We start from the raw sequence: 1,153,433 nt of genomic DNA, 5'->3' as shown, positions 1-1,153,433 counted from the left end.
AAACTCCAAGGGAATGAAATATCAATGAATAGTCCCTAGGAAATAGTTCTATTTATTAGATAGTAAAGCTATTCAAATATAAGCTGTACTAATGAAGCCAAGAAACATGAAAGCTTTGGACATTTGCCATTTATTTTATTAACATTAATGTTAAAATCTAAATCTATGTGAGACAATGTGTAAAGCACTCAACAAATGCTTATTCACTAAGTCCTTAGAACAGTTCTGTAAAACAGCTGATGTTATGTCCTGTTTTATAGGTGAGGTTATTGAGGTTCAGACAGAGTTCAAGTAATTTGCCTAAGTCACACATCTGGGGAGTGGGGACAAGGTTGAGATTCCTTCTCAATATATATTTAATTCTTAGGTGTATGTTTTTGACCACTAGTCAAAAGAAAGAAAATAGATTGCTGTGGTTTATGTCAAAGAGTATTCTGCCTATGTTTTCCTCTAGGACTTTTATGGTTCCAGTCTAACATTTAGGTCTTTAATCTATTTTGAGTTTATTTTCATATATGGTGCTAGAAAATGTTCTAATTTAATTCTTTTAGATGTAGTTGTCCAGTTTCCCAAGTACCACTTAATGAAGAAACAGTCTTTTCTCCATTGTACTTTCTTACCACTTTTGTTATAGATTAATTGACCGTAAGTGTGTGGGTTTATTTATGTCTCTTTTTTTGGTGCCAGCACCATACTGTTTTGATTCCTGTAGCTTTGTAGTACAGTCTGAAATCAGTGTGATTCCTCTTTCAGCTCTGTTCTTCTTTCCTAAGTTTGTTTTGGCTATTTCTGGGTGTTTTAGGGTTCCATACAAATTAAAAAAGTTTTTTTTCTAGTTCTGTGAAAAATACCATTTGTATTTTAATAGGGATTGTTTTGGATCTGTAGATTGCCTTGGGGTATATGATCATTTTAGCAATATTGATTCCTCCAGTCTAAGAACATAGTGTATTTTTCCATCTGTTTGTTTTTGATTTCTTGCACTATAAGTGTCTTATAGTTTTCAGAGTACATGTGTTTTGCCTCTTTAGGTAGGTTTATTCCTAGGTATTTCATTCTTTTTGATGCAATGAAAATGGGATTGTTTCTTTAATTTCTCTTTCTAATAGTCAGTTTTTAGTGTATATAAATGAAACACATTTCTGCATATTAAATTTGTATCCTGCACCTTTAACAACTTTATTGATGAGTCCTGGTAGTTTTATGGTGGCATCTTTAGGATTTTATATGTATAGTATCATGTGACAGTTTTACTTCTTTCTTTCCTGTTTGGATTTCTTTTATTTCTTTTTCTTCTCTCATTGCTATCATTAGGACTTCCAAAAATATGTTAAATTAAAGTGCTGAGTGTGGGCATCCTTGTCTTGTTGCTGATTTTAGAGGGAATGCTTTCAGCTTTTCACCCTTGAATATGATATTACCTTTGGGTTTGTCATATATGGCCTTTATTTTGTTGAGGTATGTTCCCCCTTTGCCCACTTTTTGGAGAGTTTTTATCATAAATGGATATTGAATTTTATCAAAAGCTTTTTCTGTATCTATTGAGATGATCATATAATTTTTATTCTTCAATTTATTAATGTGATGTATCACAATGATTGATTTGCAGATATGGCAAATCCTTACATCCCTGGGATAAGTCCCACTTCATCATGATGTGAGATCCTTTTTTTTTTTTTTTTTTTTTTTTTTTGTCTTTTGTCTTTTTGTTGTTGTTGTTGTTGTTGTTGCTATTTCTTTTTTTGTCTTTTGTCTTTTTTTGTTGTTGTTGTTGCTATTTCTTGGGCCGCACCCGCGGCATATGGAGGTTCCCAGGCTAGGGGTTGAATCGGAGCTGTAGCCACCGGCCTACGCCAGAGCCACAGCAACGCGGGATCCGAGCCGCGTCTGCAACCTACACCACAGCTCACGGCAACGCCGGATCGTTAACCCACTGAGCAAGGGCAGGGACCGAACCCGCAACCTCATGGTTCCTAGTCGGATTCGTTAACCACTGCGCCACGACGGGAACTCCTGAGATCCTTTTAATGTATTGTTGGAGTGACTTTGCTAGTATTGCGTTAAGGGCTTTTGCAACTGTGTTCAACAGTGGTATGAGCTGGTAATTTTCTTTTTTTGTGATAACTTTGTCTGGTTTTGGTATCAGGGTGACTGATGGTTGTCTCATAGAATGAGTTTGGGTCTGTTCCTTAAGATCATTACTTTGACCTCTTTCTTCAGTAAATTGCCTGTCTCTGCTTCACTAGTTCTTCTTCTGAGGTTTTATCCAGTTCCTTTATCTGGAATATATTTCTGTGCCACCTCATTTTGTCTAAGTTGCTGTTTGTATTTTTATATCTGTGTGTTAGGTTGGCTTCTAGACTTTGGCGAGGTGGCTTTCAGTAGGAGATCTCCTATGCATCCTAGCAGTGCATTATCTTCTTGTCACCCAAGCTGTGTCCCCTAAGAAGGCTGTGTGGGTCCTTCTATTGTGTTGGACTCACTCTGGAGGTAGGGGGTGGTCTGGTAGGCTTGGCTGGCCTAGCCCTTTGTAGATGCTACTGGCTACTATTTAGCCTGGTCACGAGGTGGCTTGTTGTGGATCCCTAGAGTGGCCCATGGTCATGAGTGGGCAGATTCAGGGACCCAAAGACTCTGTGGCTGTTGTCCACCAACTTGGAGGTGAAACCAGGTCATGGGGTTAGTGCAGATTATTAGCCCACAGAGGCAGGGTCTGGGGTCTGGCTGCATGGCCAAGGCATCCCAAAACTCATTTCAGATCATTGACAGGAGAGAGCTGGTTCTTATCGTAGCTGAGTATGGGGTGCAGTATGTCCCAAATGTTGCATTGGCCTGCTCTTGGCATATATTATGGGATTATAGTTTGTAGTTTTTTTTTTTTTATTCTGGTGTCTGGCCCCTGGTGGGTGAGTCTGGTCTGAAAGATGTGCATGCTTCTTGGTGGGAGGGGCTGGTACCTGCCCACTGATGGGTGGATCTGGATCTTGGCCCCCTGGTGGGCAGGGCCATGTCATGTCTAGAGGTCACCAAGAGGTCAGGAAGTCTTTATGCAGCCTGTCTGCTGATAAATGGGGCTGTATCCCCACCCAGTCATTTGACCTGAGGCACCTAGAGGCTGTGGGGTGGGGCCAGCTATTAGTACTAAGGATCCAAAAATGTCAGCTGTCAGCAGTGTTCACTCAGTTGAATATTCCCCAGTATGTCTTCCACCAGTGTCTGTGTCGCCCAGGTGAGCCTCAGCCACCTCCTCACCTCTCCAAGAGACTGTCCAATACCAACAATGGTCTAGCCCAGCACCTATCAAGTTACTGCTTTTGTCCTGGGTTGTGCTGTGTGTGATATCTTGTGTGCATCCTGTAGGAATGAAGTCTCTATTTCTTTACTTCAGGTGCTGTGGAGCTCCTGCCATAAAACTGTTCCGGCCTTCAAAGAAAATGCTCTGTGGGCTTGTCTTCCAGGTCCTGGACCCCAGGCTGGGGAGCCTGATGTGGGGCTCAGAGCTCTCACTCCTGAAGGAGAACCTCTGCAGTATAATTATTCTCCAATGTGTGGGTGGCCTACCACAGGGTATGGGATTTGAGTATACCATGGGTCCGACCCTCCTACCCATCTCATTGTGGTTCCTTCTCTATGTCTTTAGTTATAGATCTTTTCTGGTAGGTTTCAGTCTTTTTCATTGATGGCTATTCTACAGATTGTTGTGACTTTTTTTTTTTTTAATCTTTTTTTTTTTTTAGGGCCACACCTGTAGCATATGGAAGTTCCCAGGCTAGGGGTCAAATCATAGCTGCAGCTGCCCGCCTACACCACAGCCACAGCAACGCCAGATCCGAGCTGTGTCGGCAACCTACACCACAGCTCAGCTCACGGCAACGCCAGATCCTTAACCCACTGAGCAAGGCCAGGGATCAAACCTGCGTCCTCACGGATGCTAGTCAGATTCATTTCCACTGAGCCATAATGGGAACCCTGATTGTTGTGATTGTGTTGTGCTTGTGAGAGGAGGTGAGGTCAGGGTCTTCCTACTCCATCATCTTGGCTCCTCTCCCTTTGACTCTGGCTTGATTTTTCTTTAGAAAAGGTGTGTGCATAGTTTCTTTATTTGAAGCTTTAAGGGTGGAACTCTTTCCTATAAGAATCGAAGCGTTGGTGACTAAAGAGAAATTGCAAAGCTTGGAGGCTCAGTATAATAGGCAATTATCAATACTATCCTAAAGGGTATTATGGAATACTTTTTATTTTTTCCATCGCCAGTTGCTGAGAATGTGGGAAGAATAATTCATAAGAGTGACGTAAACTTTGACAATTTGATGTTTATTTTCCAATAAACTTCACTGCAGAATTACCTAATGAAGTTATGGGAAATTAAGTAGTGAGAGGACTACTTAACTAGAAATCAATAGGCAGGGTGAGATGAAAGCTAAATGCTGTAGAAAGGTGATGGACTGGGAAAATGAAAAGTGAAGGAAAATTAATTGAAATGACTATGTGACATTCATATTTTCCATGGGCATTGAGAATTGACCTCAGGCCCTATCATTTCAATCTACCACTTTCTTAATGAGGATGTCAGTATTTAACTTGCTAACTTTTCAGTAATAAATTCCAGGATTTCCTTTTACAACAAATAGGTTCTTCAGAATTCCATGTAAATAGAATAATTGCTTAGTATTGAAAATGTCACAGCAGTATTCTAAGTTGTGACATGAGCTCATAAAGTCAATATTTTCTACTTTGCTAATTAGCTGCTCTCTCAGTGTGTGTGTGTGTGTGTATATATATATATATATATATATATATAAAACAAGTGACACATTAGTTTCAAGAATGATCTTAAATGTTAGCTCAGTGAACCAGATATGATTTTAATTATCAAAACTGGCTAAAACCAACATATTTCTCAGCCTTAGCATAGCAGTGGTTTTAGAATCATTTCAAGAAGTTTGTTTCTCACTGCCTGCAGATCCTTATTATTAGATCATGTCAATAGGTATAACTGTGGGCATTCTTACAAACCTTTTTAAAAAAATCTAAATGAACTCCTGTAAAGAGAGTATCATATTATTTGTGGCTTTCTAGGTAATTGAGAGCTCAGTTATTCCTCTTTAATGTCTTCAGTAGATTTTTCATGTTTCCCAGTTATAAAGCAAAGAATATAACAGAGAGAGAGAGAGAGAGAAGAGCTAGTAGAGCAAGTGAGTGAGACTAAGCAGTACCTGAGAACTGTACCAGAATAATAAATTTATTTGCTAAGCGCAACTAAATCACCTACTATTTTGGACATAGCTTATATTCTGACTTATCTTGATATCTCAACTTTCAAATTCTTTGTGGAAGCAGAAATGTTAAGAAAGTTGATGGCAATTGATTTTTATGCCAGTGGTTTCATTCAAGGGCCTTTTATAGGCGTTGGGAAAAGGAGGCATAATCGGTATTAAATTATTCATGAATGTTTCTCTTAATTGATAATTCAAGTTTGTGAATTTAAAATATATTTGGAGTGAAGCTTGAAATACACTAACTAAAAGATGATTGATTTTAACACAAGCTCTTTCTCATAATTTAAATTAAGTGGCTTCAATTTCTTTGTTTCACTTAAATCACTTTGTCATTTGAATGTCATTTATATGACTTCTTGGTTCCTCATGGACTATGACAGCAAGTGTAGTGGCAGCCCCCATGCTTTCATTCTGTTTCTGACACTAGCTCTGTGACCTTTGACAATCCTACCACTTCCATGGGCATGAGTTCCTATGGCAGGTTGAATCCTTGGTCTAGTTGACCTGGGATGTCACTTGGAATTTGACACTAGGTTTCAAATACTAGAATTCAATGATACCAGAATCAGGACCTTGAAATAAAATATAAACATGATGTGACTCAAAGACACCATGTGAGCGTCTGTGCCCTTTTGAAAACTTAGGCTCTACTGCCAGTGTCTGAGTTTTTAGAGGAATATTAAGGTCAGTTTAGAATAATGCCAACCACTTCCTCCTTCAAAGTCCTCATTCCACTTAATATTCTCCCAAAGGGATGTCAAGTTCTGCTGTTGCTGTTCTAGTTTCTCCTCTCAATAGGGATCTATAGCCAGCTTTCTTCATCCTGAAAATGAACATGCTTGATATTAATAGAGACCTGTACCTTTCCTGCAATTTACTTTTATAATGTGTTCTTTCCCTCCCACCATATCTCTGTGGCAAATTATAGGGCTTATAGTGAGAGGGCACATGGGTTCGTCCTTGTGTTAATGGAGATGCTACTAAGTGTTGGCTGCCTGAAGTAGTACCTGAAAGGACTTTAGGGAGCACACACCTGGGCTTTGTGGGAAAGAGTGCCATAGTTGACTTTTGAAATAAAGTAAAGAATACTGTGTGGCATCTAAATTGTTACTTGTTTACCTTTGACTTACTGACCAGTTACTGAAGCTTGTCTACTCAGCTCTCCAGAGTATTTGTCCCTTCCCTTTATATTCCTGCTGCCACCATTCTTGTTCAGGAAGTTGTCATTTTCCCTTAGACTATGAAAATAGTCACCGCATTATTCTCTTGGACCCCAAAATTTGTCTTTGGTCTCTTCTTCATATGTTAGCTTCCCCAAATCATACGATTTTTCCTTTTGCAGAAATTTCAGTGTTTCCCCTTGGCTCACTCAATGGGATCCAAACACCTTAAGATGGTGTTCAGGATCTTTCCTCATCCTGGCCCCATACCCCCTTCCAGTCGTGTCTCACACATGGACTCTAGCCCAGGAAGAATACTTGCTATTTGCCAAATCTCTCATGTGTACTCTCACTTCCCACTATTGTTGGTACTTTTGGGCTGAAATGACCCCCCTTCCTGCCAGTTTCTGTGCCTGTCCTTGGTTGTCAAGGTATAATCACAGCAATCTGTGATGAAGCTGGAAATCATTTTTTATTCCTTTGAGTTCCCACTCCACATTTCTTAGACTTTTATTTTATTCTGACTTATGATTATTTACATTTTTGCATGTCTGTCTCTCCTACCAACTTTGAGTACATATTTATCATTGATTTTCACAAAACCTAACTTTGTTCTTTGCATATAGAAGGTTTTCAATAAATGTTCAATGCCTGATAGACAGATTGGAAGAATGAATTTAGACACCCAAAAGTTTTGTATATTTACACTTTTATAGTTTAGAAGTTGCCCTGGTGGCTTAGCAGGTTAAGGATCCAGCATTTTTAATGATGTAGCTCAGGTTCTTGCTGTAGCATGAATTTGACCCCTGGCCCAGGAACTTCCATATCCCATGGGTGAGGCCAGAAAAAAAAGAGTTTATGTATACAGTAAGAGCATTAAAATGATGCATTTTATCAGTAAAATTTAGGAAAAGCATAGTTAATTAATCTTAGTTTACAGGGAATATCCCATAAAGGTTTAAAGAAATGAGAAACAATTTCAAATGAACTTTGTCTCCAAGCAGAGGAGAGCTAGTTTTTGAAGTGGACACTTAGTACTTTCTGAATATGGACAGACGATTTGCTTATTTAAATCGGGATAAGGTATGCAAAAAAGGGGGAAATAGTAGAATTCATGTTTATGATATTCTGTATAACATATCTAAATAGGAAAACAAATGAGCATATCTTCGACGGAAGAAGATTTTGTCCTGAGGAAAGGTGCTTCTAATAAATTATTTGGTGAGCTGATAAAGTGCAATAGGACATGATGGTTTCACTTGGGTATAATTCAGGATAAGAATAGCTGTTTGGCTGCCTGGCCTCTTCAAGAAGCAATACATTTCCACCAGTTGCCACAAAGTGGTAAAACAAAATTTTAGAAAAGTCTAAATTCAGTTTTAAAAAGTGTCGAGAAGGACTTCCAGATTAAAATGGCGGAATAGAAGGACTGGAGCTCAAATTCTCTCCTAAAAACAACAGAATTCACAACTAAAGTCTGAGCAATCTTCACCCAAATGGACCGGAAACGGTGATACCCTACTCCAGAAGAAAAAGAGGAGGACACATCAAGAGGTAGGAGGGGTGATTTCGTGATATAAACAACCCCACACCTCCTGGGTGGGAAGCTCCACAAACTGGAAACTAACTGGTTCACAGAGACTCACCTACAGGAGTGAGAGTTCTGAGCCACACACCAAACTCTCACATGCGGGGATCCGGCCCTGAGAGAAAGAGCCCCTGGAGCATCTGGCACTGAAGGCCAGTGAGGCTTGTGTGCAGGAGCTGCATGGGACTGGGAGAAACAGAGACCCCATTCTTAAAAGGCACACACGGACTTTCACGTGCACTGGGTCCCAGGGCAGAGCGAGGTCTCCATAGGAATCTGGGTCAAACCTGACTGCAGTTCTTGGAGGCCATCCTGGGAAAACAGGGGTGAACGTGGCTTATCGTGAGGGAGGGACATTGAAGGCAAAGCTCTCGGGAATATTTAGCAGCTGTGCCTTTCTCTGGAGGTGGCCATTCTGGGAAAATCTGGCCCCACCTGTCAGTCAGTGCTGAGAAGCCCCAGGGCAGACAACAATCCAGGTGGGATCACAGCCCCCCCCCCCCAAACAGGCTATCTAAAGATCCCTCAGGCAGAGAGCTGCTCTAATCCCATCTAGAGACTAAGCCCCACCCACCAGAGGGATTAGAATCAGCTCCACCTACCAGGGGGCAGGCACCAGCCCCTCCCATCAGGAAGCCTACAGCAAGCCCCCATACTGACTTCAGCCACAAGGGGGGCAGATGCCAGAAGTAAGAGAGGCTACAACTCTATTTTCTGTAAAAAGATCACCACACCAAAAACCTATACAAATGAAAAGACAGAGAACTATAACTCAGATGAGGGAGAGAGGAAAAACCCCAGAAAATCAGCTAAGCAATGAGGAGATTCTTAGCCTCCAGGAGAAAGACTTTAGATTGTTGATGCTGAAGATGATGCAAGACATTGGAAATAAACTGGAGGCAAAGGTGGATAACTTACAAGAAACACTGAGCAAAGAGATACAAGATATAAAACTTGAGATGCAAAATACAATAACAAAAATAAAAAATTCACTAGAAGCAGCTAACAGCAGAATATAGGAGGCAGAAGAACGAATAAGCAAGGTGGAGGACAGATTAGTGGAAATTACGGTTGCAGAAGAGAAAAGAGAAAAAAGATTGAAAACAAATGAAGAGGGTCTCAGAGAACTCTGGGACAACGTTAAACGTACCAACATCCGTCTTATAGGGGTGCCAGAAGGAAAAGAGAGAAGAGACAGAAAAAATACTCCAAGAGATAATAGCCAAAAACTTCCCTATCATGGGAAAGGAACCACTCATTCAAATCCAGCAAACACAATGATTACCTTATAAAATAAACCCATGGAGGAATACACCGAGACACATATTCATCAAACTGACCAAAATTAAAGACAAAGAGAAAATCTTGAAAGCAGCTAGGGAAAAGAAACAAATAACATACAAGGGAACCCCAGTAAGGCTACTGGCAGATTTTTCTGCAGAGACTCTTCAGGCCAGGAGGGAGTGGCATGATATACTTAACAGTGATGAAAGGAAAAAACCTCCAACCAAGATTACTTCACCCAGCAAGGCTCTCATTCAGATTTGAAGGAGAAATCAAAACCTTCACAGATAAGCAAAAGCTGAGAGAATTCAGCAACACTAAACCAGACTTACAAAAAATACTAAAGGAGCTTCTCTAGGTAGAAAAGAAAAGGCCGCAATCAGAAACAAAAATACCACAGATGACAAGGCTCACCAGTAAAGGTATATATACAGTAAAGACACGAAATCATCCATGCACAATTATACCACCAAAATCAGAAATCATGAGAAGAGGTGGGTACAAATGCAGGACACTGGAGATGAACTTGCAATTAAGAGAACAACTTAAAACAATCTCATATACATATAGACTCTTATATCAAAACTTCAGAATAACTGCACACCAAAAATCTATAATTGATACACAAACAAGGAATTGCTGGAGAAGAAAAATATCTCATAGTAACTAAGTGCATAATCCACCATGAAGGGGGTCATTTGACATCATTCTTGGAATGCTGAAGTCTCCTTAGGTCTGATTCTGATTTCCTCTCCATCAAAGAATTTATGATAATTATAATTAAATAATGCAACTGTACAATTAAATAATACAGTTCTATAATTGTATTATTAATAACCATTTCTCTCCATGGTACAATGTAAGGTCTATAATGTCTTGTTTATCACCTCACCTAGAATGGTGTAATGCCTATGTTGAAGAATCAATAAGATATAACAAATTGTGAGGACATATTTATATAGTTACACTGTTTTTTAACCAATTTATACATTTTATATTTTACTTATTTTCAGAGGGTGTATTATTTTTGTTATTCTTACCAGTTAAGTTATTCTTTTTATTATGCTATATAAAATATTTAATGGTATATAAGGCTTTCTTTATAAATTTTAGTTGCATAATATAACAAATTTAATATAATGCTAATATTTAAAGAAAAATTGAAATGTAATAGATAATACTAAATAGTAAAGATGAAAGCCATACAAAATGGGATAAAGTATAGAATAAATTTCCTATTTGTCTCAGCATATTTTCCATTCCACTTCCCCAGAGGGAGTCACTTAATCTGTTTCTTAAGATCCATGATATTAATCTGTGTGAATGTAATTTTGTTTAAATATATGTATTTTATTATGTAAAAAACATAAAAATAAAGTTAAAAAAAAAGTGTTGAGAATAGGAAGAGGAAACAATCTTTTCCATGGAAAAAGGAAAAAGAAACAAAGCCAGAACTTGTTTTCATGTGCACAAGTAAAAAATGAGCATGTTTACTTAAGTCACTATCTTTCTTTTTTTTATTTTTTATTTTTTGGTCTTTTTTTTTTTTTTTTTTTTGAGGGCCCCACTCATGGCATATGGAGGTTCCCAGGCTAGGGGTCTGATTGGAGGTGTAGCCACTGGCCTACGCCACAGCCACAGCAACCCCGGATCCACACTGAGTCTGTGACCTACACCACAACTCATGGCAATGCTGGATCCCTAACCCACTGAGCAAGGCCAGGGATCGAACCTGTGTCCTCATGGATACTAGTTAGATTCGTTTCCGCTGAGCCACGCAGGAACTCCATTAAGTTGCTATCTTTCAATTGCACCTTATCTTACGCTTGCCTGGTTATAAAGTTTAATTGGATTTTCTAAGTGCTTGAACATAGCTGAAGTATCCAAGTGATCAGTTGGTTATATTTAACCTAAAATGTTAGCTTTTGCCTAATTACATCAAATCTTTCCAGAGACACTGACCTCAATAGTAGTTATATCTGTAAATTAAGAAAAAAAGCAAAATTATAAAGCCACTTTGATTCCATGAGGGCAATAAATGGGTGAAATAGTTTAACACATGGTGGTGAGGACGAGGATGAGGATGAGGATTAATAAGCATTTTCAGTCCACGTGTAAAATGCTGTGATTTAAAAAGTAAAATTAGGGAGATCCTGTTCCAGCAGAAATGAATCTGACTGGTACCCATGAGGATTTAGGTTCGATCCCTGGCTTCACTCAGTGGGTCAGGGGTCCGGTGTTGCTGTGAGCTGCCCTGTGGGTCGCAGATGCTGCTTGGATTCCGTGTTGCTGCGGCCAGCAGCTGCAGCTCAGATTCGACCCCTACCCTGGGAACTTCCACATGCCATGAGTGAGGCCCTAAAAATCAAAAGGAAAAAAAATTTAGTGGGAGTTCCCTGGTGGTCTGGTGGTTAGGATTTGGTGCTCTGACCACTGCAGGCAAGGTTCAGGCCCTGGTCTGGGGACTGAGATCTCACATCAAGCTGCTGTGCATCCTGTGGCCAAAAAATAAATAAATGGAAGTATCATGTGGTTGTATCAGTTTCATTTTGGGGACATGGTCTAAACCAGCTATTCTAAGCAAGGGTTCTAATCATCAGAATTGCTTTAGAGATTTTTCAAATTACATATGGGCACTCCTAAGTATTCCAGTTTCCTTGCCTACAAGGGAATGGTTCTCTAGGCCTCTCTGAGTCCTGCAGAGACCGGGGCACAAGTTCCTTGACTCGTTCTAATTCACATCTTGCTTTGGCCAACCTCCCGCTCCCTGCCATGCCTCCTGCACATCAGGCTGCCAGAGGCCTGTTCAAAATGGGCAAATACCATCAGACTCTTACTTGCTTAAAACCCTTTAACTGCCTGCGTAATAAGTCCATCTGGATCTTCCAAACACTGACCTGAGATTTCAGCCTCATTTCTTTCTCTCCATGTCCTACCACCCTCTTTCTCCTGACCGTCCTCCCTAGATTCTCTCCTTGATTCTAAGCCATTTCAGGTCACTTGCATTTCCTGGTGCTCATTGACCTCTTGGTCCATTTGGGAACAGTTCTGCCTTGCTTTACTGTTTCATTCTACAGGCTCTACCAATAGTCAAAGTGCCACTCTCACTGTGAAGATGTTTCCCGATTTTTCAGATCGAATCGACCGTTCCTTTTTTTCTGTGATCTGTAATGAATGTATTATACATGTCCCACATTTTACTGCGCATATTTGTTTACAAATCTGTCACCATAATGGAATATAAATAATGAGGGCCAGGAGCCCATGTAGTCTTATCACAGTCTCCAACCCTCAATTCTTTTTCTGTCACTTGGTATCTTAGTACTTGTTGAATAAACATTTGAGAGGACTGGATAGTTATTTAATTAGAAATTCCTGTAGGACAGAAACTGTGTCTTTTTCACCTTTCCCGTAGTATCTGATAGGACAATGTTTTGTTTACAGAAAGTGCTTGATAACTATTTATTCAACATCAAGTTGAAGAAAGGAGAGTATCTCAGATGAATGGGAACCATGATGAGAAGGCATAAATGCAGGAAAGAGCGTAACAGTGTTTGATTTAAAAAATCAATTATGTAATTATATAAAGCCTAGATGAAGGGAACATGGCTGAATTATTACCTGTGCTTGTTTTGCCCAGTTATTTTTAGGAATGGTAGAACTATATGTGGCATGGATCTGTATTTGCTCCTGAGCGTTAGTTTTCCTTCTTTCTCTCCCTCTCTCTCTCTTTCTTTCTTTCTTTCTTTCTTTCTTTCTTTCTTTCTTTCTTTCTTTCTTTCTTTCCCTCTCTCTCCCTCTCTCTCTCTCTCTCTCTCTCTCTCTCTCTGTCTCTTTCTTTCTTGGACCTAGATGAGTATTTTTGAGCCAAGGCAAATTCCCAATCTAATCATCTGTGCTAAGGATAATAAATGCATATTAGAAAATGACTTTTCTTCTCCTTATCTCTGCTGGCCATTTAAGTTTACAAATAAGTTTCCCTTCCAGATTAATTCCTGCTTCTGTTTAAAAATTCTGTTGTTGATTCCACAAAGCTCAGATTGTTCTTAAGGATATTTGATTTGTGCAGTGATCAGTGATCCGAAGAAATCAGAAACTACTACTTAAATTCCGGAGGACAGAACTAAATTCTTTTTCTTTTTTGCTTTTTTGTTATTACTTAATGAATTTTATTACATTTATAATTGTACAACAATCATCACAACCAAATTTTACAGCATTTCCATCCCAAACCCTCAGTGCATCCCCCCACCCCCCAAACTGTCTCCTCCGGAGACCGTAAGTTTTTCAATGTCTGTGAGTCAGCATCTGTTTTGCAAAGAAGTTCATTGTGTCCTTTTTTTCAGATTCCACATGTCAGTGATAGCATTTGATGTTGGTGTCTCATTGTCTGACTGGCTTCACTTAGCATGATAATTTCTAGGTCCATCCATGTTGCTAAAAATGCTGTTATTTCGTTCCTTTTAATGGCTGAGTAATATTCCATTGTGTATATGTACCACATCTTCTTGATCCACTCCACTGTAGATGGGCATTTAGGTTGTGTCCATGTCTTGGCTATTGCATATAGTGCTGCAATGAACATTGGAGTACATGTATCTTTTCGAGTCGTGGTTTTCTCTGGATAGATGCCCAGGAGTGGGATTGCTAGATCATGTGGTAGTTCTATCTTTAGTTTTCTGAGGAATCTCCAGACTGTTTTCCACAGTGGTTGCACCAATTTACAATCCCACCAACAGTGTACTAGGGTTCCTTTTTCTCTACACCCTCTCCAGCACTTATTGTGTGTAGACTTTTGGATGATGGCCATTCTGGCTGGTGTAAGGTGGTACCTCATCGTGGTTTTGATTTGCATTTCTCTAATAATGAGTGATGTTGAACCTCTTTTCCTGTGTTTTTTGGCCATCTGTATGTCTTCTTTGGAGAAGCGCCTGTTTAGATCCTCTGCCCATTTTTGGATGGGGTTGTTTGTTTTTTTGGTATGGAGCTGCAGAAGTTGTTTATACATTTTGGAGATTAATCCCTTGTCAGTCGATTCATTTGCAAAGATGTTCTCCCATTCTGTAGGTTGTCTTTTGTTTTGTTTAGGGTTTCCTTTGCTGTGGAGAAACTTTGAAGTTTGATTAGGTCCCATTTGTTTATTTTTGTTTTTATTGTCATTACTCTAAGAGGTGGATCTGAGAAGATGTTGCTGTGGTTTCTGTCAGAGAGTGTTTGGCCTCTGTTTTCCTCTGAGAGTTTGATAGTGTCTGGTGTTCTATCTAGGTCTTTCATCCATTTGGAGTTTCTTTTTGTGTGTGGTGTTAGGGAGTGTTCTAATTTCATTCTTTTCCATGTGGCTGTTCGGTTTTCCCAGCACCACTTCTTGAACAAGCTGTCCTTTCTCCATTGTATAGTCTTGTCTCCTTTGTCATAGATTAGTTGACTGTAGGTGTGTGTGTTTAATTCTGGGCTTTCTATGCTGTTCCACTGACCTATATTTCTGTCTTTGTCTTCTATTTATGTTTACAAATAAATTTCCTTTCCAGATTAATTCCTGCTTCTGTTTAAATTCTGTTGTTGATTCCACAAAGCTCAGATTGCTCTTAGGGACATTTGATTTGTTCAGTGATCAGTGATCCGAAGAAATCAGAAACTATTACTTAAAATCCGGAGAATAGAACTAAATTCTGCCAACCTAGTCTAACTTTTATAGGGAAGTTATTTTTCACATTGGAATTAGCCTATGTATTGATTACCTCTTAAAAAGAGCTGACTAAAGACAACTTTGCATATAGATAAAGATTTTTTTTTGAAATGTCGAGGCTGAAGACGCATTACTTTTCCCCCCCATGCAGAAACAATATATTGCTTAACAGCTAATAGACAACAAAGAATTAGAAAACTTAGTCATGCAATCAACATATTTCGGGAGTTGTGCTTGGAAGGCAGCAATGTCTGAGCCGATACTGGGAAGAGTAATGTTAGTCTTCAGCTTCCATGTCTTGTGCTTTGGGTCCTATTACAGTTATCAGTCTTCCTTTTTGCACAAGTGATTATCGCCTGCAAAAAACAAGCTTCATGCATTGACTCTGGGAACAGTAATAAACCTCGAAAAAACTGCTAATCCAGCTAATTGTTTAAAATATGTGCAAACTCACTGCCCACCTAGCTGTTGGCAGGTGAGCTGAAAGTGGTTACAGTTTTCAGAGTAGGCAGGGGGAAGGATCAAGGAAAATGGCGATACGCAATCTCAAGTGTTGTAACATAGTTAGAGAAAGGGTGAAATGGATTGAGTAGAGCACAGATTTAGAGATTGAAAGATCTGGATTTAATCTCTGCTCCATTTATTACCAACCATGGGAGTTCAAATGAATTAGTTAATTGCCGCATCCAGCGCTGCAGGGCAATGGGGAATCTTGGAAGAGGGATGGCGCAGAATAACAAAACACACAAGACCTTACATTTGGAAAGTGGGGGACCAGGAGGCACTCTGTTGTGCTGAATAAAGGCATCTAGGCTATAGCCCACATGACTTTTATTAAGGAAGGTGATGAGATTATTATTAGTGGGATTAAGGAAGGTGACAAGATTAGTGGACAAGAACAGGCATGGGCAATATTGAGGAGGAGGTTATTGTCTTAGTGATATCAAAGGGGGTACCCTTGGACATAGTGCAGCTGTTTATAGAATAACGTTGTTAATGCATAAGTCCATTATCTTGTCTTTGAAGGAGACTCTGTACCTTAGAACTCTGCCTCCATAGATATTTGCCTTCTGCAGAGTTCAGAGTTCAGCTGTTCTGTGGTCTCCAACAGTTAATCTCTCTGTGCTTTGGTTTATAAATGAGGATGCACCTTCCTCATCGCTTAGCAAGAACTCTCAATTTTATAATTGCATTCAATAGATGTAGTTAGATAACGGTGGAGTACATCATGAAGATAGTAAGACTCGAAAAATCTTATAATTTATAGGAAGTGCTCATGCTCATTGTATAAATACACAAAACTGAATAGCATTTAAAAGAATAGAGAAAATATAAAATCACCCCAAATTTCACCCAATGATAGATCATACCAACCAGATATCTCCCTGTGCATACACCCACATAGTACATATACATACGTACATATATATATGACATGTATTCATTAATATCCATATTATGATCATTTAGACAAGCTGGAAGTCCAGCATTTTTCCTGTGATTTTCCACTCATAATATTAATTCCTGCATGTCACTTTCTCTCTGTAAGCCTGGTCCCCCTGCCTGGAGAGCAGGAACTCAAGTGTACCTCTCCAAGGGAATAACCTCAGCTGCCATCCCAGTAAATCTTTCTTACTTTCTCTGTTGCCTTCACAAAGCCCTCACTGCTATTTACAAGCCCCCTGGGGAAGTTACAGTAATATCCTCTTTTAAAAAAATTGAAGTATAGTTGATTCATGATATTGTGTTAGTTTCAGGTATATGACGTAGTGACCTTTTCTGCAGTTTTAAAAATATGTACATATTTATATTTGCAGATTTTTTATATTACATTATAGATTATTATAAGATATTAGGTAAAGTTCCCTGTGTTGTACAATAAATCCTTGGTCAGCTCTTCCTTTTTGGACAAGTGATTATCACCTACAAAAAAACATGCTTCATGGGTTAACTCTGGGAAGAGTAATAAACCCCCCGAAAAACTGCTAATCTAGCTAGTTGTTTAAAGTATGTACAAACTCATTGCCGACCTAGCTGTTGGCAAGTGAGCTGTTTTATATACAAAACAGCTTTTATGTGTTTATGTATAATACTTTGCATCTGTTAATCCAGTACTCCTAATTTGTCCCTCCCCAACTCGGTGTCCTTTTTGGTAACCATAAATTTGTTTTCTGTGTCTCTGAGTTTCTATTTTGTATAGAGATTCATTTGTGTTATTTTTTAGATTCCACATAGAAATGATATCACATAGTATTTGTCTGTCTTTGTCTGACTTATTTCACCAAACATAATATTCTTGAGGTCCGTATGTGTTGCTATATATGGAATATTTCATTCTTTTCTATGGTTGATATTCTATTAAACCAGCGGTCTTAAACCAATTGTCAGTTGCTTGCCTGTCTTGGTTATCATAAATTGTGCTCTGTGAACATTGGGGAGCATGTATCTTCAAATTAAAGGTTTTTTTGTTGTTGTTGTTTTTTCCTGGAAATATATCCAGGAGTGAAAATGCAGAATCATATGGTAAGTCTACTGTTAGTTTTTTAAGGAGTCACAGTTTTCCATAATTGCTGCAAAAGTTTACATTCCCACCCAACAGTGTATGAGAGTTCCTTTTCTCTACATCCTTTTCAGCATGTATTATTTGTAGAGTTTTTTTATGATATCCATTCTGACAGGTGAGATGATACCTCAGTGTGGTTTTGATTTGCAATTCTCTAATAATTAGCGATATTAAACATCTTTTCCTATGCCTGTTAGCCAGGTGTATGCCTTCTTTGAAAAAATGTCTTATTTAGATCTGCCTTTTTTTTTTTTTTTTTTTTTTTAAATTGGTTGCACCCATAGCATATGGAGGTTCTTGGGACAGGGGTTGAATCCAAGACACATGGTGACCTATATCACAGCTGTGGTAATCCCAGATCCACTGTGCCAGGTTGGGATCGAACCTGCACCCCCACAGTGATCCAGGCCGCTGCAGCGGGAGTCTTGATCACTGTCCCCACAGCAGGAACTCCCTGCCTATTTTTTGATTGAGTTGTTTGGGTTTTTTTTTTCCTTGATGTTGAGTTGTGCGAGCTTTCTGTATATTTTGAATATAAATCCCTTGTCAGTAGCATAGTTTGCAGATATTTTAACACATTGTATATTGGCTATCTTTTGTTTTGTTGATGGTTTCCTTTGTTTTACTAAAGCTTTAAGTTTGATTAGGTCTTATTTTATCTTTGCTTTTATTTCTTTTGCTTTAGGAGACAGATATAAGAACATATTGCTATGATATGTTTCAAAGAATGTTTTTCCTATGTTCTCTCCTAGGAATTACATGGTGTCATGTCTTAAATTTAGATTATTAAACCACTTTGAGTTTATTTTTGTATATGGTGTAAGGGGATGTTTTAATTTCATCACTTTACATGTAGCCCTCCAGCTTTCCCAGCACCACTTTTTGAAGAGACCGTCTTTTCACCATTGTATATTCTTGCTTCTCTTGTCCTAAGTTAACTGAGCACAGGTGTGTGGGTTTATTTCTGGGATCTCTATTCTGTTTCCTTGACTAAGTGTCTTTTTTTTGTGTGTGTGTGTGCCAATACCATGCATACTCTTTTGCTCTTTTGAGTACTATAGCTTTGTAGCAAAATATGAAGTCTGGAAGGGTTATGCCTTCAGCTTTTTTTTTTTTTTTGCTTTTTAGAGCCATTACCCACAGCACATGGAGGTTCCCAGGCCAGGGGTCAAATTGGAGTTGTAATTGCAGGCCTACACCAAAGCCACAGCAACTGCCAGATCTGAGGAGCCACATCTGTAACCCACACCACAGCTCACAGCAATGCTGGATCCCCAGCCCACTGATTAAGGCCAGGGATAGAACTGGCATCCTCATGTATGCCAGTCAGATTTGTTACCACTGAGCCACAATGGGAACTTCCTTTTTTTTTTTTTTTTTTTTTAAGGATTGCTCTTGCAATTCAAGGTCTTTTGTAGTTCCATACAAATATTAGGATTATTTGTTCTAGTTTTGTAGAAATGTCATGGATATTTTGATGGGGATTGCATTAAATCTGTAGGTTGCTTTGGATAATATGGCTATTTTAACAGTATTAATTCTTTCAGTTTGAGGGCATGGGATATATTTTCGTTTATTTGAATCATCCTCAGTTTCCTTCATTGATGTTTTATAGTGTTCAGTATTAAATCTTTTAGTTCCTCAGTTAAGTTTATTCCTAAGTATTTTTTTATGCAATTTTAAATGGGATTTTTTTACTTTTTCTTTTTGATATTTCTGCATATTAATCTCATGTCATGCTACTTTACTGAATTAATTTATTCTAATATTTTGGTGTGGAGACTTTAGGGTTTTTTACATAGAGTTTCATATCATCTGTAGTGATAGCTTTACCTTTTCCCTTCCAGTTTTGATACCTTTTATTTCTTTTTCCTGTCTGATTCATATGGCTGGGACTTTCAATACTATTGTAAGTGGAAGTGTTAGAATGGGTATCCTCATTTTGTTGCTGAATTTAGCAGGAAGGCTTTTAGCTTTTCACTGTTGAATAAGGTGTTGGCTGTGGTTTTGTTGTAAATTGCCTTTATTATGTTGAGATATCTTCTTTCTATACCCATTTTGATGAGAGTATTTATTGAGGTTCAATGTTGAATTTGTCAAATGCTTTTTCTGCATCAGTTGAGATAATTGTGTGGTTTTTGTCTTTACTTTAGTTAATGTGATATACACATTGATTGCTTTACAAATGTCGAACTATCCTTATGTTTCTGGAATGAATCCAACTTGATCCTGGTGTATGATCCTTTTTTTTCTTTCAGTTGTTATCATTCCTTTTTTTTTTAATTACTCAATGAACTTATCACATCTGTAGTTGTATAATGATCATCACAATCCAATTTCATAGGATTTCCATCCCACAACCTAAGCACATCCCCCCACTCCCCAAGTATGATCCTTTTTTATCTATTGTATTTGATTTACTAAATTTTTTGAGGATGTTAGCATCTATATTCATCAAAGATACTGGCTTGTAAGTTTCTTTTTTCTTTTCTTTTTTCTTTGTTGTAGTGTCTTTGTCTGGCTTTGTTGTCAGGATAAGGGTGACTTCAAAGAATGAATTTGAGAGCATTCCCTCCACTTCAACTTTTGGAATAGTTTGAGAAGGATAGGTAAAATTCTTTATATGTTTGGGGGAGATCCTGTCATGGCTCAGTGGTTAACAAATCCAACTAGGAATCATGAGGTTGCAGATTTGATCCCTGGCCTTGCTCAGTGGGTTAAGGATCTGGCATTGTCCATGAGCTGTGGTGTAGTTTGCAGATGTGGCTCAGATCCTGCATTGCTGTGGCTCTGGGATTGGCTGGCAGCTGCAGCTCTGATTGGACCCCTAGCCTGGGAACCTCCATATTCCTCAGGAGCAGCCCAAAAGATGGGAAAAAGACAAAAAAAAAAAAAAAATTCTTTATATGTTTGGTAGAATTCCCCAGTGAAGCCATCTGGTCCTGGACTTCTGTTTGCAGGGAGGTTTGGTTTGGTTTTGTTTTAATTTCAGATTCTTCTTCTTATCTATTGATCAGTCTCTGTTTCTTCTTGACTCAGTCTTGGCAGGCTGTTTATGTCTTGAGAAATTTGTCCATTTCCTCTAAGTTGTCCCATTGACATATAACTTTTCATAGTGTTCTTTGTGTGTGTGTGTGTGTGTGTGTGTTTCTTTGGTGTTGGCTATTATTTTTTCTCTTTCTTTCTTTCTTTTTTTTAAATGTGAGTCCTCTCTTTTTCTTTCTTAGAGATCTTGTCTAAAGATTTGTGAGTTTTTTAAAAATATGTTTACAAAACCAGCTTTTGTTTTTATTGACTTTTCTATGTTTTGTTTGTTTGTTTTTTTGTCTGTCTTTTTAGGGCCACATCTGTGGCACATGGAAGGTCCTGGGCCAGGGGTCAAATTGGAACTGTAGCTGCCGCCTGTACCACAGTCACAGCAATGCCAGATCTGATCGATATCTGCAATCTACACTGCATCTTGTGGTAATGCCAGATCCTTAATCCACTGAGCAAGGCCAGGGATACAACCCACATCCTCATGGACACCCACTGACCCACAGCAGGAACTCCTATTGCTCCTTTTTTAATCTCTGTTTTATTTATTTCTTTTCTGATCATCATTATTATTATTTTTTTGTCTTTTGTCTTTTTAGGGCCGCACTTGCGGCACATGGAGGTTCCCAGGCTAGGGGTCTAATTGGAGCTACAGCTGCCAGCCTATGCCAGAGCCACAGCAATGCCAGATCCGAGCTGTGTCTGCAACCTACACCACAGCTCATGGAGACCCTTAACCCACTGAGCGAGGCCAGGGATCGAACACATAACCTAGTTGGATTTATTTCTGCTGCGCCATAATGGGAACTCCTCTGATCATTATTATTTCCATCCTTCTGCTAACTTTGTGTCTTGTTCTTTTTCTAATTTTTCAGGTGGTAGGTTAGGTTATTTGAGATATTTCTTGTTTCTTGAAGAAGACCCACATTGCTATGAACCTCCCTCCTAGAACTGCTTTTGGTATATTCCATAGATTTTGTAAAGTTGTAGTGTTTTAATTTTGTTTGTCTAGAGGTATTTTGTGATTTCTTTGATTTCATCATTGACTTTTTTTTTTTTTTTTTTTTTTTTTTTTAGTAGCATGTTGTTTGGTCTTCACATGTTTGTTCTTTTCCTATTTTTCTTTCTGCAGTTATATTCTAGTTCAATGCTGTTGTGGTCAGAAAAAGTGCATGATATAATTTCTAGCCTCTTATATGTGGTTAGACTTGTTTTGTGACCTCGTATGTGATCTATCTTTGAGAACATTCCATGCATGCTTAACAATAGTATGTATTCTATTTTGGGTTTTTTTTTTAGGGGGGGGCGTGTAGTGTCCTATAGCTGTCATAAAGTCCAACTGGTCTGTTGTGTCATATAGGACCTCTGTTGCCTTATTGCTTTTCTGTTTGGGTGATCTGTCCCCTGGAGTCAGTGTGGTGTTAAAGTCTCCTACCCTTAATATATTATTGTTGACTTCTCCCTTTATGTCTGTTAGTATGTGGTTTGTATATTGAGGTGTTTCCGTATTGGGTGTATATATGTTAATGAGTGTCACTTTCTTCTATCTCTTTGTCATTATATAATGTCCTTCTTTTTCTTTATTTTTGTCTTTAATTTGAAGTCTATTTTCTTTGCTATGAATATTGCTACCCTTGCTTTCCTGTTCTTTCCATTTCCATGAAATATCTTTTTCCATCCCCTCACTTTCATTCTATGTGTCTTTTGCTCTGAAGTGAATTACTTGTTGGGAGCATGTTGCAGGTTCTATTTATAAGTTCAAACGTATTCTAAAAGATCTACATTTTTATTCTTTCTCCACATTTTGTGTTTTTGATGTGAAATTTTACATCTTCATGCTTATCCCTTTACTGTTTATTGTAGCTATGGTTGCAATACTTCCATTTTGTTTTCTAATCTATATACTGGCTTATTTAAGTGTTCTTTAATCCTTACTATATGTTTGCCTTTCCTATTGGAATTTCCCCCTTTTAATAGATTCTTGGTTCTTTTCCACTCAAAGAAGATCCTTCAGCATTTAGTAGGGTAGGTTTAGTATTGCTTATTTTTTTGTTTTGTTTTGTTTTTGCTTGTCTGAGAAATTCTTTATCTCTTCTTCTATTCTAAATAATAATCTCATTGGGTAGAGTATCCTATGTTGCAGGTTTTTTCATTTCGGGACTTTGAGTATATTTATGTCACTCCCATCTGGCCTGCAAAGTTTCTGCAGAAAAATCAGCTTAGAGCCTTATGGAGGCTCCCTTGTGTATGACTGTTTTTCTTTTGCTGCCTTTAGAATTCTCTAACTTTTGCTATTTTAATTATGATGTATATCAATGTAGGTATGTTTGGGACCCTTTATGCTTCCTGGACCTGGATATCTATTTTTTTTTTCTTTCTTTCTTTTTTATCGGATTTTCAGCCATAAGTTCTTTGAATACATTTTTGATCCCCTTCTCTCTCTTCTCCTCCTGGAACCTTTATTATGTGAAGTTTGGTACATTTTGTTACCCCATAGATCTCATATGTTGTTTTTGTTTTCCTTCGTTTATCCTTCTATTTGGTGTTCTAATTGAGTCATTTCCTTTAGTCTATCTTCCAGATCATTTATGCATTTTCTTCTGTCATTTAGTTGGCTATTCATTATTTCTAGATTGCTTTTTATCTCAGAAATTGAGTTCTCTATTTTTCATTGGGTCTTTACAGTTTACAGTTCCTTGTTAACATGATTTTTGTTTATATTGGTGATCATTCTTAATTGAGTTAGGATTTTTATTACCAACTTTTTGAATTCATTTTTTGGTAGGCTATATCTGTTTCATTAATTATTGTTTTCAGGGGTTTTCTTTCACTGTTTCACTTGAAAGTAGTTTCTCTGACTTTTCATTATACTTAATTTTCTCTGTGTCTATGAATTTTGGAGAAACAACTGTGGGTCTTGAAAGGATGTTTTTATGTGACATCTATATGTAGACTCTGTTTGTCTAATGTCTTTAGGGTAATGGCTGGTTTTGATGTGGATGCCAGCTATATCTTTCCTCAAGATGTGCTGGTCACTGTTACCTCTGTAGGGGGTGTAGTTGTTTAAGGATTTAGAGCCTGTGTAGAGTGTGAGACAGGACTTCTCTGCTTCCTGGTTGTCACTGCCCTGTCAGGGATGGGGCCTGCTCTATAGCTATTGGAGTAGAAGCCCTGAGGGTCAAGCTAATTAGGCTTCATTACCCTTGTTTGCCTGTACTGCACCAAAGGAGGGAATTACTGAAGCAAATGAGGTCTGTGTGCTCATTGATATCTGATGTGCTGCCTTTGTAGGTATCTGCAGCTCCATTCAGATGCAGCCCAAGGTTGTGTCTCTTACACTGTTGTGTTCATCTTTGATCTATTACAGGTCTGTGGCATGAGTGGGTAGGTCTAGATTGGTTGCTAGGCTGGGATTTGGAATCAGGGCATTGTGGATGCAGAAATTGAGGTGGCTACTACAGCAATCTAGGCTGCCTCTGTGGCAGTCTTTTCCCAGGACTTGTTTGCCACAGATCCAGCATGAAGCTGTGGCATGGAAAAACATGCTCTCTTGCTTGGAAGAAGGACCACACTATGAGGGTCTTGGTGTCTTAGCAAAGAGGCTGGACCCCAGGACTAGGACAGCTGATTTGTGACTCAACCATCTTGCTCCCCAGGGTGAGGGTACATTGTGTGGACCTTCTCTTCCTTTCAAATTTCTCTCAGAGTCAGATGTTCTGACTTTATGCTTTCTTTCCCTTCTACCTGGTTACCTGGCACCTTTGGTTGTATGGGAGTTCTTCTGCTAGTTTCCAGCTAGTTTTCCATGTGAATTTTTCCACATGTAGATTTATTTTTGATGTGTTTATTGGGGAGATGAGCTCCATGTCCTCCTACTCTGTCATCTTGATCCAACCAGTAATGTCCTTTTACTGTAGAACTTGTCATGTGATCTTGCTATCTGTTGTCTCTATAGTATTTCTCATTGCCTTGTGGTGCTTGTCTCTGCTGATTTACCATGTCTCTGAGGTTCTGTCCTTTTTTTTAGTTCTTAACTCAGGGTCCCATAACATCTCCATGTTTTCATTATAAATTTCTCTCTTTTGTGTCACAACTAAATGTGAATAGGCATTTTATAAAAGAAGACATGCAGTTAGTCTCTGAACATATTAAATGAATTTCATCCTCAATATTAAGCAATGGTGCAAGTAAAATGAATGAGTGTTCTCCTGTGACATGGATAAATACTAGCTGCATATACTAGGGCTCATTTACTTTTGTTCTCAATAATATGGATAGTCAATATAAAAAATACAAAGGTCAAAATCAAAGTTATGTCAATCAAAAAGTTCAAAAAATTCATCTTAAGCACTTAGTATTCTTGTGACTTTGTCCACTTTATTTAACCTCTCTGAATTTTTTACTATCTCACCTGGAAAATAGATTCTGATAATAATTGCTATTTATTAGGACTATGGTGAGGGTTAAATGAAATGATTTATTTACAGTGCTCATCACAGTGTCTGGCCTCCAGTTCAGTAGATAAATAGTGAGAAATTTGTGATAGAGGTTTGTGTTGGTTATGATGGAGCACATGGAAGGAATAATCAGTTCTACTTTCCTAGAGAACAGTGCACAATGACAAAACACTAAAAGAGGAATTAACATTTTCCAGCAGAAATGACGTGGGTGAGGAAATTTCAGGGACATGGTAAAACAATTGTACAGAAGTATGAGACAATATTACTTAAGGGATTGCAAAATATCTGAAATGTCTGGAGCAGAGTCCATGAGATGGAATATGGATAGGAGTGGACTGGAGATAAAGCCAAGGTCAGAATGTGGCAGGTATTTAGTGCTATGTTAAGGAGTTTGGAGTTTCTGTAGATAATGAGTTTTATGCAAGGGAGCCCTTTAGCCAGGTTTTATTGTAGAGAACTTTCTCTAGGAGGCATCTTGGTGAATGAACTAGGAGACAGGAGGCAGGAAGACCAGTTAAGAGCTCTAAGGTCTGGGAAGTAGTTGGGAGTTGGAAGCAAAGGCCCAGGTGGGTAAGCATTAGTGGAGAGGAAGGATGCTTGGGGTCTTGTTTGGAAAAGAGATGGGTTGATGCCGAGAGCAGCTCAGCAGGTTAGGGCTGAAGAATGGGTGCCGTGAATCTTAAGGAAAAAGTTAACATAAAACAAGACACAGAGACATTTATCTTAAAGGTGGGAACCGAGGGACTCAAGGTCTCATGGACCAAGAGCACTGCCTCAAGAAACCACACTGCTTTTATTGTGTTCTTTAGGATTATGTCAAGTGAGGAGGGGGCTATAGGTGCAGAATGTAGGTTTTTTAAAATTATTTTATAAGTTCTTTTATTATTTTAAAAGTCGCATAGCTGGTAGATGGTTAAGCTTTTGCTCTGACCTTTAGGCATTTAACAATCATTAGCATTTCAGGAAGCTTGGCATTAGCTATCTATGCATAGCATTCCAGAGAATCATCATTGTGCTTCCCCAAAGGCATGCCTATCTGTGGCAACCTGGCATGCCTAGGTTTGCACCTTGGTTCTCTTTGCTAATGCATATCCTACTAACGACAGCTCATAAACCACTTGGGACCATGAGGTTCCTCTTTCTCTTATTCTTAAGAGGACATGCCAATCTGCAAAGGTCCGGTGTGCCTAGACCAACGCATTATGTCCTCATTCAGCTGACCACATGAATAACTTATGCCTTTAGGTCTTTGTTCTTAAGCTTAAGTCATTTACCAGCACTGCGACTGTTTTTCAAGCAGGAATATAGGGTAAAGTAAGGCAGGACAAAATGGAGTTTTCAGCAAAGAGTAAGAAAATATTGTAGAAACATGTCTCGTGACAGGTTGAACCCCTGTTGTTGTATTAGTTTCCTGGGGCTATTGTAGTAAACCACCACAAATTTGTTGGCTTAAAAACAACAAAAATTATTCTCACAGTTCTGGCAGCTAGAAGTGTAAAAGCGGTGTCACTTGGCTGGAATCAAGATGTTGGCAGGGCTGCTCTCCTTCAGGGGCTCTAGTGGGAGAAGTCATTCCCTGCCCTTTCCCAGCTTCTCATGGCTGCTGGCACGCCTTGGCTTGTGGATGCATCACATGGGTCTTCAAGGCCAAAGTATACACATCAGTCTCTGTTCTGTTCACACCACTCAGTATCAGATCTCCCTCTGCCTTCTTATGTGGCTATATGATTGCATTTAGGGCCCACTCAGATAACCTAGGATAAACTCATTTCGGGATCCATATTTTAATCATATCTGCAAAGACCTTTTTTCCCCCACGTAAAGTCACTTTAATAGGATCTAAGGATTAGGACCTGGTATGTTTGTGGGCATAGTGTGGTGATTATTCTACCTTCCATGGTTGCCCCTTACTGAGGTAGGAAATGAAGGGGCTTCAAGATTGGAAGATAAATTGAATTTAGTTTTGTGCATGCGTTTTAGATTTTTAAGAAGATACATATTCTGTTCTCAGTCTCTTTTATCCTCTCTCTCTCTCTTTTTTTTTTTTTTTTCCTTTTTAAGGGCCTCTCCTGTGGCATATGGAGGTTCCCAGGCTTGGGGTCTAATTGGAGCTATAGCTGCCAGCCTATGCCAGAGCCCCAGCAACACCAGATCCGAGCCTCGTTTGCAACCTACACCACAGCCCATGGCAACGCTGGATCCTCAACCCACTAAGCGAGGCCAGGGATTGAACCCGCAACCTCATGGTTCCTAGTCAGATTAGTTTCCACTGAGCCACAAGGAGAACTCCTATGTTTCTCTTCTTTACCTGAAATCAGATATTGGGTTTTGTAATACCCAATCTTTTCTTCTTCTTCTTCTTTTTCTTTTTAGGGCTGCACCTGTGGCACATGGGAGTTCCCAGGCTAGCGGTCGAATCAGAGCTGCAGCTGCCTGCCTACACCACAGCCACAGCAACGCGGGATCTGAGCTGTGTCTGTGACCCACACCACAGCTCAAGGCAACGCCGATCCTTAAGCCACTGAGCAAGGCCAGGGATTGAACCCTCATCCTCATGGATACTAGTCGGGTTCATTAACTGCTGATCCACGACTCCCATTCTTTTTTTCTTGAAACTTGTATCACCCTGAGTTTACTCTACGTTACTTCAGACCAATGGGCTCGTCTATTTAATCTTAGCTCAGGCAAACAGAGCTCTGACATGTCAGACTGTAAAAAGACGTGGGTTTCCTTTTAAGTAAGTTTCAAGAATATCAATTGTAAGTGAATGCCTTAAAAGAAACATGAAAGTTTTCACCATTATCTTCCCCTCAAATTTCTTTTGGTACCCAAACCAGAATCAACCCATGCAAAGGTTGAAACTGTATTTTTATCACTGAACTTTTCCACTCAACAATATGAATAAATACATACTTGAAAACAACTAATTTCAACACAAACTGAAAAATAATTTAAAGTTTATTTTATGCCCAGTTTTCATGGAGTAATATTTATCAGATATGATAAAGTTCTGCTTGTATGCTCAGCCTATGAGAGACCGCTGTTGCGCTGAAAGTTTAGTCTGTACAGTGTCAGGTCTGAAAGTCTGTTCCTATTTTCTTGAAAGCTGATAATCTTGTTAAGTACTTTCCAGTGATCCTGTCCTTTAGAATTACTTGGTGTCTTAGGTTATAGCTAACTTTGGATTTGTAGTAAGCTTCAGTTTCAGAATACTTGGTTTTTTCATTTCTAAAATTTTGGCTTTTCTGTGCACAATGTTTCTGCTTTGACATAGATATTGTAAATTTAGGCAAAATATTTTTTTCCTTAACTTTGCATGCTGAATTTCCAGCTATAATATTTGTTCAGTGAATAAAAATAATGAAAAAAATGAGTCAGAGAGAATTAAATATTGTATTCAAGTCACTTCATAAGACTGAATAAATTTCCTAATCTGTTGTGCAAAGTTTTGATTTCCTTGTCTTTATAAGAAAAACTCTTGAAAATCGTTTTTTGTGTTATATGCATTATATATGTATTATGCCAAGATATATATGCCAACAACTTCCTAATTCCAGTCCTTAAGATAATATGATGCCCAAGGTAAGGGGTGAGATGGGGCGTGTTTACAATTCCAGTAAAGCAGTCTCTCTCAGGTTTTTTCAGGTAATGGGTTACTTATTAGGGCAAAGGTCTAACATGCCACCTTCCTCTTTTACTCTTTTTTCCATAATAAAACACGTCATCACACCTAAGGTAAAAAGCTCATGCTTTAAAAAAAATTTTTTTTTTTTGGCCTCACCTGTGTCATGTGTAAGTTCCCAAGCCAGGAATTGAACCCGCCCCACAGCTTTAAACAGAGCCACAGCAGTGGAACCCCACATCCTTAACCCACTGAGCCATGAGGGAACTACAAAAAGCTAATGCTTTTGATTGGGTTTACTAAAACCATCCATTCATGCAGGGGGTGCCTGGGAACCTTTGTTTATGTGCAAGCTAGGTTCTCTAGCTGCCTAAGTAATATTTAGTAAAGACCTTGCAGGCAGGCAGTGATCCTGAGACTACAGTGAATCACAGGTAAATAAATAAAGCCTCTAATAATTTCCTGAATTTTAATTGAAACTAGCATCCTTTTATTTATAGATACAGGACAATTTTCAGGGGAGGTTGTATTTATACAGAGATGTGGTTCTCTGTCCACATGTGGAAAATTTATGCTGGGCTTTGTTTGCAAAATGATAAAGCATTGTTTAGCCCTGTTTATAGGCTATATTTATGTTCCTACGGAAAACTAAATAGAACAGTTTTTTTTCATTTGGCTCTATCTATAAGCTATATTTTTGTTCTTATTTAAAACTAAATAGAACAATGCCACTTAGGCAAGCAGTGGAGCCATTTTACATGTTAAAAAGTTCTGCTGGCCACAGTGGCATACATCTTGAAACTTACCTTCAGTTTGAAGATATATTACCTAGAACATGTGCGTGCGTGTGTGTGTGTGTGTGTATACACGTATATATATACTTAGCACTTTAAAAAGTCAAAGAGTAAAATCGTCTTTACTTAGAAACCATTGATTTTAAAATTCATAATATACAACAGGTAGATTTTCTTTTCCAAACTACATCTGTTAAGATAGTGATATTTGCTTCCCTTTTAAAGGATTTTAAAAATTCAATATTTACTACCCTGTGGAATAATATTTATTAAATGATTTTGTTTACTGAGTAGGAATAAGTTAGCAACAGGCCTGTAATTTCTAGGTTAACTCACATATCACCTTTACCTTAATAGATCATGTTATTATGCTCATTTTATATATGAAGAATTAGAAGTTTTAATTGCCACTCATAAAATCTCATTGTATAAAAGTAACAGAAAAGGATAGTTAAGATTTGTTTTTAAAATAGGTAGTTATTTCAAGATATCTATTTGTTTAGACTATTTCACTTATATAGGCATACTGATAATTATTTTTGCTAGTATATATATATATATATTTTTTTTTTTTTGGTCTTTTGTTGTTGTTGTTGTTGCTATTTCTTGGGCCGCTCCCGCGGCATATGGAGGTTCCCAGGCTAGGGGTCTAATCGGAGCTGTAGCTGCCAGCCTACGCCAGAGCCACAGCAACGCGGGATCCGAGCCGCGTCTGCAACCTACACCACAGCTCATGGCCACGCCAGATCGTTAACCCGCTGAGCAAGGGCAGGGACCGAACCCGCAACCTCATGGTTCCTAGTCGGATTCGTTAACCACTGCGCCACGACGGGAATTCCTGCTAGTATATTTTTTAAAATAATTCAGTTAAGAGCTAATACCTATTGTACCTGTCTTTTTTTAGTTGTAGCTGAATTAATTTAACCCTATTTTTAGATTACTGTTCCTTTTCCCCATAATAAACTGTTATTTTATATACCGTCCAATATTGCTCTTTAGTTATTTCTATGAGTTTGTCTTCTTAGCCTTTTCAGGCTTCTTGAAATTAGGGAACAAGTTTAAATGGAATTGCTATTTTCCAGTTAGAGAAGCCTGAGATTTTAGGAAGCTAACTGGTTGTTCGGTATCGATCTTGGAATGCTAATAGAGAATAAAAACTGTGAATAAAAACTGTAATCGTCAAGAAAACTAATATTCATCTTGGCTAGTCAGAACAATTCTGTGCTAATAACTCTATGAGAAGTTGTCTTAAGATTGGCATGTAACTTGTTGAGCATAAAATCAGAGTAAGCAGAATTGTCAGATGAGATAATTAACTATTGTCATAAGGGAAGGTAGCTTGAGTCATTGGTCTGCTTCAAAGGACTAATTATCATTGAGGATTGAATAATAAAGGGGGAAGTCAGGGCAGCTTTCCTCCTCCATGGTTCTGAAAGGGTGTTACTAATTTCTTGCTTATCAACTTCTGTTTTAGGCTTCATGCAAAATACGCCTCTTTCCTTAAACCTGGTATTTCTTGGTGCCAGTTAAGAGTTTGAATGGGCTTCAGCTTTAGTTAAGGCTATTGCAGTCATACTCCTAAGTCCAGACATTTTAAATGGAATTTGAGATGAGTGGTTACTCATCTCATGCAATTCACAGATGCAATTCACAGATTAAATTTTGATCAGGTTATTTCTTCAGATAAGTTTTCTAACTCATACACTGTATTTTTCCATAATTTCTTTTCATTTGTCTGCTTTCTTCTTTGTTTCAGCTACATCAAGATTTACAGAATAGAAAGACACCTTCAGAATTTTTTTTTTTTCTCTGTCTTTTGTTGTTGTTGTTGTTGCTATTTCTTGGGCCGCTCCCGCGGCATATGGAGGTTCCCAGGCTAGGGGTCGAATCGGAGCTGTAGCCACCGGCCTACGCCAGAGCCACAGCAACGCGGGATCCGAGCCGCGTCTGCAACCTACACCACAGCTCACGGCAACGCCGGATCGTTAACCCACTGAGCAAGGGCAGGGATCGAACCCGCAACCTCATGGTTCCCAGTCGGATTCGTTAACCACTGCGCCACCACGGGAACTCCTTTTTTTTTTTTTTTTTTTTTTTTTTCAGAATTTTTAACCTAGTGTTCAAATTCAACATCGTATTGTAAAATTGTAGGCACAATGTCATAGGCATCCTAACTCAAGTAAATGATCATCTCATGGAGAGAAGGGTAGCCTTCCCATATAAAAGCTGATGAGAAGTGGGGTGTGTGTGTGTGTGTGTGTGTGTGTGTGTGTGTGTGTGTGTGCGAGCGCGCTATGTTTTTTAGGTGCCTCACATAGAAAACAAAGGTATTTTTCTATGACTAAGTGCAGTTACGTTTGGCCTCCTCTCCTTGTTCTCTTTGTTCATTGTATAGGCAGCATCTCTCTTCATATTCGTCTGTGAACAGGGATGTATTTTATGTTATTCTTTGGTGGCTCAATCAATAGGTATAATGAGAGACTTTCCACATTTCCAACAGTTATGGGAAAACAAGTTGTTTCTTCTGGATTTCTCCAGACAGTGAAGCTTTTGAAAAGAATAGGGAAATCAGATTCAGAAAGCTGACTTCTTTGGATATTCTGTACTGGGCTTTGTGCTCTTACTCATTTACTCAATTTCTCTGGGTCTCAGCTTAGTTTCTTTCTTTCTTTTTAAAAATTTCTTCTCATTTTTTTTTGCCACACCCATGGAATGTGGAAGTTCCTGGGCCAGGAATTGAATCAATCGTTGCTGCCGCAATGCCAGATCCTTTAACCCACTGCACCGAGTTGGGTTTGAAGCGACACCACTACAGCCACTCGAGCCACTCCAGTCGGCTTCTTAACCTACTGTGCCTTGGTGGGGACTTCTAGTTTGTTTGTTTGTTTGTTTGTTCGTTTTTAAATAAAATAAACTTTGCAAAAAATCTTGCATTCCTATCATCAACCCAGACTTTAGGATGCTTTTTTTTTTCTTGTTTTTATTTCCTTTTTAGGGCCACACGTGGCAGATGTAAGTTCTCAGGCTAGGGATTGAATCGGAGGTGCAGAAGCCAGCCTCCACTACAGCCACAGCAACGCCAGATCCTTAACTCACTGAGCCAGGCCAGGGATCAAACTCGCCTCCACATGGGTCCTAGTTGGGTGCATTACCAGCCACCACAGGAACTCCTATGATGCATTTTGATAATCACTAGTCTTTTGCAGTGTATATATCATTTAAGAATATTTTCCTTTTCCAAACTTTTAAAGTCATATATTTTTGAGTAAAGTAGTCTTTTGGGAATTAAATCTAGTCAGAGATAGTCTATTCTGTTTTATTCATATAATCAGAGTATAGCTGAAATTTATTGTTGAAACAGCAGCAGGAAAGCTACGTTGCAAAGGTTGGGGACTAAATTATGTAGAGTTTATGGAGTTTTTCCTTTCTCAACTTATAAAATATCTAAGATTTTTTTTTCTTTCTTTGCTTTTGACTTTACCACTGTGTGTTATGGATCATAATGGCTAGAAGAAATAATGCGGCCAGTAAAGTCTGTGATTAAGAATACCTACCTTTATTGTTGATAGAAATCTATAATTTTTATATGTGTGATTAAAGACTGTAGGTTTTTTTTTTAAAGACAAATAAGGCACTGAAATCAAATCATTTTCTTTCAAATGTATATAGCATAGTTTTTGAGTCCCAAGCACACTGCAATATTTGCACTGTCATTTCCCCTTGATTTTTTGAATTTTGAAAGAGATGAATTACATTTTTTTAGGAAACTTAATGAGCAAAATTAGACACATAGGAAGGGCTTGGGAATTTCCACTTACATGAAGAGCTACCTTTATAAATACATACCACAGTAACTTCTCAAATGGAAATATTTTAATTTACTGTTTGCCAGTCATTGCTGGAGTCATAATATCTGCTTAGGGGATGGACAGATTATTTTAATTTGATTTCTGACTAGTGGTCTTTGAAGCTGACTTAATTCCAAGTGTAAACATGTCTGATATTTTCTTTCTAGGAATATTTGAAGACATAGTCTCATTTTTTTTTCTGTGATCTTCTTTTGACTATGTTTTTTATTTTCTCAGTGTATAGCGATTCCATGGAAGCAGTAACTTTTATGAACCTGAAATACAAAACAATATCAGGTTCACATGAAAAAAAGGCTTTTTAAATACTAAGCACACTGCAGATAAATGAACACGAGTGGTTGGTCTTGGTGGAAGACTAGGACAAATCAGCCATGAAATTTTTATTAGAAATGTTAAACATACAATGTAATTTAACTATTATCAATTATTACCAATTAGTGGAGGATTAATATGAAGCACAATCTAACTTTTAGAACTTTCAGGTCATCATTTATGCATATATATGTTTATATACTTTCATAAATATTTTGGTATTATATTCATCTAACACCTTTTTTTTGTTCAACAGAAATCTTCTTGATAGAGACACATTTTCTAAATCTGATCCAAGTAAGTATCTATGACTTGCTTTGCGAAAGTCTGCTTATTTAACTTACTTGATTTTGCCAAAAATTATATGAAAATCATAGCTCTTATTTAAATATTTGTTTTAAAGCCTAGAAAGCAAGAAGGGTTATGGTCTCAGGCCCCACATTCTCATCTACCTGGGCAGTACTCTGGCTCAAGAGAGGGAATTGCTGAACATTTTCAGAATAAGATAGAAATGCAGACAACTTCCGAGTAGGACAGTTCTCTTTGAAATTAAAACTTCATTGTATAACCATATAGCGGAAATTAAATTTGAAAGACAACTGTAATGGGCCATAATTTTAAGTGATCAAGACACAGAGTAATAATTTCCCTCTTTTTTTGTGTGTGAACAAATGCAGTATATAAAGGCATGCACAACTAAAGGAAACATAATATCTTAAGTGAACTGAATTTTTTGATTTGTAATTATTTATACTGAAAATTCAAGATAACTTGTAAAATGACAGTTCAAATTAGAAAACCATAGAAATGACATACAAATCAAGTAGTGATTATAGATCTGGTGATATGTAGAAATTGATATCCATCAGCTCTCCATCTCTCCAAAGTGTGAATCTATGTCTATGTGGTTTAACTACAGGAGGAAGGTTTTGTCACGTGATAGAATTCTTGAGGTAATCATTGGAGAAAAAGCATTATAATTTGTGGGTATTAAAATTTCCTGAGGCTCATTTGATGAATGGGTTTTTTTTTTTTTTTTTTAATCTTTACTTCAAATTGTTAACCTCCTTTATTTTTTGTGATGTCCTTTCAGAATGACAGGATTTCTTACTTGTTTACAAATATTGAGATTCAGAGTTGCAAATATTAAATGTAGGGTATGATTTGCTTCAGGTTCCTTCCTGTGATGACTTTGAACATTATGAGTATCCCAGGAAGAGTCATGACTAGTAACATACTGAAATATTTCAACAATAGTTAAACTATAGTTAAAAAATTTATCTACATGACATGTTTGAAGAGATTAGCAAGTATTTTTTCTCTGCCAAGCTCTGCACATGCTAAGTTCTAAGGACTTGATATAGTTTTTTGCTTCTTTATAAAAATTTTTAGTCATGTGATGATTTATAGCAATTTTCTTGCCAGAGTAAGGCTAGGAATTAGGAATTAATTTTAATGTAGCTTTTAGATAGCTGAAAAGTAAATTGAGTATTTATATGTGATGCTTATAAAAAGTTGATATGTATATTTTTTCATCTTTTGTAGTTTGTGTCTTATATGTACAAGGAGTTGGAAATAAAGAATGGAGAGAGGTAAGAATTGACATTTTAAAAAATATCACTGTGCTGAAAGATGTGGTAGAAGTTACACTGTGATCAAGATGATACTTTCCTGTTTTTAGTTATTTTAAATCTTCAACCCAAAGATTAAATTTTTTTCATTTTATTTCATGTTTTTTCTTTTTCTTTTATTTCAACCTATTCACTGTCTTTTCATTTTACTAGTGGTTTCCTTTGCTGTGCAAAAGCTTTTAAACTTAATTAGGTCCCATTTGTTCATTTTTGCTTTTATTTCCTTTGCCTTAGGGATGAAAAATATTGCTATGAATTATGTCAAAGAGTGTTCTGCCTATGTTTTCCTCTAGGACTTTTATGGTTTCCAGTCTCACATTTAGATCTTTAGTCCATTTTGAGTTTACTTTTGTATATGGTGCTTAAAAACATTCTGGTTTCATTCTTTTTGATGTAGTTGTCCGGTTTCCTGAGTACCACTTAATGAAGGGATTGTCTTTTCTCCATTGTGCTTTCTTGTCTCCTTTGTCACAGAGTGCAGGGGTTTATTTCTGGGTTCTCTATACTGTTCCACTGATCTATACGTCTGTTTTTTGTGCCAGCACATACTGTTTTGATTACTGGAACTTTGTAGTATAGTCTGAAGTTAGAAAATGTAATCCTACAGCTCTGTTATTCTTTCTAAGGTTGTTTTGGCTATTCAGGGTCTTTCAGGTTTCCATACAGACTTTTAGATTTTTTTGTTGTAGTTCTGTGAAAAATGACATTGGCAATTTGATGGAGATTGCATCGAATCTGTAGATTGGACAGCATGATCATTTTAACAATACTGATTCTTCCAATCCAAGAACATAGTATATCTTTCCATCTGCATCATCTTCAATTTATTTTGTCAGCATCATCTAGTTTTCAGGGTACAGGTCTTTTACCTCCTTAGAAAGCTTTATTCCTAGGTATTTTATTCTCTTTTGGTGTGATAGAAAATTGAATTATTTCCTTAATCTCTCTTCCTGATAGTTCATTGATAGTATATAGAAATTAACAGATTTCTGTATATTAATTTTGGTGTACTGAACCTTTACTTAATTCATTGATGAGCTCTTATAGTTTTAGTGGGGTCTTTAGAAATTTATGTTTATATGATAGTATCATGTCAACTGCAAACAGTGACAGTTTTGCTTCTTCTTTACCAATATGGATTCCCTTTATTAATTTATTAATTTTTTCTTATGTAATTGCTATGCCTGGGACTTGCAATACTATGTTGAATAAAACTGGTGAAAGTGGGCATCCTTGTCTTATTCCTGACCTTAGAGGAGATGCTTCCAACTTTACACCATTTAGTATGACATAAGCTATTGGTTTATCATATTTTATTATGTAGAGGTATACTTGTATGTGCACATTCTAGACAGTTTTTATAATAAATGGATGTTGAATTTTGTCAGAAGCTTTTTCTGCATTTATTGAGATGATCCTATGGTTTTTATGCTAGTTTGTTAATGTGGTGTAACACATTGATTGATTTACAGATTTTGAAAACTCCTCGCCATCCTGAGGATAAATCCCCCTTGATCTTTCTGTGTGATTTTTTTAATGTATCATTGGATTCAGCTTGCTAATATTTTGTTGAAGATTTTTGCATCTATGTTCATCAGTGATCTTCTTTTCTGTGATATCTTTGTCTGCTGTTGTTATCAGGGTGATGCCGGCCTTATAGAATGAGTTTGGAAATTTTACTTATTCCGAAATTTTTTGAAATAGTTTGAGAATGATACATGTTAACTCCTTTCAAAATGTTTGGTGGAATTCACCTGTGAAGTCATCTTGTCATGAACTTTTGTTTGTTGGGAGTATTTTAATTACTGATTCAGTTTCAGTATTGGTTGTTGGTCTGTTCATATTTTCTATTTCTTCCTGGTTCAGTCTTGAGAGATTGTAAGTTTGTAAGAATTTGTCCTTTTTTCTGGGTTTTCATTTTATTGGCATGTAGTTGTTTGTAGTAGTGTCTTCTGATCATTTTTATTTCTGTGTTGTTGGTTGTAACTTCTCCATTTCTGATTTTATTCATTTGGACTTTATCCCTTTTTTCTTCTTGAGTCAGACTAAAGATTTATCAATTTTACTCATCTTTTCAAAGAACCAGCTTTTAGTTTCACTTTTTTTTCTATTGTATTTTTAGACTCTATTTCATTTATTTTTGCCTTGATCTTTATGATTTCTTTGTTTCTACTAACTTGACTATTTTGTGGTTTGCCCCTCCTACCCATCTCATTGTGGTTCCTTCTTATGTCTTTAGTTACAGAAGATCTTTTCTGATAGGTTGCAGTCTTTTCATTGATAGTTGTTCTGCGAATTGTGATTTTTAGCATGCTTGTGAGAGGAGTAGAGCTCAGGGCCTTTCTACTTCACCATCTTGGCCAGTCATCTCTAGAATTATTACTTAGTTAGCTAATAGCATATCAATGCATTTAAATGGAGTGGAAGGGAGCATATTAAAAGAAAAGGCATTTACACCTTCTTGTCATTGCTGGTTATCCCAGGAAGTTAGTGCCTTGTTTTAACGAGGTTATAGTTTCTGGCAAGTTTTCCCAAGTGAGATTTGTGCTATTTGTTGCCACAGATTGCTTTGCAGCCAACCATTTACCCAGGTGTTTCAACTGTGAGAATGAAGGTGAGAATAAGATCATTATAATTTATTCTCAAACCTGAGAGAATAAACCAATTAAAAAATTGTGTCGGGAGTTCCCATCATGGCTCAGTGATAACGAACCTGACTAGTATCCATGAGGATGCAGGTTTGATTCCTGGTCTTGCTCAGTGGGTTCAGGATCCAGTGTTGCCATGAGCTGTGGTGTAGATCGCAGATGTGGCTCAGATTCCGCATTGCTATGGCTGTGACATAGCCTGGCAGCTGTAGCTCTGATTTGACCCCTAGCCTGGGAACTTCCATATGCTGCCATTCTAGCCCTAAAAAAGACAAAAATTAAAAAAAAAATTTTTTTTAATTGTCTCTACTGATAATTGGTAAGTGGGATCCTGACCACCAGTTTCTCATGTCTGCTTCTGTATACTTCCATATTTATTCAATATTTATCTCAAAGTCTACATATTCAGGTATAAATTCATCATCTTTGCCCCATGCCTGCTTCTTCTTTGCTTCACATATAGTTAATAATATCACAAGTCAATATATCAAACTATAATTTTTGCAGCTGTCCTTGACTTGTTCTTCCAGTTTTCTTATTTAGTTATCCAGTGCGGTGAATTTTTGTTCATGAAGTAAACTCAGATGAGCCACCTCCTTTATTCAGACAAGTTATCTTTTGTCTTCCTTGTTATAGCATTCTACTGTTTGAGCCCATGCTATTCACTCTCATGTTACTCTATCCAGTTATTCCTTTGATTATTTTCCTAAGGGACATGATGACTCTTGCCATTCACTTTAGATTACCTTTCTCAAAGTCCTGGGACAATCTAGTGGAACTGTTGACTGACCATAGATGTCAGGCCAGATGGAATGAACATTTACCAGAAGTGTTCAGAAAATAACATTATTTGAGGGACTAAGGGAGGACATGAGATAAATATCCATAGGGACGAGGCATCTCAGCCAAAGCAAATCCTTAGTGATGAGGCTCTCATATTGCCTAAGCAATGAAATATAAATTTCTTATTTAAGTTAGTCTTTCATAATTATAAGGACTACTGTTCTAAGCCCTTTAGAATACTTGCTAATTTAGTTAGCAAAACAACCTTAAGAGGTAGATGCCGTTATAATCCTTATTTTACACATGAGAAACTAAAGCACAGAAAGCTTAAGTGCCTTGACCAAAGTTAGCCAGTTGTAAATAATGAAATGGGGATTTGAGCCCAGGCTATCTGGCTCCACAGTCCCTGATTTGCCAAATCCTTATCCCAAGCTTCACATTCTGGTTTTATTGATGGAAAGAAATTCTATAAATTGATCTTTGGGGCTTTATTCATATTTTCTTTAGCTTGACTTTGAATGAAAAGCGAATAGGAGAAGAGACCTACTGTTTAGGGAAAATAGCGTAATATTAAAATAAATCACAAAATGGAATATTTTACTTATTTTTTCTCTTTGAAGGAGAGGAATGTATAACTAAGGGGTAATAATATGCAAAATTGCTATAAAAATAGAAATTGAGAATGTGATGAGAAATAGGACCCATAATTATATAGAGTGAGCAGAGAAAAGGTGGACAAAGATGGGGAAATACCAGATAAGGGGCAATTTCAATAGACAGCATTTTCAAAAGAATTGAAAGAGTTAAGAACTAGAAAATGGTCTGGAAGAATAGAAGGGAGGTGCCAGATGTAAGAGACAGCATTTTGTAAGAAAAAAACCCATTGTATTTAGAATCTAACTGAACTAGCTGGATAAAGGAAAGGAGTGAAAAAAATGAAATACACTGTATATATTTTTAAATCCTCACCAAACCATTTGAGCAAGACAGTTTCCTCATATCGTGAGCCAGTATGATATAGTGGTTAAGGGAGGACACTTGACCTCTTAGTGACTGTTTCCACATCTGAAATGTGGGGAATTATGCTCTTGATTCTAGCTCACACAGTTGTGAGGATTAAATTTTAACCACTGGTACCATGACTGGCACATAATAAGCACTATGGTCAAGGCTACACTGGTACTCTAAGGGATCAAAATATGTTTCTAAGGATAACAAAACTGGTAAGTGGCAGGTAAATAAATTTCTGCATTGTAATATTTTGTAAATTCATCGCACAAGCCCAGCAGTTGATGGGAAAATGACGTATAGGATTTACTTGACCTCCAACTTAATATGATGCTGTGGTATTACAAACATAGCTGCTAAAAAGCTAATGCAATCTAGGGATGGATTGATAGATGTACAGTGCTTATATAAAGGAGGATGATGCTATTATGTTGAGCTATATGAAATTGTCACTTTTGTAGGTCAAAAATGGTTCATGTGATTCAATCAAATACTCTTGTAGTTTGCTCCAGTGGGAGCAAGTCTAGAGTCTTACTTTTCATAAAAAGTAATATTTGAGATCATTGAAATGCCACGTATATATTTGAGGAGGGCTACCATCTTGAAGAAAGGAATGGGCACTGTGCCATAGGAATGAAGGAATGTTTGACCTGAAAAATGCGAACTCTCAATAGTCATAATAATTGTCTTCAAATTCCTAAAAGTATTTTGATTTAGAAATGAGAGTACAGTTTTTTAATGTTGAAACAAAAGAGAAAGAAAAAATTTGGCTCAAAGAGACCAAGAGGGATTATGTCGTTCACTGTGAAGAAGACCTTTGTATCCCAGAACTAGAGCTATAGTGGGTGTCCTATATTCAAACAGGGGTTGGGATGATTCATCAGGAAAAAAGTTGGACCTGATTAGCTCTAATTACTTGCTCTAATTATGATGTTATCGTGTTCATAAAGTGTTTTGCCCTCATTTTACCAGTTCTTCCCCTTATCTTTTAAGTGTTGAATATTATTTTACAAAAGAATATCAAGAGCCACTCTGATAATTACGCTCAGGATATTTGGGATTAGACAAGTAAAACAATATTGTAGATACTTTATTAATAATTTAAAATAAATTCATCTATCTGTCAATCTGACCTATATTTATTGGGTTCCTATCATGTAGCTTCAGTGGTGGAAAATTTTTTAAAAATAGACAATATTTTTACCTCAAGGAGCATACAGTATAGTTGAAAAGTTTTATTAGCAACTTTATTGTGTCCAGACAATCCATCTTTGGATTTAGGTGTCAATACTATGTCAGTAATAGAGTGGTTGTGTTTGTATTTGAATTTAGATGCATTCTGGAAAAGGATATACTAACTGGCCACTTGGTTTTATGTTCTGGAATGAATTGCTTTTAGATAGTAAGCAGAAATTAAAAAAAAAAAAAAAGCTTAAAAATGTTGAAACAGGAGTTCCCGTTGTGGCTCAGTGGTTAACGAATTTGACTAGGAACCATGAGGTTGCAGGTTCGGTCCCTGGCCTTGCTCAGTGGGCTAAGGATCCGGCATTGCCGTGAGCTGTGGTGTAGGTTGCAGACGCGGCTCAGATCCCAAGTGGCTGTGGCTCTGGCGTAGGCCGGTGGCTACAGCTCCGATTAGACCCCTAGCCTGGGAATCTCCATATGCCGTGGGGGCGGCCCTAGAAATGGCAAAAAGACAAAAAAAGAAAAAAAAAAGTTGACACAAATGCTCCAAATAAAGTGATAGAAAAGTTATTTAAAATTAGTCTCTAGTTGAAATCTACAATTTAAAAATTATACCTGACTCTATTAGAGTTACCTGCATATCTCCAATGTAGTCTGTCTAAAGATTGTGAATTATCAAAGTAATTGATCTTTTAAAACTAAAATGATATTTCAGTGCATAATAATTTTGGGGTTAGAAATATAAGGTCCATGAGTTATGAAAATGTGAAAACTTCTTAGTTGCAGATAAAAATAGCAAAGTAACATCTCTAAGGATGAACACATACTTGAGAGGTTCAGAAAACGTTACAATTCTTTGAATTAAGTTTTAGTTACTTGTAGGTCATCTATTTTGTGAATTACATTTAAAATTATAGAGTTGGTTCCAGATTCCGTATGTTAGTATGTGGTGAAAGGAAGCAAGCCGAAGTTGATTATAACCAACAGTGATGGTACTTGAGAGGCAAATCTATTGCCAAATGCTGATTACTATAGTTTTATATTGTCTGTTCTGCACCATTCCATTGACGTCAAGCTATTTTAATATTTATTCATGTCAGTACTGAATAATATATGTGTAATATATAAACACGCATATATTCAGGAAGGATGGGAAGATTTTTCTTAGCTCAACTTAAATGTTACTTTACCTAGTGAGTCTGACATTCACAGCTAGAACTTCCTCCTTTCACCTTTGAAATCCCATAACATTTATCTTTCTTATGTCCTTGTCAACTTCTACTTTATATCATTCAACACACATCAAAGAATTTTTTGTGAAGTTATTTTCTTCCATGTCTTCCTTTCTTAGTTCATACAGGTCAAGCTTCTGCACCATAGCATTTAGGATACCACTTTTGTTCTTCGAAGGTGCTCAGTTAATATTTGTTAAAAGGATGATTTGAGGATTCCCTTCAATATGGGCACATACTTATTAAGATCATGGTTCCAGAATTTATGAATTGCAAGAATCCTTTTAGATAATTTAGAACAAAGGTCACATTTTTCATGTGAGAATATTTATGTGACATGCTAACTACTTGGGAGAGCCGAGTTCTGCTGCTTTTCATTGTAACTTTAACTACATATTTTGAAATTTGAATTATAACATCTGTCGAACACATGGTTAAAACCTCTTAAAGTTTAGGATATACTCATTTCATTCTCTTTTGTTCTATAGAAATATTAAAGTGAAACATCTTAAGTGATTGATACAGGAAAGAGCTACAGTCTTTAGGCAATCACTGTTGATAAACCATTGAGGGTCCTGCATGCCTATTTTCTTTTAATTAGAGTATAGTTGATTTACAGTGTTGTGTCAGTTTCTCCAGTACAGCATAGTGACCCAGTCATACATATGTATGCATCCTTTTTCTCACACTCTCTTCCATCAGGTTCTACCCCAGGCTCTTCACTATTGGATTCATACTGACGAACAACTGAACACTTGTTTGGCTTGATTTTCTTTTCTTTTCTTTTGTTTCAGGGGGGAGAGGGGAGGTTGGGGGAGAGATGCACACCTATGACATATGGAATTTCCAGGCTAGGGATTGAATCAGAGTTGCAGCCACAGGCCTACCCCACAGCCACAGCAAGGTGGGATCCAAGCTGCATCTGTGATCTATGCCACACCTCATGGCAACACCAGATCCTTAACCCACTGAGTGAGGCCAGGGATTGAACCTGCATCCTCATGGATACTAGTTTGGTTCGTTACCATTGAGCCACAATGGGAACTCCTATTTTCTCTTTTATAAAAGAGCTTTTAATTACAATATGCTGCTGAGCTTTAAAACTTTAGAGATCGCATTCTTCTAGTAGACATTGGAAGGACTGTTACTGTATCTATCATGACTTCTCTACTGTGATTGGTTGAGCAGATAGTAACAGAAGACAGTTGATGAGAAGTTGTGTTGCATGTGGCTGGAACAACTTCCTGAAACCACTATTTTCGATGGAAGATATAGTCAGTCTTAACACATTTCTGTTTTAGCAAAAATATGTTGTATGTCCCTGAGGAAAATACTATATTACACTCATTTGGATTAGCCATAGCAGTTTTGGAAACAGAACTGCAGATTGCCCTGGAAATTTTTCTGTTTAGAAAAGGACATAAAATAGTTTTATAACTATTTCTGGTCATAGATAACTAGAAGCTTTGGCTTAATGTGATTTGCTCATGTTTATAAGGCTAAATTGAAATCTATTAGCTCTATCAATATTTTATGACTGACTGAACAGGAATCATACTTTCAACAGAATTTTTCTGATTGTTAGCTGAAAAACAAATCCAGAATAATTTTGTTCTCTTGAACTATTTCTCTTGTTGCTTTTTTTTTTTTTTTCTTTTTACTGTTGTACCTGCAGCATATGAAAGTTCTCAGGCTAGGGGTCAAATCAGAGCTGCAGTTGCCAGCCTAAGTCACATTCACGGCAACGCCAGATCTGAGCCACATCTGTAACTTACACTGCAGCTTGAGGTAATGCTGGATCCTTAACCCACTGAGCAAGGCCAGGGATTGAACCTGCATCCTCAAGGACACTATGTTGAGTTCTTAACCTGCTGAGCCACAGTGGGAACTCCCTAATTTTCCTGTTCTGTTTTTGTTTATTTTTATTTTTCCAGCTTTATTGAGATGCAGTTGATGTAGAACATTGTGTAAGTTTAAGATGTACAACATAAGGATTTAATATGAGTGTGTTTATATTCTTTTTTTAAGTGATGAGAACTTTTAAAATCCACTCTCTTAGCAACTTTCAGATATACAATATTGTATTGTTAACTCTAGTCGCTATGCTCTGCATTACATTCCCGAACTTATTTATTTTGATCATATGACTGAAAGTTTTTGCCCTTTGATCAATTTCACCCATTTCTCCTGCATCCCACCCCTGGAACTACCAATCTATTCTGTTTCTATGACTTTCGTTTTTGTGAGTCATGGTGATATCATACTGTATTTGTCTTTCTTTGTCTGACTTATTTAACTAGCATAATGCCCTCAAGATCTATCCATGTTGTTGCAAATGGTATAATTTCCTACTTTTTGTGACAATATACCTCCCTGTTCTATTTTTAGCATACCTTTTATTGAAACAAAACACACCCAAAGAGTGCAAATCATATAGCAGAATGAATTTGTCAGATGCAAATACATCCATATAACCGCCCCACATCAAGAAATTGAATATTACTAGCATCCGGGAATTCTTTTTTTTTTTCTTTTTAGGCCCACACCTGTGGCATATGGAGGTTCCCAGGCTAGGGGTCAAATCGGAGCTGTAGCTTGCTGGCCTACACCACAGCTCACGGCAACGCCAGATCCTTAACCCACTAAGCAAGGCCAGGGATGGAACCTGCGTCCTCATGGATGCTAGTCAGATTCTTTTCCGCTGAGCCATGATGGGAACTCCAGCATCCAGGAATTCTGATTGTGCCCTTCCTTCCTCCCAGATTAAACCTGCATTCTGACCTCTAGCACTATAGAATAATTTTGCCTCATATAAATAGAATCACATAGTATGTATTTATTTGTGTCTAGTTTATTTCAGTCAGAATTATGTGTGTGGGATCTACACATGCAGGTAACAATAGTTTGTTTATATTTGTTGCCGTATGTTTTTCTGTTTTGTAATTATACCCACACATTTTTTGATTTAATTCACTATTTTGTTAGTACTTTCTTGAGATAGATATATAAATACTTATTTTTAGTCATTCTTTACTAATATATGCATTTTAGGCTATAAATTTCCCTTTAGAGAAGCTTTAACTGTATCCAACAAGAATTGATATGTTGGAGTTCCCATCATGGCTCAGAGGTTAACAAACCCAACTAGAATCCATGAGGATGTGGGTTCGATCCCTGGCCTCAATCAGTGGGTTAAGGATCTGACATTGCCATGAGCTGTGGTGTAGGTCACAGACACTGCTCGGATCCTGCGTTGCTGTGGCTGTGATGTAGGCTGGCAGTTATAGCTCCGATTTGACCCCTAGCCTGGGAACCTCCATATTCTGTGGGTGCGGCCCTAAAAAAAAGCAAAAAAAAAAATTTGATATGTTATACTCTTATTTACTTTCAGATTCAAAATATTTACGAAAATTTTTTGTTAAATTTTTTTATTAGGGTATGGTTGATTTATAGTGTTGAATCAATTTCTGCTGTATAGCATAGTGACACAGTCATATGTATGTATTCTTTTTGTCAAACTATCTTCCATCATGGTCTATCCCAAGAGACTGAATCTAGTTCCCTGTGCTATACAGTAGGACCTCATTGCTTTTCCATTCTAATGTAATAGTTTGTATCTACTAACCCCAAACTCCCATCCATCCCACTTTTACCCTCCTCCTCCTCCTTCTTAGCAGCCACAGATCTTTCCCTATGTCCATGAATCTGTTTCTCTAAAAATTTTTAAAAACGATCTCAAATTTACAGAAAAATTGTGAATATAGTACAAATAATTTTTTTCCTTTGACGCATTTGACAATAAGTTGCCAACATGATACCCCAAGGCACTTGAGTATTCTGTTGTATAAAGGACATTCTCCTGCACAGTCATAATATAATAAAATCAGAATGAGGTCTATTAATAATCTTAAGGCCTCATTCAAATTTCATTAATTGTTCCCATAATATCTTTTAGCAAATGGATCCAATCAGAGTTACCTCTTGCATTTAGCTGTTTTTTCCTTTACATTTTTTTAAAAATTTTTCTGTTGTCTCTTTGATCTTGAATAGTTTCCCAGTCTTTTCCTAACTTGCAAACTTTGACATTTTTATAGATGGAATGCCACCCAATTTGTAGAATTTCTCTTATTTTGACTTCATACATTTTTTTTTCCCCCTCATGGTACGGTTTTGGGTGCAATATCACTGAAGCGATATTGTGCTCTTCTTATTGTATGTTATCTGGTGGCACAGGATTTTTGATTTGTCCCATTTCTGATTAGGTTAATTTTAATCAGTTGATAAAAGTGGTGTCTGTTTTGATCAGTTGATAAAAGTGTGTATTTATGGTTTCCTGTTTTATTCAATGAATTTATGTATGTGTTACTATCATTTGTTTTGGTGCTCAAGTTGTCCCAAATTTGCCCGATGGGAACACCTTCAAGCTAGCTTCTCTGACTGTTAAAAGTTGCCCCTGTCTTTCTTTTAGCATGTGCTTATTTCCTCCGACAAGATGTTCCAGGTGTTTATCCCTTTCTCTGGAAATGGTTCTTGCCTTAAATTCTACTTTGTTTGATATGTGAACAAACTATCTTACATTTGTTTAATGTTTGCATGGTTTATCTTATCTCATGGATTTACTTTCAACTTTCCTGTGTTTGTATATGTCAAGTGTATCTCTTATAAGCAGGAGATAGTTGAGCTTAAAAATAAGCCTACAGTCATAATCATTGTCTCTTATTTGGGAGTTTTTTTAAGTTGTAGTTGATTTACAATGTTTCTTCAATTTCTGTTGTACAGCAAAGTGACCCAATCACACACAGTTCCCTGTGCTCTACATACAGTAGGGCCCCATTGCTCATCCATTCCAAATATAATAGTTTGCATCCCAAAACCCCCAAAGCCCATTCATCCCCCTCCCTCCCCCATCCCCTCCCCTTTAGAAACCATAAATCTGCTCTCCTTGGCTGTGGTGATAACATAGGATATTTGCCTTTTTTTTTCTGGCTTACTTCACTTAGTATGAGAATCTCTGGTTCCATCCATGTTGCTGCAAATGGTATTAGTTTGTCTTTTTTATGGCTGAGTAGTATTCCATTGCATATATGTACCACATCTTCTTAATCTATTCTTCTGTCAGTGGACATTTAGGTTGTTTCCATGCCCTGGTTATTGTGGATAGTCCTGTGATGAACATAGTGGTGCATGTTTCTTTTTGAATGAATGAATGTTTTGTCTGGAGATATATCCAGGAGTGAGAATGCTAAATCATATGGTAGTTCTATATGTAGTTTTCTGAGGTACTTCCATACTGTTTTCTATAGTAGTTGTACCAATTTATATTCTCACCAAGTGACAGTGGGTACTCTTTTCTCCACACCCTCTCCAGCATTTGTTATTTGTTGACCTGTTAATGATGGCCATCCTGACTGGTGTGAGGTGGTACTTCATTGTAGTTTTGATTTGCATTTCTCTAATAATTAGTGATGTTGAGCATTTTTTCATGTGCTGGCTAGCCATCTGTATGTCTTCTTTGGGGAAATGTCTATTTAGGTCTTCTGCACATTTTTCAATTGGGTTGTTTGTTTTTTATTGTTGTTGAGTTGCATGAGTTATTTGTATATTTTGGAGATTAGACCCTTGTTGGTTGCATCGTTTGCAAAGATTTTCTCCAATTGTGTGGTTTGTCTTTTTGTTTTTTTTAATGGTTTCCTTTGCTTGCAAAAGCTTTTGAGTTTAATTAGTCCCACTGGTTTGTGTCTTTATTGTCACTATTCTAGGCGGGGGATCGAACAAGATGTTGCTGTGATTTATGTCAAAGAGCATCCTGCCTCTGTTTTCCTCTAGTAGTTTTATAGTGTCTGGCCTTATATTTAAGTGTTTAATCCATTTTGAGTTTATTTTTGTGAATGGTGTTAGATAATGTTCTAATTTCATTCTTTTACATGTAGCTTTCTAGTTTTCCCAGCACCACTTATTAAAGAGAATAGCTTTCTTCCACTGTATTTTCTTGCCTCCTTTGTCATAGATTAGTTGACCATAGGTGCTTGAGTTTATTTCTAGGTTTATTTCTTTCAGGTTCCATCGGTCTATGTGTGTGTGTGTGTGTGTGTGTGTGTGCCAGTGCCAGTATCATATTGTTTTGATGATTGTAGCTTTGTAGTATTGTTTGAAGTCAGGAAGCCTGATTCCTCCATTTCTGGTTTTCTTTTTCAATATTGCTTTGGCTATTTGAGGTCTTTTGTATTTCCATACAAATTTTAAAATATTCTGTTCTAGTTCTGTGAGGAATGTTCTTGGTAATTTGATAGGGATTGCACTGAATCTGTAGATTGCCTTGGGTAGTATAGTCATTTTGACAATATTGATTCTTCCAGTCCAAGAGCATGATATATCTTTCCATCTGTCTTTGATTCTTTCATCAGGATCTTTTAGAGTATAGGTCTTTCAGAGTATGGGTCTTTTGTCTCTTTAGGTAGGGTTATTCCTAGTACTTTATTCTCTTTGATGCAGTGATAAATAGGATGGTTTCTCTGATTTCTCTTTCTGGTCTTTCATTGTTAGTTTATAGAAATACTATCAATTTCTGTGTATTAATTTTGTATCCTACAACTTTGCCAAATTCATTCATGATCTCTAACAGTTTTCTGGTACTCTCTTTAGGGTTTTCTAGGTATCATGTCATCTGCAAACAGTGATAGTTTTATTTCTTTCCCAATTTGGATTCCTTTTATTTCTTTTTCTTCTCTGATTGCTGTGGCTAGGACTTCCAAAACTATGCTGAATAATAGTTGTTCCTCTTTTGGCTTCTCTTTTTCCTAGGTTTTTGGTTCTACAACTTATAAATTTTTGTTAGCTCTCTGGTGCCTCCAAAAAGATTGTTTTAATATTTTGTTCAACTTTTCTAGTTGTTCTTAGGGGAAGAGTTGGTCTGAAACAACTTAATTTACCATAGCAGAAGTAAAAGTTTTTTCTGACTACTCTTGAATGAAAATAATTCATAGAGTTAGCTTTGCAATGCTTCTTTTTTTTCCCCTGTAAATTTCTCAACAAAAATTAAAGCAAATAAAACTCACCAAAAAAAAAAAGCACTGAGAATTTAAGAATCTCAGTGCAGAAACTATCTTAAAGGTCTGTCTTATATTGAGTAATGTCAGGAAGAGGAGAAAATGTGCTACATCATGAAAAAAGCAGTAAGAGTATTTACTAATTCTAAAAAAAAAATCTAGGAATTGTTGATTTGGAAGATTTTTAAGATAATTGATTAAAAATTAGTTTTAAGTATATGAAATTCATTATTGCCTACTTTTAAATGACTGTTAGTCAACAGCATTTATTTCACATTTGTGTGTAAGATTGCCTTTAAATATTCAAAAACTTTGGGGTTGGTATGAATACGTTGTTCAAGTTTATTTCTATTGAATTTAGGTAATCATCTAAATAAAATAATCTAATTTAAAAATAATTGTTTGGATTAAAATAGTAATCTGCCCAATTCATTTAAAAAATATTTGTCTCACATAAAAGAAAATCTCACTGATGTATGACAGATTTAACCCATATTCTCCATTAAGGGCCTCTGGGATAAATTAAGTCAATTTTTTTTTCTCTTCACATGATAAGACATGTCACTAAATCACAGAATTAATCATTAAAAATGACATGGTAGGGGTTCCCATCATGGCTCAGTGGAAACGAATCCAACTAGGAACCACGAGGTTGCGGGTTCAATCCCTGGCCTCGCTCAGTGGGTTAAGGATCCAGCATTGCCATGAGCTGTGCTGTGTGTCTCAGATCTGGCATTGCTGTGGCTGTGGCTGTGGCCGGTGGCTACAGCTCCGAATAGACCCCTAGCCTGGGAACTTCCATATACTGTAGGTGTGGCCCTCAAAAGACAAAAAAGACCAAAAAAAAAGACATAGTAAAAGTAGTTCATTAAAATATTGTTGTGTTTTAGAGTATGAGTTAAATGTTTTAACTTAGGTTCTAAAATACTATAATCCAATTTTTAAAATTGATGGCATTTAGTCTTATCTATATTTTATGCATGATAGCTACAGAGATGTAAGCACAGTGTTTTTTTTTTTTGATGGTAATTGATTTATGTTCATTCCTAAAAATAAAAGATCCAAAAAAAGAATGAAGTTTCCTTATATGAAATACTCTATCTTAAGCAGGAGTATTAGAAGAAAGTCAATTTACTTTTGGGTGTGTGTGAGCACGTGTATGTGTATCTATAACTATATCTCACTCATCCGTTATAATGTAAGATCTAGACAAAACCTTCAGATTTCGTACTTATCTTATAATTAAGTGAATTGATTTTTTTTTTTTTTTAAAGTCTTAGATAAAGAGTTACATGACAGAACTCTTATCTTTTTCCCTCAGAGAAAAAGATCCACGGACTCTCTGGTAATCCCAGTGTTTAACTCCCAAGTAGTGTTTAAGAATGTAAATCTTTATGTGTGTGTATGCGTATGTGAGTGTGTGTGCATGTGCACATATGCACGCTTATGCTTTGGATCCTTTATGATGTCTATAGTCTTAAACTGAGGGTTTTTTTTTTTTTTTTTTTAAGTTTGTCTTAATCTGTCTGCACTACTCAGTTTATCTAGTCTTCTTGTCTAATATCTGGTCCTCTGTGTATCACCAGTATTAAGATTTAATTCCAATTTAATAAGAAAATAAAGATATGCACTAGTCCATATGACCTTTTTCCTTCATCATTTTCATTTTAGTTGACAAATGAATATGAGATTGGATGGTTGTTCTGCGCCTTCACAGTATATTAAACCTTTCTGAACATTTTTATTGTAACAGAGTTCATCTGCTTGGTGCCATAAATAGATGAATGTTCTTTCCAGTACTGCTCCTCTGAAGCAGTTTAACAATTAGTTGATTTAAAAATCAAGAGTATTTCCATTCTGTTATTTTCTGCAAGATTTGTTCCCAAATTGGAAAAGTAGGTATTTATCTGATTAGCTCAAGCATAAAACAAAGGAAAACTTTCAATGACTTGGCTATGAATTGTTTATTTTTTGCCTAAAGTTTTAAGTGAAACAGTATTTTATGTTCTAACAAAATTAACAGTTTACATGCTTTTTCAAATGACTTAAAACTTCCACACTTGAGTAGAAAAAAGCATTTTCCTAATAATTTTCTATTTATGAGATGAGGAAACTTAATACCTTATAATTATATAAAAGTGTTTGACTGTTGACATATTTAGATATGTTCATTGCACCAGAGATTATTGTGATCAGATTTGTTGGTACTTCTCATACTCCAGTATTGTGGATATTAAAAAAAAAAAAACTTTTTAGGATACAAGTTACAATTCTTTCCAAAAAATAGCTGTTTCTAGATTATACGATTAACAAATATGATTAACAATTATCTTTCCTCAAAATTTTATTTATTTATTTATTTTTTTTGTCTTTTTGCTATTTCTTTGGGGCCGCTCCCACGGCATATGGAGGTTCCCAGGCTAGGGGTCCAATCGGAACTGTAGCCACCGGCCTACGCCAGAGCCACAGCAATGCGGGATCTGAGCCGCGTCTGCGACCTACACAACAGCTCACGGCAACACTGGATCGTTAACCCACTGAGCAAGGGCAGGGACCGAACCTGCAACCTCATGGTTCCTAGTCGGATTCGTTAACCACTGCGCCACGACGGGAACTCCTCTTTCCTCAAAATTTTAATCCCCTCTGACCTGCATATAGTTATATGCAGCTGTATGTTTTCTAAGGAATTAGAAAAATTTTATTTAGTGATATAAGGCATTAGCTAAGACTTAAATTTTATTTCAAGTCTAAAAGACTAATCACTTGGTTGATAGCTAATATATTCCAGCCTCTGGGAAAGAACCAATGTATTTCCCATGAGCTGAACTAGTCATAATTTATCTGTGGATTTCTTACTATTGCCAGTTTTCACTTTTCGTAATAGAATGAATTAAAAAATTGGAACACTGCTTAAAAGTTTTATATTTCCTATTTTAAAAGTAAAATATCGAGTTCCCATTGTGGCGCAGCAGAAACGAATCTGACTAGGAACCACGAGGTTGTAGGTTCGATCTCTGGCCTCGCTCAGTGGGTTAAGGATCCGGCATTGCCATGAGCTGTGGTGTAGGTTGCAGACATGGCTCGGATCTGGCATGGCATTGCTGTGGCTTTGGCGTAGGCCAGCAGCTGTAGCTCGGATTAGACCCCTAGCCCGGGAACTTCCATCTGCCACTGGTGCAGCCCTGAAAAGACAAAAAAAAAAAAAAAAAAAGAGATTGGTATAAAAAATAAAAATAAAACATTAAAGTAAAACATACTTACTGCAAGAAATTAGGAAAACCCACAAATACTTAATGAACAACAGCAATTAGAAGTTAATTGATACATTCCGTTGTACTTTATTTTTCTATATATATAAACTTATATTTTAATCAAAATTTATATTGTACTATGCATTTTCAGAGAAGAACATAGAATTTTTTTTTCTTTTTTTTGTCTTTTTGCCATTTCTTGGGCTGCTCCTGCGGCTTATGGAGGTTCCCAGGCTAGGAGTCAAATCGGAGCTGTAGCCACTGGTCTACACCACAGCCATAGCAACGTGGGATCTGAGCCGTGTCTGTGACCTACACCACAGCTCGCGGCAAGGCTGGATCCTTAACCAACTGAGCGAGGCCAGGGATCGAACCTGCAACCTCATGGTTCCTAGTCGAATTCATTAACCACTGAGCCACGACGGGAACTCCTGTACTATACATTTTCTATGATTTTTTTTTCCTGAACACTGTGTTGATAATCTCTTTAGTTAACCATTTGTTAATTTTGTACTTAGGTAAACCGAACATATATATATGTCCTGTGGTTTCATTGAGCTTATTGTCTATCAGGGGAAATCTAAAACACAAATAAAGGTATAATTCTGAAATATAAGTTTCATGAAGGAAAAAATAGGCGCTATGAAGGATAAAATTGTAGGGTTGGGGACCTACTTTAGTTAGGGTACTTAGAGGTAGAGGCTTAAAGGATAAAAAAAGCCATGCAAGAGTGATGTTAAGACCATTCCGGGAAGAAAAAATAGGTACAAAAGCCATCAGATGGGAAGGGTCTCTTGTGTCAGATGATGTGAAAGAAGTCCAGTTGGCTGGGACAAAGAAAACAAGGGGATGCTGGCCCGTGATGAAGTTAAGAGGTCTTATAGACCAGGGGCCAGGTCTTATAGACCAAAGAAAAGAAGTTTCATTTGAAGTACTATGGGAAGCCATTAAATATTTTTAGGGTGCTGAAATTTCATGACTCTACATTTCTCAAAAGATAACTCGTGGATGTTGTATGGAGGATGAATTGGAGAGGGAACAAGAGTAAGTAAGCAGATATGAAGTAGGAGGCTCTTGAGGTCCATGAGAAACATGAAAAGCTTGAATTAAGCTGATAACAGGAGATAGGGAGAGAAGTGGACAGCTGTGAGGTACATTTTGGTGTTGAAATCGATAGTTTATGAGGTGGTAATCAATAGAGTTGGTGGGTTAAAAAAAAGTTGGAAAGGATGACTCTCATTTATGGCCTAAGTAATCAACTAGATGTGTTACCATTTATCGGCAAACAGTAGACTTGGTACAGACCATGACAGAGGTGGTGGTTGTAGTGTAAAATAAGTATTTGAAGTTTAGTTGACAATTCTGAGTGTCCCGTAAGACAACCACACGTATAAGTCAACAAGAGAGTTTTAAGCATAAGTCTGTACTCACCCACGAATCGGGGCTGATGATACACATTTGGAAGTTATCATCATGTAGACGGGATTTAAGCCAATTAATAGATTAAATAACCTAATAGAAGAGTGAAGATAGACAGGTGAAGATGGTGTGGGATTATGCAGAGACAATGAGAGATTGTGTGCCTGAAAATTTAAGAAGTTAAAAACAGGAGTGTGGTGTCACAAAAAAACAGGAAAGACATTTAGAAAGTAAGAAATGGACAGCTATGTCAGATGCTGCTAAACAGTCTGGTGTGATGAACGCCAAAAAGTGATCCCTTGATCACTAAATTAATGATAGGAAGGTCCCTGGTGAAATTGTCAAAAGCAATTTCAGGGCTGTGTGTCAGAAGGCATATTATAATACATGTTCATAATTTATAGATGATTAGCTGAAGTTTTAATGGCTACATAGTAATCTTCACTTGAGATAGCAGGATATATTCAGCCACCCATATTGCTGACAAGCCATTGTTCTCTAAGAAACAAGCTTGTGTATGTTTCAGTGGCACAGAGACCCTGGGGAATTGTTGACTTGCAACTCAGTGGACCTTTCCCTGGGGAATTTTGCTCTGTCTGCTTCCCTCCGAATGTGGGTTTGGTTAATCCTCAAGAGGGATTGGGGTGCTGGGGGATATGGGTGCTGGCTGAGCCTCTTTGAGATTGTTGCACATTTGCTCATTTGATATTCTCTGCTCTGCTCTGGGAACCGTTTTGCCTCCCGGCAGTAGAAAAGCTGGGAGAGTCCAGGCTCTCTCAGGTTCACTTTTGTACTCCTTGACCTCTGCACTGTCTTTTTTGGAGTGCCGGGGTACTTCTAGCCTGTGTTATTTGGTACATGCTCTTATTCTCATTCCCTTAAAATTAGAAAAAATTGATTAGCTCATTGTTGAATCTTCCCAGGGCTGAAAGAGGAGAGTCCTAGAAAGAGTGAATGTAGATTTTGTAGCCAGAGTGTGTTGAGACCCTCTACCTCAATGTTCTCATATTAAAGTAGGACTAATAATATGCACCTTGTGGAATTACGGTTTAGATTTTAAGTAAGATGTGAAAAATGCTTAGAACAAAGTAGAGTGCTCAGTAAATGGTGACAGTAATTATTATTATGGTTCAAAGTAAATGTTCAATATCTTTGAAATGTTGAATTAGTTACCCAGCTTATGATTTGTTTGTATGATAATGGTCCAAGATATAAAAAATTGCCCAATGCATAAGTCTCTGCAAACTAGTTCTTTTTTGGATGATTAGTCGTAACCATAGTAGATCTTTTGTCATCCATATTTTGTATCATAGTTTTGTTATCACGATTTATGTAAGCACATGACCTTCACTTTTTGGTGGATTAGTAGTTAGTTCTCTTATTCCTAGTAAAAATATAATCGTCTCTTTAACTTTAATAAAAAGTTGGTTCTCTGATAAGATAGCATGAATTGTGCTGTTCAGAATGAAAGGTTGAAATTCCCTCTTTAGAATTTCATGTCAGGAGGGTAAAAATGTAAGCAAAATACAAAAAGGTGTTGTAAAGTTTATATTTCTGTTCTATAGCTTTGGAAGCAGTGCCTGATGGCTTTCCTTCATATCGAAAGGAAGAATACTAGATATGGAGTTTCGTTTCTTGGTTTTCACTTCTCCTGTGATGGAGAAACATATTTTTTTTTCTAAGTGAAAGTAAATAAAGTAGCTTAAAAATATGCAAGAGTCATAGGTTCATTTTGGCTGTCTAAATACTGTGAGAATTAAAACAGAACAAAACAAGAACAAATTGTTGAAGGATCTAATAGCTTATTAGAAAGTTCTTCTCAAAACATGGCTAATAAACTATTTTGTGTGGAGGATTGCTGGATTACAAACTGAATATCACCTCTTCTTACAACTGAGCCCTCCAGTTGTAAGAATATGTGTCACTTAGGCCTAGTTATACACTAGGTTAGGAAGAATATTTGTGATAAATTTAAGGTAGAAATAACTTCTTTTCATTGGAAAGGATTTGGCTTTCAAGAGGGGAGAAAAGTGGAGGAAGTGTTATATAAATTTTCAGAAGCTACTTTTCTAGTAAATGTGAATGAACTCAGGGCTCATTTTCTGAATTCCCTTGAGTAAATAAGAGGGATGATTTGATCTCTAAAAAGTGTCTGAAAAGCTTTATTTTATCAAGTCATTTGAATATTTCATGCTTATGTTTTCAAGGAGCTATATTAATATGTATTGTATAGCAATACATGCAAGGCTTGATTTTAACGTTTCTCTCTTTTTCTCAACAGTTTGGAAGGACTGAAGTCATTGATAATACTTTAAATCCTGATTTTGTAAGAAAATTTATTCTGGACTACTTTTTTGAAGAAAGAGAGAATCTTCGTTTTGACTTGTAAGTTCCAGTAAAACTTGCTTTTAAAAATGATGAAAATGAAAAAGCATAATCTTGGAGTTCCCATCGTGGCGCAGCAGAAATGAATCTGACGAGGAACCTTGAGGTTGCAGGTTCGATCCCTGGCCTCGCTCAGTGGGTTAAGGATCCAGTGTTGCCCTGAGCTGTGGTATAGGTGGCAGACACAGCTCGGATCTGGCATTGCTGTGGCTGTGGTGTAGATTCTACCCCTAGCCTGGGAACCTCCATATGTCATGGATGTTGGCTCTAAAAAGGACAAGAGACAAAAAAATAAATAAATAAAAAATAAAATAAGTAAATAAAAAAGCATAATCTTCTATCAACCCCTTTCCTTCAAGAGTTGTAGAAGTTCTAAGTATTGTTGTACTTATCAAATAAATTGACTATGCCCTATTTGGTTATTTCCCTTTTGAAACCCCCTTTTAAATAGTAAAAATGAGGTTCCTGAGGAAAAAAACTGAAAGTAAAATGTCATGATGCCCTGACCACGTTTACCATGGAGATTGTACACAGGGTTATTATTTAAAAAACAGACATATAAGTCACGGGGAACGTGATTTCATTCTCCCATTGTTCAGGGTCTTCCCAGTAGTCATATTTAAGAATTCTCCTTCTCTCTCACACAAGTGTGGTATTCCCTTAATTTCTTCCAGTTAGTTTCAGACCTAACTTCATCCTAAAACCAGCCATGATTTCAAGATTCTTTGTTCTCCTTCTTTATTTCCCTTTCTCTCTTACTCCTTTTCTAAGTTTTCTGTATTCTCTCATTTAAAAGTAATAAAGTGATAAATATTTATTATAAACTTTAAGTATTAAGGCATTTAAAAAGTGAAATGTCGCTGTTACTCTAGCACCAAACACACACACAGCACAACCAACCAAAACTGGAAATGACTCAACGTATATGCTTGTAGATTTTTTTTCTTTAAAGCTACACCTGCATATGGAATCTCAATATTTTGAAAATCTCAGGTATTTTCCAATTACTTGTATTTTTCAGATATATATCTTTCTATGCCACTAACTGTATAGACATGCTGGAGTTCCCGTTGTGGCTCAGCAGGTTAAAAACCCGACATAGTATCCATGGCCTCACTTAGTGAGTTAAGGATCTGGTGTTGCCAGAAGCTCTGGTGCAGGTCACAGATGTGGCTCAGATCCAGTGTTGCTGTGGCTGTGGTGTAAGCTGCAGCTCCAATTCAACCCCTAGCCTGGGAACTTCCATATGCTGCAGGTGCGGCCCTAGAAAGAAAAAAAAAAAATGTATATATAAAGATATGCATTCATTCATTTTAATGGCCACATAATTTATGATTCAAAAAACCCACAATTTACTTAGCCAGACATTTACTGATGAATATTCTGGTTGGTTCTATTTTCACTATTATGTGTAATCCTTCAGTGGGTATTTTTGTATGTAAACTTTCTGAATTTCATTTTTTGCATTTTCAGAATATAAATTAGTCAAGCTATAGTATGAAACAATATAAACCAGACTACTCACTACCTGCATCTAACCTTTGGGACCAACTTAGTGATCCTGTGTGCTTTGTTGGCCCTCTGAACTCCTTGCCTAGATTTTAACTCTGATTTTTAGAACCATTTCTGTTTTCTTTTGGCTGCTACTGTCTGCTGCCAGACCCCTGTCATCATTATGAGCAGCTGCTGCCAGGTGACTACATGCACCCACTTTCCCACACTCAGGTCTTATTTTTGGCTCTGCTTGTATTGGTTTATGTCACTTGATATTGGAAACAGTGGCTATTACAGAATCGCACAAATAGAATGAAAAGAAGGAAAATGGTACTCTCAAAAGGATGATTCCAATCAAATATTAGTCAGTAGACCATTGAGCAGAAGTTAAGAGCTGGGCAGGTCGTTCTGGAGAGAAGTAGGGAAAGAATGACTAACCTGTGCACACCCCGGGACCAGTATAAACACAGCGTATGATGGTATACAAATCCCTTGCCAGCACATGAAACGAAACTGGAATCTGTACATATAAGCATTGTGTATGTATTCATGCACAATAATCATTAAATTACATGTGTATTTGTGGAATGCTAATTTAAATGATTAAATTATAAACATTGTGCATTTATCAAATGGGTGGAAAGATGAAACTTTTGAGCATTATGATACTGTTGAATGTGTAGCTCGAGGTACCCTGCACTTTTCTTACAAGGCTGCTGAATTACATGTTTCTGCCTAATATATTTGCTACTGGTAATAAAGACAGATAATATCACTTCTAGAGACCTATTTTTGTATAATAGTAGAAGTTTTGAATTTTATGGAGTATTTTGTCAAGTACTGAAATAAAAATGACTTCACTATTTTAACTACAAAAAAAAAAAAAAAAAAAAGGAGAGAAGAAGAAGAACGATTTACCTGTGTACAGAGGTGTGGTGAACATGTGCTCATCTCCACTGAGAATGAGACTGGAAGTTTATGGGTTTTAAGGAGTGTCCAGCTAAGGAAATGTAATTCTACTGAACTCATTCTTTGTTAGTTATTTAAATATTATGTCAGTTTTACCAAATACTGTTTCAAAAGTTACTTTGACCAACTAATGACTCAAATGAGAATATGTTAGGTTAGGGAGGTACCTGATACTTACACGATGTTCGGCAACCTTACTAGGTATGCTTAGAATGAACAAGGGAGACCTAAAGCTCCGAAGTTAGGGCATTGATAGAACTTAACATACTTCTCTAGTATTTGATGATAAATCAATAATATTGTTTAATTTCACTGTAGATGATTCAAGGAATTGAAAAAAAAAGAAAGCAAAACTTTAGTATACTTACGGGTAGAAATCTGGAATGATTAGATGGTTTAATGTGTTTGTTGGTATTATCTTCCATTTACTTATAAACTAAGGAAATAATTATAGAAGCTCGGTAGTTTGAAAGTTAGTATGTAAGTTTTTAAGTACAGATAAAAAGATGTGGTTTGTGATAATAATACTAAACTTATTATTCACAGTAATATGTTAATCATTCTATTACAAACTGAATAATAGTAGTATATATACACAGATTTAACCAATCCAATAAATTTCTGAGGTAGAGTTGCCTCATTTTTATAAATGAGAAAACTTAGGCCTGGATAGTTGAAGGGATCCGTGCTTTCCAATACGGAATCAAATTTTGCATGAAATAGTTTATAATTTAATGGTATAAAACCTGAATTTCTAAAATGTTATGAAGACTAAAAATAATGCCTGAACTGGGGAGTTTTTATTTTTATTTTGGTTGTATAATGCTGAGGGAAATATGTGTTTGAAGTATTCTACTGCAAATTGAATATAATAATGGGATTTTTTGAATCTAAGTAAGCAAAAGTAAGAATACATAGGAAATTAGTATGTTTGATTAGTATGGATGTTATTTTTATCATAGTGTAACAAGAAGAAATAAAGTAACAAATTAGTGTAGGTAAAATGATATATTTTAGGAGTTCCCATTGTATCTCAGTGGTAATGAACCCCATTAGTATCCGTGAGGACTAGGTTTGATCCCTGCCTCTGCTCGGTGGGTTAAGGATCAAGCATTGCCGTGAGCTGTGACGGAGGTTGCCGATGTGGCTCAGATCTGGTGTTGCTATGGCTGTGGCATAGGCTGGTGGCTACAGCTCTGCTTCAACCCCTAGCCTAAGGAACTTCCATATGCTGCAGGTATGGCCCTAAATAGAAAACAAAAACAAACAGAAAAATGATGTATTTTAACTTAGCTTTCTCTTTTCTAAAAATTATAGTTTCTCAGAAAATATGTAATGTTCAAAATGTGAAAGCATACTGCAAAACTGAATTAAAGAGATATTTCAACTTTCAAATGTATTTAGTTAACTTCAGAAATTTGAGTCAAATAATATTATTTTGATGTTATATGATCTCTAACAATTTAAGACAGGACCAGAGCAAGGGATACCTGAGGAAGATTATCTAGAAAAGAAACAAGTATATTCTTTCAGCTTTTGTAGTATTTTTTATACCATTTTAATCCCTGCTTAATTTCCCGTTTATATGAGTATCTTGAATAACCTGTGAGAGCAGGATTTTTTTAACATTGTGATTTTTTCCACCATATCTATGTAAATTTCTAAGTGTGGAAAACAGTGAATTGTTCTCTAGTTGTAAGTGTCTGTTTATCCAGATTAGTTCTTAAATTTTGTCTTTGCAATGCGTTATTCCTAAAAAATCTTCATTGCAGAAAATTTGGAAATGAGAAAAAGATAAAGTAGTCAATAAAATCCACCCCAACCCACGTCACCCAGAGAACTACAGCACATACTTTATACAGCATGTTTACAGTGAATGTCCCTTTAAGGGAACAGCAATGCTGAATAACACAGTAGTTTAAATTGGCCAACAGGTAGATGTCATTAGATTTCAGAATTTTTTTTTTAATTTAGTTAATTTGTGTATTGATTTTACAAAATTCCAAAGAAACAATGCAGAGTTCCTGTTGTGGCTCCGCAGGTTAAGAACCCGACATATTGTCTGTAAGGATGCAAGTTCGATCCCAAGCCTTGCTTAGTGGGTTAAGGATCCCATGTTGTTACAAGCTGCAGCATAGGTCGCAGCTGTGGCTCGGACCCAGTGTTGCTGTGGCCGTGATGTAGACTAGCAGCTGCAGTTCTTTTTTTTTTTTTTTTTTTTTTCTGTCTTTTTGCCATTTCTTGGGCCACTCCTGCGGTATATGGAGGTTCCCAGGCTAGGGGCTGAATCGGAGCTGTAGATGCCAGCCTACACCAGAGCCACAGCAACGCAGGATCCGAGCCACGTTTGCAACCTACACCACAGCTCACGGCAACGCCAGATCGTTAACCCACTGAGCAAGGGCAGGGACCGAACCCGCAACCTCATGGTTCCTAGTCGGATTCGTTAACCACTGCGCCACGACGGGAACTCCCTGCAGTTCTGATCCCTAGCCTGAGAGAGCTTCCATGTGCCGCAGATGTGGCTGTAAAAAGAAAATTAAAAACAAATAAAAAGAAGCTTTGAAAGTGCAATATCTAAACAATTACATATTACAGAAGGTTTGAGAAATGGCTTTCAGGAGGCTTTTATTTAAATTTCCATGTGGATGGAAGATTGTAATCAGAGAGAGAAAGAGAGAATGAATGAATATGTATTCCTGATTGCTGGCAGCACTGGCCCAAACTCCTGTAAATTCTGATTAATCCAAAATTATTGTTATGGTGATATGACTGAGATATTTTTAAGATTAGCTTATCAGCTATGAGTTTTAAAATCTCCTGCCTTTTTGATTTGACATATACTTATTCAAGAGACATGGTTTCTGTCATGCTCCCTATATATTGCAGATAAAGTTGTAAACTTTTGCATTTATTTTGTTAGAACTATCGCACCTATAATCATATAGCTACTTCAAAAATCACTTTGTTGTCAGATTGGAAAAATTTATTATTGGCAGAACAGCTGTACAGAAATGTCTTTGAGCAAGAAGTGTGGGCAGCTGTTTTACCATGTTGTATGTGCTGGAGACTAGGAGATCCTAGAGATAATGCTCTTGTTTTTCCATTTAGAATAGACTACCAACAAGGGAGTTACAAGTCTAGAATTGATTTACCTAGCAGGTTATTTTCCTCCTTGATAAATCAAATGGTGATACTTATGGAATGTATAAGGTTATTAGGATCTATTTTTGAAGGCTCTCAACACCTTGGGGGAGAATATGTTGTTTTATTTCTTCCAACAGTTGTCCACACCGTCAATTTCAACTGTTCCCATTGGTCGTGGGCTCCCTTAGCAACGCCAAGATCTAACTTCATGAATTTTCCCCTTTCCTTTTAAAGTTCTGTTGAAGGAGAGTTGATCCACAACGTTGTGATCCTTTCTGCTGTACCGCAGAGTGACTCAGTTGTACGTGAACACACATGCCAATCCCAGACGCCTAGTCCCTCCCCTCCCCTGTCCCCTTGGGGAGCCATAGTTTGTTTTCAAAGTCTGTGAGTCTGTTTCTGTACTGCAACTAATTTCATTTGTATCCTTTGTTAAGATTTGACACATAAGCGGTGTCACAGGATGTTTGTCTTTAACGTCATTTAGTATGATAATCTCAAGGTCCATCCATGTTGCTGGAAATGACCGTATTTCTAATTTCTTTTCTTTTTCTTTCTTTTTTTTTTTTTTGTCTTTTTGTCTTTTCTAGGGCCGCTTCCCCGGCATATGGAGGTTCCCAGGCTAGGGGTCGAATCGGAGCTGTAGCCACCAGCCTACACCACAGCCACAGCAACGCTGGACCCTTAACCCACTGAGCAAGGCCAGGGATCGAACCCGCACCCTCATGGTTCCTAGTCGGATTCATTAGCCACTGAGCCACAACGGGAACTCCCGTATTTCTAATTTCATGAATTTTCAGTCGCTTGTTTATTAGAACCATCTCCTTTTGTTAATAGTTACATACTATTCACTTTAAAACTTTTTCATCTCAAACTTAATCCCAGACTCTTCACTTTCTCTCCCCTCAGAGCTACTGTCATAACTGCCTGCAGGAGAGATGGGGGTGGGGTGGGGGTGGAAGAGCAGAAAGGTGGGGAAGTTGGGAAGCAGGTATGTGAGTCTCCTACCTTCTGAAAAACCTAGACCTTAGAGAGCACCAGCCTGAGGGGACATGTACCAGGCACTCTGCTTGTCTTCCTCACTGAGGAGGGGGCACTAAAGGGCCCGTGGTCCTTGTTCCTCGGCTCTCACAAGGCACCTCATAGCCCTGTCAGCTGATATTGTCTTCCACTGGCAGCCCCAGGATGGACCTACAGGTAGGTTCTGTAGCTGAGGGGGGAACCAGAGGCTGTCCTCCCCTCTCCCAAGCACCCCAGATTTGGGAGCTCTCCTTCTCCTTTGGGGAGTGGACAGAACCTCCTCTTGAAATAGCTTATTTTATGTGTAAGCTTTTTGGAGAAGGATCTGGCCCTGATGAGAGTGACTCACGAGCAGCTGTGAGCTAAGCATGAGGAGAAACTTAGCATCTTTTGTTTTCAACTTTGGCCTTAATTGGAATTTCAGAAATACAGGAAAAATTGCCGTCAAAATCTGTTGCGTCCCATTGGAAAACATACTCAGGAGGAGCCACCCACATCAGTTACTGCCAATTCAGTACTCGGCCCATAAGGTTTTAACAGTAGGATGAAGTGGTTTACAAAATTGCTGTTAATAAATTAAGGCCCAAAGGAACTGTCCCAGGGGTAAACTACTGACCGGTTTCCAGGGCTGATACTTGAGAAGGAGCCGGCAGAGTTACGTTGTACCTTTGATATCGCCATAGTTGCCAATTGTAATCTCACCCTTAAAAGAATGTCGTAAATAAAAAATATTGTACTAATATTTGTAGGTCTTCAGTAGATGTTGGCAATTTGCTGATTCACAATTTTAGTTAACATCTGTTGAGAGTGGTCAGAATGCCTTGATTTGAAAGAGAATAATTTGTAATGCTTCTGAGGCAGGTATTTGCATCACGCAATTTTAAAGCTGGTTTGTGGTAAACATTCTTTGCTAGGGAATCAGTGCACCTCTGCCCAAGCATCCCTATACTCAGTGAAATTTGCTTTGCCTTTTTTGATCGAAGTGTTTCGTTTCTCTGTGAAAACATGCCTGTTATGAGAAAGGAAAGACTTTAATTAACCTTAAAAGGGGGTTAATTATTCATAGGAAGCTATGCACGAGGAATGTGAAAGGAATATGATTTGGAAGACTGGAACCAGTACAAATATTTTCCTATTCAGGAACTCAGCCAATTGAGATTGTTTTGACTATTAGCAATCTATTTCTAAAAAAATATTTGAAACAAGGGGCTAAAATAATAGGGAGTGATGATTTACCAGGGTCTCTCCAAAAAATCACTTGTTTCTTTTTTAAAAAAAATTGTATTGGGAGTTCACGTCATGGGTCAGTGGTTAACGAATCTGATTAGGAACCATGAGGTTGTGGGTTTGATCCCTGGCCTCGCTCAGTGGGTTAAGGATCCGGCTTTGCTGTGAGCTGTGGTGTAGGTGGCAGACGAGGCTCAGATCTGGCGTTGCTTTGGCTCTGGCGTAGGCCGGCAGCTACAGCTCTGATTAGACCCCTAGCCTGCGAACCTCCATATGCCGCAGGTACGGCCCTAAAAAAAAAAAATTGTATTAAAGTATAGTTGATTTACAATGATCCTTCAGGTTCTGCTCTACAGAAGTGACCCAGTCATATCATATATACATTACATATGAATATGAAGACACATACATACATTTTTTTTATACTGTCTTCCATCATGTTCTAACCCAAGAGACTGGACCTAGTTCCATTCTAAATGTGATAGTTTGCATCTACCAGCACCAAGCTCTCCATGCTTCCCACTCCCTCCCTGCTCCCCCCACGCCCTGGCAAACACAAGTCTGCTGTCCATGTCCATGATCTGTTTCTGTTTTATTTTTATTTTTTGTCTTTTTAGGGCTGCACCTGTGGCATATGGATGTTCCTGGTCTAGGGGTCGAATCGGAGCTGTAGCTGTTGGCCTATGCCACAGCCACAGCAGCGCCAGATCTGAGCTGCGCCTGCAACCTACACCACAGCTCATTGCAAGGCTGGATCCTTAACCCTCTGAGCGAGGCCAAGGATTAAACCTGCATCCTCATGTATGCTACTCAGATTCGTTTCCACTGAGCCACAATGGGAACTCCTGTTTCTGTTTTATAGATAGGATCATTTGTGTCATGTTCTAGGTTCCACAAATAAGTGATATCATATAGTATTTGTCTTTCTCTTTCTGATTTATTTCACTTGGTATGAGAATCTCTAGTTCCATCCATGTTGCTGCAAATGGCATTAGCTTGTCTGTTTTTTATATCTGAGTAATGTTCTATTCCATATATGTAACACATCTTCTTAATCCATTCATCTGTTGATAGACATTTGGGTTGTTTCCACATCTTGGCTATTGTGAGTACTGCTGCAGTAAACATACCGGTGCATGTATCTTTTTGAGGGAACATTTTGTCCAGATATATGGACAGGAGTGTAATTGTTGGATCACATGGTAGTTTTATATTTAGTTTTCTGAGGAACCTCCTTACTGTTTTCCATAGTGGTTGTACCAATTTATATTCCCAACACTGAAAGAGGGTTCCTTTTTCTTCACACTTTCTCCAGCATTTGTTATTTGTAGGCTTATTAATGATGGCCATACTGACCAGTGTGAGGTGGTGACCTCCTTGTAGTTTTGATTTGTATTTCTCTTACAATTAGTGATGTTGAGCATTTCTTTCATGTGTCTGCTAGCTATGTGTATGTCTTCTTTGGAGAAATGTCTGTTTAGGTCTTCTGCCCATTTTATGATTGGATTGTTTTTTGTTGTTGGTTGTATGAGTTGTTTGTATATTTTGGAGATTAGGCTCTTGTCAGTTGGATCATTCTCAAAGATTTTCTCTGATTCTGTGGGTTGTCTTTTTGTTTTGTTTTGTTTTACGGTTTCCTTTGCTGTGCAAAAGCTCTTGAGTTTAATTAGGTCCTGTTGGTTTATTCATGTCTTTATTATTCTAGGAGGTGGATCAAACAAGATGTTTCTGTGATTTATGTCAAAGAACATTCTATGTTTTCCTCTAGGAGTTTTATAATATCTGGCCTTACATTTAGGGCTTTAATCCATTTCGAGTTTCCTTTTTTATGTGGTATTAGAGAATGTTCTAATTTCATTCTTTTACATGTAGCTTTCCAATTTTCCCAGCACCACTTATTGAAGAAACTATCTTTCTTCCACTGTATTTTCTTGTCTTCTTTGTCATAGATTAGTTAACCATAGTTTGATTAGGTTTATTTCTGGGCTTTCTAACCTACTCCACTGACCTATATTTCTGTTTTTGTGCCAGTACCATCATGTTTTGATGACTCAAGCTTTATAGTATAGTCTGAAATTAGGGAGCCTGATTCCTTCAGCTCCATTTTTCTTTCTCAAGATTACTTTCACTATTTGGGGTCTTTTGTGTTTCCATACAAATTTTAAAGTATTTTGTTCTATTTCTGTAAAGAATGGCTTTGGTAATTTAATAGCAATTGCACTGAATCTGTGGATTGCCTTGAGTGGTATGGTCATTTTGATAATGTTGATTCTTCCAATCCAAAAGCATAGTATATCTTTCCATCTGTTTGTGTCATCTTTGATTTCTTTCATCATCATCTTATAGTTTTCAAAGTACAGGTCTTTTGTCTCTTTAGGTAGGTTTATTCCTAAGTATTTTATTCTTTTTTTTTTTTTTTGTCTTTTTTTTGTTGTTGTTGTTGTTATTGTTGTTGTTGTTACTATTTCTTGGGCCACTCCCGCGGCATATGGAGGTTCCCAGGCTAGGGGTCAAATCGGAGCTGTAGCCACTGGCCTACACCAGGGCCACAGCAATGCGGGATCCGAGCCGCGTCTGCAACCTACACCACAGTTCACGGCAACGCCGGATGGTGAACCCACTGAGCAAGGGCAGGGACCGAACCCACAACCTCATGGTTCCTAGTCGGATTCGTTAACCACTGCGCCAGGACGGGAACTCCTATTCTTTTTGATATTATGGTAAATGGTAATTTCTCTTTCTGATCTTTCATTGTTAGTACATAGAAATGCAGTCAATTTCTATGTATTAACTTTGTATCCTGCAACTTTGCTAAGTTCATTGATGAGCTCTAACAGTTTTATGGTATTGTCTTTAAGATTTTCTACATATAATATCATGTCATCTGCAAACAGTAGTAGTTTTACTTCTTTTCCAACTTGGATACTTTTATTTATTTTTATTCTCTAATTGCCATGGCTAGGACTTCCAAAAGTATGTTGAATAGCAGTGGTAAAAGTGGACACCCTTGTCTTGTTTCTGATCTTGGTGAAAATGCTTGTAGTTTTTCACCACTGAGAATGATGTTAGCTGTGGGTTTGTCATATATGGCTTTTATTATGTTGAGATGGGTCTCCTCTATGCCCACTCTCTGGAGAGTTTTTATCAGAAACAGGTGTTGAATTTTGTCAAAAGCTATTTCTGCATCTTTTGAGATAATCATATGGTTTTTATTTTTCATTGTGTTGATGTGGTGTATCACTGACTGATTTGTGGATATTGAAGAATCTTGCATCCCTGGGATAAATCACACTTGATCATGGTGTATGATCCTTTTAATATATAGTTGGATTTGGTTTGCTTATATTTTTTTGAGTATTTTTTGCATCTATGTTCATCAGTGATATTGGTCTGTAATTTTCTTTTTTTGGTGGTATCTTTGTCTGGTTTAGGTATCAGAGTAATGTTGGCCTCATAGAATAAACTTAGGAGTCCTTCCTTTGATATTTTTTGGAAGAGTTTCAGAAGAATAGGTGTTATCTCTTCTCTGAAAGTTTGGTAGAATTCACCTGTGAAGGCATCAGGTCCTGTGCTTTTGTGTTTTGGAAGTTTTTAAATCACATTTTCATTTTCAGTACTTGAGAAATCACTTATTTCTAATACCAACTGGTCAAATATAGGACGTAAAATACTCCTATATAAATATATTTTTTTCTGTAAATTACATGTTTTCCCCAAGTCCTATGATTGGGGAAAATAATGTCTCATTACTGTAGTCAAATTTCAAATTAATAAGAGCATTTATTATATTAAATGGGAATTATAATATACACAAATGGCAGCTTGTTTTCAGCACCTGTTTATCTTTTAATAGTATTTAAATAAGAGGAATTTCTGTTTTTAGGGAGCAGTATTAGGAGTTTATCGATTCACAGAAAAGGGAAATTTTAAACTTGTCTTATCAGGCAGAAGAATCAATGACTGCGAAAATATTAGGACTACTACTTAGGTTGTAGAAATAAAAGGACTCAGGGATTGTGACTTCTACCATTGTCATATAAGCCATAGATTATGAGAAATTTCTAGATTTTTAATATTTTTCTCCCCATTCATATAGTTTTGATTTTTTTAAATATATATTTATGTTTTGGGGAAAATACTGACATTTTTCTCTAGCTTTATTTATGGAAATAATTTGAATTTTATATTTTAATCTTTTAGGTATGATGTTGATTCAAAGAGTCCGAACTTGTCCAAACATGTAAGTTTGTATATTTTTTATGATGATTGCATAATTTAAATTACAATATGATTTGATTGATATTTATGTTGATTTATTAATATTAAAGTTATATCTTTACAACATGTGTTATAATTGTCATAGAAAATAAATAGCATTTTTACCGAACCCTAGAATAACATATTTGGAGGGGCTAATTAATAAAAAGATACCTTCAGTATGTGAACTAGATTAATTTTATTTATTTACTGCAGCTAGAAACAGGCATGGTGAATTCAGCTGTTTCTCTCTCTCTCTTTCTCTCAATAAGACCACATATTTTTTGTTCTATGGCTTTTCTCTATGCTTCTGTTTCCTCTCTGAAGACCAAGTTTCTTTGGTTGTTCATGCTGTGTACATAGGGTAAATGACCTTCTAACCTGACTGGACATAGGCTTTCAGGTACCTGCTCTCTCTGAATATAATTTCTGTGTTTCTCAATTTAAGCTAGTCTTCAGATGGCATAATAACTGGAAAGTTAAAAGACATTTTCATGGGGTTGAAGGATTTTTTGAGGGTGAGTATGAAGATGGTAACTTGTTCTTACCATTGTGGTTGCCTTGAGTTCAGGGCAGAGTACATGGGATGTGAGATAGAAAGTTACTTCAAACCTGATTTACTATGTCTTCCTTCAACAATCACTAATGACTAAATATTTTTCTGTAGGATATATGTCTTAGAAAAGCCATAGTAAATGTAATATCTCTTCAGATATTTTTCTTTTGTAGAAGACCTTTTTTTCCCATAGGTCAAGTTTATGTATTGCTCATGGTAAAAATTCTTACCCTGACTCTGATTTAACCTTATGATATCTCTTTTCCTATGTTCTTATCACCATACTTCTTTACAGAACATCCTTGATTTCTATCATAACTTGCTTTTCATTCTCCCTTTAATTTCTTTACTGTATTCTGATTTTCATTTCTGTTTAAACTGTCGTGACATAGGTTAGATCAAAATGTCAAATGATGTAACATAGGTTACATCAAAATGCCCCTTGGAGTTCCCTTGCGGCTAAGCATGTTAAGGATTCAGCGTTTTCACTGCAGCAGCTAGGACAGCTGCTTAGCGTGGGTTTGATACCAGGCCCTGAAACTTCTACATGCCATGGGTGCAGACCAAAAAAAAAATGTAGTGACCTGTCTTCATTCATTACCTTGCTTGACCTCTCCATTATTTTGGACATGGTTAACTACTTCATTCTTGAAATACCTCCCTTGACTTGGAAGAAACATGGAAGTTTCTTCCTTGCTTCTTTTCCTACCCCTCTGTGTACTCATTACCTGTTATATTTTAGTTTCTCTTTCTCCTTCTATCCCTTAATAATAGTATTTCTTATGGCTTTATTTTCAATTTTTGTCTCATCTCACTGTGTAAGCTCTCTTTAGGAGAGTTCCAGCATCTTTATGTCTTTCCCTGATGATTCATGTACCCTCCGTACACCTCAGCAAATTTAAGCTTCCAACTGCTTGTTAAATATTACCTGGTAGATATTCTATGGAAGCCTAAAATTTAAATATATTGAAAATGTATGAGTTTTACCATTCTGATTTTGCTCCTCTGCCTATATTATCTTCTTGAGAATTGTTATCAAAACACAGCATGCTTACTTAGAAAACTTTCATACAGTTCTCCTGGTCCTTGGTATGATGAAAACATTTCAAATTTCTGAAATAATTCCTTAAAAAAAAGTGATACACTTAGTTCTTGAACAACAGAATAAAAGTAAATAATCAACAACACACATGATATTAGCTCATTTAACATCATAGCACAGTAGTTCAGAGAGTCTTCATAAAGGAACTGAGAATCAAATTGTGTTTAACTTTAAACATGGTAAATCCATTTCCATCAAAGGCAGGGACTCGGAGGTAGTCCATAGGGCATATTCCACTGAAAGCTGGACTGATGCCTACAGAGAACCACGATAACCCTTGCACAGGGGAGGTCTTGGAAAGCTGACAGCCCTGAGTCAGTCACGGAAAGTCACCCCTTTGGAATTCATGTTTCTTGTTCAGTTTTCACTTCTTTACAAATCTTACCCCATTTCCTTGCCTGAGTGGAAATTGAGCACTGTCTCTCAAGTGGAATTGCTTAACATCTCCTTCCTCTTGTATTGCAGGGTCAGTCTCTGTCAACCTCTTTCCATCTCGCAGTCTACCTAGTGCGTCACCAATCCTGTTCGTTCTAAAAGCAAATTGTTTCTTTTCCGTCTTCCCCCTTTTATTACTGTTACTGCCTTAGTTCAGATTCTCATCGCTTTTCTCCTGAAGTATTGTATAGCTTCCTATAGTTCCTATAGTTTATATTATCCCACATTTTAATGTATACTCACATTACTCTCTGTGTTATATTTCTTAAATATATTTAGTAAGCAACACAAATTAGTTAATAAGAGCCCGAGCTTATAAGTAGATAAACCGTGCTACAAGCAGGAGGAAATATATTTTTGAATTGTTACGAGTTTTAAGAGATAACTGCCTTGAATTTCTGTTAGAAATTAGCAAGAACAAAAGCCCTTCCTTATTTGAAAGCATCCCAGTACAGATTTTAGGTAAAAGAATATATAACTCATTTAACCCAAAAGGAGTTCAGGGGGCATTTGAAAGATCAGAGAACCCAACAAACAAACTAGGTCTATTCCCTGACAATGTAGTTCTTTAAAAGTGTGGTTGTCTACCTGCCAATTTTCCAAAGTGAAATAAAAACTGGAATCTTTGAGCAAGTACTGCTAAGTGCCTGGGCTTGCATGTGGAGTACAGGCACTTACCTTTTATAAAAGGGATTTGATAGCAAGAGAGACTCCTTGAGTTAACGTAGTAATTTTTCTTCCATTCTCATTTCTGATAATTTTAAAAGGACCCCCTTTGCGGATGATTTTATTTGATTTCTAGTGCTTAAGGATCTTGGGTCAAATTCTTAAATTTTTGATACTATTAAGGAAAATGCAGATATAGTATAGAACTGCACCTTAGATTTCTAATATTGCAGATGAACACAAGGTGAGTGGATAGAGGATAAGTCTAACTTTAATTGATTTTATTGGTGGGACAAGTTTTTAGCAGTGAAATATTATGTTCATGGGTGACTTATGGAATTCAGGGATGAAATCCTATAGATGATTTATCCATTTTATGATTCTCTAAGGAAATTGTGTTACATACTTCCATTTGCATAATTTAATTGTGTCAGCCAAGCCATTAATGAAAAGATTATTAACAGGCTCATAATTGGTATATCTAGGATTCTGTTTGGTGTTCTGGAACAGATGACATCAAAACTGGACTTCAAGTACTAAGTTTTCATACCACCAGGCAATCTAAAATGCATTTTTTTCCATTTGGTTTGTCTTAGAAGGTGCCCACTACAATTTTTATTTTATTATGTTAATTGCTCACTGGATTATTTTGGCTACAAAATACCAGTCTTCAGTGAAGATACGTATGTTCTTTAATATATTTTCTAAATATAGATATATTTTCTAAATATAATATATTTTCACATATAGATCAGTTCTATTTGAAATCTTTTTTTTTTTTTTTTTTTTTTGTCATTTGTCTTTTTTGTTGTTGTTGTTGTTGCTATTTCTTGGGCCGCTCCCGCGGCATATGGAGGTTCCCAGGCTAGGGGTCGAATTGGAGCTGTAGCCACCGGCCTACGCCAGAGCCACAGCAACGCGGGATCCGAGTCACGTCTGCAACCTACACCACAGCTCACGGCAACGCCGGATCGTTAACCCACTGAGCAAGGGCAGGGACCGAACCCGCAACCTCATGGTTCCTAGCCGGATTAGTTAACCACTGCGCCACGACGGGAACTCCTATTTGAAATCTTTGTTTGAAAGTTAATAAATGTAACTAATAAATGTTAATAAATTTTTTGAACCATGAAATGTGTTTTTTCATAGGAATAGATTCATAAGCAGGGAAAGATTTTTTTTCATTAGAATATGTCATTTTAACCCATATATAACTGTTTCATATGTTGGTGTGTCTGAAAGATAGCTATCGTACATAGAGTATTATGAATGATGAGGAGAGAGGGATGGAATAGTTTGGAAAGGTAGATAGGATTCAGATGATGTGGAGATATGTAGGCCGTGGTTAAAAATTTGGATTTTTTTTTTTTAATGAATTTCACTGGAGGATGATAAGATCTGATTTATACAAGTAAATAACAACTGGCAGCTAATGTGGCTAATGGGGTTGGGAAGCAAATCTGGAGTTAAGGAGACTGTTGGAGAAAGGCATTGAGAGGAAATAGCCACTGGGTGACCTGTAAGCTGGATCTGGCAATCAGAGACTCCTTACCCCCTTTGCCATCCTTGAAATGTGTGTCCTGTCCACCATATCCACTGATGTGGCTGCTTCAAGGACACAGACTTTCCAGAGTAAGGTGGTGGTGCTGAGGTCATCTGGATTGATTATATGACTCAACTCTGCTAATGCCTCTAATTAAACTTTTAAGATTCTGAGAGGCGGGGCTGAAATCTCATCTTGTGGCCACCCAAGACAAGCCTTGTAAGTAAGTTACCTTGTTGCTTATTAAAACTGTAAATCTGGAGTGGTCTACCTTTTTCTTCAGTCTCTTTTGGTCCTCTCTGTACAGGGGGCCAATTTCAAGTTTCACCTAAGGAACTCCTGCTGTTGTGAACCAACAAAGATCCGATATAAGGGTGCTGTAAGTTAGCTAGATAAAGAAATTTGGTGAGTATAGCCCATGAAATGGTAAGAAGTGGTCAGATCTGGAATATATTTGGGTGATATAGTTCCCAATGTAGTAGGTGTCAAGTATGAAGATAAGAGATGAAGTTAGAATGATTCCTAGGTTATTGGTGACAGCCACTGGATAAATACTGATATAGTTTATTGCAGTGGGGTACATTGGAGAGGAAGAGATTGACGTGGCGGGGTGTAGATAGAAAAATCAAGTCAGGGCAAGTTTATGTTGTTTGAGACCCCAGTTGAAGCACCCAACTGGAGATGTTGACTAGGCTATGTCTGGAGACTTGGAACTCAATAAAATTATATATTAAAAAAAAAGTGTAAGTAGCGAAGACAGTATGCTAGAACCTTGGGGGATCTTCAGCATTTACAAATTTGGTGGGAAAAGCTTAGCCAGAATTACCATGTTCAAAGACTGATTGAGACATATCACTTCCAGTTCAAATTAATTCTCCAGTGGCTTCCCTCTATACTTAGAGAGAATTCAAAATCCATCATGGGCCCTTGGCTCCCTCATCTCCTTCCATTCTTTTCCTTGCACAATCTACTCTTGTCCCACTGGCCTTCTCGCTTTTCCATAAACATCCCAAGTATCTTCTTGTCTTGGGAACTTTGTTCTTGCTTTTTTTGGAATACTTTTCTTCCAAATATTCACATGGTTCTGTCTCTCATATTACTGAAATTTCTACTTGTCATCCATGGAGTGGGCCTGCCCAACTGCCCTGTGAAAAAGAGTTCTTTGTGTTATCCTCTGATCCTTTTCAATAACAACTTTCTTATTCTGTGTAGCATCTTTATCAGATGATGAAAGGTAGCCTTATAAGCATATTTAAATTAAAGAATTTATGACTGATGCTTAATAAGTGGACTATGTTTCTATTTGCATTTTCAGTATAGTCTTGCAGAATCTGTCTTAGACTTTAGGAAACATGCTTGAGGTAGGTGTGATGACAGTATCTTTGGCACTCATTAAGTTATATTAGGTGAGATTGTTTGCATGTAAAATGGCCCTTAAGGCTCAATATTTTAATAAAATGATATTGTGTAATAGTATTTTTATTACTTAATATTTCTGTAATATATATTAATTGATAGTAATATTAGTAAGTTTTCTAGTTATGTGGCTTGTCGACTGTCTCTTCATGTTTAGCAGCAGTGAGAATATTTACTTAAGTTTTTGTTAGCATATTACATTCCTCACATCTTTACTGATGAGAACTAGTGCCACAAAAAGTAATGGGCCCCTAGAAGATAAATATTTTCCATAAATTTGTTATAGTATTTGTGAATAGTATAGCTTTATTTTTAATCTAAATACAGTGTGGTTCATAATTAGTAAATATGTATGTTGTGGGTAATTTTTAAAAATGGATTAGTTAGATCAATACCACTCAGTCATTGTTGAAAACTTAATTTTCTTTTCTTTGGTCTTTTTGCCTTTTCTAGGGCCGCTCCCAGAGCATATGGAGGTTCCCAGGATAGGAGTCTAATCGGAGCTGTAGCTGCCGGCCTACGCCAGAGCCACAGCAACGCGGGATCTGAGCTGCGTCTGCCTGCAACCTACACCACAGCTCATGGCCACGCCAGATTCTTAACCCACTGAGCAAGGCCAGGGATCGAACCCGCAACGTCATGGTTCTTAGTCGGATTCGTTAACACTGAGCCATGATGGGAACTCCGAAAACTTAATTTTCATTCAGAGTCTTATTTAACCACCTTCATTTGAACTCTTATCAAGCAAAAAATATTTTGAAAATCAACAGCTGTACTGACAGAAAATAAATAAATTCAGCTTTATAGTGTAATTTTTAAATTGTCTTCGTAATTTAACTACTAACATCTAAGTTCAGAACTTTGCGTTAATCTCTTGGAGGTAGGATTACCAAATTTGCTTTGTAGATGAATCCATCCATTATAAAGGCAAATTCGTGCTTGAAAAAAAAGGGTGTATTGTTATAATGTTAAAATGTGACAAATTGTTCTTATTAAAATATTAAATCCAGTTGTTTCATGTTGAGTTTGCTTTATGCCCTAAATAGCATAAGATCTGCTAACAACCATTAAGAAAGTAGGGGTGATTACTGAATGAAGAAGAACCATTCTTTTTCTTTTTTTTTTTTTTTTTTTGGTCTTTTGTCTTTTGAGGGCTGCACCCATGGCATATGGATGTTCCCAGGCTAGGGGTCAAATCAGAGCTGTAGCCACTGGCCTACACCACAGCCATAGCAACACCAGATCTGAGCCATGTCTGTGACCTACACCATAGCTCATGGCAACACTGGATCCTTAACCCACTGAGCAAGGCCAGGGATCAAACCCACAACCTCACGGTTCCTAGTCGGATTCATTTCCGCTGCGCCATGATGGGAACTCCAAAGAACCATTCTTGATTACCATAAATGATTGTGTATGGTGCATAATATAACTAAGTCACACTTCAGTCTCTAAAGTTGGTGATTAGTATGAATTAATAAATATAGAGGAAGTCAGCAATATTAGCAGGGTACCAGCAATAAAGTATCAGTAAAAAATGCCAACAATAAAATTTCACAAGTTATGCAAATTTCCTCATCAGTTTTTTTCCACAATGGTTAAAATTTTGTAAAAGCAAGAAATGTTGTTTCATTTATTTTCTCTTGCTCTAACTGGCTTAGCATGCATGTGCTTAAGACAAGTTAAATGATCACAAAATGGGTAGGAGGAATAAGAGAAGGCAAATCATTACTCTTTCTTATTAAGAATGAATGATTAGGAAGGTCCTTCTGCGGCACAGTGGGTTAAGAATCCAACTGCAGCCGCTTGGGTCACTGTGGAGGCATGAGTTCCATTCAGTTCCTGGCTGGGAACTTCTATATGCTATGGGTGCAACTGTTTAAAAAAAAAAAAGGAATGAATGATTAATTCCAGAACAGTTGCCTGTACCCAATTACTGTGCAGTATTAACACTTAGCTATCAATAAGCTCATTTGTCTTTTAATTTAAGTTATTAATTAGAAATACTATATTTTCGATGTTCATTGGACATTTTATAAAACTGGAAAGTCAATTAAAGACTATCTTTGTAAAGATTATGTTTGTAGGAAGAAGATGCTGCAGCACTGAATATTTATAAAATTGTTTATTGTGATGCTAATGATAATCTACATGCATTGGTTAGCTTTGTTATAGTATAGAAATCAGATATTTTGTTTACCATTTCAGTGATCCTTGCATCCTGGTTCATTATATCATGTATAAAAAATGTCATTCTACATATACATGTTTTATATGTATACTAGTTAACATGTAAGATAACACATTTGGATTTTCTTTTCTTCTTTTTTTTTTTTTTTTTTTTTTTTTGTCTTTTTGTCTTTTTGCCATTTCTAGGGCCACTCCTGCAGCATATGGAGGTTCCCAGGCTAGGGGTCCAATCGGAGCTGTAGCCGCCGGCCTATGCCACAGCCACAGCAACACGGGATCTGAGCCGCGTCTGTGACCTACACCACAGCTCACTGCAATGCCGGATTTTTAACTCAGCGAGCAAGGCCAGGGATCGAACCTGCAACCTCATGGTTCCTAGTCGGATTTGTTAATCACTGAGCCACGACGGGAACTCCAACACATTTGGATGTTCTAATGAGCATGTGTATTTTAGAAAACAAAATACGTTATTTTAAATGTAAAGTGATTTTAGAAAACAAAATACATTATTTTATTCAGATAATCATAGTATCTCCAGTACTGGAATCTAATGGCAAGTGGAAAGTTTTGAGTATGTAGTAATATTATTTTAACTCCAGGAAAGTAGGGAGAAGGGAGGCATATGATTATTAGACATTTAACCATGTTCCAAACATTTGTTCTAAGTGTTTTGCATTTATTATCTTACTTAGATCTCCTAACAATTTAGTTTGTAATTATTATTTATTAAGTTCATTTTATATATTATGATACTGAGGCATAGGCATTAATAAATATTTTAGCCAGAATATAAACACAGGCAGTCTAAACTTGTACATCTCACTCTTTTGTTGTTGTTGTTGTTATCATTTTTTTAATAGTTATTTCCCCCAATATGATTTTTTTCTACTGTACAACATGGTGGCCCAGTTACACTTACATGTCCACATTCTATTTTCGCACATTATCATGCTCCATCATAAGTGACTAGACATAGTTCCCAGTGAATTCTCACTCTTAAGGAGTATGTCATTCTCCTTTCCTAAATAAGGAAGTGAATAAATGTATGTATGTAAGTATGTATATAAAAAAATCTTTTGCCAAGAATATATAGGAATCATTAATACTGGTACCTAGCAATCAAGCATACAAACCAATGCACAAAACCAGTTAATTTACTGCAAAATAAATTACCTTTTTATATGTGTGGAATTATTAAAGCATGTAGCTTTGATGTAATTTTCATGAATATATATAAGCAGCTAGCTACAATATAACATAAATTGTAGATGGATAGAACTGATCAGTAAAATTGGTATGGGAGAGATAATAATTCTGAAGAAATTGGAATATATATATATATATGTATACAATTAAAGTAGACATTCCTCTGGATATTAACAAGAAAGAGAAGAGAAACACAAGTGTGCTGTAATCAGCTGGAATCTGATAGTATAACAGTGCTCCCTTGCATTTGGAGCTGTGTTATGCTAGTAATAAAACTAGATTTATATTGTTGTGGGAATATTCCAAACACTTCCTCTGATTTGCTGATACCTTTTTTTAAACTACTTGTGCAATGTGAAGCATATTACTTTTATAATGCTTTGTATTGCTATGCTCTCTTTTTTTCCCTTGTGTTCTCCCCTGCTCAGTGTTAATAAGCCTTTATTACCAGCATACTGGATTTAGGGTAGTGTCGGATACTTTTAGAGTGGTAGAATGCGTTTTATAGCCCAACAGTATGGCTCCATACATTTGAAGAGATTTCAAAACTAAGTTCTACCTGTGTATTATTTAGATTATAAAATAATAAACACATTTAACGAATGTTCATTTATCCTATGGTCAGTTTTTTGAAAGCCTACTAGTTAATATGATTGAATAAACTGAAGCATTTCTCACCTGTCAGCCACTCGAAACTGGATTTGGTTTATGTGTGTTTTGAAGTTGTAGAAGGTACTTGGGTTTATTACTGAAAATTCTATTATGACCTAGTTGTAATGCCTCATCAACTGGAATAAAATGCTATAATAAACAACAAAACAATTTCTATCATAGCTTGTTTTTATATCTATTTTTATCTAACTACAGAACAAATACCTAAAAATACCCATTAAAGGGCACTAATTATATTACCAGTATTGTGTAAAATGCATAGGAAATGTGGACCCTTGAGAGGACTAAAAAAATGGATTCAGTAGAGTTTCCAACACAAAAAGTAGTTGACAAATATTAAATATTATGTGCTAATTTTTTGCATTGTGAATAGTAAATGTATTGCTTGATCAGGAATACATAAACACAGGCAGATGTAAAACAATTACACAAATGCCACAAATACTTAGGGGCAAAGAGTGCAATAACTGTAAAGATAATGTGTATAGATGCACACCATATCTTTTTTGGTGCACATTTTATTGTTTTTATTATTTTGATACCTGAAAGGAAATCAAATGTTGTTTCTTTTTGTGATGACATATATGTATTTTCTGTTTGCTAATATGTATCTAATATGGAACGCTCAGTATATCTGTTTTGCTTTCTTGAGTCATTATAGCAATGAACACCTTTTACTGTGACTTGTTACTCCATTGGCCAAATCCATTTAATATGCAGTATGAGCTGCTGCCTATTGATACTAGTATCCTCAGAAAGGAGTTCTAGAATCCTCATGATTTTTTTGCTACTGACTCAGAGGAACAATGATGTATTCCAAATCTAAGCTCTTGGTGCCGTGAGACTTAGAAAAACTTATGTTTGTTTTTTAAAAAATCATAAACACATTTGTAAAGTCTGTTATAAAATTGGGAAAGATATGTTCTTTTTAAGGATATTTAATTTAAATATGTTAAGACTTTACCTTAAGTCCTTTTGACTTACTTGAAAGCAAACCTTAAAATGATTTGCAGTTTTATGAAGGTATTGCCATTCTGTCAGCCAAGTCCCAAATCCTGATTTATTTTATGTTTTTCTCTCCCTCTCTCTACTGCCTCATCCCTACCTTGTACAAGTATAGCTCATACCAAATCCTGTTACTTATCCATGCACTAGTCCCAACCACATGCTACAAGTTTTGCTTAGGCCTTAACTCTTTGCTTATTAACTACTGTAGCCTTTGATTGATCTGGCTTCCAGATTTGTCTTCACTCTTCAGCTTCAGTCCATTCTACAAATTAGTAGCTGGGTAATCTGAGTGCACTGTTCTAAGTGTGTCCAGGCATAGCTGAAAGCTTTCCAGTTGCTTCTGAATTTCTTAAGGCACCATTTTTTCTTCTTCTTCTTCTTTTTTTTTTTTTTGCTTGGCCAAGAAGGGCCCTCCACAGACTTGGTTCTTCCTCTCTTTTTGCCCTTTATTTGAGATTTTTGCCTTTTTTTTTTTTTTTCAAACATTCTTGCCTGTAACTCTGATCTCTTCTCTAAGACTCGAATTTTCCAGCTGTCTTCCCTTCGTCATCTGATTCCTACCTGGCTCTCCAAGCTTGGGAAAATAATCGATTCTCCTAGTCTACAGCAGTCTTTTTCTCTCATGAAACCAAGAGCAACTTTCCCTAAATAACATAGTTTTTTAGGCATTTAAATATTCTGTTCAGTAAAACTTAAAACAACATTTTCTTCGCTGTTGTTCCTCTCCCCATCCTTTTTAGGGCTTCTCCTGGGCCAGCTCACAGTACAGTTTAAGGGCTGTGAGCCCCCTTTCTCCTTTAGGACAGCTTGGAATTACACATAGCTATGCTATGGAATGTGCCTCTCGGAGTTCCCGTCGTGGCCCAGTGGTTAACAAATCCTACTAGGAACCATGAGGTTGCGGGTTCAATCCCTGGCCTTGCTCAGTGGGTTAAAGATCTGGCGTTGCCATGAGCTGTGGTGTGGGTTGCAGACGCGGCTCGGATCCCGCGTTGCTGTGGCTCTGGTGTAGGCCGGTGGCTACAGCTCCGATTCGACCCCTAGCCTGGGAACCTCCATATGCTCTGGGAGCGGCCCAAGAAATGGCAAAAAGACACACACAAAAAAAGAATGTTCCTCTCCCTGAACCACTGCTGTATTTTCTTGACCCACATATCCAGATGGTGTTGGAACCCTTATTTTATTGACATGTGAAGTTGCACTGAATTTATGATATTTAAATTCTTAGGCAGTATTTCAGTCTTAACTCAGAATATCTGGGTTAGACTTGATTCAGCTATTTACTGACACTTAAAACATGAAAGAAATAATCTCCTAGATGATTGGTTTCTTTATATGTGAAATTTGGCATTAGTAACAGACCTCTCATTTTGCAGGGTTATTCTGAATCCTAAAAATAATATCCATCTGCTGGCACATTAATAACTTTATATTGCATTATACTTAACCCATTTTTAGACACTTAATATGTCTAATATTATCTCATGCAATAACTCATTGAACGCTCAGAATAACTCTATGTGGGGGCTACTGCATGTGAGACTGAAGAGCTTAATAATTACCCCGGTCACAAGCGGTTAATGGTGATACTGGAGTAGACATATGGCAGTGTGGCTATGGATCCTAGTTGTAGCTATGCCATCCCACTGGTTCTCTGTAAGTAGCACTGGACATGTTAGCCACCACTGCTCTGTGCTTTTCATGTTATGCTTTCTCAGCCAAAAGTTTAGTAGTTTCAGAGACATATCAAGTCAAGCCATTTGTGGATTCAAATCCTAGAACTTTTTCCCATTTTCATTTTAATTTAAAAAGGAAGAATTCAGGAGTTCCTGTCATGGCTCAGTGGTTAACGAACCTGACTAGCATCCATGAGGACATGGGTTCGATCTCTGGCCTTGCTCAGTGGGTTAAGGATCTGGTGTTGCCATGAGCTGTGGTGTAGGTCACAGACTCAGCTCAGATCCTGCGTTGCTGTGGCTGTGGCTGTGGCCAGCAGCTATGGCTGCAATTTGACCCCTAGCCTGGGAACCTCCATATGCTGCCAGTGTGGCTCTAAAAGACAAAAAAAAAAAAAAAAGAGTTTGGAGTTCCTGTTGTGGCGCAGTGGAAACGAATCCAACTAGGAACCATGAGGTTGATGGTTCAATCCCTGGCCTCACTCAGTGGGTTAAGGATCTGGTGTTGCCATGAGCTGTGGTATAGGCTGCAGACATGGCTCAGATCCTGCGTTGCTGTGGCTGTGGTGTAGGCCGGCAGCTGTAGCTCTGATTCGTCCCCTAGCCTGGGAACCTCCATATGCCGCGAGTGCAGCCCCAAAAAGAAGAAGAAAAAAAAGACTTCCACTGTGGTACATTGGGTTAAGAATCTGACTGCAGTGAGTGGCTCAGGTCATTGCAGAGGCACAGGTTCACTCCCTGACCCAGTGCAGTGGGTTGTGTTGCCACAGCTGTGCCATAGATCACGGCTGCAGCTTGAACTCAGTCCCTGCCCTGGGAACTTCCATATGCTGCGGGTGCAGCCATAAAATTTTTTAAAAGGAAAAGAAAATAAATACAATGTCTAAACACTCACAATAACAAGCCCACTTAATGATTAAAAGGACCAAATGCTGTGCAAATTTAGGGGGCAATCACATGCTACAATTAGTGCATTTTGACTTGATTTATTATTGGAAGTTAGAGAATTCAGTATTTCAGCAATGGAAGCAGTGCAAATATGGTGTACAAAATACTCAGTGTAAAGATAGTTTGGGAACTTACAAGCTTTAATCCTTTTATCTATTTTAGGACTTTCTGGGACAAGTGTTTTGTACATTGGGGGAGATTGTTGGTTCACAGGGAAGTCGCCTGGAAAAGCCAATAGTGTAAGTATTATTTTAATTTAGACAATGACATTTTAACTCTTCCCTTTTCTATTTTGGCAGTTTTGAATTGATAAATACATGGTTGTAGACCAAAAGTGTGTTTTAAAATCTTGAGTTTTCTCTTCCAACGAATCATTTTGATATGTCTGTAAAGGATAATTTATATTTCAACCGTCATATGCCACACTACAAGATGTTCACAAAATCAAATGAGTACATTTAAACAAGAAAATATGTTGTTTTCCTTTTGGTTGTGTTACCAAACCCAAGTTTGTGTGCCCATCGCACAGTGAGGCCAATCAACACTGAGTTTGGAGCAGAGAAAGGTTAATTGCAGGGCCTTGAAAGGAGATGGGTGGCTTGTGCTCCCAAAGCCCGAAACTCCTCGAAGACTTTCAGCAAAGCCCTTACAAAGGCAAGGTGAGGGAGAGTGTGGTTAGTTGTTGCCAACTTCTTGGGGTGGGATCCTTTGCTCTTGTAGCTGACCACGTGGATCAGGTCGTGGTCAGGTCACGATGTTCTTGTTATTCTCTGTTCAGGTCTGGTCATGGTCAGACTATCCTGTGTATTTCAAACTATAGGCAACATTCTGTTACAGAAGGTGTGGAGCATGACTAAGCATAGGCAACAAAGCACAAAGGTTAAAATGAGGTTAAAATAAAAGGAACAGATCTAGTATGGCGTCAGATTTGTTCTTCCCTATTGCAGTGGTACTGTTAATTCAGAGATTAAGTACTCTTTGAAAAAGAGATTTTACTCCTTTGGGCCAGGGACTAATTGTAGCAACACCTTTTATGTTTAATAAATGCATTTTTGGTGACTGATATTTTAATAATTTTTACTACAAAATTCATCTGAAGAGAAAGCAATGTAAGTGTTAAGGAAAGGTGGCCACTAAGAATTACATTTTCCATATTCATATTCAGTTATGGGGCTCATGTTTAGTTTTCAGATCATTTGCCTGGGATGATCAATTTTCTTAGTTTCATATAAGGCAGAAAAACCTAGATATTTTTCTTAATCCTTTCCTTGTCCTCCATCTTCCTCCCTAATTCTGAATTTTTTGGATTCACTTAACTTTTTAAAAATCAAAAGATCTAGGAAGAATACCAAGGCCATTGCAGGGTGAACCACAATGTCTAAAAGTTTAGGGAGTTTTGAAGTTTATATTCACCAATATTTTAAGAATTTCAAACTCACAAAATAAATATGGCAAAACTCCACAACTCTATTCACTGTTGACATCAAACACTTAAAATGGCTATAGCATTATTCTCATATTCCCTGTCTAAAATGGAACTTTATATTTAGTGTGTTCTTCTTAGGCTAACAAGTAGTCTATGAATTCTAAATTCTTTTAGCTTAATTTTTTAGAAGATTATTACTGAATGTCAATTTGAAAACTTTTGCATTCCAACTACTTTTAAACAGTCTTTTCATGTGTAATTTTTTTTTTAACATCATTGTAGAGTTTGGAGGTCTGTTTCAAATGTATTTATGCTCACTTTAATAAATCAATAAATAGTCTATAAAGCAAATATAAATGTTTTATTAATTATATATAATTCTTATTGCATTGTCTAGTAGTCTAGTGACTTAAGCTCACAAGCATTCTAGATTACTAAAGCAGCATTTTTTTGTTGTTGAAAAAATAATTAATATTATCTATACAGAAAACTCTTAAATTATGTAGAATTTTTCCCAGGAGAAAATCAGCCTTATATTCTTGAAACATATTAAAAAGTTGATATGATGATGGCTGGGGTATGTGGTGAATTGAATGTAGTGTAAGATATGGTCTTTGTCCAGCTAATCCAGCGATTCCTACTGGGCAAGACTAACAGAAACAAATTCATGCTACAGGGGGAAGGGTCCTAGAGTAATGAATTGCAGAATATGCCAGTGTAGTGGGTGTTTGCTGGCAGTAGAGTCATAATCATTTTACATAATCAGAAAGTATGAAATGCTCTTCAGAATTTTCTAAGCTCCTTCTGAGGCTAGGGTAGCACAAAAGAGGCAAAGGCTTGGAGACCTTTTCGGAAAACTTGGAGCTACTGTAACTATATGTTTTGCTTCATATATACGGTATTTGCAATTTAGGCAACTTTCTTTTGTATTTCTTATAACTAATTATAATCTATATAATACATTAAATATAATTTATTATAATATATTGATATATTATAAATAACTAAATTAATGTAATATATTAAGTATAATCTATTACAGTTCTTGTAACTAATCTTTTACTCAGCCTTTGACATTGGGTAATCTTATCAGGCAAATAAACATTAACGGAGTTCCTGTCGTGGTGCAGCAGAAATGAATACAAATCCAACTAGGAACCATGAGGTTTCGGGTTCCATCCCTGGCCTCGCTCAGTGGGTTAAGGATCTGGCATTGCCCTGAGCTGTGGTGTAGGTCGCAGACGCAGCTTGGATCCTGCATTGCTGTGGCTATGGCGTATGCCGGCAGCTGTAACTCCTGTTGGACCCCTAGCCTGGGAACCTCTATATAATGTGGGTGCAGCCCTAAAAAGCAAAAAAAACAAATAAACATTAAGAAAAGGGCTTAAAGGTAGCTTACTGTTGTAGCAATGGGAGATTTAAAAAAAAATTAGTAGATTTAATTAGGCAAGTCTTAGTACTAAATGGGTAATGAAATGTAGAACTTGAGTAAAGCAGAGATAGGCTACAAAAAAAAGACCTAACAAACTATAAGAATTGCAGAATGGTGGGCCTATTACATGAGAAAATTAGATATTTGAGATAAAGAGAACAGAGGAAAGAGATGAGAGGGTTCTCAGGAGATTAACAGCAATAGGACAGTAAAATTGAATGCATTTAGCTTGCTAGTGGAAGGATATTTTGGATTTATTAATCGAAGCATCAGGTAATATAATCATGTGCTCTCACCTGAGCAGTTACTCCAACCCAGGTGGTCACTAGATTGGAAACAAACAAAAAAATGTTTTGTAGTCACCCACCCTCTTGCTTGAGAGAATATTGTCTTGTATTAACAATTAGGGCTATGAGAGAGGCATGTGTCTAGAGAAAGGGGGGACATGTGGATTGAAGAACTAGGTCCATTGAACTAAGCATTCTCTAGGGCTCTTGAAGTTCAAGTGCTTTGAGAGAAGATGCAGCTTCTATTCAAATGGCATTTTACCTCCTTACCTCAACTTGAAATGGAAGGCAGTCTAAACCATTCATATTTTTTTGTTTGCAAAAGCATGGTTGGGTTGAGGAAGAGTGAAATGTTGCTTGCATGGAAGCTGTATCTGCCTGTAATGTAGAAGCAGCCCTTCATAGCAGCTGGTCCACTCAGTGGATGCTTTCAGATTCCACACGTGCTCTTGCTAACTCCTGATCAGTGGCATCTATTCACATGTACTCAATTTCTGAACCTATCTATCGGACAGATAGATGGTGGGGAGAGATGGGAAGGTTGAAAGATAGAGTATTTCAGTGGAGGAGGGCCTGGCTTTGGAAGAAAGGATGAAGCCAGGTTCATGCTGGAGCTGTTGCAGGGTCAGGGACGTGTTTTCTTCTCTGAAATTTGATGACAAACACAACTTCTAAAGATTTCTTGTTTTATCCCATAACATATAAACATCGTGGGATATATGAAAGCCTGACAGAAATGAAGTTGTTCATATTGGGCAAATAATATGTATTTAACATAAAGCTCTTACATCTGTTTCTCATAGTTTCTTTTGCTTTCTCCCACCCGACTCCTCCCTTGTGAACCTGCCCTGGCCAGAGCTTAGCTCCCTAGGGCAAAGGTCACCTTGCAGGATGATCACTAAACGTGGTTTTTTTTGTTGTTGTTGTTGTTGTTTTTTGTCTTTTTGCTATTTCTTGGGCCGCTCCCACGGCATATGGAGGTTCCCAGGCTAGGGGTTGAATCGGAGCTGTAGCTGCCGGCCTACACCAGAGCTACAACAACTCGGAATCCGAGCCGAGTCTGCAACCTACACCACAGCTCACGGCAACGCCGGATCGTTAACCCACTGAGCAAGTGCAGGGATCGAACCCGCAACCTCATGGTTCCTAGTAGGATTTGTTAACCATTGTGCCACGACGGGAACTCCTAAACGTGTTTTTCATGGTCTGATCATCATGGTTGGAGGTAGACATAGAATGCGTATACTCTCCTGCAGCCCTTACCTTTGGCAATCTTGTTAAAGAGTTAGGGAATTTTGTTCTATCTGACTAGGTATAGGCTTTGGAATGGTAGCAGAGCACACCTCCTGAGGCAGATCATCCACCTGCAATTAACAAAAGTGACTCATCGTGAATTTTAAAAGTCGTCCTGTGTTCCAAATGTTATTTATCTTCAATACCTTTATCCAAATGATTTAGTGCTTGCTTACTAATTTGTTTTAGGTTAGAAATTTGTTCTCCAATTAGTGTGCCATTTATATTCTAAGTTATTCAAAATATTCCCTCATTTCCTGCTTTTTAAATGGCCCAGTTTAAATTATTTTTGGTTAAGGTTTTCCAAAGAATATCTGCTAGCTTCTTAATCTAATTGTGTTATAATATCTCCTCAGAGGTGGTCGTTTAGAAATGATTTTAACTATAAAATTTGGAAGTTTAGAGATATACTGGAGCTTTAAATTATTTGTTATTAATCAAGCCTTTGAAAACTAAGTTGTGTTTATTACAAAGGAAAAATGGTCTCTTGTAAATAGTTTCATATCCTATTAAATAAACAGAATTTGAATTTAATCTCATCTTATTTCCTATGCTTCGGTTATTGCTGTCACTTTTAAAAATAGGTTTTCTCATTTTCATGAGAATAAAATCATTTTTTAAGATTTTTTAGGAACTTATGTGAAATTTTTTGAAATTGATGTTCAAGAATTTTTAATTTACTTTTTTTTTTAATCACTGCACCTGTAGCATATGGAAGTTCCTGGGCCAGGGATTGAATCCTACCCTGCAGTTGCAGCAACATGGGGTCCTTTAACCCACTGTGCCGGGCCAGGGATTGAACCCACACCTCCTCAGTGACCCCGAGTGGCTGCAGTTGGATTCTTAACCCACTGTGCCACAGTGGGAACTCCCTCCTGTCCAACCCCCGCACGTGCCTTTTGCCTTTTTTAGAGCTAAATATGGAAATTCCTAGGCCTGGGGTTGAATCAGAGCTACAGCTGCTGGCCTACACCACAGCCACAGCAACATGGGACCCAAGCCACACCTGTAGCCTATACCACAGCTGATGGCAACTCCAGATCACCAACCCACTGAGAGGCCATTGTACTCGCATTCTAATCAGGTTCATTTCCGCTGAGACATAACAGGAACCCCTCCCTCCCTGCCCATCTTTTGAATTGAATTGTTTTCTTTTTCTTGACATTGAGTTGTATGAGCTTTTTCTAAACCCACGGTGCCACTGTGGGAACTCTTTTAATTTTCTTTTTAATAGCAGCTCAAGATTTTCATAATTTCAAACAGTCTTTTCTGTTGGAGTCAAGTTTTGAACAAACACATTTCTCATATTTTAATTCCATCCTCCACTTTGGTCTCTTCCCTGAGCCCTTCTAAAATGAGTCTTGTGCTACTTAATTTGTCACCAACATTTACTGTGTCTTCCTATGACTCATCAACTCCTCTCTTTAGGTCGTTCCATTATTTAGAATTATACCCACTCAGCAGTGTGTTTTCTCATGCTGTGAGATTATATCCAATTTTCTTCATGACGCTGTCAAAGAGTCGTCTTCTATCTTTAGAGATCTCTGTGATGGATTCAGCAAAGCCTTCCAAAATGCAAGAATCAGCACCAGTTTAAGAAAGATTGCCATTCTCTTTTTTGGGAGTAAAGCATTTATTATGTTCATCATGTAATAAACTGTGTTCCTGTTACTCTTAGACAGGCTGGGACTGGTTTCAAAAAAAAGGATGGGACGAGGATGTAGGGACTGGTTGTGATTAGAAAGAAGATTCTTAACTCTGGGAAGAGTGGGAATGCCAGGGGTAATTGAACCAGCAGCTGTTTTGACTGCCGGAAAAGGTTACGTTCTTTGTAGGCTGACTATAGCAGCTTGTGATCTAGGCAATAAGAAAGGGATAGAGGATAAAAGGAGAAATCCAAGAGGAATTAGTGAGTATCCTAACAGGTGTGAAGAGAACAGGGACAGGACTTTGGAGGCAGGTGATAACTGGAAAACCAGCTTATAGTTGTGTGATGGATACCAGCATCCCAGCTCTAACATAGGACTCAAGGGTAGAGCCCAATGGGTGCAGAAGTTCAACAAGAGAAATGTGGGGAGAGAAATAGAGCAGAAAGAAAGCTTGGGAATAAGGCAGAAGATTCAAATAGAAGGAAATATTTGAGGGAGACTTGAGGCAGAACCTTAAAAGGGTGGTTTAAAAATCGGACTCAAGGGGAGTTCCCATTGTGGTGCAGCAGATTAGTATCCATGAAGATGTGGGTTCGATCCCTGGCCTCGATCAGTGGGTTGCCATGAGCTGTGGTGTAAGTCACAGATCTGGCTTGGATTCCCCCATTGCTGCAGCTCTGATTTGACCACTAGCCTGGGAACTTCCAAGTGCTGCTGGCCTGGCCCTAAAAAGCAAAAAAAAAAAAAAGAAAATTCCGACTCACAATGGCCTTATTCTGAAAGCTATGCTGTGGCTCTGAGAACATGTAAAGATCCAGGGTCAGCATGAAAATGAAGAGGAGGAGAGAGAGGGCTAGGTGAATGCTTAGTCTTAAATTTATAATAAATCAGTACGTGTCTTTATTGTGCAACTTCTGCATGTAAAAATATAGTCAACTTTGGGGGAAATTTTGAATCTCAAAGTGTTCTTGTTTTATTAAATTCTCTGAAAATTAGGTTGATACTGTTATTCTCTCTGGTTTATTTTGTTAGAAAGAAAGAATATTGCTCTGGGAATTAGAAGATGTTTTAAGTCCCATCTCTGCTACTGACTTGCTATGTAATATTACAAAATTTGCACATCTATGTTTTTAATCTGTGTATCACATTTTTAATGCGAAGAATTTAGCCACAGATAAGTAATTAGCCACTGTAGCGGACTTGATAGCACATGGACTTTGGAGGCAGTCAGACCTGGGTTTCATAATTTATTAGGTATATAATTTGAGGAAATTACTTTAAATTCCTGAACTCCGGTTTCCTCATCCAAAACATATGATTAATAAACTTTCAAGAAGATTGTTGTAAGAAATAGCAACACTAAATATAACGCATTTGTCCTGGAATTTAATAAACACTCAATGATTATTATTGATATTTATGTTGTTATTAAATATGGTAAATATCTTTTAGGAAAGCCTCTTTTACTTTTCTAAAACAATATTTTTTTTCTATTGTACAGCATGGTGACCCAGTTACACATACATGTATACATTCTTTTTTCAAGGGATGGAGAGAGGGAGGGGATTATTGGGTGATTCAGACCTGGATAGGTCTTTTCCTATGCAGAAAGACCTCTTAAACTGAATCACTCAATAATCCCTTCCCTCTCTCCCTCCCTCATTGAGTTTACCATCTATCCATTAAATGAATAATCGCACAAATAAATAAAAATACATATTGATATGTTCCATGAAAATTAGAATACAGACTAGAAAATAGGCCATTTTTAGTATTTTGAATTTTATCAGGCACAGTGGGAAAATTCATGATTTTTGTTCAGAGAGGTTCATTCATTTCCATGCAGAAAATGGTTGTAGGTGGTTAACAGAATTACTAGTAATTTAGTTATTGATGGAATAATCTAATTTGGAGAAGACAAGTAGTAAAGAGTTTGGACTAAGAAAATGAGGACTTGAGAACGATGTCTAGATACTCATGTTGCAACAGAAGAAAGGTTGGGGGAAAAACTGTAATTGTAATGTATACATGTAAGGATAACCTGACCTCCTTGCTGTACAGTGGGAAAATAAAAAAATTAAAAAAAGAAGATGAGGACAAGTGGGCAGATTAAAAATACATTCTGGGAGTTCCTGTCGTGGCGCAGTGGTTAGCGAATCCGACTAGGAACCATGAGGTTGCGGGTTAGGTCCCTGTGCTTGCTCAGTGGCTTGACGATCCGGTGTTGCCGTGAGCTGTGGTGTAGGTTGTAGACTTTCAGATTTCTTGGTCCATGTAACTGGGAGAATGAATGTACTATATTCTGACAAGGAAAATGTCATCCATTTCTGGGCCGATGACTGATCAGTAAGCTCTAGGAGTAGATGGGTCCTTCTGTCCTTGCGTGCTAGATGCTGGGTGTTTACCAGCATCTAGCATCTGCAAAACTTCTGCAAAACTTCATTTATATTTGCCTAACCTCAGCAAGTTGGATTGAAAAAATGGTGGAACATCCTAACTGAAGGAAAGAAATGATAAGATATCAGCTGTCTTGGAGTTCCCGTCGTGGCGCAGTGCTTAATGAATCCGACTAGGAACCGTGAAGTTGCAGGTTTGATCCCTGGCCTCACTCAGTGGGTTAAGGATCCGGCGTTGCCGTGAGCTGTGGTGTAGGTTGCAGACGTGGCTCGGATCCTGCGTTGCTGTGGCTCTGGTGTAGGCCGGTGGCTACAGCTCTGATTCGACCCCTAGCCTGGGAACCTCCATATGCCATGGGAGAGGGCCTAGAAAAGACCAAAAAAAAAAAAAAAAGATAAGAGCTGTCTTATTTTGGAAGATGGGTTCTAAATTATATAGTACCTGCCTTTATTGAATACACATTCTTGGTTTCACTTAATTTTAATCTAAGTCTCTAAAGGGTTACTGTTTGTATAGACAATGTTTAGAAATCACATTGGAATAAAGTCTTTCAGAGAAACTAAAATTTTCTCTGTGTTGAAATTCATTGCTCTTTTCTTCCTTTCCCTGTCTTATGTACGGCCTAATTTGCTGATTCTGGGATTCAAAATGTTGGCTAGGGATATTAGTTCTGTAATTCAGCAAACTAGGAGGTGAGGAAAGACTTTGGAATGAGTATCTCAGTCTGGCCTCTAACCTACGATGGCATGAATGTTTGGCGCAAATGTTTGGGGATTGTTTCAGCTTCTGTACTTAGACTCAACTGGTTCTTTGTCATCAAAGCAAGTGAAAAGGAGTGGTGCATTGTTTTTTTTTTAATAATGCTAAAGGGTAGCTTTGCTAAACTTCTTGTTAGTTACTCAGTATTCTGCCTGGTTTTACAGATAGTATTTTCTGTAACCCTCAAGCACCATTAAGAGGTATGTAGGTATCATGAGGTATTATTACCCCCCACCCATCAGAGGAAGAAGTGATGTAAAGACTCTGGAGAAACCAAGATTCACAAAAGGTTGTTTGGTTTCTAAGCCTGTATAGGCTTAACCACAGCACTGTAGTACCTTCAATGAATGAATATATTTATATACAGCTTTGAAAGGAATTTAAATTTTTATTTAGGAGTTCCTGCTGTGGCACAGTGAGTTAATGATTTGGCTTGTCTGTGGAGGCACCGGTTTGATACCCAGCCCAGCGCAGTAGGTTAAGGATCCAGCATTGCTACCGCTACGGCATAGGTTCTCAGCTCCAGTTCAGATTCAGTCCCTGGCCCAGGAACTTCCATTTGCTAAGGGTGTGGCCAGAAAAGAAAAAAAATTATTTGGTTTCATTTTTGTAATACAAAAGTATTTACTGAAAAGTCAAGAATGTCTCTGAATGGTGATAAGAAAAGCCGAAAGTTCCCACCCATTTTGACGGTAGGTCATTTCAAGGACTATAGGCTCCTTCTCATTATCTCTTATACACACAGCTCTTTCCAGGCATAGACCAGTGTCTCACTTTTCCCAGAGGTAAACAGTATTCATCCCTCTAAAAATGTCTGCTTCTTGCATCCGTCTTGGGTCATGAAGACTCAGTTTCTGTTGGTTACTCCAGGCTTCCATATGATGTGATCACTGAGAAGACAGCAGTAATTCCAGCAGTGAAGTCTGGCTTCCTGGCGTCCCCAGTCTCTGTTCTGGGGGGTGTGGGGGAGGCAGCGGCCACTCTTTCTCTAGTCAACTAAGATCAAAGTACTCTTCTCTAGAGGTAGCATTACATTTTCTCAGAGCCAGAACAGTATAGATGGGAAGAATCCTGGACAGACTCTAAAATAAATACATACATATTTTTAGAAAGAAGCAAATAAGTATATCAAATTTTTTTCCCCAGATCTCCTGGAGCATCATCATTTTGAAATCACAATATGCGGATGAGTAGACTGCATGATATCCTTATCATTTCTGGTCATTTCTTCATTTGGTCACACAGGATAACTTGCCTCCATTTCTAAAAGGACGGCTTTCTTTTGTTTCTTTTCTTTTTTCTTTTTTTGTCTTTTGAGGGCATATGGAGGTTCCCAGGCTAGGAGTCAAATCGGAGCTGTAGCTGCTGGCCTACATCACAGCCACAGCAACATAAGATCCGAGCCGCGTTTGTGACCTACACCACAGCTGTGACAACGCCGGATCCTTAACCCACTGAGCAAGGCTGGGGATGGAATCTGCATCCTCATAGATGCTAGTCAGATTTGCTAACGGCTGAGTCACGACGGGAACTCCTGCTTTCTTCCATTTCAAAGTTCTCGAAGGAGAGAGATTATTAAACACTCGGTTAGTGTTTTCCTCCCTCTCTTCCTCCTTCTTTCCCTCACTCCCCCCCCCCTGTTTATTCCTTCTTTCTTTCCTAATTTCCTTTTTTCTTTCTATTTTTCAAAAAAAGCTTTTGTGAATATTTAGCTTTGATTAGGCTATAGTGTTGTTTAAGGTACATGTTGATTCTCATGGTGCCGTAGGTTGCTCTGAGAATAAAATTCTAGTAAGTAAAAAATCTCAATAATTTTTGCTGCTCCCTGTCTGCTTTGTTACTAGTATTGATTAGATCCTCCCAGTAATTGTAGAGATCGTGCAATTGAATCTCAACATTTTCTTAATTCGAGTTAACTCTAATGCAAGACTAGAGAAGACAGTTTAGCCAGCTGACATTTACAAATACATCTAGATTCCAACATATATTTTCAGTCATCTGTATGAATGTATTCATTTATTTTTTTTTTACTTTTTTTTATTACTCAAATGAATTTATCACATCTGTAGTTGTATAATGATCATAACAATCTGACTTCACAGGATTTCCATCCCACAGCCCAAGCACATTCCCCCACCCCCCAAACTGTCTCCTCTGGAGACCATATGTTTTTCAATGTCTGTGAGTCAGCATCTGTTCTGCAAAGAAGTTCCGTCTTCCTTTTTTCAGAATCCACATGTCAGTGAAAGCATTGGATGTTGGTGTCTCATTGTATGGCTGACTTCACTTAGCATGATAGTTTCTAGGTCCATCCATGTTGCGAAAAATGCTCGTATTTCGTTCTTTTTGATGGCTGAGTAATATTCCATTGTGCATATGTACCACACCTTCTGGATCGACTCCTCTGTCGATGGACATTTAGGTTGTTTCCATGTCTCAGCTATTGTAAATAGTGCTACAATGAACATTGGATTACATGTGTCTTTGCGAGTTGTGGTTTTCTCTGGATAGATGCCCAGGAGTGGGATTGCTGGATCAAATGGTAGTTCTATGTTTAGTTTTCTGAGGAATCTCCATATTGTTTTCCACAGTGGTTGCACCAACTTATAATCCCACCAACAGTGTATGAGGGTTCCTTTTTCTCCACACCCTCTCCAGTGCTTATTGTTTGTAGACTTTTTGATGATGGCCATTCTGGCTGGTGTAAGGTGGTACCTCAGAGTGGTTTTGATTTGCATTTCTCTAATAATGAGTGATGTTGAACCTCTTTTCATGTGTTTTTTGGCCATCCATATGTCTTCTTTGGAGAACTGTCTGTTTGGATCTTCTGCCCATTTTTGGATGGGGTTGTTTGTTTTTTTGGTATGGAGCTGCAGAAGTTGTTTGTAAATTTTGGAGATCAATCCTTCATCAGTTGATTCACTTGCAAAGATGTTCTCCCATTCTGTGGGTTGTCTTTTCGTTTTGTTTAGGGTTTCCTTTGCTGTGCAGAAACTTTGAAGTTTGATTAGGTCTCATTTGTTTATTTTTGTTTTTGTTGTCAATACTCTAAGAGGTGGATCTGAGAAGATGTAGCTGTGGTTTCTGTCAGAGAGTGTTTGGCCTGTGTTTTCCTCTAAGACTTTTATAGTGTCTGGTCTTCTGTCTAGGTCTTTCATCCATTTGGAGTTTCTTTTTGTGTGTGGTGTTAGGGAGTGTTCTAATTTCATTCTTTTCCATGTGGCTGTCCAGTTTTCCCAGCACCACTTACTGAACAAGCTGTCCTTTCTCCATTGTATATCCTTGCCTCCTTTGTCATAGATTAGTTGACTGTAGGTGCGTGGGTTTAATTCTGGGCTTTCTATGCTTGCTGTTCCACTGATTTGTATTTCTGTCTTTGTGCCGAATGTATTCATTTAAAAAAATATGCATCCACCATTTCTAGCTAACTGAATGGTTAGTTTCTCCCTTTACAAATTCTTTCCCCCTTCCTTTCATACTATTTTTTTCCTTGTGATGAGAACTCTTAAGATTTATTCTCTTAACCACTTTCATATCTGACATACAGCAGTGTTGTCATAACTGGAAGTTTGTACCTTTTGACCACCTTCATCAAATTTCCCTTTCCCCCAACCCCTAATCAAATCTGATCTCTTTTTCTGAGTTTGTTTGCTTTCAAGTTACAAAGGCAGGGTTCTCTAAGGCACAGGATCCAGGTATGGGCTCGACTTGCCTGGTTCTAACAGCAGTGCTGAATGGAGCAATCCAACATCGTCCCCATATAGCTGATACTGTTCAAAATGCCTGTACTATAGCACAAAATGACTGTGTGTGTTAAAGTTATAAAAGCTTTTGCAGTAGACTCTTTATGACATACACAATGGAATGAAGTATGTGCTCTATTCTGGTTTGGGAGAATAAAAAATGATTTCCAGGGATTTCTTACTGTGGCACAACAGGATCAGTGGCATCTCTGCAGTGCCAGGATGCAGGTTTGATCCCTGGCCAGGCACAGTGGGTCAAAGGACCCCTGTTGCCACAGCTGCAATATAGGACATAGCTGTGGCTCAGATCTGATCCCTGGCCTGGGAACTCCACACACCAAAAAAAAAAAAAAAAAAAAAAAAAAGATTTCTAGGAGTTCCCTTGTGGCCTGGCAGTTAAGGATTTGGAGTGTTCACTGCTGAGGCTCAGGTTGGATCCCGCACCCATCAGCTTCCACATGCTATGGGTGCAGCAAAAAAAAAAAAAAAAAAAATTACCAGTTCGTTTTTGAGAACTGAAGTTAAGCCAATTTCCTTACAGCAGGATTTCTCAGAGCCTTGAATTCACTAATGTGAATTGCAGTTGTCCAAAAGAGAAATTAAAGCATGCAGCATTTTTAAAAATTATTTGACCACCAAAATATTTTCCATGAAGTTTTATTAATCTCACAGTACATTTTCAGAGCTCCTAAACTACCCTAGATTGTCTTAAGTAAGAAAGAGTAGAAACCAAAAGGTAGAGCTGTGCAGCAGCTGGAGAATCTGCTGACTCCCAAGATAACAGAGAGAGTCTACCTCATCATGATGGCCCCTCTCTGTACTTGATATGGTCTTGCATGGTTGGCAACTAATCTCAGGGCCCTGGAATTTAGTGGCTTGGCCTTACACTGTTTTTGTTTTTGTTTTGTTTTTTATAATTCTTTTTTTGTGTGTGTGTGTCTTTTTGCCTTTTTCCTGAGCCGCTCCCTCGGCACATGGAGGTTCCCAGGCTAGGGGTCTAATCGGAGCTGTAGCCACCAGCCTACGCCAGAGCCACAGCAACGCGGGATCTGAGCCGCATCTGCAACCTACACCACAGCTCCCTGCAACGCCGGATCCTTAACCCACTGACCAAGGCCAGGGATTGAACCTGCAACCTCATGGTTCCTAGTCGGATTTGTTAACCACTGCGCCACGACGGGAACTCCGGCCTTACACTGTTTATCATGGCACCTCTGCAGAGGGTCCAGCTCAATCCCAGACATTTGAGAATGTGTCCCTCCTTTTTTTTTTTTTTTTTTTTTTTCTCTTTTTATGGTCGCACCTGAGGCATATGGAATTTCAGGGTCAAATCAGACTTGCAGCTGCCAGCTTGCGCCCACAGCCATGGCAACAGTGGATCCAAGCTGTATCTGTGACCTATGCTGCAGCTTGTTCAGCTGGATTCTCAACCCACTATTTTTGTTTGTTTTAAATTTTCCATTATCCTTTCTTAAGCAGGTCCACTGAAAAAAATAATCAAAGCAATATACAGTACATGTTTCTGCTCTGTTCTTGTAAGCCTTCTGGGAACCACAGCACATGTGGGTTCTGCAGCATGCAAAGCACCTGAACAGCCTTCTAAAATTCAATCAAGAGGCTGAATACTTTCCCCCATCCCTTTCTTCATATAACAATTGTGAAAAGACTTAAAAGTATTATAGAGACTTGTTTTTGTACCTTGTAAATAGCAGAATTTAATACATGTTTATTGGGTTGAATATTCCAGAACCTATCACATTATTATGGGGTTTTTTTTGTTAAGTACAATAAAGGTCTGTTTTGCACCTTATAATTTTGTGTTTCAACTTCCTAGAAATTGGAATTTTTAGATCATATTGTTACTAAATATGGTGTTTTACAATGTTGCAAATGCAAAGTATACTTGTAGCAATATTAGCAATCTAATATTTCTGTAGATGAAGGATGGATAGATCTAGTTTACCACAAGCAATGTCTTAAAATTTTTTACACATGTGGTATTTGAGAGCTAAGATCACTCCATTCTTGTTAATAATTACTTTTTAGAGAATATCTCAATCTTCAGAGATTATGAACAGTTTGTTTTTACTACTGAAAACCTGTGTACCAAATCATTGATTATACTCATTATTTGTACCATAATAATAACCATCCTGACTTCCTTTTAATGTCAGTGTCTACATTCTTTTTCCTGGAGGCTGAGAATCTCCTGATCACTTAGCTGATTTTCTGGGGGTTTTTCTTTTTCTTTTTCTTTTTTTTTTTTTTGTCTTTTTGACTTTTCTAGGGCCGCTCCCGCTGCATATGGAGGTTCCCAGGCTAGGGGTCTAATCGGAGCTGTAGTCGCCGGCCTATGCCAGAGCCACAGCAACGCCAAAGCCTTAACCCAGTCGGATTTGTTTCCCACTGAGCCATGACGGGAACTCCCTCTGGGGTTTTTTCTTTCTCCTTTATCTGAGTTACAGTTCTCTGTCTTTTAATTTTTATAGGTTTTTGGTGTGGTGACCTTTTTACAGACCTTTTTACAGAGTTGCAGCCTCTCTTACTTCTGGCGTCTGCCCCCCTTGTGGCTAAAGTTGGTATTGGGGGGGGCTTGCTGTAGGCTTCCTGCTGATTCCTATCCCTCTGGTGGGTGGAGCTTTGTCTCTGGATGGGATTTGAGGCAGCTGGGTGCCTGGGGGGTCTTTAGGCAGCCTGTTTACTGCAGGGCAGGGCTGTGATCCCACCTGGATTGCTGTTTGCCCTGGGGCTTCTCAGCGCTGATGGGTGGGGCCAGATTTTCCCAAAATGGCCCCCTCCAGGGACCCACAGCTGATGAAGATTCCTGAGAGCTTTGCTTCCAATGTCCTTCCCCCACAACAAGCCACATTCACTCCTGCTTTCCCAGGAGGTCCTCCAAGAACTGCAGGCACGTCGAACCCAGATTCCCACCGAGACCCTGCTTTGCCCTGGGACCCAGTGCAGGGGAAAGCCTGTGTGCGCCTTCCAAGAATGGGGTCTCCGCTTCCCCAGTCCCGTGGAGCTCCTGCACACAAGCCCCACAGGCCTTCAATGCCAGATGCTCCGGGGGCTCTTTCTCCCAGTGCCAGATCCCCACGTGTAGGGGTTTGATGAGGGGCTCAGAACTCTCACTCCTGTAGGTGAGTCTCTGTAAACCAGTTAGTTTCCAGTCTGTGGAGCTTCCCACCCAGGAGGTATGGGGTTGTTTATGCCGTGAAATCGCCCCTCCTACCTCTTGATGTGGCCTCCTCTTTGTCTTCCAGAGTAGGATGTCTTTTTGAAAGTTTCTGGTCCATTTGGTTGAAAATTGCTCAGCATTTGGTTATAAGTTTTGTTGTTTTTAGGGGAGAAGTTGAGCTCCAGTCCTTCTATTCTGCCATCTTAACCACACTCAATGTCTACATTCTGATTGTAAGACAAGGTCATGTTTAATTATAATGTTAGAAATCACAGGGTAACAGATGAGTTTCTTGAAGACAGTGTTTCAAATTTTAACAAAAGTTGCAATTTTCTAGCATATGACATTTTTATAGTGTATACAGTGTGTTTCCTTTTGTGATAACTGATTTAATAAAGTCTTAGGAATGACATTTTATTAGTAGTTTAGAGAAACCATATTGCATAGGAAGATAAATTCATCAGATTTAAAATAGGTGAGTCGTTAGTTTTGCAAAATTACTTTCAAGGACCTTTTATTTTTGTGTTTCGCAGTGATATGATTTCCTCATATAATTAGACTTAAAAGAAAACTAATATACTAAAAATAAGTATCTCTCTACTTGAATGTTAGAGTTTTCAATATTGAACTCTTCATGTAGCTTTGATTTTTCTTTGTTGAACAAGAAACATTTGATATCAATATCATCAACCTCAACTATTTCCCTTCTCTGCATCTACACAAATGTGGTCTGAGCATCACAGAGTCATAGTAAAGAACCAAATGGTCTGGTGATACCTCTGACTCCCGGTCTCCGGACCCAGCTCCATCTTCGATGCTCTGTGACCCTTGTGGGCACATTTTCCATTTCTCCTCAGCAGCTGTTCCAAAAGGTTATGAATAACCTTTAAGCCTCTATCACACACTCTTTCCTCTAAAGTAAAAGCTTTTACTCTCATAGACATTTTACTCTCATCATAAATATTAGTCGCTGTTTTTGAGATTGTTTAGCACTCATAAGATTGCACAAGAGCTTTAACCTATTATAGCATTTAATCTTTCCTCAACCTAGCATCATAGAGATGACTGGTTATATTTTGCAGATGAGCAAAGTGAGGCTTCCATAAATTAAATACCTTGCCCAAAATCAAGAGAGGAAGGAAGACGGAAGCAGAACTCCTTATTGAATGTGAGGTCTGCCCCCTTAATTGTTCTTCATTTTTTTGTCCACTACAGGTGATAACTGTTTTACCTCCTCCCCTCCTGGCTTAACTGAGCACACAGTTTTTTTCTTCACCTGAATAATTGCCTCCATGTGAGCCGTGGAGTAGGCTCTACACAGACATCTCTAGGTCCCTTACCTGTATCTTCAACTTTTCCCCTGCTTTCACCCCCAAACATGCAAATGGCCTGCTACTTTATGCTTTCACTCTCCCTCCATTCTTCCTATCCTGATAGATAATACTCAAAGATTCTTGTATAGCCTCTCTATTACTATCCCCTCTTCACCCTACTCTTTATGATTCGACTCAATGACTGACTTGCGACCAGGTACCTCCTCTGTGCCATATCTACCAGGTGCTTGCAATATTCAACTTATTTGGCCTCTCTGTGGCTTTTGGTGCTATCAACCACTTCTCCCTTAAAACTCATGTCCCTTTTGTTTCATGACACCATCTCCCCTCATTTTCCTCCTTACTCCCTCGAGAGTCCTCTTACTCTCCTTCATAGAACCTAGGATGACCTGAAGTAGTGTGCAAAATGCTGGGTGGCATTTTCCTCCTGAAAATGTCTCTAGTTTTTATTGGAATCTTAAATGTGTTTGTGACTCAGCCCAGTTTAAGACCTACAGCCTACAGGGTATGTTACTCTGGATGGTCTTTCAGATGCCCCTGATTTCAGCTGTTACCTATATGCCATTGGTGCCCTCACATCTTATATCCTGTTTCTCTCCTTGGCTCTAGATGTGTATGTACAATAGTTTACTGAACATAAATGTCTCAAATCTCAAACTGAATATGCTCCAAAAGTGAATTTATTATTTGTAACATCACAATTCTTCCTTCTCTGTCCTTTCTCTATGATTGCATGTCTGAGCAGTCTTCTAAGCAAGATGGCTGGGTGTCATATGATACTGTCTCCCATTCTCCTTCCTTCCCCAATCAGTAACAGACGTTTTCCAAGCTTGTCCATCTCCACCACACTTGCACAGCAAGCCTTCTTACTTAGATAATTACACAGCTCTCTCGCCTGGCCTTGATGTCTGCGATTTCAGTCGGCATCAGTCCTATCTGCCTGCCTCAGCTCCTACTGATCTTTCTGGAGTCTAAGTCAGTTCTTTCCCATGTTTGAAATCTTCCAATTCTTCCCCATAAAATTTGGGGGGAAAAAAACTTAGCTCTTTGCAATAAGCTCTTGAAACCTAGCAGTGTTTTCTAATATTCCCAAGCACACATTAAATTCTGAATAACTTGCTTTGCCTTCGGTGGGCCATAATCTCATATCACCGTCTGATCCCTGTGTCTGGAGGGTGTTTTGGCACTTTGTTCCACTTGCCAGCTTGTACTCCCTTTGTTAGATTCAGTTCCTGTCACCTGTGTGAAATGTCCCTTGTCTCTGCCAGACTAGGATTAGTGCCCCATTTTTGGTGTTCCAGCATTTACTTCTGTTATAACATTCATCATCTTTTATTGTTGCTGCATCAGTATCTGTACCAGTTAGTACATCTTTATTGTGTGCTTGTTTTTCTTCCTTCTAAGCTCCTTTGGACTAGGGTTATATCTTTTTCAATTTTATCTGTCTTTACTACCTAGCCCAAAACCAATAAAAGCATGAGGATTCTGCATCTTTTTAAAATGACTGCTGTAGAACTCTAGAGAGTGCTAGTTGCCACACCCTGTATGTAAATATACAATCAACAAATATTTGTTACATAAATAAGCAAATCAGTATTCTGTTTGTATTGTAATTCTTTTCAGCTATGTGATCCTTTTATATTTGTTTTACTATTTTGATCTATAAATAATATGAAATATTTTATTTTTATTAATATTTCACAGATGAGGTCAATTTGACTATCTTTACATATTAGTACAATAAGATCAATAAATAATATTATATAAGGAATTCATTTGGAGATTAAAGAACTAACTATTCATAACACTAACAAAAAGCTGCAAAGATTCATGTTAGGTCTACTTTTTAGATTAAAATAATTAATTTTGAGACTACTAAATGAATTTTAATGTGGTTATTTCTGTATCACATTTTGCTGCAGCATCAAGTTTCAGTCAATTATTTGTATGATTTGTGTCCCCTCTGAGCTCTAGTCATTTCCCCTCAAAATTCAAGTATAAGCAGGAGTTGCCGTCGTGGCGCAGTGGTTAATGAATCTGACTAGGAACCATGAGGTTGCAGGTTCGGTCCCTGGCCTTGCTCAGTGGGTTAACGATCCGGCGATGCCGTGAGCTATGGTGTAGTTTGCAGACGCAGCTTGGACCCCGCATTGCTGTGGCTCTGGCATAGGCCGGTGGCTACAGCTCCGATTAGACCCCTAGCCTGGGAACCTCCATATGCCTCAGGAACGGCCCAAGAAATAGCAAAAAAAAAAAAAAATTCAAGTATAAACAGAACTCTCATATATTAATTATTTAGGTGTTACCAAATTTTAGTGCGATATGATGTAAATATTTCAATGTGCTACTAACTTTGAGAATTATAGTAAATTATTTTAAATTTAATTTTTTTAATTATTGTTTTAAACATTTTTGGTCTTATGGAACTAATATATGAAAATGGTCATCAAATTGACTTCTTGAGTGAAATATTAGTGAAAATAAAACATATTTCATATTATTTTTAATTGTTTAATTTTTAAAAAGAGTTAATTCAAGCAGTTTTCTGTGAGCTATCTTTCCCCACTAGAGTAGATTGCTTTAACATGGAAAAGATATTAATTTATCTTTTACCCTGTTAGGAACTACCCCCACCCCTTCCAATTTGGAAATCGGTTAACTTCAGTTAAGACTGGTCCAAACCATATGTCAAGTTGGTTGGTTTTGTTTTGAACAGTATATCTTAATTCTATTACCTTTACAAATAAAACACTTAGAATCCTCATTCTGCCTCTGTGGCTGCCTAACATCAGTATCATGGACTACTTTATTATTTTATTACTTCCCGCCCTCTCCCTGCCCTTAATAAATGCACTGCTTATCAGGGAGTTAGTGTAGTAGAAGAGTCAGTGAGGTTATATAGAAAAGCATACTACTGATTTAATTTGTCACTCTTGTAGTATATCCATACTGAGTTGTGTTAGATAGCTGGGGGCTTCTGAAATCACATGCTTAAATAAAATGCAATTCAACTCAAGAAATACTTAGAACATCTAACAAGTGTCAGATGTCTTCAGGTGTAGGAGTACAGGGATGGCAATGTGTAACCCCTCCCCACTTGGAACTCACTGCTCTCTTGACAGATATACATAAACACATAATCATGACTACAGTTTGCTGAATACTTGCTCTATGCTATTATTGACCTGTGAGATTTAAAACTTCATTCATTATCTTGATTTCTCAGATAAGGACACTGAGTTGTCTTTTGTTGTTGCTGTTATTTGTTTTTTCTTTTTAGGGCCACACCCCTGGCATTTGGGAGTTCCTAGGCTAGGGGAGGAATCGGAGCTGCAGCTGCCAGCCTATGCCACAGCCACAGCAACTTGATTTTTTTTTTTTTTTCTTTTGTCTTTTTGCCATTTCTTGGGCCACTCCCGCAGCATATGGAGATTCCCAGATTAGGGGTCAAATTGGAGCTGTAGCCACCGGCCTACGCCAGAGCCACAGCCACATGGGATCTGAGCTGCGTCTGCAACCTACACCACAGCTCACGGCAACGCCGGATCCTTAGCCCACTGAGCAAGGGCAGGGACCGAACCCGCAACTTCATGGTTCCTAGTCGAATTCTTTAACCACTGAGCCACAACGGGAACTCAGCAACTTGATTCTTTGCTCAAAATTGTGAGAACCATTCATGTAATGTGTGATGTAGTCATTTACTTCATTGCTATATTAATTTTGTGATTTACAAACAGATTTATCTAATATCAAGTTAATGGACTTTTTTGTGGTCTTGTTATAGTTTATTCATTTTTCATTGCTGCTACGAATTGATCCATTTTATGAATTATAAACATATTTACCTAATTTACCTAGTTGTGGACTTTTTGTAGTTTCTAATTTTTTTTTCTGTTAAAGTGCTACAGTAAAACTATTATATGTCTCCTTTTTATATGCTTAGAAATGAAATGCTGGGTTTATAGGGTGTGCTCAGTATATAAGGAGAATTTTGGCCCTCATGATCTTTGTTGTCTGGTGTCACACCCACGGTTATATTACTTACATAGCAAGAGAAGCTTTGCAGATGTAATTAAAAATTCTAATTGGCTGACCTTAAGAAAGGGAGATTATAATGAATTATTTAGGAGAGTTCAGTGTAATTACATGAGCCCTTAAAAACAGAAGAAAAAAGGCAGAGTAGAAAATAAGATGCAACAGATAGGGAAGGCAGAGTTTTAAAGCATGAGAAGGACCTGACTTGCCTCTACTGGCTTGAAGATGTAGAGCACCACATGAAAATCATGAAAGGAAATTCATTCTGCCAACAACCTGAAGGAGCTTTGAAGTTAATTCTCTCACAGATCACCTAGATAGTAGGACCAAGGCCATTTGGCACTTTGATGTCAGCCTTGTGAAGTACTAAGCAGAGTACCCCGCTGAGTCTGCTGCAGTTTTGACCTATAGGATTATTAGAGTTTATGGTAATTTGTTGTGGAAGAAATAGGAGACTAATACAGTTGACCCTGAGACAATGCAGGGATAAGTGGCACCAGTCCTCTGAGGAGTCGAAAATCTGCATATAACTTTACAGTTGGCACTTTGTATCCAGGCTTCTGCATCCTTAGATTCAACCAACCGTGGATTAGGTGCTATAGTTTGTGTATTTATTGAAACAGCTGTCAAATAAGTGGACCTGCACAACTCAAAACTGTGTTGTTCAAGGGTCAGCTGTATATTTTGGTAGCTAGAAGTGGGGTGCTGTTATAATAAACACCTAAAAGTGTAGAGTAGCTTTAAAAATCATGGAATGGGTAGAGATAGGAGAATTTTGAAGAACAGGTAGGAAAAACTTAGATGGCTTTATACAGATGCAATGAATTGAGAAACCATCAACTTACCCAAATGTCGGAAGACTCAAATGAAGAAGGTCAATGTCAGGAAAGTGTACTCTAGAGAAAAGGTTGAGTATGTGACTCTACAACTTGTGCTAAAACTTCAGGGCAACCTTAAAATCAGAATATTCGGTTAGAGAAAAGGTTCTTTGAAGATTTTAAGTTTGTGGTCTATACATCCCTTAGTTATCTTAGCAGAAGCTAGAAATAGAAGTAGGGTTATCTAAGAACAATCTGTGGAGGAGCTTCTGACAAGAAGTGAGTGAGTCCCCATGATACCCACACAAGACCCACAAAGCTCTTGAGAATTTTATGCCACCAGAAACACTGCTATTTATACTGAAAGAAAGAGAGTATGAATGAGCTGAAAGAAGGGTGTTGGATGTTCCTCTGCCCCAATTCAATTGGCAGGAAATAGGCTGATAAAACTGCTCAGCTAGAGTCTCTTGCTACATTTTCATAAAAGGGGGGAAATGACTGAGATTAGAGCTATAAACCATGGAAAAAACTAATAAAGTTTGCTCAGCTGGATTTCAGAATTGCTTTGGACGAGTGACTTCATTTTACCTTATATTTTTTCCCCACTTGATCCAGAACGTCTATAACTATTATTTTATGCCTGACCCATCATTGTGTGCTAGGGCAGATAGTCTGTTTCCAGTGGGAAGGATTGTGCTCCATGATAGATTATACCCAGAACCTTAACCACACCTGATTTAAGTGATGAGATTTAGAACTTTGGAGCTGATAATATTTTGGTGAGATTTTGAATTGAGTTGATTATGTGATGCTCTGAGCCCTTCTGGGACCTGTGGAGGGGGAGAATGTGTTTTTATACTGAGCATCATGACCATGAAGGCTGAAGGGTAGACTCTAGTAGACAAGATTTGACTCTCATGACCCTCACACTCTGATGTCATGCCTGTGGTTTTGTTACGTATGTTACATGATGTTATGTTAAAAGAACTTTGTTACTTAAAAGAACTTTGTTACTTATCAGATTTCCTTAAAAAAGAAATATTGCTTTAGATTATGTAGGTAGACCCAGTGTAATTATGTGAGGCCATAAAGGCAAAAGAGAATGTCAGAAAGATTCAGTGGATGAGGAAGTCAGAGAGGCTTGTCAAGTGAGAAGGACTCAACTCATTTGTTGCTGGCTTGAAGATATGAGGCCAATAAGAAGGAATTAAGTTCTACCTCCTGACAATCTGAATGATTCTGGAAGCAGATTTTCTCCCAGAGCATCAAGTTAACTCAGAATGGCTGGTAGCTTGATATTGGCCAGATCCCAGGTAGACTTCTTAGAGCAGCCTGCTGGACTTTTGACCTTAATTGTGAAATAGTGAATGGGTGCTTTTTTAGCTGCTAAGTGTGTGACAGTTTATTATGGCAGTTATAAGAGATAAAGATGAGCATTTTTATATTTATTAGTAGTTACCAAATTGTTTTTTAAAATGGTCCTATGCAATTTGCATTTTATGCAGTATAAAAGAATTCTGCTTGCTTTCATTTCAAGTCAAAACATTTTTTAGAATTTTTCACTTTTGTTGGTTTGGTATACTGGCTGGTTACCAATGTGGTTGAACAGCTTTCCATATATTTATTACCTGTTCTTTTCATCTTCTGTAAAATATCTGTAATGATTTTTGCTCAATTTTTCTTTTGGACAATTTATTGATTTTTAAAGTTTTTTTAATGTATTCTTAGTACAAATGTTTTGTTATTTGTCTTTTTAAAAAGTCTTCTAGGTATAATTTTTTTCCATTTCATTTTCTATGTGGTGTTTTTTGATGTTAAGTTTGAAATAATTTTTTCATTTGCACTTTATACCTTCTTTTTTTTTTTTTTTTCAAAGCTGCACCCACAGCATATGGAAGTTCCCAGGCTAGAGGTCAAATCAGAGCTGTACCTACACCACAACTCATAGCAGCACCAGATCCTTAACCCACTGAGAAAAGCTAGGGTTCGAACCCATGTCCTCATGGATACTAGTTGGGTTTGTTACCACTGAGCCACAACAGGAACTCCACTTACTACATTTCTAGAAGAAATTCTTCATTATCCTGAAGTCACATTTTCTTCTAAAAATTGTGTGCTTTTGCCTCCTGCTTTTAAGTTCTAGATGTTAAAAGTAATAGAATCTTACATTCTCAGAATAATCTCAATTGCTCATTATTGTATTATTGTTTGATTGATTTATTTTTATTCACTATCTTCAACTTTGTAAGTGTACATACAGTGTAGTTCTAAGTATATTCACATTGATGAAAAAGATCTCCAGAAATTTTTCACCTTGTAAAACCAAAACTCCATACCTGTTAAATAACAACTTCTCTTTTTCTCTTCCTCCCAGCCTGGTAACCACCATTTCTACATTTTGTTTCTATGAATTTGATTACTTCGGATACCTCATAAGTGAAATTACATAGTTTTGGGGGGGTTTTGTGATTGGTATTTCACTTAGCATGATGTCCTCAAGGATCATTCATGTTGTAGCCTTTGACAAGATTTCCTGCCTTTTTAATAATGAATAATAGTCAGTTGTGTGTATATATCACATTTTTGTGTATCCATTCACCAATTGATAGACATTTGAATTGCTTCCACCTCTGGGCTATTGATAAAGTGCTACTGTGACTATGGATGTACAAATATCTCTTTGAAACTGTGCTTTCAATATTTTGGATATATAGTCATAAGAGGTATTACTGGATTATGTAGTAGTTCTACTTTTGGTATTTTGATGAACCTCCATACTCTTCCATAGTGGTTGCACCATTTTACAATCCTGCACAAAGGTTCAATTTTCTCTGCATTCTTAGCAGCAATTGTTTTTTTCTGTTTTGTTTTGTTTTGTTTTGTTTGATAGAAGCAATCTTGATATGTTTGGGAAGGTGTCTCATTGAGGTTTTGATTTGCATTTCTCTGATGATTAGAGATGCTGAGTATCTTTTCAAGTACTTGTTGGCTGTTTGTATAATGTCCTTGGAGAGGAAAAAAAAAAATCTATTCCGTCTTTTGCTTGCTTTTTAGGCTTATATTTATTGACGTGTAGTTGGCATAATATATGCTGTTAGTTCAGGTATACTGTATAATGATAGGATATTTGCATTAATTAGGAAATTAACAGCAGGATAAGACTAGTAACCATCTGTTCCCACTACAAAATTATTACAGTATTATTGACCACATTCCTTACACTATATATTACATCTTCCTGACTTACTTATTATATAACTGGTTTGCATCTCTTAATTCTCTTCACCTAGTTTGCCCACCCCTTAACCACCTCCCCTTCTGGTAACTATCCTTTATTCTCTGTATCTGTGGATCTGTTTTTGTTTTGTTTGCTTTGGTTTTTAGATTTCATACAAAAGACAAGTGCTATTTGTCTTTGTCTGAATCATTTCATTTAGTATAATACTTTCTATGCTAGATCTATCCAGACTGCCATTTGTGCCATTGTCAGAAATGGCAATATCTCATCTCATTTTTTTTTTGTGCTTGTGTGTGTGTATGTGTGTCTGAAAATATTCCATATTGTACATACACCACATCTTCTTTATTCATGTCTATCATTGGGACATTGCTTCCATATCTTGACTATTATAAATAATTCTACAGTGAACATTGGTGTGCATTTATCTTTTCAAATTAGTGATTTTGTATCCTTTGAATAATACCCACAGTGAAATTACTGGATCATTTGGTAGTTGCATTTTTCATTTTTGAGGTACCTCCAAACAGTTTACATAGTAGCTTCACCAATTTACAGTTCTACCACAGTGTACAGTTCTTTTTTCCTCACATCCTCATTAACAATCATTATTTGTTGTCTTTTTAATAATAGCCATTCTGACAGGTGTGAGGTGGTATCTCATTGAGGTTTAGATTTGGATTTCTCTCATGATTAATGATGTTGAACATCTTTTTATATGCCTAAATTTTTTTTTGCTAAGATGGCTATCAAAGAGTATACTGCCTGTATTTTCTTCTATATGGTTTATAGTTTCAGGTCTCAAATCTCAGTGTCTATTTCATTTGAGCATATTTTTATAAATGATATCAGTGATCTAGATCTTTTGGATCTAGCTGTTAAGTTTTCCCAACAGCATTTATTGAAGAATCTGTCTGTTCCTATTGCATATTCTTGGCCTCCTTTGTCATAGATTAGTTAAGCATATAAATGTGAGTTTATTTCTGGGTTTACTCTTCTGTTCCATTGACTTGTTTTTGTGCCAGTACTACTGTTTTATTTACTGTAACTTTGTAGTATATTTGAAATCGGGAAGCATGATTCCTCTGGTTTTGTTCTTTCTCCTCAAGGTTGTTTTGACTATTTGGAGTCTTTGGTTTTTCCATACAAATTTCTTTTTTTTTTCCTGGTCTTTTGAAACATGCCATTGATATTTTGATAAGGATTACATTTAATCTGCAGATTATCTTGGGTGGTATGGTCACTTTCGCAATATATATTCTTCCACGTCATTTGCACAATATATCTTCAGTGTATCTTTCCATTTGTTTACATCACCTTCAGTTTCATTCCTCAATGTCTTAGTTTTCAGAGTATAAATCTTTTAAGATTCATTTCTAGGTTTTTTGTTTTTTGTTTTTTGTTTTTTTTTGATGTAATTGTTAGTGGGATTGTTTTCTTCCTGTCTCTTTCTGATAGTTTGTTGTGAACATATAGAAATGCAATACATTTCTCTGTATTGATTTTGTATCTTGCAATTCTACTGAATTCATTTATTGCTGTTCTAATAGATTTCTGATGGCATCTTTAGGATTTTCTATAATACACCATCTACAACCAGTGACAGTTTTACTTCTTCCTTTCCAATTTTTACTCTTTTGTTTGTTTTCTTGTCTGACTTCTGTGGCTGAGGACTTCTAACATTGTGTTGAATAAAAGTGGTGACATTGGTCATCCTCATCTTGTTCCTAATACTGGAGAAATTGCTTTCAGCTTTTCTTCATTAAGTATGATACTGGTTGTGTGGTTTTCATATATGATCTTCACTATGTTGAATTATATTGCCTCTGTACCCACTTTGTTGAGAGTTTTTTAAAATTGTAAATGGATAGTTTTCTTTATTCGGGTGCTTTTCTGCATCTATTGAGATCATGTGATTTTTATTCTTCAATTTGTTAACATGGTACATTGAACCATCCTTGCAACCTTGGGATAAATCCTCATCATGGTGTATGATCCGTTTATGTACTTTTGAAATCAGTTTGCTAATATTGTGTTGAGGATTTTTGCTTCTCTGTTCATCAGTAATATGGGCCTTTAATTTTCTTTTTTTGTGTATGTGATATCTTTGTCTGGTTTTGGTATCAGAGTGATGGTGTCCTCATAAAATGAGTTTAGAAGTGGTCCTTCCTCTGAAATTTTTGGTATCAGGTGGTACTGGCCTCATAGATGTATTTGGAAGCATATTTTCTTCTTCTGTTTTTGGAATAGATTGAGAAGTATAGGTGTTAACTTATCTAAATGTTTGGTAGGATTCACCTGTGAAGCTCTCATCTTAGACCTTTGTTTGCTGGACCTTTGATTACTGATTTAATTTCATTACTGGTATTCAGTCTGTTCATCTTTGCTACTTTTTTTTCCCCCTGATTCAGTCTTGGGAGATTGTACATTTCTAGGGATTTATCCATATTTTCTAGGTCAGGCATGTTTTGGTGTACATTTGTTTGTTTATAGTCCCTTATGATCCTTTGTATATCTGTGCTGTTGGTTGTAACTTGTCTTCTTTCATTTCTCATTTTATTTGAGCTTCCCCCTCCCCTTTTTTTGATGAATGTGGTTGATTGAAGGTTTATCAATTTTACATTTTCAAAGATCCAGCTTTTAGTTTCATTGACCTTTTCTATTATTTACTTAGTCACTATTTCATTTATTTTTCTCCTGATCTTCATTATTATTTTTCCTTCTGTTAACTCTGGGTTTTGTTTGCTCTTCTTTTTAGAGTTGCTTTACATGCAAGGTTAGATTGGTTTTTTTGACATTTCTCTTATTTTATGAGGCAGCCTTGTATCATTCTAAACCTCTCTCTTACTGTGTTCCATAAATTTTGGAATGTTGTGTTCCAATTTTTGTCTCCAAATATTTTTAATTTACTCTTTGATTTCTTCAGGGTCCATTGGTTGTTTAGTAGCATGGTATTTAGATTCCACATGTTTGTGGTTTTTTTCCAGGTTTTTTAAAAATTATTTTGAGTTTCATTTCTTTAACTACTGAATGGAGAAGGTGGTTGAAATAATTTCAGTCTTTTTAAAGTTATTGAAACTTGTACTGTGGCCTGGCATGTGTTCCATCCTGGATAATGTGCACCTGGAAAGAATGCATATTCCGTCGCTTTTGATGTAATCATCTATATAGCTCTATTAAGTCAATTGGGCCAAAGTGTCATTTAAGGATAATATTTCCTTTATTTCCTTATTGATTTTCTATCTGGATTATCTGTCCTTTGTTGTAAGTAGGGTGTTAAAGTCCCTTAATATTATTGTGTTACCGTCAGTTTTTCTCTTTATGTCTATTAATATTTGCTTCTTGTATGTAGGTGCTCCTATTTTGAGTACATATATATATGTACAATTATTTTATCCTCTTGATTTATTTCTCTGTCATTATGTAATATCTTTCTTTGTTTCTTGTTACTCTTTTTATTTTAAATTATATTTTTGTCCAAAATAAGTATTTAACTCTGTTTCTTTTTTTCCATATCCATTTTCATGGAATACCTTCTGACATCTCCTCACTTTTAGTCACTGTCTTTTTAGATTTGAAGTAAGTCTCTTGTAGGCAGCATATGTATGCGTTTGAAAAATCTGTTCAGCCACTTGGTTTCTTTTGATAGGAGCATTCAATTCATTTCAACTTAAAGTAATTATTTTTTTCTTCCAGTTTTATTGAGATATAATTGACATACAGCACTGTATAAGTTTAAAGTGTACAGCATAATGATTTATGTACATCATGAAATGATTATCATAATAATTTTAGTGAACATCATCACACACATACATATAAAAATAAAGAAATAGAAAAGATAATGTTTTTCTTGTGATAAGAACTCATGGGATTTTCTCTCTTAACTTTTGTATGTAGCATAGAGTAGTGTTAATTATATTTACCATGTTGTACATTACATCTCTAGTCATTATTTTTCCTATAACTGGAAATTTTTACCTTTTGATTGCTTTCATCCAAGTCCCCATCTTCTCATTCCCCCCACTTCTGGTAACCATAATTCTGATATTTGTTCTATGAGTTTATTTTTTGTTTGTTTGACTTACAACATTTTTATTTTTATTTTTTTATTTATTTATTTTTTGTCTTTTGTCTTTTTGTTGTTGTTGTTGTTGTTGCTATTTATTGGGCCGCTCCCACGGCATATGGAGGTTCCCAGGCTAGGGGTTGAATCGGAGCTGTAGCCACCGGCCTACGCCAGAGCCACAGCAACGCGGGATCCGAGCCGTGTCTGCAACCTACACCACAGCTCACGGCAACGCCGGATCGTTAACCCACTGAGGAAGGGCAGGGATCGAACCCGCAACCTCATGGTTCCTAGTCGGATTCGTTAACCACTGCGCCACGACGGGAACTTCTGACTTACAACATTATGTTAGTTCCTCTTATACAACATAGTGATTTGGTATTTATATACATTTCAAAATGATCATGAAAAATCTAGTTATGATATGTCACTGTACAAAAATCCTACATAGTTATTTAGTATATCCACTACATTGTACGTAACAATTTATACATTTAAGGGATAATTTTAAGTTGCTGATCTCTTAAGTTCAAACACATTTTAACAATGTTGCATTTTTACTCTGGGCTGTAAGTTTACTGTTTTTGACATCATAGTTTACATCTTTTGTTTATTTTTTAACCACTTAACTGTGGTTACAAGTGATTTTACAACTTTTGTCTTTTAACCTTCCTGCTAGCTTTGTACATGGTTGATTTACAACCTTTACTGTATGTTTGCCTTTGCCAATGAGATTTTTCCTTTCATAATTTTCATGTTTCTAGTTGTGGCTTTTTCTTTTTCATTTATGTAAGTACCTTAGGATTTCTTGTAAATCTGGTTTGGTAGTGCTGAAATCTTCTGGCTTTTGCTTGTCTGTAAGATTTTTGCTACCCATCAAATCTGAATTAAAGTCTTGCCATGTAGAGTATTTTTGGTTATAAATTTTTCCCCTTCATCACTTCAATGTATTGTGCCACTATCTTCTGGCCTGCAGTTTCTATAGAAAAGTTAGTTGATACCCTTATGGGAGTTCCCTTGTAAGTAAGCTGTTGCTTTTCTCTTGCTTATTTTAAGATTTATTTATTTATTGCTTTTTTGGACTGCACCCATGGCATATGGAAGTCCCCAGGTTTATGCCTCAGCCACAGCAATACGGCTCCAAGACTCATCTGCAACCTACACCACAGCTCACAGCAATGCCAGATCCCCAAGCACTGAGCAAGGCCAGGGGTCGAACCCATATCCTCATGGATATGAGTCAGATTTGTTTCCACTGTTCTACAATAGGAACTCCTAAGATTCTCTCTTTATCTTTAATTTTTGCCATTTTAATTACAGTGTGTCTTGGTGTGTTTCTTTTTGTGTCAATCTTGTTTGAGAGTCCCTGTGCTTCCTGGACCTGGATAACTGTTTCCTTTTCCAAGTTGATGCAGTTTTCAGCTATTATGCCTTTAAATATGTTCTCTGCCCCTTTCTTTCTCTCTTTTCCTGTGGGAGCACCTATATTGTTAATGTTAGTATGCTGAATATTATCTTAAACTATCCTCATTTTTTAAATTATTTTTTTCTTTTTTTCTGTGATTCCTACTACTCTGTCTTCCAGTTTGTTGATCCATTCCTCTGAATCAGGTAGTCTACTGTTGATTCTTTCTAGTGTACTTTTTATTTCAGTTACTGCTTTCTTTATCTCTGTTTGATTCTTTATATTTTCTCTTTGGGTAAAACTGCTAAATTCTCACTCTTTTCATCCAATCTTATGCCTGGTTCTTTGAATGTCTTTACAATTATTATCTTGCATACTCTCTATGGTAGATTACCTATCTCCACTTAGCTTAGTTCTTCAAGTTTTTATCTTGTTCCTTCATTTGGAAGATACTCCTCTATCGCTTCATTTCATCTAATTTGACGTTCTTATTTCTTTATAGCTAGTAAGTTGGTTACATTTCCTCATCTTGGAGAAGTGGGCTTTTATAGAAAGCATCCTGTGTTTCCCTGTAGCACTCTCTCCCCTCTGGTCCCCAGACCTCTATGCTCTAGGAATGCCTATTATTTGGTCTGTATGGGTCCTTCTGGTGTGGAGGGTTTACTTCTGTGGGTGGTCTTGTAGGTGCCCTGTTCTGGTTGATGCCAGGCCAGTGGTTGGTGTGCTTGGTCACAGGCTGCAGGCTGCTGGGCCCCAGAGGGTCCCTGGGCTAGTGCTGGCCAACTAGTGGGTAGGACGGGTTTTTGATATGGCTGTCTGTGGGGCCAAGGGTCCCTCAGAGCTAATGGAATTCTGCTGGTGAGTGGGGCTTGATCCTGGGATGGTTCACTCAGGGGTTTCAGGTATTTCAGAGGTGATTTCAGCCTGCTGGTGGATGGATCCAGGTCCAAGGGGCCCCCACGCTAGTTCTAGCTCACTGGTATGTGAGGCTGGATTCTCAGTTCTCTGATGGCAGGGCACTGAGGGGTCCCAGAACTGATGTTGACCTACTGATGGGAAGTGCTGGGGACAGGGGGTCCTGGGGCTCGTGCTTGTCTGCTGGTGTGCAGGCTGCACCGTGGTGCTAGAGACTACATGACTTTGGTAGTTCTAGGGCTGTTTTCTGGCTGCTGCTGGGTGAGTCTAAGGGCTGGTACCTGCCCACTGGTGAGTAAGGGACCATCATACAACTACTGTACCTCCAGTGATGGACAGAACTAGGTCACAGGGTCTTGGGCTGCAAGGCTCTGGTGGGAGGGGGTCCTGTTCTAGGATCGTTGTTTTGGCCCACTAGTTACCAGGGCTGGGCAAGGGTATTCTGAGTCTGGAGTCTCCCCGCTGATGGATGACTCTAGTCCTAGCACTAGTGCCAGCCTACTGTGGGAAGATTTTGGTTTTCGTGGCTCTGGCTACAGGGTTCCCAGGGTTAGTGCTGGTGAACTGATATTTGGAGCTGAGTCTTGGACGCTCTTGGACTCCTCAAGAGTGGAGTCTTTCACCGCCAGCTCTCCTGAAAGCAAACCCTGCTGGTCTTCAAAGCCAAATATTTGGGGGGACTCATCTTCCCAGTACTGAACCCTAGGCTGTAGAGCTTGATGTGGGATTTAGACCAGTAGCTCTTCAGGGAGAACCTCTGCAATTAGAATTATTCTCTGTTTTGTCGTTTACCCACCCAGGGGTATGGATCATGACATCACATCTTCCCCCTCCCACCCATTTCCCTATGGTTCCCTCCCTACATCCTTAATTGTAGACTGTCTCCTCTGCCAGTCTTCTGGCCATTCTATCAATAGCCACAATGCAAATCGTTGCAACCTTAGTGTCCCCATGGGAGGATTTAAGCTCAGAGGCTTTCTACTTAGCCATCTCGAATATTCCTATATTTAAAGTAATTATCGATAGGTGAAACTGTTGCCATTTGGTTCATTGCCTTCTGATTGTTTTGTGCTTTTATTCCTTCCTCCCTTCTTTTGCTCTTTTCCCTTCTGATTTGATTACTACCTTTAGTGTTGTGTTTGTATTCATTTCTCTTTTTGCCATATGTATTTATTATAAGCTGTTGGTTTGTGATTGATTACCATGAAGTTCATATATAACAACATAACATGTACATGTGTAAATATGTGTGTAATAACCTGTATACACACACACAGACACACACACACATACATGTGGTATTTTAAGTTGATGATCTCCTAAGTTTGAACATGTTCTAAAAACCCTGAATATTTCCTCCTCCACCCCCACCGGGTTTAACATTTTTGGTGTCATATTTTACATCTCTTTGTTTTGTGTATCACTTTACTTGTTGCAGATATAGATGATTATACTACTTTTATCTTTTAAGCCTCCTACTAACTTTATAAGTGCTCAATCTATGTTTATGATATGTTTGCTGTTACCAACAAGCTATTTTCCTGTCATGATTTTTGTATTTTTAGTTGTGGTTTTTCTGCTTAGAGGACTCTCTTTAGCATTTCTTGTAAAAATGGTTTAGTGGTGCTAAACTCTGTTTAGCAGCTTTGCTTTCTTTCTCTCTCCTTCAAATCTGAATAACAGCCTTGCCAGATAGAGTATTCTTTGTTGTAATTTTCTTTCTTTCATCACTTTATGTATATCATTCCACTCCCTTCTGGCCTGCCAAGTTTCTGCTAAAAAGTCAGTTTATAGTCTTAGGGAATTCCCTTGTGTATGACTTGTGTTTTCTCATTCTGCTTTTAAGGTTCTCTCCTTATCTTTAATTTTTGCCATTTTAATTATACCATGTCTCGGTGTGGACTTTTTTGGGTCCATCCTGTTAGGGACCCTGTGCTTCTTGGACCTGGATGTCTGTTTCCCTTTCCAGAGTAGGGAATTTTTCAGCTATTATTTCTTCAGTAAGTTCTCTGCCCCTTTCTCTGTCTTCTCCTGGCCCCCTCTAGTGCAAATGTTAGTACACTTGATGTTGTCCTAGAAGCTTTTTTTTTTTTTTTTTTGTCTTTTTGTCTTTTTTTTGTTGTTGTTGTAGTTGTTGTTGCTATTTCTTGGGCCGCTCCCGAGGCATATGGAGGTTCCCAGGCTAGGGGTCTAATCGGAGCTGTAGCCACCGGCCTACGCCAGAGCCACAGCAACGCAGGATCCGAGCCGCGTCTGCAACCTACACCACAGCTCACGGCAACGCCGGATCGTTAACCCACTGAGCAAGGACCCGGATCGTTAACCCACTGAGCAAGGACAGGGACCGAACCCGCAACCTCATGGTTCCTAGTCGGATTCGTTAACCACTGCGCCACGACGGGAACTCCTGTCCTAGAAGCTTTTTAAACTGTCTTCATTTCATATTTTTTTTCTTTTTCCTGTTCAGCTTGTGTGATTTCCACTGCGCTGTTTTCCAGTTTGGCTATTTATTCCTCTGTATCTTAACTAAGCTATTGCTGATCCCTTTTCATTGTAGTTATTTTATACTTAAGTGCTATTTGGTTCTTCGTATCTTTTCTTTTTTTTTTTTTTCTTTTTCTTTTTTTTTTTTTTTTTTTTTTTTTTTTGTCTTTTGTCTTTTTGTTGTTGTTGTTGTTGTTATTGTTGCTATTTCTTGGGCCGCTCCCGCGGCATATGGAGGTTCCCAGGCTAGGGGTTGAATCGGAGCTGTAGCCACCGGCCTACGCCAGAGCCATAGCAACTCGGGACCCGAGCCGTGTCTGCAACCTACACCACAGCTCATGGCAATGCCGGATCGTTAACCCACTGAGCAAGGGCAGGGACCGAACCCGCAACCTCATGGTTCCTAGTCGGATTCGTTGACCACTGCGCCACGACGGGAACTCCGTATCTTTTCTTTGTTAAATTTCTCATCGTGTTTACCCTTCCTTCTCTTGAGTTGGTTGCGCATCTTCGTGATCATTACTTTGACGTCTTTATCAGGGAGACTGCTTTTCTCCACTTTCTTCTTTTTCTAGGGTTCTATTTTGTTCCTTCATATGGAATATATTACTTTGTATTTTGTCTAATTCTCTGCATTTATTTCTCTGTTTCCCGATCTTGAAGAGATGACCTTCTGTGGAAATTAGGAGACATTCTGTGACACCTAGCAGTACACTTCTCTCTGGACAAAAAGCGTGTATACTCTAGGGGTGTCCCCTGTATTGGCAGCATAAGCTTTGTGTTGTGGAGGACCACTTCTATTGCTGCAGTGGTAGGCGAGGCTGTCCCAAGCATGACTGGCTAACAGGCCATGCCTTTTGTAGTGGCTGGTGACCTGCTAGCGACCATGGTTGGATCTCAGCATGGCTGGCTTTGTGGTTCAAGGTGTCTTGGGGCTAGTGCTAACTCAGTGGTGGGTGGCTGTCTGGCTTGGGTGTTCCCCTGGGCTGGGCCACTTGGCATGTCAGTGGAGCTGAGTCATGGCTCAGCTGGCTACCTTGCCTGGGTGAGCTGAAGCTGGTGCCAGCTTCCTGATGGGATACCTCATCTCAGGCTGGCTAGTTACAAGGGCTGGAGGGGATAGGGGGTGATGCTAGTCAGCTGGAGGGAGAGGCCAGGGAGAGTGGATGCATAGCTCAGGGGGATTTGAGGACTTATGCAGGCCTTTTGGTGGGTGGGTAATTCCCTGACACTAATAGGTTAGAGGGAGGGCTCCACAATAGTGCAGGCCAACACCAATGTCCTTGTAGTAGAATGAGTTCCCCAAAATGGCTGCTACCAGTTTCTGTCCCCAGGGCAACTCAGTGCTGCTTGTTGCTTCATTGGGAGACTCTGGAATCAACAAGTGTGTTTGACCTAGGTTCCTTTCAGATTACTGCCTCTTCACTGGGACTTGGGCCTTGTGAGGTTTTGGACATGACCTTTAAGTGTCTCTGTTTCCTACAGCCCTCTAACTCTCCCATATTCTATTCCTGTTGGCCTTCGAAGCCAGAAGTTCTAGAAGCTTTCCTTCCCTATGCAGGATGCCTGGGCTGGGAGCCTTATTTAGGGGTTAGAACACTCACTCCTTGGGAAGAACTTCTGCAGTTGTGATTATCCTCTCATTTGTGAGTTGTCTGTCTCGTTGTATGTGTCTTGACTATGCTGTGTCTTTGCCCTTCCTATCCATCTCATTGTAATTCCTTCTTTATATCGAGTTGTGCAAAATCTTTTTTTGGCAGTGTTTGGTCATTCTCATAGATAGTTGCTCTATAAATAGCTATAATTTTGGTGTGATATGATTTTTTACATTGAGTTGTAGAATTGTTTATGTATATTAACCTTTATCCGATATCCTGGATATTAACCCTTTATTAGATATATGATTTGCAAATACATGATTCCATTCCATAGATTGCTTTTCACTTTATCATGTTCTTTTAGATACAAAAGTTTTAAAATTTTATGTAATCCCATTTGTCTATTTGGTGTCACAATCAAGAAATCAGTCAAGACCAATGTCATGAAGCTTTTTCCCTATGTTTTTCTAGATGTTTGTAATTTCAGGCATTATGTTTAAGTCTTTAACCAACTATGAGTTGCTTTTTTATTTATGTATAAAATAAGGATCCAACTTTATCCTTTTCTACAAGGATGTGGTTTTCCCTACACTGTTTAATGAAGAAAGTGTACTTTTCTCATTGAATGGTGTTGGTTGATGTACTCGTTGGAGATCATTAGACCATGTGTTCTCAGATTTCTATTGTTTTTCATATGTGTATTTATCTGTCTTTATGTCAGCACCACACTGTTTTGATTACTGTATTTGTAATATGTTTGGAAATCAGGACATGTGAGTCCTACAACTTTGTTTTCAAAATTGTTTTGGTTATATGGGTTCTCTTGAAATATCATATGAATTTTTAGGTGAGTTTTAAAATTTATTTCTGTAAAAAACATTCCAGTGGGATATTGATAGGGATTATGTTGAATTTCTAGATTGATATTGGTTGTATGAACATCTCAACAATATGTTTCTTACAAGAAATGAACAGGAGTTCCCGTCGTGGCGAAGTGGTTAACAAATCCGACTAGAAACCATGAGGTTGCAGGTTCGGTCCCTGCCCTTGCTCAGTGGGTTAACGATCCGGCGTTGCCGTGAGCTGTGGTGTAGGTTGCAGACGCGGCTCGGATCCCGCGTTGCTGTGGCTCTGGCGTAGGCCGGTGGCTACAGCTCCGATTCAACCCCTAGCCTGGGAACCTCCATATGCTGTGGGAGTGGCCCAAAGAAATAGCAAAAAGACAAAAAAAAAAAAAAAAAAAAAAAAAAGAAATGAATAAAGAGTAGCTTTCTGTTTACTTGTGTCTAATTTCTTTCAACAACATGTTTACTTGTGTCTAATTTCTTTCAACAACATGTTGTAGTTTTAAGTATAAAAGTTTTTCACTTCCTTGGTAGTTTTATTCTTAATTTTTAAATTTTTTATTTTTTTAGAGCCGCACCTGTGGTATATGAAAGTTCCCAGGCTAAGGGTTGAACCAGAGCTATAGCTGCTGGCCGGTGCCACAGCCATGGTAACACAGGATCCAAGCTGCATCTGCGACTTACACCACAGCTCATTGCAATGCCAGATTCATAACCCACTGAGCGAGGCCAAGTATCAAACCCACATCCTCATGGATACTAACTGGGTTCGTTACCACTGAGCCATGATGGGAACTCCAATTTTTTAATTATTTTTAATTGTTTTCTTTATTTTTTTAGTTTTCATTATTAGTATATGTAACCGTCACTTACTTTTTATGTTAATTTTTTTATCCTGAAACTTTGCTGAATTTATTAGTTCTGTCTGTTTTGTTTTTGTTTTTTTAATGTATAATCTTTAGGGCTTTCTACATAGAAGATTATGTCACCTACAAACAAATAATTTTACTTCTTCATTTTCATTTAGATGCCTTTTATTTCTTTTTCTTCCCTGTGCACTAGCTAAAACTTCCAGTATGTTGTTGAATAGAAGTGGCCAGGGTGAGCATCCTTCCTTTTCATGAACTTAGAGGAAAAGTTTTCATTCTTTTACCATTGAGTATTAAGTTACTTTTATAAATTTATATTATTATGTTGCGATAGTTACCTTCTAGTTTGCTGAGTGTTTATGAATGGATATTGAATCTCAAATGCTTTTTCTGTATCACTTGAGATAATCACATGTGTTTTTGAGCTTTATTCCGTTAATGTGGTATATTAAAGTCATTTCAATGCCTTAAGCCATCCTAGCATTCCAGGAGTAAGTCCCACTTTGTCCTGGTGTATAATCCTATTAATGTGCCATTGAATTCAGTTTGCTAGTATCCAGTTTAGGATTTTTGCACCAATATTCATCAGGGATATTGGCCTATAGCTTTCTTATGTTATTTTTGCCTGGTTTTGTATTAGGATAACTATGGCTTTATAAAGTTGAAAGTGTTCACTCAATTTTCAATTTATTGGAGGAGTTTTAGGAAAATTAATATTAATGCTTCTTTAAATGTCTGAGAGTATTCTCCAGTTAAGCCATTTAGTCCTAGGCCTTTTTTGCTGACAGATATTTGTTTACTGATTTAGATTTCTTACTAGTTATTGGTCTGTTTAGATTTTGATTCATGATTCATTCTTGGTAGATTGTGTGTTTCTAGGAATTTACGTAGGAATATATTCTAAGTTATCCAATTTTTTGGCCTAAAATTATTCACAGGATTCTCTTACATTCTTTTTTTATATCGATGGCATTATTTGTAATGCCCCTTCTTTTGCTTCTGTTTATTTATTTGAGTTTTATCTTTTTTTTCTTAGTCTAGGGATTTTGCAGTTTTGTTGATCTTTTCCCCCCCAAATTATTTGTTTTGATATTGTTTTTATATTCCCTGTTTCCTTTATTTCTGCTTTAATCTTCATTATTTCCTTCTTTATGCTAGCTTTGAATTTAATTTGTTCATGTGTCTGTGTCTGTGTGTGTGTGTGTGTGTGCGCGCGCGTGTGTGTGCGTGTGTGTGTTTTAGTTCTTTGAGATATAAAAATTAGTTGTTGGTTTTCATTTACAGCTCTAAACTTTCCTCTTGGCACTGCTTTTGCTGCATCTCATATGTTTTGGTGTTGTTTTTTGTTTGTTTGTTTTTTTGTTTGTTTTTTTTTTCGTTTTCATTTGCTTCAACGTATTTTCTAATTTCCCTTGTGGCTTTTCCTTTGACTCATTTGTTGTTTAAGAGTGTGTTGTTTAATTTCTAAGTATTTGTATATTTTCCAGTTTTCCTTCCACTAATGATTTCTAAGTTTTTACCACTGTGATTAGAAGACATACTTTATAGAATTTTAATCTTCTTAAATTTGTTTATATATTTTTTCCAAATATAGGCTAATATTTTTATTTTTATTATTTTTTTTAAAATTTTTTGTCTTTTTGCCATTTCTTGGGCCACTCCTGCAGCATATGGAGGTTCCCAGGCTAGGGGGTCGAATCGGAGCTGTAGCTTCCAGCCTATGCCAGAGCCACAGCAATGCAGGATCCAAGCCATGTCTGCAACATATACCATAGCTCACTGCAATGCCAGATCGTTAACCCACTGAGCAAGGGCAGGGACCGAACCTGCAACCTCATGGTTCCTAGTCAGATTCGTTAACCACTACACCATGACGGGAATTCCTGTTTACATTTTTTTGTGTGTGTGTGGCTTAACATGTGAGCTCTTCTGGAGAATGCCTTATATACTTGGAAAGAATGTATATTCTGTGGTTGAGTGGGGTGTATTGTATATGTCTGTTAGGTGCAGTTGGTCTACAGTGTTCTTCAAGTCCCCCTATTTCTTTATTGATCTTTCGTCCAGTTCTAACTATTGTTGAAAGTAGTGTATTGAAGTTTCCTACTATTATTGTGTTGCTGTATTGCCGAGACCAGCTCAGCAGGATGGGGCTGAAGAACGGGTGCTATGGAGCTTAAGGAAAAAAAGTTAACACAAAACAAGACACAGAGACATTTATCTTAAGTAAAGGTGGGAATAGGGGACTCAAGGTCTCAGGGACCAAGAGCCCTGCCTGGAGAAACCACACTGCTTTTATTGTGCTCTTTAGGATTACATCAAGCAAAAAGGGGATTGTAGGTGCAGGATATAGGTTTTTTTTTTATTTTAAAAGTCACTTAGCTGGTAAATGGTTAAACTTTTTACTCTAAACTTTAGGCATTTAAGAATCATTAGCATTTGAGTTAGCTATCTATGCATAGCATTTCAGAGAATCCTCACTGTGCTTCTGCAAAGGGCATGCCCATTTGTGGCAACCCTGTGTGCCTAGGTTTGCACCTTGGTTCTCTTTTCTAATGCATATTCTGTTAACGACCACTCATAAACCACTTGGTCATGAGGTTCCTCTTTCTCTTATTCTTTAGAGGACATATCATGCTTGTGCAAATGGCGTGCCAATCTGCACAGGTCCAGTGCACCTAGACCATTGTATTATGTCCTCATTCAGCTGACCCCACAAATAACCCATGCCCGTAGGTCTTTGTTCTTAAGCTTAAGTCATTTACCATCACCATGACTGTTTCTCAAGCAGGAAGACGGGACAAAGTAAGGAAGGACAAGATGGGGTTTTCAGCAAAGAGGCTAAGAAAATATTATAAAAACATGTCTCGCAACACTGTATTATGTTTTTAAATACATACCGGAATTGTTATTTAAAACCATTTTGTTTTTTTTTTTTTTTGCACATAAAATACTAAACTAATAGTATCCCACAGTTATCTTTATTATTATGATATTCTAAATATCCTTTCATTACTGTTATTCCTTCTTTTAGAAATGAGTTTTCAGAAGTGTTTTAAAAATTCCCTTTTGTCATTAATCTCTAGCTCAAATGTTTTGTCAATAAATATTATGCATTTTACTCAATATTCTATAACATAGTAGGTGGTCAATTTTAAGTAAATGTTCCATCGGTTAAAAAAGAAGTTTTAATAATGAGTAAAAAAAAATTACTGAGATGAAAAACATTCCTCGAGTTGTTGGTAGAGTGAGTTTTCCAGATGAAGTCAGGGAGAGAAATAAGACATCTATTATGGATTCAGGATCTAAAAGGTTGGCTGTATTACAAAGTGGCAGGAAAGATGAAATTAGAGATGTTAAGAGTAGCTGAATTTTATGAAGATTATGATGTTGTAAGTAGTAAGTTTGAAATTATTGGAGGATCTCTTGAGAGCCACTGAAAAATGGAAGGCTTCATCATTACAATTCATAATCAGATTAATCTGACTTTAAAGGAGAGGATAAGTTAAGGAAATAACAGCTTGAGATCAGTTAGGAACAAGAAAGCTGCAGTAACCCAAGCAAAAATAGGAAGGTATGCACTTACTAGAGGCAATGGAGAAGTGGTAATGGAGAAGTAGTAAGAGATATGGAAAAATACTACATTTAGGAAAAACCCCAACTGTAACAATCAACAAAAGACAAAAATGAACCAAAGCAAACAAAAACAAACCACCCATTCTCTCAGAAGACCATTTGTTCATGTGCTCAGTTTGGGGAAGGATTACTCATTTCTAATAATACTCAAAAAATACTTTTGTTTGGGGGGTGAGTTGTATTCTTTCTATGTGCCACTAAATAGAGTATAGGAAACTATTTTCAAAATCGATTCTAGGCGTAACTTTACATTTTTATTTAATTTCAACTGTATGTAAAATTTACTAGCATATTATCAGAAACTCCTGTATGCCCTTTACCTATAATGTTTATTTTCAACAGATGCTAACTTCGTTGTATGTGCTGTATCATTTTCTTCCTTATACTCTCTCTCTCATATTCTAGTTTTTATGTTTTTTTTTTTTTTCCTCTGGAACCATCTGAGAGTAAGTTGCAGACCTTATCAGAGACATTGTGCCCCTTTTCCTCTAAATACATGACTGTATGTTTCTTAATGAGGATGTTCTCTTACAGTATCACAATATCATGATTAAAATCAGGGAACTTTACAATGAAACAGTGAAGTTATCTAATCCACATTCCACATAAAAATTTCGACAGTTGTCCTAGTAATTTCTTTATGGCTATTTTCCCCTAGTCTCAAATTTAATGAAAAATCATACATTGAATTTAGTTGCCCTAATTTGTAGTCTCTTTTAACCTAGAATAGTTTACTCAGCCTGTCTTTGTCCTTTTTGTCTCACCTTTTTTTTTTTTTTTTTATTTTGTCTTTTTGCCTTTTCTAGGGCTGCTCCCGCGGCATATGGAGGTTCCCAGGCTGGGGGTCTAATCGGAGCTGTAGCCACCAGCCTACACCACAGCCACAGCCACATGGGATCCGAGCAGCGTCTGTGACCTACACTACAGTTCATGGCAACACCAGATCCTTAACCCACTGAGCAAGGCCAGGAATCAAAGCTGCGTTCTCATGGATGCTAGTCACATTCGTTTCTGCTGAGCCATGACAGGAACTCTGACTTTGGCTATTTTAATCAGATATTTTGTAGAACATTCTTCAATTTGGGATTATCTGATTTTTTGCATGATTAGAGTGTAGGTTTGGAGAGGAATACTACAATGTGAAATACCCTTCTTATTACAACATTTGGGGGGATGTGATATCAACGTGACTTATATTGGTGATTGTTAACATTGATCACTGGCCAATGTGGTGCTTACCAGGTTGAAATTGCTCAACGTAATGATGTATTTGTGCTTTTGTAGCGTGGAGCACTTCATTATATGTATCGGAGCTATAATGTTAGACGGGTACAGTATTGAGATTATATATTCCTTATTAATTGAACTTTTTTATTACACAGCAACATTTTCTAGCAATCCTCTTAAATTTAAAACCTACGTGTTTTCCATTAAAATAAATATATTGGTTTTCATTAGGGTTAGATTTTTTCCCCCTTTAGTATATCTTTCCATTCTTTTGGATATTTTAAATTCTTAAATCTTAATGTCTATTGTGAATAGCTATGTATGAATTTTGTTTTTTTTTGTATAGAATGACAATCTTTGTTTTTAATCTGTAACATTTGGTTCATTACCGTGCACTTTTGTAACTGTTCTCTGGATTTGTTTCCATCACTTATTTAGTGCTTTTCATCTATAACCACCCTTTTTTAAAATTTAGTTTCTTTTGAATGGGTTATATTTTAAAAACCCCATTTCACATTTCTCCTTTCCTAACCTTTAGATAATAAAGTCCTTAAAGGATTTCCCATTGTGGCTCAGCAGTAACGAACCCAACTAGTATTCAGGAGGATGCGGGTTCAACCTCTGGCCTTGCTCAGGAGGTTAAGGATCTGGCATTGCTGTGGCTGTGGTTTAGGCTGGCAGCTGCAGCTCCCATTTGATCCCTAGCGTGGGAACTTCCATATGCCGTACGTGTGGCCTTAAAAAAAAATGTAGTTTTGCTAGGAATTTTTAAACATACTTATTTAATTTATCAAATTTTATTTACTTTAAAGCATCTTTTGCTTTCTTCCCAAATAATAAAAAGAACAATCAGAAGACTTGAAGTTAAATTCTTACCCTCCTGATCAGTGCTGTTATCATTTGTATTTGATATTTTAGCTGTTTGATATTTTGTTTGTTTATCTGTCTGTTTATGGCTGTACCTGTGGCATGTGGAAGTTCACAGGTCAGAGATTTAACCCATGCCACAGCAGTGACCCAAGCCACAGCAGTGACAATGCTAGATCCTTAACCCACTGAGCCACCAGGGAAATCCAGTTTTGTGATATTTTAAAATGAATTAATATATCTTTTTAACTTTTAATGTGAGAATATTTGGAGATGTAGTTTGAAGGAAAACTCTTGCAGAGAGATTTTGCATTTACCAAATAACTGTGATCACTTGAATTAAACTGAATTCTCAGTTTGAAGTTTGTAACTACATAGTTAGAGAAAATTAAAGTAGCAAGCCTGGTTGAAGTTTTTCTCTTTCATTGGTCAACACATTTATAGGCATGGATTTATTTTTTCGGGCCTCTCCAAAGTGAATGTTTATATCTAACCCATGCTACGTTCAGGCAATATAGTCATTATGATCCAAACTTTATGCTGTGAGTTATTTATTAAATTCTCCATCTTGTGAATTCTCCATCTTCTCACTATTTTTGTCTCTCATTGTTATGCCCTTAGGAGCCATAAAAAAAACAAGCCCAAGATTAAATTCTCAGGGGTTTACCCGTGCTTGTTTTTCTGGTTTCCCATCTTCAGTTTCTGATTGATCCTTACTTTCTTAGGTTATCAGAGCATTTATAAAAACTTTTTGCAAATTTTATTCAAATTTGAAAACATTTTCAGGTAAATGTTCAATCAGGGTGCTTTAGTTTGCCATAATGATGAGAGTATAAATCTTGTGATTCACAAATAGAAAAGAGGAAAAAAATTTACAGTGGGATTAGAAAAATTAACTGATTAATGATGACTGGAGGGATGCTAGAAATGATATATATACTATTCCATACTACAACGTGCAAGAATAAATTAGTTGATCTCTTAGCCATGAAGACCTGGAAAGAATGTTACATACAAGCTGGCATAGGTTATTGGAATGAATCACATTCTTGAGGACAAAAACAGTTTATTTGGCTCTAATTCCACAACTTGTAGTTCCCAGGAAAAACAGATGAGTCTGAACTATGATTTGTGATAGGACGAAAGAAGCATGAAGTATATACTTTTGGAGCATTAGGATTACTCTTTGGAAGATTCTCGTGGACTTGTCTCTATATTCCCTCCTGTAGAACAGGGAGCCATGCACCCACCTTGCACTTTGCTAGTGCATTTTACTCATGGTGTCAGCTAGAGGCTAGATGAGCATAAGTATTCCATAGACAGGTAGAAAGAAAATTGGGTGGGAGTTTTGCTTTGCCTAATTTTGCTTATATGTAATATATTTTTCCTTATATACTGAGTGCCTGTTATGTACAGGTATTTAATATGTTGGATTTCAAGAGGTTTATATCATGAATTTTTCTCTTATACAGTTTATAATCAACTTGGGAAAAGAAGGGTTAAAAATGTATAGTTTTAACAATTCAGGAGTGCAGAGAAGGCCAAGTTTTGTGTGAGGTTGCCTGGGATAAAGTTTCCTGAAACAAGTAAAACTTCATCTGAGGATATAGAAAGTTTGACAAGGGGGTTCCCATCATGGCTCAGTGGTTAACAAATCCGACTAGGAACCATGAGGTTGGGGATTCAATCCCTGGCCTCACTCAGTGGGTTAAGGATCTGGTGTTGCCGTGAGCTATGCTGTAGGTTGCAGACGTGGCTCGGATCCCATGTTGCTGTGGCTCTGGTGTAGGCCGGCGGCTACAGCTCCGGTTAGACCCCCAGCCTGGGAACCTCCATATGCTCTAGGAGCAGCCCTAGAAAAGACAAAAAAAAAAAAGTTTGAGGAAGAATTAGGGAATAGTTTACACACTGTAGTATGCCAGGGTATGGGAATTGGCACAAAGTAAAAATAAGCATAAATAAATAACCATATTGATGAAAGAAGGATGAAGTCTTGAAAACCAAGATCAGGAATACATTTTAATCACATTATAGAAATCTTAGAAATCTTAACAATCATAAAAGAAAGGTTTTTTTGTTTTGTTTTCACTTTTTAGGGCTGCACTTGCAGCGTATGGAAGTTCCCAGGCTAGGGATCAAATTGGAGCTACACCACAGCTCACGGCATCTCCGGGTCCTTAACCCACCGAGAAAGGCCAGGAACCAAACCCGCAACCTCATGGTTCCTAGTCGGATTCGTTAACCACTGCGCCACAGCAGAAACTCCCTGACAAAGTTTTATTGTATTTTAGATATCACATTATATTATGTGAAGCTATTGAGATTCTTGGGCAAAGGACTGACACATTGAAAGTGAATAAATTTATCTCTATCAGTAAATGTGGATCTATAGCATAAACTCAGATTTGAAACTGAGAATATATTTTATTAGAAAGAGCCCATGGATTAGTAGTATGTTTTTTATTTGGTTATATAAAAATAAAAATATAATATTAGTTTATACAATATGTTATTAATACAAAGTACTGTATTTAAACATGTTTTTTGTTGTTTTAGAGGAATTCCAGGAAAGAAGTGTGGCACAATCATACTTACAGCGGAGGAATTAAACTGTTGCAGGGTAAGTAAACATTTCTTTGGATTAAGAAGCATTCCCAATACTTCTTTGAAATGATAGTCCTCAAACTGTACTTAAATGATTAATTCTTGAGTAATTTTAGCAAAAAATAATTAAAATTATGTTATATAATTCTGTATTTAACAAAATATTACTTTAGATACTCAGTACTTTAGACAGACTACATTCTGTAGCCCAAATAGGATAATCAATTTTTTTTTTTTTTTTTTTTTTGGTCCTTTTAGGGCTGTACCCATGGCATATGGAGGTTCCCAGGCTAGGGGTCTAATCAGAGCTATAGCTGCTGGCCTGCGCCAGAGCCACAGCAACGCCAGATCTAAGCCACATCTGTGACCTACACCATAGCTCACAGCAACACTGGATCCTTAACCCACTGAGTGAGGCCAGGGATCGAACCCCCAACCTCATCGTTCCTAGTCGGATTTATCTCCACTGCGCCATGATGGGAACTCCAGGATAATCAATTTTCTTACCAGCCATTTTAGTGAATAGAAATTATTAAAATACAACCTAACAGTAATATCATTTGGGGGGCATTAATATAAGGAGTTATAAATTGTATAGTCAGTTCAGTTCTTGTAAAATTTTTGAAGTTTTTTTTATATGATTCTGAAGTTTTTTTAATATGATTCTGAAGGACTATTTCAGACACTTGATTGTAACCATTTTGCATAATATTCTTGTTCTTCGTATTTCTGGTTGAATTAATTCAAAATTTATGTATGGTCTCATGTTTTCTTAATTTGAAAAGCGCGCATTTGTAGGAAGAACCAGCCACCACTCCACTAAGAATATAATAGCGTGCATATTCATAAATTTTAGAAAGCTATGGGTTTTAGTTGTGATTTAGTGATGTGATCATCTTTCATACCTCTTTTCTCTGAATTTGTATATGTATATAGTAATCTATGTTTTCTATAATGAGGGAGAAGAGAGAAAAAGAGGTCAATAAAATAGATACAACTTTTTTTTTTTTTTTTTTTTTTTCTATTTTTAGAGCCGCACACACAGCACATGGCGGTTTCCAGGCTAGGGGTTGAGTCGAAGCTGTAGCTGCCAGACTACACCACAGCCACAGTAATTCGGGATCTGAGCCACACCTGTGACCTACACCGCAGCTCACAGCAATGCTGGATACTTAACCCACTGAGTAAGGCCAGGGGTCAAACCTGCATCTTCATGGATGCTAGTCAGGTTCTTTTCCATTGAGCCACAACGCAAACTCCAAGATATATGTTCTTTATTGTGACATTAACATGGTTTTTGTCAAAATCATTAAGATTATTTTGTATAAATATGCTAATGAATGCATTATTATTAGTTCTTTTTCAAAATAGAACCAAGGTATCAAGGGCATAGCCTGTGTATTGCCAGGCTGTGTCTTAAACATCTTCTACTTTCAATTCTATTGTTTTGTTTGGAGGAATAGAAAGATTCTAAAGTTTCCATGCAAATGAAATGAAATCTGTTACTTTGTGATCTAGAGTCATTTTTACCACTCTTTATACTAATAAAGCTTTCAAAACATCTGGAATGATATTTAATATTACTTTTTTAATAATATTAATTATTTTTTACTTATTTCCCACACTTAAAAATTATGGATCTAATTTTTTTTCTTTTTAGGGCCTCACCCAGGTCATATGGAAGTTCCCAGGCTAGGGGTCAAATCAGAGCTGTAGCTGCTGGCCTACACCACAGCCACAGCAACATGAGATCCAAGCTGCATCTGCGACCTGTACCACAGCTCATGGCAATGCCAGGGATCACACCCATATCATCGTGGATACTAGTCAGCTTCATTACTTCTGAGCCACAACAGGAACCCCTAATATTTTTAAATTGTTTTAGAATCTTAATCTAACTTCACTTATGTATCCTACATTCTAATTCTTAGCTACAGACATTGATAATCAGCATAATTAAGATGTGTAACCTTGAAATAATATGATTGTGATAGTATAGTAGAAGAAACTAGTGTATTCAAAACAATGATTATAGTTACTTCAAAAGAAACAATGCCTTTTTTTTTTTCTTTTTTGGCTACACAACAGCATATGGAATTCCTGGGCCAGGATTCACCTCTGGGCCACAGTTGCCACCTATGCTGCAGCTGCAACACCACCAGATCCTTAACCCAATGTCCGGGCTGGGATTGAGCCTGCATCCCAGTGCTCCGGAGATGCTGCCAATCCTGTTATGCCACAGCAAGAACTCTGACAATGCCCTTTAAATATTTCTTTTTATGGTACTGTAAAGTATCAGGCATTGCCACTCAGAATTTGTAGTGAAATAATTTTTTTTTCACATTTGATGTTATACTAATTGAAACTTATTTTCTTGAAAACATTGTGAATTGTTTTTTTAATTCTTCTTAATTTTTTAAAATTAAAGGATAGTTGATTTACAATGTTGTGCTAATTTCTGCTCTGTAGCAAAGTAACCCAGTCATGCATATACATATATTCCCTTTCTTATATTATCTTCCGTCACAGTCTATCCCAGGAGACTGGATATAGTTCCCTTTGCTATACAGGGGCCTCAGTGTTTATCCATTCTAAATGTAGTTTGCATCTACTAACCTCAGCCTCCAGGTCCATTCTACTCCCTCCCCTTTCCCCTTGTCAACTACAAGTCTAATCTCTATGTCTGTGAGTCATTTTCTGTTTTGTAGATAGGTTCGTTTGTACCATAATTTAGGTTCCACATGTGAGTGATATCATACGGTACTTGTCTTTCTCTTTCTGACTTACTTCACTTAGTCTGAGAATCTGTAGTTGCATCCATGTTGCTGCAAATGGCATTATTTCATTATTTTTTATATCTGAGTAGTAGTCCATTGTGTATATGTACCACATCTTCTTAATCCATTAATCTGTTGATAGACATTTAGGTTGTTTCCATGTTTTGGCTCTTGTGAATGGTGCTGCAGTGAAAATAGAGATGCACGTATCTTTTTGAATGATAGTTTTGTCCCAGTATATGCCCAGGAGTCGGATTTCTGGATCATGTGGTGGTACTCATGTGGTAGTTCTATTTTTAATTTTCTGAGAAACCCCCATACTGTTCTCCATTGTCCTCCATTGGTTGTACCAATTTACATTCCCCCCAACAATGTAGGAGGGTTCCTTTTTCTCCACACCCTCTCCAGCATTTGTTATTTGTAAGATTTTAGTGATGCCCATTCTGACCAGTGTAAGGTAGTACCTCATTGTGGTTTTGATTTGCATTTCTCTAATAATTACTGATGTTGAACATTTTTTTTCATGTGCCTGCTGGCCATCCGTATGTCTTCTTTGCAGAAATGTGTATTTAGGTCTTCTGCCCATCTTTTATTTAGGTTGTTTGTTTTTTGGTTGCTGAGTCATATGAGTAGTTTGTATATTTTGGAGATTAAGACTGTATCATTTGTGGTCTTAATCTCCAAAGAGATTTGTAACTATTTTCTCTCTTTCCATGGGTTGTCTTTTCATTTCTTTAAAATGGTTTCCTTTGCTGTGTAAGAACTTGTAAGTTCAAATGGGTCCCATTTGTTTATTTTTGTTTTTATTTCTGTTGCCTTGGGAAACTGACCTAAGATTGTATGGTTTATGTCAGAAAATGTTTTGCCTATGTTAACTTCTAGGAGTTTTATAATATCATATCTCATTTTTAACACATTGCCAGTTGTTAACCTGAGCATAAACTTTGGAATCTGGACACTTAAATTTCAGGTCAGAACCTACAGTATTTTTGAGATGTGTCTATCACTCCTCCAGATGGCTACTTTGCAAAATTAAAAAAGAGGCTATATTTGAAAAATGTGTAAATTTAAAAATCAAAGTTTTAGGTTTAGTGTGTTAAATCTTAATTATCTCAACCTAGTATTATATAGTTTATTTCAAATACAACTTTTGTGATGTACCTTATTAGATTCTAGTGTAAGAATTAAGTAATTTTGAAGTCATATTGGAAGTGTTTCTTCACTCAGTATTGTAAAAGTAGCCTGAAATTGTCTGCAAATAATATTTTTCATTCTGATTGTTTGATTGATTGATTCAGCAATATTCACCAAAAGTATAATGTGCTAGTCCCTGGAACAGAAGCTTGGAATACAATGGTGAGAGAAAATAACAACAAACAACCTTGATCTTTGTCCTTAATGAGCATGTAATTTTGGAAAAGACAAACATTAATCAGATGACTATGTAGGTAAATATTTTATGATGTGTTGTAAGTAAAAAATATGAAAAAGTACCATGGATAATCTAATTTACATTGGGGTGCCTCTTTTGAGAAAGTTACATTTTAGCTTAGTAATGATTTGCCAGCCAAAGGGTAGGAGTTCTAGCAGACAACACAGTTTGTATAGGGACCAAAGAGGGAGAGAGTGTGTCTGGTGTGTGATGGCAAAGGAGATGGGGGTGAGGGAATGATTGAGGTAAAACTTTGCCAGATGAAGACAGAAAAGGCTGCACAGAGCTTGTTTGGTGTTGAGCTTTTGTAGACTATGTTAAAGATGTGTGTTTATCCTAAACGCAAGGCAGAGCCTTAAAGAATTTTAAGTTATGAACAAAATTATTTCTTTCATGCTTTAAGACCATTACTCTATCTGCTGAATGGAAAATGAGTTGGATGTGTCCAAGAGGGGAAGAGGGATGCATGTCCAGGTGAGAGGAGAAGTTAGCTTGGACTAAGGTGATGCCATTTAGCTGGATTGAAGATTTGAGAAATGTTAGAATCTTGCAACTTGGTGATAGATTGGATAAAAGGTCAAGAAAGGAAGGAATCACGGACAACCTCCCTGAGCACTTTGGGTGGATGATGAGCCATTTATTGAGTTGGAAAAAATTGTAGGAGAAGCAAGTTTGATTTGAACTTGTTAGAAATGCTTGTGAAACATTCAAGAATATTAATTTCAGAGTTCCCATGTGGCCCAGTGGTTAATGAATCCAACTAGGAACCATGAGGTTGCGGGTTCAGTCCCTGACCTTGCTCAGTGGGTTAAGGATCCAGTGTTGCTGTGAGCTGTGGTGTAGGTCACAGACGTGGCTCGGATTCCATGTTGCTGTGGCTCTGGAGTAGCTCCAATTCAACCCCTAGCCTGGGAACCTCCATATGCCGTGGGAGCAGCCCAAGAAATGGCAAAAAAGACAAAAACAAAAAAAACCCCCACAATCTCATGGTTTCTAGTCAGATTCACCAGAAGTTAGATTTCTTTTGCGCTTGTTATAAATGAAGTCTCTGTTATGTTATTAACCTAAGTGATTACAAAAACTATTTTTCCCAAGTTTATATAATTTAGTGCATTGAAAAATTTTTATCTTATTCATTTTGTAAGCCTTATGAAATATACTTTGAAAAACTATAATTTGGTATTACATTTATCAGTGATATGAAAATTCATATTCTAATATTTAATCTCTAATGTTTTATTCACTATCTATTTGAAATACACACATTTCAGACTTCTGTGTATTTTAAGTACAACAGAATGTTTTTTGGTAGTTTGTGCTTTGATCTAGGGGCTTTGGGAGAATGTCATAAAGGAATGATTTATTTCTGTGGCAAGGACAATGCCTTTGTCCCGTGTTCTTGGAAAACCTCTCTCCTCTAAGGGCATTTAATATATGTGAAGATAAAAGAGAAAACAAACAAAGGGAAAATCCTTCCTCTTCAATTTTCCTTGATTTTCAGGGTGACCCTCTTTCTGCTTCCTTAAGAGAACATTTTGATCTTTAAACCTCAAATTTGAAAGTGATCATGGTTCAGAGGTTGAGATGGTAATGATGTCCATATTCTTATCTCTGTTCTTTTAATTTTATTTAAAATGTTTATTACCGCTATGCCCACATAGAAGTGTATTTCCTGCTCCATTATTTATTCAACTGATAGAATATCTATATGTTAAACAACAAAGCAAAATGACAATGCTTTTGAAAACCAGAAATCTAGAGGTGAGGGCATCTCTCTATTCCCATATTCTAGCCTAAGTGTCGCTTGAGAAATATTTACTAAGTATATGAATGAATTAACAAATGAGAAAGAGATAGCATCAGCTCTTGAATGGTGCTCTGGAGTTATGAAAGGAGATAAGGAGAATTTTAGGTGGATGCTTAATAAGTATTGCTGAACTCTGCAAAATGAAGTGGTGAATAAGAGAGTGTTTTAAGTCATTGTTAACATGTTTACCAAGTAGTATTTAAAACTGTGACCTCTTGATTTATTTATTTATTTATTTTTGGCCACACCCACAGCACACGGACGTTCCCATTCCAGGGATCCCATTACCTGTGCCACAGTTGCACGATGCCTGAATCTTAATCCACTGCACCAGGCCAGTGATCACACCTGTTCTGCCTCAGAGACAACACTGGATCCTTAACCTGCTGTGCTGCAGTGGGAACTCCTGTGATTTCTTGACTTGATCTGAATTCCTTTGACCCTTATACCTCTTTCCAAAATTATTAACATATCCTTTCAGTTAAAAAATCAAACACAAAATCCTTATTTTAAAATTACTGCGTATTTTATACTCTTTTAAAATGCTTACCATCATTGAATAATAGTTAACTTCCTCAATTTATGATACTTCTTGTTTACCTTTAAGCTAAACCATGTGGATTATGAGTGCTTGGATATATAAATTGATGAAAATGATTGGTTTGGCATAATAATTAACATACAAATAAGTAATTTAAATTGCAGGTGAAAACCGAAGGTGCTTTAATTTTCTTGAAGTTCAGTATAATAAGTTATTTTTAACTGTAGCTATTGAGAAATTGTGGTGCACTGTATTTAATTAATGAGGAACATTTTTTCCCCTTTATATAGCAAAGTATGTTGTCAGTCCAGTTCTATCTTGTGCTTCATCTAATCATCCCATACATCTCAATATCTAATACATTATAGATATATAGTAGATAGTAGATATTTCCTGAGGAAATTAAAAAACACATCTGAAGATGTCACCCTGAATAGCAAGATATGAATGGAGATCTTGTATTATAATGTTGAGTACTGAGAGTTATCCAGCTTAATAGCACTTTTCTGGGAAGAAAATGTTAAAGAGTTTTAATAAATAACAATTCTCTGTGACTCCAGCAAAGACTTTCGGGAGTCAATTTTTTAGTCTTAGAGTCTTTTAAAAAGCAATTTTATGTCTGCGATTCTCACACATTTGGCCATTTGCCTCGAAATGGCAGATTTGTTTTCTTGTCAAGTCTTGCTTGTAATCTGCAGTTTATAGTTATTTATAACCCAGATTTTGAGCTGTTTTATTAATTTTGTTTGTAGGACGCTGTTCTGATGCAATTTTGTGCAAACAAATTGGACAAGAAGGACTTTTTTGGAAAATCAGATCCTTTTCTTGTATTTTACCGAAGTAATGAAGACGGAAGGTAGATTTATCTTTTATGTATTTTAAGTCTATGATGTGTATAATATTTAAATTATCACTTTTTTCTCAGAAAAGCTTATTAAATTGATAAACACTAAAATATTTTGGTATTCAAAAAGTCGATTTGATTTTTTTTCATCTCGGTAGCAATGTGTAACTTTATAAGCATTTTATATGTTTTGTTTGATATTTAAAATGAATGATTTTCAAATTCATAGAAACATTTTACTTTTCCTGAAATTATATATAATATTGCCTTAATAATATGGAAGACTTGTATTTTTGGAGAAATGTAAAATTCTGAAACTGAAGTATTTTGTAATAGAATTGAACCCTGAAAACCAAGTTCTTGGAGAAGAATATGGATTTTATAGGTGGATTTTAATAGTGCAGGATTTTTTTCAATATGTAACATTCTATAAAATTTTTCATTATATTCTAGTAATTTGAGTATTTTAATAGCTATGATTAGACTGGTTTCTATGTGGTGTGAAAATGTGTTATGGAGTATATTTTATCTTTTTATTGAAGTATAGTTGTACAATATTGTATAAATTATAGGTGTGCATTATAGTGATTCAAAATTTTTTATTGTTTTACTCAATTTATAGTTACTATAAAATATTGGCAATATTTCCTGCATTGTAAGATACATCCTTATAGCTTATTTTATACATAATAGTTTATACCTCTTAATGCCCTACCCTAGTATTGCTCTTCCCCACCTCCTTCTCCCCACATGTAACCACTAGCTTGTCATCTTCTTTTTTTGTTTTATTCATTAGCTTGGTATATTTTTTAGACTTCACGTGTAAGTAATATCATACTATATTTGTCTTTCTCTGACTTATTACATTTAGTAAATACCCCCAAGTCCATCCATATTGTTGGCAAATGGCAAGATTTTCATTCTTTTTTATGATTGAGCAGTATTCTGCTGTACAGTGTGTAATTCTACTGTACGGTGGATATATGACTCTACCATGCAATACATTTTATTATTATTTACTGTGACTCTTATTGTACTGTCAATATCATGAGAAAGTTTAGTGGTTACAATTATGAGCTAAGATTCTGATGCCTAGGTTTAAACCATGATCCTGCTACTTAATAGCTATGGAATCATTGGCAAGTTTTTTTGTTTTTTTTTAATTCATAAAGACTCCATTCCTCATTTATAAAATGGGCTAATAATCATAGTTATCTCACAGGGCTGTTGAGAGCATTAAAGGAGTTACTACCCAAAAAAACATTTAGAAGCTTGCCTAACATATAAGAATTATGTTAGCTATTATTGTTATTATCTTATAGTACAATGTGTCCTTTTCTTTTTTCCTTAACTTTGCATAATACAATGTTAGCTAAAGAGAAATTTAGAAATTTTCAATTTGGAAATTTTAAAATGAGGGGAATAGAATGTAAAAATATAACCTGTCATTAATGCTACACTAATAAATGAAATTATTCATGTTAATGTTGTAAAATGGTACATAGAAATAGAAAGTTTGCTATTTAAAGTGAATAGGAGTATTAAATGGTGAGCAGTATAAAATGATGTTCTATATATTATGATTTTTGTTGATGCAGCTTCTCAGCAACTGTTGGTTATTTTTATTATGGCATATTATTGAATTTTGCATACTTTCTGTTTTGGTGGTAAAAATCTTAGAGTAGCATTTGCATCTGAACACTAACTTTTTCCATGTGAAAAATATCAGACATGGAAGGAAATATCATATTTTTCAGTCATTTCAATACAGAAAAAAACCTAAGGAATACTTACAAATTCCTTAATCATAAAGTTCTTTCATCTCCGTATGTCTGAACAATTTGTTTCCTGAATTTTTTATTTCTATTCTTATTAGTTTTATTTACTTATAAAGATTAGTTGTACAATCATAGAATTTCAGTCTATCACATTGCTACTGGTAAAATATATATTAGAAAAATTAATTATGCCTATAAAAATGATACTAACATTCACTTAATGAAATATAAATACTGGAGTTCCTGTTGTGGCTGAGGGGTAACGAACCAGACTAGTATCCATGAAGATGCAGGTTCGATCCCTGGCCTCATTCAGTGGGTTTAAGTATCTGGCATTGCCATGAGCTGTAGTGTAGGTTGCAGATGGGGCTCAGATCCATCATTGCTGTAGCTGTGACATAGGCTGGCAGCTGTAGCTCTGATTCTACCCAGCCTGTTAACTTTCATAAGCCACAGATGTGGCCCTAAAAAGAAAAAAAAAAAAAAAGAAGAAGATGAAATCTAAATATTGAGTGCAACTAATCCAAAAATCTTAATTCATTTAAAAACAATGATTTCTAAACTTTGGTGACTCTCACTTCAGAATACTTTCTGTTTGTATTTATTTACACACAGAAAATAGTTCACCAGCTAGATCCAAATATATATATTAGGGCATGTATATTAATGTATTTTTGTTTTGATGTGTTTTGAATGTGTAAAAATGCTTTTACTCCTAACTTTTTGTGTGTAGGTCTCTATTTTGACTGTGAAGATTTTAGCTGTATTTTTTAACATGTATTTAAATGTGAAGCTACTTCAAAAATTAATCATTGCCTGGTGTATTTAAGATCATATTGTAAGAAAGAATAAAACCTAATTTCTGCTAGAAGCTTTACTGAAAATCCGTAATAATACATAATTACAAATTCTTATTTTCTTGGTTGCTCATTTATTTAGTAACTTAGTCTGTATACATAATTAGGTAATAACGCTCCTTTGGAATAACTGTATTTGGTAATTGGCTTCATTTAAAGTATTTTAATACAGGTTATATAATAAAGTTTTTTTCTTACAATACTATTTGTAGTACATATACCCATGCATACTTGTATTTATATAGCAATAATTAGAGCTATATTAGACTCCTGTCAGAATTTACACTAGTTACCCTGGTGCTAGAATTACTGGTGAGAGATTTTACTGTCTATATCACATCAAATACATTACAAATGAGAATGATTAATAGGAGACAGATGACTACCTAGCTTATAAGTACCTCACCAAGATGAGTCACTTTCTTAAGAAGTTTCAAAGTATATACTTACGATGACTGGTGTTATTAGGAATATAACAGAAGTTTTGATTTAACTATAAGCAAAAAGGCTGAAAAGTCAAGAGTCTATTGAACATGTTAAGTTGTTTTTTGTTTGTTTGTTTGTTTGTTTTTTGTCTTTTTGCCTTTTCTAGGGCCACACTCGCAGCACATGGAGGTTCCCAGGCTAGGGGTCGAATGGGAACTGTAGCCACAGGCCTACGCCAGAATCACAGCAATGCTGGATCCAAGCCGCGTCTGTGACCCACACCACAGCTCACGGCAACGCTGGATGCTTAATCCACTGAGCAAGGTCAGGGACCAAACCCGCAACCTCATGGTTCCTAGTTGGATTCGTTAACCACTGTGCCATGTCGGGAACTCCGAGCACGTCAGTTTGAAGATGGTTCATTGGTTGCTCTATCTCTATCTATCTACCTATCTACCCATCATCCACCTGTATAGATATCTATCTAGCTGTCTGTATCTATCACCTATACCAAAGATTGGTATGTATTAATATATGATACAAAAGAAGAAAAGAAAGCCCCTTTTTAAATCTTTAAGAATGTGTCATATTATGAAGCGAGGCAGACACCTCTTTCTAAAAATAATATACATACTTTTGTCCCTATGATTTTTTCATAACCATTTTGTGTACTTTTGCTTTTTCTCACTTGATTCCTTCAGTATTTCTCCTGCCTACTTCTCCTTTGTCTCCTTTATTTTTCTTCCCTCTGCTTTAGATATTTTGAATGACTCTTTAGTCTTTCTGTCCTCTGTTTCTTTTAATGTATTTGACCCCCAGTTGTTGGTAAATTGCTTCAGGTAAGTCAGCTTTGAGAGCATTTGACTGTTTGAGTCAACTTAGAGAGCATTCTCTTTAGCTCTGCAAATTGAGTAACATGAGTTTCTTTAGATAGGAAAGGAAGGGTATGGCACTAATGCCATAAATCTTAAAATGAATCCTTGATTCCTTTATATTATGTTTCAATTTTATCTCTTAATGGAAAAAGACCCTTCTTGCCTGAGAAGAGGAAGGTAGACTCAAAACTCTTCCAAAATAAGAGTATTTTTTTTTTTTTGGCGGGGGAGGGGAGGCTCGTTGCAGTGTGTTTACTATGGTAGTTATGTAATATACTCATGTTCATTACTATTAGAGGGATCTCTGCATTTAGAACCCTTCATGACTAAAGTTTTACTGAAGGCGGAATTTAGGAATTGGCCTAATAACCAAGGTCATTGAAAACATTTTTTTGCTCATGAACCGCTGCTTGAATTTGCATTAGGCAAGAACATTTCCAGGAATCAACTGACATCTGGAATTGAATGGTTTGGTGGAAATAGTACTGGAATTTGAATCAAAAAACTAAGTTTAAGGCTCCATAGATTCTACCCCTTATTATATATTCTTGAATTCCTACCTTCCTTCTCTAAGAATTCTTTAGGTATATAGAGTCAACAATTTAGATAAAGAAAGAACCACATACTGAATAGTCTCACTATAAATTCACTATGTTAATCTTGAATAAGCCCCTGGAGCTCCCCAGGAATCCTACACCTTTTCCTTAATCCATCAACATTCCCTCTCCCAGACACTTCAGCATTTTTGCTTTCTTTCTTCTTTGCTGGTTATCTTGCTTCCTACTTAATAAGAAAATGGAAGCAACTGGAGAACTTCCTCAAGATCCCTTTGTAGCATCTTTCCCTGGTGCTCTGTCCTCCCCAGTGTTCTGCAGAATGACTCTCTGTGCTCCCAAGGCCAACTCCTCCATTGATTCCTTCTTTCCCATCCACTTCCATCTACTTCAGGACATTGCTCGAACCTTTATCCCTTTTCTCTCGTGCATCATAAGGTTTCTCTCTACTGGATTTTTTTTCCTTTAGCATACAACCTTAATGTTATTTCTTTCCTCGATAAAAATTAAAAACTAACAAAAACAAACCTTTTGCTTGACTAATCATTCCTCTTTAAACTGTCCCCAATTTCTCTTTTTCTCGTTACAGCTAGACTCCTTGAAAATATTGTTTCCGCACTCTGCCTCCGTTTCTCTTCTCTTTCTTAAACTCACTCCAACCAGATTTTTGTTCCCCAAATTCCAACAAAACTGACCTTCTCAGGGTTACTGGTGACCTTCATATTCTTAATGACCCATGGATCATTTTCACTATATTGGTATGTCACCACATTTTTTTATAGAGATTATTTACAAAGCAACAGTAGGATTTATGGAATTTGTGGAAGATCATTTTTAGTAAACTCATTGCAAAATCTCCCTGCTTTATGTTATGATGGACTAATCTTCATTTGCAGTTTTAAACTGCAAATCTCTTTTTATTGATAAAGAAGCTACAGAGGGACTGGCAACATTTATTCTGCATAAAAAGACAAAGAAGAATGACTATTAATACAATGTATTATAATTGAATCATGAAAATAACTGGAAACTTTTTTTTACAGTTTTACAATTTGTCATAAAACAGAAGTTGTAAAAAACACTCTGAATCCTGTGTGGCAAGCATTCAAGATCTCAGTCCGAGCTTTATGTAATGGCGATTATGACAGGTAAAATAAATGACAGCTTTTCTGAGTTTTGAATAATCACTATAGATTTTGCATCCAATAATCTAAGTTGAATTTTTAAATTAAAGTGTCTTCTTTACCAGTGTATCTTGTGTATTTACAAAAATATAGGTGATTCATTCAGAATATTCAGATAACTTTTTTAATCTATAATGATTTGGGGAAGAGGGTTAATTTGACTAATGAACTTTGATTTAATTGCCTGATTTTTTAAGAACAAAAATGTGCAAAGTGTTAATGACATATTGAATATTAGTTTAACGTATTACTCAAAAGTTCATTCCAGAATTTTCATTGCCTCAAGGTATTTATTTGGTATTATCTTCCTTGAGAGGATTAAGTAAATACAAGAGATAAAGAATTAGGCTACATATATTATCATCCCTAATATACTCCTCAGAAACCTATTCGACATTACCATTCTCATGGCTGCTGAATTAGGAAAGTTCTATAGATGAAGAATAAGGAGGTTCTGATGTTTTAAAAGTAGGTGGCCTTGAAGATCTTCCCATAATATACATGACGTTTCTTAATATCAGAGTTTCTTTTCATTTTCTTATATAAAAGACTTCTTCACTGCAAATAATATTTTATCTTATTACTTTTATAGTAGAATAATGAGAATTTATTCTATTAACTAATGTAGAAAGATATTAACTACCAATGTCATTCAATTTACTTTAAAAATGTTTTATGCTACTTGACTGTCACTTTATTCATTTAATAATATCATAACGTTATTTAATTGGATCCACTTTCTTGAAGTAGTTGTAATGATATGGTTCCTGGTTAGCAGCATCCGCATCACCTGATGAACTTTGTGAAAATTCAGATTCTTGGGCCTCAGCCCAGGCCTCCTGAACTGGGAACTGTGGGCATGGGTTCCAACAACTGGTGTTTTGACAAGCCCTCTGTGTGATTCTGATCCATGCTGAATATGAGAAATATTTCTCTAAGACAGTGGTTTTCAAGGATGGTGGGGCTCCCATTGAGGAGCTCTGTCAAACTATAAATGCTTTTCCCATATACTTTCCTATTCTGTTTAAATAATTTTAAATCTTTAGAAATCTATAGGTTTAATAGAGACTTATTTTAAGATATAAATTGAAATACAGTAATAAAATCAGCAAAGTCAATTTTGAACTATTTTGTAAAACCTGAAATTATACCCTATTTTATCTAAGAAAATCTACAACTTAATAGTTAATTTTCCATCCTGTGTTATTTTGATCTTACTAAGTAACTTTACTCTGTATGTATGTTTTCCTCATGGACAGAACTATCAAAGTAGAGGTGTATGACTGGGATCGAGATGGGAGGTAAGACATTGTCTTTTATTTTTGCTTTTAAAATGTAGTATGCTTTAAGAAGCAAGTATACTGAAATGACCACATTTTCAAATTTTAGTTTTCAGATCGCATACTATCTGTCTTATTTTTATAGGTGTTCACATGTGATTTTGAGAATGAATATAATTTTTTCAACTTGCAGAATAAAATGAAGCTCTTGCTCCTTCCCAGTAATATAGTAAAGATTTTCAATTTGGAAATGATGATTTCTTACTGTGTGCAATTTAGAGATATCTAGTTTTATAGCTATAGAGTAGTGATTTTCAAATTTCTATATCTCATAATCTGAGGATTCCTATAATTTTTTTTTTTTTTTTTTGGTCTTTTTGTCTTTTTAGGGCTGCACCCATGGCATATGGAGGTTCCCAGGCTAGGGGTCGAATTGGAGCTGTAGCCACCAGCCTACACCAGAGCCACAGCAACGCCATATCCGAGCTGCATCTGCGACCTACACCACAGCTCATGGCAGCACTGGATCCTTAACCCACTGAGCAAGTCCAGGGATCAAACCCACAACCTCATGGTTCCTACTCGGATTCGTTAACCACTGAGCCACGACGGGAACTCTGGATTCCCATAATTTTTTTATCCCATATTGACCTTCCCCTAAAATTGTGTCTGGTGATTGCCAGATCAAATGGTTGTTCAGAGCTACAAAATCATGGTCTCACTCTACACATCATAGCATGTGTTAAAAAGAGAGGGAGTACACTACTTTTTTCTCTTTTTTAAGCATTTTTCTACTGTTTCTGCTGCTTTAAGTAGGATTTATATGGAGGTGTTTTTAAATGGTATTAAGCCAAGAAGCCCAGAAGTGCTCAAATCTCACCTTGCTCTAGAAAATGATTTCTTCAGGTGTTTCCTAAAGGGACTACATCTGCAGATGCCAAAAGAGGATGACAAGTGGGAAAGCAAAGGGCACTTAAGTTTTCTTGGCGAGTGTTCTGTGCTCCAGCCTAGCATTCACGGGTAAATGGAGCTGAAGCATGAAGTTAAAGCTCAAGATCTAAGCAAGGTCATTCCCTCTGCATTTTATATAAGCCAACAACCAAGATGAGAGTGCCTAGATATCCGAGCACGACTGTTAATATGGGAACAAATTTGATTGAGAAAGTGACCTGTCCCTAGGAGGCATCGCCCCTTATTTCTTCTATTTACATGGGTAGAAAAATGCCTGTTTGGAAGTCTGCATGGAAGCATGTGTGTGACATCTGCCCATGCATTCACTTGCCCACATAGTCCAACTGATGTCCTGGAATTTGACCCAATTGTAATTATCTCTTTTTCAAGGATTGAGTGACGATATTAGCCCGCGGTTTGGCTATTACAAAGTAATTGATTAAAATCTTCCAAGTTGTGTCCCAAACATGATTGTGCTAAAGCATCCTAACGCTGTTTGAAGTTTCCTCTTAGAGACAATCCATGCTGTACCGTTGATATTTGCATTTCTGCCAGATTAATTCATAATTTAGGTGTCATTTAAGTCACAGTAGAAAACCTTAGGCTTTCCCATAGGGACTTATGTTCCATTGCTTCATTACATTTCATTCACTGAGAAAATGAATTATGCACCTCAGAATAAATAGCAAAAAGAAATAATGCCAGTCTAAAGGAAGACTTTATGCCCTATGTCATATATCAGATACATGCTATTTTAAATTTTAATTGAGAATGCGTCTCTTCCTGGCAATTTTTTAAAATTGGGGAAATGGTTTTAACTTGAGAATTTAGAAATGAGGGATTTAGATGCATGTCATGTGATTCCATGATAATTCAACCCTAAATTTGCAAAGCTTCTAGATGTCTTGCTTTTTTTTTTTTTTTTTTTTGTCTTTTTGCCATTTCTTAGGCCACTCCCGCAGCATATGGAGATTCCCAGACTAGGGGTCTAATCAGAGCTGTAGCCACTGGCCTACGCCAGAGCCACAGCAGCACAGGATCCGAGCAGCGTCTGCAACCTACACCACAGCTCATGGCAACGCCAGCTCCTTAACCCACTGAGCAAGGCCAGGGATCGAGCCCGCAACCTCATGGTTCCTGGTTGGATTCATTAACCACTGCGCCATGACAGGAACTCCTAGATATCTTGCTTTGAAAAGTGAGTTTTTTATGACTCTCCGTCTGTCTCCAGTCTACTTCCGAGCCACAAAATTTTTGAATAGCTTTGAGGATCAGAATTACATTGGAATTTAATTTACCTTTCTTTGGATGTTAGAGTTTTCAGCCTTCCTACCCAGGTTATGATTTTTTTTTTTTTTTTTTTTGTTGTTGTTGTTGTTGTTGTTGTTGTTATTGTTGCTATTTCTTGGGCCGCTCCAGCGGCATATGGAGGTTCCCAGGCTAGGGGTTGAATCGGAGCTGTAGCCACCGGCCTACGCCAGAGCCACAGCAACGCGGGATCCGAGCAGCGTCTGCAACCTACACCACAGCTCACGGCAACGCCGGATCGTTAACCCACTGAGCAAGGGCAGGGATCGAACCCGCAACCTCATGGTTCCTAGTCGGATTCGTTAACCACTGCGCCACGACGGGAACTCCTGATTTATTTTTAAATTAAAATTTTTCTTTGTTAAAAAATATTTTCTTTATTGCCATCAACATTGATTTTTGAATTCTTTTTTTATTGAGGTAGCAATGGCTTTTAAAATTATATAAATTTCTTGTGTACAAAATTGTATTTCTGCTTCTCTATATTCTGTGTGTGGCCTGAAATCAGTACCAGCACTGAATCATTTCACTCATAGGTGGAACATGAAAAACAAACAAAAACAAAATAAATGAGTAAACCAAACAAAACAAGTATAGCGCTGGGAAATGTATCTAGTCACTTATGATGGAGCATGATAATGTGAGAAAAAAGAATGTATACATGTATGTGTAACTGGGTCACCTTGCTGTACAGTAGAAAATGGACAGAACACTGCAAATCAGCTATAACAGAAAAAATAAAAATCATTATAAAATAGGGGGAAAAAAAAGAAATAATTCAGACAGAGAAAGACAGGATATGGTTTACTGAATGTTGCTAATGTGCCAGATATTCGCTTAGCATTTTTCATGTTATTCCTCATTTAATTTTCACAATAAGAGATAGGTACACAATTAATACCATTTTACGGATAAAGAAACCTAGGCAAAGAAATAACATGCCTAAGGTCATGCAGCTAATAAATGGTGGAGCCAGGCCCTCAATACTAGCAGTCTGTTTCCAACAGTGAATTCATAACTATTACACTATACTTCTGTAGAATTATAATTCTAAATTCTGACATGCAAATAAAACCTTCCACCTGGACATTGGTCTTACTTATTCTTTGGTAATTGATAAGGTAGCAGTTATGAAGAATACAAAGGCTATTTAAACGTCTTTTAACATAAGTATGTTAATATAGGCGTAGCTGATTTTATTGTGCCTTGTATTACTACAATTCACAGATGCTAGGTTTTTTATCAACTGGTCGATGGTCTGTGGCAACCCTGTGAGAGCGAGTCTCTCAGCATCATTTGTCCAATAGCACTGCCCACTTCTAGTCTGTGTGTCATATTTTGGTATATTGTCATATTTTACAAAACAACCTTTTTCTTTATTATTACATGTGCCATGGTGATCTGTGATTAATGATCTTTGAGGTTGCTATTGTAATTGTTTTGAGGCAACACAAAATTAATAAATGTGTGTGTGCCGACTGCTACTCCCAACTGTTCGTTCCCCGTTGTCTCTCTCCCTGTCCTCGGGCCTCCTTACTTCCTGAGACACAAAAATATAGAAATTAGGCCAATTATTATCCCTACAATGGCCTCTAAGTGTTCAAGTCAATGGAAGATTCACACATTTCTCCCTTTAAGTCACCAGTTAGAAATGATTAAGCTTAGTGAGAAAAGTATGATGAAAGCCAAGCCAAGCAAGACAGACCGAAAGCTAGGCCGAAAGCTAGGCCTCTTGCACCAGTTAGCCACATTATGGAAGCAAAGGAAAAGTTCTTGATGGAAATGAAAAGGGCTACTCCAGCGAACACACAAATGGTAAAAAGCAGTACAGCCTTCTGGCTAAAATGAAGAAGGGTGTAGTGGTTTGATAGCTCAAACCAGCCATAATATTCTCTCAAGCCAAAGCCTAATCCAGAGCCAGGCCCTCACTCTCTTAAATCCCGTGAAGCCTGAGAGAGGTGAGGAAGCTGCAGAAGAAAAGTTTGAAGCTAGCAGAGGTTGATTCATGAGGTTGACGGAAAGAAACTCTGTCCATAACATAAAAGTACAGGTGAAGCAGCAAGTGCTGATATAGAAGCTGCAGCAAGTTATCCAGAAGATCTAGCTAAAATAATCCCTGAAGGTGGCCACCCTAAACAACAGATTTTCAATGTAGATAAAGTAAGCTTACTTTGGAAGAAGATGCCATCTAGCACTTTCATAGATAGAAAGGAGAAGTCAATGCCTGGCTCCAAAGTTTCAAAGGACAGGCTGATTCTCTAGCTAGGGACAAATGCAGCCAGTGACTTTTAAGTTGAAGCCAGTGCTTATTTCCCTTTCTGAACATCCGAGGGCCCTTAAGAATTATGTTAAATCTGCTCTACCTGTGCTTGGTAAGTGGAAAAACAAAGCCTTGATGACAATGCATTTGTTTACAGTATGGTTTACTGACTTTTTTAAGCCCACTATTGAGAGGATCAGTAGGTCTCAGAATAAAAAAATTCCTTTCAAAACATTAGTGCTCATTGACAATGCACCTGGCCACCCAAGAGCTCTCTGATAGAGATGTACAGTGAGAATAATGCTATTTTCATGCCAACAAACACAGCACTCCCCCTGCAACCCATGGCTCAAGGAGTAAATTCAACTTTCAAGTCTTGTTATTTAAGAAATAATACATTTCATAAAGCTCTAGATGCCACAGATAGTGATTCCAATGATGGATCTGGCCAAAGTCAATTTAAAACCTTCTGGAAAGGATTCACCATTATAGATGCCATTTAGAACATTCGTGATTCATAAAGAGAGATCAAAATATCAACCTTAACCGGAGTTTGGAAGAAGTTGATTTCAACCCTCAGAGATGGATGACTTGGAGGAGGTCAGGACTTCAGTGGAAGAAGTTATTGCAAATATTGTGGAGATGGCAGAGAACTAGAATTGGCAGTGGAGCCTGAAGATGTGACTGAATTGCTGCAGTCTCATGATAAAACTTGAACAGGTGACAAGTTGCATTTTATGGATGAGCAGTGAGAGTGTTTTCTTGAGATGGAATTGACTGGTGAAGATGCTGTGAAGTTTGTAGATATGACAACAGAGTATTTGGACTATTGCATATACTTAGTTGACAAAGCAGCAGCAGGGTTTGAGGGAATTGATTCTAATTTTGAAAAGAATTCTACTGTGGGAAAAATGCTATCAAACAGTATTGCATGCTACAGAGAAAATATTTGTGAAAGGAAGAGTCGATTGATGCAGCAGATTTCAATGTTGTCTTATTTTAAAGAAATGGCCACAGCATCCCAGCTTTCAACAGTCACCATCCTGATCATTCAGCAGTCATCAGCATCAAGACAAGACCCTCCACCCGCAAAAAGATTTTGACTTGCTGAAGGCTCAGATCATGGTTAGCATTTTTAATGAGAAAGTATTTCTCTTATTTTTACTTTATGGCCGCACCCTCAGCATATGGAAGTTCCCAGGCCAGGGATTGAATCTGAGCCACAGCTGCGACCTATGCCACAGCTGTGGCAACACCAGGTCCTTAACCCACTGGTTATAGATTAATTGACCATATAAATATGGCTTTATTTCTGGGTTCTCTGTTGCATTCCATTTATGTATGTTTCTCTTTTGTGCACGTATCATACTATTTTGATTACTATACACTTTGAAATCAGGGAGAGTGGATACCTATACAACCTTCTTTTTTCTCAAAATTGTTATCTATCCAGTGTTGTTTAAGTTTCTATACAAATTTTATTGTTTGTTTTGCTTCTTTAGGGCCATACCTACAGCATATGGAAGTTCCCAGGCTGGGGGTCGAATCAGAGCTGCAGCTGCTGGCCTACGCCACAGCCACCAGGACCCAAACCCCATCTGCAACCTACTTACACCACAGCTCAGGGCAGTACCAGATCCTTAACCCCCTGAGCGAGGCCAGGGATCAAATCCGCATCCTCATGGCTATTAGTCAAGTTTGTAACCCGCTGAGCCACCAAGGGAACACCTCCATACAAATTTTAGAGTTATTGGTTCTAGTTCTGTGAAAAATGCTTTTGCTATTTTGATAGGCATTTTATTGAATCTGAAGATTACCTTGGGTGGTGTGGTCACTTTAGCAATTGAAAGCCTTTCAATCCATGAGCTTTCCGTTTTTTGGGGGTTTTTTGTTTTGTCTTTTTTCTAGGGCTACCCCCACAGCATATGGAGGTTCCCAGGCTAGGGGTCCAATCAGAGCTGTAGCTGCCGGCCTATGCCAGAGCCACAGCAACGTGGGATCCAAGCCATATTTGCGACCTACACCACAGCGCATGGCAAAGGCAGATCTTTAACCCACTGAGTGAGGCCAGGGATCGAACCTGCAACCTCATGGTTCCTAGTCAGATTCATTAACCACTGAGCCATGACAGGAACTCCAGCTTTCCGTTTTTTGTTTCATCTTCAGTTTATTTTAGCAAGGTCTTAGACTTATTCTGAATATAAGCTTTTTACCTCTTTGGATATATTTATTCCTAGATATTTTTTTATGCAGTTGTAAACTGGATTTTCTTCTCTTTCTGATAGTTCGTTCTTAGTTTGTAGAAATGCAACAAATATTTTAGTTCTGATATTTTTATGATGGCATCTTTAGGATATTCTGTGTATAGTGTCATGTAGTCTGCAAACAATGACAAGTTTTATTTCTTCCTTTCCAATTTGGGTTCCTATTTATTTATTGTCTGATTGCTATGGCTGGGGCCTCTAACACTATGTTGAAAGAAAGTGGCAATCTTTTGTTCCTGGTCTTAGAGAAAATGCTTTCAGCTTTTCTCCATTGAGTATGATGTTGGCTGTTGTCATGTTTATCCTTTATTATGTTGAGATATGTCTCCTATACACCCACTTTTTGGAAAGTTTTTATCAAAAATGAATGTTGAATTTTTCAGTAGCTTTTTCGTTATTTATTGAGATGATTATATGGTTTTTATTCTTCAGTTTGTTAATGTGTTGTACTGCATTGGGGTGGTTGTTTTTGTTTGTTTGTTTTTGCAGATATTGAAACATCCACGCATCCTCCTTTTTATGTGTTTTGAATTCAGTTTTCCAATATTTTGTTGAGGATTTTTGCATCTCTGCTCATTGGTGATGTTGCTCTGTGATTTTCTTTTTAGCAATATTTTGTTTGGTTTTGCTATCATGGTGACTCTGGCCATGCAGAAGCATACCTTCCAATTCAACTTTTTGGAATAGTTTGAAAAGGTTAGAATTGACCTGTGAATCCATCTGGTCCTGGATTTTTGTTTGTTGGTAGTTTTAAAAATAACTAAGTCAATTTTATTTCTGGTAATTGGTCTGTTCCTTTTAAAAAATTTCTTCTTGATTTAGTTTTAAGAGAGTGTACATTTCTAGGAATTCATTTCTTCTTGGTTATCTATTTTATGTTATGTATTTTATTGGAGTATAATTTTTAGTATGATTTTTGTATTTTTATTGTGTCAGTTGTAACTTCTCCTTCATTTCTGATTTTATTTGAGCCCTCTTTATTTTTTTCTGATAAGCCCATCTAAACTTTTATCAATATGTTTATTATTTCAAAGAACTAGCTTAAAAATTTATTCATTGATGTTTTCCTTTTTTAGTTTCTATTTCATATATTTCTGCTCTGATATGTAGTATTTCTCTCCTTCTACTAACTTTGTGTTTTCCATGTTCTTTTTTTAGTTCCTTTATGTATAGGGTTTGAGTTCTTTATTTGATATTTTCTTGTTTCCTGAAGGAGGCTTGTATCACTCTGAATTTCCCTCTTAAAATTGCTTTTGCTATGTCCAATAACTCTCAAATCATTGTGCTTTCATTTTCATTTGTCTCCAGGTTTTTAAAATTTCTTCTTTGATTTTTAAGTGATTCATTGATTGTTTAGTAGCAAATTGTATAACATTCACATGTTTGTCTTTTTTGCAGTTTTTTTTTTATTATTTCTAGTCTCATACTGTTGTGGTCATAGAAGAGGCTTGATATGATTGTAGTCTTCTAAAATTTATAGAAATCTTGTGTTGTGGCCCAGCATGTTATCTATCTTAGAGAATGAATGTAACTTTTGTATGCACTGTAAAACCAAAAAATTTGTGTGGACTCACTTTGTGATAATCACTTTACTGTCATGGTATGTCACCAAAACTAATTACACCTCCAAAATAAGCTTGTACCTTACTTTTTTAAATGATCTGGAACATGGATGAATTCCTAGCTAAAAGTCTCATGTACCAGGAAGTTTGGTAGTTTGGCAGAAATGAATGAGTATAGATTGTGAATGAATCCTAAGAGACATTGAAAAGGCTAGTGGAATGTATAAAAAAGCTTTCTCATATTACATGAATGAGAGCTAGAGTGAGAGCAAAGGCAAGTAAAAGAGTAGAGATAGAGAAAAATAGCATTTATGAAACATAGTTAAAAGAAGTAAAACATTTGAGTGAAACATTCAGTAGCTTTGGGAACTTTTTTCAGTTAAAACAGTTTACTCTTGGCAATGTGAATTTAGCAGCAAAGGAAATATTTAGATACGGGATTTTATAAGTTCAAGTTGCATTGGATCATCAATTATTTGGGGGAAGAGTCGCAGTGGTAGATATGCCATCATTAACAGCACATTCAAAATAACTCTTGAGAGTTCAAGACTCTCTGACAACAAAGGGGTAAAACTGGGAAGGAAAAGTTTGTTAGGGGGAACTTTAAATGTTCCTTGGAAATGAATTTTATGATTATGTAGGATGAGAAAAGTGCATTGTAATTTTACTAGTGCCTAATAACATTTAATGTTGAAGTAAAATGTGCTTTAATGTAAAATATAGCTTTATATTTTTTTAATTTTTTGTCTTTTTAGGGCCACACCCATGGCATATGGAAATTCCCAGGCTACAGGGTGAATCAAAGCTGTAGCTGCAGGCCTACAACATAGCCATAGCAACATGCGATCCGAGCTGTGTCTGCCACCTACACCACAGCTCATGGCAACACTGGATCCTTAACCCAGCGTGAGGTCAGGGATCAAACCCACATCTTCATGGATACTAGTCAGAATTGTTACCACTGAGCCATCATGGGAACGCTCTAGCTCTATGTTTTAATATAAAATATTTAATGAAGAATTCTATGTAATCCATATATACAAAAGCAGCCTTTTTTCTTCTTTTTTTTTTTCTTTTTAGGGCCACACTCGTGGCATGTGGAAGTTCCCAGGCTAGGGGTTGAACCAGAGCTACAGCTGCCTGCCTACTCCACAGCCCCAGCAGTGCAGGATCTGAGCCACGTCTGTGACCTACACCACAGCTCTCGTCAACGCTGGAACCTTACCTTACTGAGCAAGACCAAGAATTGAACCCACATCCTCATGGATGCTAGTCAGATTCATTTCCAGTGTGCCACAATGGGAATTCCCAAAAGCAGTCTTTTTAATGTGAGCAAAATTATCATTTTGTGAATGACATATAAAAAGCAAAATTAAAATCATCATTAAATAATTTTGATAATCCTTTCAACAAAGTACTATGTGAAATTTGAAAGGCAATTTAGTCTATAATAAAAATGATGCCTAAAAACTTAAAATAAGTTTTATAATGTAATAATATTAGTCACTGTGTGGATTATTATACAAGTTATTATTCTACCTTGAGGTTATATGTGGTATATTAACATATTGTTATTGTATTGTTAGATTCATTTTTATTTACTTGGCATGTTTCCTGATGTATGTTTTTTTCTTAAATCAGAAGGAACATGATATGATTCTCATTATATTTTATGATACAATATAATTATCAGCAGCGACTGTTTTCTATCCTTTTATCTTCCTGTCATCTTTAATATTTGCCATAAATCCAATACATATATATTATATAAATGTACATCTAAATTGAAATTTTCTAGTGGCAACATTAAAAAGTAAAAATAAACCAGTGAAATTGATATTATATTTTATTTAATCCTGTGTATGTAAAATGTTTCATTTTATTATGGAATCAATATAAAATTATTAAGGAAAAATTTAAATATTTTATACTAAGTCTTTGAAATCTGTTATGTATTTAATGCCTCTGGCACAATTGAGACTGACTACATTTCAAATATCCTGTAGCAACGACTGGTTGGCAGCTATCATATTGGACAGCACCATGTAAAGTTTAATGAAATTCTTGACCTGAAACAAACAAACTGCCAGATATTTTTTCAGCAGCGATGGGTTTACTTGGGATCAGGGGAGAATTGCAATTCGAAGTCTTGTAACCAGGATAAGTTTCGTGCAAGTCTCTACAGGGCAAGGGAGGGGGCTGTTTTTATAGAGAGGAAAAGGAAGTTGGGAGGTCTATAGTAAATAGACTGGTTTTTCACTGTCCGAGTCTGCCAGTAAGGAAGTATTAATTTCTTCCTTTCAGCTCAACTATTGTTATAGGGTGAGAGAGCTCCCCCTGCTGGTTTTCTGATTCTATTTAGTCGAGTTTTCAATTTATTGTGTTTTTGTGAAGATCATAGAATATGTGTAACTTTTTATCACTTGTTTTATTTTTAAATCAGTTTTGTATGCATTTAATACAGATTTAGAATTGTCCTCTTAAAAAGTGGCGAAAAACTGGTCAAACATCTGTATTATTTTGTCTATGAATTTAACTGTAGGAGAGCAATAATCTGATATTTCCATCAAGAGTATTTCAATCAAAAATTCAAGTAAAAAAATGTTTGACAGTGTTACATGCTTGTATTTTGCTTGCTAGAGCTATGGGTACCCTGAGAAATATAATCATACATCCTTTAAAAAAAAAAAAAACATGAACAATGTTTTGAGTACAGAGACATTGCTTCACCATGGTATGAATAATTGATTTAAATGTACTTATGCACTTAAATTTCCAACAAGTTACACCATTTTACTAAAAGCATTCTCATAATTCACATCATTTTGTCAAGTGATATGAAGGGAGAATATTTAACTCCCATTTTTACACTTGAAAAGCTAAAGTGCCAAGAAACTGACTTGTCTGAGTTACAAAGTGATCAATAGTATCCTTGGAAAACTTCACGTTGCTTCGGCTGATTTAGTAGCTTAATTTAAAATTCAAAGAGCATTAATGGAACAGCTCTGCATTGAAGCAATGTGGTTCTAATGTGGCACTGATTGTAAAAGGGCCACTGAGTAGACGTCTGCCTCCCAGGGGATGATTTTATGAAACAACTGAGCTAATGTACTACCAATCGTAAAATCCTGATTTATGAACTCCTCTGAACAGAGAGTAAAACTTTCATTATTACCACTCTTTATTTTTTCAAATGTAGTCATTTTGGATTTTTTTCTTTGTTTTATTATTAAATTTTATTGGAGTATAGTTGATTTACAATGTATTAATTTCAGGTGTACAGCAAAATGAATCATCCATACATACAAATATATCCATTCTTTTTTCCCACATAGGTTATTCAAACTATTGAGCAGATTTTCCTGTGCTCTATGTTGGGTTCTCATTAATCATGTATCTTATACAGTGGTGTGTATATGTTATTCCTACCCTCCTAATTCTTCCCTCTGCTCAACAGGTTCACCTGTGGTAACCAAAGATTGGTTTTGAAATTCAAATATAGTCCTTTTAAATAGTGATACTTATCACAAGTAAATAAATTTAATTCTGAAATGCTATACAAATGCTATTAATTTTCTAGTATGTCACTTTTGAAAATATTTGATAAATGCATTTGATGTTTTATGCAATTACGTGTCATCATGTTAATGAAATAACAGTGATTTTTTGGTCCACTGCTTCATTCAAGCACTTAAAGTTGCCTGAGATATAACTCATTTAGGAGGAACATATGTAATTCTATTATATATTCCTGATTTAATTTCCTCAGGTAATTCTAATTAATCATTCTCTAACAATATCCATCTATATGCTTGCAATTAACCTTCAATGTTCTAAACACATATTCAGTAGATAAGTCAATGTCTTTCTCTATTCCATTACCTATCACTTTTTTGAAACTTAAAAAAACTAATAGCATTTCAGAGTCCACATTTTGGTTACATACTATTTTTTCTTCTACCTACTAAAAGTTTAAGTAATGACTTTCTCACATATAGCTTATGGGTGTTTGTCCCCTTTTCCCTTCAATCTTTTATTCTTTCTCTCTTGAAAAACTGAATTAGTATATATTTGAAACCTGAAATGATAAAAAAAATTGCTTTGTTATGTTTTATCTATTTATGATCCACTAGAAATTCTGTTAATTTAAAAAAATTATTTAGCATTTATTATGTGCTAAATTGTTTGCCAAGTGGTGTGACTTAATGAAAAACTCCAGTTTTATACAACAGTATTTTAATTTTTCTTAATATGTTTATATTCTTCCACTCGCTGTGAATGATTTTGGATTCTCTCAGATCTGTATTTCAAGGAAAAAAGTTGTTTTTCTTATTTTCAAAAAGATTTAAAAGAAAATTATATAAACATTTCACATAGACCCTTTACTAAAAGATATTTGTAGGATAGATTTTTGGGAAAGTGCTGTTTGAGCCAGTTTTAGCTATGCAGTTTCAGAGTTTGCACTGTATTCTTCTATGGGAAAGTGCTGTTTGAGCCAGTTTTAGCTATGCAGTTTCAGAGTTTGCACTGTATTCTTCTATCTCCACATATTTGCTTAGATAGCCTCAACTGGTGGAAAGATTCTTCTGTGTTCATTTTTGTCTGTTGGTTTTCTTTTCAGGCCCAATTTAAACGCTATCAGTTGTCAGAAAGCTATCTTTTTTTTTTTTTTTTTTCAGTAACAGTTTACATACAGCAATAATTTATTCTGAAATGTTCATTTAGTTTCTGTTGAGACACGATCCATGTCTCATTAATAAAAGAGCAGCCATCTCACCTCAAATACCAGAATATACAACAAGTTACAGCATAGCAAAAATTCTACCTACTTTCAGATAAAATCTAGTTCAGGTAAAATAGTTTCATTCAATGTTTTACAGTTACACAGATTTTTGTTTTAAGCACAAAATAGTGTACGTTGTTACACTACAGCTATCTATATGCACATCATGTGACCACAGAACTGTTAATCATTACTTCTGAAATTGAACCATCAGTTTCATTCATACAGTAAAGCAAAGCAGGCTGGGTAAACTTGTTCATCAGGAACCATATTACTGTGAATTTCACAGCCACATGATTAATTATGATGTTAGATGGACTCACAAGGACTAAAACAATTTTTTTTTGCATAAACAGAAAGCTATCTTATATATCTAAATTTATGTAATCCTTCTCTCCTGTGTGTTATATTTGCCACTTAGGAATATTTATTAACATATCTAACACAGTTATGTCATATTGAAATTATTTTGTTTCAGATCCATCTTTCATATTAAATTGTAAACTCTTTGAGATTAAGGATTGTGTTTTGTCTTATTATTTCTCACAATATAGATTATAGTGCCTTTAATGTAGTAGCTTCTTGCTGTGTTATTTCATTATTACAGAAGACTGTATTTGAAATAACCCTGTTGTCTTTTTAATGGACACTCAGTCCCTCCATCCGTGCTTGTTATTTATCTCCTCATATTCACCCTTTACTTGAAATTGTTACATTATCTTGAATAATAGAGTTTTTATTTCTGTAGTGAAACTTCAGGCACTTAGTAATTAATTCAGCTGTCATTTGCTTACTTTTTTTTTTTTAACCACTTGCAGACATCTTTGATTTTTAAATTCACATAACTATGATTTTCTTGTCATACGGCCTAATTAATTTTTCTGCTTTATTCCATGTTCAAATTCTGATGACTTTCACCACTTTAATGTAAGAATGAGCAAATTCAAATTAAAAGGACATTTATAGTGTAAGTTTTTATTTTTGATCACCTTACTGTTCATTTCTTCCATTAATCAAGCTTGGAATTTCTAATTTGGGGATAAGGTAACAATATTAGACTGCATAGAGCTGGAGGGGCCTTTAGAGTTAACTCTGTTTTACAAACAGGATGCTTTGCCTTAATATTTGATTATATTCAATTTTAAATTAATCATCAATTTCACCCTTAAATCTCCTTTTCTCTTATGTTTTATTCCATTGTAAAATTATAAGGGGTACGATTGAAAATGTTTGTTCAAGAACAGCCTATCAAAATCGATGAGAGCTGTACAACTGGAGTAGGGTCCTGGAAGTTCTTTCTTCGCCAGGATCAGCCTCTTAGTTGCTGGACTATGGGGAGGTCTAGCGAGCCTAAGGGGGATTTCTCAGAAGCTTGGGTATTAGGAAGGGACACAAGAGACTCTGAACAGTGGCTCATCATTAATAGGTGAGTAGACAAATGTTTTTATATTCGTATATTTACTTCGACGCCACTGATTTACACCCTCGAATATTATCTGTAGGCATTTTCACAATCCTAGGCTTGCACACTTGACAGATCATAATCATATTGGTGCCTCTCTTGCTCTCTTCCACCACTTCCAGTTAATTGCCAACTCCTACATCTGTAAGAAAGAAATGATGAAAAGATGCCACTATTGTCACTAGAGTATATTTTCTAACGGTAATTCTGTAATTATTTGCAGTTTCCATTAGGTTAAAAGATGGACTAAACATGGGTATTTATTGAAAAATATGGGAGTATTCTGTTACTGAAATAACAGTATAGGCTGAAAATAGTATATATTTTGCAACAGCATCATAATTTATACAGCAACGTAATGGAAATAAGTTTTTTAAAAGTAAACAGAGACTAAAAGAACAGTAAAGAGAACAGCAGAGCAGTAGAAAATATTTTATACAATGTAGTTTAAGGAAAGAGAAATCAGAACTAACGAAAGCTTGAGTCATAGAAATGGAAGGAGAATTAATAGAGTCATAGAATTTATATAGTCATAGGAACAAAGGAAAGGAAAGGGAATTTATAGAGAACTATTGAGAATAAGACAGAACATTCTGGCAGGCTCAGGAATGAGGGCAAAGGAATGGAGTTAAGATTTTATAAATTTATGTCAGGAAAGGTTTGGATTATAAATCCACCTTTCCAAAATAATTCATTTTATAACTTCACTATCATCATTGCTGAATTAGGATTAACCCCTTGGCATAGAAAAAGACCTCAAGTTATCTGAAATGTTACTGTTTCCTTTGGTCTATAAGTGTGATTTAATATTAAAATCTATCTCTCAGAACCCAACATGATACATTAACTCAAGTTGGCACCCCCCTAAAAAGGTTTTGTTCTTGAGCTGTTTGTCCAAGAATAGCCAAGTTTCTACTTTTGAATGAGAATAAGAAAATTATAAACTGAATAATAATCAATAGATTGTTTCATATGACTTGAAATAATTTATGTATAAGATTAAAATTAAAGAATTAATCAAAATTCATACCAGTGCCAAAATAATTTCCACATTAGTGACAAGAATAAAATGTAAAAATAGATAACTATGAAATAATCTCTGAATTCGGAAGAGCTTTCTAAACATAATGAAGAGAACTAAAGGGTCCATTTAAAAAATAACTTTGTAAGTTTGAGTGTACAGATCATAAAGATAGATACAACTCAACTGATTTTTCGCAAATTAAATGTACTATGTAACCAGCACCTACATCAAGAAACAGCTTGACCAGCACTATAGAAACCATTCTTTTCCTTTTCCATTTACTATTCGCCCTCATGCAAAGTTTTCTGACATCTATTACCATGGTTTAGCATTGCTTGTTTTTGAATTTTTTTATTTCTTTATTTTTATTGATTTATGTATTGGTTTTTAGGGCCACACCCATGGCATATGGAAGTTCCCAGGCTAGGGGTCAAATCAGAACTGCAACTACCAGCCTATGCCAGCAGTGCGGGATCCAAGCCACATCTGTGACGTACACCACAGTTCACAGCAACCCCAGATCCTTGTCCCACTGAGCAAGGCCAGGGATCAAACCTGCATCCTCTTGGGTACTAGTCAGATTCTTTTCTGCTGTGCCACAGCGGGAACTCCTGAATTTTATATAAATGAAATTGCATAGTTATTTTGCATGTGGCTTTCTTCAGCATTGCTTGTGAGATTTGTTCACACATGCCTCCAGTTGAGACAACTGCTGTAACAATAGTCCACAGTATTTCTGGCATGTTTTATAGATGCTAGTTGTGTATTTTTTTTTTCCTTCATTTCTTTCTTCCTTCCTTTCTTTCTCATCTATATATCACATACTGCAGTAGTTGTAAAAAGATGCTTGCTGTGATTTATATTGTCTTAAATTCATTAAGACTTATTTTTTGGCCTAGCATGTGTTCTGTGAGCACTTGAAAAGAATGTGTATTCTGCTAACTTTTGGATGGAATATTACATACATATTAAACCATCTGTTCTAATGTGTCCTAAGGCCAGTGTCCCTGCACTGATTTGCTGCCTGGATAATCTGTCCATTGATGTAAATGGGGTGAAAATTCTCCTACTATCATTGTGTTACTGTCAGTTTCTCCTATTAGTAGTATTTTTTTTTTGGCCATTCCCACAGTATATGGAGGTTCTTGGGCCAGGGATCAAACCCATGCCACAGCAGCAACCTCACTTGCTGCAGTGACAGCACCAGATCCTTAGTCTAGTGTGCCACAAGGGAACTCCATTTCCTTTTGTTTTTTGCTTTTTTGTTTTTCTGAGTTTTTTTTTTGTTTGTTTGGTTGGTTGGTTAATATTTTCTTTATCTATTAGATGCTTCTAGGTTGAATGCATGTATATTTACAATTATTATATATATTCTTGTTGGATCAGTCCCTATAATTACGTAATGTCCTGCTTTGTCTCTTGTTATAATCTTTGTATTAAAATCCGTCTTATCTGGAGTTCCCGTCGTGGCGCAGTGCTTAAGGAATCCGACTAGGAACCATGAGGTTGCGGGTTCGGTCCCTGCCCTTGCTCAGTGGGTTAATGATCCGGCGTTGCCGTGAGCTATGGTGTAGGTTGCAGACGCGGCTCGGATCCCGCATTGCTGTGGCTCTGGCGTAGGCCGGTGACTACAGCTCCGATTAGACCCCTAGCCTGGGAATCTCCATATGCCGCGGGAGCGGCCCAAGAAATAGCAACAACAACAACAAGAGACAAAAGACAAAAGACAAAAAAAAAAAAATCTGTCTTATCTGATATAAGTATATTGCTACCTTAGCATTTTTTTGTTTCCATTCAAATGGAATGTCTTTTTCCATTACCTAAACTTTCAGTTTATATGTGCCTTAGACCTGAAGTGAGGCTCTTTTAGGCAGTATATGTATGGGTCTTATTTTTTAAGGCACCTATCTGCTCTATGTCTTTTTATTGGGGAGATATCAACTATGAAACCTACTTTTTAAAGATGTAGTTGATGTACAATGTTATATAAATTTCTAGTGTACAATATAGTGATTTTTAAAGGTTATACTATATTTATAGTTTTTATAAAATATTGGCTATACTATATTTCCTGTGCTGTACAAAATATTCTTTTAACTGATTTACTTTATATGTAATGGTTTGTACCTCCTAATCCTGGACCCCTACATTACCCCTCTCTACTAGTAACCACTACTTTGTTTTCTATATCATTGAGTCTGTTTCATTTTTGTTGAATTCCCTACTTTGTTTTATTTTTTTTAAGATTCTACATGTAAGTGATATCATACAGTATCTGTTTTTCTCTGTCTGAATTATTTAACTTAGCATGGTACACTCCAAGTCCATCTATGTTGTTGCAAATCTAAAAATTATTTTTTATGAGCGAGTAGTATTCCATTGTACACATATACCTCATCTTCTTTATCCATCCTTCTGTTAATGGACACTTAGGTTGCACGCATATATTGGTAGCTGTAAATAATACTGCTCTGAACTTTGGGGTGTGTGTATCTTTTCAAATTAGTGATTTTTTTTCTGGCTATATACCCAGGAATGGAATTTTTGGTATTTATATTTTTAGTTTTTTTTGAGAAAACATCCCTACTGTTTTCCACAGTTGCTACACCAATGTGCATTTCCACCAACAGTGGATGAGGGTCCCTTTTTCTCTACACCCTTGCCAACATTTGTTATTTGTGTTCTTTTTGATGATAGCCATTCTGATGTGTGATATGGTATCTTGTGGTTTTAATTTGCATTTCTCTGGTGAGTAATGATGTTGAGCATTGTTTCATGTGCCTGTTGGCCACCTGTATGTCGTCTTTGGAAAAATGCCTATTCAGGTATTCTTTCTATTTTTTAAATTGGGTTTTTGGTTTTTTTTTTTTTTAATGTTGAGTTATGGAGTTCCCGTCGTGGCGCAGTGGTTAACGAATCCAACTAGGAACCATGAGGTTGCGGGTTCGGTCCCTGCCCTTGCTCAGTGGGTTAACGATCCGGCGTTGCCGTGAGCTGTGGTGTAGGTTGCAGACACGGCTTGGATCCCACGTTGCTGTGGCTCTGGCGTAGGCCAGTGGCTACAGCTCCGATTAGACCCCTAGCCTGGGAACCTCCATATGCTGCGGGAGCAGCCCAAAGAAATAACAAAAAGACAAAAAAAAAAAAAAATGTTGAGATGTATGAGCTCTTCATATATGTTGGATATTAACCCCTTAGCAGTCATATCATTAACACATATTTTCTCCCATTCAGTAGGTTGTCTTTTCATTTTGCCAGTGGTTTTCTTTGCCGAGCAAAATTTTTAAGTCTAACTAGGTTCCGTTTACTTATTTTTGATTATATTTGCTTTAGGAGACAAATCCAAATATATATGTGTGTGTGTGTGTGTGTGTGTGTGGCTACAATTTATGTCAAACAGTATTCTACTGATATTTCTTCCTAGGAATTTTATGGTTTCTGGTCTTTATTCCATTTTGAGTTTATTTTTTATATGGTATGAGGAAATGTTCCAGTCTCATTGTTTTTCATGTAGCTGTCCAATTTTCCAACACCACTTATTGAAGAGACTATCTTTTCTCCATTCTTGCATCCTTTGTCCTATATTAATTGATGATAATTGTGTGGATTTGTTTCTGGGCTCTTTATTCTGTTCTATTGATTTATGTATCTGTTCTGTGACAATGCATACTGCTTTGATTACCATAGCTTTGTTGTATAGTCTGAAGTTAGGGAGCATGATTCCTCTGGCTCTGTTCTCTCTTAAGATTGTTTTGTCTATTCAAAGTCTTTTGTGCTCCATACAAATTTTAAAAACTATCCTTTCTATTTCTGTGAGAAATAGCATTGGAATTTTGATAGGGGTTGGAGATTGCCTTGGGCAGTATTGTCACCTAAACAATAATAATTTTTCCAATCCATGAATGTGTTATATCTTTCTATCTGGTTGTGTCATCTTCAGTTGCCTTTGTCAATGTTCTGTAATTTTCCAAGTACAAATATTTTACTTCCTCAGGTAGATTTACTCCTAGGTATTTATTTCTTTTTGACTCCATGGTAAATGAGATTGTTCCCTTAATTTTCCTTTCTGATAGTTTTTTGTTAGTGTATAGTGTGCAGATTTCTGTATATTAATTTTGTATCCTGCAACTTTACCAAATTCATTGATGAGCGCTAGAAGTTTTGGGTGGCATCTTTAGAACTTCCTGTGTATAGAGTATCATAACATCTGCAAACAGTGACATTTTTACTTTTTCTTTTCCAATTTGCATTCCTTTTATTCCTTTTCTTGTCTAATTTCTCTGGCTAGGACTTCCACAGCTCTGTTGAATAAAAGTAGTGAGGGTGGATATTCTTGTCTTGTTCCTAATCTTAGAGAAAATTCATTCAGCTTTTCACCATTGAGTATGATGTTAGCTGTCAGTTCACATTTTCTGTGAACAACTATGTGCCAATAAAATTAACAGATTCTTAAAAAATTACTTTCTTCCAAGACTGAACCAGGATAAATAGAAAATATTAACATATCAATTAAATGTACTGAAATTGAATCTGTGATTCAAAAACTCCCAACTAGGACCAGATGGCTTCACAGCTGATTTCTACCAAACATTTGGAGAAAAATTAACACCTATCCTTCTCAAACTATTTCAAAAAATTTCAGAGGAAGAGATGTTTCCAAACTCAACTACAAAAGTTTGAATTTTTTTCTTTTTGTCTTTTGTCCTTATAGGGCTGCATCAGTGGCACATGGAGGTTCCCAGGCTAGAGGTCTAATCGGAGATGTAGCTGCTGGCGTATGCCACAGCCACAGCAATGCCAGATCCGAGCCATGTCTGTGACCTACACCACAGCTCATGGCAATGCCGGATCCTTAACCCACTGAGCGAGTCCAGGGATCGAACCTGCAACCTCATTGTTCGTAGTTGTATTCACTTCTGCTGTACCATGATGGGAACTCCCAAAATATCTACCAGACATAGATATTACAAAAAAAGAAAAATATAGGCCAATATCACTGATGAGCATAGATGCGAAAATCCTCAACAAAATAATAGCAAACTAAATCCAGTAATATATCAAAAGGCTTATATTCCATGTTTTAGTGGGATTTATCCAAGTGATACACACATTTTTCAGTATCTGCAATCAGTGTGATGAACCACATTAACAAATTTAAGAATAAAAACCATATGATTATACAAGTAAATGCAGAAAAGTCTTTTGATAATAGTCAACATCCATTTATGATTTTTAAAAACTTCTAGGAGTTCCCATCATGGCACAGTGGAATCTAATCCGACTAGGAACCATGGGTTCGATCCCTGGCCTTGCAAGCATTGCTGTGAGCTGTGGTGTAGGTCACAGACATGGCTTGGATCCCATGTGGCTGGGGCTGAGGCCAGCAGCTTTAGTCCAATTCAACCCCTAGCCTGGGAACCTCCGCTTGCTGCTAGTGCAGCCCTAAAAAGCAAAAGGGAGAAAGAAAAAAAAAAAAAAAACTTAGAAACTGGGTACAGAAGTAACTACTCCATATCTTTTGGTTGGAACATTTAGTTCATAGACATTATTAATAGGTATGTACTTATTGCTATTTTGTGCATTGCATTGTTTTCTGCATGTTTTTGTTAATTTTATGCCTTCCTTTTTCTTTTGTCTCTTTTGTTGTGATTTCATGACTATATTGTTATATTTGGATTCATTTCTCTTTTGTGTGCATATTTATTATAGGTTTTTTGTTGGTGATTTTATATATATTTATTTATATATATTCATATGTATATTTATGATTATTTTCCATAAATAGTCACTCAAGTTCAAATGCATTTTAACAGCCATTCATTTCACTCTACCACTTTTATACCTTGCATATCTTTGTTTTGTATCTCCTAACTGCTTGTTGTGGGTATAGTTGATTTCACTACTTTTGTCTTTTAATCTCCCTGCTAATTTGTGAGTGTTTGATCTATTACCTTTACTGTATGTTTCTCTTTACCAATGATATTTTTCCTTCCATAATTTTCATATTTCTTTCTAGTCATGATCTTTTCTTTCCCACTTGGAGAATTTTTTTTAACATTTCTTATAGAATTGGTTTAGTTGTGCTGAACTCATTTAGTTTTACTTGCCTGTAAAACCCTCTCCTTCAAATCTGAATAATATTGTTGCCAGGAGGAGTATATTTGGTTATAATTTTCTTGCTTTCATCACTTTAACAATATCAATTCATTCCCTTCTGGCCTTCAAATTTTGCTGAAAAGTCTGTTGATAGTCCTTTATGATAAGACTTTTTGGAGTTCTCTTTTATGCAACTAGTTGCTCCTCTTGCTGCTCTTAAGATTGTCTCCTTATCTTTAATTTTTGCCATTGTAATTATAGTGTCTTGGCGTGGATCTCTTTGAGTACATCTTGTTTGGGACTCTCTGTGCTTTTAGGTGTTGAATATCTGTTTCCTTTTACAGGTTAGAGATGCTTTCAGCTATTATTTCTTCAGTTAACTACTCTGCCCCTTTACCTCTCTTGTTCTTCTGGAACCCCTACAATGTAAATGTTAGTACATTAGATATCTACCCAGTAGTCTCTTAAATTGTTCTCATTTAAAAAAAAAAAAATCTTTTTCTTTTTTTTTTTTTTTCTGCTCAGCTTGGGTGATGTTCACTACTCTATCTTCTAGTTTGCTGATTTGTTCCTCTTTATCATCTAATCTGCCATTGAATCCTAGTGATTTTCTATTTCAGTTATTAAATTTTTCAACTCTGGCCCATTCTTCTTTATATTTTTAAATTCTTTATTAAAGCCGTCTCTGTGTTCATACATTTTTCTGAATTTATTGAGCGTCTTTATGATTATTACCTTGAAGCCTTTTTGGATATATTTCTTGTTTCCAGTCCATTTATTTCTTTTTCTAAGATTTTATCTTATTCCTTCATTTGGAATATTCTGTCTCTTCATTTTACCTAATTCTCTATGTTTATTTCTATGTTTAGGTGGGTTGTTTATGTTTCTTGATGTTGAAGAAGTGGCTTTATGTTGGAGATACTCTGTGGAGCCCAGCAGCACACTTCCCTCTGGTCACCAGAGACACATGCCCTAGGAGTGCCCCCAAGGTGGGCAGTGTAGGCCCTTCTAGTGTGTCACTGCCCACTACTGTGGGAATGCTGGTGTGCTATCAGGCACTGCCTGTGTCATGGCTGGTGGCCTGCTAGTAGATGGGCTTGGCTCCCAATACTAGTGGTTGTGCAGCCTGGGAGTTACCAGGCCTGGTCTTAACTTCTGGTGGTGGGAGCTGGGTCTTGGCTGAGGGACCTAGGAAGGCCCATGGCTGGTTTGGGTCCATCAATTGGTGAGGGCAAGTGCCAGGGCATCTAGCTGCAGGGCCCTATAAGAGGTGCTGGAGTTCATGCTTGCCCACTTAGTGGGCAGGGCTGGGTTTCAGTTAGCCGCCTGCAAGGGTCCCAAGGCTGGTGCCAGTCCACTGGTAGGCTACGCCAGCTTCTAGAAGCCACACTTTCAAGTTATCAATGGCTACATTTCACTAATATCTCCTTTAATAGACAGTGCAGCTTTATGCACTGTATCTGGAATATATTCTTAAAATATATAAATGGAAAAGATATACTAACCATCAGCAAGGTAGTGTGATAAAATTTTGACTTTTTTTATGGATTCATAAGCACTTAAGAAAAGGTGTCAACCAAATTTCTAGAACTATTAACGTTATAGATAAACCAATTTGACATGCCACCTCTCCACTTTCACAATGTGACCAGGTACCCCACTTCCTAGTCCAGCTCATACCTCTTCTACCTGTGGAGTTGAGAAACAGTTGATTAAGTCAATGAGCAGAGATTTTACCTCTGGGGCAGATAACACAGTGGAGGAGACGTAACGAAGGATTCTATCTAGAAAATCTTTTGCAGTAGTCACAAATATTGGTGATAGTAATTTGATTAGCTGTTGATAGAAAATGTAGTGTCTTTTTACTGTATTAAAGTCTATTATTATGTTCTTTAAATTAAATCCAGAAAATTGGTTTGCTTTAGAGAAGCTTGGGAAGATCAAATGAGCAGAATTCTATATTCCAGGAATAGATGCTGAGAGTTAAGTGTGAATGAGCTGGCAAAAGTTAAGCAGGCTCCAGATCCTGCTCCAAGTTTGCTCCAAGTTTCCAATTTATCTTTATAGAAACTACATATTAAAATTTTTCTCACTCATTTAATTATTATATATTGTGCTCTTACTAGTTCAAAGAGACAAATACATCTAAAGCGTATTTAAATTCAATCTGGTTTTCCTATATAGTAATTTAGATCTTATTTTAAAGTTGAGGACTAACAAAGGGAAAACTTTTAATATCACTTTATTCCCCAGTAAAACATTAGGTTATACATATTTTACTCCTGATCATTTTTATTTAAGTTCCTATGAATCTTAGGTTCTCCGTAGTTCCTTAATATTTGTCCTTAAAGTGAAAAACTTTCTATTATATTCAAAACATTGAAGAATTGTTTAAGGATGCTTTTGGCCAAACAACAGTTTCTTGATCAAAGAAAACAGAATTTTCAACAGCATTTTGAGAAACCGACATTTGTGTACAGAAAATAGTCAATCATTCAACTCAAGCAACTCAGCATTGTTTTTGTCATTCTTGCTATTTCAGGTATACTTAGACCTATCTTACAGTTTGTAATTTTGCAAAAGATTACGTGTGAAAAAATACAGCTCATTTATATTACACCATGCAGGAGAAATGTGTTGAGATTTCCAAGGAAGGAAAGAAAAAAAAAGCCTTATCTCTTTTTCTCATTCATGGAAATCATTTTTGACCACTACTAGTTTCCTAGATAAAATATTGCATTGATTTATATATTTATGACTTCAGATAGTCTCACCATCTACAACTGCAAAGGTTTTTCATCCATATTCACAAAGTTTTCCCTTTGCTTATATTGAAGAGTATTTTCCACATTTCTGTAATGACCTTAAATTATATCTCTATTCTGTGAAATAGAAAACCTTCATCTTTTTTCTGTAATCAAGATCAAAATGTATCAATTTTTATTGCCAGAAACATGTGGACCAATTATTTATATGAGTGGAATCAACTGAAGGCATGCATAAAAATCCCCAGGAGAGTTTTTCTCAAAATTCCACCTCTCCAGATTCTGTTTCAGGATGCCTGGGGTGTAGTTTAAATGTGTATTGTTTGATGCAGATTTGAGCTGAGAATCATTTTAGAAACTCACTGTGGAATAGGATAATAAAAAACTTCAGGTGGTGAAATTGTTGGTTTTTTTTTTTTTTTCCCCTGAGATTCAGAACAGAAGTAAATATAATTAAACCAGACAAAGTTTTTTGAATATCTATTAAGTGCAGGTCACTATACTAGTTACTGCAGGGGTTTTAAAAAAATCCATTAGCCCATGGATTGAAGAAGAATGTGGTCTTTCAGAGTGAATGATACAATCCTAGAAGAAAAATTCTAGACACTGTAAATCCATTTAAGAGAAGGATAAGTTTACATGTGAGTGAAAGTATCCTAGATGCGTTCCTGACAAAGTATGAAAGGTGATTCATCTGAATGGAGGGTAGAAATTAAGAGATGTTGTGAACCCAGTTAAGTGAAGTATTCTGTTTTGATCATGAAATTCTGAATAGTTGATAATGTCTTTGAGGGAATTAATGTAAATACAGATGTAAAAATGTAGGTCAGGACCATAAAATAGAAGGAATCTGACTAGAGATTATGTATTGAATCCCATTGGAACTTTTGAGTCATTAAGAGATTTTGACCCTGAATCTTGAACTAAGGACATTCTAGCATCATCAGAGCTATGAGAAAATGCCTGTAGAAAGAACTGGAATCAGAGACAGAAGCATAAAGACTAGTTAGGAGGTTATGGACGTTTTGGGGAGAATAATAAAAACCAGTGTTAGGCTGGTGGCAAGGGCAATAAAAATGATAAAAACATTTCCATGAGAATTAACTAAATTACATTTTGCATATGATTAGATTAGTGCAGTTTTTGTGCTTTTCCACACATTTTCTCATTTGATCCTTGGAAGAATCCTCAGAACATTCACGATTTCCTATCCTAATGTTGCTGATAAATGAATTGAGGTTAAGTTTCTTGGCTCAAGATCATCTACATGGTTTGTGACTTTTTCAGATCTTCACATCAAGTGAGGCTAGGTACTCAGGCCAGTCTTAAAGAAATGGAATCTATGAGTTTGTAGCAGGTGAAGGTTTAGTTGAAGGCTGAAGTGAAACACAGTTCTTAGATTCTGAATGTAGTGACAGTGGATGTGTGTCATTGATGGAAATAAGGAGTTAGTTTCTAACGTGTCATTTTGTGGAAAGAGATGGATTTGATGGATTTGGTTTGGACTTGGTGAATTTTAAATTTTAATAGTATCATTTGCTTAGCTTTGATGCCAAGACTCCAAATGTAAACCTAGTGGATGATCTCAATAAAACCAGAATCCTCCTGATTGACCTTGTGCCAGAGGAATGAGAACATTTCAGAAGACATCAGCCTATTCTGTTGTACTTTTTTACACATGGCTCAGCTCTCTCTTCCTAACAGATTCAGATATTTCCAAGTCCTGGTTAGATTTTACCCCATTTCGCTCTATTTCTCCCCAAAAAAAGTGTTGCTGAAGATTTTGCCTTTCACTGTATTTCCTTTTCTCTTTTCCACCCCCAAATCTTCTTTTCAAAATTATGTATCACAGTGGCAATGTGTATCAGGCCATTAGAAATATGAGACTAAGGAATTAGAGATTGAAATATAAATTGAAGTTATAAATTGGAGAACCTTCTACTTTAAAATTTTACTTGAAACAGTGCAAGTATATATGATTGCTTCATGAGAATTTTGAGAGAAACTTCTGCAGTGCTGGCTATAAAAGTCTTCCAGTTAAATGAAACTTCTAATTGTGAGTGATATAGACTTTGTGCTAGTAATGATGCTTGTCCTTTGTACAATAGTTTGATTATTGGCATGTAATGGTCACTCAGTATTTTCTCTGTGATTCTAAACACCAAGAGAATTTGAGATTTTGTGTTGACATGTGTTGTGTAGCTCTATAAGGTTTGTCAATGACCTATTAGTGTTCCGAATAGACATAAAACTAAGCTTAGCAATAAATAAAGTCCTGGAAAAAAAAAAGTTTTTTAAAATTTACCAAGTGAGACGTTCACTAAACATTGACATTTATTTGCCAAATACATTTACTTCGCAATAATTTCAATATTTCATATCAAAAAGTGAGAGAATATGAATGGGAAAGAAAGAGTATTGTGGTGTGGTCTTTTTGTTATATAAACTGTTCTTATAGAATAGTTTGATAATCCAATTTCATGATTATTCATTATAAGAGTTTTAAATTTAATTTGAAATTCCCAGCAATTTTCCACATTCCTTCTCAATTCTCAAAAGAAATCCTAATAAGGAATATTATCATTGTTCTTTTTCCTTTTTGATATGAAAATTAAGGCTCAGAATGTGGAAACGATTTATCCATTTTACATGACTATTAAGTAGTGGTGACTTTCAAACAAACTATTTCTCTGACTTAAGTGCCTTTCATAAGCACTGTTTTTAATCTCCCATCATCTTGTGTAGGAAAAATGGAATATGATGTTCAGAAGTCTAGAATATTTCCTTAAAAACAAAAGTTCTTTTAGCATTTGGTGGTAATTATAGCAGACGTAACCTCAAAGAATTAAAGCAAGATGAAAATAATACTTTAGTCATTTATTCATGTTACAGTCAAGTCAAAGGAAAATTTTTAATTCCTAAGCTGAAGGAAAACTAAGACACAGTATATTGTCACTACCAGTGAAAATTTAGTTTTGGTAAATATTCAAATATATTTAAGAGCTTGGAGTCATTTATTTTTTTAAATTTTTAACCAGATAACCAAGCTGAGCTCGCTAAATGATATTTTATGTCCTAAAACTTGATTGGCCGCTCTCCTACATCAAGCATTTCTATTCCATCTTTGGTATTTAAACTCTGATGTTCAGGTTTGATATTCTGAGTTCCAGTCCGTTTGACAGCATGGTTTTGGTGCTCATGTATTCTAACATGTCTGTATATGCAAGTTGAAGGCAGAAAACAAAGACTTCAAAATAGTTTTTATTTAAAATATGTGGGTAAGGAGTTCCCGTTGTGGCTCAGCGGTTAAGGAAGCAGGTTCCATCCCTGGCCTTGCTCAGTGGGTTAAGGATCTGGCATTGCTGGAGCTGTGGTGTAGGTTGCAGATGCTGCTTGGATCCTGCATTGCTGTGGCTGTGGTGTAGGCCAGCAGCTACAGCTCCAATTCAACCATAGCCTGGGAACCTCCATATGCAGCAGGTGCATCCCTAAAAAGCAAAAAAATAAAATATGTAGGTAAGTGTATGTTTGTATTATCTAAGTAATTGCTTTAATTATCTACTTCATTAGAAATGAAAGGCGCATTTTGTTTGTACATTTAATAATATTTTGAGGAGTTCCCGTTGTGGTGCAGCGGAAACGAATCCGACTGGGAACCATGAGGTTGTGGGTTTGATCCCTGGCCTCTCTCAGTGGGTTAAGGATCTGGCATTGCCATGAGCTGTGGTATAGGTTGCAGACACAGCTCAGATCCTGTGTTGCTGTGGCTCTGGCGTAGGCCGGCAGCAACAGCTCCGATTAGACCCCTAGCCTGGGAATTCCCATATGCCACGGGTGCGGCCTTAAAAAGACAAAAAGACCAAACAAAAAAAAAAATAATATTTTGAATCATTTCTGCATTATAGTTTAAGCCAGATATCAGAGTCCACACTAAAAATTAGAAACATCTTAATATTATGTTAACACCACATAAAATTTATATCTTTGTCCTTGCACTGAATTTGACACATCAAAGAACATCTGATAATTGTTTTGCATTTTTCTTATTTATTCTCTATGCATATTCAAACAGATTAAATGTAGTTGTTTAGCAATAAGTTTCACTTAGAGGGAGTACTGAGTAACTCTATTCTGACTAACTAGTAAATAAGGTCTTTCAAAAGAACTATATTTTTTTGGTATCACAGTTTTCCTTATGATTAATATTAATTGTATATTGTTTCTAAGGAAGTCAAAATAATCTGGATTCTTAGTTTTAGATTTTCAAGTCAATTATATTTATAATACAGTGACATTTATTATTTACAATTGTATATGCTATGCTAAGGGGTGTTGCAGAATTATTGGCAATTTTTTTCCAAAAAGCAATCTTCTAAATCTTGAGATTGGTATACACTTGAAATAAAAATTTATAAACATGTATAAGTACAAGAAATAGACTATGATACTTAAGTTGCTTGGTTTACTAATATTAATCTATGATTATGACTCTGGAATAAAGATATAATACTTGCCAAGTTATATTTTTTGGCCTCAATTTGTGATTTTATAGGTAGAGCAGAATAAACATAAAAACAAGAGAAGAATTTTATGATGTGTGGTTTTCCCTGTGGTTTATGTTTAAAATGAATTCAAAATTGGAACACTTATTTATATCTATAGAAAACTGGTCTTATCTTTACATCCTACACAATGACAATACCCATTTCAAGTCCTCGCTCTCTAAATAGTTCTTTATTGTTATTTTTCTTAAATGTGTGGAATAAGATATCCAGTATGTAGGAAGAGTAGGCCATATATGTACTTCAGGTTACAATCTAATATGTTTGCATATATTAGAGTATAGTTTAAACAGACAAGCCAATGAGATGTATGTATTATAAATTTATGCTTTAATCTCTCAAATCAATTTTGACGTATATTGAGATCAGGGCTGCACTTAGGGCCAATTTCCAAGATAGTACCTTTCTTCCAAGAACCCAAAACAAATCCCTGGTGTTCTGTTCAGAACAACTCAAATTAATCAACTCAACTTTTTTCTTTTGAAATGAGTAAGAAAAAAATGTATGTATGTATGTATATATATACATATATATATACTATATGTATGTATATATATACATATATATATACTGTATGTATGTATATGTATGTAGTATTTTTGCCATTTCTAGGGCCGCTTCTGTGGCACATGGAGGTTCCCAGGTCTCATCAGAGCTGTAGCCGCTGGCCTACACCACAGCCACAGCCACAGCCACAGCCACAGCAGCGAGGGATCCGAGCTGCATCTGCAACCTACACCACAGCTCACGGCAACACCAGATCCTTAACCCACTAAGCAAGGCCAGGGATCGAACCCGCAACCTCATGGTTCCTAGTCGGATTCATTAACCACTGAACCACGATGGGAACTCCAAGAAAATATATTTTTGAAATATATATCTTTATGATTTTGAGGGGTGAAAAATTTTACTTAAAAGCCTAATGACTTAGGTAGAGTCAGTAGAACCCAAAGGTAGAGTCAGTAAGCAAACATTTATATTTATGGGGTTGCATGAATATTTCTTTCATTTCCACAAGAAAATTCACAGGTTTTGGGATGGATTTTAGGGAAAAGTCTCCTACTATGTTTATTATGAAGGTAGAGCTTCTACAAAAGGTATATATTACCCATGTAAGCAACCTGAATATGTACTCAGCACTTTCAATGTTGATTAATATCTTAGACATATATCTCTTGTAAACTCAGGTATTCTGAAATTTTGCTTCATAGCCTCCTGGAGCTTCTTATGGTTAAAAATATATTAATTTATTAAAGCTTCTCATAAAAAATATTTTATGAAGTGTGTTATTTTCATATTTTAATACTTTAAATATATTTACATTGTTAAAACCACTATCATAAAAGTTATATCAGGAGTTCCCTTCGTGGCGCAGTGGTTAACAAATCCGACTAGGAACCATGAGGTTGCCGGTTCGGTCCCTGCCCTTGCTCAGTGGGTTAACGATCCAGCATTGCCGTGAGCTGTGGTGTAGGTTGCAGACGCGGCTCGGATCCCGCGTTGCTGTGGCTCTGGGTAGGCGGGTGGCTACAGCTCCGATTCGACCCCTAGCCTGGGAATCTCCATATGCCGCGGGAGCGGCCCAAGAAATAGCAAAAAGCCAAAAAAAATAAAAAAATAAAAAAATAAAAGTTATATCACCCAAAAATATATGAAGAATTATTAAAGCTTTTCAAAATACCTAAAAATTTTATTTCTTCATAAGTAGTATAAGAAAATAATATGTAAAGGAGTGGAAAGAGTAATGATATAGGTATTCAAAAAGATCTTAGTGTGTTGGGGGAAATAACGAAAAAATAAATTTAAAAAAATAAATTTTTAAAAATATAGATCTTGAATGGTGATAAGTAATTGTTTTATATTAATGTAAAATATATTAATAGAAAAATAAGCACACAATTTCAGTGGCAGAAATTCTTTCAAATTTGCAAGTTCTGAACTGCCAAATAAGATTTATGTCAAGGATTATAGTAAATCTGTCAGCTTTAAATGTGAAATTTTGCCAAAGTACAATGATCATTTTTTAAATTTATAAAACATGCATTTATTGCTAACAATGCCTGATCTACACAGCACAAAATAAATTTTGTGAATTATTTGGTTTATTTGAGATAAATAGTCTAGGCAATTTGGATGACTGTTTCGAGACTTGAATTATCTGTTACATATTAATTAAAAACTACAACAGCAGAGTTCCCTGGTGGCTCAGGGGGGCTAAGGATGCACCGTTGTCACTGGGGAGCTTGGGTCGCTATTTTGATACAGGTTCAATCCCCGACCCCTGAATTTCTACATGTTGTGGGCTGGGCCAAGGCAAACAGAACAAAACCCCCAAAAAACTGCAACAGCAATAATTTATAGTTTTGTACCAAGTAAACACACCATTTTTTAAATCTGAAACTTTGACACTGATCAAAGCTCTCCAAAGTGCATTTTTCCCCATACTTGAAAGAATTTCAATGGCAAATTTACGTTAATCTCCTCCTCTTTGTGACTTACCATTTGCGGTTGACCCCTGTTGCAGTCCCTCAGTCTGTCAGGAGGAAGGTAATGGACAGTATGGAGACTGGTAGCCACCCCCACAAGTAAGGATGGCAGGGGAGACATTTATGCTGTCGGCAGCTCTGACACAACTGTAGGAAAAGATGTCCCTGCACAGAGAATGTGGAAGATGCCCTAGAGGCAAAGAAGGGATTGTTTACCATTGAAAAGACCCTAATAACCTTCAGTAGCAGGGGATTGTAGTGTGTAACTTGCCAGCTTTTGCTCCTTAAAGCTGAGAGTTGTATACATGTGTGTGTGTGTTACTCCTGTCAGATTTTTTTCCCTTGTGCTTTCTTATTAAAGTATGAACCTTGGTTAGAGAAGTGATAGAATTCTTGTGTCTCAGTCTTAATCATTGTGAGAAGGCAAGACAAGTTAAGATGATATTATCTCTTAAAAGCATGCAGTGGTAGTCAGCGCTTACAGAGAATAACCAAAGCTAGCAATGTAATAGCAAATCTAGATAGATGAGCAAAAAGATTTTTCTATGGACTCAGGCAAATTTGAGTGAAAAAGTAATACATAAATAAGTATTAATCTATGATCACTAGCCTGGAAAGTACACCAATTTGTGAACAATTTATAGAAATGTATGATGCATAGCTATCATAAAATTTTTTAAATTATGAATTGAATTTAGCTTCTTAAGACTGGTATATATGTGCTTTTTTTTTTGGTCTTTTCGCCTTTTCTAGGGCCACTCCCGTGGGATATGGAGGTTCCCAGGCTACTAGGGGTCAAATCGGAGCTGTAGCTGCCAGCCTACGCCAGAGCCACAGCAACAGGGGATCCAAGCCGGGTCTGCAACCTATATACACCACAGCTCACAGCAACACCGGATCCTTAACCCACTGAGCAAGGCCAGGGATGGAACCTGCAACCTCATGGTTCCTAGTCGGATTCGTTAACCACTGAGCCACGATGGGAACTCCTATGTGTGCTTTTTAAAAAAGTCCTGAATAAAGGTGTCTGCTGTTAATATGTTGGGAAGTAAGTGATTATCTTGAATTGCATTTAATTTGGCCACAAAGAAAGAATAAGAACTCACAAGAATAGAGATTTAGTACCCTTTTTCTTTGAACTTTGATCCTTTGGCCAGCATCGAATTTATTATTATTTTATGTTAAATCTTCTGTTTCTTTTTTGTTTCGCTTTGCTTATTATTGTATTACTGATTATTTTTATTCTCACTAGTCTGGAAAAAATAACACTAGTTGATGGTTTAAACTTTAGGAACAGGATACTGAATCTCACAGACCTTCCTTTCTAGAGATGAATGTTAAAGCTAAAAATTAGAATTCAATCACTTTGAAATTACAGAGGAAAAGTATGTAACATGGATAACATAAATATGTAAAAATCCATGAAATTGGAGAAGATTTTAACTTCAGACATTTTCTCAGTTAACTTTCTAATTCATACAGTCCTAGAAAAAAATATCCAAAAGTCCTGTCTAGCTAAAGCAACTCCATCCTACCTTACAATGGATTAAATTGCTTTTGTGAAACTATTGCTAGGTAAAAATTATCTTATATTAAGAATCTTTGGCTTTAGGTATGATACACTTTTTATTTGATAGGCAATTTTTAATTTGAATGAGGATTTTTTTGCTTGACAATACTTTGGTACATTAACCTTACTTGAGGCAACAGAAAAGAAGATAATTATTTTTAAAATTAGACTTTATTTGTAGTTAAAATTTACATTATGTCTAATAGATACACATGCAATTTATAAATACACTTTTAAGATGTGTCTATAACATGTATTTTTTTTTTAATTGGAGTAGCTAGGCACACAGTTTTGAATTAAATATGATATGAACATTTCCTTTATTATGGCCTATGCCATTTGCTGTATACATAGACCACCTGATATTGCCTTTCTCTCAGAAAATGTAGTTTGTCTAAGTCGTTGTGTAGATTAAAAATAAGTGAAAATGAAGTTAATAAGCAAAATATATTAAACAATAATAGGTGAAATACAAATTTATTAAAATTGTGTTTTATGTAAATGTAACATTATATATTAGTATATATAATTTTATATATATACCACAAAATAAAATCATATATATGTATATATATATATATAACATCTTTTAAAAATTCTGTCTGTATTAAAAATGGATCAAGGAGCAGTTGTGAATAATACATAAAATTAGCCTACATCTCCTACTGAATTGTTAATATTTGAGAGTGATTATATCTCTCAAATATATATAGTACAGAAGTATTGCAATCTGTACTATAGAGGGAGCAAAGAAAATGCGACCCTTTTGAAATTACTTAAAATTTCAGTGAAGCTGGAGATAAAGGATCACTTCTACCTGAATACACTCATTTGTATCTTTTATATAATACTTTCTACTAGTAACAACAAACTAGGACTTCATGAAAAAAATACTTTTGTCAGAATGTGCTTATAATCTGTGTTTCCTAGGGCAATTAGTTAAGAATGGTGATAATTATATAGTTTTAAAATAGACCAACTCATAATCTAGGAATATTTCAAGGTCATATTTCTGTACTTTTTAAAGAAAACTAAATTCTCCATCAGAATTTGAGGAAGTTGTAAGGAAAAAAAGACTTGATTTTTTTTTTTTTTTGAAATTTAAACTTAAAATTATTTAAGAATCAATGAAGGCTACTGTTATTAATAAAAATATTCTCAGAAGCTGAAAAGTTGTATCAAAGTCAAAAGCTTTGACTAGAAGAAAGGAAAAAAAGAAAAGACAAAATCAGGGAAAGCTGATATGTTGTTATCTGAACTTAAAAAGACTTTGTGGTGATCATGGGCAACCACAAGTTCCATGGTACATTGTACTTGCAGTTATGAAATGAGTGGCTTGATTTCAGTCCCCTCTGGAAAAACACTGCTGCTCTTCTACAAATCAGGTTTTAAACAGTGAACATTTTCATGCAGCCTATCCATGGTAGTCACCATAACTGCACCAATTAAAAGTGTCACTTCTGTGACCACTCAATTTCCTGTTAAAATCTTGGTACGCTTGCTTAGACTGGAATGTATCAGACAAGATAGAGGAAAATCATTCCTTTGAAATACAGATGAAGGATGGAGTCCCCGTTGTGGCACAGAGGAAACTAATCTGACTAGTATCCATGAGGATGCAAGTTCAATCCCTGGCCTCGCTTAGTGGGTCAGGGATCCAGTGTTGCCACGAGCTGTGGTGTAGAACTCAGATGCGGTTCGGATCCCACATTGCTGTGATGTCGGCAGGCAGCCGTATCTCTGATTTAACCCCCAGCCTGGGAACTTCTATATGCTATGAATGCAGCCCTAAAAAGAAAAAAAAAAAAAAAACAAAACAAGAAATACAGATGAAGAAGATAATATCTAGGACTGTTGTTCCCATAGGAAAGATCATGCCAATTTTTGTGCTGAAATTTTTTCAGCATCCCAAGTAGAAAAGTTATCTTTAATGTACAATTTGTTTACAAGTTCGAGACACCCTTCAATGCATACCTGAAACATTGTCATACGCCAACGTTGTCCAAAAGAGAGGTATGCCTAACGAATTAAGCATTCTTATACAAGACCAGTACAAGCCACAAGTGTATGTATAATTCCAAAATATCAACTCAGAAGCTTATTATATCAACACAGGTTATTTTGAATAAAGCTTCCTTAAAACTACATATATAGGTATCTAGAGTCATATTCTTAATAATCAGAAAAATGTATTTTAGTAATGTCTTATAAGGAATAGAAATAAACACCTTTCACAGAAAAAATTCACATGAATTGCCTGGGCTCATTTTCAAAACAGTTAAATAGGCATGGCCTCCAGTTTGGGTAAAGACCTAAGGACTCCAAAGAGATTGATTTGCTCAAGGCAGCATGATGATAGAGAAAGGGATGAGGTGGATTCAGTACACATTTGCCATTTGTACACATGTACCAAATTAATTTAATGACTGCTTGGAAAATAAGCATCATCCATTGTGCCCAAAGCAGGGTGGCCTTTAGGAAAACCATTTGGAAATGCCAAGGAAAGGCAATATTTTGTGCCTCTTTTTTTTCTATGCCTTTTGGTGTATTTCTGTGGGAAAATACCAGTTGTCAGCATTACCCTCCCTTGTTTCAAGGAAATAGAGTAGCAATGGCTAACATTTGGCACTTGTGCCATCCTTTTGCGCTAAATATGGTTCATGTGAGGCACAGCTGTTCATATTACTGGCAAGGTAAGATTGCAGCATGACAGTGATATTAACTTGAGTATATTTGCAATATTCAGTAATGCCCATTGGTTACCTGGCACTAAAGTAGATGCTGAAAATACTGAGATGAATTTGTCATCTTTCTTACTTTCAAGTATGTTCTGAAAGCTAAGAGGGGAGATATATAAACAGCAGCTATTATATAATATAGGAAGTGTGATGATAGAGAGAAATGGGGGTTTTTTTGAAAGCAAAGAGCATAAAGCAGGAAAGATTTCTTAGAGGAGGTAATAGCTAAGTGGTAGAGTGAAAGATCAGCGATGCAGGGAAAGAAGATGCCAAAAGTAAGGGGGGGACTGGCCTACGGTTTTCAGAAATAAATGTGAATATATGCAATACCCATTTTCCACTATTAATAGATCATGTAAATAATTATAATAGTTGAAAATTTTAATCACCTAACTGAAATATGGTATTTTAGAGCCAAATTACAACCAATACTATTAATCAGTTTGTTCTCAATATCTGTTTATTTCATCAGATTTTAAATAACATAATATCAATAACTAAAAATTTTGGGGAAAAAATTAGAGATGTGAACAGACACAAGTCAGATCAAACATCCTGGAGTAAACTTTATTTTATAAATGCAGAGACCTTGAGACTTATTACATAGAAGAATTATTTTAGTTATAATTTAACTAACACGAAATAGCAAAGCAGTGTTATTGAATCACAAGGAAATTGTTGGTTGTGATTTATTATCAAAGTACTTTTCATCATATTTCTCTGTATAGAGAGAATTGTTTCAATATTAATAGTATTGACAGTTGTATGGGAGTTCCCATTGTGACTAGGCAGGTTAAGAACCAGACATGGTGTCCGTGAGGCCTTACGCAGTGGGTTAAGGATCCAGCTTTCCCACAAGCTGCAGCGTAGGTCACAGATGCAGCTCGGATCCAGTGTTGCTGTGGCTGTGGCATGGGGTAGGCCGGCAGCTGTAGCTCCAGTTCAGCCCCTAGCCTGGGAACTTCCATATGCTGCAGGTATGGCCATAAAAAGAAAAAAAAATTTTAATAATAGTATTGTCAGTTGTGAACAGATAAGAATATTAAGGTAAATTAATTTTCATTCTTTTAATCTTAGTATAATCTAGTAATAGTTGCCGATAGGGAAAAACATAATTATAAGAATAAATCAGTGAAAACCATTTTTCAATACTTTCTTTAAAGTACTCATCTATGGTTTAAAATATATAGTATTTGAAGAACAACAGATTACAAAGGAAGATACAAAAATTCCCATGCATTTCAAGAGATCTGTAACAAAATTGACCTGAGATCCACTCAGATTTTTCAGATGTATTCTGGAGATAATGCACCTTATATCTAGGCTGAACTCTTTCATTGATACTGACACTCACTGCCCTATATTTATGACCTTTTGCCGATCCTTCTTTTTGATCATTCAGTTCTCTGGATCTAAATAGATGCAATGATGTGTTTTCTTTATCTCACAAAAATGTCTTGGAGCCTGAAATACAATTTGTGACTCACTTAATACGTTTTCTTCTCTACAACACAGGATGGCATTGCATTTGCATGACATGCAAATTAAGTGTTTTATTAAAATAATCATCATGACAAGATTTGGCAGAGGGGACAAATATTTCATTCATTCATTCATTCATTCATTCATTTGTGTTCTGTCTTATTCTGAAAAGGATCCAAGGAAGCTTATAGGAATGCATATAAGACGTGCTGATTTAAACTGTGAGGAAATTGGGAGTTCCTGTCATGGCGCAGTGGTTAACGAATCCGACTAGGAACCATTAGGTTGCAGGTTCGGTCCCTGGCCTTGCTCTGTGGGTTGAGGACCCGGCGTTGCCGTGAGCTGTGGTGTAGGTTGCAGACGCAGCTTGGATCCCGCGTTGCTGTGGCTCTGGCGTAGGCTGGTGGCTACAGCTCCGATTCCACCCCTGGCCTGGGAACCTCCATATGCTGCGGGAGCGCCAGACAAACAAAATAAAAATAAAAAATAAACTGTGAGGAAATTGAAGCAAAGGGAAATAAAGAGTAAGATATCTGAAAAGTTTGCGGAGGACTGCATGGCATGAAGACATGTCCTGCTAGAGATGGGCCACTAATTTGGCTTAAGCTCTCTAACAACCAACCTCGGAGGGGAAAATCTCCATTTCATGATAAACTAGGTCTTTTCAGAATAGAAAATACAAATGAGCAGCACAGATTCCTTGCATTGAGACTAAAGAGGATCGAACCCCATTGTTAATCATTCAGCTCTGCAGAGTAACAAATTTCACAAGAACAAAACAGCTAAATACCTAAGAACTACGTCTTAGAAAGTTCCACCATGGGAGTTCCCATCGTGGTTCAGTGGAAATGAATGACTAGCGCCCATGAGGACATGGGTTCAATCCCTGGCCTCACTCAGTGGGTTAAGGATCTGACATTGCCCTGAGCTGTGGTATAGGTCACAGACACGGCTCATATCCCACTTTGCTGTGGCTGTAGCCACTACAGCACTGATTCGACCCCTAGCCTTGGAACCTCCGTATGCCACAGGTGTGGCCCTAAAAAGACAAAAACAACAAAAAAAGTTCCACCATGACTTCAACATGGGCATGTCAATGTGCAGTTTAACATACCTAACCATTGCACTTGGCTCCAGATGTGTCACTCTGTTGGACAGGCTTTATCCAGATGGTTACATGTTCTTGACACGTGATTGAGTATTTGCATAATTACTCAGTCTCAATTGAGCAATTGAAATACATACCTATTGCTTCTCTCCAAGTTTTTGATTAATATTCAGTGGCAATAATTTATCATTAAAAATAAAGCTAAACGTTGGATTTAAACAGTTGACAAAACAGGGGTAGGCTTTATGCAGTCGGAAAACTACCATGAAGGCTTACATGATCCAGGCATTCCCTAAGCTTTCTGTATTAGATTCCCACCACTGCTGTGGTGAGCTCTGGTTATACAAGACATGTCCACCCTTATCAGTATCAAAGTGTGGTGTTTGAAGTGCTTTAATTGAACCTTTTCTTGGTACCTACTACTTACAGTATCTGAAACACATATAGCAATGGAGGAGGCTAGATCCAAACAGAATCTCCATAACTCAGAGTTTTTAAGATTTCTATGTAAGATATGATTATAAGCTTGCACTTCCGAAGGTCAGAGGGACTTATTTTATATATAAGAAATATGTAGCACTGAAGAACTGTTTTGTAGTTTTCCCCATGTAACTTGAAAGAGTGAGTACTGAAGGTTTGGATTCACAAATACAAATATATTTATCACAGTCTTCAATCTTGTTTCTTTTTACTATTTTCATGTGTGTAGATCTGCTTCTGAAAGTTAAATCTAGGGAGTTCCCGTCATGGCTCAGTGGTTAACGAATCCGACTAGGAACCATGAGGTTGCGGGTTCGGTCCCTGGCCTTGCTCAGTGGGTTAAGGATCCGGCGTTGCCATGAGTTGTGGTGTAGGTCGTAGACGAGGCTCGGATCCTGTGTGGCTGTGGCTGTGGTGTAGGCTGGCAGCTACAGCTCTGATTAGACCCATAGCCTGGGAACCTCCATATGCCAGCAGAGTGGCCCTAGAAAAGGAAGAAAGACCAAAAAAAAAAAAAAAAAGTTAAATCTAGAAGAGGTCAAGGGAATACTGGGCTAAAGAGGAATGCACTTATATAGACTATTGTTATATATGTACAACATCTTTAAGATAAAGAAGAACTGGGAGGCCAGATACCTAAATGAGTTGTATCTTAATTAAAAAAAAAATTTTATTGTAAAATCTCTACTAAAATTAATGGCAGTTGGTTTTTTCTTTGAAATCCCAACTTTGGAAATCAGTAGTTTGGTTGGCTAGTCACCATTTGTCTGTCGCTTGTTATCATTCTTCAGGTCTATGGAAGGTTTATGGATTTTAGTGATTCACAGTTAAGCATAAACTTGCCTGGAATTTGGGAGAAATATCCATTTTTATGCTAACAAGCACCTCGTATTTGCAAAGCAAATGAGCCAAGCTTAAATTCTGTGATACAAATAGCAGCAAGGACATCCCCTGTGTTTGTTATATTACTTCAGCTCCTATAATCTTTATGTTCTTCATCTGATGCATTACATTTCACCATTGCACCAAATACCAGCATCTTATGTTTATTTCTCAGCAGCGTTTGTTCAGTCTAATGTTGGCCATTAAATGAGTGCAGAGTAGTAGAATACAAGTTCTCTCTAAACTGCTGAAGGCATATGTATTTGACAGTTGCACAAGTCAGTCTCAGTTATCACGTTGATAAGGATTTTATAGTGAGAACTAACACCTGCTTTCTCAATCCTTACTCTTCCACACCTAAATTGATAAGGCACCTTAGAAGCTTTGCTTTCTGAGAAGGCAGTGATGATAGCTTTAAGGTGAAGAAATTCAGAACAACCATGTTTGATATCAGCAATGCACTTTTAAATTTTTATTATAAGGCTTGGTGACTGTCATCCGTGTTAATGTGGGATACCCTTTTAAACATAGTGTCCTCCTACATCCTGCTCATGGGAAAGTTTTAAGATTTGTATATTTGCAATTATTGATATGGATAATAAATTTTTGAATGTTCTAAACTTTCATCCTAATTAATAATAAATTATGTGGATGGCATATATGATGGAATACTTTTGAGATGAGTTATTAAAATGAATATACCTATTTGAAATATTAACATTGGTAGGGTAAATTAAATATTATTTGAATATTAAAAATGTAATTTGGGGAATACGTAATTTTGGATTAAAGAGTGAAATTATGCATCAGTCTTTTAATTATGTTGAGTTATGTTCATAATAATATCAAACATCTTTTCATGAATAAACTATATATTTCTAAAGTTTTGAATGTTATTAACAAATGTATGAAAGTTAATACTATGTATATTTTTTTCTCTCAATTTTAGTCATGATTTCATTGGCGAATTTACAACAAGCTATAGGGAACTTTCCAGAGGGCAGTCACAATTCAATGTATATGAGGTAAGAGGAGTTTTATTATTATTTTCTTCTGAAATGAGTAAAATTATGCCTTTAAAGTATATACTTTTGCAAAGGACAATTGCCAAAGGTTGACTAAGTACCAGTGTATGTAAGAATGTTAAATCTTAAACTTAGTGGTTTCTGAGATTAAATGATAATAATTCTCTTCAAGTCACATGGTCTTTTGAATCTATTTTGAATGATTTAAAAATTCTTGCCTATGAAACATTTTATTTTAAAAACATTTAATGTGGATGCAAGTTTATTTTTCCTTGAGCTTCAGCTTCAGTTTTGTCTTCCTACCAACTTCCCCTTCAATCCTTTTTTAATAATAAGAGGAAAATATGTGTTTTATTTGTGGCAGCATGGTGTTATATAATGAGTTGTTTTGTTTTGTTTTTTATGGCTACACCCACAGCATATGGAAGTTCCTGGGCTAGAGATTAAATCTTAGCTGCAGCTGCAAGCTACACCATAGCTGCAGCAATGTTGAATCCTTTAACCTGTTGCACAGGGCCAGAACTCAAACTCATGCCTCCACAGCAACCCAAGCCACTGCAGCTAGATTCTTAACCCACTGCACAATGGCAGGAACTCCCAATGAGCTGTTTTTTGCTTAATATGTTTGAGCATCTTAACTGTTTTTTTAGATGAACACTGAAAGGAATGAGAAAGTATGATTCAGATATTAAAGACATACAAGTTATAGGGGAGTTCCTGTTGTGGCTCAGCAGTTAACGAACCCGACTAGTATCCATGAGGATGCAGGTTCGATCCCTGGCCTTGCTCAGTGGGTTAAGGATCCAGCGTTGCCATGAGCTGTGGTGTAGGTCGCAGAGGTGGCTGGATCCCACGTTGCTGTGGCCGTGGTGTGGGCCAGTGGCTGTAGCTCCCATTAGACCCCTAGCCTGAGAACCTCCATATGCCATGGGTGCAGCCCTAAAAAGACAAAAAGAAAAAAAAAAAAATTACTACTTACTAAAGCAAGCAAACTAGTTATTTCTGCCTTAAACTTACCTTGCCAGTTAACTACCAGATATGTGTTGAGCATATGGTTTTTTTAGCATTGTTAATTCTTGAGCTATGTTATCTGTATATTCTCTATGATTTTTGAAATTTAATATGTATCAATAGCAAAGGAGAATATCTCATTATTTTGTTAATAATGATAACTCTTTCCTGCCAGAGCAACACTAATTGATACTAAAATTGACTTCTTTTAAGCTAAGAGTGAAGGAATATCCTTCCCTTATTATAAGACAAAAGCAGTGTATTCCATGCGTTCATTCATTTATTAATTTATGAATAAAATATTTATAACATGACTTCTATTTTCAATCATCTATATTTGGCCCCAGGGATACAGAGATGAATGAAAATTTCACTATCTAATGGAAGAGACAAACCTATGAAACATATTATTTAAAATGTTCTTGATAGGTGCTATATGTAATATTGTACTTAGTGGACTATGAGATGTTCTAGAGATGGAGGTGGACAAACGCAGCCCAAGAAAGCCTCCCTGGCAAAGAATGAGTCGGAGTAATGGATCAATTTTTCTATCTGAGTCTTTCAAGAACAGAATATGAAGGCTCTAAACAGACCATGAAAGGAATATAAGACAGATTGTAATTATAGATGTTTGTTTTATCTCTGTACCTCTAGGCTGAGGAGGAACAAGACACACATACTAGTCCTCCTTGTACTTCAAACTCCTTTACTCCACTCATCACATATCCTCCAGAGATCAATTACTTTGAGTTTCCTTAGCTTTTATGTCTTCTTTCTCTTTGGCTCTCTCCTATCCAACAAAGCTTGCCTAATGAGAAGATTTGTGTCACATCTGATAAGATGACAAAGAAGCTTAGTAACAGTTATTTCTTATTAAATACCCTGCATGAAGATCTGTGCCATAACTTCAAATATAGATATATTCTTCTTATTAATATTATCAATAAAATAGATCAGTCCAAAGAAAATGTGGGAGACCATTATGCATTATGTATATGTAGTTTTAGCATTTCAGTCGATAGCTAGCCCTTGGGCTAATGCATTAGAAACTTCATTTTCTGCACACATATAAGGGATTCAGTTTTGTTGAGGCAACCATGGAAATTTTCAGCCACAATTACTTCAGATATTCTTCATGTCCCTTTCTCTGTCTCTTCTCTTTTTGGTACTGCCAATATGTGTGTGTGTTTGTATGTGTGCATGTGTGTATGTGTGTGTTGTTATGCTTGATTGTGTCCCACAGGTCTCTTAGACTCTCTTCATATTTTTCTTTTTTCTTTTTGTTTCTTGAATTAGGAAATTTAGATTGACTAATCTTCAAGATCACTGATGATTTCTTCTGCCAGCTCAAATACTTTATTAAATCTCTCTAGCGAATTTTTCATTTGTTACAGTCCTTTTTAATTTGAGGATTTCCTTTGGTTCTTTTTTATAACTTTGATGTACTTATTGATTTTCCTACTTGGTGAGACATTGTTTCACAATTTAATTCTTTGTATATAACATTCTTCATTCTTTAAATATATTTAAGATAGCTGATTTAAAGAATTTATTAAATAAATAAATCCCATATCTACAAGTTTGTGGGGATGGTTTCTATTGATCACATTTTTCTATATATGAGCCACACTTTCTTGTTTCTATGTATGTCCTTTTATTTTTTTGGTTGTTGTTGAAGGCTGGAAATTTTTTAAAAATATAATAATGCTGGAGATCAGATCCCCTGCCTTCCCCAGGATTTGTTGATATTGCTGTTTGTTTAGTGACTTTCCTGGAGTAATTCTTTTCAACTCTGTTTTCTTTGCTGTGTGGGCCATTGCAGTCTGTGCCTGGTTAGCTAGTGGTCAAAACACATGGTTTGACAGAGATGTGTGTATATTGGTGCACTTCTTACATGCTCCAAGTGTAAAATTCTACCCTGGCTTTCACTTACTATTTAAAAAGAGACTCAAAGTAAACCAAAGATGAAGGATTAGGGCTTCCTGAAGTCCGTTCTTGCCATGCACACAATCCTGCACAAACACTTGGCCTTCTAGATCCCCAGCAATATGCCTAAGCTTTTAAAAGCCTCCTACTATTCTACAGACTGGTTTTGGCAGGTAAGGACCTTTTCCTAGTAGTTTCCTTGGGCTGATAGAACTGTCTTCAAAACCGCATCTAGTTTTAAGGCTGTCGCTATTTCTAAAGAAGGTTGGTGTGCTTGTTACTAGGGGTTCAGGTGAGTGAGGATTATGCCTGGTTGCTGGATAGATGAGACTACCTCCAGCACCTTGTTTAGTAGGGTAGTCCTGTGCCAAGTTTCCTTTTCAGGGTGCACAGTTGGGTCAGTCAGCCTATTAGTAGGTTTGTGGATGGGTATGGTTCCCACCAGGTCCCTGGAAGGACTCCAAGTTTTTACACATTATTATATGTCTGATAGAAGTTTCTACTGTTGTAAAGCAGTAAGTAGAGCCCTTAAATACTCACATATTTGGGTGATGTATCATGTTAGTGTATTTAATCTAATGATAAATGTTATATCTCTTGGGTATATTTTATTTATTATAAAGCAGTCACTGTTATTTGGGACCTTCTTGAATATTAAAGGTCTCCCTCGTATTAAGAAGATGCCTTTGGGGAGGGTAATCAATCCATAAAGTGACTGAGAAGAATATTATTGAAAAAAAATATTTTTTAAAAAGATGATGACTGGTAACTTTTGCATAGACGTTTTGGCTGATTATCTAGGAGTCATAATAAAGGCATTTGTAAGTGAATAAATACATAAGAAGTGAAGGCACCAGGTTGGACTACACATTTTAAAAATATTTCAGCATAAAACCTGACATTGTAATTTGTTTTATCTGTTCTTTAAGGTGATAAATCCCAAAAAGAAAGGGAAAAAGAAGAAATACACTAATTCAGGAACAGTAAGTCAAATTTTATGTTAATAAGTATTCAAATAAATTAATTATATATATGTACATGTGGCATTTTGTATCAAAAGAAGTAACTAAAAACTGAACTTATAAACTGAAGTTAATTTAAAAATTAACTTGCTATATGTATAAATGGTTGCAGTGGAGGATACCTTATAGGATATAATGACCTAACTCCCTTCAAGTTGTTTTAGTGGCTGAATGGCCTCTGGGAAAAGATGAAATTTTGTTATAAATTTTTGTTCAATGAAATCACCCTAGAGAGAATCAAGCAGACCTGAAAAAGTTCCAGTTGTAATAAAAAATACCGTACTCCTTATAGGCTACACTTGACTAAGACTTGTTTTGTGAGATGTGAAAATATTTGTTTATAGTCCATTAAAATGTATAACTCTGTGGAAAGTGCAAAGATGAAAGGATACAGAAATTGTGAAACACCAAATCATCCTATTTTGATAACAAATATACAGAAAGTGTTATCCTAAGATTCACTCTCCTTGGGAGAATAAATCTAAGTTCTCCTCAAGTTTTCTCTTGAAGATTTTTACACAGCAAGACGTTTAAAATATTAGATGGTCTCATTACAAGACCATGACAAAAACACATTTCGTTTTATACTGTCTAGCTCACTGACTTTGACTTTTTAGGTTTAACCATTTTCCAACTCCCTCTCATCTTTTTATCTGAAATGGAAAGTAACGGAGTGTCCTTGTAGATAATTTCCATGTTGTTCTTCAAAGGAAGTAAACGGGTCATAGAAAGGAGCACTTAATTTTTTGGCCCCTTTTCTTCTGATAATTTTAAGTGTAAGAACAATCAGTCCTAGCAAATTTTAATGAAGAATAACATCTTTATTGATTTTCAAAATGCTGGGAAATACGATTTTGTCTCTTAATGGAAGAAGTCCATCTGAGGTTTCAGTTAGTACTAGCAGGTAATTCTGCCTTATTTTTCTTCTCTTTTTTCCTTTTCAGGTCACCTTACTCTCTTTCTTGGTAGAAACAGAAGTTTCATTCCTTGACTATATTAAGGGAGGGTAAGTCATTCCTTGAAATTGTTTCATTGCGTAAGCAATGGTGAGAGGCAAGTTTGAATGTGTTTAGTGACTTCATGACAACAGAACTCAGAGAAATCATTTTTGTAAACCTCATCCTATTTGTGATTAAGCAGTTTATTTTGCTAATACTTATTCATCATTAGAGTGTTATCAGGCCAAAGAGTGGATGAGAGGATGAGAAGGGCCTAAGGAACAAAGATAGTTTTCCCCAAAAGAGAGGGTTTACCTCCTTTTTGCTCTGTGTTAAGGAAACAAACAAAAGCTATACTTGCCCAAATCGAAAATCTTTACTATATATGGGCATCTTGAAACCCACCACTTGGATACGTATACGTGGAAGCTACAGGGTAATGTTTCAATAGAGTTAAAGGAAATGTACTAAATAGGAAAAATATTTGCCACCTCTTCTTAGGATTCCTAATTCCGTGCATATTTTTAGCTTTAGAAGATGAGAACCTGGAAAGTTGAATTTGTCATAAAAAAAAATAGATTCCTGTATAAATAAGCTCAGTAGCTCCAGATAATCATTGATAAAGAAACATGTTAAGACCATGGACGTCTCTTAGCATGCTCTTTATAAACTTTCAAAAAAGTGCTTGATATATCTGGCTATAATTTGCATGTCGAAATGGTGATTTGAAGTTTTAAAATATTAAAAGTTACTTCCAGTTTTTGTTTGTTTGTTTGTTTTGCTTGTCCTTTGGTTTTACTTTGCGAGCATTTGAAGCAGATGTCTTGTTGTTGTTGTTTTGTGTGTGTGTGTGTGTGTGTGTGTGTGTGTGTAAGAAATGTGTTGTTAGCGGTACAAATCTAGTAATATTTTGATGTTAGTCTATCAGTAAGAAAAACATTTTCAGAGTCTATTACCACTGTTACTGGTGGTTCACATTCTCCTTTTGAGGATCTCAGAGCTAATTAGGCCAGCTAGGTTTCTACAATATCTAAAGCAATAACATTCTTGGCAATTGTCTTTTTTATACTGCTTACAATCTCCAAGGTTTGAGGGGAGAGGGGATTCGGCTTCCACATGTTCTGCTTATAGCACTTCCTATGCTGGAAGAAATGTTAGTGACGTTTTTCTGACAGAAGTCATGTATCAGTGGAGCCCCAACCTATGAAGTACACTTTGTTCCAATCCTGGCTTCCCAAGACTTTGATAAGAACCCATTTACAAACAGGCCCTGGAGAAATAGAGTGGAAATTATATATAATCTAACTGGACATATATTAATTTATATATAATCATACTATCTGAAAAGAACATGAAAAATTCCTACATGGAGTACATTTTTATATGAAGCTGTATGTAATAAATGTATATATCTTTTAAATATTCTAAAATTGTACATGTACCTATCATTCATTATTTGTAACATTTATTATACAGAGTGATTCATATATTGTCCCTTTTGATGATGGAATCCAATCAAGAAGCAAAATCATTATTGTATTGTGTATTTGTGTCTTTGCTCTTAAAGACCTGTTTTAAGCAGTTGGGCACAAAATTTAAATTCTGATTTTTATGAATAATATGATGAGAGCTGGCTTTATCATGATAGTCTGAATCATTTCATATACATGACACTCCTAATTACTTCAGTTTCCTGTAATATACATGAATCTCCTTAGTTTTTTTCCCATGACCTTTTTTTGGTTCATTTTTTTAATTAAAGTATAGTTGATTTACAGAGTTTCTTCAATTTCTTCTGTACAGCTAAGTGACCCCACTATACATACATACATATATATATATACATGTATTCACACATTCTTTTTTTTATACCATCTTCCATCATGTTTTAATCCAAGAGACCATATACAGTTCTTGTGCTGTAAAGCAGGACCCCATTACATATCTGTTCTTTTTTTGTTTTTTTTTTTGTCTTTTTGCCATTTTTTGGGCCACTCCTGCAGCATATGGAGGTTCCCAGGCTAGGGGTCTAATCAGAGCTGTAGCTGCCAGCCTAAGCCAGAGCCATAGCAACACAGGATCCGAGCCACGCCTGCAACCTACACCACAGCTCACGGCAATGCCAGATGGTTAACCCACTGAGCAAGGGCAGAGACCGAACCCACAACCTCATGGTTCCTAGTCAGATTCGTTAACCACTGCGCCATGACGGGAACTCCTGTTCTAAATGTAATAGTTGGCATCTACCTAGTTCATGACTTTCATGATATTTATTTTCCTTCACTCTGAAGTTATTGAATATTGAAGTTTATATTTCTACAGAAAACATACTCTCGCCTATCAATTTACTATATGGTTTAATTTGCCTGTAATAATAGCTGACATCTGCTGACAGCTAAATGCCTCCTGGGAATTAATTCCACCCATCTCTCCATTGGGCTTGTTTTCCCTTCTGCTCACCTCCTTTCTCCATCTACCTCTTTTTCTCATGAGTAACATTCACACTGATAATTTTCTCTTTTTCTAAAGATAATGTTCATTTACTTTGTCATACTTTAAACTTTCAGTCTTTGTATAATGAGTATTTACCATCTCATTGCTGGTGGTCAAAAATAGTTTAATTTACATAGCCCAAGGGAAAGTGACGCTTCAGCATGCAGAATATCTAAGAATTTTACTATTAGGTGTTTGTGAAGATTTTAATTTTATTTAACTGTGAGTTGTGGGGATTGATTTGGATTTTTACTTCATAGAATTCTAGATGCACTCTAATTATAAGAAATGAGAGGAGTTCTCTTGTGGCACAGTGGGTTAAGGATCCAGCATTGTCAGTGCAGCAGCACAGGTCACTGCTGTGGCTTAGGTTTAGTCCCTGAGCTGAGAACGTCCACATGTCACAGGCGAGGCCAAAAAAAACAAATAGAGTTTTATGTTCTCATCTTTCTTAAAAATCTCTATTGATATGAAAATAATAAATCCCAGCAATTTGAAATGGAGAACATGAAGACCAATGTGAAAATATAATTACAGGTATTATAAATATTTCAGTAAATATATTTTTAAAAAATCAATAGGAAATCTATAAAGAGGACCTTCTTAATCTGACCTTGCCTTTTGCCCTATGATCACATCGAAGAAGCCCAATAAAATAAACTAACACTTTGGGTTGCAATCAACTAAGCAACCCAAAGTAGTATTTTGGAGGTCATAACCATTTGAAGATTTGTGGAGTTATCAGGTTTAGTTTTTTTAAGAGATGTCCTATCATATTTTCAAATAAAAATATTTCCAAAGTGACTGTAACCATGCATTAAATTCAGCTCTGCTTTTATAATAAATCATAGTAACTACTCACTTTTAACTTAAAACACCAAGATCTCAGCATTTGTTACTCATATTTGTGGATTGTTTTGTTGCTCACTTGGGTCAGCATCATTATTGCTAATTTGGGTGGTGTCAATTCAGGAACCTACTCAGCAAATTCTAGTCTCTAGGAGAAACTATTATTGAGTTTTGCTTATGCTGAACCATAAGTCACAGGTAAAACTAAGGTTTTCAAAAAAAGTGAAATATTATCACGTAATATATGAATGGGAGCAATTAAATCGACACTGGCTAGCTGTGGGCTATCTAAAATAAAGTGGGTTTTCCCGCATGCATTTTTTTCTCTACGTTAATTGTTTAAAGTATTTTCTTTCCACTGGACAACATATGGGAGCATGAGTATAGACAAGGGGCAAAACAGGTGACTGATGTGGAGTATGTAAGATTAACAGACTGTGATTAGAAGGAAATTCTTGAATTGCACTTTAACCTCTCGTCTTGTTTCATCTCATAAAAGATTATTGCATAGAAAATTATGAAGATATTATTTGTTTTCTCATGAACCCAAGCAAAAATTATGCAGTTAAGAATGAACACATTTAAATATTAAACAAAATTGTTTTCATATTATTTTAACATTTTCCCCTTCAAAAGAATTCTTTATAGATAGAATTCTCAGTATTGGATATTCTAATTGCTTTAGTCATTATTTATGTAGATATTCACCTGAAAATATAACCTTGATTGTTTAAGAAGGCATTTTTTTTTGTTGCTATTGTTTTGTTTTTGTCTTTTTGCCATTTTGGGGGCCACTCCCACGACATATGGAGGTTCCCAGGCTAGGGGAACCTCCATATGCCAGATGCTTAACCCACTGAGCAGGGCCAGGGATCAAACCCAAAACTTCATGGTTCCTAGTCGGATTCGTTAACCACTGAGCCACAATGGGAACTCCAAGAAAGCATGTTGTTAGCTTGTTCCTTTACGTTCATTGTCTCAATTCCTATCATACTGTGTTTAGCTGCAGTAGACAGGTTTATGGATTGAGGTACACAGTGAGCAGGTGAGACAGATGCCTTTGCTATCAGCCAAGGTCCAATTTTTATGCAAATATTCTGTGAAATAAAAATCTAATTTTTAGGCCTTCTTTTTTTCTTTTCTTTCTTTCTTTTTATTTACTTATTTGCTAAACAACACCATGCTTTTCCTGGAGCATGAGATGTATTTTATGACTTGAAGTCTTAAAGAGTTTTATTTTCTAAATATATTTAATATCCACAAAGGATGTCTCACTGTGGATAAAAAAAAATAGATTGCCTCTTCTGGATTGTTGACTGGGATTTTTTTTTTTTTTCGGTCTTTTTGCCTTTTCTAGGGCTGCTCCTGCGGCATATGGAGGATCCCAGGCTAGGGGTCTAATCGGAGCTGTAGCCGCCAGCCTACACCACAGCCACAACAACGCAGGATCCAAGCCGCCATCTGCAAACTATACCACAGCTCAGGGCAACACCAGACGCTTAACCCACTGAGCAAGGGCAGGGATCGAACCCACAACCTCATGGTTCCTAGTCGGATTTATTAACCACTGAGCCACGATGGAAACTCCGGGATTATTATTTTTAATCATACCGTGTACATTTTCCCGGTGGTTCTTTTATTTCTCTTTACTTATTAAGAAAGAATTTTAATGTTAAAAGTCAGGTATAATAGACAACCAAAGATGTTTATCCAGTAATCCCTAATGTCTGACATTAAATATCCCAATTATCATTGGTAAGGCCAATGTCAGATTCATTTAAAATCAGAGACTGTTGTAAAATCTAAATACTCCTTTAGGGTAGCATCATAATTTTTATAATTATCTTTGTGAAATGGGTTTACTAACCTTTACAGATTTGGAAAATGCCTATTTCTGTATTCCCAGCGGCGCACACTGAGGGCAGAAGGGCAGAATCATAAATTTCGGTTTGGTTTTGTCTGCCTTTCAGTCCTCTGTGTCCCTAAGGTCTTCCTGAAACTCTTCACTCTACCACTACCATGACCAGTTCATGAAATACCTATAAAGTTTTTCATATTTATTTTGCAGGCAGATGAGTGGGGAAAATAGGTCTCAGCTTCTTGCGCACACCGAGCACCCTTAAGCAACCAGAATGCCACGTTAATCTGGAACTGTAGTCTCTACACTTTTGTTAGAAGATAGAGTGTATTTGAAACTTGCAGGCCTACAGACTGTCATTTTCTTCCTCTGAAGAAAGCCCCAAATCTTATCTAGCTGGTCCCAGTAAGCCTCTGAAGTCCCTACCACTTATATGCAGTGGTTGCTAGTTTCCCCGGTTGTCATTTCAGTTGTTCATGTGTATGACTTGTCTCCTCAAAGAGACTGGCAATCTAAAAATATTTTATAGAGCTGAACGTAAAGTAACCGCTGAATAAATATAGATTAATTAGAAAGCCATTTTAATCCTGACTTTCCACACTTTTTCCCAAATCTCTTAGCATAATGAAACATTGTAAACAAATAGGAATTTTAAACAAAGAGTGTGACAATTTAGTTAACTGGTTTACAAACCCCCATGTCTGTCTATGCCAGGTGTTATCATTTTGTGACCTTTCTCTTTCCATGCCTCATTCTACAATCACCAAACAAAACAGACCAGGCTTTCTGGGATAAGTAAAAATGATTTTGTGTTACCTCTGCCAGCAATTATCTCAACCCTATATCTGGGTTTTAGTGACTTGGAGGAAAGGCAAGATCAAGATTAAAAGCATGAACTGCTTATTTTCCTCTCATATTAACATAAAGGGAATATGAGAGGAGATAATAGAAGAGGCCCTAAAGGGGGCAAGTACCGGAAAAGAATCAAAATAAGACGTAAATGTTTGGCCAAAATCAGGTTGGTTGCAAAGAAGTGGCTGCTGATAATTAAGGCAGTGCATAACAGTGGCCAAGAATTTGGGTTCTGATGTTAACTGCCTAGTTCAAATCCTAGATCTGTCTCCTGCTAGCATACCCTGTTTCCATTTCTATGAAATAGAAATAAAAATAATAATGCTATCTCACAGAGTGACTGTGTGGGTTAAATGGCATATATACCCTATATAAATGCTAGGGTGTTTATTAATGAATCATTAATAAATCATTTTTCTGAATAATCTGAATTTGTTTAAGGTTCTAGTATGTCTTTTCTCATTTGATCATCATCGTATTGTTGTGGTAAATGTCCTAATAATCAGGGACATGGAGAAAAGACATAATCAAATTTATCAAGTCAATAAAAGTCATTTTTTTGTAGTTCAAAAATCCTTTTTGGAGGACAATGCCAGATTGTTCCTTTCATTCTAGTCAATTTCAGCCCAAACTCTTGGCACTTATTCTAGAATTTGTATGAAATTATAGATAAAAGATTTACATTCCACTCCAAGTAAAAAGTCTTAGAAGAAAAATAGAAGCTTCCTACCTATTATATAGGCTAAAGGCTCATTGTAAATGCTCAAAGTGGGCTTTTTAATATACTTATTTTAAAGGTGAAATGAACATCAGTAAGTGCCATTGTTAACAAGCCTCATAAATTTTTTTCTTTAAAAATACTTGAAACAAGTGCAATGACGGTGCATCATTTTTGCCTTAGTTTTATAAAATTGGTGGCATTATATTGGATATGTTGCCTCAGGGAGCACATCTTGCCAGAACATGCAACACTGTAAGTTTTTTTCCTAATCCAGTTTCTCATTTGATAATGCAATATTCATGTCTAGGATTTTATATAATGCTATTTGTTGTGGCACCCAAGCGTTTTGCATTCATCAAAAAATGTGTGGAGAGCCAAACCCTGCAGTGCTGAATGGGGATAAATCTAATAAAAATAAAGCCATTCTGCCTTACTTAAATGAATTCACATAAAACATTATCATATCTAAAGTAAGCTCATCTAAGCTATGATTGTAAAAAGAAACTTTTGGAAGTGTTAAGACTCATAAACACTATTTTGTTAATGCTTGATTCTGATTTTTAAAATTAGAGATATAATTTTAAATAAATTATAAAATATAACTTATTTTATAATTTTATAAATAATTATTTAAATATTATAAATAATATTTATAAATTTTAAATATGAAACACATGCTGGAGAATTCTGGAGATGCTCAGATATATATAGCCTATAGGATTGTGATTTAATTGCCAGCTTATGTCATTTTTCAGATTTTTTTTCACAGCTATACATTTCAAACTCAAAAGAATTGCATGTATGTTTTATCATCAGAACCGGTGCTAATTTAGCCAAAATATTGACCATCAATTTTGTACTAGGCACCTTCTTAGTTATGTTTCATGACCAGAGTGTGCACTTTTAGGCACACTATGTCTAAAATAGTTTCTTTCTTTTGGGTGGTTGAAAGCTTGGGGGCCAGGGGAAGGAGAAAGAGTAAAGCAAATAAGAGTGGCTTGTGGTAGGGTGGAGAGTTTATTGCTGACATTGCTTAGAACTGCTAGTATATGGTGATGCTAAACTGCAGACTGTGTATTAGTAGATTACATTATTGTTTTTAAGTTATCTGTAGACAATGTACCTCCTACTGCTTATGTACTTGGGAGTTCACGCCCCACCCTTAATATACCACTTACCAACACTATGGAAAGAATTAATGAAAAAAGAATAACATAAAGCGAGAACTATCTCTTCTGACCCAAAAGAGGAAAGGATTAATACAAATATGGAGAAGATGACATGGATTGCTCAAGAGATTTGCCCTCTCGCATGCAGAATATTTATTATGTGCAGGAACTTCAGGATTTTATGTCTATAACAGAGACTTCAAAGTAGCTATTACCTATTTATCATATGAGAAAATTGGGATTCAGAGACAAGGTGATTTTGCCAATGAGCCACAACTAGCTAGAAAGGTGTAGTTCTGGTATTCAAACTCCAATCTATAATTTAAAAATTCATAGTTTTCCTGTGAGGTATATTTGCCTTTTCAGTACCTAACTCTTTTAAAATATGATTCTACTGGATGGTGCTTTTCTTTTTGGTTAGGGGTTCATATCTTTATTTTGTTTATTTGTTTTGTTTGTTTTCATTATGTCACTTATGAGATATTTTCTAAACTAATGATTTGCAAAAAGGTTGGCCGTCTTGCATACCTTCCTTGATAAGGAGTTCTTTTTTTTTTTTTTTCTTGATAGGCAAGAAATAGACTTATTAAGATAGGATGCTTATGAGAGATGCATGCAGGCAGGCAAGGAGGCTCTGCCCCAAGGATTAGGTGGGCTACAGTTTTATCATCCAAGGGGAGTGGGGATGGGAACAGACCGCCTCTTCCTCTTGCTTCCCATAGTACCTTCTTGGTATCATGGTGCTTATTCAAATCAGCAAGACAGTGGTCCTTAAACTCCTACCCTTGGCCTGAAGCTGAATGTAAGCCTCACCTCGTCCCCCAACCAATGACCCTGAGGCATATCTCTGTGCTCTCACTAGTCAAGCAGGCCTACCTTGTTCTGATGGGCCTCTTAAGCAGTTATTAAGCAGTTACTAACTTACAGTGATCTCCCAAAGTTCCCTAGGGTTCCCTCTCTATCTATGGTCCCTTACTGGGGTTTCTACAACTACCTGTGTAACTATCCTATTACATCCCTATCACTATAGGGAAATTAGCCTACCTCCTTGCAAAGTTATATTTTATTTTGTTTCTTTTTATTTTTATTTTTTAAATTTATTATAGTTGATTTACAGAGTTCTGTCAATTTCTGCTACACAGCAAAGTGACCCAGACACACACACACACACACACACACATTCTTTTTCTCACATTATCATCCATCATGTTCCATCACAAGTGATTAGGTAGAGATCCCTCTGCTATTCAGCAAGATCTCATTGCTTATCCACTCTAAATCCGATAGTTTGCATCTACTAACCCCAAACTCCCAGGCCATCCCCCTCCCACTCCCTCCCCCTTGGCAACCACAAGTCTGTTTTCCATGTCCATGAGTTTGTTTCTTTTCTGTAGATAGGTTCATTTGTGCCATATATTAGATTCCAGATATAAGTGATACCATATGGGATTTGTCTTTCTCTTTCTGACTTACTTCACTTAGTATGAAAGTCTCTAATTCCATCCATGTTGCTGCAAGTGGCATTATTTTGTTCTTTTTTCTGGCTGACTAGTGTTCCATTATGTATAAGTACCACATTTTCCTAATCCATTCATCTGTCTGTGGACGTTGAGGTTGTTTCCATGTCTTGGCTACTGTAAATGGTGCTGCAGTAAACATAGGGTGCATGTATCTTTTCCAAGGAAAGTTTTTTTCTGGATATATGCCCAGGAGTGGGATCGTTGGATCATATGGTAATTCTATATTTAGTTCTCTGAGGTACCTCCATGCTGTTTTCCACAGATATAGCACCAATTTACATTCTCCCCAACAGTGTAAGAGGGTTCCCTTTTCTCTGTACCCTCTCCAGCATTTGTTATTTGTAGACTTATTAATGATAGCCATACCGACCAGTGTGAGGTGGTACCTCATTGTAGTTTTGATTTGCATTTCTCTAATAATTAGCGATATTGAGCATTTTTTGATGTGCCTGTTGGCCATTCGTATTTCTTCTTTGGAGAAATGTCTATTCAGGTCTTCTGCCCATTTTTCAACTGGGTTATTTGTTTTGTTGTTGTTGAGGTATATGAGTCATTCATTTATTTTGAAAGTCAAGCCCTTGATGGTAACATCAGTTGCAACTATTTTCTCTTGTTCCATAGGTTCTTTTTTTTTTTTTTTTTTTTTTAATGGTTTCCTTTGCTGTGCTTGTAAGTTTGATTAGGGCCCCTTGGTTTGTTTTTGTTTTTATTGCTGTTGCCTTGGGAGACTGACCTAAGAAAACGTTTGTAATGTTGATGTCAGAGAATGTTTTGCCTATGTTCTCTTCTGGGAGTTTGATGGTGTCTTGTTTTATATTTAAATCTTTAAGCCATTTTGAGTTGATGTTTGTGCATGGTGTGAGAGTGTGTTCTAGTTTCACTGATTTGCACGCAGCTGTCCAGGTTTCCCAGCAACACTTACTGAAAAGACTTTCTTTTTCCCATTTTATTTTTTTGCCTCCTTTGTCGAAGATTAACTGACTATAGGTGTCTGGGTTTATTTCTGGGTTCTCTATTCTGTTCCATTGGTCTGTATGTCTGTTTTGGTACCAGTAATACACTGTCTTGATTCTATAGCTTTGTAGTATTGCCTGAAGTCTGGGAGAGTCAAGCCTTCTGCTTGGTTTTTGTTCCTCAGGACTGCTTTGGCAGTTCTTGTCTTTTATGTTTCCATATGAATTTTTGGATTGTTTATTCTAGTTCTGTGAAAATATCATGGGTGATTTGATAGGGACTGCATTTCAATACTATGTTGAATAACAGTGGTGACAGTGGGCATCCTTGTCTTGTTTGAGATTTTAGTGGGAAGGCTTTCAGCTTTTCTTTTCTTTTTTTTTTTGTCTTTTTGCTATTTCTTAGGTCGCTCTGGAGGCATATGGAGGTTCCCAGGCTAGGGGTCGAATCGGAGCTGTAGCCACCGGCCTACACCAGAGCCACAGCAACCCAGGATCCAAGCCACGTCTGCAACCTACACCACAGCTCACGGCAACGCCGGATCGTTAACCCACTGAGCAAGGGCAGGGACCGAACCCGCAACCTCATGGTTCCTAGTCGGATTCGTTAACCACTGCGCCACGACGGGAACTCCAACTTTCAGCTTTTCTGCATTGAGTGTTATATTGGCTGAATCCTCCTCCTCTCGCCTTCCCCAACAACGGCACCTTGCTTCTCCTGCAGGCCCAGGCCTCCTCTCAGGTTCCCTCTGGTGTGACACTCTGCTCCCCAACCCATGGCGCACCACACCCTAGTCCCTCAGGTTTCTCCACAGAGCCAGCCCTATCCTCTCCCTGGAAGTGACCTCCAGAGCCTGAGTCTCAGCGCCCAGCCTCCACCGCAGTGTCTCTGGCTCTCGTGTCCCAGGAGGTGGTATCAATGGTTTGTGCTGCTCTCTTTCTGCTTTCCCTCCTCAGTCCAGCTGCTATGGTTTTCTCCAAGGATCTGAGGTCCGTCCAGCTTGGCTGATCTCCCCATCGTTTAGGTGGCTTCCCAGGGTGCAGGTCCCTTTCCTCTTTCACAGCTCCCTCTTAGGAGTGCTGGCCCCATCTTGATTCCTTCTTTTTTCTCTTCTTTCTCATTTTTGCCTTTTGTTCTACCCAGTTATTTGAAGGTTTTCTTGCCCTTTTTGGAGGTTTATGGTCTTTAGCCAACATTCAGTAGATGTTCTGTGCGAATTATTCTACATGTAGATTTTTTGTCAAGGGTAAATAACCCTGTCAAAAAAAAATATATAACCCTGTCAGCAATTTATGGGCATAGGAGCCAAGACTTTTGAAGATGCAGCAAAATTTAGAGTGAGACAGCTGTCTGTTTTATCACTCAGGTAGTTGAACTGTTTTATGAAAGAGGGAAAATTGTTCAATGAAAAGGTTCAATGTTTAGTCTGTGGTGCTCTAGGACCAAGAAGGATTAGTCTGGATTATAGTGCCTGAGGAATTGAACCATAGTCTCAGGGCAGGTTCCAGAACACAGGTGTGAACCAAGGTTCACTTTAGTAAATCAAGGCAGAAGCATAGTCTTGGTACCACTGTGGCAAGAATGAGAAGAATATCTGAATTGGGTGGGCATCTCAACTTCATTTATGAATTCTAGAATCCAATAGCTAGTGGATCTGAATCTGCCTTTGTCAAAATTAATTTAAACAGGAGTGGAAAAAGTTCATCTTTCGTATTTAATAATTTTCAATTTGTTCAACTGAACAGAATTTGAAATTGGGAAGAAAGTAAAACAATCCTCTGTGCATCCCCATCACAATTGTTAGTTCTTAATTATTGTTTTCTATGGATCTTTGCTGTGCTAGTTAAAATTTCTACCTTGACATCTGGTTTATCTGTCATTCATAACTTTTGAAAAGGTGTAGAATGAAATAAGGACATTTTCCAATAATATGTTTTAGCAGTACTGGGACATATGCATTGGGGATTTTCATGAGATGTTACTACTAACTCATGAACTTGGGCAGGCATGCCTTTTTGATACTCCAGGTTATAGTACTCCTATCTGGTTTCTTGAAATCCTGCTTTTTCTTGTCTGCTTCTAAAACATAATATGAGAGGTAAAATAGCACTTCCTGAGCAAAATGTTTCAAGGATTTATATTTGATAGTTTTATGAATATGCTGTCAGGAAACATATGAATTCAGTTTTTTAAATTTTTACTTTGACTCATTTTTTTCTCTAACATTAGCTTCAGTGTTTAAGTAAGTAAATGTAAAAAATTAAATGTAACAAAATTACTAATGAAGATTTGTTTTACTTTCATGACATTATTTATCAAAGTCTTCAGAAAGCTGTCTTAGCCTAAAGTTATAGTATTGCTAGCAACTTTCTTTAAAACATTTATTAGTAGGAGCTCCCACTGTGGCTAAGCAGATTAAGGGTATAGTTTCTGTGAGGATGCGGGTTCAATCCCTGGCCTCACTCAGTAGGTTAAGGATTCAGTGTTGTTTCAAGCTGCAGCATAGGTCACAGGTGCAGCTCAGATCCGGTGTTGCGTGGCTATGGTGTAGGCTGGCAGCTGCAGCTCCAGTTGGACTCCTCACCTGAGAACTTGCAAATGCCAGGGTGGAGGCCCTAAAAAGAAAAAAATATATATTTATTAGGTAATATTTTCAAAATACAGATAGTATGTGGCACTTGGTAAATATACATTATAATATGAATGGTAACTTTAAGGAATTGTGGGAATGAACAAGCTGTTATCCACAGTAAATGCATACTTGTGTTTTAGGTAGACTATTGATTATGAATTCTATGATAAACAGCTATGTTATTCTGTCATTGTTTTTAATAGTAGAAAGCTAGAATTGTAAGATTTAGGAGTTCAAGGATAGTATTTGGTTTCTCTTTATCAATTCACACAGTGCTTGAACATCAGAAGCTGTTCAATAAATAATTGTTGAATTGTCATTTTTTTAAATGGAAAAGTCCAAAAGGTGTGATAATAGGTTAAGGGACCTTCACAGCCATGACATGGTTTATGTAATGAGCTACTATATTTCCCTTCTAATTTGAATACTGCTGATTCAAAAGAGTAAAGGAGTAAGATTCTTTCTGACATGCAGAAGAGGCAAGGAAGTAATCAAATCTTGAAATCAATCAACCACCAAATGTGCATCCAGAATTGTTTTACTTGTTGAGATTCTCTATGAGATCATGATTACAAAATGGTCTTAGGAGTTCCCGTCGTGGCGCAGTGGTTAACGAATCCGACTAGGAACCATGAGGTTGCGGGTTCGGTCCCTGCCCTTGCTCAGTGGGTTAACGATCTGGCGTTGCTGTGAGCTGTGGTGTAGGTTGCAGATGCAGCTTGGATCCCAGGTTGCTGTGGCTCTGGCGTAGGCCGGTGGCTACAGCTCTGATTCGACCCCTAGCCTGGGAACCTCCATATGCCGCGGGAGCGGCCCAAAGAAATAGCAAAAAAAAAGACAAAAAAAAAACCAAAAACAAAATGGTCTTAGTTATCATTTAGTGCTAAATACACTTTAGATACCGTCTTGGAGTGTCTTAAACTTCATCGGTACATTTGGTACACCCTGGCTCCCTCCCTCCCTCCTCTCTGCTTCTTCCCTCCTTTCTTTTCTTTCCCTCCTTTCTTTTCCCTTTCTTCTTTCCTTCTTACTAAATTTTTTAATTTCTTTAAATTTCTCTTTGCTTTATTTTTACATTTTTTGTTGTACCTAATCTACTTGGTTTTATAATTTAGTATGTAAGCTATGTACATAAGCTATGTAAAAATGACATTGTATATGTATATGTATGTTTTATAGAGAGGAAGAGGTGGATTTAGTATTTCGTGTAGTTTTTCTGTCAGTGCTTGCATTATTGTTGCATGTCAAGCATCTGTCCTCTGAGTTTGGAAACTTGGCTGCTGCCAGCTTAGTAGGTAGCTGAAAATTCAAACCCAGTTTTTTCAGCCTCAAAAGTTAAACCCTTTCTAATACACCATGCTATCCCCTTTATTACTATCGCTTTCTCTGTAGCAGCAGAATGACAAAGCAGTGTGCTGATGGGGACTATTCAGTTCCTCAGGGGGATTTATTTTCTCAAAATATTCTCCCAAATTATCTCAATATATTCACCGATTCTTTTTCTACAAGTTTTATGTGTTAAAAGTGTTATGCTCCAAATTAGCCTATATCCTTAGCCTATAAACCTAATTTCCACTCTGAGGGAAAAAAAAAAATACCATATAGCTCTAAAGAGAATCTTACTCGTTTTTATTAATGTAAAGCACAGAAGATTGTTTATTCCTTAGGAAAAAAAAAAATAAATTTCCTTCAACTACTGAATAGTATGAAGGACTTTTCAGACAGAATTTTTAGGCAGGAAAGGAAATATTATCCTTTGTATTTGTAGTTACAGGGGCCCCGGCACCATCGCGCTTACTCTCATCATCCACATCCTCATCACCACCACTGCCGTCTCAACACCAGCTCAGACTTTGAAGTGTTCAATCAATTGTATGGGGTGTCAAAAATACAATCAAAAATAACCTACTCCTCATGTTTTCCAATGATTTACTTTTTAAATTAAAAAATTATCTTGTTGGTAATTCCCTGATGGCCCATCCGTTGGGAATTCAAAGTGTTCACTGCTGTAGCTCGGGGTCCATCCCTGGCCCAGGAACTTCCGCATGCCCTGAGCACAGCCTAAATAAATAAATTATTTTTTAAAAATTATAGATGCAATAGCAGGTTATCCCAGTAGTGATATCATTGCCACTTATTTGTGGTTTTATACCTTCTTTGGTGAGAAATAAGTGAAATTTACAAAGAAAGGGTCAGAGGTCTATCTAAAAGAGTGAATTGTTAATGCGAATGCCACCTCTTTGGCTTCTATCAGAAAAAAAGAAAGGAAAAATATTAACGCAGTAAAATAATTCTGGGTAACTACCATGTGCTGAAAGTTTTAAGTATATATAACCAATTTCATCTGCATAAATATTTATCTATGACCTATACATACACACACACTTGCACGGGAGTGCTGTGAACGCTGAGGTATCAGGTATCAGTACCTAAAATATTTCAGTTCTGAAGAAAGCAAGATAAAATCCTGTGTTTGCAGGGTTGTTGGAAAGAATTAGTTTAAGGAACAATATTATGGGACATAATTTTAGCTATGCCATACTTTTAAGGGCATAATGATTTCACAGACTATAGAATAGTTTTGAAATCAAATTTATAATAAATGTTGACATTGAAGGCTAGCAAGTAATTATTTTCAGTTTGAATTCTTCATTGTGAGCCCTTCACTTAGTCATTGTGCTCTCAACTAAGAACTGTTTTCATTCCTGATGCATTATTTTGTATTTTACAGTTGTATGATTTTGAAGGTATTTTGCCAAGTTCTTAGCTTGAAACACTGCCTATCCAATACAGTGCAATGTGTGGCATAACATAATTGCTAGTACTAACATGTAAGAAAGTGAATGATGTTAAAAATATAACACAAATGGAAATCAAACTCCTTTTCACAAGGCTATTTAATTATTAATGATTCTTATTTACTTATGTTTTAGAACGCAAATCAATTTCACAGTGGCCATTGATTTTACAGCATCAAATGGTGAGTATTATGACTCTCCTGTAATAAAAATTATCGCAATTACATGAAAAAAATACATTTATTTTCATAAGATTTAGATAATTTATTTCTACATATACATATATTGAAGTGTTTCATATAAAATTCAGGTAATTTTTCTTTTTCTAATATGATAGCATAATTCAGGTATACAAAAGACTATAAGAAATACAACAAAAGTGCATATTAGTCCATTCAAATTGATTAAATATTTGAATATTTTCACTTTTACATATTTTTAAAAAGAAAATTTTTAGATCTTGTTAAGCTCATTGTATACCCTGCCCCATTTCTTCTACCCTGTCTTCTTCTCCATGCGTAACTATAATTCTGAAGTGTTTCTAATCATACTCCTCATTTTTATAGTACTTTTCTGTTTATTAATTTGCATAAATGTAATTCAAGTACATGTACCTTATGCAGCTGGCTTTACTTTTCGGCAGGTTTTTTTTGTTTGTTTTTTTTGTTTGTTTGTTTTTTGCCATCTCTAGGGCCGCTTCCACAGCATATGGAGGTTCCCAGGCTAGGGGTCCAATCAGAGCTGTAGCCGCCAGCCTACGCCACAGCAATGCGGGATCCGAGCCATATCTGCAACCCACATCACAGCTCACAGCAACACCGGATCGTTAACCCACTGAGCAAGGCCAGGGATCGAACCCACAACCTCATGGTTCCTAGTTGGATTCGCTAACCACTGAGCCACGATGGGAACTCCCGGCAGTTTTTTTTTTTTTTAAGAATTGCTTACATTAACACATTCATATTTAATTAATTCAGAGGGACCATCATGTAATAACCCCTGTATAGATATTGATATTTTATCAAACATTTTAAGAAAGAAAAGAGAGTGGACTTTTAATTTATCTTGGAGTAACTTTGTTTCAAACAAAATAATCATTTGAAATCAGTTATTACACATCATAAGAACATGACTCTCATTATTTAACTTTTATCAGAAATTGCCATCAGTTTATATATTTATCTAGATTTTTATTTCTAATTGTTTATTGTGCTATGGCTCTCCTGTTCCCTTCACATTTCTCTCACATTCACTCACATTTCACAAAGTAGTAGATTCTCTTAGGTAAGAAAACACTTTAGAGATCACTTACTGCAACCACGATCATCTTATACAAATAAGAAAATTCAGATCTAGAAAATCTTTTATAAATATGTTTCAGCTTGTTAGTAGTAGAATTAGAAATAGAGATGAACAGACCAAATTCTAATTCCGCTTACCTTTCACTACATGATAAATATATTCTTCAACATTGTGGCTTCAAATTAATGGTTTTTGTGCATGTATTATTCAGCAAAATATGAAGCATAGGGCCCATTCCATCGTGGCTCAGTGAAAACAAATCTGACTAGCATTTCTGAGGACACAGGTTTGATCCCTGGCCTCACTCAGTGGGTTAAGGATCCAGCATTGCTGGGCTGTGGTGTAGGTGGCAGATGCAGCTCGGATCTGGCATTGCTATGGCTGTGGCATAGGCCAGCAGCCACAGCTCCAATCTGACCCCTAGCCTGGGAACTTCCATATGCCGTGGGTGTGGCTCTAAAAAGACAAAAAGAAATATTTAAAATTTAAAAATATGAAACAGACACCTAAACTCCAACTGGATTAAAATACTAGCTTTCATTTACTGATGAGCATTAGCATAACAACTAGAAGAGCAATAATCTCTTCGATAGAAAGAGTCAATCTACTGAAACTGATTTAAGCAAATAGACAATCTGAACGGACCTATAAGAGACTGAATTAGTAATTAAATACCCACCCACAGAGTGTATTTGGGTCCAAGTCCAGATAGTTTCGCTGGTGAATCCTATTTAAAGAGGAATGACTACCAATTCTTGACAAATTCTTCCCCCAAAAAAGAGGATAGGTGGAAACACTTCCCAACTCATTTTAAGAGATATTATCAAATGCCAGAACCAGACAAGGACATCAAAGAACAATTGAAGATCAGTATCTTTTATGGATATAAAAATCCTCAACAAAATACTAGCAAACTGAATCCAGTAGCATATAGAGAATTACATACCCTGACCAATTAAAATTAATCCAGGAATACAAGGTTGGCTTAATATTCAAAAATCAAATAATGTAGTATACCACATCAAAAGAAGAAAATGGAAAAACCACATGTCATCTCAACTGATACAGAAAAAGAATTTGACAAAGTCCAACATACTTTTAAAATAAAAACACTTAAACAAAGAATAGAAATTGACTTGCTAGCTTTATGAAGGGAAAACATGAAAAACCTTTAGCCAACACTATACTTAAAGATGAAAAGCTGGAGGCTTTCCCATTAAGATGAGGATCAGAACAAGGATGTCTGCTCTTACCATTTTTACTTGACATTGTTTGGAGGCCAGAGCAATTAGACAAAAAATAAATAAATAAAAGACAACTGGTTTGGAAAGGAAGAGGTAAAACTATTTTTATTTGCAGATGACATAATCTCGTATGTAGAAAATCCTAAGGAATCAACTAAAAATCTACTACAACTAATAAATGAGCTCAGTGAGATTGAAAGATGGAAGAGCAATATATAAAAATCAATTTTTTCCTATGTACTTCCAATGAACAATCTGAAAATGAAATTAAGGAAGTAGTTCCATTTACAACAGTATCAAAAGTAATACAGTACTTAGGAATAAATTTAAGAAAGTGAGTGTAAAACTTATATCCTAAAATTATATCCTGAAAAAAAATTGAAAGAAATTAAAGATCTAAATAAGTGGAAAAACATGCCATCTTCATTAATTAGAAAATTTAACATTGTTAAGGTGGCAATATTTTCCAAAAGGTCAACAGATTCACTGTAATCTCTTTCAAAATCTGAATGGTCTTTTTTGAGAAATAGATAACTGATCCCAAAATTTATATGGAATTTAAAGGGAGAATCAGAAGAACCAAAGCAGACTCGGGAAAAAAAATAAAATAAAAAGAACAAAGTAGGAAGATTCATACTCTTCATTTTTGAAACTTACTACAAAACAACAGTAACCAGACAGTCTGGGGCTGCCATAAAGACAGATTTATAGATCAATGAAATAGAATTGAGATTCCAGAAATGAACTCATGCATCGAAAAGAATAGTCTTTTCAACAAATGGTACTGGGACAACTGGATAGCCACCTGCAAAAAAAAAATGAGGTTGGATCCTTACCTAATTTCGTATAAAAAATTAATACAAAAATAGAACAAAAATTAGGAGTTCCTGTCGTGGCGCAGTGGTTAACGAACCCGACTAGGAACCATGGGGTTGTAGGTTCGATCCCTGCCCTTGCTCAGTGGGTTAACGATCCAGCGTTGCCGTGAGCTGTGGTGTAGGTTGCAGACGCGGCTCGGATCCCGCGTTGCTGTGGCTCTGGCGTAGGCTGGTGGCTACAGCTCCGATTGGACCCCTAGCTTGGGAATCTCCATATGCCGCGGAAGCGGCCCAAGAAATAGCAAAAAAAGACCAAAAAAAAAAAAAAAAAAAGAACAAAAATTAAATGTAAGGGTAAAAATTATAAAACTATTAGAAGACAATATCAGGATGCATCTACCTTGGATGTAGCAATTGATCTTAAATATGACATCAAACACACAAGCAACAAGAGCAAAAAATAAATAAATTGAACTCTATCAAAATTAAAACTTTTTATGCCCCACAGAACATAATTGACAAAGTGAAAAGATAAACCCCAGAACAGGATAAAATGTTAGCAAATCAAATATTGTTTTATATTCAAACTTGGGATTTGTATCATATAACTCAAGACAAATAACCCAATTAAAAATAGTATTCCATTTATTCAAAGAAGGCATAAAATGACCACTAAGCACATGAAAAGGTGCTTGGCACACTTACATGTCAGGAAATGCAAATTAAAACCATACTGTGGTACTCCTTCACACTCACTATAATGACTATAATCCAAAAGTCAAATAAAAAGTGTTGGCAAACTATGGAGAACAGTTTGGAGATACCTTAGAAATCTATACATAGAACTTCCATATGACCCTGCAATCCCACTCTTGGGCATCTATCCGGACAAAGCTCTACTTAAAAGAGACACATGCACCCGCATGTTCATTGCAGCCCTATTCACAATAGCCAGGACATGGAAACAATCCAAATGTCCATCGACAGATGATTGGATTCGGAAGAGGTGGTATATATACACAATGGAATACTACTCAGCCATAAAAAAGAATGGCATAATGCCATTTGCAGCAACATGGATGGAACTAGAGAATCTCATACTGAGTGAAATGAGCCAGAAAGACAAAGACAAACACCATATGATATCACTTATAACTGGAATCTAATATCTAGCACAAATGAACATCTCCTCAGAAAAGAAAATCATGGACTTGGAGAAGAGACTTGTGGTTGCCTGATGGGAGGGGGAGGGAGTGGGAGGGATCGGGAGCTTGGGCTTATCAGACACAACCTAGAATAGATTTATAAGGAGATCCTGCTGAATAGCATTGAGAACTATGTCTAGATACTCATGTCGCAACAGAAGAAAGGGTGGGGGAAAAAACTGTAACTGCAATGTATACATCTAAGGATGACCTGACCCCCTTGCTGTACAGTGGGAAAATAATAAAAAGAAAAAAAAAAAAGAAAAAAAAAAGTGTTGGCAAGCATGTGGAGATTTTGGAACCCTCATATACTGCCGACGGAAATGTAAAATGGTGCAATTACTTTGGAAAACTCCTTGGTAGTTCTTCAAGTTGTTAAACATAGAGTTATCTTATCACCCAGCAATTCCAGTCCTAGATATAAATGCAAGAGATGAAAACACATGTCCACACAAAAATTTGTACCTGAATATTTATAGGGGCATAATCGCCGAAATGTGGAAACAACCCAAATGTCCCCCAACAGATAAATTGGTTTTAAAATGTAGTATATTCATACAATGCAATACTACTCAGCAATAAACAGGGATTCAATATGAAGTACTAAAACATGCTACAACACAAATGAACCTTGAAATTACTGTACTAAGTGAAAGCCAGTCACAAAAGATCACATATGTGATTCTATTTATGTGAAATGTCTAGAATAGGAAATTAATAGAGGCAGAAAGTAGAGTAGTCATTGTTTGGTGCTGGGCTGGATGGAGTGATAAGGGAATGATAGTAAATAGGTACACTTTTTCCAGTGATGAAAATGTAAAATTGACTGTATTGAAGCTTGTACATATCTGTAAATATATTTAAAGTCACTGAATTGTAAATTTTTTTTTTTTTTTTTTGGTCTTTTTGCTATTTCTTTGGGCCGCTTCCGCGGCATATGGAGGTTCCCAGGCTAGGGGTCTAATCAGAGCTGTAGCCACTGGCCTACGCCAGAGCCACAGCAACGCGGGATCCGAGCCACGTCTGCAACCTACACCTCAGCTCACGGCAACGCCGGATCGTTAACCCACTGAGCAAGGCCAGGGACCGAACCCACAACCTCATGGTTCCTAGTCGGATTCGTTAACCACTGCACCACGACGGGAACTCCTGAATTGTAAATTTTAAATGGATTAATTATAAATTATATGTATCTCAAAGCTTTTTAAAAAGAGCCTATTCAAATGTGATTTTCTTTACAAAGGCATAATATACATCTAAAACAAAATGAGATGTTTTTATAACTTTCAGTGTTTAAAATATTACAGAATCCTTAAGCAAAACGTTATAGCTAAGAGTCAGGGCTTTGGAATCTTCCTAGACGCAAATTCCAGTTTGACCAATATTACTGCATGATTTTGTCAAGTTATTTAATCTGAAAAGCAGGTATAATAAAAGTGCCCATGTCATAAGTTTGTTGAAAAGGAATTGAGATCTGAAGTACATTCATAATAGATTACATGCTATTATAATTATCATTAGATGATAACCCAGTGTTATCAACCTATTACAAGTTCATTTTTCAAATGCATGACTATTGAGACAGAGGTGGTACAAACATGGTCCTATATTCAAGGAATTGCCCAATTTTGTGGTTCAGAACACCAGAGCATAAGAGTAGGAGAGGAGAGACAATAAGGGCTGCAATAAATAAAGAAGGTTGTCTGATGCATTTGGGACATACACTGGAAGAGGAGAAGGTGAATTTCAGGATAGGTTGGCAATCTGAGAGGTAGAGACGGAAAGGAAGATCTCCTTAGTGGTAGAGTGAATAGATTGATCTGGGTGAAGATGCTGGAAAGAATAGGGAACATCTTTGAATAGGTAGGATTGGGCTCTGCTATGTATAATAGACTAAGATGTTTGGATATGCTGGAGGTATTAGTGGTATTTTTATCTTAACCTTTAATTGTGGTTTTCTTAGAGAAATAGAATTAGCTACATATTCAACCATTGAGTGACAGCTCTTATATTTGAGAGTTGTGTTAAATAACCACCTAAGTAGTGGTATTACTTATCTGTGGCTCAAATACCGCTTAATCAAGTAGTGATATTACTTATCTAAAGCCTAATGGAAAAAAATAAAATTTTAAAAAGGAGTCCTGTCATGGCCTGGCAGTTAATGAACCCGACTAGCATCCATGAGGACATGGGTTCCCTCCCTGGCCTTGCTCAGTGGGTTAAGGATCCAGCATTGCCCTGAGCTGTGATGAAGGTCGCAGACATGGCTTGGATCCTGCATTGCTGTGACTGTGGCGTGAGCCAGCAGCTAAAGCTCCGATTGGACCCCTAGCCTGGGAACCTCCATATGCCTCGGGTGTGGCCCTTAAAAGAAAGCAAAAGACACAATTAATTAATTAATTAATTAATTAAAGCCCAATGGGCTTTTGACCAAGAGGCAAAATCCCTACTTTGTAAGAAGTGTCAAAGGAAAATTGCACTGGGTAAGTTGAACTGGCCCAAGGCAGACTTTATTCAAGACCTTTGCAGTAGAGATCAAAGCTATTGCAATGGCAGAGAGAAACTGAACTCTGCTCCTCCAAAACAAAAGATAGGGGTTTTTGTTGGTGAACTATTGGAATAGTACTGAGAGATATTGGGGAGGAAATTGGTCTGGATGATTAGAGCATCTGTGTTTAGTAATTAGCACTTACTGAAGTTGGGTCCTACCCGGCCACCACCCCGACAGAGACTAGGCAATAGAATGATGATTACATTTCAAAGGGATGGCTCTCAGGTCCCTAAGAAAGGCATTCCTGAATTTTAAAAGATTTACATCTGAAAGGAGCATAGAAAGAATTTGCAGTTCCACACTTTCTAAAGTAAATGCTCTAAGAAATAGAAAGTGGGGGTGGGAGCTACAGTCAAGAGAAACCTTTCAAAAGTTTAGTCCAACTGAGGGGACCACCTTAGAAGACTTTTTTTTTTTTTAATTTTATCATGTGGAAACAGCCCTTAAATGTCTATAGCCCTTTAGAAATATAAATGAATTTACACAATGAATTACTTTTAAACCAAAAATGTTCTGGGTATTATTATATGTGTTATAAACCAAAGGAAGATCTTTCCTTTCGTTCTCTCTAGATCTCAAGTGCTTATAATTATTTTTTTCTCTATCAAAAAAGAACTATGCCTTGAGGCTTTCCTTCTTCAGGCAATGTTTTAATGCAGAATTGAGCTTTATGAGCTATTGCAAGTCCTATTTAATTTCCATTTTCACTTAAGAAACTAAACAGACCTTCAGGCTGCCTTTGTGCTAGTAATTAGGGCAGCAAAATGTGATCTCCTGTTTGAGTGGTAGCACATTTATGACTTTGTCTCTCAAATTCATCTTTATTGAAATGCACCAACCTATGTAGCATAGGCATATTGAAAATTCAAAACCTTGCGGATGACCCAGATAATAATAGCAGTAGTAATTAAATTTTACATTTCCATGGTGCTGTATAATTTTTAATCACATACACACACATAATCTTATTTTGCCTTCACAGTAAACACTGTGGTAGAATTTATTTTGGCATTTTATAATTGTTGTCCTGCAAATGGCAAGACTTGACTTTGGGCCTTTTACCTCCTAGGTTAATGTCCTGTTCTCTGAATAATTTCTCAGATCTAAGTATTTAATTAACATTGAAAATCACTGTGCTCTTCTCTTTTTATGTGATTAAATTGGGATATGTCTCAAATATTCAGTTTATGTTTGTGATACAACTTTAGGAAGGCCTCATAATTCCTGAAGCCTATTACACCATTCGGGTCCTTTGATTATAGGCATAAGATTTCAAGCTAAAGTCACACAACTTTTTTTTTAAAATAAAGATTTCAATAAAATAAGATTAATAAAAGTACCTCTATCCTTCTTCTGGGGCTGAAACTCAAGAATAGCCTTTGACATTGACAATGAGAAATAATCTTTGGAAAAATCCTGCATATGCTTTAGCACATCTTTGGGAAACTTAGTACATGTTTGATCTCATGTAATAAATATCTCTATGTCAATATCTATCCAAAAGAAGCCATTTAACATATATGAATGTAAGCAGAAAAACATAATTTTTAATATTTCAATCTGAAATAGATATCAAGAAAATGTCCAAAAAATTATCTTTAGCCAGATCACTCATGTTTAAAACATTTTTTTTTTTCTGTCATCAGGCAACCCTGCCCAGCCTACTTCACTTCACTACATGAATCCTTATCAACTGAATGCCTATGGAATGGCATTGAAAGCAGTGGGAGAAATCGTTCAAGATTATGACAGTGATAAAATGTTCCCAGCTTTAGGTTTTGGTGCAAAACTGCCTCCAGATGGAAGGATATCTCATGAGTTTGCTTTGGTAAGAATATATCACAAGGATTAATGTTTTGGAAAAATATGTTGGAGCTTTTCATTGGTTTGCCGCTTCTGTTTTAACCACTCATCTAGCAAATTCTTGTGACCATATGCTCAGCTCAATTTTGGTAAATGATTGATTTAGGATGTGATATTAATGGGAAAAAAGTTAAATAGATTAGCAGCAAAGCTACCTAAAGTTATCTGATTTATAAACAGGGCTCTATTCTTCCATTATAGTCATGATCTGTGGGTCAGGAATTTGAGCAGAATACAATGGCAGGGGTGGTGGTGGTACATGTCTTCATTATGTCTGGACCTCACCTGGGATGGTTTGATTGATTAGAGATGGCTGGAATTATTCTACGGGAGCCATGTATCTGAGTTTCATTCTGGTTATTTGGTTGGATTCCTTAGTTCTTCTCCACATCATGTCTCTTGGAGCTAAGATGGCTTATTTGCTCATAAATGATACCCAAGCTAGGATGGCTGAAATAGTTGGGTTGCCTAGACATCTTCCTGTTTTTCTACACACAATCTGCTCTTGTGGTTATCATGGTATAGTGGTCTCAAGGTAGTCAGATTTCTTACACAGCAGCCAGCTTCCCCAGAAGGAGTATTCTAAAAGTCTGGGGCAGAAACTACAGGGTTCTTTATGCCATGGCCTTGGAAGTTCTAGAAAGTTATTTCTCCTACATTCTCTTGGTCAAGCAATTCACTAAGTTCAGCTTAGTTTCAAGGTAGGAGAAGTAACTTTCACCTCTCAATTGGAGGAATATCAAGGATATATAGCTATCCTTAATTTACCATCTCCTAAAATGTCATTTATTTTCAAATATAAAAATTAGTTATAGCTGGAATTAACTTTTTCAAATGAGAAGCAGTAATTATGGCTACAATTAATTATGGTTTCAATATAATGGAGTATAATGACTGGAAAAATATTTCTCTGTTTAATTTACTTAGAACTGCTCCATACCGTATGACTGCAAATAAGCAATGTACCACTTTCTACCTTCAAAATAAACTTCACACAGATAGTGCTTATAGGCTCAATCAGCCTTATTTTCACTTGTACTTTCTAATGAAATAATGGGAAAATTAATGTCAGAATGGTTAGCTATTATTTTGGTAAAAAATTTAACTTTTCCTTGTAGAAATGACTCCCTACCTACCCTACCCTGTGTATTGTAAGAGCAAATTCTTCCAGTATTTCTGTAGGGTTTTGTTTGTTTGTTTGTTTTTATTCTTGTTTCAAAAGTGGTAAATGGGGAGTTCCCTTCGTGGCGCAATGGAAACGAATCCAACTAGAAACCATGAGGTTGCAGGTTCAATCCCTGGCCTCGCTCAGGGGGTTAAGGATCTGGCATTGCCATGAGCTGTGGTGTAGGTCGCAGAGGTGGCTCGGATCCTGCATTGCTGTGGCTCTGGCGTAGACCAGCAGCTACAGCTCCAATGAGACCCCTAGTCCGAGAACCTCCATGTGCCGCGGGTGCGGCCCAAGAAAGGCAAAAAGACAGAAAAAAAAGTAATAAATGGGATTTTTTAATTAAAGTTATATGGGAAAAATAGACAAAAATAAACAGTAGCACAATCATTTATTGAGTAATTACTGGGTATCAATTCAGGTACTTTATACTCATTTCTTATATAATCTTCGTAAAATTCAAATGTGGTAGGTATATCATGACTGTTGCATCACACTATTCTATCAAGAGCCACTCACATTAAGTACAGTGAAAAGAGTACCCCCAGCAGTTATACAATTTAGCTCAGAATCACAGAATTTAACTAGGTTTCCAGAGGACAGGACTTGAACCCAGATCAATTTTATATTAGAATTCATGCTCTTAACTACTACTCCTAAATCACATTTTATAAAAGTACCTACAATCCCCCCTTCTCAGACATGTGCTTTCTTAACACCATAATATATATACTCCACACACACACACACACACACACACACACACACACACACCCCACACACTTCCAGAAGCTTTTATATGATTAGACTTCATCTCCCTTAAAGATATTTTAAGAGCTATATATTTAACTTTTTTCCCCTATACTTGTTATTCTTTTTTCTATTCCATTATCCACACAACTTGAGGGAAGGTTGCTGGAGGGTTTCATTTTTTCCTCCATGAACTAGCCCACATGCCACAACTCCCAAGATCATATAAAAATGATTATCCGCTGGGATTTTGTTGTGTCTTAGAGAATTAAATTCTCTCAGAAACTTATAAGACCATGAAAATCACTCATGTGATCCTAAGTCTTAGGTGCCTCCGGAAAAAGGCCACGAACTATTTTAAGCCTAAGAAAAGGAACAACTATGTTAAACTAAATGAGATTTGTTAATTTTCCTTCCATAAGTTTCTTTATCACCCTTATGTATGATTTTTTCTTCCTTTTCTCTCCCTCTCATTCTCTCTTTCTGTTTTTCCTACCTCCACGTTCATTCCCATAACTAAACCTATGCAAAGGAGGGATTTTTTTATTATTTGCATCTTAAATGATTCTTCGAAGCCACAAATATTTAAAGGATGAAGATCCTACCCCTTGAAATTGATGAAAAAGTTTCAAAAAATTGATGAAAACAGTTGATGATATTGATGATGATGATGCCTCAGCTTTAATGTCACCTAATAATTATATGACTGTAATTTTTTTCAGAGCACTTTTCTTGGATAAGACTGTCAGGTGAATGTGAAGTAGGTCTTCAATGAGATAGTATTCCACTTGACTTGTGTGTTAACTTCTTCCTAGATAACTGCAGTATACATCCGTAGGTTCTAAAAATGACAAATGGAAAAACTTCAATCCATTTCAATCTGGCAATTAGATTAAATTCAAAATCACACCAGAATTTGTTTATCACACCAATAATATTTCCAATAGCAAGAGAGGCCTTTTAAACATTTTAACAATCCCTGGTTGGTGAGTTTAGAGATAGCACAAATGTTGAAAATATAACATTATATTATTTCAGGTATATTATATTATACCTGATAATACAATAGTGTAGGGCTTAAGAGGAAGATTTCACATGGGCATGTGGCCAGTGACCCTTTAAAAGAAGGTCTTTTGCGTCGATCAATAGAGAGAAACGCTAATCTGTCCAATTGATTTCTCCTACCAAATATCTAAAGGCACTTGCATACTTTTTACTTATTTTGGCATTTAGAGAAATCTGTACAATTTAATATGTATGTGCAAAATTTTTCTTCCAACTACATCTAAAAGTATAATCACTAAAGTTCTTGAACACTTGCATTCATAAAGTAGAAGCTCAACAGATAATCGTTTCTTGAATAAAAGGGAGAATTCTTTCTGCTTTTCCCTGTAGTAAGCAATCTCTGGGCAGCAACAGATACATTTCAAAGAGTAAAGCAGCAGCCCCTAATAGCTCTCTTCAGCATTTTGTCAGCACTTTAGCCCCACTGAAAAGTATTACAAGCTATGGGCAGCTACAGAGATGAAAAGCTTCTCTTCCAGAACTGAATCTAAATCCCCAGGAGCCCAAATGGAGTAAAAAAGGGGGGGGGGGGAATTGGACACACCCCACTTAAGTCTGTGCATGGGATTATTGCTCGTTTCGAATTCTCTTCTTTATACTTTCTATGTGTTCTACACATTAACTTATTATTTCACAAGTGGAAAAGTTTGCTAGTTAAAAGGGAAATATAAAATAGAGTATGCATTGACTTTGTTAATAAACAACAAAATTGAAAGCACTTATTTTCAAAAACGTTCTGTTTTACTTTTGTGCTAGATCCACACATAAGCTAACTTTAATTTGTCTTAACAAGCAAAAACTAATTCTCCAAGTAATTATTTTAAGAAATGAGTTTTTTTTAAAGATTTTTAAAATCTTTCTATCAAGATTAATGAAATGGTAGGGAAAATAGTGAACTTGTAATTTTAATTCCAGAGGAATAAATTAAATACATAGTTTTATAGAAATATAAATCCCCTCAGTCAAAATGTTAAAATGCTGATCAAAAAGTAACTCAGAACTATCCTTGTTTGTGATTGTTCCCTTAGGAAAGATATGTACATTTTTATATGCTTAAAATCAATAATGAGTTTTAATTTTAATTAGCTTCATATGTTCATTTTCAGGAGAAAATAGCACCATAAAATTTTAAAGAAAGATTAAATAGATCAGCTCAGATTAACATCAAAACCAATCATTTACTATCTTGTGCTAGATTTTAAATTTTTATGTTTTAATTTCAGTCAATTCATGTATCCAGTGTTATAAAGAATTCTTTTATTATTTTTATGTTTTACAAAATGGCATGAGGGTTAGTTAATAAAAAGTTTGAAGAAAAAGACAAAAGTAAAGGGGTAAAGTGGATGTAAAGCCTTCTCTCACAAGTGACAAAATTGAAGTGGTTGGTAAAATCTGGCTTAGTTCCTTAAGATCCTCAGTCTTTCAACATGTGTAGAATCTTATAACATGGTGGCGTGGTGGTGGTTAAGAGATGGGGCTCAGGGGTTGGACTATGTGGGCTCAAACGTTGACTCTCTTATTGCTGTTGTGTGATTTGGGGCACAATATCTAAGCTCTCCATGCCTCAGTTTCTTCATCCGTAAAGTGACGATGATAGCATTTTATCTGCTTTTTTAGGATTATTATGTTATACACATTATATTATATAAAGTTCAAACAAATTTACTGACTTATTTATTGACTTATAAATTAAGTCACTTTCAATTGTTCAAGTAAAAATACACAAGCAAAAATGACTGCTGCTGTCGTGGCGCAGTGGTTAACGAATCCGACTAGGAACCATGAGGTTGAGGGTTTGGTCCCTGCCCTTGCTCAGTGGGTTAACGATCCGGCGTTGCCATGAGCTGTGGTGTAGGTCACAGACATGGCTTGGATCCCGGCTTGCTGTGGCTCTGGCGTAGGCCGGTGGCTACAGCTCCGATTTGACCCCTAGCCTGGGAACCTCCATATGCCATGGGAGCGGCCCAAAGAAATAGCAAAAAAAAAGACCAAAAAAAAAAAAAGACTGCTGCTAACTATGTTTAAGCATGGTTACTGTCCCGAGTGTTTTAAAATATATCTACACATTTTTCACCCCCTTCCAGAGGTGGAGCCTAATTCCTCTTCCCTTGAGTGTGGGCTACACTTAGTGACTCATTTCTAACAAATAGATTTAAAGTAGATGTAATGCTATGCCACTTATGAGACTAGAGGTTTGCGGGGGCTTCCTCCTTGCTGTCTCATGGATCACTCATTATGGGAAGTTGGCATGTTGTAGCAACGCACAAGCAGAGTTTATATTGGCCTACTGTTGACAAAATTCAGCCTCTGTCAACCAGTGCCAAATAAAAATGCAGAAATGGAGTTTTGGGTGAAGGAGAAAAGATAGTTTTTATTGCTTTGCCAGGCAAAGGAGGCCACAGCAGGTTAATGCCTTAAAGACTGTGCCCTCCTTTGTGGAAGAATTGCAGGGAGTTTTATAGTCTAAAAGAGAAAAACAGAGTTTCAGATAAGGATTAGGATTGGGGCAAACATGCATTCTTGCTTTGGGGGAATCTTCATCATTGAAATGGCGTCAGGGGATCATGGCATCGATCCTGGTGATGGTTTTCTGGGTTATTGCGTAGAATAACAGTACTTGAAAAAAGGGCATATTGATCAGAGATTAGAACAAACTAGAAAAGTTCCTGAAAAACATCATGTGCTAATAATCTTTGACCCACAGGCAGTTGTGCTCAAGATGCCTAATCTTTAGCTTCCATGTGATTATGTTTAGTTGGGGTTCAATCAAATGAGGGATAAGCACAAGGAAGGGCTCCAAGCTGTTCAGTTTTAAAGTATTCATTTCTGAAAGAAGCATAAGGAGGCGATCCCTTTGTGGCGCAGCAGAAATGAATCTGACTAGTATCCTTGAGGATGCGGGTTCAATCCCTGGCTTTGCTCAGTGGATGGGGGATCCAGCATTCTCGTGAGCTGGTGTGTAGATTGCAGATGCAGCTCAAATCTGGTGTTGCTGTGGCTGTGGTGCAGGCTGATAGCTGTAGCTCTGATTTGACCCCTAGCCTGGGAACTTCCACATGCTGCAGATGCCACCCTAAAAAGCAAAAAAAAAAAAAACAAAAAAAAAAAAAAAAAAAAAAAAAAAAACGAAAAGAACCATAAGGAACATTACTTCTCTCTTAGGTGTATAAGATGCCTACATCATTATGTGTATCCCTTGAGAGGGAACCAGGATCCTGCCTCAAGGCTGGGCTATTGTTACCTGACTGTTCCTCCCTGGTCTTTGCATCCCCTCCCTTCCCTGATCAGCAACTGTCTGAACCTGTCCCTAGGGAAGGCTGTGGAGGTGGAATGAGGCCCATTTCCTAAGAACAAGAAATGGGGGATACAAAAAGGCTTTTGTGGCCAGGAGCCCTACAGGGCCCTGTTCAGTGACACTACTGCCAGCATGCCATGTAATGAGCCTTACTGAAAGCAGATCTAAGTCTGGTCACGCTTACAGATCATTTCAGCCCAGGTTGGATTCTTGACTGCAAGTTCTTGAGAGATCCTAAGCAAGCGGCTCCTGGATTCCTGACACCTAAAAAATGCCAGAGATAATAAATGCCTGTTATTTTAAGCCACTAACTTTTGGGGTAATTTGCTACATAGCAGTAGATAAAACTTCCTTCTTTGTGTTGTTGGTGGAATCTGGATCAGGGGAATTAAACCCGGTAGTAACAGAGCATTCAAGGTATGAGAAAGTATAACTAGGTCTCCTAGTTTGAAGTTGCCCTTCTGGGTACTGTCTGCAGAATAAGAACTTGTGGCAAGCTCCAGTTCCCTTGAACAGTATGGATATATTTTGATTCTTTTCCCTTTCCCCCATCTTAATGCTACTCACTTAATGCTACTTCTTAGTTGGGCTTATCAATGGTGGCCTGAAAATGTGCATGTAGCAGATATTGTACATTTTTACTACTGTAAAGTAAAACTATTTGAATTGACAGAATTTTTTCTGATTTTAATGCATGTCACTGCAGAAATCTTGGAAAATATAGAATAGTTTAAACAATGAAATAAAAGTCAACACTTACACAGCCACCTAGAGGTAGCCACTGTTAATATTTTGTTTCCTCCTTTTTAGATTTTTATGTTCATCTCTATATGTACACAGATCTGTGTAAAAATGATACTATTAATTGTAAATTGTGATATTCAATTTCTCAAGATTATGTAGAATTTTCTCCTGCCGTTTTTTGAAAAGTATCCACTTTTAATGATTGCACATTACATCATATCACAATCTATGAAATATATTATTATCTATTATTGTTGATCACTTAATTTTTTGCTATTATAAATAAATAAATGAATTTTCTTCCAAAAATTCTTTTTTTATGGACATACCTGCAGTGTATGTTCCCAAGCCAGGGACTGAATTCGAGCCAGAGCTGGGACCCATACCGCAGCTGTGGCAACGCTGGATCCTTTAACCCACTGCACCAGGCCGGGGATCAAATTTGTATCTCCATGGTGACCTGAGCTGCTGCAGTCAGATTCTTAACCCACTGTGCCACAGTAGAAACTCCAAAAAAAATCTTTATGAGTATCAACATGTATCATTCTCTTTTTTAATTGGTTTTTAAAGACACTATTAATTTTTTACTTTTTTTGCCTGTAAATTTCTACAGAATGGGAACCCTCAAAACCCCTACTGTGATGGCATTGAGGGTGTCATGGAGGCTTATTATAGGAGTCTGAAATCTGTACAACTGTATGGGCCAACCAACTTTGCTCCTGTAATTAATCATGTAGCAAGGTAAGTGGGTGTCGATAAGTTACTTATTCTAGTCTCCTGGGCCACAGTGAAATCGTAACATTATTGTTGACATGACTCTACAAATGAAAGTTGTTTTCTTCTAATTTACCTCTAAGAAAGAGAGGGAAAAGATACACAATAGAAAGAATTTCCACCGAGCTATCATGACATTTCAGTAAGAAGTTTACGTCAAAATCTCAAGTGAAGAAACACATCCTGGCTTATGTTAGGACCTGTATTTGTTCAACCAAGGAAAAATTTTTTTTGGTCTCATAGATGAAAAGGCATCCATGAGAGCAACATTGATCATGATCTCAACTGTGTAAATCATCCATACCTAAAACTATATTCCACAGAGCACAGAAGTAATGAGACTGAATTTTATGAAGACAACTGAAGCCTTTCAGTGATATATAGGGCACGTTATTTTAACCTCCCTGAAATTAACACAATAGCTAAATTTATAAATTCCCAGAGTTCTACCTGTATATAGTACCTGGTATTGAGATCAGAATATAATTGCTTATGATTCCAAGTACATGTGCTAGAAAAAAAATTTAATGTAAAAATCTATATATACTCATTATTTTTTCATTATGCATAAGTAAATTAGACACCACTTAAAATCCCTAAAAAGTTTGTCTTGACCCAGTTGCAAATCCTCTGAAACCCTGCCTTATTTTTAGATACTTGAAAAAGTATAGCTCTCCTATCTTTCCAAATATGTAGCCAAAACTTGAAAAAGTACTGCATTTGGATCTGTTTATCCATGATCAAAAGCCATGTGAAACCTCAGTTCTCTATCTGAAGTTTCTGGTACTTAATCATCTTCTTATTGGACCTCATCAACAACTTAAATATGTTCTATTTTTCATTATCCGGGACATAGATAAGATGCTAAGAGACCCCAGGACCCAGGGCAGACCCCAGTGGACTCTCTTGTGGAACTCTACCACAGGTTGACAGTGATACACTGATGACTCTTTTCTGAGTATGACCCTTTGGCTCAAGTTTTTCAAACACTTTCATCCACAATCTGTTATGAATTTTATACCTCAACTCTGTACACACACAATTAAAAGATTATGAAATAATACTTATTTTTAACTCATATTTTCTCTATTTCTATGGTATCCTATTCTTTCCTGGTACCTTTTAAAATGCAGGTCTTGACCCACAAAATTGATTTCAAAATCCATTAATGGATCATTATCTATAATTTGAAAAATCCATCCTAGCTTATTGTTTTAACCTATGTAAGTAGTGTTATCTACACGTTCTTTTCCTAGTTTTTTGATGGCTGTCGAATAAAGCAGAATCAAAAATAATATTAATGAAAGATAAACTATTGTTGACTCTTACTCTCTTCAACACTCTCATACCCATCACTGTTTTTTTAACAAAAAGATAAGAAAAATTTAGCTTTAACTCATGCTGGTTGTTAAAAATGTTCTCATTACTGCTTACCAATTAATTTTGTAGATCTTGTCCTGCTATATCTCTACTATAAAAGTTAAACTTTTAGATATAAAATTTCTAGGTTTACTTCTATGTACCACTTAAAACTACACTGTTATATTACCATTTTTATGTTTGTCCAGCGTTTTAAAAATTCTCAGTAGCTGGGTACTTGCCAGCTAACACTTCCATGCTCATTGAAAATAAATGTGCTGTAATAATTCTTAATTGTTATTTTTAATACAAGTAAGAAATACAAAAAAATAGGACTTTGGGGAAACCATCTTTTCTTTCCAATACAATGTGAAGTTCCATGTGTCTATATCTTACTATGAATCTAAGAAATAGATTTCTCCATTTTTCTAATCTTTGAGAGTTATGTTTAATTTTATTTTTCAGCTTTTATGAAGACAGACAATTTCTGGAGTTCCCTTAGTGGTTCAGTAGAAACAAATTGAACTAGCATCCATGAGGATGTGGGTTCAATCCCTGGCCTTGCTCAGCAGGTTAAGGATCTGGCGTTGCCATGAGCGGTGGTGCATCGCAGACGCGGCTCAGACCTGGTGTTGCTATGGCTCTGGCGTATACCAGCATCTGTAGCTCCAATTCCACCCCTAGTCTGGGAACCTCCACATTCTGCAGGTGTGGCCCTAGAAAGCAAAACAAAACAAAACAAAAACCAGTCAAACAAACAAACAAAAGACAATTTCCAGAGTTCCCGTAGTGGCTCAGCGAAAACGAATCCGACTAGTATCCACGAGGATTCGGGTTCGATCCCTGGCCTCACTCAGTGGGTGAAGGATCCAGCGTTGCCATGAGCCATGGTGTAGGTCATAGACATGGCTTGAATCCCACATTGCTGTGGCTGTGGTGTAGGCCAGCAGCTGTAGCTCTGATTCGACCCCTAGTCTGGGAACTTCCATATGCCAAGAATGCGGTCCTAAAAACCAAAGATAATAATAATAATAAATTTTTAAAAAGACAGACAATTTCTGTCTAACCCAAAATTATCATCTAAAAAAATTTGTCAACTGAAAGACAAGCTGTTTTTTTCAAGAACAAATAGTTTCAGAACAAATAGTTCAAGACAACTATTTGCTTTTAATCAAGAGGAGTGCCATTATTCTAATGTGTATGGCCTTTACTCATATAAAACTCCTTGTGCATTTTATCACTCTAAAATACATTTCAACAGTACTTCACCATGCCCATCATACTCAACAAATGTCTAATAAGTGAAGTCTGTGTATGCTATGATATTTGTCACTAAAAATTTTTATAAAGTCAGAAGCAAATACAAATATACATATTTTTTTAATTTGCTTGATTTTCCCTCTTAAAAGTGTGTTTTTATATGTTAGTAAAAACTTAGTTGTTCGTGATAGTTTTCTATAAGCATTTGAAGAATGACTCTTCCTTCTCTTTTTAAGAATGATCATTTTAAGCACATGCGCATTTTTAGAACTAAAATCTATATGATAGGATTTTTTAAATGATTTTGATGAGATAACAGTATTGTGAACTGGTCAAGTTTGCAAAACGTGAAGTCTTCATGTGCTGTTCTGAGGCTTTTCAACCCCCTACCTCTAATTCCCTGCCTTAGCAGTTCTCATTTCGTAGAGCTGTCCAGAGAACGGTATTTCAAATGATGTAAAAATCCTACTCTCCAGCCTTTGATGCATTGTCACAAATTTAAGTTCCAACACTCTAGTTTAGTATTCAAGAACTTCCACTATCCAACTGTTACCCATCTATCCAACCTCATTTCCCTCTACATTCTCCAAAAGGTGCTACACTTCAGTCATAGAGAATCACTACTTCTTTTTTTTTTTTGGTCTTTTCTAGGGCTGCTCCCGTGGTATATGGAGGTTCCCAGGCTAGGGGTCCAATCAGAGCTGCAGCTGCCAGCCTACGCCAGAGCCACAGCAACACGGGATCCGAGCCACGTCTGCAACCTATGCCACAGCTCACGGCAACACCGGATCCTTAACCCAGTGAGCAAGGCCAGGGATTGAACCTGCAACCTCATGGTTCCTAGTCAGATTCGTAACCACTCCACCATGATGGGAACTCCAAGAATCACTACTTCTGATCTATGATGTCATTCTATGGATACCTCTATCACAGCACTAATTTGATCCAAATCCATTGTTACATATAGATCTTTTCCACTTTGAAGAAAAGAAAATTTCAGGTTTTTTTTCACTTGGCTTATATAATATTGTTTCCTGTTATTCATGTGTTCCCTATGCCTAACCATTTACTTGTTTTGAAGCTGCCACATTGCAGTTTTGAAGAAAGGTCTATCAAATTCTAACTATTAGCTGGACTAGTGTATTGTTCTTTTCTTTTTTTCTGACGTTAAGAAATTTCCAGGATCCAGACAACCAGCTAAAATAAATTTTATTTTTTAAGAAATGATATTTGTTAGTTTTAGAATTTCTGTAACTAATTTTCAAATTTATATAAAGGATGCATTGTGTTTTGTCTCGTCCATCTATATGATCAATAATAATGAAATCAAAACAGCAATCATGGAGTTTCTGTAGTGGCTCAGCAGAAACGAATCTGACAAGCAGGTTCGATCCCTGGCCACACTCAGTGGGTTAAGGATCCAGCTTTGCTGTGATCTGTGGTGTAGGTTGCAGATGTGGCTCAGAGCTGGCATTGCTGTGGCTGTGGCATAGGGCGGTGGCTACAGCTCCAATTCGACCCCTAGCCTGGGAACCTCCATATGCCTAGGGGTGCGGCTCTAAAAAGGTGAAAAAACAAAACAAACAAACAAAAAAAAAAAAACCAGCGATCATTATTGAATTATCTGAGCGAAATGTTCAGTTATAATGTGGATTCTTTCTTTTAAGAGGTAACAATAGTGTTGTTATTTCTGTTTTACTGATGACAAAAGGGATATGTACAATGATTGTTTGTGGTGGAGATAAAATTCCAAACAGAATGATCTGATTCCAAATCACTGTGTTATGATGCCTTGCATACTTTTTTTTAATCTCTGCTGAAGAGGTAAAGACACACAAAAGAAAGTGCAGCAAAATGATCTATCATTGTGGATACTGCCAAAAGTAGTTTGGGTAACAGCTTAGTAACATAAAAATTACTGTTACTTTATGTTGAAATAGTTAAATGTATTCCAAGGATTGAGATACACTGCTGATAGTAACAAAGACTAAAATGGATTGAGTAGTTCTTATGTAAAATATAGTTTTTTTTCAAGTTAGTATGTCTAGCAGTAGTGAGAGCTACTCAATAAACTCGTGGTTTTTTCCTAGAGCATCAGTTTTCCTCAAAGTTAAGACATAAAGCATTAATACAAGCATATATTTATTATAAATTATAATACAAAATTCCTATGAATTTCGGAGTTCCCGTCATGGCGCAGTGGTTAACGAATCCGACTAGGAACCATGAGGTTGCGGATTTGATCCCTGGCCTTGCTCAGTGGGTTAAGGATCCAGCGTGGCCGTGACCTGTGGTATAGGTTGCAGACTTGGCTCAGATCTGGCGTTGCTGTGGCTCTGGCATAGGCCGATGGGTACAGCTCTGATTGGACCCCTAGCCTGGGAACCTCCATATGCTGCAGAAGTGGCCCTAAAAAGACAAAAGACACACACACACACACACACACACACACACACACAAAAGAATGCTATGAATTTTAAGATAAAACAATGAAGTTCAGAGAAATTCCAAGTTTACTATATCTGCTTTAGGCTATCTTTAACTATCTTGATAGCATGAATGTATTATCCCCTTCTCTTAGGTATACTTTATGGTGAGTCAAAAGAAAACCAAAATGTCAGTAGATTAAATTCATCTATCAAAAGACATAAAATGGCTGAATGGATTTTTAAACAAGCCAATTGTGTGCTGTCTCTGAGAGATTCAACTTAAGGGCACATTTAAGGACATATAGAGTTTGAAAATGAAGGAATAAAAATCCCATGCAAATGATAATCAAAAGAAGCAGGCAAGGGTGGCTATACTTAGACATAATAAACTTTAAATCAAAAACTTTCATAACAGAGAAGGGCATTACATAATATAAGGGTCAATTTTTTTATTTTATATATATATATATCATTATATGAAATTATGTATTATTCAGCCTGCCATTTACAACAACATGGATGAAACTGGAAGATGCTATGCTAGGTGAAATAAGCCGAACACACAAAGAAAAAAAAACTACATGATCTCATATGTATAATTTTTAAAAGCTGAATACATAGAAGCAAAGAGAGCAGTGGTTAACAGGGTGGCAGGGTAAAGGAACTGAAAGATATCACTGGGTACAAAGTTGCATTTCATAGAATTAATAAGCCTAGAGATCTCATGTGTTACATGATAAACATAGAAAATACTGTATCGAATACCAGAAATTTGCTGAAAGAGTAAATTTCAGGTGTACTGACCATGCCCCGAAAATATGGTAACTGTATGAGGACATGATATGTTAATTAGCTTGACTGTAATAATTATTTCAGTTTTACACCTTAAATTTCAGTTTTTATTAAAACAAAAATTTTTAAAGGATCAATTCAACAAGATGATATAATAATTATAATTATGTATTCACCCAGTGTCAAAGTATTTTTTTTTAAATTGATATATCTGAGGGAAGAAATCGACAGCAATACAGTAGTATTAGAAGGCTTCAATACCCTACTTCCAATAATAAATAGATCACCCAGGCAGAAAATAAGTAAGGAAATAGCAAACTTGAGGAATTCTCTAGACCAAATGGAATTTAACTGACATGTACATAATGTTCCATTCAACAGCAGCATAATTATATACATTCTTTTCAAGCACATATGGAACATTCTCTAGGATAGATCACATGCTAAGTTAAAAAAAAAAAAAAAAAACTCAGTAAATGTAAAAAGATTGAAATCATCTTTTCTGACCATAATGGGGAAAAAAATCTATAACAAAAGCAAATCACAAAACTCACAAATAAATGGAAATTAACACACTCTTGAATGACCATTGGGTCAAAGAAGAAATCAAACAAGAAATTAGAAAACATCATGAGAAAAATGAAAATACTTTATACCAAAACTCATGGGATACAGTAAAAGCACTGGAGAAATCTGCAATGTTAACACATTTTTAAAAAGAAGGCAAATCTCAAAAGACCTAAGTTTACACCTCAAGGTACTAGAAAAAAGAACAACAAACTAAGAACCAGTGAGAAGAAGGAAGGAAGAAATCATTAAAATTAAATAACAGCAGAAAGAAAGGGAGTAGAAACTAGAACAACATAGGAATAAATTGGCAAAACTAAGAGTCGGGGTTTTTTGAAAAGATAAATAAAATCTGCAAACGTTTAGCTACACTAAGGGGGAATATAACTCAAATTCAGAAGTGAAAGGGGAGACATTACAACTGATGTCACAGAAATAAAAAATATTGTAGTGGATGATTATAAACAATTGGACTCCAACAAGTTGGACAACTTAGAAGAAATGAATAAATTCCTGGAAACATATAACCTACCAAGAGTGAATAAGAAATAGAGGAGTTCCCGTCGTGGCGCAGTGGTTAACGAATCCGACTAGGAACCATGAGGTTGCGGGTTCGGTCCCTGCCCTTGCTCAGTGGGTTAATGATCCAGCGTTGCCGTGAGCTGTGGTGTAGGTTGCAGACGCGGCTCGGATCCCACGTTGCTGTGCCTCTGGCGTAGGCCGGTGGCTACAGCTCCGATTCAACCCCTAGCCTGGGAACCTCCATATGCCGCGGGAGCGGCCCAAGAAACGGCAACAACAACAACAAAAGACAAAAAAAAAAAAAAAAAAAAGAAAAGGGTATCAAGTATACACAATGAGGAAAGGATAATTTCCTCAGTAAATTGTGTTTATAAAACTGGATATCTACATTCAAAAGAATGAAATTAGATCCTTCTCTTATACGACTTACAAAAATTACCTTAGAATAGATTAAACACTTAAACCTAAAACATGAAACTGTAAAACTTCTAGAATAAAACATAGGGGGAAAGATTTTTTTTTTTTTTCTTTTGTCTTTTTAAGGCCACACCCATGTGGAGGTTCCCAGGCTAGGGGTCAAATCGGAGCTGTAGCTCCCGGCCTACACCAAGCCACAGCAAGGAGAGATCTGAGCTGTGTCTGCAACCTTCACCACAGTTCATGGCAACACCAGATCCTTAACCTACTGAGCAGGACCAGGGATCAAACCTGAGTCTTCATGGACACTAGTCAGGTTTGTTAACTGCTGAGCCACCACAGGAACTCCGAGGAAAGATTTTTTACATTGGTCTTGGCAGTGGTTTCTTGGGTATGACACCAAAAGCACAAACAACAAAAGCAAAAAGCAACAACTGGGACTGCATCAAGAAGAAAAGCTTCTACACAGCATAAACTATCAACAAAATGAAAATGCAACTATCGAACTCGAGAAACTAGTTGTGAACTATATATCTGTTAAAGGGTTAATTTCCAAAATATGTAAGGAGTTCCTATAATTCAATAGCAAAAAGCAAATAAGCTGATTTTTTAAAAATAGAAGACTTGCACAGACATTTCTCCAAAGAACATACAAATGGCCATAAGTACATGCAAATTACTAATCATCAGGGAAATGCAAATACCAGCACAATGAGCTATAACTTCACACCTGTTAGCATGGCTGTTCTTAAAAAGTCAACAGATAAAAGATGGTGAGAATATGGAAAAAGTGGAACCCTTGTGCACTGTTGTTGGGAATGTAAATTGGTTAGGTGCTGTAACAAGCAGTGTAGAGATTCCTCAAAAAATAGAAATTGAACTACCAGCAGTTCCACTTCTGAGTATATATCGAAAAGAATTGAAAATCAGAATCTAGAAGAGATGTCTGCAGCATTATTCGTAACACTGAAATGTAGAAACAAAAGTATCTATCAACATGTGTAATCGACAAAAATATGGAATATACATACAATGAGATATTATTCAGACTTAAAAAAAAAATTCTACCACTTGCAACAATATGGATGGATCTGGATGACATTATGCGAAGCGAAATAAGTTATTCACGAAAGGACAGATATTATGATTCCTCCCAGATGAGGCATCTAAAATAGTCAAACACACAGAAGTAGGTAATGGAATGGTGGTTACCAGAGGATGGGGGAAGGGATATGTAGAGTAGATGTTCAGCGGGTATAAAGTTGCAGATATACAAGATGAGTAAACTCTGGAGCTCTGCTGTGTGACAGTGTGCCTCTAGTTAACAATAAGTTGTTGTGCACTTAAAAACATGAGCATAGATTTCATGTTAAGTGTTCTACACACACACGCATGCACGCACACATGCACACATGCACAGGCAGAAAGGGAAATAGAGGTAATGGATATGTTTATGACCTTGATTGTTTTGATGGTAACTTGAATGTATACATATGTCCAAACTCATCAACTTATATATATTAATTATGTGCCATTTTTGTATACCAATTATACCTCAATAAAGCTGTGGGAAAGCAAAGACATAGTAATAACAACTGAGACTTTCTCCATAGGTAACGAGAAGTGTTGAAAGAGAAATAAAAAATAAATACCAAAAAAAGGATCGGTTAAGCCACTTGAGGTAGTATTTATAACACTGCTTGATATTCAACTTAACCATATTGCTTCTCATCATTTTAACAGCATCATTTGGTAAGAAAAGCATAAAAGCCATACTGTTGTACTCATAAAAACTTTTCTCACAGCTATTTATAACCTCCCATTAATCATGAAATATAAAACCTATGTTTTGAAACACAGTAAGAAATGCTTTTTAAAAACAATGGGTATTAAAAATTGAAAAATGAATTCCTAAGGGAGGTTATCCTACTTTTCTTAAGAAAAAAAAATTAAGCACAAAATAGGTTCAGGTCTGCTTTGGATTTTCTATTGTTTTTGTTAACCATAAAATTAATACAAATTCATCAATACCCAATATCGATTGTTTTATACTGTGGGAGCATTTTTTTTCTTTTCTTTTTTTTAGGGCCACACCTGCAGCATATGGAGTTCCCGGGCTAGGGGTCAAATCTGAGCTGCAGCTGCCAGCCTAACCACAGCTCACAGCAATGCCAGATCCTTAACTCAATGAGCAAGGCCAGGGATCAAACCTGCATCCCCATGGATACTAGTTGGATTCTTAACCCACTGAGCCACGACAGGAACACTCTGTCAGAACGTTTTTGACTGTATGTTATGGAACAAATGAAATGCTATTTTGAACTGGTTCCACCGTATATGAACATGCCACTTACAATATTTTCTTCATCAGGTAATAAAATTACCAATAATTTTATTAACAGCATGAGCAATTATTAGTTTCTCGTCTGTGGCAAAGTTGTAAATATTTTTCTTGTTCAAATAGTTATTCTGCTTTATAAGAAATATTTGGCCCTGACATATTATGCTATGGGTTTATCCCCAATCTGTTCAAATATTGTTATTTAGAATCCATCAGGTACTGAAGGAATTTCATTGGTAATCAATGCACGTTTTCTTGAAACCAGTTTTTTTGTGATTCACTTGATGATTTTTGTGAGAGTAGACCAAAGCCTTCTTGTTAACTATCCATGTCCTAAAAACACCATAATCCTTGTTTCTTACTAGATATGATCAGCATACTAGTTATGTACTAAAAATCATAAAAGTTATTCTAAGAAGAATATAATCTAGATACCCATAAGACAGAACACAGTAGAAAAAAAAAAATAAAGTAGAACATAGTCATAAAATTCCCCTCTAAATTTCTGAGTATTATTTGGTAAGAATTCTGCACTGGAGTACAGAAAACGAGTACTAGAATATGTTCTCATTACACACCTAATTTTTGTCTTTGCTATAATTCTTCCCCATCTTTCATGAATTTAACGTACTCAAACTTAAATAATAGTGATATCAAAAAATATTTGTTCTGTTGCATTTTTTATTCAGGTGAAATTCATAAAAGATCAAACTAAATCATTTTAAAAAGTGTAATTCAGTGACATTCAGCATATTCCCAATGTTGTGCAATCATCACTTCTGCCTAGTTCCAAAACAAAAATCATAATCACTTATATAAATCTACCATATACAATCTACCAGTTATATAATTGCATATATACCTTACCATACATGCAGTACATGCAGTTTCTTTGTTAACAATACAAAGCTGTGTTATCTTGATTTCAAAGGTCAGCTTTAACAATACGAAGCTGTGTTATCTTGATTTTAAAAGTAAAGTTCAGATAGCATATGTAACTTATGCTGAAGATCATACACACATTGTGTTGCTTAGCTAGGATGTCTGTTTCCAAAAGGTGGATCCATTCCTCTGTGCTAACATACCATCCAGCTCACTTTGTATTAGTGAATGAATTTCTAAGGCAGCCAGGCATTCCCATGTGTCAGAATGCAGTAATGTTGCTGTTATTCTAGTGTGTTATTTCAGAAAAATGTATGTTTGAGAATTTGCATAATATAAGCTCCTAACATATGTTTAAATATTTTCTTGAGATTAAAATGTTTATTGACTATTCCAGATTATATTTAGCAACTATCATGTAGAGGAGAGAATGGTTTTATTTTCTGTGGTGTTCTTTACCTTTTAATTGTCTTTCAGATATGCTTCTTCTGTAAAGGATGGCTCCCAATATTTTGTGCTCCTGATTGTAACAGATGGTGTTATTTCAGATATGGCTCAAACTAAGGAGTCCATAGTTAATGTGAGTAGGAGCCATTCAGTGTTGAACTGGCTAAATGAATGCATGGTGCTGCTTAGATTGGGACCAGAGTCTACTTTAGTTGACTTAACAATGAAACAAAATGTCCATGCCTGTGCAACGGATTGGGTTATTAGCCTTATCTAGACAGTTTACACACATGTGTATCATTCATTCAGAAGGCTAAGCTAAGGGGTCTGAATAATCGGGTTGTAACAAAATTATTTTCAAAATAAAATCAATGAGATAACAGCATCACATTCATTGTGCATGACTGTGATTGCCTCTATTAGTTTGATATACTTGGATTCAGTCTTATAATTTGTACAGAATAGTTCTTAATATTAGTTTGATAACTGGGATTCAGTCTTACAACTTGTATGGAATAGTTCTTAGTATTTACATTTCAGTTATAGGAAAACTGCTGATTCCTATTGTTATAGAACTGACTAGGGAATAGCATTGATTTAAAAACCATTCTTCTCATTATAATTCCTAATTATGGGTCATTTATGATTGATTGACTATCCTCTCTATTACACTAGAATCTATAAAATCTATTTTTACTAGACTGTAATCTATAAGATTATGCTTGTTTTTACGTACCTATATTCAGGTTTAGCAATGTCTGGCACAGACATTACTTTACCTATATATTTTTGGCACAAACTTAACTATATTCAAATTTAGCAATGTTTGAAACCAAGTAGACATTTGTAAAAATGGGTTGCATGAATGGTATCATACCTCATAACTATCAATAGCATAGGGAAAATATAATTAGCCATTCATTGGGAGAAAAAATTTGTTACATGTGGGAAAAAAAAATCAAATGTTTATAGATTTATGCTTAGCAAAACCTAACACAATAAGGAAGAGAGGTAAAGTCTTACACATTTATTTGTTTTTTTATTTGTTTTTAACTAGACACACTTGGGTTGAATTTGTCTTGGTTTATTTTACACTCTGACCAGTAGGATTACCGTGCACTTTAAAATTTGAATTTAGTAATTCGGATTTAAACAAACAGGACATGCACTGAGGAACAGTTATTCATAATCAGTGACCTTCACAACTGAAGATATGTTTGCTATACTGTTCCATTTATCTTTTGGTGGATCTCATATTCTTACCATAAGATTATTTAATCATACTAATAATAACTCTGTAATTATCCTTTGTATTCACTCATTTACTATGAAAATTGCTTTTCCTAACCTTAGCTATAAATGAAATAGAATAGGGTCTACTTTTTCACAAATATGATACCTTTTTTTCCCTTTTAACAACTAAAAGATTTCTGAGAGAAGAAACAACATAAAAAAAAGACCAGAAGTACCCAGAGTCAGCTTAGGAAAATTTGTCTAAAAATAGCAATTGAAAGCAGATGCTCAATACTTCTTTTTTTTTAACGATTTTTATTTTTTCCATCATAGTTGGTACTTGTTTTTTAATCCGAGGCTGGTCTTACCTGAAGAACATCTCACTGAATTAGCAGATGTACAAGTTCAGAAAGGATAAGAATTGAATCAAATATATTATTCTGTGTTAATTTTAAGTATGTTTGAAATTATTTTAATGAACATCCATGAAAAAGTATCAAAACTCATTTTCTTTCTAATTTTTATTTATTTCTCAATTCAATTTTTTGTTTATGAACTAATTGTGTATTCTTTTTTGAAGGCTTCAAAACTTCCAATGTCTATAATCATAGTAGGTGTTGGACCAGCAGAATTTGATGGTGAGTAATAAAATTTCAGTAGTATTCATTGGAAGCTTATTTAAGACTCAACATGCACTTAGGTTTCTATCACTCTTTTTTGCATATAAGAATGTGAATGTGTCTGTGAATTTGTATATAATGTCCATGTACATATAGGCATAAATATAGCTATCTCATGATGAGCCTATTAAGGTGAACAAATTTAAGAATGTTTTCTGTGTAGGACTTTATCTCTCTAATATAGATTAATTCAACATGTATCTTTTCATTTCATTAGAGATGGTTTATACCTCAAAATATTCCTTAAGACTGAGTGATAAATTGAGTTTTTGTCCTCAAAGCAAAACACTCTCTGGATTCACTAAAAGCTCTTAAGGATGAGCACTAAATTAATAAACCACTAGGTTGTGAAATAAAAACATTAACACAAACATATTACTTTAGTGAATTTTCAGACCTTGGATAATTGATAGGAATTATCTTTAAAACTGTGTAAGTTCTGGAGTTCCCTTTGTCGTTCAGCAGGTTAAGAACCCTACATAGCCTCCGTGAGGATGCAGGTTTGATCCCTGGCCTCACTCAGTGAGTTAAGGATGCAACATTGCCTCAAGCTGTGGTTTGGATCCAGTGTTGCTGTGGCTGTGGCATAGGCTGGCAGCTGCAGCTCTGACTCCACCCCTAGCCTAGAAACTTCCATATGCCACAGGTATAGCCATAAAAAGAAGGAAAAAAAAAAATATATATATATATATATTTACATTTAACTTCTGTCATATGAAAGAGCAAAGTAAAATGAAAATGGAACTGACCATCAGAAATTTAATGAGACTTTATATAGTTATGCTAAATTTACTTATTGGATAGTTTCCTGCTTGGGGTCAAGCCTTCTTCAAATGGTAATTAGAGTGATGGTGTTTGAGTAACTAGTGATCTGGGTAAACTTCTCTAAAGACAGTCGGCTTCTAGTCACCTGATGAATTACTTTAAGGGAACTGCACAGCAACTGCATGACCACAGAACATTCACCTGGTTCAGGTGTTTTTACATTAGTAATAACAGTATTTAGCTTGGGACTTTAGAAATAAGAATGATTTTAGAATATTTGGAACAACTTTTGGTGTGCTCCAGGTTAATTTAGGCACATAAGTGGATAATTAGGATGAGTCTTGTATAACCACCAGTGCCTCCTCCATAAGGATGGTATAGATCTCTCAGTCTCAGAAAACAGCACAGGAAGTTGTATTGTTGATCCTGGAAATTCTTTCCTTTGATTCCATTCTTGGCTGGTCACCCTTTGCACCATTATAATCTTCCAGTTGCTAAAGCCAAAGTCATTTAGTCCTGACTGCTGCTGCTTCTGCTAACATTGTCTCTCTTTCTGAATATTTACATCTGTTTGCATTGCCCATCAAGCATGAATGTATGATGCTGCTCTGGAATCAGGAAAGCTATGGCTTTCTTGTCAACACTTTGAGGACGTGATCATCTGTCTAGCAGTGATAGACTGCAATTCACAAATTTTATCAAATTGCTGAGTCAGAATAACTCATGATTTCTTCTTCGGTTACTAGTTTGCTTTTGCTTCTCATGTATGTACTTCTCCTTGGGTATATCCCAAGTCTCTCAGACGCCTATGGAAGGCCACTGTTAGATGTATGACCTCAGTCACTTGTTCCTCAAGAGCCCTCACACACACACATGTGTGTGTGAATACGGAGCCATTACCCCTTACTGGTATATATTTCTGGTCATATATTTTTATTCAGAGCAGCAGGCACAGCTATTTGAGTCCTACCCTCATACAACTGCCATACCTGTTTATTCACTTCTTTTGTCCCCAATGAAATGTGTCAGGCTACTGAGTTATGATAATTCATCATTTCCCTCTCTACTCTTGACTTAACTAAAAATAAAGCATGCAGGAATCACTCAGACAGAGATCATAATAAAAGATTTATTCCTAGTAAAGCAGACTTGAAGAATTTTGGTTAATTCGTGACTTCTCACTCCTTCTATCCTTGAAGATTAAGGCCCTCATCTTAATCTCTAGTCCTTTCCTCTGTACAGGGACAGAGCCTTGCGCATTAAGCACACCAAGATAAAGGTTGCCTTCAACCTGTGGATAGGGAGAAATTCAGGTTCAGTTCCATCTCCCAATCTTAGTTATCCTGTGAATCACTCCTCTTTTCATGTGGAAAAGGGAATGAAGATTATAGACGAAGAGGAAAGTTGCCTTCCCATACAATTCCATCCTAGGAGTTAAAGTGAAACTTCCCTCTGGCAAGCTGTGAACCGGGCATTAGGGCCTGCAGTGCCTGGTTTCTGCTTTCACCTTGATGGAAGGAAATTTCTGACTTACATTCAAGTTGCTGCTGTCCTATCGGAAGAGCCTTTTTCTCAGCCCTTCCACAGCTACCATAAGTAAGCTTACAGAGCGCAGAGATATATTGACCTAGGAAAAGACTGAAATAAAACTTGCAGATTTTATCAGTAAACCAAATAAATCCAACCCTACACATTTTTTTTTGTTGTTGTCTTGTTTTTGTTTTTTAAGGCCGCACCCAGGGCTTGTGGAAGTTCCCAGGCTAGGGGTCAAATCAGAGCTGCAGCTGCCACCTCCACCACAGCCATAGCAACATGGGAACCTAGCCATGTCTGCAACCTATACCACAGCTCACAGCAACACCAGACCCCAGCCCACTGAGAGAGGCCAGGGATCAAACCCGCGTCTTCATGGATACCAGTTGGGTTGGTTAGCACTGTGCCACAACGGGAACTCCCAACTGTACACATTTTTAACCAGGAGGTTTTCATGGGTAAGAAATGCATAACTTTGCCATCCATTCTTTGAAGGTAAAGGAACTATGAATAAACTATTAGATTGAGTATTTCAATGCCTTGTTTCTATGTTTTAATAAGAACAATTTAAAACTTTCTGTATAATTTTCCACCCATTGATTTTTCATTCCTCTTCATTAGGAAACAAGATTCCTCAAAGTAGATTTCTTTATCCTTTAAAAGTCAAAAAGTCAAATTAAAGCAGCATCTAGTTACCCACTTGATCCATGTGAGGAAAAGGGGAAAAATAGAAGGAGTTCCAACATGGTTTTGTCTCCCAGAGCCAGAAAAAAGTGTAGGAACATCTCTTATACATCTTTTTTTTTTTTTTTTTTTCCAGAGAGGGATACTGGTGGGACACTGGGCCTTACAATTTCAGGCTCCTTGAGGACCAGATGATCTGAGAAACAAGAGTGACCATTCCCCTTCCACTACTTACACGCCATTTCTTTTCTCCTTGTTCTCAAAAGTGTAGCCTCCAATTCTGCTACCTGCAGCTTTTTAATCCAAAGGATATGCTGAAAAGTAGGAGATATTTTATAGGAGCTCATTCTAGTACATCCTTGCCTGAATAACTGTCATTTTCTTTAATTGGAATGAAACATTCACAAAAGCCAATGGAGATTGGAGAGGGTTATGGAAAGTGAGGCCCAGATGATCATCTAATTTTTATTTCCCGTTAGAGTGAGTAGAGGGTAATCATTATGAGTTACTAGCAAATCAGATAATAAAAGAGAAGTTTCTGCAATTGCTGGCATGTCACCATCAATATACATTTATGTCTTCAAAGTAATAGGAAAATTTTGAAAACAAACCTAAATTTAAAAAAGGGGAATTAACTATTGAAAATATTTGAGTAGAATGAATTTTCTTATTTAGATCCCTAATAAGTAGGAGAGAAAAAATAGTTCCTTTGTATTTCAAATAAATTGTTTATCTTATAATTGGTAATATACACATTTTACTAAATTATGACATATGTTGTATATATAAGCAGATTATTGGATGGTGGCTCACTCTCAGTTTTGTGTACTGGCAATGTTTCAGCCAGGACATTGATGCCTGAACATGCGTAGAAAAGTAAAATTTTAAACCATGTTTGAAAAATAACAAGCTCACAGACTTAGAGAACAGATTGGTAGTTGGTTGCCAAAAGCTTGCCAGGGTTGGTGGTGGGCAAAATGGGTGAAGGAAATCAAAAGGTATACTCTTCCTGTTATAAAATAAGTAAGTCATGGGGATATGATGAACAGTGTGAAGAGTGTAGTTGAAAATACCATATTGCATAGATGAAGGTTGCTAAGAGAATATATCTTAAAAGTTCCCATCACAAGAAAAAAAAAAAATGTAACCATGAATGGTCAACTAGACTTAGTGTGGTAATCATTTCAAATATGACTCCTTATGTTGAATACCTAAAAAAATATGTTATTCATCAATTAAACCTTAATTTAAAAAATTTAAATAGGGTGGAAAAGCACAATCTTTTTAACCCAAATGCATTATCCAAGCACTGAAGAAAACAGTGAAAAGGTGAGGATTGTATTCTGACTGACTAATGTTTTTTGAAGAGTGGAAAAGTAAACATAAATTGAAAGTGGTTCTCTGGAGTCTGGTGAATATCATGTGTGTACAAAATGAACTATCAGGAAGAGAATTCTACTCTAAGTACAAATTAGGCTTGGGAACTAATATATGCTGTGGGTGCAGCCCCAAAAAGACCAAAAAAAAAAAATAGTATTCCTCATTTAAGTAGTTATTTAGAAAATTCTCACTGAACACATTAAACTCTGAAAAGTGGTTTTTTTTTTTTTTTTTTTTGGCAAAGGGAAAAAAAGAAAAAACAGACTTTTATTGCTTTCCCAGGCAAAGGAGGACACAGCAGGCTAATGCCTTAAAATACTGTGCCCTCCCTTGGAGAAGAATTACAGGGGTGGGAGGATATAGTATAAAAGGACAAAAACAGGGTTTTGGATATGAATTAAGATTGGGAAAACATGAATTCTTTCTTTTGGGGAATCTTAGTCATCAAAGCTGATGTCAGAATCTCTCAGGGTGATCTTGGTAGTGGTTTTCTGGGTTATCACATCTTGACTTTTTCTAGAATAAGAATTCTTATGAAAAGGTCATATTGATCAGAGACTAGAACAAACTAGGAAAGTTCCTGAAAAACATCAGCTGCCTATAGTCTTTAACTCACAGTTGATTGTGTTCAGGGTGCTTAATCAAGTGAGGGAGAAGCACAGGGAAAGAACCCCAGGCTTTTCAATTTTAAGCTATTCATTTCCAAAAGGAGTATAAGGAAGATAATCTTGTATTTTATTTTATTTAAATTAGGTTTATTAAATAAAAATTTTCTCATTCATATCAATTCTGTGATATTTCAAAACACTAGAAAGTTGGTAGTTTAAAACTTCACACAATTGATTTAAAGAAGAGATTTGTTTAAAATTTTTCACCAACTCTCTAGAATGCCAGTCATAGTATAAAGTGCCAGACCCACTATCAATTTGGAGGTAGGGGCATGATCATAGAATGCAGAGGTTTCTGGGGCTAAGGATCGAACCCATGCTACTACAGTGACAACACTGGCTCCATAACCCACTGAGCCACCAGGGAACTCCAAGACTTATCTATTTTTTTTTTCTATTCCAACTGCTTTTATTTTATTTTTATTATTTTTTTTAATTTTATTTTCCCACTGTACAGCAAAAGGATCAAGTTATCCTTACATGTATACATTTTTCCCCACCCTTTGTTCTGTTGCAACATGAATATCTAGACATAGTTCTCAATGCTATTCAGCAGGATCTCCTTGTAAATCTATTCTTAGTTGTGTCTGATACCCCAAGCTCCCAATCCCTCCCACTCCCTCCCCCTCCCATCAGGCAACCACAAGTCTCTTCTCCAAGTCCATGATTTTCTTTTCTGAGGAGATGTTCATTTGTGCTAGATATTAGATTCCAGTTATAAGTGACATCATATAGTATTTGTCTTTGTCTTCCTGGCTCATTTCACTCAGGATGAGATTCTCTAGTTCCATCCATGTTGCTGCAAATGGCATAATGTCATTCTTTTTTATGGCTGAGTAGTGTTCCATTGTGTATATATACCACCTCTTCCGAATCCAATCATCTGTCCATGGACATTTGGGTTGTTTCCATGTCCTGGCTATTGTGAATAGTGCTGCAATGAACATGAGGGTACATGTGTCTCTTTTAAGTAGAGTTTTGTCCGGATAGATGCCCAAGAGTGGGATTGCAGGGTCATATGGAAGTTCTATGTATAGATTTCTAAGGTATCTCCAAACTGTTCTCCATAGTGGCTGTACCAGTTTACATTCCCACCAACAGTGCAGGAGGGTTCCCTTTTCTCCACAGCCCCTCCAGCACTTGTTATTTGTGGATTTATTAATGATGGCCATTCTGACTGGTGTGAGGTGGTATCTCATGGTAGTTTTGATTTGCATTTCTCTTATGATCAGCGATGTTGAGCATTTTCTCATGTGCTTGCTGGCTATCTGTATATCTTCCTTGGAGAACAGTCTATTCGGGTCTTTTGCCCATTTTTCCATTGATTGATTAGCTTTTTTGCTGTTGGGTTGTATAAATTGTTTATATATTTTAGAGATTAAGCCCTTGTCAGTTGCATCATTTGAAACTATTTTCTCCAATTCTGTAAGTTATCTTTTTGTTTTCTTTTGGGTTTCCTTTGCTGTGCAAAAGCTTTTCAGTTTGATGAGGTCCCATGGGTTTATTTTTGCTCTAATTTCTATTGCTTTGGGAGACTGCCCTGAGAAAATATTCATGATGTTGATGTCAGAGAGTGTTTTGCCTATGTTTTCTTCTAGGAGTTTGATGGTGTCTGAAAAGTGTTCTTAATTGCAGCATAACATTACTGTGTCACCAACTGTCCTGTTATATCACAGCATTGATATAACTGTGCTGTGATACAACAGGACAGTTGATGTATGTAATGTCAAAATTATTTTTAACCAGCCAAAAAAAAAAAAAAGCCATACTTCAGAAAAACCATACTTCATCCAATCACTGTAAGGGCAGAACAAATGCCTCTTTGTTTTTAAATCTATTCATAAATAGATTATAGACAATATGATCATAGAGCTTTGTTGTAGTCTCAAAGACAGTAAAGTTCAAGTTGTTATTGAAAATTCTTACTGAATAGTGCCAAGTTTCTTAAATTAAAAGGAAAAAATTAAAATAGAATGAATTGGCATCACTTGCTCAGTCAGCCATGTCAGCTTATAACCCGGAGTTGAGAACCTTTAGAATGGGGAGACCTCTGCACTGCATAGGCCCTCCTCACCTTTCAAAGGGTCACATGAGGTCTTAGCTTGCTTTCTCCACTTGTCAAATTTGCACTCAGTCAAATTTTGTGGAAGAAATCACTGGGGAGATGAGAGGATCCGCAAGCAATACATGGGACATATTGCTTTCACACATCTTGATTTCTTTATTGCCTACCTTGTTTTAGTACAGGGCTAAAATGCACTAAATAAAGATTCTATTTTATTTTCAAGCAATGGTTGAATTGGATGGAGATGATGTAAGAGTTTCCTCCAGAGGAAGATATGCTGAAAGGGACATTGTGCAGGTAAGAAGTAATGAAAATTATTTATTTTGTTCGTTGTAAAGAGCCCACATCAGGTCTGCTTTTTTTGTTTTGTTTTCTTTTTAATTAAAGTATAGTTGATTGACAGTGTTTATTCAATTTTTGTTGTACAGCAAAGGGACCCAGTCATACACAGTTTCCTGTGCTGTACAGTAGGACCCATTGCCTATCCATTCCAAATGTAAGAGTTTGCATCCACCAAGCTCAGGTCTGATTTGTAATTGAACAACTTAAACTGAAATCAGGAGTCTCAGGTTTCATTTAATTTAGTCAGTTGGTTTTCTATGAGATGTATGTGAAGTAACAGGGCCTAAAATAAGTATTCAAATATAAAGCAGAAATATTAATGTGTCTTTTCTAATGTTACGATTACCAGAAAATATCATTGAGATCTTTAGTAAAATTAGGTACTAAAATATAATGGACTTTTAAATTATGCTTATATATTCATTATTTACTCCTCAAAGATTAAATATATTTTAAGACAGCTGAATCACATTCAGGAAAGTAAACTTAATAGAAACAAACCAAAAATGTTGTAGTTTTTTTTATATTTCCCCCATAGATTATGTCAGAAAAGTAGAGAAATAGATCTTACAATTATATATAAATGTATAAATTATATAAAATATGTAAATAATAATATATGCATCAATGCATAGTATCATAAAATAATGTGTATAATAATAAATGATAAATATAACATAATTGGTATATATATTGTGTGTATATGTATATGTATAATTCTATTAGAATAAAAATATACTTTAAAACTTTTCAAGGAGTGAATAGAGAGAAAAAATCAGTAATTAATATGATTAAAATTTATCATTGAAACAAAGGAGTTAAATCAACCAATTTCTGCATACTTTAGTCTCCATATCTTTTAGGATGTCAGAAAGAAAAAAAGGACTGTGAAGTATACCTTTTAAATAGGAAAAGGAAGGAAAGTCTTGGTACCATTTGAGCACATGATATAAAAGTTTTGAAGGAGCAAACAATGGACTTCATATTATCTCCTAAATAATAACCTATATATTCACTCATAATATAGCCAAGAGAATCTAATTTGGAATCTGACAGTATTCGGTTCAAATCCTGGATTGTCCTCTGTGATTCCTTGTACAAGCTTCCTAAATATCAGTGTTCTGCGTTGTTGTAAAGATTAAATCAGGTAATGTATATAAAATACAGTACTAAAACAGAACTCAGTAAAATACAACAAAAATGATTAAAATAGTTAGAAAGGTAAAATGATATAAATTAACCTGTTAATATAAAATTTATTCTCGAAAAAGATAAAAGCAGTGTTCATCAGTCGGCAAAATTAAATTTTAAAATAGAAATGTCTGTATGACAGTTTTTTAAGGAGATAATTAAATATGATTTAAACTTTTGACCTAATGTTCTTGGTAGAGTAAAAAGCACACACACGAATAATTAATTTAAAAGCAACTGAGAAAAACCATGGTGATGTGGTCATCTATTTAAGAATCCCATGGTGTTTGTTTTTGTAATTAGACACATGGTTATTCACCTTAACCTCATTAGCATAATTATGGATCCAAGTAATTACACTTTTTCTAAAAATTTCTCCATAATGTCTGGTTCACAGTTGCTAAAAAATTAAGTTACTATAGCAAAGTATGAATTTGAAGTCCTTTAGAGCGTGCTGTGTTGCTGTTCTAATGCATTTTTACGAAGTTAACAGAGACAACTTCATATCTCATGGTATCATCTAAATGATGCTTAATGGAAACTGGTATTACTTTCTCCCTTGGAAGGTAGTTAGGATTTCTCACATCACTGATTTCCTTTAAGGGGACTAATATGTTGTTAGTGACAACCAACAGTTGTTGGTAATTTTATTCATAAAACAAAAATTCCCTTGATCATGAAAGTATTTAGTCTCTAATTGGATATGCTACATTGGACAAAATATTGAGATAGGACCCAGATCTATGAAATTATATTGTTGTCACTCTGATATTGAACAAGTCAATAAATCTCTCTGAACCTTCCCTTACATCCAGACTCTACATTCTTTTATCTTTACTCTTTCCATGATGTGAGTCTCAGAGGAAGTAAGAGACATGAAAATACTTTGTTTATCAGTGTAAGATATATTATCAATCTTTCTACCATCAGAAAATATCAATGCTGTTAATAATCAATCAAAATCAATGCTGTTAGTTTTCCTGCCTAAACTATTATCAGAAAATAGGGTCTATTTAGGCTCTCTTACCGTTTCACTGCTTTCAGTTTCTTACATTTCCAATCAAGATCGCACACAGTGAATGAAATTTCATATTTCTTAAGTGGACAAAGCAAGAGCCTAAGACTGTAAATAGTAGAAGGTGGCAGAGTTTCAACAGAAAGTTGATAGTAGGTGGAATTTTCATTATTATGTCAACTCAAGTGGCATCCAACATCTTCATATAATAATAGTAATCATTTATTAAGTGTTCTGTATGCTTGGCAGGCTAAGAGCTATGATGTTACTTCACCTTGACTTTATGAGACAGATACTTTCATTACCATATTTCATAAAAGAAAAAATGAAGCTGAATTCCTCTTGTGTCCATACTCACATAGTAAAAAGCAGAGCCATTATTTAATCTTAAAATGTCTTATTCTAAAATCCTTAACAAATATTCTGTATATTTGCTTCTAAAACCCAAACATAGCATTTAAGAATCTAGATGGCCTGGGAAATTCCATTGTGGCACAGCAGAAATGAACCTGACAAGTATCCATGAGGATGTGGGTTTGATCGCTGGCCTCACTCAGTGGGTCATGGATCCGGCGTTGCTGAGAGCTGTGGTATAGGTCGCAGACATGGTCAGATCTGGCATTGCCATGGCTGTGGCACAGGCTGCCAGCTGCAGCTCCGATTCGACCCCTATCCTGGGAACTTCCATGTGCCCAGTTGTGGCCCTAAAAAGCCAAAAAAAAAAAAAAAAAAAAAAAGAATCTACATGGCCTGACTCCAGTTCTCCTCTTTAGCTACAAATACAGGCATGCACACATACTTTGTCTAGACAAATAGGACGATTAACAGTCTTTGTAGCACCCATTTTTGTAGTTCTTGTTTTTATTTTCTCTTGTCATTTTACCTAGGATATTCTTCCTCCTCATTGGGCTGATAAAAACCATTTTGAAATTTTCCACTGTACACAGCCTTTCACAAAGCCCTCTCTGCACACTTGGACCAATTTTCCCATTCCTTCACTTTATTAACATATCTTTATATCTTGCAAAAAGTACTGGCCACTTTTTGCCTTACAGTAGTTTATAAGTAAGGACAGTGAAGCCCAAGATAGAATGTTAAACAACTTGTACCAATATATAGGTCATAAATCGGTAGATCCAAATTACTAGTAGAATTCTGGTTCCAAAACCCCGTGCTCTTTCTGTTATAATGCACCTACTCTCATAAAAGACCAAATTATAATTATACTAGTAGGATCTATTCCCCTTTTCATATCACTGTAATGGTTAATGTATAAGAGATCAATTTGGGTTCATATAATGTCTCCAATACTTCTAACTGTCTGATTTTGGGGTAAGTTAATTAAAGTCTTTTAAATTTTGATTTCCTTTTCTGTTAAGTTCACAATGTGGCTAATATGCTTATAAAAACTAAATGAGGAGTTCCCGTCGTGGCGCAGTGGTTAACAAATCTGACTAGGAACCATTAGGTTGTAGGTTCGGTCCCTGCCCTTGCTCAGTGGGTTAACAATCTGGCGTTGCCGTGAGCTGTGGTGTAGGTTGCAGATGCAGCTCGGATCCCGCGTTGCTGTGGCTCTGGCGTAGGCTGGTGGCTATAGCTCCGATTCGACCCCTAGCCTGGGGACCTCCATATGCCACGGGAGCGGCCCAAGAAATAGCAAAAAGACAAAAAAAAAAAAAAAAAAAAAAAACTAAATGAGATATCACTTAGTACCAAATCACTTAGCATAAGGCCTCCCACATACTAGTTGCTCAATAAATGCATTACTATCAGTATCAGATTATTAGTATGTTGGCATAGTGCAGCAGGAAGGCAATTTTATGTCACTGTTGCATAGTAGCTATAGCTTGACATATGACAGTGTAGTCAGTCTATGTGTGATTATATTCATTGCCTCAAGATTCAGTCTCATATGACTATAGTATAAACAGTATGCTGGTTGTTATTCTAAAATTTAAATGAGTTATTTTCTTAACTCAGTATAATTTAAGGCTTTATATTTGTTTATTTGCTTGCTTGTGCTATGGATTGGCCATTGTATATAACACAGTATCATTTCTCCTGGCTGCTTACAGCTGCTGTCCAGCCTATGATTACCTTAAAAATTATATTTAAATCATATTTACCATTAAAAGAAGAATAATAACCTTGAAGGCTTAGACTTGAAAATCACTAATGGATTTCTGCAAAGTGGGAACAATCAAGTAAAATTGAGCAGAACAGCAACTAAAAGCCTATATGCCCAAACTGATTCAAACTTTCTTCACAAATAGGCAAAGCTAGCTCTTAGAGCAGACATGTAGAACATTTGTCTTGTACTGGATGAATTCCACGCCTAAAAGAAAGGTATAGAATGTCAAGAATATGGTAGATTTCTACTGAACAGAATGCGTTTAGTGGTATTATTTATATAATGTGATAAATTAGTACAAAGTAAAAATTGATTTCTTCCTTTAACCTAAACATTTTAAGGGTCCATTAACTTGTGATAATTGTCAATGATCATCATAACTTTCACAAATACACGGGCGTTATTTTGAACAGGAAGTCCCCAGGTACAGTGATCAAAAATGAGAGGTTTAAAGAGACAATAAGCAGAGTGGTCTGAGAAGGTGACTGGAAAACTGTGATTGTAGAAGGATATAAGCAATAGTCCAAGAAGAAAGAGGGCATATTTTGTCATGAAAAGTGCAAGACTCAACACTAATAAGAGGTAAAGGAAACAAAGAGTCACTTGTCATTTGCATCTCTCACTTAGGGAAGTACCTCATGACATGACTAAGGAGTTGAGTGTTCCTTCGGAAAAGGTTTAAATAATTTAGGTTAGTGGTTCTCAACATTTTTTTTTTTTCTACTCACAACACATGTGGGATGAGGCATACTCCTCTTGATAATATCACTTGCTATGACAGAGACTCTTAACCCAGGGGCAAGGTCCCTAATACTCAAGGGGCGGATCAGAATCAGTGCCCCCATTTAGCAAAAGTAAGTTAAATGAGATAGGATTTATTTCTTACCCATTATTTATGAACGTGTTTTATTTTTTATTTTTATTTTTTTTTGTCTTTTTGTCTTTTTTTGCTATTTCTTGGGCCGCTCCCGTGGCATATGGAGGTTCCCAGGCTACTAGGGGTCGAATCGGAGCTGTAGCCACCAGCCTACTCCAGAGCCACAGCAACGCAGGATCTGAGCCGCGTCTGCAACCTACACCACAGCTCACGGCAACGCCAGATTGTTAACCCACTGAGCAAGGGCAGGGACCGAACCTGCAACCTCATGGTTCCTAGTCAGATTCGTTAACCACTGCGCCACGACGGGAACTCCTGAACGTGTTTTAAAGATGAGTAGAACTGAAAGTTCCCATCGTGGCTCAGTGGAAATGAATCTGACTAGCATCCATGAGGAGGCAGGTTTGATCCCTGACCTCGCTCAGTGGGTTAAAGATCCGGCATTGCCATGAGCTGTGGTGTAGGTCGCAGCCACAGCTCAGATCTGACATTGCTGTGGCGTAGGCCGGCTACTGCTCCTGATTCAACCCCTAGCCTGGGAACCTCCATATGCCATGGGTGTGGCCCTAGAAAGACAAAAAATAAATAAAGATGAGTAGAACTGCATGTATTGTGAGAACAGGAATTGTGAATCTTAGTTTTTGATATTCCAGAGTATCATATCTTAAAAATGAATTTTTATTTACTTCACTAAAAAAATTTAGCTCATCTTACAGGATTTGCTGGAAAGGTGAAAAAAATGCATATTTTAAAGTAACAAAAAATCCAGGAATTACAAGTTTGGATTACAATACTAATACTTAAATTTGAAAGAGGTTAAAAATTGATAAAAACAGTTCTTGTGTTTAAAGTTTGATATGAATGTAATTAAAAGACTAGTAAGTATAAAATATTTACAGCACATATATAAATGTATAAATAATAATAGTATCAAAAATAGTGCATATTATAAGTTGAACACTGTTTAAAGCATCTATGTTAGCTTATTTAACATGACAACCTAATGAAGTAGGCATTATTATTATTATCCTCATTTTATACAAGAGAAAACTAAAGCAGAGTGGAAAATAATTTGTCTGAAATCATGCAGCTAATAATAAGCAGCAGAACCAGCCTCTGCACCTGGAAAGTCTAATTCCATAGTTTGTGAGAAAAGGGGTAAAAAGATAACTGAGTTTAATTTCCATGGTCTAGGAGAAAACTAAAGACCCAATTAAAAGCAAATATATGAGCAAAGTTGAGGTAAAGGAAAGACACAAGAAGGTAAGATTTCCCCTTTCTGAGTTCCAGTCGTGGCTCAGGGGAAACGAACCCGACTAGGAACCATGAGATTGCGGGTTCGATTCCTGGCCTTGCTCAATGGGTTAAGGATCCAGTGTTGCCTTGGGCTGTGGCGTAGGCCCTAGCCTGGGAATCTGCATATGCCGCGGATGCGGCCTTGAAAAGACAAAAAAAAAAAAAAAAAATTCCCCTTTCCCTAGAAAAGTAGCAACTATTTGCCAAAATGTCATCATTTCCCTGAAATGTAGATATGAGGTACAGATTTTTGAAAAACTGATCTCCTAAACAGTTTAAAAGATAATTGTGTGTATCCTAACCATACCAACATTACTAAATACTTAATTTTAAAATACTGTGCCTTTTAAAATAAGAAATTAACTATAGCTGAAATTAAATATTTTTCTCATTAATCCTTAACTAGGTTAATTCTTATTTTCCTACTTTTCTAATTATAGTTTCAGAGAGAAAATAAACCTCACTTTTTTGTAGCTCTTTGCTTTCAAGATGTCAAGTCTTGTCCAAGTTATAACTTCACAGAAATTCACATCCCATTCCCATTTCTCTTTTCAGCTGAAGATTATATTCACTGTTAGTTTTCTCTTACTGTTACTTAGCTACCTGTGAGTTAAAAGAAATATTTGTCACCTTTTTAATCACACCTTTCTAAAAGCTGTGCTGAGTTTTCTTCTGGGTAGCAAGACAGGGTAAAATTATGGTCATATGAGTTTGCTTCTGTCTATTGTGTGTCTTATTTTAAAAAGAAAGGAGATTTTTCTTCTCTTCCTCAAAAGACTCCTTTTACTGCATAATTGTTATTACATTTGCTATTTGATTTCTTAACATTTTCACTTGCTTTATCTGTTGCCACCTGACTGGTTTAAAGTCTGCTTCTTAATAACATTTTTTTTTCCTGAACGCATATCTTGAGAACTGCTTAAATCAAAAGTAAATTATTCAAAATAAATTTAAAATCATTGTATTACAGTATGAGATGTAAATATGCTCACTTTCTTGTTTTCCTTGAAGAAAAAAATGATTTAATTCAAACTTTTAAATATAATTTTTGAAAACTGTTCACCATCCTGAAATGTCTTCACTGTGCTTAAAATTACTGTCTCCAAACTATCACCACATTAATAGCTCCAATCATTCCCAAATTGCTTTCAAGAATCATTATGTTTCTAAGGTGAAACTGAAATAATGTCCTCAAGCAGCACAATGTTTAACTTAGGTAACTGTTATAAATGAGAATGGGATCAGACAAGCTATTGTCAGTGCATTCTGTGTTGAGCTGACATTTTTATGGGATGTAAAAATAAGAATGATGATATTTTATTTTCCAATAAGAAGTATACCAAAATCTTATGTTGAGGGGTTTTGTTTTGTTTTTCTTTTCCAAATAACAGAAAAAAAAAAGGAAAAAAAAAAAAAAACCTCAACATCTGGTACAGGAGTCAAAATGTATTAAGGATTTCAGGTTCCTACAAATGTGAACTATGTAAATTTTATATTCATTGTCCATTTGGTTTGATGTTCTAGTAATACAATTAAAAAATACTTCATGTATGTTTAGAACTCTTTAACAATATACACTGCTTTTTAACCCTGCATTTAGTAATACTTCTCCATTGAAGGATGAATTAGTCATGTATGAACTCCATTTGATGAGAAACTGAGCTGTAAATAGGATAATGCTCCATCCTAACCTGACCAGTTGGGAGTCAGGTTGGGTATAGAACTCAGAACTGCAGAACACATGGAGCAATCTGATGACCAGAAGACAGAAGTTATGTGGGGAAAAACATAGATAACCATTATATCCCTTTTTAGATAAGGTTTATATTAGAAAGGTGTGGTCACTGCTTGAGCTATTTGTAATGAATCTCTTTAAAATGCATTAGTAGACCAGATGGCTATATGATGAATTGTCAAACATTTAAAGAAGAATTGATACCAGTCCTTCTCAAATTCTTTCAAAAAACTGAAGGTTAAAAGCACTCAAAGCACATTTGGAGGCCAGCATTACCCTGATACAAGTATTCCCCAATGACACCACAAGAAAAGAAACTACAGGCCAATATCCCTAATGAACATGGATGCAAAAATCCTGAACAAAATGCTAGCAAACTGAATCCAAAAGCACATTAAAAGGATCATAAACCATGACCACATGGGATTTATAATTAGGATACAAGGATGATTCAACATATGAAAATCAATGAATGTGATATACCGAATATTGACAGAATAAAGGATATAAACACAAAAAAATGCATAGTAATTATTATGCATCTCACCATTACTCCAGACTTCCCTGATTCTCCCACAACCAGATGTTGATATGTGCTAGGTTTTGTGGCTAACAAATAGCATGCTAATGTCTATTTTATAACTTTCTTTCACCTCTGTTTTAGTTTGTGCCATTCAGGGATTATGTCGACAGAAGCGGAAACCACATACTGAGCATGGCTAGATTGGCTAAAGATGTCCTAGCGGAGATCCCTGAGCAGTTTCTCTCCTACATGAGGGCCAGAGGAATCAAGCCATCACCTGCACCTCCCCCATACACTCCACCTACACATGTGTTACAGACTCAGATATGACTGTACTCCAAAATGCTGATGTGACTACGCTTCGGTTAGAACTGCTGAGTCCATACTTTGCTCCTGGTGCTCTATAATGAACCAGGGACTGAGACACTTTTCTCAGTTTGGTTTCAGCAGTATTGGTTAACATGCTTTCTTGAATCCAAAATTAATTATCTTCCTAAACCAAAACTGTAAATATGGTTGTTGCATGAGCAACAGAAATATTGTTTAAATGCTTAAAGCAAAATATGGATGTCTTCTCTGAATCTTTAAATGTTTTTTGGACAGAAACAGCTATTTCCAATGTATTGTTGGGAACAAGCACAAGCTATGTTTTTAAATCAAATATTGCCCTCGACTGCTGTATGTATAGGAAAGCAGTCTCTCTGTATCAATGTTTACATGTTACTACTTTTTAACTCTCAATACTTTTATAACTGTTCTTAAGAATACAAATTTTGAATATTGAATCCTTTGTCTTCTAAATTGCAATAGCTATAATCACAAGAGCAATATCTCTTTGAATGACTGGACAAATGCAATTGTGAGCAAGGGAAGGGAAAGATTCTTTCATGTCTCTCAGTAAGTGAGTTGTCTTATGAAGCTGCATTTGCTTAGTAATCAGTTCCTCTGTGCTATTTGCCAAGTATGGGAGTTTACACTTAGCAGATGTGTATCCTGAAAGCACATGCATTTTTCATGCAGTTTGGGTTCTGAATTTAGACTACAGTTTGTTTATGTTTTGTAATGCTAAGTAGAAATAATAAAAAGTCAAATATAGTGACCTGTAAATGCACAGAATATACTTTGTGTAAAAAAGTAACGTCTTTATACTATGGTCTACAATACTATGTAGAAAGGTTAAAGCCCAGAATATTTAACTGTAAACCATGTAGCAGATGTTTTAAACTTTTTATTTCATTATACCTTGTCTAGATATTTTAATTCAAAGGGATACTGGCTCTCTTAATTTGTATTTCTTTCCAAGTTGCCACACAAGGTGCACAGGCTGGAAGTTTTTTGTCAAAAATTCCCAGTTAAATATACACAACCATGTGACTTAGTGCACAATACATTTGTGAAAAAACCTGCTCCTATATACTGATCTGTCTGTCCACAGTTAATTGTAAAGAGTTTTTGCATGTACAGTTTTTACAAGAACTACAGTTTTGTGTCAAGAATGACAGTCGTATCTAAATTAAAGCATTTCTTTAGAACAAATGGCCTTAAATTCTCACAAAATTCCTGGATATGATTGTGAATTGCCTTTAAATAAGAGAAAAGTGTATTTATTTTTTTTGTGTGTGTGTCAACTTTATAATATTTGCCTCACTTACCCTATCTACAACTCGGTTTATTTCTACTATATCTCATTCTTTTTGTCCCAAGTGGACTTAGTGACTTTTATAAGCATGAAACTATTTTACTGAAAAGAAAAATATATCCATTCACATATCTAAGCGTATCAATGTTATATAATTATGTAATCCTAAATGGTCCATTTTTAGGTATATATTAAAATTTTTAAAAGGATAAGTATTTGCTCTGTAAATTTTATGTCTGAATGACATGGGGTCTGATGATTTCCTTTACTGGTCTTAAATATTTATGCTAGTATAGTTTATTAACCTACAATTTTTTTATCAGTTCAAAAAACAAAAATAAATAAGATCAATATTCTTTCTTGTCCAACATCAGTTATTTTTCTTTGAATTGATGAGATAAAATGAAAGCTGTACATTTCCATATCTAAATTATAGATTGCCCAAACCTAGTGAGGGCAGATGGTTAATAAACAATCTCAGTTACAAACTTTATCCTTTGTATGGCTGAGAATAATCATTAGAAACATATGTGATGTTAGTTCTGTATGTAAGATTAGAAAATACCTAGACTTGTCTGTTTGTTGCATCAATGAAGAAACCAAAACTGAAGAGGTTGGGTGATTTATCCAAGACTGTATAACTTGAGTAGAGCTCGTTACCGTTGTGAAAATAACTACTTAAACTTTTGGACTAGTTGTCAAGGGATATACAATGAAAAATCCCAGAGACATAGTCCATAAACACAAATGCATTCCAAAAGTTGCACATTCAAATTCAGGTATCAGGGATATCCAAACAGTAGGCAGATGAGCAGTGAGAAAGATGTATATTAAGAGAAGAGTGATAGCTCCAAGTCATCAAACCTGCTACAAAAAAAAAAAAAAAAACAGACTATGATGGGTACCCTCTAGAACCCCGAAGGCTTTGGGTGCTGTCCTCTCTCTCTAATCTCATTTTTTTCCTTGCTGATGAAAATCATTTTAACTCCAGAATGAACCTTCAGCCTTCTATTCAGGCATCTCTATCATCTGGCTTTACCCAGTTATATATCCCATTGCTTCCTAAATGAATATTAAGACTATCTGGTCCTCTCTCATCACTCTTCCACAACCAATCTAATTCATTTGGAGTCACAGGCATAGTTCATATTTTTTCCTTCCATCAATCAAGCTCTCTCCTTAGGCCTTCATCTAGAATATCCTTTGCATGTTCTAGCTCAAGCCCTAACTTCTCCCAACCATGGTCTTTTAATCAGCTGACAATAATCAGTACCTTCTATGAACTCATCTTTATGTTGCATTTTAACATATTAATCACTCATATTATACATAAACAGTTTTACTTTATCTGGGGCATCTTGTCTTCCCCAAATTAGAGAATGTGATTTACTAGCACTTGAAATAAGTAAATTTTCAAGGATTCCTAGGAAACTGTAATATGTAACTAAGGTGTATAACTGCTGCAAATAAGAACATCAGATGACTCAATCACTACTTTTAAAATTCTCTCTTCCAGCGTGTAACATGGCGAGAAAAGAAAAAGTAGATATGACTCTAAATTGTGTTGGGGATAGGAGAGACAAGAGTGGAAGCAGGTTTGGAGCATAGGCTGTTCTGTTTATTAGACTTGGTGAAGATAAGTCGATGGACTCATGCACTTTTTTATTACTGTGCCCTATCATCAATTTAGGACATAAAGAGGTTTCTCTCATAAGGATGAGGCTGAGGTGCTTGTTTTCTTAAGAAGATGGACAACTGCCAAAGATTTTCCTGGGAGCATGCCTTGTCCTTTGAGCTTATGTATATTTTAACTGTTTTATGCCTTTGTGTTACTTTTACCCATAATTGACCCAAAATGACAAGATACTTAATAAAAATTCACTTGCAGACTAATTTGTGTCATTAGCACAAATCAGATACACTCCATAATTAAAAAAAAAAAAGATAAAAACAGAGCTGAGGATCAAATTGGTTTCTTTGGAGTGTATGTGGTATGGTATCACTTAAAAAAAAATCAAAAGAATGGAAATCAACTTGTAAAAAGTTATACTTGTGTAGAGCTTTCCCAACAGTGTCACAGATAACTTATGTAGTTGGGACTCCTAGGCTTCATCAGGAAAGGCAGGAAAGCATACCTTGACTTAAAAAGGCAGAAAAGGAGTTCCTGTTGTGGCTCAGTGGTTAACGAATCCAACTAGGAACCATGAGGTTGACGGTTCGATCCCTGGCCTTGCTCAGTGGCTTAAGGATCCAGCGCTGCTGTGAGCTGTGGTGCAGGTTGCAGACGCGGCTCGGATCCTGCGTTGCTGTGGCTCTGGCATAGGCCAGAAGCTACACCTCCGATTAGACCCCTACCCTGGAAACCTCCATATGCCGTGGGAGCAGCCCAAGAAATGGCAAAAAAAAAAAAAAAAAAAAAAGGCAGAAAAGACAGAGAACAGGCTTCTGGTTGCCAGGAGGGAGAGGGAGGAGGTAGTGGGATAGACTGGGATTTGGGGGTTAGTAGATGCAAACTATTACATTTAGAATAGATAAGCAATGAGGTCCTACTGTACAGAGATCTATATCCAGTCTCTTGGGATAGACCATGATGGAAGATAATATAAGAAAGGGATTATACATATATATATTTGTATATATTTTTATATATACATACACTCCCTTTAAAAAAAATACGTATTTTTTATATGTGTGTGTGTGTCACGTTGCTGTGCAGTAGAAATTGGTACAACGCTATAAATCAACTATAATACATTTTTATAAAAAGGCAGAAAAGCCATATATTAGATTATTTCTCAAATAATCTTTGCTTGTAATAGGTCTGTATTTTCTACTTATATTCCCTAATATATTTATATTACAATTAAATTTAAAAAATATTTCACATGTGTGTAATTTCATGACAAATCTATTGTGGAAGCAAGGCCTGGAAGAATTAGCTATGAGATTCCTCATGAGAATCTCAAATTTACATTAAATAATTTACATCTTTTTATACTGTTGGCTTTCAATCATCTAAAAAAGCATGCTACCACTCAGATTTTATTTGTTAATCTATCATCAGATAACCCACAGGACATTGAAAAATGAAAGCCAAGGGACTGAAATTTGGTTTTTTTACTTAAACACAATTTTAAATGACTTCCCTTTTTCACCATTACTATATACTTTACCCCCACCTTCCCACCAAATATTCCTATATTTGCTCAACTGAAAGTCATTTAACTGTAAGCAACAGGTGCTAAGATGAGAGACATAGACTTTTAAGAATTGATAAGAATTTTGTAAACCTACTGACATAACTGTACCAAGATTTTTTTTTTCTGAAAGTCTTTATCAGTTCTTAAAATATTATTTTGATGAGGGAAGACTTGGTACAACATGAGCATACAAATGCTGAAAAGGGATTCCTTTGAATATCTGAAAGGGGGAACAAGAGAAAACAAATGCATGCCTGAGTTATGGTTTTCACTCTGTTCACAGATGCTCATTCTAGCAACATTCACAACTCAGATTTCAAGTGTCACAACCAGAGTAAGGAGCCTCCAAATAGAAGGATTTGCCTAATAGAGAGTAGAATAAATGCCCCATAACAAAATTATTTTTTCTTTAAATTTATGTGCCCTCCAACAACTATTCTCCTGCATGGAAATATTTATTTGCAATTAAAATATTCTAAATAATACACAGAAGTATTATAACATAATGATTAAACTAAGGTTATTGCCAAAAGACATACTTGTTCTGATTCCTATCACAGACTTTTTGAACAGTTTTAGAGGAAATACCTTTGAACATCATAAAATAGGGTTGTTGCTTGCTTTATACTTTATTAAAACACTCCAATCCTATCACTTGCCACTGTTCTTACTTCCTGGGCCTTGGAGATGCTCTGAGATCTGAAAATCTCATCTCTGAAATCTAAGAAATATGGCTACTGAACACTTACCATGGAAATAACAAAAGCAAACTGAGCTGAAGCTTTGCTTGTTTAGTTGCTTTAAGCCACAGTGGCCATAACATGATTTTCTCATCACACAAGTAACTCACTAATTTAATTTCCATGAAATGGGAATGTTGGGCATTCCTAATGTATTTAGATAGGTTGATTTCATATTGATAAGATTTTCTGTTAAAGAGGTGGATATCATTGGGCTTACAAATTAAGAGGAAGATGGAAAGAAGAAATATGATTGAGGGCTTAAAAATAGCTCTCTTTCAGATAGCTTCCTCACCTTATACAATAAATAAAAGTTATAAGAATTGTTCAGTAATTTTGTCAGAGTATAACCAGTTTGATAACCCTTCCATAAGATAATTCTGATAAGAAGCACAAAATAAAACATCTATCTATTCTTTTTAAAAAATTAAATCTGAATCTACCTAAAATTAACAAAATTATTTCACTGTTTTATCATTTTCAACAATAGCAAAAGACATACTCTATAATTCAGAAATGGTCATATTTGGCAGGTGGCCTTAGATAATTCTGCACTAGAAGCTTTAAATGCGGGGAACCTCTGAGAAAACAAAGCAGCAGTTACTAAAAACTCTTGCGTTAAGAAAAGACTTTCAGAGGCGGAGCAAGATGGCGGAGGAGCCAGAGGTCACACTCACCTTCTCCCACAAACACATCAAAAAAACACATCTACATGTAAAACGACTCACACAGAACATGAACTGAATGCTGGAAGAAGAACTAAAACCTCCAAAAAGGGAAGAAACTTGACATAACTGGGTAGAACAAGAGAAAAAAAAAGAGAAAAGGAATCAGGATGGGACTAGCATTCCTGAGAGGGAGCTGTGAAGGAGAAAAGGAACCCACAACCTGGGAAGCCCCCTAAACTGATGGAAAGATCAGCCAAGTCAGCGCAACCTCAAAGCCACCCAGAAGAGTGTAGCAGCTGGACTGAGAACAGCAAAGCAGAGTGAGAGCCACAGGGATCATCTGAACCACCGGCCCGGACACCACAGTCTGAGACACTCGGGCGGGGACTGGGTGCTGAGACTCAGGCTCTGGAGGTAAGTCCTGGGGTGAGGACTGGGGTTGGCGGTGTGGAGACAGCCTAAGGGGCTAAGGAACAGTGCGCCATGGGGGGGGGGGGTATGCTGTGGGTTGGGGAGTGGAATGCCACAGCAGAGGGAACCCGGGAGAAAGTCCGCAGTCACGGGAGAGGGAAGGCGCCATTGCCGGGGAGGGCGGGAGGAGGAGGGGCGGGCCGCCGGAGGAATCTCCCTGCACCAGAGCACGCGCTTGCCCCTGGGCTCTCAGCGGGTGGGGAGGCTCTGGCGTAGGCCACAGGCTGCAAGAAGCCTCTTGTTCATTTGGGGAAACTGGGCACTTCTTGTGCAGGCGACTGGTGCCCAGGCACCTCTTGTGTGGGCTAAGGGCATCAGGGGGCTAAGTGCGAGGTGGTGCCTCTTGCAGGATCTACAGGTGGCAGGAACAGACCTTGGCAGTCCTCTAGGAGGCCGGAGGGAGGTGTGGCTTGCCACCACTGGGGGCCTATGAGTGGGCTCCACCTGTGACCCCAGTCACCTCAGGGGTTGGCCAAAAAGAAAAAAAGAGGGCACTGCAACCAAGCACTATATGCTGTTGCTCTCACTACCCTGGGAACACACCCGTCCTGCAGCTGCCACTGCCAAACACTCTGGGTGGTGCCCAGACACTTGGTCACTGTCCCTTCCCAAGACTCTACAACTAGAAGCAGCTGCTACAGCATGTCCTGCATGGGCTAAGTGGGACAGGGTGCTTGTTGCGTGGTCTGCAGGTGGTGAGGGGCACACTGCAGCAGTTATCTCTGACTCCAGAGTTGGGCATGGCCCCCTGCCACTGGGGATACCTGAACAAAAATCACTTGCAGCCCCAGCCACCTCAGAGGGCATCATGGAGAAGGACATTGCGACAGAACAATACCTGTTGTTGCTCTTGCTCCTCTGGAAGCACACCTACCCTGCTGCTGCCACTGCCAAATGCTTTGGCCAGTGCTCAGATGCTTGATCACTGTCCCTTCCCAGGAACCTGCAACTAGGACCAGCTTTTGCAGCACCTCCTGTGGGGGCTAAGCAGGACGAGGTGCTTCTTGCATGGTCTACAGGAGGCAGGGGCAAACCACCGCAGTTATCTCTGGCTCCAGAGATGGGAGTGGCTCGCCACCACTAGGCATCCATGAACAGACACTACCTGCAGCCCCATTCACCTCAAGGGCACCAGGGGAGGGCATTGTGACCGAACACCACCTGTTGGTGCTCTCACATCCCTGGGAACATACCCGCCCTGCTGCTGCCACTGCCAAATGCTCCAGGCAGTGCCCACACACCTGATCTCTGTCACTTCCCAGGATCCTGCAACTAGGAGCAGCCTGTACAGCACCTCCTATGTTGGCTAAGTGAGATGGGTTGCTTCATGCAAGGTCTGCAGGTGGTGGGGGCAAACCACCACAGTTATCACTGACTCCAGAAGCAGGGGTCACTAGGGGTCCCTGAACAGGCACCAACGGCTGTTCCAATCACTTCAGAGGAGGGCATTGCAATCGAACACAAGCTGTTGTTGCTCTCAATCCCCTGGGAACTCACGCAACCTGCTGCTGCTACTGCCAAAAGCTCTGGTTACCTCGTAGATCGCCTAGAGCTCATTACCACTTCCCAGGGCCCTGCAACTAGACATAGCCTGTGCCACCTTCCTGCAGGTCCTTGCTGCTGTTGAGAGCCTAACAACCAGCCACTGCCTACTAACCCTACCCATTGCCTTCTTCTCCCTGAAAACACACTGAGCATCCTGGGGATAATAGCCTGCTCACACCAAAGAGACAGCAAATATTCAAACTCCCACACCAAAAATAAATAATTAACACCCCCAAAATACAAATCAGTACTCTTGCATAGAAGTAGCCTTACAAGACTATAGTTTGGCTTCCCCAAATCCACAGAAAAAGAAAAACAAAAGCAAGATGAAGAGCTCAGAAACCATTCCCAGTTAAAGCAACAGGAGAATTCACCTAAAGCAGTCAACAATGAAACAGACCTCTGCAGTCTGACAGACATTGAGTTCAAAAGGGAGATAGTGAAAGTACTGAAGGAATTAAGGCTGAATGTAAAGGAATTAAGAGAGGATATGAACAGTAATGCAGATTCCTTTAGAAATGAACTAGAAAATGATAACTGTTGTCAAATCCTGAGTTAGATCACCAAATTGTGGTCTGGAAAGTTAAAGAATAATAGGTATTCTTAATTTTTTTATTTTTGATGATACATGGTAGTTTTAAATCTTTGATCTGAAATCTAAATCCCAAAGATTGCATATGTGTTTGTCCTCTTGTATATACTGGTAATAAAATTGCTGGAAGCTGTTAGAGCACTGGGGAAAGAAAAACAGTTGACCACAGCACTGAGATCTCAAGCAAGATTTATTGACCAGCAGAGTGGCCAGGAGCCCTGAGCAAGAGGCACTCAGAGCCATTTGGGAGAGAATCAGGTTTTATAGACAGGGGGTCATGTGCTGAGTTCTTTAGGTCTGGGATGGCAGTTGAGATCATGGTGTAAAAATTTAAGTGTCTTGGAGTTCCCTTCATGTCTCAGTGGTTAACAAACCAACGAGGATCCATGAGAATGCAGGTTTGATCCCTGGCCTTGCTCAGTGGGTTGAGGATCTGGCATTGCCGTGAGCTATGGTGTGGGTCACAGACGCATCTCAGATCCCATGTTGCTGTAGCTGTGGCGTAGGCTGGCAACTGTAGCTCCGATTCTACCCCTAGCCTGGGAACACCCATATGCTGCAGGAGTGGCCCTAAAAGGAAAAAAAAATAATAGCTTTCTCCTTGGGGGCTGTCTTTGTCCCTGGAAAGTCAACCACTTCATGGGCTTGGTTGTTTCACCTGTGGAGGTCTGATAAAGTGGAGACTGCAGGTTTGGGTCTGTGTGGGTCAAGGAGTCATGTGGACTTAAGGAGCATAATTCATAACCTTGCCATATATTTGAGTCAAAAGATCTGAGGTTCTATCTTGGCTATCTGATTTTAAAAAAAATGTCACTTAAATGTCTAATCCTAATTTTTATCATCCATATAAAAGGGATGATATTTCCAAGGGTTCCTAAAACACCATTCTTCTGTGATCCAGTGTAAGTTACTTTAGTTGGAACACACCCTGAAGCTCGACCCTTTAATAGCCTGATGGGAGGAGGTTATTGAATCAAGTTGATGCACTTAGTTATCAAAGCTTCTTATTTAAAAAGGCAGGTTATTAGCTTAGCCATCATTCCAAATCACCACTCCAAGTCAATCACATGTTCTCCACATTATTCTCCTTGCCTTGAGAGCACAAAGTTTATGGGGGAAAAAATGAGAAAACAGCCCACGTGCCATTGCTCTGTGAATGTCTTTGAGCTTATTTGTTTGTGCCCTCATGCCTGTGTCTTTTATCCTTCTGTCATTTCTCACATTTTTTAACCACTTGTTTGTTGTCTAAATTCCAGGTTTGTCCATGAATTCCATGATAGCAGAAAGTAGACAAATCTTGTCCACTTTTCTATCTCTAATATACAACACAGGGCCTAGCTCTTAGGTAATCAATTGAATTATTGAAAGTGAATTGAATTGAAATATTGATCACTAAGAATGTTACATTAGTAATTTGGTATTTTAAGATAAGCCTGATTCTCAATATTTCTACACTGAAAAGATCAGTAAGATCTTTAAACAGCACCAAACCTCACTTTTTCCATATTTATTTTTCCCTTCTCTAAACCATAACTATGAAAGGGAATGAATAGCCATCAACGGCTTCTCTCTGTCCACCTGCATTCAGTACCAATTAGCAGTGAAATGATCAAAAAGCAGTCAGGCAGCAGGAGAGAAGAGATTAATGAAGCTTTGACACAATCTAATAGCCACAGGTATTTATAGTCTGAAGAGAAAATATTCACAAGATGCCAGAATATATTATTTCTGCTCTGAAATTTCCCTTGACTAAACATGCTAAACAAAACAAAATTCAAAATTCTACATTCTACCTTCAAAGGGAAAAAGGCAAGAATGCATATTTTAGGCACTGAAAAACTATACTGTATCCTTTGCATTTTATATGTGCCTTGTGTATTTCCAAGTGGATTTTGTGTGTGTGTGTGTGTGTACCTGCATATGTGTGTAGACAACAGTAAGTGTGGGGATAGTAAGCAAAGGACTTATAATACAGAAGAAATGACAATGTTTTACAAGCATTTACTGCCTTTCTTTGTACTGATTATATACCCCTGGGGAAATATTCCCGTCCTGTATAGAATGTGGACAAGAACATGGAAGATTAGAACTTTGCAAATGCATTCATAATAAGACAAGTAGACTTGCAAATCCTATGCTGGCATTTATGATTATGATTTTAATGTATTCTTGAACCCTCTGCTTAGCAACAAAGGGGAAGGATTTAATGGCTACGGATTGGCTGTGGAGGACTGCAATTTGTGCTTTTTTTTTTTTTTTTTTTTTTGGTCTTTTTAGGGCTGCACCCACAGCATATAGAGGTTCCCAGGCTAGGGTCTGAATTGGAGCTGCAGCCACGGGCCTACGCCACAGCCTTACGCCACAGCCACAGCAATGCCAGATCCGAGCCATGTCTGCTAACTACATTGCAGTTCATGGCAATGCCAGATCCTTAACCCACTGAACAAGACCAGGGATCAAACCTACAACCTCATGGATAGTAGTCAGATTCCTTACCCATGAGCCATGATGGGAACTCCAGGTTGTGCATTTTTTTAGTCATATATATATATATATATATGATATTATTGTATATTAAGTTCAATGAAGAAAATAAACTAAGTGATATGACAGAAGATGTTTTGGTGCTTATTTTAGTTAGGAGGTCAACACAAATCTGAAGCCAAAGAATTACCTGTAAGATCCATGAGGAAGAAATAGCTGGCAAAAAGGCCCTAAGGAAAGAAAATTTGCCATGCTAAGAGCTCAGAAAGAGGGCCACTGTGGTGAGAGCTGAGTGAAGAAGAGCAGGGTGGTAAGGAATGAGGTGGAAAAGGGCAGGGTCTCTTATTCCTCACAGATTTCTGAAATGCATCAAATATGCTGGTATATTCCAGGGAGATTCAATATCACATTCCTCTTAGATCCTTAGATTCAATGTCCCAAATCTCCTCTTAGATCCTTTGCCAAACCATGTCTCTTAGGTTCAATCTGTCCATATGCCCTGCTATCTTTCTCTGCATTGTTTGGTTTCTTACTACAGCCAATTAATGGAAATGTCATATGCCAAAGCCACTCAGTGTCCTGTTGCAAAGTGGATGACAGTGGCTCCTTCTGTCATCATGGTATATTTTATTAAATTGTGCTACATTCTCTATTGTCTTGAAAATGGCTTTTTTGGATCCTTCTGTATAAATCAGGTTATCTCATTCAGTAACTACTTCAGTTAAAAAAAGATCCATTTACTGCCTAACATGTATCAGGCAAAAAGCTGCTGGGCATGAATCAAATGCTGGAATGAAGAAGCAACAAACCTCTAGAAATGCATATAGGTTGGAGTCAGAGTCATGGTTCCCTCTGCTGAGAAACACATTATTTGATAAATCTGGCTGTCTGGCTGCTTCTTCCTTCAGAATGATATTCTTCGTGGAGATGCCATTATCTCCTCCTATAACTAGATGGCAGTGGTTCAATGTATCTATTCACCAGATAACTTCAGATTGTTTGGGCTGATTGATAGACCTGGCCTAGGAGTAATCTTATATACACTTAGCTTATTCTATTTATGAAAGATCTCAAACATACTGATTTTGCCAAATAATAAACTTTAAAAAAAAAAGACAATGTTCTAAAACCGGTTTGTGGTGATAGCTGCACAACTCTGTAGCTTCACTAAAATCAATATATTTTATATTTATAAATGGTGAATTTTATGATGTGGGCTATGAATGCCACCAGCCATATATCAAGAAAGATACTGTAGCCATCAAGACATCAGCAACTGTGCCACCCCCTGATGGTGAGCCCTGAGAGAATTAAAGATGGTAAGGAACAGGATAATGGCCTTAAGTTGTTAAGATGCACATACATCAAAGGAATGACTTCAGTGAGCCCAGACACATGCATCTTCCCATACATAGGAAAGGATAAATTCATTAAATTGAAATGTGTCTCTCTTTTTTTTTTTAGGGCCGCACTCATGGCACATGGAGGTTCCCAAGCCAGGGGTACAATTGGAACTGTAGCCACCAGCCTATGTCAGAGCCACAGCAATGCTCGATCCAAGCAGCATCTGCGACCTATACCACAGCTCACAGCAACGCTGGATCCCCAACCCACCGAGTGAGGCCAGAGATCGAACCCATGTCCTCATGGATGCTAGTCAGATTCACTAACCACTGACCACAATGGGAACGCCTCTTTTTTTTTTTTTTTTTCAATTAACAATATCTCTGGGTTTTTCAACTACATGGATTTTGTTGTAAACACCCCTGTGTATCCTGACTCCTCCCTTCCCTCTTCAAGGCAGTTCCTCAGAGTGATCTGAGAGGCCTTCTTCTGGCTTAAGTCCTCAGAAAATCACCTGAATAAAACATACTTCTCAACTTTTAGGTTGTGTGTTTTGTTCAGTCAACAGGTATATAAATTTTACCTCAAAAAACCCTTGTTTTTAGTCTAGAATAAAAATTGCCTGCTATGATTCCCAAAAGCCAACATTTTAACAAAGATAATACTAAAAACAAACAAACAAAAAAAAACTTTATTTTAATCTGAAGTCTCAATTGCTTTAGGTGGTATAAACATCACTTGTTCCATAAATCATGCCTCACCCAGTTTGCTGCATAGCTTCTTGATCATTTCCATAGTATTTTCAACAACAAGCTTTTGGTTAATAAATGTCTGAAAGTTAAAACAGCTCACCCAAATTCTCTCTTTAACCCACTGCTCTGTAGTTGGATAACAGTGCCATGCATTCATTACAAATCTGTAGCATTGGTTAGGGTTTGGGGGCAGGCCCCTGGAAAAGGGAGCAATATGCTGACCTATGTTCAGGGGCAAAAGGAATTAAGCAGCAAGGTAAAATTAAGAAAATTGAAAAACACTTATTAAGTTTAAAGATATGGTAAATAGGGAGTTCCTGTTGTGGCACAGCGGAAATGAATCCTACTAGTATCCATGAGGATACGGGTTTGATCCCTGTCCTCTCTCGGTGGGCCAGGGATCCAGCACTGACATGAGCTGTGGTGTAGGTCACAGATGTGGCTCAGGTCTTGAGTTGCTGTGGCTGTGGTATAGGCTGGCAGCTGTAGCTCCCGTTCGACCCCTAGCCTGAGAACTTCCAGGCCCTAAAACCATATAGATTAGATAGATAGATAAGAGATACAGATATTGGTATAAATAAAATAGAAAGTTTATCAACATAACAAGTTAGCGGGATTATTGAGCAATCTATAGTGCATGCCTTTGGTGACTATTTTTCCTGAATTTGTTTCTTAGCTATAAAAAGCAATTTCACAGATCTTTGTTATTCTTTATTGCTTTTCATTGGTTTCCTAAACAACTTAGGTATATCCCTTTACTTTTAAATAAAAAGCATTGAGGAGTTCTCACTGTGGCAGAGTGTGTTAGGAATCCAGCTGCAGCAGCTTGGGTCACTGTAGAGGCACATGTTCAATCCCTGGCCTGGCACAGTGGGTTAAAGGATCTGGTGTTGCTATAGCTGTGGCATAGTTCACAGCTACAGCTTGGATTCAATCCCTGGCCTGGGAATTCCATATGCTGAGGGTGTGGCCATAAAATAAAAAAATTAAAATTAAAAAATAAAAAGCAAAAAAGAAAAATAATAAAAGAAGAAAAAGATATGAGATTCATAATGTTTCATATACTACTCCTTTTTCTAATTCATTTTCAGCCAATTTTACTTATTTATTTGGGAATATTTTCATAAAATTTTAAATTTCATAACTGGCTTGAATATATGCATGTAGTTATTAGAAAGCATTCTTTGGACAAGCATGTATCTTATAATGAAGGGGATTAGTACAATTTCAATATGTAAATTCCTCCATGATTATTAGAGTCTCATTATCTCTTAGCTAGATATTATATGAAACTAAGGCCTCACTACTTCAGGTATTTGTGTTCCAAGATAGCTATAATAGAAAACAATCATATCTGGCAATTAAATTTGAGTGGTTCACTAAAATCCCAAAACACATTTAGTTATTTTTTTTCTCAGCATCTGAGATTAAAATGACCACAGGGTGTTTGCTGGGGACTAAGGTCTAATAGCAGTATCTGGCCAAATCAGCTTCAAACTATTTACTTCAGCTATGGGGGTGTGTGTGTGTGGTCTATCCATTGCTAAGACTGTTCATTCTTTTTTTGAGCATGATCTATTTCAATGTCAGAACAATTCCTACTAATGCTTTGTATACTCTTCACTTTAGTTAAGGTTTGTCATTCATCAAATGTGATTTTCCATGCTATTATATTTGGCAAGCACAATTCTCCATCTCCTCGAAACTGGTGCTTAGGTTATTACAAAGAGGCTTATATAATGTGGAGGCAGTGACTGTTAAACAAAACAACAACAACAACAAAAAGGCTGCTGCCAATTCTTGTCTAATTTCAAAATGTCATAATATAATGCCAATTGTATTACATCACTTCTCTGCTTAAAATTCTTCAATAATTCCCAAAGCTTTCAAGATAAAATCTAAACCCTTTTTCTTGGCATATAAAATTAATAACATGTCCGATTACTGCCTACTGCTTCAGATTCATTTCCACTATTTTCCCTACACAGCTTTGTTTTCATTATTTGGAACTTTCTATAGTTTCCTTGATCATCATGCTGTTACCAACTCAGGTTCAGCTGCCTGCCACTCAAAAGCCAATCATTCAAGATGTAAATGTCAGACGTAAGTTCTTTAATCAGAAAAGCCTACAATCTGAGAAGAATGTGGATTCCCGTCCTGAGACCAGTTCTAAAGATTCTGCTCACCTGTGACAATTTTTAAAGGGAAAATGAGGCAAAGAATCTCAGTGAATCAACAAGGCAAGAGATTGGATTCTCCATTTTGTGCAGACTGGCTGGCTCTTTTCAAAATTTATCTTGCCCATGTAAGCTGTCTGCAGGATTGCTGAGGGGACTGTTGAAGGCAGAAAACTAGCCATTCTTTCTAGGAAAAGAATCAAGAAGGCATGGTGTGCATTAAGGAGAGTATGTTAGGAGTCAAATTAAATTGCCTAGTGACCTCATTCCTATAAGTAGGTCCTTTCATGGTTAGAAGGGGACAGAAATTTGCAAACAGAAAAGGGGCAAAAGAGCTGCTTTCACTATGAGCCCAAATTTTTCACTTCAAAATTCTTACCCCATTCTTTATCTAAGAAACTTTTTGTAACAAATATAGCTTTTTTTTTCCTCTACCTTTCTTCTTTTGTGCCTTCTCAGTCACAGTATTTATGATACAGAGCTGTCATTGTGGAGGTAGCAGCTGCTCTCATCTAAGAAAACATAAGCTTTGAGAGAAAATACCAAGTATTATTTGTCTTTAAGCCCCAGATCCTAGCAGTGTTTGTTCATATTGAGTGTTCAGTAAGTGTTTGTCAAATAAATGAACTAATGAGTAAGGGATGTTTGTTGTCCTTGGGTCAGTTAATTGAGCTAATATAGTTTATCAGCCATTTCATGGCATGAAAATCTTGATAGTCCTTCTAAAGTCTTAGAAAATAATTCTAATGGAATTTAGAAATTCCATTAATGATAGTAATTCTAATTTAGAATCCTAATTCTTGAATTCTAAAGTTTTAATCCTAAATCTGCATATTTCATATGCCTTGTAGCCATTCACACTCCAAAAAAAAAAAAAAATAGCTCAAATATCCTTCCTCTTACCTCTCCTTCTTTCTTATCAGGTTATAGAAAACTGTCTTAGTTTTAAATCCAACTTTCAAGTTGTAAAATCATTGAGTGAACTAGAATTTGTTCATTAATCATGTGTTAAGCCAATAATTCATTTCATTACTTATTGAAATACTAAGACCAACTGAGCTATTACAAAACATCAGTATCAACAAATTCAAGTCAGTTTTATCTGTTTCAATACTGCTTAATATAAATTTCTTTTAAGAGATCCCCAGAGGTATCCAGTTTGAAATATATAGTTCAATAAGAAACTATTCACAAAAATAGTCTCTTCAGGACTTCCCATCATGGCGCAGCAGAAACGAATCCAACTAGGAACCATGATGTTGCAGGTTCAATCTCTGGCCTCACTCAGTGGGTTAAGGATCCGGTGTTGCTGTGAGCTGTGGAGCGGGCCAGCCACTGTAGCTCTGATTTGATCCCTAGCTTAGGAACCTCCATATGCCACAAGTGTGGCCCTAAAAAGAAAAAAAAAAAAAAAACCTCTCATCAAAATTTGCCCTGTTTTCGTTGATTTTTCATTGCCTCAGTCAGCTCTACTTTTTCATACACCTCATACCTCAGGTGTTGAGGTATGTGCAGATTACTTATTTGCCATACTCTGGAATCTGACTACTATCCATGGCAATGAGGTTTCCATCCCTGGCCTCGGTCAGTGGGCAGGGGATCCAGCATTGCCCTGAGCTGTGGTGTAGGTCCCAGACATTGCTTGGATCCCGCCTTGCTGTGGCTGTGGTGTAGGCCCAAAGCTAGAGCTCCAATTTGACACCTAGCCGGGGAACTTCCATATGCCACAAATATGGCCCTAAAAAAAGACGAAAAAAAATTTTTTTAAAGGCTACATTCCAAGGGAGCGGGCTTCTTCGATTCTTCTGGGAACCTATCATCAACAAGAGCCTCTATTAATATTTGGCATCACCCATTTTAAAAACTCTACTTAAATGTTTTTTGCTTGAAATTCAATTTGCTAAGAGATTTTTCATGTATATCACGCAATCTCTGCTTTGGAAGGGTTCCAAACATAATGATCTACCTAAATAATACTCTAGTCTCAGAGGTCAACACTGTATATAGTTCTGGGATGAATTCAGAAGGTCTTGCAACATCTCAATATGAAATTAATTAAAAATAATAAAAATAGAAGTTCCCATCGTGGCTCAGTAGTTAACGAATCCTACTAGGAACCACGAGGTTGTGGGTTCGATCCCTGGCCTTGCTCAGTGGGTTAAGGATCTGGCGTTGCCATGAGCTGTGGTGTAGGTCGCAGACATGGCTCGGATCCCACATTGCTGTGGCTGTGGTCTAGCCTGGTGGCTACAGCTCCGATTAGACCCCTAGCCTAGGAATCTCCATATACTGCAGGAGCAGCCCTAGAAAAAGGCAAAAAGACAAAAAATAAATAAATAAAAATAAACAAAAAGCTAAATTAAATAAAAAGAAAAAGAATGGACATTTTCAGCTTAAGGAAAGAAAAGTGATACAACAAATGTGAGTAAAAATTTCCCTTAAAGGGACTGAGAGAAGATATTTTGCAATGTTCATCCCTCTACTACCCAGGGCTCTGTCTCATGCATGGGAGTTATTTAGCAAAGACTTAACTAAACTGAAGGCCCTAATACATTCAAAAATAAATACGTTTTCCCAGGAATCATTGTTATAAAATATTCCTTGATCCTGGTTGTTCTTTAAATGTATTTTTCCCAGAAAATTCTGCTCAAAACTCCTAAAAACATCTTTTAAAAAATTTTTATTTTTACTTTTTTCATTATAGCTGGTTTACAGTGTTCTGTCAATTTTCTATACAGCAAGGTGAGCCAGTTACACATACACGTATACATTCTTTTTTCTCTCATTATCATGCTCCATTACAAGTTGACTAGACATGGTTCTCAGTGCTACACAGCAGGATCTCATTGCCAATACATTCCAAAGGCAATGGTCTGCATGGACTTTGCGTGTGGCTCACAGCATAACTACTCAGTGTTGCTCCTAGAAACATATTAATGAAATTTTACTCCTTTAATTTTCCCTGTTTTGGACTGATAATATATTCTGAAAAGAGACATAAATAATCTAATAGATGCAGACAATTGCCTTTGGAATGGATAAGTTGGCATGTGGAAGTTCCCAGGCCAGGGATCAAATCTGAGCCACAGCTGCAACCTACCCACAGCTGCGGCAACACCAGATCCTTAAACCACTGTGCCAGGCTAGGGAGTGAACCTGCGCCACTGCAGAAACAATGCCAGATCTTTAACCAGCTGCACCACAGTGGAAACTCCTGGATTGTTCTCCTCACTTCTACATATTTTTATCCCAAAGGATGCCATTTATTCACTTAGTAAATATTTAATGAAGATCTACTATTTATATGAAGCTAAAAGGTAAAAGAGCTTCAGCAATGAACAGAAAAAAAATGAAAGCATTTTTCTCCTGCTCTCATGGAACTTACTTCTTAATGGGAAATGCAGAGAACAATAAGTTCATAAAATGGGCCCCTGGCTTAGTCTATTTCAAAATATCAGTTACACATAGTTTTTATAGTTTGGGTAATTAGATTATCAAAAATAAAGGAATAAACTAGATAATTTGGATGGAGGAGGAGATCAAGTTTCAACTAACTTACCCAGACATGTTCTTAACACACATCTTTTATTTGGGAGTTACGGAGTCTTAACATAAAAGAGACTTAAAATTTTTTGGCCATTTTTATAGAATATTATACCTGTAATGGTATTTTTTTTTAAAATACTGCATAGTTTATTTTTCCATTAAGTTAATAATATCCATCAACATGTTTATAGCTCACCCATTTTCCTGAGTATGAGAAGATTGATGTACATAAAGAGAAATAGTACCAATATCACATAAAATCTGTGATGGAATGCTCAGTGGTAAGACATTTTTTATCCTTCATATAGGCCACTCTCAGTCACTAAAGCAAGATTTAAGTAATTGATATAAAAGCACTATCTTACTAAGCCTTTTGGTGAATAAAATAGGACACATTTAACTCAAGTGAATGAGAAAAAATTTTAAACTTCTAGATTTTGGTATTTTTATGTGTGGGAGGGATAAACATTGACAGGGAACAAGGAGACTCTCAACAGTATTTTTTTGTTGAACAAATGCTATTTTCCTTCATTGTTGCAATAGGATATAATGTCTTTTACTCACAGAGAAAATTCAACAGCCCCTTAGGTATCCATGTGGATACTTAGAATCACCCTATTCCACATGCTATGAAGTCTATATTATAATGGATTTAGAATTGCACCCTTCTTCTGGGGTGTCCATCTGGTAAAATCTCAAAATGTGCAGGTGGTGTATTAGAAGAGATGAGAAATTTTCCCAACAGAACTCAGTTTTCATAATTCACTTATACATGCATACATTCATTCAACATGTCTTTCTTGAGTGTTCATGTAAGGAAACAAGTGTCGATATAAGCAAACCTCCTAACTTCCTTAAAATAATCGAAGTCCAGATCTTCCTTAAAGTGAAGGGGTGCTCATGTTTCTCTTTCCTTTGCATATTGCTCCCTAACTCTTCCTGCCATCGCCACACTTAGGATGTCCTTACAGCCTGAATGCCAGGCACTGTGAGGGTAGTAGAAAGTACAAAGATAAATAAGGTATGGCCCCTACCCTCAGGGAGCTTATATTCCAGTGGGAGATGGAAAGGAGAGAGCTTATAATTATAGAAAAGTGTGATATGTGTTATAAATGTGTATTCCCAAGATGTTCATAACACACAGGATATCTTTTAATATAAGTGGGTCAGTAGAGATGGAGGGACACTAAGGCTACTTTTAAAAATGTGTAGGAAGGAGTTAAGCAAATGAGAAGGAAGTGAGGATGATGAAAAGGAATAAGGAAAGATTGTGGTCAAGGAAGAAAGTTGGAAAAGTTTTTCAATAATCTGGATGACAGTTTGAATCAGACACTCACAATTGGAAAAGAGGAAAAATTCCAGGAACTGATAATAGTAATAATAGGTGTAAAGATCTTGCAGTTACTGAATATTTTTCATTTGACACTTTTTGAGCCTTTACATATATTATTTTATTTAAGTCTCAGAACCACCCTATGAAATAGGTATTTATTATTTTTTCCCATTTTATATTTGAGGAAACTGAGGTACCAAGAGACAAAATGACACCAAGTTTATATAGCTAGTAAGTTATGGCACAAAGATTCTCAATAACCCACTGTGATTCTAGAATTCTTGTTCTTGACCCATGCTGCCTAAGAATCCTTGCCAAAAAGAATGGACATACCTGGGTTTTTCTGAAGACATAGGGCTTGGGCAGTTGTTATGAGTCATCACCTGAAAATTAAAATTTCATCTAAACCATTCATTAAGTGCCAGTAAAGACAAAGAAAGAAGAGGCAAAATAGTTATCCCTACATCTTTGAAAATTACTGAATTTTTAATACCGTTGTATTCAGTGTCAATAGCACTTGATTAGGAGTTAGGAAACATATTTCCTTCTGCCCTCACCTATCCAAGTGACCAGACTATGGCTGAGTCTTTTTGGACTTCTAGTACACAAGACAAAAGGACTGGACTAAATTATTTTCAAGGTCTTTTCCAGGTCTAACATTTTGTAATTCTGAATGTCAGCCAAGAGGGTTTTTACAAACAGTTATTGGTTTGGCTAAGGGGACAGCACTCCTTGAATAAGACTATCATCCATCGTCCATGCACAGCCTTGGCAGTGGTAATATGCTTGGCAAATTGCAGCTTGTACTGAGCAGTAGGGGTGAATGCACCTGTTCTTGCCATCAATCAATTGCCTCACTCTCCGGTCGTTCTTGGTCCACTGGATTAGTTAGCCTGGGCTGCATCTACTACTAAAGAAATGAAATTGGGAGTTCCCGTCATGGCGAAGTGGTTAACGAATCCGACTAGGAACCATGAGGTTGCGGGTTCGGTCCCTGCCCTTGCTCAGTGGGTTAACGATCCGGCGTTGCCGTGAGCTGTGGTGTAGGTTGCAGACGCGGCTCGGATCCCGCGTTGCTGTGGCTCTGGCGTAGGCTGGTGGCTACAGCTCCGATTCAACCCCTAGCCTGGGAACCTCCATATGCCGCGGGAGCGGCCCAAGAAATAGCAACAACAACAACAACAACAACAACAACAGCAACAACAACAACAACAAAAAAAAAAAGAAAGAAAGAAATGAAATTGGAAAATTAGAGTCAGTCTCTACAAAAACATGCTACATTGATGCAACTTACACAAGCAGTTCCAAGGCCAAAAAGAAGGATCAACCAGGGATGAGGATCTAAGTGAAACACCTGGACTGAAGCAATGAGCAACAGCAGAACTCAGAATGTTCTTTGAATACAATTCTATCTTTGGAATTTTTCAATTCCGGTTGTTTTTTTTTAATTTGCATAAAATAGTCCAAATAGGTTTAAAGTGAACATCTCTGTCTCCTATTACCAATTCCTCAAGTGTCACTCCTCAGGGATGACCACTATTTGCAGTTTATTTCATATAAGATCATAAAATCTTTTGCTCTACAAGAATCTTGGATGTTTGTTCCCTTTATAGGCACTCATTCAATTATATTACACTTATTTTTTTCTGAAACTTGCCTTCATTAATGAATATATTGGACATCTTACCTACACATAGAGATAAAATTTTAGTTATTACTTATTTATTTATTTATATCTATATCTATTTATGGTTCCTGGTGAACCATAACTTATTTGCCTGTACCATATTTTCTTGGCTGTGTGTCTATACCATTGTATAATAAATAATCTCCAATTGATCAACATTTAGATTTATTTCAGATTTTTATTACTACAAAGATGCTTCAGTGAAGTTAATTTGTACTTCCATGTTTGCCTATCTAGGATAAATTCCTGGATGTGAAATTGTGGAGATACTCTTAATTTGAAGAGTATTCAAATTATTCTCCACATAGAGAAAAATTTTGCTTTGTCTACATATACTGCAGATAATTTTTCTAGATTCAAAATATTTTCTTTATGGTATTTGGCTATTTATTTTCATTAAAAATTGTCATTCCTTTACTTTACAGGTGAAGTTTTTTTCTTTCACATGGAAGGGATTTTATCCATTCAAAGATTATTGTCTTTTGCTAGACTTTATTTAACATTGATGTATTTGATTCATGTAAAATTTATTTTGATATTATAGATGACAGCCAGGTTTATTTACTAGCAGGCTATTTGTCCCAACATTTCTTGAACACTGCATCTTTTCCTATTGATGTTTAAAAGTGTTTTAATCTAATCTCTCTGTTTTCTTTACATCAGTATCAATCTTTATTAATTGAAGTGGCATTTTAATATGCTCAAATATCTAATAGGATTACACTCTCCCCTTATTCCATTTTCTCTTTCTCTTTTTAAAATTCCACTTCTTCCCACCAAAAAAAGAAAAAAAAATCACGTTAAAGATTGTAGAGTTTGATAATATCTGTTATGAAAGACAAATTATATTTTTAAAGTTTAAGACTCCTAAATGAAAGCTTGGATCTACAAACAACTTTTTAAAAATTATGTTTATATTCGCCTGTTTTGAGAACTGAGAGCTTAGGTCAGAGCTTCTGTCTCCTACCTTTTTGAATGATCTCTGCCAGTAGAATACAGAAAGAGTCACATCTTCTTTGGCCAGACCGCTTGCTGATGCAAGCCTCAGGTCATGTAATGTCAACACATATCTGTATGTGGAATCTGCTTTCAAGGGCATAGCATGTGTAAAAGTTCAAATTACTCAAAGCAAATCTATGAACTTTATAATTCCTAGTATTCAGCATTATTACTTTGATTAATTAGCAAGAGCTTTGTTATTTAAATTATGTGTCATATTTACTATACCTAGTAGAAGTTTTGCATTTGAAATGTGATGTTCTTGTGTTTGGTAGGTCCTACAAGAGTTCTATTTTCTGTTTGCTTTAATAACCTGGATCTCCGGAGGCAAGTGAGGGGGAAGCAGCAAATCTGAGCATCTTAATCTTTTTTAAAAATGCCATCAAAAATTCTCTTTTGATGATTAATGTAGCTGTCAGTGATAGGAGTTTTCCTTATGTTACAAATTTTTGGCATGTATGCAAAGAGAGCTACTAAGTTGCCAATACCAAAAAGTTAAACCATTTCCTCACTCGGTAAATGAATCTGAACCTAACATAAACTCTGCTCTCCCTCTACAATGGGATAGTGTACTTTGAACTAAAAATGCAATCAACATAATTATATGGAGGAGTGATTTCAGAGTTGATGTGGAGAATATTGGGAAAGAATAAATATTAACCTGAATCTACAAAAAAGTAATTTTGAGAGCATGTTACTTGAAATAAGTACTTAACTAAATTTGAAATATTTCTGGAAAATGGCAGGTGTTGTCATAGCATCATTTTGAGCTTAAACCAGAGACTATCTAATAAAAGAAATACTTCTGATTGATAACCAGGGAACTAGAAGGCTGTATTTATAATGCTGCTCTACCAACATTGGCATTCTCCCAATCAGCTCTATATGCAAAGGAATACTTAATTGAGAAACAGAATTTGGAGCTGATCATTGAAAAAGTATGGTGATTGGTAGTCCAGATAAAAGTGAAAATATGTCTAAAGGATAGCAGGTACCATAAACTTGAAGTAATAAAGAATTTTTAAAAATCTATACGTGAAGCGAATTAGATGAAAAGAGTTGGAATGACTCGTGTTGATTCATGGAACTTTACATATTGGATGATTTTTGTTTTTCTTAAAGCTTATTGGGGGGGCATTCTATTTCCTAGATGCATGGGAATAGTGAGTGGCGGTTGTAGTTTCATAGTAGGTTGGTACAGAGGTTTATAATATTTTGCTGAGGTTGACTATATATACATATGTATGTATGTAGGAAAATATGAGGAATTGAGGCAGATTCCAGGAAAAGTCAAGTAGAAGTCCATGCAAAGGCTCTAAAAAGAGGGAGAATATGTATAATAATTATCAGAGTAAAGCAAGAAATCTCAATGAGATCAAAGATGAAAGTGGAGTATTGGTGACAGAATAGGCATAATATCCTGTAATTTCCCATGACCAACATGGCTTCTTATTTTTGACATGGTTTTTTATAAGGAGATATTAAAGACCCAGACACCTTCTTGGTGCTAATCTGAAATACCTAATTTCTGCTTTGCCATTCTACTATCTGCCATCCCAAACTCTATGCATTGTTTATGGGTTGGGCTAAGTTATACTTCCTCTGTAGTGACAGAAGTCAGAGATTTTCAGTGATGGCTGCACAGTAGAATCTAAGATGAGTTTTTTGATGTTTGTTTCATTTTTCATTCCAAAGTCCATACATGATCCAAACAAATTTTATCAGACTCTCAGGAGATGGGTTTTTGGGTTTTTATAATACTGTATTACGCACCTACAGCCAACTAATCTATGACAAAGGAGGCAAGGATATACAATGGAGAAGGGACAGCTTGTTCAAGAAGTGGTGCTGGGAAAACTGGACAGTCACATGGAAAAGAATGAAATTAGAACACTCCCTAACACCATACACAAAAATAAACTCCAAATGGATTAAAGACCTAGATAGAAGACCAGACACTATCAAACTCCTAGAGGAAAACATAGGCCAAACACTCTCTGACATAAACCACAGCAACATCTTCTCAGATCCACCTCTTAGAGTATTGACAACAAAAACAAAAATAAACAAATGGGACCTAATCAAACTTCAAAGTTTCTGCACAGCAAAGGAAACCCTAAACAACACAAAAAGACAACCCACAGAGTGGGAGAACATCTTTGCAAATGAATCAACTGACAAGGGATTAATCTCCAAAATTTATAAACAACTTCTGCAGCTCCATACCAAAAAAACAAACAACCCCATCCAAAAATGGGCAGAAGATCTAAACAGACGCTTCTCCAAAGAAGACATACAGATGGCCAAAAAACACATGAAAAGAGGTTCAACATCACTCATTATTAGAGAAATGCAAATCAAAACCACGATGAGGTACCACCTTACACCAGCCAGAATGGCCATCATCCAAAAGTCTACACACAATAAGTGCTGGAGAGGGTGTGGAGAAAAAGGAACCCTAGTACACTGTTGGTGGGATTGTAAATTGGTGCAACCACTGTGGAAAGCAGTCTGGAGATTCCTCAGAAAACTAAACATAGAACTACCACTTGATCCAGCAATCCCACTCCTGGGCATCTACCCAGAGAAAACCATGACTTGCAAAGACACGTGTACTCCAATGTTCATTGCAGCACTATTTACAATAGCCAAAACATGGAAACAACCTAAATGTCCATCGACAGAGGAGTGGATCCAGAAGGTGTGGTATATATACACAATGGAATATTACTCAGCCATTAAAAAGAATGAAATACCAGCATTCTTAGCAACATGGATGGACCTAGAAACTATCATGCTAAGTGAAGTCAGCCATACAATGAGACACCAACATCAAATGCTTTCGCTGACATGTGGAATCTGAAAAAAGGACAGACTGAACTTCTTTGCAGAACAGATGCTGACTCACAGACATTGAAAAACTTATGGTCTCCAGAGGAGACAATTTGGGGGGTGGGAGATGTGTTTGGGCTGTGGGATGGAAATCCTGTGAAGTCAGATTGTTATGATCATTATACAACCACAGATTTGATAAATTCATTTGAGTAATAAAAAATTAAAAAAAAAAAACTGTATTATACTATATACTAGAATACCAGAATAAAGGTATTTTTAGAATTCTACTAAGTGCAGCCACAGGTAAAATTAGACATCTCTGATCTCATATAACTTCTTCAGATTCCTACCACTAAGAATATATACTATAGAATCTGATCTTAAAATATAGTTTTTAAAGTATCCTTTAATAATTATGTAGCTCTATTATACTGTTTACCATATTGTAAGTTCATTTGTTCTGAGTCAGTGTTTGTTTTTATTTTCTTTTAAATATTATAATAAGTTTGAGTGTGATGAATAAATACTAATTAATTGGCTGAGGGAATGAAGGCCAAGTAAGAAACAACTATTAACATATGTTTGAAGATCTTAATAGAGCAATCTTTTCAAAAGAAAAATATAGTGTATTTTAAAATCATATATCCTTAAACTTTAAGTGGTCTTAGAATGTGGTAGAGAAAGGTGGCTAATTGAATCCTAATATTTATTTTCTCTCTTTGCTAGGATAGTAAAATCCCTGATGTTTAGCTGAAAAGATGGCTTCCCCTTACAGTTAAAAATTACATTTTCCGGAGTTCCCTTCGTGGCTCAGTGGTTAAGGAATCCAACTAGGAACCATGAGGTTTCGGGTTCAATCCCTGGCCTCACTCAGGGGGTTAGGAATCCGGCGTTGCCGTGAGCTGTGGTGTAGGTCGCAGACTCGGCTCAGGTCCCTCGTTGCTGTGGCTCTGGCATAGGCCAGCAGCTATAGCTCCAGTTCGACCCCTAGCCTGGGACCTCCATATGCCGCAGGTGCAGCCCTAGAAAATTTTTTAAAAATTACATTTTCCAGGGAGTTCTTATTGTGGTTCAGCAGTTTAAGAACCAGACTAATATATGCAAGGATGCTGGTCCCTGGCCTTACTTAGTGGCTTAAGAATCTGGTATTGCTGTGAGCTGTGGCATAGGTCACAAGCATGGTTCAGATCCTATGTTGCTGAGGCTGTGGTATAGGCTGGCAGCTGCAGCTCCAATTCAACCCCTAGCCTGGGAACTTCCATATGCTGCAGGCACAGCCCTAAAAAGAAAAAAGAAAAAAAAATTCCAGCATTCCTTGATCATGCAATCAAGATCTGGCAAAACCTATGAAGGCAGAAATGTCATGAGTTGTGCCCTTAAAGAACTGTAGCATGTCCTCTTTGCCTCTTCTTTTTGGAATCATCCTATATTTTGATGCCTGGAATATAGATACATGAGAATGAAGCTATGCATGTCAAGTGCAACTTGGTAGTAAGATGTCCATGACATCTAGGAGCCATACTAGCTGTAATCACCTTCTAGATATTTTATGTAGGAGAGAAAGACTCCTTTCTTATTTTAATTCCATGTTATTTTGGTTTTTATTTGTCACAGATAGTCTTAATTCTAAATAGAATAATTCTTTACATTTATTTTTATTGAGGTAACATTAGTTTATAACTCTAGATTCATGTGCACAACATTATATTTCTACTTCTGCATTCCACAGTGTGCTCACCAACAAAAATTTAGTTTACTTCCGTGTTGATACAACTGATCCCCTTCACCCATTTTGCCTTATTGGCCATAGTTATTAGCAAATATTTTCTCTCATTCAGCAGGTTGTCTTTTCATTTTGTTAATCGTTTCTATTGTTATGCAAAAGCTTCTAAGTTTAATTAAATCCCACAGCCTTGTCTCTCCCAAAAGTAGGCCCTCTAACCTTCAAAGCAGTATGTCCTGGCGGCTTGTTTTTCTGGTGCAAGAGCCCTTGTCTGGGAGCCCTACACAGAGCTCAGACCCATTACTTCTTATAGGGAACATCTACAATTTTAATTCTCCTCCCATCTGTGGGTCACTAACTTGGGGTTATGGGTGTTGATTATACACCCCACCCTCTCCTACCTGTCTCTTTGATGTTTCTTCTTTATATATTTAGCTGTAGAAGATTATTTCTGCTAGATTTCTGTCTTTCTCATCAATAGTTGCTTAGTAAATTGTAATTTGGCATGGCTTTGGGAGAAGGTGAGTTCAACATCTTCCTATTCCATCATCTTGACCAAGCTCCTATCCTAAATAGAACAAATTTTGGAGTTCTTCTGTGGTGCAGACATTAAAGATCTGGTGTTGTCATTGCAGCTGCTCAGGTCCCTGCTGTGGAGCAAGTTCGATCCCTAGCCTGAGAACTTCAGCATGCCACAGGTGCAGCCAAAAAAAAAAGAAAAAAAATTTTTTTGAAATACAAGGTGGAACAATGCACACAAAAGAACCTAAAATGTTTGGCATTGATTTTTGTCAGATAGTAAGTAGGAAAATACAGACTTTACAGCAGACTGTAATGGTAGCGACACTTATTATGCCATGGCAAAAAAAAAAAAAAAAATACTTAAACTGTTGTTATTAATGTTTTGAAAGGCAGTCCTCATATACACTAAGAGATAATAGGAAAATTCAATATATTATCTAGGTTGAATGCTTCTTTCTGTTTTCAACAAAGCAGTTATGAAAGAAAATAAAACTCTGTTAAAATAGGGACTTTCTACCTATAATCTGAATTTAAGTTGATAAAGAGTGTGTAATTTGGGTCTTTGTTATGATTAAAAAAGCCAACTACCTTGTACTCCAAATTGAAAAAGTTCTAAATGATAGCTGAAAATGCCTCATAGATGATAAAGACTAAAGTGGCTTTTTAAAGTAGCTTCCTTTAAGGATTCTTTGCCAAAAATGAAGAAAGAAAAAAAGCAGGGTAAAGATTTTTCTGTCCTCTTCAAGTCTATGGTTTTAGATAGCCTCAAGACATGCCCAATTCAAATAAGAAAGAAGGGAATGTGAGGGTCTAAGAGATTAACAAATAGGAGACAGAGTTTCCAAGCTAAAAAAAATGATGTCCAATGAGATCCTTGGATTTGGTTACTCACCCATGGGACTAACCAGAAGCAAAGAGACTAGTTCCTTTATTACATCTTTGAGGGAACTGGTTTTGCTTAATGTTGGGGAGATGGCTCAGATCGTCAGTGTCAGAAAATGAGACACATGAACACTGGAGGGTCTCGACAAGGCTCTTTACTTCTGCAGAGGGGCATGGGTACTCAAAAAGCATGCGTGAAGAGAAAAGACCCTCCCTATTTCTCCCTAACACAGGTGGTGTACCTGTCCCCTTCCCATTGGTCAGGTCAGGGGGCACATGCTTCCTGGTTGGCTAATTTGAAACAAATTGTTACTGGGAGAAGAGGGAAGGGGGTGGGTTGCAGGAAGTTGTTTCAGCAGAGACTAGAGCAAAATGGAGTAACCAAGATTTCCTTTGGTAGAAAAGACATGTTACTTTCCACATTAAGAAACCCACTTTGGCCTGAAATAGCCTGTTTAATTCCTTAAACACTGTCTTAATCTTCAATCATTAAACAATATCACTGGGTTTCAAAAGTGTACAATTCCCAAAAAAGATATCCATAGTATGAACTGGAGTTTCGCACTTACCATCTGCCTCCACATGGATTAAGTCATGCACCACTGCAGCTGCCAACCCTCAAAACCCCCTGAAAGGAGCTCAGGGTGGAGATCAAGAGTGAAGCACTCTGTGCTCTGGAGAAACTGGCAGAACAGGTCTTCAGATAGTTAGATATTTTTAGAAGATTTTATGAGCCCAATTCTTGCATCTCCTCATATCTAGAAAAGCACTAGATATGGTGCTTTCTGCTCCTCGTGACTAGTAGCAGCTTTCACAAGACTTCTGTAAAATGTGTGCATGCCTGCCGTTGAGGCCCAAGGGAACTCAGTAAGGATGCAAAGAGTACCTGGCAGCTAGCAGCCATTAGACTGCAGCCACTCCTAACAGCCAAGCCGGGAGGAAATTTAGGCTGTGAAAACACAAAATACTGGCCCCAACTAGCTGAGGTGCATATCAAAAGAATGATTTCCATAAACCCAGACCTTTGCTTCTTCCCACAGAAAAGTGCTAAATTCCTTAAGATATCTGGTTTTCTGTTATTAGCAGTAATCCTTTGTTCCTACTACCTGCCCTTTGTTGCAAAACTCCTATACATCCTAACCCCACCCTCACATCTTCAGAGCAGTTTTCTCAGGGTTACTTGAGATGCTGCCTCCTGGCCTTAAGTCCTCATTTTGCCCCAAATAAAACATAACTCAACTTTTAGGTTGCGCTTTTTTTTTCTTTCTTTTTTTTTTTTTTTTTTTTTTTTTTGGTCTTTTTAGGGCCAAACCCATGGCATGTGGAGGTTCCCAGGCTAGGAGTCTAATCAGAACTGCCTACACCAGAGCCACAGCAACGCAGGATCCGAGCCGCGTCTGCAACCTACACCACAGCTCACGGCAACACCAGATCCCCAACCCACTGAGCGAGGCCAGGGATCAAACCTGAAACTTCATGGTTCCTAGTTGGATTCATTTCCACTGCACCATGACAGGAACTCCAGGTCTTGCATTTTTTTTTAAGTTGACAGTAGAAACTTCTAGGGTGAGATCCAGGGACTATGGAGGTGAAAAGAAAAGGAATTTCATCCCAGAGCATTTTTCAGAAGCTACAACATAGGCTCTCCAAGGAAGTTATTTGTCACAGAAGGAAATCTTTGTGATGCCTGCCCATAGAAATTTAATAATGTTAATTCAGGATCAGTGACTGCATGCTTTTCCCATTCTCTGTTTTTTTATATGCAAAGTTTATTGCCCTTTTTGTTGTTTTGACTCTGCCATATTACGTTAAATAAAATGAGGGAAAAGGCTGCCTTTTAATTTATGGAATAGATCAGGAAGCAAAACTATTGAATTAAATGGAGCAGAACATGCTTTACCCCTAAATTCTGTGTTTGGGGCTGCTGCGAGAAGATGGGACATCGGAAAGTCATACTTGAAAAAGGGGTTATTTTGTTATATAAAGAGGAGGGGAAGTTTCCATAAGGGCACAGTGGAAATGAATCCAACTAGGAACCATGAGGTTGAGGGTTCAATCCCTGGCCTCAATCAGTGGGTTGGGGATCCAGTGTTGTCGTGAGCTGTGGTGAAGGCTGCAGACATGGCTCAGATCTGGCATTGCTGTGGCCCTGGCGTAGGCCGGCAAAACTGTTCTGATTAGACTCAGCCTGGGAACCTCCATATGCCACTAAAAGGACAAAAGACAAAATAAAAAAATAAAAATTTATTTCTTCCTGATTCAGTCTTGGGAGAGTGTACATTTCTAGGTATTTGTCAATTTCTTCTGGATTGTTCATGTTAGCAGTGTATAATTATTTGCAGTAATTTCTTATGATCCTGTGTATTTCCATGGTGTGTATTGTAACATCTTTTTCCTTTCTGATTTTCTTGATTTCTCTCTTTTTTGATGGGTCTGTATCAGTTTTGTTTATATTTTCGAAAAAGGAGCTGAGTTTCAAGGATCTTTTCCATTGTCTTTCTAGTTCTTATTTTTTTGTTTATTTCTGATCTAATCTTTGTTATTTATTTCTACTAACTTTTGGTTTTGTTTGTTCATTATTTAATTCCTTTAGGTGTAAAATTAGGTTGTTTATTTGAATTTTTCTTGTTTCATGAAGCAGGCTTGTACTGCTACAGACTCCCTTCTTAGAACTACTTTTGCTCCATCTCTTAGATTTTGGATCATTGTATTTTTGTTTTCACAAATGAATCTCTTGTAGGGAGCATACAGATGGGTCTTGTTTTTATATCCTTTCACCTACTCTATGTCGTTTTGTTTTGTTTTGTTTTAGGGCTATACCCACAGCATATGGAGGTTCCCAGGCTAGGGGGTCTAATCAGAGCTGCAGCTGTTAGCCTACACCACAGCCACCCACAACAACGGTGGACCCAAGCCATACCTGTGACATACACCACAGCTCTCGGCAATGTTGGATCCTTAACCTACTGACTGAAGCCAGGGATCGAACCGGCATCCTTATGGATATTCGATTTGTTTCTGCTGCACCATAATGGGAACTCCCTCTGTATCTTTTGATTGAAATATTTAGTTCATTTAACATTTAAAGTAATTATTGATTGTCTGTTATTGCCATTTTGTTAATTGTTTGGGGGTTGTTTTGTAATTCTTTTTTTCTTTCTTTCGTTAGCTTCCATTGTGATCTGATGACTGTATTTAGTATAATTTTTGATTCCTTTCACATTTGTGTGTGTGAGTCTATTATAGATTTTTAGTTTGTGGTTACCATGAGGTTATATCTCACAATCTACGTATATGTGATTATTTTCAGTTGCTGATCATTTAAGTTTCAATTCATTTTAATAACTCTACCTTTTTATTCAACTGAACCATGATCATTATTTTTGGCATCATGTTACATTTTTGGTTTTCTGTTTCCTGTAACTACTTATTGTGGATATAATTTTATTATCTTTGTCTTATAACCTTCCTACTAGCTTTATAAGTGGCCCATCTACCATTCTTATTTTTTGACCTAGAGAAGTCTTTTTAAAATTTCTTGTAAATCTAGTTTGGTGGTACCGAACACTTTTAGTTTCTGCCTGTCTATAAGATTTTGACTTGCACTTCAAATCTGAATGATAACCTTGCAGGGTAGAGTGCTTTTGGTTGTAGATTTTTCTGTTTTATCACTTTAAATATGTCATGCCAACTTGTTCAGGCTTCCAGTTTCTGCTGAAATGTTGGCTGATAGCTTTATGGGAGTTAACTTGTATGAATCTTGCTGCTTTTCCCTTGCTGCTTTTAATATTCTATCTTTAATTTTTGCCATTTTAATTGCACTATGTCTTGACGTGGTCCTCTTTGAGTTGATTCTCTTTGGGATTCTGTGCTTCCTGGGCCTGGATGTCTGTTTCTTCTTCAAGTTTAGGAAAACAGTCAACTATTGTGCTTTCTCTGTCCCTTTCACTCTCTCTTCTCTTTTGGGGACTCCTATAATGCAAAAGGTAATATCCTTGATGTTGTCTCCAAGGTCTCTTAAAATGTTGTCAATTTTTAAGTTCTTTTTTTTTTTTCTTTCTTTCTTTCTTTTTTTTCTGTTCAACTTAAGTGACTTACACTACTCTCTCTTCCAGTTTGCTGATCTATTTTATCCATATCATCTAATATACTGTTGATTCCCTGTAGTATATTTTTCCCCACTTACTATATTTTTCAGCTGTTTGTTACTTCTTTACATTTTCTAATTCTTTGTTAAAATTCTCACTGTGTTCATCCATTCTTCTGAATTCTTTGAGCATCTTTATGATCAGTACTTTGAAGACTTTCTTGGGAAGACTGCTTATCTCCACTGCACTTTTTTGGGGTATATCTTGTTCCATTATTTGAAACATATTCTTGTCTTGCCTCATTTTGCTTATCTCACTGTTTTTGTTTCTAAGTTTTTGGTAGGTTGATTATGTTTCCTGGTCTTAGAGAATTGGCCATATGTAGAAAACATCTTATGGGGTCCAGTAGAACACTTTCTTCTGGTCACCAGAACTATATGTTCTAGGGTTGCTCTCTCTATGGCTTTCATGAGTCCTTCTGTTATGGCAGCCTGACTTCAGTTGTCTCCTTGTCCTGTTGTTTGCCAGGGCCTGCCTTGTGTGGATGCTGCCAGCCACTGGTTGTGGGGTAGATCCCAGAATAGCTGGCTGCATGGCCTAGGGTGTGGTGTCTTGGTGCCAGTCTGCTGATGGGAAGAGCTGGGTCACTATGTGGCTATGGAGCCTTGGAGTATCTTGAGGCTAGTGCTGTCGCATTGGTGCTTTGGAGTTGGGTTCCTGGGTAGCTGGCTGTAGACAAGTGCATCCCAAAGCTAGTGTCATCCCAAAGCTAGTGTCCTCAGTCTGGCTGTAGGGCCCTAGGGTTCTGAGGCTAATGTTGGCCCACTGTTGCTTGGGGCTGGGTCCTGAGCCCTCTGGTGGGTAGGACTGGGTTCAGAGGCAGTTGAGGACTCAGGAGGCAGGGACCCAGGCCTGCTCATGGATAGGTCTGTATCTCCACCCAGAGAGCTGTTTGGTTTTGGACATCCCAGGACTGATGCCAACTGGCTGGTAGGCAAGGCTGAGTAATGGCACTAAAAATCTTGAGGGAGAATTCCAAAATGGTGCTTGCCAGCACTAGTGTCCTCGCAGTAGGACGAGCACCCCAAAGTGGCTGCTGCAAAGGTCTGTCTACAGGTTGAGTCCAAATTGCTTCTTGCCTATCCAGGAGGCTCTCCAAGATGAACAAGCGGACTTGACCTAGGCTCCTTACAAATGACTGCTTCTATCCTGGGTCATGAAGCATGTGAGGTTTTGTATGTGTCTTTTAAGAGATTGTCTCTATTTCCCACAGGCCACTGTATCTCCCTAAAGTAAGTCCCTCTGGCCTATAAAATCCAAAGTTCCGGGAGCTTGTCTTTGTGGTGCAAGACCCTTGGGCTGGGGGTCCTGATATTGGTCCTAGACTCCTAACTCCTTGATGAGAAACTTTGCAAGTATAATTATCTTCCCATTCGTGGGTGACAATACAATAGTATGGGGCTTTACTATATTGTATCCCCACTCCTGCTCATCTCATTGTATTTCCTTATTAATTAATTAATTTTTTTACAACCATACCAGCGGCATATGAAAATTCCCGGGCCAGGGGTTGAATTGGAGCTGCAGCTGAAGACTACACCACAGCCACAGCAACATGGGATCTGAGCCACATCTGCAACCTACATCCAGATTGTGGCAATGCTGGATCCTTAACTCACTGAGCGAGACCAGGAATTGAACCCACATACTCACAGAGACAATGTGAGGGCCTTAACCTGCTGAGCCACAGTGGAAATTCCTGTGTTTCTTTCTTTATGTCTTTAGTTGTAGAAGATCTTTTCTGCTTGTCTTCAGGTCATTCTCATTAATAGTTGCTCTATAGTAGTTGTTAATTTGATGTGTTCATGGGGAGAAGTGAGCTCAGAGTCTTTCTACTCTGCCATGTTGGCCACTTATCCATGATAGTGTATCCTTGAAAGCAAACATAGTTGTTAATTTTATATGTGAAGTTGTGATAAAGTCTTTAGTTAAGGAATTACCATAAAATGGAGCCATAGATTTTAATATATATTTATTCTTGACATTTATTCCATCTAATTGCTTCATTCCAAGGTCAGAAATATTTTGAAATGTACGTGTAAATGGATGATCTATGAAAATCTCATAGAATAAAATTCTTAACCTTAAGCTTCTGATACATAAGTTGTCTTTATAGGGCGGTATATGTATACAAATGTAATAAATATGCCCACAGGTATATTTTGCTAGTGGAAAGCTTGCTTGACTCTCATCAGCTTCTCAAAGTGATCTGTTATGCAGACAGATGTATGAACAAGGAAGAAATCTAATGTAGACTCTATGTGCTGTCATTGGTCAATGCATTTTTATGAGAGTAGTGATGGAAAGATGCATTTAAATTACTCTTGGTCCCCAAAATTGCTGCAATGATAAGATGTTATCAGCTTTCTCATTTCTTGTTATTCACAATGTAGATGGCAATTTAAGCAGTTAATGATAAACCTTAAAAGTTTAACATAATACTCTTATCTTCTGTGATAAAGGGAAAAATGACTCTCCAATGATATCCATGTTCTCACACTATAACCTATGAATATGTTATTAAATTGGGAATAGGACTTTACAAACATGATTAATTTAAGAATCTTGAGATGGGAATATTATCCTGGATTTAATAAGTGGTCTCAATATAATCACAGGAGTATTTGCGAGGTTGGGAAGTTGGAGTTTGAGAGAGAGAAGGAGATGTGACAGTAGAATCAGAGGTCAGAGAGAAAGGTGGCCTTTAAGATTTATGTCACTGGTTTTAAAGATTGAAGAAGGGAATAAAAATCAAAGACTGTGAATAGAATTGAGAAGCTGAGAAGAAAATGGATTATCCTCTAGAACTTCCGAAAAGAATGCAGAACTGACACTGTAATTTTAATCCTGTAAGACTCAACTTCTGATTTGTGTCTTCCAGAACTGTAACATAATAAATTTAGACTGCTTTAAATTACTACATTGGTTGTAATTTACCACAGTGTCAACAGGAAACACAGTTCCAGTAATACTTAAAACATTTTACCACACTTTCCCCAAATATCTAATTGATTGGTTCTATATAATACCCAAGGTATTATTATGAATAAATGATGCTACTGCATTTGAATTTTTGTTAGATTCTAAAATAAGTTATTCAATGATAAGGATTTCAGGGACCCTCTATGCCATATTTTGTAACAATTGGGGTGAGTGAAGTCATATCAACAGATCATATCAAACGTACCCTACCAGGTCTCATCAGCAATGTGTTTCAACCAAAGAGCTGAACCCCCGATTTTTACTGATCCTTCAAAAAGTTAGAATTGTTAATTTAAATATGTTTTTAAGAATTTAAGAATTAGTAGTTTTCAGGGGGAGCAAGAGTAGAGGAAGAAAATATACTGAAATGAGAATTCTCAACATATTTACAAGTAAATTCTTCTTCTTTTTTTTTTGGTTTTTTAAAGACCACAGCAGAAGCGTATGGAGGTTCCCAGGCTAGGGTCTAATAGGAGCTACAGCTGCCAGCCACAGCAACGCGGGATCCGAGCCACATCTGCGAACTATACCACAGCTCATGCTGGATCCTTAACCCATTGAGTGAGGCCAGGGATCAAACCTGCAACCTCATGGTTCCTAGTTGGATTCGTTTCTGTTGTGCCATGATGGGAGCTCCAAAAGTAAATTCTTGAAATCCATAGTGGTTTGTTTATCAAGATGACATCAATTAGTAAACAAAGCAAGATCTAGACCTAGTCAGTTTGGAGTTCCCATCATCGCTCAGTGGTTAACCAATCTGACTAGCGTCCATGAGGATGCAGGTTCAATCCCTGGCCTTGCTCAGTGGGTTAAGGATCTGGTGTTACCACGAGCTGCGGTTTAGGTCGAAGATACAGCTCTTATGCTGCTTTGCTGTGGCTGTAGTGCAGGCCAGCAACTACTACAGCTCAGATTTGACCCCTAGCCTGGGAATCTCCATATGCCTCAGGTGTAGCTCTAAAAAGCAAAAAAAAAAAAAAAAAGAAAGAAAGAAAGAAAGAAAAAAAAAGAGCTAGTCACTGTTCACCTCACCTCAAACATTCCTCTGCTCTTTAGTTCTGTCTTGTTGGGATATCCCCAAAATAGACTACTCAGAGCCAGAGTAAGCACAATAAAAAGTCAAACATTTTTTATTTTAAGCCTGAGGCATTTATTTTTAGTAATTATTTCCACCTGGCAACACACAAACCTCTGTGAAAGGAATAAAGCCTGCTGCTGCAGCCACCAGTTAGCTATGACACTTGTCAAAGGTCACAGCAGCATGCAGAGAGATTTCTTTATTTCTTATTTAATAACAGTGAAATGTGAATCTCAAAGTCCTCAAAAGACATTATTTTAAAGATTAAGAAACTTCATTTTTCAGGAGTTCCTGTCGTGGTGCAGTGGTTAACAAATCCAACTAGGAACCATGAGATTGCGGGTTCAATCCCTGGCCTTGCTCAGTGGGTTAATGATCTGGCGTTGCCGTGAGCTGTGGTGTAGGTCGCAGACGCGGCTCGGATCCTGCGTTGCTGTGGCTCTGGCGTAGGCTGGCAGCTGCAGCTCCGATTCGACCCCTACCCTGGGAACCTCCATACGCTGCGAGAGCGGCCCAAGAAATGGCAGAAAGACACACACAAAAAAAAAAGTTGTTAAAAAAAAAAAAGAAACTTCATTTTTCAACTTCAGATTTTAATATAGTACAGGAGAATATATTTAGAAACTTTGCTTGTGGAATCTAACACACACATACACAAAGCATATATTCAATGACATTTACCTCTAATGTGACAAATCTCTGTTGTATAAATTACCAGAGGGAAAGTTTCCAGATCTATGAATAGCATAATAGCCTTTCGACTCCCTTTTCTCTCAAAAAGAATCTTCTTGTGAGCAAAGGAGAGGTGAATGGTAATTCTTGTGAAAATAAGAAACCCTATAATGTCTTCAACCTGATTTACAATTGGAAGGATTGCATGATAGGTAGGGAGACCAGAAATCATTACAAAAACCCAAAAGAAAACATCTTAGTATATCCCAGAGAACCACAGAGCTGTCTAATTATAATTTGTGGCAATGAGTATAATACAAAAAACATAGTCATCCATAGTATTATTCTGTATCTAAGAAGGTAAAAGAGCAATTATAAAGTGTACATGCACTTTATATTCAAACAAAAATGCATTATTAATGAGTGTTAGGGAAAATCCAATTATTTGTTGAGTACTAATTGACCTCAGCACTTTGTACACACTCTCCGTAATCCTCACAGACCTTTGCAATGTATCATAATTAGCATTTTACAGTGAGGAAATTGAGGTTTCCTCAAAGTCATATAGCTAATGTCACGGTGTATCAAGCAATGTTATAGGCAGGAAATAGAAGTGTTAGGCATTTCAAGAAATGGATTCAATAGAAAGAATAAATGTGCTTACAGAACATTGGAGGGGGCAAAACCGCATGGCTGGTTTGTGCGACGACCTCATCTTGTCGGGTTACTCGTGGGGTAATTTGCTCTAGGGAACTAGCACCATGGCAGCCAGATGCAAGATTGGTTCGTCCATCCTCAACAGCAGTGTGGCCAATTTAGGGGCTGAGTGCCTCCAGATGCTGGACTCTGGGTCTGATTATCTGCACCTGGATGTAATGGATGGGCATTTTGTTCCCAGCAGCACCTTTGGTCACCCCACAGTAGAAAGCCTCCAAAAGCAGCTAAGCCAGGACTCCTACTTTGCACGCTATGGTGTTCAGGCGGGAACAGTGGGTAAAGCCAATGGCTGTAGTGGGAACCAATCAATATACATTTCATCTTGAAGCTACTGAGAACCCTGGGAGCTTTGATTAAAGACATTCAGGAGAATGATGAAGGCTGGCTTTGCTATCAAACTAGGAACTATAGTTGAATATTTGGCACCATGGACTAATCAGATAGATATGGCCTTGGTTCTGACAGTGGAACGTGGGTTTGGAGGGCAGAAATTCATGGAAGATATGATGCCAAAGATTCAGCGGTTGAGGACCCAGTTCCCTTCTTTGGACATAGAGGTTGATGGTGGAGTAGGTCCTGACACAATCCATAAATGTGCAGAGGCAGGAGCTAACATGATTGTGGCTGGCAGTGCCATTGTGAGTAGTGAGACTCCAAATCTGTGATCAACCTGTTAAGAAATGTTTGCTCAGAAGCTGCTCAGAAACATTCTCTTGATCAATGAAACCTTAAGGAGTCCAGTGTCTGCTCATGAGATCTCCTTTTTACTGGAAAACAAGAATATTGACAACCATATCATACCACAATGGAGGCATTACTGCTTTTCTGAGCAATTATTCATTCAAGTGGATGAAATCCATTATGCAGAATGTTCAAAGAGGTTAGAAGTTGGTGTGTATAACTACATTTTTAGTGATGGAATTTAAAGATTAGTGTGGTAAAATACCATTTTTACTGTGAGACTCAATTTTTATAAAGAACAAAAGTATGGCTGTATTAAGGAAAGTTATCAACAGAAATGTGAATTAATGCCTAAGGAGGAGTTCCCATCGTGGCTCAGTGGTTAACGAATCTGACTAGGAACCATGAGGTTGCTGGTTCGATCCCTGCCCTTGCTCAGTGGGTTGGTGATCCAGTGTTGCCATGAGCTGTGGTGTAGGTCGCAGACGCGGCTCAGATCCCGTGTTGTTGTGGCTGTGGCGTAGGCCAGCGACTATGGCTCCAATCAGACCACTAGCCTGGGAACCTCCATATGCCACGGGAGCAGCCCAAGAAATGGCAAAAAGGCCAAAAAAAAAAAAAAGCCTAAGGAAGGCATATTAATTACTACAAAAAAAATGTTTTTCCTGAATTTCTAAAAAGAATTTTCTGTTGTTTCTTGGCTATTTTCAAAACAAAACAAACAAACAAGAACATTGGAGGATAGGAGAGATGCAAGACTGGGAGATTCCAAGGACAACTGCTTTCTAGGACACACCACTATAGTAATCTAGAAGGGATCTATGATTGGTGCTTCTACCACTACAGGTGACATCATAACTCCCTCATATTTTATCACATATTTATCACTGTCAGAACATTATTGTTAACTGGCACAGCCATGATAAGATGGTTTTTCCTTTCCAAGCCTTATGTGAGTATGTTTCATTCATGAAACCAAACCACATTCAGAATTCTATATGTAAGGGAAAAATACTTTATCCTATTCATCCATGTAACACAGAAGAGAACATATAAAAGTGAAATAGGGAGTTACCATCGTGGCACAGTGGTTTACGAATCTGACTAGGAACCATGAGGTTGCAGGTTTGATCCCTGGACTTGCTCAGTGGGTTAAGGATCTGGCGTTGCCATGAGCTGTGGTGTAGGTCGCAGATGTGGCTTGGATCCTGCATTGCTGTGGCTCTGGTGTAGGCTGGCAGCTACAGCTCCAATTAGACCCGTAGGCTGGGAACCTCCATATGCCATGGGAGTGGCCCTAGAAAAGGCAAAAAGACCGAGAAAAAAAAAAAAAAGAAGTAAAATGGATGCTCTTCTGATTTCTGATACAGTCAACCTCCTTGTCTGCTCAACATTCATACATATGCTTCTATCAATGAAGTTCTTAATATGAAAAAAAAATCACAAAAATAAAAATAACTGAAACTTCTCATCAACATAATACAACTCTCCATGCAACTTACACTACTCCCAAAAGGAAGAGAAAAATTCTATCTATAACAGTGTTTTTCATAGAGTGATGTTTATTCTTATTCTATTACCATTATACCTTGATATTTTATTCTCTTATGATTATATAAAAAATTTTTACCATTACTGGCTTGTATAAGAAGCCAATATCTTTGATGAATATAGATGCAAAAATCTCAACAAAATATTGGAAAACTGAATCCAACAATACATAAAAGGGATTATACACCATGATAAACTTGGATTTATTCTAATGTCATCAAGGATGGTTCAACAATTGCAGATCAATAAATGTAATAAGTCACATTAATAAAAGGAAAGACAAAAACCACATGACTATCTCAACAATCATGGAAAACACATTTGACAAAATTCAACATCTAGTCATGATAAAAACTCTCATGAAAGTGGGTACAGAGGAAACATATCTCAACATAATAATAACCATTTACATCAGAAAACCCTCACAGCCAGTGTAATACCCAATGGTGAAAAGCCAAAAGATTTCCCAATAAATTCAGGAACAAGACAGGTATGCCAATTGTTACCACTTCTATTTAACATAGAATTGGAAGTCCAAGCCACAGCAATTAGACAAGAAAAAGAAATAAGAGATAGCAACATTGGAAGGGAAGAGGTAAGACTCTATTTGCAGATGACATGATACTCTATAAAGAGAACCCTAAAGTCTCCACCCCAAAAAAAATAGAACTAATAAACAAATTCAGCAAATTAGCAGGATACAAGATTAATGTACAGAAATCTGTTTGTGTTTTTATACACTAATAATGAAATATCAGAGAAAATAAAAAATAGCCCTTTTTAAAATTTTGTAGAAAAAAAACTCTTCAAGGAATAAATGTAACCAAGGAAGGGAAATAACTATGCTAATAACTATAAAACACTGATAAAGGAAACTGAGTTGATTCAAAAATCTCATGCTCTTGGATTGGAAGAATAAATGTTACTGAAATGGCCATACCACTCAAAGTAATTCACAGATTTAATGCAAATCTCTATCAAAATACCCAGGACATTTTTCATAGAAATAGAACATATAACCTTAAAATTTATGTGAAAACTTCAAAAGATCCTGACTTGTCAAAGCAATCCTGAAGGTGGGGGGTGGGGCTGGAAGTGTAAACTTTCTAGAACTCAGACTATACTACAAAGCTACAGTAATCAAAACAGTGGGGTAATATCATAATAATAGACACATAGATCTATGAAACAAAGAGCCCATAAATAAACCCCATACACCTTTGGTTACTTAATCTATGACAAAGGATGCAAGAATACACAATGGAGAAAAACAGCCTCTTCAACAATTGGTGCTAGGAAAGCTTGTCCGCTACAGTAAAACAATGAAATTTCCTCATAAAAAAATCCCTTACAAAAATAACCAAAAAGAGTTTTAAAGACTTAAGACATGCCATCATCAGACTCCTAGAAGACAATATAAGAGAAACACTCTTTGAAATATATCATAGAAATATTTCTTAGATTAGTCTCCCAAGGCAAAAGATATAAAAGCAAAAAAAATAAATAAAATGGTACCAAATAAAATTAAAAGCATTTGCACAGCAAATGAAATCATCAACAAAATGAAAATACAACCTATGAAATGGTAGAAAATATTTGCAAATGATGTAACTGACAAGGGGTTAATATTCAAAATATGCAAACAGCTCATACAATCCAATATCGAAAAAGAAAATGCAATCAAAAATTGAAAGACTGGAGTTCCCGTCGTGGCACAGTGGTTAACGAATCCGACTAGGAACCATGAGGTTGCGGGTTCGGTCCCTGCCCTTGCTCAGTGGGTTAATGATCCGGCGTTGCCGTGAGCTGTGGTGTAGGTTGCAGACGCGGCTCGGATCCCGCGTTGCTGTGGCTCTGGCGTAGGCTGGTGGCTACAGCTCCGATTAGACCCCTAGCCTGGGAACCTCCATGTGCCGTGGGAGCAGCCCAAGAAATAGCAACAACAACAACAAAAAGACAAAAGACAAAAAAATAAAAAAAATTAAAAAAAAAATTGAAAGACTTAAATAGATACTTTTTCAAAGAATACATACAGATGACTATCAGGCACAAAAAACAGTGGTATTAGAAATGTAAATCAAAGTCACAATAAGGTAGAACCTTACACCTATCAGAATGACTATCATCAAAGTGTCATTAAATAAATGTTGAAAATGATGAGGAGATAGGGAAACCTAATACACTGTTGGTGGGAATATAAATTGGCGCAGTCAGTATGGAAAATTATATGGAGGTTCCTTTAAAAAACAAAAATAGAATTACCATATGATCCAAATTCTACTCCTAGTTACATATCTGGATAAAAAAACAACAAGACAAACAAAAAAAATCTAATACAGTGGAATATTATTTAGCCATAAAAAAGAATGAAGTATTGCCATTTGCAGCAACTTGGACAGACCTAGAAAATATTACGTTTAGTGAAATAAATCAGACAGAAATAGAAAAATACTATATGATATTACATATATGAAATCTTAAAAAAAATTCAAATGAATATATGTACAAAACAGAAATAGACTCATGACATAAAAAACTTAAGGTTACCAAAAAGGGAGATGGAGGTAGGGAAGGACAGATTTGGGATATGGTATTAACAGATACAAACTACTATACACAAAATAGTTAAGCAATAAGGATTTACTGTAAAGCACAGGGAATTATGCCCATTACCTTATAATAACCTATAATGGGATATAATCTATAAAACACTGAATCACCCTGTTGTACATCTGAAACCAGCACAATATTGTAAATAAACTATACTTCAGTAAAAGAAAACCACCTAATTTTAAAAAGTCAAAAAATTTTTCACCATTACTGCCTTGCTTCTATATAAATTAATGAGGAAAAATGAGTGAGAGGAAATAGATTTATGATTATATACATAAAATAAATAAATAATGTGTAGCTCTTATAATTCTTGATTTTGCAACTGAGCACTAAACGATATCAAACTACAAAAAATAGTACCTAATCTGAAGATATGGAGTCACATCAGGTTTCTTAGCAATGGCAATTCTATACCTTGAGGACACTATGAGTAGATGTCTTATACCCATGTAGACCAGACAGTAGGGAGAGAAGGAAAATAGATTCCACAAGATCTATTTCCAAAAGACATTCCTGGATCTTAATCTCAATGTACTTACATGTAGCATCAGAAATCAAGTCAAACAGGGAGTTCCTGTTGTGGCACAGCAGAAATGAATCTGACTAGTATCCATGAGGATGTGGGTTCAATCCCTGGCCTCGCTCAGTGGGTCGGGCATCTGGCGTTGCTGTGAGCTGTGGTGTAGGTCACAGACATGGCTTGGATCCAGCATTGCTGTTGGTGTGGCGTAGGCTGGCAGCTACAGTTCCAGTCTGACCCCTAGCCTGGGAACTTCCATACGCCATAGGTGCGGCCTTAAGAAGCAAGCAAGCAAGGAAGGAAGGAAGGAAAGAAAGAAAAAGAAAGAAATTGAATCAAACATATCTTCTATGCATGCCGGCAGGTCCAAAGGAAAAGAATAATGGGCAGAATTCTGTATGTTCAGTTCTTCTCTCTTCTTTTGGGGAGGAGTGAATTGAAGGATGGTAGATACTCTTTCCATTTAGTTCAAAATGTGGAGATTCCTACTTTAGGATAAAAAATGAGGAATTAGACCACATGAGGAGAAAACAATTCTTACACATCAACTAGAAGAGCAACATTTCACGTGCAAATTTTCAAGACAGATTATCTGGTATTTTCAGTAGCATCATTAATAATTAATTGATGGGGAGTTCCTATTGTGGCTCAGTGGGTTGTGAACCTGACTAGTATCCATAAGGATGTGGGTTCGATCCCTGGCCTCGCTCAGTGGATTAAGGATCTGGTGTTGCTGTGAGTGTGGTGAGGGTTGGCAGCTTCCCCTGGGAACTTCCATAAGCAGTAGGGGCAGCCCTAAAAAAGCAAAAAAAAAAAAAAAAAAAAAAAAAATCAGATGATAAGAGATAATGGAGACTCTATGAATTGATAACTCTCCTGTACAATAAAGGAAATTCACATAGTTACTTAGTTGATGCTAACACCACAGAATGAATGTTGTATTGTTAATTAATTATAAAAGCAAGATTGGTAATTGTATTCCATAGGAAATAATATTAAAGTTTTAGAGTCTAGATTTCTATAAGATTATTTTTCTAATAACGTTTGCAAAATATTTTATGGTTATTTGAAAAGTGATAGAAATAGTTTTCCTTTTCTTAATATTTCTTTGGGGTTTAGATTCTTTGTATCTCTGTACTAATGTTTTAAAACTCATTCTCAGTTCATAAAATGTCTTCTATTTATCATAACTATTTCTAAACAAATATACTAGTTGAAATCCTGTCTTTGGCAACACCTGGGTAAATAGACCCTTATCTTGAAAAAGCTTTTCTCCCACCCCCTTCCTCATGAGTGTAGACTGGAAAACTCTTATTACTTTCCAATCTGTCTTCATTATCCTTGACATATATTCAAGGAACCATTGCAACTTCTTGCCATAAGCTTTAGTACTTTTAACACTTATATTGGTAATATCTGTCACACCATGACCTCGGAATAAGATTAGTCATTTTCATTCTTTAGCACTCAAAGAGATGCTTTAATATCTGGTATTATGGCATCTGGGTATTATAGGGTACTTATTATTTATTTTAAATGAACTAGATATAAGTAGAAGAGTGATGGAGAAAAGGCTTTCAGATCTTGCTTGCTAATTTCAAGAAAAACAGTCATACTCTGAAACCATGATCTCTACCTCCAATTATTCACATTTTGTTGAAATAAAAAGAGATTTGAAATTTACAGATAATAATAGGGATCGATCTTTTTTTTTTTAACAGCTCAAAATAGAACATATTTAAAATTTACACCTCTCATCAAGGAAGTGTTCTGTTACTGATGAGATATTCTGTATTTCCCCATCAGATTCACATGCATTACTTTGGCTTTATAAAAAGCATTTATCTAACTAGTACCATGCACACTGTGCAGCAAAAGAGAGACAATGGCTGTCACTGCACAATTTCAAAGCTTTGTCGATTGGTCCCATGTGTCAAGCACCTATAATATCCCTCATACAATTTCAGTGTTTCTACTGAAAAGTGTTTCAGTGTTTCCCTTCATTCTGAGCAACACTCCTAGTTGTTGACAACAACAACAAAAACAAATCTTAGGAGTAAAATGTCCAGAGAAAAGCAGGAAGCAGTGGTGTAATTTTTAAAGAAATAGATAGATAGTTGGCAAACTTGATAACTAAATAGATGTATAGGTAAGTATATAAATTTGGTAGATAAATAGACATTTATGATAGGTAGTAGGTAGATAGATGTAGACATAGACATACAGACATACACAGTTTAGATATACTGGAGAAAATTTCGTTCACCAACATACAGTGGAAAAATATCATGAAATTTTGTCTTTAAGGAAAAATTTAATAAACTACATTGGGTAGATAGTGGCCTAGAGAGTGAAATAATTTTCCTCACATATTCATTTTCCTTTCCTTTTTAATTATAGAACCTTCCGATTTTAATTGGACTCATTGTTGCCCCAAATAATTTTCCACATTTCCTGGAAACTACTGTGTGACCAGATAAGAAACTACTGCAAATAAAATGAAGCAGAAGTGTTATGTTCAGTTTCTTGGAAAGATTCTTATAGAGATGGGAGAGGTCATTTATTTTCCGTTGTGCTGATCTGGATATTTGGAGATTTTGGAGTTTGAGCAGCCATCTTGGAATGTAGAATGGAAGTCACGTGATGAGGATGGCAATAAGGTTTGGAAAATTTAGTTACTGACACCATGGCATACCATACCATCATGGGCCTAAAATTAGACATTTCTCTCGTGGGAGAAGGAAATAAACTTGGAACTTGTTTAAGATCTTACTGTTTTGGGTTCTGTGTTACAGGAAGCATAATGAAAGCCTAATATGATGAGTTACTAAAAACATTCAAATAGCAATGTGTAATTAGTAAAGTATCTTCTAAGAGTAAGGATGCTAATACTTGGAATATCCTTTTCAAAAGTGCACAGTGATGGGTATAGGCAGGTAAGCTTTGAATTTTCCCTGAGGCTTCTGCCCCCAGTGTCCTTGCCCTCACAGTGAGCCACAGCTGACCCCTGCCTCCCCAGGAGATCCTACAAGACCCACAGGTGGGTCCAACCTGGGCTTCTTTGCAGTCACTGATTTTTCCCAGGGTTTCAGTGTACATGAAATCATGTGTGTGCCCTCCAATACTGGAGGCTCTGTTTCCCTCTGTCCTGTGTATCTAATGCACACAAGCCCCACTGGCCTTCAAAGACAAATGCTGTGGTGAACCCTCTTCCCAATGCCAGATGCTCAGGCTGGGGACCCTGCCATGGGGCTCAGAACTCTCACTTCTGAGGGAGAACCTCTGTGATATAATTTATCCAGTTTGTGGCTTGCTTCCCTAGTGGGTATGGATTGATTATATCACATAAGCACCGCCTCCTACCATCTTGTTGTGTCTTTGTCTTTTTACGTAGAATATCTTTTTGGGGCAGGTTCCATTCTTTCTTGTCAGTGGTTGTTCAGTAGCTAGTTGTGATTTTGGTGTTTTCATGAGAGGACATGAGCTCAAGTTTTACTCAGCCATCTTTTCTCCTCCACTAGATATTTTTCCAGGTGTTGGGGAATTAACAAAAGAGACCAGGATATGCAGGCCTTTGAGGGAAGACTTTCAACATGGTTTACATTTCAGCCTCAATATTTATGAATAGAATGAAATTCAGAGAAAAGGAACCCAAGAAAATAAGCCTCTATTTTGTAAAGATTTTTAAAAACTAAGATGGTGTTCTCCAAGAAGAACAGAACTCACAGGGGTTTTAAAAATCTGCAGAGGGAGTTCCATTGTGGCTGTGATAACAAACCTGACTAGTATCCATGAGGATGCAGGTTTGATCCCTGTCCTCATTCAGTGGGTTAAGAATCTGGCATGAGCTGCAGTGTAGTTTGCAGATGTGGCTCGGATCTGGCATTGCTGTGGCTGTGGCGTAGGCTGTTTGTGCCAATTAAACCCCTAGCCTGGGAACTTCCATATGCCATGAGTGTGGCCCTAAAAAAAAAAAAAAAAAGAAAAGAAAGACAGAAAGAAAATCCACAGATTAAAATTTAAGTTGACATTCAAGCTTTTTGAGTAATTTACCACTGCTTGTTAATCTTGTAGTAGGTACTATACAATGTTTTGTGGTTTTCCATATAGTATATCATTTAAACCTCACTGTAACTGAATCAACTTATTTTTCGTCCAATTTTAGATTAATACACCCACACAAGATAAATATTTTCTTATAAGACTTGAACTCATGCTTTTGTGTGATTTCAAATCCTTTGTGTCTTATTTTGGTTAGTTTTATAAATATTATCTTTACCAACATATATTAATGTGAAAAGTAAATATTACTGTCATCAAGGTTAAAAGTAATAAGAACTCTTACAGTTAGTCAGAAATTATTGGTTCACAACTTCAGGAGGTTCCCTGGTGAAATCTGAAACTGGACCCCATAGAGAGAATGCAACAAGAGACTGGCTAAAGAGGCAAACACTCCAGATTGCTAGGTGGCAAGTTTAATAAGCAAGGGAACTTACATACCAGACTTGTCTTGGGTGGCTGCAGGATGAGGAGATCTCTACACTCACATATCAGGATAAGAAAAGTTTATATAGAGGTCTTGATTGGGTTCAATAACATATACCATTCAAATGGCCTGAAAATCACATAACATTTTAAGCCTTGTCCTTGAGGCAGCTTCTACTGTAGGAAGGCAAGTGGAATGCACAGTCCAAAGACAGTGGAGGGGATGTAAAGCCTCCAATTGCCCAGGTCCAGCTGTGGGTCAACAGGCACTAGTGTCCTCTCGATGACATCATCCAGCAGGCAGAAGAATGGGCCACTTGAAAAAAGCAACATTATTGTTACAATGATGACCAAGTGCTTGCATTGCATACAAATTTGGGACAATATACTTTCCATCATTTTGTAGCATTATTTCTACATGACTTTCTCTAAATTTGGAATCTAGGTTTTTTAAAGATATTGATGAACAAATTGTTAATGACCTCTTTAGAGGGTGACGCGAATGACTCTGAGAAAGCAGACACTGTCATACTCGCTGAGCCATCAAGTGCTGCCTCATGTAGTAAATATTAACATTAAAATATGAATATTCCACAGCTAATGGAGTAGAAATGATTATGACTTGATTTGGGGGTAGAATAAAATTTATGCTAAGAAGAGAGGATATATGATGAAAATAAAGAGATGTGAAGCTGAAGGGACAGAGATTAGATTATGGAGCATTTTAAAAACCATAAATTATTGATCAAGGCAAATGACAGAATGATTCCGTTGAAGCATTTAGGATAATCCATAGCAAAGAAAGACTTGAATCAAAAACTACAGCCAGGAGACTGTTATAATCTCTAAATCTTAATCCTCTCTGCTCTGGACAATCCCAATACACATAAAGTTCTAAATCTTTCGTCTTAGAAATTCCTATTATTTACTTTTTTGTCATTCTTAAAATATGGATTAAAATACCCAATTTAATCCCTTTTAAAAAATAAGCTGACCTGTGTGTTTTCCCTACATCTTGGGAAATTATAAAACTCACATAAATTTACCTTTTAAATAGTAATTTGGCAGTTTACAATGTATTTCACATCCGTTTTCTAGCTTGAGGTAGACAGAGAGGTGGACCTCTTGCCTACTTTAAACCTAAGGTAATTCAGATTCCAGGATGTTAAGGGGTGAATTCAGGGTAAGTAGCCAGTATTCTGTTTTTCTTCACCTAGTAGTATCTTCATGAAAACAATACTTTACAAGCAAAAATAAATCAGTCACACCTCCTCTTGGCTGTAACAGGAGCTCTCCACTTTCTATAAACTATCTGGCATTGTACTTGAAATCTAAAACGCATTTTTATCAAGGTTAATGATGAATTTTGGTTGATACTAAAAAGTCTCCTTGCCCTTGTGCTATTTGCATTGCGGCATTGGTGGGGTTTCTAATTTTTTTTTTTTTTTTAATTAGAGTTTGGAGTCCTGTCGTGGTACAGCAGAAAGGAATCCAACTAGGAACCATGAGGTTACAGGTTCTATCCCTGGCCTCACTCAGTGGGTTAAGGATCCGGCGGTGCCGTGATCTGTGGCATAGTTCACAGTCATGGCTTGGATCCCGCATTGCTGTGGCTATGGTGTAGGCTGACAGCTGCAGCTCCGATTAGACCCCTAGCCTGGGAACCTCCATATGCTGAGGCGCAGCCCTAAAAAGCTCCCCACCCCCCCAAAATTAGTTTATCTGTTGTTCACAAGGCATCCTAAGGAAATCTGAGTTTCTGCTATTTTCCTCATATGAATTGAAGACACAAAACAAAAACCAGCCTGTCTGTGAACTAACACATAGGAGGTTTCCTTGGTAACACATAAGTGAAAGATGGGAAAAATCTTCCTAGTCTCCATTCCTCCTTTCACACCACTGTTCATACTCTCAATGTAGGTGTGCCTGTGGGGCAGCAAGCCATTTTGTGTGAGAGTAAGTGCTTGTAAGAGATAGAGTGAGAGTGAAGCAAAACAATGTTTAACTGAAAGCAAGTATACAAGAGAAATCAACTCTCACTATTGAGTATGAAGGGGGAAAATATGAAGCCAAGGGATCCAATTTGATTTCTATCATAATGAAACTACAATAAATTCAATGACTATCAATAAAATTAAGTGACTATTAATACAATTCTTAATTAAAATTTTTAATTAAAATTAAATACATTAAATGACTATGATAATACATAAAATTATGTTGTTTTTAAAAAGATCACAACTTGGAGTTCCTGTCATGGCACAGTGGTTAATGAATCCGACTAGGAACGATGAGATTGCGGGTTCAATCCCTGGCCTCACTCAGTGGGTTAAGGATCTGGCGTTGCTGTGGCTGTGATGTAGGCCGGTGGCTACAGCTCCAATTGGACCCCTAGCCTGGGAACCTCCATATGCCGTGGGTACGGCCCTAGAAAAGGCAAAAAGACAAAAAAAAAAAAAAAAAAGAAGAAGAAGAAGAAGATCACAACTCAAACCTATGTATTAATGCGCTACTCTTTGTCACATTAAAAAGGGACTGTGTTCTGGGGCTTACCCAGGAGTGACATTACTCTTCAGAAGTTCATGAAAATTTATCCACCACCATGCATTCCAAAGCTCATACAATGCCGATTGTAGTTAATTTTTCTGCATCCTCAGTATGTCAAGTATTGCACAGGATTTTATTATATTAATTAATATCAGAGTAGATAACGCAGTAATCTCAAAAGGGTGATGACCCATTTTTCAGACAGAACAACTGAGGTTTAGAGAGGGTAAGAAATTACGGAGTTCCCGTCGTGGCGCAGTGGTTAACGAATCCAACTAGGAACCATGAGACTGCGGGTTCGGTCCCTGCCCTTGCTCAGTGGGTTAACGATCCGGCGTTGCCGTGAGCTGTGGTGTAGGTTGCAGACGCGGCTTGGATCCTGCATTGCTGTGGCTCTGGCGTAGGCCAGTGGCTACAGCTCTGATTCGACCCCTAGCCTGGGAACCTCCATATGCCGCGGAAGTGGCCCAAGAAATAGCAAAAAGCCAAAAGAAAAAAAAGAAAGAAATTAGTCCAGGATTACCCAGCCAGGATATGGTGGGGTCAGAACTTTTACCCAGGTGTCTGACTCCACAGCCACACTCTTAATCAGGAGGTAACATTACTGTCCCTAAGCTGTGACTATGGTGATACCAACCAAAGAGCAATATGGTGTCTTTGAGGTCTGTCTGTAAGAACTTTATCAGGTTCATTTCTTTCCTGACTGTTCTCTGAGATCCTACTAAATATTTGAACAAATAAAACAAAACTCATTTTGTTATTATGGTGGAGTCATAGTACCATAAGAAAGCCTGCTCTGCATAAACTAGAGAAGGTGGCAGAACAAACATAATTTATCAGGATGAGAATGAAGTAAATTATTGAGACATGTGAAAGGACCAAAGGACAAGATAGAATAGAATTCACATTATTTATAACAAAATATTCAGAGTCAGTTGGAACACAAGCTGGAATGACTCAAGGTATCAGTAAGAGAGATGCTACTTTGTTTTGATTTTGAGGACAGGAGTAGAGATGGCCACCAGCTTAATTAGTTCCCCTTCTCTAATTGCATATATAGGAATTTTCCAAATAACCTAATATGTTTCTTTAAAAAGTTAGCACACACATATTCTAGAAAATCAAATATTAAAAATAACAGAACTAGGGAAAAAATAAGATTGGGTTAAACCACTGAAAACTTATGCAATTGTAACCAGTGAGCCAACCAAAACAACTCTCAGTGAAAATACTAGAAGTTAAAAAGACACATTAATGAGGACACTTTCAAATTCCTTGTACATGCAAAAATACTAAGTAAATATAACACTTCACTTGAAAAGTAAAATAAGTGAAAAATTAAGCTAGCTTGCTTGATGAAAGGTTGTATAAGACATAGGATAGTTGAGTTATAGAAATACACTATATATATATATAATTTGCCTCATGATCACTGAGGACTACCTTTTATAGCACTTTCCTCCCAGAATCCTACACCTAAATCTAGGAGAAAGCACCCTGTCTTGGGCATCTCCCTGACATATTGAACATGCCTCCACCTCTCCAAATCTAAATTTTCAGAGACAGTCTAATCCAGGTTTCCCTGTCTTTCATCTCTCTTTCCTATCATGGCATCACAAATCACTTGGCCAGAAGTGTTGGGCTTTTTCTCTTTCTTCTTCTTTGGTCAGTAATTCTCTCTACATTATCACCTTGAGGTGGTAGCCATCCTCTCTCCCTTTTCTTAAACTATGATGGAATAGCAGATCAAAGCCAGCTCACAGATGAGAAAAATATTATTTGAAATATATACATGCATGTGTGTATACATGCACATATATGTGTGTATGTATTATATATATACACACATAGCTGTTTATACAGATATATATATATATAGCTGTTTCACATTTTTCTTCCATCTAAACCTCTGTTTTAAGAAAAAGTTGGGTTTGTAGTTTAAAAATTTGATATAGAGAAAAGTAAATAGAATTAAGGAGTTTTGAGGAAGAGTGAATGATTAGAGAACTGAAAGGATGATTTTAGCAACATAAGTTAAGCAGCATAGGCTTATAAAGATAAAAAATGAATGATTCAGTAGAGTACTAGAGTATTCTGAAGCTACCATTTAGATTGTAGAGAGAAACCTAAGAGCGGTTAATACTGAAGCAGGAGGTAGATGGGTCCCAGGCTATAATCTGTTTCCTGTGCACAGTTAACTTCAAGATAAAGGTTATAGCAGGAGCAAAGAGGAGCTGCATCCTGCTCGGATACAAGATAACAACCACCTATTTCTCATTCTTGAGGTCGAGATCTCCTGAACTACACGCTCACAGAAATGTTCTGCAGGGATCAGAGAAGGCACCAGACCATAGTACATCCTGTCAACTTCCCAGAAACCCTAGCAGCAGACTCTATCCTGGCTAAAAGATGTGCATACCAAATGTGGGCTCAGGGCCAGATGAGACAAGATAATTGGCCAGAGGAAGCCCAGAAGGACTGCCCCCATGCAAGTGATTTAAACCACCTCCAAAACACGCATAGCTCTCTTCCTCTCTTGCTCTTTCTTTCTGTTTCTATCTCTGTCTCTCTCTGTCTCCCCCATCCCTCCCCCCTACTTCTACCCACCCCAAGCCTGCTTGTGCTTTGTCCTCACCTGTCTTCTCTCTCTTCTCTCTTCATCAACACTTAACTTGTCTCACTACTCTCAGTCTCTTTGCTGAACTTTTTCTCCAAAAAGATAAGTACTGGTGACCTATAGCAAGTGGTTAGGCTTCTGCATTCTTACCCCACAGCCACCTGAGAACATTTTTGGTACCGAAAACTGGGAATTCAAGGTAAACCATGGGCCTCATCCAGCTGCTACCTGAGGCCCCTGACTTTCACTCTTCTCTCCCTCTCTAGCTCTCTGCTTTACATTCTTTTCAAGACCTGCAGGGCATAATCTCAGTTTGCCCATTGTGTTACAGTTTCCAAGGAAGGCTGTGGTAACCCCCTAGCCATGCAGATTCAAGTAATTCTTGGGTGACAGCTGACACTGTCCTTTGGGACCTGGTGGAAACTGACTGTGAGGGAGTCCAAGGGGTCTCTTTCCCATCTATCATTCTCACTGTCCCATTTGTAACCTTCTATGATTTTCTTTTCCACCTTATTTACAGCAAGGTCCCTTTTCACTTTATATTTCTGTGGCCTTTCAAGAAAGAATTTTCTAGATTTCATTCCCAAATTGCCCTCCCTCCACTGCCAAACTCACTGTTGCCTGTAGTCGTCGGACATTTCTCAGTTTGATCTTAGCCCCTGTGAACTGAAGTTTAGCACTTGCCATCAGCCTCCACATGGAGTAAAACATGAGCCACTGGGGCTCCAACCCACAGCACCCCCTAAGCAAAGCTCAGGGTGGAGACCAGGAGTGAGGTACTCTGTGCTCTGGGAAAACTGTAAAACAGGTCTTCAGATAGATATTTTTTAGGAGAAGATCTTAAGAGCCCAATTCTTCCATCTCCTCATATCTAGAAAAACACTAAAATCCTTCAATGATGACTGATGTTTGTGACTAGTAGCAACCTTCATGAGACCAGCAGCAAACTTCTGTAAAATGCATGCACGGCTGCATGCACCTCCCCCTTTGAGGCAGAATAATAACTCAGGTAGTCAGTGTGGGAGCTTGGGCTTCGATGCATTCTTTGATATGGCTATTGGTTAACATTTGTGGCTTAAGGGCTCCAGGGAGTAACATCCCCATGGGCCTTGTTTACTATAGGGAGTGTACCTACACCCAGATGGACATTAATCTCTAACCCCCTGTGACTCAGTCTATGAAAAGAGAAGGGAAAAAAACCATGAGGCTTACAGGACATTTCCACCCCTAAGAGCCCTATTGGACAAGGATGGATATAAGTAACTGGGCAAGGCCAATGAGAGAAAACCAACGTTCCTGGACCCCATGTTGGTAATCCCCATCTTTAAGGAAAAGAACCCCTATAGGACAATGGGGGGTGGGGACTCTTCTTCCCCCTCCCAGCTGTCCTGGGAGCTATTTGCTTTCCTGTGATAAAGACTTTGCTTGCTTGCTGCCTGTGTGTTTGTGAAGTTCATTCTTCAGCTCTGTGAATAAGAATCCAGATTCCAGTAATATCTTTTCAGCATCACCTTCACCCTTATGACTTTTTTTTTTTTTTTTTTTTTTTTTTTTTTGCTTTATAGGGCTACACCCATGGCATATGGAGGTTCCCGGGCTAGGGGTCAAATCAGGGCTACAGCTGCCAACCTATATACTACAGCCACAGGAATGCTGGATCCAAGCAGTGTCTGTGACCTACACCATAGCTCAGTGCATCGCCGGATCCTTAACCCATTGAGCAAGGCCATGGATGGAACCCATATCCTCATGGATAATAGTCAGATTCATTTCCACTGAGCCATGAAGGGAACTCCAAACTATTGTGTGAACCGATCCCATTTACTTAGTTTATAAGAACTATATTGTGTAGTATTGTTAAGTATTATATTGTGGGTGTTTTGTTTTGTTTTTTTTTTTCTTTTTTTAGGGCTGCACCTGTGGCACATGGAGGTTCATAGGCTAGGGGTGGAATCAGAGCCACAGCTGTCGTTTATGCCACAGCCACAGCAATGTGGGATCCGAGCTGCATCTGCAACCCACACCACAGCTCAGGGTAATGCTGGATCCCTGACCCACTGAGTGAGACCCAGGATCGAAGCTGTGTCCTCATGGACACCAGTCAGATCCGTTACCTCTGAGCCGCCAGGGGAACTCCTATTGTATTGTGTTTTAAAAGCATATTCTCTGAAATAACTTTTAAAAATCATTCAGTTCATTGTATAGATGAGAAAAGAGGCTTTCACTTGATCACAATCACGTATCAATTTGAAGACGGAGCTCTGGCCATATGCTGACAAAATGTTTCAAATATATGTGAATGTGTTCCCACAACACTGTGCTATTACTTTCATCTTTCTAAAGGTCAAAGGTCAAAATTCTTATTTGCAAGAACTATAATGGAGTCAAAATAATAAATAATTCATTCAAAAGTGATGAATAATTAATCTCCTATTAATTCAAATTAATTCAATATATATTAGGTCAGCACCAATTTTGTGACCTAAATATTACTCTCAGCACTATGGGGAATACATGGTGTTATTTTTCTTCCCCCTTTGACTTTTGATTTCTTGACATTTCTAGTTAGAGAGATGGAATTTACATACAAGTAAATTTTATAACACTTGTTAAAGAAATCAATCTTAATTACTGTAAAAGATTTTAAAAATTATTTTCTTGTGCAGAAAACATACATGTAGAGGGCCTTTATTTTTGTTGATGGTTTTTTTTTTTTCAGTCCAAACACTTATTTTTCCGAGAACTTCCTTCTCCTCGCTCATCTGTGCTGCATCTACATAGCTTCATAGGGCAGCTATCTTTAAAAGTGGTGTTTTCTCTGGCCAAATTGACTCATCTAGCAATTTCCATCTATTCATGCTCACCAACCAGATTTTTTTTCCTGGAAATGTTGATATTAGCAATATAAGGGTTGAATTAGGCCCATCTCCCTCATGTTGGATGAAGCTGGAATTTGGAAACCCAGAGCTGAGTCAGGCTGTATTTTTCACAATGTAGAAGGAACAAAAAAGAGAAAAATGAAAAATAAACACAGAGAGAAGCAAAGACAACAGATGGAGAAAAGCCCTGAGAGCTCAGGTCCCAGGTTCCAATTGTTCTAGAGGTTGCATTGCTATAAGTTCCTCCCGCCTCCACCCCTCAGTTTGGTTGTTCAGTCAGTCCTTGGATTCTGTTAAATTGTCCTCTCTTCCATATTCTGCTAATAAATTCTCATTATTGCTGAAACTAATTCAAATGGGATTTCTGAAATTCACAACAGGATAAGTTCTAACTAATATAAAATATGTATGAAAATGCAAAGCTCATCCAATATACATCATGTCATATATACAAATAGAAAATTTCTATTGTAGTAAAAAGATTGCTGACTGGAAGTGAAAGGTCTGCCTTGCGGCCCCAGCTCTGCACTGCCTAGGTAAGCCTTGAGCCATCATAAGCCTCTTCCAGTTGTCTTATCTATAAAGTGAGGGGACTGGATGAACCTTTTAAAATTTTAGTGGAAAGTTCTTTTCAAGTGAAATCATAAGGATGAACCAATATATTAAACAGACGGAATAGAGGGGAATGAGGTGAGGGTAGAGGGTTCCACTCCCTTGCTCCAAAGGGCCCCGTGGGCAATTAAAACAAAGTTCTAGACAATGTCTAAATCCTAATTCATCTGTAATATTCTATAATTTGAAGAATAAAGCATATAAAGAAGTTTCAGTTAGAAAAATTAAAAACTATTTGTTAAATTCAAAGTAGGAAAAGCAGGAGAAAAATTCTAGGGTTGAACTAGTAGCTAATTATACTCAAATGCAGCTTTTGAGAAGTGAGAGCTCCCAGGCAGATTCTCATGAAACTTCCGCAGGGGAGTGATTCCCATTTATGGCCTTGTAGTCTTCCCTTTACAGATCAGCTAAAGAATATTGCCATCCAGTCTTGGTGAAGAAAAAATTTCTGACAATATAACATGGGATCATCTCCATGAAAACCAAATTTTTTTTTATGTCCATTCTTAGATCAAAACTGATAAGGAATTCTGAGGATGAAAAGCAGTTAAAGGGATAAAGAATACAATCAAATCTGAAAATCAACCTCTGGGTTACAAAAGAAAGACCAATAGATATTCTCCTGCTGATATTTGCTAATTAAATTTTTCTGATGATACGTGTACATTGATTTTCTCTCACTGATACGTAGATAACCATATGCGTTATTTTGAAAATTTTATGCTGAAGAATGGTTTTACTTCTCAGTTTGTAAAAGCAAACATCCTTCAGAGTAAATAGGTCTACAGGGCACCCCATCCTCGTGTATTAATTTCCCTACATGAGAGATGCTGTGTCTAGTATTATTCTGTGTGAAAGCTAATCTAATCCTTGCATTTCGGTCAATTCTCCAAATGCCTGAAAACATTTGTTTCTATTCAGGTAGCCTGGAAATTTCAATTGAATAGTCTCTTTCATGAATTTTCAAGTCATTTGTATCTTGTTGAGTGGAATAGTAATACCTTGTGTTTTCTATTTTCCAACATCTTTTTCAACTAATGTGACCAGTTCGTAGGCTTCTTTCAGATGCCCTGGAGGTAGGGGAAAGTTTTAATGACATTTTCTAGGCAATACCTTTAAGGGCATCAGCAGTTCTTTCATAGCATAGGGAAAAAACTGCTGTAAAAGAAGATTAGATACAATGCATAAGATTAAATAGCAAAATCTGGGCGGGGTTTATGTTTTTAATTTTTGCTTTTAAATTTCCACCTGGTCATATATTTGCATTTCAGTTAATTTTAAGAAAAATGAAACTGTTAGAATTTTGATGTTCAAGACCTACTTTTTTTTCATATTCTATGTACTGACTGATGTGGTAAGAGTCTTATCAGTTAAGTCACTAAGTCCATTAACGTTTATGATACTGTTGAGAATCTCTGAGCTTGTTGCTCAGAAACATAAAAATGAACTTAATAGCATGTAAATGTAATGCCCTCATATCACTTGTATGTAATATAAGTAATTGTATTTCTTTGATTCTAAGATATACGATATTTTTAGGTTTTAAGCATTTCCAAAATTTGGATACATGGCAGGCTGATGATGTCAAAAAGCTGCTGTTAGCCAGACAGTATTTATGTTGGATCAGTGATTTGAATTTATCTGTAGTTTCCATTTTTTTCATAATAAATGCTTTAGGAAAATCTAATTATTAAATGTAATTAAATAAATCTTTTTAATTAAAATATTTTTAATACATAGAACAATGTTTTAAAAAACATGGACACCGGAGTTCCCGTCGTGGCGCAGTGGTTAACGAATCCGACTAGGAACCATGAGGTTGCGGGTTCGGTCCCTGCCCTTGCTCAGTGGGTTAACGATCCGGCGTTGCTGTGAGCTGTGGTGTAGGTTGCAGACGCGGCTCGGATCGCACGTTGCTGTGGCTCTGGTGTAGGCCGGTGGCTACAGCTCCGATTGGACCCCTAGCCTGGGAACCTCCATATGCCGCGGGAGCGGCCCAAGAAATAGCAACAACAACAACAACAACAAAAAGACAAAAGACAAAAAAAAAAAAAACATGGACATCAATAGCTTTCAGTCTAAAAGTGTTTCATAAAACCTGGAAAATGTACAGATTATTATTTTATTTTATTTTATTTTATTTTTGTCTTTTTTTAAGGCCACACCCATGGCATATGGAAGTTCCTAGGCTAGGGGTTGAATCGGAGCTATAGCCACTGGCTTACACCACAGCCAGAGTGCAGCCCAGATCCAAGCCACTTCTGCAAACTACACCACAGCTCACAGCAATGCTGGATCCTTAACCCACTGAGTGAGGCCAAGGATTGTACCTACATCTTCATGGATATATAGCAAAAGCTACAAGCTAAAAACTAACAATTTTATAGACAGAAAAAACATTGTGTTGTTTTAGATATGACACAAATAGCATCATCTACAGAAAAAAACTGATAAATGAAACTTCATTAAAAGTATTTTTCTGTTGGAGGATACTGCTTAAAAAACTTAAAAAAGCACACACTAAAATAAAATATTTGTAAATGATATATCTGATAAAGATTTTGTATCCAAAATGCAAAAGGAACTCTTAAAAATTCAATAATAAGAAAACAAATACAATAAAAATGAACAAAATATTTGAACAGGTATCAAAGAAGACATACAAATGATAAGCACATTAAAAGATTAGTCTTGGAGTTCCCATCGTGGTGCAGCGGTTAACGAATCCGACTAGGAACCATGAGGTTGCGGGTTCGGTCCCTGCCCTCAACGATCCGGCGTTGCCGTGAGCTGTGGTGTAGGTTGCAGACGCAGCTCGGATCCCGAGTTGCTGTGGCTCTGGCATAGGCCGGCGGCTACAGCTCCGATTCGACCCCTAGCCTGGGAACCTCCATATGCCCCAGGAGCGGCCCAAGAAATAGCAAAAAGACAAAAAAAAAAAAAAAAAAAAGATTAGTCTTTAGGGAAATATAAATTAATCATAAGATATCCTTATATTAGAATGTCTAAAATTCATGGCAACAACCTAAATGTCCATCAACAGATTAATGGATTAAGTTATGGTACATATGTACAATGGAATGTATATACTGAAATATACTCAGCCATAAAAAAGGACAAAATAATGCCATTGTAGCAACATGGATGGAACTAGAGATTCTCATACTAGGTGAAGTAAGTCAGAAAGAGAAAGACATATACCACATGATATAACCTATGTGTGGAATCTAAAATATGGCATAGGGTGTTCCCATCATGGCTCAGTGGTAATGAACCAGACTAGCATCCATGAGGATGTGGGTTCAATCCCTGGCTTCACTCAGTGGGTAAGGATCTGGCATTGCCACATTCCTGTGGTTGTGGTGTTGGCTGGCAGCTGCAGCTTTGATTCCACCCCTAACCTGCGAACATCCACATGCAGTGGGTGCAGCCCTAAAAGCGAAATGAAAGGAAATGAAATAAAATAATAAAGTAAATAAAATAAAATATGGCACAGATGATCCTTTCTACAAAACAGAAGCAGATCACGGAACTAGAGAGCAGACTTGTGGTTGCCAGGGGGAGGTGGGAAGGAGTGGAATGGACAGGGAATTTGGAGTTGATGGAACCAAACTATAACATTTGGAATAGATGGGCAATGAGGTCCTATTGTACAGCACAGGGAACTGTGTGTGATTGGGTCACTTTGCTGTACAACAGACATTGAAGAAACATTGTTAATAAACTAGACTTAAATAATAATTTAAAAAAAACACTAGTCATCACAGAAATGCAAATCAAAACTTTACACCCAGTAAAACGGTGATCATCAAAAAGAAAGATAATGTTGGTGAAGCTGTGAAGAAATTGGAATTCTCATATATGGCTGATAGGAATGTAAACTAGTGCAACCACTTTGTAAAATAATCTGGTGGTCCCTCAAAAGGTTAAACAAAGATTCCATATGACCTAGAAATTCCACTCCTAAGTATATACCCAAGAGAGATGAAAACACATGTCCACACACAAGGGATTTTGCATGACTGGTCAGAGCAGCATTGTTCCTAACAACCAAAAAGTGGAAACAACCCAAATGTCCATTAGCTAATGAAGGGGTAAACACAGTAGGATATACCTATACAATGGTATATTATCCAGCAATATAGAAAGAAAGGAAGTCCTGATACTGGCTACAATATGGATGAACCTTGGAAACATCAGGCTAAGGGAAAAATGCAGACACAAAAAGACCACCTATTACATGATTCCATTGACGTGAAATGTATACAACAGAATACTCAACGGAGGCAGAAAATAGATTAGAGATTGCCTAGGGCTAGATAGACTGGGGAGTGACAGTTAAACGGTTATGGAAATGTCCCAAAATTTGTTGTGCTAATGATAAAACAACTCTGTAAATATACTAAATCAACTGAATTGGATGCTTTAATAGGTATACTGTACACTGTATCAATTATATCACAATAAAGCCATTACCAAAAAAAAAAGTCTAAAATGGAAGGGACTGGTCATGATAAGTTTTGGCAAGAATGTGAAGTTGCTGGGACCCTCAAACATTTCTGGTGCTAATGTAAAGGATACAGTCACTTTGGAAAACAGTTTGCCAGTTCGTTAAAATTAAACATAGACCTACCATGCAATCATTCCACTCCTACATATTTACACAAAATATATGAAAGCATATAACCATAAAAAGACTTGTACATTAATGATTATAGCAGCTTTACTTGAAATAGCACCAAACTATAAACAACCCAAACGTCCATTGACAAGTGAGTATATAAATAATCGTGCTTGTAAAATGGAATAGAATGTATTCAGTATATACAATGGAATGCTATTTTCCAATAAAAATAATTACCCTATTTTTACGGGCAAATACATGGGTAGATTTCAAAGTTATTACGTGAAATGAAAAAGGCAGACCAAAGGAGAAAATATTATGTGTCTCTATACAAAATTCTAGCGAATGCAAATTGATATACAGTGGTAGAAAGAAGTTCACAGTTTGCCTAGAAGATAGGTGGGAAAAATAGGAAAAGGCATGAGGATAAGAAGCCATAACCATTGAAAGTCCAAACTGAAAGCCAACAGAGACCTCTGTGTAACAGCCTTATTGAAATCTAATTTTACTCCACCCAAAAAAAGCCAAAACAAGTTTTTTAAAAAAATAAATAAATCAAAAATAACTAGAGAACGGGAAAAGAGGAGGCAGCAGAAAAAAATTGGAAGGTGGAAAACAGATGGGCAAATGGTAATTGACTAGCACATCTGAAAAGTCTGACTGCTTAATAGGAAATACTAAATCCAAACTTCAACCTGGTTTATGCTAAGAATCACCTAAAGACTGAAAAAAATCCAGTTCTAGTGAAAGAGGATATAATTGGAGGGGTTAAATAAAGTGTATTAGTTAAAATTTTAAGAAAGAGTTGAAAGGTCTTATCTATTTTCTATCCCCAGTCCCCCCCCACGCCCACCCCCCACACAACCAGGAGATTTCCCACAAACCAGAACACTGAACAGTTTCTTTCTGTTGAGGGTAAGCGTTTTTTTATTTTTTTTTATTTTATTTTATTTTATTTTTGGTCACACCAAGCACAACTGAGGTCTTATTCTGAAACTATAAATTGAAGGATTAGGAGAAAGTGCAGACTAGATTCTGACATCTGCCAGAAAAATGGTAGCCACTCTTTCACCTGCCATACAGAACATTGGAAAAGTCATTTTTAGGGAATAAGACCATTCCTTTTAAAAGACTGACATCTGGAGTTCCTGTCGTGGCGCAGTGGTTAACGAATCCGACTAGGAACCATGAGGTTACGGGTTCGATCCCTGCCCTTGCTCAGTGGGTTAACGATCCGGCATTGCTGTGAGCTGTGGTGTAGGTCGCAGACGCGGCTTGGATCCTGCATTGCTGTGGCTCTGGCGTAGGCCGGCAGCTACAGCTCCAATTCGACCCCTAGCCTGGGAACCTCTATATGCTGCAGGAGCGGCCCAAGAAATGGCAAAAAGACAAAAAAATAAAATAAAAAATTAAAAAATAAAAAAGACTGACATCTAAATTTCATAAACAGGCCAGTCTAATCTTCCCATAATGAAACATATAGTTGGTAAGGCCAATTATGTATTACTCAGAGCACTCAAAGAGTTTCTCGGTCCCACATTCTTGAATATGGAATTTCGTTGACCAGGGATTGAATCCTAGGCACAGCTGTGACCTACCCTGCAGCTGTGGCAACACTGGATCCTTTAACCCACATAACTGGGCTGGGTATGGAACCCAGGTCGCTGCACTTAACCCATGTGTCACAATAGGAACTCTTTGGAACTCTTAATAGTAATAGTGGAACCTAATAGAAAAATGAATCATTGCTTTCAGGATTTAAAAAACAAACAAACAAACATGAAGTTTATATCCAGAAGTTAAATCCAGACAAATCACCCATTGAGTGCAATTGTAGAAAAAAAAGCTATTTTCATACATACAATATTAAAAAAAAATTACTTCTCAAACTTTTTTTAGGAAGCACTATCAATGTGTTCCTATACTATGAAGGAATAAACTAAGAAGGAAAAAAATATGGCAAACAAGAGATCCATCACAAAAAAATGTGGTGAAAATGTATAATCAAGAAAATGGTGAAATCCAAGGTTCAAAACTATACATCAGACTCAAAGAACAACCAAAATTAATCAGTCGAGATTATAGCAACACTGTAGTATTATTCAAGAGAAATGTTCCCAAGGAAAAGTAAAACTAAGTTTACTTCAAATCTTCTATTTTAATGTTATGAGTTGGGAGCTGAGGATTCCTAGACATTTGAGAAAAGCACAGAACTATAAACATGAAAAATAAAAAAGAAAATAAAATATATGAGAGTGCATTCATGAAAACAGCCACAATTGTACTAGAAATCTAGTTAAGAGGAAAGACAAGGATAAAGACAAAGTTCTTAGAAATTAAATAATGTACATTACAAGTATAGTTAACATTATCGTATGGTGCATCTAAAAGTTAGAGTACATCCCAGAGTTCTTAAATAAAGCAAAAATTCTTTATTAATTTATTTTTGTATCTATATGAGATGACGGATGTTAACTAAATTATGGTGGTAATCATTTCATAAACCAAGTAATCATGCTGTACACCTTAAACTTATAGAGTTCCGTATGTCAATTATACCTCAAAAATACTGGGAGGAAAATAAAGACAGAAAAGAAAGTAATTAAAAAGAGGGGGAGGCTTAAATCTTTTAAAAAACCAAAAGAAGCATTTGATAAAACTTCTGAAGCGTTTTCATATACAATAGACCCCAAAGACCAAGATATTTATATAGGATACATAATATCTATGTACATACAATATTGTTTTAAGTTGCTGGTCTCTTAATTGCAAATGCATCTCCAGTATCATGCAGTTGTACCCACCTTTTCTCACGATTGCTGCTTTTGATACCATATTTGTGTGTGAGTGATTCCTACCTTTACCATACATTTGCCTTTACTGGTGAGCCTTCTCATTTGTAATTTTCTTGCTTCTGGTTGTGGCCTTTTTTTCTATCTAGAGAAGTTCCTTTAGTATTTGCTGTAAATTGGTTTAACGGTGCTGAATTCTCCTAGCTTTTGCTTCTCTGTAATGCTTTTGATTTCTCCCTCAAATCTGAATGAAAGCCTCATTGGGAGAGTATTCTTGGTTGGAGGTATTTTCCTTTTATCACTTTAAATACATTGTGCCACTCCCTTCTGGCCTGCAGTGTTTCTGCTGAAAAATCAGCTGACAAATTTATTTGGGTTCCTTTGCATGTTATTTGTTGCTTTTGCCTAGATGCTTTTGATATTTTCTCTTTGTCTTTAATTTTAGTCAGTTTGATTAATATGTGTCTTGGGGTGTCCCTCATGGTATGGTATTCTTTGTGCTTCCTGGATTTGAGTGAGTGATTCCCTTCCCATGTTAGGGAAGTTTTGGGTTATTATCCCTCCAAATATTTTCTCTGGCCCTTTCCCTCTATCTTCTCCTTCTGGCATCCCTCTGATGAGAATTTTGGTACATTTAATATTGTCTCAGAGTTCTCTTAGATTCTCCTCATTTCTTTTCATTCTTTTTCTTTATTCTTTCCTGCATCAGTGATTTCCACCAATCTGTCTTCCACTTCACTTATTTGCTCTTCTCCCTCCTGTAACCTGTTATTTTTTCCTTAAAATAATTTTTTATTTTTGGTTATTGAATTTTGGATCTCTGCTTTTTTAATCTTTAAATCTTCAATTTCTTCATTCAAAATTTCTTCTAATTTGTCAATCTTTGCCTCTAGTTTTTTTCCAAAATCTTGGATCATCTTTACTATCATTATTCTGAAGTCTTTTTCATGGAGGCCGATAATCTTTTCATTTACATGTTTGGGGGGGTGGGGAGGGTTGTCCAATTCCCTCATCTGGTTTATATTCCTCTGCCTTTTCATTTTGTATAGATTTTCTTCTGGTCTCCTTTTTGCAGGTTAGAGAGTTTGTAGCCTTTTTTGCTTCTGGTGTCTGCCCCCTTGTGGGGGAAGTTGATATAGGGGCTTGTTATAGGCTTCCTGGTGGTAGGGACTGGTTCCTGCCCACTGGTAGGTGGAGCTGAGTCTTGTCCCTCTGGTGGATGGGGGCTTTGTCTCTGGGTGTGATTAGATTCAGCTGTGTGCCTAGGAGGATTTTAAGTTATTTGCTGATGGGTGGGGCCAGGTTTTTCCAAAGTGGCAACCTCCAGAGGAGTGCACACTGATGAATATTTCTAGGACCTCTGCCTCCAATGTCCTGCCCCCACGATGAGCCACAGCTTTGCTTTCCCTGGATGCTCTCCAAGACCTGCAGGTAGGTCTCACCCAGACTCTATGGAGTCCTTGATTTAGCCTGGGGCCCAGTGCACATGGAAACTGTGTGTACCCTCCAGGAGTCTCTGTTTCTCCCACTCCTGTGGAGCTCTTGCATACTTGCCCCGCTAGCCAACACCCAACGCTCTGGGGCTCCTCCTCCAATTGCCAGACCCCTGGGCTGGGGAACCTGACGTGGGGTTCAGAACTCTCACTCCTGTGGGGGAGCCTCTGTGATATAGTTATTTTCAAGTCTTCAGGTCCCTACTCAGTGCATCTGGGATTGCTTATATCTCAAAAGTGTACCTCCTAGAATTTTGATGTGGCTGCTTTTTTGTCTTTCGGTGTAGGATATCTTCTTTGGCAGTTAGCCATCTATTTTTATGGTAATTTATTACCATAAATTTTATTGTTATTTTGGAGTTTTTGAGAGAGGGTGAGCTTAAATCCTTCTACTCTGCCATCTTGTCCCAATCTCCAAGACCAAGATATTTATTATTTAAAAAAAAAAATTGGAGTTCCCATCGTGGCGCAGTGGTTAACGAATCCGACTAGGAACCATGAGGTTGCGGGTTCGGTCCCTGTCCTTGCTCAGTGGGTTAACGATCCGGCGTTGCCGTGAGCTGTGGTGTAGGTTGCAGACGCGGCTCGGATCCCGCGTTGCTGTGGCTCTGGTGTAGGCTGATGGCTACAGCTCCGATTCAACCCCTAGCCTGGGAACCTCCATATGCCGCGGGAGCGGCCCAAGAAATAGCAACAACAACAACAAAAAGACAAAAGACAAAATAAAAAAAATAAATTAATTAAAAAAAATAAAAATAAAAATAAAATTGTTAGGGAGTAATTCCAAGTAATTCAAAATATGAATCAAAAAGGTAAGAAAAGTTATCAAAGAATAATATAAGAAAAATTTATGTAACTAAAGGACATGAGTTTCTATATCATAGAGTAGGAAACATAATAAATAAAATATGCATATACACTTTTTTACTCTGAATTCTGGTGGGTAGAGAGAAGTTCCTGAAAAGGTTCCAGAGAGAATAACAAAACAAAATGACTAGAAATAAATAAAAGTATATTTAACAGGAATTGGAATGACCTGACTTTTCAATAGAGAGTATTACAAACCAACTTGGTCAACTGTGATAATACAAATACACACACACACACACACACACACACTCATATACATTAATATATAATAGTTAACTATATTATAGATAAGTATTATATGGTCATATACCATATAGTTGGTCGTAATGTGCCAACCATTTGGATCAACCATTTAAATTATTCACATGACATAGTGATTTGTACAATGGATACTGAAATAATTAAAAGCTGTGAAATAACATTTGGGAGATGGTGAAAGGAAAGAAAGAATGGATAGGATGGAACAGTGCTGAATTCTTCTCTTAAGACTGTCTTAGATTATGTCTAAAAAAATTTTTTTTTAAAAGGAATGGCTTATTTTGGATAGCAAATGAAACTATCAGGAGCAAAAACTAAGAGTTAAAAATGGTTTCCTCTGGAGTTCCCATTGTGGCACAACAAAAATGAATCCAATTAGCATCCATGAGGATGAGAGTTCAATCCTTGGCCTCGCTCAGTGGGCTGGAGATCTATTGTTGCCATCAGCTGTCATGTAGGTTGAAGACACAGCTCAGATCCCGATTTGCTGTGGCTGTGGTGTAAGCCGGCAGCTGTATCTCCGATTTGACCCCTAGCCTGGGAACTTCCATATGACATATGTGTGGCCCTTAAAAAAGAAAAGTTTTCTTCTGAAGAATGAGACTCAAAAAGAGTAAAAGAGAAGCTTCATAGTAATAGTAATAAAACAAATTAAATTTATTTGAAAAGTATAATAAACATTATTCATAATAACCCAAAAGTGTACACAACACTTCTGTGCATTGATTGATGAATAACAAAATGTGATATATCCATGGATATCATTAATGGACATTATTCAGTCAGAACCTTGAAAATATTATGCTAAATGAAAGAATCTAGACACAAAAGGCCATACATTCTATGATTTCATGTATATGAAATGTTTACAGTAGGAAAATTCATAGAGCTGGAAATAGATTAGTGGTTGCCAGGAGTTGAGTGGAGGGAAAAATGGAGAGTGACTGCTAATGGATATGGAGTTTCTTTTCAGAAAGTTAAAAATGTTCTTGAATGAAATAGTGGTGATGGTTGCACAAGCTAATGAATATACCCTAGTGTCGCTGAAGTGTACACACTAAAATGGTGCATTTTATGGTATATGAATTATATCTCAAAAAAAGAAGTGAGATACAAAAAGAAGAGATAAAGAGCAATGACAGCCCAAGTTAAGAAAATGAATAGTGTGTCAGGAAAGTAAAAGGAAAGTTTCGTAGGACATTGGAAGGAAGAAGAGCATTGTATATAGAAATAACATGTACAAAGGCATGGAATCATGGAAAAATATGAATTTCAGGACTAGTGAGAAGTGCGACAAGTGCTGTTTGGTATTTATAGATAACGGAAAGAAAAGGTGAGCAGATGAAGTTAGAGTTTCAGACTAAAGATCTGAAAAATATTTAGGATTTGATTGAGAAATCGTTTGGAGTTTAATTTGTCAAAAAGCACAATAGGAAGTACTGGATGATGAGACTGGCTCAGGGCAGGAAGATGGGTTGGAACCACTTTAAAAGTTCAATAATGAAATAACTGATGACTGTGGAGGGAAAAGCATGACAGAGGACATGGTAAAGAGAAGTATGCGCCTATTATATTCTATTCATGAAATAGAAGTAGTATGGTTGAACTTGGAAAGTGAAGAGAGTAGAAATAAAAGATTACTGAGGTTTCTAACATAGAACATTGGAAAAACATTTAAGAAATTATAGTAGGAAGAAAACCTTAAACAGGCATGAAAATAAGTTTGTTCTATAGGATGTTAATTTTGAGGTGCTGTAGATTTTCCAGTGATTGCTTTCTCATATATTCAGTATATTTTTATTAACAAGTTTCAGCTAAAATGAAGGAGGCTTTGGAGTTCATGTCGTGGCTCAGTGGCTAATGAACCTGACTAGTATCCACGAGGATGTGGGTTCGATCCCTGATCTCGCTCAGTGGGTTGGGGAGCCAGTGTTGCTGTGAGCTGTGGTGTAGGCTGGCAGCTCCAATTCAGCTCCTAGCCTAAGAACCTCCATATGCTGCTGGTGCAGCCCTAAAAGAACAAAAGATAATAAATAAATAAAATGAAGGAGGCTTTTATTCAGCATAAGAACGGGAGTAGAGAAATTGATTTTCATTCCTGCGGAGTCTCAAGCACTTTATCACTTAAGGTAGAATTCTCTACATCCGTATTATAGTGATGCACTGAGGATTACAAGATGTCACCTTGCAGTTTTGAAAATCTAAAGTTTCATTTAAATTTAAATCACCACTTTAAAATGATTTTATATCTCATCCAGTACTTTGTCACTGTAGGCATTACCTGTGCAAAGAAGCTAAGGTCCTGAAAATTCAAAAAGACTTTCTCAAGGTTTTCCATTTACTCAGGGAGAGACCATGCCTTGGTACAAGGGTAGGTGTGTGTGCGTGTGTTAATCTCCTAGACAAGATTTTTAAAAATCTTCTATACTATTGATTTTTCTACTATACTACTCTTCCTCCCTCAAATGCAAAATAAAGAGCCATGTATGAGATGATATAAAAAGTGCACTAATGACCAGCTCTGGTCATGTATGGCTATTTGCCTCAAACACTCTGAGCATCAGCTTTCTTCAAATGAGATGAGAATGTTTACTCTATCAATGTTGACTAAGAGTTTCCATGGTAGTGCAGTGGAAACAAATCCACTAGTATCCATGAGGATGTGGGTTCCATCTCTGGCCTCACTCAGTGGGTCAGGGATCCAGCATTGCTGTGAGCTGTGGTGTATGTCACAGACGCAGCTCGGATCCTGCATTGCTGTGGCTGTGGCGTAGGCCAACAGCTGCAGCTCCAGTTTGACCCCTAGCCTGAGAACTTCCATATTCCATGGGTATGGCCCTAAAATACAAAATATATCTATGTATATTGACTAGAACTTTGAGATTCTTCCTAATAAGATTCCTGATTAGAGATCCCTCATTTTTCCTAATGGATGACTAGCAAAGCAATAGCAAAAAAAAAAAAAAAAAAAAGTAGTTATCAACTCACATCAAACACATTTGCTAGGTTTTTTTTTTTCTGACAGATGACAATTTTTATACAAAAGTATATAAGTATGTATATGTTAAAAACAGTCAAATCTCATCCATCCCTCTACTTTTCCACCATCTTTATTATTTGAATCCCTTTTTTTCCATTTATCATAAAGATTTTCATCATGCTGATATGCTTTTCTTTAAGACAAATTTCTATAAGCAAGAATTGGAGCATTTGGGCATATTTCTCACTTTTATTGGTCCATATTAAAATTCTTCTAAATATTGAAGGCCTTTTATATTTAAAAATACTTTCATAAGCCTTGTTAAATAGTCAAGAAGATATTCTGAAGTCATATAATGGATCCGTTTGTCTACTGTGGAATGATATCTAAGCACTTTGGTGCTTTCTTTAAAAGCAATATTAATAGTACCTGGAAGGTGGATCCTCTTCTTCAATAATTATAACACTATGACAACGCACAAAGCAGAACTATATTACGGCATCATATTTCTCAGTTATAAGATTTAGTATTTTCTTAGAGCACAAGGAAAGTAAAACATGAAATGAAAGGAGAACTACATGCAGGTTGAAATGGGGAAATTGCCTCAAGCCAAAGCAGAAGCAGATGGGAAGGCCCCAGAGGAGGTTTATCCTAAAGGAAAAGGTACAACCTGCCATTTCCACTTAGTATTGAAAAATTGAACACTAATTAGGATAGGTTTGTTGTTTTTTTTTTTTTTTTTTTTTTTTGCAAAAGCTTTGAAACAAAATTACGTGTTTTTTGAAATTATGTCTTTTGGGAATATTTTATTTTTAAAATATTACTAAATTCTGGAATTCCCGGCCTGGCGCAGTGGTTAACGAATCCGACTAGGAACCATGAGGTTGCGGGTTCGATCCCTGACCTCGCTCAGTGGGTTAACGATCCGGCGTTGCCGTGAGCTGTGGTGTAGGTCGCAGACACGGCTCGGATCCTGCGTTGCTGTGGCTCTGGCATAGGCTGGCAGCTACAGCTCCGATTCAACCCCTAGCCTGGGAACCTCCATATGCCGCGGGAGCGGCCCAAGAAATGGCAAAAAGACAAAAAAAAAAAAAAAAAAATTACTAAATTCACTTGTGATCAAGTAAAAGCATTCAGTGCCTCCACTTATGTGGAAAAAGAACATTGATTCACCATCTTTGACATCTCTTGGGGTCAAGACTTCATAATTTATCTGCTATAGCTTCTGATCTGGTGTCCTTATCATGTTTACACCCTCCTCCTCCCAAATATCTTTCCTTTTCACCAGAGCGATCTTTTAAAAACAAAAACCTTGTCACAGGCTTTTCCATGTCTTACTATTACAAATCATTAAAAATCATTCAATCAACTAGTATTCACAAAATGTATCCAACCATTAGATTCAGCTAGATAATATAGAAGATACAAAGATTAGTAGAATACAGTATTTTCTTTCAAAAGATAAAATCCAGTAATGAAGCTAAAACAATTACCAATCAACATCAACTTTTACATTGTGTAGTACTTCACATTAATAATGCCTCTTTTATATAATTAAATTTGATTGTTATAATCTCTGCAGTATTCAGTATTCAGAGATGCGTTCATTCACTTATTTCCTCCATACATGTTATTGAGCTTTCAGTGTGCCAGGAACATTGTAGGTTCTTGGATAGAAAAAATATAGCATCTGCATTCTGGAGTAGTTCAGAGATCAGCTGAGAGAAAGAAAAGGAAAGAGATAATAATGATGCACTGTGACAAGGGCTCCATGGGGTGTGTAACAACTTGCACAAACATGGAGATGAGGAGTTCCCTTCGTGGCGCAGTGGTTAACGAATCTGACTAGGAACCATGAGGTTTCGGGTTCGATCCCTGGCCTTGCTCAGTGGGTTAAGGATCCGGCATTGCTGTGAGCTGTGGTGTAGGTCACAGATGTGGCTCGGATCCCGTGTGGCTATGGTTCTGGCGTAGGCCAGCGGCTACAGCTCCGATTAGACCCCTGGCCTGGGAACCTCCATATGCCGCAGGAGTGGCTCAAGAAAAGGCAAAAAAACAAAAAACAAAACAAAAAAACATGGAGATGAACAACTATTCCAGGATCACTTGGGATTGAACCCAGGCTCTAATCCCTAGGAATTGGGCGAATTTTACCAGGATATTTAACTTCCTCAAGCCCCAGTGCCTCATCTGTTAAAAAAAAAAACAAAACAAAACAAAAAAACAAAAAAAAACAAAAAAAAAACCTGTTTCATATAGTTACTATGAGGACTAAATGATGCATGAATCAGTAGCTAGATCATCACATCTCCAGGAATACGCCAATCTACTTGAATTATTTCTCTTGCCCTAGTTCCATCTCTCTTTAAGTGTTTTGTCTCAGCTCTCAAAATGTCAGACATTTTGCAAGATGAACAGCTGTATAAAATGGGCTGGAGAAAGAGAAAAAGCAGAAAACAGAGTCGAAAGAGCCTTGGGAACCATCCATCACAAAGCCATCCTGCCTAAAAGTGAAAAGTGCAAGCCTGTAAGATTCTGGCAACCCCCATGACTGAACATCCTGCTAATCTTAGCAAAGCAATAACATGAATAAGCTTTGTTTATTCAACTGACTAGGGGCCGATTGAGAAGGAACAGAGAAGAAATAAAAACCAGGAGCACTTCCCTTTCATTTGAAACCATTATTAATAAACATTTATGAAGTCCCATTTGCTCTCAAAAGATCAGAACTGGTATGATTCAGAGTTGGCAGCTTGCTCAATAAATTCTTCTTTAAGCTTGCAAAACCAGCAATCACTGAAAGCAAGAGAGCTGAAGGAGGCAGAGATGATGAGTGAAAGGATTTGTTCAGGTTGGTAGGGGGTAAAAACCTGATGCTGCTAGAATTCCAAATGAAATAAAAATTCCCACCATGGAAGAATAAAATAATATTAAAGCAAAGCAGTATTTTAGATTTAACTGCCTTCTCAGCTTCTTAGAGAAAAAAAGTTGATTTTAAAAAATTAGAAATGAGTAGTAGAGAAAGGAAAAAAGGTCTTTTTTTCTTTTGTTTTTTTCTTTTTTTTTTTTTTAAGGGCCACACCCGTGACATGTGGAAATTCCCAGGGTAGGCTGCAGCTGCCAGCCACAGCCACAGTCACAGCAATGAGGGATCCAGGTCATGTCTATGACCTACACCTCAGCTCACGGCAACGCCAGATCTTTAACCCACTGAGCAGAGCTAGGGATTGAACCCACATCCTTATGGATACTAATTGGGTTAGTTACCACTGAGTTATGACAGGAACTCCCAATTTTTTTATTTAAAAAAATTTTTTTTTGTCTTTTAAGGCCACATTGGCGACCTATGAAAGTTCCCAGGCTAGGGGTTAAATTGGAGCTGCAGCTGCCAGCCTATGCCACAGTCACACAGCAACACCAGATCTGAGCTGCATCTGCAAACTACACCACATGTCACAGAAATGCTGGATCCCTAACCCATTGATCATGGGGAGGGATTGAACTCACATCCGTAGGAATACTAGTCAGGTTTGTAACCACTGAGCCACAAAGGGAACTCCAAAGATCTCTTTTTAAAATGATTATATCTTGTTTTTTTTCCAACTGAGTTATAAATTTCTGGAGGAAAGTGATCACAAATTTCCTTCTCTTGTCTTCAGCTGGTCCAGTATTAGGCCTGACAGAGTAGGGGTTCAACAATAAATTTTTCTTGGCTGATAGCCATGAATAGAAGATAAGCAAATCCCAGGACACCAAATAGTATTCTAATGTGAATTTACATTGACATGTCTTTTTCCATAGAAAAGGAATAAGGACAAGAAGCAGAATAGGAGCCATCTTGTTCCTGCATTTCACTTAGCCCAGAGATTGGCCCCCAGTGAATGTTTAACAGATGCTTGCTGAGAGAGTTAAAAAGAAAACAACAGCACAGAAGCAATTGGACAAGCGACAGGGCATTTTTGTTGTCTTGATAAAAAGAAACATTCTCCTCTCAATTCATCAGGTGTCCTGGCAGCTGCAGTAGCAGAAGAGGTGCATGTAGCTGTGTTTTCTTAAAATAGGTCCATGGATCTACAGGTTACAAACTGACTTCCTGAAGGATATGAGTCACCTGTTCTATCTCAGTGGCTAGCACCCAGCTAGGCCCATGACAATACCTGTGGAGTTGATTGGGTCATTCATTGTGATTTTCCTTTTCTTGTCTCTTTCTTTCTTTTTTTCCTTTTTCTTTTCTTTTTTCTTTTTTTTTTTTTTTTGTCTTTTTTTTTTTTTTTTTTTTTTTTGTCTTTTTGCCTTTTCTGGGGCCGCGTCCCACGGCATATGAAGGTTCCCAGGCTAGGGGTCTAATCTGAGCTGTAGCCACCGGCCTACGCCAGAGCCACAGCAATGCAGGATCTGAGCTGTGTCTGTGACCTACACCACAACTCACAGCAACACCCGATCCTTAACCCACTGAGGCCAGGGATCAAACCCACAACCTCATGGTCCCTAGTTGGGTTTGTTAACCACTGCGCCATGACAGGAACTCCCTGTGTCTTTCTTATTTTTCATGTTTGCCTGAAAGCTTTTCCATTTATCCCATTGAAAGCAATCAAACAAAAATTCCTACTTTTTTTGAGGTCATGTCTTTGTAGTTTTTGCCTACCTCTCCTGGGTCTAACATGGTCTTTTGGAAAGGAAGTCCCCTGTGAAAATATGGAACCTGGATCTACCATCTACCATAAAAACGCACTTAGCAAAGGTTTTGAATTTATTGTGTGTTGACCCTGAATTTCAGGAAGGTCTGGGACAATAAAGAGGATTGATGGAGAAATGTTACAAACAAGGATCTACATGAGGAAGCAAGTCTTTCTGGTCATAGAGTTCAATCATGTGACAAATATTTATTGACTACTAACTGTGTGGGAATATGCCAAGATCGTGTTAGGCACAGAGAGACATAATACCTGTCTCCAGAGAAGAAAGACAATGAGCAAGTGAAGTAAGCATTTCAAAGATGTACAGAATACTCTGGAAGCATTGCAGAGTGACCAACTTAGTTTAGAGAGGTAGGTCAGAGAACATGTCTCTAGAGACATTTTATTTATGCTGAAACCTGAAGTGTGAGTTGAATTGCATCAGTATGAATCAAAAAAAGAATAATAGGCTATAATTAAGAGTGGATGGGGAGTTCCCATCGTGGCTCAGCCAGAAACGAATCTGACTAGCATCCATGAAGATGCAGGTTCAATCCCTGGCCTCCCTTGGTGGGTTAAGGATCCAGTATGGCCATGAGCTCTGGTATGGGTCGTAGATGTGGCTCAGATCCTACGTTGCTGTGGCATAGGACAGCAGCTACCGCTCCAATTCGACCCCCAGCCTGGGAATCTTCATATGCCATGGGTGTGGCCCTAAAAAGACAAAAAGACAAAAAAAATAAAAATAAAAGTTTTTTAAAATAAAAATTAAAAAATTAAAAGACAAAAAAAAAAGAGTAGATGGGGTGGTTGTGAAAACAACATGATGTCTGTCACATGGGTCATCTCCTGAATTAGTTTGATTGACATCTGAGACTTAAAGTGCAGTGTCATTAAAAAGAGGGGATAGGGATCTGAGAGCTGCAGCTAAAATCTAGAAAATCTAGAGCCTCCAGAAAAGCCGATGTTTATGGCTTTGATGTTGAAAAGAAATCACTGCAGTGGCTTTTGTAGTTTAGGAACACAGTGCTGTTTCTTTACTAGCCATTGACTCTACATAGTTAATAGTGGACAGAAGAGCTCATCTTTGGTAAGCAGATTCAGGTATATAATTACCACACCCGTGAGTCAAACAAGTACAGGCAAGCAGACAGAAAGGTACTGTGATGACCACAAGTGGAATGTCCATGGGAACATCCAGAAAAGGCTGGGAGAAATTTGAGATGATCTAAAATTCCTATGTGGAAGATAGCAGCACCTGGTATAGGCAAAATCATGATTCTTTTTTTTGTCTTTGCACCCGCAGCGTATGGAAGTTCCCAGGCTAGAGGTCAAATCAGAGCTGTAGCTGCTGGCCTACACCACAGCCACAGCAACACAGAATCTGAGCCACGTCTGCCACCTACACCACAGCTCGCAGCAATGCCGAATCCTTAACCCACTGAGTGAGGCCAGGGATCAAGCCCATGTCCTCATGACTACTAATCGGATTCATTACCACTGAGCTAAGGTGGGAACTCCTATTATGATTCTTATAGTAACTTTGTGGGCATAACATAGGAATATGTTTCCCTTATTACCTTGGACTTTAGGTTTCAGTTTGTCTTTGTGTTCTCACTTAAAACTCCCCTCCTGGAACTTGTACACGGGCTAAATAAACTCACAGAGAATTATTCTCTACCTGCTAGTGTGTGGTTCTATTTTTTAGAATATTTAGTCCATAAACATTGGGGAGTAATGCTTTTCTACTCCTCTCCTTACTACCCCCCAGTCTGTGGCTGGCTCTTTGCTATACCTTGTGGGTTTTGCTATCCTCACGAATGTGGCCCTGTGTGATAAGCAAAACAACTTCAACAAGATGCCTAAATGCTTCAGATGTTTTAGTAAGTAGAGAGTGTCCATGAAACAATGCATTAAGTCTGTTATGCTCTGTTTGGGCTCTTATTATTTCAGACATTATCATAAGTAGCATACTAATGAATATTTCAGGCTCGGAAAGCCATAGAGAAAAAGGGATTTAGGAGAAAAATAACAGTCATTGGGACAAGCAGATTGCTTATCCAAGCACTGTGGGCCTCGCCTGAAATTTTTTATTAGCCCTGCCACATAAAATAGGCTAGACCTCAGTTTATAGAGAAGACCTAGACTGCAGGTGAAAATTCCATTTTAATGAATACAATGAACAGCTCTATTTGTCTAGATAATTATATTTTTCTGGCAGCCTATAATAAATATGTCTAATTGATGTGGACTCAACGGCCACTTTTGAAGTGAAAATTTTCTTTAACACAGGTACTCACATTCTGAATATTTTTAAATCTTCTCTAACAATATAATATTTGTATTTTACAGCTGTATCAGAATACTTACACTATGTTAAATGTTCTTGCTGAACATGGCAATTTTTTAAGGTCACTTTTGTCTTTCAGGCATGGTAATGAGAAAGGGTAAATTTTTTTTTAATTTTATTTTCTTTCTTCATAAAGAGGCTCTTGGTATTCTCTCTGGTGGAATTTATTAAATCAGAAAGCTCCAGATTTGGACCCAGACCATGAAGTGACTGATCTGGGTGAAGCAATCACCTAGAAATTGCTTCCTCTTCAATGATGAATTTCTTGCACCTAGCACAGAAAAGTGGTTAATGTTAGCTAAATGATTTAAACAAAAATATGTAAGTCCATATCCTCTTTTTTCTTTTTCTCTTTTTTAAAATTAAAGTATAATTGATATACAATGTTGTGCCTATTTCTGCTATACAGCAAATTGACCCACTCACACACACACACACACATTCTTTTTCTCATATTCCATCATGTTATTTCCCAAGAGATTGAACATAGTTCCCTGCACTGTACAGTAGAACCTCATTGCTTATCCATTCTTTTTATTATTATTATTATTATTATTATTGCTTTTTTTAGGGCCACACCCATAGCATATGGAAATTCCCAGGCTAGAGGTCAAATCAGAGCTACAGCTGCCAGCCTACACCACAGCCACGGCAACACTGGATCTGAGCTGTGTCTGCATCATCTGCAACCTACACCACAGCTCATGGCAATGCCAGATCCTGAGTGAGGCCAGGGATTGAACCCACATCCTCATGGATGCTAGTCGGGCTGATTACCAGTGAGCCACAACGGAAATTTCCATTATCCATTCTAACTATAGTAGTTTTCATCTACTAACCCCAAACTCCCAGTCCATCCCACTCCCTCCATATCTTCTTGTGAATAGTAAATTTTTTGACAGCAGAAACTTGAAAATAATCGTTACTTTCTGAACTACTATGTTGCAAGCTTGGCTTAGTTTAGACATGGACTTAATAAAACAATTCTATTTTGTCTTCACACAAAAATGATGGTAGTAAGAGTTCCCATTGTGGCTCAGTGGTAATGAACCTGACTGGTGTCCTTAAACACAGGGTTCGATCCCTGGTCCCACTCAATTGGGGAGGATCTGGCATAGTCATGAGCTGTGGTGTAGACTGCAGACACATTTCAGATCCTCCATGGCTGTGGCTGTGGTATAGGGCAGCAGCTGCAGCTCCAGTACAGCCCCTAGCCTGGGAACCTCCATATGCCATGGGTGCAGCCCTTAAAAAAAAAAAAAAAATGATGGTATCTTGTTGTATTATTTATTTAATCAATAAAAGAGCAGATATTCTTTGCCAATATGAATCAAATGATATATGAATTCCTGGAATATCACCAGCACATTTGGAAGTAGATATTATTAACACCAGGGCTGGATAACCCCTTGCATAAGAAACCACGACTACTGTTTGAAAATGAACTGCACACCTAATTCTTGCAATTACTTTCTTTTATAAACTATAGATATAGACACATTTTTATCAATGAATATAACTGTAACAACTTTTAAATTTCCTTTCAATAATCTAAAATTTTGGTTAAATTTATTATTTCCTAAATAACTGTTTCATGCAACCATTATTTCCACCTGGATTACCAGAACTCTTGACTTCAAAATGACCCTTCTTGTATATATGCTCCATATTGTAGCCACTGACTTTTATTTATTTATTTATTTATTTATTTATTTATTTATTTATTGTCTTTTTAGCACCACACCCGCAGCATATGGAGGTTCCCAGGCTAGGGGTCTAACCGGAGCTACAGCTGTTGGCCTACATCACAGCCACAGCAACACAGGATCTGAGCTGCATCTGCAACCTACACCACAGCTCACAGCAACACCGGATCCTTAACCCACTGAGTGAGGCCTGGGATCAAACCAGCAACCTCATGGTTCCTAGTCAGATTCATTTCCACTGTGCCATGACAGGAACTCCTAGCCACTGAATTTTTAAAAGCACAGGTTTGATAATGCTGTGATCTACCTGCTTAACATGTCTTATTAACCCACCTTTCCTTTTGCTCTAAAAATTATTTCCAAACATGCTTTACAATTCTTTTCATTACTTGGGCCATTACTTGTATATATAATCAAGTATGTAAATATCAAGATTCATCTTTCATGATTTTCCCCACCTTTCCACCAACACATACCACACACTTACATATACCCCATACTCCATTCATCCCACATCTTCTTGATCCATTCATCTGTGGATGGACATTTAGGTTGCTTCCCTGTCTTGGCTATTGTGAATAGTGCTGCAGTGAACCCACATATCTTTTCAAATTATAGTTTTGTCAAGATATATGCCCAGGAGTGGGATTGCAAGATCATGGTAGTTCTATATTTAGTTTTCTGAAGACCCTCCATACTGTTTTCCATAGTTGAGCCAATTGACATTCCTACCAATAGTATGAGAGGGTTCCATTTTCTCCACACCTTCTCCAGCATTTGTTATTAATGATGGCCATTCTGACTGGTGTGAGATGTTACCTCGCTGTGGTTTTGATTTGCATTTCTGTAGTAATTAGTGATGTTGAGCATCTTTTCATGTGCCTATTGGCTATCCATATATATTCTTTGGAGAAATGTCTATTTAGGTTTTCTGCCGATTTTTCAACTGGGTTTTGTTGTTGTGGTTGTTGTTGTTGAGTTGTTTGTATATTTTGGAGATTAGGCCCTTGTCAGTTGCATCATTTGCAAAGATTTTCTCCAATTCTGTGGGTTGTCTTTTTTTTTTTTTTTATGGTTTCCTTTGCTGTGCAAAAGCTTTTAAGTTTAATTAGATCCCATTGGTTTATTTTTATTTTTGTCATTTTTCCTCCACAACCCAACTTTAGATTTAATATGATGGAACATAATGGAGGATAATGTGAGAAAAAGAATGTATATATATGTGTGACTGGGTCACTTTGCTGAACAGTAGAAAATTAACAGAACACTGTGAACCAACTACAATGGAAAAAATAAAAATCAGAAAGGTTTCCTTCCTCTTTGCAGACATTTTAAGATCAAAGAGATCTTGCTTAGCTATAGCCTGGAACACATTCTTTTCCCATAGAACATTATTCCAAAAATGGGTTATTAAAAATATTATATTTGATATTTTTCATTTTCATGGGATCTGTGTTCTTCTCTTTGAAGTTTTATAAAAATGCAATATACATTACAGCCTAATAATGCAACATATATCTTCATATTAATAAGTCAAAGTATATTCTCTTTTCCTTCTTAATATTAAGAATTCATATATGGAATATTAACACAGTGCTAATAATTTTTAATTTGTTACATTTTAGATATTTCTTTAAATTAATTTAGATAGTTTTACAATGGAGTTGGAAATAATTAATGCATTATTGGACATAATATACCATATTATTAAACTTTAAACAATATAATTAAACTATAAATAGGCTATGATATAATTCCTAATCTAGTTTTTTCTTGAATATTAGAGAGATTATATGATATTGAAAATCAATCTAGCTACTCTTACATGAATCTGAAAAAGAAAAATTACAGAAAAACACTTTTGTTTATATAGTTCTGTAAATTTTGGTTATGATTTCTCTGTCCTACTTAATTTCACCTACTTTTTCCTTCCAATATTTTCTTCTCCTTCTTCCTCTGGGAGGATTTTTGGCAGTTCAATTGCTAACTCTTCCCCTAACCAATTTGCCTATTTTATTTCTCACTCCTACATGGGTTTGATAGGTGCCAGCCATCTCTTTCTAATATGAAATTAATGTTCCTTAATGTGTTTCACCTCAAAGGGATATTTGCATTTTAATGAAAAAATCCTAGAGATGGTATGTCAATTTAAAATAGCTCATCCTATTTGGTTGTGATGATTGTTGTACACCTATAAATGTAATAAAATACATTGAGTAATTAAAAAAACACAAAAGAACAAAAAATAAATTAATTAAATAAAATAGCTCATCCTATAAAAGAGGTCTCAGGTTCTATGGTAAATCAGCTGGAATATTATTCAGTAGACATCTTTTCTCAGCACTCCTCAATCTAACAGGTCACTTGTACTCAGTCTTTAAAGATATTTGCTGTTTCTTTTCTCAGCTAAGTATGGATATAAATGTCAAACATGTTTTGATTAGAATACAATCTAAGCCATATTAGCATGATCAAGTACTTGCTATGTGTAAGGCATATTGCTAAGTGTGGTTTACTCACGACTAATAGATGGCAGACCCAAGATTTGGACCTAGAAAGCCTATTTACGAAATTTCTGCCTATAATGCCTCTCAACATGGGAAAATGCTATAGCTAGTTTCTTTCCATTTATACTTTAAAAATACTTGTGCAGGTATTTTTCTACCAAAAGCTTTCTAATCGACTCTCAAGGAGTCAATATTCAGCCTATTCCTAGTCAACAATTCAAACTGGTAATTTGAAAAATTATAAATAAATAAAATTTCTGAAAATGCACGTGTATGTCAACCTATCAGCAATTATTTCATTTACTACATTTTTCACAATACACCTTTTAGAACATATTTATTTTAATTTGTGATGTTCTTATAGATTTAAGAAACTGAAACCAAAGAGTTTTTTGAGTGTGGGGGTGAGGAGGCTTCTTTCTATTTACATTATAGGAGTACAGAGTGTTTCTATTCTGATTTTTTTTTTTTTTTTTTTTTTTTTTTTTTGCCATGCCTGCAACATGCAGAAGTTCTGGGCCCAGGGATCAAACCTGTGCCACAGCAGCAACCCAAGCCACAGCAGTGACAGGGTCAAATCTTTAACCTGCCGAACCACCAGGGAACTTTCCTATACTGATTACTTTTAAAGAATGGAATGCACCATTTTCCAAGGCTTTGATAGGTTATAAGCCCTTATAATTTTGAGCAAGTCAAGGAATAAATTAATATTGTATAAATGGCATAGTTGAAGCCAATGTGCATGGTACCAGGAAACTAAGGGAACAAAGAACACAATTGGGGACAGTGATGATTTTAAAGGACACACCAACCCCGGAGCATTTTACAACAGTGAATTCTACCTAACAGAGTGAGTACTCTGCTGCAAGAAGTACAAGTGAAATTATTCATTCGTTCATTCATAATTTAAAAAGACTACTAATGATGTGTTTGTTCAAATTGATTGAACTCAATATAGCTAAGATATTTTTAAGCTTTAGAACTAGCTTCATTCTAAAAATTTCTGTGCAAGTAATTTTTTTTCTATTTCCTTAATGAGTAAGAGCAAGGGAGATTAGACTGGAGATATTTAGAAAAACAAGTTGCTATCAAACAGAGAGGCACCACTTCCTTTTCAGCACTTAGACTACAAGTTTCTGGGAAATTAACTACAGCAATTTATGGAGGCCATAAGCACAGTAGGATTTTTCACAAAAGCAACCATAAACAGGTACCTTAAGGAAGAATAGAGTTAATAGGGGGCAGACTATTGAACACCTAAATTTGTGCTAAAGATTTCCCTTTCTCAATAAAAATGTGTTGATTAACTAACTGTCGGTATTGGTCAAGAAGGTATTAGAACTGAATGAGAAAAAAAAAAAAAAAAAGAACTGAATGAGAGAATCAAGCATGGAGATAATAGCTCAGAACAAATTCATCAAAAAGTCACCCAAAGCATATAAATTGATAGTCCCACATACCAAGCACATGAGTTCAAATTGATATTATTTTCATATTTATTAACATCACTAATTCAACAGTTTAAAATATATTTTAAACTATTTCAACAGTTTAAAAATACATTTTAAATCAACAGTTGCTAATATCTGCAGTTACCTGAAATAAGGGTTTTTTTTTTTTCATTTGAAAGGGAAATGTTTAATATAAAAGTGAGTAAAACATATGAAATATAAAATAAAAATTACAGGAGTTCCTATTGTGGCTCAGTGGTAATGAACCCAACTAGTATCCATGAGGACACAGGTTTGATCCCTGGCCTCTCTCAGTGGGTTAAGGATCTAGCATTGCCATGAACTGTGTACGTTGCAGTTGCAGATGCTGCTTGGATCCCTCGTTGCCATGGCATAGGCCGGTGGCTGCAGCTCTGTTGACTCCTAGCCCAGGATCTTCCATATGCCGCAAGTGTGGCCCTAAAAAGACCAAAAATAAATAAATAAATAAATAATAAAAATTACAGCTCACTATTTAGTAAATATCATAGAAATGCATTATTGGAAATTGTTACCATTACTGTGGTATACACTTGTTGAATACAGATATAAACTATTTGAAAGAAATGAAGATGTAAGAAATTGAAACAAAAAGAAGGTAGAAAATAGATCCTTGAATTGAGTATTTGCAGATTGCTAAAGTCTTGGGTTTATTCCAGCTGCTCAAACATGTATATCACCTAAATATTTTGCTGCAAAGATAGAAGACTTTGTGCACTCTAAAGATTCTTGCTTATAGAAATGCATATAACAAAACAAAGCTGGAAATCAAATTGTGATATTAATAATAATTGTAGATACTAATGTTTATAACTATTATAAACATTATATGCTTATAGAAATGCATATAACAAAACAAAGCTGGAAATAAAATTGTAATATTAATAATTGTAGATACTAATGTTTATAACTATTATAAACATTAGTATCTAAAATATTAATTAATGGATTGACAAACACAGATATAGATTTTGGCTCGTTGTTAATTTCAGGCTTTATAGTTGTAAATCTCATCACAGCCAATATTTTGAATAAATAAATTTTATTCTGAAAAGAGAATTACTTTTTCAGTTTAGCAATAAGGGGACAAAGGAAGTTATATGTTCTATCCTTTCTTACTCAACAATTAATAGCCCACTACTAATCCAGAGAAAAATTTTCTCAGCTCCCCACTACTAAGCTAAAAGTTTAGGTATAATCAAAGACAGTCATGTTTTAAAATGTTTCCCAGCTTACATTTGAGTTTGACTAACTGTTCCCACTCTTAACATCCCTGCAGTAACCAGTTCCCCAATATTTGCCCCTGACATTACTAAGACAAATGGAGAAAGTTAGAATGGGACAGAGAGGCAACTGCTCTGCCAAGTCCACAGTATATAAAAGATTGGGATTACAGAATGAGAATATAGAGTCAAAAAGAGTTCCCACTGGAGTTCCTGTCATGGCTCAGCAGTTAACCAATTTGACTAGCTTCCATGAGGGTGCACGTTCCATCCCTGACCTTGCTCAGTGAGTTAAGGATCCTGCATTGCTGTGGCTGTGGCTGTGGCCAGCAGCTACAGCTCTGACTCGACCCCTAGCCTGGAACCTCCATATGCCCTGCGTGCCGCCCTAAAAAAGCAAAAAAAAAAGGTTTACACCAGTAACATTTTGAGTATATAGCCAGAGGGCTTTGTAGTATGTAGATGAGCTTTCAAAGCCAAGGTATTAAGTTTTTATGCACTATCAACCCTTGAAATCTGCATCTCTCATTTTAGGTAATTTTTATAATTCAAAAGAAACTAAAGCTGATCTTTAACTTAGAATATTTTAAACCTGTCCTTTAATTGTCTGACTCAAAAAAAAATCTGTATGTATTGTATTATTTTGGCACACTCATATTGTTGATTTCTAATACATACAAGAGTATAAAAGGGATTTTTAAGTTCCATTATCTGGGCCTGGATTTGTCAACATCCCCACATGATCAGACAAATTATCACATAAACACGTTGTTGGGTTTTGTCAAAATAAAGTGGGAGGCTAGTTCTAGAGATAAAAATCTTCCTTGGGGAAATACTAGCCTTCTGACAGTATAGTGTGGAATCCAGATTTGGATGTGATAGCAGAGCGTTTGGCTGGCTTCAATTTGTAAGGTGCTGTTATTGAGGCATCAATGTGATTTAACCAGTTAACTAGTCCTGACCACAAGTACATGGAGAACTTAATGATGAAATTATGTATCTTATAATACATTAAAATTAAAGGAATTTCGAAATGAGAAAAAATCATCTTTGATGTAAATGCTCTCGTGGCTAGGGTAAGAAATTGATATGCAATCATGCTTTTCTGTAGCTTAGAAGTCAAGAGTGACTCCAAGCCTTTAGTCACACTATGACATTCACCTTGGCAACACAAGCTTTCTCGTCTTCCTTTCATGCTGTGAAATTATTTACTTTTGTTACACAGCTCCAACTTATTGTCAAACAGCAGAATAAAACTTGTCATTTCCCAAAAGCTTCTGGCCAGAAAACTGGAGCTCAAGTAAGCAAAGAAAACTACAAACTATCCTTAGTTTTCAGTTCCAAACAGAAGTTCCGTTGTTGACTTAAATTTAAAAAGACACACCCTAAAGAACACAATGGCATTAAAACTAAATGTTAGCATTAGGTTATAGGATGACTAAGAGTTAGTATCAGAGAGTTGAAAATCAAATGTAATTTAATCTTACAAAATATTATCAAGGTAGAAAATGAAATCACTCTTATTTTAAAAGTCATGATGGGAATAGGCACTTATTATAAGTCATAAAAGACTGAAATATCTAATTCCAATTTTGACAGTAAGATCCATTTAGATACAGCACTTCTTAATAGTCTAATCAGTTAAATATGAAGAATTACTGCTTACTCTGTACCTCAAGCAATGTTAGATTCAAACAAGCATGGTGGTTTGATAATGGCAAGATATATTACAAGAATAAGTCATTCTCCAGTCACCCCTGTGGCTGGTGACTCTGAAGAACCAGTTTGGGGTTTTTTGGGGGTGGGGGGATGCAAAAGTTCCTGGGCGAAGGATCAAACCTGTGCCATGGGAGTTCCCATTGTGGCTCAGTGGGTTGGGAACCCAACTGGTCTCCATGAGGAAATGGATTCAATCCCTGGCCTTGCTCAGTGGGTTGAAGATCTGGCATTGCCACAAGTTACTGCATAGATCACAGATGCAGCTCAGATCTTGCATTGCTGTGGCTGTGGCTGTGGTTTAGGCCAGCAGCTGCAGCTACAGCTCCAATTTGACCCTTAGCCTGGGAATTTCCACGTACCACAGGTGTGGCTCTACCAAAAAAAAAAAAAAAGGCAAAGAAAAAACCCACCAAAAAAGCCCAAAAACCTGTGTCATGGCAGTGGCAGCTCCCAATCCTTATCTGGTAGGCCACCAGGGAATTCCTGAAGAACCAGTTTTTTAATAAATTATAAGAGAAGAGAGGGCGTTCCCATCGTGGCTCAGTTCTTAACGAATCCAACTAGGAACCATGAGGTTGTGGGTTCCATCCCTGGCCTTGCTCAGTGGGTTAAGGATACGGCGTTGCCACGAGCTGTAGTGCAGGTCGCACGCAGATGGGGCTCGGATCCCATGTTGCTGTGGCTCTGGCATAGTCTGGGCCATTACAGCTCCGATTCGACCCCTAGCCTGGGAACCTCCATATGCTGCGGGAGCGGCCCAAGAAATGGCAAAAAAAGACCAAAAAAAAAAAGAGAGAGAGAGAAGAGAAAGTTGAAAACTTTCCTATTAGTCATCATTGGTCATTGGGGTTTCCTGGCTTCTTATTCTTAAAATATTATCAACACTGATTCACTTCCAATTTCTGAACAAATAGTTCTGTTTGGGCTATTTATTAACCTTCTGTTCTCCTGCACAGCCAAAGGGTACAGAAAACAGGTGATGTATACAGTTTTTAAATGGAGAAAGTACATGTGGAAAGTAGGAGATTGCTCTTAGAAGAAGAAAAAAGTTTGCTTTTCACCTAAAATTCACCTAATATTTTATTTTCTCCCAAACACATAGGTTTATCCAAAATTATAATGATATTCATTTATGTATTATCTTTTCTGCTCACTTGAATATTTGATCTTTGAGTTCTGTGGACTTTTTATTTTTTCATTATTTTTTCTTCAGTCAGTAATACCCAGAGTAGAATTTCAAAAATGTATTAAATGAATAAATAAATAATAATATTTATTTAATGTTTAGGTCACAACTACAGCTTAGATTTCATCCCTGGCCTGGGAATTCCATATGCTACAGGGGAGCCAAAAAAGAAAAAAAAAAATTATAAATAAGCATTATTGCAAAAATAAATTAAAATAAATATTTAATGTTTTCAAGAGAAAAATTATTTCGTAAATGAGGTCCCAGTACCAAATTTTAAAAAAATGACATTTTAAGAACCTGGCTTCCAAAGTTTTCCTTTAAACTCATACATTGGCTTATGACTTCATGACCAACTGGAAACCAAATTTCCATTCAAATATAGTTAACTAGATTTTTCAATATCATCTGAGTAAATGTTATGATATTTTTGCAACATTAAGACAAAGACTTGGCTAAATGAAAGTATGTACATGCTATATTGTCAAATAAATTTACCATAGTGAAAAATTTTTGCTTATCCTATAAAATTATAAGAATAGAAAGGAAGAAGATTAGATTTAAATGGCTATCTTTGCTAAGATGATAGTGCCCAGAACAGCTTTCTGCTTTTATCTTTTAATTTATTTTTGCAATAATGCTAATCTAAGCTGTAGTTGTGACCTAAACTGCAACTGCAGCAACACTGGATCCTTAATCCATAGCACTGGGCCAGGGATCAAACCTGGGTCTCAGCGCTCCCTAGACGCCCCTGATCCCATTGCACCACAGTGGGAACTCCTATTTATAAAAATTTTTTTAAAATACATAGCATATATGCATATATGTATCCACTTTCTCAAGCTGATTTAGCATTGAATTTACTTGGGATTCTCTGAAATTGACTATTTTCTTTTGTATTTCTCAAAGCAAGATATCTGTTGCCTTCCATTTTTGGTTGACCAACAACAGATGTTTATTTGCTGCTCTCAATTTGTTTACCACACAGTGATTAATTCTATCTCTACCTCTTTCTACTAATATTCCCTCCCCACTCTCTTTCTCTGTCTTTTTTTTCTTCCCCCCTCTTTTTTAAGGCTGACCTTCAGCTATGGAAGTTCCCAGGCTAGGGGTGGAATTGGAGCTTCAGCTATCAGTCATACCACAGCCACAGCAATGCCAGATCCAAGCCCCATCTATGACCTATGCCACAGCTTGTGGCAACGCTGGATCCTTAACCCACTGAGTGAGGCCAGGGATGGAACCTGCATCCTCATGGATACTAATCAGGTCCTTAATCCACAGAGCCACAATGGGAACTCCCCTCCCCATTCTTTCTTGTATTTATTCCAAGAGCAGCTATTGTGCACGCTTCTTAAAACTAGCATGGCAATTATGTGTGAGTTTGTGTATGAATATTGAACAAGGGAAAATGTGAAGATACACCTGCTCACAGAAATAGAGCAACCCACATCATTCTTTCTCCAAGAGCTGTGATCAATTTCAAAAAATACTGTTCTTTTGAAAATCAAAAATTTACAAAAATGATGAGATTTTTCTAGTAATAATAAAAGTATATATACTGTACATTTGGCACTATCTTATTGAAAACAGATATTTTTCACACATTATCTTCTTTCACACAATAGCACCAGGAGAGAAGTAAAGCAAGTATTAATTAGGTTTAAAAAATGATTTTACTGGAATTCCTGTTGTGACTCAGTGGTTAACGAACCCAACTAGTATCTATGAGGGCATGGGTTTGATCCCTGGCCTTGTTGAAGGGTTAAGGATCTGGTGTGGCTGTGAGCTGTGGTATAGGTCGCAGAGGCAGCTCAGATCCCGTGATGTTGTGGCTGTGGCATAGGCCGGCAACTTCAGCTCCGATTTGACCCCTAGCCTGGGAACCTCCATATGCTGCAGGTGAAGCCTTAAAAAAAAAAAAAAAATGATTTTACTAAATATATTCATAGGTTCTATAATGTTTCTGTTTCCTCTATCCTTTACCACAGAGCATTTTCCTTGTAGATATTGTACAAAGGTATTCCTCTACTACTGACGTCTTATTTGATCTTTAAAAGATCAATTAAAGCATGCTGCATTTCCATGCAATTTTGCATGGAACAGTCTTTGAAATAAGTGAACCTGAATGATTTTATGCAGCATTAGATTTGCATTCTCTAGAAATCTTACTAGAATTATTATCACTATGGATAATTTATCTTCAGAATGGTTTGGTTGAAATATTAAAGTTGCTGGCTGAAAAATCAAAGATTAATGGTTTAAATCAGTTATTTATGTGAGATGACTGAAAGAACTCTTCAACCTTTGGTGTATTTCTGTGAAAGAAACCTTGAAATCATGATGAGATGAGTTTGAGCTCACAGGGCTCCCCACTAGTTTAAATAATGTTTATTGTTTCCTGGAGGTAAATAGTTGATATTCATAATTGTCAAAAGAAAAACTGAAGCATGAAAGAATAAGCTTTAAGAGAAGGTTTCTGGATTCTGAGATTCTGTCCCTTAGACCGTCAACTTCCTAAAGGCAATAACTGTGCTGACCTACTAAATTTAGAGCACCTAAATGTAGGGCTATGCATATCCTACATTCCCGTTGACTTCCACTCATGGTCAGGGTTTTACTTTCTTCATTGAATTATGCTGGCTGATTAGTTCTGTCATGTTGTCCTTGAATTTCCTCAGCCCCTTTCCTTTCCTCTACACTTCTGGCAAGTAGCATTAAATATCCTCAGTCTTTGTGCCATGTAGTAGGTTGAATGATGGCCCTTCAAAAAACATGTCCACATCCTAATACCCAGACGATGTGACTGTTACTTTATTTGAAAAAAGATCATTGCAGATGTAAGTTAACAATCTTCAGAAGACACAATTCTGGATTACTTGGTTTGGCTCTAATCCTATGGCAAATGTTATAAGAGATGGAAGAGGAAAAGTCGCAGATATAGAGAAGGCTGTGTGAAGACGGAGGTAGATTTCTGTTATGCAGTCATAAATGTAGGAATGTCTGGAGTCAACAGAAAGTAGAAGCAGCAGGGAAGGACATTTCTCTAGAGCCTCTAGAGGGAGCATGACTCTACCGACACATTGGTTTCAGGCTTCTGACTCCAGAACTGTGAGAGAATAAACTTCCTGCTCTTGTAAACCACCCAGTTTGTGGTAAACTGCTGCAACAGCCCTAGGAAACTAATCAAGCCACAATGACAAGTGGTGGATAAAAGACTGAGTAGCTACAAATGAAATATTCTAAGCTATATGAATTTAATTTAAGCAATATTCCAAGAACAAGTGAGCATATGAAACAATGCGGACAGACCTTCATTTTTATAAATTTATCTGTAAACAGGAGTAAATGTTCAGACCACTTATTCAATTGTATAGTTTGTCTCTTCAAGAGCTACTAAAATATTAAAAGTATACTTAGTATATTCAAATAATGTTTTCTCCTTCCTCACATTTCTCTGATTCTCTGTGTACAAGGGAGAGAGATGACCATGGGAACAGAAGTTCACTTTTTGAACTGTAGGGAATTCTGCGTTCTGTGGCTGGTCTAAGAATTAAATTGACATAAGAGAGATTAGGAGGAGGAAAAAAATTCATTAGGTACATATGCATGGGAGCCCCACAAAGATATGAGACTCAAAGGCAGCCACAAAATTTAGACTTATATGCCATCCGGAGGTAAGGAAAGGAAAAGGACAGGAGTTTGGGGCTTCTGGGGGCAGGGAGGAGGAGGCAGAAGGGAGAGACAATTCCTGGGAAGATGAAAAGAGGAAATGGCGTTAAACAAAGATTGTCCTGCCGTGCAAGTAAGGCTGTCAGGTGGAAAAGTTATCTCTGGCACAGACTTCCTTTCTAATGTAATGCCCTTGATAAATGTAGATTTCCCCCACAAATGGGGAAATTTATATTTCCTTTTAGGCAGTAAAGAGCTTTTCCTTAGTCGGCTGGGTCTTGCTGGCCATCTAATCAAAACGATATTCATGCCAAAGTGGCAGATTTGGGAGTGGCATGTTCTGAACCATTTCACTACTAAAGAAATAAACATATTCAAATTTGCTTTGCCATAAGAAGTTTTAGGATTAGTCTTGGGTAGAAAAGTTGGAGGCCAAGGAGTAGATTCTTTACCGTATAAATCGTGTATACTCTAAGGTTGTCATCATTTGATGTTATGTCTAAAAGAAGGCACATAGATATCTATATATTTTGTAATATAAAACAAAAAATAATATTTCTGAAAATAGAGTGATTTATAGGAGCCTTTCTTGTCTATAGGAAGTATTTTTTTCTGTTTACTCTGATGATGATCCTTTGTCACAAAATATTAAACCTTTAACTAGTCACTCTAATGGAGGGTATTAGTATAGAGACAATTTCTTTTTTTTTCCTTTCAATTAAATGAGAATTTTTTAATGATTTTTATTTTTTCCATCATAGCTGGTTTACGGTGTTCTGTCAATTTTCTAAAGTACAGCAAGGTGAGCCAGTCACATATACATATATACATTATTTTTCTCACATTATCAGGCTCCATCGTAAGTGACTAGATATAGTTCCCAGTGCTATACAGCAGGATCTATTGCTTATCCATTCCACAGGCAATAGTGTACATCTATGAACCCCAGACTCCCAGTCCATCCCACTCCTCCTCCTCCCCCTTGGCAACCACAAATCTGTTCTCCAAGTCCATGATTTTCTTTTCTGTGGAAAGATTCATTTGTGCCATATTTTAGATTCCAGATATGTGATACCATATGGTATTTGTCTTTCTCTTTTTGACTTACTTCACTCAGTATGAGAGTCTCTAGTTCCATCCATGCTGCTGCAAATGCCATTCTTTTGTTCTTTTTTATGGCTGAGTAGTATTCCATTGTGTACATATACCACATCTTCTTAATCCAATCATCTGTCAATGGACATTTAGGTTGTTTCCATGTCTTGGCTATTGTGAATAGTGCTGCAATGAACAGACAGGTCCATGTGTCTTCTTCAAGGAAAGTTTTGTCCGGATATATGCCCAAGAGAGGGATTGCTGGGTCATATGGTAGTTCTATGCATAGTTTTCTTTTTTTTGTTTAAATTACTCAATGAATTTATTACAGTTATAGTTGTACAATGATCATCACAGTCCAATTTTATAGGATTTCCATCCCACAACCCCAGCACATGCCCCCACCCTACCCCCAAACTGTCTCCTTTGGAAACCGTAAGTTTTTCAAAGTCTGTGAGTCAGCATCTGTTCTGCAAAGAAGTTCAGTCTGTCCTTTTTTCAGATTCCACATGTCAGCGAAAGCATTTGATGTTGGTGTCTCATTGTATGGCTGACTTCACTTAGCATGGTAATTTCTAGGTCCATCCATGTTGCTAAAAATACCGGTATTTCCTTCCTTTTAACGGCTGAGTAGTATTCCATTGTGTATGTGTACCACATCTTCTTGATCTACTCCTCTGTCGATGGACATTTAGGTTGTTTCCATGTCTTGGCTATTGAAAATAGTGCCGCTATGAACATTGGAGTACATGTGTCTTTTCAAGTCATGGTTTTCTCTGGATAGATGCCCAGGAGTGGGATTGCTGGATCAAATGGTAGTTCTATGTTTTGTTTTCTGAGGAATCTCCATACTGCTTTACACAGTGGTTGCACCAATTTACAATCCCACCAACAGTGTACTAGTGTTCCTTTTTCTCCACACCCTCTCCAGCACTTATTATTTTTAGACTTTTTATGCATAGTTTTCTAAGGTGCCTCCATACTGTTTTCCATAGTGGTTGTACCAATTTACATTCCCACCAATAGTGTAGAAGACTTCCCTTTTCTCCACACCCTCTCCTGCATTTTTATTTGAGGACTTATTAATGATGGCCATTCTGACTGATATGAGATGGTACCTCATAGTAGTTTTGATTTGCATTTCTCTAATAACCAATGATATTGAGCATTTTTTCTTGTGCTTGTTGGCCAACTGTATATCTTCTTTGGAGAAATGTCTATTCAGGTCTCTTGCCAATTTTTCCATTGGGTTGTAGGCTTTTTTGCTGTTGAGTTGTATAAATTGCTTGTATATTTTAGAGATTAAGCCCTTGACAGTTGCATCATTTGAAACTATTTTCTCCCATTCCATAAGTTGCCTTTTTGGGTTTTGTTTTTTGTTTTTTGTTTTTTGTTTTACGGTTTCCTTTGCTGTGCAAAAGCTTGTTAGATTGATTAGGTCCCATTGGTTTATTTTTGCTTTTATTTCTGTTGCCTTGGGAGACTGATCTAAGAAAATATTTGTAATGTTGATATCAGAGAATGTTTTGCTTATGTTCTCTTCCAGAAGTTTGATGGCTTCTTGTCTTACGTTTAAGTCTTTAAGCCATTTTGAGTTTATTTTTGTGCATGGTGTGAGTGTGTGTTCCAGTTTCATTGGTTTGCATGCAGCTGTCCAGTTTTCCTAGCACTCCCTGCTGAAAAGACTGTCCTTTTCCCGTTTTCTATTCTTGCCTCCTTTGTTGAAGATTAATTGGCTGAAGATTAATTGACCATAGGTGTCTGGGTGTATTTCTGGGTTCTCTATTCTGTTGCATGGGTCTGTATGTCTATTTTGGTACCAGTACCACACTGTCTTGATGACTGTGGCTTTGTAATATTGCCTGAAGTCTGGGAGAGTTATGCCTCCTGCTTGGTTTTTGTTCCTCAGAATTGTTTGGCAATTTTGGGAGTTTTGTTGTTCCATATAAATTTTTGGATTGTTTGTTCCAGTTCTGTGAAAACTGTCATGGGTAATTTGATAGGGATTGCATTGAATCTGTAGATTGCTTTGGGTAGTATGGCCATTCTTAAGATATTAATTTTTCTAACCTAGGAGCGTGAATATCTTTCCATTTCTTTACATCTTCTTTAATTTCCTTGATTAATATTTTATAGTTCTCAGCATATGTCCTTTACCTCCTTGTTCAGGTGTATTCCCAGGTATTTGATTTTTTGGGGTGCAATTTTAAAAGTATTTTATTTCTGTATTCCTTTTATAATATTTCATTGTTAGTAAACAGAAATGTGACTGATTTCTGAATATTAACCTTATCTCCTGCTACTTTGCTGAATTTGTTGATCATTTCAAGTAGTTTTTGGTTTGAGTCCTTAGGGTTTTCTATATATAGTATCATGTCATCTGCATACAGTGACAGTTTTACCTCTTCTCTACCTATTTGGATGCCTTTTATTTTCTTTGTTTGTCTGACTGCTGTGGCTAGGACTTCCAATACTGTGTTGAATAACAGTGGTGTTATATCCTTGTCTTGTTCCAGATTTTAGTGGGAAGGCTTTCAGCTTTCCTCCATTGAGTATTATATTTGTTGTGGGTTTGTCATAAATGGCTTTGATTATGTTAAGGAATGTTCCCTCTATACCCACTTCAGTAAGAGTTTTTATCATGAAGGGATGTTGGACTTTGTCAAATGCTTTTTCTGCATCTATTGAGATGATCATGTGGTTTTTGAATTTTCTTTTCTTAATGTGGTGTATGACATTGATTGACTTGCCTATGTTGAAGCATCCTTGTGAACCTGGGATGAATCCCACTTGGTCATGGTGTATGATCTTTTTTATATGTTGGTGGATTCGGTTGGCTAAAATTTTGTTGAGAATTTTTGCACCTATATTCATCAAAGATATTGGCCTATAATTTTCTTTTTTGGTAGTATCTTTGTCTGATGGGTGATGGTGGCTCATAGAATGTCTTTGGGAGTGTTCCTTCTTCTTCAAACTTTTGGAAAAGTTTAAGGAGGATGGGTGTAAGTTCCTCTTTGTATGTTTGGTGGAATTCGCCTGTGAAGCTATCTGGTCCTGGACTTTTAATTTTAGAGAGTTTTTTAATTACATACTCAATTTCATTTCTAGTGATTGGTCTGTTCAGTTTATCTATTTCTTCTTGGTTCAGTTTTGGCAGGCTATAAGTCTCTAGAAAGTTGTCCATTTCTTCTAGGTTGTCAAATTTGTTGGCATATAAATGTTCATAGTATTCTCTTATGGTTTTTTGTATTTCTGCAGTATCCATTGTGATTTCTCCTCATTTCTTATTTTGTTTATTTGAGTTTTTTCTCTCCTCTTCTTGGTGAGTCTAGCCAAAGGTTCATCAATTTTGTTTACCTTTTCAAAGAAGCAGCTCTTTGTTTTATTGATTTTTTTCTACTGTTTTTTGAATCTCTATTTTATTGATTTCCTCTCTGATCTTTATAATTTCCATCCTCCTGCTGACTTTAGGGTTTTTTTATTCCTCTTTTTCTAGTTCATCTAGGTGGTGGGTTAAGTCATTGATTTGAGATTTTTCTTCTTTTTTGAGGAAGGCCTGTATTGCTATGAATTTCCCTCTGAGCACTGCTTTTGCAGCACCCCATAGATTTTGAATGGTTGTGTCTTATCATTTGTCTCAAGGTATTTTTTAATTTCCTGCTTGATTTACTCATTGACCCCTTGGTTTTTTTAGTAGCATGTTGTTTACTCTCCTTGTAGTCAGTTTTTCATCATTTTTCCTGTAGTTGATTTCTAGTTTCTTGCCATTGTGGTCAGAGAAGATACTTGAAATAATTTCTATACTCTTAAATTTGTTGAGGTTAGTTTTGTGCCCCAAAATGTGGTCGATCCCTGAGAATGTCCCATGTGCACTTGAAAAGAATATATATTCCTGTTTTTTTGGATGTAAAGTCCTGAAAATGTCAATTAAGTCTAACTTTTCTATTGTGTCATTTAGGAACTCTGTTGCCTTATTGATTTTCTGTCTAGAGGATCTGTCCATTGATGTGAGTGGGGTATTAAAGTCTCCTACTACTATTGTATTCCCATCATTTTCTCCTTTTATGTCTGTTAGTATATGTTATATGTATCTGGGTGCTCCCATATTAGGGGCATATATATTGATGATTATAATATCCTCTTCTTGTATGGCTCCTTTTGCAATTAAATAGTCTCCTTCTTTGTCTTTCTTTATGGCCTTAAAGTCTATTTTGTCTGATATGAGTATTGCAACTCCTGCTTTCCTGTCTTGTCCATTGGCATGAAATATCTTTTCCCATCCCCTCACTTTCAATCTATATGTGCCCTAAGGTAAGTCTCTTGTAGACAGAAGATTATAGGTTTTTGCTTTTTTATCCAATCTGTCACTCTGTGTCTTTTTACTGGAGCATTCACGCCATTGACATTTAAGGTAATTATTGATAAATATGTACTTATTGCCATTTTAGATCTTGTTTTTCAGCTAATTCTATGTTTCTCTTTTGTTCCTTTCTTTTTTTGTTTGGATAATTTCCACTTATTTCATGCTTGTGTACTTTTCTTTTAGGTTTTTGTGAATGTAATGTTTGGTTTTGATTTGTGGTTGCCCTGTTTTTTAGTATGTTAACCCCCTCCTATATCTGCTTGCTTTAGTGTGATAGTCATACAGACTCAAACACATTATTTTTTTAAAAAAAAAAAGAGTCTAATGTGTACTCCAGTGTTCATTGCAGCACTATCTTCAATAGCCAAGACATGGAAACAACCTAAATGTCCATCGACAGAGGAGTGGATAAAGATGTGGTACATATACACAATGGAATATTACTTAGCCATTAAAAGGAAAGAAATAACAGCATTTGCAGCAACATGGATGGACCTAGAAATTATCATGCTAAGTGAAGTCAGCAGACGATGAGACACAAACATCAAATGCTATCACTTACATGTGGAATCTTAAAAAAGGACACAGTGAGCCTCTTTGCAGAACAGATACTGACTCACAGGCTTTGAAAAACTTATGATTTCCAAATGAGACAGGTTTGGGGGTGGGGGGATGGAAATCCTATAAAATTGGACTGTGATGACCATTGTACAACTATAAATGTAATAAAATTCATTGAGTAATTAAAAATAAATAAAATTTTTAAAATAGTCTAGATTTTCTTACTTTCCTTCCCCATATTCTATGATTTTGAAGTCCTTTTTTAACATCTCATGTTTGTCCTTTTGCTGTTCTTTGGGTTTATTATCACTTTTACAGTAATCCCCCCCCCAGCCTTTTTTTCTCTATGCTGGCTTATTTAAGTGTTTGCTTTACAGTTGTGATTTCCTCCATCCTATTTCTTCTTACTTCTGTTTTTATTTAGAGAAGCCCTTTCAGTATTTCTTTTAGAATGGGTTTAGTATTGCTGTACTCTTTTACTTTTGTTTGTTGGAGAAATTTTTTATTTCCCCTTTTATTTTAAATGATATTCTTGCTGAGTAGAGTATTCTAGGCTGCAAATTTTTTCCTTTTAGAACTTTTAATATATCTTGCCACTCTCTTCTGGCCTGTAATGTTTCTTTAAAGAAATCAGTTGATAGCCTTATGGAGATTTCCTTATAATTAATGCTTTGTTTTTCTCTTGCTGCCTTTAGAATCCTCTCTTTAAACTTTTGCCATTTTTATTATAATATGTCTGGTTGAGGGGCTATTTGGGTTCAACTGAGCCTCGTCTGTGACTTACACCACAGCTCATGACAACACCAGATCCTTAACCCACTGAGCAAGGCCAAGGATTGAACCCACATCCTCATGGATGCTAGTCAGGTTCATTAACTGCTGAGCCATGACAGGAACTCCAGTTTTCTAATTATTATATGTTCCTCTTTATATTTTCTAGTTCCTTTCTAAAGTAATCCGCATTACTGTTTATATCTGCTCTTAATTCCTCAATATTCAGTCTTAATTCCTTCAATATTTTCACTGCCTCCCTTTTGAACTCAGTGTTTATCAGGCTGCAGAGGTCTATTTCATTGTTTGCTGCTTCAGGTGAATTCTCCTGTTCTTTTACCTGGAAATTGTTCCTGAGCTGCTTCATTTTGCTTATGTTTGTCTTTTTCTGTGAGTTTAGGGAAGCCAAACTGTAGTTTTGGAGGGCTACTTCTATGTAAGAGCACCCCTTTATATTTTGTGGGGGGGTTACTATTTATTTTTGGTGTAGGATTTTGGATTTTTGATGTCTCTTTCTTCAGTGTGAGCAGGCTATTATCCCCAGGGTGCTGAGTATGTATCTAGGGAAAAGGAGGCAATGGGTAGGGTTAGTAGTCAGTGCCTGGTTGCTGGCTCTTAATTGGCAGCAAGGACCTACAGGAAGGTGGTGCAGGCTACTCCTAGTTACAGGGCACTGGGAAGTGATAACAAGCCTTAGGTAGATTTACAAGGTGCCCAGGGCATTTGGAAGTGGCAGCAGCAGGGTGTTTGAGTTCCCAGGGGAATGAGAGCAGTGTCCTCCTCTTGGTGACTTATGAAGTGATTGGGGCCGCAGGTAGTACCTATTTATGGACCCCTAGTGGTAGCGGGCCACACCCACCTCTGGAGTCAGTGATAACTGCGGTGGTTTCCCCCACCACCACTGGTAGACCATGCAAGAAGCACCCTATCCAAGAGTTCCAGTCCTGGTTCAGCGGAAATGATTCTGACTGGCATCTCTGAGGATGCAGGTTTGCTCCCCGGCCTTGCTCAGTGGGTTAAGGATCCGGTCTTGCCATGAGCTGTGGTGTAGGTCACAGATGCAGCTCGGATCCTGCATTGCTGTGGCTGTGGTTTAGGCCAGCGGCTACAGCTCCAATTCGACTCCTGGCCTGGGAACCTCCATGTGCCGAGGGTGCAGCCCTAAAAAGACAAAAAAAAAAAGAAGAAGAAGAAGCACCCCATCCAGCTTAGCCTACATAGGAGGTGCTGCCATGCTGTTCCTAGTTGCAGGGTCCTGGGAAGGGACAGTGGTCAAGCATGTGGGCACTGCCCAGAGCATTTGGCAGTGGCAGCATCAGGGCAGGTATGTGCCTAGGAATGTGAGAGCAACAACAGGTGGTATTCACTCACAATGCCCTGCTCTGTGGTGCCCTTTGAGGCGATTGGGGCTGCAAGTGGTGCCTGTTCACTGACCCCTAGTGGTGGCGGGTCACGCCCACCTCTGGGGTCAGAGATAACCGCAGTAGTTTGCCGGCCACCTGTAGACCACGTGAGAAGCACCCCATCCTGCTTAGCCCCAACAAAAGGTGCTGCAAAGCCTGCTCCTGGTTGTAGGGTCCTGGGAAGGGACAGTGATCAAGCATCTGGGCACTGCCCGGAGCGTTTGGCAGTGATAGCAGCAGACCAAGTGTGTTCTCAGGAGAGTGAGAGCAACAATAGATGGTGTTCAGTCACAGTGCCCTCCTGTGTGTTGGCCTCTGAGGTGACTGGGGCCACAACTAGTGCCTGTTCAGGGACCCCTAATGGCAGTGGGCCACGCCCACTTCTGGAGTCAGAGATAACTGGCAGTGATTTGCCCCCACCACCTGTAGACCATGCAAGAAGCACCCCTTGCTTAGCCCACATCAGAGGTGCTGCACAAGCTACTCTTAGTTGCAGGGTCCTGGGAAATGACAGTGATCAAGCAAGTGGGCACTGCCCAGAGTGTTTGGCAGTGGCAATAGCAGAGCAGGTATGTTCCCAGGGGTGTGAGAGCAAAAACAGGTGGTGTTCAGTTGCAATGCTCTCCTCCGTGAGGGCCTCTGAGGTTGTTGGGGCCACTCGTGGTACTTGTTCACTGCCCCCTAGTGGTGGTGGGTCATGCCCACCTCTGGAGTCAGTGCTAATTGCAGTGGTTTGCCTCCACCACCTGTAGACCATGCAAGAAGCACCCAGCCCAATTAGCCCACATCAGAGGTGCTGCACCAGCTGCTCCTAGTTGCAGGGTCCTGGGAAATGACAGTGATTAAGCATCAGGGCTCTGCCTGGAGCGTTTGGCAGTGGTAGCCAAAGGGTGGGTATGTTCCCAGGGGAGTGAGAGCAATGACGGCTGGCACTCTGTTGCAGTGCCCTCTTTTTTGCTAAACTCTGAGGTGACTGGGTTGGCAGGTGAAGCTTGTTCACAGACCCCTCCTGATGGCAGGCCACACCTCCCCCCGGTTTCTGAGATGACTGCTTTGGTTTGTCCCTGCTGCCTGTGGATCACGCAAGAAGCACCACATTGCAGTTAGCCTCCTGATGCCCTTAGCCCACACTAGAAGTGCCCAGCCACGCTTAGCCTGCACAAGGAGCTCTGGTCTCTGGTAGCCCAGACAAAAGGCTTGTAGACTCCAGAGACTGTGCCAGAAGCGCCCCGCCCCATGAGAGCCTGCGCATGTGCTGGGAGGTTCCTATGGTGCCCCGCCCCTCCTCCTCTCGCCCTCCCCAACAATAGCGCCTTGCTTCCCCTCTGTGCCCTGACCTCTTCCTGGGTTCCCTGCCTGTGGCGCTCCACTCCTGAGCCCCTCAGGCTGTCTCCACACAGCCAACCCTAGTCCTCTCCCAGGAACTGACCTAACTGACCTCCCGAGTCTGAGCCTCAGAGCCCGGAGCCCACCCTCCGCCGGGGCGTCTCACTCTGTGGCGGGTCTGGGGCGGTGCTGCGGATGATCTGCGCGGCTCTCACTCTACTTTGCCCTCCTCAGTCCAGCTGCTGCGCTTTTCTCAGGGACTTTGAGGTCCCTCCATCTCGGCTGATCTCCCGGTAGGTTAGGTGGCTTCCCAGGGTGTGGGTTCCTTTTCTCTTTCACAGCTCCCTCTCAGGAATGCTATCCTGTCCTGATTCCTTTTCTCTCTCTCTCTCTCTCTCTTTTTCTTTTGTTTTATCCAGTTATGTTGAAAGTTTCTTGCCCTTTTTGGATGTTTAAGTTCTTCTGCCAGGGTTCTATAGATGTTCTGTGTGAATCGTTTTACATGTAGATGTGTTTTTTTGATGTGTTTGTGGGAGAGGATGAGCAATGTCTTACTCCTTCACTATCTTGATCCTTCCCCCAGACCATTTCTTTTGGTAAGAATAATTGGCCTAAATGGTTGTATTGCAGCGACAGGAGAGACCAGCTGCATCTGTTTAAGCTTGATTAAAATCTCTCGGCCACACATTAACTGTTCAAGTGGAGTCCAGAGGCATTTCCCCAAAGGGTTCTTTGGCTATGTTTTTCTTGCTCTGGTCATGTGATCATGAAACTCAGTTTCCAATATTTGGGGTCTCCCCTGCTGCAAACCCCAGTGCTGAGAGTACAGCTGCAGAGGACACCTACCGGCCATTTGTTGTTTATCTGCTGCTCACCAATTACCTCCATGTCACGGGGTTCTTTGCCATTGGACTTTGAATTTATTTTTGCTTCTTATTTTACTGGGTTTTTGTAGCTTGCTTTTGAAAATAATTAAGATATGGTCTCTTTTTCTCTTCACTTTAAAATGGCAAAGAATAAACTAACAAAGATGTATGCCAAGACAGCCTATTCCTTAAGCCCTGGAGGTTGCATACATTTTTCCCTAAACTGGACTGGCCTTCCCAGGACCCTATGTTAAAGTTCCTTATTCTATTCCTAGGGAAGCCCTTACTACATAAACCATCCCTTAAGAAAAAGCTGACATTACTTTAAAAAAGCAAATGAACTAGATAATGCAGAAGAGCCAGAGGCCAATTTTCCCCTCAGGATAACACGTTCTGCTGCAGAAAGAGTCCAGCTGAACTACTGGAAGTTTATTACTTCCTTATGGCTCAAATGATTTTATGTCTTGAAAAGGAAATGAGTACTTTCAAATTTATACAATTTTTCAGACCCTACCAGTACCATAGAGATTCCTCAGTGACTAACGTATAACCTAATTATAAATGTTTCAATACCTTCAGTGTCTCCAAGGTGGAAATTCTGCTTGGACTGCACTCATGGTCTATCCACAAAGAATCAGAAGGCTTACCTTGAGGTTTAGGTTGTCTTAATGTTTTTTCTTAAAAGAGCAAAAGAGAAGATTGTGGGAGTGGGATTATGACTTTTATAGGTTTTAGAGAAAATAAGCAAAAGTAATCCTGTATTGATTATTTAATTCAACAAAGAAGGACCACATTAGCCAACCAAGACTTGATTAAATCTCTGTACCTTTCCAATAAGAGAGTAACTTCCTCTTTTTCTGATAATAAACCAGTCTTCCAAAAAGAAATAATCTGATCACATAAATACAATCTTAGGAAGAGTTTTTATCTACATTTTCTCATCTCAAAGGTAATTAGAAGACGTCTATGAACAAGCTGAGTACTTGTCAAGTGTACTAAGCCAACCAAAAGAATTTGGCTACTATTGGGTTGTGCCATATAAAATTACCTTATTTAGGTCAAAAAATAGTAAAATATTTGCAATTTCACATGGTTATTTATTATTAAAATAAATACATTCCTCCTTCTTTAATGTGAGGACCTAAAATAGTGTGATCTCTGCTCATTTATGAATTCTGGATAGGTCACAATTCTTTTAATGGTTATGCTTCAAATCTCTATAAAGAACCATCAATTTCACAGCTTCCAACCACAATATATAGCAAAGCTCCAAACTGATATGCTACATATAATCTGATAGCTATGTAGTGGATTAGGTCCCAGCACAGCTGACCAGGTGGTCTTCATGGTCCTGGCGCTTGTCCCTGTGCAGCTGGCTGTGTGACTCAGGGTGCCTCAGGATTAATGCTAGTCCACAGCTAGGTGGGTAAACCTCTAGCATTAATGGGCTAAAGAAAGGACTCTAAAATTGTGCTTGCCAGAGCCACTGTCCTTGTACTAGGACAAGATCCCAGAAATGACTACCTCCAATGTAATATCCCCAGGGGTAGTCCCAGTTGCCTCCTGCTCCTCTGGCAGACTCTCCAGGCTCAGCCAGTGGGTATAATTAGGACTTGTTTTAAATTATTGTCTCTTACATGGGACCTGGAGTGTGTGAGATTTTGTGAGTGCCCTTTAAGAGGAGAGACTCTGTTTGGTACAGCCATTCGGCTCTCCCATTTGCAAATCCCACTCCTTTAAAGACCAGAGTTCCTGGATCTTGTCTTCTTGGTGTATCCCCTCTAGTCCAGAGAGTATAATGTTGGACTCAGACCATTCATTCTTTGGGAATAACCTCTGTAATATTGATGATTTTACCATTTGTGTGTCACCAACCCAACAGTGTGGGTCTTGACTATGCTGTGTCTTCACCCCTTTGCCCATCACACTCTAGTTCCTTCTATATATCTTCAGTTGAGGAAACTATTTTTTTGTTAGCCTTTAAGTTATTTTCATAAATTATTGCTGTTTAAATAGTTAAAATTCTGTTGTGTTTGAACAGATGAGCTCAGGGTGTTTCTACTTCATCATCCTGGCCCTTTGTCCATTTTCATGACTGTCCCCCAAGACTGATTTCTAACACCACAAGGCTTTTGTTTTTCTTTCTTTCCTTTTTTTGCCTATTTCTGAACTTATACAAATGTAATCCTACAATATTGTGTAGTCCTACTTTTGTGTTTGTCTTATCTCAACTGTTTGTAAGATTCATAGATGCTATGGAAGTGTAATTCATTTGTTGTGATCACCGTATATAATATTCCTTATTTTCCATTCTACCAATGGACTATTGAGTCTTTTCTAGTTTAGGGCTCATATAACAATAATGCTGTTGATACTTTTGTACATATCTTTTGGTGCACCTATGCAGGCATGAAATTACTAATTCCCAAAGTATGCATGTTCAACTTTAATAAATGATAAATAGTCTTCCAAAGTATTTATGCCAATTTACATTCTCATGAATAAAGTATGTTCTTATTGCTTCTCATCTTCATTAACATTAGGTGTTTTCTATATTTTTCATTTTAGCCTTTCTAGTGGTATCACTTTCTAGTTTAATTTGTACACCTTTGATGACTAATAATATTGAGCATTTTTCCATATTTTTCTGTCTACTTGGCTATCATTTTTTATAAAGTTCAGGTATTTGGTCCATTTTTCTATAATTTATTTGCCTTTTTCAGATTGATTTGTAAGAGTTAATTTTCCTCTGGATAGGAACCCTTTGTCAAGTATTGCAAACAAATATCTCCACTGTGTCTTTTTGCTATCTTAACTTTTTTTGGATGAGCAAAAATTCTTAAATTAACTACAGCATAATCTTTTTGTTTTTGGTTATTGTTATTCTCTAATTTACAAAGTATTTTGCCTACTCTAATGCCATGAAATTGAGATTTTTTTATTAATTGAAACATTTACTGAGGAAATTATAGATTTATATGCAAGTGATGTCTTGTACATTTTTCTTATTTCTTCCCTGATAGAAACAAATTATATGTATCAAAAAATAATATGATGTTACCTTGTTGTGCCGTGGGTTAAGGCTCTGGTGTTGCCAAAGCTGCGGCACAGGTCACACCTGAGGTATGGGTTCAGTTCCTGGCCTGGGAAGTTCCACAGGCTGAAGGTGTAGCCTATGGAGAGATGATAGATAGATAGATAGAGATACATAGAAATAGATATAGATAGATATATTTAGATATAGATACAAATAGATACTTCTTGATAGATGATAGATAGGTATCACAAGTAGGATTCACTGTTTTTGTTCATATGTCCCCAGTTTTATTTGTACTCATTGGTGTGTGCATATGGGTCTGTTTTAAGTTGTATACAATTTTAGCACCTGAATAGGTTCATGTATTCACCACCAAAGTCAAGGTACTGAATAAGCCCATAACCATAAAAATCTCTTGTGTTGCATTATAATCATGCTTATCTACCTCTTATTCCTTCCACTATAAGATTAATTATAGTTACTTCACATGAGTGAGTCTGCATCTATTGTTTGTTTTACTTTGGGGATTGACCATGTTATGTTACCTGTTCTTGTGTCTTTGTTATGTACCAGCCTTTGTATTTAAAGCAAGTGTAGAGGCTTCAAATGATATTTTCCATCTGAGAGGGTGCCTCCTTTCTTTGTTAGGCAGAAGTGGCTGATCACATTATTCCAATCAAGGGTTGAAGCTGAGTTGAAACTTTGGTAAGACTGCCAAAATTACCCCTTTTCCTAGGTCATGAAACTCAGAAGTTTATTTAGGAGTCTAGCAGATATCCAGCTCTGTTTTTCAGATATTTTCAGCTTAGCTCTGTAGTTTCATTCCCCAAGCAGCTTCAATGTTTGGCAAATGTATTGGGAGAAATAACAGCCATGCTTTTGAGATCCCATGAGTTTCCAATATAAATAACCAAATCTTTTCTGATTTTTATGTTCCATATCAAACACCTTCTGCTATGTACTAAGCCTGGATTTTTAGCCTCCAGCAGTGCTGATAATTGCTAAGCGCCACAGGTGAATTATGGTTGTTTATCTAGCTTCAATTCATCATTCCTTTTAGGTCAGTGGTTCTCAAAGTATGATTCCCATGCCAGCAGCAGCATCACCTGGGAACTTGCTATTAATGCACATTCTCAGGCCACATATCAGATTTACCAAGTCAGAAAATCTGGGCTTGGAAGTCGGTAACTTGTTTTCTAAAAAATCTCCAGGTGACACTTGTATAGAGTTTCTCAAAATTTCTGATTCAGTAAGTTTGGGGGGGGGGGCACCAAAATTCAAATATCTAGCAAGTAATGAGATGATATTGATACTGTTGGCTTATTACCACATTTTGAGAATCATTGCCATAGGGTTTCATAGCTTGTCTGATTTATTTTCCAGCTCCCTCACCAAATTGGTCTTTGTTAGTTAAGTCGCATGAGTTTTTATTCTGTCTTTTAGATTTTGGTCTAGTTATTTATGCTTTTGTATTGTATGCATCTGAATTCAGCAGTATTATTGGAGAGGACTCAGCATGTGTTTGAAACTCTTACTTTCCAACTTTCTCATTTCTGTTAAGTCTAATTGTTCAAAGTTTTGTTTTTTTCTCTTTTCCTCAAAAGATTCCTTTTCAGGGTCACATCTAAGCCCATTACCATAATTAGCAAAAAAATAGTAAGAGTCCTCAGAGAATAAAAGAGCTGCTCTGAGTCTTCAGCTTAAAGTTTGTTCCCTTCGGGGTTTTGATCCATTGTTTTTCTTCCTGCCACAGTTCTCTGGTGCTTTTAACAAATGTGATTTTTATAACATACTCCATTTTTCAAACTGTTTTCATCAGGAGTATTGATCTGTGATGACATGCTATCCAGACAAAGAAGTCACTTGTTTACATGTCAAACTTATTGAGTAGAATAAAGTGTTAAATACACATGATATATATTTTTAAAATTATATAAGGCTATACATTGGCAATGAAATCATTCAAAACCCGTAAGCCAGTTCTTTTTCCATGAAACGAATCTGCTATTGATTTCTTATTGCAGTCTTCTAGAGACACCTTAATGACATACAGCATGCATGCATGCACACACGTATGTGCATGTGTGCGTACTCTTTTTTTCCTGTATCTTTCATAGCATATTCAGTATTTTGCTTTCCTTACTGAACAACATATCTTGCAGAATTTTCCATTCTGATGTCTTGGTCTCTAGTATTAAAATTCTTTTTTTAATCACCCCCAAAATTCCTTTGAGCCCATGTGGAGTCTATTTCCACATCTATTGCCATAGCCTTAGGCAACTTCTGATCTGCTTTAGCTCTCTAGCCCTTTCTGGGTATTTCACATAAATAGTATTATATACTATTGAAGTATAAAATAAGTACAAAAAGTCTGAACTCTTTCACTTAGCAAACTGTTTTGAGGTTCATCCATGTTGCAGCAGGTATCAGTTATTTGATACTTTTTTATAATGATTTTTATTTTTTCCATTATAGCTGGTTTACAGCATTCTGTCAATTTTCTCCTGTACAGCATGGTGACCCAATTATACATACATGTATACATTATTTTTTCTCACACTATCAGACTCCATCACAAGTAACTACATATAGTTCCCAATGCTATACAGCAGGATCTCATTGTTTATCCATTCCACAGGCAATAGTTTGCATCTATTAACCCCCAGTTCCCATTCCATTCCTCCTCCTCCTCCCCCTTGGCAACTACAAGTCTGTTCTCCATATCCATGATTTTCCTTTCTGCGGAAAGATTCATTTGTGCCGTATCTTAAATTCCAGATATGTGATACCATGTGGTATTTGTCTTTCTCTTTCTGACTTACTTCACTAGTATAAGAGTCTCTAGTTCCATCCATGTTGCTGCAGATGACATTATTGTGTTCTTTTTATGGCTGAATAGTATTCCATTGTGTATATATACACCACATCTTCTTAATCCATTCATCTGTTGATGGGCATTTAGGTTGTTTCCATGTCTTGGCTATTGTGAATAGTGCTGCAATGAACATACAGGTGTATGTGTCTTTTTCAAGGAAAATTTTGTCCGGATATATGCCCAAGAGTGGGATTCCTGAGTCATATGGTAGTTCTATATTTAGTTTTCTAAAGTGCCTCCATGCTGTTTTCTGTAGTGGTTGTAACAATTTACATTCCCACCAATAGTGTAGAAGCCTTCCCTTTTCTCCACACCTTCTCCAACATTTTATTTGTTGGCCAACTTATTAATGTTGGACATTCTGACTGGTATGAGGAGGTACCTCATAGTTTTGATTTGCATTTCTCTAATAACCAATGATATTGAGCATTTTTTCATGTGCTTGTTGGCCATCTGTATATCTTTGGAGAAATGCCTATTCAGGTCTTTTGCCGATTCTTCCATTGGGTTGTTGGATTTTTGCTGTTGAGTTGTACAAGGTGTTTGTATATTTTAGAGATTAAGCCCTTGTCAGTTGCATCATTTGAAACTTTTTTCTCCCATTCTATAAGTTGTCTTTTTGGTTTTGTTGTTGTTGTTGTTGTTGTTTTATGGTTTCCTTTGCTGGGCAAAAGCTTGTTAGATTGATTAGGTCCCATTGGTTTACTTTTGCTTTTATTTCTGTTGCCTTGGGAGACTGACCTGAGAAAACATTTGTAAGGTTGATGTCAGAGAATGTTTTGCCTATGTTCTCTTCTAGAAGTTTGATGGCTTCTTGTCTTACATTTAAGTCTTTAAGCCATGTTGAGTTTATTTTTGTGCATGGTGTGAGGGTGTGTTCCAGTTTCACTGATTTACATGCAGCTGTCCAGTTTTGATACTTTTTAATTTCTAAATCATACTCCAGTTTATGGTTATATTACATTTTGTTTGTTTTGGGTTGTTATTATGAATATTATCATACAAGTCTCTGTGTGGGCATAAGTTTTCCTTTCTTAGGTGATCTGTCTTCTGTTTTTGAAGTTGCTTTCACCAAGCTCTCTCTCAAGGACTGTTATAATTTTGGTTCAGATTTACTGCCCATGAGGACTAGATAGATCCGTGACCTTGAAATGGGCAGTTTGCATGGACTCAGGATTGTCATGAAGATTAAATTGAATATATATCAGTATGGTAAACTCAAGTTTTTATAGAGGTAGTCAAAGAAGAATTTTTATGTGAGGAATAAGAAAGGATTGGCGGTGGCAATTATTCTTACTGTTTACACTCTAGTATAAGATTTTACAATTGTTACAGCAAGCTCATGATAATGGTTAATTACCACTTTTAAAAACTGTAAAACTGGAGTTCCTGTCGTGGCTCAGTGGTTAACGAATCCGACTAAGAACCATGAGGTTGTGGGTTCAATCCCAGGCCTTGCTCACTGGGTTGAGGATCTAACGTTGCCATGAGCTGTGGTGTAGGTCAAAGACATGGCTTGGATCCTGCATTGCTGTGGCTCTGGCATAGGCCAATGGCTACAGCTCCGATTCAACCCCTAGCTGGGGAACTCCCATATGCTGCGGGAGCAGCCCTAGAAAAGGCAAAAAGACCAAAAAAAAAAAAAAAAAAAAAAAAAAAAAACTGTAAAACTAAGGATCTTAGTTACTAATAGTTTTCTAAAGCTCCCAGAGCTAATACATGAGAAAGTCAGGATCTAATGCTGGTTCTATAACATGCCAATTTTCCAAGTCTTTTCAAGATTTTAATTCATTTATGAAAGTATCAGATTTATAAATTACAGTATACTTTTAGTTGTAAAATCTCTGGTGTTCAAATTTTAATTGTTATTTTTGTGAGTGGCTAACTTTTTGTGCCATCATTCAGGCAATTAGGACCCTAAGTCAAAATTACCACACAGAATTTGCATTATGTGATGTATTAACTTAAGTATTATACATTAATAACTACAGAATTTTATAGGGCTGTGATTCTCTCACTTTACAAATGAGAAAACAGACTTCCTTGAATGATAAGATTTGAGTACAGGATTATATATAACCTATAGCTGAGCTGATATTTGAACCTAGAGTTCTAGAAACCCAGTCAAGTTTTCTGCAATGTCCTGACTCGAATGACAAATTCTTTTTTATGAGTATCTTCATGAGCTCCAATCATATTTGAAAGATAAATTGACATAAGAAAATTCTAGTTTAACAAAATCTTGTAAATGTTTTAGTATTTAACATATTTCCCCAGAAATCCTATATATCTTATATACTTTACTTCTTAAATATTTTTTTTGAATTTTTTTTTTTTTTTTTTTTGGTCTTTTTGCCATTTCTTTGGGCCGCTCCCACGGCATATGGAGGTTCCCAGGCTAGGGGTCGAATCAGAGCTGTAGCCACCGGCCTACACCAGAGCCACAGCAACGCGGGATCCGAGCCGCGTCTGCAACCTACACCACAGCTCACGGCAACGCCGGATCGTTAACCCACTGAGCAAGGGCAGGGATCAAACCCGCAACCTCATGGTTCCTAGTCGGATTCGCTAACCACTGCGCCACGACGGGAACTCCCTTAATTTTTTTTTATAAATCAAATCAAACTATTTCCTTTAAATTAGAGTGAACAAGTTATGCTTTAACAAAAGCTATTACACAAAATTACCCTGGCCTTATTAAGAAAATCCTGTGTGTATATGTATAACTGAATCCCTTTGTTGTACAGCATAAATTATTATGACACTAAATCAACTATACTTCAATAAAATAAAAAATGGAAAAAAAAGTTCTTGAAAGAGTTGAGAAAAGCCTCAGATGTATGCTGAGTACATAATGCAGAGCATTAAATTATCTCATTACAGTGTTTGAACCACTCAGAAAGGAGAGTCTTCAGTAGTCTTTAAGCACTGATCATGTCTTGTTTTGTTTTATAGTAACCAGGAGTGTCAATAGATTCATTTGTGAAAGCACTGAAACTAATCTGAAACTGAAAACATTCCTTTTTTTTTTTTTTTTGCTTTTGCTTTTTAGGGCCACAACCGCAGCATATGGAAGCTTCCGGGCTAGGGGTTGAATAGAAGCTGCATGTGACGGCCTTTGCTACAGCCACAGCAATGGCAGATCCAAGTCACATTGCGAGCTGTACCACAGCCCATGGCAATGCTGGATTCTCAACCCACTGAGCAAGGCCAGGGATCAAATCCACATCCTCATGGATACTAGTCAGATTTTTAACCTGCTGCACCCCAATAGGAACTCCTAACATTCTCTTATACTGGATTTTGCTAATCAAAATATTATTCCTTATGGATAACACAGTTTTTCTTCAGGAGATTTAAGCCATTTAATATTGTCACTTTTTGTTAAAATGAAGACTTTTAGTAAGAAACAGTTTTTATTTCTCTAATTAGGACTAAACTATTTTTTAGCTAGTCTTAAAGTTCAACTTCAAGCACTAGAAACTTAACTCTGACTTAAACAATGAGGAAATTCATTATTCACAAAAAAGGCCATGAAAATGAAGACAGACTTCAAGTTTGTTGATTCAGCAGGTAAATATTCCATCAAAGATTCAAGTTTGTTTGTTTGTTTGTTTTAAGGAGGCTATTTTTTGTTATTCATTTGGAGTTTTTGTTGTGTTTTATTTACTTTGCTCTCTCTGTTGCTAGCCACAGCCCAGAATTAATCCTATATCAAGACCTCCTGGTAATCAAAATTAAAGCCACAAACTACAATGGATACAGTGCCTTTATGATGCTCAACCACATCTTTGCTTCTCTGACCTCATTTTGCTCTATCCTCCTCCCCCACTCTCTGTTCCCCATACACGATCTTTATGCCATGTCTTTGCCTTGGGGCTTTAGCAATTTCTTCTGCCTGGAATCACACCACTCATCCACTTGGCTAATTCCATCATATCCTTAAAGTCTTTGCACAGATCTCAAAGGATCTTCTGATCCCTTTATTTAACTAGGCAACCTACCCCTGGTCACACTCAATCCTTCCTCTTTTTAAATTGTATATGGTATGCATCACCCTCTAACTTCTTGTATAGTTTACCTATTTATTATGTCACCTGATTATTGTCTGTCTCCTTTGAGAGAATATAAATTCCACAAGGGCAAGAGTGTTGGGTTTATTTATTAGTACATCGCAAGCAACTATAACAGTCCTTAGGAAATAACAGGTACTCAAATATTAGTTGAAAAAAAAATTTTTTTTTAAATCACTGCGCTGACAGCATATGGACGTTCCTGGGTTAGTGGTTGAATCTGAACAGCAGCTGCATTCTGAAACACAGCCACAGCAACACCAGATACTTTAACCCACTGTTCCAGGCCGGGGGTTGAACCCACACCTCCACAGTGAACCGAGCCACTGTGCTTGGATTCTTAACCCACTGCACCATCGGGGAACTCCATAAATATTGAATATTGTTGAATGAATGTTTATAAAATGGCTGCCTGTGGTAATGAGACCCATAAGCATATTTATTTTTTTACAGGAGGAATTGACAAGATAATCTGGCTTTTCTTGTTCTGAAGAGAACAAGAAAGTTTTTAGAACAAAGTTCATTAGAATAAGAAAACTTCTATCTCAGAAAGGGCAAACAAGACTGCTAAATCTCATTAGTTAAAAATAAATTTATGTGCCCTTTCCTGAATCATTCCCAGGATTGATGAAAATAAGGTCAGAGATTTACTTAAATTAACCAGAAACTACTTCTCCAGCTTGGAGGGTGGATTGAACTCATCTGGACTAAGTCACATGGGCTTTAGAGGAAGAGACAATTACCTGTACAAAATCAAAAGTTTCTAGGAAGAAGAAGAAAATTGATATTAGTGAGGTAGCCAACTGAGCTCATGATTTGGTTGCTTAATAATTCTTCCTTCCGTTTCTTATTTCTATTATAGTCTCTCAGACAATAAACCTCAGAATTATTTGTTGTTCCAGTGCTTCTCAACCTTAGCTACATGTTACAATTATCTACAGAATTTTCAAAACTCCCAGTGCCCACACTGAACCTCAAATCAATTAAATAAATATCTGGAGTAGTGACACCTGGATGACAGACATTTTAAAGCTCTTTGGATGACTCTGTAAAAGAAAAAATGAGCGGGGCTAATTAAACAGACAAGGATTCAAGACTTTTGAATAAAGGGAGAGAGCCTAAACTCAACTCTGCTAAAGCAAAAAGCTGGAGAGTTTCTGACTACTAGAGTGAACTAATAGAAAACTACTGAAGGACTATTAGCACAGCAACTGGTCAGTTAGATTAGGTCATTTATGTTTGGTGATTGTTACCTATTGAAATTAGGTTGTTACTCCCAAACAGAACCTGAGAAGTAGGGGTGCTGTCTTTCTAGATGGTGATATTTCAAAGGGATGGAAAGAAATTTATAGATTGTAAAAGATTTACATCTCAAAAAGACAAAGAATTTACAAGTTTTCTAAAGTAAATACTCTAATAATAAGGTGTCAGGGCCCTATCTTCAGGAAGAAAACTGTCTAAAGCTTAGTCAAGCGGAGGGGACAATTAAGGTCATCTTGTCAATTCCAGTGTGCAGCTATTTGAGAAGCTCAGCTCTATTTCTTTCTCTTCCTCAATAACTACATGCATTCAGATGTTCTATCCTCTATACTTTATAGCAAGAGATCCTGAAAGAGCTTTGAAACTAAACTTCTAGCTTGGTTATTTTCCACCTTCAGTAAAACTACAACTTACTGCAAGAATTATTTTACTAAAATACAAATCTCTTTATATAGTTTTCCTAGTTAAAAATTTTCAATGCTCCCCATTATCCTAAGGATATATTCTGATATATAGTTTCTGGGAACTTATGAATCAAACTATGCCATTCATTTTATGTTCCTTTCCAAATTACTGAAGAGTCAATATTCCCTTTAGGTTTAAATCCACTTCCAGTTTCTTCAGGAAGTCTGTCTAGCTCCTTTCCAGATTCCCATAACATGTGTTGTTATAACAATCATAATAATCCCATAACAATCATCATTATCTGTTTTGTATTTGTTTTCTGTTATTGTTTAACTTTTGTCTAGATTGATATTTTTCTACCCACCCATTTTTTCCCCTTAATCTCCACAATTCCTTGTTTGCTAAAAATGAATAAAAGGTAATTTTAATATTATACTATATCCCATACAAGTTATGCATACTAGTAAGTGAGGTGAACCCAAGAAGACTGCCTTCAGAAAATGTATTTGTAACCAAAATCTGTATAGTTCAAGAGTAAAGAAACATAGCAAAAAGCTCAGATTAACATATTATGTGATTGAGTAATCAATCTTTGGTGTTGGGTCTACTTGTTACTGAAGCAAAACTTAGCTTAAACTCATTGATAGAATTTCCTTTAATTTTTAGTTTTTATTTTTTTAAGTTTCAAGGAGCTTTTGGCTTTTGAATAAGTAAATTCTTAGTGCACTGTTAACTTACAATTTAATTTCATTAATGTATTTATTTCATAAGGAATAAATAGGATGATTTTATAGATAAAATTTTAATTTCTTTATTTAGAATTAAAAGTAAAAGGAAGCAGGAGTTACCATAGTGGTTCAGTGGGTTAGGAAACCAACTAGTATCCATAAGGATGCAGGTTCAGCCTCTGGCCTTAGTGGGTTGAGGATCTGGTGTTGCTGAAAGCTGCAGTGTAGGTTGCGGACACAGCTCAGATCTGGTTGTTGCTATGGCTGTGGCATAGTCCGGCAGCTGTGGCTCTGGTTCAACCCCTAGCCTATACTGTAGGTATGGCCCTAAACAGCCAAAAAAAAAAAAAGTAAAAAAGAGCAAATTATGGTATAGTTCTCACAATCTTTGTTTGGTTAAAAGGATATTTTCACTCAAAATTTTTCCAGGGCCTCCTGCTTAACAAGTGTCAGATTCCAGTACTTTATAACCAGACACCGGACTTAAAACTATAAATGGTTCACTGGAGGAAAAGCAGTATTATGTAAGTAAGTGTTTTAAAGTTATGCCAGAAAAGGTTACATCTTTACTCTTGGACTGGCATTGAACTTGAAATTTTGCCTTCTCCAACTCAAAGTCTGACCTGAGTCACAAGGGTAATTGCCATAGAATGTGCTAAAAGAGAATAGCCTCTTCAGCTTCACTAATGTTCTATTCTGCTACTTGTTTTCAAGAAGAAATCCCCATATTCTTCTGCCAACCCAGGCAAAACTGATACATTTCTTCACTCAGACTCACAATAGCCTTTGTAAATAAAAAAATGTATTGCTCTCTCTTTGAAATGAATCTGAAATAGAAATACATGGTTTTTATTTAGATGCTTTATACTTCTATAGAAGAAACAGTTTCAAGTAACTGCACTGTAGCTAGTCTGTAGCAAAAGTCCTTTTAGCATCTGTGCAATGTAACAGTGCCTGTGGGATTCTGTTTACTTTGTTGACTTTGTTCTCTCCATTTGACAATGAACATTTACTTGGCTTAATTATCCCTTTTGTGAAAGCCTGGCACTCTCTACTTCTTTCTAAATGCTCTTTATTTCTAACAGACAGGTGCTTTGAACTCAAAATCTTTAATCACTGGCATGCTCCAGAAAAGTTTTTGAAAGACTATTTTGCTACGTTTTAACCTATGTTGACTATCTCTGCTCTGCTCCAATTCAGCAGATAGGAGGGTAAAATAATAGTTGAGTGCTCAATTCTCTTAAAAGTTTTTACTGTGACATTTTACTCTTTGACTTTTTTGGACTTAAAATTATATATTCTTATTCAAGATTAAAAACATATGAAGTAAAATAAAAATTAATATTTGGAGTGGCCATCATGTGTTAACCATATGTCAGCTCCCTATTTGTACAAGTAATCAAGAAGTGACTATGGAGTCCCCATTGTGGGTCAGCGGTAACAAACCCAATCCATGAGGATGCGGGTTTGATCCCTGGCCCTGCTCAGTGGGTTAAAGATACAGCATTGCTGTAAGCAGTAGTGGAGGTCACAGATGTGGCTCAGATCACAGTGTGGAGGTCACAGATGTGGCTGTGTCTGTGGCGGAGGCCGGCAGCGAAGCTCCACTTTGACCCCTAGCTTGGGAACTTCCATTTACTGCAGGGGCAGTCCTAAAAGCAAAAATAATAATAATAATAATAGTAAGTGACTGTATGAAATATTTCCCCCAGAATTCCAAATATCAGTTAATAAATAGGAAGTTGTGGGAAATAGCTGCTCTATAAGGATTAGCATAGATATAAGGAGATTGGCCACAATTTTGTAGCTAAAAATAAGATGTTGCCATAGAAAATCTTCTGTGCAGGAGATGTTTGCTTTTTGTCGTTGTTGTTGTCACAAAGAATACTTGGATTATTGAACAGATCTTTAAAAGTTACAGAATCAGGTCAAGTTCTCCATTATCCAGCCCAGTTATTTAATCTCAGGATACAAATCTTGCAGAAATTATGTCAAAGCCCTGCCTAAAGCTCCCAGACCATGTTAGAAGCACTTTTCCTATGCTTCCATGCCCCCTTTTGCTTAGAACTTTATTAATCATATCTTAATTGTCTACTCATCAGGCTCCCTTAAATTTCATGCTCCTTCAGGGGACTTACCTTGTAAACTCTTTTTATGCCCAGTACATTGCTTAGTAGCTAGGGTCAACAAACATGTATGAATCAGTTTAATAGAAAAATAATTTTAGCTAGAGCCTTGGAACTGCTCGAAAACTTCATTCTCAGTTATTCCCCTCATCAATTATATCATATTATTCTACATCCTATTATATCATATCTTATTATATTACATTATAGTAATATAATTGTTACCTTTTCTATTGCCTTAATTCCTTGATCCTTCTCATTTTCAGCAGATTATTTTTCCTTTAATTTTGTTTTCCCTTCTCATTCTATATATTTTCTCAAAATTTCTCTTTGTTTTCTATTTCTTCATAATTACCTGATCTTATTTTCTAAAACTACTTCTCCCTTAGAATTCTTTTTTTTTTTTGTCTTTTTTTTTTTTTTTTTTTTTTTTTGTCTTTTTGCCATTTCTTGGGCTGCTCCAGCGGCATATGGAGGTTCCCAGGCTAGGGGTCGAATCGGAGATGTAGACACCAGCCTACGCCATAGCCACAGCAACATGGGATCTGAGCCGCATCTGCGACCTACACCACAGCTCACGGCAACGCTGGATCCCCAACCCACTGAGCAAGGCCAGGGATCAAACCGCAACCTCATGGTTCCTAGTCAGATTCATTAACCACTGCGCCACGACGGGAACTCCCTCCCTTAAAATTCTTGATCCATGCCCATTTATAATTTATGTGATCAAACTTCATCAGTTATCCTTACTTTTTCTCCCACTCCCATTTATTCTCCATGACTTAATTTTCCTTCTGTGAATACAATGAGACTGTTCTTTTAAAAGTCATCTGCGACCTCACAATTACCAGTGCAGCAGCTGCTGTTCAGCATTCTTCCTGTTCAAACTCTCAGTAACATTCCATGTGTGGTCTTCCCCTTCTGAAGGAGTATTTTCATGTGATCAGTTACTGAATTCTGGCTCCTTGTAAAGTCTTTGTAATTCTATTTTAAATTCACCTTGTTTCTTTCACCAGCTTCTTGAGTCATAGCTCCACTCCACCCTGCCAATAAGAATTAATTAGACTGATCATTCCTCGTGTTAGTGAGAAATAGGTTCAGATATTCTGTTTCAAATACTATATCCTCATGTATACACTATACTGAGACTAGATCCCAAGTCATGAAAAATAATGCTCCATAGTATTTTTGCCTATGATGTGACTGATAAGAAACATGATGATAATCTGATTCTTGTCTATTATGTCCCCCAACCCACAACTTTGTTATCTTTATATATTTTCTTTTACCACTGAGATTTTGAAGTACTACCATGTATCTAAATTGAGATTTGTTTTTATGTTGTTTTTGGTTGTTGGCTTGCTTTTAATTTATCCCTTTAACACGCAATAAATCCTTTGAATCTAAGTATTCTTGTCTTCCTCACCGTATGGAAATTCTTTGCCATCTTCTTGAAATTCCCTTTTACTGTCTCTATTTTCTCCATCATGTACATGTACTAAATTAACTCTATAATTTCTATATCTGTTCTCCATGTACCTTATCATTTTTACATATTTCTTTTATTTCAGCTCAATAATATGCTATTTAGCTATGTCGATTTTGCTATTCAGCTGTGAAAATTTATAGACTTATGTCCCAATCGCTAATGAATTTATGTGTAAAAGCCTTTATGTCATGAATGGCATAGTCTTCCTGTTTGTTCTAAAAATTATACTGGGTATAAATCCTCTACTTATTACTTAATTAATTCTCTACCCTCAGGTGTAAGTTCTTATTTCAGTTAAGTCTGAAGTCCTTTTATTCATTCATAGTAAAACATACTATTATGAGGAGTACATTACTCGTCATGTAGTTGATGACATGCTTGCTATTTGTATAATTTTAGTTGGTATCATGTGTTAAGTTTTCTGTTGCTATGTTTATGCAGCTTGCTTTTTTTTTTTTTTTTAAGGGCCACACCCAGGGCATATGGAAGTTCCTAGGCTCAGGGTCTAATTGGAGCTATAGCCACTGGCTTACACCACAGCTCAGGGCAATGCTGGATCCTTAACCCACTGAGTGAGACCAGGGATTGAATCTGCATCCTATGAATGCTAATCAGATTTGTTTCTGCTGAGCCACTACAGGAACTCCTATGCAGCTTGCTTTGTAAAGAGGCAGGAGCACCAGCCTGGTTTATACGCTATACTATCTCAAGTGTAGTGACTAACTGACATGAAATGCTGCTGGTGGTTTAACTTTAAGGATTCATATTTTGATTTTTGGTTCCTCATGTTCTTCCCAGGCGTTATCAACACTGGATCCCTGCCCTGTCATTCATTCCTAGATTTCCACATTTATTACTCATGTGTATAGACAGCTAACCCTACTTGGAGTTGGGGGTGGAGACGTGTCAAAAAGAAAGGCACAGGAGTTCCTGTGGCTCAGTGGGTTAATGATCCAGCGTTGTCACAACTGTGGTATAGGTCACAGCTACGTCTCAGATTCCCTGGCCCAGGAACTTCCATGTGCTTCTGTGTGGCTGAAAGAGAGAGAGATGCATTTAAAAGCCTTGTGCAGGAGTTCCCGTCGTGGCGCAGTGGTTAACGAATCCGACTAGGAACCATGAGGTTGCGGGTTCGGTCCCTGCCCTTGCTCAGTGGGTTAACGATCTGGCGTTGCCGTGAGCTGTGGTGTAGGTTGCAGACTCGGCTCGGATCCCACGTTGCTGTGGCTCTGGCGTAGGCCAGTGGCTACAGCTCCGATTCAACCCCTAGCCTGGGAACCTCCATATGCCGCGGGAGCGGCCCAAAGAAATTAGCAAAAAGACAAAAAAAAAAAAAAAAAAAAAAAAGCCTTGTGCATTTTCATGGCAGTATACCAGCAAACCAGCTCTGATTTCCCCATGGCTTTCTCTTATACCTTGCACCCACCACTTCTGTGGCCATATATTTTTTTTTCCTGTACATTCTGGCTTTTTTTTTTTTTTTTAATAATGTCTGCTTTCAGTATTTAAGGAACTCTTCTGGTTTAAGTTCTAACAAATCCCCCTCTCTCTTGTTTTTGAGCTGCTTTTACCCTTTATGTAGAAAGGGGGAGATTACATCATGTGTTCATTTTGCCATCCTATTTATTTTCAGATAAACACCAAATCAAAAAAAAAAAAAAAGAATTCTCATATACAACTTTATGAGGGAAAGGCCTCATATCTACATTTTTTAAAATACTGCCTTTCACCATGTGTTTATTTTGGTACTGCTTTGACAAATATCTCAAAGCAACCTAGAAAATACTCTTCTTGCTCTGGAGAAATTGTCCTTGACTGCATATACACTCTTGAATCAAAGAAGGTGTGAAAATCATGAATCAGGCCAATTTACACAGGTGGTATGGAGGTCAAGGGAAAAAAATATTACATTCCCTCAAGTTGACAGTAGTAGGCAGTGTAAAACATCAGCTATAATACCTTCTAATAACCAGTTCTGTATCATTTAGTGTATTCAATAGCTTTCCTGCAATATTGTCTTTTAGAAATCTAATAACTAGAAATGATGCATTACGCAATACTGGGATTTCTTGGGTTTTTTTTTTTTTTTTTTTTTTTTTTTTTGGTTTTGTTTTGTCTTTCTGTCTTCTTAGGGCCACACCCATAGCATACTTCCGAGGCTAGGGGTCCAATCGGAGCTGTAGCCACCAGCCTATGCCAGGGCCACAGCAACATGGGATCTGAGCCAAGCCTGAGACCTACACCACAAGCTCACAGCAACGCCAGATCCCTAACCCACTGAACGAGGCCAGGGATCAAACCCTCATCTTCACAAATGCCAGTCAGGTTCATTAACCGCTGAGCCATGAAGGGAACTCCAATATGGGATTTCTTATACAGTCACATGAAACACCACCCAAGGATAGTTGTCTAAAGAGACTATTAAGAAGGGTCAAAATAATAGACCTAGTTCAGTGAGTTCTCTGAAGGCATTTGGTACATTTTTTCATTACCGAACATCACTGGATTAATTATTAAGCTGAGATTCGTTAGGCAGCTGACGAACTGATATATTGAGTTGCCAATACAAAAATGATACACTCATGATTAATTGTCCCTACAGAAATCCCTTTAAAAATCAACAGATGTCCTTGGATTTATATAAAGCCTATCAATATTTTCAATTGATAATAAGCTACAAGAACTGGGCAAAACACATTTTGCTAGAAACATATCTCAAAAATTACATAGTACAAAAATTACTACAATTTTAAAAAATTAATACTCATTTTAGAAATTCCATCAGATGGGAGTTCCTGTTGTGGCTTAGTGGGTTACAAACTTGACTAGTATCCATGAGGTTTGATCCCTGGTCCTTCTCAGTGAGTTAAGGATCTGGCATTGCTGTGAGCCATGGTGTAGGTCACAGATGTGGCTCAGATCTGGCATTGCTGTGGCTGTGGCATAGGCTGGCAGTTGAAGCTCTGATTTGAACCCTAGTCTGGGAACTTGCATGTGCCACAGGTTTGGCCCTAAAAAGCAAGGAAGAAAGGCAGGAAGGAAAGAAGACAGACAGAAAGAAAGAGAAAGAAATAAATTCCATCAGATCTTCCTGGAATCTTCCACAATTTGCTTACTTATATTATCTCTTCCTACTTTGTTTTATGCACTTTTGGTTCATATGCTCTGAGTGTACTAATGTTGAGTTAGGGCTCAACTATACATGGATGCAATGAAGCATCACAAAATTTCTCCAGTTTCAGAGACATACTGTGCTCTAAAACCCACTTTTGGAAACAATCTATGTATATTCTTGTTAGAGTAAGCATTTATACTTCACCATAAATTATTCACCATGGGAGACAGAGGGAAATATATGTGTCAAATCTAAGTGGAACACAATCCCACACTTGGGCACATATCCGGACAAAATTTTCCTTGAAAAAGACACATATACCCATATGTTCATTGCAGCACTATTCACAATAACCAAGACATGGAAGCAACCTAAATGTCCATCGACAGATGAATGGATTAAGAAGATGTGATATATATGCACAATGGAATACTACTCAGCCATTAAAAAGAACAAAATAATGCCATTTGAAGCAACATTGATAGAACTAGAGACTCTCATACTAAGTGAAGTAAGTTCCTCCTTGGATTTATTTTGTATAGTATTCATTGTGCTTTCTGGATTTGAATGAGTGATTTCTTTTCCATGTTAGTGAAGTTTTTGGCTATCACCTCTTCAAATATTTTTTCTGGCCCTTTCTCTCTCTCTTCCCCTTCTACCACCCCTATTATATGGATGTTGGTGTGTTTAAAGTTGTCCCAAAATTCTCTTAGACTGTCTTCATTTCTTTTCAGTCTTTTTTCTATTTTCCGTTCCATGTCAATGATTTCCACCTTGCTTATTCATTCTTGTGCCTCCTGTATTCTGCTATTGGTTCCTTCTAGTGAATTTTTTTTGAGTTATTTCATTTTGCATCTCTGCCTGCTTAATCTTTAAATCTTGTATTTCTTTGCTCAATATTTCTTGCAATTTATCAGTCTTTGCCTCCAGCTTATTTCCAAGATCTTGAATCATCTTTACTATCATCAGTCTTTTTCATGGAGGTTGGTAATCTCCAGATCATGTAGCTGTTTTTCTGGTGTTTTTTTTTTTTTTCTTGTTTGTTTATCTGAATCATAATTCCCTGCCTTTTCATTTTGTATCAATTTTTGGTGTGGTCTCCTTTTTTTTTTTTGCTTTTTAGCGCTACAAGTGCAGCATATGAAAGTTCCCAGGCTAGAGGTTGCGTCAGAGCTGCATCTGCCAGCCACAGCAGTGCAGGATCTGAGCTGTATCTACACCACATCTCACCATATCCTTAACCCACTGAGCAAGGCCAGGGATTGAACCCACACCCTCATTGGTACTAGTCAGGTTCATTACCACTGAGCCAAAGTGGGAACTCCTCACTTTTAGTTTTTAATTGCCACATCTGGTCCCCCCCCAATTCAGTCATGGCATTAACACACTAGGACATGATTTAGTGACCAGCAAACAATGTGAATTATTTTCAGCTCAAAAAAATGTTGCAAAGGGAGTAAACATTCACAGAGCTTTCAGACCATAACTGAAGCTTGTTCATCCATATTACGTTAGAGTAAATTACTTGACATGTCTCTAATTGAAACTACCATGGTGGGGTTTCTATTCAGAAGCAATTGCACTGTCATCAGTGTGAACACACTTTTGCCAAATTTCTGATTATTATATGGCAATGCAAATCCAGCTGATGTAGAGTCGTTTACATCTGATCTGATACTGAAAATGCCACACATTTCCTTTGAAATCAAAATATGCCTGACTAGCTATCCATTACAGGAATGTATTCAATTCTATGACACTTTTTAGATTGCATATCTTGAATGATCTACTAAAAATTATTTCTTCTAAGCTAGACAATTCCTTTTGATAATGAATAATTGCATACTTTCTAAAGTCCATTTATCCACAAATCTCATTCTGTTGTGTATGTCTCCTGCTGTTTGCTAGTAAAATATTATTTTTAATTTAATAGATAATACCATTAATGTGGTTAAATATGCCAACGATTTAACACAAATTGCAACCAATATACAATAAATTATTCATTGCACATTTCTTGACTTCTTGGTGGAGAAGGACATTTCTTTATGGTGTTCACCATTTATTGCCATAATCTAAACTCCTCCTTAATTATATCAATGTCCTCCTCAGCAAGCCCTTGTTTTGTGAGTATTCTCCACTTCTCTTTCTCTTCAGATATTTCTCCATTTTCCATCAGCCATATTAGGCTATTTCATCCATAAATTTACTTGCATGATGTTTTAGTACACGTGTGCAATTAAAACCCAGTAGTCCTGTGATTCAGTTTAACAACTCCTAAGTGCTGTGAGGCCTTAGACAGATAGGAATCTCACTGAACATTCATTCTCTCTTCATTAAATTTGGATTTAATGTTAACTTACTTCACGAGGTTTTGAGATTTAAATGAAATTATCTAATTACAAGCATTTTGTATGTGCAATTGATATTTCTTTTCTTTATCAACTATATTTATTTCTCAGATTATGCTTGAAAATCATCTATTAATAACTACCCAGAATCTCATCATATTTTAAGTTCAAATGTATAGATGTTTGAGTCACAGCAATGCCTCACTGACTGTCCTTAAGAAGTATTACAAAATTGTACTATATTTGCAAAATCATACCAGGCCAGGGTCTGATCTTCATATTTCCAACCTCAAAATTTGGTCTTGTGTGCCTTATAGACAAGGTCAAAATTGGGGATGTTTGTTCACTATGAAGAAAAAGATTACAGTGGATTAATGGATAATACTAAAGTGCTGATTTCATTTACAATGAGAAAAATGATTGCCAAGGGGAATAGATACTCATTTTACCGTCATATTCTTTCTCCATAGGAAACTGCATGGGAAGTCAAATTATAATCAGAAGATTTCTCAGTGATCAGAGCAGAGGTTGCTTGTGCTGATTGCAGTGCTTAAGGGACTTCAGTTTTGATAGGTGGATGTTCTCATTTCTACAAAGGTACCTGACTCCGAAACAGGACAAGTCTGTGCTTGTATCAAACAGTGACAGAGCTGCCATGCAGCACAATTTTAGTAAGTGCTAGTCATATTACAGTCTATGTAAATGATGCCTCCTGGAGTTTTTCAAGAGTGGTCATGATAGACTCTTTTTCCTGAGGTATTTTAATGTATAATGTCAGTATCTTTTTCCTTGACACTTTTTTAATGCTTCCACTGATGGTCAACTTTTAATGATAGGCCCTTCATTTTTCAGGTTTTGCATTGTATTTCCTTTGTTTATTTATTCATTCAATTTATCATGTTGCTGTCAGAAAAGTAAACTTCTAAAGTGCTTTATTTAATATATTTGATATTTTAAAAGTTTGATAAGATATTGAATGGGGCCTCCAAAAGAAACAATGCCAAGTCTACAAAAGTCATAAAACAGCTATGCACTCCAGGATCTAAACCTTACTTAGTCAAATCCACTTAAACTGCTTGCCAAGAAAAGGCCAGAAAATGCTGTTTGTTATAAGGGGAGTGGAAGGCTAGTTGCTAGGTACTACTCTATATTTTCACTTATTGTGCCACTGATTCTGTAGTTAACTAAAAATGAACAGCCTGTATTCTCTTCCCTGCCACTTTATAGACTGGTGATGAATGTTAATAGCTTCCAAAAATAACCTGGAGTAAATAAACCTGCTTGGCTTTGTTCACTATAGAGTTTCCCAAACTTCTATAAATATGCTTTTTTATAAAATCTATTAATATCCTTTATCACAGACTTGAAAACTGGACTAATTTTCCACTCTTCTTTACAATGTAATTGACATCAAGGAAGATAAATTAATTGTTCTGAGAGATTAATAATTTTATCTGTTGTTAACATATAATGTCTTTAGAAGAGAAGGAGACCCCATCCTACCCCAGACTTTGTGCTACATTTGACCCTTACAGTTCCATAGGCTCTGCTTAATCTCAGCTGAGGTGAGTATAGTATGAAGCCACTGACAGAGCTACAGGTACTGGATGATTAATGCTTAAGTTTTCATCTCATCATTTGAAATGAAAAATCAGTCCAGTGGAAATTAACTATACCTGATTGTGGGCTTTTATTGTAGAACTCCTGGAGTTCCCATCATGGCTCAGTGGAAACAAATCAGATTAGTACCCATGAGGACACAGGTTTGATCCCTGGCCTCGTTCAGTGGTTTAAGGATTTGGCATTGCTGCAAGATAAGGTATAAGTTGCTGATGCAGCTCAGATCCCCCGTTGCTGTGGCTGTGGTGTAGGCTGGCAACTACAGCTCCAATTTGACCTTTAGCCTGGGAACTTCCATATGCCACAGGTACATCTCTAAAAAGACAAATACATATATATATATGGAACTCCTGTGGTTGGCACTCAAAAACTAAGAACTGATCAATTTCTCTTCCAGGTGCACCCTCTCCACTAACACATACACACACACACACATATATATATACAAACACACAAATGAAAAGGTCAGGTTTTTAAATTTTGAATTGAAAAGTATAATTACAAGAAATTTTTAGAATATTCTTGTTATATAAGTTCACAGATTTTTCTGTTATTAAAGTGTCATCACCTTAACAATTTTATATGATTTTAAATAAAAATATCCCCAGAATATTTTATGATAGGGTTTAAAAAAAATCTTATTGGAGTATAGTTGACTTAAAACATTGTGTTAGTTTCAGATGTACAGCAAAGTGAATCATTTGTACATATACATAATTCATTTTCAGATTCTTTTCACATATAGGTTATTACAGAATATTGAATATATTTCCCTGTGCTATGCAGTAGGCCCTTTTTAGTTATGTATTTTATATATAGTAGTGTGTATATGTTAATCTGAAAATCCCAATTTATCCCTCCCCCTAACATTTCCCCTTTGGTAACCATAAATTTGATTTCAAAATCTGAGTCTTTTTCTGTATTATAGATAAGTTCTTTTGTATCATTTTTATTATATTCCATATGTAAGTGATATGATATTTGTCTTTGTCTTCACTTAGTATGATAATCTTTAGGTCCATCCATGTTGTTATAAATGGCATTATTTCATTCTTTTTATGGCTAATATTCCATTGTTTATATGTATCACATCTTTATCCATTCCTCTGTTGATGGACATTTAGATTGCTTCACATCTTGGCTACTGTAAATAGTGCTACAGTTAACATTGGGGTGCAGGTACCTTTTCAAATTATGGTTTTCTCTGGATATATGCCCAGGAGTAGAATTGCTGGATCATATGGTAATTCTATTTTTAGTTGTTTTTTTTTAGGGAATTGGAATTAGAGTATTCTTGGTTGTAGGTTTTTTTCCTTTCATCACTTTAAGTGTGTCATACCACTCCCTTCTAGCCTGCAGTTTCTGCAGAAGAATCAGCTGATAACCTTATCGGCATTTCCCTGTATGTTATTTGTTGCTTTTCCCTAGCTGCTGTCAGTATTTTCTCTTTGTCTTTAATTTTGGTCAGTTTGGTTAATATGTATCTCACAATATTCCTCCTTGGGTTTATTCTGTATGGTACTCATGCTTCCTGGACTTGAGTGAGTGATTCCTTTCCCATGTTAAAGAAGTTTTCAGCTATTATTTCTTCAAATATTTTCTCCAGCTTTCTCTCTCTTCTTCTTCTGGTACCCCCATAATGTGAATGTTGGTGTGTTTAATGTCCCAGAGTTCTCTTACATTATCCTCATTTCTTTTCCTTCATTTTTCCTTATTCTATTCTGCATCAGTGGTATCTACCAGTCTGTCTTCCATCTTACTTAATCGTTTTTCTGCCTCTTGTATTCTGATATTGATTCCTTCTAGTGTATTATTCATTTAAGGTATTCTATTTTTCATATCTCTTTGTTCTTTAGAGCTTCTATTTCTTTGTTAAATGTTTCTTATAAGTCTCAAACTTTATCTCCAATATTTTTCTGACACCTTGGATCATCCTTACTATTATTACTTTAAGGCCTTTTGTCATGTAAATTGTCTGTCTCCACTTTACTTAGTTGTTCTGGGGGTTTGTCTTGTTCCTTCATCTGGAGGATATATCCATTATTGAATTTTGTCTAGTTTTCCGTGTTTGTGGTCTCCTTTCCATAGGCTGTGGGGTTATATCCTCTCTTGCTTCTGGTGTCTGCCCATGGTGGATGAAGTTGATACAGGGGCTTTGGCAGTCTGCCTGATGGGAGGGACTGGTACCTGCCCACTGGTGAGTGGAGCTGAGTCTTGTCTCTGGTAGGTGGGGCCATGTTGTTGGATGTGACTAGAGGTGGCTGTGTGCCTGGGAGGACTTTAAGTAAATTGTCTGCTGGTGGATGGGGCTGTGTGTTTCCTCCCAGTTTGTTGTTTGGCCTGAGGCTTCTCAGCACTAGTGTAGCATACTGTTGAGTGGAGCCAAATTTTTCCAAAATGGTAGCCCCTGGGGAAGGATGAATATTCTCTGGGACCTCCACCTCCAGTCCTGCCCCACAGTGAGACACAGCTGACATCTGCCTCCCCAGAAGACCCTCCAAGACCCACAGGTAAGGCTCACCCAGATTTGTATGGAGTTCCTGCTTTACCCTGGGACCCAGTGCACATAAGACTTTGTGTGCATCCTGCAAGCTCTCTCTTCCCCTGAGTCCTGTGGAACTCCTGCTCTCAAGCCCCACTGGCCTTCAACACCAAATGCTCTGGGGCTCCTCTTCCCAATGCACCAAATCACTGATTCGATTTCAGTACTGGTAAGTGGTCCATTTATATTTTCTATTTCTTCCTGGTTCAGTCTTGGGAGATTGTACCTTTCTAAGAATTGTCCATTTTCTTAAAGGTTTTCATTTTGTTAGCATATAGTTGTTTGGAGTATTCTCTTGTGATCTATTTATTTCTGTTGGTTGTAACTTCTCTTTAATTTTTGATTGTATTGATTTGGGCCCTTTCTCTTTTTTGCCTAGAGAAGTTCCTTTAAGATTTGTTGTAAAGGTGATTTGGTCGAATTCTTTAGCTTTAGCTGGTCTTTCAATCTTTTCATTTCAGCTTTGAGCCTCACTGGGTAGAGTATTCTTGGTTGTAGACTTTTCCCTTTCACCATTTAAAGCATACCAGGTCACTCTTTTTGGCCTGAGGAGTTTCTGCTGAAAAATCAACTGATAGCCTTATGGAGTTCCCTTACATGTTATTGTTGCTTTTCTCTTGCTACTTTTATATTCTCTCTATATCCTAATTTTTGTCATTGTGATTACAGCTGTCTTATTATTCTTCTTTGAGTTAATCCTGCATGCGACTCTGTACTTCATGTACTTGAACCAATGTTTCCTTTCCAAGTTAATGAAGTTTTCAGCTATTATCTCTTCCAGTACCTTCTCAGGCACTTTTTTTCTCTCTTCTCCTTCTGGGACTCCTATAAATCCAATGTTGGTGTGTTTGACATTGTCCCAGATATCTCCTAAACTCATTTTTTTCATTCTTTTTTCTGTTCAGTGACAGTGATTTCCACCACTCTGTCTTCCAACTCACTGATCCATTCTTCTGTAACGTTAAGTTTATCATTGGCACCCTCTAGTGTATTTTTTCATATTACTTATTGTATTCTTCATCTTTGGTTATTCTTTATATTTTCCTCCTTTAAAAAACTTTTAACTTCTGTGTATCCATTCTCTTTCCAACATATTTGATCATCTTTATAATCATTATTCTGAACTCTTCCTTGGGCAGATTGCCTATCTTCTTTTCACTTATTTCTTCTCCTGGGGTTTTATCTTGTTCCTTTGTCTGAAACATATATCTCTGCTACCTCATTTTGTCTTTGTTGCTCTTTGTATTTTTATGTATGTGGTAGGTTAGTTACGTTGCTTCACTTTAGAGAGAGAAGTGGCTCTCTTTAGGAGACGTATTAGACATCTCAGCAATGCACTCAATTTCTTCTCACCCAAGCTATATTCTTTAGACCTTCACCCTATGATGGTTGTGAGAGTCCTTGTGTTGTGGCAGGCTGACTATGTGAGTGGTCTCATAGGCTTGTTTGGCCCCTAGTTTGATTGGTTGCCAGAACCTGCCTCGTGTGGATGGTATTGGCTGCTATTGATCATGAGGTGGCTTGTTATGCAACCCTAGGGGGCCTAGAACAAGTCCTGGCTCACTGGTAGGTGGAGTCAAGGTGCCAAACACTTTGGGACTGTTGCCCACTCATTGGCAGGTGAAGCTAAGTCCTAGGGTTAGTTCTGGACTACTGGCAGGCAATGCTGGTTCCTGGAGTCTGCCTTCAGGGCCCATGGATCACAGAGCTTGTTTTATATTGTTGTTGGGGGTAGGGGACCATTCCTAATATAGTTGGACATGGTATTCTGAAGGTTGCATTGACCTGCTAGTGGGTAGGGCCAGGGCCCAGCTGATCCCAGGGCAAGTTTTGGCCTGCATTGGCTGACTTGTTCCATAGGCTTCAGGATTATAGTTTTTTGGTTATCATGTCTGCCCACCTGGTAGTTGAGGCTAGTCTAGAGGCTTCTGCAGGCTTCCTGTTGGGAGGTGCTTGTGCCTGCTCACTGGAGCTGGATGGAGTTTGGTCTTAGCCCTCTAGGGGGTGTCTAAGAGGGTACTGTGGGTTCTTTATTCTTTAGGCCTCATGTCTGCTGATGAGTGAGGTTGTGTTTCTGCCCAGTTAGTTGTTTGGCCTAAGGTATTCTAGCATTGGCATCTAAAGGCTACTAGATGGAGTCAGGTCTTGGTGCTGATGAGCTAAGATGGCAACCACTAGGAGTGTTCATTCGGTTGAATGTTCCCAAATATGTCTGCCACAAGTATCTGTGTCCTGAGGACAAGCTGCAGCCACCCCCAGCCTCCCCAGGAGACTCCATAAAACCAGGAGATAGGCCAGGCCCAGGTTCCTGTCAAATTACTATTTTTTGCTTTGGTCCTGATATGCATGAGATTTTGTGTACACCATTTAAGAGTGAAGTCTCTATTTCCCCCAGTCTTGATGGCCTCCTGAAATTAAGCCCTGTTTACCTTCAAAACCAACTTCTTTGGCAGTTTGCCTTCCCAGGTTTAGACCTCCAGACTGGGGGCTCAGAGCTCTCACTTCTTTGGGAGAACCTCTGGAATATTCTCCAGTTTATGAATATGAGGATATATGAGATTTGATTACATTGTGAGTCTGCCCCTCCCTCCTGTATTGTCATATTTATTTCTTTCATTGCAGAAGATTCTTTTTTGGTAGATTCTGTTTTTTTTCATTGATAGTTGTGATTTTGGGGTGCTCTGGAGAGGAGATGAGATCAGATTCCTTCTCTACCATCTTGGCCACTCTCCCTTTTATCTTACTTTTTGGTATGTTTAGAAAGTTGGGATATTTTCACTGATTTGTAGAAGAAAACTATTTTATAAGGCTATGATTTACATATATATATGATTTATAAGACATTGAATCATTTCTCAAAAGTGACTCTGAGAAATTCCAAAGATAAGACTCAAACATCAATTCAATTCAGTCTAAATTTACTACTTCCTATTAATTTTTTCTTCCGCAGTTTCTGGCTTACTCTTATTAGCTAATGTCTAGATAGGACAATGAATGTTATAGCAAAAATAATGGAAGTATGTGTTCCTACCCATTTTCCTTAAATATTTGAATGATCTTGTGAAAGGAAATCTATGGTTATTTCTGTGGTTAAGTCAAAGCCTGTACTTAGTGTTTAATCATAATTCTTCTTATACTTGGAGTTTAAGAAGGAGCAGCAATAATCTGTTCACACTACATTGTTAATATTTCTCAGTGGAAATAGAAATGGTGCCACATACAACTCTAATTTTTTATAGTCCTTGCTCTTTAAGATTATATTTTATGACAACTATGGAAGGAGACACAAATACACAAAAATTCTGAAGCACCTACCTGACAGAAAGGTAGCATAATACTGGGATAAGAAAATTGAGCCTTTTTAAAGTACAAAGATGTATTCTTTTTCTCATGTTAGCTCACCAAAAATTAATTAAACACAGGCTACTAGATCTGGCCTGTCATTCATTCCACGGCTATTATGGGAGTTCTCAGGCAGCTGAGACCACAGAGGGCAGCAATGCCAGCAATTTACGTATCATATTCGACATGTGATGACATAACTGCTGGGCAAGCTCAATTTTTCATCCCACATGTACTCTAAAGGTGTGGGATAGAATAGGAAAGTGCATTTAATACACTCCGTAGGGAACTATACATTACAGAGCATTCCAGAAAACTCCCTTATTTAAAATAAATATATAGTCTAGGAGGAGATTCAAAATGTGTAATGGTGTTGTCTCTGGGGAATAGAAACAGGACAGCAGAAGAAGGGTTCACTTTTGGCACTTTTTATATGCTTGCAAGTTGTTGTGAACAATTTGCATTTTCAAGATAAAATAAATAATAGAAAGTTTTAAATGAAAAAAAAAAAGATTATATTTTAATTTATTTTTATGTGGTTTCACTAACAAGTAAAGGAGCTAGATCATGTAGGCCTTGCAGTTTTGTAAGGACTTTGGCTTTTACTCAAAAGGGATTAGGAAGTATTAGAGGGTTTTGAGCATGAGTTCCTGATCCAAGAAGTCTGGCTACTGTTTTAAATATAAGCTGAAGGGTAGATGAAGCAAGGAGATGAGACAGTAGGCATAGCAATCTTCATGAGTGATAATTGGGGGATAAAATATGCCAAAGACTAAAATGTAGACATTGAGCTGGCATAATCTTGGTTTTTGCATATCTCTAGGACCTGGAATCATTTCTTGAACATAGCAGGAACTCAATAATTCTTGTAGAATAAATGGATAGGTGGATAGATAGAAAAACATTCATTTTATAGCTTCTATGTTTTTCCCCAACTTCTTATTACTTAATACTAAAACCTATTTTCCATTGTCTCTCATTTAAAAAAAATGAGAAACAAAACAAAGTAGTCATTTCTTATTAAAATTTAATTCAACAAGTTTTTAAAGTACTTTTAAAGTACTTTTAGTTGTAACTCCTTTGGAATATTAAGGATATCAAATGCCAACAATGTTCCAAGACATTCTGAGACATCTGAGATGTCTGAGATGTCTCATATCATTCTCAGATGAGATTATTGCTTAGGGTTAGGGCTGTGCCAAAGCACTAGAATTTACTTTAAAATTAAAATTGCTACATAGGATTTAATTTCCTCTTCAGAAGGGAAATAACCATTATTGAATCAGACTTGGCTTTTTCTGCTTACTATAAATAAGACAATGTGACTGTAATATTACAAAGTGCCTGAGTGGCAGACTATATTAGAAATGTTTGGGGATAAGTGTCACAGAATGTATTGTGTATTTAGTATGCAACTTTTTGTATAAGAATGCCAAGAAATAAAGATGCACACATTCATACACACATAATTGTTTGGATATATATATAAAGAAATACTGAATAGATACAGAAGTAACAAATGCCTGGTTGTCTATAGGGGGCAGAAGATACACTGGATAAACAGAACGAACTATTTAATTTTTTTTTTGTCATTTTTATAATTGACATGTGGATTATTCCCTATTTTCATAAGTAATTTAATGAAAATAAGTAAATAGCATATTTTTAAAAGATGTTGAGAAGAAAAAAAGCTTAGGGAAACTTAAAGTCCCTTTCCCAGCCTTCATACTGCATTTGAGATCAGAATTCAAAGATGATAAGTGTATGAAAACATTAGAAATTATAACTGATATTATGCTCAACTTTTTTCCCTAAATAATGCGAAAGTGCTAGTCTATAAGTCTGCTTATTCTTAATAAGATCAGAAAGCCCACTTGAAAGCCAACCTATGAGAAGACTGAGTTCTTTTGTCCTTTAAGAGGCTGAGAAAAGTAAAATGCTACAGTGGAAACTTTCTGCTCTTGAGAAGGGGTCGTAGAGGGTTTGCACCATCTCTGTCCTTGCCCTGTGTGCATTGCTGAATATGCTCCTAGGCCTCCAAGTCATAGCTAGTTCAGTTCTTCTTTGCAGTGGTTGAGTGTGAAGTTCTTCAAATCCACAGGGCTCAGCCTGAAGCAGTGTGTATACATGCTACAGCTGCATAAAGACTCTCCGAATTTGTCAGTAACAGCTGTGAAAACTGCCCCCGATCTCCTTTTTAGATAAGAAATTTCATCAAAATAACTCCTGGTCTTTGCTTAGGCTTATTATTTCCAAATGTACCCACCAGTGTTATTTCATCTTATGGATTCATAGAAGCAAAAAGGTAGAAGAGATCACAGATGCTATGATTCCCATGTAACACACACACACACACAAAATGAATCCAAAAGAAGTGACCGCTTTGCTTAAGATCAAATGGCTATTTAGCAGCAGAGCTGAAGTGAACATGCAGTGATTACAGTGACTGTCTCTTAAATGGCAACCTCAGTTTTTTTCCCTCTTCTGTCTTACTGTTCTTATTTTATTCTTCCTGATCCATCTACTTTTATTGTATTTTCTTTTATGCATTAAAAGTTACCTGCTTATATCAAATTTTAATAATTTCAGAGCTCCCATTGTGGCTCAGCGGAAACAAATCTGACTAGTGTCCATGAGAACGCATGTTCCATCCCTGGCCTCACTCAGTGGGTTAAGGATCCAACATTGTCATGAGCTGTGGTATAGGTTGCAGACACAGCTTGGATCTGGCATTGGCTGTTATCTACAGCTCCCATTTGACCCCCTAGCCTGGGAACCTCCATATGATATAGGCGCAGCCCTAAAAAAGACCAAAAAAATTAGTAATTTTTGTTGACACTTTCAAAAATTGCCTGGAAACTGGGTGGTTTTTTTTTTTTTTTTTTTCCCCAGCAACCATTATATTTTTATCTTTAGGTTCTCTATCTCACATAACTGCAAATTAAACATAAATAGAAAAGTGAATTAAAGTTGTTTTCCTTGTCAGTACTATGATTGATACCTGAGTTATTTCCTATCAGATTTACCACAAGCAAAAATAGTCTAAGCAGGTATTTTCTTATTTATAGTCTCTATCACTGGGCAGACACTTTTAAGACTGTCAAAAAATCTAGCAAGAAAAATTTCTGGAGTTCCCGTCATGGCTCATCAGAAATGAATCTGACTAGTATCTGTGAGGATGCAGGTTCAATCCCTGGCCTCACTCAGTGGGTTAAGGGTCCGTGTTGCCATGAGCTATGGTATGGGTTGCAGATGCAGCCCAGATCTGGCGTGGCTGTGGCTGTGGCATAGACCAGCGGCTACAGCTTCAATTTGACCCCTAGCCTAAGAACCTCCATATGCTGTGAGTGTGGCCCTAAAAAGACCAAAAAAGAAAATTTTAAAGTCAGCTAATGCCAAACTCTACATCAGGTTTTCTATTCCCTGGTGGGAGAAAAAAAAAAAAAAAAAAAAGTATTTGTCTAAATTCAACTTTAGTAATAGGGAAAGAATTATATCCAGGTCAAGTTCCAGTCTGCAGAGGTTTGAATCAATTGAGATATTTATTCTTCAGAATTTAGTGCTTGGCATGCTTAACACTTAGATACATGCTAAGTAGTTAAAGGAGTTGGAATGATAATCACTTTGCAAAAAGATTCACAGTCTCGAAGAATACTGATTCTGTTCTGATTGATCTCATTTACCTTTCTATGCTTCACAGTTACTGTAACTGAGCAGGGCCCTGTGGGGCTCCTGGGCACAAAAGCCTTTCTGTGTCCCCCATTTCTTGTTTTTGGCAAATGGGCCTCATTCAGCCTCCGTAGCCTTTCCTGGTTCCTAGGGACAGGTTCAGACAGTTGCTGATCAGGGAAGGGAGGGGATGCAAAGACCAGGGAGGAACAGTCGGGTAACAATAGCCCAGCCTTGAGGCAGGATCCTGGTTCCCTCTCAAGGGATACACATAATGATGTAGGCATCTTATACACCTAAGAGAAAAGTAGTATTCCTTAAGGTTCTTTTAGAAATGAATACTTTAACACTGAACGGCTTAGAGTCCTTCCTTGTCCTTCTCCTTGGCTTAATTGCACCCTAAACACAATCACCCATAAGCTAAAGATTAGGCACGCTCAGCACAATTGCCTGTGGGTTAAAGATTAGCACATGATGTTTTTTAGAACTTTCCCAGTTTGTTCTAATCTCTGATCAATATGCCTTTACACAAGTAACTGTTATTTTCTTTTTTATAAAGATTTTAATTTTTTCCATCATAGCTGATTTACAGCGTTCTGTCAATTTTCTGCTGCATAGCAAGGTGACCCAGTCACACATATATGTGTACATTCTTTTTTCTCACCTTATCATGCAGTGTCGGTAACTGTTATTCTAGGCAGTAACCCAGAAGACCCCCATCATGATCATGTCAAAATCTTCTGACTCTTCAATGATTGAGAGCCCCTCAAAGAAAGAATTCATGTTTGTTCCAATCCTGACTCCTATCTGAAAACCTCTTTTTCTCCTTTTTACTATAAATCCCCTCACAATTCATTCCAATGGGGGGCACACTCTTTAGGGCTTTAGCCTACTGTGACCCTCCTTTGCCTGGCAAAGCAATAAAGCTGTTTTTCTCCTTCACTCAAAACTCTGTCTCCACCTTTCTATTCGGCACCAGCAGACAGAGACCAAGTTGTGGCAACATTACCAAAAACCAGCTTTGATACTACAGCACCAAAATGCATATGCTCTGGTTACTGAAAGGAAATTGCTGAAAAGTATTATTTGAGAACCTTCAGAGACATCTTTGATTGATAAAATTTACACTATTTTCTTCCCTTGCCCATAATCCTACTCCATTTTGCCAATATTACGGTAATTTCCAGCATGATTTCTTATTTGAAAATGCTATTTGGGAGTTAGAAATCTGACATTTTTTCTCTTTCACCCATAAATGTACCCCCAATACCTCTTTTTTTCCTAAAATGGCAGAAAAAAAAAATCACTGCTCCAACCACCAATTATTTATTCAGTGAAACATTTTTCTAATTAAAAATTTATGTAAGTTAACTGACATGGGAAATGCTTTAAAAAAAATAATAAAATCCTAAGTAAATCTAAAAACATCTAATTTGGAGTTCCCATCATTGTGCAGCAGAAATGAATCCGACTAGGAACCATGAGGTTGAGGGTTCGACCCCTGGCCTCACTCAGTGGGTTAAGGCTCCAGCGTTGCCATGAGCTGTGGTGTAGGTCACAGACTCAGCTCAGATTCTGCATTGCTGTGACTGTGGTGTAGGCCAGCAGCTATAGTTTCTGATTCGACCCCTAGCCTGGGAACCTCCATATGCTGTGGCTGAGGCCCTTAAAAAAAAAAAAAAAAAAAAAGTAAATAAAAAAGATCTAATTTACCATTAACAATACTGATTGTAAAATAATTATGATCAATAAATTCTTTTATTACAGTTTAATTGATTATGCTGGCCATAGTTATGTTACTTAGTTCAAGGAAATAGTCTTCCAAATAAGATCTGACAATACCAACTACTGACAACACAAACTCTCATTCATTACTGACACGAATACAGAACAGTAGAGCCACTTTCTATTTTTTTTTTTTTTCAGGGCCACACCTACTACGGAAGTTCCCTGCTGCAGGCCTATACCACAGCCACAGCAACACCAGATTGAGCCACATCTGTGACCCTACACTGCAGCTTATGGCAATGCCAGATCCTTAACCCGCTGAGCAAAAGCCAGGGATTGAACCCACATTCTCATAGAGATAATGTTGGGTCCTAATGAGCCATAACTGGAACTCTGAGCCACTTTATTACGGAGCTAAATATAATTTTGCCATACAATTTAGCAGTTGTACTTTTGGATATTTTTAAAATTTATATCCATACAAAAACCTGCACATGAATGTTTGTAGCAGCTTTATTCATAACTGCCCCAAACTGGAAATAACCAAGATGCCCTTCCATAGGTAAATAGAAAAACAAATACGTCTACATAATGTAATACTATTTGGCAATTAAAATAGAAATGATCAAATCATAAAAAGACATTAATGCATCGTAAGGCTTATTAGCAAATCAAAAAAGCCAGCCTGAAAAGGCTATATGCAATATGATTCCAATTAGATGACACTCTGGAAAAGACAAAATTATAGACATGGAAAAAAATTAGTGGTTTCCAGGGGTTCAGAAGAAGAAAGAAGCTTGAATAGATGAAGCACAGAAGATATTTTAGAGTGAGAAAACTATTGCATCTGATGTTGTAGTGGTAGACACATGACGCTATATATTTGTCAAGATCCCTAGAAGTTTACAGAGCAGAGAATTTGTGCAAATTTTAATAGGTCATTTAAGAGAACAGGGAATCTCAAGATGGGATGCACAATGCAACAAAAGAATCTAACTGTATTAGAAATGTATAAAACAACCTCACAGAAGGAAGTGAGGGGAATGATTCTGAATTTGAAAAAGAGTAATGTTTGTTAAGATTCAAGGCAAAATATTAGCATTATATTCAAGTTGAATAAAATCATTTCCTATAGGATTACAGGGTAAAATTCTGAGAACACTAAGCATGTACACTGAAAAAATTAAGTTAATAGATGGTGGATGGTGGGAGCATAGTTTTTATGGGAGGGTACAAAAAGGATGGAGGCTAGAATGGTCCATGTCATAGTGACTTAGAGTTAGAGGTACCATGTTGGAGATAACAGTATAAATTCATGTTTAGTTTAATATAAATACAGATGGCTACATATAAAATGTAACCTGTATACACACATATATTTCCTTGCTCTGTCAGCTAAGAAAGCCTAAAGCAATGAGACTCCAGTAGCAATAAGCAGGCCTAGTGCACAGATACTGGTTTCTAATACCATTTGCCAATAAAAAGAATCAAGACTCCTTGGAGAAATGGATGATCTTAGCACTGGAATAAGAAATAGTCAAGATGTCCCTAGAGCATCTTGCAGAATCTGCAAGTTAAAATGTTAAAGGGGAGAAAAGCTTATAATGACGGACATTGACTCTCTCTGTCAAAGGGTTATAGGAACCAACTAAAAGAGTTCCCAACATCTAAGTTAGAATAATTCAGGCAACAAAAAAGTAAGATTATAACCAAAATGTAAAGTAAATGTCCATGAGTCTGTGCTGATAGAAGTGACTGAAAAAATATAAATGGAGGCAAACAGATAAATCTCCTGTGCAGAGGAATTCCAAATAATGTAGATACTCCACCCTCAAGAAAGTGAACCATAATTCCCCAGTCCTTAAGTGTGGGTTGACAAAAGTGGATCCCTTTGGAAGATTACAGTACAGAAAGGAAAAGGAGTGAATTTACACTAGAGAAACCTGACAAACACTAGCTCAGCCAAGTAATCAAAGTGATCAACAGTCATCAGTCATGTTGATGGTATGTACTCTTAATAAGCTATAAGGAAAATGACACTTTACCTCTTCAAATTTCCTTCCAAATATCCATAGCCCTAATCTAATTATGGGGAAAATATCAGACACATACAAATTGAGGGGCGTTTTACAAGATATCTGACCTGCACTCCTCAAAATTAACAAGGTCGTTGTTAGGTGTTCTTGGTTCTAGTTTCCTCCCTTTCATCACCTTAAATATATCTTGCAACTCCCTTATGGCTTGTAGAGTTTCAGTTGAAAAATCAGCCGATATCCTTATGGGGGTTCCCTCGCATTTTATTTGTTGCTTCTCTCACGGCTTTTAGTTTTTTTCAATGTATTTTTTTGTCTGTTTGATTACTATGTGTCTTGGTGTGTTCCTTCTTGAATATATCCTGTATGGGATTCTCTGTGCTTCCTCAACTTGACTGAGGGTTTGCTTTTCCATATTAGGGAAGTTTGGGGCTACAATCTCTTCAAATATTTTCTCTGGAACTTTCTATCTCTCTTCTCCTTCTGGAACCCCTATCATGAAAATGTTGCTGTTTTTAATGCTATCCCTGAGGTCTCTTAGATTATCCTCAGTTCTTTTTTTTTTTTTTTCTGTCTTTTTTTGCCATTTCTTGGGCCATTCCTGAGGCATATGGAGGTTCCCAGGCTAGGGGTCGAATCGGAGCTGTGGCCAGAGCCACAGCAACGCGGGATCCGAGCCACATCTGCGACCTACAACACAGCTCATGGCAACGCCGGATCGTTAACCCACTGAGCAAGGCCAGGGATCAAACCCACAACCTCATGGTTCCTAGTCGGATTCGTTAACCACTGAGCCACGACAGGAACTCCTGTCCTCAGTTCTTTTCATTCTTTTTTCTTTATTCTATTCTGTGGCAGTGATTTCTACCACTCTCTTACACCTTACTTATTTTCCTGCCTCAAATATCCTGCTCTTGATTCCATCTTGTATATTTTTCATTTCAGATAATGAGACAAAAACACTTATTCATAAAACAGAAACAAACTCACAGATCTCAAAATCAATCTTATGGTTACCATAGGTGAAATCATTGGGAGAAGGGAAAAATCAGGAGGCTGGGGATAACATATATACACTACTATATAAAATAAATAACTAATGAGAACATATTGCATAGCACAGGAAAAATATACTCAACAGTTTGTAATAACATATGGGGAAATGGACCTATTTATATGTAAGTCTGATTCACTCTGCTGTACACCTGAAACCAATACAACAGTATAAGTCAACTACACTCCAATAAAATTAAATTTTTTAAAAAATGATCAAAGTCATCAAAAACAGTATCTGCCAAACTGTCACAGACAAGAAGAGCCTAAGAAGACATGAAAACTACATGTAATATAGTATGTTAGATGAGATACTGGAAAAGAAGAAACATTAAAAATGTGGAAATGTGGAAGTTCCCATCATCAGCAAGTTAAGAATCTTAACTAGTATCCATGAGGATACAAGTTCAATCCCTGGCTTGGCTCAGTGGGTTAAGGATCTGGCATTGCTGTGAGCTGTGGTGTACATCACAGATGTGTTTTGGATCTGGCGTTGCTGTGGCTGTGGTGTAAGCTGACAGCTGCAGGTCCAATTCAATCCCTAGCCAAGGAACTTTCATATGCCTCAGGCTTGGCCCTAAAAAGAAAAAAAACAAGGAAAAGTGAATAAAATATGGAATTTACATAATAATAATTGTATTAATATTGGTTCATTAATTGTGACAAATGTTCTATACTAATGCATAAAAAAGGGGGAGATGAAAAGAATATCATAATTCTTTACACTATTTTCACAATTTTTCAATAAATCTAAAACTTTTTAAATAAAATTTTATGTAAAAATTATGTTATGAATTTGTCAGATTAATACAATAAGAGGAATACTGGATGATGAGCTGTAATTCAACAACTGACCACAAAAGGAATTGAAATAGAGAAGTTTATTTTTTATAGATCCTGGAATAAGTACCTGGCACACTTCAAGGGGGCCAAAGCATTTGATGGAAACTGTATGGGTATCTGTTGAGAGCTTAGCTAAACCACTTAATATCACTTTCTCAGCATCCATTTTGTGTGGCCCAAAGGCCCGCAAGAGCCTTGAGCTAACACTAGACTCTCGCTGGAGCAAATGCTCTAGCTAACAGAATGCAAGGTCACAAGTGAACGTAAATTTCTGAAATGACTCCTTCAACAATCCTTGTGATAAGCATTCTCCTCCATCCCCCAGACCGTTCCCTTGTATACTCCGTAGGTAAAACTCCCAAGAGTCTTACAAAACCCCTCTCTGTTTGGTTTGACAAACATGCCCTTTTCTTGAGAACCTTAAAGTACTTCACCCACAGATCCTAATAAATGCAGATGGCTCAGGTCCTGCCTCTTGTCTGCATCCTGCCTTAACCATTCTGTGTGGCCCCTTAAGGTGTTCCAGATACTTTTTTCAAGGACCTGTAAGTAATAAACATCAGTATTTCTGATGTCTGTGGTTGATCTACCATCCAACACATGTGGCACTCTAACAAATGTTAATTTAACAAAGTCACAACATCTGCTATCTAAGATACATGCTTGCATGAAGAGGCTAAGTATCAGTTTAAGTCATTTCAAGTCACTTTGCCAACTGAAAGGGACGCCAAGGCAGGAATACAATGGAGTAGCTTAGCTAAATTCTCAAAATATGTACCCCCAACACACCAAATGGGCATTAATGACAATGCAGCTATGTTTGTCTATCAAAAGTATTTTAGGGGAGGAATAAAAGATATGTACACTAAAGTAACAAATTTTAAAGGCAATTGTAAATTCCAGCTCTGAAAAATAGTCATTATATATAAAGAGGAAACATCGATATTAACAAAATTCATGACATAAAAATATTGAAAGGGGCTCCAGGAACTTGGCCTGAAGGGCTGCGTGCATGGCTTCTCCATAGGGTTGCCCATGAGCCAGTGAAATTATACTCAGCACAGAGGACCAAAAAAAAGGAGAGGAAGAACAATTTATTGGTCAATAATTCAGAACAAGCCCAGAGTATGGCAAAAGACCATTCCAACTTGATAATGCGTGGACAGAACCACTAGGGAACATGGAAAACTGAACATAATTAACAGAGACAAGATTGTGTGGAGTAGAGGGACTCAAGATCACCTCCTTTCATGAAAACACCAAAATTACAACTAAACTGTTGAACAGCCTCAACAAAATAGACTGGAAGCCACCCAAAAAGATATCCCAACACCCAAAGACAAAGAAGTCACATTAATAGTAGGAGGGGTATTTTCATGATATAAGCAATCCCAAACCCACCAGGTGGGCAACCTACAGACTGGCAAGTATATCACAGAGGCATTCCCACAGGAGAGTTTGGGTCCCCATGTCAGGTTTCCACACCTGGGGATCTGGAATTGAGAAGGGGAGCCCCTGGGGCATTTGGTATTGAAGGCCATTAAGGTTTGAGCACAGGAACTCCATAGGACTGGGGGAAACAGAGATTCTACTCTTGGAGAGTGCACAGGGTTTCACGTGCACTGGATCCCAGGGCAAAGCAGGAACTCCGTAAGAATCTGGATTAGGCCCACCAGCAGATCTTGGAGAGTTTCCTGGGAGAGCAGGAGTGGCTGTGGCTTGCTGTGAGGGCAAGACACTGGAGGCAGAGGTCCTCAGTATAATCATTGGTGTGATCTCCCCGGAGGCTGCTGTGGTGCCATTTTGGAAAAGTCTGGCCCCATCCATTAGGACTGAGGAGCTCCAGGCCAAACAACAAACAGGGTGGGAATACAGATCCACTCCATCAGAAAACAGACTGCCTACAGCCCTCCTAGGCACATAGCTGCCTCTCATCACACCCAGAGACAAAGCCCAATAAACCAGAGGGACAAGAATCAGCTCCACCTACCAGGGGCAGGCAGCAATTCCTCCCATCAGGAAGTCAGCACAAGCCCCTCTATCAAATTCCCCCAAGGGGGCAGACACCAGAAGCAAGAGAGGCTACAACCCTCTAGCTTGCAAGAAGGACACCACACAAAAAGCTATACAAAATGATAAGTCAGAGAAACATGAGCCAGATGGAGGAACAAGGAAAAAAAAAACCCAGAATAACAGCTAAGTGAAGTGGGTATAAGCAACCTATCTGAAAAAGACTTTAGAGTAATGTTAGTAAAGATGACTCAAGATCTCGGGGGGAGGGGGGTAAACTAGAGGCAAAGATGGATAAATTAGAAGAAATTGTTGAACAAAGGAATAGAAGATTTAAAGATTCAACAAGCAGAGATGATCAACACAATAACCAAAACAGAAAATTCACTAAAAGGAACCATTAGCATAATACAACTGGCAGAACAAAAAAGAGAGGTGGGAGACAGACTGGTGGAAATCACTGACTTGGAACAGAATAAAGAAAAAAGAATGAAAAGAATTGAGAATAGTCTAAGAGAACTCTGGGACAACTTTAAACACACCATATAGGGGTGCCAGAAGGAGAAGAGAAAAAGGGCTGGAGAAAATATTTGAAGAGGTAATAGCCAAAAACTTGCCTAACATGGGAAAGGAATCACTCACTCAAATCCAAGAAGCACAACAAATACCATATAGAATAAACCCAAGGAGGAACACCCTGAGACACATATTATTCAAACTGACCAACATTAAAGACAAAGAGAAAATATTGAAAACAGCTAGGGAAAAGCTACATACAAGGGAACTCTAATAAAATTATCAGCTGATGTTTCAGTGAAACCCTGCAGGCCAGAAGGGAGTGGCACAATATACATATATTTAAAGTGATGGTACTATATATATTTAAAGTAGCACTATTTGTATTTAAATATATATATACATTAAATATATTTCATATAATATATATGAAAATACAAAAGTGACAAAAGGGAAAAAACCTCCAACCAAGGATACTCTACCAAGAAAGGCTTTCATTCAGATTTGATGTGGAAATCAAAACTTTTATAAATGAGCAAAAGCTGAGAGAATTCAGCACCACCAAATCAGCTTTACAACAAATACTAACAGAATTTCTCTAAGCAGAAAATAAAAGGCCACAACTAGAAACATACTAAGTGAAGTTAGACAATGAAAAACAAATGTCACATGATATCACTTATATGTGGAATCTTAAAACAAAAGATACAAATGAACTTATTGCAGAACGGAAACAGACTCACAGATTTTGTGAACAAACTTATGGTTACCAAAGGAGACAGGTGCAGGGGGATGAACTGGGGATTTTGGAGTGGCATATGCACACTGCAGTATGTAGGCCAACGGGGACCTGCAGTATACCACAGGGAACTCTACCCAGTATTCTGTGGTAATCTATATAGGAATCCGAAAAAGTATGAATGTGTGTATATATGTAACTGAATCACTTTGTTGTACAGCAGAAATTATCACAACTTGTAAATCAACTATACTTCAATAAAAAAAAATTTTAATGGAAAAAATATTGAAAGAATAGAAGCTTAAGGAAAGTGTGTATGGTGTAGAGGAAAATTCTATAAACAATGTATCTGAATTGAAAAATCAAGAAAAGCATTAAGGAGTTCCCATTGTGGCTCAGCTGGTTAAGAACCCAACATAATGTCCATGAGGATGTGTGTTCTATCCCTGGCCTTGATCAGTGGGTTAAAGATCTGGCAGTGCAGCAACCTGTGGCATAGGTCACAGATGCAGCTCAGATCTGGTGTTACTATGGCTGTGGCACAAGCAGGCAGCTGCAGCTCTGATTAAACCCCAAGCCCAGGAACATCCATATGCTGCAGGTGTGGCCATAAAAAGAAAAAAAGAGAAGGGAAGGAGGGAGGAAAGAAAGTAGTACATTTATATAGAGCTAGAGATAGAGACAGCAGAAGAACTTGAGTAGTTAAAAGTACATACTTCAGAATATCAAGGCTCAGCATTCAGGCAGCTCTCAACTGTAAGAAGACTAAGGGTTGGAAGAATTTTTTGAAATTTTTAACTATATATTTCTGGAAAACATATTAAATAATAATATAAAACATCAATAATGTTTTTTAATGAAAGAAGCTTTACAATGAAATTTAGGAACCCCAAGTTCTGACACTAACAAACTGTACAACTTGAAGCATAGCACTATTCTAGGTATTGATATTTTCATTTATGAATTGAGATACTGGACTAGATGATCCCTAAAAAATCTTTTTCTCTAAGATTCCAAGGCAGTAGAAAAATATTTGAAAGGTATAATGTCACGTTCTAAAGATTAGTTTAAAATTTTAGTAGGTACCCCTCACATCAATGGACAGATCCTCTAGACAGAAAACCAATAAAGCAACAGAGATCCTAAAGGAAACAATAGAAAAGTTAGACTTAATTGATATCTTCAGGACACTACATCCAAAAAAAGCAGAATACACATTCTTCTCAAATGCTCATGGAACATTCTCAAGAATCAACCACATATTGGGACACAAAGCTAATCTCAATAAATTTAGGAGCACAGAAATTATCTCAAGTATCTTCTCTGACCACAATGCCATGAAATTAGAAACCAACCATGGGAAAAGGAAAGAGAAAAAACCTACTACATGGAGACTAAACAACATGCTACTAAAAAACCAATGGGTCAATGAGGAAATCAAGAAGGAAATTAAAAACTACCTTGAAACAAATGATAAGACACAACCTCTCAAAATCTAAGGGATGCTGCGAAAGCAGTGCTCAGAGGGAAATTTATAGCAATACAGGCCTTTCTCAAAACAGAAGAAAGATCCCAAATTGACAACTTAACCCTCCACCTAAATGAATTAGAAAAAGAAGAACAAAAAAGTCCTAAAGTCAGCAGAAGGAAGGAAATTATAAAGATCAAAGAAGAAATCAATAAAATAGAGACTCAAAAAACAATAGAGAAAATTAATAAAACCAAGAGCTGGTTCTTTGAAAAAGTGAACAAAATTGACAAACCCCTGGCCAGACTCACTAAAAAGAGGAGAGAAAGAACCCAAATAACCAAAATTATAAATGAAAAAGGAGAAATCACAACAGATACAGCAGAAATACAAAAAACCATAAGAGAATACTATGAACAGCTATACGGCAACAAGTTTGACAATCTGGAAGAAATGGACAATTTTCTAGAATCTTACAGCCTGCCAAAACTGAATCAAGTAGAAACAGACCAACTGAACAGACTGATCACTAGAAATGAAATTGAAGAGGTCATAAAATCACTCCCTACAAATAAAAGTCCAGGACCAGATGGCTTCACAGGTGAATTTTATCAAACATATAAAGAGGAATTGGTGCCCATCCTCCTTAAACTCTTTCAAAAAGTTGAAGAAGAAGGAATACTCCCAAAGACATTCTATGAGGCCACCATCACCCTCATTCCAAAACCAGACAGAGATACCACCAAAAAAGAAAACTATCGCCCAATATCATTGATGAATATAGATGCAAAAATTCTCAACAAAATCTTAGCCAACCGAATCCAACAACATACCAAAAAAATTATACACCATGACCAGGTTGGGTTCATCCCAGGTTCACAAGGATGGTTCAACATACGCAAATCAATCAGCATCATACACCACATTAACAAAAAAAAAGTCAAAAATCATGATCATCTCAATAGACACAGAAAAAGCATTTGACAAAGTCCAACGTCCATTCATGATCAAGACCCTCGCCAAAGTGGGTATAGAGGGATCATTCCTGAATATAATCAAAGCCATTTATGATAAACCCACAGCAAATATAATACTCAATGGGGAAAAACTGAAAGCCTTCTCACTCAAATCTGGAACAAGACAGGGATGCCCACTCTCACCACTGCTCTTCAACATAGTTTTGGAAGTCCTAGCCACAGCAATTAGACAAACAAAAGAAATAAAAGGCATCCATATAGGAAGAGAAGAGATCAAACTGTCACTGTATGTAGATGACATGATACTATACATAGAAAACCCTAAGGATTCAACCCCAAAACTACTTGAACTGATTAATAAATTCAGCAAAGTAGCAGGATATAAGATTAACATTCAGAAGTCAGTTGCATTTCTGTATACCAGCAATGAAATATTAGAAAAGGAATACAAAAATACGATACCTTTTAAAATTGCACCTCACAAAATCAAATACCTCGGAATACACCTGACCAAGGAGGTAAAGGACCTATATGCCGAGAACTATAAAACTTTAATCAAAGAAATCAAAGAAGATGTAAAGAAATGGAACGATATTCCATGTTCCTGGGTTGGAAAAATCAATATTGTGAAAATGGCCACACTACCCAAAGCAATCTACAGATTCAATGCAATCCCTATCCAATTACCCATGACATTTTTCACAGAACTAGAACAAACAATCCAAACATTTATATGGAACCACAAAAGACCCAGAATCGCCAAAGCAATCCTGAGAAACAAAAACCAAGCAGGAGGCATAACTCTCCCAGACTTCAAGAAATACTACAAAGCCACAGTCATCAAAACAGTGTGGTACTGGTATCAAAACAGACAGACAGACCAATGGAACAGAATAGAGAATCCGGAAATAAACCCTGACACCTATGGTCAATTAATCTTTGACAAGGGAGGCAAGAACATAAAATGGGAAAAAGAAAGTCTATTCAGCAAGCATTGCTGGGAAACCTGGACAGCTGCATGCAAAGCAATGAAACGAGAACACACCCTCACACCATGCACAAAAATAAACTCCAAATGGCTGAAAGACTTAAATATACGACAGGACACCATCAAACTCCTAGAAGAAAACATAGGCAAAACACTCTCTGACATCAACATCATGAATATTTTCTCAGGTCAGTCTCCCAAAGCAATAGAAATTAGAGCAAAAATAAACCCATGGGACCTCATCAAACTGAAAAGCTTTTGCACAGCAAAGGAAACCCAAAAGAAAACAAAAAGACAACTGACAGAATGGGAGAAAATAGTTTCAAATGATGCAACTGACAAGGGCTTAATCTCTAGAATATATAAACAACTTGTACAACCCAACAGCAAAAAAACCAATCAATCAATGGAAAAATGGGCAAAAGACCTGAATAGACATTTCTCCAAAGAAGATATACAGATGGCCAACAAACACATGAAAAAATGCTCAACATTGCTGATTATAAGAGAAATGCAAATCAAAACTACCACGAGATATCACCTCACACCAGTCTGAATGGCCATCATTAATAAATCCACAAATAACAAGTGCTGGAGGGGCTGTGGAGAAAAGGGAACCCTCCCGCACTGTTGGTGGGAATGTAAACTGGTACAGCCACTATGGAGAACAGTTTGGACACACCTTAGAAATCTATACATAGAACTTCCATATGACCCTGCAATCCCACTCTTGGGCATCTATCCGGACAAAACTCTACTTAAAAGAGACACGTGCACCCACATGTTCATTGCAGCACTATTCACAATAGCCAGGACATGGAAACAACCCAAATGTCCATCGACAGATGATTGGATTCGGAAGAGGTGGTATATATACACAATGGAATACTACTCAGCCATAAAAAAGAATGGCATAATGCCATTTGCAGCTACATGGATGGAACTAGAGAATCTCATCCTGAGTGAAATGAGCCAGAAAGACAAAGACAAATACCATATGATATCACTTATAACTGGAATCTAATATCCAGCACAAATGAACATCTCCTCAGAAAAGAAAATCATGGACTTGGAGAAGAGACTTGTGGCTGCCTGATGGGAGAGGGAGGGAGTGGGAAGGATCGGGAGCTTGGGCTTATCAGACACAACTTAGAATAGATTTACAAGGAGATCCTGCTGAATAGCATTGAGAACTTTGTCTAGATACTCATGTTGCAACAGAAGAAAGGGTGGGGGAAAAATGTAATTGTAATGTATACATGTAAGGATAACCTGACCCCCTTGCTGTACAGTGGGAAAATTAAAAATAAATAAATAAAATAAAATTTTAGTAGGTACTAGAATGCTTGAAGATTAAATGGAAAGGGAAAATAAAGTAATAAAAGGAATTTGAAAGGAATAATGTCACGTTTTAAAGATTAGTTTAAAATTTTAGTAGGTGCTAGAATGCTTGAAGATTAAATGGAAAGGGAAAATTAAGTAATAAAAAGTAGCTTTCAAATACTGTGCATCCAAATTTGCAATGTAATTCAAATGAAGGAATAATTGTTAGGAGACCAGACCCACAAACATTTAAGTTATTATAATCATAAACATTGTGGCTTTACCAACAAAAAGTACTGCCAAGTACATTCTGACAAATTTCATCAATTAGAAAGTTAACAACTAAAGTAAATATTTCAAAATATTCTTTAAAAACTTAGAATTGAAGTTATCTTGTGATTATATTTACCACTAAATAGAATGAAATCAGTTGGGAAATTTTTCTATACAAAAAGTGTTGAATATATTCAACTTAGAAAGGTAATTAGGCTGGTACAAGGCCTTCATAATCTTTATTAATGTTAAAAAAAAAAAAAAGTTCCCATTGTGGCTCAGTGGTTAACAAAACCGACTAGGAACCATGAGGTTGCGGGTTCGATCCCTGGCCTTGCTCAGTGGGTTAAGGATCCAGCATTGCCGTGAGCTGTGGTGTAGATCACAGAGGTGACTCAGGTCCCCTGTTGCTGTGGCTCTGGAGTAGGCTGGCAGCTACAACTCCAATTGGACCCCCTGCTTGGGAACCACCTTACGCCGTGGGTGCAGCCCTAGAAAAGACAAAAAGACCAAAAAAAAAAAAAAGTGAAAATTATACCACTGGATAGTTGCATGTATTTACAATTATCACTACAGAATAAACATTTATGAAAGGGACTTAGAATTTATACTTTTGCAGGTGGGGGAAAAAAAGGAATTGCCCATGAAACAAATACTTATTCTCTAGGAAAAATATGATTTGATCAAGGCCACACAGTTTATAAGGGTGAAAAAGATGTGATTCAACTAAGCAAAATTTAAGAAAGGAGCAGTTTCCTCTCAGAAGAGTAGTGGGCAATTGAAGATAGCCAATAAGAATAACCTTTCCAGGACTATAGTTGGTTAGTGCTTATACCCCACTGAGTCCTATATCAAATTTAAAAGTTTAAAAAGAAAGAGAAAAAGGAAAAGAACAGAAATAAGAAAAAAAGTTTTTTTAAAAATCCTCTGCATTTCTATTTGCACAAGAATTACAGAGCCTATCGTTCATTAAAGAACTCTCAAATAGGAAATGGACACATGATTTTAAATTTCACTCCACCAGTTTCTACCTGCATATTTTCATGAACTTGAAGGTATTTTGCCTTTTTATGTTTTCTAATTTGTAAAATGAAGATGATATCTATCCTAAATATTTTACTTTTTTTTTTTTTTGGTCTTTTTAGGGCTGTAGGTTTGGCATATGGAAGTTCCCAGGCTAGGGGTCAAATCAGAGCTGCACCTACTAGCCTACACCACAGCAACAAGGGATTTGAGCCGCATCTGTGACCTATACCACAGCTCATGACAACACCATATCTTCTAACCCACTGAGCGAGGCCAGGGATAGAACCCATATCCTCATGAATACTAGTCGGGTTCATTACCCACTGAGCCATAATGGGAACTCCCCTGAATTATTTTTAAAATGTTATGACATTATGAATGCACACTGTTGTTGTAACCTAGAAGAATCAATTCATGTATATGTTATTATAATTATATATTTTAAGACTGTTTAAGAAGGTATTTTTAGGTTATGAAACTTAAAATGGAATGCATTTAAATTTCATAAATTAGCAAAAAGGCTAGGAATTGTGCTTCTGAATGTTAACAATTGCTACACTAATCAAGGAACTGCTTTAGAACATGATCATCACTGTGAAACTCAAAATGATGCCAGACCCATTTGATACCCAAGTTTGTCCTGGTGTCACATTCAAAGAAATATCAATTCAGTATTTAAAAACTAATTGAAAGCAGTATCATATTTGTATAGCTTTCTCTTAAAAAATTATACCACACAACTAAACTTGATTTTCTCTCTCACCACCCCTTTTACTTTCTATTTCCAGCATCTCATAGGCATTTCATCAAAAGATAAAAATTCTTTCCTTTTCTACTTCAAGTTACTGAAAATTGTCTCTCAGTCCACACATGTTTTTTATCTTCAGCAACCTATCCGAGGTTTCCTTTCTCCATATCAGTTTTTATTTCTTTCATTGGTAAGTAGTTGTGGACCTCTTGCTAGATGAATGCAAAGAGCCTCTATAGGCTCGTCACTTCTCTCTCTTGATGTACATAATTAAAACTTAATAGCCAACACAAGATCCTTCTTATTTAATGTAGAATAGGAAAAGGCTATGGATACTAATAGATTAATATCTTTCTCCTCAATGCAACTACTAAGACAAAAGCACTGCCTAGATGTTGTGGGAGATTTAATGACAACTAAAGACAACAACAATCAGTTGTAAGACTTGGCCACATTCTTAAGGAATATTTTCTAAGCCAGCTATAAAACCACTCTGGAGATATTGCCCATTAGAGCAGCTCATGGCAGAATATGGTTCTGCTCTGTGTATTTCTCATTATTTATGTATGCTTTCTATTACAATTTCATTTCACCAAAAGATTTAGAGGATAAAAGATTGCTATATATAATTGTTGCACAATATTGACATGAAAAATCAGGACAGAAAGAGATTAGATATGTATTGCATTTACCATGAATAAGACGTACAGTAGGGTGACTATGGTCAGAATGAGAAGGAAGACAATAACAGGAGAGAAGTTATAAGTAAATATAAATGTGTGAAACTATTTGATAATTGGATGTCATGGACAACTTGGGAAGAAAGAATCAAAAACTGATTCTAGGAGGCATCACTGAAAAAATAAAGTTGTGGGAGGACAAATCTTGGAGGCAGAAATGATGATAGGTTTGTTGTTAGACAAAATGCATCTCCATAGTATATAGGCGTTCTGGAAAGGCAGGAAGACCAGCAGGAATATTTGGAAGACACTCACTTAGCAATGACAGCAGAAAGAGAAGAAATTTTTCTGAAAAATTAAGTTATGGGAATTTCCTATAGATCTTTTTAGATTGAGATTATGAAATGCTTTCACAGTGAAGTACTTTTTATAAACGTTCATTGGAACTAAAATTAGAGTCTTCATTTCTTTTTTTTTTTTTTTTTTTTGTCTTTTTGTCTTTTTGTCTTTTTTGCCATTTCTTGGGCCGCTCCCGCGGCATATGGAGTTTCCCAGGCTAGGGCTCTAATCGGAGCTGTAGCTGCCAGTCTATGCCAGAGCCACAGCAACATAGGATCCGAGCCACGTCTGCAACCTACAGCTCACGGCAACGCCGGATTGTTAACCCACTGAGCAAGGCCAGGGATCGAACCTGCAACCTCATGGTTCCTAGTCGGATTCGTTAACCACTGCACCACGACAGGAACTCCGAGTCTTCATTTCTTTAAAACCTTAACTCTTCATACAATATATATTTTGCCTTGAATTATTTTAGAGTTAATACTGAAATATTTCAAATAAGCTTTTTAAGTTTTTTTAAAGTAAGTGTTGCTTTTGCTGTTTTGTTTAGATCTTTTAAAATAATTTAACTTCCCCTGAGCTGATGGAACCCTAACCATAGCAGGTGATATGATTTGATATTGATCCTAAAAATATCCTTTAGATATTATGTGGAGAATAAATAAGAATGGCTATAAGATGATGGACTAGAAATGTATTGCAGTAACACGAGTGAGAGATGATGGTACTTTAATCTGAGATGACATCAGTGGAGATGGAGTGAAATGAAGATGTTATAGGCTAAATTGTGTCCAATTAAAATTCATTATGTTGAAATCCTACCCTCCAATACTTCAGAATGTATCTATATTTGGAAGAAGGACTTTTAAAAGAGGTAATTAAGTTAAAATTAGGCAATATGGGTAGGCCCTAATTCAATTTGATTTGATGTTCTTATACGAAGAAATCAAGATACAGAGCATGGAAGAAAGATCATGTGAAGATACAGCGAGAAGTTATCCATCTGCAAGCCAAGGAAAGAGACCTCAGAATAAAACAAATCCTGCTGACACCTTTAATCTGAGAGTTCCGGTCTCCAGAACTATGAGAAAATAAACATCTCTTAAGTCACCCAGTCTGTGATACTTGGTTATGGCAGGTCTAGCAAATTAATGCAGGATAAATTCAATATGCATTTTGAATATAGAATTGCTAGGGCTGGGGTGTATTGTATGTTGAAGAGGCTGCATTTAAGAGAGAGATGTTGTTTCCTGCTTTGAGCAGTTGCTTAAATGGTATTACAATTATTATACCTCTAAACTGAGGTATAACTTGTCCAATTCCCTCAGCTAGGAATCAGTGGAACTAAATCTGATTCCAAAGCTACAATCTTAACTTCTATGTTGCTATATTCCTCACATTAAAAAATACTATATTTAGTGCTGTAAAAATTTTAAAGCAAAAGTGAGCGACGGGCATCATTTAACTTCTCTTCATTCTACAGCTGGAAAACTGAGACTAGAGAGAAGTGATATACTTCTTCATTTTAAAAGAATAATTTGTTTATCTATGTATGATAAGAGGAAGTACAATAAGCAAAATACCTACTATCTATAAGAACAGAACATACTGGCCCAAAAGCAGAAATATAGATCAGTGGAACAGTTTAAAAAGTCCAGAATTAAACCCAGGCACTTACAATCAACTAATCTAGGACAGAGGAGGCAAAAATATACAATGGAGAAAAGACAGTCCCTTCAATAAGTGGTTCTGGGAAACCTGGACAGCTACATGCAAAATAATGAAATTGGAACACTCCTTAACATCATTTACAAAAAATAAACTCAAAATGGACTAAAGACCTAAATATAAGACCGAATACTATAAAACCCTTAGAGGAGGAGTTCCCGTCGTGGCGCAGTGGTTAACGAATCCGACTAGGAACCATGAGGTTGCGGGTTCGGTCCCTGCCCTTGCTTGCTCAGTGGGTTAACGATCCAGCGTTGCCGTGAGCTGTGGTGTAGGTTGCAGACGCAGCTCGGATTCCGCGTTGCTGTGGCTCTGGCGTAGGCCAGTGGCTACAGCTCCAATTCAACCCCTAGCCTGGGAACCTCCATATGCCACGGGAGCAGCCCAAGAAATAGCAACAACAACAACAACAACAAAAAGACAAAAAAAAAATAAATAAAAAAATAGAAAACATAGGCTGAACAGTCTCCAACATAAACCACAGCCAATACTTCTCAGATACACCGCCTAGAGTAATGACAATAAAAACAAAGTTTAAAAGTGGGACCTAATTAAACTTAAAAGGTTTTGCACCACAAAGGGGACCCTAAACAAAATGAAAAGACAACCCACAGAATGGGAGAAAATATTTGCAAATAAATCAACTGACAAGGGATTAATCTTCAAAATATAAAAACACCTCCTGCAGCTCAATACCAAAAAAGCAAACCACCCCATCAAAAAAATGGACAGGAATTCCTGTTGTGGCACAGTGGAAATGAATCTGACCAGGAACCATGAGGTTGCAGGTTCAATCCCTGGCCTTGCTCAGTGGGTTAAGGATCCAGCATTGCCATGAGCTGTGGTGTAGGTTGCTGATGTGGCTTGGATATGGCGTTGCTATGGCCATGGTGTAGGCCAGCAGCTGCAGCTCCAATTTGACCCCTAGCCTGGGAACTTCTATATGCCATGAGTGTGGCCCCAAAAAGCCAAAAAAAAAAAAAGAATGGACAGAAGATCTAAACAGAATATCCAAAGAAGACATACAGGTGGCCAAAAAACACATGAAAAGATGTTCATCACTAATTATTCGAGAAATGTAAATCAGAACTACTATGAGGGACCAACTTACACCAGCCAGAATGGCCATCAACAAGAAGTCTACAATCAATAAATGCTGGAGAGGGTGTGGAGAAAAGGGAACTCTCTTACACTGTTGGTGGGAATATAAATTGGTGCAACAAATATGGAAAATATGGAGATTTCTCAAAAAACTAAAAACAGAATCACCATTCAAACCAGCAATCCCATTCCTGAACATCTATCCAGAGAAAACCATGACTCAAAAAGATACATGTACCCCAGTGTTCATTGCAGCACTATATACAATAGCAACCTAAGACACCGAAGCAACCTAAATATCCACTGACAGAGGAGTGGATAAAGAAGATGTGGTACATATGTGCAATGAAATATTAGCCATAAAAAGGAATGAATTAATGGCATTTGCAGCAACGTGGATGGACCTAGAAATTATCACACTAAGTGAAGTTAAGATAGTGAGACACAAACATCATATGCTATCATTTATATGTGGAATCTAAAAAAAAAAAAAAGATACAAATGAATTTATTTACAAAACAGAAACTGACTCACAGACTTTGAAAAACTTATGGTTACCAAAGGAGACAGTTTGAGGGGGGGAGGAATAAGCTGGGGGTTTGGGATGGAAATGTTGTAAAATTAGGTTGTTATTATAGTTGTACAACTATCAATGTAATAAAACTCATTGAGTTTAAAAATACAAATGACAAAAAATATATATAAGAACAGAACTGATTTTCTCTGCTGATTAAGGTTGCTCTTTTGAATAGTAAAAATCAAATAGCATTTCAAATAATATATTTAACTAAACTTCTCTTCATCTGGTGATTTTTTTTTAGTGAAACACTAGCTTCATTGCATAAAACTATACATGATTGGTGTTAATTTTAAACCTTGACTTATTTCACTGTAGAATACCGTAACTTAGAATAGTCAATAAATTCTCATGCTTTTTTCTCCCTTATATAATCTTGCTCCCTTTCCAACTTCTAATGGCCATAAAAGGAGGTATTGACAGTAGTACAATAACGGTTTAGTATTGACACCCCAGTAACATAAATAAACAGATAATACAGAGAAAAAACCAATAAACAGAACTTAAATGACACCCTAGATAGACTTAACTGATATTTATAGAATATTCCATTCCAAAGCAGCAGAACATACATTCTCCTCAAGTGCACATGTAACATTCTCCAAGATAGATAACATCTTGGGCCACAGATCAAGTCTTGGTAAATTTGTAGAAATTGAAAAATATACCAAGCATTTTCTCCAACCACACTGCTATGAGACAAGAAATTGACTATAAGAAAAAAAAATAGCAAAAAAAAAAAAAAAAATCCCTGGAAACTAAACAATATGCTACTACACAACCAATGGATTACTGAAGAAATCAGAGAGGAAACCAAAGATACTAAGAGACAAATGAAAATGAAGATAAAACAATCCAAAACCTATGGGACACACCAAAAGCAATTCTGAGAGGGAAGTTTAGCAAATACAGGAAACAAACAAAAAATCTCAAAACAAAAAAACCTAACCTTATACATAAAGAAACTAGAGAAGGAAGAACAAGAAAAACCCAAAGTTAGTAGAAAAAAATTATACATATTAGAGCAGAAGTAAATAAAACAAAACAATAGAGATCAGTGAAACCAAAATTGGTTCTTTTGAAATGATCAATAAAATTGATAAATTCTTAGCCAGACTCATCAAGAAAAAAGGGATTAGGCTTGAATCAATAACATCAGAAATGGTTCAGAAGTTACAACTGACACCACAGAAATACAAAGAATTGTAAGAGACTACAAAAGCAACTATATTCCAATAAAATTAAAAACCTAGAAGAAATGGACAGATTCTTACAAAAGTATAACCTTCTAAGACTGAACCAAGAAGAATTAGAAAATAGGAACAGACCAGTCACAAGTACTGAAATTGAAAATATGATTTTAAAACTCCTAAAAGGAGTCCCCATCATGGCTCAGCAGTAACGAACCCAACTAGTATCCATGAGGACATAGGTTCAATCCATGGCCCTGCTCGGTGGGTTAAGGATCAGGTGTTGCCATGAGCTGTGATGTAGATCACAGACATGGCTCAGATCCCACATTGTTGTGGTTGTGGTGTAGGCCAGGAGCTGCAGCTCCAATTTGACCCCTAGCCTAGGAACTTCCATATGCCACCATAAAAAGCAAAAAAAACAAAAAACAAAAAAAAACTGAAGTCCAGGGCCTGACGGCTTTACAAGAAAATTCTATCGAACATTCAGAGAAGAGTTAACACCTATTCTTCTGAAAGTCTTCCAAAAACTGCAGAGGAAGAAATATCCCTAAGCTCATCCTGAGGCCACCATCACCCTGATACCAAAACCAAAGATACAACAAAAAGAAATGGCAGACCAATATCACTGATGAACATAAATGCAAAAATCCTCAACAAAACATTAGCAAACCAATCCAACTATATGTTAAAAGGATAATAATACACCATGATCAACTGGGATTTATTGCAGGGATACAAGGATTCCTCAACATCTGCAAATAAATCAGTGTGATACACCACATCAACCAACAGAAAAATAAAAACCATATGATCCTCTCAATAGTGGCAGAAAAAGCTATTGACAAAATTCAAACACCCATTTCTGACAAAAACTCTCCAGAAAGTGGGCAAAGAGGGAACCAACTTCGACATAAAGCCGTACGTGACAAACCCACAGCTAACTTCATTCTCATCAGTGAAAAAGCTGAAAGCTTTCCTGCTAACAGGAACAGGACAAAGATGTCCAATTTCATCACTCTTATTCAACACATTTTGGAAGTCATGGCCTTAGAAATCAGAGAAGAAAAGGAAATGAAAGAAATCCAAATTAGAGAAGAATTAAAATAATCACTATTTACAAATGGCATGATACTATAACTAGAAAATCCTAAAGATGCTACCAAAAAAATTGTTAGAGCTTATCAATGAATTTGGTAAAATTGCAAAATACAAATTTAATACACAGAAATTGGTTGCATTTCCATATACTAAAAATGAAAGATCAGAAAGAGAAATTAGGAAAACAATCCCTAATAAAAATAAATACCTAGAGATAAACCTACTTACAGGGACAAAAGAGCTATACTCTGAAAACTATAAGATGCTGATGAAAGAAATCAAAGATGATGCAGATGGAAAGATATACCATGCTCTCAGATTGAAATAATAAATATTGTCAAAATGACTATACTACCCAAGACAATCTACAAATTTAGCACAATCCCTATCAAATTACCAATGACATTTTTCACAGAACTAGAACAAAATATTTTAAAATTAGTATGGAAACACAAAAGACCCCAAATACAGCAATCCAGAGAAAGAAAAATTGAGCTGGAAGAATCAGGCTCCCTGGCTTCAGACTATACTCCAAAGCTATAGTCATCAAAACAATATGGCACTGGAACAAAAACAGACATACAGATCAACGGAAAAGGATAGAAAACCCAGAAATAAACACAAGCACCTATGGTCAACTAAACTATGACAAAGGGAGTTCCCGTCGTGGCGCAGTGGTTAACGAATCCGACTAGAAACCATGAGGTCGCGGGTTCGGTCCCTGCCCTTGCTCAGTGGGTTAACGATCCGGCGTTGCCGTGAGCTGTGGTGTAGGTTGCAGACGCGGCTCGGATCCCACGTTGCTGTGGCTCTGGCGTAGGCCGGTGGCTACAGCTCTGATTCGACCCCTAGCCTGGGAACCTCCATATGCCACCGAAGCGGCCCAAGAGATAGCAACAACAACAACAAAAGACAAAAAGACTAAAAAAAATAAAAATAAAAAAAATAAACTATGACAAAGAAGCCAAGAATGCACAATGGAGAAACAACGGTCTCTTTAGTAATTAGTGCTGATAAAACTGGAAAGCTACATGTAAAAAAAAAAAAAAAATCATATTAGATATTCTTTAACACTACACACAAACGCAAAATGTTTTAAAGACCTAAATATACAGCCGGATACTATAAAACTCTAAAGAGGAAATCATGGGCAAAACACTCTCTGACATAAACCACAGTAATATCTTTTCAGATATACCTCCAAGAGTAATGAAAATAAAAACAAATACAAACAAGTGTGACCTAATTAAACTTCAAAGCTTTTGCACAGCAAAGGAAACCATACACAAATTGAAAAGAAAATCTACAGAATGGGAGAAAATTTTTGCAAATGAAGCAAATAACAAGGGATTAAACTCCAAAATATAAAAATACCACATGCAGCTATCAAAAAAAAACCCACCCAATCAAAAAAGGGGCATAAGATTGAAATATACGATACTCAAAATAAGACAGGTGGCAACCAAAAAACAAAACGGAAAACAAACAAACCACGATCAGCTGGGATACTCCAATGCCAAGCAGCTGCTGGGCTCTGCCAGTGCTCTGGCGCCCTCTGGTGGCTATTCTCTCTAATACCAACTCAGAGCCCTCCCACCGGCCTCCTGACTAAACCCATGGATGGACTGCACTGGCTGTGTGCACCTGACAGTGGTGTCCAACCATACTATCACTTGAAGAACCACCATGTCCCTCCTTAGAGAGGGTGGTATTTCTCTCTCAAAGTCTCCCAGGGCACTCCCTCCTCCCTCTCCAACACAACTACTCTATATTCATTAGCCAATCCACTTCAAGTCAGGTTACCAGCTTGAAATTCATTTGCCCACCTTAATACACATGACCTCTTTTTAGTTAATGGTCTTTCTATGGGGAGTGGAGGGGGGCACAGACAGGAAGACCTGGCTCAGGTAGAAAAAAAATAAAAAGGAACCCTGGTGGGAAATATCAGAGATAAATCCTGGTAATGAACATATCCTGGAATGCAGAGTCAGAGGCGACCTGGAACCTACCCCTCCTCATGGGACACCCCCTGAGGGATCTACCACCCCCATCTGGAAAGCCATCGCTGAGGCTGGAAGTGCCAAACTAAGGCATCCTATGCTTGGCCTGCACGTTGGCGCCCTCTGGTGGCCATTGTCTCTAATAACAACTCAGAGCCCTTCCTTGGGCCTCCTGAACAAACCCAGGGACTGACTGCACTAGGCTTTTTCACCCCGTAGCTGATTTAATTCCACCTCTCCCCCTAAGAACAACCGAGCGCCTTCTGGGGTGAGTGGGAGGGGGTCATTTCTCTCATAAAGTCAGCAATGGCACTCATTCCTCCCCATCCTTCACTACTCCTCTTAGTCAATGAGCCAAACCTATTCCAAATCCCTAACTGGGTTTGAATTAATCAGCCCCCTCTCTTAATTAAGGTGTGACTTAGCTTGAAGTAGGATGCTCACCCTCTGGGGTGAATGAAAGGGAGAGGTTCAGATGAAAGAAAAAGGAATTTTTCAGGGAACCCTCAAGAGGAAAGTCTCCAGGATGCACACCTGCCCTCCAAGGTACCCCTGCTTTGACACTCTCCATTCAGGATCACCTGCCCAGCTTGCCAGGGGCCAAAGAGCATGCAAGCCTGATCCTGGAACACTGCATGCCCAATATTCATCCCATCTACTTCGGGGTTCCAATTTCTGCCTCTGCAGACTCCAAAGGCAGTCAGAACTCTGAAAGCCTGTCCAAGTGTTTGGACTGTGGGCTACTCGAGCCTGTCTGAAAGTGACCCACAGATGTGAAGACAGGACAATGTCCTTTCTAAAAGGTGAGGTCACTCATATTGTTGAGTCAGAGGCGACCTTCTCCTCACCAGGCATGTCCTGGGGCATCTGCCACCCCCATCTCTGAGCTGGGATATGCCAATACCAAGCAGCTGCTCGGTTCTTCTGGTGCTCTGGCGCCCTCTGGTGGCCATTGTATCTAATAACAACTCAGAGCCCTTCCACCTGCCTCCTGACCAAACCCATGGATGGATTGCACTGGCTGTGTGCACTTGACAGTGGTCTCCAACCATACTATCGCTCCAAGAACCACCATGTCCCTCCTTAGAGAGGGTGGTATTTATCCCAGGGCACTCCCTTCTCCCTCTCCAGCACACTCTATATCCATCGGCCTATCCCTCTTCAAGTCAAGTTACCAGCTTGAAATTCATTTGCCTGCCTTAATCCACATAACCTCACTTTAGCTAATGGTCTTTCCTCGGGGTGAGGGGGGAAAGACAGGAAGCACTTGCTCAGGTGGAAAAAATAAAAAGGAATCCTGGCTGGAAATGAGAGAGTAAGTTACAAATTTGGCAAAAATTGCTTTCCTGGAAAATCCAGCACTAAACCTGGTATGCTTTCAGTGACAGGCATATATATTGAAAGTATCAGAGTTCCCATTGTGGCTCAGCAGAAATGAATCTGACTAGCATCCATGAGGATGCAAGTTCAATCCCTGGCCTTGCTCAGTGGGTTAAGGATCTGGTGTTGCAGTGAGCCATGGTGTAGGTTGCAGACTCTGCCTCAGATCCCACCTTGCATAGGCTGGCAGTTACAGCTCCAATTCAACCCCTAGCCTGGGAATTTCCATATGCTGCAGGTGTGGCCTTAAAAAGAAAAAAAAAGGAAAAAAAGTGGTGACTTGAGAGGAGAGGCCTTGGCTATGCCCTGGGTTTCTACCGCAGTGAATGGATCTACTGTTTCATACCAAATCAGACTTTTCTTATATGGTAAACAAGGTTGAACTTTCCTTCAAACCACTTGAGACCACTGCCTGAATGTAGCACATAGCATTTGGCAGTTTAAGACAGTCAGAAACCACAATTATACATAAGAGGGCAAATCAGAAACATAGCAAGCTTTGCTTTCCATGGGAAACCAGTACTAAGCCTGGGGTGCTCTCAGTCACCGGTGTATACATTGAAAGTAGGAAGAAAGAAGGCTCTTGTGACATTTGTAAAAGGGCTGGCTTGAAAGGAAAGACCCGGGTAGCAACCCTGGGGCCCACTGTTTGAATGTGCATGGTATTTCATACCAGGCTGCCCTCCCAGCCTGTCACCCCTGGAAGCTGGGGCAGTGTCTCCTGTTACCAAGGGGAAGTGGTGGCGGTGGGGAGGGTCTTGGCCAGCCTGCATCCTAGGACAGAGGTTATGGTGCCCACGTGGTCACCCCACCTTCACCTGGAAACAGGGAGGATAAACAAGGTGGACAGAGCCTGGGCCCCAACACCCACCTGTGCTGGACACCCCCACAAAGGGGACAGAGACATCTTAAGCTTCAGCCCATTTGGGGCCAGGGGAACTTTGTTCCAGTAACAAATCTTTTCCCTAAAAGCCAAAGTGCTTTACAAAATCCTCCCCACCTGTACCAGAAAGTAAGTCTTCATCACACTTTTCTCAAACCACAGCCTGTGCTGAGACCACCACTCAGGCAATGGTGCTTCAGGGGAGCCTCTTTAGGAGCTTAGTTCAGCTCCTAAGCTCTGCCTTCAGCTTAAAGGAGAAGTTTCCTTGACAACCTTGGCAAACCTGCTCGGTTTCCTTGACAACCAAGCTTCACACTCTCCCAAACTCTTCTCCTTCAAACCTTCCTATTCTAGTCTTGCTGAGCCTAAAGGGACGGTGCCATCGTGAGGTGCCAGAAAGCAATTCCTCCAAGCCTGTGGTTATGGTTGCCTGATGCTATTGATGATGAACTGCCCGAGGAGCTAGCTTTGCAGGGTAACCACTTCTGGACTTGGTCCCTCTCTGCGGTCAGGATGGAGGGGCTGTTTTCACAGCCCCTGGTGGAAGAGCTCACCTTCTGATGAAGCCAGGCCTTGATCCTTTCCAGGTGCTTCCGGGGTCCCCATTCTCCCCAGACCCCCAATCACATGGCTGATGTCTGTGCCTTTCTATATGGCACCTTGGTCATCTCCTAGAATGAGGCTTATTTTATACACAGAGAATGGGCTGAATGGTGGCTCCAAAAGCTGGGTCCCCCAGAACATGTGAACAGGACTGTACCTGGAAAAGGGCCTTTGCCGATGTAGTTGAGGATCTGGAGACTAGGTCAGGTTATCTGGGTTAGGGTGGCCCTAAATCCAATAACAGAGTCCTGATAAGAGACTAAAGAGGAGACAGCGACACAGAGGAGAAGCCATGTGGAGGTGAGTTAGAGATAGGAGAGAGGCAACCCTCAGGGCTGGAAAAGGCAGGACGGACCCTCTCCTGAACCCTCTGGAGGAACTTCAGCCCTGAGACACCTTGATCTCAGCTGTCTGGTCTCCAGGACTAGGGGAGGATGGATTCCTGTTGTCTTAAACCACCCAGCTTGTGGTCGTTTGTTAGAGAAGCCACAGAACCGTCACACAGACCCTGCTCTGCAGGATCCCGGGAGTGTGGGACTCACTAAAGGCAGAGAGAGGCTGGATTATGAAGCGCCCAGAGTCAGCCCTGGGCCCCCAGAAAACCCAAAGCAGTGGCTGCATACCAGGATGCGGAGGGGTCAAGGCTGAAGCCCATCCCCACGGGTGCCGGCTGCACGCCGCCCCCAGGTTCTGACACCTGTACACGCGGGGTAAGTATCTCAACCCTGATTGAGGACCCTGAATGTTGTCTTTCACACGGCTAACCAGGAACCCGCCAGTTACACAGATGGAAACCCGGGGAGGACACTCTACGCAGATGAGCAATTCTGAAGTTGGTCAGAGGTAGGGCATTTTCTCCCGTGCAGCCAGCAGCCCCCACAAGGAGTGTCCTCAGTGGGAAGCCGACGGACCGCGTGGAGGGCGCTCTGAGTAAATGTTAGCAGAGCCCCAGGCCGGCTGCTCCTGGACCTTATCCGCTCTTCCCAGGTAAACCACCTCCATATGTGCAAAGGCTTTAAAGGCTGGAGGAGCGGACTTGGAGCCACGCCAGTGACAGTGCAATCGCCAAGTTGGTCTGCAGGCCATGCAGGATAGTCCTGGCCTGGACGCGCCTACCTGAGGGGTACTCCTCTCCTGGCCCCCACTGCCTTTTTTCTTGCTTCCTCACCTCTGCCCAGAGAGAGCTTCTTAGCAGGTCATGACCAGGCAAATGTCCAGCAGAGACCCACTCAGACCTGGCCACCTACAAGGCCGCAGCCGCTCACGCCCTCCAACAAGTCCCACGGCTACTAACGAGGCAGGAAGTGTAGCATCAGGTACAGCTGCCGGGGCTCTTGCTACCCGGAGAGGCTATTTATACAGCCCTCAACCCGGCACACCTGGGAAGGGCTGGCCGCCTGGGTCAAGCTGCCCAGGTCAGGCAGTCCTCACCCATCTTGGGCTCATGGTTGCACAAGCTAGATCCAGGGAACAGGTGTCGTATCCTGAGGGTCAGGATAGACATGGGACTGCAGCTTTTTCTTGTTTTCTAATTATTTAGCTGGCCCACGAATGAGAGACAATTTCAAGACCCCCTCTTCATGTCAGGATCCAGGAGTCCGGGAGAGGAGGGAAGGTGGGTGCAGACAGGGGCTGCGTCCCCTGGATACAGTGAAAGACCCAGTGGAGGGAGGCTGCACGGAGTGAAGCCCAGGGGCACAGACCTGTTCAGGAGCTGCTCTTTGTTAGTTCAGATCCTGCTCGGAGGTGCTCAGGGACAGCTCTGACCCACAGATGGGCTGTGGGTGGTCTTCAGCCAAGGCTCTGTGCATGGTTCCTATGTGCCGAGCTCTGTCCAGATGGACCCCCCTGCCTGGGAGGGGGCTGCCCACATGGGCCCCAGGGGCTGCTGGGTGATTGCCCAGCTGAGCTCCATATCCTGGGAGGGGCCTGCCCACATGAGCCCCAGGGGCTGCTGGGTGATTGCCCAGCTGAGCTCCATATCCTGGGAGGGGCCTGCCCACATGAGCCCCAGGGGCTGCTGGGTGATTGCCCACCTGAGCTCCATATCCTGGGAGGGGCCTGCCCACATGAGCCCCAGGGGCTGCTGGGTGATTGCCCAGCTGAGCTCCATATCCTGGGAGGGGCCTGCCCACATGAGCCCCAGGGGCTGCTGGGTGATTGCCCGCCTGAGCTCCATATCCTGGGAGGGGCCTGCCCACATGAGCCCCAGGGGCTGCTGGGTGATTGCCCGCCTGAGCTCCATATCCTGGAAGAGGCCTGCCCACATGAGCCCAGTGCCCTGGGAGGGGCATGTGAACAAGCTTCCTCTCTCTGCAGCCAGCACAGAGATGCTTAACTTGAATCCCCATGGGCAGCGCTGGGATGAGATGAGAACGAGCATATGCTGCAGGTCCTTGAATCCCCACCCAGGCTCATCCAGAGTGACAAAGTCAGTAGGTGGGTGCTGGCAGCTATGCTGCATGAGGGGGGCCCCATGGGTACCTCTTGCTTCTTCTTCCTGACTCCATGGAGGCTTCCCCAGGACAGAGCAAACAGCCTGCCCCAAGCTGGTGGGAGCTCCTGGTGACCCTGCAGGGGTCATGGGAGGGAGAGACCAGAGTGGAGAGAGTGGGCGACCAGGCAGAACCATGAGGGCAGGGACCAAGGAGGCCCTTCTGGGTCTCTGCTAGGAATGGATGAGCAGATGGTGAGTTTGACCCAGGAAAACTGCCCTGGTGACCTGAGGCTGAACCCACTTTGGGGTGGGGGAAACCTCCCAGTGACCGCAAAACAGGATTGTAAGGCAAATCCCATCAAAGGAAGGTGTTGTAACAGGAGCCCTACTGAAGGGAAGGTTTACAAAGTGAATCTTCCTAAGAGGAGGCTCTGTGAGCCAGTCCCCACAGAAAGGGATGTGGAACCTGCCGGGAGTGGGCAGTCCAGCCTGGGTGGGGCACGGGTATAGACCCCACTCTGTGGCCCCACACCTGTGCTTCTGGCTGGGTTGCATGGATTGACTAGAAATTCGCTTATAGGGTAGAAAGTGTTCTTGTGGGAATTTCACAGAACGCCGCCCTTAGGGGAATCACAGGTCCTGTTTCCGGCAGAATTTACTTCGGGGTCAGGAGAGCACATCTGAGCAGATTCACAGCAGAGCCCGGGGATGGGCTCATTCTGGGGGTCATCCTATTTCTTTGGAGAGGGAGGCTCCAGTGGGCAGGGCAGGTTCATCCCACACCTGGAAGCATCCAGACCTCAAGACCCCGCAGCCCCCAAGCCCCGTGTCGGGGCCCCCAGGAGACAGGTGGGACAGACCCCCTTCCCGCCTTGAACATGAGGAGTCCAGGCCATTGTCAGGGAGAAGCAGGGATGGGGGCATCCCGTGTGGGAAGAGGCCGCCCGGCAGCCTGTGTATGCAGATGTCCACATCGGAGCGTGGGTCAGTGGGACGTGAACATGGGGTGGTGCAGACTGTGGGCCTGAGTCAGCAGGACTGGCGGGGGGTCGGGGTTCAGGGGGTGGGGGAAGTCGAGCTTTGCCTGCACCAGGCTTCATACTCCCCTGGCCTTCCATCTCCTGGTCACTGGGGAGGAGGAGATGAGCAGCGGGGGTGGAGTGACCGCTTCTCATCCCCAGGCTCTGGGTCGGGGAAACCGTAGAGTGTGGGTCCAGCCGTGCCCACCAGGGAGGCCTGGAGGGGTCGGGCAGGGAGCATGAGCACGGTCAGCTGCTGGACAGAAGCTTCCGAGCCAGTGTCCAGTGGGAGCTCTGGTCCTGCACGTGGGTTTCAAGTCCACTGCTAATGCCAGCAGCCAGTGTCATCGCGACATGACTGCCAGGCAGTGTGGGGCTTAGGAGGAGGGACGAGAGCACACGGTCCAGTCCCCCGAGGGCTGTGCAATCCACGGAGCTGGTGCTGGGGCTCTAAGTGCTCCGTCCACTCACCCCACGGGCAGAGACCACCGTCTCCTTACAGACGGCTACCGAATTCAGTCGTATGGACCCTGCTCCGCCGCAGCCTGGCCGAAGCTCTCTGCCTTGGAGGGAAGGTTTCCTTTTCCCATTCGGGACCCCTGCTCCGGCCACGGACACCCCCATCCCATTAGCCCCCAGGAGGCCTGATGGGAGGGGGAGGAACTGGACTGTGAAGAAGATGGGGCAGCCCCTAACTGCAGCAGGTGCAGGCAGGTACTGGGGTGCTCAGGTATTGGTCCCCCAAAGGCCCAGGATGTGGGTGTCAGAGCACTGACTTGAGGGGTCTGCCTCCACCTGGGCTCCCCTGGGGGCGCTGCAGGGAGGATGTGTCCTTGGGTTACTTTCCAATTCTCCCCACCCTCAGCCCTACCCCGGCAAGGCACCCGCTTGCCCTCTTAATAGGATTTATTTGGTGTTTCTCACCAACAGGCCTGCCCTGGGAAAGGGTTTTAATGTTGGGCTGGGGGGAGTCCAATGACCAGCGCCCCTTGTGTCCTGTGTATCTTGGGAGGGGAAGGAGCCTGGCTCCCATGTTCCTGCCCCAGCACACGGGGCTAAGGCAGACCCAGGCTTTGTTCTGGCAGAAGCTCCCTTTCTGTGAACAAGCCTTCCCCCACTACCCTCCCTGGAGGCTCAGGCAGCCACAGCCTCAGGGCACCTCCAGCACCAGATCCCATCCTAGGCAATTTCACACAAGCCAGGGACCAGGCCTGGGGGCTGAGGCGGGGAGGGAGCCAGCTTCACTGTGATCCAGGAGAGCTAGGATGCCCCCCACCCAGGAGGGCCCTGGACTCAGCTTAACTACTACTGGGGTCTCCCACACCTTCCCTGGTAGAGGGGCCCTTCAGATTCCAGGGCTCCAAGATCCCCCACCTCTGAACCTCCAGCAGAGTCAGGGGCCCAAAGATACCACACATACACCCCCCGCCCCCGCCCCTGCCTTGCTGCTTTTTCTTTGGAAGCTCCCAGGACTCCCAGCTGTTATACTCAGGGTTTGCAATGGTGAAGGATGCAAATTAAAATCAGTTGAGGACAGAGATGGGGAGCAGGGGGCCTTCAGCTGTGGGCACCCAGGGAAGCCCACCTGACTCCTGATGGAACAATTTATATATATCTGTTGGGTTTGGGGCTCCATTTAGTAGGCACTTCTTGTTCCCTCCATTCTCCAGCAACGCACCTACTGCTGTGGGTTCAACAGTGTCCATCTGGACCCCAGTATGAGGCCTTATTTTGGAAATAGGGTCTTTGCAAATGGGATTAAGAGGAGGTCATGCTGGATTAGGGTGATTCCTGGGTGACAGTGTAGGGGCTGTGGGGTATAAGCGAGGACATGAAAAACCCCACACCGGGATGGTCCAGAGGCAGACCCAGGGCTCAGATGGCATGTAGACGTATCCCCAACAGCGCAGGACAGAATCCACTGTGAGGGTTGGCCGGCGTTATCATTACACTGTGAACAGCCCCAGGCAATGGCTGGCTCACGGCAGCCCTGCGTACTCAGAGCTGTGGCTCTGTTCCTTTCACCCCGAGGCTGGGACCTGTCGGGTGATGCAGAGGCGCTGCAGTCTGTCCATTGCAACTGCTGGACTGGAGCACCTCCAGCTACTTGAAAACCCACATGGTAGAAATATGATTTTTGCGTAACGTACAAGAGCCCTGAGAGGTTGTTTTTGTTTGACTGTGGCTGCAGCATATGGAAATTCCCAGGCCAGGGATCAAACTCATGCCACAGCAGTGACAAGGCCAGATCCTTAACCCGCTGCATCACAGGAGAACTCCTGGAAGGTTGTTTTTAAAAAAATAACATAGTATACCCCACCTCCTAACCCCCAAGGAGATGGGGCCTTGAGGAGGTGATGAGGTCATGAGGGTGGAGCCCCCATGAATGGACTTGGGGTCCTTATTAAGGAGACCCCAGAGAGCTCTGTGGCCCCTTCCTGCTTGTGAAGACACCCTCTGTAACCAAGACGTCACCAGGACCGGACCATCCTGACCCTGCGATCTCAGACGTCTGGCCTCCCGAACGGTAGGAAACATGTGTCATTTGTTTGCACCCCCAGCCTGGGGTTTGGTCTTGGCAGCTCAGGCGGACAAAGACAGTGTCCTCCTGGGTCTGGCCTCCCGTGAAGCATCGTGTTGTCACGGTTCATCCACATTGTAGCAGGTGTCAGAGCTTCATTCCTTCTCGAGGCTGAGGAATGTTCTATTGTGTGGATGGACCACAGTATGTGTAGCTGTTCTGTGTTCACCTGTTGATGGTCATTCGGGGGGTTTCCACCTTTTGGCCATCGTGAATCTTGCTACTTGTACAAGCGTTTGTGTGGGCATGTGTTTTCTCGGGTCTATACATGGGAGGGGAATTGCTGGGTCACATGGTGACTCCATGTGTGACATTTTGAGAAACTGCCAGACTGTTTTCCAGAACAGCAATACCATTTCACATTCCCACCAGCCCTGTTTGAAGGTTCCAATCTCTCCCTTTGTTATTGTCTGTCTTTTTGATTCTAGCACCTTCGTAGGAATGAAGTGCTGTGTCATGGGGGTTCTCTCAGCCCATCAGGCCCTCACCCCTTTCATATCAAGTATTTTGTAACACTCTCCTCACTTTCTGGAATCAGATGCAGAGATAACATAATTTCTCTACAGATATAATGAAGGTATAATTATGTGGAGTTCCCACTGTGGTGCAGAGGTTTAATGACCCAACTTGTTCCCATGGCATTGCCAGTTCAATCCCCAGCCCTGCAGAGAGGGTTAAGGACCTGGAGCCACAGTGACTCAGATTTGATCCCTGGCCTGGGAAATTCCAGATGCTGTGGTTGCAGCCAAAAAAAAAAGGGTGGGGGGATAGTGTGTGTTATTTATGCAGTTACAGTTATAATAGGAGAATTAAAGGTAATACATTCTAATGAAATAGTATATAATTTAAAAGGTGAATGCTTGGCTTCAACTACACAAAATAATCCGACACTTGCTTAAATTTGTCTTCAATTTAGATTTAAGAAAAGACAGGAGTTCCTGTCGTGGCTTAGCGGAAATGAATCTGACTAGCAAACATGAGGACTCAGGTTCAATCCCTGGCCTCACTCAGTGGGTTAAGGATCCGGCTGTCGCAGACGTGGCTTGGATCCCGAGTTGCTGGGGCTGTGGCGCAGGCCAGTCGCTACAGCTGCAATTCAACCCCTAGCCTGGGAACCTCCAAATGCTGTTGGGTGCGGCCCTAAAAAGACCAAAAAAAAAAAAAATTTAAGACAGATAACATTCAATTTGATTGAGAATTTATATTTCCTCTTTTTAAATGAGGACAAAGAGGCATCTCCGTATATGATTTGTAATTTCTCTTCCTTGTGGTAACAGAAATCCTGGTGCATTTACTCACAATGCAGAAGCTCTTAAGCCAGGAGATTCAGCTTTTCAAAATGTCAGAGAATTCTTGGTAAAGCTGTGAAAAACTATGAGAACAAGCTTTCCTGGAATCACAGTTATTATATACCTACAATTATATACCTACAAAATTTAGCATACCTTAAAGACAGAGAAATAACTTGTGCGTGAAGTAGGAGAGTCAGATTCTCAGCTCAGAAAATCATGGGCAGGTTCTTCCCAGGTGGACGAGCAGGCACAGCGCAGCGCTTCCTGTGGGGGCCTGGGATCCTAAGAACCCCAGGCTTTGTGTTAACCACAAATGTACGTTTCTGTGTGTATGTTCTGTCTATGTAACCACTGAGCTTGCTCATGTTATCTTTTATGTTTACCTCAATATGACCAGAGTTCTTGACACGCACGTGGCAGGTTTTATTAATAACGGCACAGACTCCCCCTTGCTCAGCCAGGAGATAGTCAGTGGCCAGCCTACTGTCAAGAACAATATTTTCCCCTGAGTCCAGAGAAGTATGGGGTTCTTCTACGGCTTCCCTCATGTTCTTAGACAAGCACTCAAGGACCCATGTGAGAGTTTGTACAGTGATTTCATGCAGAACAGTCCCAGAGCAATCCCTACTCCTGCCAGAATGAATCTTTTTTCAATTTTTTGTTAAATTACTCAATGAATTTTATTACATTTATAGTGTACAACAATCATCACAACCAAATTTTATAGCATTTCCATCTCAAACCCTCAGTGTATCCTCCCACCCCCCAACCTGTCTCATTTGGAAACCGTAGGTTTTTCAAAGTCTGTGAGTCAGTACAGAATGGGTCTTATTCCCTTTTTATCTCAGGGCTGGTGATGTTATGAATGATTATACCTAGGTTCCTAGAACTCAGCCAGCCTAGCATGCATTGCACACAAATTGGGCATCATCTAAGCAAGGGTAGGCTAGACCCCATCCCAGGGAAGAAGAGCTGGGGTTGTTCCGATGGGGCAGTCGCTGCTCTTCCCCTCGAGGGTAGGGTGCATAAGACCCCACCCTGGAGCCTGACTGGTCACTTGCCCAGCCCTGAGCCAGTCACAGTGGCCAGGGATGATGGAACATGATGATCAGCCAGGTTGAGGTCATGTGACCATCCCCACAAACCTTGCAAGCTGTTGACCCTGTTTCCCCCGTGGGAGACTGTGATGCTGAGGGACCAGCCTCTGCGCCCTCTATGCTCAACTTCTGGAATGTGCCTGCTCACATCCTCTTCCTGCCCGCTGCCGTCCTCTGTTTACAAAAGAATTCATGACACACCTCTTCCCTTCCCAAGCCCCTTTCCACCCACCCACACCAAAAAGGAGCAAGACCTCCTATTTGAGGACAGGATGGGAGATTCACTTCCAGCCTCAAGACTTGCTTTTTGTGTCCCTTACAATCATTTATTCAGTCAACAAACATCCACTGAGCATCTACTCTGTGCTGCCCTGGGTTTCTGTTGGTTGTTCCGAGCATTACCCAGGAGGCTCCCATGGAAACAAGTTTTGTCTGAGGAAGCAGCTGGAGGGGACCTTCCAGTCCCACTCTGCCACTGTGTGGCCCTGAGAAGTTCCTCCTCCTCTCTGGGCTTCTGCTTTCTCATCTGCAAAATGAGGCACTGGGGAAAAGAAGGTCCTGGAGCACCTTCAGGTTGGACACTTATTCTGAAAATTGTTGCTCTTGACGCTATTATCATCATGCTAGTTGTGAGATGGGCTCGAGGGAGTCCCTGAACGGGAGGGCGGACACCTACAGAAACGGGACCCCAACTCAGCACACAAGTTCTCCAGGAGAAAGCCGACCTCTGTGTCCTGGACATCAAGAGGAGGGAAGTGAACTCCTGCGGGGGAGGAAAGAGCTGGGGCAGCACAAGCCAAGAGCATCTTGTGAGCTGTGGCCACGCAGGGAGGGCCACGGGGGCTCCAGGCAGGGGAAGTAGGTCAACAAAAGCCCAGGGCATGAGGCGGCAAAGGTGGTGAAAGAAATCCAGTCCTTCTGTCTGGTGAGGCTGGACAAGATGCAACGGGGCCCCTTCCTGCAGTGGACTAGAGGGTGATGATGAGCCAGCCCCCTGAGCTTGCTGGAGCTGTTTTCAAGTCCAGCAAAGATCTCTGCCCAATTCTTTAAAGTAGTCCCACAACAGTAGCAATTTCACTTTCCTCTGAATTCTTGTAGCACAAATCCTCAGTATTGTATGTATTTTAATTCCCATTAAACTGAAAACTCCTTTTGAGAGAAAGAATTTTATTCCTCATTGTGGCCAGCATACCATCTCCTGGAGAGTCGGTGACCAATACATATGTGTCAAATAAATGAATAACAATTACAAAGCACTTGAGTTTTATGTAATTGATACAGCTTCTAAAAATTTTTCAAATTACAAACAGAAGTGAAATACAACCAGGACATGCCAGTACAGTCACATGAGCTTGGCCCCTGCCACCTGACCAGCTCCCCCTCCCACTGCGGGCTTGGCCTCTCCTCCCCTGGGAGCACCTGGATGCTACAATCTCCTAACTAAAAGTCCACTGCCTTGACAGCAGAAGGGCTCAGGACCTGCTAACCATGCAGCCAGGGTCCACTGGTGCTGGTGCTGATCCAGACCTGCACAAGGTCACTGTTAAATAGTGTTATAATCACCACTGATTATAAATAAAGTTTCATTAAACAACCTGAAAATGGTGACTCTCTTCACCACAGAATCGAAGTCTGCAGACCCAGGAAGAGAAAAGGAAAATGATACTCCGTAAGTCTCTGAAGGTATAGATGCATCAGTCAGGACTCAGCCATCATGTAAACCAGAAGATATGCAGTTTCCCGCCTAGAAAGAAGAAAAATAAAACAGCATCACAGCAATGAAATATTCACAGTTAGTGAATACATTATTGATTCATGATAGGACACCCATCAGAAAACTTTCTAGGTTATGGGATCAAGTCTCCATGACCCCCTCCGGGACAAACCTGATGACCTGGGAAAATAACTACCATTAAGCTCTCAGTTACTATTTCAATTAGGGGTTGATAAACGATGAGCCCACAGGTCAAATCCAATCCCCCCTTTGCAAATGAATGGATCATCTGTGGCTGCTTGGACTGCAAAGGCAGAGCGGAGGAGCTGTGACAGAGGCTGGGTGTCCCAGAGACTGAAATATTCACTCTCTGGCCTTCACCCTGATCTAAATAATGGGGGGGGTCTCTGACAACCGTGTGACAAAGGGTGGCCATGGAGGGAGAGGCTTACAAGAAAGGAAGATGAAGAGTTCGAGGCAGAAGGAGGGTATCAAGCCAATTCCCCCCAATTCATTTGTTTCCAAGTGAGGGCCTATTTCTGCAGCGGAGGTCACCCCCCATCATGCTAGGCGTACCATGTCCCCCCAACCCACTGCCAGAAGCTCAGGTGGAGAAACTTACAAAGTCTCTAACTTCACCCAGCTTCTCCTCTCCAGCTCCCCTTCTGCAGGTTCGGATTTTTAACAGCATATATACTGTTATTTAGCACATGCAAAATTTAGCACATGTACCAATGAAGCAAAGAATGATCCTTGCCTCCAAAAAGTTCATGGTTAATGTGAAAGGGCTGAAAGGGTGCCATGTAAGCAAACAATCAGAAAGCAGCATGACCCTTGCTGCAAAGGAGATTTGCACCACAGGCAGGGAAAGCATCCGAGAAGCATCTACAAACCTGCCTGGATGGCTCAGGAAAGAGTTTACAGAGCAGGCAGGCATGAGCAGAAGTACTGAAGCAGGAGAGAGAGTCAGCCTTGGTGAGGAACAGGCAGGAACAGTACATTCAAAGCCACAGATACTTCAGCACTGCTGGCCTCTAAACTGTGCGGAAAAGCAGCGTGTGGGGGGTGGGCACTGAGAGATGAGGCTGAGCAGATACCAGTGGCTGCTGAGTCTGTATGGGTTTCACAGACCAATAGGCACCCCATGTGAGCGCTCGCTGGGACCCCACCACCCCAGCACTTCTCTCACCAGCGGAAGCTGTGATTTCCATAAGTACACTGGATGTCTTCCCAGGACACCTGGAAGGACACAGACAAGGTCAAGTGGCCAAAGAGTAATGGCGCTACAAGCTGCCTTCCCCCACTGGTCCAGACAAGCCACTCCCATACCGCCCACGACCCAGATCATCCAGTCAGCGGCGCCACGGGTCTCTTTCGTACTTTGTCCCTCTGCTAAAACATGGATACGCCTTGCCTGGAGTTCTCACTTATTTCTAACTCACCTTGCTTTCCATAAGTTTCCCCCAGAGCACACGGCTGCAGAGCCCCAACAACCTAGAGCCTAGAGCCCCAACAACCTAGATACTGAGCTTCGTGGAGGGTGGCAGGGCTGCAAACCAGATGGGGACTCCAGGCAGAAAAGGGCCTCCAAACCCACAACAGCCCCTCTCCCCCCAGAGAACAGACCACCGTGCGTCTTGGCCTAGATGGCCCCTCTAGTCCCAGGCTCAAAGCTTGTAAGAGATGGCGAATCCAGGGCAAGAGGCAATTCTGGATGATGTTTCTCACCCAACAGACATTGGAGTCATTGAAGCAGAACCATTTTCCATCCGCGGCGCTCCGGACGTAGGCGCAGTAGTGACCGAAGTCGGCCAGCCCCATGTGGGCGATCACAGCGAAGAGCTCGTACCGTCCCCCAGGCTGAAGCACACAAGGCACAAAGGGACCCCCGTCATCCCTCCTCTTCTGACCGGCGTCGAGAGGAAAGAAACATTACTTCATCGAGTGTTTGCTTATCCGGTGCCTCGCTCTGCCAGATACCTGCGCCTCCCGGGCCCTAGGAAATCATCTTTGACCTCAAGACTCACAGCTAATTATGCCACAGATGGGATGCCATGGTTTTTACCAGATGTCTTCACAGGTACATTTGGGAAGAACGAGTTTTTGCCCCCAAAAGGAAAAGGAACAACCAGCTGAGGAAACGCTGAGGAGCTCACAAAACCTCCCCGGAGAAGACAAGTCTGAACTGATCCTGCAGGTAGAACAAGACTGGTGGACACGTGATGGGGTTTGGACCCAGGAACTGTGCAAGCACACAGTAGGCACATCCGGGACAGGGAGTTGGGAGCGGGGAGTTCCTGCTGTGGTGCAGCAGAAACGAATCTGACTAGGAACCATGAGGTTTCGGGTTCAATCCCTGGCCTCGCTCTATGGGTTAAGGATCCAGTGTTGCCATGAGCTGTGGTGTAGGTCGCAGACATGGCTCGGATCTGCCGTCGCTGTGGCTGTGGTGTAGGTTGGCAGCTATAGCTCCAATTAGACCCCTAGCCTGGGAACCTCCATATGCCGTGGGTGCAGCCCTAAAAGAACAAAAAAAAAAAAAAAAAAAAAAAAAAAAAAGAATTTCCCAATTACTTTTTAGCTCAGGACAACTGAATCCAAATTTACTTTGAATAAATTTGGCTTGATAGATTGGCTACTTTCTTATTATCTTCCAGGTAAGCATAATTTGTTTGTTGCTTGTTTGTTTGTTTTGGCTGTAGCACGTGGAAGTTCCTGGGCCAGGGATCAAGCCCGCACCGTAGCTGTAACAGAGCCACAGCAGTGACAATGCCAGGTCCTTAACCTACTGAGGCACCAGGGAACTCCAGAACAAGCTGTTTTAAGTATTAGTCTGATGCTATATTTTGGACCCCGGATGTGTGTGTGGAGGCATTACATACTTTACTGAGAAGGAAGATTCTGGTGTATGGGTTCCATCTCTCAGTGCTGTGAGGTGTACAACAACAAATCCAATCACTAGATAGAAAGTTTTCTGAATCTTGGAAGAAAAGAAATGCAACTGCCAACAGCAAACATTGGGGGGGGGGGGTGTCAGGCTCACAGGCCCATGGTTCGTTCGTTCGTTCGTTCGAGGAGGCTTGGGTTTCCACCACTAAAACCCTTGTTTGAAAAATAAATGTTTCTCAAATGTGTGACTATGTTACTAGGAATCACGTCAAGCCACTGGTGAGTTTTCCTCCCTCTGTGTCCCAGGCTCGGCCACACACATCCCCGCTTGGATGTGACGTCCAAGAGGAGAGGACGCCCAGAAGTCGCCTCTGGTGAGTGGGACGGTGGGCAGCTCAGGGGAGGGGGCAACTCGAAGGTTGTGCCGTCCCATTTGGTGGGTGGGGAGGGGACGCGAGGCGCTCACCTGCCCCTCAGCAGCACAGGGCTCTTCCTCCGTCTCAAGGAGCGGGTTCAGATCCAAGCTCTGGGGGAAATACAGTGAGTGGCAGACTTTTTCTGTCCGCAGATTTTTGATGGAGAACCGCATGAGGTGCAGGGTCAAGGTCTGGGGCAGGCGGCTCAGCTTCAGGACCTGGAACAGCAAGATCACAGGGGTGGTGAAGTCTCAAGGCACTGATTCCAAAAGACACCGAGGCCGATGGTATGTTCTTCCCAGAGAGAAGGGAGCGGAATGGAACCGCACAGAGTTAAGGGTCCCCCTGGTGACACTGGGTCTCCCACAGAAGGCGCCAGCAGCCAAGTCCAGCCCTGAGGAGAAAACTGCCTCCCCCTCCGTGATGAACCAGGTCTGAGGAGGGCTCCTCAGCTCTGGACGCCAGAGGCCCCAGGATCCCAGATCCCAGCCAGACGGGAGTCCCTCCCTCAGCCTCCGACAGCAACCCCCCCGACAGTCCAGGGAAGCATCTGGTTTCAGGGAGCAAGTACCTGCTTCCAACAGGTCTTCCTGCCACAGTTCTCACAGAAGCACTTGTCTCTGCCGGACAACTCCCTGGGCTGGAAGAAGCAGTGCAGGGCATCCTCCTGTCCCAGGACACAGGGAAGGCAGGGTTATTTGCATCTCGCGTGCAAGCCCTCACCCTGCAGACGGGCACGTAGGCCTTCCTGTCTTCCGCACGTCCCTTTAACACCCGGTCCCAGCATGGTGCGTGTGCCAGGATCTCAAGAAATACCCGCTCCCTGCGGGAACAACAGGAGGCCCTTGCAAAGTGAGCAATGTGAGGATAAGGGCCAGTAGGAAGAGCAACTTTTTTTCCCGGAAAAATCAAAGAACTTAGCCAGAGCCACGCAAAGGAAATGGACATGGTTTTTTTTTCTAACAGCCAACACTGGACTTTAGAAGCGGGGTCCCTGGCAACACTGGGTTGTGTGGGGACAGCAAACCCCCCAGGGGGCCCCTCACCAGGGTTTTCAGGGGCTTTGAGTCCATGTCAAACAGCGAAAGGGGGAGGGTCAGCATGCTGCTGTTCCTGACATGCTCCGTGGTACATTCAAGGCAGACGAAGGTCTCCTTCACGCGGATGGTATAGAGGGCCTGCAGCCTCGCCACCTGCAAGGGGGAGGGCAAGGGGCGAGCAGGCCCGTTTGCAGCCGCTGGAGCCACCACGCGCAGCTGCAGAAACGGCAGCGGCGCGGCTCTGCTGCCCAAGGCCCGAGTGACCGTGGCAACCAGGCAAAGGCGCCGGATGAGCCCTCCAGGCGCCCTGCCCCCTCACCCCTCCATGCAGGCCAGGGGACAGGAGCGCCGGCAGGGGAGGCCCGGCGCCCTTGCCGTCTGCGTGCTCCCGTCCTAGGACTTACCAAGTCCACATCCGTGATCTGGTCCTTGATCAGGTTCCAGACGGTGAGGTAGAGCTGGGCAGCATCGTGCTGGACAAACACTGGCCAAAGAGAAAAACAGCCCCAGGGTGAAGTCCGGGGACACTTCTCACACCCTCCTGCCCCAGCCACCCAGACCCACGACGGCCCTTGTCACACTGTCTCCCCCACTTCCAGCGGCTTCCCCTGCGTGTTAGGTGAAAAGATGAAAGATGAGCCTGGTACTGATTTTGAGAGCTCCTCTTAAAATATGAAGTCCAGTCCCACCGCATCACTCATGATTTCCATCCTCTGACTTGCCACCCACCCCTGCCGGCCTCCCCTGGGGACCCCAGCTAGACAAAACCAATGGTCAGTGGTGGATGCTCTCCCACCCTTGCCAAGTCTCCAACTGGACTCCTACAGCCACTCATTACCCTATGCCTCTATTTTCTTTACTCGCTCCCCTAAAAATTGCCATACTAACATCTAACCCAGGTCCTTCCCAAAGGCAGTCAGGAGAACAAGAAGGGAAAGGACTTTCTCGGTGTGAGAAGGTGCTGGCTGAGAGGAGGCAGGAAGTAACCCTTGAATTCTACACAAATGATGTCCATAAATGTAAGGCTAAAATCCACGTTACCAAGATGCAAAGACATTGCAAGAAAAGGTTACTAAAAATGTACTATATATTCATCTCTGTTCTCTCAACACCATTTCCTTCATGATACTTATCACAATTTGTATTTAATGTTTGGGGGTTTTATTTTGTTTCAGCCTGTCTCTCCTCTAAACTGTCAACTCCATAGAGGAAAGACGCTGTCAGTCGAATTCCCTTACCAGCTCAATAACTGCTACATAATAGGTGAACATTACATTATTAGTTGAATGGTTAATTAATCCAAATTCCAAGCTAATAATCTCAAAACTTAGACAAACAGGCTAGGAGCAGGCTGAACTGATGCTGTCTCCTGGGAGTTATCTTCAGAAGGCTGCCTGCCCCAGAGCCAACAGAGGACTTAAAGGAAGTCGAGTCACCTTGTCACACAGAGACATCTTGCCTCACCTGACCGTCCCAGAACTAGGAATCCCAGTTCATCTAAGAAATACAGGGATATTTGCTTAACCCATAATTTCCTTCACACCTGCTACCAGAGAAAGTTCCCATCCCCAAGAAACCTATATTCTAGTGGAAGGCAAGTACCCATATAATCACAGTTCAAAGGAGAATAAGAAAAATTCCCCACTATGGAAAGCCAAAAAAAAGGTAAGGTGCGACTGGAACAGTAGAATGAGGATCTCTGTAAACTCACCCCTCCATAAAATGCTTGCAAGACAATGTCAAAATCAGGTTTTTTTTAACACTTTGGAAATTAACCAAGAGTTTACAAAAATCTAAGGACTGTTTACTCAGGAAAAACAGCAACGCCTGTGAAAGGAGCAGATTTTGAGGCTTTTTCAATTTGATCCACTTCCCTCTTCACTGCTCTGCAGTAGCCTTGAAAACCAAAAGCCTTGCAACCACCAGAGGGGAGAGGCTGGGTGGGACCGGAGCACCTCGGAAAGCCCCATCCCAAGAGCAGTTTCATTATGAGACCTATCTTAAAGCTCCATGGAAAAGCCTCCGCTTAAGGAGGTTGTCATTATTTGACCTGACTCAGAGTTCAAAGCCCAATTCCCAGGGCATTTGTGGAAAACAACCAGTGACAATAAATACCACAGTTACCTAAGGCAGCAGTGCCAGGTGAGGCAAAAAAAGCCAGACCAAAAACTTTACAGAAAGACCTGGGGAGTGAGATGCTCACTGGGCACTTTTAAAAGCTCTGACACATTCCTGGTGATCCAGAGAGTCATTTTCATACCCAGGTAAGACCTGAAAGGACCCCAGTCTCTTACATCTGGCTGATCCGGAGGCCCTGCACAAGCATGAAATGAAGGCCCAAAGTTTCATAAACTGCCTGAACTTTGAAGGTGCACCCCAATCAACACATAGGGGCCTCAGCAAAGACTGGAAGATTTGTTGGTGCACAGCATTTAAAGAAACCTCTGACCAGTCATTAGCTGACACTAAGACAACCACACAAAAACCTCCGTAGCCACACACAACAGGGAATAGAAACTTTACAGAATCAGTCTGGAAGAATCACTAAACGAACAGCAACAACTAACTCCACTGTGGGGGTCTTCTGATTTTCAATGCAGTCACATTATATTACCTACGATGTTGAGTTTAGGAGTTCTCTTGTGGCACAGTGGGTCAATGATCCAGCATTGCCACTGCTGTGATGCAGGTTTGATCTCTGGCCCAGAAACTTCCATATGCTGTGGGCATGGCCAAGCACATAAATAAAAGGTTCAGTTTATAACAAAAAAATTACACGACATACAATTAAACAGAAAAATACAGCACATACACAAGGAAAAAAGCAATCAGTAGAAACTCACTGAGATGCCCTAGATGTTATCCTTACTAGACAAAGACTTTAGACTATAATAGTAATTATAATATGTTCAAAGAACTAAAGAAAACTGAAAACCACGTCAAAATAACGTAAGTATGAAAACAATGTCTCACCAAATAAAGGATATCAGTAACAAGAAAAAGTTATCTTAAAGGACCAAAAATTTCAGGAAACCAAAAAGAAAACAAAAACACAACTTACAGAATGAGAGAAAACAGTTTCAAATGATGCAACTGACAAGGGCTTAATCTCTAGAATATATAAACAACTTATACAACTCAACAGCAAAAAAACCAATCAATCAATGGAAAAATGGGCAAAAGACCTGAATAGACATTTCTCCAAAGATATACAGATGGCCAACAAACACATGAAAAAATGCTCAACATCGCTGGTTATAAGAGAAATGCAAATCAAAACTACCACGAGATATCACCTCACACCAGTCAGAATGGCCATCATTAATAAATCCACAAATAACAAGTGCTGGAGGGGCTGTGGAGAAAAGGGAACCCTCCCGCACTGTTGGTGGGAATGTAAACTGGTACAGCCACTATGGAGAACAGTTTGGAGAGACCTTAGAAATCTATACATAGAACTTCCATATGACCCTGCAGTCCCACTCTTGGGCATCTATCCGCACAAAACTCTACTTAAAAGAGACACGTGCACCTGCATGTTCATTGCAGCACTATTCACAATAGCCAGGACATGGAAACAACCCAAATGTCCATCGACAGATAATTGGATTCGGAAGAGGTGGTATATATACACAATGGAATACTACTCAGCCATAAAAAAGAATGGCATAATGCCATTTGCAGCAACATGGATGGAACTAGAGAATCTCATCCTGAGTGAAATGAGCCAGAAAGACAAAGACAAATACCATATGATATCACTTATAACTGGAATCTAATATCCAGCACAAATGAACATCTCCTCAGAAAAGAAAATCATGGACTTGGAGAAGAGACTTGTGGTTGCCTGATGGGAGGGGGAGGGAGTGGGAGGGATCGGGAGCTTGGGCTTATCAGACACAATTTAGAATAGATTTACAAGGAGATCCTGCTGAATAGCATTGAGAACTTTGTCTAGATACTCATGTTGCAACAGAAGAAAGGGTGGGGGCAAAATGTAATTGTAATGTATACATGTAAGGATAACCTGACCCCCTTGCTGTACAGTGGGAAAATAAAAAAAATTATTTAAAAAAAAAAGGACCAAAAATTTCTTGAGTTAAAGAATACTAGGACTTATATGTATATATATACATATTCATGTATGTATGAATGACTGGGTCACTTTGCTGTACAGCAGAAATTGACATAATAAATCAACTATAACAGAAAAAATTAAAATCTTATGAAAAAATAAAATGGAAAAAAGTCTCTTGAGCAAGTGGTGCTGGGAAAACTGGAAAAAAAAATACTAGGACAGAACTGGAGAGTTCACTTGCTAGCAGATATGAGCTGGCAAAAAAAATCATCAAACTTGAAAGTATGTCAAGTGAGGTTATACAGTCTGAGGAATGAAAGGAAAAATGAATTAGGAAAAATGAACAGAGCATCCAGTGGGCTCACTGATGAAGTCCACCAAGCATTTACAAAAGAAATTCTTCCAATTTCCAAAATTCTCTTCATAAGACAGAAGCAGAGGGAATGCTTCCTAATTCATTCTATGAGGCCGCCATCACTCTAACACCCAAACCAAAGACATTATAAGAAAACTATAGATCAAGGTCTCTCATGAACATAGATGCAAAATCCACAAGAAAATATTAGCAAGTAGAATCCAACAAAATGAAACAAGAATTATACACTAAAACCAACTTATACCAGGCATGCAAGACTAGTTCAACATTTGGAAATCAATTAATGTAATCCATCACAGCAACAAGCTAAACAGAAAATTCACATGAATATATTAACAGATGCAGAAAAATTATTTGACAAACCTATTTATAATAAAAACTCTTAGCCAACCAGGAACTGAGAGGACCTTCCTAAGTTTGATAAGGAACATCTTCAAAAAAATCTACAGACTCAATATTATTAAGATATCAGTTCTTCCCAGCTTTATCTACAGACTCAAGGCAATTTCAATCAAGATTCCAGCAAGTGGGAAAGTGATTCTAAAGTTTAACCTGCAGAGGCAAAAGATCTAGAATAAATAACACAGTATATGGAGAAAAAAAAAGTCAGAGGACTAATATAAAACTTAATATAAAGCCTCATTAATCAAGACAATGTGGTATTGCAAAAGAATTTTCTAAAAATCAATGGAATAGAATAGAGAACCTAGAAATGCACTGAAAAAAATAATGTCAACTGCTTTTTGACATGGAAACAAGATAGTGTTTTTATCAATTGGTGCTGAAATACCTGAACATCCACATGCCAAAAAAAAAAAAAAAAAAAAAAAAAAAACTAATCTAGATACGTTTTAAGATTAGGTATTAATTACATCCTAAAAAAATAATAATTCAAAATGGGTAAAAGACCTAAATGTAAGATGCAAAACTATAAGACTTCCAAAGATAATATAAGATAAAATCTAGATAACCTTGAGTTTGGTGATTACTTTTTAAAAATAATACCAAGGTGTAATCAATAAAAGAATTAATAAGCTGAACTTCATTAAAATTTAAAATTTCTGCCTTGTCAAGAGCATGAAAAAAAAAGCAACAAACTGAGAGAAAATATTTACAAAAGATATATCTTATAAAGGAAAATTATCCAAAATTTACAAAAAAAAAAAAAACCTTCTTCAAACTCAACAATGAGGAAACAATCTAATTAAAAAATGGGTAAGAAACCTGAGCAGTAGGCCAATATAGCCTAGGTACTAAAAGAAAAATGTCAGAGTTCCCGTCATGGCATAGTGGTTAACAAATCCGACTAGGAACCATGAGGTTGCGGGTTCGATCCCTGGCCTTGCTCAGTGGGTTAAGGATCCAGCGTTGCCATGAGCTGTGGTGTAGGTTGCAGACGCGGCTTGGATCCTGCATTGCTGTGGCTCTGGCGTAGGCCGGTGGCTACGGCTCTGATTCAACACCTAGCTTGGGAACCTCCATATGCCACGGGAGCGGCCCAAGAAATAGCAAAAAGACAAAAAAAAAAAGAAAAGAAAAGAAAAATGTCACCCAAGAATCCTATACCCAGCAAAACTATCCTTCAAAAGTAAGTAAGAAAGTTAAACATTTTCAGATAAACAAATGCTGAGGGAATTCATGACCACTAGACCTGCCTATAAGAAATGCTCAAAAGAAATGCTGGAAAGTGAAATAAAATGACACTTGACAATACCTAAAGCTGTATGGGGAAATAAAGATCTCAATATTAGTAAATATATGAGCAATTATAAAAAGTGTATTATTATAACAATGGTTTGTAACTATACTTTGTTTTCTATATGACTTGAGATACTTACAGAAAAAAAAAGAATTTTTAGTGTAAAAGCTAGTATCACTATAACTCTAGTGCATAACTCCAAATCTTATATTCTACATAAATCAGGAGTCCAATGCATTTAAAAAAATGTATTAATTACTTTATATTTAATTAGTTTATGTTTGGAGCACACATGTGTAAAGATGTAATTCTGTGACAGCAATACCAAAAGGGATAAGAACAAAGCTGTAAAGGACAAGAGTTCTTTTATCTTTTTCTTTTTTTTTAAGCCATACCTGTGTCATATGGAAATTCTTGGGCTAGGATTGAATCGGAGATGAAGCTGCAATCCTCTGCCATAGTCACAGCAACACTGGATCCAAGCTGCATCTGTGACCCACACCACAACTTATGGCAACACCAGATCCTTAACCCACTGAGAGGGGCCAGGGATCAAACATGCATCATCAGTATACTAGGTTGGGTTCTTAACCAGCTGAGCCAAAACAGGAACTCTGAGAAGAGCTTTTATATGTTATTGAAATCAAACTGGTATAAATTAGAGTGTTAAAACATAAGAATAGTAAATGTGGAGTTCCCATCATGGCTCAGTGAAAACAATCTGACTAGTATCCATGAGGGCACAGGTTTGATCCCCGACCTTGCTCAGTGGGTTAAGGATCTATTGCCGTGAGCTGTGGTATAGGTCGCAGACGCGGCTTGGATCCCGTGTTGCTGTGGCTGTGGTGTAGGCCGGTGGCTACAGCTCCAATTAGACCCCTAGCCTGGGAACCTCCATGTGCTGTGGGTGCAGACCTTAAAAGGCAAAAAGACAAAAAATAAAATAAAATAAAAAGAAAAGAACTATGGCATATACACAAGAGGAAATGAGAAATGAATTTAAATATTTCACTACAAAAAAACCAAACACAAAAGAAGACAGGAATGTAGGAAACGAGACAAAAAAGATATAGAGCATATAAAAAACAAACAGGATATGACAAAATAGGTCCCTCAATCAGTAATTACTTTAAATGTAAATGGATTAGATACTCATATCAAAAGACAGAGATTGGCAGAATGAATAAAATTAGGAGTTCCCATCATGGCTCAGTGGTTAACAAAACCAACTAGAAACCATGAGGTTGTGGGTTCAATCCCTGGCCTTGCTCAGAGGGTTAAGGATCCAGTGTTGCCGTGAGCTGTGGTGTAGGTTGCAGATGCAGCTTGGATCCCGTGTTGCTGTGGCTGTGGTGTAGGCCCTCGGTTACAGCTCCAATTAGACCCCCTAGCCCGAACCCCCATGTGCCACAGGTGCAGCCCTAAAAAAAAAAAAAAAAAAAAAAAAAAAAAAGATGATTGTCTCATGCTATCGGCAAAAGACTAACTTGAGATCCAACAACGAAAACAAGTTGAAAGTGAAAGGATGAAAAGAGATATTCAAAACAATTAGTAAACAAAAGAAAGGAGGAATGATTACATCAGACAAAATAGTCTTTAAATCATAAAAGGCTATAAGAGACAAAAGACAATATAAATTAAAAAGTTTTGATACAACAAAAAGATATAAAAATTATAAACTTTTCCATATTTAATGATATGCCATCAAAATACATGTAGCAAAAACTGACATAACTGAAGGGAAAAAAAGACATTTCTACAGTAAAAACTGAACACTTCAAAACCCCTTTCACAGTAATGGACAGAACAACCAGACAGAAGATAAGTGAAAAAATAGAGGACTTAAACAACACAATAAACCAACCAGATATAATAGACATATATAGAACACTGCACCCGACAACAGCATACATATTCTTCTCAAGTGCATGTGGGACACCAGTATACACCAGTATACACTTTAGGCCACATAGTAAATCTCAATAGATCTTAAAAATTATCACACAAATACATACAAATAATCTTCTCTGACCAAAACAGAATGAAGTTAAATATCAATAACAAAAGCAAAACTGAAAAATCACGAATTTGTAGAAATTACACTTTTAACAACCAGTAAATCAAAGCAGAAATCACAAGGTTAATTAGAAAATATTTAGGAAGGGGGAGTTCCCATTGTGGCTCAGTGGTTAACCAATCCGACTAGGAACCATGAGGTTGCCAGGTTCGATCCCTGGCCTTGCTCAGTGGGTTAAAGATCCGGCGTTGCAGTGAGCTATGGTGTAGTTTGCAGAAGCAGCTCAGATTTGGCATTGCTGTGGCTGTGGCATAGGCCAGCAGCTGCGGCTCTGATTAGACCCCTAGCCTGGGAACCTCCATATGCCGCAGGAGCGGCCCTAGAAATGGCAAAAAGACAAAAAAAAAAAAAAAAATATATATATATATATATATATATATATATATATATATATATTTAGGAGGTAAGGAGAGGAGAGAAATAGGTGAGGAAGATTAAGAGGTACAACCTTCCAGTTGCAAAATAAATGTCACAGTTATGAAATATGTGGGGAGTAGATTCAATAATTATGTAGTATCTTTGTATGGTAAGTGATGGTAATTAGACTTATGGTTATCATTTTGAAATGTATAGAAATATCAAGTCACTCATGTATAACAGGAAAAAAAGAAAATACTTTAGAGGTCAATAAAAATAAAAACACAACACACCAAAATTTATGAGATGCAGTGAAAGCAAAGTCAAGGGGAAATTTTATACTATAAATGCTTACATTGAAAAATAAGAAATATCACAAATCAACTTACAACTCAAGGAAATAAAAAAAAAAGAAGAAAGAAATAACTAGCCGAAAGCTAGCAGTAAAAATAATAATAAAAATATTAGAGCAGAGATAAACTAAATAGAGACTAGAAAAACAATAGAGAAAAATCAATGAAACTAAAACTTGGTTCTTTGAGAAGATCAACAATATTGGCAAATCTTTAGCTAGATGGACTAAGAAAAAAAGAAAAGAAGTCTCAAATTACTAAAATAAGACATGTAAGTGAGGACATGGCTATCCATTTTACAGAAAGAAAAAGGATTATGAAATTTCTATGAACAGTTGTATGCCAAAAATAGGATAACCTAGATGAAATGGACAAATTCTTAGAAAAACAAAACCTACCAAGACTAAACCATGAAGAAATAGAAAATGTTATAGACCTACAGCTAGTAAGAAACTGAAACAGTAATCCAAAATATCCCAACAAAGAAAAGTCAGAGTGCTAACAGTTTAACTGGCGAATTCTACCAAACATTTACAAGAGCCAATATCAATCCTGTTCAAACTCTTCCCAAAAATTCAAGAGGGAAGAACTTCCTAACTCATTTTTTTTTTTTCTTTTTAGGGCCATACCTGAAGCATATGGAAATTCCCAGGCTAGGGGTCAAATCAGAGCTGCAGCTGCCAGCCTACAGTGCAGCCACAGCAATGCCAGATCCAAGCCGCATCCGTGACCTATGCCACAGCTCATGGCAACGCAGGATCTTTAGGCCACCGAGCAAGGCCAGAGATCAAGCCCTCATCCTCATAAATACTATTCAGGTTCTTAACCTGCTGAGCCACAAGAGGAAATCTCCTGACTCATTTAATAAAGCTAGCATAATCCTGATACCAAAGCTAATGACACTACAAGAAAAGATAACTACAGACAAATATCCCTTATGAACATTTACTTTTAAAAAGCCATCATCCAAATATTAGGAAACAGAATTCAGCAGCATATTAAAATGATTATGCACCACCATAACCAAATGTGATACAAGGACAGGTCAACATATGAAAGTCAATCGATGTAATATACCACATCAACAAAATAAAGGAGAAAAAACACTTGGTTGTCTCAATTGATGCAAAAAAAGGCATCTGATAAAATTTAACACACGTTTGTGATTAAAAAAAAAAACACCAAACACAGGAGTTCCCGTTGTGGATCAGCAGTAATGAACCAATTAGGATCCAGGAAGACACAGGTTCTATCCCTGGCCCCGATCAGTGGGTTAAATAAAGGATCCAGCGCTACCATGGGCTGCTGTGTAGGTTGCAGACGAGGCTCAAATCCTGAATTGCTATTGCTGTGGCTGTGCTGTGGCTGTGGCCGGCAGCTGCAGCTCCAGTTCGACCCTTAGCCTGGGAACATTCATATGACATGGGTGCAGCCCTAAAAAATTAAAAAAAAAAAAAATCCAACAGAAAGAAAAGAAACTGTGACAACAAAGAAAAGCTACATACAACAAACCCACAATCAATATCACACTGAATTGTGAAAAACAGTTTTTTCTCTAAGATCAGGAATAAGGAAGAATGCCCACTCTCATCACTTCTATTCAACACACTACTGGAAGTTCTAGCCAGAGCAATTAGATAAGAAAGGAAATAAAAGGCATCCAAATTGGAAAGGAAGAAGTAAAATTATCTGTTTCCAGATGATATGATCTCTTATGTTTAAAAAAAAAAAAAAAACACACAACCCTAAAGACTCCACAAAAAAAGCTTTTACATCGAATAAATGAAATTTAAAATGGGATACAAACTCAACATACAAAAATCAATTGTATTTCTATATATACATGAACAAAAAACAAACTGAAAAGGAAGTCACACAAACAAATCCACTTATAATGGCTTCAAAAACAATACTTAGGAATTAACTTAACCAATGTGGTGAAAGACTTGTATTATGAAAACTACAAAGCACTGAGAAAAGATATTAAAAAAGTCAGTACTTCCCAAAGCCATCTACACATTCAATGCAATGCCTAATAAAATCCCAATAAGATTTTTGCTAAATTCTAAAACTCATATGGAATCTCAAGGAACTCCAAACTGCCAAAACAATTCTAAAAAAGAACAACAAACTGGAGGACTCACACCTCCTCATTCCAAAACCACTGTTTCGGTTACTGCAAAGCTATAGTAACCAAAACAGTGTAATACTGGCAAAAGAACAGACATATAGATTGATGGAATAGAGAGCCCAGAAATAAACTTCCTCATACATGATCAGAGAGTCTTTGACAAGGGAACCAAGAATACTCAATGGTGAAAGGATAGTCTCTTCAACAAATGATGCTATGAAAACTGGATATCCACATGCAAAGGAATGAATTTGGACCCTATAACTCCATATTTAAAAATTAACTCAAAATGGATCAAGAACCTAAATGTAAGACCTAAACAATAAAATGCTTAAAAAATCATAGGACAAAAGCACATGATGGTGGATTTGGCAATGACTCCTTGATTATGACACCAAAAGTACATGTAACAAAAGAAAATATAGAAAAATTAGACTTCATGAACATTTTTAAATGTTATGCATCAAAAGACACTATCCACAGAGTAAAAAGGCATCCCACAGAATAAGAGAATATATTTGCAAATCATATATCCTAATAGGCAAAGAAGGGAGTTCCCACTGTGGCTCAGTGGTAAAGAACCTGACTAATATCCATGAGGACACAGGTTCAATGGCTGGCCTCACTCAGTGGATTACGGATCCAGTATTTCCATGAGCTCTGGTATAAGTTGCAGACTCAGTTCAGATCACACATTGCTGTGGCTGTGGTACAGGCCGGCAGTTACAGCTCTAATTCAACCTCTAGCCTGGGAACTTCCATAAGCTGTGTGTGCAGCCCTAAAAAGAGCAAAAAAAAAAAAAAAAAAAAAAAGGCAAAGAACTAGAATAGATATTTTTCCAGAAATGGCAAATAGGCACATGAAAAGACACTCATCATCACTAATCATCAGGAAATGCAAATCAAAACTACAATGATATACTACTTCACAGCCCTTGCAGCTACTTCAGACACCCACAGCTCTAAGAATCATACCGTTACCAAGGTGTGAGCAGCCTGAGCCAATGAGACATTACACCCCCGAGACCCAGAGCCACCACAAGCCCCCATACTTGGTGCCCCACAACACTAGATCTGGATCACATCACGGTCCAGCTGCAGATGAAGATCCTTCCTTAGAAAAGTCAGTGCACAAAGTCTGGAAGAAGTAACTGCTTCTTCAAATGTGCAGACACCCACACAAATCCGCAGGGATCATGAACAATCAGGGGAATGTGATACCATCAAAGGAAAACAGTAAACTTACAGTAACTGATCCCAAAGAAATGGAGACACACAAACTGCCTGGAAAAATCATTCTAATTAATTGTTCTAAAGATTCACCAGAGAACACAGCTTAATATTTAAATAAATCAGGAAAGCAATACAAGAAAAAAACAGGAGTTCAACAAAGAGATAGAAAACATAAAAAGGAATCAATCAGTAATTTTGGAGATAAAGGATACTGAATGGAAGAATTCAACAGAGAGCTTCACGAGCAGACTGGACCAAGCAGAAGAAGGTGAACCAAAAGGTAGATAATTTAAAATTATCCAGTCAGAGGGAAAAAAAAGACTAAAGAAAGTCTATGGAACACCATTAAAAGAAACAATCTACACATTAATGGAATCCCAGAAGAAGAGAGGGAAAAAGGGGAAGAAAACTTATTTCAAGAAATAGGGCTGGGACTTCCTAAATGTTGGGAGAGATTGAGACATCAAAGTTCATGAAGCTGATAGTTTCCCCAAACATATTCCATTCAATATTCCAAGACACTGTCAAAAATCAAAGACAAAGAGAGATCTTAAACATGGTAAGAGAAAGGATGCTTATCACCCATAAGAACCCCCACGAGGCTATTACAGGCCCTGAGAAAGTGGGATGATATTCAAAGTGATGAAAGAAAACCTGCTGATAAAGAAAACTTCATCCGGCAATGTTGACCTTCGGAAATGAAGGAGAGACAGAGGCCTTCCCAGACAAAGAAACACCGAGAGAGTTCACTAGACCTGCCTTGCCAAGGTGGCTGAGAGGAGTTTGCTGAGCTGAAACGAAAGGATGCTAATTGTAATAAGGAAGGAGACTGAGTTGGTAATTTTGAAACTTCCCACAGAGAAAAGCCCACATCCTGATGGCATAATTCTTGATAAAGTCCATCTTCGAAAAAAAAAAAAGTTGATGTAACACTTATTATTTATGAAACACTCTCTTCTTTAAGATAAGGAACAGAACAAAGATGTTCGTTCCTTCAACTGAACATTATACTGGAGGTTCTCAGCAGGGCAATAAGATGAGAAGAAAAGGCACCCACAGTGGAAAGGAAGTAAAACTACCTCTACTGCAAACGACGTGAGCTTGTATACAGAAAGTCCTAATGAAGCTACTAAAGAAACTATTAAGACTAGTTAATTAGTTCTGGAAGGCTACAGATAGAAGATCAATATGTAAAAACTAAGTGTATGTTATACATTAGTAGTGAATGATCCAAAAACAAAGTGAAGAATTCCATTTACAATAGCAACAAAAAATACTTTGGAATAAATTTAGCAAAAGAAGGACAAGACTTGTACACTGAAACTACAAATCATTTTAGAAAGAAATTTAAAAAGACCCCAATAAATTAAAAGGCATCCCATATTTACAGTTCTGAAGACTTATCACTGTAATGATAGCAGGACTCCCCAAATCAATCTACAGATTCAACACAATCTCTATCAAATTCCCAGCTGGCTTTTTGGCAGAAATTGGTAAGGTGATCCTAAATTTGTATGGAAATGCAAGGGACCCTAAACAGCCAAATCAATACAGACATTGCAGATTCAGTTCCAGACCACCACAACAAAGCAAATATTGTTTGAATCACAGGAATTTTTCAATTTCCTAGTGTATATAAAGGTTATGTTTACACTATACACTATGAAGTATATATACTTAGTCTATTAAGTGTGCAATAGCAATATGTCTAAAAAAATGTACATACCTTAATTTTTAAATACTTTATCACTAAAATTCTAACCATTATCTGATAACAGAGAATTTGTTTAGATATTTCAATTTTAGAAATTGAGGAGTTCCCGTCGTGGCGCAGTGGTTAACGAATCCAACTAGGAACCATGAGGTTGAGGGTTCGATCCCTGCCCTTGCTCAGTGGGTTAACGATCCGGCGTTGCCATGAGCTGTGGTGTAGGTTGCAGATGCGGCTCGGATCCCGCGTTGCTGTGGCTCTGGCGTAGGCTGGTGGTTACAGCTCCGATTAGACCCCTACCCTGGGAACCTCCATATGCCGTGGGAGTGGCCCAAGAAATAGCAACAATAACAACAACAACAACAACAACAAAAAAGAAATTGAAAGGATGCCATAAACCTTCAATTTCTAAAAACACAACATCTGTGAAGTGCAGTAAAATGAAACACATAAATAAGGCCTGCCTGTGTGGAAAAAGAACAAAACTGTAGGATTCACACTTTCCACTACCAAGGCTTATGGCAAAGCTATAGTAATGAAGACAGTGTAGTATTGGTAAGGAATACACTTAAAGATCAGTGAAATAGAATCAGAATCCAGAAAAAGATACCTACTTTTACGGTCAACTGATTTTCAACAAAAGTACCAAAACAATTCCATGGGAAAGAACAGTATTTTCGACAAATGTAACAACTGGATGCCCATGTGCAAAAGAACAAAGTTGGACCCCTACCTCACACCATTCACAAAAGTTAACTCTAAATGAAACAAGGATGGAAATGTAAGAGCTGAAAGTATAAAACCTAGAAGGGAGTTCCTGCTGTGTTTCAGTGAGTTAGGAATCTGACTGAAGCAGCTCAGGTTGCTGGGGGGGCGAGGGTTTGACCCCCGCCCGCGGGGAACTTCATCTGCGGTGGGTGCAGCCATTAAATTTAAAAAACAAACAAACAAAAAAAAACTAGAAGAAAACAAAGGAGGATGGTGAGTGACTGCTAACAATGAGGATGGGGTTTCTTTGGTGGGGTGATGAAAATGTGCTAAAACTAGATTGTGATGATTGCACAGTTCTGTGGATAGACCAAAAGCCTCTGAATTCTACATGTTTAAATGATGTGATTTTATAGTAAGTGACCTGAATCTCATTAAAGGTTTGTTTTTTTTTTTTTTAAACTAACCTATTTAAGATTTCTTTTGTGGAACAAAAAAGAGTCTTTACCTGCAGCTGAATCAGCTTTGAGGAGAATCTTAGGCTTACTTATTCTACCGAGAGACAAAAAGAGAGTGAGCACCAAAGTAACATGGGCATAAATAATACTAACGCCGCCCTTGAAAGATGGGGGTTCTTTAAGATATTTCAGATCCACACATATGCCTCTGGTACAAGGGTTTCCCTCCTGTTGGCTCACTACCTTCAGTCTCCCTCCTCTCCTTCCCTCCCTCCCCTTTAGAGCTCCGGGCTGGGAGTTGGAACATACTGTAATATACACACTGCCTTACTTGGTATATTGTACTTCTGGAGACAGTAAGCAAGTTCCATGGGTTGCACCGCCTTCTGCCGGCTGTCCTGCATCTTCTCCAGCAGCAAGAGCAGCTGGAAGGGGACATTTCTCCTCTGCTCCTCAGCTCCCCTTGGCACTGTCATCCTGTCGAGTGAGAACAGGCATGAACCTCCCTGTCCCCAGGGTTCTCGATGCCAGGTGCACACCAGAATCCTTGGGAGAACCTGCAAAGCTCTCCCTGCCCAGGCCACTCTGCAGACTAACTAAATCAGTATTTCTGAGGGTGGGGCCCAGTTATCAGAATTTATACATTTACAAGCATACTGACAAGGTTGAGAACAAATCAGCTACAGAGATTAGCGGGCCTCACCCTGTCCCCACCCCTCCCGACAGTCACACCCAAACAAAGGTCCTGTGTCCACAGCCAGATGGCCAACCCGAAGCGCTCCAAAAGGAAAAGGCAAATACTGATCTAGGTTCTTTCCTGGGATCTGGGACAACAGAAAGAATGTCAGTGTGTCTTGCAATGATTTGTTTAATTACGGGCCTCTCTCAACTGCCCATGCCCACGGAAGGGAAAAAGGAGAAAGCTCAGGGCAGAAAGGAATGCATGATGAGGTTTATACACGTGAATATATACCCATGGCTGGTGCCTGGGCTCCCGAGGACATTTGCCAGTCAGCCCTGGCTGAGCCTCAGCGTCCTCAGCAGAGCCTGTTGAGAAGAAAGGTTCTCATGATATGTGTAGAGTGTGTGTGTGTGCGTGCTTGTGTGTGTGTGTGCATGTTCGTGTGTGTGTGTGTGTGTGTGCACATGCATGCGCATGTGCATGCACAAGTGTGTTTTGTTTGAGAAAACTCAACAGACTCAGACCTGTCCATTGATTTGGCGATGGTCTTGTCCCAGCTTCCTCTAAACCAAATCAGTGGCTGTTAATCTGGCTACATTTTGGTATCGCCTGGAGAGTCTTGAAAAGTATCAATGCTTGGGCCCTGCCCCCACCACACACCCACCTAGCCCCCAGCCAAAACCAAGGACCTGGGGGTGGGGTCAGCGGTTATGTTTTTTAAAAACTTCTGAGGTGATTACAATATACAGTCCGGATTGTGCAAAACAAGATCTTTTCTCTGGCATCTTTTGAAAGAAGACGTTGAAAAGTCCAAACCACTGTGAATAACCGAATAACTGAAAATGTAAAATAATTACCCACATTCATCTGCCTGAACATAGTCTTACCTCTTCAGTATCTTGGTTAATCCCACATTCATAATCAGCACCTGAATCAGGGAGTTAAGGCAGCAGGTCTGTCCAATGTTGTGCAAACCGACCGGGCCTACAAGGAGCAGAGGGAAGGTACTAAGGGTGAGGCCTACCAAGGAACTCAACAAACACCAAACATTTTTCTAGAACCTTCTAAGGACGTGAAAGCCTATAAAGTACTCCCAGGGGCACAAAGAATTTCCTAAGGAGCTTGCAAACAAATTGGAAAGGGGAGATAAATGTGAGCCTCTGCAAAGTGAAACAGCACAAGGTTTAATAGTCCATGAGGAAAAGAGCCGTCACAAGGAAGCGTATCACTTGTTGTCAAGCAGTAACACAAGCGACTGTAAGAGCGAAGGAAAAGAAAGAGGTGTGACAGGAAGCACATCTGGGAGATAAGAAGCCCTGCCCACCTGCCCATTCAAGCTGCCCCCACAGAACTGAGTCAGCATGAATATCCATGGGTCACAGCCAAGAGTAACTTCTCAGGCCGTCTATTCTGGCCTCCAGGAAAGGCCGCTGCCCAGGCTCTACCCTGTGGCTGGAGGAAGTCACCAGAAAGCTCTGGGGGTGATCCAGCCTCTAAACTCACCCTCAGAGGCTGGAAGCCATAAGGAACTTTGGAGGACACGAGAAAACCAAAAGGAAGCATTTCTCCGACCCACTACCTACCAGCCTCCCTTCCCACCCAACCCTGGGCTCAGCAGACCCCACTAGGTGAGTAATTTCAGAGGGAGGATGGCCCACTGATCTCACAATTCCTGGGGAAATGGCTCTGGGGCCTGAGACAGAGCGATAAGCACGCTCAGGTCCAGGGCCAGAGGAACCACAGGTTTCCACACCCCAGTCAGCTGGGCGCCTTGCCACTAGACACACCAGCATCCAGGCCAGGGGTGCCGAGGGCCACCACATGCCAGCACTGGCTTAAAGCAGTTTCCTCAATCTTCTTCCCACAACCCCATGTGCCCCCATTTCACAGATGCAGACATGGAGGCACAAGAGGTCAGGAATCATCAACCACAAAGCTCTGTTTCAGGGCACAGCGAACCAGCAAGGTGTTTCTATGTGGTCAAAAGAGAAGCCTGGGGGTCTCAACACTGCTGGCAGCCGGGGTGGGGTCTGGGCGCTGTCTCCCTCTTCACAGTGCGGCTCTTTTCCTTCTCCTCAACAGGTTCTGCCAGGAAATGCCAAGACAGCCAAGAGAGACTGGCAAATGTCCTCGAGACCCCAGGCACCATACCCATTAGTGATCACGCCAAGGTCCTCAGGATGCCAGCTGCCAATGTCTTCAGGGCCACACAACCTGCCTTCCAGGAAGAGCTCTCATGGACCAACCTCGGCAGGACCTCTGTGAACACACAGGCAGGAGGTGAACACCCGGGATGCAGAAGCGAGTCATGTGATCAGTTCTGATTCCCCAGAGCCGATTCTGGGGGGAGATGTCGAGGGAGGCTGGCCCCCCAAGCTCTAAGGCTAGAAACAACAACTCGCGAGACACTGTCCCCTTTGTCCTCATCAGGATGCATGGCCACAGCCTCCCCCCTGGGTTCTCTATCCTCACAAATGGCTTGATGTTCATCAAGGGATCCAGACTGACACCTGGACCTCCCTGCTCCTCATGCCGAGGTCCAAACCATCTCTGGGGGCTGTCACTTCACTGCCTGAAGGCTGCTCATGCGCCCTCCTTGCTGTAAACACGCTTGACCCAAGGAAGCCTGTCCTGGCTCCTGGGGTGGCCCAGGGTGCTATCTACTTCCCCACCCATTGTGCACAGAGCTGTGCAGAAAGCCAGTTCATTCCGCTCTAGTGCAAGGAACGGCTATGTCTCTACCTGTAGCAGATGGTGCTGAGCATGCAGGCTCCAGCAGGACAAACACTCCTCCCCAGGTTAACAGGTGGTGGTGGCTGACAGTCCCAGCTGAGTTCCCCTCCAGGAATTCACCCCCGTGAAAAAAGCTGGCCCCGTCCCTATCCAGAGTCTGGACAGTGAGGGGGTGTAAAGGCCTTACCACCCACCAGGAGGTGCAACAGCTCTAAGGGTCACCGGGCCCTGAAATTCCCTTAAGACCAGCTGAGGCCTCTGTCACAAAGCTGGGCAGTTCAAGCCCTCCCTCTGCTCACCTTGCTGTGCTCCCCGCCCCGGGGTGTGGTTCCCAAGGGTGTTCCCAGCAAACCTTCCCCGTGTGCCTCTCGGCAGGGCTACACCAACATCAGAGGAGCAAGTCAAAGGCAGGCCCTTGAGTTGACCGAGTTTTCTCAAACAAAACATACACAAAGTATGTGTGCGCACACACACATGCTGAGAAACGCTGAGGCTCAGCCAGGGCTGACCGGCCAACGTCCTCGGGAGCCCAGGCACCAGCCATGGGTATATATTCATGTGTATAAACTTCATCATGCATTCCTTTCTGCCCTGAGCTTTCTCCATTTTCCCTTCCATGGGCACGGGCAGTTGAGAGAGGCCTGTAATTAAATATTCCACAACATTTTGTTGTTATAGCAGGCATCTAAATAAAAAATTAAAGCGCACAGAATGACCTGGGAAAATTCCTCTTATAAAGCAAAATGGAAAAAGCAGTCTATCAACCATTTCGCCATGATGCCTGGTACAGCAACAAAACATTGTAAAACCTACAGTGAGCATTCTTCCCACCTATTTGATTCTTCCTCAGGCAAACCAAAGGTCATGGACACAACAACCCAGCTGTAAATGAGATCATGTCACCCACCACCCAGATTCCCTGTCCTCTACTTCCTCCTGACAACACAGACTTGAGCCCCCTGGCAAACGTCCTTGGGAGCCCAGATCTTAAATCCTCCCCAGGTCTGTGCTGGGATCTCAGGATGCTCTGGTGTTTCAGAACAAGGTCACAACCATTATATCCTGTCCCTACCTGCCCCAGAGTGGCCCCTAGGTGTCTTCAGGGCACTGCCAGACAAAGCAGTCCACACACGAAGGTGCCTCCCTATCTCCAAGAGAGGCCTGATGTGAAGAGGGTCCATGGCCAGTCCTCCCACTGCCTCGCGTCTTTGATGTCACCGAGCTCTTCAGCTGAAAGGGCTTCGGCTTTGCTGGCGGCCATCTCTCCCCAGGCTCGGTCCTGCTCCAAGGTCTAAGCTGGAGAGCATAACCCATACTCTGTCTGCAATTATTCCCCTGTCTCCTTGCAAATAAATCTGTAGCCTTGCTTTTTTTTTTTTTTTTTTCGGTCCATTTTTAGGGCCACACACATGGTATATGAAGTTCCCGGGCTAGGGACTGAATCAGAGCTGCAGCTGCAGATCTACACCATAGCCACAGCAACACTGGATCCTTAACCCACTGAGTGAGGCCAGGGATCGAACCCACAACCTCATGGATACTAGTCGGGTTCGTTACCTCTGAGCCACGACAGAAACTGCTAAATCTGTGGCCTTCAGACTTATCTGACCATCAGACACAACCAGACACTAAATCAGTATTTAGGAGAGATTCTTAGAGATGTAATCTCAAGGTCATAGTGTACAAAATGTAAGGTTCTTTTTTTTTTTTTTTTTTTTTTTTTTCCTAGGGCCGCACCTGTGGCACATGGAGGTTCCCAGGCTACGCCAGAGCCACATAAACACGGGATCCGAGTCACGTCTGCAACCTACACCACAGCTCATGCCAACGCCAGATCCTTAACCCACTGAGCAAAGCCAGGGATCGAACCCACAACCTCATGGTTCCTAGTCGGATTCATTTCTGCTGCACCATGACAGGAACTCCAGGTTCTTTTTTTTTTTTTTTTTTAAGACACAATACAAATAGCTTTTATTTTTATTGATTGGTTTTTGCTTTTTAGGGCTGCACCCATGGCACATGGATGTTCCCAGGCTAGGGTGTGGAAGCAGAGCTACAGGTGTCAGCTGGCAACGCCAGATCCCCAGCCCACTAGTCAGACTCATTTCTGCTGCACCACAACCAGAACTCCAGTGCTCTTTTTTTCAGTGACATCACTGAATCCTTAACTCACTGAGCCACAAGGGAACTCCTTAAGGTTCTTAATATATGGAGCTAAGTGCCTTGCACCTGTTTGTACTCCAGCCAGTGGCTGAGAGGCTGTCAAGACATGGTGGTCAAGCGAAGTAACCTAAGTTCACTGATGTACACAAGGGCAGGTTTCATGGAAAAAGTGAGTCTGGATTTGATTCTCTTAAAGAGGAAAGGGCATGGTTTACAATAAGAGGCATCTTGTAAATCAACTATGCTTTAATAAAAAATAAATTAAAATCCACCCCCCCAAAAAAGAAAAATGAATACATACACACACACACTAAGAAAAAAAAAAAAAATCAAGGGGTATCTTGAGGCAAGGCAGGTGATGTGCAAGAAAGCCCAGTGGTGTGGGAAGAGGATGTGGAGAGGAGTATGCAAAGGATCATGAGCAGATCTGCAAAGGTAAATCCAAGTCAGGACTGAATAAAATGTAGAAGCTCCAGAATTTTAATTTTTATAAAACGCTAAGTGGTCACTAGTAGTCAGGGAAGTGCAAATCTTGACTGTAACGAAATACCACTTTACACCACTCAACTAGCAACAGTTAAGAATCCCGACTGAAGCAAGTGTTGGATAAATAAGATCGTTTATATATTACCAGGGAAGGGTGTAAAAGGGAACAATCACTTGGGAAAACAACTTGGCATCATCGTGTAAAGTTAAGCATTCACTTAACTTCCACCCAAACATTCAACAGAGAAACTCTTACATGTGTCCTTGGAGACATATATAAGAATGCTCACAGCAGCCTGTCTGTAAGGCAAAAACATGGGAACAATCCAGGGGCTCGACCCAAATGTCAAAAGAGTATGTGCGTAAATGGTAACAAATTTGCACAATGAAATCAGACTCCTCCCTTGCACTGAGTGAACATGTCACAACAGGGTGAATCTTAGAAACACACCGTTGAGTCAAAAGGCATTTCTTTTCATATTTCTTTTTGTAGATTCAAACTCAAGGAAAATGAGACAGTAGGTTGTTTAGGCATCAGTGTGTGTGTGCGTGATAGAGCCTTTTAAATGGATAACGAAGATCAAAAAGACCAGGGAGTCAGTCACCTCTGAAGGGGAGGCAGAGGGATAAGATAAGTAGGGCGTATGTAACTGCCAGGAATGTTCTAGTCTGGGGGGAAGGGGTCCATAAGTGTTTATTATGAGTTAATTAATTAATTGGAACTTGGAGTCAAGGCTGGTGGTGCAGGGCAGACAGACTCGGATGTGGGCATTCTGTCTGCAAAGAGCACATGCTCTGCTCAGCAGGGAAGGCAGAGCTAACGCCACTGCTGACAAATCTGAATTACAAATCACTTCAGGGATTTCCCCCAAGAACTCTCAGTTTTAACTGACCGGAATAGCAGTCCTTAACCTTAAGTTAAGAAGTCCTTAAACTTAACTTCAGGTGAGAAAAGCAGAAGCCAAACCAAGCATGGGTGGGATGGCACTGCCCCCTAGCCGGACACATGAGGAATGTCCAGGTGACGAAAGCTGAGGACAGACTGCCAAGCTGAGAACCAAGTAAGCAGATGCAAGCACACATTAAACAGCGGATGATTAAAGGCAGAATGCAGAGCCCCTGAATCACATGGAGAGATCAGTCATTCCCATCCACGGCCAGAGCACTTAATGAAAGTGACACCATAACCAATCCATTCTAAACACTGTGAGAAGCTTAGACCTTTCAGATGAGGTAGGAAAGTCCCAAAGTGTGGCTTCAACATTATTACTTGGCTAAGATGTGGTCCTTGGTCCCAGCCTTTGAAAGGCCAAACAGCCAAATGCCTGCCTCAGTGCCCCTACTGGTGTCCCTGCACTGGTGCATGATCAAGTGGTCACTATGGTTAGAACCCATGTAACCAGTGTAACAAAAAGGGGGGTAAGATACACACACCCCGATGTTCACAGCAGCACTATCACAACAGCCAAGACATGGAAGCAACCTAAATGTCCTTCGGCAGAGGAATTCATAAAGATGTGGGACATATATACAATGGACTGTTAACGATAAAAAAAGAAGGAAATAATGCCATTTGTAGCAACATGGATGGACCTAGAGATTATTATACAAGTTAAGTCAAAGAATAAGACAAACATCAAATGATATCACTTACATGTGGACTCTAATAAAAAGTGATACAAAAGAATTCATTTACAAAATAGAAACTACCCCACAGATTTTAAAATCAAACTTATGGTGGGAGTTCCTGCTGTGGTACAGCACGTTAAGAATCCAGTGTTAACTCTACAGTGGCACAGGTTCTATCCCTAGCCCAGCACAGTGGGTTAAGGATCCGCTTAGATTCCTGGCCTGGGAACTTGTAAATGCCACAGGTGCAGCCAAGACAAAACAAAACAAAACAAACTCATGGTTACCATAGGGGAAAACACGGTGTGGAAGGATGAACTGGGAGGAAGGGAATAACATTTAAACACTACTGTATGGAATAGATAATTAACAAGAACCTACTGTATAGCACAGGGAAATTTACTCAATAGTTTGTGATGACCTGCACGGGAAAAAATAATGGATACACATATATATACACACACACACACACACATAACTGATTCACTTTGCTATACACCTAAAACTAATACAACACTGTAAGTCAACTATACTCCAATTATTTAAAAACAATTTTAAAAAGAAAGAAATATACATTGGGTGAAATAACAAATAGATTTCAGATTTCAAGAACAAAAACAAAAACACAAAAAAGGAGGTCACTTGGATTAACTATTAATATCTGAAAATCCAGAGTTCCTATTGTGGCTCAGTGGTAAGAAACCCAACTAGTATCCATACGGATGCGGGTTCAACCCCTGGCTCCACTCAGTGGGTTAAGGATCTGGCGCTGCCATGAGCTGTGGTGTAGGTCACAGATATAGCTCGGTTCCTGGGTTGCCATGGCGTAGGCAGGCAGCTGCAGCTCTGAGTCAACCCCTAACCTGGGAACTTCCATATGTCACGGGTGTGGCCCTAAAAAGTAAAAAAAAAAAAAAAAAAAAAAAAAAAATCTGAATATCCATTTGCAAATGTTCTACACAACTTAGGGTAGAAAATTTCATATGCTTTATATATTGAGATATAAAAGCATAATTTTCACTGCAAAAGAAAGAGGCTACAACAACAAATAGTTTGGGCCATAATTTTATGCATAAAATTATTATTTTAAAATCTTAAGGAAGTTCCCGTCGTGGCACAGCGGAAACGAATGCAACTAGAAACCATGAGGTTTCAGGTTCAATCCCTGGCCTTGCTCAGTGGGTTAAGGATCCAGCATTGCCGTGAGCTGTAGTGCAGTTCGAAGACACGGCTCAGATCTGGCATTGCTGTGGCTGTGGCGTAGGCTGGCAGCAACAGCTCTGATTAGATCCCTAGCCTGGGAGCCTCCACATACCACAGGTGCAGCCCTAAAAAGACAAAAGACAAAAAAATAAAAAATAAATAAAATAAAATCTTAAAAAATTGAAAATTAATACACATAGTAAAGAGAGAATAAGTTTGCCAAACAGTTTATAGAGAATATTTTATCTTTTTTGGCTTACAACTTTTTTAAATTTTAAAAGTAATTTAGAATAACAAAGTTAAGACTGTATCAGTTCTATGCTTTGCAAAACTGTCTGGTTTGCCAGCCTTCTCATAATATTAAACAAAATAATCTTTAAGAATTGTATTTAAATATTAATTATTTAATCACAACTAAGCCGTGAGTCTTTCAGGAAAAAACCCTATTTGCAAATTCTTTACATCCTGTGAAAATGAATTAAAAGCAGAATGTCAACTTTGCCACTTATCATGAGGAGAAAGTCCAAATATATCCACAAAAAATTATTAATAAATCATTACTCAATACAGGTGTAATAAAGAATACTAAAAAATTGGAAAGGGGGTTCCTGTCATGGCTCAGCAGAAACTAGTATCCATGAGGATGTGGATTCGATCCCAGGCTTTGCTCAGTGGGTTAAGGATCCAGCATTGCCCTGAGCTGTGGTGTAGGTCACAGATGTGGCTCAGATCCCAAGTTGCTGTGGCTGTGGGGTAGGCCAGCAGCTACAGCTCCAATTCAACCCCTTTCCTAAGAACTTCCATATGGTGCGGGTGCAGCCCTAAAAAGCAAAAAAAAAGAAAAAAACCTGAAAAAAACAAAGCACCCAAAAAAGACGAAGGCTATGAATGGTTTAGGAATCAAAGACATAGCCAGGGCTGGCTTGGTGAGTGCACAACCTGTGTCGCTGCACAGATCTGCACTCGAAAGAGCAGGCTTGGTTTAATGCTCTCTTGATGCAGCCTGGAAATTCTTCTCAACTGTTTAACAAGGAGCCCCTTGTTTTTACTTTACTAGGTGACCCACAAATTACATAGCCTGTCTTGCATACCGTGCTTTGTGCATATCCTTCAGTATGTGCGCAGGAGGTAATTACAGCACAGAGAATATAACAGAAATCCTGATCAAAGGAGAAGACGAGGACAGGTTCATCATCCTTCATCAGCAGCTGTGGAATAGTCTTAGCACATACTCACGTGAAATGTTCAACTAAGGAACAGCAGACACCATGTACTTAAAAGACTACTCAAAGAGTAATGACCACAACAAAAAAGCCCTACTGCTGTAGTGTGCAAAACTTAACACCTGTGGTTTGTATACTGGAAACTACTGAAGACACAACCAAACTAAAAGTCTTCTTGAGAATCCAAATATTGCTCATGTGATACCTGCTGTAAATCCTCCTGTTCTTCAGTCCCAGTGAAGTGCCGAAATTGGTATGCATTTAAGTAAAGGTGTGAGGCAGATGGCTTCAACTGTAACCAAATATTGCCCTTTAGCGTACTGCCAAAAGGTGTCATCATGCAGGCAGATGCGGTCATGGCTATAAAAACACAAGCTTGTTTAAAAGCTCTTATGAATGCATAGTAATTTTCAGTGTGTTTTCTCAATGAATTACCCTAAGGAGGGTTGGGTCCTCGATTTCTTTCTTTGGCTTTGTTAAAATATGGGAAACCACGAGTCTAATATCTCATTACTAGAAAGGCAGGTCTCTGGACTAGCAGCATCAGCATCACCAGGAAGTTTGGTTAAAGGGCAGAAATGGAATCTTCATCTTGACAAGACTCCTAGGTAACCTACAGGCACATTAAGGTTGAGAAGCTGTTCTAAACAAGTACTAACTAAGGGCTGACCACTGGCATATATGTTTCACTGCAGAGCAAGTACCGTCAGGTCATTTCACCAAAATCATTTTCAGCTGTTTCAGTTTCCCTAAAAGCGCAGTTTCCTGACTGCTTTATTTCCACTTAAGGAGTGGCCAGTGAAGACCTCATGGGGTTTCTTGTGCAGATATGGAAGAGAAAGATCTTTCAGTCCAGGTCCACGGTAGCCGCCAGCTTTTCATCTACACACTGCCACTGGAGTGGCACGGCTACAGGCAGCTTGAATGCCAACTTGGAAACAGGTACCACAACCTTAAAAATGACCCCAGTGGATACCTGTCATTTCTGCCCGCCTGGTGTCCCAGCTTTTGGTAGCAGACTTATCTGCTCCAAAACTATCTCCACTTTCAGATTCTGAGGATTGGGTGGAGCCCACACCCACTGTCTGGCTCAAAGGATGATTGTATGACCCAGGCCTGCCCACACAGTGCCCTTGGTGGCTGTTTTAGCAATGGTCATATGACCCACTCAGGGTTGATTGTAATCAGCCTCTAGACTTCTTTGGCCTAAAGAAGATAGGCCAGCCAAGAAAACACTGCAGCCAAGGAAAAGAGCCAATGGTAGGAAAGAGAGCCAAGAGATGGAGAGAGAGACAGAATCCCAAGGCCACCAGCTGAAGCCTCAGATCCAACCACGCCTTAAGCTGCCTGCCATCAAACCTCCACTCAGACTCACCTCTGCTACCTGTACTGTTTTTGGTGTTGTTTTGTTTTGTTTTGTTTGGCTGTACCCATGGCATGTGGAAGTCCTAGGGCCAGGGATCAAACCCACACTACAGCTGAGACCTGAGCCACAGCAGTGACAGTGCCAGAACCTTAACCCACTGTGCCACCAAGGGAACTCCCCCTCTGTTTTTAAAATTAGCTTGAAATGGGTTCCTGTCACTTGCAGCTGAAAGACTACTAAGTAACCATGATTCTACTCTGGGACTCTTATCATCAGGAAATAGAGACACATACAAAGATCTGTATAAAAGTCTGTTAATCAGAATTCATTTCTATAGCCTACTTTATGAGTTTACAAATACAGTAAAATATTGATAAGAAAAATCACAACATGTAGGAGAGTATGATGAAATCATTCCATTAACATTTTGGCCATTCCTTTAAAGATTTTTTTTTTATTCTTCTTAATTAAAACAAGATGACTTTTCAAAGGTGGATTTTTGTTGTTGTCAATTGCCAAAAAATAAAAATATCCTTTCAAATCCAAGATCTGCAGCACCATTTATAATGGCAAAAAAAAGGGAAATATAACAATAAGAATTAAGTAAATTATGGCTCACTCATAAAATGGAATACTATAGTGACACTAAAATCATTTTACACTGTTTAATAAAGATGGGAAATGACTATTTCACTGAATAAAAAAATTACAAAGAAGTCATACGAGATGAATATAATTTTATAAAACATAACTACATACACACACAGAAAAAAGACGGAGCAAACATACCAAAAATGTCATTAATGGGTAATGCTAATTGTTGGGATTACAAAATTATATTTGTCTTTTTCTGAATTATTTCTCTTAATTTCCAAGTTCCCCATAACTAATTAATATTTAATTTTAAATAACCAATAATTCATTCAAGGCTTAGATTTAATATATTTTAAGGGAGGCTTTGTTGGCAATAGTGTTCCTATTCCAAAATCCAAAATATTAATGAATTAGGGATGAGAAGTCTTAGAATTTTTTTTTCTCAAATCTTTTATAAAATGTAAAGGAAGGAAAATATCTTATATTGGGAAATATAAGTTGCATGTATTAATAAATTCATTAATTAATAATGAATATAAGTGGCATATATTAATAAATTCTTTAAATGACTCCATAATCTTTTTTTAGTAAATATTTATTTTCAGTAGTCATAAAGAGGTGTTCCTGAAGTTCCCGTCATGGCTCAGTGGTTAACAAACCCCACTAGTATCCATGAGGACTCAGGTTCGATCCCTGGCCTTGCTCAGTGGGTTAAGTATCCTGCATTGCCATGAGCTGTGGTGTAGGTAGCAGATGCAGCTTGGATCCCACGTTGCTATGGCTCTGGTGTAGGCCAGCAGCTACAGTTTCAAAGCGACTCATAGCCTGGGAACCTCCGTATGCTGCAGGTGTGACCCTAAAAAGACAAAAAAAAAAAAAAAGAGTTGTTCCTCTTATGAGGCTCAGTCTAGGAGAGGTAAGCTGAAAGAGAAATGATGGCAGTTGACAATTCCATGAGCAAAAAAATAGGACTACTGAGACCACATGGAGGGATAGCTAGTGAAACAGAGTAGAAAGGGCCCCACCTGTGTTTTCTAGAGACAGTGTTCTGCACTCTGCCACGACCTGGAAAATATGACGGTAAAACTCGGTGGAGGTTTCATTCAGGCAGCTGCGAGGAAAAGGCAACAGAAAAAAGCTGCAAAACCTTCAGAGCAGATCACAGAGGAGAAACAGGTGAGTGGAGCCAAAAAGGAAGGAAAGTGAAACTTAGAGATCTGAGAAGGATGAGGAAAGGCAGAGAGCTAAGCAGGTGGTGACCGAGAAAAGAGAACGGATATACCCCAAGGAAATGCAATTGTCAGACTCAACTGGTGACTCAACAAATGGGCTCCAACACAGGATTCCTAGGGCAGTGAACTATTCTGTCTGATACTACAGTGGTGGATACATGTTACTATACAATTGTCAACTCTCAGGGAATGCACAAAAGAGTGACAGAACATAAAGTGAAGACTTTGGATGATAATGATATTGGTTCATCAACTGCAACAAACTGTAACTGCTGAGAGTGGAGGAGGCTGTGGGGGTAGGGGAAGGGGGATACGGGAACTCTTTGTACTCAATTTTTTTTTTTTTTTTTTTTTTTTTTTTTTTAATTTTATTTTCCCACTGTACAGCAAGGGGGTCAGGTTATCCTTACATGTATACATTACAATTACAGTTTTTCCCCCACCATTTCTTCTGTTGCAACATGAGTATCTAGACATAGTTCTCAATGCTATTCAGCGGGATCTCCTTGTAAATCTATTCTACGTTGTGACTGATAAGCCCAAGCTCCCAATCCCTCCCACTCCCTCCCCCTCCCATCAGGCAACCACAAGTCTCTTCTCCAAGTCCATGATTGATTTTCTTTTCTGAGGAGATGTTCATTTGTGCTGGATATTAGATTCCAGTTATAAGTGATGTCATATGGTATTTGTCTTTGTCTTTCTGGCTCATTTCACTCAGTATGAGATTCTCTAGTTCCATCCATGTTGCTGCAAATGGCATGATGTCATCCTTTTTTATGGCTGAGTAGTATTCCATCGTGTATATATACCACATCTTCCGAATCCAATCCTCTGTCGATGGACATTTGGATTGTTTCCATGTCCTGGCTATTGTGAATAGTGCTGCAATGAACATGCGGGTGCATGTGTCTCTTTTAAGTAGAGCTTTGTCCGGATAGATGCCCAAGAGTGGGATTGCAGGGTCATATGGAAGTTCTATGTATAGATTTCTAAGGTATCTCCAAACTGTTCTCCATAGTGGCTGTACCAGTTTACATTCCCACCAGCAGTGCAGGAGGGTTCCCTTTTCTCCACAGCCCCTCCAGCACTTGTTATTTGTGGATTTATGAATGATGGCCATTCTGACTGGTGTGAGGTGGTATCTCATGGTAGTTTTGATTTGCATTTCTCTTATAATCAGCGATGTTGAGCATTTTTTCATGTGTTTGTTGGCCATCTGTATATCTTCCTTGGAGAAATGTCTATTCAGGTCTTTTGCCCATTTTTCCATTGATTGATTGGTTTTTTTGCTGTTGAGTTGTATAAGTTGCTTGTATATTCTAGAGATTAAGCCCTTGTCAGTTGCATCATTTGAAACTATTTTCTCCCATTCTGTAAGTTGTCTTTTTGTTTTCTTTTGGGTTTCCTTTGCTGTGCAAAAGCTTTTCAGTTTGATGAGGTCCCATGGGTTTATTTTTGCTCTAGTTTCTATTGCTTTGGGAGACTGACCTGAGAAAATATTCATGATGTTGATGTCAGAGAGTGTTTTGCCTATGTTTTCTTCTAGGAGTTTGATGGTGTCCTGTCGTATATTTAAGTCTTTCAGCCATTTGGAGTTTATTTTTGTGCATGGTGTGAGGGTGTGTTCTAGTTTCATTGCTTTGCATGCAGCTGTCCAGGTTTCCCAGCAATGCTTGCTGAATAGACTTTCCTTTTCCCATTTGATGTTCTTGCCTCCCTTGTCAAAGATTAATTGACCATAGGTGTCAGGGTTAATTTCCAGATTCTCTATTCTGTTCCATTGGTCTGTCTGTCTGTTTTGATACCAGTACCACACTGTTTTGATGACTGTGGCTTTGTAGTATTTCTTGAAGTCTGGGAGAGTTATGCCTCCTGCTTGGTTTTTGTTTCTCAGGATTGCTTTGGCGATTCTGGGTCTTTTGTTGTTCCATATAAATGTTTGGATTGTTTGTTCTAGTTCTGTGAAAAATGTCATGGGTAATTTGATAGGGATTGCATTGAATCTGTAGATTGCTTTGGGTAGGATGGCCATTTTCACAATATTGATTTTTCCAATCCAGGAACATGGAATATCTTTCCATTTTTTTACATCTTCTTTGATTTCTTTGATTAAGGTTTTATAGTTCTCGGCATATAGGTCCTTTACCTCTTTGGTTAGGTGTATTCCGAGGTATTTGATTTTGTGAGGTACAATTTTAAAAGGTATCGTATTTTTGTATTCCTTTTCTAATGCTTCATTGCTGGTATACAGAAATGCAACTGACTTCTGAATGTTAATCTTATATCCTGCCACTTTGCTGAATTTATTAATCAGTTCAAGGAGTTTTGGGGTTGAGTCCTTAGGGTTTTCTAGGTATAGAATCATGTCATCTGCATACAGTGACAGTTTGATCTCTTCTCTTCCTATATGGATGCCTTTGATTTCTTTTGTTTGTCTAATTGCTGTGGCTAAGACTTCCAAAACTATGTTGAAGAGCAGTGGTGAGAGTGGGCATCCCTGTCTTGTTCCAGATTTGAGTGAGAAGGCTTTCAGTTTTTCCCCATTGAGGATTATATTTGCTGTGGGTTTATCATAAATGGCTTTGATTATATTCAGGAATGTTCCCTCTATACCCACTTTGGCGAGGGTCTTGATCATGAATGGATGTTGAACTTTGTCAAATGCTTTTTCTGCATCTATTGAGATGATCATATGATTTTTGACTTTTTTCTTGTTAATGTGGTGTATGATGTTGATTGATTTGCGTATGTTGAACCATCCTTGTGAACCTGGGATGAACCCAACCTGGTCATGGTGTATAATTTTTTTGATATGTTGTTGGATTCGGTTGGCTAAGATTTTGTTGAGAAGTTTTGCATCTATATTCATCAATGATATTGGGCGATAGTTTTCTTTTTTGGTGGTATCTCTGCCTGGTTTTGGAATGAGGGTGATGGTGGCCTCATAGAATGTCTTTGGGAGTATTCCTTCTTCTTCAACCTTTTGAAAGAGTTTAAGGAGGATGGGCACCAATTCCTCTTTATATGTTTGATAGAATTCACCTGTGAAGCCATCTGGTCCTGGGCTTTTATTTGTAGGGAGTGATTTTATGACCTCTTCAATTTCATTTCTAGTGATTGGTCTGTTCAGTTGGTCTGTTTCTGCTTGATTCAGTTTTGGCAGGCTGTAAGATTCTAGAAAATTGTCCATTTCTTCCAGATTGTCAAACTTATTGCCATATAGTTGTTCATAGTATTCTCTTATGGTTTTTTGAATTTCTGCTGTATCCGTTGTGATTTCTCCTTTTTCATTTATAATTTTGGTGATTTGGGTTCTTTCTCTCCTCTTTTTAGTGAGTCTGGCCAGGGGTTTATCAATTTTGTTCACCTTTTCAAAGAACCAGCTCTTGGTTTTATTAATTTTCTCTATTGTTTTTTGAGTCTCTATTTTATTGATTTCTTCTTTGATCTTTACAATTTCCTTCCTTCTGCTGACTTTAGGACTTCTTTGTTCTTCTTTTTCTAATTCATTTAGGTGGAGGGTTAAGTTGTCAATTTGGGATCTTTCTTCTTTTTTGAGAAAGGCCTGGATTGCTATAAATTTCCCTCTGAGCACTGCTTTCGCAGCATCCCATAGATTTTGAGAGGTTGTGTCTTCATTATCATTTGTTTCAAGATAGTTTTTAATTTCCTTCTTGATTTCCTCATTGACCCATTGGTTTTTTAGTAGCATGTTGTTTAGTCTCCATGGAGTAGGTTTTTTCTCTTTCCTTTTCCCATGGTTGATTTCTAATTTCATGGCATTGTGGTCAGAGAAGATACTTGAGATAATTTCTATGCTCCTAAATTTATTGAGATTCGCTTTATGTCCCAATATGTGGTCGATTCTTGAGAATGTTCCATGAGCATTTGAGAAGAATGTGTATTCTGATTTTTTTGGATGTAGTGTCCTGAAGATATCAATTAAGTCTAACTTTTCTATTGTTTCCTTTAGGATCTCTGTTGCTTTATTGGTTTTCTGTCTAGAGGATCTGTCCATTGATGTGAGGGGGGTATTTAGGTCTCCTACTATGATTGTATTCTCATCAATATCTCCCTTTATGTCTGTTAATATTTGTTGTATGTATCTGGGTGCTCCTATGTTTGGGGCATATATGTTGATGATAGTAACATCCTCTCCTTGGATGGATCCCTTAATCATTAAATAGTGTCCTTCTTTGTCTTTCTTTATGTCTTTTGTTTTAAAGTCTATTTTGTCTGATATGAGCGTTGCAACTCCTGCTTTTCTGTCATGTCTATTGGCATGAAATACTTTTCCCCAGCCTTTCACTTTCAATCTATATGTATCTTTTGTCCTAAGGTGAGTTTCTTGTAGGCAGCATATTGAAGGTTTTTGCCGTTTTATCCACTCAGCCATTCTGTGTCTTTTGATTGGGGCATTCAGTCCATTGACATTTAAGGTGATAATTGATAGATGATTATTTATTGCCATTTGATCCTCGTGTTCCAGTTGATTCTATGGTTCTCCATTCTTCTTCTTTTTTTTTTTTTTTTTTTGGTTGGATGGTCTCCTGTTATTATCTGCTTGAGTGTATTTTTTTTTTTCATTTTTTGCAAATGCAATATTTGGTTTTGGCTTGTGGTTGCCCTGTTTTTTAAGTATGCTAACCCCTTCCCATAATTGTGTGTTTTAGCCTGATGGTCCTGTAAGTTCAAACACTTCATTATTATATTAAAATTAAGAAGAGAGACATACATACAAACAAAAAGGATTATTTACCTCCTAACATCCCTTGCCCACATTTTATGGTTTTGATGACTCTTTTATTTTTTTCTTTTTAATTTTATTTTGTTTGAAGCATGTTCATGATTAAATCTGTATGCTGGCTTATTTGAGTGACTGCTCTCTGATTGTATCTTCCTCAGTCCTAGTTCTTCCTCTTCTTCTTCTTCTTCTTTTTTTTTTTTTCTTTTCTTTTTTCTTCCCTTTCCTTCCTTTCTTTTTGGTTTAGAGAAGCCCTTTCAATATTTCCTTTAACCTGGGTTTTGTGTTGCTGTATTCTTTAAGTTTTTGTTTGTTGGGAAAAATTTTTATTTCCCCTTCTATTTTAAATGATATTCTTGCTGGATAAAGTATTCTAGGTTGCATATTTTTTCCTTTGAGCACTTTAAATATCTCTTGCCATTCCCTCCTGGCCTGTAGTGTTTCTGTAGAGAAATCAGCTGATATTCTTATGGGGGTTCCCTTGTAGGTAACATTCTGTTTTTCTCTTGCTGCCTTTAGGATCCTCTCTTTATCACTAACTTTTGCCATTTTTATTATGATGTGTCTTGGTGTGGGTCTGTTTGGGTTCAGTTTGTTTGGGGCCCTCTGTGCTTCTTGTATCTTGAATCCAGTATCCTTTAGATTTGGGAAGTTTCCAGCGATAATTTCTTCAAATATATTTTCCATTCCTTTATCTTTTTCTACTCCTTCTGGAATTCCTATTATGCGTAGATTGGCCCGTTTTATATTATCCCATAGGTCTCTTATATTGCTTTCCAGTTTTTTGATTCGGTTTTCTGTCTGTTGACCAGATTGAGTGATTTCCATTATTCTATCTTCCATATCACTGATTCGTTCTTCTGCATTATTCATTCTGGTTTTTACTGCCCCTAGTTCAGTTTGCATCTCTGCAAATGAATGTTCTAGTTTTTCTTGGCTCCTCCTTATATTTTCTAGCTCCTTTCTGAGGGTATCTGCATTGCTGTTCATATCTTCTCTTAATTCCTTCAGTATTTTCACTATTTCTCTTTTGAACTCCAGGTCTGTCAGACTGCAGAGATCAGTTTCATTGTTGACTGTTTTAGGTGAGTTCTCCTGTTGGTTTGACTGGGGGTGGTTTCTCAGCTTCTTCATCTTGCTTGTTGTCTTCTTTCTCCTGAGGGAGTTGTACTCTCCGTTATCGGGTAGTGTTTGCCTTGTCACTGCCCTGGAATATTTCCTGAGGGCTGTCGTTGTTGGTCAATCTTTTTTTGAGGCAGTGTGGCTTTTCTGAAGTGTTGATGGGACTAACAGTGTTTCTTTGAAGCAAAGGAGGACTTCCTGAGGGCAGACAGGACTGGGAGGTCCACCCCACGATGGTAGCAGATTTCACTTGGTTCTCAGCACCCCCTGGGGTCTTGGGCGGGTAGCAGGGCCCTTGGAGACTCAAGAGGTTCCTCCCCAGGGCAGCCCGACTCAGAAAGACCGTCTGAGATCTTTTCCCGATTCCGCCAGGCTTGTTGTAGCTTTTCTGGGCTGCAGGGGGTCCTGCCTGGAGCTGGCAGTCCTATGCAGCTGGTCCACTAGGTCTCAGCACCCCTTGGGGTCTTGGGCGGGTAGCAGGGCCTTTGGAGACTCAAGAGGCTCCTCCCCAGAACAGCCCGACTCAGAAAGACCGTCTGAGATCTTTTCCCAAGTCGGCCAGGCTTGTTGCAGCTTTTCTGGGCTGCAGGGGGTCCTGCCTGGAGCTGGCAGTCCTATGCAGCTGGTCCACTAGGTCTCAGCACCCCCTGGGGTCTTGGGCGGGTAGCAGGGCCCTTGGAGGCTCAAGAGGCTCCTCCCCAGGACAGCCCGACTCAGAAAGACCGTCTGAGATCTTTTCCCAAGTCGGCCAGTCTTGTTGCAGCTTTTCTGGGCTGCAGGGGGTCCTGCCTGGAGCTGGCAGTCCTATGCAGCTGGTCCACTAGGTCTCAGCACCCCTTGGGGTCTTGGGCGGGTAGCAGGGCCCTTGGAGGCTCAAGAGGCTCCTCCCCAGGGCAGGCCGACTCAGAAAGACCGTCTGAGATCTTTTCCCAAGTCGGCCAGGCTTGTTGCAGCTTTTCTGGGCTGCAGGGGGTCCTGCCTGGAGCTGGCAGTCCTATGCAGCTGGTCCACTAGGTCTCAGCACCCCCTGGGGTCTTGGGCGGGTAGCAGGGCCCTTGGAGGCTCAAGAGGCTCCTCCCCAGGACAGCCCGACTCAGAAAGACCGTCTGAGATCTTTTCCCAAGTCGGCCAGGCTTGTTGCAGCTTTTTCTGGGCTGCAGGGGGTCCTGCCTGGAGCTGGCAGTCCTATGCAGCTGGTCCACTAGGTCTCAGCACCCCCTGGGGTCTTGGGCGGGTAGCAGGGCCCTTGGAGACTCAAGAGGCTCCTCCCCAGGACAGCCCGACTCAGAAAGACCGTCTGAGATCTTTTCCCGATTCGGCCAGGCTTGTTGCAGCTTTTCTGGGCTGCAGGGGGTCCTGCCTGGAGCTGGCAGTCCTATGCAGCTGGTCCACTAGGTCTCAGCACCCCTTGGGGTCTTGGGCGGGTAGCAGGGCCCTTGGAGACTCAAGAGGCTCCTCCCCAGGACAGCCCGACTCAGAAAGACCGTCTGAGATCTTTTCCCAATTCGGCCAGGCTTGTTGCAGCTTTTCTGGGCTGCAGGGGGTCCTGCCTGGAGCTGGCAGTCCTATGCAGCTGGTCCACTAGGTCTTAGCACCCCCTGGGGTCTTGGGCGTGTAGCAAGGCCCTTGGAGACTCAAGAGGCTCCTCCCCGGGGGAGCCCGTCTCAGAAAAACCGTCGGAGAATTAGGTCGATCTATTCACGGCCTGGCTAGGCTTGTTCTAGCTTTTCTGGGCTGCAGGCCTTTTCTAGGGGGCTGGTGGTGTTTGGTGCTGCTCTGTGGAAGTGTAGCCCCTCCAAAGGGCAAGCAGGCCTGTGCAGGGAGAGCCCCTGCGGTGGTAGGCTTCAGGCAATTGTTGAGGCCAGCCCTCCTGGATGGCAGGCAGTCCCAGGTTCAGCGAGAGCATAGGGGGTGGCGGGGGTGGGGGGAGGGAATGCACTGGGAAGCACAGCTTTCTGCTAGCTAGCGGGCCTGTAAGCTTGCTGTGGCGTGGGGGGTATTCTATGGGGACCCACCCCTTCTTCTCTCCCCTCCCCAGCACGGGCGCAGACCAGGCTCTTCTCCCAGGTTCCCTCTGCGGCGGCTTTCCACTTCCCCGCCCCTAGAGTATTGCTCCCTTCCTCTGCGACAGCTTTGTTTTCTAGTCTCCCAGGCAGTCTCTGCCCCGTCAAATGGTTTAGAGACCTCCCAAGCAGTTTCCGCTCTTCCCCGCCCCCCTAGCCCGGGGACTAATCTCTGGAGCCGAGGTCTCGGTGCCCAGCCCCCCCCACCAGGCGTCCCCCGGCCCTTTCTTGGGGACTAACCTTCGGAGGCGAGGTCTCGGTGCCCAGCCCCAACCCAGGCGTCCCCCGGCCCCCTCTCGGGGACCAACCTTCAGAGCTGAGGTCTCGGTGCCCAGCCCCCACCCAGGCGTCCCCCTGCCCTTTCCCGGGGACTAACCTCTGGAGCCGAGGATTCGGTGCCCAGCCCCCACCCAGGCGTCTCAATTTTTGGTGACTGTGCCCGTAGTTCAGATGGTCCGTTGGGTTCTTGATCTTTTTTCCGTACTCCGACTTACTGCTACACTCTTCTCTGCATCTGGAGATTCCTCCGGTTCGTTTGATCTTTCCCCCGGTAGGAGACTTTCCAGGGTGCGGGATCCCTTTCTCCTCCGCAGTTCCCTTTCAGGAGCGCCCGTCCCGCTCGGATTCACCTTCTCTCACTCTCCTCTTTTCTCCCGTTCTGCCCAATAATGTCACGAACTTCTTGCCGTTATTGGAGTTTAGGTTCCTCTGCCAGCGATTGGTTGTTGTTCTGTGCGAGTCATTTCTTCTGTAGATGTGCTTTTTTTGTTGTGTTTGTGGGAGAGGGCGAGCGTGTCCCCCTACTCCTCCGCCATCTTGTCCTCGGTCCTGTACTCAATTTTGCGGTGAACCCAAAATGGCTCGGAAAAATAAAGTCTACCGTTTTTGTTTTTTTAGTATTAGTTCCAAAGAACTAAACTAACTTAGCTCCCACCCTGCCCCAAAATTTTACCCTTAAAGTAAGTGGGAAATGTGACTGATAGAAAACAGCTGGCTTAGACCTGCCATAATCAAGGCCACAGAAACACCAGGGGCTTGGGAGAAACAGTTCAAAATATGATGCAGGAAACCTGGGCTGGCCCCAGTCTCCCACTGGGCTCTTTCCTCACCACTAAATGCTCTGCAAGGAAAACTCACTCTGTCCTTAAAGACCCCAAGAGGAACAAAGTTAACTCCCCTGGAATGTGATACAAGCCTCAGTCTTCCAAACCCAACCCTCCAAGACAATAGATTCACACCTCATTCTTCATGTCGCATGTCTCCTGGGTAATGGCAGTGTGCTGGGCACACAGACTATTCCACACCGGTTGAAACCCAAAGAAGAGGGGATCTCGAGCTATTCTTTCCAGAAGAAAGAGTACACTTGGAAGACATTAGAGCCGACCTTCTCCCAGGCTGTGTCTATGTCCAACTTTTTCCCCTTTGCAAGCCCATCATTGTGTAACAGCGCCCAAACTGTGCAACACATTTTTAAAAGTGAAAAAACAAACAGAAAACCTTTTTTTCGGTTCTTTGATAGTGACCCAAAAATCAAGATGGAGTTTTACCCCTGTGTTAGTCTACGAGCCATCTGGTTCCCAGACCACCTAGGCATCGAACCCTCTGCCTCTCTCTCACAATGTAACACCAAAAAGAAATGTTTTAAATATTTGCCCAGGAGTTCCCATCGTGGCACAGTGGTTAACGAATCCAACTAGGAACCATGAGGATGCAGGTTCGGTCCCTGGCCTTGCTCAGTGGGTTAAGGAACCGGCATTGGCATGAGCTGTGGTGTAGGTTGCAGACGCGGCTCGGATCCCACATTGCTGTGGCTCTGGCGTAGGCCGGTGGCTACAGCTCCGATTCGACCCCTAGCCTGGGAACCTCCATATGCTGTGGGAGCAGCCCAAGAAATAGCAAAAAGACAAAAAAAAAAAAAAAAAAATTTGCCCAAAACAACTTTAAAGTTTAACTACGTCAACACTGTCAAGTATGAAGTTAAAGGCTCTGCTTTAGTCTTCAAAACACTTGGAACCCAGATTTTCAGGGGTCATAGAATGGAGTTTTAGGGAGTTCCCGTCCTGGCTCAGTGGTTAACAAATCCGACTAGGAATCATGAGGATGAGGGTTTGATCCCTGGCCTCACTCAGTGGGTTAAGGATCTGGCGTTGCCGTGAGCTGTGGTTGTAGGTCACAGAGGCGGCTCGGATCCCGAGTGGCTGTGGCTGTGGCTATGGTGTAGACCGGCAGCTACAGCTCCTATTGGACCCCTAGCCTGGGAACCTCCATATGCCGCGGGTACAGAAAAGCCAAAAAAAAAAAAAAAAAAGGAATGGAGTTTTAGTTTTAAAGGACTAAATTTAGCTTTCTTCCAGGAAAAATAAGGGGAGGTGGTAGGAAGGGGATTAAGCCTAAAGTACTCTGACTTCCACGATTTAACAAAATCTTTTCAAATTTCTCAATTTGTATGCCCACCAATCCAGCCATTCCACTTCTAAGAATTCTCCACAAATACACTTGTATATCAACACAATTGTGACTATAAATGGTACTCACTGTTGCATCATCCATACCAGTAAACACTGGAAAAAACCTAAATGTCCATGAATTGTTTAAATGATGTGGTTCTCACATCATGTACCAATTTTTTAAAATGACGTTGACATATCTATGTATCTATATACCTTGTGAGAAGTGGTTGTCACATCATGTCTACTTTTTTAAATGACGTTGACATACTAAACATCTTGAAAATATCACGGTATTTTATGGCCATCTACCGTTAGGTGGAGAAAAATGCAAATTACAAAACGATTTTTAAAACTTATGCCTATGAAAATTTCTGGTAAGGTACATACAAAAACGACACTGAGTTGGCGATTAAAAGAAACTTTTTTCTACCTCACATATTTGTCTGCATTTTTTGGATTTTTTCCTTAAAAAAGCTTCCAACACGTTTGCAATTTCTTTTTAAATTAAAAGCAACGTCGTGCAAAACGCCCAAATAAATACATCATCGTAGGAAAAATTCACTGATCCAATATAGGCATGTAATGAATACAGACCATTATTAAAATCTGCAGAGCCCAAACAAATGGCTTAATTAATTATCCAGGTGGCATCTGAGCAGAGCTCCGTTCTATCTTCCCTGGAAAGAAAACTTCCAAAATTAGCACCAAACTTGCCTCAAGCGCCTCAAAGCCTTAGACCGGGGCTGCTAAGGTGGGTTCGGGGGAAACTTAGCAACCGCGGCGTCGGGTCCTCAAAGCGGTGGCGGCGCAGGCGAAGCGGGCGCAGCGGGAGGGGAGCGCGGAACGCGGAGCCGCTTCTAAACCCAAGTCTCTGTCCCCGCGCCTGTGTCCCCACCTCGGCTCCAGCGCCTCTGTCCTCACCTCGGGCCCCACGCCTATGCTCCTGCGCGCCGTATGCCTCCGTCCTCGCCTCGGTCCCCGCGCCTCTGGCCCTGCCCGCAGAGCGCCTGGCGCCAGCACCTCTGTCCCCGCCTACGCCCCGCCTCTGTCCCCGCCCCTGCCCCGCCTCGCCCTCCCCTACCGCCCAGCTTTCGTTTCCCGCCAAACCGAAAGCGAAACTCAGCGGAGGCGGCGCAGCAGGTGCTTCGGTTCCCGCCCTAAGCGCGCGGATCCCGTGCGGCCGCTGCCGGTTTCGCTTTTAAATGCGTGCGCTGCTTCCAGCACTAGCAGTTTGCTGGCGGTCCCTAGAATACGCGCTGCTTTTGACATTTTAAGATCCCCGTAGATATTAGGAGGCGCCTTACAGCTGGTGTTTTGTATTACACGTGGCAGCATTTTTGTTTGTTTTTTGACTCTGTAGTATTTCTTTAATTGGGTGTCAAAATCGATGGCTTGTAGATTCGATGACGTAAGGCCCATGGGTACATATCCGTTATCCTATCGTTCTGCTCGGAGGGGAGGACTCGCGCGTGAAGCAGTACAGATGGGGAAAAGAAACTGAAGTAGCTCTTCCTGGTTAGAACAACATACACTGGATTCCTGATATAGGCCTGGCTCGCTACTAAGCTCTAAACCTAATTCAATCTATATGACAGCCCTTGACATAGGCCTTATTTTTATCTCACTTATATTACATTTCAAAGAGGTTAAGTGACCTGGAAGTGTTGGAGCCAGGATTCCAGAGGAGTAGTTTTTGGTTTTGGTTTTTTTTGTCTTTTGTCTTTTTGCCTTTTCTAGAGCCGCTCCTGCGGCATATGGAGGTTCCCAGACTAGGGGTCCAATTGGAGCTGCAGCCGCCAGCCTTCACCAGAGCCACAGCAACGCGGGATCCGAGCCTTGCCTGCGACCTACACTACAGCTCACGGCAATGCGGGATCCTTAACCCACTGAGCAAGGCCAGGGATCCAACCCGCAACCTCATGGTTCCTAGTCGGATTGGTTAACCACTGAGCCACGACGGAAACTTCCTCCAGAGGAGTCTTAATCTTTGATCTGAAGTCCCACTGCCACCAGTGTGACTTTAATTTCACCCCTTCAAGCAGATCGTGAAACTAGGGGCTCACCAGGTGGGGGTGTAGATAAGGTTAAAGGACAGATGGACACTTGCACGCATGAAACGCTCGTTACCTCTTTAGAATGCACTTGACACGTGTAGCCTCATGTGGGAGGGGCGTCTCACATATGTAGACCCATGTGGGTAGGGGCAGAAAGTTCCCTGCTGGGCAGTGGTAGAATTGTAGGGGAACAGAATGGAATTGCCTCAAGTGCTCAGCCTTTTGGAAAGCCATTGGCTGGCCAAATGTGAGGGTGAAAGGCTCCAAACAACCCCAAAGCTGCCAGGGCCTCTCTGAGGCTGCAATGGGTCTGCAATGAGGTGATCTGTTCACCCTGGCCTGGCGTGAAGATACATGCGTCATAACACACATGGGTGTGTGTTAGGGACATGAACACAAACACGAGTATCCGTGCAGCACATACCCGTCAGTGTTCAGGAAGGTTGATATTTACTCTTCACGCAAGCTAAGTCTTCCCTTCCCTTCTTTCCTGCATAGAGAGCAAGAGAGTGCACTGCCCACACTTCCTCTCTGGCCTGGGCTTGAGTGCATGGAACACAGTGCTTTCTCAGATACACGGCGGAGAGCAGAGCAATCGGTACAACCGACATCACAGGTCGGTAAACAGAACCTCTGCCCCTGGTGAGGGCGTGAGGAGAGGGTGTTGTAAATTCAGTATAATTTGCTAAACACTTCAAGTCAGTAGAATTCCAGAAAACAGCTGTATTTGCCTTCAGTGATTCTTAACTAATGCTACTTGTAGTCAATTAGTTCATTCTATTTGAACCTTGGTAAGGCAGTTGAGCAAAGGAATTGGCATTGCTGCCCAGGGTAGACTGGACCAGGGTCAGGCTGGAGGCTGGAGGCTGGGCTACATAATTCAAGGATCCGTAAAAATTGTTATGAGGCCTGGGCAAGATCGTTTGCCCCTTAGTAGGGACACCCTGTGGCATATGGAGCTACCAGCCCAGGGATCAGATCTGAACCATAGTTGCAACCTACCCCTCCACAGCTGCTACAACACCAGATCCTTAACCCACTGTGCCATGTGGGGATCAAAACTGTGTCCTGGCACTCCAGAGACACTGCTGATCCCATTGTGCCAACCTAAGAACTCCTCAAAAATTTTTAATGTAAAAAAATTATATGAGTGAGTAGTTTTCTTCTGAAGACCAACAAGAGTGTGCTCTTGGAAAGCATTGGCTGAAAGAGTTCTCAAAACCATGCAAGAGAAAGTTTAAATTGAAACTACATAATACCTGTCTCAAAACAGTTTGGGCCCTGAGAAGCATTTTCTGAAACTTGCAAAGTATACCTGCCTATTTGGGATATTTTTAGTTTAGTTTCACTGAAACCCTCATCAACTGGATTTCTTTCTCTTTTTCCTTTTTTTTTTAAATTTAATTGCAAGAAGCCATACCTGACCTCCTCACTTGAAAATTCCCGGAGTTGCTGTCATGGTTCAGCAGAAATGAATCTGACTAGTATCCATGAGGATTTAGGTTCAATCGCTGGCCCCACTCAGTGGGTTAAGGATCTGGCATTGCTGTGAGCTGTGGGGTAGGTCGCAGACGCGGCTCGGATCCCGAGTTGCTGTGGCTCTGGCGTAGGCCAGTGGCTACAGCTCCAATTAGACCCCTGGCCTGGGAACCTCCATATGCCACGGGAGCGGTCCTAGAAAAGGCAAAAAGACCAAAAAAAAAATTTAAATACATATGTTAGCAAAGAATTCTACACCTTGACCAAGTAAGATTTTATTCCAAGAACACAAAGCTGGTTCAATATTCAAAAATCAATAAAATCCACCATATTAGAAGGCTAAAGAAGAAAATCATGTGATCATATCAACTAATGGAGAAGCATTTCACACAACTCAGCTCCTACTCATGATTTAAAACTCTTGAGAAACTAGGAGCAGAGGGGAACCTACACACTATATAAGTCTATTTACGTTATACTTTCAAAGTGACAAAATTATAGAGATGAACAAGAGATTAGTGGTTGCCAGTGGTTAAGGGTGCTTAGGAGAGGAGGAGAGGGATATTTTCCATGATGAAACAGTTTCTTGTCTTGATTAGTGTGTGATTACACAAATCTGCACATTATGAAATGGCATGGAGATACACACACATGGTGCCAACATCATGTTCCTGGTTGTGAGGGTACATAAACTGCTGTCAGTAGAGGAAACTGGGTTAGGGGTACACTCAGTCTCTCCGAACTAATTTTGCAACTCCTTAGAAGCTATAATGATTTCACAATAAAGGATTTGGTTTTAATGCGCATTTTTATTGGGTTGCCTTACATTTAGCAGTTAGGGAGAGTCAGATGTCCGTTTTGTCGAGAAATATGATCCAATAATAAGGAATGAGTTTGCCTTTTCTCAAGTCCACTTTTGCGTCTTTGAGTTTTAAGTTTTTCTCAGAAAACCTTCTAAATAGTTTGTTGTCATTTCTAAGAATTTCTCTTTTTGTTGCTATTGTAAATAGAGGTTTCCTCCTCCACTCTATCCTAACTGGCTATTGCATTAGTAAAATGCAAGCTGTTAATTCTTGGATGTTAACTTGATGTCCCCCTCCCTTACTGATACCTTGAGTTAGTCTCCTTGCATAGGATTTTCCAAATGTATCTATAGAGACAGTTTTACGTCTTCACTTCCAACTATTCTAATTATTTCCCCTGATCTAATTCCACTAGCGAACACTTTTATTACATTTTTTGTTTGTTTGTTTTTGTCTTTTGTCTTTTTAGGGCCGCTCCCACGGCATATGGAGGTTCCCAGGCCAGGGGTCTAATTGGAGCTGTAGCCACCGGCCTACGCCAGAGCCACAGCAACTCGGGATCTGAGCCGCGTCTGCGACCTACACCACAGCTCACGGCAATGCCAGATCCTTAACCCACTGAGTGGGGCCATCGATTGAACCTACATCCTCATGGATACTAGTCAGATTCGTTTCCGCTGCACCACAGTGGGAACTCCCACTTTGCTTACAATTTAAATAGCCATGGAGATACTGAGCCTTCTTCACAAGTGCCTGATCTTAGTGGAATGCCCCTGGTATTTCCCCATTAGGATGCTAGCTTTAAGACTGATGGATTTCCGTATCAATTCAACCATGCAATTTACTATTTATTTATATATTCATTTTCTTTATAATATACTAGTTAATTCGCCAGAGGTAGAATTAAAGTTTCTGCTGGGTGGAAATTACATATGTTCTTATACATTTTTATATTATAATGCAGCAAAAACTTCTGCCTAAAATCAGGACTTTAAATCAGACCCACATATCTGAACAGAGGTGTTGGTCTGGAAAAAAAATAGGAACACGCCGTCTAATTAAAACTTACAGTACCAGGTTTTCTGGGAGCAATCCTATATTATTCTATACTTTATATTTTCTTCCATTTATCACAGGGATTGGAAACTTTTTCACAGTCTCTTGCTAGAAGGATTTCAAGATACACCATTCTAATGACAGGCTTTCACTCAAGATTCATCAGCCCTTATTAAAGAGAGACAAAAAACCACATCATTGGATTACTGGATAACACCAATGGGATAATATATGGCTTTTGGAATACATGAAGTTACATGAAATACCAGCTACTATCCTGAGGGTCATCTATGGTTTCTGTACTTTCTTTTTTTCTCGTTTTGTTTGTTTGTTTGTCTTTTCTAGGGCCGCACCTGTGGCATATGGAGGTTCCCAGGCTAGGGGTCTCATCAGAGCTGTAGACACTGGCCTCACCAGAGCCACAGCAACGTGAGATCCAAGCCAAATCGGTGACCTACACCACAGCTCATGGCAACACTGGATCCTTAACCCACTGAGCAAGGACAGGGATCGAACCCGCAACCTCATGGTTCCTAGTCCGGTTCATTAAACACAGCCACGACAGGAACTCCTGGTTTCTGTACTTTCTTGACTCATTGAATCACAGCAGTAAGTCTGAGCAGTAGGGGAGGCATTTCTTGATCTTTTTTCTCCAGTGGTTGAGGAAGCTACTGTTTCTTTCAAATGCATTTTTTTCTTGCCTTAAATACCCAGAATGCTTTTTGTTTTGATTTCAAAATATTGGTTGATACACTTAGCAATGTCTTGACATGCACACAGTATTATTAAGATGTAATATATAAAATTATATATACATTGATGCCTACATTTCTATCGTGCTGCAGTATAAATTTCCTTAATTTTTTATATATTTAATTCTTTTCTTTTCATGGCCACACCTGCAGCGTCTGGAAATTCCTGAGCCAAGGGGTAAACTGGAGCTGCAGCTAGCTGCAGGCCTATGCCACAGCCACGGCAACACCAGATCCAAGCTGTGTCTGTAACCTACACCACAGCTCACAGCAACGCCAGATCCTTTAACCCGCTGCTCAAGGCCGGGGATCAAACCCTCATCCTCACAGAAACAACACTGGGTCCTTAACTTGCTGAGCCACAATAGGAACTCCTCCTTAATTTTTAAAAAAGGGGGAAGAGGAGTTCCCATTGTGGCGCAGTGGTTAAAGAATCTGACTAGGAACCATGAGGTTGCAGGTTCGGTCCCTGCCCTTGCTCAGTGGGTTAACGATCCAGCGTTGCTGTGGCTCTGGTGTAGGCCGGTGGCTACAGCTCCAATTTCAACCCCTAGCCTGGGAACCTCCCTATGCCGCGGGAGCGGCCCAAGAAATAGCAAAAAGACAAAAAAAAAAGGGGGGGGGGAGGCAAAGTTCTTATTATTGCACCACAGTTGAATTCCTGAAATAAATCCCTCTTGGTTGCGCTATATTTTTTTAGTGTGATATGGCCTGTTTGCTGATATTTTACTAATGATTTTTGCATTGGCATTTATATGGAAGATGGTTTCATGTGTTTTTATTTTCCCCCACTGCTTGGAGAGACAATGTCCTGTCTCATTAATCGTGCGCCAAACATGTAACAGCCTTACGTGTTAGACTTTTGTGTCTAGGCCCCAAATACAGCATGTAGAAGAGAGTCACCTAGGGAGCTCCATTCTGCCTATTCATGAAAAAATGTGGAAAAATGCGGATTGGGGGATTCTGTGCACACAAGAAGGAATGATGAAATAAACTACAAAGTGTAACTAGTGCCCGCATTGATGTTTTCTTCCCCTTTTGCCCAACTCTTCTCACCTTCGTCCCTAAAACAGGTCACATCATAAATTTGTCATAAGAACTAAAAACAGAAAGCTAAATACTGCACTGATTGTTTAATGTAGACAGCTTGGATGCAGAACTAAAAAGGGAAGTTTTTGATCCCTTTAGTGGGTTTGCATTGTAAGAAAGGCAATTCCATGGGGTGACCCAGTGGCTCTTAAAAACTCAGAACAGTGAGGTTAGTGGCAAGTTTGTGTTAGGGAAAAGATAACTGCCAATCAAACTGCTGATAGAATGAGCGGCTTGGGAGACAATAAACATCTATCTTCTTCCTCGGTAGGTTCCTTTTGGAACTGAAGCTGATTGGTGTCAAAGCCTGGAAGACTGTCCCTCTTGTTGAGAAGGACCTGGACTGCAAACACTGGGGTGAGGAGCACACGAGAACGTCCTTGCAGATTTCACTAGAGATTACATTTACTATGGACTCCCCTAATTGCTTGGGTAAAAGAGTAAAACATAAAAATGACTTATCAGTAGGAATTACTTGGAAGTCCTTCAGAGCTGGCCTTAGAATTCAAGCAACTGGATAATCCAGGCTAAAGCCAGGGGAGCTTAAGCAGCCCACCACAGGCTGAAACCCAATTCTGGCATCTGCCAAACTTACTTTACAGTCTTAAGACAGCTCTAGCCAATCCTGTGCTGGAGAAAGAATTGTGAAGCTGCCTTTTTCTTAGGGGACAGCAGAGAACCACCACTTTCCCATTCACCCTCTTTCTAGGGAGAGTTTCTAAAATCCAGTGCTGCTGCTTCGTGAAGAGCCATAAAAGCCTGCGGAGGAGCCCAACCTTATGATTGGACAGGGACCCCAAATGAGGAAAAATGGAAGAGGAGAAACTGAGGAGAAATACACCGAAGGCCCTAGTAGATCATCCCTCAAACTCTTAAAAATGCAGAACAGTGAGGTTAGTGGCAAGCCCCCTGCAGCCCCGGCCCCCTTACCCATACCTCTCAGAGGCCACATCTGTGACTCTGCCATTCATGTTGATTTTAACCTAATTCACATCAATCTAGAGGGAAGGAAGACACTGTAGGTGATTTACCCTAAATCTAGCCTTGTTGGAGTCTATTACTCTCTTCCTAATCAGGTCAGAGTCACACACTCAGGAAGTTCTTAGAGGCTTATCCAAAATCCATGGGGAGGCAATGAGATCCTGCTGTGTAGCACTGGAAACTCTGTCTAGTCACTTATGATGGAGCATGATAACGTGCGAAAACAGAATGTGTACATGTATGTGTAGCTGGGTCACCATGCTGTACAGTAGAAAAAAAAAAGTTGGAGAAATAACAATTTAAAAAAATAACACAAATTTTAAAAAAAAAAAGAATAAACTGAGGTGAAAAAAAAATCCATGGGTAGGTCTCTCCCTTCTGTCAGAGGTAACACACCCCTTCCTGAGATGGACCACAGCTCCTAACCTGAATTTTCCACATAGCTGAGTCCGTCCCTGAAGCCCCTGTGAGGGCTGCGACCTCAGGGCAGTCACGTGGGCACCAGGCCTGGACGCCTTGGCACTGTCCGAGCCGCATCTGTGACCTACACCACAGCTCACAGCAACACCAGATCCTTAACCCACTGAGCAAGGGCAGGGATCAAACCCACAACCTCATGGTTCCTGGTCAGTTTTGTTTCCGCTGCACCACAATGGTAACTCCAGGAAAGTCCACTTTTGACAAGCTGCATCTTTAATGCATGGGGACCTAATATGGGTCCAAGCATCTGTATCTTATCAATTTAATCAGAGCAACCTTTTGATTTTTCCCCAAATCCTGCTGGAGCTGCCAACTTTAGGGAAGAGATGCCTTTATTCCTCCTCTCCTTCATAATAAGTAGACTTTCTCTCTCCCCATCCATTATTTTATGAGGGAACAGTTGGAACCAGTCACAAATACCAAGGGGCAGCCATGAGAACAGATGGTGGTCCCCGTTCTCAGAGCTCCATCTCTTGCATCTGCAACCCATAAACTCCCTAAACCTCTATTTCTTCCTCTGTAAAATGAGAATATCCATTTGGAGATTGTTGAGGAGGTTAGAGATAAGGTATGTATGTATATAAAGCATAGTGGATATTCTGCTTAAAACCTTCCAAATTCCAGGAAGTTCCCATTGTGGCGCAGCAGACACAAATCCTTCTAGTATCCATGAGGATGCAGGTTCTATCCCTGGCCTCGCTCAGTGGGTTAAGGATCTGGCATTGCCATGAGCTGTGGTGTAGTTCACAGATGCAGTTCAGATCTTGCGTTGCTATGGCTATGGCATAGGCTGGCAGCTGTAACTCTGTAGCCTGGGAACGGGATTCCATATGCTACAGGTGTGGCCCGAAAAGGCTTAAAAAAACCCTTCCAAATTCCAAGCAGAAAGACTTGTTTCACTTAGGAAAAAACCTAAATCCTCGCCATGCTCTTTAGGATTAGCCTAAATGTGCCTGGACCCCGCTTGGCTCTTGGCCTCACCCCACCCTCCACCCTCCAGATACACAGGCCCCCCTCCTGCTCTTCACACGCTCAAGCTGGTTCCACACCTGCCCCGGGGTCCTCTGACTCCAGAACTTCACAGGGCGGTGCCAAGCTGCACCCAGGTCTCCGTGAGGCTTTTTCTGACTCCCCCGATCACTTCTCTCCTAGCTGCTTTCTCACGTCACAGCGCTGATCACTCTGGAGTGATCTCATTTGTTTGTGTCTTTACAAGGGCAGGACCTGGCCCTTGCTTCTAACTCTGGCTCTCCAAACAGCGCCACTCCCTTCCCAGAATCTTCCCAACGCCCAGATTTCTCCCTTCTGTTCCCCAGCCCGCAGGCTATGCTCGGTGTGGGCCCAGCCTCGGCTAGAATTTTCGGTCCCATTTAGGCCTTCTCACGGATGTGACAGCTGTACCCAGAGACTATGACCCTCATTTCCCTTGGTGACATAGAACCGCCCTCACCCACAGGAAGTCCAGTCGGAGCTCAGCATCCAGTTCAACCCCGTCAGCCCGGGCCCTGGTGTCAGGACCCAGGCTGGGTGGGGAATGTGGCCTGTTGTCCTGTGGACAGTAAAGTGTGCTGGGAGGGGCCACAGGAAGAAAGAGACACAGGCACGAGGAACATCTGTATTTAAAATTCCTCCCCTTCGTTTTCTTCCTCAAATGAATCAGTCCCCACTTCCTCATAATCCTTCTCCAGGGCAGCCAGGTCCTCCCGGGCCTCAGAAAATTCTCCTTCTTCCATCCCCTCGCCGACATACCAGTGCACGAAGGCACGCTTGGCGTACATCAGGTCGAACTTGTGGTCCAGGCGGGCCCAGGCCTCCGCGATGGCCGTGGTGTTGCTCAGCATGCACACGGCCCGCTGCACCTTGGCCAGGTCTCCCCCTGGCACCACCGTCGGGGGCTGGTAGTTGATGCCCACCTGCGGGACAGAGGAAGAGGATGCGGCACCATCAGTGGGCAGCTCCAGACGGGGCGCCTTGGGGACGTGTGGGTGTGGGGAGGGACAGCAGGACCGGAGAGGGGCTCAGGAGGTGAGGAAGCAGGCAAGCAGAGGGGAGCGTGTGGAAGAGAGGGTAAAAGAAATGGGTTGGGCCGGGACATTTAGAGCTGGTGTAAATGCTAGTGGGAGACCAGAGCAGGCAAATTAGGGGAGTGAGCAAGGGCTCAAGCAGGGGAAATGTGCAGTGCACGGCAGATGGAAGTTACTGCAATTTTTAAATTTTTAAAATTTTTTTGCTGTCCTTTTAGGGCCGCACCCACAGCATATGGAGGTTCCCAGGCTCGGGGTCTAATCGGAGCTATAGCCGCGGGCCTACATCACAGCCACAGCAACTCGGGACCCAAGCTGCATCTTTGACCTACACCACAGCTCATGGCAACACCAGATCCTTAACCCACTGAGCAAAGCCAGGGATTGAACCCGCAACCTCATGGTTCCTAGTCGGATTCATCGCCGCTGCACCACAACGGGAACTCCCCAGGAAGTCACTTTAAAGTTCTCTCCTTCCAACAGTATCTCAAGTTCCTCTCAGTTATACTGTCCATAAATGTAGGGCAGTTTCTCTGCCAATCGTGAAGGCTATTTAAAAAATCACAGAGGGAGTTCCCGTCGTGGCGCAGTGGTTAACGAATCCGACTAGGAACCATGAGGTTGCGGGTTCGGTCCCTGCCCTTGCTCAGTGGGTTAACGATCCGGCGTTGCCGTGAGCTGTGGTGTAGGTTGCAGACGCGGCTCGGATCCCGCGTTGCTGTGGCTCTGGCGTGGGCCGGTGGCTACAGCTCCGATTCAACCCCTAGCCTGGGAACCTCCATATGCCGCGGGAGCGGCCCAAGAAATAGCAACAACAACAACAAAAAAAAAGACAAAAAAAAATCACAGAGGAGTTCCTGTTGTGGCCCCGGGGGGTTAGGATCTCGTGGTGTCACTGCTGTGGCTCGGGTTCAATCCCTGGCCCTGGAACTTCCACATGCCATGGGCATGGCTAGAAAAAAAAAAAAAAGCACAGAGATATTCTCAAGCAATAAATTAAAAAATGCAGAAGATTCTGAGGATGGTGTTTGTGTTTTCCAGGCCCTCTATCTCTGGGGAGTGGGGCTTCCTGGAAGAAAAGCTTCATCTCCAATAAAAGAAAGTCAGTTAAAACTCTTGCTGGACAAGTCAACTCCCCAAGTTCCAGGAGCAGGTAGGGTTTTTCCAAGCTAATCTAGCCCAATCTGACAGTGGGGCTACTATCCTGGAAAATTCCCTTCTCCTCACATGCATGCCAAACCAGGGCCAATCCCAAGAACTGGAGGGACCTGGAAGAGACCTAAGGTGACAACTGTGATAATACTCACTGAGAACTATGGAGCTGGCCCCAAAATGCCGCTCCTGCCCAGGCCACCAGGATTTTTTTTTTTTTTTTTTTTTTTGCTACACTTGTGGCAAGCAGAAGTTGTGGGGCCAGGGATTGAACCCATGGCCAGCTGTAACCAGAACCACAGCAGTGACAATGCTGGATCCTTAACCCATTGTGCCACCTGGGAACTCCCAGGCCACCAGGTCTTAACTGCCAGTCTCTTAAATTCATAGCTTTAAAATGTATGTCCTCTTGAGAGATGGAGGTGGGAGTGGCAGCAGCCTATACAGCCAAGGTGGTAACTCACTAATGACTTCACAGGGCTCTAGCATTCCTCTGAGATAGAAGTGGCATCTTGGTGGCAGTGGTGGTAACAGGGGCAAAGAACCAAAATCAGAAGGGGGAAGGCAAGACCTCATCACGTAGTTTATGAAATCAGCCAGCTCTGCTCTTTTGAACAGTAGCAGCCCTTGACCCGTGTCAAGTGGGGGTGAATACCCAGGGGAGGATGCTAGCGGGTGAAGTTCAACAACACTTACCCCCATCACATACACTTTTCTGAGAAGCGGCTAAAAGTTCTAGATCTGCCTTATCTTTCTGGTCACAATCCCAGAGGTGCAGCTTAAAATAAAGGGGCAAGAATACAGGGACATCTCCTTTTTTTCATTTCTCTCCACCCTCACATCTCATTCTTTCTATTTTTCTCCTATTCATTTTCCTACCAGCTTGTTTTGGTTGTTTGTTTCCATTTGAAGAAGAAAAAAAAAATGGGGGGGAAGACCTTGACTATTTTTCCAAGAGTGACCAGAACTGCCACGTCAAAACAGGCCCAGTCTAGGGGAAGGGCTCTGTCTGCGGCTGGAAGCAGAGTGGTGGCGAGATCTCACCCCCTCTCAGCAGCTCAGCAGCCAAGCAGCCAGCTCGCTTGTTTCTGTGCCCTGTTTCTGTAGGTCCCACGGGGAAAACTGAGACATACTCATCTCTGAGTCTCCAGCAACTGGCACAACCACCTCTGGGGTTCGGGAAACCTCTGAATTATTAAAGGCCCACCTGGGGCACTAATTAATGTGAGTGGTGGCAGCTGCTCTGGGGGTGGACTCTGATGAGGGGCCGTGGGGACACAGGACAAAGCGGTCAAGCAGACACGTGTGCAGATGCCCAGCCAGGCTGACTTGGAGAGGTGACTTCCAACACTCAACACCACTGGGCCTGGGGGCCGGGGTCCCCCCTGGCTATTCTATGCCCCTGCTGACCCCAGAGTCTGGCCTTTCCCAGACTGCAGATGCTGACCTATAGCAGGCTTCCCTGCTGAGCCCTGGACAGTGGACATGGCAGGGTTTCATAATGTAAGTGAACTACCAGCATATAATAGCTGTAAAGTTTCTTGTTTTGATTTTGTTTTTTCCATAAAGTTTCTTATCCTTACTCTAAGTTGATTAAAATTACAAGGTGAACATTTAGTTTTTCAAAAAATAAATGGAGAAGAACACATGTTTCATCAGAGGAGGCCATTCGAATACTCTGGTTAACTCCATTTTCAGGTCCGCTTCACACTACAGCTACCTCCACCCTCTCACCCTGTTCACCCCTCTGGTCCAGGTTCTTTCTCACCTAGTTAACACCTCCCTATAAGGAAAATTCTTTTTCTTTGAGATGCTCGCTGATCTTAGGGTAAGAGGGTGGGGCCCTTCTCCCTACTGCAACAGTGCCTGCAGTTCCAACAACAGCCTTCCCAAGTAAAGTCTCTCCTTACCTAAAATAAGTGAATGAATGAACAAAGGAATAAAATCCATGTTACATTTGGCTTAAGCCCCTCCTCCCACATCACCCCCTAAGGCCTGACGCTCCCAGGAAATGTGCTTCCACCCATGACCCAGCGTTTCCACCTCTTTCCCCCCATCCTTGGTCTCTCCCTCTGGATCTATGGTCGTGTTTCCTCCAAGCCACCAGCCCTTACCTTGAAGCCTGTGGGACACCAGTCTACAAACTGGATGGTCCTCTTGGTCTTGATGGCGGCAATGGCGACGTTGACGTCCTTGGGCACCACGTCCCCCCGGTAGAGCATGCAGCAGGCCATGTACTTGCCATGACGGGGATCACACTTCACCATCTGGCTGTTGGGCTCAAAGCAGGAGCTGGTGATCTCAGCCACAGAGAGCTGCTCGTGGTAGGCCTTCTCAGCAGAGATGATGGGTGCGTAGGTGACCAGGGGGAAGTGGATGCGGGGGTAGGGCACCAGGTTGGTCTGGAACTCGGTCAGGTCCACGTTGAGGGCCCCATCAAAGCGCAGGGAGGCGGTGATGGAGGACACGATCTGGCTGATGAGGCGGTTGAGGTTGGTGTAGGTGGGGCGCTCGATGTCCAGGTTCCTGCGGCAGATGTCGTAGATGGCCTCGTTGTCCACCATGAAGGCACAGTCTGAATGTTCCAGGGTGGTGTGGGTGGTCAGGATGGAGTTGTAGGGTTCCACCACGGCCGTGGAGACCTGGGGTGCCGGGTAGATGGCAAACTCTAGCTTGGACTTCTTGCCGTAATCCAGGGAGAGGCGTTCCATCAGCAGAGAAGTGAAGCCAGAGCCGGTGCCCCCCCCAAAACTGTGGAAGATCAGGAAGCCCTGCAGGCCAGAGCAGGCATCTGTCTGGGAGAGGAGGACACGAGACAAGGAGGACACACTGAGGACACACTTGCGTGGTTAATGGCAGGCAACCCTCCTGTCGGCCCCACTCCACCCTCAACATTTTCAAATGGGTGAAATCAAAACAGCCTGGAAGGAGGAAGGACACACAAAGGAGTTGCAGCGATCTTCCAGGAACAGATGAAACACATCGGGGCAAACATGCACACGCCGCCAGGACCATGAAGCTTCCGGCCCCGAAGTCTGGGTGGACCAGGAATAAGGTTCCAGAACCACGGTGGTTAAGGACTTGGCCCTGTGAGGGCCCCACCTCCTTGGGAACCGCAGATCTACACATGCCAGCCCACCTTGGAAGGTGGCGCAGGGTACCAATTTCAGAAGGATAAATGGAGTCAGAGAACCTGAGATTTAACATCACCTTTGCCATTTCCCAGTTGTAAAAATTCAAGCAAGGTATCAAACTCTCCAGACAGGTACTTCTTCTTGGTTAAAGTGAGGATAATAAAAGATATTCATCTCACAAGGTTACCGTGATCCTGAACGAGATGCCCTCGTGTGCCGAGAAGGGCCTGACAGTGAGCACTCGGTGCCGGCTCTCACCAGCTCTACGGGAAAAGGGGAGTCACAGAACTTTCCCCTTGGCTGTGATCTGTGACTGTACCACCCAGTGGTTCTGAGCTTTGGCTTCGAGACTGACGGCCGCTACAAGCCCTCCTCTCACCAGAAAAGACAAACACACACAAAAATTCAGCGTCCTTCCCTCCCAAATAAAGAATCTCTGATTAGGAGTTCCCGTCGTGGCGCAGTGGTTAACAAATCCGACTAGGAACCATGAGGTTGCGGGTTCGGTCCCTGCCCTTGCTCAGTGGGTTAACGATCCAGCATTGCCGTGAGCTGTGGTGTAGGTTGCAGACGCGGCTCGGATCCCGCGTTGCTGTGGCTCTGGCGTAGGCCGGTGGCTACAGCTCCGATTGGACCCCTAGCCTGGGAACCTCCATATGCCGCGGGAGCGGCCCAAGAAATAGCAACAACAACAAAAGACAAAAAAAACAAAACAAACAAACAAACAAAAAAAACACACTTTAAATTATAAAAAAAAAAAAAAAGAATCTCTGATTAGCCCAAACTTTTCTGTTGTACAGATAAGGACATGGGGCTCCAGTAGACCAGTGGCCCACCCTATAACTCGGAGCTTTCCAGCCAGACCTACCTGGTTCATTCAAATCCTGACTCAGCCACTTTCCAGCTAAGGGGACCCAGGCCAAGTTATGGAGTCGCCTTGGCCCTCAATTTCCTCGTGTGCAAAGTACAGGGATGAGACCTCCTTTATATCATTACTAAGGGGATTAGATGAAGGAACGTATTTGGCATTTGTAATTTGTAATGTTAAATGCTGGAATGGATCAGCAATCTTACAAGCTAGGAGTTCCCGTCGTAGCTCAGCGGTTAACGAACCGACTAGCATCCATGAGGACGCGGGTTCGATTGCTGGCCTTGCTCAGTGGGTTAATGATCTGGCGTTGACGTGAGCTGTGGTGTAGGTCACAGATGTGGCTTGGATCCCGTGTTGCTGCAGCTATGGCATAGGCTGGTGGCAATAGCTCCAATTTGACCCCTAGCCTGGGAATCTCCATGTGCTGTGATTGTGCCCCTAAAAAGACAATTTAAAACAAACAAACAAACCTCTTACAAGTTAAATGCTTTGTTAACTTGTGCTTCCAAAATACAAAGAGCTTCACCTTCCTCACACCTGGAACTTCCTAAGGCACCCACAGAACATCAGTCACTGGGAAGGTGGCATCAGCCTTGGTGGGCAGCCCACAATGAAGGCAGAGGAAGGGCCCAACCTCTTCCAGGAGAAAAGCACAAGTGCCCAAATCCTAGGAGTCTCTCCTGGGGCATGGGCCGGCCTGTTCAGAGAGGTGAGTCCACACGGGTCCCCTGCCCTTGTAAACACATACCAGCTTGCGAATGCGGTCCAGCACCAAGTCGATGCTCTCCTTGCCCACTGTGTAGTGGCCCCGGGCATAGTTGTTGGCTGCATCCTCTTTTCCTGTGATCAGCTGCTCTGGATGGAAGAGCTGGCGGTAGGTTCCTGCCCGAACCTCATCTACAAAGATGGGGAACCATCAGATCTTACCTCCTGGTTCCCAGAGGAGATGCTGCCCTCCCCACTAGAACACACATGACACCCCTACCTACTAAACTCTACCAGGTGAAGTCAGACAACCCTGTAATACATCTTCAGGAGGCGAAGAATTCCGGAGTAACACAGACACGAACCGAGCCAGAAGCCCATGACTCAAGCAGCAATGAGAAGCTAGCTGTTCTGCTGGCTGGAGCCTAAAAAGCCTTGGGTTTACAAAGCTGGTCAAACACCATAACTGCCTCTTCCTCCTTGAACCTCAAGGCTTCCCTCTTGTTTTCTGTTCATGCTACAAAATTTACCCCAGAATTTAACCCAATTTTACTTGCATCAAAGTGTTCCAAGGACTCAGAGAAGATTTGGAATGATCTGCTTGGCTCCTGGCTCCTCCAGGAATTGTCCCACCCATAACCTCCAACCTTGAGGTGGCAACAATATATGTCAGGCATTAGATCTTAGAACAACTTGGAAGCAAAGCAATGTTCCAGGTTCCAGGAGAGCCAGAGCCCAAGAAGGGCTGTTGGGTGGGGGTTGGGAGGGTCTGCCCACCTTCGAGGTCCACGCAAAGTGGACACAGAGCAGACCAAGATGCCTCAGGCCCCAACTACATCCCCTTTCCTCTACAGGGTCCCTCTGCTCCCCCATGGAAATCACCCATCTGTGCAGTGGCCTGGTCATCAGCACTTTCTATATTTATACAAAGTATCCAGGAGGTGGGGAGTCTGGGGTCAATGGCCCCTAGAAACACTGTTCGGGCACCACCAGCAGAGCCCAGGCATCTCTGTGGAACTTGTCCACACTTGCTGGTGAGCAAGCTTTGAAGCTGAGGAAATCTTGATGAAGAGTGGGAACTGATCCAGGGGGTATAGGGGGCAGGGGCAGGGAGAGCAAGACCCCGGCCCAGCACAAGTCAGATTCCCTGCCCCCTAAGATCCAGACAAAGTTCATTCTAAACCACAGCAGCCTCTGGCTGGAAGAGAAAGTGCCATCCCGTGTACGAGATGCTACCAGGTTACACCAGGGCCCCTGGACAGGCTGAGACTATTACAGAGTCAAAAATGTGTACTTTGGGAAACTGACTATTGAGGGCTTATTATAATTTCTGAAATTATTTGTGGTTTTGAGCCTTAGTATTTAGTGAACCATCTTGGCAATTTTGGTCTGTCTCAGCAGCTTCTGGCAGAGTATTTTGGGGGAGCAGATATCTCTGAGCCCTACTTGAGCCTTCTCCTTCCCAACCTCGAGACTGTGGCGAACTCCAGGAGTCACGTGTGGGGGCCTCTGGTTGAGCCACTCCCTTCCACGTGGAGATCAGCTTCCTCAGTCACCAGGGGCCAGGCTGAGGCAGCCTGGTGCCGTTTCTGGGCGAGGACCTTGGCCCACACTCACCCACCACGGTGGGCTCCAGATCAACCATGACGGCCCGAGGCACATGCTTCCCGTTGCCGGTCTCGCTGAAGAAGGTGGTGAAGGAGTCATCGTCGTGGAGCTTGCTGGCCTGCGCGCCAAAGGTACCGTCAGCCTGGATGCCGTGCTCCAGGCAGAAGAGCTCCCAGCAGGCATTGCCGATCTGAACCCCGGCTTGGCCCACGTGGACGGATATGCATTCCCGCTGCGGAAACAGAGCACCTAGTCAGAGCCCAGCCCGGCCATGCCTCTGCCCAGGCCCCCGAGCCCCCAGGTTCCCAGGTCCCCAGGTCCCCAGCTCTGAGGACCTGCCCCTCCCTGGGGCATTCATCAGATGGGGTGTGGGCACCCTTGGCATCTGAATCAAGACTGAATCAAGACTCAGTTCCAAAGAAGCAGCACAGCTTTGTGGTTTGCTCGAAAGGTAGCTCTCCTGGGTTCATCCTTTGTATCAAGAAAAGGAAAAGAGGGAGTTTCTGTCATGGCTCAGTGGAAATGAATCTGACTAGCATCCATGAAGACAGTTTCAATCCCTGACCTTGCTCAGTAGGTTAGGGATCCAGCGTTGCTGTGAGCTGTGGGGTAGGCCAGTGGCTGCAGTTCCAATTCCACCCCTAGCCTGGGAACCTCCATATGCCTCAGGTGCAGCCCTTTATAAAAAAAAAAAAAAAAAAAAAAAGACAAAAAAAGAAAGAAAAGGAAAAGAGGGCAGCTGCACAGATATAAGGGGACCAATTCTAAACTGTGAGACTCCAGCACCAAGGAAGCAGGTCAAGGAAGAACCAGAGAGAACAGCAGAAACCACCCCCAAATCCACAGCCCTACCCCGTGCCTGCTCACATCCCAGCCTTGGCCTGACTCTCCTGGATGCCACCACACACACACACACACACACACACACACACACACACACTCCACACCACAGGGCAGAGAGGCTCATGGGAGGAATATACTCTGGAGTCTGAACCATGGGGTCTTAGTGCTCCAGTTCCAAATGCAGGAATAAGAAAGGATCAGTACATCAGCAAGGGCGGGCTCAGGGTAGAGTAGGCACTTCCTGAACCCTAAGCAACTGGAAAATTCCTTGGTAGCCACCATAACCCGCTCCCTTGCCTACGCCAGGCCAAGTGCTAAATAAAGTTGACCTTTCGAATGTCCTTATCTCCATGTTACTCTGGTATGAAGCCACAATTACCTGCTTGGTCCTGGTAAAAACAGTTTAGGGTAGGGAGGTGTGTGTGTGTGTGTGTGTGTGTGTGTGTGTGAGAGAGAGAGAGACAAAAAGAGATGACACATGCGTGGCTGTGTGTGTGTAAGAGTGTGAGTGAGTATGTGGAAGAGAGTCAGTGTGTGTGTGTATGGATGTGAGTGTGTGAATGGGAGTGTGCTATGCTTTTGCTGGGACAGTGGACTCACCACCGTCCATGCCCCATGGGGGAAGTGGTGGCCCCTCATGGGGCTCTGTGCCCGGGGCAGAGCCCAGCAAGGAAGCACGTGTCTCGTGCGTGGGTTTCTATTCTTATCGTGACCGAACCTGGCATTTTCCAGCTCAGGGAACCCCAGCCAGGAGCAGAGCCTCCAGAGACCATGGCTGGCCGTGGGGTAAGGGGCTCCTGGGATGATGGAGACTCGGTGTGGGCACAGGCAACTGTCCTGAACAGCCCCTCAAAGGGTCAGAGGCATCAGGGGCCAGTGCCCCAACTCAGCTGCACACACCTATCTCTGCCTGGCCTCCAGGTGTCACAGCAGCCTGGCCAGAAATATAACTGCCTGTGTTTCCATGAGCCTGGTGGCCAGGAAAGGGCTTCTCACAAAGGGGCCCACACCCAGGGTTCCAATCTTGCCTCTCAAGGTACTGGCTATGCTGCGTGACCTGGGCTGAGTTACACAGCCTCCCTTCATCTGAACATAACAAATTGTCTCCATCACTTCGTCCGTGGTCGCCCCTACTCCTAATGTTATCATCATGCATTTTCATTACTGTAGCTTTATTCTCCCCTGGAAGAGGCACATGCGGAAAGGTAAAGACCACAGGCTGCCATTCAGCCAACAATGAAAGGACTTCATCTTAGGACTCAGTACAGACCTAAGAGAGTAGGGTCTTTCTCCCAGGAACCACCACATAACCAGCAGTTACCAACCAGACCACATGCTCACGTGTGCTACGGCTTCCCCGGGGTTGGGGGTGAGCCGAAGGGACACTGGAGAAGCCTGAAAGGAGCTGGTCTGTGTATTGTCCTGTGGCCCTGACCCTTAGCCTCACCCCCCAGCCCCTCAACCATCCTCCAGGCAGTCCCCTCCACCCCACCCCTGTAACAAGCGGGGCCTTGCTGTGAGGATGCAGGGATATTTTCAGAAGATCGAAGGTCACAGGAGGAAGAGTGAAGGACTTTGGAGACCTGAAAACCACAAGCATGGTGATACAGAGGTTTTCACACCCCTTTAACCTCAAGCTAGTCAATAGAACAGCCTCCACACAAAATCAGCCACTCCCTCTCTCTCTCTCACACACACACACACCCCTTAGGAGGAGCTGTTTTCCCTATTAAACTAATTCACAAGAGTGGCTGGAGGGATCAGATAGACTCAGAAATAACTGACAGGTGCACAGATGCCTCCAGAAGTGGCCTCTCCATCATTCTCCACCAACAGGAACCAGGGCTCCCCAGAGATTTCCAGGTCTGGAGCAAGGAATGCACAAGATGACCCAGACCTTGTGTGGGGCCTGAGAGCACAGACACGAACACAGGTGATGCCGGGGGACCATAGAAATCAACAAGAAGAGGCTCCCTTAGCCAAAGGTGAAAACGGAGCATCAAAAGAGGAACAATGGTACTTGACTGCAAGAGGGTGAACATAAAAATCCACAGGTCCTTAGCGTTATTAAGAAAGAAAACTCCATGGGAGTTCCCGTCGTGGCGCAGTGGTTAACGAATCCGACTAGGAACCATGAGGTTGCGGGTTCGGTCCCTGCCCTTGCTCAGTGGGTTAACAATCCGGCGTTGCCGTGAGCTGTGGTGTAGGTTGCAGACGCGGCTCGGATCCCGCGTTGCTGTGCCTCTGGCGTAGGCCGGGGGCTACAGCTCCGATTCAACCCCTAGCCTGGGAACTTCCATATGCCGCGGAAGCGGCCCAAGAAATAGCAACAACAACAACAGCAGCAACAAAAGACAAAAAGACAAAAAAAAAAAAAAAAAAAAGAAAGAAAACTCCCAGGAAAGAAACCCATCTGTCCCCATCCAAACAGCCCCGTTGATGAGAGAAGGCTCTTTTTTTTTTAACAGAAGGCTGTCAGTTTGTCAATGCGGAAGAGCAATATACTAGGAAATATTGCACATTATAGTTTCTAATTACATAATTGATTTGGACAAGGAGTGATGGGGAACTGGATATCAACACGGCTGCTGAAGAATGGCTCCTTACAGGTCACAGGGGGAAGGTCCTGCAGTGGTCACCAGCCTCTAACTGGGACTGTTGGTAACCCCACGACGATAAGCAAACCTGATGTGATGCAGTATGACACACACCACCCCCATGAAGGATTCTTGTCAAAAATGCTCAGTGGTCATGTACTAGGCCCTTTGTATGCAGCTCCCACTTAATGGAAAACACAGGGGTCTGAGTGATAAGGAACATTGCAAGAAAACAATGACGTGAATCCAGAAGGTGGGATGTTCAACCCACCAATCGACCAATTTTTTTTTTTTTTTTTTTCGGTCATCCCTGAAGCATATGGAAACTCCTGGGCCAGAGATCAAATCCCAGCCACAGCTGAGTCCGACGCCACAGCTGCAGCAATGCTGGGCCCTTAACTTACTACACCAAGCTGGGAATCGAACCAGTGCCTCCACAGAGACCATGCCAGATCATTAAACCACTGCGCCACAGGGGGAATTCCTGACCCAATCCTTTTAATTCATGAAAGATAAAGGTGAGAGAGGGACTGACCCATATCAAAAGGAACTTAAGAAACATGACATCCACTGAATGCTGGCTTGAACAAATCAAAATATTTGGGGGACATACAGAGAAATTGATTAACTTTAAGCATGATATAAAAGCATAGTTAAGGATCAAAATGTCATTTTTTTCGTGTCAGTTCTACAGTATTGAGAGTAAAATGTCATGATATCTGTATTTTAAAATAATTCAACAAACACGGCCGGTAAAATATGGCAGAAGAATAGTAATTATTAGATCTAGATGCTAGACATATGGGTGGCAATATGCTGCCATACTTTTCTGAAAGTTGAAGACTTTCATACTAAAAAGACCAAAGTTAAAGAAAGAGAATAGAGTCAGAGCCAGGTAAGGGCTCCTCTCGCCGTAATGTCCCATCTGAAGGGTTCTCCTGCCCCTTATCACTTAGTCACTGATTCTAACTAACCATCACCAAGAGCCCAGTTTGTCACAGCGAATAAGAATTTTAAACTTACACAAAAAAGTCACAGGTGAAGCGACAGTCAGGCGAGCCCCCTAAGTGCTAAGATCTGTGCTCTGTTTGCACCTGCTCCTGTGGGGATCGAGGCCTTGGGCTCCTCCAGCCACTCTGCCTCATCACCATGCCACCTTACTGCCTGAGTGTCCAACAGAAGATCACAGGGCACAGCCAGTGCTGATGGCCTGGGGGCCCCCACGCCCAAGAAAGGCGTCCCTCTGCTGTAACCAGGGACGGTTGTGTGAGCGCAGAACTTCAAGAGACTGGAGCAGGGCTGGCCTCAGAGACCATGAAATACGATTTCCACAGGTGAAAAAGCTGAGGCTCAGAGAAGTAAAGGGACAAATCTGAAAACTCAGTGCTCTGCAGGGAAAGAGCCTGGACCAAAAACCAGGTCTTCTGACCTCGGCCTGAGTCCTCTTCTCCACCCACCCAAGCCCCCACCTCTCTGGCACTCAACCCCAGGCCTGGGGCAGAAGGGGGCAAGGTGGACATCCACCTTGGTGCCAGTCTGCTAGTGCAGAGCAAAGCTTGGATGGCAAAACTCCAAACCGAGAAGGCTCTATTGCAGAGAGAAACAGAACAGCTAGCTTACAGTGGGAGCCACCCTCCCTGCCAGAAGCAGGTCTCCAATTCTTGGAGCTGGTAGGTGCCGAGGGGGCAGGGTGAGCTGACAAACAGAGAGTATGGATGTCATGTGTTTGCTCCAAACTCAGATTTCAGAGTCCCTCTCTTGCTGGGAAAACCTCGTGCTTTCTATTCCTCTCTTAGTTCTATTTTGAATCTGGGCTCAGACCAGCTTTCTGTTCTTGGGACCCTATGAGGTGAGGGGGGCCCTCATGTGTTTCTGGAGCCTCCTAGCCCAGCAACCCAGTGAAACAGGAGATGGAGAGACTTTTTTCTTTTTTCTTTTTAGGGCCACACCCTCGGTATGTGGAAGTTCCCAGGCTAGGGGTCGAATCCGAGCTGCAGCTGCCAGCCTATGCCACAGCCACAGCAACTTGATTGATACCACAGCTACAGCAACCCCAGATCTGAGCCACATCTGCAACCTACACTGCAGTTCATGGCAGCGCTGGATCCTTAACCCACTGAGTGAGGCCAGGGATCAAACCTGCATCCTCAAGGATACAAGTCAAGTTCACTAAGGAACAACAGGAACTCCTGGATAGAGTTAATACAGGAGCCTCCTCCTCAAGAAAACTGCAACACCCCCTATGTAGATCCAGGGCTGAGTAACTACAAAGTGACCTACTCCTCATTCCTACAACATATATTTGTTGTTACCACATGCAAAAAGACATTGAGAGGCGCTGGGCCAACCTCTACTCACCCTTCAGGTCTCCCATCACGTGTCCCCTCCTGCAGAAAATCTGGAAACCCACACTCTTGCACAGGGCCCTACAGGGGCTTCCGGTCCCACCTCCCCATCGCTGCTCTATCTCACATGTCCTTTTCTGACTTTCCAGGTGGATAGAGTGAGTTCTAGGAGGGCAAGGAGCCCATGCTTTCTCGCCGGATCCCCAGTGTCCAGTACGGGGCTTGAATGCAGCAGGTGTTCAACAAATGCAGGAGTGACAGGAATGAGAACACTGCCAGGGGCTTACAGTCTATCTAACCACACAGGGAATGGCCAGGGCCTGAGAGGCAGTGGGAGCTCAAAGGAGAATAAACAACCTCTGGCTTGGTTTCCTGGAGGAGGAATATTTGCAGACCTGGAGAAGTCATGCCAACAGGATCCAGGGACACTTTAGCTGGATTTGGGAGCAGTGTGAACAAGAGGCAGGAAACTTTAGGGCAGGTTCCACAAACTGCTCAGTTTGTCTGAAGCGTAGGCTCATGAGGGCACCTGTGCTGCCCCCAACCATCCCCCAAGGGGAGGGGCCCGTGTTGGGCAGAACAGCAGGCAAAAGACTCTACAGAACTGGACAGTCCTTCCATGACTCCACTGCAAGAAGCCTTGCCTTAGGTAAACCTTATATTATTTCTATCTTAATTTTTATTAAAATATAGTTGATTTAAAATGTGCCAATTTCTGCTGTACAGCAAAGTGGCCCAGTCATACACACACACACACACACACACACACATGCACACGCACACACACACACACACACACACACACATTCCCTTTCTTTTTTTTTTTTTTAATTGTCTTTTTTTGCCATTTCTAGGGCCGCTGCCGCAGCATATGGAGGTTCCCAGGCTAGGGGTCGAATCGAAGCTGTAGCCACCAGCCTACGCCAGAGCCACAGCAACGCGGGATCCGAGCTGCATCTGCAACCTACACCACAGCTCATGGCGACGCCAGATCCTTAACCCACTGAGCAAGGCCAGGGATTGAACACGCAACCTCATGGTTCCTAGTCGGATTCGTTAACCACTGAGCAACGACGGGAACTCCACATTGCCTTTCTTACATTATCTTCCATCATGGTCTGTCCCAAGAGACCAGATATAGCTGCCTGCGCTATAGAGCAGGACCTCATTGTTTATCTATTTCTATTTTAATATTAATCGTTTCCTTCCATTTGTTCTCAGAGGACTCAGATCTGCCATCCAAGGCAGAAGGAAGTTTTATAGTTTTAAAAATAGTTTTGAAGTATCACAAAACAGTAAAACTGGCATATTATCTAGGAAGGGAACTGACACAGGCCAGCAGTGTAGGCCAGTGAAAACCTGAGACCAGGCCACATACCTCGACCACCTGTGTGTCAAATGCCACTCAGCTGCTTTCAGGAAGCATATTTTTATACTAAATTACCTCTGGTTTTCAGGCTAGGATAACAAATCAGATACACTTTGGGATCTAGGTCAGAGACAACAGGTAAAAAGGAGAGCCAGTGTTCCAGAGGGATCGTTAAAGTCGGAACAATGTGATTCACAAAAGATTGCACTAGCTCTGCTCAAAATCCTTCAATTAGAGCATATTTGGACTCACTCAGAGACGAGAGAGCAAGCCAGAAACAGCAGGAACAGAGGTGACCTAAATTAATATCAGGCAAGGGCTTGGACTGTAGGCACCACAGTTAGGGCAGCAACAGGGCGACAGGAATGGCAGGCACTGGCCGCAGACCCCCAGTATCAGAGGCCTTCGAGGTCAAAAGGTCCTGAGTTTCTCTGACGCTGGGGTCAAGTGCAGGAGATAGACAGGGACACGCACAGTGCCACGTTTCCCGATTGCTTCCTCAGCTCATTATCTGGGAGAAATTCTAACAGGAAGACATCAACAGTACTGCCAGCACCCTGGGTGGCCAGAGGGAAAGGAGCAGTGGGTCCACTCTGCGCCCCCAAGAATGTCATATCCTCCCACCCACTCCTGTCACTAGCCCTGTACTCACCAGCTCTTTCCTCCTTAAAAATTATTTTACCTTCTCATCTTCCGCCCAAGGTCATTGAGGAGCCCCTTAGCAAGGACACAGTGAGAGAATTAACGTCTGCTACTGATTGGAGCCTGGGGGTGGGGGCTCCTCCGGGGAGATGAGAAGGGGGGTCAGGCAGTGCCCTGCATCCCCTCTGAGGGGCTCTGAGTCAGGCTGTAAGCCATGCCTGCCTCCTCATGGCAGCCTGCAGCCCCGCTCGCCCCCAGGGCACTCTCCCCACTTCCACAGGAACATAGGCTCTTTGTTGCCTTCTGATGCCAATTCCCATCTGAGCTCCAGCTGTACCCCCCACCCAGAGGGGTGCAGGGAGGGAGGCTGTGCAGCAGAGGCGTTCACCTCCCCCTGAGCCCCAGAATCACTGACCTGAGCTTGGCTTGGGGCAGCTCATACCTAAAAAGATGACACAGTCTCAGTCCCCAGGAGAACAGCTTACCAGAGAGACCCAGTTCCAGGATGAGTTCTAAAAGCCTCCCCCAGAACTTACAGAAATGCTAGTTCCCATCCTCCTCAATGGGGCAGCCTCACCAGCCCTCAGGAGGGAAGTCCAGCCTGCTGGGGGAAGGAAAGTCCTTGACACAACGATGGGACTCTTTGGGCCAGGTGTGCACATGTGTCATCCTAACTTTTCAGGGACAAATCAAGAGTTTTTTGGTTTTTTTTTGGGGGGGGGTTGTTTGTTTGTTTGTTTTGGCCATGCCAGAGACATGTGAGAGTTCCTGGGCCAGGGATTGAACCATCACCATAGCAGTGACAACTCCAGGTCCTTAACCCGCTGAGCCACAGGGAACTCTGCACGTCAGAGGTTTTTAAAAAGAGGTTCTGTGAGTTCGAAATGATCAATAAAAATGTTTTCCCATCAGGAAGAGCACCTATGTACATAAATGTTCCAAATAGAATCTGCTATATAAAATTCAGTGTTTCAAAATAAAGTTATCCTCTTCAAAATAGTCATAGCTTTTCAGTTAAACATCCAAAGCCTTTAGCTCATTTAAAGTTAAGATTTTACTGGAGTTTCTGTTGTGGCACAGTGGAAACGAATCCGACTAGTATCCATGAGGATTCGGGTTTGATCCCTGGCTTGGCTCAGTGGGTTAAGGATCCAGCGTTGCCATGAGCTGTGGTGTGGGTCGCAGCCAAGGCTTGGACCCCACATTGCTGTGGCTGTGGCGTGGGCCAGCAGCTCCAGCTCCAATTTGACCCCTAGCGTGGAAACCTCCATATGCCCCATCTGCGGCCTTAAAAAGCAAAAAAATAAAATAAAGTAAGGTTTTACTTTATTTTTTTTTTTTTTTTTTGGTCTTTTTGCCTTTTCTAGGGCTGTTCCCACAGCATATGGAGGTTCCCAGGCTAGGGGTCTAATCGGAGTTGTAGCCACCGGCCTACACCAGCGCCACAGCAACACGGGATCCCAGCCTTGCCCGCGAACTACACCACAGCTCATGGCAACGCCGGATCGTTAACCCACTGAGCAAGGGCAGGGACCGAACCCGCAACCTCATGGTTCCTAGTCAGATTCCTTAACCGCTGCGCCACAAAGGGAACTCCTACTTTACTTTTTAATTTACTACGTATTTTCAGAAACCTGCCTATTGAATGTACATCGAAGTTTGCTGAGAGGGTTAATTACATCTTAGGCTACCCTCTGAGAGTCACTGTGGCTCTCAGGTCAGAATTAAAACATGCAAGAGATAACACTTTGAAAATTACAAAGCACTAACTGTGTACTAGATATTATAAATTTTTTTTTCTTTTTAGCACTGCGCCTGCAGCATATGGAAGGCCGCAGGCTGGGGTTCAAATCAGAGCTGCATGGCAACACCAGATCCAAGACGCATCTGTTACCTACGCCCATAGCAGTGCAGGATCCTTAACCCACTGAGCCAGGCCAGGGATCAAACCCTCATCCTCACAGAGACAATGCTGGGTCCTTAGCCAGCTGAGCCACAACAGGAATTCCCAATTCTATAAATATTAAATATCAAATCTTGAGTATGCTGCTTGGGATTTGCTTCAAAATAACAGGCAGAGAGGGAAAGGGGAGTAAATGAAACAAGACTCATCATAAGTAAATAATTGTTGAAACTGGATGAGGCATACACAAAGGTTCATTATAACATTTTCCCTTCTTTTGTATATGTTTGAAATTCTCTGTCATAAAAAGGCTAAAATAGGAGTTCCCGTTGTGGCTCAGTGGGTTAAGAACCTGACACGTATCCATGAGGATGCTGGTTCAATCCCTGGCCTCGCTCAGTGGGTTAAAGATCAGGCATTGCTGCAAGCTGCGGTGTAGGTGGCAGATTTGGCTTGGATCTGGCATTGCTGTGGCGTAGGTGTAGGCGGGCAGCTGCAGCTCCAACTTGACCCCTGGCCTGAACTTCCATATGCTGCAGGTGCACCCTGAAAAAAAAGAGAAGAAAAAAGAAAAGTAAAAAGGCTAAAATAATAAAGCTAGGTAGAGCTTGGAAATTAGAAGTACAAGCCCTCTCAATTTGGTAGGGAAAAAAACCACTCCAGAGAGGTTAAGTAACTTTCTTGAAGGCACACTTCAGAGCCAGGAGCCAAAATTCTGAACTCCCAATTCTGGGCTCCTTCTAAGGCAGGAATGGGTTTCTCTGGCCACTACCCCCAGTACCCCCAGGAGCCTGCTCTGGGGAGGGAAGGTGTGGGACAGACCTGGAGCTGGAATCAGCAGAGCTGGGGCCAGAGCCAGGGGCCCTGGGCACTTTCCAGAATGAGCAGAGGCACAGGGAAGGGAGGTTCTCATTTGCCCTGCTGGTCACTGACACTGGAGCAGGAGAGCCCAGAGAGCCTGACCTTGGCCTGTGAGACAAGCTCACTCCACTCCCTTCCCCCACCCAACCTTTCCAACCCTCTCTCTGCTTCCCAGACACCAGGACTCTGGAGTGGGAGATTTCTGGGTTTCCAGGCTTTCCGGGAAATGGTTTGGAGGCAAATTTTACCCACCTGGGACACAGGGGGTGAAGGAAGGACTTCCAGAGGGTGAAACTTTAGAGTGGGGAGAGGTTGCCTCCAGCAGTAAGATCCGTGTTGGCCAAGGGGATGGGGGAGGAGTTTCTAGGCCAGGGTAGGAAACAAAACAAGAGGTCTGAAACCCCCTGGCCTTCAGGAGGGAGGCTTGTGTGTGCCAGAGCCGGTGGAAAAACCAGGGCGTTGGAGCTGGGAAGCTGAGCGGGCTCTAGCCCTAAGTGCCCCAAACTCGAGCCAGATGAACCGGGAAGGGAAAGGAGAACGCGGCCCCTGGGCCTGCGGCGGGGGGGGCTATGACTCCCTAAGTCCCCTGACTCATTCGGGTCTCCATCACGGCTGGTTGGGTTTGGGGACCTGACTGCGCCCGCTCCCCCAGCCACCCGGCCCAGCCCACCCGTTGGGAATCCCTGGACCAACCCCTTTCTTCCCCACTCGGGTCCCTCAGAACCTCACCTCTTCTGCGCGGTGGCCACCATGTCCCCCTTCCCCTCACTTGCGTGCGCAAATCTCCCTTGGATCCCTTTGAGGGGCGACTCGCCCCAGGCTCTACTTTCACTCTATGATAAAGGGCATTGGCACCGGGTGTCCTCCGCCCCCTCGACCCTGAACTAATCCCCCCTCCCCCAGAGACTCCGAGTTCCGCAGATCCAAGGCGATGGCTTTCAGCTCCCACATAGACGCAGCCTCTGGGCTGGGCGCCGCGCACCCCAACCCCGCGCCGAGTTCCCGGCTCCGCTCCCCAGCCCCCGGCTCCGCGCCCTGGCCCGGGGAAGGCTCACCATCGCGGCCGCTCTCCTAGCCCGCTCGCTCCCGGCTGGGCCTGCGCACCCCAACTGCTCCAGATACAGCCGCCTCCGCTGTTGTGACACCGGGCGGGAGGGGGGCCCGGGACAGACATGCTGGGACAGCAGCTGCCCTGCAGCATCACAGTGCCCGCGGAGGGAGGGACCCAGCAGGTCACAATTGCTCCTCCCCGCCCACTCTCGGCTCGGGTTGTGCTGGGCGCCGCCGCACGTGGAAACTGCGCTGTTGGGCTCCTGGTTCCTACACTACACTCTGTAGGAGTAACCTTTGGAATCCCAGCTGCTTAGGAAAGAAATGTCACAATGCTGTTAGAATAAATGTTCTCCGCTTCCCAAACTTTTACCCTCTTCCTGCTGCCAAACACACGGGGGAAGGACTGGCCCAGGCAGAAAAGGCACCTGGTTGGGGTTCGGTTTGCTGCAGTCACCCCCAGCCCAGGAGAGTGCAGCGCCGGGCTCCCGGTGGGAAGAATGGGCCCCAGGCTGGCTCTGCTGTTGAGCCTGTGCTTGGGGAATCGGCTGCCCTGAGGCCTGTTCCTCCTCCATCAAGGCCGCCTGGCTGCTGGGGAATTAAATGAGATAACGAACGTCCTCTGTTCCTATTTCTACTTCCCTGTCCGTGTTCGTCACCCCTCCACCACTGTTTCCAACTCTCTTTCATCTTTATCATCACTCCCTCTCCTGCTTTTAAGCCCAGGATGTGCAGAATGATCGTCAGGGTTCCCACTGCTGCTTTGCTCAGTAATAGGACCTCCTCCTGTGGCCACAAGTGATGTTGAAGGGCCAGGAGTTTGCCCTCCTCGCTGGAGCCATGGGGACAATGGGTCTGGCACTGGTAAGGGGCCCTCTCCACACTTCAGATTTTGGCCACATTATTAAACTTCCCTCTACTTTCCTCTCCCCTTCCCAGGTTAAGGGTGAGCAGGGCCACCCTTGGTCTCACTGCAAACTTCCCCACCAGAGGCAAGGCCATGCTGTCTTGTTTTCCACTCTCCTCAGGCCCCAACCACCAAGCCCCATGTCACTCCAGGCAAATCCATGGCTTCTCCGCAAGGTACTACCACTCAGAGACGCTCTGGCCAAGCGTGGTGACTCTCCACGTATCAAAACACAAACAGCAGATTCACCTTCCTTCCCATTCCTGACAGGGGCCACCCCTGGCCAGTAGAGTGAGAACAATTTTTCTTTATTTTATTATGTAACAGTTTGTTCTGCTGAGTACTCGTTCGTATATTTTCATACCTATACTATGAGTTTCTAGAGGATATCATCTTTGCATTAGAGTCCCAAACAATGCTTTGCCCATGGATATATACAGTCCTTAGTAAAGTAAGGTGAATTTTGTCTGTCTTATGATGTAAGATCGTAAAAACTGAGTATTGTGATTAAGCTAACTTCCATCACATGGTAAATGCGCAATAAAGAATGATGACTGGATTTCCCACTGTAGTGCAGTGGGTTAAGAATCCAACTGCAGCAGCTCAGGTCACTGTGGAGGTACAGGTTCAAGCTCCAGCCTGGCACAGTGGGTTAAAGGATCTGGTGTTACCACAGCTGCAGCATAGAATTCAATCCCTGGTTGGGATTTCCATATGCCACAGGAGTGGCCATTAAAAAAAAAAAAAAAAAAGATGACTATTATTAACTATATATTTCTCTTCCGAACTCCTGAAGCATATTCTATTACTTCTTCCATTACATATATCACTTTCCACTTTGGATTCTTGGTAAATGTAAGTGGGCATGTGTTTAAATATACCTACGAAACTAGATCACCTTGCAGGCAGAGGTTATTATTCATCTTATTCACCTCTCCCTCAAAAATAGCTAGTCAAGTGCATCAGTGATGCTCAATAAACATTGCCGAGTTGGAGTTCCCTGGTGGTTCAGCAGGTTAAGGATCCAGCATTGTCACTGCTGTGGCTTGGGTCGCTGCTGTGGCAAGGGTTCCATCCCCGGCCCCAGAATTTCACATGCCTTGGGCCCAGCCAAAAGACAAAACTTTGCTGAGTAAATTGATTTTTTGAGGTCTGTGAACCACCAGATATGTTATGAACAGGTTCTTCATGTCTTGGAATAAAAATGATAATGACAACTCTGGTGATTATGATGGCATTCGGCAGATTCATTATATTCCTTGAACCTCATTATCTTTCCTCTTTATGGGTTTTAGGGCTTGAGGGAGCTATGACTACACCATAAATGCTGAATATGGCATCTTTTGGTTCCAGTGAGATAAAAAGAAGGGTAGCTGGCATAGGCTGAATTATGCTCCTCACCCCCAAATTTAGATGTTGAAGCTTTAATGCTCAGTGCGACTGTATTTGGAGATGGAGCCTCAAGGAAGATAATTAAGGTTAAATTAGGGGCCCTAATTTAACTCATAAGAGTGGGGCCCTAATCCAACAGGACTGGCTGGTGTCCTTAAAGAAAAGGAAAAGACACCAGGAGTGTGTGCACAGAGGGAAGCCACTGTGAGAGAGTGGCTGTCTGCAAGCCAGGATGAAAGGCCTCACCGGAAACTGACCCTGCTGGACCTTGAATGGGACTTCCAGCCTCCAGAACTTTAAGGCATAAGTTTCTGTTGTTTAGGCCACTTGGTGTGTGTTATTTTCTTATGGCAGTCAAAGCAGACTAAGACAGTAGCCTGTGAGTCTTTACAGTAAAGAACATCTACTTCTTTTTGATTTTTAAGGTCTCTGTCTTACAATTATTTGATCTGTGGCATCCTAGATTGAACCTCCATCCTACACCTTTATCTCTGAATCGATATTAGAAAGAAAGGACATGTGTTTTTAGTTCCTATGATTGTTAATCTTATGTGTCAACTCGACTGGGCTACAGGACTCCCAGACATTTGGTCAAACATTGTCCTGAGTGTCCTGTGAAGGTGTTTCTGAATGAGATGAACATCTGAATCAGGAGGCTGAGGAAAGCAGACTGTTCTCTCCAAGGTGGGTGGGCCACATCCAATCAGGTGAAGACACTGGTCTTCTCCTGCCCTTTACTGGAACTCACAACAGCAGCTGTCCTGAGTCCAGCTTGCAGACTGCAGACCTTGGGACTTGTCAGCCTCCATAATCATATGAGCCAATGTCTTATTCTCCACCTGCCCCCTCCATGTATGTGTGTCTGTGTGCATATATATCTCCGTATCTCCTGTTGGTTCTGTTTCTCTAGAGAGCCCTAACACTGAAGTGAAATCTAGGCTATTCACAGGGAAGAGCAGCACTGCTCTGACAGCTTTGAAGTTCCCTGCTCCCTGTAGAGATTTTTATAAATCAGCCTCAAAAATAGGTGACTTGGACCCAGCTGGGATCCAGAGTTTGTCTGGTTCCTATAAAAAGAGTGAAATAAATTAGTTTTTGCAATGATTTTTTTAAAATCCAACCTATTGATGATTGATTTAGGCCTACTAAAGAGACCACGCCACACCCGCCACACTCCAGTTACCATGTGTGAGTCAGTTCTTCTTGCGTGGATTTTGTGCTGTGGGGTCATATTCTCAAATACAATAATTATAGTGATGTCCACAGAGTTGAGGCCCACCCATCTGAGTAGGAGGTAAGATCATTTCTATCACCCCGACCCCCAGAAGTCAGTCTTCATGATGTGTAAGTGTGCGCCAAATGATGTTCTTAGTGCTTATCTATTTTATTCCTCACAAGAGTCCTCTGAAATTAACCTTTTTATTATCCCCATTGTATAGATGAAGAACCTGAAACTTAGAACTGAAAGAGATAGAGCTGCACTCAGGAAGTCAGGCTCCATAGGCTGAGCTCAATGTTTAACCATCACCTACAAATGGAACCTCAGGTAGGGGCCTGTCCTGGAGCTCTCAGCTAGACTCTGAGACAGATATCCAGCTGCTCAAGGGACAAGTGTGAAGATGGAGTTACCTTGCAGAGGGAGCCTGGAGCCCAGAGGAGAAAGACCTGTTACTTCCCCGGCACTCACACTGCTGGGGGGGAGCCTGGAATTCTAGGAGGAAACTACATTTCATAATCTGATGATCTAGATTTACATACTTGCCATATGTATTTAACTCTGGTGATCTCCTGCCTTAAGACCACTCGTATGTGAACACACACACACACACACGTGTCTCAGACACCACAGGGAAGAGGGCATCTATGGTAAGACTCACAGATGAAGTGGTTTCCCTCTGAGGGCTGCACAGTTCCGGCAGCCGTAATCGAGACCGCCAATAAAAGGTGAATTTCGGACAAATGTGGAGCCTCACCACACAGCTGGCCCTTTTCCCAGGTGAGTCCCCTTCCAAAACCAACTGAGGAGGGTCTGCGTGGCCTTGTTATAAGTTGGGGATGGAAGCATTTTCCTAATGGCTCTGATTCTTCCCCTGTTCCCCTCCTACCAACAGACTGATGTCAGAAGCAGAAGCTTTCAGAGCATCATCTCCATGGCCCTGCCTTTGATCCCTGCTAAGTTCACTTCCCCTAGGGGAAGCCCTTTAGGTCACCACCCTTTAGGCCAAGAGAACTCAGCAGAAAAACTAGACATTGAGGGTGGGAGGCAGTGGGCACTCAGGACTGGGGTCAGGGACAGGCCAGCAAAGTGCAGAGAACACTGAGCTTGGAGAACTAAGAAAAACTTATCTCCTTCAGGAGCTGGCGCCAACTGAGCAGAGGCCAGCCCTCACCCTCACTCAAGGCTCTATTACCAATCAGGTGACCACTACTTTCTTCAGATGCCAGCCCCTTAAAAAGCACCAAACATGGGAGTTCCCATCATGGCTCAGTGGTAACAAATCCGACCAGTATCCATAAGGACTTGGTTCGATCCCTGGCCTCGCACAGCGTTGCCATAAGCTGTGGTTTAGGTCACTGATGCAGACTGGATCCCACATTGCTGTGGCTGTGGCCAGCAGATGCAGCCCTAAAAAGACCAAAAAAAAAAAAAAAAAAAAAAAGCTCCAAATGAGCTACATGGGACAAAGAGGCACCAAGGAAAGACAAGGCAGTCAAGTCACATCTTCTCTGAGGCCTTGGGGTTCTGTACACAGCTGATTCTTTGCTTGTTGGATGTCTGCATCCTGTCGGTCACTGAAACATTGCTGGATTCTGTTTTCCAAATATTTCACATAATGCTGTGGGTATCAGTGATCCAGTCTTTCTGGCCCATACCCTGGCAGTATGTTAAAAGAGCTGGAAAATCACTCTCATCATTGTCATAAATCCACTTTAGAAAAATAACCCGTGAGGAAAATAACAGTGCTGTTTCATGACCTTTACACATGCAGTCTGTTGAGAGTTATTGTTCATATTAGCAAAAAGCTGGAAAGAACTGAAACAGCCAACATATCAGTAGGAAGGAGTATCATGTGGCTGCTAAAATGGAGAACTGAGGCCCCAAAGATTGGTCCCTTGGAACCTCAACCATCACCTCGTTTGGAATAAAGGTCTTTGCAGATGTAATTAAGATCTCAAGATAACATCATCCTGGATTAGGCTGTGTATTAAAATCAGTGACATTGTAAGAGACAGAAAAAAAGACAAACATAGAAGGCGGCCAAATGAAGATGGAGGCAGAGGCTGGAGTGATGTGGCCACAAGCCGAGGCCACCTGGAGCCCCCAGATGCTGGAAGACGCAAGGAAGGATTCTTCCAGAGCCTCTGGAGGGAGACGCCTTGACTCTGGACTTTCACCCTCCAGAGGTGTGAGAAAGCTTCTGCTTTTTGAAGCTCCCCAGTTTGTGGCAACTTGTTTCAGCAACCCCAGCAAACAAATACATAGTAAAAAAGTAGTAATGTTGAAACTGAATAGAAGAAGAATGCAAAACTGAAAGTACTAGATATAGGAGTTCCCGTTGTGGCTCAGCAGATTAAGAACCTGACATAGCGTCTGTGAGGATGTGGATTCAATCCCTGGCCTCGCTCAGTGGGTTAAGGACCCATAGGATAGAGCATTGCTACAAGCTGTGTTATAGGTCACAGCTGCAGCTCCAATTCGACCCCTAGCCTGGGAACTTCCAAATGCCACAGGTGTGGCCCTAAAAAAAAAAAAATTTTTTTAAGTACCAGATACATGTTTATAACAGATGTGCATATATATCGAAAAGAAGATGACATGCTGTTGTTTTTATGGTATTTTAGTAAGGCTGTTTGAATGAACACATTTCATGTCTTACAAATATAATGAGTAAAGTGGCCTGTTCCCAAACTTGAAAATAAAGTCTAGTCATCTCATGCAGCAGCAGAGCCAGGCTAGGGCCCCAGCTATTTTTCACTCTGATCAATTTGATGGAGTTTTGTCCCCAGTAGTACTGCCTCACAGATCCATTTTTAAAAATCATGCACCCACCTGCACCTCTTCCCTGTTGTGATCTCTCCTGTCTTTCAGACAGAATCACCCTCCCAAGTCACAACCCCAGCCTCTGCTTTTTTTTTTTTTTTTTCTTTTCCTTTTTACAGACACATTTGCGGCATCTGGAAGTTCCTGAACTAGGGGTTGAATGAGCCACAATTCAGGCCTACACCACAGCCACAGCAACACCAGATCTGAGCCACATCTGCAACCTATGCCACAGCTTATGGCAACACGGATCCTTAACCCACTGAGTGAGGCCAGGGATAGAACCTGCAACCTCACAGAGACAATGTGAGGTCCTTAACCCACTGAGCCACAATGGGAACTCCCCCTAGCCTCTGTCTTTACCAAACCAAATGTTATCTCCTAAACCCCACCACCTCCCCACTTACCAGCCCCACCTCCCTCTTCTCACAAGCCTTAAGCAAAAGGTAAGGCAAAGAGCGTGTCAGTTCTTGGCCTAGTCCTGCTTATTTTACATGGCCTAGAGAAAGTGTTAATTTGCAGTTGCCTCTGTAACTATACACAGATCATTGTGGACTATTAATTTTACTTAATCCAACTAAATGTGCCTATATGGAAAGTCAATGTCTAACTAACCTTTCTATTTCATGCATCTGTTTCAAATATTTTAAGTCTATTTTATGAAAAAGACTTAACCATCCTATTTTATAATAGTAAATATTTTGTAGTATTCTGTGTATATGTATCACTTAAACTTTTCAAAGTTTTTTTTTTTTTGGATGGGCAAGAAATAGATTTATTAGGATAGGAAGATTGTGAGAGACGTAAGCGGGCAGGCATGGAAGCTCTGCCTCAATTTTTTTTTAGTCAACTTTTGCTCATGTGACAAAAAAGTATTATAAAGAAAATAAGGCAGAAATTTTTATCCCCATTTCTGAGGTAAGAAAATTGAGACCTAAAGATTAAGTGATTTTTGCAAAGATAAAACAATTTAGCAGCAGAGCTGGAACACAAATCAGCCTAGTTCTATTTCTAAAAGTCCACATTATAATAATTTATTTCTCTTTATAGACCTCAAAATTATGCCACTTCTTGGAAAATAAAAAATGAATAAAACAGTTTACATTACATAGATTTTTTTTTTAAAAAGGAGAAAGTGGTATCTATATTCAAACTTTTTAAAATTCATATACAAAGAAATTCTAGAAGGAGAAATAAAGACAAGCAGCAGAGGCTGCCTCTGGAGGAGGAACTTGCTGGCTGGAGGACAGGAATGGGACTGGGCAGGTTGGCCTGCATGTTCTTCCTGAAGGTACTACACATTCAGAAAATTCAATAAGATCTTCAGTGAACACATGAAGTAAATACAATAATCCTCACATTATAGATAAAGAAACTAAAGCACAGGGAAGATAATTTGTCCAGAGTCAAAGTAGGGCTCAGCCATCGTGGCCCCAGCGTCCCTTCTCACTCATATAGCAAAATCACTCCATTGAGTTTAGACCTTGTTTCTCCAAAAAAGCCTTGTAAAACTTCATGTTTCTTGGGAGAACTAGCAGTACATGTCTTTGAGCCATTGTCTTAGTGACTCTGAAGCAGCTATTGTCACCAAGGAGACCATGATATCTGTGAATGGGACAGAAGTAATTACAACCAAGGAAAGGTGGTCAGATCCTCAGAACGTTCCAGAGCAGGGGGTACCATCAGGGCTCAGGGAGGTCCAGAACTTGTGAGGGAACAAGACAACTTTACCAGCTCTCCAGCTAGGCAATGAAGCAGGCAAGGTGGCAAAACCGGCACTACAGTGAAGGGGTCAGAGACAGAGTGGCTTCCTTTTGGAGAAGGCAGTCCATTCCTTGGGATCTTGCTGAGGACCAAGGGCTCAACTCACCTGAGTGAGGCATCTGATGGGATCACCAGCCAGCACTCATGTCTACCCGCAAGGATGCCCGCCAGCTGTGTCATCACCAGCTCATCTGAGCAGGGTCCCTCCTGCTCCCCCACCAGCATTTCTTGCTTCTATTTCTTTTTCTAGTTTCGAAGGCCAAATCCAAGTCCATCCAATAAGCCTTCACTGCATGGCCTCATTCTAGGTGTCACGGGGGCCGTAAGAACATAAACACCACTGCCAGCCTGCCAAGGCTCAGATCCCAACACAACCACAATAGGACAAGGTACTTACCTCTGTAACCCTATCCCAAACCCACCCCACTGGCTCGCCAAGTGTTTAGCGTGGTGCTGGCACAGGAGTACCTCACAAATGTCAGCTGTTGCTGGTGTTAGAAGATATGCTCCCTGCCCCCCACAAAGGCTTTTATCTGGTTGGAGGGACAAGATATGACCCCCTAAAACAGTTAAAGAATAAAACAAGTACCTACAGACTTGGTGAATGAATGGCTTGTCTACTAAGTGCAAAAGACTGGCTGAAAAGAAAACATCATCACCACAGTGAGAGTAGCCAGTGGAGGCATCTCAGGTGGAGGAATCTGGGTGAGTGAGTCATGATCTGACGGAAAGATGACGTAGAGGGAGAGCTGGGGCCTGAGGGGTTTGGGGGTGAAGATGATCAGGAACAAGACAAAGGCCAAGAGTCCGGATGGGGGACCTGGGGAGGGAAGTAAGTCTGCAGGAGCGTGGCTAGATGAAGCCTGACAGGTACAGCAGATGGAGGCGGCCACCCAGAGAGTGAACCTGTGGCAGAGCCCGGAGGGTGCTCCCTCCACGTACAAAGGCCAAGAGCAAAGGGAAACCAGCCAAAGACCCAGAACGGGAGGAGTTAGCGTGGTCAGGGCAGCAAGGAGCCAAGAAAGGGATGACACCTGTGGCATCTGGAAAACAAACCTCTTACATAAAAGTATCAGTGCCTTTTTCTAGACCTTAATGCAGCTCTAAGGGTGAGAGACTGCTGGTCACTGTCTAGGGACTATACACGTTCCTTTTCTGCCTAAGGAATCTCTCCTCATAATGTTGATGCTATTTAAAGTGACCTTTATCTATGCTGACATATTTCTGTAAAAATCCTTTTGGTTTTCAACCAAGTCTTCCAATTATTATCTTATGCCTATCAGTCACCTTGGATGGTACAAAGAGTGACAAAGAGATACGGAAAGTTTCAAAGAGGTGCTTGCAAAGAACAGCTGGGAAACAGTGTTAAAGATGAGCTTGGGTCAGTATTGAAATCAGAAATGGGTCATAAAAGCCCACCTATCTGGGTGACCTGCCAGTGACAGTGGGTTCTGGTGGCCCCACTGCTCTTATACCTCAGTCTTCCCTCCGCCTGCAGCCCTGCCAGTCAGTCCTTCTCCTACACAGACCTGTTTGCAAACAGCCACTTTTTCAAAGGTTCTCAAGCACTGGGGCTACCAAGAGGGTTGGATGTTTGAAAAACAGAACTGAAAGAAAACCAACATTACAATGGTTCTCTCGAAGCAATGGTATCACGAGTCCCACATTTACTTTTACACAATCTTAAAAATTTTCTAAAATATATATGCATTGCTTTAAGATAAGAAAAACATCTGTTGTTTTATCAAGAGGCCTAGAGGCTGGCAAAAAATACCCAGATCCTGCTTCATTCCTGGAGGAACGGCACAGAGACAGGTTTCACAGGCTGATAAAGGCACTGTGCCCACTGCTTTTAATTCGGCTCCTCACTGGTCCAAAAACTAAGGCTTCCAGAGAAACCATTTTGCACGTCAATACTCCCTGTATTAAGTTCAAAAGAGCAGCTCTAGCAGGTGGTGAGGGAAGCCTCAGGAAGCTTGCCTAAACCAGAGTAAAATGAGAGAATTAAAACAGGCCCCCACGGGTGCAGAGGCAGCGGTCCACATGCCCAGGGGAGGGAGCAGAGGCAGTGGACAGACACCCGTTCACAGTTCGTGCCAGGCCTCTCTGCCATTTCCTCCAGCCCATTTAGCAGACGGCCAGAAACACTGCCATTCCAGATTTAGAAGTGGAATGTCTGGAGTGTGAAAGGCCATCTTTGAGTTTCCCATGTCTATGGCAGCTACCAAGCAGGCTGGACAGACCACTGTTTGCTAGGAAGTAACAGTAGAGGCATGACCACCACCTGTTAATCTTAAACTAGGGCTAAGGAGGGGGTGGAGAGGTTTCACTGCATTAAAAGGGGAAAGGGGTTAGACGGATAAAAAATGAGGTCCTACCATACAGCACAGAGAACTATATCCAATCTCTTGGGATAGACCATAATGAAAGATAATATGAGACCATGAGGGAAGATAATATGGAATATATATATGTATGACTGGGTCACTTAGCTATACAGTAGAAATTGTCACAACACTGTAAATCAACTACATGTTAATTAAAAATGTTTTTTAAAAAAAGGGGAAAGAGGGAGTTCCTGTTGTGGCTCAGTGGTTAATGAACCCAACTAGTATCCATGAGAACATGGTTCAATCCCTGGCCTCACTCAGTGGGTTAAGGATCCAGCATTGCCATGAGCTGTGGTGTAGGTCGCAGATGCAGCTCTGATCTGGCATTGCTATAGCTGTGGCATAGGCTGGCAGCTGCAGCTCCAATTCAGTCCCTAGCCTGGGAACCTCCATATGCCGAGGGTGCAGCCCTAAATGACAAAAAAAGGCAGAGAGGACACTCATGTGTGGTACAATGGGTTAAGGATCTGGTGTTGCCACAACTGCAGCACAAGTTTGATCGCTGGCCTGGGAACTTTCACATGCCACAGGTGTGGCTAAAAAAAGAAGAAAAAAAAAAAAAAACCCAAAAATTAAAGTAAAATAAAATAAATAAAAAGGGAAGGATTTATACTATGACACTATCATGCAACGGAATACAGAGCAGCCGGTAGGAACGAGAAAGCGCTACATGACCTGATGTGGAACAAACATCCAAGAGAAGTTTACGAAAGAGTGTGGTATGTGTGTGTAGTTTGCCATCATCTGTATAGAGGAAGACAAGCTTAACATCAGAGACTAGCCCTGGGAGGGTACAGATGACAACGGTGGTGGCTCAGGGCAGGAGGCTGGGAGAGGTGGAGGGGAAGGAAGGACATTTTTTCACCAACACACTTTTGTGACTTCTGAATTGTGTACTATACATGTAAAACTCAAATAGTTTTTAAAGTCTACACACACATGCAAACACGCACACAGTGTCACCTGCACAAAGCCATGAAATACACCCTCAGCCCTCAGATGCCCCTTATAGAAGCAGCACCCTGCATCCTTCTCTCTGTTGCCCTCCCACTCCCACCCAGGACCACCCACTGCAGCCCAGTTCCCTCCTCACCTCACCTCACCTGCCCCAGCCTCCCCTGCACCCACAGAACCAACCTCACAGGTCCACGTGCACTGACAGTGAGCTTCAGGCAGTGACTGATTTTAGGGCATGTGAAGTGCAGCCTGAGGAAGGCTGGGGAGGTCAGGAGACCCTGTCCTCACGCAGGCTGCCCCTGGGACCTGTCTTCGCCCCTGGGGTCTCTATCGCCTTAACTCACAAAGGGGCTATAATAGGTGGTCTTTCCAGATCTTGCATCTGGAAACCCCATCACACAGGCAGCATCTCTGGACTGGTTGTGTGCTGGGTGCTGAACAGCACTGGGACACAGAAACATAACGCAAGCCCCCCCCCATGTAAGTTCAAACATTTTGGAAGCTCAATAAAAAGTAAAAGAAACAGGTGAAATTAATTTTAGTAACAGATTTTATTTAGCCCAATATATCCAAAATAGTGTCATTTCAACATGCAATCAATATAAAAATTACCAAGATTCCACTCTGGAGTTCCACGTGTTTGACACCAGTGTGTATTTAACATTTACGGAACATCGTGATTTGGACCAGCCACACTCCAAGGGTTCAAAGGCCGTGTGGTGGTGACCTCACTGGACAGCACAGGTACTAGTGTGACAAGGCGCCCTCCCTGCACTTGCGAGCTCGTGCATCCCAGAGCTGAGGACTAACCAGCACAGCAGCCTGCATCCTCAGAAAAGGCTGAGTCACCCAAGCAGGGGGTCCGAGTTCCTTGTCACATTAGGACAGTGGGGGCTGGATGCCAGACAACACTGGAGAGCTCAAGACAAACAGGAAGCAGACCCTCGAGGCCTAGGACAGGGTCACACGGGGGCTTTGGGGAAGAAGCTTCCACAACACAAAACCCACACATGGCCTCTTGTCACGTCAGTTCCAGCTGCTCAGTCTGAGTGCCCTCTAATCTCTAGCACTGGGCTGGGCACTCGAGACACAGCCACCCCTCCCGGGAGCTCTTCCCCAGGCAAGACACAGGCTAAGCATTTCACAAGAGGTGCTACTCACTCACCCAAAAGCCCCTGTGAGAGAACTGACTGACAGATGAGGTCAAATCTCTTTCCAACAATCACACCCCCCAGCTTCGAAGAGCTGTTACTAGAGGTCACGGAATACCACCACCACTGAAGGACTGTGAACCAGGGGCCTGGAGAGGGGACAGCAGGAAAGAACTCCCTTGAGTAAGTCTGGAAGGTTAAGGGGCTACCAGGCAAAAGGAGAGCTGGGCCTCCAGAGGGGTCAGCGGCTGTAAAGGGCACAGAGGTGTGAGAAAACCATGACTGTGGGTGACTGGATCAGAGGCCCACATGAAAGTGGGGGTGTCAGCCAAAACCAGTGCCTGAGGGCCTTAAACTCAAGAACCTGCGTTTCATCCTTGGGCCGGGGAAGCCATTATAGAGTTTTTTCCCTTGGTTATGAACACAACGGCATTTTAAAAATCTTTCTAAGTGCAGGGTAGGCAGAGCTTCTTGGAAGATCAGGAGGAATCAGCCTTGTGACAAAGAAGGGAAAGTCTGCTGGCCAGAGGGAACGCAATACAAAAAAGATGAGAACACATTTGGTATGTCTGGAATAAAGTATTAAACTTGAAAAAAATAAAAATTAAAAAATTAAAATTAAAATCTTTCTAAAGGAGAGATCCCAAAACCTAATCCCTCCCTTCCTCTCCACGGGGTCTCAACTCTTAGCTTAGCTTCCAGGGCCACACCCCAGGACCTAACTTTCCCAGGGCCTGAAGTTTACTCCCTCCATGCATTTTACGACAGAGAAGCTGCCGCCTGCAGCCCTCCTGTCTTCAGGGCCACCTGGAATCCTTCCACCAGGAGTGTTCTACGCGTGCTTGCACAGAAACAGATAGGATTCTTGTGGCCAGTGACAGAAAATGCTGAAACACTTCAGCCAGGGCCCCAATGCCTCCTTCCCTGACAAGGAATAAAACTCCTCCCAGTCTTCAGAGCCAACCCCCTCCACATCCTTCCAGCTCATCCGATTACCCTGTTCCATTTTCAGCCCATCAGCCTTTGGGCTGGCCTACTTTTCCAGGCCGCAGGAGCAGAAATACTTGTGCACTACACAGACAACAGAATTTAACTAGAATAACAGAGCATAGAAAGGGGGGAACCAGCAGTGGCCACGTGTACCAAGGAGGCAAGGATGCAAGTAAAACCTGACAAAACAGCCATGGGGAAAGTGTAAGCTCCCGCAGGGCAGGGGGAGGGGTTGGCAGAGAGAGAGGGGGCCACTGGCAACCCGAAATTCTGAGCTGAAGCCCGGGAGGCACCAGGCCAAGTCCCCTTACCCAGCAAGAAGAGCCCATCACATACCACAGGGAGCTGTAGTGATAAACCAGACCAGACTGTGGCAAGCAAAAGGCCAAGGCCCCTCCACCAGGGCCTTGTTCTGAACTTGCAGCTTCAAGAACATCCTGACATGAAAAAATCACCCCCTGCCTCTGCAGGGAGATGGCATGTTTCAAGGACGAAACACTCGCCCTTCCCAAACCCTCTTGTGTGAGGGGCCTCTGCACGGTTGTGCTCTCTGGCCCCAGTTTCCACACCACCTACCAAGCCAGCCATATTGGGGTACAAAGAGGAAGGCACTCAGGCAGCAAGACACAGTGCACTGGCCGGACCCGCCCCTTCTCTAACTAGGCTGGTCGCACTGGCAGGGCCCATCCAGCAGCAGAGACAGGCTGCTGTGGGAAGAGGCTCTGTTTGTCCAGCTGCCTTGGGGAGCCGGGGGTTGAGGCGAGTGGAGGACCACTCAGTCGTGGATGGGAAGCTGGCAGAGAGAAGACACGGCCTCACGGATCCGATGGAAGATCTGAGCCAGCTTGTAGAGGAAGGGCAGGGAGTGAGGAGAAGCTGCAGGGAGAGCAGTTAGTGGTCAGTGCGCCGCCCTGCATCCCCCACTCTCCCCCAGGGGGAGAGACCGTGTTGGTGCTCCTCCTCCCTCCCAACAGCAAAGAATTTCCTCTCCTCCAGGACATGGTCTCTGGGATGTATTCACCTCTTGGATTACAGCAACCTTAGGTTTCCTGAGAAAAAGATCCACATGTACTACACTTCGATCCAACTTTTTGATATACAAAAAACCAGGGAGATGAATATGGGAAGAGAATTTCACTCCATTTCTTTTTGTACCTATTAAATTTGGAGCCAGACAACAGTATTACCTATTTTTATCATGTTAGGTTGAAAATAAAAGTAAAACTCATCTTTTATGAATGAGAGCTGAGTTGGTTGGTTTGTCTTGAATTCTGATTTTTTAATGGATTTTTTTCTTCCTTAAAAAGAAAGATGTTATTTTCAAGAAAGCCACTAGTCTAACCTGTTAATACCTCTCTACCAAGTTCTAGCTGCAGACCAGCCAAGGGCTCTCTTCTCCTGCAGCACCACCTCTGCATGGAACCAAGCTGCCCTGAGAGGCAGCCTGTGGCCAGGGCACTCTGGCTGAAGACACTCCAAAGGCCTCTTGCCATCCCCACTCAGGAGACCGGTGTTTATGAGGCTGAAGAACTGGGAAGAACCACAAAAAAATTTCTAAATTTTTACCAAGTCTCTGGAACAAAGTAAAAGGCCAGAGCGTGGACAGGAATGAACGTGAACTCTCCTTGCCTTTCCTGAGGGCCAACTAGTGACTCCTAAAGCAAATAAAGCTGTTCAGAGGGAACTGCTGCTCTGCCTTCAGCCAAGAGGTCAAAGGGACAACTTGGGCTATGCAAAACAGCTCCCAGCCAGAAAAAGGGAAGTGGGGGACACGGGGAAGATCTAAGACTAAATCAAGAGCAGCAGACCCTGGACCAGTTACATTTCTCTATGATTCTTAGGTTTCTCAACCAAAAACGAAAGGAAAAGAAAATGAAGGGACTAGAGTTAGGGTTTCCAGTTTTGGAAGTTATACAATTCTATATACTACATTTAAATTCACACGTAGAGATTAGATCATAACTCACATAGAGTAACTCAAAAAAAGTCTACCTGTGAGCTCCTAACCTCTGGCCCAGGGCCTACAGGTCTGATGAATAAACCCTCAGGAAACAGTGCAGCAGGAAAGAGAGTAAGAAATAACCAGAATGCCCAACAATAGGGTTGGAAAATCAATTACGGAAGTTTCTGTAAAGTGGATTATTATTTAGCCATTTAAAGCTTTAAAGTTGGGTTTTGAAGAATACGTATGGGGGGAGGGGAGAATTGGAAGAAGTCCGTCAAAAGGTAAATTTTAAGTTATAAAATAAATGAGCATTGGGGATATAATGTACAACATGACAAGTATAATTAATGCGACTGTATGTTATACACAAGGAAATTTTTTTTCCTGTTTCTAAAATACTCCATCTTTACCCATAAAGAGACTGGAAGCATAACCACTACAGTAGCAGACTTATGGGTGACTTACGTTTTCTCCTTTATGCTTTTCTCTATTCTCCATATTCTCTAAAATGTGTATGTAATTCTACAATCTAATGTTTTAAATTAGCACTGCTTTTTACACGTTACGATGAAGTTTTCCTTTTTAATTCTGAGGCTCTACTCAGGGTCCACCCTGGATGTTCAGGGTCAACAGGGCAGAGTGGACCTTCTCCAAGACTGGTCTCTCCTTCTAGGGGGGCCGGGCTGACTCCTGCTCTTCTTGCAGAAGAGACCAGTGAGAACCTCCACCCCAGGAGGGCCCCTCAGTTCCAGCTCCTTCCCACCCTGGAGGGTGCGAAGGGGAGCGGGCATCTTCACTCACCCGGATCAAACCTCACGACCAAGAGGCAGAGCAGCAAGGCAGCCAGGAAGCTTCTTCTGAAGGGTAGAGAAAAGAAGTGGCTCACTGCAGAGTCCCACAGCTGGCGGAGCAACGTCAGTAGTGACAGGAACTTGTGGGTGGAGGGGCCTGGCCAGGGAGACAGAGCATAATTTCAGGATAAGAACCAGCTTCCCTACTCTGACCTTTGGGCTTGATGAGAGTCGAGCAAAGGGTAACAAGACTGGTTTTCTCAGCCAGTTCAAAAAGTGGCTCCGGGTTTGGAAATCCCAAAAGATGTCTTAAAGACAGACTACATAACTAGAAGATCATCATCTTAGGAGAGGACTTTGACAGAAACGTCTCCTCAGCTGGGGATATCAGGCACATCTCATTACTTTACAGCAATCTTTCTATTTTGGCCTAAGACATAGGCACAGAGTAATACAGAGCAGTAGTTCCTGATGATGGGTTAATGCAGAAAATACAGGGCACCTAACAGGTACAGTGAGGAATTTCAGAGCCCTGGACTATGAGTACAAACATGAAATGCCCTCCTAGCCCTGACAGAGCACCTCGTCCCCAGGCAGTGGACAGGCAGGGGTTTGGGGAACCACACAGTTGTCCCTGAAGCCAACAACCTGTTTGCAAAGAAATGATCCTAACTTAGCAGGTCCACGTTTTTTTGTTTGTTTGTTTTTTTAGGGCCACGCTCGCGGCATATGGAGATTCTGAGGCTAGGGGTCGAGTCAGAGCTATAGCTGCAAGCCTATGCCACAGCAGCAACACCAGATCCAAGCCAGTCTACACCACAGCTCATGACAATACCAGATCCTTAACCCACTGAACGAGGCCAGGGATCGAACCCGCAACCTCATGGTTCCTAGTCAGATTTGTTTCTACTGTGCCACGACGGGAACTCCAGCAGGTCCATGTTCTTAAGGACACAAAAACACTTTGGACACAAGATCACAGTCTCCTAATGGCTGAAGGCCTTTCATGCAAAAGGGATTAGGCCTATTCTACATATTACCAGCAGAAAAAACAAGGATCAGTACATAAAAACCGCAGGAGAGAAACTAACTCAGCATCAGGAAGAACTTCCCTACAGAACAGCCCACGGGTAGAACGAACTGCTTCAGGAGACACTGAATTTTCTGTCCTTGGAAGTACACACACATAGACAGATGATCACTCAAGGAAAATAAGATGAAAAGGATTCAGGGGAAGGGTCTGGAATAGAGGACCTTGGAAGTCCCTTTGTAACAAAACAACCCCACCGCCCTGTAGGTGCCAGCTGGGTGCATGGTGTTGGGTCTTTATTTATTTACTTTTGTTTGTTTGTTTTTATGGCCACAACTGCTGCATATAGAAGTTAGTTCCTGGGTTAGGGGTCGAATCAGAGCTGCAGCTGCCAGGCTATGCCACAACCAGGGCAACAGTGGATCCAAGCCACATCTGTGACCTACACCGCAGCTTGCAGCAATGCTGAATCCTTAATGCACTGAGGGAGGCCAGGGATAGAACCTGTATCCTCACAGAGACAACGTTGGGTTCTTAATGCTCTGAGCCACAACAGGAACTCCTACAGTGTTGAGTCTTGGGGTGGTTTCCATCATTTGTAAAACTGCATCCTAATGGGCAGAGGTGGGCTGGCCCTGAATGAGGGCAGAGATCAATGATGGAAGAAGACACTGAGAGATCTGGTGAGTAAAGGCAGACAGGAAGCTGGGTGGGGGCCCAAACTCAATCTCCTAAGTCAAGTTAGCAAGTTACCACACTGTCAGCTGTTTATTTTCCTGTAGGCACCCCAACCATACCTCATCAGTGTCTCTATTTGGGCCCCCTTTTATTTACTTATTTGCTTTCTTAGGGCCAGCACTGGCGGCATATGGAGGTTCCTAGACTAGGTGTCCGATCAGGGCCACAGCTTCGGCCTATACCACAGCTATGGCAACACTGGATCCTTAACCCGCTAAGTGAGGCCAGGGATCAAACCAAGTCCTCATGGATGCTAGTCAGGTTTGTTAACTGCTAAGCCATAACGGGAATTCCTGGGCCCCCTTTTAAAGGAGTAACATCCTACCCGGGCCACCTACCTTGGTGGTGGCAAAAGATCTAACGATAGGACCTCAAGCAGAAGGTGACTTTCTTTCAGGAGACAAAAGTCAAGGATCTGAGACCTGTACCACTTACCTTCCCTGACAACTTCAGAAGGTCTGGGCTGGGCTTTCTAAGCAACTTAACAGGCTTCTCATTCTGTGATCTCATACAAAGTTACCCATACAAAGAATTGCGCCCAAAGTCCGAGAGAAAGCCCACAATTCAGAAGCCACAGAAGAATAACATCCTACCTTCCTGGTTAAGCTTCTGGGCCTCCTCTGAGCCAGAGTGTCTGTGTTTCTGCTGTTGCCTTGCCACACTAATGGCCTGAAGTGCTTCCAGCCGCTGCTCCTCACTGAAGGCTGCAGAACCCACCACTAGCTCTTCAGCCTCCGACAAGCAGCCCAAAGGAAACAGCACCCGCTGCAGGTGAAGTTCTGCTAAGGTTCTGTACTCCGGAAGGCCCTGATTGTCGGGGTCTCGGAGCCAAGTGCTGACTGCATCCAGCATGGCTCCAGGCTCTTGCATTTTGCTGTATAAAAGAACACTGCAGCCCCATGTAACCCAAGCCCCCAAAAAGAGGAGTCAGTGCTTCGCAGTTTAATTTCTCATAACCACCACACTCCTCCCACCCAGCCCCTCCCTGTGGGATGGTGACATGGCAAGAATCAGGAGCTCTTACTTAGGAGCTTGCCATCTTAGGGGTAGCAAGAAACACTCTCAGCTCTGACACCCCCACTCCTGTCGTCCCATTTCACGTCTCCTATTCTTTACTTTCCCCCTCCCCCACTCCTAAATTCCTCCGTCCTCATCATTTATTGTTAGGGTTTCAAGTCTAGGGGTAAGAAAAGAAACATGAAAAGAATTAGATTTGGAGGGAAATAGTAGGGAAGGGGGGAAAAGGAGCTATCAGGACTGATTTGGGAAAGGACAGGAAAACCCTCTTGCTCCTGCACTGACCCAGTGGGTAAGCGGTAAGGACCTAAGGACCTACCACAACTCCAGGACTTTGGGGGGCAGCTTCTCAGGAATCTGGTAATACTGAAGAACCCAAGACAGGACTTCCCGCCACCGATCCATCTCCGCCAGGGCCTGGATTCCCACAACACAGAGAGAGCATTTCACCTCCAAGGAGCTGTCAGGGAAAAGCCAATTCAAGTTTAGAAGCGGTTTCCCTGCATTGCCATTGCCACCTCCACCTTGGGACTCTTCTTCACCAGCTCCCAAATTCAGCAGTCGTCACCTCTACCCTCCCACCGGTGTTCTAGTGGACCTCACAATTACAAGTGGTCTTCTGCCCCCAAACAAGAGAAAACTGCCCTTTTCCCAGGAGCTAAAAGTTTCTCTAAATCTAGAAGCAAATCAGCAGCTGCCCAACACACAGCTCTGTATGCAGTTGAAATGTGGATTAATGAGCAGGAGGGTTCCTTTACTTCTGAGGTGAAGAGGACAAGAAACAGCATAGATATTTGGGTGGGAAGAGAGGTGGAGCTAAGAATTTGAAAGGTTATAGCCTCAGTACAGGCACAGGAACTCCACTACTGGCCTCCTAGCACCACCTACAGAGGCACCTCCAAGCACCCAAATCAAAGCCTTCAGCATTTATTCACCAACCCCCTGAACACACAGCCAGGGCTCCCCAATTCATTACTCCCTGGGGTCAGCTTTGACTACTCTACCCACCCCCTCCCTAGTGTGGCCTAAGCCAACCTTACAATCCACAGAGAAATTATGCCTTCAACTACCAGAGAGGACGGCAGCATTAGAAAAAGCAGCGCAAGACCAAGGTTTCTAATTCTTTGATCCGACCCTTCAATAGAACTGGAACACTACTCCTGCCCTGAACCCCATCCCCACTCATCAGCCAAAGTGAGAAGGGGACAACTCAGTGGAGGGTGTACCTTCGACAAGCCTCCCACCACCTGCTTACTGGAGCAACTGAACAATACAATCCTGTCTTCCCTTCATGTCATTCTGCCCTGGAACAGGGAGAAAGAATTGGCTGTGGGTTCCCACTAAGCCCTGTGACACGACTCAACTGCTTCCTCCTCAACGGGCAGTGCCTCCCCTTTCTCCTCAGAAAATGGGCACAAGGTCAGGCACCCCTGAGGAAAGCAAGGAGTAAGACTTCCGCCAACAATCGGAGGGCAAGAGTCCTGGGGACTGGTGCCCCTCCCACCGTCACCCGAAGGGAGCCGAGCCCAGCACGTACGCGCCCGCGGGCTCCTCCGCCAGGCCCTGCCACGCGCGTTCGCAGGTGCGGAGCGCCGCGGCAAAGTCCAGGTGCACCACCAGCAAGTCGGCCGCCTCCTCCAGCAGAAGTGCGGCTGCCGATGGGGCCGGGGAGGAGCGCACCGGCTCGCTGCTCCGCAGGGGGCCCCCAAGCCCCCTCAGGGGGGCTGCAGAGGTCGCGGGGTCACTCCTCATAGGCGGGCGCCGGGCGACCGCCCTCTGGGGGCTGCAGGGTGTCCGGTGCGGCCTGGGAGAAGAGAGGGTCCTCACAGCCTGGCCCACGAACCGCCCGAGGCCGCAGCCCGTAAAGGAAAGATTGGCGCGGCTGGGCTTGTCTGCGGCTCCAGCGAGGGACAGCCTGGCACCCTCGGATATGCAGAGCACTGCGTCCCTGGAGACGCAGCCTCACGACAAGGACTGGAACCCCCGAGCCCGGGAAGGAGTCTGCCCCGACCCTCTCCAGGGGCTGAGCCGCCGCCAGCGGCGCGGGAACGTGGGCGCCGACAGCTTCGCTGCGCGCGCAGAGCGGCGCCCGGCGGCGCGGGACACTCTGGGAGTTGTAGTCTTGCTCCTGGAGCGGCCCCGCTCCGGGGCGCAGATGGGGGGCTTCGGACTACAAGCCCCGGCATACGGCGCCCCAGAAGCCGTCACAGTCGGAGGAAGCCAGCCGACCCAAGCCGCGGGCTGTGGGAGGTGAGGTGGGTACTTGTTGCGGGCCGAGGCTCTGGCCTCCGGCTTCTCTAGCTCCTGGATTCTGTAGGGACACGGCTCCGGCGGCGAGCAGGAGAGGGCGTCTGTGAACCGCCTCCTCCCGGGCCCCGCCCAGCACCCGTCAGTCCTTCCTTCTTTTGTTTTGCTGCCGGTCCCACAACTGGCAGGTGGCAAAAACACAGCCAGCCAAGGGCAGGAGCTTGGCCACCGCGCTCTGCCGGATGGGCTGTGTCCGCTTGTGTCCAGGGATCCACACTGAGCCTCCGTGTCTTATGCCAGATAGATATTCCGTGAAAAAGCCGTACAGTGTGTAATGCAGTTTACAGTAAAGGACTGAGTCAGAGTAAGTATTCAATACGTCCTGGCTTTAATAGTAATTATTAAGTAATTTTACACAGATACAGAAGTTACATTTATTATTATATTCTGTGCTTCACTCAGGCTTTGAAGAGCCTCCTAGGTTTGTGCTAAGCCCTGAGCTTCAGTTCCTCCCAGTTCCCTACCATTTGCACTCTCTCCAAAACGTTGCCCCTTGTGATTAAATCGGACAGGCCAGGCACAGGGTCAGCACCTGCCTGCCTCAGCATCCCCTTCCATGGTCACCAGCCAGGGCCTTCCACCCTCTGCAAAAAGTCCTCCTGGAAAGCTGAGGCAGAAGCACAAAATCCATCAGACTCTGGGGATGAGAAGTGTGGACCCCATAATGGCATAAGGTGATAAAGCCAGGACTTCACTTTTTCCGTGGATATTTAACACCTACTAAGTGCCAGCCTTGTTCTAAACACTGAGGATCCCACATGAACGAAGGAGACAAAAATGTCCTCCTTTGTGGAGCTTCCATCATAGTGAAAGAGGGGAGCAAAATTAAAAATAAATACAGTGGTATGTCAGATGGTGATAAATGCTTAAAGAGAACTTGGATGTGACAACAGTGACTACGTTTAACTTTGTTTTCTAGCAGTAAATCCAGGGTTGAAGTAGAGCAGAGAGAAAATGTGCTTTTCATGCTCAGAACTAGCCTCCATTGGTGAAATCACTGCCCTTGGGACCAACACATACTTGATGTCCACCCTAAGTCCCCCTTTCTCTCCAGGCAATATTCTTCCCACAGAGCAAACTCCACTCTGGAAAGTGAATTAGTTCAAGGCTGAATTTATCAAAATGTTTTATCTGTTCTGCCTCAGATTTGACAGCCAATAATGAAGATCATTAGTAATAGCATAATTACTGGACTGTAAACAAACAAAAAACTGTTTCTCAGAATTGGCTTATAAGTCTCCCCTGAAAAATCAGAAAAGCAGTAGTAGCGTCAGAATACAGACCTGACCAGGCCTGGGCCAGTTGAGACTGGCAGGACCAGGCCTCTGCCTCCAGGAGCACCACTTCCAAGCTTTTGCTGCCAGAAAAAGGCCCCTTCCTTAATCCTAGAGAAGGTTCTTGCTCTGCCCAGGATTTTCCAGGAGATGGCAGCACAGCCTTAAAAGAAGCAAGCCTGCCAGTACGTGCAGTGCTGTGATCCCTAGAATGAGGTCAAGATATTTAAAGAAGTGGGAGTTTGCAAAAAAAAAAAAAAAAAAAAAAAATATGAAAATAGGATTTTTCTATTTCTGTGTTTCGCCCAATCTCTGACTACCTGGGCCTACGCAGTGGTCTCTCTGTCACCACTACCCCTTAGCACTCTTATGCCCACCAGCTGATTCCCGAGTAACAGTGCTGACATAATGGAGCCAGACCATCTAATGAAGCCAGACCATCTCAAGCTAAGACACAGCAGTCCTAATTTATTCCACCTGAGGGACAGTGACCAAGTGTCTTAATGTCTCAGGGCTCATGACTCAAGCTATGAAACAGCCTTCCCTCCCTCTGGTATAAAATAAGTGGTGGTGGAGTTCCTGCTGCAGAGATTGGGGTTCCATCGCCAGCCCCGGGGCCGTGAGTTAAGGATCTGGCATTGCTGCAGCTGTGGTGCAGGTCACAGCTGTGGTGCAGGTTGCAGCTCTGGCTCGAATTCGATCCCTGGCTTGGGAACTTTCATATGCCTCTGGTGCAGCCACAAAAAAAAAAAGAGAGAGAGAGAAGTGGGAACAAGGCAGTTCTTTCCAATCTGAAAGCCCTGACCTGTGTCAAGATTTGTATTGTTGGAATCCTTTCATTTTGGGAAAATTAGTGGAGTAAATGAGACACGAAACCCACGCAATAGCCATTCCCTAGCCCAAGCTGTGGGACTTGCTGTTCTTTCTGTTTGCCAGGTACAGTGTGTCTTGCCTGAGCAGGGTCCTGAGGTTGTGGATTTGCTCACCTACTTTGAACATGTGGTAAGTTGGTGTTTCTGTAGCAGAAGGAGCTCTGGAATGGGAGATAGGCTATGCCGCTTGGAATCTTAGGGACCTCTGGAAGGTCGGCTTAGTCCTCTGAGTCTGTTTTCTCATCTGAAGACATGAATACCAACACCTGCCACATGGGGTATTGTGAGGCTCAAAAGAGATCATGTGACAGCCACTAGAGTGCTTTATATCACTGCAATAGTTCAGAGGAATGAGGGTGATGATATGCTGGGGTGAGTAAGGAGAAGAAAGTCTAATTCCACCTCGAAGTTCTGTAATCTTCCTCTTTGACCCAGAGTCTTGACTCTTGACTCTTCTTTGCAAAGGTCAGACGCCCACTTGTAGAGTCAGCCCAGCCTGTCTGCCCTTTCCAAGCTGGCTCTACATTTCACTTTGACAGACAACATCCAGAGCTGCCCCTCTCGACACGTCTCATCCAGCCAGAGCCCTGTGGTACAGGGAATCAGTGGTCAAGCTCTGGGTACAGTAGGATCATGCCTGGTGGGGAACTTTGGCCAGAAGCAAGCCAAAGAGATAAGTATTGGCAGGGTGGAGATGATGTTTTCCCATGACGGTCAAGGGGTGTGCCTTCCTCACTCCAGGTCTGCGTCAGTTAGATGGCATTTTTATGGCTCTTTTTTAAAGCCTGAACTTGGAGTTCAGGGCAGAACTCAATGCTTTCTGTTTCCTCCTCTCCATATAGACACAGCAGGACTCTTACTTTGCTTCTGTGTCTCAGAAGTAACCATCATCAAAATCATAGTTGTCCTCTGTCACTTTATAGTAACGATGGTGCAATCTGTGTGGTCCTGAATTTACCGTGCCCCACGTGCTATTCCAAGTGCCTTACATCGAACTCATCTTAATCACCAACAGCCCTGGGACAGGAATCCTGCTGTCACCCCATGTTGTAGATGAAGACGCTGGACAGCAGGGCGGTCACACAGGCAGGCAGAGCGAGGCTGGGACCTCAGTGAGGCAGTTTGGCTGGAGTCTTTCTTAGTGGGTCATTCTGGCTGTACACACGCTCTCACTTACCCTTGGGTGCTTGACGGCCAACCTGTGAGCAAGGCAACAGAGGTGTATTATTTTTACTCCTCTTGCCAGATGGGAAACTAAAGTTCAGAAGCCGTCTGAGCTCCAAACTCATGGTTTCAGCGGCAAAGCTGGAATAGTTACTGGAGATTTGTCACCAGGGCCCACGCCAGGGGCATTCTTCAAGGATGGCTGGAAGCCCCATGCAGACCTGCCATCCAATTTCCACATATTCTCACCCACCCCAGGAGTCAGGGTTCACCTGAGCAGATCTTCATGCTGCCGTGACATGAAGCAAGTAACAGAAGCTCGCTGCAGACCAGCCAGTCCTGCCCTGTCGTAGAAGGTGGAAAGAGGCTGGTCCCAGCCAGGTCCTTCCTGGCTGCATCCAAATAAAGCTCATTACTCCTCCCTTCAAACTCGCTACTGTGTTTTGCCCTTTATGCCTCTCTTGTGCGTCCTTCACAATAGCTATTTGTTCTATTCCCTACTCAGCAGTGCCCTTCCTGGGAACCGGGAACAGAGCCCCCCATCTTGGGACACCTGTGAGTCTAGCTGGTGCAGAGCAGTAGGCATACAATGCCCTAAGGGACCCCAGCTCCCCAGAGCTGTTCTGGACCATTATCCTGACCTTCAGCTTCCCTTGCTGTGTGAGAGGTTGGAACCCAGGAGATACAGGCCCTAAGGCAGCCCCCAATTGGCAGAGACACAGAGGTGTTTGCAGATGTGATAGCCCAACCTGCCTTCTTGCCTGTGAATAATTTGCAAGGTTCCCTCTAATGCTGTCTTTCTTGTCTCCTAGGAAATAATCGGATATACTCAGTCCCTCTGAGTGCTAGGATTTTGGAGTTGGAAGGAGCCTCTACTACAGTCAAAGAAACTGAGGCCAGGGAGGGAAAGTGATATCACTCAGCTGGAGGACGCTGCACCCCCTGCCCGCCCAGTGCCATCCCAGAGAGGACCTCACCTTGGCTTCAGATGTTTCATCAGCAGCCCAGACATCCCACCATTCATCACGCTTTGGGGTAAGTCACAGCATCTGAGATTACTGTTTGTGCACAGATCCTGGCTGGAAAGAGCACGGGCCTTGCTCCCTCGAGAGCAGCTCTGGTTCCCAAAACCTGTGGTTTTCCCTCACGGGCCCTTTGGGGAACTGATGGAGGGACTCTCAACACAGTGCCACGATTGTTATTGATTAATGATTTTATTTACTAGAGAAACATCGCAAAGCAGGATTGAGGGAGGGGAAATTAAAAGTGGACATTTATATTTAAAAGGCCAGAAACCACTGACAATCTTTATGTCCCAAGTTATTTACTGAAATGGAATTTTGGGTCAGTAAGCCCAGATCAAGGTATTTGGGTAGTGGGAGGGGAGGAGAAATGTAGGGAAGATTTTCGGAAATCTTCACTTCACATCTCAGGTGAGAGTGGTGGAAAGGAGAGGGATGGTAAGGACTTCAAAGAAGTGAAAGGGTGGCTGTCATCCCTACCAGTCCTGGCAGCCTCGGTCAGTCCTAAAATTGGATTTCTTACTCAGCTGACTGTAGTAAGTAAAACAAACATTTGCCCAGCACTGTCCCATGGATCCAGGGCCTAAAAGAAATAAAGTCATAACTATAAAGTAAACCAGAGTAATTGCAGTTCACCTTTGCATTTGTTTTAATTATTTTTCTCAGGCTGTGACCTCAAGTGCACCTTGTATCCCCGCCCTGAGCCCAGTACCAATCTCCATAGATAACCTGACCCCACCCAGCACCTGCTTCTGGGCCAGAGTAAGAATGACACCAGACAGACCACTAAAAAGCTGGTCAAGTGAAGAAAGCAGGTGTCTGAGCCTGTATTTCAACCCATGACAATTCAATTCATTGCGAAACTTGTTAAGGACTGCTTGTCCCAGATCCAATCTGCTGTTTTTGTAAAGGCTTCTTTCCCTGCAGATCATTCTGCACAGGAAGGATTACAAAGCTCCCGAAGCCACGTTCTGGGCTGTGTTGTGAGGTTCCATCACCTACAGGGCCCGGCGTGCCAGCCCTCTTTCTGGGTCGTGTTATCGTGGGCTTGGGCATGAAGTCTTCCTGGGGACAGTGTAGGTGTCTGTGGCCACAGGAGAGAGTCTGCCCCCCACCCCCGGTCCCAGTCTCCTGTCCTCACTGGGGACAGGCTGCCTGGGAGCTGGTGCAGACCCTCCTGCAGGCATTCTCTGGGAGAAAGGGATGGAGGAAGGTGAGGTCTGCCATCATCACCCTCCTATTCTGCATCCCACTGGGAAGTGAGTTTGTTCTTTTTTTTTTTTTTTTTTTTTTCGTCTTTTTAGGGCTGCACCCAAGGCATATGGAAGGTCCAAGGCTAGGAGTCAAAGTGGAGCTGTAGATACTGGCCTGTGTCACAGCCGCAGTGACATGAGATCCGAGCTGCGTTTGAGACCTACACCACAGCTCACGGCAATGCCGGATCCTTAACCCACTGAGTGAGGCCAGGGATTGAACCTGCAGCCTCATGGATACTCGTCAGGTTCTTAATCCACTGAGCCACAATGGGAACTCCAAAAGTTTGTTCTTTGTGCATCTGGTCCAGAACTGTAGTGGGACAGTGGGAGGAGATGACAGGTAAGCACACCACACCCTTCCCTGAAGCCCTCATGGCAAAAGGCAGTGACCTGGGGAGCAGAAATGAGGGGTAAGTCCATGTTCCCCTCTCTGACAGCCCGTCCGAGGGACCCAAGAGAAGAGAGGTGGAAACGTAGGAACCATGTGTCACCACAGCAAACCTGGAACCTCAGTGTACCCTGGCGATGGTGGAAGCCACCATGCAGTCACAGCCCAGTGGGGAAATAGATGAAAGCGTCGCTTCTTCTCTCTCTAGGGCTGTCTCGGAGGACTCCATTCCCCTCTGACTTCCCTGCACAGGCCTCTGTCATTATGATTTTCCATTTTCCGTGCCTCCAAAAACGTTCTCCTGGTGTTTTACAAAACCTGATCTGATTGTTTAGTGTCTGCTCCTGTTTTAGTTACAATGATTCATACCCAGAGTAAAAATAATTCAAACAAGACCAAAAAGTACAAGAGAGTAAGAATCACCTGAGGTCCCACCATCTGTAAATGACACTCTGCCCTCTTGAGCACTGCCCTCCCTCAGAAACCAGCATGCGTGGGTAGTGAGGCATGTTTGCATGGCCTGTGACCCAAGTACGGTGTGTCACATCTACAACACAGGACTAAGTCATCCTGCTCTTACTACTGACAACCTGCATGTTTCTAGCTCTTTGCAGTAAAAAGCAGTTGACCTCCTTGATCCCACGTAACCTGAGTCCTGGAGGAGACCTCTGGGTTCGGGGTCAGGGTTGGGGGTGGGGTGGCAGGGTGTGCAGTTCTCTTCTCTCTGTGCTCAGTTCTAATCACCCCTCATAGTTAGGGTACAAACTGTCGTACTTTACAGCCTAGAAAGCGCCTCTACATCATTGTAGTTGTCACAGAGCGAGATGATGAAAAGTGAGACAAGCAGTCACAGTGTGATGCTAGCGCACTGAGAGTCGCCATGGCACATACAAAGGCCCTGACAGCCACGTTTACTGAGAAGCAGCAGCGCCAGGACCACTGCCTGCTCTCGTAGCCTCACCTTCCCCACCCTAGAGAGAATATGCCTGCAGTTCAGAGAAGCCAAGTAGACTTGATCACACGTCCACTGCAAACCCTGGAGGGATTCTGGTCTAGAAGTGCCTGACCTCACAGCCCCTGGTGAGGCACCTGACAAAACTCTGACCATTTTGTCATCTCCACTTCAGAGATGAGGAGACCAAGGTCAGAGGGTGAGTGATTTGCCCAAAGATCTAGAGCCAGGATTCTAACCATTTGATTCTGAGCCGCTGCTCCCACCACCAGGCACCTGTCCCTTTCCTCTTACAGAGCTCTTCTCTCTAGAGAAGAGGGTTCTTACTAAGATCTTTCCTGCTGCTCTGAAACCCTATCCCTTCTTCAAAGGGAGCAAAGGTCGGCAGAGAGTGAGCTCGTGGCCACACCAGGCGCAAGTCGTGGAGCTCAAAGCAGACCCAAACTATCCCTTCTTGTAACTTTCTTGTACTTTGGGGACAGGGCAGAATTGGTCTGTCTCATCCATTCCTTTCAGAGAGGAGGGAGAGAGTGCCTTTATTCTTGGGGGTATGAAACTAGAGATGATGAAACAAAATGGAATGAGATGCAGAGGAACCACTTAAATGCAGGGTGGGTGAAAGGCACATACCAGGAATTAAACGCAGCATCTTTTCTGGCGTGTAGGCAAAGGGTTGGTTTGTGAAGGCAATTAGGTGATCAAAATTAATATTTTCCTCTTTAAAGATAACAATTTTTATTTATAAAGCACTCCTTGCTGGACCGAGCTCAAAGCATTTACTGAGTGCTGGCTAATTACCCCACCCAGTAAACAATCTGGCAGGTAGGAAAAGAGAGATAATGCTCCCCATTTGCAGGTGGGTGCTACTGTGCTCAGAGCCAGCCCCCAGAGACTCAAAAATAGAAGGCGCGCCTCCCACCCACTGCTTCCACACGTCCTCCTGAGAAAGGACAGCCCCCTTGCTGGCCACCGCTCAGGAACTACAGCTCCCAGCAGACACCGGGAGGGGACGGCTGTGCTCCCCGTGCACAGTCCAGATTCCCAAATATGGAGAAGGACTGGGCTTGGGGAGAGGAACCCAGCGTTCACCCTGCAGAGAGGGAGGGAGGATGAGGTAAGTTTGGAACATTTAACTCTGTCACCTAAACGTCTGCCTGGGCTTTGAAATACAGCAGCCACAGTCATGGTCTCTAATAAATCTTTCTGGAAGCTCTCACCCTGAAATCAAGCATGTAGCTCAACAGAGCCCTGTTCTCACCCTGAGGTTGGATGTGTGCTGATGGGGGCTGCAGCCCTAGGCGGTCACACACCCTCTCTGAGTCCGACCAGTTCAGAAAGTGATGTTGGCAGCAGTGGGAAAGGAATCTGAGTGGAAAACAGCTCTTTAGCCATGGGAGCAGCACTCCAGGGGCAGGGCTGGCAGCCAGGCAGAAGGAGAGCCAGGAGGACAAGGGTTACCCTTTCTGCCACAGAGGCTGCTGAGCCCACCTGGCAGGAAAAGCATGAGAGGTCTCTCTCCTGTTCTGTCTTCACTCTGTCAACAAACATTGATGAAAGCACCTCTGCTGGAACATGTGGGCTGGACACTGTGGAGGAGATACATCGCCCGGACCAGATCTCTGTCCTCAGGACACTTATGACAAGGTGGGGGAGGGGCAGGCACTTAAGCAGTGTGTTATTAATGCTTTCCATCAAGCGCTGTCACCCGGCTGCTGCCATGTGCCAGGCACTTGGACTCTGATGGGGAGGAAGCTCCTTCTCAGGTAGATTGACGTTCTGGTTGCCCTGGGTATCTGGGGTTGCGTCCTCCAAGCAGAGGGAACAGCAGGTGCAGGGCTGGGAGGTGGACGTGAAAGTAGTGAGTTGAGCACAGGCGGGGGGCCAAAGGGGCCAGAGGAGGGCAGGAGAGGAGGAAGCTAGTCACAGAACCAGGCCCGGAGGGGTCACGCAGAGCCGGCTAAGGATGAGAAGCCAGCATTTCATTCCAGTCCCAACCAAAGCACTGTTGTTGGGCGGTGGTTTGATGTCATGTGCTGTAAAGTGCTGGACGAGGGCAACAGACTCTAAAGGAATTTGGGAAGGAGAGGAGCGATGCCCCTGAGCTGGCTGCACAGGGGAGGCTCCCCAGCAGAATGGGAGGCTGAGCATCCGTCGTCGAACAGGAGCAAGGACGACACCTGGCATGCCCAGATCATTAACCTGCCGCAGGTGTGGTCCCACGGGGGCAGCGGGTGGGAGGCTGGAGCAGGGAAGGTCCTGGAGCTCAGTAATGGGGATGCTGTTCACAGGCTCCAGTGTCCAGTCAAGAACCTAGTCTTCTCCAGGGGCCAACATTTTCCTCTTAAAAGACTTGCTACTCTGAAGGCTTTGAGTTCCGTGTTGAAATCCGGGTGACTCCCAAGGGCCCCCTTTACATCGTGTCATATGTGAAAGGTGCACAGGTGAAGGGTGCCCTCAGGATGCCCACAATGAGGTGCTGGCCCGAATTCTGGAGGACAGAGCACCAGCTTTCTATCAGGGGGCATGGAGTGCTTAGCGCCTCCTTCACTGGGAAGACCGAAGCCCCTGGAGCTGGCAGCAGAGGAGAAAGGGTTGAGGAGAGTCGTGGGGTGGAAGAGAGAGTGGAAACGAGAGGGGCTGAAAGAGGAGGCTGTGAAAGAAGCACTGAATCTGGGTCCTCCAGGTGGCTAGTGGAAGGGAGGAGTACGAGATCAGGAGGAGGAGCCCCAAGGGGCTGGGATCCCTCTCCGCGGGTGCCTGTCACGGTGCTGTGGTCTGCGGCTAGCAGCCCAATCAAGCCATGCTCTGGGGGATCATGAAGACCCTGCCCCTGAGACAGACAGTCAGCCTGATGACCAGTTACTGGACAGCAGGATAAGCTGTTGTCTGCACTCAGTACCTCCCCAGGGGCCTCATCCTGACCGTTCCTTTTCCACCTGGATTCAGGGGAACTGTGGTGCTGTCCCAACAGGTCAAAGCAGACTAAACTCAAAAGCAAACAACATTTCCAGCCATGCCCTCCTCTCCCCCAATCCCCAGTAGACAAAGAGAGCTCGCCTGAGTGGGGACAGCAGGATGTCGTGCACGCAGTGCAGTTCCCCAGGTGTTTGGGAGTGGGGTGTCATTTTAAAATCTTGGTAATAGGAAGCAGCAGTAAGTCAGCCCCTGGGCTGTCATACCGAGGTGCCACAGCCCCTCGGACGTGGGAGCCCCCTGCCCAGATTCTGCAGTGTTACCTCCCCTCCCCTCACTGTCCTCCAGGCCCACATGGTAGCCCCTTACTTCCTGCACTAAATGCAGCTGGCATCCCCCTGCAGACACAGCAGTGTGCCCTGCCCCAGACGCCCACTGCTAAGAACCAGGGAGAACTTTGCGATTTCACTGTAGTGGTCTCAGGTATGTGGAAGTGGGCCATCCACACCGAGAAGCTCTGGCCTCCTAAGTGCAAGCTCTGAGGTGGGTGCAGCTTTGACAGAGCCATGGCCCCTGGGGCTCATCTCCTCTGCAGGAAGTGGCCCACACCACCGTGGGGGGGGTGTGCCTCTGTTTACCTCCCCAGCCTAGTTCTCACACCCACGGCTCCACACCTCTTCCTCACCCACTCTGCTTTCTCCAAGCCTGGGCCTTTCGGCAGATGGTTCCCTCCTCTCCGGGCCCCTTTCCCAATTCCTGGGTAGGCTAACCCCTCGACTGAGCTCCACCATCCCCTCTTCTGGGGAGATTTTCCTGAATCCCTTTCTGCCTCTCAGGTAGGGGAAGTGCCTCCCTCTCTGTGTTCCTGCAGTACCTACCTGTGTTCAGTGAATCCCCACCGAACAATTAACTCCTTCAGGGTAGAGACCTGGGTATTTGTCCTGTATTTCCAACTCTGAACCCAGTGAGGTGGTCGGGAATATTTGTTGAGTGGATGAATGGCCTAGTGAGTACCCAGGTCTCCACCAGTGAGGTAAAATAAAGAAGTAAGGGAGTTCCCGTTGTGATTCAGTGGGTTAAGAACCCAACTAGTATCCATGAGGATGCAGGTTGGATCCCTGGCCTCACTCAGTGGGTTAAAGATCCGGTGTTGCCTTGAGCTGTGGTGTAGGTCACAGACACAGCTCAGATCTGGCATTGCTGTGGCTGTGGAGTAAGCTGGCAGTTGCAACTCCGATTCGACCCCGAGTCTGGAAACTTCCATTTGCCTCAGGTGTGGCCCTAAAAAGAAAAAAAAAAAAAAAGAAGTAAGGCTGTGATCCCTGTCTCATTAACTCACACACACCTCCTGGGAAATTGACTTAACCCACACCCTCAGGGCTCCCTCTGCCTTCCCACCCCACCCAGTCATCACCCCCACACCTTGCTACCCTCCACTCTGAGGCTCCCCTTCAGGACTTCTTTGGCTGAGAAAATACTAGTGTCTTTGGAGGGCCAGAAGAGGAGCGCATGTGTCCAGGGATGTCAGCCTCCCCCTCCCAGATTAGGAGTGTTGGCTGCCAGAACCACCACCCCCCAAACTGTCAATGGGCCCCTGCCCCGACCACCCCAGCTCCCCACCGAACCACGGAGGGACTGCACAACCTCAGAGAGGGTCAAGAGGAAGGAAGTGATTCCAGTTTGAAACATAAGATTTGTGCAAGCAAAGCACAAAGGTTGAGATTCTTAGCGTTTAGCAGGGAAGCTTGGGAGGCTCTGGGGTGGGTCACGTCCTGGAAAGCTCCTTCAGGCAGGCTGGGGAGCTGGAAGTTCCCTCAGCAAGAGCGTCCTTGATGTGCTCAAGTTTTTGATAGATTTCCACCATGGGGGGCACTGAGGGGTCAGGGTTGGGGTGAGCACAAGTCCCGGGAGGCCCTTTCTGCCCTGGAATTCCATGCCCAGGGCTGGCTGTGGACTTCCTGGGACCCAAGTTCCATTCATGGGAGCTGTTTTTGATTTGCAAAAGTTAGGGAGTCCGGGGAATGGGAAAGTGCCCCAGCTAAAGGAGGTGATTCACTGGAGCAGGATGCCCTGAAGCAAGGCTGTGAGGCCCTGGGACCCCAGAACAAGGGTCTCCAGTGTTCAGGATGCCCTGAGTTCAGGGGGTAATCTCTGCAGGGCCTTCAGCAGTGAGGGGCCAGGGCAGGACCCTCAGATGAAACTGCAGAGGCTTTTGAACTCCCTGGTAATAACTTCTCCTATTTCCAGTGTCAGTCCATGAGCCAGGCTTAGTTGTATCAACAGTCCTTATTAGGACCCCATTTGGCCGAAGCCCAGAAAGCTTAAGAAATTTGCCTGAGGTTACCTGGTAGCAGTGCCAGAGCCAAAATTCTAACCCATAAATGTGACACTAGACCACACCACTCCATCTCTGAGGGCCCCTCCCAGAGGGACAGATTCACTGAGTCCCAGGGAGGGGGCTGTGGATGGAGGAGGACTCAGCTGGCATGTGTGGCACTCAGCTGCCTCCTAGGACTGTCATGTGAAGCCCAGGTGTCCTTTCCTGCAACCCCGAAGGTCATCCCAGCAGGGCCGGCAGGAGGAGAGACCAGGCTGAAGAGGTGTCCTGGAGTGGTGGACAGAGCTCTAGGCTAGTCTGAATGTCCAACTTCCTTTTCTGGGTAATGCAGGACAAGTTACTCACCCTCTGATCCTCAGTTCCTTTGTCAAGGGAAGGGGGTGGGGTGGGACAGAGGAATTAGGATAAATAAATGCCCACTGAACTGACCTCACCAAGTTATAAAACAGAATCTTTGATGTAATAGAACCTTGAATAAATAAGGCACCATATATAGTCATGTTGTTAAAACCCTAAGTTCTTATCTAGTTGACTCTCCGGCTCAAAATATTTTCTAGATATTTTTTGGTGCTCAAATGGCTCAGCCCAAGTACTGAGGCGTCCTAGGGCTCTCTGTGCATCTCACTGGCCAAATCACCCGAGATCATCAAACACTTGACCCATTCGGCCCCCGCCCAGCTGTCCACTTCTCACATGAATAGCCTCAATTCCACTTTCTGAAAAGCAAAAGGGCCAGCTCTTTCTCGTCACCAGACCTTTGCAGGTGCCATGTTCTTAGAGTCCTTGGTCTTGTCCTCCCCTGTCCTCATCTCAGGTACACATTCAGGAGAGACTGTGTGTTATTTACATCACATCTTCACAGTTAACACAGCGGGGGGCACACGGTGGGCGCTCAGTGAACGTTTGACAAATATGTGAATTTCCTTCTGGTTTCTCTCCCATCCCCACTGCTGTTTTCATTGCTGTCAAGATGGTGATCCTTCTGACCTCACCCTTTGGGAAACCACAGAGATTGGCTAATGAATAAGGTGGGAGGGGCGAAGCTCTCCCGACACTTGTGTTTATAGCAGAAATGACTGGGAGTGTAGTGGCTTCCCCAGACTGTCACAATGTCCAGTTGCTCCAGCCCTTCTCCCACTGTAGACACCCAGGAGGAGGTCTGACCCTTAATTCATTGCTCTGGGAGCCTACTCTCTTCCCTTGGCAGGCCCACCCCCAGCACCCAGCCTGGAGGCTGAACCCCAGCATCTCCCTGACACTGCCTCTCTCACAGTGGAATCTTCCTGCAGCTGTGCAGCAGCTGGAGCGTTTGGAAGCACTGCAGGGCCCAAGGGCCACGGCCACCTGCTGCCGAAGCTCCACTTCCCACATCAGATGGGGAGATGGGTCCAAGGGTAGAAGAAAGGCAGTTCACTTGGTTTCTCCCTGTGATAGAAAAATGGAGTGGGATGGTCACTGGCAGTGAATAAACCAGAGCAAAAGACCCGTGCCAGCTGGCGACCATTGGAAAAAAGCAGCAAATTCATGAATTACCCTATTTACACCAGAAATAAATGGGTAGTTTGGACTTTTACTTAATAGATTGTGCTGGAATTATAGGCCATTCATGAAGACACGTACGTGAAGCTGGTTTCAGCTCCTCCTGACTCTTTGACAGCTTTGGCACTGAACTCCCAGTGTTCCTTCCTTTCCACGTCAGCCTTGCCATCATCCTGGGTGACTTCAGTGTCCAACAGACTGTTTAAAAACTGGGGACCACAACCCATTCATGTGTCAGGAAATTGATTGAGAAGATTGTAATCAGACTTTTTTAAGAAACAGAATAGAAATAAAATATCAGGAGTTCCCGTCGTGGTGCAGTAGTTAACGAATCCGACTAGGAACCACGAGGTTGCGGGTTCGGTCCCTGCCCTTGCTCAGTGGGTTAACGATCCGGCGTTGCCGTGAGCTGTGGTGTAGGTTGCAGACGCGGCTCGGATCCCGCGTTGCTGTGGCTGTGGCATAGGCCGGAGGCTACAGCTCCGATTTGACCCCTAGGCTGGGAACCTCCATATGCCTCGGGAGCGGCCCAAGAAATAGCAACAACAACAACAACAAAAAAGACAAAAAAGACAAAAAAAAAAAAAAAAAGAAATAAAATATCAGAGTACATCACATGTAGGAAGAGTAGTTTGGGGGTAAAACATTTATTCGTTCCTGTCGTGGCTCAATGGTTAACCAACCTGACTAGTACCCATGAGGACGTGGGTTCGATCCCTGGACTGGATCAGTGAGTTAAGGTTCCAGCGTTACCTTGAGCTTCGGTGTAGGCAGCAGACGCTGCTCAGATCCTGAGTTAGTGTGGCTGTGGTGTAGGCCAGCAGCTACAGCTCTGATTTGATGCCTAGCCTGGGAGCCTTTATATGCTGTGGGTGCAACCCTAAAAAGACAAAAGACCAAAAAAAAAAAAAAAAAAACCCGCAACTTTCACTTCATTAATGCATGTATTGTTGTGTGATAATATATATGAAAAGTGTAATGTTTTGATAACATCACGCATACATATGTACTAAGTTATGACATAACATACACTTTTTATTGTGGATCATAATCAAAAGTTTAAAGGGATAAGAATACATACAACAGAAGACTATTCTGTCTTAAAAGGAAAGTTTGACACCTGCTATGACATGGATGAACTGCGAGGACATTGTGAGCCATGAAACGATCCCATCACAAAAGGACAGATGCTGTCACTCCACTTAGATGAGGAGTTCACGTTCGTGGAGACAGAATGCAGAGGGGTGGTTGCCAGGGGTTGGGCGGTGAGCAGGGAACAGGGAGTTGGTGCTTAGCTTCAGTTTTGCAAGATGAAGAGTTCCGTGGACGGCACACACCAGTGCACACTCACCACATTAGGCACACATTGGATGATTGGGGGAAAGATTTTCTGTTTTGTGTATTTCACCACGGTTGTTTAAAAGCAAGAGGCGAGACCTTCCAGCTCCTTGCCATCACTGTGTCAGTGACTGTCACCTCCACTCACTTCCAACTCCTTCTCAAGGCAACACCCAGTCCTGGCCACCTCTAGGAATGGTTTATTTCCCACCCTCTGACCTCGGCTCCTATCTTCCCTGTTTCCTCCTCCTATTATTTCCACTGTGCTCACACCTCTACCTCCGTGTGTCACCTGAGCTCCTGGTCACCTGAGCTCTTCCCAATGGGGCCACCTGCATTCCTTCCTGAACATAAATTGCACTAGGAATGATGGGTTTCGATCTGACCTTCACGCCCCCTACCTGAAACCCCCCAGTGGCTCTGAGATGGAGCCCTGAGTGGGGCAGACAAGCTTGCTGTTACGAAGCGCCTGGCCAAACCTGTACCTGCAAGCTCCCCAAATTCATCCAGCTCGGCATGGGTCTTCCCCACCTCACTTGTTCTTCATGAGCCTGACTCCTATTACTCAAAACTGGGCTGGCACTCACTTCCTCTAAGAAGTTTCCCTCACTCTCATAAGGCTAGATTCGGGGTCCTGTAGTGGGGTCCTGAGTGCCTTTACCCTGATGAAATCAGAGCATTGTTATCGCCTGTTTACTTCTCCGTCTTCCCGCTCTCATCTGCCTTCCTCACTGCATCCCTGTGCCTCCCGGCACTCTGACTACCACACAGCAGACACCCTGAGCACACAGGAGGGTAGGCACACAGGCATGTGGGCACGCAAGAGGGTGTTCAAATGGATGGGTTTCACAGGTTTTGAAATTCAAATCTGGGAATCAGTTTCAGTCCACTCTTCCAGTAGGAAATACCTTTGATCAAGGCCTTAGGAGTGACTTATCCAAATTAATAGCAGCTACTATATTTGTGTAGCATCCTAGAGAACATCCTGGAGAACACTGTCATTTTTTTTTCTTATCTGACACACTTAATAGCCTATGAAGTGAGAAGGAAGGCCATTGTCGTTACTGCATGGCAAGTGAGGAAGCTGTGGATTGTCCAAGGTCAGCAGGTTATTAAGTGGCCAAGGCAGGCCAGGGCTCATGTCCTCCCTCTGCTCACCTCACATGACGCCTTTAACCTTCAGGAATAATAAGAGAGTAATTAACCTAAAAAAGTTAAAATCAGGACCTTTCAGAAAACAGGGAGTGTATGTTTTCTGGTTTCTACAGGGCCTTACTGAGGCCCCTGTCCATAGGAACTTAGTAAATATTAACTAGCTAGCTCCACTCTGCCAAAACCATCCCTGCTGAACCTTACTTTTTCTACATTTTCCAGAAAAAGAAACAAAACAAAACACTCTTAGGACCAATGTCTAACAGAGTCCTGGGATTTTTCCCTTGTGTTCACTCTACATCTCTGTGTTGCAAAATCAAGTCCAGTTTCTTTCATTTGATTCTCAGCCAAGAGAAATAAATCAAACACAAGTGTTATTTATACCCCATCTGCATCCAAAAAGGTGGAAAAAGAAAAGAGTTATCACCAGTCCCCATTTAAATAACCTCTTCCTCTGTCCTTTCTAGTCCAAGTTAAACAGTTCTAACTGCATTTTGCATGGGATCTATTTTCCAAACATTCAGGCACTTTCTTTGTTCTTACACAGACCCCATCCAACTGTTTCCAGTCTCTTTTTTCCTTTTGTTTTTCTTCTTTTTTTGTGTGCGGGCGGGGGGTGGGGGGAAACGCGGAAGTTCCTAGGCCAGGGATTAAACCTGTACCACGGCAGTGACAGCACTGGATCCTTAACTGCCAGGCCACCACTGGCACTTTTTTACTTCTCTTTTTTACTTTTAAAGCCAAAACTGGACATGGGTCACTAGTAAGATTCTAGTTAAAACCAAGAATAGTGGGAGGATGACTTTGTAGACATTGGGCCATTTTATAGCATCTCAGACACCCAAAACCAGCTGGCGTGTGCCCAGGGCAAGTACAGGGAGATCATCGAGGCTGCAAAAGTGCTGCCTCTTCCCACACATGCCCCAGCCACTTTCCCCTCCTCTAGATCAGTTAAATACTGATAACCGTCTTTTGCAAATTAAAACTGACCAAAGCCTGAAGTTCTGACTTTGGGGACACCAAGAAGACCTCTGTCTGTATAATCACAAGTCTTAGAGTTGTCAAAAATTTATTATCCTGATTCGAAAAAGTTCCACAGCTAGAGCTTCATTCCTTTTCATCTTTAAGGTATTGTCGAGACTGTTGGTGAACAAATATCCCCACGAGAGATAGCATTTTAAACTTTTATCAGACATTTATAATTTTTTAAAATTATAGTTGATTTACAATATTGTGCCAATTTCTGCTGTACAGCAGAGTGACTCAGTTATACATCCCTTTTATGTTATTTTCCATTGTGGTCTATCCCAGGCGATTGGATATACTACCCTGTTCTGTACAGCAGGACCTTATTATTTACCCATTCTAAATGTAATAGTTTACTAGCCCCAAACTCCCCATCTATCCCGCTCCCTTCCTCTCCACACCCCCACCTTGACAACCACAACTCTGTTCTCCTTGTCCGTGAATCTGTTTCATAGGTATGTTCATTTGTGTCATATTTTAGATTCCATGTATAAGTGATACCATATGGTATTTGTCTTTCTGATTAGTTCACTTAGTGTGATAATCTCTAGTTGCATCCATGTTGCTGTGAATGGCATTATTTTATTCTTTTTTATTGCCTGCCAGTATTCCATTGTATATATATACCGCATCTTTTTTTTTAATGATTTTTACTTTTTCCATTATAGTTGGTTTACAGTGGTCTGTCAATTTTCTAATGTACAGCAAAATGACCCAGTCTCACACACACACACACACACACACACATTCTTTTTCTCACATTATCCTCCCATCATGTTCCATCACAAGTGACTAGATATAATTCCCTGTGCTATATAGCAGGATCTCATTGCTTATCCACTCCAAATGCAATAGTTCGCATCTGTTAACCCCAGACTCCCAGTCCATCCCACTCCCCCGCCCCCCGGCAACCACACATCTGTTCTCCAAGTCCATGAGTTTCTTTTCTGTGGGAAGGTTCATTTGTGTCATATATTAGATTCCAGATATAAGTGATATCACATGGTATTTGTCTTTCTCTTTCTGACTTACTTCACAGTATGAGAATTTCTAGTTCCATCCATGTTGCTGCAAATGGCATTATTTTGTTGTTTTTTATGGCTGAGTAGTATTACATTGTGTATGTATACCACATCTTCTTAATCCATTCATCTGTCGATGGACATTTAGGTTGTTTCCATGTCTCGGCTATTGTGAATAGTGCTGCAGTGAACATACGGGTGCATGTAGCTTTTCAATGTATGCCCAAGAGTGGAATTGCTGGGTCATACAGTAGTTCTATATTTAATTTTCTGAGGGACCTCCATACTGTTTTCCCTAGTGGAGGTACCAATTTACATTCCCACCAACAAGTTAAGAAGGTACCCTTTTCTGCACACCCTCTTCAGCATTTGTTATTTGTTTACTTGTTAATGATGGCCATTCTGACAGGTGTGAGGTTGTACCTCATAGTAGTTTCAATTTGCATTTCTCTAATAATTAGAGATGTTGAGCATTTTTTCATGTGCCTGTTGGCCATCTGTATATCTTCTTTGGAGAAATGTCTATTCAGGTCTTTTGCCCATTTTTCAATTGGTTTGTTAGTTTTTTTTGCTGTTGAATTGTATAAGTTGTTTATGTATCTTAGAAATTAAGCCCTGTCAGTTGCTTTATTTGAAACTGTTTTCTCCCATTCTGTAAGTTGTCTTTTTGGTTTTTTTTGTTGTTGTTGTTTTGTTTTTCTTTATGGTTTCCTTTGCTGTGCAAAAGCTCGCCAGTTTAATTAGGTCCCATTGGTTTATTTTTACTTTTGTTTCTGTTGCTTTGGGAGACTGACCTAAGAAAACATTTGTACAGTTGATGTCAGAGAATGTTTTGCCTATGTTCTCTTCTAGGGGTTTGATGGTGTCTTGTCTTGCATTTAAGTCTTTAAGCCATTTTGAGTTTATTTTTGTGCATAGTGTGAGGGTATATTCCAGTTTCATTGATTTACATGTGGCTGTCCAGTTTTCCCAGCACCACTTGCTGAAAAGACTGTCTTTTTCCCATTTTATATTCTTGTCTCCTTTGTCAAAAATTTATTGACTATAGATGTCTGGGTTTATTTCTGTATTTTCTGTTCTGTTCCATTGGTCTGTATGTCTGTTTTGTGTACTGCATCAATGGACATTTATATTGTTTCCATGTCTTGGCTATTGTGAATATTGCTTCTATGGACATAGGGGTGCATGTATCTTTTTGAATCATACATATATATATATATATCTCCACATTTATATATGATATATATCCAGGAGTAGGATTGCTGGGTCATATGGTAGTTCTGTCTTTACTTTTCCATAGTGGCTACATGAATTTACATTCCCACCAACAGTGTAGGAGGGTTCCCTTTTCTCCACACCCTCCCTCTCCAGCATTTATTGTTTGTAGACCTTTTGATGATGGCCATTCTGACAGGTGTGATATCTCATGGTGGTTTTGATTTGCATTTAGTTAGTGGACAAATATCCCCATGAGACAGACATTACAAGGATGTAATGTCTAAGACTAGGATGATGTTTCTCAACATTTTCTTTATCATCACTCCTTAAAGAGTGTTTTTTTTTTCTTTCTTTTTTTGGCCACACCTGCAGCATAGGGAAGTTCCCAGGCTAGGGGTTGAATCAGAGCTGCAGCTGAGGCCTATGCCACAGCCACACCAATGCCAGATCTGAGCCACATCTGCAACCTATGCTGCAGCTTGTGGCAACACTGGATTGTTAACTCACTGAGTGAGGCCAGGGATCAAACCTGCATCTTCATGGAGACTATGTCGGGCTCTTCTTCCCCTTTTTTTTTTTTCTTTTGGTCTTTTTAGGGCCATACCCGTGGCATAGAGAGATTCCCAGGGTAGGGTCAAATTGGGGCTGTAGCAGCAGACCTACACCACAGCCACAGCAACACAGGATCCGAGCCACATCTTGACCTACACCACAGCTCTTGGCAATGCTGGATCCTTAATCCACTGAATGAGGCCAGGGATTGAACCTGCATCCTCATGGATACTAGTCAGATTGGTTTCCACTGACCACAACAGGAACTCCCTATGTCAGGTTCTTAACCCCCTGAGCTACAATGGGAACTCCTTGATGTTTTTTAAACATCCTTTTCCTTATCATCACTCCCCCAAGAAGTATCTATTTTAATACCATAGATACACTGTATATCTGTGTGTGTTTTATGTGAATATCAGTGCTTTATTCATAGAAGTAGTATGGTGTTTTTCAGGAGTTCCCGTCGTGGGGCAGTGGTTAACGAATCCGATTAGGAACCATGAGGTTGCGGGTTCGGTCCCTGCCCTTGCTCAGTGGGTTAATGATCCGGCGTTGCCGTGAGCTGTGGTGTAGGTTGCAGACGCAGCTCGGATCCCGAGTTGCTGTGTCTCCGGCATAGGCCAGTGGCTACAGCTCCAATTGGACCCCTAGCCTGGGAACCTCCATATGCCGTGGGAGCGGCCCGTGGGAGCGGCCCAAAGAAATAGCAAAAAGACAAAAATAAATAAATAAATAAATAAAATAAAGTCTCTTCTCTTAACCCTGAAAATGTACAAGTCACCAATTCAGATCATCAGGAAAAAAAAAAAAAAAGTAGTATGGTGTTTTTCAGACCCCTAAGAACCAGTCCCCCTGTTTTGGGGCAACATCGCCCTTGAGAGCTCTCAGTGGAAAAACGAGGAAACACACATGTAGCTAAGATGTTGCAGCAACAGGAGTTCCCATCGTGGCGCAGTGGTTAACAAATCTGACTAGGAACCATGAGGTCGAGGGTTCGATCCCTGGCCTTGCTCAGTGGGTTAAGGATTCGGTGTTGCCGTGAGCTGTGGTGTAGGTCGCAGACATGGTTCGAATCCTGTGTTGTTGTGATTCTGGCATAGGCCGGCGGCTACGCCTCCGATTAGACCCCTAGCCTGGGAACCTCCATATGCCACAGGAGTGGCCCTAGAAAAAGGCAAAAAGACAAATAAATAAATAAATAAAATAAAAGATGTTGCAGCACCAGGGGCAGTTCCTTGGGCAGAGTTGCTTTGCCTGGTCCAACCTCGACCCCACTGCCCCTCGGCATCCCAGGCAGGGGCAGGGTTTAGCCTGTGAAGGCTTCCGCAGCTCACAGGGTCCCATCCTCCCGGTCCTGACAGCGCCCAGGTTAAGAGACGCCTGGGCAGGAAAGGATGTGGCTGGCACAGACCTTCTCTAGCGACATTGTGGGTCACTATGGGACGTGGCCTCCAGTGCCCCAGAGGGTATTCATCCACAGGGCTGCAGGGAGTGTTCGTATTCAGGGTGCACTTTCCACCCTGTGGCAGGTGAAGGGAGGGCCTGGAGTCAGGAAACATGTGACTGGCAGAAAGGGGAGAGGAGCACCAATTCCCCCCTTCCCAGAGGCACAGAGACATGGCCAAGAAAAACCATTGCCCAGCGTTCATCCAGAGCCAACAGTGTCTTTTATTATTATTTTTACTTCTAGTTACTGCCTTGGTAACTGGAGATTACAAACTACTGGGTTTTAAGAGCACCCCACAGATGAAAACTAAGAGAATAAAAACAAGAACTAAGAGTTCCTGTTGTGGCTCAGGGAACCCAGCTAATATCCATGAGGATGAGGCATTGATCCCTGGCCTCGCTCAGTGGGTCAAGGATTCAGCATTGCTGTGAACTGTGATGTAGCTCAGATCCCATATTACTGTGGCTGTCTTGTAGGCCGGCAGCTGCAGCTCTGATTTGACCCCTAGCCTGGAACTTTCGTATGGCTGCAGGTGTGGCCATAAAAAGAAAAAAAAAAGAAGAATTCGAAATCCAAGGCAGCAAAGAGCAACAGATAAAAAGCTGCTCCCCTACTGATGCAGATCCAGACGGAGAGAAAGTAAACAAGATAATGCCAGCTATGGTTGTCTAAAGAAACAAGAAAGGGTTCTATAAATACAACCAGAAAAAAATATTTGTCTTAGCTGATGAGATCACTACACATGGCTCATGATAGGGATCTTTTGTTGCTCCCTTAATTGAAGCTTGGAGGAGAACAAAAATGAGGCAGAAACCATATTACTGGCCCACAGGGTCTGGGTTCCAATGAGCCACCCACTTTTAATTAAATGCAGCTGGAGTCATTAAGACGGGGTGCCATTGCTCTGGACTGTGGCCTATGTTTTCACTAACATGTTGGTCCCCACCCCTTGCACCTGCCCCACCCCCAGCTTATCCACACCCAGCAAATGGAGTCAAGAGCAGGAAGAGGCAGGTGGCCATGTGTCAGCTGCAGGATGGCTCTGTGGGGCAGGAGCAGGAGGGGGCTGGGATCCTCCCTGAGGTCCATCCCTGCTGGGTCCAGTCCAGGCAGGGCTGTGGCAGAGAACGGGACAAGTCCTGCCTCAGGGCACTTCCATTTGGAGCAAGGTGGGTGACTCTGGGCAGCCAGAAGCAGACAACATAGTGAGCATCCCAGGTAATTTCCCGTGCTGACAAGTGCTCTAAGACAGAGACCGAGGGGCTTTCAACTCAGGAGGTAGGCAAGGAGGCCAGTGTAACGGGTCAGTGTTCCCATGGAGTCAGGACAGCACCTGGCATGTTGAGAGTACATAAGGAAGGCCAGTAAGACCATGCCCCATGGACCGGAGGAGAAGGTGGAGCCTGCAGGTGCCAGACATGCAGAGCCTGGCAGAACGTGGACGGGGATTTGGAATCTGGAGAATTTCTATGAGGGAAAAATCTACTCAGGCTGCCATAGAGGATGGACCAAGAATGGAGACAGGTAGATGGGTGGCAGTGGTGGTCCGAGAAGAGAGAGGTAGTGGTCCAGACCTGGGGGCGGCAGTGCAGGAGTTAGCCATCAGCCATCCTCAAGTGCATTTTGTAGGTGAAGTGAAGAGAAACAGTCATGGTGAAATGTGAGAGAAAGCACCATTAAGGACGGCTCCTAGGCTGTGTCCTGAGCAGCAAGGTAAATAGTTGTTTCAGTCTGTAAAATGGAGAAGATGAGGAAATCAGTGGGTTTGATCGGGAAGCCATCAGTGCATGTTAGGTCCGGGATTCCTGCTCTGTATTCCCTCTTGGACACTGAGAGAGAGCTTGTTGGGACCCATGCCTCAGTGTCCTCATCCTGAAAATACAGTAGCACTAACTCTAGGGTGATGAGCTAGCAGGTATAAGCAGTTAGAAGAGTTCTGGCACAGAGGCAGCAGCAAGATGTATTTGGTGTTAATGTTGAGGCAATTTTTGACCTCAAAAAAAAGCAAAAAAAATTTTTGTTTTGTTTTGTTTGTTTGTTTGGTTTTGGTTTTTAGGGCCACACTTGAGGCGTATGGAGGTTCCCAGGCTAAGGGTTGAATCGGAGCTACAGCTGCTAGCCTACACCACAGCCACAGCACCCCAGATCCGAGCCGAGTCTGTGACCTACACCACAGCTCACTGCAACGCTGGATCCTTAATCCTCTGAGTGAGGCCAGGGATCGAACCAGCAACCTCATGGTTCCTAGTCAGATTCATTTCTGCTGCACCACAACGGGAACTCTCAGTTTTTATTTTTGATTGCAAATAATGTACGGAGGGGGAAGGGGGGAAATGGAAAATTTGTGAGAGAAAGGGAAAAAGGAGGGTGAAGACCTTTGGGGAACAAGAGGTGGTCCCCAGAGTCAGGTAGAAGGTTGACCTCAGAACAGGGGCACCTGAGCTACTGAAACCAGAACCCCTGCTTTGGGCTCAGATGCGAGCACAGAGGTGGGGCCAACGTGCTCCTTTGCCCACACCATGTTCTCTGTGAGGTGTGGAGCGTGTCACCTGGTGGAAGGCAGGGAAGGGGCCCTGGAGGGTCACAGTGAGAGTCGGTAGGATGAGTCGGTCTCAAAGGGAAGGACGGGCTGTAGGAAGGCAGAGTCTGGCATCCCAAAAGCCTCACAGTAGAAGGCTGCTGGGCAGTTCGTTCCAGGTGTTTATACTCAGTTGAGCAGATGTCTGGTAGTAGCTGCTATGTGTCTGGCACTGGGCTGCCTGCTTGGAGAGTAAAGAGGGGACAACAGGAACTCCCAAGGAATATAGTCTAGATGAAGAGAACCGTTTGAGAGTAAATGAAGTAATTGAGAGACAGATATAATTCAGTTGGAGCCAAAAGACCAAACCATAGAAAAACATGCTGCCAGCTCCTGAGGAAATGGAGTTTGTTGTGTGCTGGACCTGTAAATACAGAAGGGCCTCCCAGCAGAAGTGGGGTCTGAGCTCTGGTGCGCTCAGTCATCCCCCGACCAGAGGCCTCTGCCACCTGTCATCCCTGGAACTTCGAATCCATCTCTGTCATGAGTATTGCCTCAAGACTGCTTTCATAAGGAAGAGCTGACTCACCTGCCTTGTCTAATGAGAACCCAGCCAGCCTCATCAGTAGAAACAATAGCAGAAGCTTTCAGCAGACTTCTGGGGTTTTGTTAGTTTTTGAGGGCAGGGTGGGGGGTGGAACACTGTCTTCTGAAACAGGAGGTTTCTTTCCATCTTAAAGGCTTTCCTCTTCTTAATACCATCATGTGCAGTGCATACAAGGGGGAGCAAGTTGGGAAAGATTCTGAGGTCATGCTGAAATGCAGCCACATCTTTCTCCCCTGGCAGTGGGGCCCACATTCTTCCTGCTCTTGCACAATGGCACAGTCTGTTCTGTTATCAATAACTATCAGCCTTGTCCAACTCTGAGGCCAGACTTCCTCTGAGGCCCCTGGGACCCTCCCCAGCAAAAGGGTCCCGCCAGCCTCTACTGCCTTCCATTGCAGCAGGCCAAGGCGGGACTGGGGAGACTCAAGGCTGGACCCCAGAGACATGTTCTTCACCGTGTTCAGGGCAGAAGGAGCCAAGACTTAATTTGTGCTGGCAAAGTTATTTTTTAAACTGGAATTGCTGGTAAAGCTGCTTCCCTAAAAGGCAGCTCAGATCCTGTCTTCTGCTCGCCCTTTCCTGGAGCTATGGCTCTCTGCCATCACGTCTCTGCTGACACGTCTCCAGACTCTCCAGGGAATAGGGTTCTTCTGGTCCATTCTCCCCATCTCAGTCCCCTGACTCCCCACTCAACCACCGCAGCCCATCCAGGGGAAAACCACATGTTTGGGGAGTTTTTCCAATAATGCTCTATAGGGTAAAATACCTCTGGGTAGACACGGTGCAGCCCACAGCCCACACCTCTAGACTCTGGGATGGTACAGGGTCTCCTGGAATCATTTCCTAAAAGGCTCGAGCCCAGTCCAGACCCCTTCAGAACCTGCACCTGCGTGGTCCGACCTTATCTCGGGATGTCACCAGACTGTCAGATCTCCTGGAAGTCAGGTGATTTGGTGATCTTCCCTGTGCCCTCCCAGTGGTTGGGACCCACTCAATGAGGAGTTGTCACAGCCTACAAGAAAGATCAGTTTACAGAAGACATGGATGTCATTTGCCCTGATTTATAAACTGGAAGGAGAGGGGTCCCTGAGGTTTCCGAAGGACTGCACTTGGGGCACAAGGACTGTGGCCTCACCTGTGAAAGCCACACCTCGCCACCTTCTTTGCCTCTCTGCCTGAGCCCTTGAGGGGACATCCTGGGCCGACAGGTGGTATCAAGAAATAAGAATCGCTTTAAAAACCATAAAAATGAAGTGATAAAGCCCCTGGAAGATTCGGGAGGTCAGGAAGGGGATCCCTAAAGGTGATGTGCCAAGACAGGCAAAGTTGGAGGATTGAGAAGGGAGGCGAGTGGAAGGAGGCAGGGTGGGATGAGAGGGTGCAGGCAGCCTGACCAAGGACATGTGATGGCCGCTGAGCTGGTAAATGGAGAAGGGCAGAAAGGCCTTCTGTTTGATTTTGGACAAAAGGAACTAATCCTCTTGAAAAAGGAATGGGTTCTGAGAGAGTCAAGAAGATGGCTCCAGGCCATGATTCCAAAGAAGTAAGGGGATGTAAACCCGCTGTGAGAGGGGAGCTCCCCGCGCATCTGCTGGATGTGCTTCTGCCCCTCTGGGTGGTGCTGGATGTGTCACCTGCTCCCTGGATTCCTAAATGCCGCAACCCAAAGTGGAGATGTGAGAGTTGTGCTTATCAGATCTTCTCAGGTCCTAGAGAAAGGGATTCTTGTTCATTTTTCTTGTTGGCGTATGTACATATTCCCAACACCTATGCCTTGTCCTTGAAGAAATGAACATAGACACGATTCTATATAGAGCAGTACCAAGGATGGGGTTGTGATTTCAGGAGAATTAAAGACATCGTGTATGTGCTGTCAGTAGCATTTTTAAATCAGCATTCTTTGTCAGAAAGTATTGTAAGGGTTAATAAAGATGTCATCACGGGGAAAAGATATTACTGGGGAGACCTAGGGTTTCCTGAGCATAGTTGTCTGTGAGAGGATTGGTGGAATGACTCATCTTCTGAAGAAAGGTCTTTATGTTAAGTCCATCACTCAGCTCTTCAAATTGATGTCTGTAACTTTCTTCTTCTGCAAATGATTATCTGTTTGTGACCTGCTTGGAAGCCCTCCTAAATGCTACCTCAGTTTCTACTTGTGAGGGCAAGTTACCATCTTGAAGCAAAATGGCAGCCAGCAGGGTTTTCAATGGCTTGATTCTGTATTCCTCCTGGGAAAGACTTACAAATCATTAAGTAGATAATTCGTAGACGTGGAGAGCTACAAGAGCCTTGAGTATCCTGTGACAGCAAGGTGCAAGGCGAGATGGAAATCTGTTTCCACTCAGCCCCATGGCATCTCAGGTTTATTTGTAGATTCCCTGATAACATTGAAGAGTGGAGTGACTGTGACCGGTGTGACAGAAAAGCACAAAAACAAATTTGATGTTGGTTCCGCTTATCATCTAGAAAGAAAATGACAGCCAAAAAATTGTCAATAAAAGCCTGATATTTTTACTGGTTGTCAGTGCTATTTGACATGTAGTAGAGGCTAGAAAATGGATGTCTTAGAAGAAGGCAAAAGCTCAATTTTCCATCTTAAAAGTAACCCATTTAATACTACCAGTATCTTTAATGGTTAACAACTGTCCTTTCCACACACACCAGTAGGATGTGTGACATCTGTCCCTTTATTTACATAGTGATATCTCTATAGTGCTTTTTTGGGGGTATTTTTTATTAGTCACTTTTTTAACCCCATTTTATCCTTAAGAGAAACAGTAGGTGGAAGTGAGTATTTTAAAGAATCAAGGAGTTCCTGCTGTGGCATAGTGAATTAAGGATCCATCATTGTCTCTGCAGTGGCATAGGTTCTATCCCTGACCCAGTACAGTGGATTAAGGATCCAGCATTGCCGCAGCTGCAGCGTGGGTCACAGCCGTGGCTTGGATTGGATCCCTGGCCTAGGAATTTCCATATGCCTCGGGTGCGGCTGAAAAAGAAAAAAACTCAAGCCCCAGGGAAGTAAAAAATGTCTGGTTTAAGACTATGTAGGCTGTGTGTAGTGGGTCTAACCAGAGGTTAGGTATAGGGCCAGTGGCAGAAGTAAGACTTCAGAAGGGATGGAGGGACAGAGGGAATGAGTCTGGAGAAGAAAGAGAGAGAAGAAGATAACTAGGGGGAAGAGATGAGTTCTGCTTTCTCCCAAAGGTCTCCAGGCAGAATCCGTGGGTCAGGGCAGGAGAAGCACTGCCCAGAGGAGCCAGAGCAAGATCGGGCAGAGGCAGCTGGGACTTGCACGTCCCAAGGCTGAGTTGTGCTGAGCTGCCCTGGTGTTCACAACACCAGTCCTTCCTGAGTTCTCAACCTCCCACACTGAGCTCCCCAGGAATCCCACCCTCACTCCCCAGGGACAGAGGAAGAAGGTCTTGTTTCCTGGGCCCTGGTGCTTCAGCCCCAGGAGCGCAGGCAGGGTGGAAGGGGGTGCTCAGTGGGAGCGGTCCTAGAGGAGAATGACATGAACGGGGTCCCAACTATTTCTCTGTGTCGCCGTGGGGATGGGGGCTCCTGGCAGCTGGCTGTAGCCGTGGCTCTGGCCTTTGTTTCCCTCCCTTTTCTTGGCGCAGTCAGAGGCTGCAGTGTTATGCTTTCAGGGTCACGTGTTAAATCTTTGCACAGCTGCTGGGCAAGAGAGAGCGAGTGAGAGGCTGAGACAGAGAGAGGCCGTTCTATTCTTGCCGTGCGTGCACTGAACAATCACTTCTGGACGACCCAGAGCCATCACATCGTTCTCTCCCTGCCCCTTTCCCCTGTCACATGACAGACCACCCCTCACTCCACTCCAGGACTGGTCACACCCAAACCAGTTTCTGTCCTCAACTCACGTGCTTCCACTTCCATCCCCATCCACCCTCCCCAAATGCAAGCACACAGCTTGAGGATGTGTGTATATACGATCACACCTCCTGAAAGAAAAATCAACATTCTCACCAGCCCAAATAACTTGCTTACTTGATGTTGGATAAGTAGTTTAATTTTTTTTTTTTTTTCGGAAAATGTCAGTGTCTCTGGCGGTTTTCACACACACACACTTGGCTCTTTTCTGTACTACTGTAAAGCTTATGTCCTTAACCCCCTCTTCAGTGTCAACTCAGGAGGTCCAGTCTCCTGTTGTCCACTAACACTGCACTTTCCCATCTGAAAAGTCAACAGCTCAGGGCAACATCAGATCCTTAACTGACTGAGCAAGGTCAAGGATTGAACCTTCGTCCTCATGGACGCTATGTTGGATTCTTTACCCGATGAGCCACAACTGGAACTCCAACAACCACTGTTTTTAAAAACTAACCCTCAGAGTTCTCTGGTAGCCTAGCAGTTAAAGGCTTGACATTGTCACTGCTGTGGCTTGAGTTCAATCCCTGACTTAAGAATTTCCACATACCCCAAGCATGGCCAAATAAAAAATTAAATTAAATTAAATTACATAAATACATAAATAAAACAAAAACCAACCCATGTCTCTCCAGCCTCCAAGAGTTTCCCCCCTCAGCCTTTCCCACAAAAACCTGACCACTGCTCTATTGTTTCTTCAAGTTTATTCCACTAATGACCTTTATCAGTGAATGCAGGCAGCAATAGCTAAGTGGCCAAGGGCCCCTGGCAAGCCCCTTGCTGTCCAGGCTACCTCAAGTTGGTCTATATTAGCTCAGCTCCTGAGTGAACAATAGGAAATGTGGTCTTACAAAGTATAGTTATGACGTAAGATGGTTGATTTTTTTTTAATGGCCACACTTGCAGCTTATGGAAGTTCCCAGGCCAGAGATTAAACCTTAGCCTCTGCAATGACCCAGGCTGCTGTAGTCAGATTTTTAACCTACTGTGCCACAATGGGAATTCCAGATGGTTGATTTTTTTCAAATAAACAGACCAACATTAAAATATTCAGATAAAGTTTCACTTAATTTTGTGACCAGTGTCACTAGGATTGGTCTCTTACTTCCCAAGGTCATCACTGGGAAGGAGGCATTCATCTAGTCTTGCAATTTTTTTTTTTAATTTCTTTTTAGGGCCACACCCAAGGCATATGGAAGTTCCCAGGCCAGGGGTTGAATCAGAGTTACAGCTGCCGGCCTACACCACAGCCACAGCAGTGTCAGATCTGAGCCACGTCTGCAACCTGCACTGCAGCTCACTGCAACAGTGAATCCTTAACACACTGAGAAAGGCCATGGTTCAAACCCACATCCTCATGGATGTTAGTCAGATTCTTAACCCACTGAGCCACAATGGGAAATCCCTAGATGTATAATTTTTGACACCTTTTTTTTTTTTTTTTTGTCTTTTTGCTATTTCTTGGGCCGCTGCCTCGGCATATGGAGGTTCCCAGGCTAGGGGTCTAATTGGAACTGTAGCCACTAGCCAGAGCCATAGCAACACGGGATCTGAGCCACGTCTGCGACCTACACCACAGCTCACGGCAATGCCAGATCCTTAACCCGCTGAGCGAGGCCAGGGATCAAACCCACAACTTCATGGTTCCTAATTGGATTCATTTCTGCTGTGCCACGACGGGAACTCCTTATGTATTTTTTAGATGGTTGAAAAAAAAAAAAGCAGAATATTTCATGACACATGAAATTATGTGAAATTCAATTTCACTGTCCATAAATAAAGTTTAATTAGAACACAGCCATTCTTTTTTTTTAATTACTCAAATGAATTTGTCACATCTGTAGTTGTATAATGATCATAACAATCTGATTTCCATCCCACAGCCCAAGCACATCCCCCCACCCCCCAAACTGTCTCCTTTGGAAACCATAAGTTTTTCAATGTCTGTGAGTCAGCATCTAGAACACAGCCATTCTTATTTATTGCCATATTCTCTGTGGAAGTCTTCCTGCTGCAACTGCTGAGTCCAGTGTTGTGACGGAGACCACATCTCACAAAGCTTAAAGCGTTTACTATCTGAGCATGGTAATGTGAGAAAAAAGAATGTATACATGTATGTGTAACTGAGTCACCATGCTGTACAGTAGAAAAAAAATAACGTATTGGGGAAATAAAAAAAAAACAAAACAACAAAATATAGTATCTGCAAATGGCAATAAAATGCAATAAAATGAGAACAAATTTTTTTTAAATAAAACATTTACTATCTGGCTTTTTATCAGAAGATTTTCTGACTCCTGCTCTAGAGTATTGCTTTTTGATCCATTAGATGGCTTTGGAAAAATATCTGTATCATTTAGGAATAAGTTTAGTTTACTAGAAACAGAAGCCTCTAGTAACAGTGGCTTAAACAAGGGAGGAATTCGTTTTTCTCTCATGTGAAAGAAAGTGGGAGATAGTCAGGCTGGGCTGATGTAGTGTCCCTGTGGTCATGAGAAACTGAGGCCTCTTCTGTCTTTTTGCTCTGCCATCATCTTACTACATGGCTTCCATCTTCAAGATTGCCAAATGGTCACATAATGGTTTCTGGAACCCCAGTTATCACATCGTGTTCCCAGGAGTAGGAAATAGGAGGAGGATCAGGACAAAAGACCAGCCCTCCTCTGTACAACTGTGTTGATTTGATACACTTATACATTGCAAAAATGATTTCCATTATAGCATCAGCTAACACCTCTATCCTATCGCATAATTGCCCTTCCTTTTTTGTGGTGAGGACATTTAAGATCTACTCTCAATAACTTTCAAGTATATGATACAATTTATTAACTATAATCACTATGCTGTACACTAGATCCACAGAATTTATCTTACAATTGGAAGTTTGTACTCTTTGACCAACATCTCCCATTTCCACCCCCCAGCCCCTGGTAACCACCATTCAAGTCTCTGTTTCTATGAGTTCAGCTTATTTAGGTTCCACATGTAAGTGATATCATGCAGTATTTGTCTTTCTCTGTCTGACTTATTTTACACAGGATAATGCCTTCAAGATCCATCCATATTGTTGCAAATGGCAGGATTTCTTTGTTTTTATGGCTAAATAATTTTTCAGTATATATAATTTATATTAAATATAAATATATATGTTTACAACTTCCTTGTCCATTCCATTCATCCACTGACAGACACTTAAGTTGTTCCCATGTCTTAGCTATTGTGAATAATGCTGCACTGAACCCGGGAGTATATCTCTTTAAGCTCCTGTTTCCATTTCCTTTGATTTTTTACCCAGAATTACAGTTCCTGGACCATATGGTAGTTTTCCTTTTTTTTTTTTTTTTTTTTTGGTCTTTTTGTCTTTTCTACGGTCATACCCACGGCACATGGAGACTCCCAGACTAGGGATCTAATTGGAGCTGTAGCTGCCAGCCTGCGCCAGAGCTACAGCAATGCAGGATCCCAGCCATGTCTTCGACCTATACCACAGCTCAGAGCAACGCAGGATCCTTAACCCACTGAGCAAGGCCAGGGATGGAACCCACAACCTCATGGTTCCTAGTCAGATTCATTTCCGCTGCGCCACAACATGAACTCCCCTCTGCCCATTTTTAAATCAAATTGCTTTTGTTTATTTGTTTTGTCATTGAGTTGTATGAGTTCTTTATGAATTTTGGATGTTAACCCATTGTCAGATATATTATTTGCAGATATTTTCTCCCATTCATTAGGTTAATCTTTTCATTTTGCTGATGGTTTCCTTTGCTGTGCAAATATTTTTAATTCAATATAGTCCTACTTGTTTGTTTTTGCTTTTGTTATCTTATTTTGGTGTAAAATCCAAAATATCATTACCAAGATCAATGTTAAGGATTTATACCATACGTTTTCTTATAGGAGTTTTACAATTTCAGGTCTTATATTCAAGTGTTCAATCCATATTTAGTTGATTTTTGTGTATGATACAGTGATTCAGTTTTCTTATTTTGCACATAGATATCCAATTTTCCCAATACTATATCTTGCAGAGACTGTGCTTTCTCAGATCGTTTGTCATGAACTAATTGACCATATATGTGTGGGTCTGTTTCTGGGCTCTCTATTCTGTTCCATTTATCTATGTGTCTGGTTTTTTTTTTTTTGCCAATACTATACTGGTTTGATTACAGTAGCTTTGCAACATAGTTTGAAGTCAGGAACTGTGATGCCTCAAGCTTTATTCTTTTTCTCAAGATGGCTATATTTTAGATATGCAGGGTCTTTGTGGTTCAGTACAAATTTTAGGACTGTTTTTACTGTTTCTGTGACAAATGTCATTGGAATTTTGATAGAGATTTCTTTGAATCTGTAGATCATCTTGAGTAGTATGGATGTTTTAACAATATTAATTCTTCCAATTTCAGTGGAATATCTTTTTCTATCCCTTAGCTTTAGTCTGTGTATGTTGTTCCATCTGAAATGAGTCTTGTAGGCAACAAAGAATTGGTCTTGTTTTTTCAGTCCATTCATCCAATGTCTTTTGATAATTTAATCCATTTACATTTAAGGTAATTATTGATAGACATGAACTTACTTTTGATTTTTTTTTTTTTTGTCTTTTTGCCATTTCTTGGGCCACTCCCCTGGCATGTGGAGGTTCCCGGGCTAGGGGTCAAATCGGAGCTGTAGCAGCCGGCCTACGCCAGAGCCACAGCAACATGGGATCCGAGCCATGTCTGCAACCTACACCACAGCTCACGGCAACGCCAGATCGTTAACCCACTGAGCAAGGGTAGGGATCGAACCCGCAACCTCATGGTTCCTAGTCGGATTCGTTAACCACTGCGCCACGACAGGAACTCCACTTTTGATATTTTGATAATTGATTTCTGAGTTTTTTGTAATTTGTTCTTTCTTGCTCTCTTGCTCTCTTCCTTTGTGATTTGATGATTTTCTTTAGTGGTATGGTTTGATTCCTCCCTCTCTCTTTTGGCCCGCCCATGGCATGCAGAACTTCCCAGGTCAGGGACTGAACTTGCATCACAGCAGTGACCCAAGCCACAGCAGTGACAATGCCAGATCCTCAACCCACTGTGCCACCAGGGAAGTCCATGATTCCTTTCTCTTTATCTCTCTATCTACTATAGGTTTTTGCTTTGTGGTTACTATGAAGCTTATATAAAACATTTTCCATATTTGATTTTTAATTGGTATATAATTGATTTATAATATTGTGTGCAGCAGAGTTACTCAGGTTTTTTTGTTTTGAAGATTATGTTCCATTATACTTTATTACAAAATATTGTGTATAATTCCCTGTGCTGTACAGTAAATCCTTGTTGCTCATCTATTTTATGTATAGTACTTTGTATCTGTTAATCCTGTACTCCTGATTTGCCCCCTTTTCCCCTTCGGTAACCATAAGTTTGTTTTCTGTCTGTGAATCTGTTTCTGTTTTGTATACAGATTCATTTGTATTATTTTTTAGATTCCATATATGTGGTATTATGTAGTATTTGTCTTTGACTTACTTCACTTAGTATAATAAACTCTAGATCTAGCCATGTTGCTGCAAATGGCAACATTTCATTGTTTTTTATGGCTGAGCAATATTCTATTGTATATATGTACCACATCTTCTTAAGCTGATTGTCTGTTGATGGGCACTTAGGTTGCTTCCATGTCTTAACTATTATAAGCAATGGTTCTATGAACATTGGGGTGTGTATATCTTTTTAAATTAGAGTTTTTCCAGATATATGCCCAGGAGTGGAATTGCTGGACCAAATGGTACTTCTGTTTTAATTTCTTTTTAATTTTCTGAGAAAACTCCATACTGTTTAGTGGCTGCACCAATTTACATACCCACTAACTGTAGGAGGGTTCCCTTTTCTCTACACCTTCTCTGGAACATTTTCTATTTGTAAGAGTTTATTTTAAGCTCGTAATAACAACTTTAATTGCATGCAAAAGCTCTACATTTTTATACCCTCCTCAACATTTTATGATTTTGATATCACAGTTTATTTCTTTTTCACATTGTTTATCCCTTAACAGACTATTGTAGTTGTAGTTATTTTTAGTATTTGTGTCCTTCAACTTTCATACTACAGATATAAATGATTTCTCTACCACCATTACATTAGAATATTCTGAATTTATCTATGTATTTACTTTAACCCATCAGTTTTATACTTTCATATGTCTTCCTGGTACTAATGGGCATCCTTTCCTTTCAGCTTGAACAGCTCCTTTTAGCATTTCTTGTAAGTCCAGTCTAGTGATCAACTCCTTCAGCTATTGCATGTCTAGAAAACTGTCTGTCCTTCAATTCTGAAGGACAACCTTACCAAGTAACATACTCCTGGTTGGCAGGTTTTCTCTTCAGTGCTCTGATTATATCATTCTATTCACTCTGGCCTACAATGTTTCTGCTGAAAATTTTGCTGATAATCTTATGGGGGTTCCCTTGTATCTAATAAGTTGTTTTTTTCTTAATGCTTTTAAAATTCTCTTTTTCTTTAACTTTTGACAATTTAATTATACAGGCATTCCTCATTTTATTATGCTTCACTTTATTGCACTTCATAGATACTACATTTTTTACAGATTGAAGGTTTGTGGCAACCCTGCTTTGAGCAAGTACGTCTATTGGCACTGTTTTTCCAGCAGCATTTGCTCGTTGTGGGTCTGTCACATTTTGGGGCTTCTCACAACATTTCAAACTTTTTCATTATTATTAAATTTGTTATAGAGATCTTTGTGTTTTTTTTTTTTTTGTCTTTTTTGTTGCTATTTCTTGGGCTGCTCCCGCGGCATATGGAGGTTCCCAGGCTAGGGGTCGAATCGGAGCTGTAGCCGCCGGCCTACGCCAGAGCCACAGCAACGCGGGATCCAAGCCGAGTCTGCAACCTACACCACAGCTCACGGCAACGCCGGATCGTTAACCCACTGAGCAAGGGCAGGGACCGAACCCGCAACCTCATGGTTCCTAGTCGGATTCGTTAACCACTGCGCCACGACGGGAACTCCCTGATTTTTTTTTTTTTTTTTTTTTTTGTCTTTTGTCCTTTTAGGGCCACACCCGTGGCATATGGAGGTTCTCAGGCTAATGGTCTAATTGGAGCTGTAGCTGCTGGCCTACACCACACACAGCAATGCCAGATCCGAGCCACGTCTGTGACCTACACCACAGCTCATGGCAATGCTGGATCCTTAACCCACTGAGCGAGGCCAGGGATGGAACCCAAAACCTCATGGTTCCTAGTTGGATTCGTTTCCACTGCACCATGATGGGAAATCTGAGATCTTTGATTTTTTATGCCAGTATGTAATTGTTTGGGGGTACCATGAACCACACGCATGTAAAGACTATGGACTTAATCAATAAATGTGTATGTTCTGATGGCTCCACTGACTGGCCTCCTCCTATCTCTCTCCCTCATCTTAGGTCTCCCTATTCTCTGGAACACAATATTGAAATTAGGCCAATTAGGGAGTTCCCTGGTGGCCTAGCAGTTAAGGACTCGGTTCTGTCATTGCTGTGACTTGGGTTACTGCAGTAGCTTAGGTTTGATCCCTGGACTGGGAACATCTGCAGCCTATAGGCGTGGCCAAAAAAAAAAAGGAGAAAGAAGGATTTGGGCCAATTAATAACCCTACAGTGAATTTTGAGTGTTCAAGAAAAGAGAGGGCCACACATCACTACTCACTTAAAATTAAAAGCTAGGAGTTCCCGTCGTGGCTCAGTGGTTAATGAGGCCGACTAGGAACCATGAGGTTGTGGGTTCGATCCCTGGCCTCGCTCAGTGGGTTAAGGATCCAGCATGGCCGTGACCTGTGGTGTAGGTTGCAGATGTGGCTTGGATTCCACGTTGCTGTGGCTGTGGCGTAGGCTGGCAGCTACAGCTCCGATTAGACCCCTAGCCTGGGAACCTCCATGTGCTGCAGGAGCGGCCTTAGGAAAGACAAAAAAGACTAAATAAATTAATTAATTTAATTAAAAGCTAAAAGTGATTAAGCTTAGTGAGGAAGGCATGTCAAAAGTTGAGGCAGGCTGTAAGCTGGGCCTCTAGTGCCAAACATTTAGCCAAGTTATGAACGTAAAGGAAAAGTTCTTGAAAGAAATTAAAAGTGCTACTCCAAGGAAGACAATAAGAAAGTGAAACACCTGATGTGATATCTGCTGATATGGAGAAAGTCTTAGTGGTCTGGATCGAAGAGCAAACCAGCCACAACATTCCCCTAAACAAAGCCTAATCCAGAGCGAACCAGCCGCAACATTCCCCTAAGCAGACCCTAACTCCCTTTATTTCTAGGAAGGCTGAGACAGGTGAGGAAGCTGCAGAGGACAATTTGAAGCTAGCAGAGGTTGATTCATAAGATTTAAGGGAAGAAGTCATCTCCATTACATAAAAATGCAAAGTGAAGGAATTCCCCCTGAGGTGCAATGGGTTAAGGGCATTGCTGTAGCATAGGCTGCATCACAGCTCCAGCTCAGATTTAACCCCTAGCCTGGGAACTTACATATGACTCAGATGTGGCTGAAAATGAAAAAAAAAAAAAAAAAAAAAAAGCAAGGTGAAGCAGCATGTGCTGATGTAGAAGGTGCAGCAAGTTATCCAGAAGTTTCAGATAAGATGAAGGAAGCTGGTAGCATTAAACAACACATATTCAATATAGACGTCAAGACTTACACTGGAAGAAGATTCCAACTAAGACTTTCATAACTAGAGAGGAGAAGTCAATGCCTGGCTTCAGATCTTCAAAGGATAGCATCACTTACATGTAGCATCTAAAACATGGCACAAACGAACCTATCTACAGAACAGAAACAGACTCACAGACATAGAAAACAGACTGTGGTGCCCAAGGGGGAGGGAGGGGAAGTGGGATGGACTGGGAGTTTGGGGGTAGTAGATGCAAACTACTGCCTTTAGAATGCATAAGCAATGATGTCCTGCTGTATAACATAGAGAACTATGTCCAGTCTCTTGGGATAGAACATGGTGGGGGATGATATGAGAAAAAGAATGCGTGTATGTATGTGTGTGTGTGTGTGTGTGTGTGTGTGTGTGTGTGTGTGAGTGAATGGGTCACTTTGCTGTACTGCAGAAACTGGCACATTTTAAATCAACTATACTTTAATAAAAAAATAAAAATAAATCTTCAAAGGACAGGCTGACTCTTGTTAGGGGCTAATGCACCTGATGACTTAAAGCTGAAGCCAGTGTTCATATACTATTCTGAGTATCTTAGGGCCCTTAAGAATTACGCTAAATTGATTCTGCCTATGCTGTACAAATGGAATGACTAAGCCTGGATGGCCTTACTTCTGTTTATACTAAGGTTTACTGAATTTTTTTTTTTTGTCTTTTGTCTTTTGAGGGCCATACCTGCGGCATATGGAGGTTCCCAGGCTAGGGGTTTAATCGGAGCTACAGCTGCCAGCCTACACAACAGGCACAGCAATGCCAGATCTGAGCCACATCTGCAACCTACTCCACAGCTCACGGCAATGCTGGAGCCTTAACCCACTGAGCGAGGCCAGGGATCGAACCCACAACCTTAGGGTTCCTAGTTGGATTCATTTCCACTGCACCACAACGGGAACTCCTACTGAATATTTTAAACCTCTGTTGGAGTTCCCATTGTGGCGCAGCGGAAAGGAATCTGACTAGGAACCATGAGGCTGCAGGTTCGATCCCTGGCCTTGCTCAGTGAGTTAAGGATCCAGCGTTGCCGTGAGCTGTGGTGTAGATTGCAGACGAGGCTCGGATCCTGCGTTGCTGTGGCTCTGGTGTAGGCTGGTGGCTACAGCTACGATTGGACCCCTAGCCTGGGAACCTCCATATGCCATGGGAGTGGCCCTAGAAAAGGCAAAAAGACAAAAAATAAATAAATAAAAATAAATAAATAAACCTCTGTTGAGACCTACTACTCAGAGGGAGTGATTCCTTTCAAAACATTTCTGCTCACTGACTGTGTGTCTGGTCACCTAAGAACTCTGATGTAGTTGTTCAAGAAGATTAACGTTGTTTTCATGCCTGCTAATCCAGCATTTGTTCTGCAGTCCATGGACCAAGGTGTAAATTTGACTTTCAAGTCTTACTAAGAAACACATTTTGTAGGTCTGAAGCTGCCATAGACAGCAATTCCTCTGGTGGATCTGGGCAAAGTCAATTGAAAATCTTTGAATAAGCTTTTTGTCCCTTTCTCTCTCTCTTCTCCTTTGGGGACCTCTGTAATGTGTGTTTTGGTCCATTTTATGGTGTCCCATAAGTCCCTTAAGCCATCTTCACAGTTGTTCATTCTTTTTTTCTTTTTCTCCTCTGATTGGATGAATTCCACTGCCTTGTCTTCTAGTTCGCTGATCCTCTTTTCTGATTGATCTAGCCTCTTATTGTATTCTTCAGCTCTGTGACTTGTTTGGTATTTTAAAAATATTTTCAGAATTCCCTGGCGGCTCAGGGGATTAAGGATCTTGTATGGTTACTGCTGGTTACTGCAAATTCAACCCCAGGCCTAAAACTTCTGTATGCTGCCAGTGCAGCCAGATAAATACACATATATACATCCTATCTCTTTATTGAAAATTCTCATTTTGTTTGTGCATGGCTCTGACCTCAGTGAGCATTTTTATGACAGTTATTTTTAACGATCGGGTAATCTCTGTTTCATTAAGATCTGTTGCTACAGTTTTATCGTGTTCTTTTGTTTGGAACATATTCCCCTGTTTCATCCTTTTCCTTGATTTTCTGTGTTGGTTTCAGTGTATTAAATAGAACACTTCTCCCAGTTTTGAAAGAGTGTGGGGGTTTTTTGTTTGTTTTTTTGTTTTTTTGTTTTGGGGAGAGGAACCTTGGTGATCAGCCTGGGTTCCTGCTTGTCTCTCAAGCCTTTGTGATTGTTCAATCTGCCTTCTCTGTTCTTAGCATTTCTCATTGACCGGGGGGCCAGGGGGTGGGGGAGAGCACAACCTAAAAGCTTAGAATTATGTTTTCTTTTGTGGACTTTCTGAGGGCTTCAAGCCTGGGAGGCAGCCCCTCAGAGTAGCTCTGACGGACTGCATTGAAGAGATAAGGGAGGAGCCGGGATATTATAGAGGTTTTTGCAACAAAGACCAGGTAGTCAAAACAGTAAAGGATTGCTATTAAATAAGAAAACCAGACATCTCAAGTTAATAAATTTAGCACTTTTCTGTGTATGGGAAAATGCAAGGGCCTGGGCTCACTAAAATCATTCCCTATATGTACACCTTGGCTGTCTAGCGCCATTATCCTATATTCTTCCCCATCCTGAGGCCTCTTTAGGTGCGCCTGTGGAGTGGCTGAGGCCTTGATGGCGGGCATCCTGTTTCTATCCTGAGTTCCGCCAGGGCAGCTGTAGTGGCTTGACGGCTGCACCATTCTTTGTTTGCTAATATGGCAGGAAGGGTTTTCATTCCCCCTCCCAAGGAAATGTGCCAAGACCCTTCAGAGTCCCAAAGGGGATGATCACAGCCAGCATCCAGGTGCAGGTTGGCTGGAAGCCAGACTGTCAGGTAGCAGCTGGGAAAGTATGTAGTTCGAACATTCCAGGGAGGAACTGGGAGTGGGCGTTTTACCAGCTGCCTCTGGCTGAGCCCTGAAGTGGGAGCCTATTGATAAATGCTTCTTTGTTTGCTGTAGTCTGCTGCATCCCGTGGATACAAACTGGATGTCTCAGGGGCCCATCCCTCAGGTGGAAGTCTTAAAAGTTGGAGTGCTAGACATGGGGTCCAAACTCTGCCCCTCTCAAGGAGAGGCTGGGAGCTGGGTACCCTGCTCTGGGGGTGGGATTGATGGTGAAAGTGTCTCCACCTTTCCTGCCCCACATTGATGTGGATATTGTTCGCTCGCAGTGTAAGCGTCAACAGCTGGTTCTTCCTGACTGTCAGAGGGAATTGCTACGTGTGTAGCTGAGGGGAATTCAGGAGCCTCCTCTGTCACCATCTTTAAAGACCACTCCCAAGCAAGCCTAATTTCATTCTCTCTCTCTCTCTCTTTTTTTTCCCTGAAAAGGCTTTATTATGCCAGAGGCGGGGGCTCAGTCCTTGGCTACCAGGACGCTGCTCAGCTCCTCTCTTTTCCTCTTGGTTTGGCACACCCACCAGGGACTGAACCCAAGCCATGGCAGTGACGACGCTGAATTCTTAACTGCTAGGCCACCAGGAAAGACCCCTACCCTTTTCTTGATGAACTTGAGGGCCAGCTTGTCCTTGGAGATCTTGAGCAGCTCCATGGCCCACCACATACCTGGACCACGTCCTGCATGAACTTGGTGCGTTGGGTGAGGGCCTGCAGCAGTGGCTTACTCACCTCATGGTCACCTCATGGCCATCCCCTCACAGCCATGGGGAAGTTCGGGGCCAGGCCTGCTGCTCTTCCATGGCTGTCATGGCAGGAGGCCTCAATTCATTCTCAGTAACTATTAAAAAGTACAAAAAGGGAGTTCCCGTCGTGGCACAATGGTTAACGAATTGGACCGGGAACCGTGGGGTTGCGGGTTCGATCCCTGCCCTTGCTCAGTGGGTTGACGATCCGGCGTTGCTGTGAGCTGTGGTATAGGTCGCAGATGCGGCTCAGATCCTGTGTTGCTGTGGCTCTGGTGTAGGCCGGCGGCTGCAGCTCTGATTGGACCCCTAGCCTGGGAACCTCCATATGCGGTGGGAGCGGCCCAAGAAATGGCAAAAAAAAAAAAAAAAAAAAAAAAAGTACAAAAATGTATCCAGTGAAAAACAAGTCTCCTTTTCATCTCTGTCTCCGGCCACCCAGCTCTCCTACCCGAGACAACTGCTTCTTGAATATTCTCACAGAGATAGTCCATGTGTTTTCAAATGCACATACACTTATACACGCCTATGTATGTCTGGATAATGGGTTTTTGTTTTTTTGTCTTTTTAGGGCTGCACTGCAGTGTATGGAAATTCCCAGGCTAGGGGTCGAATCGGAGCTGCAATTGCTGGCCTACACCACAGCCACAGCCACAGCAACACAAAATTCAAGATGCATCTGCAACCTACATCACAGTTCATGGCAATGCCAGATCCTTAACCCACTGAGTGAGGCCAGGGATCAAACCCGAATCCTCATGGACGCTATGTCAGTTTCTTAACCCGCTGAGCCACAAAGGGAACTCCTGGACAATGTTTTATTAGCACAAATGGTTGTATATTATATACACTGTTGTGCATCTCACTTTTCTCACTTAACAGTATAAGTTCATTCCAGATCTGTCTAAAACTCAAATCTGATCACATGATGGAGCTGCTTAAAATTCTTTGGTGGCTCCTCAGTTCTCCCACAAGATGAAGTTTATGCTCCTTAGCTTGGCCTCAAGGTCCTCTCCAGCCAGACTCCCCTGGCTCTTTGGGTTTCCTTTCTGCCGTTGGCTGACTGTGGGTGTTCTAGCCGTCACACCCTGCAGCCAACACGCATGCTCACTGCACTTCTATAACTCAGAACCTCTGGAATGCCCTTCCTAGCTTTCTTCACCTTGATTACATTCAGCCTTCAAGGTGGCTCAGGTGTTTCTCACCCAGGAGGTGCTCCTTGATTCCCAGCCTGGACCTAGAGCATTGCCTTAATCATGTTAGATTGAAAGTATCTGTGTATGGGTACATTTCCTCCACTCAACTGCCTCAAAGAAAAGACTACCATTTGGCGTTTATTTTTGTGTCCCTGGAGCCCAGCACCATGTCTAGCATATAGTAGAGGCTAAATAAGTGTTTCCTGACAAGGCCTGATTGGAACCATCACACTTACTCTGAGCTAAAGTCACAGCTGTTATTTTAAGGCTGAGAGAAGAGTGAGACAGTGCCCATTTCTAGAAATAGTGGCTCACAGCTTGGGATGAGGCTATAAAGACACTTTCTTAAAAAGTTAGCTCAGATGTAATGAAGTTGAGAGCCAAATCCTGCACTGGAAATGGCTAAGGGGCAGGAAACGAAAAACCCCAAGAAGCAGGGCTGAAAGGAGAACATGAGCGACAGGTGCAGCAGGAGGAAGTGTTGGCCCCTGAACTGGACCAGCTGTGGACGAGACAGCAGACGGGCTGTCCAGTGGCGTATTGTGGTGCTGGGGCTTCATTCCCAGACAGGCAGCCCAGTATACACTGCAATCGCCGTAGTTCCAAAGTGCTTTCTTTGCTCCACCCTTTACTCCCTGAGGAAGGAGCAGTAGCTCTTTCAGTGGTCTGGAGGAAGAAAGACGAATTCTCATAATACAAGCAAAGAAGACGCTGAGCTAATTGAGTACCACTGTGGCCAGTGCTCCTGCCATGCAGGTACCACAAGATAACCTTCTCAGCAAGGTCAGGGAAGGCGCTCCCGGGGGTGCTCAGCTGAGATCTGAGGGCTGAGTAGGAGATGGCCAGGCAAAGGGTGGAGTGAGTGGAGGGGATGGCATCTGTTCCTGCAGAGGGAAAACAACATGTGTGGGACTCTGCAGCAGGAAGAAGCCAGGCTTGTTGGAGGAATTTAGGGAAAGCTGTTGTGGGGAGAAGGGCAGAGATGAGATTGCTGGAGCCAGCAGAGGTCCCATCAGGCAGGGCCAGAGGATCCCGTACTTTACCCGAGAACAGCAGGAGGCACTTGAAGGTACAGAGGAATGATGATTTGTGTATACAAAAATTATGCTTGTCCATCAGCAGATAAATGGAGAAACAAGATGTGGTTTAATTATAGAGTGGACTAATATTCAGCCTTAAAAAGGGAGGAATTCTGACCCATGCTGCACTGTGAGTGAACCATGAAGACACAATGCTGAGTAAAATAGGCTGACACAGAATGTGTGATTCCACTTAGATGAGGTTCCTAGAACAGGCAAATTCAGAGGCAGAGAATAGATGAGTGGCTTCCAGGGGCTGGGGTGAGGAGGAGGGACAGGGAATTTGGAGTTATTATTTAATGGGTACAGAGTTTCATTTTGAAATGATGAAAAAATTCTGAAAATGCATAGTAATGTTGGTTCCACAACATGGTGAATGTACTTAATACCACTGAATTGTACACTTAAAAATAGTTTAGGAGTTCCTGTCGTGGCTCAGTGGTTAACGAATCTGACTAGGAACCATGAGGTTTCGGGTTCAATCCCTGCCCTTGCTCATTGGGTTAACGATCTGGCGTTGCTGTGAGCTGTGGTGTGGGTCGCAGACATGGCTCAGATCCTGCGTTGCTGTGGCTCTGGCATAGGCTGGCAGCTGCAGCTCTGATTAGACCCCTAGCCTGGGAACCTCCATATGCCACGGGAAGCAGCCCTAGAAAAGGCAAAAAGACAAATAAATAAATAAATAAAATTATCTTAAAAAAAATAGTTTAAATGATCTCAAAGGACTCTGAAAAGCCAAACCAATCTTGAGAAAGGAGAATAAAACTGGAGGGAATCTTACTTCCTGATTTCAAACTGTATTACAAAGCTAAAATAATCAAAACAGTATGTTACTGGCATAAAAACAGACATAGACCAATGGAACAGAATAGAGTCCAAAATCTACCTGTGTATGTGTAGTCAAGGACATCCACAAGGACATCAATATGACACAATAGGGAAAGGACAGTTTTTTCCACAAATGTGTTGGAAAAACCAAATATCACATGCAAAAGAATGAAACTGGACCCGTACCTTGCACCATATCCAAAAATTAACTCAAAATGGATTTTTTAAATCTAACCATAAGACCAGAAACTTTAAAATTCATAGAGGAAAACATAATGGAAAATCACAACATTGATTTATTGGATATGACACCAAAAGCACAGACAGCAAAAGAAAAAATAGACAAATGGGACTGTAACAAACTTAAAAAGTTGGTGCAGCAAAAGAAACAATCAACAGAATGAAAGGCAACCCTAAGGAGTAGGAGAAAATATTTGCAAACCACATGTCTGATAAGGGGCTAATATTCAGCATGTATAAAGAAGTACAACTCAGGAGTTCCCATCGTGGCTCAGTGATTAACAAATCCTTCTAGGAACCATGAGGTTGCAGGTTTGATCCCTGGCCTCGATCAGTGGGTTAAGGATCCGACGTTGCTGTGAGCTATGGTGTAGGTCATAGACGCGGATCAGATCCTTCATTGCTGTGGCTCTGGCGTGGGCAGGCAGCTACAGCTCCTATTCGACCCCTAGCCTGGGAACCTCCATATGCCAGGATGCAGCCCTAGAAAAGACAAAAAGACAAAAAAAAAAAAAAAAAAAAAAAAAAGATGAAATACAACTCAGGAGTTCTCTTATGGCACAGTAATCTGGTGTTGTTACTGCAGAAGATTGGATCACTGCTATGGCATGGGTTTGATCCCTGGCCCAGGAATTTCCATATGCCTTGGGCACAGAAAAAAAAAAAAAAAGTGACAAATTAGAGATATATTTTGGAGGTAAAAGAAACAAGACTTGGTTATTGACTTGATGGAGTTGTTAGAGACAGATGTCAAGATGCCACCTGAAGTCTGTGGCTTTCACAGCTAGACGAGTGGTGGGGTAAAGCTGGGTTCCTGTCACTTGGGACTTAGGACACTTGAGTTTTAGTTCCCAGGTCTCTGTCTCTGATTCTGGGAAGTCAGGTGAATCACTTCCCTTATGCAAGTTTTAGTTTCCTCATCCGTAAGACAGAGGTTGAACTGAAGGATTTCTGAAGTCCCCTCTAATAAATGGTTCTACAACAAACTACTAGATGGTTACATCTCAGTGTAATTCGTTTCTCTTATTTGGCTGTACCTGTGGCACATGGAATGCCTGGTGCTGGAATCAGGTGAGGACTAAAGAGCAAGGGGGAGCAAAAGGGGGAAGTAGTATCCTGGGGCCCCAGGCCCACTAGCACAGAACCCTGAAGGTTTCTGCTGGACCAGATGAAATACTGGGGGCACCATAGACTTGTTAATGTCTGCACCTTCCTTACGTGACACCAAACTTCTGACTTCAAGCATCCTGAACGAAAATCTAAATATATATGTGCCTTTTTGAATACACACACACACACACACACACACACACATACTTTTGTTATATAACTGCTCATGTATATGATAGGATGGGTGAACTCGCAGGGGGGACCATGCACCCACAGGGCACAGGGGTGCGTGTGTGAGAGAGAGGGAGAGGGAGAGAGAGAGAGGCACGGAGGTGGAGCAGAGGGATGGCTTTAGCTGGGCTTTGTGATCTGGGGCAGGAAGAGGGTGAGCATGGTGACCAAGCTCTTGCCTGGGGCCCCCACCTGCCTCCTCAGCCTTCCTCACAGCCCTGGCCCTGCCATGAGATAATCCCTCAGCCGTGGTCTCATTAATAGTCTGAGAAGGAGGGAGCAGTGGGGAGCCTACAGATGGCCCAGGGGACACAGGCAGCCCGTGCTTCTGGCCACCAGGCACCTCTCTCACCCCAAAATCCTTCTTTCAATCAGGAAACTTTTGATCCAGTAGGTTTGGGGCTCAGCCATAGGATTCCTGCTCCTCTTCATTCACAAACTCCCATTTTGCTCCAACTCAAGCTCCCTGCCCCAGCCTGCTTGTCGCTTCCTGAGCACACCTGGAGATTTCCAGCCTCTGAGCCTTTGCCAGCTCGCCCTGCCCGGGAACAACCCCCCTCCACCACCTCCCATTCCCGGGTATGTGTCGGTCCCGCTCCAGGAAGCAAGCTCTCCTTTGGCCAGCTCTCCTGGTCCTGTCCCCGTCACTCGACCCCATCAGCCATCTGCTGCTCACAGTTCAGTGAGTTCTCTCCATGTGCATGCATCTCACCTCCTGGAACCAGATTATAGAGCCAGCTTTCTCACCAGACACCTGGTGTGCCCCATGGGAACCCCACTCCCACTGTCTGTCCGCCCTGGGAAGTATCCACAGAGTGCTTTCAATCAGGTCGCCTCGAGTTCACTACAACACTGCGCCGCTGACCAACATGGCTGTGGCCAGTTGTAACCCATGACTTAAGCCAAAAAATTATCAATTCAAAGTTTACTTTACTTATTTTGGATCCTCGGGAAGACTGGAGTCTTGTGTCTTGGGTTCTTTAGTCACAGCACTGAGCCTTCTGGATCATCCTCTCTGGAAAATCGTTGACAGGGTTCCATTTTGGTTTGGGGTTTGGGTTTGTTTTGTTGTGTGTGTGTGCTGTTGTGTGTGTGTTGTGTGCTGTGTGTGTGTTGTTGTGTGTGTGTGCTGTTGTTTGTTTGTTTGTTTGTTTTACCGCACCTGAGGTAAGAAGTTCCCTGGCCAGGGAACAACCCAAGCCAAACCACTGCAGTGACAATGCCAGATCCTTAACCTGCTGTGTTGTAAGAGAACTGTTTGTGTTTTCTTAGTCCTCAAAATCACCACTAGGCACAGGTCAATATTAATTTGGGACCTAAGACCCTAGGTTCTGCTCTTAGTTACCCATTATGTTTAGCTCTCTGAGGACTGATAGGCCAGTTAGGGAATGATTTGAACCCTCCACACTGTTCTCCTTGGAGCTGCCTGACTTATCTTCCTTTAAGCATCTTTTTTAGAAGTTGGCATTGTCAGCAACAGCATCCTTACTGCTGGAACTCTTGTCCCAGACACAGAAGCAGCTAGGATTCATGGAACAAAGTTTCTGGTACCAAAATGTAGGCTTCCTTTCAGTGAGCCACTGTTGCCTGAGCAGAAACCCTAGGGGCTATTGACCTGTGAACAGATTCTGAGTCTGCAGGGGGCGTGCTTTCAAGATCCTTGCAGTCAAGGTCCAGAGTAGAGGTGATGGGATTTTCTGAGCAGCCCAGAATAGGAAGCCCAACTGCCTGGGGAGACTTTTCAGTGGGCAGCACCCTCTGAGCATCACACCGCCTGATGGTCAGCTCTGCCAAGGACTGCCCTAATGCTGTGACCTGGCTGGCCTCCTCCAGCTGACCCTGAGTGCTCTCAGGATCTGGTCCCTTAGTGTGATACATGCACAAGTACGTGCTTCTTCCACACCTTGTACGCTCCCTGAAGTTCTGCACCTCAGCTCCGGATCCCAGCCCCCAAGGCCTGCCTGACTGCCTGCCTGGAGCAGACCATGGACTAGAAAGCAAGAGAAATCAGAGCTCTCATTTTTTTTTTTTTTTTTGTCTTTTTGTCTTTTGTTGTTGTTGTTGCTATTTCTTGGGCCGCTCCCACGGCATATGGAGGTTCCCAGGCTAGGGGTTGAATCGGAGCTGTAGCCACCGGCCTACGCCAGAGCCACAGCACCGCGGGATCCGAGCCGCGTCTGCAACCTACACCACAGCTCACGGCAATGCCGGATCGTTAACCCACTGAGCAAGGGCAGGGATCGAACCCGCAACCTCATGGTTCCTAGTCGGATTCGTTAACCACTGCGCCACGATGGGAACTCCCCAGAGCTCTCATTTTATTGTTTATGCAATTCTGGTCAAAAATTGAGTAGAGGAACCAACTGTTGAAATGATTATTATTAACTTCCATAAGGAGCACTTTATTATAATAACCCTTTAGTTTCATAGCATATTATGGTTTAGAGTGTTTTCATATTATACTTATTTGACCCTCACATGCTCTTATGTGAGGGAAACTGATGTTTCTGTCCACATTTGACAGATAAGGAAATTTGTGCTTTAAAGAGACACACTGATTCTGCTTGACATCATGCAATTAGTAGATGGTACAGCAGAAACTCAGATCTAGATCTTCTATTTCAGGTCTAAAGACTTTCTTGAAGTTTCCTTGGTGCCCATTTGTCCTTGCATTTCCTGCCAACCTGGAACAGGGCAGATCAGGAATGAAAGATCCAGATCCTCTCTCTGTGACCCCTTAAGTCTAGCCTCCATCTGGTCTTGGTTTCAGCAGACTTGACTAAGTCTACAGAGGAGCGCTGGCTCTTCCCAGCATGTAGGTGCATTGTGTCCAGGTAGAGAAGGGTATTGACTTGTTCATTTATTGCTTCAAGCCTAGGAGCCTCTCCCCACCCGAGCCTCCTATGCTAAAGAACATTCTTGGGTGTGGGGATTCATACAGTTTCAGACTGTGTATGGTGCCAGTGACCGGCTGGTTAGAGCAGAGGAGAAGGGCTGACTTGGGCTGTGTGGGAAGCCGTAAAGGAGGGTGAGGTTCCCAGGGCCACACCCTCTATTTCCTCCTACCCTTGGGCTTAGCTGAGTCTGACAGGAACAGAAGCAGGAGATGCCCGGCACAGACCACCCCAGGACTGGACCTGGTCCTGTCTCCACCAGACCTGAGATGTCAGCATCAGACAGTTCATACTAAGAGTCTGCCTGCAGGTTGTAGGCAAGAGTGATTTCTACAACATCTGCCCTGGAGCAGTGACCCAGGCCTCTAAGTTCTGCAGTACCTGCCAAGGGGTAGCTCTAATTAGCCTCAGGGCAGAGAGGGGAGATGGAGGTGAAGGAACAGGGGAATTGTTGATAAGCTCCCAGAGCTGAGTATATTAAAATTCCCCTTGACTTTATTTCATTATTGTTATTTTTTGGCCACAGCATATGTAAGTCCCCCAGGCCAGAGATCAAACTTTTGCCAGAGTACTGACAACGCTGGATCCTTAACCACTAGGCCACCAGGGAACTACACCACTGATTTTATTTATTTCTATTTTTTGCCTTTTTTTTTTTTTTTTTTTTTTTTTTTTTTTTTTTTTTTTTTTTAGGGCCTCACCAGTGGCATATGGAGGTTCCCAGGCTAGGGGTGTAATTGGAGCTACAGCTGCTGGCCTATGCCACAGCCACGCCAGATCCAAGCTGCGTCTGCGAACTACACCACAGTTCATGGCAATGCAGGATCCTTAACCCACTGATCAAGGCCAGGGATCGAACCCGCAACCTCATGGTTCCCAGTTGGATTCATTTCCACCATGCCACAATGGGAGCTCCCTCCCCCACTGATTTTTAAATAAAACATATAGACCATCTGGCACTTTTAGGAAAATGGTGAGGAGCTGAGTTGGGGGAGAGAGAATTGCTGAGTAACCCCTCTAAGCAGATGTGAGTTACTCCTAGGAGCCCAGTCTTAATGTCTTTTATTCCAAAGTCTTGAGCTAAGCAGAGCTGGAGAGCAGCCCTCCCAGGAAGCCAGGGAAGGAAGTATGGGCTGTCTCTGAGCTGGTCTCCAGAGAACAGAGAAGCATGGAAGGAAGAGAGACAGAGGAAACCCCTTACTACCTGGTGTCTTTTCAGCAACAAGCACTCACTTTGAACCTTGGTCCCTCGGTGACTTGGTTAAGTACTCAGACCTGCTGGGGAGCTGGTGGTGAGGAGCACAAAACCTGGAACCTTGAGCGAGTCATTATTAACCTGTCTGCCTCCATTTCTTCATCTGAAAATTAGAGATGAGTAGTAACTAGTTAAAGAGCAGTTGGCCAGATGGACCTAGATCAGTGTTTGTGTTCCAAGCAAGTGAATGCAAATGTTGGTGATTGTGATGACTGGGTACCTCGGAGAGCTCCAGAGGAACGAAAGCTGATGTCCTCCAGCAGCTGTAGTCTACACTACAAATGCACTGAAGACAGGGATCTGTTCTGAAAACATGAGGACGTACCAGTGACTGCAACCAGGGCAGCCTGGGGCTTGCCATTGGCTGTACAGGCTTCTTCACAGGAGAAATGTAATATGGTTTCATAGCTAAGCATGATAGACCCCCCCCCCCAACACCCAGGGGAAGAAGCATCCTATTCCATCTTTTAAGAAAGTCAAATCGGCGTTCCTATCGTGGCGCATCGGAAACAAATCCCACTGGGAACCATGAGGTTGTGAGTTCAATCCCTCGCCTCACCCAGTGGGTTGGGGATCCAGTGTTGCCATGAGCTGTGGTGTAGGTCGCAGACGCGGCTAGGATCTGGCGTTGCTGTGGCTGTGGCATAGGCCAGCAGCAACAGCTCCGATTCGACCCCTAGCCTGGGAACCTCCATATGCCATGGGGTGCAGCCCTAAAAAGACAAAAGGAAAAAAAAAAGTAGGCAAATCATTCAGAGTGAAATTGGAGTACAAGAAAAACGAGCCATGAAGACTAACAGAATCTTTGCATTAAAAGGCAATTAGAAGTCAGAGAGTCAACTTTCCCCCCCAAAGTAGATATCCTCCTCCAAGACCTCTGATACATGGACCCAGCATTTCCCTGAGCTCACTTCCAGATCATCCTGTCATGAGTCACTAATGTTGGAAAATTTTCCCATTGACCTTCATCCCTAACAGTCCTACATCTGCCCTGTGAGTGACACAGAACCACATATTCATGAAGGGACTTGAACAGAGGAGAATTCAATGTAGAATTAGGGCAAAAGTTAGAGTTCCTACTGTGGAGCAGTGGGATAAGTATCCACTCTTGCCCCAGCTGTGGTATAGGTCAAAGCTGCACCTCAGATTCTGTCCCTGGCCTGGGAACTTCCAAAAGCCTCAGACGTGGCCAGGGTGGTGGTGATGGTGGTGGTGGGGAATTAGAGCAAAGGTTGATGGATTCCAAGCTTTAGTTGATTGAAGTCAGGAAACCATCCACCTGGATGGGGTTCTTCCTGCAGAACTCAAAGCTCTATTATTAAGTATATCCCTTGAGGAGGAACAGGGACTCTGCTGTCTCACTGCACTATTATTTGACTGCCTTTTTTCTGCTCCTGCATTCCTTTGTTCCCTTAAGATCATTAATTACTGAGACCTGTTCAAGGACAAATATTTCGCCCAGGCTTAGATCACAAAACGGCTTAGGCCAAAAATGGGTTCCTGTATGTCAAGAAATCCATGCCTTGTTCTCTTTCTCAGGGGACCCAGCCCCCAGTTTATCTGCTTACAAAATCAGTGCTAAATACTGTTTTTATATTCAGATGTTCACTCTAATATGGCCCAGTAAAAGAATTTGTGAAAGATGCATTACCACGTTGTGTTCATTCCTAACGATTTTGCAACAGCCTTTAGCCGTTTCTTCAGGAGCAAAAACCTTTTGGCCTGATCTGGATTTACAAGGCACATTTAAAAATACTCAAAAGGGGAGTTCCTGTTGTGGCGCAGTGGTTAACGAATCCGACTAGGAGCCATGAGGTTGCGGGTTCGGTCCCTGCCCTTGCTCAGTGGGTTAACGATCCGGCGTTACCTTGAGCTGTGGTGTAGGCTGCAGACGCTTCTCAGATCCCGAGTTGCTGTGGCTCTGGCGTAGGCTGGTGGCTACGGCTCCGATTGGATCCCTAGCCTGGGAACCTTTGGACCCCTAGCCTGGGAACCTCCATATGCCGCGGGAGCGGCCCAAGAATATCAGAAAGACAAAAAAAAAAAAAAAAAAAAAAACTCAAAAGGAACTGGAGTTCCCCTGGTGGCACGGTGGAAACGAATCCGACTAGGAACTATTAGGTTGCAGGTTTGATCCCTGGCCTCACTCAGTGGGTTAAGGATACGGCGTTGTGAGCTGTGGTGTAGGTCAAAGACGCGGCTTGGACCTGGCTTTGCTGTGGCCAGCGGCTACAGCTCTGATTAGACCCCTAGCCTGGGAATCTCCATATGCCATGGGTGCGGTGTGGCCCTAAAAAAAAAGGACAAAAGACAAAAAAAAAAAAAAAAAAAAAAAACTCAAAAGGAATAGATTCCCTTTTCACTGTGCCACTTCTTTAGTGGGGATAACAGATGTTTAAAGGGCTTGATGCTGTCCCAGCGTTGGTGTGGTGCCCACCTCCACCCTCTCCTGCGTGTCCTCCCTCTTTTGCCTTTTTCTCCCAAGGAAGAAGGGAGCCAGAATGCACTGGCTTTCCTTGCATTTCACCTGGGCCGGTCCTCAATGACTTCAAGCAGCCCTATCTCTCACCTGTTGAAATGTGTATTACTCTAGTTGCTTCTCCTTAGAAGTCCCCCTCATCCAAGCCCAGCCCTCTCTGACCACTGTTTTAAATTTACCTAATCAACTGGTGGGTGCCTAATGCTGAAATAAAATGCAAGTGTAAGCAGACAGGTCAGGGGGTCCCCAGAGAAAGAACCAGGCATGGCTTTCTTGACATAAGAGAACCTATTTTGGCCTAAGCCATTTTGTGATCCAAGCCTGGCTACAGTCTTCTGAGACTTGGTATGAATAACTCAAGAGCCACCTGTACCAACAAGCAAGGCCACTTTTCAAAAGATGAGCTCACTGTATGCATCTATTTTCACCTGTGGCCCAAGCAATATAATTCCTTCATCCTTCAGATGCTAGAGTCGTTAAAAATCTCAATGTCCATCCTACTGTATAGGGAACTATATCTGATCTCCTGGGATAGATCATGATGGAAAATAATGTCTAAAAAATGTGTATGTATGTATGACTGAGTCACTTTGCTGTGTAGCAGAAGTTGGCACAACACTGTAAATCAACTGTATTTTTATTTAAAAAAAAAAGTCTGGGAGTTCCCATCGTGGCGCAGTGGTAAACGAATCCGACTAGGAACCATGAGGTTGCGGGTTCGATCCCTGCCCTTCCTCAGTGGGTTAATGATCCGGCGTTGCCGTGAGCTGTGGTGTAGGTTGCAGATGCGGCTCGGATCCCGCGTTGCTGTGGCTCTGGCGTAGGCCGGTGGCTACAGCTCCAATTCAACCCCTAGCCTGGGAACCTCCATATGCCGCGGGAGCGGCCCAAGAAATAGCAACAATAACAACAACAACAACAACAACAAAGACAAAAAAAAAAAAAAAAAAAAAAAGTCTGGAGTTCCTGTTGTGGTGCAGTGGTTAATGAATCTGACTATGAACCATGAGGTTGTGGGTTCGATCCCTGGCCTTGCTCAGTGGGTTAAGGATCCAGCGTTGATGTGAGCTGTGGTGTAGGTTGCAGACTCGGCTCGGATCCCCTGTTGCTGTGGCTCTGGTGTAGGCCGGTGGCTGCAGCTCGGACTGGACCCATAGCAAAAAAAAAAAAAAAAAAGTCTCAGTGCCCAAAAAGGAACTAACAAAACTAAATTAATAAGAAGAGGAGTTTCTGTCATGGCTCAGCAGTTAAGGAACCTGACTAGTATCCATGAGGATGCAGGTTCAATCCCTGGCCTCCCTCAGTGGATTAAGAATCCGGTGTTGCCCTGAGCAGTGGTGCAGATCTGGATGATGAAGCTCAGATCCTGTGTTGATGTGAGTGTGCTGTAGGCTGGCAGCTACAGCTCCAATTTGACCCTAGCCTGGGAACCTCCATATGCCGCAGCCATGGCCCTCAGAGGACAAAAATTAATTAATTAATTAATTAAGAAGAAGAATCATGAGTTGCTGAAGTGTATATGTGTGGCAGTGTGTTTGGGTATGTATATACATACCTATATTAAAGCTCAGTCTAATACCAATACCAAATTCCAGAAACTAGGGAGGAGCAGTCAAGAAACAATAGTGCAGCCTTGGGGCAAGGTCTTGGCTCCTCAGGGATATACATAACAATAGAGCTTTGAGTTCTCTGGGAACTAAGGCCCCCACCCAGGGGGAAGATGGAACAATGATGTTGAGGCTCTTGACTTAAATCAACTAAAACTTGGACTCCAGCGACCTTTGCCCCAATTCTATGCTAATTCTCCACTGCTCAAGCCCCTTATGAATATGCATGTACCCTTTGCTTAAAAATTCCCCAGTTTTGCTGTTGGAAGAGCGAGTGCTTTAGGAAAGTTCCCCATTCTGATTTGCTGCAAGTAATAAATCATTCCTTCTGCTTTTTGCCTTAGTTGTGCTCTAGGCTCGACACCTACAAAGAGGCAAACCCAGTTTTCGGGTGACACAAGAATCGGAAGGGGAGTTCCCGTCGTAGCACAGTGGTTAACGAATCCGACTAGGAACCATGAGAGTGCAGGTTCGATCCCTGGCCTCACCCAGTAGGTTAAGGATCCAGCACTGCAGTGAGCTGTGGTGTAGGTTGCGGACATGGCTCAGATTTGGCATTGCTGTGGCTGTGGCATAGGCCAGCAGCTGCAGCTCTGATTTGACCCCTAGCCTGGGAACTTCCATATGCTGCAGGTGTGACCCTGAAAAAGCAAAGATATAAAAAATAAAAATAAATAAATTAAAAAAAAAGATTTATTGAGAGAGATAGAATGTAGGCCATTTCAGAATGTGAAAGGCCCCAAAATGGGGTGGGGGGGTGAGTTTTTATGGGCTGGGTAATTTCATAGGCTAATAAGTGGGAGGATTATTCCAACTTTTTGGGGAGAATAGTAAGGGATATCCAGGAATTGGGCTAACATCCACTTTTTGCCACTTTTTGGTTGGCTTTGGAACTGTCCTGGCACCTGTGGGATTGTCATTTAGCTAATGTATTACAATGAGCATACAGTGAGTTTCAAGATCCACTGGAAGTTGAATCTTCCACCATTTTGGACCTAGTTGGTTCTAACCAGTTTTTGTCATATCCTCAAGGGCTATGTCATTCTTTTAAAAGGTGTGTCCTGCCCCCTTTCCTTTTGTTCATAGTGAGTCAGAAAGTCTAGAGTCTTTAAAGTGCTCATACTTTATATAAGCACTCCCTCAAAATTAATTACTTAGGTATAAATCTAACAAAACAAGTATAAGACACATGGGGAAAATTGCAAAACTCTTATGAATGAAATCGAAGAAGAACTAAAAAAAGTGGAGAGAGAATGTTCATGGACAAGAAAACTCAACATTGCCAAGATGGCAGTTCTTCCCAACTTGATCTGTAGACTCAAAATCCCAGCAAGTAATTTTGTGAATTTCAACACACTGATTCTAAAGTGAATTTGGAAAGGCAAAAGACCCAGAATAGCCAACATGGTATTGAAAGAGAACAAAGTCAGAGGGCCGACACTACCCCATTTCAAGACTCACTGTAAAGCTACAGTGATTCTGATGGTCTGATATTGGTGAAAGAATAGACAAATAGATCAATGGAACAGAATAGAGCTACATAAATATAGTCAATTAGTCTTCAACAGAGGAGCAAAAATAATACAATGGAGCAAAGATAGTCCTTTCTACAAATGGTGCTGGAACAACTGGACATCCACAAGAAAAGAAAAGTGAACCTAGACACAGATCTTACACTTTCACAAAAACTAAGTCAAAACAGGAGTTCCCTAGTAGCTCAGTGGGTTAAGGATCTGGTTTTGTCACTGCTGTGGCTCAGGTCACTGCTGTGGCCAGGGTTCCATCCCTGGTCAGGGCACTTCCACATGCTGAAGGTAATGCCAGAATAATAAACAAACAGATATACATACATTGGAAACAAAATCAGTAAATAGATGGGAGAAATTGTTAGTGATTCTGGACATCCTAGGAAGTTTTCCCTAATATTCATTTGGGCCAACCCCAGATGGCCTTGTGCCTTCAGCTATTGTTTGGGAATTCCAGCTTTAGCATTTATCTAAAGGTAAGTAACTTAGTTGTGTTTCTATGTTCTTAATTTATAAATCAGTGATGTAAAATCTCCCACGTTGACGTGAGGATTAAATGAAATAACCCATGAACAGCCTATGCACAGTCAGAGCTCCTTTAGAATGTTTCCTTCCCTTATTTTGGAACTGGAACAAAACACGGCAGATTTAGGTAGAACACATGGATGCAGAGTGGTGGGATGAAGGTGGGATTCCGAATGACAAGCACTGACCACCTCTGAGCCACAACCTGATCCTCCTTGCCTTGATGGCTTCAGAAAGGAGCAGAGAGTGAGTGGAGGAGCTGGAGGACCGCCAGGTTAAGGAGCAAGCAGAAGCTTGGTCCCTCAGGTCGGCCCCTTGGGAAAGTGGTGGTCCGCTCTTGATCACAGTACTTGATGGATGTGGTACTGATGCCAATGATCCTTGAAGACGAAATCATTTAAGGCTTCTCTCGGCTCTGATTATAATAAGCAAATGCTGATAGAAATTTATTCCGATCTACCCGGTCTTCCGTCTGACTTCCTCAGGGCTTGGCAGATTGCTTTCCAGTCCAGGGCTTGTGGGGAGTGGGAGAGAAGGGTCCCAGCTCCAGCTGAGGTGCAGGCGGTCTGGCAGCTCACCGCCTGGAGTCTCCGAGTGGAAGGGGCCGACGGAGGGCCGGCATTTCCACCTTGAAGTGCGGGCGAGGTGGGACTGGGGAGGAAGGAAGAGAACTGGAGGAGGGGGAGGGGAAGGAGGGAGAGGGAAGAAGAGCTGGGTTCGGGTTTGGTTGAGGCTGGAGAGGACGTTCTGACAGTGCCGCCCTAGAAAGCCCACAACCAAGACCTCACTCAGCCCCTCAGATGCGGAGAGGGCTTGGGGCGCGTCGCTGTGCCACCTTTTGGGCTCTGCCTGGTTTCCATAGCGACCGCGGAGCCGAGCTCAGAGGCGGCTGCGGTGGTACCCGGCCTCCTCCTGCCGCGGGACGTTCGCCTACGGCGGGGCAAGCCCGACGCGGGGAAGGGGCCTCGGGGGCGGCGGGGCGGCGCGGCGCTCTGCACAGGAGCGGTCGGAGCACCGGCACCTGCACCTGCCCGTGAGCCGAGGACCGCCGCCTAGGAGAGCCCGCCCGTGAGTACCACCTCGGGGAGCAGATCCCCTAAGGGCAAGGTCATGCGTGTGTCTGGGTTGATGCCTTTAAAAGTCACACCTTTGAGTCGCTGTGACTGGAAAGGCTTTTCCTTTTTGACAAATTTGGGTTCGTGGAATTATTATCTCGTCTCTCTTTAAACGCGCCGCGCCTCTAACCAGCGCAGCTACACCCGTCTCGGTGACTCCATTACCGACAACGCCCCACCGCGGGGGTCCCTGCATCATAAACACACCCTAAACCTATCTGAGAAGCTCCTGGGCTCAGATTCCAGCCGCTTCCATCCAATTTGCTTTATGTTCCCATCCCGCAATCAGAGAAATAACGTCCCCAGGCAAACAGCGGCTGCCAGGTACCCTGGGGAGCCGCGTCCTTGCTGGCGAGCCCAAGGAAACGCATCCATCAGCTCCGCAGCGAGGCGATGGTTCCCTCGGGGGAGTCTCTTTTCCTCCAGCAGGAGGCTGCGCGCTCAGCCCAGAGCCCAAAGATGGACGGGAGCTCGTGAAACAGCACCCGAGGCCGGGCTGCCCGCAGCACAGGTGCTTGTCTGGGAGAGCTGTGACAAAGAGTGGTGAGGTTCAGGCCTTCTTGAAGCAAGGCAAAGGCCGAAGAAATGCCTTCTAGGGGACCGACCTTGTTTAGAACCGAATGATGACGATCCCATGGTAAAATACTGTGTATAAAGACCTCTCCTTGTTTGCCCATCCTTCCCCATCTTCCTGCCCCTCCCCCCAAAAGGCTTTCTTATTTGTTGCTGTAACCAACTATTTAGAGGTTTCACTGTTACACAGTTTCCTTTCAATTGAAGGGTAACATCTCGTTAAAGGAAAGATAAACAGGGAGTTCCCAGTTGAGGTTCTGCAGTAAGGAACCCAACTACTTTCCACGAGGATGTGGTTCAATCCCTGGCCTCGCTGAGTGGGTTGAGGATCCAGAGTTGCTGTGAGCGCTGGTGTAGGTAGCACATGCAGCTCGGATCCAGCCTGGCTGTAGTGTAGGCACGTGCAGCCCTAAAAAGCAAAAATCAAATAACCAGAAGGCTGAACCACTGCACCCCTGCAGTAGGATTTAGTATCTCTCAACCCTGCCTGCATATTAGAATGCCAGAGGAACTTTAAAAAATACTGATACCTGGGTGTGATCATTTTGTAATATATAGAAGTATCAAATCACCATGTGGCGCACAAGGAGCAAACATAGTGTTGTAGATCAATTATACTTAAAAATAAAGTAAAATACTGATGCCTGGGCCCCCATCTCCAGAGATTATGGCTTAATTGGTCTGGGGTACAGCCTAAACACTGGGGTTTTTAAGCTCCTAGGTGATTCTAATGAGCTAAGTGTGCGATCTTACCATTCCAATCAATCAGGAAGATATTTTCCCAGGTGAACTTGGGACTAGTTTCTTCTCTCAAATGTGTGGCTGCTGTAGGACAGGGTGTAAAACTGTCTGAATGTCGAGAAGCTACAGGGATCCAGCCACTCAAAGAGGCTCAGGGTGAGGGAGGGAGCATCTCTCTCAGAAAAGATCCTCTCATTAAATGAAATGCTTTGATTTATATTCCAGGGAAAAGGGGAGGAAAGGCACATGCTTTTGCAAGTCTGTAGGGTGAAAGCTGTGGCTTCCTGGAGATGACAGACTTCATGTCAGTAGTAACCAGAGTCTCATGCAAGTCTCCCACCCCCTGTGAAGAGAGTGGACACTTGAAAAGAGGTCAGGAATGCAGGGGGCACCCTGAAGAAGGGAGAAGCAACAGTAAGAATATCTGAGAAAGCAAAATGTTATGCTTCTCAGGCCTGAAAGCCACTAGCATGTCTTGAATCCTAAGTTTGAAGGATTTCTCTGAAGATCCAAGGACCAGGTCTGCCCCTCTCTGCAGGTACTATTGCTGGCAGGAGGGTGCATCTGTTGGGAGAGATTCTTCCAAAACTTGCGTTCCAAGGTCACCTCATGAATATTCATAAGCACTGTGAAGCAGATAGGGGGCAAAAACTACATAACGAGTTCAAGTTTGCAGTGCCTGATGTGCTCAAAGAAATAGATAAGGCCATGAAATTCTGGGCATGAGAAGTTAGAAAATTATTTATTTATTTTGGTCTATTTGGGTCTGCACCTGCAGCATATGGAGATTCCCAGGCTAGAGGTTGAATCAGAGCTGTAGCCACTGGCCTACACCACAGCCACAGCAACACCAGATCCAAGTTGAGTCTGCATCCTACTCTGAAGCTCACAGCAATGCCAGATCCTTAACTCACTGAGCAAGGCCAGGGATCGAGCCTACATGGCCATGGATACTAGTCAGATTTGTTTCTCTTGAGCCATGACTGGAACTCAGAGAAGTTAGAAATTTATTTATTTATTTATTTATTTTTGTCTTTTTGCCATTTCTTGGGCCGCTCCTGCGGCATATGGAGGTTCCCGGGCTAGGGGTGGAATCGGAGCTGTAGCCGCCAGCCTACGCCAGAGCCACAGCAACGCAGGATCCGAGCCGCATCTGCGACCTACACCACAGCTCATGGCAACGCCGGAACCTTGACCCACTGAGCAAGGGCAAGGATCGAACCCGCAACCTCATGGTTCCTAGTCGGATTCGTTAACCATTGCGTCACGACGGGAACTCTTTTTTTTTTTTTTTTAGAAGTTAGAAATTTAAACACACTAGAAAGTGTGATTTACCAACCTGGGGCCAGAACTTCACCAGTCACAGCTTCCTAAGTTAAAGTAATTAAATGTAACTAAATTTAATGAAATTAGAAGCAGTAGACAGATGTTGGTGCATTACAAATATTGTGATGCATTTATATTAATAAAATACTAAACATCTGGAGTTCCTGTCATGGCTCAGTGGTTAACAAATCTGACTAGGAACCATTTACCCTTGCCCGCCGCAACATGTGGAAGTTCCCGGGGCCAGGAATTAAACCAGAGACACAGCAGTACCCTGAGTCACAGCAGTGAAAATACTGGATCCTTAACTGCTAGGCCACCAGGGATCTCCACGGCCAACATTTAAAAATAAATAACAGAGGATCTGGCAATGCCATGAGCTGTGATGTAGGTCCCAGATGCGGCTCGGATCTGGCATTGCTGTGGCTGTGGTGTAGGCAGGCAGCTGTAGCTCCGATTTGATCCCTAGCCTGGGAACCTCCATATGCTGCAGGTGTGGCCCTAAAAGGACAAAAGACAAAAATAAATAAAAAATAAATAACATAGGAGTTCCCTGGTGGCTCAGTGGGTTAAGGATCAGACATTGTCACTTCCGTGGCAGTGATTCAGTCCCTGAGCCGGGAACTACTGTCACTGCAGGCATGGCCAAAAACAAACAAAAAGCCAGAAAGAATTTACTCAGATGAGGAAATGAATAAGTAAAAAATACGTAGATAACATTCATCACTGACAGTAACCAAAAGCACAGATCATAGCAACACTGTGACACTCTTTTAATGAGATTATCAATTAAAAAATAATACCTAATGTTATTGAGGGTGTAGTAAAATTGAACTTTTTATTATGGATTGTGGGTTTTTTGTTTTTTTTTTTCTTTTTCTTTTTAGGGCCTCATCTGCAGCATATGGAAGTTCCCAGGCTGGGAGCTGAATTGGAGCTACAGCTGCCAGCTTATGCCACAGCCACAGCAATGCCAGATCTGAGCCACATCTGCAACCTATGCCGCAGCTTGCAGTAACACCAGATCCTTTACCCACTGAGCAAGGCCAGGGATTGAACCTGCAGCCTCATGGATACTAGCTGGGTTCTTAACTCACTGAGCCACAACAGGAACTCCTAGACTGTGTTTTAAATTGGTAAAATGTGGGGGGAACACAACATAATAATGGGAAAAGCCATAAAAGTATATACCCAGGAATTTTTCCCAATAAAGTTATTTAACAAAGATTTTTAAAATTCCAAATTTAGGGAGTTCTCTTGTGACACACAGCAGGTTAAGGATCCATTGTTGTCACTGCAGTGGTTGGTACTGTGGCATGGATACAATCCCTGGCCTGGGAAGTTCTACATGACAAAAAATAAAATGAAATTCCAAATGCATGAAAGATATTCTCTAGTGTGTTATAAGAGAAAAAAAATAGAAATAGCTGAAATGTCCATTAGAGGAACAGTTTAAAAATATATGGTACATCAATACAAGGGAATATTTTGAACTTATAACAAAAGCCTACATCCAGAGAAGGGGAGGAAACAAGGAAAGATTTATGATAAAAGGAACAATAGGATACAAAATAGTAAGCACACCATGTTTACAACTTTAAACAATGTGTGTCTGTGGCAGACAAACACACATATGCAAATTGCTAATGTGATGGACTGTGGAGGATTTTCAAGGTTTAAAAATTCATTTGCTGTTGTATATAAAACTCTTGGGAGTGAAAGAAATGAATGTGCAGGAGAAGAAAAGAAATCCCAGAAATGATCATATTACAATGTAGAATGTTTTTTTGTAGAAGCCAGAAAAGTCAAAATTATGTCCAATAACTTCATGCCATGAAGCTGACGACTTTTTCTGTTGGAAGCTGACGTCAGCTTTGGTAGACTCCTTGCTTGTGGCAGGCAGTTTGTGAATATCTGTTGACTGATCTTTAGACTATACTATTCACAGTCTCAATCCTAGGAAAACTTGAATTTATCTTTGAAGAAGCATCAGAAATCCTTCTGGAAATAATACTTTCTCTTTAACTGTATATTGTAAGGGGGGCTTTAATTTTTCCTGCAGAGGGAGCACATCTGTGGGAATTTTTCCTCCATTCAGAGAATTACAAGAATATTTTAAGTAGGTCACAACTCTGAAGGGAAAGTTAAGGTGTGTAATCAACAGAGGTCTGGGGAAAGCTTGTTAGAAATTTGCCTAATGTGGGTGTTTAAATGATGGAGCTGTTTTATTGAATTGGAAAAGAGTAGGGAAGTGGGGGAAGGGAGGCAGGTTCAAAACCAGCAACTTGGAAAACCTGTTCTCTTTCCTCCAGGCTCTGGAATTTTTAGACCAACTGGCCTAATGTATAACTCCTGAGTTCCCCTTACCTTTTGGTTTGCTGTGTAACCTCAAGGTTAACATTTAGTGTCTCATCCTCAAGAGGAATGGAAAATCTTGCTCTCTTCCTTCTCCAGAGGCATGTTCAGTGGAAGGTTTAGATTTTATGCATATTTATGTGCCACTTACACTCTTTCCGTGAGGGTGCCTGCATTTTCTGATAGGCCTTCAGCAGATGGACACCAGGGTACAGGAAACTCCCACACACAGAACTTTCTTTGTGCGTGCATGCATGTGTGTGTGTGTGCATGCGCATGTGTGCGTGCAAGAGAGAGGGCAAGGGAGAAGGAGAAAGCTGTACTTGGGTCAACTCAGAAGCCCAATATCAACCCTCAGTATCTGTGGAGTGAGTGTTCTTTTTTCCATTTTTCTGACTGGGGGAGGGTTTCTGTAATTCAGAGACACTAATGTGATCAGGGTTTTTCTCCAGAAAGCAGGGAAGTGGGGATTTGGGCTCCTTTTAGCCTCAGGACAAAACCCATGCTTTTGTCATGCCTCCGTGTCAAATGACTCAGGGTAACATTCTGACTGTGGCACTCATTAGCTGTGCGTCCTTAGGCAAGTTTTTTAATTTCTCTGAAGCTCAATTGCTATATAGTGTGTGTATATATATTTATATATATTTCTTTTTAGGGCTGCACCCACAATATATGGAAGTTCCCAGTCTAGGGGTCAAATCTAAGTCACCCGTGCTGCAGCTCACAGCAATGTCAGATCCTTAACCCACTGAACGAGGCCAGGGATCGAACCCACACCCTCATGGACACTAGTTGGATTCCTAACCCACTTATTAAAATAGGAATAATAATGACACAAAATGAAGTTATTAAGAGGGAGGAATTCCCGTTGTGGCTCAGTGGAAACAAATCTGATAGCTACCCATGAGGACGCAGGTTCGATCCCTGGCCTCACTCAGTGGGTTAAGGATCCGGCGTTATGGTGAGCTGTGGTGTAGGTCACAGATGTGGCTTGGATCCTTGGATCTCACATAGCTGTGGCTGTGTGTAGGCTGGCGGCTACAGCTCCAATTCGACCCCTGGCCTGGGAACCTCCATAGGCCGCGGGTACAGCCCTAGAAAGAGAGAGAGAGAAAAGAAAAGAAAAATAAGTTATTGAGAGAATTAGAACTTAAACCTTTTTTTTTTTTTTTTTTTTTTTTGGTTGTGAACAATGGAAGTAGACTCTAGGGTAACTTTGGGGAAGGGTCAAGGAAATTTATTGGAAGAATATGGATTTGCTAATACAATGGAATGCAAAGTAAACACAGGTGTTGGGAAGGCTGAGAACCAGGGCAGCTGAGGGGATAGAGAGAGCAGACAACAGTTTCCTTCTTTAGGGTGTTCACGCCTGGGTGAATCAGCTCCGGTTATTTTCAGTTCCTGCATCTCTCTGCTCAACACTCAAATTCCAGGGAGAGAAGTCAGCTTGGTCTTGGCTGCTTCCAGAGTAGGGTGCCCCACTGACCTGCCCACCAGGGCTGCAGGGGTGGTGGAAAGACAGGTTCCACAAAAGATGCAGGGACTAGTACCCAGTGAGAGGGTCCAGCAAATTGCCGTGCCTTAGCTCTCTCAGGGGTTGGGCTGTGAGCTTGGAGCAGGTGGTGGTGCCCCTGTAGGAGGAGGCCCTGAGAACCCAAGGGAGGCTCTGCTGGCTCACTGTCTCCTGTCCCTACTCCCTCCTGTCCCCACTCCTTCCATAGGATGCTCATGGTCAACAATTCAAGATCATAAGGAAATAAAGCCACTTCTCTGCTAGACAGAGTTGGGACATCTGGCCCTGCAGCTAAGACTACTGTAGGATTCTGTCTTCAAGATTTTGCTGGGACCACTCTCTAGTCGCACCATACTACTGTGTCTAGGCTGGGTTTCCAAGAGAGTGAGCTTTGGCTAAAGCACTGTGGTCGTGGGGATGCCAGGACCCAAATGCCATAAATCTAGAGGAGACACAGTTGTTCTTCTCATTCCCTTTTCCTTTTTGGGGAGGGGTGGGGAGAGCTATGGTGTTAAAATTGTACAATTTTTTAATTACAGAAGTATGTTCTATAGTCCATTCTTCCCCAAAATGAAAGAGCATAAAAACCAAAAAAAAAAAAAAAAAAAAAAAAAAGACAATCTCAAACTCGACCCATTCCTCTCCTCACTAAGAGATTAACATGTTAGTATTTCTTTTTTTTTTTTGTCTTTTTGCTATTTTCTTTGGGCCACTCCCTCGGCATATGGAGGTTCCCAGGCTAGGGGTCCAATCGGAGCTGTAGCCACCGGCCTACGCCAGAGCCACAGCAATGCGGGATCCGAACCGCATCTGCAACCTACACCACAGCTCATGGCAACACTGGATCGTTAACCCACTGAGCAAGGGCAGGGATCAAACCCGCAACTTCATGGTTCCTAGTCGGATTCGTTAACCGCTGCGCCACGACGGGAACGCCTAGTATTTCTCCTTTCAAATTCCCTTTCTTTCCCTCCAACCTCCCCCCCTTGTAGGGCAGTGAGATGGTCCTGAAAAGCTCTGTTTGTCTGCATGTGGAGATCAGGACAAGTTAAAGAGGTTCAACTCTTTTTAAAATTTTTATTTATTTATTTGGCCACACCTGTGGCATATGGAAGTTTCTGGGCCAGGGATTGAATCCAAGCCACAGTTGTGACCTATGCCACAGCTGCAGCAACACCAGATCCTTAACCCACTGCACTACAGCAGGAACTGCCAAGAAGTTCATGGAACACCTTTTTCTCTCTCTTTTCTGAGGGACCATCAAATGGCCCTTCTGTCTTCACTTCCCTGACCTCTTGGATGCAGCCTTCTCAGTCTCACAAGCGAGCATTTTCCACTCGGCAAAGATACTTTTCTATCCATGTCTCACTCTCCCTGCCCTGTTGTCAGCTCCTTGAGGGCAGACCTTATGTCCTGTTGACCTTGGGATGCTCTGTGTTCCGACAGCTGCCTTGTCTGTCACAGACAACTGTGATGATTGAATGAGAAGGAATCAGAGGTTAAAATCAAGTAGAAGTTGAGTGATCTCAGATGGAGGATTTGGGGTCCTGTGTGTGCCCTTATAGGCACCAGGCAAAGGAAGATTTGACATTTTTTCCTTTCCCATAAAAGACTGATTCAGTTGGATGTGTTTTCCTCTTAAACCAAAAATGCTGATTTGTGTGCCAGTGGTTTCAAGTTTGTCAGCTCCACTTCAAGGCTTTTTTTCAGAGCATCTTCTGTCATTATCCAACTTCCTGAACATGCTATATCACGTGCTTTCTCCTCCCTCCACTCCTTTTTTATTCTTTTTCACAACTGAAAACAGCTGTGGGGTTCCTGTCACAGCACAGCGGAAACGAATCCAACTAGGAATCATGAGGTTGCAGGTTTGATCCCTGGCCTCGCTCAGTGGGTTAAGGGTCCAGCGTTGCCGTGAGCTGTGGTGTAGGCCGCAGGTGCAGCTCAGATCTGGCGTTGCTATGAATGTGGTGTAGGTCAGCAGCTGTAGCTCAATCAAGACGGGTCTATGGAAAATATCTTTAGTCACCAAAGTCAATGCAAAATAAAATCTAGAACCACTACAATGCATTACTACATCTAGACCCCTAGCCTGGGAACCTCCTTTTTAGGTGTAGCCCTAAAAAGACGGGGGCAAAAAAAAAAAAAAAAGAGTCCTGCAGAAGAGAAAAAAATATATATATATTTCTGTGCACATTACACCTATACATGAATGTGTTTGTTTGTATATTTATTTTGGCAAACTTTGTTGGTTTTGTTGTTTTATTTTTGTTTTCATTTTGGCTGTGCCCACAGCCTGTGAAAGTTCCGAGACCAGGGATCCAACCCATTCCACAGCAGCAACCCAAGCTGAGGCAGGGACAAAGCTGGATCCTTAATCCTCTGTGCCATAAGAGAACTCCTACTTGGCAGGTTTTTATAAGTTGTGGATGTACATGAAAATATATGTCCAGAAAATCCTGTTGACAAAATTTTTTGTGTTTCCTAGAGACTTTCAAACACTTGGTCTGGCTTGACAAAGGGTCTTCTTACAAGTTACATCAGGACTCTAGGAAACTCTGTTTTGATGATGATTGCAATGTAGTGGTTCTAGATTTTATTTTGCATTGACTTTGGTGACTAAAGATATTTTCCATAGACCCATCTTGATTTTGCTTGCTTGTGCTCATACAGAGTTTCTGGCTACTACAGAATGTATGTACCAATGGGTTAGAGGGGACACCTCTCAAATTCTTGTCATTGTGCTATGAAAAATTGATGTGGAAGTAGATTTGCAATTTTGTCAAGTTGCATTTAAATTTCCTTTTTTCCTGCAAGGGTGAAACTTGCAAACCAATCAGGATTTAATTAGTTAAAATAGTTCTAAAATTTTTTTTACATTTTTAAAATTGTGGTTCATTTACATTGTTGTGCCAATTTTTGCTGAACAGCCAAGTGACCCAGTCATGCGTATATACTTTCTCTTTCTCATATTATCTTCCATCATGTTCTATTGCAAAAGATTGGATATAGTTCCCTATGCTATAGAGTAGGACCTCATTGGTTATGCATTATAAATGTAATAAGAGGTCTAAATTTTTACCTTGTTATGAGACATTAGCCTAGAGATAAACCCTAGAACCCAGGGTGTCTTCCAGTTCTGGGGCATGCCAATCCATGATCCTCTTCGCTTTTCTCTGGAAGACTGGGGTGGTTTAAAATCAGTCTTCACTGTAGAAGAGCAGCAGGGACAGCAAGCTTTTTAGATCCTTTTGTCTACAGTAGGTCTAGGTGATGGTGATTACAGCCCAGGAATCAAATTGTACCACCCCATCCTGTCCCTCTTGTCTCTTTCATCCTATAGATGGAAAGGGCTTCTGAGCTTGTCCAGGGAATCCTGACCTTTAGGCTCCACTTAGCTTGGTTTTTTCCTGTAGGTACATTGGAGCTGAACACCCCTGCGGCAATGATGAACTGAATTAGTGGCAGTAATGGGTGTGATGTTTGAAATGCTTGGATTGAATGGACTGATGGATTCCTATTGGACTATGGAATCCATCCACAGGCTGTGTTTCAATCAGCATTATTTGCTTGTGACAGAAAGTTGACTAAAACTGATTTAAGTTAAAAAAAAAAAAAAAGGAATATGTTGTTTCATGTAACTGGCTTTCCATGAGGCTGGATTCAGGGCTCACAGATTTGAGCAAACCCAGCTCCTCTCTGTTTCTCAATTCCACTCCTTCTGGTGCAGGCTCTATCTCACGGCCCAAGATGGCTGCCAGCAGCTCACAGAGCTACCTGCATCGCACGTTAAGTCCAGAGAGGGGTTATGATCAATCCTGACCAAACCCCACTGGAAATGGAGGGAGGAGGGGTAAATTCTTCAATGGAAAATTAGACTACTTATGACTGGAGGGGAGGATATCCTGTGGAGGCAACCACAAAACAAAAACAAAGCCAAGGATGGAGAAAGCTAGGAGTGGAGAGTAATGTTGGGTGGATTAGCCAGCCACTCAGTATGAAGATGGACACCTTGGACTTGTCCCTGTCACAGAATTGGGTATTTTGAAGAAATGCAAATGATTTTTTTTTTTTTTTGTCTTTTTGCTATTTTCTTTGGGCCGCTTCCGCGGCATATGGTTCCCAGGCTAGGGGTCCAATCGGAGCTGTAGCCACCGGCCTACGCCAGAGCCACAGCAACGTGGGATCCGAGCCGTGTCTGCAACCTACACCACAGCTCATGGCAACGCCGGATCGTTAACCCACTGAGCAAGGGCAGGGACCGAACCCGCAACCTCATGGTTCCTAGTCCGATTCGTTAACCACTGCGCCACGACGGGAACTCCCAAATGATTTTTAATATTAGCCAGTGCTAAATATAGCTCAGAGGACTGAGCTCCTTTTATAGCTAAAATAGTCTCTGAGTAAGGTTTTGTCACCCATTTCAAAGTTGTAATTTATGGATTATGTGCTGCTTTGAGCCATCTGTCCGCTACCTTCTTTACTGGTTCAGGTGAGACACTGAGTTTGTCTGTCAATAATTTGAGCAGATTCTACTCTGATTTTTACATAATTTCTCAGGGATTTTGGAGAAGAGTGGTTAAGTGGTGGACAAGGGGAAACTTACTTTGCTATAAAATTCCAGGGGACTTGGAAGGAAAGATACATATTTATCACTTGGGTGGATACAAATACACTGTGATGATTGAAACAACAAGATAATGTTTTTCATCTGTCACATAGCAGGGATTACAAAATAAATGTCCAGGATTGGTGAGGGTTCAGAGAAATACATCATATATTGCTGGTGGCAATCTAATAGGTGTAAATTTCCTGAAAGAGCATTTGGCAAAATATGTGAGACATTTTAAATGCAAATGTTTTGACCAAGCATTTCTATTTCTAGAGATAATTAGGAAATAATCATAAAATATGTAAATATTTGCATATATGGATAATCCTTGAAGTTACATATAATAATGAAAAATTAGAAATAATCTTTTTTTGTGTGTGTCTTTTTAGGGCCAAATATTCAGCATATGGTGGTTCCTAGGCTAGGAATCAGAGCTTTAGCCACTAGCCTACACCATAGCCACAGATCTGAGCCATGTCTTTGACCTACACCACAGCTCACAGTGACGCTGGATCCTTAACCCACTGAGCGAGGCCAAAGATCGAACCTGTGTCCTTGTGGATACTAGTCAGATTCGTTTCTGCTGAGCCACCACTGGAACTCGGGAAATAATCTTAATGAGGAAAAATAGAATCTTGGCTAAATAAGGTAGAATCATATGATGCAGCCATTTAAAATAACGGGTTTTTTTGTTTGTTTGTTTTTTGTTTTTGTCTTTTTAGGGCCACACCTGTGGCATATGGAGGTTCCCAGGCTAGGGGGTCTAATCAGAGCTACAGCTGCCCGCCTACACCACAGCCACAGCAATGCCAGATTCGAGCCATGTCTGCGACCTGCACCACAGCTCACCGCAATGCTAGATCCTTAACTGGCTGATCGAGGCCAGGGATTGAACCCGCAACCTCATGGTTCCTAGTTGGATTCATTTCCACTGCACCATGCAAGGAACTCCCTAAAATAATGTTTTAATCAACTATAATAAAATTTTTAAATAAAATTATGTTTTAGAATAATCTATAGTGGCATGTGAAAATTCCTAGTCTTAAGGAGAAAAGTAGATTGCATTTTAATCAATTTTTTTAAAGAAAGGATACGTACGAAAAAGAAGATACATACTATGTACCCACAAAAAAGTATAGGAAGAAACACAACAAAATTGTAACAGTGCTGTGCTGGTAAGATAATGGCTAAATTTTATTTTATTTATTTACTTCTGTACTTTATTAAAAAATTTAAAATAATGAACATGTATTACTTTGGAAATCAGAAAGTTTTTTTGGAGTTCACACTGTGGCTTAGCAAGTTAAGAACTCAACATAGTGTCCATGATGATGTGGGTTCTATCCCTGTTCTTGCTTAGAGGGGCTCAGTTGGTTAAGGAGCTGGTGTTGCCCCAGGCTGCAGTGTAGGTCACAGACGTGGCTCAGATCCAGCATTGCTGTGGCTGTAGGCTGGCAGCTGCAGCTCTCAGAGAACTTCTAAATGCCGCAGGTGTGGCCGTGAAAAGACAATTAAAAAAAAAAGTTTTTTTCTTAAAGACCACACCGCAGTTCTTCCAACAGCCAAATCAAAGATTGACGTTATCCTCCCTACTGTTTGGTCATGTCCAGTTATTTCTGGGTATCTTCCATCTTTTCCCCAATGCTGCCCTCTCCCAGAACTCAGTGCTCTTGTAGGGTTAGCTGGGGATGGAATATCATCATTCACCTCTGAGGAGCTGATCTGATCCACCCCTCACCAAGGGGGTTTGATGGTTTTCACCCTCCTCCAGTCAGTACATACAGGCTTCACGTGGGATGCATCAGGATAACCTCTCACAACCTGACAGTCCTTTGCTCATAGCAGATGCCCAATAAATGCCTGAACACATAAATTAAGTACCCAGAGAAGCAGAGACGGTTCAGAGCTCTCTGGGGATGAGCTAGGGGAGTGAAAACTAACTGAATGGACTAGGGCTGGCTCAGGCAAAGAGCATCTTAGAAGTATTGCTTCAGAATGATGTGCTCAGACTTCTTAATCCATATTAAATGTTTAGTGGCTCCCACACCATTTTGCTAGTGTACCCATCCTTGTGAGGATCTCAGCAGTTTAAAAAGAATGAAATCAGGGCGCTCCCGTCTTGGCTCAGCAGAAACAAATCTAACATCCATGAGGATGCAGGTTCAATCCCTGGCCTCGCTCAGTGGGTTAAGGATCCAGCGTTGCCATGAGCTGTAATGTAGGTGGCAGACATGGCTCGGATATGGCATTGCTGTGGCTGTGGCGTAGGCCAGCAGCTTGCAGCTCCAATTCGACCACTAGCCTGGGAACCTAAATATGCTGTGGGTGCAATCCTAAAAAGACAAAAGAAAAAAAAAAAAAAGAAAAGAAAAAAGAAATCAGGAGTTCCTAGTCAGGTTCCAATAATGAACCTGACTAGTATCCATGAGGACGTGGGTTCAATCCCTGGCCCCACTCAGTAGGTTAAGGATCTGGTGTTGCCACAAGCTGTGGTGTAGGTCACAGAAGCGGCTTGGATCCTACGTTGCTGTGCCTGTGGCATAGGCTGGCAGCTGTAGCTCCAGTTCGACCTCTAGCCTGAGAACTTCCATATGCTGCAGGTGTGGCCCTAAAAAAACACACAAAAAACAAAACAAATCCTTAGCCCAGCTTATTTTTTCGAGATTCTGTCACAACTGTCAGTGGAGCAGATATTTCACTAAATGGCAAATCAGAAATTTCCCTGAATCTGCAGGCAGCAACCCTACAAGAAGTCCCTCCCTCAGGCTTCCTCACGGGTGGGGCTGATTCTCCAGGCACAGCAGGCAGTGGGGGCAGTTTTCGCTGCTCTTTGCTATTGAATCTGCCAGATGTGTCAAGGACATAATCTCTTGATGAAATATAAACAATAGACCAGTAAAGTGAAAATACATGGTGCCTCTCAGTTGTTTTCAGACTTCTCCATTGACTGGTTTTGCTCACTGTGAACACCTGCTGTACCAGGCTCCTCCAGTCCATAGTATGGGCTTTGCTATTTTGTATTTGTTCCCTGTTGCTTATAATGGTTCTCTACTTGTTACATATAAAAAGGCTGTGTTCACCCAGGGTGCAGGGCTGCAAGAGAATCCACAACTTGGAAAACTAGACTCCTTATTCACCAGCTTTATTACAGCAGCCAAATGCATCAGCCTATCTGAGCTCGGATTGTAACAGACTGCTCCTAACCCTCCTGACATGATTGTTTCCAGGCTGAAATTAAAAGGATAGAGAGCAATATAAAACATAATGTAGGTGTATCACATCTTTTGTTTGGAATGCAGTTGGTTCCTAGGAAAGAGGAGAGGGCGTTGTGTTGTGGGGCTGTGAAACGAGGCACTAGAGTTAGATCTGCCCTGTGTGTGTGCACTTGGGCAAGTCAGCTTCTCTGATAGTACTTCATGGAGTTGATCTGAGGGCGAGTTGAAACCATACATGCAGAGCACTTCCAGACAGTATGTAGCACATGGTAAGGGTTGAATAAATGTAAGCGGTAGCTGCTGCTGCTGTTGATACTGCTGTAAATGAAGGAGAGAAGTAAATATGTTAATAAAAATTGCACAGTGGGGACAGAAAATCAGGGCTTGGGAGAACAAAGTAGAAGTGGGAATTCTATTAAGCTAGCCGCTTTTGTTCACCAGTTTGGGAAGGCTTCATGGAGGAACTGGACTTTCTAGAACTCTTTGCATAATAGTCAAGATGAATTGTCTGGCTGGGGTGTGAAGTTATTAGAAAGGGTACCTCAGGAGTTCATGCTATGGCGCAATGGGTTAAGAATCTGACTGCACAACTGAGGCATGTAAGTTAGAGGTACCAGAGCTGGGGTGATAACTGGGAACATGTGCTTATTTCAACAAAGAACTGGAGAGAAAAATGGTTTGATCTGTTGCTTCCTATTTCTCCCAGAAAATGGGACTTCAGAAGGAAAAAGTAAGGAGATATCTTGGCCCACATGGAAATGATAAAGCCCTGATTATGAGGTAGGATAGTAATGACTATCTTAATAGATATCATTGATTTAGAACTTTCTGTTCCTAAGTTTCATTCCCTTTTAAAATCCTCATTTGTGTTCATCAGAAATAGACTCAGTATTTAGGGGTTAAATACTATAGCTTCCCATTTACTTCCTATATAGGTGAATTTAAACTACATAGCTCTTGGATAAAGATGTTAAGAGATGGAATAAAGTGGATAAATTTGAAATACATTGGTAGGATCAAAGGGGTTATTTTACTTGTTCCCTGTTGAATGAATATCCTACAAGTCGTTATAGGATACCAATAAAACACTTGTCATCCATGAAACACTTATATCACTTATATTTTAGTGACTTTACAAATAGATGTTGTCCTATTATACTTGTTTAAAGTTCATATAAATTCCTTCTGTGTGTGTCATCATTATTAGACAAGTTACTGAGACCATCATTAATGCCAAGTTATTATGGTATAAGGAAAAATTTAAAAGCACCTTAAAAAAAAAAAAAGAATCCAACTACAGCAGTTTGCCTTAGCTGTGGCTTGGATTCAATCCCTGACCTGGGAACTTCCATATGCCATAGGTGCAGCCAGAAAGAAAAAGAAACAAAGAAAAAAAAAGAAAGGGAAAAAAGAAAGGGTACCTCAAACACCTTATACAGTTTGGAAAAGGGTTGAATGGGTGTAGGGTGAGCAGATGATGGGAGGTTGAAGAGTTCTGAAAAAAGAAGTGGAGTTGGCCTGAAGCTTTGTACTAAAATGTAGGCCTGCTGCCTGCTCTAGAACAGAGCAGATGGGACCCTTACAAGATGTTTCAAAGTCCTGAATTTGACAGGCAGTGAGACTGAGAGCCTAATTGGCCTTGCAGGGTTGAAGCGCTGCTGATTTGAGATAGTGACTTTGGCAACTCTGATGAGGCCTGAGCAGCAAGACTTGTTGCTGAAGGCAGGGATTCTGGACAATTCAACAGGCGAATGAATTATTAATTGAAGCTTTGTGTGATTATGTGGAGGATGAGAAAGGAACAGGAGATGGATGACTCTTGGAAGAGTAGAAATTGTTGGCGAGGGTGTGGATCTCCACATATAAGAAAGCTCTGCTTTAAGAGGGGGAGGGACCTAGAAAAATACTGATTTTTTCCTGACAAAAGGTGGTGTTGATACTGTTTGTATTTCCGTTGAAAGAAAGCCTGCCCATTTCAACCCAAGTTCTTTAGGATGCCCCAAACTGAAAAACATATGTAAATACTGCTAATCCCACACAAAGGATCATAGGCTCGCAAAATATGAGAAGGACCATGAGAGATCAATACTAGTCCAATACCCTCTAGGATTAGGTTGAGGTAAGGGAGGCTGAGACGGAGTAACCTACTCGGGCACACACAGATATCTGGTTCAGTTCTCTCTATATTTTCTTTTAGATCGCCAAACCAAAAACTTGAGGATCCCCTCATTTCTTTGTTCCCTCTTTGGATAGGATCAGAAAGAAAATTCTAGTGTTGTGTGGCAGCTCCTGGGAGCAACGAATACGTGCCCTTTAATCGCATTCTCTCTCCTCCCCATCTGGCTGGCTTTGATGTGCCCACCGTGCTTTTTCATTGGTCATTTCGCAAGGCTCCGCGCCCCCTTCCAAGGTTTCCAGCCAATCAGCTACTCCTTACCGCCTCGGGGCGGGCTTTGAGGAATGTACCACTGGGCCTGCAGGGGGGTAGAGAGGAGGAAGGGCGTGGTAGCGGCCCCTTTCTCTACCTTCGGCATAGAAACATGAGCTTCTGGGCAAAGTCGGAGCCTGCGGGTAGCGACGGCGTCCCCGAGGACAGGAGGCAGAGTGGGTTCCGGAGGCTCACAGAGGTTCGCGCCCCGAGGTCGGTCCCTGTGGTCGCGCCCCGGGGGCCGCAGCCCCGCCCTCCCATGTGCCCGCCCCGCCCGGCGGCCGCGCCGCTGCCTCAGCCGCCGCCGCGGTGCTGCCCGCGCGGGACGCAGAGCACTGAGGCGCGGACCCCGGGCTGAGGTACCAGCCGGAGTGGGGTCGCCGCGGGTTGGGGCGCCGGACGCCGCGCCCGAAGGGCCGAGGCGTGGGACTGCGTGCTGCGGCCGGGACGCCGGCGCACCGCGGCATGAGGCGGAGGTGAGAAGTGCTCCGAACCCGGCTGGGACCCGCGCGGCCGGGCGCCTCCCTCTGGCCGCCGCAGCTCCTGAGCGGACTGCCGGCCCGGGTCCAGGTCCAGGGCGGCGGGCGGGAGGCTGGGCGCGCTTGCCGGGGACGCCGTCCGAGGCCGGGCACGAGGGGACCCCGCCGGCTGCCAGCGTGTCGGCGAGTGGAAGCGCCGCCGATGAGCCGCGCTGGGGAGGGCGGGTGCCGTGGAGCTTGACCCCCGCCCCCGCCGTGATCGTCCAGTCCGTTTTGTCCCCCCTTCCTCCTCTGACCCCCGTGTCCCTGTGTGCCCTTGTCCCCTCTTCTCGTTCTCCGTGTGCACCATCTCCCCGCCTCCCCCATGTCCCCCATCCCCTCGTCTCCCCATGTCCCTCTACGCCCCCGCGCAACTTCCCTCCAGACTCGTTCAGGGAAAGCCTCTTATAATACAAACTGCATCTTGAGGTTTAAGGGGGCTGTTTAACGCAAGCATCAGTTACGGTAAACATAAGCGTTTTGGGCCGAGAAATGGAGGCGAATTGCGAGCAGTGTTTTCTTCAAGGTTTCCCACCTTTTCTTTTTCTGGAATGTGGCTGGAGAGATGGCGTTTAAACTTTCAAGTCCTATCTGACAGCTTGTAAGGGTCGTTTGTAAAGGTCGTTTGGATTGTACCCCTGGGGTGAGGGTGAGTTGGGTTTTTGAGTGAGCTGGATGTTGCCCTTCAATTGCTGAGCAAGCAGGAAGGCCTCTGCCCCCTCATTACCTGGCCACACAGGTGCCAGTTCTTTGTGGTGGTGGTTCTTCTGTTAGGGGCCTTCAAGAGGAAATTATAAATTTAGCATTTGATTGTCTGACGGACTAGGTCAGAAATTTGGCTCAGGTTGTTGCAGTCCTACAATGAATTCTTCTTGAGCTCCAGGTTGTAGGAAAATTTTAATTTTTTTGATGATATATTAAATGTCATGAATTAATTCCAAAGTTATAGGAAAAATATAGTTTAGGTGTTTTTCTTTCAAAGAATCTTTAGGAACTTGGATCTGGTTCCTAGCAAGCCTCCTTTTTGTGTTCATAGCACTAACTTTAGAAATATCTAGAACTCTTGACTGCTGGATTGTGAGGGTCCCCCCACCCCCACCCCACAGTGCCTCCATGTTTCAAGTGATGGCTGTTTCATGGTGTTTCTAGGTGTGGGAGAGAAAATGGGCTTCAAAGTAAGGAATATAAAGTACTTAATGCAATGCCTGGCACATAGTAGATGTTTAACAAATGTAAGTAATTTTTCTTTCCTGTTTGGAAGACCTGTGGGTGATGAAATTGGATGTGGTTTTGTTTGCATGCTCCCTTCTTAAGTTAGGAAGACCAGATCCACCATCCCCCCACTCCTCTTCCCATTCCAACCTCTAGGTCTCACCTCAAAAAAAAATTTTTTTTTAGTTACTCAAATGAATTTATCACATCTGTAGTTGTATAATGATCATAACAATCTGGTTTCACAGGATTTCCATCCCACAGCCCAAACACATACCCCCACCCTCCAAACTGTCTCCTCTGGAGACCATAAGTTTTTCAATGTCTGTGAGTCAGCATCTGTTCTGCAAAGAAGTTCCGTCTGTCCTTTTTTCAGATTCTGCATGTCAGTGAAAGCATTTGATGTTGGTGTCTCATTGTATGGCTGACTTCACTTAGCATGATAATTTCTAGATCCATCCATGTTGCAAAAAATGCTGATATTTCGTTCTTTTTAATGGCTAAGTAATATTCCATTGTGTATATGAAACACATATTCTTGATCCACTCCTCTGTCGATGGACATTTAGGTTGTTTCCATGTTTTGGCTATTGTGAATAGTGCTGCAATGAACATTGGAGTACATGTGTCTTTGGGAGTCGTGGTTTTCTCTGGGTAGATGCCCAGGAGTGGGATTGCTGGATCAAGTGGTAGTTGTATCTTTAGTTTTCTGCGAAATCTCCATACTGCTTTCCACAGTAGTTGTACCAATTTACAATCCCACCAACAGTGTACTAGTGTTCCTTTTTCTTCACACCCTCTCCAGCACTTATTGTGTGTAGACTTTTTTGATGATGGCCATTCTGGCTGGTGTAAGGTGGTACCTCCGAGTGGTTTTGATTTGCATCTCTCTCTAATAATGAGTGATGTTGAACATCTTATCATGTGTTTCTCAGCCATCTGTATGTCTTCTTTGGAGAAGCGTCTGTTTAGATCTTCTACCCATCTTTTGATGGGGTTTGTTTTTTTGGTATGGAGCTGCAGAAGTTGTTTATAAATTTTGGATATGAATCCCTTGTCAGTCGATTCACTTGCAAAGATGTTCTCCCATTCTGTGGGTTGTCTTTTTGTGTTGTTTAGGGTTTCCTTTGCTGTGCAGAAACGTTGAAGTTTGATTAGGTCCCATTTGTTTATTTTTGTTTTTGTTGTCAATACTCTGAGAGGTGGATCTGTCACCTCAAAATTTTTATGGTAAGTTAAAAATGAAATTCAAACCTCTGGGCCTAGAAGTAAAACTCAAACAAGGAAAAATTCAGTTTGTCCTTCTGGCTCGTGTCTTGCATTTTTTTCAGAAGAATAATGTGCACCGTGGAAGAGGTCTTGCACTTTCCTGCACAGGAGAATAAATGGCCAGAATCGACCCTTTCTTGGGTCTGTTGAACAGTCCTATGGGTAAGGATTTTGGTTGTTGTTGGCTTAATGTGTCCAAGTAGAACCATAAACCTTTCCTAATTTCTTCTGGCATTGGCATTTAAGAAATAGCCCTTTGGAGTTTCTGTGGTGGTGCATCAGAAATGAACCATGAGGTTGCTGGTTTGTTCCCTGGCCTAGCTCAGTGGGTTAAGGATCGGTGAGCTGTGGTGTAGATGGAAGATGCGGCTCAGATTCTGCATTGCTGTGGCATAGGCCTGCTGTTGTAGCTCCGATTTGACCCCTAGCCTGGGAGCCTTCATGTGCCTTGGGTGCGGCCCTAAAAAGTAAATATATAAACAAAAATAAAAAAGGTTACAATTCTCATTTAAAATTAAAATGAAATAAAAAAGAAACAGCCCTGGGTGGGTGAGGCTTGACCAGCATGCAAAGCATAGTCTTAGATTTGATGGGCTCTGCCTCTGAACTGGGCTTTGCAGGGAGCAGCCATGAACCTCCTCCTGCTGGTAGCGGGCTCCGTGTGAGCAGATTACAGGGCTATCAAACCTAATGTTCCTGAAAGAGTAAGAAACGCCACTGGTTTATTTATGTCCTGTAATAATTGGGTGTGATATTTTAACAATAATTGTGTTCTGGATTTACTTATTGCTTTTTCTTTGAAGAAGTGAAAGCTTTTTAATTGCCTATTATCTCATTGATTCTTACTTGTCTCTGAGGTCATCGAAGTTTAGTGCCGTACGCTTTTCCCACTTTATGGATGAAGAAATGGGGGTGATGTGATTTGTTCTAAGTTGGGACATGGTGCCTGAGTTGGAACTTCAATTGAGTTTTCTTTCTCATGAAATTTCACTAATAGGGGAAGAAGTCCTCTTTTTTGGAATCTGAAGGACTTAAAGATACTAGACTATTTACTTTTTAACTTGTTTTGTTTTGGCCACACCTAAGGCATATGGAAGTTCCCCGGCCACGGATTGAACTGTGCCACAGCAGCAACCCCAGCTGCTGCAGTGACAATGCAGGATCCTTAACCTGCTGTGCCCCAAGAGAACTCCCTGTTGTGCTTTTTGAGATGACTAGACAGCTAAGGCTAGCTAACATTTATTGGTGCCTATGTGTGGGGACCTGAGCCAGGCGCCTCATGTGCATCTCCTCCTTTATTTCCCACGACAGTGTACAAGGTAGGACTTAGAATTTTCCCTGATTTTACAAATGACGAACTAGGGTTTGGTGAGACCCAGGCCAAGACAGTGACAGACAGCTGGGCTGGTACTCAGAGCTGAGCTGGCTCTGAAGTGTGTGCTCCTAACCTCCATGCTTTAGTGGCGATAGGGGAGCAGATGTCAAAGTCCTAATACCTGTTGCTAATGCCTCCCTGGGTCTCATGGGCTGTGGTTGTACAGGGGCTTTATTTTTCATTGAAGTAGATTAGTAGGAATTCTGGACTTTAACTGGGCCAGAAGCATTCTTTAGCCAGGTTATTACTTTAGTGGGAAAAATAGAGCTGAAAAAATAACTATATTTGGAGAGTGTGAAGTATGTAATGAGACCAGATGGGGAGAATAGGGACAGAACCAAAACGGTCGTGGACAGACGGAATTTGTGATATTCTAATTCAGGGGACCCCTTTAGTACCTAGGCTTTTTTTTTTTTGGACCCCAGGCTTTTTAACTTAAGCTGCAGGTTGAAATTGTAAACCTGGAGGCATGGCACTTGTGCTGAAATCTCTGCGGTAAATAAGGCTCTCAGTTTCTACTTTAGATAGCACAGTTGAAAATCTGACTCCTTTTTGGTCTTTAGCTTCCACAAATAATGTGGTACATTGTGCGAATGGTGGGGACATTGTTTGGAAATTTACCTAAACTCTCTGTGGACTTCCCCTTCCCTTCAGCCTCGCATTCTGTCATCTTTGATTCTACTTTTCGGAATGCATCCCTGCCCCGTGGGGCTTAGCCACGTGTGGCTTGCTGTTTCCTTGGCGTTGGGCTTCAGCTGTCTTCAGGTGTAAAGGCTTAGCGTCATCGTTTTTAAGAAACTGGAGGGGGAGGACAGGGAAACTATCCTTTAAACCCTGCAGTTCACCAACTTTTTGTTCAGTGACAGGGTTTCACAGGGGAGAGAAAATTGCCGCAACTTAAGAGAAGGAAGTGGTGATAATCAGATTAGAGAAGGGAAAAGGAGGATTGTTTGTACCTTGGTGAGAGGTGGAAGAGGAAGGGCAGGGGCTTCTGCTGAGGGGTCAGTTCCTCGGCAGGAACAGCTTCTTCACCCTGCATCCCTCTGCAGTGCCTCCTCTGTGGGTATCTGTCACAGAGGAGGAAAGAGCAAGCTAGAGTAGGTGTATGTGTGAACGAACCTCATTAGATGCAGAGCTGTATTTAATCGTGTATCTCGTGAAGGATACGGTCTGGCTAACTCTGGAGGGAGAGGAGCAGTGCTTGGGCAAGTGGTTAACTGGTAGCTTTTATTGATTTTTCTTTACTGTCATATGAAAGGCAAAGTGAAACTTTGGTGGGTCCCAGCTTTGTCCTGTCTCCTGCCCTGCCTCTTTTCTGTTGTTGATGTAAACAAAGTATGAGGGAGGGTTGAGTCCTTTTGTCAGTATTGGAGCTTGGGAAGAGAGGGGGGTCAGGGCAGCCCAGAGGGAAGACTGAGAAGGATGGGCTGTGCTTACACTCCTAGTCCCTGCCACCACCCCCCCCTGCATTGTGACAACAAACCTTCAACTCCAGCTGCCTGGCTGCTGACAAAGTAACAAAGCCAACTTATCAAGGTCCCAGCTATACTCCATCCTGTCTGCTCCTTCCTTCACCCACCTCCATCACCAAGCTGCCTTGTGATTGAGAATCCGTGGATTTGTGTGTAGAAGAGGAGAAGAAGCGGGGAGAGTAGTATGGTAATGATGTCAGCAGTAAGGTGTAGAGACAGTTGGTGGTGCTCCTGGCCCTGTTCTTAGTGACCGCATGCCTGAAGGCAAGAGGCCATCACAGCAGCCTGAGGGGTAGGTGCTGTGATGGTCCTTGTTTCCTGCGGAAGGAAGCTGAGGCACCCAGAGCTTGGTGACTCCTCCGTTAGAAACTATGGAGTCAGGCTTCAGACTCAGGCATTTGGTTCTGGAGTTGTGCTCTCACAGACCAGTCAAGGACAGCTGGCTTGGGTGAATTTGCCTCTATCAAGGTTATCCTTGGGGGTCAGCCCTTCTCTTCCACCCTTCGGTCCACAGTTTCACATTGTTTCTCCCTTCACTTTTGAGTTATCTTTTTGAACAGCTGCAGGAGAGATGCATTTAGTTAACTTGTGTATTCTTATAAAACTAGGACAGAGTCAGAGGAAATATTTTGGAGTTTTCAGAGGCGGACTTCCCAGAAGGGACACTTAGGACAGAGTAAGAGTCTTTGGGGGCCTAGGGGCTGGACCACGTGATCTGGAAAGGTTTGCTTCATGAAAAGCTGAGGAAGCTCTTCTCCTTTCCTCCTCTACTTTTTTGCCTGGCATGAGCTTCTAATCCCCCCAACCCAGAACTCATGCAAATCCTATCATTGCCCTAGCTCAACTACTTTATGGATGATTTTTATTAAAAAAAAATTTTTTTTTTGACCAGGCCCATGGCATGTGGAAGTTCCCAGGCTAGGGACTGTACCCGAACCATGGCAGCAACCTGAGCCACTGCAGTGACAAGGCCGGATACTTAACCCACTGCACCACAAGAGAACTCCTGGATGCTTTTTATTTTATTCTTTTGGTTTTTTTAAAAGTTGAACTAGTGTGTGATCCTAACCACTGTTTGGAACAGAACCTTTTACCCAGTTTGGTCATGACTGGTTAGAGTCATTTTTTTCCCTGTGGAAAAGGAAAGGGAAGTATTTTAACTAGTGACATGGACATGTTTCAGTTTGTTTCCAAAGTAGACGGGCTTTTCTTAAAACCAGACTTTCAGAGTTAGGAAAAAAATCAACCTTCTGCCTTTGGCATTTTCAGCACCTTTAGGCAAGTGGGTACTGTGGGTGCTTAGGTAGGAATGGCTGTCACTTACTGAGCGTTGCTGTGAGCCAGATACAATGCCAAGTGCTTTTTGTGCACTAGTTTCCTGCTTCACACCAGGGAGGATCGTTACAGAGAGGTTAAGGTCCTTGACCTTAAATAAGTTTCAGAGGCTGGATGACTCCAAATTCTGTGCGTTTAATCACCTCGCTGTAAGCTGACATGTTGAGGGAGCAAAAAGAAGAGGAAGCAAGGAAGAAAAGACAGTATGGGGTAGGGGAGAGAAATTCGTGAAATGGCAGCATGCTTGGGCTCTCAGGACTCCCTGGGACCAGAGACTCCTGGTCTTCAACCACCCTCAGAGGGCCAGGGGCAGAGGGGCCAGAAACTGAGAGCTTTGGCTTCATATTAGGGCTTTCTCTCAGCACACGTTTATTGAGTAACTTATATTTAAGGCAAGTGTCAGACAATAAGGTGAGGTCTGCCTGCAAGGTGGAGGGTGAGGGCAACATAGATGCAGAAAACTGTAGTGTGTTGTGATTAGTGACTGAACTGGGCAGGGAGCCCCGACATGGAGTGATAAGGAAATTTATACCAATGAGCAAACTGTTTTTTTCTCCATTCAGTCTTATTAATTTTGTACATAAGACTGAGAATTTCTAGAATTTACCCCCATGCTATTGTTTCAGGAATGTTTGTATATTTCCAAACAGGATCTCTTTGCTGCTACTCTAGAGGACCAGCCTAGCACCTCCGTTGCAGGAAAGGCTGGGACCACCTCCCCTTCCTGCAGGCTGCTCTCAGGCCCAGCACCATTGCCGACCTGTGGCTTGTGCTGCTTGCCTTGGATGTACCGGTACTCCATGCTACCAGGGTACCATTTCCCAGGTGCTCTAAGAGAGATGGAGCAGTTCTGGGCATGAAGGCCTTAACTGATGCTTTGGGAATTACATCAGACCATGTTACCTTTAAAGCTCCTTTCTAACTTTAGGACCCAGAGGCTGTGCCTATAGGGACCTCAGAATCGGTGGTAGCCTTGTAGTGGTGCCTGCCAGCCCTCCTACTCCTCTTTCCTTAAGTATCTCTTTGTCATGTGCTGTATTTGGAAGCTGATATATTGTGGAAAAGGCCTAATGGAACTTCTTGCTGGATATGCTCAGTGAGATAGAGTTTTTGTGGGTTTTTTTTTTTTTTTTTGGCTATACCTGTGGCATATGGACGTTCCCAGGCTAGGGGATGAATTGGAGCTACAGCTGTGGGCCTACACCACAGCTCACAGCAAAGCTGGATCCTTAACCTACTGAGTGAGGCCAGGGATCGAACCTTCGTCCTCGTGGATACTAGTTGGATTCATTACTGCTGAGCCACATTGGGAATTCTTTGTGTGTTTTATTTATTTTTATTTTTTTAAACTGGCATATGAAAGTTGCTGGACCAGGGATTGAATCCGAGCTGCAGCTGTGATCTGTGCTGCAGCAATGCTGGATCCTTTAACCCACTGTGCTGGCTGGGGATTGAACCTGCTTCTCTGCAGGGACACAGGCTGCTGCAGTCACATTCTTAACACTGTGCCACAGTGGGAACTTCTTGCTTTTGTTTTAATGTTTTATAAGACGTTTGGATTGCTATGATCAAGTCCATTCAAGTAGAAATTACTTATGTCTCCTGGAAATGATTAAGCATCTTCCCCTCTGCTCCCTGCTATTTTAATTGGGTTGACTCAGTTTGGTGATAACATTTAGGACCCTTTCACATGTTGCTAATGAAGCGTTCTCTCGGTGACCTCAGAGAAGCATGCATCAGCTTAAAGATATCCTTGCTTTAAGCAAAGTTGATGTGAGAAAATGTAGATTGACCTCCTAAATAAAGTTGTGTGTTATCTGTATGTCTTGGCTTTAAATTTAATTCTTCACAGTAAAGGAGTTTGGCAACAGAATTTCTTCCTGAGGAATTGGGAATTTTTCTTTTCTATATGCAGCTTTCTCAGGTGGTCTGATCTTCTACCCGTGGTGAAGTGGCTGCCTGTCACTTTTACCTCCTTGAGCTCTCCATGCCCCACATAGGCGAAGCCTCATAGCTGCAGATGACACTGGGCTCTGCCTTTATAGGCTTCCAGGCCTGTAACCCAGGCTTGTTGGTGCAGCAGAAAGAGCCAGATGCTGTTCTGGCTGTGGGTCAGGGTGCGTCCTGGCAGCACCAGGCTGGCCAGCCTCTGCTCATGAAGTATTTGCTTGCACACTAGGCATCTGGACCAGATATCTCCACCTGTGCTGCTTTACTCAGCTCAGCATACAAGTGCTTTCCTCTCATGCTTTTCCCTGGCTGCTTCTGCAGGCTTTTGTGAGGCCCAGATGCTTGGGCATAGGCAACAGGCAGGAAAATCCAGTGTGGAATATAGGTTGTTTCCTGGTAGGAAAGGAAAGGAGGTCAAGGGATTTGGCTAAAAACTTTATATTAAGGTATGGGGAGGTGGGCGGGAACTGATTTATCAGGAGCATGCTTTATCAGTGGGCTTTATGACATGTTCTTCTTTAATCTTTACAATAACCTTACGAAGTTACATACATGATCCCCACTTTCCAGGCTGGGAAACATGAGGCTCGTTGAGGTTAGGTGGCTTGCCTGAGATCTCTTAGCTCTTGGAAGGTGGTGTCAGAATGTGCGAGCAGTCTCTGGTTTTGTGCTTTGTACCCAGGCCTCATGATCCTCATGCCCCGCTTCTCCACTCCCCAGTTTGGGGGTTCCCCAAATAATCTTACCTGAGAAAGAAGTCCAGAGGAAGAGGAAAGAGAGAAGGAATGTACTTTCTGGGACTCTATGTCACTGTAAAGAAAAAAATGCTGCTTGCCGTTCCAGCTCTACAAAGACCAGGACATCAGCCACTGCAGTTGCCCGTGGATGGTGCAGCCTGAGAGGAATTCAGGATGGAGAAAAACAAGATTCTGTGCTTTGAATATACCGGCCCCTGGATAGTTAAGATGTATATCTCAGGAAGAATTTCAGTGACCCCAGCTTCTCGTACCTTCCTGTACATAGGAAAACACTGAAGTGGTTAACTTGAGATGTCTGTTCTTGGTGATTAGCAGTAATCTTTTTATGCTTGACTACATGTTTTTCCCAGCAAAGGAGTTCATTTATATCCTGGCTCCTCCCTTACCTCTTTGGAGCAGTTCCTCAGAGCTGCCCGAGAGGCTGTCTCCTGGGCTATAGTCCTCAGTAAGGTCCTCAGGTGGAACCTAACTCTCTCTGTGTCCACCCCCCATAAAACTTAACTCTCTCACTCTCACATACACACTACAGCATGAGTAGTGATTAGGGTTGTGAACTCTGGAACTAGGTTCTGCACCGTTTACTAGGGTGTGTGACCTTGAGTGTGTTATTTAACCTCCCTGGGCCCCCAGTTCTTCATCTGTGCAGTGGCATGGCAGTCTTATTTACTTTGTGTGGCTGCAAGCATTTAGAGTTCTGCTGGTACTTGGTAAGCAGCAGTGAACACCCTGAATGTTACGGAATACTGTTATGACCAAAGGGACAGTTTCGGGGAGCATGTGTGGGTCCATGCTTACCAGATGAATGCTCCCTCAAACACCCCCCTCATCTGCTGATCTCTGCCTCATCCCTGGCTTGGTGTTGTTTTCCTTATTAGCAACGCTTTAGAATTCCAGGAATAATTTTTTGATTAATTTATCATTTGTTGGGCCCCTTCTTTGCATGTTGCCCTGTACTGGGTATCAGGGCGGGGTGGGGGTTCCCAGAAGTATTTGACCTTGCCCCAGCTTCAGAAGATACAGAATGGTTGGATAAAGGAAGATGAAAAGCAGTGAAATGCCAAATGGCACAGGCAGGTGACTCCATTGTTTGGGGAGAACAAGGGCAGTAACCTTTCGAAGACTTATTATATGCACATTACTGGTTTAGATGACATGCATTATCAGCCCTGCAACCTGGGTGCTACTCTATCACTCCTGCTTAGATGAGGACAGAGATGCAAAGGTCTTGTTTAAAGGCACATGAGTAAGAGGAACCTGGGGTTTGGACTGTAGTGTGCTGACTCTCATGGGCTTGTGTAGGCTGTGTCCCAGGTCATTAATGGGGTTGTCTAGGTGAGGTGAAGGGGGTGCTGTTGTGAGCAAAACTTAGAGCAAGAGTGAGCATGGTGCATCAGGGCTCCGTGAATGAGGAGGCCAGCCTGGCTGGTTGGAGTTGAGCTCAGTGTTTATGGGCTGCTGAGCCACATTTAGTCTGGGTGCTGGGAGATGAGTAAGATGTGTTCCTTGCCCTCTGGAATCTTACTGTATCTGGGGAGACAGACATACAAATAGATGATTTTGGTGTAGTGCGGTAGGAGCTTTGATGAGAGTAAGTATAGGGTGCTGTGGAAGCAGAGGGGAGGAAACCAGGAAATGTTCCCAGAATCATGAAAGGCAAGTTAGTGGTGAGGTTAGCAGTTGACGGCCAGAAAGTTTTTCTGAAAGGTAGAGCATAGCATGAACAAAGCCGTGGCCGTGTGGGCTTTTGCTAAAAGCATGGTTGTTTACGTGGCCTGATGGATGCCAGGATACAGTGTGAAGTTTATGAGTAACAGCGAGTTCATCAGAGATGTTTGAACACAGAGCAACAGTGTGGAAGTAGTATTTTAATCTGGTGGGGTGAGGCGACAAGACCAGCTATGGGAGGAGTTCGCAAACTTCTCTGTAAAGTGCCAGAAAGTAAATATTTTAGGTTCATTGGACCATATGGTCTCTGATGCAACCACTTGACTGCTCTTGTAGGAAAGCTAATTATTGGTAAATGAATAGTCGTGGCTCGTGCCAATAAAGCTTTTATTTATGACCCCTTCCAAATTTACTTCATCCAGTTCTTGAATGTCACGAAGTAGTCTTCTATTTTTGCCCCCAACAACTAAAACATATAAAAACCCTTCTTCATTTTAAGGTTGGATTTGGCTCACAGGTCATGGTAATAATTCAGGTGTTAATGACAAGAAACTAGAACAGGATGTTGGTGCTGGAGATAGAAAGGCAGGGACTTGATGCCAGAGACATTTTGAAAAGAAGATACTGACTAGATAGAGGAGATAAGAGAGGGAAGAGACCCAGATAATATTGAAGTCCAGGCTTGGTCCCTTCCCAACCTCCTCTTGGTAAAACTGGCCTTTCCTTTCCTTTTCTTTTTTTGGCTGTGCCGGCAGCATGCAGAAGTTCCTGGGCCAGGGATTAGACCTTCGCACAGCAGTGACTCGAGCCACAGCAGTGACAATGCTGGATCCTTAACTGCTAGGCCACCAGCGAACTCCTGGCTTTATTTTTCTTGTGCTGAGGATATGTCTTGTTTCTAGAGAAAACCCTAGAGATAGCTGATGCTCTCAGACCATCCCCTCTGTGCGTTGTTCTGATTGTCTCCCAACGAGTGTCACTGTGCCAGACACCGTTGCTGCCTTGGCCTCCAGGTGCTTTAGGCAGGAGGTGGCTCCTGCTGTAGCTGGGTCAGCATGCCCACCTCTTTGTCGGGCCCCAGGAAATGTTTATTTTTTGGATAATTTTTGATATAATTTCATATTTACAGAGAAGTTTTTTTTTTTTTTTTTTGTCTTTTTGCTATTTCTTTGGGCCGCTCCCGCGGCATATGGAGGTTCCCAGGCTAGGGGTCGAATCGGAGCTGTTGCCACCGGCCTACGCCAGAGCCACAGCAACGCGGGATCCGAGCCATGTCTGCAACCTACACCACAGCTCACGGCAACGCCGGATCGTTAACCCACTGAGCAGGGGCAGGGACCGAACCCGCAACCTCACGGTTCCTAGTCGGATTCGTTAACCACTGCGCCACGACGGGAACTCCCCACAGAGAAGTTTTAAGAGCAGTACTGGAACTCCCTTGTACCTGTTCCCTAAATTTGTTAATTGGATTTTAGTAATTACGTTTTGCCCCATTCTCCCCCTGCCAACTCAGGCTCCCATTCCAGCTCTGCCTTTAGTGGCTGTGGAATCCTGGACCAACGTCTTCATCTCTCCAGGCTGTCAGCTCCCTCGTAGAGTCCTCAGCAGAATTTAATGAAATAATACACAATAAATGCCGAGCATGATATCAACCTAGCTGGTAGCAGATGGTCAGTAAATATTAGTTCTTTTCCTTCCTCAGCATCCCTGGAAGAAGTGAGTCAGTGACGGAAGTGGGTTGGCAGGGAGGGGCAGGGAAATCCTGAGTCTAGGTGTAGAGAGGGACAAAAACAAGATGTTAGAAATGTGACCATGAAGGAGCTGTTTGTTATCAAACTGTGACTCTGAGATGGAGAGTTAGGGGGTTTTTGCAACTTTATTTTGATGTAATTTCAGAAAAGGCAAGAATAATACAAGGAGCTCTTGTTCCAAAAGCACTCATTTTCATTTTGCCCCATTTGCTTTTTCAGATTTCTCTGTCTCTCTGTATGAACGAAGACCTTGACCCCTAAATATGTCAGTGTTTATCTCCTAGGAGTATTCCCTTAGATTTTGTCTTAACTAGAGAAGTACCATGGTTTGAAAGTATTTGGAGAAGATGGGCTGAAGGTCAGGGGTCCCATGGGCAGGCAGTTTGGAATATCATCCACTGGAGGGTAATGAGGACAAACTGTGACCAGAACTGGGAGGGGTGCAGACCCAGGAGACATGTGGTGGGGTCTTGGGGTGAGGTGAGGTCTAGGATGAGGCAGAGGGCGTGCCCTTCCTTGTATGTAACTGCATCACTTTCTGGGGAGGAGGGCAGCATGCATACCTGAACAGGCAGCTGCAGCTTTAAGGGAAAATGAAGCATCAGTCCCCTTTTATTTAGATTACAGTCTTTAGAAGATAAAAGCCCCCAAAGCCTGGCTGGTGTATAGCATCTATCCTCCTACATTCTTTTTTTTTTTTTTTTTTTTTTTTTTGGTCTTTTTGCCTTTTCTGGGGCCGCTCCCGTGGCATATGGAGGTTCCCAGGCTCGGGGTCTAATCGGAACTGTTGCTGCTGGCCTACACCAGAGCCACAGCAACTCGGGATCCAAGCCGCATCTGTAAGCTACACCACACCTCACGGCAATGCTGGATTCCTAACCCACTGAGCAAGGCCAGGGACCAAACCCGCAACCTCATGGTTCCTAGTCAGATTCATTAACCACTGAACCACAACGGGAACTCCTGTCTCCTGCATTCTTACAGGCTTGTATTGTCACAGTGTGACCTGAAGGACACTGCAGCTGCTGATATGGGGAAGCACTTCAGGCTTTGTCTTGTGCCGCAGGTGTAGCAGTCACTAGTGACAGTGTCAGATGGGACTGAGTGGGAGGGTGGTGGGAAGCCAAGAACCAAAACCACCCTTGGGAAGGGAACCAAGGAGGGGTATGCAGACCAGAGACAGAATCAGAGGGAACCAAGGAGGGGTATGCAGACCAGAGACAGAATCAGAGGGAAAGAGAGCACCCATATTGAGCTTAAGGAGCCCCGGCGCTGTGTGTGAGCTCCCACTCTTACCCTCTGGGGCCCGGAGCTGTTTGTTGGGCTCTGTTTTTTTCCAGTGTAAGAGCCAGAAATTTAGGACAGCTTTAAGGAACGCTCTGTGAATAATGCCACCCAGGGTGCTAAACCAAGCCAGACAGTTGAAGGACTGAAAATTAACTTTTCCAGTGCCTGAGTGTTTTGTGTTTTGCGGAGGAAATACCTCAGGGAGAATATATCAAAGAAGGTGTTTTACATTTGAGCTTCTAGTAAGTATTGAAAGTCTCACCCCTGCTCTCTGTAGAGGTAATGAACTATAGGAAGACTGCTCAGCTCTCTGGCCTTCAAAACCCCCAGGTCTAGGAAAGTCTTGGTTCCCTCTGGGGCCTCAGGGATGAAGTAACTACAGGGTTATACTTTGTCTCCACAAACACGGGTGAGCACTTTTGGGTACTAAACACTGGGAGTGTAAGAGTGATCCATGGCCTGCCAGAGCCTGCTCATACTTGTAGCTAAATTTTCAGGAATGTTGCAAGTTGGTTGTTAAATATAGCCATCATCGAAAATTAATTCTGGAAATGTGTAGTTAAATAAATTGTATTGAAAACAAGGATAATAAATATTCAAAATTCATTATTTCCTCATTTTGGCATTAACAACACTCTTAGGTCTCTTAGGCCCCCATTTGGAGGAAATAGTGTATAATAATGAACGACACTGCAGCACTATTCACAATAGCCAAGACATGGAAACAACCTAAATTGTCCATCTACAGATGATTGGATTAGGAAGATGTGTTATATATACACAATGGAATAATACTCAGCCATAAAAAAGAATGGCACAATACCATTTATAGCAACATGGGTGAAACTAGAGACTCTCATACTGAGTGAAATAAGTCAGAAAGAGAAAGACAAATGCCACATGATTTCTCTTGTAACTGGAATCTAATATACAGCACAAATGAACATTTCTGCAGAAAAGAAAATCATGGACCTGGAGAATAGACTTGTGGCTGCCCAGGGGGAGAGGGAGGGAGTGGGAGGGATCGGGAGCTTGGGGTTATCAGATACAACTTGGAGTGGATTTACAGTGAGATCCTACTGAGTAGCATTGAGAACTATGTCTAGATACTTATATTGCAACAGAATGAAGGGTGGGGAAAAAGAATGTATACATGTAAGTGTATCTTGGCCCCCATGCTGTACAGTGGAAAAATAAATTAATTAAAAAAAATGACAGTGCATCTCCTCCTAACGCTGTGTGGCGATGTCAAGTCTGTACCTTGAACTTGGCCATAATAGAAGTATTTATACCTTGGAAAGCAACAAGTACTACACATCGGGGCTTGATTTGTTGTTTTGTTCATTGTCTAAGAAAGTGATGGAAAAATGTTAACATTTGCAGTTTAAACTTGCTGTAGGTGTGTAAATGTGGTTCTGCATTTGGCCAACTAGATGTGATTTCAGAAAAGTGGTGTTAATAATGTTTTTTGTGAAGTAAATACTTAAATTTAACAAATACAGATAACCCACTTCCTGTGTGCAGGACTTTGTGCTAATTTTTCAAGGAGACATAAATTGTTAACATTGTCCTTGTCCACTAGGAATGTATTTCATGGTAGGGGAGCCAGATACATGTACAGTGAACTGTAACAAGGTGGCTGTGAACAAAATGCGGTGCCAAAAGCAGTTCGTTCTGATTGCATGGTGGGGAAGGCCATGTAGACAAGGCAGGATAATAGATTGCAATAATTGACTGGGGGACCCCAGAAGAGTATTCCAGTTTTGATTAAAAAACCCTTTCTGTCTTTATTTCCTGATATATCCCTATCGTCTAGTGGGATAAATGCCTGGAATTCTCTGATCATTTCACAAATGCCAATTCTGCCTCTATAACCAGATGGCTGGAGAGGGCCCACATCCCATACTTCTCTCCTGTTCCTCACAGCCCCTGGCCAGGAGCTCATATTATGTGTTTTCAAAGATGTTGTTTTTTTTATGTGCACCAGCAAAGCGTCATAGAGTTCAGGTTTAGAAGAGACATGAGACAGTGTCCGCCTAATGTTTAGGGTGGAAGAAGGGCTCAAGAGATCCCCACCTACTACAGGCTGGAACCACTCACAAAGTCCCTGAGTGCCGTGGGAGTTCCTCTAATGATGTCTCTGGTGAAAAGACATTTCTCTATTTTATTAACATTTATTGAATACCTACTATGTGCCAGTTCCTGTGCTGCTTACGAGAATACAGTGACGCTAAAGACATGATCACTGCTCTAAAAAGTTTTACTACGTAATTCACATATATACAGTTTACTCATTTAAAGTGTACAATTCACTGGTTTATCCATAAGAGTTGTGCAACTATCACAATTAATTTTAGAACATTTTCTTATCTCCCAAAGGAACTCAGTATCCATAGGAGTCACTCTGCACTTCTCTCCAGTCCCTCTCTCCCCAGTGACAGGCAACCACCAGTCTACTTTCAGTCTCTAAAGATGTGTTATTCTGGACATTTCGTATAAATGGACTCCTATAATCTGTGGTTTTCAGTGACTGGATTTCTTCACTCAGTATAGTGATGCAAAGTTCATCCATGCTGTAGCCTATATCAGAACTTCATTCCTTTTGATGGCCAAATAATACTCCATTTTATGGATATACTATAGTGTCTTTATCTGTTCAAGTTGATAGACATTTGGCTTTTGGCTATTTTGAATAATGTCGCCATGAATGTTCACATACAAGTTTCTGGTGTGGACACGTGTTTTCACTTCTCCTCTATGTATATGCATACCTAGAAGTGGAGTTGCTGGGTCATATGATGACTTTAACATTTTGAGTAACTGCAAAGCTGTTTTCCAAAGTGGCTGCACTGTTTAAATTCCCACCAGTACTGCATGAGGGTTTCTGCCTCTCCACAACCCTTTCTACCACTTGCTGTTATCTTTTTTGGGGGGTATTTTGAGGGCTGTACCCAAGGCAGACAGAAGTTCCCAGACTAGGGGTCAAATGGAGCTGCAGCTTCTGGCCTACTTTGCAACCACAGCAAAGCTGGATCTAAGTCTCCACTGCAACCTACACCACAGCTCCAGGCAGTGCCAGATCCTTAATTCACAGGGATTGAACCCACATACTCATAGTTACTAGTCAGGTTTGTTACTGCTGAGCCACGATGGGAACTCTGCTATTCATTTGGAGTCTAGCCATCCCAGTGGCTGTGAAGTAGCGTCTCGTGGTTTTGCAATGGTTAATGACGAGAAGCCTCTTGTGTTGTTATGACCATTTGTAAATCTTTGGAGAAATATCTACTAAATCCTTTGCTCCAATATTCTCTGATATCAACTGTATAAATATTTTCTTAGGTCAATCTCCCAAAGTAATAGAAATAAAAACAAAAATAAACCAGTGGGACCTAATCAAACTTCTGCACAGCAAAGGAAGCCATTAAAAACAAAAAACCTGAAAAGACAACCTATAGAATGGGAGAAAATAGTTGCAAATGATGCAATCGACAGGGGCTTAATCTCTAAAATATACAAACAACTCAACAACAACAACCAAAAAACCAAACAACCCAATCAAAAAATGGGCAGCAGACCTAAATAAACATTTCTCCAAAGAAGATACACAGATGGCCAACAGGCATGTGAAAAAATGCCTAACATCACTAATTATCAGAGAAATGCAAATCAAAACTACAGTGAGGTACCACCTCACACCAGTCAGAATGGCCATCATTAATAAGTGTACAGATAGTAAACACTGAAGAGGGGTGGAGAAAAGGAACCCTCCTACACTGTTGGTGGGAATGTAAATTGGTACAATCATTATGGAAAACAGTATGGAGGTTCCTCAGAAAACTAAATATAGAATTACCATATGACCCAGCAATCCCACTCCTGGACATATATCCAGACAAAACTTTCATTCAAAAAGATAGATGTTCTCCTTATGTTTATTGAAGCACTGTTCACAAGTCATGGAAACAACCTAGTGTCCATCAACAGATGAATGGATTAAGAAGATGTGGTGCAGGAGTTTGCATTGTGGCTCAGTGGGTTAAGAACCTGACATAGTGTCCGTGAGGTTGTGGATTCAGTCCTTGGTGTCGCTCAAGGATCTGGCATTGCTGCAAGCTGCAGCTTAGGTCACAGATGTGGCATGGGTCTGGTGTTGCTGTGGTTGTGGTGTAGGCTGGAAGCTGTAGCTCTGATTTGACCCCTAGTCCAGGAACGTCCATATGCCACAGGTGTTGCTGTAAAAAGAAGAAATAGAGAAGATATGGTACGTATACACAATGGAATATTACTTGGCCATAAAAAACAAAATAATACCATTTGCAGCAACATGGATGCAATTAAAATTATCTTACTAAGTGAAGTAAGTCAGAAGGAGAAAGGCAAACACCATATGATATCACATGTGGGAACTAAAATATGGCACAGATGAACCTATCAATAGAATAGAAACAGACTCACAGATATGGAGAACAGATTTGTGGTGGCCAAGGTGGAGGGAAGGAAAGTGGGAGGGACTGGGAGTTTGGGGTTAGTAGATGCAAACTATTATATTTAAAATGGATAAACAGTGACGTCCTGCTGTATAGCTTAGGAAACTATATCCAATCACTTGTGATAGAACATCATAGAAGATAATATGAGAAGAAGAATGTAAATATATATGTAACTGGGTTACTTTACCATATAGCAGAAATTGATAGAACATTGTAAATCAACTAATAAAAAATTTCAAAAAATCCTTTGCTCATTTAAAAATTTGGGTTACTTTTTTCTTATCAAGTTGTGAGTTCTTTATATATTATGGAAATGAGTTCCTTATCAGATATATGATTTGCAAATGTTTTATCCCACTCTGTGGGTTATCCTTTCACTTTTTTTTTTGGCTGCGCCTGGGCCAGGGATCAAACCCAAGCCACAGCTGTAACTAGAGTCACAGTAGTGACAAAGCTGGATCCTTAACCCACTGAGCCACCAAAGAACTTCTCCTTTCACTTTTTCCCCCCCTCCATTTTTGGCTGCCCTGTGGAATGTGGAGTTCCTGGGCCACAACCGCAGTTGCAAGCTAAGCTACAGCTGAGCCAAGGCCAGATCCTTACCCCACTGTGCTAGGTCAGGGATCAAATCTGAGTTCCAACACTCCCAAGACACCACCAATCTCATTTTGCCATGGTGGGATCTCCTTCCTTTCACTTTCTTAACAGTGTTGTTAATTTTGACAAGTCATATTTGCCCTCAGTTCTTGAGTAAACCTAGATTTACATGACAAATTTCTATCTTTCAGGTGTTTGTTATTTTTGATGAGTCTCTGCAAGTTGAATAGTCTATAACCAGTCTTATAACCTTTAATACTCAGACCTTCTTATGTTGGTGACTTTGTTTTAGCTTTTAGAAATTTATTTTTTTTATTAAAAAAAATTTTTTTTTTTGTCTTTTTGCCATTTCTTGGGCCACTCCTGCGGCATATGGAGGTTCCCAGGCTAGGGGTTGAATCAGAGCTGTAGCCACTGGCCTACACCAGAGCCACAGCAACGGGGGATCTGAGCCGCATTTGCAGCCTACACCACAGCTCACAGCAACACCAGATCCTTAACCCACTGAGCAAGGGCAGGGATCGAACCCTCAACCTCATGGTTCCTAGTCGGATTCGTTAACTACTGAGCCACTATGGAAACTCCAGCTTTTAGAAATTTAAGATCCTGTGAAAGTGGAGACTAAGGCGTGTATCCTTTTTATAGCATTTTACTCACCATGTCACTGGTAAAAAAACAACCATAAGCTGATGACTGATTGGGGCCAGGCTTCTGGGAATAAGTTGGAGGTGGGACACAAGTATACTGAAGTGATGTTTAAGCACAAGCCAGGAAAATGAAGCCATGTCATTTCCCATTGTGATCTTAACTCTCTTGTCTCATCTAGTGAGATTTTGGCTCTATTTACTATAAGGCATGGAATTTAATAACTAGAAGTGTATCTGGGGTATTTGGAGAAGTTACCGCAATGAAAAACAGAAACTGTCTCCTACCCTGATCCTATTCCCTGATCCCCTGAAATATCCCTACAGAGTATTTCAGTAGTCACCCTCCTCCCTATGTGTTCAAACAAGACTAAAAAAAAGTAAAACTTCTTACTTACATAATAGTGTTCTGTCAGCTGTCTCATTTGCTTCTACCACCTGTATAGCAGTAAAGTAGTATGTCCCCCGCTGAGGGAGCCTGCTTAGGAGGTGGGCTTTCTCATCCAAGACCATATCTTAACGAGTAGGTGGGGAGGCTGGGGCCTCTTTGGAGGGATGTACTTGGGATTATTGGCAAATACGCCTTATTTGTGCCTTATTTGTTCTGTATCCTTTTTAGCTCTATTGGGTATTTCCATTTCTAGGTTAGGTGAATGAATGTGTTGATTTCTTTGCCTGTAATCTGAGCAAGTGGGTATGAACCATGTAGCTGAGGCCTGGAGGGTGCATGGAGCATAGGAACAGATGTGTGAGGGAGAGGAGACCTGGGTAAGGACAGTGGAGAAGGTAAGTCCTGTCTGTCCAAATGCAGGAATGTTGTGAGGTTTATGAAATAGGGCAAGAGTCAAGTAGAGTATAAGACAGTTTGAAAGTTCCCAAGCTTGTACATGTAACTCATGAAGCATCTAAGCATGAAGCATCTAAGATGGCTCTTTTGGCACGTGTACTTGTGAAACGAAGCCTACTTCTGCATTCCCACCTTGAACAGAGCTACCTGTTATAAGTGGGTGACAGTGGCATCTTGGATTGCTTCTGGCCTTTCTCTTTTGCAGAACTCAGAATCTTCCACATAGCTTTGTGATCAGAGCTGAACTGAGACTAGCGGTTCTTTTACAGAAGTCAGTCTTGGAATGCTTGAGAAATTTCTGTCTGCCTTATTCTTGATGGACAGAGACTTTGAGGACGGTTGTGATGTGATTATGTGGGGGGGGGCTCTGGAGTCAGATTGCCTAGGTTTAGCTCCATCTTCTACCACTTGGAACTACGTGACCTTGAGTATGTTACTGTTCCATTTCTTCACCCAAAAATGTAGATAATATCTGTATCATAGGGTTTTGTGAGGATTAAATGCAGTCTTGTGTGTAGTTCATCACATCGTAAGCACGTATTAAATATTAGCTACAATGATTACCGATGCTGTTGTTGCTGTGAAACAACCAAAACATTAATTTGGTCCCAGCCTTTATAGTGAAGTGGGTCATCGGGTTGGGTAGCAGGATTTTTGGTGAGATGTGGAGTGTGAGAAGAAATAACAATCTGGAGTTCCTCTTGTGGCGCAGTGGTTAACGAATCCGACTAGGAATCATGAGGTTGAGGGTTCGATCCCTGCCCTTGCTCAGTGGGTTAACGATCCGGCGTTGCCGTGAGCCATGGTGTAGGTTGCAGACGCGGCTTGGATCCCGCGTTGCTGTGGCTCTGGCGTAGGCCGGTGGCTACGGCTCCGATTCGACCCCTAGCCTGGGAACCTCCATATGCCGCGGGAGCGGCCCAAGAAATAGCAAAAAGACAAAAAAAAAAAGAAAAAGAAATAACAATCTAATGACTCCCACTTGCTGGTGCCTCCTGTGTTGGGCCCTGCAGTGTGGCCCTTATGTGTATAAAGTCTGTTTACTTCTCTTGACATCATGCAGGGCAGTTTTATCACATCACAGAGGGCCGTGCTCAGGGCAGACAGCTGGATCGGGACCTCCTCTTGCTACTTCATTGCTTTCCTTGTCTGTGGTTGCCTTGGCAGCCAAAGTAGCAAGGAATGTCATCCTTTGCCCAGAGCCTGTGATTTCAGCTACTCACATAAGCCATTGCCTGAAGGGATGTAGGATTTCCAGGACATACATCTTTTTGGGGGAGTGAGTCTTTTCTTTTGTGGTGATTGAACAGTGAAGAGGAGAATCTCGGGACCTTGACTTTGAAAAAGCTTCATGGGAGTTCCCACTGTGGCTCAGCGGGTTAAGAATCTGACTAGTATCCATGAGGATGTGGGTTTGATCTCTGCCCTCACTCAGTGGGTTAAGGATCTGGCGTTTGCTGTGAGCTATGATGTGGGTTGCTGATGTGGCTCCCATCTTTCGTTGCTGTGAATGTGTTGTAGGCCGCCAGCTGCAGCTCCGATTCAACCCCCAGTTTGGGAACTTTCATATGCCACAGGTGCGGCTCTAAAAAGACCAAAAAAAAAAAAAAAAAAAAAAGTTCATGACCACCTATTGGTCTTCCTTCCACCCATGGCAGATACCTGCAGCCTTGACTGCAACTCCAGGCTGAGGGATGAGGCTGGAAGGGGGTCTTGGGGCCCATCCTCTACTCTCCTGATGCAGTGATATAGATGGGTGCAGGGCCTCGGTGACCCCTCCTGTGTCCTAGCTGCTCTCGGATACATATTCTTTAGAGGCCAGTCCCTTATCAGGTGTATAATGTGTATAAATCTATTCCCATCCTGTGGGTTATGTTGTCACTTTTTTGATGGTGTCCTTTGTAGCTCAACATTCCCTTGCCACCCCTGCCAAGTTTCCCACACGGTGAGCCTTTGTGTGGGATTCCACAGATGAAAGAGAAGAGGAGGGTAGTGACCCCTTTCCTGTGCGTGTTCTTCCCTTCATCCTCTCAAGGTAACTAACCTGGAGAAGAATTCAGATTCAAGACTCATGCACTGGTGGCGTGTGGTCTGCGAGTGCAAGCATGGGGCGGCCTGTGGGTCTGACAGTGCCAAAGATGACATACTGGTGGGTCAGGTTACAGTTGCTGTGGGAACTGTGACCTTTGAGTTTCCTGGCTTATGCATGGAATTTCAGTTGCATAATTCTACAACTTGGATTTTTTTCCTCTTCTCACCCTCCCTCTTAGCATTTAATTTTTTATCTGAGTGAATGAGATCTGAGCTCTGTGCCTCTCTGTCTCCTCCTGGGCAGAGTCCTACTCACATTCCTTACCCGGATGCTCTCCCAGACTGTGCCAGGTGGGAGACCAGCCCCAGACCCTGGCCTGTGGGGATCTTCCTCTCATCTCCGGCAAGGCCCTGAGGTTGGGCAGGCTGGTCTGGAGAGACTCCTCCGATGGATTGCTGTGTGTCCAGGGTAAGCCCAGCTGTCCCCATGTGCCCGTTTCTCCCAAGTGGGCCTTGCTCATTTCCACTTGTCCATTTGTATTTACCTGGTCCTGTGTGCCCTGAGTGTCCCCCCAGCTGGCTTAGCTACTTCTACCCAGACTTTACTTTCCAATGGGAGTCCCACCTTCTCTGGGAAACTGTTGTCACTACTGTAGCCTAAAATTATCCCACTTCCAGTGAATAACATTTGACCTAAACATTTCATTCGGAATTTAATTAGATACTGTATCAGGGTATTTTTCTTGTCTCAAGAATATTTGTCATTCGAGGTAGAAGTAGCGGTCTTTTTTTTTTTTTTTTCCATATAACATTCTTGAGGGTCATGATTTTAAGTCATCATTTTGCTTGGGTTTTGTGTTCATTTTTGTTTTTGTTTTTTGCTTTTTAGGGCCATATCTGTGGTGTATGGAAGTTCCCAGGCTAGGGATCGAATCAGAGCTACAGCATCCAGCCTACACCACAGCCACAGTAACATAAGATCCTAGCTGCGTCTGCGACCTACATACGCCACAGCTTACGGCAACACTGGATTTTTTAACCTACTAAGAGAGGCCAGGGAGTGAACTCTCATCCTCATGGATACTAGTTGGATTTGTTTTCCGCTGAGCCATGACAGGAACTCCTCATTGTTTTCCTTGTTAAATGGTCACTGGCTTATGTTTGAATTAATAAGCATGTGTTCTTTTTTTTCCCCCTTTTTGGCCGCCCTTCGACATATGGCGCTCCCAGGCCAGGGATCAGATCCGAGCTGCAGTCTCAACTTAAGCCTCAGCTGTGGCAATGCCGGATCCTTTAACCTACTGTGCCAGACTGGGGATCTAACCGACATCCCAGTGTTCCCAAAATGTCACCGATCCTCTTGTACAACAGCAGAAATTCTAAGCATGTATTCTCTTAGTGTCTGTCATGAGGAAGGCATTGGGCCAAGAGTTGTGAGGGACACAGGAAGAAACAAAACCCTTAAATTCCTACCTTAAGGTGGTGAGCCTGGCTCTCCATGCCTGCTGTCTTGCCCCGTGTCCTCTTCTTTCTCTCCCAGTGGACTCTAAACCCAGAGTTCCTGGAAGACCCATCGATTCTCCCCACAGCCTGTGCGTGTGTATGTCCTCTGGCCCTGAGAAAGCTCCCACCTTCACAGCTCATCCTCCGAGGAGGACAGCACTTCACCACTCAGCCCTTCCTGACCACCCGGGAGCGGAGGTTCCTTTCTGCTATTTCCTCTTACCTTCTGCTGTCCTCTCCCCCCACAGCATGCAAATATAAACTTGTTTGCATATTGGCTTTTTTATCCTGATGGTTATGCCCACCTCTGGGGTGTGCCAGACATTTGTTCACTTCTGTGCTCAGGCCCAACATGATGCCTGGTACTTGGGGGACTCACAGTAAATGCTAAGTGACTCGGTAGTCTTAGAGAGATGGAGGTGTAGAATGTATCGTATGTAGAAATATAAAGTGACTAGTAATTTATCCACAGATTATATTGCTCCAGTTGGCTTGCAGTAGCCAGGCCTTATGGATCCATGTGATGCCCCTCTCTTGACATAAAAATGGAAACTGCTTTGATTGAGGCAAAATGCTCGAGCTTTCCTTTCCTCCTTCCTCCCATGTCCTTCCCTCCTTTTTTCTTGTTATGGCTCATTTTAGGAATGATTTAAGGCAACTTGAACTCTTGTTCTGTGTTATGGGTGAGGCAGGACTATTATTTTCTTCTGTGTAACCCTGGACACTTAATTTGGGTGCCTTTGGGATACTCAGTTTTTCCTAAACTTTCAGTCATTTTGGAGAAGTAGCCTGTGCTACTGACCAGAACAGGGAGGAGAAGGTGGGCTTTGAGCCTCTGCTCTCTACTGAGTCCCATGAGCAAATTGGTGTGGGTATGTGTGCTTTCCCTACTCTTTTAAAGTGGGCTGGAGACTGTGACTTGCTGTGAAAATGTTTAAATAAAGATCCTGAAGGACCTGGTGAAGTAATGTCTCCAAAACACCTCGAACTCATCAGGAAAGAAAGAGGTGCTGTGTAAACTTGTATAATTATTAATCAGACTTTCCTTTGGTCCTCTTCTCTGCACTGGGTCTGCCTTCCACTGCTGCTTGGCAGCCAGGAGGCTGCGTAGGAGAGTCTTGGGGCCTTTGGTGTCCCTGCCCCACCTCCAGCCTTGGGCATCTCTGGCTGCCTTCCAGGAGAAGGGGTCAGGTTCTCCTGCTTCTTGTTGGACAGAGTTGCGCCAAGTTCTTTGTCCTCAAGGAGCAGTTAACCGGCAGAGCCCACCCTGAGGGTCTCCATTCTCTACCCGAGGCCACACTGGTCCAAGCTCCCTTTGAGAGACAGATAAAGAAGCCTTTGCCATCAGAACTGTGACCATTCATTACAGTGGCATGTTGTCTTATTTTTAAAATTTTTATTTATTTATTTTTTGGGGGCTGCACTTGCAGCATATGGAAGTTCCCAGGCTAGGAGTCAAATCAGGGCTGTAACTGAGGCCTGTATCACAGCCATGGCAGTGCCAGATCTGAGCTGCATCTGTGACCTATGCTTCAGCTTGTGGCAACACCAGATCCTTAACCTACTGAGCGAGTCCAGGGATTGAACCCCCATCCTCAGGGACACCATGTCAGGTTTTTAACCCACCAAGCCACAATGGGAACTCCACCTTACTTGTTTTTAAGCTTTAGTTTTCATTTCTGAAAAAGCTTCTAATTTCTACACTAAAATACATACTTTTGTTAAGAATCCAAATTTTAAAAAAAGTTCAAAGGCAGAAGCATAATTTGATAATTTTCCACCACTGCCTTCTCCTATGTCCCTTCCTCTCTCCCAAGGAGTCTTATTGCCTGATACCTGTAATATTCCTGACACATATAGTTGTTTTCATAGTCCTTAAATTGGACATGGTGGGAAGAGGTACCAAGTCCAACTGTCCAAGCCATATAATTTGTCAGGATTCACAAAAATGTAGAATAAATGTTTTTAGTTATTGTATCTTCCTTGTTCCTATTTATCTTGTCCTCTATTTCAGCATCCACTCCACCTTGAGGCAGTGCTTCCTAAACTGTGTTCCATGGACTGTTTTTTTTTTGTGTGTGTGTGTGTGTGTGTGTGTGTGTGTCTTTTAGGGCTACACTCGCAGCCTAAGTTCCAGTCTAGGGGTCTGATTAGAGCTTCAGCTGCCAGCCTATACCACAGCTCATGGCAACGCTGGATCCTTTACCCACTGAGTGAGGCCAGGGATCGAACCCAAGTCTTCATGGATGCTAGTTGGGTTCGTTAACCACTGAGCCACGATGGGAATTTTTTTTCAAGGACTGTTGTTAAAAGTGTTCCAGAGAAATGACAGATGTGTTCTTAAAAAGATGATTGAATTTTACTCTTTTTTTTTTTTTTTTTTGTAGTGGGGAAGATTTTGTGTATAAAGCTTTTCAAAACTAGTCATTTTTGCAACAGTTCATTTATTCATGAGACCTTTGATTTTTGATTAATAAAATAATTTAAAAATTTATCCAAAATAGTAAGTTCGTAGTTTGAATCCTTAGGTGTTTTCTTATTTGTCATTCCATGCTAATTTAAGTGTACTTTGTACCTCTTTTCTTTTTAGGGCTGCACCCATGGCCTGTCTAAGTTCCCAGGCTGGGGTCAAATCGGATCTGCAGCTGCCAGCTTACACCACAGCCACAGCAACGCCAGATCTGAGCCACATCTGCGATCTACACGCCACAGCTCATGGCAACACTGAATCCCTTAACTCACTGAGCGAGGCCAGGGATGGAACCCGCACCCTCATGGGTATTAGTCAGATTCTTAATCTGCTGAGCCACAACAGTGACTCCCTCTGAATGCCGATTGTCAGTAAGTTTCCATGTCAGTGATCCCTATGCTCTGGGCAATATGAGAGAGAAAGAGAGAGTGTGTGTGTGTGTGTGTGTGTGTATACTGCCCACTGGCCAGTCTTGCGAGCGCGCTAAGTAGATTCATAAAACGTCATAGCTTGAATTAACAACATCTTGAATATATATGTTCTACTTTTTTTTTTTTTTTTTTTTTTTTTTTGGTCTTTTTTTTCTAGTGCCACACATGCGGCACATGGAGGCTCCCAGGCTAGGGGTCTAATCAGAGCTGTAGCTGCCAGCCTACGTCACAGCCACAGCAACTCGGGATCCAAGCCACGTCTGCAACCTACACCACAGCTCATAGCAACGCTGGATCCTCAACCCACTGAGCGAGGCCAGGGATCGAACCGCAACCTCACGGTTCCTAGTCAGATTCATTAACCACTGAGCCACAATGGGAACTCCCTGTTCTACTTTTTTTGTAGGGCATGTAGATGCTGTCATGATGAACAAAATACAAATTCCCTGGAAAATGTTGAATTCATTGTAGTTTTTTTTTTTATTGTTAAGTATTTTTTGTAATCAACAGATTGTACGGAATACCTTATATTACATAATGATTAAGAAAGTAGTTGATGGTGAAAAGGAGACATCACTCTGAAAAAAACTAGGAACCCTTGGCCATACCATTCACTTGGCAGTTATGTACCTTTTTGTATTTTTAGTTATTTTATGTGTTGTCTTAACTGCTCACCTAGATTGTAAGCCCCATGAACGTGATCTTTATGCCCCTTGAAGGGCTTATACATAGTTAGTGCCCAGTAAGTATTTACAGATTTGATTTAGTCCTTAGATCCTATTTTCCCTGTTCCACTGTCTTATTTTACTTTCTTGAGCTTCCCCTTGCTTTTCTTCTTTTGTGTCGTTTTAACAAATAGTCCCTAACCTCCAGTGATTTTCCATCATTAAGTTGGAGCTACTTGTGCTCTAGTTGCACATTCAGCAAACATTGGGTCAGATATATTCTCGTTGAATTAATTATTTATTGAGCATTTTTGGTAGGGATTGTGGAAAACACTTTAGAAATGGATTCTCTCATTCACTTCTTAGAAATACCCTGTAAAGTAGGTACTGTTGTCACCTCCATTTTACAGGTACACTAACTAGAAACTGGACAGTTGGGTATGTGGCCATCAGGATCCAACCTCAGCCTGACTTCCAAGCCTGTGCTCAAAAGCCTTCTGCATCTGTGCCTCCTGAGGATCTGGCAGGGTTCTTCCCCTAAGGAATTTTCCGTTGGGGAAGCAGAAACAATGGCACACAGTACTGCTTGGCTGTGAATAAGAAGTTGTTTGGAGCTGCAGAGGAGTTCGGAGGCAGAGGGACATAGGCAGGACCAGAGGAGAGGGGGCTTTGTGAAGGTGACAGTCTTCCGCTAGGGTCTGAAATAAGTCTGGGAGAAGAGGAACAGCAGGTTCAGGGGCGGGGAGGTGGCGTGACCCATGGTCCAAGTGAGAAGGATGTGTGCTGTGGGGTTGGGGTTAGGGTGGCCAAAGTGGAGGGCTGGGTTTCTTGGGGAAGGGGAGATGAGACTGGGCAACTCAAGTCAGAGAGACGTGAAATCACACAGGAGATGGGACAGGGAATAATAAACACCTCTGTAGGTTTTTGAACAGGGTAGGACAGGATACATTTCTCTTTGAGAGCCATGACGTGGGCAGCAGATGACAGACTCCTCATGCCGTCATGGTTTTTCCTTCTTCCCTCCCTGTGTACCCTTGGGACCTAGTGTCAACTCTTTTGGTCCTGGGAACAGCCATCTGTATAGAGGTCCTGTGTTGGTTGATGAAACCACCCAGGGGTGTGGAGAGGTGAAGAGTGCAGAACTTGGATCTGACCCCTGGACCTGTAGTTCACTAGCTATACAAATTATCTGACCTTTCTTCATTCCTTTTTTCCCCTTGTCTGTAATTTGCAGATAATAGTAATGACTCATAGGGTTTTTAAGGATTAAGATGCTAGCAGATTTAAGTACAAAGGCTTTTTAAGTCTAGTGGTTCCAGACTTCCGGGGGATTAAGTGCCAGCTGTATCACTTACTGTGTGACTTCGGGTAAGTTACTTAACCTCTCTGTGTCTCCTTTTTCTTATTTATAAAATCAGTCTGATGATTGTACCTACCTCACAAGGAGAATTAAATGAGGATAGATAGATAGGTAGCTGGCTCTTAAACATGCATGGCATGTGATAATGTGGTTAATAAATTATATCTGCTATTATTAGCAGTCTCATTATCACCATCATTGCAGTGCTTGGTTTAGAGTAGGTACTTTATTTGATGTAGGAGAGCAAAGAATAAAATCTCCCAAGTATATGGGTAAGAAATTCCATCTGATCACTGTGAAAATGATGTGACTTCAAAGCTTCTCTTTTTTTTTTTTGTGGGGCAGGGGGGAAGGTGAGCCACTGCAGCATGCGGAAGTTCTTGGGCCGGGAATCGGACCTGTGCCACAGCAATGACAATGCTGGATCCAATGTGCCACGCCACCAGGGAACTCTGAGACTTTCTCTTAAGCATCTTGTGCCAATTTCAGGATCTTTTGGAGATCCCAGGATTACTGAAATCCTTAAAAAAGTCCGTCATTGGGAGTTCCTGTTGTGGCTCAGTGGTAACAAACCCGCCTAGTATCCATGAGGACAAAGGTTCAATCCCTGACCCCACTCAGTGGGTTAAGGATCTGGCATTGCTGTGACCTGTGGTGTAGGTTGCAAATGCAGCTCAGATCCGGAGTTGCTGCGGCTGTGGTGTAGGCCAACCTCTATCCTGGGAACCTCCATATGCTGCCGGTGCAGCCCTAAAAAGAAAATTAAATTAAATTTTAAAAACATCATTTAGGAGTTCCCTTTGTGGTGCAGCAGAAATGAATCTGACTAGTATCCATGAGGATGCAGGTCTGATCCCTGGCCTCGCTCATTGGGTTAAGAGATCCAGTGTTGCTGTGAGCTGTGGTGTAGGTCGCAGAGGAGGCTTGGATCTGAGCTTTGCAGTGGCTGCAGTGTAGGCTGGAGGCTGTAGCTCCGATGAGACCCCTAGCCTGGGAACCTCCATATGCTGTAGGTGCAGCCCTAAAAAAGCAAAAAAAAAAAAAAAAAAAAAAAAAAGGCAGTCATTGTTTTCCAATATTGAACTCTTGCAATCACAGCTTCTCTTAGGCAAAGAAATAGTCCCCTGCTTTTTTAAATAGGGGGAGGGAAGGAAAGGAGAGGGAGAACGCCTGGACTTCCTCTGGCCACACAGTTTCCTCTCTGTCAGAGGACTTCCTATTGCAGGGCAGGAGACACCTGCATGCACGGGCCAAGGTCAGCAGCTCTGCTGGATTTGCCCTGCGACTGGGTGGTGCTGTGAGCTCTGCGTCTGCTTTGTGTCCCTGCAGCTGAGGCATTTCTGTTTAGGAATGTTTCCCTTCCCCTCGACTTAGACCAAGGCCAGCCTTGCTTGGCTTTAGCAGGTAGATATATTCAGCAGCCTTTGGGCTGATTTGAAAAGTCCCCAAGCCCTGTTCTTGAACCAGCAGTCTGAGTCTTGAATTTATCTGAGAGGAGCATTCTTCTCCCCCACCTTTTTTTTTTTTTTTTTTTTAAACAAAACTCAAATTGTTGGACCTTGTCCTTTGTAGATGAAGTGAGAGTTGCTTTCTGAGGACTGGTTCATACCAGAAACCAGCTGCTTTTAAGTTGCTCTGGATTGTTAAAGGGATAGTTTATTTGTGGATCAAATTCCTTGCCCACAGAACCTGGTTGTCTGTAGGGTTCTGGGGTGGGCTCTGACAGTGTTGAGGACAGGCTGGCAGAGCCATGTGATTTTGGTTTTAAGACTTTAATCTCAGGTAGGGTCAAAGTCTTGTGGTGCTAATCCCTTAGACCCCCTCACACGCTATCAAGGTTGGTAATAAGTATGGATGTTTGATTGTGCAAAGATGGCAAACAAAACCACACGATCAAACAAGACTCATTTGGGGGCAGAGACATCTTATGTGGAGCCGCATCCTTGGTGAGCAGTTAATCTTGTGAATCGCCAAAAGACTAGGCCTGTGCATATTTGGCCTCCACTATCCGAGATGAAAGTGCTCCCAGAAGGATATGACGAGAGGACAGCCTGTCAGAGGGGAGGCCTGGGTGCTGAAGAGCAGAGTGGCAGAGTGATAGTAACAAACTGGCCTTCCTCCAGCCCCACCCTCCTTGGATCTTGTGCTGGAGCGAGGAGAAGAGGCTGGTATGGGGGTACAACTAGCTCCTTCGTTCTCACTGGGACACAGAATGCTGCCATCTCCTCAGGCTCTGGCAGAGGGGAGGTGCTGCCTGGCTGGGGCAGAGTAAAAAATGGGGGTGAAGGCGCATTGCCTGTTAACAGCTGTCTTGCTGTACTGCTTAGGAGATAGGAATGTTGAGATCTTTCATCCACATTTATGTAAGACATAGGCGAGCCAAGTAATTCTCTGAAGGAATAAAGATGGCTGTCATTTCATCTTATGCATGTGTGTCACTGATAGTCTTCCTTTAAACATTCTTTGAAGTTGTAGATGAGTTAAGCCATCGAAAGGGTATAAAGGATTTGTTAGCCTTCCTGCTCTTGAAGAGGATGTAGGTAATTAATAAAGTCAGCATTTGGTTTGTATACTCTGTACAACTAATCTGCTTTGTTATTTCTTTCTTCACAGTGTCTTTGGAAATTGCTTATCTCCAGCATCTAAAACTACAAATGTCATAGTTGGCGCTCAGTACTGTTAAAGGACTTTCCCTTTTTAAATTCTGGTTCCCATTGTCATCTGTTATAATGTGTTCCCCTTCATTTCATGTCCATGTGCTTGCCCAGGCCTCCTGGATATTGCCTGGCTGCAGCTCCATTCTCCTGGATACTGCCTGCCTGGCTGTGGTGGGGTGTCAGTCGGCTCTTCTACCTGGTTTAGAAAGCCCACAGGGCCGTCGTCACCCTCCTCCCAGGGCCCTGGGTATGCAGTGCTGAGCCCTGCCTCTAGCCTGGCCTGTGCCTCCTCCACACCTGAAGGGCCCTCTCTGCTCACCCAGATCCTAACCATCCTTACTCCCATAGTCTGGGTGTGCAGTATAGGAAGTATTTGCTATCCTGCCTATTAGTTTTTTCCTTAATTGAATTGTAAGCTTCTTGAAGGTAGATTGTGGTGTTTTCTGCAGCCTCTTCCAGTGGTCATCGTATGTTGGCCACTTTGTGAGTGGTCAGCAAACACTTTTTGATATACTTGCCACAGTCTTACAGTCATTGGCCTAGTAAATAATCAGTAAGAAGCACTCTCCTACCTTTGCCCCATATTGTTATTTATTTATTTTTTTGGCTATGGCATGTGGAAGTTCCCGAGCCCGGGATCGAACCTGCGTCATAGCAGTGACCCAAGCCACTGCAGTGATGTTGCTGGATCCTTAACCCATTGTGCCACAAGAACACTTCTATTTTGAATTCCTTTTTCTGTAGTTCTTATTGTCTGTCTCAGGCTGTATTCAGAACATAGGCTGTGTGGATTTGACTAGGAAAAGAAACCCCAAACAGCCTGTTTTTAAAGATGACTCTCACAGAAATGCCAGGTACCCTTTTACCCTTTGAAAGGTGCGGTGGAAGAGAGGAGTTGGTGATGTGGTGGCAGGGTGGCAGCGGCAGGTGTTTTGTGGGGATGGGAGGCCTTCCCTTGAACAGATGTTCTTGGATGGCTGAGGGCAGGTGCAGCCTGAGGTGCAGACCCTCCAGCCTCTCTTGTTTTTCTTATCTCCTATTTTCCCACCTCTGCTCCTGAGTCTAAGCCTCCTCCTGCCATGTTGGCACTCTGCCTCAAGTGGCACAGAGTGTAGAGAATGTGCTCAGAATGTGGACTTTCTTTATCAGGGGATCTGGTGAGCTGTTCTGGACCAGTTCACTGTTGATAAGGGAGGAGATTCTGTGGGTGTGAGACCATGTGCCCATCCACTTAGCAAAGGGCCGTGGAGCCCAGAGTGTAGGAAGCAAAGTGGGGGTGGGGTGAGAGGCTGGATCTGGAGCTTGGGAGAGGACTTCTGCCAGGGGACCCTCTTCTCCAGGGGCGGCACTCTTGTACAGTGAGAATGGCCAAGGGGAACCAGCAGGAAGGAGGTTTATGTGTTTGTTTTTTTGTTAGTTTGTCCTTCATTTATCTTTTTAGCTCCTTAGGCAAAAATTCTTTGGATTAACCTCTTATTCTCATACCTCATATTTTATCCATTAGCAAATTCTGCCAACTCCACTTTTGTATTTTGACCCAGAATTTGACCACAACCTTTGGTGATATTTTTTTAGTAAAGCCACAGTCATTTGTCCCTTGGATTTTTGCAATTACCTCCAAACTGGTTTCCCTACTTCCACCTTTGTTCCCTTAGATGTATTGTCAGCAGCCAGAGTGGTCCTTAGAGTGGCCTGCGATGTCCTGCACAGGCAGTCTGCTGTGTCCACCCCACCCACCCAGCAGCACCACCCCATCACCAGTCCTGGGTGCTGTTCCCTTGCAGGTAGCCCCAGACCATTCTGGGTGACCTCATCGTTACCCTCCCACCTCCATAGCATGCATCTCCCTCTAATATGTGGGGCTTTGCTTGCAGGCTGTCTCTGTCCCCCACTAGAGTGAAAGCTCCTTGAGGACATGAATGTTTTGTTCACTCTTCTGTCCCCAGTGCCAAGCACATGGGGAGTAAACAGTAACCTCCTAGTAACATTATGTACTAGGGACCAAGCTGAGGGACCCACAGTGTGCACACATGCACGTGTGTGTGTGTGTGTGCATGCGTGTGCACTCGTGGAGGAAGACATGAATTGCTGCCCCTCCAGTGGACTCACTGCCTAGTGAGGAATAAAAATGAAGAAACCATTTGGTATGGTGTGGGGGAACGTGGGAAAGAAGAGGTGATAAGCCTCCGTGGGAGTGAGGATGGAACTAACTGCACTGTGAGAAGGGGTGGGGGGAGAAAGGGAGGGGGAGGCCAGGGAGCTGGCCCAGACCTTCTTTACCCTGAACTTGAGGGCCACTTACCTAAAGCTGGTCTGCTGTTCTTTGCACACATTTTCTCTTCATCTTTCCCATGAGGCTTGAAGAGAATTATCAGCTGCCTTTTGCTAATCAGTCAGTCAACAGATAGTAAATGCTTTTTTGCATATGAAGTACCCTCTAGGCACTGGAATACTAGTGAATCTTGAAGGCAAAGAAGTTGTCATGAATTTTTTCATCCTCATGTCACATGTGTCCTTTCCTTATAAGGTCTGTCTTCCATTAGGTTAATTTGGTTTTTTTTTCTGTACTCTTTCCAGTTTTTTCCTCCTCCTAAAAAGGGATTATCTTTTTTTCTCTGTCCTAAAAGAATTCCATCCCTACTGGGCGGGGGCGGGGAGCCAGGCCGATCTATTTCCTTAACCTACCTAATAACTTTACTAGCAAAAATCACTCTGCCCTGTTCTTCCTTCTCCAGACTGAAGGCCGTTGTAAATCACTCCTGGTATAAAATGGAACCCAGGGCAGGGCCATCACCACCTAAGCCACACCTCTGGTGGTCTGTCCTGGCCCTGCTGGCTACTGTGTGGTGGTATGGTCCACTCCACTGATGGACAGTTAAACTTGACCTTGGCTTTGGGGCAGAGAAGTGCATCTGCTCCAAATTTTTTTTTTCCCCCCACCCATGGCATTTGAAAGTTCTGGGCCTGGGATTGAACCTGTACCACAACAGTGACTCAAGCCACTACAATGACAATGCTGGTCCTTAACCCACTGCGCCGCAAGAGAACTCCTTGCTCCAGCTCTAATAGAAGAGGATGAGGTTGGGCCAGCAGGGGAGACACCTTTGGAAGGAGGACACTTTCCTATCCGTCTTCCATAACTGCCCCCAGCCACTTGTCTCTGACTGTTTGGCATTTGCATCTTGAAAAACATAGCACCACGTGGACTGAGCACCTAACCCTAGTGAGGGTGGATGTTAGTTGGTGAGTCAGTGGACTGAAGGTTTAGAGATTTGCTGAGCTTTGCGTTGGCAGGGCTTTTCTGCAGGAGGTGGTAGTAGAAGGTAAGCTGGCCTAAAAGTGTTAGGATTTGATGGTTAATGGGGTTTGCATCATTTTAATCAGTGAGAAAAATCTATATGTTTATATTATCCAGGGTTCACTTAAGAAAACAAATTGTGCCACCTCACTGGATCAGTTTATCTGGAGAGTTCAGTTATGGGTAATGTGGAATATTTAGTTTCTTTGGGGTGAACCTTCCTTCCTCTTAACTCCCTGAGAAAAGCTCTGCTCTTTAGTAGCAGCAGGCCTTATCACCTAAGAAACTCCAGCACAACTGTTATGTGTAAGCAGGCACTGGTTGGTAAGCTGCCCTCATGGAGTCTGTCCTATGTCCATGCGAGACTGTGCACCATTCTGTCTCCTTCAGAGCTTCCCTTAGTAAATAAAGGATTAGTTTCAGCTGGAAATTGCAAAAATATGGCTTAAACATGAAAGAAGATTTTCTCCTTTATGTAAAGAAGGCTTGAGGTGAGATGGGAAGCCCAGCCAGTGTGCCAGTTCCATGGTCATCAGACTTTGGTTCCTTCTGTCTGAAAAGTTAGACGTTCTGGCCGTGTTAGCTGCAGCATGTGATCCACTCTGTGGATTGACAGGTGAGAGTTTGATGGACCTGACTCCACCGCCTCTCACATGAGTTCCATCCTTTAGGTTATCAGGGGTCAGATGTGGCTGCTGGAGTTCCAGCTATCATATTTCTGTTTCCAAGAACACAAAAGGGAGGAAGTGGAGAGAGAGACAAAAAATTGCTCTCCCACGTGAGACAACTTCTTTAAAGGAGTCTTTCTGGAATGCTCACACACTTCTGCTTATGTTTCATTAGCTGGCACTTAGAAAACATGGTCACAGCTGCTTTAAGGAAGGCTAGGAAATGATGGTTTTGTAACATTGCTGGCCCTAATAAAACTGGAGTTGTATTGCTAAAAAAGAAGGCCTTGCTGAGCTCTTTGCTGTAGCTGGTGTGTTTTTCATAAGTGCTTCCTGCTTTATGTGAAGCTACTGCTTCCTGCCTATCTCCCACAGACATCCAGGAGGCCTGAGCTTACGCATAATGTGATCCTTTCTCCAGATACTGACTGGCTGTCCTTGTAGTGCTCCTTCCAGCTGAATAATAATCAAGTTGCAGGGGTCTGTTGGCAGCCAGTGGGTGAGAGGGACATGCATTTCTGTAGGTGAGTCAGGAGCAGTGGCTTTGTGGGCCTGGGCACACCTGGGAGGTTGCTGTTCTCACATCTTAGGACCCTCCCATCTCCTCCCCTCCCTGAACCCCTTTTCCAAGTTGTGATCTTGATCTGTGACCCCTCTTGGCTTCACTCACCATTCCAGGACCTCAGTAGAATGAGAAGCTGGTGTGTGTCCCTCTCTGGCTACATCTCCTAGAAGGTCGTGAGTTTACAGAGGACACACTCAGGAGGCTGTCTTCCTGCTTATTTTCTCCCCCTTTGCACATACACATTCACAAATAGCACTTAAGGGTCCAAAATTTTGGCTTATGATTAAAAATCTGAAATTCCTAAATACTTTGGATCCAAGTCCTTAGGAAACCTGGATCCTATCTTCAGCTCTTTGAGTTAGAGACTCTCAGGTCTTTTTCAGTTTAAATCCTCAGCAACTCAGTGATGTCGCCTTGGGGCTTTTCAGGCAAAGAGATGTATTTCTACTTCCCACCCCTGGCTGAAGTTGTCCAGGAAATTGTCCCTCACACATTGATGCATAGCAACAGATTTGCACTGAACTGTCAAAAGAAATGTTGCTCTCAGCAGTGGCTTGAGAAAATCAGGTTGGCATTTGAGTATGCCAGTGTTATTATGGGATGGTGGTAGGTGTGAATAAATGTGTGAGTGAGTGCAGGAGGCTGTCTTGGCTCTTAGATTTTAGTCTGTTTTCAGCTGGGAGCCTTTTAGGTGTCATTCACTTTCCCTGATGCACACAGCTGATTCCAGTGCTAGTCTGCCTGCCAATCCCTGCCTGTACTGATGTTCACATCCTTCTCTGAACGGGACACAGGAAGGCTCCCTGTGGAGAGGGCCTGAGTGGGGCTGGGGCAGAGACACCCAGGGTTAGGATGGTCACTCCCAGTCCAGTGCTTTGATTCTCTGCCTCTTTTTTCTCCCTCAAACCAGGGGGACTTTGGGAATGGGACAGGAGGGAAGAGATGATTTTAGCTAATAGCCACCATTTACTGAGACCTTACCATGCACTAGGCATTCAAAGTGGCTAAATGCATTGTCATTTAATCCTTAACAAGAATGCTATGATGTGGTTCTTTTTCTTTTTTTTTTTTTGGCTATGTCTGTGGCATACAAAAATTCCTGGGCCAGGGATCTAACCTGTGCCATGGCAGGGATGCCAGCCACAGCGCTGGGTCCTCAAACTGCTGAGCCACCAGGGAACTCCAACCTGGGTTTTGAATTTCAGAGAGGTTGAGACTTAATTAAGTAGCAGAACTAGGATTTGAATCCAGTTGTATTTGACTCACAGCTTGTGCCCTTAACCATATCACATATCTGCTGCTTCCTCTTTGTTTCACTCATTCAGCAAGTGTCTGAGTGCCTCATTGTTACAGGTGCAGTTTTAGGTGCTGGAGATAATTGCAGTGAGCCAAACAGGTAAAAATCCTTTCCCTTGTAGCGCTTATGTTATAGCAAGGATGCGTTCCACCACCTTTCACAGTCAGTTTCCTAACACCATATTTTGTATAAATACCACACTTCTTCCCTGGAGTAGTCCTTGAATGACTCTTCTTTTTCCTCAAACACTAGAGCTAGGGGTTCTTGTTTGTTGGATATTTGAATATTGATCCCTATTGCTCCCCGTTCCCAACATTGTAGCTGGTGATCGAGACAGAGAAGATAAAGCACCCTGTGGGGAGCCTGGGGCCTCAGGAGGTCACCTGTACCTGAGAACTGGCCTTGCCTGTCATATCCCCTTTTTCCCAAGGACAGGTATTCATGGCTTACGTGGAGTTGCTTTGAGTCCCCCCATCCCCAGTTGTTTTTGAGGGTTTGTTTCATAGAAGTTCTTTTGTTCAGCTTATTTTAGCTGGTCAGTTTCTTATTTTTTTTCCACTGAAGTCTGGTCCCGGCCTTATGGATATAAGAGAAGGTTAGCCAAGTGTTTTTTTTCTGCCTTCAGATGAGGTTCAGGTCCTGGAGATAGGTGACTTCCTTTTGATTGATAGGAAAGAGGAAGCAAGATGTCAGAAGACTGCTTTCCACTAAGAACAGCGCATTTACGGGGCTCAGCGTGAGTATGGTCACCTTGTGTTCGTGAGATCTCTTGAATGAAGGTTATCAAATTAGATGTTGCTGTCAGTTTTCTGACATGAGGCTGGAAAGCAGAGTGCCCCCCCCATCTTTATTGAGTATTTTCTGTGTGTCTGGCACTGCGAGGCATTTCACATACATTCCATCCTCTCTGAGGCCAGAGAAGGAAGCTCTCCAGGGTCACGTGGATGGGGAAGGGACAAGCTAGAGTTGAACTGAGGTAGGTTTCCTTCTTCTCACCAGGCACCCTGTGGGGAGTGAATTCCTCAGCCCTCATAAGAGGCTCCTCTCCCCTCTACCCTTTACCCCGCCCCCCTTTCCTTGTTAGCAAAGCATAAAGCTCAGATTTTTGCAGCCTGTGATTGATTAGTTGTTGAGCCTTTTCCTTATGTTTGATTTTCTCCTCTTTCTATTTCCACACCTCCCTCCTTTCCCCCCAAATGTACCCAAGTTGGCTTCATTCTGCCTCAGATCTTGAGTTGTGGCAGACTTTAAAAGGCTGGGAGAGTGGAATGTGGTGGGAGATTTGAGGAGGCTGCCTTTGCATGTCCAGAGGTTTCTGGTCTGGACGCTGGGACTTCCTTGGTGGAAATAAAAACACACGATTAAGGAAATAAAAACACACGGTTGTCTGAAGGGTCTGGAGAGAGGTGAATGGGGTGCTGGGAGTGCTGGGGCCCTTAACTGTTTCAGAGCAGGTGTTTTTTTTTTTTTTTTTTTTTTTTGTCTTTTTGCTATTTCTTGGGCCGCTCCCGCGGCATATGGAGGTTCCCAGGCTAGGGGTCCAATCGGAGCTGTAGCCACCAGCCTACGCCAGAGCCACAGCAACGCAGGATCCGAGCCGCGTCTGCAACCTACACCACAGCTCACAGCAACGCTGGATCGTTAACCCACTGAGCAAGGGCAGGGACCGAACCCGCAACCTCATGGTTCCTAGTTGGATTCGTTAACCACTGCGCCACGATGGGAACTCCTCAGAGCAGGTTTTACCTCTTCTGGGTATTGCGGCCTGGCTGCCTACAGGAGGTCCCATCACTTAGCCCGTCCAAGCCTGTCCTTTTACAGAAAAGGAATCTGGGAGTTCCCGTTGTGGCTCAGTGGAAACTAATCTGACTGGTATCCATTGAGGATGCAGGTTCGATCCCTGGCCTCACTCAGTGGGTTAGGATCAGTATTGCTATGAGCCGGGGTATAGGCCAGCAGTTACAGCTCTGATTTGACCCATAGCCTGGGAACATCCATATGCCATGGGTGTGACCCTAAAAAAACAAAATGAAAGAAAGGAAGAAAGGGAAAGGAAAGAAAGAAAAGGAATCTGCATGCAAGGTGGTGTGGTCCAAGGAGCTGTCGGATCAGTGCTATAGTACTGCCTGCCCTCCCATCAGCTCCACCTTGTTCTGATGATTTGACTCCAGGGCACCTTTAGGAGGTGTTAACATCGAAACTCTGGAGGCAAAGGAAGAGACTGTGCTCTTATTTTCCCATGACAAAAATGTTTGACTTCATGGCATCCTTGAACCATGGCTTTCACTCCTCCAAAGTGTGTATTTGGTATTTGACCTTGAACAAGTGCTGGTTACTTCTTTGTGCTCTGAGTTTTTCCTTTTATGAAAGAGATAATAAACACCAGATATAGACGGCAGAGTACTGACATGAAAGGAAGTGTCCTAAAGGGCCTCTCTATTCCTCACACCCATCAGGGACTTGTTTTTATAGTACTTTACAGCTTATGAAGTGTTTCACATGCGTTGCTGAATTTGATTCCCATTAGTGAGGTAGGTAGAGCTCGGATTGTAATTTCCATTTTGTAAATGTAAAAATGGCTTGTGTGGCTTGTGAAACAAGCCTGATTCAGATCTGAGTTCCTAACTGTGAGCACAGCACCCCTGCCTCGACCCCTGCCTCTCCACTGATTGTGCACACTGTGGGGTCATCAGGGGACCTCTCCTTGGGCATTCATTTCTGTTTGCTGAGGAGCTTGCTGGGCATGGCAAGAGCCACTTGGTCTGAGACAGCGGAGGAAATGACCCAGCCGGGAAGTTGGGCCACGTCACCAGATGGCACAGTTGGAGACCACTATTTTGGCCCTTCTCCTGGGAGACCCATGTTAGGAGGCCAACACAGGGTGGAGCTGACAGTGGGATTTCCTTTCCTGTTCATTATGGGATGGCAAGTATTTAAAAATGTCTCACAAACATTCTTTGGCTAGTGGCTGGGTGTGTGCCCAAGTTCATGGCCTTAAACCTTGTAGAGCTGCAGTTATTCCCTACCTCAAACTTTTTCTCAGCCACTCAGGGCTCTTCAAGAGAATATGTCTCATAATTCCTGGCAACTAAGTGGTAGTATTGGGATTTGGGGATATTTTTATCTTTTTTTTACAGATAGCTGCCCCCTGAATGACCTGTATGTTCATGTTTCTCCTTTGCCGGAGGTTTTTTTTTGCTCCATCTAAAGTACTATTTTCTCTCTTCCCAGCACTTCACCCCAAACTTCTAGAATTCTGCTCAGACCTCTAAATCTAAAGGCTGTTTTTGACTATACCTTTTCCCGAGCTTTCCAGCCTAGGTAGGCCTTTGAAATCCTTTAGCTCCTTGCTGATCAGGAGCTTGTTAGTAGTGCAGCATCTCGGGCCCCTCCCAGACCTGCAGCATCTGAGTCTGCATCCAAACAGGGCTCCCAGGTGACCTGTGTGCACAGGGAGCAGCACGTGCTTGCAGGTCTCATGTTGTGTTTGTTTATCGCCCTGTGTTAGTAGTTAACTGCTTCATTATTTTTTCCCTCCCTTGTACAGATTTACCTTCTTTTTCCTTTTTGAAGGTTTTTTTTGTTTTGTTTGTTTTTGTTTTTGTTTTTTTGTTTTGCTTTTTAGGGCCTCACCTTCCCAGGCTAGGGATCAAATCGGAGCTACAGCTGTGCTGGCCTACACCACAGCAACACAGCATCCAAGCTGCATCTGTGACCTACACCACAGCTCACAGCAACGCTGGATCCCCGACCACTGAGCAAGGCCGGGGTTTGAACCCACATCCTCACAGATACTAGTCAGTTCCTTTCCACTGTGCCACGACAGGAACTCCTCTTTTTGATTTCTTGGCAATACCTAACGTAACCTTGGTATAGAGCAGACCCTAATCCATATCTGTGGGTTGACTGGCAGTCCCCATTTCTTTAAAAAATTTGTCAGCGTGTAGAGGATTGTATTTGAGGTATGACATGCATGCTCATAAAAACTTACTGCTGAAAGAGCAAGAGAATTAAGAGGGGACACAGTAGGTTTGAATCCATCAACTGAGGCAGTGTTTGGCAGGGGAGGGAGCGGGGTGGGTGTGTAGGCATTGGAACCTGGCAGCTCTCAAGTGGCAAGTTCTCCCAGCTCCCTCACTGCTGTGCATGGGTGGCCTTGATTATCCTCTCCAACCTTAACTTGATGGTCTGATCTCTAAAATGGGGGTGACCTCATACTTACAGTGTTGTTCTAAAGATGCCAAAGTGAGATAATGTAAATGAAGCGTGTGCCAATGTTTGGCACATAAATGCTCATAAGTGGAAGATGGTACAAAATGGATGCATTCATGGGCTCCACTATAGCTAGAACTTTTGACATTACTTTGGTTGGATTCTTATTCATTTTTGAGACATCCACTGTTTGAGGAAAGCGATGAAATAATGAAATAGAGATAGCTTTCTAAGGGTCATGTGCATCTGCCTCCCCTTGTTGTCTCGTGATCTCTAGGATGTGCCCTAGGCTCTGGAGGACAAGTCCCTATCTTCTGTATTCAGTGTCTCCAAGAACACCAGACTCAGGGAGGTGCCTGGTGTCAAATGCTGCTTGGCTGATTTGGGAGGACGTGGGAGGAGCAGGAGTGGGCAGAGCAAGACGCTGCCTTGGATCATTTTCCCCCTATCGCCTGTTCCATTCTAGGGTTTAAGCTGCTGCAACCAAGTGCACCGAACTGCTGAAAGGTAGAATCTGAACTAGGGAGCTGTGCTGGGAGCTCTCAGAAATGCAGGCAGAGAGTTGCTAGATCGTGGCACCACAGTGGGTGTGTCCTCCCCATCCTCTGGCACTTCCTCTGGGCAGAGAGGGGGAGTAGGGACTTGCCACAGTGCAGAGGGATTTCTTCTTCCGCGGCAGGCAGTGGTCAGGGAGGTGGATGGTGCAGGCATCTGGGGGGTTGTCCTCAGGGCCTGCTAAGATACTGTGTGTGCACTTCGCTGGAGCAGAGGCTTAGGAACCGGGGACGCTCTGGCAAGTCATGTTTCACTTTCTGCTGGGGAGCCCATGGTGTCTGGCGCCAGGCAGGGTGGATTCACAAGTGCATTTCAAGCTCTGTGAAAATGGAAATCATTATGTTTATCAGCTGAACTATCATTTCCTTTACTCTCAATTTAAAATAGAGGGTTAAGGGAGTTCTTGTTGTGGCTCAGCGGCTAACGAATCCGATTAAGAACCATGAGGTTGCGGTTTCGATCCCTGGCCTTGTTCAGTGGGTTAAGGATCCGGCGTTTGCCTTGAGCTGTGGTGTAGATCAAAGACGCGACTCGGATCCCTCACTGCTGTGGCTGTGGTGTAGGCCGGTGGCTACAGCTCCAGTTAGACCCCTAGCCTGGGAACCTCCATATGCCATGGGAGTGACCCTAGAAAAGACAAAATAAATAAATAAATAAAATAAAATAGAGGGTTAACCTTGCTTTTATGCATTGGATCTGTTTCACCTGCTGTGTTTGAACCTTGTCATAAATCATTTTAAAAACTGGTTAACTCTTAAGACCTCTTCCTATATTTATAATTTTACAACAACAAGTTAGTGGAAAACCGGAATTAGTGGAATTCACTTTTCAGGTTGGTGAGTCCATAATAGCTGCATGTATGGAATATTTTGAGGTCTAGTGAAAGGAGGGCATATCTTGGAATTCAGAGGGAACGGGTATCTGAGTGTTTGCCTCTTTGCTCTGGATCTCTGCTCTGTGAAGGGAGGGAGAAGGCTGGCTGGCTCACTGAAGTTGTGGTCATGCTGGTGAGCAGCCTTGGTCTCCGTGAGTTGAGTGGATCTCTTGGCTGGTTCAGCCCTGTGAGACGCCTGTGCCCGACAGGACAAAGAGGTCAGGTGCCCAGACCAGCCAGCCACGCGTCACGGAGCTGTGCTCGCATCCTGCGTGGATGACAACTTCTGTACAGAGTTTCTCTTCCCAAGTCATACTCCTCCTTCCTTTGTGATTTAAAAAATGTCTTCCCTCCCACTTCGCCTCCACGCTCCCCCAACCACCCTTCTGAAGAATGAAGTGTCTGTTCAGCCGCACCTTCCTGCTGGGTGTGAGGATCCTGTGCTCCGGCAGAGCTCTTTGCGGGTGCGGGCGGAGGGGCATTCCCTTGGGAAGAGGCAGGAAGGACCAGAGACTAAAAATAGGCAGCTTCTGAGAACCAGCTTACTGCTCCCTCTGGTCAGATGTGGTCCTCCTGTGATAACTGGCCTCCAAGTAGAGTGTTGTTTCTGGAATCAAGAAGAGAAAGCAAATCAACCCTTGTTGAAAGGAAGAGAATAAACATTACCACAAAATGGAGGCTTTTACTATACGTTCCCGATAAGAGGAATTCTCCCAAATTGCTGGGTGGCTTTAGAGTAATTCCAGGGATGTGTGTGTTTGTGAATGTATGTGTGCATGTGTCCGTATGTGTGGTGTGTCAGGTGCTGAGACATTCTGGGACCATGGGTAGGTGTTGTCACAGAGGCTCTTCCTGAGAGATCTCTGACACATGAAGAAGGATGTGTCCCGTTTACAAGTTAGCTCTCCTGACACTTGAGTGAAAGCAGCTCTCCTGGGTCATGTTTGTACAGTACACATACAGCCTGGACCATTGTTTCACACAGAGGCGTACCAGCTGCAGAGCCGAGGCTGAAAAAGCCAGCTGTGCCAGCTCTACTAAGATGACAGGCAAGCTGCCTCATTCTCCCTTTTTCCTGTTCTTTATAAAAGTAGGGGTTCCTCGAGATCCTGTTGTGGCACAGTGGAAACAAATCTGACTAGGAACCATGAGGTTGCAGGTTTGATCCCTGGCCTTGCTCAGGGGATTGAGAGTCCGGCGTTGCCATTTGCTGTGGTGTAGGTCGCAGACACGGCTCAGATCCTGCATTGCTGTGGCTGTGGCGTAGGCCGGCAGCTACAGCTCCGATTTCACCCCTAGCCTGGGAATCTCTATATGCTGCGGGTGCAACCCTAAAAAGCAAAAAAAAAAAAAAGTAGGGGTTCCCCCATCAAGCCACGGAACATGAAGTCTTCCCTGGCCTTCCAGACTGTAAAGCGGTTGTAAAAGGAGCTGTAGTGAGAGAGCCCGTGAAAGTCCTGACTGCACTCCCACGTGGCCAGAGGTGCCTCCAAGTAAGGCAGGGTACTGAGGTGCCACCTGCCGTGGGTCCTTCTTCCTCCTCCTGCTTAGTACCTTGTTTTTACCAGGGAGGATTTTCTGTCCTGACTTTCAGACCAGATTTTGAAAAACTAAATAAGATTATTACTTGTGTATCCCACTGGATTTGTTTCTGCCTTTTCCTGTGACCTGGGAAAGTAGCTGTGCTCTTTCAAAAACTGCCCCAGCCCTGATGCTGCCCTGATGTGGCTCATGGCTGTCCATGACACCCAGTGTCCCGAGTGTATGTGTTTGGCCTTTATGACTCAGTTCATTCCTTTATCTTGGTCTGCCAGCTAAGGGTAGCCTCCTCTTTCTCTCTCTCCATCTTCCTCCAATCTGGGCAGCAGGTGTAGTGGGCTGGGCCAGGAAGGTTTTCTTGGTTGAGTGGGGAGCACATAGTGGAAGGAGGGCATGTTGCTACTGTTGGCAGGCTTTTGTGGGGAGGGGCCTACTGCTCTCAGAGCCCTTCTTTCCCCATGACACCTGATTCTCAAGGAGTAGCTTCTCTGGTGGAAGGAAGCAGCTTGCCATGATAATCTTACTGTTGTTTTATTTGGGGCACTGTGGAGGCTCTTTTTCCTGTTAACAAGTGACTGTCTTGCTCAGGGGCTCACAGCAGATGTTGGCACTGCTTGCTGTGGGCGCACCTCTGGGTGTTTTCATGTCTATCCATGGGTGAGAGAAGGGGAACATGGACCCCTGGATGGTTCTCGACTTAGGCTGTCTGCTGGAGTCTGCCCACTGCACCCCTATGGCCCAGCTGAGACAGGCAAGAAGTATGGAGACCTGTCCCAGAGCAGCTGCTCCTGGGAGAGGATGGCAATGGCAGAGGGGGTATGGTCCAGCTTCGTCTGGCCTGATGTGGACATTAGAGCATACATTGATCAGCTCACTTTTTTTTTTTTTTTTTTTTGTCTTTTTGTCTTTTGTTGTTGTTGTTGTTGTTGCTATTTCTTGGGCCACTCCCGCGGCATATGGAGGTTCCCAGGCTAGGGGTCCAATCGGAGCTGTAGCCACCGGCCTACGCCAGAGCCACAGCAACGTGGGATCCGAGCCGCGTCTGCAACCTACACCACAGCTCACAGCAACGCTGGATCGTCAACCCACTGAGCAAGGGCAGGGACCGAACCCGCAACCTCATGGTTCCTAGTCGGATTCGTTAACCACTGCGCCACGACGGGAACTCCTGATCAGCTCACTTTTAATCTTAATTTTACAGCTAGCCATATTGTTAAAAAAAAAAAAAAAAAAAAGAAAGAAATCCCGTTGCTTGTGAGATGCTTGTATTTAATGGCCACCAATAGTTTACTTATCATTTATGGTAACTTCTGAGAGCAGGGACAGGAGGGACACTGTCAGAAGTGGCTGCACAGATTTCTCAGGAACTGCTCCCGATCCATCCTGGCTGCCCGGCCTCACATAGCTGTTGGAGGACCCAGTAGCCTCTGCTTCTTAAGTGAATTTGCCAGTGTCTCCTGCATGCATCCTCATGCAGCCATTTGTGAATGCGTGGTGCCCACTCTAAAACCCCGTCACTTCAGCCGTTGGCCCGAGCTGAGTGCTTGTCTTCCTTGCTGCCTGGCAGTGCCCAGCAGTCTCGGTTGGAGAGTTCCCAGGAGAGCTGGCACAAACCATTGCCGAGTGAACTTTGCAGGGAATGTTGTCCTCGTGCCATTCGCAAAGCAGAGGCTGGGTTGGCCCTGCTCTCCCTGCCTCGACTTGATTGTTGGAGACTTAATGTCATAATTTGCTTGAACAGGCAGAGAGGCCACATTAGCTGGGCTCTGTGGTTGTAAACAGTATTTGCTCTGTGAGTTTCCTTCTTCAGCCCCCACTCTCTCCGAGCCCTATGCCCTCTGCCACCCCCTCTCTCCTTGCATGTTCTAACCTTGGCTAAACAGCTTCATTCATAAGATGGCCAATGTTTTCAGGGATGAAAATGGATTGAAAATAACAAAGTCCCAAGAAAACTGTGGTGCACCAATAAAAACTGTTTAGTTTCTGGGTAGAGATTTTAACTAATGTCTAGATAACCAAAGTATTTTCGTTTTATTCCACACATCCTTCACTACTTTGAAACCCTGTCTGAAAACACATACACTCTCTCTCTCCCTCTCCCTCTCTTTCTTTCTCTCTCAGGTTAAAAAACAAAGCAAAACAAAAAACCTTTCCTAAAACGCTGGCTATTTCCTTGGCAGGGATCCTGGGAAGGTTCCACTCAGTGCCTCACAGTCTTAACACAGATATAGAATCCTAGGATGGTCTGTTGCTAACACCTGGGGAATTTGGGGGGCTCTTTATTTTTTCCATAGAAAGGTTTTTTTTCCCCCGGCCTCTCACTTTCTTCTATAGTTTAACACAAACAGGGTAAAAGAAAACCCTACTTTACACCTGCACTGCCTTTTGCAGTGACAATTGCAGTGGTTGATTCCATAGACAAAACCTGCCCCACCTTCTCTGCACTGATTGGTGGCTGATGATGTCATGGCCTGAAGCTGGAACTGATTGTTTTTTTTTTTTTTTTCTGTGGGATGGGCCCCAAAAGCAGAGAACAGAGCTCTTGCTCTTTTGTCGCCTCCAGTTCATGCTCTCAGAGGGGACAGAGAAAGGTGGGAGCAGAGCCATGGCTGCCGAGAGCTGGGATTTGTTCATAAAGCTCGGTCACAGGTGCCTGGAGCAGGAAGGTGTCTCATGCGTGGAAAGAGCCTTTGCTTCTCATCAGAGCACGTAGGACTTTTTGCACTAAAGGGATTTTGTTCTTTCTGCCCTAATCTTTTCTGCTAAGAGAAGGAGAGAGGTATTTCCAAAGAAACTATATTCCAGTAGCCCAGGAAAGGGTGGGAAGAGGAGTTAATTTCAGGAAAATAAATAATTATTGGACATTTTTCGCTTGGTTCCTCACAGGGCTTGGGAACGCTTGCTGTCAGCATGCTTTCATCATAGAGGTACACTTTAGCTCTAGAATGACAACTCAAATATGTGAGTTAAGGGAATGGTACAGCCTAAGAGTTTTGCTCCTGATCTAAAATACCCAGGGAGCGGAAATTCCTTGTGAGTTTGCTCTTGGGGTTTGCTTTCCCCCTTGGACCTTCCTGGGCCTGCTGTGGTGCAAACAGAGCAGCTGGGCCACTGGGGTTCCCATGGAGCAGGCCTGGCCCATCAGACTTGAGCCCTTTAGCCTGCCTTGTTGACACTGTGGGCTGGGTTCACCTTGTGCTGCCCTGGAGAACCATTGGAACTGTGGGACACTTGTCATATCCAGCTGCTCAGACGATCTGGGGACCTGATGACCTGGGGCCAGGCTCCAGCAGGGCTTTTTGCAGCACAGAGCACCAGTGAATGCAGCCCGAAAGTGAAGCTCTCCTTTTCCCCAGGGGTCCATTGCTGACAGTCTCTGAGTATCTGAAAGCCTCTCAGAGTTTGATATGATCATGGCCAAAAGACACAGAGTTACCTCTGGACATGTTTTCCCAACCCACCTTTCCTTCTTCAGACTCATGGTCATACATGAATTAACACGGACCTTAATGACCATTTCCCAGAAGCTTGACCAGAAAGAGCACACCGCTCTGATAAGTGGAGGAGGTCAGCTCTGTCTGACAGGAGGCATCGCTGGTGGGACAGAGGACTGGACAGGCATCCCTGCCAACCCCCAGAGCTGTCCTCGGTGGGGCCAGCCTATATTTACCCTCTTCAAGACTCCCAGGACTGTGAGTTGTCGGGTGAACAGGAAGTCCAGTGGCTTCGCAGCCACGTCACTCGTGTGCAGTCTGCCTTCACCCACTTGGACTGTGCTTATTAATTTTGTGCCTCCCGGCAAACATACAATCACCGGGCTATCTTTAGACATGTTGTGGTGTGACTTCCCCCAGGAGAGACAGCATCACAGCTGGTTTACATTTTCTAAATGAAGTGCACACACTTGGAGATTAGACACATCATTTCCCTCAGCTCATGGAGAGCGACTCAGCTGTCTTATGGGGCAGTTATTTGCCTTTTGTTGTTGTTTTCAGATTGGTGATTGATTTGCCGAACAGGTGGCGACCTGTATGTGGGGGGAAGGCCTGCCTGAAGGTGGGTCACCTCTGATTCCTCAGCCACATGTGTGCTGCATTCTCAGGTTTGCTGCCTTCCCTTCTTCTCCACCTTGGGAGCATGTGAGGGTTTTGGGAACCCCATACCAGAGGTTCTGAGGTAGGCCTGAACGTTGGTGTATTCTTTAAGTTCCTTGATGAGTCTCATGAACAAAAGGCTCATGTCAGAGTATAATAGCATGTGATATCTTTTCCCTTTTCTCCCTCTCTGAGGTTACACACCCCAAAGTGGCACATACAAGGCACAGATGCCTCATGGAAGTTTCTGCTCCCTACGTTGAGAATTGTCTGCATTTTAAGAGTGATGGCTGTTGCTCTGGCATGCCATTCGAAGCTCAGCTGGTCTCTGCTTTCCCATGTTGACTTCCATCTTTACAGGTAGCCCTTGACTGCTGGGAACAGCCCAATTGTAGGGTCTGCTGGGGGCCCTCAGGATTTGTTGGGCCTCTCCAAGACCCAGGCACTTTGCTCCAGAAAGACGGTGGGTGGGGATGTGCTTGGAGTGCTCAAGGCCTTGGACTGCTGCCTTACCTCCCACCTGTGCCGATCCCTGATTTTCCGCTTGATGACAGCAGTGTTTGTGTTCTCGTCCATATCTCTAAGGGTAGAATCTCTGAGTCTCTTTGGGCAGCAGCAGGCCAGAGGAGAAGCACATGGAACAGCTCTGAGCCTCCTTTCCCACAGTCACTGGTCTCAGAGGACAGGAGTTGTGCATGTACTGCATTCCAAGCCAGCTCCTCCATGCCTCCACCTGGTGCATTTGTCCTGTGGCCTCTTTGCACAGCTGGGGGTTTCAGGCATTTTCCGTGGGCAGGTGAGGGAGGAGTAGATTGAGCATCCTTCTGCCATGGTCTGACATCATGAGAGTTTGCATGGCTTTGACTCATTTGGTGTAATTCACCCTGATTAGGTAGCTGACTGTGAAATGAATGTTTGACACAGGCCTGTAGGAGGTATAGTTTACAGCTTTTCCTTTGAGAAATTAGTTCATAGATCTAGAAGATGTTCTTCAACTGCCTGAGTATCCTCTGCCTAATTTCTCCCCCCTCCTCAGCCTACTTTCCTTTTCTTATCCCTGCTGAGGCAGCCATTGCCTTTGTGTTTACACAGCTTTGGCTTTATGCTTCCTTCCCTCCTCCCTTGTGATTTTTTTTTTTCATTTCTTTTTCTCTAAAGAATATTGTATTCTTTAGTATATTCTACTACTGGACTTAAATATTTTATGGGACTAGCCTTCTCTGTTCTCTCTGATCTTTGAGTTTGGCTTTTCTGAAGTTGTATGGATTTAATGGGCTTCATCAGGTTCAGTTCTCTTCTTTATAGACTGACTCAGAAATACTTCTTAACTATGAGAAGTCTTGTTTCTGAAGTTGGGTTCAACTGGCCCAGAAAGGGTATTAATTTGGCAGCTGATTGATACCTTGAAAAAAAATCAGACCCTGGTCCTCAGAAGTGCTGATATCGTATGAGATGGCAGAGTGGCAATGTCTGAAGAGACGGTGGGGGTCCGTGGACACCAAGCACATCAGCTCCTAATACAAAGTCCTTGCTTGGGATCATCAGAGAGGCTGTGCCTTAGGGAAGAGTTAACTGAAGCAAGGAGGGAAGCTCTGGAAATGAGGCTAAGTGTGTCAGGGAGCTGGCCGATTTAAGGCTTGAAAGGAAAGAGAAGGAACAAGGCAGTTCAGAGCATTATAGGAATGAAAGTGTGGTGTCATAAGAAGCTCATTTGGTGTTGACTGTTGCAAATGGCAGTAAGGGGTTTGGTGAGTTTGGGGTCAGTTCTCTTTGAGATGATGGGGCACTAGTCCTAGTGGTATCTTGATCACTTACTATTCAATGCAGTTGCTGAATCTTTTTCACTTTTATTCAGACCCAGCCATAGCAAGCTGAGTGATCCAAAATATTAATGATCCCGGAGTTCCTGTCCTGGCTCTGTGGAAACGACTCTGACTAGCATCCATGAGGATGCAGGTTTGATCCCTGGCCTTGCTCAGTGGGTTAAGGATACAGAGTTGCCATGAGCTGTGGTGTAGGTCGCAGACGTGGCTGGGATCCTGAGTTGCTGTGGCTCTGGCCTAGGCTGGCAGCTGTAGCTCTCATTTGACCACTAGCCTAGGAAGCTCCATATGCCGTGGGTGTGGCCCTAAAATATATATATATAAATATATATATTTATATAAATAATCCCTTATTGCTTAATTGCCAGTGGGATTTGAGGGTTTTTTTTGATATTATAAAAAAATAAGTAATTTTAGCTATCTTTCATTAATCATTAATTTTATTCTTCTTAAATTGTGCAGATCAGCTTAACTAGAACACGTTTATTGACATAGTCCCAACATTATTGTTTTTATATTTTTTTACAACTTGTGATGAATTTAATATGACTCATTTCCTTTGACTTGAAAATATAGCATGTTTATATACCTTATTTAAAAGATAAAAGTGAATCTATAAAGGATTTAACAAATAGGTTATTCACAATTTGATTATTTCATTTTGCTAACAAGGGAAGAAGAGTTGCTCTGTGTTTGGGGGGAAAAAACCAAACCCTGACCGTGGTGCTTTCTTGACCAGGTTCTTTGTAGCCTCAAAGTTGTGAAGTCCAGGGACTTTCCTCAATGGTCTGAAGGCAAGTTCAGGAGTACGGGACTCTGGTTGTGATGATGTGACTTGTAGGGCTCTGGAGGAGTATCACCCCTCAGGAAATGCAGCACATACTCTGTCAAGGGGCTCTGATCTTTAGTGTGTGCAGTGGGGTCTGCAGCTCCAGGTGTCTCTTGAGTGGGTGTCTGTTTCCATGTTGCCTTGAGTGAGGTACGTGCCTCTGGCCGTAGGCAGGCAGTGGTGGATGAGACTGTTTGCTTTAGAGGAGGGCAGTTGCTCTAATTTGATATAAAGATGGGATTCTAGCTTCCTGAGTCACTCTTGAGTGAGGAAAGGCCTTTCATTTCTAAGTGTGGAAAGAAGTATTTGTCTGACTTCTTTGGAAATGATGGTCTGATGCCACCTTTCAGAATTGCAGAGATAGTCAGCTGGGTTTGTTCTTTAGTCTTACTGGTTCTTGACAAGGTATGCAGAGCTGGGTCAGAGCCCTTCTCCTGGCCGAGTTCACTGTCCATGTCCAGGCTGGCTCACATGGGCCTCACCAGCAGGAATACAGGGCCATCACTCTCCTGTAGCACCTTTGTGTGCACTCCTTCTGTGTGGATGCTGCTGCTCAACAGGTGTGTGGTTTGCTGAGTGGGGTTGTAGGCCAGATTTCAGCCTCTGTTCCCCTCCCCTGAACCAGGAACTGGTGCATGGTATACATTCAGGGTTATGGGCTCCAGTGCCTATACAGATGTGTCTTTATCCTGCCTTACTTGTTATCCAGCTGGTTTTTGCTACAAGTGCTGAATGTCCTTGAGATTGTCCTCCAGAGCACTGGTGGGGGGAATAGTACACTTACCCCACAAATGAAAAGTGGCCTTACCCTCTGTCCAGCTTCCATTTAGTCCTTTTAGACTTTCAGACTCTGGTTAGCAAAGCATCATCTTAGACCAAGGAACTCAAACCTTTTGATACCCAAATCTTTTTGTCTGAAATTATCTTTGGCACCATAGTACAGCATGGTTATCCACCAAATTTAATGTTCGTAAGGATTGTATTGTAAGAAACCCCACTCTACCCCACGCTGCTGCCTCCCATCCCAAGTCTTTTCCTCAGAAGTGTGTGGAGCTGCTCAGTTCACAGCTGAGCCCTGCTGATCTCGGTGGAATGATAAGTCAAGGAATTATTCATCTAAGGCTGAGTGCTGTGTATTCTGGAGGAGTGAGTTTGTATTCTATCTTTTTTTTTTTTTTTTGGTTTTTTAGGGCTGTACCTTCAGCATATGGAGTTTCCCAGGCTAGGGGTCAAATCAGAACTGTAGCCACCGGCCTACGCCACAGCCACACAGGATCCGAGCCACATCTGCAACCTACACAACAGCTGACAACAATGCTGGATCCTTAACCCACTGAGTGAGGCCAGGTTTTGAACCCACATCCTCATGGATGCTGGTTGGGTTCGTTACTACTGAGCCACGACTGGAACTCCTTGTATGCTATCTCTGACACATTAAAATTCTTTAGGAGGAGGTGGTCTTTAGAGTTCAGCTCTATTGGGTTTCATCATTTTCAGTTTATGAGCCAGGCAAGTTAATTACCCTCTGATGCTCAGTGAGAAGCGTGAGTTCTTCATCAGGTTGTTGTGGAAGTTTCTCTGAAGTGCCAGCACAGTGCTTGGCACATGGAAAATTAGTCAATGGAAATAGTTATTATAATAGTCAGTGAGAGATGACCAAAAACCCTCTTAAACCGTCTCCTTCCAAAGCAGGGAGTAATTGTAAAGTCTTTCATTTAGCCTGAAATCTGATTGCTATTACTGCTTACAAGAGGAAGAAGAGAATAGTGGGTTTGGGGGGTTTCTTTGGCTGCACTTGCAGCATACAAAAGTTTCTGGGCCAAGGACTGAACCTGCATTACAGCAACAGCAATGCTGGGTCTTTAACCCACTGAGCCACCACAGAACTCGGAGAATAGTGGTGTTTTAAAAGTGGTTTGTTTGGTTCATTCATTTCTTGACTGTTTCAATGCTGGAAACGAGTATGGTATGGAATTCACAGGTCTGGAGACAGTCGTAGAAACTGGTTACTGAGGATAATTAAACCTTATGGGCACCAGGATAGGTGTTGCTGTGGGACATGCTACAGTAAGCAGCCTGCCTTTGACAGCAATCATCTTTTTATTTTTCCTACTTTGGACTGTATTTGTCTTTTTACAATAAGTATGGGACTGTAGATGTGAGAAAGCTAGACTTTGGCATTATCCAACAGTAGAAGATTTGGGGGTATTTCTCTGACTTCCTTAAAAGTCATGCTGAAGGGAAGCAAAGGGCAGTGATGGAGAGAATTCAGCCATTAGCCATGGTGCCATTGGCAGCTTGTTGTGTGACTGAGGACAGGTGGTGATGTTAGCATTTGCCTTCCACACTCGGACTTGTGTGAGACATGGGAAGTGCCTTCACAGTGGTGGGGAGAGTAGTGGATGGACGTCACCCACTGTCTTTGTGAGGAAGCATGGGAGGGACCTCAGGAGGGCCCAGATGAGCACGTGCTGCTCCCTCTTGTCCTTCAGACTCTGCTATAAGTTACCTGCTCAGAAAAGCTTCCATGACCAGCTTATCTTCCGTCCCCTCCTATTAGTCGAAGTCCCTGTAACCTGTACATTTTCTTCCTGGCACTCATATTTTGTAATTACAGTTGACCCTTGAACAACACGTATGGTTTATAGTTATCCCTCCTCTGATCCATGGTTCTTTGGTATCTGTGGATTCGACTGACCACAGGACGTGTAGCACTGTAGTATTTACTATTCAAAAACGTTATGTGTGAGTGGACCCACACAGTCCAGACCTGCGTTGTTCAAAGGTCAGCTGTGTATGCTTGTTTGCTCATTTGTTTATTGTCTATATCCTCCACCAGACAAGGGTAGTTACTGTGTTTTTATTCGCCAGCATAAATTCAGCGCTAAGTGCAGGGCCTGACATATATACCACACGTTCAGTAAATGATTTGCTGAATGGAGTAAAAAGGTAGCAAGACACGGTGGTCTTCTGGAAGACCGCTGCTTTGGGGATGCCCAGATATGCACTGACTGTTGTGGAGGTACCTGGGTGCGGAGGAGTGTCTGCACCTGAGACCGCTGCAGCACCACCAGAGTGCAGGTTCTCCATCCACAGGCTGCACCTGTGACTCATCTCTGCCCTCCCCCCAGGTCCCTTTCTGCCCATTTGAGACTCCAAACTCACCTGCATTCAAGTACACTGACTATGGTGAGCCTGACCCTTCAGGAGCTCCGGACTATGGAACAGCTTGCCAGGCAGGGAGCACATGTCCTCTTTGTTGTCCATAAACCCACTCCCTGGGCCCAGGCACTGGGCTCCCAGGTGTCTGCCAGGCTTTAGTCAAGTGGTACTGTGTCTGGTTCTTCCTTGGTGTGAGGGGCATAGCATAGGCTCCATTGGTGTGTGCTGCTAGGTGCCCCTCACATTACTGTTCTCTTAAAACCTGGAAGAGATGCCATTTTTTGTTTTTTGGGTTTTTTTTTTTTTTTTTGCTTTCTTTTTAAAAAAAATTATGATATTATGTATGTTTTTAAAGTGCACAGATCTTAAATATACAACTCATGTATACATGTAAACATCTCTATATATCCAACAGAGTTCGGCTGGGGGATAAGGGATTTATTACAGAAATTAGACCTTTCCCAATTGTGGGGAACAGCTGGAGCAGCGAAGGTCCAGATCATGGGTTGGATGTCAAGGAGGAGTCACGCAGCAGTCTGCCTGAAGCATCAGTGTGGATGGACAGGTCAGATCTCTTGGAGAGCTGCTTCCAGTCAGGTCCATCAAGGGTCTGATGGTGGGTCTGGGCTGTTGAGGGTCAGCAGGGTTGGCAGTGGGGAGGGAGAGCAGGGTGGGGCATAGGGAAGAGCAGGGACAAGCTTGACTCCACTGACGTCGCTCTCTGTCCATCACATCTAACTGCTGAGACCTTTGAAGCGGAGTGGCCACTGCTTCAAGCCCACCTTCCACACCTCACTTGAGTTGTTTTTAGCCAGTTGTAACTCAGCACTCAGAGGACCTGGGAAACACAGTTCCCAGCTTGGCTAAGCTGATGCAGCACTGTCTAGCACAGCGTGTGACACCATCCAGATCAAGACCCCAGAGGCTCCTTCTTGCCCCTTCCCACACAGTAACACTTCCACCACACCCCCAGCCGTCATTCTCCACACTGCAGATTTGAATTGTGTTTGTGCTTGACCTTTATGTAAATGGAGCCAGGCACTGTGCTCTCTTTTGTGTCACTATGCCTTCTGCTTCAACATTGATCTGTGCATTTCATCCATGTTGCTGCAAGCTGCAGTAGCTATTTGTTTTTACTGCTGCATAGTATTCCATTGCTGTATCTTATTTTTCATTATGCTATTTTTGGTTATTTGGGTTGTTTGCATCTTGGAGTATTATGAACTATAATGCTGTGTGTGTGTGTGTGTGTGTGTGTGTGTGTAAAATGCTATAAACGTTCTCGTACTTGTCTTTTGGCCAGCATTGACATTCATTTCTTTTGGATATATTCCTCAAGAGTAGAATTTCTGAGTTTTCTGGTAGATGTATATTCATCTTCAAGAGCTACTACTTAATAGTTTTCCAAAGTTGTTGTACAGTTTACACTCTAACAGTGTCTGGCTGTTAGTCATTGTGATGGGTTTGCAGTAGTTTCTCATTGTGGTTCAGATTGACATTTTATTGACAAGTAATGACATTGGGCACCTGTTTGGATGCTTTTTGGCAGTTTGAACATCTTCTTTTGTAAAATACCTAGTCAGATATTTTGCTCATTTTTCATTGGGTGTCTGTTTCTCATTGGTTTGTATAGATCCTTTGCCTATTCTTTGTATAAATCTTATGCTTTTCTTGGTTACAAGTAGCCCTTTGGCTTTAAGGAGGTGTATTCCTTCAGAAGTGTAACACATGAGGGCTCAGGCATGTTTGAAGTGAGAAACTTTTGGGGGAAAATGTGGTTATTTATTGCTCCTTTCTTGGGGAATTAATATGTTGTAAGATTGGAAGTTAGCAACACAACTTATATGTGGTTTTAAAAATAAAATATTGAACTCACAAGTATTTCTACTGCTTTTTAAAAATACAACTTATCTTGAGCATACTCATAAATCAAAAATTCATTCCATAGAGGAGTTCCCACTGTGGTGTAGTGGGTTAAGAATCTGACGGCAGTGGCTCAGGTCGAGTGAGATCCTCAGCCTGCACAGTGGGTTAAAGAATTCAGCATTGCTGCAGCCGTGGTGTAGGTCACAGCTGTGGTTCGAATTCTGTCTCTGGCCCAGAAACTGATTGCCCCAGGTGCAGCCAAAAAAAAAAAAAAATTCCATAGAGATCTGAATGTCTGTTGTGGGTCTGGCACTCTGCTAAATGTTAGGGATAGAAACCTGATTAAGAGACCCTTGCTCCCTTCCAGGAGCATAGTCTAGTGGGAGGAGCTGGGGAACAGAGGAAAGGTCTGTACCTAGAGAAGAAAGGGCCAGAGTTGTATAGAGAAGGCGCAGAGGAGTTGTGAAACTGAAGTCCCACTAGGTGGGTGAATCGGTTCATAGCTGCTGTTCACTTTGCTTCAGAGAAGACCAGGGGGACTCATGGTGTTCATGGTGGGGGGGGGGGGAGCATGTTGTAGGTAGTAAAGTGAGATGTGGCGAACTGTGGAGGGTTTGTCGGCAGGCAGGCAGTGAGGAGGACGGAGGCAAAGCAGGTGCTGCCAACAGCCGAAGAATTTAGTCTGTCAGTGAAATGGTGTCTTTCAGAATGTGTAAACGGCGGCGGGGGGAGATAGTGATTGAATTTGTTTAGAAAGCTCACTTTGGAAGAAATGCAGTATATGAATTAGAGTTTCAAACCTGAGACAGGGTCTACAAACTCAAACACCCATGTTCATGGCAGCATTATTGACAGTAACCAAAAGGTTGACACAACCCAGGTGTCTACTGAGGAACATATACATGCAGTGGAATATTATTCAGTCATGAAAAGAAATGTTACAATGTCAGTAAACTTTGAAAACATGATGCTAAGTGAGAGGCCAGACACAAAAGGGCAAATATTATGTGATTCCACTTTTATAAGTTACCTAGCATACGCAAATTCATAGACACAGAAAGTAGAATAGAGATTAGCAGGGGAGACAGGTAAGGGGGACTTGGGACATTATTATTTAACAAGAACAGAGTTTATATTGGGGAAAAGTTTTGGAGATGGGTAGTGGTGATTGTTATATAGCATTGTGAATGTACTTAATGCCACTGAATTACCACTCACATAAAAATGACGTTTGTTTTTTTTCTTTCTTTCTATATCTATCTATCTATCTATCTATCTGTCTATCTATCTATCTATCTATCTATCTATCTATCTATCTATCTATCTGGTTTTTTGTTTTTGTTTTTACCAGAAAAAATAAAAAACACCACCTTTGAGGCAGCATCTCCATTGAGGAGATCTAGGTAGAGTCCAGTAGAGATAATGAAGTTCAGGGCAATGAGGTTGGAAAGGAGGGGCTGTGTGGAGAGAGATTTTGGGAGAACAGGTGGCAGCATATCTGTACTGTTTTGTGTTCCCTGCAGCTCTGCACAGTGTAGTCCCTACCTCCCATTTTGGGGGCAATGAGAAGAAAGTGGGAAATAGGGCAGATGTGGAGGCCAACCCCTGGGACTCTGGCCTGAGTGGGTAGCAGTTTTACTTGGGTTGCGATTCAGGACAAGGAACAAGTTTGGGAGAGCATGTGAAGAGCTCATTTCTTTTCTTTCTTTCTTTCTTTCTTTCTTTTTTTTTTTTTGTCTTTGTGCCATTTCTAGGGCTGCTCCTGCGGCATATGGAGGTTCCCAGGCTAGGGGTCCAATCAGAGCTGTAGCTGCCAGCCTACACCCACAGCCACAGCCACGCGGGATCTGAGCTGCGTCTGCAACCTACACCACAGCTCACGGCAACGCCGGATCCTTAACCCACTGAGTGAGGCCAGAGATCGAACCTGCAACCTCATGGTTCCTAGTCAGATTCGTTAACCACTGCGCCACAGCGGGAACGCCTGAAGAGCTCATTTCTGATTAACGTGACTTGCAGGTGCCCCAACATACTCTGATGGAGATGCCTGGGCAGCGTTAGAAAGAAGATGGAGAATGAAACAGAAGGAGGGCCAAGGACAGACATGCCATCAGGGTGGCAGAAGCCAGAGCACCATCTGGAAGAAACCAGGAGAGGAGAGTCCGATGTCTAGTCCTTTGTCCTTTGTCAGAGTGGCTTTAGGTTGCTATTAGTCATATTGCTCCCTCTCCAAGCCAGGCTGTCCATAGGAGGACATGGACATCCTAGAGCCCTGAAGGTGAGGGCCACAGAACGGACTCAGGGCAGGGGGCACACTTCTAGGCAGTCAGTCGTGTATGTGGGGATGCTATAGATCTTCAGTCCACTACCCTTTTCTGATTTTCTGACACCACTGACCCTTTATTGCTGCTTTTGCTCACATCTACATAGGGAGAAAAATTGACAACTGTTGGCTAACATCAATCTCAAAATGTTATAGGATGTAAAACCCTATAATCCCATGGGTAACATGGCTTTAAGATGCCTATGCATTTATGTTTTAGAGTCCAGAGCATCTTTTCCCATAAATTTCATTTCTTTTGTTTGAGCAGTGATTTGGAAAATTATTAGATTTGAGATTCATGATCTGGTTCTTTACACCGACATAGCATAACAGCTGTCAGGACAAAGGGACAATGCATGTTTCAAGGTTTAACTGGAGTGTTTTTGAGTCCTCAGCTCCAGTACTCCAAATCTGCCACTGGGAGCAGAGAGTTGTGCACCAGCACTGCTGAGAGGTTGTGGGCAGGTGCCAGGAAATGTAAACAGGGTAACGGATTCTTCCTTTTAGTATGGAAAGCACTGTTCTTAGCATTAGTTACTTTTTAAGAAAATAGTATGAGTTTCCAGGTCTCACAGGTGAAGCCCAGCTTTTCATGTGGAGGAAGATGGCTGTGGCTTCCTTTCCGTGGCTGCTCCAAGTGTCAGTCATGCTGCTGCGTTGGCTGAAGCACGGCCTTCTGTTCATCAGCCTGGTAACCCTGACTAAAACTGTCGCACTCAGATCTGGAAGTTATTAAAAACCTCCCCTTAGATTAGAGCAACTCTTCCAAAACTGTGCTGTGGCCATGGTCGCGTAGCTTGGTAAATTTACTAAAAATCACTGAATTGTGCACTTAAAAACAGATGACTCTCAGAGTATGTAAGTCATATCTCAAAGCTCTTCGGAAAGACACTTCCTCCAGCCCTAAGCATGGCACCATTTGTCCATTTCTCCTGCCCCAGTGCTGCTCTTTCTGCTCCAATTCTTATGGTTCTTGGCCAAATCCTCCAGGTCTTGATGTCAGGAATTTGGCACATGGGAGCTTGTGGCTCTCACTTCGCTTCTCTGCACTCGCTTTGCCCAGGGAGTCCAGCCCCTGGCCTGGTTGAAATATCTACAAGGAATAATCCTCCCTTGAGGCTAGGTTACCCAGTTTTGTTGTTTATTTGAATCCCATGACTCTTTCCCCTTAGCTGTTTAGCCATTTTATTATCTCCCTCCCTTTTTCCTTTTTTGCCGCACCTGAGACATGCGGAAGTTCCCAGGCCAGTGATCAGACCCCAGCCACAGCAGTGACAATGCCAAATCCTTTAGCCACTAGGCCATCAGGGAACTCCCATTTCACTGCTCTTTTAACACCCAGAATACAAGGTGAGCGGGAATTTTGGTGAAATTAAACTCTTGCAGTATGTCCATTTATAAACAGCTTGAGGGTTCAGTGGGAGAGGAGCTTAAGTAATGATTACGTTGTCTGTAGATTTTCTGCTTTCTTCTCAGAATTATCTAGATGACTGAAAAATGAGGTAAACAGATTTTCCTGCCTTCACCCACCCCAAACGCTACTCTATCCAGTTGGGTTGCAGTAAAAAGGATACAAGTTTTGTTCACTGTCTGATTTTTGATAGCTTCCTCTTCTGGAGCCACACTCTTCATGATGGCAAAGATCTGATCCACTTTCACTGTTGTACATCAGTGCTTGTCACTAGCTGTTACAGGGATTGAGCATTAATATGAGCAAGTGGTTAAATTGCCCATAGGAGGAAGGCAGTCAGGTTGCCCTCCTGATGTCATCCCAGCATGATATTTATTGAATTCCTGTGATCTGAGGTGCTCTGGAGCTTCTGGTTAGATGTTTTCGTGAAACATGTGGTGCTTAGTTAAGGACCTTTAACAACATCTTTATGTCTGATGTCCAGAATCTAGATTAAACAAGTATTCAAATTGAACAAAATACATTCCCTTTTCCCTGTCCCAAAGTGAATGATATTTCTGAAGGTAATATTCTCAGTCTATACCCCAAAGGGGAAGCCAAAGAGTGTGAGATGCACGTAGAGCACTTGGTCATACATGGCACTGAGTGGTCCTGAGTGGTGGCTGCAGGCACAGAGGTCCCCGAGTTCACGAGAGGGTGGGGGGCATTCCTCATGAGGGTGGCTTCCCTGGAGTTAGACCTGCCTAAGCCATAGTGGACAGGAGGGCCAGGCAGTGAGTAGCACCCAAAAGTATCCCCTAGGGAGCCCTTGGGTTCTCTCAGATATTAGATTTCAGGATGTGGAGCAAACCAAAGCATTTGCCTCTGTGCACTATGTACCAGAGCCAGCATGTCAAGTAGCAGTAGACCTACGCCTATAAGAACTTGGGCAAGAGTTTTAGAAAACCCACTGGTGGGCAAGGAACAATGTGTAACCTGAAGCCAGCTGCTCCTGGAGCAGAGAAGGATGACAAAGGCAGCCCTGCACCTCTTGGCCATCGGTGTTGGCATTTTAGGACATGGGTGGATGTGGAACGAAGCCTTTTGGGGCCTTACTGCCTAATCTCATTGGTGCTGAATTGAGTAAAGATTAATAAGTCTTCTGTAGAAAAACTTTAGTAGGTTGCTGGCTTTGAGGCCATAGTAGTTGGAATTTTGGAGCCCAAAGGTCTCATGGCAGTTGTTTTTGGCAGTTGGTCTTTGGGAGAAAAGAAACTCCAGTTTTGGCTATATTTCAGCACCCTCTGGGTGGGTAGGGGGTCATTCCCAGGGCAGGGCTGGTGTAGGGAGGGAGAAGTTGTGGGCTGTACCCTTTCAGGAACCTGCCAGAGTATGTAGCTTGGGGAATTTGCAGTATTCCTTATGTGTAAGAAAAAACTTGTTATTCCCTTTCTTTGAGTGTTTTTTTTTTTTTTTTTTTCCTTCTTCCTCCCTTCCTTCTATACTTTCTCTCTTTCTCCCTTTCTCCCTCCCCTCCCCCCTCCTTCTTCCCTCTCTGTGGCAAACAGAAATCCCCTGGCCAGGGATCAAACTCACACCACAGCAGTAACAACACAGGATCCTTAACTGCTAGCTAGACCACCAGGAAACTCCCAAATGTTTTATATCTAACCAGATTGACACTCTAACGTGAAGGAGTTGGGGCTGTAGCTGAGAGGGAGAGTCCCTTGGTAGTGTCAGAGCTCAACCAGAATCAGCAGAGTGAGAGGACTGGCCTCCAGGGCTGTTTGATCATTAAGCCTCAGTGTCATATCCTCTTAACTAATTTAGAAGGGAAGGTATACTCTATAGAGCTGATTTAATGTTTACCACCTCGGTTTTATTTCTGCTTTGAAAGAATAGCTGAGGTTTTCTCCATGAAAAATAGTTGAAAAAAAAAAAAAATCATGGTCTTGGAGCCAGCTAGCCCCACTCTCTTCTGTGGCCTGGAGCCAAGACAGATCTGGTCCATTTGCTTGGTGTATGGGGTGGGGGTGGGGGTCATCCATCTTGTTGGAGAGTTAAGATCTTTTTCGCTTTGTTAGCTGCCTCCCTCCTGAAACCACTGTGTCTTACCCCACTCCTGTTTTACAGCCTGTCTTCTCAGAAGCATCCCTGAACTTGCTTTCTCTCCTCTTTCCTTCCCTATTTCCATCTCCAAGAATGCTGTAGGCATCTGGTGAGTCTTTTCCTTTTGACTCTCTGACCCTTGGAAGTTTTGACATCACAATACCAGTGACTTAGAGATCCTCTGCACCTGAAAAAGGTAAATACCATTCTGGAATGTGAATTGAAAACAGAAATCAGGGCTGTCCAGAGATGCCTTAGGGAACTCAGCTTTGGCCACTTCTTTGTCCTTCTCTCACCCCCTAAATCAGTAACAAGTTAATAACAAGCATTCATCACACATACTTTTTCTCCTTTCTATACTTCTGTGACAATGCATGTTGTGGCCCATGTGAGCCTCTCGTTTATCTTTCTCCTCCTTTCCACCATCACAAGTACAGGAATGAATGCTTCTTCCTGCTCAGTAGCACCACACGTGCTCAAGGGTAGGCAGTCTTGGACATCATTCCAGAACAGGTGGCAAGTATTGAAAGAGAGAAGGGATGTGTGCAGGTGAGAAGAACAAGGGGCTGGGTGGGGCTCCCTCTGGCACATCTGGAGTGGTAGGTGAGGGGCAGTGAGACCGCATCTGAAGCCTGTGAGCATAGGCGCATCCCAGAGACTGCGAGCATGACTGAGGAAAGTGGTTTGTGTTGGGATGTGTGGAAGCGGGCTGCTGCTAGACCTTGCTGAGGCTTTGGATTATTTCCTAAAACAGTGGAGGGCTGTAGCAGATCACATATCCTCTTTATTTTTTTTAAATTTTATTTATTTATTTATTTATTTATTTACATTTCCTCTTTAAAAAGATCACTCTGGCACTTGTGGGGGATGGGTTGGAGTGGGCCTAAGTTTAAGACGCTGCTGTAATGGTCCAAGCTAGAAATCACGGTGCTCCCACCAAGATAACAGTAGGGAGGTGGACTTGATAAAGTAGAGATCCCAGACAGTTGATCTTCAGGCAGCCTTGTCAGAAGCTGCTGGGCTGTGTGGCTCCCCTTTGTCGTCAGCCTTGAGTGAGGAAGCAGTGCCTTTGCAGACACCCTGGCTGATGACAGTGGTGTGAGTTTCTGGTACAGATTTTAAACACACACACACACAAAAAACTTGGCTTTAGAAAGGTTATGGGCCCTTCACTTATCTTTCCAGGGAGGAGGGCTGGGGGCTGCCACATAGCATTTCATGACACTGATACCGCTCTTCTCTGAAACCAGATTCTTTTCGTAGGGGGCGGTTACTCTGAAACTATTTGGCTCTGAAAACAAAGCTGCCTCCAGGTCTTGGCTCTCCCCCCCCCCCCCCCCCCCCCCCCCGCCGGCTGGCAGGAATAGGCCCTAGTTCTGGTAAAGGGGCCTGCTGGGCAGGGCCTGTGCAGGGAGGGTCCAGAGCAGGTGTGGCCAAGGCGAAGGCATCCAGGTTCCATTGTAGGATTCTTGGATTTTGTGTGTTTCTGCTGCCAACTTTGTGGTGCTCAGTCCATTTTCATTTGATACGGCTTTAGTCTCACATTCCAACAGAATTTTGCCTGAACCCCTGACATCACCTATGCATTCACTCATTCAAGAGGTCGTTATTGTGCACCTGCTCTGAATCAGGAACTGTTCTGGGTTCAGTGATAACAGCAGTGAGCAAAATCGCAAAAATGCTCTCCCTCACAGAGTTCATATTCTAGAAAAGAAGACAAATAGTAAATAGCATTTATGGCACATCGAATTGTGGTAAGTGCTTTGGTGGGGAAACAGAGGGTAAGCAGGGTGGGGAGTCAGCTTTAAGTGATACGGTCAGGGAAGGCCACACTGATGAGGTGACACTTGAACAAACAGCCAAGGGTGGTGAGAGCATGTCATACACCTGTCAGCTCCATCAGAGGGCTGGCACCCTTGGAGGAAGAGGTTTTCCGTCCGATTGCTGGATTATTTCTAGAGCCTGGTGAAGTGCCTGGCACATAATAGATGCTCAGTGATAGTTTTGAATGTGTGAATGGGTCTGAGGAGAGTTGTTTGGGGCAGAGGTGTGCATGTGTATGGGGCAGCACAGAGCCCAGTGTGGCTGGGGACTGAGCAGGGGTAGCAGTAAAAGGAAGTGAGAGAGGTTGAGGGTATGGGGTGCGGTCTCAGAGTCCCCTGAGACCTTTCCTGATGATACTGAGGTGAAGATGACTGTCTTCCCACTCTTGTGTGCTATCCAGTGAGGCCACAAGATGTGTGCATTGCAGTAGATGGGGTGCAGGAAGCAGATATGAGAATCTAGCTGCCTTAAGCCAGACTTTGAGATTCGCAACAGTGTAAAACATTTCACTCTAACCACTCAGTGTTTGTTTTGAAAAGTATTTTATGAAAAGAAATGTTATGTTACTATATGATGGATTGTTGTTTTAAAGTGAATTAATAGGAGTTTCCGTTGTGGCACAGCGGGGTGAGTATCTGGCTTATCTCTAGGCAGCGCGGGTTTGATTTCCCCGTCCCCTGTGCGATGGGTTAAGGATCTGGCTTTGCCACAGCTGTGACTTGCATTTGACCCCTGGCTCAGGAATATGCTGTGGATACTGCCAAAAAAAAAAAAAAAGAATTAACAAATATGGAAATTTTCTCAGTTTTAGCTTCAGGTACAATAAATGTTGATAGCTCTTTTGGTCCTCCATATTTTTAAGAGTATAAAGGAATTCTAAAACCAAAATTTTGTGAAATACCGTTACAGAGCATTGTAGGCCATTGTAAGAATATTTGCTTTTATGCTAAGATGGGAGCTTCAGCCATGGCTCTGGCTGAATCAAAGAAGATGAGATTTAGTAAAGATACTTAAAAGGTCCCAATGGGTCTTGAAAATAAACCACATAAATACCCAGAGGGAGGACATTTTGGACTCAGCATATCAGTGATGACAACTTTGGAGCTGTTCTGTATAGTGGTGTCAGTAGCTAGGAGCATGGTCTGGTCAAACTTTTTTCTTTTCATTTGGGGCTTATATTTACTGGACAAGATAGACAGTAAACAAAGAATTGTGTATATGGAGTCAGGCAGTAACAAGTTGCCTGAGGAAAAATTGAAGTGAGGGGGATACAGAGGAAAAGAAGGTGGGTACTTTTTCAGGGAGGTGGGCTCTTTTCAAGGATTCTCTGGTAAGGTGGCATTTGAGCAGAGACCTGAAGAAAGTGAGGAAGAAGCTGTGTGGCCATCTGGTGGAACACCTAGGCAGAGACCCCGGGTGGCCAAGGCTGAGGGTACTTGGTGGACAGGAAGGAGGCCAGTCTGGCTAGAGCCTAAGGAGTGTGGGGGATGGGAGCGGGGCCCGTCACCCTAGGCCTTTTGGCCATAGTGAGGACTTTGGATTCTGAGATGGGAAGCTGTGGGGGCGATTTGACTCACATCAAGTGAATGCCCAGGCTGCTATTAAAAAATATTCGGGAGGAGGTGGAGTTTGGATGATGGAAGCAGGGAGAGGCTTTGCGGTAATCCAAGTGAGAGATGATCATGGCTTTGATAATAAGGGCAGTGGAGGATGAGATGGTGAAGAATGGTTAAATTTGAGCTATATTTTAACAAAAGTTACTGAAGAATTGACAGTGGGGTATGACAGAAATTATGATAATTCTGAGGGTTTTAAGTTGAGCAGCTGGGTGGATGATTGTGGTACACTTTGGTAAAATGAAGCAGGCTCGGAGGAATGGGAGTCAAGGTTGTATGCACATTAAGTTTGAGATGGTTGTCCAACATCCAAGTAGAAATGTCAAGTGAGCAATTGGTTATACAAGAGCAGAAGAGAGAAAATAAGTACTTGTGCATCAACTATCTTTACCATAAAATGATGCTTAAATCCGTAGGACTGGAGGAGATCAGGGCAGAGTTTTTCAAAGTGGGTTGTGTCTCATTAATGGGTCATGAAAGCAATACATTGGGGACCAGCCATTTACAAAAATGAGATAGAATAGAAAACATCAGAATATTTCAGGGGTAAAGGTCAATTTTGTATTGTGACAGTTTTTGAAAATTGCATTTGTGTAAACATAAAACTGTGTGTACTATTTAAAAAGTTTGAAAGTCACTAATGTTTATGGAGTGAATGTAGATTGAGAAGAGACCCAAAGACTAAGGGATGCCATGGCCATTTCAATGTATAGAAATTGACGGACCAGCAGAGGACACAAGAGAGTGGCTGGAGGGGCAAGAGAAGAACTGAGAGGGTGTGCCCTGGAGCAAGAAGAGGCGGTGGCTGTGACCCCTGCTTTAGGTTGGCGGGGTTGGGGGGGACTGGGATGGGACATTAGGCATGTGTTTGACAGTGTGTGATGAGATATGTCCGTGAGTGGTGGGGATGAAGCCTGCTTGTTGTAGGTTCTAGATAGTGGGTCAGCAGGGGACAGAACCGTGACCACAAGGATAGACAATTCTTTTGGGGAGTGGGGTAAACCCGTCAGAGAGGATGGGGACAGGGCAGGGTTTTAAAGATGAAAAAGTTTATGTTGATGGAATAGTTCAGTTTTGGGGGGAGGGCTGATGCAGGAGACAGTGTGTCGTGGAGTAAGGAGGGGGATAGGATCGCACAGGTGCAGGCTTGCTTAGGTGGGTGTGTGGACGGCTGTCTATCCATCGTCACAGGAGCAAAGGCAGATGAGATGGGTATTGGCGTTAATGGTAGGAGCTCTTGGAAGAATGCCAAGAAGGTGATGAAGCTGAAAACCACATCAGAAGAGAAGTGGTTGGAGGAACTGAGGAGATAGCAAATATTTGGATGGCTGGCCTGTAAAAGAGGAAGGAGTGTGGGGGATGGGAGTGTTCTGGATGCCTCCAACAATTAAGACTCTGGGCAGAATGATTGTGTCTTCCACCTAGAAATTGCATCCTTGGGAGGTTAACGTTTCAAGCTGCTCAGAGATTGTGGAGACTGTGTCACAAGGTAGAAGGTGCCTGTCATTGGAGCTGTTGAGGGCGGTACATAGAAGAGGCAGGTGTGGAATGACTGGTCAGACTAAAGGGATCCCTCAGATCCCACCAGCCTTGGCTGACATGGATTTTTGTGATTCCTGGCAGTTGGCAGACCAAACAACCAGGAAACCCCAGACTCGCTGCCACAGTCTGTTGCCAGTGGTTTGTGTGTTTGGGCAACATTCCAGCTTTCCAGGCAGATTCTGCCCCTGGGAGCGGAGGTATTTGAGGTGCCACCCCACAGTTCTGCAGCTGTCTTATGGGGGTATTTGTACCCCTTTGGGCTGCCGCAGCTTTGCTGATCTCTGGGCACCTGTCCAGCAGTGGGCTCTTGGTTATTAGGTGCCGCCGCCAGGCAGGCCACTTCTTGAGTCTACACACATGCAGGTGGCTGGGTAGCTCTTTCATCAGCAAAACCTCTTTGAGCACCTACTATGCCTGGAATGGGATCATAGTGCTGAGCAAAGTGGATTGGAGCCGCCCTTGTGGAGAAAAATAGTATTTGACTGTGCTTTCCCACAGCCTCATGGAGCCTTTCTCCCTAGCCAGAGGCCCTCACCTGGATGGCCTGGATCATAACAATGCTCTCTGATGTGTAGGAGGGAAGGCCTTGGTCCTTTGGTCTCTGCAACTCTGTACTCTTGGTGGTGGGCAGCTGGGGTTTGCCTCCTGCCCTGCCCCGAGTCCAGTGGAGGCAGTGAGTGGAGGAACATGGGGTGATTCAGCAGTGCTTCATAGTCGCCTCCCGAGGGGTGTCTTGTAGCTGGGAGTGCTCAGCCTTTCATGGCCACTTGTAGAATTACTGTGACACCAGACACCCGCTTACCTCCACTCATGAGAGGAGCTGACACAGTGATAGGTGTGAGAAGAAGAATCTTGTACTGCATGTCCTTACTAAATTCACTCAGGCTCTTTTCCTGATGGATGTGCTCTTATTTCTGAAGCTTTATTCTCAAGATGGTTCTTCCTTCATAATGGCTCAGGCCTTGGGTTCTGGATACACGACATGGCTGTGCTGCTTTCCTGCTGTGTGACTTTTAAAAAACTTCTTTAAGCAGAGATTTCCTGTCTGCAGTTGCAGGTAACAGATTGTGGTGAGGTTGGAGGTAAAGTATGGATCTGACCTCCAGTAACTGTTTAGAAAACACCTTTCTTGTTGTAACATCAATGTCTGGCAGCAACTTGCTGACACAGGTCTTATTCCTTTAGCCCCTCCTGCCCGAAGCTGTCACCACACCTTCTAGGAGAGACGGAATAGAGAGAGTGGAACAAAGGAAGTTTCACCATCTTTCTTTCTTTCAAAAGACAGAACTATTTGAGTTTTCTCATTCTCTTCTACAAGTAGCATTTATTTAGCTGACGGTAACCTTTGTTGATGGGATTATAAACTAGTAGATAATAATACTGCTACTGCCCTTTACTGGGTCTTGTAATGTTCTCAGTGCTCACTGCTGAACATTTTGCATTCATTACCTCAGTTCCTGCAGAACCTGTGATTTGTTGGGCATTACCTTCATTTTGCAGATAAGGATACTTCCTGAGACACAGGGGCTTGGCACTGTTCTTTTCAACTCCTTGTTTTTCCAGGTTATTTGGGGCAGGCATTGGCATTTGCATTGGTGTCAGCCATTGTGTTTTCTGGTGTTTGGTTCTGACTTGAACTTTTTTGTGTTTATTTGGGGTGATAGTCACAAGGCAGAGGTCAATTCATTTCTGACTCATTTCACTTGTCAATTGTGTCGGTGTTTTTCCTGAACAAATAGGTACTAGCAAAGAAAGCAAAATAAAATGTTTTGAGAAGCTACAACATAAGGGGTTCGTGTCTTTCAGAATTGGAGACTTGAGGAGTTCCCTGATGGCCTAATGGTTAAGAACTCAGCATTGTCACTGCTGTGGTGTAGGTTTGATCCCTGGCCCCAGAGCTTCTGCTTACTGTGAGTATGGCCAAAAAAGAAAGAAATTGGAGACTTGAAAGCAAACCCAAAGGTCATGCTCCAAACTCTTCTCAGATCCTCTAGAGGGGGCTGCTCCATAGGCAAGAATAAGGCATTGTGAGAATTAGTAACAAAAACGCTACATTCTTGCTAGTTGCTCTACTTGAAATAGCTCTCTGGATGGAAGTCTTTGATAGCCCTTTTTGGTAGCACCTTGCAACTCTCCTCTGTCACATTCATCCAGGACTTTCCATGTAGCTGCTTCTACATCCATCCACTTCTCCTCCACTTCCCCAGCAACATAGGCCATGGCTGATGCCCTGCTCGGAACCCCCAGAAGACCCCACAGGGGCTCTTCCCCCTCTTCAGCTCTGCAGAGACTAGAGTGCTTCCACCGCAGGTCATGCTGTCACTGCAGAGAGCTGGTCCCTGTCCCAGGAGGCTCTGAGGTGGGAGAGGAACTGGTCCACTGGGTGGGGAGGAACCCAGGGTAGGGGGCAGGGGAGTGGTGCTGGCTTCCTGTTGCTCAGTAGGATTGAAAGTCAGAGGAAAGCTGAGGATGGGACAAAGGCAGAAGCAAGGACCTCAGGAAGAACTGCCAGGGCCCCAGGGAAGCTTACCTCAGCGCCAGAGCTCGGCAGCTATTAGCAGCAACAAGGCCTTTCATTCCCAGACGGTCTGACTCAGGGTCCCCATCCACAGATGATGGTGGCCTGAGCGGCCCTTTTGCAGAAAGACTGGTCAAGAACTCAAGACAGTTGGCCACTTTGGTTCTTATTTCTTCAAAACACAAAGGAATCTCTGTAATCTGAAGTGCATTCGTCATCCAGGTTTCCTCCCGAAGACATTCTAAAACGTGCCCTCCCATATGCCTCACTTGTAAGGTCTGTTTAGACAAGTCGCGCGCGTCTCTGACTGAGGGGGTAGGGAAAGAACACTTCATGGATTCCTTCCTGAGTCAGATTGGTGCGCCTGCTGGTGTATTAGTGGTCCATGGCTAGGGAAAAAATTAACCAAACTTAACTCTGATTTCTTACTCTTGAAGTGTAATTCTTGTTTTGATTCTCTTTTTAAAGCTAAATCTCCCCCACCCACAAATAATCATTCATTTATTCTAAGAGTTAGAGATTGAGCGTTCTCAAACCAGCCGTGAGTCAGTGACAATTTTACTCTTATAAATAGAAACATAAACTCTGTTCCCGCATGTACTTCATAGGCTGTCTCTCCAGCACTTTCCTCTACAGCCAAGGAATGTGCTTCTGAGTCAGCAGTCAGCTGCCGGGGGACAGAACACACAGGCCCTCATCAGCGGCAGAAACTGCGCCAAAGCCCAGGACCTGGCCTCACCTCTCCCTCATCCCTCCTCGGGCTCCTCTCCCCTGTGTGTCCTTCTACACCTTGGCTTTTCAGTCCCCAAGATTTCTGGCACCTTCCATCCAGGTTTCCTAGTCTGTCAGTTACTGTGACTATGAATGTTGATTTTCCCAGGCTACTGGGATGTACAGCACGCAGGGCGGTCCAGGAGAGGTTTGACTTTCAGGGATGAGGGCGTGAGGCCATAGCAGGAATGGCCCTTCCGCAGTCTCCCCAGCTGTTCTGGGTGTGCACCTGGAGGCCGGGTCATCCGCTGGCAACGTGAGGCCAGCCAGCAGGGTTGTAGGGCAGACTCCCCAGCGCTTTCCTGCTGCGGCCGCCTGGCTGGCAAGGGAGGAAAGCTGAGGAAGCCCCAGGGAGTTGATCTCGTGTCGTCTTACCTTGGGTGCCTGCCGCCTTGTTCCAGAACTGACTTACCTCCACTTATCTGTCATCATTAGTGACCTGCAGGTCCGAACCCTTAGGTTGTCACTGGGCATTTGCTTGCTGCTTACAAGCGGGTACTGTGCACTGTGCAGCTGTTGGGAGTGGCTGGAACCTGTTAATTTGAAAGTGTTTTTCATCCACAGACAGATTGGGGGCCAGTTAAAGGTGTTTGTCTGGAAACACCTTTTGGAAATGCTCAGCTTTTTGGAAGCAAATGTTAATTTCAGCCAGGGTGGGCTAGAGCCAAACAGGGGAGTGTTAGCCTGAACTCAGAATTCTTTGAAAATGAATGCGAGGTGCTCTTAGGGGCAAGTGAGCACTCGTGTGTGACAGGGGAGGGGCTTTTAGAAATGATGTTGCAGGGGTATTGTGTTGGTGTCAGCTAGGACATGGGGTACATAGTGCTCCCAGTCCTGACACTCAGTCATCTTCTTTCTTCTTCTTCTTTTTTTTTGGCCTTTTGTCTTTTCAGGGCCACACCCACGGCATATGGAGGTTCCCAGGCTAGGAGTCTAATTGGAGCTGTAGCCACCAGCCTACACCACAGCCACAGTGACGCGGGATCCCAGCCACGTCTGCGACCTACCTACACCACAGCTCACAGCAACACCGCATCCTTAACCCACTGAGTGAAGCCAGGGATCAAACCCGCCACCTCATGGTTCCTAGTCGGATTTGTTTCCGCTGTGCCGCATTGGGAACTCCCAGTCATCTTCTTTGTTGATAAGAGGCAGAGAGTTTGGAGCAGGGATATTCAGAGCTTTCCAATCAGCGTGACTCTGGTGGAGTTAGTCAGCTGTGTTAGGTATGCAGGGTCAGGATCATGAACGCTGTCTGCTTGCCAAAAGGGCAAAGCAAAGGAAGCTGCAGAAGCCCCCCGCAAAGGAGGCAGGAGGCAAAGAGGGCCCGGTGGAGCAGGCACCCTAGGACCTTTGTTTCTGGTCGTTAGTTGTTACCCTTTCTTCTGCTTTCAGCTAAACACATCTGTTTTTTTTTTCCTGTTGATTACAAGCCATCTTTTGACTCTCCCGTTTTAAGATAAGCATTGACTTGTAAGAAAATGAATGGGCTCTTTTTAGAAACCTTAAAATATTTTGCTTACTGCTACAGAGAATAAGCTTTTTAGGAGAAACTGAAGATTAGTTCCAGTTAATTCCATTTCTCACTGGACTCTTGGCCACATGGATATTGGGACATGCTGGGTTTTTAGCAATGTGTGTAGGGGGTTGTTGAGTTAGTGGGATATTTGAGATGAGAGGCCACATCAGTGTGTTTCAGCTAAAGAGTTACCATGTTCAGCTTGGACCTCTACACACAATCCATGAAGAATGTCATGTCTGCTAACATAGAAAACAAAAGGGGAAAATGGCAGTTCCTTGTATTTAGGTATTACCTTCGCTCATGAAACAAAACTTACCTCCAGTTGGTTTAGTTTAAGCTTGTAATGCACAGTGAGGTGTGGGGAGAAGCAGAATCTTATTTCTGTGTCACAAGGGGGATTCTCACCCTCTGTAGGAGCTTCAGGACAGAACCTGGTCTCTTCCATGGCAGTTCTTTTGGAATTGGGAAGACAGGCAGATGCATCAGCAGATAGGTTGGTGGCTCCCTTTGCCCTGGGGTTGGTTCACTAACTAGTAGGTCGCTTTTACTCCTTTCTGAGCACTGTGGACCCGCAACTCCCTTCGTCTGTCTCCTGCCGTCTCCATGAGTGGATCCTCTTTAAAGCAGACTCCATGTGGCCCTGTTTGTCACCTGACGGGAAGTTGGTAAAGCGCCCAGGAGGGACCGTTCTGACTGGAGCACCAGGAGCGGGTACTATGACTGCTGTCAGGGTTTTCTCACATTGAACTCCTAATCGGAAGAGGTTTTGTGACTGTCTACTCTGACTCCGTTGTCTTACTGGAGGAAGAATGAGGCCTAGTGAGGCATTTGGGGTTTGTGCAGCCAGGGTCTGGCTGAGTGGACCCAGAGCCACAGTAGGTGCCCTGGCCTGCTTCTCCCCTCTTCCTGTTTTGGCCTTTGGCCCTTTGCCTCCCACCTCCTAGCAATAACTCTAAGTAGTGATGATAAATACATGTGGTACGAAAATGATGAAATGGACCCAAGGGAGGGAGTGGGTCAAGGAGCACATGCTCCCTCTTGAAGCTTCTTCCAGTACAGGTAGGCTGGTAGGTTGGATGTTTTTGATAGGTGGGAGGTGTAGACAGCATTGTTATTGCTGTCAGATTTCTTCTTGGGCAAAATGGGATGGCTGTCAAAGCCTCCCACCTGCCACGTGCCATCCGCCTGACAGGACTCAGTGCCTTAGTCCTGACCTTGGCCCTCTCAGACCTCTCCCCACTGAGCCTCATGTTTTTTCTGAGAGCTCTTCTTTGGCTGCCAGCACCTTCCCATGACTCTTAACTGGCCTTCATAGGTCAGCTGCCACCTGTGTGCTGTGCCCCCGAGCTTCAGACTCACCCGATCACCTCGTGAGCACCTTCACTAAAGCATCTCAAACGCAACAGGGTCAGGGAGGAGCTTGCACCCCACCCTAACAAACAGCGCTTCTGTCTGTAATCTGCTGGCTGGGGTCACCACATCCTCAGTGGGAGTCATTCTTGACTCTGCTTGGTAAAAATCCCCGCAAGCCTTCCTGTTCTACTTCCTTTCCCATGTCCTACACTTCTTCCCTGCCCAGCTGACATGTATTCATCTCGAGGGACTCGGCTGTCATCCCTCAGAGGTCCACCTTCCATGACTTAGGTGCTCTTCCTGTGTCCCCACATCCCTGGGCCTCTCTCTCTCTCTGACACTTGGCAGAGCACCTCTGAGTCGGTTCAGGAGTCTGTAAGAGCCTCGAGAGCAGCCACGGTCCTCCTCTCCACCCCCAGTGTCTCAGGCGGCGCCTGGAGTGTAGAAGGCATACTGAGTATTACATTTGTTTAATGAATGGCCATAACACTTAGGAACTCTACTCTGAAAAACAGTTGTATCTCCTAGGAAATGTAGGTGCAGACTTGGGTTTGCTAACTGTTGCTTTTTCTTTCTTTGTTAGATTAACGTGACCGTGCCAGGTGGATCAGCAGCCCTCCCGGTGCCCTGCTTGTTGGGGGTGCCGAGAGCGGGGAGACATGGAGGAGAGTAAGAATGAGGCAACAAACCGTGCTCATGTCCTCTTTGACCGGTTTGTGCAGGCCACCACCTGTAAGGGGACCCTCAAGGCCTTCCAGGAGCTCTGTGACCACCTGGAGCTGAAGCCTAAGGACCACCGCTCCTTCTACCACAAGCTCAAGTCCAAACTTAACTATTGGAGAGCCAAGGCCCTCTGGGCAAAGCTGGACAAGCGGGGCAGCCACAAAGACTACAAGAAGGGGAAAGCGTGCACCAACACCAAGGTGGGGTTGGCCGCCCAGGCCTGGTCATTGACCTAAGGATCTTACTGGACAAGGAAAGATTGGAGTGGGTGGAAGTGGCCTGGGGAAAGGGAAGCAGAGTCACTGCATTGAAACTCTGTGACTTTGTTACCTGTGTTCATTTGACCATTCCGTGTGCCCTCGTCCTGTTCCACAGATTCACAAAGGAGCATTCAGGGTTCTAGCAACTGAAGGAAAACCCTGAAACCAAATGGTATAGGGACTGTTTAATTTTGCTGAAGCTCTGTTTTGAGTCTCACACTGTTAGGAGGGTGCAGGTCACTGAGCAAAGCAGTAGCCGGGCCCTGTCAGCCTCCTCTCTGACCATGGCTGCCTGGCTTAGAATACCCTTTACAAAGTCACGAGTCCAAACTCGGCGTCTGGAAGGTGCAGAGAGTGTTTGTGAGCTTGGGGATTTTCCACAGTCCAAACCTCTTCATCCATATTCAAAGCAAGGGCTTTGTTTCTTTACAATCTAGAGAAATAGAGTTTCCATGAAACAGGTAGGCCTGGGCAAAGACTCCAGATGTCTAGTCATCTATGCGGAGGGAGGTATGAGGAATCGGAGGAGGAATAATACGCTTCCTGCTTTCCTCCTCGTGTGAGAGCTCTTTTTATGAGAAGTTTGGAAAAGCTAGCAGGGGCATGGAGTGGCAGACAACCTCATGTGCATGACTGTGTTGTTAATGTCCTTTCACGAGCCTTAATTTGTCCAGTGTGGGTGCCTGGAGACCTCCCTGCCTCCCACATGGCTTTGCACTTGAGTGGATATTCATCCATAAAATGCAAGCAATTCAAAGACATGACTTTAATGAGTGAGTTCTGAAGTTTTCTTAGGAATAAAAGGAATTCTGGAGTTCCCATTGTAGTCCAGGGGATTAAGAATCTGACTAGTAACCATGAGGATGTGGTTTTGATCCCTGGCCTCTCTCAGTGGGTTAAGGATCCAGCATTGCCGTGAGCTGTAACGGACATCACAGATGTAGCTCGGACCTGACATTGCTGTCACTGTGGAAAAAAAAAAAAAAAAAGAAAGAAAGAATAAAAGGAATTCAAAGCCAAAAACAGTGCATGTCTTTCTTCTGAACATGCATGTAAACTAGTTAAGTGTGCAGTGTCACCCTGAGTACTTCTCTAGAATATGGATCTTTAAGATCATTTCCCTGGATTTTCAGTCGAAAGATAGTGAATTTAGGACTCTTTTTGGCACATAAAACTTTGGTTCATGAAAATTACCTCCTGGGAATCTTTCAAGTGGTAGGTCTAGTCCAGAACTCTAAGATTGCTTGGCTGTGTATTTAATAATCTGTGTCTCCTTGGACAGAAGTCTGCTTGGCTTAGAAACCTTGCAAAAGGTTTTCTCCTGTTGATGAGCATTGCCTTGAGCTGCAGTATAGGTTGCAGACGTGGCTTGGATCCCACATTGTTGTAGCTGTTGCGTAGGCTGGTGGCTATAGCTCCAATTCGACCCCTAGCCTGGGAACTTCCAAATGATGCAGGTGTGGCCCTGAAAAAGGGGGGGAAAAAGATGAGATGTCATTTTCACATAGGTTGTTGCAGTAATGCCCCATTTAAATGTGCTGCAGATCTGCAAGGTGATGGTCTCTGAGTTTATGTCCAGCACTAACAATTACGTCTTCTCCATCCAGAGCACCCATCGGTTTTCCTCGTAAGCCTTTTGCAGGTGTTCTACTGTGGCCTGACATGGGCTAGAAAGTTTCTTGGTAATGGGGAGAATAGCCCTATTTGGAGGGCTTTAGGGAATGATGGTTACGCACTCAAGAGATGTTGCCTTTGCCCTGAAAGCAGCTGTGTGTTTTTCAGTGTCTCATCATTGGAGCTGGCCCCTGTGGTCTCCGCACAGCCATCGATTTATCTTTACTGGGAGCTAAGGTGGTTGTTATTGAGAAACGAGATGCCTTCTCACGCAACAATGTCTTGCATCTCTGGCCATTCACCATACACGATCTACGAGGTTTGGGTGCCAAGAAGTTCTATGGCAAGTTCTGTGCTGGAGCCATCGACCACATCAGTAAGTAAAACTAGTTCTCCTATAGGATCCTACCTCTACCCTGTACCCACATTTCAGGAGAAAGAGACAGGCAGATTAACTGAGGAATTCCTACTCAAAAGCCCAGTGTGTTCTGATATTATTAATATCTATTGTATAGAAAACACACTCTGCTTGGAGTCAGAACACCTACACTGCAATGGTTCTTTAACCTACGATTCTTAACTACCAGTGTGTCTCCTGCACAGTGAGTTTAGCTTAAGGAATTCTGACTTAACGTCTTAAGCTAAATCTCACTGAACATTTGCAGTGGGTGGAGAGGCATTGGGGCCAGGCTAGGAAGCAGACCCCCAGTATGGGCTTTGACCCTCTGCTGATTCTCAGTCCAGTGGGAGAAGCACAAGGTGTAGTGGCTCTCTGTAATATGCAAGCAATGCTCCAGGGACAGTCCTGGGGAACCCACAGATCCAAAAGAAGCAGGGCCCTGGTCTGGTTGTGAATGGCAAGTGGATAATAGGATTCTGCTGGTTAGGGGGTTCTCCTGAGGTCTGCAGCCAGATGGCTCTTGCTGTATTCCTTCCCCTCCAAGCTCAGTGTGGGCCTGTGCCTGAGGAGATGGAAGTTGATACAGACAGTGCTTTTGTTCTCCTGTCCATTAAGTGGCCAGTCTGAAAAATGGTTCAGTATAGACCATGTCTACTTTATGAAGTTAGTCTTGTTTATTGGAATCGTTAATGATCCTTAGTGATTCCAGGGAAGACTTATCAAGGAACTTTTGTTCTGAGCTCCTCCAGATGTGTCCTGCAAATATATTCAACTACTGAACCTTTTGCCCTTAGAAACAGTTGTGCCAGTTTATCAAACAATGGCCAACAGACACCACATTCCACTAGTAGAGGAAGCACGCTATCCATCCGTTGCGCTGTAATGTATAAAGCATCATAGTACTCAGTTGTCTGCAAGTATAAAATGTGTGCTAGCAGAGGGTTAATGAGTCTTTGGGACTTGGGATTGTGACTCAGAGGGTGGTAGGTAGGGGAGATAATAGAAGAGGATTAGTGGGTATTCTAGCAGATGAGTCACAGACTGCAGGTAAATTGGTATTAAGAGAGGACCAAGGGTTTTAAAATAGAAAACTTGGAGTTCCCACCATGGGGCACTGGGTTAAGAATCTGACTGCAATGGCTTAGGTAGCTGAGGAAGTACGAGTTCGGTTCCTGGCCCAGCACTGTGGGTTAAAGGATCCCTTGTTGCCACAGCTGTGGTGTAGGTTGCAGCTGCAGCTCAGATTCAGTCCCTGGCCTGGGAACTTCCATATGCTGCAGTTGCAGCCATACATTAAAAAAAGAAAAAGAAAACTACCAAGGACCTACTGTATAGTACAGTGAGGTCTACTCAGTGTTCTGTAGAATCCTCTATGGGGAGAAAAGGATGGGTATATGTATATGTATAACTGATTCATTTTGCTGTATACCTTAAATTAATACAACGTTGTAAACCAACTATGCTCCAATAAAATTTATAATAATAATAGTAATAAAAGAGAGGCCCAAGAGTCATTAATTCAGTGAAGCTGTTTGCCTTTTGTGTGCCAGAGTTTGTCTTGGAGCAGAGAAGGTCCCACATCAGGGACCAGACTCTGATCTCAGTTTTGCTGGGGCTGCTGCCATGTCTGGCACCTGGAAGCTACTCATTGGACATTGAACAAGTAAATCAGTCTCACTATGATTATGAGCAAGATTTTCAATCATTTTGAGCTGTAATTTCTGCCACTGTAGACCAGGGGTGGGAAGGGGTTGGGAAGACATTAAGGCTGGACTCAGGCTCCCCCCTCAGCATATAAGAATGTGTGAGCTCAGTGAGGTAGTAGATGAGAGAGGTGCCTTGGAGATTCAGGCAGCAGTGTGGCCGGAGTCAGGGGGGCATCTTCTGCATCCCGGGGTAAATACCATGTCCTGCAAGGATTATAGATTCTGCTAGGTCACTGTGCTGAGTCAGGGAAGATGGGAAGGAGCCTCCTGGGGCCATAGTCTGCTGTCTCGAGCTTTTGTCTGTTTCAAACACCTAACCCAAGACGGGGGGCATGGCACTGCATGTCTCCCTAGAGCATTGCTTATGTGGAATTGTATTTGCCCTTGGAAAAGGAAGACACCGTGGAGTATGGCTTGGAGAAGCCTCCTGCTGTAGGCAGCTTTGAGCATCTGGATAAACTGCTCGGTGGACAGGCGGGAGGGAGCCCAAGCAGTGGTGCTGACAGGTCCTCTCTCCAGGGAGCCCTCACTCGTGTGACCTTGTTCACCCAGGTATCCGTCAGCTTCAACTGATACTGTTGAAAGTAGCCTTGATCCTAGGCATTGAAATCCATGTCAACGTGGAATTCCAAGGACTTGTGCAGCCTCCTGAGGACCAAGAAAATGAACGTGAGTTGACAAATGAGGGAGGGACAAAAGGACCTTGACAGCTGAAAAAAGATCAAGGGAGAAGGGCGTAGGGGTCTCCAGGTGGTTTTCAGAGCTGGTTAAAGGGGCTTCTCCGTTTGTAGTGGGACTTTAGACTTGATGGGAGGCCTCTGCCACAGTAGTAGAAGTTAGAGGATTTGTTACTGGATTTGTCACAAGAAGTTGCATGGTGGGACATGTTCTTTTGTGAGCCTTCTTCAAGGCTTCTTTCTTTGGTTTGTACTCCGTGCTCTTACACCTGGTGTGGTTTTGGCTTGGAGTTTTGTGTGGGCTGTGCACTGGGGTATTGAGAGATGTCTAAGATAAATGAATTTGGTCTCAGTGATGACCTTCACTTTGACTTTGGTCCACAGGGATAGGTTGGCGGGCACTGGTGCACCCCAAAACCCACCCTGTATCAGAATATGAATTTGAGGTGATCATTGGAGGAGACGGCCGCAGGAACACCTTGGAAGGTATCGGGCAATGCTCCTTTCTCCTTTGCCCAGCTCACAGCAGGGGGAGGGTCATCCTCTCCCAGCCCTGGGCGAGAGCTTGTGTCTTTAGAATCCACACTCCTCAGAATCCTTTTCTGCACTGCTTGTCTGGTTGAATGGCAGGCCTGGCCTTGCCCTACCAGCTCCAGGTCACCAGGAGACCAGCTACTCATGAGCGGCTGGCTCTGCAGGGTTAAGCCTAAGTTATTAAAGTAGTGGCATTCCTGTTCATTCAACAGAACCGCTAGTCCTGAGTACCATTCTGGTCTTTCAGATTTCTAGGCTACTGTGGGCAACTTTGATGTCTTTCCTGGATTCTTACATTCTTTGGGAGGTAAACACCTTGTTTTCGGATAGAGGAGAGCGGCCCTAAAGTTTTCCCATTGGTTCCCATCCCCCACATGCCCTGCTCTGTTCACCAGCACCCCTCCTGTTTGACATGATCTTCCTTCTTCTCTAGCCAGCGCTTTCCACCTCTGAAAGTATCTTTCTTCCCCTTCAGGATTTCGTCGGAAAGAGTTTCGGGGCAAGCTGGCCATTGCCATTACAGCAAATTTTATTAACCGAAATACAACTGCAGAAGCCAAAGTGGAAGAGATCAGTGGTGTGGCTTTTATATTCAACCAAAAATTTTTCCAGGAACTGAGGGAGGCCACAGGTTGGGCTCTTTCTCCTGGCGGTTTGGTAGGGTGGGTGGTGGATGATGCTGCTGCCGTGTTGTTTACCCTTCAGCTCTTTCTTCACTCCGTTCTTTGTTCTGAGCATAATGCTTCCAGATCTCTGTTCCCTGCTCTGGTGTCCTATGTCCTCGTCACAGAGCCTGGCTGTTCCTGCCTCCACCAACTCTCCTCCAACCATGCCCCAGGCATGGCTCTGCCTGGTGGTGCCTGACAGTACGCTGTTGGCTGGGAGCTCGGGCTTATTAAGAACCTGACTTTAGGTGTGGAGTGTGTCGTCTTTTTCCTGAGTTTGTTTGGTTTTGAAAGAAAGCACATGCTAGAAAGAAATGACATTCTTTTTTTTTTTTTTTTTTTTTTTGCTTTTTAGGACCACACCCAAAGCATATGGAAGTTCCCAGGCTAGGGGTTTAATTGGAGCTACAGCTTCTGGCCTACACTACAGCTCACAGCAATGCCAGATCCCTAACCCACTGAGCAAGGCCAGGGGTCAAACCCGCATCCTCATGGATACTACTAGTCAGATTTGTTTCCACTGCGCCGCAATGGGAACTCTCAGAAATGAGATTCTTGTAGGATGGCTTGTGAATGTAGACATTTTGGTGCAACCAAATGTGTGGCAAATTCTAGTTATCTGTTTTCTAGAATGTGATTTCTTCCTCCTGCATCTATTTTTTAGATTAGTTGAATTAAAAAGCCAGTAGTACACTCTCTACTTTCAGATGTCCAGTTGTTGGTCCTGCTCTTGAGAGTCTAGGAGGTTGATTTCCCTGTTGCCTTGATGACTATCAAAGAGGCTTAACCTGAGAACTGACTCAGACCCTCATACTAGAGGTTTATTTGTTTATTCATTTATTTATTGAATGTTAAAATCGATTTATTTATTTATTTTGTCTTTTCTAGGGCCACACCAGCAGCATATGGAGGTTCCCAGGCTAGGGGTCTAATCAGAGCTGTAGCCACAGCCTCTGCCAGAGCCACAGCAATGTGGGATCCAAGCCACATCTGCGACCTACACCACAGCTCACGGCAATGCTGGATCCTTAACCCACTGAGCGAGGCCAGGAATCAAACCCACAGCCTCATGGTTCCTAGTCGGATTTGTTAACCACTGAGCCACAACGGGAACCTCCCAGACGTCTTTTTTATTTTCCCTCTCCCTGCCTGGAGTTCCTTAACCCAGGTCTCTGTGAGCGATGCAGTCTTTCTGGCTTCCCACCCCTACCTTCATCTCAGCAAACCCGTATGTGCATGTTTGTTTTCTGCTGCAGGGATTGATTTGGAGAACATTGTCTACTACAAAGATGATACTCACTATTTTGTTATGACAGCCAAGAAGCAGAGTTTACTGGACAAAGGGGTGATACTGCATGTGAGTGGTAGATTTCTCTTTAACCACTTTTTCTGTTGTACTGGGTCATGTGATTACCAAGAGAAAGAATTTTGTTGTCTGATAAGTTTATCCTGCCTGAGAATGAAAAGGAGTGCCTAACTTATCTCCTGAGACCATGCATTTTGCACTTCTCTGATGTTTTTTAGATTAATTTTTAAAAATCTTTTATTGTGGAAATTTTCAAGTGTGAACAAAAGTGGAGAGACTTGTGTAATGAACCTCCATGTGCCTGTTATCCAGATTTAACTGTCCTCAGCACGTGGCCAGCACTGTCTCAGCAGTGCCCCAGACTACTCCCTACTCCCGCCATTGGGTTTTCCCAAGCAAATCTCAGATAGCATTTCATGCAGAAATATTCAGTTTAATTGTAGGTGATTTGGTTTGTGGTTATGGTGAATTCTCTGTGTGATTGATTATTAGTTGGTTAATAGGCCATCTTTTGGGGTGGGTGATAAGAGGAAAGGGAGTTTGACCAAGAAGCAATAATGGTGTTTATGGGTGCCTGAGAACAGTTCTGGTTTTACTACAGATATGGTTACAGAGGTCCCTGGAATGCCGCCTGCATCAGGCTATATTTAGACCTCTTCATGGCCTAGCAATGAAGGCTCTTGTTCACCCTTAATCAGGTCCAGGAAGGCCTTTTTTCCAGATGAGTAATTGTATGACATTCCCTGAGATGATGATCTGAATGTGGAATCAGAGAACCACAGGCAGAAGAGAATTTCTTTGGTCTTACTTGGTCTTGGTCTGGATATAAGAATAACTATCCCTATGATCTGTGAATAGAAGAGGCACCAGATATGCTGATTCCGGCCTGTGCTGTTCCCAGCACAGACTCACAGCTGAATTTCAGGGTGTCCTTTGTCTTTGCAGGGTGATGATGAGTCAGGTCACTTTGTCTGGGTTACACTGCTGCCTTGTCTGCAGGCAAGGAGCTGGGAGACTGGGGAGCTTTGCCCATAGCCAGTCTCCTTACTCCTGGACCTCATGTCTATTTCTCAGCCCTATGGTCCTTCATGCGTATAAGGAGAACAGGGCAAAGCAGCGTGTATGGCCCATTCTGCCCACAGCACAAGCAAGATATATTTGGTTGGATGCTTTGTCGGTAAGAAATAGCCAGTGAACTTGTCGGTATGTCTTGGGACTAAGCTAAGACTTAAATCCACCATCTTAGAACCAGTTGGCATCATGTAGGAACAATCTAGAGTGCCAAATTACTGATTTACTTTTCCTTTTTGTTTCTTAAGTGGGCAGGTGTCATGCCTTCTGTGTGTGCCACTAAATCCTAAACCCATGGTGGCCACCTCCTCAGTGTTGAACAGCAGTTTGCAGGACCAACTTGAGTATTTGTATTTGGCTTTTACATCTTGCAGTGACAGCTGAAAGTGCTGGCAGGGACACTTGGAAAGCTTAGGTCCCACTTGAGGAGAAGGACTTGGCTCACTGTGCCGGGAACCTCCAAAACGGAAAAGGAATTTTCTCGGTCCTTTCTGTGGAAAGCACTTTTGCTCTCATCATTGCTTTTCTTTGTTGGTGGGTTACTCTGGAGCCTCAGAATCTTCTGTGTTATTTGGAGAACCTCTGTTCCATTTTCAGTGTATTTCTTCCCAGCCCCTGGACCCTATTGCCCCCCCCACCACCACCTCCTTGGCACTGAGACCTTCAGCGCCTCCCTTTGGGTTTGATGAGTTACCAAGGACACGTGGGTCTAGTTGCTGCTCAGAAGATGGTGGTTGCTGGTAGCAACACTGTGAAATACTTTTCAGTTTACAAAACTCCATCATGTAAACCATTTTATTTGGTATTCAGGACGACTCCGTGGGGTGGATTGGACTGGATTGAAGGAGTGATTTGTTCCAAGTAAATAGAAAAGCTGGGACCCTTTCTCTAGGCAAAAACCTGTGTTCTTTTAGAAATAGCCCCACCCCTTTTAATTTGCATAGAAGACCTTTGGAGTATGAAGTAGCTTTAGGGGAAGGGGAGGCTTGTGGGGCTAGGTCACATCTGACATGTGCACTGTGGCCATGGCTGGTAGGTTCCTCCATCCCTGCCTCGGCATTTTTATCGAGGCTCTTCTCTCTCTGGAGACAGGACTATGCCGACACGGAGCTCCTGCTATCCCGGGAGAATGTAGACCAAGAGGCGCTGCTCAACTACGCCAGGGAGGCGGCGGACTTCTCCACCCAGCAGCAGCTGCCATCCCTGGACTTTGCCATCAACCACTATGGGCAGCCTGACGTGGCCATGTTCGACTTCACGTGCATGTACGCCTCGGAGAACGCCGCTCTGGTGCGGGAGCACAACGGACACCAGCTCTTAGTGGCTCTGGTTGGGGATAGCCTCCTGGAGGTGAGTGTGGAGAATTAAAGACAACATGGTTTATTTTAGAGGCAGCGGTGATAATTAGGAACAAACCTAGGATTCTGGGCTGTGGAGCGAGCGACTGCAATCCTAGTGTAGCGTCAGGTCCCCAGGAAGCTCAGGAGGATTCCAGGCCACAGTTAATCCAGATTCTTTAAGTGTGGTGGGAGTTCCACAGGTTTTGTGACTTGCCAGTTTGTGAAGGAGAGAATCTGAACAGCTGCCAAAATCTACTCCCAATAGCAAACTCTTTTATCTTCTCTTTTTTTTTATCTTTTTAGGGCCGCACCTGCAGCATATGGAAGTTCCCAGGCTAGGGGTCAAATTGGAACCACAGCTGCAGGAACTCAGGATCCAAGCTGCATCTGCAACCTATGTCATAGCTCATGGCAGTGCTGGATTCCCCGACCTACTAAGTTAGGCCAGGAATCAGACCCACATCCTCATGGATACTAGTCAGAATCATTTCTGCTGAGCCTCGATGGGAACTCCCAGCAAAGTTTTTCTTTGCACCTTAGTTTGGTTTCCCTCTTTTCAAAGGTAATTCATGTTAATTCTTTTTATCTGTCTCCTTCAAAGCCTTTTTGGCCAATGGGAACAGGAATAGCCCGGGGCTTTCTAGCTGCTATGGACTCAGCCTGGATGGTGCGGAGTTGGTCTCTGGGAACGAGCCCCTTGGAGGTCCTGGCAGAAAGGTAACAGGGGTGGGGTGGGGGAGTGTCACTCCAGGATGGAAGGAGAGTGGGAGTGGTTTGCTCTTCAGCAGAATTCAGGTTTTTCCTTTTTGGTCTCTTCCTTTCTTAATTAAAGATGTTTTCAGGAGTTCCCGTCGTGGCGCAGTGGTTAACGAATCCGACTAGGAACCATGAGGTTATGGGTTCGATCCCTGCCCTTGCTCAGTGGGTTAAGGAGCTGTGGTGTAGGTTGCAGACGCGGCTCGGATCCTGCGTTGCTGTGGCTCTGGCGTAGGCTGGTGGCTACAGCTCCGATTCAGCCCCTAGCCTGGGAACCTCCATATGCCGCAGGAGCGGCCCAAGAAATAGCAACAACAACAAAAGACCAAAAAAAAAAAAAAAAAAAAGATGTTTTCATATTTAAGAGAGGAAGGCAAGATAGTTATTCATGAAATCATAGAAACTTAAAGATGATTTCATCTAAGTGATGTTATCCTTTTCCAAATCAAATTTGTTATTGATGAATGGTTTCTAAATCTCTGTATAACATTGAAGGATGCCAGCCGATTCCTTTGTGACAGTTACATGAACATATACATAAAAATAGTGTATTAAATCCTCCTGTCCTTAGAGTAGAAAGACTTATACTAATGAAATCAGTGTGGTGACAAAAGATGTACTAACATTAGAGAAGAAATTAAAAGTGACTTTGAGGGAGTTCCCTGGTGGTGCCACAGGTTAAGGATTTGGCATTGTCACTGATGTGGTTCAGGTTCAGTCCCTGGCCTGGAAACTTCTGCAAGCTGTGGGAGTGGGCCTAAAAAACAAAAGTGCCTTTGAGATGCTCCACATCATTAATTAGTAGAGAAATGCAAATCAAAACCACAGTAGGCACCACCTCAAACCAGTCAGAATGGCCTTCTTAAACAAGTCTACAAATAACAAACACTGGAGAGGGTGTGAAGAAAAGGGAATCCTCCTACACTGTTGGTGGGAATGTAAATTGGTACAACCACTATGGAAAACAGCATGGAGGTCCCTCACTTAACTAAATATAGAACTACTGTATGATCCAACGGTCCCACTCCTGGACGAAACTCATCCAAAAAGATACATGCACCCCTGTGTTCATAGCAGCACTACTTACAATAGCCAAGACAGGGAAACAAATGTCTATCAAAAAATGAAAGGGCTAAGAATATGTGCTATCTGTATACAGTGAAATACTACTCAGTCATAAAAAAGAACAAAGTAATGCCATTTGCAGCAACAGGGATGCAACTAGAAATTCTTATACTAAAGGAATTAAGTCAGAAGTAGACAAATGCTATATGATATCACATATATGAAATCTAAAATATGCCATATATGAACATACCTATGAAACAGATTCACGGACAAGAAGAACAGACTTATGGTTGACAAGAGTGGGAGTGTGGGGAAGGATAGAGAGGGAGGTTGGGGTTAGCAGGTCAGGTGCAAACTGTTTAGAGTGGATACACAGCAAGGTCCTGCTGTATAGCACAGGGAACTATATTCAATATCCTGTGATACACCAAAATGGGAGAGACTGTTTTTTTAAAAGAATGTTAACTTTGAATTCAAAAGAAAACACCGAACTGCTCTTAAATTTATTTCGGAACCTCCCAAATGTCAGATATTTTGAAGTAGATGAGGTAAGACCTAGGATTTGCTTGCTGATAAAGAACAAATGCCTGGGGAGTTCCCATCGTGGCTCAATGGTTAACGAATCCGACTAGGAACCATGAGGTTGCGGGTTCGATCCCTGGCTTTGCTCAGTGGGTTGAGGATCTGGCATTGCCGTGAGCTGTGGTTGCAGACGCGGCTCAGATCCCACGTTACTGTGGCTCTGGCGCAGGCTGGCGGCTACAGCTCCGATTGGACCCCTAGCCTGGGAACCTCCATATGCTGCAGAAGCGTATGCTGCAGAAGCGGCCCTAGAAATGTCAAAAAAAACAAACAAAACAAACAAAAAAAGGAGAACAGGAGTTCCCGTCGTGGCGCAGTGGTTAACGAATCCGACTAGGAACCATGAGGTTGCGGGTTCGGTCCCTGCCCTTGCTCAGTGGGTTAACGATCCGGCGTTGCCGTGAGCTGTGGTGTAGGTTGCAGACACGGCTCGGATCCCGCGTTGCTGTGGCTCTGGCGTAGGCCGGTGGCTACAGCTCCGATTCAACCCCTAGCCTGGGAACCTCCACATGCTGCGGAAGCGGCCCAAGAAATAGCAACAACAACAACCACAACCAAAAAGACAAAAAAAAAAAAAAAAAAAAGGAGAACAAATGCCTTAACCAAAACTAGAGAATAAGGATTTGCTGGATGAAATTAGTAGTTGATATCATTTTGAGTCTGTTACCTAAGGTACCCTTGAATAGCTTTGGTGGCAAGTTCTGTTTTTATCAGTGATTTTCGTAAAAGTCAAATATTGGCATAATTGAAAAACAAAACAAAATAAAACTGTCAGGCTTTGATCCCTGCCCATGGCAGTGTGCATGCCCTTCTCATTGGCCCTTAACAGTCTAGTGCCTGTGGAATCATTGAGGTGATGGGAATGTAAAGCCAGGGCTGAGGTAGGATTGGGAGAAACTGATCCAGGAGAAGGACTGGTCTTGCCCTGCAGATAATTTGGGAGGCTATCAAAAAGTAGAGGTATCATTAGAGGACAGGGAGGTGTTTCTGGTGCCGTCACTGCTCTGAGCGTGGTGATGTGCTGTTGCAGGGAAAGCATCTATAGGTTGCTGCCTCAGACCACCCCGGAGAATGTGAGCAAGAACTTTAGCCAGTACAGCATAGACCCTGTCACAAGATACCCCAACGTCAACGTCAACTTCCTCCGGCCAAGCCAGGTAAGAGTCTTGTGGTCAGTCTTATACGCCCAGGTCCATCGTCAGGACTGAGCAGACCCTGACATGCGGCCAGTGTCTCTACCGCAAGCGCACACAGCACTCCTTCATCGTCCGAATCACTGTCTTCCTGAGTTGGCTGAGCAGCCAGGGCAGAGGGTGGTCTAGTTGCCAGAAAGCCAGAGGGGGGAGTTCCCGTCATGGTGCAGTGGTTAACGAATCTGACTAGGAACCATGAGGTTGCGGGTTCGATCCCTGCCCTTGCTCAGTGGGTTAACGATCCGGCGTTGCCGTGAGCTCTGGTGTAGGTTGCAGATGCAGCTCGGATCCTGCGTTGCTGTGGCTCTGGCATAGGTTGGCAGCTACAGCTCCGATTCGACCCCTAGCCTGGGAACCTCCATATGCCGTGAGAGCAGCACAAGAAGTGGCAAAAAGACAAAAAAAAAAAAAAAAAAAGAAAGCCAGATGGGACAGACTCCGTCCTAGTCTCCTGATTGCTGTTGCCCTCGGAGGGGAGCAACCCTTGTTGACCAGTCAAGATGTGCCAGTCCTTTACTTGCGCTGAACTCGAGTTTCTTCATCTGTCAAAGGGAGCGAGTCATCCCTGCTGCCCACCGGGCCACTGTGAGGACAAACCAGACTGTTCACTTGAAAGGACTTTGAACAATAAGACCCTCTCTGCAAGTAAAAGATACTGGTTTCTGTTACCACTGAGTTGTTTCTCAGATTGCGGAAAGCCTTATTACTGCATTGAGAGTAACATTACTAGTCCCCAAGAGCCCAAAAAGTTTTAGAAAGCAGCCCATTCAACATATTTGCGTGTGTTCTGGTGTAATTTTTTATTTACTTTCCCCCCACATTTACATTTCGTTCTCTGTGTTAGTGGGCAGTCGGTTCACAAGGTATCTGTGAAACCTGCTTTTACTGGGCAGCAGTAATGGCCCAACAGAGACTGGGTGAGGCCCCAGGACTGCATGTCTGACCCCGAGCACAGGTTCTTGTAGTTCAAATGCCTTTGCACGCAGCCCTCTGGTGCCCCAGGAAGGAGTTAAGGTTGGCATTCTAACTTGAACTACACTGTGCCCAACCTGCCAGCCCAGCCTTTCATCTCATTCTGCTCTTAAATAGGAATTTGTTACTTGGTGTTTGATTTCCCCTCTTTATGACTTGTACACTTTCTGCCAGGTACGCCATTTGTATGATACTGGAGAATCAAAAGATATTCATCTGGAAATGGAGAATCTAGTGAATTCCCGGACAACTCCGAAGCTAGCTCGCAATGGTGAGTCCTGGTGATGGCCTTTCAGCTGTTGAGAGCACTCTCTGTGATTCATTGAGCTGCCAGGGTGCCCCAGTCCTGGGTCAGGCAGTGGTTCTCAACCACAGGTGATTTTGCCCCCAGGAGCCATTTCAGTAGCGTCTGGAGACACTTTTATTGTCAGGCTGGAGGTGGTGCTATGTTGTACAGGTTGGTCCCACAATGAAGGATTACGTGCCAGAACTTTCAGTAGTGTTGAGGGCGGGAAACCCGGTCTGAGGTGTCAGGAGAAGTAAAGGTTCCTTGAGGTGAGGTGGGGTGGGCAGTGCTTGCGAGGAAGGCTTCACAGAAGAAGTAGTGGCGCTTCAACTGAGCACCAGGATATTGCCAGACGCAGTGATAAAGGAGAGGCTGTGCTGTGCTTTGTGTGCAGTGAAGGGCCCCTGAAGAGTTCTCTCAGAGGAGAGTGACCCAGTCAGCTTGTCACTTGGGACAGAGGAAGGCACTTGGGGGTTGGGAGACTCGTTAGAAAATAGTCGCAGTGGTCAAGCTAACCAGTTTGGTGTTGATGTTGGGATGAGAGGGGAGAGGGAGTGGCCAGCATCAGCTTTGCTGGCTGTGATGCATTTGGCTTAACAGGACACTTAGCGTCTCTGAACTTGGTTCCTATATCTGTGAAACAGGGTAACCATGCCCACCTCACTTGGTGGCACACTGAGTGTTTATTTCAGAATGGTCACCAGTGGACAGTCAGAACTGGCAGCCGAGGGTCTGTATCTAGGAGCCAGGGTCAGCAGGCATTGGCAGAGTCTGAACAAGGAAGCAGTGGTAAGAAATTTGAGTTCCGTTGCGGTCATTTTGAACTTGACCTACTAATGGGATATCAAGACGAGTGTGGACACCAGCAGGCAGCTGGAAACATTTTCTTCTTCCTCCCCTGGAGTGTCATTTCCTTGAAAGCAGAGTGTATCTTTGTTCACTGTTAATTCTAGAGCCTGGAATATTGAAGTTACTCAATACATATTGGATCAATGGATACAGACTTGGAAAACATCTGAATGAAGTTAATTTCTGAAGCCGGGAGATTTACAATGGTGACACCAGCAGTGGTTCTCTATGTTGTTATAGAATGCATTTTCCCTAAGAGATGAAAATGAAATGTGTTTTTATGATATGCAGTTTTAACTTATGTTCACAAATTTACTGAATGACTTAATACAAGGTTAAAGACTTTTAGCTATCTAAGGTAAGGAACAGGCTTTCTTGGACACAAATTGGAGTTCACAGATTCATTTTAATGCCCCATATCAGAGCTCTTCTGACAAAATTAAGAAAAATGGATTTTGGAGTTCCCATTGTGGCTCAGCAGTTACAAACCTGACGTATCCATGAGGATGTGGGTTTGATCCCTGGCCTTGTTTAGTGGGTTAAGGCATTAGCATAGGCTGTGGTGTAGGTTGAAGACATGGCTTGTATCTGATGTTGCTGTGGCTATGATGTAGGCCGGCAGCTGTAGCTCTAACTTGACCCCCTAGCCTGGGAACATTCACATGCTGCAAGTTGGAACCTAAAAAGCAAAAAAAAAAGAAAAACAGATATTTATAAAGGCTTTTTATGTTCTAGAAGACACATCAGTGCCTGAAAGACATCTAAGTGTACGTGTTCATATATGTTGAATTTTTTGAGTTGTGCTCTTTTGTCATACTAAGTGCCAAGCCAGGTCTAGGGGATTGTTCTGGTCTGGGGTTCTTGCCTTGCCTGTATGATCCTGCATAGTTTCCTCACTTAGACAATTGCTCAGAACTTTGGAAAGCGTAAGGGCAGGTGTGTCAGGTGCTGTAGGTAGCATAGAACCTTTCTCTGCTGATCCTCCCAATGATACTTTGAAGGGAAGTTGTTCTTCTGTCAGCTGCCAAGCAACTCTCCATAGGGTAACCGCCTGAGGGTGGCAGCTCAGCAGGTGGCGCCCTTCTGCCCAAGTCAGTGTGCAGCTTCCACATGAGCAGGCCCAGATACCAGTTGTCATTCTTCATTCTGTTAGGGGCAGGACATTGACCTCAGAGTCCGGATAAAGTGGTAGTTTCTTTTCTCCCTATAATTTCACCACCAAGATACCAGTTAAATGGCTTCTTACTTTTGAAAACCAGTGATGACTGTTTTGTCCCTGCCTTCAGTGATTTTTCAGTCTGGTCATGTGTACAACCGAGTGGAGTTTGTATCAAAGCCACCAGGTGACCACACTTCCAATAATAACATTGTTGTTGTTTTAGAGTCTGTGGCTCGTTCAAGCAAACTGCTAGGTTGGTGCCAAAGGCAGACAGATGGCTATGCCGGGGTGAACGTGACAGACCTCACCATGTCCTGGAAAAGCGGCCTGGCCCTGTGTGCTATTATCCACAGATACCGCCCTGATCTGATGTGAGTCCAGACTTTGTGCTTCCCCTGTGTTGTCTGAAGACCTCTGAGTACCCTACCAATTCTCTACCTTTTCCTGGAACAAGATACATAGTAAGATGCTTTCTCTAGAAGTCAGTGACTAATTTTAATTATATTTAAAGCTGTGTCTTTCAGGCATGATGTAGCTCAACCCACGAATGATTAGTTGAGATTTTTACAGCGTTCCGAAGGTCAAAAACTGGTTATAACACCCATCTGAGCCTGTTAACGTCCCACAAAGGAAAACTGTTCATCGGCCCCAGGCTGAGCACTGTGTCCAGCCTGCTTTGTCCAGAGCTGCTGCTCATTCAAAAAGCCCGGCTGGAGCACATGCTGAAGGAAGTGGGTCAGGTTGCTGCAAGCAAAGCCTTCCTCCATCCACTTCCAGGGGGGTTGTTGGCACTGGCTCTTTGTTAGGACCGCACTCTTTGTGGGCAGCTCTGTCAAGGCCACAACTTAGGCTGCCCTACCCTTGTGTCCAGTAACTTGTCCTCTTTGGGCTGTTCTGTACTCACCTCAGTGCAGATGTGTGCAGGACAACCCAGGTCAACTTGGTGACCAGTGCACCCAGATTTCCCTCTGAGGTGTTCATTTCCATGGAAGCCAAACAAGAAGATTCAGAAACAAAAGCAGGGCATGTGGAATTATTTTGGCCGCCTGTCCTTTGATTATTACATTCACTTATGGGCTCAATTTTTGCGTTTGTATTGTTGTAATGATCACTTAAGGAATCCTAGAAGATTCCTGTTTATATTAGGTTAGAAGTTAATGAGGCAAGAGTGAGTAAAAAGTCTTGCCTGGTGTTGAGGAACGGGGATTTCTGATTTACTTGGATAAGGGTAAGTCCCTTAGCTCATGCAGAGATTGGTAAAAAGTAAGTGGAAGTTGGGCGTGTTTGCCCCCTGCAAGAGGGTGAAGGGGGCGGAGTTTGAGACAGACTGTGGTAAATGGCACAGAAGTGCCTAGAAGAAGGCCCAGGTGAGTCAGTCCTGTTCCAGAGGGAGGGCGGACAAAGAGGGTGGAGGGAGCTAGCGGGTGAGGTGAGGCACAGTCCTGTCCGAAAGACCCAAGGCAGCCTGAGGGCCCGGGGATTTCCTCATTACAGCACACAAAGCCACAAGTAGCTATTTTGGCCCCATTTAGGCTGCAATAACTTCATTCAGGATGAGCCCTCCGTAGTTTAATAGGCTTCATATACAGAGTAAAGGCATTTCTAAAATGAAAAACTGTTACAGAATCATTAGGTTAACACAAAATAAGACCCATCCGGTTAATCTGAAACCGCCTAAAGAAGAATGCTACTAGTCTTTACTTGATTAACTAGCAAGAAGCCTGAAACCCAGAGGGGAATGTTTGTTGATCTGCATACTTGGGAGAATTTAGGAAATTTAGCAATGGAAAAATCTTTTGAGGGAGGTTTTGGAATTTCCCTCTGAGCAGAGCGCTGAGTCAGGTTCACCAGAGCTGACTTAGTACTTCAACAGCTTGTCAGCCCCAGAAGACACAGGCGGTGATCATTCCAGGACTTTAGGAGCAGTCTGATCCAAATAGGACTTTTGTCATAATTGAACATGAGTTTAATACATGCAGATTACACACAGGGTGCAAGAGAGAATACCCGACAAAAACAGCCCCTGTTCTTAGCTTACGTTTTAGTAAGAAATTTGTTATTGGAAAAATGAGGGTAATTTTCCAACTTTTCCCTTCTTTCATGGGTAGATCTTTAATCTTTTCTTCTCCTCGAGGGTGATTTGCATTTCTTTAGTTAAAAGAAGGAGAATAAGAAGTGAGAGAGGTTTGCTCTCAGATTTCACGAGGCCCTGCACCCTGAATTTTATCTGAAAGACCCAGAAATGAGGCTGACTCCTTGATACGGTGTTTTCTGGTCTGGGGACAAGCAGCCCATCTTGATATGTTTTCCTCATGCTGTTTCTCAGAGATTTTGATTCTTTGGATGAGCAAAATGTGGAGAAGAATAACCAGCTGGCCTTTGATATTGCTGAGAAGGAACTGGGCATTTCTCCCATCATGACAGGCAAAGAGATGGCCTCGGTGGGGGAGCCGGACAAGCTGTCCATGGTGATGTACCTGACCCAGTTCTACGAGATGTTCAGGGACTCGCTCCCCTCCCGAGGTAAGACTGTGGGCCGTCCTCCCCACCGCCCCCCTGCCTCTCCTGCCCCCCACCACTCCCTGGCATCTGCGCTGTCCTCGGCTCCTGCCTCTGACCCAGGTCTTGCTAACCAGACCTGTAGATGTGGAGGCAACAAGCCCCTGTCCCCGCCTCCACCCTCACAGCCCTTCTCAGAACCAGCCTTTGGAAAAGGTGCTTAAACTGTGGCCTGACTTCCTCACTGCCCAACCTTGGGAACCCTTTGCAGCCCAGCCTCTATTTTCCTGCTCTGCCAACGCTGCTCTCCGTGGTTGTGAAGAATCACCAAATGCACATCCTTCCCTCCGTTCTTACCTCTCAGGCACTTGGCTGTTCTGCATCATTCAGCACTTGAAATGCCCTTTCTCTTAGAATTCTCTATTCTTGGCCTCTGTGATCCTGGACTACCCTCATTCTCTTTTTCCTATAACTGTTCCTTCTCTGGCTCCTCTTTCTTCTCCTGCCTTTTAGTGTTTCCAAAAATCTTTCCTTGGGCCTCAGTCTGTCAGGAAACAGACTGAGGAAGTAGCATGATACTTGAGTGTTGACCATGGTACCCAACCTGGATTTACACCCCATCACTCCACCTGTTTGACCTGAGGCATGTCACTCAGTTTCCCTGTGCCTCAGTTTCCCCAGCTGTAGAATGAAGATAATGTGTATATGATGAGACTGCGACATGCTAAGAAGAATGTTTGACAAGTGGAAGCACGTGAATTAATGATAGCAATGTGTTATTACTTCCCATGTGATTTAAAATTTCTGTTGTTGGTAGTAAAACCCTAGAACCCAGAGTTTAGCTACTGTTCTCCAGTGTTTTCTAGCCCATGTCCTTTTAGACATCCATGGCTTTTTCTTAAGACAGAAATCCACAGCACTAACATCATTCTGCCCGTTCCGGGTGAGCCCCCTTTGTGTGCACCTAAGCCCAGTGCTTGCACACCCCAATACTAGTGCCCCAGAGCTCCACCTCCTCCCCCACTTCCCTCCCCTTCTCTCTCTGCTGTAACTTTTCTCTCATAGTGTGGCTTCAGCTCTTCTGTAATTAACACATACACAGGCAGATGTCAATTTTTTTTTTTTTTTGGTCTATTTGGGGCTGCACCCTCGGCATATGGAGGTTTCCAGGCTAGGGGTTGAATCGGAGCTACAGCTGCTGGCCTACACCACAGCCACAGCAACACGGGATCCAAGCCATGTCTGCAACCTACACCACAGCTCACAGCAACACCAGATCCTTAGCCCACTGAGTGAGGTCAGGGATCGAACCTGCATCTCATGAATACTAGTTGCGTTTGTTACCACTAAGCTGTGACAGGAACGCCCAGATTTCAGCTTTGAGAAAGCAAAAGTCCAGGCTTTTGTGACTGAGATGGGTTGAAAAGAGTTGGTTTTTGTTTGTGTGAAGAAGAGAAGGCCTAGCATCGGGGCCTCCATGTGCATTTCCTCCATGGGATCCCTACTGGGTCCAGAGCCCACAGGCCCTGAGGGGTCCCTGAGGTTCTGTGAGCCTCCTGCGAGGCGGCACCCTCAGGGCTGTCCTTTCTCCACAGACGCCTTGGAGCTGAATGCTGAGGAGAGAGCCATCCTGATTGCCAGCACTAAATCCCCCATCTCCTTCCTGAGCAAGCTTGGGCAAACCATTTCTAGGAAGCGTTCTCCCAAGGTGAGAGGAAGGGTTTTTTCTCCAGCTGGAAAACAAATGGCAAGGAGTCGTGACTAGAGTAATGTGGTTTCCCTTGCTCTTGGTATAGGACAAAAAGGAAAAGGACTTGGATGGTGCCGGGAAGAGGAGAAAGACCAGCCAGTCAGAAGAGGTGAGGAATATCTGGGATTTGCCAGAATGATTGAATGATTTGCCAGATCGAATTGCCCTTCTTGCCTTAAACCCTTAATTTCTAAATTGGTATTGCTAGATCTTTTGAATTCTTCCTTTGTGAAAATTTTTGTGCACAGATGCTTTCTGTGGCCTCTTGCCTTTGTTTAATTTCTTGGAGCACATCCGGGGACACACCCGCATGTGCTGGACCTTCCTGTCTCTTTGGCATCACACATGTGGCAAAGGGCAGTGGCTCCCTTGAGATGGGACCACACCAGCCAAAGCCTCAGTCTTTCTTGAGATTCGAACCTTAAAAGAGAGCCGCTAAGCTCCACCTAAAGCAAAGACCAGCCACTGTGCCAGGCTCTGACCTCCTGCCTGGGGGTGGGGGAGGGGAGAGGGCGCTTCTAACACGGGCGGCTCTCAGGGCCCCACATTCATGTACAGGAGGACGCGCCCCGGGGCTACCGAGGAGGAAGGCCCACACTGGTGAGCACGCTGACCGACCGGAGGATGGACGTGGCCCTTGGCAACCAGAACAAAGTGAAGTACATGGCAACCCAGCTGCTGGCCAAGTTTGAGGAGAACGCGCCCCCACAGTCCACGGGCGTGAGGAGACAGGTAAACCCAGCTCACACCTGAACTGGCCACAGAAGAAGAAAGTGAGACAGGGAACGTCCCAGACCTGAGGGCTCCGAGCTGGAGACTGGTGTCTGCATGTGGCAGGGAGGACGGTTCCTCTCAGGGCTTCTGTGTGACAGAAGCCCACCGGGGTCCTTAAACATGGTGTCTGAATCTCTACACACGGTACATGCACACCCACACACACACATAAGTAACAAAAGAAGTATTTGCTTATGGAGGAGAATGTGAGAAGTCTATAAAGGTAATGAAGCCACCTTTAATTCTGTTAAGATTTTTCCATGTTTATTTCTGGGTTTTTTTGTTTGTTTTGTTTTTAGTGCATTCTTGTTTCCATAGTTGAGGCCATTTTTAACATACTTTTCAGTTCTGCTTTCTTCGTGTAACTTTGGGCATATTTCCATGTTCCAAAGCCTCTTCCCAAGTGTGTGTGCCATGCTTTTTGTAACTCTTCCTCTGGTGCTGGGTGTTTAGTTGTTTCTCATCTTTCATGATAAGCACAGAGGGAAACATTCTTGTCATAAAGCTTCTTGTGTGTGTTACAGATGATTTTCTTAGACTGTCCTTGAGTGCTTTAAAAATTCTCTGTGCATTCCAGCGAGTCCTGTGGAGAGGGGTGGGCTGCCATGTCTCTTTGGTCTTGTCTCTCCACTTGCTCGTTTAAAAGTCACTGGGACAACTGACAAGAGGAGGTGCTGGCGGTTTGAGAAGCATACTGGGTTCCTGACAGACCTGGAGCTGAGAGTGCATCTGGAGGAGAGGGAGCCGGCTCTCCTCCACACACACATCAGCCCTTGTCCCTGTGGAGTAGGGGCCAGGCCACTGTCACCACCTTCTCACAGCTGCTCCTTGGGGAGGTCTGGAGGTGGCAGAGTTTGCCGAGGTTCACAGAGAACATGCAAGCCTTGTAAACACTGCGCTGCCCGGCGGCTCTGGCCGCCCAGGCTCTGTCCCACCTCCAGAAGGCTGGAATGCTCTCCTCGTTCTGAGTGGAAAGATTCATTTTCCAAACCAGAATTAGCAGTTTAGGCTCAGAGCATTGACCTAGGGAGAAGGAATTACAGCTTCTGTTTTCCTTTTCTTTTGCATTTGGTTTTTCCCAGGACAGGGGGTACTATTTTGTCTTCTTTCTAAGTAACTTTCTAAAAACGAATTCTGTATGCTCCTCCTTCACTTCATGGATGTGTGACTATCCTCTGTGGGAACCACGTTTGTGTCTGCTACCTTAATTTTTTTTTTTTTTTTTTTGTCTCTATGTCCTGTCCCTGACCCAAACTTGGCCTATGTGTCACAGCCTACACAAGAGCGTGGGCTCAGCCAGCCGTCCTGCTGTCTACCTGAGCAGGGTCGCCCTGCTCCCACCCCCCGGTGGAAACAGGTAAAGGATGGGGGCCTGCACTGTTGAACCCTGGCTCACGGGGTAGGCATCTCTTTGCTCACTGGTGTAGCGACTCTGGGGAAAAGTTTAACAGACAGAACTGATAGTTTTGCATGAGGTTTAATTCCTTGGGATTTGGGAAACGAATTAAAAGGATGGGCTGCTAATTTAGTGTTGAAACTCACTGAATCTCTATGGTAGTTGTTCAGTCCTTAGCCTTTGGGGTGGTTTTGCTGTTAGAATTTTTGTCCCTAGTTGGCTTCTGGCTGACACGTGTCCTCTTGACGAATCCTGAATTCCTGAAGCCTGAGGCTCGGGGCAGTGGGCCTTTCGTGTTAAATAGGAAAATCTCATCCAAGACACAGTCAAACTGTGGTTTTTTATTTGTTTCAAACCCTGGACAAAGATGATTATGGGCATTTTCTTGCTGTTTTCTCTACGTTTAAAATACTCTTTTTTGGAAATTTTTACTAACATTTTTGTAGGATCTCCTGGAACACTGCTTCTCCTCCAGCACAGGGAGTAGAGCAGAGGGGAAGCAGGGGGCCCTGGTGGGGTAGGAGGAAGCTGGTCAGAGGGATGGGAGGCCTGCCCTGCTCCTCCCGCATCACTGCCTCACAGCGCGGCCTGGCTCTGCCGCCTCGGGGTTCAGAGTCACTGAGCACGAGGCTCTGGGTGGTCAGATGGGCTCCTGTGATTCCCTCTTGTGCTGTGGGGATGGCTACTGCTGGAATTGCTGGGGAGTGGCCAGTTAGATTTGTTTGAATGATATTTAGGGCAGAATGTTGCTTTGTAACCTTGCTTTTAATAAAATGCCACATTAAGGGCAGGGCCCCTGAGGCTGAGATGGAAGCTTGGGAGCAACGTTCAAGTTCACCTCAAAGCCAGTCGCCTCTTTCCTGTGCCTGCATGGGGTGGAGGTGGGGGGTGTCTTCTGAGAAAAATCACATTGGAAATTCACTTCTATTTGATTTACTTACTTTTCACCTAGGGTAGACCTTCAAAGTCTAAGTAGAAGGTATGATTTAAAAGTTGGTCTTTAATTGAGGATCTGCTGGCGGGAAAGATAAAAGCTGTACTCTGTTCCCCAGCTCTAGGTTCCTGTACTATTCATGGAGGTGACCTGGGGCCGGGAGCAGAGTCAGGTGAATAGATGGCTTTGAGTGGCACATCCTGGGGCAGCTCTGGGTGGGCCTCTTAGGAAGCCCAGGCTCGGGGACCCCAGGGGCTAGCTCAGCCACCACCTCTGTCCCAGAGCACAGGCTCAGCTCACTGCTGGGTGCTGGGCTGCAGGGGTATCTGGTACGTGTGCTTCTCCTGCTAATGCAGCAGCTGGGAGCCTCCCAGGCTGACAGGTGCACTGTCCCATGATTCACTTGTTTCCCCAGAAGTGGCTCAGATTGAGGTGGGCAGGCGTGGAGGGCATAGCAGCAATGGCAGAGTTGGTCGTGGTATACAAATGAGTGATATCTCTGCCCAGCGATCAGACAGCTCTTCCTTCCCCACCCTGTCCCCTACTGATCTCCAGAATGGGTCCTGCAGCCAAAGTCTGCAGTCAGGCAGCCTTGGCTTGGCAGTAGATGATCAGTGGGGTTTACTGTTTGCCGCCCCACGCTGTGGTTCTAGGTGTGAGGAAACTGAGGGTTCTGCTGACCCAAGAATCCGGTTGTTTCTTAACTACTGAAGTTCTTTCATTCAGAGACAGATTCACAGGAAGGGGATGGCATGGAGAGGGGCAAGTGGGGAAGTGATCCACGGACGTTGTGGGGTGTTAGTGAAAGATGTTTAATTTTCATATCCTGTTTCATGTTCTTTCCTGTATTTCCTGGGAAGTCTCCCAGAATCTTGCAGTGTGAGTGAGGGGGCTGATTCTCCCAGAATCAGAGGCAGGTGGCTGCAGGACGAGGTTGTGGGTGGGTCCAGGAGGGGTGCCCGGCATGGGGAGGCAGCTGCCACATTCCCCTCATGATGGTCTGTGTGCCCTTCTCTCTACTTGTAGCAAAGCCTATTTCTTCCCCCCTCAACTTTCCTGATCAAACCAATAAAGAGGAACACGACCTTGGCCCCTGGCATTTAGAAAGGGCCACACTGAAGATCCTGACACCACCACCACCACCCCCGCTCCCCCGTCACTGCAGAGATGACTCTGTGATCTGCAGACAGGGCCTGGCCACTGGCTCCCTGAATACACTCTTTTGTGGGAGGGTGGCAGGGTGGGGAGGGGCCTGGGGGATGCTTTTGGCAAGCGCCTTTGGTCCCTCCAGAACCAGCCTCAACGTGGTCACCGTTTCACCAGTATTCTCTCTGTTTGTGTCTGTTGGTGTAAAAGCGACAGGAAAAGGAACGTTCTCGGACCTGCCCCAAAAAAGTGATCACACTCTCTCCTCCCCCTGTTCCACCTCCCTGTCCGGCACATGGCGGCCAGCAGGTGACCCCCTCTGCATGCTCCATTGTCCTGTCTGCCTGCCTGTGTGGGTGGCTAGGGTAGAGACTACATCAGGATCCCCTCACTGCAGTGAAAACTGGTAAAAAACAGACCCTTTGTATCTGAGGCAATCTTTATTGTTACAGACAAGTGATTCCTGTGCAGCCTCAGGATAGCCCGATGTACATTCACACCCTGGGAGTCCGCGCCACAGGACTACGACTGCGTGGTCACAAACTAAAGTTTAAACTACATTTGACAAAGATACAAGGTCCAGAGGCCCAGGAGAGCCAACACATTTTTATATAACGCCATTAAAATCAGCTGTTTTTGTTTTGCTACCCAGGGAGATACAGTTAAGATGAACTTCTGGAAGCTTTTTGTGGGGCTTCACTCTGTGCATTTGGTTCCTTTAAGATTTTGAGAGCCTAGCCTCTTGCTTATCCACTTTCTGCTAACAAACTCCTGCCCTTTCTGTCCAGCCCACTCTCTCCAGGCAGATCATTGGAGAGCTTCTTTATGGCGTGTTAACTGTGGATGTGTAGATGTGGCCAGCACACTCACATGGAGTGCTTTTATAGAACGGCTTTTTTGACCTTTGTCTTCTGTCCCTACAAAACAAAACACTGATTTTAAAGGCAGAATCTATGAAAAGACATTTTCTCAGCTAGGATAGCCTCCTTGGAAGGTGGCCCTGTAATATGTCTGGTGTTTAAGGGCCCAGCCTCTGTCCCTGGGTCTGGCTCCTGAGCCCTTGTAGCTTAGTGGCCACCCTGTGTCCTGTCTCTCATGAGAACTAACATAGGGGCATTTACTGTGACTCAGCAGTAGTCTCAGTTCTTTTCCTGTGTTAGCCCATTCACTTCTCACAGTAACCCTGCACGGCAGGCCCTATTACCACTGCCCTTTTACAGAGACGGGCACGGAAGCCAAGTGGTTTGTACAAGGTCACACAGTAAGCTGTGGGGCCAGGGACTGAATCTGAGCAGTGTGACCCAGGAGCCCAAGCTCACAAGAGCACGGGTTCATGAGACCACAGGCTCATGGGCCCTAGACAGGAATAACCAGCTTTTCCTACCTGGGCAGGGCCGTGGGTGACTCCTCGATTATCTAGAGCATGACCCCGGGGGATCGCTGGTCAGTGCCTTCCTCAGGGCAGTGGGGGCAGCCTTGGGCCGGTCTCTGGCCATCACACGCTCTGTATCCACCTCGCACTTTAGTAAACTGTGCTCTGGTCCCATATTCCTGCTCAGGGACCACCTCCCACCCTGGAGTTTCCTCTGATCATTGCGATGTCATTTATTCTAGCCAGTTTCCACTCCCACGTTTCCTTTCTAATGCCTCGTTGTGGAACACTGCACTCTTCTAACCGGCTTCTCCTTTTACACCTTCTCATGAATGCCTCTGATCGTGCGCCACTGTGTGAAAGAAACACGTTTGTTCCACCTTGGTGCTAACCAGAGTTCTTTATTTACCTACATAGCTGACCTCATTGGAGGCCAGGTGGGCAGAACAGCTGTGCAAAAAGTTGTCCTTGGTCACGGGATTTGGTATAGGTGGGATTGTGGTTACTTGGGAGGGCATCAGTAGAGGGCAGGGGATGTGTGTTCAAATGCACTCTGAATTTCTGGTACTGTCACTTAGTAGGTCCAGGTAGAGCATTTTAAATGCAGCTTAAGTTTCTACTTTGTTGCCAACAGACGTGCAGGGATCTTGATGCTGACAGCCGTGGCAAGCAGAGTCCCCACCACGAGAGGGTAAAGCATGACTGTGGCATGGGGTGCTGGCAGCCACACAGGTGGGGCACGCTGTGGTGGGGGCAGAGGGAAGGTGGGCATGGCCCCGCTCCTCTTGCTTTTTGCACAATCTTACCATCCAGCCAAGAGCTAACAATGATGACCCATGAAAATAGCATTCTTAGTAGACCATTCATCCCTTCAGTGTTCAGACCAGATGCAAATCCTTAGAGTTTGTGCTTCTGTAAGTGGCCTCTTCCCCATCCAGTCCACCTTTCCCATTCCCAAGTATTTACGGGGATATGACTATTGGGGAAGAGTCTGGATCAGTTAGCAGGTGGCATTTGCTCCAGGATCTTGAGGTAGATAGAAATGCCGAGAAAGCCAAAGTGCTTACAAGGAGAGTGAAGGGAATGACCAGATGGGGCCATAATGAAAAGCTTTAGCTTAATCTTTTCTGAAAAGTTTACACCTGGCCATCACATAATCTGATGAATAGCAGGGATGCCCAGAGAAGCCTGCTCATCATTTTCTGAAACTTTTCTGGTTGTTATCGTTACCCTTAAATTGATCCCTGAGCGGGTATAGCTCTGCAACTAAAGTTAACTTCATGTGGGTCTTTTCCTCTTATTTTTGCCTCCCCTTCTGCCATTGCTCTCCACAAAATGCAGTTGTGGCTGAGTGCTAAACCTGGTTCTTTCCTGGGCCCATCAGGAACACAGGGTTGCAGTGCTGTCTTCCTACCGAATCACCAAGTGGGAGGCAGGTGTCCGGAGAGGAGACAGCTGAGGTGGGGCATCTTCTGCCCTTACCCGAGGCTTCCTGCTGCTGCCTCCAGGAGCACTGCTGATGCTCGGCCTCCTCCTTCCTTTTCCCTAGATGGTTCCTCTCAAAAAGAAAACCAGGCATTTTCACCACTCAGGGTGAAGTTCTCATTGTGGCTCAGCAGGTTAAGAACCTTTCTTAGTCTCCATGAAGACGTGGGTTGGATCCCTGGCCTCACTCAGTGGGTTAAGGATCCAGCATTGCCATGAGCTGCAGTGTAGGTCACAGATGCAGCTTGGACCCTGTGTTGGCTGTGGCTGTGTTGTAGGCCGGTGGCTCCAGTTCCAATTCGACCCTTAGCCTGGGAACTTCCATGTGCCGCAGGCGTGGCCATAAAAAGAAAAAGAAAAAAGTTCACCAAGCAGGGCAGGGCCCTGCATGTAAGGAAAATGCACATTTAATGAGGTCCTGATGGTTTTGGATGAAACAGTGCCTCCTTGGAGGAGAAGGGAGGGAAGTGTGTTAAATGAAAGGAGAGATGGGAGGGAGAAGCTGTCAGAAGTTCAGACTTCAGGGAAGGTGGGACTTTGTGCTCTGGAAGCAGTAAGGTTTGCGGGAGTTTTCGTTCCTTTTCCCAGTGGCCTGGTTTTCAGATTCTTTGTGCAGGGTTTCCTTCCAGAAACTCTTAGGGATCACCGTTTATGTTCATTCCAGGACTCTCCACCACTCTCCATAATTCAGCCTGTGCAATCACCAGCTCTCTGCCTCATGGCTCTGCCATCTGGGGAGCTCCGGTCCTTTCTAGTTTTCCACTGAGCCTGCCCTGAGCCTCTGGAGCAGAAGCTGGTGTGAACTTAAGTAGGGATAGGATGGATCTGCTGGGAACTGAGGGACAGAGGGTTCCCAGGACCATGGCTGACCCTCATCCCTGCAGCCTGCAGCCTCTTACCCTGCACCTGGAGGAAACTAAGCAGTCGTTACTTGCCAGAGCTCTTGACCACCTCCTTACTCTGGGAACCAGAGCATTCCCGGCTGCATGGCCCACTTCTGCTCCATGCAGACCCCATGCTGTCCTCATGGGGCTGGGGGCCGGCTCTTGGCAGTTTCCTTGAGCCCCAGAGGGAGGAGGAGAAGCTGCACTCCAGGTTGTTAGGTGGAAGGAGCTTTGTTCCATGCCTACCCTCTCCAGTGCCCTCTCTGTGCGATGCCAGCAGAGTCAGGAGGGGACAGAACATCTTGCCCAAGAGAAATCCCAGCTGAGGCCAGCAAGGGGCTCGACAGGATTACCACCTCCTGGCCGGCAGCGCTATGCACCTGGGGTGGGTGGTGTGGGAGCACTGGGCTTCTTGGGGCTTGTGGCCTGGGGCCCTGTTTCCATGTGAGCAAGTGTGGCTGTGAGCATGAGGGGAAGTGAGCTAGAGGCATGGGAGGGTGGTTAGAGGGGGTGCCTGGAATGAACCATTGGTGCTTTTGGAACCAAGAGTGTTTCTTTACTGCATTTGTTATTAGATAAACGGTCTGAAACTGCCCAGTTCCTTATGTTCAGGTCATTGTGCAGCTTTAATTTTACATTCCCTTTGATTTTTTTCTCCATCTTGTATTTTATAGCCAGAGCCCGAGCCTTCTCGTCGATTTTTTGTCGACCAGTGGGAGCTTTCTCTAAGCCTCCGCTCCTCCGGCCACCCCGCCTCTCCCTCCTCTGACTCCCTCCGACAGGTAGCATGGCCTGGGCCTTGGCCAAGCTGCTTCCTCTTCAGCCTCCACTCTCTTCACCCACACAGATGTCAGCCTGTCTCCTGCAGGAATTCAGTTGTGTGTGTGTGTCTGTCATGCATGTGAGGTCGGTAGGCATCCCCCTGAGTTAAGGAGGCTGCTAGCTTTCACTGCAGCAGATTCTCTCCAAGGAAAACCACTTTCATTATATTCCAACTGTATCAAATTATGATAAAAACATCTTTCAGCCATTAGCTTTTTAAGCTCCAAGTGTCTTCCTGTTAATGTGTTATGAAACATGAACCATGGTTGAAGTAAATCTCTTAATGGAGTGGTGACTGTGCAGTATTCTGGGTGCCTCTTGCATTGCAGTCATTGAAAGAGTGAACTCTGCTGTTTCCTGCACTGGAGCTGACCCCTCTGTGGAGTAGTTCACAGAAGTTTGAAGGTCCTTTTGCTCTTTTGCTTGGTTTCCTATTCTTGAGCTGGTAGCAGATGATGTATGGAAGCTCATGTGTGGGTGGCAGCCGCAGTGCAAGACCAGAGACCACTGCATTTTGACTGTTTGTTCAGAGAGGGTAGAGGGAAGCCATCTGCTTTTCATGCCAGAAACAAATAGAACTCGAGTTTCCACATCTCTTGGGGGTGTGCTTGTCAATATTATCACGTCACTAAGAACTGAGTGTGACAAATGCCTTTGCACGTGCTTGCTGAGAGTGCTGGTTTCTGGTGGGAGAGAAGGCCTCTGGCTAGGCAGGTCCATGCTCTCACTCACCTGCTCTCCAAGGAAGTAAGTGCCGTTTTCTGTTCCCCCTTGTCTGCCTGGCTCTGCCTGGTGTCTCTCTGTTCCCAGCTTAAGCCTCTGTAATGTTTCTAATCTAAAGACAGTTTAGGTCTAAGAGCCACTTTTTTTTTTTTTTTTTTTTTAAACTTCTAATGGGAGTTAATGAGCAAAGGGTACTGTTCTTTGTATATCTCCATATTTTAAATTGAAAAATGTCATTGACTCCTCAGTTCCAGCCGAACCTTAGAGAGCTCTTTGCTCATTTGGGCCTCTGTGGTTCTCATAGTTAGGCAGGGTTCCTTCCCCCTGGAGCGTTTCTCTGGCGTGTCCCTTCCCAGCCCAGGATGTGATTCTCTGCCCAGCCCAGGACTGCTCAGACAGTGATTCTCTTACACATCGTCTCATGTGCTCCAGCCACTTCCTCAGGGGTTGTTGGCACCCAGCACAGCTGCTCCTGGCATTTCTGGCTTGGAATAAGACACAGTTAGTGTTTGGGCCATCTCCACAGGGGGCGTGTGACCTGGAAGCAGTCTCTAAAGGGCCATTGGCAAGGCTTTGGCCTCATTTCCTAGGGGCCAGGCTCAAAGCTGGGCTCCAGCAGGAAGGCTTGCAATTGAAATTTATTTTCTCCTATGGTTACTTCCTCAGCGTTGCTAGGAAGAGGGTTGAGGTGGTTGGATTTTTTTCTTTTATCTTTTTTCAACCTATGCAGAAATAATTCCTCCTGGACTAGAAATACATTCCAACATCCATAGCAGCAGTGTAGCCCCTGCAGCCATGTCTGCTGGGCCCAAGCCAGCGCAGAAGGCTTTGGCTCAGGGCACACGTGCTCACGCACATACTGGAGAAAAGGGGATGGACAAGGAAGGGTTCTTTCTGATAAAGCACAGGGGCCTCTGATGCACACACACAGGCTGTGAGCCAAGCGCTCAGAATGAGGAGACAGACAGAGTTGGCCTTTCTTTTTGCATGAGGAAATACCTTCCCAAGCCTCTCCCAGGCCCTGGATCATGCCCTCAGTCTGGGCACCCACTGTGTGGAGGGAGGTGTCCTGTCTGCTTGAGTTCTTTGTATGTAATTTGAGTCACTGGGTTGTAGGCCCTTCTTCCTCTTATTTTCTGTTTGCATCCATCCTGTCCTCCTGCTTCCCCATTCCCTGCACTGTCCAGTCCAGAAAGACATGAAACACTAAATTGTCCTCCCTGAATTTAGTTGTAGCTGCAGCCATTACTCCTGCCTACGCTGAGCCCAGTGTGTGACCCTGACACCTAGTTTCTCTGCTTGTGGGCACTGTGTTGGCATGGTTTGCTGCTGCACCTTATATTCATTTTATACCTTTCAAAGTTTTTTTTTTCCTGTCTTCTTAATTTATTTATTTTTTCCTTCTCATTTTCCTTCTTTCTGGTTGTTTTATAATCTCCATCCGATAGAAGTATATAAAGATGTACACGGGCGGAGTGAGCTCATTGGCTGAGCAGATAGCCAATCAGCTTCAAAGGAAAGAACAGCCTAAAACCCTTCTAGACAAGAAGGAACTGGTAAGAGATACACTTAAGGGCACTGTCTGTCTAGATAAAACAGCTCTGGTAAACAAACCTGCTTTGTTCTAGGTAGTTTCATGACATACATAACCACTGTGTGCCATGTGGTAATTTTTTTTTGAGGTTGTCTGAATTTTGTTAACAGATTTCTAGGACTGAAACCGTGGCTTAGAGTGTTGTGGGAAAAGCATATTTCCTGTCTTTCTAAAGTGCTCTGGACTGGAGTCCAGGGGCCTGTGTCCATGGAAACCATAGGAACACCTTCAAATCAGAATCTGCCAAGATAATTTGGTTTGATTGTTATGAAATTGTGTAAAATGGACTCAGGTTTCCTCCTGGCTATGGGTTGGTGTCAGTGCCCAGTGCTTTGTGGGCATCTGGGGCGGCAGCACTGCGCTGTGCGAGGCTCCTGTCTCTACACAGCATTGCTCAGTGGGGCCTCGCACCCCTGGGTGGCAGGCCTGGCAGGCATTACCCTGATGTGTTCCTCCCCAACCTCCACCCCAGGGCTCAATAAAGAAGGAGTTCCCACAGAACTTGGGAGGCAGCGACACGTGCTATTTTTGTCAGAAGCGAGTCTATGTGATGGAGCGGCTGAGCGCCGAGGGCAAGTTCTTCCATCGGAGCTGCTTCAAGTGCGAGTACTGTGCCACCACCCTGCGTCTGTCCGCCTACGCCTACGACCTTGAGGATGGTGAGTCTGTTTACACCAGAGAAACTGGGCTTGGGCTCCTTTTTCCACTTGAGCTGATCTCAGGCCCCTCACTACATTTTACATGTACTTTTCTTTCTGCCCCCTCAAGCCCTCCCATCCAACCATCTGTGCTTTTTCTTTCTTTTGGCTGCACCTGCAGTATATGGAAGTCCCCAGCCAGAGATCAAACCCGTGCCACAGCTATAACCCAGAGCCACAGCAGTGACAATGCTGGATCCTTAACCCACTGAACCATGGAGAAACGCCAGCCCCTTATTCTTTATGTTTTCTCTAAAACAGTTTCTTGTAAACGTATCTGCAGAGTCAGCAGGCTGCGTCATAGATGACTCAGTAGTGATGGTGATGGGGACATGCATTTGCCTAAATTGTTTCACTGGCTTTCCAGATACCTGTTGTCCTACCTTATGGTGGGATCTTAAAAGGGATCCAGAGTTTCTGTCATGGCTCAGTGGTAATGAACCCCACTGGTATCCACAAGGACGCAGGTTCAATCCCTGACCTCGCTCAGTGGGTTAAGGATGCAGTGTTACCGTGAGCTGTGGTGTAGGTTGCAGACGAAGCTTGGATCCTGTGTGGCCATGGCTGTGGTGTAGGCCAGCAGCTATAGCTCCACTTCGACCCCTAGCCTGGGAACTTCCATGTGCCTTGGGTGTGGCCCTAAAAAGACAAAAATAAAAAATAAAAGGGATCCAGTAAGTCTTTTTTGTCTTTATTTTAGAGAAAAAGAATCACAGGCTTATAGCAGCCACATTTCTTGACAAAGGTCAGTGATGGCAAATGGAAACTGTATCCCCTGCCCTTGTTCTCGGACCTTGGCTCCCTGAAGGTGCTGCATTACACCAGGGGTTACCTGCTCTCTAGCACCGGTGTCTCTGGTCTGCACAGGGCCTCAGTCTATTTTACTGTGCTTTTCAAGCCCTGGCCTTTTGTGATATTTGTTGGTTTTATAGTGAAATGACCTCAATAAGGCAGAAGGTGGAGAATAGTGCAAACAAGTGACAGAGCGTGATGGAGAAGCAGCTAGAGGCATGGCGGCCATCTGAAGACCCTTTGAGTTTAATTGAAGAAGGTCACCAAAGACATTGATGATTCCTGTACCCATTCCTATAGGCAGCTGAAGGAAATTCATGAGAGATTGTCTTAATTTGACTCAACAGTAATGAAAGGACCTAGATTAATAGGATAGGAAAGTAAATCCTCATAGGGTAGCATTAAGTCCATAACATTGATAGGCACCTTCTTTTTTTTCTTTTTTGCCATGCCCACGGCTTGTGAAAGTTCCAGGGCCAGGAATCGAACCTGCGCCACAGCAGCAACTCAAGGCGCTGCAGTGACAAGGATGATCTTTAACCCACTTGTCACAAGGGAACTCCGATAGACAGCTTCTTGACTGAGGAGACTGTAAGTTGATGTCACACAGGAGAAGGACACCCTGAGATTAGAAATGGTCATGTCAGTGATCCAGGCTCTTTGAATAGTGAATAAAACAGGCAGCTCTGTCAGGAAGGAGCGCAGTGGTGACCTCTTACCATTGTAGCACCTGGTCCTCTTGTTACATGAGAAGCACCACCTGGTGAGGGAAGGTATCTGTGGTTAGTGTCACTCTTGCCCCACACCTGGGCTTTGGGTAATGCCTTTGATCTCCAAGGATGAGGTTGGTGGGTGGCAGCTCCGTCTTTCGACAGTTCTTCGTGCTTGGGCTGTTGGACTCAGCCTTTCACTGTGAGGTCTGCCTGGGAAGGTCCCTCAGGGTCCAGCCTATTGACCCACAAGTATTTTCGCCCATAGATTGTGCACCACATCTTTGCCACGTTGTCTTGAGGATGCAGATGGAGTGTGAGAGGAGCTTGTGTTCTGTGTGGAATGACTCGGCAGCAGGCTGTGTAGGACTAAGGGCGGTGGCACCTAGTGCAGATAGATGGTAGTGATATAACCGTCAAAGAAGAGGGAGTCCTGGGAGCTCAGGGCCATGGGGAGAAACCTTCTGTCCTAGGTGGGTGGTGGATCAAGGTGGAGAGGCCCTGCAGAGCGGGAACCAGCGTGCATGTGGCCTGAGTACCAGGTTCTGGACTCAGGTTCCTGAGTTTCAGCCCAGGTGAATCTTACATCAGCTCAGCTCCTCCTCGTGAGAGGTGAACTAGGGAAAAAGAGGGGGTCTTAGAGGTCCTGGAGTTTTAGCCTGTTCTTCACAACCAGCTTGCTGTGTGATTCGGACGGATGTCTAACTGAAGAGCCTCAGGTAGGAGAAGCAGCCAGGAAATTTGTGGCTCAGGAGGTCAGGGTGAACCAGGCATCGTGCTGGGCCCTTAGCTCGCTCCTGTCCTTTCATCTTCATGACCACCACAAGGCAGCTGGTTTTATGATTGTAATCTTGTCCATCAGGAAACCAGAGAAGTTGTAACGTGCTCATCCAGGTTTACACAACAAATAAGAGCTGGTTTGCACTCATTGAGCCCTCAGACCCCCAGGTCAGACATGCTGGGCCCACAGCAGCTCTAGACTGGAAAGTGGGGAGTCACACTTGAGAGACAGACCCAGGTTTTTACCCTTGTTCCTCAGTCTCTTTATTTATTTTATTTTATTTTATGGCTGCCCCCACAGCATGTGGAAATTCTGGGCCAGGGATTGAATTCAAGCTGCAGCTGGGACCTATACCACAGCTGAGGCAACACCACATCCTTTAACCCACTGAGCTGGGCCAGGGATGTAACCCACACCTCTGCAGCAGCCCAAGCCACTGTAGTCGGGGTCTTAACTCACTGCACTATGGTGGGAACTCCCCTTCATCCCTTTTAAAAGATGCTGTCTGTCCTAGCAATTCCCTGGTGGCACAGTGGGTTAAAGATCCAGCATTGTCACTGCTCCGGCACAGGTTCAATCCCTGGCCTAGGAACTTTCTCATGCTGCAGGCACAGGTAGAAATAAATAAATAAATAAATAAATAAATAAATAAATGCCATCTGTCCTAAAACTTAGCTACTCTTTCTTGCCAGATACTAGCTTATTTTGACTGCTGCCAGTTCTTTTTCTTTAATTTTGCTTTTTAGGGGCGCACCTACAGTGTCTGCAGGTTGCCAGGCTAGGGGTCGAATTGGAGCTACAGCTGCCGGCCTACACCACAGCTCATGTCAACACTGGATCCTTATCCCCTTGAGCGAGGCCAGGGATCAAACCCACTTCCTCATGGATACTAATCAGGCTCATTTCTGCTGAGCCACAATGGGAACTCCTTTTGGTTTTTTTTGTTTGTTTGTTTTTGTTTTTTTTAATAACTAGTGATGTTGAGCATCTTTATTTTATTTTTTTATTTTTTTATTTTTTGGTCTTTTTGCTATTTCTTTGGGCCGCTCCCGCAGCATATGGAGGGTCCCAGGCTAGGGGTCGAATTGGAGCCATAGCCTCCAGCCTACGCCAGAGCTACAGCAACGCGGGATCCGAGCCGTGTCTGCAACCTACACCACAGCTCACGGCAACGCCGGATCGTTAACCCACTGAGCAAGGGCAGGGACCGAACCCACAACTCCATTGTTCCTAGTTGGGTTCATTAACCACTGTGCCACCACGGGAACTCCTGATGTTGAGCATCTTTTAATGTGCTTTGTGTGTGTGTGTGTGTGTGTGTATGTGTGTGTCTTTTTGCCTTTTCTAGGGCCACTCTCACGGCATATGGAGGTTCCCAGGCTAGGGGCCCAATCAGAGCTGTAGCCGCCGGCCTACGCCAGAGCCACAGCAACACAGGATCTGAGCCACGTCTGCAGCCTACACCACAGCTCATGGCAATGCCGGATCCTTAACCTACTGAGCAAGTCCAGGGATCGAACCTGCAACATGGTTCCTAGTCGGATTCGTTAACCACTGCACCACGACGGGAACTCCTCATTTTTTAATTTTAAAAAAATTGTATTTATTTTGCTTTTTAGGGCTGCATCCATGGCATATGGAAGTTCCCAGGCTAGAGGTGGAATCGGAGCTATAGCTGCCAGCCTATGCCATAGCCACAGCAACATGGTGTAGGGTATAGATCCGAGCTGCATCTACAGCCTATACCACAGCTCATGGCAATGCCAGATCCCCAACCCTGACTGCTGACAGTTCTTAAGGCAAGGACTCTAAATCAGTCAGTGAGTCAAGTCTTCCTCTGTTATCTCTAGGGGAGAAAACACAGAGCTTCTGCTGAGGTGGCCTGTGAAGGGCAGCCCTCGGGAGTGACCAGCCCCTGCCCTCCACCATCACCCCTGCAGTCTGCTCCCACAGGGCAGCCCAAGGGCTTAAAAAGAAAGCAGATCTTCCCAGACCACCATCTCCACCTGTCCTCCTGGCCTGGCCTTCAGCCTCTCCACTGCCAGCTGTCCCCTGCACCCTGGTCCCTTTTCTGTTCCACTAACACACTTAGGACATTGTGCTCGCTGTTCCCTCTGCCAGAACACATGCCCCCAGTCTTCATGGGGTCAGCCTCCTGTCGCTAACCAGCTCCCTTCCCAGAGAGACTTGGGGCCTCCCGCTCCACTGGGCAGGGACTTCTCAGCCTCCTGACCAGAGTGTCCCAGTGTTGTTGGGTGAAGGAATCCACAGCCTCTTGACTTCTGGCTTGCCCTTTAGCCATCTCTTTTCTCAGTTCAAGTTGCTTAATTTATTGAGAACATCTCAAATCAGTGACTTGACCAAATCAACCATAATTTGTACTTTGTGACATTCGCACAGCTGTATTTGCTGGCTGAGATGAGCATCATCGGTAGAGCTGGCCAGCCAGGGTTCCAGTCCTGCCTGAGACTCCCTGAGTGTGGGACTAGGGCCAGTGGGAGAGTGCCCATCTCACTGGGGTTTGAGGATTAAGTGAGGTGATAGCTGTAAAGCATTTACAGTGTCTGGCACATGGTAAATGTTAGATAAAAATTGCTCTTTTTGTTGCTAATATAAGAAACAGAAAGAGGAGTTCTCATCGTGGTACAGCAGAAACAAACCTGACTAGTACCCACAAGGATGTAGGTTCGCTCTCTGGCCTCGCCCAGTGGGTTAAGGATCCAGCATTGCCGTGAGCTGTGGTGTAGGTTGCAGATGCGGCTCGGATCCCATGTTGCTGTGGCTGTAGTTGTAGGCCGGCAGCTGTAGTAGCTCCAATTCAACCCTAGCCTGGGAACCTCCATTTGCCGCGGGTGTGGCCCTAAAAAGACCAAAAAGAAAAAGTAGAAAGTATCACCAGTTGGGTTTGGGAAAAGGTTTGAGGCTGTAGTAATTGAGCACCTACAACACAGGGCATGTGATAACATCTTGTTGATTGATCTTGGCCCACAAAATGAGTGGGCTCTTCACACTCCACATGGGGGACATGTTCCAGGAGGCTGAAGTTCAGGGGTAGCTTTGATAGTGTCTGCACTGAGGCCTGGCTTCAGCTCCCAGGCTCCCTCCCTCAGGTTGTGCTGCTTCCCAAAGAAAACAAGGTTTGGGGGGAGTTCCTGTCATGGCTCAGTGGTTAACAAACCCAGCTAGTATCCTTGAGGATTCGGGTTCCATCCCTGGCCTCGCTCAGTGAGGTAAGGATCCGATGTTTCCATGAGCTGTGGTGTAGGTCATAGGTGCAGCTTGGATCTGGCGTTGCTGTGGCTGTGGCGTAGGCTGGCAGCAACAGCTCTGATTCGACCCCTTAGCCTTGGAATTTCCATGTGCCGTGGGTGCAGCACCAAAAAGCAAAATAAATAAATAAATAAATAAGCTGTGGAGGTTTTCTTAAATTGCCTTTTGGGACTTGTTTTTGAAACCAAAATCTCTTTTCTTTATTAAGGATGCCATAGCAGAATTCAGTGAGGGTTCCCTGGTACGTCAGCCTGTTGATTTGTATTTTTATTTATTTTGTTTGTTTGGTGTTTATTTTTTCTTCTTTCTATATAATGATTTTTATTTTTTTCCATTATAGCTGGTTTACAGTGTTCTGTCAATTTTCTCCTATACAGCATGGTGACCCAGTGATGCATACATGTATACATTCTTTTTTCTCCCATTATCAGGCTCCATCATAAGTGATGAGACATAGTTCCCAGTGCTACACAGCAGGATCTCATTGCTAATCCATTCCAAATGCAATAGTGTGCATCTGTTAACCCCAAACACCTGACCCATCCCACTCCCTCCCCCTTGGCAACCACAAGTCTATTCTCCAAGTCCATGATTTTCTTTTCTGTAGAAAGGTTCATTTGTGCCATATGTTAGATTCCAGATATAAGTGATATCACGAGTTGTATTTTTTAAATCTAGGATTCTTGGGAGTTCCCGTCATGGTTCAGTGGTTAACAAATCCGACTAGGAACATGAGGCTGTGGGTTTGATTCTTGGCCTCGCTCAGTGGGTTAATGATCCGGCATTGCCGTGAGCTGTGGTGTAGGTTGCAGACGCGGCTCGGATCCCACATTGCTGTGGCTCTGGCGTAGGCTGGTGGCTACAGCTCCGATTGGACCCCTGGCCTGGGAACCTCCATATGCCTCGGGAGCGGCCCAAGAAATAGCAAAAAGACAAAAAATAAATAAATAAATAAATCTAGGATTCTACTTTTACTACAAAAAAAGCAAATTAACGTAGGAGAAATTGAAGAAAAGAATGAAACTAACTGTAAGTGATTATAGTTTTCTGATGCTATAATAAATAAGACTCTTGGTTATGAGTAATGGAAACCCAAATCATGAAGTTTCCACATTTTGGCTGACATCTTCCTTCCAGATAGCAGTCTCAAGAAGGCCTGCCCCTTTTCTCTCCCATCATAAGAATCCCCATGAGTGGCTCTGGTCAGCCTGATGTAGCCCCTTGCCAGTTCCTAGAGTACCACATCTGCAGGTGGGCTGGCAGAAAGGGGATTGACGACTCTTTGTGTGTATCCACTTCTGTGGTGGTAATGTCAGGATACCTGGTTGGCAGCCCCATCAGTCATGTGGAGGAGGGAGAAGCATTTCTTAAAGAATGAGACACAGGAGTTCCCTAGGGGGTTAAGGATCCAGTATTGTCACTGCTATGGCTAGGGTTCAGTCCTTGGCCCAGGAACTTTTGAATGTGATGGGCATGCCCCCATGCCCCCAAAAATAATAATGAGATACAATCAGACAAGAAGTAGTGTGTGGTCCAAGCTCCAATACATTTTGTCTTGTTCTAATTACTTTTTACCTTGGCCCAAACTAGAAAAAGTAAAACACTTGACTGCATATTGTGAAGGAGATTGTGTCCAAGCTGCAGAAACAGCCCATGATTCAGCCCCTCATGGGAAAGTAGGCAGCGGAGTTGGTGGCCCTTAGCTTTCAGGTGCTACAGACAGTAGACATAGTTCCCCAAGCTCTGGTTGAATGCCAGTATCTAGTGTGAAACTCTTTTTCAGAAAACATATGTGTATGGGAATAGTATTTGAAATTATGAAAGTTTGCAAACTATATTTTCTAAAAGATTTATTCAGTGTTGGGAGGGGGTGAAGTGCCAGTAAAAGGAAAATGGAAGTCATTTACTTTGAAGAGAAAAAAAGAGAGATGTAACCATATCAGAAGGAGGCCGGAGGAAGAATATCATCTCATTTATCTCCCTGACTTTTAGGCCCTCTTTTTCTTTCTTTCTTTTCTTTTCTTTTTTTTTTTTTAAGGGCCCACACCTGTGGTATGTGGAGCTTCCCAGGCTTGGGGTCGAATTGGAGCTGTAGCTGCCGGTCTGCCCCACAGCCTCAGCAACCCGGATCATAAACACGCTGAGTGAGGCCAAGGATCGAACCTGCGTCCTCATGGATGCTAGTCAGATTCTTTTCCACTGAGCCATGACAGGACCTCTTCCTTTTATTTTTGGCTCCCCACCCCACCCCCCAGTGCCCAGCTTTATTGAGATGTAATTGACACATTGGCTTGTGTGTACTTTGTGTAGATTTGCTATGTTCAGCTAAGACATTACATAGTATTAACTGCCTCTCTATCTCATCCCATAGTTACTAAACTTTTGTGGTAAGAACATTTAAGACCCATTCTTTCAGCAATATTCAAGTGTGCAATGTGGTATTATTAGCTGTAAACTTGTTAATCTTTTTTCTTTTTCTTTTTCTTTTTGTCTTTTCGGGGCCTCAGCCCCCAGGCATATGGAAGTTCCTAGGCTATGGGTCAAATCAGAGCTGCAGCTGCTGGCCTACAACACAGCCACAGCAACACTGGATCTGAACTGCATCTGCAATCTATGCCACAGCTCACAGCAACACCAGATCCTTAACCCAACGAGCGAGGCCAGGCATCGAACCTGAGTCCTCATGGATACTCTTTGGGTTCATTACCACTGAGCCAGGATGGGAACACTGAGAATTTTATTGTTTTTGATGCTATTGTAAAAGGAGGTTTTTTTCTTCATTTCTTTCTTTGGTGTTTGGTTGTTAGTATATAGAAACTCAGGGAGTCTTTAGAATTTTCTATATATAGGATCATATCATCTGTGAACAAAAACAGTTTTATTTCTTCCTTACCTATTCGGCAGCCTTTTATTTCTTTTTCTTGCTTGATTACTATGGCTAAGATTTCCAGTACAGTGTTGAAAAGAAATAGTGAGAGTGGGTATCCATGTCTTATCCATGTCTTAGAGGTAAAACACTTTAAACCTTTCACTGTTGACTATGTTATTATCTGTGAGCTTATCGTATGTGGCCTTTACTTTGTTGAGGTATGATCCTTTTCTATGAAGTTTGTTGAGCTTTTTTTCTTGAGAGGATGTTTTACTTTGTCAGATGCTTTTTCTGCATCTGTTTAGATGATCTTACGATTTCTATCTCATTCTATTAATGTAGTGAATCATATTTATTGACTTACGGATGTTGAACCATCCATGCATTCCTGAAGTAAATCCCACTTGATCATGGTGTAAGATCCTTTTAATGTGCTGTTGAATTTGGTTTGCTAATATTTTGTTGAAATTTTTTACACCTATATTAATTAGGGGTATTGGTCTGTGATTTTTCTTGTAGTATCCTTATCTAGCTTTGGTATCAGGGTAATGGCAGTGTTATAAAATGAGTTTGGGAGTGTTCCCTCCTGTTCAGTTTTTTGGAAGCATTTGAGAAGGATTGCTATTAATTCTTCTTTAAATGTTTGGTAGAATTCCTTAGTGAAACCATCTGGTGCTGGGCTTTTCTGTTTTTTGAGGGTTTTGATTACTAATTCAATCTCCTTACTCTACATTGGTATGTTCAAATTTTCTGTTTCTTTTTGACTCAGACTTGATAGGTTGTATGTTTCTAGGAATTTATCCATTTCTCCTAGGTTATCCAGCTTTTGGCATTTAATTGTTAATAGTTGTTTCTTGTGATCCTTTGTATTTCTGTGGTATCAGTTGTAATGTCTTTCATTTCTGATTTTGAGTCCTTTGTCTTGTTTTTCTGAATTAGTCTAATAAAGGTTTGTCAATTTTGTTTATCTTTAAAAAAATCTTTTACAAGGAGCTCCTGCTGAATAGCATTGAGAACTATGTCTAGATACTCATGTTACAACAGAAGAAAGGGTGGGGGAAAAACTGTAATTGTAGTGTATACATGTAAGGATAACCTGACCCCCTTGCTGTACAGTGGGAAAATTAAAAAAAAAAAAAACAACTATTAGTTTCTTTTACCTTTTCTATTGTGTTTCTGGGTAGGTCATCTTATTTTAACTTTAAGAACAAGAAAGTTCATTTGTCAAAGGAGCCACTCTCTCCAGATGAGAAAAATGAGTGGGAATACTCCTGTTTCAACAATTTCTATAATAAGGTCTGTCTTTTCATTTTTCAAAAGCTTTGACTGTAAGTGGGAGTAAAGAAAGAGTAGAGAAAAAAAAATGACCCTTCTGACTGAATCCCACTAGGAGTAATCTTGAGAAAAGCCAAGGTTGGTGTTTTTTACTTTTGATCTCACCCACGGTGGAACATACATGTTACAACTAGGACCCAGAACACCTTGGTGGGCACAGTGGAGAGAAATAAAACCTAATCCTAACCATGCCATGATGCATGTTGATGCTTTTTATTCGACTTTATTCCGTTTCATTCTAGTCACATTGTAGGACTCTTTGGTTTTGTGTGTATTGTTTTTAATGCTGATGCTGACCCACTAAGGGTCAAAGCTGCAGTTTGACCAGTGCTGGCTTGAGGGTGGTTGCAGGAGGGGGAGCAGGGCCACCCCACCCCCAGCAGCCTTCATGCCTCTTCTGCTTGGTTTCCCCAGAAATGCTCCTCTGGCCTTTCATGTGACCACATCTTTGTTCTGTTCACACTGCCACTTTGTTTGCTGGCCCTGCCATGCAGGCTTCAGTCTTTGCTCTGCCCTGATTGGGTGACAGCTGTGTGACCTCTACACATCCGGGCACAGGGAAGAGGAGGGCCTGGCCTCCCTGGACAAGAACGCTGGGCCTGGGCCTGGGCCAGGCTTGGGCAGTGAGGACAAGGTTCACGATTTCAGAGACTTGCTCATTCCCTCTCCCCCGCCTCTTGCTGCCTGCAGGTAAATTCTACTGTAAACCACACTACTGTTACCGGCTGTCTGGCTCCGCACAGAGGAAGAGACCAGCAGTGGCTCCTTTGTCTGGAAAGGTAACGGTTATCGTCTGCATGGGGCAGGGGGCGACAGGTCCCGTTTCAGTGTGGCGACAGGTCAGGGTGTGGCCATCACCCTGAATGGCCCCTGAATTGCCTTTCCCGTGAGTGGAAGGGCCTGAGAGGTGGTAAAGATGCAGTTTGGGGAAGGGGAGCGACTTTTCAAGTCTAATCTAATGTTGGGTTTCACTGTGGTAATGTTCCATCTGCCAACTCCGTTGGATCTGGAAGACCATGTCAGATGCTCCCTTCAGCTCACTCTGTAAAAGAAGCCATCTGCCTTTGTAAAGTGAGCCTTTCTAAGAGCAGGGCGCTGGAAAAGGACGTGGCTAGAGATAAATGCTCTATGACCAGTTCCTTTAACTTTCTTTATTCCGGGAATTACTTATCTAAACCTTCTCCTTTTTTTGTGTGTGAACGTAATCAGCTCCCTCTCAGGGAGCTGGGAATTCTCTCCACTGTACAGTGTCACCGTGTGGGCAGGCCAGCTGATGCCTCCTTGAGGGCCCGTGCTGGCCTGCAGAGGTGTGGGGACGGGATCCTAGGACTCCTGCCACCTTCTGTGCAAAGTGTGTCCTGGCGCGGTCTGGGCTGCCTGGTGAGAGCAGCAGACCAGCAGGCAGGTGCTTTGCCTGCTGAGATGTGGGGCATCACAGAGTCACTCTTCCTCTTCTTACGGACTTTCCTAGGAGACCAGGGGACTTCTGCAGGATGGCCCCACCGCAGACACCAACGGACGGTCCAGCTCCAGTGCCAGCCCTGCCGAGAGAACTCCAGGTAGCCTCACTTCCTTGTTTGGCTGGGTGGCGCGTCACTCTCTCGGCCTCTGTGACAAGGCCAAGGGGATGAGCCAGCACCTCCAAAGCAACATTTCTTCGATTGGGCATCAGGTGGCCCAGAACCCTCTGGACTCCTTTTTCATGTGCCAGCTGCTTGCATTCGGAGTCCCCTTTCTCTATGGCCTGTCGGAGGTGCTGGTGCAGATCAGAGGGGAGTTTCACTGGCCAACCGTGAGCCAGTAGGGATGCCTTCTGGTAAGCAGCATCCCCCAAGCATCGGTGCCGTCTGTTCAGAGTTTCACAGTTTCATTGCTGGAGCCCAGGGTTCTGCCCACATCCATCAAACACCTTGGACAGGGTTTGGCCTAGGCATATCTAGGAAACAGTTCAGAACCTACTGCTTTTAGCAGTGACCCAATTGAGGCCCAGGGTAGCAGGGCCTTCCTATAGGCCCTTGTTGTGGGCTCCTTGGACAGAGCATGGAATTGTGAGAAGGCTCAGGTCTGAATGTGTGTCCCCCTGAACTGGATATCCTCCGTGCTCGTCCCTGCTCAGGTGCCTGGGTGAGCTGGCACTGCACTCCCATCTCACCTGTAAGCACTGAAGGCCATGCCTATCCTTGTCATTTCGGGACATTTGAACTTCTGATGAATTTGTTCCACTTTCACTAACCTGTATCAGGAGGTGAGTGCCACCACCCCTACCTCTAAAAATACATTTATCCTGGTTTTGGAGGGTCAGAGAAAGAAGGGCTCATGGGCACCAGGCTTGTTGTAAAATATTGTGGTCTTTTTCTGTTAAAATTGCCTCTTTCTACTTTCTGCCAAACCAGCCTGTGAGGTGTGTGCAGTCCACAGCCTCTGGGTGGTCCTGACGCCCTGCACAGCCCCAGACTGGCCTAGGGCCGCTATGGCCAGTGGGAGAGACCGTCATCTGGGCCGTGTTTCCACTTGTCACAAGTTTCCTCCCATTCAGAGCAAATAGATTTCAAGCAGCCATTTACAAACTCATGGAAATCACCATAAGGAAACCAAAGTTATCAGCTAAGGCCAGAAACTATGAGGAGGGAGTTGGTAGTGGAATTTCCAAAATGGGAAAAGAGAGGAGTTGTTCACACAGCCTTCAAATGGGAGGTTCGCAGAGTTACTGCCTTCTCTGGGCTTCAGAGCTAGTGCAGGGCTCATGGTGCTGTTCTGGGGCAGAAGGATGTGCCCAGAGGCAGGGGCGGGGTCCCCAGTGCAGTGATCGGAAGATAGGTAAACACAGCTTCTCCTGCTACGTGTGCCCTGATATGATCTGATATGATCAGTTTTTTAAGTGTCCTGCAGGTTAGACCAACGTTTCATAACCACCTTCAAGCCATGAATGACTTGGTGAACCCCTTTAGAACCTGTCTTTCTCAAGAAGTGCTGACAGCCCTCACAGCGGGGGAGCTGGCAGTGAAATAACCAGAGGGGCTACACAGAGGCGTTGGCTCGCGCCTTGAGCAGCACCCCCTGGGTACTTGGCAAACAACTGGACACCCTCTTTCTTTGTGAATGTCAGGTGCTGCCCAGTCCTGAGGAGATGGATCTGGTGCAGTTGTCCCCCTGGTCAGGCTCAGTTTGCTATCTTGCTGTCTGTGTTGAGAGCAGAGTGGGTGTTGGCCTTCAGGACTTGAGGATTGAGGGCTCCATAGAGAAGGGCTTTCCTTGAAGCAGAGAGAGGAGAGGAGAGCTGAGATGTGGTGACGCAATCATGACCAAGGCAGCACTAAAATCCTCAGGGCCGTCCTGATCCTGAAGGTGACGCCCCATCATAGCATGAGGGGTTCTAGATGTGATCCCCAGTTAGAGGTGCCCTGTGGGCAGTGGAGGCTGGAGCCTAGGACCTCTGGGTACAGTTAGTGCCTGCCCCTGGAGACCTCAGCTTTTGGAAACCACAGCCTGTATGTAGATATGCCCCCAGCACCGGCACTTTCCCTCCATAGAAAAGGAGCAGGCCATGGGTGTTTCATAGTTGGCATGAAATCAATTTCTGGTTCGCCTTTAAATCCCAAACAAAAAGCTTTGGTTGTTTAGCTGGAACTTCTTGTGGAGAGCTTTCCAAAGAACTCAGGTGTCTGAGGGCTCCAGGATGGGTGTGGTGCTAGCAGTGGCTGCACACGTCCCCTCAGCATCTGCACGTGCAAGGGCCGCCCCAGGAGCTGGGGCTGGAGGACCATGGCCGTGGTTGGCGCTGCATGCTGCATGCCTTTTGCTCTGTGCCTCACCACCCCCCTTTATTTTGTGGCATTTCCTCCTTCTCTCTTACATCCTTTTTTTCTCTTATCAAAATTACTGCTGTTGCCAAAAACCAAACACAGCCCACAAGTTAGAAGCACCTAGTCCAGCATCATCTGTCTCTGGAAGCCCGGTCTGCAGCTGCTGCCTGGTGTCTGTGTTTGTCATGTGCTTTTAATATGGAAACCCCCTTTCCTGTTCTCAGAGTCGGTACATGCTTTGTTTCCAAGCTGCTTGCAGATCAGTGGACCTGGCACAGATTTCTTACCGTGGCCTCATAGTACCTGCCCTGAGTTTAGGAAACATTTGGACAATAACAGACTGAGAAAGAAAACCCCCAAATGGGATATTTTCCCCTTGAGTATAAGACCCTCCATTGCAGGTATTTAGATCCTCTTTTCATCTAGAGGAATACCCTTCACAGCTCAGGAGGTGGATAACCAGAGATGGAGTGTACAGGCCTGGGGTTTCATAGGGAACGGGCGAGCTTTTCTTCCAGTTCAAGTGACAGAGATGGGATGGGAGAAACGTAGTCTGTCAACTTAGGGAAAGATGATCTTAACTTAAAAGGCTGCCTAGCTGTGGCAGGTACCTGCCCCCTGTCCCAGACACCCTTGCATGATCACCCTTCGGTTCCCAAGTTTGAGTGCTGAATGAGCCATTAGGAAATGTAAGCATTTCCCACACCAGCTGGGATAGCCTCACAGAACAAGGAATTCCTTCCGATCCTGGGCTCCTGTCGTCCAGAGGAAGTTAGGAGGTCTTCCCACTGCTTCCCAAGCCCTCTTCCCTTACAGGCATTTCTGGAAAACGTGTTAGTAAAACAAAGAGAATTCTGATTCCATCTTACCTCTTCGATCCTCCTCCAAGAGTCCCAGTAGCTGGTGATGTGTGTGTACACATATGTATTTTTACAGGTTTAGCATCAAATATACATATTCATGTATTGTGCCCTAAGTAATAATACTAGTGAAGCTTTTTCTAAAGCTTCTTGTTCTTGGTTCTGGGCTCCAAAAGAGCGTTTACACTGGGGAACTGTGCCACTGACCTGGCTTAGTGTTCTGTGGGCTTTGGAGGCAGCAGAGCAGCCAGGCACCTTGGTGGAGGTGGAGACTTCGGGGTTGAGGGTCTCAGAAAATGAGCAGGGCACACCCCCAACCCCTGAAAGGTGACTTAGACAGACAGGGAACCAGGGCTCTTGGTCATGGATCCCAGAAAACCACTTCACTTTGAGGTATGTGTGTGGCTTTCCCAGGGTCCGTTACTGCAGCTTCCTGCTGTCTCTGGGTGTTCAGTGTGTCTGTAGGACAGTGGGACACTTATTCTCTCCTGAAAGGGGCTTCAGGCAGGCCTGAGCAGTGAATTAAGGGGTTCTGCACCCCTCTTTCCCTGGGCTGTTGAGCCGAGGGTAGAGGCGGGGGGCAGGCAGCCAGCAGGTCCCTGGCAGTGGTTACAGAGAGGCCAGCATTGTGCCAGGAACGCCTCGCCTGTCCACCTCTGGCTTTCCTTCCATAAAACCTCATGTTTGCCCTTGTTTTTAACTTCTGCTGTTGTGAGTTATGGTGTGTTTCTTTGTGAGTTGTTTTTTATTTAATTGTGTAACTGTTTTTCCGTTACTGTGAAACTAAGGTGTTGTGCTTTTAATTTTTTTTTTTTTAAACAAGTGTTACCATTCTTATTTAAGAGAATAAATTCCAAACAATCTTCAGGTTTCTGAGTATTTCTTTTCTTCCCCCTTTTCCTGATTGGAGGGTGGGAAGGGGTTGCTCAGGCAGGTCTTGGGAGTGGGCTTGAAACCAGTGTGCTTCAGGACTATATCACTCCTGGCCTGGGGTCAAAAGAATATAGGTGTATTAAAATGGGGAAACGGGGTGTTTATAGCTAAAATACAGGTTCCCATTAATGGAGGGGCCCCTGTTTGGGGGTGGCATGATGGAAGACATTGTGCTGTGTAAGCAGCTGTAGGTAGACAAGAGTGTGGAAGAGGCTGTGCTTGTCCTTCCATGCCATCAGGCCGTCTGAAGGCCTGGGGACCAGAGCAGGTGGAGGGACAGAAAGAGCACCCTGAGCCCGGGTCTGCCTGGGGCCTGGGAACAGTGAGGTGCTTCTCCTCTGCCTTGAGGCCGTTGCCTGGGGTGCAGTGACCTGTCCTTCCAGCTCCGTCTCTTTCTGTGACCTGGACACAGAGCCAGGGTACCCAGTTCTGCTTGGCTGCTCAGGCCTGGAGGGCTGGGCCTACCACTTTCCATACATGCTGTGACGTCGGCCACAGGGCCTCTGGTGCCAATCCACGTGCCGACCACAGAGTTACAGGCCAGCCTTGGTGCTACATTGGGCCCCAAAAAGGCACTCAGTCTGTGTCCGCTGTACTGGAGAGGATCATCTCCACACCCCACCCCCCAAAGCAGCCCCTGGGTCCCTGTGTGGCTTCCAGCTCTGCTGAGATGCTATCACTGCTTCCTTCAGAGTCAGGTTATTGGGTGCAGTAGAGGGATTTATAACAATGCTGGTGTTTATAACAACATTCTGAAGCAGCCAACTGGAGGGTGACACTCATTGGGAGACCCTAGAGAATTCCCTTTGCAATTCAGTTTCTTTCTGAAACTTCTTGATGCCCAGTCTCTTTTTTTCCTCAAGTTTCTGGCTGTTTGCCTGTTACAAACTCCTCAAGGATCCTGGGGAGCAGCTGGGGAAGGAAAGCAGTGGGACAGCTGCCCTCCATTTCAGACTGACAGGGACAGGGTCCCTTGAGGTACAAAAGGAAGAGAAGTAGTGCTGGGCCTTTCTCACGTGTGACAGCCAGGCAGAGGGGTTCAGGAAGCCTCTTGGAGGCTCCAGAGCCGGCCTCACCTTACACGTTAGGCCAGCCAACCAGCGGACAGGTGCCAGCATGCAGATCAGCTGCAAGGACCTGTAGGGAGGGCAGGCTGTTTCAGCCATGTGTGCCAGGGTGGCGCTCTCCTCCCCAGCTGCCCTGTCCCCCCTCCCCCACTTTGTGGGCTGCCTCCGTACTTCCAGGTTCACCAGCCACACTTCCGTGTGGCTTTGCAGAAGTTACGAATGTTTTCTGAATGTCCCTGAGGCATTTTAATGGGCCTCCGGGAAGGATAGTGGGTGAGCAGTTGAGTCACCGCCCATGCCTAAACCTTAACTCGAGCCAAGCAAATCCAGCCTTGCCCTTGAAAGTGTCCACCACTCAGGTTGGCATCAAGGGCAGGTGCCTTTCAACAGAAAGGGGTCCAGGGCCCCAGCTCTGCCAACTTAGAACAGGCTCCTGGGGCCACGCTGGTGATTACTGGAAAAATCCTTACAGTTGGGTCAGAGCTTGTGTTGCCTCTTCTGTGTTCTTTACCTCTGTCTCTGTACTTACCCGCTCACTGTGGTTATATATTAATCGCATGAAATTGTCCCTAATATGTGTATTAAGTGATCGAGTTCCTCTTCTGTACCTCTGTAAAATACCAATGCTATTCCCACTGTATCACTGCTGTTACATAATGTCCTTGCCTGCGATTATAGGTCTTTGGTAGTCACTTTATATTAAGGAAGCCCTGGTTACCAGAAGGGCTTAGGGCCCTACACTCAGACCACAGAATCTCTGAGGTTCCAAAGCTGCCTTCCCTGTACCTTGGGTCGCAGCCAGCTCACTGCGAAAGGCCGGCCCCACTGAGGGTCCCTGGAGCACCAGAAGGATGTGGGCCCCAAATAGACAAGATGCCTGAATACATATGTTTGCTTTCCGTTCTGTTCTTTCAAGGTGATAAAGCCGGGCAGGCGTGAAAATGGGTTCCAGAGAGGGTGATCCTCCTGGCCTTGGCAGCTACTCAGAGGTCAACCCTAGAGAGTGCGATTAGGTGGCCTCATGCTGGACCTGGGGAAGAGAGTCTGTAAGACACTCAGCCTGGTGCTGAAGGAGAAGAGCTGGTGCTGATTGCAGTGCAGTTGAAACAGCCTGTTTATTCTTATTTCCATTTTCTAGAACTGAGTCAGGATCTAGAAAGACCAGGTTTCCCTCCCACCGCCTCACCAGCCACAGACTTTTCTGGTTAGAAGGGTCTTCCTTTGAAAGTAAACATTCTCGGAGTTCCCGTCATGGCACAGCGGAAATGAATCCGACTAGGAACCATGAGGTTGCAGGTTTGATCCCTGGCCTTGCTCAGTAGGTTAAGGAGCCAGCGTTGCCATGAGCTGTCGTGTAGATCACAGACGTGGCTCGGATCTGGCATTGATGTGGCTGTGGCATAGGCCAGCGACTACAACTGTGATTCAACACCTAGCCTGGGAACCTCCATGTGTCGTGGGTGTGGCCCTAGAAAAAAGACAAAAAAGAAAGTAAACATTCTCCCTGAGTTCAGCCTGATGTGAGTTACTCCAAGCCAGCTCCCTCCCTGCCTTGAGTGTGCCCACCTTTCTTAGGGGGTCAGCATCGCTGGAGGCCCAGTGACACTGGGACTGGGGTGCAGGGAAGCAGGCGACCCTGGGCCCTGGGGTGACGAGGATGGACTGGCCGCAGGCAAGAAGGGCCCGAGCCTTGCTGCCTTCGCTGTGGCTGCTGACAGCTGATGGCTGTGCTCCCTTCGGCTGCAGACACCACGCCAAGGCCCTGTGCTTGCTGAAGTCTCCCTCAGATACAAAAGGGGAGCAAACCTCAAAGTGAGTTCCTTCTGTCATTCCCCCCAAGTAATTATATCAGTTAATTTGCCATCGTAGCTGTGGTCACACTGACTCATAGAGAACAGATCGGGAAGACCTATGATGATACAGCCAACACAGAGCACTTATCCCAAGCACTGCCCAGATGCCTTGGGTGTACACATTGCTTGTCCGTTCCTCACCCTGGGCTTTGGAGAAGTTATTTTGCGGATGAGGACCTCAGGGGGGCTGAGTCAAGGGCATGTAACTCACCAGGGTGGTGCCAGGTAGAGTCTGTATGTGAGCCCTGGGGCGTCATGCCCTCCACGTCCCTCCTCTGTTTTCTGGCCTCAGCTCATCCACACTGGGGCAGGGGGAAGAGTGCCGTGTCAGCTCCACAAATGATGACTTTTTAAAAATGCACACAAATGTCCTGTGTAATCAGTGAGCAAGGGTTTGATTATTCCCAGGAAATACATGTCCCCAGTTTTCTAGCAGTGGCCTTTGCAAAGGAGGTAGATTCAAGAGCAAAGGTTTCATCCCCGGTAAGTGAAGGGGAAAATTGGAAGAAACCAAAGGCGAGAATAATGACATTGAATTGACTGTGGATACTGTGAACTGGACCCTTTTTCATTTCCCTCATATCAACTCTCTTTGCTTTTTAGGGCCACATATGCAGCATATGGAGGTTCCCAGGCTAGGGGTCGAATCACAGCTGCAGCTGCTGGTCTACGCCACAACCACAGCAACGCAGGGTCTGAGCCACATCTGTGACCTACACCACAGCTCATGGCAACACCAGATCCCCAACCCACTGAGAGAGGCCAGGGATTGAACCCTCGTCCTCATGGATCCTGGTCGGGTTCATCATAGCTGAGCCACAATGGGAACCCCTCCACTCTCTTTTTGATTCAATTCATATGAAATCAAGCCTAAACTTGTCTTAAGAAAAAGCCTAGGAGTTCCCTGGTGGCTCAGCAATGTGGGGATCTGGCATTGTCACTGCAATAGCTTGGGTCATTGCTGTGGCCCGAGTTCAGTCCTTTGCCCGGGAGCTTCCACATGCCACAAGCATAGCCCCTCACCCCCAAAAGAATAAGCCTAGAATGGCCCTTTCCTGTGTGTCTCCCCACCCATGTGGCACCTGCCTGCCAGAGCTGAGGGCATGGGGTTGTGTTCAGGGGTATCTTCGGTGTTACTCTCCAGGCCTCAGTGTAGCTACTTCTGACTTCGTAAATCTTTCTCTACACTCTTCGTTTTACTATATTTCTTTCAAAGGCACCCATGACGGTTGAGCTGACATTTCATTCTCTTACTGCTTTTATAGCTGCCATTCAGTCCTGAAGTAGCTGCCTGTCCAGCTGAGGTGGGGCTGGTTTGGGGAGAGGAGCAGACAAAGGTCTGCCCCTTCTTGTCTTGACAGTTTGAGCAGAATCACCTGAGACAGAGACATGGAAACTCTCACTTGTCCATGTTTGGGCCACTTTGGGCTCCACTCATGTAGAATGACACTTAAGTCTGTCACTGCGATGAGCAGTTTTGGTTTTACCCTGTTGGATAAACCCTGATTGGCACAGAAACGCACAGGCGGCCTGGGCATGTGTACACACAGCCCTGGGAAGGCGTGTCACAACGGGCCCTGCACCCTCATAGAAAGGATGTTTTTGGGAAATGGAGAAAGAAGATTTGGGGACACAGAGAAAGAGATCGTGTTTTCCCACATGGTGTATTCAAGTCTGGTTTTCTCCTTGAATTTGGTGAGCGTGTGCCTGTTGGTTCAGCACCCGGTTTCTGGAGTCCCCGTGCCAGCCTGGAGTCAGACTGACACCCAGTGGCGGGGAACAAGCAGAGTCTTCCTGAGGGCAGCTGTCCCAGAGGACGGGGAAGGGCCGAGACTGGCACGTGCACCTAAGGCATGTCACCCCGTCTGCGGGCTCTGTCCTGGGCTTCCCTTTTGCACCAGCTGGGAGCCGCTTGCTTGGCGTGGTCGTCCTGTGGTCCCTGTGCCTGCACCCACATACCTCCCTCTGGCGGCAGAGATGTAGACTGCTGCTCTGTCGTACCAGCCTTGTCTGTCAGACAGCAGTCCGGGGTCTGGTGGCTTGGCTGGCCTGCTCAGTGAGAGGTGGTGCAGGGCTCCTGGGCTCACCACTGTTGGTGTTCGGGCAGATGAATCTTCCTGTGCGTTGTCAGCTTTTTGCAGTGTCCCTGCCCCTCCCTGTCCAACATCAGTACACCCCCTTCTCTGAGCGTGACAGCTGAAAATGTCTCCTGACACTGTCTGAGGGGGGAAAAAAATCACATGATTGACAGCCACCAGTCTAGACTAAAGTCAGGAAAAGAGAGGACATGGCCTCAATGTTATTGTTCCCCTAGGAGCCCAGGAAAGAGTGCGTGAGAAAAACGGAAGTGGTGGGGTCCACTGAACAGCAGTGGGCTCAGTCTGCTACAACATGGGCACATGCTCCCCAGCGCGCAATGCTTGTTTACACGTAGGCACCTGCAGTAATGTTGTGTGTGCTTTTGGGTGCTTTTAGGACATGAGAACAGGATTTAGGGGTACTTTTCCTGCACCACAGTGAACTACCCTCACCCCACAAAGCTTATCCTTCTGTGTTGACCACAGCCTCAGAAAACAGAGCTGGGTCTAAATGGAGCAAGTGTAGACCCTGAGAGAGAAGATGCCAATTTGAGTTCTTGTTCTGCACCTGTTATCCTTGGCTGTTTTCCATCATGAATCTTTCTGAGCCTCAGTTCCCCATCTAATAAAATTATAAAATGGGGGGGAAATGCTCCCCGCTCCTCTCTACTTCATAAGGTTGCTACAAAGAGCAGATAAACTAAGATGCGTAGCTTTATTGCAGAAATATAAACTATGGTCATCATTGGTGGAGATGGCATAGAATGCTGGAATAATCAGAATGAGCGTAGGTTAGGGTTATTCTGCTAACTGGGTGGTGACCTCCCCGCCGGCCTGTGCATCCTCTGTGGTTAGGGCAGGACGTCCCACTGGGATGTGTTCCCAGCGGCAGAGATTTGGGAAACAGAACAGTAAGAAGGGCTTGCTGCGTCTGGTCCCGAGACAGTGGCCTCGGGGAGTTGGCCCAGACAGCATGTTGAATCTCTGTAGGGTTTGGCTAAATTTGGCCTTGCTTTTCCCTCAGCCTGCATGGATAGGCTGTGAGGTCATCTCCTAGCTCCAAGACACCCCAGGGGCTCTTCACCATAGTAATGAAAGAAATACAATCATTTGTTAACATTAAGCTGAATTTCAACACCTAAGTTAAGAGTCAGAGGACTGAGCAGGATGATAGCTGATCTTAAGGAGAGCTAGGGTTACAACCCATGGTCCTGAGGACATTCAGTTTGACCCACACCGTTGTCTCCCAGGGGCTTCCGTGCCCCCTCACATCTGGTTTTCTCTTTGGGAGTCAGTGCCAGGACAGGTGCTTTATGGGTGACCAGGGGGCTGGGGGACCCAGCTAGTCACCAGAAAGGGCTCTACACTCTTCCTTTGTCACCCTGGCACTAACACTTCTTTTCCACGAAGGTCTCAGGGACCAGGTAACAGATGCAAGTTCAGTGTTACCGGGACAAACGTATGTTGCAGGTGGTAGCTGGGGCATTGCTGGAGGTGAACTTAGCGCCTTTCTAAAGATACATCTTCGGCTAGCTAAGGGAATGCTGTGTGTGAGATTTTGTATCTTTAACAGGAGCCCATAACCGAGAGCCTTTCTTTGGGAGGTGGGTTTGTGCCTTTTGATAGTGTGATTATGGGCAGAGCCCCAAGATGTCAGAAATCACTTTCCATGGCGCAGAAACCAAGCCTGCGCTGGGGCGGTGCAGCTGGCCCGTGAGAACCCTTCGCAGCCAGCTTGGCGCACTGGACTGAAGTGCCACCAGGCAGAAGGAGTGGCCTTTCAACCCGGCATCTAGGGGGAGACCTTCCGTCTTACAGCACCTGGCGAGTGGAGCATGGGCCCTCTCTGCCCTTCTCCCTCCCCTTCACTCACTCACGCTGGGCCTCGTCTTCCAGCAAGGAAGCTGCTCCCTGGAGCTCAGCTGCTCTCCACTATGAAGTCCTTCTTTTAGGACATCAGGTCATTTGAGGTGGTCTCTTTTCAGAGAGGAGGCTTCTAAGACATGGGTATTTTCACAGGAATTTCTCTTAGGGAAATTCCTAAGGGAACAGCTACTGTCCTCACAGAGGTGGCATTCCGTCTGTTCTGGGGGCCAGGAACAGCATGGTACTCTTGGAGAGACACAGCTGCTTTCATTGTTCTGTGTCACAGGGAGGAAACTGAGACCACATTGTTTGTCGACTGAAAACTATGCACAACCTATAAGTTGAGAGTTGTGTGTTATTTGGTGGACAGAACTGAGGACATAAGCCCCAGAGGCAGTACCTCAGATGACCCTGAGAAAACTGCTCTGAAGAAGCGAATGGGAGCTAGAATATGTAGGAGTTTCGCAACAAAGGGCAGGTAGTAGGAACAAAAGATTACTGGGGGTTTTTTGTTTCCATTTTTTTTTTTTTTTTTTTTTTTTGGTCTTTTTTAGGGCCACACCTATGGCACATGGAAGTTCCCAGGTTAGGGATTGAATCAGAGCTGCAGCTGCCAGCCATAGCCACAGCCACAGCAACACAGGATCTGAGCCTTGTCTGCAACCTACAGCACAGCTCATGACAATGCCAGATCCCTAATCCACTGAGCAAGGCCAGGGATCAAACCCGCATCCTCATGGATATTAGTTGGATTCATTTCCACTGAGCCACAATGGGAACTCCCCACTCAAAACTTTATTGAACACCTACTCTAATACCAGACAGGCACCAAGCACAGATGACTGGGTGACCCCTCCCATTGGAGCCTCTGGTTTGGGGTTGTTCAGGGGAGAGATGGTGTGATAAGAAGGCACTCAAGCCCTTGAGACGAGCAGAGGGGCGCCCACTAGGATGGGCCTGGCTTACTGTTCCGCCACCCTTCTCTTCACCTGCATCTTAACATTTCAGAGATTAGCCTCATGAGTGGGTTGGTTGACAGATCACTTACATTTAACTAATTGAACCTCCTGGTCTGTGAGCCGCACCTGTGGGCCATGGTGGAGCACTGAGCTCCAGCCCTGTGCAACATGCCCCTTCTGAGACTTCATATCAGCTGCGTGGAGGTGGGCAGCCAGATAGGGAGAGACAGAATTTTAGCTAGAACTCAGCTCTTAAGGAATTCAGGAGAAGAACAGCCAAACCCCAGTGCTTGTATAAGCCCCCAACTTCCACACACCGAAGAGTGGCTTTTCTGTAGGGTGACCCAGGGTGGAGTCGAATATCTGAGAGATACTGCAACACATGAAAAATACATTATCAGGAGAGCTACGCAGTGGCCTGGTAAGATTTTTTTAATGGAGAGATGGTAATATGCCTTCAAGAAACCTCTCTGCTTTGGCCAGATAGAGTGCTGTGTGCTGGGATGTCCATCTGCCAGAAAGGCATCAATAGTAATAGCAGAAACAATTTAACGTTAGGAAGCTAACTTAGAAGCCAAGGTTCCCTGGGATCCTGCAGATGGGGGAGCCCCTCGGCCTTCCTGAGACGGCTCCCCGGGCTGCATGATGTCCCTCCCACCTGGGTGGGTTCCTAGTACAGTTGTGCTTTGTCCCCACTGGTTCACCCCTCCTTGGTCTCTCTGTTGTTTCCTAGCTCTCGGTAATTCAGTATCGCCCCCTTGAGTCCAAGTGACTACTGTTCTCTGTGCCTACATGAAAATGCTTTTGCCCCACATGAAGAGTAAATAGTTGGTAGGTATGGGGCAGTTAACCGTCCCACCCCACGTGGTTGAGAGGAAGGAGCACTGGACACAGAGTAACACTGCCTGGGTGTAGGGTAACACTATCCACGTGCAGAGTGACACGGCGCAGGTGTAGAGCAACACAGCCCGGCTGCCGTTTTGGAGCTGCTCCTTGGAGGCTTTGGACCTCCGAAGCCTCCCTGATCATGGGAACAGGAGTGCCTGCGGTGGCCGGCACATGCAGTAGGTCGTCATGGCACCCCGTGAAGGTTCATTCCTTCATCATCCACCTCACAAGCCAAGAAGTATCGGACACTGTGAGTCTGCTGGAGGGTCGATGCGCAGGGCAGGGGTCCCCTTGCCATGCAAGGCATGGAAATGTCTTCCTGTGGCCCCTTTTCATGCTGAGCTGCAGCACTTGCAGAGCATGCTGCCCCTCTTAGAATAAGAAGGCTCCAGGACAGGCATAAGAATGTGAACCAAGGGGCTCGGGGTGGGGCAGTGGGGGTGGGGGGCGCCCAGGTTGGTGGTCCCAGGCGACTTCTGATAAGCAAAGAAAGGCCTTTGCGAAACTGATTTATAAGCTGCAGGGCCTTTTAACAGCCCCAGGAAACCTGTCCTCCCTAGACTGGGTTCCTCCTCCTGCCACAGACACCACATCCCACTGCCCAGCTTGACTGGAGCAGTGATGAAGTCCTCAGTCCCTTGCACTGTTGCAGAAATAGAGGCCACGGTGGCACTCATGCATGGCATGTGGCCCACCCGCTTCTCAGGCCACTAAGCAAGTCATGGGGTGATGAGCTCAACGTGAGGTGGGGAAGTGGGCTGGTCCCCAGGCCAAATCTTACTGGGGTACAACAGCCCAGCTCATGTCACAGGGCCCAGCTGCAGTGGGTACATCCCATAGGCTATGCCCCAGGGAGAAAACCATCTAGGCTGGATGACGATTCTGCTCTCGAGTGGCCACCACGGCCCCAGGTTTCCTCTGTGTCCCCAGTGGGTAAGGAGGCACAGGAAGGTGGAGCAGCTCTGTGGTTCCTGCAACACAGACCCCCTTAGACCCCTGAGAGGACTGGGTGCCGTGGAGGGCACCCTCTCCCCAGTGTGATTCTGTGGCCGTTTCCCAGGGCAGTGAAGGGCCAGCATGAGTCTCTGGCGGTGTGGTGAGTCTCATTATGGGTCTGGTGAGTCTTTCTCCCGGAGTTTTCATCTTTTTTAACTCTTTCCTGTAACCTTGTCACTCAGACCTTGTCCATGGCTTGGTGCTTTCTTTAATGGGCAGGCATATGAGGAGGGCATCTGAACCGACCCTGATCTCCCACAGCAAAAATCCTTGGCATGCAGATGTTCCCGGGCCTGGGGTCGAACCTGCACCACAGCAGTGACAATGCTGAGTCCTTAACTGCTAGGCCACCAGGGAACTCATCTGTAGCTTTCAATAAGAGAGAAAACCTTTCCTCCTCCCGGGGTACCAGTCATTTCGAATTGCAGGGCCCTTTCTTGTTGAGGCACAGCCACTGTTGACACCTGACCCACGGGGCTATCCTGACAGGTGAGTGACACCTGGAGTCTTCGAATGCAAGGACTTTGCCTGCTTTATCCACTGTACCTGAGCACCTAGCACAGAGCCAGGCTAGAGGTAGGACGTCGGAAGACCATGTCTATGTATAGACCAGTGTCTGTCCTGCAAGGAGATATGGGAAATAGGATAAAACGGTCTCAATTTGCTGCCTTAACTGAGTCCTTCAGACCTTCAGGTTTCCCTCAGGCTTCCCGCTATAAAGGAGGAAAGGGAGATGGCATGGGAGACAGGCCCTGGGGTCCTGTCTCTCAGGTAACCCCTTCACAGTCACCCCAAGTCCTAAATTGTCTTCAGCTGCTGTATCCACCTGGTCTTGGGGCTTTGTCACCACTGCTTGGGGACAACAGCCCTCATACCCCACCAGGAATCAGACAGACACAAATAAAGGCCTTAGTACATCAGCTGAGAACAGGTTGTCCTATTAGGAAAATATGTCTTTCAGGGTGATGTACGGAGCTCGTGCAGGCAGTGACTGTTCCAAAACAGAACCCTGAGGTCAGGCCCAGAGCCTTTTTCCTATTTAGGATGTGACCCAGATCCTGGGAGCTGGAATTGGCCTCCAGCGACCTGAGATCCGCCTGCCCAGACTTAGCAAAGAGTCAGCCTGGAAGTTATTCCAAATCTTTGCCCCACTTTTAGCTGGAAAGTCCCTGAATGTTGCTGTCCCAAAAGCACGTGAGGTGGAGAGGCTGAGGGTCTTTGCCAGCTGGCTGACCCCACTGGTTTACTCTGATTTTCCAAATGGCATCTTTCGTCATGTGTACATCTGCCCTCTTGCAGCCTCTGCTCTCCTGGTCTCCTCCATAGATGACGAAACAGTAAGGGCCTGGGGGAGGGTGGTCCTGTGTTTGTCACGGCGTTATAGCCACTGCTGAGGCCGTTGCCTCTATTACTTTCTCCAACATACTAGTGTGTCATCACCATCTGCTTAATCTATACAAGTGGCTCTTTGCTCAGGACAGAGTATCAAGATTGCTGCTTTTGTTGATTTCTTTAATATCTCATGGCATTTTGAGGTTGTGGCCTAGGAACGTTGGGCATATCCTGGCAGTTGTGAGTTTGGGTACCACTTGGTGCCATCTTCCCTTTGGGGACCTAGAGCTGAGGGAACAACTTCCTGCTCTCCCTGGTCGCTGAGGGTGGCAGGAGCCAAGGGGCCTGGGGTCCTGACCAGTGAGTGACCCTACTCTTCCCATTGTTTACAGAGTCCAATTATCATGGCCCATGGCCCAATCCCCTTTCTGTGGGGATTGATGCGTGAATGGCCTGAGCATTCCTGGCTTCTTTCTTGTTGGTTGTGGCCAACAAGACGTCCCCCCACCTCCACCAAAGTCCCAGACTCTGGGCTTGGGGCTGGGTGACCCATCGTTCCTCGGAGCCTGTGGAAACTCCAGAGAAGTGACCCTGGGAGGAGGACAGGAATGTCATTCCAGATGCTAGGTGCTCTGCCCTGTGAAGCTCTGGGTCCTTCATCTTGAAAACTGAGGGAGGAGATTGTGCAAAGACCCTGCAGGGGAGCACGATGCTGGGACAGCCCACCAGTGCCCTTAGCTGACACTGTCCTCCTGGAATTCAGATCACTCACAGGTGACTTTGGGCAGCTTACTTGCTGTCTCTGAACTTCAGTTACCCCATTTTCAAGCTGTCACCTGCCTTAGAGCTAGTGAGGCTTCTCTTGGGACCCCCTGAGTGGACTCTGTGCCCCTTTCACGACTCCTGTGGTCCCGCATGCGTGTGTGAGTCCTGACACTCGTGCGTCACCCGGAGCATTTCCCATGCGGACCGGACCGTCTCTCCGGACCCGCCTGCGGCTCTCCGAGCAGAGAGCGTTTCACCTGTGCGGTTCCTGGCACGCGGCACTCTCGCCTGTGAGTGTATTTGGTCTCTACCTTGAAGTTGCTTGGTCAGCTGGTAAGGGGAGTTATTTTCCCTTAAGTGACAGTTCTTACTCTGTTCTTCCCTCTGAGAGGAATCCTGGCTCTTATTCCACATGTATAGAGTCCCCCAAGCTTTGTGCCTCCCGTTTAGTTTCCTTTCCGTTTAAGGGCACTTGTCAAAAATGGGACGGGAGGACAGGACCCAGTGGTGTTAGAATTGAGATCCGAAATTCACTCCTTCCTCTTAATAACCCAGGGGCATGGGGATTGTCCCTGTTGCAGGTCAGGAAAGAAGCTCCCAAGGTTGAGTAACATTCCTAAGATCCCTCAGCGGGTCACTGGTGGAGGCTCTTGTCTGAGCTGGTCTCTCTGACTCTTCACCCACATGCAATGTCCTGTGACCAGTGGGCCTCTGTTGCCTGAATGTGAGGTCACAAGGTGCATTGGCAAGAGCAGTGATGGCGATGGGGGAGCTGGAGGGACATGGTGTTAAGAAGATGTCTGAGCCCTTCTGAGTCCTGGCTGGACTCCGAGGGTACAGTCGTGGGGCCCAGCATTGCCTGCCATGTTCCAGTGGACAAACAGCGTTTCCCACAAATCTAAGCACGATTCAATAAACCACGATGTGAGCAGCTCTGCAGAAGAGCTCACCCAACCCCCGCAGGGGACCAGCCAGAGGCAGTGCTTGAGCCGTGCCTGGCTCCTGGACTGTGGGGCAAGGGCAGCGGGGAGACACCTGGCCCCATACCCCACCTCTGCCTGCCACTCCTTGGCTGTCACTTCCTACAGGGCAGACATTTGGTCTCTGGTCTCCTCCCCTCATACCAGCATCCTCGGGGCTCCACCAGACCCCAGCCTTGTTGACTGCTGCCCATGTCTGTCTCCCTGGCGTCAAGGGGCCGCTCTCTCCTTCCAGGGAGAAAGCCCTTCCATCAGTGCTTCCTCTAGCGTCTGCATCCCTGGTCCTAGAACTCTGCCTCTTGTTTGTCTTGCAGGTTCCAGTGTGAATGGCCTAGAGGAGCCCAGCATCGCCAAGCGGCTACGGGGCACCCCAGAAAGGATTGAGCTGGAGAACTACCGTCTGTCGGTGAGGCAGGCTGAGGGGCTGGAGGAGGTGCCCGAGGAGACACAGGCTGAGCACAACCTGAGCAGCGTGCTGGACACAGGAACAGAGGAGGACGCGGCCAGCAGGTTAGCCAGTGGGGACGTGGAGCCTGCAGGGGAACCTGGCTGCTGAGCCAGATCGTCTAGGTTGAGTCTTGGCTGTGACGCTGAGCAGGCTGCCACTTCACTGTCAGTGAGATGGGGCAGCACCAGTGCCTTCCCCAGAGTCGGGTGCGGGTCCTGAGGGTAGAAAGTGCTTAGAACAGAAGGTGAAATGTGTGAGTGCTTGTCGGTGGCAGCTGTCAGTGCTTGGTGGTGGCAGACCTCTGCACAGACTGTTTCCAGAGGACTCTGCATCCATCACACTCATTCCTCCTCCAGGACCCTGTAAGTACTTAGGAATGTGCATCTTGTCACCTGATAGGCAAAGACACTGATGGTGACCAAGTCTAGGGCCCTTCCTGTGTCCTCTGCTGCCGGGCACTCCCCGTCCCCATCTTGATAGTCAGATTTAGTACTTACTGAGCATCGACTGAGGCCTTACCACTGCTCTTCACTGAAAAGGAACAGAAAAACTCTGCCCTCAGGTGTGTTAGGGGGAGAGGGCTTCCAGTGGGGGCAACAGTGTCCTTGGGGGCGGTTCCCTGGAAGCAGCACTAGGGCTGGAACCAGGAACCAGGGGCTCTGTGACAACTCAACCCCAGGGTGCTGTGCAGTCTCAGGGAAGCTGCTCCACCTCCCTGGGCTTTTTTCTTTCTCCCACGTGTAGAAAAGAGCAGAAACCCATATCCCAGGGCCATGCACAGGGCACAGTGGGTATAGGCCTGGCCAGTGCCAGTGTTTAGTTCACGCTGAGCCATGGAATGCATGCTCCACACACTCCCGCCTCTGTCCCACAGGCCTGGCTGGGTCAGTGCATGAGGTCACTGCTCCACAGGAGACCCCACAGGGCCAGAAGAGCACAAGACAAGCAGATGGAACAGATTCAGGCAGGCCAGACCCCACAGGCCCAGGGTGGGGCGCCTGCCTGGCTGACTGAGAGCACCAGGCCCTGGGTACCTCTAGAGCCATGAGTGAGGGTGTGTGTGGGCTTGAAGAGAGCAGAGTGTGTGTGTGTGTGTGTGTGTCTTTTTTTGGAGGGAGGGAGTGGGGTCGAATTGGAGCTGTAGATGCCTACACCATAGCCACAGCAATGCAGGATCTGAGCCATGTCTGTGACCTACACCATAGCTCATGCAACACCAGATCCTTAACCCACTGAACGGGGCCAGGGAGCAAACCTGCGTCCTCATGGATACCAGTCGGGTTCGTTAACCACTGAGCCACAGAAACACCAGAGCAGTTTTTTTAAGTTCCCAGGATGTTCTTGAAGGGTATTTGCTGGCAGAGCCACCTCTGGAGCCGCCACTGGCCTGGCTTCCCTGCAGAGCCTCCCTCACAGACCCATGCTCCTGCACCAGCCCCTCGAGGACACAGTGTGCCAGGCTCGGATGAGGGCAAGCTCTCCTAAGGTGTGGGTGGAGGGCCGGCCTCGGGTGATGCAGTCAGACCTCTGTTCTACAGGAGTAGCGTTGCCTGCATTGTGATCTATAAACCGGAAAATTGTGGGGCAAAAGTTAAGGTCACAGAGCCAGGCTTTGCAGGGAGGCTGAGTCTTGGCCTTCCTAGCAGGCACAGTAGAAGTACATGAAGGCAGTCAGCACCAAATGGTGCAATTCACATTAAATTCACATTATAAACGAGCACTAACTTAAGCTGATATGTGAAGTAAAAATGGTCTCATAAGAGTGAAGCATCCAGAGTTGGCCTGTTTTCCCAGGGAAACCGTAAGATGCCACCCTGAGCAATGAGGGCATTTTTCAGCCCTCTGCCCTTCCTTGGTGAAACCATAGACCTGAAGGTGAGAATCAACAGTTTTAAGGAACTGACCAGTTCCACCACAGACTCACTCTGACCCTTAGCTTGGGCATCTGCAGTGGGGGCAGCAGAGCGATGTCCGGGACTTGACGTCCAGCTCTGCCCCCTGCTAGTTGTGGCAAGTTTCTTAACTCCTCTTGCCGGCTTTTCCTCCCCTGCAGAGGACACTATACCTCCCAGGTTTGCTTAGAGGATGAAGTCAAATCAAGCAGTGGGCACTGTGTCTGGCGCCCACAGGCAGTTCTGTAATCACTGTCTTACCTCTAGCTCTGAGTGCAATTCAGGTGCACCCACGTGGAGGGCCAGGACAGGCTTTCAGAGCAGGCGGGTGCTCAGCACCAGGCAGGGCGTCTGGTCGCCCCTTGGTGCAGGAGGCTTGTACATCTTGGCAGCGCCTCCTGGCCCAGAGTGCTGCACACCTGGGCCCTGCTTGTCAGGAGCGATGCCTGGGGCTCCTTTCCCCAAGAGCAGCCCCCTCCTTCCCACCCAAGCTCCTCTGCCTGAAAGGGGGTGCTCTCCACTGGGTCCCCAGGGTCGTGAGCTTCTATCACATGACCCTGAGGCCCTGAGCCCTCGCCGTGCCTCCACTGTCCACTCCAGCTGTCCCTCAGGTGCTGGCTTGTCACGGCTCCCATCTGTCACACACTCACTTTGGCCCTGTGCTCGTTCCTGCAGCAGCTCTGAGTCTGAGATGGAGGAGGAGGAGGAAGAGGAGGAGCCCCCACTGCCCGCCTCGGACCTGGGCGGCGTTCCCTGGAAGGAGGCTGTGAGGATCCATGCTCTTCTGAAAGGAAAGAGCGAAGAGGAGCTGGAGGCCTCTGGGAGCTTTGAGCCTGGAGACGAGGACGACGAGGACGAGGAGGACGAGGAGGAGGAGGAAGAGGAGGAGGACGAGTCCAGTGAAGGTCAGAGAAAAGTCTCTCCTCCTAACCCTGAGGCCCTGCCGAGTGTGGAGGTTTCTGTGGCCAGAGTCACTCACCACGCCCCCCATGTGGGGGACCCGTGACGGCCCATCTGAGAGAGCTGGAGGCAGAGGCGGCCAAGGGCTCCTCAGGTCAGGTCATTCCCCTCCTCTCCTGTTCCAGCTGAAGGAACTCAGGGAGCACTGCTTTCTGGGGGTTCCCTGGCCCCGCGTCCTGGTGTCGGAGGCTACAGGTGTTGAGCATGAGAACCAGGAGCCCACGGGTGGGGCTGGGTTGGCCGTGTGCCTGTGCCCTGTCCAGACTCGTGTCCTGTTAAGTCGGTTGGGCTGGCTCAGAGACACCCACTTGTCTCCCACCCAAGATGTCGTCCTCTCCAGCTGTGTGACCCTGAGTGGTACGGCTTCCTCCTCTGGCCTTGGGGACAGGGTCATTCTCCCCAGAGTGCTGCACTCTGCCCCCAAGAGCAGGTCCCATGTGATGGGGGGCCTGGCCGGGCCCCTCTGTGTCCCTTGGCGCTTTGCTTCAAGCCCCTAGTCCAGTTAGGACAAGCAGATCCCTCACGTCGTGGCTCTCAGACGTGGTGGAGTGCAGAGCACTGTCCCTGTGCTTCTTTACATTTCTCTGAGGAGGCAAGAGGGTCCCCAAGACTGTGTATAGGTGCAGGACACAGGTGCGCCCCAGGAGAAGGCGCACTCTTCCTTGGTTGCTTGGGGAATGGAGAGAGGACCTGCATCTCCTCCTGACTTAGCTTCTTGGTCTGAAGACGTTCAGGCTCCCTGGTGCCGTGACAGCCCCATCCAGCACCGTCCCAGCCCCTTGACCTTGGGGAAAGTCCTTAGAGACCAGCAGCTCCTCCTAGAGCACCCACGGGGCTGCAATCCCATCCACAGTGGGTGACCACATCACCTTCCCTATTGTCAATCTCATGAAGAAGCCAAAGCCAGGGTGTCCAGTTAGACTGTCTCAAGCAGGCTGCTCAGGAGCCCAAGTCCTTCCAGTCAGGTAGCACCTGCTCTTGCTGCTGAAAAGCCATCGTCCCTTCCACAGCACCTCCTCCCCTGAGTTGCTGGCTGTCCTCCTTTGTTTTGACCCAGCTGCCTGGCATGGTCCAAACCCTGGTGACAGTGAGCCTGCAGGCAGGGCAGTGTGCAGGTTCCTCAGGCTCCCACAGCAGCAGTCTGGGGGTCACTGGGGAGTTCTTGTCAGCTAAACCAGGTTGTGTGTACAGAAGGGGTCCCCAGGGCACCTATGCAGTTTTAAGACAAAGGGCTTTGGGAGTTCCTGTCGTGCCGCAGGGGTTAACGAATCCGACTAGGAACCATGAGGTTGCGGGTTCGATCCCTGGCCTCGTTCAGTGGGTTAAGGATCCAGCGTTGCCGTGAGCTGTGGTGTAGGTCGCAGATGTGGCTCGGATCCCGCGTTGCTGTGGCTCTGGCGTAGGCCAGCGGCTACAGCTCCAATTGGACCCCTAGCCTGGGAACCTCCATGTGCCGCGGGAGCGGCCCAAGAAATAGCAAAAAGACAAAAAAAAAAAAAGACAAAGGGCTTTGACCTCAGAAAAGGCAAAGTGGGGCTGACTCATTCTCCTGTGAGCTCGCAGAGCTTTGGGGACCTACGGCCATTGCCTCTGGACTCCATCCTCCCCCCAAGCCGTGCCCCTGCCTTGGGTGGGCCTGCTGCCTGAGGCCTGTTACACGAAGAGGTTTTTTTTCTCTAGCTACAGAAGATAAAAACTAAAGTACCAGCAGAGTGACATTCTACCTTGTGTGTGTGGCTGGCTCAGAGCAGTTGACACTGCCCTACCCACCTCCGTGTCTGTGGGCCTGTGCTGTGTGGCAGTTACATGCTGGTATCCTGAGAGGGTGGCCCTACAGGGGCCCATTAACCTGCCTTTTCTCCTTACTGGGCCTTTGGGTCCTTCGGGTGCAGCTAAGGTGAAAGAGCTTCAGAAAGGGAAGTACTTTCCACATCTGGCTGGGAATGTCAGCTTCTCTTCATTGGGATCGACAGTTACATGAAGCTTGAAATGACTGAACCAAGTTGACCAGGAAGTCGGGCGCACATGTATGCGTGCATACGTGTGTGTGTGTGTGTGTGTGTGTGTGTACACGTGTGTACATGCGTACGCGTGTGTTTACTCTCAGTTTTTGCCTCTGTCTGATTCAAACTGATCCTGGCAAACGTGGTAACGTTTCCTTCTGTGTCCTCTCCTGTGGTCTTTGACCCCCTCCTTCCCTGACTGTCCGTTTTCTCCCTCCCTGCTCCCCACCGTCTCCACACGCCCCCACCTGGCACACTAGCCGGGAACCGGAGGCTACTGCAGAGCATAGGTGCAGCCGATCCTTTGGAGATCCAGGCTGACGTGCACTGGACGCACATTCGTGAGAACGAGCAGGAGCGAGCGGCCCCGGCCTCTGAGTCCTCTCCTTCCAGAGGTAACTGCCTGGGGTCCAGGGCCCCCGCTGCAACCCCTCCTGCCCCACCCTCCCCAGCTGCCCAGGACTCTGCTGTGGGCAGAGCGAGCAGGCTGGGCGGAGGTAAGAGGTGCAGGGTGTGCCAGGGCCTCCTTGGGGTACGTGAAGTGCTCCCTGGGTTAGGAGGCTGGGGGCTCTCTTCCACTGATTCAGAACAGCAAAGTGAACTTGACCTCAGGAAGACCAAGCCTTTGCTCCCACCGCCACTACCGCCATGTCACCTGGCAGCCTTCCTCTTCTCTGCTCAGTGAAGCGTACTGTGTATGAGTGTGTATGGGTGTGAGTGTGCACTGACAGAGTGGGGTCACGGGACCATATTTTAGACTGAAATGAAATTTGAAGAAATTCATATCAGGGAGGCCTCTGAGGTAGCATACTTTCCAGCTCTAGATTGTAGGGGAGATGATCCGTATTCCACAGGAGGATGAAGAGAAACCTGTTCTGGCTCTAGGAAACTGTTGGGAGTGTGGCAGCTTCCCCTGGCCATGGCGAGCCCACTGTGGTGTCTCTTGCTTACTCATTTCCATGTGGTATACACCCTGCAGCAGCTCAGTGCACAGGCAGGTGGCCCCTGCCTTCGTGAAACCCAGCCACCTTTGTCTCAGGCGAGACCAACCTCTGTTGACCACTTTTGCAGCAACATAAACACCCAGCAGCTCTGCAGGAGCTGAGAGGGGCCCTGCTGATCAGGGCCATTGGCCTGACCTGGAGGTGGGGGCAGCTCTAGAGCCTCAAGCCAAGGTTGACCCTCCCGTGCTCTCTGTCCCTTCCCTGTCCTGATGCCCAGTGCACACGGACACAATGGGACAGCTGCCCCTGCCTGGTGCTGGATGGGCCTCGGGCATAACGTCACCTGTCTCTTCCACTCTGGCCCTCAGGAGGCCCTCCCCTCTCCTCACTGGGAGCTGGGAGTGCTTACTCCTGTGTAACTTTGTACTTATCATCTGTTTTAAATTCAGTGCCCGACCTTCCCTCTGTTCGCCGTGCAGCAGTGCAGGCCTGGCTGGAGTCGGTCTCCGGAGGTAGTCTGGTGATGTTTGTTCTCTGCCCACTCACCATAACCACTCTCTTGGCAGCTCCGCTGGTACCTTAACACTAGAACTCTGGTCCTGCTGCTAGTGCATGCGGGGGAGGGGGGGTCACATGCATGCCTCACTCAGGCCACCTGCCCTTGCATGGACCAGACGCACGCCCACTCCCTGCTGGGGAGGTCAGAGGAGAGTGTACCACAGGCAGGACAGGGACAGCCCTGTTAGTAGAGACCAAAGCTAAAGGACCCTGTGTGGTGCTGAGATTAAGTATGCAAGGAGTTTCATGGTGGCTCAGCGGGTTAAGGATCCAGTGTTGTCATTGCAACAGCTAGGGTTGCTGCTGTGGCACGGGTTCGATCCCTGGCCCCAGAACTTCCACATGTGGGCGTGGCCAAAAAACTGAAGATATTGAGTTGGGAATAAAGTTGAGAAACAAACCCACCAACATTATCAGAGAAGGAGACAGTCCTGGGGGCCATAGAAAAACAGCAGTGAGGAGGTGAGAGCTGAGGGTTGGTGGGTGTGGCTCAGTGGGGACCAGGTGGCAGACAGACCTCAGTGCAGGGGTCTCTGTAAGCACTCATGCCGAGACCTTGGTTGCCGCGGTTAGCTTTTCCAGGGTTTGCTTCTCAGCAAGGGTCTGCTGGCCTGTGGGCAGGACATGTAACACCCTTGGCCTCTACTCCTGATTGTCACAACCCCCATGTGAAATGCCCTGTACAGTATCAAACACCACTTGCTGGAGGGCCAGGGTGCCCTGGTTGGGAACCGCTGTCTTAGCGCTTCCTTCTGGGGTGGGCGGGATGGGAGCTCCTGGGTCTGCACCCCCAGCCTCCTCCCAGCCCGTCCAGGCACACGTGTCAGGAGGTGCCTTCACACAGAGCCGTAGGTAGGGAGATCCAGCCCAGGACCTTGAGCCCCATGAATGGAAACTGCCGGTCACTCTCTCCTAGTTAGTTTGTGTCCCCAGGATGGCTGGACGAGGCTGAGGTGTCAGGATGACCCAGCTGGCAGCTGAGTGGACCGGGTGTGTCCATGACTACTGGCTCCCGCAGCACGTGGCTGCTTCTAGCACCTGTGCTCCACTTAACCTCCATTTAACCCCCCAGTTCCATCCCTCCAGCTGTTTCTTCCTTCAGCGTTGCTGTTGCTGCATTGGTACTTCTCACAGTTTTTTTATGTATGTGACAATCGTTCCTTTCAAGGTACCACCCAGGACAGTAGCTTCTTAACGCCCCTGAGAAACAGCAGGCATTTCTCTTCGTAGGAGAACTACTGGGGATTGCAGGGCAGGACTGGAACAGGGGCCCAGGTCTCGCTGGCTTTCATGCACTTGCCAACAGAAGTGTGGTGTTACCAGCTCGCTGCCCAACCACCTACACACATGTGGGCTGAGCACGCACCCTCTGCAGGGTGGACCAGGTTCTGTTCCCATGCTATCCTCGGGCTGGGAGGCCTCTGCCTGCCTTCTCAGACACGGTGCCGTGCAGCTGTGAGCTTGCTGTGCATCAGAGAGCTCAGGGAGGAGAGGCACCAAGGGGTCCATACCTCAGAAGTCCTGTTCCCTGTAGCTTGCTGATCTGACTTCCTCGACTGACCAACAGCCCTGTTATCACACAAAGATCTTAACCTGTGGAAACAATTGAGTCGTTCCCCTAGGATCCTTCCCAGAGAGTGCCATCATATAGGAGGGTGTCTTGGCATTGTCAGCTCTGCAGGCCATGCTGGTGTCTCAGAAGGAGCAACATGGCAGGAAATGTGTGGGTCTCAGCACTGTCAAAGGCTCTAGATGTCAGCTCCTGTTAGTGAGCCGAGTGTGCCAAAGGGGTAGTGAGGAGAAGTAACAGCTTAAGGAATATTTAAAAACACCAAAACTCACCTAACAGCCCCCTGGGTCAAGAAATAGATCCCCAGCATCTCGAAACACCCGTCGCGGCCCTGGATTTCTTGTGCTCTGACCCCGTGAATGCGGCTTCGAGAGGCTGGGCTGCTGACTGTAGGGGTCTGGTGGTCCTGGCCTGGCCTCCCATTTCAGTGGTCTCCTCTGCTGCCCAGCTGCTGGGTTTGACCCTCAGACCCTCCAGAAGTGAGAACCTGCTGGGACCCCTAGGACAGCAGGCAGGTGGAGCTGCTGGTCTCAGCAGCGCTGGTACTTAGGTTCCCCCAAAGCTGCTCGCTGCTTCCTGAGCGCGTCTCACTTTGAGCTGTAGTCACTCCTGCGTGTGTGTGTGTGTGTGTGTGCGCACATGCGAGTATGAGCGTGGGGCTGCTTCCTCCTCAAGACGAAGGAAGCAGGTTAGTGCTTTGCCTCATTTTGCAGCACCAAAGGGCCCCGGAAAGTGAACTTTACACCTCCCCTCACCCCTCTCCCTTACGCTTAAGAATTCCATTCTAAATTCTCGCAAGCAAAGCCGCAGCGCTGCCGTCAACAAAGAAGCTGCTGTCGGCCACTCCCCTGCACGTGGCACTGATGCCAAGCTGAGCAGTGGGGCCACAAACAAACCACCCCAACTCCCTGGGCCTCAGGCTTCTCCCTGAAGAACAGGGTTAGAATGGCCCCCCCGGTCTGTTCCTGTGCAGGTTAGGTGACTCGTGTGCGTGAAGCCGTCAGTACAGGTCTGCTTGCCGTGGTTGCACCTGGTGCCTGGACCTAAAAGGAGCATTTCCCCCCTCAGTGCTTCTCAAACTGAGGCTCTTCCAGCAGCTGCTGGAAGAAAGAGAGCTGGCCCTCTCCCACCCCACTCGGCCCTGCAGTTCAGGAGGGCCTCACCCTGCCCTCCCCACTCCTGGGCTTCAGTGACAGCCCTGGGAAAACCACTGCCACTTCCCCTGCAGAGGCATCCATCCCTCTGTGTCCTCTTCCTCCCTTTGACCGTTTCTGCCTTGCAGTCCCGTTTGATGAGGAGGACCTGGAGGATGACGAGGACTCAGAGCCAGCAGAGATAGAAGGGGAGGCAGCGGAGAATGGGGACACAGGGGACACTGGTGCAGAGCTGGAGGATGGTACGTGGACCTCAGAGCCTCCCATCCCCACCATGGTGCCCACCCTCCTTCCCTACCCAGGGATGGGGCCACAGTGGTCTGCACTCAGGGGAAATGAAACAGTGTGCATTTAAGCCAAAGCAAGCCACTTGGAGCAGGCAGCCTGGTTCCTTCCTTGTTCTGCCACCTGCCCTGTGGATATGGGCTGCGCTTAAGTCATGGGGAGAAGTTGAGCAGATTCAAAGTTTCCTACGGGGCCTTTAATCCAGCAGCTGCCCTCTGAAAGCTGGTACAAGGAGACAGAGTTGTGGGGAGAGGGGCAGGGACTGGGCTGGAGGGCTGAGAACCACCTGGCAGGGCTGTGAGGAGCCTGGCGCTGGCAGTGCGGGGCAGGGCCGGGAAGTACTAAAGGCAGAGACCCCGAAGAAGGCCTGCCCACCATGGGCGCGCCCACTGGTCCTTCCCGTGGGGCTGTCATGTCTTGTCTCACTGCAGAGTTGAGACGGGCCCCTCGAAAGAAGGGGGTACCACGGCTGTCCTGGGGCCTCCATGTTGCCGAGGATGCTGTGCTGTTGTCTGAGGCTCAGCAGGGCATCAGTGGGCAGGGCCAGGCAGAACCTCTCACTGCATTTGATGACCTGGTGGGCCGTTCTCTGGGAGGCGGGAGCCTGGGAAAGAGCAGGCCTGCACTGCTTCCCTTCCAGATCAGCACTGGTCTGACGATGCCCCATCGGAGGCTGACACTGTGCGGCAACAGGCTGTGACGGGAGCTGGGCTGGAGCTGAGGGTGTCAGAAGGCAAGGAGGAGCCACCGCCAACCCTGGCAAGGCGCCAAGGGAGAGGTCCGTGTGTTGTGCCGAGGGGGCCCTCCCCTCCCTGCATGGGGGGCCCTGCTGGCCCAGAGCCCCTTCCCTGGGTTGTCCATACAGCTCATACCTGCAGACCAGGTCATACATAGCAGAGGGAGAGGGCGGGGCTTCTGGGACTGACCCACTGCAGGGCTGCTGGACTGGAGCCCTTAGCAGGAAAGGGTTTCCTCTCACAAACCATGTCTCTTTTTTCAGGTCCCTCCCAAGTCTCCAGCCCCACCCGGTCCCCTGAGAAGCAAGTGGTCCTCTCTTCCCCAGCCCACAGTCCTGAGGCACAGGTAAGGGTGTCAGGGCTCACTTTGCAGGCTGTGCCTGTGGGGCTGTTGTAGCCATGGGGCGCCACCTCAGCCTGGGCAGCATCTCCCTGACCGTGTGCACAGGCCCACAGCTGGGCCGCCCACCTGTTCTCCACTGTGTGTTGGTACATCACACTGTTTTAAAAAATGTGTACTTTTAAGTTAAAACAATAATGATAGTAACACCCGTCCTGAGTTAGGATGTTTTAGGAGGCTCCACCTAGAAGACGAGTAGGGGTGGGGGCAGGACCTGGTCTTTGAGATCCTCAGACACAAGGCGCTTTTTGGGTGATCTCGTCTGTGAGGGGAGACAGCTCAGGCAGGGAACACAGCCTGTGACAGACTAGCTGATGCTGTTTTTCATCTCACTTGCCGGAGACATCACGGCTCTTAGGGCTGGTTTATTAGCAGCCTTTGGCCAGAGAACACAGGATGTGTTTGGGACAAACCGACCTGAAAGCTGAATGTGTGCACTGGGTGAGGAGTTCCAAAGCCGACAAACAGGGCAGAAGGAAAGGGGTGGTCCTCCTGGCCCCCTAACCATGGACGCAAGGTTGGAGAGATGTCTCAGCAAGCTCAGGCCTTGGGGGAGAAGGTGCCCTGCCTTCTAAGCAGTTCCTGTCACCTTGCTTTCTCACAGGGCGCCAGAGCCCCTCTCCCCTCTGCTGCCACCACTCTGGGGTCACCCACAGAGAGCTCTGTGCCAGAGCCCCCACCCCCCCATGGGGAGCCCACCACAGGCCCTCCCGTCCGATCGCAGCCGGAAGCCAGGACGCCGCCCTCACCCACCAGCCCACCGCACCGGACCCCCCTGGTCCCCCTCCCCATCTGCTCCCAACCTCAGCCGTCCTCAGAGGCCACTGTGCCATCTCCCACCATGTCCCCCATCCGCTTCCAGCCCACACCGGCCAGGACATCTACCCCCCTGGCGCCCCTCCCCACAAAGAACCAAGGGGATGCCAAGGACACCCTGGGCAGCCCCCTCGCTGTGGACGAGGCCCTGAAACGCAGCGACCTGGTGGCAGAGTTCTGGATGAAGAGTGCGGAGATCCGCCGCAGCCTGGGGCTCAAACCCGTGCATCGGAGCCCAGGGCCCGAGCCTGGCTTCCAGCCCACGTCCCTGAAGGCCTATCCAGCTGAGAGGTCCCCTCAGGGTGAAGGGCTCAGGCTCCTAAAGCCTCCCCCCATCCCCAAGAGGCTGGGCCTGCCCATTGCAGAGGGGGCTCAGCCCTCCCTGCCCACCCCGGGGTCCCCGCCAGACAGGGAGCTGAAGAGCCCCCGCGAGGAGCACAGAGACCTGTCCAGCAGCTCGGGGCTGGGCCTGCAGGCCAGCTCCTCCCGCACCAGGACGCCTGGCAGCCAGAGCTTCAACACCTCAGACTCCACCATGCTCACGCCCCCCTCCAGCCCGCCGCCCCCACCCCCCGACGAGGAGCCCGCCACCCTCCCCAGGGAGCCCACGGCCCCTGCACCACCGCCCCCGCCCCCGCCGGCCGCCTGCACACGGTCTCCCCGGGAGGAGGCTCGGAAGTCGTTTGTGGAGAGTGTGGACGAGATCCCCTTTGCCGACGACGTGGAGGACACGTATGATGACCGCACAGAGGACTCGAGCCTGCAGGAGCCGTTCTTCACGCCCCCCTCCCACTGGTCCCGCCTCGAGCAGCCCCCCCGGCCGCCCCTGGCCCAGGAGAATGGGAGGGGGCCGGTGGCAGACAGTGGGGTCCAGCCGCAGAAGCGGGGGCTGCCACTGGTCTCCGCAGAAGCCAAGGAGCTGGCCACGGAGCGCATGCGGGCCCGGGAGAAGTCAGTGAGGAGCCAGGCGCTGAGGGACGCCATGGCCCGGCAGCTGAGCCGGATGAAGGAGCTGGACACAGCAGCCCCGACCCCCAGGACCCCAGCACCCCGCAGAGCCGCCGCCGCGCCCCCCAAGGGCAGGGGACCTGGGCCCCAGGGCTCCGAGGAACCCACCCTTAGGCACGAGGCCACCAGTGAGGAGGTCCTGTCCCCTCCCTCAGACTCAGGGGGCCCAGATGGCTCCGTCACCTCATCCGAGGGCTCTAGCGGGAAGAGCAAGAAGAGATCGTCCCTCTTCTCCCCCCGAAGAAACAAGAAGGAGAAGAAGCCCAAGGGTGAGGGCCGACCCCCAGAGAGGCCCAGCCCCCTGGAGGGGACAGCTGCCAAGCCCCGGTCCCTGTGGAAGTCTGTCTTCTCTGGGTACAGGAGGGACAGGAGGAAGAAGGGGGATGGCACGTCCTGTCCCAGCACCCCATCCAGTGGAGGCACCATAGACGCCAGCAAGCCCGGGGCATCTGCTGTTGTGAGAGCAGGTACGGGGACTCTGGGAAGTGCACTCTGAGGAGGCCTGGGGCCAGCCACCGGGTGGGGGCACCATCTAGGCTACGTGGGCACTTCCTGTCCTAGATACACAGCAGCATCTATGCTCATGGCTCCAGGTGTGGGGACAGAGTCACCAGGAGAACCAAACCTGCCTGTCCCTGGGCTGCCTGCGGGGTGGGAATGAGGCGAGGGCCCGGTGCAGTCGCCAGGTCACTGTCCCTGCTCTGCCTCTGCCCTCAGAGCTGCGGCCCCGGCGCCAGCTGAGCTGCTCGGAGGACTCAGACCTCTCCAGCGACGACGTCCTCGAGCGGGCCTCACAGAAGTCCAGGAGAGAGGTGCGTGGGCCACAGCCGCGTGTCGTGCCCTGTTCAGTGCCCCCAGCTGACAGGCAGCTGAGCCCGGCCCTGTCCAGGCCAGGGTACGGAGGGAGCTCACCTCTGCCCTTGCTCAGGGAGTGGCTTCCAAGGCAAGAGTCTGTGCTCCTCTCGATTCTGTATCTTTAGGAAGCAGCTGACATAATCCACTCGTTCCTTTGTCCTGGGAAGTCACAGGGTGACAGGAAAAGGGGCCATGGAGGCTGTGCTGGGTGGCGGGGCTTGGGTGGTAGATGGGGTCAGGTCAGTGTCATCCTGCATCCGTCTGTGGGTTTGATTTTGCTCTTGAGAAACTGGTCCAGGAGACTGGCCTGGCTCCTGGGCTGAGTAGGACATCGTGGGTCTGTCTGAGCCCTCTCGAGGCCCAGGCTTAGGGATCGGCGTGGCCACTCAGTGTAGGGTGCCCCTGTTACTGTAATAGCCTCTATGGTATTTGTTATGTTGTTGAATTTTCAGGGCTCCTGTAGCTTCTACCAGGTATGGTGAGTCTGGGGCGGGGGTGTCAAAGGACTGTCTCAAGGCACCTTTGTCTCAGACAGGTGGGGGTGATGGGGTGGGAGCTGCAGTCCAGGAATGTGGGCAGCACACAGGGGTGGTTCATCTGCATCAGTCAGACGCATCTGTCTGTGCTGCTCTTGTGGTCCAGGTTCTGTTAATTAAGAAAACATCCTACAAAATGCAGAGTGGTGGGCAGCCTGAGCAGGTCTGGGAACACTTCTCATAAGCATAGCCTCTCTGGGGCCCAAGGCTGAGGCACCCTTCCCCGTCCATACCCACAGTGAGTCTCAGGCCTCAACCCTAGGATTTCACGTGTGCCCCACAGAAGCAGAGCCCTTTGTTAGAGGCCTCAAGGGAATTCTAAATGCAGGGCCTCGGGGTTCCCATCATGGCTCAGTGGTTAACGAACCCGAATAGAATCCATGAGAATTCAGGTTCAGTCCCTGGCCTCTCTCAGTGGGTTAAGGATCCGGCATAGCCATGAGCTGTGGTGTAGGTCACAGAGGCAACTTGGATCCCACGTTGCTGTGACTGTGGTGTGGGCCAGTGGCTACAGCTCCAATTAGACCCCTAGCTTGGGAACTCCCATATGCCATGGGTGCAGCCCTAAAAAGACAAAAAAAAAAATGATGGATAGACAGACAAATGCAGGGCCTCAACCAGGACGTGCTGACCTGGCCCCACTGTGGTGTGGCTTCAGGCTGGTGAGGGCAGGGCACTAGAGCAGGAGAACATCGCAAAACAGAAACAGCCATAATTCAGATCTGATCTCAAGACACAGCATGTATGGGTACCTGACATTGTCATCCCATAAGCTTTGATGCTTACCTTGTCCTGAAGATGCATGTGCTGCCAAGCGACTCTGGAGAGGAGGTTATGGTTTAGAAGGCAGAGTCCTGTGCAGGTGGAGGTGGGTGAAGGTGTCATCTTCCTCTCTCTAGTCTCCTGGGTCTGAGCCTTATTGAGAGTAAGAAGTGAGGGGAGTGGCTCAGGAGAAAGGGACTCCCCCCCCCAGCCAGAGCCTCGGGGCCACTCATTTGGGGGAATGGTTCCTCATGCCTCACAAACCCATCCAAGTTTTGTTGCATTTTAAAAAGAAAACAAAAAACTTTTTTTTTGTCAGATTATGACATATGGAAGTTTCCGGGCCAAGGATCGAACACACCACTGCTGTAATCAGAGCCACAGCAGTGACAATACCAGATCCTTAACACACTGAGCCATCAGGAAATTCCAAAAACGACTTATTTTTATTTATAATGTTTATATAGGAGTTCCTTTTGTAGCTGAGTGGTAAGGAACCTAACTAGTATACATGAGGATGCAGGTTTAATCCCTGGCCTTGCTCCAGGTGTTAAGGATCCTGTGTTGCTGTGGCTGTGGTGTAGGCTGACAACTAGAGCCCTGATTCGACCCCTGTGAACTTCTATATGCCACAGGTGCAGACTTAAAAAATAATAATGAAATATTTATATAGAAAAATTAATGCAGATTTTTTTAAGTCACCTGTAGTTCTGTCAGCAATAGATAGCTCACATTTCCCTCCTAGCCTCAGTCTGACTTTAAATACACCGAAACCGCAAGGCCTGGTAAGTTCATGTGCACTGGCCCTGGGGCTGGCGGCCCCATTCCCAGAGCTCGACCCCCACAGGTCAGTGACTCACTGGAGCCTTTTATTTTATTAACTGGAGTATAGTTGATTTGCAGTGTTGTTAGTTTCAGGTGTACAGCAAAGTGATTCAGTTAAACGTGTGTGTGTGTGTGTGTGTGTGTGTATGCTTTTTTAGATTCTTTTCCATTATAAGTTATTATAGGATATTGAATAGAGTTCCCTGTGCTATACATAGGTCCTTGTTGCTTATCTGTTTCATTTATAGTAGTGTGTATCTGTTAATCCCAAACTCCTAATTTATCACTCCCACCTTTCCTTTTGGTAACCTTAAATTTGCTTTCTGTGTCTGAGTCTATTTCTGTTCGGTAAAAAGTTCATTTGTATCAGTTGTTTTTAGATTCCACATGTAAAGTGATATTATATGATGTTTGTCCTCCTGTGACTGACTTCACTCAGTATGGTAATCTCTAGGTCCATCCATGTTGCTGAAAATGGCGTTATTTCATTCTTTTTATGACTAGGTAATATTCCATTATATATATATGTACCACATTTTGATCTATTCATCTGTTAATAGGCTCTTGGGTTGCATCATGTCTTGGCAATTATAAATATTGCTGCTATGAACATTAGGGTGGGTGTGTGTATCTTCTCAAATTATGGCTTTCTACAGATAGATGCCCAGGTGCGGGATTGCTGGTAGTTCTACATTTAGGTTTTGTTGGTTGGTTGGTTGTTTATTTTTGCTTTTTAGGGCCATGCCTGCAGCATGCGCAAGTTCCCAGGCTAGAGATCTAATTGGAGCTGCAGCTGCCAGTTTACACCACAGAAAGGCAGGATCCCAGATACATCTTTGACCTACACAGAGCTCATGGCAATGCCACATCCTTAACCCTATGAACAAGGCCAGGGATTAAACCTGCAGCCGCCTGGATCCTAGTCTGTCTCATAACCTGCTGAGCCACAACAGGAACTCCTATATTTAGTTTTTTAAGGAACCTCCATACTGTTTTCCATAGTGGTTGCACCAGCTTACATTTATACCAATAGTGTAGGAGCCTTCTCTTTTCCCTACACGCTCTCCAGCATTTATTATTTGTAGATTTTTTTTTTATGATGGCCATTCTTTTTTTTTTGGCTGTACTCACAGCATGTGGAAATTCCCAGGGCAGGGATTGAACCCATGCCGCAGCAGCCACTGCAGTGATGATTGGCATTCTGACCATTATGCCATTGTGGTTTTGATTTGCATTTTCTCTAATAACCTGTGATTGAGCATCTTTTCATGTTCCTATTAGCATCTGTCTGTTTTCTTTGCAGAAATGTCTGTTTAGATCTTCGGCCCATTTTTTGATTGGGGTTTGTTTTTTTGTTTTTTGCTTTTTTGTTTGTTTGTTTTGTTTTTTGCTTTTTAGTGCCATACCAGAGGCATATGGAGGTTCTCAGGCTAGGGGTCTAATTGTAATTGGAGCTACAGCTGCCAGCCACAGACACAGCCACAGCCAGATCCAAGCCTCGTCTGTGACCTACACCACAGCTCATGGCAACACCAGATCCTTAACCCACTGAGCAAGGCCAGGGATCAAACCTGCAACCTCATGGTTCCTAGTCAGATTCATTTCTGCCATGCCACGACAGGAACTCCAAGGGGTTTTTGGTTTTGTTTTTATTTTTAATATAAATCTGTACAAGCTATTTGTGTAATTTGTCAGTTTCATCATTTACAAATATTTTCTCACATTCCGTAGGTTGTCCTTTCATTTTGTTTATTATCTCTTTTGCTATGCAAAAGCTTTTCAGTTTAATTAGGCCCCACTTGGTTTTTTGCTGTTGTTGCTGTTTGGTTTTGGTTGTAGGGCTGCACCTGCAGTATATGGAAGTTCCCAGGCTAGGAGTCGGATTGGTGCTACAGCTACTATCCTATGCCACAGCCACATGGGGTTCTGGTCGCATCTGCGACCTACACCACAGCTCATGGCAACACCGGATATCCTTAACCCACTGAGCAAGGCCAGGGATCGAACCCCTATCCTCATGGATGCTAGTTAGATTCATTTCTGCTGAGCCACAGTGGGAATTCCTTCCCCCCCCCCCCCCAATTACTCTAGGAGAAAATATGGCTGCTATTTATGTCAAAGAATGTTCTGCCTGTTTTCCTCTATGCGTTTTATAGTATCCAGTCTTAACATTTAGGTCTTTAATCCATTTTGAGTTTTTATGTATGGTGTTAGAGAATGTTCTAATTTCATTCTTTTACATGTAGCTCTCCAATTTCCCAGCACCCATTATTGAAGACTGTCTTTTCTCCATTCTGTATTCTTGCCTTCTTGGTCATAGATTAGTTGACCTATGTGTGTAGTTTTATTTCTGGGCTTTCCGTCTTGTTCCATTGATCTGTGTGTGTGTTCCTGTGCCAGTACTATACTTTTTTTTTTTTTTTTCATTTTTTAAAGTTTTGTTGAAGTATAGTTGATTTACAGTTCTGTGAAGTACCATACTATTTTGATGACTATATCTCTGTAGTATTGTCTGAGGTCAGGGAATCTGACTCCTCCAGCTCTGTTCTTTCTCAGGATTGCTTTGGCTATTAGGTGGCCCCCTTTAATTTGAGAGTTAAGTGCTGGTCCTCAGGTTGTAGTTATCAGTTCGTGTGGAGTTTTTCTTTTTTCTTTTTCTTTTTTTTTTTTGTCTTTTTTTTTTTTTTTGCTATTTCTTTGGGCCGCTCCTGCGGCATATGGAGGTTCCCAGGCTAGGGGTCCAATCGGAGCTGTAGCCACCGGCCTACACCAGAGCCACAGCAACGAGGGATCCGAGCCGCGTCTGCAACCTACGCCACAGCTCACGGCAACGCCGGATCGTTAACCCACTGAGCAAGGGCAGGGACCGAACCTGCAACCTCATGGTTCCTAGTCGGATTCGTTAACCACTGCGCCACGATGGGAACTCCCGTGTGAAGTTTTTCATGTGTCACCTGGAGAAGTTGTCTGAACTCCCTTTAAACTGCCTTGTTCTGATAATGAAAACCTTCCTCACTCTGGCTTGAAGCAGGTTTGTACCCATGGTGGCCCCAGGACCCGCTGACCTGGGAAAAGCCTCCCCTCACACCCTTACTGCTTTTTAACCATTTAAAGGGGCTGCCAAGCAGCTCTGCTCATGGCTTAGTTTGCAGTGTTCTTAGATGTCAGTCATTCGTGCCTTGCAGGTCCCATTCTCTGTGTATAATCAGGAGGGTGCCCATCCAAGGGCTGCTGGGGGCCCTGTTCAGGGAGAGAGGTGCTAGGGTGACATGCAGTTCACTCTGTGTCTTCTACCTGTCGCCCCACAACATTCTGCCAGAGGGAGGGGTCTGAACCTGCAGGAGGTGACAGGCTGCTGAAGGGTTAATGTGCTGTGACCGCATAGCATGTTTACCAGGAGGCTGAGGAGGAGCACAGGACATCTGGGCAAGTGAGAGAGGAGCTATCCTGGCAGGAAGGTGACCCCAGGCAGTTCAGCCAAGTTCACTGAGGTGCCACTGCTGGGACCTCACACCCAGCCCATGCTCCGCCATCCTGGGTGACATGTGGAAAGTATTTATGTGTTTCAGTCTCGCGTGTTTGTTTTAAATTTCTAGCTGATTTTGCTCCATTTCTGTGTTCCGCTTTTAATTTTTAATTTTTATTATTGCCATCCTGTCTTGCTCTCCATCTTGTCCCCTTAAAAGTCAGTTTATGTCCCACTTGCCTTGGCTTTTGGGTAACATCGTGCATGAAAGGTGGTGCACCTCCCCGCCCCACGCTCCTGCCGCACCCTCCCAACCCATGTCCGTCCCTGCAGCCGAGGAGGAGGAGATGCCCTGCCCTTCACAGGCTGGAGGGCATGCCATAATTCCGCTCCAGGCGTTGGTGTGGGACAGGGCTGGGCACCACAGGAATGGGGAGTTTATGAGCCTTCAGCTGTGTAAGCCACAGGCTAGATGCTTAGGGCTTTGGAGCCTGGTGACATCCTTATGTGGTGGCCCTGCACTGGCACTTGAACTCTTAGAGTAAAGAGTATCAGGTTAAACTCATGAGTTGAACTTGAAAGTCTCCAAAAAGTCTATAAAGGCCCTTTTCATTTTCTTGGAGGCAGTAAAGGTGTCTAGTGGTTGCCCCCATTCACCCTCTCTCACCCCTGCTGGTGCCTGCGGTGCCACATTTGCAGGTGCAGTTGCACTGCATGTGGCAAGTGCCTCCTCTGTTCTTGATGGCCCCAGAGTCTATGCAGGTTCACCTCCATCCTTCTTCAGGCCACTGTAGCTAGTTTGGGTTCATTCAGACTTAAAATAGAAACATCCCTGGTCACTTCAGATGTGACTTATGCAAAGAACCTTATGATTAGTGCTCATCTCAGAAAGTGGCTTTTGCTAGCAAAGAAAAAAAAAACTAAGGCGTTCCTGTCATGGCGCAGCGGAAACAAATCCAACTAGGAACCATGAGGTTGTGGCTTCGATCCCTGGCCTCACTCAGTGGGTTAAAGATCTGGTGTTGCCGTGAGCTGTGGTGTAGGTCGCAGACGTGGCTCGGATCTGGCATGGCTGTGGCTGTGGCTGTGGCCTAGGCCAATAACTGCAGCTCCGATTCAACCCTTAGCCTGGGAACCTCCATATGCTGTGGGTGTGGTCCCAAAAGACAAAAAAAAAAATTAAAAATAAAAGGATCCTGGTTTTTCTTTTTCCTTTCCCTGTATGCCTGCTGCAAGCCGGAGCCTTGGGGAAACATTTGACCTACATGTTTACCTCCACAGTCTTAAAAAGAACAGACATCCTCACCTGGGAAACAGGTGATCTCAACAGTAAAGGGCCCCTGGCCTTGTTCTAATGCCCAACCATCGGAGGCCCTCAGCTTCCTGCCCCTACTACACCTGGGAAAGGGTCTCCCAGCCGGTCTCCTGTGGCATGTGGCCTCCTGAAGAGATGAGAGCCTGGAATTCTGCCCCACCTCACCCCGTCTGCCCTGTGGCCTCGGACAGTGCTCTCCATGCCCCTGCCAGGCAGCCTGCAAACCCATCTCAGGCCTGCGTGCACCTGTCTGAGGAAATCCTTCTCTTCTCCTCCAGCCGAGAACTTACACAGAGGAGGAGCTAAACGCCAAGCTGACCCGGCGTGTGCAGAAGGCAGCTCGGAGGCAGGCCAAACAGGAGGAGCTCAAGCGGCTGCACCGGGCCCAGGTAATCCGCAGCCAGGCACAGGCACACGTTGCCTTGGCTGAGCGTCTTTGGGGTGAGTTTTTGGTGGAAAGGGAGGAGCCAAACTTCACGTTTCCTAAATCCATAGCTCTGGAATAATTGCCGTAACGCCTACTAGGGCATCTGTAAGAACTGTTATCAGAAGATGGCTGAGAGAGTTCCCTTCGTGGCTCAGTGGAAACAAACCTGACTAGAATCCATGAGGACACAGGTTCCATCTCTGGCCCCTCTCAGTGGGTTAAGGATCCAGTGTTGCCGTGAGCTGTGGTGTAGGTCGAAGACGTGGCTGGGATCCTACTTTGCTGTGGCTGTGGTATAGGCCAGTGGCTACAGCTTGGATTCGACCCCTAACCTGGGAACCTCCATATGTGGCAGGTGCAGCCCTAAAAAGACAAAAAAAAAAAAAAAAATGCAGCTGGGACCAGCCGACCGTTTGTGCACCTAAGAGTTAGAAATCAGAGTTGTCCTCATGGTTCCTGGGCCTTCCAGACTTTTTTAAACAGGGAATAATTTCTTTTTTTCTTTGTATTATTTTTTGGCCATACCCAGGGCCTGTGGAAGTTCTTGGACCAGGGATCAAACCCATGTCATAGCAGTGACCTAAGCTGCTAGTGACAACACCTGATCCTTAACCCACTGAGCCACCAGCACCAGGGAACTCCAGAAAACAATTTCTTTTTGTTTGTGTTTTAGGGCCATACCTGCAGCATATGGAACTTCTCAGGCTAGGGGTCCAATTGGAGCTACAGCTGCCGGCCTACACCACAGCTGCAGCAATACCAGATCCAAGCCATGTCTGCAACCTACACCTCAGCTCACTGCAATGCTGGATCCTTAACCCACTGAGCAAGGCCAGGAATCAAACCTGCATCCTTATGGATACTAGTTGGGTTCTTAACCTGCTGAGCCACAACTGAAACTCCAATTTCTTAATGCAACATATTAAAAGTCACTGAAGTATGATGTATTTTTTAAATAAAATTATATGTGTATAGTTGTGTTCATAAAGATTAGTACAGTTTTTAAAACTCTACAACAAGAAACATTAACCACAAATCCAATCCCAACAAAAATATTCCTCCCGCATGATGGGACCCCTGGACTTTATTTCCTTGTCTGTGTGAAAATGTGCCCTCAGCTGTTTCTTCAGGATGGAACATCCTCCTGGCGGTGTTGCTTGTCCTCAGAAGCCTCCCCTAGTTTGTCCCTCGCCCACCTTCTCTGTCCTGTTGGCCCACAGATCATCCAGCGGCAGCTGGAGCAGGTGGAGGAGAAGCAGCGGCAGCTGGAGGAGAGAGGGGTCGCGGTGGAGAAGGCGCTGCGAGGGGAAGCAGGTACCATCCGGGCTCCTAGTGAAGAGGTTATTCTCAAGGAAGGTCCCCCTGACCCCGCAGGAGGCTAATGTCCCATCACCGTGTCTAGAAGGCAGCAGAGGCGTCTCTGGTGTCCTCATCACTGAGGTCTGGGGCTTCCTGTTAAACAGAGGAGGAGACAGACACGTGTGTCTGGGGCGGCCCGAGCCCGGCCCCTTCCCCTGCTCTGTCTCAGGGCTGGCCCTGCTCTCCGTCCCCATTATCTGCTGGTGACACCCTGGGCCTCCTCCCTTCCCCCCCATCATCTTCCCGAGAAGACAGTGACTAGGAACGAGGGGCTGTGCACAAGGAACCATCACAGAACTGCACATGTGGGGCCCCCTCGCCCTCCTGGGCCCTCTCGTGGTGTGGTCACTTGGGGCAGAGCTTGTGCAGAGTAGACCCTGGGAAACAGCTGAGAAGGCTGTATGCTGGTTACTTCCTGGGGCAGAGCCACGGCGGGGAGGACGGTCATCTCACTGTCCCCAGATCCTGTGGATGGGCCCTGCACACTTGGGCTCAGAGGAAGCAAGGAGGGGCCGAGGACCAGGAAGCCCTCTTGGTTCAGGACCCTGAAAGCACTGGGCCGGCCCAGCTATAGTCATAACCCAGGCACAGAGCAGCTCTTCTCGGCCTCGTCCAGGGTCCCTGAATCTGGACCATCCAACCTTTGTAGAGGGCACAGCCTCCGAGTCCCAAGGGTCTTGGGGTCAGCATGAAGACAGGCAGCGATGCGGTCTGCACAGCCCCTCACTGCCACCCCATTCCCCTGCGGCGGAGGGTGGGGTCTCCGCACGAGCCGTCTGGGTAAGCTGCAGAAAGACCAGGAAGATGCATCCCATTGCGGCCTCCGATCTTGCTGGAGGACTGACTGATGGCTGACCTGGTGTGAGCACTGCTGTCACTCTGCGTCCGTGGGGTAGGGGCAAGCACAGAAGTAGGTCTCCTTCCACGCCCCTCCAGGCCACACAACATAGCTTCACAGTCGACTCAGGGATGACCTTCATGTGAAAAGACAGATGAGACAGAGATGAGGCTGCAGCGTCTTGGTTTGTGCCTTTTCTGATGCTGGGCCTACTGCGTGAGCCCCAGGCCACCCAATGACATGTGGAAGCCACCCAGTGGGGTGCGCCAGCCCCTGTGCCCAGGAGCAGAGATTCCAGCTCACCTGGCAGGGTCCCCACCTTTGTTCTACTCCCTGTCCTGCGTGCTCTGACCTGGCCTCCTTGGTTAAGCCTGGCCACCTGGAAGAGTCACCAGAACCCACCAGGGATGCCCTGCCCCCAGCTACAAGGGGACCCCGCCCTCATGGAAGATGCCAGTTGGGGCCTGGGCTCAGCATCATTCCTTCTCACCTTCCCCTCCAGTTACCTCCACCAAGGTGGAAGTGGAGGTGGATCCCCCCCACTCATGGTCACACTCAGCCTGAGTCCTCAAGGAATAATGCTCTGAGGGCCATGTTGTGTAAAGCTCTCACACACCTGCTGACTGCTGGTCCACAATGACCCCCAGCGTCTCCATGACAGGCCACGTTGCTCAGGCTGCTGACTACCAAGGGCTCAGAGGAAATGGACCACTAGAGACTGGTGTAGGATTTTGCCAAAATTTCCTGTTCTAATTTTTTCATAAACATATACAAGCAGAATTTCATCCAAGTCAGTGGTTTTCAAACTTTTATCAGAAGCAGAACCATTTTTTACAAGCCAAATTATAAGTTCATGTTTAAAGTACAAAGCAGTTTACTCTGAAATGTGAATAAACACAAATCTGAGAATGTGGGTTATGCTGGAGAGCTGCAGTGTTATGGACACCCTGACACACAGAGGTGATGGCTGTAGGTGGGGCAGGTCATTCACAGCCACTGGGGTCTCAGGACCTGTGCAGGGTGAGTGACCTGAATGCTTGAAGCTTCAAGTGGAGCCGTGGGAGTTGTTTTCACAGCAGTTCAGACCCCTTGTGAACCTGGATCTCAAGTGACGCTCCCGGACGCACAGTGAACACAGGACCAGCTATGAGGTGTGTCATGTTACCTGGGGAACCACGCTGGTCCCCAAACAAAACTCTGCTTACAGACCAGTATATAAGTTGATGAATGAACCATCCTCTTCCTACTCATCACAGGCCGGGCAGATGCTCACGTGCAGAGGGCAGGACCCCCTGGTCCTGGGGGCCTCATGAAAACAAGTTCACCTCGCAGCACAGATTGACATCTTGATGGGCTTCAGTGGGTTACACATTGGCAGAGCAAAGATTTGAATGTGGTGTATGCTATTTAAATTTTCGGTGAGTTAGAAGTATTTGTGAATCGGTATTTGGGAGACCTTTGGACCACCCCTTGAAGAACCCGAGGATTCCAGGGAGCAGATTGAAAATCGCTGTTCTAGTCCAGAGTCTGCTAAGCAAGGCTTCCCAGCACCTCTGTCCAGATATTCATCTTCTCTTCCAAATCTCCATCGGGAGATTCCCACTCTGCACTTGGGAAACACTCAGGATGGGGTATCTCGACCAAAGGCACACCTTACTTCGCTTTTCTTATTTTAAGCTCATCACTTCCCAGACCCCCTTTTGTCAGAAGTCCCCGTGGCTCTGTTCTCATTGGGGGAGATCTTTGAGGCTACACTGCACACGTGGCCTATGCCCTTTTCTGGGCCCCGCATCCCTTCCTCCCATCTGTCCAGCTCAGCCCTGAGAAGGCCATCTCAGCTGAGTGTGGGAGGCTGTAGTCTTCCCATAGTCCGGTCAGCTGCTTCCCTGAACTGGCCATTCAGCCTCAGCCTGTGGGCACTCTCAGTGGCCAAGCTTCCTCCAGAGAACAGCTCTGATGTGGACCTGACAGCCTGTTGACCTCAGTTTGTCTGGGGCTCGAGTTTATCCAGACAGCATTGTTGGGTCCAGAAGCTTGGGTACGGCGGAGGCACACGAGGCTTCTTGTCGGGAGCACCTGGGATGCCCTCTGTTTCTGGAGCCTTGACTCAAAGTCAAAGTCAGCCCCCGGGTCAGCCTCACTCTGCTTTCTGGTGGTGTGTCCTTGGAGGGGAAACCCTCTTGTGGAACCAAAGGCTGCCAGGACCAGATTGGGAAATTTGGAGGAAAGGGTAGCAAACTGCAGTTGCCTCTGCTCTGAGCTTGTTCGTGATCCTGCAAGGACACCCTCAGAGCACCCTGTCAGGTCCCAGGCATATGACAAACATGAGTGCTAGCTGGGCAACTGCGGAGCTACAGGCTGGCTGCCCGTGTCACCCCCACTCATTTCCTGCTCTGAGAGAGGCTGCTGACCCTGGGAGCCTTGAGCACAGGAGAAACAGGGTCTCCTTCTGCTCCCTGTGTGGTCCATGTGGACGGGGTGAGCTGATGGCTGGTGTCCTGGCACAGCTGTTTTAGTGCGTTCACCTCTCACTGTCAGCCCCTACACCTGGAGCTTCTAATATTCAGAAACTAAGGAAGTAAGTAGCCCTTGATCTGCCCTTGAATTCTTTAAAATCTCTGTTAGATGAGGTTGAGTCTAACAGGACTCCCAACAAAGCCAAGGCCTCTGTCCTAACTGGTCGGAGGGAGGAGGGATAAACCCGTGGTTTCTGTGCCGGCCCCTCGCCCCAGGGAGTCTTTGTGGGCCTGAGGAGGTACGTGCTTTCTGGCTGCAGTCCTTTGCCCTCTTGCTGCATCTCTGGGTGTCTTTCATGCTTCACGCTGTTGATTGCTTAGGGTTTGGGGGACAGGAGGGTCATCTGATCCAGTAACTCTCTTCACCAATTCCTTGTAGACTATTGGGGAGAGTCTTATTACAGTGACCTCATCGACTTGCACCTGGGTGGTATGTATGCAGCACCTGTTGCCGACACTAACCCTGCTGACGCCCCCACCCGCCCTCCCACCTGCTCCCAACAGCAGCAGGTTGGCCCCATAACCAGACGGCAAAAGCACAGGCCCTTTTCCAGCTCAAAGGGAGTTGCACGCCCGTCGTCCTGTTCCTTTGTGCCCCCAGACATCTATTGCTGCTCAGAATTATTTTAATTTTTCTGGTAACAGTTTCCCTACCCCAGCCCATCAACCTCAAATCTGCATCCTGGTCCCTCTCGTGCTGTTTGGTTGTTTGGCAATAGAAATGTACTCACATGGCCTCATACACACGGATGCACACATGTGCACACACTCTAGCACAGCCTCCCTGAGTCTTATCCCTCGGGATTTGTGGGGTCCTGTCCACCAGGAAGCTCACCATCCACCACACTCAGAGCCCATCATGTGGAGAGATCGGCCTCCATGTTTTCATCTGGATGTACTCGTGCCTCCCTTCAAAATTCCCAAAGCACCCAAAGGGTGTCGCTTGTGGTGTCTGCCCAGATCCATCAGACTCGAGGCTGTGGTGACAAGTGCTCCTGTCCCCTCGCTCTGGCCTGGGGCCTGCTCTGCAGCTCTTTCCAGCAAAGATGGGAGTCTGAGGCAGTGGTTCTCCAGGTGTGGTCCCTGACCCACTGCAGCAGCATCACCTGGAGCTCTGGGAAATGCATAGTCTCTGGACCTGCCCCAAAATTTTTGCATCAGAAACTGGAGGTGAGGCCTGGTTACCTGAGTTAACAAACCTTCCAGGCAATTCTCATGCCTTCTAAAGTAGGAGAACCACCATCTCAAAGGAATTCAGTATGTTTGGTTCTTGCTGCACAAAGCTCACCAACTGCTTGTGTTAGGTCAGAGAAACAAGCCCATGCCTGAGCCTCACCTCTAGACTTTGGGCAGATTTCCTGCTGGAAGGCTGCCCACACTGGGAGCCCACCAAGGGACTGCTCCTGAGGCTCCCAGGGCTGGGCCGGGCTGTCTGACCTCTTTCTCTCCCTGCAGGCTCTTTACCTGGAAGTGGCCTTAAAAATGGAAGAGCTGGCCAAGCCCGTCCTCTCTCACTTTTTCATAATCTCATCCTTTTGAGAGAGTCACTTTAGTTAAAAAACAGAGCATAATTCTGGGATTCCAATTCAAAACAGCCCTGTTCTTAGCAAGGCACCTCCAGTTAGGAGGCTCTGCTGGCCTCTGCTCTGCTCTCTGACCTGAGTCCACAGGCTCTGCCCTCTGCGCATCCCTCCAGGGCCCCAGAGCCTGTGGTGTCCAGGGGCTGCCACCTCGTGGTCACTGATGCTGTAAAAGGGCTGGTGCTTACACCCCAACTAACATAACCCCCTACCCTGACTAACATTCTGGGCTCCCTTCTCGCCCCTCCCAACACCCCTGGGCAACGTTCACATCAATTCCAAACAGATCTCAGTATATGAAAAAGATTTTCTGTTTACTTCAATGTCTCCCAGGAAAAACTGTCAAAACCTATTTCTTGAAAATCCTGTTCCCCCTTCTCCTCCCAGCTTAAATGCTGTTGCCACACTGAGTGCCTCAGACTTGAGTGGTGAGAGGTTGGCTATTTCCATGTCTGTGCCCCTGGACTCCAGCCACTAACCTTCCGGGTGTAGAATTCCAGCAGATGCCAGGGGAAGTGGAGTAAATGGAATGAGGAAGTGTCTCTGGATTGTCAAGGCCTGTGTCAAACAGCTACAGCCCCGCCGCCTCTGTCAGCTCCTGATTCAGAGCAGTCTGAATTTCTGTGGGTTCCCCTCACGGCATAGAGGTCACTGGCCGCAGGTGCAGAGCACGGTCTTCAGCCCTCCCTGCTCAGGCTCTGGGAGGAGAACGCAGGTGCCAGAAGCAGCACCCTTTCCAGTTCTGCTGCTGTTTCCTTCCTGGAGCACTTGGTAATAGTATTCATTATTTGGAGAGAATTTGCCCGTCTGAAATTTGGAGCCTGAAATGTAGAACTGATTGCTTCTTGACTGTTAGGTCCCGGAAGGGCCCAGGGAAACAGCACAGCTTTCCTTCTTGTGTGCGTAAGAGGAAGCACCCAGCGGCTGCCGAGGGGCCAGGCTCTAGACCCCTGCCCCACCTCTTCCCACACACTCTCATGCTTCTGTGGGGTGTTATAACAGCTCTCAGCTAACTTGTAAAGGCTCCAGACCTGTTGAAAGCCTCATTTTGAGCCACAGAGTGTGACGGTTCCTTTTCACAAAGCTGAACCTTGTGATTTGAAGGAAGCCACTAAAGTACAGAAGCAGGGTCCTGCCCACCCAGCCACCAACCTCATTGCACTGGACCAGGTAGATGGAAAGCTTAAAAGCCACCTCTTTCTGATGACCTTTCCATTAAAAATACACCTGATTTCTAGTGTTCAAATCCCTCACCTCTTGGTTTGTGCGCCTCAAGGGGAAATTGAAAGCACATGAGTGATTCAGAAAGGTAGCATAAAGCACGGGAAAGGGGTTTCACTGTTGCTGTGGGATGCAGTGTGAGGGCAGGGGGCGCCTGCCTGCCACTCCCTCCCAAGCCTTCCTGTCTGTTTGCCTCCCTTAATTGGATGCTGGTGGATTAGGTTTGAGCATTAGTCTCACCCTGGTTTTGCTGTAGCTTTAAATCCTTGAGGTTCCCCAGCTGTGTGTGTGTGTGTGTGTGTGTGTGTGTGTGTGTGTGTGTGTGTGTGTGTGTGTGTGTGTGTGTGTGTGTGTGTGTGTGTGTGTGTGTAGACTGGGCATTAGCCTCACTCTGGGGGGTGTGTGTGTTTAGACTGGGCCTGAGGTTCCCCAGCTCTGTGTGTGTGTGTGTGTGTGTGTGTGTGTGTTTAGACTGGGCATTAGCCTCACTCTGGGGTGTGTGTGTGTTTAGACTGGGCCTGCTGGGCCAGAGCCTTCCTCCTGGCACAACATGTCCTGTTCCCCCCCACCCCCCCGCCCGCCGTCCAGCCATAGGATCGCAGCCATCCTGATGTTATCGTCAGTCAGGTGACAGCTTGGGAGGAAGAATGTGGTGTTTTGGACACAGCCTCTGTGAGGAAGCAGGAGGGAGATGGAGATTCAGAAAGAACAGGTGTTTGGGGAGCCGGAAGACAGGACAGCCCACTGGTCCTGGACCACAAGGGGCAGAGCAGTCGTGTGGAGAGCACCCAACTCAGAGACAAGACCTGGCTCCAGGCCACTTCACCATGTCCCCAGGAGGCCACTTGCCCTGGTGGCCCTTCCAGGTCTGGCACCTGAGTGGCTCTCCATGTGAACCCCTCCCCAAGCTGCGTCCCTTTGTTGGCTTTGCCTGGAGCCTCTGTTGGTCCTTTGGGAAGGGCCCCCTGTGTTCAGAAGGAGAGAGGGAGGTTGGGTTCTGGTTGGGCTGTGCCACCATTGACCCCCTGAGCCTCAGGCTCCTTGTTTTAGGTATGCCGATGCCTGTCCAGGCATCCACCCAGGGCCAGTGCAGGGGCCAGGGCTTTGAACTGTGGTGCACTAGCACACATCACTCCAAAATATCATGGGACATGCCTTGCTGTGCGTGCCTTGCTGCAGCTTTTCAAAATTCAGTGGCACGTGTCAGCTGCCCCGATGTTGGGAAGGATGGGTCATGTTGGGCAGGGCAGCCCAGGGCAATCAAGCTGGCTGCTGGACAAATGCTTCCAGCCACACCAGTTGCAGAAAACTTCTATTTGCCCTAAGTGTGACAGCGTCTTTGCCCTTACAGCCATGAACCAAATCTGTGTCTCTCGCATCTCCAGAAACGCCAAGAGGCTGACTCAAAATCAGTGCCTCAATCTGCCTTGCACACTTGTTTCAGGGTCAGGTCTGGGGTGGAACTCCGCTTGTCTGGCTGGTTTTTCCCCTCAAGTTCTCCTTTTAAAACAATACTTATTGGATGTCTTTTTCTGATCATAAAATATGTGCTGTAGAAATCCTGGAGCACGTGGGGAGGCTGAGCGGGGAGGCACAGCCCCGCCTGCTCGGCTCCCATTCTTGGGCCCTTTCATGTCGCTTAGCCTGTTGTGCGAGGTTGCCCCTTCCCTCACCTCTGTCCCCGGTCCTACCCTATCACCTTGCGCCGTCCTCTGTGCTAGAAGGTTCTATGCACATGGTCCACACGAGGGGCTGGAGACTATTTTGTGTGTCCTGCAGGCACACACTGCCTTGTTCTGGATGCCAACAGCTATATGTCACATCCCCGTCCCTTGCTAATGAGCACGGACGCCATTCCTCTTACACGGCCTGGTTGCATGTAAGCGGCACAGGTGCTGACCCTATAGCTTGTTGGTTTATTGGGGAGTGTGAGTGCGAGCTTTGAAGCAGAGAAAGTGGAAGTAGACGAGCTGAGGTGTTCGTTAAGTAAGGGGCCTGATCATCTTCCCCAGCGTACAGGCAGTCATGGCCACGGCCGTCCAGCAACTGGACATAGTCACTGCACACACACCACATGCGTGCACACACACACAGCCTCTGCACACGTACCACACACACACTCACACGGCCTCTGCACACACACCACACATACCACTGCACAGTCATCAAACACAGCCTCTTCCATACACCAAACACACACACACACACACACACACACACACACACACACAAAACCTCTGGCCTTCATTCCAAAGTCTCACCCCATAGCAGATTCACTGTGCAGTGCAGAGCCCCGTGGAGCATGAGAGAAGGGCTTAAATGAAAGAGAAAACATAACACTTGAACTTACCCTATTGCACAATAAAGGGCCTCAACCCATAGCCTGTCTGCCTGGCCCATCTGTTCATCTGTTAACCTGAGCAGCGTTATTTCTCATGGTCAAGTCCCTGCTCACCGCCATGTGGTTCTGTGGTTCTGTGATGGTCCCTTGCTGAGCAGCTCCCCTTCCTTGAAAGCACCTAGGCCCCTGAGTCTAGCTGTGTCCTCTGCACGCTCTCTGCTCTCAGTTGCCCCGTCCACAACTTGCCAGCTTTGTTTCTGTGAGTTTTCGGCATGTCCTGTCGTGCAGTCCATGGTGTGACAGTGTCCCCAGCTGTGGTGTGGACCCTCTGCAGAGGTGGAAGGGGCAGAAGAGGGGCAGTCGGCTCCCCTGGCTTCGGATGGGTGGGGCCCCCTTTGTGAGCATGCGTTTCCCCAGGGGGCCCTGGCTCAGAATTGAGACATCGTGGTTGTCGGCCGTGGAGGCCCACCAGCAATTGGGTGCTGCCTCTGTGACGGGAAGCTTCTCTGTGGGCACAGGGACCTGGGGTCACAGGCACCACCCCCCACCCCCTGCCAGCCCTTAGACTTACCACATGGATGGTGACGTCTGAGAACCTCTCACTCAGGCCTGGCCGCTGACCTGCAGACACTTTGGGTGTTTTTGATGGGGGAACCCCAAATCCAGAGGACCCCACGTAGTAATTCCCAGGTGTCCCCACGCCTCCCCCTGACAAGCAAGGACCAGAGGAGCAGGGAGTAGCCAGCCTGCTGTGGGCCAGAGGCTGCTCCTGTTCAGTTTCTGTGCTGAAAAAAAACTGAATTCATTTGTAGACTGTGTTTCCCTTGCTTCTGCTTCTCCATTTCTTGTATTTTTTTCTTTTCCTCCTGTTGTTCCTTTCTCACTTTTTATGCTTTTTGTCCTCTGCGTGTCTCCACTTCACCTTCTCCCTGTCTGTCTCCACCCCACACCCCCTTCTCTCTGGCCGTCTTCTCTTCCTCCTTGTTTGGCCCTTTTTGAAGTTGAGCCCAGTGGCGGGACTCCACGGCGTAGACCTCTCTCCTTCTGCCCTTGCTGTGTCCAGGAAGGTAACGTAACCCCTCACCCTCCTCCCCACTGCCTCCAGGGGCGTAGCAATACAAGAACGACAGGGACCTGAGGCCCAGCTCTTTCTCTTTCTTCCTCTGACTCTTGGTAGCCCTGTTACAAAATCCCATGAGTATGTGGCAGTTCCTTACGAGGTACAGTATCCCTTTGACTGTCTCAGGAGGATGGGGGATGGGGTGAAGCCAGGGAGCAGATCCCGCTTTAGGGGCCGCTGGGCTGCAGGCGTCCCACTGTACCAGGCCACTGCTCGTGGTCAGGCCTTTCAGCCTCAAATGCAGCAGATAGAGGGGCCGGGACATGGGGGAGGAGCCCCCTCCCGTGTGGCAGCAACTTGCACGAGTGGAGTCGAGGAATACTGACCTCCCCAAGACTGGTCTACACAGATGCCCCAGTTCTTTCCAAAGCACACTCCTCTGCCCTGTGTCTTGCTGAGTGTGTGTGTTTTCAGTTTGTCTGGTTTGCAGTCTGTTGTGGTGATGAGACTGTCGTTGACAAGGCATGTGGGCGGGGACGGCGAGTGTGGCCACCGCTAACCCGCTAACCTTCCTCTGCTCTCCATGGCGCTCACCTGACTGTCGCCATCTGCCTTCCCCTCAGCCGTCCCTCCGGAGGCATCCTTGCGCTGGGGCAGCAAGAAGGAGGGGACTGCCCAGGGGACCCTGCCCTGCTGCCCTGGAGAGCTTGCATGCCCGGGCTCCATCCCATGCCACACAGGCACACTGTGCAGAGATGCTCAGGAAGGAATGGGGGGGTGGTCAGGGTTGGGGGGGGAGCCCCAGGCCCTGGCCGCTCAGCACTCACTCAGCAGTAGGCTGGACCGGCCAGGGCTCAGGGACAGCTCAGTGCAGACACAGCCCTGCTCATGCCAGCACGGTGCCCTCCCACCTCTCTGGAGTATGGCCACGGGTGCCAGGCACACGGCACCCAGAACGTCGGTGGGAGGTCAGGACCCTGAGGGTCAATCCCTGTGTCTCTGGGTTGGGTTTTACTGGGAGAGAACTTCTTACCAGTGACCCGTAGCACAGAGGCCTTGGAGGGACCTCCCTACCCCAGCCTCAGCCCAGCCGTGGGTGGACTTCAGGAGCCCTTTGTACAGTTTTTGGATGTATTCATGTGCGTTTTCTTAGGAAGAGAGTCCCCAGCTTTCCTCAGATTGTCAAGTGGCTCATCTGAAAATAGTGAAGAGCCACCAGCAGTTTGGCTTCTGCATTTAGGCAGGACCCCACTATGGCTTCTTTGTGTTCCCTCTGGGGGTGTGTTCCCTCTAGGGGTGTGGCTCCTTGGAGACCTTCCCTCCTCTCACTGCAGCTGAGCCCGGCAGCGTCAGGCTACTCCAGGTGGAGACCCAGGTGTCAGCCAAATAGGGTGTGGGCAGCACTGGCCCCAGAAGGTGCTGCCGATCTTAATCAGAGCAGGGAGGCTGTGGTCCCTCTGCCCTTGTGAGAGTCCTGAAGGCACCCAGGGATGGACCACGTCTGCCGTGTAGGGGTCGCTAGGAGCATCCGTCAGGAAGCCTGTTGGACCACAAGTTAGAGAGGGACTTCCCTGGTGAGGATGTGAGGAAGGAGGCCTCAGGGCAGTGGCCCAGCAAAGAGCTGGCTAGTGAGAGCCCCGGAGAAGGAAGGCCCTGGTGCTTTAGTCTCCCATATCCCTCTTCATTAGACTCGTCTCCTCAAAGCAGGCCTCATAACTAGCACATACCAAATAGACACCAAAGGAATGAAAAAGCCAAGAAGGGCAGAGCCCCGAAAACACCCCACAAGAAAGCGGTTGAGCAGGGGAGGCCCAAGTGAGCCACCACCAGTCGCTGAGGGGCGAGGGCCAGCCTGAGGGACAGAGGAAGGTTGGGCTTGTGGTCCCTGGGGGTGTGGTACCCTCATGGCCAGAGGCCATCAGCCTGGCCTGAGGTGTCAGGCAGCATCCTGCTGGGCTCTGCACACTTGCCCCAGTGTGGTGGTTCCTGGGCCAGGAGATGCAGGCACTGCCCACCCCAACATTCTCTCTCTCGGCAGGCATGGGCAAGCAGGATGACCCCAAGCTGATGCAGGAGTGGTTCAAGCTGGTGCAGGAGAAGAATGCCATGGTGCGCTATGAGTCAGAGCTGATGATCTTGTGAGTGGCCCTGGGCTGAGGACACTGGGGGACGTGGGCCCAGAACCTGTCACAGTAGGGGCTTGGAGGCCTCGGGCCAGGGACACTGGGGGATGTGGGCTCGGAGCCTGTCACAGTAGACCTGAGCTCCCTCCCTGTTGAGGGGCTAAGGAGGTGTGTGGCCCCCAATCACTTGTGTGTTTTCCCCCGGGAAACCCCCGGGTCCCCAGTGCCCGGGAGCTGGAGCTAGAGGACCGCCAGAGCCGGCTACAGCAGGAGCTCCGAGAGCGGATGGCTGTGGAAGGTAGGAGGGTCTGGAGGCGGGTGTGGCCGCTACTTCCTCCCCTGCTGGGGCCTCACTGTTGGGTTCTGCCCAGATCACCTGAAGACAGAGGAGGAGCTGTCGGAGGAGAAGCGGATCCTGAACGAGATGCTGGATGTGGTGGAGCAGAGGGATGCCCTGGTGGCCCTGCTGGAGGAGCAGCGGCTGCGGGAGAAGGAGGAGGACCGGGACCTGGAGGCCGCCATGCTGTCCAAGGGCTTCAGCCTGAACTGGTCCTGAGCACCCACCAACCACCTGGACCCAGACCTGGGCAGCCTGTTGCCCCTGGGGCTCGGATGTCCACGAGTCTGGGCAGCTCAGCCTCCTCAGAGGTCCCGACCTCCCGCTCTAGAGAGAGGAGGGCGGAGTAGGGTAGGGTGTGGGACGGAGGCCTGCCCACAGAGGACAAGGAGGAGGCTGCTCCCTGCTCCCCAAGCACCCCGGGCGGTGAGGCTGGGCTGGAAGTTCCTCCTGCTGGGGTTGGGGGGGCCACACCCCAGGCTTCTCCCTGCTGGGGCCTGGGGCCTGAACCTGCTGCATTTTGCTTTCAATTCACAACACTGGAAAAACCCTGACTTTGGGGGACAGCTGAGGCCCTGCATCCGGCCCCGCTGATGGGCCAGCGTCATCATAGGCCGTCCCTTTGGGCAGGAGGCCCCCATTCTCTGCTTTGTTCCTGTGTTTGCGCCAAACGCAGCTGACAGCCTGGCGAGACGTGAGGCCGCTTTGGACCCTCTTTGTCAATTAACTTATTTTTTTAATACTTGAAAAGAAGCTACTTCATTTTTGTATCTTTACCAGAGACACTGATGGCCTGGCACCTGGGGTAGCGGTTGTGGAGGTGTGGCCCAACGGACCACATTTATCGCCCTATTTATTACCCTCCTTCGGGCCAGCTGAGACCCTCGTGTGGGTCCCCACTCAGAAGACCCCTGTCCACCTGGCACCAGACGTCCGTGTCTGTGCCATTTGCTTGTCAAGGATACATTTCAGCGCTGCTGGAAGCCAAGCCACAAGGCACAGGTGCCTGTCGCCCACACTGTTGGAATCCTGGCGCTTCAGAGCCCATCTTATCCTCAGTTTTGGTGCCAAGGTCTCACGTCCCACAACACTTAGAAAGTTTTAGGTGGGCTACACCAGCATGTGGGGCCTGCAGCTGGAGGCACCGTGACAGCACAGGGTGGCTGCGGTCTTGGTCACACTCACACAACAGCCCTGCACCCCCCCCACATGCCCCCCAGAGTGAGGCATGGGGTGAGAAGCACAGTGAAGCCAGCTCTAGCCGTGGTTCCACCACAGGCCTCCGAGTGCAGTTCACAGAGCTGTTGTTGCCAAGCTCGCCCCCCAGCGTGAGCGTACAGTTGGCCCCAGGGGTCCAGTCCTGAGGCCCTTGAGCCAGCTCCTGGTGGAGCCAGGCCAGCGTGGAAGGACGAGAGGCCTCCGCACCAACCTGGGACTGTCCCTGGGGAACCGCATCGTGCCTCAACCAGAACACAGTCATTCTTACTGCAGAGGAGCGAAGAACTGGCTCCCTCGCTGTGTACCAGAGCTGCCATCTCTTGTGGAATCCAGGGACGCACTGCTTCACCCATGGCGCCTCTGACCATCACCTCCTGCTTTCTAATGAGGCAGAGCCTCTATTTTTATTCTCGTTTCTTAAAAGGGGGAAGCATAGGGTGTTCTAGATTCCAGCTTTAAACCCCAGCCATCCAGTAAAACTGGGCTTGGGTTAGGATTCATCGCCTGTGTGGCCTTTGCCTAATCTCACCCACCACCCACAGGCCCTGTGACTTCCAGGCCTGCCTCTGGAGCCCCTGCCACCCGGGATGAGGACAAGTTTACAGTGGCCAGAAGGGACGTGGCCATATGATAGGCTTGCGTGGCCCGATGTAGCAGGAGCGCCTGGACACCTGCCACTCCAGAAGTGCACTGTGCCTACAGGTGTGAGGATGGCCGGAAGGCTCCCAAGAAGCCCAGAAATGCTCCCCAGCTCCTCCAGCAGGGCTTCTACTTCAGGTTCTAAGAGAGCACTTTTTCCTCAAGGTCCCATTTTATAACCACTAGTTTGCAGGTTGTCTTAGCGCCCTGCTGATGGGCTACACGCAGTGTTTCCCAGCTCTGGACTTGCACGCAGCTCCAGTCAAGTCCCCTTGAAGGCAGGGCAGCAGGAAATCTTTCTGAAATGCCAGAGTGTGAGTCAGCCCGAGCCCAGACAGGGGCGACCAGAGTCCGCCTCGGCAGAGGGAAGGCAGCAGGGCCCCTGGCCTGAGTCCAAGGTCACCAGCGGGTCCAGCCCTGCTCAGACGGCGTCTCCTGGCCTTTGCCCCCAGGAGCCACCTTCCAGCTGCTCTTGACCAGCAATGACAGACTATCTTCAAAAGAGCAGAATTTTTCAGGAGGGCAGAAAATGGAGAGAGTTTAAAGAAAAAATGTAAAGATGGTAACAACTGACCTACAAAGGGGAATGGGCCATTTTATGCGCAATAAAAGTTTTTACAAGAAGAAGGGTGTGTTTCTTAAGTCATGCCGTTGGTTGGCAGTGCACCAGGACACCCCGTTTCGTGACATCTACCAATGTGGCAGGGGGGCGGTTTGAAGAATGCAGTCTTTGTGCTTTTTCAGCCAACTTAATTTTTGTCCATCTTATCCTGGCCATCCACTAACATTCCCTTGAGAACGAGTATGGACCAATCTGGGAATAAGAAGCTGCTTTTGGAAGCAAGTCAGGGACCCTCCTGCAGAGACGTGTTCTGTGAAGTAGAGTCCTACTCTGGGATGACCTTGCGCCCTGGCAGCTGGTGCTGTGGGCTCTGCAGCCTCTGGGCCTAAGTCGCCACCCTCCCCAAGAACATTCAGAGCACAGGGCCGTGGAACCAGCTGATGTTCTGGCTCCCTTTGCCCCCCTGGGTGTGCTGTCAGGAGTGTGGCCACCTCCTGGTTACCCAGGGAGCTCATCCCAAAGGCACAGGGCTTCCCTCTGGAGCATCAGGAAGAGGGCGGATGGTGGGCTCAGTGCTGAGCAGGCTAGTTCCCAGAGCCTCCCACACCATGTGGGCGTTGGGTAGGAAAAAATAGATGCAGCTGAGCCCTAGGTTCTTCAAAGGCTGGGTCCAGGCCTGGGCCTGTGGGGGGAGTGGGGCTTGTGTCCCTGTGCTGACCCCCCCACCACCTTGTGTCTCAAAAAGTCTTCCTTTGATTAGAGCTGGAAACAGGCAGGGTTTGGCTGCAGTTCACAGCCATCCAGGTGGCAGGAGGTGACATGGCCTTAGGCAGACAACCAGAGGGAAGGTCGCCCTGCAGCTGCCACCATTACATCCAGGAAACCACTGTGTCCATGGTTCCGAAATCCCCCCAACCCTGATCCTCATGGGGACCAGGGTGGAAAATGGGAAGGGCAGAATGGGACTTTTTTTTTTTTTTTTTTTTTTGTCTTTTTGCCTTTTCTTGAGCCACTCCTGCGGCATATGGAGGTTCCCAGGCTAGGGGTCTAATCGGAGCTGTAGCCACCAGCCTACGCCAGAGCCACAGCAACGCAGGATCCGAGCCGCGTCTGCAACCTACACCACAGCTCACGGCAACACTGGATCGTTAACCCACTGAGCAAGGGCAGGGACCAAACCCGCAACCTCATAGGTCCTAGTCGGATTCGTTAACCACTGCGCCACGAAGGGAACTCCCAGAATGAGCCATTTTATTTCACTTTATTGTGCGGAAGACTCTGCCCAGAGATGCTCCATCCATCCTCAGGTGGGCCAGGCGCTGGGCATGGAGGCCTCTGCAGGTAGACTTTGTGGCTGCCCCCTCCCCATGCACCTCCCCCCCCAGGGTGGTCTTGCAGCCACGGCCGGCACAGGGCAGTGGAGGCTCGGCTTCTGTTTCTAGGACAGATGCGGAGGGAGCCCGAGTCCCGGGATGCACGCGCACACACAGCCCACGCCCAGCCTGGCCTTTCAGAACCAGAGGGTACATCGAGTCTGAAGTAGGTTAGAGTCCAGCCTCTGGACCTGAGTGGGACGTGGGCCAGGCAGGATCCAAGGCAAAGGAAAATCTTCCTGCAACAGTAAACAGCCTGGAGCTTGGAAGATCCAAACCGGGCAGATGGAGTACCCACTAGGCCCAGGGAGCTTTCCCTGCCGCTTCCCAGGAGGGCGGACTCTGAGAGCTGAGGGCCCCGACCCAGCACAGACGTCCTTCCTGACCTGATGGATTCTCCTTGGAGAAGGTCAGAGACCCAGGAGGACAGAGGAGCTGGCTTCCTTCTACCCAAAACCGTCTCAGGTGCGTCTGGTGAGCCCACAGAGGTGCAGTTTATTTCTGATTTTAATGTTGGACCAAATCCTCTGTTTCCTCCCAGGAACTTAACTGAATAGGTACCGGCCATGTTCCCAGGACATTCAGAAGGGACGCTGTCAGGCGAGTGCGATGCAAATGCCCCCCCCCCCCCACTCCTTCCATTGAGGTTGCTGCAGACTTTACCCCAAGCTCTTTCCCCGGGCATCTCTGCTGCTGGGGAAGCCAGGTAGGAGGGTGTGAACAGTGAAAAGACATCTGGACAGAACCTAGTGATGCGGTCAGGGGTGGGCAATAGGGTTGTGAGCAGGGGGAGGACATTGGGGCGGACCTGGGATGTGGCCTCAACTGGCAGAAGCACCTGGGTGGTCCTGCCTGGGGTGCAGCCCACAGAGCCCACAGAGCTCTGAGCAGCTGGAGGCAGGTGATACACTTGGTGCTCAAAGCAAGTGGAAGCAACAGAACAATGTCCCCAGGCCTCCCCACCCTTCCCTCCCTCCTGAACCTGGGGAAGGGCTGAGAGGCACAGTCACTCATGGGACAGGCCTTGACTGAGCAGGAAGCCCTGCCTGGTGGCTGAGGTGGGGACTGAGCCCTGGACCACGGGGCTAGGTCTTCAGGTGCCTAAGAGATGAGTGGTTAGTTCAGCCAGGAGGAGGGCCAGCCGCCACCCTCGTATCAAGCAGTCCTGTGGGTGTGCTTGCTCCCCAGGGCGTGCGGGAGCACAGTTTAAGACAGTTCCTGCCTTCCCCCAAGCCACTAGGGTGACTTCCCTGCCCCCTGTTTTCCCTTATGCTCCCCTAAAAATGACACCCAGAGCCCTGTCCCCTCCCCACTGCTCCCCCAGGAGAAAATTACTGGAGGCCACTTCATGAAGTGAGCACTGGACTAGTAATCTCATCTGGCCTCTGGCCACTTCCTGGCTAGTTGATCTTGCCTGTGGCTTTCCACACCTGTTTTTCTTACCTTGAAATGGGAAAATACCTCACTCTCTACCCATAAAGTGGTTGTGAGGCTGGAAGGGGGCTCAGAGATGCTATGTGCCTGTCCCTCTGTGGCCACCGAGCCCCAAGGCTCTTCCCCTAGAGGGTGTGCCTGGGCCCTGCCCACAGCCGGGGTGCCCCAGAGGCCATGGAGCTGCTTCCACCCCAGTACCCAGGACAGGACCTGCAGCAGCTGCTAAGCCCAGGTCCCAGAAAATTCGAACCTGGGCTCTAGGCAGTTGGGGAGCAAGGATGCCGCTGGAGTGGAAGGGATGTGGGGAAACGGATATGTCCGTGACTGTCCATGAGGCGAGGCCTTCATGATTCCAACCCAGCCATCTGCTCCTCCCTGCCAGGGTCCAACAAGAGTCCCTGACCCCTCAAGGACAGCTCAGGGTCCTACTGGTGCTGTCCTTGCTGAGCAGGATTCTGGACACTGCTTGGCCCTCATTCTCAGCTTCCCTCCCCCAACAAGCCCCAGATGGTCCGGGTCTGCTCTTCTCCTGGAGTCCCTTCTGACCAGAGCCAGACGCCAAGCCGGGAGGCCCTTTTCCACAGTTACCTCGGGAGCTCTGGTTCCGGGATGAGTGCCTCCCGGCTAAGATTGTTGGCCACAGAGAAAGGTCAGGGGTGGTGGTGGCGGGAGGGACCTGCTTGAGGCAACATCAGACGTTCCAGGCGAGCCAAGCCCCCAGGGCCTCGCCTGCCCTCCCAGATAGCTCCCCTGGAGAAGGACTCAGCTTTGCCCCCGCCCTGGATCCAGCCCTCCCCCTCTTGTCCTGCTGGATTTGCTCTCTTGCCCTCCGGACTCTCCTGCCTCTGTCTTGGTGGGAAAGCACCTTCGAGGTGAGATGGTCCCCCACCCCACGCCCCAGGCCCGAGAGCCTTGGGGCCGAGGTGCCCCCTGCATGTCAGCACGCTCCCTGCTCCCTCCCTCCACCCCACTGTGTTCCCACGGTCAAGGCGGGAGCAACAAGGCAGGGAGCACGGAGCGCCCACAGGGCTCCGAGGGTCCTCAGGGGCTGGAAGGGCTCTCCTGGCCTCTGCGGATATAGGTTCCTGCGCGCAGAGCGCACCAACCTGCCCAACACCCCCGCCCCTGGAGCCAGTGAGAGCGAGCGAGCGCCAGCCAGCAGGAGCGAGCTGACGGTCCCCATCCCCGACTACGTGGAAGCCTTGACCTCACAAGTTAGAAGTCAGCCGGATGTAGGAGGTAGGGGGTGGCATCTGTGGGCTTGTGAAAACGTTGAGAGGAGTCTGGGGTTGGGGCATAGGGAAGTGAGGCGTGAGCCTGGCCGCGGCCCAGAGCCCCCACCCCAGAAGAATCTGTCTCGGAAAATCAGAGACCTCACTTACCCGGTTTGAGGGAACAGATGCCCACAGAAGCCCCAGCAACCATCCAGCTCAGGACAGGCCCAGTGGCTGAGGCAGCTCAGCAGGAAGGTGGGGCACAGGGGGTCCCCTCCTCTCCTTCCTCCTCTTCCTAACCCCTTTAGAGCCTGGGCTCCCCCAGAGTGGACCCCTTGGACTTCTCGACCTCTGACTCCCAGCCACACACATAATGATCAATATTTGTACAACACTGTAAAATGACCACCAGTGGGGTCTGGTTAACATCCACAACCTCACTCACACAGTTGAATTTTTTTCTTGTGATGAAAACTTTTAAGACCTGCTCTCTTAGCAACTTTCCAGTATAGGGTAGAGTGAACTGCGTTCACCATGCCAACATCACAGCCCCAGGACTTACTGATTTTATAACTTTTGACCTCCTTCAACTGTTTCACCCACCAACCACCACTGCCTCAGGGAATTACCAGTCTGTTCTTTGTATCTCAGGCTTTTTTATATTCCACACATAAGTGAGATCATGCAGTATTTGTCTTTGATTTACTTCACTAACCATAATGCACTCAAGGTCCATCCATAAAGGATGTTGCAAAGGGCAGGAACTCCTTTTTATGGCTGAACAGAATTCCATTAATATAAATATTAATATATATAATATGTATATCTTATTTTCTTTATTCATCAGCCAGTGGACATGTAGGTTGTTTCCATGTCTCTTGTGAATAGTGCTGCTCTGAATATAAGGTACAGATAGCTCTTCAAGATAGCAATTTTATTTTAATTAATTAATTAATTAATTTTGCTTTTTAGGGCTGTTCTTGTGGCATATGGAAGTTCCCAGGCTAGGGGTCAAATCGGATCTACAGCTGCCAGCCTACACCACAGACACAGAAGCTCCTGTTGTGGCTTAGTGGTTAACGAATCCGACTTGTAACCATGAGGTTGTGGGTTTGATCCCTGGCCTTGCTCAGTGGGTTAAGGATCCGGCATTGCCATGAGCTGTGTTGTAAGTCAGAGACACAGCTCGGATCCCACGTTGCTCTGGCTGTGGCGTAGGCCGGCGGCTATAGTTCTGATTCAACCCCTAACCTGGGAACCACCATATGCCGAGGGTGCGGCCCTAGAAAAGACAAAAAAAAAAAAAAAAAAAGACCACAGCAACGCAGGTCAGAGCCGTGTCTGTGACCTACACCACAGCTCATGGCAATGCCAGGTCCTTAATCCACTGAGCAAGGCCAGGGATTGAACCCAAAACCTTATGGTTCCTAGTCAGATTCATTTCTGCTGAGCCACGATGGGAACTCCATTAGCTGATTTTTTTTGTATGGGGTAAGACAGGGGTCCAGTTTCATTCCTTTACATGTCTCAATTTCTCAGTTTGCATGTCCAGTTTCTCAGCAACATTTATTGAAAAGACTGTCCTCTCCCCACCTGTACATATCTGGCTCCTTCATCATAAGTTAACTGACCATATACATATGGGTTTATTTCTGGGATCTCTAATCTGTTCCACTGATCTCTGTGTCTGTTTTTATGCCAATAACATACTCCTTTGATGTCTGTAGTTTTGTAATATAGATTAAAATCAGGAAGCATGATGCCTCCAACTTTGTTCTTTCTCAAGGTGGCTTTGGCTATTCAGAAACATTTTGGGGAGTTCCTGTCATGGCTCAGTGGTTAATGAATCTGATTAGGAACATGAGGTTTCGGGTTTGATCCCTGGCCTTGCTCAGCAGGTTAAGGATCCAGTGTTGCCGTGAGCTGTGGTGTAGGTTAAAGACGCAGCTCAGATCCTGTGTTGCTGTGGTTGTGGCGTAGGCCAGCGGCTACAGCTCTGATTAGACCGATAGCCTGGGAACCTCCAGGTGCCATGGGTGCGGCCCTAAAAAGACAAAAGACAAAAAAAAAAAAAAAAAAAAAAAAAAAAAGGAAAGAAACATTTTGGTTCCACACAAATTTTAGGATTTTTCTTTTCATTTCTGTGAAAAATTGCATTGGAATTTTGATAGAGGATGCATTGAATTTGTAGATTCCTTCTGGTAATGTGGACATTTTAACAATATCATTTTTTCTTTTTTTGCTTTTTGGAGGGCTGCACCTGTGTCATATGGAGGTTCCCAGGCTAGGAGTCCAGTTGAAGCTGTAGCTGCCAGCCTACATCACAGCCACAGCAACGCGGGATCCAAGATTCGTCTGTGACCGACACCACAGCTCACAGCAATGCCAGATCCTAAACCCAGTGAGTGAGGCCTGGGCTTGAACCTGAAACCTCATGGTTCCCAGTCGGATTTGTTTTACTTTTTTCTTAGGGCAGCATCTGCAGCATAAGGAAGTTCCCAGGCTAGGGGTTGAATCAGAGCTATAGCTGCCGGCCTACACCATAGCAACACCATCTGAGCCAAGTCTGCAACCTACACCATAGCTCACCGCAACACTGGATCCTTAACCCACTGATCGAGGCCAGGGATTGAACCCGTATCCTCATGGATACTAGTCGGGTTCGTTACTGCTGAGCCACAATGGGAACTCCCTTGATCCAGATTTTAGAGGGAAGGCTTTTAGCGTTTCTCTATTAGCATTATATTGGCTATGGGTTTGTCATAAACGGCTTTTATGATGTTGACCTATGTTCCCTTTATACCACTTTGGTAAGGTTTTATCATGAATGAATGTTGAATTTTGTCAAATACTTTTTCTATTGAGATAATCATATGGTTTACGGCTTTTGATTTCTTTTTCATTTTTTTAAGATTTTTATTTTTTTCCATTATAGTTGATTTACAATGTTCTGTCAATTTCTGCTGTACAGCAAAGTAACCCAGCAAAGTATATATCCTCCATCATGTTCAATCACAAGTGAGTAGATATAGTTCCCTGTGCTATACAGTAGGGTCTCATTGCCTTTCTATTCCAAATGCAATAGTCTGCATCTACCAACCCCCAACTCCCAGGCCATCCCACTCCCTCCCCTTCCCCCTTGGCAACCACAAATCTGTTCTCCAAGTCCGTGAGTTTATTTCTTTTCTGTAGATAAGTTCATTTGTGCTATATATTAGATTCCAGGTATAAGTGATATCATATGGTATTTGTCTTTCTCTTTCTGACTTACTTCACTTAGTATGAGTCTCTATTTGATCTATGTTGCTGCAAATGGCATCATTGTTCTTTTTATGGCTGAGTAGTATCCCATTGTGTATATATACCACTTCTCCTTAATCCATGCATCTGTCAATGGACATTTAGGTTTCTATGTCTTGGCTATTGTGAATAGTGCGGCAATGAAAATATGGGTGCATGTGTCTTTTTCAAGGAAAGTCTTATCTGGATATACACCCAGGAATGGGATTGCTGGGTCACATGGTAGTTCTATATTTAGTTTTCTAAGGTGCCTCCATTCTGTTTTCCATAGTGGTTGTACCAATTTACATTCCCACCAACAGTGAAGGAAGGTACCTTTTTCTCCACACCCTCTCCAGCATTTATTATTTGTGGAATTATTAATGAAGGCCATTCTGACAGGTGTGAGGTGGTACCTCATAATAGTTTTGATTTGCATTTCTCTAACAATTAGTGATGCTGAGCATTTTTTCATGTGCCAGATGGCCATCTGTATATCTTCTTTGGAGAAATATCTATTCAGGTCTTCTGCCTATTTTTTGATTGGGTTGTTGGCTTTTTTGCTGTTGAGTGGTATAGTTGTTTGTATATTTTAGAGATTAAGCCCTTGTCAGTTGCATTGTTTAAAACTATTTCCCCCTATTCCATAGGTTGTCTTTTTGTGGTTTTTTTTACAGTTTCCTTTTCTGTACGAAATCTTGTCAGTTTGATTAGGTTTCACTGGTTTATTTTTGTTTTTATTTCTGTTCCCTTGGGATTTACTTTTCTTTTGTTAATTTGGTGTATGACATTGAGTGATTTGAACCATACTTGTGAACTTGGAATGAATCCCACTTGGTTGTGGTATACGACCATTTTATGTGTTGTTGAATTAGACGGCTAAAATTTTGTTGAGAATTTTTGCCTGAATGTTCATCAAAGATATTGGCCTATCCCCCTTTTTTCTTTTTTCTTTCTTTCTTTTTCTTTTCTTTTCTTTTCTTTTCTTTTTTTTTTTTTTTTTTTTGCTTTTTAGGACTGCATATGCAGCATATGGGAGTTCCCAGGCTAGGGGTCGAAGCTGGAGCTGGAGCTGTGGGCCTACACCACAGCCACAACAACGCCAGATTTGAGCCATATCTGCGACCTACACTGCAGCTCATGGTTGGATCCTTAACCCACTGAGCAAGGCCAGGGATGGAACCCACATACTCATGGATCCTAGTCAGGATCGTTAACTTCTGAGCCACAAAGGGAACTCCCAAACAACTTCTGAAACAAGCTTGCCCAGTCAGTATATCCTCGGGTATAGATCTTCTCTTTAGCCCTGAAGTTCAGGTTGGATTGGGAAAGAGGTGTCTACAGGACCCTCCCACATCCCTATTGATGTGCCATGTTGAGGGTGGGCTGTCTCCTTCTCTGATTCCACATGAGATGGAGCAGGTGTTATCTGGCATCTTGATGTCAGATGTTCAGTAACCTCAATTCTCCAAACTCAGCCTTGAACTTGAACAAGTGTAAACACTTAGAGCCATCACCAAGCCCTTGCTGTGCCCCATGGGGGTCCCTCTGGCCACATAGAGGGTTGCACAGGAGTCTAGGGCTGAAGTCCAGGCCTGGGACAGGTTTTCCTGTGAGCCTGGGTCTGAGCATGAGTGTGACCTGGAACCAGAGCCTGGAAAGGCCAGGTCATAACAGGAGTTCAGGAAGGCCCAGCACTGCTCCTTAAAGTCATCTGTCACATGCGTCTGTCAGAAACAGCCTGAGAGGAGGGTTTAAGAGACCCAGGTCTGAGAAGGAGGGGATGGTTTGGATTTTGCTAAAAAAAGCATAAGCTTTACCCTTGACTTGGGTGACTGGGTATGTTACCTCCCAAGACCAGGAGAGGAAGGTCACTGGTAAGGGACATGGGGAGTGAAAGGAAAACAAACCAGCCCCTGGCCTGTGCGCAGGTTACTTGGAGCTCGAAGTGGGTGTGGGCATCTACACAGCAGGCATAGCTGACTTAGTGGCTTAAACAACAGGAGTTTATCCCCTCTTGGTCCTAGAGGCTGGAAGTCTGAAGTCAGGTGTCGCAGGGCTGACATGAGGCCTCTGCCGGAAACTTCTCTGTGCCCAGGACCCACCTCGTAGCTCATTTAACCTTACTCACCTCTTCAAAGCCCCTGTCTCTGTCTCCAGGTGCACCCTATCCTGAGGGGCTTGGGGTCAGAGCTTCAGCCTGTGAATTCTGGGGACACAATCTATTTCCTAACAATGAGATTTAGAAATAATCCTTTAGAAACGGGCTCCTCAAAGATATTTTTGAAAACGACAGCCTCTTTTTGCTTCACTGAAGAGAACTTAGGAAGGAGTTGGGGTCACTGGAAGAGCAGCTGGCAGCCGGAAGTAGCAGTGAGAAACCTCAGGGAAAAATAAAAAAAGATTCTGACTCTGCTCAGCACCTACAGCTCTCAGCCAAAACCTCACAGGGTTTTGTGTTGTGTTTCCATTGCAGACACAACCATTCGGTTTATTTTTTCTATGTGTTTATTGTATCATTTTTAAATTAAGTTATAATTTTTCACACAGTAAAATTTACCCTTCAGTGTCATGTTCTGTGACTTTTGACTAAAGCTAAAAGCTACAGCTGGGGGAATTCCCGTCGTGGCGCAGTTGTTAATGAATCCGACTAGGAAACATGAGGTTGCGGGTTCAATCCCTGGCCTTGCTCAGTGGGTTAAGGATCCAGCGTTGCCAGCTGTGGTGTAGGTCACAGACAAGTCTCGGATCCCATGTTGCTGTGCCTGTGGTGTAGGCTGGAGGCTACAGCTCCGATTGGACTCCTATCCTGGGAACCTCCATATGCCTCGGGAGCGGCCCCAGAAAAGGCAAAAAGACAAAAAAAAAAAAGCTGCAGCTGGAGTTCCCGTCGTGGTGCAGTGGTTAACAAATCCGACTAGGAACCACGAGGTTGTGGGTTTGATCCCTGGCCTTGCTGGGTTAAGGATCCGGTGTTGCCATGAGCTGTGGTGTAGGTTGCAGACACGGCTCGGATCCCGCGTTGCTGTGGCTCTGGCATAGGCCGGTGGCTACAGCTCTGATTCAACCCCTAGCCTAGGAACCTCCATATGCCATACGAGCTGCCCTAGAAATGTCAAAAAAGACAAAACAAACAAACAAACAAAAAAAAACAAAAAAAAAAACAACTACGGTCACCATGGTACAGATGTAGAGGAACCACCCTGCCAGGGCTCCCTGGGTGCTTCCCACTGTCTTGCCTTTGCCAGAAGCATCCTTCTCTCTTAATTTACACGGAACGTGGACAGACTTTAAAGCCCAGAGAGTAACAGAAGCTGCAAATTAGAACTGAGGGCTAGAGTTGGGAGAAGGGACCCTGCCAGCAAGAGGCTTGCAGAAAGCTGGGCGACACCCACACAGAGGCCAGGGCCCATTAGTGTGTGTCTGCCGGTAATGGGCAGTGGTGGCCATCATGTGCCATCATGTATGGGGTGAGGTTCCCCCGTTCCCCTGGCTCCCTCGTGTGGAAAGTAACATAATGTCTTTTCTATCAAAGGAAATCTTGGTGACTCCATTTTGCTTTGGTTTCAGCCGAAATGCCTCTGCGACCCCCTTCCTCACCTCTTTTCCCAGCAACAATTTGTTTCAATTCGCCAACTGGGAAGAATGTGCCCTGACCTGACCCGTGGGAAGGGGACATGTCCATCAGCTGCATTAGGGAGAAACAGGGAGGGTCTTTTCTTGTTTGCGGCACTTTTTGAGCACCCGCGCCCTTCTGCAGAAGAGCCTTGTCGAGATTTCTCCTTGTCCATGTGTCTCACTTTCCCACACTGGAGACCCAAGCCAGAGTTAATTTCCAACACTCGTCACCCACCCCACAGTGTCTCGGAACCTGGGACACTGTAGCAGATATCCCCTGTGTGCAGAACGCTCTTCCCTCTCCTTACGTCTGGTCCTTCTCTGACTTTTCAGCTACCAATCCAGCTGGCATCTCCTTAGAGGACCACGTCCCGCCTCCGCCTCCCCCTCACAGCACCCTGCCTCGACTTCTGCCCAGGGCAACCCCCACACACACTCTCATTTCACACTGAGCCCTCGGGGGCACTAGGCGCTATTCTAGGCACCAAGGCGAGAGCATGACTGGAATCCTAGTCCTCCTCACAGATGACCTTCCAGGGAGAGAGACCAGCACACACAGTTCCATCAGACTGCAGGTTGTGTTGTGTGCTGTGCAGAAGCTGGGCCCAGGCAAAGTGCAGAGGCCACTGGGCTGAAGCAGAATAACAAGGGACAGCGGTGAGATTTGAGCTTAGAGAGGGTGTGGGACATGCAGGACTTTGGAGACTATTGAAAAGACCATGGGAAACCAGACAGAATGGTCAGGGATGGTGTGACACCATCTGAACTTTTATGAAAGGTGAAGGACTATAGGGCGTGAAAGTGGGGGGGGTGACCGGTAGGTGGGCTGGGGCATTGGTGGGAGGAAGGGTGTTGTAGCCATGAGGTAGGATGGGGTAGGATGGGGCAGATGGGACTCTGAGACCGCTGCTGGGAGTGCAGAGTGGTTCAGCCACTTAGCAAACCTGGCAGCTTCTGATACAACTAAACATTCCCCAACTCCATCAGCTCCACTCTGAGGCATTAGACTGCAGAGAAGTGTCCACAAAAAGGTCTGCATAACACTGTTCACAGCAGTACTACTGTGACTGCCATGCTTAGGGCCCCATGGACCCGTGGGCAGACATGCACTGTGGCACTGGGGAACGTGTAGTGCTGCCAGAGCCACAGCAGCCCGTCACAGCCCAGGAGCCTGCGGCATGGAAAGTGAAATTATGATTAGAGGCCTGTTTTAGAAGGCGGAGAGGCATGTCATCTGTCACCTAAGTTTAGTAGTTAGAAATGGTTAGGGTAAGAGGAGCTGAGGTTGGAAGGATCACTGGTTACATGCACTGGTTAGAAGCTAAACTCCTGGTAAGACTTCAGTGAGAGCCCAGGAACAGCTTTGAGGGAGCATGGTTTGAACTGGCTGGTCCATATATGGCACTAGCAAGGCATTTGTTGTTCTAGAGATGAACTTTGGGCTCTAGAATGTGGGTGCGGTGGGGGCAGAGGCTGAAGACTCAGCTGCCAAGTTCCCAGCAGCCTTCATGGCCACAAGGGGAGTGAGTGCTGAGCTGGGATCCTGATGGGTGGCTTGTCTTGTGATCTCAGACATCCTAAGAATGTTTCCCTTCACACCAGTCACATCTTCATTGGAATGAGCCTGCTCTTGACAAAAATTTCTAGATTGTCTCCTTCACTTCCTTCAGAGCCAACTTAAGCTGCACATAAAAACCAGAAATTTCATTTAAAGTTGAGTGAGATAGTTCATCTTGTGGCTCAGTGGTAACAAACCCGACTAGTATCCATAAAGACTCGGGTTCAATCCTTGACCTCGCTCAGTGGGTTAAGGATCTGGCGTTGCTGTGGGCTGTAAAGTAGGCCAGGAAAAAAAAAAAAAAAAAGGAAAGAAAAAAAGACAAAGGTGAGATAAACTGGATTCTCTTCAAGTGGAAATTGGCCCACAGAGTCCTTTCTTTGTAGAGTTGTGAAATTGATCCCTCTCTCTTCCTCTTTTGTTTTGGCTGCCAGAAACCCCATTCAAAAGAGCTGGCATTGCTGTGGCTGTGGCTTAGGCCGGCAGCTGTAGCTTTCATTAGACCCCTAGCCTGGGAACTTCTATATGCTGCAGGTGCGGCCCTAAAAACCAAAAAAATAAATAAATAAATAAAAGTTACTTGCTTTGTATGCTTTAATCACTTGGATATGCAACTCTGAAAGAAATGAAGTTGCAACACAGATAACACTGCGTAGATTTAAAAACTGTTGCATTATGTGATCTTTTTTACACAGTTTTTAGTCGTTGTAAAATTGGCACCACAGTCAAGAAAAGTCGAAAAGTACAAAAAAGCAGAAAATCCTGTGATTTTGATTCTACTGTAACTATAGGACGACTTCTGGTTTACTTCCTTCCGGTCTTTTTCTTTTTTAAAAATTCAGTTTCTATTCCTGAGTTCGCGTGTAGGGACCGCCGCCCTGGATTCTCGAGGCCTCAACCTCCCAGGCCCCAGGCCTCTACTTCTGCTTCTCCGCTCCGCCTGTGGGCACCTGGCAAGGGGCCTGACCCCACCACCGGGGAGAGGCGGGGCCTGGTGGGCGTGGCCGGCGGGGCGGGGTTGGGCCCTGGCGGGAACTAAAGGAAGTGGGCTCGCGGCGCCTGCGCACTCCACTCCACGGACGTCGGTTTTTTCTGCCCGGCGCCCGCGCCCTTCGCTGCGCGACCCGCGTTCCGCGTCCCGCATCTCACGCAGCTGTCCCTCCTGCTCGCACCTCGTTGGGAGGTGAGTACCGCCTCGCGCCCCCAGTTCCCGGGACCCCCACTCCTCCCCGCCGCTTCCTCCGCGTGAGGTAGCTGCCAGTCCGGCGCCCTGGCACTTCTCCAGTGACACGCTGCCGGCGGCGAAAGTGGGTTGAGTGACTTAGTGACCGGAGACCCTGGGAGGCCTTCAGTCACCAGTGGGGGCACGGTTCTTTTATCCACCGAATGGGACGTGCTGCGCTGTCGGGGTCGGATGGTCCTCATAGGGAGGGGAGGGGGGAAGGGTCCTTAACCGAGGCGGGCCTCATCCTCGACCCCCTTTCGGGCAACTACCCCCAGGCCATACTTTTTCGGCGGGTCTGTCTGCTGCGCAGGCCTCCCTAGACGGCGTCCGCAGGGGCACGTGGTTCTCAGTTCCATCCCACTCATCCGGGCGCAGGCGGGTTGGGGTGGGGGCCTTTCCTGGGCCTGGGTCCCTGCCATCTCCGGGCACACCCTGAGCTAGGGTCCCAGAGTCCACTGGGAGCCTCGCCTGACTGTCCCTGGAAGAGGGCCTGTGCTGGAGCTGGGCGGAGGGTGGGAGGAAAGTCCTCTGGCTTTAGACGTGTGAGGTGACTCCAGGAAGGCACTGCTGGGAAGAAGGGGCAGCCAAGGGTGCCTTCTGCTGTCCTGCCTGAAGCGAAGAGCGGCGGGTTCAAGGACAATTCTCTGGGCTGGGCGGGCAGCTGTGCGGTGAGGATGTGACTGAAACGCAGGCATGCGGCTTTGGTGCAGAGAGCTGCGGGAACACTGGCTGGTTCCTGCTATGCTCTCTGAGGTGGGCTCTGAAGGATGACTAGGAGCTTGCCAGCTGTGCAGGGAACTGGGGGACAGGGGCCTGCTCCTTGCAGGGCGGCGGGGGGTGGGGAGTTCGGAGTTCACAACCTTTGCTGACTGTGCCTGGACCCCTCACTGCAAGTGAGAATGGGCCCCTTGGGGATCCCCTGCACTGAGAAGGAAGGATCAGGGGCTTCCCTGCAGCAGGCCTGGCTGGCAGGGCAGAGGCAGTGAGTGGTTCTCTTTCTGCCTCCTGCAAGGGGAGGAAGGGGCCTGTGTCCTGAGGATGGACCATGTGTCTTGCTGGGGTGCCCAGGACACTGCCTCTGGACTGAGCCCTCAGGAGACATGCTCTAGAGGGTGGCACTGAAAGTGCTTCTGTGGCTGCACCTTTGCTGGCCATTTGTCAGGCCAGGGCTGTGGAGGGCAGTGCAGGCCACCTTCCAACCCCCTGGGATCAGACAGCAGCACCTGACTGCCCCCCTGGAGGTCACACATGTGCCTGTCCAGAGCCACCAGGTCTGCAAAAGTTAGTTGAGCACGACCAGCCATGACACTCAGAGGGCTCTGTGCTAGATCCACAGCTCGAGAGTTTGTGTTTGGGCAAATGCTGGTGGGGATGAGGAATCGGAGGAATCGGAGGAATCGGAGGCCAAGCTTGGAGCAGCTTGCCCAGGGTCACAGCCCTCACGGGCCTCCACCCTGTCCCTGCATGCACACCCATTAGACCTGCCTGAGAGCAGAGGGAGGACCCTGGCCCCTCAGCAGACTCTCCTTCTTGCAGGGCAGTGCCATAGACCCTCTTGGGGCATCCCCCCCCCCCCAGTCCCTTTCCCTGCTTCCTGCCTGTGTGGGTCTAAATGGGGAAGTTTCCAGTGAATGGTAGGCATGAATGGCAGGCTCTGGTGAACCACAGAGCAACCACTTTTGGAGGTTCTGCTGCAAATGGAGTTCTTGGTTGGCTTTTGTGTATTTGCGTCGGGTCCCAGAAGCCACCAGCTTAGACAATGAGGAAGGAAGTGGCTTGTTTTCAGTTACCCTTTCCCCCCAGTAATCCTGCCAGCTTGGCGGTGGAGGTGGTGGTTTTAAAGGAAATAAGTGCCCTCTGAGTCACAGGCAAGGTGTAAGAGGGGACTGGTTACCTCAGGCACACACGTGCTGTGGGGCCTGGGGACCTTCTGCCCTAGTGGGAGTGGTGGCCAGGAGTGGGGCTGCCACTGTGTGGGGAGTGGCCCCTTCTGGGTCCAGGGCTCAGGATCTCCAGAAGAGCTTTGGTGGCTCTAAGGGAGGATGGTTATGGACTGTTCAGACCAAGACTGGCCTTGGTGCTCTGGGGTTGCCTGGGGCTCCTGCCTCCGCCCCATGTGCATATGCACATCTTTCAAGCCCCTGCCCTGGGCAGGTAGGGGCAGCAGGACACCAAGCTCTTAGCACCAGAAGGGTGTCCTTCCCAGGAGGGGGGGTGGGGGGCTGAGGATGGCTTCTCTCTTTATTCCAGCCTTCCTCTAGCAGTTTTTTTAAAAAACACTTTGAGATATTTCACATACCATAAAATTTACCCATTTAAAGTGGATTCCAGTATATTTGCAGAGTGGAGCAGTGGTCACCACATTCTATTTAGAGCCCTCAAAACCCTGAAAAGAAACTCCACATCAATCACTCCCAGCACCGTTATCCCACAGCCATAGGCAACCCTAGTCTACCTTTTTCTCTGTGGGTTTGCCTGTTCTGGGAAGTTCATATAAATGGAATCATACAGTCTGATTTTCTGTGACTAGATTTCTTCATTCAGTGTAATGATTCAAAGTTTATCCATGCTGTAACCTGTATCAAAACTTCACTCCCTTTGATGGCCAAATAACATTCCATTTTATGGATATACTGCAGTTTCTTTATCTGTTCAACAGTTCATAGACATTTGGCTTTTGGCTATTTTGAATAATTGTCACTATGAACATTCATGTACAAGTTTCTGTGTGGACATGTTTTCATTTCTTCTCTATGCAGACACACCTAGGAGTGGCGTTGCTGGGTCATGTGATGACTCTATTTAACAGTTTGTGGAACTGCAAAGCTGTTTTCCATAGTGGCTGTACTGTTTAAATTCCCACCCGCACTGCCTGAGGGTTTCCACCTCTCCACACCATTTCTACCACTTGCTATTATCTTTTTGAGTCTAGCCATCCCAGTGCCTGTGAACCAGTGTCTCATTGTGGTTATTCTTATTATTTGTCTTTTGTCTTTTTAGGGCCGCACCCACGGCATATGGAGGTTCCCAGGCTAGAGGTCTAATCGAAGCTACAGCTGCCAGCCTACGCCAGAGCTACAGCAACACCAGATCCGAGCCGCATCTGGAACCTGCACCACAGCTCACACCAATGCTGGATCCTTAACCCCCTGAGCGAGGCCAGGGATTGAACCTGCAATCTCATGGTTCCTAGTTGGATTTGTTAACCACTGAGCCATGATGGAACTCCTCATTGTGGTTTTGTAATGGTTAATGACAAGGAGCATCTTGTTGTGTATTTATTATCCTATTAAAATCTTTTACCCATGGAGTTCCCTGGGGGCCTAGTGGTTAAGGATACAGCATTGTCACTGCTATGGTGATGGTTCGGTCCCTGGCCCAAGAATTTCTTGCCGAGGGCATGGCCAAAAAAAAATCTTTTGCGCAATTTTTAATGGGGTTGTCATTTTATTGTTGTTACAAGCATTTTTTATGTATTGTGGATATAAATCCTTTGATAAATGATGTATTTTTTCCCCCTTTCTGTGGGTTGTCTTTTCACGGATTATGTCATTTGGAGCACAAAGATTTTTAATTTTCACGAAGTCCAGTTAATTTTTCTCTTGTATATGGCTTATTCTTTTTTTTTTTTTTTTTTTTTTTTTTTTTGCTTTTGCTTTTTAGAGCTGCACTTGGAGCATATGGAGGTTCCCAGGCTAAGGGTCAAATCAGAGCTACAGCTGCCAGCCTACACCACAGCAACAGCAACTCAGGATCCAAGCCAGGTCTGGGACCTGCACTACAGCTCATGGTAATGCCATATCCTTAACCCACTGAGTAAGGACAGGGATTGAACTTGCAACCTCATAATTCCTAGTCAGATTTGTTTCTGCTGCACCGTGATGGGAACTCCTATGTCTTTTTTTTTTTTTTTTGCCATTTCTTGGGCTGCTCCCGTGGCATATGGAGGTTCCCAGGCTAGGGGGTCAAATCGGAGCTGTAGCTGCTGGCCTATGCCAGAGCCACAGCAATGCAGGATCCAAGCCGTGTCTGCAACCTACACCACAGCTCATGGCAACGCCAGAACCTTAACCCACTGAGCAAGGCAAAGGATCGAACCCGCAACCTCATGGTTCCTAGTCGGATTCGTTAACCACTGAGCCACAACGGGAACTCCTGTCTTAATCTTTTAAGATTGCATCTAAGGTCAGACACCCAAGGCAACAGAAATAAAAGCAAAAATAAACCAATGGAACCTAATCAAACTGACAAGCTTTTGCATAGCAAAGGAAACTGTAAAAAAACCCAAAAATACACCCTGCAGAATGGGAGAAAATAGTTTCAAACAATGCAACTGACAAGGGCTTAATCTCTGAAATACACAAACAACTTGTACATCTCAACAGCAAAAAAAAAAAAAAAGAACAACCCAATTGAAAAATGGGCAAAAGACCTCAATAGACATTTCTCCAAAGAAGATATACAGATGGCCATCTGGCACATGAAAAAATGCTCAGCATCACTAATTGTTAGAGAAATGCAAATCAAAACTACTGTGAGGTACCACCTCACACTTGTCAGAATAGCCATCTTTAACAAGTCAACAAATAAATGCTGGTGAGGGTGTGGAGAAAAGGGTACCTTCCTTCATTGTTGGTGAGAATGTATATTGGTACAACCATTGGAAAACAGTATGGAGGTACCTTGGACAAAACTTTCCTTGAAAAAGACACATGCACCCATATGTTCATTGCCGCACTATTCACAATAGCCAAGACATACAAACTAAATGTTCATTGACAGATGAATGGATTAAGAAGATGTGGTATATATACAAAATAGAATACTGCTCAGCCATAAACAAGAGCAAAAATAATGGCATTTGCAGCAACATGGATGGAACTAGAGACTCTCATACTGAGAGAGTCAGAAAGAAAAAGACAAATACCATATGATATCACTTATATCTGGAATCTAATATATGGCACAAATGAACCTTTCCACAGAAAAAAAACTTATGGACTTGCAGAACAGATTTGTGGTTGCCAAGAGGGAAGGGGAGGGAGTGGGATGGACTGGACTGGAAGTCTGGGGTTAGTAGATGCAAACTATTGCATTTGGAGTGGATGAGCAATGAGATCCTGGGAATTCCCTTCATGGCTCAACAGTTAATGAACCCAACTAGGATCCATGAGGATGTGGGTTCGATCCCTGGCCTCGCTCAGTGGGTTAGGGATCCAATGTTGCCATGAGCTGTGGTGTAGGTCGAAGACGCAGCTCAGATTCCGAGTTGCTGTGGCTGTGGTGTAGGCCAGCAGCTGTAGCTCCGATTTGACCCCTAGCCTGGGAACTTCCATATGCTGGGGGTGCTGCCCTAAAAAGCAAAAAAAAAAAAAAAAAAAAAAGGTAAGCAATGAGATCTTGCTCTATAGCACAGGGAACTATATCTAGTCACTTACGATGGAACATGATGGAGGATAATGTGAGAAAAAGAATGTATGTATATTTGTGACTGGGTCACTTTGCTATACAGTAGAAACTGACAGAACACTAAACCAACCATAATGGAAAAAAATAATTTAAAAAAAAGATTGCATCTAAGAAATCATCTCCTTACCCAAGACTGTAAAGTTTTATTCCTTCATTCTCTTCTAAGAGTTTTTTTAATAGTTGTAGCTTTTACATTTAGGTCTGTGATCTATTTTGAGTTAATTTTTATGCAGGGGCCCAAATTCATGCTTTTTAATTTTCTTAGCGTATAAATGATTTACAGTGTTGTATTAGTTTCAGGAGTACAGCAAAGTGAATCAGTCATTCATATAAATATATCCATTCTTATTTCTCATATAGGTTATTACAAACTATTGAGTAGATTTTCCTGTGCTATATACAGTAGGGTCTTGTTTAATTATTTTATACAGTAGTAAGTATGTGTTATTCCCACCCTCCAAATTCTTTCCTCTCCCCAAAAGTTTAACTTGTGGTAACCAGAAGATTGGTTTTGAAATCTGTGAGTTTGTTTCTGTTTTATAAATGAGTTCTTTTGTATCATTTTTATTGGATTCCACATATTGGTGATCTCATGATAGATGTCTTTGCGTGACTTCACTCAGTATGCTAATCTTAGGTCCATCCATGTTGCTGCAAATGGCATGATTTCATTCATTTTTATGACTGAGTAATATATATGAGTTGTCTATATGTACCCCATCCTCTTAATCCATTCATCTGTCCATAGACACTTAGGTTGTTTCCATGTCTTGGCTATCATGAATAGTGCTGCAGTGAACATAGGGGTACATGTATCTTTTGGAATTATAGTTTTCTCTGGATATATGCCAAAAGGCTTTTTTTTTTTTTTTTTTTTTGTCTTTTGTCTTTTTAGGGCCGCACCCACGGCATATGGAGGTTCCCAGGCTTGGAGTCTAGTCAGACCTATAGCTGCCGGCCTACACCACAGCCACAGCAATGCCAGATGCGAGCCGTGTCTGCGGCCTACACCACAGCTCAGGGCAACGCCAGATCCTTAACCCACTGAGCGAAGCCAGGGATTGAACCCACAACCTCATGGTTCCTAGTCAGATTCATTTCCGCTTCGTCATGACGGGAACTCCCAAAAGGCTATTCTTTACCCTGGTCTTGGCCCCTTTGTCAGAGATTGATCAAGCATAATATTAGGGTTTATTTATGGACTGTCATTCTGGTCCATTGATCTATATGTTTATCCTTTGCCAGGACCACATTGTCTCTGTCACTGTAGCTCAGTAATAAGCTTTGAATTCCAGAATTTTATTTTTCTTGATGCCATTATATTTCTCAGTTTCATGTTTGGGTTGCTTATTGCTAGGCATTATAGAAATACAGCAGCGGAGTTCCCGTTGTGGCACAGTGGAAAGGAATCCGACTAGGAACCATGAGGTTGTTCAACCCCTGGCCTCACTTGGTGGGTTAAGTATCAGGCGTTGCCGTGAGTTGTGGTGTAGGTAGGAGTCTCTGGCGTTGCTGTGGCTGTGGTGTAGGCTGGCAGCTGTAGCTCTGATTCGATCCCTAGCCTGGGAACCTCCATATGCTGCAGGTGTGGCCCTAAAAAGACCAAAAAAAAAAAAAAAAAAAAAGAATTACAAAAGACCTTGGAAGATTGTGTCCTGCAGCCTTGGTGCACTCATCTATCACAGCCAGGATATTTTAGTGGATTCCTTGGACTTTTCCATGTGCAAGATCACGTCAAACATGTATTAAAGCCTCAGTTGATTCCAGGTTCCCAGGCCTTTGAGATGAAGGGGAGGGAAGAGAGTGGTTTCTGGGGAATTTCCCAGGTGTCTGTGGGGAGGATAGAGGGTTGGTGAGCTCAGTCAAAGGAGGCGGAGGAACCAGCCTCCCAGCTTCAGCTTCCTTCTCTCCTGACAGTCCTGGTGGGCAGAAGCGAGGCCACAGTGTGTTGTGGGTGAGCGACAGCTCCCACCCACCTTGAATGGTCAGAAGGACTCAGTGGATATGGGCCTGGGCCTCCCTGTGGCTCCGCCTTGACCCTGTCCACTCACTGCAGGGGAAGGACTGTCTCCTTACAGCTCCAGCCGTGATCTCCATGTTATCTAGAAACTGGTTGTATCATCTTGCAGGTTCCTTCATTAATGAATGAGCTAAGTAAAGTCTTCGATGTGTTCATTTTATTGTTGTGTATTTGTCCAAAAGTCATGGTTTCACCTTTTTTCTATAGTTGGCAGTTTCAGAACTATCCCCGGAAATGTGCTCAGGGGTCCATGAGTCTTTGCTCACATCCCAGAGGTGGCTTCTCAGGGCCATGGAACTGCTCTCTATGTCATGTGTTTTGGCTCTGCTTCTGGTTTGCCCCTGTGGACCAGCCACACTGTGGTGGCCTCGCTGACTGCGGGGTCCTGGGGTCCTTGTGGGCAAATGGCAGGGGTCTGTTCTCTCTTGAGCAGGAGAGGACAGAGAATCTGAATGGTCGGACTTTGGTTTGTGTCCTTAGTCTCTTTTGAGCTCAGTTTAGGATTTTGTGCACACCGCAAAGAGCACCTTGAGTTGAAGTTGTAGGACCATTGTCCTGTGCTGTGTGTCTGTGATTCACAACAGCCTCTGCCTCCAGCTGTGTACATTTTCATCATCAGGCAGTTAGGTTGTGAAGTGTCTTAAGTTGGAGGAACTCGAGTGTGAACCACTGTGGTGTGGTAAGTTAATGATACAGCTTATCTCTTTGGAGGCACTGATTTGTCCTCAGCCCAGCGCAGTGGGTTGAGGATCTGGTGTTGCTGCAGCTGTGCCGTAGGTCACAGCTCCAGCTCTGATTTGATCTCTGGCCTGGGAATTTCCATATGCTGCAGGGGTGGCTGAAAAAGAAAAAGAAGTTGGAGACACTCTGTTCTGATTGGCTGTGGACCTAAATAAATTCTTACCTAAGACGCATATTTCTAAAATTTCCAGGAAATCACATTTGTAATAATTGAAATGCATTAGTTTTTTGGTTTTTTTTGGGGGGGGGGGGCTTTTTGCCTTTTCTAGGGCCGCTTCCCTGGTATATGGAGATTCCCAGGCTAGGGGTCTGATCGGAGCCATAGCCACCAGCCTACACCAGAGCCACAGCAACGCAGGATCCGAGCCGTGTCTGCAACCTGCACCACAGCTCACGGCAACGCCGGATCCTTAACCCACTGAGCAAGGGCAGGGACCGAACCCGCAACCTCATGGTTCCTAGTCGGATTCGTTAACCACTGCACCACGATGGGAACTCCTACAATTTTAAATGATATAAAATTCACAGAAACAAACTGAGAAATGTTTTAGGAATACAGGTCCACAAGCCTACTTAGAGAAACACAGAATCAACTATAATGGTCACCAGTGGGAGGGGGGAGGAGCAAGACAGGGGTAAGGGCTTAGGAGGTTAGATGGGTATGTATAAAATAAATAAGCTACAAGGATCTATAGCCAATATTTTAAAATAACTATAAATGGGAGTTCCCTTGGTGGCGCAGTGGTTAACGAATCTGACTAGTAACCATGAGGTTGCAGGTTCAATCCCTGGCCTCGCTCAGTGGGTTAAGGATCTGGCGTTGCCGTGAGCTGTGGTGTAGGTTGTAGACACGGTTCTGATCCCGTGTTGCTGTGGCTGTGGCGTAGGCCAGCAGCTACAGCTCCGATTAGACCCCTAGCCTTGGAATCTCCATACGCCATGGGTGCAGCCCTAGAAAAGACCAAAATAAATGAATAAATAAATAAATAAAATAACTATAAATGCAGTATAACTTTAAAAATTGTGCATTACTATGTTGTACATCTGTAACATAATATTGTACATCAACTATACTTCAGTTTAAAAAAAGAATACATAATTCAGATAAACCTTTGGTAAATGAGAATAAATTAGTAGTTGTGTGTTTAAAAAAAAGCTATGTCTCTGGAGTTCCCCTTGTGGCTCAGCAGGTTAAGAACCTGACATAGTGTGCATGAGGATGTGAGTTCTATCCCTGGCCTTAAGGGTCTGGCATTGCCGTGAGCAGTAGTGTAGGTGCAGATGTAGCTCGGATCCTGTCTTGCCATGAGCTATGGTGTAAGCTGGCAGCTGCAGCTCCAATTCGACTCCTAGCCTGGGAACTTCCATATGCTGCAGGTGTGGCCCTAAAAAGGAAATAAAAAATTTTAAAAAAGCTGTCTTTTCTCTGGTTTATCAATATTATACCTAACATTAATTATAAATAATCAGTATTCAGTATGTCAATATAGTACATTTTATTGTACTTGCCCCCCCGACTCATACAGGTTTACTTATCAAATCATTAATATTATTCTTACCATAATGTGTAAAGTCATGACAAATGTAAATTTGTTTTCAACTCAATTTAATTGATTTCTGATAGTGTTTGCTTTAACAGTATTCCTGGGCACAGCATGTTGGGTTTGTGGGCAGGCAGTTTATAACAGGACAGGACACTGAAACACATTACACCGTTCCAGGTGTTGACTTCAGGTGTTCTTATGTGCTCAGGCTCTGTCTTTGGCTGGTTTACGAATGTGCCTCCACTGGGGAAGCAGAGCACATGTGGTGTGGGAAGCGCTGGACTCTGAACTGCTTTGACAGCTCTCGGTGCCTGGTTCCCTGAAAAAGTCAGTCACTTTGAATAAGTATCATAATTAAAATGGATGGCAGAGAAAAACTCTTGTGTATTATGCTTTTATTTTCAAGGAAAAGGGGTAGCTTTTTGTGTTTTTTGTTTTTTTTTTTTCTCAAAGCAGCATTTCTCAAACTTTTTGGTCTCTTAAATAAAAATTACTGAGGACCCTAAAAAGCTTTTGATTAAGTGGGTTTTATCTATTTTCTGTGTTAGATATTAAAACTGGAGAAAAAGTTTAGATGTTGTTAATGTGTTTGAAAATGTCAATGTCCATTGCTTGTTGAAATCATTTTTTGAAACTGTATTTTACAAAACTTTTTTTTTTTTGCTTTAAGGGACCACACCCACGGCATATGGAAGTTCCCAGGCTTGGGGTGGCATCGAACCTACAGCTGCCAGCCTATACAACAGCCGCAGTAACTCGGGATCCAAGCTGCATCTGCAACCTATATCACACCTCTCGGCAATGCCTGATCCTTAACCCAGTGAGTGAGGCCAGGGATCATACCTGAATCCTCATGGATACTAGTAGCACTCGTTTCCGCTGAGCCACAATGGGAACGCCTTACAAAACATTTTAATGACAACAATATTGTTTCATAGTTTTGCAGGTTTTTTTTTTTTTTTTGGCCTGTGCCCATGGCATGTGAAAGTTTGGGGGCCAGGGATTGAACCCTCACTACAGCTCCAACCCTCACCACAGCGGTGACAATTCCGGATCCTTAACCCACTGTGCTACCACCCTAAAAGAATAATTTTTTATTTTTTATGTTTTAAGGGGAAAAGCAGTCCCACAAAGAACAAAGATTAATCACTTATGAGGAGTTAAGGTTTTTTTAGTTTCGTTAATTGATAACCAGATCCTGTTTCTCATGCATCCCCGTTCCTGTCTTAAGTGCCCAAGTGGACTCTGACTGCACTTCCAAATATCGGACCCTAAATTTAGGGGGAAAATTTTTCAGGATATCTTTTACTGAAACTGGTATTGAGATTTCCCAGGTTCACCGTATAAAAAGAGAGACATGATGAAGTTCATTAGATTTGTTTGAGCTGTTACTATGGAAGAGCTTCCTGGGAAGTGTAGTTGTCAGCAGAGGCTCAGCCTTCCCTTGGTTATGGTTACAGATAAAATGGTATTCATGTTTGCAAGCTCCCATTGTAGCTCAGCGGTAGCAAGCCAAACTAGTATCCACGAGGATGTGGGTTTGATCCCTGGCCTCACTCAGTGGGTTAAGGATCCGGTGTTGCTGTCGCTGTGGTGTAGGCCAGCAGCTGCAGTTCCAATTTGACCCTTAGCCTGGGAACTTCCATATGCCCCGGGTGCAGCCCTAAAATGGAAAAAAAAGAAGAGAGATTTGTATAGATGTTTCATATGAAAGCTGTGTGCTCTCTGGGAGCACCTTTGCTCTGTATAGTCTGCTTTAATTCTCAGGGGAAACACTGATGGAATTTGTGTGTTCTTTTCCCCTAAAGAGAACTCCATTCTGATATTATCTGTTAGAGAAATGCCCTCTGCAGATGATTGGGGGTTTTTGTATGTATCCTTTACCAAGGACAGAATCAGAGCCTTGTAGAAAAGGATTATACCAGGCTTTTTTTTTTTTTTTTTTTTTTTTTTTTCTTTCTTTTTACAGCTGCTTCTGTGGCATATGGAAGTTTCTGGACTGGGACTGAATCACAGATGCAACTGCTGGCCACAGCCATAGGCACACCAGGTCTGAGCTGTATCTGTGACCTATACCACAGCTCATGGCAACACCAGATCCTTAACCCATTGAGTGAGGCCAAGATTTGAACCTGCATCCTCACAGACACTGTGTTGGGTTCTTAACCTGCTGAGCCACAAGAGGAACTCCAGTGTACCAGGCACTTTAAACTAGTAATGTTTCTGGGATTCTTGTGGCACAGCAAGTTAAGTATCAAGTTGATACTGCACCTGTGGTTTAGGCTGTTGTGGCTCTGGTTCCATCTCTGGCCAGGAACTTCCACATGCCATAGGCACAGCCAAAAAAATGAAATAAAATAAAAACTAATGATGTTTCAAAAGCAGTCTTTTGTGCTGTCCTGGCTTCAACAACTCAGAACTTCACCCAGAGTATGAGTAGGGGTTTCCAGGCTCTTGTGGAGGCAGATTGCCCTGTGGCCGCAGCCCCACACGCTGCAGAGTGTGATTTACTCAGGACCCACAGGCCAGTGCGGGAAACTGGTGGTTTGCTTGGAAAACTGTTGGCTTTTAAATTTCTGTTTTCTAGATACACATGAGGAAATTTTCTCTTCCTTAAACTGTAGCCCATAAAACTTGGTCAGAACATCTAGTTCTGACTGACAGAATTCTTTTTGCATAGGCTCAAAAAGAAGAACCTGTTGGAGAGGGGTGTCAGACTTTCTGTATTGTGGTATTTGTGTGTGTGTGTGCGATTAAAAATAATTTATTTTATTTATCTTTTTATTACTCAATGAATTTAGCATATTTATAGTTGTATAGTGGTCATCACAATCCAGTTTTACAGTATTTCCATCCCACACCCCCAGTGCATCCCCCCACCCCCCAAACTGTCTCCTTTAGAAACCATAAGTTTTTCAAAGCCTGTGAGTCAGTATCTGTTCTGCAAAGAAGTTCATTGTGTCCTTTTTTCAGATTCCACATGTAACTGACAGCATTTGAAGCATTTGATGTTGGTATCTCATTGTCAGACTGACTTCGCTTAGCATGATAACTTCTAGGTCCATCCATGTTGTTAAAAATGCCATTATTGGAGTTCCCCTCATGGCACAGCGGAAACGAATCTGGCTAGGAACCCTGGGGTTGCGGGTTCAATCCCTGGCCTCACTCTGGCGTTGCTGTGAGCTGTGGTGTAGGTCACAGGCACGGCTCAGATCCTGTGTTGCTGAGGCTGTGGCGAGGACTGGCAGCTGTAGCTCTCATTAGACCCCTGGCCTGGGAACCTCCATGTGCCGTGGGAGTGGCCCTAAAATGCAAAAAAAAAAAAAAAGGTAATAATAATAAAATAAAATAGGGAGTTCCTGTTGTGGCTCTGTGGTTAACAAATCAGACTAGGAACCGTAAGGTTGTGGATTTGATCCCTGGCCTTGCTCAACTGGTTAAGGATCCAATGTTGCCATGAGCTGTGGTGTAGGTTGAGGATGTGGCTCAGATCCTGTGTCGCTGTAGCTGTGGTGTGGGCCGGCGGCTACAGCTCTGATTAGACCCCTAGCCTGGGAGCCTCCATATGCTGAGGGTGCAGCCCTAGAAAAGACAGAAAGACCAAATAAATAAATAAATAAAATAAAATAAAACCACCTCAGCAAGAGAGTCAAGGGACTTTAAAAAATAAAAAAAATTAAAAAAAAATAAAAATACTGTTATTTCGTTCCTTTTAATGGCTGGGTAGTATTCCATTGTGTACATGTACCACATCTTCTTGATCTTCTCCTCTGTCACTGGGCATTTAGGCGGTTTCCATGTCTTGGCTATTGCAAATAGTGCTGCATTGAATATTGGAGTACGTGTGTCTTTGCAAGTCATGGTTTTCTCTGGATAGATGCCCAAGACTGGGATTGCTGGATCAAATGGTAATTCTACTTTTAGTTTTCTGAGGAATCTCCATACAGTTTTCCACAGTGGTTGCACCAATTTACAATCCCACCAACAGTGTAACAGGATTCCTTTTTCTTCACACCTTCTCCAGCACTTATTGTTTGTAGACTTTTGGATGATGGCCATTCTGGCCAGTGTAAGATGGTACCTCATAGTGGTTTTGATTTGCATTTTTCTAATAATGAGTCATGTTGAACCTCTTTTCATGTGTTTTTTTGGCTATCCGTTTGTCTTCTTTGGAGAATCGTCTGTTTAGATCTTCTGCCCATTTTTCGATGGGGTGGTTTATTTTTTTTGGTATTGATTGGTAGATGTTTATAAATTTTGGAGATGAATCCCTTGTCAGTCGATTCATGTGCAAAGATGTTCTCCCATTCTGTGGGTTGTCTTTTCGTTTTGTTTAGGGTTTCCTTTGCTGTGCAGAAACTTTTAAGTTTAATTAAGTCGTCCCATTTGTTTATTTTTGTTTTTACCGTCATTACTCCAAGAGGTGGATCTGAGAAGATGTTGCTGTCGTTTATGTCAGAGAGTGTTTGGCCTGTGTTTTCCTCTAGGAGTTTGATAGTGTCTGGTGTTCTATCTAGGTCTTTAATCCATTTTGAGTTTATTTTTGTGTATGGTGTCAGGGAGTGTTGTAATTTCATTCTTTCACATGTGGCTGTCCAGTTTTCCCAGCACCACTTATTAAAAGGGCCGTCTTTTCTCCATTGTATATTCTTGCCTCCTTGGTCATAGATTAGTTGACTGTAGGTGTGTGGGTTTAATTCTGGGCTTTCTATCCTGTTCCACTGACCTACATTTCTGTCTTTGTGTCAGTACCATGTGGTTTTGATGACTGTTGCTTTGTAGTATAGTCTGAAGTCAGGGAGCCTGATTCCTCTAGCTCCATTTTTCTTTTTCAGGATGTCTTTGGCTACTCTGGGTCTTTTGTGCTTCCAAACAACTTTAAAATATTTTGTTCAAGTTCTGTGAAAAATGTCCTTGGTAACCGTATTGTGGTATTTTAATCATTTTAAGTGTACAGCTCTGTGGCATTAACAAGGACTTGATTCTCCAAAAAGCAGGCATGATTTTTCATGTGTGTGGACTGACACAGTATTTACTGTGGCAGCTGCCTTGTTGGTTTGGTGTCTTGGCCTGGGGTGCCTCCATGTTGCCACAGGTGCCAGGATACCCATCTTTTTGAGGCTGAATGACACTCATTGTGTGGATGGACATGTTTGTTTCCACCTTGTAGCTGTGGTGAGTGATGTGGCCAGGAAGTCCCTGCTGTCACTTCTTTTGTGCACATGCCCAGAAGTAGTAGTTATAGTGCATATGGTAATTGTGTCATTTTCTTTTTTTTGAGAAACTGCCGTACTGTCCTTTGTTCTTTTTACCGGGATATAATAAATTGGACAAATTGAGAGCCTTCTTGAGAAAGTCATATTTCTGAATGATGCTCTTGTGATCAGCCATGACAAGCCACTTGTCACAGAACTAATTTACCTTGTAGGGAGCAAAGGCTCGAGGACCCCCCCCACCACCACCACTGAAAACCATTCTGGCCCTGAGGACCTGCCCTTTCTGGTAGGAGGTTACTTCCTGTGATCTGGGGACCTGAGGCAGGAACTGAATATTCAGGTGGCCAGTGGCCGGACTGTAAAACAGTGACCTGCTAGCCGTCACCCCTAGCAACCAGCCCAGCAAGCTGAAAATAACTTCAGGACTGGATCAATAACCAAGAGTTTTCCTAATTTCTGTCCCTGCCTCCAACTTGGGGCCATAGGGTGAAGGCCGTCCCACGGGAGCTGTTGCCAGGGGGCAGCCCCCACAGGAGTGTCCCTACCCTCCGCCATGTGCCATATCTGAGTTAGTCGCCCTTGTTCCCAGTGCCTGGGCTCCCCCCCAACCCTAGAGGAATTTGCACACATTGAAGGGAGCTGCGGGTGAAGCCTGTGGAATTGCTTAGGCCTGACTTCCACCCTCAGGATAGCAGAGTCCAATCTGAGATATGGAAATTTCCAGATGGAAGGTGGTTTTGTGACCTCAGTAGTTGTTTAATAGCAGGGATCTAGGGAGTTCCCATTGTGGCTCAGTGGTAATGAACCTGACTAGTATCCATGAGGAGGTGGGTTTGATCCCTGGCCTCCCTCAGTGAGTTAAGGATCCAGCGTTGCCATGAGCTGTGGTGTAGGTCGCAAGGCTTGGCTCTGGAATTGCTGTGGCTGTGGCGTAGGCTGGCAGCTGCAGTTCTGATTCAGCCCCATGCCTGGGAACTTCTATATGCCATAGGTGCGGCCCTGAAAAGAAAAAAAAAGCAGGGATCTAAACTTGCAAGAGAAACCCTAGGTGGCCTGGCTGGTTAATGAGCATTCTTGCTGCACAAATGTGACAGGCCTCTCTAATGAGACCCTCCCGCCGTTTTGTGTTAGTCTTTGAGATCATGTCATAGGCTGGAGACCAATGGGGGAACCATGAAAGATCTTGAAATGGCTCAAAACCCAGGATATTTTGGCCAGCTCTCCCTTTCTGGATATCTTGTCTTTGAGCTATTTTATGCCTTTGTAAGTTGCAAAAAACTGATGCTGAAGGAAATGATTTGTCAGTAGAAATGCATGTGCCCTGCCTGTGAATGTGGATCTTGGGTTCCTTTGAGTATTTTTATCATCTTATTGTTTCCCTGTTAAATAAGGAGTTACATAGAAAATCCTTAATAAGTGTTCATTTCAGAAGGAGTAAGAGGAAATTCACCTTCTCCAAACCATGGCCCAGCAGTGAGCTCCCCTGCTCCGTTCCTCTGGGTCCTGGTCTGGGTTAGCACGTGCTCTCCTCTGACTCCGCATTTTTATGGAGAGAGCTGTGAACACCTGAAGGCACAACATGGTTTGGGCGGCACGGATCCACTTCTGCACATGTTTCTCATTAGTAACTACCCCACGGCCTGTGGTTGGTTGAGTCTGAGAATGCAGGTACGACAAAACTACGAAGACTAACCTCCCAGGGGCGGCTTGGGGTACAGGGCCACTGAAGCTGGGTGAGCACCCCCCACCCACCCTTGGCACCACCCTGGCCTTGCCGCCTGCCCTCAGTGGGAACCTTACCCTTTCCACGGAGATGAGCTGGTTGTTTTTACCTCTTGTGTGTTTAGGAACCATATGGAATTGCCGTGTTTGGCTGTTTTTGCCCTACAAAGTGACTGATTCACTTGCCTTAGCCTAATACTGTGGGAACACACGGATGCAGGTGTATGATTATTCTGGTGAGACTGCTCTGCAGAAACTTGTCTAGTCTGTCTGGACATCTCTCCTAATGCAAACAGAGCTCTCATTCTTTTCTCTGTTTTTTTTTTTTTTTTTTTTTTTTTAAGGGCTGCACCCACAGCTTATGGAAGTTCTCAAGCTAGGGGTCAAATCAGAACTGCAGCTGCCGTCCTATACCACAGCTACAACAACGTGGGATCCGAGCTGTGTCTGTGACCTACACCGCTTGCGTCAACACTGGATCCTTAACCTGAGCGAGACCAGGGATCATACCCGCATCCTCATGGATACCAGTCAGATTCGTTTCTTTCTTCTCTGTTCCTTTTTAAACTTAGATTCCACTGGGTCTGCTCAGTTGTTTGGGTTATTTAATGTGGAATTATGTGCCACATGGGAGCTGTAATCGTTGTGTAGCTATCAAATACACATTCTTTTTCTTTATACACATCTGACTAGAGCTCTATGAGAAGACTGATCTTCTCTACCCTTGAAGCCCATGGCCTGGGAGCTGGCCTGCCTGGCTGCGTCTAGTCCCGTCCACGGACACTGCCTGGCCCTCAGTAGCTGTGAGGCTGAGTCACAGGTCCCTGCTCTGGGGCTGTAGCTGAAGGGACAGTGTACTTGTCGAGGGGAGGGTGGTATGGGGCCATGGTAAGAACAGCAGATCCCTGACAGTGTCTAGGCGTTAACCACGGGGGAAACCCAGTGCTGTTAAGTACTTATGGAGAAAGAGCCCATAAGCCCAACTGCCCCCCCGGGCCTGAAGAGTGAGCTCGAGGTGGGAGCCTTGGCCCCTGAGGCTGGGGAGTCTCCGTCTCAGTAAAGAGGAGTGCATGCTATTGGGATGAGCAGCAGAGCCCGGGCCCAGATGGCTCCCTGTTTCCTGGGGGATCCTGGGGCTGTCCCTGCAGGGCCAGCACCATCCTGTGTGTTCTCTTCCAGGCTGCTGACTTGGACCCCTGTGAGCCGGAGCGTGTGGGCCATGGATTCTAAGGTCAGATGGTGCGGTTGTCCTGGAAGAAGGCTTTGGGGACACGGGTGGCTGAGGCCTTGCAGAAGGAGCCTCACATCCATAGCGGGGGATGACGATGACAAGCTTGTGGCATCTCCCCACCTCCTCCTGCACCTATACCTGGCCACCCCCTGGATAGGCCAGGAGACTTTCCTAAGCTTGGTGCCTGCTCTGTGAGTCCTGAGCAGCAAGCAGCCCCGTACCTGCAAGGGCCTCAGTCTGGACTTTACCAGCGTCCTTCTCAGGAGGTGGGGACCCTGGTGGCCAAGGGTCTCAGATGTCATGAGCTCTAGCGAAACATCCGGTCTTGAACAGAAGAGATTTCAGGAGCTGCCCTAGTGGGAACAGGCCAGTCCTCAGGGCTGAAATGCCATTTGGTGCCCCTGCTCCTGTGCCCTCCTGGCAGGACCCCTGCTGCCTTCCCTGGTCCTGTTTCCTGATGACTTGTCAGTGAGGAAGGAGGACAGGATTGCTCCCAGGGCTTCTCTTTTCCTTTCTTTTCCTTCAAGCTGAGAAACCCGAGACAGGAGTGTCCATAGTTGTAGTTGCTGGTGAGACATCTATTTCCTCTTCCCCTCCCTGCAACAGAATTGTCATCCTGCTATCAATTTTTCTGACTTTGAAATTTTTTTCCAGTTTTTAAAAATTAGTAAAAATATACATTGGCACGACATTTACTGTTTTAGCCTGTTTTAAGTGTTCAGCTTAGTGGCATTCAGCACTGTACCCCTGGCCCCATCACTCCACTTTCTTTCTCTGGGAATTCGACACTTCAGGGACCACACAGGTGCTAGGGCTTGTGTAGTGTGTGTCCTCTTATGTCTGGCATATTTCACTGAGCATAATGTCTCAGGTTTGGGTTTATTACTGTTGCTTGGCACTAATTTCACAGGCTTTGAGCACTAAGATTCTTATCACAAAGCTTTCCACTGTTTTCTCTGCACTGGGACTGATTTATAGCGCAAGTTATTTTCCCTCCTATAGATCAGCTCTGTAATATGTCCAGAAAGATTGCCTAAGGCTTTTTTTTTTTTTTTTTTGTCTTTTGAGGGCCGCATCCATGGCATGTGGAAGTTCTCAGACTAGGAGTTGAATCAGCTGTAGCCCCCGGCCTACCCCACAGCCACAGCAACATCAGATCTGAGCTGCATCTGTGACTACAGCATAGCTCATAGCAACGCAGGATCCTTAACTCACTGAGCAAGGCCAGGAATCAACCTGCATCCTCATGGATGCTAGCCAGATTCATTTCTGCTGAGCCATGACAGGAACTCCACAACTGCCAAAGTCTTGATCCTTTCTCTTTACATAAATTTTTTGCTTGTGCCCACGCTATATGGAAGTTCCCAGGTCAGGGATTGAATCCAAGCTGCAGCTGCAGCATAGGCACTGCTGGATCCTTCAACCTACTGCACCAGGCTGGGGATCCAACCTGTGCCTCTGTAGTGACCCGAGCTGCTGCAGTTGGAGTCTTACCCCACTGCACCACAGTGGGAACTCCAGTTCTACAGTTTTTAAGCTGCCCCTGCCACCTGGCCTCACTGTAAAGATTTAATGCAATTGAGCTTTTGCATACATTCCCCTCTTTTTAAATAGTAATTCTGGAGAAGTAAAGGCCAATAGCAATACATAAGCACCTTGTTTTATACATTTTAATTAAGACAATTTGTCCTCTAAAAATGGTCCTCTAAAAGTTTTCTGGTGAAAAATGTTAAGGACTAGGAAGACAGAACTGAAGGTACCTGTGCCTTGTTTGCTTCCTTCCAGCCAGGGTGGGTACTGCATGTGCTGAGCTGGCAGACCTCGCACCCTGGCCTCCAGGATGGCCCCCTCCTGTCCTGGGTCTTGGGGTGTCTCAGTGCACATGGGCTGCCACATGCAGCCCCCACAATGCCGCTCAGGAGGCAGGAGCTATTCTCTGGGTTGAGGGGCTTGCCCACCTGAGGCCAGCTGGGCCTGCCCAGAGCAGGTGTTGTCTGTGGACACTACTGCCCTATACGTGTTAAAAATCTGCTGTCTGCACAATACCTTCCTGTGCCCACAGGGAGATTAGGGAAGAGGAAGGGCTCAGCGCTGGTGAAGGAGGCTCAGGTTGGTAAAAGGTATGTGGGACCTGTCAAAAGTGCATGGGAGCAAGGATGGCAGCTTCTGCCAGGGGAAGCGCCTGGCCAAAGGTCAGGATGAAGGCAAACGGCAGGTGAGAGGCTTCCCTAGGACCAGAGCTTTCTCTCTGGCATCTATGGTGGCCTCGCCTAAAGCAGGCCCTGCAGACCCAGCCTCTGCCCACTGAGAGGGTGTTCGGGCCCCTGGGCCAGGCGGCTATCCTGCCCGGCTGCCTGGGCCCAGGTTCTTACAGGCCCTTTTTCCTCAGGTCAGCAACGGTTCCAGCCTCCAGGACGAGCGCATCACAAACCTACTGGTGTTTGGCTTCCTCCAAAGCTGCCCCCATGCCAGTTTCCACAAGGAGCTGGAGGTGCTGGGCCACGAGCTGCCTGTGCACACTTCGGGCAGTGACGAGCTGCAGACAGACGGCAATCGATGCAGCTACTTCATGGAGGACGCGGCGGAGACAGGTAGGCCCAGGCGTGTGTCCAGTGGGGTGGGCCTGGCAGAGTCCGACAGCTGAGGCTTCCTGGGGCATCTGTGGCCCCCACGCTTCTGCTGTGTCGTGTCGAGCACAGTGGGGTCTGCACCATCCCAGGGGCCACTGCAGTGTCTGGCTTGTTTCCAGATGGGGACCTGGCCTCATCCTGGCTGGCTGTCCTCCCTGCAATGCTACGTCAGTTTCCAGGCACGCGCCCCGCCCTCCCAGCCTCAGTTTTTGCTGCCTGCACTGGCGATGGAGGCCAGTGTGGGCTGCCGGGCAGACAACTGGGGGCCCCTCCTGGGTGTGGGCCGGGAACCCCGAGGAACTCTTCCGGTTCCTCACAAGCTGGTCCAGGGAGTGAGGCTGCGGGCTCTTCCTGAAGCTTCTGTTAGAATTGTGCCCTGGAGTTCCCGTCGTGGCACAGTGGTTAACGAATCCGACTAGGAACCATGAGGTTGTGGGTTTGATCCCTGGCCTTGCTCAGTGGGTTAAGGATCCGGCGTTACCGGGAGCTGTGGTGTAGGTCGCAGACGCGGCTCAGATCCTGAGTTGCTGTGGCTCTGGCGTAGGGCGGTGGCTACAGCTCCGATTAGACCCCTAGCCTGGGAATCTCCATATGCCGCGGGAGCGGCCCAAGAAATGGCAAAAAGACAAAAAAAAAAAAAAAAAAAAAAAAGAATTGTGCCCTGGAGGCCTGTGTGGTCCATCCAGCCCCAGGGCCTCCAGCTGTTCTCCTGGGCTGGACAGGAATGTGGCTGGAGGCCCCTCAGGGAAGATTTGGGAAGGCGTGGGGGCAGGAAAGACTTTCCCCGTCAGAAGCTGCTGTCCCTGGGCCTCCCTTTGACTGAAGGTGATCATGGGGCTGTGCACATGCCCTCGACTCTGGTAGGAAACTGACTTGTAGATCAGAAACCTGGTGGGATTTGGAAGCAAAAGGCAGCATGTGGAGGCTCTGGTACCACTTGTCGGTGAATTCGTTTGCTCAGCTGGACGTGGTTCCACTTGTCCCCCAAGGCTGTTGGAAGGAGGTGGGAGAGCCATGGAGAAGGTGGGCGCCTTGACCACCGGGTTCAGGAAAAGCACGGTTACAGTGCCGTCGGGGAAGGAGGTGGTTGGAAGAGGGGCTGGTGACAGCAGGCAAAACCTGAAGAAGGGAGACCAGGGCTGTGAGGGGCCCGGGGTAGCTGAACCCGGCTGGAACCCCTGATGGGCCTGTCAGGCAGGAAGGTTTGAGGAGAGAAGGGGAGTCTCGGGCTGCTCACATCACGGTTGAGATGGCAGGTTTAAAGAGGCTCACTCCTGGGGCTGTGCGGTGCAGACAGGCCTGTGCCTGAGTGTGGCTGTGCCCGCAGACTTTGCCAACTGCAGGTTGAAAATACTTGAGAAAAAAATTTCAGAAGGTTCCCCAAAGCATGACTTAAACTTGCTGACATGTTAGGTGTTATGAGTAATCCAGAGATGATCTAAAATATACACCACTTTATAAGGAGACTTGAGCCCCCGGGGGGGGAACCATTGCCTCACAGACCCCAAGGGACACAGTACACCCAGCTCAGAGGGGTTGTGGGTCAAAGGTGAGGTGCATGGGCTTCTTGGTTTCATAGAAGTTAGACTCACGGCGGTGGTCTGTTATGTATACCATAGTGCCATTTTCACATAGGTGCCTTAGTTAAAAATACTTTTTTTTTTTTTTGAGTTCCCATTGTGGCTCAGGTGGTTAATGAACACAACTAGTATCCATGAAGATGCGAGTTCAATCCCTGGCCTCACTCAGTGGGTTAGGGATCTGGTGTTGCCGTGAGCTGTGGTGTGGGTCACAGACATGGCTCAGATCTTTGTCTTTTTAGGGCTATTCCCGTGGCATATGGAGGTCCCCAGGCTGGGGGTCAAACTGGAGCTGCAGCTGCCAGCCTACACCACAGCCACGGCAGTGCTAGTTCGGAGCCTTGTCTGCAATCTACATCACAGCTCACAGCAACGCTGGATCCCCAACCCACTGAGAGGGGCCTGGGATCGAACCTGAGTCCTTGTGGACCCTAGTTGGGTTCGTTTCTGCTGAGCCACAAAGGGAACTCCTAATGTTGGCACTTCTTAAACTGGGCCGACAGTATTGAATCCTTTTCATGGGCAGGTCTGAGTCTCTGGGGGAGGCTGGCCTCTCCAGCCAAGCCCTTTCCGCTGCATGACCGGTCCTGTCCTCATTCTGCCTCACTGGGCTGTGGACACAGGAGCTGGCTTGGCCCCGACGCAGAACCCAGCCTTTTTGTGGGAGGGGGGTTTCTGAGGGGGCATCATCTCAGTCACTTTTTCTGAATGTTTAGATTCTGAGAGCCAGGAGGCAGTCATTCGGGACATTGCCAGGCATCTCGCCCGAATAGGGGACAGGATGGAGTATGGCATCCGCCCAGGGCTGGTGGATAGCCTGGCCGCACAGTTCAGGAACCAGAGCCTGTCGGAGGAGGTGAGTGAAAACCTACGTGCCCTTTTGGGGCAGTGAGGGCGGGGCTGTCCGGGGGCCCGTCCAGTGAGGTGGCTCAGATCATGACTGTCCAGTAGACTCAGCCTGGTGAGTCGTCTCAGAACTAAGTCACTTGACATCTGAAAACCTGCGCCCTATGTCAGACTCAAGCATTTGGGGACAGAACCCCCAGAGGATTAACGGGATGGCTGTTCTTTCCTGGTTGAGGGAGTTGATCAAGTCACTCACCACGATGCCACCACAGCCATCCATGGTTGGTCCCCAGGCCCCAGAGACACACTTGTGCAGGACTCACTCAGGGAGCCTCCCTGCCAAGCTTCGCCAGCCCCAGACAATGGCCATTGGTGACGTGTTGGCACAGAGAAGGTCCTTTCAGGTCTAGTGGGGACGCTCCACCCTACCCACCACCCAGCCCTGGGGGGTGACCAGTCGTGATCTTGGGTGCCCTGAGCAGGGGGTGAGGACTCGGCTGCCCTTGGCTTCGCCCTCAGACTGGAGCTGCTCCTCACACCCTCTGGCCTTAGCTGTGACACACATCCCTCTGCAGAGATGGCTTCTCCATTGCTAACTCTGGGCACAGGTTTTCCTGCAGTAGGAAGCACACTGGTAACCAGCTTTCTCCACCCGTGCAGGACAGACGGCAGGGCCTGGCTGCTGTGCTGCAGCAGCTCGTGCACTCCTACCCTGCAGACATGGGCCAGGAGAAGACCCTGCTTGTGCTGACTATGCTCCTGGCCAGAAAGGTGGCTGAACACTCGCCGGCCTTGCTCCGGGATGTCTTTCACACAACGGTGAACTTCATCAACCAGAACCTCCTCACCTACTTGCGCAACTTAGTCCAAAGTGTAAGAGCCAGTGTAGCAGCTCCTCACGTTTCACTGTTCCCCTCCCACTAGAGGTCTGGGACCCTCTGCCATGGCGCTGCCTGCCGGGGACTAGACGCCAGGGTCCCTCCCTTCCTGCTCAGGGAAAAAGGCTGGGTTCTGCTCCCACCCTTGCAGAGAGAGTGGGGTGTGAATGCCTGTTGTGCCCTTGAGCTTCATCGGCTGTTTCTGTTTCTCTGCTGCTGTCTCAGGGCAGTGAAGGCAGACTTCATGCTCTTTGTGGGACCCTGGGAGTGGGGGAAGGGGTGAGGTAGTGAAAGTGGCAGGAGGGACCCAAGCTGAGCTGCTTCAGTCTGCTTTCAACTTCACCTTGTCACAAAAATAGGTATCATTGAAATTAAGACATGCTTACCAGAGAGCGAGTGGTCCATCGGGGAAAAACTGCACACTTCTGTCCCCCAGTCCTCGTAAAGTCTGTTGCTTCAGTTTCAAAGACCAACTTGAATTGGATGTATCTTAATCTGTAAATTTGAAGATAGGAGTGAGTGTTGGGATTTTTTTATGTCAGAAGCATTGCGCAGGCATCTCACCCTCTTACTATGTGCTGAGGACCCTCAGAGGCACCATGTGGTGTCATTGTTACAGAAGTTTGAAGACAGAGACTGAGTGTAAATCCCAAATCGGGGTGTAACTGCACAGCTGTCAAAAGGAGCTAAGCCTGGCTGTCTGCTAACAGCTTCCAAACCCTGTGGGGCTGAAGCAAGACCCTGGCTCAGCCCTTGGACCCACCAAGAGACCTCTCGGCACCGTAACAGAGTCAGTGAAATCTGTGTTTGCCAAACCCCAGCTCCACTTCTACTGCCTGGGGCGCTAGAGGCCCTGAGTAGTGGGTCTGGTCGGTGAGGGAGACTGGCTAATCCTGCCTGCTTCCCTTTCTTGCTCCAGGAGATGGACTGAATGGACAACTCGGCAAAAGCACGACTGGTTCAAACTTGAGATTCTGACCTGTAGCCGACTCCTTGGAGATGGAGCCACAGCAGCTCAGAGGCAACGGGCATGAGCTGATGGCTAGTTAAGGACCACTCAGGAATCTGCATTAACGGATGTGAATGGAAACATTCCCCTGCACATATGTGAAGATCTCCACCATCTCCTCAGTCCTTCCACACACCGTGCCTTTATCTAGTGTCAGCTGGAAAGGTCTCCGCCTGAAAATCAGATCTGAAAGCAGATTGTAGGAGTTCCTGCTGTACCACAGCAGGGTAAGGATCCAGTGGCACCAGTTTGATACCTGGCCTGGTGCAGTGGGTTAAAGGATCCAGCATTGCTGCAGCTGTAGTGTAGGTTGCAGCAGCGGCTCAGATTGGATCCCTGGCCCAGGAACATCCCAAAAAATAAATAATAATAAAATATTGTAGGTAAAAGAAATAACACACTTGATGCCTTTTTTTTTTTTTTTTTTGCTTTAAAAAAAAAAATATTGTTTATGCAAGTGCAGCCTTGCAGGTGGGTCTTCTAGCAGGTGGTGCTGTGTCTGAGTAGAACCAGGGACTGGGGTGGGGTGTGTACATATCCCTTACAAGTGAAAAAATCTCCCTTGAAATAGGGACACTCCCACACTAGGAAGTGTAGTCTTCCTGTTTAAAAACCAAACAGCAGGCGTTCCCGTCGTGGCGCAGTGGTTAACAAATCCGACTAGGAACTATGAGGTTGCAGGTTTGATCCCTGGCCTTGCTCAGTGGGTTAAGGATCTGGCGTTACCGTGAGCTGTGGTGTAGGTCACAGACACGGCTCGGATCCTGCATTGCTGTGGCTCTGGCGTAGGCCAGTGGCTATGGCTCCAATTAGACCCCTAGCCTGGGAACCTCCATATGCTGCGAGAGCAGCCCAAGAAATGGCAAAAAGACAACAACAAAAAAACACAAACAGCAGAAGAGGTTCTGGACTCAAACAATGTGAAAATCAGGCCTCAAAACATGTTTGACTTTTTCACCTTGGTTACCTTTTATCTGCTTCAGGAACCACAAGCAGGGAGCATTCCTGTTGTCACTCAGCAGGTGGAGGATCCAACATTGTCCCTGAGGATGCTGATTCGATCGCTGGCCTTCCTCAGTGGGTTAAGGATTGGGTATCGCATGGCTATGGCATGGGTTGCAGATGCAGCTCAGATCCAATGTGTTTGCGGCTAAGGCACAGGCCTCAGCTGTAGCTCCGATTCAACTCCTGGCCCAGGAACTTTCATGTGCCACTGGTGAGGCACTAAAGACAAAACCAAAATCGAAAGAACCACAGGCAGAGGTGATTTCAAGGCCCATGTCAGTTTCCAAAAGCACATAACGAAGTACATCATAGTTCTGTTTTCACCAAGTCAAGGTTTTGATAAAAAACTTCAGGCACTAAAGAAGCTACTGCATATGTCCTGTGGTGATTGTCTGCTAATAATCTTACATTTTCATCTTCTAGCCATGCCCTCCGCTCATCTAAGAAGCTGCTCTTGGAGAGTACAGGTTTCTAGGTACAACCGAACAATTAGACTTAAAAAAATTTACGGTTTAGGGCAGTTCCCTTTTCTCAGGACAAAGTCAGGAGACAAGTAACAAGCACGTCCCTTAGCACCAAAGGAAATAAGGGAGCACTTACTTTAGAAACAGCTCAGCCTAGTCTGTTCCCAGCAATGAGCATTTCCTACGGTTATGTTCAAAGTGATAGATGCAGGTCTGTCACGTTACCAGTAACAGAAACACTTGGTCCTGTGAACATGTTGCTCTGGGGAAGCATATGAACAAGGAATATTGAAGTACTAATAAATAGTTCTTGTTACCAAAAATACTTCTCTGCTCCCTGAGAGTTTACATTTATAACAAAAAGGACTCTACCGTGCACAGCATTAAACATGCAACCCTCCAGGGCTGTGCTTCAGCCTGACCTCTGTAGTGTGCAGCAAATCCTAAAAACAGGTTGCTGTGCTTCTGGAAACAAAGTCCTCAAGATTGAAAGGGTTCATATCACAGTGGAAACAAGGTGAATCACATATGAACGTACACTCACACAGATCAATACCCATCAATCCCTACAGTCTCAGAAGGGAGAAACCTTCCAGAAGCAGCAGTTTTAACACAAGTAGTCAGCAGTTCCTGTCATGGCTCAGTCAGTTAACTCAGTGGTTAACGAATCCAACTAGGGACCATGAGGTAGTGGGTTTGTTCCCTGGCCTCGCTCAGTGGGTTAAGGGTCTGGCGTTGCCGTGAGCTGTGGTGTAGGTCACAGACATGGCTTGGATCCCATGTTGCTGTGGTTGTGGCGCAGGCCGGCGGCTACAGCTCTGATTAGACACATAGCCTGGGAACCTCTATATGCTGTGGGTATAGCCCTAGAAAAGACCAAAACAACAACAACAAACCCACAAGTAGTCAGCCCACAGTTTATACACATTTTGGTGTAGATTTGTCCAGACCAAGCCCAATACACTTTCTTGGTCACAAAGCAAGACTATCAGCTCTTCTCCCCAAGTCAGTGATATCAGGAGATTCTGATCAGGGCACATCCCAGAGGCTGGTGCAGTTTACGTAACGTCATCATTGTGAACAGAATTGAGGGGTGTTTAGTTAAGAGACAGTTTCAAAATGCCTTCCTGACCCTCCTCAGGGCTGCCTTCCACCCCCCTCCCTCCAGAGCCGCTCAAGTTCATGCACCGTGCGGACTGGGCCTCTGGATGTGCTGGTGGTGTCTTCAAACCACAAGACTGATTATCTGGGAGGACTTGGGGTTGCTATCACATGAACAGAAAGATGAGTCCACCAGTGTCTTCCAAGTCTCATTTTATTACCCCCTCCAACGTGTTCTCCCCAACACACTGCATCTCACAAAGCACAAGTCACAGATCGGAGTTTTGTTGCTTTCCCCATGAGTACACTGCCCAAAGGACAGATGCCAGGGGAAGAGGAGCCAGAATGACCCAAAGATCAGCTGTGCAGGGAGAGCAGGGAAATCTCATACAGAAAAGGGGGATGGACACAGGCTGAGTAAGTCACCATGACCACCTTAGCCCCAGAACCTATGAGGGGATAGAACACGTGAACCATGATAAAGAACGCATCAAGGAATGAGAGGCACTTTCAATCTGAAGGAAAAAAAGTAATGAACTGTAACAGCGGGAAAAACCAAACTCTGTCTTCTCCTTTGGTGTTGGCCAAGGACCCATCCACCTAGAACTGTTCTCTTGGGACAACCTAGCTGGTCCAGAATTAAGGGGGAAGATGGAACTTGAACTTCCTGTTACTCCTGGGGAAGGAGGCAACAAACCAGTTGCCTGAAAACAGCAACACTTGTTCTAAACAGCATATTAACTAACCAACTTCTGGTGCACAAAGCCCTCACTGGAGGGAGCAGTGTCACCAGGAGAGGGGATAGTGGACTTCTCGGCCTCACAGATACCCTGAGAACAGCCCCTGAGCTACAGTGGGTCCCTGCAGTGTGAACACAAGCTGATTTTAATTCAGGGAATGTGAAAGTAGGTCAAGTGGAACGGTCTTGTGCAAAGAACAGGATACTTCAGTGACTGACAGGCTCCCTCTCCCTGGAGCCTAAGGAGAAAGTAACAGGAATAGTGACAGACTATCCAGAAGCTGGCGCCCTGGCCAAGGCCATGAAAAAGCACAGGGCCTGTTGCACTGGGATGTCACCCAGCGCCAGCCTCCGGGCAAGATGTGCCTGTGCCCATTCCTTCCACAACCCCTGGCTCTGTTCCACTCATCTGAGGAAGCCAAGGCAACATTTCTGTAACCACCAGCCACTGCCGTCAGTTTAGAGAGGACATCTGGTACAACTAGCACTTGAGATGGCACCTGACAAAACCTCTGTACCCCTTCCCACCTCCCTTTCTGCAGAGCTGTTTCTACAGTGACCAGAAAGCCCACAATCCCTCTTGAAAAAACGATCACCACCTCAAATTCTCTATAAACTTGTGCAGATATAAAGAAAATTAAGGGAATGGAGTTCTCTTGTGGCACAGCAGGTTAAAGGTCTGACATTGTCACTGCTGTGGCTCAGGTTCAATCCCTGGCCTGGAAACTTCTGTATGCTGTGGGTGCAGCCAAATTAAGGGGAAAAAAATCTTACATACAATGCCTTTCATTTCTATAAAACATTTCTTAAAATAATCTACAAATTCTACAGGGTACATTTGTCCCTATGTCAAGCCTTCAGGGAAAAGGCAAGGAGCAGGCATGGCTTTTATATTAGAGGGAATTAGCAAAAGGCTGAGCAAAACAATTCCCACAGGAAATGAATGGCAGCTGTGGTTCAAAACCATGTCGCCAGTCCCTGTCGATCCCGCCCCCACCAGGACACACCCAGGCGGTGGCTGCAGGTAATCTGAGACACACAGGTGCAAGGAGGGCTCAGCCCTTGGGAACCAGATGGCCAACAGATACCTTTTCGTCCAAGAAGCTTTCTTGAGGCAGTGGTGTTTCGAGAGTGCCGGTAAGGCAGGCTAAGTATTGACTGGTTTCTGTGACCCCAAGTGGTTACCCCCTTTACTACACAGAGAATAAACTAGGCTCTTTTTTCTTTTTAATTTTATGGCCACACCCATGGCGCATGGGAGTTACAGGGGCCAGGGATTAAATCCAAGCCACAGCTGCAGTAATGCCACCCTCTGAACTGGGCTAGGGATCAAACCTGCACCTCTGCAGTGACCCAAGCCGCTCGCTGTGTCGAATCTTTGTTGTTGTTGTTGTTGTGTCTTATTAGGGCTGCACCCACAACACAGGGGAGTTCCCAGGCTAGGAGTCAAATCAGAGCTATAGCTGCCAGCCTACGCCACAACCATAGCAATGTGGGGCTCCAAGCCACATCTGCGACCTACACTGAAGCTCACAACAACACTGTATCCTTAACCCACAGAGCGAGGCCAGGGATCAAACCCGCATCCTCATGGATGTTAGTTGGGTTCGTTACCGCTGAGGCACGACAGGAACCCTTGCAGTCAGATTCTTAAACCATTGTGCCACAGCAGGAACTCCTAGCATCCTTTAATTCTGATATTTTTTTCAAGAAACCTTCAATGGCTTTTACTGAGTGCTCAGAAATCATTACATTCAAGAGCAGTTAAGAGTTCTAGGGACTTGGTAACAGCTACTTCCTCAACAGCTCAGAGAGGATGGTAAGCAGTGTCATGTCTCTGCACCCTCAACTCTCAGGTCAGATTCAGGTGCTCCACACCGCATGGAGAAGGAAGCCTCCTACCACCAGCCCCACCGGAGATGGGTGGGGTGGCTGGGAAGCAAATGTCAATGTAGCAGGAAAAGGGCGAGGGCCACTGCAGAACCAGCTCTTACTAGGGTGCCTGTCCCTGTTCTCGGCTATTTCTCAGGACCCAACAAGGATTCGGTGCAGAGAAAGCCACTGCCCAGGGATGACAGATGGGAAAGTAAAGCAGCACAGAGCACGTCTTACTCTTTCCTGCTGGAGAAAACAGAGGCGAGCCTCCAAAACACAGACCTCCTCATGGCCGCTGGTGTCCATTTGTGCTTAAGTGTCCAGCCAATGGATTTGAGGATCCAGAGTTTAAAAGTGTGAACACTGGAAGGAAAATATTTCATTATAAAAGGGGCAAGGATCAAGATGCCTCACCCCGGCTCTTACGCGTGCAAACACCAGTGCAGCGGTCAACACTGGGTAACCCAGCTCGACCATCAGAGCCCAGGGAGGAAAGTCTGCCACACGAAACCCACACTTCGAGCTCTGTTAACCAAGGTACACCAAGACCCTCGAAAACACCCCTCTATAACGGGACACCAGAGCTCAGACATGAAGAGACATACACACCTCAGACCTCTCTGACCAACCTTTTTTAAGCCGTATTGCTTTAGGGAAAAGATTTAATTAAAAAAATATTTTTCTTAAATTAAAAAAGCACATTTAAAACATCAAGTGTTGGTGATCAGGATAGGTAAAGTAATTTTATTACAAATTTCAGGATCTAAAAAGTAATTTGTTACATTTACTATTAGATAAATCTGAGATGACCTGTCTCAAGCACATTATGTCCTGTCAGTGACACTGCCCCTCAGACATGGGGACACGGCCCTGGCAGGGATGCGGCCAGCCAGAAGGCTACGGTGACCCTCCCTGGCACATACTGACTGCGGTCATTATGCCTGTCACTCTGGCATTCAGACTGTGAGTTCAGTAAAGGTCCCCATTCTTGAACTCTGAAAGCCAAACTAGAATCTCAAAGGCAAATTCTCCTTCCCTGCTTTTCTTCAGTGATATTTAGGAGACCTTGTGTATTTAAATTGTTTTTTTTTTTTTTTTTTTTTGTCTTTTTGCTATTTCTTGGGCCGCTCCCGCGGCACATGGAGGTTCCCAGGCTAGGGGTCCAATCGGAGCTGCAGCTGCCAGCCTACACCAGAGCCACAGCAACACAGGATCCGAGCCGCGTCTGCGACCTACACCACAGCTCACGGCAATGCCGGATCCTTAACCCACTGAGCAAGGGCAGGGACCGAACCCGCAACCTCATGGTTCCTAGTCGGATTCGTTAACCACTGCGCCACGACGGGAACTCCTAAATTGAGTTATGATTCCACTGGAATATAAGCCCAGTGATGGAAATCCCTAGCACATGGCAAGAGACTGCAGAGGAGCTGCTGGACCAGTATGGACACTGAGGCCAGATTCCGGGAAGACACACCAGTCAGGTTATAGCGACAACCCAGCAACAGAGACAGAGCCACTGGGCAAGTCACTGTCAGCTCAAGGGTGGCTACAGATAAAAGGGCCAGAAGAAACCTCAATAGGTCAGCTAAGCCATCCTCCAGCTTCTGAGTGAGACAAACTTGCCCCAAAGTCATGGGCAAGGGCCTGGGTCTCTTTCACCTTGTTTATTTTTTAAAAGATGACTAAAGGCAGCATCGTTACAAGGGGAGCTGCGGGGAGCATCGAGGACCTGACGTTCGGGCAAGTCCCTCTGTGGGGTCTCAGAAGGCCGCCAGGGGCAAGGAGGGCAAGGGCAGTACCTGAGAGGCAGCTGAGGGTACCTCGAGCTGCGGGACCAAGGGAGGGAGAACAGAGGAGCCGAGGAGGAACAGCCACAGCCATGAAGCACAGCGCTTGTTAGCAGAGAGGAAACTCCAAGGGCAGGAAGAGGTCAGCAGCCGAGGAGCCTGCAGCCAAGCCCTCTTGCCTGGACTTCTCCCCTGATCCTCTTGCATCAACCCTCTCCCTCTAAGGCTGTGGCTCTTGATGGGAGCGACATCACCCCAGGGGACATTTGGCAATGTCAGGAGACACTTTTGGTTGTCACAATGGGGGCAGGGGTGTGTGTGTGCTACAGGAGTTTGGTTGGTGGAGGCCAGGATGCAACCTACAATGCACAGGGGCCCCCACCACAAGGAACCAACGAGGGTCGGAGGCAAGGTCGAGGGAGCACATTACAGAGGACCCTGAATCTAGCAGGAGCCTTGGCCCCGGGAACTTGCAATCAGACCAGCGAGCACCCTCTGCCTTGAACCCTAACATGTGGGTCAACCTACTGCCCTGCTGACTGAAGTCCCCAGTTATCCCAGAGTGTCCAAAATGTCCAACCAGCCGCTAGCAGTTCAAATTCGGTCAACACAACTAAAACCTGACCCCATTTAGTCATCTTTCTCTGAAAAATCTATTTCCTTCTGAGAGCCAGTGCCACCCCAACTGCCACCGCCAGGATGGCAACAGCGGCTGCCCCTCCAAAGAGCAGGATGGACTTGCCCTCATACGGCAGGCCAGCCTTCTGGTCGCTGGCCACAGGGGGCCCAGCCCTGAGCCCCCGCCCCCTGCCATCCACCCCTTCTTGGCTCGTCAGGGGTGCTGGGGGCTCCAGTACAGGGCCCCCCACCTGCTCCAGGTCAGCAGGTTCAGCTTCTGCCTCTTCTTCACCAAGTTCCACAAACAGAGACGTCGTGGGGCTGACTCTCTCAATAGCTGTCACCTCTACGTCAGGTCCCATGGCCTCCGTCAAGGAAGGGGCAGTAATGCGTGGAAGCGAGGGCTCTCTGGCTCCGGGGGCCACCTCTGGCAGCTCCCCAGCTGGCAGGGCCCTGGCCGCCATGGCCGCCTCTTCCACGCCCTCAGGTATCTCCTCCTTCTCCACGTGTACGATGTCGGAGTTTGAGGAGTTGTTCTCACTCTTCTCTCCGGCCCCGTTGCTGTCCAAGCTTTTCACTTCTTCAGGGTCCACCGTGACCTGCTGCCAAGACTCGGGACCCAGGGACACCGGCATGCTCTCTGTGTGCCAGCTCTGGCTGGCCGACAGCGAGACGGGTAAGCTCTCTGCCTGCCAGGAAGCGGCTGCTGTTGGCGATTCTGGGGGACTGACGTGTGCAGAGCTGTCGCTGGGTAGGATGTAGATGTCGTTGCTGTCCTCTGCGGTGCCCGCAGGGCACTCCTCATCCTCCGACTCCAGGTTAAAGACAGTGCCCTAGACGGGAGGGCGACAGTCAGTACAAAGGGCAGAGACATCCGAAGTTAATGTAAATCTCGAAAAAGCCTCTTTCCTAAACAAATACACTGTCTAAACCCACAGTTTACAGAAGAAGAATTTTAACAAGACAACCCTCTGACCAGTTTCCTTGAAGCTAAAATCAGAAAGTTAATTTATTTTCAACATCTGTATCTCCAATGCAACAATTACTGCCAAGAGCAGAGCAAACAAATGCAAGCAGCCTGCTCTCCGGGAGTAGCTCACAGGCAGGGGTGGTACTGTCTGGCGTCCAGACACAGAGCTCCTTTCGGGGGCAGCTGGAGAGGCAGGGAGTGGTGGCAGCTTCCCCGGGTACACCCTGAGAGCCGCAGAGGCGGCAGCATCAGCCAAAGCACAGCAAACCCGACCAGGGGACCAGGAGGGACACAGGGCCCCGGAGGAGCGGGGAGACAGAGCTCAGCAGGAAGGTCAGTCACTTGACAAGCCCAATCCCCGCAAAGAGGCCGCTCTATGGCAGAGGCTCAGTGGGGCCCGGCAATGGGCCGCCCTGGCTCTCTCTTCAGCCGGAGTCCACCAGAGCAACACACAGCTGAGGATCTCGTTTCAGAGGGACAGCAGAGCATGCACAGGGGACCCAGAGGTTAAGGCGGGAGCAGCAGGGCAGGCAGAGAACCATGGCTGTCATGTCAGGGATGACAGACGACACTCACAAGTGCTACGGAGAGTCTGAAGAGCCTATGCAAAGCCAAGTACTTGCTATTTTGTGACCATGGCTGCCGTTTACATCAAATAGAATAATTTTATTCTTCAATCAAGACCAGAAACTTTCTGGTCACTCAGGTTCCAATATAAATCAATAGTCTCTCCATCAGTACACTAGCTGCACCAGAAGTACAACTAAACAAACCACTGCTCCTAAGGTCGACCTTCTAACTGTCCCACACAGCACCCTGCCCTTGCCTCAGCCTCCTTCAGAAGAGGTGCTGGTATGAAACAGACAATTCAGTACAGTACTGTACTGACAATACTGACAGACAATACTGTACAAATACAGTATTCAGTGGTAAAAAACAAAACTGGTCTGAATCCCAGCTCTACTAAGTACTAGCTGTGTGAATCTGAATGGCCCGCTTGGCCTTTGAAAATTTCAATTTCAAAGTTCCTGCTGTGGCTCAGTAGGTTAAGAACAGGACTAAGTATCCAGAAGGAACTGGCTTTATCTCTGGCCTCACTCAACAGAGGTTAAGGACCCAGCATTGCACTGCCGCAAGCTACAGCAGGGGTCACAGACACAGTTCAGATCTGGTGTTGCTGTGGGGCAGGCAACCCCTAGCCTGGGAACTTCCATATGCCGCAGGTACAGCCGTAAAAAGCTAAAAAAAAAAAAAAAAAAAAAAAAAAAAAAAAAAAAAAAAAAAAAAAAACCCTACATAAATAAAATGAAAATGATTTGGTAAGACTGTCATACAAACTTAGATACAGTTTTTCTAAGTGCTTAACATAATCCCCTGTACGTAGTAAGCCATCTATAAATTATGTTTTTTCACTATTGTTCTTGTTGCTCTGGTTGTTTTTGGTGAGAGAGCCTCTCAAATACCATCCAGGAGTTCCTGCTGTGGAGCAACATGATTTGTGGGATCTCTATGACACCAGGACTCAGGGTCGATCCCAAGCACACTGGGTTAAAGGATCCAGTGTTACTGCAACAGTGGCATGGGTCACAATTGTGGCTTGGATCTGATCCCTGGCCTGGGAACAGCTCAGGGCAGCCAAAAAACAAAAACCTATCCAGACAGGAAAGTGTACAAACTAAAAGCAATTTCAAATGATACGCTTCCTTGTATAGAGAAAGTTAATTCAACTTCTCCCTCTGCCCTCACCTCTTCCAAAGACAAATATCACAAAACTGCAAAGGAGAAACTCTCATTAGAATTTATAGCACTACGAGTTTCTGTCGTGGCTCAGCAGAAATGCATCTGACTAGTATCCATGAGGACACAGGTTCCATCCCTGGCCTTGCTCAGTGGGTTAAGGATTCCATGCTGCCATGAGCTACAGTGTAGGTCACAGACATGGCTTGGACCTGGTGTTGCTGTGGCTGTGGTGTAGGCCAGCAGCTGCAGCACTAATTCGACCCCTGGCCTGGGAACCTCCATATGCCACGGATGTGGCCCTAAAAAGACAAAAAGAAAAAAAAAAGAAATTACAGCACTATATGCATCAAGCCAACATAAGGATTATCTCCATGGGGTGGGATTACAAGAAAAGTGTGTCTTATATAAATTTTTTACAATGATAACGACAGTTAGAAGAGCTGTGGTGTAGGTTGCAGATGCAGCTTGAATCCCAAATTGCTGTGGCTGTGGTGTAGGCCAGCAGCTACAGCTCTGATTCCGACTCCTAGCCTGGAACTTCCATATGCCTCAGAAACGGCCCTAAAAGTACAAAAACACCCCACTTACCAACTTATTACAAGTAAAACTTTAGTAGTTAAACGTTATGACTAGCCTTGCCATTGATCACCATCCAATCACAGTATTAAATAATATTGAATAACATTAATGTTACTTAACCTATGCTGTTCAAAACAAATATGAAGGGCTTAATTTTTTTTAAAGATATTAAAAAATACTTGAAAGCTCATACCCAGCCACCTTGTTGAATGATGTACTCGGCGGCGTGGTCCTCCAGGTATGTCACACCAAACTGCAGCAAAGCACCCAAAGGTTCTTGACCACGTCTTGTTAACTCCAAGAGCATTTGTCGTAGCAAAATCAGAGGCACCAAAATCTTCAATGCAAAGATGAGAGAGTAAAAAAAAAACAATATTCTTATAGTTCATTTTATATGTTCAACACTGGTGCATCATTATAAAATTACATTTTTACCATAATAAAGAAATAAAAGTGACCCCTACTAGAATTTTTGAGAATAATGCACGTATCTTTTATACCACAAGGTGGTAGAAATAATATTATATGAAAACAATTGAGCTCCTGTGTGTGTGAGACAATATATGTATAGGAAATTCAAAACTGGAAATGACCCAACAGGGACTGTTAAACAAAATATCATATAGTTAGATTGTTCACTGGTTAAATGCCAAGATTTATTTTCAGTGAAAAAGGCAAGATAGGAATTCCCATCATGGTGCAATGGGTTAAAAATCTGACTGCAGCAGCTCAGGTCACTGCCAAGGTGCAGGTTTGATCCCTAGCCCCTGGGTTAAAGGATCCAGTGATTCAATCCCTGGCCTGGGAACTTTCATATGCCATGGGTACAGCCACAAAATTTACAAAAAAAAGAAAAAGATTAAGGCGAGTGTGCCTAATAATGATACCATTTGTGTGAACAACAACAAAAAAAATCTACACACACGTTTGTATAATCCTATAGTATCTTTGGAAAATACCTAAGAAACTGGTGATAGTGTTAGCCTAAGAAGAAAAAGACTAGGTAAGTGGTGATAAAGGTGGGAAGGTATTTTCCAATGTATGTTTTTCTATACTTTGTGCATTTTTTTTTTTTTTGACTTTTTTTGTCTTTTTGCCTTTTCTAGAGCCGCTCCCTCGGCATATGGAGGTTCCCAGGCTAGGGATCTAATCGGAGCTGTAGCCGCCGGCCTACGCCAGAGCCACAGCAACGTGGGATCCGAGCCGTGTCTGTGACCTACACCACAGCTCATGGCAATGCTGGATCCTTAACCCACTGAGCAAGGCCAGGGATCGAACCCACAACCTCATGGTTCCTAGTCAGATTCGGTAACCACTAAGCCACGACGGGAACTCTACCATGTGCTTTTATTATCTATTTGAAAAGAACTTTTCATTAAAACAAAGTGAAAAAAAGAAAAAAAAATGAACCTAAAAAGAGCTTTCAAAATTATGTGCTATATTATACAAGTCATCAAAAACCAAAGGAGGTATTATTGTAATAAACTAATAACCTCAATATTTTATTATTTATTTATATTATTTATTTACTTTGCTTTTTTAGGCCCATGGCATATGGAGGTTCCCAGGCTAGGGGTCAAATCAGAGCTATAGCTGCCGGCCTACGCCACAGCCACAGCAATGCAGGATCAGAGCCACGTCTATGACTTACACCATAGCTCATGGCAACACCAGATCCTTAACCCACTTAGTGAGGCCAGGGATCAAACCTGCAATCTCACGGTTCCTAGTTGGATTCGTTTCCACTGCACCACAGCAGGAACTCCATAACCTCAATATTATAAACACCAAAATTTATGACAAAGACTAACCAGAGTCCCATTCCTTCCAAAAGCCCCTGCATATTGCAAAGACCTAAGTACTTTCAGTTAACCATCTGCATGCAATTTCTTTTGTCTAAAACATCGAAGTCTCCATAGGACTGCAAAATGAATGCAAAAGGAAATGAAAGCAATTCCAGTTCCTGGTCAATGACCTGCCAAAGTAATAACTTAGGGATTACAAGAGATTTCTGCAAAAGGGGACAAAACAGAAAAGACAATGAGTTTATATCCTAATATTATTTTTTAAGTAAAAGCAGCCCTGAAGGAATCTACATCAAAGTCTGAAAGAAAAATTCAACAAACACTTATGTTCACTTTTACATCCTAAAATAAGTCCAGCCCAGAATATAGTAGAAACCCCTTCTCTGCACTATAGAAGGATATAAAGAGGACTATGTTAAGCTTCTTCCACAATCAGAAAGCTGTATCATCACCGCAAATGCAAATATGGGTGTTCATCCAGCCCTGTATTCTGTCTTAGCAAGAGCAGTGTGGGAGCTTGTGCGTCAGCCATGCAGACTTGCACCACATCAATTCCAAAGGCCTGGGACATTCCACACCTCAGGACATTCTCACTTCCCACACTAATCTACTAACATGCAATGTTTTAAAGTTATTTGTGTTTAAGCTCTATTACCTCTTAGAAAAAATGAGTAGCAAATATTTCATACTTGCTAGATAAAATAATACTTCCATTTGTTCCAAATTTACCTCTTTCATGTATCAAATGCAGTTGCCCTAGTTTTAGTATATAATAATCTAGGGATAAATCTATAATCCTCTTTACTACTACTGTCTTAACTTTAATCCTTAATCACATTCCCTCTCAGTCACTATACTTTTTACTCTGAAATCTACTAATCTTTTAGTTTGTTCTTCATGCACTAATTCCTCCGTTGCTTTTATCATTTAAGTTATCCTTTCCTAGATCTTCTCCATCACATTTTTTTTTTTTAAGTTTAGAAAGCTGGAGAAACTGTATTTACAAATATCAAGTGATCAGCAGAATGAAGGTTTTACAAGGGAAATTGTAGGAACAAATACATCTTTTTTGAAATGCATTGAGTACAGAAAGTTCCTTTTACAAGACTAATGACTGGTAATACTCTTGGTTGTGCATGTCCAGTCTGTTTCACGTATCTGACATACTGTGGTCAGGGACCCACCACAGTTTATAATTTCCACTATCTTGGACTAAAAAGCAACCCTTACACTTTAAATTCCTTTCTGTTAAGTCATTCCCTTATTGGATAATAGTGATCTCACAACACATGGAAGTTATTTTTTTCTTCAGTAACTTTTGCAGTGGAAAGCTAAGGTACTCTGACCATCAGAAAACATTCTACTTGGTTGTCTCATATGTACCATAAAGTGCCTTCCTCCAATAGAGTATACTTAGCTAACAAAATTATCCTTTTTTTTAATTGAAGTATAGTTGATTTACAGTGTTGTGTTAGTTTCAGGTATACAGCAAAGTGCTTCAGTTATAACTTTTCATATTCTTTAACCTAAAGAATGTGAGATGACATCCCATTGTAATGTTGATGTGCATTTCCCTAATGATTAGTGTGGTTTAGCAACTTTTCATGTGCTTATTGGCCCATTTGCATATCTTCTTTGGAGAAGTATCTGTTCAAGTCTTTTGCCCCCCCCCCTTTTAAGTACATCCTATATCTTTTTTGTTTCTATTCCTCCATTACTGCTTTATTTGTATTATTACTATTTTATTGAAGTATAGTTGATAAACAATATTGTCTTAGCTTCAGGTGTACAGGAAAGTGAATCAGATATAAATATATATCTCCATTCTTTTTCATATTTTTTCCCATACAGGTCATCCCAGAATATTGAGTAGAGTTCCCTGTGCTATTATATACAGTAGGCCCCTGTTGTTGTTTTATATATAGTAGTGTGTGTGTATGTTAATCCCAAACTCCCAATTTATCTGCCAAGCCCCAACCCCTGGGGTGTTCAGGGGTCAGCTGTGTAGATACAGAGGAACATGTTACCTGGCAAAACAGTGATGCAGTCAATAAGATCCAGAAGGTAGAAAATGTTATAGAACAAATAATTTTAAGTAATTAGAGGAAAAAGAGCAAGTAAGTCTACACAGCAGAGACTTGGGTCATATGTTATATGGTCCCATTTCCGTGAAATGTCCAGAAGAGGCAAATTCATAGAGAGAGAGTCAAGCCATATGGCCAGGAGCTGGGAGGAGCAGAAGTAGGGAGTGACTATACTACAAGACATGAAATTTCTTTTGAGGAAGATGAATATGTTCTGGAAGCAGACAGTGGGGATAGCCGCATAACTCTGTGAATGTACCAAAAAACACTGAACTGTGTACTTTAGAAGGGTAAATTTTTATGGTATATGGAATTATATTAATTTTTTTGAAGACTTAAGAGACATATCAATGAAATACAATCCATGAGCCCTATTTGGATCTCTATTCAAATTACTGTTAACACCTGAGGTGTAATGATAACACCGTCAGTTAAAAAAAGGGATACAGTACCCTTGGAAAGACATACTAATTTATTTACCAATAAAATGACATGATGTCTAGGGTCTGCTGTAAAGTTATCTGGGGGGGGGGGGGGGATTCCCATTGTGGCTCAGCGGAAACACATCTGACTAGTATCTTCCATGAGGATGCAAGTTTGATCCCTGGCCTCTTTCAGTGGGTTAAGGATCCAGTGTTGCCGTGAGCTGATGTTTAGATTGCAGACCTGGCTTGGATCTGGCATTGCTGTGGTTGTGGTGTAGGCTGGCAGCTACAGCTCTGATTCGACCCCTAGCCTGGGAACCTTCATATGCCATGGGTGAAGCCCTAAAAAGACAAAAAAATTAAAAAATAAAGTTATCTAGAGAGAGAGTGGTAAGTGTGCAGGAACCAGCCACACATGGATATCTGCTGAAGCTGAGTGATGGATATGGGAGGTCTGTTACAATACTCATTCCAGTTTGTGTACACCTGACATCTAAATAATAAAAAATTTTAAAACACTAGTGATTTAATATGCCACTAAAAGTTAACCAAGGCAAATAATTCATTTATCTCTGCTATTATTTTTCTAAAATTTAGTTATTACAGTATGAACCCCACACATTAACTATAGCTGGTTCTTTCTCTTTGATGGTCATTTTCTTTTTCTGTAAGCAGATAAATTCACAGGAAAAAATCAATATCCATAAGGGAAAAAAAAGAAAATAACCTACAATTCTCAGTTAACTACTACAGATTATTTAATGTGTTGGCATGTGTTCCAATTATCTTCCTCAGAATATATAAACTATGCAGTCTACTTTATATATGTACTTTAAAAAAAAAGATTATACCTATATAGGAGTTCATGTTGTGGCTCATTGGAAACAAACCTGACTAGTATCCATGAAGATGTGGGTTTGATCCCCAGCCCCACTCAGTGGGTTAAGAATCCAGTGTTACCACAAGCTATGGCATGGGTCGCAGATGCAGCTTGGATCTGATGTTGCTGCGGCTGTGGCATAGGCTGGCAGCGGCAGCTCTGATTTGATCCCTAGCCTGGGAACTCCCATATGCTGCAGGAGCAGCCCTAAAAAGACAAAAAATAAAGTAAAATCATATTAAATTAAATCAAAAGTATAAAATGAAATAAAATCCTGATAGAGATGAACTGACATTCAGTTTGGGGATATGGCATGCTTTGTCAACATTTTTCTCATTTGAGTCTCATTTACATGCCAAACAGCCATATTCATACAATAATGTTACATCAGAATTTCACAAACATTTATGCAAAATATGACCTAATTGCTTAATTTAGCCAATTTAACTTTGATTGGGGGGGCATTTCAGTTGCCTATCATAATACAAGAGGCTCTTTTCAGCCCTGAAGGACTTGGAAGAGTGATACTGGATTCAGCAGAGCAAGTAATATTCCGATTGACATGTCTCATTCACATGAGGTCTCCAAGCCACAGCCCTGAAGGCCAAGAGCGGGACCTGGGTCCAGATGAGAGGCTAAAATGAAGCAGGGAATGGGGTAAAAAAGTACAGGGGACGAGAGACAGTGAAGACTGGGGTTTACTTCAATTTTTCAGGATAACCATAGGACTGGGGAGTATGTACATGCATATAATAGCTGATTCTAATAGTCACTAAATAAGAGTAACAGGAGAAAACATAAAATAGGGTAAGATGAGTTGTGGCTCAGTGGAAACGAACCTAACTAGTATCCATGAGGATGCGGATTTGACCCCTAGCCTGGGAACTTCCATATGCCACAGGTGCGGCCATAAAAAGGAAAAAAAAAAAAAGTATGTATGTAAAATTTTAAAGAATAAAATGAAATAGGGGAAGAAAGCTAGTAATATTAGGTACCTAAATATTTGCTGCTTGATATACTAAGAAATTACCATAACCTAGCTCATTTATAAAATCTATTTCCAATGTCCATATAAGAGGTTTGTTTTATTCCAAGATAGCAGATAAAACAGGTATTTTAACAAATTTTTTACAGCTAAGTAATATAGTAAAACTCATATTTGGGAACAAAGTCCCATGTGTTAAATCTAACAAAATAGCCTCTGTTTACAGAGAGCTTACTATGGTGCCAGACAATGAATTAAAATAAGCACTGAACATACATTATGTCATTTAGTGCTAATAAAACTTCCAAGGTTAGTAGTATCATCTCCATTTCGAATATGTGAAAATTAAGATGCAGAGTCTTAATTAACCTGTTCAAAGACATGCATCTAGTTTGTGGCAAAGCTGATATTGAAACAAGTCCGATTAGAGTCCTATGATGCTAATTATTATGCTATAATGCCTCCAAAGCCTGTATTAAGGTGAGTAAAAATAATATACATCAATTAGGGACATAAGGTCACAGAGTCTGGCTCATGGTAGTAACAATTCTGAGCAGAAACGGCTATTTATAAAAATAATTGTGCTGCACTTTATCCCTAGCACTCCATCACTGAGGGCCAGACTTCCTTCTCCACAAGCTAAGCCACTCATAGTGCACCTAAGACGACTCTGCCTTGTCAAGGTGGTAAGTGGATAATACAGCCTGAAACCACAGATAAGTAGCATGTACAGGGGAAAGCATGAAGCCGGAATCAGAAAATCTCAGCTCCTGTGCTGGTTCCAATATTTACCAGTTAGGTGGTCTTAAACAAGTACTTTTAAAAATTTTTTTAATTTTTATTTATTTATTTTATTTTTTGTCTTTTTGCCTTTTCTAGGGCTGCACCCACAGCATATGGAGGTTTCCAGGCTAGGGGTCCAATCAGGAGCTGTAGCCGCCGGCCACAGCCACAGCCACGCAGGATCCGAGCTGCGTCTGCAACCTACACCACAGCTCACAGCAACACCGGATCCTTAACCCACTGAGCAAGGGCAGGGATCGAACCCGCAACCTCATGGTTCCTAGTCGGATTCGTTAACCACTGTGCCACAACGGGAACTCCTTAAGTACTTTTTTTTAAAGGACTGCCCGTGCGGCATTATGGGAGTTGCCCGGCTAGGGGTCAAATTGGAGCTATAGCTGCCAGCCTACACAACACCAGACCCGAGCTGCATCCACTAACTATACCACAGCTTGTGGCAATGCCTAATCCTTAATGCACTGAGCGAGGCCAGGAATCGAACCTGCATCCTTATGGATACTAGACAGGTTTGTAAACTACTACGCCACAAAGGGAACTCCCTTAATCAAGTATTCTTCACTTATTTTTTTTTAACTGACTATTCACCTGACCTAAGTAAATAACAAAACAAAAGCTAATAAAATCCATTCTGCAAAGGATGGTTGTAAGGATCAGATGAGGTGCGATGTAAGGTACTTTGTAAACGATATGCACAAACAGGGTTACTCATGTAAGAACCACAAGCAGCTGTCTCCCAGGTGAAGCCTATGCTTTCCCCTCTAAGACACACTCACCTGTTAACAAATAACCATCTGGAGAGAAATGCCCTACCTAAGGCAGAGAATAAAGGGAAACCCAGGGCAGGTGGGAAGGAGGATGGCACATTACAAACATGCAGACCTGGGCCAACCACAACCTTGCAGCATTAATCAAAAACCCACTTTATTCCAAAACACCCACTTACTCGTTGGATTTATGCATTAAATGACGAGCTCTAACAGTTTTCTCCTAGGTAATGCCAACAATTCCTCCTGTACTTTATTATTAACACAGTAAAATCTTATAAGAGAAAAGATAACTTGGTTTATACCTTATTCCAGCCGCTCGCATGAACTGTGGTCTCCAGTGTACATTCCCGGTATGCCTGATATGTCACTGGCCTGTAGAAATTTTTTTTAAAAGTCCGTGTCATAAAGAAGGAAAAGTCTCAATTTCCAGATGAATAAATATACAACCACTACTCTGCTGCTGAACTTTTTGCTGAACTTTACCTTACATATTGTTTTATATGAGATAGAGCTTTTAACATTTGGTATGCATTTTTCTTCAATCATTCTCTATAAGCTGAGATTTATGCCATCAGCTCAGGAAAGCAATTTATAACATAAGAGGGAAAAAATAAGTAACAACAAATTTTTTATAACTGCTTGAAATTTATATAACAAAATTTCTTTATTGCAGATAAAACACTTGGGTTATTAATATGAACAAAGTAATAACAAACAACAAAAACTACCTCAATAAAATTAAAAGAACAATTTAAACTTTTTAAAGCCAAAAAACATAAACCATTTTAAAATTAAAGAGACATGTCATTTCAAATAGGGGATATAAGGAGTTGGAATAAGCAAGGTCAATAAATGAGCTCGACTTTTAACCTGGCATTTTCTGATGCCCAGACCAGGGGTGACGCTCCCCTGCTTACTCCTGCCACCCAGATACTCGCTTTCTGAGGGGACCTGAGTACTCTGTTCTAAGCCTGGGCTTCTGTGCAAATTAACAGCAACAAAAATACATGATACCCAGTCACACATGAAGTCACCAAGAGCTTGGATAACAGACTTAATAAAAATTTACCTCCTTCCCCATTTTTGTGGGCAATGAATACACATATATGTAAAAAAGGAGAGGAGTCTTGATTTTTTTTTTTTTTTTTTTTGTCTTTTTGTTGTTGTTGTTGTTGTTGCTATTTCTTGGGCCGCTCCCGCGGCATATGGAGGTTCCCAGGCTAGGGGTCGAATCGGAGCTGTAGCCACCGGCCTACGCCAGAGCCACAGCAACGCAGGATCCGAGCCGCGTCTGCAACCTACACCACAGCTCACGGCAACGCCGGATCGTTAACCCACTGAGCAAGGGCAGGGATCGAACCCGCAACCTCATGGTTCCTAGTCGGATTCATTAACCACTGCGCCACGGCGGGAACTCCAAGGAGTCTTGATTTTAAAGTACTTTAAAATCCATTCCAAAGGCATTTTATGCTCTGACTACTCTGATCTGCCATCTCTTCAGCCTATGATATTTTAGATTGATAAGAGGTATACTTATTAGAGGCCTGCTGTTTTATATTTTTTATACTTTTATATTTCATATTCTATTATACACTTAGGAAACTGAAACTCAGAAAAGCCAAGAGACTATTCCAAATCCACAGAGCTGGCAAGCAGTGACGTAAATTAGCTCTGGCTCCAAAGGCCCCACACCTCCAATTCTGAGCCTGGATTATTAACACACATATTAATGCCCCATGTTGCCAAAGGGCACCTGGTCCTCATTGATGAGGTACACACCAGACTGCAGAGACTTGGTAAGAGAAAAGAACCTAACAACAGCTCACCAAATCCTTTTTACAATGACAATATAGTAAAACTATTTTTTAATATGTATTAAATAAAATACATTTAAATTTTATTATTTAGGAGGTCCCGTTGTGGCTCAGCAGTTAACGAACCCGACTGGTATCCATGAGGATGTGGGTTCGGTCCCTGGCCTTGCTCAGTGAGTTAAGCGTTGCCTCAAGCTGTGGTGTAGGTCACAGATGTGGCTCAGATCCTGAGGTGCTGTGGCTGTGGTGTAAGTCAGCAGTTACAGCTCCGATTAGACCCCTAGCCTGGGAACCTCCATATGCCGCGGGTGTGTCCCTAAAAAGACAAAAATAAATACAAAAAATTAACATTGATCATGTAATCTTTTTATGCATCTGTTAGAAAATTTTAAATTACATACATGTGACTTGGCATTTTACCTACTGGAGAGTGTGCTCGTCGGGATGTTTCAGAAAATGGCTCTGATGACACAGATATTGTTCCCTTATGAAAGTCAATAAAACATCAGTACTACAGTGAAAAGCTCAAAAGAAAAGACATGGGGCATGACCTACTTAGTAAGATGCTATGTACTACCTTCTTGACATCCTAGTCCCATTAAAGCAAGCACAGAATTGTTTCGAAGACCTAGGCTAAATACTAGGTAGCTGTAAAACTGGAACTTGCGCAGACACTGTACAATCTACCTACCTATATTCTCCCTGAAGCTCTACTTGCGTGTCTCAGTCCCTTCACTTCCTTTCCTGAACTGTCTGCTGCTCTTGTGGGTCACAGGAGTCCTTATGGGTAGTTTGTCTATCAGGCTAAAGTAGGTTAGCATCCTTCAGAATGAAACATGATTTGAAACATTATACGTACACACATATATGCACATAAAAGATGCAGATTAAAACATTCAAAGGAAATATTATACATGGAAAAATAAGCAGTTGAAAAAATCAGCCCTATCTAATGCACTATGTGAACACAGCCAAGAAGATAAAGCAGGGTAAAACCTTCTCAAACTGCTGGTGCTTGGCTATATGAAGAGCTCAGGATTAATTTACCACTTTAACAAAACTATTTGGAAGAATAAGTGGTATTTTCCACCTTAAAAGATACAGCCATCAACCTGCATAACCCTCTCAGTTCCTCATCAGTTATTTTCAAGGTATCAGTAACAGAACTTGGGGAAAACAAAAAAAATATTCACTCAAGAATTTTTTTTTTTTTTTTTTTTTTTTTTTGGTCTTTTTGCTATTTCTTTGGGCCGCTCCTGCGGCATATGGAGGTTCCCAGGCTAGGGGTCCAATTGGAGCTGTAGCCACCGGCCTATGCCAGAGCCACAGCAATGCGGGATCCGAGCCGCGTCTGCGACCTACACCACAGCTCACGGCAACGCCGGATCGTTAACCCACTGAGCAAGGGCAGGGACCAAACCTGCAACCTCATGGTTCCTAGTCGGATTCGTTAACCACTGCGCTACGATGGGAACTCCAAGAATATATTTTTGAAAGTATAATTTACTTTGCAGTGAAAAGGTATCAATTTTTCCTGTAGATAATGAAAAGGACTCTAAAAACATATATAATACTATTTTTCGCTTACACTGCACATGTATAAACTACAATATTGTTCTAAAGTTAAGATTAACAGACAACCTAAGATACAGAGAGAAAGATCTGAAACAAATACTTTGTATCAAATGTAGAAACAATTGGCCTTATGCTTCTCAGTGATTTTACCTCTAGCCCCAACTGCTTTTACCCCAACTGCTTTTACAAGTTTTTTGTTTTGGCCAAATAGTAGGTTTCTTCAAATCCAACATGAAACATCAATATATAAACTATATGAAAGTATGGCTGTTCTGCCTTAAGAGTAAAGAGGGCCTAACCACCCCCTCGACGCCCCACAATTGAAAGCCACTGCTGTAAACCCAAATTTCCTGTTTAAGTTTTAATTCTCCACACCCAGAATCTTCTCTCCATATTTATCATTAAACTTTCTTTGTATAAAGAAAATCCAAATATGATTTTCATTTCACTGTTTCTTATGTGCAGCTTGCCTTTTTACATTTGCTAATGTCACTACAACATGCAGAAACAATTGAACTCAAACTGATTTCCACTAACAAATGTTAGTGAATAAACTCTGCCTATGTGCAAGTAAGGAATTACTTTACTACAACAATTTGGCATCTGAATGTTGGCCCTATTACTGAAGGAACAGTCTTTGCCTTACTTTAGATAACTTAATCTCCATTAAAAGATGCATTTTTTTTTTCTAATTCATACCAATTCCTTAACAACTCTCAACAAAAAATTAAGGGAAATGAAGTTTTACAATCTACAAAAAATGACTTGGTTCTATTTTAATATACTTTGACGGTGAGTGTCTTGCCTTCAGCTTTAACAGTCATAACAACAGCCAGGAGAAAAATTTCCACCATAAGAATGTGGCAGTAGTTCCATGGGTAGACATATAACCCAAAAGTTTAGCAACATCTATATACCTAAAATACAGATGCTGTTCTCACATTATAATCCATAAAACCCTAACCATTTTAGTTATGTTGGCCAAGAGGCAGTGGTAGTAAACAGTGGTCGGGACAAGTGAAACGCTTGTATTCACAACCCAGGGAAAGCATTTGTTGAAACCTAGATGCTCAACAAGTAAATACAAATAACTAAATTCATGCTAGAAAAGTTAAATCACTGCTCAAAATGCAAACAGAAGATTTGGGAAAGCAAAAAAATAAAAAGCGAAGGGAGTTCCCATTGTGGCCCAGGGGAAACAAATCCGACTAGTATCCATGAGCACTCAGATTCAACCCCTGGCCTCTCACAGTGGGTCGGGGATCCGGCATTGCCATGAGCTGTGGTGCAGGTCAAGATGCGGCTCAGATCTCAATTTGTTGTGGCTGTTGTGTAGCCTGGCAGCTGTAGCTCTAACTTGACCTGGGAACTTCCATATACCACAGGTGTGGCTGTAAAAAGCAAAAAAAAGAAAAAGTAAATAAAGGCAGTGACACTGTTCACCTAAAACAAAGCCCTAGCTGTGGAGAAGCCCAGAGAGAAGTGCATCCATGTGGGGACGGGCCCCAGTGAGGACTCACCGGCTGAGGAGCACCTGCAAGGCTCCAAGCAGAGGCACTTTCAGTTCCTGTGATGCTTTCTCCCCAAGGTGAGCCAAGCAGTCTTCTACGGAGCTTTCAGGGTTGGCAGGGCTGAACACAGGAGAAGTGTGGCGGTCGAAGCCTGTGCTGGTGAAGGCTGAAGACGGCAAAAGGAAAGCAGTTAACAAGCAACGTCAAACGTGCTACAAAAGGGGGTTAAGATGACTACAACTGGGAACTAGCTGATAGTTATAATCCACTTTAAAAGGTCACACAATCGTTATGGGATATTCATCTTTCCTAGAGCACAAAACTTGAAAGGTCCTAAATTTAGAGATTTTCTTTTTAAGGAAAGATGTTTATGAAAAGAAAAAAATCATAGTTTTAAGAAAGGAAAAGGAGTTCTCTTATGGCTCAGTGGGTTAAGGACCTGGTGCTGTCACTGCAGTGGCTCGGATCACTGCTGTGGCACAGATATGATCCCTGGCTGGGAAACTTCAGCATGGTTCGTGTGCAGCCAAAAAAGAAAAAAAAGAGAAGAAAAAGGCTAAACAGATATGTTAAAATACACAAACCAATTTGGTATATTACTGCAGACCAACTTAGTCTCAGAATGCCAAAAAGAGGCAACTCCTGGCTCTATCATCCCTCTTTTAAGATTTTTATTTTTACCTAACGTGGCACTTCTCCTTTTTTTTTTTTTTTTTTTTTTTTTTTGGTCTTTTTAGGGCCGCACCTGCAGCATACGAAAGTTCCCAGGTTAGGGGTCGAATCAGAGATGTAGCCGCTGGCCTACACCACAGCCACAGCAACTTGGGATCCGGGCCACATCTGTGACCTACACCGAAGCTCATGGCAATGCTGGATCATTAACTCACTAATCAAGGCCAGGGATTGAACCTGAGCTACAACTGGAGCTCTTAATGTGGCACTTCTTAAACCAGATTCTAATCAGTCATTCCACATTAGAGGATGTCATTACTCTCATTTCCTTTTTTTTTTTTTTCCTTTTCGTCCAAAAGCCTTTTCTAGGGCCGCACCTGCGGCATATGGAGCTTCTCAGGTTAGGGGTCTAATCAGAGCTGTAGCCACTGGCCTACGCCAGAGACAAAGCAGCGCAGGATCCTAGCCGCATCTTTGACCTACATCACAGCTCACAGTGACACTGGATCCCTAACCCACTGAGCAAGGCCAGGGATTGAACCCGCAACCTCATGGTTCCTAGTTGGATTCATTAACCACTGGGCCATAATGGAAACTCCTCTCATTTCCTTTTTAGAGTGAACTTTCAAACTCACATTCATGCACATGGCAGTCACAGCTGAGCTCTCCTCACTCATAGCCAGCCTCTCCCCTGCCTCCTCACTCCTGTTACACAGGTGAAACCCTGCTCTAACTGCAATAAGAAAGAGGTTGAATCACTGCTGGTCCACAATATAGAGAAGATGCAGGGCATAGACTCTTAGGAAAGCAAGCACTTGCACCCACTCCCAAAGGTTATCAGTAAATTCCACAAAGCATTTATTCTTTTAAAACTTACTCCTAAAGGCTGCAAATTTCACTATAGTTAACTATGTATTTCTTAAAGAATGATAGCTACAAAGTTCAAAAATGCCATGTTGGCTGACCAAACCTGACAATACTCCCTTTGATGATCAGTCTTGGGGAATACAGAAATTTTGATGAGGAAGCACAGGTGAACCTTCAATGTTTTTTCTTTTCTGCCTTTTGCCCATTTTGTTATGTAGTACTGTTATGAGAAATGGACCAAGGGGAGGTCCCAACTGGTTAATGATCCAGCCTGTCTCTGTGGTGTCCAGCTTGATTCCAGGCCTGGTGCACTGTGTTAAGGATCCAGCACTGCCACAGCTGTGGCAAAGGCTGCATATGTGGCTCAGATTTGATCCCTGGCCTGGGGAAGTTTCATATGCTGCAGGGGCAGGGGGGGAGAAATGGACCAATGATTGAAACAGAATTATAACATTAATCAGTTAAAAACATCAGTAAAGTAAAAAAAAATACTAACATTAGGTTTATGGATTTCTGTAAACTTCACTCATTTTTTTTTTCTTTTCTTTTTTGGCTGTGCCCTTAGCATATGGAAGTTCCTAGGCCAGAAATCAAACCCATACCACAGCAGTGACAACACTGAATCCTTAACCACTAGGCTACCAGGGGACTCTGTCAATTTCAACTTACATATTTTTTTTTTTTAGTAACAGAGAACTGATTTCCAAATATGATTCCTATTTTTTCTAGTTAAAAATTACTGGGTAAGGGAGTTCCCACTGGGGCTCAGCAGTGATTGGATCCATGAGGACTGGAGTTTGATCCCTGGCCTTGCTCAGGCACTGCCATGAGCTGCAGTATAGGTCACAGACTTGGCTCGGATCCCGTGTTGCTTCGGCTGGGGTGTAGGCCGGTGGCTACGGCTCCAATTTGACCCCTAGCCTGGGAACGTCCATATGCTGCAGGTATAGCCCTAAAAAAAATGTATTGGGCAATACACATCTATACAAAAACTTGTTCATGAATAGCCATAGATAGCATCATTATCCATAAAAGCCAAAAAGTGGAAGCAACTTAAATATCCATCAATTGATGAATGGATAAACAAAATGTGTTCTAACTACACAATGGAATGTTATTCCACATAAAATGGAATGAAGTACTGGTATCTGCTACCACATGGATGACCACCGAAATACTAAGTTAAAGAAGCCAGGGAGTTCCTGTCATGGCGCAGTGGTTAACAAAGCCAACTAGGAACCATGAGGTTGCGGGTTCGATCCCTGGCCTCAACTCAGTGGGTTAAGGATCCAGCGTTGCTGTGAGCTGCATAGGTCGCAGATGCGCCTTGGATCCTGCATTGTTGTGGCTCTGGCGTAGGCCGGCAGCTACAGCTTCGATTAGACCCCTAGCCTGGGAACCTCCATATACCCTGGGAGCGGCCCTAAAAAGGGGAAAAAGACAAAAAAAAAAAAAAAAAAAAAAAAAGAAGCCAGTCACAAAACACTACATAATGCATGACTCCATTTACATATATACCTCTAATAGGCAAATGTGTGGAGAGAGAAAGCAGACTAATGATTGCCATGATCGGAGATGGGGACAGGGGGCTGGGGGAATAAAAACAGGAAGTTACTGTGAATGTATAGGTTGTTTCTTCTGGGGTATTAAAAATGTTCTAAATTTATACTGTAATAACAGTTGTACAATTCTGCAAATATACTAAAACCCACTGAATTTATATATTAAATAAGTTTTACGGTATGTGAAATATATCTCAATAAAGCTGTAAAAAAAAAAATTACCTATGGAAGGCAAAACAAGAAGTAAACCAAGGAGTTCCCGTCATGGTTTAGTGGAAACAAATATGACTAGCATCCATGAGGATGCAGGTTCAATCCCTGGCCTCGCTCGGTGGGTTAAAGATCCCGTGTTGTGGAGTTCCCGACGTGGTGCAGTGGTTAACGAATCCGATTAGGAACCATGAGGTTGCGGTTTGGTCCCTGTCCTTACTCAGTGGGTTAACGATCCGGCGTTGCCGTGAGTTGTGGTGTAGGTTGCAGTCGTGGCTCGGATCCCGTGTTTCTGTGGCTCTGGTGTAGGCCGGTGGCTACAGCTCCAATTAGACCCCAGCCTGGGAATCTCCATATGCCGCGGGAGCGGCCCAAGAAATAGCAAAAAGACAAAAAAAAAAAAAAAAAGATCCCGGGTTGCTGTGAGCTGGGGAGTAGGTCACAGATGCAGCTTGGATCTGGCCTTGCTGTGGCTGTGGTGAAGGCCAGCAGCTAACAGCTTCAATTCGAACCCTAGTCTGGGAACCCTCACATGCCATGGGCACGGCCCTAAAAAGACAAAAAATAAAATATTAATTAAAAAAAGAAACCAAATGTTCCCCTCAATAGTAAGGGAATGGCTGAGTAAATATTCATTCAATACATGGAATTTTTAAAGTATATAATTTAATGTTAAGAACAAAGTACATGACTATAAAATCACATGTACATTACTGCGACCACTGTCTATTGTATATATGCATAGAAAATGAAAGTAGATCACTTAATCTCTTCAATGTTGTTATTAACATAAAGATATCAAATCACAATGAAGAAGGAGTTCCCGTGGTAACTCATCCCAAACAAACATGACTAGTATCCATGAGAATGCCAGTCTGATCCTAGCCTGGTTCAGTGAGTTAAACAATCCGGTGTTGCCATGAGCTGTGGTGTAGGTTGCAGATGAGGCTTGGATCTGGCTTTATTGTGGCTGTGGTGTAGGTGGCAGCTGCAGTTCCAATTCGACCCCTAGCCTGGGAACTTCCATATGCCCAGGGTGTGGCCCTAAAAAGACCAAAAAAACCCCACATTGAACAGAAAGTACCTTGACATGATTGTTTAGTCCATGATTTAACATCAGAGAAGGCTACATCTAATCTGCTGTGTATAGTTTGGAAACTTATAAAAAGATCCCCTAGGAAAGAAAAAGGATACCTTCTAGTTTCACCCTTATAATACTATACTCATGGAGGTGTAATGCTGTGAACACTCAACTATAAAAGAAAAAAAATTAAACCACACCAGAAAGAATCCACTACTTAACTAGGAAAATAGGAATAAAGAGACCTTCGGAAATTTCTTTGTCCAGGGATTTTAGCTCTTCTTCAATTTCAGTTTTAACTTTTAATAAAACTTCTGGATCCAGAGGTTGTGAGGCTATATCTTGCTGAACTCCTGAAACCAACAAGAAAGGTTACTATTGAAAGAGAAAGAAAGAAAACATTAGAATATGAATAGGATTCTAAGCATGGAATCAGAAAATATAAAATCAAAACTCAAATCATGTGTAGGGGGCTGGGGATATCAGCTGAAGGTTAGGTAAGTTGTACAACTATGGAGGAGCTGTGATTGAAACTCAAAACCACTAATCCAGGCTGCATTCTCCTCATCTGGTTGGGCTGCTATGAAGGAAACATCTCCAAAACACATTTTTGGCATGATAGAGAAGAAAAATCTGAACGGTTGTCTGCATCACTGATAATGTCTCCTGGTAGTGACATTCACAATCTTACCTTCATATCTTCATGCAAACTGCAGAGCAAGAGAAGGCCTATTATCATCAAAAGATTTATATCCTCCAACTTAGGAAAACTATGACTGTACCAAAAGTATGGGGCACAAGCTACTCTCACGCAGTAAAAGGAAAAGGAAGGTTGTGGTTTGTAGCACAAACTGGAGAACAGAGAGGAGGGGTCTAAAGGAGAAAAACTGACCAGATACTTAACAATTTACTGATTTCTCCTGCCTCAGATATTTGGAGCAGAGTGTTACCACTTTAGCTACAGCAATGAATCCAACTATGGCAGTGCACCTTTCCCATTCAGCAGATACTTATAGACACATTTCCAGTATAGGTGTATCACTGACAAGTTTTATAAAGGGAAGATTTAGCCATTTATATGTTTATATCATGTGCAAACAAAAAATTCTGAATTCAAAGACAAACTTATTATCATAGGTCAAGAAACTTATTATGGCATCTATAGGTCTTAGAAAAACATTTGAAAAATAAAAGGATAAACATTTTTAAATCTCACAGATTTCCTGACTAGACTTCAACTTTTTTTTGTCTTTCGTCTTTTTAGGGCTGCACTCACAGCATATGGTGGTTCCCAGGCTAGGGGGTTGAATCGGAGCTATAGCTGCTGACCTACGGCACAGTCACAGCAACACAGGATCCCAGCTGTGTCTGTGACCTAAACCACAGCTCATGGCAATGCCATATCCTTAACCCACTGAGTGAGGCCAGGGAATGAACCCATGTCCTTGTGGATACAAGTCTGGTTTGTGCTGCTGCTGAGCCATAACGGGGACTCCAACTTGAACTTTTAAAGTTGACAAAATAATGTTCCTTTGAAGTTCCTGTTGTAGCTCAGCAGGTTACAAACTTGACTTGTATTCATGAGGATGCCAGTTCAATCCCTGGCCTCTCTCAGTGGATTATGCATCTGGCGTTGATGTGAGCTGTGGCATAAGTCGCAGATGTGGCTTGGATCTGGCATTGCTATGGCTGTGGTGTGGGCCAGGAGCTGCAGCTCCAATTTGACCCCTAGCCTGGGAAGTTCCATAGGCCGCAAGCACAGGCCTTAAAAATACAATATATATATATGTATATCTATCTCCACTTTCCTTCTGATCTGAGATGAACCAAAATAAAACTCACACCCTTAAAAGATTTTTCTATTGAAAACACAAAATTCCTTTAGTATTTCTAGTTGAAGTACACAGAAACTATCCCCTCAATGCCGTGTTTAATATATATTTTGTTTAGTGATGTTTCACTTAACATTTCTCCCTATGTAAGTTATCTTAGTTGAAACTACATACATAAAAACTTTATTACCTAAAATATCCTACTAAGCAACCAACAGACCACTGAAGAAATTAAAAACAGAAATCCAAAAATGCCTGAAGACCAATAAAAATAGAAACACAAAGATCCCAAGTCTATGGGATGAAGCAAAAGCAGTTCTAAGAGGGAAGTTTATAATAATACAAGTCTGGAGTTCCAGTCATGGTGCAGCAGAAATGAATCGGACTAGGAACCATGAGGTTGCAGGTTCGATCTCTGGCCTTGCTCAGTGAAGTTAAAGATCCGGCATTGCCATGAGCTGTGGTGTAGGTTGCAAATGTGGCTCAGATCTGGTGTGGCTTTGGCATAGGTGGGCAGCTATAGCTCCAATTAGACCCCTAGCCTGGGAACCTCCATGTGCCTCAGGTGTGGCCCTAAAAAGCAAAAAAAAAAAAAAAAAAAAAAAAAAACCCGAAAAAAACCCAAAAACAATACAAGCCTGCCTCAGGAAACAAGAAAAATCACAAATAAACAACATAACCTTATACCAAAGGAACTAAGAAAAAAACAAGCTCAAAGTTAGCGGAAGGAAAAAAGTCATAAAGATCAGAGAAAAAAATAAATGAAACAGATATGGCTGATTTACAGGTACTGAACTGTCCCTGCATCCCTGGAATAAATCCCACTTTATCATGTGCATATTAAAAGGATCACACGTCATGATAAAGTGGGATTTATTCCAAGGATGCAAGGATTGTAAATCAATCAATGTGATATACCACATCAACAAATTAAAGAATAAAAATCACACAAACATTTCAATAGGTGCAGAAGAGACTTCTGACAAAATTCAACATCCATTTATAATAAAAACTCTCAACAAAGTGGGTATAGAGAGAACATACCTCAACATAATAAAGGCCATATATAGCAAGCCCACATCTAAGAAAAAAGATCCCAAACAGCCAAAACAATATTGAAAAAGAACCACAAAATTGGAGGAATCACACTTGTGACTGCAAACTACACTATAAAGTCGCAGGATCAAGACTGTATGGTACCAGCACAAAAAAAGACACACTGATCGATGGAATAAACGAGAGCCTGGAAATAAGCCCACGCTTATATGGACAATTAATACAGAACAAAGAAGGCAATGGCAAAAAGAAAGCCTCTTCAATGAACGCTGGAATTGGAGTTCCCATTGCAGCGCAGCAGAAAAAATCCGACTAGTATTCATAAGGATGCAGGTTCAAACCCTGGCCTCTCTCAGTGGGTTAAGGATCTGGCATTGCCGTGAGCTGTGGTGCAGCCCGCAGATGCAGCTCGGATCCTGCATTGCTATGGTGGTGGCATAGGCCGACAACTGTAGCTCTGATCCAACCCCTAACCTGGGAACTTCCATATGCTTCAAGTGCAGCTCTAAAAAGCAAAAAAAAAAAAAAACCCCAAAAAGGACAAAGTGGAGCTCCCATTGCGGCTGAGCAGTAACAAACCCAACTAGTATCTATGAGGACTCGGGTTTGATCCATGGCCTCACTCAGAGGATTAAGGATCCAGTGTTGCCATGAGCTGTGGTGTAGGTAAAAGACTCAGCTTGGATCTTGTGTTGTTATGCCTACAGTGCAGGCTGGTAGCTGTAGCTCTGATTCAACCCCTAGCCTAGAAGTTCCATATGCCGCAGGTGCAGCCCTAAAAAGCAAAAAATTATTTTAATTAAAAAAAATTTTTTAAATGGGGGAGTTCCAGCCATGGCTCAGTGGAAACAAATCTGACTAGCACCCATGAGGGTGAAGGTTCAATCCCTGGCCTTACTTAGTCGGTTAAGGATCCGGTGTTGCCATGAGCTGTGGTGTAGGTCTCGGATGCAGCTCAGATCTGGTATTGCTGTGGCTGTGTTGTAGGCCAGCAGCTACAGCTCTGATTTGATCCCTAGCTGGGAATCCCCACATGCTGCATGTGCGGCCCAGAGAGACAAAAGAGGTGGGCGGGGGGCTATAGAGCAGTATGTTAATGATCTGGCTTGTCACTGCTGAGGCAACAGTTTGATCCCCAGGGCAGCAGAGGTTGCAGAGGTTGCAGCTCCAACTAGGATTCAATCCCTGACCTGACCTGGAAACTTCCTTATGCCAAGGGGGCAGCCAGGGGAAAAAAAAAAAAAAAAAAGGCAGAAGATCTCTATAGACATTTCCAAAGGAGACATACAGAAAGCCAACAGGCACCTGAGAAGATGAAGCACAACATGACTATCATCAGGGAAATGCAAATCAAAACCACAATAAGATTATCACCTCACTCCTGTCAGAACGGCTATTATTGGGAGTTCTCATTGTGGCGCATTGGGTTATGAATCCAACCAGTATCCATGAGGATGTGGGTTCAATCCCTGGCCTTGATCAATGGTCGGAGATCCAGTGTTGCCATGAACTGTGGTGTAGGTCATAGATGAGGATCAGATCCTGTGTTGCTGTGGCTGTGGCGTAGGCCAGCAGCTGCAGCTCTGATGCAACTCCTAACCTGGGAACTTTCATGTGCCTTACATACAGCCCTAAATAGCAAAAATTAAAAAAAAAAAAAAAAAAAAAGGCTATTATCAAAAAGACAGTAAATGACAAATGTTGGAGTTCCCATTGTAGCTCAGCAGATTAAGAACACAACATAGTTTCTATGAGGATGCAGGTTCAATCCCTGGCCTCGTTCAGTGTGTTAACAATTCGGCATTGCTGCAAGCTACAGCATAGGTCTGCAACTGCATCTCCAACTGCACCCCTAGCCTGGGAACTTCCATATGCCACAAGTGTGGCTGTAAAATGAAAAAAGAAAAAAACAAACAAATGTTGACGAGATCCTGCACTGTTGGTGAGAATGCAAATGATATAGATAATATGGAAAACAATATGGAGGTTCCTCAAAAAATTAAAAGTAGAACTACCATACAATCCAGCAATTCTACTTCTTGGTATTATTCTGAAAAAAACAGTTTGAAAAGATAGATACACACACACACACACACACACACACCCATGTTCATTACAGCACACACACCCCACACACCCATGTTCATTACAGCATTATTTACAATAGCCCAAATGTGGAAACAACCTAAGTGTCCATTAACAGACAAATGGATAAAGAAGAAAGTGGTATATATGCACAATGGAGTACTACTGAGCCACAGAAAAAGAATGAAATCTTGACATCTGTGACAACATGGATGGACCTAGAGGGTATTACACTAAGAGAAATTAGATAGAGACAAATACCATATGCTGTAATTCATATGTGGAATCTAGAAAACAAAAAAATGAACAAACATAACAAAACAAAACAGAAACAGACTCACAGATGTAGAGAGCAAGCATGGTTGCTAGAGGGGAGAGGGTTGGGGGATTAAAAAAAAAAAAAAAATCACTGAAATTCCCTTGTGGCACGATGGATTAAGGATCCAGCATTTCCCCAGCTGTGGTATAGGCTGCTGCGGCACGGATATGATCCCTGTCCCAGGAAATTCTTCCTTGTGGCGATCATTTCACAATATGTATTTAAAAAACCATTACAGGAGTTCCCGTAGTGGCTCAGTGGTTAATGAACCCAACTAATAACCATGAGGTTGCAGGTTTGATCCCTGGCCTAGCTCAGTGGGTTAAGGATCTGGTGCTATTGTGAGCCATGGTGTAGGTTGCAGATGTGGCTTGGACCTGGCGTTGCTGTGGCATAGGCCGGCGGCTACAGCTCCAAGTTGACCCCAAGCCTAGGAAACTCCATATGCCGTTGGTGCAGCCCTAAAAAGCAAAATAAATAAATTAATAATAATAATAATAAAATTAAAAACCATTACATTGTCTACCTTAAATATATGTAATTTTTAAAAATTATAACCTAATAAAGCTAGTATATATATACGTGTTTTTTTTGGTCTTCTTTTTTTTCAGGGCTGCACCTGTGGCATGTGGAAGTTCCCAGGCTAGGGGCTGAATCAGAGATGCAGCTGCTGGCCTATGCCACAGCCATAGCAACACTGGATCTGAGCCTCGTCTTCAACCTACACCACAGCTCATGACGAGGCAGGGGACTGAAAACTGAATCCTCATGGATACTAGTAAGATTCATTTCCACTGGGCCACAACAGAACTCCTGATGTGTTTTTAAATTACGTAAAACAGACACAATGTTATGCAAAATTTAATGACAATGCATCCTATGAAAAAGGTAATCTTTATAAGTTCTCATAAAACATAAATGTCTTCTACACACAGACTTCGTTTTTCAAATTTTTCTTACTGTAGTGAAAAACAGCTAATATAAAACTGCCCATCTTTTTTCTTTTTTTTCTTTTTTGGCCATTCCCAAAGCAAGTGGAAGTTCCAGACCAAGGATCGAACCCTTAGTAGTATTAAATACACTCATAATGTTGTGCCACCATCACCACCATTATCTCCAGAACCCCCCCCCTTTTTTTTTGGGTCTTTTTAGGGCCACACCCACGGCATATGGAGGTTCTCTGGCTAGGGGTCAAATCAGAGCTGCAGCCACTGGCCTATGCCACAGCAACGCCAGATCCAAGCCACGACTGCGACCTACACCACAGCTCACCATGACACTGGATCCTTAACCCAATGAGTGAGGCCAGGTATCGAAACTGAGTCCTCATGGACACTAGTCAGATTCCTTTCGGCTGAGCCATGACCGGAACTCCCAGAACTCTTTTCATCTTGTAAAACTGAAACTCCAAACCCGTTAAACACCAGCTCTCACTTGCTCCCTATCTTTAGCCTTTTTGGCAACCACTACACCCTGTCTCTGTAATTCTGACCACTCAAAGTATTTTGTATAAATGGGATCATACAGCATTTGTCTTTCAGGGATTGGCTTACTTGACTCCCAGGCAGACTTGAAATAAATTCCCAGTAAAGCTTATTAATTCTAAGAGGCTTTTCCTTTAAAAGTAATTTGTAGTTTCAGACTATTCCACAACAGCTCTGATTAATATTAATTTAATATTAATAAATTATAAAAATTAATTAACACTACGTAAAGTGACTTCCAGAATACATGAAATATTATTAAAACAAGACAAAAAGACTGGGAAATGATTCTGAGTTGACCTATTTCTTTCAATGAAATTATTTCTCTCCTTTCCTGTTTCCTGAAGGAAGCATCTCAGTCAAACGAAAGGTAAGCTCTGGAGGCAAGCATTCCAGCTCAGTACTTTGTACACGAGACCCTGGGCCAGGAAAATAACCTTCTTAAACTTCTCCTCTTATATAAACAGGACAAAGGTAATGAGATAAGTAAGTTCCACCATATCAAAAGTGCTTAAGAGACAGTGGCTCCTACTCACTAATGCTTTTGATTCTATTTTAAAAATGTTACCACTGCACACTGATCTTCGCCCAAACTTTGTCTCCATGACAGAACAGCTCATCACAGATTTCCCTTCAATGATACTTATACAGAATTGGTTTCAGTACTTTAAGAGTTTGGATCAGCAGGGACAACCTTCTGACCATTTTAGATAATGCCAAGTGATATAAAGTAGGGCTGTTAGAACACCAACTAAGAGAAATCCTTTTTTTGGCTCAGCACATGGCATGTGGAAGTTCCGAGGCCAGGAATCAAACCTGCCCCACAGCAGCTAAATGAGCTGCTGCAATGACAGCACTGGATCTTTAACCTGCTGTGCCACGAGGGAAATCCATAGGAGAAATCTTGATAGACAGATACTCTTGTTCTTCAACTGCTGCAAGAGAATGGCTTAATAACAATTGCTCTAAAACCAAAATTTACTTTCTCCTGAACACATGTCCAACAGAGTTTAACTAATTTATATTAAAAAATACAGAAAGAAACAAATAACAAATGCTGGAGGATTTCCCATCATGGCACAGGGGAAAGGAATCTGACTAGGAACCATGAAGTTGTGGGTTCGACCCCTGGCCTAGCTCAGGGGATCGAGAATCTGGCGTCGTCAGGACCTGTGGTGTAGGTCACAGAACTGCTTGGATCCTCTGTTGCTGTGACTGTGGTGTAGGCTGGCAGCTGTAGCTCCAATTTGACCCCTAGCCTGGGAAAAGCAAACAAAACAAAACAAAACGCTGGAGAGGGTGTGGAGGAAAGGGAACCCTTCTATACTGTTGGTGGGAAGGTAAAGTGGTACAACTACTACAGAAAGCAGTATGGAGGTACTTCAGAAAACTAAATATAGAACTAACATATGGGAAACCGAAGATTGAGCCACCACCCCTGCAACCGACATCCCTTGCTGAGTACTCCGAAGCGCCCCCAGACGCCTTGGTCCAGCTTGTTGGTTTCCATGGAGAAACTCATTTGGGACTTTGATGGAAACTGCACTGAGGATCTGAAGGAAGATGGCGGAATAGAAGGACTGGAGCTCAACTTCTCTCCTAAAAACAACAAAATTCACAACTAAAGACTCTTCACCGGTCCATCTGGGTGAGCACTCTTCACCCAAATGGACCGGAAACCTTAAAAAAAGATACCCTACTCCAGAAGAAAAAGAGGGGGCTACATCAAGACGTAGGAGGGGCGATTTTGCAGTATAAACAACCCCATACCTCCTGGGTGGGAAGCTCCACAGCCTGGAAACTTACTGGTTCACAGAGACTCACCTACAGGAGTGAGAGTTCTGAGCCACACATCAGAAAACAGGGGTGAACGTGGCTTGTTGTGAGGGAAGGACATTGAAAGCAAAGCTCTCGGGAATATTCAGCAGCAGTGTCTTTCTCTGGAGGTGGCCATTCTGGGAAAATCTGGCCCCACCAGTCAGCTGCTGAGAAGCCCCAGACCAAACAACACAGGTGGGATCACAGCCCTGCCCCTCAGGAAACAGGCTACCTAAAGACCCCTCTGGCACACAGCTGCCTCTAATCCCATCCAGAGACTAAGCCCCACCCACCAGAGGGATTAGAATCAGCTCCACCTACCAGGGGGCAGGCATCAGCCCCTCCCATCAGGAAGCCTACAGCAAGCCCCCATATTGGCTTCAGCCACAGGGGGGCAGACATCAGAAGTAAGAGAGGCTACAACTCTATTATCTGTAAGAAGGTAACCACACCAAAAACCTATACAAATGAAAAGACAGAGGACTATAACTCAGATGAGGGAGAAAGGAAAAACCAGAGAAAAACAGCTAAGTGAGGAGGAGATTCCTAGTCTCCAGGAAAAAGATTTTAGACTGTTGATGCTGGAAATAAACTGGAGGCAAAGATGGATAACTTACAGGAAACAATGACCAAAAAGATACAAGATATAAAACTTAAGAAGAGATGCAAAATACAATAACTGAAATAAAAAATTCACTAGAAGCAGCTAACAGCAGAATACAGGAGGCAGAAGAACGAATAAGCGAGGTGGAGGACAGATTAGTGGAAATTACGGAGTATGCAGAACAGAAAAGAGAAAAAAGATTGAAAACAAATGAAGAGAGTCTCAGAGAACTCTGGGACAACGTGAAACGCACCAACATCTCAATTATAGGGGTGCCAGAAGGAGAAGAGAGAGGAGACAGAAAAAATATTCCGAGAGATAATAGCTGAAAACTTCCCTAACATGGGGAAGGAATCACTCAGTCAAATCCAGGAAGCACAACGAGTACCATATAAAATAAACCCAAGGAGGAACATCCTGAGACACATACTAATCAAACTGACCAAAATGAAAGACAAAGAGAAAATCTTGAAAGCAGCTAGGGAAAAGAAACAAATAACATACAATGGAACCCCGATAAGGCTATCTGCAGATTTTTCAACAGAAACTCTGCAGGCCAGAAGGGAGTAGCAAGATATACTCAACGTGATGAAAGGAAAAAACCTCCAACCAAGATTACTCTACCCAGCAAGGCTCTCGTTCAGATTTGAAGGAGAAATCAAAACCTTCACAGATAAGCAAAAGCTGAGAGAATTCAGCAACACTAAACCAGCCTTACAACAAATACTAAAGGAACTTCTCTAGGCAGAAAAGAACAAGAGAAGAAGGAAAGAAAAAAGAGCAGCAAAAACAAATCCAAAGTAATTAATAAAATGGCAATAAGAACATACATATCAATAATTACCTTAAATATTAATGGACTAAATGCCCCAACCAAAAGACACAGACTTGCTGAATGGATACAAAAACAAGACCCATATATATGCTGTCTTCAAGAGACCCACTTCTAGGGACACATACAAATTGAAAGTGAGAGGATGGAAGAAAATATTCCATGCAAATGGGGATCAAAAGAAAGCTGGAGCAGCAATACTCATATCAGACAAAATAGACTTTAAAATGAAGAATATTTTAAGGGACAAAGAAGGACATTACATAATGACCAAAGGATCAATCCAAGAAGATGATATAACAATTTTAAATATCTATGCACCCAACACAGGTTCACAATACATAAGGCAACTGCTAACAACCTTAAAAAGAGAAACTGATAATAACACAATCATAGTGGGGGACTTTAACACCCCACTTACAGCAATGGACAGATCAACCAGACAGAAAATCAGTAAGGAAACACAGGCCCTGAATGAAGCATTAAACCAGATGGATTTAATAGATATTTATAGGACATTTCATCCAAAAGCAACAGAATACACATTCTTCTCGAGTGCACATGGAACATTCTCGAAGATTGATCATATCCTGGGCTACAAATCCAACCTCGGTAACTTTAAGAAAATTGAAATCATATCAAGCATCTTTTCCAACCACAACACTATATGACTGGAAATCAACAACAAGAAAAAAATTGCAAAAAACACAAATACGTGGAGACTAAACAACATGCTACTAAACAACCAGTGGATCACTGAAGAAATCAAAGAGGAAATCCAAAAATACCTAGCAGCAAATGACAACAAAGATACGACACTCCAAAACCTATGGGATGCAGCAAAAGCCGTTCTAAGAGGAAAGTTTATAGCAATACAAGCCCACCTCAGGAAACAAGAAAAAGCTCAAATAAACAAGCTAACTTTACATCTAAAGCAGCTCAAGAGAGAAGGACAAGACCTAAAGTTAGTAGAAGGAAAGAAATCATAAAGATCAGAGCAGAAATCAATGAAATAGAAACAAAGAAAACCATAGAAAAGATCAATGAAACAAAAAGCTGGTTCTTTGAAAAGATCAACAAAATTGATAACCCCCTAGCCAGACTTATCAAGAAAAAAAGAGAGAGGACTCATATCAATAAAATTAGAAATGAAAAAGGAGAAGTAACAACGGACATCACAGAAATACAAAGGATCCTAAGAGACTACTACACGCAACTACACGACAATAAAATGGAAAACCTAGAAGAAATGGACAAATTCTTAGAAAAGTACAATCTTCCAAGACTAAACCAAGATGAAATAGAAAAGATGAATGGACTCATCACAAAAACTGAAATTGAAACTGTGATTAAAAAACTTCCAACAAAAGTCCAGGACCAGATAGCTTCACAGGCGAATTCTGTCAAACATTTAGACAAGAGCTAACACTGCTCCTTCTGAAACTATTTCAAAAAATTGCAGAGGAAGGGATCCTCCCAAATTCATTCTATGAGGCCACCATCACCCTGGGACCAAAACCAGACAATGATTCCACAAAAAAAGAAAACTACAGGCCAATTTCACTGAAGAACATCAAAGCAAAAATCCTCAACAAAATACTAGCAAACCGCAACCAACAATACATTAAAAGGATTGTACATCATGATCAAGTGGGATTTATCCCAGGGATGCAAGGGTTCTTCAATATCCGCAAATCCATAAGTGTGATACACCACATTAACAAACGGAAAAATAAAAACCATATGATCCTCTCAATAGACGCGGAAAAAGCCTTTGACAAAATCCAACACCCATTTCTGATAAAAACCCTTCAGAAAGTGGGCATAGAGGGAACCTACCTCAATATAATAAAGGCCATATATGACAAACCCAGAGCTAACATCATTCTCAATGGTGAAAAGCTGAAAGAATTCCCGCTGAGATCAGGAACAAAGCAAGGATGTGCACTCCCGCCACTACTCTTCAACATAGTTCTTCTGGAAGTTCTAGCCACAGCAATCAGAGAAGTAAAAGAAATAAAAGGAATCCAAATTGGAAAGGAAGAAGTAAAACTATCCCTATTTGCAGATGACATGATATTATACCTAGAGAATCCTAAAGACACTGCCAGAAAACTGTTAGAGCTCATCCACGAATTTGGCAAAGTCGCAGGATACAAAATTAATACACAGAAATCAACTGCATTTCCATATACTAACAACAAAAGATCAGAAAGAGAAATTAGAGAAACAATCCCATTAACCATTGCATCAAAAATAATAAAATACTTAGGACCAACTTTCCTAAAAGGACAAAAGACCTGTACTCTGAAAACTGTAAGACATGGATGAAAGAAATCAAAGATGACACAAATAGATGGAAAGATATACCATGCACTTGGACTGGAAGAATAAATATTATCAAAATGACTATACTACCTAAGGCAATCTACAGATTCAATGCAATCCCTATCAAATTACCAAGGACATTTTTCACAGAACTCAAAATATTTTAAAGTTTGTCTGGAAGCACAAAAGACCCAGAGTAGCCAAAGACATCCTGAAAAAGAAAAATGGAGCTAGAGGAATCAGGCTCCCTGACTTCAGACTATACTACAAAGCAACAGTCATCAAAACCACATGGTACTGACACAAAGACAGAAATGTAGGTCAGTGGAACAGGATAGAAAGCCCAGAATTAAACCCACACACCTACAGTCAACTAATCTATGACCAAGGAGGCAAGAATATACAATGGAGAAAAGACGGCCCTTTTAATAAGTGGTGCTGGGAAAACTGGACAGCCACATGTGAAAGAATGAAATTACAACACTCCCTGACACCATACACAAAAATAAACTCAAAATGGATTAAAGACCTAGATATAAGACCAGATACTATCAAACTCTTCGAGGAAAACACAGGCCAAACACTCTCTGACATAAACGACAGCAACATCTTCTCAGATCCACCTCTTGGAGTAATGACGGTAAAAACAAAAATAAACAAATGGGACGACTTAATTAAACTTAAAAGTTTCTGCACAGCAAAGGAAACCCTAAACAAAACGAAAAGACAACCCACAGAATGGGAGAACATCTTTGCACATGAATCGACTGACAAGGGATTCATCTCCAAAAAAACAAACCACCCCATAGAAAAATGGGCAGACAGTTCTCCAAAGAAGACATATGGATAGCCAAAAAAACACATGAAAAGAGGTTCAACATGACTCATTATTAGAAAAATGCAAATCAAAACCACTATGAGGTACCACCTTACACTGGCCGGAATGGTCATCATCAAAAAGTCTACAAACAATAACTGCCGGAGAGGGTGTGAAGAAAAAGGAACCCTGTTATACTGTTGGTGGGATTGTAAATTGGTGCAACCACTGTGGAAAACTGTATGGAGATTCCTCAGAAAACTAAAAGTAGAATTACCATTTGATCCAGCAATCCCAGTCTTGGGCATCTATCCAGAGAAAACCATGACTTGCAAAGACACATGTACTCCAATATTCAATGCAGCACTATTTGCAAGAGCCAAGACATGCAAACAACCTAAATGACCATCAACAGAGGAGTAGATCAAGAAGATGTGGTACATGGGAGTTCCTGTCGTGGCGCAGTGGTTAATGAATCTGACTAGGAACCATGAGGTTGGAGGTTCGATCCCTGGCCTTGCTCAGTGGGTTAAGGATCTGGCGTTGCCATGAGCTGTGGTGTTGTAGGTCGCAGATGTGGCGCAGATTCCGCGTTGCTGTGGCTGTGGTGTAGGCCGGTGGCTACAGCTCTGATTTGATCCCAAGCCTGGGAACCTCCATGTGCCGTGGAGTGGCTCAAGAAAAGACCAAAAAAAAGAAGATGTGGTACATATACACAGTGGAATACTACCCAGCCATTAAAAGGAACGAAATAATGGCATTTGCAGCAACATGGATGGACCTAGAAATTATCATGCTAAGTGAAGTCAGTCAGACAATGAGACACCAACATCATATGCTACCACTTACATGTGGAATTTTAAAAAAAAGGACACAATAAACTTCTCTGCAGAACAGATACTGACGCACAGACTTTGAAAAACTTATGGTTTCCAAATGAGACAGGCTGGGGGGTGAGGGGATGCACTGGGTGTTTGGGATGGGAATGCTATAAAATAGGGTTGTCAAGATCACTGTACAACTATCAATGTAATAAAATTCATTGAGTAATTAAAAAAAAAAGTAAAGAAATTGTTTAAAAAGAACAATGTATAGGAGTTCCCATCATGGCACAGTGGTTAACGAATCCAACTAGGAACCATGAGGTTGTGGGTTCAATCCCTGGCCTTGCTCTGTGGTTTAAGGATCCCGCGTTGCCGTGAGCTGTTTTATAGGTTGCAGATGCAGCTTGGATCCTGCGTTGCTGTGGCTCTGGCTTAGGCCAGTGGCTCCAATTAGAAACCTAGCCTGGGAACCTCCATATGCTGGGGGAGCGGCCCTAGAAAAGACACATAAAAAAAAAGAATGTGTATGTGTATGCGTGACTGGGTCACTTTGCTGCACAGTAGAAAACTGACAGAACACTATAAGCCAACTATGACTGAAAAAATAAAAATCATTTAAAAAATACAAACAGTTAATTTTTTAAATTTAAGGGTACACCTCAGAATAAATTTATGTGGAAAAGTTTAACAAGAAGCTACAATTCTGAACACTAGAAGGTTCGTGGCTTTCTACATTTCCAGATGTGACTTGCCTTCAAGAGACTTGTCTTCTAACTTTTCCCAGGCTCAAATAATCTCTGTCATGCCCACCAATTTGAGAATTCTGATCAGACACTGCCATAAGCTATGGTGAACACAGTGCTTTAAAGGTAAATCTTCCTTGGAGTTCCTGTTGTGGTGCAGTGGAAACGAATCCCATGAGGTTGCGGGTTTGATCCCTGGCCTCACTCAGTGGGTTAAGGATCTGGCGTTGCCATGAGCTGTGGTGTAGGTTATACACGTGACTCGGATCCAGAGTTGCTGTGGCTGTGGTGTAGGCTAGCAGCTGCAGCTCTAAATGGACCCCTAGCCTGGGAACCTCCATATGCCACAGGTGCAGCCCCAAAAAGCAAAAAAAAAAATATAAAAATAAATTTCTACAAAAACACCTCAAACTCAACATCTGCTACCTTGTTCCTGACTCATCTTTAATCAGAAACAGAGCACCCAAATATTTCAGACTCTTGCCAAAGAATACGATATGCTGGATCTAACTTTTTATGAGGTTTTCTGACATGAGAGGTAGTCCCTCCATTCCTTGCATTCTAGAATTTATCTTCAAGTTGAGCTGGATCATCAGAACAGTACCCAAATAGTATTAACTATTTGTTTTGACTGAGCTGCATTTTGATGTCATTTCTTTAGTCTTTACTTAGAATTACATGAAGAGACAGTGTTTTGACACAATACTGTTTTTGATATTTACATTTTCTACTGCATTTCTTTGTGGCATATGTGATAAAGTTGTTACTGAAGAAAAAATTATCTTAATAACATTCCACTTAAAAGAAAATGGTGCAAGTTCCTTTTTGCAGTGCAGTGGGTTAAGGATATGGTCTTGCCATAGCTGCAGCAGGAGGTTCAATCCCTAGCCAAGCAACTTTCACATGTTGTGCATGTAGCCAAACAAACAAACAAACAAAAAACAGAAGTAGAGCTTCTAGTTGTAGGAAAAAAATCCTGGGAATTAAGTAGAACAGTCCCCCTTGTCCCTGGTTTAAGTTACTCGCAGTTCCAAAATATTACATAGGCAATTCTAGAAATAAAATTCATAAACTTTACAATGCACACCACTCTGAATAATGTGAAGAAATGTCATGGTCTGCTATTCCACCTGACACCTGAATCATACTGGTATATCCAGACTGTATACGGTACCTGCTTGTTATTCCAGGAAAACACATAAAACATAGAGGATTTGGTACTATACAGCATAGTTTCAAGCATCCACTGAGAACTGTGGATTGTATTCCCCATACCTAAGGAGGAAATAGTGTATACCTCCACTTTTTTTTGGCCTTTCCTCAGAACTAAACTCACTGCTCAATGCTAATATTACTATATAGGACCTTACAGACTAAATATCTGTGATCTATTATTCCCACAATGGAAATGTACAGTCTTCCTATTCTCATTTTATTAAAATTCATTCACTTTTTATCCCCACTATATATATATTTTTGGTCTTTTTGTCTTTTTAGGGCCGCATCCGCGGCATATGGAGGTTCTCAGGCTAGGGGTCCATTCAGAGCCGCCGGCCTACACCACAGCCACAGCAACATGGGATGTGAGCCGTGTCTGTGATCTACACCACAGCTCAGAGCAACACCAGATCCTTAACCCACTGAATGAGGCCAGGGATTGAACCCGCATTCTCATGGATGCTAGTCAGGTTTGCTATCTGCTAAGCCATGACAGGAATTCCTACCCCCAATTATGTATTAATTATAAGACACATTAAAAAATTTTTCATTTCTGTTCCTAGCTAGTATGGACTTGCTGTCAATTTCTTGACTAAAAAAAAAGAAATTTTTACCTAGCCTGGACTCCCCTTCCTTTTTCTGATTATTCAATTCTGTCCACACTGCAAGGACCAATTTAAGTCTCTGCTTTTCCACACTATCTTCACTGATTACTTCCATATCATTAATGTTTGAGCATTTATATTATTTAGTCTGTGCCACATAGTTTAACTACTTAAATATACACTGTTTTAGAGTTCCCTAGTGGCCTAGTGGGTTAAGGATCTGGCACTGTCACTACATAGCTTGGGTCTTAAATCATTCAATGATTTTATGTTTTATTATCATTAATCTAACCAGATTACAAACTATTTGAGATAGCCCCCTTGCCCTAGACATGTGTCAAGTAAGGACTAAAACAGTACTCAAATACATGACAGCAATAGCTATCACTTGATGAAGATTCAAAGGATTACAATGTATATACAACAACCCTGCTGGGGAGAGAGAACACCTAAAAAAAGAGGAAATAAGGAGTTCCCGTCGTGGGTCAGTGGTTAATGAATCTGACTAGGACCCATGAGGTTGCAGGTTCGATCCCTGGCCTCACTCAGTGGGTGTTGCCATGAGCTGTGGTGTAGGTCGCAGACATGGCTCAGATCTGGCATTACTGAGGCTGTGGTGTAGGCCGGCAGCTATAGCTCTGATTAGACCCCTAGCCTGGGAACCTCCATATGCCGCAAGGGAGGTTCTAAAAAGCAAAAAACACCCAAAAACAAAAACATATGATTACAGGATTTCTCTTGCGACACAGCAGGTCAAAGATCCAGCCTTGTCACTGCAGTGGTTAGGGTCACTGCTATGGTATGGGTTCAGTCTCTGACCTGGGAACTTCCACATGCCATGGGTGCAGCCAAAAAAACCCCCCCTTAAATTTAAAAAATAAAAACATGTAACTTTTGATGTACGATGAAAAATAAGGAACTCATTTTATCTCCCATCTGCCTCTTTTTGGAAAATCTGCATACCTAAAATATACACAGTGACTCCACTTCCAACACCACCACCCTGCCATAAAATAAATGACAATAATGTCTTGGTTACCATATGCCTCATCCCGCCTGATTAAAGAAAAGCAGCTGATTAAAGGCCTACCCATTCTCATGAGACTAATGTGATGCTAATTACACACGACAAGTTGTCATACTTGATAATAAGCCATGTGGAAAACCTAAACCAGAAAAAGTCTACTGCTGTCAGGACACAAAAGGCTATTTCTTTAGCTAACCAATGACAGACAGATTCAAAGATTTTCATTTAATCAACCCCCACCCCACCCAGACTTTCAAAAGCATAGAGTTATGCAGGAGCATCAATGCAGCCTAAATCCGGCACTATAAACCAAGAAAAATATTTCGAAGATAAACAGACTTTGGCAGGCTAAATCCACCCATTTCAGTGTCAAACGAAGGGTCAGGCAAGTCAGCAATCATTTTCCAGCCCTGAAATGCACTCAAAGTGAACATCAGATCAATGAATTTACAACAGTTTTATAGCCTGAACCTTCCGGAGCAAAATACTCTCTAAATCTATGGTTTCCCCAACCCTGAGCACATTAAAATTACAAAGAGAGGGAGTTCCCGTTGCGGCTTAGTGCGTTAAGAACCTGACTAGTATCCATGAAGATGTGGGTTTGATCCTGGCCATGCTCAGTGGGTAAAGAATCTGGCATTGCTGTGAGCTGTGTGTAAGTCACAGACATGGCTTGGATCCCACACTGCTGTGGCTGTGGTGGAGGCGGGCAGCTGCTGCTCCAATTCAACCCCTAGCCTGGGAATCTCCATATGCCACAAGTTCGGCCCTAAAAAGGGGGAAAAAAAATTTACCAAGAGAATATTAAATAATAATTAAAGGTAAAGATTTCCAGGACCTAGTAGGAAGCATCTGGTTCAGCAGTTCTGGGGTAGGTCTCCATGATCCTTATTTTAGTAAGTATTCAAGTTAGACTTGACAAATACTGCTCTAGACAACCCAAATAATTACAATCATTCTATCTACTGAACAGTACAGACTACATGGTTCACTTATTCATTCAATAACAAAAACTAATACCCCAAATGATACCATACTGGACCAGTAAGTAAGAAACCACACACACAAAATTTTTTTTTTCCGGGCCACACCCAAGGCATGGCAGTTCCCAGGCTAGGGGTCAAATTAGAGCTATAGCTGCCAGCCTACACCACAGCCACAGCAACTCAGAATCCAAGTCACATCTTCAACCTACACCACAGTTCATGGCAACGCCAGATCCCCAACCCACTGAGCAAGGCCACAGATCGAACTTGCATCCTCATGGATACTAGTCAAGATTAGTTTCCACTGTGCCACAACAGGAACTCTCAGATTTTTAAAAAACAGACAAATTCCAAAATAATCACAAAGGTAGTTTTCAGGATCTAGTGTTACCACATTCCCCAGTTATCCTGCAGATTAGGGGACAGTTCGAGCAAGGACAGATTTGAAAGAGAAAAATGCAAAGAAAATCCAAAGAAGACCCACTCAAAGTCTGGGTTCATAGTGCTCAGGATCAAACATGTCCTGTTTCTGACAGAAAGAGAAAAAAAAGAAACAGTACACATCCTCAGAAAGAAAGAATTGTGAGCCACAATTTGGGATTGGGTTAGGTCAATCTGTCTTGAAAAGCTGATTTGAGATGATTATACTCCCCAAACTCATCTACAGATTCAATGTAATCCCTATCAGAATTCCAGTTGTCTTTCCAGAAATGGACAAGACAAGCTTAAAACACATACAGAACTGCAAGAGACACAAAAGTCAAAGCAACTTTTAAAAATAATAAGGTTGAGGCACAGGGAGCTATTATCTCACTTGTGATGAAATGTGATGGAGGATAATTTGAAAAAAGAATACACATATATATATACATCTATATATTATGTAATTGGATCACTTTGCTGTACAGCAGAAATTGACAGAACATCATAAATCAACTATAATAAAAAATAAATAAATAAATAAGGGGAGTTCGCATCATGGCTCAGCAATAATGAACCCAACCAGGATCCATGAGGATGCAGGTTCAATCCCTGGCCTCGCTCAGTGGGTTAAGTATCCAGCATTGCCAGCATTGCTGTGAGCTGTGGTGTCGGTCGCAGACATGGCTTGGTTCTGGCATTGCTGTGGCTGTGGTGTAGGCTGGCAGCTACAGCTCCAATGCAACCCCTAATCTGGGAACTTCCACACGTCACATTTGGGGCCTTAAAATGACAAAAGAAAAAAAAAAAAAAAAAAAAAGAGTACAGTTGAAGTTTTCGTATTTCACAATTTCAAAATTTATTACAGGAGTTCCTGTTGTGGCTCAGCAGATTATGAACCTGACACAGTCCATGGGATGAAGGTTCCATCCCTGATCTCACTCAGTAGGTTAAGGATCCGGTGTTGCCCAAAGCTGTGGTGCAGGTTGCAGATGAGGCTTGCATGTGGCATTGCTGTGGCTGTGGTGAAGGCCTCAGTTGCAGCTCCAATTCAACCCCTAGCCCAGGAACTTCCACATGCCCCAGATGTGGCCAAAAAAACCTCCCAAAAAACACAGAAAACAAGTGTTGATGAGGGTGTATAGAAACTGGAACCCCTGTGCATTGCTCATAGAAATGTCAAGTGATGCAGCTACTGTGGAAGAAAGTATGGCATGTCCTCAAAAAAATTAAACACAGAATGACCCAGCAATTCTACACCTGGGTTTGTGCCCTAAAGAACTGAAAGCAGAAGCTCAAGCAGATTATTTGTACGAATGTTTACAACAGCATTATTCACAACAGCCAAAAGGTAGAAAGAATCCAATGTCCATCAGCAGATGAATGGAAAAACTAAATGTGCCTTACGCATACAATGGAGTATGATTCAGCCTTAAAAAGGAATAAAACTCTGAAACATGCTACAGCACGGATGAACCTTAAAGACATTATGCTAAGCAAAATAAACCAGACAAAAAAGAACAAATGTTATGATTCCACTCAAATGAGATTCATATAGACAGAAAGTAGAACAGTGTTTGCCTAGGGAGGAAGGGAAGAATGGGAGGTTAGTGTTTTAATGACTGAATCAACAACAAGCCAGCATCACAGTGACATGTATTTAATAGCCACATTACTAATTAATAGACATAAACTTACTCTCCTTCCTAACCTAAGAAATGTCTTATTATTAAAGCCCTATTAATGACTACATCAAGGTGTTCTACATTAATATATGCAAAGTTTTTTGTGGGTTTTTTTTTTTTTTTTTGGGCTACTCCCACAGCACTCAGAAGTTCCTAGGTAAGGGATCAAACCTGCACCATAGCAGCCACCCAAGTCACAGCAGTGACAAAGCTGAATCTTTAGCCTGCTTGGCCACACAGGAACCCCAATACATGCAAAGTTGAACACCACAAGCTATTATTTGGTATCACATATGCAAGCCAGGAGGACTTCTACAAGTCACAGTATATAATCTTGAACATATTCAGCACAAACTAACACAGTCTTGGAAGAGTTGACAACTTCTGGAATAGTATAGAGTTAACTATTTATGGAAGAGCATGTACCAAGCACATGACTCATTCAGGAAAATATGAAAGACATTTAATGTGACAAGAATCTTGAGTCACGAATAGAGTTACCTCCTTTAGCCTCTTCTTCTCACACCTATTGCTTCATGAACTTGAAACCAAACCCTATCCACTTTACAGCAATGAATGCTATGGCAGATCCTATTTATAATGCATGGCAAAGAAGTGAGTTCTACATCACATTTTCATTTTAGATAGCAAATAGGATAGCAAAGCAGCAGACACAGCAATTAGAACCTAATTTTTCCCTCTAAGAAGTTAGCATACATATGTTTGTATTTAAGTATAAATACTCTGTACTTATGCTTAAGAAAACAATATAAAGAAATTTCAAAAACAAAATGAAATACAAACATCAAAGCAGGTAAACTCCTCAGGTCCTATAACATTCAGATAGGAAAAAATTGACCTATATAGATTTATGTAATTACTTAAAGGTCCTTACAAATTTAGTAAATCCCAGGAGTTGAAAAAGCTTGGTTTTTGTGGAGCGTGGAGTTTGTTACAGTTAAGACCATAAATAAATAGCTGGGGGGGAGTTCCCGTTGTGGCACACTGGTTAACGAATCTGACTAGGAACCATGAGGCTGCGGGTTCAGTACCTGGCCTTGCTCAGTGGGTTAAGGATCTGGTGTTGCTGTGAGCTGTGGTATAGGTTGCAGACGCAGCTCAGATCCTGCGTTGCTGTGGCTCTGGCATAGGCCAGTGGCTACAGCTTTCATTCAACCCCTAGTCTGGGAACCTCCATATGCTACAGGAGCAGCCTTAGAAAATACAAAAAAAAAAAAAGCTGGAATTTAACTTGATGGGAAATTATGCATTTTAGGATGAGCCACTCATCCCATCTTGCCCAGGATTTTCCCAGTTTTACAGAAGCCTCGACAAACTGGACAGCTGGTCACTCTAATATGTATACAGGCGAGATATGTTAATTAGGACAGTCTAGTCTATACTGCAGTAATAAAGCCAGGAATTTCAGCAACTTAATCCAAAAGCCAATCTCTTGCTTGTGTTCCATCTTTGACCTGGGGAACTGGAGGCAAGGAAACCACATCACAGTTTCTTAGCAACCCTGCCTGATGGTGGTCCTTAGGAGCAAATATCTCCCCTTAAATCCACACACACCACTGGAGGATTTAAAGTAGCTCACTTCGTGGTTTTTCATTCATGCAACTAATCCAACATGTAGTCCTAATCATTCACAAAAATCTTTCTGTTTTTACTCAAATATGTTCAAAATATTTCTCCTCCACTATTAGAGAGAAGCTAAGTGTTATCATAGAAACAGCATGGCAATTCAAACACCTAGAAAACACTCTCTGGCCCTTCCATCTTGCATGGCCCCGGGGCAACTTCCAAACCCTCTCAGGTTCAGTGCCCTCAACTCCCCAACAGCCAAACAGCGTATGAAGGGCGAGTGGCGCATAGGAAGTGCCCAAGAATCCGGTAGCCCACTGCTAATCTTGTCTGGAATTCCATCCAGTGAAAATTTAGAGAGTACTCCGTATTAATCTAATATTATTTGCAATGTTCACAATTATTTAACTCACAATAACCGAGGGTGGTTGGTCACTATTATTCCTCCATTGTAAAACATATCCACATTGGGAAGAGCAAAGTGACTCAAAAGCAGTAGGCTCTCCAGAGTCAAATACTCCAAAACAGATTAGGCTGGCATGTGTCTAAGCAGTACTGGCTTGTTACTGAAAGAGTATAGATGATCTCTGAAACATTTAATGACACAAAAGTATCAGCTGTCATTAAAAAAAAAAAAAAAAAAAAATCCATACACACACCACAAGGCAAAGGAAAAAGAATGAGAAGGCATACTAGCTCTTAAATGCCACAGGCTTAGAAGTGACACAAATCACATGCACTCACATTTCACTGGCTAGTACCAGTCAAATGGTTCTGCCTAAACACCATTTCCCATAGTCCAGAAAGGAGAGAAGAACAAATGTGGGGAAGGAGCAGGAATCACTGTCACAGGAGCCTACTATTCCAGAGCAACTCAGGCACAGTAGGTTAAGGATCTGGCATTGCCGCAGCTGCAGAGTAGGTAGCAAGAGAACCTTGGATCTGATCTCTGATCCCAGGCCTGGGAACTCCACATGCCACAGGGCAGACAAAAAAAAAAGTGACAAAATAGTATGTACATAATCTCATTCTTATAAACCATAAATTCAAGTTTATATGTTAACTACAGAAACGTTTGGGGGGGAGTTCCTGTCGTGGCGCAGTGGTTATCGAATCCGGCGTTGCCATAAGCTGTGGTGTAGATCAGACGTGGCTTGGATCTGGAGTTGCTGTGGCTATGGTGTAGGCCAGCAGCTCCGATTAGATGCCTAGCCTGGGAACCTCCGTATGCTGCAGGTGTGGCCCTAGAAAAGACAAAAAAAAAAAAAAAAAGTTTGGGGGGTGTTCAAACTGTGGCGAAGTAGAAACGAATCCAACTAGTATCCATGAGGATGTAGGTTTTCTTTTTTTTTTTTGGCTTTTTGCTATTTCTTGGGCCACTCCCATGGCATATGGAGGTTCCCAGGCTAGGGGTCGAATGAGAGCTGTAGCCACCGGCCTACACCAGAGCCACAGCAACACAGGATCCGAGCCTCGTCTGCAACCTACACCACAGCTCATGGCAACGCCGGATCATTAACTCACTCAGCAAGGCCAGGGATCGAACCCGCAACCTCATGGTTCCTAGTAGGATTCGTTAACCACTGCACCACGATGGGAACTCCAGGATGTAGGTTTGATCTTTGGCCTCTCTCAGTGGGTTGGGGATCTGGCATTGCCATGAGCTGTGGTGTAGGTCACAGGCGAGGCTTAGATCTGGCATTGCTGCGGTGTAGGCCAGCAGCTACAGCTCCAACTGGACCCCTAGCCTGGGAACTTCCATATGCTACCGGTACAGCCCTAAAAAGGAAAAAAAAAAAAAAAAAAGTTTGGTTAGTTCCCACTGTGCTGCAAGGGATCGGTGGCATATTGGGAGCACTAGGACAAACATTCAATTCCCAGCCCAGGAGTTCCTGTCGTGGCGCAGTGGTTAACGAATACGACTAGGAACCATGAGGTTGCGGGTTCGATCCCTGGCCTTGCTGAGTGAGTTAATGATCCGGCGTTGCCATGAGCTGTGGTGTAGGTTGCAGAGGCGTCTCAGATCTGGCGTTGCTGTGGCTCTGGTGTAGGCCAGCAGCTGCAGCTCTGATTAGACCCCTAGCCTGGGAACCTCCATATGCCGAAGCAGTGGCCCAAGAAATGGCAAAAAGGCAAAAAAAAGAAAAAAAAAAAAAAAATCAATTCCCAGCCCAGCATAGCAGGTTGAGCATCTAGGGCTGCCAGAGCTGTGCCTTAGGTCGAAACTATAGCTTGGACCTGGTCCCTGTCCTGGGAATTCCATATGCCCAGGGGCAGCTAAAAAAAAGTTTGGGAAAATGTTAATTTTTTTTTTTTTTTTTTTTTTGCTTTTTGGAGCTCCACCTACAGCATACGGATGCTCCCAAGTCAGGGACTGAATGAGAGCTACAGCTGCAGGCCTACACCACAGCAATGTGGGATCCAAGCCACCTCTGCGATCTATTCCACAACTCACAACAACGCCAGATCCTTAACTCTCTGAACAATGCCACGGATCAAACCCACATCCTCATGGATACTAGTTGGGTTTGTAACCCACTGAGCCAAAACGGGAACTCCCTATATTTTTACTTTTCTAAGTACTTTAAATACATGTTACTTACAAAATAAAAAAGAAATATTTTAATAAAAATATGATTAAAGAATAAAAATAACAGGAAATAGATTTGGGCTTAATATAAAAAAATAACAGCACTTACTTTTGTGTATAAATGGACTAAACTCCTTAATAATATTGAGAAAAATAATGTTCCTTTTGCACTGTTATCAGATGTTAGCAAACTAGGGCCCATCAGCCAAATCTGCCCCGTGTATATTTTTATATGGCCCACGAGCTAAGAATGTTTTTTTTTTTTTTTTTGTCTTTTTTTTGCTATTTCTTTGGGCCGCTCCCACGGCATATGGAGGTTCCCAGGCTAGGGGTTGAATTGGAGCCGCAGCCACCAGCCTACGCCAGAGCCACAGCAACAGTGGATCCGAGCCGCGTCTGCAACCTACACCGCAGCCCATGGCAACGCCAGATGGTTAACCCACTGAGCAAGGGCAGGGACCGAACCCGCAACCTCATGGTTCCTAGTCGGATTCGTTAACCACTGCGCCATGATGGGAACTCCAAGAACGTTTTTTAATTTTTACTTTTTTTTTTTTTTGTCTTTTTTTTGGTATTTCTTGGGCCGCTCCCGCGGCATATGGAGTTCCCAGGCTAGGGGTCCAGTTGGAGCTGTAGCCACTGGCCTACGCCAGAGCCACAGCAACGCGGGATCCGAGCCGCGTCTGCGATCTACACCACAGCTCACGGCAACGCCGGATCGTTAACCCACTGAGCAAGGGCAGGGATCGAACCTACAACCTCATGGTTCCTCGTCGGATTCATTAACCACTGTGCCACGATGGGAACTCCGAATTTTTACATTTTCAAATGGATGGAAAAAAAAAATCATGACTAAGGAGTTGCCACTGTGGCACACTGGGTTAAGAATCCGACTGCAGCAGCTCAGGTCAATGTAGAGGTGCAGGCTTGATACCTAACCTGGGAACTTCCACACATCACAGCAGCAGCCAGAAAAAAAAAGGGAAAAAAAAAGATTACTATTTTGTGATATATGAAAATTACTGGATCTCAGTAAGTCAGAAAGAGACAGATAAATATTATATAGTATCACTTAACATGTGGAATATAAAAGACACAAAAGATTTATTTACAAAACAGAAATATAGACTCACAAACACAGAAAACAAACTTATGGTTACCAAAGGGAAAGGGGGAAAGGAATAGATTTGGAATTTGGGATTAACAGATACATACTATATATAAAATAGGTAAACAAGGACCTACTGGAAAAAAAAAAAAAAAGGACCTACTGTATAGAACAGGGAACTATACTCAATAGCTTGGTTTTTTTGGTTTTTGCTTATTGGTTTGTTTACTTTTTTCTTTATATGGCTATACCAGTGGCATATGGGTCGAATTGGAGGTGTAGCAAGGGCTTACACCAGGGGTCGAATTGGAGGTGTAGCAAGGGCTTACACCACAGGCTTGGCAATTCCAGATCCGAGTCACATCCGTGACCTACACAGCAGCTTACAGCAAAGCCAGAGCCTTAACCCACTGAATCAGGCCAGGGATTGATCCCATATCCTCAAAGAGACAATGTCAGGTCTTTAACCTGCAGAGCCACAATGGAAACCCCTACTCAGTATCTTGTAATAACCTATAATGGAAAAAAATCTGAAAAAGAATATGTATGCATACATATATGTATACACACACACATATACATATATGTACTGTGTGTGTATATATATATATATAGTTATATATATATATATAGTTATATATATATATATAGTTATCACTTTGCTGTATACCTGAAACATTGTAAATCAACTGTATTTCAATAAAAAAAAATTTTAAGGGCATTCCCGTTATGGCTCAGGGGATTAAAAATCTGACTAGTATGCATGAGGATGCAGGTTTGAGCCCTGCCTCGCTCAGTGGGTTAAGGATCTGGCATTGCTGTGGCTGTGGTGTAGGCTGGCAGCTGCAGCTCCAATTTGATCCCTAGCCTGGGAACTCCCATATGCCACAAGTGAAGTCATAAAAAGAAAGAACAAACAAAAAACCAAAATAAAATGAACCCCTGGCCTGGGAACCTCCATATGCTACAGGTGTGCCTCTAAAAAAAAAAAAAAAAAAGAAAATAAGCTTTCTCTGCAGACTTGAAGATTTTTCTTTTTTTCCCCCCTTTTTTCTTTGGCCATGCCTGTGGCATATGGAAGCTTGTGGGCCAGAGACTGAACTTAAGCCATAGCAGTGACCACACTGGATTCTTAACCACTAGGCCACCAAGGAACTCCTTGAAGATGTCTCTTAATGAACTAAAGCTTTAAAATCAGGAGACCTGCTGTTTGCCAACCCTGCCCTGGAAAATGTTCCTAAGAGTCAGTGATAACTCCCTTGGACTGCAGTCCCCTTGTTGGGTCCCCAAGTAAAGAAAGCCATCCTACCCAGGGACACACTGCCTTCTGGGTCCACACAGCAGAGTGAGTACTGTTCCCTAGTGTTGGAGTTCATGCCCCACAGATAATCATCAGGAACCTATCCTTATTTTTAGCCACCACAGCCAGTGAGATGGCAGCCCTAGAAGATCAGTCTCAATGCCCTTCCATGGAGTACAAGAGACTGGTCTTGGACTACAGCCTGTATGAGCAGTGAGGAGTACAAGTGGCTGCCAAAACCTCCTGCTGAGCTGGATTATTACTGAGGGGTAGGCGGAACAATCCACACCTGCTAAAGAAAAAGGAAAAAAAGTAAGCAATTATGTGAAAAAAAAGACCTACTAGTCCCTCTGGGACTTACTCACTTGGCTGAATGGGGGTCCTGAGGTGGATGGCTGAGACCAACCCTGCACAACTATGATCCCCATTATGCTAACTCAGGTTCTATTGATAACATCCTTAATCAGGAGTTAATGAAACACAAATGGATTTCACTGTATGTCATCTTGAGGGGTGTGGACTACTGGGAGTGGCACCCTATAATGAACCCCAAGCATCCCATACGTCCTTGCTGAGTGTGACAAACTGAAGGCGTAATTGTCCTCTGAGCCATCTTTACAGATAGCAGTGAAGACAACCAGGTAGGTCCAATAGCCGAATGACTGCTCACTCCCGGGGAAAGGGGACTTGACTTGATTAGTCTTTGCTGCAGAAGGTGCTAAGCCCTCAGTACCAGGTTCTCAGCTGCAGCACAACCCCGACATAAAACACCATGCCGACTAATCGCATTACTCTATGGTACTTGAGGACTGGGGAACCGAGGCCACCATGGTAATACTCCCACTGTTCACTGGGCTGGAGTAATAAACTATCTTGAGACATGATGTCAGCGTTGGGCACCTGTGGAATTAGGAGGATAAAGTATAAAAATCACATGTGGATGTTTATGGCTCAGCAGGTTAAGGATCTAGTGTTGTCACTGCAGTGGCTCCGGTCACTGCTGTACCGAGGGTTCACTGCTACACCAGAGGCAGGGCAAAAAACAAAAACCCAAAATAACACCATGTGTGTTTCATAATATTAATTTCCAGAATCTGCCCCCAAACAGAAATACTTAAGATATAATTCCTGCCTCAGGTGAACTAACCACCACACTATCAACACAACCACTCAATTAGATTTCCAGCAATTCTTATTATGGTAGATGCTCACTGAGTCTTAGAACAGAATCCAGCATTTTCAGAAATTATAACTAGTTAAGATAATGTAAAAAACTTAAAATGATACACTACATGGTAAGACAACCAATAGAACACATATATATTTTAAATGGCAAGCTCCTCATAAGAATATTATTACTCTCTAATTCAACAGTTTGACTCTAGGAGTTCCCGTCGTGGCCCAGTGGTTAACGAATCTGACTAGGAACCATGAGGTTGCGGGTTCGATCCCTGCCCTTGCTCAGTGAGTCAAGGATCCCGCGTTGCCTTGAGCTGTCGTGTAGGTCAAAGATGCAGCTTGGATCCCGCGTTGCTGTGGCTCTGGTGTAGGCTGGCAGCTACAGCTCTGATTAGACCCCTAGCCTGGGAACCTCCACGTGCCACGGGAGCGGCCCAAGAAATGGCAAAAAGACCAAAAAAAAAAAAAAAAAAAAAAAAAAAAGTTTGACTCTAAATAATTTGGAAAGTAAATAACTGGAAAAGAAAAAAAGCAATATACAGAAGCACTTTTAACTAACCTTCACTCAAGTGATCTGTTGAGTTCCAAGACCCACTACGCTCTCCCTGTAACACACACTGTCCACTCACAGCCAGCTGAGCACATGGAACAGGCAGATGCTTTCTGGCATACCTGTATAGAGTATTCCCTATTAAGGATGTTATTTCTTCTCCCAGCCTGTTTATGAAAGTCATACTGGTCACTGAAATTGTGTATGTAAGATCACAAATAGCATTGAAATATAACATACAAAGAGGCTTGCTATTTCTATGAAAGCTAAATTAAATGTTTTCAGAAATTTCTTTAAAAATATCACATCATGTAGGTCGCAGACATGGCTTGGATCCTGCATTGCTGTGGCTATGGCATAGGCCGGCAGCTGTAGCTCTGATTTGACCCCAGCCCCGGAATTTCCATATGCTGCAGGAACAGCTCTTAACAAAAAAAAAAAAAAAATCACACATCAAATTGGCCCTGAGAGAAACAACTGTAAAAGACTGGGGCTGAGGAATTGCCAAAGCAATCGTGAGGAACAAAAATCAAGCAAGAGGCATGACTCTCACAGACCTCGGGCAATATTACAGAGCCACAGTAATCAAGACAGTGTAGTACTGGCACTAAAACAGACATACAGACCAATGGAACAGAACAGAGAACCCAGGAATAAACCCAGACACCTACAGTCAATTAACAAAGGAGGCAAGAATATAAAATGGGGAAAAGACAGTTTTTTCAGCAAGTGGTACTGGGAAAACTAGATGGATGCATGTAAATCAATGACACTGGAACATAGACCCTCACACCATGCACAAAAATAAACTCAAAATACCTGAAAGACTTAAAACACCATCAAACTCCTAGAAGAGAACATAGGCAAAATATTCGCTGACATCAACCTTACAAAAGTTTTCTCAGGTCAGTCTTCCAAGGCAACAAATAAAAGCAAAAATGAACCAATGGGACCTAATCAAACTGACAAGCTTTTGCACAGCAAAGGAAACCATAAAAAAAAAAAAAAAAAAAAAAAAAAAAAGACAACTTACACAGAATGGGAGAAAATAGTTTCAAACAATGCAACCGACAAGGGCTTAATCTCTAAAATACACAAACAACTTATACAACTCAACCAGCAAAAAAGCCAACAACCCAATTGAAAAATAGGCAAAAGATCTCAGTAGACATTTCTCTAAAGATGATACACAGATGACCAACAAGCATATGAAAAAATGCTCAACATCACTATTATTAGAGAACTGCAAATCAAAACTACAATGAGGTACCACCTCACACCATTCAGAATGTCCTTCATTAATAAGTCCACAAATAAATCCTGGAGAGGGTGTGGAGAAAAGGGAACCCTCCTGCTCTGCTGGTGGGAATGTAAACTGGTGCAACCACTGTGGAAAACAGTATGGAGGTACCCTAGAAAACCATATATAGAACTACCATACGACCCAGCAATCCCACTCTTGGGCATATATCCATACAAAACTTTGCTTGAAAAAGACACACACACCCATATGTTCACTATTCACAATAGCTAAGACATGGAAACAACCTAGATGTCCATCAACAGATGAATGGATTAAGAACATGTCGTATATATACACACTGGAATACAACTCAGCCATAGAAAACACAAAATAATGCCATTTGCAGCAACATGGATAGAACTAGAAATTCTCATAACTAAGTGAAGTATGTCAGAAAGAGAAAGGCAAATACCATGTGATAACCACTTACATGTGGAATGTAATATACGGCACAAATGAACCTTTCCACAGAAAGAAATTCATGTACATGGAGAAGAGACTTGTGGTTGCCGAGGGGAGGGGGAGGGAGTGGGATGGACTGGAAGTTTGGGGTTAATAGATGCAAACTATTGCCTTTGGAATGGATAAGCAATGAGATCCTGCTGTACAGCACTGGGAACTGTATCTAGTCACTTATGATGGGGCATAATGTGAGAAAAAAGAATGTATATATGTACGTATGACTGGGTCACCTTGCTGTGCAGTAGAAAATTGACAGAACACTGTAAAGCAGCTAAAATGGAAAAAAAAAAAAAAAAAAAAAGACAGGGGAAGGAACTTGGGGGAAGGAGTTCCTTTGTGGCACAGTGAGTTAAGGATCCAGCACTACCACTGCAATGGCTCTGGTCACTACTGTGGTGCAGGTTTGATCTCTGGGCCAGGAACTTCCACAAGCCTTAGGCACAGATTAAAACAAGAAAGAAAAAAAAAGGAGTTCCCATTGTGGCCCAGTAGGTTAAGAACCTGACTAGTATCTGTGAGGATGCAGGGGTGATCCCCGGCCAGCTTAGTGGATTAAGGATCCAGTGTTGCCACAAGCTGTGGCACAGGCCAGCAGCTGCTGCTCTGATTTGACCCCTAGTCTGGGAACTTCCATGTGCCACAGGTAAGGCTCTAAAAAGAAAAAAAAAAAAAAATTTGGTGGTGGAGGGAGAACTTTCAGGGCCAGCTATATGGCCTGCACCATAGCAGCAGCCTGAGGCACTGTGTGGTGACAATGCTGGATCCTTAACCTGCTGCGCCACCAGGGAATTCCAACATCATCTTAAATATTCTTATCCATCTTAAATTTTATTTTCTTTTTCGGTCATACCCAAGGTATACGAAAGTTCCCGGGCCAGGGATCAAATCTGGGCGACAGCTACATCCTATGCCTCATCTACAGCAACGTTAGACCCTTAACCCACTGTGCCAGGCTGGGGATCAAGCCCATGCTATCCCAGAGACAAAACCAGATCCTTAACCTACTGCACCACAGCAGGAACTCCTCATACATCTTAAATATTCTTAACCATCTTATTAGTATTATTTGATCTTATAACCAAATTTAAATTACTTAGAAACATATATTTTGCACATGAAGTAATTATTACCACTGAAATACAACCACCACAAGCCGCAGATAATACCTTGGGGTAGGGAAAGATGTTCCTGCAGCTTCTCCTGAGAGAGGAGTCCCAAGTAGCTGAGAACGACATACTTTGTTTCATAGTGAAATCCTAGAGGCACAGTAGTAGAAGACGCCATGGGGTTGGCTGGCAGAGCTCCACAAAGGTCTACTTACAGATGTGCAAAACCTAAAAATATAAAAGTATTTTTTCAGTTTAAAGTTTATATTTTTCCACTGACTCCAATTATTTAACTAAGTACCAAAATAAGTATTTCTGAGACTTTTCTTCTCAGTAATCTTTGAAAAATTTAACTTTAATTTACCTACAAATAGGAATTTGTTTATTCAGATTTCAGATCAAAAGCAAATTTCCCTCTCCATACCTACTCTATTTTCACCTCTGTGGCGAAAATACAAGCCACGCCCCCCCCTTCCCCCACAACCACTATATGTTCTCTCATTTCTTTCACCAATAAAGCCTCCTACATTTCAGCTAGTCCATGTCCACACAGCTACAGACTACATCTCCTCATTTCATTTGCAGCTTCAGGTGCTACTCAATTAGTCTGAACCCTTGTTGAAGAGACTCAGAATTATGTGGCTTGGGAGTTCCCGTTGTGGCTCAGTGGTTAACGAATCTGACTAGGAACCATGAGGTTGCGGGTTCGATCCCTGGCCTTGCTCAGTGGGTTAACGATCTGGCGTTGCTGTGGTGTAGGTTGCAGATGCAGCTTGGATCCTGCATTGCTGTGGTTGTGGCATAGGCTGGCAGCTACAGCTCCTATTAGACCCCTAGCCTGGGAACCTCCACATGTCGTGGGAGCGGCCCTAGAAAAGACAAAAAAAAAAAAAAAAAAAAAATTACATGGCTTGAATAACAGTCCAGAGGCAAGTGGTCAAGGCTCAAGTCACTGCTCTGTTGTGGGATCGATCCCTGGCCTGGGAACTTCCACATGTCATGGGTGAGAGCCCCACCAAAAAAAAAAAGATATAAATGAAATTATTTATCACAAAACAAAAATACTCAGATAAAGCAAACAAACTTATGGTTACCAAAGGGAAGATGGGGGATAAACTGGGAAGCTGGGATTAAAAGACTCAATACTACTATAGAAGTTCTCATCGTGGCTCAGCAGGAAAGAATCCGACTAGGAACCATGAAGTTGGAGGTTCCATCCCTTGCCTCGCTCACTGGGTTAAGGATTGGGCGTTACCATGAGCTGTGGTATAAGTTGAAGACTTGGCTCAGATCTGGCACTGCTGTGGCTGTGGGGTAGGCTGGCTTGTGTAGCTCTACTTAGACCCCTAGCCTGGGAACCTCAATATGCTGTGGGTACAGCCCTAAGAAAGCAACACACACACACACAAAAGAATCACACGACTATATATTAAACAGATAAACAACAAGGACCTACTGTAGAGTACAGGGAACTATGTTCAATTATCTTGTGGTAAGCTATAATGGAAAAGAATCTGAAAAAGAATACATACATATATATAAAATGTATAACTGAATCATTTTGTTGTACACCCGAAACACTATAAATCAACTATACTTCAAAAAAACAACAAAAAACTCCCCAAACGCAGATAATCCATGCAGAAGGGGGGGTATGAGTTCAGCAGAGGCAGTGGTGGTGATGTGGCAGCAGTGCACTATCCTATTCCTGTGGCCTAACTCTGAGTTTGCAGCAGAGTCTAATTCTGCAGCCTTCCCACCAATTCTGTAGCCTTCCCACCAATTCTGTAAGTTCCTTTTCTGCTTAAGATAGAATCACTTTGTGGGAGTTCCCGTCGTGGCGCAGTGGTTAACGAATCCGACTAGGAACCATGAGGTTGTGGGTTCGGTCCCTGCCCTTGCTCAGTGGGTTAACGATCCGGCGTTGCCGTGAGCTGTGGTGTAGGTTGCAGATGCGGCTCGGATCCTGCATTGCTGTGGCTCTGGCGTGGGCCGGTGGCTACAGCTCTGATTCAACCCCTAGCCTGGGAACCTCCATGTGCCGCGGGAGCGGCCGAAGAAATAGCAACAACAACAAAAGACAAAAAGACAAAAAAAAAAAAAAAAAAGAATCACTTTGTGTTGTTTGCAACCAAGACTTAATTGGAACTTAAACTCCTTTTTTTTTTTTTTTTTTGCCTTTTCTACTGCATATGGAGGTTCCCAGGCTAGGGGTCCAATCGGCGCTGTAGCCACTGACCTACACCACAGCCACAGCAATGCCAGATCCGAGCCGTGTCTGCGACCTACACCACAGCTCATGGCAACGCCAGATCCTTTACCCACTGAGCAAAGCCAGGATCGAACCTGCAACCTCATGGTTCCTAGTCAAAGTCATTAACCACTGAGCCATGACGGGAACTCAGTAAACTTCTTTAATTTCTAAGGCAGGTCTCCAACAATTATAACCCACTTCATGATGATTACTAGACTAAATCTATAGTTTAGAAAGTCTTCTAATTCTACAAAGTCCACATACAGACCTAGTAATTACATCTACTGAAATAGACAATGCCTTCTGATATTTCTTGTGTTCAATACACACTCAAGATACACAGTACTCTACAGGCCTTAGGTGCAAAGACTTAGGATAAATCACCTGCCTTCAGCAGTTTTCAACCAAGTCTATAAACAAGAGAGAACAATAAAGAATGGGAGGTATCCATGAGAGGGAAGGGGAAACCCAAAACAGGGTACAGGCAAGTCTCTCTGAAAGAAAAAAGTAAATCAGGGAGTTACCATTGTAGTTCAGTTAACAAACCCAACTAGTATCCATGAGGATGTGGGTTCAATCCCTGGCCCCATTCAATGGGTTAAGAATCCGGCATTGCTGGGAGCTGCAGTATAGGTCATAGACGTGGCTTGGATCCCGCATTGCTATGGCTGTGGCATAAGCCAGCAGCTGCAGCTCCAATTCTACCCCTAGCCTGGGAACTTCCATATGGCACAGGCGTGGTCCTAAAAAAATAAAAATTAAAAAATAAGGAGTTCCCCTTGTGGCTCAGTGGAAATGAATCCGACTAGAATTCATGAGGACACAGGTTTGATCCCTGGCCTTGCTCAGTGAGTTAAGGATCTGGTGTTGCTGTGAGCTGTGGAGTAGGTCGCAGACACGTCTCGACATGTCTGTGGCTGTGCATAGGCAGGCAGCTGCAGCTCAGATTTGACTCCTAGCCTGGGAACCTCCATATGCTGCAGGTTTGGCACTAAAAAGCAAAAATAAATAAATTTTTTAAATGTGGCACAAATTAACTTATCTACAAAACAGAAACAGACTCACAGACATAGATAGCAGACTTGCGGTTGCCAAGGGGAAGGGAGTTGGGTGAATGGGGAGTTTGGGGTTACTAGATACAAACTATTACATTTAACAGATAAGCAATGAGATCCTGCAGTATAGCACAGGGAAGTATATCCAGTCTCTTGGGACAGACCATGATGGAAGATAAGGGACAGTGTGTATATATTAATTTATGAATGGGTCACTTTGCTGTACAGCAGAAATTGGCACACTGTAAATCAACTATAATAAAAAAAAGGGAGAAATTCAAGAGGGAAATTAGAGACAATGTCCCTAGAGCCCAAGGACCCTGTTTGTCTTACTCACTGCTGTATTCTCCATACATACATATACAGTATGTGAAACAAATATTCATTGGCTAGCAAAAAAAAAAAAAGTGATTTTCTAAATTGGATTTTTTTTTCTTTTTAGGGTTGCACCCATGGCACATGGAGGTTCCCAGGCCACAGGTCAAACTGGCGCTGTAGCTGCTGGCCTACCCCACAGCCACAGCAATGAGGATATGAGCCCCTTCTGTGACCTACACCACAGCTTGCGACAACACCAGATCCCTAAACCACTGAGCAAGGCCAGGGATCAAACCTGTGTCCTCACGGATGCCAGTCAGATTCATTTCCACTGAGCCACGACAGGAACTCCTAAATTGGATCTTTAACCTAGTATTCTTCATATTTTCTTACAAATCCAACTGCTTAAGTGCAATCTTAATTTTGGATTTCATAATTCTCCGTATTTCTACTCAGTATCTTATTCACAATAAAGTCCTCAGCTATAGTACACTTGTTAGTATCCATAAGTCCATATACTTGGTGAATGATCCTTTTTTTTGACCACGCCCAAGGCATATGGAAATTCCTGGGCAAGGGATCGAACTCACACCACAGCAGTAAGCAGAGCCATAGCAGTGACATCAGACCCTTAGCCTGCTGAGCCACCAGGGAACTCCATTTGGTTTGTTTTGTGATGAATGATTCTTTTTTTGTTGTTGTCTTTTTTTTTTTTTGTCTTTTTGTCTTTTGTCTTTTGCTGTTGTTGCTATTTCTTGGGCCGCTCCTGCGGCATATGGAGGTTCCCAGGCTAGGGGTTGAAACGGAGCTGTAGCCACCGGCCTACGCCAGAGCCACAGCAACGCGGGATCCGAGCCGCATCTGCAACCTACACCACAGCTCACGGCAACGCCGGATCGTTAACCCACTGAGCAAGGGCAGGGACCGAACCCGCAACCTCATGGTTCCTAGTCGGATTCGTTAACCACTGCGCCACGATGGGAACTCCTGTTGTTGTCTTTTTGCCTTTTCTAGAGCTGCTCCCCCAACATATGGAGGTTCCCAGGCTAGGGGTCGAATCGGAGCTGTAGCTGCCAGCCTACACCACAGCAATATAGGATCCGAGCCAAGTCTGCACCTATACCACACCTCACAGCAATGCCAGAACCCCAACCCACTGGGTGAGGCCAGGGATCGAACCTGGAACCTCATGGTTCCTAGTTGAATTTGTTAAGCACTGCACCTCAATGGGAACTCCAATACTCAATCATTTTTTGAGTCAAACTAATGGAAATGATAATCATACACACTTCAACCATTTTAGCGTACAGTCTTTAGGCTTTTAATGTGTCTCCGACATTCCAGTCATAAACATAACAGACCCACAGGATAAAATATCCATCCAACTCTTCTAACTTTGCTTGAGCTTCCAGCTGTAAATTTTGTTCAGGCTTATGTGTAGGTGATGGGCAGGTAGACCTCAGAACCACTACTGCATGTCTGCCACACAGGGAATATAGTTCATATTTTACAACTTCAAATGAAATATAACTTCTAAAAACTGTGAATCACTATATTGTCTACCTGTAACATATACTGTACATCAACTATAGTGTGAATATAAATAAGTAAAAAGAAATTCTGGAGTTCCCGTTGTGGCGCAGTGGTTAACGAATCCGACCAGGAACCATGAGTTTGTGGGTTTGATCCCTGGCCTTGCGCAGTGGGTTAAGGATCCCGAGTTGCAATGAGCTGTGGTGTAGGTCACAGACGCGGCTCAGATCTGCGTTGCTGTGGCCCTGGTGTAGGCCGGCAGCTACAGCTCCGATTAGACCCCTAGCCTGGGAACCTCCATATGCTGCAGGAGCGACCCAAGAAATGGCAAGAAAAAAAAAAAAAAAAAAAAAAGACAAAAAACAAACAAAAAAAGAAATTCTATTATAAATCTAGTGTATTTGTATTAAATTACAATTTCTCAAAGGCACTGAGTACATGCCAAATGTAAACTCCATAGCACTACTACAGGGTATTCTGGGAAAAAAGGACATCCATTTCCTCTGCCACATTCTGGAGTGACTAATCAGCATATAGCACAACAGGTTCTTGCACTTCTAAACAATGTCATAAATAAAATACAGCTGCAGGAGACCTCTACTTATTCTTTTCCTTTTTTGCCAGGCAAAAAAAAAAAAAAAAAAGTGAAGGAAATAAAGGAAGTTCCCAGGCCAGGGATCAAACCTGAGTCACAGCAGTGACATGCTGGATCCTTAACTGATAGGACAGCAGGGAACTCTATTTCTGAAGCACTTTTCCACTTATTATCACAATAATCCTCCATATCAGAAGGAAAAGGAAACAGTCTCAACTTTATTGATGGAGAAAAAGCAAGAATTGTTTTGCCCCAAATCATACAGCTAGTTAACTGTGCAGCCACTTGGCTGAGTATATCCTCTTTCACTTCAAACTCTTAGCCCTTAACTACATTCATTCAACGCAAAATTACTGCAAGCCAGGCAACATGCTGGGTGAGAAGAATGCAGAGATGAAAACACAACACTAATAATAACAGGAAGAGGGAGTTCCCTTCTGGTACAGCTGATTAAGGATCTGGTGTTGTCACTGCAGCAGCTCCAGGCCCGGGAACTTCCACAAGCCTCGGGTGCAGGAAAAAAAAAAAAAAAGTGCGCAAGAAAGAAAAATAAACAAAAAAATAAAGTGATGAGAAGGACATAGTTATTTTTACTCTTTCAATTTTATCTAGAACTCTTCAAAATTCAAATTAGGTATAAGCATTCTTGGCATCAAGAAGTGATTAAACACAAGAATGTTCTTAGATATAAAAACTCCTATTTTTTGCATAGTTCTAATAATATACTGAACATAGTTGTGTTACCCCACTGTTTCTTTTTCTGCCTTACACCTTCAGTTTGTTCTCAAGTTACATGAAGTGTCAGCCAGATGGACAGCCTGAGGAAGCTGAGGGTAACTTAATCCTGTGTTTATACATTTGGTGGCATCTCCAAAACACCCATGATCCTTCAATAACAAATGTAATATTCACAATCTTACAATAAGTGGTTTGCTTTTTTTGGCAGCCAAAAAAAGCAAAAAAGCAAAAAACAAACAAAAAAACAAAGCCAGCAACTTCTAGTACCTACCTCAGAAATACTTAAGACTATCATATCTATATTGTATTCCTTAACCCCATAGAACCATAACAGGAACACATTATAATTTAACATGTTATAATTCAATTATTCCAGGAAGCTTTGTTTTTTGACCACTTTCTTCCACTAGCATTGTAATGAAACAAGATTGTTAAATACTCTAGTAATACGGGATCTGAGCAGATTAATAATTGTAGCTTATAAAGAGAAAAGTGAAAATCCACAGATAATTCGGTCACAAATGAAAACTCGAGTTTTAAACATTAACAAAGTCCCCAGATTCTCATATTCTGGTCTCCAGACCCATTGGTGGTTTGAGGAAAAAAAATTTTTTTTTAAAGTTCCACAATTTTGGAGCTCCCCTTGTGGTGCAACAAAAACCAATCCGACTAGGAACCATGAGGTTGCGGATTGGTCCCTGGCCTTGCTCAGTGGGATCCAGCGTTGCCCTGAGCTGTGGTGTAGGTCGCAGACATGGCTCAGATATGGCGTGGCTATGGCTATGGTATAGGCCAGCAGCTGCAGCTCGGATTCGACCCCTAGCCTGGGAACCTCCATATGCCGCTGGTGCGGCCCTAAAAAAGCAAAAAATAAAAATAAAAAAAAATAAAGTTCCACAATTTAACAGTAAGTCCAATAACTTTATTTTTTCAATCCATACCTTATTAGCTTTTACATAATTCTAGGATTTTCTCTGAAAATTGTGAAACTGCATAAAGTTCACCAGGTCTACCTGAGAAATACCACTGAACAAGGCTGTCATTTTAAAACTCAGCAGAGAAATAAAATGAAAAAAATAAAAATTAAAAAAATTAAAAACAAAACTTGGCAGAGGAGTTCCCATCATGGCTCAGTGGTTAACAAATCTGACTAGGAACCATGAGGTTTCGGGTTCAATACCTGGCCTTGGTCAGTGGGTTAAGGATCCAGTATTGCCCTGAGCTGTGGTGTGGGTCACAAATGCAGCTTGGATCCCATGCAGCTGTGGCGTAGGCCAGCAGCTAGCTGCAGCTCCAATTCTACCCCTAGCCTGGGAACTTCCATATACCTTGGGTGTGGCCCTTAAAAAAAAAAAAAAAAAAAAGCCGTTCAAAAACGTTTCTACTTAGCAGTTGGCACTGCAAGATAACGTACTTACAGAACATCTCACTCTCATTCTCCTCAAAAACACATACTCTGACTTTCACAATAAGTCAATTAAGCTTCCCATATATGCGTAGAAAGCTTGTATAAAAGGGAGACATATGTCATTTACTCCACTCCACTCCTAAGTATATGCAACAGAGAAATGAAAACACAATGTCTTCACAAAAAATGTGCTATAACACAAATGGTCAAAGCAGCATTACATACAACCAAAGAGTGGAAATAATTGCCCATCAAATGAAGACTTTAAAAAAAAATGTAGTGTACTTACACTATGCAATATGACATGGCCATAAAAAGGAATGAAATGTCAATACCTACTACAACAAGGAAGTAAAAGAAGACAGTCACAAAAGACCACATAGTGTATACTTCTGTTTACATGAAATATCCAGAATTGGCAGATCTGTAGAGACACAAAGTGTGGATGCCTGGGCGGGGCATCGTGGGAATAAAAATGCTGGAGATCCCCCTGTGACTCAATGGGATAAGAACTGCAGCAGCTGAGGTCACTGTGGAGAAGCAGATTTGATCCCCAGCCCAGTGCAGTGAGTTAAAAGGATCCAGCATTGCTGCAGCTGAGGGGGTATGCCACAGCTGTGGCTCAGAGTCAATCCCAGACCTAGGAACTTCATATGCCAGGGTCCAGCCATAAAAATAAAAAGAACGACTAGTAAATGTGGCTACCAGGTTTCTTTTGAGGATGATGAACATTGCTGTGATAGTTGCACACCCTGTGACTACATATGTGGATGTGTGCAAGACTGTCTCTCAGTAAAGCTGTTACAAAAAAAAAAAAAAAAAAAAATCAGCTACTCTGAAAACAGCCCCCTCTCTTCAACTCTGTAATGTATAAACTCTAAATATTAAGAACTCTTGGAAGTTACCCTCTGGTGCAGTGGGTTAAGGATCCTGCTTTGCTGCAGCTGTAGTGTAGATCTCAACTGCCTGGAAGGTTCATTCCCTGACCTGGGAAGCTCTAACGAGGGAACTTCTGAATGCCTCAGGTGCAGCCAAAAAAAAATTAAAATCATGTTGAAAAAAAAAAATGATGATAAGCAAGACGGCGGTCAAAACTTTTGTACGTCTAAGATATTTTACAAGAGAAACATTCTTAACTATTACCATTGCAAATCACTTGTTTTAAAACCTTAAGAGTATTAAGACATGTGGTAAACATCAATTGACATGTGCTAAGGAGCACCTCTTCTCTACAAAACTAATTGGACTGAATTTTAAGCGTCCTTCAATTGAATTCAACTACTGGAGTACAGACCTTCATAAGAAATTTAATCATGTGGAAAAAAAAAAAATACTGAGAATAGTACCTGACCAACCAGAGTAGAAGGATTTTCAAAGTCCCTAACGACCTATCATTAAACAAAGAATATTTCATAAAAGTTTAAATATTTTCAATATGCGGTGTATAATTATTTATCCAATGGAATATATCTAGTATAAACAGTTCACTACCTACACAAATATTTTAATTTTCTGGGAAATTAAGAAAAGAAGGTACTAGAAGGGTGTGGCAACTCATCCAAGGTCACACAACAAGTCAGGGCAGAGATCAACATTCTGGTTTAGACCAACCCTCCCAGCGAAATGGCACTGACTGCTTCCAGAAAGACTTGTTTTGCTCCACACCACAGAGAAAAAGAAGGGGGAGACTGTTCCTTTAGTTTAAAACTTGTACATAGAAAAAGGGAGCTGGCTCGCAGTAAACGCGCACTCGTGCAGGGAGGAGAGCCGGAGCACCGCGGGCCAGAAGCCCCATCTCCCGCCGGGTTAAAGCCTCCGCTCAGAAAAGTCCGGGAGTTTTCCGTCACAGGCGGGCACGAAGGAAAGAAACGTGGGGTCTCCTTCGGATGTGGGGAGAAAAACCAACAGAAGAAACGACCTAGTGTGACCCGTTCCGCCTCCAAGAGTGGGGGGAAAGAAACAAACGAAATAATAAAAATAACAGAGACAGTGGCGTTGGATCCGCCGGGAGGGGAACTGGGAACATGGAGAAGCAACTGCCTGGCCAGCTAGCGGGGAGCCAGGCCGCGAACCCTGTGCACGCACCCTCCCGCCCGAGGCCCACCCCAACCGCTGACGAGCCAAGAAAAGTCTGCTGGGCAGCGGGTCAGCGAGACCGAGCCACCACCTCGGACGGCCTCGCACCTCAGCCCCCCACGCTCACCCTCACCCGCGACAGCCTCGGGACGCCCCGGACGGAGCTGGAAGAGGGCCGGACTCGGCTTGCCCACAATCCCCACTCCCTCACCTGGCCCAGGCCCCTGCCCCAGAAAAGGTGAAAGACGCGGCGGTGGCAGCGGCTGCTCGCGACAGAAACCCTCGGCGGTGGTGGAGGCGGCGGCTCCGACCCACAGCCCTAATCTACCGCCGCCGCCATGTTGGCGGGTGACGTCACCCAGCGTGCTTCCGTCACCGCTAGCGTCAGGGCGGGGCGCTGGGCGCGCCGCAAGGGGGCGGATCCGCACTCCAGAAAGGAAGTACTGACCACTGAGACTTGGAGGTTTCTTTGCGCAAACGTGACTCGGAAGAGCCACTCTCTCCTGACCTGACCACCGCTCTGTGGTTCCGGACGCTAGCCGGCTGTCGACAGCTGGGAAAAAGGTTGACTCTGGCGGCGGCGTGGGTAGTTGCGGCGCTGGGGAAGCTGGGCCTTGAGGGTGGGGCAACAGGGCACCGCAGAGAAGGAGCGTCTCTGCACTGATCTTTGGGTTTCCCCCTATCCCTCACTGCCCTGCGCTCGCCACACCATTCCCCACCACCTCCTCCCCGCCCCCGCAGCCAAATGAGGGGCAGTACGGTGTCTCAGCTGTGTTCTTGGGGAGCCACGGGGTCGTGCGCACGTGACACTACCTGGGAGGAGGAGCTGAAAGGCTAAAACCCTGATGGGAAGTGACTGCTAGCGGGGTCCAGGGTTTCTTTTTGGGGCGATGAAGATGCTTTCAAGGCGCTCCCCTCGTGGCTCAGTGGTTAACGAATCCGGCTAGGAACCATGATGTTGCGGGTTCGATCCCTGGCCTCGCTCAGTATGTTAAGGATCTGGCGTTGCTGTGGCTCTGGAGTAGGCCAGCGGCTACAGCTGCTATTCGACCTCTAGCCTGGCAACCTCCACATGCCGCAGAAGCGGCCCTAGAAAAGGCAAAAAGACAAAAACTAAAAAGAATAAACCAGGATTGCGTTTGGTTTTTACATTTTTTAACAGTGTCATAGGCTTAAATTTAAAAACTTAAGGAGTTCCCATTGCAGTGCAACAGAAACAAATCCCAGTAGTAACCATGAGGTTGTGGTTTTAATCCCTGGCGTAGCTCAGTGAGTTAAAGATCTGGCGTTGCCATGAGCTGTGGTGTAAGTTGCAGACGTGGCTCTGATCCTGCGTTGCTGTGGCTGTGGTGTATGCCAGCAGCTGTAGTCCTGATTCGACCCCTAGCCTGGGAATTCGTATGCCGCAGGTTCGGACCTAAAAAAAAAGCAATAAAAACATTTGGAGTTCCTTTGATGGAGCAGCAGAAACAAATCTGACTAGGAACCGTGAGGCTGCAGGTTCGATCCCTGGCTTCATGCATAGGGTTAAGGATCCGGCATTGCTGTGAGCTGTGCTATAGGTCGCAGACACAGCTCAGATCTGGCATTGCTGTAACTCCGATTTGACCCCTAGCTTGGAAACCTTCATAGGCCGAGGGTGCGGTCCTAAAATACAAAAAAAAATAAAAATAAAAATAAGTTGACTTTGGAGTTCCCAGATGGCTTAGGGAGTTGGGGATCTAGTGTTGTTGCTGCTGTGGCATGGGTTTGATCCCTGGCCCCAGAACTTACACATGGCATGGACACAACCCCCCCCAAATCTACTTTCTAAAAAAAAAAAAAAATTATATACAATGGAAATTTCTCAGCAATAAAACCAAAATGAATCACTGATAAATGTGACAATATGGATTAATCTCAAGAGAATTGTGTTGAGTGAAAGAAGTGAAACACAAAAATGAACATCTGTGTGATTCAATCTATGTGAATTTCAGGAACAGGCAAATTTAATAAAAAATAATGGTTATAGGCGTTCCTGTTGTGGCTCAGGGGAGACGAACCCGACTAATATCCATGAAGATATGGGTTCCAACTCTGGTGCTGTTTAGCAGGTTGAGGATGCAGTGTTGCAGAGAGCTCTGGTGTAGGTTGTAGACATGGTTCCCACCCTGTATTGCTGTGGCTGTGATGTGGGCCGGCAGCTGTAGCTCTGATTCAATCCCTAGGCTGGGAACTTCCATATGCCACACCTGTAGCCCTAAAAAGAAAAAAAAAAAAAAGTTTATAGAAGTCAGCACTGTTAACTGAGAGTATGGGATCAATTAGAAAAGAACTTACTTTCTAGATTGAGGATATAGTGTGCTAGTTACACAGGTATCAGAAGTCATCTAATGGTAGGTCTATGCAGTTAATTGTATGTAAATTTCAAAAACCACAGTAAATCTGTGTAGTTAGGTTACCAATTTGCTACGTTAGGTAAATTTCTTTCATATTGCTTTCTGTTTTAAGGTTTGCTTTGTTCCCCCTTTTTTTCATTTTTTTAATGTGTACCAAAGGGACAGAATATAGGCCAGTGGAATAGAATACAAAGTCCAGAATGGTCAACTGAGTGAGTTCCTGTTGCTCAGTGGTAACGAACCCAACTAGTATCAATGAGGACAAGGGTTCAATCACTGGCCTCAGGGGGTTAAGGATCCGGTGTTGCCATTACCATGAGCTTCGGTGTAGATCATAGATGTGGCTTGGATCTGGCGTGGCTGTGGTGTGGGCTGGCAGCTGTAGCTGCAGTTTGATCCCTAGCTTGGGAACTTACATATGCTGCAAGTGTGGCCCTAAAAAAACAAAAACAAAAAACCAAACAGAATAGTCAATTGATTCCTTTTTCTTTTTCTTTAAAATTTATTTTTATTTTTTTATTGTTATTTCCCTAATAACAATTTTTTTCCCTACTGTACAGCAAGGTGACCCAATTACACATACATGTACACATTCTATTTTCTCACATTAGCATGCTCCATTATAAGTGACTAGACATAGTTCCCAGCACTACACAGCAGGATCTCATCGCTAATCTCAATTGATTTCTGACAGAGACAATTCAATGGAGAAAGGGATAGTCTTTTCACCAAATAGTGTAAAATAACATAGTTCTTTTACAGAAATTATTTGACTTAAATCACAAGCAGTTCACTTCTTTCTACTGTTGCGTGTGTGTTTTCCAACAGATCTTGAGAGTGACACAGTCCTAGACTGCAGCCTGATGGTGTAAGATCTGAACTCTAGATTCCACTTGTTTTATTTATTGTCATTCATCAGTTACTTATTGGACGCCTACTATGTATGTGCCCAGCACCGTGCTGGATGCCAGCAAAAACCATGACATGACACCTGTACTCTACAAAAACATAAAAATGAAAAAACCAAAATAGTTTAAAATTGTGGCATGTCCTGAAGTAAACAAATAAGGAACAGGAGTAGAGAATTAAGGTGAAAGGGTGTTGATGGAAAGCTCTCTCCATGGAGGGGATATTTGAAGTTGAGACCTAAAGAATGAAAAACAAACCAAGGAACAAGGGCAGGAAAAGATCTGCTCAGGCAAAAAGCTTGAAAAGATACCAGTAAAGGAATTCCCATGGTGGCGCAGTGGTTGACGAATCTGAGTAAGAACCATGAGGTTGCGGGTTTGATCCCTGGCCTCGCTCAGTGGGTTAAGGATCTGGCATTGCCGTGAGCTGTGGTGTAGGTCCCAGAGGAGGCTTGGATCCCACGTTGCTGTGGCTCTGGTGTAGGCCGGTGGCTACAGCTCTGATTCAACCCCTAGCCTGAGAACCTCCATATGCCACGGGAGCGGCCCTAGAAAAGACAAAAAAAAAAAAAAAAAAAAAAAAGCTTTGAGCTGGTGAGAGAGGGAAAAGGAATGATGGGGTCAGACAGGTAGGCAGGGCCAGGTCAGCACACTCGAGCCACTGGAGGTTATAAATTAGGGAGTGGCAAGAGGCCATTGAGGTTTGAAATCATTCTCTGAGGTGTGGAAAATTGGCTGAAAGGGGTAAAAAATGCAAGCACCTAAGGTAGACTTTCACTACTTTCTGCTACCTTTCATTTTTTTCTTTCTAAAATTAATTCCTCAACATTCAAAGACATGATTTCCATCCTCCTCCGGTTTCTCTCCCTGTGTGCACTCTGCAACAAACAAACTGAAGCGTCGGCATATCTACTCTGCTGACTCAACCTGGTAAACCACAGACTGAGGCCTTGGCTTGGGAGCAGGTAAGAGGAGAGGCACACAAACCATTTCATGAGACGGGAATTTAGGCCTGCAGCTGGATGAAGCCATAAGTATCTGGCTTATCTGGGAGTTGGGTTTTTGAAATTTATTTGAAAAGCTGTTTTAGTAAAAGACCTAAGCTAGTATAGGAAGAAATTGGATTTTGAAAACTACCAACTAGTTAATCTTTGCACATACTCGTAATAGCTTTTTCATTCCTACACTTCACTCAGTGAAACTTACCACATTCTTATCAGACAGCACCTGGCCTGTTCCTCAGTGAATCAGCAAAATCCTATAGAAACTAGGTGTGAGAGCATTTACACACAGGGGAGAGGAAAGTTGCACAAAAGGGGATAGTATCTATATCTGTAACACTATTTTAAAAAGGAAGTCTTGGCATTCCTGTCATGGCTCAGGGGTTAACAAATCCGACTGGGAACCATGAGGTTGTGGATTTGATCCCTGGCCTTGCTCAGTGGGTTAAGGATCCGGAGTTGCTGTGAGCTGTGCTGTAGGTCGAAGATGCGGCTCACATCTGGCGTTGCTGTGGCTGTGTCCGATTAGACTCCTAGCCTGGGAACCTCCATATGTCGAAGGATCGGCCCTAAAAAAATAATAATAATAAAAAAAATAAAGTCTTAAGGCAAGTGTGACAAATGTTAATTGTCACTTCTGGGTGGTGGTACACGATACACGGACATTTGAATTATTTTTGTACTTTTATTTTTTTTTAATGTCTGAAAGTAATAATAAATTATAAAATTCAGCACACTGTTTTCCAAAAACCAAAAGCACAGTGATCTGCGTAGTGCTACGTCTGATCCAGTCACTGATTTAATAAATGCTTACGCATGTATTAGATGGCCACTATCACCTCCCTGGCCCGTTATTTGCAGAACATTGTAAAAATAAATGGGAGGGGAAGTTGTAATAGAAATTAGTGAAGGAGTTCCAGTTGTGGTTCAGCAAGTTAAGAACCTGACTAATATCCATGAATATGCAGGTTTGATCCCTGGCCTCCCTCAGTGGATTAAAGATCTGGTGTTGCCATGAGCTGTACTGTAGGTCACAGATACAGCTTGGATCTGGTGTGGCTGTGGTTGTCGCATAGGCCAGCACTGCAGCTCTGATTTGACCCTTAGCTTGAGACCTTCCATGTGCTGCAGGTGAGGCCCTGACATAGGATGCCAGAGGCGGCACAGCTTCCTGCCTTCTGAGATGGTGCAAAAACTAACTAGATGAGAGAAAGAAGCCTAGCTCAGGCTTGGATTTCATGCCTGGCTTAGGAAATTCCATATACTGAGGGGCCAGCCTAAAAGAAAAAAAAGGAGCCTTAAAGATGTGTGTGCCATTCCCATTAAAAGGACAAACTGGCATGTATTTTCTGATTCAAAGTACTGAGAACACACTATCACACATGTAGTTCTCCTTCCGTAGACATAACCTGAGTGTAATTATTAGGAAACCATCAGAGAAAGCCAAACTGAGGGACCGTCTATAACAATTCAGATGTCTAGTGCTCTCCAGTAATGTCACTATCAGGAAGGACAGTCTGAGGAAATAGTCCATGTTAAAGAAGACTAAAAAGACAAGGTCATTTATAGAATAGGTGACTTGGATTGGGTCCTGAATCAAAAAAAAAAGAAATTGCTACAAGGAACATCAGTGGAAGATACAGTCAAATTGGAACATGGGCTTGTTAAATTTCCTGAATTTTGATCAATGTACAATCTTAGCCTTAGGAAACACACCCTGAACTATTTAGAATCATGACTTACATATAGTTCCACATATGAAGTGATAAAGATAGCAAAATACTAACAACTGGTGAGTCTAAGAGAGGGGAGTTCATTGAACTATTCTTAAACATTTTAAATTTCATAAAAATAAAATCTAGTAATAAAAATGTGTGTGCCCTTTGGCCCATAATTCTATTACAAGAATCTATTCTAAAAATATGTTTTCATTGTTCTCTGGCTTTGGAGTTCCTGTCGTGGCTCAATGGTGACGAACCCAAATAGCGTCCATAAGGACGTGGGTTTGATCCCTGGCCTTGCTCAGTGGGTTAAGGATCCTGCGTTGCTTTGAGCTGTGGTGTAGGTCAGCATTAGCTGCTCTGATTCAACCCCTAGCCTGGGAATGCCAGGGGGTACTACCCTAAAAAAGAAGAAAAAAAAAAAAAAAGGTTTCTGGCTTTGTAAAACGGGGGCTTAGCAAGTAAGTCTGGGAGAATTTCTGCCCTATTCTTTCTCTTTTTTGGTTGCTGTGCCACATATGGAGTTCCAGGGCCAGGGATCAGATCTGAGCTATAGTTGTGACCTAAGCCACAGCTACAGCAATGCTGGATCCTTAACCCACTGTGCCAGGCCAGGAATCAAACCTGCGTCCCTGCACTCCAGAGACACCCCGCCAACCCCGTTGCACCACAGCAGGAACTCATGCCCTAATTTTCTGAATCATTTCTTCTAAATGGACCCTGGGATGATGTTGAAAAACACACAAGATCATTAGGAAGAATTCCAAATAAATTAAGTAGGTAGTTCACCCTAGAGAAGCTGGAGCTAAAGCATGGGTTGCACATAATTTGTCTTTCCAAAAGGTATGGAAAGCGCAACAATAGTAACTTTACAGTGCAAAATTTTAGAGAAACCACTCTGGCTGATCACTGCTTCAAGGACACTGATCAAGGACAACCAACAGTCAAAAATCACCTTGACAGAATGAGCCCTTGATGTGATGAAAACAGCATTTTTCCTCTGTGCTCTTCCTCCCCCAAACCCACAATCACTGATGAATCATGAGAAAATCCCTAAAGAGGTGCAGCTATTATATACCTAACAGTATCCCTCAAAATGTCAAGATGATCAAAAAGGAAGGACTGGTAGACTTCACCCTCAAGAAGAAACTTAGGAGACAGGACAACTAAATGAAAGGCACGTTCAGGGACTGGATCCTGGAACAGAGAAAGGACATCCGGGGAAAACTAAAGAAATTGATTGAACTGTGGGCTTCAGTCATTGCATCAGCGTCCATTAATGAAATGTAACAAACCTGCCCCAGAAAGGCAGGAGGCTAGTAACGAGACTCTGAGCTCAAGTTTTCGGTAAATCTGAAACTGCTCTAAAAAAAGACCTGTTAGTAAAATATTGCTGCATTTGCTTCCATGAGGGCCAGGAAAGTGAAATAAATTTTGGTGGGCATAAATAAAAACAAGAGCTATAAATGCTCAGGAAACCTTAGGCACTGGGAGGCCGACCTACCCCTGGCCCAAAGAAAAGGCAGCTATAGGTCACGGAAAGTCACCAGCAAGCAACAGCCAGGGACGTGGGGGGAGTGGTGAGGGCGGGGCGGGACTTCCGGACCCCTCTTTCCCTACTGGCTGGGCCGTGCGTCGTCGCCGGCGGAAACCGGAAGTCACTCTCACAAAACAGAGAGGCCGGAAGCTGCGCCGGCTTTTCTCTCCTCTTCGCGAGAGGTTCTCATCAGCCTTGAGCTCCGGCCCGTATCCCGTTGCCTCACGTCGCTTGCGCTATGGCTCTCAGCGATGCCGACGTGCAGAAGCAGGTAAGAATTGTACTGGGCCCCGGGAGGCAGGCCGGCTCCGCCCTGGGCCTGGAGGAGCCCCGCGGCGGCGGCCTTGTGGGTTAGGCTTTCCAGTGTTCGGGAGCCCCACCTCAGTTGCCAGGCCCTCGGCGGTGACCGCATCGCGAGCCTGTGCGAGTCAGGGCCGTGCGTTGTGCTTGAGGCAGTGCGGCCGGCCCTGGGGTCGCGGCGCTCCTGTGCGCCGTCGAGTTCGCGGGCGCGGGCGTTGACCGGTCTAGGCCGGCCTTGGGTGAAGGGCACTCAAAGCAGCAGTTTGGAGAACTAGAGTGATTCTGTAGTTCTGGGAAAACTGACTAACGCTCACTCATTGCCTTGTGAATCTTAGGTGAGCAGTGCGGTGATTTTTCCTTGGATGTTTCCATTTCCTTCAAAACGACTTGCGTTTTATGCGTAAATTAATATGCCCTAAGAAGGGTGGAGTTTCTTTCGATGGTTCTTAGGCTAGGCACAAAGGATTACAAAAGTAGCTTCTGTAGGGATATTTAGAGGATGTTACCCGGTGCATACAGAACCGGGGGGTTGAGGGGAAAGGGTTTGAACCTTAGTGGTTCCTGCATCTGAGTTTTACTGTAGGAGAAACGATGCAGTACACTCCACGTAGTCACTAGAATCTAGTACCAATTCTCTTCCTCTGTTCCTTCGTCTTCTCTCTGTTAAGATATACTGAAAAGTAAGGCTTCCCCCAGGAAAGATACTTTATAAAGGTAAAGCAGTGAATCTAGATCAAAATCATTTTTTCTTTCTGTAAAAAGAATGTAGAGCTCTGTCTATATGTGTTCCTCTTCACGCTGCATATAGGGCCCCATCAGGGCAGTACCTATGTTCCCTGTATTTTCAGCAGTGACTAGGCCACTTACCACACACACAGTGGGTGCTTATAAATCGTAAATTTCCTGATTTCTTCCCGGCGGTATTATAGTATTTGTATATGTTGTTTTTTTGTCTGGGGAGTAAGGTCATATATTTCATCAAAGTTTCAAAGGAATCCGACTCCAAAAAATATAAAACTCAGTAGCTTTGGCAAGAAGAAAAAAGTAATTCTCAAAAGCATATTTTTCTGCTTTCGGGGTGGAGTTAAGTATCCTGAAGAGGGTGACTTTCTCTTGTTGGAACTCCTAAAGGCAGAATGTGTTTATGTTGACTGTAAATGGGCTTCTCTGACCTGGTTAAAATTAGTGTGTTTTGCTCTAGGCTGTGTTGATCTAGTCAAATCTGGTCGCAGAGAGCCCAGCACCAGTGATAAAGGCAGATAATGCAAGTTTGAATCAGAGTTCACCTCCGGAGGCCAGCATTTATAAGCACCTGTGTTGATTACTGGTTTTAAACTACTTTTAAAATTCCAAGCTGAGTACACTGTCAATTTGAACTGAACTTGTGGACATACCACAGACACATACATGCACAAATCTGGGGGGTTTGATCCTCTTAGCAAGTCCAGTGGTTTCTCTATACAATGTAGCTGTGGATTACATATCCCAATTTTTAAAGGCTTGAGGTTTTTTAGGTATTGTATTAACTGTAAAATAGGCTCTGATTGTCATAATTATTTTGGTTCCTCAAGGGTAGGGTAGCTCCTGGGAGTTCCTGTTATGGTGCAATGGAAACGAATCAGGCTAGTATCCATGAGGATGCGGGTTCAATCCCTGGCCTTGCCCAGTGGGTTGGGGGTTGGGTGTTGCCCTGAGCTGTGGTGTAGTTTGCTGATGTGGCTTGGATCCCAAGTTGCTGTGGCTGTGGCATAGGCTGGCAGCTATAGCTTTTTAGGGCCTCACCTATGGCCTATGGAAGTTCCCAGGTTAGTGGTCAAATCACAGCTGTAACTGCTAGCCTATACCACAGCCACAGCAACTTGGGATCTGAGCCACATTTTCAATCTATATCACAGCTCATAGCAATGCTAGATCCCTGACCCACCAAGCAAGGCCAGGGCTTGAACCCGCATCCTCATGGATACTAGTCAGATTCGTTTACAGTGCACCACAGTGGGAAGTCACTGAAACAAGTCTTTTTTTTTTTTGGCTGGGTTCAAACGTGCGTCCTGGTGCTGCAGGTATGCTGCTGATCCCATTGCGCCATAGTGGAGATTCCACATCCTTGTGAAACAAATCCTAATTCACTTTTTTGTTGTTGTTGTCTTTTTGCCATTTCTTGGGCCGCTCCCGTGACATATGGAGGTTCCCAGGCTAAGGGTCGAATCGGAGCTGTAGCCACCGGCCTACGCCAGAGCCACAGCAATGCAGGATCCGAGCCGCGTCTGCAACCTACACCACAGCTCACGGCCATGCCGGATCCTTAACCCATTGAGCAAGGCCAGGGATTGAACCCGCAACCTCATATTTTTAGTCGGATTCGTTAACCACTGTGCTACGATGGGAACTCCTCTAATTCACTTTTGTGTTTTTTTTTGTTGTTGTTTTTCTTTGGCTGCACTTGTGGCATGCGGAAGTTCCTGGGCTAGGGATAGAACCTGTGCCACAGCAGTGACCCGAGCCACCATGGTGATAACACCAGATCCTTACTCGCCTTTGCAGCAAGGACATTCTTAATTCATCTTTGTACTCTTATGGGTACCTTAGATTTGTGGTATCTTTGTGTTACAGCAGGAAGCTGGGAATTGTTTCCAGTTTCTTAAACAAAAAACACTTGGACTATCTCAGAAGATTTGAAACTCCTAACAGATTCTGCACTCACTCCCAAAGGTTTATTGAGCACCCACTGTGGGGGCACTTGTTCCATTTTTATTTGGCTGTACTCCGGGCATGTAGAAGTTCCTAGGCCAGGATTTGCATTCAAGCTGTAGCTGTATTACAGCTGTGGCAACACTAGATCCTTAACCCACTGTGCCACAGCAGGAACTTCTTGGAGTTTACCTTTATGCAGGAGAATTAATAAGTGAAATGGATTAATAACTTAGAGGTTCTGCATTAAGTTTTTTTTTTTTTTTGTCTTTTTGCCATTTCTTGGGTCGCTCCCGTGGCATATGGAGGTTCCCAGGCTAAGGGTTGAATCGGAGCTGTAGCTGCCAGCCTACGCCAGAGCCACAGCAACGCGGGATCCGAGCTGTGTCTGTGACCTACACCACAGCTCACGGCAAGGTTGTTAACCCACTGAGCAAGGGCAGGGATCGAACCCACAACCTCATGGTTCCTAGTCGGATTCGTTAACCACTGTGCCACGACGGGAACTCCTGCATTAAGCTTTTTAATCTTTTATTTTTTTGTCTTTTTATGGCCGCACCTGTGGCATATGGAGGTTCCCAGGCTAGGAGTTGAATTGGAGCTGTAGCCGCTGGCCTACATCACAGTCACACCAGATCCTAGCTGCCTCTGCAACCTACACCATAGTTTATGGCAAAACCAGAGGCCAGGGATCGAACCTGCATCCTCATGGATGCCAATCAAATTTGTTTCTGCTGAGCCATGACGGGAACTCCTTATTCTGCTCTTTTTTTTTTTTTTTTTTTTGGTCTTTTTGCCTTTTCTAGGGCTGCTCCCATGGCATATGGAGGTTCCCAGGCTAGGGGTCTAATTAGAGCTGTAGCTGCTGGCCTCCACCACAGCCGCAGAAATGCAAGATCCAAGCTGTGTCTGCAGCCTACACCACAGCTCACAGCAACGCTGGATCCTTAACCCACTGAGCAAGGCCAGGGATGGAACCCACAACCTTGTGGTTCCTAGTTGGATTTGTTAACCACTGAGCCACAACGGGAGCTCCCTTAATCTGCTCTTAAGAAAAACAAATTGGTGTTCCCGTTGTGGCAGAGTGGAAGCAAATCCGACTAGGAACCATGAGATTGCAGATTGGATCCCTGGCCTTGATTAGTGGGTTAAGGATCTGGCGTTGCCATGAGCTGTGGTGTAGGTCACAGACATGGCTTGGACTCTGGCATTGCTGTGGCTGTGGCGTAGGCCAGCAGCAACAGCTTCGATTACACCCCTAGCCTGGGAACCTCCATGTGCCTCGGGTGCGGCCCTAAAAGGACAAAAGACCAAAATAAAAAAAAAAAAATTATTCCTTAATGAAACCACCAGTGAGTTTGATTATGATTATCAGTGTTGCTTGTGTATTCATTTGGGTATATTTTACACCTGCCATTGGAGACGCTATTCCATTTTTGAGTAGTAATTGGATCAGTCACCCAAGCCCCATTCAGAAGACTTTGGGGGACTTTATTCTTCATTTGTTGGCAGAGATCTAAAACCCTTTAACAAATTCCTAGCCTTGCAGTTTAGTTAAGGAGAGGGACAAGTAAGCAGGCGATTAGGATTGTGTTTAGGCAAAGAAGTGTGGTGTCTTAGGTGCAGATAGTTGAGAGGTTCAGGAAGTATTTTCCAGTGGAGGTGACAGTTAAGCATTCTGACTGGCATAAGACAGAGCTGGAAGAAAACATAGAAGCTCTTGCAGAAGGCAGAGGAAGAAGAGGATGGCCCCAAAGGAGATGAGGAAGATAGGGAGGGAAGTATGGGAGCAAAGGGAAGAGAGTGTTCAGGAAAGGGGTGAGGGTGGTCAGCATATCAGGAGACACCAAAGGGTCAGGAGATGGTTGCCACGTTATGGAGAGTGATTTCAGTGGAATGGAGTGGGTGGAAGTCAGACTGAAGTGTGTTGAGAATAGGAGGTAAGAAAGTTGAAAGATGGCTCTTTGGCATATTTTATTAGAGATGGAGAAGGGAAAGGGGCTGGTTGAGGAGGCCAGAAGTAGAGGATGGTGTATAGTCAGTCCTTCCTCTACGGAGGAGGAACTCACAAATTCTTTGAGAGTAGATTAATGTCTTGTTTACCTGTGTTACTACGTATTGCACCTGGTCCATTTGCTAGAGTAAATTCCAGAATGTAAGTTACCGGAGAACAGAAATTAATCTCATTTACCCTTGTACACAGTGCCTGGCATGTAAAATGCGTTCAATAAATGATAGTTGAATGAATCAGAAAAGATAGATATATTTTCCCATTATACTTAAAAATAAAATAACCTTTTTTTTTCTTATAGATTAAGCACATGATGGCTTTTATTGAACAAGAAGCCAATGAGAAAGCAGAAGAAATAGATGCGAAGGTGAGATTCCATTTTCTAGGTTTGAGAAGTTATCAGAGGTGTCTTGTGACTCATTGGGTTAGGGATCTGGCTTTGTCACTGCAGCAGCTCAGGTTGCTGCTGTGGCATGGGTTCCATCTCTGGCCCGGAAACTTCCACATGCCATGGGTGTGGCCAGAAAAGAAAAAGGAAAAAAAAGTTATCGAATGTTCATATTGTTTTGCTTTGGAGTTCCCTTCATGGCTCATCGGTTAACAAACCCGACTAGGATCCATGAGGATGCAGGTTTGATCCCGGGCCTCGCTCAGTGGGTTAAGGATCTAGTGTTGCCATGAATTCATGTATGTTGCAGACATGGCTTAGGTCTGGCGTGGCTGTGGCTGTGGCCGTGGCTGGCAGCTGTAGCTCCAATTAGATCCCTAGCCTGGGAACCTCCATATGCCACAGTGCAGCCCTAAAAAGACAAAAAAAAAGGCATATTGTTTTGCTTTGCTAAATAGTAATTAGTAAAATTGTTTAACAGTGCTTTAAATAGGACTAATAATATTTAAATATGTTAAAAATAAATGTTCCTTTCTAAACATTCTGATTGTCAATAGATGTCCTAAAATTTTATGTTAGGGAGTAGGAAAGTAAGGGGTGGGTTAATTTTCTTATGGAATCCAAATTCAGATGTTGAGCATCTGTGGCTAATTATGACTCTTGATTAGGTGAGGAGGTAGTTTTTTTTTCTTTCTTTTTTCCTTTCTTTTAGGGCTGCCCCTGTGGTATATTGAGGTTCACAGGCTAGGGGTCAAATTGGAGCTATAGCTGTTGGCCTACACAACAGTGACAGCAACACAGGATCCATGCCACGTCTGAGACCTACACCACAGCTCATGGCAACGCTGGATCCTGATAAGGTGTTGTTTTAGATATAATTGAAGCGTAGCTGGTTTATAGTATTAGTTTCAGGTGTACAACATAGTTATTCAGTATTTTTACAGACTGATTGTTATTATAAAACAATGGCCATATTTTCCTGTGCTGTACACTATGTTTTTGTTTGTTGTTTTTGTTGTTTTGGCTGTGCCTGCAGCATGTGGAGGTTCCCATACCATGGATTGAACCTGCACCACGGCAGTGATGCGAGCCGCTTTAGTGACAACAGCAGATCCTTGACTAACTGTACCAGGAGGGAATTACCCCTTACTGCTTGTTTATTTTTTTTTTTTTTTTTTTTTTTTTGTCTTTTTGTTGTTGTTGCTATCTCTTGGGCCGCTTCCGCGACATATGGAGGTTCCCAGGCTAGGGGTTGAATCGGAGCTGTAGCCACCGGCCTACGCCAGAGCCACAGCAACGTGGGATCCGAGCCGCGTCTGCAACCTACACCACAGCTCACAGCAACGCCGGATCGTTAACCCACTGAGCAAGGGCAGGGACCGAACCCGCGACCTCATGGTTCCTAGTCGGATTCGTTAACCACTGCGCCACGACGGGAACTCCCTTACTGCTTGTTTAATACTGTTTTGGTGGTCATGGAAGCACTGCAGTTTGTTGTATACCTGGTTTTCCTTTTATTTTCTGGGACAAATATAAATTTCTGTTTCAGCTAGTAAGTGCATTTCCATTTAAAGTAGTCTTTTTTTTTTTTTTTTTTTTTTTTTTGTCTTTTCTAGGGCCGCCCCTATGGCATATGGAGGTTCCCAGGCTAGGGGTCTAATCGGAGCTGTAGCTACCGGCCTACACCACAGCCACAGCAACGTGGGATCTGAGCTGCATCTGCGACCTGCACCACAGCTCACGGCAACGCCGGATCCTTCACCCACTGAGCGAGGCCAGGGATGGAACCCACAACCTCATCGTTCCTAGTTGGATTCATTAACCACTGCACCACGACGGGAACTCCTAAAGTAGTCTTAACTCGGAGTTCTCGTTGTGGCTCAGTGGTTAATCAATCTGACTAGGAACTTCCATTTGCCACAGGCGCGGCCCTAGAAAGGACAGTAAATAAATAAAATGAAGTAGTCTTAACTCAAATGATACCATCAACTGTACTTATTTCCTGTGATAGATATAGAAATAAACTGTTAGGCATTTTAGAATATGAAAGCTCCAGTACCTTTGTGAAGCATTAAGCATCTGAAGCAGCAACTTTAGGGAGTTCCCACTGTGGCACCATAGAAATGAATTTCATATGCTGCGGGTGCAACCCTAAAAAGCAAAAAAAAAAAAAAAAGGCAACTTTAGTTAGCTTCCAAAGTCTTAATTTCTTATTTCCTGAAAATCATCGATAGCTCATAAGTAAGATAGCCTTTTTTTTTTTTTTTGTCTTTTTGCCTTTTCTAGGGCCGCTCCTGCAGCATATGGAGCTTCCTAGGCTAGGGGTCTAATCAGAGCAGTAGCCACTGGCCTACAGCAGAGCCACAGCAGCGCAGGATCTGAGCCGTGTCTGCAACCTACACCACAGCTCATGGCAGTGCCAGATCCTCAACCCACTGAGCAAGGCCAGGGATCGAACCTGCAACCTCATGGTTCCTAGTTGGATTTGTTAACCACTGAGCCACGACGGGAACTCCAAAGATAGCCTTTTTTAAGATGACTTTTCAGGGAGTTCCTGTTGTAGTGCAGTGGAAACAAATCCGACTAATATCCAAGAGGATGTGGGTTTGATCCCCTGGCCTTGCTTAGTGGATTGGGGATCTGGTGTTGCCATGAGCTATTGTGTAGGTTGCACATGTGACCTGATCCTGTATAGCTGTGGCTGTGGTGTATATATCGGCAGCTGTAGTTCTGATTCGACCCCTGGCCTCAGAACTTCCATATGCTGCAGGTGCAGCCCTAAAAAGAACCCCAACAAGAAAAAAAACCCACTAATAAAACTAGTAACTTCAATTTATTTATTTATTTATTTTTTCTTTTTAGGGCCGCACCTGCACCATACGGAGGTTCTCAGGCTAGGGGTTGAATCAGAGCTGTAGCTGCTGGCATATGCCTCAGCCGTAGCACCTTGGGATCCAAGCTTTGTCTTCAACCTACACCATAGCTCGTGGCAATGCAGGATCCTTAACCCCCTGAGTGAGACCAGGGATCAAACCCTTGAGTCTCAGGGATACTAGTCGGGTTCAATAACTGCTGAGTCACAATGGGAACTCCTGATGTATGTAATTTATGTTAAAAGGACTATTAGGTTTTGACCTACAAGGAAAGAATACTATTTTTGTTTTTATTATTTTATAAGGGAGGACGCTAAGATTATTAGACCACATTTTTTAGAGTAACACAGATCTTTTAACAAATTTTGTGTCATTTTCATTTTCATTTTTCTTTTCTTTTTTTGGGAGGGGTTTGCTGGCAGCATATGGAGTTCCCAGGCCAGGGATCAGATCTGAGCCATTAGTTGCAACCTACGCCACAGCTGCAGCAGTGCAGGATCCTTAACCCAGTGCACTGGGGTGGGGATTGAACCTGCCTCCCAGGCTCCAGAGATGCTGCCAATCCCATTGCACCACAACAGGAATTCCTCTGGACCTTCCTTAGCTGTCTATTAAATAAATGGATCGAATTTAAAAAACATTTTTTTCAAATACAGAATCTTTGGGTTATATTTTTTGTAACTTTGTTGCTGGGTACTATTATCTTTTTTTTTTCTTTTGGCCATGCCTGTGGCTTGTGTAAATTCCCAGGCCAGGGATTAAACCTATGCCACATCTGTAATCAGAGCCACAGCAGTGTGACAACACTGGGTCTTTAACCTGATGAGACTCAAGGGAATGCCAACTATTTTCCTTGATTAAAGTTTCAGTCTTCTGGTTCATCATTTATGGTGAAGAATCACTGGTCTTTCCTTTTGAATAAATTAGAAGTAATCTTTGAAGATGAGCCAGGACATATTTCCTGCTTTAGATATAGAGTAAGGTGAATATAAGTAAGTACCCTGGTCACCAGCTGCAGAAAATAAAACTGTTTGTCAAAGTCTGCATAATGAATTAAGAATAATTAGTTCTTTTGTAGGCAGAAGAGGAGTTCAACATTGAGAAAGGTCGTCTTGTGCAAACCCAAAGACTGAAGATTATGGAATATTACGAGAAGAAGGAAAAGCAGATTGAACAGCAGAAGAAAATGTGAGCTTTGGAAATCACTTGGATGAGAGGGCAAAGCAGACGCTTTCAAGTCAGGCAGATAAGGGTTCTGGTCCTAACTGGTCCATCCCCTTACCTGTCCTCGGTCAGGTTTCTTTTTTCCCCTCATTTATGAAAATGGAGGCCTCACAGGATTGTTGAAAGATAAAACCAGAATAACCAGTAGGAATGTGCTTGTCACTTGGCTTATCATTGGAAATAATTGGGTAGAAACCACTTAGTATATATCAGGAGGTTTTTTTTGGGGTCTGTACCAAGAGAGGCATTTGCATGTGTGTAGGAGGCTATACCTTTTCTTCTCTGTGGTGGGTTTTGAGCTGTGCTGATGCCACTTTTCCATACCTTTTGCAGTCAGATGTCTAATTTGATGAATCAAGCGAGGCTCAAAGTCCTCAGAGCCAGAGATGACCTCATCACAGTGAGTAACCCATTTAGTTATAGAATTATAAAATGTTTATTCATTGGCCTACTGTAGCGAATTTGCAGGTTAACATTAGATTAAGGAGTTGAGAGATGATTTTTAGTAGAGAGGAAACATTTTGTCAGCAAATCATTATATTAGGTATTGTAATAAATGCAGAAATGAATAAGGTATGTGCCTTGTCTTCGAAGACCCACTGATCTAACAGCATATAGACCTGGGTCATTCTGTACATGATGGGTGGCAATGCAGTGTCAGGGTGATGGGGACTAATAAGGCTGGAAAAGTAAGATGGAGTTAATTAGGGGCCATGAGTGCAAGTGAAGTGCTTTGTTTGCTTTTAGTAGAAAGCTGTTGAAGTTTTCATTTTGTTTTATGAGGACTATCATAAATAGGGTTCCTGGTGTGAGTGTGTAAACTAACAGGGAAGAGATTACACACAAAACTGGAAAGTATTGTCTTCCAGAGAAGAGAGCAGAAACCTATACAAACTTACAACTTAGGTGACAAAGCCTAAAGGTATTTGAGCTAATTCAGAAACCAAGCAGGGATGCCTCTCTTTCCACTCTTTCATTGTTACTGTGGAGACCCTAGAATCCTTGTAAAATGGAGAAATAACTTATGCAGATATTGAGAAGGAAAAAGCTTTTTTGGTGGGGGGCATACCTGTGGAATGCGGAGGTTCCCAGGCCAGGGATCACACCTCTGCCACAGCAGTGACAACACCAGGTTCCTAACCCACTTAGCCACCAGAGAACACCAGAAACAAAAAAAAAAAAATTTTTTTTTTAATTTGTTTTTTGGCCTCGCCTGTATGTGAAAGTTCCTGGGCCAGGAATTGAATCTCCGCCACAGCAGCAACCTGAGCCACTGCGGTGACAATGCTGAATCTTTCACTGGCTGAGCTACAAGAGAATTTTGACACTTATTATTGTTATTGTTATATTGACATTTGAACAGGTGTTTTTTTTTTTTTTTTTTTTTAAGGGCCACACCTGTGCCATATGGAGGTTCCCATGCTAGGGGTTGAATCGGAGCTGCAGCTGCTGGCCTACCCCACAACCACAGCAACACTGGATCTGAGCTTTGTCTGCAACCAACACCATAGCTGGCGTCAGTGGCAGATCCTTAGCTCACAGAGCGAGGCCAGGGATTGAACCCAAGTCCTCATGGATACTAGTTGGGTTCGTTAACCCGCCGAACCACAACAGGAGCTCCTTATTATTGTTTTTAAGATTTGAATGTATGCAAAAAAAAAAAATAGAACATCTGTTAAAAAATAAGAACCAGTAGTTTGGAATTCCCTAGTGACGCAGTGGGTCATGGACCTGGTGTTGTCACTGCTATGGCACAGATTTGATCCTTGGCCCAGGAACCTCAGCATGCCTTTGGGGTGTGGCCAAAAAGAAAAAAATAAACAAATTTGTTTAGAAAATAAATAAATAGGAATTCCCATTGTGACTCAGTGGTAACAAACTTCTTAGTATCCAGGAGGATGTGGGTTCAGTCCCTGGCCTTGCCCAGTGGGTTAAGCATCTGACATTTGCCATAAGCTGTGGTGTAGGTCACAGATGTAGCTTGGATCCTGTGTGGCTGTGGCTGTGGTGTCGACTGGCAGCTGCAGCTCCAATTTGACACCTAGCCTGGGAGCTTCATATGACGTGGATGCAGCCCTAAAAAAATAATAAAAACAAAGTACTGAGCATTTATATAAAATTAAAGACCTAGTAATTAGCTCAAAAAGGTGATGGCTGCAAAGAGAATATACAGAAATTGATAGTTCAGTATACTAACAGTAACCAACTAGGAATAAATGTTGGTGAATAGGACCTGTGTGGAAGAGCTGTAAAGCTGAAAATACAGAACTTGACGAAGTACAAGACATCAGTTTTATGGATGACAAAGGAAACACTAGCATTGTAGATGTTTGTTCTTATTAGATAATCGGGATGGTGGCAGTGAGAACTGAATGAGGTGACACACTTTATAGGAAGATGCTCTGGGCATTGGCACTCAATGACTCCTCCTCTTCTGATGCTGATGTTAGGCACTGAGTTTCAGGCCTGGCTGTCTAGAAGAATGGGGCTCCATTAATGAAATAGCAAGTCAGGAGGACAGGGTTTTTGTTTTTGTTTTCTTTTCCCCCTTTTTTGGTTGCTCTGGCATGTGGAGTTTCTGGGCCTGGGATTAGATACAATATTCAGTTGTGACCATAACAGGGGTCCTTAACCCACTGTGCTGGGCTGGGGATCAAACTCGTGTCCCAGCGCTCCAGAGACCCTGCGATACCCTTGTGCCACAGTGGGAACTCCAAGGACAGGCTCTCCTAAGAGGAAGGACCAGATCACTGTGGACATACTTTAAGGGGCTGAGAAACCTCCCACTGTGTCGAGCTGAGGATAGAACCTTCGTCCTAATGCTCAGTGACGCCATCAATCCTGTTGCAGGAAGTCCAGTAGTTTGCTTTTTAAATCTGTATCATGTAGCCTTTCTGTGTTTGTTACATAGGTTTCTGAATTGATCGATAATCTGAGCTTCTTGGCTCAAGTGGGGACTCCCTGAGAGCTGTGATAGTACTTCTTGCTTCATTATATCAGTGTCCTTAGCATAGCCTCTGTCTCATCATACATCTCAGAGAATGTGTTGATTGAAAACACAGCCAGAAAGTGAGAAGTGATTGGGCATGAGCTAGGAACAGCCTTAGGTGGATTCTGAGCTGACTACTAAAGTGTGTGGATAACTTTATTTCCCATTCGTTGTAGGACCTGCTAAATGAAGCGAAACAGAGACTAGGCAAAGTGGTAAAAGATACAACCAGGTACCAAGTGCTGTTGGATGGACTGGTCCTCCAGGTAACTCTTGTAGGTCAGATCCACCACTGATAGCCACAGTTCCTGTAAAATTGTGTGTTAGGAGCCAGCTTTTTGTCCTGTGTTCTCATTGTAACCCTTTTTTTGCTTGTCTAGTAGGAAGAGGCATGGGTGGATGGTGGTGTCTGCCTGGTTGAATGATACTCTCTGATGTCTTACTGGTCTTTTATAACCTTCAGCTGTGAACTTTTCTGATTTGATTTAACCACTAAAATACTTGCTTTAGAGAGTAGGGTTCAGATCACAGGCTATACAGATTTTAATTGCTGGCTGCTCAGCTCACAAATATAGTATATTTCTCCTCAACCTAGTTGATGTGAGGTTAGATTCTCTCCCATCTGTATTTATGCCCACCACCAGAGCACCTGGTGTATTTTTTTGTGATACCAAGATCTTTCCATGTTCTCCTACCATGTATGCTGTGTACAAGGGACTTTTTTCCAAACTAGATAAAAGGATTAAAAAGACATTTTATTTGCTGTTGCTTTATAGTTTGCATTTTTTTGCTAATTGCATTTGATCGTGCTGTAATAGGGTTTGTACCAGTTGTTGGAGCCCCGAATGATCGTTCGATGCAGGAAACAAGATTTCCCTCTGGTAAAGGTAAGAGCTTAAAGAAATCCTTTTTCTTCTTTTTTTTTCCTTTTTCTGCCTTCCCCGAGGCATATGGAAGTTCCCAGGCAAGGGCTTGAATCTGAGCTGCAGCTGCAGCAATGCTGAATCCTTTAACCCACTGTGCTGGGCTGGATATTGAACCTGCATTCTCACAGACAGTATCAGGTCCTTTGCCTGCTGAACTACAATGGGAACTCCTTATTTATTTTTAATTTTTTGGCTTTTTAGGGCCACACCCATGGCATATGGAAGTTCCCAGGCTAGGGGTCCAATTAGAGCTGCAGCTGCTGGCCTAAGCCACAGCCCCAATTCGACCCCTAGCCTGGGAACTTCCATATGCTGCAGGTGCAGCCCTAAAGAGCAAAAAATAAATAAATAAATAAAATCCTTAACTCACTGAGCAAGGCCAGGGATTGAACCTGCGTCCTAATGGATGCCAGTCAGATTCGTTTCCACCGAGCCATGCCGGGAACTCCTGCATTTATCATTTTTAAAAACTGTTCTGTAAAGGGTGTGTAGTATAGTGTTCTGGGTTGGCCACCTCCTGATTAGACTATTTTCTGACATCGGCTTCTGGTTCCATAGTTGCCATCTTAGATCCATCTGATCACGCATAGTTTTTGTCATAACCTCATTGTTTTTTTATTGTTTTCCCAGGCTGCCGTGCAGAAAGCAATCCCTGTTTACAAAATCGCCACCAAAAGAGATGTTGATGTCCAGATTGATCAGGAGGCCTACCTGCCTGAGGAAATGTAAGTATTTCTCTGTAAGGCTTCTCTGGCTGTGAGCATTGCCCTTCTACTGGCCCCTTCCTCCTTTTTTTTTTTTTTTTTTTGCTTTTTAGGGCTGCACTTGCAGCATATAGAATTCCCCAGACTAGGGGTCAATTCAGAGCTGTAGCTGCTGGCCTACACCATAGCCACAGCAAGGCCAGATCTGTAACCCCCTGAGCGAGGCCAGGGATGGAATGTGAATCCTCATGGATAATAGTCTGGCTCATAACCTGCTGAGTCACAAAGGGAACTTCCTGAACTGCCTTCCTCTTTTTCCCCCGAGGTACTCTTCGCACAGGATGGGGGTGTGGCTGAGTCCTCTTGTATAGCTTGCTGCTTTCTCTGTCAGCGCCTTGTTGGTCTCACACTCTAAAAACCCAGCTTCTGGAGTTCCCGTCGTGGTGCAGTGGTTAATGAATCCGACTAGGAACCATGAGGTTGCGGGTTCAATCCCTGCCCTTGCTCAGTGGGTTAACGATCCGGCGTTGCTGTGAGCTGTGGTGTAGGTTGCAGATGCGGCTCGGATCCCGCGTTGCTATGGCTCTGGCGTAGGCTGGCGGCTACAGCTCCGATTGGACCCCTAGCCTGGGAACCTCCATGTGCCGCGGGAGCGGCCCAAAGAAATAGCAAAAAGACAAAAAAAAACCCAAAAAAACCCACACCCAGCTTCTTTTGGTCACTCAGTTCATCCTGCAGAGAAGCAGCATGAAATCTGTACCCAGTACCCAAAGCTGGGTCCACATCTCTCTATTAGATGCTCAGAGTGATGATTGCTGCCACTCAGTAGCTATCAGAAATAAGAAGAGCAGTCATATATGACTGCTAGATTCCCGAGACATAGAATGTGGGTACCAGTGGTGTTTCTGCCACCTGTGAGATGACAGCTTTTCCTTGGCATCCCTAGTAAACTTGGTGTGGTTAGGATGGGTGGTAGGAAACCCTGGCAAGGATAGGGCCATGAGCATTTTCTGCCTTGGGCCTACCTATCTAGCACTGCCTATGTACAGCCTTGGCCAGCATTGTGGGAGGCCTTGAGCTTCGTTGAAAGTGCACCAGCCTTAGGACTCTGATACCGAGATCTGAGTTCTGACGTGGCCTTTTGCTCACCGTGGGACCTGGAGCCCGGATTCCATCATCTGTAAGATGAAATGGCTCTTTTCTGTTTTATGAAGTGAGGAAGAGGGATGAGGTAGTGTATGTGAAAATGCTTTGTAAACTTAAGAAGTTGTAGAAGCTGATTTAGGTCTGATGGTCCACACTGCAAGGTATGAGTGAGGTACTGTGGACTAGTTATTTAGTCAGGTTGTGTGGAGATAAGTGGTTTACAGTCTGGTAAATAAGAGATTCCAAGTCAGTACCATTTTCCTGATGCTTTGAATTTTGGCATCTGGAAAAGTAACAGTACACACTGCACGTTCCAGTATACCCACCGGTCAGCTGCATCCCTTAGCACACTGGTGCTTCCCCCCAGAGGCGAGAATGCTCATTCAAGGGATAAATACTGGCAGTCCTTGGCTGGCGTGTGTGCTCAGTTTGGGCTTTGGAGCCACACGAATTAGAATTGCAGGTAATTCAGAACTGCAGGTAAAGAAAGGACTGTGCAGGTTTCAAGTGAACTTTGAAGTAATGTCATTTTTCCAGTAAATTGGTCCTTTAGTCTTGCCTCTGAAGCTTGTGTCCTGGTTTGTAAAACAGTGAGGACATGAAGACTCCCCAGGTCTTTGAGGGGCAGAATTCCTGAAGGCCCTGGGCTTTGCCCTCAGGGGCACTTTGCGCATAACAGAGCCTCCCTCCCACTACTGCCTGCATGGGGTTAAGATTTCAGCCACGGACCAAGTCCTTGTGGGCACATAGCCTGTTTAGAGAAACAGAGAGGAATGGGGAGAGGGGGAGGGAATAAGAGAAGAATATTCATGTCATAGTGCATTAAAATTTTCTAGAGAAGGAGTTCCCATTATGGCTCAGTGGTTAATGAATTCGACTAGCAACCATGAGGACACAGGTTCGATCCCTGGCCTCACTCTGGGTTAAGGACCCAGTGTGCCATGAGCTGTGGTGTAGGTCAAAGACAATGCTCGGATCTGGTGTTGCTGTGGCATAGGCTAGTGGCTACAGCTCTGATTTGACCCCTAGCCTAGGAACTTCCATATGTCACAGGTGTGGCCCTAAAAAGACCAAAAAAAAGAAAAAAAATTTTTTTTTTTCCAAAGAAAATCTTACAAAAGTTTTCCCAGCCTTTGTCTCATAGTCTGCTTAGATCAAGAAAAAAAATTTGTAGGCATTCCTGTTGTGGCTCAGTGGTTAACAGACCCAGCTAGTATCCATGAGGATGCAGGTTCGAACCCTGGCCTCGCTTGGTGGATTAAGGATCCGGTGTTGCAGTGAGCTGTGGTGTAGGCCAGCAGTTGTAGCTGTGATTTGACCCATAGCCTGGGAACCTCCATATGCCACTGGTGTAGCCCTAAAAAACAAACTTGAGGGTTTTTTGGCCTTTTTAGGGCTGCATAAGTGTCATATGGAAGTTCCCAGGCCAGGGGTCAAATCAGAGGTGCAACTGCTGGCCTACACCACAGCCATAGCAACGCCAGATCCTTAATCCAGTGAGGGAGGCCAGGGATCAAACCCAAATCCTCATGGATACTAGTCAGGTTCCTTTCCACTGTGCCACAGTGGGAACTCCCAAAATAAAATTCTCATACAGCAAAATAATTTCATTTCTGGAAGTTTCCTTGTAATAGGATGTGACTTATTTGCCTTCTGCCTGTTAGTGCTAGAAGCTTTGAGGAAGGGAGTGAGGTCTGGCTGGAGGCAGGGCTGGGCTTTGCCTGGCTGGGAGAGTACTTTTTTTGGTTTGGTTTTGTTGTTTGCTTTTTAGGCCTCCACAAAGCATGGCATATGGATTTCCCAGGCCAGGGATCGGATCCCAGCCAGAGTTGTGACCTGTTGTGGCAACGCAGGATCCATTAACCCACTGTGCCAGGCTGAAGATTGAACCTGAGTCTTGGCACTACAATACCTTTTATCTGATGCACTTAGCAGTGCTCTCTGGTGATTGCAGGTTTGGGCTTTTAAGAAGCATTCAGACGCTGGCTCTTTTACATATTGATTTGCAAACTGGGAGGAAGTCCTCCCCCTTTTAGTTGCAGAAGGCTGGTTGTTAGAATAGCATAAAATCAAATTGGCATATAGTCACTCGGTAAATGACAGTTACTATCAATATCCATACCTTAAAGCTCCAGAAACTTTTTAACTTATGTTTATTGGTCCCTAATGTTGTTTAGACTGTAGACCAAGACAGCTTTTCTCTAAGGGAATAAGGTAATTGTACCATGCGTGTCTGTTTTCCTCAAATCGATAAACATTGTTATTTCCTGTGTTGTATGCAGAGCTGGTGGGGTTGAGATCTATAATGGGGATCGCAAAATCAAGGTCTCCAATACCTTAGAGAGCCGGCTGGACCTCATAGCTCAACAGGTGAGTGTGGGGACATTTCTCACTTGTCCCTGGGTTTACTGTGGCTCTTGGGTGGTGTGGAGAACTTGGTAGTTGAGAACGGTTCTCTTCACCTTTTTTTTGACATTTTCTTAAACGGAGTGGGGATTGAGGTGTCATTTGCTGAGGTGATACCATTTATATGAAGGTGGATTTGGGGTCAGAACAAGGGGTTTGTCTAAGGTTTCATTTTCTTGTGTCTTTTTCCCCCTCACCCGCAGCATAAGGAAGTTCCTGGGCCAGGGATCTAGTCCACACCACAGCAGTGACCTGAGCCATTGCACTGACAATGCTGGGTCCTTGGCACACTGCACCACACAACTCCCTGTCTAGAGTTTTTTGTTACTGTTTGTTTTTTTGCATTTTAGGGCATGTGGAGGTTCCCAGGTTAGCGGTCAAATCAGAGTTGCAGCTGCTGACCTACACCACAGCCACACCAGATCCTTAACGCACTGAGCAAGGGTAGGGATAGAACCTGCTTCCTCATGGATGCTAGTCAGGTTTGTTAACCGCTGAGCCACGATGGGAACTCCCTGTCTAGGGTTTTGACCTATTTTGCTACAAGTAGAGATGCTGACCAAAGGCCTCAGAATCCCCCAGACCCCAGCAAGAATGATGGGAGCTAAAGTCACTGCTCGTTAAGGTGATGATTACCTTAGGGCGCCAGGCTTTTCAGATATTTCTAGGTTTATTGGAAACAAGTCAGGGAACATCATTTGTCGTGGGCCTCTTCCTGTGAAGTGCCCTGCTGTCCTGACCTTGAGCGTCATCTCTTTAAACCTCAGAGCTCTTGTTACCCACTAGCCACCTGTGGGTAAATTACTTAAAACTAAGTAGAATGAGAAGTTTCTTTCCTTGTCGCCCTGACCACTTGCTGAATTGGACAGCACAGCCTCAGTTAAGCCCTGAGGCTTTTCCCTCCCTCAGCACAGACTCGCTTAGAACAGAGCAGACCTGTTACCTCACTTTGTTACTGTTCAAAGAAAGAACCTAGGTGATCAAGAATGTCATGGTGAGGGTTTAGCTCATCAATCACCTCTTCTTCCCAACATCACCATGTGGCTTTAGTTTTTTTCCTTCTTTGTCCCCTTTAAGCAGTTGGCCTCAAGCCCATGTTTGCAATTATGGAGTTTCCTGCCTAGCTTTGTTGCAATGCTTGGCTCTGTGGCTCCTCAGTCCCTCAGGGGTCGCCACCTGCAGCTCAGGTGAGGTTTCCAGGCCTCCTGTGGACATGCTGACTTATGAAAGGACTCTCTTCACAGATGATGCCAGAGGTGCGGGGAGCCTTGTTTGGTGCAAATGCCAACAGGAAGTTTTTGGACTAAGCCTGGGAGGTGGCGTTCATCCCCTGCTCTCCTCCTGGGACGTGACGTTCTGACATTTGAAGACACCCGCGTAGCCTCCTCTTCACTGTTTATATTCTGTGTTGATCAGTGGGTACCCTTCTGTAGCTAACACCCCTGGCTGATGGTAAATGATGGCAGAGAGATTTATTTAACATGATAGGAAACATTTTTCTAGCTTATCTGAAAGTAACCCAGCTTCCAGCTGGTTCCAAAGCATGAAGGTCCCCAAGTCTTCTGCCCTTCTCTGGCACAGCGTCCAGCCAAGAGGTCTGGTCTCTGCTCTTTGGGCTTCAAGTGCATGTGGAGCCACATTCCTTCTAGCAGTAGCAGCTTAACTGTTAACTATTTGGGCCTAGATGAGTATACTTTATTTATTAAAACAGAATGTGTACGCGGATGCTGTTGTAATTTATAGGCAAAGCACTGTCAATAGTGGTTTGAGAGGGTGAGTTACCACTGAGGGATCTGGAAAAGCAGCAGTTCCTTCCCAGTCCTGTCTGTCTGTAATCCTGTCTGGTATGTAATTTACCTGTTGCATCCATATCCTGTCGTTGACTTGTTTTTGAGTGTTACGGGAATACTAGGAGGACTAATACTTGTCCTCCAGGCTAGAGAACAACGTGTGCAGACCACAGCACGGTGGGGGGTGGGGGCAGGGGCCTTTCAGCCTCTGATCCAGCCTGTAAACCTGGCTGAATTCCAGCTCCACATGGGTGCTCAGCGGGTCGGAAGGGAGAAGCCTTCTGGGTCCCCTGCCCAGTTGGCCTTCCAGGGCCAGCCAACCCTGTCCTACCTAGACAGATGCTTTGCTACCTGACCCACATTTAGGAAGCGCCCAAAGTTCTCTTCCAGAGTAAAACATCCCAGGACTGTTGTGGTCCTCTTCCTTCCAGTGCCTTCCCACCACAGGCCCGGAAGGCCAACTGCTGTAGCAAAATATAACTTCTGTTGACTGAGTTGTTCCTGAGCCCCTTCTTAAAGTCTGAGAGTCAGGCCTGTCAAGGCAGCACCACGGAGGAAATGGGGATGTTCTCTATCCCCCTGAATCGAGATGCTCACTCCTGCTCTTTGTTCTAGAGCTGGAGATGTTGGAATCTAGAATGGTAACCATAAAGGCTTCTACTGACCTGGAAAGCTGACTGGACCACAGTCTAGCAAATGAGTCCGAACGTAGAGGAACTCTGATGACAGCCCTTTACTGAGCCATGTGAAGATGGGAGAGGCCTCACCCAGGCGCCCGGCATCCTGTGGCTTGATCTTGAGCATTTCCATGGGACAGGTGACTACCACCTGGCATACCCCAGTGCCACATCTGGCCAGCACCTCCATCTTCAGATCCTACTGAGGCATCTTCAGTAGCTCTTGGGTGCCAGAGTTGGGCTCCTTCAGTCCAACTGAAGAGCCCTGTGGCCCTCCCTGGCCACTCACCCTCCCTTGGTGTTTAACCTTGGCTGCCTCTCACCTGGCTGGGTAAATAGTCACCTGGCCCTCAGGCTTGGTCTCCTTAAAGACAGGAAACTAAGTTTGTTTATTTTTATTTCCCCAATACAATCATTTCTGCTGTACAGCATGGTGATCCAGTTACACATACATGTACACATTCTATTTTCTCCCATTATCAGGCTCCATCCTAAGTGACCAGACATAGTTCCCTGTGCTACACAGCAGGATCTCATTGCTAATCCTTTCCAAAGGCAATAGTCTGCATCTATTAACCCCAAGCTCCCAATCCACCTTACTCCCTCCCCTTTGGCAACCACAAGTGTATTTTCTAAGTCCATGATTTTCTTTTCTGTGGAAAGATTCATTTGTGCCATTTATTAGAGTCCACACATAAGTGATATCATACGGTATTTGTCTTTTTCTTTTTCTTTTTTTTTTTTTTTTTTTTTTTTTGTCTTTTTGCTATTTCTTGGGCTGCTCCCGCGGCATATGGAGGTTCCCAGGCTAGGAGTCCAATCGGAGCTGTAGCCACCTGCCTACACCAGAGCCACAGCAACCCGGGATCTGAGCCATGTCTGCAACCTACACCACAGCTCATGGCAACGCCAGATCCTTAACCCACTGAGCAAGGCCAGGAATCGAACCTGCAACCTCATGGTTCCTAGTTGGATTCGTTAACCACTGCGCCACGGCAGGAACTCCTGTCTTTCTTTTTCTGATGGACTTCACTCAGTAGGAGTCTCTAGTTCCATGTTGCTGCAAATGGCATTGTTTCATTCTTTATGGCTGAGTAGTATTCCATTGTGTACATATACCATGTCGTCTTAATCCAGTCATCTGTCAATGGACATTTGGGTTGTTTCCATGTCTTGGCTATTGTGAATAGTGTGGCAGTGACACATGCGGGTGCGTGTGTCTTTTTTAAGGAAAGTTTTGTCTAGATATATGCCCAAGAGTGAGACTGCTGGGTCATATAGTAGTTCTATGTATAGATTTCTAAGGTGCCTCCACTGTTCTCCATAGTGGTTGTACCAGCTTATATTCCCAACAGTGCAGGAGGGTTCCCTTTAGGAGACAAAGTTTAAAACAGACTTCTAGGGAGGCTGAGACCAGGACAATGAAAACACCCCACTGTTGGATTCCATCCTTCCTGATGCCCTAAGAACTGTCACCAAGGCAACAGGAAGCACAGAGAGCCGGTGCCTGTCATTGATTTGTTTAAATTCATGAACGTGGAAACTGATCAACACAACAGAATCCAGAGCCCAGAAATAAACTCCTGCATTTACAGTCGACTCATGTTTGACAAGGGAGCCAGGAATAGTCAGTGGAGGAATGACAACCTCAGCCATAAATGGTGCTGGGGAAACTGGATATTCACAACAAAATCAGGAGTTCCTGTTGTGGCTCAGCAGGCCAAGAACCAGACGTTGTCTCTGTGAGGTCATGGGTTCGATCCTTGGCCTCGCTCAGTGGGTTAAGGATCCTACATTGCTGACAGCTGCGGTGAATGTTGCAGATGTGGCTTGGATCAGGCATTGCTGTGCCTGTGGCAGAGGGCTCAGTTGTAGCTCCTTTTCCACCCCTATCCTGGAAACTTGCATATGCTGCACGTGCAGCCATAAAAAGAGAGATCCTAACCCCCCCATCTTATACCACTCACAAAACTAATTGGAAATGGATTGAAGACTTAAACATAAGGCCTGAAATCATTCAACTCCTAGAAGAAAAGGGGGGAAAATTCCTTAACATTGGTCACCTAAAGCACAAACAACAGAAGCAACAATAAGCAAGTGGGACAGCATTCAAATGAAAAGCTTCAAGCTTCTGCTCCAGAACAGAAATTGTCAAGATGAAAAGGCAACTGGAGTTCTCCTGTCGCACAGTGGGTTAAGGATCGGGTGCTGTTGCTGCCATGGTGCAGATTCCATACCTGGCCTGCAAACTCATACGCCGCAAGTGTGGCCAAAAAGAACAAGCAACCTACTGAATGGGAATAATTGCCAACATGTATCTGTAAAGGGACTAATATCCAAAATATACAAAGAATTCATACAACTCCTGATTTAAAAGTGGGGAAAGGACCTGAGTAGACATTTTCTCAAGATAATGCAAATCAAACCACAATGATGGAGTTCCCTGTGATGCACCAATTAAGGATCTGGCATTGTTACTCCAGTGGCCTGGGTTTGATCTCTGGCCTGGGAACTTCCACATGCTGCATACACAGCCAAGAACAAACATACACAACACAATGAGCTATCAACTGAAACCTGTCCGAATGCCTGTAATCAAAAAGACAACAAATAATTCCCATTGTGGCTCAGTGGAAAAGAATCTGGTATTCATGAGGATGCAGGTTCAATTCCTGGCCTCGCTTAGTGGCTTAAGGATCCAGCCTCGCTGTGGTGTAGGTCACAGACGTGGCTCAGATTCCTGCCATTGCTGTGGTTGTGGTGTAGGCCGGCAGCTGCAGCTCTGATTCAACCCCTAGCCTGGGGAGCGACATATGCTGCGGGTTCAGCCCTAAAAAGACAAATAACGAGTGTCAGTATGTGGAGAAAGGGGGACCCTTGTGTGCTGTTGGTAGGAGAGCAAAGTGGGTATTTTCCCAAGAAAAGTCATTCCAGATTTATACGCTGACCTGTACCCCCCATTCACAAGCAGCATTATTCACGACAGCTAAGACATGGAAGCGACTTAGTGTCCATGGGTGGATGAATAGATAAGGAAGGTGGGGGTATGTATGTTTATTATAGACAGTAGAATAGGACTCGGCCACAGAAAGAAATCCTGTCATCTGTTAACAACTTGGCTATACCTTGAGGGCATTATACTCATAGAGACAAACACTGTATGATCTCGCTCATTTGCGGGATCCAAGAAAACCCAAACTCAGAGAAAGAGATGGGATTTGTGGTTACCAGAGGCAGGAGGTGGGGAGTGAGTGAACTGGATGAAGGTACAAAGTTCCAGTTGTAAGATAACCAAGTTCTTGGAATGTAAGGCACAGCTTGGTGACCGAAATTAACATCACTAAGTTGTTTACGGGAAAGTTGCTAAGGGAGTAGATCCTGAAACTTCTCATCAGAAGGAAGAAATTTGTAACCGTATGTGACATGGTCCACCTTAACCTTAGACATTGCTAATGTCAGAACCACCTTGCTACACCGGGTTGGTGACTGGGTGTGTGTTCTCTGTGGCCTGCCTACCTGGCCAGGACGTCTAAACACAGATCTCCTTGCACCTCTAGAGCACCCCATGCCCCCAGGCCCCCCACCCAAGCTCCCTGTACAAAAGGTCCATGCCCACCTCTGTCCTCACCAGGTCCTGAGAGCCTGCCCCGGTGTGTGCCCAGGAAAAAAAAGAGGTGAGCAGTTCAGCAAGTAAACTGAACATTTTAAAATGAGTGGCCCTGGAGGGCAATTCACTAAATGTGAATTATAATAAAGGATAAAAGATTTTTTGAGCAACGGACAAGATGTAGTCTGGAAATAAAATTGTAAATTGTTTACTAACTGAAAAATTTAAACGTTGCCAAACAAAATCACAAAACAGCAGGACACAATTTGAGAGGGCAAGAGCATATGAGGATCAAAGGTGAACAGTCTGCTAGCTACAGAGCAACAACTGGCATCACAAGCAAAAGTCATGCATCTCGAGGGAGGAGGCATCCAGAGGAGAGAAAGGGAGGGAACGGGGCTGGGAGAGGCCTGGGTGAGTCCAGTTCTGGGAAGAGCTGAGGTTGCTGTGGGTCTTCCACAGGCTGCAGGTGCAGCCAAAAAAGTTTTTATTTTTATAACAAAAGGGGGCATCTGAAGGAGAGGGGTGTGGCCAGGAGTAGAGGCCATGGTGGCTTTGCTTTGGGGAGGAGACATTACCGGCAGAAAAGAAAAAATATAAGAGGGTTTTGTGGCTCAGCAGGTTAAGGATCCAATGTTGTCACTTCTGCACCTTGGGTTGCTGCTGTGGTGAGGGTTCAATCCCTGGCCTGGGAACTTACACATGTTATGGCTGCTACCAAAAAAAAAAAAAGAAAAAATGAAAATTTGGAAAAGCACACGGAAGTCAGAGGATGTTCGAAGAGCAGGTGGGGAAGAGGGGACGGGTCACAGCCAGCACTCACTCAACATGGGCCTCAACACCACCCACCTGGGGAGGTCTCCTCTAAACAAGATCCCCTGATAATTCGTGTGCAACAGGAGCTGCGAGTTTGGAGAGTGTGGCCTGCAGTGCTGATTGTACAGCTGTTAACAGCAAAGCTCTGAAAGATCCCAGCACCCAGACATCTGACTTCTTTAAAGTTCAGGTTTTCAGACCTCTGATGAGCAGCCCAGATCGGCAACCGCAGCTGTGGTTGTGGCACAGAGGCGGGTGTCAGGAGGCCAGGGCAGATGGGCAGTGAGGGAGCTCCTCAATTCTGCGCCGTCCGCAGCCCCCGTCTCTCCACAAGCCTGAGGAAGGTGCGTGTGGCCTTAGTCCACGCCAACAAGAGTGGGGTGATGAGCAGAATGTGTGACCAGCTCAAGTCAGTGTACCTCGGGGCTGGTGCCCCCAAACTCCCGCCTGCATCAGGAAACCCCCGAGAGCTGCCTCACTTTGACCCAGGGAGCCTGGGCCGGGAGCCAGCATCTGCACTAACAAGTCCCCAGGAGAGGCTGCTGTCCAGAGGCACTCGGGAACACTGCACTGGGGCACCTCCCCCAAGGCCCGGGGCACCCTGGGCTCTCTGCTTGGAGTGGTGTCTGCCTTCTGTCAGCATCGCTTTAGTTCAGCCTAGTGAGGGCAGCTGGGGTGAGGGGGAGAGGAACTCAAGACCGAACAACGGCTCAAAGAAAACCAGCCTTGAAACGAGGTCCCTGCCCTTGGGCCACAGGGCCGCCCCAGGGAGGGTACACTCCTTCCCCCATCAGGTCAGCCTGCACTTGGCTTCTGCATAGCTTTTCTGCACTGTTTCTCTCCTTGTGGACTATTTTTCCTTCCACCCTGTTACTAACAATGTGAACACCAGGCACCTAGAAGGCATTTAATAAACACTTACCCAGACCTCGATATGAGTCCGTTCGTTTTCGTCTCAGTTCCTGGGGCTGGGATGCGTCCTCACCTCCCACTGCCAACTCAATTCCTTCCTAAAGCATAAGCCTTGCATACATCCCAAGGGACCAATTCCAGGGCTTTAAAACATAACATCCAGAAGTTCCCCCTGTGGCACAGTGGGTTAGGATCTGGCATTGCCACAAGTTGCAGCTGTGGCTTGAATTCAATCCCTAGCCCAACAACTTCTATATGCCTCTTATACGGCCATAAAATTAAAAACAAAAAAATACCATAACACATCCAGCCTTAACTGGCTAGAGCAGCCACTCTGTCTTGCCATTTGCTGTCCGGAATGGGGATCAAACCTAAGCTTCCTGAAGCCGGACGGCTTCTCGGGATGCAAAGGGGTGGGGTACCCAGCACGCAACAGCCAAATCCAGGGCTTTTCCAGCTGCCTTCTTGGCCAAGTATTTCCCATCTTGCACTGATTATTTTTGCTAAAATTGCCTAAGGAAGCTCCTAGAGAAGTGAGCCTTGGTGTAGCAGAAAGGGGACTTAAAAACTCAAAGGAAAAACCATGCTATGCATTTATAACATTAATTAAGACACCTTTCCTCCCAATGACAGGGATAGCTTTAGGGACAAAAAGACATTACTGTTTAACAGGAGAAGATCTTTGGATGTTTCCAAATGTCAAAATGGGAAATTTCACCAGGAGTTCCCTTGTGGCACAGTGGGTTAAGGATCCCGCGTTGTCAGTGCAGCAGCTCGGGTCATTGCTGTGGCTCGGGTTTGATCCCTGGCCCGGGAAAGAAGAAAAGAAAGTCCCATTAGAATTCCGAGACTGGGGTGCACTGGTAAGTCAAAGCTGGCTTCTGTCCCTTGACCTTCCCAATTTCTCTTCATGCTGCAGTCTGAGGCAAGCAGCTCACAGGAGGATACCGCTGGTGTCATGCATGGTGCTTGGGGCTTAACAAGTGCAAATGCCAAACAGTAACACTGCTAGATTTAACACCACCCTCCATGCTGGGTTTGGAAACAGAGTTGACCAGTGGAAGACACTGTTTTGATCTCAAGGAAGTAAATCTGGGCAACACCCTAAAGGGTACTCAGCTAAGAGCCAAGTTCCTCCTAAAATAATTCAATCACTGGTTAAAACTGTCACAATGTTCTGGCCTTTGTGTGGGAATTCTGTCACAGTAGGCAGCGTTCCAGTTGGGAATCAAGGTTAGAAATCAAAGTCTACATTTATTCAGGATGTGATGCTGGTTTGCTTAGGTCCAGCAACATGTCACGACTACACAGGGTGCCAGGCTAGGGCCCGACCACGTGTCGCTCTGGGGCAAAAGGGACAAGAGGACTAAATGAGACATAATGTCAAATTCTAGACTAACAGCTTTCAGTTTAAATTTCATTTTTTTGTTGCAAGAAACATGGAAATCCAAGTAAACAGAAAATGTGATTGATGTTTTATGGGGAAAAATGCTTTTTATGGGGAATTGATTGCACTGTGAACAGTTTTCAAACAGTAACAACTGGTCACAAACATGTTAGCTGATACAGCAATAATATATCAATGGTGACAATCTGACAATTGGAAGTCACGATGGTGACAACCCAGAAAGTGGTAAACCTAGGGGAGAGCACATTTAGAGACTGGGACTATTTGTGGTAGGATTTCTGAGAAAAGTTACTTCTAAGAACAGTTATTTTGGATAAGATAGGGCAGGAATTTTATGTCTTAGGATGTAGCTAAGTGATAATAAGGTGGCAACTTTCTCTCCATTCTCCCCTTCTCAAGCACTGAGCAAGGAGGCAAGTACTACTCAGACCTGTAGCCCCTACTTCTGGCTGCTGCAACTCACAGGGCTCCAGGCTGGTGCTGTCCCAGCTGCACACTTGACCTGCAGCCCCAATCTGGGTTTGGGGAGATCAAAACCCATGTGTAACACATATGTCTGGGACGGTATATGTACCAAGGCCTGGGGAGGGGAGGAGGGCTCTGGGCTGGACACAGGAGATGGGTGTGGACAGGCCCAGCTAAGGAGAGGATTTGATCCTATACTGCCTGAACCCACTGGCTAGCCAGGATGTCTACAGAGCCCGCCCCACAGCCCCATCAGTACCCTGCCTGGCCCCCAGGAACCAAGGGGGCTGAGATGGGACTGCCGTTTCAGGAGAGGGCATTGGGTCCTAATTCATACATTTGTTCTGATGGGAGATGGCCCCATGATAGGATAAAAGTGACACAGGACACACACAACTCACACTTATCAGAGCCTTGCTATTTTAGAATGTACTTTATACAAAATAACCAGTTCATATGGAAATAAATCTACAGACCTCCAAGGATCAAAAAGCTTTTTAAAAAGTTCTTTAAAAAAATTATCCAACACACGGTATGCAACTAACTACTGAGGTAAGCGTGGCTCTCAGTGAGACAGGGACTCAGCAGACCAGACAAAATATACACGATATAAAAATAAATAGCATCCCCTCTCCAGGACTGGCCAGGACAGTTCACAGACTTCTGCAGCAGGACGACTGGGCACAACCCCCATCCGGGGAGGGGTGCGGCATCCAGTAACTCACTCCTGAACCCACCCGCCCTTTCCAGAAACAGGACAATCAGCTGATTTGAGGCATTCTGATGACATCCCTGGGGTCTGGGCAAGATGGGGGAAACCAGTGCTCAGCCAAGGTCTGTGAGGCACAGTGGGGACAGGCTCATGCTGCCCTCACAGGGGATGGACAAAGAGCAGGGAAGGCCCAGCATCCCAGGGACGGAGTGCAACCCTTCAAGCAGGAGGCAGGTCTCAGCCGGGGGCTCGGCCCTGACTTACATGGGAGCCTGGATGGGGCGCCGAGCCAGGCGCACTCGGACACGGACGGCCCCCGCCTTGGAGCTGCGGGGTGGGGGCTTCCTATGAGATTTTAAACCATGACTGGAGAGCAGGGCAGCTATAGACTGGAACTTACATCAAAAAGAAAAGTTAAGAGGTGATGCTCGGGAGTCCTGGATGCACACAGCCCGCTCCTGGACCCATAGGAACTAAGTGATGATGACACAGCAGATGAACCCGAGGAACAGAGACCCAAATGCTCAGCCCCAAGGACGTGTCCAAGGTCTGTGGGCCGGCAAGCTAAGGTCTTAAGGTTTTCAAACATGAGACAGTTGAGACAGTTGCCTGGGGCTCTGAGAAACGACACCCTGACTCCGGGTGCAAGTGTCTCCCATGAGGTGAGCCAGACAAATCGGCTTTGATGTCACTTGCCTTCAAAAGGGGGTATGGAAGAAAAGTTTATGAACAGTGACCTGCATATTTTGTCCTAGTTTTTCCTCAACAATAGTAAACAATATGTTCAACAATAGCAAATTTTATTCAACAGCTACTTTTTAAATGAAAAGAATGTGAGGGGAAAAACAAACTCAGACCAGAGACCTTCCAAAGAGGCTCTACTTCTGTCTCTGGGTCTGGGGGAAAGTTCCTAACCAGGTGAGCCTTGGACTTGGCTGTCCTCCTAGGCACCTGACAGGTGGCAGGGGTCCCAAGAAGGCCCCTCACAGACCCCCTCACACCTGGCTGCCTTGTGCATTTGCACCTGCAGAGGCCCTGCTTGGGGACAGTGGGGACATACCTGCCCAGGGCTGGGACCCTGCAGGACTGAACTCTGTGCTTCACTCGGTGACTTCGCCCTGCAGGTGTGGGGTGGGGGCTGGGGGGGGAGCCAAGGCTCAACCTCGCCCCCTCCCCAGCCTCCTAGCTCAAAGGCTGACCCAGACTGCCTAGAGCCCTTTACTGGTCTCTGAACTAGGCTTGCAGGAGAACACCACCCCCAAACTCATTCACTTCAAAGCACACCAAATTTCAAGTTGAAGAGAAAAATTTGTGTTTCTGTGTTCCTAGCCCTCAACCCTGCATAGCCATTTGCACCCAGGGGGCAGCATCCTCCAGTTTAGAGCTGGAGCCCATGTGTATTCCAGCTCCACCAAGGACGTGGGAACTGGAGGGGAAGGTTCACTTGGCTCCTCACACAGCTGAATTTAGAGGAAACAAGCACAGGTCCACCACTGTTTTACGGAAGCTTTTCTACTATCCTAAGAGCAGGCTTAAAAATATGCCATTAAAAAAAAAAAAATCTGTAATTTCAGGGCATCTTCCTTAATTGTTTCTCTCTTTTTTCCTTTGTGGGACATTCAAAAGTTTAAAACATAAGAGCCCTAAGGTTGGTGGCACCTCAGCTAAAATCAGAGTGCTGAATGGGGATCCACTGTAGTTCTCTTCTAAACTGTAACAAAGTGATTTAATACTGTAAAACTGTTTCCTATCACAGACAAGTGATTTCCAAGAACTTGTTCCTGATAGCTACTTTAAATCACCATGACATATTTGTACTATGATTCACATAAAATGAATAAAACTATATATACTGAAATATTCCTAAATTCAAGCTCAAAATCTATTAGAATACATTTTTCCTATTCAAAACTGTGCAGTTTCTTTATTGATACTAAACATATACAAACCTGAGTAGTCATGTCCACAAACTGATTGGTGCCAGGAAGCTGTGTGTGATGCCTTCTGGCCCACAGTCCCAGCAGGGCTGTGATGGGGACCCAGCCCCTGACCTTCTCATGGGACCCCAGCTCCTGATCTTGGTGTACAACTACCTGGTAGGGCAGCTGGCCCAGCAGGAAGGGCAATGCGGTCCTGGACAGGGCAAGAGGTGCTGCAGCTGCCCCTCCCCCTCCCCCACAGCTGGAGGGGAGGAGCCCGCCCTCACATCCAGCCCCCCGAGGGTGAGCGGGACAGGGCTGTCAACAGCGGAGGGTCACGCAGGGCTGTGTGCCCGCAGGCCAGACTCCACCCCCACCTGCTCCTGTATGTACAATACATTCACCACCAAAAAGCGAAATCTTAAAGGCAACAGGAAAAACTCTGTAAACTGGACCCAGCTCCAAACACATCAAGACAATGAGTAGTCCCTTCCCCAATGTATACCTGAGCATAGCTGCCCGTGACAGCTCACCAGCACCCCCCCAAGTTTAGGACGATCTCCCCTGAACAAGAGTCTCGGGGTCTGGAAAAGCCAGAGTCCAGCCCCTCTGCTCTCCACTCTCGCCCAGGACCTGGCGAGCGGCGCCTCAGGGAGGAGGGGCATCCAGACTCCGGCCGCGAGGCGGTGCCGGTGCTGGTGACAGGGAGGCAGGCGGGGTGGTACCCTCGTTCTCCACGATCATCTTGTACAGCTTTCGGTTTCCTTGGGGTTGTTTCCTCCGTGGACTAGCTCTGAGAGAAGCAAAATTAAAACAAAATTAACACATGGTAATTGTTAAAAACCATCAAGCAGAGGCGCTGCACACGTGCTCCTCCATCTGGGAAAATGGCCTGATCTGCTTCCTCAACTAGTCCTGGGGGCGGGGGGCGGGGGGGAACCAACTGCAGCCCAGCTGGCAGCAGTGACGGGGGTGCCCATCAAGTTGCGGAGGGGTGAGAGGAGTGCTCTCCGCTCAGTGTCCCACAAGGAAGCAGTACCAGTGTTAAAACCTGACGCTGGACCAGCATCTTGTGGGAAGTTGCTGAGGAGGGTCACACCGACAAGAGATGACATCCAAAGCAACGTGGACAGCTAGTTTGGGAAAAGGGGGCTTGGAAGATCCCTGAACAGCCAGTACCAAGACAACAGGAAAGAAGGACCCGCCTTGTGGAGACAGAAGGGAAACCACCTCTGAGGCCTGCATCAGCAGCCGTGAACTTACGAGCTCACTTCCTGCCCCTGGAAGCACAAGCAAAGCTCTGATTTCTGAAAAGTCCGACCTGATCAAGAGGAAGCGTTGGGGGCTTCTGCGGTGGCAGCTCCTCCTGCATTGTCGCAGCTGCTGGTGTCTTTGGGAACGAGGGCTGGGGCTGGACCGGGTGCGTCTGCACTCTAGAGCCGGAAGGAACGAGTGGTTAGCAATCAGTGAAGACACATTCACCACAAAAAAAAAACACTTTTAATGGTGAAAACTACACGCAGTTACTGCCTTAACTACCCAAGATGTGTGATGGACAAGTTGTGCCTCACACCACCTGCTCGGTGTTCCTGACCCTTAACATTCGGGAGCAATGAGAGTCCAGAGTAGGCGGCACTCTTTGGAGTGAATTGGCCTTGAGTCTTGAAAAAACAGAGAAAGTAAAACCAAGCTTGTAAATCAAGAGACTAGACAGACACAGGCACCAAATGTCCGTGAACCTTGAATGGACCCTAGGTGGGGAAAACTCAAAATAAAACCAAAAACCTCTGCCATCAGGGCACTCAAGGAAAAAGCGGAGAAATCAAACTGAGCTACACCGCTGCCTCCTCAGGAGACAAACACCGACCGCAGCTTACTTCCCAGTGGCTTAGAATCAAGGGCAAAGACGCATCCACAAAACAGCCAAGCACCAACTGGAGGAGAGGGCCCTGAGCAAAGGCCTTCTGAGGCTGGCACTGGGGATGGCGCTTGGGTTCTCATGTTGGATGGTACTGGTTTTAAGAGCAGACTTCTGTAACTTTGATTTGAAAACTTCCTGGATCACATATCACTGGGTGTCAAAATATGACTATTAGAATGCTGGTGGGGACAGCAGCAGACATTTTCTAATTCGGGAGCGTTTTTTTGTTCAATATTAGGCCAAGGAGCAGGCCTGGGAGCCCAGCTGTGATCATTCACCCCTGCTGGGAGCATCTGCCCGAGTTCCATCGAAGTCCCCAAAATCTAACCAGTCACTTAGATGCCAGTTCCCATTCGTGAGGGCAAACGCCAGACACAACTGGGCGCCAGAGCTCGTGTGTTCCCAGTGTCCTCAGCACCAACGAGCACGCACCTTCCTGAGCCCGCACTGCCGCCTGCCTCCACCCCCAGGCCATTTCTCACCGGAGCACCGACATGAGAGGAGGGCGCTCTGCCGCAGCCTTACCCTGCTGGTCTGTACGCCTCCTGGAAAGGCGCCCTCGATCCACTCCCAGTGCCCACGTGTTCCATCATCACAGCCTGAAAGTGGCCCAGGCCCTCTTCCGGGCAGCGGTAGAGGGGGCACTCTGGGGACAGGCCGTTGGGCTGGGCCACCCCTGGGCGGAGCGGTGGGGGAGCCGCCGCGGGGGAGGAGAAGGCCCTGGGCTGGAAGTGACTGGCCGGCCGCTGAGGTGGGTAAGCCGGCCCCGGCGGCAGCACGACGCCGTGCGGGGGGAAGGCAGCTGGACCGAAGCCCATCCCTGAGCTCAGGGGAGCCGGGGGCGTCCTGTACAGGTACTCGGCTGACAAGGAGCTCTGCCGCTTGGTAGCCGCGGTGTGGTTGTCCAGGTCTAGGAACTCTTTGGGACTCTCTGGCCTCTCGGCAGACTCGTCCTGTTTCTCCTCTGGGCCGGGGTTCTGGCCGTCCGCGCTCTTGGCCGCCACGGTGTCCGCCCGAGTCGGGGAGGTCAGCGCGGCGCCCAGGGCCTCGCAGCCGCGCAGCCCAGCCGCGGCGCTCTTGTCGGAGAAGAGGGGCCTGGCGGGGGCAGGCTGGGCCGGCGGGGGCCCACCCGGGCTTCCCGGCGGGGGGACGTGTCTCGGCCAGTCCGAGAAGCCCTGCGGACACGGGTAATAGGGAGTCCGCTGATAGTGGGGGTAGGACGGCTGCGGGGGGTGCTGGTAGGGATACCGCATGCCCTGGGGGGGGCGGTATCGGGGGAAGACTCCAGAATGAGGGTCGGGAGCCTGGAACGCCCGTGGGGGGAAAGGCTGAGGGTGCGGGGCCGGGGGCTTGCCGCCCATCACGGGGCCCACTGCTGGCAGGCCTGGGCCCAGGTGGTACCGTGCAGTCGAGCCGGGGTACTCCAGGCCGGGCACATACAGGGGGGTGCAGGCAGGCTCCGTGGGCAGCACAGCCTCCTGCAGCGCTCGGCTCTGGCTGTCAGCTTCCACCCTCACTCCATTTTCAGACAGCACTCCCCGGTCTGCCAGGGTGCATCCCTGGGCGACTGGGCTGGCGAAGCTGCCCCCTGAGGGCCAGGCGGTTCTGCCCACACTGGCTTTACAGCCGTCTCCAGGTTCTGAGGGCTCACTCCTGTGCTCTGGGGCCTCCAGGTCCCGGCCCTGCGGTGAGCTCCGCCTGGCACAGTCAGTCTGCAGGGTGGGTGTGGGGTGAGGTAGCTGCTTGAGGAACATCCCCTCTGAAGCACCAACGCCTGCTGCTTTCTCCTCGAGCCCGGGCACGGGATCTGCTGCAAGAGAGACGGGGAGAAAAGCACAACTCAGGAGCGGAAATGGTGGCACACAACAGATGGTCTAATGATGTGGTTATGGGACCATGGTGTTGACACCCTGTCCCAGACCAAGTGTGAGGTCTATGCAGAGCTGGGTGAGCAAGGGTGTGACCCACACTCCTGACTTCAGGAGGTGCCTATGAACAGGGTGGGAGGGCATGGCTGCAAGCTGGCTTGAGAAGCGCTGGCCTGACTCAGTAAGCAGGACCAGGGCACAAGGAAACTGGGAAGGCCGGTCCCGTGACCTCTGCCAACAGGACACCCGCCCAAGGGAGTGGGGACTTGGTTCTGTTCGCTACCACATGCTCAGTACTTGCACAACATGCGGCTCAGTCAGTATCTGCTAAATGAGTGGAAACATTCATCTTCTGTGTCTTCAGTATGTTAACCTTTTTTACCTCACTGTCGTTTTTACCCATAAACATGGTCTCATCGTTCTGATCTCTCAGGTGGTACAGAGTTGTTGCTTGGGTGTGGTCAAAATGTGACTACGGTCAGTCAGTGTAAGGACAAGATGAGGAATTCCTAAGGACTCTAAAGTTGTCAGGCTACTGGCTGGTTTTCAAAATCAAAGGTACAAGCTACACAAAGAAAATGAAAAGATGCACTTTTCATTATTCAATCAACATAAAACATGGCAACTACCAGGCAGACTACTGGAGGCTCTGTCCCAGGTTCTTCCTCTAAAGCGCTGAGTTTCAGACACACCTGAAATCATTGGAAAATTCGCTAGGGCTGGTGTTCATAGATGGGAACTTTTCCTCAAAAGAAATACTAAGAGAGAGGCCCACCATAAACTTTATGCGGAATCATCATCGTATCATGCTAAGTCCGCGTGCATGCGCCTCCCCCAACTCCCTGCAACACAGGCCAAAACGTCTGTGCCAGAAACAAGCGCTAACCACAAAGGAGCTGTAGTGCATCTGTCCTGTGGTTTTAGGTTTACTCTCCTGGCTGGCCCTTTAAGACATTCTCGTGAGATTTGCCAGATCTCACTACCCTTCTTTCTCAGTAGACTGGACGTGCACCCAAGGACAGAAGAACTGGGCCCTAAGTGAAACGCTGAAAATGCATTTCACATTGGATGCTGACAAGAAATGACTAGGTGTGGCTGGATGGTGAGGGCTGAGGACCCAGAGGATGGATCTAGTATGTCTGGTTCAAACCTCAGCCCCCACTTCAGAGCCAGATGAAGGCAAATAACCTGCCATTTTTGTGCCTTGCGTTTTCCTCTGTATAAATGAGGACAGTAGTAACTGCTCCTGCAAAAGCTTGTTCTGAGAATGAAATGAGTTAGTGTGACGACGTCTCAAAGAGCACCTGGCGCAGTCAGCACTACACCCATGCAGCCAGGATCACCACAGAGGTCCTCCCGGACCACGACGGGCTCAACCGCGAGAAATGCAAGAAAAAGTGGCTGGAGCCCGGTCTACATTTTGATAGCAGCTGTAAAAAGATGACTCATGAATTAATAGCGCAGAGCTAAGGGGCCAAATGAAAGTGATGGCGGGCAGCCTCTTGGCCATTCTCAGGCTCTGGTGTTTCACAGCCGTCTTGCATTCTCCTGGGGCTCCCCAGGGGAGCTACCTGTGGGAAAGGGCCTGGCAGGTAGGAGGCGGGGCGGGCTTGCTGGGGGATAGGGCGCACCTGGTGGGCCCACGCGGGAGGAGAGCTGCTGCATGGCGATCATCTCCGGGCTGTCCATCATGGAGTCTCCACTCGGCACCCCCCGCAGGGCCTGGGCCGGCGCTCCGAACAGAGACCCTGCCGCCGGGCCGGGAGGTGGCTGTAATCGATGTCCACCAGATTTACAGGGTGGTCGCATGTATCCGGGAGAAGGAACTCCGTGAGGTAGAAAGCCTGATTGTTCAGTCCATGGGTGTGGGGGGAGGGGTGGCCTCAGCACCCGGGAATCCATCACGGGACCCAACGTGCGAGGCTGGTGTGAGGGTCCTGGCCCCATGGGGGTCTTCTCGTCTGGCCCCAAGGGTCCTGAGTTGGCAGCACCGTGGTTCCCATTCCAGACCGCAGGGTGTACTCGGTTCAGGTACTTGTAGGGCCGGTACACATGGCTGGGAGAGATTTCTGAGCTCTCAGGAAAGTCTGGGGGTCGGGCCGGAGCCCCACTGAGCCTGGGAGGAATAAACGCTGGCTGGAAGTGGGTAGGGGGGAACACATGTCCATCCGGAGTGGGGCTGCTCATCTGCCCGAGCTGCAAGGATCCAGGACATGAACCCACATCAGCAAGGTGAGCCAGGCCCCCGCCCACTGGCTCCTCAGCAGGGGCACCTCGGCCGGGCCCGTGGTGGTGGTTCATTCCAGCTGGAGGCTGGTGATGGAAGAAGAGAAGATGTGGGAATGAGGATTTCAATTCACCTGGCAGACTACTTCTGAAGCTGACGTCTCTCACCTGCACTCTGAGCAGAATGCTCACCTGCATTGCTAAAGGCCGCTGCTGTCCAGGTCCTCCGGGGCGCGGCTCAGGGGGTCCAGCATGGAGATGCACAGCCGCAGGATCTGACCCTCGGGGGGGACAGAACGGTCCCTGCACCGCGGGCCTCTAGAGGGTGTTGGGAAAAGGCAAAGAGTTTGAGAAAGCACACCCTTCACATCCTGAAGATGAACGAACTGCTGAAACAGCATCCACAGCAGGACCCAGAGCAGGTGCTTCTCAGGTGACAAGGCTGCACTTGTGTTTCCTGTCATTGCCTCCCCAGAGCTTTAACCACCAGTTTTTTCCCCAACTGCACCCACTGGGAAATGTTAATCTATGTGCTGTAGGTACATCTGTGCCCTTTACTTTAAAAGAACTGTCTCTTTTTTTCTATTTTGGCTGCCCTGAGGCATATGGAGTTCCCAGGTCAGGGACTGGACTCGAGCTGCAGATGCAACCTGTGCCACAGCCGCAGCAACGCCAGATCCTTCACCCACTGTGCTGGGGATCAAACCTGCATCCCAATGCTGCTGATCCCACTGCACCACAGCTTAAACTCCAGGAGTGAGTTTTTTAATTCAAATTTTTGCCCACATCGAGAATGTATGCTTCAAATAATTAAGAAAAAAGGGAATTTAAAATTAAGAATAAAGAAAGAACAGATGGGGGAGATAAAAGCATCCATACACAGAAAAGCTACTCTGGAAAAAGAGCCAACTGAGAAGGATTCTCGACCAACCCGCCCCCATCGCCAACCCTGAGAAACACGAACAAGCTGCTTCTCACCATCTGGTTTGAAAGGGGCGTATGACTAGGTGCGCCACTGTAACGCAGGGCTCCCGGCAAGCCACGGCCATTGGAGGTACCCGCCTCACGAGGGGGCTGCGAGGGGACACCACCTCGACCATCCCCAGAGGAGGAAGCTCGGCGCCCAGGTGGCAGCGACTTCCCTCCGTTCTCTGCGGGCTGCTGTCTCCGGCTGGGCCCCTCAGTGTCCCTGGAGCGTGTGCACACGTGGCTCCCGCCTCCACGCGCTGCCCGACTGCGCCTCTTCTCCCGCTTCTCGTCCTCTCTGACCCAGAACTCTTCGTCTGTGTCCCCATCTTCACCAGGAAAATGCTTGAGCATGGCCCGGTGGAAGCACCTCTCCAGGTTCTCGGACATCTTGGTGTATTCTGCAGGAGAAAGAGCTCGCCAGACCCCGCAGCCTCTTCCTGGGCACACGGCGGGCAGGCGGGCAGGGCAGCCTCAGTGCTTCCCTCGGGACCGAGATGAGGACGTGACTTCTGTCCTGAGAGACTCCAGGAGCCAGAGTCAAACTTTAATTCTTTAAGGCTAAACTGTGGAAGTAGATTAAGTACCACTGTTCAATTTTTCTAATGAAACACAATGTCATTTTGAATCAATGCTTAAGTGCCTCCACATTTGCACACCTGGAGCCACACGAGCTTCGATTCTGGGTGACTCACAAGGCAGGGGCACAGGACAACCAGACCTGAGCTAGTTGAGGGGGACAAGAAGTGGGGCTAGCTGGCCACACCCTCTGGTCAGGTGGAACAGGGTAGGCAACAAAACCTAAAGCTTTCACAGACACTTTCCTTGTGGTCCTAAAGAAAGGTGTGACCCACCAGAAGGGGCATTTCTCAAAGAAACGGCAATTTTATTTTCGGTCCTAACGCGACAGCAAGTATAGATTTAGAGCAGAACCCCCTGCCACTCACCACTGCTCTCCCCGTTGTATTTGCGACAATTCCTGAACATGGTCTTCATGTCACTGACAAACTCCTCCTTGGTGCAGTATAAACCTCCGTTCAGTTTCTTTTCCATGCTTGAAATGTCCATGGGGACCTAAAATCGGACACTTTTTTTTTTTTTGCTTTTTAGGGCTGCACTTGCAGCATATGGAGCTTCCCAGGCAAGGGGTCTAATTGGAGCTGTTGCCGCCAGCCTACGCCACAGCCACAGCAACATCAGATCCAGGCTGCGTCTGCGACCTACACCACAGCTCACGGCAACGCTGGATCCTTAACCCACTGAGCAAGGCCAGGGATCAAACCCACAACCTCATGGTTCCTAGTCGGATTCGTTGCCACTGCACCATGACAGGAACTCCTAAAATCGGACACATTTAATGAGAACATGCCAGAGACGGCAGCGTCTTCAAGTTTCCATGTGGGGCAGACAGTCATGCTGCTAAGAGTTACTCAAAAGCTCGGTGTGTATCAATCAGCCCCCTCCCTTGAAGGGGTTACAGGGACAGTAACACAGCAAATCACCAATAACGCACTCACCTTAATAATCTGGTAATAGTTAGGGGCATATGATTCATCCACAGGTTCCAAAAAGGGCCAGGAATCCTTGTGAGCCTTAACCACATCCAGAACTGAGGGCCAAAAAGGAGACAGAGTCAACCCTCATGTGGCAACATGCTCAGCAGAGCATGGGGGGTGAGCAAGGACTGACCTTTGTACATGGCAGTGAAGTCGTCGTCCAGCTCAAAGCTGTAAATCAGAAAAGAAGGGAATCAATAGCAACCAAGACCCCCTTCTCTACTCAGGTCTCTGATGCAACGGACACCAAGATTTGCAACAGTCCCAATCAATCTCTTTTTAAGGTTGAGTCTATTAACACTGAAAACACTAGAAAAATAACTGTGAAGAGGAGGACTAGTATACTTTAGCAAAAGAGGGAAAATCATTTTTCTTATCTATAAAGTTAATGGTTCTATAATTTTACTTAATAGGACATTCTTTCCTGTATTTTATTTTACTCTAATGAGTACTTCTGTGATGTAAAGAATAACCACCCAGGAGTTCCCATTGTGGCACAGCAGAACTGAATCTGACTAGTATCCATGAGGATGTGGGTTCCATCCCTGGCCTCACTCAGTGGGTTGGGGATCTGGTGTTGCCATGAGCCGAGGTACACGCTGAAGACCTGGCTCGGATCCCACATTGCTGTGGCTGTGGTGTAGGCTGGCAGCTGCAACTCCAATTCAACCCCTAGCCTGGGAACCTCCAAATGCTTTGCATGCAGCCCTAAAAAAAAAAAAAAAAGAACTATCATCCAGAGGAGCAGACAGGAGAGTAAGAGGCTCAAAGACACTGGGCACTGCCCCCGGCCCAGGGCTGTTCTAAGGATGCAAGTGAAAGGCTCGCAGGGGCTCAGCACTCACGGGTCCTTGGTCCTCTTCTCTTCCCGAAGTGGCGACGGAGGGTCCAGGTGGGAGAGCTCAGGCGGCAGTGTCTTCCCCTGAGCCAGCAGCCAGGCCCGCTCTTCCCGGAGTTTCCTCCTCTTGGCTCGATCTACATGAACATAGAGCACAGGTCATGCTTTAAGGACTCTAGACACTCAGGCATTTGCTCATAATTTTGAGAGAAAGAAGAAACAGATCACTAACTAGCAGGATGTTTGCTTCTTTTGCCATGCACTATGAGGGTGATTCCATGGATGCAATGATGAATTTATAGACCCATTTCCTATTAATCACATGGAGATTAAGTTCTCCTACCAGCAGCAAGAGGTGTGCTGGGGAGCCTGGGAGAGCAGCCGGAGGGAGAGAGGGTGTGTTCTGGCTCCCAACCACAGCCACAAGAAACATACTTGACGTTCCACTGCCGTCAGCAGGCAAGACACAGGTGGAGCGAGAAACCAGAGAAGGTCCAAAGAGGGAGCATAACACAGCCCTGCAGACAGTGGACCTGTCAAGCTTCCGCTGACTAGGGACTCTGTTCCACATTATTTATTTATAAACCTGTACATTTAAGAGTAATCTATCTCTGCTTTAATTTATCAGAGACACTCTGCTATCAACCACTTCTGAAATTTTTTTTTTTAAGAACTAGAATAGGAGTTCCCGTAGTGGCGTAGTGGTTAACGAATCTGACTAGGAACCATGAGGTTGCGGGTTCAGTCCCTGGCCTTGCTCAGGGGTTAACGATCCGGCGTTGCCGTGAGCTGTGGTGTAGGTTGCAGACGCGGCTCGGATCCTGCGTTGCTGTGGCTCTGGCGTAGGCCGGGGGCTACAGCTCCGATTCGACCCCTAGCCTGGGAACCTCCATATGCCGTGGGAGCGGCCCAAGAATAGCAGAAAGACCAAACAAAAAAAAGAACTAGAATAATTTCAAGTTATTAATTTAAAGAGTAAAACTAAATGAATATCCATGTAACAGATTTTAACATCATGGCCTCATTAACATATTATTAATTATTTCAAACTTAATGACCCATTTTTCTGGTTGACTGCAATTCTTTGTGTCCTGGGAACAGTGGTGTCACAACAGTTCTCTCAACACACCTTCTTGGACACAGGTGCAAGCACAGGGGTACAAGCAGTGGACTCACCAGATGAGGGCAGATACACCTTTTTTCCCCCCTTTGCCTCTCAGCATGGCTAAGTTCCTGGGCCACGGATTGAACCTGCACCACAGCAGCGACCTGAGCCACAGCAGTGACAACACAGAAACCCTGACCCACTGAGCCACATGAAAACTCCAAGAGCAGATATACCTTGACTTGATCATGCTTTCAATGCCATTAAAGATTTTACAGCTACCCCTTCAAAAGTGATCTAAGTTACTGTACACTGACTTGGTTGGATTTCTATCTGACTGGGAGAATTGCTTGTCTTGACATTTTACTTCATTTAACTTTTTTTTTTTTTTTTTAACTTTTTAGAGCCACACTCATGGCATATGGAGGTTCCCAGGCTAGGGGTCAAATCAGAGCTAAAGCTGCCGGCCTACACCACAGCCATAGCAAAGCCAGATCCAAGCTGCATCTATGACTTACACAGCTCACGGCAACGCCAGATCCTTAAACCACTGAGCAAGGCCAGGGATTGAACCCACAACCTCATGGTTCCTACTTGGATTCGTTTCCACTGCGCCACAATGGGAACTCCTGCCTTGACATTTTAATCACCTACATTTTCTTCAAAAGATCCTGGCCTTCAGTTGGTGAGGAGGCAGTGGTGCTGGTGGCATATTTCTGAGAAACCAGGTCTATTTCTGGCCAGTCACTGAACTGGTCACATTGCTCAACTCCTGTATTCATGGGTGCTTTTATTTTCTTATCTGGTAAAGTTACTTAATTTTAATTGAAGTACAGTTGCTTTTACAATGTTGTATTAGTTTTAGGTGTAAAGTGATTCAGTTTTACATATATGTATACATGGTTTTTTTTTTTTCAAATTCTTTTCCCTCATAGGTTTATTACAAGATACTGAATATAGTTCCTCATGCTCTAGAGGAATTCCCTGCTGTTTATCTACTTTAGGGCTGTATATATGCTAATCCCAAACTCCTAATTTATCCCACTTCACAATTTCCCCTTTGTGTTGACTGTTTTCTGTGAGTGTATCTGTTCACTAAAAAAGTTTGTTTGTATCATATTTCTTTAGATTCCAATATAAGTGATATCGTGATATTTGCCTTTCTCCTTTTTTTTCCTTTAGTGCCAAGCCTTTGGCATATGAAGTTCCCTGATCAGGGTCGAGTTAGAACTGTAGCCGCCAGCCTACGCCACAGCCACAGCAATGGGGGATCTGAGCCGCTCCTGCGACCTACACCACAGCTCACAGCAACGCCAGACCCTTAACCCACTGAGCAAGGCCAGGGATTGAACCCACATCCTCATGGATACCAGTCGGGTTCTTAACCTGCTGCATTACAACAGGAACTCCATCTTTCTCTTTTTGTTTATTTATTTATTTTTGTCTTTTTTGCTATTTCTTGGGCCGCTCCCGCGGCATATGGAGGTTCCCAGGCTAGGGGTCTAATCGGAGCTGTAGCCACAGGCCTACGCCAGAGCCACAGCAATGCGGGATCCGAGCCACGCCTGCAACCTACACCACAGGTCATGGCAACGCCGGATCATTAACCCACTGAGCAAGGGCAGGGACCAAACCCGCAACCTCATGGTTCCTAGTCGGATTCATTAACCACTGCGCCACGACGGGAACTCCTCTCTTTTTGATTTACCTCACTTAGTATGATAAACTCTAGGTCTATCCCATGTTTTGCAAATTATATTACTTCTCTTTATGGCGGAGTAATATTCCCTTGTGTGTGTATACATTCTCATCTTCTAAGTTCAACATTTTCACTCGCCACTCCCAAGTTTTATATTTTTGATGTCATGCTTTATATTTTATCTTGCGTATGCCCCCCTTAATTGTTGTAATCACAGTTGCTGTTGTTGTTACTACTTTTGTCTTTTAACCATACTGGCTTCATAAGAAATTTAATCTACTACCTTAATTATATACTTACATTTCCAGTGAGATTCAGCCTTTCATATGTGTTACTAAACGCCTTTCTTTCTTTTTTTTATAGCTGCAACCACAGTATATGGAAGTTCCAGGCCAGAAACTGAATCTGAGCCACAGAAGCGGCAATACTGTATCCTTTAACCCCTTCCACTGGGCTGGGGATCTAACCTGTGCTTCCTAAGCAAGCTGAACTGCTGCAGTTAGGTTCTTAATCCTGACCCTAGGGCAGGAACCCCTAGAATCCTTTCTTTATAGCTTAACAAAATTCCTTTAATCTCCTACAAGTGGTGCTTTTGCTTATCTGGAAGCTCATCGTATCTCCAATCCGAATGACCTTACAGCATACAAATTCTTGGTTACAAGTTTTTTCTTGCAGCACTTTGACTACATTCTGTCCTGAAAGTTTTTTTAATGATGTTTATTTTTTCCATTATGGTTATATTTTTTCCAAACTGGCCTGAAGTTTTGCTAAAAAAATCCACTCATTGGGAATTCCCATTAAGGCTCAGTGATAATGAACCCTACGAGTATCCATGAGGATGCAGTTTCAATCCCTGACCTCACTCGGTGGATTAAAGGATCTGGTGCTGCTGTCAGCTGTGATGTAGGTCATAGATGCGGCTTGGATCTGGCATTGCTGTGGCAATAGTGTGAGCTGGCCCCTAGCCTGGGAACTTCCATATGCTGCGGGTGCGGCCCTAAGACACAAATAAAATAAAATAAAAAATCTGCTCATGGTCTTATTGAGGGGTAGGCAGGGACTCATGGCTTTCTCTTATATGCAACAAATTGTTTTCTCTTGCTGCTTTTTCCCCTTTTTTCTTTTTATGGGTGCACCTGCAGCATATGGAAGTTCCCAGGCTAGGGGCTGAATTGGAGCTGTAGCTGCCAGCCTATGCCACAGCCATAGCAATGCTCAGATCCGAGCTATGTCTGCCATCTACACCACAGCTCATGCCATTGCCAGATCCTTAACCCACTGAACGAGGCCAGAAATCAAACCCATGTCCTTATGGATACTACTCGGGTTCATTACTGCTGAGCCACAAGGGGAACTTCTCTTGCAGTTTTTTAATATTCTGTCCTTGTCTTGAACTTTTGACAATAAGTCTTAGCGTGGGTCTCTCTGGGTTCCTGATCTGTATGTCCATTTTGCCCCCACAAGGTGGGGAAGGTTTGAACCTCCCGAAGCCAAGTTCAGTTATCATATTCTTCAGCTCTGAAAAATCTATTTGGCACCTTTTAACATTTTCCTTCTCTCTGTGGAAGTTCTCACTGTGCTCATCCATGCTCCACCCCACCCCAGGTCAGCTCTTATGCCTCATTAAGGTTTTTTTCTGAGGTTTTAATCTCTTCTTTCACGTTGCTGGACTGTGTCAGTTTCTATGCATGGCCTGGAAGGAGCGTCCTTGTGTGGGAGCTGACCTCTCAAATCTCTGTGCTGTCCACACAGCCCAGATCTACTTTAGTAAAGCCTGGAAGTGGAGGGTGTGCTGACACCTGTCAGTGGCCCGCAGGGGAGATGGCAGCTTGAAGGTTCAGGATGACTGAAGGCTTTCCTTTAAAGTTTGCAAAATAAATGGTGAGGGACTATAAGCCTGAGCCCCTCTGGCCACTAGAGCCAGGGACCTGCAGTGCCCCCTGAGGGCAGCCCCAAAGGCCTAACCTAAGGCTGCTGGCTGCCCTCAGGCTGAAGTTCCAGAACAAGCGAGGGCCTCCTCTGCAGGATGGCAGGGACTGTCTCTGCCTGCCCACAACCATCTCTCCAGTCACCCGGTCTCTCTCTCTGATCACCAGAGCCAGGTGATCAAGGGGTGACCCCTGGGTGTCAGACACAAAAATCTGGGCACCAAATACTTCTAAGAGCTCCCTCCCTGGAGGTACCAGTGCCCTGGACAGAGCAACAGAGAGAAGAGACAGTGCCTGTCAGTCCCGGTTCCCAAGAACATTCCCTGTAGGGCGAAGTTGCACCACACGCAGGTGGCCCTACCCCTCCCCAGGCCAGGCTCCTCCTGTGTTCTCACTGGTACTACTGGAGTCAGCCTTGGCTCCTCTCAATGTTGGCAATTCTCACTGCTATGGGGACATGCTTCCTTTTCAAAGATAACTCACACTGATATCTATAATGATGATAAACCCAGCTACCTGCCTTAATTACTCTTAGTTACAATGACTTCTTGGGGTGTCAGATGCATTCCTTAAATTGAGTGAGTATATTACTTTCCAATATAGAGCAGAATCCCTATAAAACAATATAATAAAGAATAGAAACAATGACAGAGGATCTCTGATTTCTTCCTGACTTTAAAAGGAAACCCTTTTAGTGTTCCCCCATTAAGGAGAGTGTTTGCTTAGATTTTTAAAAATATACACTGGCTAGGGACTTCCCTCATGGCTCAGCGGTTAACGAACCCAACTAGGATCCATGAGGATGTGGGTTTGATCCCTGGCCTTGTTCAGTGGGGTAAGGATCCAGCATTGCTGTGATCTGTGGTGTAGGCAAGCGGCTACAATTCACCCTGTAGCCCGAGAACCTCCATATGCTGAGGATGCAGCCCTAAAATGCAAAAAGAAAAAAAAAAAAGTTGCTCTCAACAGAAGAAAAAAATTAACTTATAGTGGTGATCAATTTGCTAGGTATATAGATGTAGAATCATGCTATACTTAAAATAAGGGGAGAGTGTATGCCAATTATACTTAAACTCAAATAACAACCAAATAAAAATTCCATTGAAAATTACACAATCCTATTGAAAAAAAAAATAAAGAAATAAAACCCAATGTAAGTCCACTGGTGGTGTAGTGGTCAAGACTCAGCACATTCACTGCTACAGCTCAGGTTCAATCCCTGGTCTCGGAACTGAGATCCCACAGCAAGCTGCTACTCACATGGTCAAAAACAACAACAAAAAGCTAGTTACCATCTTGGGGAATTCAAGTCTAGTACTGGAAATAAATTATGCAAAATTCCAAAGCAGAATATACTACAAAATGCAGCATTGGCTAAATTAGATTAAACACACTACGGGTTTTAGAATGAAGAAATGACGAAGGCGGGAATGGAGGGACTCCCTTGAGAATCTAGAGGCAATACGTATGAATGGGAGAGGGAAAAACACATCTGCTCAGAACACTTTAAAGTTTCCTGCCAAAGTTTATTTAAAATTTGTATGGAAATACTACATTAAAAAGCAAAATCCAGTCTCTTCAGCAAGTGGTGCTGGAAAAACTGGACAGCTGCATGTAAATCAATGAAACTAGCACCAACAAGACCTAATCAAAGTGACAAGCTTTTTGCACAGCAAAGGAAGCCATAAAAAAAACAAAAAGACAACCTATGAAATGGGAGAAAACAGTTGTAAATGATGCAACCGACAAGGACTTAATCTCCAAAATACACAAACAACTCACACAACTCAACAGCAAACTAAACAAAACAAAAAAACAAAACTACCCAATTGAAAAATGGGCAGGAGACCTAAACATTTCTTATAAGAAGACATACAGATGGTAAGAGGCACATGAAAAAATGCTCAACATCACTAATTATTAATGTAAATTGGTACAATCGCTATGGAAAACAATATGGAGGTACCTCAGAAAACTAAATATAGAACTACCATATGATCCAGCAATCCCACTCCTGGGCATGTATCTGGACAAGACTTTCTTTCAAAAAGATACATGCACCCCCATGCTCACTGGGACACTATTCACAATAGCCAAGACATGGAAACAACCTCAACCACCAACAGATGAATGGATTAAGATGTGGGACATATTCATGATACCACTCAGCTATAAATAACAAAATAGGAGTTCCCGTTGTGGCTCAGTGGTTAATGAATCTGACTAGGAACCATGAGGTTGTAGGTTCAATCCCTGCCCGTGCTCAGGGGTTAAGGATCTGGCGTTGCTGTGAGTTGTGGTGTAGGCCGTAGACATGGCTCAGATCCTGCGTTGCTGTGGCTCTGGTGTAGGCTGGAGGCTACAGCTCCGATTAGACCCCTAGCCTGGGAACCTCCATATTCCGCAGAAGCAGCCCTAGAAAAGGCAGAAAGACAAAAAAAAAAAAAAAAAAAAAAAAAAAGGAATGTATGTGTAATTGGGTCACTTTGCTATACAGCAGAAATTGACAGAACATCATAAATCACCTACGCAAAAAAAAAAGACAAATCCAAGTTAGGATATTTTATTTGAACTTTTAATAAGTTCAATAAATTTACTTAACAAAGAACACTGGTCCATGTTCAATGAAGCCAAAAGGTCTGTTACCTGTAATCCATCGGGTTCAGTTTATAAATACCCCTGGCACCTGGAGGCTTTAAGGACAAATGGAAGAAAATCCTGAATCTCTGAAGCCTAGAGCAAGCAGAACCTGAGGCAATGCTGCCGGTGCACATGGGGCAAATCCAAGGCTTTTCTTTTCCACTTTAAACTTTTAAAAATTAAAACATAATTGATTTACAATGTTGTGTTCAAGCTTTTGTGAATGACTGCAAATGCTTCATATAAATCATGTTTTGGCCATACATGCAAGCAGCGGAAGTTCCAGGGATCGCATCTGAGCTGCAGCTACAACAACGCCCAATCCTTAATCTGCTACACCACAAGGCAACTTTCTCCAAGGCTTTTGTAAAGCATATCTACCCCATAGGTAAGATCACTTCTGTGAAGTTAGCTTTTTTTTCTATTCGGCCCAGGGAACAGAGTGAAGCCAAGAGTGAGAAGGAACCCAGAACGACAGTCCCTGCCCCCCGAGGCACGTGCCCTGGGCAGAGGCCCCTACCTTCCACTGCCTTGACCCTCTCTGCCAGCTCCCGCTTCCGCTCCTCCTTCAGCAGCTGCTCCTGCTCCTTCTTCTGCACAGCCAGCAGGATCTGCCGTTCTTCCTCCTCCTCCCTGCGCTTCTGCTTCTCCATCTTGTTGAGCACAGGAGTCTCCTGCAAGGAGCCAAGAAGCATAGTCATCACACAACAACATCAACATCAGGTCTTTGCTCTGAGTAAAGACTCCACTTTTTTTTCCTTTTTTCTTTCTTTTTTTCTTTAGGGCTGCACTTGCAGCATATGGAAATTCCCAGGCCAGAGGCTGAATCAGAGCTATAGCTGCCAGCTTACACCACAGCCATAGCAACACCGGATCCTTAACCCACTTAGCGAGGCCAGGGATCAAACCCATATCTTCAGGGATACTAGTTGGATTTGTTACTGCTAAGCCACAACAGGGACTCCTTTTCTTTTTTTTTTCTTTTTCTTTTTTTTTTGGACTTTTTAAGTGGCTGGCCTACACCACAACTAACAGCAATACTGCATAAACCCTTAACCCACTGACTGAGGCCAGGGATTGAACCTGCATCCTCATGGATCCTGGTTGGGTTCATTACCACTGAGCCACAACAGGAACTCCCTTTTTTTTCTTTTTTGGATGCATCAGCAACTGGCAGAATTTCTCAGGAGTTCTCACAACAGTGATAACACCAAGTCCTTAACTGTCAGGCCACAAGGGAACTCCCAAGATCCACTTTTCTATCAAACAGCTTGATGCCTCACATCTGAACCACAAGCTCACCTTCTCTTCTGTGAAATCAATGGGAATTAGAACAGGGAAAAGGTCTGGGGCCCAACGATTTACATAATTTGTGGTCCCTGGGGGGTAATCTGAAGAAAAGCCTAGAGTAGAGACGAGACCCCACGATTAGAATTAACCTTTGAGGAGTTCCCGTTGTGGCGCAGTGGTTAACGAATCCGACTAGGAACCATGAGGTAGCGGGTTCGGTCCCTGCCCTTGCTCAGTGGGTTAACGATCCGGCGTTGCCGTGAGCTGTGGTGTAGGTTGCAGACGCGGCTCGGATCCTGCGTTGCTGTGGCTCTGGCGTAGGCCGGGGGCTACAGCTCCGATTCGACCCCTAGCCTGGGAACCTCCATATGCCGTGGGAGCGGCCCAAGAAATAGCAAAAAGACAAAAAAAAAAAAAAAAAAAAGAATTAACCTTTGATAAAAGTATGTTAAAAAGCACTCTCATCTGAGTAACAAGGAGAAGAATGAGATATCAAGGACTCACAATATCAATAATGTCCACAATTCTTAAACTAGTAACTTTTTTTTTTTTTCTTGGTCTTTTTAGAGCTGCACCTGTGGGATATGGAAGTGCCCAGGACATAGGTCAATCTATACCTTCAGCTGCTGGCCTACACCTCAGCCGCAGCAACATGGGATCCAAGCCACATCTGTGACCTACACCACAGCTTACGGCAATGCTAGATCCTTAACCCACTGAGCAAGGCCAGGGATTGAACTCACAACCTCATGGTTCCTAGTTGGATTCGTTTCTGCTGCACCACAACGGGAACTCCTTAATAGAAAATTTTATACCTGCATGTTGTTGTTTTCATAGCATTTAACTGTGTAAGTTCAGTAACCAGCACAATGGCACAAACAGGCCTGTGCAAACACCAGCCGAGATGCTACTGAGCTAGGAGTGCTGCCAGATGCCCTACAGCTAAAGAGCCAGGACCACTCATCACAGTGTGGAAAGTGTTCCATTAGGCTGGGATCTGGCTAAGATTACAATAAATCTCCATTTATCTTTGGGCATACTGACATCTACACTTACTCTTTACTTCAACAGGGACATCTTAACTTATTTCCTTGAGATTTTAAAACATGTATCTAGTAAAAGCTAACAGATTTTATAATCAGACTTCTATAACTCCAGGCAAAACATTCTAAAATTCTGCCCCTTATGCTTTTTTGTTACATTACACTTGCACAAGACTTTCAAAACAATATTCCTCTATCATAGACTTCAGCATAACTTTAATGGGTTATGAGTTATCATTCTTTTGGTGAAGAAATGACCTTTACTTGAAGAATGTATTTATCTTTTTTTTTTTTTTTTCTCTTTTTGGCATTTCTTGGGCCACTCCCACGGCATATGGAGGTTCCCAGGCTAGGGGTCGAATCAGAGCTGTAGCCACCGGCCTACGCCAGAGCCACAGCAACGCGGGATCCGAGCCACGTCTGCAACCTACACCACGGCTCACGGCAACGCCGGATCCTTAACCTACTGAGCAAGGGCAGGGACCGAACCCACAACCTCATGGTTCCTAGTCAGATTCATTAACCACTGCGCCACGACGGGAACTCCTGAAGAGTGTGTTTAAACTCACCAAAAATACGGCTCTAAGATATCTTTTTTTTTTTTAGTGCTGCACCCATGCCGTGTGGAAATTCCCAGGCTAGGGGTCAAATCAGAGCTGTAGCCACTGGCCTACGCCACAGCCACTTGTCTGCAACCTACAACACAGCTCACAGGATCCTTAAGCCAGTGAGCAGGGCCAAAGGTTGAACCTGAGTCCTCATGGATACTAGTCAGGTTCATTACCACTTGCTGAGCCATGATAGGAACACTTAAGATATCTTTTTATTTTGCCTTTTAGGGCCACACCCAAGGCACATGGAGGTTCCTAGGCTGGGTGTTGAATTGGACCTGCAGCTGCAGGCCTACACCACAGCCACGGTAACGTGGGTTCCGAGCCACGTCTGCCACCTACACCATAGCTCATGGCAACACCAGATCCTTAATCCACTGAGCGAGGCCAGGGATCTGAATCCTCATGGATCCTAGTCAGGTTTGTTAACTGCTAAGCCACAAAGGGAATGCCAAGATATCTTTATCTTAATGGACACAGAAGCCAATTCACTTCTTCTGTGTGTGTGTGTGTCTTCTTGCCTTTTCTAGGGCTGCTCTTGCCATATATGGAGGTTCCCAGGCTAGGGGTCTAATTGCAGCTGTAGCCACTGGCCTATGCCAGACCAACAGCAACTCGGGATCCAAGCCAAGTCTGGAATCTATACCACAGCTCACAGCAATGCTGGATCCTTAATCCACTGAGCAAGGCCAGGGATCTAATCCACAGTCTTATCGTTCCTAGCTGGATTCGTTAACCACTGAACCACGACGGGAACTCCTTTTCTTTGGTTGGTTGGTTGGTTTTGTTTGTTCTTTATCTTTCCTCATTTTTGAAATGTTTGGAAATTATTTTTTATTGAAGGCTTAGAAAACAAAACTTGTGAATAAAACCAAACAATTCTGGAGCACCTGACAGGATCCTTTTGTGAAAAGTCTTTTCTCTTAATTACTGGTCTGTTAAGGTTTTGTCGCATTACTGATTTCCTTGCTTTTCAGGGCTGCAACCGAGGCATATGGAGTTCCCAGGGCTGCAGCTGCAGGCCTATGCCACAGCCACAGAAACCTGGGATCCGAGCCAGGTCTGCGACCTGCACCATAGTTCATGGCAACACTGGATCCCCGACCCATTGAGTGAGGCCAGGGATTGAACCTGCAACCTCATGGATACTAGCTGAATTGTTTCTGCTGAGCCAGAATGGGAGTGTCCCGTTGCATAATTTAGATTCTGGATTTTTTGGGGAATCAACCCATTTCACTGAGTTTTGCAATTTTACAGTACTCTACAGCTGTCACAATATCAAATCTATTTTTTTTTTTTTTTGCTTTGTTTTGTTTCTCCTTTCATGGTTCTTGAAAATTATATTAAAGGTTTATCTTAATTTTTTTCTTCTCTTGCAAAGAATAAATTCTTTTGAAATTTTTTGTATCAAAACCATCAGCTTTGGAGTTCCCGACGTGGCTTAGTGGTTAACGAATCTGACTAGGAACCATAAGGTGGCAAGTTTCATCCCCGGCCTCACTCAGTGGGTTAAGGATCTGGCGTAGCCATGAGCTGTGGTGTTCAGACATGGCTTGGATCTCAGGTTGCTGTGGCTGTGACATAGGCTGGCAGCCGTAGCTCTGATTAGACCCATAGCCTGGGAAATACCACCAGTGAGGCCCTGAAAATAAAAGAAAAAAAAGTCATAGGCTGAATATCACAGGTAACAAGGAAGAAATCATAAAAGGTTTAAGTAGATTAGGAACACGGCTCACAGATGATTTCAGGTTCATTAATCACATCAACAAATCATATACAAGGTTCTGTAAAGGTACAAAACCACCTTCATTTAATAATTATTTTAAGAAAAGTAGATCATATATTTCATATCCTAGAAAGATGGTCACAGTGGGTTGTGGTTCACAAAAGCCAAGTGCAAGTACAGTAAATGGAATTAAGTATATTGATGGGGAAATGCAGGGTTTTTTTTTTCCTCATCCAAGAAATTGTCCTTCTTGAAGTACTGCTGTTGGAAAATGGCAACTTTCTAGAATTCACCCCAAAGCACCAACCTGCTGAATGGTTAGAATTATTACTGAATTCATGACACATCGAGTAACCTCCCTGGAGGTGCTGCACCAAGAACTAAAAACATTTTCTCCTCAGATGTCACGGGCAGTGCTCACATTTACCTGCCTTCTATCAACAATATGAAGTGTCAGATTTACTGAAGTGAAGTAAGGAGACTGAATGATTATTGAGTATCAACCAGGGAAAAGGCATTACGTTAGGTCACCCATGGGGTCAAAATGAGTTAAGACGCACAGTCCCTGATCCGGAGGGGTGGGGGGCACAAAGACCAGCTCTCTTCAGAGGCGAGGGTCATCGGCGACTGACGAGAGGATAAGTTTTTAAAAAGGAAAAAAGCACCATCTTTTTCGGGGGAAGCTATGCTGAGACATGCCTGGTGTGCAGGGGGTGCTTCCTGAGGAGCATCATGAGAAAGGGAGGTTGGTCCCAGGCAGTGGGCAGCCACTGTGAGGCCTGGCGAGGGGCACTGATGGCCCACAGTGAAGGGCGGGAGTGCACACCAGATGAGACCAGATAGGGGAATGCAGCACTGGCAGGGGGCAGCAGAATGTGTTCTAATAAATGATGAGACCCTTCAACCCTGCAGCCTCTTGCCCAGCACAGAGAGGCACGCCTAGCAGAGAAGCCCGTTCACGCACCTTCTGGGCGATCATGTTGCAGATCTCGGGCAGGAAGTCCTCGCTGAGGAGCTTGTACAGCTGCCGCTCCCGCATTGAGGTCCTCTCCCGAAAGCTCTCGGTGACCTGCCTCCACTCTTGCTCTGTCTGGCACAGAAGCCACCATGAGCCTTGGCCTGGCCCCTGTGACCCTAAGAAGGAAAGAGATGGGCTCATTCAAAAGACTCCAATCGGACCTTTTCCCTTTCTATCGTTACATTTGCATCCTGGGTAATGACAAAAATCAGAAAAGGGAGAGATGTGGAGTTCCTGCTGTGGCTCAGCAGAATCAAATCTGACTAGCATCCATGAGGATGCAGGTTCGATCCCTGGCCTTGCTCAGTGGGTTAAGGATCCAGTGTTGCCATGAGCTGTGGTCTAGGTCGCAGACTTGGCTTGGATCCTGCGTTGCTGTGGCTGTGGTGTAGGCTGGCAGCTGCAGTTCCAATTCGACCCCTAAACCTGGGAACCTCCATATGCCACAGGCGTGGCTCTAAAAAAAACAAGAAAAAAAAAAGGGAGAGATGCATTATGTTTTACGTTTGATAATGTTACTCTGATTTTCCTGTTACTATCAGTGTTTACAATTAAGAGAGAAGAATGCCTGAAGGCAATATCGGACAGCTCTTGGGATCTTCCTAAGACAGAAGCTCTTGGTGAGTTCCCACTGTGGTGCAGTGGGTTAAGAATCCGACTGTAGCAGCTCGGGTTATTGTAATGGCACGGGTTTGATCCCTGATGTGGACAACTTTCATATGCAGTGGGTGCAGCCATAAAAGGGAGGGAAGGAGAGAAGGAGGGAGTAAAGCAGGAAGGAAGGAAGGCCGCTAGCTATCAAGTTCTTGGAGAAGCTGCCTGATCAACTGTAGGGTGAATGTCTGTTTTGCTAGGCCTTAGGTACGAGCATTGGTGACAAGGCCCAAATGAAAAGACGTGGTCCTGATCTCAGGTTATGTGTCAGTAAGAGGTGGGCACAGGGTGATGTGTGAAGGGCCAGGAAGTCACAAGGCTGCTGGAAGAGTCCTAACGATCTGTGTGTCTGGAAAATGACGCAAGTCAATCACGTTCATGCAGCCTCCAGCAAAGACGGTTACCATTTCTTGTCTGTGGCTCCGATGCCAAGTAGTTTTCTTCCTGCTTTTCACTGCAACACAGAAAAACGAGGCACCAAATAAAGACATGTCCAACCTATTCTGTGCTCCCTTAAGGAAGACACCTGGAGAGTGTGCCCAAGAGCAAGGCCAGGAGGAAGGCTGGCTACAGCAGGCGCATCCACGGGGTGTGGGTGCTGGTGCAGAGGGCAAGGCCACACGGCACCCAGAGCACCCTGCACAGGGGGTCCTGGTCAGCAGTGAGATGCCAAGAAAGACAACCGTCAGGACTCCGGTGCCTCCCTCCCTGACTGAGGGCTGCCCTGAATGCCAGGAGTTCTAATCGTCCCCCCCAGAAGGCAGAGCTGAGACACGCAACTAAAGTCAGGCCACCCTGCCCAAGGCTTGCCACTAACCACGGAAATTAGGAAAGTCAACTGACTTCCCTGTGAAACGGAACCGATAATAACACCCACTTCACGGGATGTTGGGCTCATTGGTACAACAATCTTAAAAATCTCTGAGTCAAGAGACGTTCCCTGGATTTTCTGGTTTGTTATCAACTACTTAAACCAGTACCGCCCCACACATCCTGAGGGAATGAGTATGTCCTGTACTGCTGCATCCAATGTGACAGCCACAACAGGGGGGCCTACTGAATTAAATGTAATTTGTGTCACGGGGGGCAGAATTTTAAATTTTATTTGATGTATTCTTTAAAATTTTTTTTCTTTTTTTTTTTTTTTCTTTTTAGGGCCACACCCACAGCATATGGAGGGTCTCGGGGTATGGGTTGAATTGGAGTTGTAGTTGCTGGCCTATACCACAGACACAGCAACGTGAGATCTGAGGCACATCTGCAACCTACACCACAGCTCACAGCAATGCCTGATCCTTAACCCAATGAGTGAGGCCAGGGATTGAACCTGCACCCTCATGGATGCTAGTCAGATTCGTTTCCACTGAGCCACAACAGGAACTATTATTTTTTTATTTTTTAAGTCTTTTTGTCTTTTCTAGGGCCATATGAAGTTTCCCAGGCTAGGGGTCTAATTGGAGCTGTAGCCGCCAGCCTACACCAGAGCCACAGCAATGCCAGATCCGAGCCATGTGTGACCTACACCACAGCTCATGGTAACACTGGATCCTTAACCCACTGAGGGAGGCCAGGGATTGAACTCGCAACCTCATGGTTCCTAGTCAGATTCAACTGAGCCATGACAGGAACTCCGGAACTATTATTTTTAAATTGTTTAAAAAACAATTTATTTTAGGGGCTGACTTTCTCCTTTTTTTTGCCCCTTCTGCATATCTTATTATTTTTTTCTCTTTGGGCCACATATGGAAATTCTCAGGCCAGGGATGGAATTCCAGTTGCAGCTACAACCTACACCATAGCTGTGGCAATACGGGATCCATAATCCACTGCACCACAGTGGGAAATACTAAACTAGCATCAATATCTTACTATTTTTGGTTTTCATCATTCTGGGTTTTTTTGTCTTTTTGCCATTTCTTTCTTTTCTTTTTTTCTTAGTCTTTTTGCTATTTCTTGGGCTGCTCCTGCGGCATACGGAGGTTCCCAGGCTAGGGGTCCAATCAGAGCTGTAGCCACTGGCCTACGTTAGAGCCACAGCAACTCGGGATCCGAACCGCATCTGCAACCTACACCACAGCTCACGGCAACGCCAGATCCTTAACCCACTGAACAAGGCCAAGGATCAAACCCACTACCTCATGGTTCCTAGTCAGATTCGTTAACCGCTGCGCCACGACGGGAACTCCGGTTTTCACCATTATTTAACAAAAATTTTTCTGAACTGAGGTACAGTTACAGGTGTACAACAGTGAGTCACAATTTTTAAAGGGAATCTTCCACTGACTGGTACTGTGAATACTGGCATACCCCGTGTGCAGTACAATACATCCCTGCAGCTTGTTGATTTTATACATACCAGTCTGTGTCTCTTAACTCCCTACTCACGTCTCACCCCTCCCACCTTCCCTGTTGCTACCGGTGACCACTAGATTGTTCTCTTCATCTGTGAGTCTGCATCTCTTTTGTTATATTCACTAGTTTTGGTTTTAGATTCCATAAAGTTGTATTGAAGTTATAAACGCTTAAACACTGTATTGGCTACAGAGCTCTGAAGAATAAAATCACCAGTAGAGGGTGGCACAAACGCAGGAATGCTTGTTAAATGGATTCTCTGGCCATCCCACTCAGGAAATCCATTTTTTTCTTTTGGCTAAAACTTTGGCATGTGGACCTTTCTCACAAATGATGGTAGGAGGAAAGCTACAATCTGTAACCAAATTTCTGTAAGGCAGCTATCTATGCCTTTTAACTTTTTTAAGGGCCACACCTGCAGCATAATGATTGGATCAGAGCTGCAGCTGCTAACCTACACCACAGCCACAGCAACGCTGGATTCTTAATCCACTGAGTGAGGCCAGGGATAGAATCCGCATCCTCCCAGATACTATGCCACTTCTCAACCCACAGAGCCACAATGGGAACTCCTATAGACAAATTTCTGGAAAGTTAAGTGGAATGCTGATCCTTAAGTGTTTAAAAAAAAAAAATCAAATTCTGACTAATTTATTCATAATCTGATTCTTAGTGCTATTTTTTGGTGTCTAGCAAGCAACACACTGAGCTCCAGCCCACTTCAGGCATTTAGGTTATTTAGTATTTCTACAACATAGAGGGAAGAAGCAATTTGTCCTGTGTTATCAGAATTTTTAAGACTATGACCTGACTTCCATAAGTGACTAATGAAAGGTCTGATCCAGAGTAAAAGGCAGAAGTACAGTAACAATGTACAGGTCACATTTTATACTGAGAGAGCCACATGGTGAGAATTCCAAAAGACAAGGATATATTAAATAAAATTTCCCAAATGTAACAATTTTTTTATTTGCTAAAATAAAATGCGAAAAAACACAATAAAGATGTATAACATCTTACCTTTTCTTCTTCGTAGGAAATTGTATTATAAACAAAATAAAGCATGTTTACTAGCAACACGGTAACTCCTAAGCTCATGAATGACTGCTGCCGCGCTCTCCCTGTACCACACCGTTGTCCAGTCCAGGCAGCGCTTGCCCCATCAGAGTCCCCGCCATTAAACCAGAGGGCACACAGGAGCTGGGTCCCCAAGCCCTGGGCAGGTCTCCACGGCCCAAGCCCTACGCCTTGGGGCACAGAAAGCAAGGACAGGGGTGGATGCCTCCAGCACGGGGCCCATGACCATCACAGACTAAAGATTTCCTCACCTCACTATCATTTCCTCCTGCAGTTTTTTCCGTTTTGGGGGTCTTCCTCTTCTTTTTCCTGTTTTCCCAGGAACACCTGACACATTTTTTTGTCCTTCGCTTTCCCTAAGAAATAGTACATTAAATAGAATGTTATAGTACCTTAAGTGGAATGTTCTGTTATAGCATTGATATATTAAAAATGATTTATAAACTAGTAATTTGATTTTTGGCCCTGAGGTTACCAAATTGGATGAGATCCAACAGCCACAGGGGAAGAGCAGGGTAACCCCAACAAGGAACGGACAACTCACAACATTAGCATCTGGAGGAGAGGGCGGTGGGAGGAGGCCCCTATTTGGGAGGCACCACCTGTACTGATGGGCAGACCATCCGCTCTCCAGAACCAAATTGGACTGGGCAGGTGCCTGGGGAGTGCTGTGTTGCCCCTGAGAAGGGGCTGCCACAAGGTCTGCAGAGTAGGGAGTGTAGGGAGCTGAGCTATAGAGGAAACCTTTTTACTTTAGTAGGAAATATTTCTTGCCATCTTTTGTAGGGATGCTGCTACAGCTAATTCTTTCATAAGAGAAAAAAAATTTGTGCTGCAGAATTCACTGTTTATGGTTTTGGCGGTCCCTACAGCATGCAAAAGTTCACAGGCCAGGGATCAAACCTGCATCATAGCAGCCACCCAAACCACTGCGGTAACGACGGATCCTTAACCTACTGCACCACCAGGGAACTCCTGTGCTGCAGAAATCTGATGTATTTAATTTTAGTGATTTCAGGTACAGTGGCTAGCTATGGCAGCCCTGACCTTGAAGAAGGTACCTGCTCAAAGAGAGCTCGCCATTGGATTTTCCTTGCACGGGGTCCTCCTTGTACATTCGTGTTCCATAAAAATACCAGTAGAGGGCCCCAGAATTGTCCTCGCCCAATGGTTCCACACGGAGACTGTCTGCATCCAGACCCTAAGTAGAACCGGGAAAAAAGGTTTGGGGAAACAGGGAACAAAGCTAAGCAGAAGAAAACTGAACTGAAGATTTTACATTTACCCTTAGATATAGCTCATATTTAAAATACCCAAAAATCTTATATAATTTTCAATCAGGGCACACAAAACACAGAAGGGGAAGAAGGTGCCTTTCTTAAGAACAGGATATGGATGTATTTCAAATGCTCCCTATGCCCATTATTGCCCCACTTCACCAAAAAAACAGATGAACCAAAAGGATTTCTGATGAATGTATGACTTATTTGGTCTGGACAGGTATCCCAGGTGTGTGCCCCCAGAGGAACAAACTCCAACAGAGCAGCACTTGAGGTTGTGGCAGCTTCACCCGCCATCGCTAGGTCTGAGGTGGCTAGATTGGCCACCCCCTCACCCCTCAACCCAAGCCCTGAGACCTCAGCAGAGAGGGCCCTGAGCTGCATGTAGTCATTCAAGCAGAGAGAACCGAGACATCACAAATCTGGACTGACTCCTGGTGGGTGAAAAGCAAAGGCCCGTACCCTCCTCCCGAGACAAGATAAGGGGTCCACACCCCTTGCCCAGTGCACTTCTGTAAAGGGTGTGCATGTGTGCGGGGTGTGTGTGTGGGGGGTAGGTCAAAGTCCTTGGGAATTCTTATAAATATTTCATTTTTGCCAAGTCACATTTCAGACCTCAGGAGTTCCCGCTGTGGTGCACTGGGATCGGTGGCATCTTGGGAGCGCTGGGACACAGGCTCAATCCCCAACCCGGCACAGTGGGTTAAGGATTCAGCATTGTCTCAGCTACCATTTAAGCGGAAACTGTGGCTCAGATCTGATCCCTGGCCTGGGAACTCCATATGCCACGGAGCAGCCAAAAAAAAAAAAAAAAAAAAAAAAAAAAATTAAAGCTCAGGACATAAAACCAGTGACTAATGTGATTGCATTTTGGCTGGTGACAAAGAAAACAGGAGCCTATGGTCAGTCCTGTATCAGCGGGGAATCAGTACACAGAAAGGCAGACAAACCAAAAGAGAGATGAAACTACAAGAGAATAAGATATTGTCACGAGAGCACGGCATGGATTCCCATAGTGACAGTGGTCATGACTGTATATACACTGTTATGATCAACAGGAGTCCCCAAACCAGCCACTATCCTAACACTGGCTTCTCCTAATTTTTGCTCAAAAGAGAGGGCCGCCTGACAGCTACACACCTTGAGAAGATCGAAGACATCATCAGCATCCAACCGGTAATCACAGAGGCGGTGAAGGATCTCCACGCGGGTGCGCAGAGGCAGGTCTTGGAAACGGGCTTCCCTCAGCGGGTTGGGCTTCCCTTCCTCCAGCTCCCAGCGGTAGTTGATGATGTCCTCCAGGTAGCTGTGGAATGTCTGAGGCCTATCCCAGGCCCCAAGGACAGAGATCCATGAATACAAAACAGAGAGGGGCAAATGCTGTGCATCTTCCACAGCAGCAGAACTCAAAGTCACAGGAAGGCCAGGGGGACACTGGGGGCCCTGGAGGAAGCGCCATTTTATGACGTCACCTCCTTGCACCTGAAACCATCAAGACCCAACACCATCTATATGTAAGAAGATTTCTCAAAGAACAGGTTGCTTTACATTAAACCACAGACTGCACACTCTGGTGAAATAGCAGAAAGTCACAGTCATCAGTAGGAGAGACCGAAACTGAGGCCACACCTTAGCTCCTCTCATACAACTGAAGATCCTACGGACCCCGGGGGGACACCCAGGCAATGAAAAGAATCCCATGTCTGCCTGGCTCAGTCCTTTTCTATTTCAGGTTATGATGCACAGGTGGAGGAGTTCCTGACATGGTGCAGTGGGTTAAGGATCTGGCATCATCTCTGCAGCGGCTGCTGAGGTGTGGGTTCGGTCCCGGGCCTGGGGACTTCCACATGCCATGGGTGAGCCAAAAAAACCAAAAAAAAAAAAAAAACAAAAAAAAAACCCCACACCATGGTGGAAGAACCTGCTGCAGAATGTAAGCGGCTACTCTATTGGGCACAACTATGCTTTCGTGGGCTATTACACGGTACCAAACACCGTACTCTAAACCTGAGGTAATTTTTCTATAGAAAACATTTAGGACAGGCTTATGACTTAAATTTCTAGTTGTACCTAAATATGCCTTGTATATAGTATAATAAAGTGCTATTTAATTGAGAGATAGTTATTCTATATCTAATCCATGACAGAATCTGCATATAATTTCATCTGTTTGATTTAAAAATATTTTTCTCAGCTCCCGTCGTAGTACAGTGGTTAACGAATCTGACTAGGAACCATGAGGTTGAGGGTTCGATCCCTGGCACTGCTCAGTGGGTTAAGGATCTGGTGTTGGCATGAGCTGTGATACAGGTCGGAGACGCGGCTCAGATCCCACGTTGCTGTGGCTGTGGTGTAGGCCGGCGGCTACAGCTCCATTCAGACCCCTAGCCTGGGAAGCTCCACATGCTGCAGATGCGGCCCTAGAAAAGGCAAAAAAAAAAAAAAAAAAAAAAAAAAAAAAAAAAAAAAAAAATTCCCACGATTTTTCTTTTTCTTTTTTTTTTGCTTTTTTAGGGCTGTACCTACGGCATATGGAGGCTCCCAAGCTAGAGGTCTAATCATAATAGCTGCAGCTGTTGGCCTACAACACAGCCACAGCAATGCCGGATCCGAGCCGCGTCTGTGACCTACACCACAGCTCACGGCAACGCCAGATCCTTAACCCACTGAGCAGTGCCAGGGCGAACCCGCAACCTCATGATTCCTAGTCAGATTCATTTCTGCTGCGCCACAACAGGAACTCCTCATTATATCATTATATGTGGAATCTAAAACATGGCACAAATGAAACTGTCTACAAAACAGAAACAGACTCACAGACATAGAGAACACACTTGTTGCCAAGGGGGAGGGGCGGGACTGGGAGTTTGGGGTTAGTAGATGCAAATTATTGCATTTAGAATGGATAAGCAATGAGGTCCCACTGTATAACAATGAGAACTTGAAATAAAACAGGGTGCTTTTCCATACAGGAGTATGAAGACGACATGCAGCTTCTAGAACATCTCGTGCACACCAAGTACCCTAAGAGACAGGCGTGTTTTTCCTGCAGTAAAGTGAAATGTGGTCACTTCGAGGATAGCAGGAGGCGATGAAGCACAAGCACCCCAGCCCTGTGAACAATGTCTCAGAGCTGCACGCCCAACCTTCCCTCCCCCATGTCCTATCATCTACTCAGTTCTGATGACATCACTTTTGCTAAAACAGAAATTCCATATGCCCTCTAAACACCACTCCCCCAACAGATGCTAAAGGACTTAACGATTCAAGCACTTGCTTCCCACGTAATGAAGATAACCCCCCTACAAATCTTTCTCTTAAAGGTCAGAAATTTGGAGTTCCCGTCATGCTGCAGCAGAAACAAATCCAACTAGGAACCATGAGGTTGCAGGTTCAATCCCTGGCTTCAGTGGGTTAAGGATCCAGCATTGCCGTGAGCTGTGGTGTAGGTTGCAGACTCAGCTTGGATCCCATATTGCTGTGGCTCTGGTGTAGGCTGGAGGCTACAGCTCCGATTAGACCCCTAGCCTGGGAACCTCCCATGCCACCAGTGCAGCCCTAAAAAGGCAAAAGACAAAAGAGAAAAAAATAAAAGAAGAAAAAAAAAAAAAAAAGAAAGAAAAGAAAAAAAAATTTTGAGGGCAAAGTGGCCAAGGTCATTTGAGACAAAAGGGCTCAGCAGGCCAAAAAACTGGGCAAATACTTTCTACTTACTAGCTCTTAATCTTCTGTAGGAAGCAAAACTCATTTGGAATCTGATAAACTCAGCTCTCCCCCTCAGAAAAGTGAATACACACAATTCTGTGAGCTGCTCAGATGAGTAAGGGCCAGGACCAGGGCTGGGACTAGAGCTGGACAGAGCTGCTAAACCTGATGCAACCTTTCAAATTTCCCAGACTAGACTGCCTGGAACATTCACTGACTTAGTCATACACTCAGCTCCGAGCAATTCTCTTAATGACTCAACACCTCTCCCCTTTCTGAAGTTACTCGAGTTAAGTCATCCTTTCAGTAGAACATGGGAACAAAAAGATGAAATGAACTTGAGGCTCTGAATAACGTGAGCAGGTCGGAGAGAGGGAACACCATCTTTCCACATTCCCAGAGTCGGCATTTCTTAGAAACTCAGCAGAGAATTTCTTGGTTTGGAGTTCCCGTCGCGGCGCAGTGGTTAACGAATCCGACTAGGAACCATGAGGTTGCGGGTTCGATCCCTGGCCTCGCTCAGTGGGTTAACGATCCGGCGTTGCCGTGAGCTGTGGTGTAGGTTGCAGACGCGGCTCGGATCCTGCGTTGCTGTGGCTCTGGCGTAGGCCGGTGGCTACAGCTCTGATTCGACCCCTAGCCTGGGAACCTCCATATGCCGCGGGAGCGGCCCAAGAAATAGCAACAACAACAACAACAAAAGACAAAAGACAAAAAAAAAAAAAAAAAGAATTTCTTGGTTTGCTTCAGACAGAACAAGCTTGACTGTGAGACCCAGGGTTCCCAGGGGTCAGTATACCTCTTGTGGAGCAGGCCGATGGGAACTCGCTGGAGCTGGCAGAACTCTCGATAACGCAAGGAAGCAGACTTAAAGATCACAAGTAGAAAGAAGGCTCCTGCATGAGTTCAGAGACATGAAAGAAAGAGTCCCTGGTGTCCATGTGCAGGGAGCACCACAGGCGCCACAGTGGAGACTAAATTATATTCTCCCATGTGATATAGCTACTTGTGGAGCAGATGAAATACACATGTGCAGTGAGGCCCCATTTAACAGGAGTAGTGGACTGAGATAAAGAGTGAATCAACAGGTAAAAGGCTCTGAGAACATCTTATAAGACATTACTGCTAAACATCATGAAAAGAATAAGACCAAAATGATTATAGACTATCTCTTCTGTAAGACTATATAGTGGCTGCCATGCCCAACATATTCTGAAATCAACCTGATAGCCAGGATAAGTAAAAAAATCATGACAATTTCAAATTAAAAAAAATATGACTAAGATATATAAAAATATATCTTTTGGGAGTTCCTGCTGTGGTGCAGAGGAACAAATTCGACTAGTATCCATGAGGGTGCGAGTTCCATGCCTGGCCTTGCTCAAGGTCAGGGATCTGGCACTGCCATGCTCTGTGGTATAGGTCGAAGATGCAGCTTGGATCCCATGTTGCTATGGCTGTGGCGTAGGCTGGCAGCTGCAGCTCCGATTCGACCCCTAGCCTGGGAACTTCCACATGCTGCAGGTGTGGTCCTAAAAAGCAAAAAACAAAACAAACAAACAAAAACCTTTTAGCAGGGAAATATCTATATAACACAGATTTTACTTCTGTACATGAGTGTTTATGTTGGGTAACAAAGAAGAGTATTATTAGTCATCTGGAAATAAACATATAATAATCTTTAAAAAGATAAAGAACTTTTTTAATGGAAGCCAAATGGGACCATAAATACTATTTGTAAGAACTGAAGGGTCTGGAGTGTCAGGGTTTTTTTTTGTTTGTTTGTTTATTTGTTTGCTTTTTAGGGCCGTTCTTGCTGCATATGGAGGTTCCCAGGCTAGGGGTCTAATAGAAGCTACAGGTGCCAGCCTATACCAGAGCCACAGCAATACCAAATCTGAGCTGCATCTGCAACCTACACCACAGCTCACAGCAATGCCGGATCCTTAACCCACTGAGCGAGGCCAGGGATCCATCCTACAACCTCATGGTTCCTAGTCAGATTTGTTTCTGCTGTACCATGATGGAGTTTCCAGTTTAAGGTACAATAAGAATCCTGAAGACCTTCTGATAATAGAAGGACGCATATTGCTGGTCCTAGAATCATGCATGCACACACGCGCACACCCCCCCCAAATAAGCCTATAGAAGAAATACATCAGCTCGGATCTGCTGCTGCTTGACACAGGCCAGCAGCTGCAGCACTAAATCAACCCCTAGCCTGGGAACTTCCATAGGCTGCAGGTGTGGTCGTAAAAAAAAAAAAAAAAAAAAAAAAGAATCAAGGAGGACAAAGATCTCAAAACTACTACCAACCTGACCTGACATTTGCAGAATACTATGCATAAAAACCACAGAATATATAGCCTTTCTAAGTGCATATGAACTGTTCACCAATGTAAACCATATGCTGGGATATAAGTCTCAATAAGCTTCAGCAGACTGAAGTTTCATAAAACACATTATCTGAACATATGGAATTAAATTGAAAATTACTAAGATAACCAGAAATTAAATTAATACATACACTTTTAAAAATGTCTAGTTTGCATACTTTGAAAAACATTTTTGGGGGGACCATTTTTGGCTGCCCTGCAGCATATGGAGTTTCCAGGCCAAGGATCAGATTTGAGCCAGTTTCTGGCCTATACCACAGCTGCAGCCACACTGACTCCTTTAACCCACTGTGCCGGGCTGGCAATCAAACCTGTGTCCTAGTGCTTCTCCCACTTCACCACAAAAGGAACTCCTGTATACTTTTTTAAGAAGATTTTTTCATCACCAGGCTTAGAATTATTAGGTTTTTGTTTGTTTTATTTTGGGGGGGAGGTGGGGGTAAACTCATGGCATGTGGAATTTTCTGGGCTAAGAACTGAACCTGCGCCACAGCAGCAACCCAAGCCACAGCAGTGACAACACCAGATCATTAACAAGCTGTGCCCAGGGGAACTCATTAATAACACTTTCAATAACCCATGGATCATAAAAAGAAATGACAATATAAATTAGAACATGTTTTGAAAGATAATGAAACCACCGTACATCAAAAGTTGTGGGATACAGGAATGCCTGATGTGGTACAGTGGGTTACAAATCCAACTGCAGCGGCTCTGGTCACTAGAAAGGTGTAGGTTTGATCCCTGGCCTCACTCAGTGGGTTAAGGATCCGGCACTGCCATGAGCTGTGATATAGGTCACAGACCCTCTCGGATCCTACACTGCTATGGCTGTGGTGTAGGCTGGCAGCTACAGCTCCAATTTGACCCCTAGCTTGGGAACTTCCATATGCCATGAGTGTGGCCCTAAAGAAAAAAAGAAAGAAAGGAAGAGAGAAAGAAAGAAAAAAGAGCAGCCTAAAGCCAAAATAAATAGAAGCAAGTTATATTGAAGACAAGAAATAAAACAAAATTAAAAAAGAAAACAGTCAAAAAGTTAAGGTTAAAAAGTTGGATCCTGGAATTCCCGTCATGGCGCAGTGGTTAACGAATCCAACTAGGAACTATGAGGTTGCAGGCTCGATCCCTGGCCTTGTTCAGTGGGTTACGGATCCCGTGTTGCCGTGAGCTGTGGTGTAGGTGGCAGACGTGGCTCAGATCCCTCTGCGGTGGCTACAGGTCCGGTTCGACCCCTAGCCTGGGAACCTCCATATGCCGCAGGAGCGGCCGTAGAAAAGGCAAAAAGACAAAAAAAAAAGTTGGATCCTTAGTAAATATTTGAAAAGGTGATAAGGAAAGAGAACACATTACAACATCAATGAAATAAATGAAGAATGAAAATAGAGAAACCATGGTAGATCCCACAGATATTAAAAAGATAAGACAGATTTATGAACAGCACTACGGAAATGATTTAAAACTTAAATAAAATGGACAAGTTCATTGAAAAATGTCAAAATGACTTATGAAAGGGGACACCCAGGAGTTCCTGTTGTGGCTCAGTGGGTTAAGAACCCAACTGATATTCATGAGGATATGGCTTCCATTCCTGGCCTTAATCAGCTGGTTAAAAATCCGGTGTGACGAAAGCTGGTATGTAGACTGAAGATGGGGCTTGGATCCTGCGTTGCTGTGGCTGTGGTGCAGGCTGGTAGCTGCAGGTCTGATTTGACCCCTAGCCTGGGAACCTCCATCAAAAACTTGCATAAAGAAAATTGCAAACCCAAAGGTTTTCCAGTGGTGAACTGTTTGAAAGAAATCATACATACTCTTTCAGAAACCAGGAGGCAACAGTTCTCAACTCTTGGGCCAAAACTGACAAAGATTTACAAGAAAATAAAATTAAAAGACCAGTATTTTTCATGAACATGCAAGGAGAAATCCTCAACAAAATATCAGCAGTTGAATTCGTCAACACACAAAAGGAACAAGGCTCTATTATACTTCATGGTGAAAACTGTGACTTTCCCCCAAGATCAGGAGCAACATGTCAGGCGTCTCTGCAGCACTGTAGGATGAGAGAAGGAAACTCCTGGGACACAGAATGGAAAGGAGCAGCAGAACTATTTTTATTGCAGATGAAAAGAAAATCCTCAGTTATCTACAAGACCAATAAACTACAAAATGAACTCAGGAAGACTACAGTAACATGGTCAATTAAAAAAAAAAAAATCAATTGTATTTTACATATACCGGTGACAAATAGCTGGGAAATACACAGTGCTTAGGAACAAATGGGAAGATGTCTGGTATGTTTACACTGAAACTACAAGATATTGTGGAAGTTAAAGAAGATAAACAAATGGAGAGAGAGCTATTATGGTCAAGGACTCGAAAATTCAATGTTGATCAAAACGTCCGTTTCTCTAGCAGGCTCTCACCTTAAGGTGAGAGTGGACTGACAAGCTGATGTTCTAATCTGTGTGTAAAGAACCTAGAGTAGGAGTTTCCACTGTGGCTCATCAGTAATGAACCCAACTGCTGTCCATGAGGACACAGGTTCGGTCCCTGACCTCGCTCAGTGGACTAAAGAATTAGGCATTGCCATGAGCTGTGGTGTAGGCAGACACAGCGCAGACCCCAAACTGCTGTGGCTGTGGCGTTGGCCAGTAGCTGCAGCTCTGACGTGACCCCTAGCCTAGGAACTTTCACCTAAAAAAAAAAAAGTGAAGATCTCCAATTTCAAGAGAGTCTGGTACTAGTATAAAGGTAAGAGTAGTTTCCTGGTGGCCTAGTGGTTAAAGCGTTGGTGGTGTCACTGCAGCAGTGGCTCGGGTCGTGGTCATAGCTTGGGTTCAATCCCCGGCCCGGGAACTTCCACATGCTGCAGCCAAAATAATAATAAAAAAATAAAATTAAAAATAAACAGGAGTTCCCATTGTGGCTCAATGGGTTAAGAACCTGACATAGTGTCTGGGACTCGCTCAATACTGCAAGCTGCAGCATAGGTCACAGATGCAGCTCACATTCAACCCCTAGCCGGGGAAACTTCTATGTGCCTCAGGTGTGCCCCTAAAAAGAAAACAAACAGGTAAATAAATAAATGATGTATATACATCAAAGGAATAAGGCAGAGGCCAGAAACAGACTGAACATACATGAAATTCCTAAGGAAAAAAAAATGGACATCAACCTTCTACTTCATACTAACTCAAAGTACATTATAATGCCAACTGCAAAAAGCTAAAACTATAAAACTAAGAGAAAACCTCAGAGAAAATCTTCTTGACGCTGAAATATGTCTTAATATCTTAGACAATAAAAAGCATGAAACATACTAGAATAAACTGACAAACTAGACTTCAACGAAGCTAAAACTTGCCATTCTTTTTTTTTTGTTGTTGTTGTTGGCTGCACCAAAGGCATATGGAATTTCCAGGCCACGGATCAGATCTGGGCCACAGCTACAACCTATTCTGCAGATGCAGCAATGCCAGATCCTTTACTTAACCCACTGTGCCGTGCTGGGGATGGAACTAGCATCTTGGTGCTGCAGAGGTGCTGCAGGTCTGTTGAGCCACAGCAGAAACTCCAAATTTGCTATTCTTTAAAATACACTGTCAAACAAATAGAAAGGCAAGCTGCACATCAAGAGAAAATATTCAGGGCCATTATATATCTAGTCATCAAAGAAATGCAAATTAAAACTACAATTAGTTACTACATTACACACAATTGAATCAGTAAAATTAAGAATTGGGTAAACTTACAAACAACAAATGCACAAATGCTGGCAAAACTATGGAGCAACCAGACTGTCATATGTTGCTGCTATGAGGATAAAGGTTGCAACTGCTTAGAAAACAAGTTTGGCAGTTCTTAACATTAAACACACTCTCACCATATGACCCAGCAATTCCCAAGAGAAACGGAAAAGACCCACACAAAAACATTTGTGCAAACGTTCACAGCTGTCTTACTCCTAATAGCCCCAAACTGGAGCCAACATTCAAGCCCACCAATTAGTGGACAGATCAACTGTGATATGTTTTTACTCTGGAATACAATTTAGCCCCCCTCTCCTCACAAAGGAACAAACCACTAGATACAAAGAGCTGTGTTGGTGAGTCCCGCAGACGCTGTGTTCCTCAAAGGAGCTGGGTACCCAGAGCACCCACACAGAATTCCAGGATGAGGCAAAACAATACACCTGGATAAAAATCACATCAGTGCTTGCACAGGATGCCGTGTTTCTTTTGGTGGGGGTGGGGGTGGGGTGTAGAGTTACTGCAAAGGGCACTTTCAGGGGAGATGAAATTGTAATATCTTGAAAAGGATAGTAACTGAGTTCATGGAATTAAAAATAGTAACCTAGTTAATGACAGAAAAGCAGGAGCAGGCAAATTATGGCCCAGGGGCCAAATCCAGCCTGAACGTCCAGCTTTAGCCTATAAGCTAAAAATGTAAAAATCATTCTTTTGTAAAGGTTGGAGGAAAAAAAGAACTCAAAACAGGAATACTATTTATTTCATGACACATGAAAATGACTTAAAACTCAAATTCCAGTGTCGACACCTTTCTAATAAAACATAGTCATGACCAGCCCTTAAGCATTGCTCTGGCCACTTTTTTTTCCTTCTTCTTCTTTTTAGGGCCGAACCTGAAGCATATGCAAGTTCCCAGGCTAGGGGTCCAATCGGAGCTACAGCTACCAGCCTACGCCAGCCATAGCAACGTGGGATCCAAGCAGCATCTAGGACCCATGTGGCAGTTCACAGCAATGCCAGATCCTTAATCCACTGAGCTGGGCCAGGGATCGAACCAGCACCCTAATGGATACTAGCTGGATTCATTACTGCTGAGCCACAATGAATGGGAAATCCCGCTCTAGCCACTTTTGAACAGTGATGGCAGAGTGGGGCAGCCGCAGATCATGTGGCCCACAGAATGTGGCCCTTCAGAGAAGTCTGCTGACCCCAGTCTGCAACATGCAAACCACAGAATCTAAACCACAGGAAGTAGCCTGGGTAGATGTCTACCTTCTACTCCGCATGCACACGTGCTTCTATATACACTGATAGAACAATCTGATGTCTACTGAAAGCCCAAGATTGTTCTAAGGCTTTCATAAGTTATTTCATTTAATCCTACAATAACGTTAGTGGTGGGAATGGCTGACATTCCCATTTTACAGATGAGGCAAGTACTGCAAAAAGAGATTAAGTAACATTCTTAGCCTCACACAATAGGCAAGTCTTAGAACTAGGAAAGGCAAGCATTCACTTGTCCAAGATTAAAGTGGGATGAAAATAAAACTTCAGGAGTTCCCGTCGTGGCGCAGTGGTTAACGAATCCAACTAGGAACCATGAGGTTGCGGGTTCGGTCCCTGCCCTTGCTCAGTGGGTTAACGATCCGGCGTTGCCGTGAGCTGTGGTGTAGGTTGCAGACGCGGCTTGGATCCCGCGTTGCTGTGGCTCTGGCGTAGGCCGGTGGCTACAGCTCCGATTCAACCCCTAGCCTGGGAACCTCCATATGCCGTGGGAGCGGCCCAAGAAATAGCAACAACAACAACAACAAAAAAGACAAAAAGACAAAAAAAAAAAAAAAAAAAAAAAAAGAAAACTTCAGAGAATATGGAGTACACTATCACTCTAAGTGCATGTGGATACCACTGGGAGGACAAAATAATTATCACTGTGGGCGATTCCCTTCAATGGAAAGAGTAAAATTCATTGTGATGTTTTCCTGTTTCACTGTACAGGTGTATTCAGTTTGTACAAACTCAATGAGCTGTATAACTAAGGAAGGACAAGTTTTCAGAAGACCGAAACCTGAGCCTTGCTCCACACCTATTAGTTTAACTTGGGTCCAGCAGTTCCCAAGCTTACTTGACTCATCAGAAATATTTCTATTGCACGTGTACTTCCTTTTTTTTACACAAATAAAAGTCACAGATGTGTTGTGTTTTTTTGTTTTCTGTTGTGGCCGAATCCATGGCAATGTGGAAGTTCACAGGCCAGGGATCAAACTTGAGCCACATGGTGACAATGCCAGATCCTTAACCTGCTGCACCATTAGAGAACTCCTACTGCCACCAGGGAACTCCAAAAATTATTTTCTGCAATGCTGACACCTCACAGGTATGACCTTAAAAATACTGGAGCCAGCCGCTGCCTCCAAGGCCCAGCACAGAACAGGAAGACCTACACGGCCCCCTCCACACAAGGGGTGAGCTCTGAGGGCACCCGGACCCGCCCCCCCACAAGCGGGAAGATCCCTGATCCTTCCGCTTCTGTCCACCACAGATTAACAGTTCCTTCAACAGCAGAAAAGTCACAGAAGCAGCTGCTGGTTTTAAAAAAAAAAAAAAAAAAAAAAGACTGGGTGGGGGCTCCCCTTTCTTTCCAGTTACAACAAGCAAGTGTCTGAAATTTTATGATGTTTGACTAGGGTCATTTTTTTTCATTTCTAAAAAGAAATTAACTTCTCATTTCAAAAGCAACGGCTTAGGAATAACCCACACAGTGGTGTAACAGGAGGAAGCAGGGTGACTGCAGCCAGCCCCCGGAGAGCAACAGCAACCTTTTTGTGTCCACAGCAGCAGAGGTGTATAGGGGACACAGATGCAGACAGGATGACATGTGGCATCTGTGTGTGGCTGACAAGCAGCATCACACTTGTCTTTGATGAGACACACATTGTGAAATCCATCAATGCTATTTTCACCCTGAGGCTGGCTACACAGCCATATCACACGGCATCCTCAGGAGATGGGAGTTTCAGCCTACACTACACTAGGTGATGCCTTCAAACTTTAGGTTTTATACTGCCCAGATCATTGATTTTTATGGAAGGGCAAGAAAATGGCAGGGGTTGGAGCTAGAGTCTTGGACATGCAAATCTTGAGTGATAGAGATCTGGGCCACTGCTCTCAGTTCTCTGTGGGGTCTGCTCAGCTTCTGACCCCACACACTCTGGGTTTGTCCCTCCTGGTTAACCTCTAGGGGGACCTCTCAGCACCTCTTCTCCACAGCCTCACAACGAAACTGAAAAAAAGAATGTACTAAAGCAAAAAAAAAAGATGAGTGATGGGAAAGTCTGCATCTAAGCTAAAAACATTCTGTAGAACATCTAGCATTTTCGAATTGCTTTTACAGGGAATGTTCTCAATGTAGGTATATTCATAGTGGAGGCTAATGAGAAATATGGGAGAAATAGTTAAACTAGGAGCAAGGTGGTTATAGCCATTTACCCAAACAAAAAGCAAAACCTTTTGTTGAGAATTTTTATTTATAAATAACCACATGTGATTATCTAAAAATCAAATGGTTATTGTTCAAAAGTCTATCAAAACAGAGAATATTGTTAATAGCTAATAACAAAATGGGATTAGATGCTAGCGCACACCTTCCCAACACCCTCAGCCCTGTTCTGGAAGATGTGGGGAGTGCGACAGGGACCTGCTAGAACTCATGCCTTGTTTCCTGAGTGAGTGAGGCATACCCATGGCTTGCTTCTGGTCAACAGAATAGGGCACAGTGACGTCACTGCCACGATTATGAAAGACCACGCAAGGCTATCTGGGTCCACAGGACACAGCCTGGCAGGCTAAGCGAGGCCAGGGGCACAGAACTGAGGGGATGCAGGGGAGTAGATGGCAGTAGATGTTTCTCCTGGGCAACAGCCAGAACAAACAAAGGTCTCACCTGCAGGATGACCCTACCCTGACCTGAAGGAAGCTGTGCTCCCTGCTAGCTAGGCCCCCAGGCACCCTAAGACCAAGAGCAGGAGCCCCAGACAAGTCACACATAACCACAAAACTGGGGATGACAAGTGTGATTCTAAACCACTCAGTCTGTGAACCATGCAGAGCAGGAAGCCACAGAAAAAAGCACAGGGGTCCTCCTGCGGGCAGGCTACAGGGTGACCGCAGACCCCGTGAGCGCAGTCTGGCAGAGCCTGGGCCCAGATGCCTGGCCCACAGCAAACTGGGACTTAAGGCACTGCTGATGTTTAAAGTTGCCAGGTTTCAGAGTGATTTGTTACACAGCAGTAGATAAGGAAAACAGCATGAAACAGGAAGGAGTACAGACACTGAAACAAGTGGGATGATAACCCTAGAATATCAAGACAATCAACTTACCATACTATACACTTGGAAGTACTTGTGTGTGGGGGGGGGTTAAACTCTCCTCTTGGCGGCATTTTACAAATTAAAATAGTCTAGGAATGGATCTGAACAAAGCTACAACTTTTCGCTGACCAATATAAAGGACTTTAAACAAAATAATGAGTTTTCTTATAAAATATGACAAGATTATATCATTTTCTAGAAGAATATACAAGTAGCATTAATTAAGACCAACGGTATCAGAACCCAAACAGACCAACAGGTACATCAGGAACAAGCAAGCATTTCAGCGTATTAAATAAGACGGCAGATCAAACAGATCCCATGTACCAACAGAGAAGGGAAGATTTATTCCATAAATAGAATGAGATGAGCTCTACTTAAACTAAGTATCTTCAATAGCAGCCTGGTTCCTCCATCCCTATGGTCACAAAGAAAATGGAACCCCAAAAGGGACAGGAAACATCATGTCCCCAGCACAGACACATGATGGGCAGTGCCAAGCAAGTGGGAAACATAACACCCTGTGAGAAGGGAGCCAACAAAGTTTAAGAGGGCATTTCCTGTGCGGGATCTTCAACCAACACATCAATGGAAGAAATGACCTAAGTGTGTAACAGGAAGTTCAAGTACACAAAAGTTGTCAATGTGCCCAACAAACACAGAAAGCCTGTTGGGCTGGAGACGCCAGGCTGTCACCCTCACCTTCCTGACAGGCCTTGGTGTGCAAGGATCTCTCCCCTCTGGCCTGGTCCAGGCACTGGCCCCTTCCTGGTACCCCGCCTGCTTAATCAAAACCACAAATGTCACCACTCCACTGCCTCCTGCACCAGCCCCATGCCTGAAACCTGCCTACCAGCCTGCTGGGTTCCCACTCCCACTATGCTGTCGCCTCTGGGTTCCGTGAACTGACGGGGATGTAGGGGCCATGTTAACACCCCCGATTCCCGACAGAGAGTGCTGGCTGGCCTTTGCGTGGAGAGCAACCAGGCAGGCTGGACCAGTGGGATGGAGCACACAGGGCTTTTCCCTCCTGCTGGTGGGCATCTTAAATGCTTTCCAAAGCTAGGAACTGGGAGTTTTAAATGTGAAATCGCATTTTAGATGTTGCCAATGCTTGATCAACACTCAGGGGCTAAGACTCTGTAGCTTAAACAAATTATGTTTCTGAACCATGGGGGACCTTCTGCTCTGCAACCTCCAGGCTCTGGTGCAGGGTATCAAGCTTGAGATCATCACCTTTCCCATGGGTGGGAGGCTCCTGGGCGCTCCATCCTTCCTTTGCTCACTCACTCCAGGGCTTCATGACACACCAGCCTCAGGAAGCTCCCATGTGGGGGCTCAAGTTCACGTGTCCCCTTCTCACACAGGTGGTGTGCGCTGTGGACTTGAGTTCACTCCCATGGAAACTGCCAGCAGGAAATGCAATGCTGTAACTGATGTGGGCCGGGACCCAGGGCCCTCACAGCCTTGACCTACAGCACCCGCCAGCTAGAGCCTTAGGCCTCCATGGGCCACAGGTAAAATGCAGCAACCCCCCTGGCATAAGCAGTCTGAAATGTACACAGGTTTTTAATCCTAAATGGGCATTTCTTTCTTTTTCTTTCTTTCTTTTTTTTTGGTCACCCAGCAGCATATAGAGTTCCTGGGAGAGGAAACAGATATAAGCTGCAGCTGCAACCTATGCCACAGTGCCTATACCGGATCCTTAACCCACTGTGCCAGGATGGGGATTGAACCTGCGTCCCAGAGCTCCAGAGATGCCACTGATCCTGTTGTGCCACAGCAGGAACTCCTTAAATGGGCATTTCTCTCTCTCTCTCTTTTTTTGCCTTTTTAGGGCCAAACCTGAGGCATACAGAAGTTCCCAGGCCAGGGGTTGGACTAGAGCTCCAGCTGCCAGCCTACACCACAGCTACAGCAACTCGGAACCTGAGCCACATCTGCAACCTACATCACAGCTAACAGCAATGCTGGATCCTTAACCCACTGAGCAAGGCCAGGAATCAAACCCGAAACCTCATGGTTCCTAGTCGGATTCGTTAACCACTGAGCCACAACGGGAACTTCTCTACTTGCAGAAATTTAAATGAAGGAATGTCTTGGCCAATAACGGCTCTGGTCTGTTTCAGGAGCCACCAGACATCACCTTGACTGCTCCGTGAGCCGCTCTGCAGGGAGGGGTAAGATCAGGTTACTCACGTAATGTCTCTTCGCTGATAGCAGCCCTGAAGCAGGCAGGCGATCAGGTCACTGATAAACTCCACATCATCTCTGTGAAGAGCTGCTTCTAACTCCTGAGAAGGAGAATGGAGAGAATTGAGATTCTTCAAACCTGCGGCTCCTACTGTTTCTGCACTGCCTGGTGGGTTTGGTACAGCTTCCTGGTTCCCCGGGTTTACCCCCATGGCTCCTTACCAGGCTCCTCTCTTTGTGTAAATCTGAGCTAGCACAGTCACAGAAGAGCTTAACTTACATAAATATGCCGTTCTGCCTTCTATTTTAATGGCAAGAGGAGGAAAGGTGCAATTAACTAGACAGTTTTAACAGGCAAACCACCTGCGGCAGCTCTGAAGAGTGGCCTGAAAACAGGGTGCATGCACCACATGGGGACGGAGGGGCCGGTGCCACGGCCACCAGGGAAGAGGGGAGGCCTCTCTGCCGCTCTTGGCTTGAGGGAGAGAACACCAAAGGTTGAGCTTGTCTTTGCACTGTGAGTGAACAAAGGTTCACTGAGAAGCTCCAGGGTCACAAAGCGACAACAGGGAATTTTAGGAGACTATTTCTCTTTTCAACCTCCCATCATGAACCAGTGCTTCCTGAGATCATGGAACCTGTCCTGGATCCACTGCTGTGAGCCATTCCCAAGTGTCCACCAGGTTTGAGGTGTGACCAGCTCAGAACCAAAAATTTGAGTCTTGTGAGTGGTTCTGAAAGCATGAGATGTACCGAAGATGCAGTTTCTGACCCTAACACCAAGTGCAGGGCAGTATACACCAAAGAGGGTATCTGCTCCCACCACCACAAAAGTGAAGTTCTTCTGCAAGCTATTTTAATTGCTCCATTATTTTATTGTTTAAAGTTGCTAAGTTCATAAACATACACTCACGTGACAAAAAACTGCTAAGCAGACAAAGCGACAGAAGCAAAACACCAAGACCCTGAGGATGGCACTTATAGTGCCTGGCAGCCCAGGTGAGTGGACTCCAGATTCAAAGATAAGGCCCAGCCGGAAACAGTCTGCTTGCCCCGAGTACAAACTTGGTCACAGTTATTTAGCACCTCCATCACAGTGGTTCTTATTCTTCCATTAGCTTATTAATTCTTTAGGGCAGAGCTCTTTTCTGCATTCTACCCACCAAAGATAACGAGGATTTGAGCTACATTTAGTCAGAATTCATTCATTCAACAAACACTTTCTGGGCACCCAGCCCATGCGAAACAATACAGTACTTCCTAAGCCCTGTGGAGCTGGGCTCAGTTAGGAGAGGAAGACAGGACAGACAGGCAAACACCAGCAAGTAAGAGAAGGTGCTGAGGGACTAAGAGGCCTGCTCCTGGCTGTGGAAAGCTGGTACCTAGGATAGAAACTGCAACACTGGGGAAAGAGCAGGGCAGCGTCACTGTCCTGCCCAAGGGAGCTGAGCAGAGCCACAGGGAGGCTGATTTGGCTGCTGTGGACAAGAGAGGAATCTTGGTGGATGGAAACATGACATAACGACTCTGAATTAAATTCTCACATTGTAACCTCAAACATACCCAAATGACAATCTCAAGAACAGCCAAAGCCCCTCATTTATCTAAAACCACTAGCACTAGGTATGACGATATTAAAATCACGCAGATGAGATGTGGTTATCAACAAATGTGGAATTTACATCCCTGTCTCTAGCTCTGAAACCTGCTGAAATGTATGGAAGAACTAAATGCACTCCAGATATACAGGTAAACCACTAAATAATCTACTCCACACACAAGACTGGTTGTCACTGTGGAAAGAGTGGGCCACTTAACTCCTTACAGAAGAATGTTATTTCCAGCAATAAATATAATTAGAAACCACTAAGAATGTGGAATTTCATGACATTTCTGGTTAAAGTGTTCTCCAAAAAATATCAACTGTCATTACTTTTTTATTAGTTCCCAACCAGCTGACAAGCAGAATTACAGACAGAGTGAAGTAAGGCCTTCAAAGACAAAATAAAAACAAAGACTACTAGTAGGTTCAGAGTGACATGGGGCAGAACACAAAACACCCTTAAACTACATTTACATGTAAATTATGAATTTAAGTTTGAAATTACTCTTTGTTAACCTGTGGCAGTTGGCAGAACTATGTATAGTCTTTCAAAGTGTAAGAAATGTTCATCTTAAAATTCATGCCCAAGGGAGTTCCCATAGTGGCACAGCGGAAACGAATCCAACTAAGAACCCTGAGGAGGGTTCGATCCCTGACCTTGCTCAGTGGGTTAACGATCTGGCATTGCTGTGAGCTGTGGTGTAAGTCACAGATGTGGCTCAGATCTGGCGTTGCTGTGACTCTGGCGTAGGCCAGCACCTGTAGCTTCAATTAGACCCCTAGTCTGGAAGCAGCAGGTGGGGCCCTAAAAAGACAAAAAAGGTAAAATAAACAAAATTCATGCCCGATAGTTTACTGATTACTTGTATAGCAAATCCGTAGTAACTTCAATAAATCTACAGTAATGTTGAACTCTCTATCCGGATTTCTAAAATATTCCCATGGGAGCTAGGAGGCAGAAGATTAGATGTGAGAGAAGCACTGGTCTGCTACTGTTCTCATTTTGTTTGGAGGCTACTTTTACAGATTGATGATATTACTTATCGACCAATGAATAAAGCAAAACAGTCACAAACCAGAGATGAAAATGTTTCAGAAACCAAGAGTTATGATGAACAAAATATGTGAATCTGAATTTTAAAAGGGGAAAGAAAAGTCTTAAACCAACTACAATGGAGAAAATAAAAATAATTTTTAAAAAAGTCTTGCACAGTATTTTCTGCTGGCCTCAGAGCCCAGGCTTCATTGGTGATTCAACCATCGTTTTCTTAACATTAAGAAACTGAAGCAGAAACTGAAGGCAAACACCCTTATCTGAATTTGAAAAAACCTGAACTGATCGTGTTCTATCCAAGGGACTGGTAAAAAAGGACTGGTAAAAGGGGCTGGTAAAAACTTCTCCCAGTGAACACAGGTTTGCTTTTTTGGCACAACCATGATCTAGTGCCCGGGAAGGTGGTTGCAGACAAGACCAGGGACACTGGGTCAGCTCTTCCAAGGAGAGATGGGTAGGCTGGCACGTCTCCCAAATGATCCAAGTACTGAGAGGAATCTGTGTCATTCCTGAACGTGACCCCTCCCTGCCTGCCATTTCACCCACGGAACACAGGAACTCAGTGAGAAGAGAGGTCTCAAAATATAAAACTGCTTTTCACATGTATTTCTGCAATATTATGCTTCATAAATCAGAAGCAGGCCCGGGGGGACTGGGGCTCAGGAGGGGGCGGAGTGGGAAGGCGGAGCAGTGCCTGCAGGCCCAGGGCTCAGAGGCGGGGGCAGGGGGCAGGATTCGACTGCTACAGAGACAGCAGGGAAGCAGGAGAGCAAGGTTAATCCCACTGACAAAAGGACCTGCTTCTCAGTTAACATTTTTTCACTTTAATGGGTTTCAGATTCGCAGCTGCTTCCCAACAACCTGAACATAGTTGACACTGCCCAATCGTGCGCCTGAAATGGTTACAATGGTAAATTTTATGTTATGTGTCATTTACCACAATTTAGAAAACAAAAGTTTGTCACAAACTATCTGAAGCTCTTTTGTGGCACAGTGGGTTAAGGATCTAGCATTGTCACTGCTGTGGCACCAGTTTGATCCCTATCCCAGGAACTTCCACATGTCACAGGCGTGGCCAAAAAAAAGCCCCCAAAAAACAAAAAACCCCAAACAAAACAAAACATTAAAAGTATCCCTATGTGGGGGCTGTTGTGATGATTAAATGAGGCAATGCTTATAAAAGCCAGACCAGCCTGGCACACAACAAATGCTCTGTAACATGTGAATGCTATAATTATCTCATCCTCCTTAAATGATAGTGTGTAGGAAAAAAGCAGACTGAAGAGATAAAAAGTGGTCTTTGCAAAATTCAGGTTTCTGAACAAGAGAAATTCAAATTCTTTTAATACGTACGTAGCCTACTGTGTGCATGAGCCAATAAACCTAACTCCAAACCCAGGTTATTCAAAAGTTTTACCACTTACTTACGCCTTCAACCCAGAGCTTAAGGCTTATCTAGGCTAAAGCAACAAGGAACAAGTATCCTTCAAAGCCCACCCCCACCTCTTCTCCCCCACTCTCCTCCCCATTGCACTTCCTTTCACTGAGGGCACTGAGCTGTGAGCACAGAACTCTGAACTTTGCCAAGATGCTGGGGGTGGGGTGGGGGGGCAAATCAGAAGGGACACCGGCCCTACCACTCCCCACTCCTCAGAGGAGCTGGAGGGAAAGTAGGATCCGCGTTCCTTGCAGCTGGCGTCACACCTCATTAGGGACAAGTCTGTTCCAGATCGTCACACGTCCCTGGCCACTGGGAACCAGCAGCGGCTGCTGGGTAAAGAAGCCCGGAGCAAAGAGGGGAAAGAGAGAGGGCCCTTAGTCTAAGTTGTGGAAACTCTCCACTATGAACAGGGAGCTTCTAGAAGAGACAACCAACAGGTGCGGCACGGAGAACACCACTGACTCCTTCCATGCATGGCTGCTACTTAGCACCTTCCCTAAAACATCACAGCAGGGACTTTCAGTATTTGATTCACTCCTGAAACCTGCACAAGACTTCTTTCATCTTTGCTAAAGAAAGCGGTAAAGAGAGAACAACTTTCTTTTCTTCAACTTCCAAGGAAGGATCAAGACCGCAGATGTGCAGGCACGATGATCCCTTGGAGCTCAGCTAAGAAGGAAAAAAGGCCTAAGGAAACAGTCAACAACGTGGGTTTGGTTTTGCAAGTTTGCAAATCTTTCTCATCTTCACATGGGCCAAGTGCAATGTGTGGGGGTAGCGGTGGAAGATGGAGCGTCTGTGTGGGCAGAAGTGCACTCACACCGAGGAGGTGCAAAGCAGGCCCTCCCGAAGGGCATTCCTAGCTGCTCTCCAGGAGATGCCTAGACAGTGGGCTCAGCCCTCCAGAATGCACCCCTGACATTGCAGCTGATGCTTTCTAACTTGGTGGGAATTAATTTAATCCCAAACGCTGCCCATGCCAATTCAAACCTTCAAGTATAAGTCAGTTGGTGTGGGGGTAAGGGTGAGCACCCTGAAACCACTCTTCCAATACTCCTGGGGTCCTGGAGTCGGCAGTTCACCCCAGAAGCCCCCAAGCCAGCAGGTCTGTACTGTGACTTTGCTAGAGATCCACGTCACTAGCCAGCCACAATGCCGGGGAATAACAGAAAAGAAACCAAACAGCTCCCCTTGAATATGACAGTACCCTAGAATGTTGGGTAAACTGGAAAATGCTCACCATACCAGTAAATATGCATATCTAGAAGAATATGATTTTCTTAAAATGTATAAACCACCAAAACTGGATCCAGAAATTTAAAAAGGCCCAGAAGTTTCAAAGCTCTTCCCCCATAGGAAAATGCCCATGATCCATAAACTATCCTGAGCACTGAAGCTGCTTGGAAGTTTCTCCAGGTCCAGAGGTTTGTGCTGGGCCAGCAGGGTCCTGCGCCTCCAAGAAGCTTGGGGTCCAGACCTCGGGCTATTGACCCCTTGGACTGCGGAGCCACGACCAAACATGGGAAGCCAGTGGAATGGCGTGGCTTCTTAGGGGAGCCAGTTTTACTTGATTTTTTTGCTTTTATTGTTGCTTGCTGTTGTTTGCAAAGGTTTTTTATTTTTGTTTTTTTTAGGGCCGCACCCAAGGCAATATGGAAAGTCCCAGGCTAGGGGTCAATCAGAGCTGCAGATGCCGGTCTACACCACAGCCACAGCAGTGTGGGATCCAAGCCTCATCTTCAACCTACACCCCAGCTCATGGCAACGCTAGATGGCTGACCCACTGAGCAAGGCCGGGGATTGAACCTGCATCCTCATGGATACTAGTCAGATTCGTTTCCACTATGCCAGAATGGAAACTCCCTGAAAAGATATTTTTAACTTAAAACATTTGCACAAATTTTAAAAATTAAACATGAAGTTTCATGAGAATTCATCTGGAAGCTACTTCATATTGTAGCTCTAGACACCTAAAGTCATGCAATGCCCTCCCCTGCTCACCACCGGACTGGGTGGGAACTGCTTTAGGTTGAGTCACTGAACACAGGAGAGAAAAATGGCCACAGCTGGTGTGGGTACAGGACACGTGTGGGAGAGACCAGGGTGACAAGCTTCAGGGAGACAATGGCGAAAGGAAAGGATGGGGTGAAGGGGAGTTTGAGAAGCAGAATCAATAAGACTTTGCAACCAACTATATATGGAGAGGAAGGACAGGAAATTTTAGGTAACAGGCTTTAACCCTGCACCACCCCCACCCCTACAACAAAAGATCATGGAATCTTTAATAAACAAAAAGGCTGAATGGAAGCCAGTGGATGGCAGGGGCAGGGGGACGAGGACAGACAACAATGTATAAAACCTTGAGAAATAACCTTGCACTGTCCTAAGTCTTGTGTCTATCTGTGATTGCACCTAACTGAACACCTAACCTCAGGAGGGGTCCTTCTGACTGAAGGTGTGGTCACGAGATGGTGGGGCATGCAGGAAAGGCACCCCAGCATCTGAGGACATGAAGGCAGGCTGTCTAGCGCTGGGGGGGCAAACAAGCCATAAGAACCACACTTTCGGGAGCACCGCGGTGGGCGGGGGCACGCAGGCAAAAGGAGCAGCGATCCCCATTTCTGGTCACCTCAAAGGAGAGACCTGTAAGGAAAACCTGTGCCAAAGGCCCAACTGCCAGGTGCCTCCACAGAGGAAGTGCCAGACATGCAGAGAGAGAACCAAAGACTGGGAACAACTGGCAGCCACAGGGAACCAGTCTAAAGGATGAACGTGTAACTTTTCAGAAATGTCTGCAATCAAATCTTGAGAGGAAATCTGGGAAGGCAGGGAAAACCAGGATGTGATTATAACAGAGAAAACAGTACTGAATTCTCACTGGGGAAAAGAAAAAGAATCTTCTAACCAAGCCACATGCCATCTAAAGAAGACCCCACGTAAGGAATTGGTGGTGTTTACCCAGTCCCTCCCTGACCTGGGGCAGGAAATTTCATCAGACCAAGAGAAATTACCCACTTCTGATTCTCAGTTCCCTGACTGCTAAGAGGGCTAGGTGTTAGGAAGGTCGAGTGTGTTGAATGGTAGGTTCCAATCCAAATGAGATTTGGGGCCACGGATGCTGTCAGGTTTCTGACTCTACAGAGCTGAGGACCAGGACTGGTCAGCTGAATGCATTCCCAGCACAGCAAGATGCAGGTCCAGCAGCGCCTTCAGAGAGGGAACACCTGCGCAGCACACCTGGCAAACAACAGGCATGATTTGGCTGGGCTGAGGCAAAGATTTTTCAGCAAAATTCTCTCACAAAACAGAGTGTTAATAGCGACCAAATTTATTCTATTACAAGACATTTAACTTTAAAATTTTTTTCTTTTAATTTTTGGATAAGAAATCAAGGAAGAGACAATAGCTTGAGACAACCTCAGTCAATGCCAGTGTCGGATGGCTACAAAGGTCATTTGATTGCCTCCATTTTACAAGGAGGCAAAAAACACTTGACAATGATTCCTTAATTCCTCTATCTGTGGGATAACAATTACTAGTATCCATGAGGACGAGGGTTGATAAGTAGGTTAAGGATCAGCGTTGCTGCAAGCAGTGGTGTAAGCTGTAGGTCAAAGACAAAGCTCAGATCTGGTGTTGCTGAGGCTGTGGTGTAGGCCAGCAGCTGCAGCTCTGAATCAACCCCTAGCCTGGGAACTCCCATATGCTGTACGTATGGCCCTAAAAAAACAAAAGAAACATGTAACTGCTTATGTTGCAATGACCATGAATTTACACCCATGGAGCAACTGGGAAGCCAAACTATCTTACTATTAAATGACCAGGGATTGGGAAAAATATTTTCAGGAAAAAGCATGAAAAGCAGATGTAAAGAGATATAAGTGGCTAATATAGTTCGGAAAACTGTATGGACATCTTCAAAAGTGGTTCTAGTGGTGATGAAGAAATTATTTCCAGAAATAAGGATGGATGGAAGGTGGGAAGTAATTACTTCTAAATTTAAAAATTCAAATATTTATTATAAAATTCCTAAAGTAAAATTTCCAAACAGAAATGTGACTGTTTATCTGTCATTAAAAGTTTAAATATATTAGAATAAATCAATATTCCCCAAAAGTTTTACTGAATCATCTCATTGGGAAAATGGGGTATTCCCTAAATTTAAGCATATATCACAAATTATGCATTAACACTACTTTAAAAAGGAACCAAGTCAGAATTCATAACTCAGGCTCTTTCCACTTTACCAAAAATGAAGAGACCACTGAAGTCTGAAAAAGGAAAGGTATGGAGAACAGTATTTGACCATGACCCTATCCATTTCTTCTAAAATGTGGCCTAATGGGGTTCATTTATCCCTCATTCAACTTTCAAGCAGTTTGGGGTCACTATTCCCCAGCCCCCACCCACAGTTCACCTGGCCTCCCCTCCAGGGTCTCTCCTCTTTGCTTCCCCCCCATCATCTTCCACATAAAACTGGACTATTTTTGGTCAAGTTTATTAGTATCACAGATAAGCCAATATTTTCCAATCAGTTTTTACCTACATTTATAGTGAGAAATGTAAACTTCACAGCAGGAAAAAGTTAAAATGTTTAACAAGAAAAAAACTAGTGAGGTCCTTAATAACGAGGCAGGAGGCTTTGGGCTTGATGACAGGTTTTGACTCAAACAACTTGTAGGAAGGAGGAGTAACACAGGTAGAAGCTAAAGGAAAATAGGCCAATATTGGCTTTGCAAACAAATATGAAACCAAGTCAAATCTAACGCTCCCTCTGCCCTCATTCTGCTGGGCTGCAAGAAGCATTTAAATCACTATTTCCTCTGTCCTTCTCTAGGCTTCAATCCCTTCCTTGCCCATGGTGTTCCTGCTCCATCTTCCTCCTGGCTTCCCTCTGCCTCCTCCAATGCTCATGATGGAGGGCCCTTCACCCTCACCCCATTTATATGCCATACCTTTCCTCGAAATCCCCCAATCGGCCTGGGACTTGGGGACCTCATCACGGAATATCCAGTAGGCAGAACAAAGCCAGCTTCAGGAACCTGAACCTCTGGTCTGCTTCCACTCTGGCAGCCTATTCATCTTCACTCCTAACCCAGTCACCAATCCTGCTGACTCTCCCCTTCAAGATGGGTCCAGAAACTACCCTCTCCCCTACTGCCTTTTCCTCCAGCTACCTTCTCAGCATCAACTCTCCCAGGTGTCATGGATGAAGGGGTCCCCCAGATATGACATCAGAGGAGGAAGAGGGTGGGTTCTATAATGAACAACCACGGACCTAAGTAACGTTGGAAATGAGTGGAACCTGCGAGATTACAAGGCAAAAACAGTCCCTGTCCAGAGGCACTTTCCTGAAGGGATATGGCTTAAGAGCCCAAGACAATTGGACATGGCCCTGAGCTGGACAGTCACCTGGGTAATGAGGGCATAGGAGCTGCAGGGGGTTTACGGACAAGCAATGGAGCAGGCTGAAACAGACCATGGAGTAAGCGAATGGCCAGGAGACCTCAGGAAAAGCTCACAATTAGTCCTAGCACCCAACTCTCAGTGTTTAGTATCATTCTTCAATAAAAGGAATCAGAGCTCCTTGGAGAAATGGCTGATTCTAGGATGGGGCAGGAAACGGAGTATCTTTTAGTGTTGGAAAACAAGAAAGCACTCAAAAAACCGAAACCAAGCCACCCCATAGTCAACTGAAAGAGTTCCAAATGGCAAAGCTGGAACAACCTGAATAACAAAATCAACTACTGGATTATAAAAGCATAAAACTAAGTGAAATATATAAAAGAGTAAAACAGGACTTTCCTGTGGCATAGCAGGTTTAGGATCTGACGTCACTGTAGTGGCTTTGGCTTGGGTCACTGCTGTGGTGCAAGTTTGATCCCTGACCCAGGAACTTTCACATGTAGCAGGCTCAGGCAATACACAAATAAATACATAAATAAAAATAAAAGAAAACATGAGAAGCTCCTCAGTGACACAGCAGATTAAGGATCCAGCACAAGTTTGTATGCTGCACGCATGGCCAAAAAAAAAAAAAAAAAATCCACAATAAATACTTATGGATCCATACTGATGAAACTTCAAAAGAATAAATGAGTCCAATAAAAAACTGTATTGCTAGGGCATAACTTGTCGTTTACTGGGGTAGAGCAGTCTGATTTAGAACAGAAAGCAGCAGAGTGGAGAGGTGGGGACAATGCTTACAGAGGAGCATCTAAGGGGCAGCCTGGCAGGGCATAAGATGGGCTCCACAGACACCACCCCACAGGCAGGCCACTGTGCGGAGAGGAGACCCCAGACATGCCTGGCGCTACATGGAGACCATAAAGGGGTCCTAGTGGTGTAGGCCTTTTTGCCTGGGAGAAATTTGTTTTCCGTTTCACTTATTTGTGCCTGAGAAACATCTGCCCAGCATATACTAGCTGCCACTCAAGGGCCCCTTCACACAGACAACTTACAAAAGCATGCTCTGCTCTAGGAGCTGCAAGGCTAAGATGCTTCTGGAAAATCTCGTACCATTTGACACATGACCTGAGGGACCAAGGACCAGACCATACTGTCCTAGCCTCAGAGGGTGTACACTGTCCCTTCAACTGGGTTCCACAGGCCACCTGGGTCAGCCTGATTCAGAGCAGGAAGAGACAAAGACACTGGGACATTCAGGAGGCTGACTATTTCATACTAAGTTGAAGTTATTAAAATCCACTAAGTTTGACACTCAAATCCAGGAGCAATATCAAAATGTTTGTCTCTCTGGTCAGGTAACAGCTAAGCTCTACTCAGACGGCCTCTCTGGGGAAAAAAAATAAGGCCAATCTTTACACGTTGCTTGTAAATTAAGGATTTCAATACTCCACTTGCAGTAATTGATAGAAATAGCCTCCTCCCAACAAATACACTAAAAGAACTACATGGTCAGCACTCTTACTCCTCAAGCTAAAATAGAAGCTAAGGATATCACTGAAATTCTAACCCACCTAAATAAATAGTAAGAACAGGGAGTTCCTATCACGGCACAGCAGAAAACGAATCCGACTAGGAACCATGAAGTTGTGGGTTTGATCCCTGGCCTTGCTCAGTGGATCTGAGCTGTGGTACAGGTTGCAGACACAACTCAGATCTGGCACTGCTGTGGCTGGATACAGGCTGGAAGCTGTAGCTCTGATTGGACCCCTAGCCTGGGAACTTCTATATGCCACAGGTGTGGCCCTAAAAAACAACAACAAAGGATCAAGAAGATGTGGTACATATACACAATAGAATATTACTCAGCCATTAAAAGGAATGAAATACCAGCATTTTTAGCAGCATGGATGGACCTAGAAATTATCATGCTGAGTGAAGTCAGCCATACAATGAGACACCAACATCAAATGCTTTCACTGACATGTGGAATCTGAAAAAAGGACAGACTGAATTTCTTTGCAGAACAGATGCTGACTCACAGACTTTGAAAAACTTAAGGTCTCCGGAGGAGAGAATTTGGGGGGTGGGATGGAAATCCTGTGAAATTGGATTGTTATGATCATTATACAACTACAGATATGATAAATTCATTTGAGTAATAAAAAAACAAAACAAAAAAACAAAACAAAAAAGACAATGTTGATAAATATAGCATTGGCTAAATTTTAAGGACTCATAAATGGTACAAACTCTCTTAAAGATAAGTTGGTAACGGAGTTCCCGTCATGGCGCAGTGGTTAACGAATCTGACTAGGAACCATGAGGTTGCGGGTTTGATCCCTAGCCTTGCTCAGTGGGTTAACGATCCGGCGTTGCTGTGAGCTGTGGTGTAGGTCGCAGATGCGGCTCAGATCCCACGTTGCTGTGGCTCTGGTGAAGGCTGACAACTACAACTCCGATTAGACCCCTAGCCTGGGAACCTCCATATGCCGCGCGAGCGGCCCAAGAAATAGCAAAAAGACAAAAAGACCAAAAAAAAAAAGATAAATTGGTAACATTTGTTAAATTTTCAAATGTACATAGTGCTTCTCTAAATATGCTCCCAAGTGGTTTTTATGGCTGGCATGAAAAGATGCATCAATAGGGGAAAATCAAGGCGTTCCCGGTGTGGCTCAGTGGTTAACGAATCCGACTAGGAACCATGAGGTTGCAGGTTTGATCCCTGGCCTTATTCAATGGGTTAAGGATCTGGCGTTGCCGTGAGCTGTGGTGTAGGTTGCAGACATGGCTCGGATCCCAAGCTGCTGTGGCTCTGGTGTAGGCTGATGGCTAGAGCTCCGATTCGACCCCTAGCCTGGGAACCTTCATATGCCGCAGGAGTGGCCCTAGAAAAAGCAAAAAGACAAAAATAAATAAAATAAAATAAATTTTAAAAAATAGGGGCAAAAATCAAGGCACAAGCCTACAATGAACTTCAAGGCACGGTACCGAGGAGGACAGAAGATGTCTGTTTATTCATTCAGTGGACACCTGTGTATCTACACTAGTTCACACTCAGGGACTGATATGGTATGTGGAAAGACTCCCCTGCTTTAATAACACTTACTGCTGGTGGGGAACACAGATCATTACAATTACATTTTTAAAAATTTACAAGACATGATGAATTATCTCTTCTATCTCACCCTCCACCCCACCCCACAGTGATCCCATCCCTTTCTCATGGCTTTGAGAACTCCCTATATACAGGAGAGAGTGATCAAGTCTCAAGCTTAATGTGTCTAGGATCTGAATACAGACAGCACTGCCCCGCAAGCGTTCCTCCCCATCTTAGGAAAGGGTACTTTACCTCCATTCTTTCAGATGCTCAGGACAAAAGCTTTAATCTCAAGCTCAACTCCTCTCTCCCAATCCCACATCCAATCCAACAGCAGAACAGATCAAACCCCTAAGCAATGCTCACTGCCTGACCTCATCACTCAGTCTTCCTCATCCTCATTCTCTTAGGCCTGAGATCTTGAGGATCCGTTTAGAAGACTGCCATCACAGTCGGTACTGTCACTGCAGTGGCTTGGGTTCAACCCCTGCCACTATCCCTCCACCCCCCTGGGCTCACTGCTAACTCCCTACACACCAGAGCTGAACTTGGCCTCCTCAGTCCAAAGCCCTCTGTCCTTTCCAGGCATTCGTACCATCTCTCCTTCTTGAACCACTCAAAACACAGGCCCAGAATGCCCTGCTATTACATTCGGGAAGGATGGCACTCTACTCACTGCTACATTGCCAGGAGTTTAGTGGAAATAATCTGGGGAACATGAGGATAACTGGAACAGGAAATATGGCCAAGATGACATTTAATCTGAGACCTATAGGATGTGAAGCAGCCAGATATACAGAACATATTAGAGAGCTTTCCAGGTAAATGAAACCACCGTGGAAAAGCTCTGGAACTAAGGGGGTCCTGCAAGACAGACTGGTTGAGTAAACCCGGTTAAGCACAATATGGGATGGAGTGGGCCCTATAAACTGAGACAAGGACTGATCTTCTCTTACAGTGCAGGAAAGCTTTTAGGCAGAAAAATAACAGGGTCTGAATATGTTTATTACTCTAGCTGCTGGTGGTACAGGGATTAGAGGAGATCGACAATAGAAGGGAACAGCAATAATCCAGATAGGGATGATGGTAGCTGGACTAGAGCAGCAGCAGGGCAAAGGACAAACAGAAGTGGAGAGAGTCTGGACATGTGCTAACAGTAAAACTGAGAGAACTGCTGGTGGGTGGGAAGGTGTAGAAGGCGAAGGAGGAGGAGGCAGCCAAGAAGACTCCTGGCTTTTGCATGGGCAAAATTTTGATGAATAATTATAGCATTTTTTAAAGTATATAAAACTGGATTAAAGGCTGGGAAAATCAAACAAAATAAAGTACTAGGAAGAGGGAAATGTATGCACATAGGATAGTGAGGTATGCACAAAGTATTCTGAGAAAGACACCTATGAGGAGATCTTTGCATTGCACAGGCTTTTACACTGTTTCAGTGCTAAGAAAGTTAAGGCTAATGTATCATTTTTTCCTATTTAAGCTAATTTTTTCCAGCCTTAGAGGTATATACATAATTGACAAAAATGTAAGATATTTAAAGTGTACAACAAAATAAAGTGTAGTATGTGATAATTTGACAAACATGTTCACCCTGAAAAGATTCTGGCCATTAACTCAATAAACCTCTCTCTCAACCCATATTAAGTCATCCCCTCTAGCAAATCTCAACTATACAATGTTATCAACTCTAGTTACCATCCTCAGGTCTTATTCATCTTCTAACTGAAAGTTTACCTTTTACCAATCTCTCCCCATTTCCCCCACTCTTCAGCAACCACTTTCTACTACTCTCCACTTCTAAGAGATAGAAATTTTTTTTTTTTTTTAAAGATTCCCCATTTAGGAGTTACCATTGCAGCTCAGTGGGTTAAGAACCCAATGTAGTCTCCATGACGATGAGGGCTCGATCCCTGGCGTTGCTCAGTGGGTCAAGGATCCAGTATTGCTGCAAACTGCAGCATAGGCCAGCAGGTGCAGCTCCAATTTGACCCCTGGCTCAGGAACTTCCAATTGTTTCATGTGTGGCCCTAAAATGGAAAAAAAAAAAAAAAATTAAAGAGTCCACTTTTAAGTGAAATCATATAGCATTTGTCCTATTATGTCTGGCTAATCTCATCAAGCTAATGCCCTCCAGCTTCATCCACGTTGCTGCAAATGGCAGGATTTCCACCTTTCTCAAAGCTGAGTAATAGTCAATTGAATGTATACCCACACCACATCTTTATCCATCCACCCAACGACACTCAGTGGAACTGCAGGATTGTATGGTAGTTCTAGTTTTAGTTTCTTGAGGAACCTCCACACTTTTCTACACAGTGTAGCAGTTTACATTCCCACCACCAGTGCACACAGGTTCTCTAATCTCCACATCTTCACCAACACTTGTAATCAACTCTTTTTGGTAAGCCTCATTCTGACATGTGTGAGATGACACCTAATTGTATTTTGATTTGCATTGCCCTGATGACTACTGATGCTGAGAACCTTTTCATGTACCATGAAAATGATCATTTGTATGTCTACAGAAAAATACCTATTCAGATCCTTTGCCTGTTTCTTCAATTGGGTATCTGGGGTTTTGCTATTGAGTTGTATGAGTTCCTTACATATTTTGGCTATCAACCGCTTGGTGGACAGGTGGTTTGCAGACACTTTCTCCCATTCCATAGGTTGCCTTTTCAGTCTCTTGATGGGTTTCCTTTGCTGAACAGAGGATTTTTAGTTTGATGTGGTCCCACTTACTTTTGCTTTTGTTGTCTCTGCTCTTGGTGTCAAATCCAAAAATTATTTGTAGAGTTCTCTTGTGGTGCAGCAGGTTAAGGATCCAGTGTGGTTGCTGCTGTGGCTCAGGTTCCACCCCTAGCCCAGGAACTTCCCACACCACCCAGCAATGAAAAATGAAACAAAACAGCATTTGCATGACTGATGTCAAAAAGCACATCCCTTGTTTTCTTCCGGGAATTTCAAGTCTACAGTCAAGTCTTCAATTTCCTTCTTTTTTCCCCCCTTGGTCTTTTTAGGGCCACACCAGTGCTATATGGAAAGTTCCCAGGCTAGGGGTCAAATCAGAGCTGTATCTGCTGGCTCACACCACAGCCACAGCAGCTTGGGATCTGAGTCACATCTGTGACCTTAGCTCATGACAACACCAGATCCTTAACCCACTGGACAAGGCTTAAGGATCAAACTCTAGTCCTCATGGATACTAGTCGGGTATGTTACTGCTGAACCACAATGGGAACTCCCTCCAATCCATTTCAACTTGATTTCTGTGTATGCTGTAAGATGGTTCCATTATGTGGCTGTCCTGGTATGCCAACACCATTTACTGAAACGACTGTGCTTTACCATTACCATTGTATTTTCTTGGCTCCCTTGTCATAAATTAAGTGACCATATATGTGGCTTTATTTCTGGGCTCTCTATTCTGCTCCATTGTTCTGTGTGTCAGTTTTTATGTCTATAACAACACACTGTTTTGATTATTGTAGCTTTGTAGGATAGTCTGAAGTCAGTGTGATGCCTCTAGTTTTTCTTCTTTCTTAAGACTGCTTTGGCAATTTTTGTAGGTCTTTTGTGATTCCATGCAAATTTTAGAATTGTTTCTAAAATTTAGAAACAATTTAGAATTGCTGTAGGTCTTTTGTGGTTCCATGTAAAATTTTAAATTGATTTTTTTTCTGTGAAAAATACCACTGGAATTCTGACAGGGATTGCACTGAACCTATATATTGCTTTGGGTAATATAAACATTTTACTAATATTTATTCTTCCAATTCATGAGCAGGTAGTATTTTTTCATTTACTTTTCTTCTTCAATTTCTTTCATCAATGTCTTAGTAGTTTTCAGTGAATACATCTTTCACTTTCTTGGTTATATTTATTCCTATGCATTGTCTTCTTTTTGATGCTATACAAATGAAACTTTTAACTTCTCTAATTAGTTCACTGTTAGTATACAGAAATACAACTGACTTTTTATACTGATTTTGTATCTTGAAATTTTACTGAATTTGTTCATTAGTTCCAACAGTCGTTTGGTAGTCTTCAGGGTTTACTACATATAATATCACGTCATCTGCATACAGAGATAATTTTACTTATTTTCCAACTTGAATGCCTTTATTTCTTTCCTTTTTCTTTTTTGGTCTTCTAGGGCCAAACCTAGGGCATATGGAAGTTCCCAGGCTAGGACAGGGGTCAAACAGGAGCTGTAGCCACCAGCCCATACCACAGAGACATCATTGCAGGATCTGAGCTGTGCTTGCGACCTACACCACAGCTCAAGGCAATCAATGCCAGATCCTTTAACCCACTGAACAAGGCCAAGGATTAAGGCCTCATCTTCATGGCTACTATCTGGGTTCATTGTTGCTGAGCCACAATGGGAACTCTAGACACCTTTATTTCTTTTTTTCTTGTCTAATTGCTATGGCTAGGACTTTTAGTATTACGTTGAATAATACTTAGGTTAAAATTGATTTTTAGGAGTTCCCGTCGTGGCACAGTGGTTAACGAATCCAACTAGGAACCATGAGGTTGCGGGTTCGGTCCCTGCCCTTGCTCAGTGGGTTAAAGAATCAGCGTTGCCGTGAGCTGTGGTGTAGGTTGCAGACGCGGCTCGGATCCCGCATTGCTGTGGCTCTGGCATAGGCTAGTGGCTACAGCTCCGACTGGACCCCTAGCCTGGGAACCTCCATATGCCACGGGAGCGGCCCAAGAAATAGCAAAAAAAAAAAAATTGATTTTTAAATAAAAATTTCACACTATTCTTTTCCTACAAAGAATCTAAACTACAGAGTTCTCTTGTGGCACAACAGGTTAAGGATCCATCATTGTCACTGCAGTGGCTTGGGTCACTATTGATCATGTTCAGCCTGCCGTGTCTGTGGAACAGGAGGTGAACATATCAGTAAGGAGCATAGAACACAGGATATGGAAGTTATACTGAGCTCATGGCCTTCTGCTACTGTTTTGAGCAGAAAAGAGAATGAATGTTAACATTTAAATGGTGGGTGAAAGAAGAGAAACCTGAAAAGGAGGGCTGATGGTGGTGTCAGGAGCAGGGCATCTTGGAAGCCAGGACAGAGGAAGGAAGTGCTCAAAATGAACGGCAACTAACTGAGTCTTAGGAGTCAACAGCCCTAGAAAAGCAAAGCTGCCTCCTGCTGGAGAGAGGAAGACAGCAATGGACGGAGGCAGAACATCAAGAGTAGATCGAAAGATAAACAGTGTTAACAATGGGAGCTCTCTCTCACTGAAAACCTATGTACAAGCTAATGTTTTAGAGCCTATATATACTCTGTCATCTAACCCTCAGCAATACTAGGAGATGGGTAATCTTAAGTAACCACATTTGACCGATGTGAAAAATGGAAATTCATCAGGGAAAACCAAAGGTCATACAGCTAGTAAAGGGAGAGCTGACTACCTTATCACAACAAAAGTTACCTTGCCTTATACTACTTCCTCCAATGCACAATAAATCATACTAAATACACTTACAAAAACCTGACTTAATAACGTTAAGAATTATAACAAAATTGGATATTACATGGACTTGTTATATAACTAATTTAACTTGATTTCTCATACTAGCACACCTAAGTGTTTAATCGCAGCCATCTGGAGCTCCCATTGTGGTTCAGTGGAAATGAGGACTGGCATCCATGAGGACATAGGTTCGATCCCTGGCCTTGCTCAGTGGGTTAAGGATCTGGCATTGCCCTGAGCTGTGCTATAGGTAGCAGACCAGGTTCAGATCTGGTGTTGCTGTGGCTAGCAGCTACAGCCCAAATTCTACCCCTAGCCTGGGAACCTCCATATGCCACGGGTGCAGCCCTAAGATAAGGCAAAAACAAAGTAAAACAAAACAAAACATAGTTAGTCGTCTGCCCTCATCTGCAGTTCTTCCATCATCAAAGGCCTGAAAATATTAAATGAAAAATTCCAGAAATAAACAACTCACAAGTTTTAAACTCTGCCCCATTCTGAGTAGTGATAAAATCTCATGCCGCCCTGCTCAGGACATGAATCATCTCTTTGTCCAGTGAGTCCCCAACATTAGCCACTCAGTAGCCTTGGTTATCAGATCAACTGTGGTTATCACAGTCCTTATGTTTAAATGACCCTTATTTTACTTAATACTGTCTCCAACATACAAAAGGAGTGAGCTGGCAAATCAGATTTGCTAAGGAGAAGCCACGGTGGTCCTTTTAATTGAAAAAGTGAAAGTCTTTACTGAGAGAAAAAAAAATCGAATGCTGAAGTTGCTTACCAGGCTAATTGTATGGTAAGAACAAATCTTCAATCAATGAAACTGGGATGCAGGAAAAAAATTCATGCTGCTTTTCCTATCCCACTTCAAACTGCAACTGCAAACGCGACTGACTACTCATTTAAGATGGAAAGGGCACTAAAGTTGTATAATAAGATACTCTGAGGAAGACGGACCCACTCACTTAGCTTTTATTATAGTATACTGTGATAATTGTTCTGTTTTATTATTGTTGTTGTTAATCTCCTACTTTCAATTTTATTTAAACTTTATCACAGGTAGGTATGCCAAGGATAAAAACAGTGTGTACAGGGTTCGGAACTATGTGCGATTTCAGGCACCCACCAGGGGGTCTTGGAAGATATACCCCCACCCCGCTAGATAAGGGGGGGGGTAACTGTATTTGCCATAAGAAGTCAAGTCTAACAAGCTTTTTAGAATCAGACATATAACTACATTTCTCGCTTTCTTTTAACCTGATAATACAAATGCATGAGTGATTATGGTTGATTTGATGTTAAAAGCAAGTTTCAACCAAAACATAGATGTTTTGCATGTCAGATTCATCTCCTAGCTTTGAATGCCTATTTGTATTTTCCCCAGGAAATAATTTGAGTATAAATCCATTCCCCAAAATTAAAACCCTAAAAATTTCAAATTGTCCAGACAGTTCTCAAAAATAAAATTTTCTCTGATGATGGCTCTGTATTTGTTCTTTATTTGCACTGTCTTATACACCAGCCACTATTTAACACTTGAAATGTGGTTACTGGAGTTATCACTGTGGCAGAATGGGATTGGTGGCATCTCTATAGCACCAGGACAGAGGTGCAATCTCTAGCCTGGCACAGTGGGTTAAAGCATCTGGTGTTGCTGCAGTTGTTGTGTAGGTCGCAACTGTGGCTCAGAACTTGTCCCTGGTCCAGGACCGTCACATGCTACAGGGTGCCCAAAAATGGGGGGAAAAGAAGAAGAAGGAAAAAAGAAATATGGCTATGTGACTGGAACCAATTTAAAATGTTCATACATGACATTCAATATATAACTTAATATTAGGTTTAAGAATAATCTAACAAACCCAAATTAATATGTAGAATTCAAAAGCATTTAAGAACATTAAAGTAGCAAGAGAAAAAGAAAATTTGACCTATTTGAGAAATTAAAAATCAACTCACTTTTTCAACAAGAAATCATGACATGTTCTTAAGTAAAGATACTTTGTGGGTTTCTGTTGAATATTCTTTTTAAGGAGCTACTGATTATGGTCTGCAGCATCTTCCTCGGCAAGTAATGCTTCTGTCTGACATCATTAATACAGTAAATTCAAATGCCCTCTTACTGGAAGTTTTTAACCAACCCTTTGATTTTATGTAAAAGGAAAACATCTCTTTCTAGATAAACTCTTTCAGTTCTAGGCAGGCTTAAAGACACTGTTTCTCATTTTACATAACTTCTCCTATGGAGATCTTATGATGACGACACAACAGTGGTAGCTATTTTTAGGTACTTCTTACCAGCCTGACACCCTGAGTCGCTTTTTTGCAGCTCATCTGGAGCCTCAGATTCTGGCTGAGGATGCACCACTGTATAACCAGCAACAACCTGTCTGTGAGCAAACATGGAACCTGACTCCATATTAGATCTTTTACTTTCACCTTTGTTTTCTATTGCTTTTGCTTTTTGCTACAAGTTAATCACTAAAAGAATGATGCCTATAGCCTGAAACATACAGCAGAGCCATTGTCAAGGTTCTGACCTTGATGGTTTAACACTTTTCATTCATATAGAGATAAAAAGCTGCAGAACAGAGAATAACATTTGTTTTGTTAGAGGTTTCCACGAACATCCAGTGGCCTGACCTCCAAGGACAGCTGCAAGAACAAAGTATTCTTATACCAAGAAGTTTGCCAACAACCAACCACATCCCTCCCTCACCTGGCTTTGGGGGACAAATGCCACCTATCTCCTTTAATGATCCTGCAACACACCTTTCTTTGCTCCAAATTCTGATGTTTCAGTACTGTCTGGCCCTCACTATGCATGAGGGAACACAAACTTGTAAAAAGTAGTTCCATTTTTGCCTATTAAAGTGGCAAGACAGCAGGCTTCTATTAGTGATAGTTCATTCCACATTTCTGAAATAGGAAAATGTTACTTTTATGAAAACAAAAATTATTAAAATGATATAGGTATTTCATAACCAAAAAGAAGTGTTACTGAGAAAGTTGAATTTTAGCACAAGAACTGCAGTGATTAACAAGTTCTGTGACTTTATCAAGACACCTTTGTCTCTCTAAAAATCTGGGTTATAGACTAAGACCATCATAAAACTCATCATTCTTCTTCTTAGAATGCTCATAAGAACACAAAGACATTAATTTAAGCAATGTTCTAGGAGAAATATATCTGAATTTGTCATCTATGGACCTGAATCATCTCACATGAGGTGTTTATAAAAAATGCAAAACGACAAGTCTCCAACTGGATCAAAGTATCTCAGGGAGGACAAGGGATCCACACTGAACAGACTCCCCTCATCAAGGTTCACATGAACATCAAAGTTAAACCGTGACCGGGAGAGACCAAACTCTTACATTTTACACGGAATTCTTCCACGAAAAGTATATTCTGTTTTGGAGTCCTTTTTTTTTTTTAATACCCACACCTGCATCATAAGGAGGTTCCCAGGCTAGGGATCAAATTAGAGCTGTGGCTTCGGGTCTACACCACAGCTTGCAGCAACACCAGATCCTTAACCCACTCAGCAAGGCCAGAGACTGAATCCACATCCTCACAGAGATTGTGTCAGGTTCTTAACCCACTGCACCACAACAGGAACTTCTCTCTTTTTTTTTTTTAATGGTTATACCCTTGGTACATGGAAATTCCTGGGTCATGGACTGGATCCAAGCTGCAGCTATGACTCATGCATTGCAGCTGCAGCAACTCCAGAGCCTTTAACTTACTGTACCAGGCAGGGGATCAAATCCATGCTTTTGCAGCAACCCAAGCCTCTGCAGTCAGATCCTCAACCCACGGGTGCCACAGCAGGAAATCCTGGAGTTCTTTTTCGAATTGCCCTTCTCTCTTTGCATCTTTTCTTGGATTCAATTAGCTTCCTGAATTTTGTACAGTTTTAAAGAGATAACAGTTTGATTCTTTTAAAGAGATAACAGTTTGATTCTATGTAAATATTTACTCAAAAATCAGGTTAATAAGCCTGCCATCCGCTCTCCACAGAGAAATAGGTTTAGACATAAACTTTCTTTTCCTTTTGAGAGACAAACTATAACATGTCTGGTTACAAGAGATGGCCTGGTATGATCTCCTTTTAGAACTTTTATACTTGAATATATTCTATAAAATTCTTACCACAAGGTGACATATATAAATATCAATCACATCACTGTAACATTTTCTTTCATAAAGCTCTTTAACCAAACAATTATTTATCATCATCCTAATCTTGTTTCCACGTAAAATTCTTTTTTTTTTTTTTTTTTTTTTTTTTTTGCTTTTTATGGCCACACCAGTGGCATATGGAAGTCCCCAGAGTAGGGATCGAATCATAGCTGCAGCTGCTGGCCTACACCACAGCAACTCAGGATCCAACCCAAGTCTGTGACCTACACCACAGCTCACAGCAACACTGGATCCTTAACCCACTGATGGAGGCCAGGGGTGGAACCCGCGTCCTCATGGATCCTAGTGGGGTTCGTTAACCACTGAGCCACGAAGGGAACTCCCCAAGTAAAATTCTTCAACCTAGAAACAAATATCTCTTGGAGTTCCCATTGTGGCTTGCTCAGTGGGTTAAGGATCTGGCGTTGCCGTGAGCTGTGGTGTAGGTCGCAGACAAGGCTGGGATCCCGCGTTGTTGTGGTTCTGGCGTAGGCCAGCGGCTACAGCTCTGATTCGACCCCTAGCCTGGGAATCTGCATATGCCGCAGAAGTGGCCATAGAAATGGCAAAACGACAGAAAATTTAAAAAAAATTTAAATAAATAAAATAAAATAAAAAACCAGACCGCAATACGAATGTCACTGAATAAATCAGAGTAAAACTAATTTCATATCGTCATTCAAGTATGACATCATACCTGTGCCTTCTACCATATTCCTCATTTTCCTACCAGCAAGAAAGGTCTAACTCATCCAACAACACCCAGTACTTTCCACCTCAACACAGACCATTTCCCTGTATTGACAAGACCAGACAACCCTCTGAGTAACTGCAGAATGAGAAACACAGTCATCCACAGAGTTGTAAGGTCCTGATGTCCTGGACAGTAGTTTACTAAACAAATGTGCCAGACAACATATCCAATGACTGCACACAGCTTATCCAAGATACAAACAAGCAGATAATGGCCAAGGAAGACTGGAAGTGCATAAAAACCTACCTAGCTACTTCTAGCCCTGGAAAATAATGCTCAAGGAATAACAGAAGCTACAGCCAAAGGCTTGGCTTCTCAGTCCCAGATTTGGGGTGGAGGTAGAGGATTTCCGATTCCTAATAAATCTGTTGAGAAACAACTGAAATAAACTTTTCTCTTCCAAATCTTTGCTATATACCATTCCCTTCCATTTCTCCCCAAGGCAGCCCACCTTCTTTCAGATCAAAATCAGACCACGTGGGGTACAGTGGCAAGTGCAGGATGGACAGGACTCAATTCACACATTGGTTCCACCAGTACTAGATGTGTGACCTAGAGAGTCATCATTTCTCTGAGGCACTTTCGGTCTTTTCCTCAAAGTTTTTGTGTCATAAAAACAGAGAGAAAAAGTGTTCAATTTTTCAGTCAACAGGGCAAATAGGACAAGTAAGCAGAGATATACATAAAGGCAAGCGTCTCTGACGACATCAAGCTTGGGTGCTACAAAGCCCTTGACAGATCACTAGAGTTTCAAGGCCCAAGTGACAGAGGGTTTTTTTCCTCTTTAAAAAACGCCATATACGAGGAGTTCCTGTTGTGGCACAACGGAAATGAACCCAACTAGTAACTACAAGGTTGAGGATTAGAATTCTGGCCTCACTCAGTGGGTCAAGGACCCTGTGTTGCCACATGCTGTGGTGTAGGTCGCAGACACAGCTCGGATCCCATGTTGCTATGGCTGTGGCATGGGCCAGCTGCCGTAGCTCCGATTCAACTCCTAGCCTGAGAACTTCCAAAGGCCAAAAAGGAAAGGAAAAAAAAAAAAAAGGCCACAAATGACTATATACAAATATACATACACAAACACATAGTTTATATAAATCTGAAAAGCAATCATTCTATTCATTCTGGGTTTCTGGGTTTTTTTTGTTTTGTTTTGTTTTGTTTTTTGGTCTTTTGCCTTTTTAGGGCTGCTCCCGCGGTATATGGAGGTTCCCAGGCTAGGGGTCTAATCAGAGCTGTCGCCGCCAGCCTACACCAGAACCACAGCAACACCAGATCCAAGCCGCATCTGCGACCTACACCACAGCTCACGGCAACATCGGATCCTTAACCCACTCAGCAAGGCCAGGGGTCGAATCCGCAACCTCATAGTTCCTAGTCGGATTCATTAACCACTGAGCCACGATGGGAACTCCATTCTGGGGGTTTTACATATGGAGTCTTTTTCCCTCCTTTCCTTATGCTCTACATCAGTAACACTTCATGTTAATAATCAAATATATATACTTTCTTGATTTTCTCCAGCACATAAAATTAAATACATGATTCATACAAATATGAACAGATGTACACAAAAACACATGAAGGCAGGCTTTTTCCTAATTGATTAATATTACCCATATGTCTCTGTACACTGCTTTTCTCACTATTTTGTGCAAGTCCCTCCAAGACCAGCTCCAATTCATTCTTTCGGATGAATTGTGGGCCAGTGGTTAAGGAATCCAACTAGCATCCATGAAGATGCAGGTTCAATCCCTGGCCTTGCTCAGCAGGTTAAGGATCTGGTGCTGCCATGAGCTGTGGTGTAGGTCGCAGATGCAGCTCGGATCCTGCATTGCTGTGGCCGGCAGCTGTAGCTCTGTAGTTCTGATTTGATCCCCGGCCTGGGAACCTACATATGCCGTGGGTGCAGCCAAACCCAAAAAAATCCAAAAAAACAATTCATTCTTTTAAACACTACCTAATATTCCATGATACGCAGTAATATATTCTATTCATCCACTTTGCTATTGGTCAACTTTCATTTTGTTTTCCATTCTTTTGCTATTTAGAACCATGTCACAATGAACTTCCTTGCTCATATGTCCTTGTTGTTTTGCATTAGGGGCTAAAATCCCACCAGTGCTAAAAGACAGAAAGTGTTTCCTCTAAGATCAGGAAAAAGGCACTGATGCTCACTTTAGTTATTTCTATTCAACACAGCACTGGAAGTTCTAAGCAGAGCAATTAGACAAGAAAAGGAAACAAACGGCATCCAAATTGGAAAGAAGCTTAACTATTTCTTTCTGTTCCCATGTCATATGTAGAAAATCCTAAAGATTCCATAAAAAACAGAACAAATGAATTCAGAAAAGTAACATGATACAAAGTCAACAGGCAGAACACAGCTGCATCTCTATATACAATGAACAATTATTTTTAAATTACAAAAATAATTCCATTTACATGACCAACAGAAAAGAACAAAATATGCAGGGGTTAACTTTAACCAAGGAGGTGATATAGTTGTATAATAAAATCAACAAAACATTGTGAAAGAAATTAAAGACGAACATAAATAAATGGAAACACATCCCATGTTCACTGATTAAAAGGCTAACTATAACTCAGACACCTATGGTCAATTAAACTTTGACAAAGGAGGCAAGAATATAAAATGGGAAAAAGACAGTCTCTTCAACAAGTGGTGCTGGGAAAACTGAACAGCTGCATGTAAATCAATGAAAGTAGAACACACCCTCACATCATGCACAAAAATAAGCTCAAAATGGCTTAAAGACTTAAACATAAGACAAGGTACCATAAAACTCCTAGAAGAGAACACAGGCAAAACATTACTTGACATCAACCATACAAGTGTTTTCTTAGGTCAGTCTCCCAAAGCAATAGAAATAAAAACAAAGATAAACCAATGGGACCTAATCAAACTGACAAGCTTTTGCACAGCAAAGGAAACCATAAAAAAAAAAAAAAAAAAAAAAAAAAAAAAGACAACCTAACGGTGCAAACAATGCAACCAACAAGGGCTTAATCTCCAAAATATACAAACAACTCATACAACTCAACAGCAAACAAACTATCAAAAAATCCAATTGAAAAATGGGCAGAAGACCTAAACAAACATTTCTCCAAGAAGACATATGGATGGCCAATAGGCACATGAAAAAATGCTCAACATCAGATTATTAGAGAAATGCAAATCAAAATTACTATGAGGTACCACCTCACACCAGTCAGAATGGCCATCATTTGTAACAAATGCTGCAGAGGGTGTGGAGAAAAGGGAACCCTTCTACACTGTTGGTGGGAATGTAAACTGGTACAACCACTACGGAAAACAGTAAGGAGGTACCACAGAAAATTAAATGTAAAAATACCATATGACCCAGCAATCCCACTTCTGGGCACATATCCAGACAAAACTTTCACTGAAGATACACGCACCCCTATGTTCATTACAGCACTATTCACAAGAGCTGAGATACGGAAACAACCTAAATGTCCACCAACAGATGAATGGATTAAGAAGACGTGGTATATATGCACAATGAAATACTACTCAGCCATAAAAAAGAATAAAATAATGCCATTTGTAGCAACATGGATGCAACTAGAGATTCTCATACTAAGTGTCAGAAGGAGAAAGACAAATACCACATGATAGCACTTATACCTGGAATCTAATATGCAATACAAACGAACCCTACAGAAAAAAAACAAATTCATGGACATGGAGAACAGACTTTTGGTTGCCGGTAGGGGGGACCTAGGAGTTTCAGGTTAGTAGATGCAAACTATTGCATCTGGAATGGATAAGCAATGAGATTCTGCTGTATAGCCCAGGGAACTACATCTGATCACTTGTGATGGAACATGATGGAGAATAATGTGAAAAAAAAAGAATGCGTATGTATATATACATGTTTGACTGGGTCACTTCGCTGTACAGCAAAAATTGACAGAACACTGTAAATCAACTATAATTAAAAAAAGGCTTAATACTGTTAAAATGTGAATAGTACTAGATTCAATGTAATCCCTATCAAAACCCCAAAGATATTTTCAGTAGAAATAGAAAAATCCATCATAGGTGTTCCCATTGCGGCTCAGAGGGTTAAGAATATGACTAGTATCCATTAGGATGTGGGTTCAATCCCTGGCCTCGCTCAGTGGGTTGAAGGATCTGGTGTTGCTGTGCGCTGCAGCATAGGTTGTGGACGTGGCTTGGATCCTGTGTTGCTGTGGCGTAGGATGGCAGCTGCAGCGGAGGAAGGCAGCTGCAGCTCCAATTCGACCCCTAGCCTGGGACCTTCCATATGCTGTGGGTGTGGCCCTAAAAAGAAAAAAGAAAACAAAATTTTAAAAACCTAAATGCAAGACCTAAAACTATAAAACTCTTAGAAGGAAAGATAAGGCAAAATCTTCATGACATTGGAATTGGTGATTTCTTGGATATGACATCAAAGCTACAGGCAGCAAAAGAAAAAGCTGGACCTTACGAAAATTTTAAAACTTTGAACATCAAAAGACATCAACAGAGCAAAAAAGCAACTCACCAAGTGGGAGAAAATATTTGTAAATCATATATCCAGTAAAGGATTAATATCCAGGAGTTCCCGTCGTGGCGCAGTGGTTAACGAATCCGACTAGGAACCATGAGGTTGCGGGTTCGGTCCCTGCCCTTGTTCAGTGGGTTAACCATCCGGCGTTGCCGTGACCTGTGGTGTAGGTTGCAGACACGGCTCGGATCCCGCGTTGCTGTGGCTCTGGCATAGGCCGGTGGCTACAGCTCCGATTCAACCCCTAGCCTGGGAACCTCCATATGCCTCGGGAGCGGCCCAAGAAATAGCAACAACAACAACACAACAACAAAAGACAAAAAGACCAAAAAAAAAAAAAAAAAAAAAAAAAAAAAAAAAAAGGATTTATATCCAGAATATACTGAAATTTTCTAAAATTCAACAACAAAAAAACCCTAACAAAGCTATTAAAAGATGGGCAAATGAAGGGATTAATCTTCAAAATGCTCACACAGCTCAATTAAACAAACAAAAAAAAAATCAGTCAAAAAAAAGGGCAGAAAATCTAAATACACATTTCTTCAAAGACAGACAGACGGCCAAAAAGCACATGAAAAGATGCCCAACATCACTAATTATGAGAACGGCAAGTCAAAACTAAAATGAGGTATCATCTCACATGGGTCAGAATGGCCATCATCAAAAGTCTACTAACAATAAATGCTGGAGAGGGTGTGGAGATAAGGGATCCTTCCTTCCTGCATTGTTAGAGGGAATGTAAACTGGTGAAGGAGTTCCCGCTGTGGCTCAGCAGGTTAGGGACACAACGTTGTCTCTGTGAGGATGCAGATTCAATCCCTGGCCTCACACAGTGTGTTAAGGATCCCTCCCGCAAGCTGCAGCGTAGGTCGCAGATGCGGCTTGGATCTGGTGTTCTGAGGCTGTGGTATAGGCAACAGCTGGAGCTTGATTCAACCCCTTGGCCCAGGAATGTCCACATGAAGAAGGTGTGGCTGTTTAAAAAACAAAACAAAACAAAACAAAAAAAAACAAACTGATGAAGCCACTATGGAAAAATTAATGGCGGTTCCTCAAAAAACTAAAAATAGAACTACCATATATTCCAGCAATCCCACTCCTGGGCATAGGTCTGGAGAAAAACCCTCATTTGAAAAAAATACAATGCACCACAATGTTCACAGCAGCACTATTCACAATAGCCAAGACATGGAAACAACCTAAATGTCCACTGACAGAGGAAGGGATAATGAAGATGTGGTACATATACGCACTGGGATGCCACTCAGTCATAAAAAATAACAAAACAATGCCATTTGCAGCAACATGGATGGATGTAGAGATCTATCATACTGGGTGAAGTCTAAGAGAAAAAGGAAAATATCCTATGATTATCACTTACATGCTAAATCTGATTTTAAAAAAGTCTGATTTAAAAAAAGGAGGGAAGGGATAAATTAGGTGTACTTCCACTTCTGGGTCTATACTCCAAAGAATTAAAAGCAGGATCTCAAGGAGAGATTTGTACACTGTTAACAGCAGCACTGTTCACAGTAATTAAAATGTGGAAGCAAATCAAGTGTCCATCAAAAGATGGACTGATAAGCACAATGTGGTCAATACATACAGTAGAAAATTATTCAGGAGTTCCCGTCGTGGCTCAGTGGTTAACGAATCTGACTAGGAACCATGAGGTTGTGGGTTTGATCCCTGGCCTTGCCCAGTGGGTTGGGGATCTGGTGTTGCCCTGAGCTGTGGTGTAGGTCGCAGATGGGGCTCAGATCCTGCGCTGCTGTGGCCGTGGTGTAGGCCAGTGGCTACAGCTCCGATTAGACCCCTAGGCTGGGAACCTCCATGTGCCATGGGAGCGGCCCTAGAAAAGGCAAAAAGGCCAAAAAAAAAAAAAAAAAAAAAAAAAAAAGGAAGGAAGGAAGGAAAGAAAATTATTCAGTCTTGGGGGGTGGGGATTGTGGCACAGTCTACAACATGAGGAACCTGGAGGACATTATGCTAAGTGGCATAAACCAGTCACAAAAAGGTTCCATTTACGTGAGGTACCTGGAGAAGTCAAAATCTGAGAGGGAAAGTAGAATGGTAGCTGCCAAGGGCTAGAGGAAGGGGGTGTGAGGAGTTACCTATTTAGCAGGTACAGAGTTTCAATTTTACAATACAGAGTTCTAGAGATGGATGTTGGTGGTGACTGTACAATACCATGAATGGATTTCATATCAATGAACTGTAAACTTAAAAGGACATAAAGTTAGGACGTAAATTATTTATGTGTATTTTACCACAATTTTAAAAATTGGAAAAAATAAAACCACAGTGAATTATCACTACCTCCCCCTACAGTCCCAAATCAAAGGAGTAACATTTCTGAGACAAAGAGTGTGGGTGTGTGGTCTTAATTTTTAAGACATCAAAAAGGCAGCATGCAATCCCATTAACAGTGTTTAAGAGTAGCCTTTTCTAATAAAAGATATTGCTTTCCTTGTAAATTTTGCCAGTCAGAAGGGCATCTTTTCAGATATTTGATGGCCACTTAAATCTGTTCTTCTGTGACTTACTTCTTCATATTCTTTGCCGACTGAACAGATGACAACTCTTCGTCATCTGTTCTGCCAATACTTTGTCCTTAAATTTCTTGTTTATCCATTGACTTAATTGTATCTTTTGTTAAAGAACTGTTTAAAAAATCTTTTTTTGTCTGATGTTTGTCTTTTTACAACTTAGAACAGGGGTCAGCAAACTATGGTCTGCCATTTGTTAGTATAAAGTTTTACTGAAACACAGCCTTGCAGTGTTTTTACATAACAAGGTTCAGTAATTGCTTAACAGACACTGTCTGGTCCTTTACAGAAAAGTCACCAGCCCTTGCCATGGAATGTCAAGAAAATGGAGTGCCTGATATGTCACCTCCCCTCCAGAAGAATTTAAGTTCCAAGAGGACCTCTGTATGTTTTATTCATTGATATACTGCATAATACAGTATCTGGCAAATGGTAACACCCAATTTTCAGAATTAATGCAAAGTTCCCTTGCTTTCATATTCTTAATGGGAAATGCACCCAACTATTAGTGATATTCAAATAGTATTGTTATAAAAGAAAAATCCTTTTTATTTTAGCAATGTACAATTTTATTAAATTTTATTGTGGAAAAAAATCAATGAGAATCAACGCACTACAATTTTATAGCTGAAAAGTATCCCAATAATAAGGACACACCAAATGGGAAAACATTTGGGGCTCATTTTGATGCTAAAATCAATAAATTGTTTTAGAGACTCTATATAATAGGCACCAAATCACAGCACTCAAGACAATTTACTGCTTATAAATTATTTTTCAGTTGACAAGTCTAATCAAGGTGTTTAAGCATTTTCAACCTAAAGGATCTGTGAAGAGAGGGAACATTCTACCCACTAAACTTAATGCTCAGCAATATATACAACATCTACAGTAAATCCAAGACAGCAAGCTCATTTCTGCTCATTTTAGAATTCAAACCGTTTGTGACACCATGTCATCTGGAGCACTTTTTTCTCCCCTTGTTATTTTGTTTCCAAGCGTAATTTTACAATGCATTGTAGGACTACTATGTGTTTTATTCAACTTGATAAAGAAAAACACCCAAATATATGTACAATCCTTTCAACTTTTGCATTCTTCTGAAAGTTTTCTTAGTAAAACATTGGAGGGATATATTCCAGGATGAAAGAAAAAAATTCTTTAGCAACCCTTTTAACATTACAGTCCAATTTTTCCTACCCCCACAAAATAAACGTTGTCCTTTTAAACTATTAAACGACAGTACGCAGCAGCTATCTTCCAAATTCAAGGTCAATGAAGATAGGTTAATATTCACATATATCCTTGAGTCTAAGACAGTTTTCCCTAATTTTTCTAGACTCTTTGGAAAACTTGCATAACACCCAGTAACATGTAATGATACTCTCCTTGCACTCCAAAGTTTGACAAACTTTAAAATCTTTTTCAAATCCCTATATTATTTAGGTATTTTTGCTGATAGGGAACAGCCTGACAACATGAAAAAGGACACCATGATAACTTAAAACCAAACTAAAAAAGACTATGTCTGGTAAAAGCAGGAACCCTCTCTTACTAAATCTTATCCATAGTAATCTATCACTCAGAAAAAGGTGAGACTGGAAAGAAGGAAGAACAGAAAACTGACGAGGAATAACAAAGGGAAAGAAAGAATAAAAATCTATTTCTTGGGTCTCAATGACTGGAATGGGGAAAGAAAAGTAGTGGAAGAAACCTCTCGTGATTACATAGGTGTCCAGAAAGTGTGCACATACAGGGTGACTGCAGCTCCAATAAGCTGGAATTTAAAATAAAAGACTGAAGCAGCCGCTTGTAGATGAAAGGCGGCCCCTTAACATTTGCTCCCGGAGTCCAGCAACTCTCAGCAGTTGGCTGGAGACTAAGCTGGGCGATCCTGCGGCGCTCCAACAAAGGGACGAAACAAACTCGAGTCCCCAGGGCCCCCTCCCGACAACGCGTGAAACAACTTGATAAATGATTGCTCTGTCAGGGGACAGAGATGGAGTCTGGGAGCAGAGGGGATGTATCTAATTTAGATGGCCAAGGGGGAAGCAGAGACGAAAGGGAGGCAGAGCAGCAGAGGAGGAGACTGTCTTAAGGCACAATCTAGCAGAAAACCTAAAAAGCAAACACTCAGACCCCACCGGCATCTCCAGGAACAGAAGTCCTCAGAGCACAGCAAGAGACTGTCTGAATCACGAGGACTCTGGGGGCAAAGTTTTCACCTTCTGTAACCCATTTTCCAGCCTCAAGGCCAAGCTTAAAAAAGCAGGGCTCTCAGGTTACTTCATTCATTTGGGGACAACCTGAAATATAAACTCCCCCCACCCCCAGCCTGTGCCTAAAGGCTGCCAACTGGGAACCAGAACACAGAGCCCAAGGTTCCTTTCAATTCAAGGAACACTGGTTACCCTAAGAGGGGGTTTCAAATCTGAAGCCCCTCTGGAGTGTATGCACAGCTACTAAGACAACCTCCTCCTGACGGAGGGTTGACATCCATCCCATAGGACTTCCGTGTTTGGGGAAAACTCAGTGGTGACAAATGTAGTCAACACTGAGAAGTAGGCATACAAGGCATCTCCAGTTGAGAAAAGAGCTGTGAGAATTAGCAGTGGTATAAATACAGGTATTTCAAAATCAGTTACCCAAAGGGTAATTCATTATTCAAAAGGGATAGAGCCTAAGCATCTGATAAAAGACCACCAAACAAGTTCACTAAAATACAACTCAAAAGTGGGAATAAACAGGCTGCATGTAAAGAATTCTTAATTGACTCAAGTCTTTTTCAAGCCACTCAAATTTTTTGTGATGAACTAGAAACAGGCTATGTTACATACTGTACATTGTACTACTGTAGATAAAGTTTATCTACTTCAGCTTTGACTGTAACTAAACACAATTAAAAGTAACAGTTAAATTGTATTCCAAGAAAGTGAAGTGAGGGGATCTGTCTTTGCTTATGCCCAGTATCCTTGGAGGATTGCTGATAATTCATATTCGATGGCCCCAGATCTAATTTATTGCCATGGATTTCAGAACATCTGACATACTAATTAACCATCAGAGAGGCACTGTATAATCGAAAGGGACAGGGTACCATGAAAAAAAAAAACATTTAAGTAGGTTAAGTTGGAGGGCCCTTCCCCTAATAGTTTCATTTTTCTTGGGGTTTTGTAAAAGGCAATCCAACGAGTCTATTCTAAGCTAAACGAATCTATGGCCCAACCAGAATTTTCACTGGATTAGACAAAAACGGGTGTTCTGTGACCAATCTCACTTGCTAATTCCCCATAATTCCCTTTTTAGGCTACATATAGCTCAAAAGGGGTCCTAGGCTTCTAAATTTAGAGATGAGAGAAGAGACAGTGCATCTTGACTCTCACTTTGAGACAAATTCTAGCCAACAATTCACCAGTACAACCCCGTCTCAAAGGCTGGCCAGCTTTACAATCTCACTGCCAAGGTCTGGGTCTCATAAACAAGTGAGTTAGTTCCTTCTTGTAAGCTGTCCACCTGCATCACAGAATTAGAATAGGTTTACGGGTTAACTATTCAGAGTTTTATCTAATACATAAGAGATTACAAGCTGGTAGCATGCAGAAATACACATTCTGATCTATAGTTTTGTTTATACTGTTTTTAATTGGTTGTATTACTTTAAAAAAATTCTGGGAGAGTTTACGTAAAAATCTGGCTCTCTCGCTTCTCTAGAAAAACCAGACCTGCTTCATGACATCAGCCACAACTACTGGGTGGGGTGGCCCCCTTCATTAAGAAGGGACACTCACCCTCCAGCTCAGCAACTGCATCCCAGCGCCCTCACTCCATCACCTGCTTGGCTCTGTAGGATCTGAGTTTTGACATCCAGCTTTACAACTTTCATGAGTGGTGACCTAACCTGTATGTGAACTGTGACCAAGGGACAGTAACCAGTACGTGTTCCTTTCCAAGGTAAACAGCCACAGCCCTTTCACATCAGTCCTAGATAATGCTAGTCTCTCCTCCTCAGGTCAACTCACACCCAAAAGAACCAATGTGCATCCCCCTAGGGAAAATACCACCTGCTTTAGAATGCATTCAATAGTGTTTGCATATGAACAATAACAAGGAAATGATGGAGAGAACAGTCAGTCCAATGCTTAACACTTAAGTTTAACTTCTTTGACCAAATCAAGCCAAGACTTGAGTTGATATATGTTATTGCCAGGGTTTTAAATACTCAGTTCCCCACATAAACTTTCCCCAAACTGGGTATTATTATACCAACAACATTCCTATAAAATCTATCAGCTGCTATTAAAACAAATGGCATTTAAAAGTGTTTCTGGGAGTTCCCATTGTGGCACAGCAGAAACGAATCCGACTGGGAACCATGAAGTTGCAGGTTCCATCCCTGGCCTTGCTCAGTGGATTAAGGATCCAGTGTTGCCGTGAGCTGTGGTGTAGGTTGCAGACGCAGCTCAGATCTGGCATTGCTGTGGCTGTGGCGGAGGCCGGCAGCTGTAGCTCTAGCCTGGGAATCTCCATATGCGTGGATGCGGCCCTAAAAAGACAAAAATAAATAAATAAATAAAGGTGTTTCTGAGACTTTTTAGTTATATCAATACTAGGCCTTCACATAAATAAGTGACATTGCTCTTATCAGCTCAAAGAACTAACTCTTCTGTTGGCCAATGATATAGAAGCTTCCCACCCCAAAGTCAGAGCAGCACTCTGGCCATCAGCAGTACCAGGAAACAGAACATGCGCCACATTTACAGACATCACTAAAGCATGTGATGGTTATCCAGCCCAATGTGGAAAATTCTATGAAAGCTATAATAGAAAAGACAGATAAAAGCCCATGTTGATAAGGATATGGAGAGAATGGGACCCTTATTATATACTGCAGTGCAGCCATTCTGGAAAAGCAACTGGCTTCTTTAACTTAGCATAATGTCCTTAAGGTTTATCCATGTTGTACAGGTATTAGTACTTTGTTCCTTCATTGCCAACAAACGTTCTCTTTTATGGATATTCCACATTTTGAAGGAACGAAGTACTAATACCTGTACAACATGGATAAACCTTAAAGACATTATGCTAAGTAAGAGAAGCCAGTCACAAAAGGCTGTATTTTATATTATTTCATTTATCAGAAATTTCCAGAACCAGAAAATTCAGAGTTGGAAGGCAGTGGTTTCCAGACGACAAGAGTGGGAGGGAAGAGTACAAGGTGACTGAAAAAAGGTCTCAGGTTTCTTTAAGGGGTGATGAAAAATGTTCTACAAGTGACTGTGGTGATGTTGCACAGCTCTGTGAAGGCGCTAAAACCACTCAATAGCATACTTTTAAATGGGTGAATTATGTGGTTTGTGAATATCTCAATGAAGTGTTACCGGAAAGGAAAAAAAACTTTGAAAAAATGCCAGGAAATGTAGTCTGGGCTTTTTGGTTGTGGTTGTGGTTATGGTTGTTTTTCATTTTTAAGTGATGCCCCAATGATACCAGTCAAGATGGAAATAGAGATTTTTTTTCTTTTTAATAAAGTTATTGAATTCAGGTTGAAGAGTAGTGTATAAGCAGAGTACTGGTGGTAGTCATTCAAAGTCTACACATAAGCCATTTTATGCGGTGGCTCAGGACAGAATTGATGACCTTGGAGATGAGCAAATTTGAGCAAAGGCCAGGGGTCTAAGAAGATATCCTAATTCCCTGAGAATAGGAAACACGCCTGTACAATAACCTCAGCGTCAGACACCGTGCTTGACGCTTTACGTATACATAGCTGTAATCCTTCCAACAACCTTGCAAGGTAGGTCGCAGCGTCTTCATCTGAACTAGCTCAAACCAAAGGTCCTCAAGACCAGAAGAGAGGAAGTTCAACTCAGAAATCAAAGCTTCAGCTCCTGATCTGTGAAAGCAGCAGCAATGCTCCTTACACCAGAGTAGTTGTAAAAACTCTATGAAATAAGGTCTATTAAGAGCCTGGCATGGGGGTGAGGGGGTGGGCTGGGGCTTTGGGATGGAAATACTATAAAATTGGATTATGATGATTGCTGTACAACTATAAATGTAATAAAATTCATTGTTTTTTTAAAAAAAGAGCCTGGCATTAGGACTTCCTGTCATGGCTCAGTGGTAACTCCTGAGCCAGAACAGTATCCATGAGAATCTGAGCTCAATCCCTGGGTTAAGGATCCAGCATTACCATGAGCTGTGGTGCAGGTCACAGACATGGCTTGGATCTGGCGTTGCTGTGGCTGTGCATAGGCCAGCAGCTGCAACTCTAATTTGACACCTAGCCTGGGAATTTCTACATGCCCAGGTGCAGCCTTAAAACGCAAAAAAAAAAAAAAAAAGAAGAGCCTGGCATTAACAGTCACTCATGTTTCTGTTGCTTTTACCCTAGCTTAAACAAAAATAGATGTATCTTTAAAATGTGTATAAATGATCAGGGTTATGATCAACATTCAAAGATGATCAATACTCTCCAAGAAACAAAACAGGAAACACAGCATTCCCAAACAGAGGTTACCGTATTGGTCAAGCAAACTAACATTTAATCTGGCATATATTTAACAATGTGCGTTACCATAATTATGTAAACAATAATTAAATGCAAACAGTGTCAGTGATTGTCTATAAACTATTACAAAGGCCGAATAACTGTTTGCAGGGTCATCTTTTGAAAACCAGCGGAGACAATGCAGCCACAACCTACAAGAACAAGAAAGCTTGCTCTCGTCCTCCTTGCTGTGTGTTGAAAAAACAAGTCTGGCTGCACAAAGTGTGACTCAGCTTAGGGTAGAACACCTTTCCCCAGTGTTAAAATCTGCTGGGATGGCCTAGCCTAGAGAAAGACGGCTGGAGAGGAAAGGAAATCAATCACAGCCTGAGAGACAGGAGCATGGGGTGTATGCTAGAGACCAGGCAGGGAGAGGGCTAGAGATATTGGACGTGATAAACTGATAGAGGATAAATGGGCTGACAGAACATCTTTGAGAATTACAGCCAAAATGGGAGTGACAGATGGAATGGTGGCCAAAGGACAGGTGGGGAGAGGTCACAGATAGGGTGCAGAAAGGTAGGACCTTCAGCATCCATGTTCAGAAATCCATGTTCATGTTCACTATTTTGCTAAACAAATGTCAGCACATGTTATCTGCATTTATCATACAGCAACCTACTGGAAAGTTTGACCAGTTCAATAAGACTGACTTATGAAAGACATAATGCAGATAAAATGGGGAGAAGCTACCAGTATCCCAGTAGTTGGCTGTCTGACATGAAGTGAAGAGCCAGAAACAATATTTTAAAAAGCTAGCGCAAGAGCCCCTCTCACCCCCAAACCTAAGTGTGGAACTTCTAAAGTTGGGGCAGGGGCATCCATTGCCAAGGGATGGAAATGAACACCGTGCTGCAGTGCAGGACGCACAATTACCAGGACAAGGTAAAAGCCCGTCTCGGGCACTGTTAGGCTGGGAACGATATAGAAGGATACAGGTTGTATGAGTCCATCTACTTTCTAAGAGAGTGACAGGATGCAGCCCAGTGACTGCAGGGCCTGGTGCATGTGTGTCCCACAAGGTGCAGGGATGACTTGAAGTTTCATCAGGAATTTCCTAGGGGAATGAGATGATCTGCATTTTGTTTGGGGTGGTGGTTACAGGGGTGTATATGGTTTCTGAAAGTCAACTGTATACTTAAGTTGATTTAAAAAAAAAAAAAAAAGACTGGGAAGTTAAATACATTTTATCAAGATTTCTCAAAATGAGGAAATTAAAAGTTTAGGCCACAAATTGGCAAACTCTGTGGTAAACTCTGCAATATATAGAAATCTTGAAAAACAAAACAAAACAAAAAACAAAGGAGTTCCCTTTGTGGCATAGTGGAAATGAATCCAACTATGAACCATGAGGTTGTGGGTTCGATCCCTGGCCTCACTCAGTGGGTTAAGGATCCGGCGTTGCCATGAGCTGTGGTGTAGGTCGCAGATATGGCTCGGATCTAGCATTGCTGTGGCTCTGGCGTAGGCCAGCAGCTCAGCTCTGATTAGACCCCTAGCCTGGGAACCTCCATACACTGCAGGTGCAGCCCTAAAAGGACAAAAGACAAAAGACAAAAAATAAAATAAAAAAATAATAAACTTTAACCTTATGTAAAAATATTAACAACAGGCAATGTGTAGCTAACCTACACTAAAATTCTGAATGCAAACATTTCTGTTTCTACCTCATTCAAGTCACATTATTGGTGCTATTTTCTGGGGGTATCGCTAAGGTTGCCCCATCCCACTACTAGTACATCTCTGCTTCTGGCTTGAGGCCACCATATATTATATATGAAATAAAACGTTAAAAAAGACTTGGAGACAACCACAACTGAATATGTTATCTGACTTCCAAACTGCCATTACATAGATAGAACAGCAAAAATATCAGGAACGGTAAAATATACTCTCCCATTCAGCTGATATGTACTGCAATTTGTTAATATCACAAGCAAGCCCAATAGGTCTAATAAATGCTACCTACCTATTCACAACAAAATATATTACAATAAGAATCTGTTTGCCTAGTGGTTAGCATATAGATGCTACAGCATCAAGATTCTCTTTAATACAAAATGCTGGATTTTCAGGTTTTTACTACACTTTAGGATATATTTTAGTACAGGTCACATTCTTTCCAAGAGTTCAGATGCATTTGACCACTCAATTATCTCAACTGCAGCCCCGAACATTTCACACATGATACTAAAAGATAATACCATGGTACACTAGCACATTTGGGAGAGAAGATGCGGTGGGTGATCTGACTCTTATTATAAGGTACAAACTTTTCACTTCCCCTTTCCTCTAGTTCACAGCAAAAGGAGTGACTTTAGATACTGTACGGTGCTTTAGTTTTAGACCTTATCTCCTTTTGCATGGAATTATTTCTACAGGTGAATTAAAATTTTATCTCGAGTGCCTTAAGTTTCCCAAGGACATGAAATAACTGGAGAAACCTAGGGGTTTAGTGAAACTGGGCACTATAAAATACTACTCTGGAATCATGCAGAAAATGTTGTTTATCTATGGGTATTTCTCTAGAACAACATAAAATATGAAGGAAACTACAGGCCATGTCATACTGCCTGTGCTCTAATGATTTATATCTAAAATGCCAGTCACACCCCATTTACATCTGAATTACTCTATTAAGTGACAGAATTCTAAGGTCCTGCAATAGAGCTGGTCCTATGACAGCAAACCCTCCACTTTCTGCTGCTCAGACCCGCAGATATGAAGTCGGTGCTGAATGAGTAAGCAAGCAAGGGTCTGTGAGTCTGATCACATGGGGCAATCACAGCCAAGTCAGACCATACCTTAAGGGTGTGCTTCGGGGGAGTTCCCTGGTGGTCTAGTGGTTAGGACTCAGCACTTTCACCACTGCAGCGAGGGTTTAATCCCTAGCCTAGGAACTGAGATCCTGCATCAAGCTGCTGCATGCCATAGTGAAAAAAAGCATACACCGAGGGGCTTAGGAACAATCAAAAAGTATAAACAAAAATAGATACTATGGTCTCCAAGAGTAACTCGAGATATTGAAGGGTAAGTGCCTGCAAAACAGAAACCTTTCAAGTCATACCCTTTGCTGCCATGAGCACACAACTCAGCCCTATTCTGTACACTCCAAGGTCAGAATTAGAAATGTGCTTTGTTCTCCCCACAGAATAATTTTTTTTTCTTTTCTTTTTTTTTTTTTTTTTTTTTGCTATTTCTTGGGCCGCTCCCGCGGCACATGGAGGTTCCCAGGCTAGGGGTTGAATCGGAGCTGTAGCCACCGGCCTACGCCAGAGCCACAGCAACGCGGGATCCGAGCCGCGTCTGCAACCTACACCACAGCTCACGGCAACGCCGGATCATTAACCCACTGAGCAAGGGCAGGGATCGAACCCGCAACCTCATGGTTCCTAGTCAAATTCGTTAACCACTGCGCCACGATGGGAACTCCCAATAATTTTCGATTTTGACCCCATTATAGGAGGTGCACAATCATCACCGATATCCCTCCTCATCCAAAACCAGCCTCACCACTAACTGAAGACTCTCTTTTGGTGTCTTTCCAACAAGGCCAAAGAAAAGTCAGTGCCCCAAGGAAGGCAGTGGGGCTGAGGCAAGGCTCCCCACCTCAGAGCAGTTTTAAACAGGGTGTCAGGCATTTCCAGAGAAAACTGTACCAATGGCTAATGGGAAGAGTGCAACCTATCAGCAAGAAGAGAACACCCTCCTCAAAGGACAGTGCGTACATGCACAAATGCACAGACTGCTGCACCCACGAGGCTGGGGGAAAGCAGGCCTCGAGGGACAGCTTTCACCAAGGAAACCTCCACCTGCGTGCTCACAGACAACGCCCAACTCAAGTCACGTGTAAAACTCTCAAATTACTTCCAAGAGCTCTGAGGGACTTCCAGACATAATCTCCCCCACCCTGAGAAGTCCTCGTTTGCCTTTAGCAGAGCCTCCAGCTGACCCCACTGCAGTATCTTCCACCAGATACCTCTGCTGGAAGGTGAAAGGGGTTAGATACAGTCCTCATTTCCTTCCTCTAACCTGAAAATTAGCAAATGCTACAGAATTCTGTACTGAGAGCCAAAGGGTTCTTCAGCCCTAAGGATGGGAGCTAAGCCAAAACCAAGGCATGCTTTAGGGGCATGTGTGTGCACATGCACATGTGCGTGGTGGCGCACACACACACCCTCACACACACACACACAAGGAGCGACAGGGTATGGGGATAGGGCAGGGAATTAAAATGGAAAGAAAAACCAGTAACAGGAAATGAAGTGTAGTGATGAGAAAATAACATAACGACTTTATTAACCGGACTTAACCACATTATTAGGACTCAATGGCGATAATTCCTATTGCCTTATTTTAGGGAATCAGACCAAATAAACAGAAATTCCCCCCCAATCTTGCTAGCTACAATAAATAAGAACACCAGAACTGCATCATTTATGTGACATGCAGAAAAAATAAGACAAGTTATTAGAATATCAGCCATGACAATCAAAAATATCACTTTAAAAGGGGGGTACATCAACTTGAACACAGAAAGTCTACTGTAAACTTTGTCCTAAGAGTCCTATGCATATATATACAAAGATGCCATGTTAGCACTGTCGTTGTGTAAGAAAACCTAGACATCCAACCACAGGGGAAGTGGTTAAATAAATGATGGCATGGCCACATTTGATTATAACAACAGTACATACAGATCTACAAAATAACATTAAAACGTTCCTATTTTTGACTTTGTTCATCATGTATATTATAATGACACAACACATACACACTTTTTTTTTTTTTTGCTTTTCAGGCTGCACCTGCGGCATATGGAGGTTCCCAGGCTAGGGGTCAATCGGAGCTACTACTTCCGGCCTACACCACAGCCATAGCAACACAGGATCTGAGCCACATCTGCGACCTACACCACAGCGCACAGCAATGCCAGATCTTTAACCCACTGAGCAAAAGAGGCCAGGGATTGATTGAACACGCAACCTCATGGTTCCTAGTCAGATTTGTTTCCACTGTGCCACGACAGGAACTCTGGCTACCACACATTTTTAAAGTTGTCTGCATATACATAAATAGACCTACCCAGGCTCAAAATAACTAATGATAATCATTTCATTTTCTTTTTTCTTTTTTCAATTTTCTTTTTGCCTTTTCTAGGGCCGCACCTGCGACATGTGGAGGTTCCCAGACTAGGGGTCTAATCAGAGCTGTAGCCACCAGCCTACGCCACAGCCACAGCAACATGGGATCCGAACCGCGTCTGCTACCTACACCACAGCTCACGGCAATGCCAGATCCTTAACCCACTGAGCAAGGCCAGGGACCGAACCCGCAACCTCATGGTTCCCAGTCAGATTCGTTAACCACTGCGCCATGCCATGACGGGAACTCCTTACTTCAATGTTCTAAAGTTTTTACACTCAACTTTTTTTTTTTTTGTGAGGAAAGGTACTGTTTTTTTAAATTTTGACATTTACTTAAGTTTTCTTTTTGAGAAAAAAAATAAAATTGGAACCAGAGTACCAATGTCCTGGATTTTACTAGATAAGTAGAAAAGAACCACCCAGTCCAAGTCTTCAATTCTGTGTATCCTGTCTCTATACTGAACAATCTATCTAGTGTGACAATTACTTTCAGCAAAACCCAGCTTTTACATCCCATGTCCATTACATCACATTCTTGTACTCAGGGGAGGCCCAGATGGTCTTTCACACTGGATCAGACAGCAGGAACTGATGGACTCGCTCCAAAGTGCTGAGCCACCATCTGTAGCCTTCTGTTAATCCTCCCTGTCTCATCTGTCCCATCCCCAGTCCTTTTTATATACCCATTGCACAAGTGAACAAGATGTGCCCTCCAGGTGTCTCTTTCCATAAGGCAGGTAGAACTATAATATTAATTCTCAAAGCAATGCCTTCACATTATTCTATTAGTCCAAAAACATTACCATGCTTTGTGTTAAAAGCTATGGAAGGTACTGAAAGAGTACAATACATGGTCCCTGATTATAAAGAACTGAAGAGTCCAAATAACAAAACAGAACCCATGAACACAAAACAATGAGGAAATGATTCAGTATTTCTGCTAGGCTTGGATCTCGTTTCCAATCCCAATCGTGCCGACTGCCTTACTGTCTGATCTTGGGACCTACTTTTAAGTCCTCATCTGTATAGCTAAACCTAGATTATCCTAACATCCTTTACAGCTCTTCCACAGTTCTAGAAACAACCAACCAGGAAAAGGAAAGATAAATGTGGGCTTCTAGAATGTGTTACAAATTTCCTATGAGAAGACAACTGAGATCAAAAACCAAGTCAATCTGGCAAGGGAAACAATTTCCCATCTTATTACACAAGCAGAGGGATCTGAAAGCAAATGAAAGAAAAGCGTATTTTCCTCCATTAAAGAAACCCTGCAAGAGGCTTATTACGGAAACAAATCTGTTGTCAGTAAAGGAGAGTGGTGACAGAAAAATAAAAATGTTTGAAGGAACATTTACTGAGTGTCTACCCATTCTGTGTGAAGTAGCTCTTTATTAGGCACAATTAAGAATACAAACACAAATTAAACACAGTCCCTGGTTTGAGAAGTTTATTTCATTCCTTCATTCAACAAGTATTTACTGAACATCTACTATATACACAGATATAGGACATATTCCAGGTACTAAGGGTTCAAGAATAAATAGGATAGACAGGAAACTCGCAGTCTTAAGGAGTAAAGAGATAGTAAAGTAAAATATAAAAATGTAACTGCAGCAAAAGAAAACTGAAAAGAGTAGTATGACAGTGACAGGAAAAGAGGCAGGGCTACTCTAAACTGGGTGACCATGAACAGCAGAATGTGTAATGGGGAATCACTGTATTCCTCTCTCTACAATATTCACTTTAAATTTCTAGAACAAGCCACAGATTAGATAGGATGATCAGCGAAGGTTTCATGAAGTGACATCTGAGCTGAGATTTGAAAACCAGTAACAAGGTATGTTGCCCTATGCCTTTCAGATAGAGAGAACAGCTGGTGCAAAGGCCTTGAGGAGTTTGGAGTCTTTATGAGAAAAAAAAAAAAAAAAAAAAAGGCGAGAGTCTGGGAGAGAATGGTACAGGCCAGGCTATGAAAGCAGAAAAGATTCTGTGGGGACCCTACTACACAATGGTAAGGAATTCAGGACTTATTCTAAATGCAAGCAGCAGCCTTTGGAGAGTTTGAAGCAGGCCTAAGAATATAAGAATATACTTGCACTTGGTTTGGGATTTTTCTTTTAATTACAAAGTAATAGAAGTTAGGTGCTAAATTAGGTAACCCCAAATACATTTATGTTTAGTAGCGGGATGAATTTACCTCCTTAATTACTTTTTTGGCGGGTCTTTTTAGAGCTGCACCTGCAGCATTTGGAAGTACCCAGGCTAGGGGTCCAATCGGAGCTGTAGCTGCCAGCCTATGCCACAGTCACAGCTAGTCACGGGCTTAGGTCAGATAAATGATTTGCCCCAATCACTGACAGTAGAAAAGAACAGGGGACCCAGATGCCACATCTGCTCTCCTGACTTCTGTCCAGTCTTATTTTCCTAAGCACCACAAAAGAGCCAACATAAAAACAACGTGGAATCCACAGAGGCAGAAGCAGACAAGCTGCCAGAGCTGGGGCAGGGGTGGAGAGTGCTGTCAGAAGGGTTAGGAAAACGTCTTGGAACAGAGACGGCGGTTGCGCAACGTGCTGAATTTACTGAATGACCTGTAGTGGACACTTTAAAATGATGAATGGTTAACTTTGCGTTATGTGAATTTTACCTTGATTTTTTAAAAATGAAGTTGAAAAGAACGAGAAATAACAGTTGATGATGAAATAAAGCAGCGTTTTGGAGATTCCTGTTCTAATCAAAACTCAAGATAAAATGAATGCAGACCAGGGTTTCTGAAGCCCAGCAGTACTGACATTTTGAGCTAGAGGACTGCTTTGTTCTGGGGACTGAAGGATATCTAGCCTCTACCCACTGGATACTAGGAGCCCCCCTCCCAAGTTGTGGCAACCAAAAATGTCTCCAGACACTGCTGAAGACCTCTAGGGGCATGCCATGCCTGCTGAGAACAGCAAGAACCGACTTTTCTGCATCTTCATTTCCTCAGCCACCAGGTACTCGTCATCTTATCCAAGGTCCCTTTCAATCCTGAAATTCAAGTCCACAGTTTATTCACCGCCTGTGATTTATAATCCAGTACAGCCTTCTCTTTCATCACCCTTACTCTGTGTCTCACAAGGTTGTTGCATGGATATGACAAAATAACCAAGGAATTGCTTGTACAGGGAAACCTCCTCAAAGACAGAAAAATGGCCATCCAAAAGAAGTGTTGGTACAGAAGCTTTTCCATTAAGACTTAAAAAAAAAAAAAAAAACGGTTAATGGAAGAATATTCAAGTTTTCAGAGGACTATAGTTTCAGAACTGGTATTATTTTTTGGTGTTTTTGCTTTTTTGGGCCATGCTTGTAGCCTGTAGGAGCTCCTGGGCCAGGGACTGAACCTGTACCACAAGCTGTAACCAGAACCACAACAGTGGCAATGCCAGATCCTTAACCCAATTAGCCACCGGAGAACTATTTTTTGTTTTATTTGTATTTAATAAGCTTCTTGAATAAGGTTCTTCTCTTGAAAGTGACTGAAACATCTTTATCTCAGAGTTTTCAAAAGATTTTAGGCTCCTTTATTTTCATTTAAGATTATTCCAGGCATACTGGGCAATAAAGAGTTAAAGTAATTAGTTCTGTGTGTCCTCTAAGACTTACAAGCAACTTCACTTAATGACTAAGTAGCCAATCAGGTAATCCCTGGCTGGTTAGTGTGCTAATGAAATGAGGTCTTTCAGTTGAGAGCTGTCATCCCAATCCGGAGATTGCTCCTCAGCTAGAAAAGATGGCAGGACTTCCAAGGACCCACACTATGAATCTGGGGAAAGAGAAATGGATCCACTTCATATTTCACCCTTTTGTACTCAAAGATACAAAAGTTCCTGAACTGACATTTATAGAACACTCCAGCCAACAAAAGCTGAACACACATTCTTTTCATGTACACATGGAACAGTTAGCTCAGAAAGACTACCTGTGGTCCACAAAACAAGTTTCAATAAATTTTAAAGGATGCAAGCCATATAAAGCATGCTGTCTACAGCAGAAATTGACAGAACACTGTAAATCAACTATAATTAAAAAAAATTTTTTTTAAATAAAAAAAATAAAACTATAGGATTCAAAATGGGAGGAGAAAAAAAAAATGTATCTTGGAGTTCCTGTCATGGCTCAGCAGTAACAAATCTGACTAGTATCCATGAAGACGTGGGTTCAATCCCTGGCCTTGCTCAGTGTGTTAAGGATTTGGCGTTGCCACGAGCTGTGGTGTAGGTCACAGATGGGACTCAGATCCCACGACATTGCTGTGGCTATGGTGTAGGCCAGCAGTTGCAGCTCGGATTGGATCCCTATCCTAGGAACCTCCATATGCTGCACGTGCAGTCCTAAAAAGCAAAAAAAAAAAAAAAAAAAAAAAAAAAAAAAGGTATCCTGTCTGACTTTAAGTTAGAAATAACACAAAGCTTTCTGAAAAATTTCCAAGTATCTGAAACTAAACTAACAGACTCCTAAATAACACATAGGTTCAGGAAGAACTCAAAAGGAAAAGGGTGAAAGCCTGAACACTTTTCCCTCACATGAAGAACAAGACAGCTTCTATTTGATGTTTGATGGGAAGTTCTAGACAGAACAATAAGGCAACAAACAAAACTGTCTTATTTGCACATTACATCATCTATATTGAAAATCTAATGAAATCTACAAAAAAGATGCTAAAAGAAGTGAGTTTAGGAAAGTTATAGTGTATAAGATCAATATACAAAACTAAGTGGCACTTCTGTAAACTAGCAGAGAACAACTGGAAATTTTTTTTTTAATACAATAGCATTCTTAAAAAAAAAGTATAAAATGCTTTAGGATAAATCTTAATAAAAGGTAGGACCTAAACTGAAAAGTTTTTTAAATTCCCTGTGAAAAATTAAAGAAAATCTAAATAGAGAGATAAGACTAAATACTTAGAAATAATGGCATTTGCAGCAACATGGATGGACCTAGAAATTATCATGCCAAATGAAGTCAGTCAGACAGTGAGACACCAACATCAAATGCTATCACTTACACGTGGAATCTGAAAAAAGGACACAATGAACTTCTTTGCAGAACAGATACTGACTCACAGACTTTGAAAAACTTATGGTTTCCAAATGAGACAGGTTGGGGGGGTTGGGGGTGCGCTGGGGGTTTGAGATGGAAATGCTACGAAATTGGATTGTGATGATCACTGTACAACTATAAATGTAATAAAATTCACTAATTTTTCAAAAGACACACTTTGAAAAAAAGAAAAAAAGACTAAATACTTAAAAGGTCAATTTTCCAGAAAATGATCTATATATTCAACACAATCCCAATCAAAATTCTCAGCATAATTCCAGAATAAATAATCTAGAAATGAGCCCACACATATTCAGGCAAGTGATTGCTGACAAAAGGTCAAAGGCAATTCAGTGAATAAAGGATAGCCTTTTCAACACTGCTCAAACATGTGCAAAACAATGACAAATTTGACAACATAAGGAAAAACCAACTCAAAATGGATCATAGACCTGAACATAAAATCTAAAACTTCTAAAAGAAAACGTAAAAGAAAACCTCTGTGACCCTGGGCAAGGAAAAAAATCTTAGATATGATAATAAAACACAACCATGAAAGAGTAAGTTGATAAATTAAAATTCATCAAAATTTTAAACTTCTCAAAAGACAACACCCAGATGAGAAAAAATATATGTAAAGTAGTTTTGTTTTGTTTTTTTTTTTTTGGCCATTTCTTGGGCAGCTCCCACGGAATATGGAGGGTCCAAGGCTAGGGGTCTAATCAGAGCTGTAGCCACCAGCCTACGCCAGAGCCACGGCAACGCGGGATCCGAGCCGTGTCTGCAACCTACACCACAGCTCACGGCAACGCCGGATCCTTAACCCACTGAGCAAGGCCAGGGATCAAACCCGCAACCTCATGGTTCCTAGTCGGATTCGTTAACCACTGCGCCATGTTGTTTTTTTAGGGCTGCACCCGCAGCATATGGAGGTTCCCAGGCTGGGGGTAGAATCGGATCTGTAGCTGCCGGACTATGCCAGAGCCACAGCAACACTGGACCCAAGCCGAGTTTGTGACCTACACCACATCGCACAGCAATGCCAGATCCTTAACCCACTGAGCAAGGCCAGGGATCGAACCCCCAACCTTATGGTTCCTAGTTGGATTCATTTCCGCTGTGCCACGATGGGAACTCCTGTAAAATGGTATTTCTTTTTTTTTTTTTTTTTTTTTTTTTTTTTTTTTTTTTTTTTTTTTTTTTTGTCGTTTGTCTTTTGTTGTTGTTGTTGTTGCTATTTCTTGGGCCGCTCCCGCGGCATATGGAGGTTCCTAGGCTAGGGGTTGAATCGGAGCTGTAGCCACCGGCCTACGCCAGAGCCACAGCAACTCGGGATCCGAGCTGTGTCTGCAGCCTACACCACAGCTCACGGCAACGCCGGATCGTTAACCCACTGAGCAAGGGCAGGGACCGAACCCGCAACCTCATGGTTCCTAGTCGGATTCGTTAACCACTGCGCCACGACGGGAACTCCTAAAATGGTATTTCTGATGAAAGACTTGTACCCAGAATGTATAAATTAAACAAAGTACTTCTTTAAATGAACAAAAGATCTTTACAGAAATTTTATCAAAGATAAGTGAATCACAGAGTTCCCATCGTGGCGCAGTGGGTTAACGAATCTGACTAGGAACCATGAGGTTGCGGGTTCGGTCCCTGCCCTTGCTCAGTGGGTTAACGATCCGGCGTTGCCGTGAGCTGTGGTGTAGGTTGCAGACGCGGCTCGGATCCCGCGTTGCTGTGGCTCTGGCGTAGGCCGGTGGCTACAGCTCTAATTAGACCCCTAGCCTGGGAACCTCCATATGCCACAGGAGTGGCCCAAAGAAACAGCAAAAATACAAAAAAAAAAAAAAAAAAAAAAAAAAGATAAGTAAATCACTAACATATGCATGGAAAAGTACATCATTAGCATTAGGGAGATACAAATCAAAATCACAAAGAGGTACCACTTTACAGTAATGAATACTAATGATGATAAGGAGAAACTGGAACTGGTGCCAGCCACTTTGGTAAGTAAGTATAATGGTTTACTGAGAAGTTAAATACAACTCTACCCAAGAGAAAAGAAAATACATGTCCACACCAACACCCATGAGCATATACACAAAGCTATCATTCCTAAGAGCCAGACAACGGCAACAATCCAAAAGTCCACGATATATCATGAGAGGATAAACAAAACGAAGAGCATAACCATAAAATGGCATACTATTCAGTCAAAAAGTACTCAAAAAAGAAAAAAATGAGGACATGTCTAAAAGACACAAGCTAAGCTGAAAAAATTCCCAAAGGCCAAATAGTTTAGAATCATTTAAAATAATTTGAACAACAAAACAGACAGTATTAGATTAAACTCAAAGAATGAGTATCCATGAGTCCCCTTGATGACAGTAACAGACTGAACAGACATGACAACAATGGTAACGTGGTACGCAGGGTTGAAACCTGAAATGCAGACAGACATGGAGACAAATCGTAACAGCCGAATAAAGTCTGAATTAACAGTGTTCTACCAAAGTTAACATCTTCGTTTTGACAAGCACACACTGGTTGTATAAGATGAAACCTTAGGGAAGCCAGGTAAAGGGTATTCACCAGGGTCAGGAAAATACTCCCATGGGCCACATCCAACCTGCACCTGCTTTTGTACAATTTTACTGGGACACAGTCACGCCCATTCACTGACTCACAGTCTATAGCTGCTGTCGCCTTACACTGGCAGAACTCAGCAGTTCCTAGAAAGTCCACCTGTCTATCTGGCCCTTTACAGGAAAAGCTGACCCCTAATACACATGAACTCTCTGTACTGTCACTATAACTTTTCTGTAAATCTAAAATTATATTTTAAAATGAAAAGTTTTTCCCCCTAGGGCTGCACCTGAGGCATATGGAAATTCCCAGGCTAAGGGTTGAATCAGAGCTGCAGCTGCCAGCCTACACTACAGCAGGGCCAGATCTGAGCTCCATCTGTGACTTATACCACAGCTCGTGGCAACACTGGATCCTTAACCCACTGATCAAGGCCAGGGATTTGAACCCACATTCTCATGGATACTAATTGGGTTTTTAACCCACTGAACCACAAGAGGGAACTTGGAAAAGTTTTTTAAGTTAAATGTTCACTTACCATATTATCTAGCCATTCTACTTCTAGGTATTCAGTCAAGAGAAATAATACAATGAAAGCTTATGTCCAAAGAATGGTACACGGATGTTCATCAATAGATGAACTGGATAAACAAATCACAGTATACTCATAAAGGGGAAGAGTCTTCAGCAATAAAAAGACATGAACTGAGTTCCCACTGTGGCACAATGGGATTGGCAGCACTCCCTGGAGCACTGGGATGCAGGTTCTATTCCCCTACCCCTACCCCTGGCACAGTGGGTTAAGGATCCAGTGTTGCCACAGCTGCAGCACAGGTTGCAAATGCGGCTCAGGTCTGTTCCCTGGCCCAGGAACTCCATATGCTGAGGGGTGGCCAAAAAAAAAAAAAAAAAAGCTAAGAACTTCTCACACACACCATAGTGTGGATGAACTGCAAACTGATTATGCTGAGCGGACAAAGTACAGCCCCCCACCTCGACCCACAAGAGTCCATACTGTGCAATTCCATTGCTATCAAATTCTGGTAAATGCAAACTAATGTACAGTGACAGAAACGGATCTGGTGCTACCTGGAAAAGGAGGATGGGAGGGAAAGGAAGTCAGGATGACAAGGAAACCCTTGGGAGTCAGGGATGCATTCACTACTTTGATGTAGTGATGATATATAAGTGTACATACGTCAAAATTTACCCAACTGTACACATACACAGTTTATTGTCTCAATTGTACTTTGATAGAGCTGTTTTTAAAAATTAAATTGACAATATATTCTTCTCTTCCAGTATTAAGCAGTGGTATGGAGAAACCAATATCCACCAACAAAACCTCTTCAGTTGCCAGTTTCTGCCACCTACCCCTCTTCCCCAGAATATTTTTTCTTTGGGGGAGAGGAGGGTTCTAAATCATAGCCACATTTGTTCTCTCAACCTAAAGACAATCTTGCAAGGATGAGGCTCTCCTGGGGTCCTGCCAATAAATTCCACAAAGGCAGATGAGGTTACAATTACCCAGATGAGCAGCTAGTTACATAGAAAGCAAGGCTCCGGCGTCACCATCCCCTTCCCAACAACTGCTCTCCTACCTCTTCCTTCCCTGGCTCGCTGTCTTTCCTCATGCTCCTAAACCTGGGAGAAAAGTAGATGGCAGCCAGAACCAGAGTCAGAATTCAGCTCCGTTTTAAAAACAAGAATTTCAAAATGAAGTGACCTCCAAGAAACTTCCATATGCTGCGAGTATGGCCCTAATAAGCAAAAAAAAAAAAAAAAAGCAAACCAGTATTAAATCTGAAGACATGCTCAAAGAATTATCTCTTGAATCTTAAGATTTCTGGACAACATCCAGAAAGGATGAAATTTTACTAAAATATATTTACATTAGTAAAATCCACCATTTTCCATTCATGGTAATGCTCATCCCTAAGTGTACTTAAGCTGACCCTCCTGCTCAAATCACCACTTACTTCCGACACCACCCAAACCATCCTTTGCAAAAGCATCTTCCAGGTAGAAGACCTGGGACTCAGAACCATAAAATGTTAGAGTTGAAAGAAAACTTGCCTCACCCAAAGATGAGAAAACTGAGGTCCAGAAAATGGCCGAGACCTGCCAGGGTCCCAGAGTAAAATGCAGAGGGGCCAGGACCTGACCTGGTGGTTCGTCTCCTGAGCCCACCGCTGCACCACTTACTGAGGCCTGTCCCTGCTGAACCCAAACAGCTCACATCCCTGAGCCCAGTGCTTCTCATGCTTTCCTGTGCACAGGAGCACCTGGAAACTTCATTCAAATTCAGAGTCTGCTACAGTAAACCTAGGATGAAGCCTGAGATTCTGCACTTCTAACAAGCTCCCAGGTGATGCTGAAGCTGCTGGTCTGAGGATCACAAACAGAAGAGAAAGGCCTGAAAGCACCGAGTTCAATCCTATCCAATTCAGGCTTATTGCTTATTGTACAATTTATAACTCTCAAATCTACATTAAATCTCCCTAAGTCTCAGTCCTCTCATAAAAGTACTGTTGTCATGGAGTTCCCATCGTGGCCCAGCGGTTAGCGAACCCGACTAGCATCCATAAGGACTCGGGTTCCATCCCTGGCCTTGCTCAGTGGGTTAAGGATTTGGTGTTACCGTGAGCTGTGGTGTAGGTCACAGGTGCGGCTTGGATCCCGAGTTGTTGTGGCCGTGGCTGTGGCCTGCGGCTACAGCTCCGATTTGACCCCTAGCCTGGGAACCACCATATGCCTTGGGTGCAGCCCTAAAAAGATAAAAACACCAAAAAAAAAAAAAAAGTACTGTTGTCAGGACCAAATGATGTAATTCACATATTAATACCTAATTCTTGGTACTTAATGTTTGGTGATTAGTAATAGCTAATTTGAAAGCAATTTTTAGGTATTTTTATATCTGAGGGCATTGAATTATCACAGTAATTCAATGGGTAGGTACTACTGCTTGTGTGATGTCACACAGGTACTTAGCCTGGCAACAGGAAACAATATGCATTCTTTTTTTTTTTTTTGCTTTTTGCTTTTTAGGGCCACACCCACGGCATATGGAGGTTCCCAGACTAGGGGTCAAATAGGAGCTGTAGCAAATGGCCTATACCACAGCCACACAGGATCCAAGCCACATCTGCGACCTACACCACAGCTCACAGCAACACCAGGTGCTTAACCCAATTAGCAAGGCCAGGGATGGAACCTGCTACCTCATGGATCCTGGTCGGATTCATTTCCACTGCGCCATGACGGGAACTCCAACAATGTACATTCTTAAGTACATCACTGTCCTCCTGATTCCAAATCCCCGTAGACAATTTCTTTTTTTCTTTTTGCTTTTCAGGGCCGCACCCATGGCATATGGAAGTTCCCAGGCTAGAGACTGAAATGGAGCTACAGCTGCCAGCCTTGCCACAGCCACAGCAACTCAGGATCTGAACCACATCTGCAACCTACACTACAGCTCATGGCAATGCTGGAAATCCAATCCACAACCTCATGGCTACTAGTTGGATTTGTTTCTGCTGAACTCCCCTGTGGACAATTTCTATTGCACATCTCCTCTTGAAGGTTGCAAATTAAGCCCAAGCTCACCATGCCCCACACTTACACTTCACCACAGACCCAATCCTCAACTCAGTGAAGACCCTGCCGACACCTGGCAGCCCCCAGGCTGAACCACAGGACTCATGGGAGTAGGTGAGTCTCCACAGTCAGACCAGCACTCCCTTCTTCATGACACAGGGTTTTAACACCCCCTCTGCTACCCTGATGTAAAACTCATAGATAATAAAGCCTTCCTACATCCACAAATATAAATAGACATGTTAATCTTACTGTACTCAAAAAGAGACATAAAATGTAAAAAGATATATTTCAAAATATAAATGCTTAAGCATGGAGGCACTGGAAGAACAGCTGTCAGTCACTTGTTAAAAGGGCACCTAAGAGTGCAGACAAGAGGGCAGCAGTGCAAGCAATCCCACTATGACCAGAGATGAGCAAGATCTGATACAGAAAGTTCCAGAGTGCTGAAGAACTCTTAGGGATGTTCCAAACAAAACAGTAAACCTCTCAACTCACAGAATTCCTAAAAATTTTAGTGTATGTTAAAACACTGCATAAAATATCTTGTGTTTACACGTAAAAGGCAAGTTTGGACTTAGACTCAAATACAAATGTCTTCCTTCACCTGAACAAGAGATCTTAGGCTGGGGGTGTTCTTCACTGAGGGGGTGTCCTGAGCCCTCTGTGACACCCAGCATGCCCACCCCCATCCACTAACCGCCAGTACTGCCATCAGATCTCTGGGATGAAAAACACTGCCACAAATTCCCAGAATACTACCTGGTGATGACAAGGCCACTGAGGCTACTGCCACAGCCTGGTAATTTGTCTTTCTGGTTCCTATCTGCTTATTCTATCTTAAGAGTGAATCGAAATGAACGTTCTACTCTGCAAAGATTATCTATTCAATAAACAAATGTTTACTGCACACAGATTATATACCAGGCCTTTTCTTTTTTTTTTTTTTTTTTTCCGTCTTTTTGCCATTTCTTGGGCAGCTCCCTTGGCATATGGAGGTTCCCAAGCTAGGGGTCCAATCGGAGCTGTAGCCACCGGCCTACACCAGAGCCACGGCAACGCGGGATCCGAACTGCATCTGCGACCTACACCACAGCTCACAGCAATGCCGGATCCTTAACCCACTGAGCAAGGCCAGGGACCAAACCTGCAATCTCATGGTTCCTAGTCGGCTTCGTTAACCACTGTGCCAAGACGGGAACTCCTATGCCAGGCCTTTTCTAAACACTGAATCACATCATTCTTATCTGCTCAAACTATAATAACTCATCACCTAAGACTTCCTTCCTTTCTTTTTTTTTTTTTTTTTTTTGTCTTTTTAGGGCTGTACCCGTGGCATATGGAAGTTCCCAGGCTAGGGGTCGAGTCAGCATTGCAGCTGCCAGCCTATGCCACAGCAGTGTGGGCTTTGAGCCATATCTGCAACCTACACCACAGCTCACAGCAATGCCAGATCCTTAACCCACTGAGCGAGGCCAGGGAGTCAAACCCTCGTCCTCGTGGATGCTAGTTGGGTTTGTTACCACTGAGCCATGATGGAACTCCCACCTAAGGCAATTTTCAAACAGTGCTCCACTTTTTTTTCTGTTTTACATACTGAATTTCAATAAAAAATTTCCTTTTATCCAAGTGATTCACATCTTTAAAAGTTTAAAAATCACAACCTTCAGGATGAAACCTGAACCAAATAGTCTTCCTACCCAACCACACCCTCGCTAGGACCTCACCTCCTCTCCTGCCACCCCACCTGCCTTGCAAAGATGGTCCTACAATACCCAACACTCCTTCCCTCAGTCACATGGTCTCTAGTTCATGCTTCTAACCGGCTATCATGCCCCCCCGCCCCAAGTGACCCTCTACCTATCCATCTGCTGATTCCGTGCCCAGCCTTCCAGGCTCTGGGGAAGCTGTGAAACCTTCCCAAGTCCTCTAAACAGGCTCAGCTATTAGCTGTTAGCTTCTGCTATATCTTGCACAGTTCCTTTCTAACAAACATCTTACTGTACTATTTAGACATCTATCTCTATAATATCTCCCTCTATCTCTTAAATTTTATGGGTAATGTCTATGGCTTTTGCCTCAATTTCTGGGACTTATCAGTGTGCAGAGACACCCTTGAATTCTCTCAAAGATAACTTGATTGAGTGATATAATAGTTTCTCTTCTTCTGAATCAAAAAGGTAAATTTCCTTAACCAAGAGATGGAAAAAAAGTATCGCTAACAGTAAACAACATGAAATTGTGCAGCTTCTGATGAGACACGATAAGTATGCAACAACATGTATGAAATAGTCTTACCAAAAATATTTCACTTTAATCTTGCATTACCAGCCTGGGAAAATCCAAAACACAAATTATTTTATAAGACAACTGGCCCAGACTCTTCAAAGAGTTATAAAAAGCAGTCAAGGGGACTACTCTAGATAAAGATAAATTAAATAATATTCAGGTACAAAGCACGCAACCTTAATCACATCCTTGACCAAAGCCAAACCAACGATGTAAGACACTTCTGTGATGAGGGTGGGGGCAGGCTCTGAATATTAAGTTAGATAATATTATGAAATATTATTGAGTAATAATATGGAACTTCTTAATTTGCCATAGTATTACTAGTATTGTGGTTATGTAGGAGAATGTTATTTTTACACTGTCCTTATGCAAAGTATGCTAAAGTATTTAAGAGTGAAATGTCACAATGTATGCATGATGAAAGTTAGTATTTACATTTACATAAACATGTATACACATATGCACACACACATATATACAGAGAGTATGTGGGTGTCGGTTGTACCATTCTTTCAGAGTTTATAACGGATTTGTTAGTTTCTTTTCTCCACCGAACAGATTTTTGATATAATTCAGGAACATTCTCATCTAAACAGCTTCAGATGAAGAGTTTAATCCATACACTGAAAAGCACCACAGCCACACAATGACGCGCAGGCGAGGCGCCACAAGGCCAGGAAACCTCCTGCTACTCTCTGCACCTCCAGCTCTTCGAGGTGCAAAGCCTCTGCTTCTTACCATCTGCTGGCTTCAAGTTCTGTTTCTCCTTTGTGTCCTGGTTATGTGTAACTGTGGCTGCAAGAAGGCAGCACATAAACCACCTCGATAGTTCTAAGAACTAGTCCTTTCATTCAAGCTTAGTCTACATTTTCAGGTCTGTGTCACTCAGCTGAGGGAATACCACCAAAGTACCTTCTAGCTCTGAAACCTTGAACCCAGTCTTACTTTAACTGAATCACTTTTTCTCTTTTTCTTTTTGGCCGCAACCATGACAGTGGGAGTTCCCAGGTCCTTAAATCTGCGTGTCACAAGCGTCAAAGAGAATGCCCGTCCTGAACCTTTTTTTTTTTTTTTTTTTTTGCTTTTTTAGAGCCACACATGTGGCCTATATAAGTTCCCAGGCTAGAGGTCGTCGAATCAGCCACGGCAATGTGGGATCCCAGCCGAATCTTCGACCTACACTGAATCTGTGACCTACACCACAGCTCAGACCAACACTGGATTTTCCAGTTTTACTTGTACCAATTTGCATGACTGTGCCGTCACAATTTTTTACCTCATTCATCTTGAGTAAGCCATTAAGTACTTGAGGAATTGAATGTTAGAAAGAAAGAAAGAAAAACCCGATGGTTTTTGCTTTTTAAATTACCTCATACCAGAGCTCCCTTGTGGCACAGCAGGTTAAGGATCAGATATTGTCACTGCAGCAGCCTGGGTGGCTGCTATCCCTGGCTTGGAAACTTTCACATTCTGCAGGTGCAGCCACACACACACACACACACAAATTATCTTGTACCAACTATTCCAATAATCTGCTCTTAAATCCCATCATCCAGAGAAAACGGATGCAACACTAACACACTTAACACTGATGGTTCTGTGGAGCCACTGCAGCAAACTTTGAGGAAAACTCCCTTTCATCTACCTAAATGGAAGACTTGTCTTTTCCAACACAGAATGATTCTCTATGCTCCAGAATTAAGCTGGAAAAAGACATGAGAACTCTGCTTCCACAGGTTAGCCCACAAACTGTCTCAGAGAAAACAGTTCCATGCAAAGAGAAAAATACCACTTACTTCTTACAGATTAAATAAAGAGCAATAAAAATACTTCCCATGTTTTATTATGAAACATCTAAAAAGCAAATACAAAACCTCTAGAAGAAAACATAGAAGAAATACTTAGTGATCTCAGGTCAGGCTATAGTTTCTTAAAATGATGGTAGAAGCATGATCTGAAGAAGAAAAAGAGGATAAACTGCACTTCTCAAATATAAAATGTCCTGCCATCCCAAAAAAACACCGTTAAGGGAATGAAAAGATAAGCCCTAGAATTGGAGAAAATATTTTTCAAGTATACACCTGACAAAGAAAAACTGGATTGTCTTCTTAATGTTGAGTTTTGAGAGTTCTTCATGTATTTGCGCCACCAGGGAACTCCAAACAACTCAATTTTTTAAATGGACAAAAGATTTTAAAAAGATATTTCTCCAGGAGGTTCCTGGTACTACAGCAGGTTGTCCCAGTGTTGTCACTGCTGTGGTTTGGGTCTCTGCTGTGGTATGGATTCAATCCCTGGCCCCAAAACTTCCTCACTTGCCATGAATGAGCACCCCCCCCACATCGACAAATCCAACCACAAAAGATACTTCTCCATAGTATAGGGATGGCAAATAAGCATATGAAAAATTACTCAGTACAATCAGTCATGAGGTAAATGTAAATTCCTAACACAACGATAGCAGTTCTCCCTCTGGTGGTGTAGCAAGACGGGATCCAGCACTGTCACTGCAGCAGCTTGGGTCACTGCTGAGGCAGGGGTTCAACCTCTGGCCCAAGAACTTCTGCATGCCAAGGGGGCAGCAAAAACACAACAACCAACTACAATAAAAAACAAAACCAAAAAACCCACAATTAGATTGCAGTACACACCTATTAGGATAGTGTTAAAAACAACAACACTGGAGTTCCCATTATGGCTCAGCAGATTAAGACCCTGAAGCAGATTCAGGTTTAATCCCTGGCCTCACTCTGCTCTGGCATAGGCCACAGAGGTGGCTCGGATCTAGTGTTACTATGGCTGTGGCATGCCTCAGCTGGAGGGCCTCAGCTGCAGGTCTGCTTCGAGCCCTAGGCCTGGGAACTACAGGTTAGGTGAAAAAATAACACTGATAGTAACAAGCACTGGATGCAGAGGAGCTGTGGCTCACACACTACCGGTGGCAATTCCAGAAGCTACAAAACTGTTCTCCAAAGGCAAACACACTTTTACCATGACTCAAAAATCTTACTCCTAGGTACTCACCCTAACACCTGTATGTGAACACTTAAGCAACTTCATGATCGCCCAAACTAGAAACAGCTCAAACTTTCTTCCACTGGTGGATGGAAAAATAAACTGGTTTGTCTCAACAAAGGATTATTATTTGCCAATAAAGACACCAGACTCAAAGGGCTACATACTGTACAATTCCATTTATACAAACTGCCCAGACTAGAAGAAGTGGTTAAGAAGTGGCAAGAGGAGAATTTTGGGGGGAATGAAGCTCTTCTATACCTCAATTGCAGCAGTGGTTATACAACTATAAAAAGTCACAGAAATATATAAAGATGTGGGAGTGTTGGAGTTCCCATCGTGGCTCAGTGGTCAACAAATCCAACTAGGAACCATGAGGTTGCGGGTTCGATCCCTGACCTCGCTCAGTGGGTTAAGGATCTGGCGTTGCCGTGAGCTGTTGTGTAGGTTGCAGACGCAGCGCGGATCCCACGTTGCTGTGGCTCTGGCGTAGGCCGGTGGCTACAGCTCCGATTCAACCCCTAGCCTGGGAACCTCCACATGCCGAGGGAGCAGCCCAAGAAATGGCAAAAAAAGACAAAAAAAAAAAAAAAAAAGAAAAAGATGTGGGAGTGTTAATATATATAAATTATACATCAACTAAAATAATTAAAAAAGCAATTTGGAAAACAATTTGGCAGTTTATTATAAAGTTTAATATGCACTTAATATGACCCAGCAATTCCACTGCTAGGTATGTGCTCAAGAGAATTGAGAACATATGTCCACGTGAAGATTTGTGTGTGAATGTACTTAGCACTCACATCCACAACTGCCAACCTGGAAACAACCCAATGTCCATCAAAAAGAGAACAACAAGAAAATGGATAAACTGCAGTACAGCCATACAATGGAATACCACTTAGCAACTTAAAAAATTAACTGGAGTTCCCTTGAGACACAGCAGGTTAAAGATCCAGTGTTGTCAAAGCAGAGACTTGGGTCACTGCTATGGCACAGGTTCAATCCCTGGCCTGGGAACTTTCACATGCCAAGAGTGCAGCCTAAAATAATAATAATAATAATAATAAGCACTGAGATACACAATATGGATGCATCTTCAAGTCATGCTGGATGAAAGAAGCCAGATACAAAAGAGCACAGGCTGTGAGACCATGTGTGTTAAATTCTAGAAATGGCAAATAAATCTATAGAGACAGAATGCAGATCAGTGATTGTCTTCTGAGACCAGAGTGGGAGTCAACTGCTAAGGGACCCAAGGAATATCTGTCAATGACAAAAACGCTCTGTATCTTTTTTTTTTTTTTTTTTTTTTGCCAATAAGCAAATGAAAAGATGCTCAACATCCTTAATCATCAGGGAAATGCACATCAAGACTACAATGAGATACTACTTCACACTAACCAGATTGCTAAATTCAGAGTCAGATAACAGGACTTGGCAAGAATGTGGAGAAACTGGAACCCTCGTATACTGCTGGTAGGAACTGAAAATGGTACAGCCTCTTTGGTAAACAGGCAGTTTCTCAAATAATCAAACACAGTTACCATATGACCCAGCAATTCCACTCCTGGTTATATACCCAAGAGAACAAAAAACATGTGTCCACACAAAAAATTGTACACCAATGTTCATGGCAGCATTGTTCATAAAGCCAAAGGTGGGAACAACCTAGATGTGTCCATCAACAACAGGTAAATATAGTACATCCACACAATGGGATGTTATTATTCAGTTAGAAAAAAGGAATGAAGTGGAGTTCCCATCGTGGCGCAGTGGTTACCAAATCCGACTAGGAACCATGAGGTTGCAGGTTCAATCCCTGGCCTTGCTCAGTGGGTTAAGGATCCGGGGTTACCATGAGCTGTGGTATACGTTGCGGAATCGGCTCGGATCCTGTGTTGCTGTGGCTCTGGCATAGGCCAGTAGCTACAGCTCCGATTAGACCCCTAGCCTGGGTATCTCCATGTGCCGCAGGAGCAGCCCTAGAAAAGGCAAAAAAAAAAAAGGAATGAAGTACTCATCTATGACAATGATAAGCCTTGAGAAAATGATGCTGAATGAAAAAGGCCAGTCACAGTAGACCATATACTGTATGAGTCCATGCATTAAAACAACAGAAAAGAGGTATCAGAAAAGACAACAGGAGTTCCCGTCGTGGCGCAGTGGTTAACGAATCTGACTAGGAACCATGAGGTTGCGGGTTCGGTCCCTGCCCTTGCTCAGTGGGTTAACGATCCGGCGTTGCCGTGAGCTGTGGTGTAGGTAGCAGACACGGCTCGGATCCCGCGTTGCTGTGGCTCTGGCTACAGCTCCGATTTGACCCCTAGCCTGGGAACTTCCATATGCCATGGGAGCGGTCCAAAGAAATAGCAAAAAAAGACAAAAAAAAAAAAAAAAAGACAACAGAAGACAACAGAAAAGGGGTAACGAAGTAGATTAGTGGTTGTTCACAGATGGAAAGGGGATGAGAGGTGGAGGTAATGAAAATGTCCTAAAATTGACTGTGGTGAAGTCTGTACCTAACTGTAGACATACTAAAACCCACAAATTATACCCTTTAAGTGAGTGAATCGTATGGTATGTGAATTATACCTCAATAAAGTCATTAAAAAATTGTACTTGGCAATCACTTTAACCCACATAAGCATGAGACGGATTTTGTTTTTACAATTACTGCTTTATACTTCAAAGTAAATAGGAGATCACACAAACATATCTTTATTATTTAATCCTGTCTTCCAAATGATTCTCAGTTAAAACATTACCATAGTTCGAAATCTAAAATGAGAAAAAAAATGTTAACAATAATTACCAGTTGTTGAAAACTTTGTGTGCCAGGCCCTCCTATGCCTCAGCTCATTTCAATCTCAGTAGAACCCTATGGAATGGGCAAGAAGCTTACCAACAAAGGTGAGGCTCAGACAGGTCAAGTAGCTATCCACACCTTCAGTACGCCTGGACTGGAGCCAGTATTTTTTTTTTTTTTTTTTTTTGGTCTTTTGTCTTTTTAGGACAGCACTCAGGGCACATGGAGGTTCCCAGGCTAGGGGTTGAACTGCAGCTGTAGTCACTGGCCTACACCACAGCCACAGCAACGTGGGACCCGAGTCATGTCTGCGACCTACACCACAGCTCACAGCAGCGCCAGATCCTTAACCCACCGAGCAAGGCCAGGGATCGAACCCGCAACCTCATGATTCCTAGTTGGATTCGTTTCTGCTGTGCCACAACGGGAACTCCCTGGAGCTAGTATTATTCCAATGAACTTTTTCCCATTATTATTTCACCAGATATACTTGCAGTTTCCAATTTAAATAATTTTACTGATTTTTCCCGATTACTTGGATAACTAGGTTAGCTTCAACCTGCTTAAAAACTATCCCAACAACCAAACAAATGTGCAATGCAGGATAGAAACGAGACAACATTTATGAAAGTTATTATGGGGACAAGTGAGGGTGTTGTTATAGAATTGTTAATTTCCATAAATGTGAACATGCTGGTGTGAGCATGTGGGAGAGGGTCCCTATTCCTATGAAGCACATGCCAAAAGTATTTTGGGGGAAAAGAATCATCACATTGCCAACTTACTTTTCTGATGGTTCAACAAAAAAGAAAACATAAAGCTTATGTGGTAAAATGTTAACAACTGGTTAATATAAAGTCATGCAGGGTTCACCTATAATTGTCTTTGTACTTCACTGTAGATTTGAAGTTTTTTTTTAAAGTATAAAGAAAAAATAAAATCTGAAGCTTTTATTTTTTTTTTAATTTTGGCCACCCTGCAGCACATGGAGGTCCTGGGCTGGGGATCAGATCTGAGCTGCAGTTGCAACACTGGATCAACCCACTGTGACAGGCTGGGAATTGAACCTGCATCCTGGTACTGCAGAGATCCCATGGTGTCACAGTGGGAACTCCCAAGATCTGAAGCTTTTTTTTTTTTTTTTTGCTTTTTAGGGTCAAATTTGTGACATATGGAGGTTCCCAGGCTAGGGGTCAAATAGAAGCTACAGCTGCTGGCCTACACTACAGCCACAGCAACACCAAATCTGAGCCGCATCTTCAACCTACACCACAGCTCACGGCAATGCCAGAATCCCCAACCCACTGAGCAGGGTCAGGGATTGAACCAGCATCCTCATGGATACTAGTCAGATTCGTTTCCACTGCACCACAATGGGAACTCCCAAGAATGCCCATGTTTTTAAAGCATAGAAACACTGTAATGTTGGAGTTCCTACTGTGACACAGTGAGTTAAAGAAACTTGCATTGCTGCAGCTGTGGTGTAGCAGGTTCTGGGTAGCAGCTGCAGCTGGAATTCCCTCCCTGACCTGGGAACTTGGATATGTCAAGGGTGTAGCCGTTAAAAAACAAACAAAATTCCCACTGTGGCTCTTCGGAAAGGAATCTGGCTGGTATTCATGAGGACGCAGGTTTGATCCCTGGCCTCACTCAGGGGGTTAAGGATCTGGCATTGCCATGAGCTGTGGTGTAGCTCACAGACTCGACTCGGATCTGGCGGTGCTGTGGCTGTGGTGTGGGCTGGCGACTACAGCTCTGATTTGGCCCCTAGCCTAGGAACCTCCATATGGCAGGTACAGCCCTAAAAAAAAGACAAAAACAAAAAGACAAATGCAAAAAAACAAAAAAAACCCCACTGAAATGTTTAGGAGTTAATGGGTATCATGTCTGCAACTTACTCTCAGGGAACAGACTGGTGGTTCCCAGAAGCAGGGATTGGTGAGATGGGTGAGGGGGGTCAACAGGTACAAACTTCCAGTTATAAAACAGTAAGTCCTGGGATGTGACATACAGCACGGTAACGATAGTTAATACTGTCTTATCTACGTGAAAGCTGCTAAGAGAGTAGATCTTAAAAAGTTCTCATCACAAGAAAAAAATTTGAAGAGTTAACAGTGGGATAAGTATCTGGTGGTGGTACTGCAGCAGCTCGGGTAGCTCTGCAGCATGGGTTTGATCCCTTGCATACTTCCACATGTCACAGGTGCAGCCAAAAAAGAAGAAACAAAGAAAAGAAAATTGTAACTACACGTGGTGTTGACTGTTTAATACATAAAAACATGGAATTCGACTCGTGGTGGTGATCGTTTAATACATTCAACTTGAGGTGACTGTTTAATATATAAAAACATGGAATTATGTTGTTCACCTGAAACTAGTAACATTCTACGTCAATTATATCTTTTTTTTCTTTTTTTTGTCTTTTTGACATTTCTTGGGCCGCTTCCCACAGCATCTGGAGGTTCCCAGGCTAGGGGTTGAATCGGAGCTGTAGCTGCCGGCCTACACCACAGCCACAGCAACGTCGGATCCTTAACCCACTGAGCAAGGCCAGGGATCGAACCCGAAACCTCATGGTTCCTAGTTGGATTCGTTGATCACTGAGCCACGACGGGAACTCCTATCTCAATTTTTAAAAAGGATAAGTTGACAAATGAGAAACATCAAGTAGTGCCTGGAACACTCACAGTGAACACTAAATTCAAGTTAGCTTTTGTCATGAAATTTAAGATAAAAGTTGTGAAGAAAATTCAAAACCCAAGACCTCAAATGTAGAAGGTATTAAGAAAAGCCTAATGGACAAAAACACCAATCCTATCCTGGGAGGGGTGGGGAATCTTTCTGTTCATAGCTGTTATGATAGTAAACAACTAAAAATAACCTTAATGCTCCACTGAGGATTGGTTAAATAAATCAGCATGAATACTCCACAGCTATTAAAGTCGGAACGTGTACAATGAAAGGGCATTCTATCATGTAATATTGTTAACTGAATAAAACAGGATTCAGAAGAGTATGCGAAGTACAAGCCTACACTGATACAATATTTAATACACACACAAAGAAGAAAGGGAGAAAGTGTCAGGCTCTTTGAGGGGCAAGGAGTGCAGACCCTCAGACGCTTGTGGGTTCCCACAGGATGGATACCAACAGGCTGGTGCTGGAGCCCACCTGTTAATTCCCCTAATGGGGGGGTCTTTCTTGCTCCCTCATATGGCAAGGTTTTGATTTGCATTGTGGCTTCTCATTGTGACCTTTCAACTTCTTTTCCACAATAATTCGATAACCCTAGTATTTCCTAGGTTACAATCCCAAAAATGGGAATTTGACTATCCTAGTTCATCTCTTCTTGCAAGTTGTGTGAGATCACTAGCAAGGGTATAGTTACTTCATGGGGTGGGGGGTAAAAGGCATAACAGCCAGATAACCTCCAAAAATACTGTAGAGCCAACGGAAAGGTAAGACAAAAGAACTACGCCTTTCCCTTGAGCTGTCATTTCCCAAGCATGGGTAACTGATTAGAAGAAACACCACATTAATAACTATCTTATTGGTACATAAACTCCCATTACAGAAGCATTAGAGTTCCACTTAAGATCATGAAATACTTTTAACAGGGAGAGACTAAAAACTGAGGTATTCCAAACAATCAATAGATAAGCAAGAGTAAATCTAAAATTCTAATGAGGAGTCCCTCATTAGAATCTGACTAGCAGAGTTCCCACTGTGGCGCAGCAGAGATGAATCCAACTAGGAACCATGAGGTTGCGGGTTTGATCCCTGGCCTAGCTCAGTGGGTTAAAGATCTGGTGTTGCCATGAGCTGGGTTGTAGGCCCCAGATGAGGCTTAGATCTGGTGTGGCTGTGGTATAGGCCAGCGGCTACAGCTCCAATTTGACCCCTAGCCTGGGAAACTCCATATGCTGCGGAGTTTTTTTTTTAAAAAAAGAAAGACAAATAAATAAATAAAATTCTAATGAAAGGAGTTCCCTGATGGCCTAGTGATTAAGGATTTGGTGGTGTCACTGCTCTGGTCGGGGTCTGATCCCTGACCTGGGAACTAACATAAACTGCAGGCATAGCCAAAAAAAATTTCTAATGTTAAAAAGAGTATATTTCTGGAGTTCCAGTTGTGGCTCAGGGATTAAAAAACCCAATTACTATCTGTGAGGAAGCAGGTTCAATCCCTTGCCTTGCTCAGTGGGTTAAGGATCCATGTTGCTGCAAGGTGTGGCACAGACCAAAGATGTGGCTCGGATCTGGCACTGCTGTAGCTGTGGCATAGGCTGGCACCTGCAGCTCAGGTTCGACCCCTAGCCTGAGAACTTTTGTATGCTACAGGTACGGCCCTAAAAAGACCAAAAAAAAAGAAAAAAAGAAAGAAAGAAAAAGAAAAGAAAAGAAATAAAGAAGTACATTTCTTTTTTTTTTTTTTTTTCCCCACTGTACAGCAAGGGGGTCAGGTTATCCTTACATGTATACATTACAATTACATTTTTCCCCCAGCCAGAAGTACATTTCTATGCCCAGATTTTCATTTTCCTAAACAGGAAGCTAAAACAGGGAGCAAGGGACAATACCAGGGGTTGGTTCACTATCACCCTTCTCCCAACAATCAGAAAAGGAAATCAGAGTGAAGAGGACAGAAGGTATAATACACAGCGTAGAATACAGAAACAGGCTGACTTTTCTTTTTTTGGCCTTACCTGCAGCAAGTGGAAGTTCCCAGGCCAGAGAATAAAGTGCCATAGCAGCAGCCCTAGCCACTGAAGTGACAACACCAGATCCTTAACCTGCAGTGCCACCATGGAACTAACTCTGACTCTCCTTTTAAAAGCAGGTGGGTTGTTCTACAATTGACCTCTTCAGTACAGTGTTAACCATCTAGGAATTTTTCTTTTTATATCAGTTATACTAGTCATGAAAAAAAGGTTTTTAAAACGTTCATTCTTGCCCACCATTCTCTTAGGCCTCCTAAAGAGCTCTCTTCCCCTCTCATTCCAGAATGTAGTTTTAGCCTCTCTTCTTTCAGACAAGCCTCTGAAGTCATCTTAGGCCTCTTCAAGTCACCAACTCAAAGGTTGTTTTCTTTCCTTTTTTCTCTTTCTCTCTCTCCCCCTCCCCCACCCCTTTGCTTTTTAGGGCCACAAAAAAGCAAAGAGGTTCCCAGGCTAGGGGTCAATCGGAGCCACAGCTGCCAGCCTATGCCACAGTCACAGCAATGCTGGAGCCGAGCCGCTTCTGCAACCTACACAGCACCCCACAGCAATGCCAGATCACTAACTCACTGAGTGAGGCCAGGGATCGAACCCACATCCTCATGGATACTAGTTGGGTTCGTAAACTGCTGAGCCACGAACAGAACTCCTCAATGATTGTTTTCACTTGTAACTTTTCCTATACTTCTTGGCATCACTCAGCAATGCAGACCTTAGAGCTGTTGGACTAGACCTGGAACCTCGCAAGGCCACTGCCTGAGAACATGGTCAGTGAGCAGCCATACCTGCCAGGATCCTCCAGAGGACACGTTACAGAACAGTCCAGTGTGCTATTTTGGTTTTGTCTTTAAAACTTAAACTATCTTTTATTTACTTATTTATTTGGCCATACCTGTGCCATGTAGAAGTCCCTGGGCCAGGGATGGATCCCGCACCACTGTGGCAACAATACCAGATCCTTAACCCACTAAGCCACCAGGGAACTCCAGTCCAGTGTTTTTTAAGTTGCTTGTTAGCACCACATTCCATTACTTGCAGCCAGAAACATTCTTACTCCACATCACCTTCCTTACCCACCCAACATGGTTGGCCACCTGGTACCACTCTTCCTTAATGCCAGTGAACAGTGTCCTGTCCCATCACTACCAACTCCAGCATTTTTCACCCACCCACTCCAAGAGTTAAGCCCAACTACCAATACCAGACAGTCTAACACATGTAGAATACAGGATAGACATTCTTGTCTAAAACTTCCATGCCTGAATAAAAAAGATCAAAACTACTGAGCCTAGCATTCCCATCCAGGCTTGCTGCAACATACCTGAAGCTTATGTTTCACTAGTTCCCCAGAGAAGAGAACTCTGATCCGGCTGCACTAACTTCCTCACTGTGACCCCTACCCACCCTGCCTTCTCCAGGAAGCACTTCACCCAAGACGCCACAGTGATTCCCTCCACAGCTACGCTAACTCTGCAGGGCAGCAGAGAACAGCAACCACACCCCACACCTCTATAATGATTCTGGGGCGGTTAATATTAATAATGATGACAATAACGGACAGAAAGGATGGTAACTAGGACTTTAGAGTCTCCTTTTCCTTTTATTCCACCACTAAAGAGCCGCATATTGCATAAATCCAAGTACAATTATTGATAATAAATAGGGGCTCCACCAAGAGTGATGAAAATCTTGTGTTAGTGAGGATACAGGTATCCTCAACAATTGTTTTGTTTTGGTTTTTGGCCACACTCACAACATATGGAACTGCCCAGGCCAGAGACTGAACCAGCACCACTACAGAGACGATGCCACTGGATCCTTAACCTGCTGCGCTACAGCAGGAACTATTCAACATTGTTAGAATACTCTCCCAATTCCCAACATCCAGTAAGAAAGGCTGGATGCCTACTTTAACAACACAATGGAAAATGGCGGGATGGGATGGAGGAGCTCCCCACTGGGGCGCAGCAGAAATGAATCCGACTAGGAACCATGAGGTTGCGGGTTCGATCCCTGGCCTTGCTCAGTGGGTAATGGATCTGTGTTGCCGTGAGCTGTGGGGTAGGTCTCAGATGCGGCTCGGATCTGGCGTTGCTGTGGCCGTGGCGTAGGCTGGCAGCTGTAGCTCTGATTAGACACCTAGCCTGGAAACCTCCATATGCTGCCAGTGCGGCCCTAAGAAGGAAAAAAAAAAAAAAAAAAAAAAGACAAAAGAAACAAAGTGTGGGATGCTAACCCAAAGCAATGCTAGTCAAAGACTGAAAGAAATAAATTCTCTAATTTCGGCACAGGTGAAATGCCATTAAATCACCTTTACCCCATACAGCCGTGTCTCCTCAACAAAGAGTACCAGGATACCAACTATAAACATTGTCTCCCACAACTAAAAACTCTGCAAACACAATATTTCAGGGAAACAGAAGAGACACGAAGGGAATGGGGATGAGAAAAGTTTTGCTAAAGTAGACCTGTTAATTTAACACATTTTCAGTCAAGGAAATCAACTATCCTCAAGGAGGGGTGTTTATTAAAAGCAGCTGGTCAGGAGAGAACACGCCCCACCAGAGCATTCTCAGTTCTAAGAACTTACTCCATTCTCAAGAATTATTAATTGGAAGTGATTTGAAGGCTCGACATTAAAAACATCAAGTGTGGAGTTCCCGTCGCAGCGCAGTGGTTGATGAGTCCGGCTGGGAACCATGAGGTTGCGGGTTCGATCCCTGCCCTTGCTCAGTGGGTTAACGATCCGGCGTTGCCGTGAGCTGTGGTGTAGGTTGCAGACGCGGCTCGGATCCCGCGTTGCTGTGGCTCTGGCGTAGGCCGGTGGCTACAGCTCCAATTCAACCCCTAGCCTGGGAACCTCCATATGCCACGGAAGCGGCCCAAGAAATAGCAACAACACCAACAACAAAAAAGACAAAAAAAAAAAAAAAAAACATCAAGTGTTTAGAGTAACTGTGACCCTATCGCTGTCCTTACTTTCACTTATTTGGGGTGGGGCTTATGGGCGGGGCACAGGAGGCACAGTGGGCTATACCATCACTCACATCATTCAATCCAGACGCCAAGTGCCAAGTCAGGCAGTCATTGTGGCCAAGCCCCCAGAAAAGGCCCTGGAGCCCAGGCTAGGGTGAAAGCTGAGGTGACTGTGACATCGAAGGGCCAGCAAAAGGCCCATCTTCAAGGGCACAGGAGGTCAGGGGTTTAAACATCAACGTTTTAAATGTACATTCCTATACATACCACATTATGTTTTCAACGCATGTGTGAATAACAGAGAATCACCAAGCCACTACCTGCCGAAGACACCCACCTACGCACCCAGGAACTCCAGGGTTTCCGGGGCCACCACAACACAAGCCTCCCATTCCCAAAGGAGCCTGGTGAACGCACCAAACATGCTGCCTGCTGCACAGGAAACTCGCCATAGAGGGGAAGCCACTCAGGGAACCCAGCAAGCACTGGGATCCGAGTAACAACACACTTACCACTTGAGGGGTACAGTCCTGGCACAGGGGGCACGCTAACCCCATCACCTTGGGCCTGAGGGGGGCCCCCTTCCCCCATTGGCAGTGCTGTGGTTCCCGCTTCACAGCCCCCCAAATGCTCTTCTTCACTTAACGACTCCAAGCAAAGAATTAACAAGGCATCTGTTTCCCAAGTTTCTGACGTGCAGCTGCTGATGACGCTCACATCTGAGCCCAATTCTAACTCCCCTCAACCCTACACACAAAAACATTCAGGCAAGGGATCCATCTGCATCCCTGGGGAAGCCCTCACTCACCTCTGGGCTGGGGCCTGCCCTCGGCCTGAGTTCTTCGCGCAAGGATGGAGGATTAGTTCACGCACGCGGCCCTGCACGGCCCCAATGTCAGAGTGCAAAGCTAGAACCCTGAGCTCCGCACCATCCAACAAACTCCCAGCTCGATCTAAGAACGATAATCTCAAATCTCATAATCTCAAAATACAATATCTTAGTTTAAGGACCATAGACAGTGAAAACATCAAATAAGCTACTTTCAAAGTAATGTATTTGCAGACAAGATTTCCACAGAAAGACAAATTCATTTAATCCACAAACACATCAAGTATGGATTTGCAGACTTCGTTTGGTACAAAATTAATTTGTAAGACATGGACTCCAATGTGGCTGGTAATCTTGGTCCTAAACAGTGAGGTGGGTTATTTTCCAGATCAGTTCCTGTGCTGAGGAACACCCTAAGGGAACTGTAGCACTGTGAACACAGGAAAACCCTAGGAATCCCCTAGTCCACAATTCCCTCTTTAAAGATGGGGCATCTGAAACCAAGCCACCTGCCTAAAACCACAGCTAGAGTTAATGACAGAAGTGGGCTCAGAGTCCAGGTTTCTGGCTCTCCCAGCTTGATCCCTTTTTAAAGTACGTTTGAGCCCACCAACTAGATCTTAAACCATCTAGTTAGGAGTTCCCACTGTGGCGCAACAGAAACGAATGTGACTAGGAACCATGAGGTTTCGGATTCAATCCCTGGTCTCACTCAGTGGGTTAAGGATCTGGAGTTGCTGTGGCTGTGGTGTAGGCCAGGAGCAACAGCTTCGATTAGACCCCCGAGCCTGGGAACCTCCATATGCTGCGGGTGTGGCCCTCAAAAAGACAAAAGACAAAAAAAATTAACAATAATAATAATAAAATAAAACCATCTAGTTGGAAGCTGTGCCTTCTGGAGTTCCCTCCCGGACTGGCTCAGAGGGAACTAATCTGACTAGCATTCATGAGGATGCAGGTTTGATCTCTGGCCTAGTTCAGTGGGTTAAGGATCAGGCGTTGCTGTGAGCTGTGGTGTAGGTCGCAGACATGGCTTGGTTCTGGCATTGCTGTGGCTGTGGTGTAGGCTGAGGGCTACAGTTCTGATTCCACCCCTAGCCGGGGAACCTCCACGTGCTGCAGGTGCAGCCCTAAAAAGATACACACAAAAAAAAGAAGCTGTGCCTTCTGTCCCTCTGGGCTCTGTCCACACCCACTTTTTACCTAAACCACCTTATGCACTGGTGGTTTTCCAGCACTCTACCTGCGCTCCTCATTCTCACTTGAAACCCAACAAAACCATAAGGATCCGGCATGCCCCCCTCAAAAGGAATCCAGCACTTGGCCTCTCCTCCTGATCAAAGGGCAGACAGTCGGTTGCCAAGTCGTATTTTAGGCTTCCTCACCATGTTCCAAAAATTAAGCAACACCAAACTGAACTTCCGTGGTAAAGCAAGCCAGATGCTAACATGGGCTGTTCTTCAGAATTGAGAGGTTATTGCTCTTTCTACGACTAGAGACACTTCCAACTACTTCTTTGAAGCTTCACTGCAGGCAAATGAAGATGAAGACAATGACTTCTCTTTCAAGACACTAATAGAAGTAAAAAAGGATCCAGGAGTTCCCGTCGTGGCGCAGTGGTTAACGAATCCGACTAGGAACCATGAGGTTGTGGGTTTGGTCCCTGCCCTTGCTCAGTGGGTTAACGATCCGGTGTTGCCGTGAGCTGTGGTGTAGGTTGCAGACGCGGCTCGGATCTCGTGTTGCTGTGGCTCTGGCGTAGGCTAGTGGCTACAGCTCCAATTCGACCCCTAGCCTGGGAACCTCCATATGCCGCGGGAGCGGCCCAAGAAAAGGCAAAAAGACAAAAAAAAAAAAAGGATCCAATGTTCACTTTGGAGGAGTTACACTCTGACAGAGCAGTCCTCCTTTTAGGGTTTCAAACTGCATCAAGATCGCCCCTCTGAAATTCACATCCTGTTCTAGAGCTTTCCTTCTCAGAGAAGGAGCAGACCCTGAATCTTCAGAAGACATCTATCAACCTGGTATTTTGATTACTGTGACAAACTACTATTTTTTATTTCATTTTAAACCCCCATCTCTTTCATTCCTGCTCAAATATGCTGCCATCTCAATGAGGTCACAACTAATCACCCTATTTTAAATTGCAACAACACACTCCCTCAACTTGGCCCTCAGAATGCCAATTTGTTTACTGTCTCCTTCCACTAAAAGGAAGGTTGATATTTTTGTGCTATGTTCACATCTGTACCTCCAGCACCTAACACGCTGCCACTGCAACTAGCACACGGTAGATGCTCAATAAATACCTGCTGAAAGAAACAAAATCATGAACTTGTTCTCCCTTTGTATTCAGAAGTTTTTCAGCAGAAGCTTGCTGTGGGATCTTCTGTACTCCATTTTTTTTTTTTAGGGCCACACCTGCAGCATTGGAAGTTCCTGGGCTACAGGGTGGAATCAGAGCTGCAGCTGCCAGCCTAGATCACAGCAACTCTGGATATGAGCCACATCTGCGGCTTCCACCACAGCTTGTGGTAACCTGGATGGATCCTTAACCCACTGAGCAAGGCCAAGTATCGTACCCGCATCCTCATGGTTACTAGTTGGATTCTTAACCCCCTGAGCCACAATGGGAACTCCCACCCCACATTATTAAGGACCAAAGAACTGAAGTTCTCTTGTGGCTCAGTGGGTTAAGGATCTGGCATTGTCAATGCAGTGGCTTGGGTCCCTGCTTGTGGCATAATTTCAATCCCTAGCCCAGGAACTTCTGCATGCCACAGGTGCATCCAAAAAAAAAAAAAAAAAAAAAAAACTAAAGAACTCCACATATGCACTATGATCTTGGCCATTACTTCTAGGTCTAGCCCTTCATTTCACAGATAAGGAAATCTAAAGTAGAAGCAGTGTGATGTAGCAGCAACAGCACAGAATCTGGTATCAGAGGTCCAGGTGAGAGTCTGTGGAAGCAACTTAGTCTCTCCAAACTTTCAATCTCCTCACCTGCAAAATTAGAGTAACTCCTACCTCCTGGTAATGACTACATATAGAATGAGGCAACGTTTGGAAAATGAATAGAGTGCTATACAAGTGTCTTTTATCATTAGGCTATTTGACCTGCTCAGGGCAACAGGGCTAGTTAGTGGCAACACTAGCAAAAGAATTCAAGTTTCCACTCCTGGTCAGTGCTTCTTGTGTCATGAAACTAGCCTCCTGGTTCCCCTATTCAAGGCCAACTTAATCTTTAATCTAGTTCAAATGCTCTTAGCCTTTGTATGGTTGGTACCTCTTTCAAAATCTGATGATCGTGGGAGCAAAGTACACTAATGTACACCAACACAAAATATCCTAGAGCCCATCCTTAGGCCCCAGGCTCTGAGACCACTTATAAGACTGATAAGTTACTCTAATTTTTATCACTCATTTTCATATTTAATAATTCATGTCCAGAGCTCTTAAGAGGCTGGATCTGAGGCAAAGGAAACAGCAACAAGAATCTGAATTAAAAATCCAGCCTCAGATCATCATATAACGACAACCAGGAAGGCAATGGACTCCGTACTCAAAGTAGGAAACTCTACTCGAAGTAGGAAACTCTACTCAAAGCAGGAAACTCAGGGGGAAAGGAGACAGGACAATCAGATTGTTTTCAATCACAGTGCTACCTTACAAACCAGATCATTCTATACGACCACATTCAAATAACCATCTGGAGACCCCATAGTTTCTTCTCTAGAAAAAATATGCCCCAAATGTTTCTGATGGGATTTATGACTGAAATCCCATACCCTTCATGATTAACTCCAGACCAGATAACTGAAAATGATTCTATCCTCCCTTACCTTACTTTGGGCAAGTGAGACAATCTATTCACTGCAAAGAGCACTTGGCTAGGGGAAAAAAAAAAAAATCAGACTAAATCTTTGGGGAGATCAGTTCGCCATTTTTCATTCTCAAATCAGGGCAAACCTTAACCAGTCTAACCCACTAGCATGTTAAACAATCACAGAACACTTGATATAAATGAAGTGGTTCCAAATTTGATAATCTTCTGAGGCAAAAGGGGGCACACCAGGAAGTTCTTTGGTAAACCATCTGGTTTGATGTTGAGCACCTGGTTATAGGTGTTTCATAATACCAACTACCGAATTCAGTGTCATTAACCTACTGTTGTCCAGCAACACCTCTACCTCCTCATCTGAAAAGTTTAAACACCACTTAATGTAGGGAGCATATTTGGGAATTTCTAAATATATCAACAGCTAACAGCTTTTGTCCTGTGTGGTGGGATAAAATGTTAACAGTTAACAGCTGACATCTCTAAGCGTGGGATTATGGGTGATTTAATTCTCTTACCTATATTTTGCTAAAATTCACAAGTTTCATATCATGACTACGTAGTTTTTAAAACCAGAAACTGTGAACAACTTAATGCATTACCTACACATTTGCAGATTTCTGGTTTGATGATTATAGAATCCGTATTTGGGGGGCAGCAACATACAAATTAAACATACCTTAAAAAACAAGAATCAGGTATATTGACTCTTCTAAAGAAATCCTGTGTCTTCAAGGTTGACTAACAGAGTAAAAAGGTGTTCTTGCAAAAGTAAAAATATCTATGCTTTGGGGGCCAATTCTCTAAGTGTGAGGTCTTGACCTCTTGCAGAACTGCAGCATGAATCCTCCTAGCCCTTCAGCTATCTAAGAGATTGCCTTGCTTTAGATAAATAGAAGCCAAGTCCTTGAAGATTCTGCTTCCTAAATTCTCTATAAATCCATGGGTTCAGCTTGGTGGTCAAGGGTAAGAGGAGCTCTTTCCCACAGCTGAAAACTGGTTTCCTAAAAAAGATGATATCCAACTTCTACCACTTGGTATTATTCTCGTTTCTATCTTTTAAAATTGCAGTAAATTAAGACAGCCTTTCCAGCTGTCCCAATAGACACATCTCAATATTGGTGTCATTTGCTGTTTTGAAGAAAGCCCTTCCAGTGCATCATAAACTCTAACCAAGGGACTGTTTCTCAAAATGTCAAGACAATAAACTATTACTTTAAAAAAATCACCTAAGCAAAAAAATACAACAAATTTATTTGTACTTAAAGAATCAAAACTGATAATGTTCTGAGTTCTGCGCCACTGAGTCAAATTTGCTAGAAGCCTAAAAATTACTCCAAAATTTTAATTTTCTGATTATTACTGAAGACTTTAAGTTAAAATCTGCATTCCTCAAATTCATCAAAACACACCTCTATGTGAAAAGGATTATACAAGAACTGCAATGGTGAAAGTCACTATCAGTTACCCATCTACTGAACATCTCCAAATATAAACAGATATGGATAATTATCAAAATACGCATACGCTAGATTCCAAATACTAATTCGTGTTGTATATACTTCAAATAGTACACACTTTTAACAACCAAAAACGTGTCAATTCCAAGAAATGCTGAGATCAAAAGAGAGAATAGTCATCTCAAGTGGCCCTGATTATTCACCTGCAACAACGATTTTTCATTTCAGTTATACGTACAAATTGGACCTCTCAGATCAGATTACATTTCCTTTAGGAATTAAAGCAGCTAATACTTAAAACCACAAGTTTATCTCTTAGAACATAAGAAGTGATTTATAGATTAGATTTCTGTACAACTTAGAGCGAAATTAGTTACCTCTATTTTTCCATCAACAAAATCCGAATACACGGATTTGGAAAGATGAAGTTTTTCCACAGGATTTTCAGACGGGTCCTTAAACTCTAAACCTGGGATTCAGCAGCACCTCAGTTTTACTACATCCCAGAGAGAAAATGGGGTAGGGGCAAGTTTAGCAGCACCACGACGGCATTGTCACCAGCAACACCTCCCACCGCAGCCACCATTTTGAGCAGCAGAATTAAAGTGCCGAGTGCTTTTACCAACTAAAAGAAACAGGATTTTCGGAAGAGTTGTGAATCAAGTCTTGACTTTCAACACTCCCAAATCTCTCATTTCTGCGCCCGTTTCTCTGAGCCGCCGCGGACCGTCGCCCCGCCAGCTCGTTTAGTCGAAGCCGTGCTCGTCCGAGTGGCGTCCCAACTTTGAGAACAAGCGTGCGGCCGGTACCCACACCCGCACCGGGCCGCAGCAGTGTGGCCGCCGGCGCGCCCGCTCCCCGCCCGCCGCGCCTCCCCGGGCGCCTGACCCACGCGCTCCGCCCGGCCGGCCGCGCCGGGCCCCGCACCTTTGTCCGCAGCCGCGGGCACCGGCCGGCCGCGCGCTGGGCCCAGGCGGCCGGGGGAGGGGTCGCGGCGCCGGCCGGGGGCGCCCGCCCGCCCGGCCCCACAAAGCCCGCCGCCCGCTCCCCGGCCGCCGACTCCGCACAGGGCTCGCGGGGACGCCCGGGACTAACGGCCCAACTTTCCCTGTCGCCCGATCCCCTCAGCCCGGCCCCGGCCCCGGCCCCGCCCGCCCTCCCGGCCCGCGCACCTCGATCTCGAAGTCCGGCAGGCGGAACGCCGTGCGGAAGAGCGAGCAGAAGTGAGCGATGGCCGGCACTTCCCACCACGAGCGCAGCTCGCCCAGCGCCGCCGCGCCGCCCTCTTCGGGGCGCATCTCCGGCCGCGCCGCCGCCTCCGCGCCCGCCGCCCGCCTGCTCCCGGCGCCGCTCCGGCCGAGCTACCGCGGCGGCTGCCCCGGGCCCATCGCGCCGCGGCCCGGCCGCCCAGCCCGCACAATGTCGCCGCGGCCCGCGGGGAACAGATGGGCCGGGGGCGGGCAGGGGCGGGGCCTCGGCACAACAACAACCCCGCCCCCGCCCCCGCCCGCGGGCCGCGCGGGGCGGGGGAGGGGCGCCCGAGGGCCGGGGGGAGGGGCCGCGGGGCGAACACCGCCCCGCCCCCGCCGGGCCCCGCCCCCACGTGGCGGGTGGTCGCGCCCCGAGAGGCGGGCGGCGCCTCGCGGGGCTGAGCGCACGTGGGGCTGCGGGCGTGGGGTGGACCCGCGCCCCCGCTGAGTGGGGGCCACCTGCCCCTCCCGGGTGGGCTACAACCCAGGCTCTCGGGCGCTGGTCCGGCCGGCCTGGGGGGCTGCTGGGCGCCCGCGCTCCCCTCTCCGGCGCGGCCGTCACCGGGACCAGCCCGGGACGCTTAGCCGGGATGTTTTGGAGCGCTCCTCTGGGTCATTCTCTTCCTCACTTTATTCTCGTCTTTCTAGTAACCTGTTCTGTTTTTATAAGACAGCACTTATTAAAAACCCGGATTCTTAAAGAAAATGTATATTTACGTGTATCTTTCATGCGTCAGAATATTTCGTCCATCCAACACAGGCTCGCACCGCCTTCCCCCAACCGCCCTGGCACCGAAACAGCACAAAACTTGGGCAGTTCTGCTCTTTTATTACCTGGAACCATTGAACGATTTAAAATTCATCCTTAAATTCTACCGTGTGTTCTGATCATTGACAAAAATGAGCACATATCTAAATACCCCCAAAACAGCAGAGGCTGCATTTTTGTGTTGATAAGGCCCAGCTCTCCTGTAGATGCCCTGTTGGTGGAAGACCTGTGCGCACTGTGGAATTAATCACATGCCCTGAATTCGCCGTTTTTGTCCCCGACTCTCTTCCTTTGCCCACAGATCAGACTGACTTTGCATGCTTTTCCCTCTCTTTTGTGCGAGGGTTCCTGCTTCACTTCACATTTCTTTCTAATCCATGACATCCTGCCTCTGCTTTCCCCACCTTTTCCTGGTTCTCCTCTGTCTCCTCATTCTGCCCTTTATCCTTTACTGCTGATTAACCTTCTTACCTGCCTCCCAGGGGTCAGGACTGCCAGGCTGGAAGTAACAGCTCCTAGAATGTCACATACTAGGACCAGATTTGGTTACCCTGGCATGCTTGCATGAAGGCTGCCCTCCCCACACCATTGCCCAGTCCTGGACACCAGCCAAGCTGTCCTGGAGCTGGGGATCCTCAGTGGTGGGGAGGCTGGCTGCCTCCTGCCCCTTCCTCAGCATTCTTTCCTCCTGCCGCCTTTTTCTTATGAGGGTCACCTGTCAGTGTCCACGTGGACGACACACAGCTCTATACATGTTTCTCTCTCTCCTCTAACTCTGGTCCCCTGTGCTCTTGACTGGCCCGCTCTCACACCAGCCAGAACCAGTCCTGCCCCTCCAGACATGTTTTGTGTCTTCTGGGGCTAAAGGTGTGGCCTCTGGGTTCCCTGCCTTTGGGCTCCAGGTAAAGCCTGGCATCTGCACCCACCCTGCCTCTGCTGGAATTGATACCCTGAAGCTGAACATTTGTCCCACCTTCCCCCCAAGACTTAACTGCCTCAAATCTGTTTTCTGGACTGACTTTGGCCTAACCTGGATCACTGCCCCCTGTGCCTCCGTGTTGGACACTGGCCTCTTCTCCCTACTTACTGCCTTTCCATCCTGGCCCATTCCTCATCCTCTAAACACCAGCTGTGGGTATCGTGTTCCCAGCACATGCACAGCTCATATTTTCTTTCCCTTTCTCTCTCTTGCCTCTTTTCTGTTTGTGAGCCAGTGCTGTTGATCTCAGATGACCTTGCAATGCCCAGAGTAATTCTCTTCCAGATTTGCCACAACCTTCAGTTCTATGTCATTTTCTAATGAAATGTTTTCCATTAAACACACACACACACACACACACACAAAACCTAGCCTGGGAACTTCCATATGCTGCAGATTCAGCCCTAAAATCCCCAAACACACGCAATAATTAGTTTAAATCTGTTTTGCTTATTAATGAACATGGCAAAAATTACTTATATTTCTCTTCACAAAATATGCAATAATTTCAGCTATTATGGAATTTTAATAGGTTCCTGGAGGATAATCTGGGAAACTAACCAACATTTTATACCACTGTTTCTTTGAGAAATACATGGCAAATTCTAAATGATCAGTTCAAAGCAGTTATTTGAATCTTGAAAGGGGTGTGACGAAAGTATGGCTTCTTCTATAACCCCTGGTGACCAGGACTAGAATTCAGATCATCTCACCATTCATGCAGTTTTCTCTCTGTTGGATTATGCTGCTTCTCTCCTCTACTCAAGCTGCCCTTTCTATCCCTTGCCTGGCCACCCTGACTACTCCTCCTTGCCTCAGTGCAGGAAGCCAGCTGGAGCTGGAGTAATGTGGGACCATTACTCTCTCACTTCAGTTGTCTGTGTGCAACTGAGATCCAGGTATCTCACAAATTCTTGGTACCCCTCACACATACCCTCCTTTCTCAGTAGAGGGCTGCATTCCCACGGAGGGCTGTAAGCCAGGCTAATTTTAAAAATTTTAGAGGTTGTGGAAAGTGAATATATTAGGAAATTTGGTTCTCTCTTAGAAAAGGCTTAACCTCTCTGTATTTCATCTGTGAGGAAAGGCTTGAACTAATGGTCCCTGAGCCAGATGTCTTTCACCTTTAAAATAGAGCCAGATTGATGGTCTAAAATTCAAATCAATAATGTCACGCACCTGCCCCAATTTCTATGACTCTCCCTTAAGCGTGAAAGTCCCTTCAAGTCTTAACTCAAGCCAGGCTGTCCCAGCCTCACCTGGGATCCCCACCCCCACCTGGCCCAGCCAGCGATTCCTTCGCTCTTGCCAAACTGGTTCGCTCACCAGCAGCCCTGGGATCTTCCCGCTCCTCCCTTCTAATCACGCTTTTTCAATTGCCTGCAAAGACGACTCAGCCTCTCAGATCATGACCCACTAGGAACTCACCTCCTTCCTAAAGCTTCCCTGAAACACCCTAGCTTGGGGGTATCTCTCCAGGTACTCTTGCTCAAGAAATTGCAGTTTGTATGATTCACTTATCAACCACTTCCTTGGGTCATCTTTCTATTATTTATTTTGAAGTGCTACCTAAATCTTTTACTGTAATTGGGGTTGTGTTTTCTTCTCAACCAGATTAGCCTGGGGAGAGAGGGGGATCCTCCCTAATAGACAGAAATAAAATGATGGATTTGATTATATAGTGATGATGTAAATAATGGCATAAAAACATAAATTCAGAACTCTTTTAAATGCTTACCTTCCTTCCTTCCTCTGCCTTTCAGCTTTCTCCCTCCTGGAACTCATTCAGCAATCTGAAAGTTTATGCCTTTCTCAATACAGTCCTGTCCTCCCTCAGGGGATTGGCTCCAAGACCCCCTCGGAAACAAAAGTCACCAAAGTCCCTTTTGTAAAATGGTGTAGGTAGGAGTTCCCCCTACTGGCTCAGTGGAAATGAACCCAGCTAGTATCCACGAGGATGCAGGTTCAATCCCTGGCCTTGCTCAGTGGGTTGGGGATCCAGCGTTGCTGTGAGCTGCGGTGTAGGTCTCCGACGAGGCTCGGATCTGGCGTTGCTGTGCCTGTGGTGTATGTAGGCCAGCAGCTATAGTTCCGATTCAACCCCTAGCCTGGGAACTTCAGTATGCCATGGGTGTGGCCCTAAAAAGACAAAAGAAAAAAAAAAATTGGTATATGTAGTGGGATCAGCCCAGTATTCATAGTTCCACATTCGAGGGTTCTTCCAAGCTCAGATGGATCCATCTTCAGCTTAGCTTTTCTCCTGAACTCCAAGATCATTTCCTCAAATTCCTTATTGGATGCGTCTCATCAGCTTAAAGTAAACATGTTAAAAAGAGGGGAAAACTAACTCAGGATTTTTTTCTGCAAACCACAGACCCTGACCAACTTCACGTTGCCTTCGATGGAAGAGCTGTATTCCCAGTCTTCCGAGTTCACCTGTGCCTCTCTCCTCTGCTCTCCTCCTAGCTAGGAACACAGTCCTATGGGCCCTGCCTACTTGGGTTCCCCCCTTGTTTTTGACACCCCCAGTCTGCACCTCAACCCAGGTCCTCTCATCATGCTATTTGAGATGCTTCCTAACTGGGTCTGTTTCCTCTGGTTTCTCCCCCACCTACTTATCTCACCAGCATCACCAGATCTATCTTCTTAGAACTGTGCATCAGTTCTAACTAAGATGAATTTAATGGTAATGTTTTCTTAAACCCAGTATATCCACAATATTATAATTTCAACATGTGTTGTCAGTATTAAAAGATCAATGAGATATTCTATATTCATTGTTTTCATACCAGGCCTTTGGAATCTGGTGCTAAACGCAATCTGCATTAGGACCAGCTGGGTCTCAGTGCTTGGTGGGGCACTTGTGGCTGGTGGCTGCTGTGGTAGGCACTAAGCCCGAAGTTACTCACGTGCCCAGAACTCACTCTGAGTACTAGGAACCTCTGAATCACTAGTATCAGCCTATCCACACCCTGCCTCTGAAGGGGACCTCCAGCCTGGCCTCCTTGCCGCTGGGCCTATTGCAGCATCTCCCAGCCTACCTCTTTCGTGGATATTGGATTTCATGGAGAAAGTCCCAGCCCTTCCATAAGAAACAGCCCAGGGACTGTTTGCAAATAACTGAGCAATCTACAAATAATCGGTTATAAATCAGTGTTTGTGAAATAAATGCATTTGTGCTTTAGCAATATGTTCATAGTTAACCTGTATGGGAATGGACATGTGTACATGTATGACTGAATCACTCTGATGCGAGATATAGTTGATGTACAGTATTATATGTTACAGGTGTACAACATAGGGGTTGACAATTTTTAAAGGTTATATTCCATTTATAGTTATTATAAAATATTGGCATATTCCTATATTGTACCCTGTGTTGTGTCCTTTTGGCTTATTTATAACATTTTGGGGGGGGGCTTGCCCAGGGCATGCAGAAGTTCCCGGGCCAGAGATTGGCCACAGTAGTGGCAAACCTGGATCCATCAGGGAACTCCAGTTTTTTTAACCATAAAGGTTAGTGGTAAAAGATTATAATTTTTTTTTTTGGTCTTCTTAGGGCCACAGGTGTTCCCAAGCTAAGGGTCAAATTGGAGCTGCAGCTGCTGGCCCGTACCACAGCCACAGCAATGCAGGATGTGAGCCATGTCTGCAACCTATATCAAAGCTCACGCAACACCAGATCCTTAACCCATTGAGCAAGGCCGGGGATCGAACCCCGTCCTCATGGATACTAGTCGGATTCGTTACCTCTGAGCCATAACAGGAACTCCCAAGATTACAATTTTTATTTTTTTTATTCATTTATTTTTTTGTCTTTCTTTTTTTGCCTTTTCTAGGGCTGCACCCGCGGCATATGGAGGTTCCCAGGCTAGGGGTCAAATCGGAGCCGTAGCAACCGGCCTAAACCACAGCCACAGCAACGCGGGATTTGAGCCGGCTCTGCGACCTACACCACAGCTCACGGCAACGCCGGATCCTTAACCCACTGAGCGAGGCCAGGGATAGAACCCGAAACCTCGTGGTCCCTAGTCAGTTTCATTAAACACTGAGCCATGATGGGAACTCCTATAATTTTTATTTTTTTTAATTTTATTTATTTATTATTTGCTTTTTAGGGCTGAACCCAGGCATACAGAGTTTCCCAAGCTAGGGGTCAAATCAGAACTACAGCTGCCAGCCTACACCACAGCCACAGCAACGCAGGATCTGAGCCACGTCTGCGACCTACTCCACAGCTCAAGGCAACGCCAGCTCCCCAACCCACTAAGCGAGGCCAAGGATGGAACCCGAATCCTCATAGATGCTAGTCAGATTTGTTTCCACTGCACCACAACGGGGAACTCCAAGATTATAATTTTTAAAGTGTCCACATGGTTGCTATTACTATGTAATCTAGTTAACCACCTAATTTTATGATTACTTTCAAGCCTTTCCTATGAACTTGACTTTCTACTTCCATTTCATTTCTCTACTTAATAGTGATTCTTGTATTATTTTTGAGACTGTTTCCCCCAGTCCTGATGTTTCCCTTTCATTATGTTGGCTTTTGGTTTCTGGCAATTTCACATTATCAAGTTCATTTCACATGACACCAAGCTAAGGACAAATGAAATCACACAGGTAAGTTTTCATCATTTTCAGTTTAAGGCCAGTAACATTGCCCAGGGATTGAAGGCAGGTGGGGAGTAGATGAACAAAAGGTGAGTTACAAAGAAATTAGATATGATTTCCCCTTCTCTGTCACTGGTGTTTATCGTGGACCTCCTCTCTCTCTCAACAGCTTTTCAGCTCTGCCCCGGAGCCTTTCGGCTCTGCAGTTCCCACATGCTGTTCCCTTCACCTTCCATGGGAAGCTTGTGGGTTTTGACTGTTCTGCAAGCAGGTTTCAGAAATGATGCCTGGAAGATCTAAAAGGAGGGGCAAGCCACTGGTTGGGGAAGAAGGTGCCAGAGGTAACAGGAGATGGCTGATTGAGAAAGGACAGGGCAGAAAGATTAAATTTTAAAAAAAAGTGTGTTGGGATACGAAGCACGAGACGCTATAAGGATTGACGGTGAGCAGAGAACTCAGAAATTCTTTGGCTCAGCATGTTGTGCTCTGTGTAAACGTCCCTCATTTCCAGAGTCTCCTCCAGTTCATTATGCTTCCTAAAACCCAGACTGAAGTGGAAATGCAGCATGGGTTCCCTTTCTACCTGGACACACCCTTCCCAGGCTCTGTGGTGAGGGCCCCATTGCTGGGACTGTGGTGCCTTTGCCACAGTGGCTAGGCTGCCTGAGACCAGGGCCCTGTGAGCAGCTCTTTATTTGTGACCTTAAGCTGGTTATTTGTTATTGCCATGAAGCCCAAGCATCAGGCTTGCGGCCCTCCCGGCCCAGCCCTGAGGAGCCAGCAGCTCTCTGGGGGGCGGTTGCTGTCTGCTCAGGCTCAAACCAGCTTGGACCAGAGCTGGAGGCTGCATCCTCGCAGATGCCGTTTTCAACACCGCATGAGGCTGTTAGGGAGATTACTGGGATGTTAGCTAACCTGGTCCTGGACTGACCAGGGAGGCTAAGAGGGGGCCGGGGAATCCTTTCTACCAGGGGCCCCCCTGTTTGATTTAGGACTCAGAGCCTCCCGGATTTTATTGTCTGCTGAAACTCTTGTTCAGTTCTCTTCTAGAAACTCTTATCGAAGAATCGACTCATGCCGCCTCTGGGTCACTCCGTCCATGTTTATGCTGTCCTGGTCTGGAATTCCTTTCCGAATTCCTGGCATGTCCATCGCCGGCCTATCTTATTGTGGCATCTTCCCTTGTTCTTGACACCAGGTCAAATAGCTTTGTAGCATCTCAATTCTCCAAGCCATTCAGAAGCTGGTGAATCTTAATGAGTTCTTCCCTTAATCTCTTTTCAAAGGGATGACAATCCTTAATTTCTTTAACTTTCCTTTTTAATTATTTTAGCTCCTTGTGTCACTCCTTTGGCTTCAAACCTTCCCTACTCAGTCTAAAGGTCACATTATTTTGGTTGACAAAGTGCCCAGGATTGTGTACATCGGGCCTCACACTCTTTCGCTGGGCTGGAGTCGTTGCTCCCATTTGATCCATTCGACAGTTTTTAGGTAGAAAACTCAGCCTCTGGCCTCGTGGAGTTCCTGATGCCATTGATGACATTGTCTGTGTCCTATGCAATGTAAGGATAGTGAAGTTCTAAAGAGTGTAAGAAGTCTTCTAAACCAGGCTCCTTTAGAGAAGAGTTCGGGGTGGAATAGATTTGGTGTGAGCTGCAGGGTCTGGGGAGGCCACATGAGGAAGCTGGGTCTTGAATTGGTGAGAATCACAACTGGCCAAACAAAATTCTGTTGATTTTAAAACCATTAAGTTGGAACCTTTTTTTTTTTTTTTTTTTTTTTCGTCTTTTTGCTATTTCTTTGGGCCGCTCCCGAGGCATATGGAGGTTCCCAGGCTAGGGGTCTAATCAGAGCTGTAGCCGCCGGCCTATGCCAGAATCACAGCAACACAGGATCTGAGCCGCGTCTGCGACCTACACCACAACTCTCGGCAACGCCGGATCGTTAACCCACTGAGCAAGGGCAGGGACCAAACCCACAACCTCATGGTTCCTAGTCGGATTCGTTAACCACTGTGCCACGACGGGAACTCCACAAATACCATCTTTTTGAGGAGGGGAGCTCTGTCTTCCCCTGGCCCCTCATTTGGTACCAGCATCTCCATCTACTTAATGCTTCGTTGGTTTGATTGTCCAACATCACTTGAAGCTAACTAGCTGAGGAGCGTTCTGTAATAGCAATGAAACCTCCCACTAACAGGGTCTGTGGGTGCCTAATCATTTAATTTATCCAGTGTATTTCAAGTATGCATCACCTTGAACGAGAAAATGGAAAGTGAGGAGTTCCCATCATGGTGCAGGGGAAACCCATCTGACTAGGAACCATGAGGTTGCAGGTTCAATCCCTGGCCTTGTTCAGTGGGTTAAGTATCCGGCATTGTCGTGAGCTGTGGTGTAAGTTGCAGATGTGGCTTGGATATCGTGTTGCTGTGGTTGTGGTGTAGGCCGGCAGCTGTAGCTCCAATTAGACCCCTAGCCTGGGAACCTCCATATGCCTTGGGTGCAGCCCTAAAAAGCAAAAAAAAAAAGAAAGAAAGAAAATGGAAAGTGAGGATTTCCTATTGTGTGGCTCAGCAGTAATGAACCTGATTAGGATCCTGGTCTCACTCAGAGGATTAAGGATCCAGCATTGTCGCAAGCTGCAGCGTAGGTTTCAGACGCTGCTCGGATGTGGCGTTGCTGTGGCTGTGGAATAGGCCTGCAGCTGCAGCTCCAATTGAGCCCTTGGCCTGGGAACTTCCATATGCTGCGGCCCTTAAAATAAATAGGAGTTCCCATCATGGCTCAGCATTAGGGTGTGGCCCTGTAAAAAGACCAATAAAATAAATAAATAAAATTTTTTTAAAAAGAAGAAAATGGGGAGTTCCTGTCTTGGCACAGTGGAAGTGGATCCGACTAGGAACCAGGAGGTTTCGTGTTCAATCCCTGGCCTCGCTCAGTGGGTTAAGGATCCGGCATTGCTGTGAGCTGTGGTGTAGGTCACAGATGTAGCACAGATTTGGTATTGCTGTGGCTGTGGTGTAGGCTGGCAGCTGTAGCTCCCTCCGATTAGACCCCTAGCCTGGGAATTTTCACATGCCATGGGTGCGGCCCTACAAAGCAAAAAAAAAAAAAGAAAGAAAGAAAAAGAAAATGCGAAGTGAAATGGTGAAGAGTGTATTAGCTGCCACTGTTATAAAAATCATTTATTGGTGTGCCCCAGATTTCTTGATCTGAGTGTATTTTTTTTAACAGTTTGTTGTTTGTTTGTTTGATTGTTTCAGTTGTGCCCACGACATGTGACAATTCCCAGGCCAGGGACTGAACCTGTGCCATAGCAGTGACCTGAGCCACTGCAGTGACAATGCCAGATCCTTAACTCATTGTGCCACAGGGGAATTCTGATCTGAGTGTATTTTTTATTTTTTATTATTTTTATTAATGGCCATACCTATAGCAGATGGAGTTCCTGGGCCAGGGATCAGATCTGAGCCACAGTTGTGATCTTGACCACAGTTGCAGCAACGGCAATACTGGGATCCTTTAACCCACCGCGCTGGGCCAAGGATCGAACCTATATACACAGTAACCTGTATATAGTCTAAAGTAACCATCAGCAGTTACGGCAAACTCTATTCATTTTATTACAATACAAGATCAGACTATTAGCTTATTTAAGCTGACCTCATTCTTTGCCAAAAAACAACAACAACAAATCAAAACTCAAACTCATATTTCCTACTTTTCTTGAATAAAACTGTGAGATTAACATGGTTTTCTAATTTGACTGCTCCAGACACTTAATTCACTAAATGTTTATTAAGCGGCTATCATGTTCTAAGCACTGTTCTAAGAGCTGAGGATCTAGAAATGCCTGGAGCTTCAAATCTGTTATGTTTACGGTTTCTTTCTTTCTTTCTCCCTTCCTTTTTCTTTCTTTCTTTCTTCCTTCCTCCCTTCCTTCTTCCCTTCCGTCTTTTTAGGGCCACACTCACAGCACATGGAGGTTCCCAGGCTAGGGGTCTAATCGGAGCTACAGTTGCCAGCCTACACCACAGCCACAGCAACGAAGGATCCGAGCCGAGTCTGCGACCTACACCACAGCTCAGAGAAACCCCGGATCCTTACCCACTGAGTGAGGCCAGGGATCAAACCTGCGACCTCATGGGTGCTAGTCAGATTCTTTTCCGCGGGGCCACAACAGGAACTCTGGCTTCATTATTTTTTAAAGTAACCAAGCCTCCCCCATCACCTCCTGCCTCACCTGGCAACCACTAAGCAGGGCCTGTGGAGTTTTCACCTTTCTGCAGATGAAAACCTAGAGGGAGAGGGACTTGAGGGGAAAGAGACCTTTTTGTGAATGAAGGACAGTTGGAAGTGTCCTGACGTTACTGCAGTTATTATTGTTTGGACTGAAGTTGATTATGCTGCTAGGTTTAGTCATGCCAGAGATGGGGACGTTCCTGGCACAACCTTGGTGGTGCAGAAAGTGGCTTTAGTTCTACCTACACCAGAAACTCTAGTCAATAGGATGGCCTCAAAAAACTTTTTTTTTTTTTTTTTTTTTTTTTTTTTGTCTTTTTGCTATTTCTTGGGCCACTCCTGCGGCATATGGAGGTTCCCAGGCTAGGAGTCGAATCGGAGCTGTAGCTGCCAGCCTACACCAGAGCCATAGCAACTCGGGACCCCAGCCGCGTCTGCAACCTACATCACAGCTTACAGCAACGCTGGATCCTTAACCCAATGAGCAAGGGCAGGGACCGAACCTGCAACCTCATGGTTCCTAGTCGGATTCATTAACCACTGCGCCACGGTGGGAACTCCTCAAAAAACATTCTAATCTAAGGGCCCGTAACTGCTAGACTGAAGGACAGGAATTAGCAAGCTTCCCAATGAACATAAAACAGACCTCCTGGCACAATTCTTACAACTAAGGCTAGAAACTCTTAAAATCCCTGTCGCCATTCTGGGTTCCAAACAAGGCTCCGGGCCTTTAGAGCACATGCCACTGCCCATTGGAAACCCACTTCCAACTAAGCTTTCTAGCTGAAGGTGGGGTGCTGGACGTGTGAAGGATGAATTGACAGCCCATTTGCAGGGGACAACTGTCTGTCTGTGCCTCAGAACCCAGAATGAGTGGACAAAGCAGCATTTCTTGTTGACAGTACTGATTGTGGCCAAAATGGAGGCGATAGGCCATTGAAGGTGGATGGGGCCTTGGGGTGGGGGGCTCTCCGTGTGTACAAGTTGGGGTGGTTCCTGGGCAGGGGGTGCTCAGGATGGGGCTGTGGTCCTGCCCTTCCTCCTTGTTCTCGGGATAGGACTTACAATTTCAAGTCCTGTCACAGCTCTTAGCCGAGGTTCTCCTTGGGATTGTACATAAAAAAAAAAAAAAAAAAAAAAAAAAGAAAACAGAGGTGGCTTCAGCAGCTCACAGAACAGTGGTGATGCTTCCCTTGATCTGATAAGTGTGTTTATGTTGTGACAGCCAAGACAGTATTCACTTTGGGGCAGCTCATCACACCAGTGGTTCATGTCCAGCAAATGGACAACTGAAACCTCCAAATTTTTTAAATAAACTATTAGGCCAAGGGCTCCTCCAACTATTTTTCTATAATTGATTTTTGGTACCTGATTCTCTCATCTCACATTTACCTACTAGAAAATGACCTGCATTACACAGGCCTCTGCTGATGGTAGATAAAGATGCTGCACGTTATCTGCAACACAGCTCAGAGGATGTTTCAGAAAAACATTTTAAAATAGAATGCAGAGGAGGCTAATGAGATTATGTTGCATCCTTGTTGCTGGACAAAAAAAAATCATGATAGATGTGCTAATTGGCTCCACCAAAAACAGTTCTAGTTTTTCAGTCTCAATCGCTTGGAACCCTTTCCTACTCCTCCTGTGGCTGGTCCACCTGCTCCACCTCCAGGCCATAGTCCAACCATGGGCTGGCCCCCTCCCCTTCTCTCCATCAGCCAAACACTCATCTACTGCTGAGAGCACAGAGGCCCCAGCCTTCATCTCCCTGACTGCTCTTGACCTTGACTTTGGTTCACATCTTCTCTATTCCTCCGGCCCACCCCTGCCCTGCCCTGCAGGCCCCCCGCCTGCTTCTGAGTCCATCCTTCTCACCATCTCCAGGTTTGGGATCTGATCCTGTCTTTATCAGAGGATAACATCACAGAAGGAGAGAAGTATGTGGTAATGTTATCAGCGATTTTTTTTTTTTCTGGAAACATTGGTGTGTTCTGTGATTTTTAAATAGACAAATATAGAGAGTTCCAGTTGTGCCTCAGTGGGTTAAGAACCCAACTAGTATCCATGAAGATGGGGGTTCAATTCCTGGCCCCACTCAGTGGGTTAAGGATTCAGCATTGCCATGAGCTGTGGTGTAGGTTGCAGATATGGCTTGGATCTGGCCTTGCTGTGGGTGTGGTGTAGGCTGGCAGCAGCAGCTCTGTTTAGACCTCTAGCCTGGCAACTTCCATTGCCCCCCCCAAAAAAGCAAAAAATTTTTAAAAATTTAAAAATTTATAAAAATAAATAGACAAATATAAAGTTTTCCCATTTTAGAGTTCCCATTGTGGCTCAGCAGAAGTGAATCTGACTAGCATCCATAAGGTCAAAGGTTCAATCCCTGGCCTTGCTCAGTGGGTTAAGGATCCAGCATTGCCATGAGCTGTAGTGTAAGTCACAGATGTGTGGTGTAGGTCGAGACGTGGCTTGGGTCTGATGTTGCTGTGGCTGTGTCATAGGCTGGCAGCTGCAGCTCCAATTCAACTCCTAGCCTTGGAACATCCATATGCTGCAGGGGCAGCCCTAAAAAGCAAAAAAAAAAGTTTTCCTCTTTTAAAAAGTTGGAGTTCCCTTGTGGCTCAGTGGTTAAGGATCCGGTATTGTCACTGCAGTGGCTCGGGTTGATGCTGTGGCACATCCCACATGCCTCTGGCTCACCCCCCCAAAAAAGTAATATATAACATCAAGTTATAAAGCTGCTTTGTACAAGAGTAACACAGGGTCCTAGCCCTACTAATCACAATCTTCCTCCTCTTGGACTAATTTTTTAGTGTCTCCACACCTCAAGTTTTATGGTGAGGATTCAGTGAGTGAAGAATTCCTGATACACAGTAAAAATAAAATAAAATAAAATAAAAATAAAAAAATTAAGTAGCTCTAATTATTAAGGAAATATAAGTTGGATTGTAAACAACTGAAACCTCCCAGCCTCTCTACTTTTATGCATTTACCACATGTTCTATTATGATTACATGTTACCTTTATAAGGAAAAAGACAATAAGGTTAAATTTTTTTTGTTTTCCTTTTTAGGACCAAACTCTGTCTTATGGAAATTCCCAGGCTAGGGCTCAAATTGGAGCTACAGCTGTGGGTTTATGCCATAGCTGCAGCAATGCCATATCAAAGCCACTTCTTCAAACTACACCACAAGTCATGGCAACTCCAAATCCTTAACCCACAGGTGGAGGCCAGGGATCCAACCCGCATCCCCCTGGATACTAGTTGGGCTCCTTACCACTGAGCCACAATGGAACTCCCAGCATTTTTACTTTGCATTTTATTTTTATTTTTTTTATTTTTTTATTTTTTTGTCTTTTTGCTATTTCTTTGGGCCGCTTCCGCGGCATATGGAGGTTCCCAGGCTAGGGGTCTAATCGGAGCTGTAGCCACTGGCCTACGCCAGAGCACAGCAACGCGGGATCCAAGCCGCGTCTGCGACCTACACCACAGCTCACGGCAACGCTGGATCGTTAACCCACTGAGCAAGGTCAGAGACCGAACCCACAACCTCATGGTTCCTAGTCGGATTCATTAACCACTGCTCCTATTTTTAATTTTTATTTTTTGGTTCTGCCTGTGACACGTGGAAGTTCTGGGGCCAGGGATCAAACTCGCACCACAGCAGTGACCCACGCCGCTGCTATGACAACACCAGATCCTTAACCCACTGTACCACAAGGAAACTCCTTAAGTCTTATACACTGAGCACATGTTATTTTCATTTTTATTTTTTATTTACTTATTTGTTATTTTTTTATTTTTTTCTTATATGTATACTTATTTTCTCCTTTTTCAGCTGAGCAGTTATTTTTAAAGTAGTATTTACTTTTTCTAGTAATGGCAATATGTACAATATAATGACTAACAATATAATAATATGTAATATGTACTCAATGTGTAAAACGTAAGAAACCCAGGGAGTTCCCTGGTGGTCACGTGGTTAGGATTCAGCACTTTTACCTCTGCATCTCTGGTTCAATGCCTGGTCTGGGAACTGAAATCCCACATCAAGCTGTTGCATGCCACAGCCAAAAAAAACAGGAAAACTGTCTGTGATACTGTTCACATTTTTGTACTTGTGCTGTTAGGCTTGTGGCTCATGTATAACTTTTCTAATTGGGAGGAAAAAGGTCTCTTTCCACTACTCTGCCTCTTCTCTGTCCTACTCCTGATTCTCACCTCTCCTCCACCAGGAATTGCATCCCCACTGCTTTCCTTCACCACCACCCACTCCAGTCTGCAAAATAAATTCCAGACTCCTTAGTGCTGCTCACAAGCTTCCTACCAACTGATGGCAACCTACCTGTCTAGCAGACACAGCCCTGCTGCCCTCCTGGGAACAGTGCACAGCTGCCTCCTGCTCTGCACCCAAGAATTCCTCTTCTGCGTCTACCCTGAAAGAAACTGTAGCCCTCCTTCAAGTTCCATCTTTAAAGTAACATCTCTGGGGAGTTCCCGTCGTGGCGCAGTGGTTAACGAATCCGACTAGGAACCATGAGGTTGAGGGTTCGGTCCCTGCCCTTGCTCAGTGGGTTAAGGATCTGGCGTTGCCGTGAGCTGTGGTGTAGGTTGCAGACGCGGCTTGGATCCCACGTTGCTGTGCTCTGGTGTGGGCCAGTGGCTACAGCTCCAATTGGACCCCTAGCCTGGGAACCTCCATATGCCTCGGGAGCGGCCCAAAGAAATAGCAAAAAAATAATAATAACGAAATAAAATAAAAATAAAGTAACATCTCTGGAGTTCCTGTCATGGCACAGCAGAAACAAACCCAACTAGTATCCATGAGAATACGGAGTTGATCCCTGGCCCTGGCTCAGTGTGTTAAGGATCTGGCGTTGCCATGAACTGTGGTGTGGGTCACAGATATGGCTCGGATCTGGCATTGCTGTGGCTATGGTGTAGGCTGGCAGCTGTAGCTCTGATTTGACCCTAGCCTGGGAACTTCCATATGCCATGGGTGCAGCCCTAAAAAACAAAAATAATAATAATAATATTGAAATAAATTGCTGTTCTCCCGGTACTCACCTTGCTGTGTCTTCTCTGTTAGGGCTTTGTTTGATTGCACGTAATGCCCTGTGCATATTCACCACGCATGAAACTTGTTGTAATCCGAGTACCTCCAGCGCTTAGATGGTGCCTGATGAGTGATAGCATTTCAGATGAATGAACAAAGGGATGCCTGCATGCTTGTTTGTCTTTCACTCAGCTAATCAATCAGCAAGTGTTTCTGAAGCATCTTCTAATGTGCTCATCATGTGCAAGGCACTGTGGAGTTGTCAGAAGACTTGAAATGTTTTTGTTTAATGCAACAAAAATTTTTTGGAGTACCATTATTTGCTGTAAGCATACCAAAGAAATGGGAGCTCCCTTTGTGGCTCACTGGGTTAAGACCCTGACTGGTATCCATGAGGATGTGGGTTTCTTCCCTAGCCTTGCTCAGTGGGTTAAGGATCTGGCATTGCCATGGGCTGCAGTGTAGGTTGCAGACTCGGCTCAGATCTGGCATTGCTGTGGCTGTGGCGTAGGCCAGCGGCTACAGCTCAGACTCAACCCCTAGCCTGGGAACCTCCATGTGCCGCTGGTGTGGCCCTGAAAAGACAAAAAAAAAAAAAAAAAAAAAAAAAGAAAAAGAAATAGCCCAGAATAATAGCTGGGGGCTGTCTCTGGGAGTTCCCATTCTGCTGCAGCGGAAACAAATCCAACTAGGAACTATGACAGATGCAGCTCGGATCTGATATTGCTGTGGCTCTGGTATAGGCCAACAGCTACAGCTACAATTTGACCCCCAGCTTGGGAACCTCCATATGCCGTAGGTGTGGCCCTAAAAAGCAAAAAAAAAAAAAAAAAAAAAAAAATCTGGGGGTCTCTGTTCTTCTTGCCCTACTGTTTAAGATCTGTGTGACCTTGGGCAGGTCACATCATTATCTCCCAGAATCTGTTTCCTCCTTTGGTGAAATGAATGCATTGCTTGCTTTGATCACCAAGGTTCCTTCCAGCTCTTTTATTCTATATCTAAGTGCTGTAGGATGCCTGGAAAGGGAGTGGTTTCTGTAGTTTAAGTTTGTTGGAGGAGAGCTGGTGAAGGTGAACCTGAGCTGAACTTGAACTGTGGGTGAGAGGTGGATCGCCAGAGGAAAGGCAGAAGGCACTTCAGACCTGGAGAGCAAGATAAATGGCAAGACAGGCAGGAGCAGGCTGGGCGGGTGTGCTTATGAGGTGGTGGGGCTGGGCCACCCGTGTGCAGTGTGTGTAGGGGACTGGGAAGCCTCCAGGGGAGGCTGCCTCGGGCCAGGAAAGACTTAAGGGAAGCATGGGAGTCAGTGAGGCTATTTTAGGATACTTGCGAAAGGCAGGACAGAGGTGATAGGGTCCAAGATTAGCCTTGCATCAGCGGGAAGTCAGAGCAACGGTCAAAGAGGAGTTTCAAAGATAGAACCAGGAAGCCAGCTTGGCTCTCCAGGCTGAGGGAAAGGGATGAGTCAAAGGCACCTTTAAGTTTAAACCAGAGGGAATGAACCGGCTTCCGACGGGATGCCCCGGAAATCCGTGGAGATTGGGGGCTCTCCTACATGCAAGACTCCTGACGACTTTTGTAAGAACAATTTACACTCACTTTTCCTTTTTTCTTTCTTTTTTTTCTTTTTGCTTTTTAGGGCTGCACCCAAGGCACATGGAGTTTCCCAGGATAGGGGTCGAATTGGGGCTGCAGCTGCTGGCCTATACCACAGCCACAGCAATGCCAGATCTGAGCCGCGTCTACGATCTACACTGCAGCCCATGGCAATGTCAGATCCTTAACCCACTGAGTGAGGCCAGGGATTGAACCCACAACCTCATGGTTCCTAGTTGGATTCGTTTCTGCTGTGCCATGATGGGAACTCCTCAAGTTTTTTCTTAATCCAGAAACTCATACATTTTCCTTCCATCTCCTGAGAAATTACAAAGCATATTCAATCAATGGTGGCCAAATTTAAAGATCTGGAGGAATAAGAATGCTGGTTTTTATATCGAGAGACTGTATTAACATGCCATTCCGAACACTGTGTCCCTAAGGAAGGGGATCTGGGTGGTTCACAGATAGAGGTAAAAGGAAGACATGTGATTTATTCCAAATAAAATATCTAAAACAAAAAAGTCTAAACTATTAGAGAACACTGAAGGGAGATTTTTTGGTGTTTTCTTATATTTATTAATCAGCATGTATTCATTCTTCAACTAAAACCTGTACTCATGTTAAAAATCATATGAGGAGTTCTGGTTATGGCTCAGTGGTTTAAAGACCCAACATAGTGTCCATAAGGATATGGGTTCAATCCCTGGCCCCACTCAGAGGGTTAAGGATCTGGCATTGCCGTGAGCTGTAGTGTAGGTCGCAGACTTGGCTCGATCCTGTGTTGCTGTGGCTGTGGCTGGGCTAGTGTCGGAGAATAAACAGCTCAGCTGTGTCTGGTTCTCTTACCAAGGGACCAAGGGCTAGGAGTCAGGAGAGGTAGGCTCAGAGCCCCAGCAGAGAGACGGGGCAGCCAAGACCTAGAACAGGGCACAGCCAGACACAGGCACTTGGGAGCAGAGTCTGCACAACCCAGTGTCTGTCTGTTTTCAGAGGGAAGGACAAAGCACTGGTCACCCTCAGATCCCACGCTTCTGGTCACTCCCAGTTAGCCATCAGAAACCCAGGGTGCTGGAGGCTTTTGGCTGAGATTTGGGAAGAGCTTTGCTAATTTCGTTTGAATGGTATTTATCTTACATATACTTTGTGTGTTAATATTTTTGTATCTCAGTGATGATGAAACAGTGAAATAAGTAATCAAAATGGAACAACGGGGAAATTCTGTGGCGCATTGGGTTAAGGATCCAACATTGTCACAGAGGTGGCTCAGGTCTCTGCTGTGGCTCAGGTTCCACCCTGGCCTGGGAATTTCTACTTGCTGTGGGTGTGGCAGGAAAAAAATTTTAAAAAAAAGGAACAACAGGCCAAAAGGGTCAGTCTTTCCTGAAGGAGCATGCAAAATGATGTGGTTTTAGACCATTTTAAAAATAAATTGCTTGGAGTTCCTGCTGTGGCTCAGTGACTAGTTTCCCTGAGGATGCAGGTTTGATCCCTGACTTTGGTCAGTGGGTTAAGGATTCGGCATTGCTGCAGGCTGCTGCATAGGTCACAGATGTAGCTTGGAACTGGCGTTGCTGTGGCTGTGTTGTAGGCCTGTAGCTGCAGCTCCAATTTGACCTCTAGCCTGGGAACTTCCATATGCCCTGGGTACAGCCTTAAAAAGCAAAAAAAAAAAAAGAAAGAAAGAAAGAAAGAATAGATTGCTTTATACCAGTACATTTCTGATACGGAAAGAATGCACACATAGGAATTCCCGTCGTGGCGCAGTGGTTAACGAATCCGACTAGGAACCATGAGGTTGCGGGTTCGGTCCCTGCCCTTGCTCAGTGGGTTAAGGATCTGGCGTTGCCGTGAGCTGTGGTGTAGGTTGCAGACGCGCCTCGGATCCCGCATTGCTGTGGCTCTGGCGTGGGCTGGTGGCTAAAGCTCTGATTCGACCCCTAGCCTGGGAACCTTCATACGCTGCGGGAGCGGCCCAAGAAATATCAAAAAGACCAAAAAAAAAAAAGAATGCACACATACCCACACACATGGTATTCACAGAGAGGAATCTGTGCATCAGAGAAGAGAGAAGTTGGGCCTGGCTTGATGTTCGTGTAATAGAAAAGTACTGTGACGGGGCTTCCCTGACTATTGCATTGCATAAAATAGATTTGGAAGCTGCCAGAAACTGAAGGAGAGTGTTGGGGCCCAGGACAAGCAGAGCTCATGTCCGTGGCTCTGGGAGCCCGCACAGGGAGAAAGGGAGCCCCCGCCTCTGCTCAGAATTTGCAGGAGGCACCCCCTGTTTCCTCCTGCCTGAACTCTTATCTCTTACACAAGCCAGAGCCAAAAGGGAAAGGATGGAGTTTCAGTTCAACTGATTTTCTGTCCCTGTGGGACCCAGAACCTCAGGCTGAAGCCCGGCCTTCTGGTCCCCAGGGAACAACCATGGTAGGATTTAAGAATTGGGCTGAAATTACTGTGAAGAATTGGGGATCTCCTTCCGTGAATGCTCAGCTGGGACTGTCAGACCAGGAGCTATTTGGTTCAGCTCAGTGAATTCATCTTGTTTCTCCTCAAAAACATGTAAGCACCTACTACATGCTAGAAAGGGCATTAATTCTGAAGGATACGGAAGTGTATCAGACATGGGCACTGTCCTGCGACAGCCTGGAAAATTGGGAGAAGACAAGTATGAAATTCAAATCAACTGTGAAGGGAAGGGGGTCTCAGTACCAACGCAGGTACAAAAAGGGTCTCAAGAAATGGGTCTAAGGAGTTCCCGTTGTAGTGCAGCAGAAATGAATCTGACTAGGAACTGTGAGGATTCAGGTTTGATTCCTGGTCTCGTTCAGTGGGTCAGCAATCCAGGTTGTCATGAGCTGTGGTGTAGGTTACAGAATCGGCTTGGATCCCCCATTGCTGTGGCTGTGGCGTAGGCCAACGGCCAATTCAACCCCTAGCCTGGGAACCTCCATATGCCTCGGGTATAGCCCTGAAAAAAAGGAAAAAGAAAAAAGAAATGAGTCTAGTGAATAATAAAGTGGATTCCTGCCACCAGCTTAGCACAGCCACATGCTGTTTGGAAACAGGATCTTTCCATCCTGGAGTAGTCTTGTGGTTAGGGATACAGATACCTTGCTGCCTTCTTGATTCGAACTCAGAGCTGTGCCTGTGTCCCTTGCAGCCTGACACTCCTGCACCACAGCCTCCAGAGGCAAGGGTTTCCAGGGGATCTGCACTCTGTGCTGAAGAATAGAAGCGCTTTATTGAGGCATAGCTCAGATACGGACACAACCTGAGCTGCAGCTGCCCTCAGCCTGGCTAGTGCCTCTGGTGGCTGATGACCAGTACCTGGTATGGGTGATGTGTGCTGGAGAGGCCAGGGTCCCAGTCCAGCATTCGGGCTCTAGCTCCACCACTCCCCTACTTGCTATGTAATCAGGGCAAGTCATTTAACCTCTGTGTGTTTTCCAGCTCTGCAACTGTTGATGTGGGTAGCAGGTAGCACCTACCTATCTCAAAGGATTTTGTGCGGATGATATGGTCACCACGTGTTCATTCCTGGAACAAGGCGTGAACTTTCAATAAATGGTACTGTTATTATGACTGGTACACATGGTGGTGGGAGGCGGGTTCATACCCTGGGCCACGACAACCTCTCAGTGACTTTAACCCTATTTTTACCAAATTATAGAGTGATAACAGACTATGCTTCAGCATAGGTGTCATCAAAACAAAAAACACAAAACCAAAGCAGACAAAAAGACTTCAAGATCTGAAAGCCCCAATTAGAAGAGAAGGAAATAACTGATTTTTTTTTTTTAGGGCTTGCACCCGAGGCATGTGGAAATTCCCAGGCTAGGGGTTCAGTCAGAGCTGTAGCTGCCAGACTACACCACAGCCACAGCAACTCTGGATCAGAGCCGCTTCTGCAACCTACACCACAGCTCATGGCGATGTTGGATCCTTAACCCACTGAATGAGGCCAGGGATCAAACCTGAGTCTTCATGGATACTAGTCAGATTCATTTCTGGTGAGCCATGACAAGAACTCCCAAAATAAATGATTTTGTTTGTTTGTTTTTTGGGGGGTTGGGCAGCCCCTGTGGCATGAAGAAGTTTCCAGGCCAGAGATTAAACCTGCACCACAGCAGCAACAACGCTGGATCCTTAACCTACTGAGCCACCAGGGAACTCCGGAAATAACTGATTTTTTTTTATATCAATGCATTATTTTTTTTTCTTTTTTTTATTACTCAAATGAATTTATCACATCTGTAGTTGTATAATGATCATAACGAAAATAACTGATTTTTTAATGCCTCTTGTGTACTGCTTATGTGGTTGGTGTTGTTAATTCCATTTTACATAAAAAGAAATTGAGGAGTTCCCGTCGTGGCGCAGTGGTTAACGAATCCGACTAGGAACCATGAGGTTGCGGGTTCGATCCCTGCCCTTGCTCAGTGGGTTAACGATCCGGTGTTGCCGTGAGCTGTGGTGTAGGTTGCAGACGCGGCTCGGATCCCGCGTTGCTGTGGCCCTGGTGTAGGCCGGTGGCTACAGCTCCGATTCAACCCCTAGCCTGGGAACCTCCATATGCCGCGGGAGCGGCCCAAGAAATAGCAACAATAACAACAACAACAAAAAAGACAAAAGACAAAAAAAAAAAAAAAAAAAAAAAAAAAAAAGAAATTGAGGATGAAAGAGCTAAAGTTATTTTCATTCTTCCTTTTTTATTTTTTTTGTCAAACCTGCAACATATGTAAGTTCCTGGGTCAGGGATTGAACCCACACCACAGCAGCAACCTGAGGCACTGCAGTGGCAATGGGCATGGATACTTAATCTGCTGAGCCACAAGCGAACTCCCCTAAGTAATTTTTTTCAGGAGCACAGCCAGCAGAGGAGACAGGAAGGCAAGTGTTTGCCTGGGGTGGGGATGGCAGGTTGGGGTTTCAGGGAAAAGGGAGTGACTGCTGATGGGTGTGGGATTTCTCTTAAGGGTGGTGAAAATGTCCCTAAATCAATCATGGTGGTGGTTACACAACCCTGTGAATATTATAAAAACTACTATGTGGGAGTTCCCATTGTGGCACAGCGGGATAGAAACCTGACTAGTATCCACGAGGAGATGGGTTCAATCCTTGGCCTGGCTCAGTGGGTTAAGGATCCGGCATTGCCGTGAGCTGTGGTGTAGGTTGCAGATGTGGCTTGGATCCCATGTTGCTGTGGCTGTGGTGTAGGCCAGCAGCTGTAGCTCCGATTTGACCCCCAGCCCCGGGAACTTCCACATGCCGAGGGTGTAGCCCTAAAAAGCAAAAACAAAAACAAAAACAAAAAATCACTATGTACACTTTACATAAGTGAATTATATGTTATATACATTATATCTCAATAAAAGTGGTTTTTTGTTTCGTTTTTAAAGAGTGCACAGCCAGGAAGCACTGAAGCTAATTCAAACTCTGCCCCGGTGGTGACTTCCTGGTAGCTCTGTCCCTTAAGTTACACAGATGTTCTCTGCACAACAGTTCCTTAACTCTGGAGACCGAGGTGGGGGAGGCAGGAGCCCTCAGCCCTGAGGCTGGTCTGGGTTGTCTTAGAAACACCCAGGAGGTGGGGCCCCCCCCAGTGGCCCTCCCTCCGTGCGGGTCTGTCCAGCAGGTGTGATGGCTAGCCAGACCCCAGGGGCCCTGACGACATGGGAAGTGGCTCATGAGGGAGTTAGCTGTCTGCAGAGGGCCTTAGGTCCCCGTTTCCCTTGTTGGTTTTCCGGTTGGCTCCCCTCAACTTTAGGAAAGCTTTTGGGAAATTCCTATTGGTCCCCGGCTGCAGTAGGAGGGGAAGGAGGAGGGTTGGCAGTTCTCCACCCCCCAGGCCAGGGGGAGATAAGGGGAGGCCCTTGCCGAGAAGGAGCAAACAGACTCAGCACCCGGACCCCACCCCCCGGGGGCACCAACCAAGTGTGGGACTAGAGACAGCCACTCTGTGACCCTGACTACCACGGTGGCCGCCGAGGATGGGATGGGGACCCCATGCTGCTTCCCCTTCCTCAGTGAAGGACAAGGAGGCCCAGTCCAGTGTCAGTTTCTTTGATTAAGGTGGTGGAACTTGGAAGGTTGTGTTCTGCGGAAACCAGAGCCAACAATACTGCTACTTTATCTTTTTTTTTTTTTTTTTTTTTTCTCCTTTTCTAGGGCCGCTTCCCGTGGCAGATGTAAGTTCCCAGGCTAAGGGTCTAATCGTCTAATAGGAGCTGTAGACCCTGGCCTATGCCACAGCCACAGCAACGAGGGATCCAAGCTGTGTCTGCGACCTACACCACAGGTCACGGCAATGCTGAATCCTTAACCCAGTGAGCAAGGCCAAGGATCGAACCCACAACCTCATGGCTCCTAGTCGGATTTGTTAACCACTGTGCCACGACAGGAACTCCACAATACTGCTACTTTAAATGCTATTTAGTCAGTAATCGATTTCATTTATTTCCTTTCTTCTCTAAAAAAATAGGGCTTCGATGGACTTGTTCTCAAAAGAGAACATTAGAGAAATGCAAATCAAAACTACAATGAGATATCACCTCACAGCAGTCAGAATGGCCATCATTAATAAGTCCATAAATAACAAATGCTGGAAGGAGTGTGGAGAAAAGGGAACCCTCCTGCACTGTTGGTGGGAATGTAAATTGGTACAACCACTGTAGGAAACAGTATGGAGGTACCTTAGAAAACTATATATAGAACTACCGTATGACTCAGCAATCCCACTCGGGCATATATCCGGACAAAACTTTCCTTGAAAAAGACACACACACCCATATGTTCATTGCAGCACTATTCACAATAGCCAATACATGGAAACAACCTAAGTAACATAAATGGCCATCAACAGGTGATTGGATTAAGACGTGTATATACACATTGGAATACTACTCAGCCATAAAAAAGAACAAAATAATGCCATTTGGAGCAACATGGGTGGAACTAAAGACTCTCATACTAAGTGAGGTAAGTCAGAAAAAGACAAGTACCATATGATATCACTTACATCAATACAGCACAAATGAATCTTTCCACAGGAAAGAAAATCATGGACATGGAGAACAGACTTGTGGTTACCAAAGGGGAGAGGAAGGGAGTGGGATGGATGGGGAATTTGGGGTTAATAGATGCAAACTATTGTCTTTGGAATGGATTAACAATGAGATCCCGCTGTATAGCACTGGGAACTCTGTCTAGTCACTTATGATAGAGCATGGTAATGTGAGGAAAAAGAATGTATACATGTATGTGTGATTGGGTCACCTTGCTCTATAGTAGAAAATTGACAGAACACTGTAAATCAGCTGTAATGGAAAGAATAAAAATCATTATAAAAAAACAGTTGTGTAAGAATCAATTGTATTTTAAACAATTGAGAAAAGGATATGCTTAAATGTAATGAAATGCTGAAATTATTTTTTGCATGAGGATAATCACCACTTAAAACTTTTTCCCTTTACACTTTCCTATCTTCCAAATTATTTGCAGTAATCATAAATGAATTTTACATTAGGAAAATATTTGCGAACTCAAACAATTAAAAGAATAGCTCTCTTAATTTTTTCCAGTGTTCTACTTTTCTAATTTTTGTTTTAGAGTGCTTTTTTTTTTTTTTTTTTGGTCTATCCCCACAGCATGTGATGGTTCCTGGGCCTGGGATCAAACCTGTGCCACAGCAGCAACCAGAGCCACATCAGTGACAACGCTATATCATTAAACTAGTGGACTACAAGAGAACTCCTTACTTTTCAAAAACATTTTTTTTTTTCTTTTTTGGCTACCCTGTGGCATATGGAGTTCTGCAGCCAGGGCTGCAGTTGCGACCTAAGCCACAGCTGCAGAAGCATGGAATCCTTAAAACACTGTGCCCGGTTGGGAATCAAACTTGCACCCCAGTGCTCCTAAGATGCTGCCAATCCTGATGTGCCACAGCGAGAACTCCACTTTTCAATTCTTTAAAATTTAACTGTATATTATTTTTATAATAAAATATTAAAAAATCACCCTGAACTCTTATAAATTTGAATTTGTAAAGATGAACACAAGGTTAAACATGTATCAGATGTCCCACATATTACCTGCTTCTGTCTATATCTGTAATATTCAAAGTTGATGCCGTCAGTAGGTACAATCCAGGTGTGTGAGTGGGTCCAGGGAAGCCTGACCATCGTTTTGAGGCCAGGAACCTGTCCAGCCTGAATCCATAGGGAAAGCTATGTGCAGCTGGCCTGTCCCCCTGTGCTGCCTGAAGATGCCATCTTGCATCTGGTGTACCTGCCGCCCCATGGATGCTCCCTCCCCCGCTGCGGGTTTGCCACCCGGGGCGGAGCGTGTGTCCCCTTAGTCATCCTCCCCAGCTTGCTCAGCTGTGGATTGCACAACCTCTTGCTCCCGTGCAGGCAAGGCAGGTGTGTTCTTGCACCTCTCTTGTTGGTTCGTTAAGTCTGACTTGTGAAGGAAGTGGGTGAAGCTGCTGAGGAAATTTGAGGTAAGGTCCAGGGAAGGAGAGTCAGACAGACATGGAACCCGTGAGAACTTCTCCGAGCACCGCAGGTCTTTAACAAGTTTTGAAGATACACTTCAGCCAGTGCTCTGAGGGCTGCACCTGCCAGCTCCCCAGAGGCAGTGTGGTCCTTCCTCTGGGTGGTCTCTGCTTACTGGGCCTTGATTAAGTTGGAGACTGTTTTTCAGATCTGAGTTGCTTACTAGTGCCCTTGGCTCTGTGGAGTATTTTCCTGGCATATCTTGTCATGTCTCCTTCATATTTTATTGTTGGTTTGGCCTGATTTTTTTTTTATTTTTAATTTTTTTTTATTTTTTGCTTTTTAGGGCTGAACTCACATCATATGGAGGTTCCCAGGCCAGGGGTCAAATTGGAGCAACAGCTGCCAGCCTACACCATAGCCACAGCCACGCTGAATCCGAGCCGCATCTGCAACCTATACCACAGCTCACGGCAATGCCAGATCCTTAACCCTCTGAGTGAAGCCAGGGATCGAACCTGAAACCTCATGGTTCCTAGCTGGATTCCTTTCCGCTGTGCCATAATGGGAACTCCTGGCCTGACTTTTCACCATGGACCAGTGTCTAATGATTAGGCTCCGAAAGCTTGGCAAGGAGGTGGCTGGAACCAAGAGGCAGTGTGGTTTACAGAAAGAATAACAAAATGGGAAACTGGAGGCTGGGACTTTTGGCCCAATTTTCCCCCAGTATTACTATGAAAAATTTCGAACACACAGCAAAGTCGAAAGCACTCTGCAGTGAACATGTCTATATGTGCCACCTGTATACATATTCTACAATTAACATTTGTTCTGTTTGCTTCATCACTTAACCTACCCATCCATTCATCCACCTAAACATATAGTGCTTGGTCTTATTTTCTGATACATCCCAGTCCTGCAGACATTAGCACATCTCACCCCTAAACTCTTCAGCACACCTGCTGACAATTTGAGTTCAGTAGTGTACAGTTCTCAGAGGTCCAGTTGTGGCTGCAGTTCCAATTTGACCCCCTAGCCCTAGAACTTCCATATGCCGCACTGGTGGCCCTAAAAAGAAAACAAAAGTAGGGCACAGTTCTTTATATTTAGGTAAAATTGACATGGTGAAACAAATTTACATATAGTATTCTACCCAATGAGCTTTGACAGAGGCTTACACCTCCATAACCCAAATTTCTATCAAGATAACTAGAGATGACTTTCATCCCAGAAAGTTCCCTCATACCCTTCCAGTCCATCTGAACCCCCACCCTCCCATAAGCAACTGCGATTCCGAGTTTTTCACCTTGAATGAGTTTCACCTGCTGGAGAACCTCATCTAAATGGAATCAGATTATATGCTTTTTTTTTTTTTTTTTTTTGTCTTTTTGCCATTTCTTGGGCCGCTTCCCACAGCATATGGAGGTTCCCTGGCTAGGGGTCGAATCGGAGCTGTAGCCACCAGCCTACTCCAGAGCCACAGCAACGTGGGATCCGAGCCACGTCTGCAACCTATACCACAGCTCACGGCAACACCGGATCATTAACCCACTGAGCAAGGCCAGGGGTCGAACCCACAACCTCATGGTTCCTAGTCAGATTTGTTAACCACTGAGCCACAACGGGAACTCCTATATGCATTTTTTGGTGGAAGGCGTCTTTCATTTGGCGAGTGTTTCTGAGATTCATCTATATCTTTGGTCTTTTTCATTATGACTTTTTCATTATTCAGTCAGTGATTGAACAGATCACAGTGTGTATGTATGTACGTACATTCTCCTGCTGATGGAGATTCAGGTTGTCCTCAGTTTGGGGTCATCATGTATGAAACTGCCCTGAGTATTGTGGCACAAGACTCTGGGGACATGTGCTTTGATTTATCTTGGGATTGCAGAAGAGGCGTATAATTAGTTTTATAAGAAACCGTTAAATCTTTTCCCCATGTGATAGTACTACTTAACTCTCCCACTAACAAATTTGTAAGTTCCAGTTGCTCCATATCCTTGCCAAGGGCTAGTGCTGTCAGTTTGTTAACCTGATGGGTGTACAGTGGTATCGCATTACAGTTTTAATGTGCGTTTCTCTAATGATAAATGATTTTGACCATCATTTCCGGTGTTTATCTTTTATATATCTTTATCTGTGAATTATCCTTTCAAATATCCTGTCCAGTTTCAATGATTTTTAAAGTTATTTTTTAATCTTTTTAAATTTTATTTCATTTTTTGGCTGCACCTGTGGCATGCACAAGTTTCTGGGCCAGACGTGGAACCTGCACCATAGCAGTGAAAATACTGAATCCTTAACCCGCTGAGCCATGAGGGAAACTTGGGTTTTTTATTTTTTATTGTTATAGGCATTCAATCTATTTTCTGAATACAAATCCTTTGTCATACATAAGTATAATATAAAAATATATACATGTATGTATTTATTATATTTTAAAATATTTTATTTTGAAATAATTTCAGATTGCCAAAATATTGCACCAATGGCACTGAGAATTCAGTCACCTTCACACATTGTCCTCACGTGTTCCAAGTTTACCCTACTTGCTTATCAGTTATCTTCCATCTACATACATACATGTGCATATTTATCTATGAAGGATCCAGCATAGTCACTGCAGCAGCTTGGGTCGCTGCTATGGCGCGGGTTCGATTCCTGGCCTGGGAACTTCCACATGCCACGAATGCAGCCAAAAAAGAAAAAGAAAAGAAAGGAATATACTTTCCTAATTGGTTCTCTTTGGCACCTTTGTTGAGTTGCATGACTGGATAAAGGTAACTCTGCTTTTGAGTTCTAGATATTCTTTCATTGATCTACGAGGTTATTCCTGTGTCTAGGACCAGCTTTTTTGGGGGTCCACGCCCACAGCATGAGGAAGTTCGGGGGGCCAGGAATCAAACACGTGTCATAGCAGCGACCTGAGCCATTGCAGTGACAACACCAGATGCTTAACCCACTAAGCACCAGGGAACTTCCTGAAAGAAGGCTTATTTATTTGAGGATCTGCCAGAATTCCCTCTCTTTCCAAAACTCTGGAGTCTTATTTCTGTCTCTGCATTTCAGAAGAGTAGGTCCCATTATTTAATTTTTTGAATTTTTTTTTTTTTTGTCTTTTGTCCTTTTAGGGCCGCACCCATGACATATGGAGGTTCCCAGGCTAGGGGTCTAATGGGAGCTGTAGTCGCTGGCCTATGCCAGAGCCATAGCAACGCTGGATCCGAGCCCCATCTGTGACCTACACTACAGCTCACAGCAACGATGGATCCTTAACCCACTGAGCAAGGCCAGGGATCGAACTCGCAACCTCATGGTTCCTAGTCAAATTTGTTTCTGCTGTGCCACAACGGGAACGCCCCATTATTTAATTTTGACCCAAACTAGTAATAGGCCCTATTGGTTTCTCTGGTAGGAATGTCTTATAAACAGAGACACCTGACATAGGACCAGCCATGACAACAGGGGATCCTGGAAATAGAGTAGCCATGTACTTTATCTTCCAAACCAGGGCACTTTTGAGATTGAAGGGAAACCAGGACTGCCCTGGGACACATGATGGCCCAGTCAGTTCTCTTTTTATAACTCAGCCGAACACACTCCTTCACTGGCCATTGTTCAAAGGGCTATGTGCCAAGTTCTGCATTAGACTAAGAAATTCTAAGACAAATAAATCATGATTCCTGCCCTAAGGAACTTTCAGTGTAGCTGGAGCAGCAGATTAGAAAAGACTACCGCATGGCAGGGGCCTGCACAGGGCTCCTTGTGAGGCAGGCAGGAAACCAAGGATTCTTGAGCCCAGTTTTTAAGGCACACGGTATTCCCTGAGGGTTGGGGGTGGTGGAGGGTATGTTGCAGAAAGCTTGCAGATGCCACATGAGCAACTGGGACAGTGAACACAACAGCGTTAATAACAAGCTGAAATTGCACAGCCGTTTACAGAGTTGTCAAAATTGGGACACTTGCATGGAAAGAACCAAGGCAGCAGTGTCACTGTGGTCAGAAGAAGCGAGAGCAGTTCATGGAAGGTTTCCTGGGAGGCCATTCAGCAGCTGCTCCCGGGAGCCCGGTTCTCCACCCACTTCTCCATCTGCGGCCCCCCAATGACCTCATCCTGTGCTGCGCTGGTGCCTCTGGACTGGGAATTCCAGCCCTGGGCTCTGCTGCAGACTCACAGGCTCATTAACTCTCTCCTCCCCCAGACCTGCTCTCCTCCCTTTCTGCTGAACAGAGTGCTCTCTGTTGCTTACAACCAGAGACCTAGGAAGGTCCTTCTGACTCCAGCCTCCTTTGTGTCTTGGGAACCCACCTCCTCCATTCCCACCTCGGTGGCGGCCCTTGTCACTTTCAACCTGGACGACTGCCTCCATCCCTTTGGACCTCCTCCTACAGCCAGTGCCAGCATCTAAAATGCAATCCAAGCCCTTCACTCCCCTGCCGACTGTGCTAAAGGTCACATTCCTTAGCTAAGGAACCAAGGCCCCTGGGCGTCCAATCGACGATCCACAGCAGTTTCCCTGGCCTGGCTCCACGGGTGTCATCCACGCAGCCTCACCCCTGGCCAGCAAGACTGCCCACCTTCCTCGAGGGCCCGGGCCTGGCTGTCCCCCTACACCCATCCTCCTTGACGCACCCTGGAAGCCAGCTCCTCCCCACTTCAGAAGCCGCTGCTCTGGGTCCCCAGAACACAAGTGTCCATAGCACCTGTGAGTGTCTGTCTCTCCCACGAGACACAGGCATTTCTTCACTGTGTCTCCAGACGTTGCCAGCAGTCCCCTAGGAAGTGAAATCACCCCCCAGTTGAGAACCACTGCCCCCGGGGTCAGCATCTTTTGTGCAGAAGCCTCATCTTACTTGATTTACATACCTCATGCTTCCCTTGGTACCTAAGAGGCAGGAGATAGTCAATAAATACTTACGCAGTGAATGAAAGAAAGGAACCAATGTTCTTATTGATTTGCTGGCAGGACAGTCAAATGGTACAACCTCTGGGGAAGACAATTTAGGAATATCTATAAAAATGAGAAAATTATACTCCTCTCATCTAGTTATTTTTCTTGTAAGAATTTCTTCTATAGCTACACTCATACATGTGTAAAATGATCAACATTCCAGATTATTTATTGACACTTTGTATTAATAACAAAAGACAGGACATCCCATTGTCTATCTGCGGGTGCTTTAAATAAATCATGGCTTTTCATGCCATTGAATTCGAGGCAACTGTAAATAGAACATATCCTGGTGTGGAAAGACCTCCAAGGCACATTATGACTTTTTCTGGGGGGGGCCACGCCTGCATCATATGGAGGTTCCCAGGTTTGGGGTAGAATTGGATCTGCAGCTGCTGGCCACAGCCACAGCCACAGCAATGCCAGATGCCAGCCAGGTCTGCCACCCACACAGCAGCTTGCGGCAACCCTGGATCCTTAACCTACTGAATGAGACCAGGTATTGAACCTGCATCCTCATGGATACTAGTTGGGTTCATTACTGCTGAGCCACAATGGGAACTCCTGCATTATGAGATGTTAAACATCAAAGTGCAGGGTGGACTATTTGTACTTAATTGTATATGTGTAAAGAAATTCTGTGGATTTCCCGTCGTGGCACAGCAGGTTAAGAACCTGACATGGTGGGAGGAAGATTTTTCACTGCATTTATACTTTCTGATTTTTAATTCTTCTTCTTTTTCTACTTTTTTTTTTTTTTTTTTTGTCTTTTTTAGGGCCACACCCACGGCATATGGAGGTTCCCAGTCTAGGGCTTGAATCGGAGCTGCAGCTGCTGGCCTATGCCATGGCCTCAGCAACGCGGGATCCAAGCCGCATCTGCTCACAGCAATGCTGGATCCTTAACCCACTGAGGGAGGCCAGGGATCAAACCTGAGTCCTCATGGGTGCTAGTCAGGTTCATTAACCACTGAGCCACAACGGGAGCTCCCTGATTTTAAGTTCTTATAAATGTATTGCTTACTTGAATGATAATTTTTACAAGGCAGAAAATTATAATGGAATTTAAATGTAATAAAAGGTGCACAATTCTAACCAATTCCAATAATTGGTTAATGCGATAATTTTTTTTTTTTGGAGTTCCCCATGGGTGTGACCCTAAAAAGACAAAAAAATTAATAATACATTTTTTTTTGGCTGAGCCCTCAGCATGTGGAAATTCCTGGGCCAGGGATCAAACCCACACCACAGTGGCAACCAGAGCTCCGGCAGTGACAACGCTGGGCCCTTAACCTGCTGAGCAATTTTTTAAAAATAAAATTCTATCAAGGAGTTCCCTTGTGGTACCATGGGCTAAGGATCAGGCATTGACACTGCAGCATCTTGGGTTGCTGCTGTGGCTTGGATTTAATCCGTGACCTGGGAACTTCCACAAGCCATGGGCACAGCCAAAAAAAACTTGTTATAATACTTACTGCTGCAAAGAAGAGTTCTGTATTTGAATATAATAATAAACCCTTTTTCAAATTAGTGCCCAAATTTGTGTCCCATATGACAATACTGGGTATTTCTGGTTTTAATAAAATACCTTCTGGGAGTTCCCTGGTGGCCTAGCAGTTAAGGATTTGGCATGGTCACTGCTGTGGCATGGTTTCTATCCTTAGGAAACTTCCACATGCTGTGGGCAAGGCCAAAAATAAAGTGCCCTCTAAAGAAAAGTGCTGTGCAGCAAATGTTTTCTCTAGTCCAGTGTAATGGTGAGTAGTTTATTCCCCAACTTCACCTTCAAGTAGCCACTGCCCTGGTGTTTGCTGAGAGGCCACCTGGTACAGGTCACAGCAGTAGATGCTCTGAGGGGCTGAGATGAGCAGGACTTGCCCATACGTGTCTGGTGTGGACCTCTCACTTTGTCAGAGCCTTTGCTCCAATGTCCCTTTTACTCTGATCCTCTTTCTAAAGTAGCTCCTCCACCTCCTCCCTCTCCAGCCCCCCGAATTTCCCTTCTTCTGATCCTAACCAGCTGACAAATCACTCATTCATTTGATCGTTTTCTTTTCCAACTAGGACAGTGTCTCTTTAAGTATCTGTTGAATGAATAAATAAGTGAATTGAGAAAGGAGTGGCTGAGCCGTCCATAGAAGACAGTGTAGTCAGTACACATGACCAGATAGGATCGAGAGGAACCAGGGCTTTCACCCATGAGTGAGAGGCGGGCAAGGCTGAGGGTCGTCATGAAGACAGGCAGATCAGAGTCTCCTGTGTGCCTGGCATCCTCAGAAATAAACCCCCAGCAGCGGAGGCCGCACAAGCTGGAGGCAGACTGCGTTCTGCACAAAAGTCATCAGGGAGAATCAAAAACCCAAGGCAGAGCTCAGTGGTCCACACCAGTCCTCTAGGATAGGGTTCTGTGATACTTGAAATGGGACACAGGACTCCCTGTGCCACTTAAACCCTGTGTAACATCCCTTTCCCAACCTTTCTGGCCTCAGCTAATGAGGCGAGCTGACCTGTCATCAGCTCATGCTGACCTCCCGTTAAAGGTCTATCTGCGGACAGTCGGGGTTTGATGTGTGCTCTTTTCCAGGCACCTGAACGGAGGGGTGAGTGGGCTTAATGGATGCGCGGTGATGACAGAAAGCATTTAGCATCTTGTTTTCGGAACTGTCATTGGAGTGCAAGCCTCTTGTCCTGCTGGATCAGACTTGGTAGAGAGGTGGGCAGGTGCAGCAGGTGGCACGGAGCCATGAGCCTCCTCGCTCTGGGTATCCTTTCCTGGTAAGGAGTCTTGGCCCCAGGATGCAGCATCAGTGCATCCTTCCTCCTTCCTCTGGGACCCCAGTGACCCGCCTCTGTCTTGTACTTGGGAGCCTCCTGTCCATTCTATAAACTCTAAATTCATAATGGCAGAGTTACCTTCATGGCTCAGCGGTTAACGAACCCAACTTGGATGCCCAAGGATGCGGGTTCGATACCCCGCCTCCCTCATTGGGTTAAGGATCTGGCATTGCCGAGAGCTGTGGCATAGGTAGCAGATTCGGCTTAGATCCCGAGCTGCTGTGGCTGCGGCATAGACCAGTGGCTGTGGCTCCGATTGAACCCCTAGCCTGGGAACCTCCATATGCTACAGGGGCAGCCCTAAAATAAATAAATAAATAAATAAATAAATAAATAAATAAATAAATTCATGATGGTGTGTGAGGCTTTCCAGCTCAAGCTCCCAGCATCAACCTCATGTCCCCTCTTCCTCTGCCTTCTGCCTCTGACTTCTTCAAGCTCACATCACTCAGCTCCAGGGGCTCTACAACGCCAGCTGTTGAAATCCTAAATTTCACTTACCTGACAAAGCCCAATGCATGTGACACTTCTTCCAGGAGAACTTTTCTGATGTCTTGGTCCTCTTGCACTCTTTAAACTTTCTACCATTTTTACTCTGCTTATCACATAGTGCTTCCTCATTATAAGTCTTTATTTCCATGCCTTGGCCCTCCTGACAGGTCGCATGCAGACTCTTTGTGGGCAGGGACACAAGTCTGTGTACCAGCCGTTCTTCGGTTCAATACTCCTCATACAGCGGACTCTTAGTAAACGTGAATGGATAAGTAAAATCATAGCATTTTGAGCCCAGTTCAGTGTTATCTGTGTGTCATTTTTCCGAAAGATTTGGTGGTAGCAACGGCTGCCACCCAGTCGTAATCTAAACCAGAAAGTACTTTAGAGAATAATTTAATTTCCTTGGCTCATTAAATCTCATAATTTGGGAAGTGGCTTCAGTGATGTGGTCATTTTCCTGCTTGGCCCCAAATCCAGACCATCAGTTCATGAAGCTCAACATGTGGAAATGTTTATCAGGCTCTAAATGCCGGCCCCGAGTGGTCCTGCTGCTGCCAGCAACCCATCAGTCAGAGGATGGAATTCTTCACACACCAGGCCCAGGAGCTCCAGTAGGGAATATGAGAAATCCAATATCTGTTTAAGATGTCTTCACCGCACAGAGGCTTTTGAGGGTCCAGGAGTGGAGGATGCCCTCCTGCATGGAGAGACTGGGGCCTGGGAAGAGCCTGGGAAAGAGGTTGCAGGGACACTAGGCTTCATGCAACGTGAGGCAGACGAAACAGAGGGAAGCAGAACTGAAGATTCTCGGGGTGGCACACAGGCAAAGCTGCAGGAAGAGGAGAAAGCAGTGCCCAAGGACCATCGGGAAGGCTGTGGGCAGGTAAGGACAGTCTGGAGTCCTGATGAAGGAACAGGAAGGAGAGGCAGGCCTTCATAACCACAGCTGCTGCTGCTGCAGATCATGCTTGTGAGTGGTAACGGCACACCCCTATTTGTAAGGAGGTCACACAACTGGTAAGCCGTGGATCCTGGGGTCGCATGGTTTGACTGCAGGGAAAGAAGCCAGGGAAATATCCTCCTGGATTCAGGGTGGGCTTGTTCACCTGTAAACAAAAGGGCTCCTTACTTCTCTGAGGCTTTGCAGGCTAAGGAAATGCTTCCAGAATCAGTTTCTGGAGATCTGCATAAAAAGCCTCAGAAAGCAACAGATTTATTCTCCAGCCAGGTTTTCTGATATATTTTCCAGATCAACGAAAAGAAACAGTTTATCTCAAACCTGCTTCCTGTACTGGGCGAGTTGGATGCTTCCTTTGCTGCCCAGGGTAACTCTTAAAAGAGAGTGACCGGCCTGTCACCTAGGAATTGCCCTTTGATTAAAAATAAAGCAACTTAAAATACAAAGTACTCCCTTGATCAGATACTTCTCTTTCCTTTTATTTATTTTCTCTTGTTCTTATACATTAGCACGTTCGCAAACTGCCAGTGACGACTAACCCCTTCTCAGTACACGAATATCTCTGTCTTTTCTAATTAAAACTTAGAGCTTCCTCGTTACAGGCCCCATAGATTAAAGTACCCAAAACTATTAATCCGAGGCAGAGGCCAGTAAATTATTAAATGTCATTATGTTTCCCTTCCAGACATGTGGCCTTTGAAAATGATACCAGACTGTTATCTGAACAAGCAAAAAAAAAAGCAATTAACCTGGTTCCAAAGAAATGATCAAATACCAGGATCGGGCAGGAGATCAGCCTGACAGGGGGAGGGGGAGGAGTGAAGAGAAGCTTCCCCTCTCCCTTATTCTGTCGCTTCTGTTCTCTGGAGGTGGCAAACAGGCACCTGCACGGCAGTTTGGGGAAAGCCCTGAGCCATGACCTTGAATGCTGGGATCTGAGTCAGGCATTGGCAAGGACTCTGAGACACCAAGATGTGCTATTGGCTCAGTAAGAGCTTTCACATGAATTGAACTTAACCTAAAAATAATTTAGCCATAACCATATTAAGCTCAGTTTCAATAAACTTAGAGTTTTACGTGAGGCTGTCACACTCAGCATAGTGACCCTGGGTAATAACATGCCATGCACATTTGCGCTTTGCTCCGAGTAGAACCAGGGCGTCCCCACCACACACATGGAATAAAGGTGAGCTGGCAGATTCCACTTGCACCTCGATCATCATGTCGTATTCCTTCAGTGCATACAAATTTTCTTTGTCAATTATGCCTCAGGAGGGGTGAGGAAAAAATAGTTCGGCAGACTTGATTGATTATAGAATCAGAAGATTTTTAGATCTGAAACTGATTTGGACGGCATCCTTAAGCCCTTGTGCCTGGCCAGGGATCAAACCCGTACCACCACAGAAACGCCAGATCCTCAATCCTGCCGCACCACAGCGGAAACGCCAGAGCTTTTTTGACTTTGCAGTATTTTGGAGTTCTAGTTGGCTTATTTTCTCCCAAAGAGGATAGGGTCAATTTCATGGTAGTAACAGCCACTGCTGACTTTTTCAAGGTGACTCAAATGAGCTACCGGAAGAGTTGAGGAGAGCGGAGGTCCTCCTGGCCGGCACAGTGGGTTAAGGATCCATCCTTTCCACAGCCCTCAGATTCCATCCCTGACCCAAGAACTTCCCTGTGCCACAGGCGTGGCAAAAAAAAAAAAAAAGAGAGAGAGAGAGAGAGAGAGATGGTGTTACCTTCTTGCACTAGGGCCGCCTCTTCACCTCTGTTGTTTTGTGCCGGCCACACCCCACGGGTCTGTCCACATCTCCGTATTGGTATTAATTGCAGAGACATAGTTGTTTATGGATTTTCTGCCTCTGTCAATTCTCTATTTCTAGCTGTCCCCATTCCTCAATTCTGCTGCAGAAAAGCCAAAGAATTCTCCAGGGCAAATGTGTTTAGGGAGAAGCTGTAAAATACAGGGTTTCTAGAGGCCGTGCAGCTTTGGGGAACTTGGTCTCCCATCATCCTACAGTCCCTCTAGTTGCAGCAGCCAGGGCCCAAACGCCCTCCTTTTGCAACAAAATGGCTGTGCCCTTTAACCCTTTGGGTGCCTCCTGAGTGCTGGAGCCTGGTCACCTGGGTGATAAACTCCCTCCCTGCAGCTGTGCTGCGGGGGCAAGGGCCCTAAGTGCCTGCCTCTCCTTGATCTTGCCTTCCACTTTCACTTATCTTTCATATATTTTTTAAAAATACTTTTTGGAGTTTTCATTGTGGCTCAGGGGTAACAAATACTACTAGCATCCATGAGGATTTGGTTCGATCCCTGGCCTTGCTCAGTGGGTTAAGGATCCAGCGTTGCCATGAGCTGTGGTGTAGGTCACAGATTTGGCTCTGATTCCGAGTTGCTGTGGCTGTGTTGTACACCAGTAGCTGCAGCTCCGATTCGACCCCTAGCCCAGGAAATTCCATGTGCCACAAGTATGGCCCTGAAAAGCAAAAAAAAAAAAAAAATTCAATTGGGTTGGATAAAGTCAAATAGGTGCATTTCAAGTTCTAACCAAAAAAATTAGAAGGAAAAGGAAGTAGCATTTTTTAAGTGTACACACAGTGCTAAGTGCCTTAATTACACTGCTTTGTTTTAATAATCCCAACAGCGCTAGGAGACATTGCCTCCCCATCTGGTGGTCGAAGACCCAGGCCCAGGAAGGTGAGAAGCGAGTGGGGCCTGGAGCCAGAATGCAGGCAGACCTCCTGCCCACCGGCCCACATGCTTCTCCGCTTCTCCTGTGACAGGCACCCCACCCCAAGTCCATGCTTTGCTCCTGTTTTCTAATTGGATGTAAAGAGTCTCAGTCCTATTACCAAGGCCGCACAGCTGGTAAGGGGCAGCATGTGAACTGGGAAAAAAACAAAAACAAAAAAACAGGCCTTCTGACCCCCAATTCGCCATTAAATTTTTTTTTTTTTTTAAATCTTTTTCTAGAGCTGCACCTGCGGCATATGGAGGTTCCCAGGCTAGCGGTTAATCAGAGCTCTAGCCGCCGGCCTACGCCACAGCCACAGCCACAGCAATGCGGGATCCGAGCCGCGTCTGCAACCTACACCAGAGGTCCCAGCAACGCTGCATCCTTAACCCACTGAGCGAGGCCTAGTCAGATGGTTCCTAGTCGGATTCATTAACCACTGAGCCACAACGGGAACTCCCCTGCCCATCAAATTTTAAGACTCAGCTGATCTTCCTTATGAGGAACATTAGCTTCTGGTTTTCTGTGTGAAGGTTAATTGCGTCTTTCCCATCAGCAGCAGCTGCGATGGCATGTATTTCCACACTTCAGAAGAGTTGCAGTCCCAGAGTTCCCACTGTGGCTCAGCGGGTTAAGAACCCACCACAGTTTCTGAGAGGATGTGGGTTAGATCCCTGGCCTCCCTCAGTGGATTAAGGATCTGGTGTTGCCTTGAGCTGCAGTGTAGGTCGCAGGTGGGGCTCAGATTCAACCCCTAGCCGGGGAACCTCCATATGCTGGGGGTGTGGCCATAAAAATAAAAAAATTTTAAAAGATAAATTTAAAAAAGTAGAATTGCAGTCCCTCTTTTTTGTTGTTTTTTATGTCATTGACCAAAATATCAAGACCAGCATTTGCACGGACCGTACTTCTGCAGAGTAAAGTGCAGGGTCTGATTGTTGATGGAACATTCCCCGTTTTCCTCCACTCTCTGCACGTATCTTGTGTATATATGGGGGAGTGTTGTAAATGATCAAACAGACTTTTAATTTTTCTAATCCTTCATACTCTCAATTAAATATAGCACTGAAGATATTTACCTCTTCCCAGCTGAGGAAATGCATTGACGCCAAACAAGTCCATAATTTCCCAGTGATCACATCACACAGCAGTTTGAAGCACAAAGAATTTTCATTATAGTGCCTTTATGCTAAGAGTGTGTTCTTTGGGAGTTCCCATCGTGGCTCATCGGAAACGAATCTGACTAGCATCCATGAGGACGCAGGTTCGATCCCTGGCCTCGCTCAGTGGGTTAAGGGTCTGGCGTTGTCAGTGCTGTGGGCATGGAATGGATCTGTGGCCTGGGAACTCTCACGCACTGCAGGCAAGGTGGGAAAAAAAATTCAGTCCCTCAACGGGAGGGAGAGAGCTGACACTGACACCAAACTGCCTTGCAGCCTCTTCCACTGGGGCTGAGAGCCGAGGCGGCCACTTCATTCCAGGACCCCACTGGCCACTTGGCCACTAAGCCCGGAAGTGGCAGGTGGTATGATCCACCAGGCACATACTGAGTCCGGAGTGCGCTGAGACACAGGGAACTCCCAGTGATCCCCGTTTCAAAAAAGATACCAAACAAACCTAGCTGCTAATCCTAAAAACCTACAGGATCGTAGTTTAAAAATGGAAAATTACATACATATACATGCATGCATACAGGTGACAGAAGCCAAACATTTATATTATGCGTATTCTTAGTCTTTACTTTTTCCTTTTTGGCAAAGTTGAAGTTTTTTGTACCAGGATGCTTTGTCTATAAGCAAGGGAGGTGGATCCTAACTGGAGGGGGGGAGGGGGAGGGGGCATTAGGAGAAGCTCTCGCAGAACCCAGGAAAGGATCCAGCCACCCAGCTTTGAAAGGAGTCCTGGCATTTAGGCAGCTCTGGGGCACTGGTTCCAACTGGGCTTCACACCATCTTTTTCTGCTTGCCACTTATTTATTTATTTATTTTGCCTTTTCTAGGGCTGCGCCTCTGGCATATGGAGGTTCCCAGGCTAGGGGTTGAATCGGAGCTGTAGCCACCGGCCTACACCAGAGCCACAGCAATGCCGAATCTGAGCCTCGTCTTCAACCTACACCACAGCTCACAGCAAGGCCGGATCCTTAACTCACTGAGCAAGGCCAGGGATTGAACCTTCAACCTCATGGTTCCAAGTCGGATTTGTTAACCACTGAGCCACGACGGGAACGCCTTCTGCTCAGCATTTAAATTTCAAGGAGTTCTCTTGTGGTGCAGCAGGTTAAGGACTGGGCATGGTCACTTCAGAGGTTCGGGTCACTGCTGTGACTGGGGTTTGGTCCCTGTCCTGGGAATTTCCACATGCTGAGAAAGTGTGGCCAAAAGAAAAAAAAGAAATCAAGGAGGGAGCAACTGATGGGTTTGGGAGGGTCAAGTGCCTTGAGATGAACTGGGGGAAGTGGGGCGGGGCAGTTGCCCCAAAGAAAGGATGATGTGTGAATAAAGGAAAATCCCGGGAGTTCCCATTGTTTCTCAGTGGTAATGAACCTGACTAGCATCCATCAGGACATGCCCCGCTCAGCAGGTCAAGGATCCAACTTTGCCGTAAACTGTGGTGTATGTCAAAGATGCAGCTCAGACCATGCCTTGCTGTGGCTGTGGCCGGCATCTGTAGCCCTAATTCGACCCCTAGACTGAGGACTTCTATGTGCCATGGGTGTGGCCCTATAGAGACAAAAGAAAAAAGAAAAAAATCCAACTGCAGCAGCTCGGGTCACTGCAGAGGTGTGGGTTCGGTCCCCGGCCTGGCACAGTGGGTTAAATGATCTGGCGTTGTTGCAGCTGCTGTGTAGGTCGTGGCTACAGCTCAGGTTTAATCCCTAGCCTGGGAACTTCCATTTGCCAAGGGTATGGCCATAAAATTAAAAAAAAAAAAAAAGGGTTACAGTGAATCATGCTGGGCCTGTAGGACATGGCTTCTTATCCATCCTTCTAGTAGGCAAGCTTTGCCTTCCGGCCCTGGAGCAGGTGCCTGGGCCTCTCTTGGATTTCCTGATGTAAACGTGAACCGTAGGAGAAACCCTCCCATGAGTCTGCATCACCCCAACCACTGTCTGCTTTCAGGGCTTGGAACACCCATGGCGCTGGTGATCAGTAAGGAATTGATCAGTCTGTTTCCCTCGAGACCCCTGTGACGTCCCACAGTTGTTTCCTTCCACTGGGAAGCTCTGACATTTCCAATACTGGTTCACTTGTCCACAGATACAGTCTTGCTTAGTGGCTGTTTCTGCCCCTTTTTTATTTGCATATCTGGGTTCATTCAAAAATGCAAATCTGACCACCAACCCCCCCTTACTTACAATCTGGCATGACCACCTACCTCCCAAGAGGTAAACCTATGCCCCTATGAGCCACAGTCTTGAAAGCAGTTTCCCTGCAACCTTCTGGCCTCATCACCAAGCTTCATCTGCCCCCAAAGCTTCCCCATCAATTATCCAAGTTGCACCCTCTCCTTTGTGAAGACTCACCTGTTAGACACAGGATTCCATGCTGTCATTGCTTATTTTCTTTTCTCCATCAAGTAGTCAGAATTTTGAGGGCAGCGTCTGTGCCTTTGAGGCTCCAGGACTTGGAGTCGGCTTGCAAGCCAATAACTCAGGTGCATCTGGGAGGAAACCCCTGTTTGCCCCTTAGATGTCAGAGATGTACATTTCCGACTATGATTCCTGGCTTGGTAGCTGGTCATGGGAGCTGCTAAGTGGGTTTCAACCAGCACTTTTATATATTTTTTTTTGTTTTTCTGTTTTCTTTTTTGGCCATCCCATGGCATACGGAAGTTCCTCAGGCCAAAGATTATATATACTGCAGCTGCAGCAATGCCGGATCCTTAGCCCACTGAACAAGGCCAGGGATCCAACCTGCATTCTCAGAGGCAACGTCATGTCCTCAACTCGATGAGACACAACAAAAACTCCGGTAAAATGTATTCCTTACTGTGAGTTGAGATTAAAAGTACCTGAATGCCTGGATGTGAAGAAAGGAAGCTGTCCTCGCAGGGGCGGGCAGGTGTCTGGGTCACCTGCTCAAGGGAGGGCGTTTCAGAGAAGAGCCAGGAGTGAGGCCCGTCCCAAGAATTGGTAAGCACTGTTCTCCTTCTCAGGACTGCCTGGCAGGGTGCTGCTCAGCCCACATCCTCATGATCCTAGTTGGGTTTGTTACTGATGAGCCACAGTGGGAATTCCTTTTTTTTTTTTTGGCTTTTTAGGGCCACACCCCCAGCATATGGAGGTTCCCAGGCTAGGGGTTGAATCGGAGCTACAGCTGCAGACCTATGCCACAGCAACAACCAAGCCAGCCACATCCGTGACCTACACCACAGCTCATGGCAACACCAGATCCTTAACCCACTGAGGGAGGCCAGGGATCGAACCAGTATCCTCATGGACACTAGTCAGATTCATTTCCGCTTCACCACAACAGGAACTACAACTGCAAAGTGGTTCAGTTATTCATATGTGTATATTCTTTTTCCAGATTATTTTCCTTATGGATTATTACAGGCTATTTTATTTCCCTTTGCGATTTATAGGGTTCTTGACCAGGTCTGACTGGACATGCAGCTTGACCGTCACACCTCATCCTGTCTCATTGGTTGTGTTTGCATGTTTGTAGTGATGGCCCTTCGGCTCACTGGCCCCTTGTCCCTGCTGAGCACCCACCACCACCACCCAGCGTGGTCCCCCGAACACTTCTGCTCTCAGAACCAGTGCCTCCCTCCCTGAAAATGAGGCTATTTTCCTGAGAGACTGCAGAGGGGAACCGGGTGCTCACCCACCATGTAACCTGCAGGGTAACGGAGCCTTTACTTTCTTGCCTATTTATATGAGCCCCAGTCCACTGATATCTCTTCTTTTTTCTTTTTTTGGCTGTGCACAGGGCATGTGGAATTTCCCGGGCCAGAGATCGAACCTGCACCACAGCAGTGACAATGCCAGATCCTTAACCCACTGTGCCACCGGGGGAGTCCTTCCCCTCTTCTTCACATGGGATTGTAGCCCTGCAAAGGCTGGACCCACAGCCACACGACGTCCTGTGCAATAAATCCAATTTGGATTATTAATAACATGTATTGCCCGTTTTGTAAAGTGACGACCACAGTTGCCTACCAAGCTGTTTCAGATCATCAGGGGGAAGGGACTCAAGTAAAAGTAAATTATTCACTTATGAAAAAGTTCTCTTAAAAAAAAAAGCCTGTAAATACTTTCCTTTTGTGGTTTTCTGTATTGTGTGTGTCTCATATTTGCATGCTGTTTCATGCCATGTCCACACGGTAGATTTCTTTTTCTCTCTGGCATCCATTTCTCAGCACGGTTTCACCCATTTCTTGAGCACAAGCTGCACGCTGCACAGGTCACGTTCTAGGCTCACCAATCCCTCTCAATAACCCGGGGCGGGGGGTGAGGGGGGGTGTCTCCATAGGTCGCGTGTGCCCATGTGAATTCTTGTCAAAGGGGCCCTCATCACCCAGGCTTGCACATGAGGCTCAGGGGCAGAAGGTCCTGGTGCAGGAGTGGCGATCACAATGGGCCCAACACCAGCTGTCCACCAGGGCTCCTTCCCTGCAGGCTGGCCAGCTGCCGAGACAACCTCACCTCATCGGGCCCCTTCCGTCACAGAGAGAGTGCCCCTCTGCGTCCTCCTCAAGACCGACCCTCACCTGGATTTGTGTCTGCTTTCCGGGTCCTACTCCTGTAAAATCATGGAGAGGACACGCCGCCCACCTGCCCAGGGATCCCCCAGGCCCAGTTTTAGAGCTCCAGGTTCCAGCAGTCTTACAGAGCAGTGGCAGGGCACGGCCCGGAGACATGGTGCCTTTGGGGGTTGCCAAATCAGGGGCCCTGAACCCATGACCAGCACCCGCCCGTGTGTGAGCACTCTGCATCCTTGGAGCCAGGACCAGGGCACATGGAGCTCGTCCTGACCCCGGAGACAGGAAATGGGGGGGGCTGGTTCTGAAGGCCTGGTGGTTTGATTTAGGAGGCCACAGAGGAGGCCATTAGGGAGCATGTTAGAGAGGCAAGGGCATCCACTTCAGAAAATCTTCAGAAAGGAGATGTGACCAGTCAGTCAGAAGCCTGGGACACCAGACAGGCTCCCAGGCTTCCGAGCGAGCCTTTAGTCCCAAGACCCAAACAGCACATCCAGGGTTCCAGAGGAAGGGAGTGCCTCTGGGATGGCCTGAGTAGGGTGAGACAGGGCGCCAGCCGGGGTGTGACACCAGGTCAGACCAATACTACGCTTATCTGTGATAGTGACCATCCCCGGCAGTGTGATCTGCCAGGTGTGTTCAGCTACATCTTCTAAGTAATCTTCACACATGTCCTGCAAGATTGGCATTCTTGGGAGTTCCCGTCCTGGCTCATAGGTAACAAACCCGATTAGGATCCATGAGTACATGAGGGCAATCCCTGGCCTTGCTCAGTGGGTTAAGGATCCCGCATTCCCGTGAGCTGTGGTGTAAGTTGCAGACGTGGCCCTGTTGATGTGACTGTGGCTGGTGTAGGCCAGCAGCTACAGCTCTGATTCGACCCCAGCCTGGGCACTTCCATATGCCGAGGGTGCGACCCTAAAAAGACCAAAGAGAAAAAAAAAAGAAGAAGAAAGGAAGAAGATTGGCATTCTTACCTCATTCTGTGATTCTGGAAGTTGAGGCTCTGAGACGTGTCCAAATTCACGGGCATCTGTGTTCTGCCCACATGCACTTGTCGCGGCAGCTCTGTGCCCTGTGCCTGGAGATTTCCCGCCTTAGGGTAAAAGAGCCACAGAGGAGGGACTTGGGAGCACGTGGAGGGCAAGGCTTCAGAGGAAGTGGGTGCCCCTCTGGGTGGGAGTCTTGGAGGCCTTTCTGTGGGACGTGCCTGCCTGAGCTCCAACTGGGTTTCCACGCTGGTCCTGAAGCTCAGCCACACCAGGCAAAGCCCACACCTTGTCTTTACGAGGAGAAATATGAAGAAGGCATTTTGAAAGGTCTCTGAAATCTTTTTTGTTTTGTTTTGCTTTGATTTTAGGGCTGCGCCCACGGCATATGGAAGTTCCCACACTAGGGACTAAATCGGAGCTACAGCTGCCAACCTACACCACAGCCACAGCAACTCGGCCATGTTCTGCGACCTACACCACAGCTCATGGCAACACTGGATCCTCGATCCACTGAGCAAGGCCATGGACCAAACCCTCATCTTCATGGATACTAGTCAGATTCGTTTCCGCTGCACCACAATAGGAACTCCCACCAAAATCTTCAACATGAGAAATTTCTTGTTTTTGCGATGGTTTTCTCAAAGGCTTTCGTCAGTCACGTGGGCTTAAAACTGTATTTTTTTAATATATTTTATTTTTTTATTACTCAAATGAATTTATCACATCTGTAGTTGTATAATGATCATCACAGTCCAATTTCACAGGATTTCCATCCCACAACCCAAGCATATCCCCCCACCCCCCAAATTCTCTCCTCCGGAGACCTTAAGTTTTTCAAAGTCTGTGAGTCAGCATCTGTTCTGCAAAGAAGTTCAGTCTGTCCTTTTTTCAGATTCCACAGGTCAGTGAAAGCATTTGATGTTGGTGTCTCATTGTATGGCTGACTTCACTCAGCATGATAATTTCTAGGTCCATCCATGTTGCTAAAAATGCTGGTATTTCATTCCTTTTAATGGCTGAGTAATATTCCATTGTGTATATGTACCACATCTTCTTGATCCACTCCTCTGTCGATGGACATTTAGGTTGTTTCCATGTCTTGGATATCGAAAATAGTGCTGCAATGAACATGTGTCTTTTCGAGTCATGGTTTTCTCTGGATAAATGCCCAGGAGAGGGATTGCTGGATCAAGTGGTAGTTTTATCTTTAGTTTTCTGAGGAATCTCCATATTGTTTTCCTACCCTCTCTGGGCCTCAGTTTACTCCTCCGTATCTGAGCCTCAACAGATAATTAAGGGGTTATGTGAAAAAAAGGTTAATACGAGACCCCCATGGAGAGTGGGCGCTCATTAACATTCGTCTCTCTTCCTCAAGCTCCCCTCAAAGAAAAGCGGGGGTGTGGGAGGGCAGTGACTCAGACCTCCTCCCTGGCTCCATGGCAAAGCCCCCAGCCACTGTCAGAGGTCAGACGCCAGCTGCAGCCTCCTGAGCTTTGGCCTGCTTCTGCCACGGGGGGCCTCCCAGAAGTCTGGTTACTGTCTCTGTGGAAACTGAGGCCCAGAAAATGGAACAGCTTACCCAAGATCACAGAAGGAATCAATAAATCTGTGCTCTTAGCCCCTGGACAGTGCACCCCCTGGACGTGCACCCCCTGGAATGCACCCCCGGGACAGCGCACGCTCTGGAGCATGCAGCCCCTGGACAGTGCACTCCTTGGAAGGCACCCCCTGGATAGTGTACCCCGGGACAGTGCAGCCTCTGGAATGCACCCCCTGGACAGTACAGCCCCTGGACAGTGTGCCCCCTGGACAATGCACTCCCTGGACATGCACCTCCTGGACATGCACCCCCTGAACAGGGCAGCCCTTGGACAGTGCACTCCCCTTCACAACCGCCCACCTGCACATATGCCCTGGCCATAGCAGAGGCACATGCAACTTCAGAGCAGGCCAGGTGCCTGTGCTCAGACACAGAGGCATCTTGTGCCATCTTGCGGGGGTGGCCTCACCTGCCCCACGTGGATGGACCACAGCGGCTCAGGGCCAAGGTTGGGGCCGGCTGGGAATGGAAGGTGTTCTCGGGCTGTGTCTTTGGCTGTGATTCTGTCAGGGACGGGACCCCATAGGTGGTTCCAGAGGTGCCTAGCTCTTGCCGAGGGGCATGTGAGGTCGGGTGGGGGTGGGCAAGCAGGCATTTCAAGCTCTCAGATCCAGTTCTGTTCCGGAAACCAGAGCAGCCCCAGCTCCCAAGAGCCTGGGAGCAAATGTGGACCCGGGACTCAGCCCCCGCTTGAGCCTCAGGAAGTGGAGCTGCTGGAATCTCTCCTCCAGCCTGGCCTCCTGCCGAGAGTGTCCTTTGCAAGAGCCTTCCCTGGCCTAATTAAGCAGGGTAATGAGTAGCTAAGAGGGAGTGGGGAAAGCCCTCGGCTTAGAGCTGGGATGGTTTATGACAGGGTGTCTGCAGCTGGTGACATTCTGGGAAGTCATTTCTCTGAACCCTGGGAGGTTGCCTGCTGCTCCCACAGCAGAGCTGCTCCCAAGGTGAGCACAGGGGGCCTGGCGGGGTTCCCAGGGGCCTGGTCTGAGCCCAGCTTAGGCCCTGGCTTCATGCAGGCTGGGGCATTCCTGGTGACATGTGTGACCCTGTTTCCTTTGATGCTAGGACTGAGCGTGGGACACTTAGGAGCCCGCGGCCTGCCTTGTCCATGGGTGGTGGGAGAGGCTTCCTTCACAGGAAGCCTGCTGTGGCTCTGTCCAGCCGCCCGGGGCAGAGCTGTGTGCACTAGAACTCCCGCAGCCCAAGTGCATATTTGGATCTTTTTGGAGTTCCCATTGTGGCTCAGCCAGTTAAGAACCCGACATAGTTAAGAATACGACGTTGCTGTGAGCTGTGGTGTAGGTCAAAGATGCGGCTCAGATCCCACATTGCTGTGGCTCTGGCGTAGGCTAGTAGCTGTAGCTCTGATTAGACCCGTAGCCTGGGAACCTCCATATGCCCTGGGTGCGGCCCCCAAAAGACAAAAATAAATAAATAAATAAATAAAAAGACAAAAAAATAAAATAAAATAAAATAAAGAACCCAACATATTGTCTGTGAGGATGCAGGTTCCATCCCTGGCTTCACTCAGTGGGTTAAGGATCTGGCGTTACAGTGAGCTGTGGTGTAGATCACAGGTGTGTCTCGGATCCCACATTGCTGTGGCTGTGGTATAGGCTGGCAGCTGCAGCTCCGACTCAACCCCTAGCCTGGGAACCTCCTTATGCCACACCTGCGGCCCTGAAAAGAAAATTAAATTTAAAAATTTTTTAAAAATATTTTGATCTTTTCTAATTCCCTAAGTATGTCCTGTTTGCGGCCAAGTGTATCTGACAGGGGAGGGCACGCCTGAGCTGCCCCCACCTCTCCAAGGCCATCGGGCCCTCAGAGTCCTGAGGGAGGATCCCTGGCACTCAGAAGAGAGAGGGCCTGGACGCTTCTGCCTCCGTGGAGCAGCAGCCTGGATGGCCCTGAGCAGTGATCCCGCGCAGAGGAGAAGCCGAGGATCCAGGGAGACTTTTCTGGGAGGCAGGGGCAGGAGAGGGAGGGGGAGACCCGCACCCCCATCCCCCGCCCGCCCTCAAGAGCCCGCTTCCCTGCCTGGGCGGGCACTGCTGCTCCCACCTCAGAGGAGAAGGGGCAAACAACACGTTGAGAAACCGCGAGCAAAGGCCATGTCGGCTGAGGAGCAGTCCTTTCCTTCTCACTCAGTGAATGTCCCCGACTGACGCCGGAGGAAGGAGGCACATAAGGCCCGTCAGCCTTGTCCAGCTGAATCTCAGCCTCTGGGCCAAAGCCCAGATGTCGGGGAGGCTGCTTCTGGGGCCACAGAGCCCTGCCAGGGAGGAGCTGCTGGGAGCAGCTGATAGTCAAGACGGGGGTCCACGGGGTCCTGGGGCCTCGTGGAGGAGCTCCCCTCATGTCCCTCAGGGTCTCAGCCGCTGATCCAGCTCCAGATTCACTGCCCAACAGGGTCTGCCTTCTCTTGTATTTACAGTTCATTTATTTTCTATTTTCCTGCCACCAGAGTTCAAAAGGGATTCAAGGCCGTTTACAGGTGGTGATGGGGCACCAGGAAACCAGAGCCAGCTCAGTGGTTCAGGTCCAGGCTGTTAGGGGAGCCCAGGAGGAGGGCATGATAGCAACAGGAAATGCTGTGACATCTGAGCCGCCTGGTGGTTGGTCAAAAAGGGAACAGGGTGTCTGATGGAAAGTGTTCCCTTCCTACTGCAGCTACTGCTCTGAGCTGCCCACGGGCCCTGCTTCCAGATTCAGCATGGACACCCCCGTCCACTGACCCTTGTCCTGGGCCAGGGCCAGATGCCCCCCCCCCATTGTTTCGCACCCATCCCCCAAGGCCCTGTGATCCCTAACCTCACCTCCACCTGCTGGGGGTGGGGGTGGGGGGCAGAGTCCCCTGTAAGGGTTTACTGCCATCAAGTTTTTTTTGCACTTAATTATGTGCCAAGCACCTCGCTAACTCCTACCTGTAAGCTTCTGTAACTCTGACAGTTACCTGTGACCTGAGAGCTATTATTGTGCCCATTTTATAGATGAAGAAACTGACAAGAGTCTTGCCCCAGGGCTCCTAGAGGTGAGCCAGTCTCCTAACTCAGGCCCTGGGAGAGTGTGAGGCCTTTGGGACTGTCTTTCTGTGAAGCCCTGGAAGGAATGGGAAAAGCTTCCTCCAGCGTCCTGTCGGGGATTCTGAGATAACTTTTGTGGGGATAGTGGACCTTCATGATGCCTATCAGCAGTTGGTTTGGACACACTGGCAGTGTCCGCAGTAGGACCCACAGCCACAAGGACAAGGGGGCTCCTCTCAGACAAAGGGAACAGCGCTAACTCCTGCTACTCGAGGTGTCTTCCCCTTTATTAAGAAAGCTCTCCTTAGTTCTGCTAAGGTGAGACACAGGTCCAGAAGTGGGGGGTCCCTCAAGGGCAGGTGGGGGTCCAGCTGTGGGAAGCAGGTCTGCTGCTTCCTCTCACCAGGGTCTGAGTTGTCTGAGACACTCTCACTGAAGGGAGGTTTGGGGACCATCCTGCTGACCTTGCTGACTCCCTCCTGTGACTCGTGGTTCAAACTCCCCACCCCCCACCACCAGTGGTCCTGTGGACACCAGACTAGCTCTGGAGACATTTTTTTTTTTGTCTTTTTGGGGCCACACCCATGGCATATGGAGGTTCCCAGGCTAGGAGTCGAATTGGAGCTGTAGCTGCCAGCCTACACCACAGCAATGCCAGATCCAAGCCATGTCTGCTACCTACACCACAACTCACAGCAACGCTGGATCCTGAACCCACTGAGTGAGGCCAGGGATCGAACCTGCATCCTCATGATTGCTAGTCAGATTCATTTCCACTGAGCCATGAAAGGAATTCCAGGAGACATTTTGATTGTTGTAACTGGGAGCCCATAACAAGGAATTGCTTGGCCCCGAATGTCAGTCATGCTGGCTGAGGACCCTGCCCCCCCCCCCCGCCCCCCTGACACAAGGAGGGACGACCCTTCCCCCACCAACACCTCGGCCTACATGGACCTCAAGGGCACCAGGTTTGGCAGCCATAATTCCTCCACTGCCACTGTCCACTTTCTATATGGTACTTCTATCTTGCCTTCTCAAAAATACAAAAAAGGTAACAATTTTATTGAGCACAAGGTGAGGCCCCAGCAGAATGCTTGGCATTTTACACACATATATTACCTTAATTTGGCCTCTTCACTTAGTCACACCTGGAAAATAAAATCTGTATGGTAGATAGTATTTCCACTCTACCAGTAGGAGCACTGAGGCTCAGAGAGGTTGTGTAACATGTCCAAGGTCACACAGCCATCCATCACGTTTCAAGCCCCTCCAAGCCACGCAGTCCAGCACTCCCGCTTCTTCCTGCAGAGCGGTGTTGGGCTGTGCGGACAAATCTGAGCAGTTGGCAAGGGGAAGGCAGCTTGTTTTCCTGAAGCAAGTCCACTCCCTGCCTTGTGAGCAGAACAGCAGACAGACCTCCGAGCAGAAGGGGACCCCGAAAGTGAAGACGAGCTGGTGCGTCTTTCTAGCTACCATGTGTTCAGCTTCTCAGAACGCAGGTAAGCCAGGAGTAATCCAAAGCGAAACTCTGGATTGCAGAGGAAACCCCTGGGGGCTCCCCACCACCAGCGCAGGCCTCCCCCAGGTCTCTTAGGATGAGGCCTTCAGTGGTGCCTGCCATGGGCGCTGGGGACTTGTTAAACAGACCAACCCAGAGTCTGTCATGACAACCTTTATTTTGTTAATGAGAGTGTGTGTTTGTGTGTGTGTGTGTGTGTGCGCGCGTGCGTGCGCGTGTGCGCGCATGCTGCCAGCTACCAGAACGGTGGCCTTTCTTCAGGGTTTAAGCTGGGCCTTGGCCTCCTGGCCTCCCTCCATCCCAGGGCTCCCTCCCCTGCGGTCTGGATGGGGGGCCCTCTTGGCCTCTGCTCAGATTAACTCCTTCCTTGCAGCTTCCCTGGGCTTGGCAGAGGGGCCCGGCCAAGCGGCCAGACCCCATTGTCTCCAGGGCTGCTGCGGTGCCATAAACCTTTTCCTTGGGGACCCCAGGGCTCCAAGATTACTTTCAGGAGCACAACTGTTTTGTTTGAAATGGCTGAAGCGGGGCGGGGGGTGGGGGGAGCCAGGGCTCCTCCATGTGCTCCTCCCTCCCCGTCAGGTCCTGGAGGGGGAACGGGATGGGGTTGTGTCAGGAGGGGCTGTTCAGCTGCAGCTGCTTCTGCGGGAAGTTTGGCTTCTGGGAGGAATGGAGGCAAGAAGGGGTGGGACTTGGGGACCAACCGTGGTGTCGTGGGGGAGGGAGCAGCTGGTGACTTGTTTATCTGCTCAGCTGTTTTGTGTCCAGGGGCCTGAGAGAGAGACAGAAGCAGCTGGGAGCAGAAAAAGAAACACAGCCAGGGCCCTGTGGTCCTTCTGCCTCAGCCACAGGTTCTGAAACCAAGCAAAACCACCAGAGAGTGATTCTTAGGGGGCAGCCCTCCCCACTCTCAGGGGGTTTCTGTTGGGCCCATATGCCAGTTTCTGCTCTGCAAACACCACCCTCCCCAGTGCAGTGTTGTGGGGACCCGCCCGGCCCCGGGGTTAACACTGGCACAAACACACACCAGTGCGTTCCTGGGCCTCAGTCGGCTGTGTCCCCTGTGAGCTGGCACAGGTCTTGGGGCCAAATCAGCCATCTCCTGGGCTTGGCATCAGCCGGACCAAACCCATGACAATTGCCCGCCGGCAGCCTCACTCCCTCACCGGCTCCTTCTCCTGGCTGGGTCTCACTTGCTAGATTGTTTGGAGGCCAGGCTGGGCGGCAGCCTCGTTCCCTCTGTCGTCTTTTGACCAAATGAACGCAGCAGAGTCTGCAAAGCAGCTAGGCTGCAATCTCAGTGCAATTTCCAGACTTTGCTAGTTTTTTCCCCTGGGATCTTTCTCCTTTCTTTTCTTGTTTATTTAAAGAAGAACATTTAAAGGCAGGACCTCTCTGCCCCGATTCCCTTTCCCTCCTCCTGGGGGCGAGTCTGACACCAGAGGACAGCTCCTGCCTCCCTTTGGCGCACAAAGTCAGGGCCGCTCTGTGGGCAGAGGGTCTGCTTCTCAGGCACTGGGCCTGGCAGGGACAGTGTGAGCGTCGCAGGGGCCTTTTGCATTAGCCCCGATGCAGTCTGTGACCACTGGCACCTGAAAGCCGCCAAAACAGCTCTGGACGCGCGCAAGTCCCGGTTTGGCTGCTCTGGGTCTTCGTGGTGCACGTGCAGGACGGACAGAAAAGGCTGAGAGGTCTGTCTGTCTGCAGGTTGAAGGCAGAGGGACCACCTGGGGAGAGGCTGCGGGAGCGGGAGAGCTGGGAATGTGGATCAGGACTCACTTCCCATTCGTGTTTGCTTCACTGCTGACAGTTAGCGGGTGGGGCCCACGCTTCCCCTCTCTGGGCACTCAGTGTAAAAGGCAGGACTGGGGCTCTGGTCTCTGGGTCCTTTTCTGCTTTACAGATTTTCTCCTTTTAGGATGCTAATTTCTTCGTCTATAGCCCATTTCCTTCTCCACAGACCAGGTAGCCCAATAAAATCACCACTTAATGGTGCTGGCAGCAGAGCCAGCTGTTTTCCTGAACCCAGGTCCTCAGGCTGAAGCCTAGTGAAAGCTTTCCTCGTGAGGGAGCTTGGAAAGCTTCCGGAAGTGCCAGCGCACCACCTGTTTGAGCATTTCTGCCAGTGTCTCCGGGCCAAAGCCCTCCCACCAGACCCTCACACTGAGTTCTGTGAGTGCCACTTCCCAGGAGTGAGGCCAGGGCTCTCGGGCCTCCGATGACATTCCATTCAATTCACCAAGTGTGTTTTGAGCACTTACTTTGGACCCAGAGGAATGCAGGAGACATCACAACCTCGACCTTGTCCCAGTGAGCTGTGGGTGAGCTGGAAGCCGCAGGGGGACAGCTCTGTCCTATCTCCCCGCTCTCCCTTCAATATGGCCAAGGGTAGAGCCCTCGACTCTGCAGTGACCCTAGCCGCTGCAGGGACAACGTCGGATCCTTAATCTGCTGCGCCACACTGGGAACTCCTCAGATTTTTTTATTAAATTGAGTACCTATTGCGTGCAGTGACAGGGGGGTTGCTGGGGAGGCAGACAATATTGTTGGAATATCTCCAAACATGCTCTTTAAGTCTTTTTTTTTCTTCCATTTTTGGCCATCCTGTAGCATATGGAGTTCCCAGGCCAGGGATCAGTTGAGCCCTGCAGCAATGCCGGATCCTTTAACCCACTGTGCTGGGCTGGGTATTGAACCCGTGTCCCTGCACAGGAGAGACGCCACAGATCCCGTTGGACCACAGTGGGTACTTCTAAGTGTATATAGGTACGTGTATATATATATATATATATTTATTTATTTATTTTTATTTATTTATTTGCATGTCCACACCTGCAGCATATGGACATTCCTAGGATGCAGCTGCTGGCCTTCACCACAGCCAGATCTGAGCCACATCTGCAACCTATGCCACAGCCATAGCCATGGCAATTCCAGATTCTTAACCCACTCATGGAGGCCAGGAATCAAACCCACATCCTCATGGATACTAGTTGGTTTCTTAACCCTCTGAGACACCAACACGAACTCCCCTAAGTCTCTCTCTCTTTTTTTTTTCTCTTTTCTAGGGCTGCTCCCGCGGCATATGGAGGTTCCCAGGCTAGGGGTCTAATTAGAGCTGTAGCCGATGGCCTACGCCACAGCCGCAGCAATGCCAGATCCAAGCTGTGTCTGCAGCCTACACCACAGCTCACAGCAACGCCAGATCCTTAACCCACTGAGCAAGGTCAGGGATCGAACCTGCAACCTCATGGTTCCTAGTCGGATTCGTTAACCACTGCACCACAACGGGAACTCCCTAAGTCTCTATTTTTGAAGCACTTTTTTTCCGTATAATTTATGCAATGATTTTGCCAAGTTCCATAAAGTTGTTACTGGTGTTTACAGAAATTGTGCTAAATCTGTTCATCAGCCTGATGAAAGCCAACCTCATTTTTGATCTTGCTAGCCAGGAAAGACTTTCTTCTCTGCTAAATTGATCTCACTTGGGCCCAGCCTTGCCAAGGGTGCTTACATTAAAAAAAAAATTAATATTCAAAATATGAATGTTTAATTATGTGCCTGCTGTGCTAACTTGTTCCTTTATCTATCTGTATATCTCTAAACCAAAATGTAGACCTAAAAGGCCTGATGAGATTCCGATTAAAGCTTCTTGGTGGAGAACATCCCAGATGTTGCCTCTGGTTCTATTACTATTGAGGGTCAGGCAAGAAGGAGGCACATGTGTGCTGGGAGGATGTGGCTTTCCCTGGGCAGGTTCCTATGGCAAATCCCAGGCCTCAAGCCATGACAGAAGGGTCTTCCTTTCCAGCTGGGACCTAAGAGCTAGGGCCTAGGACTCTGGTCCCTGTCCTGGATCTGCAGGCAGTAGTGCAGCACGGTGTAAGGACGAGGGCCGACCTGGAGAAGGCACATCGCTGCAGGTTTCAGCTCTTGGTCTTGAGCAAGTCATTCGAACCCCTTGAACCTTGGATTCCCTGTTTGTGAAATGGACACTGTAATTATCCTACTTAGCAGAGGACGTTTAGGGATTATCACCAACAGACAAGAGATACTTGGCATGTCAGGGGCTCCACAAACAGAATCTTTTGGTAGTGAATGGAGCCAGGGGCCCAGTGATGGGCCAGGCCAGTACTGGGGGCTGCCCTTAGCACCCAGCACTGGGAGACTGAATACATTCCCCTGGGTGTCCAGTGAGGTGAGGTTTAGAGCAGCTGGAGCCTTGATCTGCAGAATTTCAAATAATTCTCTACTTGAAAGAAGCCATTGGGTGGAGGCTGGCAGCAAACAGAGCCTCTTCACGGTCTTTGAGCCAAGAAAACTCCTGCCTGCTTGCTCCTGATGGAAGGACATCTGCTCTGGCAGGTTCTGTGAACTTTGCTGTTTGATTCCTTGGTTAAACCTTCAGCCCTTTGTAATCTGGTTTCTAGTATCACTTAGATGTAAACTCCAGAATTAGGGTTAAGGCATTGTCACTACTGTGATATTGGTTCATTCCCTACTGTATCATGGGTATGATCCCTGTCCTGGGAATTTCCGCATGCCATGGGCCTGGCCAAAGAAGAAGAAAATCAATCGCTCCTATATGTGTAGGTCTATTTTGGAGGTCCTTACTGGCCTAGAATTTAAGGATCCAGTGTTGTCACTGCTGCAGTATGAGTTCGATCCCTGGCCCTGGAACTTCTGCGTGCTACAGGCACAGCCAAGAAAATAATAAAATAAAAATGCATAAGCATTCAAACATAAAATGGTTGAATGTAGCTTTACACATGAGAAACACACCCCAAAACATGGGTAAGGAATCGAGCAAACGGTGGAAACTAGGAGGCTTCCTGGTGCTGGCCCCACGACTTAGGGTTAGCATGTTAAACTCCAGCGAGGGTGATTTTGGTTTCAAATAACAGAATGTTGTAATTAGAAGTGGCCTAAACCATGGGGCATCTAACCTCATTTCAGGAAGTCCAGAAGTTGTTGATCAGGCAGCTCAACAACCCCAATGCTCTGTCCCAGCTTCCCTGTGGTGCTCCTGGTTCTGTCCTCATGAGCCCAAGGTGGCTGCCATAGCACCCAGTTTCACATACTTTAGTGATGATAAGCAAGAGGGCAAAGGCGGGGAGGGCGATCTGCTCCAAAAGCCCCAGCCAAAGTCGGTGTCCCCTGGCAACTCAGACCAGAGCAGGTCACATGCCTGCTCCAAGCCAATCGCTGTCCACAAAGCTGGCCCAGAGTGGCTCTGACCAATCACATTTCAGTCCTTGGGGGTGGGCCCACCTCCCCAGAAAGTTTTCCACTTTGAACAAAACAATGAGGAGCCAAGCTGGTGACCAAGGAAAGTCACTCTGATCAACAGTCAAGAGCTCCCTGGGGGGAGAAGCAAGATGCGAGAAGGTGCCCCATGTGTGTAGACCCTGAGACACAAATTGAGCAAGAGACAGGCAAACCCACGGCAAAAACAAACCCTGATTGTGAAGCCGCTTTGCTTTCAGGGAAGGCTGCCCAAGTGAAAAGATCCTCTCCTTTTTGGTGAAAACTCTGCCATCTGCCAGGAACCTGGGGCCAGGTGTCAGGCTGCAGTTCGGGGGCCTCTTGGGCCCCTCACTGATTTCACAAGGAAGTGGAGCACACATCTGTCTCAAAGGGGCAGCTACAGCTTTTGCCTTGTATGAAGGAGGGTCCAATTTTGCCAAATCTTCTGATCTTTCAAGAGTAGATAAATTTAAAATTTTACATTGAAATCGTTTCACTTAAAAAAGCTAGCTGGGGAGTTCCCATGGTGGTGCAGCAGAAATGACTCCGACTAGGAACCATGAGGTTGAGGGTTCAATCCCTGGCCTCATTCAGTGGATTAAGCATCCGGCATTGCCATGAGCTGTGGTATAGGCTGCAGACTCGACTTGGATCTAGTGTTGCTGTGGCTGTGGTGTAGGCCAGCAGCTGTAGCTCCGATTGGACCCCTAGCCTGGGAACCTCTATATGCCATGGGTGTGGCCCTAAAAAGAAAAAAATTAAAATAAAAATGAAAAGTTAGCTAGCAAATTGGGAGTTCCCTGGTGTTTCAGTGGGTTAAGGATCTGGCACTGTGACAGTAGCGGCTCAGGTTGCAGCTGTGGCACAGGTTCAGTCCCTGGCTCTAGAACTTCTGTGTGCCGAGGGAGTAACCAAAAAAAAAAAAAAAAAAAAGTATATTTAAAATATGGGAGACCAAATATGGATCAGATTGGACTTGCAGGTAACCAGGCTTGAAAAATGTTCCTGAGACAGTGAAGATGTTCTGAAGTGTCTTTATGTCAATGGTCGCACAACTTGACTTTGTAAGATTACTAACATTTATTGAATTGTACACTTGAAATGAACAAAGTAGGTGTCAGTATGCCTCAGTAAAGTATGAAAACAGGAGTTCCCCTTGTGGCTTAGCAGGTTAAGAACTTGTCTTAGGAGTTCCCGTCGTGGTGCAGTGGTTAACGAATCCGACTAGGAACCATGAGGTTGCAGGTTCGGTCCCTGCCCTTGCTCAGTGGGTTGACGATCTGGCGTTGCCATGAGCTGTGGTGCAGGTTGCAGACGTGGCTTGGATCCCGCGTTGCTGTGGCTCTGGTGTAGGCTGGTGGCTACGGCTCCAATTTGACCTCTAGCCTGGGAATCTCCATATGCTGCAGGAGCGGCCCAAGAAATAGCAAAAAGACAAAAAAGACAAAAAAAGACAAAAAAAAAAAAGAGCTTGTCTTAACTATGACTAAGAAATGCACTAGAAATGCAGGTTCGATCCCTGGCGTTGCTCAGTGGGTTAAGGATCTGGCATTGCTGTGGATGTGGTGTAGGCCTGCAGCTGCCGCTCTGATTCCACTCCTAGTTTGGGAACTTCCTTATGCAGCAGGTGCGGCCCTCAAAGGAAAAATAAATAAAGTATAAAAAGAATTGGCCCGCAGGCGGTAGGTCTGCTGCCCTGGACAGAAACATTCTTCCCAAGGCCTCTCCGGTTCTGGCTCTGCCCAGGGTCAGGAGGACTTGCCCTGGTTGCTGAGGTCAGTGTTGACACCGGGCCGCAGGTGTTGGGGACATGGCTCGGATCGTTGGTGTCGGAGAATGAGACACATGAACAGGGGGAGATCTCGACAAGGCTCTTTACTTCTGCAGAAGGGCGCAGGTGCTCAAAAAGTGCTGCAAACCAGAAAAGACCCTCCCTATTTCTCCCTAACGCAGCTGATGGACTTGTCCCCTTCCCACGGGTCAGGTCAGGGCGCACATTCTTCCCGGTTGGCGAATTGAAACAAATTGTTACTGGGAAAAGAGGGAAAGAGGAGGGGCGGTTGCCCGAAAGTGTTTCAGCCGAAACTAGAGCAAAATGGAGTCACCAAGATTTCCTTTGACAGAAAAGACATTATGTTACTTTCCACCCAGGGCAGGCCGTGTGGCCTGGAGGTGACCAAGGGCCACAGGTCCCCGGGGTTGCCCCCCTTCCTGGTAACCAGCCCTGTGACCCTGGGCATGTTCACTCTAGGCCACTGTCCACCTTGTCTCATCTCTACGATGGGAATGACTGTGCGAGCTCTGGAGGATTCGATCGAAGATGTGTGTAACACACCCACACAACGACGTTCTCAGGGGCTTGTGGAGTTCAGGCTGGGCCATCTGGCCACACAGGCACCAGGCTATGGGTGCCCCCTACCTTCGCCCGCCCTTGGGTGAGGAACAAGGGGCACATGGCTAAGGCTCGATGAGCCTGAGGCCAGGCTCCCACCCCCCAGAGGCCCTCAGGTCCCCGACATTTTCAGCTCACGTTTCGGCACTAAGAGGTTGAGACGAGGGGCTTTGCAGGGGTGCTGGGCGCGCGCGGCCAAGGCTAAGGAGAGCCCCAACTTCAGAAGCTGAGATTTAGGCCTTCCTCTGAGGACTCCGAGGAGGGTTGATTAACATCCTGTGTGCCTGTGAAAGCCACATCCCTGCTGACTCAGCGCTTCTGTCAAGTCACAGTCAGCGGCACAGGGGGAGCCCGATGGTCAGCACTAGGCCTTTTCCAGCAGTGGGCAGGGCCTAGGCGCCCCAGGTTCTGGGAGGCCTGTACTCACAACCTCCACTGTCCCATCTCCGCTTCCCCGCCCCCTGCAGACTTTGCTCCTGAAAGGGCCAGGGGGCCCTCATCTACTTTCTCAGTGAAAGCGAATTCTGGTTTACTTGCTTCAGGCAGGTCTTAAAAGTCTCCCCCACCTATCGGCTCAAATGAAGGCACTTTGGCCACCTGCCCTGGACTCCTGTGCTGGAGAGGGAGACCCCACCAGAGGGGCCCATGGTTTCCCCAGCTGCTCCTGGAGTGTGACAGGTGCCAACAGAGCCTTTCAGAAGACATGTGTGGAGCCCGTGGAGTGGAGGGCTGCTTGTGCTCCCAGACCAGGCCAGACCCTGGCCCTGAAAAGGCAGGGCACAGGGAACCGTGTGTCAGACCATCAGTCGGGTCCTCCGTTCCCTGTGTTCTCTACCTCCAGCTTCTTTGGCTCTGATTCCGTTAGTTAGTCTTGCCCTAATTCTATAGCTTCCCCATCCACCCTACCCCCTGCTGAGCCCAGTGCTGCTGAAAGTACCTCCCCTCCCCCCCCGGCCCCCCACCAAAGGCCCATCAGCAGGGCTCCCAGGGGAAGGGGCTGGGCGGGAGGTGGGATGGGCAGGTAGAGTGACCTCAGGGCTGCCTGCAGAGCAGGTGGGGTGGGAGTCCCTTTTCTCACCCCTTAGGGTGAGAAGTCTCACCTTCCCCTGAGGGCGGGAAGTCTCAGTTCCCCCCTGGTGTTGAGGGGGGAGGGGGGCTATGGTGGGTGGAGCAAGACACACAGTTGTCTTGAGATGTTAGAACCTTGAAGTGAGACTGAAGCTGTCCCTATGGCTAAGGCTTTCTTTTTTTTTTTTTTGTCTTTTTGTTATTTCTTGTGCCGCTCTTGCGGCATATGGAGGTTCCCAGGCTAGGGGTCTAATCAGAGCTGTGGCCACCAGCCTACGCCAGAGCCACAGCAACGCGGGATCCGAGCCGCATCTGCAACCTACACCACAGCTCACGGCAACGCTGGATCGTTAACCCACTGAGCAAGGGCAGGGACCGAACCCGCAACCTCATGGTTCCTAGTAGGATTCATTAACCACTGCGCCACGATGGGAACTCCTGGCTAAGGCTTTCTGACTGGCTTTTACTGTTTGGAACAGTGGCTCAGACAGTGCCCCCCATCTTTCAGAATTCCAGCAGCTAGTGAAGTCTAACCACCAGGAGAGCCCTGCTGCTTCACAGGAGTTTGTCAAGCCCCCCAGTGAGAATTACCAGCTCCCTCAGGACTGGGGTCCATGGGTCTGCCTTGCAGGGGACCCTGGCTTTGCCCTTGTGATGGTTTCCACGTGAGGGAGGAATCCTGTTGATAGAGAGCAAGACACACCTCCTGAAAGTCTTAGCGGTGGTGCTTGGCCCTAAACTCGGTCTGCTGGAGTTCCTGCACTGGCACAACAGGATCAGCAGCATCTCTGGAGCCCTGGGATACAGGTTCGATCCCCAGCCTGTCACGTGGTTTAAGGATCCAGAGTTGCCGCAGCTGCAGTGTGGGTCACAACTACACCTTGGATCTGATCCCTGGCCCAGCAACTCCATATGCTGTGGGGCAGCCAAAAATAAAACAGTCTGCTGACTCTGACATGTCTCTGCCTTCTGAAAGGGTTGAGATTAGAACTCCAGAGTGTTATCGGTGGAATCCTGTCCCCAAATGTGTATGTTGAAGTGCTAACCCCCAGGACCTCAGGATGGGCTGGACTCGGAGACCCAGCCTTTAAGAGGCGACTAAGGTAAAAGGTGGCAGTCAGGGTGGGTCCTGATGCAGTCTGACTGGTGTCCTTAAAAGAGGGAATGTGGACACAGTTTTAGACCCACGGGCACACAGAGAAGGACCACGTCAGGACCAAATACGGGGCAGCGTCTCCAAGCCAAGGAAGAAACTGCTGACACTGAAATCTTGGACCTTCAGCCTCTGGGACTGGGAGAGAGTAATTGCTATTGTTGAACTTGTCTGTGGAGTTCCCTTCCCGCAGCGCCAGCTGACTCATACGGAGAGAGAAGTTGAGACTCTGGAAGGGAAGTGTGTGCTCAAGCTTCGAGAAATCCGCCGGTTGCTGGAGTTGCCCAAGGGCACAGTCTTGGACTTTTGCCTTCTGATGCTCCCTGCGAACAAAAAAGGGGCATGGGTCTCCATCAGGAACCACCCCCTCCCGGCTTCATCCGCCCCGCCCACTCTCTCAAGCTCCGCCCCCCACATCACTCCTTAGTGACACCGAGGGTTACCACGTGCCCACGTGCGTTGTGAGGAAGGGCAAGGCTCACGCTGCACTGGGCTGAGGTGGCTCCTGGGAACATCTTCCCAAGGCCCAGGCCTCTGCATAGGTGGGCGGCACCAGGGCGGGGGGTCCTGGGGTGGGCCTGGGGCTGTGGGTCTGCAGAGTTCCTGGAAAGACTGGGGTGGGAGTGGGGGGTGGGGGAATGACACTAAGGGCAGAGACCAAAAGGCAGCTGAGGAGGGAGCTGGTCAGGACATTGGGACAACGCCCATTTGTTAGGCGACCCCACAGAGGCCTGGGTCGGGGGCTGTGGGCAGGAAGACTCCCTCCACTTAACCCTGGCGCTCTCTCCGGAGCATCTGTGGGACTCAGACAGGAACCTGGGAAGGCTGTTTTCTCACCTGAGTCCCTGTCCCCAAGGTCTGGCACAGCCACAAATGAACTGAGCACACGAGCTCCTTTCAGGTTGTAAAAACATTTCTGCAGGAGTTACCATTGTGCATGGCTCAGTGCTTAACCAATCCGACTAGGAAACATGAGGTTGTGGGCTAAGGATCCAGCATTGCCGTGAGCTGTGGTGTAGGTCGCAGACGAGGCTCGGATCTGGCGTTGCTGTGGCTGTGGCGTAGGCCAGCAGCTGTAGCTCCGATTTGACCCCCAGCCTGGGAACCTCCATATGCCGCGAGTGCGGCCCTAAAAAGACCAAAAAAATAAAAAACGTTTCGGCAGTTAGTAATCGCAGTCATTCTCAGTTTTCTAGATGGCCTTGTTTGCAACCTTGGAACAGTGTTTTCTACGTAGACCTCAAAGTGCAGAATAGTGCTTCTGAGGACAGTGCGGCCTGCCCTGACTGTAATGACATCTGCGGTCTGCTTTGCTGTAGGACACAGCATAGTCACAGGTCCAAAGATAGGACACAGACATCTATAGGGGGCAGTCTGCCCCCCACAAAGAATTAATGTGGTTGGAAAGAGAGTAACATAAAAACATTTACAGAACAAAGCCCCCCCTTCCCGACCCTGACCCCTTGGCATCCGCTAGCTAGCCTGGGCCCATCCCTCCTGCGTTCCCGGGGCTGCTGGGTAGAAACACCAGGAGTGTGTATGATTCTCTCTTCTTTTCTTACATGGAGGGGGCATAATACACACTGCTGCACCTGCTCTTTTTTCCTAACTTAAATGAAGTTTGCGTAGAGAAGGAAGTTCTTGTCCCGACAAAGCACAGCCCCCCTAAATGGGCCGTTCATTCCCCAAGCTGGTCTCTGGTCTCTATTGACGAACTGCTGGCCTTTCCAAGATTTGGCCGAGTGATCAATTTGGCTCATGATTACCGAGCTCCACGTGGCATCCTTTCTTGCCTGTGGTCACTGATTTCTTTTTAGTTCTGACATCCTTAAGGCTAGTGACAAGCTGGCTCGGTGACAGTCTCTTCCTGGGACTTGCTCACCTACCAGCAGGGCAGCAGCCCAGGAAATGGACACACACTCAGGTGGGGGTGATGTCACCTGGGTCATGAGGCCCAGAGGGCATATGAGCTGCTGCCCTGTCCCCAAATGCCCATCCGCCCACCAGATATTCTTCCTGGAAGGAAATCCATCCCAGGCCTCAGGACTCTCTCCCTTGCTGAGCCACTGGCTCACCTCCTTGCACCGCTTCCTGCCAGTCCCGCCTCCTCTCCTTTCCCTTGAGTTGTCTTCTATCGTCTGGAGAAGGTTCACACTGATTGATCCTTCTTCACATAAAATGATGAACTCAGCCCCAGCAGGGTGCACTCATCAGCCCACCCCTGCCCCTCCTCTCCTGTCTGCAGAGGCCTCAACTTTCAGCTCCATCGGCCAGGACAGAAATGACCCACGGCTCCTGAGCTCCAGGGCCACAGCCCCCACAACCCTAAGGTTACCACTCAGGCCTGGGGGTGGGGCACACATAGTGGGGGGTGGAGGGGCCAAGGCTGCTCCCTAAGCGGGTGCAGGGCTGGGACAGCAGACCAGGGTCAGCGACAGGGGCTGGTGCCCGGCAGGCAACCACTCCGGGCTGCATGGCCTCAGTTCCTGCCGCCCCAGCACCAGGTGGCTTCCTGGTCCGCTCCAGTCCCCTCAGTGTCAGGCCAGGCGCTGGCCTTGCTTGCCTCCCCGCCCCATCCTTCTCTGCCTCCTACCCTTCCCTCCCAGGACCTCACTCGGTTCCGCCCAGGCTTCTCCTCCCTCAGGCTCACCCTACGCCTCTCAAATCTCACTGAAAATGTCCTTTCCTGTGGACGCCGTTCTGCACCCCCGCTCTGTGCTGGGTCTCCCTCCCACACTGTTCCTACCCCTTCTCGTCGCCACCCTCGATGCAGTCTTGTCGTGTGACAGCCCAGGATCAGGTGGGCACACTGCAGCCTTCCCTGGGCAGGACCCCGCCGCTCCTGACTGGTCTCAGGGCCCATTTGGTGAAGGCACAAAGGAGATGGAAAGCAGAGACCCAGACCCTCTCACTCCTCTCCAGGTAGGTCCCACAGGGAGCCCCTGCGGCCAGGAGACCCCCGGAGCCTCTCGGGATGTTTGGGGAGTTGGGACCTGGGAGCCGGAGGCGCTGCAGGAAATGCTGTGGGGGCCTGGTGTCATTTCCATCTCTGTCCCAGTGGAACCCTGGTTTTCTGCTGGAACCAGTGCCCTGGTCACCCTGAGTTATTGATCCTCCGCCCACGGCCACGCTCCTTCTTGGAGCTTCTTATCAACTCTCCTGGGCTCGTGCGTCCCCTTTTGGTCTTTTTCTTTTCTGCCCTCATTTTTCTTTCTTTTTTTTTTTTTTGTGAAGTGTTGGCCCACCCAGTTGGTCCCTTCCCTCCAGCCTCAGTCAGCTCATCACCCTGACAATAACTACACTTAAAGATTCATTATTGTTATTTGCATTTAAAAGGTAATCCTCCTGGCCCCAGGGCAATCTGTTTCTTGTATTATAACTTTTGAAAAATATTTAAGGCCCCTGCATTTGCATTTTAACACAGACCCCACCAGGTTCCATGCTTTGGGGGGGGTGGATCACCCCAAATCTCTCCATTTGCGCTGGGGGGAAAAGAAATGCTGCCTAGGAGGTAGGTCTGGCATACCTATAGAACAATCCCAGATGCAAATAGAGGTTCTGGGCCAGTTGGGGGTGGCTGGGGCAGTGCGCACAGGTCCCACATCCCCCACATCCCCCACATCCCCCACATCCCCCACATCCCCCACGCCCTATCTTTTTTTTTCTTTTTTTGCTGCCCCAAGGCATATGGAGTTCCTAGGCCATGGGCAACCCACGCCAAAACTGTGGCAATGCCATATCCTTTAACCCACTGCACCAGGCCAGGGATCAAACCCACATCCTGGTGAGTCAGCGATGCCACCAATCCCATTGCACCACCATGGGAACATCCCCCCACACCCCATCTTGAACCCACCTCATCCCTGGGCTAACTGAGAGGCTGTGGTTTTTGGTAGGTCTTGGGAAGTAGGGCACAATGATGGATTTATTCTAAGCCCTGTCTGGTTTCTGTTTTGAAGCAGAAACAGCCCCGTTCCCCATCTCCGCCCTCCTCCACTTGAACTGGCCATAATCCACATGCCACTTTTCACAGACAGTTTTCCTCCTGCAGAACTCAGTTTCTCTTTTTGAAACTTTGGAGCAATAGACAGCGTGGGTCAGCCAGGGACTGGCTGGTGCCCCGTTTGAGGGGAAGCTGCAGCCCGTGGAGGCAGCCCTTCCATGTGGGGCCCTCAAGCGAGCTCCTGGGACTGGTGGTGAAAGCACAGGGTCTAGAAGTGGGGGCAGGATTCTGTCTGGGGGGAGGGGGAGGGAGTGATGGGGGCAGAGGAGAGGGGGCCCTCCTGCCCTCTCCCCACTTCTCTCTCTTTCTGCTTCAGCATCTTTGAAATGTGGTCTGAAATGAACATTAAAGGTTGGGACAGCATAGCTGGCCTCTGCCGACCTCCAGCCTGAGGACCATTGCGGGGAGCGGAGGTCTGAAGGGCCAGATGTGAGCACGGGCACCTCTCCTGACATCCAAATCTCACCTCTCTGGGAGGCAGCCAGCAGTTTCCCAGCTTCCTGCCTCAACTCCCCAAGAATTTGTGTATCTGTGGAGAGATCTCCTGTGGGACAGTGGGTTAAGGAGTGGGCAGTGTCACTGCACTGGCCAAGTTCGATCCCTGGCCAAGGAACTTTTTTGTCCCATGGGTGCAGCCATTAAAAAAGAGAGAGGAGTTCCCATCGTGGCGCAGTGGTTAATGAATCCGACTAGGAACCATGAGGTTGCGGGTTCGGTCCCTGCCCTTGCTTGGTGGGTTAACGATCCGGCGTTGCCGTGAGCTGTGGTGTAGGTTGCAGATGCGGCTCGGATCCCGAGTTGCTGTGGCTCTGGCGTAGGCCGGCAGCTACAGCTCCGATTTGACCCCTAGCCTGGGAACCTCCATATGCCGCGGGAGCGGCCCAAGAAATAGCAAAAAGACAAAAAAAAAAAAAAAAAAGAGAGGGAGAGAAGGGAGATGAGAGCAGCCTGGGAAGCTCTTAGATAGATAAATGGGACCTAATCAAACTGACAAGCTTTTGCACAGCAAAAGAAAGTGTGTACACACACACACACACACACACACACACACACATATAAAAGAAAAGACCGAATGGGAGAAAATATTTACAAACAATGTAACCATGCAACAGGCAAGGGCTTAATCTTGTCAAGGGCTTAATCTACAATATATACAAACAAGTCCTACAAACCAACAACAACAAAACAAATAACACAATCAAAAAATCAGCAGAAGACCTAAATACTCATTTCTTCAAAGAAGACAGACAGGAGTTCCCATCCTGGCTCAGCAGTTAATGAATCCAACTAGTATCCATGAGGACGAGGGTTCGATCCCTGGCCTCGCTCAATGGGTTAAGGATCCAGCGTTGCCATGAGCTGTGTTGTAGGTGGCAGATGCAGCTTGGATCCCACCTTGCTGTGGCTGTGGCGTAGGCCGGCAGCAGTAGTTCCAATTGGACCCCTAGCCTGGGAACCTCCATATGCTGCAGGTGCGGCCCTAAAAAGTCAAAAAAAAAAAAAAATTAATCTTGGACTTTTGAGGGAGTTCCTATTTCTGTACATTTTCATTTTTGAATTCTTGCCTAGTAAGTGATGACCTTTCTACTTTTTTGGGTGATGGCAAGGGGCCCAGAGGTTTCAGCAATGAGGGGCTGTGAAGTGGCTTTGTGGGTGATTTGGGGCAGAAGGCACTGGAGGGGGCAGGGCTGGGCTGGGAGGGGTGCCGGGCAGGCATGTGGGTTGATTGTGACACAGAGGTCGCTATACGGTCTTCTGTGTTGGCCTGGGGATGTGGCACAGTGGTTACTTCCAACAGCAGTAATGCAGGCATCTCTGGAACTTGCTACATGCACCGGGCACTTTGCAGGACTTCCTCATTGAGCCCATGGCACCCTGCGCAGCCCTGCTCTACCATCTCCACTCCGGCCCAGGAAACGAAGTCTGGAGAGTGTAGATGATATGGCTAGGCCTGACCGCAGCCCCTGGTCACATGCTGTGTCCCCTCCCCACCCCCCTGGAGTGGTTTCCCTGCCCACCTTCCTGCCCTTGTTCTCCCCACAGCCCCTAGGCTTCCCCACCCTCCCCCCACACCCCTGATTCCCCTTAAAGCACCTACTTTTTATTGTATCTTTTTTTCTTTTTGGCCACACCCGCCCAGCAGCAAGCAGAAGGTCCTGAACCAGGAATCAAACCCACACCATAACAATGACAACACTGGGTCCTTAACCCGCTGTGCCACCAGGGAACTCCTGCATCAACTTTTTTACCTTCTATCCAGTGGGTTGGCCCACAATTCACCTCCAATTTTGAGGAGGGAGGCCTTGCCCAAAGTTCTCGAGCAGGGGAAGTTCCCATCATGGCTCAGTGGTTAATGAACCAAACTAGCATCCATAAGGATGCAGGTTGGATCCCTGGCCTCAGTGGGTTAAGGATCTGGCATTGCTGTGAGCTGTGGTGTAGGTTGAAGACTCGGCTCAGATCCCAAGTCGCTGTGGCTCTTGTGTAGGCCGGTGGCTACCACTGTGATTCAATCCTTTGCCTGGGAACCTTTATATGCCACGGATGCAGCATATAGGACACCTAAAGGACAAAAAGACAAAACAAAAACAAACAAATGAAAAAACAAAGTTCCGGAGCAGGTTCTAGAGTGCCTCCTGACACTTCGTGTGGTGTGGAACTGGTCCTGGATCCACTGTGACAGCCACGGCACCTGCCAGTTAAGCATGACCTACACGCACATGGAGGCACACACTGTGTCTAACCCGCCAAGCACCCCAGGTACAGCTCCAGGAAGAGGCTCTCACACGCATAGACACACATGCACTGGGACCCCCCCACCCCCCACCCAACTCCCGCCCTCCTGGGCCCTGGGCGGAGACGGGCTGGGGCAGTAGGGAAGTGAAACCACCCTGGGGAAGTGAACCGAGCCTGAGCCTCAATTTCTGAGGTGGCCACAGTCTCTCGGGCTCTGGAGCTGCTCCGAGGTAACTGGGGTCCCCTGGGTGGGGGATCGGGCCTGAATGGGTGGCTGGGGGTGCTGGTTGCTCACCTGGGGGCTTCCAGGGGTGCCAGGAGCAGGGCTGCTCAATGCATTACCGGCTATGGCCCAGGGCGGGGACTCAGGCTTGTGGACGTGCAAGTTCCTCTCTTCCTTGTCTGAAAACAAAATATTTTCATAGAGTGTTTTTTTAATGTGATTGGCTATGTCTGCGCTGTGTGGAAATTCCCAGGCTAGGGATCAAACCCGCACCACAACAGTGACAATGCCGGTTTCTTAACCCACTGAGCCACCAGGGAATTTTGTAGCGTTTTAATACTCTCCCTTTCTTTCTTTTTCTCTTTCTTTCTTTCTTTCTCTCTTTTTCTTTCTTTCTTTCTTTCTTTCTTTCTTTCTTTCTTTCTTTCTTTCTTTCTTTCTTTCTTTCTCTCTCTCTCTCTCTCTTTCTTTCTCTCTCTTTCTTTCTTTCTTTCTTTCCTTCTTTCTTTCTTTCCTTCTTTTTCTTCCTTCCTTCCTTCTTTCTTTCTCTCTCTCCTTCCTTCCTTCCTTCCCTTCCTCCCTCCCTCCCTCCCTCCTTTCTCTCTCTCTCTCTCTTTCTTTCTTTCTTTCTTTCTTGTTTTTTAGGACCACACCCATGGCATACAGTATTTCCCAGCCTAGGGGTCTAATGCGACTGAAGTTCCCAGCCTACACCACAGCTACAGCAACACCAGATCTGAGGCGCATCTGCAACCTACACCTAAGCTTGTAGATCCCTAACCCACTGAGTGAGGCCAGAGATTAAACCTGCATCTTCCTGGCTACTAGAGTCGGGTTTATTACCGCTGAGCTGCAATGGGAACGCCTAATTTTTTTTTTTATTACAGTTAATTTACAATGTTGTATCAATTTCTGCTGTACAGCAAAGTGACCCAGTTGTACATATATTAGAACTGGACCTTCCTTTAAAAGCAAAAGAGTGGGACCATGGAGAGAGAGATGAAGTGAGCACAGCTGGAGTGGGGACAGGGAGTTCTTTCCTGGGAGGGAGGACACTTCTGTCTGAGAGGCTACCAGGAGGCCCAGGGTGCTGGCCACACAGAAGCTCTGGGATCCTTGGAGAGGACAGAGTGGGAGGTTTGGGGGCTGGTGGCCCTGCTATATGTCACTGGGGAGAGGGGAAGAGCAGGGCCCTTGGTGGAGGATGTGGTGGGGGTGGCTCAGGAGTGGGGACATCACTGTCCTTCCCTCCTGGAGACAAACACTCACCCAAGGACAGATTCCAGGACCTGATGAAGGTGCAGGGACTGCCAAGGCCAGCTCTGGGATTCGGTGCACAGCTCTGCCAGCTGTCCTCCTAGCCAGCAGTCACCTGGTCTTCTGGCTTCCTCTTGAAATTCCCCCTTGGGAGTTTCCATTGTGGTGCAATGGAAACGAATCCGACTAGTAACCAAGAGGTTGCTGGTTTGATCCCTGGCCTCGCTCAGAGGGTTAAGGATCCAGCAATGCCGTGAGCTGTGGTATAGGTCACAGACTCAGCTCTGATCCTGCGTTGCTGTTGTGGCTGTGGCCTAGCCTGACAGCTGTAGCTCCAATTCTACCCCTAGCCTGGGAACTTCCATATGCCTCGGGTGCGCCCCTCCCCCCAAAAAAATTTCCCCGTGGAGTATCTGCTGTAACTGCATAAACATATTGAATCATTGAAAGCTACCCCTGGAAAGAATCCTGGATGTAACATGTCCCAGTGATGATCAGACTTGCCATTTCTTTCTTTCTTTCTTTCCTTTTTTTTTTTTTTTTGTCTTTTTAGGGCCACACCCACGGCACGTTGAGGTTCCCAGGCTACGGGCTGAATCAAAGCTATAGCTGCTGGCCTATACCAGAGCCATGGCAACTCAGGATCCAAGCCACATCTGAGACCTACACCACAGTTTACGGCAATGCCAGATCCTTTAATCCACTGAGCAAGGCCAGGGATGGAAGCTGCATCCTCAAGGATGCTAATCAGATGCATTTCCCCTGAACCATGATGGGACTCCTTTTTTTATTTTTATTTTTTGATAGGCAAGAAATAGATCTGTTAAGATAGGACGCTTGTGAGAGATACAAGCGGGCAGGCAACGAGGCTCTGCCCAGACTTGCCATTTCTGTTATAACCTGCACCTCTCTTTACTTAATATGTTTCTTCACATTAACTTGCTTTAAGGTGTGTGTGTGTGTGTGTGTGTAGGGCCACACCCATGGCATATGGACGGTCCCAGGCTAGGGGTTGAATCAGAGCTGTAGCCACTGGCCTACACCACAGCCACAGCAATGCCAGATCCAACCTGTATCTGCGATCAACACCACAGCTCACGGCAAAGTTGGATCCTTAACCCACTGAGCAAGGTCAGGGATCGAACCTGCATCCTCATGGATACCAGTCAGATTTGTTTCTGCTGAGCCACGATGGGAACTCCTGCTTTAAGTTTTTTTTTTTTTGTCTTTTTGCTATTTCTTTGGGCCGCTCCCACGGCATATGGAGGTTCCCGGGCTAGGGGTCGAATCGGAGCTGTAGTCACCAGCCTATGCCAGAGACACAGCAACGCTGGATCCGAGCCGCATCTGCAATCTACACCACAGCTCACAGCAACGCCGGATCCTTAACCCACTGAGCAAGGGCAGGGACCGAACCCGCAACCTCATGGTCCCTAGTCGGATTCGTTAACCACTGCGCCATGACGGGAACTCCTGCTTTAAGTTTTTTTATTCCATCTGAATCTTGAGGACACATGGGTCAAGAACTACTGTTAAGTCCAATTTACCCTTGTTGCAGGTGAGGGAACAGACCCGCAGGCCTAAAATCTCAAAGAGATGTGGTGATTTGGGGCTGTGCCTGGAGTCTCGATGATTTCAGTGGAAAGTCTCCTACTCTCAACTGTGCAGAAACTTTGCCCAAGTGTGACTCACATGGTCCCCGGTGGGGCTGCACACAGACCCAGCCAGGGCAAGTCCTTCCTCCTCCTCTCAGATCCCTGCCCACGGGCTAGCTGGGCAGGCTGCTCTCCCTAAGCTTCTGGAATCTTACTGCTAAAGCTCTGAAATATCAAGAACATGGTGTTTGAATGACTGACTGTGCTGGGTACTCAGCAAGTCTGAATAAAGGAGGGCAGCTCTTCTGTTCTGGGACAATTTATTGTACTATTTAGTTCCTTTTTTTTTTTCCTCCCACCTATTTTTTTTTTTCTTTTTCCTTCTGAAATGTGTGTTATTTGGGTGCTGGATTTCCTGAACCAATCATTACCTCATTTCCTTCTCTCCTATTTTGTACTACTTTTGAAAAGCTTCTCTTCCATTCCATCTTTTAATATTGCTACTAAATGATTAAAATTTCACGAGTTCCCCTTGTGGCTCAATGGGTTAAGGACCTGACTAGTATCCATGAGGATGTGAGTTCAATCTCTGGCCTCGCTCAGTAGGTTAAGGATCTGGCATTGCCATGAGCTATGGTGTAGGTGGCAGATAGGACTCAGGTCCCACGTTGCTGTGGCTGTGGTGTAGGTCGGTATCTGTAGCTCTGAGTCGACCCCTAGCCTGAGAACTTCCATCTGCTGCAGGGGCAGCCCTAAAAAGAAAAAAACAAAATAAAACAAAATACAATTTTAGCATTCATAATTTTAATTTCTAAAAACTCTTCCTTGTTCCATTATTTTTTTTTTTACACTGCCCTGTTTCTGTCTTATGGACACCTATCTTTTCTTATTTCTGTAAGGATATTAATTGTGGTTCTTCTGAACTCTCTTTCATTTCCCCTGCTAGTTCCTTCTCAGTGTTAATTTTTAGTTTCTTTGTCATACTGGAGGCTTTCTTCACAAGACTCTTGATCCTCTTCTCTCTGGTTATATTTAAAATTGAAACACTAAAAATATTCCTCTTGGTGAGAGCAGGTTTGCGGAGGGCAAGCTCCCGTCTGCGAGGCCTCAAGGGGAAAACCCTCCTTGTCTGCACCCAGCAGTCTCTTCTCCGGGGTCTCAGGGAAGTGTGGTTCCAATGCTACCTCCTGATGGAATTCCCTGTGGCCTAGGGATTAAGGATTCAGTGTGGTCACTGCTGTGACTCAGGTTCAATCCCTGGCCCGGGAACCTCCACATGCCTCGGATATACCCCAAAACCCCACAAACATGGTTTTCTTGGTAACCTGAGAACAGGGTGGGAGAAGGAAATCCAAGTTCAACACTTAGGTATGCAGGTTTTTACACACACACACACACACAACACACACACACACACCCGCCTGACTGGGTCTCCATCACAGCAATTTCCTCCTGCAGGATCCCGATGTCGGGGTGGCCAGTGCTGCCCGCCCTGCTGCTGGCCGTGGCCATGTCCTCTTTCCACTCGGCCACGTCCAGAGATGAGGAGCGAAACCGGCTGTTAATGAGAGAGAAGATGATGCAGGTGGGGGGGCAGCTGGTGCTGCAGGAAGAGGAGGAACGGGCCAACGGGAGGCTCCAGGCCCTCAAAGAGGCTGAGATGCAGGAGGCCAAGAGGACTGGCATCTTCCCGCCCAGCCTGCACTTCTTCCAGGCCAAGGGCCTCATGGAGAAAAGCGCCGTGTTTAATATCCTGAAGAAGATGCCAAAAGGTAGGAGTCTGGGGATGCTTTGGGGGTCCTGGGATGTAGGAGGAACTAGACTAGAGCTGGTGGTTCCTGACTCCCCCAGTGCTCTGCGCCTTCGTCCTGCTGGTGGACAAGGCAGTGGCTCTAGGTGGCTGCTGTTGACCCTGGAAACCAAAGCCCAGACTCTGAGGGGCAAAGCCTCAGACATATGGGCAGGGCGTGGGCCTAGGTGTCCCCAGGTGTCCCCAAAAGGACCACATCCTGGGCCACCTTTTTTTTCTTTTCTTAAAAATTTTTAATCCTGTATCTACAGCACATGGAAGTCCCAGGGCAGGGATTGGATCCAAGCCCCAGCTGCAGCAGTGCTGGATCATTTATCCTACTGGGCCAGGCTGGGGATTGAACCCGCACCTCCACAGGAACATAAATCTGCAGTCAGATTTTTAACCCACTTCATTACAGTGGGAACTTCCTTTTCCCTCCCTTCATGTGCTCTTCTAGTCCTTTCCAGGGGCCAAGTTACCAAATAGGATACATCTTGGATGGACACATTTCTAGTCATTTCCTGCTGCAGCATAAATGATTACTGTGAATAGTAAAATAATTACTATCCTGCACACGGAAATAGTAGTTTGCAGCTCACAAGAACTTTTCTATAGTTCCTCTTTTTTTTTGCTTTATAGGGCCATACCCTCGGCATATGGAAGTTCCTAGGCTAGGGGTTGAAGCAGAGCTACGGCTGCCAGCCTACACCACAGAGCTCACAGCAACATCAGATCCGAGCCGCATCTGCGATCTACACCACAGCTCATGGCAACACACCAGATCCTTAACCCACTAAGCTGGGCCAGGGATCGAACCTGCGTCCTCATGGATACTAGTTGGATTTGTTTCCATTGAGCCACGATGGGAACTCCCATATACTTCTTTAGTATTATAGAGGTCAAAAAATATAAAAATGTGAGGTTAGTGGGTAGCCTCCCAGCTGTTTGTTTCCAGGAGGTGGACATGTAAGTTTCAGGGAGGTGGCTGTATGTAAGGTCACATGGCAGGACACCTTCCCAGGGGCCAGCGTTAAGGCAGGGGCAGCAGGAAAGGTGGACGCTGGGCCGAGTCGGTCTGAGGTCTGCAGGAGGCCAGAGGCTGCACAGACCCTGGTGGGAAGCAGGGGGCAGGAAGCAGTGGTGTGGAGATGGGGTAGGACGGGGACCCCAGGACCACATGCAAACCGACTAGTGAGGGCTGAGGTGGGGGTGGAAGCTCCTCTATCCCACCCTCACCCAGCACTGGCCTCCAGGACACTGTGGGGGTTAAGCTCTGGACAGAGAGCTGGAAGCCCAAGAACCTTGATCTTCCAATTCCAAGCCTTCCTTGTGCTGCTTCTAGGAGATCACCGGGGCTGGTGAGGGAGGGAGTCATGGAGCCAGAAGGCAGTGGCCACCCTGGGGCCATGCAAGCAGCCTGGCAGGCTCCGGCGGCAGAGGGACAGGACCCTGGGGGGTTCTAAAGGAACCTGGCCAGAAAGACCCCCTGTGGGCCCCCATGGTCCAAATCTGCTGTCCTCTCGGCCTTCCCCTCACTTGCCTGCCCTCCTCTTCCCTCTAGGTGCCGCCTTACATGTCCACGACTTTGGCATGGTGAGCATGGACTGGTTGGTGAAAAATGCCACCTACAGGCCCTACTGCTATTTCTGCCTCACCCCAAAGGGAGCCACCCAGTTCAAGTTCGCTCACCCACCTCCCCCCACCCCGAAGCAAGAGGAATGTTCCGAATGGGTTTTGCTGGAGAAGTTCCGCAAGGGGCTGCCCAATGTCACCGAGTTCGACAACAGGTGGGTGGTGGTTCAGAAAGAACTCTGCCATCTGCACAGGTGGGGTGCAAGCGAGTGAATGGCCGGAGAAGTCAGGAGCCTTTTTCTCTCAACTCTGGGGTCTTTGCCTCGCCAGGGCACTCAGCACCTCTCCCTTCCACATCGGTTCCTAGTACGTTTAAGCCTGAATCGACCAGTGACACTGCTATTGCATCACGTGGCACTGGTCTGTCCATTGGTGTAGACCTTCAGTAGGACCAGAGAGAAGGTTCCCAGCTCCTGGAGCTGAGAGGGTCCGGGGTGGATAAAAAGCTTCTTAACAGACTGGTGCAGTAACATTGTAAGTAATAACTAGTCTAACGGTAGAACTGCCTGCAGAGTGCTTTCAGGAGGTACCTCCCTTATGAATAAGAAAATGCGAGGAGTTCTCATCGTGGCTCAGCAGAAACGAATCAGACTAGCATCCATGAGCACGCAGGTTCTATGCTTGGCCTTGCTCCGTGGGTTAAGGATCCAGTGTTTCCCTGAGCTGTGGTGTAGATCGCAGGCGCAGCTCAGATCCTGTGTTGCTTTGGCTATGGTATAGGTTGGCAGCTACGGTTTCAATTCAACTCCTAGCCTGGGAACATCCCTGTGCCGCAGGTTCGGTCCTAAAAAGCCAAAAAAAAAAAAAAAAAAAAGAAAAGAGACTGCAGCTCAGCCTGGTTAAGGAGCTTGCCTAAGGCCACACAGCCAGGAAATGGCTCATGAGGGATGTAAACCAGAACCTTAAAGCCAAGACCAGAGTCATTTTCATCAGGCCCTTGGATGAGTTTGTGGGGCCCTCATAGTGGAATACCACAGACGGGGTGCCTTAAGCGATAGAAAGGTATTTTCTCACAGTCCTGGGAGCTGGAAGTCCAAGATCAAGGCGGGCAGGTTTCTCCGAGGCCTCGCCCCTTGGCTTGTGGACAGGGCTGTGCATGCACTCCTGGGGTTTCGGTCCTGTTTGGGGTCCAACTTTACAACCCCATTTCACCTTAATGATCTCCTTAAAGGCCTCATCTCCAAACATGGTCACATTGGGAATTAGGGTCTCCACATGGGAATTTTGGGGGCAGGAATCAGTGCACAGCAGCCTCCAAGGAGGGCTTAGTCTGGGAGGTCAGTTCAGGGGGGTCTGCTTGGCTCAGAGGCCAGGGGACCAGGACCGCCTGGCTGGTGGACACGTCTGGCCGAGCCATCTCCAGGGAACACACGGGGTCCCAGGGCGGGGCCTCCAGCAGAGACCCCAGGACCCTTCCCTTAGGCCTCTCCTCACCTCTGGCTGAGGGGGTGCTGGGACTCTGGGCAGGAGAAGACTGGAGGCGAAGGCTTGCAGCACCCCTCTCCCCTGTGTCCTGACAGTCTGCTGAGAACTTTCACTCTGATGACCGAGAACCCCCAGGAAACTTATGCAAACCAAGACATGGTTTGGAAAAAGTTCAAAACCATCTTCTTTGCGATCTCGGGCCTGGTGAACTACGCCCCGGTGTTCAGAGACTTCATCTTCCTGGGCCTGGAGGAGTTCTACCAGGACCAGGTGCTCTACCTGGAGCTGAGAGCGATGCTCTACCCGGTGAGGCCACCTCTCCCCACCCCCAGACCTCCCCACCCCCACCCCCAACTCTGGCTGGACCCTTGGCTCTCATCCTGTAGGTCCCAAAGTCTTCCGGCCCTAGGGCCACACAGGACTGGAGCTGGCTTCCCCGCTAAGGGGCCACAGGCCTTTCCAGGGGCCACACGAGCAAGTAGCCCAGGGATGGGCTGAGCTGGCCTGCAGAATGGTGCAAAGCACCTCCATTCTCTCCTGAGCCCCTGGTCCCACCTCCCAGGTCCTATCTCCCCTGCTGTGGTCAGGGCACCTTCCCTGGCCTACACTCTGGGCAGTGCCTCATGTCAGGACCATCCTTGAGCCATCTCTGTTCATATCAGCTTGTGGGTGCCCTGAGTCCCGCGGGACGGTGCCCTTGGCGCAGGGTCAGCTGAGCCTTCGGTAAACAGGTCTAGTTGCATGGAGCGTGGGGGCTGGTAAGTTCCTGCAGGGCTCTCTGTGAAGCAGGGGGTCTTCTATGGGCAATAGAGACATTTGATTTGATTTTGAGGAAGGAATGTCATAGAGAAAGAACTGGAAAAGATTAGCAAGAGTCCAGAAATATCCAGATGTGTCAAAATATTAAAAAGCCACTGACTCGGAACCTACATTTTGGCCAAAAACCAGGGGTGACTGGGTCTCGGGTACCTGAGGCAGTTGACCTTGGCTTTGTGGACCTGAGCTGCCAAGGCTCCAGGTTGGGGTGGGAGGTCCCTTGAGGATCCCAGGTAGGTCAAGTGCTACTGAGGGAGGGTCCTTGGTGGGCCTGCAAAGAGGATTCTCCTGAGGATTTTTGGGGGAGGTGGGGACTGGGGTATTGAGGGAGTGGCCCAGGTATCTTTGGGGGCTCATAGAGTGTGACAGGTTAAGAGTTTTAAGGGGCCTCCACCTCTGCATATCATGTTAGGGAAGTACGCTTGCCCCCCAACATGCCTCCTTGGCATGCGGATCATTTTGAGCTGAAACAGTCAAGGAAGAGCCTCAGACCGCCCCCACCTCCCCCAGTGCCTAAAAGAATTTAGATAAAGGGCCTGTTCCCAGATGGATCTGAGACAGGAGGAGGTACCTGCCAAGAACTTCAGGCCGGGTGGGGTGGGGGAGTCAGCCCTGCCTGGGGACCAGTCCTCTCTGTCCCTGGTCTCTGCTGGCCCAGCAAACATTTGTTTACCAAACATTTGTTTTTTATCTCCATGCGAATTGCCCTCCTCCTCTTTGAAGTCCCAGGCCTCTGCCCCCAACATCTTCTTTGGTCTTTAGCTGGAGATGCTTGGCTAAAGTGAGGGCCTCAGCCATTTGGGTGAGTGACTCGGTCCTCCTGGGGGGCTGGCCCTCGTGCAGGTGTTATGAAACGCTGCTTTATTTTCTCCTGTTCATCTGTCTCGTGTCAGCTTCATTCTTAGCCTGGCCAGAAGCCCCTAGAAGGGCAGAGGAAATATCCTCTTCCTGGGCCCTTGGCCAGTAGGCGTAGGTGGCTGGATGCTCTGGCTCCCAGGCTGCTGCCGGATATCCTGCGAGGCTAAGGCTGATCAAAGCGCCAAAGGTGAGACTCTTTAGCTGTCAGTCCGTCCCCTGGATCTCTGCCTGCAGGGCCTGTGGGAAACGGGAGGGTAAGAGAACTTTTTCTCTTTTCTAAAATTAGTTTAGCAGGAGAAAATATTTGTGGAGCAGTTCCTCAGCCTTAGGGCCTCTCGGTGAGTTTGGCAGAGCTCCTGGCCTGTTAATCCTTTTCCTCCAGGAGACAGTCACTGGTGTCCTTTTAAGTCTCCGTCTATTGTGTTATAAGGAGGAAAACTATTGGTCTGGTTGGTTTTCCTTCTTTCTTGTTCTGTGTCTTGAGAGCGTGGCTTTATGACCAGGGAGGGACCTGGCTCTGGTCTCATAGGCACCAGGGCACTGGGCATCCAGTTGAGTAGACTGGGATTCCTGGCTGTGGCTGGCTGGGCAGAGGCACTGGTAACAGCTGGGCTTGCAGCTGGCATCTTTGGTCAAGCTGGCTCTCAGGGGGAGTCGTCACAAGGGGTTCCCATCCACAAGGGTCGCCCTGTCATCCCAACCTTCAGGGCTGCCTGTGCAACAATCGCCTTTCTTTTCTCAGAGTGTCCTTTTTTCTCCTGCTTTTTAGGGCCCCACTGGCAGCATATGGAGATTCCCAGGCTAGGGGTCCAATCAGGGCTGTAGCCACTGGCCTACACCACAGCCACAACAACGCAGGATCCGAGCCACATCTGTGACCTACACCACAGCTCACGGCAATGCCAGATCCTTAACCCACTGAACGAGGCCAGGGATCGAACCCGCAACCTCATGGTTCCTAGTTGGATTCATTTCTGCTGCGCCACGACGGGAACTCGTCTCAGAGTGGCCTTGAGAGCAAACTTTCCGGATCTTGTGAGGCTGCTTCCTCTGCAGGCTCTTGGGGCAGCTTCCACAGTTATAGCACGAAAAAGCCTTACTGCTATGAATCAATATTACGTTCCTACTGGCAGTGGCCTAGGAACTAGCTCCTTGGAACTAGAAAAACTTCTAAATTGGTACATGTTTTAGAGGCCTCTCATTGTAAACACCTGTTTTATTTGTACCAGTGTTAAGGCCAAATTAAAAAGGTGGATACAAAGAAATGTAATGTTCATGTGAACAAAGCGGCTTGGAAAGACTTATGACATGTCTGGGCTTCCCTCATAGGTCTTACAGCTGCTAATAAAAATATTCACTTAATTAACAAAGGAGTGGGAAGAAGAGTAAGAAACTCTTCCCCCAAAAGATGGAATCTTAAGATTTTTAGGAGTTCCTGTTGTGGTGCAGTAGTTAACAAATCTTACTAGGATTGATCCCCGGCCTTGCTCAGTGGGTTAAGGATCTGGCGTTGCAGTGAGCTGTGGTATAGGTCGCAGACGCAGCTTGGATCTGGCGTTGCTGTGGCTGTGGTGTAGGCTGGCAGCTGCAGCTCCTATTAGACCCCTAGCCTGGGAACCTCCATATGCCCCGGGTGCGGCCCTAGAAAAGACAAAAAGACAAAAAAATAAAAATAAAAAGATTTTTAAAGGGTTATTAAGGGCAGAGTCACAGGACTTGTCCCAGCAAAGGCAGAAATGTTCAGATGGCTATTAGGAAATGGGATGAATAAAATGGACATTCATAGGATTAAAACAAAGGTTTTGGGGAGTTCCCATTGTGGCTCAGTGGTAACGAACCTGACTAGCAACCATGAGGACGCAGGTTCGACCCCCTGGCCTTGCTCAATGGATTAAGGATCTGGCATTGCCTAGAGCTGTGGTGTAGGTCACAGACACAGCTAGGATCTGGTGTTGCTGTGGTTGTGGTGTAGGCTGTCAGCTGCAGGTCTGATTCCAGTCCTAGCCTGGAAACATCCATATGCAGTGGATTCGGCCCTACTAAGAAAAAAAAAAAAAATAAGTTTTTGATCTAGCATTACCTAAGGTAGGGTGGGCCCAAGGGACCAACCCCCCAACATCAAAGGGCCACTGTTACCAAAATTTGGCTTCTGTCCACCGGTGCCAAATAGAAACTGAGTTTTTGGTGAAGGAGAAAAAAGTTTAATGCTTTGCCAGGCAAAGGAGGCCACAGCAGCTCAGGCCTAAAAGACTTGGAGAACTGCAGGGAGCTTTATAGTCTAAAAGGAGAAAAACAGGATTTCAGATAAGAATCAGGATCAGGGCAGACATGAATTCTTCTTTCTCTGGAGGAATCTTAGTCATGGAAGGTGGTGTCAGGAGTTCTTGGCGTGAGCTTGGTGGTTGTCTTTTGGGTTATGGCATCTTGACTTTTCCTAGAACAGCAATATTTGTAAAAAGGGCATATTGATCAGAGATTAGAACAAACTAGGAAAGTTCCTGAAAAACATCGTGTGCCTCATTATCTTTGACCCACAGGCAATTGTGCTCAGGGTGCCTAATCTTTAGCTCATGGGTGATTGTGTTAAGGGTGCAATTCTTTGAGGGAGAAGGACAAGGAAGGACTCCAAGCTGTTCAATTTTAAAGTATTCATTTCTGGAGTTCCCGTTGTGGCGCAGTGGAAATGAATCCGACTAGGAACCATGAGGTTGTGGGTTTGATCCCCGGCCTCACTCAGTGGGTTAAGGATCCGGTGTTGCTGTGAGCTGTGGTGTAGGTCGCAGACACAGCTTGGATCCTACATTGCTGTGGCGTAGGCTGGTGGCTACAGCTCCGATTGGACCCCTAGCCTGGGAACCTCCACATGCCATGGGCATGGCCCTAAAAAGCAAGAAAACAAAACAAAACAAAAAAACCCAAAAAAACAAAAACAACATATTCATTTCTAAAAGAAGCATGAGGAATATAACTTTTCTCTTAGGTGTATAAGATACCCACGTCATTATGTGTGTCCCTTGAGGTGGAACCAGGGCACTGTCCCAAGACTGCTTTATTCTTTCTTGACTCTTCCTCCCTTGTCTCTGCATCCCCTTCCTTCCCTGATCAGCAACTGTCTGAACCTACCCCTCGGAACTCAGGGAAGGCCATGGAGACTGAATGAGGCCCATTTCCTAAAAACAAGAAATGGGGAGAGTTCCCAGTGTGGCGCAGTGGGTTAAGGAACCAGTGTTGCCACAGTTGTGGCCCGGATTTGATCCCTGATGGAACTTCCACATGCTGCCAATGCAGCAAAAAAAAAAAAAAAAAAAAAAAAAAAAAAGAAAAGGAGTTCTCATTGTGGCTCAGTAGTAATGAACTCGACTAGTAACCATGAGGATGCGGGTTCAATCCCTGGCCTCACTCAGTGGGTTAAGGATCCGACATTGCTGTGAGCTGTGGTGTAGGTCACAGATGCAGCTCAGATCCTGTGTTGCTGTGACTGTGGTGTAGGCTGGGAGCTCCAGCTCCGATTCAACTCCTAGTCTGGGAACTTCCAAATGCCAGGTATGTAGCCCTAAAAAGCCAAAAAAAAAAAGGGGGGGGGACAGAAAGGCTTTTGTGCCAACAGCCCCACAGGGCCCAGCTTGGTTTCACCCCAAACAAGTCCTCTCTACTGACCCCAGTTTGGAGAAAGGTAAAGGCCAGAAGGTAGCGATTACACAGCAACTGACCAGCAATCGCTCGAGGCAACAGTCAGGCTGATTAATCAAGTTAAAGATTGATAGAAGGCCTGGGTCGCCTGGCTGGACCCCTCACTGGGGACCAGGGCCTTTTACAAAGTCTGGGGTGGAGAGAAGTTCCCGGACTCCTTGATGCGAGAACCCCACAGTTGTGGCACCAAAGCCATCAGGGCAGCAGACTTGGGCTCCAGACCGAGGAAACATTGCAGTGTGAGGGTTGATTGGTCCGTGTTTTATGGGGATGGACATTAAGCCCGCCTAGGAGCCCTCCCCCTACAGTAGCCACAGTGGTCCGCCTACCCATTTATTCAAATTACTGAGTGAGCCAAGGCCTTGGTGACTGACTACAAGGGAGGCAGAATTTTTGTTTTGTTACGATCTTCCATAGTCTTTATAGGCTCAGAAATTTTACTGTTTGTATATCAAGAAAGAATAGGGCACCAGAGGGCTGACACAGGTTGACCAAATTCATAAGAGACAGATGTATATACAAGAAAGTCAGAATGCAGTTTTCAGAGAAAATCATCTCAGACCAGACATTTATGCTTCCTGATCAGTAAATTCTCTCTTGAAGGCAAATCTTAACTTCTCCTGAAGCCAAATTATAGCTGGAAAGGTGTTGGTGAACCAGAGGCCTGGTCAGCTGAGCCGAGATTCTAAGGGTGTCCTTAACCCTTGGGATATCTAAAGAAAGCTATTACCCTTTCCCCCCGGGGAAGGAGTGCCAGAATAAATTGACTGCTAAAGATTATACATCTGCAAACAATACCATGCACAGCCAAGAACTCATGCTGCATAGACAAAGAGACAGAGTTTTGGATGAAGGAGAAAAAAAATAGCTTTTTTGCTTTGCCAGGCAAAGAAGGCCACAGCAGGCTAATGCCTGCAAGTCTGTGCCCTCCTTTGGAGAGAACAGGAGGTGGTCTTATGGTTTTGGAGCGGAAAATAGGGCCACAGATAAGGATCAGGGTAGATGCAAGCTTGCATTCTTCTTCACAGCAGGCATTCAGTGGTCCTGGACTGGTTCTGGTGGTCCTCCTTTCTGGAAATGAAGAATGCTTCATCACATCTTACCTTTGTTGGGGGTTTTAGTTCTGCAGAAAAGCTCAGAGATCTGTGTACCTCTTGGGGAGGACCCAGGACCCTGCTCCCAGGCTGCACTGCTTTTCTTTTCTTTTTTTTTTCTTTTTTTGCTTTTTAGGGCCACACCCGCAGCATATGGAGGTTCCCAGGCTAGGGGTCGAATTGGAGCTGTTGCCGCCGGCCTACGCCAGAGTCACAGCAACGCCAGATCCGAGACATGTCTACAACCTACACCACAGCTCACGGCAGCGCCAGATCCTTAACCCACTGAGTGGGGCCAGGGATTGAACCTGCCACCTCATGGTTCCTAGTTGGATTTGTTTTTGCTGTGCCATGATGGGAACTCCTGGGCTGCTTTCTTGACTGCTCCTTCCTGGTTTCTGCATCCCCTCATTCTCATGATTAGAAGTGGTTTAAATCTGCTCTTTGGAATTCAGGGAAGGTCACAGAGGCTGAATGAAGCCTATTTCCTAAAAAGAAGTGGGGACACAGAAAGGCTTTTGTACCCAGGAGCCCACAGGGCCCTGCTCAGTTTCAGGATGACTCTGGTCTTTTTGCATTCAGTTTCTGAAGCATGGTTGGGATCCCTAAAATGACTCTACTGCCCTCGTTTGACTAGAAGTGTTGGAGGCCCTCCTGCCCATCTGGGGTCAGGACAGCTCTGCCCGCCCCCAGAGTTTCCCAGCTCTCCTTTTATCTCTGAGTCCTGGACTGAGGAACCTGCTTTTCTTTGGATATGCGAGCCCCTCCCGGAGGGCGGCCCAGGTCAGGGTGCACCTCTCCTCTAGGATCTGCTGTTTGGCTGGTTTAAAACTGAGCACAGACTTGCATCCTTATTTCTGACTCGGGGAATGGAAGTGGGCCTGACCTTGCCCCCAGGAGAGACTTCGCTGGCTCAGTGAGCACAAACCTTCTTTTAAAAGATCCACCTCGGGTTAGGAGAGGAATTTGGGAAAGAACTGGGCTCCCCCTGGGCCATGCTGCCTGGAGTAGGAGGGTATCGCCCACATTCTGGGCTTGGCGGTATCCCTCGGAACCCCCAGCCCAGGCTCCGCCCTTCTAGGCCCACCCTCCTCTGGTCCGCCTCAAGCCCCCTACTCCCTTCCTGGGACTGGGGACCTCCCCTGAATCCGGTTATCCCAGCAGCTTTGTCACTGCGGTCCTCACCAAGCAGCCCTGGGTTCCCAGCTCCAGGGTGAACCTCACGCCTGGGGACGCTGGGTATACATGTGACAAATTTGGAGGTGCTGTTTGGGCCGAGCTCCCAGGAGTCCAAGTCTGCCGTCTAGGGTTGGGCCAGGAGCCGCCACGTTAATTACTCCCCCCACCCACCCCCGCGCATCGGTTCTGCTGAAGATGGTCTGACCGCCCCACTTGGAGAAAGATCTTCTCAAAGCACTTTATCTGCACCTTCTCATTTGAGCATCACAACCTGCATTTTACAGGTGTGGAAACTGAAGCTCGGAAAAGTTAAGGAGCCTGACCGAGGCCAGGAGGGCAGTAAGTGGGATGTGGGGGGAGTGACCTGGGCGTTGGGCCCTGGGCCGTAAAGAACCACTCGCATCTCAAAAGGAGCTCCCCGAGGGGCTTCCGGCCTGGGGAGGCGCTTCCTGTTGGCACATCCTGGCTTCCTCTCAGAGTGGGCAGGGGGAGGCAAGCCTCCACCCTGGGGGGTGGGGGAGGGAGAAGGAGGGAGATGCTACGAGGGTTTGAGCCCCTGGGGATGGCACCTGGGGGAGTGGCGGCGGGGTCGGAAGGAGGGAGGAGAAAGGCTGGATCCGGGCTTCCTCACCCCTCCCCCTCTCGCCACGCCCCTTGGGGGACTCTCTGGGCAGGGGTCTAGCCTGGGGACCGGCCCCCCGCTCGCCCCTCTCCCCACCCCTTCCGGCACCCAGCCAGCCTTCCTCGAGGGTGGAGGCTGAGGGGGATGGGCCGGGCGGCTGGTCCTGGTCTGACCCTGGAACAAAGGGCTCTCACCGTGGTGTCTTTGCCTAACGCCCCCTTAGCCAGAGTAGGGGAGCCATCAACACATTAACAACTAAAAACGCCCCCTGGAATTCTTTTCTGAGCCCTCTGCCTCCCCCTCCTCGCCTGGGGGGCTTACTCCGGGCCTGGGATGATGTTGATGGACTATCCTGGCCGCCCAGCCTCCTATTATGCCGCTAATGCTCCATCACAAAGGCCACTCGCCCCTGGCGACAGTTGCTAGGCGGGTCTTATCTCCTGGGCCCCATCCCCTCCCCCACGGCCGGAATCTGAGGCTCAGACTGGGTCGGGCCAGCCTTCCGGGCGGAGCTCCCAGGGGATTAGCCCCAGGGGCTGCCCAGCTGGCACTTAGGCGAGGGCGGTCTTGGGGGGGTGGGGCACGTAGGACGAAGGGAGCCCAGGATGGTGGTTCCCAGACGTTTTCTTGGATGCTGTCACTTGGGTAACCAGCAGTGGGGGTGCTGCCTCAGGGTTTTCCCTGGATTCTTAGCAGAATCCGTCTTTAGAAACTCCACCTGCTTTCTGCTGTGGTGACCCGTGTTTCTTGTCCTTAATGTGGCTCTGCTGACTCCTGACAGCAGCACTTACTAGGCAGGACCGTGACTGTGCTGTTGACACGTCTGTGAAATCAACAAAAACAAAGTCTTCAGCTTAGAGGACCATTATACATGCGAATCACCTGGGGAGTTAAATAAAGCCAGGTTCAGAGTTCCCTGCGTGGCTCAGCAGTAAGGGGGATCCCAATTAGTATTCATGAGGATGCCGGTTCAATCCCCGCCCCCGCTCAGCGGGTCAGGGATCCGGTGTTGCCTTAAGCTTCTGTGTAGGTCACATTCGTGGCTCGGATCCCGCATTGCTGTGGCTGTGGTATAGGCCAAAAGATGCAGCTCCAATTTGACCCCTAGCTTGGGAACTTCCATATGCCATGAGTGTGGCCCTAAAGAGCGAAAGCAAAAATGAAAAGAAAAAAACAAACAAAAGAAACAGGTTCAACCGCAGAGAATCTGATTTAATTAATCCAGAGTGATGGAGTTCCCATCCTGGCTCAGTGGTTAGCGAATCCGACTAGGAACCATGAGGTTGCAGGTTCGATCCCTGGCCTTGCTCAGTGGGTTAAAAGATCTGGCGTTGCAGTGAGCTGTGGTGTAGGTTGCAGATGTGGCTCAGATACCACGTTGCTGTGGCTGTGGCATAGGCCAGTGGCTACAGCTCTGATTCGACCCCTAGCCTGGGAACCTCCATATGCCGAGGGAGGGGCCCAAGAAATGGCAAAAAAAAGACAAAAAAAAAAAAAAAAAAAATCCAGAGTGGGACCCAGGCATTTTCTCTTCCCTGGGTGATTGGAGACGTCCAGACACAGCACCTCACCCCACACCCCTGGCCCAGGGACCTCCGCCCCCACCCAAACCAGGGAGCAAGTCAAGGTTTCTACCTCTTTTTTTTTTGTCTTTTTGCCATTTCTTGGGCCACTCCACGCCATATGGAGGCTCCCAGGCTAGGGTTTGAGCTGTAGCCTCCGGCCTACACCAGAGCCACAGCAACACAGGATCCGAGCTGCGTCTGCAACCTACACCACAGCTCACAGCAACACCGGATCCTTAACCCACTGAGCAAGGCCAGGGATCGAACCCAACACTTCATGGTTCCTAGTCGGATGCATTAACCTTTGAGCCACGATGGGAACTCCGGTTTCTACCCTTTTTAAGCCTCAAAATCCTCACATGTAAAATGAGACCTAGGAGTTCCCTGATGGCTCAGCAAGTTAAAGATCCAGTGCTGTCACTGCTGTGGCTCGGCTTGCTGCTGTTGCACAGATTCCATCCATGGCTTGGGAAATTCCATATGCCTTGGCTGTGGTCAAATAAATTCTAAAAATCAGACCTATCTAATAGTGCCGTTTCGAGGATTAAATGAGATTGAGAGAAGACTCTTTCTTGGCTTGTGCCTGGCACATAGTAGGAGCTTTGTTAACGCTGGTGAAGTGAATGAGGCTCCAAGAGTGAGGGAGTTGGTTGCATTGGGAGTTAAAGCTAGTCCTAGTTTCTGGTCTGATTGTGTGACCTTTTTTTTTTTTGTCTTTTGTTGTTGTTATTTCTTGGGCCACTCCCGCGGCATATGGAGGTTCCCAGGCTAGGGGTTGAATCGGAGCTGTAGCCACCAGCCTACGCCAGAGCCACAGCAACGCAGGATCTGAGCCGCGTCTGCAACCTACACCACAGCTCACGGCAACGCCGGATCGTTAACCCACTGAGCAAGGGCAGGGACCGAACCCGCAACCTCATGGTTCCTAGTCGGATTCGTTAACCACTGCGCCACGACGGGAACTCCCCTGTTCGTGCTTCTTAATTGCCTTCAGCTCAAAATAATCCTTATGTAAAAAGTGGCAAAATTGGGGGGTAGCACGTTCTGAGTCCCTTCAGGACCCCTGGAGTTGGACAAGCAAAAAGGCTGCTCTTCTTTTCCTCCTTTGTTTTACCTACTGTCCATCCCTGGCTCTTCCCACTCTGCCCCTTGGTGTCCCTGGTGGAGGTCCCCTGATGGAACCATGAAGGGAGTCCTCCACTGCTCTTTCTGGTTTGAGTCCTGTCCTCAGCCGACCTGCTCCTCATTCCTTGTACAAAGGCTTACTGAGCACTGACGCGTGCCAGGCATTGTTCTGGGTGCGAGGACCCAGCCTCAAATAAGAGCTAGACATCCCTCCTCGTGGCACCAAAGAGCATTGTCCCAGGAAGAGCTGGGCTTCTGGTCAACCTCAGAGGCCAGCAGAGGCACTGAACAGAAAAATTGCCACGCAATTTTGAAGATTATTGGTGGTTGGGAATGAAGTTCTGCTCTGCTCACCCCCAGTCGGGACCATGCTTCCCTCCCAGGTGTACGAACTGAATGGGATGGTCCACAGCCGCGAGTGGTCAGTGCGGACCTATGAAGAAGTGGCTCGTACGTTTGCAAAGACGCATCCTGGGTTTATTGGAATCAAGCTCATTTATTCGGATCACAGGTAGGATTGAGCACAGCTGAGGCTGCAGGGGCTGGACAGGGTTGCAGGCAGAGCCACTAGGCTGGGAGTGGACAGAGGAGGAGCTGAGAGGCTGGGGCCAGAGACCCCTAGATGCCCAAGTGCTGGGGGCTCGTGTGTGTACTGAGCGCAGAATGTCTGCTGAAATCATAACGAGGCTGCAACAAGGAAGAACTGTGGCAATTTTCTAGGTAATTCCAAACTGTGACCCCACACTGACCTGGCTGATTAGTAATGGGTTTAGTGTTTTTGCTCAAATGTTTGGAGAGTTTGTTTTAATCCACGGCTGGTCTGTCTCATGGCGTCAGTGGCATCTGTGCAGAGTCCCGAGGTGCTGTGAAGACAGATCCACTCTTGCCCCGAGCTAGTGCAGAAAGCCTACAGCTGAATTCTCCTGATTTACCAAGGAAGAGTCTTTCTTTTGTGAAGGAGCAGCCAAGGAGCTGACTGGACAGCGGAGAGTCTGTGCTGAGTTCCGCTGGAGGCCAGGGCAGCACCTGGATGGGGTCAGGCTGGTCAGGCTTGGGGAGGGGTGGCCCCACTTGCTCAGCCCCCGTGGGGGGTGAGGGCAGGCAGACCTCCCCAAGAGCCCCCTCCTGTCTAGTGACAGTGGGGCGGGGGGAGGCCCTGGTGGCACAGGATCTGGCCGCCAGGACGGAGCTTGCAGGACGGGTCCCTGGTTCTGCGTGAGGCTCCCTGGGAGCCAGTGGCAGGAGGCTGGAGGGCAGAGCTGCACTGACAACTGCTCCCAGTGCATGGGGGATGGGCAGAGCCGAGGACGGGGACAGGTGGCCAGCGGCCCGCCAGTGCCTTTTCTTTGGGTGTTTCCCTTGTGACATTCTTGCCTTGCCCCCGACCAGGGCTGGAGGGAAAGGCATGCGGGGGTGGGGGGGGCGGTGGATGAGACAGCTTGCTTGTGGCGTTTCTGGAGAGCCTGGGCCGTGCTGATTGAATCAGAGAAAGGAGACATGCAGCGGCTAGGTCCAGCTGCCCTGGCAGGGCCTCGGTGGCCTATGGCATTTCACAGGTGTCCAGGGATCAGAGGGCTGGCCACGTCCAGGACCCACCCTCTCAGGGATGCTAGGCAAGTTCCGTCAAGACACTTTGTTTCATCCAAACACAGACCAACAAAACTTGCCCTGTGGGTCCCCTACCCACTGGCTCTCCAGAGACCAGGGGTCCCTCTGGGGCCAGCCAGAGTCCTCGGCAGGCATGGGCTTGGGCAGACACCTCTTTGGTGTAGTGCTTTCAGGGAATGCATTAGCCTGGGTGGGGTGGGGTCATGGGGAAGTGATAGCTGGGTGTCCTGGACAAGACCAGCCCAGCTGCCAGGGGCAGACACGCCATTGGCCCCGAAATGCTGACTCCCAGCCTTCTCCTCTATTCTCCCGCAGATCCAAAGACGTGTCCCTCATCAAGGAATCCGTCCAGAGAGCCATGGAACTTCGAGCCAAGTTCCCCCAGATGGTGGCTGGGTTTGACCTGGTAATGGACCCTGCTCTGCTCTGGCCACACTGCCCACCACATCTGGCTCCCCCAACCACAGTCCAGTAGGGTGGGGGGGTGGGGGTGGCGTCTGGAAGCAGAGATGGGGCTGAGCCTGGGCAGAGCATCCAGGACTCAGAAGCAGCCCCTCCCCTCCCCCCCATTTGCCCCCAGCTATTTCTGAAGCTGCTTCGTGGGACCCCCTCCCATCCCCCCACCAAATAACAGCCAGGCCACACTTCCCAGGTGACAGCTTGATCTCATTAAGAAGCTAAGGAGGAGTTCCCGTCGTGGTGCAGTGGTTAACAAATCCGACTAGGAACCATGAGGTTTCGGGTTCGGTCCCTGCCCTTGCTCAGTGGGTTGAAGATCCGGCGTTGCCGAGAGCTGTGGTGTAGGCTGCAGACGCGGCTCGGATCCCTCGTTGCTGTGGGCCAGGGGCTACAGCTCCAGTTCGACCCCTAGCCTGGGAACCTCCATATGCCGCGGGAGTGGCCCAAAGAAATAGCAAAAAGACAAAAAAAAAAAAAAAAAAAAAAAAAAGCTAAGGAGTTCCCATTGTGGCTCAGCAGTAACAAACCCGACTGACTAGCATCCATGAGGACATGGGTTCAATCCCTGGCCTTGCTCAGTGGGTTAAGGATCCAGTGTTGCTGTGAACTGTGGTGTAGGTTGCAGATGCCACTCAGCTCTGGCATGGCTGTGGCTGTGGTGTAGGCCAGCAGCTGCAGCTCCAATTCAACCCCTAGCCTGGGAACTTATATATGCCACGGGTGTGGCCCTAAAAGGCACTCCCGACCCTGCTTCCAGAGAGTCTGCACATCTCACCCGAGACAGTGCTCCAGCTCTCGATCTTAGCCCCACCAGTCCCCCACTCCCCCAGGAGAGGATCTCAAGGAATTGTTCTCTTTGGACCAAGGTACCAAGATGTCCTCCTGGGGTCCTGGGGGGTTGATCGGAGGATCCAGCCTCCCCCCCTCCCCCCAGAAATGGGACGGGGGTGGGAGTCCCCCCATCGCCTTTTCCCTCTGTGTATGGAACTGACAGCAGGTCCTGAGGACAGCGTCCAGCGGGGCTTATGGGCTGGTCCCTGCGGGGACTGGGTGCACAGTCCCCGCTAGAGTTGTTCAGAGGGTCCACGGTGAGCCCCATGTATCCTTTGGGCCTGCACTCCATCCTACTGCCCTGATTACCCAGGCTTCTTTTCCTGTGAAAGCGTCATTGCCCCACACTCCAGCCCTTGCAGGTTGAAGCTTTCTGTCCCGAAGCTCCCTCACTCCGGCACCCAGCTGCCCAGCCCAGGGCCGTGGCTCCCCTTGAAAAACATGACTTTGGTGTGGTCGCTGTTCATGTTACTCTGGCTGAGGGACTCTTCTGGGAGCTGCTGTCTGTGACCTCCAGGCCAGAGTCGTCCTGACCTTGGTCCAGGGCTCCAACTCTCTCACCCTCTCTGTCTCTCGCCATCTCTCTGTCTCTTTCTAGCTCTGTCTCTATTTCTCTGTCTCTAGCCATCTCTCTCCCATCTAAGGAGCTCAGGCTGGAGCATGGGGCCCTGGAAGGCAGGCGGGGGGATGGGGAGGAACCTGGGAAGGGCTCGGAGGATTCAGGTACAGCCTCTGAGTAAGGGGGGTGGGCCCGTAATTTCAGGGCCACAGTGCTCTCGCTCTCTTTTCTTTCCCAGCCCTGCCACTAGTCTTTCTTTCTTTTTTTTTTTTTTTAATTTTTTAAATGAGTTTTATTTTTTTCCATTATAGTTGGTTTATAGTGTTCTGTCAACTTTCTACTGTACAGCAAAGTGACCCAGTCATATATCTATATCTATATATACACACATTCTTTTTCTCACATTATCCTCCATCATGTTCCATCACAAGTGACTAGATATAGTTCCCTGTGCCACTAGTCTTTCTTGAAAGACTGTGTGACTGAGGCCTCAGTGGTGGTGGGCAGGGCTGCAGGGCACACCAGCAAGGGGAGGCAGGGGCTGGGCAGGTGCCCCACGTCCCCTCTGTCCTGCAGGTGGGGCGTGAGGACACAGGCCACTCCTTGTATGACTACAAAGAGGCCTTGATGATTCCAGCCTCACGTGGTGTGAAACTGCCTTACTTCTTCCACGCCGGGGAGACAGGTGAGCCTGTGACATCATTGGGGACAGGGGTGATGGGCAGGAGCCCTCCCAGGGCATGAGGGGCACTGGGCAGTGTGGTGGCAGCCCACCGTCATCTCACAGCGCTTGCCCACTTCATGCACATATCAGGTCTGTGTGACAGCCACACCCCGGAGAAGGTGTGCTGGGGATGGTGACAGCATCAGTGGGTAACACACATTATTCATGGTTCTTACCTGGTCCCACCAGGAAGGCACTTGAGCTCCATTTTACAGGTGAAGAGCCCAAGGCTCCAACCAAACAGGGCAACTGGTCCAAGGTAAGTCACTGGAGATCAGGGGTCTCACTTCAACCCCTTCCCCGAGACCCCCCTTTTATAACGGGCGAATTGTGCCCTCACCGGCAAAGTCACACACTAGGTAGGGGGGCTCAGCAGGCCTGCTCTGCCTCTGGAATGCACTGTCCACAGCCACCAGCTCCTCCAGGCCCAGCCCACCAGCTCACTGGTCATTTCTCTCACCTCCAGAGAGAACACACTTCAAGTGTGTAAACAGCTAAAATGCGGTCATGGCTGTGACGTCAGATCCCAAGGAAGATGGGGGGGGGGCTTAGACCTGCTGCATTTCCCCACCCCCAGGGTACCTAAGAGGGGAGCTGGTGGGGAGCCTGCACTTCACAGCCAGGCTTAAACCTTGGTTTATCACGCAGCCTCTCAGGGGAAGGGCTCCTGTGCATTAATCTCTTTTTCCTGACATTTCAAGTCAATTTAGATCTAATTTAGATCAAAGCTGTCCTAGGAGGTTGAAAGAATTATTTGTGGGGGATGGGGAAGGGGAAGGGGTGTTAGCCTTGACGGCTGTGGTCCAGTTGGGAAGATCACACCCACCTCCATGAAATCATCTCAATTCCAAATCACACTGTCCCAGGAGGGGATTTTGCCAGGAAGTGGGTACTTAATACCCTGGTTTTTTTTTTTTTTTTTTTTAATAAAAGAGAAATTTGAAAACAAAGTATTAGGGAACTAGTGAAAATCCACCTGACACATATGCCCTCACTACCAATGGAAACTCTTGGATTTTCATATTTTACCTGTGGATCAGTTAGGATTCTTTTGGCGGCCAGGAGTGAGGTCCGCACATCCTGTAAGTCTTATAATCGGCTCATCTGTGATCTCGCCCGACCAGCAACTCCTGCTGTCCTTCCGAGTCTGGGATTTCACCTCCCTTGGTCAGCAGACAGTGATGTCACATCCAGGTGTGACCTCGTCCCTGTACTGGAAAGGAAGCCACAGGAGCTCCTGTCAGAGCCCCCCAGGCTGGCTCTGATCAGGACTATCCGAGCTGCAGGGGAGGCCTGGGGAGTCAGACCCCGACATTCTCACTTCCCATGAGGCCCTACTGCCAGGAGGGTGCAGTGAAGGTGCAGCGGGTGGCTGGTTTGGGCTGGCCATTGTCCTCTTGCCATTGGTCGTCCCAAGAGTTCTGTTAAAGATATGACGTGAGTATGTACTAATAGCTCTAGTGACAGAGACACTGCTGTAAAGATGCTACACATAAAATTCCCTGAAAACAGCTCTGGAAACAAATATAAAATGGAAAGAAAGCGTGTGGATTGTGGGTCAGACAGACCAAGGTTTACAGCCCAGCTTGCTGCTTCCCAGGGGAGACAGTCCTTCCATTACAGAGTCTGTTTTTTGTTTTATCTTTATGCCTTTTCTAGGAGGTTCCCAGGCTAGGGGTCTAATCGGAGCTGTAGCCACCAGCCTATGCCAGAGCCACAGCAACGCAGAATCTGAGCTGTGTCTGCGACCCACACTACAGCTCGCAGCAATGCCAGATCCTTAACCCACTGAGCAAGGTCAGGGATTGAACCCGTAACCTCATGGTTCCTAGTCGGATTCGTTAACCACTGAGCCATGACAGGGACTCCTACAGAGTCTGTTTAGGGCCCACTTCCTCACCTGTTACCGCCAGGCAGGCCAGCCACGCCTCTCTTGAGCATCGTTATAAGGAAAAGTGTCTCTTTGTCTCAATGTTCATTTCTCTTCCTTTTCCTTCCCCGGGGAGTGTGGGGCGTTCATCTGCCCATGGTCTGAGTCAGATCCATCCATCCCACTTAAGCCCACCCCTTGTTCGCAGACTGGCAGGGCACTTCCGCAGACAGAAACCTTCTGGATGCCCTAATACTGAACTCCACCAGGATCGGGCATGGATTTGCTTTGAGCAAACACCCAGCCGTGTGGGCTGATGCCTGGAGGAAGGACATCCCCTTAGAAGTCTGTCCCATCTCCAACCAGGTATGCGAGGTCCATGGGCTGTGCGCTTCGATCTTCAGCTGCTGCCCCTGTGTCACCTGTCCTTAACACCCGTGCTTTCAGTATCCTCCTCTCTCTCACTGAGGAGGATACTGAGGAATGGCCTTTGCCTAAACAAGTCACCGTACTGGTGGTGGAATTGTGGGTGATGCTGCGGACAAAGCTAAAGGGACACTGGGGGGGGGGCACAAGGTTGGGGGGGTCCCACTACCAGCACAGCTGCTTGGGGCCCTCTGTGCCACTGCCTGTCCTGCAAGGCTCAGGACAGCTGATCTGAGTTGATGTCCTTGGAGAAAGGGCTGGCTCTCCCCGAGTCAGGACTTTGCCCAGAAGTTGTCCCATTGCAGGGACTGGTGACGAGGATGAGAAAAGCCCCAAATCTCCTGCCAGCTCTTCACCATCCCCATTTGTCTCTCTCCTTGGCCTCCAACTGGGCAGGTGCTGAAGCTGGTGTCGGACCTGAGAAACCACCCTGCAGCCGTTCTGATGGCCACCGGGTACCCCATGGTTATCAGCTCAGATGACCCTGCTGCCTTTGGGGCCAAAGGCCTGTCCTACGATTTCTATGAGGCCTTCATGGGTCTCGGGGGGCTGACGGCTGACCTGAGGACACTCAAGCAACTGGCCATGAACTCCATCAGGCGAGTGTCCCTTGTGCTCCTCTTCCACCCCATGGCTTATGTTGACCTCTCAGAGGTTTGGGGCAGAACCTAGAAGGTTCTGTAGATTTCTCCGCATCATTTCTTTTTTTGAAAGTTTTCTTTTATTTATTTATTTATTTATTTGTCTTTTTGCTATTTCTTGGGCCGCTCCTGTGGCATATGGAGGTTCCCAGGCTAGGGGTCGAATCGGAGCTGTAGCCGCCGGCCTACACCAGAGCCACAGCAACGCAGGATCCGAGCCATGTCTGCAACCTACACCACAGCTTATGGCAACGCCGGATCTTTAACCCACTGAGCAAGGGCAGGGATCGAACCCGCAACCTCAGGGTTCCTAGTTGGATTCGTTAACCACTGCGCCACCACGGGAACTCCCGCATCATTTCTTAATTGCTCCTGCTCTTGGGCTGGGAACAAATGAGCCCTCCAGCACCTGAGATCCCCTCCTGCCCCCTCCCCAAAGCTGACCCAGGCACCCCCCCCCTGCAGGTACAGCGCCCTGTCAGAGACTGAGAAGAAGGTTGCCATGGAAACCTGGGAGGAGCGATGGCATAGGTTTGTAGCGGAGCTGACCAGGGGCCCAAAGTGAGCAGAACAGCAGCCCTGCCTCTGCCTCCCACCAGGCCGGCCTCACCTTCTCTCAGCTGTCCTGGAGTCCAGTCCAGTCATCTCCGTTTCTTCATCAGAACCGGCCTGTGGGGTCACCCCATGGCCTCCCTGTTGCCCGACCTTGGGAACACTCCATCAGTGGACACACACACATCCTTCTCTCGGCCTCAGTGCAAGGGCCCTTGGGACTCCTGCCCTGGCTCCGGTCCACTCCCAGAGACTCTTCTCTGCCTGCCCTCAGCTCAGCCCTGCACTTCCTGCCTTCTCGCCTCCTCTCCTGGGGTGTCTCATCCACTCCTACACTTTTATTTTATTTTATTTTTTTAGGGCCACACCCGCAGCATATGGAAGTTCCCAGGCTAGTGGTCAAATTGGAGCTGCAGCTGTCAGCCTACACCACAGCTACAGCAACAGTGGATCTTTAACCCATTGAGCAAGGCCACGGATCAAACCCATATCCTCATGGCTATTAGTCAGGTTCTTAACCCCCTGAGCCACAATGGGAACGCCCATTCATTCCCTTTTAAAACCGTGTATTTCTGCAGGTATGGCCCTGAAAAACCAAATAAATAAATAAGACTATGTATTTGTCCAGGTTTCCCAAACTTTGCATTGACTCGGGTGGCTCACTGGAACCTCAGAGCTTCTCCTGGGCTTTTCCTGGCTGGGTAAATGGCAGCTCTGCACAGAGGCTCAGAGTGGAGGTTGTCCGTGGAATTCCTGCTGCTGTCCTGGCTCCGTCTGCCCTCTACTCCCCCACTGCTGGCTGAGTCCCAACCGCTGTCCCTCTGTCCTGAGTTACGACAGTGCCTAATCGATGGCTTCCTTCTCTTCACCCTCTCTAGCTCATTCTTCCCAGAGCAATGACTGTTCCAAATCAGTTTGAACCAGGGCGCTCCATTATTACAGCTCAGCACCTAGAAAAACCTGCATGTCTCCACAGGGCACATGGCATCCCCTTTAACCTGGTCCCTCCCTGGGCGCCCCTAGTCACCATGCCCCAGGCTCTAGTGCCCAAGCTCTGCCCCGCCTCTCATTCTCTCTGCCTAGAATGTTCTCCTCCCACTTCTGTCTGATTCCCGCCATCACCCTCAACCTCAGGCTTCCTTTCCTGCCCTTGTCTTGGGTTTCTCCCTGGGGAAACTGGCTCCTTGCTGTCCTGACCCCAGAACCACCTGGCATTACACACCTGTTTCTGTGGCAAGCTCCTGGAGGACGGAGGACAGGCACTCAGAACCCCAGACCCAGTCAGTCCCAACACACAGGCGTCGAATGAAGGACGCACCCTGTCCGTGCTGTGTTGGAGCGAGTGGGGTCCCCAGATCTGTCCTGGCCTGGTCTTTGGGAGAAGGTGGCGAGGGGCAGCCCCAGCCTCCTGTGACCACAGGGTGTGGAAAAGAACCAAGGTGTAGCCTCAGGTGGACTCAGGTGCCCCTCAGGCAGCTCTGGCCACTGGGGGAACCAGGTGACCCTGAAGAGCCTTTGGCTCGTGGCCTTAACCAACCCCAGCAGGGGGCAGTCCCCACACAGCTGACTTCCGCTCAGGAAGTGGTGAAAAGTGTAACACGTGGCCAGGTCCACAGGGGTCTCTCGAGAGGGATACGGTCTCTGATTGGGCAAAACCAACCAACTGTGCTGCCTTTGTGCTGGGTCAATGGGCCCAGCCCAAGCAGAGAACCAGACACACCGGCAGAACCAGACCCCCACGCGCAGGGAGGGAACAGCTGTGGGTCCCCGGGCCTGAGTGACGTTTCTGCCGGGCAGAGCAGGTAGAACCAGCTTCACTCGTCCATCCTGTGACTTCCCAGAGGGTGTCCTGATATAGCGTCTTTTGGGAAAACTTGTGTGTTAGTTGAGGTTTTATGATTTGAACTCCTGGAGTCCATATCATTGATGTCTTAGACTGAGGTCAAATTCTCTGTCCTTCTTTGTCAGGTGAATGGTCTGGGCTGGAAAACCCCATCCTGTCCCCACCATCTGGCCCTGGAAGGGTGTCTTGGCTTGGCATCCTGGTCCTAGTTGGCTCCAGGGGAGGGCGGGGGCTCTTGGAAGTTCACAAGGAGGGAATCTTGCAGGAGATGCAAATCAGCCTTGTTCCCAACAATTTAGAAGTTGGATTCCAACCTCAGGGAAAAGCATGGAACATTTACTCTTCTTATCTTTTTTCTTTTAGGGCCACACCTGCAGGCCTAAAGTTGGAAGTTCCCAGGCTAGTGGTTGAATCAGAGTTGCAGCTGCTGGCCTACACCACAGCCCCAGCAATGCCAGATCCCAGCAGCATCTGTGACCTACACCACAGCTCATGGCAATGCCAGATCCTTAACCCGCTGAGTGAGGCCTGTACCTCTTAGAAAGGCAGCTCCACTCTCCTAGTAACCACGGCACCACCATCCAGAGCAGGAAATCAACTCAGATGAGATACCACCTTCTGGCCCTGGCCCTTCCAAGCGTTTTCCTTCTCTGGCCTGAACCCAATGCAGAGTCCCATGTCACAGTTCAGGGTGGGACCGTTCTTCCATCTTGGCTTTTGTGACCTCACCGTCTCTGAACAACACAGTTATCTTGGAGACTGTCCCTCATTTGGGGTTTGTGATTCCAGCGATGCGTGTCTGAGAGGCATGCCTCACGTGGCGCTGTGTCCCTCACGTGGCGCTGGGTCCCTCATGTGGCGCTGGATCTCTCTCTGCATTGCAGGGGGCAATCCTTCAGAGGCCTCACCTGCAAGAGCAAATCGTGAACACTTAGCCTGGGGTTAAAGCAGTGGTAGTCTGAAATTGCTCATCGGAGGAGTTTTCACACCACAGAGATCAGCAAATGTTACAAACCAGTGCCTGGCACCCCTGTGCATCGGCTGTCAGCTTGTCCGTTACAAGGAAGTCAACTTTATCACTTTGTAAGGTGACGCATGCCAGGATGTGCCATTGTAAAGTTTTCCCCTCTGTTGTAATGAATATTTAGAGGGGAAACATTTTAACTCAATGGAAAAATATTATTCCTCATCACACCCTTACCCCTTATTTGGCATTCAGCAAGGATTATTGTCTGAATTGACTGTTACTGCCATATTTGCTCTTCTATCGCTGTATATTAAATTATCCTGAAACTTAGTGGCTTAAAAAAACAATAAGATGGGAATTCCCATTGTGGCTCAGTGGGTTAAGAACCCGACTAGTATCCATGAGGACGTGGGTTCGAACCCTGGCCCCGCTCAGTGGGTAAAGGATCCGGTGTTGCTGTGAGCTGCAGTGTAGGTCATGGATGTGGCTCAGATTTGGTGTTGCTATGGCTGTGGTATAGACTGACAACTACAGCTCCAATTTGACTCCTAGCCTGGGAACTTCCATAGTGCCACAGGTATGGCCCTAAAAAGACCAAAAAAACCCACCCGATAAAATATATTCTCTTTCACATGGTTTCTGTGGGTTGGGATTTAGGAAGGGCCTAGCCAGGGAGGTCCGGTTTGGGGTCTCTCTGAGGTTGTGGTCAAAGTGGAGGAGGAGGACTTCCCTGGTGGCCCAGCGGGTTAAGGATCTATGTTGTCACTGCTGTGGCTCAGGTTGCTGCTGTGATGCAGGTTCAATCCCTGGCCCGGGAACTTCTGTATGCCACACTTGCAGGAAAAAAAAAAAAAAAAAAAAGCGGAATTCCCTAGTGACCTAGTGGTTAAGGATCTAATGTTGTCACTGCTGTGGCTCTGGTTTGATCCCTGGTCCAGGAACTTCTGCAATGGACTTGGCGGAAAAAAACAGTGGTGGCAGAGCAGGAGGAGCTGAGGGCTGGCCAGACACCTCCTTGTTCCTGAGCGTGGGCCTCTGCGGGCCTCAGCCAGGAGTCTCTGCATGGTCCAGGGGGACTTCCTCAAACCACGGTGGCCAAAGGCTCCAAGAGTAAGAGTTCAGGGAACAAAGCACAAGTTCTGGTGCCTTTTCTTTTCTTCTTCTTTTTTTCTTTTTTTTTTGTCTTTTTGTCTTTTTAGGGCCGCTCCAAGACATATGGAGGGTCCCAGGCTAGGGGTCCAATCAGATCTGTAGCCCCTGGCCTACGCCACAGCCACAGCAATGTGGGATCTGAGCCGCGCCTTCGACCTACACCACAGCTCACAGCAATGCTGGATCCTTAACCCAACTGAGCGAGGCCAGAGATCGAACCTGAGACCTCATGAATGCTAGTCTGGTTCATTAACCACTGAGCCATGATGGAAACTTCTCTGGTGCCTTTTCTGATAACCTTGTAAGTCCCAAGGCATCACATCTGCTACACTGGGGGGATGGAAATCACACTTCTCCAGGCTAAACCCTCCCAGTTTCAAGAGGAGAGGGTAGAGACCCCACTTGTTGATGGAGGACTGTCAAAGTCACGTCGTAAAAAGGACAAATAAGAGATGCTGCTAGAAAATATCTGGAAAATAGAATCGCCACTTCTATTTTTTTTTTCTTTTTTTCTTTTTTTGCTTTTTAGGGCTGCACCTGTGGCACATGAAAGTTCCCAGGCTAGGGGTCAAATCGGAGCTACAGCCACACCAGCACAGGATCCGAGCCTTGTCTGTGACCTGCACCACAGCTCACGGCAACGCCAGATCCTTAACCCACTGAGCAAGGCCAGGGATTGAACCCACAACCTCATGGTTCCTAGTTGGATTCGTTTCCGCCGCGCCATAACAGGAACTCCTCCTTCTGTTTTGCTTTTTTTTTGTCTTTTGATTTTTTGTCTTTTTGCCAGATCCTTAACGCACTGAGCAAGGCCAGGGATCGAATCTGAGTTCTCATGGATACTAGTCCAGTTCGTTACTGCTGAGTCACAGCAGGAACTCCTCCTCCTGTATTTATTAGCTGTCATTCTGCTATGAGGAAGAACTTTCTCTGATCTATCGATTGACTGATTATTAGTATGGATTCTGACTCTATTCAATGGCCTATCACCTGTCACTGTCACTCTTTATTCTGATGCTCTCACTGTTGCAGACTTGGCCATGGGAGCCCCATTAAACTGGCTCCTGAGACTCTTGGGTAAATTTCTATAATTTTTTTTTCTTCTTGCCGCGTACACAGCATGCAGAAATTCCTGAGCCAGGGATCAAAACCATGCCACAGTGGTGACCCTGAACCGCAGCAGTGACAACGCTGGATCCTTGACTGCTAGGCTGCCAGGAACTCCAGACACCTATAATTTTTTGAGCACTTATTTACTTTCTGACACAACAAAATGTTCCAGGTTCACTTTGTACTTTCCCCATCTGTTGCTGGAGGACAAGAGCCCTGGTTCTTCTTTGTAGAGAATAATATTTAGAAGCCCTGATCTGGGCATTAGATGTGCCCATTGTTACTGGTATGTGTGTAGATACACACATAAATAGAATTTATATACATTTGTGCACAAACATTTTTCTCTTTCCGAATGTATCTATGTATAACAAAAAGCCATGAGTCTGCACCCATCCCTCCAATTCCATTAAAGATCTAAGGGGTGATTCCAGCCTCCATCCCCCCACACACCTGGGACTGCTGTTCCCCAACAGTGAGAACCGAGCAACCAGCACCTCCAAGGCATTTTCACCTTGCTGATGCCCCTGGATGAGGTCTATCTGGGGCCCCCTCTGCTGCCTCTTTAGCTGCCCTTCCACTGGTCCCAGATGCCTCAAGGGAACAAGGGGAAGAGAAAAAGGTTTGGAAGAAGAGAAACCCACGGTCCTTTTAGAGCTTGGAGTGACTTCTAGACGGGAACAGACTACTGGTGCTACTGAAGCTCTCTTTCAGGGGTTTGCGTGAGTGGACCCCTTGCAAGACAAAGTGTATCTTAGCAATTTTAGAGTCTTTAAGAGGGCCCTGCAAATACGTGGAGGCCTCAGGGGCCCTGCTCTGGGTCAGCTTTCCCCTGGAATGAAGAAGACGAGGAGTGTGTGTGGCTGCAACCGGCTGGAAGGAGGCAAGCACTGGAAACTCTCCTGCCTTCTAGAGGAGCAGCTGCCCAGAACCACCTTGGGAAGGTGCCTATTTAATTTTTAAAGCTCCAGAAAGGATTCTGTAACCTGCCTCAGCCACCCAGTCTGGGGTCCCCAGTTCTCTTTCCCCAGGTCAGGAGCTGGAAAGAACAGATGTGATCCAGACCTCTCGCAAGAACTGACCCTTGAGGTCTGGCTACAGGTAGCTGCAGCTTTAGCCTGAGATTAAGTCAGCACACTGGATTATAAATATTATTTTTAAACACACAATATATGTTACTTTAAATAGCAGTCATCCTAAAAACATCATAAACTTCGTCATCTTTTTTTCTGTGTCCTGAAGGGTGTACATAAAAGATGTGGGGCAGAGTTCCTGTTGCAGCTCAGCAGTAGTGAACCCAACTAGTATCCGTGAGGACGTGGGTTCAATCCCTGGCCTTGCTCAGTGTGTTGGGGATCTGGTGTTGCCATGAGCTGTGGTGCAGGTCGCAGATGCGCCTCGGTTCTGGCATTGCTTTGTTGTGGCTGTGGTGTAGGCCAGCAGCTGCAGCTCTGATTCAACCCCTAGCCTGGCAACTTCCATATGCCATGGGTGCAAGCCTAAAAACCTCAAAAAAAAAAAAAAAAAAAAAAAAAAGATGTGGGGCAGGGAGCACTTTTGGATGGGATTTGCCCCGAGAAACATCCATGGACCCCAATTCTCACCCACAATGCTGTGGCCCGGGCAGTGAGGCTGGGTCCATCGCTCCAGGCTTTTTAGTCAAGAGCCTCTTCCTCCTCCTTCTTCAGGGTGGACAGGATCCAGCCTTCCAATGGGCCATTCCCTGAGGACGGTCCTGCCTGGTCCAGCCAGACTTCCCTGAGGCTCGGCCCCCTCTGAGGGGAGGGTAGGAGGACTGGAAGTTTTAGATTCACAAAATATCAAAGCTGGGAGAGGCCCAAAGATGATTTTATCTAATCTCTCTGGGTAACAAAGGACTAAACCGAGGCTCAGAGGGGGTCAGTATCCTCTTGGCAGGTGACAGTAGGCTCAGTGTCCACCTCCCGGCCCAGGGCTGCCTTCTCTCCTAACAGGTCCTCATCAGCCCCTGGGGGGCCTGGGTCCATTCTCTGGCCCTGATGGTGCAGTTTGCACAACTCCGACGGTAACCCACCCACCGCAGCTGCTCAATTCCTGTCCTAGCTTGATGAGGCCAGGATGCATCAGGCCTCTGGGGACAGGCTGACCTCTCCTGTGACCCCTCCTCGACCCCTTCTGTGACCCCTGGCTCTCCTGTGCCTGTCTCCCAGCCCCGGAAACAGCCTCAGCTTCCTGTGGCCCCGGAAGAACGGGTTCTTACCTAGAGTCTTTGTCCAGAGGCCCCTCCGCCCAGCTCCCCTGAGCCACCCTTTGGAGGGAAGTGGCCCGAGGAAGAAGCACGCGATGCTGGTGGCTGCTGCCGCACCTGCGGCTCCTTCGGCGGGCGGCACGCTGCTGACCCCTGGTGGCCTCCCTTGGTAGCGCAGGTGCCGCCGCTGGCTCCCACTCCCCTTTCAGGCTTAGACCCTCTTACGGCGTGGGTGTGCTCCCTTCGAAAGGAGAAATGAAAACCCATGGGCCAGAATTCCACTTCTGTTAATAATTTTCTCTGCTTCTTTCCCACAGTAAACAGATCTGGGGTCTCAGCCCTGGTTTCGGCCTGATCACCAGCCTCCCATGCTTGTTTCTGCTGCCCCTTCCCCTCACAGAGAGAAAGGTCCTTCTGACTTGGGTCCTGCACTGTCATCCTAGCCTAGGAGGGGAGTGCCATCACAATGTTGAAATTCTGTTACATTTCAAATAAAAAGTTTCGGAGTTCCCATCGTGGCTCAGTGGTTAACAAACCTGACTAGTATCCATGAGGACAGGGGTTCGATCCCTGGCCTCCATCAGTGGGTTAAGGACCCCGCACTGCAGTGAGCTGTGGTGTAGGTCACAGACACCACTCGGATCCCATGTTTCTGTGGCTTGTGGCATAGGTGGACAGCTGTAGCTCTGATTAGACCCCCTAGCCTGGGACCCTCCATGTGCCGCGGGTGGAGCCCTAAAAAGACAAAAGACCAAAAAACAATAAATAAATGAATAAAATAGGAGTTCCCATCGTGGCTCAGTGGTTAACGAATCCGACTAGGAACCATGAGGTTGCCGGTTTGATCCCTGGCCTTGCTCAGTGTGTTAAGGATCCAGCGTTGCCGTGAGCTGTGGTGTAGGTCACAGATGCAGCTCGGATCCTGAGTTGCTGTGGCTCTGGTGTAGGCCGGCGTCTACAGCTGATTCGACCCCTAGCCTGGGAACCTCCATATGTCAAGCGTGTGGCCCTAGAAAAGGGAAAAAGACACCCCCCCCAAAAAAATATATATATATAAATAAAATAAAATAAAATAAGTTTTGGGAGTTCCCATCCTGGCGTAGCGGAAATGAGTCCGACTAGGAACCATGAGGTTGTGGGTTCGATCCCTGGCCTTGCTCAGTGGGTTAAGGATCTGCCATTGCCAGGAGCTGTGGTGTAGGTTGCAGATGTAGCTCAGATCCTACATTGCTATGGCTATGGTGTAGGCCAGCAGCTGTAGCTCCAATTTGACCCCTAGCCTGGGAACTTTCATATGCCATGGGGGCGTCCCTAAAAATAAAAAATAATAAAATAAAATTAAAAATTTTGAAGTTCCCAGTGTGGCTCAGTGGTAATGAACCCGGCCAGCATCTATGAGGATGCAGGTTCAATCCCTGGCCTCGCTCGGTGGGTTAAGGATCCAGCATTGCCTTGAGCTGTGGTATGGGTCACAGACACAGCTCAGATCCCACGTCACTGTGACTGTGGTGTAGGCCAGTGGCTGTAGCTCAGATTCCACCCCTAGCCTATGGCTTCCATATGCCACAGGTGCAGCCTTAAAAAGACACATGCACAAAAGTTTTGGAGATCCATAGTGGTCTAGCAGTTAAGGATCGGCCTTGCCATTGCTGTGAAGCAAGTTTAATCCCTGGACTGGGAACTTCCGCAGGCTGTGGGTGCGGCCAAGAAAAAAGTAAAAAAAAAAAAATTAAAAGTTTGAGCAGATTTCAAAAATCAAAAAAAGGAGTTCCCGTTGTGGCTCAGCGGTTAGTGAACCTGACTAGCATCCCTGAGGACTCAGGTTCAATCTCTGGCCTCACTCAGTGGATTAAGGATCCAGCACTGCTGTGAGCTGTGGTGTAGGTTACAGACGTGGCTTGGATCTTACGTGGCTTTGGCTGTGGTGTAGACCGGCAGCTACAGCTCTGATTGGACCCCTAGCCTGGGAACTTCCATGTGCTTTGGGTGCGGCCCTAAAAAGACAAAAATACAAAAAAAAAAGGAGAAAGAAAAAAATCAAAAAAATATAAGAAGGAATACATTGAAATGTTTATGCCTACTTCTACTTTCTCAGCTTCTTCCCCACGCCACCCACTTTTTCCCAGTGTTTATTCATTTCTGGCGTTTATGTAAAGTAAACAAATGCAAATGTAAAGTCAGTTCTGTTTCCTCTTTCTGTTATGAAAGGCACCTGTCACCCGTCTGAACTCTGCTTGTTTTTGGTGGTCTTCCCCTGCCCTCTGTCTCACTCGGTGTCTCTGTGGGAACACACCAGAGTTTAATTAACAAGGCCCGGCTAGCTGGCACTTGGATTGTTGAAATCTCTGTTATTTAAGCTCTGTTGCAACAGAATAGTTGCCTAATTTATGCAGTAAAGGGCCAGGTGCCCTGTGGGCACTTCCTTGGGTTGACTGACACCCCCTTTCTCCGGACCCACTCAGAGGAGGCCTAGAGGGCCTGCGTATAGTCCTCTGTGCAGCATGAGGGGAAGCAGGGTCTTGTTTTTTTGGGTTTTTTTTTTCTGCTTTTTTAGGGCCACACCCGAGGCACATGGAGGTTCTTAGGCCAGGGGTCTAATCGGAGCTGCAGCCACCGGCCTACACCACAGCCACAGCAACACCAGATCCAAACTGCATCTGCAACCTACACCACAGCTCTCCGCAATGCCAGATCCTCAACCCGCTGAGCGAGGTCAGGGATGGAACCCACAACCTCATGATTCCTAGTCAGATTCGCTTCCACTGCACCACAACAGGAACTCCTTGCTTTTTTTTTTCCTTTCTCTTTTTGGTTGCTCCCGTGGCATGTGGAAGTTCCCAGGCCAGGGAATCAAACCCACTCCCTGAGCTACTGCAGTGATCCTTAACCTGTTGCATCACAAGAGAACGCCAAGGGTCTTGCTTTAGAAGTCAAAGGCCTGGTCCAGACAGGGTAGAGATAGAAATGGAAAAAATATATGTAAATATTTTGATGAAAAAAATAAGGACCTAGAAAATTTTCTGTAGACAAGAGCTTCCTGCAACACTGTCTGCTCAGAAAGGGGTTGGAAGGTGAGGGGTCAGTGCGTCTGTCAGCCTGTGAGCTCCGGGAATGGCCTCTGCCTACCCCCTCGGTCCTCTGTGCCCCCAACCCTCCCCTTACGCTGGAAGCTGTATCTGAGATCACAGCCCTCTTCCAGAAAAGCCTGCCTTTCTTCACCCGGAATAACGCACCCCAGGCCAACTGTGACACAGCTGCCTAGAGCGAAGGAGAATGAGGCCAGAGCCCTCGGAAGAAGGCAGCAGGGCTGTGAGCTCCCATTCCAGAGGATTCTGCCCAGCAGACTGGGAGACCCTGGGAGATGAGGGGTTGGGTGGGGTTGCATTTGGGGAGGTCAATGTGGGAAAGGGAACAGTGCTGGTCCCAGAAGACTGAGCGCCAGCCTGGGGCTCCTGCCACCTTGGCTGGTGCTCTGACCCTTGTCCAGTGGCTCACATGGCCTCTGGGCCTAATTTTATCACTGTGGGTGCTGGGTTGGGTGTTTTCTTAGTGGCTTTTTCTGAGAGTCCCGTTCTTTTCTGCTCTTAGGAAGGTTTACCCGGCAGTGAGAATCTGTGGTCCGGGAAGGCAACAGGAAGGTGGCTGGAGGGGAAGGTGTCATCCTCTGAGTTAAAACCAAACTTGAGGAGTTCCTGTCGTGGCGCAGTGGTTAACGAATCCGACTAGGAACCATGAGGTTTCGGGTTCGGTCCCTGCCCTTGCTCAGTGGGTTAATGATCCGGTGTTGCCGTGAGCTGTGGTGTAGATTGCAGACGCGGCTCGGATCCCGCGTTGCTGTGGCTCTGGCGTAGGATGGTGGCTATAGCTCCGATTGGACCCCTAGCCTGGGAACCTCCATATGCCGCGGGAGCGGCCCAAGAAATAGCAAAAAAAAAAAAAACAAAAAAACCCCAAACTTGAGTTCATCTTATCAGGAAAGCCATGGTGGGCGAGGACTCGACGGAAGGCCTGTCCTGGTGGAGAGCAGGTGTCACTGAGTCCAGCACCTCTGCAGGCTCCATCACTGCTTTTTTTTTTTTTTTTTTAACGTCTCCTTTGTTTTCTTCTGTTTCTTCAAATTTATTTGGTGAGGGAACAAGTCATCTGTCCTGCAGGGCCCTCCCGGTCTGGAAGTGACTGCCTCCCACGGAATTCCTTACCGCCTCCTTGGCCCTCATAGCCTGTAAAGAGGTGGCTGGACCTCGAGTCTTTCCCAGGACTGTTTCTGAGTCCCGCCAGCACACTCCCGCACCGGTGAAGGGTGGCTGCGCTCAGCTGTGCCCTCCAGAGCTGGAGACGCAGGGCAGCTGCCAGGTCCCATGGTTATGGCCTGGGAGGGGCAACTCCTCCCGGGAGGACAGTCAGACTTCCCAGGAACCTCCCCTCCTGCCTGGCCCCCCTTGCCGCCCCCTCCTTGTGAGGCTGGGGGGCTGCAGGAGCTGGCTGGCCAAGGCTGAGCTGACAGGTCGGGCCCCTGGTTCTGCTCAGAGGCTCCCTGGGGGCCAGTGGCAGGAGGCTGGAGGGTGGAGCTGCAGTGACAACTGCTCCCTGTTCCCTGGGGACTCTGCAGGGGAGGGGTGGGCAAGGAGCCATGCTGGGGGGATCCTGGCACTGCCTAGACCTGGACGTGCAGTGTGGCCTGGGGACCTGCCCCAGGGAGCCTTGAAGTGCTCAGAAGGGCTGGGAGCAGAGGTCAAGGAAGGGCCACCAGGCTTTGAGCAGGGACAGGTGGATTCCTTAAGCACCCAGCCCAGGGACTCACTTGGACACTACCCGCTTCCAAAATGCTTAGAACCGCCCTCCTCCACCGTCTCCTTCCTCCTCCTTTTTTTTCCACTCCTCTCCCTGCTGGGGTTTGAAAGATTTCTTGATCAATCCTGCCTCTTCCTTTTCTCTCCTCTCCCCCGGTCCTGCCTTCTTCTCTCCCATCACTCCCTCCCTGACTTTTATGGTTCTTTCCCCTCAGAGATCACACTGGACAGATGGACAGCGCAGGCAGAGGGGATGGGGTGGTTTGCCAGGCTGCGCTGTTCCCACTTCCCAAGTCTCCGGGCCTGGAGAGGACAGCTCGGCCCTCAAGACGGCCAAGCCTCCCATGCCCAGGCCACCTGCCTCTCTTGGCTGGCGTCCTGGTGCGGGTGGTGAGGATGGACACGGGAAGGGACAGGAGGACATGGCAATGACAAGACACACTGGCGGTCAGGGGAACTGGGAGCATCTGAGCAGGAACGGGGCTGTGACGGGGACTCGTCAGTGTGACCAGGCGGCTCCCTGAGTTCATCTACTTACGGAAGGAAATTTGTGGAACTCATAAACAGGCCCGGGGGGCAGCAATCACCCTTCCACCCTCTCCTACTGGACTCCCACTGCTGCATGGGGCCCAGGGAAGCAAGACCATCCAGGAATCTAACTACCCTCAGCCCAGGATTAACACGGCCCCGTCCTCTGCCTGACTTTTCCAAGCAGGGGAGACAGGTGGGCCTGGGAACACAGAGGAGAGCACTGACCTTGTGCTGGGAGCTCTGGTGGGAACTAAGTTCTGAGCCCTCAGCGCCACCCCCCCCACCAGGCCTTTACTCTGCTCCTGCCATAGTCTGCTAGTGCCTCCAACTCTCCTTTTTTTTTTTTTTTTTTTTTTTTTTTTTTGTCTTTTCTAGGGCTGCACCCACAGCATATGGAGGTTCCCAGGTTAGGGGTCGAACCTGAGCTGTAGCTGCCGGCCTACACCAGAGCCACAGCAACGCGGGATCCAAGCCGAGTCTGCAACCTACCCCACAGCTCACGGCAACACCGGATCCTTAACCCACTGATCGAGGCCAGGGATCAAACCTGCAACCTCATGGTTCCTAGTCGGATTCGTTAACCACTGTGCCATGACGGGAACTCCCAACTCTCCCTCTTTAATAACACTCTCCCTGGCTGTTACAAAAAGAGTAGCAAGTGTTGGTGGGGAACAGAGAACTTTTGTGTGCTGTTGGTGGGAATGTAAACTGGTACAGCCGCTGTGAAAAAAAGTATGGAGATTCCTCAGAAAAATTTAAAATAAAACTAATGTACAATTCAGTAATCCCACTTCTGGATATTTGTCCAAAGAAAATGAAAACATTAACTTAAAAAGATACATGCAACCCAATGTTCATAGCAGCACCATTTACAAGAGCCAGGATGTGGGAGCAAACTAAGCATCCATCAATAGATAAATGGGCTCTTGGCCTTAGTGCCATCTTCTGAGAAACCTCTGTGCCATGACAGCAAAGTGCAGGAAGAAGCGAATGCGAGGCTGCAGCACAAAAGAACAAAGAGGAGGCAGAGGTCCGAGTAAACTTGTACATCTGCAGAAGCCGCAGGAGCAGAAACAAGGAAAGCCCAGAGGCCAGGGACGCTGGTACAATTTGTTGGGCTGCATGCCTTCTGTCTAGAACTTGTCTCAGTGGATCCAGAACAACTTTTCACCATTCTGAGCCCCTCGGCCACTTTGAGACCCACCTTGCTCACAGCAAAATGATCCCTTTTAGTATTTTGTCCTGGACCTGTGACATTCTGGACTAGTTCTGTTCCCAGTTGTGGCTGAACGTAACACATTACAATAAATTACCTCCTCTCTTACCAAGAAAAAAAAAAAGATAAATGGACGAAGAGATACACACACACACACACGCACATATATATACGTTATATATGTATGTATACATATACATACATATATAATGGAATATTATTCAGCCACAAAAAAGAAGGAAATGCTGCATTTAGCATCAACGTGGATGGATGGCCCTTTAGGTTATTATGTTTAATGAAGTAAGTCAGAGAAAACAAATACTGTATGAGGTCACTTATATGCGGACTCTAAGAAACAAAATAACCAAGCTCATAGATCCAGAAAACAGGAGAAAGAGTGGTGGCTGCCAGATATGAGGGTTAGGAGTTGGTTAAAAGTGTGAGAAAGTCAAAGGGTATAAACTTCCAGTTATACGACCACGCCCACACGCGTAAGGCAGAGACCGAAGCGGGACTACAGCTCCCGAGATGCCCTGCGAGCACCCCCGCCCCCTTCCCGCCCCCAATACTGGACGGGACTACAGCTCCCAGGTGCCCCAGGCGCCACTGGCCGATGATTGGCCGCGCGGCGGGCCGGGCGTGCGCGGTGCGCGCAGGTGGCGGCCCATGGCTGCGTTCGGCGAGGTGGTGGCGCGGCGGGCGCCCGGGCTGTGGTGGCGGGCGGCTTGCGGGGCGGCGCGCGGGGCCGCGGGGCTCGGGGGCCGCCATTTGGCGAGCGGCGGCGCGCAGGTGAGGGCGGCGGGCGGGCGGGCAGGGCAGGAGGCCCTGTGGCCTCGTGGACCGTGCTCTGATGTCCGGCCTCCAGGACATCACTCCCACCGTCCCCGCAGTGTCCGCGTGTAGTGACGTCACGTCCTTTGGTCCCCGCCGCGTAGCCGCCGCCCGGGGCACCGCGTGACTCTGTCACTCGCGGGGGCCGGACCTGGGCACGCGGGCCTCGGTGACCCGCCAGTCGGAACGTGCAGAAGACCGCGGCCCCGGCCCGCGGGTTCTCACAGTTCCCGACTCTCCAAGGGTGAGAGTGGGAGGGTGGAAGAAGGGGATGCGCACCTGCCCGGCGGTTTACTACCTGTGTGACTTAAGGCCGATTTCCGCCCTCCCTCGCTGTCCGTGGAGGACTCCTAGACCTGAAGGTGCTGGCGTCCCACAGACGCCTGGCATCCGCGGATCCCCCATCCACCAACAGCCATGGCTTGTGAAGTTTACGATCACCAGTTGGTTGGATCCACGTGTGAGGAGCCCACAGCTGTGGGGGCTGAATGTATATTTGTTGAAATAAATCCCCCCTATAAGTGGATCCGCCCAGTTCAAACGTGGTCAAGGGTCGAGGGTACGGCCCCCAGGGGACTCCCCAAATTAATCTTAAAACCATGCTTTTTATTTAATCTATTTTATTTTATTTTTTTTAGGGCTGCGCAAGTGGCATATGGAGGTTCCCAGGCCAGAGTTCGAATCAGCTACAGCCGCTGGCCTACACCACAGCCATAGCTATGGAGGAGCTGAGCTGCGTCTGTGACCTACACCACAGCTCAGGCAAGGCGGGATCCTTCACCCACTGAGGGAGGCCAGGGATTGAACCTGTTCGTTTCTTTTGCACCACAAAGGGATCTCCCCTCTGCCATGCTTTTTAAAAGTATAGTTTATTTACAGTGTTGTGTTGCTTTCTGGTGTACAGCAAAGTGATTCAGTTATACATACATTATATATATAAAATATATGTATACTATTTAAGAATATTTTCCTTTATAGATTATTACAAGATATTGAACATAGTTCCCTGTGCCATACAGTAGGACCTTGTTTATCTATTTTATATGTAGTAGAAAACCACACGTTTTATCACTACCACAAATATGGACTTTTTTTCCCCTTTGTCTTTTTAGGCCCGAACCTGAGACATATGGAAGTTCCTAGACTAGGAGTGGAATTGGAGCTGCTGCCAATGCCACAGCCACAGCAACACCATATCTGAGCTGAGTCTTCCACCTACACCACAGCTTACAGCAATGCCAGATCCCCAACCCACTTAGCGGGGCCAGGGATTGAACTTGAGGCCTCATGGACACTAGTCAATTTTGTTACCACTGAGCCATAACAGAAACTCCACAAATATGGACTTAACTCAGAGCTGGCTTAATATCCAGGACAAGTTACAAAAAACTTGAAGTGATAAAGAAGAAAAATGAGAATATAGATGCAGAAAAAAATAAAACGAAAAATGAAAAAGAGAATGAAAATTCTTATTTCCTTTTCTCTAGGTAACTTCACTTAAACAAAAATTAATAGACTTTTTTTAGACCAGTTTTAAGTTTTCAGAAAGCCGAGCAGCAAGTGTAGAGAAGTCACACCTGTACATCCCTCCCCGCGTCCCTTCTGTGAAGCATCTCATGGAGTGTGGAGTCGCTGCATCCGATGCGCCTTTGCTTCCCAGGTCCTGGGTGCCTGGTTCTCTGTGTGCTCACCTGAGGGCCACAGGTGGTCATCCCGCACTACACAGTAATAGATGAGGGAGTGTCACAGATATTGCTCAACTGTCCTGAAACTTTCTTGTTCTAAGTGGCAGGATCTGCGGGTCTTTCTAAGCAAATCTTACGACTGTTTACGATATGGCCCCTAAGACCAGTAGTTTAATTTTGCAGCCATCAGCATAAATGAACTGTTTGGTTTGTTGACTATGTGAGTTTTCAAAAACCCAAAAGCACAACAGTGTTATGAACCCCATAGACCCATGTTCCAGATTCAGCTGTTACTAACACTTTGCTGCACTTGATTTGCTTATCTGCCCTCTTTTCTTGTGGCTCTAAGATGTTAAAGGGAATCCATTTTCTTGTCATTTCAACCTTAAATTCTTCTGTATGTACGTCTAAGAAAATAAGGACATTTTGAACCACAGCGCATTTGTGGTGAAAGTGGCTTGACTTAGCTGGTGCCAACAAAAAGGAAAATGGTAAACAGATTAGCTTGGGTTTTTCTGACAGCTGAAAAACACCTTGCATGTATGTTAGTTCACAAAAAAAATGGGGTGATTTTTTTTAAGGAGTACAGTGTTCAGCTTTGTAAATCCAAGAAATGGCAGTTCCCATTGTGGTTCAGCGGTAATGAATCCGACTAGTATCCATGAGGACGTGGGTTTGATCCCTGGCCTTGCTCAGTGGGTTACGGATCTAGTGTTGCCATGAGCTGTGGTGTAGGTCGCAGACGTGGCTTGGATCCTGAGTTGCTGTGGCTGTGGCATAGGCTGGCAGCTATAGCTCAGATTCGAACCCCAGTCTGGGAACTCCCATGTGCCGCAGTTGTGGCCCTAAACCCCCCCCCCAAAAAAAGATACAAATCAAAGAAATGCAGATTGAGATGAGATACCTCTTTTTTTTTTTTTTTTAAATTGTGATATTAACAGGATGTTTGATCCTTAACAAACTCTTTGATACCAGTGAAAACCATCCTGGGCAAGGGGACCAGGTTGCACGTGGGTTGATAGGTGTTTTGGAAAATGGGCCAATAGGTGTTCCATCACTAAAATGTTTGTACTCTTTTGACTTATAACTCTTGCTTTTAAGAATCTATCTTTCAGTTCTCTGGTAGTGCAGTGGGTTAAGGATTGGTATTGTCATTACTGTGGTGCAGGTTCAATCCCTGGCACTGGAATTTCCACATGCTGTGGGCGCAGCCAAAAAAAAAACAACTAGAAGAAAAATCCATCATATGGAAAAACTAGTAAGCATGAATAGGTTCTTTATAGTATAATTCGTAGAGGCAAAAGTGTGGAAAAACCTAAATATCTGAATAGGGGAAACCTAATGGAGTATACACTCAAAATATGTAGCAGAGGCGATGTGGAGGAGGTGGGGCTGTGGTACAGAAAGAAAACCAAGAGATACCAATGAAAAACGGAAGATGGAAAAGAAAGCACGACATAGGGCCATTTCTGTGTTAGCTCCAAGATAAGAAATTAGTACCATCCATAAAACAGTTTCTGGAAAACACACAAGACAGGGAGTAGTAGCACTGGGCAGCAGCAAGAAACAAGAATTTTCTATATTGTCTGTAGCAATTGAGTGTGTTTTTAGAACTCTGTGTGTCGATATTGGTAAAACAATTTTAAAAGATGGTTATGAAGGCTGTTGTAGCAGATAAAATTGCTTCAGGTCAAACAAAAAAAAGCCAAGATGCAAAATTATACATATAAAGTGCCGTTGTAGCTATGCGACAAATGTAAGAATAGAAAAAGAGATGAAATACTATCGATTGTGTTCCAGTGTTGGGATTCTTTGCGAATTTCTCTGTTTTCCAATGTAAAAATTTCTTTAATATTGGAGTTCCCATAGTGGCTCAGTGGTTAACGTATCCGACTAGGAACCCTGAAGTTGCAGGTTTGATCCCTGGCCTCACTCAGTGGGTTAAGGATCTGGCATTGCAGTGAGCTGTGGTGTAGGTCACAGATGCGGCTCGGATCCCACGTTGCTGTGGCTGTGGTGTAGGCCAGCAGCTGTAGCTCCAATTGGATCCCTAGCTGGGAACCTCTGTATGCCTAGGGTACAGCCCTGAAAAGACAAAAAGACCAAAAAAAAAAAAAACAAAACAAAACTTTATATTATGCAAAAATAATTTCAACAAAATACTTATATGCTTGAAAATACCTGAAAAGGCCTAATTCTTTGTTGCAGATGGATTTGTCCTGTAGGCAACCCCGTGTCCTCACCTTGACCAAAGCCTTGCTGGCCCAGGGTCAGGGGTGAGGTACCTTCCATTCCTCGACTCAGGGGCCCTTCTTGTCTCCCCTCCGTGCAGAGGCCGCCCACCTTCGGGTTCCTGTTGGACATCGACGGGGTGCTGGTGCGGGGCCATAGGATCATCCCAGCTGCACAGGAAGCCTTCCATAAGCTGCTGAACCCCGAAGGGCAGCTGCGGGTGCCTGTGGTGTTTGTCACAAATGCGGGGAACATCTTACAGCATGGCAAGGCCCAGGAGCTGTCCGCCCTACTGGGCTTCCAGGTAAGGAGGCAGTGGGAGACACTGGAGCCCAGGACCTGGTTCCCACGGAGCACCCCCTCCAGCACTGACTGCGTCTCCTGCCCTGGTGTGGGAGGGGGACAGTAGGGATCAGCCCTAGGGCATGGTTATCAGTGTAAATCTTCCAGTCCTGTTGGAAAAAAAGCTTGGAGTTCAAGGCCAACCTCCAGAGTCGGGCCTCATGGGCAGGGCAGCGCCGTCTTTTATGTAAACATGTGTGGAGCCCTGAAGTCCCACCCATGCACTTGGCAGTGTCCCCAACTCTCTGTATCCATTTCTTTTCTCCTGGGCCTTAGGGTCCCATGTTGCTGAATCCCCATGTGCCAGGTGGAACTCTGGAGTGACAGCTGCGTTTCTCATGAGAGGACAGCTCAGGGAGTGCTATCCCTGCCACCCACCTACAGCTCCACTGTGTCCCGGCATCCACACGTCTTTGTCAGCAGAGTATTTCATTCTTGGAAAGTGTCCTTTGGAACTGAGAGGGCAAATCCAGTGCTGACTGACTGGGCGATGCTGCTTGGGATGCAGAATAAAGGGACAGGACTGGTTCCTCCCTTGGTATCTGGAGAGTGGGGCTGTGGTTGAAAAGGCTTTCGTAGAACTGAAAACAACAGATCTGAGCTCATGTACTAGCCCTGTGGTTCCCAAGTGGGGCTGAAAAGTGGGGGTATTGGGAACTGAGTTTATCCCTCAATACCTATCAGCTCTGCCTCCTCCTGGGCAGGTAGGCCCTACTCCAGTTATTGCCCTCACCTGCCCTCTCTGTCTCTTGGCAGGTGGAGCCTGACCAGGTGATTCTGTCCCACAGCCCTATGCGGCTCTTCTCGCAGCATCACGAGAGGCGGATGCTGGTGTCTGGGCAGGGGCCCCTGGTGGAAAACGCCCGAGCGTATCCTTGAGCTGCTTCCTGCTCTGCTGTCCTCACCTGGCAGAGGGGACTAGAGCCAGGTGTGCCAGACTCTTGCGGGAGGGCAGGTGGCTCCCCAGGGGAGGGGGGCACCCCTGACACCTGGGGGTTTCTGAAAGCCAGCCCAGTGCCTCAGAACCTGCCAAATAGCTTACAGAGTGCACTCATGGCTATTCCCTGGAGAGTCTTGACTCACTGGATCTGAGAACTAGGCAGTTCTGTGGCTAGTTTGGGAACCACTTGCTCCCAGTGCATTTGCAGTGGGCTTACCCTGTGGATGTGTGCTCAGGAAGTGGGGATAGTTCCTGCTCCAAGGTAGCTCACCCACGCGCTGCCTCCGCAAACCTGAGCCGAGCGTTTCCTGTGATCGAGGTGCGCTCTGGGGCCAGAGAAGCTCATGGGTCCTGGTTAATCAGAGCTGGTACTTCAGGCGGCTGAAGTCACACTCAGGGATGGTGGAGGAACATTTAAGACAGCATGTGGTCAGAGACAGCAAAGGGCAGAAAGGGTCTGAGTGTCCCTGGTGCTTGGCGGGAGGCCAGTCCTGGAGCAGGACTCACTTGTGGCTTTGTGGTGGGGGGTTGCTGGGCCCCAGGAGGGGTTTACATTTTTCAGCAGAGACATAGCTGAGGAGGCTGGAAGGAGGGGGTGAGAGGGTGCCTGGAGCAGGAGACCAGAATGGGACCATGTGGGGAGGAGGGGAGGAGAATGGCACCAGAGCATAAGTGGGTGAGCTTACTTGTGAGGCAGTGTGGTCTGTGTGGGCTTGAGGCCGATGGGAGCATCTTTCTGGGGAGTGGAGGACGGGAGCACAGCAGCAGGTGCTGGAGGTCCAGCAGGCGTGCCCTCCACAGCCTCCCGTTCTGGCTGAATCTGGTCCAGCCATCCAGAGTTAGCTCCGGCCTGGCTTTTCTAGACCCCATTCAGCCTCATCCTCCAGGGAGTCTCCTGAGCTGTCCCCAGAACACGGGTTCTCACGGTTCTGGGCCTCTTGTGTGCCTTTGCGCCCAGTGGTGCCCAGCATAGGACAGGCCCCAGGAGTGGCCCCCACTACCCGCATCCTCAGGATCCATGCTGGTCTCGCTGGGTCCTGTCTGGGGTTGGGGGTGCTGATTTGATTGGGGCTGGGTTGGTGTCCCTCAGAACTGTCTGGCTTTGCTTCCTGACCTCACTCTAGACTGGGCTTCAAGAGCCTGGTCACAGTGGACGAGCTGCGGGCAGCCTTCCCTGTGCTCGACATGGTGGATCTCCAGCGGCGGCCGAAGACCACGGTAATCTGGGCCTCCTCTTGCTGACTTTTGGCCCCTCCCACACAGAGCTGCTTCCTTGGAGGGCACGTCTGGCCCAGGCACCGGCTAGGGGAGGCACAGCTCCCAGGGCTTGCCTTTCTGTGTGGTTGGCCGTTGGCTAAGGACCCCTGCAGAGTCCTGGTGTCTCCTCCAGGTGGTAGTTCTGTGCTTTCCCAGAGTCACTTGGGAGGATCACTAATGTTTATGAAATGAATCCCTGCTCTGCTTAACCTGAAGCTTGCTACAGAGACCTGACCCGGTGGGAAACAGCTTTTTTTCATTTTTCTTTTTTTGTCTTTTTAGGGTCACACTTGCAGCATATGGAAAGTCCCAGGCTAGGGGTCGAATCAGAGCTACAGCTGCCAGCCTACACCACAGCCACAGCAAAATGAGCTGCGTCTGCGACCTACACCACAGCTCAGGGCAACGCTGGATCCTTAACCCACTGAGCGAGGCCAGGGATTGAACCCATATCCTCATGGATACTAGTCGGATTCGTTACTGCTGAGCTACAGCGGGAACTCTGGAAATAGTTTCTTGTCCATTCTGAGTATCTGTCCAGTTTCCTTGGGGGTTTGGCCCACATTTGAACCTCATCTCTCTGACCAGTGGTTGCAGGGCCTCTCATTGACTCTCTAGGGTGACTGCCCATCTCCCGATGGCCTCTCGCCCTCTTCCTCCTCCTGTGAACTCTGTGTGGATCACACTGCCTGTTTTAAGTCAGCGCTGTTAACATGCGATGAAGCGCAGTTAGAACAGAGGCGTGTGCTTCCGTTTATTTGTGTGGCTTTACCCTTCTTTCTGAGCTTTCCAGTTGAGCAGAGCCTTTGTGCTATGCACCTGGTGTGCAGAACCAGATGTCACCTGAAGCAGGTCTCAGAGAAGCTCAGAGACAGTCCGCCACAGGGACGTGGCTCAGGGCAGGTCTCAGAGCTGGTTAGTGGCAGAGCCAAGACCATTGGAGCCGTTCCTGGAAGGAACAGACCCCAAGAGGATGGTTCAGTGAAGGCCCTGCCTCCTGAGTGACATCAGCCTCCTGTCCCTCCATGAGCTTGCCTGGTCCTTGGCCACCTGATTCCAGGCTACCCAGCTGTCCCCTGGCTGCCCTTCACCCATGGTGACCCCCAGCCTGGGCTAGACCAAGGGGTCTTCCATCTGTCAGGAATGCATCTCCCTCCACCCCCTGGAGACCGGGCGTGGGAGGTGACTGAGGCGCTGACGGGCTGTTCTTTGTCTCTCGCAGCCCCTTCCAAGGAACGACTTCCCTGCTATCGAAGGTAATGAGGTCCTTATGGCATGGGCGGGCTCTCCCCACGGCTGGTACTGCTGGGCTCTGGTCTCGGATCTGCCACTCACGACCTCTGAGATATCTAACTGCTAATCTTTCCTTCCCCGTGTCACTCACCTCGTTATTCCAGAAAAACCATGACCTAAAGGACCTAGTCCAGTGTTTCTCAGCTGTTAAACCCAGTTCTCCCCTGTGTTAGAAAAGTATTGTTACTTTACCACCCTGAAGTGAGTTCTTAGATAATACCCAAATATTAAAAATTAGTTTACTAAATTAGGCCCTAATTGTTATAGGCAGAAGTAAAAGAATTTTTTAATAAGATAATCAGTATTTCAATATGTAATAATTATCCAAGAAGACATAATTAGCAAAATGATTATACCAAAAATAGAATCCCCATAAATGTTACAGCGACAGAAGCAGGCTCATGTATGTTTATGGGTGTGATGTGGGTGTGTTTCATCGGTGACTCAGAAATTAGGGGCGGTATTGTCACTGGTGGCATGGTTTTCCAAAGTGGGGAATAAGTCCTGGTAAAGTTTAGCAGAAGTAAAGTACAGTCTTCTCTTGACCAACACAATAGTTTTGTTTTTGGAAAAATCAGTGTTTATGAAAACTTCACTAAGAAACACTGTGTTTACGTATAGAATGGAATTAGGGTTTAGGTTCAGTTAACTATAAGCAGATTGTTCACCTGCCTGAGTGTCAGCTGTTTATAGACACAGGGACGGTTTTGATCGTGCAGGACTGTCCTGAGCCATTTGGGTCCCTGGGCCCTGATGGTCTTGCCACTGAGTCTGTCAGTCACTGTGACAGAACCCATGTGCCAGTTTCCAGTACATCGCCCAGGCAGGGGTGGTGCTGCCTCCCTCCCCCCGGGGCCACGGCCTGGCCCAGTTCTCTGCTCTTGAGGCAGACCTTGGTAGTGGTGTTGGCTTGAGTGCTGCGTGTCCAGCAGGGCTTCTGTGTTTTGTCCTATCTCATTTGTATCCTCACAGTGCTAGGTATGTGTCCTTGTCATCATGTAGTTGAAGGGCTGAGGCTGAGCGACAGTGAGAACTGGCCCACAGTCATGAGGGATGTGGACAGAGTCAGGTTGGGAGCTCAGCCTGTGACGTGTGTCCAGGCTGGGTGGCCCCTGGGGTTGGGGGACGTGGCTGAGGAGGGTAAGAACCTGCAGGGTGAGGCAGTGGGCAGAGCATTGGGCAGCATGGGCTGCCGCTCCTCTGCTCCTCATTCTCGGAACTTTGCCCGCTGCCCGGGGATCCGTGCACTTGCCAGGCCAGTGCACCAAGGGAAGTGTGTGTGGCTGGGGCACTGAGGGCCCCCGGAGGCCTTCCTGCACCCGCACAACCTGGGCCCTCCCTCACTTGTGCTCTGCAGGGGTGCTCCTCCTTGGGGAGCCAGTGCGTTGGGAGACCAGCCTGCAGCTGATCATGGACGTCCTCCTGAGTGATGGGAACCCTGGCACGGGTCTGGCAACGGCCCCCTACCCCCACCTCCCTGTCCTGGCCAGCAACACAGACCTCCTCTGGATGGCCGAGGCCAAGATGCCTAGGTGAGGACACAGGGTCCCTGGCCTTGGCCCTGGGGGCCACCTCCAGCTGCCACCGGGGCAGTTCTGCTGACGGCTCCTCACGCCATCCTTGTGCCCTGGAGTTGCCATGGTAACTTGCCCCCGGGAGGGGTCTCCAGGGTCACTTCGCACACTGATTAATAAACGAAAAGTGTGGGTTGCTGAACACAGAAGACTCACAGAGATGGTCTTTATTAAACCCCGGCCTTGCCCTCTGGAGTCCTGACCGATGTGTTCTTTTTGGCTAATGGCACCCAAGGGACGGTCAGTTCTGTCATGACCTGCCCTTCCCTCCCTGCTCCCTGCCTGCACCCTGTGGCACTGGTTCTTTCACTTCTTGTTTCCTTCTGCCCTGAGACGTGGGGGAGGGCAAAGCAGGAATGATTCTGAGGCCCCTGAACCAGTCACTTCCTCAAAAGGCCTGGAGCGTTGAGCTGGTCCCCACCTCATCCCATCCTCCCCAGGGCTGAGCACAGCCGAGGCCCTGTTTTGCTGGCCAGTGGGTTGCTTTCCTGGAAGGGCAGCTGCTGGTGCTGTTTGGCTGCTTTTGTCTGCAAGGCAAAGTCTGGAGTTTTCTGCTCCTGCCCTGCCTCCCAGTGGGCTGTGCGATGAGTCGGCTGCCAGGGTTCCAGGGCCCAGTACTGCCTCGGGTCACATGGCTCAGCAGCCTGGGGGGCAGGCACCACCGAGCTCTCTCTCCTGACTTGACTTTTTTTTTTTTTGTCTTTTTAGGGCTGCGTTGATAGCATATGGAAGTTATATAACCCCAGGCTAGGAGTTGAATTGGAGCTGCAGCTGCCAGCCTACGCCACAGCCACAGAAATGCCAGATCCAAGCCATGTCTGCGACCTACACCACAGCTCACGGCCATGCGAGATCCTTAACCCACTGAGCAAGGCCAGGGCTTGAACCCGCAGCCTCATGGTTCCTAGTTGGATTTGTTAACCACTGCGCCACGACGGGAACTCCTCTTCTGACTTTTGAAGTGCATTTCTGCAGCTTGAGGTCAGGTGTTTTCTAGAATATTCTTCCTAGAGTTCAGGTTTGCTGACATTAGGTGAAGGGGGTTTGATTTGTAGGCTGTGGACTGAATAGCAAGAGGAAAATTACCATTTATAAACCACATTTGAGATTAATTTTTTATTCAGTAATTAAAAAATTGAAAATAGAATTCAGTATATAAATAAGTGACATTGGAATATAACCTCAAGATACTGAACAGTATCAGTTAGGATTTGGTTTAGCAGCAAGGGATGAAAACCCAAAACAAGAGTCTTGACTGAGATGGCAGTCTCTTTCTCACGTAAAAAAGTCCACCTGTCAGGCATCTCAGCCCTTCACTACCTAATCCACAAGGGCTGCCTGAACTCCAGCCTTCATATCAGCATTCCAGGCAGCAGGAGGGAGTAAGGGAGGATGGATAAGATAACATATCCCCAGTGTGGAGGATACTTCCTAGGAGCTTAGCCTAGCACTTGGATTTCATAGCTTAGCTGCTGTGGGGCTGCTTTCTTATACCCAGTGGGTTGGCAATAGGCTCAGTGAAGATTGACACCAAGACAGGAGGGGATGTCACCAGTAGTCTGCCTGGATCCAAGGCAGAATTTGAGCTTAGGTCTCTAGGGTCCGGCTGCCCAGGTGGTCATCCTAGCTTCACACCTTGGGCGGGTCACTCAGCCTCACCCGTAAAGTGGAGATGATGAGAGCTCCCATAGCGTTTTCTTTTCTTTTCTTGTTTTGCATTTCAGGCCCACACCTGCAGCACATGGAGGTTCCCAGGCTAGGGGTCGAATCAGAGCTACGGCTGCCAGCCTACGCCACAGCAATGCAGGATCCAGGCCGCATCTGCAACCTACACCACAGCTCATGGCAACACTGGATCCTTAACCCACTGATCGAGGCCAGGGATCAAACCTACAACCTTATAGTTCCTAGTTGGATTCATTTTCGCTGCTCTAGGACAGGGAAATCTTCCCATAGGGTTTTCTAAAGATTAAACATGACCTGCCATCTCCAGGGCTGGGACAGTGCTCGATAGACGTTATCAGGTAGTTGCAGGTCATAGATGCAGCTAATAAATGTACTTACTTCTTACCAGAACTAAGTCACGTTGCTCTGTCACTGCCAGACCCCCAGTGAAAGGCACTGTCAGAGCAGGCGGGGCCTGGGGAGGGGACCAAGTGGCTGGCTGTTTCTCTGGCAGGTTTGGCCATGGCACCTTTCTGCTGTGCCTAGAGGCCATCTACCGGAAGGTGACTGGCAAGGAGCTGCGATATGAAGGGCTGATGGGTAAACCCAGCCTCCTCACCTACCAGTACGCGGAGGGCTTGCTCCGGCGGCAAGCGGAGCGGCGGGGCTGGGCAGCCCCCATCCGGAATCTCTACGCAGTGGGGTAAGCCCTGCGCCCCCTAACCCCCTACAACGTGCCCTCCCTCCTCCCTGCATCTCTGCCCCTCTGCCTGCCTGGTCCCCTGCACTGAACCGGGTTTTCTCTTCCTCAGTGACAACCCCATGTCTGACATCTACGGGGCCAACCTGTTCCACCAGTACCTGCAGACGGCGAGGTCGGTGGGGGCGGAGGAGGGGGCCAGGGGCCCCTGGAAGCAGCAGCCCTCAACTGCTCGGAGCTGCACCTCCATCCTGGTGTGCACGGGGGTGTACAGCCCCGAGGCTCCAGAGTCCCCAGGGCCTGCCCCGGGTGGGGGGGCGCCTCCCTTCCACGGGCACCGGGACTTCGGCTTCAGCCCCGGCCTCCTGGAGGCAGCCCATGTGGTGAGCGACGTGCACGAGGCTGTGCAGCTAGTCCTCCGTAAGGAGGGCTGGGCTCTGTAGGGCGGCCCCGGGGGTGGGGGCCACTGGCTGCTGCCTCCCAGAGCTCCTGCTGTCCCCAGGGGTGTTGACACTGCGGCTTGCAGGGACGCGCTGGCTCTCTTGCTCAGTGGGGGCCACAGGCTTGTACCCTGGGTAGCCCTTTGGGTGGAAGCATCAGATTTTCTGGGCCCATTACTGTCTGCCTGTCCTGGCAGCCTGACCCCAGGTTTGTCATCATCCCTCAAGTGGTAACTTCTGCAGAAGGAGTGGCGGTGTGGCCTCTGCCCGGTGCCAGCATGGAGTGTAACTAACACCCCAACACTATTTTGTTTGGTATTTTATCTTGTCGCCCAGATATTTCAGACTTATTTTTTTAAGATAATCATAATAAATATTCGTTTTGCTGTCTCTACGAAGCTCTGTCTGGAATATACTGGAACGTCTGATGGGGGAAGGATCGTGAGTGAGGGGTGTGGGTGACCTGGAGGTGAAGGGATTGTGGGCATTTCACTCCTGTAAGCCACTGACCCCTGCTTACCCGACTGAGCAGTGAGGCCGCATCTGTGTAAAAAGGAGTTTAGTTCAGGCGTTACCATCGACTCATTAGCTCCCCTGCTGTAGAGAGAAAGTGAGAACTTTTCCTGCCTTGACTCTAGAAAGTACAAGCTCTCATATTCCTCTCTCTAGCAGTCACCCCATGCCATGCTTCCACGGCCTGTCCCCGTGACCCTGGCATGTGCCATGTCTCCATCTCACTCCAGCTGACACAAGCTGGTTACTCCCTCACTTATTTATTTATTTACTTTTTACTATTTGTTTATTTTATTTTATTTTTTTTGTCTTTTTGCTATTTCTTTGGGCCGCTTCCGCGGCATATGGAGGTTCCCAGGCTAGGGGTCTAATCGGAGCTGTAGCTGCCAGCCTACGCCAGAGCCACAGCAACGCGGGATCCGAGCCGCGTCTGCAACCTACACCACAGCTCACGGCAACGCCGGATCCTTAACCCACTGAGCAAGGGCAGGGACCGAACCCGCAACGTCATGGTTCCTAGTCGGATTCGTTAACCACTGCGCTACGACGGGAACTCCCTATTTGTTTATTTTTACTCCCTCCCTTATTATTATTTTTTTGGCTGTGCCTCTGGCATGTGGAAGTTCCTGGATCAGGAATGGAATCTGTGCTATGGGAGTGACAATGCCAGATCCTTAACCCGTTGTGCCACCAGGGAGCTCCCCCTTCTTAAAACACTTCTTCCTGGGCTGCACCTGACCGCTTGTGGGTACCTCTGTCTGGACTGGGGAGGAGGTGGAAAGGAGGTGAAGCGTGCTCACTCCCTGGGCACCAGAGCGTGACCACATCCACACCGGACGCAGCAGGCCCTGCGCCCCAGCACCGCCCTCCAGACAACAGCCACTCCCCTCCAGGTCCAGCCCAGCCTTCCCTGCAGAGCAACCCAGGACAGGACCCTTCTGGCCTGTGACACCCCCACTGCCTCCCCGCTGGTCTCCGCTATAGGCAAGAGGCAGGTTGTAGATTTGACCTGCTCTCTCATGGAGCCCCATGATTCTCCCTGAAACATAGGGCCCCCCCCATCTCCTCCACCGTCTCACACCGGCCTCACCTCGGTCCCCCCCACCTGCCTCCGGGCCTCTGTGTGTGTGTGGTTCCCTTACCTCTGTCTGCTTGGCTCTGGGGATGTCACCTCAACCTCCTAGAAATAGCTCTTCATCTGCCTCTCCTGTGGAGTTGTGCCCATGGCCCTCCTCTCCCCATGACCTTATTCCACGTCTTATACTGAAATTCAAGCTCCGTGGACTGTCCACATCGGCTCCCTTGGGGGTCCTGGCACTTGGCAGGAGGTGGGTCCTGGAGGTTCTCCCACAGGGCCCCGCAGGCAAACGTGGCTTCTCCTTTCTGTCACTTGGGGGAGGGTGGGCTGGGCCCCAGCTCCATCCTCACTCAGCTACGTGCCCCCCCCCCCGCGCCGTTTTCTCGTCTGTGGACTAGCGTTGGCAATGAGGATGTCACGAAGGAGATATTTTAGGTAAGGCTTTGTGTCACTTAGGATTTTGTTCCATGGCTTGCTGCAGACGCCTGATGCAGTGTCTTGAATGCTTTCTAAGCATTGGGACATTTGGGGCAGGCTTCTGGGGCATCCCAAGGCCTGCTTGCCCACCGTCCCAGGGTGCGGGCCTGTCCACTGCAGCTTGGCCCCTGTATCTCCTCCATGTTCCGTGGAGAGGGGAGGAGGGGCGAGGACTCCCTTTAAAGAAGGCCCTTCCAGTCCACCTGGCTGGGCACTTCAGTCCAGCTGACCAAAGCTGGGTCACAGCGGGGAGGGGGCAAAAACCCTGAGCCTGTTCATGAGGAAGGAGAACAGTGCCCTCGGCTGGTTCTCTGCCCAAGTGATCTGAGGGCCTGGGTGAAACCAGGCCTGGAGCACCGAGTCTGAGGGGCCGCTGAGCTACTGTGTTTCCAGAAGACTAACGCAGAAAGTGTTGGCTCATGCTTCATCAGAGCCTCTCAGAGCCCTTTACTAGAGACACGCTTCTCATCCCATTTCATAAATGAGGGCATTTCATTCTTTCAGAAACCCTGACCGAAGACCTGCTAGGTGCCAATCCCAGTGCTGGATGCCCTAGCAGGACCAGCCACGGGCAACCACACCTGCCCTTGTGGAGCAGTGACCACACGGCCGAGGTCAGTTAGGAACTGGAGGGGCCAAGCTCCCCGTTCAACTGTGCTTTCCCAGAATGGGCACCAGGGACCTGTCTGCTTTCAGCCAGCCCACTGCCCTGCTGCAGGCAGGCTTCACATCCTGGAGCAGCTGTGTTGTGGGGGCAGCCTAGCAAGCTCTCCGTGGGCCCAGGAGCCTGACAGAAGTGATGGGACACTGCAGGATGGGTCAGGGGACCAGCCGGATGTGGCTGCCGATGGAGGAGTCTTGCCAGAGCCTCCAGTTGAAGGGCCTGTGCGACATGTGACAACTCTGCCCCTTGGCTGCCAGTCACTCTCTCTGTGGCCCTTTCTCTTCTAGTCTTACTGGTAGCAGGAGCCCTTCAGATGGGGTGCAGGAGAGCAGGTGGTCGAAGCATAACTCACGCTGTTGCAGGTCCCCTGGGGCTTTGGACTCTGGAATCAAAACCCAAAACCAGCTGCTTCATTGCTCAGCCCTGGCGGAATGTTTTGAGGGAGCCAAGTGAATAAAAGACTGTGAGTCAGCTTGAATAGGAAGTGAGCCCATGTTCATAAAAAGTGGCCTGGAGCAGAATGGCACTCTCAGGTACCCATTTGGGTCTCAGTTCTGACCTTGGTGGCTGAATGCAGGGTACCACCTTGGTGTCCCCGTGGTGGCAGCAGCTTCTGGTCTCCTGAGGACACCTCTGGGCTGGGGAGATGGGGAGCAGGCTGGTAGTCAGGACACCCAGCAGGGCTAGGGTTGCCATAGCAACTGGATGCTGCCTTGAGGGCGGATTTTTAAAATTATCTCGGCTATGATAGTTTTTTTCCCCCAATCTCTGTCACCTCCCCCGTGCTGCGGGGCCAGGCCATGTGGGGACGCCTGCCTGTTCCTGCCTGGTGCTCCTGGCAGCTTCCTTGGGGGCTGGAGGTGGGAGGCTGTCTCAGGGTGTGAACTGCTGTGAAGCTGTCAGGGCTTTTGCTTCTAGCCTCCTCCAGCTCTTGGTTCCAAAAGCCTTCTGTCATTTTCTCTTTTTCGAGAGGCAGAGAGAGGGGTCTGGCTTGAAACTCCCCTCCCGCCCCCGCTCTGCCCACACCCCTTCCAGAACAGCCTTAGCATCCGGACTACTCTTTGGAGCAGGGAGGAGTGTCCTCTCTTGTCTGCTTTTTCCTTTGGTCTTTCTAACTTCTTCATTTGGCTCCATTTATTCACTGAGCAGATGCCTGTAGAGCACTTACAAAGCCCGGGGATATGAAATGAAAACTGCTTTGTCTTGGAGGAGTTCATCCTTGTTTTGACCCTGGACTTGGTCCTATCAGATTTCAAACATTTTTATAAAATTGTAGTAATTAAGACAGCGTTCTTGGAATTCCTGTCATGGCGCAGCGGAAAAGATTCTGACTAGGAACCATGAGGTTGCAGGTTTGATCCCTGGCCTCGCTCAGTGGGTTAAGGATCTGGCGTTGCTGTGGCCAGCAGCTGTAGCTCCAATTAGACCCCTAGGCTGCGAACCTCCATATGTCACGAGTGCATCCCAAAAAAGCAAAAAAAAAAAAAAGAAGACAGCATTCTTTTGGTAGAGGGAGGGTTACAAACCAATGGGACAAAACAGCACTCAGAAACACATGAAATATATGAAAATATTCATTTCATAGTCTGATGTGGGCTAAGTGCTATTGGCCCTCCCCTCCAGGTGGTGTCACAGGCATCCAGGCACCTTCTTGTGATGTTGTCTTCAGAGAGGGAGGATGGGACTTGGGTGTTACCTGGTCTTTGTGTACAGCACTTCTGTCCATGTCTACTGGCCAGGCACATGGTTCCCGCACCACTCCCAAGAGGACAGGGAATGTGGTCTTCCTCTGTTCCTGGGAAAAGGAAATGGGATCAGTCAGCATCTGGCCTGTCTTCATTGCCATATTACTATTTACTAGGATAAAGAAGAAATCCAATTTGCTTAGTTTTGTTTAAATTCGTGAATAAATGGTGAAACTTATTTCTGTATATTTATTGAGTTGATCATACAAATTTTTCTTCTTTAATCTGTTCATTTGGTAAATGACATATATATATATACACACTTTTTTTGGGGGGGGGGCCACACTCCTGGCATGTGAAAGTTCGTGGGCTGGGGACCAAGCCCACGCCACAACTGTAATCTGAGTTACAGCAGTGACAATACTGAATCCTTAACCTGCTGTGACACAAGGGAACATGAACCTAAATTTAAGCCTATAAATTTTCCTCTAAATTTTTCTTTGGCTGTATCACATTCATTTTTGTCAAGAAGTATTTTCATGATCATTTAATTCTAAATATTTTCTAATTTTTGTGTGAGTTATTTGGAAATATGTTTTAAAATATCCAAATGTTTGGAGAGTGGTTGTTGTGTTCTAATCTAATTCCTCTGAGTTCAAGGCATATGGTCTGTACATGCTCAGGTTTCACTAGACATATATTTGTAAACTCCGTGTGGCATCTAATTTTTTAGGTGCAGAGCTCTACATTCTGCCATTAGATCAAGCTTGCTAATAATGCGTTTAAACTTCTATATGTATTTACCAATGTTTTATCTGTTCAATCTGTCAACTACCAAGAAATGTGTTTACATTCCTCACTATAATTAGGTATTTGCCAATTTCTCATTATAATATTATCCATTTTGCATTATATAAATTTTAAGGTATATTATTGT

The 1,153,433-nt window shown here is 43.7% G+C and overlaps 13 protein-coding genes, 7 long non-coding RNA genes and 1 pseudogene across 109 annotated transcripts in view; 9 read left to right on the top strand and 12 right to left on the bottom strand.

Annotated features, from left to right (window-relative positions):
• The window catches only part of CPNE8 (copine 8), a 265,300-nt gene extending 13,608 nt beyond the window's left edge, over positions 1-251,692 (top strand). Inside the window, exons 2-20 of the mRNA XM_013997926.3 lie at positions 33,910-33,950; positions 35,199-35,245; positions 56,138-56,241; positions 68,299-68,338; positions 81,936-82,012; positions 127,831-127,894; positions 135,188-135,291; positions 140,813-140,917; positions 142,213-142,254; positions 182,966-183,041; positions 186,908-186,961; positions 187,945-188,006; positions 203,920-203,966; positions 212,551-212,732; positions 220,403-220,530; positions 231,610-231,712; positions 233,393-233,450; positions 240,811-240,884; positions 249,839-251,692. Of these exons, the coding sequence (XP_013853380.1) occupies positions 33,910-33,950; positions 35,199-35,245; positions 56,138-56,241; positions 68,299-68,338; positions 81,936-82,012; positions 127,831-127,894; positions 135,188-135,291; positions 140,813-140,917; positions 142,213-142,254; positions 182,966-183,041; positions 186,908-186,961; positions 187,945-188,006; positions 203,920-203,966; positions 212,551-212,732; positions 220,403-220,530; positions 231,610-231,712; positions 233,393-233,450; positions 240,811-240,884; positions 249,839-250,027 (1,597 nt within the window). The 3' untranslated portion in view covers positions 250,028-251,692. The remainder of the gene's footprint in view (positions 1-33,909; positions 33,951-35,198; positions 35,246-56,137; positions 56,242-68,298; positions 68,339-81,935; positions 82,013-127,830; positions 127,895-135,187; positions 135,292-140,812; positions 140,918-142,212; positions 142,255-182,965; positions 183,042-186,907; positions 186,962-187,944; positions 188,007-203,919; positions 203,967-212,550; positions 212,733-220,402; positions 220,531-231,609; positions 231,713-233,392; positions 233,451-240,810; positions 240,885-249,838) is intronic.
• Positions 251,693-255,910: 4,218 nt separating this feature from the next.
• LOC146403471 (uncharacterized) lies at positions 255,911-374,852 on the top strand. Its single transcript, XR_014804088.1, has 3 exons — positions 255,911-256,358; positions 370,316-370,488; positions 372,799-374,852. It is a non-coding gene; the product is annotated as an uncharacterized LOC146403471 (long non-coding RNA).
• Positions 288,435-289,157, top strand: LOC100519429 (ribulose-phosphate 3-epimerase-like; annotated as a pseudogene).
• A 45,532-nt stretch (positions 374,853-420,384) lies between the features above and the next one.
• On the bottom strand, positions 420,385-465,139 carry USP18 (ubiquitin specific peptidase 18; the record flags this gene model as incomplete). Its single annotated transcript, NM_213826.1, is given in 11 exon segments — positions 420,385-420,978; positions 422,138-422,187; positions 422,677-422,808; positions 424,304-424,471; positions 424,825-424,920; positions 425,300-425,446; positions 425,698-425,777; positions 440,806-440,951; positions 442,044-442,140; positions 443,308-443,415; positions 465,086-465,139. Coding segments are annotated over 10 exon segments (966 nt in total). The 3' UTR covers positions 420,385-420,932.
• Positions 465,140-474,459: 9,320 nt separating this feature from the next.
• Positions 474,460-502,292, bottom strand: TUBA8 (tubulin alpha 8). Its single transcript, XM_003126597.7, has 7 exons — positions 502,174-502,292; positions 494,391-494,553; positions 493,968-494,237; positions 482,362-482,584; positions 480,788-480,936; positions 478,149-478,829; positions 474,460-474,771 (listed from the first exon to the last, which is right to left on the bottom strand). Exons 1-7 carry the CDS (start codon positions 502,290-502,292, stop codon positions 474,478-474,480), a joined length of 1,899 nt encoding a protein of 632 aa, XP_003126645.4. The 3' UTR covers positions 474,460-474,477.
• A 3,654-nt stretch (positions 502,293-505,946) lies between these two features.
• PEX26 (peroxisomal biogenesis factor 26) lies at positions 505,947-515,129 on the bottom strand. Of its 4 annotated transcripts, none has more exons than XM_084957239.1 (6): positions 514,614-515,129; positions 514,303-514,380; positions 513,396-513,536; positions 512,653-512,948; positions 510,302-510,448; positions 505,947-508,431 (listed from the first exon to the last, which is right to left on the bottom strand). In XM_084957239.1, exons 3-6 carry the CDS (start codon positions 513,479-513,481, stop codon positions 508,331-508,333), a joined length of 630 nt encoding a protein of 209 aa, XP_084813365.1. In that variant the 5' UTR covers positions 513,482-513,536; positions 514,303-514,380; positions 514,614-515,129; the 3' UTR covers positions 505,947-508,330. The 4 variants fall into 4 exon arrangements, with proteins under 4 accessions (XP_084813365.1, XP_084813364.1, XP_003126644.3 ...); XM_084957238.1 differs by having other exon boundaries at positions 514,332-514,380; XM_003126596.5 differs by lacking the exon at positions 514,303-514,380.
• Positions 515,130-519,505: 4,376 nt separating this feature from the next.
• Positions 519,506-761,277, top strand: MICAL3 (microtubule associated monooxygenase, calponin and LIM domain containing 3). Of its 50 annotated transcripts, XM_084957127.1 has the most exons (41): positions 589,328-589,524; positions 658,728-658,831; positions 663,669-664,008; positions 665,851-666,058; positions 668,341-668,457; positions 668,850-668,951; positions 669,475-669,630; positions 670,921-671,021; positions 673,134-673,391; positions 673,983-674,098; positions 676,818-676,944; positions 678,127-678,223; positions 680,470-680,617; positions 682,573-682,769; positions 684,341-684,453; positions 684,542-684,604; positions 685,054-685,227; positions 686,543-686,626; positions 688,956-689,054; positions 690,752-690,808; positions 693,161-693,268; positions 695,480-695,587; positions 696,098-696,284; positions 706,771-706,859; positions 707,552-707,639; positions 724,775-724,970; positions 727,476-727,705; positions 730,024-730,158; positions 731,157-731,219; positions 734,118-734,231; positions 734,915-735,052; positions 735,275-735,357; positions 736,016-737,702; positions 737,953-738,047; positions 745,273-745,383; positions 746,642-746,735; positions 750,514-750,564; positions 756,278-756,343; positions 758,375-758,474; positions 758,684-758,757; positions 758,831-759,164. In XM_084957127.1, the coding sequence occupies exons 3-41, from the start codon at positions 663,745-663,747 to the stop codon at positions 759,013-759,015; spliced, it is 6,483 nt and encodes a 2,160-aa protein (XP_084813253.1). In that variant the 5' UTR covers positions 589,328-589,524; positions 658,728-658,831; positions 663,669-663,744; the 3' UTR covers positions 759,016-759,164. The 50 variants fall into 50 exon arrangements, 49 of the variants coding, with proteins under 49 accessions (XP_084813258.1, XP_084813254.1, XP_084813276.1 ...); XM_084957132.1 differs by lacking the exons at positions 589,328-589,524; positions 658,728-658,831 and adding an exon at positions 519,506-519,728; XM_084957128.1 differs by lacking the exons at positions 589,328-589,524; positions 658,728-658,831 and adding an exon at positions 523,336-523,425.
• Positions 611,740-617,021, bottom strand: LOC146403470 (uncharacterized). The gene is made up of 2 exons (XR_014804098.1): positions 616,879-617,021; positions 611,740-615,870 (listed from the first exon to the last, which is right to left on the bottom strand). It is a non-coding gene; the product is annotated as an uncharacterized LOC146403470 (long non-coding RNA).
• LOC146403469 (uncharacterized) lies at positions 628,678-632,594 on the bottom strand. Its single transcript, XR_014804103.1, has 2 exons — positions 630,953-632,594; positions 628,678-630,629 (listed from the first exon to the last, which is right to left on the bottom strand). It is a non-coding gene; the product is annotated as an uncharacterized LOC146403469 (long non-coding RNA).
• Positions 746,367-752,634, bottom strand: LOC146403468 (uncharacterized). The gene is made up of 3 exons (XR_014804083.1): positions 752,194-752,634; positions 747,637-747,754; positions 746,367-746,873 (listed from the first exon to the last, which is right to left on the bottom strand). It is a non-coding gene; the product is annotated as an uncharacterized LOC146403468 (long non-coding RNA).
• Positions 761,278-774,726: 13,449 nt separating the features above from the next.
• Positions 774,727-788,387, bottom strand: LOC146403467 (uncharacterized). 5 transcript variants are annotated; one of them, XM_084957251.1, is made up of 2 exons: positions 787,571-788,387; positions 774,727-777,114 (listed from the first exon to the last, which is right to left on the bottom strand). In XM_084957251.1, exon 2 carries the CDS (start codon positions 775,114-775,116, stop codon positions 774,727-774,729), a length of 390 nt encoding a protein of 129 aa, XP_084813377.1. In that variant the 5' UTR covers positions 775,117-777,114; positions 787,571-788,387. The 5 variants fall into 5 exon arrangements, with proteins under 5 accessions (XP_084813377.1, XP_084813376.1, XP_084813373.1 ...); XM_084957250.1 differs by having other exon boundaries at positions 774,727-777,917; positions 788,249-788,387; XM_084957247.1 differs by lacking the exon at positions 787,571-788,387 and adding an exon at positions 778,953-782,010 and having other exon boundaries at positions 774,727-778,026.
• BID (BH3 interacting domain death agonist) lies at positions 774,776-800,195 on the top strand. Of its 5 annotated transcripts, XM_021091203.2 has the most exons (7): positions 774,776-774,874; positions 791,973-792,158; positions 792,808-792,859; positions 795,249-795,450; positions 797,786-797,925; positions 798,576-798,788; positions 799,713-800,195. In XM_021091203.2, the coding sequence occupies exons 3-7, from the start codon at positions 792,848-792,850 to the stop codon at positions 799,722-799,724; spliced, it is 579 nt and encodes a 192-aa protein (XP_020946862.1). In that variant the 5' UTR covers positions 774,776-774,874; positions 791,973-792,158; positions 792,808-792,847; the 3' UTR covers positions 799,725-800,195. The 5 variants fall into 5 exon arrangements, with proteins under 5 accessions (XP_020946862.1, XP_005664187.1, XP_084880971.1 ...); XM_005664130.4 differs by lacking the exon at positions 791,973-792,158; XM_085024845.1 differs by lacking the exon at positions 799,713-800,195 and having other exon boundaries at positions 798,576-798,972.
• Positions 789,220-805,349, bottom strand: LOC110260761 (uncharacterized). 2 transcript variants are annotated; one of them, XR_014804080.1, is made up of 3 exons: positions 800,770-805,349; positions 799,180-799,288; positions 792,188-793,456 (listed from the first exon to the last, which is right to left on the bottom strand). It is a non-coding gene; the product is annotated as an uncharacterized LOC110260761 (long non-coding RNA). The 2 variants fall into 2 exon arrangements; XR_014804079.1 differs by lacking the exon at positions 800,770-805,349 and having other exon boundaries at positions 789,220-793,456; positions 799,180-799,713.
• A 742-nt stretch (positions 805,350-806,091) lies between these two features.
• On the bottom strand, positions 806,092-869,935 carry BCL2L13 (BCL2 like 13). Of its 3 annotated transcripts, NM_001434927.1 has the most exon segments (8): positions 806,092-808,227; positions 810,877-811,020; positions 818,736-818,805; positions 820,939-821,069; positions 823,343-823,499; positions 827,971-828,078; positions 859,654-859,821; positions 869,782-869,935. In NM_001434927.1, coding segments are annotated over 2 exon segments (912 nt in total). In that variant the 5' UTR covers positions 810,991-811,020; positions 818,736-818,805; positions 820,939-821,069; positions 823,343-823,499; positions 827,971-828,078; positions 859,654-859,821; positions 869,782-869,935; the 3' UTR covers positions 806,092-807,429.
• LOC146403466 (uncharacterized) lies at positions 863,328-874,675 on the bottom strand. The gene is made up of 3 exons (XM_084957821.1): positions 874,672-874,675; positions 867,114-870,249; positions 863,328-863,492 (listed from the first exon to the last, which is right to left on the bottom strand). The coding sequence occupies exons 1-2, from the start codon at positions 874,673-874,675 to the stop codon at positions 869,543-869,545; spliced, it is 711 nt and encodes a 236-aa protein (XP_084813947.1). The 3' UTR covers positions 863,328-863,492; positions 867,114-869,542.
• A 2,569-nt stretch (positions 874,676-877,244) lies between these two features.
• Positions 877,245-897,939, top strand: ATP6V1E1 (ATPase H+ transporting V1 subunit E1). Its single transcript, XM_003126593.7, has 9 exons — positions 877,245-877,386; positions 882,416-882,481; positions 886,454-886,563; positions 886,933-886,999; positions 889,765-889,854; positions 890,407-890,475; positions 891,145-891,239; positions 894,647-894,734; positions 896,015-897,939. Exons 1-9 carry the CDS (start codon positions 877,354-877,356, stop codon positions 896,075-896,077), a joined length of 681 nt encoding a protein of 226 aa, XP_003126641.3. The 5' UTR covers positions 877,245-877,353; the 3' UTR covers positions 896,078-897,939.
• Positions 897,940-904,865: 6,926 nt separating this feature from the next.
• CECR2 (CECR2 histone acetyl-lysine reader) lies at positions 904,866-1,029,019 on the bottom strand. Of its 12 annotated transcripts, XM_084957185.1 has the most exons (20): positions 1,028,817-1,029,019; positions 965,740-965,916; positions 951,289-951,383; positions 950,326-950,495; positions 936,015-936,198; positions 934,656-934,795; positions 933,846-933,950; positions 930,570-930,619; positions 929,458-929,627; positions 924,344-924,497; positions 916,459-916,588; positions 915,747-915,784; positions 915,575-915,666; positions 915,005-915,131; positions 914,070-914,458; positions 913,284-913,409; positions 912,497-913,178; positions 909,523-910,807; positions 908,398-908,509; positions 904,866-907,869 (listed from the first exon to the last, which is right to left on the bottom strand). In XM_084957185.1, the coding sequence occupies exons 4-20, from the start codon at positions 950,358-950,360 to the stop codon at positions 907,864-907,866; spliced, it is 3,825 nt and encodes a 1,274-aa protein (XP_084813311.1). In that variant the 5' UTR covers positions 950,361-950,495; positions 951,289-951,383; positions 965,740-965,916; positions 1,028,817-1,029,019; the 3' UTR covers positions 904,866-907,863. The 12 variants fall into 12 exon arrangements, with proteins under 12 accessions (XP_084813311.1, XP_084813312.1, XP_084813307.1 ...); XM_084957186.1 differs by lacking the exon at positions 965,740-965,916; XM_084957181.1 differs by lacking the exons at positions 950,326-950,495; positions 1,028,817-1,029,019 and adding an exon at positions 1,027,499-1,027,616.
• LOC146403465 (uncharacterized) lies at positions 1,007,740-1,013,694 on the top strand. Its single transcript, XR_014804097.1, has 2 exons — positions 1,007,740-1,010,035; positions 1,012,950-1,013,694. It is a non-coding gene; the product is annotated as an uncharacterized LOC146403465 (long non-coding RNA).
• Positions 1,029,020-1,094,906: 65,887 nt separating the features above from the next.
• ADA2 (adenosine deaminase 2) lies at positions 1,094,907-1,121,922 on the top strand. 12 transcript variants are annotated; one of them, NM_214016.2, is made up of 10 exons: positions 1,094,964-1,094,971; positions 1,099,275-1,099,588; positions 1,101,170-1,101,395; positions 1,102,761-1,102,971; positions 1,113,998-1,114,125; positions 1,115,538-1,115,628; positions 1,117,648-1,117,756; positions 1,119,874-1,120,031; positions 1,120,488-1,120,690; positions 1,121,198-1,121,922. In NM_214016.2, exons 2-10 carry the CDS (start codon positions 1,099,282-1,099,284, stop codon positions 1,121,295-1,121,297), a joined length of 1,533 nt encoding a protein of 510 aa, NP_999181.1. In that variant the 5' UTR covers positions 1,094,964-1,094,971; positions 1,099,275-1,099,281; the 3' UTR covers positions 1,121,298-1,121,922. The 12 variants fall into 12 exon arrangements, 3 of the variants coding, with proteins under 3 accessions (XP_084880866.1, XP_084880865.1, NP_999181.1); XM_085024740.1 differs by lacking the exon at positions 1,102,761-1,102,971 and having other exon boundaries at positions 1,094,907-1,094,971; positions 1,121,198-1,121,899; XM_085024739.1 differs by lacking the exons at positions 1,102,761-1,102,971; positions 1,113,998-1,114,125 and having other exon boundaries at positions 1,094,907-1,094,971; positions 1,121,198-1,121,899.
• Positions 1,120,790-1,128,723, bottom strand: LOC110260760 (uncharacterized). The gene is made up of 2 exons (XR_002344149.2): positions 1,128,596-1,128,723; positions 1,120,790-1,124,035 (listed from the first exon to the last, which is right to left on the bottom strand). It is a non-coding gene; the product is annotated as an uncharacterized LOC110260760 (long non-coding RNA).
• Positions 1,128,724-1,135,765: 7,042 nt separating this feature from the next.
• Positions 1,135,766-1,148,477, top strand: HDHD5 (haloacid dehalogenase like hydrolase domain containing 5). 5 transcript variants are annotated; one of them, XM_084957221.1, is made up of 9 exons: positions 1,135,766-1,135,804; positions 1,138,805-1,138,894; positions 1,139,969-1,140,172; positions 1,140,967-1,141,079; positions 1,142,275-1,142,368; positions 1,143,630-1,143,663; positions 1,145,058-1,145,232; positions 1,147,454-1,147,642; positions 1,147,752-1,148,477. In XM_084957221.1, exons 1-9 carry the CDS (start codon positions 1,135,787-1,135,789, stop codon positions 1,148,080-1,148,082), a joined length of 1,248 nt encoding a protein of 415 aa, XP_084813347.1. In that variant the 5' UTR covers positions 1,135,766-1,135,786; the 3' UTR covers positions 1,148,083-1,148,477. The 5 variants fall into 5 exon arrangements, with proteins under 5 accessions (XP_084813347.1, XP_084813348.1, XP_020948160.2 ...); XM_084957224.1 differs by lacking the exons at positions 1,135,766-1,135,804; positions 1,138,805-1,138,894 and adding exons at positions 1,136,083-1,136,195; positions 1,136,590-1,136,713; XM_084957222.1 differs by lacking the exon at positions 1,138,805-1,138,894.
• Positions 1,148,478-1,153,433: the final 4,956 nt, after the last annotated feature.

This window comes from Sus scrofa, chromosome 5, assembly GCF_054392235.1.
Source record: "Sus scrofa isolate SSC_HxYL_T2T_F1_AM1 chromosome 5, Sscrofa_HxYL_maternal_Yorkshire_Landrace_v2.0, whole genome shotgun sequence".
Lineage (NCBI taxonomy): Eukaryota > Metazoa > Chordata > Mammalia > Artiodactyla > Suidae > Sus > Sus scrofa.
The sequence above is the reverse complement of the archived record's forward strand: the minus strand, read 5'-3'. Positions and strand labels throughout refer to the sequence as shown.

Bases quoted from the DNA above. Each gene is read 5' to 3' on its own strand.
- BID (XM_085024845.1), top strand. The intron at 795,451-797,785 runs GTAGGCCCAGGC...CTGAATGTTTAG, and splicing joins GGAGGACGCGGCGGAGACAG to ATTCTGAGAGCCAGGAGGCA. The intron at 797,926-798,575 runs GTGAGTGAAAAC...CCACCCGTGCAG, and splicing joins ACCAGAGCCTGTCGGAGGAG to GACAGACGGCAGGGCCTGGC.
- MICAL3 (XM_084957132.1), top strand. From the start codon at position 663,745: ATGGAGGAGAGTAAGAATGAGGCAACAAACCGTGCTCATGTCCTCTTT. The intron at 664,009-665,850 runs GTGGGGTTGGCC...TGTGTTTTTCAG, and splicing joins AAGCGTGCACCAACACCAAG to TGTCTCATCATTGGAGCTGG. The intron at 680,618-682,572 runs GTGAGTCCAGAC...GCTGTTTCTCAG, and splicing joins AGATACCGCCCTGATCTGAT to AGATTTTGATTCTTTGGATG.
- TUBA8 (XM_003126597.7), bottom strand. From the start codon at position 502,292: ATGCTGGTGGGGGAGCAGGAGGGACCCTGCTCAGATGAGCTGGTGATG. The intron at 494,554-502,173 runs GTGAGTTGAGCC...TTAATTCCCCAG, and splicing joins CCATCAGATGCCTCACTCAG to CAGCCAGGCGGCCTTGATGG. The intron at 480,937-482,361 runs GTGAGTGTGGGC...CCATCTTTGTAG, and splicing joins TCTGGAGCCCACCGTGGTGG to ATGAGGTTCGGGCAGGAACC.
- HDHD5 (XM_021092501.2), top strand. From the start codon at position 1,135,787: ATGGCTGCGTTCGGCGAGGTGGTGGCGCGGCGGGCGCCCGGGCTGTGG. The intron at 1,140,173-1,140,966 runs GTAAGGAGGCAG...GTCTCTTGGCAG, and splicing joins CCGCCCTACTGGGCTTCCAG to GTGGAGCCTGACCAGGTGAT. The intron at 1,142,369-1,143,629 runs GTAATCTGGGCC...TGTCTCTCGCAG, and splicing joins AGCGGCGGCCGAAGACCACG to CCCCTTCCAAGGAACGACTT.
- ADA2 (NM_214016.2), top strand. From the start codon at position 1,099,282: ATGTCGGGGTGGCCAGTGCTGCCCGCCCTGCTGCTGGCCGTGGCCATG. The intron at 1,115,629-1,117,647 runs GTAATGGACCCT...TCTGTCCTGCAG, and splicing joins TGGTGGCTGGGTTTGACCTG to GTGGGGCGTGAGGACACAGG. The intron at 1,120,032-1,120,487 runs GTATGCGAGGTC...CCAACTGGGCAG, and splicing joins TCTGTCCCATCTCCAACCAG to GTGCTGAAGCTGGTGTCGGA.
- CECR2 (XM_084957176.1), bottom strand. From the start codon at position 1,027,624: ATGCGCCCCGAAGAGGGCGGCGCGGCGGCGCTGGGCGAGCTGCGCTCG. The intron at 915,132-915,574 runs GTGAGTGCGTTA...GTCCGATTTTAG, and splicing joins ACTATTACCAGATTATTAAG to GTCCCCATGGACATTTCAAG. The intron at 913,410-914,069 runs GTGAGAAGCAGC...AACACCCTCTAG, and splicing joins CGCCCCTTTCAAACCAGATG to AGGCCCGCGGTGCAGGGACC.
- ATP6V1E1 (XM_003126593.7), top strand. From the start codon at position 877,354: ATGGCTCTCAGCGATGCCGACGTGCAGAAGCAG. The intron at 877,387-882,415 runs GTAAGAATTGTA...TTTTTCTTATAG, and splicing joins ATGCCGACGTGCAGAAGCAG to ATTAAGCACATGATGGCTTT. The intron at 889,855-890,406 runs GTAACTCTTGTA...GTGCTGTAATAG, and splicing joins TGGATGGACTGGTCCTCCAG to GGTTTGTACCAGTTGTTGGA.
- PEX26 (XM_003126596.5), bottom strand. From the start codon at position 514,828: ATGAGGAGTGACCCCGCGACCTCTGCAGCCCCCCTGAGGGGGCTTGGG. The intron at 512,949-513,395 runs GTAGGTCCTTAG...ATGGGGCTGCAG, and splicing joins CCCAAAGTCCTGGAGTTGTG to TGTTCTTTTATACAGCAAAA. The intron at 508,432-510,301 runs GTGAGTGAAGAT...CTCTCCCTGCAG, and splicing joins GGTCGTGAGGTTTGATCCGG to CTTCTCCTCACTCCCTGCCC.
- LOC146403467 (XM_084957251.1), bottom strand. From the start codon at position 775,116: ATGAGGACCATCCGACCCCGACAGCGCAGCACGTCCCATTCGGTGGAT.